The sequence below is a fragment of the Orcinus orca genome, chromosome 7 (assembly GCF_937001465.1).
Source record: "Orcinus orca chromosome 7, mOrcOrc1.1, whole genome shotgun sequence".
NCBI classification, from domain to species: Eukaryota; Metazoa; Chordata; class Mammalia; order Artiodactyla; family Delphinidae; genus Orcinus; species Orcinus orca.
Genome location: NC_064565.1, coordinates 51,161,837 through 52,315,269, shown reverse-complemented (window position 1 = coordinate 52,315,269; position 1,153,433 = coordinate 51,161,837). Strand labels below are relative to the sequence as shown.

Here is a 1,153,433-nt window from a genome sequence, read left to right as displayed (position 1 = left end):
TTTTAGAAGTGCTGAACTCAGTCCTTTTTATATGGTCATTATGATCGGTGAGTGCTTTATGAACATTAGTCTTCCTAGGATTTGTGGATAAAACCTATAGACACATTTTTAAGGTAACTTGTGAAATTGTTACAACGTAATCAAGGGTTCACTCTATGTAGACAGTTTACTCTGTTCTATTTTATTAGGTTTTTTTTTTTTTGCCTTAAAATAACATCCATTTATTATCCCCTAGTCCTGCAGGCTAGAAGTCTGGGAAGTGTTGTCTCCTTGTTGCCGGAGTAGGACAGATCAAGGTAAAAGTGCTCTTCTGTTGCCTTAGTGGGAAGGGGAAGGGTGCTGCTTTGTTGTTAGCACTCACCTAGTGTAGGGTGGGGAAAGTCAAAAGGGATTGCCACCGCTGCCACCACAACCACATGCCAGTGAGAATGTGGCAGGATGCAGAACTGTTCTGCCTAAAGCCTCTCTGCAGTTGTCCTCTGTTTGCCTATTCTCTGTTTCACAGCAGTTATTACTACTTGAAAAAAATATATGTTATAGGATCAACTAGATACTAGATGATAACAGGAGTACACAAGACCTAGTAAATAAGCCTGGGGATGGCACAATGGTTGGCTGCTGCTCAAATAGCTGTAGCTCGAGGAGAGGGAATTAAATAAAGGGAGGGTACAGAAGACCTGTTTGTGTGTCCTGAGAGGAAGTTTAGCAGAAACTTCTTTCTCATTTTTTGTGTGCGTTTGGAATTTTAGTTGGGAGATACTCACTTTTTTCTTTGGGAATGCTGGGCAGTGGTTTTTCTTCCCACTGAGAATTTAGGGAAACTATTGAGAGGGAATTATGGATTTAGAGTCAAATAAGAGAATCAATGCATAAGGTTTTGGATGCACTAGTAGATCTAAACTGTCTGTTTGGAAGATACAATTCTGAAAGAATGGATTTTCTAAACAAAAACAGTGCTTATGTTACTGAATAATGGCAGGAAAAAAAATCTTGCTGAGAAGAGGTAGGCACAAGCAAAACTGCCACAACGTATTTGTAAAAAACTAAGGGCCACCATTTTTCACATCTGAGCAGTCAGTTAAGACTTTTCTATGTCGTTTTTCCTGTGAAAATCAAACTTATAAAGTTAAATAAATACTCTCCCTTATAGGAGAATTTTTGAGGTGGTCCTCATATAATGAGTGCTCATATCTAGCTTTTAGCCATTAAAAAATCATAAGCTGCATTTTTTAGACATTAAAACGGGGGATTGGTTACCCCTTTGTTTTCCACTCTCTGCTATCCATTTCAGAAACTGTAGTGGTTTCCTAGGAGACTGGTAAGGAAGGAAACTTGATTGGCTATATTGGCAGAAAGATTGTTGGTGTACATTTTGAAAAACATTTACGTATCAGCTACGCACAAAAAAGAAATATTTGACACGTGGAAGATTTTTTTAACTGCAGTATGAAAATCCTCCTTGATAAACTAAAATTAGAGATGGAAACAATAATCTAGTAGGTCATCTGGTCAATCGCCTTGCCAATTATGCCTTTAGATATTCTCCTCCCTGCCCAGTACAGTTAATGTCTTTATTTTTTTAGCATAATTTCCCTACTAGACTATTTCTTTTACCAATTTGCTACATATTTGCTATACATTCTACATCTTTTTTTTTAAAACTAATTACCTTGCAAGATTATCAGAGGATGAAGAAGATGTACAAAGAATGACTCCCTCAGTATCTCTCTGAGCAAGAAGGATACACAAGAGAGTAAAAACAGGCAAATAACAAACAAACAGACATAACTCTAAATTCATGTTATACAATGTTCTGCAAAACTATTAGCACTGGATTCAATTTACTTATAGGAAAGTGCAGTAAAGCAGGGAGAAACTTCAAGAGATTCATATATAAGAATCACAGTTAAAGCTCACAGATGGTCCTTAATTTGAAAATATATATGGGTAAGTAGGCTTGTTTTTATCATTTTATTTCAAGATTTTGGTACAATATTTTTTATTGCTATCTATATCTGTCAGCTTCATTCCAGTAACATATTTTCTGTTAAGAAAAAAAGACCAGCACATTTTTTTGAGTAAAGAACTTCACTATTTGTTGTTAGGCATATATTTTCAAGGGAGAAAAGGCAAAACAAAAAAACTGAAAGGAAATTTTCTCTGTGGCTTGATCTTGAAATTGGATTCTACCAAATATTTTAGGAGTTTTTTAAATTTAATTTTTGAATTTATTATTTTAATATTTATTTATTTGGCTGTGCTGGGTCTTAGTTGCGGCAGGTGGGATCTTCGTTGTCACGTGTGGGATCTTCACTGTGGCACGCGGGATCTTTAGTTGCAGCATGCGGGCTCTAGTTCCCTAACCAGGGATCAAACCCGGGCCCCTGCCTTGGGAGCATGGAGTCTTAAATGCTGGACCACCAGGGAAGTCCCAGGAATGTTTTTTGCTGTGTACATTTTCCTTCCTTAAATCACTTTTTAAATTCAGCACTTATTTGAGAGAAGTTGATATTCCTTGCACTGATCTAAGTACAAAGAGAGAAAAATGAGGGCTCTAAGATAGCATCTGACTGAGAGGAGACTATTATCTAGTTTGCTAAAGAATAAAGACAAGGGCAGATGTAAAGCATGACGTGATTAATTAAAAAACCAATCTGTCTGTATGAGCATATCATTGTAGCCAAACTGGAACATGGTTGGAAGTCATTATTTAATATTAAAATAGAGACTAGGAAAAAAGAAAAGACAAATTCTGGACTGCAAAAATTGTTCCAATGGACATTTTTTGACAAAATTTGCTTTGTTATCTATGCAGGGATAATCATTTTAATGTATTTTGGTTTTTATTTGGCATTTATATTATAAATTTTGTCTCAAAAATATTTCATTTCTTGGATGTTACTATACATGTCAAAATATGACTTAGAGGAAGACATCTCTAAGATTTGGAGCTGTTCATAAAATAAAATGGGCAGGAGGTACTGAATTCTTCATCACTGGAGGTGTGGAGGAAAGGAATGAAAGACCACTTGTTTAGAATGCTGTAAAGGTATTTTCATGTCTTTGATAATGGTTGGAATGGATGATTATTGATGGCTTTTCAAAATTTGTGACTTCATGAGTCTATGATAGTCTATGACATACTCTAGCACTCAAATAGGGGCTCTTCAACTTGCACTAGAATAGTCTAGGAATTCTTAGGCAAATATGAAACATAGGCTACGTTTTGAAAAGCAGGTATGATTTAGGTAGGCAGTAGAGGAGAGTAAGATCATTATAGTGAGAAAGGAAGAAAGAAGCAGGAAGAAAAAGGAAGACAAAAATGAACTTGACATCTTTAGGGACAACAGGGAATTTGCTCTGACTAGAATATAGGATTTATGCTGGGGATTGTGGAGATAATAAAGTTACAGAGGCAGATCTAATTGTGAAGGGTTTTCAGTACTGGGAACTGGTCAGGGAGGATTTTATCTTATTTATATACTATAGAATTTTTAGAGTTTTGTCTATTAAAATAACCCTTTGATATATGTGTTTTATCAAGATAAAACTGGCATTGTTATATAGGAGAAGGAAGAATAAGACATGTAGATAATTTGGGCATTAGTAGATGAGGACCTGGTTCTTGGAGGGTGCCAGTAAGAATAGGGTCTTTGTACAAATAATGATTTAAAAGTGTTCTATTTATATTTACTGATCCAAAGTAATGGATATAAACTGTTCTTCTAATGTAGAATGAAATGATATAGAGGTGACTATAAATTGTATTGCAACAGCCGAAGACATCCTTTTAGCACATGTATTAGTCTGGATTATCCAGAGAAACAAGGGAGAGAGAGGAAGAGAGACAAAGATTGATTTTAAGGAAGTGGCCCTTTCAATTTTGGTAGATGGAAAGTCTGAAATCCATAGAGCAGGCTAGTGGGCTGGAGACACAGGCAAAAGTTGATGTTGCAGTCCTTGAATCAAAATTCTGTAGGGCAGCAGGCTGGAAACACAGACAGGTTTCTATATTGAAACCTTGAAGAGAATTCTTTCTTCCTGTGGAAGCTTCAGTGTCTGATCTTAAGGCCTTCAATTGATTGGATGAGGCTTACCACATAATGGGAGGTAATTTGATTTTCTTAAAATCTACTAATTTAAATGTTAATCACATCTAAAAAATGCCTTCACAGCAACATCTAGACTGGTATTTGACCAAACAAATTTGGCACCATAGCCTAGCCAAGTTGAGATATAAAATTAGCCATCACAGTGTGTAATATTATATGCAAGAAATGAATTGCTGTTTTGGCATTAATGGACAGCCATATTTTACCAATCCGTACACAGATAAGTATATAGTTGATTACTTATTAGAAAGAATGTAGAAAAGGCATGATTGGTGTGACAATCTGGTTTCTCTAACCATCCACCACTCTAGTTCATTAAGAAGACATAAATTCTGATAGCTAGATTAGTTGTTGCGATGTCAGATGAAACCTAACCTGAATAACCCTTTTAAATTCATTTTTTACATAGTATGGAATAACAGGAACCTACTCCTCTGCTAAAAAGAAGCAACTAGATTCTACTTTCTGATAATTTTTTCTATACCCTGTGTCTTGGAGAGGTGGGAGGGGAAAGAAGATAGCTTTGGTCTTTCCAGTATTTTACTTCATGTTAATTTGAAAAGCCACATTAGTATTGCTTTTTTTCCCCCATTATGCCTTCTGATCATTTCTCCTTTCTTTATTGAATTCCATCTCTCTATATACACACTAATAAACCTTCTCTTCTATATTTTTACTGCTTCCCAGATTTCTTCATCTTTAAAATGAAATGATTTAGTGTAATTAGCAATGTACTGATAGGTAAATCTTTGGAATGGCTTGCTCTGATTTTCAACGGGAGGAAAAATAAAAAAGAAAGACTTATTTGGGTTATGCTCTAGAGACACAGCTTAGGCAAATAGTTTGGGGCAGATGATTCCTCCTGAAATGTAACCGGAATGATTTTTCATGAGTAAAAAGGCAGAAAGGGGACAGAAGTGGTAGTATTCAATTTAGTGACCTCTGGGCAGAACAAATAACTTAATCTTAAAGTAAAATTAACCAAAATGGAATAAAATTTGATATTACATAATAAGATACACAGCCTTGAAGGAAGCATTCAATTTGTAATAATACTAAGAGAAAGTGTTCAACTGGGAAGAATGTCCAAGCAGAAAACTTTGGTAATAGGGTGACCTAGAAAGAAGCCAAATAAACAAGTTATGGCAAAAATATTGCTGACAGAGTAAGTAGGCAAGCAAGATGTGGTCTTCTGAAAATAGATTTTAAAAAACAAAGAAAAAAATGCAACAACTAGTAACAAAAACATCAGTCAATTTCACACAAATTCATTCACTGAGACTTGGTGGTAAAACGGTCTTGGTGAAGACTAAAGAATCAAGAATTGTCTAGTATCCCCCTCCCTGCAAACACAACAGCATTGCAAGTCATTTTACAATTATCTTTAAAAAAAAAAAAAAGCAAAGCAAGGTCAATCAGATTATTTACCTGTACCATCAGAGGCTGTAAGGATTAATGAGTTCATTATTGTGAAATATTAAAACACTTTGGGATATCTGAATGAAAAATAGAAATAATTATTTATGGCTTTGATAGAATGTCTCAGTAATCATAGTTATTTTTAATATGGACTTTCTCCTTTCTGGTTTAGCAAATATATATGTATTTCCCTGGTAAAAATTAAACTTGCGGCCTAATTTGGCACCAGAGCAAATATTTGATAGAGCACAACTACCTAGATAAAATAATGCTAAAAATAATGTGCCATTGATTCTCTCCTGATAAATGATTATTTTCTACTATTAACCTAGTAATTTCCTTGTCTATGACTATGTTTAGATGATTAGGCAGGGAATATATAGACCAGTGCTTACTTCTCAAAATGGGATACATTTGTGGGCATTTGGTTATTTTCTCTTTTAGATACACTTGAAAACATTTTGAAACAATTAGATGAAAAAAAAATAATTGAATGAAAATGAGTAACAATTACTAAACTTACAAAAATGAAGTATGCTTGGTATTTGTTGAGTTGAATGCAATAGGAAAAGACAAGTTAAGCCTTGACAGATAAAAGGAGAAACAGAGGAGTGCACAGCCATAGAATTTGAGGGTTGGAAAGGACTTGGAGAGGTCATGGAGGTTACCACCTTTCTGGCAGGACCACACTAAAAACTACTAAGCCTGTAAGAATTCAGCCTAATGTTGAAAACAAAACAAAACAAAACAAAACAACGTTAAAAACTAAAGTCCTGTAGCATGGGAGATAGATTTGGATCTCTTGAATTTCTCTTTATTTTTTCCTAGCAATTTCTTTTTTCATGTTATCCTGGGTTTTAATATTACTCCTTATGAGATACTGACCATCTTGTTGCAAATGTACCAACTGTATCCTTGTACAACATTCATTACGTTGGTTAAATAAAATAAAAACTTTGGGTTCAGAAGAACAGCCTTTATGTCTCTCTAGTTCACACTGGCTCTTTGATACTAAACTTTGGCAGATTCTAAAAAGTTGTTTTTTTTAAATCACTTTATAATATTTCTAGATAGGGGAGGGATAGGCATCCTTTGACACAGGTGTGATTTAAAAGCAACTAAGGTCACTGTTGCTGACAAACTGCTACTTATCAATACTTCTTTTCTCCTTAGTGCACATTTCTTCTCATTTTTCTTGCAGCACCTTCATTCTCTCTGCCTTACTACCTCCCTTCTTATTATTTTCTTGTTTTCTTTCTCCCTCCCTCCCTCCGTCCCTCTATCCCTTCCTTCTGCAAACTCAGTTTGTCATTAGCACGCATCCTGTTTGCACTTCAGGTTAAAAATGTCAGCACACCATAGTCTTGTGATTCAAAATGTACTTTGAGAACCAATGACGTTGATATCACCTGGGAGCCTGTTAGAAATGCAAAATCTTAGGCCCTACCACAGAGCTTCTGCCTTTTAACAGGATCTGCCTTTTAACAAGATGCTCAAATGATTCATGTAAGCATGTTCAAGTTTAAGAGGTGCTGATTTAGAGTACCTAGATGTACAAGAGATACCCCAAACTTCACACTCTGTTCTTCCTTTCGTAAGACTGTCCCTTTCCCTGCATTCTCTATCCAAGTCAGGAGACAGTATACTCATAGGGTAACTAAAGTCAGAAACCCAGGAAGCCTTTCTTGATCCCTTTCTCTTCTTCACCACCCATATATAATGTTACCAATCTTGTTGTTTCTGTTTTCTGAGTATTTCTTGAATATTTCCTCAGCGTATCCCCCAACTGTCACTTCCATAGATGCCACATTTTTCACATGGACCTGAGTACAACCTTTTAACTAGTCTCACTGCTTCTAACCTCAGCTTTCTCTAATACCATCTCCTAGATAATTCAAAGTTTGCTTTTAACAATTTAAATCTGATCATAACCTTGTTATACTAAAAAAATACTGTCATGATTTCATTTTCACTATAGGCAAAATATGGTTCAGGTAGAACCATTCAACCAGCTCCATCTTCCACAACTCCCCAACTCACTCCATGTGCTGCAGTCATACCCAGTGACTTGCAGTTTCCTAAATATGTCATATTATTTGGTGCCTCTATACTTTTGTATACTTTATCCTGGGATTGAAATGCTCTTCCCCTAACTTGTCTACCAGATGAACTGCTACACAATACTTCAAGACTAGATTCAAGTAACCCTTGCTTTGTAAAGCTTTACCTGATCACCTCTCCAGGCATTGTTATTTTCTTCCTTCAGCACCTCCATCACAATACTTATCACACCATATTGCAATGATTTGTTTACATCTCTACTCTGATATGGACTAAGCAGCTAGAGGAGATTACTTAATAAAGTTTTTTTGTATCTTTGGTATTGCATAGTAGACACTTAGTAAGTATTATTGAATTGATACCAAATATAATTATTATTTTTGAAAGAAATGTTATTAATCAAAATAATTCTCCATATGACCGTAAGCCACACATTACTCAAACCAAATCTTTTGTGAAATATATTTTGACCTTACTGAATGTCATGTGATAGACAACTGTTTTTTCCCCTCTAGGAAGAATTCAGATGATTGATAGGAATGGTGAAAAGCAAGACCAGAACTGAGTGAGATTGTTTTGGGGCCTAGGTTCTAGGGAAAAAAAAATTGTATCTATTTTAATTTCTGATTTTCCTTAAGACCAGATAAATAGGTACAAATACAAATAAATCTTCTAAGAAAATTTGTGTACAGGTTTTTCTGTAAACATGTGTTTTCATTTCTCTCAGATAAATGCCTGAGAGTACAAAAGGAAAAATTGATAAATTGGGTCTCATCACAATGAAGAACTTCTGCTTTGCAAAATCCCATGTGAAAAGGATGAAATGATAAACTCCAGACTGGGAGAAAATATTTGTAACCAATACTGGGTTAAAGATTAGTATATAAAATACATGAAGAACTCTCAGAACTGCACATTAAAAATCAATCAATCCAATTAGAAGACAGGCAAAAGACATGAACAGACATTTTACCTGAGGCCATACAGATGGCAAATAAGGCACATGAAATAATGTTTAACATCATTAGCCATTGAGAAAATGCCAGTTAAAACCTCAAAGAGGTATGATTACACATCTGTCAGAATGGCTAAAATAAAAAATAATACCAACATCAAAAGCTGCCAAGGATGCAGAGAAGCTGGATCACTCATACCTTGCTGGTGGGAATGTAAAATTGTACAGCCACTCTGGAAAAATAGTTTGAAAGTTTTTTATAAAGCTGAACATTCATATCAGTTTTTGGAAATAGACTGTAACCATCATATACGACATTAATGTCAGAAAAACTCCACAGATAAAAATAATCTAACTTAATGGATTGACATTTAATATCTGTGCATTGTAGATGATAGATCACATTCAGTAAAATAAATCTGATGTACTGGTATTGAAAATATATTTCAGTTAACATAGAAACCCCAGAACTGAGCAATAGAATGATTGATGGAAATGTGGGCATCAGTAATGTGATGGCGTTGTATAATCTGTAAAGTGCTAGAAACATGCTGGGTATCACTGCTGTTATTTATCTCAGATAGTCATAGTGAGAATCAATTAGATAATATATGCAAAGTCACTTTGAAAACTGGTGAAGTATTGTAAACATATCAAATATTAAGAATTGTTTTGACATCACTAAATTAAATATCGGTATATAGAGATATAACATTTAAATATTTAAATATTTTAATTTCTCTTTAATCTTCTAATTAATCTTTTGAAACTCTTTTTTAAAATGATAATTTTATTCAATTTCTTTTACCTTAATTAGATGGATATATTGGTATCTACTTTTAAAATATGGTTGGGACTTCCCTGCTGGTCCAGTGGTTAAGACTCCACACTCCCAATGCAGGGGGCACAGGTTCAATCCCTGGTCAGGGAACTAAGATCCTGCACATCACAGGGCATGGCCAAAAAAAAAAATAGTAAAAGAAGGTAAAAAATAAATAAAAATTGAAAAAATAAAATATTATCAATTTTCTGGTTATAGTAAATTAAAGTTATGATGTAGATTTGAAGTTTGGGAAAATTTTAAATCATTTCTCTACATCACTGAGGCCAAACAATTCTTTAGTCTCTCAGATATACTCCTTCCTTTTGATTGTCTTAGCTGTTGCCCTAGTCCGGGCCATCATCATATTACACAATAGCATCTTAGATGCTCCCTTTCCTTCTGGCCTCTCTTTTTCAAGTCCATCCTTCCCAAAGATGCTCAAAAACTCACTGTTTTAATGCCTTCATATCATTTAAAAATAATTGCCATTACAGGAACCGTGGTAATAAAAGAAAAATATACAAACTAAGGGTAAGAAGAAAGCATATTCATCATCATTTGTCAGTTATAGAATTTATACCAAGAAAACCTAAAATGAATAACTAAAAAAATAAAAAATGGAAGATGCCATTCAAAATAGCCTGTCAAGACCAACGTGCTAGAACAGAGAAGGGAAGACTGAAACATTCCTTCTCCTTAATTCTGTGCCTCACTTCAGAGCTTGTACTTTGAAGAAGTTCTACTTCTGTTTAAAGTCTCACAAAATCTCTTTTGATGACAGATCCATCAACTTCTGGCCCTTACCTGCCTTAAATCCTGTTCAATACTGTGACATCTCAACACCTTCATGCCTCCTAGATAAGACATATTTCCTTTAAAGTTCCCTTGGTCTCAAATATAGACAGTATTTATAATCTTGTACCTGAAGGAGTTCTAGTTTCCATTTTGGTAGAGGGTCCTTGGTTTTTATTTGTATCTCTAAAAGTACCATTAATGTGGTTTTCTCAGAAGAAATCTGCCCAGAAATCTCTATCTCTTGTCAGATAAGAAATTTTTACAGCTTTAAAGTGATTTTTTAATGTTTTTTTTTTTTGTTTTTTTTTTTTTTTTAGCTTCTACCTACTAAGTTTCCCAAAATCATAGGCTTCTAGCTTCAGCCTGGACATCTCAAATGTTGCTGTGGGACTCAGTGTAATTCATGAGTTGAATGTTTCATTTGCCTTTATGACAGAAAGTAGTGGTTGGGTCAAGTGTGTGAGTTTCTCCTAATCAGTATTGCCTGTAAAATTGATTCTAAAAGATAGGGTCTGTTACTAGGATGTCAACCTAAGAGACTAGAAAGGAGATTGTTTCTTTGTAGTCTAGTTGAGGCAGTAGGGCATAATGGAAAAGAGCAAGAGTTTAAAGTCAAATGCACCTAGTTTTGCATCCCAGCTCTACTACTTGTGATCTGTGTGGCCCTATTTAACCTTCCTGAGTCTCAATTCTTTTCATTTGTAAAATAGGAATAATAGTCCTACCTACCTTGTAATTTACTGTGAGGATTAAATGAGACATATATAAAGCATGTTGCATGTAGTGTCTGGCGTGCAGTAAATTCTAGGTAGCTTTATTATTATTTAAGTCTTGGAATCAGAGCTGGTATGTCAAGAAAGCATTTTTAGCAATTTTTAGCAATTAAAATTTTTAAGGTCAAAAAGAAGAGTTGCAGACATTAAGTAGAAGGCCTGAAGAGGTGACCAGAAATGACGCCTCCTCTTCCAAACAAACAAACAAAGTAATTAATAAATAAGGCAATGTGTTAATGGCTGGTTCAGAGAGAATTCCATTAACTTCAGTTACTTTTATGCAGTTTGGTTTACTGGGCTGCTTCTTGGACTCATTTATAAATCATCAACATTAGACCAGACACAGGTAACAGATAAGTCGGGTGATAGGTGTTAGAGACAAATCAACTTGAGTTTTGTACATTTCAAGTATGTTTATTCTGAATTTTGGTGTCAACCCCTTGAGATTCAGGACCTGGTCTTTTACAATTAACTTTGAACTTTCTAAAGTGCTTGATGCATTGGGTGCTCTATTGAACACCTATGCTGTCTGTGACTATCTACAGCAGTGATATCTTTTATCCAGTTGGGTTACAGGAGAGTAGAACAATGCTGTAAAGAGGGTTTAAATAACCATTTAGAGAATGTACCCACCCAGTGATTATCCAGTTACCTAATTTCTTCAAATATCAGCTATTTACCTTGGGAACAAGCTCTTTAATTCTCTTTCATTATAATCACACAATTTATTGCCATATGCTGCAGAGATCTAACATTACTGTATTCACTCCATTATCCTAGACTCTGCTGTAATTTATAGCTCATCTTCTGCCAAGACATAGCTGTTAGTTTGAGGTTTCAGTGGAAAAACTCTAAAGAGGTCCTACTTTGTCAATCGTAGATTCCCTTTTTTGATTCAATTTGTATATAATGTTCTGACAATCAATATATGCAATTAGTTCCATAAAATTTAGAGCAACTACTATTACAAACAACAAATGTACTATTAAAATATGAATATAGGGATTTCCCTGTTGGCGCAGTGGTTAAGAATCCACCTGCCAATGCAGAGGACACAGGTTTGATCCCTGGTCCGGGAAGATCCCACATACGGTGGAGCAACTAAGCCCATGCACCACAACTACTGAGCCTCTGCTCTAGAGCCTGTGTGCCACAACTACTGAGCCCACGTGCCACAACTACTAAAGCCCACATGCCTAGAGCCCATGCTCTGCAACAAGAGAAGCCACTGCAATGAGAAGTCCATGCACTGCAATGAAGAGTAGCCCCCACTCACTGCAACTAGAGAAAGCTCCCGTGCAGCAACAGACCCAATGCAGCCAAAAATTCTTTTAAAAAAATTAAAAGAAGAATATAATAAAAAGCTAACATGCTGTTTGAGAAAAGTACTCATAGTAAACTTTAGGTTTTTAGTATATCATATTTCACAGATGATAAATCAGTATTTTCCCATGTATTTAATATTGACAACATGAATCTTGATTAAGAGCCAAAGTAGCAGTTATGCATATCACTATAGATTTTGGATTTCCAATTTTAAATAACTCTACTATAAAGAGAGATACTTAACACTGAATTCACAACGATTCTAGTTCATCTATTTTTTTTTTCTCAGAAACCCAAAACACTGTCATTATTATGGTTATCCTGATAAGTCCCAATTACCAAAATACATTACCCAGCAAACCATTTTGGTTACTTGAACTTTATGAATTTAAAATGAATTTGAAATTGAAATTTGGGTTAAGGAGGATTTACATGTGAAAAAAGTAAAAATTATGTTAATACCTTGTATAAATTCTTTCATAAATAAAGAGGAATACTGGAAAAATGCGTGCAATTTGGAGTCAGGTACATTGAAAATCAAATCTGAACTCTTCAATTTATCAGTCACATGACCTTGAAAAAGTCACTTGACCTATTGAACTACAAGTTTCTCATCTCTAAAATGAGAAAAATTTGATTCTGTTATGTGTAAAGGTTCAGAGATATTTCATGTAAAAGCTCTGGCACAAGACCTGGTTTACAGTAGGTATTCAAAAGTGTGTGCTACTGATATTAAAAAATAATAACATTAATAAAGAACTAATGCAACATAACAATACTAAAACTATTAATTTATCTAATCATAATATGTCAAGATATAATTTAGAGTCAGTAGGTAATAACTAGTTCTAGACTAACACTCAGCTTTAATATGGAAAATAGATCCACCAGAGGGCAGACAGCAGAAGCAAGAAGAACTACAATCCTGCAGCCTGTGGGAAAAAAACCACATTCACAGAAAGATAGACAAGATGAAAAGGCAGAGGGCTATGTACCAGATGAAGGAACAAGATAAAACCCAAGAAAAACAACGAAATGAAGTGGAGATAGGCAACTTTCCAGAAAAAGAATTCAGAGTAATGATAGTGAACATGATCCAGGACCTCGGAAAAAGAATGCAGGCAAAGATAGAGAAGATGCAAGAAATATTTAACAAAGATCTAGAAGAATTAAAGAACAAACAAACAGAGATGAACAATACAATAACTGAAATGAAAAATACACTAGAAGGAATCAATAGCAGAATAACTGAGGTAGAAGAACAAGATAAGTGACCTGGAAGACAGAATGATGCAATTCACTGCTATGGAACAGAATAAAGAAAAAAGACTGAAAAGAAATGAAGACAGCCTAAGAGACCTCTGGGACAACATTAAACACAACAACATTCGCATTATAGGGGTCCCAGAAGGAGAAGAGAGAGAGAAAGGACCCGAGAAAATATTTGAAGAGATTATAGTTGAAAACGTCCCTAACATGGGAAAGGAAATAGTGACCCAAGTCCAGAAAGCGCAGAGATTCCCATACAGGATAAACCCAAGGAGAAACATGCTGAGACACAGAGTAATCAAACTGACAAAAATTAAAGACAAAGAAAAATTATTGAAAGCAGCAAGGGAAAAACAACAAACAACATACAAGGGAACTCCCATAAGGTTAACAGCTGATTTCTCAGCAGAAACTCTACAAGCCAGAAGGGAGTGGCATATATGCTTAAAGTGATGAAAGGGAGGAACCTACAACCAAGATTACTCTACCCAGCAAGGATCTCATTCAGATTCGATGGAGAAATCAAAAGCTTTACAGACAAGCAAAAGCTAAGAGAAGTCAGCACCACCAAACCAGCTTTACAACAAATGCTAAAGGAGCTTCTCTAAATGGGAAACACAAGAGAAGAAAAGGACCTACAAAAGCAAACCCAAAACATTAAGAGGGGCTTCCCTGGTGGTGCAGTGGTTGAGGGTCCACCTGCCGATGCAGGGGACGTGGGTTCGTGCCCCGGTACGGGAGGATCCCACATACCGCGGAGTGGCTGGACCCGTGAGCCATGGCTGCTGGGCCTGTGTGTCCGGAGCCTGTGCTCCGCAATGGGAGAAGCCACAAAAGTGAGAGGCCCACGTACCGCAAAAAAAAAAAAAAAAAAAAAATTAAGAAAATGGTAATAGGAATATACATATTGATAATTACCTTAAACATGAATGGATTAAATGCTCCAACCAAAAGACACAGGCTTGCTGAATGGATCAAAAACAAGACCCATGTATATGCTGTCTACACGAGACCCACTTCAGACCTACAGACACATACAGACTGAAAGTGAGGGGACAGAAAATGATATTGGAAATCAAAAGAAAGCTGGAGTAGCAATACTCATATCAGATAAAATAGACTTTAAAATAAAGAATGTTACAAGAGACAAGAGATAATGATCAAGGGATCAATGATGATCAAGGGATCAATCCAAGAAGAAGATATAACAATTATAAATATATATGCACCCAACATAGGAGCACATCAATACATAAGGCAACTGCTAACAGCTATAAAAGAGGAAATCGACAGAAACAAAATAATAGTGGGGAACTTTAATACCTCACTTACACCAATGGACAGATCATTCAAACAGAAAATTAATAAGGAAACACAAGCTTTAAATGACAGAGTAGACCAGATAGATTTAATTGCTATTTATAGGATATTCCATCCAAAAACAGCAGACTACACTTTCTTCTCAAGTGCACACGGAACATTCTCCAGGATAGATCACATCTTGGGTCACAAATCAAGCCTCAGTAAATTTAAAAAAATTGAAATCATATCAAGCATCTTTTCTGACCACAACACTATGAGATTAGAAATCAACTACAGGGAAAAAAAACCCTAAAAAACACAAACATGCGGAGGCTAAACAATACATTACTAAATAACCAAGAGATCACTGAAGAAATCAAAGAGGAAATCGAAAAATACCTAGAGGCAAATGACAATGAAAACATGACGATCCAAAAGTGTATGGGATGTGGCAAAAGCAGTTCTAAGAGGGAAGCTTATAACAATACAATCCTACCTCAAGAAACAAGAAAACTCTCAAATAAACAACCTAACCTTACACCTAAAAGAACTAGAGAAAGAAGAAAAAACAAAACCCAAAGTTAGCAGAAGGAAAGAAATCATAAAGATCAGATCAGAAATAAATGAAAAAGAAATGAAGGAAATGATAGCAAAGATCAATAAAACTAAAAGCTGGTTCTTTGAGAAGATAAACAAAATTGATAAACCATTAGCTAGACTCATCAAGAAAAAGAGGGAGAGGACTCAAATCAATAAAATTAGAAATGAAAAAGGAGAAGTTACAACGGACACTGCAGAGATACAAACTATCCTCAGAGACTATAACAAGCAACTCTATGCCAATAAATTGGACAACCTGGAAGAAATGGACAAATTCTTAGAAAGGTATAACCTTCCGAGACCGAACCAGGAAGAAATAGAAAATATGAACAGACCAATCACAAGTAATGAAATTGAAACTGTGATTAAAAATCTTCCAACAAACAAAAGTCCAGGGCCAGATGGCCTCACAGGTGAATTCTATCAAACATTTAGAGAAGACCTAACACCCATCTTTCTCAAGCTCTTCCAAAAATGTGCAGAGGAAGGAACACTCCCAAACTCATGCTATGAGCCCACCATCACCCTGATATCAAAACCAGAGAAAGATACTACAAAAAAAGAAAATTACAGACCAATATCACTGATGAATATAGATACAAAAATCCTCAACAAAATACTAGCGAACAGGATCCAACAACACATTAAAAGGATGATACACCATGATCAAGTGGGATTTATCCCAGGGATGCAATTCTTCAATATATGCAAATCAGTCAATGTGATATACCATATTAACAAACTGAAGAATAAAAACCATATGATCATCTCAATAGATGCAGAAAAAGCTTTTGACAAAATTCAACACCCATTTATGATAAAAACTCTCCAGAAAGTGGGCATAGAGGGAACCTACCTCAACATAATAAAGGCCATATATGACAAACCCACAGAAAACATCATTCTCAATGGTGAAAAGCAAAGCATTTCCTCTAAGATCAGGAACAAGACAAGGATGTCCACTCTTGCCACTATTATTCAACATAGTTTTGGAAGTCCCAGCCATGGCAATCAGAGAAGAAAAAGAAATAAAAGGAATGGAAATTGGAAAAGAAGAAGTAAAACTGTCACTGCAGATGACATAATACTATACATAGAGAATCCTAAAGATGCCACCAGGAAACTACTAGAGCTAATCAATGAATTTGGTAAAGTTGCAGGATACAAAATTAATGCACAGAGATCTCTTGCATTCCTATACACTAATGATGAAAAATTTGAAAGAGAAATTAAGGAAACACTCCCATTTACCATTGCAACAAAAAGAGTAAAATACCTAGGAATAAACCTAACTAGGGAGACAAAAGACCTGTGTGCAGAAAACTATAGGACACTGATGAAAGAAATTAATGATACCAACAGATGGAGAGATATACCATGTTCTTGGATTGGAAGAATCAATACTGTGAAAATAGCTATACTACCCAAAGTAATCTACAGATTCCATGCAATCCCTATCAAATGGCATTTTTTACAGAACTAGAACAATAAATCTTAAAATTTGTATGGAGACACAAAAGACCCCGAATAGCCGAAGCAGTCTTGAGGGAAAAAAATGGAGCTGGAGGAATCAGACTCCCTGACTTCAGACTATACCACAAAGCTACAGTAATCAAGACAATATGGTACTGACACAAAAACAAATATAGATCAATGGAACAAGATAGAATTCCCAGAGATAAACCCACACACCTATGGTCAACTAATCTATGACAAAGAGGCAAGGATATACAATGGAGAAAAGACAGTCTCTTCAATAAGTGGTGCTGGGAAAACTGGACAGCTACATGTAAAAGAATGAAATTAGAATGCTCCCTAACACCATACACAAAAATAAACTCAAAATGGATTAGAGACCTAAATGTAAGACCGGACACTATAAAATTCTTAGAGGAAAACATAGGAAGAACACTCTTTGACATAAATCACAGCAGGATCTTTTTTGATCCACCTCCTGGAGTAATGGAAATAAAAACAAAAGTAAACAAATGGGACCTAATGAAACTTAAAAGCTTTTGCACAGTAAAGGAACCATGAACAAGACGAAAAGACAACCCTCAGAATGGGAGAAAATATTTAGAAACGAATCAATGGACAAAGGTTAAAAAAAAAAAAAAAGGAAAATAAATAGAACTCTTTTTTTTCTGTAAACTGTAAAAATATTTTTCTTGAATCAAAAGTCCCATGTTATAACAACAAATTTCTCTCATTAATCCATTCATTCACTTATTCATCTTGAAATTCACCGCCCTTCATAATTGATGTTCTTCCACCTCCCTGAATTTGGTTTTCCTCTCCAAAGGGATTATAAGCGTTGCTTGTGAGATTCTTACTTAATAGATGCTTACTTGTTGCTTTTATATATTTGGAAAATACTCAGTTAAAATAAACAGGCTTAAGATATGGAAGATTTCTAGTAGGATAGAGGAAAAACTGATTGCAATTTTAGGCTAGTCTATTGAAGAAGAGTACATTTTTGTACATATATCCAGAGAGATTAATTAAATATTAATTGTTTATCCTCATTAAAAAAATGGAGATAAAATACCAATCTCTGAAGGTTATTTGGAGAATTTAATGCCTAAACAATATAGGCAATGTTTAGTTCCTGGCACGTAGAAAGCACTCATTAATTATTAGTGATCATGATAATTATAGGGTGGTGATGATGATGATGTAAGGAGGTACCAGGAGAGTTTCGAGATGAGAGAGGGTTGATTTGACATGATACATTTAGGGCTTTGTAAAAATTTTCCTAAATAAATTGTGTCATGTTCTGGTATTCCTACGTAGAATGGATATCCAAGACAAACATTGTGCCCCTGGATAATACCTATTTTAACATCTAATTATTTAGATGTACCACATAATTAGAAAGCAGGAAGAACAGATCCATAAGTGTGTAAAAAATATAAGGGAAATTATCTATCTGAGATGCAGCACATATAATACACATACAATTGAAGCAGCACAAAGTATGATGTAAATCATTTTACTAAGTCAGATTAAAGGTGCTATTACTCATCGTTATGTAATACTGTCTGTAATTTCTGTGTTAAACTTGACATTATAAATCCTTTAATCTGCGTATTTAAAAGCTGTTCTATGGCTCATTTTTCAAACAGATTCCCGTTAACACATTTACTGCTAATGAACCACTAACGTGTTCTCTCTTTCTCAGATAAACGCTGTTGACCAACATTATTATTTGCTCCTCATATAATTATTTTTTTGGCTTTTTAATTTAATTGCTTCAATAAAAAATACACCAATAATGCATTTTTAATTACACTTCCCAGGTGACCTATGTAAAAAGAGGTTTTATAATGAAGCCACAATAATTAGCCTGTCACAGTCCAGTTTGGGGCTATTGTCTAGTTGTCCTTTCCATGGCTTGTTGTGGCATGACTAGAATTCTAAAGACCTTGTGTATTATCTCCCATAATACTTAGGAAGGTATTAAAAATGTGTGCAATACTGGCAGGAGCAGGCTTTCCAATTATTGTCAGCTATTTCTAGTGTGACGTGGTAAATTCCCTTGAGAACAGCAACAACAGCCCACTCCAGGGTTTCTAATAGGCCCTAGAGCCTAAGTAGTTGTAGACAGAGCTGTTTCCCTCCGGATAGACAATTGGTTTACAGAGCAGCTCAACATCTGAACCAAATCCATTTTTTTTCCTATTGTGATTTCACTGTTTACTCTAATATACATAAACTATTTTGTTATATTAAATAGCATATGACTCATTCCTTAATAGCTGAGTAAACTTGCATATTCTGCCTCACCTGGAATACTAATGACTATTATGTCTGCCCATTTCTCATGTATGAAATATTAAATATTTGGTTTGTTAAGCACACATTCTTACTGTAAATAATGTGTTCTGGCAACTTGTTAAGTACCATTATCCTTTAGTTTCGTTTTTTTCATGGATGATATCTAGCTTTAACTTAAGGAGAAATGCAGGTGACTTCCAAGAAATCAAAAGGATCGTTGTCCTTATTAGTACAGTATAATCAATTATTGAGAAACATTTGTTAATATTTGCATGCTACTACTAATAGTAATATAGTGATACTTTATTGTGCAAAGTATATCAGATTCTCCTGGGTATGCAGATACCTTCCTTTATAGCAATAAATAAATGTGTTGTGGCACATTGAAGTTTCCGCTAGACTTGGTTTTATTTATTTTTATTATTTATTTATTTATTTAACTCTTAGTTGTGGCATGTGGGATCTAGTTCCCTGACCAGGTGTTGAACCTGGGCCCCTGCATTGGGAGCACAGAGTCTTAGCCACTGGACCACCAGGGAAGTCCCCTAGACTTGGTTTTAATATCTCTGGTCTCTAACAGATAAACTGCTATTGCTATGTGTTGTAAGCAAATCCTACTGTAAATGCTTTTCCTTTTAAATTATACCAGATCTTCAAGTCACCACTCTTGTCCTCAATCCCAAAACAAGTAAAGGTAAAGGGCATTATTACATATAGGAAGGCCAGGCTTCTTCAGTAGAATCTGTACACACCTTCCACTGTTTTATACTCCTTTCCCTCCAATTGCACAGTATAATAATAAGCTGGTGCTTTCTGTTCCTAGCCTAAATATGAGTCTTTTCTTTGTGTGGAATCTTGTGTAAGGCATTCGTTACCACTCAGTAGGATAGATCCATTAGCTGTCAGTATTTCCTTCTCTGTTACTAAAGAGGCTTTGTTAGATAATTTTGGACTTGGAATGATAGGATTGTTTGGCCAAATTGTATTTAATGTCACGTGAGTGGGCACAGAGATTATATGCTATGACCTTCTGGTTTTTATTTTCACAGAAATAAACAAGTTATCTTCAATGAAAAAGAATCTAAAACACTTTTTTCACAGCAAATTAATTGTTTTCCCTTGTGTTGTCATCATGTCTAAAAAAAGAGAACCCTTCCCCACCTCACAGTAAATGGTACAAGTAAGTGGCTCCATGATTTCAGGCAAAATCCTTAGTCTCTCTGAGTCTCAGTTCTCTTATATGTAAAAGGAGAAGAATAAATAATATCAATTTCATAAAGGGATGAAAATAGTTTCTTTAAAGTGCACATAGCATAGTGCTTGAAGCAGGATAAGCCCTCAGTAAATGTTAGTTCCTTTACTTTCAATTAATTTTTTTTACATTCAATTCTTTTTTAATGAGGTTAAGACAAAAATGTTCTATAAATAGATATATGACTATAATTTGAATTAAAGATGCAGAATATGTCCTTTGAATAATAATCTTCCAAATACTTAACTGATAATGTATGCATTTGGTGTCATACGAAATGTACATACCTGTATGCCATTTTGAGTTTTTAAATACCTGTGTTTGTATTTTAATGACGATTCAATGAGCATTAATCCAAAGGTATTTAAGCAGATGATAAATATCTAGAAAATGGTAAAAACAGACTAAGATTAGAACACTTTGCTTCATTAAAAAAATAATTTCTTAGACGAGTAGAAAAACAAAGTAAAAAAAATCAGTCATGTGAGCGGTCAAATATCACCTTTTAGCATTCTAATAAACTGTTGCTTAGATAGAAATATCAAGCTATTACTAATGGCTATTAATGTGTACATGCTTCATGTAATTTTATAGTATCTTATTTTAATATCTGTAATTTTAATGAATTGCAATTTAGGAAAGAAATAATTTTCATTTACTTTATATAACATAATTATGGATCAAATTAACCCCACACTAGTCTTAATTACATTTAGTTTCATTTGGCTGATCAAGCAATTAACATGCCACTGTATTTTAGAAGTAAAAACCAAGTTGTTGTGGTCTTTCTTCCAGAAAACATGTACTTGTTCATCTGAAGTGTAGCCACCATGTAAAATTATTTCTTGGAGGTTTTTTTTTTTTTTTTTATTGGTTTACTGTACATTCAGTATGTTGCTGTTTGAGAATAGGTATAATGAGGAAGTACTACACCTGGGGGCCTGTTATATGCTACTGCTTAATAATCTTTTTCTTTTTTTAATCTTTATTGGAGTATAATTGCTTTACAATGGTGTGTTAGTTTCTGTTTTATAACAAAGTGTATCAGTTATACATATACATATGTTCCCATATCTCTTCCCTCTTGCGTCTCCCTCCCTCCCACTCTCCCTATCCCACCCCTTTAGGTGGTCACAAAGCACCAAGCTGATCTCCCTGTGCTATGCAGCTGCTTCCCACTAGCTATCTGTTTTACGTTTGGTAGTGTATATATGTCCATGCCACTCTCTCGCTTTGTTTCATGCCACCCTTTATCTGCTACGTTCAGATTGGTTTTCATGCATTTCTGTTCTAATTGGAACTAATTTTAGGTTTGCCATTACTTGTGATTAAACAGCCTCTTTACCGCATATATATTTTCTTCCGTTTATGTGTTGTTACCTTCACAGTTTTCTTTAGAAGAGAATGATTTGTCAGGAAGAGACCATCTTTTTACTCCATTAGCTAAGTTATATCTGTAAGGAGCATAATTTTAACAGCAATAAAAAATATTGGATTTAATAATAATTGCATTCAGGACCATAGGAGTATCACTGCAACTAATCCTTTTCAACTAATTGAAAATGAAAATGGCTCTTTGCAATATGTGTGTATTGTGAATAATCCTAATTAGGATAATGCAAGGTTATTTTAGCACAGTTCAGAGGCAGGGTACAGTCTCAGAAAAACAGCTCAGCTGAAGTGTAGTCCATTTAGAATTACCTTGGAGCCTATGAGAAAACACAAACTTTGAGTTATGAAACCACAGAATAGAGGTCCTTTAGAAAGCACGGGTTCCAGTTGTATTTAAACAGGCTTAGAAACAGAAAAGGGCCTCAGGCTGTGGTATTTCTAATACTTTCCAGTGGAAAAAATAATTTCTAAAATCCATGACACTGGCCTAATATCCGTAATAGAATATATCTCAAAAGGGCTAAATATAAGATATTTGAACAGACTCCATGCTGGCATATTATTTGCTCATATTCCAAAGCCTTTGTTTTTATATTTCATGATAAGTATTTTTTTTTTCTTTTCAGTCTGGATAAAGATAGTAGTTTTCCCTTGTTTCCCGTGACATTTCATACTGTGACTGGATTTGTCAGGTTGCATCAGTCACATGTGATCACATTATGTCATGTCAAGAAACAATGAAAAATAAGGTATTTTTCTACTTTTCGTAGTCTACCAGAATTCTTATGTAAATATTCCCTATCATTGTTTCTAAGGATAGAAACAAAAATATGTCGAGTAGTAAAAATATGAAGGAAACCAATGACTGACAATTTAAACAACACATGCTCATTGTAACTAATTTTATTTCACCTGTATTATAAAAAAATTATAGCTCTATATGGATCTAAATCTACTAGTGATGCATTGCTTTTTTAAAATTATGGTTAGAGTTTGAGTGTTTGCAATCAGTAGCAACTAAAGATCAATGTTTTTATTATTAATTTGAACAAACGTTTTTGAGAAGTTATGTCACATTCACAGTAAGATTTTCCACTATTCTCTCTTTACTTTCACAGTGAAGTAATCATCCAAGTAGACGCTTTTTCAACAAATAGGGTATTTGACTCATAAGTGCATATTGGCTATATTAAATCAAGTCAATAAAAGTAGCAGTGTACAGTGTTCATTAACTTTAATTTCTCACCAGGTTGAGGATCTTGAAATGGGGTTTGGCTGGGAGGTGCTGGAGGGGAGGGAGTTCCTTGGACACTTGCTCCAAACATCATACCTGGGCTTCAAGGTGCTGCATCCGCTCCTAGCTTGTGTGAGGTTTCCAGAGCCCCATCTTCCCCCAGAGCCACCGGGTCCCACCCTGCGTCCCTGAGGCACCTATCCTTCCCAGCTGCCTCACTGCACTCGTGGGTGACTCAGTGGCTTTCCCTGCCAGACCTTCTCTGGAAGTGGGCTGGGGCCTTTGTATGTGGTGTGGGGACAGCCAGGTTGAGAAGTCCCGAGTCTCCTGTAGCCATGGAGCGACTCATGGGCCTGGGGAGGGTTCTAACATTGGTCCTCCACTCTCCAGGACCTCAAGGGGTGCTAGAGGCTTCTCCTCACATTTTCAGTCAGACCTGAGCCCTCTGCAGAGAACTATCTCAGTAAGAGGTTGTTAGAAAGGACTTATTATAAGATTTAGACTTTGGCTATGTGTGGAGTGGTTCCAAGTAAGCAGGGGTTTGCTGTGCATTGGGTTCTGTCAGCAAGTGGGGACAATTCTGTGACTGGGTATTTTAAGTTTTTATTTATCAAGAGGGCTCCCCAGGTTGAGGGTCTTGCAATGGGGTTTGGCTGGGAGGTGCTGGAGGGGAGGGAGTTCCTTGGACACTTGCTCCAATCATCACACCTGGGCTTCAGGGTGCTGCATCCACTCCTAGCTCCTGTAAGGTTTCCAGAACCAGGAGGGCAGACCAGAGCGAGGCTAATGCTGTCATTGCTGAAGAAGCAGCAGTCACTTATATTAGCCAGGATGAGGGATGTTTGATCATTTTGTGGTTTGGAAATGTTCATGTTTTGTCTGTGTTCAGAAGTGATTACAGACTGGTCTTTGTCTTGTCTGTCATGATCACAGAGCGCCCTTGTCTGATGTTGATGTTCTATGAATCCTTGATGTTCAACGCGAGAAATCAAGACGTAGCTGACAGAACCAGGCCAGCTCCTAACAACACTGAGGCCCAGCTGATAGTAAGCACAAGGCTACCAGTTCCCAGATGTCAGGGGCTGCTTTGTCCTTTCTCAGTTCTGTGCTTTTTTATCTCAGCCATCCGGCTGATCATAGTGGGTACCTGCCCAGAAGAAGAGTGAGAAAAATTAAACTTCTTTGTCTCCACATATTCTTCCTAGGAAACCATCCATTCCCATGAAATTTCTGTGTTAGAAATTTCAAAATCTATCAAACAGTTGTGACTCTTATCTTCAAATCTAGACCTTTTTTGGCGGCCTACTTCTCAAAGTTAAACTGTCTAAAATGAATCTCCAAATCTACCTCCTCAGATTTGCTCCTCCACAGAGCCATCCTGGATTCCCACCTCTCTCTTATGCCTTACATCACCAGGACCTGTTGATTCTCCTTCTAAAGAGAGAATCAACCTTCTCCACACTTTCATCTCCTTAGGAATCAGCCCAAAAGTTATCTTCTCTGATTTCGCCTGGCAAAACTAGTCACTCTTTTACAGTTTATATTTCTTCACAAGTGTCTTTTTCATATCTGTTATGTTTCTTGATGTTTTCCACCACCTAGACTCTGATCTCTTTGCCTAAGTCTTATTCATTTTTGTCTCTTCAACCTTTACACATGAGGAAATACAGTATAATGGTTAAGCCCATGGGCTTCAGAGTCATCCTGCCTAGGTTCTCTTCTTGGCTCTGCCAGTTCCCAGCTGTGAATCTTGGCCACATCACTTTGCCTCTCTGGGCCTCATTTGCATCATCTGTAAGATGAGGCTGTTAATAATTGCATCTGTCTTACAGAGTTGTTCTGAGAATTAATGAGGCATGTTCTCGAAACAGTACCCAACACATAGTAAGCCCTTAATTAATGTGTTAGCAATCATTATCACATGCCTGCCACATACGTGAGGCTCAATACGTCTTTGTTGAATTGGATTAATATTGGATTCCAAATCATTATATATAAAAAGTGCAATCAGTGTGGGATATGGGGACAGTATTTTATCTTTGCCTAAGTTGTTATGCTAGGAAGTTTTCATGTGGACTAGAGTCTGTGACCCTGCTACTCCACTGAAAAGTATTAAATCAGTGGGTATAGGGATTTTGAAATCAGGTAGGATTGGGTTTGAATCTGGGCTCAGCTTTGGGTAAATTCCTTCAGTTTGCTGAACCTCCTCTGTCAAGTGGGAATAATATCTTAATTCACAGGATTATTTGGAAAGTTAAATGAGTTAATGTATGTAAACTAATGAATAAGTTATCAACTAGGTTATATATATTCATTAATTTTTCTCCCTTAATTTTTCCTCCCACTGTTCAAGGAAATACCCTCCCACCTACAACCTTCCGAAAAACATGGTAAGGGGCTAGGAAGGGATACAGAGCAATTCTCTAATGGATGTCTTTGGAAGTTCCCATGAGATATTTCCATACATTGACATGATACCGAGATTAGAAATGAAATCCATCAAAGGGAAGTAAGATGGCTTTTGATGGAAATACAGGATGTAAAGTGGAATTGTATTAACTAATAATAGAGATAAGCAAATCAACGTCAGACACTGGTTAGGAGAACTGGGCAGGATTCAGGTGTGGGCAGAGAAGACTTTTTAAGGCAGGCAAGGCAGCTTAAGTAACAGCACCTGAGCAGGGCTTGTATAGAATCTCTAGGATTTAGATAGAGGAGGTCAAGCAAGGCCTGTGCTTTGCTGGGAAAACAGAAATAATAAAAATTTCAAATAGGGAATTGGTTGAATTGCTATTGGAGGGCTGGAAAGGCAGCAGGATGACATAAACACAGAGAAACTGCAGGGAGCAACTATTTCCCTAGGCGTGAGAGGGGCAGCGGGAAGAGGGTGGGGGTATCAAATGCCCTCAAAATGAGTTGCTGCTTTTCCAGCCCTCAGATCCACACTCTCCGGTTCCCAGTACTTCTCATTAAGCTATTGTCTCTTATCTTCAAACTCATTCTTCTATATTAAGCTTCGCGATACTGGGGCTGGGACTCTGCAAACTTCACCTCTCCTTTGCCATCTGTATCCCTGTTAAGTTCTGATAATAGGAGGCACTAAGGGGAGATTCTGTGACTGAAGAAAGGAGAAGCAACTTGCTCCTGTTTTGTGTGATGTTCGGTTTTTTTTGGCAGTACGCGGGCCTCTCACTGCTGTGGCCTCTCCCATTGTGGAGCGCAGGCTCAGCGGCCATGGCTCACGGGCCCAGCCGCTCCGCGGCATGTGGGATCTTCCCGGACCGGGGCACAAACCCGTGCCCCCTTCATCGGCAGGCGGACTCTCAACCACTGCGCCACCAGGGAAGCCCGTGTGTGATGCTCCTTTCAACGGCACCCCAGCCATGGCCTTCACCCTGAGTATTGGTAATTGATTCTACTTTCCAGCCTTTTCCCCACGCTCTTAGAACCATCCTTATTATGCCCCCTCAGAGGCCCCAGCTCTAGCTGGAGAGTGTCCTGTCCTCAGGAGGAGCCTAACTATGTAGGATTCTTCCTCTGAACTTCTAGGGTCTGCTACCCCCAGTCTTTTCCCTCTGGGTCCCCATTTCTAGGGAGGTAGCCTCTCCCCATGGTTGCTATCTTTGTGTTACTTCCACGTTTTTTTTTGTTGCCTCTCCAGCCCTTCAATACCTGTTCAACCAATTCTCAATTTAAAATTCTCTTCATTTCTATTTTTCTGACCAGATTCTGACTGACATATAATCCCATACCCTTATGAGATCTTTGTATCTGCACACAAAAAGTAGATGGTGCACTCTTGTGCAAACTGGGTGTCTCAGGGAGTGAGAGAATCTGGGAGGGAGTTTGGGAGTATTTTGTTCCTCATATTATGTCAGAGAAAAAGCATCTTGTGCTTCTCGTTCCTACTCTTACCATGATTGTCATTCTTTGTTCACTGTCTATCTTTCTTTCTATGTAGTACACTCTAAGAAAATGTTGATCACATGGCAGCATTTATCCTGGCACATAGGCACTCATTGAATATCTGTTGATAAATCAAGTAAGAAAACAGGGCATGGAAATGTTTTCATGTATTTTTGTAAAAATGATGACAACTACCTATATGTAATACTCAATAATATGGTTGTTCATAAAATATATGCCTATAATGCAGTTTTCTTCTATGACTTGTTACTGAAGAAGTCATGCAATATATAGTTCCTTTGTGACTAGAAAGATGTTTACTTTACAAATACAGCCAAAGACATATGTCATGACTTTTCCTGGATATAAATGAAAAGAAATGAACTTTATGGAGCCAGAGTAACGTTGACAAATTTTGAAGCAAATATATAACCCATTCATTATAATTTCTATTGTATAGAAATATATTTAATAGAAAATTCAGATCTAGATGGAGTATCACTACCTATTTTACAAAAGAATGAAATCCATATTCAATTGGATATTGGAATTTAAATAATATTATTTTAAAATAGTTTAGAAAGTGGATTTTACTGGAAACTTGTTAAGTTTGAAGTTTATGACTTGAGAATTCGTTAAATTTTCAGGAGTATGTCTTGGAGAGAATTACGCTATTGATGATACATGAGTTAAAAGCACAGTTTGCATATATGTGCAAAAGACTGGTCCTAGAGGTCTTCCGACTCTTAGTTCCAGGTTGTTTTCTTATATCATGCAGAGAAGAAAATTGGTAGGAATGCTCCATTATTCGTACCTCTTAAATGATAGAAGAGCTTAAATAGTTGTGCATATGAATATATGTATGTACATAAGCTATGTATTAAAACCATATTATGTAAATAAAAGGTACTGTGTCAGGATGATAAAAATTATCCAGGACTTAAGGAATAAATGAATTTCAAGCCATGATTCTGGAGTGAGGGGACATTGTGGGAGACTGAGAAACCTAGGAGCCTGAATCTTCTTTAAATAGATATCAATAGTTAGGATATTTATAGGGAATAAACACAAAACCTGAAAGAGTAAACACTTCATTGATCTGGAGGAGACAGGCTAATAATTCCTCACACTGCTGCTGTAGCCTTAACAATGGAGGGAAATGCTGTCCTGCAGTGACAGCATTCACATAACACTGAACTTGTTTTCCTGGTCACCTCCTGGGCTGAGTATGTGGATTGTTGAATCCTTTAACATTAGGACCTTATGAAAAACAAAGTGGTTGAAGAATTGGAGATACTGCCAAACGTAGATGTTCTACTAGCTATTTAAAAAACATAACATTTTAACAAGTTCACATGGATAATTTATAAATATTTAAAAAATAAATTGCAAACATTCACAAGGTCATTATGGATGATGATAATTTCATCTCCAAAAATACCTGTGTGTATGTTCTCATGCGATATCTTATAAAATTCCATGACTTCATTTGCAGTACATGAATTGAGAATACTATCTTCAATTCTTTGATTTGTGGAGACAAATAAAGCTCTTACAGAATTTTAGTGTGAAGCATTATGGAGATTTCCTACATGGTACAAGAAACATGGATAAGAATCTCTCCCTGTAAATGTGCATGGATAAATGTGCTCTGTGAATGCCTCCTCATTCCTAGTTTCCACATTGTGAAAGCCACTAAACTATTTGGGGAGAAGAAACAAAATAATCAATTGTGACACTTTTTAAAGAATTTCTAAGAGAAAAACGTATTACCGGTTGTAGATTGGTGATTTCATGCAGCAACAGATTATTATAAACTACAGTGTTGGAACCATAGTCTGTCAAGGTTGGAAGCGTTCTTTAAAGTATCTTACCCAACCAATCAAAATCCCATTGTCCCCCAACTTGCTATAAGATAGTCATTCAGTTTATGTTTCAGTATCTACAGCGACACAAGTTTCATTACCTTTTGAGACAGTTTACAGAGTAACCACAATTAGTGTGACCAGTTTGACCTCATGAGGTTAGAATAAGGCTAAACCCATCTATGTAAAGAGAATGCCACATCGTATCACCTTGGAGTCAGTATTTCCATGTAAAACACCCATTTTTCTATTAATTGTTTCTCCTGTAATGGTTTCAAGTTCCTTTCCCTTCCTAGCCAATTGTTTCAAAAGTAGCAGAGGTAAGCTTTCCATTTACCCACCCTTCTGCCTGCCTCCTACATGTAAAGATGCACCCAGCAGTAATTTTGTAGTTATGTATTTCAGTGTTTTCCAAAGTGAATACTGTTGAGCATTATTCTTATAAGCAGATTGTATGAAAAAAGTTTCAAAGGACAAATACATTCAAGAAATGTTGTAGATATGTATGCTTCTTATTGTGAGTCACAGTAAATATTATCATACTAAAAGTTCTAAGAAGACCTTGAGAAAAGCAACCTGTTTAACTTTCTATAGTCTAAGTAGTCCCCCAACTTCTTTGATCTTAGAACCCCTTTTCAAGTTAACATCTGCTAACATTTCTTTGAACCAAATGTTCCTTAAAAATGTATGTTGAGAAATGCTGGCCATAAATCTACTGAGATGTCAAGTTACAGGAGGAGAATGGAACAACTATTTGGTCAAGTAAGCTTTTACTAATGGGAGATGTCATGTAGTAATAAGAAAAGTCAACATTATCACCACAGTGCATTGTTTTTTGGCTTTGCTCACCGTGGTTTTGCCCAAGCTCTCCCCTGGGTCTCACTGTTTTACCCCTGGTTGTCTTAGTCTATGCAAGAACATTACAGCCTCATGTAACTTGTAATTCATATAGAACTACAAGTCAGAGAACATTTCTAAGAGCACTATGGAACCTTAAAACATCATAAAAAAGACCAAAACTGTACTGTCCTTTTTTAAAGAAGGGAAATGGATTAGGAAGAATTAGCCAGAGCAAGTATTACATGCATTCACCCTCCTTCCTTATACTTTAGAGACAAGTGGTTATATGGCGCCAACTCCTTGCCAGACAAAAATAATATAACCAAAACCCTCTATGAATATTTAATAATTAAAGATAGTTTATTCTCAAGTGAAGTTTACCAGAGAACTTTCTAGAAACAGTTCCTTTCATTTGGATGGCAAGCTATGGGAGCAATGCAAAATCTTAAGCCACCACAGGAAGAAGAAAAAGAATCCTGTTATTTAAACTATATTTTACAGGTAAATGCTAGGAATTGTGGCTTTCAGTTGATATTTCCTTGTTATAATTTGTTGGTATTTGCAACAAGGTTTTAATAATTTTGACCTGTGTTTTATTACTTATCAGTAATTTTATAGATAACCATACTAAAGCAAAATCAGAGAATGGATACAAACATGGTAGAATTTAGAGAGAACACAGTTCATTTACTTCTAACAAGGCAATATGAAATCCCTCTGTTGCTGTAAAGGGTCACTCTCAAATCAGGGTTTTCTGGATTGTTTGATTAGACAGTATTTTAAGAATAAAGAGAAAATGTTCCTGTAATAATGTGATGGTTTCATTGACTAGGAAATAAGGTTTCCTTTTTTAAAATCTCCTTTTTGTAGAACATTAACCAATACTCTCCACAATGATAATTACTTTATTTCTAAATTGAGGAAACTGGTAGAAAATAAAATCTCCTTTGCTGGCAGTCAGTAAATGTTGAAACAACAACAACCTTGAAAACAGAATCAGCAGGATTCCTCAGAATGTAGAACAGAGAAAAGGGAATTGATTGAGATGGTGCCCAACAATAATAATTTATGAAGTGCGGTGTTTTATATGTACATATTAGTCACACACACGAACCATCTCTGAGAATGTATATTGAAATTTGATAGGAGAAAAAAGTGAATGGGGCCTCCCTTTATTTTATGGTCTGTAAAATTGGAATTTATAAGAAATGAGTTCACATAAAATACTAAGAAAGCAGATCAGAATATCTCTGCTTCATTTCAATGTTATGAGTGAAACTAGAAGAAATAGATTAAAAGATGTTATTATACTGACAGACGTTCAATAAGTCACGTGAAATGACTTAGTATTATTAAATTGAGGACTATTTCTGTAAATTTTCCTAAACATAAACATCTCAGCTCCCTGTCTTAGGGAGACATACTGTGGGATTTTTTTTTTTTTTTTTTGCGGTACAGGCCTCTCACTGTTGTGGCCTCTCCCGTTGCGGAGCACAGGCTCCGGACGCGCAGGCTCAGCGGCCATGGCTCACAGGCCCAGCCACTCCACGGCACGTGGGATCTTCCCAGACCGGGGCACGAACCCATGGCCCCTGCATCAGCAGGCGGACTCTCAACCACCGTGCCACCAGGGAAGCCCGTACTGTGGGATTTTGAATCCCAATGCTCCCACTTATTAGCTGTGTGATCATAGGCAAGTTATATACCCCTCTGAAACTCAACCGCTGGTTGTTTGCGTATAAAATAGGTGCACTGTGCTGGTGTCATGGTTTATACAAAATTCCAGAGTGTCTTCCCTTTAGTAAATATGAATAAATGTTATATTTTCTTTCCTCTTCACCTCTTCTTCCTTCCCCCTTCTTGTTTTCCTCCTACATTTGATTTTTCCTTCTCCATCATCTTCTTATTAAATTCCCTACTACCGCCACCTCATTTAGAATTACCATATGATTTCAGCTCTCCCTTGACTGAGACTTTACTAGATTAAAGGCAAATGTGGCACAACTGCAGTGGCCAAAAATAGTTATCTTGATAAGTTAATGGAAAGGAAACAAGGGGAAGAGAACTGTGGTGCCTCAGTTTCTCAGCCTTTCATTAACTCCACCTTTAAAATGTGTCTAATGATGTAATGAAATGGTTCTGAAGGAGCCTCTCAGAGGAGCTGGCTTGAGGATAATGATGGGAAATGTGTCTCAGGCTGATTGGCCTTGCTGCTAGCAGAACTATATGCATGGTACTCTGTGGGGGCGGGGTGATGTTGGGGAAGGAGTTAAGAATTCAGTAGCAAAAGTTGAAGAAATTATGAGGATTCTGACATTTAAGAATTTCTTTTTGCAGTGCCTTATAATTTTTAAATGTCAGAGAGAATTGGAGTGGCTATTAAGTCAGAGATCTTAGCACAAAGTTAAGTCAGTTTTTTTTTGCTAAAATTGGCTTGTTTATTTCTAACAAGTAAGCATCACACTCCAAAGTGACCATATCTTTTCCTCATCTGTAACTACTCTATCATTGGTTTTAAGACCAAGGGCCACAATTTCAAAGACAAAGCAATAAAAAGAAAGCAGATTCAGTTTATTGGCTATAGGGGTTTTTGTCTGTTAGGACAATAAAACAAGAAAGAAGCTAACATGTTTGCTGTGTTTCACATCCAAATAGTTTTATTATTGAGAGTGTTATCAATAAGCAGCATTAGTGCACCTATTCAGAGACCCCTGGGTCACCTTTAGAGTAATATTAATATTTAGATTTTCTATTATAATCAATTAGGCTGTAAAATGGTGTTTTTTCAAATGTAAATCCAAAGGAAAAAAATCCAGTAAGTTACATTTTCAGCTAATTTGCTATCAATACAAGGCAAGAAATTTCTAAAATATGTAATAAACAGCAAGCTACTTAGTATGTGACTTGCTGGTAGGAAGAAGAAATTCTGCATGTATAACTGATTCTGCTCTTGAATTTTTTTCTGTGATCTTTGTATACAGAGAATTTTGGAAGGATTCGTTCCCCATATTTAAGGCTTGGTTCAAAGGTCATATTGTTAATGAAATTTTCCAAGACTCCCTCAGGTGGGAGCATTATCTCCCTACTCTGAATTTCTAATGTTTTATCTATACTTCGCATGCATTTCTTATTAGTTTCTACCTTATGTTGTCATTATTTCCATATAATTTGTATTTTTCCTATTTAAATGTTAGTCCAGGAAAAGAGGACATTTGTGTTGTTCACTTTTATATTCCCCTCACTGCTTTACCAAAGATAAATACTCAGATTATTAAAATATATGAATAAATGAATGAATGGATGAATGAATGAATGCCTCACCACTTGTGGACTAACTGCCATAGTGAGATACATACACACACCTATACCCACATATTTGGCAGTTTTTCCATAAACAGACTTTGAAATTTCAGGGTCAAGAGTGATCCCAGAGATTATTCTTTTCCACTGTTTGTCCATATTTTACTCAGTAAGATGCTGAAGCTCAGAGAAACTGAATATTAAAAGCCAGATAAATAGTATGTCCAAGAACACATAGTGAAAGTACTTTTGAACGGGAAGAAAACTTATATATTATATTGCTTGATACCTTCATTATTTTCTGAACTATTTATATATGTATGTATGGATGGATGTCTGTACGTATGCATGCACACATGTATATATGTGTTTATTATTTTTAATCAAATAAGCCTAGAGAAGAAAGTGACTAGTAAAGGTCATATCAGGAATTACTGGCAGAGACTGGACTAGACTATTGTTCTCCCAGTCACACATATACATCCTAGAAAAGAGTTTGTTTCTCTGATGCATGGACCCACTAGCTACTTCTCCATTTGGCTCAAACAAACCACCCACAGATGTTATATGGGAACTGGAGCTGTGTGAGAATGGCCAATATAAATAGGTCTTGAAGACTCAGGTGAGATAACGCTGATCTCCAAGATGGCAAAACAATTTAAAACTTATGGCTACTTTTTACATTTATGTTAGTATCTTACTTTCCTTTTTTTTCAAAGAATTTTTCTAGGGGTCATTGCATCCGATCCTCACAACTGTGAGGAAGATACGCATTCTCATATTCACTCTCACCTTTGATGAGGAGAGACAGAGATGTGTTTCAGGTTATAAACTGAATAGGAGATTGAACCAGAATTTGAACCTAAATGTTTAAAGTCATAGCCTTTTGTCCTTTTCACTTTCTGTTGTTGTCTTCATATTTATGTGAATATGCATAAAAAATGAGGAATGGTTATGTTTCTAGAGACATGCTAACAATTATCCTAATGAAATACTTTTTAATTGAGGAAAGCAAAATAATTTGTGAACTTGCATCATGAAGATGCCAGTGGCCATAAAGTTAGAGAAGGCCCCTTCACGTTGTGTTCTTTATCCAAGTTGAGACTCGAGCCTAAACATTCAGCCTATATTTGTTTAGTGATCCTGTTTTTACATTGTTTATTGGGTATCTCAGTAGCTTTTTATGTAAACAACAAAATCAAACACAGAAATGTAGTATGTGGAGACCAGCATAAACATGGCTAAGAGTTTGCAGTATCTTCCCAAATCCTTTTATGCATGTATAAACACATATTTAAACATATCATATAGGGATATTTAAAAATTTAACTATATGTGTATCATTCTATAATTGGCTTTTTAACTTCATGGTATGATTTCTATAATGTATTTAACCACACTCCTGTTAATGGATATTTGGCTTGGTATTTTATTTTTTTCCTTTTATAGACTATTATGTAATGGACATTCTGCCCCTTACACCTTCATAAACCTGTGATTATTTCAATATGATAAAATCTTACCAATAGAATTGCTGGGTATTGCAGGTTGGGTCTCCTAATCGCACACTCTAAGATGAAGATTGCATTTAGGAGGTATATTAGGAAGTGCTCCTGGGTCAATGCTGGTGGAATGGAAGGGAAGGAAGCAGGACTAGTGAGAAGTTGGCTACCATGCAGTCTCAAGGAACCTTAGCTGATCCTCCAGGGAAATTTTAAGCTGGGCTGGCCCCTGGGATGGCTTGAGTTGTCTCACGCTGGAGTGAGGTAGATGATCCTTAAATTGATTAGTCATTGGATGCAGGCTACCTAAGGAAGGAGGCTGGCCTGCCTTTGAGCAAGGTGGCTCTCTTTCAGACTCCTGAAGACTGTTGATAGCTTAGCGCTGTCTGCCAGCAGCCCTCCCAGCAGCTGGGGGAATGAGTTCCTACAAGGGGGTCTGGGTGGTGCATCACTGCACTGGGTCAAAGGCAGTGCATGTGATATAAATTGATACATTTATAAATTGATAAATTATACCAGATTACCAACCAAAAATTTGCTAAAATATACTGATTCCATCAACAGTGTGTGAGAATGCTTGTTGCCCCAAATTAACAACACTAAGAACTATCAATCTTTGTAATATTTGCCAACCAGATAGACAAAAATCCTCACTGTTGTTTTAGTTTACATTCATTTATTAGTGAGATTAATATCTTTTCATATATTTAAAGGCCATGCGTATTTCTTCTTTAGTGACTTGCCTGTTTATGCCACTTTTGCCATTTTCTATTGTGCTAATCTTTATACAATAAGGATATTAGCCCTTTATTTGTCATTTATGTTGCATATGTTTTTCTGAGTTTGTAATTTGCTTTTTAATATTCTGTCTCCTTCAGTATAGTCTTTTATTTAGTCAAATCTATAGATCTTTTAAAATTTCTACCCTTTAAGGTTAGAAGGTCCTTTCTTTTCAAGATTATAAACATATCTTCATATATTCTTATAATACTTCATAGTATATTAACTCCATTTTGAATGTATTTTTATAAATATGTATAACATGATCCTACAATTAAAGTTGTGTTAAGGTGCCAAGATACAATAGATACTGTATGCTAAATTATCTAGAGGGACCAGAACATGATGCAGCCACTACAATTTTATATCATAATGGTCGCAGGACTCTTCAACCTCTCAACTACATCAAGGATAGACGAGGGTCACGATTTGCTAATTAAAGGAATGGATGTTCTTGCGATAAAGCTCCCTTACCCGAAGCCTCATGAATGTCCTATGAATCTCACTATCATTGTCAGGGGGAGGGTTGGCATAGGTGGGTCTCCCTTCTCTTTAAGGATACCATTTAGCAAGTTCAATGTGTCCTCTAAAGTTTCAGGACATGGTGAATAGGTGTCTGATGCATGATGGAGAACTTAAGGGACAAGTGACTAGCTTACTAGGTTCTTTGATGTTAGAATGAAGGACAGATTGCTGCTGATTGGCTGATCTGTATTCCCAGAATTTCTCAGAACAGAGTTTCCTGAATGTTTCCTATGATCAAAAGTTCCTTCACTATGCCCCTCAGCACAAAAGCACACCAGGTGGGGTCAGCTTAGGTCTTGTCCCAAAGGGTCACCAATGAGGGCAAACAGACATCAGCAGACCTCAGATCATATTTAAAGGAAAATGGAGACAAGACAATGTTAGTTTATAATTGTGACCTATGAGTCCTGCTTCTTCAACATAATAGAGTGGTGTGAGACAAGGATGTAGCTTTTTTTCTCAACTGTTGCCAATTCTTCCAATATTATTTATAAAACAATGTGCCCTTTCATTCATGGATTTGAAATGTTATCTTTTTTAATATAATAAATTTAAGTATCTATCTCTTCCTGTACTCCACATTGTTCCAAGGATAGAATCATTATTTTTCATTGTCATATTTTTTATTTTATTTTTTTAATTAATTAATTAATTTTTGGCTGCGTTGGGTCTTCATTGCTGTGCACAGGCTTCTCATTGCTGTGGCTTCTCTAGTTGCAAAGCATGGGCTCTAGGCGTGTGGGCTTCAGTAGTTGTGGTGCACAGGCTCAGTAGTTGTGGCTCGTGGGCTCTAGAGTGCAGGCTCAGTAGTTGTGGTGCACGGGTTTAGTTGCTCCGCGGCATGTGGGATCTTCCCGAACCAAGGCTCGAACCCTTGTCCCCTGCATTGGCAGGCAGATTCTTAACCACTGCACCACCAGGGAAGTCCCATATTCTTTTAATAAAATGAGTTTATAAAATATTTCAAGATCTGGTTAGAGAAATCTATTATCATTTTGCTCTAAACATTTTTTTTTGTCTATACTTTAGCATTTCTTTTTTTTCTCCAAATGGACAAAATAAACTTTAACTGGATCAACCTCCCAAATTGTAGATATTTTATTGGAATTACAATAAATTTAAAGAATAGTTTTTGGGGAAGTTTGACATCTTTTCTTTTTTTTTTTGCGGTACGCAGGCCTCTCACCGCTGTGGCCTCTCCCGTTGCGGAGCACAGGCTCCGGACACGCAGGCTCAGCGGCCATGGCTCATGGACCCAGCCGCTCCGCGGCATGTGGGATTCTCCTGCACCGGGGCACGAACCCGTGTCCCCTGCATCGGCAGGCGGACTCTCAACCACTGCGCCACCAGGGAAGCCCAGTTTGACATCTTTTATAAAATTTAGACTTCCTACATACTTGCTATGTTTTCATTTATGTTCTTCTATAACTTTTTACAGCTTTCTTCCTGTATGTCTGTGCAATTCTTACTATAGTCAATCCTCAACATCTTGTATTTTAATTGTTATGGTGAATTGACTCATTCATCCTCAAACTTGCAAGCTCCATTATATAATTATTATAAGTATGGGTACTGATAAATCCTTAACAGATAACTCTCTGGAGGAATAAAAAAACAATCCCTGAATTTTAGAAGTTGCTGATTTTTATGGTGTAAATATTTCTGCCATGGCAAATTTCAAGCTATCAGCATCAATGACACCAGATGTGGAATTAGGAACGTATGCTGAATTTACTCTTGTGAGCTGTTATAAACTGATTCCAGTACATCACTGTTGCTTACATCATTTCTAGTCAAATAATTTTTTAAATGATTACAATCAACTAGTTGTAAAGTTCAAAGTAAACTTTATAAATAAGAATTTAGAACCCAAGAATTAGAATCTAAGAACTTAGGAATTAAAATTTAGAAAAAAATCAAGATATACTTAACTGTATTTTTTTCTTTGAACTTTTTACTCACCACTACTTCTGGTATACATTAGTTAGGGGAATATTTAAAATAATTTATCTTGGTCTCCCTTTTAGGGGCTCTTGATCTTGTGGTGTTCCTTTTCCTTTTGGTGCTTAGTCTACAGTTGGACTTGCAGATGAGTGAAGTGTATTGCATTTGATGTGGGAGTCCACCAGACTCAAGATGCTTAAAGTTTCCACTCAACTATTCAGGTTCTCTGTGCCAAGCAGACTTTGAGAGAAGTCATTTGAGGCATAGGGTTCTTGTAAAATTCTCAAAGCTTCTTAATATGTTCTCTGTTGGAACTGCTCCCCAACATTTCCTCCAGCCTCTGCTGGTTGGATTTTGTAGTTGTCTGCATCAGGTGACAGAGGAAACTCACAGTTACAACACTAGGAATGCTATGGAAAGTAAGTGGAGTTCTGAACCTTTTGGTTTTGTGTCAACTCATTTTTGTTTTGATAACCCAAATTTACCTATTACATTGCTATCCTCATTCTCTCTTGTCTTTATTTCTCAATCAGAAGCCATCAGTGTTCATTTACATTAAGTGAAATCACTGGACAAATGCTGCATCCAGTTGCTTGGGGCTCAACTAAATTTGACACCTCCATCTACCTTTTTTGCCATCCCAAACTGAGGTTATAGCATCTTTTCAAATATGGTTCCATGCTTAAGGGTTTTCCACATATTTGTTTGGAAAATACTACCAATTACTTTTGAGGTAGGACCTTCTTTTGCCCGGCTTATGTGTTTGCTAGTGCTGCCATAACAAATTACCATAAACCTGTTGGCTTAAACAACAGAAATTTATTTCCTCACAGTTCTGGAGACTAACAGTCCAAGATCAAGATGTCTGCAGGGTTGGTTTCTTCTGAGATCTCTTTCCTTGGCTTGTAGATGGCCATCTTCTCCCTGGGTCTTCATATGGTCTTTCTTCTCTGCCTATCTGTGTCCTCATTTCCTCTTCTTATAGAAACACCAGTTATATTGGACTAGGGTTCACACTAATTATCTCATTTTAACTTAATTACCTCTTTAAAGACCCTGTTTCTAAATAACGGTAACTTTCTGAGGTACTAAGGGTTGGACTTCAACATATAAATTTTTGAAGCAAACACTTCAACCCATAACACCAGGGTTGAAACTCAAACTATTATCCATTGGTTGGCAATTTATTTAATCTGCCTCTTTGATAATACCTAAGCTGGTCTGCCATCTTTAATTCTATCTTTCTTATTTCTATATTTCCTTAGACTTTCCAATAGGATTTGGGTAAAAGGGGAAGTTAAATACATAAACTTGAATTGATATCTTTCTATTGAAGTCTTCTGATGTTTTTCAATGCCTGTGTAGGAAACAGAGAGGAGAGAACATATCATTAGTGATCACTATAGTGTACTCATCTTTCTAACCCTGAAGGGCATGAGTTGTTTCTGTTCATGTGCATGAATCCTCAGTGAAGAGTAAAACTGAAATACTATCACATTTAGTACGCATTTGAATTGCTCCAAAGTGTTTATAACCTACATTTGTATATTGATTAATTAAATTTAAATATGATGAAATAGTAATGCTATTTGTGAGTTAAACATAAAATACAAAGAGAATATTTAAGAATTTTATGAGATTATTGCCAGAATATCACTGTAATACTTATTTTCATAGAACAATTTATATATAAATTTAAAATATTTCTGTCTACTTGTGTCTAATTGTAATCATTTTTTTTAACATCTTTACTGGAGTATGATTGCATTACAATGGTTGGTTAGTTACTGCTGTATAACAAAGTGAATCAGCTATACATACAGATATACCCCCATTTCTCCTATCTCTTGCGTCTCCCTCCCATCCTCCCTCTCCTACCGCAATAGGTGGACACAAAGCACCAAGCTGATCTCCCTGTGCTATGCAGCTGCTTCCCACTAGCTACCAATTTTACATTTGGTAGTGTATATATGTCCATGTCACTCTCTCACTTCGTCCTAGCTTACCCTTGCCTCTCCATGTGTCCTCAAGTCCATTCTCTACATCTGTGTCTTTATTCCTGTCCTGCCCCTGGGTTCTTCAGAAACTTTTTTTTTTTTTTTTTTAGATTACATGTATATGTGTTAGCATAAGCTATTTGTTTTTCTCTTTCTGACTTACTTCACTCTGTATGATAGTCTCAAGGTCCATTTACCTTACTAAAAATAACTCAATTTTGTTTCTTTTTATGGCTGAGTAATATTCCATTGTATATATGGGCCACATCTTCTTTATCCATTCATCTGTCGATGGACACTTAGGTTGTTTCCATGTCCTGGCTATTGTAAATAGTGCTGTAATGAATATTGTGGTACATGACTCTTTTTGAATTACGGTTTTCTCAGGGTATATGCCCAGAAGTGGGATTGCTGGGTCATATGGTAGTTTTCTTTTTCTTTTTATTTTATTTTATTTTTTTACATCTTTATTGGAGTAAAATTGCTTTACAATGGTGTGTTAGTTTCTGCTTTATAACAAAGTGAATCAGTTATACATATACATTTGTTCCCATATCTCTTCCCTCTTGCGTCTCCCTCCCTCCTACCCTCCCTATCACACCCCTCTAGGTGGTCACAAAGCACTGACCTGATCTCCCAGGGCTATGTGACTGATTCCCACTAGCTATCTGTTTTACATTTGGTAGTGTATATATGTCCATGCCACTCTCTCACTTTGTCACAGCTTACCCTTCCCCCTCCCCATATCCTCAAGTCCATTCTCTAGTAGGTCTGTGTCTTTATTCCTGTCTTACCACTAGGTTCTTCATGACACTTTTTTTTTTCTTAGATTCCATATATATGTGTTAGCATACTGTATTTGTCTCTTTCTGACTTACTTCACTCTGTATGACAGACTCTAGGTCCATCCGCCTCACTACAAAAAACTCAATTTCGTTTCTTTCTATGGCTGAGTAATATTCCATTGTATATATGTGCCATCTTCTTTATCCATTCATCCAATGATGAACACTTAGGTTGTTTCCATTCTTCTGGCTGTTGTAAATAGAGCTGCAATGAACATTTTGGTACATGACACTTTTTGAATTATGGTTTTCTCAGGGTATATGCCCAGTAGTGGGATTGTTGGGTCATATGGTAGTTCTATTTCTAGTTTTTTAAGGAACCTCCATACTGTTCTCCATAGTGGCTGTACCAATTCATATTCCCACCAGCAGTGCAAGAGTGTTCCCTTTTCTCCACACCCTCTCCAGCATTTACTGTTTCTACATTTTTTGATGATGGCCATTCTGACCGGTGTGAGATGGTATCTCATTGTAGTTTTGATTTGCATTTCTCTAATGATTAATGATGTTGGGCATTCTTTCGTGCGTTTGTTGGCAATCTGTATATCTTCTTTGGAGAAATGTTAATTTAGGTCTTCTGCCCCCATTTTTGGATTGGGTTGTTTGTTTTTTTGTTATTGAGCTGCATGAGCTGCTTCTAAATTTTGGAGATTAATCCTTCGTCAGTTGCTTCATTTGCAAACATTTTCTCCCATTCTGAGGGTTGTCTTTTGGTCTTGTTTATGGTTTCCTTTGCTGTGCAAAAGCTTTTAAGTTTCATTAGGTCCCATTTGTTTATTTTTGTTTTTATTTCCATTTCTCTAGGAGGTGGGTCAAAAAGGATCTTGCTGTGATTTATGTCATAGAGTGTTCCGCCTATGTTTTCCTCTAAGAGTATGATAGTTTCTGGCCTTACATTTAGGTCTTTAATCCATTTTGAGCTTATTTTTGTGTATGGTGTTAGGGAGTGATATAATCTCATACTTTTACATGTAGTTGTCCAGTTTTCCCAGCATCACAAATTGAAGAGGCTGTCATTTCTCCACTGTATATTCCTGCCTTCTTTATCAAAGATAAGGTGACCATGTGTGCATGGGATTATCTCTGGGCTTTCTACCCTGTTCCATTGATCTGTATTTCTGTTTTTGTGCCAGTACCATACTGTCTTGATTACTGTAGCTTTGTAGTATATTCGAAGTCAGGGAGCCTGATACTTCAGGCTCCATTTTTCGTTTTCAAGATTGCTTTGGCTATTCAGGGTCTTTTGTGTTTCCATACAAATTGTGAAATTTTTTGTTCTAGTTCTGTGAAAAATGCCAGTGATAGTTTGATAGAGATTGCATTGAATCTGTAGATTGCTTTGTGTAGTAGAGTCATTTTCACAATGTTGATGCTTTCTATCCCAGACATGGTATATCTCTCCATCGATTTGTATCATCTTTAATTTCTTTCATCAGTGTCTTATAATTTTCTGCATACAGGTCTTTTGTCTCCTTAGGTAGGTTTATTCCTAGATATTTTATTCTTTTTGTTGCAATGGTAAATGGGAGTGTTTTCTTGATTTCACTTTCAGATTTTTCATCACTAGTGTATAGGAATGCAAGCGATTTCTGTGCATTAATTTTGTGTCCTGCTACTTTACCAAATTCATTGAATAGCTCTAGTAGTTTTCTGGTAGCATCTTTAGGATTCTCTATGTATAGTATCATGTCATCTGCAAACAGTGACAGCTTTACCTCTACTTTTCTGATTTAGATTCCTTTTATTTCTTTTTCTTCTCTGATTGCTGTGGCTGAAACTTCCAAAACTATGTTGAATAAGAGTGGTGAGAGTGGGCAACCTTGTCTTGTTCCTCATCTTAGTGGAAATGGTTTCAGTTTTTCACCATTGAGGATGATGTTGGCTTTGGGTTTGTCATATATGGCCTTTATTTTGTTGAGGAAAGTTCCCTCTATGCCTACTTTCTTGAGGGTTTTTATCATAAATGGGTGTTGAATTTTGTCAAAAGCTTTCTCTGCATCTATTGAGATGACCATATGGTTTTTCTCCTTCAATTTGTTAATATGGTGTATCACATTGATTGACTTGTGTATATTGAAGAATCCTTGCATTCCTGGAATAAACCCCACCTGATCATGGTGTATGATCCTCTTAATGTGCTGTTGGATTCTGTTTGCTAGTATTTTGTTGAGGATTTTTGCATCTATGTTCATCAGTGATATTGGCCTGTAGTTTTCTTTCTTTCTGACGTCCTTGTCTGGTTTTGAAATCAGGGTGATGGTGGCCTCATAGAATGAGTTTGGGAGTGTTCCTCCCTCTGCTATATTTTGGAAGAGTTTGAGAAGGATAGGTGTTAGCTCTTCTCTAAATGTTTGATGGAATTTGCCTGTGAAGCCATCTGGTCCTGGGCTTTTGTTTGTTGGAAGAGTTGTAGTCACAGTTTCAATGTCAGTGCTTGTGATTGGTCTGTTCATATTTTCTATTTCTTCCTGATTCAGTCTTGGCAGGTGGTGCATTTCTAAGAATTTGTCCATTTCTTCCAGATTGTCCATTTTATTGGCATAGAGTTGCTTGTAGTAATCTCTCATGATCTTTTGTATTTCTGCAGTGTCAGTTGTTACTTCTCCTTTTTCATTTCTAATTCTATTGATTTGAGTCTTCTACATTTTTTTCTTGTTGAGTCTGGCTAATGGTTTTCAATTTTGTTTATCTTCTCAAAGAACCAGCTTTTAGTTTTATTGATCTTTGCTATCATTTCCGTCATTTCTTTTTCATTTATTTCTGATTTGATCTTTATGATTTCTTTCCTTCTGCTAACTTTTGGGTTTCTTTTGTTCTTCTTTCTCTAATTGCTTTAGGTGCAAGGTAAGGTTTTTTATTCGAGATGTTTCCTGTTTCGTAAGGTAGGATTGTACTGCTATAAACTTACCTCTTAGAACTGCTTTTGCTGCATCCCATAGATTTTGGGTCATCATGTCTCCATTGTCATTTGTTTCTAGGTATTTTTTTATTTCCTCTTTGATTTCTTCAGTGATCACTTCGTTATTTAGTAGTGTATTGGTTAGCCTCCATGTGTTTGTATTTTTTACAGATCTTTTCCTGTAATTGATATCTCATCTCACAGCATTGTGGTCAGAAAAGACACTTGATACAATTTCAATTTTCTTAAATTTACCAAGGCTTGATTTGTGTCCCAAGATATGATCTATCTTGGAGGATGTTCCATGAGCACTTGAGAAAAATGTGTATTCTGTTGTTTTTGGATGGAATGTCCTATGAATATCAATTAAGTCCATCTTGTTTAATGTATCATTTAAAGCTTGTGCTTCCTTATTTGTTTTCATTTTGGATGCTCTGTCCATTGGTGAAAGTGGGGTGTTAAAGACCCCTACTATGAATGTGTTGCTCTCGATTTCCCCTTTTATGGCTGTTAGTATTTGCCTTATGTATTGAGGTGCTCCTATGTTGGGTGCATAAATATTTACAATTGTTATATCTTCTTTTTGGACTGATCCCTTGATCATTATGTAGTGTCCTTCTTTGTCTCTTCAAATAGTCTTTATTTTAAAGTCTATTTTGTCTGCTATGAGACTTGCTACTCCAACTTTCTTTTGGTTTCCATTTGCACAGAATATCTTTTTCCATCCCCTCACGTTCTGTCTCTATGTGTCTCTAGGTCTGAGGGGGGTCTCTTGTAGACAGCATATATATAGGTCTTGTTTTTGTATCCATTCAGCCAATCTGTGTCTTTTGGTTGGAGCATTTAATCCATTTACATTTAAGGTAATTATCGATATGTATGTTCCTATTCCCATTTTCTTAAGTGTTTTGGGTGTGTTATTGTAGGTCTTTTCCTTCTCCTGTGTTTCTTGCCTAGAGCAAGGTCCTTTAGCATTTGTTGTAAAGCTGGTTTGGTGGTGCTGAACTCTCTCAGCTTTTGCTTTTCTGTAAAGGTTTTAGTTTCTCCATCAAATATGAATGAGATCCTTGCTGGGTAGAGTAATCTTGGTTGTAGGTTTTTCTCCTTCATCACTTTAAATATGTCCTGCCAGTCCTTTCTTGCCTCCAGAGTTTCTGCTGAAAGATCAGCTGTTAACCTTATTGGGATTCCCTTGTGTGTTATTTGTTGTTTTTCCCTTGCTGCTTTTTATATGTTTTCTTCGTATTTAATTTTTGACAGTTTGATTAATATGTGTCTTGGCGTGTTTCTGCTTGGATTTATCCTGTATGGGACTCTCTGTGCTTCCTGGACTTGATTAACTATTTCCTTTCCCATATTAGGGAGGTTTTCAACTATAATCTCTTCAAATATTTTCTCAGTCCCTTTCTTTTTCTCTTCTTCTTCTGGGACCTCTATAATTCGAATGTTGGTGCGTTTAATGTTGTCCCAGAGGTCTCTGAGACTGTCCTCAGTTCTTTTCATTCTTTTTTCTTTATTCTGCTCTGCAGTAGTTATCTCCACTATTTTATCTTCCAGGTCATTTATCCGTTCTTCTGCCTCAGTTATTCTGCTATTGATCCCTTCTAGAGTATTTTTAATTTTATTTATTGTGTTGTACATCATAGCTTGTTTCCTCTTTAGTTCTTCTACGTCCTTGTTAAATGTTTCTTGCATTTTCTTTATTCCATTTCCAAGATTTTGGATCATCTTTACATATCATTATTCTGAATTCTTTTTCAGGTAGACTGCCTATTTCCTCTTCATTTGTTAGGTCTGGTGCGTTTTTATCTTGCTCCTTCATCTGCTGTGTGTTTTTCTGTCTTCCCATTTTGCTTATCTTACTGTGTTTGGGGTCTCCTTTTTGCAGGCTGCAGGTCTGTAGTTCCTGTTGTTTTTGGGGTCTGTCCCCAGTGGCTAAAGTTGGTTCAGTGGGTTGTGTAGGCTTCCTGCTGGAGGGGAGTAGTGCCTGTGTTCTGGTGGATGAGGCTGGATCTTGTCTTTCTGGTGGGCAGGTCCACTTCTGGTGGTGTGTTTTGGGGTGTCTGTGGTCTTATTATGGTTTTATGCAGCGTCTCTGCTAATGGGTGGGGTTGTGTTCCTGTTTTGCTAGTTGTTTGGCATAGGGTGTCCAGCACTGTAGCTTGCTGGTCATTGAGTGAAGCTGGGTGCTGGTGTTGAGATGGAGATCTCTGGGCGATTTTTGCCGTTTGATATTATGTGGAGCTGGGAGGTCTCTTCTGAACCAGTGTCCTGATGTTGGCCCTCCCACCTCAGAGGCACAGCACTGACTCCTGGCTGTAGCACAAAGAGCCTTTCATCCACACGGCTCAGAATAAAAGGGAGGGCTTCCCTGGTGGCGCAGTGGTTGAGAGTCCGCCTGCCGATGCAGGGGACACGGGTTCGTGCCCCGGTCCGGGAAGATCCCACATGCCGCGGAGCAGCTGGGCCCGTGAGCCATGGCCGCTGAGCCTGCGCGTCCGGAGCCTGTGCTCCGCAAAGGGAGAGGCCACAACAGTGAGAGGCCCGCGTACCGCAAAAAAAAAAAAAGGGAGAAAAAGTAGGAAGAAAGAAAGAAAGAAAGGAAGGAAGGAAGAAAGAAAGGAAGAAAGAAAGAAAGAAGGTGATAAAATAAAATAAGATAAAATAAAAGTTCTTAAAATAAAAAATGATTATTAAGAAAAATAATTTTTTTTAAAGTAAAAGAAAAGAATCGGACGGATAGAACCCTAGGACAAATGGTGAAAGCAAAGCTATACAGACAAAATCTCACACAGAAGCATATACATACACACTCACAAAAAGAGGAAAAGGGGAAAAAATAATAAATCTTGCTCTCGAAGTCCACCTCCTCAATTTGGGATGATTTGTTGTCTATTCAGGTATTCCACAGACGCAGGGTATATCACGTTGATTGTGGAGATTTAATCCGCTGCTCCTGAGGCTGCTGGGAGAGATTTCCCTTTTTCTTCTTTTTTTGCACAGCTCCCGGGGCTCAGCTTTGGAGCGTGTAGGTCGCCGGAGGGCATCTGTTCTTCGCTCAGACAGGACAGGGTTAAAGGTGCTGCTGATTCGGGGGCTCTGGCTCACTCAGGCTGGGGGGGAGGGAGGGACACGATGCGGGGCGAGCCTGCGGTGGCAGAGGCCGGCAGGATGTTGCACCAACCTGAGGCGTGCCGTGCGTTCTCCCGGTGAAGTTGTCCCTGGATCCCGGGACCCTGGCAGTGGCGGGCTGCACAGGCTCCCTGGAAGGGAGGTGTGGATAGTGACCTGTGCTCGCACAGAGGCTTCTTGGTGGTGGCAGCAGCAGCCTTAGCGTCTCATGCCCATCTCTGGGGTCTGCGCTGTTAGCCGCGGCTCGCACCCGTCTCTGGAGCTCGTTTAAGCAGCGCTCTTAATCCCTTCTCCTTGCACACAGGAAATAAAGAGGGAAGAAAAAGTCTCTTGCCTCTTCGGCAGGTCCAGACTTTTCCCTGGACTCCCTCCCAGCTAGCCGTGGCACACTAACCCCTTCAGGCTGTGTTCACGCCACCAGTCCTCTCCCTGCGCTCCGACCGAGGCCCAAGCCTCAGCTCCAAGCCCTGCCCGCCCCGGCAGGTGAGCAGACAAGTCTCCCGGCCTAGTGAATGCTGGTCAGCAGCGATCCTCTGTGCAGGAATCTCTCTGCTTTGCTCTCCGCACCCCTGTGGCTGCACTCTCCTCCATGACTTTTTGCATTTTTTTTGTTATTGAGCGGCATGAGCTGCTTGTAAATTTTGGAGATTAATCCTTTGTCAGTTGCTTCATTTGAAATATTTTCTCCCATTCTGAGGGTTGTCTTTTCGTCTTGTTTATGGTTTCCTTTGCTGTGCAAAAGCTTTGCAGTTTCATTAGGTCCCATTTGTTTATTTTTGTTTTTATTTCCATTCCTCTAGGAGGTGGGTCAAAAAGGATCTTGCTGTGATTTATGTCATAGAGTGTTCTGCCTGTGTTTTCCTCTAATAGTTTGATAGTTTCTGGCCTTACATTTAGGTCTTCAATCCATTTTGAGCTTATTTTTGTGTATGGTGTTAGGGAGTGATCTAATCTCATACTTTTACATGTACCTGTCCAGTTTTCCCAGCACCACTTATTGAAGAGGCTGTCCTTTCTCCACTGTACATTCCTGCCTCCTTTATCAAAGATAAGGTGACCATATGTGCATGGATTTATCTCTGGGCTTTCTATCCTGTTCCATTGATCTATATTTCTGTTTTTGTGCCAGTACCATACTGTCTTGATTACTGTAGCTTTGTAGTATAGTCTGAAGTCAGGGAGCCTGATTCCTCCAACTCCGTTTTTCTTTCTCAAGATTGCTTTGGCTATTCGGGGTCTTTTTGTGTTTTCATACAAGTTGTGAAATATTTTGTTATGTGAAAAATGCTGTTGGTAGTTTGATAGGGATTGCAGTGAATCTATAGATTGCTTTGGGTAGTATAGTTATTTTCACAATGCTGATTCTTTCAATCCAAGGACATGGTATATCTCTCCATCTGTTTGTATCACCTTTAATTTCTTTCATCAGTGTTTATACTTTTCTGCATACACGTCTTTTACCTCCGTAGTTAGGTTTATTCCTAGGTATTTTTTTCTTTTTGTTGCAGTGGTAAATAGGTGTTGAATATTGTTGAAAGCTTTTCCTGCATCTATTGAGATGATCATATGGTTTTCTCCTTCAATTTGTTAATATGGTGCATCACAGTGATTTGCATATATTGAAGAATCCTTGCATTCCTGAGATAAATCTCATTTGATCGTGGTGTATGATCCTTTTAAGGTGCTGTTGGATTCTGTTTGCTAGTATTTTGGATTTTTGCATCTATGTTCATCAGTGATATTGTCCTGTAGTTTTCTTTTTTCGTGACATCTTTGTCTGGTTTAGGTATCAGGGTGATGGTGGCTTTGTAGAACGAGTTTTGGAGTGTTCCTCCCTCTGCTATATTTTGGAACTTCGAGAAGGATAGGTGTTAACTTTTCTCTAAATGTTTGATAGAGTTCACCTGTGAAGCCATCTGGTCCTGGACCTTTGTTGTTGGAAGATTTTAAATCACAGTTTCAATTTCAGTGCTTGTGATTGGTCTGTTTATATTTTCTATTTCTTCCTGGTTCAGTCTTGGAAGGTTGTGCATTTCTAAGAATTTGTCCATTTCTTCCAGGTTGTCCATTTTATTGGCATATAATTGCTTGTAGTAATCTCTCATGATCCTTTGTATTTCTGCAGTGTCAGTTGTTACTTCTCCTTTTTCATTTCTAATTCTATTGATTTGAGTCTTCTTTTTTTTTCTTGATGAGTCTGGCTAATGCTTTATCAATTTTGTTTATCTTCTCAAAGAACCAGCTTTTAGTTTTATTGATCTTTGCTATTGTTTCTTTTCTTTTTCATTTATTTCTTGTCTGATCTTTATGATTTCTTTCCTTCTGCTAACTTTCAGGGGTTTTTTGTTCTTCTTTCTCTAATTGCTTTAGGTGTAAGGTTAGGTTGTTTATTTGAGATGTTTCTTTCTTCTTGAGGTAGGATTGTATTGCTATAAACTGCCCTCTTAGAACTGCTTTTGCTGCATCCCATAGGTTTTGGGTCGTCATGTTTTTGTTGTCATTTTTTTCTAGGTATTTTTAAATTTCCTCTTTGATTTCTTCAGTGATCTCCTGGTTATTTAGTAGTGTACTGTTTAGCCTCCATATGTTTGTATTTTTTGCAGATTTTTTCCTGTAATTGTTACCTAGTCTCATAATGTTGTAGTAGGAAAAGATACTTGATACGATTTCAATTTTCCTAAATTTACTAAGGCTTGATTTGTGACCCAAGATATGATCTGTCCTGGAGAATGTTCCATGAGCAATTTAGAATAAAGTGTATTCTGTCATTTTTGGATGGAATGTCTTATAAATATCAATTAAGTCCATCTTGTTTAATGTGTCATTTAAAGCTTGTGTTTCCTTATTTATTTTCATTTTGGATAATTTGTGCATTAGTGAAAGTGGGGTGTTAAAGTCCCCTCCTCTAATTGTGTTACTGTCAATTTCCCCTTTTATGGCTGTTAGCATTTGCCTTATGTACTGAGGTGCACCTATGTTGGGTACATAAATATTTACAATTGTTATATCCTTTTCTTGGATTGATCCGTTCATCGTTATGTAGTGTACTTCTTTGTCTCTTGTAATAGTCTTTATTTTTTTTTTATTATTATATTTTTTTTTTTTTGCGGTACGCAGGCCTCTCACTGTTGTGGCCTCTCCTGCTGCGGAGCACAGGCTCCGGACGTGCAGGCTCAGCGGCCATGGCTCATGGACCCAGCCGCTCCGCGGGATGTGGGATCCTCCCAGACCGGGGCACGAACCCGTGTGCCCTGCATTGGCAGGCGGACTCTCAACCACTGTGCCACCAGGGAAGCCCAATAGTCTTTATTTTAAAGTCTATTTTGTCTGATATGAGAATTACTACTCCAGCTTTTTTTTATTTCCACTTGCATGGAATATCTTTTTCCATCCCCTCACTTTCAGTCTGTATGTGTCCCTAGGTCTGAAGTGGGTCTGTTGTAGACAGCATATATATGGGTCTTGTTTTTGTATCCATTCAGCCAGTCTGTGTCTTTTGGTTGGAGCATCTAAATCCATTTGCATTTTTTTTTTTTTTTTTTTGCAGTACGCAGGCCTCTCACTGCTGTGGCCTCTCCCGTTGCGGAGCACAGGCTCCGGACACGCAGGCTCAGTGGCCATGGCTCACGGGCCCAGCCGCTCCGCGACATGTGGGATCTTCCCGGACCAGGGCACGAACCCGTGTCCCCTGCATCGGCAGGCGGACTCTCAACCACTGCGCCACCAGGGAAGCTCTAATCCATTTACATTTAAGGTAGTTATCAATATGTATGTTCCTATTACCATTTTCTTAATTGTTTTGGGTGTGTTATTGTAGGTCTTTTCCTTCTTCTGTGTGGTATGGTTGGTTCAGTGGGCTGTGTAGGCTTCTTGGTGGAGGGGACTGGTATCTGTGTTCTGGTGGATGAGGCTGGATCTTGTCTTTCTGGTGGGCAGGACCGTGTCCAGTGGTGTGTTTTGGGGTGTCTGTGAACTTATTAAGATTTTAGGTAGCCTCTCTGTTAATGGGTGGGGTTGTATTCCTGTCTTTCTAGTTGTTTGGCAAAGGGTGTCCAGCATTGTAGCTTGCTGTTTGTTGAGTGGAGCTGGGTCTTAGCATTGAGATGGAGATCTCTGTGAGAGCTTTTGCCATTTCGTGTTACATGGGACCAGGAGGTCTCTGGTGGACCAATGTCCTGAACTTGGCTCTCCCACCTCAGAGGCTCAGGCCTAACACCCGGGCAGAGAACCAAAACCCTGTCAGCCACTTGGCTCAGAAGAAAAGGGAGAAAAAAAAGAAAGAAAATAATGCAATAAAATAAAGTTATTAAAAAATTTTTTTAAATAGAAAATTTAAAAAGGGAAAGAAGAGAGAAACCAAACCGAAAAACAAATCTACCAATGATAACAAGTGCTAAAAGCTATACAAAGCAAACAAACAAAAACGGACAGACAGAACCCTAGGACAAAAGGAAAGATATACAGACAATATCACACAAAGAAGCATACACATACACACTCACAAAAAGAGAAAAAGAAAAAATATATACATAAAAAAAGAAGAAAGCAACCAAATCAATAAATAAATCTACCAATGATAATAAGCTCTAAATATTAAAGTGAAATAAACATAAAGCCAGAAACAGATTAGGTACAGAAAGCAAACCCCAAGTCTACAGTTGCTCCCAACGTCTCAATTTTGTGATGATTCATTCTCTATTCAGGTATTCCACAGATGCATGGTACATCAAGTTGATTGTGGAGATTTAATCCACTGCTCCTGATGCTGCCTGGAGAAATTTCCCTTTCTCTTCCTTGTTTGCACAGCTTCTGGGTTTCAGCTTTGGATTTGGCCCCGCCTCTGCCTGTAGGTCACCTGAGGGCGTCTCTTCCCTGGCCAGACAGGTCTGGGGTTAAAGTAGCAGCTGATTAGGGGTCTCTGACTCACTCAGCCTGGGGGAAGGGAGGGGTACGGAATGCTGGGCGAGCCTATGCGGCAGAAGGCAGCATGATGTTGCAACAGCCTGAGGCGCACCATGTGTTCTCCCGGGGAATTGTCCCTGGATCATGGGACCCTGGCAGTGGCGGGCTGCACAGGCTCCTGGGAGGGGAGGTGTGGATAGTGACCTGTGCTTGCACATAGGCTTCTTGGTGGCTGCAGCAGCCGCGTTAGCGTTTCATGCCCAACTCTGGTGTCCACGCTGATACGTGCAGCTCGAGCCCGTCTCTGGAGCTCGTTTAGGTGGTGCTCTGAATCCTCTCTCCTCGCGCACCCCGAAACAATGGTCTCTTGCCTCTTAGGCAGTTCCAGACTTTCTCCCGGACTCCCTCCCGGCTAGCTATGGCACACTAGCCCCCTTCAGGCTGTCTTTATGCAGCCAACCCCAGTCCTCTCCCTGGAGTCTGACCTCCAAAGCCCCAGCCTCAGCTCCCAGCCCCCATCCACGCCGGCGGGGGAACAGACAAGCCTCTCGGGCTGGTGAGTGCTGGTCGGCACCGATGCCCTGTGCGGGAATCTCTCCGCTTTGCCCTCCGCACCCCTGTTGCTGCGCTCTCCTCCGTGGCTCTGAAGCTTCCGCCCTCTGCCACTCACAGTCTCTGCCTGTGAAGAGGCTTCCTAGTGTGTGAAAACTTTTCCTCCTTCACAGCTCCCTCCCACTGGTGCAGGTTCAGTCCCTATTCTTTTGTCTCTGTTTTTTTTTTTTCTTTGGCCTACCCAGGTACATGGGGAGTTTCTTGCCTTTTGGGAAGTCTGAGGTCTTCTGCCAGCATTCAACAGGTGTTCCGTAGTTGTTCCACATGTAGATGTATTTTTGGGGTGGAAGGTGATCTCCATGTCTTACTCCTCCACCATCTTGAAGGTCCATCCCTAATTGTAACCTTATTTTCTAGTCATGTTAAGACATGAGTCTTTATAAACTACACAAGCACTGTTTAGAAGGATGGTTAAAAATGGGTCTTATAGTTTCATACTGTAAGAACATTTTCTATGAATGCATTCTATTCTCCCCTCTTGACACCTCAGTCCCCACAACTAATACAACTGCTCCCTTTAATTAAAATGAGAAAATATATTACTTATAAAGCTTAGTCTTAAGCAGAGCCACATACAAAATCTATAGTTCCCATAATGGGAGATGCACTGTAAAATGGAATAAAATGATAAATTGATAAATACTTGGTATAATTATTTGTTCCCTGTTGCTATCTTTTATCAGTGGCAAGAAAATACAAAAGCATTATAAGGTCTCTGTTTAATAAAAGGAAAACTGTGAATTATGTAACTTATGAGATCTTACAGTTTAAAAAAGTTTTTGAAATTAAAATTCTCTGTAGATCTTTTCACCCTTGATATAATTTTTCTCTTCTCTTCGTAATAATTAACAAAATCCTCCTGGATAATTTTTCCAGTTATTTATTTCAGAAGAGCCAAAATATTGAAGGAGAAAATAGTTTTTAATGACATGTACTGTATTTTGTATTTTCCGTGGATGCTTCGGTCATACATTGGAAAAATGAGAACAAATGTATTGTGAGATAAACTTTAGATACCAAATAGGTATTCCCTGGAGGGGAAGGAAAAGAAATATGAGCTGCCTACTCTGGGAGCTTTTCAAATCCTCTAATCTGTTTGAAATTACTCTGATGCCATTATTTAAAGATTAGAGTTTTGTTGTTGTTGCAAGTGAGCCACAGTCCGGCGTTCCCTACCTGTGCTGTCTTAACAGTTGTTAGGATTCTGGAATCAGGATTTCCTTTCATTCTGCCTGAAGTACAGTTGGGTATTTCTACTTATCATTTCATTTTGACTCAATTGAACATTTCACATTTCTGCTCATAAATTAGATATTTCCTGAGAGGGGGGAGAAAGGAATGTGGAGGTTGGCAGAATCGACCTAAATGGGCCACTATGCTCACATGTATTTGATCATACGGATGGATAAAAATCCTCTATGCCTCCATAGCTTTGTGTATAGGTTTCATATTAAATGAAAGAGACACATTAGTGTAGAGAGCTATATTTAGAAAACTACTCACACTCAAAGCATTTTCAAGATGTTTCTACCACAATGTAAGAACAGAAGAAGTGCACCATTGTTTTATTGTGTTTATTTATCCAATAGGCTAATGCGTAGGAATATAAAACCTAGTGGCTGCTCCTTAGGGAAGTAGGGGATCTAATATGTATTTCATTTTCACTGTTTAAAATAAAGTGTCAAGGTGCTATACCACTTTAGTAGACTCTTGGCTTAAGCCCCACTTAAGGCAGTTTTAAAAATTCAGGGTCTCCAAACTTGGTCCTGGGGAACATATTAGACTATATGTTGAATCCATCGTTACTCTAATGAGTCCTACTTCTCTGCAATGGGAAGCTGAATAATAAAAATAGCATTTACCTAATAAATGTCAGATACCTTTCTCTATTTCTTATAACCCTCAACTACTCTGTTAAAGTAGGTTATTTTAATCTTTTATAAAGGGAAATAAGTGGACTCAGAGAATTATGGTGGTGCCAAGGTTTGATTACAGAACTGACTGTTTTACTCAAAAGCTATACCACTGATGCCAACTCATGTAGTTATCTCTGAAATATCAAAAACCCTGTTCTGATTTCACAGCTTGTAGTGACTTACAGTGCATCTGAAGTCACAAGAATGGGGATGAAGCACAGCTGAGGTGAATCACAACTCTCAGCTTCCCTTTGGCTCCTCCTAAGAGGTTCAACCAAGCAGTTGTAACCAAAGAAATGAATGCAAACATCTATATATAAGTTCTGTAACCCATTGCTCAGTGACTTCCCAACAATGGTGCCCTGGAAACACCTCAGATGAATAGCAGACATGCTGAAATTCATAGATATGAAATATCTGAGTTCTTGATGTAGTGTGTCTACACCCTGGCCCAGTATGCTTGTCTGTCCTCCTCCCAGCCACATCACCATGCTTGTAAGCATAGGAATGCTCTACATTTCAAGAACATCCTTTGCCTCACTGCTCCGGTTCTGTCTTCTGCCACTCTTCATTTGGCACAGCAGTATTCAAATACTAGCATTTCCAGGACACACCATGCTCTTCTGAACCACTGTGTCTTTCATCAAGCTGACCTCTCTGTTTGAGACACTAACAGTACTACCACCTTCTTACTAAACTTAGCTTGTCTACTTGGGGTCTCAGATCAAAGACAATCATCTCTGTGGCTTCTTCTGTAAGTCCTAAGGTAGACCAAAGTAATCCTCCTAGGCTCCCACACACTTAGTATTTATCTTCATTATAAAAGTAATTATTCAAATTAAGATTTTTTTCTGATCTTTCATGACTATCTTCTCTCATTTTATCCTAAAACACATTTTGTCAGAAACAATACTCTCCCTGCCTAAATTGGTGACTGGATCAGAGTAGACCCTAACTAAAATTTATTTAATTAATTACTTAATGACTAATATAGAAAATAAGGTTACAGTCTCCTTTTCTTTTTAGCATTTCTTTTGGCAAAGAAACCAATATTTATACCATCCATATAATTATTAATAATGAAAATACATTCTCAGGATCATGCACTACTGTGTATAAAAAAAAGGTATACCACAGTATGTTTACCATTTGACAAGAAATTAAAGAAGGAAAACACTAGTAATAATTCTTCTTTTTTCAAAAATTTAAAAACAAGAACAAATCCTGTATTATTCAAGAAAATTGTATTGGTTCCATGATATTTTGTTTCAGGGTTCCTTTAATTTCAACACTTAGAATTAAGTGACAACAAAACTGTAAAGTCAATGGACAGAATCTTTTCTACTTTTCATTTAACAGTAGAACCTACCAAAGGGAATTACTTAAGAGCTAAGCCATTTTCCATGAATTACCATCAAAGAGACTTTTGTATACTACTTTCAATTAGGGTTTAGAATTTATACTCAGGAAACACTGATGCTGTGTTCTTTATTTTTTTTTGAGTAAGATAAAACTTGAATTTGTTTAAAATAACACAATCACAATGAAACACTAAGAATATACCTAAAAGTTTTATTACTCAGGGAGTATATCAGATACCTGTATCTCTAACATAAATATTTTCTTGAAATGTCTTGGGAAAATATAGTACTTTAAGAATTATTTTGGAATGTATCGCATTTTTCATTGTACATAAACTTTGTCTTCCACTATTTTTCAAGTACACTTAAGAGTTTAACAGCATGAAATTAATCTTATAAAATTCAGAGGAGAAGTTTTATACTCAAGCTTGTAAGTCTAGAAGCGTAACTCACTGGATTGTTTGTTTGAAATTAGAGAATAAGCACTTGGAGCCATCAAGGGGTCACTAGGAAAAATTTGCCAAAGTTACCTCATTTTGCTTTGCTATAAACTGTGCTGGGATAAATATCCTTGTAACTCCATTTTTTTATCACTTGTAATTATTTTCTTTAGAAAATTACTTAGAATTTTGGGTAAAACAATATGCAAAATAAAGTTTTTTTGATCTGTTTTCCCAAATTATTCTCCAGAAAGTTTTCATAAATTTTTATTTCATCAGCAGGATATGAATGTTTGTTCTCATCAAAATATAATTTCTCATGAAAATTATGTTCTTATTTTTAAAGAATCCCTACCACTTTAATCAATTAAAACAATATTATTTAATTTGCAGGTTGATTTGTGATGAAGCTTAGTATGGTCTTAGCTACTTGTATCTGTATGAGTGTGTGTGAACATCTGAATCTTTTCTATATGTGGAAAAACTGGGTGTTTATCTTTTCTGTGAATGTCAAAAGGCTGTGTATATAGTAGATATGTTAACTTTGCCTGTAATATGTATTTCAAATTCACTTTTCTACCTTGTTATTTGATTTTCAACATTATTTATGTTGATTCCTGACATATAGATATTTAAAATTTTAATGTAATCAAAATCATTATTTTCTATTATGGTTTCTGTGTTTCACCTCCTGCTTAGACAGATTTTTTGCATATTAAGATAATATTAATATTCACCTCTGTTTTCTTGGAGTGCGTTTTAGCTCACTCTGATGGGGATAATGGTGTGGGTGATTATATTCTAAAATGTGCCTTTAACACTGAGCATGAATAAGCCCATGCTACTGTTTTCCAATCATGTGAGGCTTTATGCTTAAAGATCTTTAAAGTTCCTTCTAGCTGAAACACTTTCTGATTTTATGATTCTGCCTTATGACATTATTGCTGTCAGCATAAACCTTCACAAGTTACTAAATGCATTAGATGTTTGTTCTGACTCTTTATAAGTTTTATGGAAGTTCCATTTTTGGTCCCTCTCATGAAGAGACCATAAAAACTAAAAGGCAGTCTGTGCTTTTATTAAAGATTAGAAAAAATTCTGAAACATCTTGTCTTTTGACAGAATGGCAAGTGAGTGTATTGCCATTGTTCCTCTAGACAGAGGCAGAAAAAAGTACCTGTAGAATGCTGCTTAGTAAGGTCTTCCTCTAAAAAAAGAATTGTTTTCTTCTGTGCTATCCTGTCAGTTCTGGTAGTCCTATTTTATTTTGTCTCATGATTTTTCCCCCTTTGATATTCACCTTACCTCTATTTGCTTTCATGATTATTTTACGTGAATCATAGACACAGGGACTATGGGGAAAATGACAGGTCACTGTATTCAGACCTCTGTACCTAGTGCATATTATTGCCAGACACTTCTATTATTCCCTTTAGAAATATATTTAATCTCTTTCTGAATGTCTTATTGATGTTTCCTCAATGACCTCTTTGGGTGGCTATTCCATTGTTAAATTGCTCTTGCCTTTAGGACACTTTCTCTTATAAGTAATTTAAACATGTCCTTCTTATTCTTGTAAAACATTCTAAGTCAACCACAAATGAATCTTCCCTCTGCTGTATATTATTTCTTTTTTCTCCAGTAAAATACCACATGTCATGGAGGCAAGTTCTCCATTTAACATGTAGGCCATTCACAAGAAACCTAACAGATTTATGTCATTCCCTCATCTGTAAAAGGAACATCTATTTGTTCCTAAAATTCCTCCCAGCTCTAATATTCTGTGATCCTGTGGTTACTACATTTGGTTGTGGAATATCTCAATTAGTCTCTGTCCCATAGTTTGTCGTGCCTCAGGACTTCTAAGTCTTGTGTTCTTAAATTTATTGGTTTTAACTTTTAACCATCTAAAACTATGAATTTTATCTTAAAGCATTAATAATACCTACTTTTATTGAGTACTTATTATATACTACTTTATATTATTGAAAATGTTTATATGTTTAAAATTTCTCTCCTAATGATATTTTCTAGGATTTTGTTGGAGTTAAATATATGTACACACATGTACATGCAAACACATAATAAACATTTAATTAATTCCATTGGGACTATTACATTCAAAGCATCTCTTTTTGCTCTTGTGCCATCACATCATTTTTTCCTTTTTCTTTTTTTCTTTTCTTTTTTTTTTTTTGCGGTACGCGGGCCTCTCACTGTTGTGGCCTCTCCCGTTGCGGAGCACAGGCTCCAGACGCGCCGGCTCAGCGGCCATGGCTCATGGGCCCAGCCGCTCCGCGGCATGTGGGATCTTCCCAGACCAGGGCATGAACCCGTGTCCCTTGCATCGGCAGGTGGACTCAACCACTGCGCCACCAGGGAAGCCCATTTTTCCTTTTTCTTTATCAAGAATTTCTGAGGACATCTGTTCCACGAAGACACTTTACAGAGCTCTTGTCTTATTTTCTATAACACTATTTTCTAATTCTTTTTATTTCTTTATGGCTACCAAGAATGCTTGTTCACTTCCATATATTTTTGAGAACTCTAGACCTAGCTAATGTTTTCAAAAAAAGAAATACGTTTTATTCTTTTGGAAACTCAACTTGGAAAGTGGACTGTTTAATTGGTAATATCATACTGAATAGTTTCTTTGTTTTGTTTTATTATTGATTAGGTAAAGTCATCTGTTAATAATAATGAGGAGATTAGGCTCTCATACTGCCTAAGGTAAGGTCTAGATATACCAAGAGACATTTTTCATTAATAGTATTGAACTGAAAGACATTACTTGATGTGCTCTTTAGGCAACATTTCCAGATGTTTTACCGAACAAAGTAGAAAACTGTGTAGGAAACTGGCATGTTCTTAGGGCATCTGACAATAAAAAATTGGTTCAATACAGTCCCCAGCTTTATACTAGGTAAGTCTGCAAGCAAGGTTAGTTCTAGCCTCTGTGTTCCTTAGTGATTTGGAGCTGCCAACTAAAAACCATACACCTGTATCTTCCTTCTAACAGCCATCTCATCTCTCGTTTTTCTGAGAGTTCAATTTCTGGAAAGACTGTTAAACAGTTAGTGTTTTCACAGCCTCTCCTCCCAGTCATGTATCTTCTCATTAAACTCATCTCCCAGCCTTGCTACCCTACTCCATGTCTCCACTGTCTCAAACCGTGCTCAACAATGTGGCTCCTCTGTGTTTAAATCCAATGCATGCATCTCAACCCTTATACTACATGATCTACCTGAGCAGTTGTCACTATTGACCATTATCTTATTCTTGAAACTTTTCCTCACATTAGTTTCTGTGACATGATTTCTCTCTGGTTTTCATCCTACTTAGGTGAAATAATGGTTAATTATTCTGACTCTGGAGACAGATTGCCTGTGTTCAAATTCTGACTCCTTCATTTATTGTGTGTACTCAAGGGTACCAGTTAAATTTTCTGTGTAAAACAGTGAGGGTAACAATGGTATCTACTTCCAGGAGTTGTGAAAATTGAAATAGCACATCTAGAGGCATTAAGAACATTGCTAGGTATGTAGTATTATATACATATTAGCTATTCTTATTCTCAAACTCATTCCTGGGATCTTCTTTCTCCTTGGCTTCTTATTCTTCATGTTCTTCAGGTACCCATCCATGGCCTTCTTCTCTCCTTATACTACAAACTATTTTATGAGTAATGTCATCCTTTTCTAGGTATAAATAACCAATAGGATACTGATGGTTTCCGTGCAGATCTCTCTAGATCTCAGGTATCTAGACCTGAATATACGACTATCTACTGGTTATTACTTGGATGTCTCATAGGCATTTCAGACTCAGTATGGTCCAAGTTGAAATCCTTTTTCTATCACTTTTCTCTCCCTTTCTATCACAGTTCACTGATTGGCAACATGTCAGTATACCAGTCTTTTCCAGGGTATGATACAAACCACAGGTGAGCAGATGAAGTGAAGGAAGAAAATATTAGGACTTCTATTTATATTAAAAAAATCAAGATTGAAATTATCTTTTCAGATGTTTACAACTTGAATTGACACTGGCTTACCCACTGAGCCAGTGTGTAAGACAGCCATGAGCTAGACAGCCTGTGAGAAGAACAGGAATCCATAGGAACTGACAGCGATGACTTTACTCTTTCATTTGCTTTCAGCATTTTGTGACATGCTGCAGCTTTCATGTACCCAATTAAGCAGATTTCTGGGTTGTATTAAATAACACTGACAAAGTGGACAATTTGTATGAAAAGTTTTCTTCAAATAAACCAAGCATAAGACAGAATTTTAACATCCTAACTTCAAACTTCTTTCCACAACATCCATTGTGTCACTAAGTTCTCCATTCCAGTGTCTTCACTCCATCCCTTTGCCCACACCTTAGTTGAGGTTCTCCTTGCTTGCTATTTGAGTAGTATGCAGCCTCCTAAATGATCTACCTCTAGTCTTACTCCCTCTGCATTCTACTACCACTCTATCTAATAGTAACCTCTTCACGTAATATACATGTGATCATGCCCCTCCCCTATTTAATTTCTTGTCCAGAAGTACGAGATCAGGGTTCCAGCATGGTCAGGGGATGGTGAGAATCCTTTCTGGCTTGTGGACAGCTGCCTTGTACCTATGTTCTTATGTAGGTTTTCCTCTGTGGGTACATGTAGATATATCTATATCTATTTCTGTTTATCTGTATATCTATATCAATCTATCTCTATATCTTTCTATATCTATATCTCTCTATCTCTATCTACCTATCTATTTATATCTGTATCTAGAGATAGAGAAATGAAAAGCGGGTGATCTCTTTCTCTTCTTATAAGGCTACCAATCCTATCATATTAGGACCCTACTTTTATGACCTTATTTAACCTGAATTATTTGCTAAAACACCCATCTTCAAATACAGTCAGGGCTAGGGCTGACTGTATTTGGTGGTTAGGGCTTCAAAATACAAAATTGAGAAAGGGACCCAATTCAGGCCATAGCATCATTCATTGGTTTTCTGTCTCCCACCTTGTTAGATGCTGGGCTCCTGGTCATGGCATCTAAGGATCTCCATGATCCCACACCAGCCTATCTTTTCTGCCTCAACTCTCAACATGCCTGACCCATACTTACTAGTTCCCTAAAGCATACTTAAGCCATACTTGTTAGTTTCCTAAAGCATACCATGTTATCTTCTTGATTATCAGCCTAGATTGTCCTCCTATGCTCATTTTAAATATTTCCTGTTCATCCTTGTAAACATAGTTCAGGCATCTTCTCCTCCAAGAAGTCCACAATGTAATATTTATACTCTATTTCATATCCCTTCATCCTGAGTCTGGGTTAGGGGTCCTTTCTCAGCATTCTCTGTTTAGGTTGATATCATGCTACAGCAACTTGTTTACTGGCCCATTAGATTATAGATTCTTTGAGGGCAGGGTTGATGCTTTATTATTACTAAGATGATTTCTATTCCTCAATGGTTAATATTAGATAGTTAGATGCTCAAAAAATTCTTGCCAACTAAAGTTTTTTAGTATCACATATATCTATACAAACTGATGAGTACGGATATCAATATCACCATCATAAACTACAAAGTCTTCTACTCTCAATGAATGTTGAATAATGCCACTGTATTTTATAGTACATGGGTATAGAGTGGCTAGAAGGCAGACAGTAAAACACTGCTTAACTGTTCAGAAAGGGTGCAGAGGGCAGGGAGTGAAGGACAGAACAGAAATCTGTCACATATCTAATAACAGTAACATATTTGAGAAGATAAAACATAACAACAGCTAAGAAACGTCCCTCCATCATCAACTAGGAGGCCTGGGTTCCTCCCACCTGAATGCCTGTCACCATGGTCAGTCAGTAATTAATCACTGGCTAATCACTTATAAAGGACCAACATGCTCCCCCTCTGCAGTCTGTGTAGTCTGAGGAGCTGTCAGCTCCCTGAAGTGTAGGCTTGATACTGATCTTGATTTGAACCCCCTTCTAATTACAATGACTCAGCTGAGAAGGATGAAGAAACCATAGTAGCTTCATGTGTGTAGGTTAAATGAGAAAATATTCCTGGTGGCCCAGGATAGGAAACTTGGCCAAAGTCTCTCCTTGCCAGATTTGCTACTGTATATGCTTTCTTAGTTTTACTGTCAAGTCCAGGGGCTAGGTGGAGAGAGTCTCTAGGCAATCTCAAAAAGGTTTGCTCTGACTTGAATTCTCTATTACGTGCTACTACAGTTTGGGGAAAAGTCCAAATCCCTCCAAGTACATACATGTTCTGCCCCATGGCAAGAAAGATTACATTCATCCTGTGGGACTGCCAGGGTTCCCTCTCCTTAATTGATTATATGAGAATAATCATTTCATGGGTGAGTCAAAAGGTCATTGTATACTCCATTCCTATCTTCTGGATGTCATTGTCCTGTCCTCCTATACCATGGGTTTGTGACAACTGTCAACCTTTTCTAACAAAATATTGGGGTTCTTAAGACAAATATTTAGGCAACGAAAGTTATTTTCATAAAGAATCTGTTTTCATATATGTATCTTTAGTGTTGTTAGGAAGATAAATATTAGGGTATAGCCAACAAATTACAGCAACTGGTTGATTATAATTAAGAAATACTTCTTAATCATTGGTAAAGTGTTTGCAGTGTTCATAATTTCCAGAATTTGTACCTACTACTGGTTAAAGGGAGATAAAACCCAGTTGGATAATTCACCACAAGATGATTTTTATAGCACCTGCAAAATACAGCTGTGGGTTCTTTCTTTAGGTAACATATGTTTCTGTGTTTTTGAACTGATGACCTGCTTTGCACTTCTAAAATAGCAGCAAAACAAAATTCTCTTAGAATCGAAGAAATTTTAAACATGTCAAATAGTATGTGAAATTGAGAATACTCTAAGGCAAAGGAATCCAGTTTTTAAGAGGGTAGAGAAATAAGCAAAATGACCCAGACAGAAAAGTTACCCTAAGAGAGAAAATAGCTGGGAGTGGAAGACCAATTCTTCAGAGGACAAAGATAGGAGGATAATTGGTACAGAAGAAAAACTTCTACCTGAAGTAGAGAAAAAGCAGGTTGATAACCCTTGTGGAACTATGAAGGAAGAGAACCAGAGCTGTCTTCATAATCATGGAGGCTGGGATGGCCCCCAGTATTAGAGACTCTATTGTGGAAGTTAAAGGATGGAAGAAAAGGAAGTCGTTGTTCACTGGGAAAGGAACTAAAATGTTTTCAGGCCAAAGAAAATTCAATACTGGGGTTGAAACTATGAGAAAATAAAAAGATAAATGAAACACTAGATGGAAAACCAAAAATTAATAACTTTTAGAGAGATGATTGAAAGCAGGATAATGCATATTCCCCAAATTATTGAATTTATTCACATTTCTGTTTCTATTAAGTTTTAAGTGTATCATTTCAAAATAAATGAAGTCAGTGATCGTTTTTCTTTTTCCTACACATCAGTTTATAGGTATGTATTGAACATTTACACATATCAAACATGATGCCTACAGAGACTACTCAATACTACGTGAGATGGTTAAGCAGTTAAACTTTTAGCTACTAGAATTGGAGTAAGGGGTGTGCATATGTTTAAAAGTGTTATGCTGACAATGGAATGGTATCTGCATTTCTTTATAATTCTAGGAATCTTTTCTGTTTGGGCTGCATCTGGAATTTTTTTCTTTCTTTTCAAAAGCAAGAAGAATAAAACCCTAATACTGCAGATTATGGAATTATAGAAATAAAGACAGAAATAAGAGCATTTCAAATAGATAAGCAATTCTTGGCAAAAACAGATGTCTTTAAATATCATTTTAAAGGTTATGCATTAAAAATTGGAGGGCGAGGGTCTTTAAACTAATTTTAGTGGCATTATGCAAAAGAAAAACCATCTCAATATAGAAAGACTTTGGACAAAGAAAGTGGACATTTAGAAGAGAATCATTAGAAACTGAATGATTCAGGGGAAAAATGCATATCTGACTCACTCTCACATGACTTTATTTCCCAGACATATCTGTGTAAAGACTTTCTTTAAAAAAATCAGTGCTTTGTGGGAGTAAATCTAAAACTAAGTAAAATACTATAATGCAGTTCAGGAGACATTGGGAGTTCCTCTGAGCTTCAGAAATCTAGTGAACTTCTCTTGAAACTCCTGTCAATTCCAGAGCCAATGGAAATCAAAATTCCACTGGGGCAGATGATGTTGGTGCCCTGCCCATATCCTCATTCAGCTTTCAGCTTCCAGCACCTACATATTTACTTCTATCTCTTAGGGCAGAAGTGCCAAGAAATACCCTCTGAGAGTAGCCCTTAACCAATGATTGACAGGAATGATATATAAATACCCCAGTCTTTCCAGGCCAATAACTCTGAGGTATATGTTTCACACTGGCTTCCTTTTCCCCAACAGGATTAAGTCCAGTCACCCACAGTGGTACATGGCTTAATAATGAACATTTTGTGGCTGCCTTTCCTTCCTTGTCTCATTTCCTCCCTTCCTATTTGGGGTTTCTTCTCCTCCCAAATGAACTATTTGCACTAGAACCCTCTGGGAGCATCTGTCTCTGGGAGCACACAAACTATGGCACACTCTCTGAGATTTATACATACTCCCAGGGTCATTACATTTTTTGAGGCCTTGTGTCCTCATAGGCTAACCAGGGGTGGAACTCAGCTGCCTCTTCAGTTCCCAAAATAAATACTCACTCCCATAACTTTTACTAATTTAAAAGACTTCAATGAGAATTTAGAGGACTCCCTGCACTCTGCTCAAAGTGCAGCTTTTCTCTTTCCCCTTTCCCTTCCTCTACCTTCATTTTGCAGATTGCTTGGGGAACCCCATATTCTTCTGCCTTTGATTACAGAGAGCAATTTCTTCTAATTTCTTTTTCCCTTTATGGCTTAGTGCTGGCCAGCCAGGGTCTAGAAGTCCCATCCACTATTTCAAGAAATTCTGCTCTTTTCTCAATGATAGCTCTCTCCCCTAAAGGGACTCTGGAGTCAGCAGTTAAAATAATAACATTTTCTACACTTTTTCATGGTCACAACCTTACTGTATAACTCCTGTATTCTTAAAGTTGTTGTTAGTCTTATAAACAATAAGAATAAAGTAGTTATTCTTAAAAGTTTTGAATAGTTATCTGGATTGGGTCCACCCTACTTGACTAGGGGTGGAATTAAGTTCTATTGGGCTTGAAACTTACACAGTTTGGGGTGTGCTTTAAAGGAGAGAAAAATAAAAAGATATGTTGATGAGCCTTAGAAAGTCAGAAACACCTCAGAAACAACTTTAATTGCCTTCATGGTGGATCAGCCTTGGTACCTGGCTTTCTTACACAGTGTTCACAAGCCAGGAATGTAGCATCTTGTAAAATCACCCATTATAAAACAACCAGAACATTCTTACAACCTTCCAGGCATGGTTCTAAGCAGTTTCCTAGGATTAATTTATTTAATCTATTTTTATCCCAGATTTAAAGATGAGGGAACTTCGGAACAGATAGGTTAATTAACCTGATGGAGGCCATGTAACTAGTAAATGGCAAAGCTATAGTTTGGACTGTGATAGTATATCTCTAACAGCAGTACATATAATCTCTGTGCTATAGTACTTTTGAAAACTTTGTCTTCTTGGCCCTTAAATAGCTTACCATCTGTGAAAGGAAGTATACACCAAAGATAAATCCAGTGTAAACAATAAAACTCTACTTGCTTCCTTCATATTACCTTCAAAGGTAACTGGATCAGCCATATAGTCAGGAAGACGGGTACCCAAAGGTCCACTTATCTCACAGTCTTCCTCACAGGGCAGTCACAACAGTAGGAAGCTCACTACTTGATTGCCTTCAAAATACAATGAAAATGTCCTATTAAACCAAAAACATATACATTAGCATAAGTCTGTTAATCTGTACAATGTTGTAATAATACAATTGCTACAGGTCCAAATACAGACTCCTTGAGATAATTCAAATTCCTGGGTTAGTAAATGGGCCCAGGGTAGTAGGGTATAAACACCTACTGGGATTATAATAAATAATCCCCTAGAGTATTTTTCCAATTTACAAATAGCCACTACTGCAATTGCCTTTTGTCAGCTATACTTGAGTACATAATCAGTCTTCCTATTCGAGCTGAACCAGAAGAGAACTCTTCAACCTGAGAAGAAAAAAGTTTTTTCTTCCCAGGAATTCATAATTGATTGTAGTATATCCTTGTTCAGTTAGGGGCAACTGTGAACTTACAAGTGTGGGGTGACTCTCTTCTACCCACTGCATGGTGGGGACTGAGAGGCCGAGAAAGCCAGTTCACAGAGAGAGAAACTGCCAGTGAAATTTCTTGTTCGTAAAGTTCAGCTGTATATTTTCTCCTTTGGAGTTATAATATACCTATGATTTATTTATAATGTTGGAACTTTTCTGTTTGTTTCCTTATATCTGAATCTAGCTTGAGTTCGTTTCTGTTAATTGAAACTTACAGTCCTAATTAATACAGAGATACAGCCCAAAATAAACTTAGGTTTATTTTATTTTTAAAAAACCTTTTTATTAAGTTTGTCCCTATTTGGAATGGAATTGTAACTAAATGGTGCTATAATACTTTTAGAATATTATTAACAAAAGCCAGAATGTTCAGATTAATCTATGACCAGGGATATGTCTCAGGGTGATATGTCCAGGATGGTAATTTCTGAAGGCAATGCAACTTCTCAAGTTAAATTGTATTAAATGTGTCTTTACCAGATATTTCCATAATTCCATGTTCTCCTTTTAAAGATGGAGGTCATCTTATTTTTAGTCTCTGCAAGTCATTAATAGATTCTTTGTTTCCTTTTCACAGAGACTTTTGATAATGAATCCTTGCTTTATTAGAGCTTGGGGCTTTTTAAAAGTTCAATTTCACTGTGAAGGCAAGGTCTTAAACTTTTCTTATGTCTAAATGATTTTTGCTTTATTTTCATCTCATTTACTAGATTAGTTATAGCCATAACTAAACTTTGACTTGATATTTCATGTGTGTATGAGTATGCATACATGCATTTCTGTATGGATTTAGGCACATAGTAGTAATTGTCTAAAATGATCATACTGAAAACAGAGGCAGGTGAATTAATATTAACTTATTAAGTAAAAATAATTTCTTTAGTTAATGAGGTATAATCCATATATGGATATTATTTAGAAGTCCAAAAAGATTTTTCTGGGGTACATAATGTTTCCTTACTTATAATGCCTATTTTGGTTGTCCACCTGACTCTTGTTAGATTTTCTATTCATGAGAAATATGCAATTTTAGAAGAAATTGAAAAATATTTTAAGAAGAAAAATGTGACTCATTAATTTTTCCAAGCAGATGGTGATATATTTTAGTCACAAAAATTGAAAAGTGGGGCTTCCCTGGTGGCGCAGTGGTTGAGAGTCCACCTGCTGATACAGGGGACAGGGGTTCATGCCCCAGTCCGGGAGGATCCCACATGCCACGGAGCGGCTGGGCCTGTGAGCCATGGCCGCTGAGCCTGCACGTCCGGAGCCTGTGCTCTGCAGCGGGAGAGGCCACAACAGTGAGAGGCCCGTGTACCACAAAAAAAAAAAAAAAAAAAAAAATTGAAAAGTGAGTTTGTATTCTCTTCAAATTTTATGTCTTCTGAATATATTAGAAGGTTTGGATTATCATACTTATACCTTCCAAAGGACAGTAAAACAAAATTACACAAAACAAAACAAAACATAGATTTGACTCTTCCATAAAGAGCTAACAGTATTTGTATATCATTACAGTCTCCATTGTTATTTCTCTCTTTAAACGCATACTTAAATTTGGAACTATATTTACTATTTAAAGTAACATAATATAATAGAAACTGTAGGAACCCTCAAGCCACATCTTTTTACATCTGTAAACATAAAAATTGTGTTCTTGCATGACACTAGTAAGACTCACTGGTAAAAATGAAATTCTATATTAACTCATTGTAATTTTCTTTAGCAAGCTGAGCAAAACATATATAAAAATTAGAACTACAGTTAAAGCTTAAAGAGCATGCAAGGTAGAGCCACCATTATGCAATAAGTATTTTACTTGCAGAGCATGTCTTTTGTCATTGATTTTGATTGTATGATGTAAAACATATCATACATGAAATACATAAAACATATGGGAACAATTCACTTGTCTCATTTATAGTTTTATCATATATGTAGTTACCCTGATTTTTTTTGATTTTGAACTTTACTATTTTTGAATTATATGCACATAAAAATCATACTCTCTGTAACTTTTGATGAATTACTGTTTTCATTTAATTTTATGAGTTTTTAAAAGTTTATCAATTTGTAGATCATTTATTTTTACCTCAAATGATAGTGTAATTTTTAAGATACATTATTTCAAGATATACTGTTTAATCCATTATACTCTTGGCCTCTGGATTGTATCCAGGTTTTAAAAATTTATTTGTTTTCAGTATTAATGTATTGCTGTGAACATTCTTATATGTATCTCTAAGCTATATATCTAGAATTGAAATTGCTGAATCAAAGGATATGTGTAATTTAAATTTATTAGATGGTGCAAATTGTTTTGCAAAATTGTGCTACTTAAAAATTTCATTCGGAGGAAATAAAAAAATACCTAGAAACAAATGACAATGAAAGCATGACGACCCAAAACCTATGGGATGCAGCAAAAGCAGTTCTAAGAGGAAAGCTTATAGCAATACAATCCTACCTTAAGAAACAAGAAACATCTCAAATAAACAACCTAACCTTACACCTAAAGCAATTAGAGAAAGAAGAACAACCCCCCCCCCAAATTAGCAGAAGGAAAGAAATCATAAAGATCAGATCAGAAATAAATGAAAAAGAAATGAAGGAAATGATAGCAAAGATCAATAAAACTAAAAGCTGGTTCCTTGAGAAGATAAACAAATTTGATAAACCATTAGCCAGACTCATCAAGAAAAAAATATAGGAGACTCAAATCAATAGAATTAGAAATGAAAAAGGAGAAGTAGCAACTGACACTGCAGAAATACAAAGGATCATGAGAGATTACTACAAGCAATTATATGCCAATAAAATGGACAACCTGGAAGAAATGGACAAATTCTTAGAAATGCACAACCTTCCAAGACTGAACCAGGAAGAAATAGAAAATATGAACAGACCGATCAGAAGCACTGAAATTCAAACTGTGATTAAAAATCTTCCAACATACAAAACCCCAGGGCCAGATGGCTTCACAGGCAAATTCTACCAAACATTTAGAGAAGAGCTAACACCCATCCTTCTCAAAGTCTTCCAAAATATAGCAGAGGGAGGAACACTCCCAAACTCATTCTACAAGGCCACCATCACCCTGATACCAAAACCAGACAAAGATGTCACAAAAAAAGAAAACTACAGGCCAGTATCACTGATGAATATAGATGCAAAAATCCTCAACAAAATACTAGCAAACAGAATCCAACAGCACATTAAAAGGGTCATACACTATGATCAAGTGGGATTTATCCCAAGAATGCAAGGATTCTTCAATATACACAAGTCAATCAATGTGATACACCATATTAACAAATTGAAGAAGAAAAACATATGATCATCTCAATAGATGGAGAGAAAGCTTTCAACTAAATTCAGCACCCATTTATGATAAAAACCCTCAAGAAAGTAGGCATGGAAGGAACCTACCTCAACATAATAAAGACCATATATGACAAACCCACAGCCAACATCATCCTCAATGGTGAAAAACTGAAACCATTTCCACTAAGATGAGGAACAAGACAAGGTTGCCCACTCTCACCACTCTTATTCAACATAGTTTTGGAAGTTTCAGCCACAGCAATCAGAGAAGAAAAAGAAATAAAAGGAATCTAAATCAGAAAAGTAGAGGTAAAGCTGTCAGTGTTTGCAGATGATATTATACTCTACATAGAGAATCCTGAAGATGCTACCAGAAAACTACTAGAGCTAATCAATGAATATGGTAAAGTAGCAGGATTCAAAATTAATGCACAGAAATCTCTTGCATTCCTATACACTAATGATGAAAAATCTGAAAGTAAAATTAAGAACACACTCCCATTTACCATTGCAACAAAAAGAATAAAATACCTAGGAATAAACGTATCTAAGGAGACAAAAGACCTGTATGCAGAAAATTATAAGACACTGATGAAAGAAATTAAAGATGATACAAATAGGTAGAGAAATATACCATGTTCTTGGATTGGAATAATCAACCTTGTGAAAATGACTATATTACCCAAAGCAATCTACAGATTCACTGCAACCCCTATCAAACTACCAATGGCATTTTTTCACAGAAGTAGAGCAAAAAATTTCACAATTTGTATGGAAACACAAAAGACCCTGAATAGCCAAAGCAATCTTGAGAACGAAAAACAGAGCTGGAGGAATCAGTCTCCCTGACTTCAGACTATACTACAAAGCTACAGTAATCAAGACAGTATGGTACCAGCACAAAAACAGAAATATAGATCAATGGAACAGGATAGAAAGCCCAGATATAAACCCACGCACATATGGTCACCTTATCTTTGATACAGGAGGCAAGGATATACGATGGAGAAAAGACAGCATCTTCAATAAATGGTGGTGGGAAAACTGGACAGCTGCATGTAAAAGAATGAAATTAGAACACTCCCTAACACCATACACAAAAAAAACCTCAAAATGGATTAAAGACCTAAATATAAGGCCAGAAACTATCAAACTCTTAGAGGAAAACATAGGCAGAACACTCTATGACATTAATCACAGCAAGATCCTTTTTGACCCACCTCCTAGAGAAATGGAAATAAAAACTAAAATAAACAAATGGGACCTAATGAAACTTCAAAGCTTTTGCACAGCAAAGGAAACCATAAACAAGACCAAAATATTTGCAAATGAAGCAACTGACAAAGGATTAATCTCCAAAACATACAAGCAGCTCATGCAGCTCCATATCAAAAAAACAGACAACCCAATCCAGAAATGGGCAGAAGACCTAAATAGACATTTCTCCAAAGAAGATATACAGATTGCCAACAAACACATGAAAGAATCCTCAACATCTTTAATCATTAGAGAAATGCAAATCAAAACTACAATGAGATATCATCTCACACCAGTCAGAATGGCCATTATCAAAAAATCTACAAACAATAAATGCTGGAGAGGGTGTGGAGAAAAGGGAACCCTCTTGCACTGTTGGTGGGTATGTAAATTGATACAGCCACTATGGAAATAAGTATGGAAGTTCCTTGAAAAACTAAAAGTAGAACTACCATATGACCCAGAAATCCCGCTACTGGACATATACCCTGAGAAAACCATAATTCAAAAAGAGTCATGTACCCCAATGTTCATTGCAGCTCTGTTTACAATAGCTAGGACATGGAAGCAACCTAAGTGTCCATCGACAGATGAATAGATAAAGAAGATGTGGCACATATATACAATGGAATATTACTCAGCCATAAAAAGAAACGAAATTGAGTTATTTGTAGTGAGGTGGATGGACCTAGAGTCTGTCATACGAGTGAAGTAAGTCAGAAAGGGAAAAACAAATACTGTATGCTAACACGTATATATGGAATCTAAAAAAAAAAAGGTTATGAAGAACCTAGGGGCAAGACGGGAATAAAGATGCAGACCTACTAGAAAATGGACTTGAGGACACAGTGGGGGGAAGGGTAAGCTGGGACAAAGTGAGAGAGTAGTAGTGTATATATGGGCATATATACACTACCAAATGTAAAATAGATAGCTAGTGGGAGGCAATCGCATAGCACAGGGAGATCAGCTTGGTGCTTTGTGACCAGCTAGAAGGGTGGGATAGCTAGTGTGGGAGGGAAGGAGACGCAAGAGGGAAGGTATATGGGGATAATGTGTATGTATAACTGATTTACTTCGTTATAAAGCAGAAACTAACACACCATTGTAAAGCAATTATACTCCAATAAAAACGTTAAAATAAAATTTCATTCGTATATGAGTTTCATAATCTAAATCATTGTCAAGATTTAGAATTTACTAATACTTTATTATCAACGTGATGGGTGAGATACATCATTATGGGTTTTATTTTCTCTGATTATTAAGGAGATTGAATAACTTAATTTGTTCGTGTGCCATTTGTTTTTTAATTTCTTTGAAATGCTTGTTATGTCATTTGTCCTTTATTTTATTGAGCTGTTGACTTTTTTTATTGATTTCTGGGAATTCTTTATATATTATAAATGCTAATGTTTTTTTCTTGTGTGTGTTTTGTAATTATCTTCTTTCAGTACTAGTTATAGTTTGTATTTTTCTCTATCTTACAGTGTCATTTAAGGAGTATAACGTTCCCATTTTAATAAGGTCAAATTTATTTTTCCTTTATATTTTGTGCTGCCTAACCAGATGATAGTTTTCTCTACAAATATAAAAATTTGCTTTGGCAATATATGTTTCTAATCTTCCTGTAATTGATTTTGTGTGTGGTTTAAAGTAGCATTTATTTTTTGTTTTTATTTATTTATGAAGGGATAACTAATTATAACTACACCATTTACTAAAGAGTCCATTCTTTCCCTACTGATCTGAATATCTAGCGTTCTCATTCTTTAAATCTACATGTATTCACGACGGTCTTTGAGCACTCTCAAACTATTGCATTGGTCTGTTTATCTATTCCTCCACCAATATGACACTGCTTTAAGTATTAGCTTTGTAATTAACGTTGGTATCTAATAGGGAAGCTCTCTAACTTGTTCTTTTTGGAGAATACTGGATATTTTTTATCTTTAATCTTCCATATGTATCATAGAATTAGATCATCAACCTTAATTAAAAAAAAAAACCTGTTGTGATTTTTGGCTGAAATTGCATTGAATCTATATAGATCAGTTTGGCTAGAATTCATATTTTTACAGAATTGATTCTTTCTACCCATACACATGCCATGCTTCTTCATTTAGTTAGGTTCTTAAATGTCTTTCAATATTTTATAGTTTTGTACATAAAGTTCTTACATATCATTTTTAGATTTATTTATGGTACATTATTTTTTAATGTTTTTGTAAATTTATCTTTATATTAATGACATTTTTATGTCATTTTGTTATATAGATTTGTACTTGTATGCCTTCATATATTGGATTTTTAAATATTTTTTATTAATTAATTTATTTATTTATTTTTGGCTGCCGGATCTTAGTTGTGGCATGAAGGATCTTCGTTGAGGCTGTGTGATCTTTCGTGGCAGCGGATGGTCTCTTCGTTGCGGCGTGGGGGCTTCTCTCTAGTTGTGGCCTGCAGATTTTCTCTCTCTAGTTGTGGAGAGTGGGCTCCAGAGTGCGTGGGCTCTGTAGTTTGAGGCACACAACCTCTCTAATTGAGACACCCAGGCTCAGTAATTGTGTCGTGCAGGCACAGTTGTCCCACAGCATGTGGGATCCTTGTTTCCCAACCAGGAATCGAACCTGCATCCCTTGCACTGGAAGCCAGACTCTTTCCCACTGGACCACCAGGGAAGTCCCTTGAATATTTTTTAACCTAAGAAAATTCTTTCTTAAATTCCAACAATTGGCCAATAATATGTTACGGCTTTTCTTTGAGAGAAATCATATCATTTGCAAATAATAAGTTTAATATTTTCTTTACTAATTGGGGAGTTATATGTTATAATTTTATTAATTTAAATATTTTAACATGTATATAAAATTTAGCAAAATCTACATTTAATAAAAATCTTTACCCTTCTCTTAAATAATGCTAGCATTTAGAATGTTCAAACTCTGGTCATCCACTTCCTAATATGCTATTGTTGTACAAGATTTTTATTCTGTCATGATTTTATACCAACCCCACAAAGTAGTTATTATTATAGTTTTATAGAGAAAATATGTCTGGTTTGACATTTTCCTTCATGCAATTCCTTTTTTCATCTTAGATCTCCCTTCTTCTTGAAAGAAGTACATACTTCAGGATTTCCTTAGCTTTTAACTCTCAGTTTTCTTCTTCTTCTCCCCCTCTCCCTCCTACTTTTTTTCCCTAGAAACCTGAAGTGAGGGACCAAGTGAGGGACCAAGTCAAGCAATTATCTGGTTGGAAGAATATTCTAGGAAAATGAGAACAGCATTTCAAAGGCCCTGAAATGGGAACTTCTTGAAAAACAATGGGAAACTATATGATAACACTTAAGGGGGAAAAGAAGGAAAAAGGAAAGCTTTTCTAGCAACTGGATCTATAGGAGACGTGTTACTAACACCCTTCTTTCTCATTTGACACCAGAATGTGTTTTTCTTTTTATCCCTTCCAGTTTTATTCATACATAATTGACATACAGCATTGTAGAAGTTTAAGGTTCATGGCATAATGATTTGACTTATGTACATCTTGAAATGATTACCACAATAAATTTAGTGAACATCCATCATCTCATACAGATACAAAATAAAAGGAAAAAATATTCTTTCCCTGTGATAAGAACTCTTAGGATTAATTGTTTTAGTCTTCTTACTATAAAAAAGATCTTTACTTTTTCTTCTTTGAAGTTTTTGCTGGACATGTAATTCATTATGTACAGTTATTTTGCTGTTTGAAGAAATCATTTGACCGCCTTCTTTTCTCCTCGTGTTCTTCTTGAGAAACCAGTTATCTGTGCAATTATTATTTTCTGATAGTCTGTGTTATCTCTGGCTGCTTTAAAAATCTTCCAATTTCATGATTTCCCTTTGAGCCTTGTCTAATTTTTTTTTTTAGTTATTTCATGACTTCTAATTACATTTACTGTGTTTTATCTTTTTTAGAAATTGTTTCACACTTCTGCAAATCTTCAGTCTCTAATTCCTCATCACATGAATAATTCTGTGTTTTTAAAAAAATATGCTAAATATTCTTATTTTATATTCTATATTGTTCATTCAAATATCTTTGTGAGTTTGATTATTTTAAACATTTTTTTATTTCTTTAATGTTGTATCTTATTTATTTTTGGCTGCATTGGGTCTTCATTACTGCACGCGGGCTTTCTCTAGTTGTGGCGAGCGGGGTCTACTCTTCGTTGCAGTACGTGGGCTTTTCATTGAGGTGGCTTCTCTTGTTGTGGAGCACAGGCTCTAGGTGTGCGGGCTTCAGTAGTTGTGGCACATGGGCTCAGTAGTTATGGGTCGTGGACTCTAGAGCGCAGGCTCAGTAGTTGTGGTGCACAGGCATAGTTGCTCCGCAGCACGTGGGATCTTCCCAGACCAGTGTTCAAACCCGTCTCCCCTGCATTGTCAGGTGGATTCTTAACCACTGCACCACCAGGGGAGCCCCATGTAAGTTTAATTTTGAAGTTTTTTGTTTCTACTTATAATGTCTTTTTTCTATTTGTTTTAGTGACTTTTTAATTTATGAGACTATGTTTCTATAAATGTTATCCGTGGGAATTTTTTCAGGACTGGGTTAAAGATGGACCTTCCATAGCAGATTTGTATGCTTCTACTAGGAGCCTGGGAGGATAATTAACTGAGTGACATTTTAAACTAAACATTTGGCTTGGGGTTTTGGGAATCCAAATTGGAATTTGAATTCCAGTTCCCAAACTGTATGAGTATAGAGTGATGACTAGAAATTTCCAGGGGAAACTTTCTTCCCCAGTTTCTCTAAGTTCACTCAGAAGTAAAGCCAAAACAGTTGTAAGTGTTCTTTAAAGTGATAGGTTGTTTCTTAGGTCACTTATAAGAAGCTTTATACTTTCGGGCAACCTAGCTGTTTGAGGATAGTATCTGACCTCTACCTAACTTCGGTCCAGCTTTCTCAGATGGTGTCTTTGGCCAGGAAGTTCATCAAACACCCTCCAAAGCAAGGGCTTCAAGGCTTCCTTACTACCATAGAACCGGCTTCTAATTGTTCCTTGCCTCTTAGGAAATCTCTTATTTTCCCACTATCTTAGACATCCTTTTTCGTTTTTAATATTTTATCAAACATAGTTTGGTTTACTCTGCTGAGAAATGTTTCTTTGCACATTTAAGCTCCATATTATGAGAAATTAAAAGGCATTGTTTTTTTTTTCTTTCTCTCTCCACAAAATGTAGGCTATTTGGGTGCATAGAAGATTGTAAGTTTAAGCAGAAGCATGGCTCTGGCACCATTCTCTTTTGGTTCAAAGTTGTGCTTTGGGCATTTATTAGTAGTATGATCTTGGGAAAGTTATTTAACCTACTTCTACCTCAGTTTCCTTATGGGGTTCATAACTGTACCTACCTTATAGAGTTGTTAAATTATTAAATGAGTTTAATAATTAGAATGCTAACTTACATATAGTATGTACTTAGTAAATGATAATAGTATTGTTGTTCTTTCTGATAAAGTGGAAAAATTTAATACTGTTTTCTTATTAGATTTGTTTGGATAGGCAGGGCTGGTTAAGTTAGGACAGGGAAAATTTATAAAATTTGACTTGTAGACTGAGTTAAAGATGAGGGTCTTATTAGTAAGGCTGTACCTTGGGAAAGGGGTTCCTGTCTCAAATTGGAAGTTATATATTTTGATTCTCAGATTGCTTCCTTTAAGGGTCAAACCATTGATCTTCATGGCAGTAGGCTCACAATACAAAGTTGCCCAAACTTCTTGATAAAAATAACATGCATCTTTGTTTAAAATGCTTACTTTCAGAACCCTTCCTTTGAGATCCTGATTCAATAAGCCTATATTTTAATAACTGCCTGTAAAGGCAGAAAATCTTTACCCTCTTGTGTTCAGTAACTGGGCATGGGAAATTAAACTGACAAAAGACAGATTAACAGGAGAAAAGGTTTATTTATGCATGCAGCACTATTTATGCATGCATAAATGGAGTGGTTAGTGATGAGTACCTTAAAAAGGTGGTTAGAATTTGGGACTAATATACCTGGCTTAGTAGAGGAAAGAGAGAGAGAGAAAAGACTCCAATGGGAAGAACTAATAGGTTTCTTAGGAGAACAAACAGGAGATAAGAAAGTTTGTGATAATGTTTGTCTATACAGGTATGTAGTGTCTTTGTGTCTTCTGCCCAGCCATAAAACTCCCCCAGTAAAGGGATTTACGATAGGTTTACTCTTAGTCTCTCTCCTAAAAGTAGAAGCAACCTCAAAGAGGGAATTCACAGCAGTCCTAATTTTTCAGAAGTTTCTGCTTCTAGTCAGATAAGGGAGGCTCTGAGAAGGCTTCTTCCTGCATCTATTAAATCTCAAATGTCTTCAGGCTAAAATCATCTTTATACCAACTCTGGAGTTACAAGTGGCTCCTCAAAGGCCCTAGGAAATCTAGGAAACACAAACCTATGGCACTGGATACTAAAATAAAATGCAACATATATTCTAGTTCTGATTTCACTAAGATAATAGATCTCAAGGAAGTCATTTGCACTTCGTTACCTTTCATTTTATTCAGATAATTGTGTTGACCCTTTATCATCAGCCAGTTGAGGAAAAGTGGGTATGAAATATATATAACGAGCATTTTGACATGAAATAACAAATCCAATTGCAGCTAAGGTATAGTTTTGACTCTCCTTTTGGTGTTTGCATTTTAGTTACGTCCTCTAAATGCATCCAGCCAGATCCATAACCCTCTCTTGAATCCTCTTGTACCACAACACAATTTCCTCTTCTGTAGTTTCCCTCATACTGACCCAAACCTCCTGTTACCTTCTTAGAGAAGTTTTAAAAATGAACATCTTTAGTGACTCCACTTGGAAGGAGTATGCCATATAGAGAGTAAGCTCATAAATAGAGAGCAGCCAGATCAGCTCGTATCATGTATCACAGGGTGGTTGAATACAGTGTGAATAACAAGACTTGTCTTCTTTCACATTGTGAACAGCTTTGTGAAGAGATAAATTGTACTAGATTTCCACAACTCATAAAGCAGAAATATCTCATGCATGTTAGAATAACAGCTTTAGCCACTAACGTAAAGATACAACCTTCTGGTTTCTATCTAATATATATTTCTGATTGTACGTCACCAAATTTTTATGAGTTAAAGTTTTCACCATGGCTATCTCACTTTATTTAAAATTTTAGGACTATTAGGCGCCAGATACAGATTTATTAAAATATTCAATTGAAAATATGTTCCCAAACCAATAAGAAAGTTTGCACTTTAGATATTTTCAGCCCATTTACTGACTGTTATGCATGTTTAATTGAAAAATGGATAAGATCATGTGGTTCCTGCCATTCTCATTCAAGTAATCCTGCTCCCCCAGCTCCACTTGCCCCCCAACCAACCTTACTAGAATAGAAAAATTAGAAAAGACTTTTAATAAAATGTACCTTATTTATTTGATACATTGTATCAGTTCTGATTGAGTGTAGCCCTATGGCTTATTTGTATCTAGCATTGTGAGTTCTGAGCAACGAGCAATTAGACTTCAACAATGGGATTCCAGAACATAATGGACAATATGCCAGATATTTAGTTTCAGTATCTTCATTTCTATTCACATCTCTATGTACTGTGTGATTTTTTCCTTAATTTAATTTTAGTGCCATTATTGTATCTTCTGTTTAATTTTTTTTATAGCTTGCTATAATTAAGCTTTTATTTGGAAGTCCTTTTAAAACCACTGCATCATTGTCATGGAATTGTTGGTAATATGTGATTACATTATGTTGTCTTTTGCCAGGACACTCTCGTAAATGAAGCATTCTCCTCAGAGATTTTCTTGGCTGAAAATGTAAGTAATTAAAAATGTAAACAAATATTATCTGTTACATATGCTGCAATAATAAATACTTCAGTATAATACAAGTTAATGTCTCTTTTGGGATACAGTTTAATCCTGGTACAATATGTTTTATAGATGGACAAATGGTTAAGTACTTAATATCTTATGTACTGTGGTATGCAGATGCCCAGGGCTTTTATATGTTCTCTCTTTGTGTATTTATGCATTTCTTAAGAGGCATTATTGAGAATCTTTTAGCATTATTGTTATTTTATAGCAATGCCAGCTATGAAGATGTGAAAATTCAATAAAAAATTCCCAATTAACACCCAGCATAAATGATAGTCTAGGAAAATGGGCTCTCTTTGTCTATTGATTTTAGGACAAAAGTTGATACGTCCTGTTTGGAAGGCGATTTGGCAATATGTATCAAAAGCCTAAAAATGTTCATAACCTTTACCCATTAATGTATTTCCTGGAAGTTATCCTAAAATGATTGAAATGCACACAAAAGAGAGTACATAATTTTCATCATTTTATTTTCAGTATCAAGATATTGTAAATAACCTAAGCATATATCTGTAGAGAATTGGTTTAGTAGAATATAGTAAATTCATAAGATGGAATGCTGTGCAGCCATTGAAAACCAAGTTATAAGGGAAAAGCAAATGACATGATAACATAAACGTTTATATTACATGGATAAGTAACAACAATTAAAAATAGACTTAACCGAGAACAGCATTCCAATGATTATTTGCATTTGTTAAAAAGAAGTCATGTTGGGGTCCATGTAAGCAGCATCTATTGTATATTACTGATATTGTCCTCACTGAAGGAAACCACCCAAAGAAAATTATTAGATCAACTAGTTGAATAGACTGATTTTTAAAACAAACTGATTGAAATATTTGATATTATATAAACAGCTCAGACCTTTGCAAACATTTTCTCAGCCTTTAAATAATATACATGAAATGATATATTGTACTAAAAATCCAGGCAACTAGATAGAAAATCAGATTTTTAAAAGGAGATAAAATATTATCAGAGAATTCTTGTGAGATGTTTAGAAACTGTATCATTTTTTGTATAAAGATAACTTTACCTAAGTTTGGTTAAAATAGAACATGGTTTTGACTCTGGCCAAGTGAGGAGACTATTAAATTCTTTCTTCAAAATAACTATAAAACTAGATAAAAACAACTATTTTAGCACACAGAAAATTGACAGTTGCCATAAAACAATTTGAGATTTTATGCTTAAAAGTGTGCTGAATTTTGGGCAATATTATTTTGAATCTATGGCATTCTGGCTGAGGCTACTTTCTTATCCATACATACCACCACCATCCCCCCACCCCCCCACCAACTACCTCTGCTAGTATAAGATGGTTTGGCAGCTTCTTTGTAGTACACTAAATTTGAAGTGGTGGGTGGTGCCCATCCCCAGCAGCATTGTTAGTATACATGCTTTCACAAAAGCAGGTGAAAAGGGGAGGGCTAGTGATTCACCATAGTTAGTCTATGGTTGCCAGGCAAGCCTAGTTTAGTTCTGTTGAGGTTGTAAACATGCTCAGTGGAGACTAGAGAAGCTCCAAGATATTCTTACACTCTGGGCCAACCTGGAGGCTGTGCACACGCACATAGGAGACTTGAAAGGGCCCACACAGAAAGTAAAACCTGAAGCAGATCTTAAATATTCTCAACAGAAAAAAAGAAATGGTAACTATGTGATGTGATGATGTTAGCTAATGCTATAGTGGTAATCATTTTGCAGTATGTAAGTATATCAAATCAACATATTGTATGCCTTAAACTTACACAATGTTATATGTCAGTTATATCTCAGTAAAGCTGGAAAAATAAGGCGTGAAATTTGGAAATGACATAGACCTATCAGTAAAGAACAGTAGCCATACTAGCTAATCATTGATTGATTAAATTGAGATTCTCAATAAGGAGATATGTATACACACACACACAGACATATTAGGTGTATGTATACATGTATATATCTAATATGTGTGTGTATGTATATGTATGTATGTTTTAGAAATTCTGGAGTTGAAGAGTATAATAACTGAAATGAAAAACTCAGTAAACAGCTCAACAGCAGATTCAAGATGGCAGAAAAAAGAATAAGTGAACTTGAAGGTAAATCAAGAGAAATTATACAATCTGAAAAGAAAAATGAACAGTCTTAGAGACCTGTGGATCAACATCAGGTATACCAATGTATATATAATCAGAGTCATCAGAGTCCTAGAAGGACAGAAGAGAGAGAAGGGGCGGGAAAAAATAATTGAAGAAATAATGACCCAAACTCCCCAAATTTGATGAAAAACATAATCTGTCCACTCAAGAAGATTGACAAACCCAAGAAGGATAAGTAAAAGAGGTAAGATGTATATATATTAGAAGATGTGATGTATATACACATCATAAATTTTTGAAAGATAAAGGCAAAAAGAAACCTCAAATGTAGCAAGAGAAAACAACACATCACTTATGTGGGAGAATAATGACAGTTAACAGCTAACATCTCATCAGAAATAATGGAGGCCAGAAGTATGGAATAACAAATACAATGTGCTGGAAGAAAAAACAAGAAAACAAAAACAAACATAAATCTGTCAACCAAAAATTCAATATCCAGCAAAAATATTATTCAAAAATAAAAGCAAGGTTAGTGTGGAGTAGACATACTCTTCTGTATTCCTCCTTCTACATGATGCTGAAAATCTAGGAATTACATATAAAATAAACATAAGAAGAATTTGGAAAAATTTAGACAATAAGGCAACTGCCTAGAGATTTTATGCCTTAAGGACTGACATAGTAGTGTCCCTTGTGGTTGCTTCATATCTCCCAGGCTGAGTGCCAGAGAAGGTGGCAACATGGAATGACCTTAGTCTCAATAAAAGACTTCTCTTTCTAGCCAAAGAACCAAGAAGGGGGAAGTCTGGTAGGACAAAATACTTTTATACAATAACCACACTACTACAGCCAAACACTATCCCCATCATAGCCAGTAAAGGTCAAGTGGAGAACCTAGACTTTCACCCTTGCCAAGCTGTAATGAGGTGCCCCAACATTCATTCCCTCCACCTCATTTCCCATTGCACTGGGGTGGTATCAGAGAAACCTTATTAGGGAGCTGGGACTTTCATCTCCATGGGGTGATAAGGAAGCCCCCAGCCTCAGTGTAAGTGGAGGACATAGGTAGCTATATGGTGCCCTTCTCCCTCCCAGTATGTATCAATGTAGATCTAGTGAGAGCCTGAATTCATACTTGTGCCCAGGAGTAATAAAGAGCCCTCCCTTCCAGGGGTCATTGGAGGCAGTGTGGAGAACAAGTACTTTGACCTGAAGTAAGAAGGTGGTGCTGCCTCTTCCATTGTCACATCATTGTAGGAGGCCTGCTAAAACACAGATTAAAATAATATCAAAAGTCTTATATAATAATTCACAAAATGTCTAGATTTCAACTGTAAGTTACTTATACAAATAACCATGCAGATGTCAACATGAATAAGAAAAGATGATCTTAATGGATGCTAACATCAAGGTGACACAGATGTTAGTGTTATCTGACAATAATTTTAAGGCAGTTAACCAAAAATACTTCAACTAGCAATTATGAATTTGCTTGAAACAAATTAAAAAATGGAAAGTCACATCAAAGACATAGAAAGACTCAGAAAAGAAATAAAAGGAAAAAGAACCAAATGGAAATTTTAGTACATTTAGGACATTTTAGAACATTGTGTAAAAAATCACAATAACTGAAATAAAAACTCAGTGAATGAGCTTAATAGTAGGAGGGAGAGAACAGAAGAAAGAATTAGCCTGAGGACAGCAAAATAGAAACTATCCAATCTGAACAACAGAGAAAATAGACTGAAAAAATGAGCAGAACCTTAAGAAAGTGTACTATAACAAAAGATCTAATATTTGTGTCATTGTAGTCCCAGAGAGGGGAGAAAAATAAATGTGTCTAAAAGAGCATTCAAAAAATAATAGCTGAAAAAGTCCCAAATTTTGTAAGAGACATAAACTTTCAGATTAAAGAACTGAGCAAACTGCAAACAAGATAAACTCAAGTAAATCCACACCAAGACACATCTTTGTCAAATTTCTGAAAACTAAAAGAAAAAAATCTTGAAAGCAGCCAGAGAGAAGTCATGCAATTCCTAGAGGGAAGAAACAAACCAAATGATGATGAATTTCTCACAAGAAACCATGGAGGTCAGAGGAAGTGGCACAATATTTTTCAAGAGCTGAAAGGAAAGAACTGTCAACTCAGAATTTTATATCCAGTTAAAATATCCTTCACAAATAAAGAGTAGATAAAAAAATTCTCAGATTCTGAGAAAACCTATCCTATATGAATGGCTAAAAGAAGTTCTCTAAGCAGAAAGGAAATGATAAAAGAAGGAACCTTGGGACATCAGGAAAGAAGAAAAAATAACAGATGAAACGAAATATGTAACAGATTTTGCTACTCTGCTTGAATTTCTAAATTATGTTAGATGATTTAAGGAAAATTTATAATACTATCTAATGTAATTACATTAAATAAAAATGGTCAAATGCATCAATTAAAAGATAGATTGGTAGAGTGGACAAAACAACCAACCAAATTATATGCTATCCACAATAATCTCATTTTAACTATATTCATATAGGTGGGATAAAAGTAAAAGGATGGAAACAGATAAACCATGCAAACATTACAAAGGAAAGCAGGAGTAGGTAATATCAAATAAAGTAGATTTCAGAACAAAGCAAATTACCTGGAAGAGATAAAGACAGAGGTAATTCCATCAAGAAAAAATATTATTCCTAAATGTGAGTGCACCAAATACAAAAACTGCAATATGTGTGAAGAAAAAGTAATAAAATTAAAGGGAGAAATATCCAAATTCACAATTATACTTGGAGATTTCAACACTCTCTCTCAACAAATAATAGAAACACTAACGATAAATATGATATAAAAGAATTCAATAACATCAGTAAGATCTAGTTGATATGTATAGAATGCTACACCCAACAACTGAGAATACACCTGCTTTTCAAGTGTCCTCAGAACATATATCAAGATAGACCATATCCTGGGCAATAAATAAATAAATCTGTCCCAACAATTTAAAAGAATTGAAATTATACAGAGTTTTTTGACCACAATGTTAGATATCAGTAACAGAAGGATAACAGGAATATTGCCAAACACTTAGAAAGTGCAACTCACACTTCTAAAAAATTCATAGGTCAAACAAGAATTCTCAGTGTAAATGTAAAATAGTCCATTAAATTGAATGAAAATGAAAACACAGAACATCAAAATTTGGGGGCAGCAACTAAAGCAGTGCTGAGAGGGGAATTTATAACACAAATTTCTTACATTAGAAAAGAAGAAATTTCTGATCTAAGCTCTCCCATAGAGAAACTAGGAAAAAAAATCTATAATCTAAGCTGTTCCATTAAAAAATGAGAAACCTAGGAGAAAATAGATGCAAAGCAAGCAAAAAGAAAGGAAATAATAAAGAGCAGAAGTTAATGAAATGGAAAAAATAAGGAAAATCAATAAAACAAATAGCTCTTCTTTGAAAAAATCAATATGTTTGACCAACCTCTAGCAGGACTGACAAAGAAATAGAAAGAGAGGACCCAAATTATTAATATTAGGAATGAAATAGGGCATGTTACTACAGACTTTTCAGACATCAAAAGGATAATAAGGAAGTACTACGGATAGCTCTACAAACATAAATTTGATTCATTTAGATGAAATGGACTAATTCCTTAGAAAACGTAAACTGCCACAACTCACTCAATATAAAACAGATCGTTTGAGTAGTTCTATAACTATTAAGGAAGTTGAATTCACAATTAAACCTCCTGAAAAAGAATTCTCTCATTTTACTGGTTTCACTGGAGAATTCTACTAAATGTTTAAAAAGGATTTGTCACCAATTTCACACAATATATGCCAGAAAATAGAAGATGAAGGAATATTTATCAGTTCATTTTATGAAGCTAGGATTACCCTGATAGCAAAACCAGACAAAGATAATACAAAAAAAGAAAACTAGAGACCAATATCTTTTATGAACTTTGACTTAAAATCCTCATTAAATATTAACCAATTAATCCAGCAATGATAAAATGAATAAATGTATAAAATAGACCAAAATTAATTGGGATTTATCCAAGGTATGCAACACTGATTCAACACTCAAAAATCAATCAATGTAATCCACCATATCGATAGACTAAAGAAGAAAAATCATATTACTACATCAATTAATGCAGAAAAAGCATTGGACCGAAGTTCATCAGTTATTTATGATAAAACCTCTCAGCAAAAGAGTAATAGAGATAACTTCTTCAACCTAATAAAGAACATCTACAAAACAATATAGCAAGCACATTAAATTATGATGAAAAACTAAATACTTAACCCTTAACATGAACAAAGCAAGTATATCTACTTTTACCACTCTTATTCCACACAGTACTGGAAGTTTTAGCTACTGCAATAAGACAAGGCAAAGAAATAAAAGGCATACATATTGGAAAGGAAGAAATAAAACTGGCCTTATTTGCAGATGACATGATAGTTTACATAGAAAATCCCAAGGAATCTGTAAAACAAAACAAAACAAAAACTTGTGAACAATAAGTGAGTTCAGCAAGTTTGCAGGATACAAGATCAACACACAAAAGTCAAATACTTTTTTTATATACTAACAATGAGTATGAGGAAACTGAAATTAAAAACACAATACCATTTACAGTTACTCCAAAAGAAAATGAAATGTATATGTATAAAATTTAACACATGTATAAGATTTATATACTGCTAATTCAAAGCTCATGAAAGAAATCAAGAGAGCTAAATAAATGGAGAGACATACATGTTTATGGATTGGATGACTCAGTGTAGTTAAGATGTCAGTACTCCCCAAACTGCTCTATGTGGTCCATGTGATTCCTATCAAAATCCCAGCAATAGCTTTTGTATACATGGATAAGCTTATGCTAAAATTTATGTGAAAAGGCATAGGCCGAGGAATAGTTGAAACAATATTAAAAAAAAAAGATGAAGTGGGATGAATCACACTAGGTGATATTAAGCTTACATAAATATTGATATATAACTACAGTAGTCATGGCAGTATGGTATTGGTGGTTGAGCAGACACGTAGAACAACCAAACAGAATGGAGAACCAGGAAAAAGTCCCCACAAATATGTCCAACTGATTTTGACAAAGGTACAAAAACAATTTAATTCATCAGAGAATGGTACCTATTTCAACAAATGTCCTGGAGCACTTGGACATCCATGGGCAAAAAAAAAAAGAAGAAGAAGATTGACCTAAACTTTTACAAAAAGATAGCCCAAAATATTTCACAGAATTCAAAATGAAAACCTATGAAACTTTTAGGAAAAAAAGAAAATTTCATTATTTAGAGCTGAGCAAAGAGTTCTTAGACTTGACATCAAAAGCACTATCCATAAAAAAAAAAAGAGATAAATTAGACCTCATCAAAATTGCTCTCTGAAAGACTAAGTCAAGAGAATAAGAAGATAACTGCAGACCAGATGAAAATATTTGCAAATCATTCTGGTTAATAGTTTCACAACTTCGTGTAAAACTGTATGCACATTTACCATGAGACTGAAAAATTGCACTTTTGGGCATTTATCCCAGAGGAATAAAAACCTATCTTCATACAAATACCTATATATGAAAGTTCATAGGAATTTTATTCATAAAAAGCCCCCAACTGAAAAAACCCAGGAGTCCTTCAATGGGTGAATAGTTAAACAAACTAAGATTATGTATAGACCATGGAATACTACTCAGCAATAAAAAAAGAATGAAATATAGATACATGCAATAACATGGTTGAATCTCTGGGAAATTATGCTGAGTAAAAAAGCCAATCCAAAAAGGTTACATACTGTATTATTCTATTTATATAACATTTTGAAAAGACCAAATTTTAGTAATGGAGAACAGATTCATGGTTGCCAGGGGTTAGGGCATGATGGGAAGTGGGAGGGAATTGGGTGTAGTTATTAAAGGGTAACACAAGGGATCCTTGTTGTGAGGAAACTATTCAGTATCTTGACTGTGATGCTTGACACACAAATTAACATGATAAAATATATACACACAGGTACAAACACACACAAATGAGTGTAACTAAAACTGGGGACATCTGAGTAAGATAGGTGGATTGTATCAATGTCAATATCCTAGTTGTGATATTGTAATATAGTTTTATAAGATATTATTGGTGGAAATTGCACAAAGGGTACGAGCATCTTTTTGTATTATTTTTTTACAAATGCTTGTGAATCTACGATGACCTCAATATAAAAAGTTTAATATTATACCACAATCAAGTGGAGTTTATTCCAGTGATGCAAAGCTGGTTTAATATTCAAACTATCAATGAATTCCACCACATTAGCAGGCTAAAAAAGTATAATCACATGATCGTATCAATGAATAGAGAAAAAAAGCCTTAATAAAATCCCTCACCTATTCACAATAAAACCTCTCAACAAACTAGTAATAGAAAGGAATTTCATAATACTCATAAAGGGCATCTAAAAAACTCCACATTTAACATCATTTTGGATGATGAAAGACAAAATGCTTTTTCCTACAGTTGTAAACAAGGCAAACGTTCACTTTTTCACCACTTCTATTCAACATTATACTAAAGGCTCTAGCTCGTACAATAAAGCAAGAAACATTTTAAAAAATTAAAGGTGTCCAAATATTTTAAAGGAAACATTAAAATCGTATTTGCAGATGAAATTATCTGGTAAATATAAAATCCCACACAAATCTATTATATTTATATGTACTAGCAATGAAAAATATGAAAATAGAATTAAGAAAATATTTTTATTCACATTAGCATCAAAAAGAACAAAATACATAGGAACAATTTAATAAAAATGTTCAAGACTCATGTAAACCATTGCTGAGAGAAATTAAAGGAGCTCCATAAAGAGAGACCGTCCACCTTCATGGATTAAAGTCCCAATATTGTCAAGATGACATTTCTCCCCAAACTGATATCCAAATTTATTGCAATCTCTATTACATGCTAGCAAGTTCTTTTGGTAGAAATTGTTAAGCTGATCCTAAAATTTGTATGGAAAATCAAAGTACCTGGAAGAGTCAAAAAATTTTTAAAAGAGAAACATTATTGAAAGACATACAATATGTGGTTTTAAAACTTATTAAGTCCACAGTAATCAGGACATTGTGGCACTAGCATAAGGATAGAGAAACAGATCGGTGGAACAGAGTTGAGAGTTCACAAGTAACTTCTCACAGCTAAGTTCAATTGAATTTCCATAAGGACAAGTCAATGGGGAAACGTTAGCTTTTTCAAAAAATGTTGTGAGGACAGTTGGATGTGTACATGCAAAAGAACCCCACAAGACTTACACTTTATCTTATACCATATTCAAAAATTAACTCAAAATGGACCCTAGACCTAAATGTAAGAGAAAACACTGTAAAACTTCAACAGAAACACAGGAGAACCATCTTCATGACCTTGGGTTGGGTAGAGAGTTCCTAGATGTGACACCAAAAGCATGGTCAATAAAGAAAAAAAATGATACATTGTATACCACCAAAATTAAAACTTCATGCTTCAAAAGACATGATTTAAAAAATGAAAAGACAAGCTACAGACTGGAAGAAAATTTGGCAAGTTATATATATCTGATAAAATACTCGTATCTAGAATATAAAGGAGCATTAACAACTCAAAAGAAAACATACAATTCAATTTAATAAAGAAAAGAAATCAGTAGAAAATACACCAAAGAAAATATGTGAATGACTTATAATAGATCAAAAGATGCTCAAAGCTATTAGTCATTATGGAAATGTGAAGTAAAATCATGGGAGACCACTACAAATCCATTCAACTTGCTGTAAGCAGAGAAACAGACAATAATACCAAGTGGTGGTGAAGATGTGAAGAAAGTGGAATTCTCAAGCATTGCTGGTGGGAATGTAAAATGTTACCAGCATTTTGGAAGACATTGTGGTAGTTTCTTAGAAAATTAAACATCAATTTATCATATAAACCAAAAATTCCTTTTCTAGGAATCTAAGAGAAATCAAAATATATTCTCACACAAAGACATGTCCACAAATGCTCACAGCAGCATTATTCAAAATAAACAAAAGTGTAGAAAAAAATCCAGAAGTTCATTAGCTGATAAATTGGTATATCCATACAATGCAATACTGAGCTACTGATACATGGATGTAAAAAAACATTATGCTCAGTAAAAGGAGGAAAAATACTGCATATTATGGTTCCAGTTATTTGAAATGTCTAGAAAAGGCATATTATAGAAATAGAAAGCACATCCGTGATTGCCTAGGACTTGGGAGTAGGAACATGGGTTAACTGTTAAAGGGCATAGGAAACTTTTGAGGTTGATGAAAATGCTCTAAAACTGGACGGTGGTGATGTTTTCACATCCTTATAAATAATCTACCAACATCATTGAATTGTAATTTACAATGGGTGACTATTATAATATGTCAATTAAATTATTTATCTCAATAAACCTGTTCAAAAATAAACATTGATGTTATTACATGTAGCAAGTATTTTATTTGAGCAAATGTAAAATAGACTATTGAAGAAGCCTAAGTCCTTCAGTCAACACTTGTATGATCCAGAATTTTGATGACTACTCATTCATTTTGTTTTGTTTCCCATATTTTGTGATGTAAATTGTTTGTGTCATTGTTTTCAAGTGAACAGATTCACCTGAGAAGTGCATAATACATTCGATAAAACTTATTTTAAGGAAACTTAAACTTTATGTTCTTATACAACCCATTGAGTCCATCATTTTTAGAAACATAGTTCACACTCTGGTGTTTGTTGTTGCTTCAGTAGTTCTTTGAGCAAGGGAACACACAAGTGTATAGTTTTCTTTATCAGAAAACATTTGTTTTTTGCCCACCTGTGCACATGTATATTAAATACTCAATTTATTCATTTTGTATTTTGCATCCTTATAGGGTAAAAAATTGCTGTAATGATACTTTCTCATGCAATATTCTAAAAATGAAAATTCAAGGAAGTCTCAACAATGTTGGAGTAGTGTCAGATGCAGAGCTATAGCACAGGAAAAGCTAGAGAAAGCCCTGAAATCAAAGATACATTGCATATCTTAAGTGTGGCTGGAATTAAATCCTGTCTTCTGGTCTTTAATATCCAGCTCTAGTTTGTTTCTTTTCTCTCTGACAGTGCCCTCACTTTTACTCTTAGTATTAGATCATCACAGAAAAAGTCCTTTTTATGTATCTTACCTGTACCTAATGGCATGCAGAACTGGTTAAACATATGTGGTCTTTGACCTTAAAGCAAATAGTTTAGAACAAGTAACATACAGGAAAGGCATATGAGCAACTAAATACATATGATTCTAATATTATGCCACAGTTCTTAAAAATATGCTTACTTGTCATTAATATTTTATGAAAATGGTAATGGGCATTCATACAACATTGAATCATTTAATTTTACATTAATCTTCATTCACTTTTATAGCTCCATATGAGGATTTTTTCAGGCTTTGTTTTAAAGGGGTATAAAGAAAAGTAAGCGTTGTCACAAAGTATTTTATATAGGAAGTTTAAAAGTTAGGCTTTCTTTTTTTGGTTGTTTTTAATTTTGAAGACTTTTTTTTAAGTATTGGAGAAGAAGGCCAACTAGATTTAACAGCCCCAGCAAATACCCAGGTGTGTCCACTAGTGTTGAAAATCTTGTGTCTGCTGAATATGTGGGAGTTCACTGATCAAGCAGTGACTCACACAAAGGAAGAGGAGTAAAAGAAAACCTGGTAGGACAGTGGAGTAAGTACTCATTTTGTGGTCTTCTCCACTGCAGAAAAAAGTGGAAAATGCTTCCACTAATTAAATCCCTGTTTTGTGAAGGCAAAGTGTCTTCAAATAAAGCCTAACAGAAGTGAAGAATTGTAATGAAAGGAACATATGTTCAATATATATACGGTTCTATCTCCACTTCTCCAGTTTTGAAACCAATTCATACTTTAACGGAGTTACAGGAGTCTCAGCCGGCATCTGTGATTACTGTTTCAAAACAATAACAAAGAGAGAAAGAAAGGCATTATTAATCAGAAAAAGTTCTTACTTTTTTAAATAAAGGAAAATGGCAAAATATGTCAATAGAATACACTAAGGCATTTGTATTGTGTTCATTCAATGTTACAAATGCTAAGATTAAGAGAGAGGGGCTAAAGCACAAAAGTAAAAGTGTCACATATTTGTATACCACTTCCCAATACAGGGTGGGCCCCTGATAAAAAATGGTACCTCTTTTTTAAATCAGCAGGAAGGATTTCTGAAGGAGATAGGCTTTCAGTCATTAATTGAAAATTGCTATATTTTTCAAGCACAGACTGTGCATCAGACATTAGCCCTCCTGTACTCTCTATTTCCTTTTCCCCCTTCCTCTTTGCTCTATGGATGATAAAGGATACCAAATCAATAGCTGAGTAGAAGAAGCAGGTATAACATTCCCAGAGACACTGGAGACAGGAAATAGAAGCAACAATTCATTTTTCTGTCTCAGTTTAGATTGTATTTATACCACCTGCTATGCCTCGGGGAATAGAATCTACAGTAGTGTCTTTAGACGCAAACTTTCTCTTAGTGACTTTCCTTTTTCTATTCAGTGTGATAGGATTTTTTTCTGGTCGATGTAGCCTATGGCACATGGCCGAACAGATGAGACTTCAATGAGATATAGGAGACAAAGAGTGACAAATTAAAATGACAAGGTTGTCTTATAAGATTGTTATCCAGTGAAATGAAGTATTTCTGGCCCAGTCAGTACAGACAGCATTATGCTATGTGGTAATAGATTGCAAGACCTGGGCAGCCTGTATATATCTTTGAGATAACTGAATTTGTCACTATCAACACTCTCCCAAATTGTGTCTTTCCTGACTTTTGAGAACAGGAGTATGGACAAAGCTATACATAGAAGTCAAGTATTTAGGGATATTTTATTTTTTCTAAAAACAAAAACCTTAAGATTTTAATAATACGTTAGTTATTGGCATTAAATTAATTCAAGGAGAAGCCTTAAATAATTAATAACCCCCAAAATGATGGTGAACTTTGGCATTGTGCCAATACATTCACCTATTGAAGGTACTGTTACATCTGTTCCCTCATAACTCTACCTGGTAGTTGACCACACATTCTCTCCTGAGCTTCCATCCTGCCTGCTGACATCTTTACCTGGTGTTAACAACATCAGTCCAAATTCAATACACATTCAGTAAAATTTGTAGACTTTCTTATATAAAAAGTGGAAATGCAATTGCATGTTATCAAACAAAAGTTTAAGTTTGATCTATATTTAGCTGCTTGGTACTGAATAGGGAAGGAACAGAGAATAGAGAATTATAAGCATACCTGAGTAGGATAAAATTTGGAGTCATCTCTAATATGCCATTCTTTGTCATCTGCTACAAAAAGTCACATAGCTGTTTCTTTTTTGTTTCTTACAAACATTTTCCCCCTTTCCAGTCCTTCTGCCACCTTCCTCATCCAGGTTCTCATTTCTTTTCAAAGTGAGAGATAATTCATTTAGGGACTCTAACCATGTTATAAAATACTTTCTGTGGCATATTGAGAATACATAAGAGAGTAATATTTTGCTTGTATCAAAGTTGATGATTATGGTAAATTATATTATTTTAAGGAATTGGGGCTAACCATAGTAGGTTGTATTTATTGTATATTTTGGAAATATTCAAGATTTCTTGAGGATTCAGGCAAGAAAAAATTACCCCCTCATAAAATAGTTGATGTCTTCGGTTGTGGATGGCCATGTTTTTCATCTTTCGGCTGGTTGCAGATTTTTAGTTTCTAGTTTATTGATGCAATCACTGCAAAAACCTAGAGGATGGTCTGCTTTTTTCAGAGCTATGTGATACTTGCAGGATGGCAAGATTATCATATTTGTGTCAACTTAAATGTCATGCCCATTTTTTCCAGTTAGATTATACATTTCTTTTTTTTTCATTTATATAGTATGTGAAATATTTTAGACGATTTCTATTCTCCAAAACCAAATTCTAGAAAGTTTAGATAATTAGTAAAAAATTTGAGTAAATGAGTGATGTCAAACCTGATTGTTGCATAAATCTTAGACTCCCCAAAGTTCAGGGATCTTGGAGCAACTCTTTCATACCCAACTGTATGGAATAGATATAATAATAGCACTCTGGATGCAAAAAGATTTGAGTGGAGCAGTGTCTTATAATACAGAAACACAAAGGAAAGTTAAGATAGAGCTATCATTCTTGGGAGTAAGAGTCCCTTATGCTGAATCAGGAAAGCTTACATACATATTCCCATAACATGAGGAAATAGAAACTACCTCTCAAAGTCCCCGTCTTTACCCTATTGTCTTATTTTTTGAAAAATTTAGATTATTTTACTCAGTTCCCATTTTTGGATTTTCCCAATGTGTTGAGTAGAGGAAAACAAAGGGTAAAAAATAAAATTTCGAAAAGAAATTTAAAATACTCATATGAAATTCAAGACTCAAATGTGGCTTACTTTTCAGATCCATGCAGATAAGAATCAATAAACATAATCTCTCTTTTGTAAAGTTAGTGTTTTTAAATTATATAGTGCTCAATATACAATTTTTCCTCTAGAGCCAATGGAAAGAAAATAGGTGACTTACTTCAACATCAAAGATGACAGTATATGAATGAGCTCAATGATGGCCATAGTAGACTCAGTTGGATTTAAGATGAATAAATAATTTCAATAAATTGAATTAATTAGATTGGGCTTAAGTGTGCAAGCAGTCTATTTTCTCAAATCATATACAGTAACTTATTCAAAAAGTGCTGGTGTATAATTGCCTGAAGTCAGAGGACAAAAAAGGGAAAAGCTTAAAATCCATTATGTTTGTGTTAACAGTCTAACTAAACTAATTAACTGCTATCTGAATTTTCACACCTCTATTTCATGATTTCTTGCCTCAAACCCCCAAGCTTCAAAAGCAACAAACAAACAAAAAAAGCATTTGAAAGAGAACAGTACTAAATATAATGCAAGATATCACTTTTTGAAAATCAGTTGCTCTTATTTCCTCCACCTTCTTGTGTTTACATTGCTTGACTAGCAACCTTATCATATATACTCTCTCTATAAACTTACGTCTAATCAGTTATGTGCACACAATAAAATAATAAAATATTTTCTATACAGCTATCATCATAAATGTGTTATACGTATAGCTACTTTTAAAATTTAATACCAAGAATTAGAATTCCTAATATTCTAGAAAAACTTGGAAGATCTGCAAATTCAACCCTTAAATAATTAAATAAAAATTCAAATCAAATACCAGTGCACAGCTCTTCATATTTGCTTTACAATATTGAAAATGTCTAAAATGTTTTCTTTAGTTGCCATCTGGATTTAAATACGTTAAACACTCAGCTATAGTTAGAGTCAATTTATCCACATACTCTTCCTTAACTGGGATCTGCTCATATATACATACATACACACACACATTTTTTTTCTCCAAAAGTCCTACCTCCAAATACCATCACATTGGGCACTTAGGATCTTTTAAAGGTCTTTTTTTAAATTGATGTACAGTTGATATACAATATTATATAAGCTTCAGGTGTGCAACATAGTAATTCACAATTTCTAAAGGTTACATTCCATTTCTAGTTATTATAAAATGTTGGCTATATTCACTGTGTTGTACAATATATCCTTATAGCTTATTTATTTTATACATAGTAGTTTGTACCTCTTAATCCCCTATCCCCTACCCCTATCTTGCCTCTCTGCATTTCCTGCTCTTTTATGTTTAATTTTTAAAGAGAGAGACATATGAAAAGGAAAAAGTTTTTTTTAATTAAGAAGTTATGCTTATGTAATAAGAAAGTCACCAACAGCCAACAAAGATCATAGAAAAAACTGTTATATTGAACCATAATTTGATTATTTTTGTCTTACATAAATGGTTATTTAATATGGTTCAATCAGATTTCATTCTGGTTTAAATCAGAATTCCTCATTTTCTATACATTCCAGTTGATAAAGGCTGTATAATATAATAAAAGATTTCCCAAAAGCCTGACCGTTTTCAATACTACTTAATGTCAATTTTACCCCTGAAAATTTGAAAAGCATATTCTTAATATATCCTGATCTTCAAATAACACTGTCTTCTAAGTCACTATAATAAAATGTAGTTTACTGAGGGTGCATAGTATATTATATTATTCTTTTGTAGAAGATATTCTGACATTGCTCAACAATTGGTTTCACAGATATGTATTTTATTGTGATTTACTTTATATAATGTAATTTAGTTCAATTTCATTTATAAGAAGAGATGATATTATAGTGATAGTATTTTACATTTCAGTAATATATTTGCATTATATTATTTTATGTAATCTAATATTTATATTGTGTGTAAAATATCATAAAATTGATAAATCATAATATTTTTACATTGATTATTTCTTTGTAGTTTCTAATGCACTCTAATTTACTGTGTTGTAAACAAAACTACCCATGAACAATTTTCTTATTGTTCTTAATAAGAAATTCTTTCTTGATGACTTTTCATCCATGATTCATGAATAACACTGAATCTGGAATTACATGATCAATTTAAATAAATTAATAACTCACAAACCACAAATCATGTTATATTCTATGAGCTGTATCTGCTACTAGTCAGTGTTAAATTCATGAACTGAAATCTTTGAGAAAAATCAGACCTTAATTTCTTGTATTGCTATCCCTCTTTCATGCTCTCTGGTGTACAGATTGTCTGGCTAATTTCTACAGTTGAGTTCTGACTGCAAAGTGGCATTGAAGTTCAGCAGAAAGTATTTCCTGTATGTATCCATGGCTGCTTGTGCAGTTGGTGAGAACACTCAGCTAATGAATCCAAGGTCATGAATCTACTACTCTGTGGATCCATTTGCTTTGCTGTACACAAAGATTATGGATCCCACCCCTTATTACAGGTAACTTTCTTGCACATATATGTTACTTGTCGCTAGAGAGGTCATGTGATGGTGTTTGGAAGGATCAAAGCAAATCCATGTGCACTCAAAGTGCATGTTTGCTCAAGACTGAGTCAGCATCTTCTTCACCCACAATTCCTGCTGTTCTGTGTTCTATGTTCACATGCCCTGCACACTCTCTTCCATATCTCACAGCAGGGTAATGATAGGATGCTTCAAGTTTATGGGAGAGAACCCCTTACTAATCACGTTCTGCCACCCTGCTACACCCATGGTGATAGAAAAGTGAATCTAACACTCAGAGTCACTGTCACAAATCCTATTCTTTCAGTCTTTATGTATGGATTTTGAGTTTTAATTAAGATCATTAAGAACACAAAATTTCTCAAATCAAGAATCATGAACTCCACATACCTGGAAATTCTTATACATTATGAAAAAAATTATGAGTCAAAAAAGCAATTTTTCTTCCTGGTTATTTATAATATCATTTTATAAACCTGTACTTGTTATCACCATCTAGTCCCTCCTAGTCTTTAAGACATAATGTCTGGTTATATATATATATGGCTTAGGAATATATATATATATATACACACACATATCTATCTATCTATATATATATAAATGCAAACAGGAAAGTAACCAACAAGATGAAGGAAGATACAGAGTTTAGAACTAATATCCAGTCCATTGGATTTCATTTCCTAACAAATTGATCCTTTGCCTATAAGTATTTATGTTCTTCAAGTGTTAGTAAAATTTTTAAAAGCAGTCACCAGTTAGTGCTAGAATGGAGACCTCCAAATGTAAAGACATAGAATAGCTGCTGACCCAAATACTAAAATATAAATAAGGCAGAGAATATTTACAAATAAAATTTCCAAGGTCTAAAAGTAAGAGTATTAAAACATTATCAGCCAGCCATGTCAGTCTTGAAACTTCTATATAAATGTCAAAATTTATGTTATATATGATCAAATAGGATAATATCCTTGTGCTATTGAAGTGCAGATGGATTTTTTGTATACACTCCAAAAATACAAAACATGGTTGTAGTTCACGCCAGTTAAAGATCTCTTGTAAAAGAAGAAAAAGATAGGAAACAAACTAGAAAAATGGTCAAGTAGAGCATTGCTACTAGTAAAGAGAGAAATGCACATTAAAATAGCAGACTCTGGCTGTAGTAACATTTGACAGTACTGAGTGAAATTTAATGTGCAAAGTCTCTAGCATGACTCTGCAGTTCCATCCCTGAGTATGTATGCCATTCAGAGAAACACTTGCTTAGGTTCATAAGGGGATATGTACAAGGGTGCTTATTTCAATGGTGTGTGTGTGTGTGTGTGTGTGTGTGTGTGTGTGTGTGTGTGTGTGTGTGTGTGTGTGTGTGAGTTGGAAGCAATCTAAGGGTACATCAATAAGGTGATGGGTAAGTAAATGTGTAGATGTGTATGGTGAAATAGTTTGCAGCAGTAGGAAGCAATAAGCTAGAAATACACAGAGGAAGAGGAAATCTTAAAACTTACTGCTGAGTGAAAAAAGTAAAACAACCAAAAACAAAAGTAAAAACAGGAAGTATATTATAATAGTTATTATGTAAAAGTAAAAATCCCAATATACACAAAACAATCTTTTTAAGGATTCTTACATATTTTCCAAATTTACTTTCATATTAGAGTGGGTACCTATTGGGAAGAGGAAAAGGGGAAGAAAGATGGTGACAATAGAGAAAAAAAAGAAAAACAAATCACTGTTGATCACTGTTGCAGAGATGGACGATAACAAGGTATTGTGATTTGAAAGTTTCACTTGTTCCCTTGCATCTAAGGTTATATAAGAGAAAGAAAATGGAAGAGGAGGAAAGAAGAGGCAGAAGAAAGAAGAAGAGAGGCTCAAACATGTTAATCCTAGTCTGCCTAAATTGCTAAGGATGTTATTTTAGGTAAGTTTTGTACTCAAAGCAAAAGTGAAGTCAGTATTCTCAGAACACCCTTGACCCAGTGCATTCAGCAGATGGAAGTGATAAGTGTACCTTATACTTTCCTCAAAGACACTGCTGGTTCTCATTCATCATATACTTACATTCTGGCCATGATACTCTCAGATTTTATTAATTTGGGAATTGTTTTTCTAATAAGGCTATTTGTGTGATGACATGCCCATGTGACTTCAAATACATTTGGTGAACTGTTACAATCTTAACAGAGTACATTGGGCATATTGAGCTTGATTAGAAAAAGTGCCACTGATTGCCCTACAGCTAAACTCTTTATTAATTTGTGCCATGCAATTTCTAGTTTGAAATTCATAGGCGTTTAGAAAATTAATCCTTCACAGAGAAAGGATAATTCAGGGAGTGAACTTAGTAGAAGGAAGGTCTTTTGGGTATTTACTTTGGACACACTATCCCCAGCAGACCTAAATAAAGAGCACTCTGAACCATTTGCTGCAAAATCCTTTCAGCGGGCTTCCCTGGTGGTGCAGTGGTTGAGAGTCCGCCTGCCGATGCCGGGGACACGGGTTCGTGCCCTGGTCCGGGAAGGTCCCACATGCCGCGGAGCGGCTGCGCCCATGAGCCATGGCTGCTGAGCCTGCGTGTCTGGAGCCTGTTGCTCCGGAATGGGAGAGGCCACAACAGTGAGAGGCCTGCATACCGCAAAAAAAAAAAAAAAAAAATCCTTTCAGCAAGGCAAGTTCAGATGTTGGCCTTTGTCATCTTATGGTGAGTAAATAACTCTTGCATTTACATGGTCCTTTGAAATTCAGAGTCTATAAGTGCTTTACATAGTACTACCTGACTTAAGTAGACAGAAATATAAAATCTCAGGGGCTAGGAGTAAAAACTTATATTATTAACCACACACACACACACACACACACAAATACAAACAAAAAAGCCAACTGTTCTTCCTCAGTGGTAGAAATTAGTGTTCACAGGAAAATCTTTTACCAAGAAGCCGACTGTGACACCACAAGCATAAGATAATAGGCAAATTTTCTGCCAGCCAGCTATGTGGAAACTTCAAGCTGAATTCTATTCTTGGTGATTTTGGTTCATTTCTCAGAGGAGTTTTGTGGCATAAATATCAAAGTGCAGAATCAACTTCAGAGCATAAGTACATGAAATAAAAGCTGGTTTCCATAGAAAAGGCAGTGGAATGATTAAACTCAAATAACATTATTTAATAGGTCCATATTTCTTTCACGTAACTCAAAGGACCAAAAATAAATTCACATAGCATTATAAAATAAGTATGTATCTAGCTGGAAACATTGTTCAAAGTGTGATTTTCTCTAAAATTTTTTCAAAGTGACTATAGACAGGTAACACCTTGGAACTCAGGCTTAACCAGTATAATAATCATACAATAACAGAGGTACATATCCATGTGTAAATGTGTGTATACACACACGGACACACACTCACTGGGTATGGCTCCCTGTAGAATAAAAGCATAAATATAAGTCAAATTTGAATTTAGCAAACACATATGTATCTTCAACTTTGCAGAAGATCTGTCCTCAGTTGTCTAGAGAAAAGTAAAATGTATCTGTCAGGTACATTTTTTAAAATAAAATTTTGTTTATTATATTACCATTGCCCATGCTGACAAAAATTCTTAGGAAAATTAATGGATGCCACTTTAAAACATTTCTTTTCAAGTCTGTGGTTTCTCCTTTTTCCATCAATATGTTCTAGTATTGTGGCTAAAGCTAATCGTAAAGACTGACTTCGTGGTTGATTACGGTACTCATGAAGCTGTTGGCAGATCAAAACTGTCTAGTGAGCTGGGATAGTGACCAAGCATGTCTGTTTCCTTTTTGCTGTTGCTGTTTTAAGAAAAATAATTGGAGCTTAAAAACAACAATGACAATTCCTAATGAGAACCTACACTGGAGAATGTGTGTCAGTGCAATATAAACTAATTGAGCAAAGTTAGGCAGTTGATTGACATTAGCTGGGATGTATAACATTCAAGGTGTGTCTATGTGAGTTTTGGCTATTTATTTATTAATAGTTTCTGGACTGCATATAACCTCCCAGCCTTCAGCTAAGTTTACGTCTGTTAATATCTGCATATAGGACAGAGGGTCCTGATTCCTTTCTGATAATGAAGTTAACAGCTGAGTATGACAAGCTTACCCTCTGCCAGTCTTCATGCCTAACACTTGATTTTTGATACTTTCTTATTCTTAATTTAAAATAAACTAATATGGCCTACTAATAATATGGTCTGTGATTTTCATGAATAGGTATCTCCGGGAAGGGGTCAGTTTTAGAAATAAGTAGGCCACATCTGTGGCCAATTCTCAACAGATTTCCACAACCTTTCAGCCATAGTCTCTGCGCTATGCTGGCAGGTTTGTAAACATCTTTAAAATAACGAAGTGGGTGAGAGGGGTTGGGAATAGTGATATAGTAGCAACAAGATTGACAAACACACCACATCTTTTATTCCTGATTTTTTTTAATGCACAGGTAATTAATTTTCATAGCACATATAGAGGGACAAAAGAAATGATTAAAATGTCTATTACCACCTATTATCTAGGGCTACATTAAGGAGGTGCTGGTCAGCTTGGCTTCATTTGTCCTCCAGACACTGCAGAGATGTGAGGCCAGGCCAGCTGGGGTTAAAGCAGGCCGGGAACTGATACAGCTGGGGATCGTTAAGAGAGATCAAGGGCCAGTCCTAAGAAAAAGTCAGCTGAAAACAAGGCTGGGAGCTCTTTACAGGCAGAGCGGCAGAGTCATGTGCATTCAGGAAACAGCCTAACCCCATCCAGCGAACTTTGTTGATTTAATTAGATTTTGTTTAAAATTCCAGAGTAGGAGCAGCTTGGTCAGCTTTGATGCAAAAACTGGCAGGGGAAAAGAATAGTTCATTTTCAAAAGTAATATTATTGGGGCATTTATGAAATATTAAAGATCTTGGTCATGGTAAAATAATATATACATGTAATACAGGACACAAATGTCTCCTTGCTGACAAAATGTTATCTTTTCGTGACCAATTATTACATAGATTATGGATTTTAGTGGGAGCCTGTTCATTTATGTACTTTTAGGTTATTGGCTTTTCTCCTGTTACTGGCTCACATTTTCACTCCCTCACAGTACTTTCTGGATGACTTTCCAGATAAATTATTTGCACTCATATCCTTGTCTCAGACCCTATTTGGTGAAACTAAATCAAAATGTACAAATCCTAGTAATTACTTAAATTCGATGCTTGCCTCACAGAGATGTCTTGAAGATCATGTTTGATAATACAAAAATAATTTTTAATAGTAAAGTGATACAAGTGGAAGTTATTCAGTTTCTTCCACCAAAACTACAAATTTTTAAAGACCAAAAAATTTATCTTTATACCCTTCATAATTTACAGAATTAACAAAATAGAGGAAGAGTTTAATAAATATCATGAGAAAATGCTAGAACTGTCATGCTTACTTGGTCACCTAAAATAGTTTGAGAGCCAGAAAAGGATTTGTTGTTCTCATAGGTACATATTTATGGGAGATGCTGCTGCTGGGTTCTACCTTCCTCTGTGGTTCTCTGAGAATAAAAGTATAACACAGATCTAGGGACGAGGAGGCAATGAAAGGGGCAAGTAGTACCGTCATCCCTTTTCCCTTGGTATCCTTGGGGGATTGATTTTAGGGCCCCTGCAGATACCAAAATTGGGATGCTCAAATCCCTTATATAACACTGCCTGGTATTTGCATATAACCTATGCACATCCTCCTGCATATTGTACTTTAAATCATCTCTAGATTACTTGTAATATCAAATACAATGTAAATGCTATGTAAATTGTTGTAAACATAATGTAAATGTTGTGTAAATAGTTGCCAGTGCATGACAAATTCAAGTTTTGCTTTTTGGAACTTTCTGAAATTTTAAAAAAATATTTTTGTTTCACGATTGGTTGAATCCTTGGATGCAGAATTCAAGGACAGGGAGGCCTGACTGTATTAGCTAAAACTAGATCCTAACCTATACTGCTGCTTGCCTACAAAAACATAGCCCTGAGGAAGACAAAATTCTGTCTTTAGAGTTCCAGTTATTTTCTAAGGATAGGTTAAAGCCAGGTAAGATGATAAAAGAGGAGATGGACTCAGTTCATTCCCAGTATTTTTGTTGGTTTTCCATGGAGCCCTGGAAGTTCCATTTCTGTTTAGGCATAGCTTACACAAGTGTTTCTCAAAGTGTGGTCCTCAACCACATGCAGTAACATCATCTGAGAGCTTCTTAAAAGGGAAAATTCTCTTTTTATTTGATATTTGTGTATATTGCAGAATAATCACCACAGTAAGTCCAATTAACATCCATTACCATACATAGTTACAAAATTTTTCTTGTGATGTGAACTTTCAAGATCCATTTCTAGTTTACTTTGAAATATGCAATACAGTATTATTGTATTATTGTAATATATTGTAATTATTGTAATATATATTGTAATATATAGTATTATTAACTATAGACACCATGCTGTACATTTTATTCCCATTATTTATACATTTTACAACTGGAAATTTGCACCTTTTGACCCCCGTCAACCCATTTTGTCCACCTGCCACCTCTCGCTTCACACAACCACTGACCTGTTCTTTATATCCATGAGCTCAGTTTTTTTTCTTTCTTTGTTTTGTTTTTAGATTCCACATATAAGTGAGATCATATGGTATTTATCTTTCCCTGTCTGACTTATTTCACTTAGCCTAATGTCCTCAAGTTTCATCCATGTTGTTATAGAAGGCAAGATTTCATTCTTGTTTATGGAGATATATAGATAAATTTCTCAGATATTCTTTATCCATTCATCCATCAGTGTACATTTAGTTTGTTTCCATGTCTTGGCTATTGTAAATAATGCTACAGTGAACTAATTTTGAATTAGTGTTTTTGTTTTCTTTGAATAAATATTCAGAAGTGGACTGCTGGATCATATGGTAGTTCTATTTTTAACTTTTTGAGGAACCTCCATACTGTTTTCCATAGTGGCTGCACCAATTTGCATTCCTACCAACAGTGCACAAAGTTTCCGTTTTCTCCACATCCTCACCAACACTTGTTATTTCTTACCTTTTTTATGATAGCTGTTCAAACAGGTATGAGGTGATATCTCATTATGGTTTTGATTTGAATTTCCCTGATGACTGGTGATGTTGAGAATCTCTTCATGAACCTATTAGCCAACTGTATGTCTTCTTTGGAAAGACATCTATTCAGATCCTCTGCCCATTTTTAATTGCATAGTTTGATTTCTTGCTATTGAGTTATATGAATTCTTTATGTATTTCAGATATTAATCCTTATCAGATATGTAATTTACAAACATTTTCTCCCATTTTGTAGGTCACTTTTTAATTTTGTTGATGATTTCCTTTGCTGGGCAGAAGGGAAATTCTTGAGCCACACCCCCAGACCTACTGAATCAGAAGCTCTGGACTTGGAACTTAGTAATGTGTGTTTTAACAACCCTTCCAGGTGATTCTGATACACTCTAAAGTGTTAAAATCCCTGGCCCACAGTGATCTTTTTGGATAAACTGAGAATGCCTCTGGTTTAATGCGAGAGTCCTTGAACCAGTTTCGTCTCTTAAAATTCTGTTAGACCAAAGCTTGCTTGTTTCTGTTTTTAGAGCATCTAAAACTGATGATCTGAGTTACATTATCCAAGCTTCCAGGTGCCAGAGCTATCAGAAGAAGCATTCAGGATTTCTAGGAATAGGACATTGGAAATCAGGTCCTTCAAAACTTGGTGAGGGTAAGGGAAAGCAGAAGCCTATGTACATTTCCCAAGGAGGGCAAAGCTAAGTTAGCAGTGAGAATGGATGTTTTTCTCCCAAATGACCTCTACAAAGGTCAGGAAATGATACCTTTCTAAAACTGTCTAGACAGAGAAAGAAAGGTCTTGCGGATGTACAGCTTCTTTCTCCCAATCCATCTCAATGATACTCAAATATATCATTTTCTTGGAAAAGAGTATCACTTATTCTTGATCTTGTTTATGTTGCTTGATAAAAGTACTGGTGTGATCTCTGTGTATGGTGACCTCCAACATTCTTAATAAATACTGGCTCTTAAATAAGTATCACTTTCTATTTTATTTGGAAAGTATATGGAAATTGGATATAATGCTTTATTTGTATTTACTTTTGTGTTTTACTGCTTATTAATATATTTAAACTCAGTATTTCCATGGCCAATTTGATGCTTGTTCCTTGGTATTCAACTTGGGACTGTGTTAGCATTTGAGATCCTCACATTAAGCTAAATGTAGAAAATTGAAGACAATATGAAGAAAAAAAGTGAAAATAACCAGAGGATTTGAAAGCAGACTAATGAGGAAAGGTTAAGGGAATTCAGATTAAATAATTTAGAGAAGGAAGACTGACAGACATCCTACCACTTTACCTCAAGTTTACAGTCACTAGTAGTTCATCCCTTTCAATGACAAGAATAAAAGAATGAGTTTAAATTGCAGTAGATAGGCTATAGATTAGCTGGAATGACCTTCCTGGAATTAGGATTAACTGGAATGCCTTGTAATTAATGAAACTGGACTTCTTCAGTGGGAAACTGAGCAGTGACTTGAGGAGAAGGAAGCCTAAGTGTTTCATTCCTAGTCCAGGTTCGGGAATGTTACTGTGGATTCCCACTGCTAGAAATTCAATAAATGACAAGGTGTTATGGTAGGTGACCAGTTCTATTTCACTAATGGTTCAACTCCAGTCATTCATGGATGTTAAAAGTGTATTTACAGTCTATAATTTAGGAAGTCTTTGAGTTAGTGACCTACCATTTAGCCAAAACTTTGGGGTTTTTTTCTAAATTTGACCATTATACTTTGCATCATTTCTAAACGTTGACTATTCTCCCTTTGAAAAATTTTCCATTAAAAAAATAAACTACTGAGTTTTGCAAAAACTATTGTTAAATTTTAAAAAACTGATTAGGTTCCAAATAGCTCCTCTATCAAAAAGAGTGTTCTTTTTATGATGGAAAGATGGGGATTCATGTCCAAGAGGAATGACATTCAAATCCATATAACTTTTAAACTCAATAGAAAAGTTGAAATGTTGTGTTTATATTTCAATTTATTTCTCATATAATAAAGGAGTTGAGGAGTTTAATCAAAAACAAATTTGTTTCAATAAGAGAAAAGTTTGGTATAAAACATATTAATCTTTGAATTTTTTTAGCAATTCCAGGGGAGCTGAAACTTTATGTGTGTCTGTGTAGGTGGGATGGTAGCTGGATATGTGCTTATGTATGTGTATATATGAACACACACATGCACACTCATGTTTCAGATTTCTAAATTATTATTAAAAACAGAATCTCTCAAGAAGAGTCATTCCAGAACATGATTGATGCAGCTGACATCTGTAGACTTGGTAAATGATACAACATTAGAGAAATCTTGGCTCAAGTTTATTTTATTACATCTTTTATTCTTAAGTAGAGAATAGTCAGTGTTATATAACCAATCGGAAAAAGTATTGAATCTAAAACTACAGTGTGCTTCACCCTTAAAAATAATTGGATTTCAAACTGATAGTCCTATAAACATGTATTCCATAGTTGTAAGAGTTAACACAGCAGTATTGCATGTCAATTTAGATAGTAATGATTAGAATGTTTTTACAATTATCATTGCATTATTCTATTAATCTTTGCACATCTGTTAAATAACATTTACAACACAACTATATAAATCCATTAAATAGATAAATGTTTTGATTATCTTTTATTGTTTATTTTTCATCTTCAGGGATTCATTATATTGACTATACCTTTCAAAACATAATCTACAGCTTAATTAAGGCTTGCAGTTATAAATTTTGAGCCAACATATTAAGAGAGAAGTTACTGCTTTTGGGGGTACAATATTACTAATGAATGTTTTGCTCTGCGACACCACTGCTGTTATAAAATTCTATGTCTATCCAAAAGAAACTCCTTGATTTCACTATTCAGAGATCATAAGTCAACTTTTTATGTACTACAAGCTTCTTAGGAACAAAATCCAAACCCATTGATGGCTGAGCAAATTTCACAGCTTATAGAAAAGACACATATCATTGTAATGTGTGAAATTTTAATCAAAAATGTTATGAAGGAGAAAGGTAAACTGACTGCTATAATTAATGTGTTCTGACATAGAGATTTAGCTGGCACATTTGTGGACTGTGCTGTGCTATATTAACTGTTTCATTGCTTAAGGACTGTCAGAGTTTGAGGTGTTCCTATGCTATGGTTTCACCACTCAACACATTTTTCCTAGAGCATCAGCTTTGTCATGAATTGAAATGTAAAGTCATTTCTTCCTTGACTTTTCTATTAATATTTACTTAGGTGTCATGTGTGTCTCATGATAGGGTGTGTTATCTTCCTTTAAAAAGTAGCTTCATTTAAAATTAAACTATATAAGCATTGCTGTTAAAATGAATCACCTTGTGTTTTGTTTCTGTCCTATTTAAATATTATCCAGTGCCTTAAAGGTGAGAGTATTGAGTAAAACTAATTGAGGTAATGAAGAAATTAGGAACTGTACCCACATGTAACACATCAAAATAAAATATTGTCATATTATGCCACATATATTTCATAATTAAACAATACTTGCTTGACCTCACAAAGTAAACAAAATATTTCTGCATAAGCTCTGATTTTAAAAGGACATTTGCTATATATTTATGTTTTGGATGTAGCATCAAATTCATGAACTATTTATAAAATGCTGCTAAAATGCTAAAATGCCAGAAATTGGGTAAATAGTAAGTTTCATGCCAGACACTGGGTTAGACAGTGGCTCTATATTTCAGAGAGATTCTTCTGAAAATTATAGATTGGGTTCCTGGTTCTACTGTGTCAATCTCCTTTCAGAGATCTACTGCAAGCTCTCTCAGAGCACTGCCAGTATGGTTGTGCAGTAGACAAAAGACATACCTGAAAGGGGAAGACAGATATGTCACTTAAATTAAATAGGAAATGAATTGGCCAGCAAGTTGGCATGTCTGCTGAGACAAATCATGGACAACATGTCTCTCAACAACAAAACGTATTTGTTTTTTCTTGCCAACAGATTCATCACTGCCCAGGCAAAACAGGCAAAATACATTAGTGTCATGGTAAACTGATAAAGAGAAGTGCCTCAATCTAGCATCCTCAATGGCGAAAGTCTTAGGGCAGTATTGATCTGTGTTATATAAATCTTGTTTTCTGTCTGCAGAAGTGAATCAGGAATGACCCGTAAGGTTAACAAACATTGTAATGTCTTTCAGCTGGGGCAGATGCCTGTGAGTTCCACACATTGTATTTGGTCAAGTTCCATCTTGTCATTTTACCTCCAAGAAGCTTAACTAATTGCTGGCAATCATAAGAATGTTTGATGGAAGGAGAGAATTCCTACAATTTTTACCCCCTCTCCCATCTCCCCTCCCCATTTTTTTTTAAGTCTTAACAAGCAGTCAAAGCCAAGTAGCGGAAAACAATCAACACTGAATTAGTCAGCAGGAGTCTTCACTTAGTTGAAAGTTTATGTAATTGGCATGTCATGTTCCTGCCTTGCCAAGAACAGACCTGATTAAGCTGATGCACTTTGTTTCAGTAAAGTTTGACAAAGAAAGCTTCTCATCCTTTTGAGTTACATGTTAGGGTATGTGCTTCACATGATTTTCTTCTGTTCAGAAGGGACCACAGGCTAAATGTGTACTCTGTGAACTGATGAAATAAAAATTCTCACCAAACTAAGACTTGACAAAGTCAATGTTTTGGGGGAAAAAAGAGAGAATATCAGTAGTGAAAGATAATTATCAAAGAAAATTTATTAGCGAAAATTCAATTACCTATAATAACCTGCTTTATTTTATAGACAATGGACTCTTAAAGGAATGACAAATTCAATCTTATTTTATAGCGGGGGTTCACCTGACCACATATGCTTTCTTCACATGCAGTGTCTTATGCTTTTACTTACTAAAAGAAATTATCCCTGTAGCCTTAACAAATTTTTACAATGGAAGCTCTCTTTAGAGATTAATGAGCCATCTGAATTTTGTCTGCTAACTTTTTACCATGCTTTATTAGGCTGTGAATGATGGATATTGCCCTTATTTGGAAAGTCAGGCTTTATGGTGAAAAAACAAATGCCTAGCATTAGAAGAGACCCTAAAAAGCTTATGATATTTCATTTGTATTTGCTCACACTAGTGTTCCTTTTGTCATAACCCTAAATCAAACGACAGATTTGAACTTGGCTTAGATTTTTAAAGCTAAAAGAGAGCAGTTGCTGAGGGAGCAGTCCACGCATCTCTTACGTCATAGTTGACAGTATAAAGGCAAGATTCAGGGAACTAATGGAGTTTCTTTTTCTTCTCCCTTTTTGTCATAGAAAGGTCAAGCTAGTTTTCAACATTTTTATGTATGTCATTCTCAATATAGCAACAGAATCTCTTATGGAAAACAATGTACGTAAATGTCTCCACAATGCTACTAGTCACCTGATCAAAAGCCAATGTTGAAAAACACTTCTAATGACTGTCTCTTATGCATCAGTGCACCTACTAATGAGCTGCCAGAAAAGGCTTTGTAAAGCTTTGCTAAGATAGAGCAGGAATGTGAGAAGCCTGAGATATAACTTCCCTGCTGTGATCCCTGCCTTTCTACTAACAGGGAGCCTAGACTTGGAGCTGCTAATGAGCGTGCTGGAAAGAGTGTCCAAACCAATGCAGGCTGGAGACAATTCACCTGTCTGCTTTCAGATCCGGGGTATGATGCATGACAGTAAGACACTCGGTAGTAGCTTTTCTTTAATAATTTAGATATTTATTGATTTTCCCTCTCGACTCCCATATTTTTATTTAGTCCCTACATTTTACTTTCTTTCAGTGATTTCCAGCACCATCAGAGAAAAAGAAATAAGGATTATTCCTTCTATCTCCTTACTTCCCCACCCACACACAGATAAGAAATTAGTGTCATTATGTCATATAATAGCAATATGGAATACTTAATTAGTTTTTTGCAGGGAAGAGAAATATATGCTTTTCAGAGGTGGTATTTATAAAATGAGTCAGTTGAAATTAATAGCTTTTAGAAGCCAACATAGCGCTTATTTGAATTAAAGCAATTCATAGTATAGCATATATTTTGACACTTAAAACAATGTACAGCATAAGTTAAGGACTTTTCTCCCTCTAGCAATGCCTTGTTCAACATCTTTATCCATAGGCAAAAACCAGCATGATCTTTATAAAGAACCCGTACTTAACTAGATTGGTAGAAATTCCTGGCCTATAAATGAAATAGTTAACTGTAGGATACCTTTCAAGTTCAATGCTAAGCTGTTCACATTACACATTTTGATGTTATGCTTCCTTTGAGTTTTCCTAGAGGCTATTTTATTAGTTAATTTTTTTAGTCAAACAAAATTACAGAATACAAACTGTGTAATTTCACTAATTTGCAATGCCACAGTTATCCCAGAAAGAGACTCAACATCCCTATTCATTAATTACAATCCTGACTATCTTCTAGCATCCCAGGAGGCAGCCCGTGTGGTTCACATAGGCTAGTGCTATCTGTCCCTTCCAGTTGCCAATGCTACTATTTTCCACAGCTCACCCTTGCTTTTTCTTGGGTTGATGCAACATGCCATGGGAAATTGCAGGCTCCGTGGCAACTGGGGAGATAAGAATGCTGTATGCCTCGGCAGCCCCTTTTATCCAAGGATCTCCAAAGAGCTTTATAAAAATCTATTTTTTTAATCCTCTGGATACCCGCCATGAGATAGGTATTAGCCGACTTCACAGCTAGCAGAGCAGAAATCAGGGAGCATCTACCTGCATCTCAGCCGTGGATACCTCTTGCTATTGGATATAGTATAAGGAGAGAGCTTGAATTCTGAACCCAATTCTGACAATGTGGGCAGAGGATTGGAATACATCTTTCCTGCCAGGAAATTTATGAAGCCCCAAAGAAATTGAGCTGCACATAAGTACATTTTTTAAAGTGTTTTTTGAACACTAAACAGAACTACGAATAATATCATAAATATTTGAGGTAACAACTGTATTATAATAGTCCTGATTTGGAACTTTGTCACCAAGAAATCCTTACTTTCTTAAATTTGGTACTCCAAAGTACCGTATTTTAATTCTTTATTTGGTACACAACTGGCCAAAAGAATAGGGGGAATAGAGGTTAACCAGTAAAGATTTTGAAGCAAATCTCAGTTCTGTAGAGAGCTACCCAACATGTAAAAATTAACTTCTTGCTCTCAGGAGCCTTATAGTCTAAGAGGAAAGAGAAGAAATTGATGAGCTTATAAACATAAATGATATGTATATCATGAATATAACCTGCTACTGCTAAAAAGTTACATTTTGAGAATTTCACTATCTGTAGTTCTAAAATATTGAGAAAAATGAGTCTTTTTCTGATGCTGTTTGTGGAATTCTTCCATTGCATATCCACATCTATTGGAAAAATAAATTCTTAATTAATACAGTATTTTCTTATTAAGTGATCTTGAAATACCATGGAATGTTCTATTAAGGTCTGCTGAGACACCCCAGGGAGCAAAGTAGATGTATTATTGTCATTGTCCTTTGGAATTTTACATATATAAAATTTTATTTTAGCACAAAGTTTTATCTTTTAATCTCAGCTATTTTTCAAAATATATATAAATTTTAAATATATAATTTTCTTTGTTTTCTGATCTAAAATATTCTTTGACACTCAGTGGTCAAATATTTCAGAACCTGAATAAATACCTAATAAATAAATTATCAAACCAAAACTGTAAGAAAACCTGCTTTCCGTTCTCTTTATTTTCTTCAGAATCTGAGCTTGTGCACATAAAGCACAATGTTATCTTAGCCTACCAATAGATAAGCTATATTCTTCTCTAAGCAAGTGAGTTAATTGACAGTAAGTTAGGCCCTTGGAAAGAGATGTTCATTCTTTGAGCCACTGGGGTCCCATTATAGAAGTATCACATTGAGTGGTGCCTTACGCTCAGTTTAAATTTTTATATTTCTCTCTTCTATCAGTAAAATGTTTGAGGAAGCATCCTTAATACATATGCATTTATGTGTAAATTATGTATCTGCTTCTATACTCAATATATATATTCAAAATATACATAGAGAGTATTAAGAAGGATGAGAGAAGATAAAAATATGTTAATATTTTATTTATTAATAAGGCAAATATATTTTGTTTCTAGTAATGGTATTAATTATAATATTTTACTAAATGATATGTAATTGGATATGATTCCTTATTTTTGGAAATCTTGGTTAAACTCTTGGTGGTATAGCAGTTTCCAAAGACTGGCTCTACATTCAGTTTATTTTGATAGTTGATTTTAATTGTTAACAGAGCTGGAAATAATACCTCACAGAGTTATTATGAAGGAAATACATTTATGAAATCATTATAGTGATTTTTAAATTCCACTCCCCAAAATAAGCAAATATTTTCATTTGAATGTTGATAGTAAATTTCCATCTGTCTGATGACAATTATTTTTGCATTTAGTTGAATTGTGTGTCATTTTAATATTTTTAATGGATAGCTTCAACATTGCTGAGATTCTTCATTTGGGAGATTTCAAAACATGTTAGAAAATTCTTTCCAAGATTTTTTTTCTTTTTAAGTGGACAGAATCACCTTAGCCACAGAAATCCAGAATGACAAATCATCTCTAAATATCTATTTTTATAATTCATTTTCATTATATGTTTCCTTTGAAATGAAGTTTCTCAACCACTGGTATAAAACACCTTTATTTAAAGGGATACAATGAGTCTGTTTATATTTGACAAAAAAGCCAGCTAGTTATCATACTGCTGGAATCATTTGTCATTATTAAAAACTTGCCTTTTTATAAAATGTAAGCACACATCTCTTCTAAGACCTTTCTTATAAGATAACCAGTGAAGATTTCATGGTTATCTTCATGTTTCATGGCATTCTTCATTCAAGAATGCTTCAAGAATGCTTTAAAGATTCTACTTTTTAAATGGATTGCTTTCATGAAAATAAACCCCACTCTTTTTGTCTTGCAGTATGAAAACTGCAATTTGTTACAATATGCTGAAGGCAAACAACTGTGTAAGACCATCTCTTTCAACCACGTTGTAGAATCTCATTCTTTCCTCAGGCTGGAATATAGCAATGAGCCTCTCTCTTTTGGAACGGTGTTGATGTCTAGAAAACATAATTTCATTCTGTTTCCTAGATTAAAAAAATGTTATTACAAGGTCTGATATTTTTCCATATCTTAATTGCATGATATGTCCGCTTTGGAGACCATCAATCCAGACAGCCACAGATGGAGTGACGATGATTAGGAAGCCTAGGGATCTGAATAGAATTTTAGTTGGGGCTAAAACACTATCCAAATATAAAAATAATATAGGATAATTGAGCATGTCACAAACATTAGGAGAATTCAGTATATTGGCTGGTCAGTCTGGTCATAAAATTAGTATACAGAAGTCAGTAGATTTCTCACATACTAAGGATATATTGGGTTAGAAAATCGAGTGCCTAGTTGTCATTTTTAATATTAACACAAAGATATAACACCAAAAAGTAAACCTAAAGAGAAACATTCAAGATCTACATAACTAGAAGTGTAGCATGTTCTGAGAGACATAAAAAGAAGACTTAAAAAGTGTAAAGAGCTATCTAGCTCTTAGAAGAAATGCAAATATGTAGGGGTATGGAAATAGTGGTTGCCTCTGGGAGAAGGAACACAGTCAGAGATGGGACGGTTATTTTTTAATATATATCTTTTTGATTGCTTAACTTCTTTTTTTATCCATGTGCAATTATTATTTTCAAATAAATATAATAGCTTATACTTGTGATATGCTTATTTTACATGGCAGTCAGTGTTCTAAGTACATTACATATATTAAATCATTCAAACCTCGCTACAGCCTCTTGAGTTGAATATCATTATTCTTACTTTACAAAGATTAAGAAACTGAGGCACAAATAGGTTATTAATCACAGGGCACACAGTAAGTGACTGGAATTTTTAACTCAAGTTGTCCGATAAACTGTCTAGGCCTTAAGTCCTAGCATATGTTTCCTCTCCAGAATAAACACGTCAAAAATTCTTTTTCCCCAAATTTGAGGTGATTTTAATAATTCAAAATAATCAAAGAAAATGTATACTTATGAACATATTGTTTAGATGTGCTAAATATTGAAGAAACAGTATTTATGCTGCAATAAGCACCAACCCTTCCACAGACCAATAACAAGTAAAAACCAAAGTTCATGAGAATCCATGAAATCTCAGTCTGCATGCAGAAAATGTCTTCTATTTAATAAGGAAAAAATTAGAAAATTGTTACAAACTTTGTCTTAAAAACGATTTCTCATTATTTTCTAACATAGAACCCCCCAACCAATAACAGATACTTGTTCGTGCCTCTAGGGCTCTGCTCTGAGATGAGCTCGCCCCGCACCACAACAACCTCATAACTAATTCTCACCTTTAAGGTATGGGTTAGTCCCCCAGTGTCTAAAACTCTTAATCATTTTAACACATTTTATTTATTTTTATTTTTTATTTTTTTAACATCTTTATTGGAGTATAATTGCTTTACAATGGTGTGTTAGCTTCTGCTTTATAACAAAGTGAATCAGCTGTATGTATACATATATCCCCGTATCCCCTCCCTCTTGCCTCTCCCTCCCACCCTCCCTATCCCACCCCTCTAGGTGGTCACAAACCACTTAGCTGATCTCCCTGTGCTATGCGGCTGCTTCCCACTAGGTATCTATTTTACATTTGGTAGTGTATATATGTCCATGCCACTCTCTCACTTCATCCCAGCTTACCCTTCCCCCTCCCCGTATCCTCAAGTCCACTCTCTAGTTGGTCTGCATCTTTATTCCTGTCCTGCTCCTAGGTTCTTCATAAACTTTTTTTTCTTTTTTTAGATTCCATATATATGTGTTAGCATACGGTATTTGTTTTTCTCTTTCTGACTTACTTCACTCTATATGCCAGATTCTAGGTCTATCCACCTCACTACAAATAACTGAGTTTCATTTCTTTTTATGGCTGAGTAATATTCCATTGTATATATGGAACACATCTTCTTTATCCATTCATCTGTCGATGGACACTTAGGTTGCTTCCATGTCCTGGCTACTGTAAATAGAGCTGCAATGAACATTGGGGTACATGACTCTTTTTGAATTATGATTTTCTCAGGGTATATGCCCAGTAGTGGGATTCTGGTTCATATGGTAGTTCTATTTGTAGTTTTTTAAGGACCCTCCGTACTGTTCTCCATAGTGGCTGTATCAATTTACATTCCCACCAGCAGTGCAAGAGGTTTCCCTTTTCTCCACACCCTCTCCAGCATTTATTGTTTCTAGATGTTTTGATGATGGCCATTCTGACCGCTGTGAGATGCTATCTCATTGTAGTTTTGATTTGCATTTCTCTAATGATTAATGATGTTGAGCATTCTTTCATGTGTTTGTTGGCAATCTGTATATCTTCTTTGGAGAAATGTCTATTTAGATCTTTTGCCCATTTTTGGATTGGGTGGTTGTTGTTTTTTTTTTTTGATACTGAGCTGCATGAGTTACTTGTATGTTTTGGAGATTAATCCTTTGTCAGTTGCTTCATTTGCAAATATTTTCTCCCATTCTGAGGGTTATCTTTTGGTCTTGTTTATGGTTTCCTTTGCTGTGCAAAAGCTTTGCAGTTTCATTAGGTCCCATTTGTTTATTTTTGTTCTTATTTCCATTTCTCTAGGAGGTGGGTCAAAAAGGATCTTGCTGTGGTGTATGTCATAGAGTGTTCTGCGTATGTTCTCCTCTAAGAGTTTTACAGTGTCTGGCCTTACATTTAGGTCTTTAATCCATTTTGAGTTTATTTTTGTGTATGGTGTTAGGCAGTGTTCTACTTTCATTCTTTTACATGTAGCTGTCTAGTATTCTGAGCAGCACTTATTGAAGAGGCAGTCTTTCTCCACTGTATATCCTTGCCTCATTTATCAAAAATAACGTGACCATATGTGGGTGGGTTTATCTCTGGGCTTTCTATCCTGTTCCACTGATCTGTATTTCTGTTTTTGTGCCAGTACCATACTGCCTTGATTACTGTAGCTTTGTAGTATAGTCTGAAGTCAGGGCACCTGATTCCTCCAGCTCCATTTTTCTTTCTCAAGATTGCTTTGGCTGTTCGGGGTCTTTTGTGTTTCCATACAAATTGTGAAATGTTTTGCTCTAGTTCTGTGAACAATTCCATTGGTAGTTTGAAAGGGATTGCATTGAATCTGTAGATTGCTTTGGGTAGTATATCCATTTTCACAATGTTTATTCTTCCAATCCAAGAACATGGTATATCTCTCCATCTGTTTGTACCATCTTTAATTTCTTTCATCAGTGTCTTATAGTTTTCTGCATAGAAGTCTTTTGTCTCCTTAGGTAGGTTTATTCCTAGGTATTTTATTCTTTTTGTTGCAATGGTAAATGGGAGTGTTTCTTTAATTTCTCTTTCAGATTTTTCATCATTAGTGTATAGGAATGTGAGCGATTTCTTTGCATTAATTTTGTATCCTGCTACTTTACCAAATTCATTGATTAGCTCTAGCAGTGTTCTGGTAGCATCTTTAGGATTCTCTATGTATAGTATCATGTCATCTGCAAACAGTGACTGCTTTACTTTTTCTTTTCCTATTTAGATTCCTTTTATTTCTTTTCCTTCTCTGATTGCTGTGGCTAGAACTTCCAAAACAATGTTGAATAATAGTTTTGAGAGTGGGCAACCATGTCTTTTTCCTGATCTTAGTGGAAATGGTTTCAGTTTTTCACCACTGAGGACAGTGTTGGCTGTGGATTTGTCATATATGTCATTTTTTATGTTGACGTAAGTTCCCTCTCTACCCACTTTCTGGAGGGTTTTTATCATACATGTGTGTTGAATTTTGTCGAAAGCTTTTTCTGCATCTATTGAGATGATTGTATGGTTTTTATTCTTCAGTTTGTTAATATGGTGTATCACATTGATTTGTGTATATTGAAGAATCCTTGAATTCCTGGGATAAACCCCACTTGATCATGGTGTATGGTCATTTTAATGTGCTGTTTGATTCTGTGTGCTAGTATTTTGTTGAGGATTTTTGCATCTATGTTCATCAGTGATAGTGGTCTGTAGTTTTCTTTTTTGTGTGACATCTTTGTCTGGTTTTGGTATCAGGGTGATGGTGGCCTCATAGAATGATTTGGCAGAGTTCCACCCTCTGGTATATTTTGGAAGATTTTGAAAAGGATAGGTGTTAGCTCTTCTCTAAATGTTTGATAGAATTCACCTGTGAAGCCATCTGATCCTGAGCTTTTGTTTTTTGGAAGATTTTTAATCACAGTTTCAATTTCAGTGCTTGTGATTGGTCTGTTTATATTTTCTGTTTCTTCCTGGTTCAGTCTCGGAAGGTTGTGCTTTTCTAAGAATTTGTCCATTTCTTCCAGGTTGTTCATTTTATTGGCATACAGTTGCTTGTAGTAATCTCTCATGATCCTTTGTATTTCTGCAATGTCACTTGTTACTTCTCCTTTTACATTTCTAATTCTATTCATTTGAGTCTTTGCCCTTTTTTTCTTGATGAGTCTATCTAATATTTTATCAATTTTGTTTATCTTCTCAAAGAACCAGCTTTCAGTTTTACTGAACTTTGATATTGTTTCCTTCATTTCTTTTTCATTTATTTCTGATCTGATCTTTATTATTTCTTTCCTTCTGCTCACTTCGGAGTTTTTTTGTTCTTCTTTCTCTAATTGCTTTAGATGTAAGTTTGGATTGTTTATTTGAGATGTTTCTTGTTTCTTGAGGTAGGATTGTATTGCTATAAACTTCCCTCTTAGAATTGCTTTTGCTTCATCCCATAGGTTTTGGGTCATCATGCTTTCATTGTCATTTGTTTCTAGGTATTTTTTGATTTCCTCTTTGAGTTCTTCAGTGCTCTGTTGGTTATTAAGTAGTGTATTGTTTAGCCTCCATGTGTTTATATTTTTTACAGATTTTTTCTTCTAATTGATATCTAGTCTCATAGCATTGTGGTTAGAAAAGACACTTGATACGATTCCAATTTTTTTATTTTACCAACTCTTGATTTGTGACCCAAGATATGATCTATCCTGGAGAATATTCTATGAGCACTTGAGAAGAAAGTTTATTCTGTTGTTTTTGGATGGACTGTCCTATAAATATCAATTAAGTCCATCTTGTTTAATGAATTTTTTAAAGCTTATATTTCCATATTTATTTTCATTTTGTATGATCTGTCCATTGGTTAAAGTGGAGTGTTAATGTCCCCTACTATTATTGTGTTACTGTTGATTTCCCCTTTTATAGCTGTTAGCATTTGCCTTAGGTATTGAGGTGCTCCTATGTTGGGTGCATAAATATTTACAATTGTTATATCTTCTTCTTGGATTGATCACTTGATCATTATATAGTGTCCTTCTTTGTCTCTTCTAATAGTCTTTGTTTTAAAGTCTATTTGATCTGATATGAGAATTGCTACTCCAGGTTTCTTTTGATTTCCATTTGCATGGAATATCTTTTTTCATCTCTTCACTTTCAGTCTTTATGTGTCCCTAGGTCTGAAGTGGGTGTCTTGTAGATAGCATATATATGGGTCTTGTTTTTGTATCCATTCTGCCAGGCTATGTCTTTTGGTTGGAGCATTTAATCCATTTACATTTAAGGTAATTATTGATATGTATATTCCTATTACCATTTTCTTAATTGTTTTGGGCGTGTTATTGTAGGTCTTTCCCTTCTCTTGTGTTTCCTGCTTAGAAAAGTTCCTTTAGCATTTGTTGTAAAGCTGGTTTGGTAGTCCTGCATTCTCTTAGCTGTTGCTTGTCTGTAAAGGTTTTAATTTCTCCGTCAAATCTGAATGAGATCCTTGATGGGTAGAGTAATCTTGGTTGTAGATTTTTCCCTTTCATCGCTTTAAATATGTTCTGCCACTCCCCTGTGGCTTGCAGAGTTTCTGCCGAAAGATCAGCTGTTCACCTTATGGGGATTCCCTTGGATGTTATTTGTTGGTTTTCCCTTGCTGTTTTTAATATTTTTTCTTTGTATTTAATTTTTGATTGATTAATATGTGTCTTATTGTGTTTCTCCTTGGAGTTATCCTGTATGGGACTCTCTGTGCTTCCTGTACTTGATTAACTATTTCCTTTCTCATATTAGGGAAGTTTTCAACTATAATCTCTTCAAATATTTTCTCAGTCCCTTTCTTTTTCTCTTCTTCTTCTGGGACCCCTATAATTTGAATGTCGGTGTGTTTAATGTTGTCCCAGAGGTCTCTGAGACTGTCCTCAGTTCTTTTCATTCTTTTTTCTTTATTCTGCTCTGCAGTAGTTATTTCTACTATTTTATCTTCCAGGTCACTTATCCGTTCTTCTGCCTCAGTTATTCTGATATTGATTCCTTCTAGAGAATTTTAAATTTCATTTATTGTGATGTTCATCATTGTTTGTTTGCTCTTTAATTCTTCTAGGTCCTTGGTAAACGTTTCTTGTATTTTCTCCATTCTATTTCCACGATTTTGGATCATCTTTACTATCATTATTCTGAATTCTTTTTCAGGTAGACTGCCTATTTCCTCTTCATTTGTTAGGTCTGGTGGATTTTTATCTTGCTTCGTCATCTGCTGTGTGTTTCTCTGTCTTCTCATTTTGTTTAACTTACTGTGTTTGGGGTCTCCTTTTCGCAGGCTGCAGGTTCATAGTTCCTGTTGTTTATGGTGTCTCTCCCCAGTGGCTAAGGTTGGTGCAGTGGGTTGTGTAGGCTTCCTGGTGGAGGTGAGTAGTGCCTGTGTTCTGGTGGATGAGGCTGGATCTTGTCTTTCTGATGGGCAGGTCTGCATCCAGTGGTGTGTTTTGGGGTGTCTGTGACCTTGTTATGATTTTAGGCCGCCTCTGTGGTAATGGATGGAGTTGTGTTCCTGTCTTGCTAGTTGTTTGGCATAGGGTGTCCAAACACCCTAGCTTACTGGTTATTGAGTGGAGCCGCATCTTGGCATTGAGATAGAGATCTCTGGGGGCTTTTTGCCATTTTATATTATGTGGAGCTGGGAGGTCTCTGGTGGACCAATGACCTGAACTCGGCTCTCCCACTTCAGAGGCACAGGCCTGACCCCCAGCCAGAGCACAAATTCCTTGTCATCCACACGGCTCAGAATAAAAGGGAGAAAGAAAGAAAGAAAGAAAGAGAGAGAGAGAGAGAGAGAGAGAGAGGGAGAGAGAGAGAGAGAGAGGGAGGGAGGGAGGGAGGGAGGGAGGGAGGAAGGGAGGAAAACAATAAATAAAATAAAGTTTTTAAAATAAAAAATAATTTAAAAAAATTAAGCACGTAATAAAAAAGAAGAAAAAAGAGAGAGCAACCAAACCAAAAAACAAATCCACCAATGATAACAAGGGCTAAAAGCTATAGTATAAAAACAAACAAAAAGAAAGGACACACAGAACACTAGGACAAATGGTAAAAGCAAAGCTATACAGACAAAATCATATACAGAAGCATACACATACACACTTGCAAGAAGAGAAAAAGGAAAAATATATATACATCATTGCTCCCAAAGTCCACCCCCTCAATTTGGGATGATTCATTGTCTATTCAGGTATTCCACACATGCAGGGTACATCAAGTTGTTTGTGGAGATTTAATCCGCTGTTCCCAAGGCTACTGTTAGAGATTTTCCTTCCTCTTCTTTGTTTGCACAGCTCCTGGGGTTCAGCTTTGGATTTGGACCCGCCTCTGTGTGTAGGTCACCTGAGGGCATCTGTTCTTTTCTCAGACAGGATGGGGTTAAAGGAGCAGCTGATTCGGGGGCTCTGGCTCACTCAGGCCGGGGGGAGGGAGGGGTACAGATGTGGGGCGAGCCTGCAGCTGCAGAGGCCAGCATGACGTTGCACCAGCCTGAGGCGCGCCATGCGTTCTCCCGGGGAAGTTGTCCCTGGATCACGGGACCCTGGCAGTTGTGGGGTGCACAGGCTCCTGGGAAGGGAGGTGTCGATAGTGACCTGTGCTCACACACAGGCTTCTTGGTGGTGGCAGCAACAGCCTTAGCGTCTCATGCCCTTCTCTGATGTCCTCGCTGATAGCCATGGCTCGCGCCCGTCTCTGGAGCTCCTTTAGGCGGTGCTGTTAATCCCCTCTCCTTACCCCCCACGAAACAAAGAGGCAAGAAAAAGTCTCTTGCCTCTTAGGCAGTTCCAGACTTTTTCCCGGACTCCCCCCCAGGTATCTGTGGCGCACTAGCCCCCTTCAGGCTGTGTTCATGCAGCCAACCCCAGTCCTCTCCCTGGGATCCGACCTCCAAAGCCCGAGCCTCACCTCCCAGCCCCCACCCGTCCCAGCGGGTGAGCAGACAAGCCTCTTGGGCTTGGGAGTGCTGGTAGGCACCGATCCTCATGCGGGAATCTCTCCGCTTTGCCCTCCACACCCCTGTGGCTGCGCTCTCCTCCGTGGCTCTGAAGCTTTCCCCCGCTCCGCTACCCGCAGTCTCCACCCGCGAAGGGGCTTCCTAGTGTGTGGAAACCTTTCCTCCTTCACAGCTCCCTCCCACTGATGCAGGTCCCATCCCTATTCTTTTGTCTCTGTTTTTCTTTTTTCTTTTGCCCTACCCAGGTACATGGGGAGTTTCTTGCCTTTAGGGAGGTCTGAGGTCTTCTGCCAGCATTCAGTAGGTGTTCTGTAGGAGTTGTTCCACATGTAGATGTATTTCTGATGTATTTGTGGGGAGGAAGATGATCTCCGCATCTTACTCTTACACCACCTTGAAGCTCCTCCTCAGTTTAACACATTTTATAATTATTTTTCTCTAATGTAAAGTTCTTATCATACTCAAATATAATGTGAGATATACCTGGACATTATATATATTTTTAACATCTTTATTGGAGGATAATTGCTTTACAATGGTGTGTTAGTTTCTGCTTTATAACAAAGTGAATCAGTTATACATATACATACATCCCCATATCTCCTCCCTCTTGCGTCTCCCTCCCACCCTCCCTATCCCACCCCTCTAGGTGGTCACAAAGCCCCGAGCTGATCTCCCTGTGCTATGCAGCTGCTTCCCACTAGCTATCTATTTTACATTTGGTAGTGTATATAAGTCCATGCTACTCTCTCGCTTCGTCCCAGCTTACCCTTCCCCCTCCCCATGTCCTCAAGTCCATTCTCTGTCTGCATCTTTATTCCTGTCCTGTCCCTAGGTTCTTCAGAACTTTTTTTTTTTAGATTACATATATATGTGTTAGCATATGACATTTGTTTTTCTCTTTCTGACTTACTTCACTCTGTATGACAGATTCAAGTTTCATCCACCTCGCTACAAATAACTCAATTTCGTTTCTTTTTATGGCTGAATAATGTTCTATTGTGTATATGTACCACATCTTCTTTACCATTCATCTCTTGATGGACACTTAGGTTGCTTCCATGTCCTGGCTATTGTAAATAGAGCTTCAGTGAACATTGTGGTACATGACTCTTTTTGAATTTTGGTTTTCTCAGGGTATATGCCCAGCAGTGGGCTTGCTGGGTCAAATGGTAGTTCTATTTTTAGTTTTTTGAGGAACCTCCATACTGTTCTCCATAGTGACTGTATCAATTCACATTCCCACCAACAGTGCAAGAGGGTTCCCTTTTCTCCAAACCGTCTCCAGCATTTATTGTTTGTACATATTTTGATGATGCTACCTGGCCATTCTTGCTCATATTTTTCTCTTAGAAATATTTTCATGTACGTGATTTCTCTGTTTTTCTAATTTTTATCAAATTTCTTGATAAATGGCTTAATTTTCCTATTATATTTCCTATACTACCCATACTACCCACATAGTATGGAACTCAGTGAATTATTTAATAAATATTTATTAACTGTATTTTATGTACATGTCTGCTAGATGTTGAGGTTGTTATGGAAATGAATATGATATTACTACTTGCTGTCTGGGAACTTAAAATTTTGTAGAGAAGGTGTTTGAAAGTTAAACATTATATTGAGGGTTAAGCATAACAAAAAGCAACTGTGAAATGACTAAATATCTTAGTGTAATAGTCAGTCCAAGGCCATCCTCCTTACCTTGGTTTTTTGACTCCTGATATTACAGATTACATACATGTTTCTAGCATTTTTAATACAGTTAAAAAGTTCCTTCTAAACAGCATGACATGTAATGTTTAAGTCTAAAAATATGTCAGTCTTATATAATGTGCATCTGTTTCACAATGTTCATTTTTAACCATTCTCTTATGATTAGATATTCAACTTACATTTGTTTCAACTCATTTGTCTGTTATGATCCCAAATACTTATGATTTGTTCTTTGTTTTAAATCATGTAGGATAAATTCCAAATGGCTAAATACCAAAGCAGCACATATCAAAATAAAACACGGCTTAGTTTTTTTCCTTTTTCTTCTTGGGTGTAATTCCATGGTGCAGGTGATAGGGCTATCATTTTAAGGAAACTCAGTATGTGTGCGTATGTGTGTGTGTGTGTGTGTGTGTGTGTGTGTGTGTGTGTGTGTGTATTAAACCTCTATAACATACAGTAGGAAGCTTGTGTTTTAGAAATATTTTATGCAGCAATAAGTAATGGAGAAATAAAATATTTGATCCATACTTACTATGTACTTTCTGTATACTGTATACAAGCTGTCTTTGAGGATATGGGACATTTTAGGATGCCTTTATCAAGCTACATCATGTAAACAACAAAATATATATGCTAAAATTGACAATATTCTGCAAAGGAACAGTGAATTGTCAATATATGATTCTGCTGCTAATGAACAGAGGATTCCACAAGATTGGTTGCCATCTTCTCCATGTAGCTTCCTTCCTTGGCTTGAAGATATGTCCCCTACATATATAACTGTACTTTAAAAAGAAATATTTGAAAGTACAGAAAGACATAACATTAAAAGTGAGTTTTCCTATCAACTCTTTCCACTGCTTTCCACCTTAGTAACACTAAGTACTAAACTCTCAATTCTACTAATCTGTCAATCATAAGTGCCTTCTATTGGTTTCTCATTAAGAAAGACAAAGAATTGATCTCACTAATATTTTCTTCTTTTTAAACTCCTTCAAAGTTTGTGAATAATATTTTTATCTTTAGTTATATGGGTTACCTCTAAAACTCTAATCCTATTCTTAACATTTTATTTCTTAATCCGTAGCTTTTTGGTATTATATATAACTCATGTACACATAAGAAGATGTTGATACTCTTTTTCCCCATGCCTCTTTCTTGTACTCCTCCCAACTTTTGTTAGCTGTTTCTATTTTCCGTCCTTCCTTCCTTCCTCCCTCCCTCCCTTCCTTCCTCCCTTCCTTCCTTCCTTCCTTCCTTCCTCCCTCCCTTCCTTCCTTCTTTTCTTTTATCTAATTTTATACTATATAATAATAGTATATATAATATAATAACATAGTATAATAAAATTTATGTATATTTATATAGAATAATTTAGTTTTCTATACTTTGTATCTAGATTAATTCTGAAAATTGCTGTGATTAGTATTTGAAATATTATAAAAATAATGAGTTCTGTAGAGTATAGAATGCAGTATGTAGTCATTGGTTCTGTAGGAAAGCAAGTACAGTTTTTTGAACTAAATATATTTCTCTTAAAGAGACATAATCTAAATGTCAAATTCAAACATCTTTTATTATCTTACAATCAATCAATACCCCAAAATTTGGGGCTGTGACTTTCTTGAACAGATAGAGTTTCTAATTATATAATTTTCTCATTAAAAATAGAACTATATACTCTTTTTTTTTTTTTTTTTTTTTTTTGCGGTACACGGACCTCTCACTGCTGTGGCCTCTCCCGTTGCGGAGCACAGGCTCCGGACGCGCAGGCCCGGCGGCCATGGCTCACAGGCCCAGCCGCTCCGCGGCATGTGGGATCTTCCCGGACCGGGGCACGAACCTGTGTCCCCTGCATCGGCAGGCGGACTCTCAACCACTGAACCACCAGGGAAGCCCAAAAATAGAACTATATACTCTTTATACTACTGGATGCATCATGAAATTTGGACAAACTACTTTCTAGGACTTAAAGTACTCCTGGGTCAGACCAACTATATTTTGGATCTCATATCTTTCTCTCTCTTACATTTCATTTTCTAGAATATTCTAATATTTTAAAGCAGTAGATGAGTGGTGAACTTCTTGTGCCCTTGCAATTTCAAAAAAATGTTCCTTATTTCACTGTACTCCCACCCACTGGTATGCTGAAGCTGGCTCATACCAGCTCACAAGTGCTGACTTCTTAGCATTTCTTCCCAATTCTGTGACCTTACTTTTGGTGGCTTGAAATTGGTCATGAGGGAGTATTTATTACATAGAAATAATAAAATGCTACAAATCAGGTTGGCTATTTTTTGAGAGCTGGTTTTTCTCAAAAAAATTGAGCAGACCACTTTTCCCACCAGGTTGAATACAGAATTTTAGATTCAAAATTCCTTTCACTACATATTTAGAAGCTCTGGAAAATATTTATCTATTGTTTACTTATTTTCTCTTATTGGTTCTTACTGGCTCTTTTTTTCTCATATATTCTCTTTTCTCTTTTATTATCTTTGAAATGCTTTGAGTATTGTTTATCTACTTAGATAGAATGTAAACTCCATGAGGGCAAAGTTGCTTTCTTATTCATTATCATGACAAAATCCATGAGGATGATTATGTAGCACTTAGTAAGCACTCAACATGCATTTGACTAATGAATGCATCAAATCCTGTTAGAAAAATTTGTTCTTCCCAAATTTATTTGCCGTGTCTTTTTAGCTTTTGCTCACTTGTTCAGTCTCTTTGATGTTTTACTCTGTGTTCAGAGTTTTTCAGTAAATTCAATAAATTGCTATTATTATTATTATTATTACTACTACTACCTCAGCAATCTGTTCAGTTTTAGGAGCTATTGCTTATTCTCTGCTCCTTTTTCATAGGAGCATATTCTTGTGTTTTGGTGCAATGTCATCTCAATGCTATTTGAGAGGGTACCTTTGGAATTCTTTTAGCATCCCTTTTCCTTTTAATTTTCTCTTCCTCCTCTGATATTAGTCTTTCTGTCTCTGTCTTGTCATTCTTTAGTGATTGGCTTTTATTTATGGATGAAGAACTAGTTTTATTAATATAGTAGTTCATGTGGGCTTCTCTTACTATTACTGTCCCCTCCTTTAAGAGGAAGGACCACAAAACCGATGTGAGTAGATACAGTTTGTTAGCAGTCGAAGGGCTTCATTTTGATCTAGCAGACAAGAGCCTTGCCACACCCTGCTCCATGCCATATGTCAGTACTGCAAGGTCCTACTCTATTCTGGGATATATATATATATATATATATATATATATATATATATACACACACATACATATATATATGTATATATATATATTTATTTATACTTACATAAAATTTTAAAATTTGCTGACCCTTCTTTATGCATAGGTTTGATTTCACATGCTTTCACTTTTAAGAAATTTACAAAATGATTGATCCTCTGACATTCTTGTTCTCCTCTTCCTTATAACTTCTACCTCAGAATTTTAAAGTATTTTTTCACATTTATACTCCTTTATAGTCAATTCAGTGAGTCTTAATGAGAGGAGGTCATTAAAATATGTGCTCAGTTCTCTGTCTTGAATCATATGGTTGATTACATCTTAATAACTTCAACAATAATTTGAATTCTATTTGGAAGATTTTTCACTTCAAGGAAGTAGATCTCCAGTAAGATATCAGATATTTGTGAAGAACAGGATTTGCATTATCCAATTTTGCAACTAATAGTATTATATGTATACTCTGGGATACAACTGTAAGTGAAAATTATCTACAATTCATCTTATTATCTCAAACTTAATACATTTTTAGGAAAATGGGGATGCAGGAGAAGAGTTTGGGAAGTGTGGATTTCACACTTTAAAAAAAACATCTATTTAATATCAAAGTCCTATGTAGTTGGTTCATTTAGACCTATGACGTTGGGCTCTCATGTGGAAAAATGTGTGTTAAGTTAATAATAGAAAATCAAATCTTTTTCCTTTGGAAATATTTTAGACTCTTATGGATATTTAAGCAATCATAATTGCTTAGTGAGTTATAACAAGAGAATACTTAACTAAAACCTCTAAGTTATATTTGGTTGCCTGTTGTGCTTCGACACAAGAAGGGGTTATTGGCTGTTAAGATTCTTTATTGGCCCAGCTTCTAGAGTTCCTGGAACTTTTCCTCTATTAATAAATACCCTTAGCTTGAATTTAACTATGACAAATGATCATTGGCATATCTGTTCGTTTCCAGTAATTGAGCAGGCAGTCTATAACTCCACGTAATACAGATTTGTTGTGTTATAACAATCTAATTATATTAATGCCATTCATTTTCAACACTATCTTCTGATTGTGATGTCTCCTTGGCTTCTGGAAAAGATGTAAATCTATTACTTGATCCAAACAGCACATATACAATGGTCTTCTGGATTGCTGCCATAATCAACACATTCAGAAAATGAGGACTTTAAAATATCTGTCTCTAAGAGATCTGAATCTCTAAAGTTTTGGTTCAAAGAAAATGTTTCTAGGGTCACACTACTAGATGGATCAATCTGAGCTATTTACCGTTTCTAAGTTCACTGTCTTTTTTCACCTATAAAACAAATGAATTTTACTAATTACTATTTTATATATCTTCTAGCTTTAAATTTCTATGATTGTAAGATTCAAAGCTGGTAACACATACAACAATAATATATATTAACGTATAATGTATAAACCTAAGAAGGATATTTAAATTTGGATGTATTGCCTCATATATGTTTAAAATTATGCAAACAACCCTGGGTTAGTGCTAAAAGTTTACACTTGAAAACTCTTGAAATTTTATGAATGTAAAGCTTTCTTGAAATTTTTCTTCAATTTTGGCAAAAATTTGATTATTTTTCAATGTAATACTAAAGAACATATTATATGCCAGAAAAATTATCAGTAAAAGTTGAAATCAGCTAGTAATTTCATTAAATGAAATGGGAAATCAGTGGCACAAAAGGTGATAAGTAAATGCTTCTTTCATGTTCTCATTTAACTCATAAATAATGCCATTAGAACTTTGTCTTAAATGTTTATTGAGACCATGCACTCTTTGAGAACTTTCAAACTTTTCTCTCCTTGTGCTTAAATGTTCAATTTCATTAATACAGACTTGAAATGAGTAATAAAGTATAAATATTTTACAGAATCAAAGTTCTAAGAAGGGACTATGAAACAGTTGATGTACTTCTTAAAGTAGTTCCCTCCAAATTAATTTAAATTGGCTCTGGAATGAGCACTGAAAATTTGCTTAAGGACCATAAGAAAAATGTAATTATAGGTGGCAGAGCATCCGACTTAGGGGAGCTGTCTGGTGGGGTGTTTGGTGTTCATCCAAGTTTTCTCTAACAACTTTATTAATTATCTGGAAGAAGAAGTAAACAGCATGTTAATTAAATTTGCAGCTGATAATAATTGGGAAATGTTGCCAACTCCAATGCAAAAACAAAAAAGAAAAGAAAAGAAGAAAAAAGAAAAACATATTGGGTTGATATATGATCTGAACTATAAGAAAACAAGAAAGATGACAAATATGATAGAGGAAAATAAAAGAATATAATGAAGAATCTCAATCATAAATCTATGAAAAGAATACATTAATAAACACTTTTAAAGATTTATATAGCTAGTAATATAACTAATAAGTATTGTAAACTTAAATGTGGTAGAGTATGTATGTGACCATCTGTAATGCTTTCATATCTTGAATGTAGGGATCATCAATGATCAATTCAAAAGGAAGCCTTAACACAGAGGATGCATGAAATCATGGTGGTTGAGATTTGGAGAGATCAGTGTGATGACCAAGGTAAGAGTATTGTTTATCAAACTGAGTCATGTTTAGGCTTTCTTCTATCTAATCTTCATTTGAACACTGTATCCACCAGCCTTTGCACAGTCTTTATTTTTGAAGGCTAACCATTGGGATTTTTTTTAAAAAATCCTAGATTTCTTGCTTTTTGAATGACAACTGTATTATGTGCCATATGTCATGCATACTGTCAGGGTTTTTTGCTCACAAAGAATAGTTTCTGTCATGTATTCAAGCCTAGATAGCCATAAAATAGAAGAGAGACAAGGAAAAATAGCAGGTAAATTAAAACCTTTAAGGACAAGTTTAAATAAAGATGCGGTTCTTTCTTTCCTTACTCTCCATAATCTATTCTCCCATGATATCCATATTACAGGAAGATTTCATAGATTAAATTCTCATAGTATTTAAAAATGGATCCTTTACACTACTTATCCATTATAAGTATATGTTTATTTATCTGTCTCCCTTCACTCTATGGTGAGATTCTTAAGGATAGAAACCTTATCTTAAACATCTTTGTAATTTTCAGCATCTAGAGCCATGTCTGATATCTAATAAATGCTCAGATGAAGTTTGCTGCATAATACTTTGGAAACCTTCCTTGGCTACATTAGCTCTATGACATTGAGCAGATTTTTACCTCCGAGTCTCATTCCTCATTTTTCTTATTCCTAAAAATGGAGAAAGTGATATCCTATTTTACATGGATTTGGATAAATCCTGCATATAAAATATAGTGCTAGTTCCTAGCCCATAAAACCTCAGCTTCCCTCCCTTTTATTTCTTACTTTCTTTTTTCAGGAATCTTAACAAAACCAATCTAGGTAGAGATTATTCCTCTAAAATAAATTAGTTCAGTAAAAAACAATTTAGAATATTTATGAATATCAGTGTTTTAAAGGGAATAAATGCTTCCAAGAGAGTTAGGCTTAACTATTATTAAATAGCTATAATGGCCACATATCTTTTAATACTTAGCTTTTTCTTGAAATTTGTAGTTTTCTTTTTAGATTTTATCCAAATTATATGCTCAAATCTATATGCTTTTTTAAGTAGGTGTTAAGTGACTTACCTTGACTTCTCATAATGATAATATGTGAAAAGATCTTCTGATTTATGTATTTGGGAATTTTAAGACAATTATTACTTAGAACACTATATGAGCACTCCATAAAAATACACATCACCATAAAATAACTGCATATGGAGTATTTAATCCTGAACTTCTAAAGATGAAAAGTGAAAGTAGTTACAATAATCATTATTTTCAATTTTATGTAGTTAAGTGGTTTTACACAAAAAATTAGCTTTCCAAATGACATAGTCATAATGTGTTAATGGTAGCATAACATGTTATTACATTATGCAACATAATTTCATGGATATTATGTATGGCATTTTAGAAACTCATGTACTTATAGTTATTAGAAGATACTCAATTTTTTCAGACCACATTTTTCTTAACCTTATTACTTAATGTAATCCTCGAGTGCTTTCTCTGCCTTTAGCTGATGTCTTTGTATGGATTGTATAACCTATTTCCTGACAGTTTAACTTAGTGCTCCCCAATTTCTTTATTATCAACTTTTGTCTTATTCTCTTTCCAACTGAAAATATTTAGAATATTGTCTTAAAAGGGTCTCAAAGTCAACAAGTCGTAATGATCGAATGTACACAGTTTAAAAAGTGCTTTGGTTTTGAAAGTTGGCTATTTATATAGTAAATCTTAATATATTGGGTGGGCCAAAAGGTTCATTCGTTTTTTTCTGTAAGATGGCTCTAGTCGTACTTACTTGTCTTTAACTTCATTTGAGACAATTTTGTTAGATTGTATGTGACAGCTGTCATATCAGCATGCATTAAAAAAAAGATATCAAAATGGGTGAAATTTTGTGTAGCCATTTTAATATTGAAAATGGAAGAAAAAAAGCAACATTTTCAGCATATTATGCTTTATTATTTCAAGAAAGGTAAAAACACAACTGAAACGCAAAAAAATATTTGTGCAGTGTATGGAGAAGGTGCTGTGACAGATCGAATGTGTCAAAAGTGGTTTGCGAAATTTCGTGCTGGAGATTTCTCGCTGGACGATGCTCCACGGTCGGGTAGACTGGTTGAAGTTGATAGCGATCAAATCAAAACAATAATTGAGAACAATCAACCTTATACCACACGGGAGATGGCTGACAGACTCAAAATATCCAAATCAAGCACTGAAAATCATTTGCACCAGCTTGGTTATGTGAATCGCTTTGATGTTTGGGTTCTACAAGTTAAGTGAAAAAAACCTTCTTGACCATATTTCTGTATGCAATTCTCTACTGAAATGTAATGAAAACGTTCCATTTTTTAAAACAAATTGTGATGGGTGATGAAAAGTGGATACTGTACAATGGAACATTGTACAGTGGGCCAAGTGAAATGAACCACCACCAATCACAACAAAGGCCAGTCTTCATCCAAAAGAAGGTGATGTTGTGTATATGGTGGGATTGGAAGGGAGTCCTCTATTATGAGCTCCCTCTGGAAAACCAAATGATTAATTCCAGCAAGTACTGCTCCCAGTTAGGCCAACTGAAATCAGCACTCGACGAAAAGTTTCCAGAATTAGTCAACAGAAAATGCATAATCTTCCATCAGGCTAATACAAGACCGCATGCTGCTGCTTCTTCTTTTTTTTTTAAACATATTTATTGGAGTATAATTGCTTTATAATGGTGTGTTAGTTTCTGCTTTATAACAAAGTGAATCAGTTATACATATACATATGTTCCCATATCTCTTCCCTCTTGTGTCTCCCTCCTTCCCACCCCTCTAGGTGGTCACAAACCACCTAGCTGATCTCCCTGTGCTATGCGGCTGCTTCCCACTAGCTATCTATTTTACATTTGGTAGTGTATATATGTCCACCGCATGCTTCTTTGATGACCAGGCAAATACTGTTACAGCTTGGCTGGGAAGTTCTGATTCATTCATCGTATTCACCAGAAATTGCATCTTCAGATTTCCATTTATTTTGGTCTTTAACAAAATTCTCTTAATGGAAAAGATTTCAATTCCCTGGAAGACTGTAAAAGGCACCTGGAACAGTTCTTTGCTCCAAAAGATAAAAAGTTTTGGGAAGATGGAATTATGAAGTTGCCTGAGAAATGACAGAAAGTAGTGGAACAAAAGGGTGAATAGGTTGTTCAATAAAGCTCTTGCTGAAAATGAAAAATGTGTCTTTTATTTTTACTTAAAAAACCAAAGACACTTTTTGGCCCACCCGATATTTAGATGGAATTGGATATTTCGTCTATCCTCATTAGCACCAAAATAGCGCTTTATTCCTCATAATTTATTCAGTGCTTTAATAGCAAATTACCATGTATTAAAAGCTCAACATTCGGTTAAATTCACCACTTGCTGAGTACCTGCTTTTTGTGAGGCCATGCACATAGTGGTTATAAACAGACCTTCCCTAAGACAGAACTGGATTGAAATCCCAGATTTGACACTTAATTCTGGTGTGAATTTAGGCAAATTAATCTCTCCTAGACTCATTTTCTTTACATATAAAAAAAATTTAGTAATTATCACTCCAAACATTTTTTAAAGGATATATTGAAATAAGATAGCTAAAATGTCTTGCGTATGGTAGTTGTTCAGTACATGATAACAGATATTGTTATTCTAATTAATAATTCAAGGTGTCAAGTGGTAGTATTACAAAAGTAAACAAAGAGTTCATATTTTTATGGATCTAGGAGCTGAAAAGATTCAACAGGTAAGATTAAAGTCTCTGCCCTCAAGAAATGCCATGTAGTATTTGTTGAATTAAAAAACTATGTACAAAGATTTGTACAGCATTAACTTCAGTGGAAGTCAGTATGTTAATTTCTGTAATCAATATATAACCAAAGTACGATGGATATTTGGGAGAACAGAATTGAATGATTATGGCTGAGGAAGATGAGTAAAAGTTTAGAGGGTTGAGTTTGGAGGATAACTGGAAATCATACATTTGAAGAAGGCTGGAAGGGTTTTCAAAGCCAAGAAAGAACTGTGGACAACGTCATGGAAGCATTAAATTATTGAATGTTTACAAGGTCAGGATTTCTAATATTCAATGAATGAGAGGTTCAGAGTTCAGGAAATAGAAAAAACAGTGGTGGAGAGTTATGCTGAGTCACTTCAATGAATGGGACAATATACGTGACTGTTTTCTGAAGAAAATGGGAGATATTCAATGATCAGAATCATCCCCCAGACTTAATAGGTGTATTTATGTATTTGCATGTATATGTGGAATGTTTGTTTGTCTGTGAGAATTATGGTAGAGTTTTAGGTTCTATTCACAACAGCCCAGAACCTGCCCTCTAGCTTATTACAGTCTATTCAGATGTCAATTGCAGTAGATAAATGAAGGACATATAGAAAGTGATCTGACAAGATCACCATGTTTGGGTGGTAAATTAGAAGGACGAAGGTGATTCTGATGAGTGTTTGCTGGAGTAAGGCAGTACTTAAAGTCTGAGAAGACCCAACAAAGATGAGTGGGCAAGTGCCAAGCAAAGTATTTATTTCTCAAAACGAAAGTGAGAACGGCATTACTCCCGGCTTCAGTTTCCTCTGTTAGCTAGTAGTCCTTAATACAAGCATGCTGTTTTTACCCCGTTTGTTCTCTTCATTCTCTGCTTCAGGCTACTCTTTAAGTTTTGCTTTACTTCTTTCCTCTCCTGCTTTTCCTTGGGAATGGGTCAAGAAATGTCTCTGGCAAGAAACCTGAAATTGAGTGTCAAGTAATAATATAATCAATATAGGGTACTGAGTCAGTATGGCCTTTGAATCGGTCTCATAAACAGCTTCTTACTTACTGGGCATGGTGCTCAGCTGTTCTGAGTTGCATCATCTCTACAATGGGGGTATTAATATAACATCCTTTACAGGGTTCCTCTGGGGATTAAGTTCAATAATGCACGCAAAGAACCTAGCACAGTTCCTAGCATAGAGTATGTGCTCAATACACTTTAACCTTTATTGTTATCTTAGTAGTGAAGGCACTAGACTAGTGCTTTTGGAAAATCTGGTTTCTTCTGTCTTGCTACTTACGAACTGAATAAATTAGAGGAAGTGATTTAACACTTCTGACACTCAGATCTAAGTTGGTTAACATCTCACCTAGGTGTTGTAAAGAACAAATAGAACAGTGTGTAGGATATTGCCAGTTGAACCATAGAAAGCTTTACAAAGGTAAGACATTATTTTTATCAATGTGATTGTTAATAGTAAAACCTAATAACCAAGCTTACTTTGGGGGCACAGATTAAGAGCTGGCTGTTACAGAGCTGATGACCCTGGGCCAGCAGATGTCAGCACACTCAGAACTGAAGGTTGGTTAAACTTTAGGATTGTTTGTTATCACTTATAAACTCGCCTGTCCTAACTTATACTCAGATTCTAGAATATGGTCGCCAAGCAAAACAGATTGTTAGTGTCGTTCTGAGGTACCTGCATCAGGTTTTATTATTGTGTATAAATAAATACACAAGTATTTATTTAACCAGAAAAGTGATTTATCTTAAAATATAGGGATAATTTATCAGGTTTTTTTCATAGGCATAATACTAGTTTCCATGGAAATCGTGAGAGAACTATGAAAATATCTTTGCTTTTACTGTCGTCTGATCAACCATCCTATCTGCCTTGTCAGTAAACCTGTATTGGTGTAATAAGCATTTTATACAGTGGAAAGTTAAAATTGTCAGTGAAAACACATAAGTTAGCATCCTTCTTTTTATCACTCTCCTATAAGTAAATTTCTTAGAATCTCATCAGTTGGTAAAGAGGATTCATTGACCTGCAAAGTTGAGAAAATCAGAATATATCTATGTTGATTCTACCGCTTTGAGAGGCTCTGCTTCCATCGACAATTTCTATATGAGTAGCTCTTTAGCCACTAAAAGGTTTTTAAATTCTTCAAACAAAATTATTTCAGAGAATGATGTTAAATCATTAACTATTATGTGAAACTATTTTGTGGAATTATTTATATGAAAAATGATGCTTTGTTATGATTTGAAGTTTTTTACCACTTTTCTTTAGAGTGTTTTCTTTTCTTTTTATACTTCCCCCTAAGAGATATTAGTCAGGTATAAAGCTATTCTCTTTGGAGTTTCCTTTTTGTGATGAGAAAATTATTGACCACAAATTAAATAATTTATTTGAAACATTTCAGGCATTATATATTTTCCCCTCAACAAATACCTAAAGAGATGAAATCACCTGAAACAGCAAGTAATTTGTTCTCACCATCCGTTCTATTTATTTTAAGAACTGTGCACCCTCATCATGCCTTGATTTCAATTTTTGTTATGTGTCTTGTGAATAAATAAGCTATAGAACAGCTCATATTCCCAGTGTATAACTGTGTCAAATGGGTAATCTAGAGAGGTACATTGACAGATTAAGGGAAAGGAATAAAGATCTTTAGCTAAAAGCCAGGAAGATCCAATTTATTTTAAATAAACCTCATTTAAACCTATAATGCATTAGACATTGCAATTTAAAATAGATGAATCTAAATCACCTGTCACCTTCTGCCAGAAATATGCTACAGACCATTGATATATGAAGAATGGACTAATGAAACTTTATTAATAAAATCAATTAGTTGATGCTCTGCCATTCTTTTCTCCACTCAGAGGTTTAGGTCATCTACCCCACACAAGGGGCAATCATAATAAAAGCTTCTACAGATGACTTGTTTACTGATTACCTAACAGCTATTATCAACTAATTTCTCCCTGTCCATACTTCACTACAGAGACTGAAAAGTCTACCTACTTTCTTTCCCAACCTCTCCTGTAAATAGGAATTGTCATATGATCGGTTCTGGCCATTGAGCTATTAGAGTACATGTGCTCTAAGCCTTCTGAAATGAGTTTTCTTTCTTGATAAATGAAGAGAGACACTCATAAAGTTCTCATGCATGTCACTCTGCTTCCCACCTTTGGATGTGGTTGTGTGAGAACATAATGATTAGAGCTGTAGCTGTGATCAAGAAATAATAAGTCAAAAAATGCTGGGTATTAAAGAAGGATGTGTTAAAGAAGGATGTATTAAGGATGTAAAGTTTCTGGGTTCTTGATGATAACATTGAGCTCATTAAGTAACCATGGGACAGCTTGACTCCAGACTGCTCATCCAGTGAACAATAAATGCCAAATACTGATTAAGCAATACAACGTGTCTCAAACTCTTGCTGCTAAAGTGTAGTCATCATCAGCATCATCTGGAAAGATGTAAAATGTAGACTCTTGGGACCCTCCCCAGACCTACTGAATCAGAAAAACACTTTAATAAGATATCCAGGTGATTTGTATGCACGTTAAAGTTTAAGAAGCCCTGATTTAAGCCCTTGTAAGGTGGCCATGGTGTTAACTGCAATTACAAGTTACTTTAACTGATAGAACTGTTAAATTGCCAAGATGTTATGGTACTCTCTGTTGTTTAGTATATGGTTTGTTAAACTTTAACATTTCTTTTATTTCCCCATGTTAGAATCAAATAAATACCATACTTTTGTGGTTCTCAGTTTTTCAGTTAAGAATGCATATAATTTTAGCTTTTCTTTCTTCTCTATTGTCTTTTGTTTCTGCCTGCTTACTAGAAGAAACACAGCTTTCACTCCATCTTTCTTTGCCTTCCTCATTCTTTAATTAATTTTCTTTATGAAAGGCTCATAACTAAATATATATGAGTATATATATTAAACATATATGTATTATAAAATACATATTAAATATATAATGGATTATATATTTATGTATATGTATATATATAAAATCTACAGGTGTATGCTAGCACTGCCTTTAAAAAATTAAATAAGACACCGGACTCACGTGTAATCCAGATACTACTCTTTCCTTATGTTATTAAACAACTCATCTCTTTTATTGAGGAAACGCATATATAAATTTTGATAAAAGGAAAAGAAATACATGAAAGTAGGAAAATAATGTGTTATAGTTAAATAGAAAAAAAAAAAAAGCCCTTAAATGTATTCCATGTAAAATTTTCACAAGAGATTTCACTTCCTTGTCAATTGTTTTTAATTAAACTTGCTGTTTTACTCAAGAATCAAAATTAAAGATACATAATACTAACAACACCATTTATTTTTTATTCAATGATATCTAAAAGATATGACATCTTTAAGAGGAAGTTATTTTTATCCCTGAAAGATTACATCATTTTAAATTCATAAAAGCTAATGATTTTGTTGGCAAGCCTGGAGCCTTCATCACTACCCATACATTTTGTGAAAAACTTCATTCCAACTGACTCATCAACAAATTTGGGGAGTTTACTTCTTTGGTAGCAAGACCTACTGTATTGCCTGGAAGTTTAGTATTTGTCAATATATTACCATTTAATTCAAATTAATGGGAACTTATTCCTTACTCTTCAGAATAAAAAAATGTTACCACTTATGGAAGGTTTGTTTTGTTTTAAGCCCAATTCAAGACACTTTTTATGCATTCTCTATTCTTCACAATATCACTCTGATAGGAGCTAGTGTCAGAGATGATGCAAACCAGGATAACAGATGAATATGTAACAAAAGAGATTTGTTCATTTCCATTATGCATATGTGTTTCAAGAAGTAAAGCAACGTGTTTTTAAAGTAAATTTTTTTTGTAAGGTAGACAATTTTTTTTCTCTCAGTCTACATTTTTTTTTTTTTAACTTTTCAGGAAAACCTTCTCTGATTGAAACTGATGATTCTATGGGACTTCTGGTAAAATAACTAATTTATGCTGTGTGGAGTTTTATGGGGTTCCTTGGCTTGTCCCTTGAGACAGAGCTGGGAAGTAGGGACAGCTACTCCAAAAAGCCTACAGAATCAGGCCAGCCATTGCTGGTGCCCTTTCTACCTGCTGTTCTGGACACCAGATGCTTCTCTCTGCTGCTGTGACAGTTGGGAAGGCAGTGTGTCTTGATTCTTTTCATCATCCTGCTGGGCCTGTTCCTGAACTTTTGACAGTAGCTGCTGCTTAATGACACAAGCTGTTGCTCGTGTTAAATGATCTATGAATCTATGATCAAACACTGTGGTCTGGAGAAAGTGGGTGTAGAGTTAAACCTGGCCCGACCATTTAATAAGATGAATTGTGAAAATGTTGTAAGGAAGACCAAATACAAACAAGGCTTAACAGGGATGGTCATCAGAATATAAAGACTTCCTTATTACAACATGGGAATGACCTGGCTGATGTTTTCAAATTCAGCAGTGAGTTGCATTTTTGATTGGGTCTCCGAAGTCAGAGGGACTTCCCAATGAGTCCACTTTCCTAGCAGCTACATGCTAGTTATCTGCCTCTTTGCATGCAGGTCCCTATGATCTATGTTGGGCAAAGCAGAGATTATTCCCTGCTTTATAAAAATGAGTTATTAACAAGGTTTTATGTTGTACTGTTTTTTAAAGATTTCAAAAAAGCCATTGCAAAGAGCTGTGTGAATATGGAAAATGTAAATATTAGAGGAGAAAATCACCAGTTATTATTAAACTATAAAATCAATGATCGAGGGCTTCCCTGGTGGCGCAGTGGTTGAGAGTCCGCCTGCCGATGCAGGGGACACGGGTTCGTGCCCCGGTCCGGGAAGATCCCACATGCCGTGGAGCGGCTGGGCCCGTGAGCCATGGCCGCTGAGCCTGAGCGTCCGGAGCCTGTGCTCCGCAACGGGAGAGGCCGCAGCAGTGAGAGGCCCGCGTACCGCAAAAAAAAAAAAAAAAAAAATCAATGATCGAATCTGCACACTGAAGAGACGTAAATGAACCTCAAGACTTTTTCCCTCTGTTTCAATTAAGACTGGACTTTATAGAGCCAGATGAGGTCTAAGATAAACAGAAATAAATTCATGCTTTGTAAAACTCGATCAGAGCCTTGGTGCCCAATCTGCATTCTGCCGGTGCACCCAGCAGACTGAATTCCTAATAGACAGTTAATATGGACAGGGAGTGGCAATGTGACCCTCAATGTCGAACAGCCTACAAGTTGACTTGAGTCATATTAGACCAGATCTACTCTAACAAATGGCAGTTAACCTGCAAGAGAAATGTATTAGCTTGAAGAAGTTACCTAAGTCTGAAACTAATTTTTGTTTTGTGTTGTTTGGTTAGAGGAGTGCTGAAGGCTGGATTTTAGACAGTGTCAAAGAGACAGAGAAAATGAGAGGCTAGAAAATAAATTCCTCCTAACCGATTCCACAGCCAGTTGCTGGACAAGCAAGACCATTTCCATAAAATTTAAATGAGACATTTAAACGGGCTCACTGTATAAATTACACACATATTCTCTTATCTGACATACATGCTGATTTAGATCTGTCTTGCTGCTACATGGAGTGTAGTTTATGTAAAATGGGTAAGGATTGAAAAAAAATTTAGGTTGGCCCAATGAGCAGGTTAAACTAGAATAAGAGGAGAGAATACTTCTCCCAAAGCTTACGTTATTCGTAAAATTAGATGCAAAAGTCTTACATTAATGAAAAATTAAGTTTGAGCTCTTCATTACAGAGATACAAGGAATTTGCAAGTTACAGTAGGATGAGTCCTTAATAAGAAAAACTCTGGGTTCCAAGAGCTCATATTGCTTCATTTGAGGAAATAGAAAAGAATCATCAGCAACTAAGGACAAAATGGAACCCAAGAAATTAGAGATTAAATTTCATGACTCTCCTGAGCCCCACATGTTTCCTCTGCTGAGAAGTGGAACACTGTCCACAATACAAGGTATGAACAGTGAAGGGAGTAGGCTCACCCAATCTGTCATATCCCTCCTTGGGCTTCCTGCCTTCCCCAAATACATGGAGGCTGATTTTTCTCTTCCCATCCTGTCTCACCTTTGTCTCAGAAACAGTACAATAGCTCCTCATCTAAAACTTCAACTTAACTAAAAACATCTGCCCTGAGGTCTATGTTAAAAAAATGGCACAAGTTCTTCCGAATAAACACTTGGTCCTACACTGTTTCATCATTAACATGAAAATACTGTAAAAATAGAAGTATTTTTAATTACTCCATATTTACTGTTTTTAAAAATATGAGTTATTTCCTTATTGAAATACAGAAAACAGGTCTTATAATTGTATTGATTCTTTGAAGAATCTGGACTATTCTCATATTTTTGATTCTCCAAAATATTAGAATATACATTCCTCACAGCACGCATTTTGCATCTTTAGGTACTTTGAATTTGTACTTAGAAAAGTGTTTAGAAATTCATGTGGTAATCGTAATGAACTATATTATATTCCCCAATTGAATGATACACCAAGGTTCCTGATAGAATACCAAGGAACTAGGGAAATTTAAGGCTATAAACATTAAGGTGATTACAAGTCAGATTATTTGATAATGTCTGATGGAGTCTGGAACCCAAGATGTCTTTAAATTGCTTGAAGGCCATATAGACTCCAGGAATTCCAAATGTCACCTGTTAGGGACAGAATTGTGTCTTTCCAAAATCCTTATGTTGAAGTCCTAACCCCCCACTACCTCAGAATGTGACTGTATTTGGAGATAGGGTCTTAAAAAGGTAATTAGTTTAAAATGTGGTCATTAGGATGGACCTTAATCCAATATAACTGGTGTTCTTATGAAAAGAGGAAATTTAAACAAAGACACATACAGAGGGAAGACCATGTGAAAACCCAGGAGAAGACAGTCATCTACAAGCAAAAGATAAAAACCTCAGGAGAAACCCTGTCCATATCTTGATCTCACACTTCTAGCCTCTATTACTGTGTGAAAATAAATTTCTGTTGCTTAAGCCACCCATTCTGTGGTTCTTTGTTATGGCAGCCTTAGCAGACTAATAAAGTACCCCAGGGACTGCAAAGAAATACTGTCTTCCCCAAGTGTTCTTGCGTACTCCCCCACAAAATAGTAAACTCTGAGATAAACTGGCTGATTAACTCCTCCAGTAATTCACTAATTCATACTGTCAACAAATAAGCACTAATTGAATATATTCTCTCCACTGGTCACTTGCTAAGTTCTGGAATAAGGATAGCTTCTCAAGTAATTCACAGCTAGTTGGAGATACAGACATGCATAAATAATTGCAGTCCATGTGGGAGATGCCAAAGTAAATGTATTCATTCCTTTATGCATTCATTCATTTTCCAAATCCAATACACACTTATTGAGATCTTACTATTGTGCCAGCACTGAGCTGGAGGAAAATTGAACTCTCATTGGGAGATATTTCAATAAAGCACTCCCTAATAATGTGTTCATTCTCTAATGAAGAAGGAAAGTTTTATTCAATGTATTTTATTGGCTGTCATCTGGATATCCCACCAGTATCTCACACTGAAACCTCCATAACCTCCCGTGCTTATCATCTTCCCTCAACCAAGTCTGCCCCTCTTGCTGCTTCTCTCACTATGTTCCATGGCTCTTCCATCTAGTCACTCAAGTCAAAACCTGAGCTTAACCTTGAGTCATCTTTTTACTCCAACCCCATATCTACTGGATCATCAAGACTGGTGACTCTTCTCAAATATCTCTAAACACTTTCTCTCCATACCTGATTCTTTATCACAGGCCTTCATCATCTCTTGCTTTGATTAGTTTAGAATATAATTATTATAAATCTACAATCTTTGATTTAGATTATTATCTTCTATAGTAGGATGATCTCTACCTCCTATTGCCTCTCATTCTAATCAACGTTCCATGTTGATTCAAAAATTATATTTCTAAAGCAAAAATATGGATATGTAACTTCCTTGCACAATATTTTTATGACTGCTAAGCAGATGTAACATGAATTCCTTAACCCAGTATACTACATCTTGTCTGCTTCTCCAGCCATACTTTCTATCACTTACCAGAACCCATTTTATGCTCTTGTCATAAGAAAATTAAGATTCTGAGATTTTAAATATAGACCATAAGCCTGAATAGAAATAGGGGAAGAAAGGGGAGGTTTCTTTTCAGTAACTGTCACACTAGGGGAAGGATGACCATCTTAGATCTTAATATTTGTGTGCCCTTTCAATATTTATGATTAAATGTTTATTGAACCACAGGTTCTTGTCTAGGTCCTACTTATAATTATTATCATCATCATTCTCCCTGCAATATGCATATAAGACTTTGAACAACATAGTAAATCAATTCAACAGGTTTTCCTCAATTGCATTTGATTTTCTGAGAGAAATCTGACTGTGTAGAGTCATACAACGGACCCATTAAAAAAGGTTTAATTAAGTAACAAATCTCCACATTCTTTTCTCACAGGATAGTTTTCAGTGAAGAATATTTTAAAGGAAAATTAAAACATTCAAACCTTTAACTCAGTGAAGGCAATAGCAAGCATATTGTATTATATTTTTCATGAATAATAAACTACGTATTATCTCTTATGACCTCCAAATTTTATATACCATGTATAACCCCAGAAGCAGAATCAAGGGGTTACTGAATATAGCTAATAATGCAAACAGTTGTTTTCCCCTTATATTAATTAGTTTGCTAAAATATAATTTCATGAGCCATTTCTTCAGAATAATAAATATTCAGAAAAAAATACTGACATATTTTAAATTAGCCAAAGAAAAATTCTCTCAGTTATTGATAGCAGAAACTGACAATATGAGTCTTTAGACATTGCCTTCATGTTTTTTTCCCATCAAAAATCAAATTACTGATATTTCTAGCTTCCCCTTTTGGCATTGTTAGAAATCAATAAATATTAAGAAATTATTTTCAAAGACTAACAGTTTCAGGCCATCCAACCATGAATATTGTCTTCAGAAGTTCCAGCCTTCTGGAGCCAGCCATCGAATTCATGTGCGTTCTGGGAAGGAACCGTCCAACGACTGCAAGGCTGTCTGAGGATAAAGGCCCTGAATACCATATGCTAAGAAGCACTGATCATCAAAGAGAGAAAAAGAACCCAGCTTGATTTTAATGAAATCTTTTTAAAGTGTAGGAGAGGCAAGGAATGTGGAAAACATCAGTGACTCGGGAAGTGGGTTGGAGGAGGAGACCCCTATTCTATTCAGAAGATTACTTGGTACCAGATGATAATTAGATAGACTCTTGGAAATTAGTTAATGGATGGCCCTTGTTCTGGACTGGTATATTCCTGTCCAAACCCCAAATTATTGCCTGAACTGGACCTGTTAAAACCCTCTTGCCTATATCAGTTGGCATTGGAGATTACAGTTTCTCATTGTCATTTCCAGAGCTTCTAAAAAAGCTTTTCCTGCTCTACAGGTTTCGAGGCTAAGTGGAAGTTTCCAGCCTCTAGGGCTGCTAATTTAACGGCTTTCATAGGTATTAGAGTTCAAGGAAAATAATCCTTTTAAAAAACTGTACATTGTTACTTCTCACTAAATTATGAGAAAGGCCTTCTCTACCAATTACTAAATATTAAAAAGTTACCAATTATTAGGGGCTTTAAAGACAAGGTCATTTATAAAAGAATCATTCCATCTAGCTAGAGAAACCACTGCTGAGAACACAACTAAAAACAATTCTTCAGCTAAATTCTCAGGAAATTAATGTTTCTGTTATCTATATTTATATTTAGAGAAGGAGCAGTGAGAATGTTTCATCCTTGAACTGAGAAACTACCTCTGAGCTCTTTGCAGAGAAAAGAAGAAAGTTTGATTGCAGTGGCAGGCTTGAACAGTTTGGATGTGCAGAGTATTGATTTCTCTCCTGTATTTATTCTATTCTTGCGGTAGGAAGCGTTAAGTATCCGGAGAGGAATGGCAAAGTGGACATTTTAAAAATAGTTTGACATGATTGAAAGTCTTCATATTTGTCAAGGTGTTTACCAACTATATGGAATTGTTTTGTTTTTGCATTTTTGTTCTCAGTAGATGTCATATGCTTGAAATGTGGCAGATTCATGTGTCTGAAGTATCAGTTTTTCAGTTTAACACCAGATGCAGTCAGTTCTGGACTAGGAAGCAGTGGTATGTTGATATACCCACATTTTTTTTGCTCCCCTTTTTACTAATAAAGCAGTTGGTGAGTGCAAGGAATTGCCTGTATTGTACTGTTCAGCACATGGATCAAACACTGTTCTTAGCACTGTATTCTAACCAGCCATGGCCATTCTTTAGTCATGTCTCAAAAGGTACTACAATTCCCAAGTTGGTTTCTCTGGCAACTGTAGAGACAGTTGAATTGCAATTCGTAATTGACCAGTCACTAGCCCTGGGGATTTTTCTTCATTCACCAAGCTTCCATGTGGCCTGTGGAGTGTGGAAAGTGGTTGCCCGTCCCAGTTTCCTGAGTCCTTTGAGACAGAGCCAGTGAACCACAACCTTCTGTGTTCTGATCACTGGAAGGAATTTTTTTTCTTTACAATTCACTCAGAACTGCTTTGACTTTCCTTAAAGACTGTTATCCCAGGGAACAATGCTGCTTGTTTTGGATTATTTTGTGTTCTTCATACCTGTTGAGCTTGAATTATGCTAAAGCTGCCAACTCATTTTATAAAGAGTCATCTGGAAAACAATTTGAAAATGTCACCTTTTTGCTTCCTTTACGAACTTCACTCCAATATGACTCCAATATGACCAAATGTAATGAGAGTAATAACTTGTTATGCTCCTAAAATGTCTCTTAGATATGCCTCATGTGGAAGCTATTTCAGATAAGTTGTCTTGAGTTAAAGAAATAATCAAAGACTATGTCTTAAATAAATTTGTGGAAAGCTCCTTCTAAGCCCTTGAAAGAATATTTTGTATATTTCTTTCTAGGTTTATGTGTAAGAAATCTTGGCATCTGAAAACATGCTAGTTAATTTAGGCACTGAAAGTCTGTCATATTTGTCATAAATATAGAATAATTCCATATAAGCCTGATATCCAGAAGCATTATGTGTTTTGGAATATATCCAAGTACATTCCTTCATTGGTTGATATATAAATAAATTACCAAATTTAGATAACTAGGGTAGTTGCATTTGAAATTTTAATTACTTAGAGTTGCATTATCATTTTTTCATTTTCCATGAATATCGATTTGATCTAATTTGGTGACAATGGTAGACTGATATGACTCCTTACCTTTTAAAATTCACATCAGGGTCTGTACAGTGCACAGACTAAGTTCAGGGCAGAGACCGTGTAGAATTGCCAGGCTTCAGAGAAACAGAGCATGTAAGCACTAATACCCCAGAGGCAACTCTAATGCCACTAGGAGAGAAACACTCCCTTTGCTGACCACTGTCAGTCACATTATCGATCACCAGCACCCTGAGAGGAAATGTCATTGCCAATGGTGCAAGTTGAGCCAGAGAGGTAACTCAGTTAACAGGATTCCAATGCCACGACCACTTTTTCAGGACATGTTCTTGCTCACTCAGTGACTTTCCCGTTTCATTGATTCTGGGCACTCGGGTTCCCTAAGAATATATATGACCAAGTGCTCTTTCTTTTGCTTTTATGGCTTACCATAGCACAAATTGCTGCAGATGAGAATGTACTTATTGGCATACATGGAAGAATGACCTTACTTTATAGTGCTATTATAAAAGCACAATTTAAACCAGACTTTCAATTTTTGTGTGACAGAAGAAGGGGCTAATTTTATGGATCTTGACCTCTCTTGAGCATTCAAACTATTGATGACAGAGCACAAGGCTCTTTACATTCCCTGCTTGTCATTTTCTTGGCCTTAGATGGCTTCCAACCCATTTCAGTGCGTATGCCTTTTTGATGTCCTGCGTGGGAGGGTAATGCATCTTCTCAGCCTCAACATCTGTGGTCTACTCTTCTGTAAGGATTCAGGAAAGAAATGATCTTCTTGTGTCCCAGACCTGGCTTTCTACATCTCCAATTCACAACAGTAAAAACACTACTAGAGGTATAACACCTCCTGCCTTATTAATAAGAATACCAAATCAATGCATTATTTAAAGCAACTGGTTGATCCTCCAGTTTCATGGCTCACATTTTTTCACTAAACTGGATCTACCTTGGAGACACATTTAATTTCTTTTACAGCAGATGTCTCAAATTAGTTTTACATTTTTTACTGAAGTTTCAAAGAATATTCCATCTACTATGGTTATTCTTCCCTTAGGCATTATCAATACTCTGTAAAAATTTAAGCAGGAACATTTTCTAATTCCTCATAAGGATGTACAAATGAAAAATATAAAGTTTTTCATTAGTATAAGGATATACTAAATGCAATACAAAAGAAGATGTAAACAATACTCAAAGGGGGCACCCTAAGCCGTCTGTCAGTTTCATGGTTTTCCTTGGAGATTCCAAGGTCCCTGCTACTCCTTCATTCCCTCAGAAGGGTTCCTTATGCAGGTGACATCACCACTTTTACCATATACAATTGGTCCCGGAGTGTGTGCTGGACACAAAGGCACCCACACAGAGTCTGGTCAGCAGAGTGTACATTGTCCTGGCGAGAGCACTTTTACCAACTGGGTTGCCTTAAAATGGATGAGACTGACAGACCCAATCAGATTTTCATCTCTTTTGTGAAGTTTGAATGGGACATTCAAAGAAAGGCTGAAGACAATAGGGGGGTAAAGTTGCTGAGAGATACACAGAAAAGAAGCAGTAAGCAGAAACTATGGGGATGTAGGACTCAGGGTTAAGAAAAAGCCTCAATAGAGAAGAGAATAATGAGGGTCAGCTTGCAAGTGACAGCAGGAGCTGTAGATGTGCAGAGAGAGAGAATGAGTGAGTTGGCATCATGTGCAACACTAAAGCAGGGAGGAGAGGGTGACTTCTGCTGAGAGAACAGCTTGTTTCTCTAGAGTTGTTTTTACTCTAAGTGATCATTCAGTTCTCCATGGGACCTGGCTGTGTGGTTGTTGGTATATTCTGAAAGTTGTTTCCATCACCATGAACCAAGTTAGTCATCTGTTTTGCTCTTCCACATTTCCCCATTTATCTTCTCAATAAACCATGGCCAGAGTGTATGGCTATTCTTAGGAGACAGGAAAAACTGGCACAATATTCATAGTCACTTTTGGTGTGGGGGAAGGGGTGTAGATGATCTCTAGCTTAGATTACTTGCAGTCATATTACTGAGAAAAGTTATAGATTTGGCAAAAAAAACTTTTACATTAAAAGTAGTAGTAAAAGAATCTTCAGGATAGGTATTTCCCAGCTGTTTCCTGAGGGACACATATTGAGGCGATTCTTAATAATGAGGGTTTAGAATGAGGGTAATGTGTTAAGTCTGGAAAAGATTTAGGATGTACATTAGCTTATTAAAAGCTGTGCGAAGTCTTGCAGTTAAGAACAAATATTACCTCTATTTAACCTAGCAAGAGGTAACTAACACCTTTTCATTCCATTAGATCAACAGATAATATCTCACTAAATTATTTTTTCTGTGGTATGCAGTTTTTAAAACTTCAGTTTATATAAATGATCTTAATAAGCACATTGTCTTATAAAAGATAGCTGTCGTCCTTGAGATTGTACTTAGCTGTGAATTATTCTAAATTTCAGAATTTTTATTGCTTCCAGTGTCATGCAAGAGGTCTTAGAAATAGTACTAAAGGTATATTGGTTATTAAAATTTCTGTAAATACCAGTGGGAAAAATTTCTTTCTGTCTCTTCCAACCCAGCCTCTGGTTGTCTGTAGTAGAAGGAGATTTCCTTTGTGGATTGTCAGTGCAGTTTAGAGGTTTTGTACATAAATTTTCTGAACAGAGAATATTGGAAGAGCAGTAAGAATAAGATGTGAATATAGTTGTTTTAACCTCTTTGAAACAATGTGACAAAGACTGAAGGAAGCAATAGGCATTGGATAAACACATGTTTCATACCCCTTGTATGGCTATAAGTGGATTTAAATACTGCTTGTCACAGGATATTGAAATACTGAGTATTCTGAGATATACAGTTTGACACAAAAAGTAAAATATTCAAACATTGTATTTCAGTAAGGAGGATGGTAATTAACACTATTTTAATCAGAGTACAACTACAAAAAAAAAAAGAGGAAAGGATTTTAATTTAAAAGCAACTATTGGTTACATCTAAAGAAGATTTTTTAGTAATGTGAAAGTAGAAACTCATTTGTAAAATTTTGTGATACCTCCTTAATAACTCTGAAAATAGGATGGTCAGTAGAATATAGTTACAAGCAATCTTTATTTAATCCAGTAGCTTTTAACTCTGATAATATTTACGTGTAGAGTTGTGTGGGGGAAAGCAAGAATATTAAATTTTTCTGATTGTTGAAATAATAAATGTACATTTTGAAAATCTGGAGCAGTATAAAAAAGAAATTGCCACTCACTCATAATTAGTGTTTAGCATGATTGACTCTTTTCTATTTGGCAGATATTTTCTTCTAAGTCTTTTTTATGAATATATCCTTTTACAGAATTGAGATATTGATACATAATTTTTCCATTCTTGCCTGTGCTATTATTTTATGAATATTTCCATATTTTCCATACTACTTAACCAAATAAAAATTATCAAAAACTCTTTCCAATTCTCATTTTAAGAGTTACATAATATTCCATTGCAATTTATTTAACATTTCTCCAACATTGGTTAATTCAGGTTGATTTCTATCTGAGTAATTTAAAATGTCAGTTTTACCAATAATGCTGTGAGGTGTGTAAATCTTTTTTTCTTTAAAAAAATTTCACTTTGAGTTAGAGTCCAAAAGGAGATTAATGGGTCAAATGTTTCAATGTTTTAAAAACTTGCAATACATATTTTAAATATTATGTTATTAATCTTGTAAATATTTACATTCTATTCTATAACATATCAGAACCTTTACATTTACTCATTTGTGAATTTCTTGTTCACATCCTTTCTCTACTCACCTATTGGCTTTGCGTTTTTCTTGTTGGTTTTATATGAAGTTTTTTCATATAACCCTTTATTTTGCATATTAAATAAAAATATCGGTAAATATTTTTCCAGATTGTTTGCTTTTATGTTATTTTAATAAATAGAAGATTGATGATTATGTTCTAAAAGCTATTGATATTTCTGCTCTGGTTTTTGTTCTTTTCCTTATAAGCTTAGTATATCTAATTGTCCTAGGATTTATGCAAATTAGGGAGGAATCCTTTCTCTGAGCTATTGTCCTTGCTGTGAGAGAGAAGTTTCTGAATGCTTATAGAGGGATTAATAAATAGGTCTTATTGTTTTTTTATTTCTTAGCGATTTTTTGGAAGTGGGGAGGAGGTTTTCTGAACTTAGGGGTCTGTGGTAACATTTCATGAAAATTCTGAACTTTTGAGTGAAACCAAAGTTTTCTCTAGCCTTTCACAGAATCAAAGAGAGTAACCTGCAATACCTTTAAACAAAGAGCTTTGAACATTAGCTTTTATAGAGGTTTTCTCCTCCCTCAATGCAGTCTGTTCGTTAGAAAAGCAGCATCTAGATCTTGGTCAGACTTGCTTATGAAAAGTGGATGATAGTCACAGACTGTTTATTTCATCTGATTTATAATACCATCTCTTGTAATATATCAACTCCTTTGCAGAGTCTGTTTCTAGACTATTTTATTCTATCTTATTAATCTGATATTTATTCTAATATTATTATCACACTGTTTTAATTGTGTAATTTTATAGTAAAGTTTAAAATCTTGTATGGCAAATACCCTATCATTAATTTTCTTTTTTACCATTTTCTTAACTATTAATGTTTATTTAATCTTTCTAATAAAATATATCAGGTTCTAAAATTATCCCTTTGGAATTTTTATTGGATTCTTATTAAATATATACATTACTTTTAGAAGAATATTATAATAATATCTTTCAATAGGTAGCATAACTCACAAAAGCCAAAATCTGTGTTCCTGTGATGTATAATGTATAGTAGATTGAAGTTTGTTACAGTGGAAAGAATAGTGGGTTAGGCATTAGGAGATCTGGTTCCTGGGCCTGTCCCTCGATTTTCTACCTTTGTGAAACTGGGAAAATTAATTCACAGCTCTATGGCTCAGTTTCTTTATTTGAATAATGAAGAGGTTGTACTAGATATGGCATTAGAATGGTCAGTGAGTTCCATTCGAAATTGTGAATGCAATGAACATCTGATGTTATTAAAAATAATTCTTTTGTGCCCACTGGCTACTTAGCAATACCATCTTAGTTCAACAACCACTCTTCCTCCAATTTTAACACTCCCTTTCTAGGTAAAGATGTATTCCACAGAAATGGATAGAAATTACTATGCATTAGAAAATTATGCTTACCATACAAATAGATTACCTAATTTTAAGTGGAATGGCACAGTGCAGTATACATATCAAACTAGCATCCTGGCTTTGATTAGCTTGGTATTTAATAACATAACCCCACTGTTCCTATGATATCTTACATAGAATTCCACTATACAGAAATTAATCTGATGGGAAGGAAGTTGTAAATAACCAAAAAAAAAAAATGTTGCAAAATAAACGTAACTAGTAAGATGCTACAAAATGTATTTAATGTAATAAAATGACATCCAATATTTAAAGCACATTTATAATTTTAAAGATATCAACCTAAAATATAAAAATAATGCTTTATAAATACGAAAGCAAGGTGTTCAAGCCACTGTAACAAAAGAAACCAGATTCTCAGTGTCTTAATACAGTTAAAATTTTTTGCTCTCCATGTCATCGTTCAATGTGGATTTGTTCCTTGCCATCATTGAGAGGCTCAGGATCCTTACCTCTGTGGATCCAACATCTCCTAGGTCCTCATTTTTCTCTGCATTTAATAGTATGGATGAGAAAAAGATGTAGGAGAAGACATATTCACTCTTTACCACCTAAACCCAGGGATGACATATCACTTCTCCTCTTTCTTTTCAGTTGTATGGTTCTACATAACTGCAGAGGAATCTGGAAAATTGAGTCCAGTGAGGTGCCAAGAAGGAGAGAACAAACACATTTAGTGATGAGAACTAGTAACCTCTGCCAGAGTCGGTTAATTATCTCTTTTTCTCAACATACAGAGCAAATTCATCCCTCTTCCAGGATTGAACACTGAATCCAGTCTTCGCATCCAATGCTAAGCCTAAGCTATCCACATGATGGATAGCACTCTCCATCAGTCCACTTGTGGCTCCTCATTGGTCTGTGGACACATGTACTTAACAGATAAGTTTCCTGCTTCCATACCCAATGGGCAGACATGCTTAATGTTACCTACCCTAGCAACTGAGAAGTTAGTGCTGTAGTTTGGCTCATCTCTGAATGAGATGTTATTGGTGTCCCTTCTCCCTTACCTCTGGAAGTTTGTTCTTCATCAGTTATTCTCCATATTACATATGAAGTGGACACTGGGGAGTGTGTCCTCCTTGGAGACTGTGCAGTTTTTGCAGACTGTTTCTAATGAGGTGAGCTTGGGTGCCCACAATTTGTTTCACAGCTTGAACAATCCAAGGCTCTGTTTAGCCTGGGCTCATGGTTTTGTTATTGTTGTTGTTTGAGAGAGTTTTCACAAAACCATGGTAGGACTAAGACTCATTGACTTCTAATTAAATCCATGTGCCAGTAACTATATTCCTTCCTAGACAGTTCTTAAGCCTGATTCATTTCTTGCTTTTTTCCCCTCCTGCTTCTCTGCCTCAGCAGTGCTAACTTGAGGCCATCTAGAATCAAACTGTTATCTTTACCACATGGCTGAATTGCTGTCTTCAACTGTTAATACCTCTAAATCTTCATTATTCAATCTTTTTCCATACTATATCTTATTATTGGCTGCCTAGAATCAAGTTCCAAAAGTTCTGATCTTCTTAGCTCAGTTTTGTTACTGTTCACCAATTATTCTCTGTAGCTAATCCATTTCACTTAATACCTTGCCAAAGTCACCAATAGTCATCTAATACATGCTAATATAGTGCTTCTTTCCAATTTTCCTAGAGCTGTCTACTCAATGGCACAAGGTCTGCCTTCCAAAGTATCATGCCGGCAGTTTTACCAAATATTTTGCCAGGGAATATCAAGGCTCTCCAGTATTGGCCTCCAATATTGATTGGTTCTTCATTACACATGGCCCACTCACTAAGCCTATTGCTGAATATTTTTGGATATTTTATATTAACATCCCACTCTCGGCATTATCTTCTCTTTTGATCAGCATATGTTAATGGCAATAACAATTTCAAATTCTTAGTAGCTTAAACACTAAAGGTTTAGTTTTCAAACATCATAATCCAATATGGTTGGCAGTAGAGGTCTGCTTCACAGAAATAGAAGGCTTATGTGGCTCAACCATTTTCTAGGACTTTGTTCTTTTCTGTATTAAATGGCTAGATGGGAAAGAGAGTGAGTAGAAAGTAAACACATTTTTAATTGCCTTGGTCCCAGAAATTATATATATCTCCTCTGCTCACAATCCATTGGCCAGAAATCCATTACACCACTGCAACAACTGCAATAGATGCTGGGGAATGTACTCTAGATGTATTCCCAGGAAGAAGAACCCTGTAGCTCTGCCACAAGCCTACAAATTACTTAACAAAAAGATAAAAATGTAGTGTTTGTTAAAATTGTCTGTTACTATCACCTCTTCCTCAGCTCAATTCACTTCTAATATAATATTAGAACAGAAAAGAGTACGGCAATGATACAGTTCCATCTCTCCACTTTCCTATGACTTCCTTCCACATTTAATTGTTCAAGTATCACAGTCCTAGAATCTGGAAACCTCTAGCTCTCCTTTGCTTGCCATGACCCCTGTACCATGACTTCTACTCCACTCTCAAAGTGAATTGTTGGCAGAGGGAGGTGGCACTATTACTTGGCAAATGCAGGGACAAGAATAAATGATGGCTGTTTTAGGCCACTGAGTTATGAGATGTTTTCTTAAGCAGGAATAGTTGATTGATACATACCTAACAGGTAACAAAATGGACTCTGATAAAAGTTACTTGCCAAAGGCAAGAGCCGGGATATAGAAACAGATGATTTTATTTCCAGGTGGGTAAGCTTTATCACATTATCTTCAGTTCAAACTTAGTTTCTATAGGAATCTACTCTATGTCCTGGCTTAAGTTCCAAATAGCAAAGCTTATATATTCTCAATGCAAGCAGAATTAAAATCCTATTAGAGAATTAAGCTTTGTTTATGCTTTTTGTTATGGTTTTCTAAAGTGTACATTAAGCATTGGCTACAAGCCACATTGGGACATTAATTAACCACAATACTAACACATTTCAATATTCAGCTGGCAACAAGGCCTACAATTACAGTTAAGCTTTTATTCTTTGTGTCTGCAATTACCTAAGCAGTGAAAGGAGATTTTCATGATTGCCATTAAGGGTTTAATTATGATGACTTGATACAAGAACAGTTGTTAGCTAGACATCTATCCATCCCTCTGGGTAAATTGGCCCATGTGAGGACAGGGCCTAGAAGGATAGGCCAAAGCAGTAAAGGCAGCCAATCAGTTGCATTACTGTGGACTCAGGACACGTTGCTGTCACTCTAGTTCCCTTTCAGCAGCTTTATATGGTATAGGCCACTTTAGTGGCCTTAGCGCCTTGAAAGGGCCAATTGACCTCAGGTGAAAAACAGTCTATTGTCTGATGCGATTCTTTTGCTCCAGGATTCTGGCTACTTACCCTGCACCAAAGGGTAAAATAAAAGAAAGTTCTTAGCATCTATGTAATAAGAGACAAAGTAAACACTTTGAGTTTCTTGAAAAAGAACTGGAAGACTGGATATCCCTAACTCACTGGTTTTGTTTATTGAATGTTCCTGTCACTTTAATAGCCCATTTACAAATGTAATCCAACATTGAATATTTAGTGGCTTTGTTATAAGCCATATCAAACAATTTGAATCTAAGCATGTCAGAGAAGAATGTCACTGGTTTCCCTAGTTGTTTGACAGGCATGGTTGTTGGCAGATAATAAACCAAAAGTGCCATTGTTTTTTAAAATCTGTGGAATCCAGACAACACTATGAACAAAGGAACAACTAGGAAATAGCCAAGATAGAGTTATTGTGGAGTGCTTTCAGCAGCTAGTTAGAAAGTATGCTAGATCATAATGAAACTAAGCAAAGGTGATCTTTTTTATCTGAGTGTCTAAAGTACATATTGTCCTGATTAGATGTTTGTTTAAACAGGACATTAGTAATTATAATACAGACAAAAAAACCCTTCATGTTTTTGTTACATCAAGAAAAGAAATATTATTCATAGTCTATATGCTGAATTTATTTTAACAAGGATGTGTTGAACCACTTTTATAGCTCTAAGATTTTTTTCTCTTCAGCTCAAACCTGTTCTACCATTTTAACTATTTGGAAAATAATTTGGATGAGTTTTAGAATGTACTAGAGCATGAGGGATTCTCAGTGGGAATTTCATGCCAAAATATATTATATTTTTAGAAAATATTTAAAATTACCTTGAGCCTGAGAAAGGTGAATTTGATTTTTTCATATTTAAAAATTTCCTTAAAATGAATTTAGTTTAAGTAGAATTTGAAAATATTTTGTCAATGATTAAGTAGAACAGTCAGAATTATGCTTTAAATTGATTTTAAAATATTTAAATTAATATTTACTAACTTCTTAAAAGAGTATAAAACATGCCCCCGTGATCCACTATTTCAATAAAATTGCATATTAAGATTTAAATTGAAAAATTTGCAACTTAGAATTAAATGTAGAAACAGGAAAACATAAAATGCCCCCAACAGCAAAGTCAGCATAAAGTCACATTAGAAAGGTGGCCACATAAAAAGGGCAAAAGTCTTAGAAATTAAGACATGAAAAGAAGGCAAGACCTACAATACACAAAGTGATGAGATACAGTGCATATGAGATTAAAGAGGGCCACTCTCCAAAAGTCTCCAAAAATAGACATCTTTTCTACTATACAGAATTTAAAAAGAAAAAAAAAAGCGTGTGCAGACACAAAAGATAATTACATCGCTCATTTAATTAGTCTTCTTTTGTTTTTGTTTTTAACACACAGTTTTGTAGCCCTCACTATAAACAGGCACCGGCCACTAGCTAGGTACTTTATGACATTAATTTATGTAATCTTCTAAGTAACTCTATCAGGTAGGCATTGGTATTACTACTGATGCACAGAGCAGATAACCATTTGCCCAAGACCACACAGCAGTAAATGGTATAGGTGATATTCAAATCCAGGCAGGATGATTCCAGAGTAAGTGCACAGAACCTCTATGCTGCACTGACTCTGCTCAAGAAGCAGCTACTTCTCTGTTTACATATATCACCCCTCCTATTTTCATATTTCCAAGTTGTTGAAAATGAATAGTGTATACACACTATATACGTAAGTGTATATATATAGTATACTATACATGCACTATGTATTATATATATTATATGTTATATACATAATACATATACACACTATATAATAATAGTGTATGTATATATAATATTATATTAAGCTGAACTCCATTCTCAGCCAACATAAGTTGCATGCTATTTGTTTTGGAATGTATTATCTGTATACAATTGAGAAACTGGTTGAATAAGATCATATGTGTCCAAAAACAAAAAGTTTTTCCCCCAATTTTTCCTTTAAAGGAGAGAACATACCTTATAATTGAGTTATTTCATTATTAGTGTTAGTTTTGGATGATTAAAGAGCTTACCTATAATCTCTAGACTATTTTTTAAGGGGTTATACATAGGTTTACTTATTATCTTTGGGATTAAAACCTCCCAATTGTGTTAGATGCCATTTTACATAAATCTTTTACAGATCACTTTAAAAAACAAGATAGTGACTGATTATGTTACAGAGATCCCATACTATAAAACTCCATTACTAAAAAAATAAACAAAGAAAACTAATGACAGCAAGAACAGAAATCTGAAACTTTCCTAATGTTATACAAATGGGAGGTTATAACTTGGGATAAAAGCTCCAATAACAGCATCATATATTGATTCTAAAACTCTCCGTATCAAATAAACTACCTGGACAAACAGATAAAGCTTTCTAGGAAATCTTTCCAGATGGCAAAGATCCAACTCAATTGACAACAAAGCAATTGATGTTGAAGATGCATAACAAGCATTTAAATAAAATTGTTTCATGGAATGTGAGAGAAAATGTTCCTAAGTTAAAATATCGTTTTCAGCACATGGCATTAACTTATATCTGTAATTAAATATTTAAAAGAAACACTGCAAAAAGACATCTGACTTTCTATTTATAATCTTAAAAGTTTATATCTAAAACCTTTTGTGGTTATATGTGCTAATTATGCAGTTTACGATATATAAGATTTGAGTGAGTATAATCTTAAATATTTAACACTTAGAAGTTGTTATTATCTTTAGCTGCTGTTCTCATTGTTTGAACAGCAGAAGTGAAATTAGGAAACTTGCTCCACTAGATTTTTATCTAATTCTGTATTCTGTTGAGTACAGCTCATGTTTAAGAACCTCAATAAATATTAAGTAACAATATTGACTCTTGTACTTTATCTTTAAATATACTTTTGAAGCTTGCATTAAATAAGTGTACTTTTATTAATATATACTTATTTCATAATTAATTTTTTTCATATATATATATATATGTTCGTACATGTGTGTGTCTGTATTCTTCAGTATTACCAGTTTTAAGTTATTAGAAAAATTGGGCTCACACATTTATTCTCTGAACTTGTGTCAAATACTAACTAAATATATTACACCATATGCTTGAAAAGATTGGAAAGCACAAAATAATAAAGCTATAATATTCTTACAAAAAGAAAAACAGGCCCCCGAGCAACTGTAGACCATTGTAAATAATAATCTATCATTAAATATTTTATGAATATTTCACATAAGAATAATGTTTATGAATGTGCCACAAAATGTCGGCTTATGTGCTGGAGGAACACAGATTTAGACTCATTCAAGATGATGAGCACTGGGAAGGAATTTAAAGAAATTGATTAACACCAATGAACAATCGTTCTAGGGGGACAGATATCACAAGTATTAAGAAAAGGGCCTTACAAATGACAGGAATTCCCATAATATTTTTAAATGATAGATAATGGAACTTGTCTGGCTGGAGAGGTGAGAAAAAGTAGCAGCATGTGTGTGTAGCAGTGTGTGTGTGTGGATACATACACCAGTGTCTTTGAATTAAGATGGGGATAGAATTGAATATCAAATTAAGAATTTATATTTAAACTAATACATAATGGGATGTCCACGGAAGATGTTGATTGATAGAAAATACTTTATAGAAATAGTGGTGACATGAAAATGGCCTTAAGTAAAATGATTATTATGATGGTGTATATGATGGACTAAAATAGGAAGAAATCGGATGCTAGGTGAAACAGAATAGGGAGATGGTCATATCAGTACAGATAAGGAGTCCATTCACGAGATGGTAAGAGGAATACGTGAATGGTGTACATTTTGGAGAAAAGTGGGGAATATATACGTGTGTGTGTGTGTGTGTGTGTTGTCAGGACAGTAGGGATACCTAGAGGTTTAATTTGTAATAACTATATAAAAATACCCATTGGCAGGCTCCAAATTTGCATTTTTCTTTAAATTAAGAAAGCCCCATTCCCCATTTAATTGCCAGATTTGTAAGAGAAAAATTAGATACAAAATTAAAAGGTTGAATTATATAAATCAATCTTGGAGAGATAAGAGAGAAATTGCTTAAACACAAACTCTTACTCTTAAGAGACTGGTCCATAGTGCCACCTTGTGTTGATGATCTGGGTTTTCTGTTTTGTGTTTGTTTTGTTTTGTTTTCAAAGACTAATTTTACTGGTGCTGAACCACATATAGAAGTAAATATAGTTGATTTTGCTCTAATTTCCAATTAGTGAAGTATTGAAATATGTAGCAAACAAATATTTTAAAATAATGCTTGTCCACTAGTCAATTTTTCTGCCGGCACTGTCTCAAATTATTGTATTATTTTGCAACCAAAATGTGGTCAATCCATTCGGGTCATGGAAAGGAGTATTCGGAACAGATGGATTCTGTACTGAATTTAAGGGTAGAACTAAACAAAGCATGTTGTTTTAAAGAATTTGTAACCAAAGAAGGCACATGACCAGGGTACGCACATTCTAATAAAACACTACAATTAATTTGCATTGGGGAGTTTCTATTTTTTTTACATCTATTTTTTAAATGGGTATAAATTACTGATATTTTAATAGAAAAATTTTGTGAATTCACTGTTTTGGAAATAATTGAAATAGCGACAGATCAAATCTATCTTCAGCAAGTCTTTCATTTTATCTTAGCCTTCATTATTTGAACCAACACTGATTACTGTTTTTAATCACCAGCCAAGTTAGATCATCTTCTATTAATCCCTGGGGAGCTAGTAGATAAAATGCTTGGGGAAGATCATGTAGACAATAAGCTGCAAGCCCTATTTCTAAAGCTACTATCCAAAATTGTCTCATGGCCTACAAGTCTGTGGATGCTTTCCATTGAATGCTTTTTCTTCCTATAAAATCATAGCAGCTGTTTCTTTCCTATCTTCCCTTGTCTCAATGCCTGATTCATTTAAGGGAAAATAAGCTTGAATTGACTTTTTGTACATTCCTCTTCCTCTTGTGGTATGATCTTTATGTCCTTAAACATAGCCTGGTATTAAATTAGAAAATAAAGATTGCATACATAATTTATTTAGAGTGTAACCTACCAAGATACTAGACCTATCCCTGAAAAAAATGTAGAATGCTCCTATTCTAAGTTACTCAATTCTTAACTGCTTAATTAAAAACTTAGACATACCAACATGACTTGGAAGTCTTTATTTTTTATAAAGAAACAAGTGTTAGTGTTTTTTTTATATATATATATATATATATATATACACACACACACATACACAATATATATTACAATGTTTAATTACATGTAAACTTTAAAATATGTTTAAGTGTATGTATAATGTGTGTGTATATATACATATATAGAACATATATGTATAATTCTGAAAACTTTGTGTTTTCATGGTTGTGGGATGTGCAGGTAATGGTATTATACATTCTATGTCTTCAGTAGTATGGGTAATGACATTCTTATAGTTTCCATTAGGAAATGACTAAGGCATATTATCTATCTAATAAGGATAATTTTTAATTCTATGTAAAATTTACTATAGGCTATGTTCTTCCCTTCTAGCACTCAAGTCAAAATTTTTTTATTTCTAGCAAGTTGGAGTATATTAATTAAAAAATCATTACTCTTATGACCAATTCAACAATATGCTAAATTATTGTCAAAGAATCTCAGCTCTTCATAAGAGCACATTTCTTAAATGACAAACAAGGAATTTGTCACTAGCAGTTATTCAGGATGTCATGTCTTTCCTTTTCATCATAAACATCTCTGTCATTCCTTTGCAGAATGCATATTTTTGTCTCTTTGAAGTACATTATTTTTAGGAGGAAAGCTCTCAGCAGGTTAGGGAATTTGAACTAGCCAGTGGAGAACTTAACTACATAAGCCCACTATACCTAATTACAAAAGATGAAGGTTTTAAAATTTGCATAATTGCAACTGTTGGTAGGGGTCAGTAACATATTTGCATTATCTACTTATGTTCCATACCAACACTTTTAAGCACCACTTAAAAAAAAGTCTGCTAAGTCAGATGCTTGTAGATGTCAGAACATTGTAACCTAAAATGCAGGTGATGCCTTTATCTACCCGCACCCCAGGGTTCTGACAGCTTTCTAAAATCAATTTCTAGGTTTTGGTACTATTTCATCTTCCAAATTTTGAAATATCCTTTCTACCCATAGCTGTGTGCAGCAAGAGGAATGCCTGGGGCCTCTAAACCAAGTCCCAAGTACTCATTTATCAGTTTGCAAATAATCATTTCATTTGCTATAATTCATAACAATTAATACTTACAGAAATGGCATTCACACAATAAAAGTGCAGAGATAGTCAAGAGAAGTGGTTGGTTATAAAAATTTCCCTTGTCTATCCAATAACACAGGAACATTTGGCTCTTGTTAGAAAATATTTTTTTCATACCTCTCGAATACAATATTTAGATTTGATATTTGTGTTTTATGCACAGAAAATAAAAAATTTCTACATACCATTAGAATACTCCAAAGAAGGAAAGGTGTTGGCATCTCAATCTACACAAATAGAAAAAGGTAGAAAATTATAATTTTTAGTTTTTCTATTTCTCCTTCATCAGCTTTCATGGAAAGTAATTAGCAATAACTATAAAAATATTTTTGATGAAAGAGGATAGCTAACATTACACCTAGGTATATACCAGTCATCTAATTATTGCTCCCATTGTGGTTTTAATTTGTCTATTGTGTTTTTGATAGTCTCTTCTTAACATTTTCTTCGCAAAGTACTCTTTTCTTATCTCACAGCATAGTTTTTAATATTTAATCAAAAGTGAGTAATTTGGTTTATTTTAGTCAGTCCATGTTAGTAATTTACCCATCCTCAGAAGCCTGGTGTTCACCTTCTGTATTGGAGCATTTTACCCTAAATTCCTATTTTGATTTTTTGTTTGCTCATTTTTATGAAGTTCCATATAGTCACCTACCTATTCTTTATAACTGGTGTAATAATGTTTAGTTTTTCTTACAATACTCTAGGCTCTGCTCACGTCCTATTTGATACTCCCACTATGGCTATAGTAGCACATTGCACAGAGCATGTAGTCACTATTAGTTGAATAAGTGAAGAAATAAATGAAACGTGCTTGCTATTATTTTGAGGAAAACTAATCTTTACTAGTAAAGAAACGTTGAAGTGATGATCTATCATATTAACATTAGATTATTAGGGTCCTGCCACAAAGATATTTTTAATAAAATATAGCTGTAATTTTGTGGGAAGAAGACAATGTGGACCAATGGAAAAACCATGGACGGACTCCAGGGTCAGAAAAAGCAGGTTTAAATACAGGTTTAATTTCTATCAGCTCTGTAAACTTGGGCAAGTTTTTGAACTTCTCTGAGCTTCAGGTTCGCCTTCTATAAAATAGGGGCAAGATTTCTATTTTATTGGGTTTTAATGAGAATTAGAAGTAACATTTCTAAATGTTACTAAATGTTTTTGAAATAACATTTCTAAACATTTCTAAATAACATTTGTAAAGAGCCTGGACACTGCATATGGAAGCTACTAAATTCATGGCAGCTATTCTCATCATAATTTTTATTAGCAAATTCTCAAAGCTAGTTTATCAATCCCCCTTTCCAGTTTCTAATTCAGTTATTTCAAATGTTATTTATATATTTAAACAATAGCAGCTACAAAAAGATGTCCATTTCCCTAAGGTACAGGGATTCTTTTAGCCTTCAAAGTATAAAGCCTCTTATGATGGATGCACGGACTTCCTGGGACACCACTGGCGTTCCTGGTCTCTATACACTTAAGTGTTTTCATGTGGATGGAAGAGCAGTGGCTAAAGACTCCACCAGGCATTTTTCCAGATGTCTCTGCCTGTAATGGGAAATATCCCCTCTCCTTTATTCTCTATCCCATTGAAATCTATGACAGGCTCCTCTTAAACTAGGAAAATGTTATTATGGAGTGGGGAGAAGGAATGAAACGCAGCATAAAGGTGATTTCTACCAAATATCAAACTCCAAGTATTTAATTCAAACTGTGTGATGTCCAGGGCACTAATGCAATCCCAGACTTCCATTCTCTAACACAGAGTCACAGGGGACATGTTATTACCCTGATGTTATTTTTTGAAAATTTCTTAATATAAGTTTTTTTTTTTTTGGCTGCTTTGGGTCTTCGTTGCTGCACGTGGGCTTTTCTCTGGTTGTGGCGAGAGGGGGCTACTCTTAGTTGTGGTGCGCAGGCTTCCCATTGTGGTGGCTTCTCTTGTTGGGAGCACGGGCTCTAGGCGCGCGGGCTTCAGTAGTTGTGGCACGCGGGCTCAGTAGTTGTGGCTTGCGGGCTCTAGAGCGCAGGCTCAGTAGCTGTGGCGCACCGGCTTAGTTGTTCCATGGCATGTGGGATCTTCCCGGACCAGGGCTCAAACCCGTGTCTCCTGCATTGGCAGGAGGATTCTTAACCACTGTGCCACCAGGGAAGCCTTTAATATAAGTTTAACATAAACTTTAAAAATTATCATAGACATACAAAGAAATAGAGACAACTAAAACCATTGAATATTAAACCTAAAAATGACCATTACTAGAAATCATTTCATAGTTGAGAAAATAATTCTCAAGGGATTGGGTGATTTCCTTCAGCTGATTTGCTTAATGAGAATGCTGAGGATTGGAACTCAGGTCTTCCTGCTTACTGTGCTAGGTGTCTTCTACTGGACTATATTTAAGCACATACCTGTGAAGCATAAGGCTCATCATCCCCCAAGATTATTGTGACTTGAGACAGCTAGCAAATAACTCAAGGGAAGTCCAGCTCAGATGTGGCCATCTCTGAAGTCTCTCTTGGCCTCTACATTACTGGACCTGCTACTTCTATCCTGTCTCTAAGGAGATTCACATGCAACATTACTGATGCAACATTGTGTGTCAGGACTTGGAGTGTGCCTCTTTGGTATTAGAAAGTTTCTAAGATGGAACATTTTAATCCTAGTTTATACAAAAAAAATGTGTTATTCTTGGCCAGTGCAATGTTTAGTCAGATACAAAGACTTAGAGAAACAATTTAGGAAAGAGATTGTAAAAAAGAAAAAGGCATTTTATTTCCACAATGAGTCATGCTTTGTAAAGTAAGAGTGAGTCTGGAGAGTCAAATGGTCAAATTTTTTTTTTTTTTACAATACAAGTGTAGCTGGAAGATAATTTATTTGGTCATAACACTATATTCATAACCCCCCCAACATTTGCTTACAAATCAAATATGACAAGAAGATATGTTTCCCCTAATTAAAATTGCTTGTGGTATGCTGGCAATTCCCAATAATCAAAATTGCACAGGAAGTAAGGTTGTTTTAGCTGGCCCTTGGTGAATGTGTACATTTACTTCACACTTACAGTAAATACTGAGATTTTTCACTTGCACTGCCCAGGTTCCCTTCAGTTTCTGCTCTCCTGAGGTAACTTCCAAGCCTGGCGTTTTCTGTAACTTTATTCCTCAGCACTTTCCAGAAAAGAAGGCTATCAATGGGCCTCTAGTTTTATTGTTAACTCCTTCATAATAGGATAAAGCCTTTTCATCATTTTCAGTCATAGAAATTAAAAGAAAATATCTAACCACATTTCCTTTTTACATAAAGTTAGACTGTCACCCCACAATATAATAAAATCTATACGTAGATTTCTCAGAGTGAGCATCAGATATAAGTGTATGTGCATGTGTGTGCATGTGTGTTTGTGTATGTGCCGTCTGTTTCCTGTCATATCCTTACCTTGATGCTAACGATAGTGTATGGCTCTGCATGACTGTTTCTCACTGCAGATTTTGATTTTCCTGGTTTTTGAACTCTTGACAAATTTGGTGACACTGTGGCTGATCCACTTTATCCCTGCTTTGTTTGGGGGGATGGTCTTGCTCTCTGAGGCTCCACTTCCCCATTTTCACTGACTTCAGGAAAAGGTTCATTAAGCCTGATCTCTCTGTCTTTTTTCTTCCTCCCCTTTCTTCTCTCTTCTCCACACCGGACTCTGGAACTCTTTATTCCTCAGGTCCCCTGTAGGTTAAGCCTAAGCTCTTATCCTCTCTTCTCTTTAACTCACAGTCAGCATTGGCATCTGTATTCCATAACCCTCCATATGAATAAATAAAAGCAGGTACCAGCCTCCCAAATCTCCAGGTCTGGCCAGACAAACAGCTTGAGTCACAGCTCCTGTCACAATTTTATATCACCTTGGAGCAAAAACTACCCAATGCCATTGAGATGCATCTGACTGTAACTTCAATTCCCTGATGTTTAAGTTTGCCAGACTCCTACAAAGCTTCTACATAGCCTGCAAATAACATCTAAAGAAAGACAAATTATGGACATAAATGAAGCGCTAAGGCAGGAGGAATGGATGTATTTGTACATGGGATAAATAAGGGTTTCTGTGGAGATTTTTATGCTGTTCAGAGGCTCTGATCTGTCAGTTGACAACTAGGGTCCAAGCCAGTTTGAAAAGTCGGAGAGGTAGTTTGTATTTGCCAAGGTTTTCTACTCTTCATTCTGTATATCTGTGCTTCTTGTTCTTCATAGAAATTTTGCATTTTAAAAATAGTGTGCTTATCTGAAATTATTCCAAAATTATTGTTGTCTGAAAAAGAAACTCGTGAGGGGGAAGGGCTAGTACTCTAGCTCTTGTAAAGTTTTGGTTTTGGTTCTGTTTTTAAACTTGAGGTAAACAATGTTGAGCCATTCATATTACCAGTTCACAGAACATTATCATCCTGGGTGTATGCAAATCCCCTACCTTGGTGAATTGGTTGGTTGTTGATTTGTTAATTTTTTAAAATTTCTATTCATCCCTTAACCACACCTGTCGCTCCCTGAATGGGCAACCATTTGCATGTGCAGCTTTTTGTTACATTGTGTTCTTGCAAAATATGTATTGTATTATGTGTATGTATTTTAACATACATGATACTGTTACATAACACTGTTTTCTACTTGTATCTTCTATGTTTCTAGTACCCATCCTTGTTTTTAGATATAACACTGGTTCATTGTTTTTAACAGCTCCATAGTGTTCACAATGTGTACCTACCACATTTTGCCTGTCCATTAGAGGTCTGAGCTTCACTTCTGAGTAAAGAAAAACACACAAATACCCTAAAGTTTGTTTCCTCTTTTTTTGCTTGCTCTTGGAGTTTTTTTTCTGTGTCTGGGCTGGGTAAAGGGGATATAATGCCCAAATTTAAGAATGAAAACTAAAGGAGAGAGGGTGGGATCAGAATATGAGTCATTTAGAATAAAGATTAAGGCTAAAGTCTGTTAGATTCAATATCGTGTAGTAGTAGGGTCTGCAGTCTTAACACCTGTCTGGACTTGCTGAATGCTAATCTTGGCTCATCTACTCACCATCTCTAACCTTAGGAAAGTTACTTCATCCTTTGAGCGTGGGTTACCTCATCTGTAACATGGATATAAACATAATACCTTTCTTGTACTAATCCAGATAGGCTATACTAAACTACTGTGACAAACCAACCCCAGATCTCAAGGGATTAAAACCACGGAAGAAATCTCTTGCTCACGTTAATGTCTCTTAGGATCAGCTGGGGATTCTACTCCATGTTGCTTTCATCCTCACTGCATGGCCTAGGTTGATGGACTGACCACCATATAAATTTCTGGCTGCTGAGATGGAGGGAAAAGAGAGCTCTGGAGTCTTACACAGGGAATTAAATACTCAGCCCACTGGTAACAACTATACTTCTGCTCAAAAGTTCTTGGCCATAACTGGTCATATGACCCTACCTGACCCCTGGAGGTCATAAAGGAAAATCTTACTCTGTGCCCAGAAGTTGGAGAACCTGGAATATTCAGTGAAGCATCCTAATGATTACCATATGCCTCATGTGGTTGTTGTACGGATTACTGAAGTTACTTCTTATCAAGTGATTGTACAATACCTAGAGCACACTAGACACTGAATAAATATTAGCTGTTATTTTACAGTCCTAGTAAGATACATAGGCCTTTCATGCTTTCTCCAAAGTTAAACACTGCACTTTATTACTTACAAATCTTTCTTTTTTTCCCCACACATAATTAGAAAAATATGCCAATACTTCCTTCATGTTTCAGGTGAGTAGTTATTTTCCGTACCTTGATCCTTACTCCATTTCTTTTGGCTTTCCTAGCCACTGGCTCCTTGCCAATTCTGTCATTATAACTGTATCTTGCCCCTTGCATCTACTTGCCCTACCACCCCTGATGACAATTGGTGACAATCACAGCTGCCTTTACTACAGCTTTATTTGTATGTTTTGTCATATAAGCAGAATTATTATACAAACTAGCCCTTTTTTAAACGTAAAAGGGGGGGCAGGAAGTCAAAACTAGGACTGTCTCAGGGAAACAAATGGATAGTCACTTTATCTACCTCAGCAATAAATTGATGAGCTGCTCTAATAGCTTTCTATGGTCCCCTTATTCCATATGGTGCCAGCTCACTAGGCTTATCATAATTTTGAGGATTTTTCTCATTTTTCAAGACACCTCAAGCATCACTTTTCCTAGGCACCTTTTCCTAAGTACCTGCTTCCTCCAGAGTTAGTACGTTCTTCCTTTGTGTTCCCAAGAAACAGGCGTCTACTTCACGTTTTATGAAAACTATTTACATGTCTGTCTCATAAAGCTATGAGGTCCTTGAACACAGGGATCTCATTTCGTGTGTCTTTGTATCACCTGCAGAGTCCTGACACACGGTCAGCAATCAATGTTTGTTGCACGGATGAATGCAGTACTAGAAATGTAATACCTTAATTAAGGAGATCAAATCTTTAATGGGGTGGGAAGTGGGTATTTCAGGCGTTATGAGGGGACAGCTGGAGATAGGTTTTGAGGAAGAAAGGTATTTCAGTTTTGTCCGAAGAATTCATGTCAATCAAGTTTGTTGTTTACATTTGAATGCTGATTCTAGTTGATTTGTAGCCTTTGGAGTCAGTTTATGAGAATTACAGTGCTCTAATACTATCTCTATAGGATAGTTTTAGATGTTCTAAAACTGCAGATATTTTATTAATAATAACAATAGCAATAATAATCACACACATCTTTAGAGCATTTAAGCCCTTTAAATACGTAGACTTTCTTTAATTAAAAAAAAAGTCCCCAGTTCCATCTCTGACAGAATTTAGCAAGCTTACTAAAACAGCCCTCCTAAAGAGGCTGGTGGAAAAACTTTTATAAAGGCCAAAATTTGCACAACGGTTCCATAGTCTCTATAACGCTCGATGGGATCCACTTACTCTCTATTATGTCCCCATTTTCCTCTGACCCAGGGCCTTCATCATTTCATGAGCCTCAGTGACTTCCCTAATCCTGATTTCTCGCTCCTCCAAATCAGTGGAACTACAGTCATATGGCCACAGACTGCAAGATAATAATTAGATCATATGACTTCCAATATCAAAAATTATTAATAAGGTGGATCCCTATGATTTGAAAATTAAAGAACAGTATGCCCATTCAAAATCGCTCATCAGTTAGACCTAACTCACTTTCCCAGACTCAGGACCTACTATTACTCGCCATACTTCCTACTCTTCAGTCACGCAATTGCCTGCCTGAATATACTATGAAGTTGTGCAACTGTCTTTTTTATGTTTTTTCTTCCTTCCCTCATTTTTCTTAAAAAACTCTAATTTTTCAAGGCTTCCCTGGTGGAGCAGTGGTTAAGAATCTGCCTGCCAATGCAGGAGACACAGGTTTGAGCCCTGGTCCGGGAAGATCCCACATGCCGCAGAGCAACTAAGTCCATGCACCACAACTACTGAGCCTGCGCTCTTAGCCCGCAAGCCACAGCTACTGAAGCCCATGTGCCTAGAGCCCGTGCTCTGCAACAAGAGAAGCCACCACAATGAGAAGCCCACGCACTGCAACGAAAAGTAGCCCCCACCCGCTGCAACTAGAGAAAGCCCCCTGCACAGCAACGAAGACCCAACACAGCCAAAAATAAATACATTTATTTTTTAAAAAAACCTCTAATTTTTCAGTATCTAACTTAAATGATGCACCCTCCTTCCATTTCATTTCCATATATTTAAAATTTTACATCTCTAATGGATTTTAAGTTCAGTAGAAACTTTCATGTCCTGTTCATATTTATTCCTTTTAGCAATTACTTAAACTCCTGCAAGTTGTAATAACTGGTTTTAAATTTTAATTGAAGTAATTATTGTAAAATAACTTACTGCATTAGAGTTCTAATTCTGAACAAAGACATAAATTTTTTAAACATAATTTTTTAAACACTTTCACAAGTGTTTTATCTTTCTGCAATGATTTTACACATATATGTAGGCTGAGCACAATCTTATTTCTTGATTTCAGTTTCTTTCTATATATCAAGAGTTATAAAGCAATAATGGAATATGCTTTATAAAATTATGAAAATATTTTGCAAAATATAGACAATGGTCATGAACTCAAAATTTTTAATATTATTTGAAATAAATCTCTAATAATCTTAATATAAGGTGATGCATAATGCCTATAATAGTGACATCTTGTGGCTCATAGGGCATGTTACTTTAATCTACCGATTTTAACCTCCAAATATATTTCTATTTTAGTAACACAGTTGCCTTTGTACTAGTAAATTAGTCCTAATTATTTAAAATATTTGCTTCATCCCTTATGGAGAAAACTAATATGTTGTGTATTTTATTCTTTAATATGTACAAGTTTTAAGTTCATACTTTCAGTTAGTAAAGTTGGCTAAGTTGCAGACCTGGGATCTTCTTATGCCTGAAAGGGGTGGAAGGTGGAAGAAGGTGTTAAGAACACCTGTAATGCACATCACTGTAACTCTGAACTCAACCCTCCTCCCTAAACAACCCTGCTCTCCTAGAACGTACAAGTCATCATTTTATCCTTTGTACCCCGTGTGAATCACTAGGGTGGAACAAAGATCGAAAGACCAGAAGACTGGAGTTCCAGACCAACCCTACCACTACTGAATTGTGTGACCCTGAATCAGTCCTTGACTTCCTTGGGCCTCAATTTCCTCATTTAAAAGATTGAGACTAGATCTCCGTCATGAAAATTCTTAATGACAGGGACTTAATAGACAGTGGTGCTTAATTACAATGATATAGCTCTCCTCTGATATTTGTCTTTTGGTGCATAGATGATAGGTATTTTTAAATGATAATATAAGGGTTTTTAAAATTTATATTTAGTATTCATATAACATCCATTATCAGAGTACCCAATGGGATAATTCAAGAGTCCCGGAACCACTGGCAAGGAGCCAAAGCTATTACAGTCACATTTGTGAATAAATTAGAAACAGCTTAGGCTCAGTTTCTCACACTCAAGAATTGACTAAATGTACCTCCTGCTCTATCCCCATTCAGTAATTTCCAAAGTCTGTCAGGGAATAGTTTCATTAGAATCATCTGGACATTTGTTAAATATACGTCTGTTATGCTCCCCACTAAACCTACTGAAGGGAGATGACTGGAATCCACAATTTTAACAAGCTCTCCTGATGATAATGATATTTATCCTGGTTTGATACTGCTTACTGTCCTGCCTCAGAAACCACATAGATTTAAAGAGAAAGGGATACTGATACCATCTAGCTGGTGGAAGATAAAGTCCTTTACGTCAGGACTCAAGTGTCTACAGGGCCCACACAAGTAACTTAAATTAAAAAAAAAAAAAACTGGCCAAACAGGAATTAAGGGGAACTCTAGCAAACAAACCCCATGTAAAATGGATAGTTTTTAATTAGCTGTAGTGGTTGTCAGGAGGGCAGGCTTCCCAGCGCTGCCCTGTGCTTTGTACAAAGAAGATGAAAATAGGATTCTTACGTGAAATCTCCAGTTTGTAGGACTTGGAACTAATTCAGGGTGAGCTTAATGAAACACTTGTGGCTTCAGGTTTGTATTGTCTATTTTAGATCTGATTCTCAGTTGTGCTCTCTAAATCACACTTCTCTCTTTGTCAGCTCCACTGTGGTTTTCAGTTTGATTCATTTAACCATCCAGGTGAAGCTACAGAAAACCCTATATAAAACGGCCATTCTATCTTTTCTGTTGTCATATCTTTATAAAGTTTGCCAAATTCTTATAAAATTTGTAGAAATCTGTCTCTCCCATAAAGCATTTGAGAACTTTATTCTCCAAACGTCTGAAAATGTACTCTTTTCAGGTACTTCTCCCAAACATCTTTTCCACCTCCGTACATTTAACACGTATTACTAAAGGGATTATTCATCTTCACATAGAAATATCTATTAAGGCTTTAGCTTAAATATGTGAAGATAATACTTTCAATAATAATTTTTGTTAATCACTAAGTGTGTTATATGCAATTAGCCTTCATATATAAATTAAAATATTGGAACCTTATTATTGATTATTGAGTGCATATTACTTGCTTAACATTACTCTAATTAAAAGCAAATACTGTGGGTATCTCTCTTAATTCTAAAGCCAAAGTCAGAAGTTTTAAAATAAGTAAATAAAAAGGACCTTTCCCAAAGATAAAATCAGAAAAAGGCCTTACAATGAGGTGTTCTCATGAGTCTGGATCCTAAGACAGCATGAGAGAAAGCTCCTGGGGCAGGTAGCAAAGCAAAGGACTTTAAAGAGAAACCCAGAAACTTTTCATAAAATAAACACTACATCTTATGCTAGAAAGGAGTATTAATAATTGGCCGAAGGTAGTTAGTCAATTTTTTTTGTGTGTTTTGCTTGTGTGATTTTTTTGTTTGTTTTTGTTTTTTGTTTTTCTTTTTTGCGGTAGCGGGCCTCTCACTCCTGTAGCTTCTCCTGCCGCATAGCACAGGCTCCGGACGCGCAGGCCCAGCGGCCACAGCCCACGGGCCCAGCCGTTCAGCGGCACGTGGGATCCTCCTGGACCGGGGCATGAAACCGCGTCCCCTGCATCGGCAGGCGGACTCTCAACCACTGCGCCACCAGGGAATCCCCTCTTGCGTGTTTTTGATGAGTGGCGGAGTGATGCTTCTAGTGAAGTCTCATGAAGAGAAAGGAAGGAAAATGAAAGCATATTACTCTGAGAGAAGATCCATAATAGTTGTATGAGGACTGAGGCACACCAGAGTACTATCAATTATCTTCACATACTCGAATTGGTCATCTAAAGGAACTTAGGGATTTATTGTAACCTGGAACACATCCAAAAGCCACTATTTCTGAATATATGACATATCACCAGGACTCATATCATTGTAAAATGATATGACTCGATTAATTCGAATGAAGATAAAAGATATCTAAATTTTATGTCTTATAATAAGCATCACTTATATGACACATTAGTAGAATTTATAGAGGGTGATGATTTATTGAACATTAATTATTATCATGGCCTCAGATGAGATGATGGAGAAAGAATAAAAATAAACACAAAAGATTGTTTCCACTCTACAGTAGCTTAAATTCTATCTAAAGAATACAAATAAAGTACAGGCATTAAAGATGCTTCAGAACAAGGTAGAACTCTGAATAAATTGTGTATTTTAGTGAGAGCTTGGTCCACTGGGTTTTAAGGAAGTAATGATTCAGAGTACAGTGACAATAGCTAGGGAAATTAAATAAGCTATTTTTAATTTGTCAGCCTAGCTAGCTAACTTTGAAATCTTTTAATTTAATTCATTCAATCATTTGTTCACTCAACAAACATTTGTTAAGTGCTTCTCTGCATTTTTATTAAAAGGTAATACATTCACATGGCTCAAAAATAAGATGTAGAAGTCTCACTACTGCCCCATCCCTATCTACTCCCATAAGTGATCAATTTTATTAATTTATTTCTTATCCTTATCATTTATTTATGCAAATGCAAGAAAATGTTAATGTGATTTAGGAGTTTAATCCGTTTAGTATACAAAACGTCACATATTTACATACACTGGTCTTTACCTTACTTTCAGTATTATGAAAGTTCCCTATAAAACTGAATAATATTCTACTCCGTGCCGTTGTTTAACCCATCTCATATAGATGGATACAGTTTATATCCGATGTATTGCTAATATCAACAGTACTAGCATAGCTGCCATAATAATCTTATAGATGATCCTGTGTTCATATTCCTTGTCTTTTCTCACCAAACTTTCTCAATAGACTCTAAAACTAATAATATGTAAATTCTTTTGGTTCAAGAGAAAAGAGGGTTGGGATCTATCCCCCTATAATTTTATATAATCATATATAAGATTATGATTATATAAAACATCTATATATAATTGTATATATCTGTTACATATCATATATAATTTTAAGCTTTATGTATACTATTACTATTGCTAACACCTCCTGACATAAACCACAGAATGGATTATCGTCCATTTCCTTTGAAGCAGTTTTAAGAAACCCTAATGCAACTAATCTTAAGAGAGAGATGCCATTCTTTGGCTATCCGTACCTCACACTACAATATTTTTGCTAGTGATAATCATCTTTTCTATCTTAATTTCTTATTAGTATTAAGTTGTGGATCATTACCCAGTCAACATGTTAACTGAATCATGTCATGTCCCGTGGAGTTTTATCATGTTTAAATTTTCAAAACTTGACTACATGTAGGAAAATGAGATGTATTAAAAAAAAAAACCAAAGTTCAGGTTCTTCCCAAGCTCCGACAGCTTGAAAGGAGCTCCAACAGAGAAACAGAAGTAAAATGAAAACTCGTAGAGCCTTCGCCCACCCATACGAGACTCTAATTGGCAACTTCGTACAGAATTTGTCAGTCATTCAAGTTCTATATACTAGAGTCCTGATTAAATTTGAAAACAGAGACATCAGTCTGATACTGTAAGTTGTCTCAAAATTAAAATAACATTAGTTTAATATTTTACATTTTCATTTAATGTGTGTATTTTAAAACATACATGTAATATATTTGTTACCTTTTATTAGAACTGTTGCTTAAATATCTTCTTCAAATCCTAGCCCTTGTGCAAATTAGATCATGCTCATGATATTTTAATTTATGCCTCATTTAGCAAATTTATCTTTTAAAAACGCCTCTATCTAAATGTAAAATATTTCAAAGCCCTTCTCTGCAATGTGGGTACATAATAGAGCACACTTGACATACACTTTTGAAAACTTTTAAAACCCTTTGCTAATTGAAAAAAAATTACTGCTGTTGCTTCAGAAGCTCTCAAAGAACTTTAAAATTATCTGGTTTTAAAATCTTGTACACTTGTGAGGGATCAATATTATTTTGAAGAATATGTGACTTCGGAAAACTCAGAGTCAGTGGTAGAGCTCTAAATAGAACCAATGAATCTTGACTCTCAATTTGTGTCTCCAGCTAACCACATTAACTGGACAATTTTCTTTCATCTGTGTATTATTAATAACATAATATTCCGTGACACAATAGACTAATAGCCTCTTTGGAGAATTACCTTAGAGTTATGTGGTACATTTTTTTAAAGAACATGTTATGTGCAGATATATATAACTTATGGACTGTCATGTAATAAAATAATTGCTGGCTATTTAGATCAGTGTTTTCACTTCCAACAGTCTTAGTCTTATAAATAGATATGGGCCACTTAGAACAACGATATATCTAAAATTAACAGAGTAGCTTTTTTTCAGAAAGATTCAGTTTTCTCTTACCGAGATACCTCATGAAAAGGGAGCTAGTCAGAACTTTCACATCCTATCTTTATTTTACATTTGGGGTAAGTTAGGTCTGGTCTAAATAAACTACTGCTTCTGGACCCAAAGGAAATTCATGTTAGTCAGTACTTTGGACCCAAGCTATTCAACTTCAAATCAAGACCAATGGGTTTTCCAACTTGTATGGGTGTTGGTTAATGTTATTACTGTTAGTTATTCAAGTATCATGATAACTTTGTTATATTTTCCTACATTTCAAAGTCTTCCCTCCCTTAGTGGCAATGATAGTGTGCTGTCAGGGTTTTCATTTTATTTCTCTATTTCTAATTTCTTCTATACTTTAAATGAAGGTTTTCCTCAATGGTCTCCTCTTGAACTTCTTCCCTTCTTTCTGTCATAAACATCTATGGCTTCAGTTATTGAGTATATGAAGCTCATTCCAACATGTATAACAAGAGCTTAACCTTACTCCTGAGATTTGTTTGCCTTCTAGTCATTTTCTCCTGGGTTTTCATTAGTAGCTCAAACTCAACACGTTCTAAGCTTTCTTTAACTTTCTTCTCTTGGAGCCTCATAATTCTGTTATCCCATATGCCCCCAGAAGCCTGTTTCTTTTCCATGTTGTTTTATAATTATATCTTTATAGGTCTTTTATCCCAGCTAAGTTGCAAGCTTCTCGTGAGTAGGGTCTTATTCATCTTTGTTGTCCTGGTACATAGCACTGTATAGCACCTGGCAGATGCTCAATAAATTTTTGGTGAAAGAATGCATGAACACATGATCATTGTGTAAAGGTCTGGTAAACTTTCAGGTTATTTGAGATGGAAAGAGATCTATTTCATGCAAAAAAAAAATTCACACTTTGTTTTTTAAAATGTTGCCAGAGAATAAATTATTAAAATCTACTATATTAATATACTGGAACACCATTGCAATACATGTCATTATTATTTGGTTTTGGGGATATAATTTTAATAAACTTACATTTTTTTGATGGAGCAGTTTCAGAAATAGGTATTAGTCTCTTCAAGTGAGTCTGATAAAGTTTATGTTCTAGTAATGTTTATGTTACTAAAGTGTTAGGTATTTATAATTATGAAGAAAATACAATTACGACAGAAACATTTCCAATCAAATAAGATTTGATTATCCATTAATACTAAATTGGAGGTTCATGACCTGAGCCTAATGGGCCCTCTACAAGTTGTAGTGGACAGTTAAATGACTCAGCAGTGAAACTGACATTGAAGAGCAGATTTTGCCTGCTAGCCAGTCTCAGGGTTTGGATTTCACTGGATCATGTTCCAAAAGGTCAGCACTGGCCAGATGACCAGTCCAGAACTGCAGATGGCAATGTGGTCACCTGACCACTCTGGGGCTCCCCAACCTGCTGCACAGGCTCAAGTTCACTGAAAGGTCATGGCAGGCCCTATGCCAGTACTCTGGAATATCATAATTCCCAGGTCCTCTCTCTTTTACATTATGTGGAATAAAATAGATACTTTTGGTCTCCCAGCCAGAGGATAAAATCGTGACACTGCTTTAACATTTGAAAGATAGCAGCTTAGCGTTAGAGAGCAGCTCAGTGTGGGACAGCTTTCTTCAGAAGAATGCTTTATTCTGGAAATGAAACAGCATTTACATACTCACTAGAAACTTGGGAGACATTCAAGACACCAGCGTTCAAGTCTGACTACACCAGTTACAAGCTGTATGTTCTTGTGCCTCTCATGTCATCTCCTTGAACCCCCGTTTTATGTCTAGCTATAAACTGGAGAAAACAGTACTGTACCTACCCTGCCCTGCGAACTTCAGAGAGTTGAGAAACACAGCATGTAAGTCATTGGCAAACTGTCTGGTGATGTACAAACATACTATCCATTTTCTTTCTGCTTGAATGAGAGTCTTTCTGTGAAATTTCCAGTGAAAAAAAATCTATTCTTATTTTTAAACCATATGAGTTAGACTTAGCGAATAGACTTTTTTTTTTTTTAAGCATTTATTGCTCCTAAACTTTTTTAAAAGAGGCCCAAAAGGAGGACACAATCTAAAGACATCTCTGGTCAATGATTCTCTTGCTCAAATTTTGCCCAGTCTAGCAGGAAAATGAAACTAACTTTAATTGTGAATATTTTTATACCCTTTCAGAGTCAGAATTAAGGAATATATGTTTGAACATGGCTTGGAACTATTGTATTATTTATGCTTAAGTAGCATTTTTTAAAATCTTATGGGATAAGATCACATAATCTTTCTCCAGTGCTTTTATTCTTTGACAAGACAGGTTGGTTGGATTGTAACTCTCACTGCTTCAACGGGGTTTTTCATTTGCCCAGAGGCCGGACCTCTTGGACATTACTCACTCAAGGTAAATGGGGCAAGATTATGTCCATAATATGAAGTACTTATCCGCACACAAGAGAGAGAAAAAGCTGAGCTCACAGGTGGCGCTGAAATAATAAACAATGAGCTTATTTTTTTCTGAAAAGCCTCTTAGGAATAATCAGAAATGGATAGTAGATCTGGAAACAACCTCTGCAACTCCTGGATAAGCCCTTAGAAGTAATTTTGCAGAGTTTGTGCACAAATGTCATTAGAACCAAATAGTTGCTGTTGGAGGTAAGATTTTAACTTTGTTTTCAATTGTAACATCCTAAAGAAGGGATTAAAATACTTGAACTTAGAACAAATGTGAAAAATAAAATTTTTAATGTGTTGGTTTGAGAAAATTTTCAGCAGATGAAAATCAAATTTGCCTTGGTGCTTTCTAATTTTGCTCAGTTTTATTTCTCTGTGCTGTGTCAGCTAAGAGAACAGAGACATCTGACTGCAGCCAGCACAGCCTTCTCTGAAAGTTCTCAGGAAAAACAACCAAGAACACAATGGAAAAGTGCTTTCTAATTTTGCTCAGTTTTATTTCTCTGTGTTGTGTCAGCTAAGAGAACAGAGACATCTGACTGCAGCCAACACAGCCTTCTCTGAAAGTTCTCAGGAAAAGCAACCAAGAACACAATGGAAAAGAGGGCAGATGTACAGTCCTCCAGCCTCCCGTTGACTTGGCTTGGCTTCAGTCCTGGGAAATTGAGAGAATGCTGATTTGCATGGTTGATGCAGATCAAAGGGAAGGCCGAGTGCCCCGTTGCCCTGTTGCTTGTGCCCGAGTAAACACTTCTGGTTCCTTGGAGCAGAAGCAAGGAGACAATAAATAGATAAGTTGTCTCCTAGAAACTATAAAGCTAGAATTTCTACCTTGTTTTTGTGAAAACTTGAGAACAGGGCAAGTTTTGTAGCATGCAGGAAAGGAGTACAGTCGTGTTAGAATGCAGTAGAGATAGAAATAGACAGTTGTTGCTCTTTCTTTAAGTGTCCCCTTGCAGCTTGGGCAGTCTGCATTCGGAGCAGCTTATGTTCTTTGTGTTGCACCTGCTGTGCTGTTGGTTTCTAAAAACTATGTCTACACATACGTGGCTAAAACTTCCCTCTCTTGAGTGTTTCCTGTCTGTACTGGAAGATTTAGCTCCAGGAACCTGGATTCCTGTTTGTTCACCCAGTCCCCTGCCCAATATGTTACCCACATCCAGGCCTCATCACTCACCTACTGTCTTCATATCTGGCCCCAATATCTCAGTCACCACCGATTTTTGCTGCCATGGATTTATTTGCCCTGAGGGAACTGTTGGAGTAGCTGATGGGGACAAGCTGTACTCTCTAAAACTTTACTTTGCACCTTAAGGGCACTTTGGTTAGAAAAAGTATGCTCCACGTGCCTAAGAGTGCTCCTCTGGAGGTTGCCCTAGAAACATTTGAACTGTATGCAAATTTGTCACCCCTCTCCATTTCTGAAGCTGATCTCCCCCCCTTTTTTTTCAGCCTAAGTATCTGTACAGCCCCACAGAACCCAAGCCTGGCTTGCAGGGTCAAGCTGTCCTTTCACAGTGGGAAAAAGCTGATGAAAATCCTTCACACAGAGGTGTTAAGAGCTTAATGATGAACACTCCCTTGAGTGTCTTCATTTTGAAAGAGATTGTCTGGAGAGGTTATTGATTTACACAGAGAAATGGATTTCTAATCCTGGAATTTCGTTAGGAGAAGGGAAAAAGATGTACTCAGGTGGGGATACAGATCTTTTTTTGGGGGAATAACTCCAGAAATTAAATAGAAGCAGCCACCTGATTTTGTCCTCTGATGAGGTGGCCCAGATCATGCCAGTGCCTTTGACTCAAGTATAGTGATAAGCTTTGACAGAGAATACAGAGAAGCGAAAGAGGAGAGGAGGAAAAATAGGAGAGAGGGGAGAAGAAAAACTAGAGATGCACAACCACTTTACAATGATAGAAAGAAGACAGAGAATTCCATAATACCCACTCTTGTGAGGAAATGTGTTTCTGAAAAATATTTAGTTTTGCATAGTACTGTAATCATGGACTTTGGCAAGTGAACCAAGTTAAAATGAATATATATTAGCAGCATAAAATACAAATAAAGTACTGTCTAAAAATACAGAATAAATCTAATCGACTATAACGTCCTTCTCTTGAATGTGCTTCCATAAGATTTTTTAAAGTTTCAACTGCTAGAGATTATGACTCAAAAAAAACCCCAAAAACAAAACAGACTAGGGCAAAATGAGATCACTGTAATTGGACATCAAAGATGAGGTTTAAAAATAGCCACCTCATATCCAGATAAGCAAAAACAGTGTGGTAAGCTAGCAGTAATATTGATAATGTTATTTAAAATGATGGTAATGGTTAGGATGATCACGTGGCATTGTTCTAAGTCCTGACACAGCTAGATCGTCACAACAATTCTATGAAATAGATACTATTAACATTTTAATCAGGAGGAAAAGGAGGCACAGAAAGTTGATGCAGTTAAAATCAACAAGTGGCAGAGCCCAGAAGTAAGCAAAGTACATAGTTCTAAGGTTTTCCTTTAGTGTATTCTGAGGCTACATATTAGCATTTCAATGCAAGTTTGTCCTAAACTTTTGCTGTGCTTTTGAATCGTCCTAATCCGCTCCTTTGTTTCTGTGCTGTGGTAGTTCCTGATGAGAGAGCCCAAACAATGACACATCTTCACAATATTTACAAATCCTGAAAATCAATACTTCAAAGGGAGTAGAAACCAGTTGCTTTGGGATTTAAACGATTGGAGAACAATTGCTTAAGTCAATCTCTCAATGGCCATAATTTTCTTACATTAAATAACAACTGCAACAATACTATTTTAAATTCTTGGTTTTGAAGTTTGGAAGAGACAATAGAGAAAATCTTATCCCTCACCCCGACTTTATGGATTAGGAAACTGCGTCCCCAAAAGGCATTAACTAATTTGGTCAAGGTACACAACACTGAAAAGGACTGATTTTCCAAAAAGCAGCTTTAAGTGGCATTAACCATTGTGCTGTGTAGTGACTTGTGATATAGCTGACTTAATCTAGGTTACTGAGATGGCTGATATAAAATAAGCATTTTGCCACTTTTTGTTAACCTTCATCCTTTTAATCAACTTTGGCTTTTGCCCAGAGGCTCCAGAATCATCACTTTTGTTACAGGAGAGTAAATGCTGGACTTTTAGATAGCTGTTCCTCCTTTCCTATTTCCCCTCCCACATTCATTGTTATCCTTCACTGAAGAATGAAAGCCTTTGACAAGTTTATTTTTTAAGGAGGAATCATTCTTTTCTTTCTTTCCTTCAGAGTGGTTCATTTCTAGGATCAACAAAGAAATTACGTATTATGATGCTTAGTTAATATTTTTTTTTTTACTTCTCTTCCTACAATCAACTACCTGGTTCTAGAATTATTTACTTAAGTTACATATTAAATTTTGTATTGAATTATGTGTGTGTATGTGTATATACAAGTAAATATATATGTATATATATATGCATTTTATATGCATGTATATGTGTATATATATATGCCTACCACCCCACATTTTTTTTTACATCTTTATTGGAGTATAATTGCTTTACAATAGTGTGTTAGTTTCTGCTTTACAACAAAGTGAATCAGTTATACATATACATATATTCCCATATCTCTTCCCTCTTGCGTCTCCCTCTCTCCCACCCTCCCTATCCCACCCCTCTAGGTGGTCACAAAGCACCGAGCTGATCTCCCTCTGCTATGCGGCTGCTTCCCACTAGCTATCTATTTTACGTTTGGTAGTGTATGTATGTCCATGCCACTCTCTCACTTTGTCACAGCTTACCCTTCCCCATCCCCATATCCTCAAGTCCATTCTCTAGTAGGTCTGTGTCTTTATTCCCGTCTTACCCCTAGGTTCTTCATGACATTTTTTTTTCTTAGATTCCATATATATGTGTTAGCATATGGTATTTGTTTTTCTCTTTCTGACTTACTTCACTCTGTATGACAGACGGTAGGTCCATCCACCTCACTACAAATAACTCAATTTCGTTTCTTTTGATGGCTGAGAAATATTCCATTGTATATATGTGCTACATCTTCTTTATCCATTCATCTATCGATGGACACTTAGGTTGCTTCCTTGTCCTGGCTATTGTAAATAGAGCTGCAAAGAACATTTTGGTACATGACTCTTTTTGAATTATGGTTTTCTCAGGGTATATGCCCAGTAGTGGGATTGCTGGGTCATATGGTAGTTCAATTTCTAGTTTTTTAAGGAACCTCCATACTGTTCTCCATAGTGATTGTACCAATTCACATTCCCACCAGCAGTGCAAGAGTGTTCCCTTTTCTCCACACCCTCTCCAGCATTTATTGTTTGTAGATTTTTTGATAATGGCCATTCTGACTGGTGTGAGATGCTATCTCATTGTAGTTTTGATTTGCATTTCTCTAATGATTAAAGATGTTGCGGATTCTTTCATGTGTTTGTTGGGAATCTGTATATCTTCTTTGGAGAAATGTCTATTTAGGTCTTCTGCCCATTTTTGGATTGGGTTGTTTGTTTTTTGTTATTGAGCTGCATGAGCTGCTTGTAAATTTTGGAGATTAATCCTTTGTCAGTTGCTTCATTTGCAAATATTTTCTCCCATTCTGAGGGTTGTCTTTTGGTCTTGTTTATGGTTTCCTTTGCTGTGCAAAAGCTTTTAAGTTTCATTAGGTCCCATTTGTTTATTTTTGTTTTTATTTCCATTTCTCTAGGAGGTGGGTCAAAAAGGATCTTGCTGTGATTTATGTCATAGAGTGTTCTGCCTATGTTTTCCTCCAAGAGTTTCATAATGTCTGGCCTTACACTTAGGTATTTAATCCATTTTGAGCTTATTTTTGTGTATGGTGTTAGGGAGTGTTCTAATCTCATACTTTTACATGTAGCTGTCCAGTTTGCCCAGCACCACTTATTGAAGAGGCTGTCCTTTCTCCACTGTACATTCCTACCTCCTTTATCAAAGATAAGGTGACCATATGTGCGTGGATTTATCTCTGGGCTTTCTATCCTGTTCCATTGATCTATATTTCTGTTTTTGTGCCAGTACCATACTGCCTTGATTACTGTAGCTTTGTAGTATAGTCTGAAGTCAGGGAGACTGATTCCTCCAGCTCCATTTTTCGTTTCCAAGATTGCTTTGGCTATTCGGGGTCTTTTGTGTTTCCATACAAATTGTGAAATTTTTTGTTCTAGTTCTGTGAAAAATGCCAGTGGTAGTTTGATAGGGGTTGCAGTGAATCTGTAGATTGCTTTGGGTAGTAGAGTCATTTTCACAATGTTGATTCTTCCAATCCAAGAACATGGTATATCTCTCCATCTATTTGTAGCATCTTTAATTTCTTTCATCAGTGTCTTATAATTTTCTGCATACAGGTCTTTTGTCTCCTTAGGTAGGTTTATTACTAGATTTTTTATTCTTTTTGTTGCAATGGTAAATGGGAGTGTTTTCTTAATTTCACTTTCAGATTTTTCATCACTAGTGTATAGGAATGCAAGCGATTTCTGTGCATTAATTTTGTATCCTGCTACTTTACCATATTCATTGATTAGCTCTAGTAGTTTTCTAGTAGCATCTTTAGGATTCTCTATGTATAGTATCATGTCATCTGCAAACACTGACAGCTATACTTCTTCTTTTCCGATTTGGATTCCTTTTCTTCTCTGATTGCTGTGGCTAAAACTTCCAAAACTATGTTGAATAAGAGTGGTGAGAATGGGCAACCTTGTCTTGTTCCTCATCTTAGTGGAAATGGTTTCAGTTTTTCACCACTGAGGACAATGTTGGCTGTGGATTTGTCATATATGGCCTTTATTATGTGGAGGAAACTTCCCTCTGTGCCTACTTTCTGCAGGGTTTTTATCATAAATGGGTGTTGAATTTTGTCAAAAACTTTCTCTGCATCTATTGAGATGATCATATGGTTTTTCTCCTTCAATTTGTTAATATGATGTATCACTTTGATTGATTTGTGTATATTGAAGAATCCTTGCATTCCTGGAATCAACTTCACTTGATCATGGTGTATGATCCTTTTAATGTGCTGTTGAATTCTGTTTGCTAGTGTTTGGTTGAGGAATTTTGCATCTATGTTCATCAGTGATATTGGCCTGTAGTTTTCTTTCTTTGTGACATCCTTGTCTGGTTTTGGTATCAGGGTGATGGTGGCCTCGTAGAATGAGTTTGGGAGTGTTTCTCCCTCTGCTATATTTTGGAAGACTTTGAGAAGGATAGGTGTTAGCTCTTCTCTAAATGCTTGATAGAATTCGCCTGTGAAGCCATCTGGTCCTGGGCTTTTGTTTGTTGGAAGATTTTTAATCACAGTTTCAATTTCAGTGCTTGTGATTGGTCTGTTCATATTTTCTATTTCTTCCTGATTCAGTCTTAGCAGGTGGTGCATTTCTAAGAATTTGTCCATTTCTTCCAGGTTGTCCATTTTCTTGGCATAGAGTTGCTTGTAGTAATCTCTCATGATCCTTTGTATTTCTGCAGTGTCAGTTGTTACTTCTCCTTTTTCATTTCTAATTCTATTGATTTGAGTCTTCTCCCTTTTTTTCTTGATGAGTCTGGCTAATGGTTTATCAATTTTGTTTATCTTCTCAAAGAACCAGCTTTTAGTTTTATTGATCTTTGCTATCGTTTCCGTCATTTCTTTTTCATTTATTTCTGATCTGGTCTTTATGATTTCTTTCCTTCTGCTAACTTTGGGGTTTTTTTTTGTTTGTTTTTCTTTCTCTAATTGCTTTAGGTGCACGGTTAGGTTGTTTATTCAAGATGTTTCCTGTTTCTTAAGGTAGGATTTTATTGCTATAAACTTCCCTCTAGAACTGCTTTTGCTGCATCCCATAGGTTTTGGGTCATCGTGTCTCCATTGCCATTTGTTTCTAGGTATTTTTTGATTTCCTCCTTGATTTCTTCAGTGATCACTTCATTATTAAGTAGTATATTGGTTAGCCTCCATGTGTTTGTTTTTTTTACAGATCTTTTCCTGTAATTGATATCTAGTCTCATAACATTGTAGTCAGAAAAGATACTTGATACAATTTCAATTTCCTTAAATTTACCAAGGCCTGATTTGTGACCCAAGATATGATCTATCCTGGAGAATGTTTCATGAGCACTTGAGAAAAATGTGTATTCTTTTGTTTTTGGATGGAATGTCCTATAAATATCAATTAAGTCCATCTTGTTTAATGTATCATTTAAAGCTTGTGTTTCCTTATTTATTTTCATTTTGGATGATCTGCCCATTGGTGAAAGTGGGGTGTTAATTTCCCCTACTATGAATGTGTTACTGTTGATTTCCCCTTTTATGGCTGTTAGTATTTGCCTTATATATTGAGGTGCTCCTAAGTTGGGTGCATAAATATTTACCACTGTTATATCTTCTTCTTGGATCTATCCCTTGATCAGTATGTAGTGTCCTTCTTTATCTCTTGTAATAGTCTTTAAAGTCTGTTTTGTCTGATATGAGAATTGCTACTCCAGCTTTCTTTTGGTGTCCATTTACATGGAATACCTTTTTCCATCCCCTTACTTTCAGTCTGTATGTGTCTCTAGGTGTGAAGTGGGTGTCTTGTATACAGCATATATATGTGTCTTGTTTTTGTATCCATTCAGCCAGTCTGTATCTTTTGTGGGAGCATTTTATTTATTGTGTTGTTCATCATTGCTTGTTTCCTCTTTTGTTCTTCTAGGTCCTTGTTAAATGTTTCTTGCATTTTCTCTGTTCTATTTCCAAGATTTTGGATCATCTTTACTATCATTATTCTGAATTCCTTTTCAGGTAGACTGCCTATTTCCTCTTCATTTGTTAGGTCTGGTGGGTTTTTATCTTGCTCCTTCATCTGCTGTGTGTTTTTCTGTCTTCTCATTTTGCTTATCTTACTGTGTTTGGGGTCTCCTTTTTGCAGGCTGCCGGTTCGTAGTTCCCGTTGTTTTTGGTGTCTGTCCCCAGTGGCTAAAGTTGGTTCAGTGGGTTGTGTAGGCTTCCTGGTGGAGGGGACTAGTGCCTGTGTTCTGGTGGATGAGGCTGCAGCTTGTCTTTCTGGTGGGCAGGTCCACGTCTGATGGTGTGTTTTGGGGTGTCTGTGGCCTTATTATGATTTTAGGCAGCATCTCTGCTAATGGGTGGGGTTGTGTTCCTGTCTTGCTAGTTGTTTGGCATAGGGTGTGCAGCACTGTAGCTTGCTGGTCGTTGAGTGAAGCTGGGTGTTGGTGTTGAGATGGAGATCTCTGGGAGGTTTTCGCCGTTTGATATTACGTGGAGCTGGGAGGTCTCTTGTGGACCAGTGTCCTGATATTGGCCTTCCCACCTCAGAGGCACAGCACTGACTCCTGGCTGCAGCACCAAGAGCCTTTCATCCACATGGCTCAGAATAAAAGGGAGAAAAAGTAGAAAGAAAGTAAGAGGATAAAATAAAGATAAAATAAAGTTATTAAAATAAAAAATAATTAAGAAAGACATTTTTTTAAAAAGTAAAAACAAACAAACAAAAAACCAGACGAACAGAACCCTAGGACAAATGGTGAAAGCAAAGCTATACAGACAAAATCTCACACAGAAGCATACACATATGCACTCACAAAAAGAGGAAAAGGGGAAAAAATAATATATCTTGTTCTCAAAGTCCCCCTCCTCAATTTGGGATGATTCCTTGTCTATTCAGGTATTCCACAGATGCAGGGTACATCAAGTTGTTGGTGGAGATTTAATCTGCTGCTCCTGAGGCCGCTGGGAGAAATTTCCCTTTCTCTTCTTTGTTCTCACAGCTCCCCGGGCTCAGCTTTGGATTTGGCCCCTCCTCTGTATGTAGGTCGCCTGAGGGCGTCTGTTCTTCGCTCAGACAGGACGGGGTTAAAGGAGCCGCTGATTCAGGGGCTCTGGCTCACTCAGGCCAGGGGGAGGGAGGGGCACGGAGTGCGGGGTGAGCCTGCAGTGGCAGAGGCCGGCGGGACGTTGCACCAGCGTGAGGCCCGCCGTGCATTCTCCCAGGTAAGTTGTCCCTGGATCCCGGGACCCTGGCAGTGGCAGGCTGCACAGGCTCCCGGGAGGGGAGGTGTGGAGAGTGACCTGTGCTCGCACACAGGCTTCTTGGTGGCGGCTGCAGTAGCAGCCTTAGCGTCTCATGCCCGTCTCTGCGGTCCGCGCTTTTAGCCACGGCTCGTGCCCGTCTCTGGAGCTCCTTTAAGCAGCGCTCTTAATCCCCTCTCCTCACGCACCAGGAAACAAAGAGGGAAGAAAAAGTCTCTTGCCTCTTCGGCAGCCTCAGACTTTTTCCCGGACTCCCTCCCGGCTAGCTGTGGTGCACTAACCCCCTGCAGGCTGTGTTCACGCCGCCAACCCCAGTCCTCTCCCTGCGCTCTGACTGAAGCCCGAGCCTCAGCTCCCAGCTGCCACCCGCCCAGCGGGTGAGCAGACAAGCCTCTCGGGCTGGTGAGTGCTGGTTGGCACCGATCCTCTGTGTGGGAATCTCTCCGCTTTGCCCTCTGCACCCCTGTTGCTGTACTCTCCTCCACGGCTCCGAAGCTTCCCCCCTCCGCCACCCGCAGTCTCCGCCCACGAAGGGGCTTCTAGTGTGTGGAAACCTTTCCTCCTTCACAGCTCCCTCCCACTGGTGCAGGTCCCATCCCTATTCTTTTGTCTCTGTTTTTTCCTTTTTCTTTTGCCCTACCCAGGTACGTGGGGAGTTTCTTGCCTTTTGGGAGGTCTGAGGTCTTCTGCCAGTGTTCAGTGGGTGTTCTGTAGTTTTTCCACGTGTAGATGTATTTCTGACGTATCTGTTGGGAAGAAGGTGATCTCCACGTCTTATTCTTCCGCCATCTTCCCCTTCTCTCCACCCCACATTTCTTGCAGGCCTAGTGCCATCCTAGATTTTGGATTAAAATGCTAGCTCCAACTCTTACTGGGTACCTAACTTTATGCAATTTACTTGCCTTCTTGACTCTCTTGTTTCTCCCTGTTTAATACTCCCTGTATAATAATACTAATAGTAGTATTTTTTTTCAAAGTTGTTTTAAGGATAACAAATATATGTGATTGTGTAAAGAGTCTAGCACAATGTCTGGCATATAGTTTGTGATCAATAAATATTACTCATTATTATTTTTCCCTGGCCTATAGTAGGTGTTCAACAAATATTGCTAGTGTTATTATCGTTATTATTATTCTGTCTCTGAACATTCACAGTTTCTCTCACTACCATAGCAACAATGATTTATAGCTACCACCACATAACTTCATTCTTCAAGTAGAAAAATAGGAGCATGTAATATACTTGTGAGGATTATCCATGTACAACAGTCATATAAAGTGCTCCCTAAATGGTAGATATTTATGGTTTTGTTTGCCAACATCATTGTTGTACAAGGCTTTCTATGCACATCTTCCTTCCTATCTGCTCTAGCTTCTTAGTTAGGCTGGTCAGCTTAGCTCTTCAATGCTAAGAAAAACAGAAAAATACTAATGACATGGAAATCTTAGCTCTGCCTATACCGTGCTTTGTGGCTTTGGCCAGGTATTTTATCATCTTTAACATCACTTTCTCAATCCTAGAATGAAGTGTCTAAATGAGATCTTGAATTTACCTTCCACAATTTCACACAGAAATAATTTTCTTGAATCTGTTATGTGAGTGAAAGCTGTAGGACACTCACCATTCACCACTGCTTTGCTTTCAGAGTCTAATTTGAAATAATCCAATGAGATTTCTTATAAAAGAGGCACATGCCATTGAAAGTCAAATACTGAGTATCTCTGTTTTAAATGCAGTTTTTAACTTCCTATATTTCTTTCCTCTCTAATGTGGCTGCCTAGTACAATATCAGGATGAAAGGCAGTGTATACATTAATTAGTGAGAATCTCAGTGTTAGTCATTTGTTTTGTTAATGGCATTGTAAATTTTCTACATCAGCCTAGGCCTCATTATATGTGGAACCATAGAGTGTCATAATCTGATGAGCCATAAAGCAACATACTTTTATCAAAAAATCTATTTGTTGAATAAAAGGCATTTAAGGTTTCTTGTTTTAATACATGGTGTATAGTGACATCTATCGGAGATTGTGTGTAATGAATGACATACAGCTAAAATCAAGATTCTATGGGTGTGGTAAGCTTTTAGTGTGAGGAAAATGTATCAAATATAACAAGAAACAGCAAAATATAAATTCATGCTTAACACTTAAGGTGGGTGTCTCCCTGAAGTATTGAAGATGCTCTGTATATACCCCATAAAATAAATAGTTTCAAATGACTGGGAAAATTGAAGGGGAAGAGAGCAATTTCCATGGTAACCATATAGAGGGGAATTTCTCAAAGGAAGAGTAAGGTGAAGAACAGAAATAAAAAGAGGTTGCACAAAAATGAGAATAAGCTTGCCAAACAAATAAATAGGGCAGAAGTAGTTCTTTAGTTAAAATATCTTTATAAAATATTATTTATTCCTCTAAAACAATAATACTAATAAAATAGCTATGGATATAATTAGTTATGTCATGTACTACACCATATACATTATATTTCCCAGCTAAAAGTATTGTGTCACAGACATGTCTGAGAAAGTAGTGGCAACACAGCATGGACGGACGAGGGAACTGGTGGTCAGGAGTGTGATTCCAGATCCCAGGTCTGCTGAAACCTTCCTAGACCTTAGTTATTTTACCCATAAAATGAGAAGGGATAACAAAGCAATTTCCAAGGCCAAATCCAGCTCTGAAGTTTCTAAGTATGACTTTTAAAATAGTGGCAACTTTTCTTTTTTAATAATTCTATGGTTAGTTGTTAACTTGATGTGCAACCTTGCACAAAGCTCTTAACCTCTCTATGCTATGATTTCCTCACTTATAATTGCAGGTGTTGGGACTAGATGATCTCTAAATTGACATCTCTAAAATATTATTATTCTCAAACACTTTACCATATTCCCAAGCCTATTTGAGCCTGAGTGAATTAAAATTTTACCTTGAGGTAGAGTTAAGAGAATCAGTGAAAACTGAAGCATATAGAAAAAAGGACTACTTATATTAAACATGAATATATCTCCAAATATATTTAAATGCACTTGACGCAGATATTTTGATTTTTTGAAAAATCTGCACACCCACACCACTTCTGTGTTTTGGTCAGTAACTGGGGACAGTAACAGAAAAGGTAGTGTGCCTCTGAAGGTCTGGTCTCCTCCCCAACTCTACTCCCAACTAGGCTTCAAGTTTGGATCAGTGGCACTAAAGAGAAAAAGAGGGCTAAATTTCTGAGTTCAATTCCCTGGAACCTCCCAAAGCCTTGATAGCTTAAGCTGAGATCCATTGAGGGATTGCCTGAGATTTTGAAACACAACTAAGTGGGCATTTCCTATACCTGAAAAGAGACACTTTACTGTAGCTAATCATACTATCTATATTCAAACATTATTCATTCTAGAGAAAGCTATGGGTTACTAGGATTCTTCATATTCAACAAAAGAAAAACTTTTTACTGACATTTTGATTTAAAGCCAAGCTTAGTGATGAATTTTGTGTTAAAACAAATAAAGCCAAGCTTAGAATACTCTCAATAGTAAATTAAAGACCAATTTTATTGATCACATATCATGTGCCAAAAATGATGTTAAAACTTCAGGCACAGTGTCTCATTTAATCTTTATAATTCAATGAAGGTTTTATAACCTATTTATAAATGAAAACAATAAGGCTTTAAAAGTTTAACGCATTAAGCTTAAAATTGAATTAAAGTATAAACTCACACTCATTCTGCTTCTCTTCCACACATATATGTTTGTGTGTGTGGCACACACAAACGTGCACACATACAGGTTTGCTTTAATTGGTCCCTACCATCATTATTATAGGTTTAGTCTTTTTAAATTTATATTATGAGCTAGTAGTCAGTGGTATGTTCAGTTTCTATATAAGAAGCGTTAAATTAAATTTAGGGCTAACAACTGGTTGTATTTTCTATTTCTGGTGTTGTTCGTTTGCCATGAGAAATAAAACTGTTGGCAGAGTATCTTAGATAAGGTGAAGAAATATCAGCTACGACTGATAGAAGGAAATGGAGGAATTCAGGCACATTGAATTAAAGTTAATACATTTGTTTTGAGTAACACGTGTTGAAAATTTAATTTCAAATTATTTTCAGTTTGACCTTTTTATTATAGAAGATTTTCAATATATTAAAGTAGAACAGTAAAATGAACCCCAACTAACATGAACCTATGGGCAATCCTGCCTCAGCCACAATCTGTCCACTTCCCTCTCCCATATTATTTCAAAGCAAATCCTTAGCATCACATCATTTCATCTGTATATGTTCCAGAATGTGTCACTAAAGTATAAGGAATTTTATAAAATGTAATAATACATTTATCACATACACCCCCATTACAGTAATTTCTTATTATCAAATATTTAGTCATTTTTTTGAAATGCAGTTGAATTTGGAAAATATTTTCTTAGCAAACAAGATATAGAAAGAAACTTTCTTAATCTGATAAAGAGTGTATTTTTAAAAGATATCCTATATCATAATTAATGTTGAATTATTGAAAGGTTTTTTCTAGATATCAAGAACAGGACATGGATGCATGCTATCACTGCTTGTAGAAAACATAGGATCAGAATCCTAGCAATACAAGAAACCAAGGACAAAAGACATTAGTTTGCAAAGCAAGAAATTAAGCTATCAGTTTTGCAAATGGCATGATGGTATACATTGAAAATAAAGATTCTTAGCAAGGTAGCTAGATGTAGCACGGTACATAGTACCATAATACAAAGTAAATTGTATCAACAATCAACTGTATTTCTAAATAACAGCAAAAAGCAGATGGAAAATGAAATTTTTAAAAATAACATCAAAAACATGAAATACTGAGGAAAAATTCAATTAAAGTATGCAAGACCTCTACATCCAAATCTACAAATAACAATTGAGAGAAATTAAAGAAGTCCTATATAAATGGAGAGATGAAAAATGTCCATGGATTAGAACTCTCAATATTACAAAGATATCAATTCTGGATGACAGGCATTTCCAATCAAAAACACAAACTAATATCTATAGAATTTACATCTGGTATTCATTCGGAGTAACACAAATATTGACAAAAATGGATTTATACAAAATATTAAATTTGAGATAACATCATGGAGATTCACAAACACAAGACAAGGCAAAGCGTGGCAATTTCAACTGGTAAAGATACAATGAGCCACTTTTAGATTTAGAGAGTTTATTAATTACATGGACAGCAAGAAAGAAGAATAAGCCAGAGGTGCCAGCTCCCTGAGTCCCTGCCCAGCGCAATGAAAAGTTCAACACTGAAACAAAAGGAGACAAATGACTGCAATGCAAGTTGTAGAATATCATGTTGCCGCAGAACCAAATCAAATTGCAGCTATGTAGTTTTATATTCTGTAGCTGTGTACTTAGGGGGGTGGGGGAGAAAGCCCCATAACTCATCTGACTCAAGAGCGACAAGAAACTGATTCATAACAGCCTTCCAGAGGAGATAAAGAGGAGATAAAGAGATGAATGGGCAGTGACCTCATAGAAACTCCTTAAAGGCCTCCCACACTCTCTTGTCCCCAGAAGATCATAGGGTGTACTCCCAAGATTCAAATAAGCTGCAGCTCAAGCCTTTGCTTATATGTATACATGCAAGGTCACCAAGGTGGCATGGTTGAGCCATTCTCCTTTGTTAAGAAATATAGTAAGCAAAGAAAATATACAGACAGCAAATAAGCATATGAAAAAATGTCTTACATCATATGTCATCAGGGAAATGCAAATTAAAACACAATGAGATACCACTACATATCTATTAAATTGCTAAAATTCAGAACACTGTTAAAACACTAAATGCTAGCAAGGATGTGAAGCAACAGGAGCTCTCTTTTATTGCAACTGGGAATACAAAATGGTACAGTCACTTTAGAAGATAGTTTGGTAGTTTTTTTTTTTTTTTTACAAAGCTAAACAAACTCTTATCCAGCAGTCATGTTCCTTGGTATTTATCCAAAAGAATTGAAAACTTATATCCACACAAAAATCTGCATACAGATGTTTATAGCAGCTTTATTCATAATTGCCAAATTCTAGAAGCAGCCTAGATATCCTTTAGCAGGTGAATAGATTGTGGTATATCCAGACAATGGAATATTAATCAGTGCTAAAAAGAAATGAGCTTCGAAGCCATGAAAAGACATGTAGAAATGTTTAAGTGTATATTACTAGGTGAAAGAAACCAATCTGAAAGGGTTACATACTGTATAATTCCAACTATATGACATTTGGGAAAAAGCAAAATTATAAAGACAATAAAAAGATCAGTCTTGTCAGGGGTAGTGAGGGAGAGGAGAGAAGAATAGAGCATGGAGAATTTTTAAGGCAGTGAAAATACTCTGTATAATATTATAATGATGAATATATGTCATCATACATTTGTCCAAAATCATAGACTGTACAACACCAAGAGTGAACCCTAAAGTAGACTATGAACTTTGTGTGATTATGATGTGTCAGTGTAGGCTCATCCAAAATGTACGATTCTGGTTAATGATGCTGATAATGGAGGATGCTGTGCATATGCAGGGCAGGAGTGTATGGAAAATCTTTGAACTGTCCTCTCAATTTTGTTGTAACTCTACAACTGCTCTAAAATAAAGTCAAAATATAAATAATAAAAATTTAAAAAACAGTAAAAAGCAATACAAAATACCATGTATTCAGAAATTTTAAAAAATAAAGAATATTCTTGGGATGGGAAAGAAGTCATAAAGGAAATAATTACTTACAGCTCAATGCCAAATTCCTAGGTCATAGTTAAAGTAATATTTTTAAAAATTAAAGTTATAGCTCTAAATATATATCAGAAAACAAGAAAAAATAAAGACACGAGCTAAGTATTTAAATCAGAAAAATTGAAAAGGAGAAAGAAAATAAATTCAAAGTAATAAAAAAGGGAGGAAATATTTTTAGATCTAACCATCAATATTCACATTAAGTTAAACATTAATTCTTACTGATGTCTCCAACACTATTCTATTACCACATGGATCAATCCCTTGCTGATCTATAATAAACCTAGTTACTGCCATTCATGAGCTATTTACTGACTTGTTCAATCCTAGTGTCCTTGTGTACCAGTAGAAGAATTATTAACCTGTACCCCTGTGGAAGCCAATGTTATCAACTAGGGTACGGTACTGATGTGTAGTTTATTTTGCCTTTACTCTTATCGGTTCCATTCATATCTATAAATTATATCTATATGTTTATAGATATGTGTATATGTACAAGTTAGCATACAAACATAATTATTTGCTCTGTCAGCTGGGCAGTCCTAAAAGAAATGATCACACCAGTGGCAACAAGCACACCAAATACCCAGATCTTCGTTTCTAATACCATTCTCCAATAAATGGAACCATGCTCCTCGAGGGAAGTAGCTGAAAATAGGACAGGGGTAGGAAATATACGAGATGAACTTGGAGCATCTCACTGTGCCAGAAAGTAAAAAAGTGCTTAAACAAACAAACCCGCTCACATTGATGGGAAGTGTGTCAAAGAGACACAGGAGACAACAGAAGGAGCACCCAATGGGAGAGCTGAAGTAATCTGAGTAACAAAATAGATTATAGCCCAAAGCATAAAATAAATATTCATATGTCCACATAGATATAAATAAATGTGTGAATAAATGAGGCACACAAGACAGATCTGTGAAGATTGATTCCAAATAAATTTTGTAGTTATTCCACATTAAAGTGGAGAGCTTAACTCCCTACTCCTTAAATGTGGACTGTACATTGTGACTTCCTTCCAAAAAGTGCAGTATGGAAACATGTGAAAAGAGTAACTCTACTGTGGAGAAACCTGATACATAGTACTTTAGCCAGGTGATCAAGGTCAATATCAACAGTCATAAATCTTATTGATATTATATGCCCTGGATATGATGTGGTAAAAGTAGAACTTAACCTCTGTGATCTTTTCCCCCCAAAACCATAACCCAAGCTAATCATGAGAAAAACATCAGACAGATCCCTACATATACCTGCCCAATACTCCTCAAAACTGTCAGGGTCATAAAAACAAGGAAATTCAGAGAAACTATCACAGTAAAGAGGAACCTAAGAAGACATGACAAATAAATATAATGTGGTATCCTAGAGTAGAAATAGGATATTAGATAAAAACAATCCATAAACTATGAACTTCAGTTAATAATTTTTAGAAGGAAGGATATGACAAGGGAAAAAAAAAAGGTGAAAAAGAGAACTAATGTGATTAGTTCGTGCCCACCCAGATAATTCAAATAATCTCAACTGAGGTCTGTAACTTTAACCTCATCTGCAAATTCCCTTTTGCCATATAAAGCAACATATTTATAAATTCCAGAGGTTAAGATATGGATATGGTTGAGAGGGGGAACATTTTTCTGCCTACCAAAGGAATATAAAAGTAACCTTGAATAAACAGAGAAATACACTATGTTTTTTAATAGAACTATTTAATATTTTTAGTAAATTAATGTGTGTAAATACAAGGCAATCTCAATACAAATTCTGGTGGATATTGAAAGAACTCAATAAACTGATTCTAAAATAAATATAGAAATATAAATGACTAAGAATAGCTAAAACACTTTTGAAAAGCAAACTGAAAGGAATTGTACTTCATACTGAATGAATCTAAAACTTACATACGTAAATGCAGTGTTGTACTTGGGAAAGACCTGATGAACAGACAAGTGGAAAGAAATTCCATGAGCAGACCTTTATAGATATTGAAAATTGGCATACGAGAGACGTAGCAAAAAAGAAAGTGAAGGTAACTCTAGACTTTCTCACGGGTAATGAAGGAAAACTTTCTAACTACACGGAGAAAATTAGTTTGGGATGTCTAATTTACATCATTTAAAATTTTCAAAATGGATTAAAGACCTAAATTTAAAGGTAAATTATAAAACTGTTAAAATCATAATTGGAATAGCTTTCTAATGCTGTGGTGGATTAAGATGTCTTATATAATACCTGAAAACAGAAAAGTTAATGGGAAAAGTTATGGGTTTGACTACATTAAAAACAATGTTTCTTTTCACTATAAACACATGTAGATTGAGAGAAGATACTTGCAATGTTCCAAATCAGAAGAGTATTAATAGTTGGCATAAACGAATTCTCAGGTCAACTAGAAAATTATAGGAAACTCAGAAACAAAAGGGGCAAGAAATAGAAATAGTAACTGCAGAAATTAAACCTGGTAGTTAGCAGGTGTTTGAAGTGATGCTCAGGCTCATTAGTAATCCGAGAAAACCATCAGAGATAATACTTTCAGAATGGCAAAAAAATTATAAGTTATTTTCCAAGTGTTGAGAAGAGAAACTGCTGATAGGTGTGTAAACTGATGTGGCCATTATACATAAGATTTTGACAGTCTCTCTCTTTGTCCAACAAGCAAACAAACTAACATATAGTAGATATATACTATGTGTCAGGATACAATTGCTATCCTCATAGTGCTTGTATTCTGGTAGGGATACAAAGATCTGTAAGATCATATGTTAAACATGTTGGAGTTTGGGCTTGGAGGGGGATAAATAGAACAATTAATCAAATTAGAAAAAACATGGCAAGGGCCTGGCACAGACCCGAATGATAGTGTTCCGTGAATTACCCCTTACAAACATGATGTATCTTACCATTGTGAGGCTGGGTTTGGAATTTATAATGCATCCTCAGACAAATAAAATTTTAAGACATATTAGGGAATAAGAGCATCCTAGAAACATTTTTCAGTCAGTACGCTGAGGCAAATTCTATTAAAAGAGAAAAATCAAACCAGGTCTGGTTGCTGCAAAGCAACAGAAATTTAGAAGGGGTCTGTTAGCTCTAACAGTTCTTAATGGTGAAGACATCCCGGGACAAGTTATTCAATACAACATCTCTGACCCAGATTTATAGCCAAGAGAATCCCCTAAATGGAATCAAGCACCTGCTCAATTTTACAGAGAAAAATTTCAAGCTTTATCATCATAGATGTGGGGGTTTTCCCCCTTCAAATCAAGGATTTACAGTGCTTGGTGTACAGAAAATATAAGAATGCAGGTAGTTCAAAGTGTCCTGTTCCTCACAGGATATACTCCCAAAGAAAAGTAGAGATGAGCCCTCCCGCCAGGCAGAACCTGGAGCAGCCAGATTCGCAGACCAAGGAATTCACTCTCATTCGAGGCAGTGGTTGAATAAATGCATTTACCTGAAAATCTGTTGATGCTATCGTGTGCCTTAAATTTTCTGTGGTCTAATATGTGCTATCTGTTCTAGTCCCATTATCAATGTTCATTTCTTTGTAAGAAGTCTCTTTTTTTATTCACTTTCTGTAAATGCTAATTCTTATTGTAATTTCCCTGTATTGGGGTAATTAAATTCTAATTAAGAGTTTGATAGTGAAACCTTTTCATGAATCCAGTCAAAAAACACCCCCAAACCAAAAAACAACCAAAAAAATTGAAGAAGAATGGATGTAACCTGGACTTTGTAGACTCTGAGAAATGTTGCTCCTTCATTTCTCAAATCCTTGGGTTGTGTCTTTAAGGTGAACGCTTCTGAAGATGTGTCTATAGTTGGAGTTGGATTATACTTTAGGTAGACACATGTTTGGAATCTTGTAATCGTGGGTAGGTGATTATATATTCCAGGCAAAGAAACATGGATAAAATATACTAGTAATTCCAAATATACCTTCCACCAATCAGCTATGGTGTGGTAATTGGGTGTTGGTATTTAAAGTGGCCTCTGTAGGATTGAATATAAGGGAGGATTTTTGCAAAGGTGATGTGGGTATAGGAAGAATGTGTCCATGAGTGCTATGGTCAGAATCTCCTTATTTGTTTCCTGTCAAGTTTTTACTGCTCTGAAAAACTTTATTTTCTGTTCAAATTAATTAAGTAACTTTCTTTTTCCTCTCCAATCCCCTTCTCAATGCTATTTGTTATGCCATGTTATGTCTAACATTTTTTCAAATACAGAAAGTATAAAGATCATATGTTCTGGCAAATGTGTAAGAGAAGCCCAAGTTAAGCAGTTTTATTCTTTTTTTAAAGGTAATTAATGAAATGAGTAATCAATAGTCATTTAACATTTATTTCCTGGAGAAAATGTTCTCATACTTCAATTCACATATTAGAAAGGGTTTTTTCCTGGAGAAAATGTTCTCATACTTCAATTCACATATTAGAAAGGGTTTGAGATATTTTTGAATAAATGAAACATGAAGGTGACTCTGCCTTTGAAATACTTTGGTGAAACATTTCAAAATAGTTGCAGAATTTATCAATTAAAAATATGCTGTTGATTGGAGCAGCGGAGAATAAAGACTAGGATTTGAGTCCCCGAGTGAAGAGTTGGGAGAGAAACATAGTTGCTTCGAAAATTTCTTCTATTCCTTGATCTCTTTCTTCTCCTTCAGGTATTCCCATTTCATGTATGTTACATCTTCTGTAGTTGTCCCACAGTTTTTGGATATTCTGTTCCAGCTTTTTTTTTTTCTCTTTGCTTTTCATTTTGGGGATTCTATTGACATATCCTCAAGCTCAGAGCTTCTTTCCTCAGCCGTGTCCCGTCTACTAATGAGTCCGTCAAAGGCATTCTTCATTTCTGTTACAGTGTTACAGTGTTTTTGATCCTTAGCATTTCTTTTCCTTTCTTAAAATTTCCATCTCTCTGCTTCCTTTACTCATCTGTTTTTGCTTGTTGACTGCTTATTCCATTAGAGATCTTAACGTATTAATCATACTTCTTTTAAATTCTGAAAATTCCAACAGCCCTGCCGTGTCTGGCTCTGATGCTTGTTCTTCCTTTTCAGACTGTGTTTTGCCTTTCAGTATGTCTTCATACGTTTTGTTGAAAAGCAGACATATTGAATTAGGTAAATAGAACTACGGTAAGTAGGCTTTTAACAGTGTAGTGATAAGCTGTAGAGGGAGGGGAAGCATTCTATAGTCCTGTGATTAAGTCTCAGTCTTTTGGTGAGCCTGTGCTCCTAAGCTGTGAACTTCTCAAGTGCTTCTCAGTACATTTGTTTCATCCCCTTAGTACAGAATGGCCAGAGGGTGCTGGAGTTCTGTATTCCTTCCTTCAGGTGGTTTAGGCTCTGAGAAAACCCAAATAGGTAAAGGTTTCTCCTAAGGGTAGGTCTTGTTAAGGATAGAGTCCTCTCCTGTATTTCGCAAGTGGTTACTTCTCCTCTCCTGCTGGAAACCCAAAGTGATTTTTCTCTGAGCACACAGGTTCTCACAGTGAACCAGTTAGAGCTCCAGGAGTTAAAACTCATAAAAATGTGGCTGAGTCCCTCTGACTGGGCCTCCCTGGAATTTTTATCTCCTAGGTTTGTCCACACTGAACCTCCAGCAATTTGTCAATTGCAGTTCAGCCTTCCCAGGGAGGTTTCTGCTGGTGGGTTTCTCTTCGGGGGAAATTGTGATTCTCTGTATCTGCCTGTCTGTCTCTAATTTGGGGGGCAGTGGTTTGTCCTGTGGCCTCACTTCTCTGCTGAATCTAAGAACTGTTGATTTTTAAATTTGTTCAGTTTTTACTTGTTAGGATGAAGTGGCGACTTATAAGCTCTTTACATGCCTGACTGGAAACCAGGAGTCCTAAATCTATAAACTTTTTTCTTTTGGTATATTTAATTTAGTAATAGGATTTTTCTAGTCTCATAAAATTAGTCAACTATTCCAGCATCTTTTCTCCCCTTCCATTTGAAGGAAGAATTATTCACTCCTTAAATGTTTGGTAAAACTCACCTGCAAAACAGTGTGGGCCTGGGAGAGGGGTGTCATGATTCTTTTAAATATGTCTTCAGATTATATTTCTATATAATTCAATTAAATTATTTGGTTTTTTTAGTTCTTTGAATTTAGCCTTAGTACTAAAAAAACCCAAAGTTTTTGGTACTTCAAAAAAAACTTTGGGTTTTGCACAAGCTATTTCTTTTTGGGGAATACTGTTCTTTTCATGTATTTTGCCAGCTAACTTTGATCATTCTTTAGTTTTTTTTATCTTATCAGATGGTGGTGATTATATGTTATAGAGAACCATGTCTTCTAGAAAGCCTTCCTTGATCTAAGTCGGGTTACATGTTCATATTATTTGAGCACACAGAATCCTGTACTTCTGTTTTTTTTTTTGTTTTTTTTTTTTGCGGTACGCGGGCCTCTCACTGTTGTGGCCTCTCCCGTTGCGGAGCACAGGCTCCGGACGCGCAGGCTCAGCGGCCATGGCTCACGGGCCTAGCCGCTCCGTGGCATGTGGGATCTTCCCGGACCGGGGCACGAATCTGTGTCCCCTGCATCGGCAGGCGGACTGTCAACCACTGCGCCACCAGGGAAGCCCTGTACTTCTGTTTTATATGGTGCATCACACAGTACTGTCATTCCCTGTGGACTCACCAGTATGTCCCACCAGTCCATAATCTCCTTGAAGGCAAGAATTATATCACTTCTTGATTCCTCAAAATCAACATTTATTGTCTTAAAATGTTTGCTAGATAAAATATTCTACACCGCTATAACTAGGTTATGGTTTCAAAGAGGAAGTAACTGACATTCTCCATACCTTTGTTTTGATATTGCCATTTGTGGAGAGATTTTAATTGTTCAGTGTACACTTTAAAACAGATAACTACTACCATCTCGTGGCGGTTTTATGAATTACAGCCCATAGCCTCAAAGTGACTCAAAGTGGATGTGTTCTTTTAAGCCAGTAGTTCTCACTTAAGGGGTTGGAAAATCAGATTAGGAGGAAGGTGAGTAGCAGATAATGTGTTTCTCAAAATACTTAAAAGGTCAAAGTTAACACATTATTTTTAAAAACATCATGGATATATTCTGTGCTAAATCTATATTTGCATATTTTACTCATAATCCCAAAGCTCAAATATTCTTTGAGGATATTTTGTTAGATGAATACACATTTATTATTGCTATATTTCCTCACCGAATTAACTTTTTTATCATTATGAAATAACTCGCCTTGCCTTATGTTCTTCATTGATGTTAATTATAGCTACACCACTTACTTTTGATTATTTGCAGGCAAGTCTTTCTATCCTGTCACTTTCAACTGATCTGTGTCCTTATATTTAAAGTTTGTGACAATCACTCCATCTGTTCCACTGGCTCTGGTTTATCTGTTGGGTAGTCCTCTGGAGGTCACCACACCTATCCTCTCTGAGGGCTTTCAAAACAATTCCTTTATCTCTTGCCTTCAACAATGGGTGACATCATGCTATCCTGGTTTGGCCATAAGCTGTTCAAGAAAGCATGGATATCCCTTGTGCAAATAGAATGCTCTTTTTATTCTGCCTATGGGCCCTGGCATATCCTCTGTTTATGGCCTTGTGGGGAAAGCACTGAATGAAATCACATTTTAGGAATGCAGTGATTATAGCCTATGCAGAGAAGACATAGATGGAAGATGTGTAGTTTATGCTACGAAATCCCCAATAGGAAATTTAACATGAACAAAAAATAAATTGTTTTTCACATTTTCTTGCATACACTGGAAAATTATCAATGATGCTCTGTTACAACTTTTAGAGAGCTATTAAAACCTAGTATTCATGGGCAGCATAATGGATGCTGCAGCATCATAAGTAACAATGTAACCAGCATTAAATAAATGGTATTAAGACACTGCAGAGGCAAGGTTATATTGTTTACATATAAACAAGTTCCAAAGAGCCATAGCATTGTAATTAATAACAATGGTACTTCCTTTTGCTAAATATTGGAAATACGAAGCTAGCCAGGAGCAGCTGTTTTTTTTTTTTTTTTTTTAAAGAAGACGTTGGGGGTAGGAGTTTATTAATTAATTAATTAATTTTTGCTGTGTTGCGTCTTTGTTTCTGTGCGAGGGCTTCCTCTACTTGTGGCAAGCGGGGGCCACTCTTCATCGCGGTGCGCGGGCCTCTCACTATGGCGGCCTCTCTTGTTGCAGAGCACAGGCTTCAGACGCGCAGGCTCAGTAGTTGTGGTGCACAGGCTTAGTTGCTCCGCGGCATGTGGGATCTTCCCGGATCAGGGCTCAAACCCATGTCCCCTGCATTGGCAGGCAGATTCTTAACCACTGCACCACCAGGAATGCCCTGTTATGCCTTTTAAAAATCATGTTGTTGATATAGAAAGGGCCCTTCATAAAATATGTGCCTGATGCTCTGCTCACCCTAGACGTTAGGCCTAGAAGTGGCCCTGTTTATAAGCATCTCTAATTAGACAGAAGGAGACTTGTTTAGGAGTGGAATCACAGAGGGAAAATACCCCTAACTGATTGAGATAGAGTTTTTTTGACTATGGGTTATGTCCTGATAAACCCATATTAAGTTGAAAATGTCAGAAGTTGAAAATGCATTTAATACAACTAAACTACTGAACATCATGGTTTAACCTACCTTAAAGCATACTTCCAACACTTAACATTAGCTTACAGTTGGGCAAAATCATCTAACACAAAGCCTATTTTATAATAAAGTGTTGACTATTTCATGCAACATTGAATACTGTACTGAAAGTGAAAAACGCAATGGTTGAATGGGTAAGGAATGGTTGTATGTGTATCAGTTGTTCACCTGTGTGATTGTATGTCCAATTGGGAGCTGTGGCTCACTGCTGCTGCCCAGCATCACGAGAGAGAATTGCACTGCATATAGTGTGATCTAGTCCAGGAAAAGGTCAAAATTCAAAAAATTACAGTTTCTACTGGATGCGTATTGTTTTTGCTTCATCATAAAGTAGAAAAATCTTTAAGTCAAACCATCTAAAGTTGGGGACCATCTGTATAATTAAACAGAACACATTGGAAACCATCCTTGTAGTGAGAGAAGTAATGGAGATGATGTTCCATAAATTAAGGGAAAGCACCAATTTGAGTTTTTGCAAAAGGATGGCTTGGTCACAGGCCTCTGATTTCCATACCCTTCTAAGTTTTTCCTAGGATAATGATATTCTAGAAAAGGTAAAACGATGGATATGGAAAATGATTCAGTGATTTTACTGCCAATCTACCATATCTAAAAAAATACTCAGGGGATTATTAAAATTAAATGACAATTAAAATAGAGATTTCAAAGTAAATGGTGACCAATAGGAGAAGACAATTTTGTTGGCATTGAATCTCTTTCTCTCTTTCTTCCTCTTTCTCTTTATCCACCTATCTACCTATCTAAAATGACTATGCTTTTGAAATAAGAGATTTAAGGACTGTTTAAACATTTGAGAAATATTATAAGGAAAAATATTATTAGAAGCCTGAAATAGAAATATGAAATTGTCTTAGGAAAACATAGCAGGATTGGTTTGTGTGTGTGTTGAAATTTATATCATTCATATTATATAATGTTAAGAGTGACTTAAAAAAAAGGGATCAAATCTCTCTTTGTTCATGTGAAGGGAAGACAGGATATATTTTATGTATGAAAAGAAAATGAGAGTAAAAAGGATCCATTTTTGTAAAAGCAAAAAAACCAAAAGTCTGTATATGTGCATATATGTGTACATAATTTTGGATGGACACAGGATAAGAGGGAATATAAAGGCTACTAACATTGGTTTAATTATGAATAGATTAAGCAGCTAAGTAATTAGAGAGATCATTAATTGTTTATACTGCCTTACATTATTTCACTCATTACAGCTATCACACAATATTTATTTAATTAACATTTCAATAGGAAAGTATTAATTAACTAATGGTTACTTATTACTGTAGAAAAGCATTCAAAATCTTTTGTTGAGCACCTGCTATATTCAAGATATTGTGCTAAAGTGGAGAATTTAGGGCACACTTGAAATCTGTCCTCAAGAAACTATCAATCATTTTCTTCTTCTGTTTTTGCAGACCAATCATCAGGATATATTCAGGCTTTGGATAGTTATAAGTATCAGGACTAAAGGGAAACACAGAAAGGTGAATCCAATATTTAGTGTAAGTTTTTTCCCTTGACATATTTACCAATAACATGTACTATCTGATGGGCTGAAAAGGTGGAAAGCAAATGGTAGCTTAGAGCCTAAAAAAATCAGGCAGAGCTTCCGGTCATTTCATGAGGTTGATGGGAAAAAAAGTTATGTTTCAAAGCAACCAAGGAAGAGGATGTTTGGCAAACACTTCAGGCTTTTAGTTGAAGACCTCAAAGGGATACAACCTAGGAGTACAGGTGAAGAAAAGTAGACCAGCATTCACAAATAACAGCATCTAGGTAATATTAAGCCCCTAAAAAGATTATTTAAGAAAAAAGAAGGTATGAAATACCAATATCAGAAATAAAGAAGGAGACAGCAGTCTAGATCATACAGACATTACACACATTATAGCACAGTTTTATGAACAGCTTTATGACACTCCCTCAAAATATATTTTGAAATATAGATGAAATGGACAAATTCTTTATAAAACACAAATGACCAGAACTAACATAAGGGGAAAGAGAACATCTGAATATTCCTTTATCTATTAAAGAAGTGCAATCTGTAATTAACATCTGTCAACTAAGAAAATTCCCAAGTACAAAAAACTTTGATAGAGAATTATACCTAATATTTAAGGAGGAGAAAATACTAGTGTTAAGCAAACTATTTCACAAAATTGAAAAAGAGTGAACTCCTCCCAACTTATTTTATGAGGGTATAAAACTTGATATAAACATCTAAGATAGGGATAATTGGAATGGAAAACTCTAGGCTAATTTCCCTAAACATAGATGAAAAATTTTTAAACAAATACTAGCAAGCCAAGTCAAGCAAAATGTAAGAATTATAATAAATCCTGACCAATTATTTTTTCAAGTATAAAAGATGATTTAACAGTTTGAAAAATAATATACCTCATTAACATAATAAAGGAGAAAAATTATGTAATCTTCTGAAATATGCAGAAAAATATGTGATATAATTCAATGCCCACTCATGGTTTTGGGGAAAAAAAAACCAACTCATAGAAAACTAGGGCTAGGAAGTTATTACTTTAATAAAGAATGCCTATGAAAACCTATGGCAATATTGTTCAATACAAATATTTATTCATGAAAAAGTAATTCATCCTTGGAGTAAAGATCAGACATATGTGGATGATGGCACTTAGCAGAAAATAGGGCTGGGAACATCAGAAAAGGCTGAAATTAGAAAAATGAATTTGATGGTTTGTAGATTGATCAAGTATTAATTTCAAGCAAAGGAACAGCATGAGCAAAACCATGGAGGTAAGAAAAGACAGGGACTGTGGACTAGCAACTGTTTAGTCATATGTTCACTTTAGTTATAGGTGGTGCATAGGGGTTTCAAGAAAGATGAGAATGGAGAAACAGGTGGAGGTTAGCTTGAGGAGGGTAGATACACTATTATATGAATAGCAGTCTTTCCTTTTATCAGTTCAGGACACAAATCTCAGGGAAGAACTTAAAATGGAAATACGTTTTACCTACATTAGTACTTATTTTTGCTAACTGAAAGATATATGAAGACTATTTTCATTTTTATGAAAAAGACAAAAAGAGAAAATAGCATTCAGCCTGTGTTTTGTAGCAAGCCATTATAGAGGCAGCATGCACTGGAGCAGTGACAGTGGCACTGCCAAGCTCCTTCCTCTGAAACTGCATTCAGCATCTCAGCATCAAGCCTTCATAGCTTTGAACTGTATCTGTCATCATCTGTGCTTTATCTCCATTTATTTTGTGCATCTGTTAGCAAGATGTATCCTAAGGTGATAACTTCTTTGCTTTACATCACTAGGAATGCTGTACTTTTGGATAGTAGGAGAAGCCTGTATAGACAACTCACTTCTCACTAATTCTATACAATATTTCCTTAACTGGCCTATTAATTTTATATGATACCTGTAAATTTACACGTATATGAATGGTGAGCCTCAGGTTCCTTATGAAACTCTAACAATCAGGAGTTTATCCAGGAGTCACAATGTGCCAAAGTCCGACTTTCTGGAAATTATCAACAGATGTGAACAAAGAAAAATGAAAAGGAGCTCTGAGGTGCTGGAAATTTTTAAAGTAAGGCCATGTGGACAAATGGCTGGAGCTTTGAACCCCATCAGCTGTGATACCTTGTCCAATCTCATCATCTCTGCCTGTTCTCCAATTGGGAATAAAAATAAAGGAATTCATATGAGATATAGGTGTAAAAAATATTATAGGGATTGGTTCAAGGTGGTGGAGTAGAAGGATGTGTGCTCACTTCCTCTCGCGAGAGCACTGGAATCACAACTAACTGCTGAACAATCATTGACAGGGAGACACTGGAAATCACCAAAAAAGATACCCCACATCTAAAGACAAAGGAGGAGCTGCAATGGGATGGTAGGAGGGGTGCAATCACGGTAAAATTAAATCCCATAACTGCTGGGTGGGTGACTCACAGACTGGAGAACACTTATACCACAGAAGTCCACCCACTGGAGTGAAGGGTCTGAGCCCCATGCCAGGCTTCCCAACCTGGGGGTCCGGCAATGGGAGGAGGAATTCCTAGATAATCAGACTTTGAAGCCTAGTGGGATTTGGTAGCAGGACTTCAATAGGGAAAGGACTGGGGGAAAGAGAGACTCCACTCTTTGAGGGCACACACAAAGTAGTGTGCACATCAGGACCCAAGGGAAACAGCAGTGACCCCACAGGAGACTGAACCCAACTTACCTGCTAGTGTTGGAGGGTCTCCTGCAGAGGCAGGGGGTGGCTGTGGCTCACTGTGGGGACAAGGACACTGGCAGCAGAAGTTCTGGTAAGTGCTCCTTGGCTTGAGCCCTCCCAGAGTCTGCCATTAGCCCCACCAAAGAGCCTGGTAGGCTCCAGTGCTGGGTTGCCTAGGGCCAAACAACCAACAGGGAGGGAACTCAGCCCCACCCATCAGCAGACAAGTGGATTAAAGTTTTACTGAGCTCTGCCCAGCAGAGCAACACCCAGCTCTACCCACCACCAGTCCCACCCATTAGGAAGCTTGCACAAGCCTCTTAGATAGCCTCATCCACCAGAGGGCAGACAGCAGAAGCAAAAAGAACTAAATTCTGCAGCCTGTGGGAGGACAACCACATTCACAGAAAGATAGACAAAATGAAAAGGCAGAGGACTTTGTACCAAATGAAGGAACAAGATAAAACCCCAGAAAAACAACTAAATGAAGTGGAGATAGGCAACCTTCCAGAAAAAGAATTTAGAATAATGATGATAAAAATGATCCAGGATCTCAGAAAAAGAATGGAGGCAAAGATCGAAAGATGCAATAAATGTTAAACAATGACCTAGAAGAATTAAAGAACAAACACCTAGAAGAATTAAAGAACAAAGAAACAGAGATGAACAATACAATAACAAATGAAAAATACACTAGAAGGAATCAATAGCAGAATAACTGAGGCAGAAGAACGAATAAGTGACCTCGAAGACACAATGATGGAATTCACTGCTGCAGAACAGAATAAAGAAAAAAGAGTGAAAAGAAATGAAGACAGCCTAGGAGACCTCTGGGACAACATTAAAAACAACAACATTCCCATCATAGGGGTCCCAGAAGGAGAAAGGAGAGAGAAAGGACCCGAGAAAATATTTGAAGTGATTATTGTCTAAAACTTCCCTAACATGGGAAAGGAAATAGCCACCCAAGTCCAGGAAGTGCAGAGTCCCAGGCAGGATAAACCCAGGAGAAACACGCTTAAACACATAGTAATCAAATTGACAAAAATTAAAGACAAAAAAAAATTATTGAAAGCAACAAGGGAAAAACGACAAATAACATACAAGGGAACTTCCATAAGGTTAACAGATGATTTCTCAGCAGAAACTCTACAAGCTAGAGGGGAGTGGCACAATATATTTAAAGTGATGAAAGGGAAGAACTCACAACAAAGATTACTCTATCCGGCAAGGATCTCATTCAGATTTGACGGAGAAATCAAAAGCTTTACGGACAAGCAAAAGCTAAGAGAATTCAGCACCACCAAGCCAGCTCTACAACAAATGCTAAAGGAAATTCTCTAAGTGGGAAACACCAGAGAAGAAAAGGACCTACAAAAACAAACCCATAACAATTAAGAAAATGGTAACAGGAACATACATATCAATAATTACCTTAAATGTGAACGGATTAAATGCTCCAACAAAAAGACACAGGCTCACTGAAGGGATACAAAAACAAGACCCATATATATTCTGTCTACAAAAGACCCACTTCAGACCTAGGGACACATACACACTGAAAGTGAGGGATGGAAAAAGATATTCCATGCAAATGGAAATCGAAAGAAAGCTGGAGTAGCAATACTCATGTCAGATAAATTAGACTTTAAAATAAAGAATGTTACAAGAGACAGGGAAGGACACTACATAATGATCAAGGGATCAATCCAAGAAGAAGGTTGTAAATGTTTATGCACCCAACATAGGAGCACCTCAATACATAAGGCAACTGCTAACAGCTATAAAAGAGGAAATCAACAGTAACACAGTAACAGTGGGGGACTTTACCATCGCACTTACACCAATGGACAGGTCATCCAGATAGAAAATTAATAAGGAAACACAAGCTTTAAATGACACAATAGACCAGATAGATTTAATTGATATTTATAGGACATTCCATCCAAAAACAGCACATTACACTTTCTTCTCAAGTGCACACAGAAAATTCTCCAGGAGAGATCACATCTTGGGTCACAAATCAAGCCTCAGTAAATTTAAGAAAATTGAAATCATATCAAACATCTTTACCAACCACAATGCTATGAGAATAGAAATCAATTACAGGGAAAAAAATGTAAAAAACACAAACACGTGGAGGCTAAACAATATGTTATTAAATAACCAAGAGATCACTGAAGAAATCAAAGAGGAAATCAAAAAATACCTAGAGACAAATGACAATGAAAACACGACTATCCAAAACCTATGGGATGCAGCAAAAGCAGTTCTAAGAGGGAAGTTTATAGAAATACAAGCCTACCTCAGGAAACAAGAAAAATCTCAAATAAACAATTTAACCTTACACCAAAGGAACTAAAGAAAGAACAAACAAAACCCAAAGTTAGTAGAAGGAAAGAAATCATAAAGATCAGAGCAGAAACAAATGAAATAGAAACAAAGAAAACAATAGCAAAGTTCAATAAAACTAAAAGTTGGTTCTTTGAGAAGATAAACAAAATTGATAAGCCTTTAGCCTGACTTATCAAAAAAAAGAGGGAGAGGACTCAAATCAATAAAATTAGAAATGAAAAAGGAGAAGTTACAACGGACACTGCAGAAATACAAAGCATCCTAAGAGACTACTACAAGTAACTCTATACCAATTAAATAGACAATCTGGAAGAAATGGACAAATGCTTAGAAAGGTATAACCTTCCAAGACTGAACCAGGAAGAAATAGAAAATATGAACAGACCAATCACAAATAATGAAATCGAACTGTGATTAAAAATCTTCCAACAAACAGAAGTCCAGGACCAAATGGCTTCACAGTTGAATTCTGTCAAACATTTAGAGAAGAGCTAACACCCATCCTTCTCAAACTCTTCCAAAACTGCAGCAGAAGGAACACTCCCAAACTCATTCTACGAGGCCACCATCACCCTGACACCAAAACCAGACAAAGATACTACAAAAAAAGAAAATTACAGGGCTTCCCTGGTGGCGCAGTGGTTGAGAGTCCGCCTGCTGATGCAGGGGACACGGGTTTGTGCCACGGTCCGGGAAGATCCCACATGTCGCGGAGCGGCTAGGCCCGTTAGCCATGGCTGCTGAGCCTGCGCGTCCGGAGCCTGTGCTCCGCAACGGGAGAGGCCACAACAGTGAGACGCCCACGTACCGCAAAAAAAAAAAAAAAAAAAAAAAAAATTTGTGTTCTTACATATGAAAGAGATGGCTGAAACAATGGAGTTAAATGTGATTCTGAGGAAGGAAATGTAGAGATAGTGAGAGATGAGAGAGCGAGAGAGAAATATTGAAATCAACATATTGAGAAATATAGACATAAAATTCTAAAGATCACATCATGTGACGTCAGTGAAATACAAATTAAAATGTGATACCACGGTGACCAAAATCTGGTACACTGACAACACTAAATGATTGTGAGGATGTGAAACATCAGGAACTCTCATTCATTGCTGCTGGGAATGAAAGAGAATACAAGAACTTTGGAAGACAGTTTGGTGGTTTCTTACAAAACTAAACATATTTTTACCACATGATACAACAATCATCCTCCTTGGTATTTACCCAAAGGAGTTGAAGATTTATGTCTGTACAAAAGCCTACACACAAATGTTTATAACAGCTTTATTCATAATTGCCAAATTCTGGAAGCAATCAAGATATCCTTCAGTAGGTGAATGGATAAATAAACTGTGGTACATCCAGACAATGGAATATTATTCAGTGCTAAAAAGAAGTGAGTTATCAGGCCATGAAAAGACATGGAGGAACTTTAAATGCATATTACTAAGTGAAAGAGGCCAATCTGAAGAGGTTACATAGACTTGATTCCAACTATATGACATTCTGGAAAAGGCTGAATTGTGGAGACAGTAAAAAAAAATCAGTGGTTGACAGGGGTTGGAGGAGTGGAGGAAGGATGGATAGGTGCAGCACAGAGGATTTTAGGGCAGTGAAAATACACTGTATGATATGATGATGATGGATACATGTCATTATACATAGATAAATGTCTAAACCCATAGAATATACGACACCAAGAGTGAATAGTAATATAAACTGTGGACTTTTGATGATTATGATGTTTTAATATAGGTTCATCAATTGTAACAAATGTACCTCTCTGGTGGGGGATGTTGATAATGGGGGAGGCGATGCATGTGTAGGGGCAGAGGGTACCTGGGAAACCTCCGTACTTTCCTCTCAATCTTGCTATGAATCTGAAACTCCTACAAATATAATCTTAAAAATATCTAAAGAAAGAGGCTATATATCAGGCATCTGCATTTTAGACATCTTGGTATTCTGTTAATGCCTTACTACAGTGCTCTACACAAAAATTCTGCTTAACAAGTATTTATTAAATCTATGGAAACATCAGATTTATTATGATTTTTCAGTCAATAGCAGGATAACATAATCAATTAGAGAACTAAGGGGGGGAGACATTGCTAGTGACAGACTGAGAAAAGTGATAATCAATAGCAAAAGTAACAAGATAGAATAACTATGAAAGACAGCAATAAATACTTTAAAAACCAAGCAATTATATAATCAAGTATAGGGAACAAATGGTCATCCCAACAACATGATAGCTCATAAAGGAATCACTGTATTCCAGCATGGACATCGTTGATAGTGAAAGCTGTGACCAAGAATCATTAAGAAATCAACAAAACCTAAAGGCCTTGCCTTTGATTTGTATTTTTGTGAAATGACATCATAAGAGAATACATTACAAATATGTTCAATAAATTCTTCAGTGTTTATTCAGATTGCAGTGGGAGTAGAGTGGGATGAGGATTGAAAAATATAAGACTGATCAGAATTTATATATACATATATAATACATTAATATATATTATGTATAATATATGTTCATTAGTTATAATGCCTATTTCTAAAAACTTTTATGAAAACTTTTTCATTCTTATAAAAAGAACCAGCTGAAAGTCAACTATACTTCAATAAACAAATAAATCAGCAAACAACCAGGGTTTGGCTATGGGAATAATTATTCTTCAGGAGGCTTTTTTTTTTTTTTTAACATCTTTATTGGAGTATAATTGTTTAACAGTGTTGTGTTAGTTTTTGCTGTATAACAAAGTGAATTAGCTATATGTATACATATATCCCCATATCCCCCTGCTCTTGTGTCTCTCTCCCAACCTCCCTATCCCACCACTCTAGGTGGTCACAAAGCACCAAGCTAATCTCTCTGTGCTACGTGGCAGCTTCCCACTAGCTATCTGTTTAACATTTGGTAGTGTATATATGTCAATGCTATTCTCTCACTTTGTCCCAACTTCCCTTCCCCCTTCCTGTGTCCTCAAGTCCATTCTCTATGTCTGTGTCTTTATTCCTGTCCTGCCCCTAGGTTCATCAGAACCACTTTTTTTAGATTCCATATATATGTGTTAGCATACGGAATTTGTTTTTCTCTTTCTGACTTATTTCATTCTGTATGACAGACTCTGGGTCCATCCACCTCACTACAAATAACTCAGTTTCCTTTTTTTATGGCTGAATAATATTCCACTGTATATATGTGCCACATCTTCTTTATCCATTCATCCGTTGATGGACATTTAGGTTGGTTCCATGTCCTGGCTATTGTAAATAGTGCTGCAGTGAACACTGTGGTACATGTCTCTTTTTGAATTATGGTTTTCTCAGGGTATACACCCAGTAGTGGGATTGCTGGGTCATAGGGTAGCTCTATTTTTAGTTTTTTAAGGAACCTCCATACTGTTCTCCATAGTGGCTGTATCAATTTACATTCCCACCAACAGTGTGAGAGGGTTTCCTTTTCTCCACACCCTCTCCAGCATTTATCGTTTGTAGATTTTTTGATGATGGCCATTCTGACCAGTGTGAGGTGATACCTCATTGTGGTTTTGATTTGCATTTCTCTAATGATTAGTGATGTTGAGCATCCTTTCATGAGTTTGTTGGCAATCTGTAAATCTTCTTTGGAGAAATGTCTATTTAGGTCTTCTGCCCATTTTTTGATTGGGTTGTTTGGTTTTTTTGATATTGAGCTGCATGAGCTGCTTGTATAATTTGGAGATTAATCCTTTGTCCGTTGCTTCATTTGCAAATACTTTCCGCCATTCTGAGGGTTGTCTTTTCATCTTGTTTATTGTTTCTTTTGCTGTGCAAAAGCTTTGAAGTTTCATTAGGTCCCATTTGTTTATTTTTATTTCCATTACTCTAGGAGTTGGGTCAAAAAGGATCTTTTTGTGATGTATGCCAGAGTGTTCTTCCAGTGTTTTCCTCTAAGAGTTTTACAGTGTCTGGCCTCACATTTAGGTCTTGAATCCATTTTGAGTTTATTTTTGTGTATGGTGTTAGGGAGTGTTCTAATTTCATTCTTTTACATGTAGCTGTCCAGTTTTCCCAGCACCACTTATTGAAGAGGCTGTCTTTTCTCCATTATTTATATTATTGCCTCCTTTATCAAAAATAAGGTGATCATGTGTGCGTGGGTTTATCCCTGGGCTTTCTATCCTTTTCCATATTTCTGTTTTTGTGCTGGTACCATACTGTCTTGATAACTGTAGCTTTGTAGTATAGTCTGAAGTCAGGGAGCCTGATTCCTCCAGCTCCATTTTTCTTTTTCAAGATTGTTTTGGCTATTTGGGGTCTTTTCTATTTCCATACAAATTGTAAAATTTTTTACTCTACTTTTGTGGAAAATGCCATTGGTAGTTTGATAGGGATTCTATTGAATCTGTAGGTTGCTTTGGGCAGTATAGTCATTTTCACAATGTTGCTTCTTCCAATCCAAGAACCTGGTATATCTCTCCATTTGTTTGTATCATCTTTGATTTCTTTCATCAGTGTCTTACAGTTTTCTGCATACAGTTCTTTTGTCTCCTTAGGTAGTTTTATTCCTAGGTATTTTATTCCTTTTGTTGAAATGGTAAATGGGAGTGTTTCCTTAATTTCTCTTTCATATTTTTCATTGTTAGTGTATAGGAATGCAAGAGATTTCTGTGCATTAATTCCATATCCTGCTACTTTTTAAATTCATTGATTAGCTCTAGTAGTTTTCTGGTGGCATCTTTAGGTATAGTATACCTTTATACTTTATGTATAGTATGATGTCATCTGCAAACAGTGACAGTTTTACTTCTTCTTTTCCAATTTGGATTCCTTTTATTTATTTTTCTTCTCTGATTACTGTGGCTAAAACTTCCAATACTATGTTGAATAATAGTGGTGAGGGTGTGCACCCTGGTCTTGTTCCTGATCTTAGAGGAAATGCTTTCAGTTTTTCACCATTGAGAATGATGTTGGCTGTGGGTTTGTCACATATAGCCTTTATTATGTTGAGGTAGGTTCCCCTATGCCCACTTTCTGGAGAGTTTTTATCATAAATGGGTGTTGAATTTTGTCAAAAGCTTTTTCTGCATCTATTGAGATGATCATATGGTTTTTATTCTTCAGTTTGTTAATATAGCGTATCACATTGTTTGGTTTGCATATATTGAAGAATGCTTGCATCCCTGGGATAAATCCCACTTGATCATGGTGTATAATCCTTTTAATGTGCTGTTGGATTCTCTTTGCTAATATTTTGTTGAGGATTTCTGCATCTATATTCATCACTGATATTGGCCTCTAGTTTTCTTTTTTTGTGACATCTTTCTGGTTTTGGTATCAGGGTGATGGTGGCCTCATAGAATGAGTTTGGGAGTGGTCCTCCCTCTGCTATATTTTGTAAGAGTTTGAAAAGGATAGGTGTTAGCACTTCTCTAAATGTTTGATAGAATTCACCTGTGAAGCCATCTGGCCCTGGGCTTTTATTTGTTGGAAGATTTTTAATCACAGTTTTAATTTCAGTGCTTGTGATTGGTCTGTTCATATTTTCTGTTTCTTCCTGGTTCAGTCTTGGAAGGTTGTACTTTTCTAAAAGTTTGTCCATTTCTTCCAGGTTGTCCATTTTATTGGAATATAGTTGTTTGTAGTAGTCTCTCATGATCCTTTGTATTTTCTGCAGTGTCAGTTGTTACTTCTTTTTCATTTCTAATTCTGTTGATTTGAGTCTTCTCCCTTTTTCTCCTGATGAGTCAGGCTAATAGTTTATCAATTTTGTTTATCTTCTCAAAGAACCAGCTTTTAGTTTTACTGATCTTTTCTATCATTTCCTTCATTTCTTTTTCATTTATTTCTGATCTGATCTTTATGATACCTTTCCTTCTGCTAATTTTCGGGTTTTTTTGTTCTTCTTTCTGTAATTGCTTTGGGTATAAGTTTAGGTTGTTTATTTGAGATTTTTCTTGTTTCTTGAGGTAGGATTGCACTGCTATAAACTTCCCTCTTAGAAATGCTTTTGCTGCATCCCATAGGTATTGGGTCATCATGTTTTCATTGTCATTTGTTTCTAGGTATTTTTTGATTTCCTCTTTGATTTCTTCAGCGATCTCTTGGTTATTTAGTAGCATATTGTTTAGCCTCCATGTGTTTTTATTTTTTACAGTATTTTTCCTGTAATTGATATCTAGGATCAAAGCATTGTGGTTGGAACACATACTTGATACAATTTCAATTTTCTTAAATTTACTGAGGCTTGATTTGTGACCCAAGATATGATCTATCCTGGAGAGTGTTCCACGTGCACTTGAGAAGAAAGCGTATTCTGTTGTTTTTGGCTGGACTGTCCTATAAATATCAATTAAATCCACCTGGTCTAATGTATCATTTAAAGCTTGTGTTTCCTTATTTATTTACATTTTGGATGATCTGTCCATTGGTGTAAGTGGGGTGTTAAAGTCCCCTAGTATTATTGTGTTACAGTTGATTTCCCGCTTTATGGCTGTTAGCATTTGCCTTGTGTATTGAGGTGCTCCTATGTTGAGTGCATAAACATTTACAACTGTTTTATCTTTTTCTTGGATTGATCCCTGGATCATTATGTAGTGTTCTTCTTTGTCTCTTGTAATAGTCTTTATTTTAAAGTCTATTTTTTCTGATATGAAAATTGCTACCCCAGCTTTCTTTTGACTTCCATTTGCATTGAATATCTTTTTCCATCCCCTCACTTTCAGTCTGTGTGTGTCCCTAGGTCCAAAGTTGGTCTCTTGTAGACAGCATATATACGGGTCTTTTTTGGTATCCATTCAGCCAGTCTGTGTCTTGTTTGGAGAATTTAGTCCATTTAAAGTTAAGGTAATTATTGATATGTATGTTTATATTACCGTTTTCTTAATTGATTTGGGTTTGTTTTTGTGGGTCTTTTCCTTCACTTGTGTTTCCTGCCTAGAGAAGTTCCTTTAGCATTTGTTGTAAAACTGGTTTGGTGGTGCTGAATTTTCTTAACTTTTGCTTGTCTGCAAAGGTGTTAATTTCTCTGTTGAATCTGAATGAGATCCTGCTGGGTAATCCTAGTTGTAGGTTTTTCCCTTTCATCACTTTAAATATGTCCTGCCACTCCCTTCTGGCTTGCAGGGTTTCTGTTGAAAGATCAGCTGTTAACCTTATGGGGATTCAGTTATAAGTTATTTGTTGCTTTTCCCTTGCTGATTTTAATATTTTTTCTTTGAATTTAATTTTTGATAGTTTGATTAATATGTGTCTTGGCGTGTTTCTCCTTGGATTTACCCTGTATGGGACTCTGTTCGCTTCCTGGGCTTGATTGACTATTTCCTTTCCCATGTTAGGGAAGTTTTCAACTATAATCTCTTCAAATGTTTTCTCAGTCCCTTTCTTTTTCTGGTCTTCTTCTGGGAAGCCTGTAATTCGAATGTTGGTGCGTCTAATGTTGTCCCAGAGGTCTCTGAGACTGTCGTCAATTCTTTTCATTCTTTTTTTCTTTATTCTGCTCTGTGGTAGTTATTTCCACTATTCTATCTTCCAGGTCACTTATCCGTTCTTCTGCCTCAGTTATTCTGCTATTGATTCCTTCTAGAGAATTTTTAATTTCATTTATTGTGTTGTTCATCATTGTTTGTTTGCTCTTTAATTCTTCTAGGTTCTTGTTAACCGTTTCTTGTATTTTCTCCATCTATTTCCAAGATTTTGGATCATGTTTATTATCATTACTCTGAATTCTTTTTCAGGTAGACTGCCTACTTCCTCTTCTTTTGTTTGTTCCGGTGGGTTTTTACCTTGCTACTTCATCTGCTGCATACTTCTCTGTCTTCCCACTTTGTTTAACTTACTGTGTTTGGGGTCTCTTTTTTGCAGGCTGCATGTTCATAGTTCCTCTTACCTCTGGTGTCAGCCCCCAGTTGGGGAGGTTGGTTTGGTGCCTTGTGTAGGCTTCCTTCTGGGGGGTTCTCGTGCCTGTGTTCTGCTGGGTGGGGCTGGATCTTGTGCCTCTCGTGGGCAGGGCTGCATCCAGTGCTGTGTTTTGGGGTGTCTGTGAACTTAGTCTGCTAATGGGTGGGGTTGTGTTCCTGTCTTGCTAGTTGTTTGGCATGGGGTGTCCATCACTGGAGATTGCTGGCTGTTGGGTGGATCTGGGTCTTAGTGTTGAGACAGAGGTTTCTTGGAGAGCTCTTGCCAATTAATATTGCATGGGACCGGGAGGTCTCTGGTTGTCCAATGTCCTGGACTTGGCTCTCCCACCTCAGAGGCTCAGGCTCGACACCCAGCCAGAGCACCAAGACCCTGCCAGCCACACCACACAGAAGAAAAGGAAGAAAAAGAAAAAACTGAACAGACAGAACCCCAAAACAAATAGTAAAAGCAAAACTAAACAGACAAAATCGCACAGAGAAATTTATACACACACACTCACAAAAAAAAAAAAGGAAGAGAGCAACCAAGCCAATAAACAAATGAAAACAAACAGTAAAAACTAAACTAAGATAAACATAAAACCAAAACCAAATCAAACACAGAAAGCAAACCTCAAATCCACAGTTGCCCCCAAAGTCCACCACCTCACTTTTGGGAACACTCATTGTCTATTCAGGTAGGTATTCCACAGATGCATGGTTTACCAAGCAGGTTGCGGGGATTTAATCCGTTGCTCCTGTGGCTGCACGGAGATATTTCCCTTCCTCTTCTTTGTTCACACAGCTCCTGGGGTTCCGCTTCGGTTTTTACCCCACCTCTGCGTGTAAGCTGCCCTCAGGTGTCTGTTCCCTGCCCAGACAGGAGGGTATTAAAGCAGTGGCTGATTAGGGCTCTCTTGCTCACTCAGGCCACGGAAAGGGAGGGTTACGGAGGAGCCCATTTTTATCTGACTAAGTTCTAACAGGGACAGCAAGCACTAATGACTTTAGACCAAAGCAAGAATATGTGTAATATATTTGTGAAGTTCCCACTACACACACACACACACATACACACACACACACACACACACACACACACAATCATTTTGGCACTTAGCAAACCAAACTTTAATTATAAAACTTATTTATAGAGAATGCTACATTTTCTAGCTATGATAGATAAATAAGGTCTTACTGTATATATTATCATCTGTTCAAATAACAAACTATCGAAATACAGTCACCAGATTTGTACTTTAAAATTTAAAATTGCATGATTTTTTAAAAACTTGAGAATATTTATTTATTTATTTAAACATTCTTTTTCTACTCCCAAAGAGTCACATAACATAATCATGAATCTTAGACATCATTTTAGAAATTTTCCTCTAATTTATTATTCTACTTTTTACATTTTAACAAAAGCTACAATTTTTATCCCTTCCATCAACTCATTTGTTTCCTGCATCCCAACTTCTTTATTTATAAAAGAGGTAAGATTTATGTGGAATTATTTTTAAGTGAATAATGATTATGAAAAACTGTGAAGTCATAAAGGAACATTTCTCTGAGAAACATATCTATGACCTAGATTGAAAGTTTGCTTTATAAAGAAATGTGCCCACATTCTTGTGCTCTGTTAACATTACATTGCTATAAAAAGTCAGACTAACAAAATCCCAGTAGAATATGTACATTGCAGCAGTTGCTAAGGTAACACCTTTAGTCTCTAAATAGAAAAAAATTAAAAATACATTCTTTGAGGGCAGATAAGTTAAGGCTGTCCCAAGTCTTCCTAAGACTATTTTCGTAGCAGCAATAAATGACAGTAAGGAGAATAACTAGGACCTAAACTGAGACCTAGTCATAGGTGAATAATAAATTGGCCTGTATAAATGAAATTAAAACAGCATAGGATAAAGCCCTTCTGAAGTTCCCTTTAGGTACCCACAAGGAAGAGTAGCTCAAGGAGAACTAAAAATGAAGAAATTAAACTACTTTGTCATATTCATCCCTCAGGGTGAATTCACTATTAAAACAGAAAGAAACTGGGAACAATTTGCTCACTATACAATCTTCCTATTCAAACTTTATCTTTCCTCTGGGGTGACCCTTGAAAGTATAGATTTCTTATATACAAGCCTAGAAATGCACAGAGAACAAGTTTCAGAACAAGATTAAATTACCCTCTACTCAAAAAGTCTAATATCTAAATATATATTATTTAAAGAGGCAGCCACTGGATGTCATTGTAATGCCATGAAAATAAAAGTTTCATAAGTAAACTTTTACTCCAGAAATTTGATAGCATTAAGCATAGTTCAGTCTACATCACCTAAAACATCATCAAAGATATGCTTTCCAGATTTGTTTTATTTGATGGTGACAGTGATGAGATATTTATTAAAGGATTTAAATGCATTGTTTATTTTTTCATTATTTTTTCTGTTTTATTTGTCAACTGATAAATAGACTGAAAATATTTTATGATTTTCCTGTTACCATACTTCGGATATTTCAGTCAAATTGGTTTGTATTGTTAACTAATGAACAAACATTTTATTAACTAAGACATTATTATGGTTCAGTAGAACGAGAGAAATGATAAAGATTTGAGACCCAACCCCATGGCATGCTTTAGACTGTCTCGGGGCTACTGAAAATAAATGATTCACAAGGACTGTAGACATGCCGGGAGACCAGGCATCGGAATACTGTATCTGTCCCTAGACACTTAGGACCCCCTAGACTACTTGGGACATCCTGTTCAGGGTACCAGTTGCCCAGAGAAGCTCCTGATAGCTTTTCACAGTTTTAGCACAAATTTAACAAGTCAAATTGAATTAGTCTCTTTTCCACCCAGTTCAAAATTCTATCCCTGACAGAAAAAACAATGGAAAAAAAAAAGTTTGGTTGAGGTTATCCCTGTTTTATTTGAAGTCAAACTAAAAAGCTTAGGTTATTAAGAAGGTGCCTTACCCCTATCTCTGATCTCCCTATCTCTCTTAGTAATAACCCATAATAAATCTGTTATTTATTTGTCTAAGCAAATTTACCAAATATATTCAATGAAACCAGGGTTCCACCAAATTTTATGTAAATAATTCTCAGTGGTCGAGAGTTAAAAATCAAACTAGTCTATGAACCTCTTGGAACTTTACAATGAGTTTTATAGTGTCAAAGTTTCTGAAAATTCTTGCAGTAAAGCACTATGTATATATATATGTTTATATATAGATTTGATGCCTTTTAATTCCTATCACAGTCAGTTCTAATGTGATGTCTATTATGTCATACTTATAATTTATAAATAGATTTTCTAGAAAAAACAGATTAAATGTTCACATACAATTATTAACCAGTTATAATATTTAATTATTCCTAGACTTAAATGCTACTTTCTTTTTCAATAGAAACCTCTAAGTTTCCGTCTAGAGCTTCTTCACATTCTGAATTAAAGTTTTTCTGAATTACTCTGGGGTCAGAGTTGTAAAGTTTTTCCTACAAAGTAATGTCCTTTTATCATGTTCAGTTCTGATGCACCATTTCAAAGATTGATGTTTTTCAGTTATTTGGGGGTATTTTATTTCTACCACGCTCTCATTCTGCAAGCTTTGGTGCAGATGTCCTTTTAATCTTACCATAAGGCAGCAGAAGAAAAAAACCTAGTATAGATTTCATACTCTTTCCTCAGAAAGCTGGTTCTAAATTTTAGCATTCATCAGATACACTTGGAGGGCTGTTAAAACAGAGGTTGCTAGGGCATACTCCCAGAGTTTCTCATTCAGAATGTCTGGGCTCAAGAATTTATATCTAACAAGTCCCCAGGTAATGCTGATGCTGTGGCCCAGGAGCCACACTTGTAGAACCACTGCCCTAGGCCTTCTCTAAAATGCTTTACCTCAAGGGCTTGAAGGTGGTTAGTTGTACTCTCAGGAATAAAAACTATGTGATTGCACATTCTGCTAAACTTATTTTCAGCTGATTGGATGAACTGATTGTTTGCAGAACTCATTAAAAATTTATGGACTGGTTGTGTTAACTAAACATCTTTTGTATAAATATTCAAGTAGGATTTATCAGTCTTGTATCAGCACAAAAATCTTATATTCACTGTTCATGCAAGTATAATCATATATTTGAGAAATAAATATACACATTCTTGTGTAACTTGACTTTTGTAATCATACAAGATGGTAGGAGCAGCAATAAATAGCATCAGAGTGAAGCACTTCATTTCAAAACTGGCACTTTTTGAAATTAATATTTTTAACAGCTTTAAGATTGGCAGTAAGATTTTGAGGTATATTTGACACAATATTTATCTATTTCTTTTTTAGTTAAATTTGAGGTTAATTTTTTTTCTTCATGAATTTCTTCATTGAATCACTGAAAGTCATGTAGCATCTTCTGAAAGTCAGACCTTGAAGGAATGGATATATGTCACCTGGTTGATATTTCTTCATGATGCAAAATGGATGATAAGTTCTTTTTTGCTTTGTGAAGTCTATGGTCTTGAGATAGAGATCTGGCAGTATGTATGGTCTTTAATTGCATTGCCTAGAAGGTGGCAAACAATTATTTTGATAATAGGTGTCAATGACAAAACAATAAGTTTTGGTCTAAACAATAGGTCTTAATGACAAATAAAACACAACTTTGTTTGTGAATATCTTGCATCTTGAAATTCTGAAAGTTTCTTCACAAGAAAACATAGAAATGTAGTTTTTCTCTAGTAATAGGTGTTTAAATTTCATAACTATATTTTTATGTCCTTTTTGTTTTAAAACTTCATTATAGTGAAAACTTTTAAAGGACATTTTAAATGACTTTTAAGTGTACAAACATAAATATAAACTGTATGTGATTTTATCAGTACTAATAATCTAGGTGACAATCTGTTCAGATTCTTTTCATGCACATTTGATATAGATGTATGCAAAGACAGCAGTATATCTTTCTCTTCTGCCTAAAGATTGGTGTAAACATAATAGAAAATATATATTCATGTATATGGAATCAAGGAAATATTGTAATAAAAAAACAGGAAAATAGTGATGTAAGCTGATGTAATTCATTCTTAAAATATCAGGAACTGGTAAATTTTTATACTCTATTTTTTTCTTTGTCTTTATAGAACAGAGATAGTGGTGTGTAGGTTCTACTGTTGCCAGGACTGTTCAATGGAGAGGTTCTTTATAAATATTTATAAATATTAAGTAATTTCATCTCTTTACCTTAGTTTAAATTATCCAAAGGAATTTGTCTTAGGAAATAAAAATGATATCAAAACAATTTACAGTCTAAGTAACATGTAATCTTACATGTACATGTAATGCAACTGTTTTACACTCATTTATTTATATGTAGATAAGTAAATAGTATAAGTTTGTTTCTATATTAAAAAAGCAAGGGAAACTGAAGAATCATTGCATAGAAGGTACAATAAAATGAACAAGGAGACATAAACTTAAAGCTTAGTAACAGAAAGAACTGTAGAGATCATCTAGAACTCTGTTTTACAGTAGAGAAATTTCGAATTCAAAGTAAATGAATTTTCCAAAACACAGTGACCATGGATTATAAACATCATAAAGATAGTTAGTGACAAAGTCAGGACTAGAACTTTTCTACCAAAGGACTTTTCTACGAAATATCCCAAGGCATGTTTAGTTAAGATGACAGAGTAAGTGTCAGTAACATTTTCCTCTCAGGTGACTGCAGATTCCAAATATATTCTTCCCCCAGAGCCTTTCCTCTATAGTTCCTTTTCCTTCTGTTTTTCTCTGCATAACACCTGCTCTGTGAGTTATCTCCTTTTTCTTCTTCAAGTCTGAGTCCCTCAAGGTAGAAGAGATAATTTTCTGAGCAAGGAGTGGTCAGGTGGGAAGCAGTAATGCTTATGGAATGGGTGAGGGAGGAGATGGTGCATCTGGGGAGTGGGCGTAGGAGGACAGTCAAGGGAATGGAATTTGATACTGCTGAACTCAAGTTTTTTCATAAAATGTCAGCAGTCATTTCCTTCCCTCAAGGAGGCATCTCAAAAGACTTTGTGCTTTAGCATCTTATACATTGTGCGTGGTGGTGGGGGAGAAAAAGGGGAGGGGGAGAGAGAGAACTTTGTCTTTTTTCAGCTTGCAAAATCATGAGTTCCCTAGAGTTGTAAAAGGACTTGGGATCACATAGCACAGTACTGAACACATAGCAGAAACTTTATCAATTACCATTGACTGATAATTTTATGTATATATATTATATGCTCAGGTTTGGAGTTACAGGTTTATCCAGTTATTTATTGTTTGAAGGCAAAAAATCCATTAATTGTTTCATTTATTAAAAAAAAATTAATTGAATGCTTACTATGTGCCAGGCAGGTACTGTGCTGTTACTTGCTCTACCACATCCTCCATTGCCACTGCTAATGAAGATGACACAGCAATTGGTGATGCTGCTGATAATAAAGATGAAGACAATGACTGCTAACATTTGTTGAGTGCTTACTATTTCCCAGGCATTGCTCTAAATGTTTTACTCATTTACTGTTTAGAACAAATGTAGGAAGTGGCTACAATTATCTTCATTTTATAGTTGAGAAAACTAGAACAACTTGTCCAGTGTCACAGTACTAATAGTTGAAGCATCTGGAGTTAGGTGACGCATCTGGGGTCTGGACCCCAAGCAGTGCAGCCCCAGAGCCATTATGCTAGAGAGAGGGGCTCTGCTTCCATAAACTAATGGTCTGAGGGATGAGCAGGATACATGAATGGACATGAGAAGTGCCAGTTATGATTTGCAAATTAAGTGCAAATCAGTAATGCACAAACGGACATGCTGAACCCTCCCTGGGGAGTTGTGGAGGTTTCATAGAGCAGAAAAGTATGATGTAGATCTAACAGGAGTTAGCATGTTTTTCATTCAGACCGCTTTGGCAGTCTGATGAATTTGTCACAGAATAGTATTTTTAAATGCCTAAAAGAAAATACATAGAAGTGTAACTGAAACTAACTGTATGGAAATAAAGGTATTTAAAATACATTTTTTCATGTAGTAATATGTGCACTTCTTTATTAATGCATAGAATAACAAGATCTATTGCTCGTTCTAATAGTTACCCTAATTCAAAGAGTTGGAGTCTAAATGTTATTTGAGACACCTGCAAAAACTGTAACCTGCTATGAAAATATTTGTGATTTCTGTTGATGATAAAGTCACAGGTTCTGCTAATAATACTAAAGTTTGTATACTACATTTACTTTTGAAGGATATGCTAAATTTCAGTTATGGGTTAGCAAAAGTAAAGGTATAATTTTTTTCCATCCACATTCATAAATAACATTGAATTCTATCCATGGTCTATCTGGAGTCCATGGACCCCAAGTTAAGAAGCCCTGAAAAATGAAGAAGCATTTATGCTGTGGACAAGGCGGCATAACCTGCTATGCTATGATTTGGGGAATATCTTATTGAGAGTTATGTTGAGTTTAATCACAATAAAAACTCCTTCCCAAAAGTATAAGCAGCAGATTATTATTTTCACACCATGGACTGCAAGATGGCCTGCTGAGAAGCACCATTAATTAAGACCGAACAGTAAGCAGTTTGCTCTCTACAAAGTTTGTTCCTCTTTCACTACAGCCAACTTAGAATTTCCAGGCTCTTGCCAGCACTGTCCTGCAGATTTCAGTGTCTCAATAGCTTTATTACAAAGTGAACATTTGATCCCAATAAAGGCATGGTTTCTACCTGAGCAGCATCTATAGTCTGGAAAAAAAAAAAAAAAGACCCAAAATGTGATAATAGAAAGAGTCCCCAGTCATGCTGGGACCAGCGTTTTGGCAACCGACTGACTGAAAGCATTTAGCGAATGTCCAATTTGTGGCTCAGGATGCATATTGGAAGGATGGATGGAAAATAAGAAAAAAGATGGAAGGATGGATGGAAAATAAGAAAAAAGAAGGAAAGTGATTCTTGTTTACTCTTTGAAGGCAAGGTCACCATTGAAATGTAATGGACATCACTGAAACTCAATGTTCAAATATTTGTTTACCACCTAGCCCCTGCTGCCAGGTTTTGGTGTGTGCTGGGAAGTTTCCCACAGCACATGCAAAGGCTCCAAGTAGTTCATTAAGGCTTCTCACCGCTTTCTTGCTCACCCTCATCTTTGGAGGTGTAAATTAGAGAGGCAGATGTACAATCTGGGAAGTTTTCCAGCTATATATTTAGAACGTGGAGTGTTCAGCACTGTGGGCGTTGAGCAGTTTTTTCAGTCTGTCAGACATCCAGCCTGGGTGCCAAGGAAACCCCCCAAATGGCCCCTGAATGCTTTGTTCTGGAAGAAAATAGTAACCTTTATCAGGACAAGCCACAGTTTGCTTTTTAATGTTTATTGTATAATGAATTACTATTGAGCATAGTGGAAGAAAAAGTGGATTGTGATTGAAGTCTGGGAAGCCCTGAGGTTCCTGGCTAAATGATATCTGTTAGAAGAACGTTTTAAAGGGTCCCTTTCTTGCAATTTGCAGAAAGCACTTGTGCATGAAGGACATGAGATACCAAAAGGCTGAAATGGTCTAAGAGCATACTTACTTATATTTGAAAAGTACTTATCAGTTGAAGAGTGCTTTCATATATTTTTATCTGATTTTATCCTTGCTATACCTTGTATCTACAGGATAGATTTTATTTTTCCACAATTTGATAGGGAACCAGACTCAGGTTAAGTAGCCAATGTTGTGAAGATATGTTATGGTGGAATTAGGTCTTAATCTCTTCATTCACGAAACTATTCAGTAGCTACCGTTTGTCAGGGAAACAGAGAGGGAAGCAAAATAATACAGCACCCTGTACTCATCTAATTTCCTCCACTCTCTCCTAAATAAACTAATATGGAGAGGAGTCATCTGAGAAATAGAAATAGTCAAGTATGAATGGAGATTAAGGGTAGCCTCAGAAAGAACATGGAAGGTTGGGAAAATTGTTCCAGTGGGTGCTTTTAGTGCATAGAGATGTATCCATCTCACACTCTTTTCAGCACAGATGAGTTCTCTGGTCTTCCCTACTCTAAATTTCTCTTCTCTTCCTTTACTCTAAACTGTAGAGAGTCAGAGTCCACTGATGGTGAAAATGCTCTCTTCTTCTGTCCCTAAGGTGGAAAATTCTGAGACAGATTCTGTTAAGACTATTCAGAGGCCCCCAGTAGGATTGAGGGCCAGTTGCCTACAGTGGTGACCATTTCAAGAACACACGCCGGTAATGACTGTCCTTTTTGTTTTTCCTTCTTTCCAACCTCTTACTCTTGTTCTCTGGCATCACTTCCAAAATAAGCCACTTGTATACAAGCCCTCATTTAAAGCTCTGCCTTCTGGGGACAGCCTAGGTGAACACAGGGGAACTATAAGCCTTTGATTTTGTGTAACCTGAGTTCCTCAGTTGGCTCTATGTTAAAAAAGAATTCTGTTACTATGTACTGTCAATTCCAAATATTAATAGTTGAACCAAAACACCTTAGGGAAGGAAGTGAATGCCATATACCTCCAGCTTTGAAGGAAACCAGAATGAGTAGAGCCCAAGTTTCAATTGCTTACAACCTACACCACCAAGCTGTAAGAACTGCCTAGTATTATGTTCTTCCCATCTCTCCTAATTAGAGCTCTGTGCAGGAAAAAAAAAAAAAAAAAGAAGAACACCTCTGCCTTCACGTTTTACCAGCACAGACTTAGCCTTAAGGCAGATTCCCCTTTCAATTATGTAGGCCCCCAACTGAGGACTTTGCTCATGTGTGCCATTCTTTTTTCATCATGTAATTCAGCTCCCCTTTCTTTCCCTTTCTTAGCAGGATCCATTCCATGTGAACGTGCTAGGAATTTCCTGTCCCCTTTGACTTTTGTGGGCAGCAGAACACACGTGGCCTTGTCCCTGACAGCCACACTGCCACAGACGCCTTCCCCTCACCACACACTCTGCACACACGCTTCAGGAAGCAATGCCTCCTGCCTTCTTTGCCGGATTATTATGACACTTCTGATTTAAGTTACCCTAAGAAAAAAATGAATTCCCAAACCCCTCATTCTGTATTTAAATGATTAGCAGTTACCTATTTTTCAAAAATATAGGGATAAGCCACATGGCTGACCTGCATTATGACACCAACTTCGCAAGAAGTTGGAGATCATTTAGCCTCTGTCTCCATTCATGTGCTTCAGAGGACGTCTTTATGTGAAGATTTTTACTTTCAACATGATCCCGATTTGCAGAAAGAGCATAAAAGCTTTGGCTATTGTGTTTTGTTGTCTGCTGTTATTTAAAAAATGAGGTTTTGTTTAAACTTTTAACTCAGTGTAAAGACATTCCCTTTTCATGGTATGGTGGAACTCAAGAACAAACATAAGTATCAGACAAAAGGGATGCAGCAATTGCAAAGTCACAAGATTTGATAACTTTAATAATATTAGACAAGTATGAAATAATTATTTTTAGATGATGGCAGTGTATTTGTGGGTGTGTCAGGAATGAACAAAAGCACTCTTCACCTTATGTTTTGAACATGTGAAATGACATGTTTTGTGATTTATATTCAAGGCAAGTAAAATTATATATTACTATTCCTATTTTTTAAAAAAATTGTGGGAAAAACTTTTGCTGTTTTTTAAAACTACCACTAGATGGTATGCAAACACTCTTTCTTCAATGCCAGTTCTACTGGTTTTAGATTGTTAGAATATGAGATGGACCTGTATGTGATGATCTGATTTAATCTTATTCTTGCCTTTGAGATGGGGGGGGGGGAGGTAGGCAGAAGGGATGCTGCTTGAATCAGGAATTTTTCATTAACTCATCAACTCCACAGGACCAGTTTTATTCCCCTGCATGATAATGGGGATATTATGACTTATTTTAACTTTAAATTTTCTCATACCATTTCTCCAGTATAACCAAGAAGCAACTATTAAATAATAATATTTAAGGATTTTCTGCAAGTATACTTTATATCTAGAAGTTCTTTGTACTTGAAGAACTAAAGATATTTTACATTTGTGATTTTAAAAAATTACTTAGAGTTTTAAAAAACTACTTAGTTACCAAATATAGATATCACCTCATGGCAGGGAAAAAAGAAAAAATCAGTGTTTTTCATATAAATTATCTAATACTTTTAATAGCTAAAATTAATTTGTAATTTAGCCTATCTAAATACCTATGTCTTTCAATATATGTGAATATGCTGAATGTCCCTCTGTCCAACTGAGATTCTGATCTGTTTTCTTCTAACTCATAAATAAAATTAGTGGGCTGCTATTCCAAATGAGGTAATGACATTCATCATTGTGTAACAAATCTATGGTGAGTCCAGGTCTTTCCAAAACAATTATTATTTGAAGTACCAATCAACTCTAGCTTCTAGTATTTGATAGTATGTCCACCATGCCAACTTCATTATTCCTGCTGTAATACAAGATACCTTCTGTGCAAAAGTCACCTACAAGATTTTCCAGTTAATGGCTTCCAATCTGGCAGCAGTGGTCTTCCTGCCATTCTTCTGGACTGGGGGGTTAATGAAAGACCAGCAAAGAATAGGGAGGAAAGTGAAGATGAGGTGAGATGGCTATAAGAATCACTGACTCGGGCTTCCCTGGTGGCGCAGTGGTTGAGAGTCCGCCTGCCAATGCAGGGGACATGGGTTCGTGCCCCAGTGCGGGAAGATCCCACATGCCGCGGAGCGGCTGGGCCCGTGAGCCATGGCCGCTGAGCCTGCGCTCCGCAACGGGAGAGGCCACAACAGTGAGAGGCCCGCGTACCGCCAAAAAAAAAAAAAAAAAAAAAGAATCACTGACTCAGCCGTCAATGCTTAAAATTTAACATTTTCTCAGAGTATGTAGCACAGTACTTTGCAGTAGTGCAATTTCAGATAAAGAGCATCTGAACTCGTTACATTATTTAGCTGTTTATATAGCCACGTATACCTACACAGCCATACACACTATAAAGGTTAAAAAGCCATCCACACACAGAACCACATAAATCGTAAGGGACTGCCTTATATCTCAAATTATCTGAATTTTGCTGATTACTCATTTTCAGATAATTGAGACTTCATCATCAGCCTGAACTTCATGTTCCTCTCTTTCATTCCTCTTATTGCTACATTTTTTCTAAATCTTTGTCCTTTGGATCTCATACTTGCTTTCTCTGTGTTTGTTCTGAATCACAAAGTAATCCCAGAGGAAGATAGATAACCATGCAGACTTCATGCAGTACAGAGACCAGCTCAGCAGCAGCCCTTATGCTTGCTAATTTACTGCCGAAGACCCCAAAATAATTATACCCTTTGCTTAAGTTCTAGACTCACTTATTTCACACTTGCACTATTTGTAGATGAACTCACCTCTGGCTTCACTGAAGGAATGGAGACTCTTAGATCCATTCTCCTCGACCTAATTTCACATTTTCTGAAAAATATTTGCAGGAGAAGGTGTAGCAGTCTTTGTAATCCATAATCGTTTGCCTTTGATCTCATCATTTGCTGACATAGGAAAACTGCTCCTTTACCTGATTCTGCACTGTTGTTTATCTTGAGCAACTTCTCCTTCTTTAATGCATAGTATTTCTTTCTTCTCTTAAGAGAACAAATAAACAAAAACTAATGAATCCTTCCTTTGCCCCTCCACACTTATACCCAGTTACCAAATTTTATCTTTTATTTCACTGAAAATGTGTCAATATTCCAACATTTTTATTCTTCTCTTTATCAACTGTAACCTCTGCAATTTTACATCTGACCCCACTCTTCTGAAAAATGCTCACTTTCCAATATTCCATTTATTGCTACTTCTAATGACATTTCTTATCTGCCTAGACCTGTGGACTATATTTTATTGACCAAACTCCTTTGTGAACCTCCCTTGTGCTGTGAAATCTGTGATCACTACCTTGATTCTTCTCCCATCTTTTAGATAGCATATCCATTTATTTGAGGTCTCCACCACTTCATTTTTCTTCTTAATTATAAACATTTCTCAGGGGTAACTGCATCCTAATCCTTTGCTCTTCTATTTATTTTCCACCTGTTTACTTTTTTATTCACCATTCCTTTTTTACAGATATCATACCAGTCTACCCATACCACTACTAAATCTGTTACAGTTTCTTGTAGTATGGCTCTACAAGGAAAAGATCATTACAGAAGCGCTAATTGGCAAACATAGAAAAAATGCTGGGATTAGGAAATCATCATTTTGTAACCACAAAAACTTAAGTATATAAACCATGTAATCATAGTAAAGATTAGTTCAGGCAAGAATCATCAGTGGGGGACTTCCCTGGTAGAGCAGTTGTTGAGAATCTGCCTGCCAATGCAGGGGACACGGGTTCCAGCCCTGGTCCCGGAAGATCCCACATGCCGCGGAGCAGCTAGGCCCATGCGCCGCAACTAGTGAGCCTGCACTCTAGAGCCCATGAGCCACAACTACTGAAGCCCACGCACCTAGAGCCCCTGCTCCGCAACAAGAGAGGCCACTGCAATAAAAAGCCCGTGCACTGCAGCGAGGAGTGGCCCCCGCTCATCGCAACTAGAGAAGGCCCATGCACAGCAACGAAAACCCAATGCAGCCAAAAAAAAAAAAAAAAGGAAATCAATGGATGCTAAATCTAGAAGGAAATTTTGATGAGGTGTAAGATATTTGTATTATCTTAAGTTGCCTTTCCAAATATTGGTTAATTGTTGCAAAAGGAATTACAGGAGAAAGTAAGCATCATCTTAGCTGAGTGATAACATTAATATCACAAAAGGAGAGAATGATGAACATCATCTGCCTCCAGATGTTACGCCCTGGTACAACATCACTTAAGCCATCAGTTCAGCTTCCTTAGCAATCAATTGAAGATGTGCCTTGTGAATTCAAGGGCTCAGCACTGTGCCTGAATCATTGTAAGCACTCAGTAAGTGTTAATTTCTTCTTTCAAATTCGTCCACAATAGGTCTTCATACAACACTTCTTACCTTTTATCTCATTGCTCTTCATTATGCCCTCTTCATTCAAGCCACATGTGTGTCTTCTTTCCCCAGCTAGATTGTCAGGTAGTGTTTAGTACTGTTTCTCACATACAGTAGATACTGATACATGTTTGTTGTTGCCATTGGTGTTTGATTATTGTATGCACAATTTTGTTTGATGAATTGGAGGAGAAAGGACTCTTCTAATTTATACAAAGTCTGTTGCTATAGATACCACATTTTCCTCTAGGTTTTCATTTTTTTACTTCTCTCTGTGGTACCAGCAAATTATTTTCATCACATCTCTTTTTAACTTGATTTAGCTACACAAATAACAAACAAGAAATGTAATAATTTAATTTAAAAGACAATCTACATTCAATGCTTATAAACAATTGCTCTCGTTATAAAGTTTATTTTCTAATAACCAAATATGTTGGAAGACATATTTATTGATTTTGCTGTGGTGTTTTAGCATAAGGCAACACTAAATTTTAAAGTAGTTCTTATCTAATGGTGGCTAAAGAAGCAAGTTAAGACTGCATACATGATGCAATTTAATTAAATAGTTTAAAATCTCATCAGTTACATTAAAATTGTATTGAAAAATCATGTTTATTGATTATACAGAGAAATACAAGGTAACTATTATGTTAAACTAAAGTTATTTTCCAATTGGGTCTAAGAAATAATTAAGGTGTTAAAGTTTAATGCATGATTTATTTTCATTAAATCACTTTGGAACTTCATCCTTTACATTGAAATATGTTTGTCAAATTAGGAGTTTTGATTTGGAGACTAACAAGAAATATTGTTTTAGTTTTTCTTATTTATTATATTTAGCATAGAGTTTGTGCTCATGAAAGCATATTATGATTTGTCTATAGTATGGCATGAAATAAACAAAAGGAATATTCATTCAATACAAATAAAATGGATAAATCAGAGTCAATTTAATATTTTGTGTAATTTCCTCAATTGATTGCTTAGTAGTTTAGTGATCTTTGTATAGTGATTTAATTTTTTAGCTGAGACAAAGATTTTTTAAGCTTTTTCTTAGGTAACCTTAGTGAACATATTGAGACAATAAATGCGTCAGAAATTAAGTACATATTCTTCAATTAGAAAATCAAATGCTTGCACTAGAACCTGAATTCTCTGAATATACAAATAAAAGCAACCACCTCATTTGGCTAAAAAATTAGAAAAAGATATTAGCTTTATGGCATCCTAATCCATAATATTTTGTAGCTTGTTTTTAAATTCAGAGTAGTATTGAATTCTTGAGATAAAAAGCATTGAATAACAAATAGAGCAATTCCATTTTTTTCTTTGTTTTGTGGTATTTAAAGACACAGTGCTATAAAGAACAACTAAGGAAATGACATAACACTATTCTTTGTCTTAACTTACCTGTAATTTCAATACCTATCAAATAATGAATAAAAAGAAATAAAAAGAATATAACTAGTATATTCACCCAGCCTGGAGGATAAAAGAAGTATTATTTACCAGATTCTATATCAATAATATTAATAACCTCTATTTATCAATCTTGCCAGTATATAAATGGCAACTAACATACATTAATTTTCACCTTAACTCTATTAGCTGTGACAAGTAAGAAAATAGACTTGTATTATCTTTACTTGACAAATGAGAAAATAGAGACTTCCAGAGGTTAAGTAATCTGGCCAAGGTCATGAAGCAAGTATAAGCAGAATCAGAATTCAAAAATAGATCAGTCTGGGTTTAAAGTCTGCAGTTTTAACTGGTATGCATATTGCCTTCATGGGTATGTTTATATTTCAAGTGTGAAGGTCACGCAAGCTTTTAGTTTCTATTGTTCTCTTTTGAACATGGATATATTTAACTTTCTTCTCACCAGAAAATTGGTCAAGAAAAATATGAGAACTTTCACATAATGTACCATCTTTCAATATTCCATTCCATGGAAAGAAATTATGGATACCAAGCTTAAAATGGTGATCTTTTCATCCTGATACTAATTATTTCCATTTTAAAATGAGGAAAATAGTATCTACCCTCAAAGTTTGTCATAAGGAGTAAATGAGATAAGGCATCATGAAAGTTATGTATAAGAAATTACTCAAGTGCGTTCTATGAATGTGAGCATTATTTTTACATTTCTCTATGCTTTGAATGAATGCTTAGCATCATGATTTAGTTATAACTTGAAAGAGGAGCTTCAACTTTTGGATAAATAGTGCCACAAATTAGTTCTTAAGTGTGGTACTCTAAAAAGTTCTGCATTGCCCCTGGAATGTAAGGCAGATATGAGTAATTTAAGAAATTCCAATCGGTACTCTAATACTCTGATACATTGGCTGGTTTAGACCCTCTGGGAAACTAAACATTTCATGAAATATTTGATTAGAATCAAAGTTTGTGTGTGTTTGCCCTTGTTTTGAAAGTAGATATATATCTATATATCTATGTATATGTATATATATGATTTTATGGATATTATATGAGTTGGCTGCATGCTCACCTGCCATAATAAATAAGAACTTGCAAGGTGACTGGTTCATACATCCTTTTCCTGTTAATGCATACTGCCGTGTGTCCATATAGAAAGTCCCTTCTGGGCAAGAATACAAGAAATACTTTAACATTTTTTCGACAGAGTGCCAAATCTGCACCTGCACATCTGTTATCTAAAGCATACGGATCTCTCTGATGAATTACGTGAATATTATCATTTTAGACACTTGTCACAGAATTGAATCATGAATTGACTGTGATTTAATACTTGCCAAATGTTCACCTGAGCTAGCTAATGTTTTGGAGGTGGTACAGGGATTCATTAAGTATCCATTCCTCTGAGCTCTCTAAATTCTTCAGTTTTCTCTGTATTATATCAGGCCATCAAAAAGTAATATTAGGTTTTCTTAAAAGTTTAAGCTTCTCATAAAAGAATTTTAAAGTTGGGAAACAGGGGCCCCACCCCTATGGCTATAGCTGGCCACATGCAGATTATTATTCTTCCTCCATCATGAAAAATAACAATTTTATACCCTGACATGTAAAGAATTTGGAATCTTTACTCCCGTGCTCCCAGCAAGAAGGAAACAGAAAAGCTGAAAATCAACACCTAGGGACCCAGTCATAGGCCCACCCACTTTCATTATTTTTACCTTCTGGAACCCTACCAGGTTCTCACAGTGGACTGGAGAAAATCCTCCTGTGCTCAGGCAGGAGGAGACGAAAAGTAACCATTTTGAGATCCACCTAGAGCATTCTGATCTCTCTAACAAAGGTCCATCCTCAAGGGAAACTACTTTACCGGAGCCTCACCTGACCTGGGGGAAGGGCACTAAGGCAACTCTAGCGCCCACAAGCCTTCCTGTCTCATATAAATTGAGAAAGAAAAAGGCTAAGAAACTTCTCTGAAGGTCACAGTCCAGGGATTCTGCCCTCCCTCTTCTCCCAAATGAAGGTTTAATCATAGGATTAAGAATGCTTTCCCTCTCAAATACTTCATACAATATCATCAGGGCTCTTGTATAATTGTAGCAGATTACATCTAAGAGAGATGTAAGACATAGACTTCCTTTAAGAAGTTACTAGGGAAATTCAAACACAATAGAGTAAACAAATATGAGGACACCAGAGAAACTGAAATCCCTGACACCTACAGCTAGCTATAGCAAACATTAAACACAGCCTAACTCCTAGACAGATAAATATAAAACCACTAACTAAAGGCATGTTTACTTCAGTTCCTATTACACAATATGTCATGTCCAACAGTCAACAGAAAATTACAAGGCATTCTAACAGGCAAGGAAAAATGCAGTTTGAAGAAACAAAGCAAACATCAGACCAGACTCCAGATATAACAGAGATTTTAGAATTATCAGAACAGGAATTTAAAGCAATGATGATTAATATGCTAAGGGCTGTGATAGAAAAAAAATGGACAACACGCAAGAACAGATGGGTAACCTAAGCAGAGAGATGGAAACTCTAAGAAAGAATCAAAAGGAAATGCTAGAAATAAAGCACACTGAAACAGAAATGAAGAATGCCTTTGATGGGCTAATCAATACAGTAGACTGGAAATAGACAAGGAGAGAATCAGTAATATTGTAAATATGTCAATAAACACTTCTAAAGCTGAAATTCAAACAGAAAAAAGAATGAAAATAAAAAGTAATAAAATATCCAAGAAAACTGGGGCAATTACAAAAAGAGAATAGGAATGGGAGTACCAGGAGGAGAAGAAAGCGAGAAAGGAGCACAAGAAATATTTGAAGTAATATTGGCTGAGAATTATCCAAAATTAATGACAGACATCAAAACAAAGATCCAGGTACTCAGAGAACTTCAGCAGAATAAATACCAAAAAGTACACCGAGGTATATAATACTCAAAGTACAGAAAGTCAAATACAATGAGAAAATCTTGAAAGAAGATGGGGTAGTGGGGAGCCTTACCTACAGAGGAACAAGGAGACAAATTACGTTGAACTTTTATTCAGAAATCATGCAAGCAAGAAGAGAGTGAAGTGCAGTATTTAAAGTCTTAAAAGAAAAAAAAAAAACTCACCTATCTTAAATTCTGTACCCAGTGAAATTATCCTTCAAAACTGAAGGAGAAATAAAGACTTCCTTAGACAAACGAAAGCTGTAGGAATTTGTTGTCAGTAGACTTGCCCTGCAAGAAATGTTAAAAGAAGTTCTTTTGGTGATATAGATCAGAGACTCGGATTTACATAAAGAAAAGAAAAGCATTAGAGAAGGAATAAATGAAGGTAAAATAAAACCTTTTTAAATTTTTTAACTAATTTAAAAGATAACTTCAAAATAATTATAGTAACAATGTATGGGGTGATTATATCTTATGAATCAGCAAAATGAATGACAGCAATGTTGTAAAGGATGGGAAGGAGAAATTGAGAATACTCTGTTGTACTCTTCATTACCCATGAAGTGGTATAGAGTTACTTGAAAGTGGACTTAGATTAGTTACGAAAGTATACTACAAAACCTAAGGCAGTCACACAAAAAATGAACGTGAAAGAATAACATCAAAGTTCGTGAGATGCAGCAAAAGCATTGCTTAGAGGAAAGTTTAAAATGTTGAATGCACATACTAGAATTGAAACAAGATATAAAATCAATCATCTAAATTACTACCTTAAGAAACTAGAGAAAGAAGACCAGTGTAAACCTAAAACACGAAAAGAAATGATAAAAATTAGAGCAGAAATTAATGGAATCGAAACAGCAATATTGTAAATAAAACCAAAAGCTAGTTCTTTAAAAAGAACAATAGAACTGATAAACCTCTACCCAGGCTAATTAAGAAAAAGAGAAGACAAATTGCTGATATCAGAAATGTAGGAAGGTCTATCACTACTGATTCCATGATATTAAAGTATAATAAAGAAATATAATGAACAACTCTGTACCTACAAATTTGATAACTCAGATGAAGTGAACCAATTATTTGAAAGACAACATCTACCAAAACTCAAACAAAGAGATAGACGATATGAACAGTCCCATATCTATGAAAGGAACTGAATCAACAACCAACAATCTTACAAAAAAGAAAGTATAAGGCCTAGGTGATGTCACTGGTGAATTCTACCAAATGGTATTTTTTTTTAAGAAAGGCAGACTGCCGCATGAAACACCTCATTTGGGTGTGTGTGGAGTCTTGTAAGCTTGACTACCCTATGTTCTCCTACAAAGGGACCTTGAGAACTTGTTTGGTCTACTAAACATTTAAGGAAGAAATGATATGTATTATCTACATTATCCAGAGAATCGAAACAGAGGGTACACTACCTAACTCATTCTATGAGTCTAGCATTATCCTAATGTCAAAACTAGACAAAGATATTACAAGAAACTACAAACCAACATCTTACATGAACATAGATGCAAAGATCCTCAACAAAATGTTAGCAAATCTAATCCAACAATGTATAAAAAAAAATTATACAGGAGCACTAAGCTGGGGCTTCTATTTTCCCCCATTTTGCTCCCACATGTTCTTTTCAGAGAAGTTAGAAAATATTCATAAGTGAAAAATATTTTAATTACCCATATCACCATTTAAAAATAACCACTGTTAATATTTTCACGGATGTACTTCCTGACGTTTTCTTATGTTCAAATCTCAGCTCCATTATTTAGTATATGACCTTGGACAGGTAACTTAACCTTTATGAATGAGTTTTATCTTCAACAACATGATAATGATAATAATTTTCTTCGTTGAATTGTTGTGAAGATTAAATGAAATAGTGCATGTTAGGTAGTTAGAATAGTGTCTGGTACTAGCTTATAAACTTAAATGTACACCTAGCCTTTGACCTGCTAATTATTCTCCTAGATATTTACTTATATCAATTCTACCCCCTCCCATAATGCACAAATATTGAAAGCAATCTGAATGCCCAGCAACAACAGAATGAAAAAAATGTGATAATGTGATAAATACCACCAAGCCTGAAAAAGCACAAGCTAGTGATAAACTCAACAATATGGGTAATCTCAAAAGCATTTTGCTAAGTGAAAGGAGCCAGAGGCAAACAGCTACATAATATAGTATGTAATTCCATGTCTATGAAGTTCAAGAGCAAGCAAAACTAAACTGGTGAAATCAGAAGAGCAGTTACATTTGGGGATGGGGTTACACTAGAAATGGCATGACGAAAATTACTGGGCTATATCTCAATTGGAGTGATAATTGTATGGTGTCTACATTTGACGTAATTCTTTAAACTCTACTCCTAAAATTGCTTCTTTAATTTTGTGTGAGAATTGTACCTCAGTTTTTAAAAAAGTCTTCATTCTCACATAATACTTGACTATCATGCTGTCTCCAGTCTTAATGCTGGTCATTGCCACATCCAATCAACAACTTGTGGAAATCATCCTGTTCTCTTCATCTGCACTGCTGCCTCATGTATTCAGGATATTATTTTCTCTCATACGGTTTACTGAAATATCTCCTAATTAAGATCATTGTCCTCAACTTAGCTGAACGGATTTTTTAAAATGCAAAACAGATCAGATCACATTACATTACTACTTAAAATCCTCCAATGGCTGTCAATAAATCTTGACAATTCTCAAATCCCTTTCTGTATCTTCATGGGACCATTTGAGCTGGGCCCCTACAAACCACTTCAGTCTCATCTTTCACTATTTACCCACTAGAATGTTTGGTCCCAGACATTAGAAATGTTTTTATTTAATTTCAACCCCTTTTCTTGATTCTAGTTCTTCCCCCATGCTTTTATTTGATATGGAGCAATTTTATTTTCCTCTTACTTGACTAATCCTACTAGATCATCTGGTTTCAACTGAATTAACCTTTTATTCTAGGAAGCTGTTCCCAACTATGTATTCTGTTCAGGGCATAAGTGCTACCGTAATATCCTATTCTTCTCATACTGTACTTAATTACTTATTTGTCCATATTTCTTTCTAGACTCTAAACATGTGATCTGAAGGATCACATCTGTGCCATTCACACTACCATCCACAACATCTACAACAATCCCTTGTGCATAGTAGGGTCTCAGTAAATATATGATTATTATTAAGCCATTGAATAATTGAATGAGTAAAATAAAGAATGGGTGAACATTATATTCTTGGGCTTTTTAAAAGAGAAACTATAAAATAGCCATTTAAAGAATAGTTGGATATCGTCTACAAAACTGTAGTAAAAAGTTTCACACATAGAAGTCTCATGGATACTTAAGTTTGCCAACATTTGTGTCCGTTGTTGACAAAAACCACTGCCTGATGTAGGGCAAAATGGTCATGACAATTTCTACTAATAATTTCTATATATTAAATATATTATGGTCTGTTTCTGTATAAATAGGATGTAGGTTATCCTGTGACAATAGCTGCTAGGTAGTTTGAAATGAAAATAAACAGTTTATAAGTCAGTCTCCCAAAGGAAACTCAAAGGAAGCAACATAGTTAATATCCTTTTATAAACCATTGTCAGTTTCTAATTAAAATAAAATTTTCAGTAGGAAATTTGGGATGTAGTTCATGGCACCTCTCAGGTAACACAAGAAAGCACAAATATCTAATGATAACTAAATTATTTCTTGTAAATTTATAGCTGTATAGTGACTTCTCATTATTTGTTAAACCTTCAGCATTTCCCCAGTTGAAGCCTGGAAAAACCATTAGATATAAAAACATTTGAGTGATAAATAAAACTTTAAAATAATTAAATAATTTTTTTCCTATCTGAAATGTTTTCAGCTTATTTTCTGTAGCAATAGGTTATAATGCTATTAGCCACCATTTACCACATGGTTATTAAATATCAGGCAATATTCAGTTAGTGAGCACTGGTCTTGTTTCATCTTCTCGAAAACTCAGTTAGGAAAATGAATGGTAGACATATGTCTATAATTTATTATTGGGAAATTAACATATTATTAAAAAGCAGACTGACTACAATTATGATTATTTAAAATTATAGATATGCTGTGTATGTGTACATGTAAGAGACCCTAGGCAGATTCCTCACCAAAACGTTGACAAAGATTATGTCTTACTTTGAAAAAAATATTTGCAGGGTTACAAAATTCATTTTATGATGATCACACGTTATTTCACTTATCAGTAACTACCTCTTTTCTCTACACACATCTTCACTTTGAAGAGATATACTAGACTTTTTATTATATTTATAATCGTTCCTCTATTTCCATATCCATACAGAAGCCTCCTATTTTAAGCTTTATGGATTCAGATTTTTTTTCCTGTAGCTATTATGTCTGAATATTTTACCAGAATCAGAGGAGGTGGGAATGGCTCATTGAAAGATAAATGAATCATTTTAAATGGAATAAGTTGTAATTGTGTCTTGACTCCTATCTCTTCTTCTCAGTATATACCTAAACAAATTAGTTTAGTTTTAAAATATATTGGATCAAGATGTCCCAACAGAGCTTAAGGATGTAATCACTAATCACATTTTTTTATTCTTTTTTTTTTTTTTTTTTGCGGTACGCAGGCCTCTCACTGTTGCGGCCTCTCCCGTGGCGGAGCACAGGCTCCGGACGCGCAGGCTCAGCGGCCATGGCTCACGGGCCCAGCCGCTCGGCGGCACGTGGGATCCTCCCGGACCGGGGCACGAACCCGTGTCCCCTGCATCAGCAGGCAGACTCTCAACCACTGCGCCACCAGGGAAGCCCCACATTTCTTTATTCTTAAAAGTTGGAATGTACTTAAGAAATTATTTAAAAACAATAACTTCACATAAACTATACCAAAAACTGAGTGTTTTCAAGACAAGAATTTCCCAGTTTTCAGGCAGACAATACAAAATCACTTCATCCAAAGTCTACTCAACAATTTATGAAGCTGAAACTTGAGACTACAGCTTGCAGCTAACATATTCTAGTAGGCTCAACAAAATCTGTGAACTTCAAGATCAGATATTCTATTAGAGCCATCTAGAGATTTTCTTATTGCTTATACTTATACTTAAAATTTTATAGGTTTCAATTCCTACTTCTCCAGGTTTTAGGGCAACTTTAGAGATCATTTTGAGAAAATATTTGGAACTTATTCCTACAGTGTTATCTCCTCTCAAGAGTACAATGGCACCATACCTTCAATAATGTATGTTGACACAATTACTTAATGAAATGTTATCTAAAGCAAGGGGAGTCTGTTCAACCATTTAAATAATTTCTGCCCTTTAGATATTGACCAGAGAGCTTCATCCTTCTTTATTGACTCTTCCAATTCTTGTCAAACAAATATTTGAAACAAGTGTTCCTTGAGAAAGAAAATCCAGAAAACATGCTATTTAGACTATCAGTAACTAATTGTGCTCACTTTCTTATGAAAAGGCTGCTTCTACAAATAAATCACTTGGAGGTAATTTCCTACTTCAGATGGGGAACCTTAGGGAATATGATCTAGTGAAGGACATGTCCCAGCTTCAGATGACAATAGCAAGTGAAAATTTTTAAATCCATCATGGTTATTTTCTTGATGCTTTGAGACCTGGTTATACTCTTTAATCTTGTGTTTTGAATTAGCATCAATGCTGAGGACCAAGAGGTGCGGTGGTGTCTCATCTTCTATCCATACTCAGTACACCTTGTCTTAGGGCTAAAGATGGTGTAAGAGAATACCTTGTCTTACCGCTAAGGGTTGTAAATGAAGGGAGGTGGTGGGGTGACACTATACTCGTATTCTTTATTTATAGTACTCCAACGAATAGGCTTCCTTCTTTTTGAAGATTTGGAATTTACTCTTTTAATATTGGTAATTGATCGTTTTGTAAAATTTGTACAAAATATTGTGTTCTAGAAGACAGTGATAGATTTTTTTTTTTTTTTTTTTACTTCACCTTTTATTCTTTGGACCAACATGCAGGGCCTTCTTTAGAAATGTCTATTGACAGGAAGGAAAGTTTGTTTGACTTCTATCAAGGATCAACTGAGTAAAAAGCCCTTTTCCATCATATACAAATATTTATTGCCCCTTAAGTAAATTGTTGTTCTTCCTAATAAGAAGAAGATAGGGAAGAATGACAAATTACTCAAACAGTTTGGGCAAGAAAATGTCTCTCTCGACAGTCTTTCTCCAAATGGCTCTAAGGATACAATATGCATTCTTTGCTAATCATAGTATACCATGAATTGATATTAAATCACTGCATATATAATTTTAAGAGCCTTATTACAATGTAATTCCATTTATGTCTCTCCTATTTTTCTGAGCTATTTTGTCATAAGTTTTACTTCTATAAACTTCTATATGTTCCAAGCACCACATACATTATTACTATTTGTGAAAAATAATCAATTTACTTTAAAAAATTTTTAAGAAAAGAGATAATATTCATCATTCCTTCCTATATATAAGGCTTTCCATCAGGAGTCATTTACCCTAAGCCTGAGAACTTTATTTAGCCATATTTTAGTGTATATTTACTGTAATAAGTTCTATCAATTTTTGTTTACCTGAAAATGTCTTTTTTTTGCCTTGAAATTTTAAACATATTTTTCCTGGATATAGATTTTTTTTTTCTTTCAGAATTTTTACCATTATCTTCTGATTTATACTATTTCTAAAAAGATGTAAGCAATATTTTTATTTTTATTCCACTGTACATAATTTTTCTCTCATTATCAACAGTTTGACTATGATGTGCCTAGGTGCATTTTTCTTTTTATTTATGCTGTTTTGAGTTCACTGAGTATCCTGCATTTTTGGTTGCTCTTTTTGATCAAATCTGAAAAAATTTCAGCCAGTATTTCTTTAAATATTTTTTTCCTACGCCTTTCTTTCTTCTTCTCCTGGGACTCTAATTTCATGAATGTTATATTAGTTGATGCTGTCATATTGACCATTGAGGTTCTGTTTATATTTTTCAGTCAGCTTTCTCGACGTAGTTTAGTTTGGATAATTTCTGTTGACTTCTTTTCATGTTTACTGATCATTTCTCCTCTTTTTTGCAATCTGTTGTTAATCACCTGCAGTGAATTTTTCATTTCAAAATTTTTTTCAGTTTTACATTTTTTCTTTGTTTCTTCTTTACAGTCCTATAGCTTTTCTGAAATTTTCTATTACCTTACCAATTTTACCAACATTTTCTATAATTCCTTTAACATATTTATCATAATTATATTAAAGTCCTGACTGCTAATTCCAAATCTGGGTCATATGTGGTTTTATTTTTAGTGAATTATATTTCCTGTTTCTTCACATATCTGGGATTTTTTTTCGGTAGTTGACATTATGCATTGTAGAGCATCTGGAATCTGTTATTGTCTTCTGAAAAGTGCTGTATTGTGTAAAAGCATGCAGTTAAACTACAATGCAGTTTATTTGATCTTTGAGACAATTATTTGTAGGCTTTCTTAGAGTGATCAATTTTCATTTTTTCTTTGAGTCTTCTGGCAAACTCCTTAGTCTTTGGGTGCAGTCTTTATTCAGAAGGTGTGACCCTTATGTTGTTTCAGTGGAGACCCTGAGATATTTACCAATTCCCTCAAAATGTTGAAATTCACATGCTAATCCTGTCTCCCCAGCAGAGGCAGCTACTAATATGTAAGTACATCTCTTTCAGCCTTCCAGATATTCTTTTCCCTAAATGGGTCTATTGATATCTTATTCTGTGGATGTATAGTTTAGGGGTCAGTGATTTGAGAGGGGTTTATATGCAGAGTTTCTGTGGTTCTTTCCTTTCTGGGATTCTCCCCTCACATTCTATCCACTCCTAGGTCCATGAATCCTATCGTCTGACCCCTTAAACCAATAAGACAGTGGCTTTTTTTCTTGAGTTTTATCAAAGGCATGTCGTGTGGACTTGAGAGTTTCCTCAGGGGAAAACCACATAAATGGGGATCTTACCCAGAACGTTTCTACTCTTTCAGGGTTAAACCTCCTCCAGTTTGTACTTGTTTCTGTTACTCTCCAGTTATTTTAAGTATTTATGTTTTATATTTTGTCCATAGCTTATAATTACTAGCAGCAGATGAGTTAGTCCATTATAAGTTTTTCTATCATTGCCAGAAGCTAGACGCTTTCATCACTTTTATTTTCTTAATTTGCAAATTATTAGTGAACTAGGAGATCTTTAAAATATTTTACTAAAATTAAATTCATATGCATGCAAATTACCTCTTAATTATGTGACTGTTGGTACAACAAATGAGTAAGAGCCTCAGAATTAGATATGTCATTATTTTAAAGAATATTAGTCATTATGCAATGAGCACACTAAAATTTACACAGACAGATCCTTGGAAGATAGTAATCAAGAATCTCAAGTCATCTTTATTCAAGTATTTAATGAAGTTGCCAACATGTTTTCTAATATCTATTGCTACCACTCTTGCATTTTGGCTCTGTGATTGTTCAGATTACTTTGCCTATTTAAGGCAGCAGTAAATGTCTTGGGGAAGGATCTGTAGATTTATTGCACAAAAATGATTATCCCTAAGGATATCTCACATTCATACAATATAGTTTGCAAACAAAATTCACATATGTTTACCTGGTTTAATTTTCTTGACTATCCTCTGAGGTAGCGTGTCAGTATCTCTATTTTATATTGAATAGATTATAAAATTAGAATCTTAAAGGGATTATGGTGACTTTCAAAAGAAAAAGAAAAGAAAAGAAACCCACAGATAGCAGGTGACGGAGCCAAGTCCCGGACTTGGACTTAGATATTCTGCCTCCCAATAGAACTTTGTTTCCACTAATCCGTAGCAATCTCCTTAATTGGATCCCCTCTAATTCTGCTTTAGATCTCAATGCCCTTCTTTGTATAAGTCAAATACTTTGTGTAATCCTTTTATAATACAGAGTAACATAGGATATTTGATGGTAACTTCAAATTTGAGACTAGTTACCTTGATGAGAAAATAAAATTCAGCAAGGATTAAATAGCATGTAAAGATACATTGATTGACATAGCTCAGATTAGAATTTAAGAATCCTAACTACTAAATGTTCCATTGCTTCATGCTTGGCAAAGTTAAAGAGATGCATTCTGGCTCATTGTTTTCTATTACCCATGTTTATATTTTAAAATATTGATCAGCTGAATACAATTTATTTGCATTTGAGCAGGAAAAGTTTTGTAGGAAAGAAATCAATAACTGCAATTTTGGAAGTAAATGTTAGACAAAAATCTGTCTCTCTTAGCATCCAGTGTCTTATATCAAGCCTGAAAACAAGTTTTAAAAATTACTTGCTAATAGCCTTTTATCTCTGAAATCTAGAACTAGTCGCATTTGTCCTCTGGGGAAAAGAAAAGGAAGATGAACAAGATTCAGTTTCTTATTTACAAGTCTCATTAATTTAACCACGCTTTGAAATTAAACTATTTTTTAACTTCTAGCTCTGAAAATAAAACTTCAGCCTCTCAAGCCCTATACAATGTGCAGCATTTTGATTATATTATTGACTATTGTGGGCATCTCCTTCTAGGTGACTTTTTTGAATTTTGCTGCCTGAGTATCTATTTGGCTTTTCCCTCATTTATGCTATAATTGCACCCTTACTTTGATTGTTAGATGTCCTGTGTAGAAAATGGAGCTGCTTCTGAAAACCTCTTACCTTGCTAATACACTGAAAGCTTGTGATTGTAGAGAGGGAGCTCCTTTAAAAACTAACATGTGATTCTTGTTACCAGGAAACCATATTCCTAGATTAAATCTCTCTCTCATACAGCCATTGCTCAATATAGACATCTATAGATATGTTATACATACATATGCATATCCAAAACTTTGGACATATATAAAAATCAAGTTAAAATAAAATATAGCTTTACAGAGATATGATTTCTACAAATCTAGTTGGACTGAAAAGCAGGTCACTTTTTCAGATGTCAAACAATCACATGATTAATTTTACATCTTATATTCTTGACCTTAGAAATATACAGAATGGAAATTAAAAGAATAAAACAACCTAAATTTGAAATCTTTCCAGTTTCTGTTTCTTCTGTATTGAAAATATGTGTGGAGGGTAGTAAGAGAGGCATTCAGTTAAATTGTCAGAGCTGAATTTAAATATATTACAGGATTTACAAATTTACTTTCTCTTAAGAGAGTAAGAAAGACATATGTATATCAATGTAATCAGTTCCCAGAAACTTAAAAAGTGTTCTAGACAATTCAGACAAAATTTTCTTCTATTAATACATTTTTTGTAAAATTACAGAAAGCTTCCTTTTGCAAATTGATAATAATGGTTAGGTGCATCCACCCAAGTACTATTGTTCAGAAAACTTCCTGTTGTCAAGGACTTTTCCTAAAATTAAGCCTGACATAGAGTAATATTAAAAAGAGAATCAGGGCTTCCCTGGTGGCGCAGTGGTTGAGAGTCCGCCTGCTGATGCAGGGGACACGGGTTCGGGCCCCGGTCTGCGAAGATCCTACGTGCCGCGGAGCGGCTGGGCCCGTGAGCCATGGCCGCTGAGCCTGCGCGTCCGGAGCCTGTGCTCTGCAACGGGAGAGGCCACAACAGTGAGAGGCCTGCGTACCCCCACCCCCCAAAAAAAAGAATCATTTTGACCCAGTGGCCAGAATGACCACTGAGTTTCTTGGGACAGGAGGATAGCTCCGCTAATAGGAGCTATCTCAGAGAGCACAATGGTAACTAGCTCAAATATATTTGAAGGAAGCGTGTTAGACTGGTGGAATACAAAAACCTAAAACCATTGTGAAGAAGAATTTACCAATAGCTGAAAAATAATTACCAATGAAATTACGCTTTCACTCAGTAATCTCACTTCTAGGGATTCACCTTTAAAATACATCTTGAAGAAAACAAAACAAAGCAAATATTCACAGAGATATTTATTGCAGCAATATTTCTAATAGCAATATGTTTGAAACAAAATTCTCATTTATAAAAAATTGGTTGAATAAAATATATTAAATCCACACAAATGGACAGTTTTGCAGATGTAATAAAACTGAGGATGATCTCTATGAATCAATATTGTGTTATATTCAGGGTATATTGTGAAGTGGAAAAAAACAAGTTTGGAAAAATATATTTGCTGTAAGATCTTTGTTTAAGAATGAAGTGGGGGGGGGCTTCCCTGGTGGCGCAGTGGTTGAGAGTCCGCCTGCCGATGGAGGGGACACGGGTTCGTACCCCGGTCCAGGAAGATCCCACGTGCCATGGAGCGGCTGGGCCCGTGAGCCATGGCTGCTAAGCCTGCGCTTCCGGAGCCTGTGCTCCGCAACGGGAAAGGCCACAACAGTGAGAGGCCCGCGTACCGCAAAAAAAAAAAAAGAATGAAGGGGGGGTAAAGTATTTATACATATTTTTTAAATTCCTATTTTAATAATAAAGAAATACAGAAAGGAACAATAAGACAGTAAAGAAAATGATTATACAGAGGGAGTGGTAGGAATTGGGTAGAAGGAAATGGGTTGGGAATGAGACTCTTCTAATGATATGTTTTCACATTGGAACTATATAAATAATTTATTTTAAACTGTGTAAATTATTTACATATTTTAAAATAAATTAAGTCAAAAAGGGTACAAAAGAAGCAAACACCTACATAAAAAACAAATAGCAACAAAGGAATGAAACATGATGATATTAATAACTAAATGAAATGTGTGGTCCTTGATTGGATCATAGATTGAAAAGAAAAAAAAAAAGAAAAGGAAAATAGGCATTATTGGGACAATAGGGAAAATTTGAATATGGACTTGTTTTCAACTTCAGGAGAATGAAGCTTGTATATACTGAAATTAATTTAAATGAGTTATGTAAGAATTAAAATCACTCAGGAAAGATGGCCTAATTTGGCATTACTGACAACAGAACACCTTTTTTTAAACTTTTTATTTTATAATGGAATATAGGTGATTAACAATGTTGTGTTAGTTTCAGGTGTACAGCAAAGTGATTCAGTTATACATATACATGTATCTATTCTTTTTCAAATTCTTTTCCCATTTAGGTTGTTAAACAATATTGAGCAGAGCTCCCTGTGCTATACAGTAGGTCCTTGTTGGTCATCCATTTTAAATATAGCAATGTGTACATGTCAACCCCAAACTCCCTTCGCCCCCAGTAACCATAAGTTTGTTCTCTAAGTCTGTGAGTCTGTTTCTGTTTTGTAAATAAGTTCATTTGCATCATTTTTTTGATTCTGCATATAAGCAATATCATATATTTGTCTTTGTCTGACTTACTTCATTCAGTATGACAATCTCTAGGTCCATCCATGTTGCTGCAAATGGCATTATTTGATTATTTTTAATGGCTAAGTAACATTCCATTGTATATATGTACCACACCTTCTTTATCCATTCCTCTGTTGATGGACACTTAGGTTGCTTCCATGTCTTGGCTATTGTAAACAGTGCTGCAATGAACATTGGGGTGCATGTATCCTTTCAGACCATGGTTTTCTCTGGATATATGCCCAGGAGTGGGATTGCAGGATCATATGGTAGCTCTATTTTTAGTTTTTTAAGGAAGCTCCATACTGTTCTCCACAGTGGCTGTACCAATTTACATTCCCACCAACAGTGTAGGAGGGTTCCCTTCTCTCCACACCCTCTCCAGCATTTATTGTTTGTGGATTTTTTGATGATAGCCATTCTGACTGATGTGAGGTAATAGCTCATTGTAATTCTGATCTGCATTTCTCTAATAATTGGTGATGTTGAACATCTTTTCATATGCCTCTTGGCCATCTGTATGTCTTCTTTGGAGAAATGTTTATTTAGGTCTTCTGCCTATTTCTTGATTGGGTTCTTTGTTTTGATGATATTAAGCCACATGAGCTCTTTGTAAATTTTGGAGATTAATCCCTTGTCAGTCACACAGTTTGCAAATATTTTCTCCCATTCTATGGGTTGCCTTTTCATTTTGTTTATGGTTTCCTTTGCTGTACAAAAGCTTTTGAGTTTAAATAGGTCCCATTTGTTTATTTTTGTTTTTATTTCCATTACTCTGGGAGACAGATTGAAAAAGATCTTGCTGTGATTTATGTCAGAGAGTGTTCTGCCTATGTTTTCCTCTAAGAGTTTTATAGTGTCTGGCCTTACATTTAGGTCTTTAATCCATTTTGAGTTTATTTTTGTGTATGGTGTTAAAGAATGTTCTAATTTCATTTTTTTTTTACATATAGCTGTCCAGTTTTCCCAGCACCATTTACTGAAGAGACTGTCTGTCTTCCATTGTGTAGTCTTGCCTCCTTTGTTGTAGATTAGTTGACCATAGGTGTGTGGGTTTACTTCTGGGCTTTCTATCCTGGTCCATTGATCTATATTTCTATTTTTGTGCCAGTACCATACTGTTTTGATGACTATAGTTTTGTGGTATAGTCTGAAGTATCCTCTGATACTATCATAGTATCCTATGATGTGGATCTACATCTTTCTGGTTTTATTTTCTAGATTGGTTTAGCAAGACTATTCTATGCTTAAGTTCACTTTTTCAGGAGGTATGATTCTTCCTAGGTTCTGGTGTGTGTGTTTGTAAATAAAAGGGAGCTCTAGTTGGACAAAATAATTTAAAACCCAGAAATGGTCTTCTTATGAAGTAAAGAATGTCCCCAGCCATATCGCACTAACAACCTCACATTTTATTTGCTTTCTTTGTAAAATATTGAGTCTGGTTCTTGTTAGCTAAAGACATACAGCATCAAATGGAAATGCTGCTTGAAATGACAAGAATGTTAGTGTTTTTTTGATAGTATTTGTGCTTACGATAAATAGGGAAAGTTCTTAATCTAAATTGTTGGAGGCATAGCTTAGGGACTGCACTAGATCAGGGTAACTGGCAGAGACAGTCTCTCCGGCTGTGTTGCACTGGGTTTAGGCACAAAAGATCTCCCCGCTCCCTGCCCCAGGCAGGTGCTCTGACAGTCCCTCTCTCACACCTCTGGTGTCTTTCCATCACAGCTTGTCTCCTAGCTTCTGAAATGAGGTTCCATCTCCTCACACCTCATCCATGCGGTGCTCATGCACTCCCACACTTCATGCTGAGCTGAGCCGCCTCTTTTTTTGGAGTGTTTGTTTCCCCAGTGACTAGGTAAGCACAATTTTTTTGAAATCATATATGCGAACTTATACACTGATCAATCTAACTCCAGATCTGTAATTCACAAAAAACCCTCACTCTCTTTAAAATATTCCATAGACACATTGAAGTAAGAACTCACCTCTACACAACGTATTTACTTTGAAAATATTTGGACATTAAAACCCATTTCTTTCTGTATGTATGTGAAAACAATACACGCTTTGCATATTATAGGAATATCAGAGAAGGGCTTTTTGTGTTCACACAGCCAGCAAGACAGAATTCAAGCATTAATATGGTTTAAATTTTTATTTTCATTTTAATTTAATTAACTGTGAGAGAAGCAAAAAGTAACTCTATTTTCCTTTTATTTTCCCCACGTATTCCCCACACCCCTCCAGCATAAGGAAAACCAGTGCTGCCCAATAACGTTGGTGGCATTAATTATTGCTGCATCACTTTCAGCTGCTACAAGAGGCTCACTGCAGTGATGGCTGGCTGCTGGCCAAAGGGCAATCTTCCTTCTCCTCAGCCTTTCTCTTCTTCTCTCATTAGCTGCCTGTGAAATTGTCACATATATTTTTATAAGAAGCCTTTTTCATGAGAACCTAATTCATTCAATATTATATCTAGCCTGAAATTCTGGCCATCACATGCTCCTATGTATTTCAAGAAACTTTATTCTTAGCTTGTCCCTTTTTGTGCCCTGTCAGCACTATGGCTTTCCTCCCTCTGTAGCTAGGTGATGAGGAAAGGCTAAAAAGAAAGATCTATTCAGAAAGAAGAGCCTTGTGAATCCTTGGGATCACTTTTTCTCTTGCTGTGCCAGATATTTATATAGCAGCCTATAAATGAGCATCGTTCAGTTGGGGTTCTTTCCATTGGCACCAAAGGTCAACACTGACTTTTATAGATTCTGTCTGTGTATATGTTTACACTCATGAAGCCCAGATTTTGGTTTCCGTCCCTTCATCATCCAAAATGATCCAGAAACAATGTAGTTCTGATATTCTGAATAAAAGGTCTGCTAGACCTAATCATAAAGCAGTCCATGAAATTGGCAGGCTCTCTTGAATCACACTCTGTCACTCTTACTTTTTGAAAATAGTTTGTCAAACTGATCTACACACCCAGGAAATATAAATTACTTGTAGGGTTTCTTGCGGGGAGGGGGTGATGAAGAAAATAATTTACCAGGGTCAGTGCAAAAAATAGTGTTGTTACTACTTTTGGAAATTGATTATAATTGAGCCTAGTTTTTTAGTTTAAGGAATAAACCAGGTTCTCACACTCCACTCTGTGTGCCGTCCTTGGGCTGAAGGACAAACCCCAAAGTCTCTGATTAGTAACTCTGAGATGAGAAGATTTGAGATATTCACTGGCAGTGCTCTTTGGTGAAAATAATTAAGAGGAAATGAATGGATATGCTCATTGGTTTCACAACTTCAGCCTACCACAAATCACAACAGGCAACCAAATGTTTAAGTCTAAAAATAATCTTTTTTTCATGGATTGAACTGGTTTTTACACCAAGAAAATCAGAAGTAGCTAAACACTTTCTACCCTTGTTGTCTAAAAGTAGCAACATATTCCTCTAAAATTTTATGCTGTGAAATCTGAAAGCCTGTAAGTACTAAGGCTTTGTTCTTCAGTGGCTGTTGAAGTGGCCAACAGGAAAAGTTCTAGGGCTTATTGGCTGCAGCCAATGAAAGCAGGAACGGATGATTTCTATCAGCACACAGAGTCAAAATGCTAAATGTCACCAACCCAGCAAAAAAGGTATAAGAAGGAAACTTCATTAGAACTTTTAGCAATAGTAAATCTCCTACTGGTGTGTGTTTGGTGAGCTCCTTTTACTTGTGCTCTTTTTCTCCAAAAAAGTTTAAAGTTAATCATTATTTCTACCCTACTCATCCAACAACACAAGGGAGCTAGAATTATTTAACACAAACATTTCTTCTGTCTTATATGGTATTTTTGTCTGGTATTTAAGTTTATTTTTCTCTATTTTTAACACCACAAATAAATAATTATTATTTTTATAGAGTCAATGTTAATATAGATTTATCCACATATTTACCAATATTTTTGCACATTCTTCTGTTTTGCATCCTAAACTTTTCTTAAATACTTTTTTTTCTTGAAGTACATCTACTAGAAGTGTATTTAATGAGGCTCTACTGAAGGTAAATTTTCATCTAAATATGTATTTTATCCTACTCTTAAATATAATTTAAGGTAGGTTTAAAGTTTTAAGTTACAGTTATTTTCTTTTAGCAAATTGAGGATATTGTTCTGTTAACATCAGTTTCTATTGTTGTCAAGAAGTTGCCTGGCAGTCTAAATGCTGATCGTTTGCAGATAATCTGTCTTTTCTTTTTCATGACTTTTAAGATACTATCTTTGTCTCTGGAGTTCTACAGCTTCACCATGATGTGTCCAATGTTTGTTTGTTGTCTGCTTTTTTTCCCTGTTTGGATTTTGTTGAGATTACGGAATCGGAGAATTCATGTCTTCAGGTGTTGAAAAGGTTTAACCATTATCTCTTCCAATGTTTCTCTCACATCTAATTTCTCCCTCTAGAATTCTGAAAAGAAAAGCATTCGATATTCTTTTTTAAATTTCAATATCTCATGTTTTCTGTTCCTTTGCTTCCCTAGACTTCAGATTAATATCTCAGTTTACTAATTATCTTCAGTTGGGTTTATGTTATCCACTAATTTCAATGAGTGTCTGTTTATTGCACACATTCTATTTGTATGTTTTGTTTTGGTTTTGGTTTTAAAATCTGACTGCTTTTAGAAGTCTCTTGTTCCTGGCTCATGCCTTCAGTTCCCATTCAATTTTAAACATACTTTCCTCATATGCTCCTTCTGATCTTTCTAAAATCAGAAATATTTGTGGGTTAATTCTGCTGATGGTTGTTTCTGCTGACTTTACCCATGGTGTTTTATTTCTTAGTGTGTTTGATAATTTTGGATTGTGAGCTCATATTCAGTTAGTCTTTATTGAACTTCTGTAAGACTGGGTTGAGGTGTACCCTTCTAAAACTGAATTGTGCTGATACTCCCAGATACTTGGGACCACACTGAGTTCTCACCCTGGGGTTTCCTAGGACTTACAGGTAGTGTGAATTCAGGCCTACAACTGTGTGAAAACACCTCTGGCCACGAATTCCCAGGAGGGACATTTTTCTTCCAGATATAATTGAGGTGAAGACAGGCAAATTATCTTATTTTTAATTGCCGGAGGGAATATTTTTTTCTAGTGTGTCTTCCAACGAGGGAGTGTCTCCTAGAGATTCTTGGTTTCATGCACGTGTCTCAGTTTTAACTCACCATATTGCTTGGCCCAAGGTCTTATTTCATTTCTATCATGAGACAACTTGCTGTATCAGCTTTAGCTTTCTATTACTCTTTCAGATTATTTTCCTTTTTATTTTTTACCACTTAGGATTTTGTTTTTATTCCTCAAAAGTTCACCTAGGCATTTTAAAAAATGTTTGTACTAGTTTATCAAGAATTTCTGTTTTTTTAAAAGAAAGTTTTTCAGGCTTTCTAACTTATCCATATAGCCAGAAGTTGAAGATCACATTATTTTTTTTCAATGTGATCCAAAGAATTAATGGAAATAAACATTAGAAATATGGATTATCATCCTAAATCCATCACAGATACTCTGTGACTGTTCATGTTTATGAACAATGAGCAATATGTCTCTTTCCCTGAAAAAAACTTTTTTTTTTCTATAGTGTAATCTTACTGGCTTCTCAGATCCAGATTCTGAGGCACTTTAATATGCCTCAAAAATTCAAGTTTGATCACCACTACGAATTATGTGAGGGGCACTTTAGATAGCTCATTTTATATTAGATAGTTTATTTTATATTGGTATACAGTTAACACTTTTCATTACTTGCAATTCTTTGTTTTTAATAAAGAGAAAGAGAGTGCCAAGCTTAAAGCCAAATGGATCAAACCGCAGTATGGTACCTAGTTAGGTTTTAAAAGCATAATTTTTGTGTTATTGCATTTATTTAAAAATTATCTTCTACTTTTGGCAATGTTACTATTTTCTTTTTATAGTAGTGATGTAAGTTTCCTTTATGTATTATTTGAGCTTAGAAAGTGAGTCATTTTAAAGAATATAGTGAGTAGATAATAATGTATGTGAGTTGTGGACATGGTGAGACTTTAAAGGTAATATTCGGGAAACAGGATTATAAACCTAGGTTAAACATGTGCTCCGAGCTACTAGTCCATCAGTAACCATGAATTTACCCCAATATTAACCATACTTTTTAGTGTGCTTTCGTTGGTTATAAACAGCTTATTTACAAGGCTCTTGGTGAAAAATTGGTGGACAAAATATGGTTACAGAATAGGGCTCTAATTATAACCTATGCCTTAGTAGTGTAATGATCTAGCTGGACAAGGTAAGTAATCTGATTATGATTAGCTTGTAACCCACATAATTTAAAGAAACCAAACCACCTCCAAAACTGTAAAAATCAAGTGAAAATCAGCCAAGGAACAAATTAGGAAAATTAAATTATCTAGAGAAGCTATTGCTAAATCATCACATTAGAATCACCTGGGAAACTTCTTTGACTTTTCATGCCTATTGCCCAGTCTGAATGATGAATAGAATTTTTAGTGGTAGATCCTCTAAAAATGAGTTTGAAGCAAATTACTACAGACAAATGATCTTGACAATATATTCCTGAAATATATTGGGATTGATGCAGTCTATAATTTATTTCAGAGGAAAAAGGAATGTTTTAGATTAAAAGAAAGGAAAAGAACATAGGAATTAGATGATCAAGAAATGAATTTTAGATATAACACATATAAATATCTAAGTCATAAGATATTTATGTTTCTTTTCTTGGTTAGTATTATTAAAACATATGGATAGGAAGTAGAACTATTTGGTTTTGCCATCATTGTTATGTTACTCTATATATTGACTAAAGAGCAACATTTATAAATTCTGAACAAGACAGTAATTTCTAACGTTTCCTTTACAAAAGTTCAGTCATATTGAATATTTCTAGTCATTATCACTATTTAAATGATTTACTGAAAATACTTTCCTGAATGATTGAATGACTGGAATGAAAACAGGTTGCCATTAGGAAGAGTAGGCCATCTTTTTGCTAATGATGTGTATAAAAAGTTTAATTCATTGTCAGATATATAAGAATGTAAGTCATGGAATCCCTGTCCACCTGGCCAAAATTTGGTCCAAAATGCCATGCAAAACTCTTGCTCTCTAATCTTAAAATACGTACACGTATATGTACATATATAAAATATTTTAAATACAGCTTAAACACACACAAAAAAAGAGGAGGTTGTTAGAATCAAAATAATTTTAAAAGAGAATGGAATAGAGGATTTGCTCAGTTATTAGATTGGTTGAGTATAGAAGGGAAATTGTGACTTCATTACTAGTCCTGTCTACATCTATACTAAAAGAGGGAGAACTTGGTATTACATAATGTTTAATCTCATGAGTAGAAGCCTTGCACTTGATTTAATGACTTCCTCTAACTCATTTCTCTTAAGAGAAAAAAATATATGGAAAGGAGAAATTAAACTTTATAATTAACCTTTTACACATTTAGACCTCATGAAGTCACGACTATGCATATGTTCCAGAATTGCATATACTTTCAGGAATCGTATGATTATAAAATAGAGTGTAATAGAGTCATCCCACCACAAGTCAGCCATACAACATTTCTAGATGTTTTTTACCTCCTCCTTTATAAGAAGAAGCAATGAAGAAATAGATCTTAGATAAATAACATGAAAGTGAACCTTGCTACTATAGATTTTTTGTTTATTCATTTATTTTTTGTTCTTAGATGCTGGAATGCAAATCCCAAAAGGTAGTGGTCACTTGTTCTGCCGTGAGACTGCAGAAGTGATAGAAACTAGAAATTCTCTAATATTGTTTGAGTGCAGCAATAGCTGTATCTTTAAAGCCCTACCTGCAGGCACACACTCTGAAAATAGATCCCTTAGTAGTGTTTTCAGAAAATATCTTTATTTCTTTTCAGTTAGTTGCAGGAGGATGCAAGCTCTTGTATTCATACTTTATATGTGTTAAAAAGAAATAAAATAAATTCAACCATTGGCTTTTAGTTCAACTCTACTAAGTTTTTTCAACTTTAACACTTTTTGAAGTTAATTGACTACCAGTGAGTGAAACGAGGCAGAAAGTCCTTATATTCTACCTTTAATCACCCTTGATATTAAACTAGGGTTTAAGAAACCTCTCCAGTTATTTTCACTCCTTACTGTACCGACTGCACTTTTTCAGAAAGAGAAAGTACTCAAGCTAACTTTAAGGCATTTTCAGACTGTTTAAAGAAGGGAGATTTACAACAGTGAGCTAAGTCAAGAACATTAAAAGATATATGCATCAGTGCTAGCTCATGCTGTACACACACACACACTAGGTGTAAGAAAAAGAAAATGATTTTTGTGGTTTGGAAAAGGTGAAATGTGAGCTCTATTGTGATGGCATAGATAAAATGTTAATTCAAGAGTAGGTAGGAAAAGGACTTATAGTCAGGGGAATGGAGATGACTAAACAAAATTTACAAACAGAATAAGATCAGCCTTACTGGTAAATATTGGTATTCCTCTCTAAAAGTTGAGAAAATGAAAGCATAAAAATTTAGTAAATTTGTCAAGATCCCACATCTAATAAATGGCACTACATGAATTTCAAACTGTCAACAGGGCTTTGCCAATGAGTATCCCAAGGTTTGGCCAGAGGAGCAGTGAGAGACATTAATATGAATAGAAAGTGTTGGGCCTCTTCTAAAAACCCATTCCGCCAACTCACTCCTATTTCTCAGACTTCATTCTGGTTTCCTTTATATCCACTTTTCAATATTATCTCCGTTCCAATTTATTTTTCATTCTCGAATTTTCTCAAAATAAGATTCTTATCTTTAACTCGATTTCAGAATTCTCTGGCCACTGCCTGAGAAATACCAAAAACTCCATCCTGTTAGGAGATAGATACACTGAGGCATATTAAAAATTTTGAGTTTATTTGAACAAAAATCAATTCGAATCAGGCAGCATCCAATGTAGCAGATAGAAAGGAGCTCCTAGGGGCTGTACCAAATGAAAGACTTAGAGGCAGAAGGGAGCAGGAACAAGGAATTTATATTAGACCAAAAAGCAGGTTGTTTATTAAAGGTTACTTTCCTTTAGGGGATGGCAGAAGTCTGTCAGGCAGATTACCTAACTAGTGCTGCCAGGCATTCCTGATTGACTGGTTTCAGATGCCATTTCTGGGAGAGCCAAAAGTATAATTAAGTCTCAGCTTGGTGACATTGGGGCTTAGCATAAATGACTCCATTTTGGGTTTGTTGTCTTGTTTTTTAATAATCTTCAACACCCTTTTTTCAGTATTTTAATTCGCTACAAAGAAAAAAAATCTTACTTCCCTCTCTCCCTTCTTTACAAGAAGTATTTGGAACTTTTTAGATTAATTGCCTGGGTGCAAAGGAGTAGTCCCTCTTTCACCTGTAAAATCCCTTAAAAATGTATTCTTAAGTTCTACTCCTGTTCAAAAGTTTAGAAAACACTATATTATCTATATTTGTTCTATCATCTAAATAATTATTTGGCCTTCAGTTGTTTTTCCCTAACACAAGTCATTCATTCCATGTTACACTACACGCATACTCACAAAGCAATCCTACAGTTGTGAAATAATCAGTGATGAAAGCAACAGATTGATTCGCTGCAAGACTTCTCAGAGCCTTTAATGTAGTTATGTGCATTGTGAATTCTCTTTAATTCTTTTTTAAAAATTAAGTTAAATTTTTTCTTCCAGCTTTATTGAGACATAATTAACATACAGCACTGTGTGAGCTTAAGCTGTACAGCGTAATGAATTGAGTGACATACTTCATGAAATGATTACCACAGTAAGTTTAGTGAACATCCATCATCTCGTATAGATACAAAATTTTAAAAACAGAAAAAAAAGTTTTTTCCTGTGATGAGCACTCTTAGGATTTACTTTCTTAACGGCTTTCATATGTAACATAGAGCAGTGCTACCTATATTTATCCTGTTGTACATTTCATCCCTAGTATTTATTTATCTTATAACTTGGAAGTTTGTACATTTTGACTGCCTTCATCCAATTCACTCTCTCCCTAGCCCACACCTCTGGTAACCTCAAATCTGATTTCTTTTCCTTTGAGTTTATTTGTTTGTTCTTTTTTGAATTATAATTGACCTACAACACTATGTTAGTTTCTGTTACACAGTATAATAATTTGATATTTCTATACATTTCAAAATGATCACCAGGATAAGTTTGGTTACGATATGCCACCATACAATGATATTATGTAATTACTGACTATACTCTTCACACTGTACATTTCATACCTGTGACACTTATTTTGCACCTGGAAGTTCGTGTTCCTTAATCTCCTTCACCTATTTCTTTCCTCTCCTTACTCTCGTCCCCTCTGGCAACCACCTGTTTGTTCTCTGTATCTATAACTCTGCTACTGTTTTATTATGTTTATTCATTTGTTTTGTTTTCACTCATATATGGAAATATATGAGTGAAATCATACAGTATTTGTCTTTCTCTGTCTGACTTTTTTCACTTAGCATAGTATCCTCTAGCTCCATCCATATTGTTGAAAAGAGCAAGATTTCATTCTTTTTATAGCTGATTAATATTCGATTGTACACACCACATCTTCTTTATCCATTTATCTATTAAGGGGCATTTAGGTTGATTCCATATCTTGGCTGTTGTAAATAATGCTGCAATGAACATAGGGGTGCATATAGCTTTTCTAATTAGCATTTTTTTTTCTTTGGATACATACCCAGGAGTAGAATTGCTGGATCATATGGTAGTTCCTTTTTTAATTATTTGAAGACTCCATACTCTTTTCCATAGTGGCTGCACCAATTTACATTCCCACCAACAGTGCAGAGGATTCCCTTTTCTCCACATTCTACTAATACTTGGTATTTGTTGTCTTTTTGATAACAGCCATTCTGACAGGTGGGATGTGATACCTTATTGTGGTTTTGATTTGCATTTCCCTGGTGATTAGTGATGTTGGGCATCATTTCATATGCCTGTTGGCCATCTTTATGTCTTCTTCGGAAAAATATCTATTCAAATAGACATTTTAAAAATCGGGTTTGTTTTTCTGATGTTGATTTGTGTGAGTTCTTAGTATATTTTGGATATTAATTCCTTATCAGATATACCATTTGCAAATATTTTCTCCCATTCAGTAGGGTTTTTCATTTTGTTGATAGTTTCCTTCACTGTGCAAAACTCTTTACTTCTTTATTTTCTTTTTCATGATAGCACTAGTGCACCACAAACATACTGTGGCAAATATCATTGTATTTCCATATTTGTGTATATTTATATAATCAAAACAAATATCTCTATAAACAGTATTTGTTTTCTTTGACTGCATAATAAAGAAAAAAGATTCCATTAAAGCTCTATCAGAAAAAAAATATTGACTCTAAAATAAGAAGAGCAGTATTGATATTCTAGTGTGACCTAGAAGTACCTTAGAGAATATATTCTAGGTTTCATGCTCCCTTGGTTCTTATGTTAAGAGTTAAAACATAGATTTCAGTTATAAACAGGGCTGACACACTAACAAAAATAGAACTTAAAATGGTCCATACTTATTTTTCCAAGATACCTTGAAAGGAAATATCACTTGGTAAAGATTTTGAGATTTAATTTAGAGGTAAAAAGAGTAACATTGATCTATTAATAATTGGTACATCTGACTCCAACGTTCGGTAGTTATCTTTATGACACATGATGTCTTTTTCCCAAAATGGAATTAAAATCTGACGACCATGTGTTCTCAGTATAAACATAGATATACACAGGAATACACAAGAATTATAAAGAGATTGCTTTACTGCCTTCTGCTATGTCTGCATAAAGTAAAAATTAAATATTTTTGAAAATTAAATTTTTTGAAGGTGGTAATTTAAACTGGAAAGCCACAAAAATTATGTTGAAAATAATATCTTTCTAATCCATGAGTCACTAATGATAAGATAGTTCTTTTAGGCACTCTGTTGTGAGTGGTTATTTAGATTTTCTCATTCTTGTAAGGAAATTATGTTTATCCAATTGTAGACTTGGGTTGTGTGTTTGCTGAGGGTTAAACAGATTTTTAATAAATGTGCTGTATTCAAAATTTGTCATCTTTCAAATCAATTTAAGCTTCCCCTTGAAAGTGGAGGTCTGCTTATAGTTTTCCACTTTGAATTGTCAATCTACATTAAAACTGACCTTTGCCAAAACTGATTAAGGTATTTTAACCTTCAGAAAGAAACATTAAGCTTAGTATATGTTGGAATGCTGACCTAATTTTTGAAACTTCAACACCACCAGTGACATATTTGCAATTAATATAGCATCAAGTTTCCTTCAAAGGGGCATGTTGGTAAAATCTGCAAAGGCCTTCCAAGGTGGAAATTGGAAAATTAATAGCAGTGACCATGGGTTCAAGAGACTATATTTCTGTTTTCTTTATTTGCTCCTCTCCTAGCTCCTACTGGGAAATCCCCACACAGAGATGTTAATCAAAATTCCAATGGAAATTGCCTCAGTCTTTTCATGATGACCCGTCAGTGAAAAGTCTAGTGTGTGGAATCGAGTTTGAAAAGTAAGTTAAATTAAGAATGGCTATCTCAGAGCTGGGAAAGGGGTAGAAAATTTCCTTAACATTATTCTATCATTTGATACTAATACTCTGGATTCACATCACAGTTTTATATCTTATGGAACCCAATATATTTCAAAAGCTTTATCTCCCTTTCCCCCTTCTTCACAGAATCATTTCAACAGGGACATAAAGTATCATTTCTATTGTAAGAGAGGTCACATTGCACCAGGCAGTTTATAGAGAAGCCGGTCCTGTGTCATTCTAAATTTAGTAAGAAGATCCCACTCTGCACAAGCATTTGGTCTACGTAATTGCCAGAGAGTCTCAGGCTTTGTTACAGAAGCTTATGAAAACAAGTGTAACTCTCTACCACAGCAAAGGCCAAGTATCCTTGAGCACCTCTAGACCCTGTTTAACTGAAGCTTTTCTCAACAAAGCACCTACTCCTTAAACATGCAAAATTCCAGCCATATCTACACATAATGATCAGGTTGCAGAGGAGGGAAAGAGTGGAGAGAGTCCCTAAGGCATCATGAGTTCTGTACAGAACCTAGAAGCTGGTACTTCTGCCAGAACCAGAAATAAAGTATTCCTTTGACAGTAATAATTGGGAATAGCTGCTGAACTGTGTCCTCTTGAAAATGTTTCAAGGTTGCCTTCAATGGGAAGAAATACATGATGTTAATAAGCTTCAAATGATAATGAGAAAATATTTTATGGAGAATAACATAAGAACTGTACCATAAAAAATGGATATAGACATTATGAATCAGGAGACTGCAAAATGAATCCCACAAACAAAATTGTTTTGTCCTTCCTGCTTGCCTTGTTTTAATTTAAGTTTCTAACATTTAAGAATTAGGAGGGTTTCACTCAATCTCTGCCATCTCCAAAAAGTGGGAAGATCTGAACAACCTAAGTGTTCATCAGTGGATGAATGAATAAAGAATTTGTGATACACACACACACACACACACACACACACACACACACATACACACGCACACAGGAATATTATTCATTCATAAAAAAGAAGAAATTCTTGCCATTTGTGACAAAATGGATGGATCGTAAGGGCACTGTGCTAAGTGAAATAAGCCTAACAGAGAAAGACAAATACTGTGTGATCTCACTTATATGTGAAATCTAAAAACATAGAACTTACAGAAACAGAGAGTAGAATGGTGGTTGCCAGGGGCTGAGGGGTGGAGAAAATGGGAAAATGTTGGTCAAAGGATACAAACTTCTAGTTATAAGATGAATAAGTACAGCATGGTGATGATAGTTAACTAGTTAACCACACTGTACTGTTTTGTATACTTGAAAGTTCTTTTGATACAAGTAGAGCTTTCGTGTTCTCATCATAACAGTATAAAAATAAAATGGTAATTAAGTGAGGTAAAGAAGGTAACTAACTTTATTGTGGTAAACATTTTGCAATATATACATGTATCAAATATCATGTTGTACACCTTAAATTTATACAAAGCTATATGTCAATTATATCTCAATAAAGCTGGAAAAATATATGTATTTTTTTAAATTGGAGGACCTGGCAATAGTGAACCCCTATTCCTTAATGTCAACAATGAACTGAAGCTTACATCACCCTGCTCCCTATACTTGGTTCGTTTTGCATGTCACTTGGCATCTGAGTTTGCAAATCCCGCTCTGAAAGTTTGAGATATAAAAAACGCCCCTGGATGTCACCTGGAGGCTCCAAAATGTATATAGAGAGATTTCTAGGAGATGGCATCAAGAGACGTCAGTTTGTAGATCATTGTAGTTTATCGCTGCTTCTGCATATAATGAGCTCAGAAATAGGTACCATAAAACAACTAATCTAATGTGAGTATATAAGCGTTACCAAGCCCATACTCAGGAACGACTGAGGCCCTGTGAAGCCACACTCCTCACCGTGAACACTTAAGATTGCCACATACATTCATCTGCTCTGACTTTAGGAAAAGCCCCAGGACTTTGGGAAGACCCTTGGGTTTAGTGTACAATATAATGACCTGTCTGTATTATGGTTTGTCTCCTGAAAACAAACAGGAAATTCTCTTTGCTGAGGTCTTAAGTCATAAGAAATTTAAGCCAATAACTACTTTCAATGACGTAGAAACACTTAATATGTGACAATTACATACAATAAATTTTCATAACATTTTACAACATTTAATGTGCTCTTACACGTATTAACTCCTTCTTTTCTTAAAACAACTCTGGAAAGTAGGCAAAGCAGATATTTGCTGCTTCTCATAGTGTCTGACAGTAAAAATGACTTTTGTCCAAGCACACAAAAAAAATCTGAAAAGCCATGAGCAGAGCTCTGGTCTATTATCTACCAATAATAAAATTTTGGAGTGTATTCTTTAAATACCTAAATTATCAGCAATTGAGTAAATGTTATAGAGAGGTACAGTTGTTAAGAAGGAAAGTTCTGGAATTAATAGATCTGGGTTACTACTCTGGGTATGATGCTTAACACCTCTAAGACGTTGGACAAATTAATAATTTAAGTTTCATTTTTCTCATCCGTAAAATGTACATAATTGTAGTTACCTTACAGAATTATTGTGAAAATGAATGAGATAATGCCTGTTAAGTATTTGTAACAGTGGCTGGCACACAATAGGAATTCAATAAATAATGCTTAAAAGAATTATATTAAGATTCATAAGAAAGTAGAGAATTTGAATTTACCTACCTGGCTGAAAAAGTGATTTAGGTTATTTTAATGTAACTTTCTTTAACGAATTTAATAGCATGTAAGGAAAGAAAAGGTCAATGTGGAATTTAACTTAGGTAATTGAATATATATGTACAAAGACGCCTATAAACATGTCAGAATGGTACTTGGGAAAAAAATTACTGCTGGATTCTGTTATTCTTTTTTGTGCTACAAAATTTTTTGAAAATCATTTTGTATATTTATTGACAGGATATTTTTAATACTTGAAATGCTCTCAAGCACAATGCTTTCAACCGTTCATTTCACATTTGCATTGGCAAATGGAAATACTCTAAACCGATGCTTTCTCTATTACAAATGTGAACTTTTTGTAAAGCTCTTGGAGAGTTGCAACCTACCTCTTAGCTTGAAGCAAAGTTGACTGTTTTTTGTTTTTCTTTCTGTCTGTCAGAGTTGCTATAATTCTCTTACTGGGTTATGAGAAACAGGTGTACACGAGTCAAAATTCATTAAGATGAAAACCAACTGAGGCTCATATTTCTCTGTGTACCGTGTGACAGATGCAGGGCTCTCACAATCAAATAAGTATCAATGCTTAATTTGTTGCATGATTTTTGTTGATTAGAAATGGATCCGGATAACAAAATTGCAGTACTATTGACTTAATCTGTGAACTACATCCTTACCAAACACAACTAAACTGCATATTCTTTATATTGCACTGCTCACATACTTCCTAAGTTCCAAGGGAACAATGCAGGCACCTCTAAATCGCTTTCATAGTGCTCATTGAATATCATATCTTGTTTACTACCTTTAATATTCTAGGTTTTCACACAGGATTCACTGTTTTATATTCAATTATTCAGAACATCTATATCAAATTGATAATTCTTTTGGGTCTCGGCTTAACTAAAGCACTGAAAGTTTAAATAAGCCCATTGGTTTTTGAGGTTTCCATTTGTTAGTTTGCTTATAGTTTATTTGTGTACATTTTTGCAAAAACAAAATGTAATGCCTCTCAAAACTTGGTAGTTTTAAGAATTATTTCTAAACGTGAAACCAATGTGTTCTTTCCCTTTAAAAATGGTCTTTTAAAAAGTTTAAGAATGGGCTTCCCTGGTGGTGCAGTGGTTGAGAGTCCGCCTGCCGATGCAGGGGACACGGGTTCGTGCCCCGGTCCAGGGAGATCCCACATGCCGTGGAGCGGCTGGGCCCGTGAGCCATGGCCGCTGAGCCTGCGCGTCTGGAGCCTGTGCTCCACAACGGGAGAGGCCACAACAGTGAGAGGCCAGCGTACCACAAAAAAAAAAAAAAAAAAAAAAAAAAAAGTTTAAGAATGAAATGGATTTTTATTTTAATCTGCAGCTCTCTCAAATTCAGAGATTGTAATCACACAGCAAAAGGAAAGGGAACCTATAAAATCCTTTCAATGGTAGTGCTAAAAATTTTTAATTGCCCTTTAATTAGCTTAATATCTTATACTTCCTTGCATATCTCTTTTCATATGGCAAATTTTATATAGGATCCCAATTGTTATTTTTATGGCTTTTATTGACACTAGCAAATTGTTTTTCAGTTACTAACATACGCAAATTATTTGCATATATACATATGTATATACATCTTCAGAGATGTTTGTATGTGTTGTGATCTCACCAATAGTTTTTATTAAATAAATCTATGTCCATAATTAACATATTTTCCATAAAAAGAATAGCAAATAAATAATTTCTTAAAATATTTAATATTGCTCAAGCAGCTTTATGAAATTTTTCATAAGGTACAGTATATTTATGCATATTACAAAAGAAGAAATTGTACATATAAAAGGATTTACCCAATGAAGCAGCATTAAATTATTACTTATTCTGATTCATTGCAGTGTTTTTATAAACATTTTTCATTGCATGGCTAGTTTAATGGGGACTAGAAAAACTAAAAGTAATGTAGAGAAAAACTAGTAGCTAGAAACGAAAATTAGCCAGAGTTGAAAGAAATAAGGAACAGATTCTTATTAATTGACTTCTTGTGTAATGCAAGTTGTTGGAGGAAAACAGGCCCTTTATATTGTTTGCACATATTCCTTCAGAAATATGTTTAACTATATTACTGAAATGCAGAAAACAGAAATATTATGATTCAGCATTATTGGTTATTATACACATGGCAATTTGCTTTTCTAGAAGTTGCTTTATACAACAAACATTTCTAATCTTCATTTAAAAGCTATTTAAGGCTGGGCTCCACACTCCAAGAGGACTGAAGTTCGTTTGTTCTCGACCTCACCCTATGAATTTCTTCATCTGGCTGTTGGTTCCTGTGCTTTAATATCCTCAGTAATAAACCACTCATCTGAGCTTTCTGTCTAATGGAAAAGGACAGATAAAAATACAGTGTGGGGGGACCATCAAGATGGCGGAGAAGTAAGACGTGGAGATCACCTTCCTCCCCACAAATACATAAAAAATACATCTACCTGTGGAACAACTGCTACAGAACACTTACTGAATGCAAGCAGAAGACCTCAGACTTCCCCAAAGGCAAGAACATCCTCACATACCTGGGTAGGGCAACAGAAAAAAGAAAAAGCAAAGACAAAAGAATAAGGACGGGACCTGCACCAGTGGGAGGGAGCTGTGAAGGAGGAAAAGTTTCCACACACTAGGAAGCCCCGGCACTGGTGGAGATGGAGGGTGGGCGGGGAGCAAGCTTCACAGCCATGGAGGAGAGCGCAGCAACAGGACTGCAGATGGCAAAGTGGAGAGATTCCTGCACAGCGGATCACTGTGACCAGCACTCACTAGCCTGAGAGGCTTGCCAGCTCACCTGCCAGGGCGGGCGGGGGGCTAGGAGCTGAGGCTTGGGCTTCGGAGGTCAGATCCCAGGGAGAGGACTGGGGTTGGCTGTGGGAACACAGCCTGAAGGGAGATAGTGCACCACAGCTAGCCGGGAGGGAGTCTGGGAAAAAGTCTGGACTTGCCTAAGAGGCAAGAGACCATTATTTCGGAGTGTGAAAGGAGAGGGGATTCCTTCCCCATCTGCCCACAGAAAGCAGAGCACCACCTAAATGAGCTCCAGAGATGGTGGCTATCAGCTCAGACCACAGAAACAGGCATGAAACGCTAACACCGCTGCAGCAGCCACCAGGAATCCTGTGTGCAAGCACAGGTCACTATCCACACCCCCTCCCCGGAAGCCTGTGCAGCCCGCCACTGCCAGGGTCCCGTGATCCAGGGACAACTTCCCAAGGAGAACACACTGCACTCCTCAGGCTGTTGCAACGTCACACTGGCCTCTGCCGCTGCAGGCTCACCCCACATTCCAATCATAACTACTGTACCCCTCCCTCCCCCCGGCCCGAGTGAGCCAGAGCCCTGTAATCAGCCGCTGCTTTAACCCCCTCCTGTCTGGGCGGGAACAGATGCCCTCAGGCGACCTACGTGCAGAGGTGGGGCCAAATCCAAAGCTGAACTCCAGGAGCTGTGCAAACAAAGGAGAGAAAGGGGAAGCTCTCTGTGCAGCCTCAAGAGCAGCACATGAAATCCACACAGTCAACTTGATGAACACTGAATCTGTGGAATACCTTAGCAGACAATGAATCGTCCCAAAATTGAGACAGTGGATGTTGGGAGCAACTGTAGACATGGGGTTTGCTGTCTGTGACTGATTTGTTTCTGATTTTCATATTTATCTTAGGTGTGTTTTTAGCACTTGCTATCATTAGTGGATTTGTTTATTGGTTTGGTGGCTCTCTTCTTTTTTTTATTCTTTTTTATTTTAATAATTTATTATTTTTTTCTTTCTTTCTTTATTTCTCCCTTTTCATCTGAGCCATGTGGCTGACAGGGTCTTGGTGTTCTGGCCCGGTGTCAGGCCGGAGCTTCTGATGTGGCAGAGCTGAGTTCAGGACTTTGGACCACCAGAGAACTCCAGTCCCCACATAATATCAATCAGTGAGGGCTCTCCCAAAGAGCTCCATGTCAATGCTAAGACCCAGCTCAACCCAATGGCCAGCAAGCTCCAGTGCTGGATGCCGATGACAAACAACTAGCAAGACAGGAACACAAACCCTCCCATTAGCACAGAGGCTGCCTAAAATCATACTAAGTTCACAGACACCCCAAACGCACCATTGGATGCAGCCCTGCCCATCAGAAAGACAAGATCCAGCCTCATCCACCAGAACAGAGGCACCAGTCCCTTCCACCAGGAAGCCTACACAACCCACTGAAATAACCTTACCCATTGGTGGCAGACACGAAAAACAATGGGAACTACGAACCTGCAGCCTGAGAAAAGGAGACCCCAAACACAGTAAGTTAAACAAAATGAGAAGACAGAGAAATATGGAAGCAGATGAAGGAGCAGGGTAAAAAACCACCGGACCAAACAAATAAAGAGGAAGTGGGCAGTCTACCTGAAAAAGAATTCAGGGTAATGATAGTAAAGATGATCCAAAATCTTGGAAATAGAATAGAGAAAATACAAGAGCACTTAACTAGGACCTAGAAGAACTAAAGAGCAAACAAACAGTGATGGACAACACAATGAATGAAATGAAAAATTCTCTAGAAGGAATCAATAGCAGAATAACTGAGGCAGAAGAACGGATAAGTAATGGGGAAGATAAAATAGTGGAAATAATGACCACAGAGCAGAATAAAGACAAAAGAATGAAAAGAATTGAGGACAGTCTCAGAGACCACTGGGACAACATTAAATGCACCAACATTTGAATTATAGGGTTCCCAGAAGAAGAACAGGAAAAGAAAGGGTCTGAGAAAATATTTGAAGAGATTATAGTTGAAAACTTCCCTAACATGGGAAAGGAAATAGTCAATCAAGCCCAGGAAGCGCAGAGAGTCCCATACAGGATAAATCCAAGGAGAAACACACCAAGACACATATTAATCAAACTATCAAAAATTAAATACAAAGAAAATTATATTAAAAGCAGCAAGGGAAAAGCAACAAATAATATCCAAGGGTATCCCCATAAGGTTAACAGCTGATCATTCAGCAAAACTCTGCAAGCCAGAAGAGAGTGACAGGACATATTTAAAGTGATGAAAGGGAAAAACCTACAACCAAGATTACTCTACCCAGCAGGGATCTCATTCAGATTCGACAGAGAAATTAAAACCCTTACAGACAAGCAAAAGTTAAGAGAATTCAGCACCACCAAACCAGCTTTACAACAAATGCTAAAGGAACTTCTCTAAGCAGGAAACACGAGAAGGAAAAGACCTACAAAAACACACCCAAAACAAGAAAGAAAATGGTAATAGGAACACACATATTGGTAATTACCTTAAATGTAAATGGATTAAATGCTCCAATGAAAAGACATAGACTGGCTGAATGGATACAAAAACAAGTCCATATATATGCTGTCTACAAGAGACCCACTTCAGACCTAGGGACACATACAGACTGAAAGTGAGGGGATAGAAAAAGATATTCCATACAACTGGAAATCAGAAGAAATCTGGAGTAGCAATTCTCATACAGACAAAATAGAGTTTAAAATAAAGACTATTACATGAGACAAAGAAGGACACTACATAATGATCAAGGGAGGGATCCAAGAAGATAAAACAATTGTAAATATTTGTGCACTCAATGTAAGAGCACCTCAATACATAAGGCAAATGCTAACAGCCATAAAAAGAGAAATCGACACTAAAAGAATAATAGTAGAGGACTTTAATGCCCCAATTTCACCAATGGATGCATCGACCAAAATGAAAAAAAATAAGGAAACACAAGCTTTAAATGACACATTAAACAAGATGGACTTAATTGATATTTATAGGACATTCCCTCCAAAAACAACAGAATATACTTTCTTCTCAAGTGCTCATGGAAAATTCTCCAGGATAGATCATATCCTGGGTCACAAATCAAGCTTTGGTAAATTTAAGAAACTTGAAATCGTATCAAGTATCCTTTCCGACCACAGTGCTATGAGACTAGATATCAATTACAGGAAAAAAAAAAGCGGTAAAAAATACAAACACATGGAGGCTAAACAATATGCCACTAAATAACAAAGCAATTACTGAAGAAATCAAAGAGGAAATAAAAAATACCTAGAAACAAATGACAATGAAAACATGACAACCCAAAACGTATGGGATGCAACAAAAGCAGTTCTAAGAGCAAAGTTTATAGTAACACAATCCTACCTCAAGAAACAAGAAAAATCTCAAATAAACAACCTAACCTTACATCTAAAGTAATTAGAGAAAGAAGAGCAAAAAAACCCCGAATTTAGTAGAAGGAAAGAAATCTTAAAGGTCAGATCAGAAATAAATGAAAAAGAAATGAAGGAAACAATAGCAAAGACCAATAAAATTAAAACCTGGTTCTTTGAGAAGATAAACAGAATTTATAAACCATTAGCCAGACTCATCAAGCAAAAAAGGGAGAAGACTCGAATCAATAGAATTAGAAATGAAAAAGGAGAAGTAACAACTGACACTGCAGAAATACACAGGATCATGAAAGATTACTACAAGTAACTATATACCAATAAATTGGACAAACTGGAAGAAATGGACAAATTCTTAGAAAAACACCACCTTCTGGGACTGAACCAGGAAGAAATAGAAAATATAAAAAGAACAATCACAAACACAGAAATTGAAACTGTGATTAAAAATCTTCCAACAACAAAAAAATACCTAGGATTAGATTGCTTCACAGGCAAATTCTATCAAACATTTAGAGAAAAGCTAACACCTAGCCTTCTCAAACTCTTCCAAAATATAGCAGAGGGAGGAACACTCCCAAACTCATTCTAAAAGGCCACCATCACCCTGATACCAAAACCAGACAAGGATGTCACAAAGAAAACTACAGGCCAATATCACTGATGAACATAGATGCAAAAAACTTCAGCAAAATACTAGCAAACAGAATCCAACAGCACATTAAAAGGATCATACACCATGATCAAGTGAGGTTTATCCCAGGAATGCAAGGATTCTTCAATATACGTAAATCAATCAATGTGATACACCATATTAACAAATTGAAGGAGAAAAACCATATGATCATCTCAATAGATGCAGAATAAGCTTTCAACAAAATTCAACACCCATTTATGATAAAAACCCTCCAGAAAGTAGGCATAGAGGGAACTTACCTCAACATAATAAAGGCCATATATGAAAAACCCACAGCCAACATCATTCTCAGTGGTGAAACCATTTCCATTAAGATGAGGAACAAGACAAGGTTGTCCACTCTCACCACTATTATTCAGCATAGTTTTGGAAGTTTTAGCCACAGCAATCAGAGAAGAAAAATAAATAAAAGGAATCCAAATCGGAAAAGAAGAAGTAAAGCTGTCAGTGTTTGCAGATGACATGATACTATACATAGAGAATCCTAAAGATGCTACCAGAACACTGCTAGAGCTAATCAATGAATTTGGTAAAGTTGCAGGATACAAAATTAATGCACAGAAATCTCTTGCATTCCTATACACTAATGATGAAAAATGTGAAAGAGAAATTAAGGAAACACTCCTATTTACCATTGCAACAAAAAGAATAAAATACCTAGGAATAAACGTACCTAAGGAGACAAAAGACCTCTATGCAGAAAACTATAAGACACTGATGAAAGAAATTAAAGATGATACAAATAGATGGAGAGATATATCATGTTCTTGGATTGGAAGAATATACATTATGAAAATGACTATACCACCTAAAGCACTCTACAGATTCAATGCAATCCCTATCAAACTACCAAAGGCATTTTCCACAGAACTAGAACAAAAAGTTTCACAATTTGTATGGAAACACAAGACCCCGTATAGCCAAAGCAATCTTGAGAAAGAAAAATGGAGCTGGAGGAGTTAGGCTCCCTGACTTCAGACTATACTACAAAGCTACAGTAATCAAGGCAGTATGGTACTGGCACAAAAACAGAAATATAGATCAATGGAACATGATAGAAAGCCCAGAGATAAACCAATGCACATATGGTCACCTTATTTTTGATAAAGGAGGCAAGAATATACAGTGGAGAAAAGACAGCCTCTTCAATAAATAGTGCTGGGAAAACTGGAGAGCTACATGTAAAAGAATGAAATTAGAACACTCCCCAACACCATGCACAAAAATAAACTCAAAATGGATTAAAGATCTAAATGTAAGGCCAGACACTATAAAAATCTACCTGTTCTTAAACTCAGAGAACAATGTATTAGAGAATTATAAATTTGAGATAGTAGCTGTTTTTAATTTCCTTTCAAACAAGTCAAATATTCTTTCTTATAAAATATCACAATGATAAAAATAAATACAGCAAAATGCTATAGGTCATTTGCATACTTCCTACCTTAAAAATTCCTTATCTCTTCTTAGAGTTAATAATTAGTTACATGCCCTTACAGATATTTTTCTATTCATATGTGCTTTTTAATTAGTTATAGATGTAGATAGATGAATGTTTTATACACAAATTTTGATATAGAGATAGTAACTAATATATGAGTTTTTAAAATGTCTCCAAAACTTTGTTGTGGAGAAAAAATACTTGCTTTACTTTTTCATACCTGAACTCTATATGTATCTGCATATTTTCCCATAAAGGAAAACCTTTTTCCAATTCATGGTAAACTCAATTTAGACATTTCTCAATTGATTCAGAAATATCTTTAAGTTTCAAGGGCTTACATAAAGTCATGATGTCAGTAAGAAGACTCTGGTCCTTCTGGTATCTTCTGGTATCTTCTCAGGTATTAGGTCATACTCAGAACTGATGGCTTCTTTGCTGTTTGCAATCAATCTACTCTCACTCGCATGGAAACCTGCTTGTTTTCATCTACTTCTTCCACTTTGGTCCTTGGGGACTCTGATATTGGAAAAGGTCCATTTGCCTAAACATCCCCAGGTAGCCATTTCTACTTTACCCTCCTTTGCCATGGTAGCACGGAGAACTTTAAGGACACTTGCCATCCCTCAGGTCCCTGGGCAGGAGATAGAATAAAGGCCTTTCCTGTTATCTGGTCTCTGAACTTATCTAGCAGTTCTGTTGATTACCTCTGATCAGCACAAGGGCAGGCATAGGGTCATTTCTCAGCATATCTTGCCAGTGTCTAACATTCTTGCAACTTTCTCTATTGGAGTAAATTTTATCATTTGGAGAGTGGGAAAGGCTACCTACAGTTGTCTCTTCTCAGTTCTAATAATTATCTCTTTCTCTCTTTCTTAAAAAAATGGGATTAGCTAGGACCTCTCATAATTGTTAAATACAGTGGTGCTAGTGTGCAGTATTGCTTTTACTGTTCAGTACATGGACCTCTTTTTCAAGAAGATGCAACTTTATCAAGTTAAGAAAGTTTCCTTCTATTTCTGATTTACCATTTAAAAAAAATCTGCCAAATTCCTCATGCTGATTTTTCTCCTTGGAACTATTAGTTTCCTTATAGGTTCCCTAATGTTGAGTTATTCTTGCATTCTTAGGATAAATCCTACTTGGTCAATACCAAATCTGTTAGTATACTGTTGACTCAATTTATAATATTTTATCTAGGATCTTTACATCTGTTCCCATAAATAAGATTGTTCTGCGTTTCTCTCTCTTTTAAATTTTACATTTTTAGTGTTGTCCAGCACTGTTATCAATATCCTCTATATAAGAATATTATGTGTCACTGCTGAATGACTAATGAACAGTGTCTTACAAGGTACTTAGATTAACCAAATTATATATATATATATATATATATATAACATATAAATCATATATATATTTATAGAGTATTAATCTTTATTTTTGGTGGGGGGGTTTCAGCCACCAAATTCCCATGGCTCACCTTTGTTTTGCATTCTATTAAAACTAACTGAGCCTAGTACATTGTCACCTTGCACTTAAACTCTGTATTAGTTACTATACTAATTTTATTCTATATCATTTTACTAATAGGTATGCCACCAGTATCACTGCTTTCTAAAACATTTTTTCTACCAACATTAATCTTCCAAAATCTTTTCATTGCCACATTTTCTTCCCTTTTCAAAATGCATCTCCAATACTCTCCAATATTAAGAACCTTCATTAAATCGTTTATCTTTGTATGGTGCTATAAAATCGGGGGAGGTATCTTATGTTTTGAGGTCCTAGATAAAATAAGTTTTTCTCTCCAAATTCAAGGGAAAAAATTGACAAATATGTATAAAGCAACAATAATATATTTTTCACTCTATATGAACATATGCAGTATTTGCATTTAAGAGTTTAAAGAAGCAAATATTGTCAGTTGTAATTTATAAAGAAAATGTGTATATTTGTCATTCATCAAAAAATTTGGAGTATTTTAGTGTATATGTCATCTTGAGAAAATTAAATGAATCTTGGCTAAATATAGAGTTCAAGTTTCTTTGAGTTTACTGAGTCTCATCTGTCTTTGCAGAATGTACAGCTTTCATTCATCTTGGGAAAAGATGCCTATATATATATATATATATATATATATATGTATGTATATATGCACAACACACACATTAACTAATGTGACAAACAATTAAATGCATTCAGCTAAAGTGAGGGAACAGAACCCATGAAAATACAAAGAGTAGTGGAAACAGGGGCAACTGGAATTTCTGAAATATATATTGGAAAATGTAACTTGATATGAAAGAGCACTTAGTTCCAGCATCAGAAAAATATACACAAGCCTCCCTGGTTGGATCTATTTTGGTCTATAGACTGCATTTTTATTTATATACCAATGTAGCTAAGTTCAGTACTTCTCTCTTCTCTGTTATCAGCTGTAAAACAGCACTCTTGGAATAAAAATATGCTTTTCACTGTAACCTATTTAATATTCATTTTTTAAAGTTTAGTTTTACCATATGATTCAAGTATAAATTGATTTATTTTAGGCAATAACTAGATTCCCAACCTCACCCCCTTTCTTACACCTTTGCACTGTGTATTAATGCTACAAATTGACACAGAACCTCATGTTTTGAACATGGGGCACAAAAAAACTATTGAAGTTAAATTTCCACACAGTTTGTTAGAATACTAGCTTGAAATAAAAATTATAGAAATAAAATATAGTTTTTACAGATATGAACTTGTAGACTGAAATTTATACCCCATGTAATCATACAATTTGTTGTTGTTTTGAGAAGGGAAATGCCAAAGAAAGGACATTCCAGGCAAGAATAATAGCCTATGGAAAGGTGAAAATGTAAAACTGAATACTTCATATTGTGCCCAGAGACTGCATGGCCCCAATACAAAATAGCTGCAAAATAAATATTTATTGAATGTGCCAAATTTACCACTGACACAAATAGCTGATGAAACATTTTGCTTTCTCTATAAAGAGCCTATATCACTAAGTCCAGGGTATTCAAAAACACTTAAGAGACCTACTTCTTGACTTTCCAAATGCTTTTCATACATTCTCACTTTTGTCCTACCCCTAACTTAAAATCTGAAGTCCAAATGAAATGGTTTTCATTTACATCACCTAAACCAAATTGATTTTAATTTTTCACTCCTTCTCTCTGCATTTCTTCAATTATAGGATACCATACGACTACCCAGGTTGAGATATGTCTGAAACCTCTTGAGTCTCTTAATCCAAGTGTGTCTCTATTTCCATAGCCATCTACCAAGAGCAGACCCTTCATTAGCTCATATTCAGATACGTATGATTCCACTCAGCTGATTTTCATGTTCTTGGGCTCTTTCCTATCTGGTGCATCTACAGTATTTCTGCTCAAAAGGGAGCGTGACCAGGTTTCCCCTGCCCACTTGGGCCCCCAGGAACTTTCTAAGTTCCTGGGCCTATATTTCTCAAGAATCTTGTCAGTAACTTAAATCTCTTCAAGATTTAATAAATTTAATATTATAGAGTCTTCAATATCTTGTACTCTGTACTGTATAATTTTAGTTTTTCAAAATTTTCTATCACATAGCCCTTAAATTGGTCCTTTCCCATATTTTCTACATACTTATATAGAATTGAACACTACTTCTTTGCCTTTTTGAAAACATGTTGGGATTTCTGCTTCTATATTTGAGCTTCACTGACCTTTCTGTAAATTATTATTTTTGTATTTGTTACTCAAACCTAGTTAGTTCTATGACCTCATAACACTCCTAATAAAAGCAAATGGCTTTTCTCAATACCCATGATTATGATTATGTGTCCTAATAAATTAACTCAGTAATTATCTTCGTGGTAATTGGGATAACATTCACCTTTACATTTCAGTTTTTATTACTAGGACTTTATTTTTTTGTATCCTATATCTTGAGATTTTTATTTAAAAATATAAACAACAAAAATTTGCTATTAAAAGTGATTACATCTGTCACTGTAGTTTGGAAGGCTGTGTTCAAAAGATATAGTTATTCAAATGTAATAGGCAGCAGAAAAGATGTGTGCTGGGAAATCCACAAACTCAAGGATAAATGTGTAAAAGAGAACTTTAAAAAAAATTTTATTGGAGTGTAGTTGATTTACGATGTTGTGTTAGTTTCGGGTATACAGCAAAGTGATTCAGCTATACATATACATATATTCATTCTTTTACAGATTCTTTTGCCATATAGGTTATTGCAGAATATTGAGTAGAATTCCCTGTGCTATATAGTAGGTCCTTTTTGATTACCTATTTTATATATTGTACTGTGTATATGTTAATCCCAAACTCCAGATTTATTTCCCCCCCCCTTCCCCTTTGGTAAACATAAGTTTGTTCTCGAAATCTGTTGCTGTGTTGTAAATAAGTTCATTTAGATCATTTTTAAAAAATTAGATTCCACATATGAGGGATATCATATGATATTACTAGGCCTTTAAACAAAATGTTTCAATGAAAGTTCAAATATATAGTAGATACATTTTGAATTCTATGACAATATGTTAAGGAAGTAAGGCAAGAATTATCTCCATCTCAAATGAAGGAAAATGAAACTTAGCAAAGTTGGGCAATTTATCAAAAGCTGTTTAGCTAATGGCATATTCAAAAAGAATGTACAGTTTACTCTGAACATTTGTTGGCCAAACTTCTGTTTCTCAACTACAGCAATATCACAGCATACGAATAGAAAATTAATCAAAAATTCAGATCAAAGAGGATTTACATCTTAAAATAGATCATGTAGAATTCTACTTACATAGCATCTGTTCCCACACACCACCTCTTCTGATTTTCTTTCCCCAAAGTGCAAGGAAGTGGTGATTGATGACATTCTGCAATGTTCTTATGTGCTTTACCTCCAAATTCAAGGTTTAAATTGAACTTGTAATGTGAGCTACATTGTCCTATAAGGAACCAACTATATATTCGATAGTTAAAAATTCCTTAAATCCATATAGATTTCATGCTAAGTTTTTAAAAATAGAATTTGAGGGCAGAGTCAAGGTGGCATATTAGGAGGACACGGAATTCACATCTCACAACTAAGGCACCTACCAGACACTGGAGGGGGACCACGGACACCTAAGGGGACAGGAGGAACCCCCAGTGACTGGGAAGGATGTGGGGTGTGGGGGGAGAGAAGGGGGAGGAGAAGTGGAGGAAGGACTGGACTTGTGCCCCTGAGAGGTGGCTGGGAGAGGGGAAAAGGGGGAAGTTGGGGAACCATTGGGAGGGCAGAGGATCAAAAGGGAGCATGGCCAGGTTTCCCCTGCCCACTTGGGCCCCTGGGAACTTTCTAATATCCCAGGCCTGATCCTCTGCCCACCTAGGCCCCCTCAAGCTGCACGGGTCCTGAGAGAATGGGAAGGAGGGAAGGGGGAGCAAAAGTAAAGGCCGGACCTATGGGACTGGCACCCCTGAGGGGTGGCTGGGAGAGGGGAGGAGTTTCTACACTTAGGGGGACCCACCTACAGTTAGGGGTCCAGTGGCAATGAGGGAGACCCTGGATGAGGGTCTCCCAGTGAGGTCAGGCCCAAGCTCCTTTGGTGGGACTCCGAGTCCAAACCACTGGCCTAACAGAGAACCTTAGGCCCGGGGGAAAATCAATTGGACTGAGGCCTCCTGGAGGTCCTCATCTCAGCACCAAGACCCAGCTCTATCCAACTGCCTACAAACTCCAGTACTGGGCGTCCAAGGCCAAACAAGCACTAAGACAGGAGTACAGCACCACCCATCAAAAAAAAAAAAAAAAAAAAAATGAAACAATAGAAATATATGTTACAGACGAAGGAGCAAGGTAAAAACCTACAAGACAAAATAAATGAAGATGAAATAGGCAACCTACCAGAAAAAGCATTCAGAGTAATCATGGTAAAGATGATCCAAAATCTTGGAAACGGAATGGAGAAAATACAAGAAACATTTAGCAAAGATCTAGAAAAACTAAAGAGCAAACAAACAATGATGAACAACACAATATATGAAATTAAAAATACCCTAGGGCTTCCCTGGTGGCGCAGTGGTTGAGAGTCTGCCTGCTGATGCAGGGGACATGGGTTCGTGCCCTGGTCCGGGAAGATCCCACATGCTGCAGAGCAGCTGGGCCTGTGAGCCATGGCCGCTAAGCCTGCGCATCCAGAGCCTGTGCTCTGCAACAGGAGAGGCCACAACAGTGAGAGGCCCGCGTACCGCAAAAAAAAAAAAAAAATTACCCTAGAAGGAATCAATAACAGAATAACTGAGGCAGAAGAACGGATAAGTGAGCTGGAAGATAACATGGTGGAAATAGCTGCCAGGGAGCAGAACAAAGAAAAAAGAATGAAAAATATTGAGGACAGTCTAAGAGACCTCTGGGACAACAATGAATGCACCAACATTCAAATTATATGGGTCCCAGAAGAAGAACAGAAAAAGAAAAAAGAGATTGTAGTTGAAAACTACCCTTACATGGGAAAGGAAATAGTCAATCAAGCCCACGAAGCACAGAGAGCCCCATACAGGATAAATCCAAGGAGAAACACACCAAGACACATATTAATCAAACTATCAAAAATTAAATACAAAGGAAAAATATTAAAAGCAGCAAGGAAAAAGCAACAAATAACATACAAGGGAATCCCCATAAGGTTAACAGCTGATTTTTCAGCAAAAATTCTGCAAGCCAGAAGGGAGTGGTAGGACATATTTAAAGTGATGAAAGGGAAAAACCTACAACCAAGATTACTCTACCCAGCAGGGATCTCATTCAGATTCGATGAAGAAATTAAAACCTTTACAGATAAGCAAAAGTTAAGAGAATTCAGCACCACCAAACCAGCTTTACAACAAATGCTAAAGGAACTTCTCTAAGCAGGAAACACAAGAGAAGAAAAAAACGTACAAAAACAAACCCAAAACAATTAAGACAATAGTAATAGGAACATACATATCGATAATTACCTTAAATGTAAATGAACTAAATGATCCAACCAAAACACACAGATTGGTTGAATGGATACAAAAACGAAACCCATACATATGCTGCCTAAAAGAGACCACCTTCAGACCTAGCGACACACATATTGAAAGTGAGGGGATGGAGAAAGATATTACATGCAAATGGAAATCAAAAGAAAGCTGGGGTAGAAATTCTCATATCAGACAATATAGACTTTAAAATAAAGACTATTACAAGAGACAAAGAAAGACACTACATAATGATAAAGGGATCAATCCAGAAGAAGACGTAACAATTGTAAATATTTGTGCACACAGCATAGGAGCACATCAATAGATAAAGCAAATGCTGACATCCATAAAAGGGGAAATCAACAGTAACACAATAATAGTAGAGGACTTTAACACCCCACTTTCACCAATGGACAGATCATCCAAAATGAAAATAAATAAGGAAACACAAGCTTTAAATGACACATTAAACAAGATGGACTTAATTGATATTTATAGGACATTCCATCTAAAAACAACAAAATACAATTTCTTCTCAAGTGCTCATGGAATATTCTCCAGGATAGATCATATCTTGGGTCACAAATCAACCCTTGGTAAATTTAAGAATATTGAAACTCTATCAAGTATCTTTTCTGACAACAACACTATGAGACTAGATAACAATTACAGGGAAAAAAAAATAAAAGAAATACAAACACATGGAGGCTAAACAATATGCTACTAAATAACCAAGAGCTCACTGAAGAAATCAAAGAGGAAATCAAAAAATACCTAGAAACAAATGACAATGAAAACACGACAACCCAAAACCTATGGGATGCATCAAAAGCAGTTCGAAAAGGAAAGTTTACAGCAATACAATCCTAGCTCAAGAAACGAGAAAAATCTCAAATAAACAACTGAACCTTACACCCAAAGCAATTAGAAGAAGAACCAAAAACCCCAAAGATAGCAGAAGGAAAGAAATCATAAAGATCAGATCAGAAATAAATGAAAAACAAATGAAGGAAACAATAACAAAGATCAATAAAACTAAAAGCTGGTTTACCAAGATAAACAGAATTGATAAACCATTAGCCAGACTCATCAAGAAGAAAAGGGAGAAGACTCAAATCAACAGAATTAGAAATGAAAAAGGAGAAGTAACAACTGACACTGCAGAAATACAAAGGATCATGAGAGATTACTACAAGCAACTATGTGCCAATAAAATGGACAACCTGGAAGAAATGTACAAATTCTTAGAAAAGCACAAACTTCTGAGACTAAACCAGGAAGAAATAGAAAATATGAACAGACCAATCACAAACACAGAACTTGAAACTGTGATTAAAAATCTAACAACAAATAAAAACCCAGGACTAGATAGCTTCAAGGGCAAGTTCTATCAAATATTTAGAGAAGAGTTAACACCTATACTTTTCAAACTCTTCCAAAATATAGCAGAGGGAGGAACACTCCCAAACTCTTTCTGTGAGGGTGCTTTATCCAAGGAATGCAAGGATTATTCAATATATGCAAATCAATAAATGTGATACACCATATTAACAAATTGAAGGATAAAACCACATGATAATCACAATAGACACTTTTGACAAAATTCAACACCCATTTATGATAAAAACTCTCCAGAGCTTCCCTGGTGGCACAGTGGTTGAGAGTCCGCCTGCCAATACAGGGGACATGCGTTCGTGCCCCGGTCCGGGAAGTTCCCACATGCCACATAGTGGCTGGGCCCGTGGGCCATGGCCACTAAGCCTGCGTGTGCAGAGCCTGTGCTCCGCAACGGGAGAGGCCACAGCAGTGAAAGGCCCGCATACTGCAAAAAAAAACAAAAAACAAAAAACTCTCCAGAAAGTAGGCATACCTCAAAATAATAAAGGCCGTATGTGACAAACCCTCAGCCATCATTGTTGTCAATGGTGAAAAACTGAAACCATTTCTTCTAAGATCAGGAACAAGACAAGTTTGCCCACCTCACCACTATTATTCAACATAGTTTTGGAAGTTTTAGCCACAGCAATCAGAGAAAAAAAATAAATAAATGGAATCCAAATTGGAAAAGAAGTAAAACTGTCACTGTTTGCAGATGACATGATACTATACATAGAGAATCCTATAGATGCTACCAGAAAACTAGTAGAGCTAATCAATGAATTTGGTAGAGTAGCAAGATACAAAATTAATGCACAGAAATCTCTTGCATTCTTATACACTAATGATGAAAAATCTGAAAGTAAAATTAATTATATACTCCCATTTACCATTGCAACAAAAAGAATAAAATACCTAGGAATAAACCTATCTAAGGAGACAAAAGACCTGTATGCAGAAAACTGTAAGACACTGATGAAAAAATTAAAGATGGTACAAACAGATGGAGAGATATACTATGTTCTTGGATTGGAAGAATCAACCTTGTGAAAATGACTATACTACCCAAAGCAATCTACAGATTCAATGCAATCCCTTTCAAGCTATCAATGGAATTTTTTACTGAACTAGAAAAAAAAATTGCACAAATTATATGGAAACACAAAAGACCCTGAAGAGCCAAAGCAATCTTGAGAAAGAGCAATAGAGCTGGAGGAATCAGGCTCCCTGACTTCAGGCTATACTGCAAAGCTACAGTAATCAAGACAGTATGGTATTGGTACAAGAACAGAAATATAGATCAATGGAACAGGATAGAAAGCCCAGAGATAATCCCACGCACATACGGTCACCTTATCTTTGATAAAGTAGGCAAGAATGAATGATGGAGAGAAGACAGCCTCTTCAATAAGTGGTGCTGGGAAAACTGGACAGCTACATGTTAAAGAATGAAATTAGGACATTCCCTAACACCATACACAGAAATAAACTCAGAATGGATTAAAGATGTAAAGTTAAGGCCAGACACTATAAAACTGTCAGAGGAAAATGTAGGCAGAACACTCTATGACATAAATCACAGCAAGATCCTTTTTGACCCACCTCCTAGAGAAATGGAAATAAAAACAAAAATAAACAAATGGGACCTAATGAAACTTCAAAGCTTTTGCATAGCAAAGGAAACCATAAACAAGACGAAGAGACAACCCTCAGAATGGGAGAAAATATTTGCAGACAAAGCAACTGACAAAGGACTAATCTCCAAAATATACAAGCAGCTCATGCAGCTCAATAACAAAAAAACAAACAACCTAATCCAAAAATGGGCAGAAGACCTATATAGCCTTTTCTCCAAAGAAGATATACAGATTGCCAAGAAACATATGAAAGGATGCTCAATATTAGAGAAATGCAAATCAAAACTACACTGAGGTATCACCTCACACAGGTCAAAATGGCCATCTTCAAAACATCTACAAACAATAAATGCTGGAGAGGGTGTGGAGAAAAGGGAACCCTCTTGCAATGTTGATGGGAATGTAATTTGATACAGCTACTATGGAGAACAATATGGGGGTTCCTTAAAAAACTAAAAATAGAACTACCATATGACCCAGCAATCCCACTACTGGACATATACCCAGAGAAAACCATAATTCAAAACGAGTCATGTACCGCAACGTTCATTGAAGCACCATTTACAATAGCCAGGATATGGAAACAACCTAAGTGTCCATCGACAGATGAATGGATAAAGAAGATGTGGCACATATATACAATGGAATATTACTCAGCCATTAAAAGAAATAAAATTCAACTATTTGTAGTGAGTTGGATGGACCTAGAGTCTGTCATACAGAGTGAAATAAGTCAGAAACAGAAAAAAAATACCCTATGCTAACACATATATATGGAATCAAAAAAATAAAATAAAAAGCATTCTGATGAACCTAAGGGCAGGACAGGAATAAAGACACAGTCATACAGAATGGACTTGAGGTCACGGGGAGGGGGAAGGGTAAGCTGGGACGAAGTGAGAGATTAGCATCGACATACATACACTACCAAATGTAAAATAGATAGCTAGTGGGAAGCAGCTGCATAGCACAGGGAGATCAGCTCGGTGCTTTGTGACCACCTAGAGGAGTGAGATAAGGAGGGCAGGAGGGAGACGCAAGAGGGAGAGGATATGGTGATATATGTATGCATATAGTTGATTCACTTTGTATACAGCCGGAAGTAGCACAACACTGTAAAGCAATTATACTTCAATAAAGATGTTAAAAAATAGAATTTGATATTCAGCTAATAAATTTTTATGGGAACATTATAACAAGGTTTTACTGAACATGATTTGTATATTTTTATTTTAGTCACAAATATGGTTTGTTTGCCAAATATATGATCTGCTCATTTTTGTTTTCCATTCCATGGTTTTCTTTTATTTGCCTTTTCCCAGGATGATGATCTGAAGACCTCCATATTTAGCACTCCATCACCTACAGAGCAGAATTACCAAAGCCTTTAGCTTTAATACCACACGATTCCCAACTTCTTCTTAATATGTATTACCGTTTATTACCAGTCATTAAGGTCTGTAGAACTCCCATAGATGTTAGGAAGCACCTAGAAATATGTGCACCATTGGCAGGGCAGCAACTAATGAAAATGTGCCTCCATGTACAGCCTGCTGTGCTTATGTCTCCCCAGTATAGCTCTCTCCTTTCTCCTGCAAGAAAGGGAAGCAGGTTTGGATATTTATGGATGAGTTTCTTGGGATTCTGTGGAGGCAGAAAGTGGAAGGTGATATCCTTCTTATTTCTCAATTAGTAAGCACAAACTTACCAAGACAACAAGGTCTATGATTCAATACCAAAGATAACATTCCTAGTCCTTGGTGCTCCCTGGAGGATTTACAAATACACTGTGTAAACTAAAGAATAGGGTATTTTTTCCCAGTGGCCAGCATCTTGTTTCTCCTACCCAGAAATATAGGCAGGTTCAAATCCAGATTATGGCTCATAGATGCATCTTCCTTTTGTATCTTTCTTTCTCTTACTTATTCCTTTCTTCTACCTCTCTTTCCATTTTCTTCTCCCAAAACTTTTAAAAGGTAACAGATCTTTCAAGTAGGAGCTAATATGATAGGTATTTCTCTAATTGGAGCATATTGAAATTGAACTTGGACCAACAGGCTTTCATGTTGGACATAGATTTTGGGGTCTCTCAGAACTCAGAGTTTCTAAATTTGTCCACTGATTTTATCTTCTTTGATTGTATCAGTTTTTATTCTACTCAGTAGCTGTTAACATGCATTTAAGCTCATTTATTCCTTTTGGCTAACTAGCAGGAAGTGAGAGGGAGGAGAAAGAGAATCTAATGTTCAAGCTTCTGTCCTACTATTTTTTACATCTTCTGGTGATGGTATCACAATCATTAAGTCAGTCCTATTAAATACATTGTACCCAATACTCAGATTATTTATTGCACCCAGCACCCTGAAAGAGTGAAAGAGAGTGTGTGTGTATATTGTGTGTGTGTGTCTGTGTGTGTGTGTGTGTGTGTGTGTGTGTATGTGCATGTGTACTACACAGAAGATTTTAACAAAGCACTAAAACCTGACAGGGTATGACAGCAAAGATCCAGGATAGGACCATTTAATGAAACATGAAAGTGTAAATATTAAGCCCAATGTCCACCTGAGAAAACCTTTCTGTCTTCATAGTTACATCACAGTAGAACAAAGAAGGTATCAATAATTAATTCAGTGGGCTAAGAAACATACATTTGAGTAAATAATTATTTTGAAATGACAAAATTTAGAAGCTTTTGTATGAAATCGTTATATTCTTTTTTGGTCACAGTCCATTGTTCAAAAATGGCTCCCGTTTTCTAAAAAAAAAAAACCCATGAATGCTTTGGGAAACTTGTCTCAGCTTTGGATGTTAGATTCTAAAAATGGAGAGATTTCTGGAGATATTTTTGATGTTATTGATCACAATCAAATGGAAATGACCTGCAAAAATACTTTGTTAAACAAAATCAAAGTTAGGACAGCTTATGTTCCAACAATAGGTAATATTTATCAAGTAGTTAAAATGTGCCAGACGCTATTCCAAGCATTTTACGCTTATTAATTTTGTAATCCTCACAATAACTCAGGGAGGTTATTTTAATTCTCCAAATATTCATATTGGTGGCAGTTTACATTAATTATGGTTCAAGCCAAATCATCTTACTTTTTCAGTAGAAAAACTCCATCATGCCTTATGTCTTTAAGTGCTATAATAATTAAATTATAAACAAAAAATAAAACAATTCAATCAACTATATTAAACTAAATTAGTTGAATCAAAACCAAAAAATATCTGTTAAAAATGAGAATATCAAGTGAAAATTTGGCCTGATGATTCAAGAGATGATGATATTATGGTATTACAATCATTTTTAATAGTGCTTCCTTTGGAATTTTCCTGAAGGTCAATGACCAGTAGATATCTTTACTGTACATTGGTAGGAGGCTATCTTAATCCATGAACAAATTACTTTGCGATTGATGAAGAGAAAATTTAGTCCATACATAACAATTGTTTTAAAAGAGACAATTTATTTAAGAAATTGACAATTAGTCCTTACGGTTTTGAGTGCAATTTGAATCCATCCTCACTTCTAAACTCAACTGCCACTTCTTACTGTGAGTCACTTCACCAACCAGAATAATTACTGTTGATTCTCAATTCCATTCTTTCAATCCTGCAGTAGTGCCTCCACTCAGCTTCTAAAATGGCCATTTTCTTGCTTAAAACCTTGCCTGGGAAAGTGTCCAGCTAGAGTTTAATGGTGACCACCTGAATCTGAATCTCTTGATACAACCTTCCAAAAACCACAAGATCAACAATGACAAGTAAAACAACACAAAGAACACGAAATTACTATTGGCCATACTTTAGATATGCTAAGGGACAGAGAATACCATGAATTTTTAATTACTTACAAGTAGAGACATGAAAAACAAATCCCAACAAGCTCTCATGGCTGGTAAAAGTCTATAGGTATGAAGAGTGAGGGAAGGCAAACTTAAGAGAGTCTGTGAAAAAGAAAAGTAGAACAGAAGATGCAGATAAAGACAGACAAAATCACTTCCAGGAAGTGAAATTACAACAGTAAGTACCAAAATGCTAAACACAAGTTGAAGAATTGGCAGTTCCCAGCATCAGTTACAAGAATTGGGCTGGAAAGTAAGCAAAACTGTAGGTATTAGCCTTTGGGAAGCATTACTTCTGGGGGAAGAATCTGCCAAATAGAGAAGGGGTGGCAGTGAAAAGTAAGAAAGAAAACAAAAAAGGAAGAAGAAAATGTTAAGAATCCCACAGAAACTAAAGACAAACATGACAAACCACCTGTCTGCTCTTCGTGCCTCCACCCCTATCATGACAAACATAATCAGATTTTTTAAATGCATTTTAAAATACTGGTAGAAGAGGGCACTCTTGAGCCAGAAAAATTATCAACCAAAGGCCTAGGATTAAAAAACATTAACCCAATTCAACATAAAGTACTATAAAAAAGTAAACAGAAAATTCAAATTAAAATATTTCCTGTGATAGATATTCTTTCCAAAAATCAATAAGGGAGCAGAAGAACACTGTAACAAATTTCTAAATTGAATTAAATATTCTTAAACAAGCCATAGTTTTAAAACAATTTAAAAAATGCATTGAATCAGAAATTTTAAAAACTAATGACAAAAAAGGACAGAACACAAGAAAAAAAAATGCAGTGAAAGCCACTCAAGCTCAGAAGAGGAATTGAAGAAAAAGACAAAGTCAACCAGGAAATGAAGAACAAATTAGAGGGTGCCCAAGAGAGTATAAGGTGGAATAAAATTTTAATAAGGGACTTTGAAGAAAGGCAGGAAAACAACCAAGAGAGTACATTTGAGATTTTTAAAAAAGAGTAAAAATGTTTAAGGAGAAAGTGGATGAAATGCCAGACAGGCAAGGAAAAAAAAATCTGCTCCTTATATAGTTAGAGTTATTGGAAAAGAAAAATAAACACGACAGAAATAAATATTTAAATCTGTAAGGCAAGAGAACTATGGAAATAAAAAGTAAATTTACATGTTGAGAGGGCCTATCTTGTACCTTGGAAAATAAGTAAAAACCAAATGACTTTGAGAAATATGCTAGTAAAATGATTCTATTTAAAGGAAAAAAATCATCAGGACCTCTAAACAGAATAATCAAATTATCTATAATGAGAAGAATATTAGTCTAGCACCAGCCTCCCTAGAGTAACATACAACGCAAAGCAACAGTAGAGCTGCTGGGACATCCCTGGTGGCGCGGTGGTTAAGAATCTGCCTGCCAATGCAGAGGACATGGGTTTGAGCCTTGGTTCGGGAAGATCCTACATGCTGCGGAGCAACTAAGCCCGTGCACAACAACTACTGAGCCTGTGCTCTGGAACCCGCGATCCACAACTACTGAGCCCACGTGCCACAACTAGAAGCCCATGAGCCTGTGCTCCGCAACAAGAGAAGCCACCACAGTGAGAAGCCTGCGCACTGCAACCAAGTGTAGCCCCAACTTGTCACAACTAGAGAAAGCCTGCACACAGCAATAAAGACCCAATGCAGCCAAAAATAAATAAATAATTTAAAAATTTATTTAAAAAACCAAAAAAACCCAGTGGAGCTGCATTTTCAAAACATTCCATAGGATAAAAGTTAACCAAGGTTTTCATATTCAGCCAAACTGTCTTTAATGTATCAAGTCTATAGGTAAACAGTTTCAGCTGTGCAATAACCCAGAGACTATTTTATTGTGAGTCATACATGAGGAATCTGCTATAGAATGTGTACATGTAAACAGCACATACTGAGTAAACCTTGTAAATGGATTGCTGGTGGTTATTTAATACATTTAATTATAAATCAAACACTAACACAAGAGTAGGGTAATGGGTGAGAGAATAGTGTGTAAATGTTATATGTTCTGACTATGTGGAAAGAATTCCATTAAAAATATGAGGAGAGGAAAGGGAGAAGGGTGAAATTTGGAAAAGGTAACTGACTGTTGTATATATGAGTGTCAGTGAGTACCATTTAAAACTGACAGACGAGATAGTGAAAAGGTTTTTTAAGAAAAAAGAAAATTAAGGGCACTGTAACAGGTACACATATAAAGATTACTAGAACAAAACAGAATCTTTCCAAAAAAACAAATTAAATACTAAAAGAAAATTTTGTTAATTTATTGTAAATAAAACATATCAATTATAACATAAAATAATATGTCAGAATTGAAACAAAATGTACTTATAACATTAAGAGTACAAGGGCAGGGACTTCCCTGGTGGTCCAGTGGTTAAGGCTTCGACTTCCAATGTAAGGGGTGTGAGTTCGATCCCTGGTTGGGGAGCTAAGATCCCACATGCCCCATGGCCAAAAAACCAAAACATAAAACAGAAGCAATATTGTAACAAATTCAATAAAGACTTTAAAAAAAATGGTCCACATCAAAAAAAAAAAAAAGTACAAGGGCAAGAATGTCTTCACTCAACACTTTTATTTGACATACTGGAAATCCTAACTAGTGCAACAAGACAAGAAAAAGAAACAAAAGATATACAGAATGGGTAGGAGAAAATAAAACTGTTTTTATTTGCAGATGCAATAATTGTCTATGTAGAAAATGCATAGAATCTTTAAAATAACCTACTAGAGCTAATAAGCAGTTTTGGTGAGTAGCAGGATATAAGGTCAATATATAAACATCAATTGCTTTCCTATGTATCAGTAATGAAAAACCAGAATTTAAAAAAATACCATTTACAATACTATCAGAAAGTCAAACACTTAGGCATAAATTTAACAACATATATACAGAATCTATGTGTAGAAAACTGCAAAATACTGCTGAAAGAAATTAAAGCTGAAGTAAATGAATGGATAGATATTTGTGTTCATGGATTGGAAGACTCAATATAGTCAGACTGTCAGTTCTTTCCATCTTGATCTATAGGTTTAATGCAATCCCAATCTAAATTCCAGGGAGCTATTTTGTCACTATGGATAAACTGATTCAAAAGTTTACATGGAAAGGCAAAAGACTTGCAATCCTATTCAATGTAATATTTTTTCTGCATCAGTTACCATATTTCCTTTTAAAAATAGATTATTTTTATTCTTAACTCTAGACTTTCATTTTAGTAAAAACATATCATTAAAATATCTGAAAAGGTAAACTGGTTATTGGAAAATTACCTTGGAAACCAAACTCAAGTGTATCATCATGGGATGCACTTTTGCCATTCTTAAGGAAATTGGCAGTTAGTTGTTGATTTTGTTGCTCTGGAATTCCATTTTAAACTTTTCATCATTGTATACTCTAAAGCATTATACATGCCTGGTGGCAAGTATGCTGAGTGTGTACAATTTGATTCACTTCATTGCTTAGATGTTCAATACACATCATCGGAATATACAAACTGAAAATCACAATTTGCTTTTTACTGAACATAAGGGACTTATCAATACTGATGATTCTTTTCACTCAGGCTTCTGTTCCTGGTGCAATCTTTGAGACAGCTGATCAATGACTGGGTGCTGTGTGAAAACCCATTATGATCCCCAAGGAAGGCATAGCGCTGTGTTATTTTTATAGCACAGGAAACTTCTGAAAAGCCTGCAACTACTCCCTTTGGCTTCTTGACTGAGGGTGGCCTATTTAGAAAATATGAACTACAAACCCAGAGAGAAAGAAAGAAAAGAAAGAAGTAGGTTTCCTCTATTTAAAAATTTTCCAAACTCATTATAGATCTCTATGGAACAGAGTTAAAGTTAAATAGCATTATGGAACTAAAAAATTAGGTGAAAATTTATTAAACAAAAACAAAACTCAAAAAACTCAGTAGTTCAGTCTGGTAATAGAGTCTGTAAAATCAGATCGAAATTCTGTCCTTACTTAATCCTGCACATGAGTTGAATAGCTAAAATTTATGAAATCTGCTATTACTGATCATTGTACTTAGCAGAGCAGCTAAGTTTTGATTTGTATCATAACCACCTGGAGAACTTGTTAAACTAATAGATAGCTAAGCCCCTGCCCCCACAAATTTACTATATGAAATCTCCTGCAGATTGATCTTTTCTGGTTTTAACTAGCTCCTTAGGTAATTTTGATGCACACCAATATCATGAATCACTGTCTTAGCACATGGTCAGCCCTCTAACATGGTGCAGGAAAGTAATTTGTTATTGATTACTCATTATCTGTATCCAGTATGTAGAGGACCTATTTCTTTTGGTGCAGCTACACTTCTTTGCCATCATTTTTTTGAGAATTTCACTTCACATTAATATATCTATCCTGTAGTAGTAAGAGAAGGGAAAGAGAGATGAAACAAAAATTGGTCAAATTTTCTTCTCAAAGGTTTTGGTAAAAGATTGAGTAAGAAATAGATTAAAATCAATTTTAAGAATTGTCTGGGGATTTTGTTATCTATACTCTCCATGTTTTTGGTTACCACAGATTAATAGAGGTGATTTTATTACCTTTGATCCTAAATAGGCCCTAAAACAGGTTCAAGAGTCATAGCACTGGAGAAGTAGCAACAGTCTCAGAAATTGTCTAAATTACCTCAGCTTTTTGATATGGAACCTGAATGATTTTTTAAAAATATTTATACAGGGTTTCACTTTGCATGATGGCTGCTTCAAACGAATACAAGTCAGCAATAGCGTGTAGGGTTGTTAACTTTTAACAAATGAGCATAATGTGATCATGAAGTCATCTGTACATCTACTCACGCTTATAAAACAGATTATAAGATGTATCTGGTCTTGAGCCAACCAGTTTGAAAGAAAGGAAAAATGTGAAGAACAATTTACAAAGAAGGAGGTGTGAAGAACCTAAAGAACTTATAAGGGGTGACCTTCAAGATGGCGGAGGAGTAAGACATGGAGATCACCTGCCTCCCCCAAAATACATCAAAAATACATCTACATGTGAAACAACTCCTACAGAACACCTACTGAATGCTGGCAGAAGACCTCAGACTTCCCAAAAGGCAAGCAAATACCCAAGTACCTGGGTAGGGCAAAAGAAAAAAGAAAAAACAGAGACAAAAGAATAGGGATGGGACCTGCACCTCTGGGAGGGAGCTGTGAAGGAGGAAAAGTTTCCACACACTAGGAAGCCCCTTCACTGGTGGAGATGGGGGTGGATGGGGAGGAACCTTTGGAGCCATGGAGGAGAGCACAGCAGTAGGGTTGCAGAAGGCAAAGCGGAGACATTCCCACACAGAGAATCGGTGCCGACCAGCACTCACCAGCCTGAGAGGCTTGTCTGCTCACCTGCTGGGGCGCGTGATGGTTGGAAGCTGATGCTCTGGCTTAGGAGGCCAGACCCCAGGGAAAGGACTGGGGTTGGCTGCGTAAACACAGCCTGAAGGGGGCTAGTGCACCACAGCTAGCTGGGAGAGAGTCCAGAAAAAGATCTGGACCTGCCTAAGAGGCAGAGACCATTGTTTCAGGGTGCGCAAGGAGAGGGGATTCCTTCCCCATCTGTCCACAGAAGGCAGAGCACTGCCTAAACGAGCTCCAAAGATGGGCGCGAGCTGCGGCTATCAGCTCGGACCCCAGAGACAAGCATGAAATGCTAATGCTACTGCTGCAGCCATCACGAATCCTATGTGCAAGCACAGGTCACTATCCACACAGCCACCCTGGGAGCCTGTGCAGCCCACCACTACCAGGATCCTGTCATCCAGAGACAGCTTCCCCATGAGAATAAATGGCGCCTCTCAGGCTGTTGCAAAGTCATGGTGGCCTTTGCCACCACAGGCTTGCCTCACATTCCAATTATAACTACCGTATCCCACCCTCCCCCTGGTCTGAATGAGCAAGAGCCCCCTTCAGCCGCTGCTTTCACCCCCTCCTGTCTGGGCGGGGAACAGATGCCTGACGGCAACCTACACACAGAGGTGGGGACACAACCAAAGCTGAAACCCAGGAGCTGTGCGAACAAAGAAGAGAAAGGGAAATTTTTCCATGCAGCCTCAGGAACAGTGGATTAAATCCCCACAATCAACTTGACCAACCTTGCATCTGTGGAATACCTTAACATACAACAAATCGTCCCAAAAATGAGGCAGTGGACTTTGGGAGCAACTGTAGACTTAGGGTTTGCTGTCTGTGACTGATTTGTTTCTGATTTTTATGTTTATCTTAGTTTAGTTTTTAGCACTTGTAATCATTGGTGGATTTGTTATTGGTTGATTGCTCTCTTCTTTTTTTATTATTTAAAATTTTTTTTTATTTTAATAATTTATTTTTTTATTTAATTATTTTTTTCTTTCTTTTTTCTCCCTTTTCTTCTGAGCCGTGTGGTTGACGGGGTCTTGGTGCTCTGGCCTGGTGTCAGGCCTGAGCTTCTGAGGTGGCAGAGCCGAGTACAGGATGCTGGACCACTAGAGACCTCCCAGTCCTATGTAATATCAATTGGCAAGAGCTCTCCCAGAGAACTCCATCTTATCGCTAAGACCCAGCTCCACCCAACAGCCAACAAGCTCCAGTGCTGGATGCCCCAGGACAAACAACTAGCAGAACAGGAACACAACCCCACCCAGTAGCAGAGAAGCTGCCTAAAATCATACTAAGTTCACAGACACCCCCAAAACACACCATTGGATGCAGCCCTGCCCACCAGAAAGACAAGATCCAGCCTCATCCACCAGAACACAGGAACCAGTCATCTCCACCAGGAAACCTACACAAGCCACGAACCAACCTTACTTACTGGGGCAAACACCAAAAACAATGGGAACTACAAACCTGCAGCCTGAGAAAAGGAGACCCCAAACACAGTAAGTTAAACAAAATGAGAAGACAGAGAAATATGGAAGCAGATGAAGGAGCAAGGTAAAAACCCACCAGACCAAACAAATAAAGAGGAAGAAGGCAGTCTACCTGAAAAGGAATTCAGGGTAATGATAGTAAAGATGATCCAAAATCTTGGAAATAGAGAAAATACAAGAGCGCTTAACTAGGACCTAGAAGAACTAAAGAGCAAACAAACAATGATGGACAACACAATGAATGAAATGAAAAATTCCCTAGAAGGAATCAATAGCAGAATAACTGAGGCAGAAGAACAGATAAGTGATGGGGAAGGTAAAATAGTGGAAATAATGACCACAGAGCAGAATAAAGAAAAAAAAATGAAAAGAATTGAGGACAGTCTCAGAGACCTCTGGGACAACATTACATGCACCAACATTTGAATTATAGGGTTCCCAGAAGAAGAACAGGAAAAGAAAGGGTCTGAGAAAATATTTGAAGAGATTATAGTTGAAAACTTCCCTAACATGGGAAAGGAAATAGTCAATCAAGCCCAGGAAGCGCAGAGAGTCCCATACAGGATAAATCCAAGGAGACATATTAATCAAAGACACATATTAATCAAACTATCAAAAATTAAATACAAAGAAAAAATATTAAAAGCAGCAAGGGAAAAGCAACAAATAATATCCAAGGGTATCCCCATAAGGTTAACAGCTGATCATTCAGCAAAACTCTGCAAGTCAGAAGAGAGTGACAGGACATATTTAAAGTGATGAAAGGGAAAAACCTACAACCAAGATTACTCTACCCAGCAGGGATCTCATTCAGATTCGACAGAGAAATTAAAACCCTTACAGACAAGCAAAAGTTAAGAGAATTCAGCACCACCAAACCAGCTTTACAACAAATGCTAAAGGAACTTCTCTAAGCAGGAAACACAAGAGAAAGAAAAGACCTACAAAAACACACCCAAAACTGTAAAGAAAATGGTAATAGGAACATACATATCGATAATTACCTTAAATGTAAATGGATTAAATGCTCCAACGAAAAGACATAGACTGGCTGAATGGATACAAAAACAAGTCCATATGTATGCTGTCTACAAGAGACCCACTTCAGACCTAGGGACACATACAGACTGAAAGTGAGGGGATAGAAAAAGATATTCCATGCAAATGGAAATCAGAAGAAATCTGGAGTAGCAATTCTCATACAGACAAAATAGAGTTTAAAATAAAGACTATTACATGAGACAAAGAAGGACACTACATAATGATCAAGGGATTGATCCAAGAAGATAAAACAATTGTAAATATTTGTGCACCCAATATAAGAGATCCTCAATACATAAGGCAAATGCTAACAGCCATAAAAGGGAATTTGGACAGTAACACAATAATGGTAGGGGACTTTAATGCCCCAATTTCACCAATGGATGCATCAACCAAAATGAAAGGAAATAATGAAACACAAGCTTTAAATGACACATTAATCAAGATGGACTTAATTGATATTTATAGGACATTCCCTCCAAAAACAACAGAATACACTTTCTTCTCAATTGCTCATGGAACATTCTCCAGGATAGATCATATCTTCATCACAAATGAAGCCCTGGTAAATTTAAGAAAATTGAAATCATATCAAGTATGTGTTCCACCCACAATGCTATGAGACATGTGGAGGCTAAATAATATGCTACTAAATAACCAAGAGACTGCTGAAGAAATCAAAGAGGAAATCAAAAATTACCTAGAAAAAAATGACAATGAAAACGACCCAAAACCTATGGGATGCAGCAAAAGCAGTTGTAAGAGGGAAGTTTATAGCAATACAATCCTACCTCAAGAAATAAGAAACATCTCAAATAAACAAACTAACCTTACACCTAAAGCAATTAGAGAAAAAAGAACAAAAAACCCCCAAAGTTAGCGGAAGGAAAGTAATCATAAAGATCAGACCAGAAATAAATGAAAAAGAAATGAAGGAAACAACAGCAAAGACCAATAATACTAAAAGCTGGTTCTTTGAGAAGATAAACAAAATTGATAAACCATTAGCCAGACTAATCAAGAAAAAAAGGGAGAAGACTGAAATCAACAGAATTAGAAATGAAAAAGGGGAAGTAATACCTGAAACTGCAGAAATACAAAGGATCATGAGAGATTACTACAAGCAACTGTATGCCAATAAAATGGACAACCTGGAGGAAATGGACAAATTCATAGAAAAGCACAACCTTCCAAGACAACGAGGAAGAAATAGAAAATATAAACGGACCAATCACAAGCACAGAAAGTGAAACTGTGATTAAAAATCTTCCAACAAACAAAAGCCAGGGCTAGATGGCTTCACAGATGAATTCTATCAAACATTTAGAGACGAGCTAACACCAATCCTTCTCAAACTCTTCTGATGTATAGCAGAGGGAGGAACACTCCCAAACTCATTCTATGAGGCCACCATCAACCGGATACCAAAACCAGAGAAAGATGTCACAAAGAAAGAAAACTACAGGCCATTATCACTGATGAACATAGATGCAAAAATCCTCAACATGATACTAGCAAACGGAATCCAACAGCACACTGAAAGGATCATACACCATGATCAAGTGGGGTTTATCCCAGGAATGCAAGGATTCTTCAATATATGTAAATCAATCAATGTGATACACCATATTAACAAATTGAAGGATAAAAACCATATGATCATCTCAATAGATGCAGAAAAAGCTTTTGACAAAATTCAGCATCGATTTATGATAAAAACTCTCCAGAAAGTAGGCAATGGGGAAACTACCTCAACATAATGAAGGCCATATATGACAAACCCACAGCCAACATCATTCTCAATGGTGAAAAACTGAAACCATTTCCTCTAAGATTGGGAACAGGAGAAGGTTGCCCACTCTCACTGCTATTTTTCAACATAGTTTTGGAAGTTTTAGCCACTTCTGTTTAGCAATTAGAGAAGAAAAATAAATAAAAGGAATCCAAATTGGAAAAGAAGAAGTAAAACTGTCACTGTTTGCAGATGACATGATACTATACATAGAGAATCCTAAAAATGCTACCAGAACACTGCTAGAGCTAATCAATGAATTTGGTAAAGTAGCAGGATACAAAATTAATGCACAGAAATCTCTTGCATTCCTATACACTAATGATGAAAAATCTGAAAGAGAAATTAAGGAAACACTCCCATTTACCATTGCAAAAAAAGAATAAAATACCTAGGAATAGGGCTTCCCTGGTGGCACAGTGGTTGAGAATCTGCCTGCTAATGCAGGGGACACGGGTTTGAGCCCTGGTCTGGGAGGATCCCACATACTGCGGAGTGACTAAGCCCATGAGCCACAACTACTGAGCCTGTGCGTCTGGAGCCTGTACTCTGCTACAAGAGAGGCTGCAATAGTGAGAGGCCCGTGCACTGTGATGAAGAGTGGCCCCTGCTTGCCACAACTAGAGAAAGCCCTCGCACAGAAATGAAGACCCAACACAGCCCAAAATAAATTAATTAATTAAAAAAAACAAACTAGGAATAAACCTACCTAAGTAGACAAAAGACCTATATGCAGAAAACTATAAGACACTGATGAAAGGTATTAAAGACAATGCAAACAGATGGAGAGATATACCATGTTCTAGGATTGGAAGAATCAACATTTTGAAAATGACTATACTACTCAAAGCATACTACAGATTCAATGCAATCCCTTTCAAGCTACCAATGGCAATTTTCACAGAACTAGAACAAAAAATTTCACAATTTGTATGGAAACACAAAAGACCCCAAATAGCTAAAACAATCTTGAGAAAGAAAAATGGAGCTGGAGGAATCAGGCTCCTGGACTTAAGACTATACTACAAAACTACAGTAATCAAGACAGTATGGTACTGGCACAAAAACAGAAATATAGATGAATGGAACAGGATAGAAAGCCCAGAGATAATCCCATGCACATATGGTCACCTTATCTTTGATAAAGGAGACAAGAATATATGATGGAGAAAAGACAGCCTCTTCAATAAGTGGTGCTGAGGAAACTGGACAGCTACATATAAAAGAATGAAATTAGGGCATTCCCTAACCATACACAGAAGTAAACTCAAAATGGATTAAAGACGTAAAGGTATAAAGACATAAAGCTAAGGCCAGACACTATAAAACTCTCAGAGGAAAACGTAGGCAGAACACTCTATGACATAAATCACAGCAAGATCCTTTTTGACCCACCTCCTAGAAAAATGGAAATAAAAACAAAAATAAACAAATGGGACCTAATGAAACTTAAAAGCTTTTGCATAGCAAAGGAAACTATAAACAAGATGAAGAGACAACCCTCAGAATGGAAGAAAATATTTGCAGACAAAGCAACTGACAAAGGATTAATCTCCAAAACATACAAGCAGTTCATGCAGCTCAATAACAAAAGAACAAACAACCTAATCCAAAAATGGGCAGAAGACCTATATAGACATTTCTCCAAAGAAGATATACAGATTGCCAAGAAACACATGAAAAGAGACTCAATATCACTAATCATTAGAGAAATGCAAATCAAAACTACAATGAGGTATCACCTCACCCTGGTCAGAATGGCCATATCAAGAAATCTACAAACAATCAGTGCTGGAGAGCATGTGGAGAAAAGGGAGCCCTCTTGCACTGTTGGTCGGCATGTAAATTGATACAGCCACTATGGAGAACAATATGGTAGTTCATTAAAAAACTAAAAGTAGACCTACCACATGACCCAGCAATCCCTCTACTGGGCATGTACACTGAGAAAACCATAATTCAAAAAGGGACGTGAATCGCAATGTTCATTGAAGCATTATTTACAATAGCCAGGATATGGCAACAACCTAAGGGTCCATCGACAGATGAATGGATACAGAAGATGTGGCACATATATACAATGGAATATTACTCAGCCATTAAAAGAAATAAAATTGAACTATTTGTAGTGAGTTGGATGGACCTAGAGTCTGTCATACTGAGTGAAGTAAGTCAGAAAGAGAAAAACAAATATCATATATAACACATATATATGGAATAAAAAAAAATGGTTCTCATGAACCTAGGGGCAGGAAAGGAATAAAGACGCAGATGTGGAGAGTGAATTTGAAGACACAGGGATGGGGAAGGGGAAGCTGGGACGAAGTGAGAGAGTAGCACTGACCTATATACACTACCAATGTGGGAGGCGGCTGAATAGCACAGGGAGATCAGCTAGGTGATTTGTGACCACCTAGAGGGGTGGGATAAGGAGGACAGGAGGGAGACGCAAGAGGGAGGGGATATGGAGATATACGTATGCATATAGCTGATTCGCTTTGTTTTACAGCAGAAAGTAACACAACACTGTAAAGCAATTATACTCCAATAAAGATGTTAAAAACAAAAATAGAATTTGATATTCAGCTAATAATTTCTTATGGGAACATTATAACAAGGTTTTACTGAACATGATTTGTTATACAGCAGAAACTAACACAACAATGTAAAGCAATTATACTCCAATAAAGATGTTAAAAAAAAAAAACAAGAAGAACTATCATGCAGGAGATGAGAAATGTGTTTTGTATTTCAATTGTGGAAAAAATGAAGAATGTGTTTTAAATTGCTTTAGAAAAGGTTGGCCCTAACTTCTACTTGCAGGTTCACTAAACTAAGTACACTGTCCTGCCTCAGCCTCTTTGCACATGCTATTTTTTCTACATGGAATGCTCTTCTCTCTCTCTTGACCTTCTTTACTTCACCTACCATGCAGTTTTCCTTCTCTTGGGTTCTCACAAGGTGTAATTTAATTGCTCATGTGATTGGCTGCTACATCTCCTCCCTGGCAGAGATCATATTCAATTCATCTTTAATTCATCATTCTTATTACAATGCCTTGCGTATACTGGTACTTGATGTTTGCTGAATGAATGAAAAGTTAAATGGAAAAAAAAATTTCCCAAAATTAGTCACTGGGGAAAAAAAATAAAACTGCCTTCTCTCACCAGAATTAGTTAGAAGGTAAATATGTGAAGCCTGTGATAATTTCTTCAAACCTCTTCTCACTCCTAAGTATAAAGGGGAGGCAATGAGCATGGCAGCTGTGGGGGCCTCTGAGAAGCTTCTGCTTCAGTTAGATCTATCACTTTCCAAGTCTGAGCACAGAATCTGGAGGCAGACTGTTTGCAGTGATACTTTAAGTTGCAGTCCCTGCGTAACTGAATGGCATGAGCTATAAGTTGCAACCTCGTGTATCAGAGCAGCAACTTCCTAGCCTGCAACCAGAAAGCCTGAAAACATAAGGGATGGCCTATAACCAGGTAAAGGTCAACTCGCATCACAATAGACAGGGAAGAAAACACACAGCACTTTGCTTTAACTAGAGCTTCCCCAGATTTAAAGTGTGTAAGATTCATGCAGGGAGCTTGTAAACCCACATTCCTATAAGTTATTGATTCTGTAGGTGTAGGAAGCTGCCCAGGAATCTGCAGCTTAACACCAGTGCCTGGTGATTCTAATGCAGTTGGCTCGTTGAAAATCACCACTTTATATTGACTCCAGGGGAAGGTTTTCTGCTAATTATATGGCAAAATTCTAAAAATTTACCCAAATAAATAAAAATGATTTAAAAATTTAGCTTCTATGGCATTAATCAAATAATGTAGGAACTTTAATTCCTATTCTTTGCAAGATAGAGGTATATGGTATATAGTAGTTCAGAGACTATTCTCTGGATTCTTCTTGTGCCCTTGGATTACTGGGCATTTTGGGGAAAGGTGCTTAAGTATTTTACATCTTTATTTCTTCCTTCTTAAAGAATGGGAATAATAAAAGCACCTTCAGAGCTGCTGTAAGGATAAAATCAGTTAATTTGAAGTGCTTAGTACTATGTGCTTCTCCCAGGAAAAGTTGAATAAAGGTTATCAGTTATGATGATGTTATAACGTACAGTTTTGAAGAGTAGAAAACATTTGGACAATACTAACTGTAATACAAAGGGGACTGGGAAAAAGTAAAAAATTTCTAAGTATCTATATTAGGACAAGAGCAATAGGTTGCACAAGGTATAAAACAGTCAATTCCACAACACAAGTAAATATACAGTTCTGTGGAGGTCCAGAAGACAGAAATAGTGTGTCCTGCCATGGAACGGGGAACAGAGGAGGCATTGAGGATGGAGTGAACTTTGATTTGGGCCGTGAAGGATCAGTAACCTATGAACATATGGACAAGAGCATCCCTGGCAGAGGAAACCTTGAACAAGGTTTGGAAATATTTAAGCACAAAAGGTATGTATGGGCGAGAGAGTGCATCTATTTTATTTATCAGGGTAGTAGTGAGAAATAAGAAATGTTACATGAGACTGAAAAAAGTAGAAATGAAAGCCTTTGCTTATTTGATGGCTTTTTCCACACAGGTGCGTCTAACATGAACAGAGCAGCAGATACTTTTATTTCCAGCTTGAGAAGGAGTCCCAGAGGTAGTAACTGGAATGTCAATATCACGGACTTTTCAAAATGAGTCAGTTGGAGTCTAGAAAAGAGGTCCTTATTAGTCACGGATAAATATTCAACTGAGCCTGTCACATGAACCTAACAAGAGGGGAGGTGCAGACAGTATTGAACAGATGCAGCCTTTTCACACCATGGTCTCCAGCTTTTTTCTAAAGGGAACATTTAAAAAATGACAGTGTTTATAACCAAAGAGAATTAACATCACAGCCTTTGGTAATGAGTGCCATAATGTAAGTAAGGGTGCCTGAGTCCAGTCTTGGCTCTAGCATTGACACCCCCTGTGGTTTGGGTAGATTCTAAAGCACTAAGGCCACTCTCCTTCCAGGGCTGTGAATCCTAACTAAATTGAAAGGGAAATCATTATAGTAAAAATATCTCAAGACCTTGCATCAGGCCAGCAAGGTTGATGCTATTACAAAGGAATATTAAATGAGTACTATGTTTTTTGGACTTAAAGTAAAAAATATGTTACATGCTCTCTTAATTCCATCAATACTGTAGCAATTGAAAATGAGTTTGTTGAACTTTGCAAAGAAGCAATGATATATGAAATCCATGTGTTAGCCATTCAATCATCTTTTGAATATCAAGTTACTGGAAGATAGTCATACCCACAATAAAGATTTTCTGATAATATATTTGTTATTTTTTTTCCTTCAGGAAAATTATGTAACAAAACAATGATGGAGCTGAGTTCAGATGTTATAAATTTATCACAGAAACTATTGGCTATGTTTATCTCTACATTAAAAATTCATATGCTTGAAATATATGTATGTATACTTGTGTATATACGTTAAAAACATATATGTTCAAAACATATATACACATACATGCATATGTGTTTAAAACAATAAGAAAAAATTTGTAGGATTCCCCTGAGAGGATTTTCGTTCATATATGTTAATGTGATATGGTTAGAAAACCTGACTCCATTAAGAATCCAGAATCGTGCATGCTGTTCATATACTGAAAAGGAAGTTATCCATGATGCCTCATTGAATAGACAACCCTAGATGATTTCTACTTTATGATAGGAATGAGCTGACCTCATGTAAAGTATAGGCCACGTTATTGTCCCTGAAGGTAATATTAACATGTCAAATGTAAGGGACATGTTTTGTTGAATAACCTCCAGAATTCAATATGGCAACCTCTAGCTCTGACACTTTTGCTGACTAATATACACAAAAGCATTATTAGCTTTTGTGATGACACATCTTTTATACTTCCAAAATGTATACATCAATTATTGACAACAACATCAGAATGACGATATACCAATACAACCTCACCGTTAGAGGTGCTACATAAAAAAGGTACCCAACCTGCTTTTCAAAAATTATCACTAGAAGAAGCATGCATTAGTTTGAGTATGAAGAATAATAGTAACATGAATCTAGGGACAAATAGAGGAGTAATTTCTGTAAACATCCAACTTAATCTTTAATATAAAAGAATGAGGGGGGCAGCTGAGTAGGTCAGAAAGCTTTAATTTAAATTATTTAATGAATTCTGTGATTTTGTTATTGCTAATGTTTTTATATCAAGAACAGGCCTTGTGGTATTAAGTAGCTGGCAGCCCACATCTTAGTAATATTTTTTAGAATCACCATTTATATTCTAAAATATTAATGAGTGAATATTTTATCTGAGAACACTTTATGTACAGAAGTGATTCCAAATTTTCTTATCTGAATTGATAAAATACACTGCCTGTAGAAACATGTGTCTTTTAAAATAAGCTTAGGAAAATCTCACCTTTATTTTTTTTTTAAGCAATGTCTACTTCCGGTCTGATAGCAGAACATCATGAATTTGGCTAGTTTTCCCAATAAATAAATTATGTCCTGAGGCAAATTAGCTTGCTTTGGGACTCTGGCTAAACAAAATCATGTTTTGGCTTTTTACTCCTCCTAAAACCCAATCCTCAGAGCTTGTAGGCAGAACTAAAATGGTTATTTAGTAATCATGTACCACCTTTTGGCATTTTATTGTTTTATTCTGTATGGGTATGTGCCCTATTTATCAAAAATATATAGAATACAGGGGGAAATAATTTACCATGGCCTAGAGCAATCTAGTTTAACAAAAATTTGCTACATACCTACTGTGAGTCAAGAAATGTTTACTTGAATTTTGGTTGATAGATAGTATTCAAGAGTATTAAGCAAAGGCATTAGTCTGGATGTTGTGTGAGAGATGGATTTGAGGCAATCACCTCATCAGGAAGGTGATGCCATGGTCCAGGCTAGAAATGTCCAAACTTAGGCTGTGAGAAAAATGATGAAGAAAGAATTAGAGAAGAATTCAAGGAATCCTAAAGATGTAAACTGGCTCATTCTGATGATTAATTGTATATAGAGAATAGAGACAACTGAGGGAATGAAAAGAGTTGAGGGTGTTTGTAAGATTTTTAGCATAGGTTGGGATGGTTAATGATATCACCAGATGCAACAGAGAACACAGGAGAAGATATTGCTTGGAGGCAGAGGAATATGATGAGTTAAGCTTTAGGGTATATTAATTTGGAGGTTCTTCAAGGCATGCAGGTAGAGCTTTCCAGCTGGGATGTGAAAGTCTGAAGCTCAAGGAAATCTCAGGGATGGATATAGACATTTAGTCAGGATCAGTAAATGGTAGTAGAGTAGATGAAATCACTTCTGGAGAGAATGGAGAGGAAGAATAAAAACAGTTTGATGGCAAAACCTTGTAAAGAGTGTTGATGTTTAAGGCATAGATAGAATAAATGATACTATAAAGGAATGGAGTGGAAAGATAAGAAAGGTAGAAGAACCAACAACATGGTTTCAATGAAGCAAAGGAATTTGATGAATAACCAAACTGAGTGTTCACTTAAAATGTCAGCTTCCTTGGAGCAAGGCACTTGCCCGACTTGTTCACTGCTAAATCCCCAGCACAAGGAGCAATGTCTGAACCTTAAAGGACACTCAGTAAGTGTTAAACGAATGAATCAAACAGCAGCATAATGTGCACTAGAGAGGTTTATTCAAATAAACACTAAAAAATCACCATTGATGAGGTAATTGAGGACATTGACAAAAGTGATTTCAATGAGATGGTGGGAGCAGCAAACTCTAAGGAAAGGTTAAATAATACAAACACTGAGGGATGACTTCTTTTCAAAATTGTTGTATACAAAGGAAAGGTAAGAGGAAGACAGCTCTTAAAGTAATAAAAATAAAGCTTGGGGGACAGAAGATTATCAAAAGAAGAAAGTCCTGAAATGTCAGAATACAAAGGATTGGAATCAAGTCATCCTGAAGTGGAGCACAGAAAGGAGAATCCCACCACCAGATTGTAATTTCTTGATAACAAAGACAGTATCTCACTCTATGGTCTTACTACAGGTTCTGACATGAAGCAGGTACTCAGATTGGGTGCTCTTGCTGAATCAACTACACCTAAACTAACTCTACTCCAAGATGAAACCTGTTTTAGTTTGTATTTATTAGTCCAGTCCATCCTCTCTATCCCCCCCCCTCCCCTCTGTCAGCTTGGCAGCTGAAACAGAGATCTCAGGAGCTGGGCCCACACTTGAAGGAAAAATGATTGGAAATGGTCAGAAAGGGTGTTAGCACTATCTGTAGAAGGGGCTTAATTATGCTCCAGGGAACTCTGAGGAAATTGGATGAAACCATTGCTCTCCATTATGAAATTAATTCTCACTCATCAAGAGATGTGTTATACAGCACTTGAAATTTTTATAAGATTCAAAGGGTTTGAATCAGATACTAAAACTATTTGATATTGGCAAAATACATATCTTATAGATTTGTTGGCTCAAAAGTTTGTTTTAGTGGATACAATTAAATAACTTTCATGTGTTCACCTGTATATTGAAAAATAGTATTATTTTAAACCTGGAATTTGTTTTTTTTCCCTTTCCTTCCTTCTTTCCTCCCTCCCTCCCTCCCTCCCTCCCTCCCTCCCTCCCTTCCTTCCTTCCTTCCTTCCTTCCTTCCTTCCTTCCTTCTTCTTTCCTTCCTTCCTTCCTTCCATCTTTCTCCTAGAAGGCATATATGTATAAGCTGGATGTTTTCATCTAGGTGATTATATTCCTATTTTGCTTCATGTTTCTCTCTTGCATTTACACAGCTAGTTTACAGTGTTTGGATACATTCTTTGGTATCTGTAGTGATTTGCCAAAATACTAATTATAGGTAGACTGTTACATAAGTTACTGCTGCTGCTCTGAAGACTGAGCATTTGGAGCTTTGTCATTGACAGTCGCAGATATTGGGAGCTGTTTTATCTAGATTTACAGGATGTCTCAGCAGACCTTTAATCTGATGTGATTGTGCCAAAATAACCTGGTGCCATGCATATACAATATGTCTATGCTAAAAATTCCCACAAAAATTTGGATGAGTAATCTCGCAGGCAAAGTAACTGGGATCTGCTACTTTAAAAACAGAACTAACGCAATTGTGTTTGTTGTTTTCAAATAGCAAAAAGTATCTTATCACTAAATATGCTCAACTGCTTAACATCCTCTCTGTAAATATGTGTTATGCTAGGTATCCCTTAGAAAATGTCAATTTAACATATAGGTACTTATTTATTTTTCTCTATAGTCATGACAGTAGAGCCCCCATTGTTCCTTTGTGATGGGAAACTACTTAGACAATCTCCTAAGGCTATTTTTGACCACCTCAGAAGTCTATAATCAGTTTTGGAATCAACTATAAGGACCAAATAATTAGCTATAAAAGGGAGGAAAAGCATTGAGACTTGACTTGTGTTAATGTTTCTCAAACTTTCATGTGCCTAAGAGTCACTTGGGAGGCTTATTAAATTTGTAGTTTCATGGGCTCTGTCTCATGCCTACTAGACAGGAATCTATGGGTATGGAGGCTGGACCCGGTAATCTAATAACCACCCTTGGTGAATTTTATGTCAGTGGCCTAGACACACACTGTATCCAGGCAAAATTTTAAAACTTTCTTGGATTCAATACCAGATTTTTTATCTTAGTTTTTATATTTTCTTTCAGTCTCTATTCATATAAGAAGGTATTGTGGGATTATCAATAGACCATCATGAGTCTGGCAACCGAGAGAGAGTGAAGGTCAAGAGAAGAGAAAGAGGTGACTCCCCCTCCTCTTTGGACAGGACATGGTGATAAAGCTATTCCTACTTATAAAGCAAAGTGCCCATTAGAGGCAAGTGACCAGGGAAGTGAAGGGAATTAGGTCATTCCCTGAGCAGGTAAATTTGCTATTTGAATCATCTGGGGAACTGGCCTGATTTTTTTTTTTTTTCTTGTCGATGGAGACTTGGCCTAAATTTGCCCTCACTGCACACACATACCAAGTATGATAAGTAGTCAGACAAATCCAGTGGTCCAGGGTGCTCTTGAAACATTTGTCTTAGTCTTTCATTAGCATCAACGCCGTATTAAGTTGAATTTTGATAACCCCTTAGATATTATGAAGACTTTTCATGTAGGTTGTGTCATTTGAGCCTTAAAAATGCTTAGTACAGGATTTTGGTTCCATGTTAATGCTTAAAAGACTAAAAATCCAGGAAAATCTAACAGCTTGGCTATTTGGAAATCAGGGACTAAAACTCAGGTTCCCTGACATATTCAGTGTTATATCTTTTTTTTTTTAAATAAATAAATTAATTTATTTATTTTTGGCTGCATTGTTTCTTCGTTGCTGCAAGCAGGCTTTCTCTAGTTGTTGTGAGCGGGGGCTACTCTTCGTTGCCTTGTGCGGGCTTCTCATTGCGGTGGCTTCTCTTGTTGTGGAGACGGGCTCTAGGTGCATGGGCTTCAGTAGTTGCGGCTCGCGGGCTGCGTCGTTGTGGCTCAGTAGAGCACAGGCTCAGTAGTTGTGGCGCCTAGAGCACAGGCTCAGTAGTTGTGGCGCCTGGGCTTAGTTGCTCCAAGGTATGTGGGATCTTCCTGGACCAGGGCTCGTACCTGTGTCCCCTGCATTGGCAGGAAGATTCTTAACCACTGCGCCACCAAGGAAGTCCCCAGTGTTATATCTTTGATTGTGCTTTGATTTCTTTTTTCTTTTAAAAAAATTAAGAAATAATTGTTGATACTTACTAATATGAATTGGAATCTATTAGAATATTTTAAGTCGCAAGTCACAGAAAGTCTCAATCTGGCCTAAACAATAAAGGTGATTTATCGACTCTTCAAAGCAAATGCTAGTATAACTAATATTGCTTCAGAGAGGCTTGATCCTGGAACTCAACTAAGGACTTGCTATTATCCTCTATTTCTTCACTCGGCTTACCATTGTTGACTCTGTTCTGCAGCACCATCTTTCTTTGCGGCCATAAAACAATGGCCAGCAGCACCCAAATCAAAGTTTTTCTTCTTATCCAGCAGGAAAGAGAAAGCTTTTTGCTCTTCCTCCGGCCCATAGCAGGATTAAAATCTCATTAGCCTGATTTGGATCTTCTGTCCAGTTCTAAGGGCACAATAGATGGTACGATGGTTTAAGTCAAGCAGAGTTCACACTTGAAGTTATGGTTCTCAAAAACCCATTGTTAAGGGAAAAGGATGTTCATGGAGGTCAAAATAATTTTGTTTATCAGAATTCGGAGGTCAAAATAATTTTGTTTATCAGAATTCTGATTTCAAAGTCCCAATATCCTTTACTATTGATTTTAAAAATATTTGCCTGGTCAGCTGGAGGTTTGTGATAGTGAAGTCAAAATACTGAGGAAAAAACGAATTAGACTAGTTTTATAGAGGAAAAATCCCATTATTCTCCTAATTCTGGCCAGCAAGTCTGACAAAGTTTTCCTTTTGATAACAAAAGGAACCAGGATGGAGAGTTTACCTGATTCACAATAATCTCTTTTTTTATTAATATATAAAATAATATTAATATATAAAATATATAATAATTAATATATAGTAATGAAATATATAGGGTATGTTCCATAACAGTAAGTCTTAAATCACTGATCTTTTGAGTACATGGTGGGCCATTTCTGTGGCTTTATTCCTGCCCTGCTCTCCAGAGCCTTACTAGGATGAAGAAAGTTAGCTTCTTTGAAACAGCATTGGCACTAATTACTAGATATACAAAAAGAATGTATCAGTGGAAGAAAAATATGGAAGCAAAAGACAAATTAGGAGAGTAATTTTCATGGATCTTTCTTAGAATTCTCCTATGCCAAAAGAAAAACTCTCTAAAGTTTAGGAAGATCAGTTTATCTTGAGAGAAACCATTCCAATTTTAAGAGCAACAGGAGTTTACACAGAAAAAGTAAGCATTAAAGTGCTTCATTCAGTGAACAAATATTTCTTAAGCAACAACTCTGTGCAAAGGATTTATTTAAGCATCCTGTTCAATTACTGCAGAGGATCCACTGTGTTTGTTGGTTTTCTTTTATGTTTGTTTAATTTATGGATTGAGTAGCCTCTAATCCCAAACTTTCCTTAGGAGGATATTGATTTGCTTTTTGAAAATCACAACTTTGTAACTCTCAGTTCAAGTGGTTGCAACATACTAACCATACCTCAGTTCTAGCAATGAGCCGTGACCACCCGCCTGGCCAAGAGTAGAATTTTTGTTTTCCTCTCCACAGTAACTGGTTCAGAGATTTATCCTCACCAGATCAACAGCAGTTATTTCAGGACATTTTGCTGAAGCTATTAAGAAAGAGAAACTGTTATTACTCTTTACATGAACCACTGAGATACAGGCATCAAGCTTCTGGGGGCCACGACTGGGAAGGGAACTGCCTGGGAAATAAAAACAACATGGAAGAGAGAAGAGTTGAGAGATGCAGATGAAGATCTAGTCCTGATGATAACATCTGAGTGGCTATAACTGTAAGTGTCTGAAATGATACCATATACTTTTCAGTTAGGAAAGCCTATACACTCTCTTTCTTGTTTAAACCAGTTTGATTTGTGTTTCTTACACAATTAAATTATAGATTAACATAATTGCCAATGCTAACAGGTTTATAAATGTAAACCCTTATTTTTAAACGAAGAGAGAATTGAAAAAATATGTGTAATATAAAGAGAATATAGCTAGTTATAGTGGACATTGTGTTAAACTAAATAGAAACAGTTTGTATAAGCGACTGAAATTTTCTAAAGGGTAGACCCAATTTAATTGCAAAGTTTCCCAGTAGAAACCATACCCCTCCTTTATCACAAGGGGTCTGAGTTTCATCCCCTTGATAGAAAGACTAAAGCAGAAACCACATCTGTGCATATTTATGTTGTTTTTAAATAAAATGTGCCTATTTGTCAGAGGAGGCTACTCCAGGGTCAGGAAATTTTATTAATTAAATGCCTCGGGCATTTAATTTTACCTTAAACATGTTAAATGGGGAATTTGAAATTTGTAGATTTTTGGTCTAGCGTGTTCATCTAAGTGACTTTCTGTTTGTGACATTTGGAAAGTGCAAACCATGAAACAACTGAGTGTTTTGATAACTCCTAAAATAAATGGTAAGAAACCATAAGAAGGTGCCAAATTGTGCACTTTTAGTTTAGGTTCAAATAGGGAAAATCGTTCTTTCTTTTTTGGCGTAAAATTTTCATACAACAGCTCATTTTGAAATGTGGTACTTTGTTCCTTTCCACTGCTGAATATTATTCATTGTATCTTCTTATATGAATATACCATGATTTGTTTGTCTAAGGGCCAGTTGATGGATATTTTAAGTTTCTTCTAGTTTGAAACTATTAAGAATAAAGTTGCTATGAACATTCAAGTGCAAATGTTTTAAGGATAATTAGTTTCATTTTTCTGCTTACACAACTGGCTAGTTGGATAATTTGTATGGTAAATTTATATTTAACTTTATAAGAAATTAACAAGCGATTTTCCAATTTAGCTGTACCTCTTTGTATTGCTATTGGAGGAGGTCACCGAGAGGACACGACAGCTGATTGACCTGCATGCTGGACTCTGGACATTCGAGGCTCCTCCACCCCTCCCCCGTCCTTGGAATGTACATTCCGCCCACCATTTCCGCCACTGGAAGCTGTTTGAAGAGCGCAGCCTTGAGAGAGTAAGGTGTTGTTGAGACCATCTGGACCGAATATGCTGACTGAACCCAGTTAAGGCCTCTACATAAACTTTTAAGACTGGCGGTCGGTGCGGAGATCTCGTCTTTCGGCTGCTGAAGACAAGCCTCGTGTGTAAGTTCTCTTGCTTATTAAACGTGCCACCTACCAATCTGGAGTGGCCTGGCTTTCTTTGGCCTCAGATCCTTGCCCTCCGTGTACTGTGGTGGCCAGTTTGCAGGCCAACAGTTCTCACCAGCCATCTATAAGAGTTCCAGTTTCTCTACCTTGTCACTAATAATACTTGTACTGTCAGTTTGTGTGTGTGTGTGTGTGTGATTTTTTGGTTTGTTTTAGGAATTCTAGGAACTGTGAGGTAGCTATCTGATGTTTTTTTTGTTTGTTTGTTTGTTTTCGGTACGCGGGCCTCTCACTGTTGCGGCCTCTCCCGTTGCGGAGCACAGGCTCCGGACGCGCAGGCTCAGCGGCCATGGCTCACGGGCCTAGCCGCTCCGTGGCATGTGGGATCTTCCCGGACCGGGGCACGAACCCGTGTCCCCTGCATCGGCAGGCGGACTCTCAACCACTGCGCCACCAGGGAAGCCCTAAATAGTATATTTTAAAGAGCAAAATATTTTAATTTTGATGAAGTCCCATTTATTTAGTTTGTTCATTCATGGTTTTGTATCCTATCTAAGAAATAGTTTCTTAATCCAATTTTCTCCTATGGTGCTTTTTCTAGAAGTATATCATTAGCTCTCACATTTAGGATTATTACTCATTCAAAATTCATAGTGGTGTAGGTAAGGTAGGAGTTTCATTTTTGCATATGGTTATCCAGTTGTTCCAGTACCATTTGTTCAAAAGGCTATTGTATTTGTTTCCTATTAGTACTATGACAAATTATCAGAAATTTAGTAGCTTATAATAAGACAAATTGATTATCTTATAGTTTTGGAAGTCAGAAGTCCAAAATCAGTGTTATTGGGCTAAAGTCAAGATGTTGGCAGTGCTGGTTTCTTCGAGAGCTTCTAGGGGAGAATCCTCTTCTTACCTTTTTCAGATTCTAGAGGTTGCCAAGGCTCCTGGCCACTTCCTCCATCTTCAAAACCAGCAGTATAACACTGTCAAATCTAGTTTACTGAGTCTGCTTCTGTCATCACATTGCCTTCTTTCACTCTGAATCTTCTTCCTCCCTCTGGTAAGTACCCTGGTAATTATATTATGCCCACCTGAATAATTACATTGTGCCCACTCAGAAAAAAGGATCCTTAACATGAGCAACGTTCTTTTTTCCATACAAGGTAATATTTCATAGGTTTAGAGGATTAAGACATGGACATCTTTGGGAGGAGGCATTATTCAGTCTACCACACCTATCATTTCATCCATTGAGTTACTTCTGTTGAAAATCAATTGACCATATAGGTATGGGTCTGTTACTAGACTCTCTATTCTGATCCACTGATCTATATTTCTACCCTTACACCAGTGCCACACAGTCTGAATTACTGTAGCCTTAGAATGATTACTGAATTCATGTAGTAAGAGTCCTGCAACTCTATTCTACTTTTTCACACATTTGACTATTCCAGATCCTCTACATTTATGTATAAATTTTAAAAGCCGGTTTTTAAAGTCTACATCAAAACCTATATATCAAGTTGAGGAGCATTAACAGCTTAGTAATATTAGATTTCTGATCAACGAACATGATATATATGTATATGTATATATATATACATATATCCTTTACTTAAGTCTTCTATAGTTCCCTAAGCAGTTTTTTATAGACGTCAGTATGTAGATCTTGCATATATTTTGTTAAGTTTATTTCTATGTAATTCATATGTTTTATGATATTAAAATGGTATTTGTTTTTACATTTTAATTTTCAATTGTTTGTGGCAAGTTTATAGAAATACAGTTGAATTTTTACATTTACGTTATATCTTATAATTTTGATAAATCCATTTACTAAGTCTGGTAGTCTTTGTATATTCTTTAGATTTTTCTATATAGATGTTCAGATTATCTTGAATAAAGATGATTTAACTTCTTTCTTTTCAATCTGAATGCTTTTTACTATTTTCCTTGAATTATTGCTCTGGCTAGAATTTCCAGCATTATGCTGAATAAAAATTGTGACAGTGGACATCCTTGTCTTGTTCCCAGTCTTAGGGGATTTCATTATAAAGTATGATACAAATGAAGTCTTATGCAAATTCCTTTACTGGTTCAAGTTCCTTTGTATTATTGGTTTACTGAGAGTTTTTAATCATGAATTCATGTTAAATTTTTTATATGCCTTTTTTACATCTACTGATATATTACTTTTTTTTGTCTGTTGAGGTGAAATACATTGATTGGTTTTCATCTTAAAACCCCCAAATTTTAAAATTCATCTTGCATTCCTAGGTTGAACTCACTGAGTCATGATGTATTATCCCTTTTATATATTAACTAATTTTTTTACTGTATGATCTTATATGCGGAATCTAAAAAACAAAATCTCATGGATACAGAGAACAGATTGGTTGTTGCCAGAGGTGGAGGTTGGAGGGGTGCAAAATGGGTGAAGGGGGTTTAAAAAGTACAAACTTGCAGCTATAAAATAAGTCCTGGAGGTGTAATGTACAGCATGGTGACTGTAATTAATACTGTATTTATACTTAAAAATTGCTAAGAGTAAATCTGAAAAGTTCTCATCACAAGAAAAAACATTGTAACTCTGCATGGTGATGTTAACTAGACTTATTTTTATATTGAGAAATGATCACAGTATCAAATTATGATGCACCCCTGAAACTGTTATATGTCAATTCTGTCTCAATTTAAAAAACCTACTTTGAGCTATGACTGATACAGAAAGCTTGCACATATTTAGTGTAAACCATGTGATGAGTTTGCCTCATTTAAAATTTTTTTAATTACGAAATTTATAAGCCTGTGTCTTAGAAGAGATCTGATATCTTCCTGCTTGTCCTGTGTTGCACTTGGAGTTTCCCACACTGTTTTGTCATCATAAGTACGTGGTTTCCCCCCTCCAATGAAGATATAAGAAGTAACACACTAGGAGGAATAGAGGAGTTGGGAAGTTTGTAATCATCATGGTATGGACCTAGTTGAGCAAGAAGCCCCAGTAAATGTTAAAGCTAGAGAGGAAGTGGTTGTGGAGAAGGGTGTTTCTCTGGTGTCAGTTTCTCCCCATCAACTGCTCGTTAGTGGTCAGAATTTCAGTGAAATAAATACATTCCTAGTATTCAGAAGGCAGAGAGGAGAGACAGAGACCTACCTCATGCATACTCAGGATTTTGCCCCACCATGGCCTAAATATGCAGCCTTCAGACAACAACCCCCTCCAATGATAAACCCCACCTGAAGGGCTCTAGGGGTCTGAAGCCCTGGAGTGGGACCTATGTTGTGCCGTCACACTGTGCATAGGGATGAATGGAGGGAGCTGCGCCTTGTGGGTTCCAGCTGGAAAGTGTTGAGCCTTGAATGAGATGATTCCCAACTGACACAAGCCAACATGCTCCCTTTCTACGCGCAGGGGCGCCCAGCAGACACTGGTTGGCCAAGGAGCTTTGTAAGCAGCTGAAAGGCTTTGAAAATCTCAGGAGACTGATTCGCAGCAAGGCCGTCTTAATGTCCTGGGGTGGAATGACTCAGCTGATTGTGAGTGATTGAACCTGCTCGGGCAGCAGCCTGAACTGATTAGTTACAGTCAGTGAGGTGTTGTGAGGGGAGCTCAGGAGCATGCTCCAGGTCAGGGAGAGCCGTTTCCTCCCTCAGGAAGGCTGACCTTGGTGGTCCACGTCCTGTCTTCATGTATTTGGACCATCTTTTCAGGTACCTAAGGAGGGGTCCGGAAGAGCCTGGGTCGTAAGTGTGGGGTGTCATGGGTGGTGAGGGGCTGTGATGCTCAGCTTGGGCAGCAGGTCCAGAGACATTGGGGCTTGCTTGTCTGCATGACACAAAGGTCCATCCCGAGAGCTTTCCCTTCCCAGTGGCTCTTTGACTGTAAAATGTGATAACAGATGAGGAGGCAGGGCAGCTGGGGACAGATGGTGTCCTCTGAGGGGTCCTTGAAGCCTTGCACAGCACTCACTCCTCAGGTGTCCGGAACGGGGCTCGAGGAGCTGATTCTTCCCTCAGCCTCCTCTCTGTCATCCTCTCCTGCTTCTCCCTGAGGCAATTTTCTAACATTTTGTAAAGGTTTTTTGTGAGAGATGTTGAATTGTAGTCTTCTTGTAGTATCTTTGTCTAATTTTGAAACCAGGGTAATGGTGGCCTTATAAAATGAACTGAAAAACAGCTAGTGTAAAACTAGCATTATTATTATTATTTTTTTTTTTGCGGTACGCGGGCCTCTCACTGTTGTGGCCTCTCCCGTTGCGGAGCACAGGCTCCGGACGCGCAGGCTCAGCGGCCATGGCTCACGGGCCTAGCCGCTCCGCGGCATGTGGGATCTTCCCAGACCGGGGCACGAACCTGTGTCCCCTGCATCGGCAGGTGGACTCTCAACCACTGCGCCATCAGGGAAGCCCCAAACTAGCATTATTTATGCCTTACATGATTGATAAAATTCACCAGAGAATCCATTAGGCCTAGAGTTTTCTTTCTTGGAAGGTTTTAAATTATGAATTCAGTTTCTTTTGTAGGCAACAGGCTATTTATGTTTTCTATTCTTGATTTAGTTTTGGTAATTTGTATCTTTCAAAATATTTGTTCATTTCATGTAAGTACTCCAATGTATTGGCATGAGTTTTTTCATAAAATTCCCTTATTATCAGTTGTCTATGGTAATGCCCCTAATTTCATTCCTTACACGGGTAAATTGTATTTTCTTCTTTTTTTAAAATCAGTTTATTTTATCCATTTATTGTGCTTTTCAAAGAACCAGCTTTTGAATTCACTGATTTTCTCTCCTTTTTTTGATTTTCTGTTTCACTTTATATTTCACTGATTTCTGTTATTATTTCCTTATTTCTACTTCCTTTAGATTTAGTTTGATATTTTTTCCTAGTTTCTTAAGTTGAAACTTAAATCACTGCTTTGAAACTTTTCCTCTTTCCTAAAATGATCATTTAATTTAATGCTATAAAATTCCCTGCAAGGCTTTAGTATGTGCCTCATATTTTCGTATGTGGTATTTTCATTTTCATTCAATTGAAAATATTTTATAATTTGCCTGTGATTTCTCTTTGACTATGAGTTTTTTCCAAGTGTGTTGTTTAGTTTTCAAATACTTGGGAAGTGTCCAGATATCTTTCTATAAGTTTAATTTTGTTTTGTTCAGAGAACATGCTTTTATGAATTCAATCCTCTTAAATTTCTTTTGATTATGGACCAGAATATGGTCTGATTTGATGAATGTTCTGTGTACACTTCAGAAGAATGCTTAGTCACCTAACATGGAATAGAATGTTCTATACATGCCAGTTTGGCAAAGTTGATGGTGTTGTTCAATTCATCTATATCTTTATGTTTGTTCTATCAGTTTTTGAGAAAATGGTATTGGACTATACAATTGAGTTAATTTCACATTAATCAACTTAATTGTGAGGTTGTTACAAGGACTCACAGGTCTCAAACAGTTTCTACTCACAAAACAACTTTATTATTGAAGGTCCCTAACCATTACCAACCTGCCTGTAAGCGAAGCATGTTAGTACCAGGAAGCCCAAGGTCTCTCATGATGAAGATTTTTTAGAGTATGCTGATTTTGTAGGCATATTGTAGTTATGTGACCAGCCCTAGTGGAGCCCCTGATTATCACTACCATTTACTGAAACCAGGTGCAAATCATAAATCCAATTAGTATTTCTCAACAGTATTGTCAAGCTATTAAATCCTGTTCTGGAACAACTCACAGACACATGGTTGCAGAATATTATTTATCTTTACAATAGGTTCCATAGCATTGCCCAAGGGTCAGTAGCTCTGGAGATAAGCATGAGATCAATCCAGGCCAGCTGAAATAAATCCACCCTGTACCAGTGAGGTATAGGTATCAATTTAAGGAGACAATTAAACTAACACAATTACTGTGCAAATTTTACCATATTTTTGCACCAACTTAACTCTTTTCTTACAGTCTTTGCCTACTGTAGTTTGAACTTTATTATAAGCTTATGCTTATAAATTATAATAAATAATTAATACATTATTAATGAGATAGAAGTCCTCTTCAGGCCACTATCTTCCATTGAGATTGCATCCTAGGCAGATTTTCACTCAGTTTCCTAGTACATTTGATCAACTATGTCTGTATTATCATGTCTTATTTTCACCTATCAAATTGACTTTACCAATGATCTCAGAATTGTACCAAATTGCACCATTTCTATGAATATTAAAAATATAATTACAAAACAAATCAGAAATTATGACTGTATTATTGTTGCTTCCCAATAGAAATAACTATTTCCTGTGTGCCAAATATTATTATGTACACAGTTATTAACCAAAAATGATGTGTTAGTGAAATATGGAGTTCTAGGTGTTCTGAGTGAAGGTACCTTCCTTCATCACACAGGATCAAATCAAAATGGGATTCAAATGGAAGAGCCTTTTAAGAAAGCCCCTTAACTGTCTTTTGGTAGTATTCATGTAAAAGTTAAAGATTTTTCTATACTCACAAGTTGTACAATTGAGCTATCTTATTCTGGTCCATTGCTGTTGCCAGAGCTGTTAAGAAGACTATGTAAGGGGCTCCCTGGTGGCACAGTGGTTGAGAGTCTGCCTGCCAATGCAGGGGACACAGGTTCGTGCCCTGGTCTGGGAAGATCCCACATGCCGTGGAGTGGCTGGGCCCGTGAGGCCCGTGTACCGCAAAAAAAAAAAAAAAAAGAAGACTATGTAAAATATACTCCCCATTTGGAACCTTGTGTTAACAAGGGGATCCATATAGTTCCATGAATGGACTACCTGTGTTTTGGCAGTTGTATACCAGGCCAATGGGATTGGCTTTTTTTTTTTTTGGCCTTCATTTGAAGTACTATATCTAAAACTCCTGCTTGTGCTATAGTACAAAGCTTTTTCTTCACTGTTCTGTTCGGGCTTGTTGTCTTAACTGTTCCATTTGTAAAAACTATTTAGTTAAAACTGCATCATCAAACTAAACAGCTTGATGTCTACCTCATAAAATTTTCATACTCCCCAAGCCACCTTTTTTTGCAGGGTCTTTTTTTTTTTTTTTGAGAACTCTCTTAGTTAAAGCAAATTCCGTTCATGTAAACATTCCTAGGCTTTCTCTTATTCCCCATAAAGCACTCTTTGGTCTGGTAGTAAATGTTCTTTTATCCATCATGTATGTTGTTCCTACTATGCACTAATTGCCTATGTGTAATTGGGAAACATATCTTGTAACCAAACACGCCCTGTTTCCCAGGACAAAGTCATATGGGAAATGAGTACTCCTATATATACTTTTGTGGATACCAGAATGTCCTCTATAGGTAGTCTCTCTAAATTGCAGATATTGTATCTCTAGTGTATGAAACCACTAGGTTAGCTGTACGGATTGATTGATCAACCTCAATAACACCAATATTCTTTTTGTTTTTCCTTAAAGGTATTGGTGTATAATACTATGACACTAGGCAATTAATGCCTGCCATTATAATATTTTCTTAACATTTCATTAAAATTTATAGGTACACAATTATTTTCAGTTCTAACACAAAACGGAGTGCATGATGTTTGACCTGGGGAAAGAAATTCTCATAGGTATCTTCTCATTTGGGGTCCTAATAGTAAATATAACCTGTAAAATGAGAGCCAAAGACATACCATGTTAGTGTTGTTCCATTTAGACATCAGGAGGATTTCTGTGATTTCACTGGAGCATATGACATAAGCCATTGTCCATTTAGACATCAGGAGGATTTCTGTGATTTCACTGGAGCATATGACATAAGCCATTCCAATAACGATGTTGCTTTATACTGTCTCCCAGGTCATGGCATTTTATTCTAGTAAGGATGGAGCATAGGTGGAAAAAAATGTATCATCCTTACCAGCATCTGAGTCAAAACTAAGAAAGAAAATTATTTTTTGGCTTTAAGTCTTTCTCAAGATACCAAAATAATGTTTGATGTTCCCTTATGAATAATTCCTTTGTTAATTCCTTTACCCTCAGTGATTATTTTACATTCTTTCCATTTATTTTAACCCAAACTTTTTCTCCCCATGTAAGCACTCAGGTTTGGCCTCTGTGCTGACCCACATGATGGGAGGAAATATGTGCCTTGCTAGTGCCTCCCTCTCCACCCATTGCCGTTTATTTGAAGGAGGATTAGAAAAATGTAAGCTTATGGAGTATCTACCAGGTAGTAAGTCACTTGTTCTTGTTGAAGCCAGTTTGGGCTTTATATAGGTTTGAAGATTAGTTGCATATATATTTAGGATTTTATGTCTTTTGATAAATTGACCCATTTTTCCCCAATTTTATTGAGATAATTGGCATACAACATTGTATAAGTTTAAGGTCGGCATAATGACTTGACTTGCATATGTTGTGAAATGATTACCACGATACGTTTAGTTAACGTATCATTTCATGTAGATACAAAAAAATTTTTATTATTTTTTTTGTGATGGGAACTTTTAGGATCTACTCTCTTAGCAACTTTCAAATATACAATACAGCAGTCAACTCTAGTCATCATGTTGTACATTACATCCCTAGTATGAGTACTTATTTATCTTATAACTGGAAGTTTGTGTCTTTTGACCACCTTCATCCAATTCAATTATGAATTGACCCTATAACATTATGAAACATCACTATTTATCCTTCATAATATTCCTTGCTCTAAAACTTTTATCTAATTATTTTTATAGCCATTCCAACTTTGTTTTAACTTGTGCTTATGTGGTATATCACTTCGTGTCCATTTACTTTTTTTTTTTTTAACATATCTTTGTCTTTAACTTAAAGTAGATTTCTTGTAGACAACATATAGTCGAGTCTTATTCTTCTCCATTTTACAATTGGAGCACTTGGACCATACTCATTTGTTGTAACTGTCAGTATAGTTGCATTTACATCTATAATCTTCCTCTTTGTTTTATGTTTTGTCATGTGTTTTTTCTCTCTAGTTGGCAAAACATTTTGCTTATTTAAATTCTCCTAAAATATAAAAAACAGAATGGTTTCCTGAAATACAGTTTTTGGCAGTAAGTAAAGGTTACATTAAAGAACATTAAACCCCTAGTTTCCATAGCAGCTTTTATTTTTCTCTAAAAAGAAAGTTCATTTTCCTACAGAGACGTTCATTTAGATATGTATTCTACTGCACATAAAAGTTTTTTCTAAAGTGCCAAAACTCAAATAATTTTCATTATTTCAGAGAATTATAATAAGCAGAAGAATACATCAACTTAAATACTCAAGGTCATCTCAAATCCTGAAGAGTCCCTGGGTTCTGTGATAGGGAATTATTTTGATAGCAAATACTTGGACTGAAATCCAAGCAATATGCTCTAAATCTTTATCTTCTGATACTTAATTCTTTAAAATATAGTAACAGATTGCCTAGTCATATCTAATTATGTGGTCAAAAGACCCGAGAGTGTTTTGTAATGACTTGTTTTAAAAATTCCTACATAAACTTCATTTGTCAGTTCTTTATTCCACCATCTATATTTTTCTTTGCTTTGTATGTCTTTTTTTATTTCCACCAATTCCCAAGGACAACCCTTCAAAAAACTATTCGTCCTGTTGTTTGGATGGAGGTAAATTGCCGCCGTAATCGTAAGGTCTGTGGCTGTCTAGAGTGTCAGTCTGGCAACCCAGATGGTCTCCAGTGGTCAGAGCAGTGCAGCAGGGAGTGGTCTGGTCACTCTTCACTCCCACCAGGCTCAGGGCCCCCAGAATCATGACACTGAAGCCACTGAGCCACAGTGCCGTGGACTTAAGATAATCAGAACATCATCTCGTGTTCCAATGGGCATAGATAGTATCAAATATATGTGTCCACATAATTCCAGACAAATAAAGGCGCTGGTAAACAGATGGATCACAGGAGCCCTTGGTAGCAGACCATCTAAGTAATGTTCCCCAATTAAATGTCAGCCCCGAGGCTAATTGAGGCCTTCCACTGATGCAGAACATATTTACAATTGCAAGAATCCCTCATGTTGCCATTATGTAGCCATATCCACTTTTCTCCCATCTCTAGCCTCTCCTTAACCACTGTCAACCACAAATCTGTTCTCCATTTCTATAACTTTGTCTTTTCAAGAGTGTTGCATAAATGAGATCATACATTTTGTACTTTTTGATATTTTTTTCACTCAGCATAAGCCTCTGGGGTTTCATTCAGGTTTCCTTATGTTAGGTAATTCTAACATTTCTGTCAGTTTGGTCTTGGCATCTAATGATTGTATTTTCTTTTAAAATTCAGTCTGGCATCTTCCTTGTTCTTGGTATGAGGAGTGATTTTTCAATTGAAATCTGGACGTTTTCATATTATGGTCTCAGACTTTGGATCTTATTTAAACTTCTGGGTTACTTTGCTTTTTCTGTTTCATCAGAGAAAGGAGGGGAATGTTGCCTCATTACTAACGGAGATAGAAGTACAGGTTCCCCACTTGGTCTTTATTGACAACCAAGGGAGTGGAGGCTCCTTGTTACTCTTTGGTGGGCATGCGAGTTTGAGCTCCCCCTATGGAGTCCACTGACATTGTGGTGGGATGGCCTCATTACCACTGTGTGACAGTCCTGAGTCTCCACTGGGCGTGCTATGACACCTGTGGGAGGGGCCCCTTGTTACTGCTGGGTGGCTGTGAAAGTCTAAGCTGTGGTATCCATTAACTCTGGGGAGCTCGTTACTAGATGATGGTGATGAAAATCTTAACTCCTTACTTGACCTTCTCTGACACTACCTCAGAGGGGTTGTTAGAGCACTTCATTACAGCCTCACAAGAGTGGAAATCTAGGTTTCCCACTCAGACTTTGCTGCTGTGGATGGGGTAGGCCATAGTTTTGTTTTTCGGTTTTGTTTGGAGTAGATTACTTATTATCTAGGCATTTTCTTCTAGATTGCCCTTTCCTGGTACCTTGGCTAGAGAGAATAGGCTCTTATGGGTACTTTTTTTGTCTGCACTCTTTGGCTTTTGTAGGCTACCAGCTTCTTCAACTCCAAGTCTGAGATATGAGCAAAAAGAAATCCCGGAGAACTCACCATCCTGCTGTCCCTCAGGTCCTGAAGTCACTGCTGCTCTACCTTCTTCTTGCTGCCTTTCAGAGTTTTCTTAGAGTTTCTCTTTCTCTTTCTCTCTCTCTCACGCACACAATCTGTCATCTATTTATTTATCTACCTGTCTATCATCTAACTATCTTAGTTTTCTAGAACTGTCTTAACTAAGTACCATATACTGGCTGGCTTAAACAACAGAAATTTATTTTCTCACAGTTCTGGAGGCTAGAAGTCCACGATCAGGGTGTCAGCGAGTTTGGTTTCTTCTGAGGCTTCTCTCCTCGGCTGGTAGATGGCTGCCTTCTTGCTGTGTTCTCACATTGTCTTGCATATATCTGGTGTTTGTGCGTCTAGATTTCCTTTTCATGAGGGCACTAGTCACATTAGATTAAAGCCAACCATAATGCCCTCATTTTAACTTAATCATCTCTTTAAAGGCTGTATCTCCAAATACAATCATATTCTGAGGTACAGGGGTTTAGGGCTTCAAAATATGAATTTGGGGGAACACAATTCATACCATAACACTCTCTCTTATTGTCTCTCTCTCTCTAGGTATGAACGTTTGCGATACACACACACACACAATCTAGGAATTTAGCTGTAGTTAGAGGAGGGAATAAGGAAAAGTATCTGTACTCTATCTTCCCAGAAATGGAAGTCTTTGTTGTTATTTGTCTTAATGTCATCACTTTAAAGATGTCATTACATTCTGGTCTCCACTGTATTTAGTGAAATGTCAGCCAACATTTGTAGAGTTGTATCTCTCTTTGTAATATATATATTTTTTCTTCTGGTTTTCAACAGTTTGATTGTATGTCTAGATATGGTCTAATTTGTGTTATACTACTTTGTATTTGCTGAGCTCTTTATTGGTTATGTTCTTCACCAAATTTTGAAGAAAATTAGCTCTTAAATCCTCATGCATTTTTTTCTGTCCTATTTTCTCTCTCAAGTCCTTTTGGAACTCCAATTACACATAACAGATTACTTGATTTTGTGTCACAGATCATTGATGCACTTTTGTTTTCTTGTTATTTTCCTTTCTCTATTTTTCAGATTAGATAATTTCCATTGAACGTTTTCTACATACATTGATCCTTTCTTTGGCCATTTCCAACCATCTGTTGATCAGTTTCAGTGAACCTTTTATATCAGATACTCTGCTTCTAAACTCTAAAATTTCTATTGGGTTATTTTTTATATTTCCCATTTCTCTACTGAGATCCTCCAGATCTTCACTCATTTTGATAATAGTTCCCGTTTGATTTTTGAATATGTTTTAAATACCTGCTCTAAAGTTCTTTTCTAGAAATTCCAACTTCTGGGTTATCTGGAAATCTGTTTTTATTAACTTTTACAAAAACAAAATATGGGCCACATTTCCCTACTTTTAAAAATATATCTAGATATTTTAGATAATAATAGAATTCTGGATTCCATTAACTTCCTCTGAAGAATGTTGATTTTTGTTTTTCAGACAGTAAATTATTGGCTGTTAATCTTGAATCATGGAGGCTTGGTTTTATGCTTTATTAGAAGAGATCTCTTTTTGTTTTATCTTTGTTCAAGATAGATATTTTAGTCCTGCTACATCATCTATAGCTTTAAGGCATGATCTTATGATGTTTCACTGAGAAGAACCCAAACTCAAAATTTTATCTTTCTTCTGTGGGAAGAAACTGAGGCATCTGTCCAGTTAATTCAGCCTTACACTTGATGACTTCCACTTTTATCATTGGAGCCTTCTTCAGACGTGCACAGTTTAGGGCACAGTCAACGATATGAGGATGGTTATATGCAGGTTTGGGACCTATTCTTTCAATGTCCTCTTTTTTCCCAGGAGTTTTACTCTCGGTTTCCATCAACTCTAGCTTCTGAAACCTTAAACCACTGAGGCAGCAGTTTTCGGCTTGAGTTCAGTCACTTCATGCCATGTGGACTGGAATATGGTATAGTGAAAGGTGGAATTCACTTTAAAAATATAATTTCTCTTAATTTTATGTTTTTATTTGATTGCCCATGCCTTCAAATAGTTACTTAAAAAGTATTTTGCTTAGAGTTTGTAATTGTTATCTGGGAGATCGTGAAGTTATATCAGTAAAAACTACTCCAACATACCAAAACCAGAACTTTTCTTAATTTATATTTGTAAGTAGAAGAAAATAACCCAATTAAAAAATGAAAAGAAGACAGAAGGAAATATAAATGATAGCAATTTACTGGCTTATTAGAATGGTATACGTAAAGTACCTTCTAGTGGCTTTTTGAGTTTTAGCCATTTGGTTTTGTTTGTATTTGGATAAATAGTAAGAATTTCAAGTAGTTCAATCGAACTATGAAAAATGTCGACAAAAACAGGAAAAAGTCAAAGAAATATGGAATTTGACTTTATAGCTCCATGCTAAAATTGGATTTTTAGGCTGAGTCTCACACCAAGTTTGCTGCTTCTAAGGCTACATGGAACAATTTCAGTTACTATGTCTAAGACTTCAAAGGAGAAATAAATAATGAAGAATTTTAACGTTTTTTTATCAGATTCTGTAAAAAGCAAGATTTCTTTTCTTATGACTAGCAAAATTATACTATCAGTAATAAAATTTCAGGCAGTGATGATGGTGTGCAACAGCATTTGCTAAACATATAACAAGTATGTGTTTAGGGGATATTCATGAGGAACGATTGGTGTCGACAGATGTAATTTTATGTTCTTTTTCAAAATCCTTCTTAAATTCTTCAGAATAATTGCAAACAGCTTTAACTTCCAGAGAGTAGAGTAATCAGCTAGTTCACCTTGAGTGGGAAGGGAGACTCAGTTTCATAAAACCAAATTTGTACTCTTGTGATTTCTGGGCAATTTTCTTTTGCTTCCATATAAAATTTCAGGGATCAAAATTAATTCTTCCTTATAGCTATCCCTATAAAATTTGTCCTAGTAAATATAATTAAATAGAAATACAGCTATGTTCAAAGAATGAAATAATAATTATCTCAGCCTAAACATTGAATTTTCTAACTATGCCAGCATTGTAGCCTATCTTTTCTATTATTTAAGCTTGGTCCTTTTTTCTTAAACCCTCTTTTTCTTATTGAGCTTGCAAATACATGGAAAGGCTGCCTCTAGGAGGATTAAAAATAATTTTCTGGGAAAATACTTTTACACAATTAGGCTCTTCTTTTAAAGATAAGTGTTAAGAACTATGTGCACAGTTACAGTCCTTTAAGCTAAGCTACTATACCCCATTGGATAAATCTGTATTCACACTTTATTTTTTCAACCCAATATTGTTTACAAAATAGACCAGAAATATTATGCAATTCAAGTTTGAAATACATGTTATCTATAAGAAAAAAATCAATGTTATTAAATCGGTTATTCGTAAAATTTTGTTTATATTTTTTCTTTTTTATTTGTATACATATTTTTATTCCTAACAGTTGTCTTTTTTGGGGGGATTTCTATGCAAAATAGAGTTCAAATAGTAACACTAACTCAAAATGGTGCTGGCTGAGAACTTTTCAGTATCAGTCAATTAGATCAGATATTTGGATACTGTCTCTCTATGTGGCTCCATTATAGCATTTCTCTCTGTGAAGATGGGAATGAGTGTTTATTAGTATTTATCTTACATATAGTGTGTATACATGTGTGTGTCTTTCTTTTATCTTAATCATATGCCTCTTGCTCTCCCTCTCTCCCCGACTCCCCCTCCCACCTTAGTCTATCATTTCAATTTCATAAGTGTTTATTTTGCTACTGGCCTTCTTTCTAATTCATCACACTTTCTAGGTAGATGTTCATCATTTGCTTCCCTCTGCTAAGTACAAGTCTTATTTTCAAATCCTGTTTACTGTCAAATATTTTGCCCCTGCTTGTCAAGCAGGTAGAGTAATATTGAACTTCCTGGTATTTCTTTTACACCTACTGGTTCAAGAAACAGAGAAGGAATGCCTTGGGTGAAGAAAAGTGTACATATCTAACTGTGGGCTCTTTTGGGGAATTGCAGTGTCAGGTCTTCATCTTTCTTAATATTTATTGTGCTTGTCGCTGCTTCTGCTAAAATGTATCTACAGTTTTCAGTAATTTGTATCTTGAACTCATTGCAGTATATGGGACACAAAGGATTATCGTTATGTTTTGGATCTTAACGCCTACTGTCTCCTACTATGCATGTTAGTGACTGTTCTGTTTTATATTTTGGAATAGTTTAACACATATTTTATCTAAGATACCTAAAATAATTGTGCTATTTATATAATAACAGTTACACTAATAAAATTAAGTAACAGCAGAATTTGATTGAATATGTTTTGGTCATATTACCTATTCCTGTCACCTGTCTGTCCGATAATATTCGCTCAATTTTGAGTTGCATTTATAGTGTGATTGAATATTTTTCACACAAATGCTGCATACTGTATGGCATTTTGTTAGTTGTAGCTTCCTCAGGTTTAAGGGGGTAAAGTGTATTCAATTCACCCACAGGTGCATGCCATTTATTGTAATTTATTTGCCAAAGGGCTGCCTGCCAGAGCTAAAATCACATTCATCTTCTTGTTCAAATCCTCTAAATATGTTGAAACACTTAAGAGGCAATGTCAACAATGATTCAGTTTAAAAAATCACACCAAGAGATGTTTGGCATGGTGTACAATCTAGGTTGCAATTAGGTTTTATCGCTTGTTTATGGGCCAAGTCAGCTCCATCTCTACTGTCTTATGTTGAGTAGGATGTCAAAGGCCTGTTCTTAAGAAGAAAGAGTAATGGATTAATAGTCAAGAGACTAGGAGTGGCAGCCCTTATGCTATTCACTTTCCAACATTAGTGTATACCAAACCACTGCTGATTTACACAATTCGTTCACTTTCTTAGCAGTATGAGACTATGAACCCATGACTGTAGTTACACCTTAAAATTAATTATTCACAGATGGTGTAAACATTTTACTAAGGAGAGTCTAAAACAACAAGGTTAAAGATATTAAATAGTCTTAAATAAAGTAAAAGTTCTTAGTGTGTAAGGCTGAAGAGAGACTAGCATATACAGTAAGAAAGGGTTTTCTGTAGTTGGAAGTTATCAAAAGAAAAAAGTTCTAAAAAAACTTTTCTTGACAGATGTGAAAAATGATTGTTATTTAGTATTCCTAAACAATGATTAAGGAAGAAATGATGAAATATCTATAAATTCAAATTTTAAAAATAGGAAAATATAAAGAGATTAGTGTTGAACATTGAGTTGGAAATCATCAGCATCCCTACCAAATTATCAGACACTGAGCTGTTTGGACTCTGAGAATGATGAGAAACTCATGATCTCATGAGCAAGCCTATACCCTCATTAGACAAACTTAACTGTCATTTAAAAAACTGTTAGCCAACATTTATTTCTATAGAATTTCCATGTACTGATAAACTTATGAGAATTAAAAGCAAATGTCAAGCTAAAACTATCATTCCTTACCATAATATATACTTTATTATTTGATTTTTTTTTGAAAAGTAAAATTCTGCTTTATTTTTAACTGCATGAGGACACTGACATGCAAATAAACAGGAAAGGAAATAAGTAATCTAAGACTGTGACTTTCCAATTTCATCCAGGTTGGGTTTGGTTTAAGTCTGAGTTGAAGTTATACACGTTTCTTTATTGTGACCTTTCTTACTGATAAAGAATTCCATAATTTTTCATCCCTTTGCTAAATAAGTATAAAGATACTAAATGTCAATCTTCTTGCTAGTTTTTTTTTTTTTCTTTTTTTTTTTTTTTGCGGTACGGGGGCCTCTCACTGTTGTGGCCTCTCCCGTTGCGGAGCACAGGCTCCGGACGCGCAGGCTCAGTGGCCATGGCTTACGGGCCCAGCCTCTCCGCGGTATGTGGGATCTTCCCGGACCAGGGCACGAACCCATGTCCCCTGCATCAGCAGGCGGACTCTCAACCACTGCGCCACCAGGGAAGCCCCCTTCTTGCTAGTTTTAAGATATAGCTCATAAGTCTGTTGCAGGAAAGGGGACCCCTTCCAGGGCCCAAGAGCGAGCTCTTGTCTAACACTCGGAAATGAGTTGTCCAAGGAGACACAGGTACTGACAAAGCAAAAGACTTTATTGGGAAGAGGCGCCAGAGTAGAGAGCAGCAGGGTAAGGGAACCCAGGAGAACTGTTCAGCTATGTGGCTTGAGGTCTCAGGTTTTATGCTAATGGGGTTAGTTTCCAGGTTGTCTCTGGCCAGTCATCTTGCTTGGCCCATATTTGGTCTGACTCAGGGTCCTTCCAGGTGGCACATGCATCTCTCAGCCAAGATGGATTCCAGCGTGAGGGTTTCTGGGAGGTTGGCAGGACATATCATCACCTCCCTCCTCCTTTCGGCCCCTCCCGAATTCTCTCGGTGGCAGCACCGTGTTCTTTATCAGGACCTCCTGTTGTGAGACAACTCAGGAAAGCAGTTATCATCCTGCCTGGCCAAGGCGGGCAGTTTTGGTCAACGGTTCCCTAACAATTCTGTTATCAATCTTGAAATGTACCTTGAGGCCTTATTTTTTGGGATGTGTGTACAGCTAATTTAACTTAGCTAGTTATTAAACATGCTTTGCTGACTCTTCTAAGCCTTTTTTTTTACCTTTCTTGACTGATAATAAAGTGACTTTTTGATGGTGGCTCAGGTGGTGTGCAGGGGTGGATTACACTGTCCTTCCCCTCTTTCCTCATCACCTGCTTCCATCCATTAGTCTCTAAATAAATATCTGTTATTCCTTAGAACATTCCAGGGGTATTCTTGTTGGGATTTCCAAAAAGTCCTCTTAAATAGCATCATTCTTTCTTACCCAGTTCTGAATAATTTGAGAAATAAAGAAAGAATGATAGCATGGGAGCCAAAATATTGCCTTTGTTACTGATAATGAACAGATTTTGGTAGATCTGTTCATTTGGAAAACGAATGATCCTATCATCCCTGCCCTGCAGGTTGCTGGCAACCCTGGATAATTGGAAGAGGCCACCATCCCAAAGTGTTTCTGCAGCTGATAGCTTCCTCCCAAGAGGAAGGAAGGCAGAGGTGAGTCAAGTGCCTGGTTAATTGCCTCAAATTTACACATCAAACAGATCATCTCACCTTCCTAATGACAAAGAGAGGTGACCAGTTTGTTGAGAAAAAAATTCTTCCTCAAGTTAGATAAGAGTGGTAGTGGGGTAAATGTTCCCAATTAACGTACTCAGTGAGAAGGTATGGTGGGGCGGGGTCTTTCTCTGCTGGTCACAGAAGCTTCACAGCACCGTTTTCTTCCAGAAGTCCCCTGTTCCAAAGGGATATCAGGTGAGGTTAAAACATACTAGTTGACACTATTTTTTACACTGTTTTGACTAGTTTTTCTTCTAGCTTATACATTTTTTTCTTCTGGGGGCAGTCACAAGCACCCAAAACTCCTTAGCAAGTACCTGGCATTGCCACTGTGTTCCAGCACTTATGCTTTTGTAGCCATTTATTAATGGTTACTTACTTCCTTTATTGTTTTCTATTAAGATCACATTTTAAAAATCTTTATTTATAATGAAGTATTTATATCATGACTTCCTTAGAACAAGAGAGGTTCTTAGTAAACATCACCCTATACTCACATTTTAAACATAAAGAAACTGAAGTCAAGAGACACAGACTTACATAAGGTCTCAAAATTAAGGTAAATAACCACTTTTTAAAAGAAAACAACCGCAGCCTGATTTTAAAATATGTTAAGTGACTAGAATATATATACTTTTGAATATATTTATTTTATAAATGTATATCTCTATTGATACTTACAACTCTGGAGGTATGTAATATTATTGTCCTAACTTTCTAGATAAAGAACTGAGGTTCAAAGGAATTATGCTGGTGTTAGAAAAGAATAGTTGGTTGGATTTGTAACATAAGAAAGAGCTGCAGTATATAAATTTTATCAAACCGGTGTTCAACTAATTCTTCATTTCATTAATGTAGCCTATTTGGAGACTTTCTAGGATTCATTAGCGCAAATCACATTGCTCTCAGCTTCCTATACATTAGGTTTTGGTGAGTTTAGCTTTCTTAGGGTAGCCAATCAATTACTACTATTTCAGCTGCTTTCCAGCTTCCAAAATTTGTTTGCTGTTTTCTACTCTACTGTTCTTTGGCTTTTTAATTTAACGTTCCTTACTTGTAATTTAGTGAGATTTTAGTAGGGAGCAGAAGGAAGGAGGTGGGTTCAATCTGTCTACTTTAACCAGAAACTATACTTGGTGAAGATTTTGGTTTTGATTAATTTAAGCCAATAAATTAAACTCATATATTCTTCAACATAAATTATTTTTTCATATGTTCCCCATATTTTGCCTCTAGGTATTTAAAGAATTTGTTGTTTTATACCTATTGTATATTCTAAGAAAGCATTATTAGTAAAACAAAAGTTAATAATTTTCTGATATTTATGTGCCCAGACAATTAGAGAATTCTCTTAGTAATTTCAAACTGCTTAGTCTTCCAGATAGGTAATAAATCCTTTGTTAATGATGCTTTACTCTTGAAATGCACTTTTTTATCTGATATTCAATGAGATATAGACAATCAACTGAGTTATGAAATAAACACCTTCCACACCTTTATTTGTACTTAAACAAATTACACAACATTGGAATTAGTTGTGCCTTTAAACTTTGAATATATTGTTTATAAAATTGTCTACCTCTGGAGAGCATTCTTGAATTAATATCTGACTTTTAAAAATTTTGCTGTTTTATTAGTTATCTCTTTTTCTCTCTATATATATAAATAATACAAATATATTTATATGATATATAAATGTATTTGATATATTTCATATATAATTATAGAAAATTTTTCATTTTACTCAAACTTAATATTCTGCATATAATTATGTAAAATATAAATTATATTTTTTATAGTATCTTGCCTACACTTTTTTACTTTTTTGAATTTTATTTTAATTTTTTTAATACAGCAGGTTCTTATTAGTTATCTATTTTATAAATATCAGTGTGTATATGTCAATCCCAATCTCCCAATTCATCCTACCACCCCTGTCCCTGCTTTCCCCCCTTGATGTCCATACGTTTGTTCTCTATATCCATGTCTCTATTTCTGCCTTGCGAACTGGTTCATCTGTACCATTTTTCTAGATTCCACATAAATGTGTTAGTATACAATATTTGTTTTTTTCTTTCTGACTTACTTCACTCTGTATGACAAACTCTAGGTCCATCAATGTCTCTACAAATGACCCAATTTTGTTCCTTTTTATGGTTGAGTAATATTCCTTTGTACATATGTACCACATCTTCTTTATCATTCATCTGTCGATTTCTTTCTTTCTGCTAACTTTGGGTTTTGTTTGTTCTTCTTTCTCTAGTTCTTTTAGGTGTAAGGTTAGATTGTTTATTTGCGATTTTTCTTGTTTCTTGAGGTAGGATTGTATTGCTATATATTTCCCTTTTAGAACTGCATTTGCTGCATCCCATAGGTTTTGGATGGTGTGTTTTTGTTGTTGTTTGTTTCTAGGTAATTTTTTATTTCCTCTTTGATTTCTTCAATGATCTGTTGGTTATTTAGTAATGTGTTGTTTAGCCCCATGTGTTTGTGATTTTTATGTTTTTTTCCCCTGTAATTGATTTCTAATCTCATAGCATTGTGGTCAGAAAAGATGCTTGATATGATTTCAGTATTCTTAAATTTACCAAGACTTGATTTGTGACCAAGTTGTGATGTATCCTGGAGAATTTTCCATGTGCACTTGAGGAGAAAGTGTAATCTGCTGTTTTTGGATGGAATGTCCTATAAATGTCACTTAAATCTATCTGGTCTATTGTGTCATTTAAAGTTTGTGTTTCCTTATTAAGTTTGTGTCTGGATGATCTGTCCATTGGTGTAAGTGAGGTGTTAAAGTCCCTGACTATTACTGTGTTACTGTCGATTTCCTCTTTTATAGCTGTTAGCATTTGCCTTATGTATTGAAGTGCTCCTCTGTTGGGTGCATATGTATTTATAATTGTTATATCTTCTTCTCAGATTGATTCCTTGATCCTTATGTAGTGTCCTTCCTTATCTCTTGTAACATTCTTTATTTTAAAGTCTATTTTATCTGTTATGAGTATTGCTACTCCAGCTTTCTTTTGATTTCCATTTGCATGGAATATCTTTTTCCATCCCCTCACTTTCAGTCTGTATGTGTCCCTAGGTGTGAAGTGGGTCTGTTGTAGACAGCATATATATGGGTCTTGTTTTGGTATGCATTCAGCGAGCCTCTGTCTTTTGCTTGGAGCATTTAATCCATTCACATTTAAGGTAATTATCGACATGTATGTTCCTATGACCATTTTCTTAATTGTTTTGGGTTTGTTTTTGTAGGTCCTTTTCTTCTCCAGTGTTTTCCACTTAGAGAAGTTCCTTTAGCATTTGTTGTAGAGCTGGTTTGGTGGTGCTGAATTCTCTTAGCGTTTGCATCTCTGTAAAGCTTTTGATTTCTCCATCGAATCTGCATGAGATCCTTGCCAGATAGAGTAATATTGGTTGTAGATTCTTCCCTTTCATCAGTTTAAATATATTGTGCCACTCCCTTCTGGCTTGTAGAGCTTCTACCGAGAAATCAGCTGTTAACCTTATGGGAGTTCCCTTGTCTGTTATTTGTGATTTTTCCTGTGTTGCTTTTAATACTTTCTCTTTGTCTTTAATTTTTGTCAGTTTGATTACTACGTGTCTTGGTGTGTTTCTCCTTGAGTTTATCTTGCCTGGGACTCTCTGCGCTTCCTGGACTTGTGTGGCTCTTTCCTTTTCCTTGTTTGGGAAGTTTTCAACTATAATCTCTTCAAATATTTTCTTGGGTCCTTTCTCTCTCTCTTCTCCTTCTGGGGCCGCTATAATGCAAATGTTGTTGTGTTTAATGTTGTCCCAGAGGTCTCTTAGGCTGTCTTCATTTCTTTTCAGTCTTTTTTCTGTATTCTGTTCAGCAGCAGTGAATTCCACCATTCTGTCTTCCAGGTCACTTATCAGTTCTTCTGCCTCAATTAGTCTGCTATTGATTCCTTCTAGTGTATTTTTCATTTCAGTTATTGTATTGTTCATCTCTGTTTGTTTGTTCTTCAATTCTTCTAGGTGTTTCTTAATTCTTCTTGGTCATTGTTAAACATTTCTTGTACCTTATCGATCTTTGCCTCCATTCTTTTTCCAAAGTCCTGGATCATCTTCACTATCATTATTCTGAATTCTTTTTCTGGAAGGTTGTCTATCTCCACTTCATTTAATTATTTTTTCTGGGGATTTATCTTGTTCCTTCGTCTGGTATGTAGCCCTCTGCCTTTTTATTTTGTCTATGTTTCTTTGAATGTGGTTTTCATTCCACAGGCTTCAGGATTGTAGTTCTTCTTGCTTCTGCTGTCTGCCCTATGGTGCATGAAGCTACCGAAGAGGCTTATGCAAGCTTCCTGATGGGAGGGACTGGTGGTGGGTAGAGATGGCTGTTTCTCTGATGGGCAGAGCTCAGTAAAAGTTTAATCCGATTGTCTGCTGATGGGTGGGGCTGAGTTCCCTCCCTGTTGGTTGTTTGGCCTGAGGCAACCCAGCACTGGAGGCTACAGGCTCTTTGGTGGGGCTAATGGCAGACTCCGGGAGGGCTCATGCCAAGGAGTACTTCCCAGAACTTCTGCTGCCAGTGTCCTTGTCCCCACAGTGAGCCACAGCCACCCCGTGCTTCTGCAGGAGACCCTTCAATACTAGCAGGTAGGTCTGATTCAGTCTCCTGTGGGGTCACTGCTCCTTCCCCCTTCCTGATGCACACACTACTTCGTGTGTGACCTCCAAGAGTGAAGTCTCTGTTTCCCCAGCCCTGTCAAAGTCCTGCAATCAAATCCCGCTAGGCTTCGAAGTCTGGTTCTCTGAGAATTCCCCCTCCTGTTGCCACACCACCAGGTTGGGAAGCCTGACATGGGGCTCAGAACCTTCACTCCAGTGGGCGGACTTCTGTGGTATAATTGTTCTCCAGTTTGTGAGTCACCCACCCAGTGGTTATGGGATTTGATTTTATTGTGATTGTGTCCCTCGTACTGTCTCATTGCGGCTTCTCCTTTGTCTTTGGATGTGGGGTATCTTTTTTCATGAGTTCCAGTGTCTTCCTGTTGATGATTGTTCAGCAGTTAGTTGTGATTCTGGTGCTCTCTCAAGAGGGAGTGAGCGCACGTCCTTCTACTCCACTGTCTCTTGCCTACGCTTGTAATTACATCTCCTGTTGATTGTATTATCTGTTTCTCTGTTTGATTAGATTTGCCAGATGGCTATATAATTTTTGGTGAAAAAATTCTCATTTGCATATCAATTTTACGGCTTTTTACACATTTTATGTTTAATATCTTCCCTTGTAATTTTCTTCATCATTTGTTAATTTAGTGAGTTGCAGTTTTATCTCATTGATTTTAATTATTAATTTTCACAATAAAATAATTTAAAGTTAAGACTTGACACGTACAGCTTTGGGTACCTTTCATGTTTTTGTCAGGAAGTATGCTTTTTTCTGAATTATCTGGAAATGTAATGATGGTTTTGTTTTGGGTTGAGTTGTGTTCTCCTCAAATTTTTATGTGAAATTCTAACCCTCAGTGCCTTGGAATGTTCATCATTTGGAAATAAGAATGTTGTGGATGTAGTTAAGATGAGGTCATGTTGGAGTAAGGTGGGTCACTAATCCAATATGACTGGGGTCTTTTATAAAAAGAACCTCATGTGGAGGGATAGACATGCATACAGGGAGAACACCACTGGAACATGAAGACAGAGATCAGGGCGATGCAAGTCCAGTCAGGGAGCACCAGAGATTGCAAGCAAACCACCAGAAACTAGGAGGGAGGTATGGAATTGATTCTCCCTCACAGCCCTTAGAGAGAACCAGTCCTGCTGACACCTTGATTTCAGATTTCTAGCCTCCAGAGCTGTAAGACAATACATTTTTGTTATTTAAACCACTTTGTAAACCACTTTGTAGTACTTTGTTAGGGCAGCCCTAGGAAACTAACATAATTACAATTTTCCTTATACTGTATAAGACCTTATACTGTGAAAGGATTTTTCCATTGCAAAAAAGCAGTTGTGAAATATTTTGAACTTTCCTGTTTAGATGAACACTAAATATCATTATTGTTAGAGATATCCCAAAGTCACTTGAAGTTTTGTTCTTTCAGAATATAAAATGTGATATATATCAACTTCTTTATTCAATAAATATCCAGCTTATGTGGTACCAAGCATTGCTATAAGTGCTGGGGAAACTGTAGTGAACAAGTCACATAAGACCTGTACTTATGAAACTTAATATAAGTAACAGAGGAAAACACATAATAAACACATAAATAGATTTTCAGATTGTGTTACATCCTATGGAGGAAATATAGCGTTGTATATTACAAAGTAAAAAGGGTAAGGCATGGAGAATGGTTAAAGAAGCCCTGTCTAAAGAGATGCCTCAAACCAAGACTCCAAGATTGTGAGGGACCCAACCAGCTAGAATAGTGAGTGCACATTCTGAGCAGAAGCATTAGTAAGTGCATCTGCGAGATAAGAATAAATATGACCTGTTCAGAAAGGAGACCAGGTTGGCTGGAACAAGGTAGAGAGTGGTTAGAGAAGTAGACCAGGAACAAATCATGTACAACCAGAGAGTGGACTCTGCTGTGGTTTGGCATCTAGTGTCCATTTCTAATTTTCCTGGTAAGGAAACACAGTTGTCTCAGTCCTGTGCAGAATCTCAGCTTGGATCTCTCCACCCAACTTTCCCAGAGGTAGATACGTGACTTGGGCCTGGCTAAGAAGCTTTCATATTACTCTGTCGTATACTTGTGACCAAATCAGAGGAGGAGCGATTCCTAAAGGTGAGACATACTCTCTTCTGCAGCATGAGAACCAGGCATTTCATCATCGTGTAGATACCTAGTTATGATGCAGAGAGCCAGCCAAGAGTCAGGGAATGGATTCTGTAGACATCATCTAAGTCCTTCACTCAGGGAACTCTGAAGCCAGATCTATCCTGATGGGACACATCTATTTTGAGTTGGGTTTTCGGTCTATTAAGGTCATAATAGAAAGAGGTTATATGAATTAATTCTTCTTTATTAATTATATTGTTTTAATCATTTTCATTTTTTCTACTTATTCAGCCTTTGAATGATACCAGTATTTTTAAATCTCTCACTGCAGTTGTATTTCTGTCAACATTTCAATGTATATCTCTTCATTACAGTTTATACCATTTTCGATATAAAATGACCTGCTTTGACTGGTTTGCTTATTTTGCTTATTTTGGTCTGAGTTCCTGTTGCTAGTAGGAGAGGCCCAGCTTTGCTTTTGCTTTTTTTTTTTTTTTTTTTTACTTTTAGGCTATTACCCATTCTCTTGTTTTTATAATTTCTTTCTTTCTTTTTTTCTTTTGTTCTTTTTGAATTATTTCATATGAATTGATTATTATTAGTTTTTTCTTTTTTTAGATTTTTCTTTTTCTTTTTAAGCAATCTGAATTCCTACCCTAATGTGCTAGGCCTTACATGCCCTGGTTCTTCAGTAACTTCTGACTTCATGGGCAGATATGAACAATCTCATTGCTGTAGCTACCCTGGTCTTCTTGCTAATCTTTAAATACTCCTGACACATTTTCTCTTTAATATGTACCATTATCAAGCATACTTCATGTTTTACTTAATTTATCTTGTGAATCACCTGGTTCTCTTAGTAAAATGCAATGCTATGAGGGAAGAGATTTCTGTCTGTTAATCACTCTATACATAGGACCTAGAATATTGCTTAGTGTATAATAAGTATGTACAAATACTTGTTGACTGAATGAATTGAAGATATATATATGCTTTTTAAAGCTATAATATTTAATTTTGGCATCTATTTCTATTACTTTGTGCTTCTGAGCTGTTCTTTTTTTCCATATATATAAGTAGTCTTTTTGTTTTTTGGTTTTTTTGGCCATGCCACATGGCTTTGTGAGATCTCAATTCCCCGACTAGGGATTGAACCCGGGCCCTTGGCAGTGAGAGCTCGGAGTCCTAACCACTGGATGACCAGGAAATTCCCAGTAGTCTTATTCTTATTTGCTTATTAACTTCTGGAATTATTTCAAAGTTTGTCATATGCCTTTTAGTTAAATGAATGGTTTCCTTACAACTTTTCTGTGAAATTTATAAGCCAGCATTGTACTGTGGAATGAGGAGATTAAGGTTAAATTTTTGCTTCAGTACCTCCCAAATTTGTGACTTAGGCAAGTTCTTTAACCTCTCTGTGACAACTTCCTTATCCAGCTCCACAACACATGATATAAAATAGTGGAAGAGAAACACAATACCTATAAGAAAGGCACCTGGTTGGAAAACAGCAGAATAGGAAATGTAGCAGTGTCTTCTCCACAGCATGTATTTCCTGCTGAATAGAAATAGTTGAGTCCCTGCCTGCCAGGGGAATAGGCTTCTGCATTGTCTCTGCTCTCAAGGGAGAGGCTCCTTCTCCATTGTCCTCCATGACCACAACAGAGAGGGCTCTTTCTCCGTCTACACTGCTTTGGTAGTCCATTTCCTGTTATGGTGTGTCGGTGGCCCTAGGATTGAACATTTACATGTTGTTGTCAGGTCTTTAAGTGTATTTCATCAATAGAGTCTTCTCAAAAACTTAACAATCTTCTGTAATACTTATTTGTTAGGCTAATAACTACAACCAAGATCTTGACTACACTCCTTTTTCTCCCCACATCTAACCTTTAGTTTAATGGCCTCTGCCTTGAGTCCAGGAAATAATGACCACGAATCAGATTTTCTTCTTAACCAAGTTTGTTCATTCTGCCTGGTGAAGAATGCCCAATGAAGGAGCCCTAGAATAGGCATGAGTCTCACTCTCAATAATCATATTTGCTGCAAAATTGCTTACTTCCTGATTCTCTGAAGGTATGAGCTTCAGCTCAAGGATAGAGAAATTGGTTTTATAAGCCTGGAAAAGCACCAAATGAAGGGATTCAGTCTGCTTAGAAGGCCTGTTATAGACAGAAAGCATGTTCCTTCTCAAGGTTGCATTTTCTTTTGTTTCTCCTTTCAGCTCAATCTTCCTTAGGCTGAATTTCTCTCTGTTGTATAGTCCTTTGCTGAAAGCCACAGTGTGAAATCAACTCATCAAACATTTTGAATTTTTTTTTTAATTTATTCATTTATTTATTTTTGGCTGTGTTGGGTCTTCGTTTCTGTGCGAGGGCTTTCTCTAGTTGTGGCAAGCGGGGGCTACTCTTCATCGCGGTGCGCGGGCCTCTCACTGTCGCGGCCTCTCTTGCTGCGGAGCACAGGCTCCAGATGCACAGAGCTCAGTATTTGTGGCTCACGGGCCCAGTTGCTCCGTGGCACGTGGGATCTTCCCAGACCAGGGCTCGAACCCGTGTCCCCTGCATTGGCAGGCAGACTCTCAACCACTGCGCCACCAGGGAAGCCCAACATTTTGAATTTTTCATGTTATTTTTTCCTATTTCTATATCTCTCTAGCAGGAGGCCTGTTTTGCTAAAAATAAAGCAAAAATGGTGGGAGGCGGGGTGTGAAGGTAGATAATGACTATTGATTAAAACAATCAGCAAAGTCTACCTGACTCAGGGCTTAATAAATGTTTATTGAATTATTTTACTTGGGTTCATAGTTGCTTCTGACAGCTCTTAACATTAAGAATGTTTTGTTATTTGAAAAATCTTTTCTTAAACTCTTTCTCCCCTGATGCTTGCATTAATTAGTATGATCAGGCTGCCATTTGAAATACCACAGGTTGAGTGGCTTAAAAACACATAAATTTATCTTCTCACAGCTCTGAAGGCTAGAAGTTCAAGATCAAGGTGTCAGCAGAGTTGGTTTCTGGTGAGACCTCTCTGCCTGCCTTACAGATGGCTGCCTTTTCTATGTGCATCAGTGGGGAGAGAGACCCAGTCATTGGATTAAGGCCCACCCTTAAAACTTCATTTAATCTTAATTATCTCCTTAAGGGACCTATCTCTAAATACAGTCACATTGAGGATTGGGGCTTCAACATATGAATTTTGGAGAGGTACAATTCCATCTGTAACAACCCCCTTTTTAAGCAAAATTTTAGTAATAAGTAAGTTTCTCTTGGAGTATCTGTTGCTCTCACTGCAAATGACATAGTACCACTTACAGGACAGAGGAATTGCTCAGTAGTATTGATGAAATGGGAAATCTTTCACACTGAAGCAGATTAAGAATAATTAATATAGAATGTATTTAGTCAGAGGGTTAGAAAGGTACAATCACATGATTATTGTGCTTGAAAATGTATGTTGAGTTGTTAATATGTGTGTTGAGTTTGCAATATGCCAAATTAATAGAACGGGTAAAGGAGGTCTTAGTAAGATAGAGGAAGATACAAGAGAAAGTAGGAAGAAACTGAGGATTCTGCATTCTTGTAACTGTGAAAATGATGCATTATGGGAAATATTAAGTCTGACCAAGTAGGGTAAAGGCTTCAATTAAGAATGGACTGTGCCACATATATACAATGGAATATTACTCAGCCATAAAAAGAAATGAAATTGAGTTATTTGTAGTGAGGTGGATGGACCTAGAGTCTATCATACAGAGTGAAGTAAGTCAGAAAGAGAAAAACAAATACTGTATACTAACACATATATACGGAATCTAAAAAAAAAAAAAAAAAAATTGTTTCTGAAGAACCTAGGGGCAGGACGGGAATAAAGACTCAGACCGTAGAGAATGGACTTGAGGACACGGGGAAGGGGAAGCTGGGATGAAGTGAGAGACTGGCATTGACATATATACACTACCAAATGTAAAATAGATAGCTAGTGGGAAGCAGCCGCATAGCACAGGGAGATCAGCTCGGTGCTTTGTGACCACCTAGAGGGGTGGGATAGGGAAGGTGGGAGGGGCTGTGAGGGGCTGTCTCCTGACAGCCCAGGAGAACTGGGAATGATCTCTCAGGAGAGATCCCCTCAATGAGAGAATTCTGATGTACAGTCAATTGTGCTGTAATGCTTGTTTTGAAAATGTGAATTTGTTCCAACACAATATATTAAGGAATGATTTGAGCAGATTCCCAAGTCTTTTGTTTGTTTATTAGCATGACTTCTTCCATGAGAAACATTAAATTAGGGATTGGCAAACTCCGACCCATTGCCTGTTTTTGTAAATAAGTTTTCATTGGAGCAGCAGAGGCATGTTTGGTTTTTAAAAACCCTTTTTATGACTGTGGCAGTGTCTATATGGCCCTCAATACTGAAAATATTTACTCTCTGATCCTTTAAGAAAAAAGATGATACATACAGGTGGCCAACAAACACATGAAAAGTTGCTCAGCATCACTAATCATTAGAGAAATGCAAATCAAAACTATAATGAGGTATCACCTCACACCAGTCAGAATGGCCATCATTAAAAAGTCTACCAATAACAAATGCTAGAGAGGGTGTGGCGAAAAGGGAACCCTCTTGTACTGTTGGTGGGAATGTAAATTGATATAGCCACTATAGAGAACAGTATGGAGGTTCCTTAAAAAACTAAAAATAGAATTACCATATGACCCAGCAATCCCACTACTGGGCATGTACCCAGAGAAAACCATAATTCAAAAAGATACGTGCACCCCAATGTTCATTGCAGCACTATTTACAATAACCAGGACATGGAAGCAACCTAAATGTCCATCCACAGAGGAATGGATAAAGAAGTATGGTGCATATACACAATGGAATATTACTCAGCCATAAAAAGGAATGAAATTGGGTCATTTGTGGAGACGTGGATGGACCTAGAGACTGTCATACAGAGTAAAGTAAGTCAGAAAGAGAAAAACAGATATTGTTTATTAATGCATATATGTGGAATCTATAAAAATGGTATAGATGATCTTATTTGCAAAGCAGAAATAGAGACACAGATGTAGAGAACAAACATATGGATGCTAAAGGGGGGGATGAATTAGGAGATTGAGGTTGACATATACACACTATTGATGCTATGTATAAAATAGATAACTAAAAAAAAAAAAAGATAACTAATGAGAACCTACTATATAGCTCAGGGAATTCTACTCAGTGCTCTGTGGTGACCTAAATGGGGAGGAAATACAAAAAAGAGGGGGTATATGTATATGTATGGCTGATTCACTTTGCTGTACAGTAGAAACTAATACAACATTGTAAAGTAACTACACTCCAATAACAATTAATTAAAAAAAAAGATGATAATCCCCGATTAGGTGAATGCAGGAAACAACATGCAGCTGACGAAAGCCAAATAAAAAAAAAAAAGTGCACACACACACCTCGAACATCTCCCAGTGACCTGCATGTGTTATGAACCACACCCAGTCACTCCTAGCCTTCCAACTTTCTATCAGATTTCACATAATTCTTCTTCTACCACTTTGCAGTAACTCACAAACTGCAACCCTTCCAGCATGCCCTTCCACAAGCCAACATCAGGCCTTCGAAGTATAATGCCATATTTATTGTAGATTTTATGTATTTCTTAAACTTTTAGCATGTGTGACACACTGTACTACCATTTTTTAAAAAATAAATTTATTTATTTAAATTTGGCTGTGTTGGGTCTGTCGCTGCGAGCGGGCTTTCTCTAGTGGCGGTGAGCGGGGGTTACTCTTCGTTGTGGTGCATGGGCTTTTCATTGCGGTGGCTTCTCTTGTTGCAGAGCGCGGGCTCTAGGTACACAGGCTTCAGTAATTGTGGCACGTGGGCTCAGTAGTTGTGGCTCACAGGCTCTAGAGCGCAGGCTCAGTAGTTGTGGCACACGGGCTTATTTGCTCCGCGGCATGTGGGATCTTCCCGGACTAGGGATCGAACCCATGTCCCCTGCATTGGCAGGTGGATTCTTAACCACTGCGCCACCAGGGAAGTCCCTGTGTTACCATTTTTAAGGATTCTATCTTTTTTATGTGTGACTGATGAAGCTTTTGAGTATTGTGCTCCTAACTTCATTTTTCTCCATAAGCCCTGTGATTTTTATTGCATGGTTTTCTTTAGCACAGTGATTTTTTTTTAGGAACACATATGCCACATTCTATCAGAACTGGCTGTACTTTCTACACTCTATTTCTAGGAAGTTCTCCAGAAGAGTGCATCCCAATTGGCCAATCAGTGACTTGCTTATTAACAGACGGATTAAATGGCTTTTCTCTCTTCCCTGGCTCACTTCTCCCACTCCTTCTTTGTGCTTCCTTGGATCACTTTTCATGTAAGCCACTTTCTCCCAAGTCCTTGTCTCAGGATCTAATTCTGGGGGAACAAATTAAGACAACAGGTTCCTGCTCTCAGGGAGCATACATCCTAATTTGGTAGAGAAACTATGATCAAGCAAATAAATGAGCAAACAACAAGCAAACAAGATAAATACAGATTGGGGTGTTTTATGTAGAAAATAGCCAGGGTGATGAGAGAAAAAAAAATGGGGGGTCACTTTAAAAAGGATTCAGGGAAGGGCTCTCTGAGGAGGAGACATTTGACTTGAGCCACGAAGGATGAAAATGAGCCAACCAGGGTAAAATGGTGATGGTGTTATAATGAGAAATACTAGAGGCAAACCACTCAATGGAAAAGGACCGGTGTGGTACATAATGTAGTTATGTCAATACTTGAGGATGTGTTGGGCACTGCAGTGCTTGTCATTTCTCTTACTGGTATGACAACAACCAGTACAAGTACACTATCTCTTGATAAAGCCACATTGTACTCACTGTATGGAAGGGTCCACAGGCTACAAGCATTTGTGAGTCAGCATAGGTGGGTAGAAACGCTAGCAACTCACTGCCTCATTTGTTTTCCCTGCCCTTTACTGCTATGAAAATAGAATTTTCAGAGAAAGGTAAGAACCAACAAGTGTGGTATAAAACTACAATGTGTGGTACAGATAAAGCATCTAAAATGACCCTGGGGATCCTCAAGTCCCCAGTAGAGGGTCTCAAGGAACAGTGATGGCTTTGACATTGCATTGACAGTTGTCATGGAGAGTGGTCACAATCACGATGCTGATTGATCATCAACCCTCAGTGCAGAAAAAAAAAAAGAAAAATACTCTCAACTATTAGACTTCTTGCCAGTTTGGAAGAAACACACAATTTGAACATTCGTTACAGGACTGGCTCCTAAAACTTCAGGTATCTTATCGAAAAGAAAGGAACAGAGGGAAGAAAGGATGGGTCAAGAGAAATGACATTGTGAGTGTCCACACGTCATCACTCTTCGGCACATTTTACATGTTATCCTACTCATCTTCACAGTAACCATATGTGATAGTCTACCCGACTTTTATATACAAGGAAACTGAATCTTGGAGAGGTTCCACAATTTGCCCAAGTTCACAGAGCTCCTTCAAACCAAAGTGTATCTGGCTTCATGCTAACAGAGAAAAAAATCAGTTACTAATATAGACTGAGTGGATATGAGTAATTTTAAAGAAAAGAACAAACATGGCAAAAGAGTGCCAGCTTTAAGGCTTCGTTTGGAAAGGGTTGGAAAGGAGAGAAGACAAGAAATGCTGCAGTGGGACCTGAGGTTGTCTCAAATGTATTGTATGGTGTTTAGCAGTGGATCATCACCTCTGCTAAGATACACGGTGTTGGGCTTACTGTCAGTAATTAAACATTTGTGCTGATTTTGAAGAATTTTATGGACATAGTAGGGAAGTCAAACTGATATAATTGTTCTGCTAATTGCTAAGCAGCCTCAGTATAATGGCAGGTGTTTGCATTTGTGTAGTTAGGAAGAGGGCCAGAATATCATTTGTAAGAAATCCTACACTAAAATTTAAGTGAGAACTGTATCAGTTGACTAAATTCTGTCTCATAAAGCAGGTGGTTTGAAATTTTTTTTTTTTTTTTTTTTTTTTTTGGTGATATGTGGGCCTCTCACTGTCGCGGCCTCTCCCGTTGCGGAGCACAGGCTCCGGACGCGCAGGCTCAGCGGCCATGGCTCACGGGCCCAGCCGCTCCGCGGCATGTGGGATCTTCCCGGAACGGGACATGAACGTGTGTCCCCTGCATCGGCAGGCGGACTCTCAACCACTGCGCCACCAGGGAAGCCCTGAAATTTTTTTATGTTATAAGATTATATTAAGATGCAATTTCTCTAGCTCTTTTTCTACCATCTTCATGACAGTGCACTGATATACATCTAGATTTGTCTATCTAGTCTTTTTTTTTGCACATTTAGGAATGAGGCGGTTAATGAGCTAATAGGATTACTTAATATGGAAAAGTATGCAGCTAAAGTAAAACCCATCAAAGCAGCACCATTTTGTTTTCCCTGCCCTTTACTGCTATGAAAATAAAGGGCAGGGAGAACAAATGAGGCAGTGAGTTGCTAGCGTTTCTACCCACCTATGCTGACTCACAAATGCCAAGTGTGAACTTCGGTCTTGCAGGCTGTGGTCCCTTCCATACAGTGAGTATAACATGGCTTTATCAAGACATAGTGTACTTGTACTGGTTGTTGTCATACCAGTGAGGGAAATGACAAGCACTGCAGTGTCCAACACATCCTCAAGTATTGATATAACTTCATTATGTACCACACTGGTCCTTTTCCATCAAGTGATTTGCCTCTAGTATTTAACATTTCCAAGCTTTCCTTCCCCGTTCTTCATCTCTTTTTCTTCCTTTAAACTCTTCTTAAATTTATCTCCATATATTTCATATTTAACTTCATAAATTTATTCATAAATTTAAAATTTAAAAAAATTTATCTTCATTCTTTTTAAAAATCCTTTTCTTATTTGCATTATACTGCACTACTGTACTTTGTGTTTAGTCTTCAAGTTGGCATATTTTCTGTGACAATAGGGATTCTCTGTGCATAAATGCTGTTTGAAATTTTTTATGTTCTACTTGAAAGACAAAACCCTATTACTGACAGAATGTCCTGTTGGTCAAATAGGTTAATCAAGATATCAGGAAGTTTGGGGAAATTGCTACAAACATACACTGCACTGTATTATTTTTTCATAACTGTTTTACTAATATGAAGAAGGTGAAGAAGGAAGTAACTGTGCTAATCTTTATCTGAGCCATGTCTTTCCAGGAAACATCAGACAGTTAAGATATCCTCTCACCATTTTGTTTTCTGAAGTCTCCTCATCATTTTATGTTTCAACAAACTGGCTAACCTAAGAACAAAGGACCTACCCTCTCTCATACTCCAAAAAATGACTCACCTCCACCTCTCCTCAGTGATTCAGATTAGACCCATCTCTGTTCTTCTTCGTGACTCCCGTAAGACTCACTGATAATTTTCCTGTTTACCTGCCTCTATAAAACTGTTCTTCATTAGTGAACATTCTCACTATTGCAAAAGCCTTAATAGAATCATATCCTTAATTGTCCAGTGCCTTTTCTCTTTCAAAGAGAGTTGAATAACTTGGAAGAGACACTTGAATTTACACTTGGCAAAGGCTTTTACCCCACCCATTCTTCTTTGAGTGAAGAACATGGCATGTAACAACTAGCTGGTTCTGTTCACAAATTCTTGGCACCAATATGGCTCCTAAAGCAGAGGACACTGTGTTGAAGTTCATCACCACCAAGTGATATGAGTTGAGTATCATAGGATGACCTTCTACTCCAGAGTATCTTATTCCTACCTCACTGGTACACACTCACAGACCTAGCAAAAAGACATGCAAAGGTTTCAGTTCAGCGACTAACATGTAGTGAATGTTCTATTAATAGTACTTTTTGCTATTATTGTTAACCAAGTACTCACAATTCTTCTAGTAAATTACACTTTCTTTGGCTTGGAAGGCCTTCTATATCTGAGATACTCACTAGTAAATGCAAATCCTCTTGGAATGGGTGACATCTGAACCTATTATTGGAAAAGTTCTAGATTAGTATGAATTACAACAACAGAGGAGCCAAAGCATTCTCTGTAGTAATGGGTGGCCAAGAAAGGAGAAGGTGCCACAAACAATCTGTTTATAATATGGCCTTCTACTGGTTGCTCAAGGTCATGGCTACATGTTAGAGTTTCATGTTATTATTAACAGAATAACAAATTTATACTTTATACTCAGATGTGCACAGAAAACATACTTTGCTTACTTTCTATAATGTATTGATATCTAACTTTACTTAAAAACATCCCACCACCACATTACATATATATCCATTCTACTGATAAAAAAAAAATCTATATATATTTAATATATACAGATATATCTTTTTCCTTTTGTATCTATTCCAGAAAAAAAACTAACTAGATGTAGTTCAATCTGTTGAACTCATTCCAATCTGATAACTTAATCTCTGTCTCTTTCATGTCAAAACAAATCTTTAAGATCCCTTCCTCTTCCTCCCTATTCCTTTCCTAGATAGATAGCCCCAGAGGGCAAAATTGCCCCTAGTTGAGAACAACTGGTCTACCATTGATCTATTTATATTTGAGCTTTGTCATTTTTCAGCTCTATGTAACCTTGGTTAGGTCACGCCACTACTGTAACCCTTAGATACCTCATCTATAAAATGTGTATAATAATAACTACTGCACGGGAGTGTTGTGAAGACTAAGTGACAAATAAGGCTTATATGAAATTGTATCTGAGGGGAGTGGGGAATGAAGACTGGACCTTTGATCCACATGGTAACTTTTATGCTCCTTGGCAAATGCTGTGGTGTGGCTAATTTGGGCTACCCTCCGAACCAGTAATTGCTGGTCCTGTTCAGCTATTGAAGCCATCTTGTCTCAGGCACTTGTCCTTGGTCAGGAAGTCTTCACACATGGTGGCTGCTTTGTCCAGATCCCAGGCCTTTGCAGATTTACCAACTTATCAATTTCTCTGGGCTCTTCAACCGGAGCACACAGAACACCTGAACTCCCTATGCTTTATACAGGGCTTGGGAACCAGAAGCATTTCAAAGATTTTCTAGACACTTCCTTTGTGCTATACAATGTTCCCACATCATGATGGATGTGACTGTGTTGAGCTACACATAGAGGTTTGTGTCTTTCCCAGAAAAATATCCGTTGCCAGTGCTCTCCAGTCCCCCATCCAATTCAGCATTTCTCCCATTCTACTTTCACATCCTCCATTTCCCACTTTGGAAGATGGAAAGCAAGGACACATGTGTCTGATCTTTCTACCCTCTCCACATGTCTGTCTGCTCTTGGTTACAATACACTGGGGCCATAATGGGTGAAATTTCTTTATTTTTACCATCCTATTTAAGGCAGAAACCACCCAACATCCACTTCCATGTCCCATTTTCCACTGGGACAGTGGATCCTAAGGACTTGAAGAGACTCTGCTGGCTAGGACAAACAGGCATCTCCATGGTAAGCAGCATGAGAGAAAACCAGATGGACTACTCTCAAATGCACTGTATGAGACTCTCGGTATTTAACATGATTCTCTGGAGTAAACACCAAAAGCAATTGAGCTCTAGTTCCCCAGAAGGCCAGCTGGATGAGGGCTCTTTTTTGACCTGCACTGAATTTAATTAGATTAAAAAAATAAAGACATAAGACATCTCTTGCAAAGCTTAATTTGTGGACAACTCACATCTGCTATGAAATGTTGTTCCTCTCCACTATAAGTTTAAAATTTCTGATGTTTTGCTTAATATTCACAAGGACTAATGACATAAATTGATATTTTTAACTTAAAATAGATTTCTTCTTCCTCAAAGTGCAATTTTAACTGATTTACATTTGCATGCTTTGCACAGGCTTTCATAGTTATTTATTTCTCTGAAGGAAATCGAACATTTGCAATTTATTATGCTAGAATATCCTTGAGTTTCCCCATCATCATATAGTATGATAAGTATGTCATAGTTGCTGTATCTATATTTTTAACAGTTGTGGCTTTTAAGAATTTGAGGATTTTAGAGACAAGACATACTTAACTTACACATTAATTCTTTACGCTGTGCAAAATATCTAAATCAATACACATTTTAGAAGAAAAAAATCAATACTGCCCAAACTCCAGTGAGTAGAACATGTCCTTGTGCTTCAGGTAAGTGCTGAAGTTCTGTGGGGAGACGCATAATTGGGTTGATTCTGTTTTTGGCTTTGTGATACATCTTGATTATGATACGTGTTATATTACCATTGTCACTCGTTGCGAGAAACCTATGCATTCAGGATCAGAGCCACATTTTCACTGTATATGTTTAGTGTGTGAGGGACATCTTGGGTCATCTGCTTGAAGATATGAGGAAGTGACTATAAGAACAAAACGTTAAAGGTGTTTTGTAAACTGATGATTTATTTATTTATTTTCATTTACCAGACCATGGTAATAGAGAAGTATAGTGTTTTACCTAACTCTGGAAAAAAGAAGGAACATCAGAAATAACTGAGTTCTAATTCCCCAGCAACAGACCAGATGAGGGCCCTCCATTGACCTCTACTGAATTCAGTTTAATTAAAAGAAAATAAATAAATGAGACATTTCCTGCAAACAACTCAAAATGTTAATGTAAATTTGTTATAACTAGATAAAGGAGTACAGCTATAATCTCATTAAACGTTACCCCCCAAATCGTATTTCTTTAAACATTATGTATTTTCTATAGTTTAGAGTCAATTGTTTGTTTGAAAAGTTAGGCATCCCTAACTTCCCAAGCCAGGGTTGCTGCATGTGTTCTTTTCAGTTATAATTAGGTTCCAAGGTGCATCCAGGTGGATCAGTTGGGGTTCACAGGTATTCCTCTTCATCACCTCCTGTGGACTTAATTGTGTCTCCTCCCAAAATTCATTTGTTGAAGCCCTAACCCCTCAATGTGACTGTCTTTGGAGATGGGGCTTTTAGGAGGTAATTAAGCTTAAATGAGGCCATAAGGGTTGAGTCCTAATCCGATAGGATTAGTGACCTTACAAGAAGAGGGAGAGAGAGAGAGAGATCTCTGTCCATGTGCATGCCTCAGGGAAAAGCCATGTGAACACACACTGAGAAGGCAGCCATCTGCGAGCCAGGAAAAATCCCTCATCAAAGCTCAACCATGCAGGCACTCTGCTCTCAGGCTATCAGCATCTAGAAGTGTGAGAAATTGATTCCTCTTGTTTAAGCCTCCCAAATCTACAGTATCTTGTTACGGTAGCCTGAGCTAAGACAACACCGTTTTGTAAAAGCATCCCTACCTCTTTCTAATCAGTGTCTATTGCCTCTGCTGATATGATGATGACTCTTCTTGCCTGCTGGCCCTTGGTCACAAGGAATCCAAAGAGCCACGATGGCAGCTGTAGCTCGTAGTTCAGTGAGTCCCTTGCGGTGTCCCAAGAGTGCACCCTGTTTTGGAGACTATATCCTCTAACCCTATAGAAACCAGAGTTGCCAGGATAGAGAGCATAATTTTTTAAGTAGGTGTTTGGGAGTGATGGTAAGAGGGGCCAATCCTTCTAGCACCCCTCAGTTCTCAGATCAATGCATTCTTATTGGGATCACAGTGCCATGTATAGCTTTCTGATTTAGTACATATATAATGAGTCTTGAATGATGACACCAACTTCTTGCAGAGTACTGCTTCCAAGCTGACACTTTAACACTGTCTTCAACAGGCCATCCCTATATTAGAGGAGACTAGCTGCTTCTGGATGTTGCAGTATGAGATGTAACCAGTGGATCGCAACCTTATAGGCCCATTCTTGCATATTCTTTGCTGTAAAATGGGTCCTTGGGTTGGATGCTGCATTATGTGGAATTTAATGCCTGAGGATCATGCATTCCCTAAACCCATGGATAGTGGTTCTGGCTGAAGTTTTGCAGGCAGGAAAGGCAAATCTATACCTGGGAGAGGTATCCATCTGTGTGAGGATAAACAACTGGCACTTCCAGGACAGAATGTCTAGTGTAGTTAACTTTGCATCCAGTGACCACTTGATCTCCTTGAGGAATTGTGCCATATTAGTGGCTCAGTGTTGGTCTTTGTTGCTGACATGTTGGACATTCAGGGGCAGCAGTAACTAGACTGACCTTGGCAAGTGCACTGCTAGAGTAAATGATATTTTAGGTACCTGCATGCAGGGATTTGATCAGTTTCTTTTTTCGGTTATTAGCATAACTTTCAACCATCATGTATCATATTTCCAATGTATTTTTTTTTTTAAATCTACCCTTTTACCATGCAGGCTGACAAAATAACTATCAAAGCGGAGAGGTGCCATGCTAAAGAGATTCATAGATTTGGCAGAAATATAAAGGTTTTGTGCTTCAAAGCAAGAAATGTCACCAACTGACTGGGTGTGCTTTGGCACCTTGATATATATGTTTTCCCACATCAAAAGTATGTGTAAGCATATCCAATCTTATTCTCGGAAGTTTTTATGAAAAATATTACCTAGTGGAAAACAAGACATTTTTTTCTGTTAGTTTCTCAGTGTGAATACACTTTATTCTTATGGCTTAATAGGTATAGGATACAAATACTTCTTGAATTTGCCATTGTTTGCCTTGATAAAACAGAGTCAGTACAGTTTTTTTTTTTTTTGATTAAGGATTCTTTTTCACTCTATGTTCAAACTACCTCTCACATCTATTGGCTTTAAACTAATCTCAGCATCTGTCTACAGGGTTCTTCACTGTTTACTGTTTCCTCCGTATATAGTGTCATCCATCTGTGAAAATCCCAGTTTTTCTTCTGCTTTTTTCCCTGAGATAAATTTTCTCCTTCCTTTAGAGTAAAATTCATCAAAATAGGTATTTCATTTAGAATATGAGTAGTAATGTATATCAAACTTTCTTCATTGTTATACAAATTGAACTAGTAATACTAACATATATATTTGATTTATTATTTACAAATATATGTACCTATATAATATATTTACTATACTTTGCTCTGAAAATCTGTTTAATAATTTTAAATGTTTTGTTTGGTAGTGAAAGCTACACTCTCTTAAGAAACCACTCCTTAGGAAATCTAGAAGTACTGCTGAATTTAAATTCAAGTAACATGGCTACAAGCTAATTACTATGTTATGTGTTAAAAGGAAGTATTTTTCTTATTTAAAACTGAGAAAAATGTATCTCTTGAGGAAAGAGTTGTTTATAAATAAAATGTCTACTTCCTATCCCATTTATTCTTTATCTCAATCCATTCTGAATTTTCCTCTATCATTCAATTTAATTAACTTTGCCAAGGTCACAAGTGTTTCCCAAATCCAGTGAACACTTATTAGTTCTTATCTCACTGAGTGGACTTAGGTTTTCATAGTTGAACAATCCTCCGTTGTAAATCACATTTCTATCTTGGCTTTCATGATGCCATGTTCAAATGTTTGTTTTGTTTTTCTCCTTTCTTACCTCCCTGGCCACTATAATTTGATCTCCATTTCTGGCTCATCAAAATGTGGTGCAGTGTTCTATGAAGCCGAACTTGGTCTTACACACCTGGCCAATTATATTGGCCAGCTATTGCTGTAGAACAAACAAGTACAAAATTTCAGTGGCATATGATATTAAAAATTTGCTTCTTCCTACGTGTGTGTGGGTTGGCTGGAGAGGCTCTGCTGACCTGGCTGGACTTGTTCATGCATCCATAGACTGGGGGTTGGATAGATAGGGAATTAGCTGGGCAGCTTTGATTCAAACTGAAGGTCTGCCAATAAGGCAGGTGGCTGTGCTTTATGTGTCTCCCATTCTTCTAGATTGCTGGGCTAGACAGAGCATGTTCTTCTTGTGAAGATGGCAGAGGTGTAACGGGGAAAGCCAAAGCATACATTGTTTGTAAAGATTAGATTCAGAACTGGCACACTACCAATTCCATCCTTATTCCACTGATCAAAGAACATCAAGAGTACAAAGTCAAGAAACATCAAGATACACTCTGCCTTTAGTGCAAGAAAGTGAATTATTATGTGACAAAGGATGTGGTTGTAAGGATAAAGAATTGGAACCATAACTCAACCTACCATACTAAACTTACTTACTTTTGCCCCATAGCAGGATCTTTGCACATAATGTTCCCACTTTCTGGAATATTCTTCCTTTTAATATTTGCCTAACTGTGTTTTATGCAAGATTCATCTTTTGAGAAGTATCTTTTCTGACCCTTATGGAATAATCAGCAATCTCCTCTCACTTATTCACAGTACCCTATTGTTTCCTTATAGCAATGTGTAGTATTCTATGTATTATTTTATTTGTGTTTTTGGTTGTTTCTTCCTCCACAATTCAAGCTTCATGAAAGCAAAGAGGAGGTTTGTCATGTTCATCACTGTCCCTCAGCACCTAATGCAAGTTCTTGCATATGGTATTTAGTCAATAAATATTTGTTGAGAAATAAAATTAAAAATATGACTGGGCTATTGGTATTTTTTTATTGCAACGTTACAGGAAAAAAGGTAGAATCAAGAACATTATACCTAGCTTTTTATGCCCTAAATATTTCTTTGTTGTGGTTGAAAGGACGAGGCCAGTAAGACAGTTATTAAGGATAATGAAGTCTTATTTTCGTTTTCTTTTCTTCTTTTTATTTCAGATATTTTGTTACTGTTAGAAAAATTTCATTTTCTAACCTACAGTGAAATAACATCACAAAAGCAAAGAGACCAGTTAGAACATTATTGGAATTGTCAAGATGAGATAATGACTTGGAGTAGATTGGCAAAACAAATAGGAGATTTGGGAGGAAGATAGTTCTACCATGAACATGTAGAGTTGAAGGGGTTTATGAAACATCTAGTAGGCCATTGGGAATGTAGGCCCAAGAAAGATATCTAGTAGGTCTCAAGAAATGTAGGCCGGAGCAATAAATTTGTTAAATGCTAATAGATAGTAATTGTAGCCATGGCAGTGGGTAATATTGTCTCTAGAGAATAAGTAAAGAGAGAGAATGAAAGATGAACTTTTTCCTAAAAAGCTCCAACATTTAAAGTTTAGTTGGAGAAGATGAAACAAAAAATGAAAATGAGAATACACAATTAAAAAGGTAGGAGGAACACTGTGCCATCACAGATCACAATGGAAGACAATGTTTTCTGAAAGAGAAAATAGTAAACTAGGTTGACTGCTGTTGAAAGGTTAAATACAATATGAGAAGAAGAGTATCCATTGGATATGGACATGTAGAAGGCCTGTTTTATGCTATCAAGAGCAGATCAGAGGTGTCCTGTGGGTGGAAGCTAGAATGGAGTAGACGGCATATAAAATAAGGGCCAGAAATAAAGTAAGCAGGTGTAGATTTCTCTCTGAGAAGTTTCTCCAGGAAGGGGAAGAGGTATGAATGTAAAATTATCATTCCTCCATGTAAGTCTTATATCACTCCTGGGATCTTTTTCTTCTCCCTTGTCACATGAAGTAGTCAAATATCTAGATATGGACTAGTTAGCCCTGGGTTTGACTCTTAGCCCCACCAATTACCAGTTATTTTATTTAAGCGCTAAGCCTCAGTTCCTCATATGTAAAAATGGGGATAATAATACCAAATCTACTGTCATCCATAAGTATCAAAGACATGATTCATGAGAATATGGCTGTCATAGAGGACATGCTTCATAAAAATTTGATTTTAAAAGGGTAAATTACAAATACTTTAGAAACAAAGTACACTTTGTCAAACTGAGGGCCTTTTAAGATATTTTAAAAATTAATTTCTTGTCTTTCACTTTGGTTCTATACTTTGTTTTACTCTTCTGTGATAGTATTTTCATTTCTCTTCACCTTTTCTCTCTTCATTAGTATCCATTCCATCAAGGTTTGGAAATACTTTATGTTCTTTGTCCTCCCTTTGACTTTCTGATTACCTGAACTTTTCTCCCTGGGTGCCTCCAGTATCCTTACATAATAGTTGCAATGTAGATGATTCCCCAGACTGCATTTCCTTCCCTTACACCCCAATCTCTCTGGGCAGGTACTTATTTATGTCATTTGTTACTTATCTCTTGGGGGCCTATTAATATCAAACACTAAACAAAATGGTTCAGTAGCTTACTCTCACACAGCATGTATTTCATGATGGACAGTTATTCTCTGTCAAGCACTGTCATATATAACACCCTTTTTTTTCTTATAATAACCCTATGAGGTATGTAATTAGTATTATCCTCATTTTGTCGATGAGGAAACTAAAGTACAGAGAGGTTGAGAAACTTGTCCAAGAAACACAGTTACTAAATGGTGAAATTATTATGCTCTACAGGTCCATAGACTCTTGTTGCAACTCCCAAATCAAAAAATTCTAAAAACCATACATTTTAAAATTCATTTTCTGGCAAGAGAAACTTAACCTTAACATGACAGTCCAGGTGCCTAAGACAGCAGTAATATCAAGACAAAGCTTTTTTCAGCATAAGGACACCCAAACATGTTTGCAGGTGGAAGGGAAGGTACTCATGGAAGAAAAAGAAAATACATTATTTCGACACATATATACTTAACTATATTTTTTCTACTTGACACTATGCTGAGTTCTGAGTATTCAGTGATGAACTCAGCATAGTCTCTGGCCTCATGGAGTCCATATTCCATAGAGGATAGAACAAGATTTCAGAGGAGGCAGGAGGAGGTGGGATTAAGCAGTGTGATGCAAAGTGTGGTCCAGTGATGGCAGCATCAGCACCACCTGGGAGCCTTGCAGAAATGCAAATTCCCAGGCTCTCTCAGGCCCACTGCATCAGAGTCTCTGCCAGTGAGGCCTTGGAATCTGTGTACTAACACACTCTTTACCTGATTCCTATGCACACTCAAGTGTGAGAATCACTGATCTAGAGCACATGTAGATGGATCAGCCTTGTTAGGAAGAAAGAAACGAATGGGGAAAGATAGTGAAGTCCTGAGGTATGGTGAAATGAGACACGGTAGCTTACACCAGATGTTGACTTTTTATTGAAGTAGGAGTGAGGTCACCTGCTGAGCATATACTACCTGCTTTTGGTCCCTCTGCAGTTATATCTCCCACTATGTCCCTACATAATCTGCACTCTAGCCAGTGTTTCCTAAACACAACTAGCACCCTTTCTATCTCCTAGTCTTTCCCATTTATCTGAAGTGCCTTCCTGTTCCTCTAAATTTATTAAGGTTTCTCCTCCCCACTTTGAGTCAGTGTAGCCTTCTCATAGAAATGCCTTTCTTAGGAATTCCTGTTGCAGCCTGTAGAATATAGGTTTACTACAGTACAGACTCTGAAGCCAGGTGACTGGGTTTATATCACCTCTACAACTTAACATGTGATATGGGGGAAAGTTCTAAGTTGTCTGAACTTCAGTTTCTTCATTGTAAATTGGAGATGATAATAGTATCTACCTCACAGGTACACTTGGCACATAGTAAGCAATCTTTAAATGTTAGCATTTATTGTTTGTTACCTAGTCCATGCTTGCTGTCAGCATATGCTATCTACATAGTTATTTTCTATATATATATCTCTATACAAACATGCATACATCATACATATATATGTATACACACATATATGTCACACACATGCACATACAGGTTCTCTTTTTACTTGAAAGTCAGGGCTGAATCTTAGTTGCACAACTCCATCTATCTCCAAACAGCTGTCTGAGGAGTTAATAAATGCATTGAATAAATGATGATATAATAGTTCTCCATTTTATGCTTTCTGTTTTGAGTTCTGGTCCAGATCATCCCTCTTAACATATCCTACACAGTATCTCAAAACTATATTTCATATTATTGCTTTGATGGGTTCATTATTAGCCTCAGAGGAGGAAACAGTGATATGATAAGAACACTGAACCTTGAATTTGAACACATCTATTTCAGGGTTTTTCAATCTCAGCACTATTGGTGCTTTAAGGCACCAGTTGTATTGGCACTGTGTAGTTATACAGAGGATAATTATTTGTCCTTTGTATTGAAGAATGTTTGTCAGTATCCCTAGCTTCTACATACCGGATGCCACTAGTGCCCCCTTTTTTTTTCAATTTTTGAATTTTATTTTATTTATTTTTTTATACAACAGGTTCTTATTAGTCATCAACTGTATACACATCAGTGTATACATGTCCATCCCAATCGCCCAATTCATCCCCACGCCCCCACGGCTTTCCCTCCCTTAGTGTCCATACGTTTGTTCTCTACATCTATGTCTCAACTTCTGCCCTGCAAATCAGTTCATCTGTACCGTTTTTCTAAGTTCCACATACATGCGTTAATATACGATATTTGTTTTTCTCTTTCTGACTTACTTCACAATGTATGACAGTCTCTAGATCCAGCTACGTCTCAACAAATGACCCAATTTCGTGCCTTTAAATGGCTGAGTAATATTCCATTGTATATATGAACCACATCTTCTTTATCCATTTGTCTGTCGATGGGCATTTAGGTTGAATCCATGACCTGGCTACTGTAAATAGTGCTGCAATGAACATTGGGGTACATGTCTTTTTGAATTATGTTTTTCTCTGGGTATATGCTCAGTAGTAGGATCATATGGTAATTTTATTTCTGGTTTTTTAAGGAACCTCCAGACTGTTCTCCATAGTGGCTGTATCAATTTACATTCCCACCAACAATGCAAGAGGGTTCCCTTTTCTCCACACCCTCTCCAGCATTTGTTGTTTGTAGATTTTCTGATGATGCCCATTCTAACTGGTGTGAGGTGATACCTCATTGTAGTTTTGATTTGCATTTCTCTAATAATTAGTGATGTTGAGCAGCTTTTCATGTACTTCCTGGCCATCTGTATGTCGTCTTTGGAGAAATGTCTATTTAGGTCTTATGCCCATTTTTGGATTGGGTTGTTTGTTTCTTTAATATTGAGCTGCATGAGCTGTTTATATATTTTGGAGATTAATCCTTTGTCCGTTGACTCGTTTGCAAGTATTTTCTCCCATTCTGAGGATTGTCTTTTTGTCTTGTTTATGGTTTCCTTTGCTGTGCAAAAGTTTTGAAGTTTCATTAGGTCCCATTTGTTTATTTTTGTTTTTCTTTCCATTACTCTAGGAGGTGGGTCAAAACAGATCTTGCTGTGATTTATGTCAAAGAGTGTTCTTCCTATGTTTTCCTCTAAGAGTTTGATAGTGTCTGGTCTTACATTTAGGTCTCTAATCCATTTTGAGTTTATTTTTGTGTATGGTGTTAGGAAGTGTGCTAATTTCATTCTTTTACATGTAGCTGTCCAGTTTCCCCAGCACCACTTATTGAAGAGACTCTCTTTTCTCCATTGTATATCCTTGCCTCCTTTGTGATAGATTAGTTGACCATAGGTGCATGGGTTTATCTCTGGGCTTTCTATCTTGTTCCATTGATCTATGTTTCTGATTTTGTGCCAGTATCATATTGTCTTGATTACTGGAGCTTTGTAGTGTAGTCTGAAGTCAGGGAGTCTGATTCCTCCAGCTCTGATTTTTTCCCTCAAGACTGCTTTGGCTATTTGGGGTCTTTTGTGTCTCCATACAAATTTCAAGATTTTTTGTTCTAGTTCCTTAAAAAATACCATTGGTAATTTGATAGGATTGCATTGAATCTGTAGATTGCTTTGGGTAGTAAAGTCATTTTCACAATATTGATTCTTCCAATCCAAGAACATGGTATATCTCTCCATCTTTGTGTGTCATCTTTGATTTCTTTCATCAGTGTCTTATAGTTTTCTGCATACAGGTCTTTTGTCTCCCTAGGTAGGTTTATTCCTAGGCATTTTATTCTTTTTGTTGCAATGGTAAATGGGAGTGTTCCCTTAATTTCTCTTTCTGATCTTTCATTGTTAGTGTATAGGAATGCAAGAGATTTCTGTGCATTAATTTTGTATCCTCCAACTTTACCAAATTCATTGATTAACTCTAGTAGTTTTCTGGTGGCACCCTTAGGGTTATCTAAGTATAGTATCATCATCTGCAAACAGTGACAGTTTTACTTCTTCTTTTCCAATTTGTATTCCTTTTCTTTTTCTTCTTTGACAGCCATTGCTAGGACTTCCAAAACTATGTTGAATAATAGTGGTGAGAGTGGACATCCTTGTCTTGTTCCTGATCTTAGAGGAAATGCTTTCAGTTTTTCACCATTGAGAATGATGTTGGCTGTGGGTTTGTCATATATGGCCTTTATTATGTTGAGGTAGGTTCCCTCTGTGCCCACTTTCTGGAGAGTTTTTATCATAAATGGGTGTTGAACTTTGTCAAAAGCTTTTTTTGCATCTATTGAGAGGATCATATGGTTTTTATTCTTCAATTTGTTAATATGGTGTGTCACATTGATTGATTTGTGTATACTGAAAAATGCTTGCCTCCCTGGGATAAATCCCACTTGATCATGGTGTATGATCCTTTTAATGTATTGTTGGATTCTGTTTGTTAGTATTTTGTTGAGGATTTTTGCATCTATATTCATCAGTGATATTGGTCTGTAATTTTCTTTTTTTGTAGTATCGTTGTCTGGTTTTGGTATTAGGGTGATGGTGGTCTCATAGAATGAGTTTGGGAGTGTTCCTTCCTCTTCAATTTTTTGGAAGAGTTTGAGAAGGATGGGTGTTAGCTCTTCTCTAAATGTTTGATAGAATTCACCTGTGAAGCCATCTGGTCCTGGACTTCTGTTTTTTGGAAGATTTTTAATCACAGTTTCAATTTCATTACTTGTGATTTGTCTGTTCATATTTTCTATATCTTCCTGGTTCAGTCTTGGAAGGTTATACTTTTCTAAGAATTTGTCCATTTCTTCCAGGTTGTCCATTTTATTGGCATAGAGTTGCTTGTTGTAGTCTCTTAGGATGCTTTGCATTTCTCTGGTGTCTGTTGTAACTTCTCCTTTTTCATTTCTAATTTTATTGATTTGAGTGCTCTTTTTCTTGGTGAGTCTGGCTAATGTTTTATCAATTTTGTTTATCTTCTCAAAGAACCAGCTTTTAGTTTTATTGATATTTGCTGTTGTTTTCTTTGTTTCTATTTCATTTATTTCTGCTCTGATCTTTATGATTTCTTTCTTCTGCTAACTTTGGGTTTTGTTTGCTCTTCTTTCTCTAGTTCCTTTAGGTGTAACATTAGATTGTTTATTTGAGATTTTTCTTGTTTCTTGAGGTAGGCTTATATAGCTATGCACTCCCTCTTAGAACTGCTTTTGCTGTATCCCATATGTTTTGGATCGTCCTGTTTTCATTGTCATTTATCTCTAGGTATTTTTTGATTTCCTCTTTGATTTTGTCAGTGATCTCTTGGTTATTTAGTAACGTATTGTTTAGCCTCCATGTGTTTGTGTTTTTTACGTTTTTTCCCCTGTAATTCATTTCTAATCTCATAGCATTGTGGTCAGAAAAGATGCTTGATATGATTTCAATTTTATGAAATTTACTGAGGCTTGATTTGTCACCCAAGATGTGATCTATCCTGGAGAATGTTCTGTGCACACTTGATAAGAAAGTGTAGTCTGCTGTTTTTGGATGGAATGTCCTATGAATATCAATTAAATCTATCTGGTCTATTGTGTCATTTAAAGCTTCTGTTTCCTTATTTATTTTCATTTTGGATGATCTGTCCATTGGTGTAAGTGAGGTGTTAAAGTCCCCCACTATGACTGTGTCACTGTCGATTTCCTCTTTTATAGCGGTTAGCAGTTGCCTTGTGTATTGAGGTGCTCCCATGTTGGGTGCATATATATTTATAATTGTTATATCTTCTTCTTGGATTGATCCCTTGATCATTATGTAATGTCCTTCCTTGTCTCTTGTAACATTCTTTATTTTAAAGTATATTTTATCTGATATGAGTATTGCTACTCTAGCTTTCCTTGATTTCCATTTGCACGGAATATCCTTTTCCATCCTCTCACTTTCAGTCTGAATGTGTCCCTAGGTCTGAAGTTGGTCTCTTGTAGACAGCATATATATGGGTCTTGTTTTTGTATCCATTCAGCAAGCCTGTGTCTTTTGGTTGGAGCATTTAATCCATTCATGTTTAAGGTAACTATTGATATGTATGTTCCTATGACCATTTTCTTAATTGTTTTGGGTTTGCTTTTGTAGGTCCTTTTCTTCTCTTGTGTTTCCCACTTAGAGAAGTTCCTTTAGCATTTGTTGTAGAGCTGGTTTGGTGGTGCTGAGTCCTCTTAGCTTTTGCTTGTCTGTAAAGCTTTTGATTTCTCCATCGAATCTGAATGAGATCCTTGCCGGGTAGAGTAATCTTGGTTGTAGGCTCTTCCCTTTCATCACTTTAAGTATATCATGCCATTCCCTTCTGGCTTGTAGAGTTTCTGCTGAGAAATCAGCTGTTAACCTTATGGGAGTTCCCTTGTATGTTTTTTGTCATTTTTCCCTTGCTGCTTTCAATAATTTTTCTTTGTCTTTAATTTTTACCAATTTGATTACTTTGTGTCTTGGCATGTTTCTCCTTGGGTTTATCCTGTATGGGACTCTCTGCACTTCCTGGACTTGGGTGGCTATTTCCTTTCCCATGTTAGGGAAGTTTTTGACTATAATCTCTTCAAATATTTTCTCTGGTCCTTTCTCTCTTCTCCTTCTGGGGCCCATATAATGTGAATGTTGTTGCATTTAATGTTGTCCCAGAGGTCTCTTAGGCTGTGTTCATTTCCTTTCATTCTTTTTTCTTTATTCTGTTCCACAGCAGTGAATTCCACCATTCTGTCTTCTAGGTCACTTATCTGTTCTTCTGTCTCAGTTATTGTGCTATTGATTCCTTCTAGTGTAATTTTTGTTTCAGTTATTGTATTGTTCATCTCTGTTTGTTTGCTCATTAATTTTCTAGGTGTTTGTTAAACATTTCTTGCATCTTCTCGATCTTTGCCTCCATTCTTTTTCCAAGGTCCTGGATCATCTTCACTATTATTATTCTGAATTGTTTTTCTGGAAGGTTGCCTATCTCCACTTCATTTAGTTGTTTTTCTGGGGTTTTATCTTGTTCCTTCATCTGGTACATAGCCCTCTGCCTTTTCATCTTGTCTGTCTTTCTGTGAATGTGGTTTTTGTCCCACAGGCTGCAGGATTGTAGTTCTTCTTGCTTCTGCTCTCTGCCCTCTGGTGGATGAGGCTGTTTAAGAGGTGTGTAAGTTTCCTGATGGGAGGGACTGGTGGTTGGTAGAGCTGACTGTTGCTCTGATGGGCAGAGCTTAGTAAAACTTCAGTCCACTTGACTGCTGAGGGGTGGGGCTGGGTTCCCTCCATGTTGGTTGTTTGGCGTGAGGCAACCCAGCACTGGAGCCTACCTGGGCTCTTTGGTGGGAAGTGCCCCTATTTTAGTTGTGATAATAATAAATGTGTCTAGACATTACCAAATGCCCCTAAAGGGCAAAATTGCCCTAGTTGAGAACAACTGGTCTACCATTTTTTGCTCTATCTATATTTGAGCTTTGTCATTGTTTAGCTCTATGCAACCTGGTTAGGTCACTCCACTACTCTAAGCCTCAGATACCTCATTTATAAAATGTACATAAAAGGGACTTCTCTGGTGACACAGTGGTTAAGAATCTGCCTGCCAGTGCAGGGGACACAGGTTCGAGCACTGGTTCAGGAAGGTCCCACATGCTGCAGAGCAACTAAGCCCATGTGCCACAACTACTGAGCCTGCACTCTAGAGCCCACGAGCCACAACTACTGAGTCCATGTTCCACGACTACTGAGGCCTGCGTGCCTAGAGCTTGTGCTCTGCAACAAGAGAAACCACTGCAATGAGGAGCCTGCACACCGCAATGAACAGTAGCCCCCGCTTGCGGCAACTAGAGAAAGCCTGCACACAGCGATGAAGACCCAGTGCAGCCAGAAATAAAAATTAATTAATTAATTAAATAAATAAAATGTGCATGATAATAGCTACCACACAAGAGTGTTATAAAGACTAAATGAGAGGCTGTATTGCAGTGGCTTACACAAAAGTGTATCAATAATACAATTTGTTAATCTCAATTTTAGAAGTCTCTACTGTTTATTTAGGCAGAACAAGAGAAAATGCAAAAGGCACCTGAAGGGTGGAAGAAGATCATGCCCATTTCTAACTCTCCTACTTCTGTCCCACCTTGGCATCACTTTCCACGAAATTTTACCCCTCTTTTCTGCGGAGCTAAAATTGGCACTGTTGTTAAGTAGCCTTCATGCACCACCTGTTTCTTCTGGCAACCTAAAGTTAAGGAGAGACAGGTTAGAAGTGGAAGGGGAAAAACAAAACCACCAAAACACACCAGCAGCCAGGAGTAGTGGAATTCTGTAGTTAGGGTAAAGTATTCGTCTTTAGGGAATACAACACAGTTCCTGGGTGGCTTCATAAGTTTCAAGTATCTAGACCAAACTTGAGGGGTACTATTCTTGATATTTGAAAAAAAAAATTCCTTAAATGGGAAATTTAATCATTACAGAAAGTAGAATATTAAATATTCCCTTCAGAGCTTAGTAGTTTAATGAAACTGCTAACTATGTAGAGTGAAATTATTCTTAAGAAATTGTTTGATTCAGCAAACCAGTTCTATCTTCCTATGGTATTGAAACTATAAATAAAATATTACGATTACTGAAATAATTATGAATGCCTTAGAAATATAAAACCAAAATTAAATATGTCAAAGGATGCAGATATGGGGTTCTTTCCCGAAGGATGTTGTAGCTCTGAGATGTAATGAAAAACCTGATAGACCAAAAAAGTTGCTGCAGAATTGAGCTATACTGTGTAACTTGAATAATTTTCTTTGCATAGAGTTTTCAAAAATTTCCAAATTGTTGTAAAAATCTCTTTGTACATTTTCCTGACTTAAGAAAGAAAACAAATTGAGACTTTCCTTGACAATACATAGTCTTGAAATGCTTCAGGGGTTTTCAGTCTCATGAAGACTGAGTAATGAAGAGGTAGAAAGCATTTCATTGAAATATCCAGAAAACTATTTTTAAGGTTAAGTTCCAGAGACCCACTGATTTTCTTATATTCATTTCTGTTTGATAGAAGCCAAATACAAAAATACCTAGATAATTTAGAGTTTATTGTAGTAAGGTTGATTTTTTTATCAGAGGGTATAATTTAAGATCGCTAGAGTTCTTTCTGAGATCATAATTTGCTGAGCTGATATTAAAATATTTGTCTACTTAATACAATTAGCCTAAAATTTCCGATGGATTCTTGTTACAATGCACAATATACTGTTCTTTAACTTTTCCTTTCCTATCTCCTTCCCTCTCTCCCTTTCTTTCTTCTTTCCTTTCTCCCATTTTTCAGTCCTTTCTAGATTCAACAAATACTTATTGATAATGCTAACCTGTTTCAGATGGTCAGTTTAATCACTACTGATAAATAATAAGTTATCTCAACACTAAAATATAGTATCTTTGACACTAAGTGTGCTATAGACACATTGTTAGAGACACTAAATATGTATTTTATAGTTACTTGATATCTAGCTATTATCATTATTTTAGAATAGAACTCAATCATAAACTGCCACACAAAATAATTTGACGGTATATTATTTTGTTTCACAATATAATTTGAAAGGCCTACATCTGCCTTTCTTGATTTCAAAAGGATTAAAAGGAGAAAGGAAATAATCTCATGATTGCTCATAAATGGCAGGTAAATCGCCACTGTCACCCTGCCCTCGCACATATACACATATATACACTGAAACACACAAATAAATACACATAATCCTCCACTTCATCCATATACTGGTTTTATATAAGGATTTTTTAGAATAGCTTATTGCTCCAATGGAAAACTTTACCTAATGGAGAAAGCACAGGCTTGTCTGTGATGCAAAGAGTTTTTATCCTGGGGTTTAGTTAATTATTTGTAATTAATATTCTCTCTCATTCCAACTACTCAGTTTTATTTAATAGTCAACTTATAATTACTTCTCTGATGTTGCTCTGGGACTAGAATTTCTTTGACCTTTTGTATGAGAAACAAAAGATGAATTATTTTGCTTGACTTTCCTATTTTAGCTGTATTTTTCTGAAATTAATAAGAAAACTTGGCTCAGATTGTGTATCATAGACTTAATAAGAAAATAAGTAGGAATGACCTTGGCCTTTCCCATGACTGCTTTATTCTGAAAATATATTTAATTTACTGTCATTTAATTAGAATTATAAATATTTCTATTTCAAATATCTCTCTCTCACATGCACAGACACACACACAAACACACAAAGGCATGATGAAAATTCTGACTTAAGAATTTATAGTTGAATACATCCTGACTAAATGTGTGTGTGTGTGTGTGTGTATATATATATATATATATAAACATTATATATATATAAACATTATATATATATACAATTTTATATTATATATTTACCATTATCTATTATATATTTACAATTTTATATTTGTAATTATATATATTTGCAGTTATATATAATTATGCATAAGTATATGATTACATATTTTTTATTATATGTTTGCACATAAATTTGCAAATTGTACTTTTTACAACATTTTATATACTTTAAAGTATTTTTCATATGATTTAAATCACAAAATTTTTTCTCTCTGCTTGATAAAGAAGGAAACAAAATACAATTTGGTTAAATAGTTTGTTTAAGATCACATAAGCAGGCATGCTTAAACTGAGGCTAGAGTTTGAAGCTTCTGCTTCCTAGCCTCATAACGTTTCCACTACATGTTTTTGCTGGGTGGGGATGTTATAACTCTCATGAAGGCAGAACTCATGAAATTGACTTGTTTGAGCCCAGTTAGGTACACTGGAAATAATAAATGTATAATTGTTAGTGTAACCTTGATACAGAACACTATTAACTTAAATCACATTTTGTGCATATCTTTCCAAGCAACACGGGCAGGCAAATTTCCTTTTATTGTCTGAATACCCATTTTTGGATTGTAAATGTTTTGCCTCTCTATTCTGTTCACCTCCCCATGCTTGCATGCCCTTCTCGCCAGCATTGCTTGCCTTTTTCTGGGCAGTGTTCCCAGTTTAGGATGTGTGTGTATATGTATGTGTGTGCACTCATGATTGACTGTGTGTGCATGTGTTTCTTTTTGTTTATTGTGATGTACTGCATTCCAAATTCTGTTTTTGAGTGAAGTGCTTTATAAATTGTTGTTGTTAATGTTCTCATTAAAGCTCTTTACAAATAGAATGCAGTATTCAAGCATCCTACCTGCCACAAAACAGGTAGACAGGGAGGCTAATTATTCATCTTTGCATTTCTAATCTTCCTCAAGGAAAAACAAGAGATGTGAGTTTAGAAAACACAGACAAGGTGAATACAAAATGTTGCTATTCTGAGACAGATGTCAGTGAATCAAGTCAATTCAAGAATAGCTGTGAAGTATTCAAAAAGCTATTGGTCTGGGAAAGCAGAACTAGCACGGTCCTGCATAAAAACTTTCAAGAAGCTGATTCATGTACAAGTCTGCTATTATTCCTTTATATGAGATGGAAGCTTGGGTAATTTGAAACGAGAGCCAGAATGATTCACTTGGTCTTGAAAATGGACAAAGAGGGGAAAAAACCCCTAAAACTAAAATAAAAATGTTTTTCTTTTTATTTTCCTTGGTGAGAACAAATTGTACAATTTTTATCACTTACTGAACAAGTCTAAATTCAATGGAAAATATCACCTAGCCTCTCTAACTTGTTGAGTAACATTTGAAAACAAAACTGCACCATTTGTGTGACTGGGCTTATCTTGAACTACAGTGGTGGCTGTCCCCAGTTGGACTTTGGTCATAGAAGCCATGCATTGGGGTTCAGAGAAGTGTGGCTGGCATCCAAATTTCTTTGTCATATTGTTTCATAGAACTGTGTGTTCACTATGATATTAACATACCAGGGGTTTTAGTTTAAATCAGTAATCATAAGTAAGATATAGTTTTAGTAATATGCTGGCATTTTAATACAGTGTCCTGTAAAATGTGTCAAGAACTTTTGGCTATATAAAACAAAATATATTAAATCTTTTGTTATTAATATCATCAGTATGATAGATATACACTGGTGATCTGCTAAATCTTGCCTAATCTCTCAGCAAAACACATATAAACACCCTGTGAATAATGCTGCTTGACACCCCAGCTGGGAATATCTGGTACTTATAAAAGCTTTCCAAGATAGTTTTCTAACAGTTTTTCTTTGCTCTTATCTGATTCACATTTTAATAACTTGAATCAAGGAGGAAAATGAAAAACTGGCCTCCAGAGGTGTCACAACTTACTCTCTGGAAATAAAACCGATATATCATCTAATTTCAAGGAATATAAAGAGGTACTTCTATTTCTGAACCTGAGTACTTTTAAGCCTGACAAGTATGAACAAGGTAATGATCTCTTAGCTACAGTTGTGAGATAGACTGTGTGAAGCAAAAGAGAAGTAAGGAAATTGGAATGCAGTGCAATAAAGCAGCTCATTAGTTATTTTCAAGTTTTTTCCTATCGAGTAGTCGTAGTAGCATCAAGGATTGCTCTAACCACGGGAGTCCAGTAGATTAGCATGATCCCACAGAGGTTCTCCTTGTAAATAGCCTATATTGTGATGAGTCAATTCAACAAAAATTGGGAGGACATCTAATTTATGCCAGGCCCTGTATGGGAGCTCATGCCCAGAGCTGCTGTTAGCTTTATGACACTAAAATAAGCATAGGAATTGCTTTACATGTAGCAGTTAGACTTTTGAGTATTGACATGGCCCTCACCCAGCCTAATATCACAAAAGGCTGTGAGCCATCACCAATTCTAAGCTCCTAGGATCCTCGTTCTGCATAAGCTAGGCTGACCACAAAACTTGGGAGGCATTTTGTGAAAAACTAGGAAACTCTAGTTCCCACTGGGGGCTACAGCTGCTTGGTCATTTGCATCTTTATCTCATTTTCACTATTTGTTTATAGTCTGCTAGTAAACCAAAGTGAAAACAACTTGCAGCCAGTGTGAATCCTCATTTTAACAGGTTTTCTGAATGAAATAGATCTTTGTGGTTCACTTTGGCTCACATTTTGCTAGCTGCTCCTGAATATGCAAGAACATGGATTCTGAATGTGAAAAATTTAAGCTTTGACATTTGCTGTTCAATTTACATCCAAAGATTTTATTTTGGTCAATTAAATGAAAGAATCAGTCAAATAGTTTTTTTTTTCATTGAAACTGACTCCAATTGACCATGTGATTAATTACATGTGAATGCTAAATATAGGAGTTATGTGGATAAAGATATATGGACTCCTCAGCTTTCCCTTTGATTCTGTATGATTCCTTCTTTAAGACCATGGTGGATCGATCAAGATATCATATTATAATTAAGCTCTTCTTGTTCATATTTTTTATATTTTAGATGGTATATTGTGTTTAACAAATAGAAGCTTTTAATCTGGACCTGATTTTTAAATCTAATTGTTGTATATTTGATCTTTACTTACAAACATACACATTATTTAAAGAGAAAAAGAGAGTAAGTGTACTATACACATAGCTGGTGAGTGCACTCCACCCTCTGGAGAAAATGTCCCAGCGCCACCCTCTGGAGGAAATGTCCCAGCACCTCCCTCATCTGTTGTTACCTAATCTGGAACCGAAGAGTTAATTTGCCCAAGATAGCAAAGAGGCCATCAACCTAGTTTAGTTTATAACTGAAAATTCTCACAATGTATTCTTTTCTATATATACCCTGTGTTAAGTGGTGTGAATATGCTCACTAGCATATTTGATAAACTTTAGTTTATCTAAATACTGAAAGTCAAACTTGACAAAGGTAGGGAATGCCAAACCTGAAACATAATCATGACCAAAGCTAATTACATCTCTTTTATAAAGATAAATTATAGTTTACCAGATAAGTTTATTTATTAGAATAAATATTTGTATCTGGTTACATGGGGTGCTTCCCATGCATTCAAAGTAGTGGAATAATAAAAAGGATCAAACCTAGTCTTGGACACTATATAGATTTACCAAGAAAACTTAAAATTCTAAAAATAAATCAAATTTATAAAGTCTAATTATATTATTTAAATACTTAAAGCAATATTTACATTTGACTTTCAGTCAAATTCTGAATGCTCTTTCTTCCAAAATCCTGGAGTCTTTAAGAGTAATTCTTTTAGGTAAGCAGATGTTTCATTTGTTAAATGCCTGCCTTTAATTTATCCAAGGCCACTGCTAGCGTATCTAGTATTTGTGCAGGTAGAAAAAGTACTCATTCTGGGTAATTGATTAGAAAAAGGCTTTCCCTTTTGGCAGAAGCTCCTGCATGGGCACGGTGCTTGGTGAGCTGAGCACTGCCTAGATTTGAGTCCCCAGTCACAACCCTAGCTGGCTCCAATATACATGGGGGTCCTGAGTTCACCCTCTGCTATATGATCATTATCTACATTCTCACTTAAAAAAATTCTTTGCTTGAGTTTAATAGTCTTGTTCTTTCATAAGAAACACCGGATAACCAATGGATTCCTTACCCTTTAGTTTTAAATCTCTGCAGCCAAGATCTAGCTTTAAACATCCTTGTATTAAGAAAATGACAGCAGCAAAAAGACAAAGCTAAACTCCTTAAGAGATAACTTTGCAAAATGTGGAAATTTAAAGAGAATGAAAAAGCAGAAATCACCAGTGAGACCAAACAACTAAGACTTTTGAATATTTTAGCTTAAGTTCAATCCCATGAAGGCAGACATGAAATATTGACACTTTAATGTCCCCAGAGTAGTTTAATCTGGTCTGCTAAGTCACAGCTACAGCAGAATGCTATCTCCCAGGGTCAGGCAATGTGCTGAACTCAGCAGGTTGGGCTCAGTTTCCACAGACAAGAGTATATGTCCTACAGGCTTTGGTGAAAAGGCTGTAACTAAGCAACCCCCTCAACTCTCAGCCACAGAGCTCCTTTAGAAATATTAAAGAATTTTCTGTTTAGGTCTCTGGGTTTATTATTCCTTAGCTGATATTATGAGTGGGAGAGTCAATATTTGCAGATTTGTTACACAATTGCTACATACACACAAACAAGGTATTAACCAATTGTCAACAATTTGGAAGGACCATCTACAATTAAAGTTCTAAAGTTGCTTCAAAATTTAAATGTTATTAATAGCTAGCAAAGAGAAGAGTTTTTAAAATGGAGGGATAGCGGAGTAAATCAATCTTAATTCATTTATCAGTTACTCAGAATAACACCATGATAAATAATTATCACCTAAACACGACTGGTTGTACCATTTCTTTTCAAGTGATATTTATGACATATTATCAGCGTACACAACTTAAGAGCTTACATATGTTTTTCTCATTTGTGTAATCTAATCAAAGGTGCAAAGCCTGGATCTACGCCAGTGCAAACCTTCCCTGTTACAGGGTTGCAGCCTGCATGGTCCATCTGGAGTTGCTGGTCTGCTTGATGTCAAATGACAGATCCTACCAGCATGGAAGATGAAAGGATGTTCAGGCCACGTGTCTGGGGATGACAGTTCTCTTTGTGATGAACCACAGAGTCACAGCTTGTTAAATAAGCCTGTGACAGTGATAAAAGACAAAGCCATCAGTTCATAGCAGAATATGGCCTATCTGCCCATGACAAACCATGCTATCTCTACTCACACAGGCTGACATCTCATAAAGCATTCCCACAAGTGGTGGCTAGAAATAGTCTCTGAAGACAGCCCCGAAAGAGAGTAACAGCTTGCTGCTTATCTTCGAGCAAATGAATGGAAAAAACCTGGAGTGCGCAATGTAGTTCTCTTAGCCTCACAGATAAAGGTGGCTTTCTATTTAGAACATTTTGTATGGTGGGCCTATTTCACATAATATTAAAATTTTGAGCAGTGTCATAAAGATGGCTATGAGGCCTTTGTTTTTAGATACATGCTTATTTTGAACTCCCTTTCTATTGTTTCATAAGCCCACTTTACATGACTGCTTCTGTTTATTCAGAAACAATATATCTATTAACCAAATAATAAGAAAAGAACATTAGTAAGAGCTATCACCTAGTCAGTGCTTACAACATGCTAGGCAGTTGTGCTAATCACACAAGATACAGCTCAATGAATCCTATAACCCATATATCACCTAAACACAACTGGATGTACCATTTCCCTTCAAGTTATTACTATGCCTGTTTTGCAAATGAGGAAACTGAGACCCAGAGAAGTAGTTTATCCAGCTCACTCAATGGATGCATCAGAGATTGGAATGTGAGACTCCTGATTTACCATTTCTATTCCACCAGAACAGTAACAAATATAGTGGGCCACATTATAAAAGTGGGTGGATGAAAACAATATGACTTGTACAGTTTTATACCTCTATTTTTGATGAACTGAGAGTTGATATTGTTAAGTCCAGTTATCTTAGGTAGGTTCAGATATGTCAAATATAACTGACATATTGAGTTATGTCTGAGAATGATATTCTTCCAGATGTTTTGCATATGTGTGGTTATTCAGAAAAAGGGAACATTTAAAATAACATTCAACCACCCCTTTTCCTTGGCTTCTTTTTCCCTTCTTCCCATTTCCCTAGTTTCTTTCTAGCCATCTTACTTTCCATGACCCCATTTTTTTTCCATCTGATTCACTTATACCTTAGACTGTCCATGGTGCATTTGAACTTTGGTCTCTTCCTGATCAACCATTTTACACACACACAGAAACACACACAGATGGAGATGTTAGGTTCTATTTAATCACAGGATAGTTTCACATAGTTCCATAATTGTTTTATATATGTAAATTTTGCCTCTCTACTCTTCCCAATAAATTTCTTGAGAATGTAAATGGGTCATACACTTCCTTTGTATTTATATCAGACTTTGCAGAGCCTTGGACAAGTAGAAGACAATCAGTGAATGGTTACCCAATTGAAGTGCTTTTCTTAGCGAATGGTTTCAAAGACCAAAGAGGAGACTGAACCCCTAATGTTAGGCAACAATAATACCTGACAAATCTAAATTCTGAATAAGCTTCTCAGAAGCAATAGAGGTTTGCTTTGAAAAAAAAGTGACTTTTTCTAGTCCACTAAAATTGAAAAAAAATCCTTTCAATCCAGTGGTTCCTACTGTTCTGAGGAGACTTACTAAACTTGCTGCTACTTTGGATTTGATGGCCATCTTAAATCAAAGTGCTTATGATAGGCTTGTAATAGAATTTACAGACATATTAGGATGCAAAGATTAGTTCTGAAAAATACTGTTTTAATTATAACATAACAAAGTAAGAAATTTTCCGGCTGGAATTGAACATTTAGGTTTAAGTGCTTAATTGATCTTAACTGGTTCTCAACTTTGCATATTTCAGTCAATTCTAATGAGTGACTTGAGAAGATGTTGCAACTGATTCTTATTAACTTTAGTACTTCTATCATTTAACCGGGATCAGAAGTCTCAAATGAGTTGATTTGGTGAAACATGAGCTCAGTTGAAATGTGTGACAATTTACCACTTAAAAGGTCACACAAGTCAAACCTGAGAGATGGGACTTGAGGGGCCAAGGCATTTGAAAAGACATTTTCGGGTGATTCTGCTATGTATTTAGAGTCAGTGATTTAGTTTAACCGCAGATTGGTCCTAGGGTCTCTTCCATAACATGCCCTCCCAAGATCAAGCAACCTATTTTTTTAACACCTTCAAATGCCAGAGCAGTATCAGTGTACATAATCACCCTCATGAACTAAAAGACTTGAAGTCACTTGCAAAATGTATTATTTACAACCAGAGAAGAGCAACTCACTTCCAATTAGAACACACAAGGCTCTTAGATCTCAAAATTAGCGTATTTAAAAAATTTACTTCAAAATTAAAAAACACGTACCAGACCATATGACTTTAAACCCATGTCTTGTTCTTGGTGAGAAAAATGGGGAAATCAAGTGGAAAATGACTAAGGAGAGGACAGGGAAAGATTCACAAAAAGAAAGCAACAAGAGACTAAGGAGAACAAGAGATTAAGCTGGAAAAAGAACCATTACCTAGTACATTTATTCTGGATGTTTGGCCATAACCTTTGCTTCATTTTCAGCGGCCAGCTTCAAGTCACAGGAGAACAATACTAGAAATCTGATCCGTTCAAGAACACTGACAGGCTTGCTAGGAGAATATCAAAACACACTCTCAAGTGAAATCAACTAATATTTATTGAATATCTATTATATGAAAGGCACTGTTAGAAAAAGGACTTAAAGAAAGACAGCAGGACCAGCCAGCATATGGAGGGTCTGACAAAATTAAACAGGCTTGTTGAGGTGGACCAGTCCGGTTTGAGAGACTAGAGGGGTAGCCTGTAGCTGGAGACAGAAGCACAAAAACTATCAGTATCTCAGGGGAACGGTGAGAGCAGTGAACAATGATTCCAAGTGAGATGTGAGCTTGGCCTCCTGTCATCGGAGAAGAATAAAGGTCATTAGAAAATAATTACCCACTTAGGAATACGACCTTCTGACTGACTTGAAAATATTGAACTAAGAATTTGGGCTTCTGTCTTTTTCTCAACTAGGAATCCTATTATGATCCCCAAATTGGAGTTTAAAGAAAGGATAGGAAGGATTATATTGCAAGTGGAAGAGATGTGAATTTCGGCTGTAGTTATTTGAAGTTCACCTGGACAGAGGTCAAGAAGATCATCACAGACACCGTGCTATATATAATCAAAGATACCAAGGGGATTAAGGTATTCTCTTCCAACAGACAAGTTCATAAGGCAATAATAAGAAACAGTAAGATAAAGTTCAACTATAATAATAGAAGAGTTGTTATGAGATTATAGAATATTAATTGCACAAGGATGAGTTGTTCAGATACTAATGGCTCTGAGTCCCAAAGAGGTACAGATCCCTTCAATTAGAAAAAGGAAGAGAACTTACTATAAGGTAACATTCCAAGGGAGAAGTATTCTGTCATTAAACACTTAGAGGCAGGATCCTAAGACAGTCATATTAAATAATTTATTTATTTGGATGGATGGCTAGGTTTAAGTAGTTGAACACATGCTGAATAGTTTGGGCTTTATTTTATAAACAGTGGGGACTCACAGACCCTCCTTTTACGGAGGGAAGTTATTTGTTCTCAAAATAGTATTAGAGAAAATTGACTTGCTGGTTTATATAGAATGGATGGTAGGGGAGAGAAATCAGGGGGCTGAAAATCAGTTGGGAAATTATCACAAGAGAGTAAACCTAAGGGTCTGAATTTGGCTCATGGCAGTGGACTAGAAAGAAAAGTCCGATGTAGCAGTTATTCTAACGAGTGAATTGAGAAGATGTTGCAACCACTTCTTCTTAACTTTAGTACTTCTATCATTTAACTGTAATCAGAAATCTCAAATGAATTGATTTGGTGAAACATTAGCTCAGTTGAAATGTGTGACAATTTACCACTTAAAAGTTCACACAAGTCAAATCTGAAAAGCTTTCTTATCTGGATATAATTATTCAAACACCATTTGGAAGCAGCATTTCACTTAGATGCTGCCTACCAAAATGTAGCCAGTCCTCTCAGTTTGGTCTTTTCACCCATGGAACTCATCCAAGTCAACAATGTTCCTTGGCCTCTGATGTCCTTTCCAAATCCTAGCTGACAGGGAGAGAACCCACTGTCTGTACTGAAGATAGAAAATAGCATTAAATTCTAAGGCAATACGGATTCATGATCATTTAAAAGGATTTTGAAAACACAGAGGTTATGAATTTAAAAGCTCCACTTAGCTTGTACAGTGCTTTAGGCGATGGTGTCCAGAGAGGTCAGTTTTGTAGGTGGCAAAAGCAATAACAATAATGAGAAAAAAAAAAACTTTAAAAGTGCTTAAAATATGATAAAAACGATTTAACATCTGGATTTTTCAAATAATTGAATATTTTCCAGGTAAATTCTGTTCATAGGGAGTAGTTGAATAATTGAAATATTTTATTACCTAAAATACATGAACTTTAGAAGAGTACATCCCCTAAATCTCTCCCAAAGATCTATTGTTAGATGATGTAGGTAAAATCTTTACTTTTGTTCTATTTGCCTTACCTTCCTTGAAAAGCCCCAGGTACATAAGGTGTAACTCTCTTATTTGTCAGTGACACTCTGTAATTTGTTCTATGTAGAATATTCTGGGATTATACAGGCATCTCCAGCAGATTAATATATTAATATATGTTGGACTTCCAATAGCCAAGAGGGTTTTAAATTATTCAAATGAAAGGTAAAATCTAAGTCCCTTGTATTGCAATCACTAATATGATTATATCAGTTCTAGATATGGGTAGTTCATTTAGAGATCAGATAGTCTAGCTTCCTAATATGACATTTGAGGAAACTAATGAAATAAGTTGCACAATCATATGCCCAGAATCAAGAATGGAATCCACAGATTATTCTTTTACTGTAAAAGGTGGCCAGGAGGCTAGATCAGGACTTAAGAGCCCTAAGTAAAATTTTACTAAAAATATAAATACACACACACAAATGCGAGGCAAAATAATAATCCCCTAAAGATGTCCGTATCCTAATCTCTAGAACTTGGAACCTGTGAATATGTTACCTTACTTGGCAAAAGGGATTTGCAGCTGTGATTAAGGATCAGGACCTTGAGATGGGGATGTCATGGATAATAATCATGGATTATTCAGATGGATGCGATCTAGTCATGTGAATCCTTAAAAGTGGAGAATGTTTCCTGGCTACAGTCAGTCAGAGAGAAAAAGGATCAGAGAGTTGCTGGCTTTTAAGATGAAGGGAGAGAGCCATGAACCAATGAAAAGGCAAGCTGGGAAAAGCAAGGAATTGGAGTGTTCCCTAGAGGTTCCAGAAGGAAGTACAGCTCTGTTGAAACCTTGATTTTAGCTCAGTGAGACCCAAGTCAAACTTCTGACCTATAGAACTGCAAGACAATAAATTTGTGTTGCTTTAATCTGTCACATCAGTAATAGATAACTAATACTATAGATATATAAACTTTTAATGATGTATAATATATAAGAAAAAGTACACAAATTATAAGTATACTGGTCAGTGATTTATCACAAACTGATCACATGTGTAACCACCAACCAGATCAAGAAACAAGTATTACAAGTACTGCAGAAGCTCCCTTCATGCGCCATTCCAGGCACTACCCTGTTCCCCATGGTAACCACTATTCTTACTTCTGACAGTATAGATTAGTTCTGAACTTGAAATGTTTGAACTTGAAACGTATGGAGTCATATACTATATATTATTTTTGTATCTATCTCTTTTAATCAACGTTATGTTCTTAGATTCATGTAAATTCGTTTGTTCCTTCTCATTGCTTCATAAAATTCCATTGTATAAATGTACTGCAATTTACTTAACCATTCATACTTTGGGCATTTGGGTAGTTTTTAGTTTGAGACTATTACAGAGTGCTGTCTTAAGCATTCTTGTACATGTCTTTGATGAACACATAACCATATTTCTATGTCTATACCTAGGAATGTAATTGCTGAGTCATGGGGTGTGTGTACATTAATGTTGCTATAAGTTTTTTAAAGTTTTATACCTAGTTGCATTTCTACCAGCAATATAAGAAGTCCCAGTGCAATACATCTTCTCCAACATTTAGTAGTTTTAGTCTTTTTAATTTTATCCATTCCTGTGTGTGCTGATATTACATTGCTATTTTAATTTGTATTTCCTCATTTTCAAGATTTAGTTTACTGTGTTTTTAAGGTGAATAGGTGTTAAATTTTACCGAATTACTTTTCTGCTTCTATTGAGATGACCATTTAATTTTTCTCTTCTGTTTTCATTAATGTAGTGGATTACACCGATGGATTTCCAAATGTAAAAATACCCTTAATTTGCTGGACTAAACTCTGCTTAGTTATGAAGTATTACTTTTTTTTTTTAATTTTAAATACAACTGAGTTCCACTTTCTAGTAGTTTTTTAGGATATTTGAGCTAGATTGATGAGAGATATTGGCCAATAAGTTTTTCTCTTTTCATTTATTTGTAGGGTTTGATTTCAAGGTTATGCAAGCTCCACATGAAGAAGTAGAAGTATTCCCTTTTTTATCTGTTCTCTGGTAGATTTTGTGTAATATTGGTATTTGGAAGGATTCATAGGTTAATTTACTATGACCTAGAAGTTCCTTTGTGAGAAGATTTAAAAAATTGGATTAATTTCTGTAAGAGGTTTAGACTATTCAGATTTTAAATTTCTTCCTAAGTCTGTTTGATAAGTTGGGTTTTCCATATCATTCAAATTGTCAAATTTATTCGCTTAAAGATTTTTCATAAATTTTTTCATACTTAATCATTATAGTTTTAATATTTGGATTATTTATACTGATGCCTCCCCTTATACTCCTGATATAGGTAATTTGTGTTTTCCCTCTTTGTTTTAATCAGGCTTGCTGGGGGCTTTTCAGTTTTACTGAAAGTTAAAAAAACAACCTTTTGCTGATTCTCTCCATTGTGTGCTTATTTTATATTTCATTGATTTTTTCCATATTATTATTTGTTTCCTTCATTCTTGAGGATTGATTTGCTATAAATTTTTGTAGTTTCTTGAGATGGATTCTTAGTTGATTTTTAGTATTTCTTTTTTTCTAATATATGCACATATGACTCTACATTTTCTTTTAAGCACTGCTTTAGCTCTACCTAGCAAGATTTGGTATGTCATGTCTTCATTATTATTTAGTTCATAACATTTTAATTTCCATTGTAATTTCTTCTTTGACCTATGGATTAACTGGAATTTCCAAGCATATGGAATTAATAGTTTTTTCTTATCATTCACTTTTAGCTAAATTTGACTGCAGTGAGATAATATACTCTAAATGATTTCAGTCCTTTGATATTTGTAAGAATTTTTTAGTAGCTTAACACATGATAAATTTGGTGAATGTTTATTTACAGTTCAAAAGATGTAAATGATATAATTGTTGGGTGCAGTGTTCTGTATATATGAATTTGGTCACATTTTGTTATTTGTGTTGTTTAGATCTTCTGTGCTCTGACTGATTTTTCTATCAGTTATAGAAACAAGTTTGTTAATTCCTCCTCTATAATTGTGGAATTGTCTGTTGTCTGTTTAGATTTCTTATTTTCTGCTTGATATATGTTAAATCTGTGTTATTTATAATGTACATATTTGGGATTGTGATAGTTTCCTGGTTGATTGATTTCTTCATGATTTTAAAATATCTCTCTGAGTAGTGTTTCTTGCCTTAAAGCTTACATTCTCTTTTAGTATAAATATACCAGTGTTCTTTTTATTTGTATAATTCATCAATTCCTATCTTTTTATTTTTACCATGTCTGTGTGCTTCTATTCAAAACATTTTTCTTCTTAGCAGAATAGTTATTCTTTATTTCAATCTAATAAGCATAGTATTTTAATTAAAATATCAAATCCTTTTACCTTTAATGTAATTATTGATATAGTTCGATTTAAATCTACAATTTTACTGTTTTCTCTCTGTTACGTCTCCTTTATTCTTTCTCATTTTAAGTTTTTTGGATTTGCACAATATTTTTATGATTATGTTTTTCTCTCAATTACCTTGTAAGTTATACATTTTTAAATTACTCTTTTAGTGCTTACTATTAAAAATTTATCCTTTACTTATTACCATTTAATACAAATTATTAATAATTTCACTTCCCTATAATGCTAGCATCTTAGAACATTTTACTTTCAAGAATTCACCTCCCATGTTTGGATCATTGTTGTAATGCACTTTAAGTTTGTATTTATGTTACAAAGTTTATGACATTATAATTATTCTTTTATACAACCAATGTATATTTATATACATATTTACCATTTCCAGTGCTCTTAATTCCTTTATGTGTTTCATTTATTTGTCTGGAATTATTTCACTTAAGAAGTCCTTTTATATGTCTTCTAATGCCTTTTGATGATGTGCTCTTAGTTTCTGTTTGCTGAGAACACCTTAATTTCCTGTTTGTTTTTGAAGAATATTTGTACTAGGTATAGGATTCTAAACTAACAATTATTTTAACACTTCAAAAATATTAACTAATTACTTTCCAGCTTCCTTTGTTTCTAATGAGACAAAGCTTCCTTTGTTTCTAATGAGAAGTCATCTGTTAGTCTTATTTTTGTTCTTTTGGAAATAATGTCTTTTTTATTGATTGCCACTTGTGAGACTTTCTCCTGGTCTTTAGTGATCTGCAACTTGACTGTAAAGTTCATAGTAATATATTTTTAAATCTTGCTTGTGGTTTGCTGAGTTTTTATCTGTGTTGATGATGTTCAGCTGTTTTTTTAAAAATTCGTAGCTAACATTTCTTTGAAAGTATCTCTCTTTTTTTCCATTTACATGTATGTTAGGCTTTTTACAGAGTCCCTTATGTCTGTTGTGCTCTTTTTTGGTTATTCTGTACTTCAGATTGGATATTTCCTATTGACCTGTCTTCTACTTTGTCTAAATTTCTGTGAAAACTATTAATTGTTTGCTTAATTTTCAGATATTGTGTTTTCGTTTCCACAATATTCATCTTATTCTTATAGTATATTGAACTCCATATGTTACCAATTTTCCATATTGCCTATAATTTCTTGAGTATTTTAGTCACAGTCATTGACTTCTGATCTCAGTATCAGGATCACCTGAAAGTCTGATTCTGTCTGTTTTTCCTCTTGGTTACTGATCATATGACATTTTTCATGCTTAAAGATTTTTTATATAATTATGAACACTGTACATTAAAAAAGCTGTAAAAGTTCATATTATAGATGCCATTTTATCACCAGCAGGTTTCTAAGAAATGAAATAGATGATCACTTTAATCCAATCAGAAATGGGGCCAGGTCAAAACTGCACTTGATTGTCAAGATTCAATCTATTTCTACTTTGTCTTTATTCTTAGGGTACACCCACCAAGACCTTTTAATTGAGAACCTAGGGAGCATTTTTCTTCTCACCTTTGGAAGGCTGTTGGAATTTTTGCTCTGCTTTTCAGAGATTTTCAGCTTAGTCTTGTCCTGTGCAGCTTTTGAATAGCAATTATGAGGAAATCTGGCTCTGTGTTTGATTGACAAAACTCTTGCTTGTTTCTTGGTTTCCCAAGAACTTTCTGCCAGGAACGAACCCTGGATTCTGTATCTCTAGCTGTATTCTCTCTCTCTCTTTTTTCTTTTTTGGCCATACCATGCAGCATGCAGGATCTTAGATCCCTGACCAGGGATGGAACCTGTACCCTTTGCAGCAGAAGCATGGAGTCTTAACCACTGGACCAGTAGGGAAGTCCTCTCTAGCTGTATTCAGAATAAGCAAATATTCCCAGAAAGAAAAGCTAATGGAAGAATGTAGTGTCAGTTCACCACTATCTCCAGTACCTCTAAAAATAGTTTCATAGACCTTTCCTCCAGCAGAGAGACTGCAGTATTCAGTAAAATTTCAGTATTCAGTAAAAAAATTCAATAAAATTTCCAACTTGGTTCTTTAAATACTTACTCTGCCCATCTATAAATTGAGTTATGCTCTAAGAAACTGGCCATGTGTTTGAGGCAATTTAAGTCTCCAGCCCTGGATGACTGCTAAAAACTCTGTTGGTTTATTTGTCCCTTCTCATTGGTTTTCTATCTGAAGGAAGTCCAGATTCTCAAGCTCTAGATCACACTCAAAATTATCACATGCTTCCAGGAAAAGACAGCTGAAAATTCTGAGCTCATCTCTGAACATTTTCCTAAATATTTTCTCTGAATGTTTAGTCCCTATAATCTTCCTTGCATTCGCAGCTCTCTAATGCCTTTAAAATATGATTTTTATAATTTACCTGGTTTTCTTGGGTGTTCACATTAAGAATGTTAGCCTTCTGAAAATTACTTAATCTTTTTTTCTAACATCTTTATTGGAGTATAATTGCTTTACAATGGTGTGTTAATTTCTGCTTTATATCAGGGTGAATTAGCTATACATATATATGTATCCCCATATCTCCTCCCTCTTGCGTCTCCCTCCCACCCTCCCTATCCCACCCCTCTAGGTGGTCACAAAGCACCAAGCGGATCTCCCTGTGTGATAATTACTTAATCTTAATTGGAAGTGAAAGACTCCATAGATAGTTCTTCAATTTGATTTGAATACTAATAAGGAGAACAATTATTCTCTAGTTTTTCAAATATTTGATGAGCCTCTGTTGTCTAAAATACACAGCCTGATACGTTGTAGAGTAAGTTTGTGACCACAATGCTAAAAGAAACTATAATTTTTTATCTCCTGTGCTGCCCAGTTCTTATCATTTGGGGGGGGTTCAATTCAAGCCAAACTCCTCTGGGACACCTTGTCTTTCTGGCAAGAGATGTCTAACTTTTGGTAAATTCCTTGACACTATTGTTCTCTGCCATTCTACTCAAAAATAAATATTTTCAAAGAGCTCATGTGTTCCAAAATAAAAGAACACATCTATTGCCTGAAATAGTTTAGATATGAGTAGAGGACCAGGGAAGAATGGAGTTTGACTTTTGCCAGTTTTATCTCACCCTTATAATTGAAAAGTTGTTTTAAAAGACTCTAATAGCAGGCTTCCCTGGTGGCACAGTGGTTGAGAGTCCGCCTGCCGATGCAGGGGACACGGGTTCGTGCCCTGGTCCGGGAAGATCCCACATGCCGTGGAGCGGCTGGGCCTGCGAGCCATGGCCACTGAGCCTGCGCATCCAGAGCCTGTGCTCCGCAACGGGAGAGGCCACAGCAGTGAGAGGCCCGTGTACCGTCAAAAAAAAAAAAGACTCTAATAGCTATAGAGTACATGGAAGATAAGCTAATAATTTTTGAAAGAAGCAGTTCTTAGAATACCTTGGAAAATGTATCTTTCAGGTCTCCCCAGTGCTATCCTGTTTCTGCAAACTGAAGACACAATAAAAAAAAAAGTGTACACAGAAGTCAGTTGTCCCTAATAGCAACATCAAATTCATCCCACTGAATCTGTTAAGTTGTTCACTTGAATATTCTGCTTCTGGCTATACTTAAAATCCGGCAAGCTTCAGAGTTGGATGAAAAAGCCCACTATCCTATTAATTAATTTTATCTTCCCAGTTTAGGTAACAGGGCCCCAAAGGCAATCAGCTAGTGCCCTGAAGCACACAATACAGTTACTAATGTTAATAAAATGATGGCTCTTATTTTGAAAAATAGCTTATAGCAGTATTGATAATATTCTAGCAGCAGAATTTGAAAATCCAGCCGTAATACCTTAATATTAAATTCTGTATATTCAGTAGTATACATTATCAATATACCACCACATGATTTATTCATACCAGTCTCAGTGTCCTCCAGCATTGATCTCAAGGCTGTTTTTTAGCTCTGTAATGAAAACTCTAGAGCTTAAAATCCTGATCAAATGTCATCACTACACCAAGTCAGAAATATGGCCCATAGGGGTTAAGGTAGTATAAATTCTTTTTGGCCTGCATTATAAAATCTTGCCCAGAGCTAATACTGAGAAAAGGGGGAAAACAACTCAGTGAGTCAGAAGACTTACTGTCATCCTCCCCTCATCAGTGTAGACTGGGTTTATCCTTCTGAACCATGTGCTCCAAAAAAAGAAAAAAAAAATGCTGTTGAGAGGGTGTTCGACCAGGATGTAACTTTGGAAATGTGCTTATGATGGAAAGTAAAAACAAAAAACAAACAAACTTAACTAAAGAACTAAAAAAAATCCACTGTTTAAAATGAGGTTAAAGTGTCCATCGACAGATGAATGGATAAAGAATATGTGGCACATATATACAATGGAATATTACTCAGCCATAAAAAGAAATGAAATTGAGTTATTTGTAGTGAGGTGGATGGACCTAGAGTCTGTCATACAGAGTGAAGTAAGTCAGAAAGAGAAGAACAAATACCATATGCTAACACACATATGAGTGATGCAACTTCCATTCTTTTCTTTTGGCTTTGTGATTTTGATTGTTTAAAATTATGCAATGCTGTGCTCACTTTGCCAGTACATATCTAATACTAAAATTGGAATGATACAGAGAAGATTAGCATGGACCCTGTGTAAGGATGACATAAATTCATGAAACATTCCATATTTTTTAAAATAAATATTTTGTTATATATGAACCTCATGGTAACCACAAACCAAAAAATTATAATGAAACAGAAAAAAGGAGAAAGAAATCCAAACATAACACTAAAGACAATCATCAAATCACATGAGAATACAGCAAAAGAAGAAGAAAGGAACAAAAAGAACTACAAAAACGACCAGAAAACAAATAATTAAAGGACAATCAGTATATTTCTATCAATGATTACTTTAAGTGTAAATAGACTAAATGCTTCAGTTAAAAGACATAGAGTAGCTGAATAGATAAAAAGCAAGACCCATATATATGCTGTCTATAAGAGACTCACTTCAGATCTAAAGACACACAGAGACTAAAAGTGAGGGGATGGAAAAATATATTCCATGCAAATAGAAACAAAAATAAATCTGAGGTAGCAATACTTATATTTGACAAAATAGACTTTAAAACAAAGACTGTAATAGGAAACAAAGAAGAACATTACATGATAAAGGATTAATCCAATGAGAGGATATAATTGTAAATATATATGCACCCAACATAGGAGCACCTAAATACATGAAGCAAATATTAACAAACGCAACAGGGAAAATTGACAGTAATACAATAAAGTAGGGGACTTTTAACATCCCATTTACATCAATGGACAGATTATCCAGACAGAAAATCAACAAGGAAATACTGGCCTTAAATGACACATTAGGAGATGAACTTAGTAGGTGTATATAGGACATTTCATCTAAAAGCAGCAGAATACACATTCTTTTCAAGTGTGCATGGGACATTCTCCAGTATGGTTCACATACTAGGCCAGTCTCAATAAATCTAAGAAGATTGAAACTCTATCAAGCATCTTCTTCAACCACAAAGGTATGAAACTAGAAATCAACCACAAGGAAAAAAAAACTGCAAAAAACACAAACACATGGAGGCTAAACAATATGCTACTAAACAATCAATGGGTCACTTGAAGATATCAAAATATACCTGGAGACAAATCAAAATGGAAACACAGTGATCCAAAACCTATAGGACACAGCAAAAGCAATTCTAAGAGGAATGTTTATGGTGATACAAGCCAACCTCAGGAAACAAGAAAAATCTCAGATAATCTAACCATACACTTAAATAAGGAACGAGAAAAAGAAGAAGAAACAAAATCCAAAGTTAGTAGAAGAAAATAACTAATAAATTCAGAGTGGAAATAAATGAAGTAGAGACTTAAAAACTACAGAAAAGCTCAATGAAACTAAGAGCTGGTTTTTGAAAAGATAAAACAAAATTAATAAACGTTTTGCCAGACTCGACAAGAAAAAAGAGAGAGGGCCCCAATAAAATCAGAAATGAAAGAAGAGTTAAAACTGACACCACAGAAATACAAAGGATCGTAAGACATCACTACAAATAGTTGTATACCAATAAAATGTACAATCTAGAAGAAATGGATAAATTCCTAGAAATGTACAATCTCCCAAAAGTAAACCAGGAAAAGATAGAAAATATGAAGAGACTGATTTTCAATAATGAAACTGAACCAGTAAAAAAACAAACAAACAAAAAAAACTCCCAACAAACATAAATTCAAGACCAGATAGCTTCACAGGTAAATTCTACAATACATTTAAAGAAGAGTTAACACCTATCCTCTAAAACTACTCCAAAAATTTCAGAGGAAGGAACACTTCTGAACTCATTCTGGAGATCAATATCACCCTGATATTAAAACCAAAGAGATCCCAAAATAGAAAACTGCAGGCCAATATCACTGATGAGCATAGATGCAAAAATCCTCAACAAAATATTAGCAAACTGAATTCAATAATACAGTAAAAGGGTCATTCACCATGATCAAGTGGGATTTATTCCAGGGATGCAAGAATGTTTCAATATCTGCAAATCAATGAAGGTGATACATCACATTAACAAATTGAAGATTAAAAATCATATTAACATCTCAATAGATGCAGAAAAAGCTTTTGACAAAATTCCACATCCATTTATGATAAAAACTCTCAACAGAGTGGGCATAGAGGGCACATACCTAAATATAATAAAGCCCAGATATGATAAACCTACAGCCAACATTATACTCAGTGTTGAAAAGTGGAAAGTTTTTTTAAAAAAATCTGCTTTTTATTCTCTAATCTTTAATTAATGTTTGAACATTACATTCCTAGAATAACTCCACTTGATGTGGGGTATTAGTCTTCCTCTCTACTACCTCAGTGAGTTTTCACCTCACAGGGTCCCCACTTCTCTACTCTCTAGCTAGAAAACCAGGGTTTTATTTCTCCCACTCTGTTGCACACTGTTAATAATTGTGACTGTGTTTGAGACCAAGTGTTGAGACGATGGAGAGAGAAAAAAAGTGGTAAAGATTCTCTTCACACTTTGGGGACCACAGTTCCTCTGGACAGAGAGAAAGTTTCACATCCTTTAGAGATTTTGGAGCCTGCTCAAATATTGATTTCATTGCTGTTCCCACTTCCATGGGAATGCCTGGGGCTAGAACAGGGGAGGATGGATGAAAAAATATAGGGGCTTTCCTTCGCTCTTTCTGACCCCTCAGAGCTTCCTTTGTCACTCCTCAAATTAGAGACAGAGGCCTTCCCTTGGCACACGTTCTGTCTACACATAGTGAGCAGTTACAGGGTTCAAATTTCCTTTGAGTCCAGCCTGGGAACCACCAGAAGAAAATGAAATGGGAGACTCCCCTCCAGTTCAGTGGTACTTCAAATTATGGTTTCCTTCTCCAATCCACCTGCTCTTATTTTTTTTTCAGAGTCCTCAGAGGGCTTCTGCATGCATTGTATTGAGATTCTAGCTGCATTTCAGTAGGAGAGACAGAGTGAAAATTTCTTACTCCATTTTACCCTGAACAAGGACTGACACAGGTTTTTTTAGGTAAACATAGTAAATGAAATACCTTTCATACCTCTGAGTAGAATATATTTACTGTTAATATTTTACCTTAAAATGCATTTTGATCTTCAGAAGTTGAGGGTCATTCCTCTGTATAGTTAAACGATACAGATTTTTTATTTGCAAACTTCTGTCCTCAGAAATTACAGCAGAAAAAATGCATATCATAGATTTTAAAATAATGAATCAGAGTCATAGATCAGACTACATATATAACAAAAATCTGACATCTTTGTAGTTTAGGAGTTTGAAAATAATTGCATTTCCCTGAATTCTCATTAATAAAAACCATTTATTATTGGGCACAGCTTATGAGCCTGTCATCAGATGCAGTTCATTATGTGGCCTTGCATTACTATTATCCATTTTGGCGTAGCCTAACTTATTCTTAGCAGGGTTGGAACTTTTGCATTGTCATCATCTAAGTGCTTTTTGTGAGGTAGCAGGATGATGGTGGAAAGAAGCAATATGTTTGGAGTGTGAGCGAACACTCAGACTTGAATTTTCCTCTTGAAAGGAGTTATTTCTCATCTGGCACTTTTTAGCTAAAAATATTAGATGCTTGTTTTGACTATTACCTCTGTTGCTGAGCCCTGAGTAAAGAAAAAATGTAGGTATCTGTAAATTGGATGATTTTTAGGTTCATGGGAACTGCAGACTACCTGAAGAAGTATTTAACATGCCTGGGCCTAAGTTGTCCAGGATCTACAAAATGCCTATGAGCAGAACTTCCTGGATCAGGTAGCACAGTGCTGAACAAAGAGAATGAGCTAGAACACCTGGGTTCTAGACTTCGTTTTACCATAAAACAATGCCGGGTTAGAATTTTCTAACACTTAAACCCCCATTGTCTCATTTGATCTTCCCAACCCTGCTGTCAGCCAAGAAGACCTCATACTATAATACTTTCCCAGTTCTAGGGATGAGAAACAAAGGCTCAAAGCAGTTAAGATCTTCTACTCTCTGTTAATCTAAGATTCTTTCCACTTGAATGTCACTAGTCAGATGTATTACTAGAAGACTCAGTTTCTTGATCTGTAAACGTAAAGATTTTCACTCCCAGTTTTTTTCCAGATCTTTTCAAGTTTGATCTAGTCACATTTTTACATTTTAGATACCTGTAAAACATAACCTTTTACTTCATAAATGATTTCTTAGGAAAATTTTCCTGATTTCTCAACCTATAAAATAGTCGCATATTCTGTCACTAAAATATCAGGCATTTCTTCTGATCATACTCTAGTGCATATGTACTGGCTATGGATAAGGGCAGAGTATATCTTAGTATAGTTGAATAGCATCTGATTTCTCATTGTGTTTACAGAATTATTTAATTTGAAAATTATGATCTATTTTAAAGGCTATTAAATTCTGTTGATCTCAACCACTCACCCAAATTCTCTCAATTTAATTTGTCTCATTAATATATACATGCAATAGAAAGGCAAAGAATATAAATGGACAATTCATTAAAGAGGAAATATAGTTAGACTGGATAGGTAGATAGATAGGTAGGTAGATAGCCTCAGTAATAGCCAAGTAAATGCAAATTTAATAATGAGACACCTCATATACTAGATTATAGTAATGAGAAGCCTCATACTAGATTATATGAGTTAATATTTGTTAAGCCCTTTATGCAGTGTCTGGCTTATAGCAAGCATTTAAAATGCTTGTTAAAAATCAGTCAATAAATTAAATAATTAAACTGCTAATGCAAGTGTGAATTGCTTCAAATCTTTTAGAAAGTTATCTGGAAATATCTATAAACATTAAAAATTCACTTAACTTTTGAGTGAGCATTGTTGCTTTTGGCAAATATCTTACAGAAATAAGAGCATCACTATTTAAGAAGGATTTTTATTTCAGCAAAAATACTGAAAATAAAATAAATGTTCATCAGCCAGGGAACAATTAAATAATTTTATCAGAGTCCCAAGGAAACAAATAAGTCGTGAGAATTTGAGTTTATTCACAAAATGGATATTTTAAAAGTATAATCAGTATGTAGGGAATACATAGGAGCTATTTCAATAACCCAGTTTGAATAGGAATAGAGCTGTTACCCTCCCTGGGCCCAAGGAGAGGAATCTGTGACCAAACTCAGAAGGAAAGTAGAGCAGAGGAAAACTCCTTGGGAGGAGAAGTGGCCTTCAGTTGAGGGACAGAGCCAGGCTGAGGCAAACTTGCATGGAGGGGGCCAGGAAATAAGTACCCTGCCCTCAGCCTTTTTCTTTAACTTCTTGCCAGGGCTTCCTATTTGTTAAGCCCATCAGAACCAACCAGGAGCAAGGGAAGCCATGAGAGTCTGCTTCCCAGAGTGCAGAGTAGAGATGGGTGGAGAGAGGATCTGGGTGGTCAAGCAGAAGGTATCTAATGCAATACTCATGTCACATGGAGACTATGGAATGATACACAGCAATGGAAAAGACTATGAACTCATATGGATGGTCCATATCATGGATATATGTATCCATGTATGTTACATATTTGGGAAAAAATGGAGTATAAAGTTTGAATATGATTCAATTTTAAAAACAGTAATTGTGTGTATGTATGTATATGTGTTTATATATGTATAAATGTATAAAACTATATATATAAACATGCATGTGAATATATTAGCTTTTTAGTATTTCTACAAAGTCCTTTGAAATCCATTAGAATGATAAGACGTCAGAAAGATTGTGATAGTGCTAAATGCACTTTGCGTGTTCATGGCAGGTGATTAGTAATATACATTGGCTGTTGGAGATGGCTGAAATATAGTTTGTAATTTGCATAAACTAAATTTTGCTTTGTAATATGAGTAGACAACACAGTGTGCAGATAAATGAACCTTCAGAAAAAGAAGATGCCAATTCTATGTTTTTCTCATATCCACATGGCTAGAATTTAAATGGAGCAAAGCATACTGGGATCTGACCTGCTTTTGAGTCAGGGAAACATAACAATCATTTGTAGTCAACTCCAAAGCCAGGGAATTCAATGAGGCCCTTAGCTCTGCAGCAACTTATCTCAAAGTCAAATTTTTACCTTCAAGTCTGGAACATTTGTTAGATGTTATCAGGTAACAAATCTGTTTTCTTCTGTTCAATTGGGAGTCTCTAAGTATTTCAGAACATTTTTGTTTACAGAAAGAGTTTTTATAAACATCCTCTCCCCCACTTTTAATAGATGCTTATGTTTATAACACATTTCCCATTTTTAAAGTGTTTTCAAATGTCACTGACTTTCAAATATTACCTTTTCACAAAGCAACTTGCAGACCTTGTTGTTTTAAAAACACATGCCAGATTTGGACTTGCTACAGATAACACACCACGCTTGCACAGATGTTTCATCAGCCTTACCTGGGATCATTTTCAAAATTCCAGGGCAAGACAGGAGTCCCACAGCCCAGTGCCTGGAACGCAGCCAGTCTCACAGCACTGAGTCAACATGACACACAGTGAGTCAAAGCTACAAGATACCAAACATCTGATGTTCTCTCTTTCTTTCTCTCTGTCTCTCTTTCAATGTCTCTCCATCTCTCTCTGTCTGAAAGAAATATGGATGCTCTGGCATTATGGGCACAGAGTCTATTGGAAAGAGTCCTAAGAGAGCCAAGGTTTACGTGTGAGCATGTGGGAAGGAACGTGAGTCACACTTGGATCTTTTCAGGCCTGGCTGCATGTGTGCGGAGCATTGGCCATCATTAGTGTTGGCTTCTGATGTGAAAGGCAGCAATTCCATAGCTGCATTTTAAAAAGAAAAACTCAGGTGTGACAAAGACTTTGCTAAAAGGATGTTAAAATAGGACTCTTTTTTTTTTTTTAACATCTTTATTGGAGTATAATTTCTTTACAATGGTGTGTTAGTTTCTGCTTTATGACAAAGTGAATCAGCTATACGTATACATATATCCCCATATCCCCTCCTTCTTGTGTCTGCCTCCCACCCTCCCTATCCCACCCCTCTAGGTGGTCACAAAGCACCGAGCTGATCTCCCTGTGCTATGCGGCTGCTTCCCACTAGCTATCTATTTTACATTTGTTAGTATATATAAGTCCATGCCACTCTCTCACTTCATCCCAGCTTACCCTAGGACTCTTACTTTTTAACCTGCTGGAGTGGAGCCTTGCATTAAGGACATTTTGTTGGTACTTAACAATGGACTTGTGTACATTTGCCTGAGGAGCAAATTCCTTTGGGTCTAAATTCTGATTACTTAACTCTACCAGATGGAAATTATATCCTTGACATTGTAGAATCATAACTTGAATGAAATATCTCATAATTAGTGAAATCTGAATGATGTTTTTAATCATAAATTCCATGTAGCAAGCTAGACCACAGCAATAGTGAATGAGCTAGTCTAATAATTACTTACTCTACTTTCATGATTCGTCTTTGTAACTCTGGGTGCCTGATGGTGGTGGTATAGGTAGAGATTCATAAAGTGTCCGAAAGCTTTCATGATAAAGAACAAACAGGTAATTATTACCAAAAAACTTGGATAAATCAGGTCAAAATTTGAGAATCTTAACATTTTCCCATACCTCCAATATCTGCTACTTTAACATATAGGAAGCTTCTATGCTAGTAGGAAATGGAACAGAAAGCAAAACAGTAGCAAACTAGAGCAATAAGTGAATAAGTAACTAGTGGGGGTAAATCACAGACTATGACTGTTTTATGATGTCAGGGAAGTTAGAACAAATGGCCGCCAAATGATATAACAAACTTCTTGTGAAATATGGCTGAAAAGCAGAATGGCATGTCGATACTACAGGTAATATGCTGACAAAGGGGTCTTTATCTGAATAAGAATCTTTCAGCTGGTTTCCAAGTGCATAGTTGTACTCAGTCCCTTTTCTTCTTTATTCCTACAGTGTTACTAGTAGAGAGACTATACCAGGCAGCAATTTTGACAGGGTCATGTCACAGTATGTTTGCAGATTGGAGCCTACTGATAATCCTTATGGCGCTAATATTAAATTTTTACTAGCAGTTCACGACTTAATACTGACCCATAGATAAAACTGTCTGTAATTTTCCCTGCTGCCTCTCAACACCACTGATTTTCTCTCACTGTCACCTGCCCTTTCCCCACTCCCCCCATACTGTGGTAGCTCTTAAGGAAAAGCTAAAAATTTGCTACCCAATTAGGAAGCCTGTGGATGCAGAAGCAGAGGGATATATGAAAAGGTGAGAAAGCAAAAAAAAAAAAAAAGGGAAAAAAGATGTTTTAGGGGAAGTAGAGTTTCATACTCGTAGACTGTGCTGATATGCCTACTTGGTGACCCACTGCCAAAAATTCTTCCTGAGCTAGTGGAATTTACCACTTAGCATAATATTCAGTCAAAGGTCAAAAGCCTCTTGTTGGGTTTCAAAAATTAGCAGAAGTGTCTAATACCTGTTGAGTGACTGCTAAGTAACAAGCATTTTGATAGATATTTTATTCTTACAAACCCCTGTGAGCTATGATACTATTAATCAAATTTAGGATATGGGCAAGCAAAAGCTCAGAAAAAGGTTAAGTAATTTACCAAAACCGGGGTGATGGAGCCAAAATTCAAAGACAGATGTCAAGCCCCAGAGAGTATCTCTGCTGCTGCTTTTGCCATTCCACCTTGCCTTCTGCCTTGTTAGCCGTGTTTCATGTTTTAATGAGATTTGACTCAACATAGATCCATTCGTTTATCCAGCACTCAGCAGGCATTCGTGGAGCGCTGTGTGGCGTACTGTGTTACTTCTGAAGCCTGCTGAGATTAGGTGCACTGGCAAATTGAGTTTGACGTGGGACTGGGTCAGATGGTTGCAGGCTGATCGTTTAGCTCAAGCATTGATAGGGGCTGCCTGGTGAGGACTCCTAGGGATCTTGTGGGCTGAGAGTTGGAAAAGAACTAGGTAACAGAAAGTGAGAAGGTACTAATGACTAGTTCTACATCTTTTAAAATATCACTAGATTTCATGGCTTCTAAATGCACCAATTGAACTACATTTTCCAAAATTCTCTGCGTGTTTCTGGTTGGGGCGGAAAAGAAATCTTTTCATGAGAGATTTGGGAGGCAAGAGTGAAGCAGCAACCATTTTTGTCTTTATGCTCAGGTCAAGGGAGGTGCTTTTGTTGCTCACGCGTGTTGTCACTTAGCTGATGGCTCACCTTGGGAAGAGTGAGTAGCCAGGCCTACAACTGCCTCATCTTCCCCAATCCTCCTTCAGTGTTTCTGACAGTGTTTCTGTGTTTAGCTCCATGACAAAGGTTACCAGCTTCTGTCCTCATAGAGTTACAGCTAGCGGGTGCTGAGAGGTGCCAGCTGGTCCTTGGGCTCCCCACTTACAACCGTCTCCTCTTGCAGACCATCTGTGACCTGTGTGTTTCAAGCTCCAGCATCAAAAACAAAGGCAGTAATCTTACTGAGACTGCTTAGCCAGCTTCCACATTGTGTGAGATCAGATTCCTCTATCAAACTCTGCTTCTCTGATTCAACTCTGACCAATACAGTAGGAAAGGAGGGATCTAAATATTTTCCCTCCTCACTTCTAGATTGCATGACCCACCTGCATCTAATACTCTTGGAACCTCAAATGTTTGGGTGCCTCAGGAATTGCATGCATATGAGTCAGGAAGCAGGCTCTCACCTGACACCAAATCTGCCAACATCCTGATCTTAAACTTCCCAGCCTGCAGAAGTATGAGAAGTAAATTTCTGTTGTTTATTAGTCACTACATGTTTTCAAGTACCCCTTCTAAGCCCCTATGGGCTAACAAGTATCCCTCTGTATTACGAGGTCAAAGTTCTCTTCTATACTTCAAACTTGTATATCGAGTTGCCTACTGAGAAAGCCCAATTAGATGTACTATATACAAACTAGAATTTAATTTGTTCAATATCAAATTGATTATTGCTCATCCCATACTCTGAAAAAACAAATGAACTAATAGATAAGCAAACACCCCTAATATTCTCTCAATGTTTTTCTCTTTAACTATTGGAACAACTATCAATCCAGTGCTCAAGCCAGAATGCTAGCAGTTTTCTTTTATTCCTGCTGTTCTCTTATTCTTCACATCCAATCACCCAGCCATAAATTTTCAAAACATCTATCAAATCCGTTCATTTCTCTCCACAACCACTATTTCAGCTCAAGCCACCCATTCTCCAAGAAATGGCCATTGTTAATGTGTGTATATGGTAAGATATAATGCAATATATGCATTTGTTACATGTACATTATTTATTATATTTATTGGCAATATGTACTTTATATATATTTACATATATGAGATCATGTTACACATACTTTTCTGAAACTTGCTTTTTTACTTAATATTTTATAAACCACTTATCTAGTGCAAAATGTGTTATGTGTACCATTATTTATTTAAATTATACAAGTAATAGACACACATAGTCAGAATGCATACAGAAAGCTATGAAATATAGAATAAAATTTGCCTTTTCCCATGGCCTCATTTCCATTCTGCTATTGCAATCATAGCTAAAAATTTTATTGCGTTAGTCATACTGAGTTTAATATTACAACTTTAAATCCTGTGCTATACCTCTGCTTTTTGGTTTGTCAACATTAAAGAGTATCTATTTACTCCCTTAAATAAAGGATGAGAATTCACTGCATTTATACCATCTTCCATTCCCCTGCCACAAATTAGACATTGTTTTACTGATTTATTTTTAGTTTTTCATGTAGTAATTTTAACTTTTTTTTTTTTTTTTTTTTTTTTTTTTTTGCGGTACACGGGTCTCTCACTGTCGTGGCCTGTCCCGTTGCGGAGCACAGGCTCCGGACGCGCAGGCTCAGCGGCCATGGCTCACGAGCCCAGCCGCGCCGCGGCATGTGGGATTTTCCCGGACCGGGGCACGAACCCGCGTCCCCTGCATCGGCAGGCGGACTCTCAACCACTGCGCCACCAGGGAAGCCCTGTAATTTTAACTTTTAACTGTATTCTTAAGCTTTATTTCTTTTATCAACTTTTAACAATATCTATGGATTCTACTTTATGAAAGGTAAGGAAATTAATTAACCCACTGATCTTTTCCTAGATCTTATTTTTTTCCATTCCATATCTCAATTTCTGTTGGCTAAATCATGATTTTTCCAACATCCAGATTAATAATATTGCCTAGTATGCTGAGTTACATCACTATAGTTAAATACACTCTCCTTTATTTCTAGGTTTCTTCTCAAGGGTGAAAACCAATAAATAACATTTGTTATACCCACATCTAAATACACGTATTCACTGTACAACTAAATAAAATATTTAGACCGTAAAAGGAACAATAAAATGGTGTGTAACTGGAGATTCCAAAAGGCAAGCCTCACGGCTTCTCTTTTATTTCCTTTTCAGTGTCCTTCGTTTCTTCTGGGTAATTTCAAATGTCTTTTTTTCTATCCTATGTAATACTTCTTGGATCACCAAGAACACACATGCTGCTTAACAAGTTGGTTTTATTACTTGTCGTAGGGAAGACACATACCAATGGGAATTATAGACCACCTCAGTAAGGGGTGTTAAAATGAACTATTAGAAGTTTTCTGAGTTCCTGAATGTCCCCCAAGTTTTATTTTCTTCTCACACTTGATTAATAATTTGGCTAGGTATAGAACTGTAGGCTTAGAATTTGAAACTATTACTCAATTATCTTTATTCAGTATTGCTGATGAAAAGTCTGAGGCAAATGTGATTTTTATTTCTTGATATATGCCTTTTTTACTCTCCCACTTTCTCTCTCTTGAATCTTTCAGAATTTATCTAGGTGTGGGTTTCTTTGTAAGTTTTCCACTAATTCCATGGGTCCTTTCAACTTAAATATTTATACTATTCTTCAGTTTAGAAAATTTTCTGTTCTTAAATGTTTTCTCTCCTCTGTTAACCCTATTTTCTACACTCTATTTCCTATATCTTTTGAGTCTATCCTCCACATATTATAACTTTTCTTGTATATTTCTGAACTTTATCTTTTTATCGTAAATCCTAAGAAACTTCTTTAATACAGATCACTTATTTGGTCTTCAGTTATTTTATTAATCAGAAAATTCGCTCTCTTTGTTTTTGAAAGCAAAAACTTTCAAGAACTTTACATTTTCCTTTGATTTTCTTTCCTTTATCATGTCATCCTGGTTTATTTGAAAAAATGCACTACCATTTGAAAATCTATGAAATTATTAATTATATATTTTAATTACCTTTTTTCTTTTAATAATTTGTTTCCTAGGCAGTTTTATTTTTGTTGTCACTCAGGATGTTGATTGTCTTAAACAGTCTGCTTAGTCTTGATTGCTCATTTATAATTAATAGAATGACTAAGTTGATTAATACAGGCAGGGAGCCTGAAGACTTATGCACTTGCCAAAACGAGGGCTTGACTCTGGAGGTGGAGCAGGATAAGTTATTTCCATCAAGGGCAGATTGGATTTTTTAGTTTCCCACACCTTATCTGCTGTGACAGTCAGGACTTGCCCAAAGCTCCAGTGTGCCTCTCTCCTAGGACCTTAAACCCTCCCCAGACAGATTACAGACTTTCTTTAGTTTGCATCAGGATTTTACCCAGAGGGCAAAATACTTAGTGTCAGTCACTCCCTTTTTCCTGTGCGAGAAAGGAAGGAGTTACTCACTCAGCTATTTTGTTATCAATTATTTAATGAATTTTTCTGATGACCCCAAGGCCCACTTCTGTTCTTAGGTTTTGTTGGCTTTAGTTTAGCACTCCTTTAGGAATCACTGGGGAAAACTAGTACTCACAGGTATCTTGGGTTTTTGTCTCCAGGGCCTCTCTGGATGTTGTGCAGGATGAACAGGGCACAAGTCTTTGTGAATGGAGACCTCTAGAATTGCGTAGTGCACAACTTGAAAACTGTGCTTTGGTATTTCATCTGCACCAATTTCTCTGCCCGTCTCTACCTAGCTCCTGAAATGTCTCTGGATTATCTTCATGGATTCCCAATGATATTCTTTTTTCTCTTGAAAATATTATATTAAGTATTTTAATGTGACTTTGGAAGGATGGAAAAAAACAAGTATTCTTAGACCAATGACTTGAATCAAAAACCATGCATTATATTTAGTTTTATTATTTTTCCTAGGTATTATCTATAATTAGATGAATACCCTAAATATTGTCACTCTAAAACTCACAGAAGGGGGAAAATAATCACGTTTCTCACAACATTTATGTATAAAAATTTCAATTTTATTTATGAAAAACTATGACTTCCTCAGGTTAACTCAGAATTAACTGAGAAATTTGGGGGGAACTGTCTTTATCAGCCTCTGATACTTTAAACATAGAAATACATTAAATAAATGTGGATGTATGTAAGTGAGAGACAGAATCATGAGGATGAAAATTATTTTAAAAAATAAATGATAATATTTATGTCTGAGAAGTTCCTCTACTTACAAATTTCAGGTAAGATAAGTAAATTTGATTCAAGGGCAAAAGGTTTAGAAACTTATAGTTTAAGAAAGAAGAAAAAAGAGATAGAAAGGAAGGAATAACAGCCTGAGTATTGACTATCTCTTTCTTTCCTATTGAAACCAATGGAAAAGAGTCACTTGTGTCCTTGGCTTAATATCTGTCAGCCAAAGAAGACTGTGTCTCACAGTCTCACAGGTTGGGTTCCCTGAGAAGCTGACTCTGCAATGGAAGTCGGCAGGATATTTATCAGAGAGTGCTCTTAGGATCAAAACATATGGAAAGGAAGCCGGAGAATGTAGCTGAACTAGTTTGTAAGCCCCAGACCTCAGCCCACCCCAGATATAGCTCTGGAACTCATCTGGTTTTCCAGAGATGTCTCAAATTTGGATGAAGGAGCTGAGGCTTTATATCCTGAGACTGTTCAGCTATTGGATATAGGCACACCTGGAAAGAGGTGCAACTTGGCTAAGATAGCTTTCTTCTACTGAGAATAGCCCCCAAAAGGCTGATAGTTGACTACTATCCTCTGACATCACACCCAACAGCCAGGGAAATAATAAGTCCTTTTTTTCTAAAAGGAGATCTAGGCAGTACATCATACATTAACCGTTATCCACCCTTTCTACCACTTGGATTCACTTCTTACAGGTTCTAGGAGCATCTTCCTTCTGTTGGTGAAAGGGAAGCTTAAAAGAGAAAGATTAGCGGGATAAACTAGCCCCAGCTACTAGCCCCAGGTCCCAAGAGCACACCAGGAGATGTTTCTCAAAGGCCATAAATCTCGACTACAGATGCAATGGCCTTGCTCCAGAACCCTAGAGGTCTGCATGATATTCTCCCACTAGGGTTTGTCATAAAGTCAATTTGACCTTTCCCACCACTAATATCTCTAACACCACAGGGTTTTCTACATCATATGACCACAGCCCAGGCAGCACAGTTGCTTGTACTGCAGCCTGGAATTGCTGCAGAGCCCTTTCCTGCTCAGGGATCCATTCATAACTGCTAGCCTTTCAGGCACTATCTATACCCCCAGGTGTTTAATACGCTACCTCTGAGCCTACCTGCCACTGTTTCATTCTTCATGGTGGGAGGCACAAGATGCAACAGTTTGTCCTTTACTTTGGAGCGAATGTCCTAGCACACAGAAACCACAAAAATTTCTATTAACCTGGTGGGCCTCAGAATCTCCCTAGGATTTATTTTGTACTTTCTGGAGTACATACGGCTTACCAAGACTTTAATCATGCTGGCCATTTCTTGCTCATCCAGTCCAATGAGAATAATATCATTTGTATAATACTGGAGCCGTGTGATATTCAGACACCCTGGATTTCTTCAAACTATGTCATGACAGAGGAAAGAATAGCTTTCATAGCCCTAGAGCAAAACTGCAAATATATTCTGTTACCTGTTCCTTTCTTCTGACAAAGATACAAAAGAAAACATTCACCAGATCAAATCAATGGCCATTTACCAAGTTCCTAAGGTCATGCAAATTTGTTCCAGCAAATATTACTGCATCTGGCTCCACAGCAATAATTGGGACTACTATTTTCTTGAGTTTACAGTAATTCACTTTATTCTTCAATATTTGTTGCCTTTGCTTTTTTTTGTGTGTGTGGGGACAATACATGTATTAAACAGAAAAAAGATGACAGCTGTCACTCTTGCATCTTTTAGTATTTAAGAGTGATGCTAATTTCTGCTATTCTCCTGCCATGGGATATTGTGATTTATTTACTGTCCTAGCAAGGAGTATAGGTGGAGCAGTTTCAGAGATACCCACTTGGCCTTTATAGCTCCTACATCACAGGCCAAGAACCTAGTATAATGGGATGGTGCCAAGCAGGAAATATAACCATCATACATTTGGGGACTCCAGAAACTACCATTGGGTGAGTCTGCAAATACAGTGGACCCACTGTGAACTATGGCTGGGCCAGAACCCCGTTTATTATCTACCCTCATATACCCCACTATAACAGATGGGCCATAATATACTTCAGGTCTCAGGGTATCATATCATCTCAGACCTGTATCCAACAGTTCTTGAAATGTTAGGTATCCCTCTTTGCTTAGTGTACAGTTACCTTAGTAAATACCTGAAGGTCCCTTTGAGATAAGACTTGGGAATTACAGTCATGTACAATTGCTGGGGCTTGGCAGGGCTCTTTCTCCTGGTGATCTAGTCTCTTTTTCAGTCATTAGGTTTGAGGTTCAAAACCTGGCTCTGAGGTGGAAACTGGCTAAGACATTGTGAACTTTTATCAGTATATTTACCCTTACTCTCAGCTTCCTGATTTTTTATCATTGATTTTATAGATTGAGTAATATAGTACTTTTTGGCTACCTGTCTATTATTCCCCTTGGGATGCTGTATTCTATTAATCATCTCTATAATTCTCTGTGACTTGTCTTCCTTGGACCTTTGACTTGACTCCAATCTATTTTTTTTTTAATTGAGGGGTAGTTGATTTACGATGTTATGTTAGTTTCTGGTGCACAGCAAAGTGATTCAGTTATATATATATATATATATAATCTTTTAAATATTCTTTTCCATTATGGTTTATTATAGGATATTGAATATATTTCCCTGTTCATTAATTTTATATATAGTAGTTTGTATCTGCTAATCCCAAACTCCTAATTTATCCGCCCCCTTTCCGTTTGGTAACCATAAGTTTGTTTTCTATGTCTTTGAGGACTTGACTGCAGTCTTTTTTTTTTGACTGCAGTCTTAATGCTCTTTACGGCAAATGTACTCATCTGCCTTCTGATGCTTATGTGCTGCCACCTGGTCTCTACTGGGTTTGATCCTATCATCCCCAGTGCTGTTGGTGATCTCAGTTCTGGAATGGTATTTTCCACTCACCTGGCCTAGGAGGAAAGCAATAGATGAACTTCTCAGTGATGTTGGAAGCAGTCTGACCAGCATATTCATTAAATGTTTTGGTAAATGGTGAGCCCACTGGCCCTTCCATGGAACAAAATAGTCTAATGGGATTTCTAACCTTCTATAATATGTCCCCTCTAACACACCCATATCTCTAAGACTTTCATCTCTTAGTCCCGTATCTGCCATGACGTTTCTAACATCGCCACCTCACTTAGAATGGCCATCTAAGGGGCATGCTAGTAAGTGTCATCTTACCCATGTGTTCACATCATTTACCAGGGTCCTCACCAGGGTGATACATTCTATATTATTGAAGAGTACCAACCAAATTTATTTTCTACCCTCCCTCTTGGTTCAGTGCCCTCAGAATCCAGTCTCAAGCATACTCTTCCACCTCATACTGGTACATGTTGGTCAGGTCCAAGTGTTTCTTTGAAGTTTAATATCTTTTCTCCCTTAGTAGACCTAGCATTTCCCTGCCTGGGTTGTTGTAACTTTTTGCCTAAATTATTTTCTTGGTGGCCAGAAGGTGGGGAGAAGGTAGATCCTGAAGACATGTTGCTTTTTAGGAAAGATACACATGGATTTTGTGTAGAAAAAGGGGATTTTTAATCCTAATAAGGTTAATGGGCCATTTCTTCAAGTTCAGAGGGTTCAGGGAAATCTGGAGATTCAAGATTTTTAGATCTTCCTATCACCCCAGGTATCCCCATTCCAGGTGTCATTGCCTTATTCTTTCCTGACAAAGACCCTAACCTTGGCATAGCACATCTACCTTGACTGGGAATTTAATCTTATTTTGGAGCTTGGTACTCTTACAGTTCGGTTCTGGGCCTGGTCCTCATTTTTTTTTTTTTTTTTCTTTTGCGGTACGCGGGCCTCTCACTGCCGTGGCCTCTCCCGTTGCGGAGCACAGGCTCCGGACGCGCAGGCTCAGCGGCCATGGCTCACGGGCCTAGCCGCTCCGCGGCATGTGGGGTCTTCCGGACCAGGTCACGAACCCATGTCCCCTGCATCGGCAGGCGGACTCTCAACCACTGCGTCACCAGGGAAGCCCCGATACTTAGCTTTTAATTTGCTTATTAATCACTCTTAGCTTTTTTTTTTTTTCCAGAAGGTTGATAGAGCTTATCAAGAGCAACCCAATTCCAGTGTCCTGCGGTTACCATTTCACCCATATTCTCAAACGTCTAACGCATTGCCCAAAGCTAATGCAGTCTCTTCACAGTGTGACATTCCAGTTTTCTGCTGATGAAAGTTTTAATAATTGCATTGCTAATCTGTGCTCAGGGACTGTCTGTGCTCACCTACTGCCAATGATAGACTCCTCATTTCCATCACCAGATAGGGGTAGGTGATCCAGCTTCAAAATCCCAGTCAGTGCCTGGTTTCTCTGACCACTACCAGTATAGCAGGTTGGTTGCCTTGGGAAGCTGACTCTGAGATCAAGATTCATGTGCAGAAGCAGGTTTATACGGAGTGCACTTGGGATCGACATATGTAGAGAGAAATTCAGGAAATAAAGTGTGATTAGACATAGGGAAAAGTGGAGCTGGGAGGAAGTTCCAACAAAAGCCTAAGCTGACACGATGGGAAGTTCTGGAAGTGTAATGGTCCATCAGAGTTCTATCAACTTGGGACAAGGGGGGCTTTTTACCCCTTTGTAGATAAGTCTTTCCCTGGAAGAAACTATGAAGTTAAATGGAGCAATTTTCATCAACTAAGGCTATTCTAAAAGAGGACTGAATTTGAAGGCATCTTCCAGCAGCTAGGGAAAATATCCTTCACTCAAAAATATGATTGACCAAAAAAAAAAAAAAAAAAAAATATGATTGACATGATGCATCATAGCGTCTATTACGTGATATAATCCATTATAGCTGAAGGAACATTTTTCAAACTGAGGATGGAAACAAAAAATTTGTGACAAAATAATATTAATAGTTCCTATTCTTGTTTTCAAAATGTGACTAGGAGAAAATCATTTAAACAAGAAAGATACTCATCTGTTATTCACCAATTTGCTTAAAAACATCACTTATTGAGTAAAAAATTCTTATATTTTACACACTTTTGGAATTCAAATATGAATAAGATAAAGTCCTACTTTCAAGAAGATTATATTTTATGAGAGGGTACAGATACTAAATACATGAATATTTTGGTTTCCCAGTGTTTATAAAAGTTATGTTTACACATAGTATTCTATTAAATGTGCATTATCAGTATGTCTAAAAAATGTGCATACCTTATTTTAAAATATTTTTTAAACATCTTTCTTGGAGTATAATTGCTTTACAATGGTGTGTTAGTTTCTGCTTTATAACAAAGTGAATCAGCTATACATATTTTTACAGTCATCCCTCAATTTTCCCTGGAAGATTAATCCCATTACAGTACATTTTTGTAAATTCATAGACCCTTGGATATGGACTGTCTTTTTTTTTAATTGAACAAATAAAGTATTTTACTGTTCTCTTTATTTCTTCAATTAAAAAAAGACAGTCCACATCCAAGGGCCTATGAATTTAAATACAAAAATGTACTGTAATGAGATTAATCTTTCAGGGAAAATTGAGGGATGACTGTAAAAATGTTTTTGAGCATACACGCACACAAATACTTTATTGCTAAAATATACTAACCATCATCTGAGCCCTCAGGGAGTTGGACTCTTTTTGCTAATGGAGGGTCTTACCTCGATGCTGATGGCTGCTGACTGATCAGGGTCTGGTTCCTGAAAGTTAGGGTAGCTGTGGCAATTTCTTAAAATAAGACAACCATGAAGTTTGCTGCATCATTTACTCTTCCTTTCATCTGAATGCTTGAAAGCCATTGTAGGATTATTATTAATTTTTAATTGAAATATAGTTGACTTACTATATTACTTTCAGGTATATTGAGTGGTAATTTGATATTTATATAGATTATACTCCATATAAAGTTATAAAATATTGACTATATTCCACATTCTCTACATTACATCCTTGTAATTTATTTATTTTACACCTAGTAGTTTGTACCTTTTAATCCCCTTCCCCTCTTTTGCTCCTCCCCACACCCTCTCCCCTTTAGTAACCACTAGTGTGTTCTCTGTGTCTGTTGAGTCTGTTGCTGTTTTGTTGTATTGTTTGTTTTAATTTTTAGAGTCCACATATAAGTGAAAACACACATTATTTGTCTCTCTCTGTCTGACTTATTTCACTAACCATAATACCTTCTGGATCTATCCATGTTGATGCAAACATTAGTTGGCCTAACTTCAGTATTGTGTCTTAGGGAATAGGGAGCCCCGAGGAGAGAAGGAGAGAGATGGGGTAGCAGTCAGAACACACACAACATTTATCTATTAAGTTTGCTGTCTTATATGGGCCAGATTCATGGTGCCTCAAAACAATTACAAATAGTAACATCAAAGATGACTGATCACAGATCACCATAACAAATATAAAAATAATGAAAAAGTTTGAAATTTGCAAGAATTACCAAAATATGACACAGAAACGCAAAGTGAGCAAATGCTGCTGGGAAAAGTGGCACTGATAGACTTGCTCAATGCAGGGTTGCTGCAGACCTTCAGTTTATAAAAAACTCAGTTTATCTGTGAAGCACAATAAAGTGAAGTGCAATAAAACGAGGTATGTCTATGGAAAATCTGCAGACTGCAAAGGAGTGTGATTAAGATGGAAGTAAATGAACAAGACAATAACTACTGTGTGATGTTTCTAGAAGTGTGATGTTTCTGTGCTTCTCTGGTGGTGCAGTGGTTGAGAATCCGCCTGCCAATGCAGGGGACCCGGGTTCGAGCCCTGGTCCGGGAAGATCCCACATGCCATGGAGCAACTAAGCCCGAGTGCCACAACTACTGAGCCTGTGTTCTAGAGCCCAGGATCCACAACTACTGAGCCCGCGTGCTGCAACTACTGAAGCCTGCGTGCCTAGAGCCCATGCTCTGCAACAAGAGAAGCCACAGCAATGAGAAGCCCGCACACTGCAACGAAGAGTAGCCCCTGCGCTCCACAACTAGAGAAAGCCCGCGCACAGCAATGAAGACCCAACACAGCCAAAAATAAATAAATGTATTAAAAAAAATAAAACCTGTAACCTGGTTACAGGTTCACCAGAGTCTAAATCAGCTGCAGTTTTTGTGAAAAATGCAGATTCTGGGAACCTATCTCAGATTTACTGAATCAATTTCTAGAATGGAGCCTGGGAATGTGCATTTTATTAGCATTGCAAGTCATACTGATGTACAGTTATGTTTGAAAGGAACTTGTGAAAGTGGCAGCTTATAAGAGGTTAAAATAATTGTCAGAATGCAATAAAGAACCCAGGAGCTATGAGTCATGAGGCAAACCATGAAAATGGATGGAATTTAGATCAATGAAGAGGAGAGAATGTATTTCAGTAGGGGGAACTGAATCCTTGAGATGAATAAATGAGCAAGAGATGTTTAAGATGCATTGAATAGATCAGACAATTATGATGTACCAATTGGAAAACAGTAAGAAATGAAGTTGGAAATAGAGTTTGCATCAGGTGGTGGAGAGCTCTGAATGCCAGACTTAAGAATTTTAACTTTATTCTGAAAGCTACAAGGAATATTGATTTATGCCAAAAGAGAGTATTGGTACAGGCAAAGTTTTGAGGACATCAGCCTGGTGTGGTGCATAGGATAGCCTGAACTGAAGAGATACTCTAAACGGGATCTCAGTTAAGAGATCACTGAGATAATCAAGGTATGATGTCAACAGCCTAGATAAGCAAGTGAAAGTAGAAGAGGTAGATGGACGTAGGAGAGATTACAGAAATAATACTTCATATGTTTTCATTCACTTTTATTTTCATGAAAGCTGACAGTTATTATTCTGAAGGATTCAGAGAAACTTAAATAAGATAAATATCTCATTTGATAAATGATAATGTGGGTCTGGTCTAGTCACTGACATGGGACTGATGCTCATTGAATGTCAGTTCTAATACTGATTATTCCTATGTAGCACAAATTTGTACTGTCAGGAAAGGATAATTGGTTAGAGTCAGAAGTTCTGAGTTCAAATGCTGGCAAGGTCTAGCCTTTTGCTGTTCCATCTAGGGTATGCAGGGAGTTAGTTATACAAGATGGCTCTAAGGTTCTTTAAAGTTCTGAACTTCTATGATTTTAAGAAATGATAATAGATATTATAATAGATATCCTACATATGAATATGTATCATACACTATGAAAATAGTAGCGGGCTTCCCTGGTGGCGCAGTGGTTGAGAGTCCGCCTGCCGATGCAGGGGACACGGGTTCGTGCCCCGGTCCGGGAAGATCCCACGTGCCGCGGAGCGGCTGGGCCCGTGAGCCATGGCCGCTGAGCCTGCGCTCCGCAACGGGAGAGGCCACAACAGGGAGAGGCCCGCGTACCGCAAAAAAAAAAAAAGAAAAAGAAAATAGTAGCAATTTCTTGAGTCTCTTCTAGAAAGAGATAATTCCCTTCTCACATAAATGTTTTTTTTTATAATTCCTTTATTTGTGCTATTTTCAGTATACAATATGGCATTTGAGTTTGAAGGAAAGAATCTTATTTAAACTTTAAACAAGAACCAAGTTTTAGTGTTCCATGAAAGAAAATAAACAGCGTGGTATAACAAAGATTAGAACTGGGCTTCTCTCATTTACCTACACTTGTAGAAATACTTGTGGAAATCATTTTAAAAATCCTGTTTCTAAGAAAAAAGACACAGAAGCATGAAGGAATTTACAGATGAACTTCCAAGGCTGAGAAACTGTCAAACACCCATCTCTGCATGTTGAGTTTAATAACCAAGAAATATGATTGTGAAATGTCTTTTACATTACCCATGAAGAAATATGATAAACTGATTTGGACCAGACTTGCCCTATTGAAAATCTTATACTGCAAAGACAAATACAAGTATTTTTAAATTTGGAAGAAAATTACTTTCTTCAGTTTTAAATATTTGGTTGAAAATAAAAACAACTTGCTTTCCACGATACAATCTCTCTCTAAAAAAAAAAGGGATAGAGGAATATGTGCCTTGAAACTTAGCATTAGGTAAGCATTTCTAGGTAAGCACATTTTTCTTTACTAATATTAGTACACAATCTGTAATGAAAAAGCAACTTTAAAATAAATCAGCTTTATTTAATGTCACCCGTGATAACTCTGAAAAGTTTTGGTGTCAACAAGGAAATATTTTAAAATAGATTTGTTTTTGACTAAAAAGTACTCTTCCTGATGCATAATTAATAGATTAAAATTGTGACAGATTTTCTAATGTTTATTATTTTTATGGAAATAGTCATCCTGGGAATAATTTGAATAGCAAATTTCTCAAGTAGATTAGAAAGAGATTTAATTACCCAAAATGTATTTTATATTTGTTTTTAAGGTTTACATTTAGTGAGTTTATATGTACCTATATATTGAGTCCTATGTGTTGAATCTTGAATATTTGAATTAGCTGCCTGGAATTTAACAAAGAAATCGATTAGCCCTGATGTTATGCGCCAGCATATGATATAAGCCCCAGCCAGAATAAAACATGTGCATAAAGCTTTTAAAATTTATGTATTATTTTCATAGTAACAGTGGCATTTATCTTGTTTTCAAATCAGTTTTAAGAGTCTTAGAATATATGTTCTTTCTTTTTATGTTTCATTCTCAAAGTTTCTTTTGAGAATGATATGTAATTTCATCACCAGCTCTGTCTTTTGAACTCACTCTGACAGAACTAGTCAGCAGAGATGGAGCTGAGGGAAGTGAGAGGTCTGTTATGTCATCACTGCTGAGCCTTGACTAGGAGGTACCATTAGTGTAGAGAACTACAGACAGATCACAGAGCCATTCCAGGGGGACTCAGAAGAAGCATCCAGAAATAAGGAGGCTAAAATAGATTTAGGCAAGGAGTCTTTAGTTGTCCCTGGGGTATCTTAAAGGTATCATAAGGACCCTGTGGCTGGGAGACTTAGATTTTTCAGACCTTGAAAAACACTTGAATACTCTCTTCCCTCAGACCCACTTAAGAAGAATCAGTCCCCCCAAACAATCTTTTGGAAAAAAAAAAGAAAGGAAAAAATGGTCCGAGTGGGATTTTAGTAGCAAGTCAAGCAGGTTTTGAATTTGGAAGGCATGTGTCAGAACCAAATAGTCCCATTAACCCTATAACTATTAAAAGCAGTTCCTAAAAGAACAGTGCAAGATGTCAGAGGATTTGTAGAACGATTTCACATTTTCAGACCTTGCTTGCTTATTTTTCCAGCAATGTTCATTCCCAAATGAATATTTGACAAGGTAGGGGAAGGGGAGCTGAAGGCTGTCTTCATTCGGTATTTTTCTTTATCAATTCAAGCCAAGAAACCATGGAAAAGTGACAGTAAAGAGCAGTAAATCTGGGTCAGACATAAATGCATGATGATAAATAGCTGGACATGTTTGAATTATGGCATTCTGAACAGACAATGGAGAAAGCTTGCTGAATTATCAACCTGCTTTTGCTGAAGCCTTAATTTGACTCAATGTGAGAGCCTACTTTTATACTGTGCTATAAATTGAGAGTTTTATTTTATTATGCTGACTTAATTAGAGAAATAATCCCATTGACAGGTGAGATGAATAGAAAAACAAATATTCACAGCCACTAATTAACAAAGCTTTGGTGACTTTTGTTTTCTTTCCTTACTTTCCAGGGTAGTCACTGTACACTGAATTGCACATTTCATGAATTTATTTTGTTGAATTTTACCCATACTTAATTTAAAAGTTCTCCCAGTTTAGGGAACCAATACTGTGTAAATATGCACAACCTCTATAGACCTTAGAGGCATGACCAGCAGATTATTTTCAAACCTAGAGAGTGGAACTACGGATCCATGTTCTAATGGCTGAGGCATGCATGACAAAATATATTTTATGTGTAGATACAAAATCCATTTGTTTCAGCTCCTTTTTTCTAATTAAAAAAGAAACAGAAAACAGGCTATGTTGCACGTAAGATCTGTAGTCAACAAATTGCCACTCCTTAACCAAGTTGAGGATTAACTAAGCTGGCTGTTCCCTGGCCAGCCCCTAACTCCCCTGACCCCAGCGAATTTCCAAAAATCTATAAAGCAGGGAAAGGGTGCATCTGTGTAATACATGATCACTGCTGGGAAAGTAAGTCAAAACAGTACCAGCTGATGGTAGTCTGGCAGTGATGTCTTTTCATAGGTAGTGTTACATTCTTATGTATTACTGCTCTGATTTCTTGGTCTTTTTGAATTCTGTATTCAAATATTAAACTCATTTGAATGAAACTGAGGATACAACAAAATAAGAAAAGACAGGAGGCCAACTAATCAAAATGTATAACTCTCCAAATCTGACTTTTAAGAAAAATTCACATTCAGTTTTGAGGGATTTGGTTTGTTTTGTTTTTTAGTAAAGCCCTTTTGACTAGGGATCATGTCTTACATTTAATTCATTGCTTACATTAGTCTCATAAGTAGCTTACTAGAAGAAGGAAGCTATAAAGCAGACCTTGGGTAGAATTTTGCAGAAGTCAAATTTACCTGCAGGATTTTCCCTTCCTTATCAGCATATTTCCTAGATCATCTGTTACACACTCCCCAAATTCTGCTTGCTGAATCCCTAAAGATCCCATCAATCTAAGTTTAACCCCTCATAACATCCTCTTTTCTCTCTCCCACCCAACCCCTTTCTAATGGACCAGTGCCTTTTAATTTAGATCCCCATCAGAATGTAGTTTCCAGGAAAGCAGGGAATTTGTCTTGCTTACAATTTTATCTTCAGTCTGGTATCTATTAGTAGATCAATACATTTTTATAATATATCAATAATGATTCATCCATTGCAACTGATTTGAGCTAGTCATTAGAATAAACACTGCTGATTTATCTCATTTTCAGCAACATCTGCAACTTGACCATAAAGGCAACTTCATTTCCTTAAGATGTTAAAGAAATTGATTCATGACACTTGTTAAAGAGAGTAAGGAAGACTTTATTCAAGAAAGAACTATGACAATAGTTGTAAAGACCACTGTAATGGGGTTTTGCAGTAGGGGAGAGAGATTGGGCTCAACTCTGAATACAACAAAGAAAAGTGGAAATTTATAGCCAAAGAGCAGGGTAGAGGTCAGTGGATGAAAAATTACTAAGACGAAGCATGAAGGATAAGGAGGGATTCTGGCTAAACTGACCTAACAGGATTCTTGCTGGAGGCAGGTCAGGTGATCAGACGTCACATGAGGGATGGAAGAAGATGAGGAACCTGATTAGATATTGAAGGTGGTCAGATATGGAGGATGGGAAATTCTGGATAAAGTGACTTAGCAGGATTCTTGCTAAAATTGGACAAGGCAGAGGTGAACACAGAAGTCCAAAAGTTAAGGCCTTATTGAAAAAGACCTCCAAGGAGCCTGAGTAGAGTTTGGCCAAGGAGAGAATCTATGTCAGAATCATCTCTGGATGAGAGTCAGCTAAGGCATTGCCTGAATTCTACAGAGGAATTAATGTAGCATTTCCAGGTTTGCTTACCTTTTTGCCAAACAGTTTCGCATTTTCATGGCATTTACTATCAACAAACTAGAACCAGGGTGTGTGTTTTCATCTTTCTTACTTTTCCAGATCTATCAATTTTTGTATTTCTATGGGTAGCCTGGCAGTCTTACTATATTATTAAGCTTTTCAAATAGCAGTATTAAGACATATAAACTATTTACACTTCCTTGAACACTTAAGATATTTCACTCACAAGTAAAAGCCCAGAATTTGGGTCTGAAAAGTCTTTAAGAATTTAGCAATTCTTGCTTCCAAACAGCATGATTAATTTAGGATGTGATTTTTTTTTTTTTTTTTGCGGTACACGGGCCTCTCACCATTGTGGCCTCTCCCGTTGCGGAGCACAAGCTCCGGACGCGCAGGCTCAGCGGCCATGGCTCACGGGCCCAGCCGCTCCGCGGCATGTGGGATCTTCCCGGACTGGGGCACGAACCTGTGTCCCCTGCATCAGCAGGTGGACTCTCAACCACTGCGCCACCAGGGAAGCCCTGGGATGTGATTTTAAAACATTACTATGGTTCAACTTCTCCCCCTGTATATTGTTAAACTTTGGTAAAAATGGGGGAGGGATGTTTATAAACCATAATTTTACTATTAATCCTACATGTAAAATCTCTCCAATTCTTCCCCTTCCACTTTGATTATGTGTGAAACACTTACTTGATCTAATGGATTAAAAAATTAGTTTGAAATTAATAGAAGCATCAGAAAAGTGTTTCCTGATTTTTTTCACAGTGAGATAGGTGTAAGCTTCGTGAGATTTGGGGAGCAATTAAACATAGGAAAGAGAAGCTGCCGGATAGGAGAGAAGAATGTATTAGTTTCCTGGGCTGCCGTAACAAAGAACCACAAACCTGGTGGCTTAGGAACAACAGAACTTTATCCTCTCACAGTTCTGGAATCTACAGATCTGAAATTAGGCTGTCAGTAGGGCCATGCTCCCTCTAAGACTCTGGCTAGAATCCTTTCTTGCTTCTTCCTAGCTTCTGGTGGTTGCCGTTGATCTTTGGCCCTCCTCGGCTGGCTGCAGCACTCCTGTCTCTGCCTCTGTCATCACATGGCATCCCCCCACCCCCGCCACCATGTGTCTCTATCCATATTCCCTGCCTTCTTATAAGGACACCAAACATATTGAATTAGAGCACACCATAATGACCTCATCTTAACTTGATACATCTTCAAAGACTCTTTCCAAATTAGGCCATATTCTGAGGTACCGGGAATTGGGATTTCAACATATCTTTTGGGGGGGGGATGCATTTCAACCCATAACAAAGAGCTCAAGGTAGCTTTAAGATATCCATCTGGGACTATCGGCATGCTAGTAAGGCCACCAATGAAACTGACCCTATAAAAAGAAGGTGGGCTGCGGATGAGAGAAAGCTGGGAACTAAACAGTTTATGGGTGGTATTTTCAGTGCTATCATTTGTGCTTGCCTGAGGAAGCCACGTAGGCTCTCAGTACCCTGTGGGTCAACAGCATTTCAATGAGTAAGAAGAGATAGGAAAAAAAAAAAGGTGACCAAGAGTGGACAGAATCTTTGGAGAAAATTAGGAACAGGTGTAATGAATTAAAGGAAAATGGAATTTCAAAAAGGAGAGTTATCAGTTGTGCTGAGTTGATGGTTCGACCTGGAAAGGAGATCTTAACACTCAAAACAGTTTTGTTCCAAACATATAATAGGTCATAAATAGATATGTATTTAATTAAAGAAAACTAACAATGAAATGACATTTCACATAGCTTGAAGCCGTATGCAGACATTAATTCAACATTGTATTGAGTAAATTTCTAATCTTACCATCACCAGACTTGTTCCCTTGATTGTTCAATATAAGGTGATCAGAATGCAAATAATGAGGCCACCTGTGTTTGTGTGTATTTGTGAATGTGTGGGCTGCTGTGTGATATCTCAGCAACAACCTGGCCAAGCCTGGACGTGGGCAAACTGGCTGTTGCCTCCACCTGTTCTGTGGGCTCACCTGCAGCAATGAATGCTTGCAGATCATGTCAGAAAAACAGAGCCGAGAATGATTATACATGAAATGAGTTGGTCCTGCAATTATAATTGAAGTTGCTAACTAGTCTTAAGATTGCAGTTACAACCTAGAAGTATCTGGGCTTTGTTCTTTTACTGAGTGACATTTAGAAGGCCAGCATTATTACACGTTAAGGACAAAGGCCATTCAGTAATCTTCCTACCACCTTGCCACTTTACAAATTAAATCTGGACTTTTTTATTGCTTTTCATCTTAAATTATTTATAAATGAGTCTTTGCAATTCATTGCGTGGCTTCCCATTTGCATTGAGGCGGTGGAGTGTAGTGGGATGAACACTGGACTGGAAGCTGGCATTCCTGGATTATGATGCTTGTTCTGCCAGTAACTTGCTACATAAATACAAGCTGGTAACTTAACCTCCATGAGGCCTAGTTTTTCTCATTTGCAAAAAGAACATGCTTTCAAATAAAAAAGTTAAGGATACAGAATTATTCTTATGCTGAGACAGAATAGATATTTAAGGTATTAAGGGAAATAATGTCAACCTTTATGCTAAACATGGACTGATAATTCCCAGAGAGATTTCATATACCTTTACAGTTACATGAGCTGTTACAGCAGTTTTGAGGTTACTTTTAGGCAAAGAAGTTAAAAATAATATTTTGCATTGACTCAGTGACTTTTACATCCAAGAACTTGAAATCATTTTAGAAACTTAATGGAAAGTTATGACCAGGAAAGCAGATTTTAAATGGTTTGATAAGAAAGGCATTATATCTTACTGTTTCAGTAAGCAAATTGAAAATGTAACATTTTCCAGTTCTGTTTTGGGTAGTAGGAGTCAAATAGGAGAAATGCAGAAATTCAGTTAGAAGGAATTAAAAATGGCTTTGAATAGATCAGGAAATAACTGGGTAGTGAGTTTAATAATATACCCCATCAAGAGTTAACAGAACTGTTTCCACCAAAGTAACCATGGAGTTTTGAACAATAACAATTAAAACCATTCATTCATTCATTCATTCATTCACTCAGTCAACTCAGAATGAGTTGCTGAGATCTTCTGTATGCCTAGTACTCTTTTGGTTGCTGGGGATAAGAAAGTGAACAAGTAGAAAACATATCTGTCCTCATAAAAATTACATCCCAGTGGGGTGAGATAACAATAAGTGAGCAGGTAAATGATGCAAGATCTTTCAGAGAAAGACATGATTTGAAAGAAATATACTACGGGGATGTAGTAGAGAATGTTGATGTGGGTGAGATGATTTCATTATGGAGGTCACATTTTGCTGAGATCCAACTAATGGGAATAAACCAGTGTGGTAGGCGGTGTCCATAGCTCAATCCTCAAAACCTGTGAATATGTTACTGTACGTGGTAAAATAGAATTTGCAGATGTGATTAAATTGAAGGACTCTGAGATAGGGAGATTATCCTGGAAGGACCCAATCTAATCATGTGAGTCCTAAAAACAGAAGAGGAAGGCAGGAGTGTGGGTCAGAGAGATGAGACCAGACAAGGAGTTGATCTGCTCTTGCTGACGAAGATGGAGAAAGAGGGTGGGAGCCGAGCAATGCAGCAGCCCCTAGAAGCTGAGAACAGCCCTCAGCTCACAGGCTGCAAGAAAATGGGGACCTCAGTTATACAGATGTAGAGAACTGAATTTTGTCAACAACCCAAATGACCAGGAAACAGATTCTACCTTGGAACCTCCAGAAAGAAATGCAGCCTGCTGATATCTTTGATTTTATTCCAGTGAAACCTATACCAGACTTCTGACCTATGGAGCTGTAAGCTAATAAGTTTGTGTTGTTTTAAAGTACTTAGTCTGTGTTAATTTGTTGTGGCAATGATAGAAAACACACATCTAGTGCCTTTGTCCATTCAGGTTGCTATAACAGAATACTACAGACTAGGTAGTTATAGACAACAGAAATTTAGTTTTCACAGTCTAGAGGCTGGAAGTCAGATCAGGCTGTCAGTGTGTTTGAGCGAGTGTCCTATTTCTGCGTCACAAACTACTGACTTCTTCCTCTATCTTCACAGGTGGACAGGGTTAGGGAGCTTGGTCAGGTCTGTTTGGTAAAAGCACTAATCTCATTCAAGATGGCTCCACCCTCATTGCCTAAGCACCCCTAAAGCCCCACCTCCTAATACCATCACACTGAGGATCTGTTTTCAACATATGAATTTGGGGGGATGCAAACGTTCAGACCATAGCAACTTGCTTTGTAAAAAAATAAAGTTAAATTTGAGAGAAGAGCATTCTAGTTAGAGCGAACAGCAAATGTAGAGGTCCCAGAGTAGGAACTATAATTAGAGAAAAAACCCAAACAATCAAAAGTTCAGTATAACTGAAGAGTAATGAATGAGGGGGAGAGTAACAGGAGACAAAATCAGGGAGGTAGACGGGACAGGACTCAAGGGCTTTATTGATCTTGGTAGAGAGCTTGGGTTTGTTCTAAATGAAATTCAAAGACACCGGAAGCCTTTAAATCAGAGTATGACATGATACGATTTATATTTTTAAAAGCATTAGTCTGACTGCCGTGTGGTAAGTGGATTGTAGGAAACAAGAGCGGAAGTGCCAAGGGCCACTAGGAAATCATGTAGTCAGTCATCCATGTAAGATGATGGTGTATTGGGAAATAACAATAGATACAGAAAGCATAGATGGATTTAGGATACATTTGGAGGTGGAGTTAGCAGCATGAACTGGTGGTTTGGAGCAGGAAGTCAGTAAAGGAAAAAAATCAGGAATGACTCATGGTTTTGCTTTAAGCCATTGGCTGAATAGCAGAGACTTTTTTTTTTTTTTTAATGGGGAAAATTGGAGAGGAAGATATAGTCCCTATTGACTCTTGATAATCAACCAGGAAGATGGACTCTCAAACAAAGATTGACCAAAACTAGTCTGGGAATATTTGGATTTCATATTTATTACTCAGGGAATGTGGGAGTCTCTCATCGCTTTCTTCAGCATCTTGGTGAAACTTCAGAACATTTTATCAAGTGTGGGTTCCACACAACTCAGCTTAATCCCTTCAGGCATCCCTGACAATATGACAGCCAGAGCCCATATGCAGCCCCTATGCCGTGGTTACTCTTTACCTCCAGTAGCTATGGCATTTCTCCTACTGAGGGATATGATATACTAGCAGGTTTCCTTTTCCCTGGGACTTGGCTTTAGAAATGCTATTATTTGGATAAAAAGTGGACTGACAAGACAGATTTTAAAAGTAGTAGTCAAATATGCTCTCTGAGAGGAATTAACTATTAGAATAATAGTTACAATTTATCGAGATCTTATTCTATGCCAACCACTGAACTAAGTGGTTTATACCTGCTTTTTATCTAAGGTATATAGTACCTTTAGCTCATTTGCTATATGCAACACCACTATTCAGGGAGGTTAAGTAACTCAAGGTCACAGAATGAGGAAGAGTGGATCTGCAATCAAACACAGGCTTGTCATGCTTCATATTTTACATTCTTATCCCCCACATGAAATAGTTTTTCCTTGTTGATACTTTCCTAATAAATACCTAAAAGTCTTCCATTTTATATAACGTATATTTGTGTATTTACACAGAAGCACACCCACACAGGTGCGTGCACACACACACACACACACACACACACGCAACCTTAATTAAGAATCATAGCTACTCTTGAAGGAAGGTATTGTAATTCCTTTTTTTTTTTTTTTTCCTGATAAAGAAAGTGAAGCTTAGAGCACCCAATACATTTTTCTAAGCTCACAGAGCTACAATTTGGAGCTTCTGGGTTTTGTTATAATTCTAAATCTCAATCCCACTTTGTTTCCTAGGCTTATTTCTCCAATATAAAAAGTAGTAAAAAGAGAGGACATTTATTTAAAAACTATGACTTAGTATTAACTATATGCAGGTATCTTCTAAGAATTCAAACATAATCTTTTAAAATATCTAATTGCTGAGACTTCTGCTTCGTATGGTGATGGAGTAATAGGTACCAGACTTACCTTCCTGCCATAAATAATACAAAATTGGACAAAATGTAAGAACCTACATGTAAGAACCTACAATACTTTTGAGCCATTGAATATCAAGCAGTGTGGTTCTGTGACCCTTCAGAGAGGAGAAATACAAAATGAGCTGCAACTGTTTCCAATGTTCTGCCTGGGAGAATTTTCTGGACAGGGAAGTTGTGTCCAAGGAGAGAACAGAAGTACTAGTAAGTTGAGTAGTTAGAGATCTGAGTTTGGACTCACTGAAGTGTCTAGACTTTGTGCAACAGGACAATGGAGAGAAGGAAGCAGTGCAGGGATGAGTGTAGAAACACACTATGGTTTTCGCATGGTCCTAGATGAGTTGTTGGGTTGTGCAAGAGCAGGACAAAACTCATTGAGGCTTAACAGAGAGTAGATGCTGTACAACTGAAACTTGAATGTAAATATCAGAGATCTCACATTGCTGAAGCTGCTGAAATGCTGGCTCATCCAAAGTGGAGAAACCTCACTAAGTACATTGGGCATTCAAATGAGACCCTAGAAAGATTAGACTTTAGGATTAAAGACCCCACCCTAGAGTAAAAGTGATACCTTAGGACTGAGGACAAAACTGAAATGGCCCCCAAACAAAAGGAAAACTGGCAGTTTCAAGAGCATCTCGCATAATTTATCTACATGTTAGAACAAAACACAATGCCTTTTCTAGGAAGAATACAGTACTCGGACTGCCCATTAATGCATCACCTACAATCTCCAGCAATAAATTAAAAAAATTACTAAATGTGTGAAGAAGCAAGATAATGTAACAAATAATTTTAAGAAGGCAATAGACATATATCCTGGGCATATATCCAGAAGAGATGAAAACTCCAAAAAGATAAATGCACCCCAGTGTTCATAGCAGCACTGTTTACAATAGCCAAGACATAGAAACAGCTAAATGTCCATTGACAGATGAATGGATAAAGATGTGGTACATAGATACAATGTAATATACTCAGCCATAAAAAAAATGAAATAATGCCATTTTCAGCAACCTGGATGGACCTAGAGATTATCATACTAAGTGAAGTAAGTCAGGCAGAGAAATACAAATATCATATGATGTCACTTATACGTGGAATCTAAAAAATGATACAAAGAAACTTATTTATAAAACAGAAATAGACTCTCAGACATAGAAAACAAACTTATGGTTACCAAAGGGGAAGGGGGGGATAAATTAGTAGGGGTTTGGTATTAACAGATACACACTACTATATATAAAATAGACAAACAACAAGGACCTCCTGTATAGGACAGGGAACTATATTCAATATCTTGTGTGTGCATATATACATATATATGCATATATACATATATATATAAAATGATCTCTTTGCTGTATACCTGAAACATTGTAAATTAACTACACTTCAATTTTTTTTTAAGAAAGGCAATTGAGACTGAGGGATGACCCATATGTTAGAATCCAGACAAGAACTTCATAATAGTTATTTATACATGTTCAAGGATGTAAAGGAAAAAAGCCAGATCTAGTGAAAAGATAAGTACTCTTAGAAGAGAAGTGGAAATTATTATTTTAAAAAGAAAATTTTATAGTTAAAAACCACAATTTTGGAAAAGAAAAATCCAGTGGATGGACTCATGAAAAAATTAGGTACTACAAACAAAAAACAATGATCAGTGAACTTGAAAACAAATCATGGAAATTGTTTAAAATGAAAAACACAGAGAAAGATAATTTTACCTCTGGAATGGCTTCTGTGGAACTCCATGGACTCACTCTGTAGCTAAACAACAAGTGAAAAATAAATTTTTAAGAAAACCAACCATTTAAAATCTCTGGAAATTCTCCCAAGGGTACACAGAAAATGAAGATACTTTTTTTCTTTCAAGAGAATCTACTAAATCTTGGGAATAACAGTCAGAGTCTTTGGAACTTGAACCACAACTTGCTCCCTACCTGATCCCATGTCAGTGTGACTGAAGCTCTCCTATGTTTGAATGTGGCCAAGAAGATGGGAGCAAGGGATCCCTTTCTTCTCCCAGCTCCTAGTCAAGGGATATTGTATCTCATCAGGAAGAGAAATATGTCTCCAGCATTTCTCATACCCCACTGCCAGCCTTGAGTTGCAAAGGCTAACTTCCTGGTAAATGTAGCCAAAAGGCTGGTGATTCCTTTTTTTCCAACCTGTCTCCACTCATAGGATGGATGCCAGGCTGGGGATACTGGTGCCCTAATTACCCTTACCCAAGCTTTCTCATAGGGTGGAGGTTCCCTGTTGGGAAAGGCAAGCCAATAAAACCAGCTACCCTAACACAATATACTGCTTATAACCTAAGGGTGTCACTCCTAGAGAAGCAGATCACTGTGTCCACACCCACTGCAGAGATTTTTCCCAGGGGGAGAGGCAGGCCATAAGAACAGAGTGATCCAAAGTACTCCCCAAAGAAACCTACTGCATTTGAAACAGAGTGTGGGAAAGTTCAAACCTAAGGGCACTCCTAAAAATAATGAAGATTTTGGTGGTAAGCAATTAAGAAGAGGCTAGTAGCTCCATAAGAGCTAAACTGTAGGCTAGCTAGTTTACCAGAGAGAATCTGGAAAAAAGACAGTTAGGAAGAGCCCTACTAGGGTAAGAAAAAAGCCTCATTGGCTAGCCTAGAACCTACTTCTGCAAAGCAGCCTGGGTTTAATTCGATCAAACTATGGAGCAATTTGTGTTCCAGGGCATTACTGAAAACAATAGGACAATCAGCTGGAAATTAGTGGAGCCTAATGACTAGTGTGATACCAACAGAAGCAGACAGTTTAACAGAGAAATCAGAAAAAAAGATACTCAGAGATAGCCAACTAAAACCACTGTCATCCCATGATGACTGCACAATAAAAATATAGATTTCTTTTCCTGTATTCTCTTAACTAATTTTAAAAGCAATTGTATAAAACTATATACATATAATTGAATTGTTGTCCCTATAAAATATAGAAATGAAATACATTTGATAATACATGCATGAAGGAGGAGGTAGGGGGCAAAGCTGTATTAGAGTGAAGAAATGACATCAGATGGTAACTTGAATCAATAGAAACAAAGTAGGAAAATCAGAAATGTTAAATAAGAATGTAAACTGTAACAAACTTTAAAATATATACAGGTTTCTTTTTCTATCTCAACTTCTTTAAGAGATATATAATTATATAAAGTAATGATCATAACAATGCATTGTAAGGGTTATATCATATATAGATGTAATATGTATGATGTAATATGGATGAAGGAAATAGAGAAATATAGGAGTAACATTTCTATATCTTGCTGGATATAAATTATTATAAATCTGAGATAGATTCTAATCAGTTAAGATGTATATGGTAAGCTCTAAGAAGCTAATTTTTAAATATAGCAAAAAATAATGAAAGGAATTAAAATGTTAACACCAGAAAATATTCACTTAATATAAAGATAGCAGTAAAGGAAGAATGGGAACAAACAGACATGAGACACATATAAAACACAAGTGAAATTACAAACACAGATCCAAATATATGAAAAATAATATTAAATATAAGAGGATTAAATAATACAACCAAAATGTAGACACTGACAGCCTATATTAAAAAATAACATCATATTTTGAATGATAAAAAATAAAATGATATCTTCCAGAAACACATCTTAGATTCAAAGATACAAAAGGTGGAAAGTAAAAGGATGCAAAAAGTTACATCAAACAATAACCATAAGATAGCTGGAGTGGCTATATGAACATCAAGACAAAATAGATTTTAAAACACACAAAAAAATGTTACTGGAAATAAAATAAATATAAATGGTCAACCCATTAGGAATATATAACAATTACATTTTGCACCTTACAACTGAGCCCCCAAATACATAAAACAAAACCCAACAGAGTTAAAGGAAAAAATAGACAATTCAGCAATGATAGTTGGAAACTTCAATACTCCACTTTCAAAAATGGATAGAACAACTAAACATATGATGAACAAGGAAACAGAAGATTTTAAAGGGATTATAAACCAATAAGACCTAACAGGTATCTATAGAACACTCCACCTAACAATCGCGGCATATACAGTCTTATTAAGTACACATGGATAATTCTTCAGGATAGATCATATACTAGACCATAAAAGAAGCCTCAAAATTTTTGAAAGATTGAAATCATACAAAGTATGTATTTGCGGACAATGGAATAAAATTAGAAATCAATAAGAGAAATTTGGAAATTTCAGAAATATGTGGACATTAAACAACACACAGCTAAATAAACAGAGGGTCTAAGAAGAAATCACAGTGGAGATTATGAAACACTTTGAAATGAATGAAAATTAAAATACAAAATAACAAATGTATAGGATGTAGCTAATGCATTTTGTAGAGGGAAATTTATAGCTGTAAAAGCCTATATTAAAAAAAAAGAAAATCTCAACCACTTAATATCTCACCTTAAGACTAAAAAAAAAGCAAACTAACTGGAAACAAGCAGAAGAAAAGAAAATAATAAAGATTAGAGTGTAAATTAATGAAAAGTAGAATAGATAAATAGTAGAGAAAATCAATAAAATCAAAAATTGGTTCTTTGGAAAGATCATCAAATTGACCAAACTTTAGCTAGACTGACTAAGATAAAAGAAAGGAGACCCAAAATACTAAAATTGGGAATGATAGAGGGAGAATTACTACTGATATTACAGAAATTAAAAGGATTATAAAGGAATACTATAAATGTCTGCATGCCGATAAATTAGATAACTTGGATTAAATGGACAAATTCCTAGAAAGACACAAACTGTCACAACTGACTTAGAAGAAGTAGAAAATTTGAATAGCTCCATATCAAACACAGAGGATGAACGAGTAATTAAAAACAAACAAGCAAACTATGCACAAAGAAAAGCCTAAATCTAGAGGGCTCCACTGGTGAATTCAAGCAGACTTTTAAAGAGGAATAAAAGCAAATTCTTCACACACTCATCCAAAATATAGAAGAGGAGAAAACATTTACTTTCTATGAAGAGAGAATTTCCCTGATATAATAACACATTCTAGTTGGGCCAGTATCATTTTGAGGCCAGTATTATCCTGATTTCAAAACTGGATGAAGACATCACAACAAAACAAAAACAAACAAAGAAACCCTACAGGCCAATATCTTTTATGCATAGAAATGTAAAAATCCTCAAAAAAATATACTAGTAAATTGAATCTAGCAATATACAAAAAAATAGTTTTACACTGTGGCTAAGTGGCATCCCAATAGTGCAAGCTGGTTAAATATGTGAAAATCAATTAATGCAATACACTATATCAATAGAATAAAGGACAAAAACCATATGATTTTATCAACAGATACAGGAAAAGCATTTGACAAAGTTCAAAAGCTACTCATGATATTAAAAACATACACACACACACACACACACACACACACACACACATATACAAAGAAACCCACAGTCAACTAGGAATAGAAGGGGCATCTTCAACCTCAGCAATATGGTAGACAAACATAATAATATCAATAATTACATTAAATGTAAATGAACCATGCACTCTAAGTAAAAGGTAGAGATTATAAGACTAGGGAGGAAAAAAGGAAGATTAAAACTATGTATAATCTATAAGAGATGTGTTTTAAATATAATACCATAGATAAATCAAAATAAATTATGAAATAACTACATTTGGAAAAAAAGTCCACTGAATATCATCTGAGTCTTTTAAAAACTTATCAAAGTTTCAAAGTTATTAAAGTCTCTATAAATGTGTTTTTGCATTTGGTTCTAAAACTAAGGTAAATTTTCTTCCCTTCATAGATGAAGTTTGCCAGAGTGTAAGAGCTTTATTATGGCCATAAAATATTTCAAATTACCTTGATATTTGAAAAATGTATTACTTTTCCTGTGTTATCTCCAGTCTTTCACCAGATAGATACTTTAAAAAATAACATTCACAACAGAATGAGCTGTACAGCCATATATACTGCTCACAGAAACATCAGTTTTACTTTAGGGTGGTTTAATTAAATAGGGACATAGGGTAACATTTTCTCCTTTAATTATGATCCTAATGTATGCTTCTATAGCCAAGTTATTTAATAATTAGTGAAAATTACACTTAGTAAAAAAGCACACATCTACACATGTACACATAAACATACGTGGAACTCTCTTATAATTTCAGAGTGAGCAGCAAAGCACTGAAATCCACCCTTGGACTCTGGGTTAAGAATCTACCTTGAAATTAAGACCACATAGAAATGAAACTGCTGCTGTGTAGGGTGTGAATTTCTCTGCATACAAGGTCATAACTGAAGCCAAATGCTTTCCTGTAGAAATTATATAGAATAGTTTACGTTTAAAGACAGATTTGGTTTTCTGTTAAAATATTTTTACTTTTACAAAGAAATTCTGTAAAATTCCAGCAAATAGAAATGAAGAGGAAATTGCAGTTTTTCACTGCAATCCTGTAACTGGGAAAACCAGTTACTTTAGTCAGATACATTTATTGCAAACAAACAAACAAAAAAACACTTATTTGTATTTGCAGGTTGGAATGTTCATTCATTTATTAAATAGATACATACGAGTGTGTGTGCCTGTGTTTTTGTGTGTCTGTGTGTGTATACATGCCGACGCTGAAGCCAAACTAGATATGCTGGGGAATAAATGCTGATCAAAACCAGAAATACTTGCTGTCACATGGAGTTTGAAATGTAATGATAGAGATAGATATTAATCAAAAGCTCATTAAAATAATAACTGGATTTAAGGAGTTATTCAGTGGTGCTTTGAGGAGAGCTTATAACAAGATTTGACCTAATCTAAGAAGGTAGGGAAGTCTTTCTTTTAAAAAGAAAGTAGTAATCAGGCTGAGATATAGAAAAAAAAAAAGAGCAGGGCAGGGAGCAGGGGGAGTTACACAGGTAAAGGAGAGAGGGAACATATTTCACCAGAAGCAAATTCTTATATGAATGTTCCATGGTTGGAAGGATTTTGAAATTGAAATCTTTCACGTAGTATTCTTATTCCTTTCTACATATATATAAGTGTCAAGAAGCAGTTAATAAACCTTGGGTTAATACTGTGTCTGTAGGTTGGCATTGTTCTCATTTGCTCAGAGTAGTCTTGGTTATAGTTGTAATATGTAATTAATAGTGTCCCTTTCATTCTCAGAAGTGTCCATGTTTAGACAATGAATGGAATGGGCATCTGCATCTCTTCTTCTGAGTATCTGGGGACCTTTACGAGTCTGGATATTTGATCTTTGAGGCTCTTTTTAGCTATGAGTACTGTTGCAATAGTTTTGATAGCCATGGATTTCTGGCTATATCTGTTTCCTTGTAATTTCAAGATTAGTTTATTCTCTTGTATACTGTATCTGTAATCATTGCATTTATATTCATTGACAATGGTTCTACTGTCTAAATAGAAGTAAATTATTCTGTATGTTTCTGCATGTGTCATTGTATGGATAACCTATTAATTGGCATTACCTGTATCTTCTGAGTATCCTTATATGAACAACCTGGTCCTTGGTGATTAAGTAACTCAGTGTTATCCTCCATCCTATTTTTTTTTCCCCACCATTTCATACTAAAATGTGAGAAATTGCATGGTAGCCTTATGTGTTTTCTCACTGCCACCTGGTGGCAAGAGTATAGAAAAGACAGCAAAAGAAAGATGGATGACTGACCAGATGGAAAGTCATTTCCCATAGCATAAAAATCACATGTTCTCCAACTTTTTTCAAAGACTCCTAGTAGAAGCATTTTCCATATCCAATACTTGGTTCTTTTAATGAACTGTACACATAGCCCTAAGAAGTCACAAGGAATGAAATTGTCTATGATTATCTTTATTGAAAAAAAAATTGAAAATGCTAAGATGTTAAAAATCTACTTTAATTATTAACATACAACTTCGGAATGCTTTCTTTAAGTAATGTTTAAATTTCAAGGATTAACTTTGTTGAAAGTTTTTAATTTTGCATGCCTTCACTCTTTGTAAATAAAGGAAATCAAGTATCCTAATATTTGAAAATATACAGTAATAAATAAATTTTTGCAATCAAGTAGATATAGTTCCTGACTTCCCTTTGTGGCTTAAGTCATTTTCAAACTGAAATCCTCATGACTTAAATCACTGCTTTTAGCTTTAGTGTCTAGTCTTCATTGCTAGCTACTCTAATTTTATTCTTTACATCATGATGGAGCCAAGTGTTGATGGTATTTCTCAGTGTCTAGGAATTTCATTATATCCTTTGAAATAATATGTATTTAAGAAAATAATCATGCTGAATGTCATTTTGACTCTTGCTGTTCAAATTTTTCTAATTCATTATGCTTTTAATGAAATCTTACAGATTATGAGGATTGACTTCTATGGCCTACTCTTTCTGTTTGAGGAATTTTTCGGTTCAGGCTTCAACATTTGTCGTAATTATTTTTTATGTGTCTACGTAACATAGATATCCTATTTAAGTTATCATATGTACAATAACGTATTTCTATATTGGAGTTAATTGAGTCCACGTGTGTGTACATTCAACATCAAATTAGTGCTTTATATTTTTATAGCTTTATTGAGATATAATTGACATATAACATTGTGTAAGTTTAAGGTGTACAAAGTAATGATTTGCTACAAATCATTGCAAAATGTTTCCCACAATAAGACTAGTTAACACATTCTTCACGTCACATAATTACCATTTTGTTATGGTTGTTACGGTAAGAACATTAAAACTGTACTCTCACAGCAACTTTCCTACTTTTACCAATTTTCTGTATATGTTCTGCTGCATCTGGTTCTCAAAAAACTCATGGGAGGGAAAGAAGGGGGGAAATAGGACTAATTAACCCTATTTCATAAATAAGAAAATAGAAACATAATTGGCCGATTGGGAAATTATTGAACCTAGGAATTCTAGTTCCAACTCCAGAACTTGTTTCAATACATCACAACAAATGATGGGACAATTCTTCCTTGCTTTTTGAATGTCCACTGAAATCTAACATGGCTCAGGGAATTTGGCATGCTCCTGTAGACACCCAGAAGAAGTGTGAAAGAGGGAAAGAATATTGCATTGAGTTTTGCTAGGTGTATGGCATGGCCTCAGATGAAAAATTAGAAATAAAACACATTCCTCTTGTTTCATAAGAGGATTAGTGTTAATTTATGCAAAGCTCCTAGCACAATGCTGTCAGATAGTAGTTATTACAAACAGCTATTATTAAGAAAAAAACATGAAGCTCACAAGATTCTTGCAGATCATCAGACTTGTACAGAAGGTAGGTCCTCTAAGATAAACTGAATTGACAGTGGATTACCTAACATGTACTGCCAGATATTACTTCTGAATTTCATAGCTACCCCATTTCCTATTTGGTGCCTAGCAATGACTTTATTGCTGCAATATTAACACTGATTGGGAAGAATATGTGTTACTAATGTTTGTAAATCTAATTCCCTAATTTAAAGCTACATATAGTTACAGTTAGTTTCGTTCCATCCAACCAGTACATGAGGGCCTATCTTATTCCTAGCACTCTGCATGAGAGTTTTAATAAAATAAAAGCAAACAAAACTCAGAACAGTACCAAACTGAATATATCCAGCTATTATAGGAGAGAAGGAATTGCAGAAAACAACAAATAAAAGCTCAGTCTTATAAATATATGATCTTTCCTGTATATGTTGCATGTGTGTGTGTGTGTGTGTATGCATGCATGTGTATGTGTTTTCATGAAACAGTATTCATGCCTGATCACATAAGCAAAATCAAGCTATGTAACACATATTGCTTGTAGGCAAGAAAAGTGAGTGGGTTTTGGCCAGGACTCAGAACTGAGAAGACATTGCCAGGTGCCAAGAGAGTCTAACCAACTCAGTATCTAAGAAAAGAAAGTTAGAGAGGGCAATAAATGGCCTGGGGAGAAAAACAGAAAGTGTCACCTAGTAACCACTTTACAGTAGCCTGCAGAGGCTAAAACATTCTCAAAATAGCAGGGACATGCAAAAAATATAGAAAAGGGACCTGTGGGAAAAAAAATCTATGCTAGGAGCTAATGTTTTAGAAGAAGAAATTCAGAGTAAAAAGGGAGCATTTATGTAATAGATGTGAGAGAATCTGATAAAATGGAAAAAAGCAATTTTGAAAGTCCAGGAAATGGTTAATGTAATGAAAACAAACTTCATACTTCTATGCAAATACTGAAGTGGTGCATATTTTATTCAGTATATTTATTTATAACTCTACTCATAAACAGGTGTAACTGTCTTTAATTGACTATATTATATAATATAGAAATTACAAAAAATAAATTTGAAGAGAATTGATTTTTTAATAAAACAAACATTGAACATTTTCTTTACAAAGTAAGTTCCACTTGTGAATTCAAGTTTAATTTTCAAAAGACAGTGATTTATAAACAACTGTGGTTGAAAAGTCTGCCATAGTCTCAGGCATGAGAAGTATAATAAAATAAAACTGCATACTCAGATCGTGGTATCATAGAAATTCAACCATTTTAATAGATGGTCTACAAGTTAGACAAGGAAACTGCCTTACTAAAAAGAGACTATCGTATATCTCTAGGCTGATAGAAGAATGAAAAAAGTTAAAAGATTCAGTCTTTAGGAACCTGAGTCATCAAATGTTGAATTGTTGAACCATGATTCTTCTCTAATTCCGTAATACAGAGACAGGAGTACTCAGTTCTTACTCAAAATTGATCTTTAGAGAAAAATAAACCACCAGAAGATTGAATGGAGATCTCTATTGTCTAGTTATAGTGAACAAAAAACTCGAACAAGAAGTGAACAAATCTGTGAGAGAAAAGGGCACCAAATTGTAACTCAACCCAGAAATATGTGGAGAATGATGGATGTACAAGTGAAAATTAACTCATAAAATGTATGTCTGGCTTTAATGAATGGCTTATTTTTTAAGAAGAAAATATGTGTGTGTGCTGAGGGTATGTGGGTAGGTGTATGTTTCTCCTCCAACTGCAGTTTTCTACGCTGGCTTCACATATAGTCTGGATAAACTGTAAAGCTTTTAAAAAAGAGACATGCTTGTGCCTCACTCTAAAATAATTAAATTGAATCTCTGGAGGTGGAACCTGGGCATTTTAAAAAAGTTCTCCAGTTGACAATATGGTGTAGTCCTGGCTAACAATTACCAACATCCACAATAATTAACACTAATTCAGTCTATATGCCTCAGGTACTGTGTCAGGTAACTGATTAATATTCTCTTATTAATCCTCACAAAAATGCTATGGGATTGGTATGGTTTTTATTCCCACTTACATGAGCAAACTGATGCTTGAAAGAAGTTAAATAACTTGCTCAAGTATAGGGATTGGAAAGGAGAAAAAAAATGATTAATTGATTTCAGCAGGTTACAATCTACTATTACCAAATCTGCACATTCATGCAATTATTTTTTCACTCATTCATTTATTCAGCAATCATGTTTGAAATGCATATTACGTATTAGAATTTGGAAATATGGATAAACAGGACATGACCCATACCCTTGGGGCATTCATTCCTAGGATCTTCCTAGCTTTTATGCCTAGAGAGCAGCTGTGACTACTGGTGTCCCTATGCTGCTTAGGTGTATTTTTCCTATCTGTCTTTAGCAGCTCTTCAGGTAGGAGTTTTTTCAGCGCCATAGAAAGGCATTTTAAGCTGGTACTTGTGCAGCATTCTCTACTTGGACTTTGTAAATCTAAAGCTTTGGTAGGTTGTTGGCTGACTAGTAAGTAATATATAGTTGGGTTTTAATGAGTTAAACTGCCCCTCCAGAGAGGTGTATTTGGTACCCATCTCAGTTGGATATACTTGCTAGCATTTAGATCTACAGCACCGTAGCACAGTTCCTACCTAATATATGATAGATATTGAATAACTTTATTTAATCTAAGTAAACCAAATTAAATTGGAATAACACCTCAAGATGCCTGAGTTATTGAAGGATTCATAGTTTTACGTTTCTTATTCTTTTCACAGGCTTAAACCTTCCACTCCAGATTTCTACTAATGGTGCTAGATGGGTAGGTGAGGGCATGGGAGAGGCCTTGTTTAAATAAATAATGAATCTGTTTTGTGTCTTCTGCTGAGATCTATTTATTCTCATGATTTGATCCATATTTGTGTATTCACTGGGGTGGGAGGTTTATAAAAGTGCCATGTACCCTACTGAGTCCTTCATTAAATATTAAGCAGATATTAAAGGAATTAAACATTAAACTGATTCCAGAAAATTAAAATGATCAAAGTCGTCATTTGGTGGCTGAGGTTTTATACTTTAAAGCTTATACATACAATTACAGGAAAGACTTTGGGCAATTAAAGCTTTTAACTTTGAAAGAGAAAAAGCTGTAGTAAATTCTCTGATGTAAGAACACAAATGTTTCCCCACAGAAATGTGCACTAACTCTTGGGATTTAAGTGCTGAATTTTGAGTTCTGTCAAGGACTGTCAGTGAGGGATTCTCTCCAACCAGACAAAAACTGAAAAAGAATAATATCTCCTTCATGAACCAGTACTTTTCATGTATTCTTCCGTAAAATCCAGGTGGGGGGGAGGAACCTGAAAATGAAACTTAACCTTTTATATTTGCATAAAAATGACTGTTTCAGGGTTTTATTTAGCAATGTGTGAGTGAAGGGAAAAAATTAACCTGAGACATTCTTACTTGTGCACATCTTATTTGAGCATCTAGCATCATCAGTGAAAAGCTGTCAGAAGGAACTTTCAGATCAGATAGCAAGGACTGCCCACAAGCCTTAATAGGCAATGAACCGGCCGTGCATTCAATTTTAATTAAGTCCCCATGCCAGGAAAGAAGGCTTTGGGGGCAGGCAGGCTTTGGGGGTGCCATGTGTTCAGGGAGTTGCTCTATATTCACGGAACCATTTGAAATAATTGCAGCTGGTGTGGATATTTAACTGACCAATTAAAAGAATTCTGTCATTTGACTCCTGCCAAATGGTTGACATAACTACAAAATGATCTCTGAATTATGCACACCTTTATGGCTGTTTGTTCTCCTGCGAGTTAAGGCTTTCATCCAGAATTACTGTCTCTCCTGAATTCAGGCCAGCTCTTCCTCTTTTAGTTTCCTGTCACAAGTAATAAATGAAAAATAGACCATTCCATTCTTCTTGCTAAAAACCCCAGAGACTCAGAGGTAATGTTTTTACCCCAACTCCAAAGAAGTGGAGGAGGCCAATTACAGCTGTCGAAGGCAAGCTGGACTCCGTCGTTGCAGGTAATAAGATCTGCCTGACGTTCACCATCTGCACCTTCATAGCACCAGTTGCTATCAAATTACATTTCCCGTAAAGAAATTAAAGAAAAATCGAATCACACAAAATATGTAGTTCCATCTCCCGGTGTTACTTACATTTGCCTTTGCCATGGTGACTGTTAGACAAGAAAGGATATTTGTGACCGGCTCTACTACTAAGTTATACCTGGATGACTCCACTACCAAAATATAACCTTATGCCCATAATGCCACCTCCACATATTATGTTAATGTCTTATCAGTTACCTTAGGAACAGGGGGCCGTAGTTTCAGTGAGCCATTTCTCCTCATTCTGGAGTACAGAAGAGTTTTTCTTAAAACGGGAAGAAAGAAAAGAAAGGAAACTAATTGCAAGTTGGGAGTCCTGTGACAAGTGTTTCCCTTCTGAAGCAAAAGTTCATGCAGTGGATGAAGAATAAAACTGGGAAGAAATTGCTTTTCTTAATAGCACGTCCCTGAAAATATCCAGAGAATTTCTTTTTTAGCTACAAGGCTGTGGTTTCAAGTGCAATGAGAGGAGTGCGGGGTGGGGGTAGGGGATGGGGGAAGGGGGCGGAGCGTGTAAACCGTGAAAGAGCTTAAAATCAAGACTCCTTTCTTCCTTGTTCCTATTCATCGGGCTTATTGTTTTTTAACCTCTCAGTATATCGCCTCTTTTCCCTAGGTACATTTACATGCTATAATTCCTTCTCTCTTAAAAAAAAAAAAAGTCCTTAGGTCACCTCAAGCCCCCGTTCTGCTATTGTGTTATGTCTCTTCTTACGTTTATTACTGTGGCTTTGAAAATCACTCGCTCACTTCCCATCCGTGCCTCTCAGTTCACTGCAGCTTTTCTCATTTATCCCCAGCATTCCGTTAAATGGAAACATCTCTCCTTCGATGCACATATTTGTCATTACTCTAACTCTCTGAACCACTAACATTTTATACTCCTTTCTTATTTAAATTCTAGCCATATTTGCTGCCTCATTAATATTCTTCAGCCTCTGTGATCTCCTCTTACTGCATCAAATCCATTCTCTTTTTTCATCCCTACTGTTGTGACCTCAGTGTAGCACCTTATCTTTTTTAATCAATATGACTTCAAAACTCTCCCAGTTAGTATCCTTGCACTGGTTTGCTGAATTTTCAGTCCTTCTTTCTTCTTGCTGCCTCTCCTATAGTCTTGTAACAGCACTCATTTCTTATCCCTTGCCTTATTAAAATCCTGCACCGGTTATTAGGTTCAAACCCAAACTTCTTATCATGTCCTGCATATGTTCTGGTAACTGCTTCCCAGCTTCACTGGACACTCATGTATAAACAGGAAACCATATCAAATTGTTTGCAAGTGACCTGACTGCTTCATTCTCCTCATCATAGCTTAAACATTCTATTCATTCTTTTAGTAAAGTCCTTATTCCACTTTTTCACCTGGCTAACTCCTACCCATATTTCATGACATATTGCAAATCATATCTCCCTGGGAAATCAACCCAGACACCATATGCAAACAGCCCAGTATCCTTCTTCATTGCTTCCTTTGCAACTGGTACATGCCTCTGTAGTTACTTATTATCCTGTTTTGTAATGGGCTGTCTCCTGCTAGTAGACTCGTCTCCTTCTAGTAATGGACTGTTTTTTTTGTTTGTTTGTTTTACTGTTTTTTAAATTGATGTATTCCTAGTATTTAGAATAGAGCCAGATACTAGTCACTTGATAGTTATAAGAATGCAAAGACATAAGAGAGGAGGAAAGGAAGGGAAGAAGGAGAAAGGAAGGAAGGCAGAAAGGCAGGCAGGAAGGAAGGAAGAGAAAAAGAGAGGGAGGAATGGAGGGAGAGATGTGTTATTATGCCAGCTGAGCATTCATTCATCCATTCAGCCATCTTTCTGGTAGTAGTTTCCTTAGAAATCACCCTCTTCTATTCCTCATCCAGGTGATTCGGGGGAGTTAATTCCATACTTGGCTTCAAGGGTGGACATATGGATTTTGAAAATGTTAAGTATTAACTTTGTCTGCCAATTCTGAATGTAGAAGCTTTGAAATCTCAAATATTTCAGAAATAGAAAAGATTTGGTGTATGTTTTCCAAAAATAGGTCAGACTGAAAGTGAAATTGTATATACCTTTAGCATACATATCAACAAAGCTAAGATGTCTGCTAAACATCCAGCAGGTGTTATTCCCAAAAGTCTAATCTGTGAATGAGCTCATTACTTTCAATGATGTATAAAGTCAATTATCCATGTAAAGGAGTCCTTGGATGCAAGTTTATACACTGTTTGTAAAACTTACTGAACTTTTGCCTAGAACATCTTTATGTTTAACTTATATGTTGATATTCTTTTGTTGTTCATGACAGCTATTTTTGACTCTTTTTTTCTTTTAATCAGTCATAAAATTCTTCCTCTGAGATATCCTGGGAATTCCATATTTCCATCTCCACAGTGGTTATTCCCACCATTACCTTTCTTAGTTTTCTGTGGTACCAGCTCCTGGAGAAAAGCAATTTATACTCCATACTCTCTTTACGCACCAACACAGAGGTGGCAAGTTAACAAAGCCAAAAACTGTATCCCGCCCACAGACAATATTTTTCAAAAGCCAAATTATGACAATTTGAGGATTTAACGTAAAAGCTAAGTTTCGAACTTCTCTTGAAAAATAATTTCCGACAAACCTAGAGCCCAAGTTCTTGCATGGTAACTGTTGCAGTTTGAATTGCATCTCCCCAAAAGGTGGATTGAAGTCCTAATTCCTGGTACTTATGAATGTATCTTACTTGGAAACAGACTTCGCAGATGTAAGCAAATTAAGATGAGGTAATACTGGATCAAGGTGGGCCTTAATCCAATGACTGGTGTCCTTTTTAAAAGAGACAAATTTGGACACAGACACAGAAACACGAAGAGGAGAATACCATATGAACATACACAGACACAGGGAGAACATCACTGTGGCAGAGTTGGACTGATGCATCTACAACCAAGGAATGCCAAAGATTGCTGGCTAGGAGGGGACAACAAAGGTCTTCTTCCCATAGAGCTTCAGAGAAAACATGGCCTTTCCAATACCTTTATTCAGACTTGTAAACTCCAGAATGGTGAGACAACAAATTTCTATTGTTTTAAGCCACCCAGCTTGTGGTACTTCCTTATGCAGCCCTAGCATACTAATACAGCAGCAGTGGGCTAGGAATGAACAAAGGTTGCCCCCTTTAGATGGGGCTTGTGATCTTCCGTTGAAGGAGTTAAGGATAGTCCCTGTCACCCCCTATAGTTTATGGGTCACCAAAGCTAAGTGTCAATTGCCATTTATCATCTTACACTTAGCCTGTTTCTCTTATTCATATTACATCTTTGGTCCCTGTAAGGCTTTGAGTTTGTGACACCTTACTTTATTTCAAATTGTATATTTTCTTTAATACAACTCTCAACAGTATTGTTTTGTTGCTGCTGCTACTGCTGTTCTTGGTGTAATTGATGACATTTTGGATATTGCCTTCTTCTTGACAAAAAAAGAAAAAAATATCTAGGCCTTCACCTACATATTGATATTTTGTGCTGGATAATTCTTTATTTGGCTGGTAGTCCTGTGCTTTAAAAGATACATATTGGCCTCTCAGGCCTCTACTCACTAGATACCAGGAGCAACCCCTGTAGTTGTGACAACCAAAAATGACTCTAGACATTATCAACTATTTTAGGGATCTGGGGAGGGGGGCAGAAGGAGGAGGAATGAGGAAATCTCCCTCACTGGGAACCACTTTCCTAGGCTATTTTTCTTATCCAGTCTCATAAAAATAAACATAGTAGCACACTATAACAAATGTTTCAACTTAAAATGTCTCTGAAAATAATTCACATGGCTCGATGATGCCAGCACACTTCTGTCTTGTCACCTTCTGTATGTCTTGCTGTAAGAATTCTCTTTTCTTAGTCTGTGACAAAGAGTGTTAATTGCTTCCCAGTATCCCTTTGGCTATGCCACCTTAATAAGAACACTGATGTTATTTATATATTAATATTAACTACTGATATTTATTTGGGCACGTTGCTATACAGATAAAAAAATTCTGAGTGTGGCCAGTGAGAATATGTGAATAGATGTTGGCCAATAAGATATGAGTGGGAGTGCTATGTAAAATTTTCAAAAAGTGCCATTAAAGAAAGGCCTTACTCTTATTCAGTACTTTTTTTGCTTCCTGCTGCCTGAAGTTTGGCCGTAATGGTTGGAGGTCTGGCAGCCAACCTGAGGCAATTCACTAAAAATAGAGGAAGAAACAAACCACAGATCTTCCTCAACTTACTATGGAATCACATCCCACTAAACCCATCCTAAGTTGAAAATATAAGTGAAAAATGCATTTAATACCCCTAACTTAACGAGCATCATAGCTTAGCCTGGCCTACCTTAAATGTACTCAGGATACTTACATTAGTCTACAGTTGGACAAAATAATCTAACACAAAGCCTATTTTATACTAAAGTGTTGAGCATCTCGTGTAATTTATTGAATACTGTACTGAAAGTAAAAAACAGAATAGCTGTAAGTGAATTGGTAGTTATCCTCCTGACTGGGAGCTCGGCTCACTGCCGCTGCCCAGCATCAGGAGAGGGTGATGTGCTGCATATCGCCAGCTCGAGAAAAGATCAAAATTCACAATTTAAAGTATAGTTTCTACTGAATGCATATTGCTTGCACACCAACATAAAGTTGAAAACTCCTAAGTGGAACCATCGTGAGTTGGGGACCTTCCTGTGGAAGTCTCGGTCCCTGAAACAGAGGAGCTGTCACATAATTTCAGACTGCCTTCAGTAGAACTTCAATTCAGGAGAGAAAAATAAAATTTTATCTTGTCGACTCCACTCTTATCTCAGGTTTTCTGCCACATTTCTAGTTAATACATGGCCCATTTTAATTCCGAGATGCTCTCCCAAAGTTTATTTGATAATAATTTGCGCTGTTTCAGTATTCACTCATACTTAGCTCTTTTTAAAGTTCAAAAATTGTCAAGGCGTTTTTTGTAATATGGTAACAATAATATACACCTTGTGAGATTGTGTTTTGAATCAGAGGTAATGCATGTAAATCACCATACACACTGCCTGTATGATGGATACGTTGCTGTAATCATGAGGACAGTTATAATCTTTGTGATTATTATTATTATTAGATCTGAGGGTGTCTTCAATTAGCACTCCTATTATGCAAGGAAATTATTCTAATGATCTTTAAACTCTCCTCTTTGAGAGGCTAGGATACCTGGCTAAGTGAAATATATATTTGATTATTTTTTGTGTGTGTTGTATTAAATACAATATTAAACACACAAATTAATATTTAAAAAATGGTTTCCTCTGGCACCAAAATGTTATAAAATTTAGTCTTTTTTTTTTTTTTTTTTTTGCGGTACATGGGCCTCTCACTGTTGTGGCCTCTCCTGTTGCAGAGCACAGGCTCCAGACGCGCAGGCTCAGCGGCCATGGCTCACGGGCCCAGCCGCTCCGCGGCATGTGGGATCTTCCCGGACCGGGGCACGAACCCGCGTCCCCTGCATTGGCAGGCGGACCCTCAACCACTGCGCCACCAGGGAAGTCCAAAATTTAGTCTTTTAAATCCAAATACAGTTACTTTCTTTCAACCACTAGATGTGAAATCTGGCATCACTAATGGTATTTTAAAACCTATAGATGCTTGGGTATCATTTCGAGAGATTCTGATTTAATTATTGTGAGGGGCAGCCTAAACATTATAGTTGATTACATTTCACAGCAAGGTTTGAGAACCACTGCTTTAACCAGTAGTCAGGACAGGCACTTTCCCTACGATTTGCTAGTTGTCAGAAACTGGGAGCCTGGCTCCCAGTGGAGGGAGTGAGCAAATGTAGCTCTCTGGGTTGTCTGGATGTTAATCAAAGTCATCACAAGATTTCTTTATTTTTACATCATATTCTTCTCTTCTGATATTCTTCTCTCTCTGTCAATCATTGGTCATTCTAAAATAAAAGAGGGATTTGTTACTTAATTAAAAAAAACTGGATATGAACCATCAGTAACAGTTGAAAAGAGGAGATCGTCGAATGGCTTGGTGTCAGAATGGATTTCTTTGGCATTTTTTAGCCCAGATTGCCTTGACTCCCAGACTACTGCTTTTCTTACCTCTAGAATTAAGCTCTCTATGTTTTTTTCACCCTAAACTGAAGGGCAGATAGGGGAACAAAGAAAAAAAATAAATTACTTTTTTCTTTGCACACTGGAAACTGCCTTTTAACAAGTTACAAGATGAAATAAAACCATACAAAATGAAGGGATGATATTCTGCTTTTTAAAACCACTTTATATTTCTTAATATCCATTTTCTATGAGAAAATCATGTATCAAACCACTGCTCCATCTCCTTCAAAATTGAACCTGCTAAAAAATTACAGCTTGTAACAAGTAAAAATCCAATTCTTATGCCTGGAGGTTGGTTTTAAAATACACAGAAAGCATATTATCTCTTGCACTAAGTGGATATTATGATCTAGGGTTTAAAAGAAAGCATTGTGCATACTCAATTGCTGATGTCAAACAGGTTTTGGAATGGTTCAGCTTTGATAATAGAAAATGGAATTTGGAAATTGAACACAAACATTTTCATTTGAAGAGGTCTAAGGTGGTATTCCTTTGACTCGGTTGTAAATACATTTTTACCTTTTTTGGGGGAATAGTCATAGAAAGTGCATTAAAAGAGGTTATTTATAACAGAGAAACATCCATGTTAACACCTTCACAGGTCGAGAAAATAGAACATTGTCAGCATTCAGAGCCCCCTCCTGTCACTTCTCAATCCTTACCCTTCCCACCTGCAAAAGGTAACCACTGTTCTGAATTTTATGGCAAATCTTTCTTTACTTTTCTTTATAGATTTACTAATTAAATATGTATCCATAAACACTAGAATTAGGTCTGTCTGACTTATAAATTCATATATGCATTTATAATTTATATAAATGTATGTAAATTTTATATAAGTAAAACTATAAAACATGTTTTTCTTTTGGGTGCATCCTCTTTCCATCTGCATTATGTTTGTGAGATTCATTCATATGATTTCCTATGTTGTAGTTCAGTTAATATTAATGCCATGTGTTACCCCATTGCGTTAGTATGCCACAATTTATTTATCCATTTTACCTTTAATATACATTAGATTGTGTTCACTTTGAGGATATGATAAGTAAGACTCCTATGAACATTCTTGTATGTGTCTTTTAGAGCATCCAACAGGGATTAGTGTCACAGTTGAGAAGCTTATGCAGGGAGCTCTGTAGATGATTAACCGATAGGCAGCTAACAAGAGTATTGCTTAATATATAGAAGGATGAATGTCCACAAGACTGAGAAAAACTCTATCACCTACCAATAAGAAGTTACAATTTCTTGCCCAGTTTCTGCACCACAGACCCCAAATCATTGACTGGCGAAACATCTGTGTTCTCATGAGATAGGACACAATAATACCATGGCAAGTGTATACAGTAATAATTCTCTGAGACCTTTTTCAAAGTGACATATAAATTTACTCAGGCAAAAAAGAGGCATGCCCAAACATTTTGAGGACTTAGGGACACACGTAGAAGTTGACATTTTTACCCAGGGACCTGAAGCATCACCATGGCCTGCTGATTATGTAGAGGTTTATGTGGGAGCAGGTAATAAATTGTGTCCTGACCCAGACTCCATTCACAGTGGTTCATCTGGGTCCATAGACTGAACTGGTGATCATTTCTGTGTTTCTTGGTGTATAATTGTAAAGCACATCACATGTTAGTTGGCAAAACCATAACATTGGTTCCTTGGCCTATGAGGTAAGACCTATCATCTGTGGGGAATTCAAACTGGAAGCTGCTAAAACTGCCAACTCCCTCCTCTGCCAAAATAGTGAATAAAAACATTTTCCATCTCAGAGAGGATGATAGAGATTAGTGTCATCTTTAAATATCTAAAGTATGCAAGCTTAATATCCCCATCACATACCCATTTAATGTACCTGTCTTACTCCTACAGGAGCCCGACTGATCCAGGGTGATACAATAGATTACCTCAAACTTGACCAATTAAAAGCTTATTTATACCTGAGGTGCCATATGTAACAGCTTAGCTGGAGTAGATTAAAATAATCTCAGGAATACAGCCAATGATCTGGCAAATGCATGCTTTTTCAAGTCCATGGGGAAGGGGAACCAAAAATAGTTCACATTTCTCTGGATGGATAAAGTATATATTTATTATCTTGCACAAGTGCTATGTTAATTCCCTCAATCTCTGTCATAATATAGTCCAAAGGGCCCTGAAACAATTGGACATTCCACATGATATTTGATCCACCATATTAATGACATAAATTAATCAGATCAAATGAATAAGAAGTGACAAATACATTGGAGACTATGGTACAACATATGAACTTCTGCCACTGTGGACATATGACCCAGCAGACTCTCCGATATGGGAGTTACCTGTGATGAGAAAAGATGCTGTGTAGAGTTTATGGCAAGCCCCGGTAAAAGAATTACAACACATGCTCCTGGGATTCTGGACAAAGCAGAAAAGTAAATACCAATTGAAAAATAGTCTCTGGAGTGATTCTGGGCCTTGGTAGAGACGGAGTGCCTGATTAGGGGCCATCAGACAACCATGCAGCTCATCTTGAGCTGAGTTCCATCAGACCCATCAAGCCATAAAATCAGGTGGACCCATTAGCAATCCATCATAAGATGAAAGTGGTTCACTTTGAATCAGAAAGAAGCAGGGCAGAGCACACATGTTTCATGGCCAGGTAATCTAGACTGTCATGCCATACATCACTGTTGCACCAGAATCTGCCTCTTAGCTCACATCCATGGTCTCCAAAAGGAGAGATGATGAGTGTGGTAGATGGAGTAATGGAGCCCCAAAGATATTGTCATTTTAATCCTCAGAAATATATTAGGTTGAATATATTATGTTATGTGATAGAGTGGGTTGCATAGTATCCCCTAAAAAAATTCATGTCTACCAGGAACCTCAAACTGTGACCTTATATGGAAATAAAATCCTTGCTTAGGTACTTAAGGATTGAGATGAGATAATATTGGCTTAGGGTGGGCCCTAAGTCCAATGAAAGTGTCCTTATAAGAGACAGAAGTCACGCAGAGAAGAAGGTGATATCAAGATGGAGACAGAGATTGGGATGATACATCTCAAGCCAAAGAACACCAAGGATTGCCAACAACCACCAGAAGCTAGGAGGGAAACCTGCAATGCTTTCTCTCCCAGAGCCTTCAGAAGGACTTAACCCTGCAAACACCTTGATTTCAGGCCTCTGGCCTCCTAAACTATAAGAAGACATATTTCTGTGGTTTAAGCTACTCAGTTTATGGTAATTTGTTATGGTAGCCATAGAAAATTAATATACATAGCCAAGAAGAATTAAAATTGTAGATGGAATCAAGGTTGCTACTTAGCTGATCTTGAGATAGGGAGATCATTCTGGGTTATCCAGTAGAGCCCAATATCATCACAGGGATCCTTAAATTTGGAAGAGGGTGGCAGAAGAAAGAGAACCAGAAAATTGTAGCATGAGAAGGAATCTGCCTTACTGTGATGGCTTTGGAGATGAAGGAATGGAACTATGAGTCAAAAAATGCAGGTGGCCTCTAGAAGCTGGAAAAGGCAGAGAAAAGGACTCTCCTTCAGAGCTGTGAGGAGGAAACCAGCCCTGCCAACACCTAGTGATTTTAGCCCAGTGATTTTTTTTCATTGCCCCATGTAAAATAATTGTATACTTAAATCCCTCCTATACCTTTGCTCCTGTTGGTCTTTTTGCCTGGAGCTTGGATAGTTTCCCTATCCAAATTTTACCCTTTCTTCAAACGTAGTTCAAATCCATCCTCTTTCAAAAAAGCCTTTCCTGGTCACGTTAGTCCTGATCAAATGTCCCCTTCTCAAATGAAATGTAATATTACTAGTCTATATCAATATTCTGATACATTCATATAGTTTTTACATTATATACTGTTGATTACTATATGCTAATAAGCTTGTTTTCTCAAGTAGATTTTAAGCTATACACTCAGTCTCAACCAGAAACAGATGGCACACACATAGTAGGATAAGTTGAGTGAGTTTGTTTACAAAAAGTGTAATTTACAAAGATGTGTGTGTGAAGATGAAGCATAAGATGTGTGTGTGAGGATGAAGCATAAGCAACCTGGGGATACTGTTAGCAAGTTAATACCATCCCTAGGCAAGAAGACATAAAAGGGAAAGAGTAGATACCAGAGCTCAGAAGGAAAGACAATATTTTGTAGTCAGCTGTCTTGAGAGGAGCGGTGATTGTTGTTTGAGAGAGACAGTCAGCCTTGCAAGAGACCTTGCGAGGGAATAAATACCTTGGTCTCACTCTGGTTGGTGCTCTTATTGACAGGAGTCCTGTTAACGTAGTCCATGTAGTTCTACCCCAAGGGGCAAAGAACAGGGTGGAAAATATTAGAGAATAGATTAGTGGAGGCAAGTAGAATAAGGACTTCAGTATCATCCAAAGCCTTCATAGGTCCTGGCAGAACTATAGGACTATTACATACATATATACTTTATAAGTACTTGTTAATTGTAATTAGTTTAAAACAATTATGTGTTTAATATAGTATGTATTATGTGATTGTTGTTTCATGAAATAAATATTTGTGAAATACTTGCCATGTGATAGGCACACTTCCTCAAGTCTTGAGGATATAGTGGTAACCATAACAGAAAGCCAAAAAAACCCTTGCTTACTGGAGATTACACATGTCATATACAGAGTGTGTATGACAGAGCTATAAAATACTTTGGTATATGCCAAAGATGCACTCAAATAGATTTCAAATTTCATAACCAAAACCTTCATTTAAATAGTTTATTGATTTACAAAAGGTCACCTATGCGACAAAGTACGACATAGTAGATAGATTTATTAAAAATGTATATGTGGAAAATTTTTTAATTTAATGATAAAAATAATAGAATATTGTTTATTTTAAAAATGTCACTAATTTTATATAAATCCCCATAGTGTTTGCTTAATACTAGATGAGCATGTACAGATTTGTATCTGTAGATTAGAGCCTCAACCTTAAAACTCAAGTGCACATGAGTGTACTTTGATACAAATAAATTCTACTGATGCAGAGTGCTTCAGCTTTCAGCTAAACTCCAGCCAAACTCCAGCTTAGTTTAGCTCCATACATTACCTCTTTGGTGAAGATACTTTTTTTTTTTTTTTTGGCGGTATGTGGGCCTCCCAGCCACTCCACAGCACATGGGGTCCTGCCAGACCGGGGCACGAACCCGCGTCCCCTGCATTGGCAGGCGGACTCTCAACCACTGCGCCACCAGGGAAGCCCGATGAAGATACTTTTGCTGGGAAAATTAGGCATTAAATCCCTTAATTTTAATGCTCAACATAGTCTCCTTATGTTGTTCCATGAAAAACCAATGAATCCAAGAGGAGTTGTAAAATTTATTCAAATGTTAATATGAGAATTGCACTAATTTAGTTACCATTTCAAAGCATTGATTTTTGGTGCGCTTATGAATGTCTGTTGGCCCCTTTTATCAAGCCCAGTTAGCTCACCATTTCCCTGTAAGTTTCCCAAAAGCCTCTTTATTAAAATATTCAAGGTCAGTAGATATTTATTAATCAAAATGTCCAACATTCAGAACAAAAAGACTGAAGAACTTAGAATGAATCTTCATGGACAGGGTCTTAGACACATTCATCATCAATTATTTTCAGACAGTCAACCTAATTATTATATTATTGTATACCAAGTACGGAAAAACACTATGTTAAATACTCTGGGGGAAAGAGGTATGTAGGGACTAGACAACATCCTTAAGAAGTTTCTGACCTAGTTCTAGAGGAAATATGGGGGAAAAGAGAACTATTACTCAAAGTCCCTACACATTGGAATTTAAGAAGATACCAACTGTACATAAGCAAGTAAAGCTTCAGGGGAAAAACAAACATTTGATCTAATTCCTGCAGAATGAAGTTTTGTTTGGTTGTTTACTTTGTTTGTGTTGTCTAAGATGGGAGAAGATAACATTTCAGGAAGAGAAAATGACATAACAGAAGAGCAGATATTAGAAAGTATGGGAGCTTTTGCTCACCCAAGTGTTTTGGTTGGACAAATAAATCTGTTCGGTTTTGTCCAACTATGAAGAAGACCATTTCCAAGACCACTTTATTCTCACTGCAACTGGAAGTGTTTATATTATTTGCAGTCAGAATAATTGCATTCTGTTGCTTCTTCTTAAAAGGAGATCATACATTACAAGATCAGTGATTTGAAACAAGTAAATATAATTGCTAAAGAATCTGCTGATATATGAAATGTCAGTTAGCTATTTAATCAATTGTAAAAACCTCCCCCCCCTTCTATTCATCAAAAATTCTGTAATTCCTTTAAGGACTTATTTCTCTATCCTCAGACCAGAATTTCTCTCTCATTTTGTGTCTCTATATCCATTTGTATGAGTTTCCGAGACAAATAACCATATGATATATCGTTGGTTAGCAACCTCGAGAGTTCCTGAGGTGAAACTTGAAATTGACCTCCCTACCAGGAGGGCAAGGAAAGACCAAAGAAAGAGGCAGGCCGCTCCAGATGGGTAGGTAAGAGGTTTTAACAAGCAAAGGAACTTACATATGAGGCTCCTCTTGGGGGGCCACAAGATGAGTAGGTCTCTACATCTGCCCTCCAGAATTTTAAGAGTTTATATAGAGGCCTTAATGGGGTCTAGACACATACACAGTGCAGATGATCTCAACAACGTTACTCTCAAGAAACTGCATCCTTGAAGCAGCTCCTAGTATGGCGACAACAGGCAGAACCAACATTCCAGGGACAGGGAAGGGAATAAGGAGTCTCTGATTGCCCGATCCAGCTCGATGGTCAACGGCAGTCACGTTGTCTCAATGACTTTCTGCAACATATATTAATTTTAGAATTTATACCCAATTAATATTGGTTTGCCTTGAAATATTGAATTATTTATCAATCAATAAAAATTGCATAACAGGTCCCATTTGCCTTTTCCCCTTTAATGACTAAAAGCAAAAAGCTAACTTTGTTATTCAATCATAGGAACTACATTAAGTAAATAATTGGGTGTATTTGTTTTTCTTTTTATTTAAGTGTATATTTGTAAGCTGATGTTAAGATATGTACTTGTATGTACTACATACTTTAACACCATTACTCTATTTTTAATGTAGCCTTTCTCAAACACTTGAGAAAATATAAATGATAAATTAGTTAAAATTTTATTTATATTTTGAAATCTACTGGTTCATGTCAAATGTCCTAAGTGCAAGAATGTCTCCCATGAATAAGTTTTGCACATTTATGAACTACTCTTTCAAGTAACAGAGTTAAGAGGAAGTTGACAGTTAATGACTCTACTAAATTAATTATAAAAACAAAGAGGCAGAAGTAGTGAAAACTATTTGTTAGAACATACAGTTTTGCAAAAATTATAACTTAAATTAACCCATTTATTCTCTCCCAGAAACTTTCTGTAGGGACTTACAAACATGTTTTATGACCTTAATTGAATTTTCATTCACTGCAAAAGTAATGGCTCTTAAAGTGATACAGCTTAACAACCAAAGAGGTTTATGAACAATTACAGATAATCAAAACATTTGCATCAGCAGATATATTGTATTCTGCATTTCCCAAGTTATAGTTATTGTCTCCTGGTTAGCAAATAATGGGCTATCTACAACCATGTTCAGTTCGTAGCAAGGTTGACAAAGCAGTAAAAAATACTGGTCATATCAGTTGAGTTACCATGTGGTTGATCCTTGTGGCTGATTAATTTTTGATATTGAGTTTTGGTGAGAATAGTAAGAAATCATTATGCTACCCTGGTATAACAGACAGAATGAAAGAAAGTGAAACTGTTTGGAAATCATAATCTAGGTAAGAGTAGTTTTGTGTGTGTGTTTATGTCTTATTAATGTGATTTGATGAGCCTTAAGGTAACAAGATTTGTGGGACATTTGAAAAATAGGATTTTCTCCAAATGATTTCGCAGTATATTTTTTAGACTTTGCTGCTAGCAATTGAGTTTTTGATTTAAATATTGAAATTCTAAGGGCTTCTGAAATGTATTGGGTCACTAAGCATCTTAGAAAAATGTGTTTGCCAGAACATCTTCTTTTGGGAATTAGGTAAAGAAGAGTATAGGTGTTGCATAGCCTGAGCATGTGTATTTTTTCCTGGGGCCTTTGCATTTGATGGAGAGGAATGAAACTGTGGTAAAAATTTCAGACATCAAGCACAACTTGTTTAACAATCTTTCTAGTCACCTTCCAGTTGAGGGTGGCCATGATGCATAGTTCTGATAATGGATAGTTTGCTAGGTGGAATCTCTAAGACTTTCGTTTTTTTAAAGAGAGGGCAAATTCAGGTGGGTGTGCCCTTTTATGCCCTTTTTGCCTCTTTTCTTCTTTTTTCCCTAACTCATTGTGCCTGGAATACTAATTAGAGGCTATTTTGCAACCATAAAGAAACAAACATGAGAAAAATAGAAAAGTATAAGATGTGATAATGCTGTACCTTTAATGGCATAGACTTGAGCTGTCCTGCCCAGGACTTCCTAAAAAGGGCTTTTTATGGCCTAACACTGACAGACTTCTGAGTCAAGCACATTAGTTTAGAGTTTTCTGTTGCTTGCAGCCAACTGCAATTCTAACAGATACACTCTCAATCACACAATGCAGAGAACTGCCCCCTCCATCACTTGCTATGCTAGTCTTGTTGCAATGCCAAAGTTGATGAGATATCCTGAAATCCCCCAGGAGAATGCCAATGTCACATCGCTTAATATCGACACTAATGTTAGAAAGTCTTTGTAAAGGTGAACGATTCTAGGACTATCCTGAAGTGTTATTATGAAAACATATTCAACACAGAAAATACTACACATGAACAAAATAATACCCAATGTGGTTTCTTTCATGGACTATTTAAGCAATCATTTAGAGCGAAAAATTCCCATTTTGATGTCTTTTTTCCCCTAGTTTTATTTTTAGCGTGTTTTGTAATGTAGTGCCTGCCAGAATAAGGTATAAGAAACTTTGTTTTGCTCCACAATGGTACATGACAAAATATCATGAAACAAAAGTAAGAAGAATTGAAGCAGGGATTTCTTGACCTGAATGTATTCTTTAGATTATGGTTGATAGCATAATGAGAAACGACAGTGAAAAATGATCTGCCAGAGAAAATGATCCAGTATTATTTGCTACTATGTTGTATTATGCTATGAAATAATAATTCAGATTAAAAAATGGTAAGAAAGTAAATCTTTAAAAGTACACTAGGAAGAATGTAAGTAGTAGATGAGAATTATTTCCAATGCTTAATTTTATCCAGGGCTAACAATGTTCATGACTAATTCAATGGAACGCCAGTTTTGCTGTTTAGATTAACTCCCTGTATATAATGCATTAACAGTATTCAGCAAAAGAACTTAATGTAGAAGGCTTGAAATAAAATATTAGTGTCATAAGTTTCATAATTATATTTTGCTCAAAAAGAGACAGAATATTCATTTAGGACAACTTAGAGAAAGAGAAATGAAAATTTGTCTTTGAAAAGATTAAATATGTTCACATTGGGTAAAAGCATCTCAGAGAATTTCCAGATCCAAAGTTCTGTAAAATCTTACTAAACTGTGCATGAATGTGCAGTATGGCTTGGATATGCGGTGTTGGTTAAAAAGAAACATTCAAATTAGTTATCAAATTTAGAAATTTAACAGATTTGGAAGAGGGAGGCTGTTTTAGCAGTTAGTAAGGGCATGAGATTCACATATTAGTTACAAAGCTGGGAAATGAACTGAGCTGAACTCATTTTGTGACCTAAAGCAGATCTCTCCATCTCAATTTTCTTAGGGGTAAAAGTGAGCTGAGAGAGATGACAGTCCTTGTTCCCTCACCTGCCTCATTCCATGGGCAGGAAGTTCCCTTCAGAGTCAGTGTAGAGAAGGTTGAAGAGGAAAAGGGGACTCAGACCAAACATGAATGTACATGAAGTTGTTTGTATAAACCCTAGATTTTACTGCTATAGTAACAGCCACTTGCAACTATGATTATCTTTGATTTATAGTCAAGCACAGCTATTAATTGCAAATATATATTTCCATTTAGCAGTTTCAAGGTGGGATGGATTTTATATTGCCAATAATTAGTTTACTTTATTGTATGCACATGCTTATTCTTCCTTATAATGTCATTAAAATGGATGTCAGGTTTGCAGTAAATTATTTCTAGGTACCTTTATAATACCAAGCATATGGTACAATTGTATGTCAACCTGAATGAAACACGTCTATATTTGTTTAGAAATAGAATCTTATTGATACTTAGGAAATAAGACTGTTCTTTCATGTTATTGGGGTGAAACAGTTGGTGTGGGGTTTTGGAGGTGCTGTTTTAAATGGTTGTTGGATTGTGTAGTAACAGGGATGGCCATCTTCCAGAAGGGTATGGTGGGCTCATGATTACCTTAATTCCTTCATTCTTCTTTTCTTTCTTTTTTTTAAATTTCCTTCCACCCCTGCTTCCTTCCTTTTACCCTTCCTTCAATTTTTCTTTCTCTTTCCTTGTATATAACCTACTTCTCTTCCTTCATCTGTTTCTTTATCCTTTCCTTGCTTCCCCTATCCCTTCCTCCTCTTTCTGTCTTCCTGTTACCTTTTAATATTCTCTCCTTCCTATCCTCATTTCCTCCTGTCTTTCCTATCTGTCCTGACTCAGTTCCAACCATTGATCCTGCTTACTTCTTTTCCTTCCTTTCATGCGTCCTGCCTCCCTTCCATCCATCCATCCATTCATCCATTTATACTATATGCTTTCCTTTTTTCTCTCTTATGACAAACATACATTGGGTACTTACTATGTGCCAGATGATATGCCAAATATTAGGAATCCTGAAATAAATAGCACATGGTCTTCAAGGTGATGAATGTGTGTCCACAAGGAGGAACGAAAAATTTAAAGCTTATTAGTAAAATAATATAAAAAACTATGGAGAAAGTGGTATGGGTTGGAACAATGAGGCTTGTGCACGATGCTCCATTTCTATCATCCATCTCTACTTTCAGAGACCACTTGAAGATATCTGGTGTAGCCAGTAAGCATCCCATCCCTGCTATGATACACTGTGTTAGTCGTTATCACAGTTAGGAATTGCCCTCTCTTCAGATCTCAGTTCTTTCTTTCAGTAGCCCGTTATATTATCATAAGTTCATTCTGAAGAGACCTTGGGTTAGTCAAGCACCAAAGACAGCCCACCTGGGCTTCTCCAATCCTGCACATTCCTAAGAATGGCCTGTCTTCAGGACTTGCCCTTGGTTAGACTCCTGGGAAGTTGACCTCTGAGTTCTTGAAATATCCTGCCTGATAAGAATTGTGCTTGTATGCTTGAGGGCTTGGGCCATGCTGTGGTTTGACATCTGTGGTGGTGGTGGACTGGAGACTGAGTAGCTGAGGTCAGCTGCATGAGCACTGCATGCCTGTGTGACAAATCTTCAATAAAAACCTTGGATACCAAGTCTTGGGTGAACTTGTCTGGTTGGCAGCACTTCACATGTCCTCACATGGGTTTTCCACTGGGAGGGGACACCTGGGATCTTGCACCTGGTTCTTCTGGATTTCACCCCATGTACCTTTTTCCTTTGCTAATTTTCATCTGTATCCTTTCACTGTAATAAACTATAACAATGAGTATAACAACTTCTTTGAATCCTGAGTCCTTCTAGTCAGTCATTAAGCCTGAAGGTGGTCTTGGGGATCCCTAACATGGCAAGAGGTACCTGCTCCATTCTGCACTCTCTACAGACCACACATTGTGCTATAGTTAGGTAATATGATACCATTGGGAGCAACTGGGTGAAGGTATATGGGATCACTGTGTTTTGTTTCTTATAACCATATGTGAATCTGCATATACAATGATCTCAAAATGAAACTTAAAAAAAACCCCTCAGAATTCCATGCAGAGTTCAGAATGATGCATTTTATTTTCCATGAATTATATCTCAAAAAAGTAGATTTTAAAATTTCTGGATACTGACACAAATATTCTAAGAACTAGAAACACAGGCTACTTCTATCAGTAAGGGGTTCAGATAGAAAAAAAAAGTTCTAAATTGCTTTATTACAAAGTTCTATTTCTTGTCCTTCCTATATTATAGTAGCCAGAAATGCTGATGCATTCTCTTGACGTTGGTTGCTATTACTAGATCAACTATTCATGCTTTTTCACTTAGGTTGAATGTTTTCCCAAGAGGCTCCTCAATCCCTCTCACAAATAAGCTTTTGTAGGACAGCTCCATCTTTCTTCCAGAGGTACTCGAACATGCTATAAAACCAGTTAGACGCAAACTGAAATCCCTCCTTCAGAATAAAGACAAATTTAATAACCCTACTCAATCAATTCAAATATATTTATTGAATTCTTATTTGAGGCTAATGTTGTGTCAGGAGTTGCTGAAGCTAACACATTAAAAAGATCCATATCTTCATGGGCATTATCATAGCTCTGCTACTTGCTACCTATGTGATCTTGGTATGTTTCTTAATGTCTTTGAAATTTAGTTTTCTCAACTGTAAAATGGTGAAAGTAAGAGTATTTACCTCATAAGTTATAAGAATTGAGTTTCAAAATATTATATAACAATGCAAAGAAAGTGCCCCAATGGGTAGCAAGGGGTAAATACATCTTGGGCATCAGAAAAGAAGAGTAAAACAATGATTCAAGTGGTCAGGGAATTATAACTATGGTGGGAGTTGAGTAACCTGTAGAGAAATTAGGTGGAGATAGTGAAGGAAACATTAAACACTAGATGCAAGGGAGGATGTTTGTCATTGGACTAGAAATGATAGTGAATCTATAGGGCTATGGTAGAAGATGAGGATAGATAGATAAAAGTGTACAATTGTAGAGAACTTTACATAGTAAATAGAACTTAGATTTTTTTATCCAAGAAGTAATATAAGGCTATTAAAACCTGTAGTATGGGCACAATAAAAATTCGATGTTTCAAAGAATATGAATGTGATATTAATTAGTAGAATGGTTTGAAATTATAATAGTCTGAGAGCAAGGAAACAATTTAGGAGATTACTTTATGATCTAGAAATAAAGTGATAAAAATCTGAAATCTTAAAATTTGGAGCCAAGAAATAGAATGAAGGAAAATAAACTAAATATACCATTTTATTATATTATGATAATTTAATCTAATGCATTAATGAATGGTAACAATGTGATCTGTGTAAGGATATATGTTGGCTTTAATAAAGAGAATATATGTTGGCTTAATGGTTAATTAATAGTCTGTAACTGGGACTTCCCTGGTGGCACAGTGGTTAAGAATCCGCCTGCCAATGCAGGGGACACGGGTTCGAGCCCTGGTCTGGGAAGATCCCACATGCGGCAGAGCAGCTAAGCCCGTGCGCCACAACTACTGAGCCTGTGCTCTAGAGCCCGTGAGCCACAACTACTGAAGCCCATGCTCTGCAACAAGAGAAGCCACCACAATGAGAAGCCCGTGCGCCACAACGAAGAGTAGCCCCCGCTCACTGCAACTAGAGAAAGCCCGTGCACAGCAAAGAAGACCCAATGCAGCCAAAAATATAAATAAATAAATAAATAAATTGAAAAATAGTCCATAACTATTACACATATCATAATTTCCTTTCAATGGGAATTTAGGGTTTTCTTCTCAGTAGATGAATGAATGACTCATCAGTAACAATGCATCAAATATACACTGTTAATTTTTTACCAAATTTATTGCACAATGATCTTCAGACTACTCGTTCATTCAACAAATAATTGGGTCTATCCACTACATTCTGTATGAGGTATGGTTAAGATATACTCTTTTATTTATAAGATAATATTTTGAGAGTTGTAAAGTATGAGTCTCCTATTTTCATTTTAATTTCCGCAACTGAATAATTATAACCACCACATTCCTGACATAAAACACTTCCATCATCCCCCAAATTTTCCTCTGGTCCCTCTGCATTCAATCCTCCTCTTCACTTCTAGCTTTTGACAACCACTCACCTATTTCTATGAGTATAGTCTTGCCTTTTTAGAGGAATTTTATTTAAATGGAATCACACAGTTTGTATGCTTTTGTGACTGGCTTCTTTCATTTAGCATAATGCTTTAGAAATGCATACATATTGTTTAGTGTATCAGTATAGAGTATTACATTTTTTCCTGAGTTCAGTTGTGTGAAGAAACCACAACCACAATTCTTTTATCCATTCACTAGTTATTGGACATTTGGGTAATTTCCAATTTGGGTCTGTTATGAATAAAGCTGCTTGTAAATATTTACATGCAAGACCTTGTTTGGACTTACGTTCGGTCACATGATAAAATGTATATATGCTTAATTTTATAGGAAAGTCTTTATAAGAAACTTTATAACTTGTAAGAAACATTTCAGTAGTGGTTATACCATGTTTTATTGCTACCATCAAAGAGAATTTCAGCTGTTCAACATCCTCATCAATACTTGGTATTGTCAAACATTTCTTTTTAAATTTTAGCCATTTTATTGGGGGTGAAGTAGTAGTAGTTTTGGGTTTTGATCTATGTTTTGTTAATGATTAAAAATGTTGACCATGGGCTTCCCTGGTGGCGCAGTGGTTGAGAGTCTGCCTGCCGATGCAGGGGACGGGGGTTCTTGCCCCAGTCTGGGAGGATCCCACGTGCCGCGGAGCGGCTGGGCCCGTGAGCCATGGCCACTGAGCCTGCACGTCCGGAGCCTGTGCTCCGCAACGGGAGAGGCCACGGCAGTGAGAGGCCTGCGTACCACACACACACAAAAAAAATTGTTGACCATATTTTCAAGTATTTATTGCTATCTTTGTATCTTCTTTATTATAGTGTTTGCTCATTACTCACTAACAATTGCCCATTTTTTAATTGATTTTTGTCCTTTCATTACTGACTTTTAAGAAGACTTTATATATTCTGGATACTGGTACTTTATTGGATATGTGCCTTACAGTTTTCCCCAATCTTTGAATTTCCTTTTCATTTTTTAGAAGAACAAAAGTTTATAATTTTGTTGAATTCCAATTTATCATTTTTTCTTTTATAATGTAGCCTTTTTTGTGTGTGTCCTGTTTAAGAAATCTTTGCCTAAGCCAAAATCACTAGGATTTTTTTACTGTTTTCTTCTATAAATTTTATGGATTTAGCTTTTATAGTTAGACCTATGATCTATTTTGAGCTAATTTATGTGTAAGGTGTGATGGAAGGGTTCAAGTATTTTTTTTGTTTTTTCCATATGGCTTCCAATTATTGAAAAGACTATCCTTACTCCCTTGAATTATCTAGACCCATTTGGTGAAAACCAATTAGTCATATACGTTTGAGTCAATTGCTGAATTCTCCCTTTGGTTCCATTTATCTGTGTCTATTTTTACACAATGCCACTCTGTCTTCATTAATGTATGACTGAAATCAGATAATGTGAATAGTGAAATCAGATAATGTAAATCCTCCCACTGAGTTCTTCACTTTTAAAATTGTTTTGACTATTTTAGGCATTGGGAGTTTCATATAAATTTTAGAATTGACTTGTTAATTTCCATAAAATTCTTTTGGGAGTTTTATTTTGATTTTATTGAATCTAGAGATTAAGGAGAATTAACATTTTAACAATTCTAAGTGTTTCGGGCTATAAACATTGTATATCTTAGCATTTATTTATGTCTTCTTTAATTTCTCTCAGTGATGTTCAGTAGTTTTTGGTGGATAAGCTTTATTTATAATTTTTAAATATGTCCCTATGTATTCTGTAATCTTTAAGCTATTTTAAGTTGTGTTATATTTTAATTTGAATTTCTAAATATTCATTGCTATCATAAAAATGCAACTGATTTTTAAAACTCTGCCTGTAAATTGCAAGCTTGATATACTCAATGATTAGTTACAAAGCTTTTTTGGTAAATTACTTAGGATTTCCTGACAAAACAATCATTTAGTCTGTGAATGAATATAGTTTTACTTTTTCCTTTGCAGGCTGTATGATTTTTATTTATTTTTTCTGCCTTTTCTTCAGTGACCACAACCTTCAATGGAATGTTGAGTAAAAGTTCTGAGTGAACACTTTTCCCTGGTTCCTGATCTTAGTGGGGAAAATAATTTAGTTTGTCACCATTAAGTATAATATTTGAAAGAGGCTTTTCACAGATGCCTTTTGTCATGTTGAGGAAATTCCCTGGTATTTCTAACTTAATGAGAGTTTTTTTTTTTTAATGACAAGTTGATATTTGATCTTGTCAATTTTCTACATCTATTAAGAACACCATTTTCTCTTTTTAATGTCAATATAGTAAATTATACTGATTGATTTTTAAATATCAAACCAACTTTAAATTCTTTTTTTTTTTAACTTTAAATTCTTAAGAGAAACTCTAATCAGTTCTCTAAAATTTGGGTGAGGGAAGGTTTGCATCTGTGTTCATGAGAGATATTTCTCTAAGATTTCTTGTAATTTCTTTATCTGGTTGCAGTACCTGATTGCTGTTTTCATGATCTGGGGACGTTCCCTCTTCTTTCTGTAAAAGTTTCTTTAGAATTGCTATTATCCCTTCCTTAAATGTTTGGTAGAATTCACCAATGAAGCCAACTGAAATAAACTTTTTTTAGGAAAGTTTTAAGGAGCTATTCAGGTTTTCTATTTCTTTTTGAGCGAGTTTTCTTAATTTATGTCATTCAAGGTTGTGTGTATTTCAGCTCATTTGGTAAATTTGTTGGCATAAAGTTTTTTTAATAATTTAAAAAATTAAATGTCTATAGGATCTGAAGCATTGATTCCTCTTTAATTCATGATATTGGTAGTTTGTGTTTCTTTTTCTTTATTCCTAACCTATCTGGCTAAAAGTTTACCAATTTTATTGCTGTTTTCAATGAGTCAGTTATTATTTTCATTGATTTTCTCTATGGTTTTCCATTTTCTGTTTTATTATTTCTGCTTTTATTTTTTATTTTCCTCCTTTATGCACATTTCGTAGGGGTTTTGTTTGGTACAGTTTTTAGCTGTTGTTTTGATTTTTTCATTTCTTAGGTGAGAAGCTTAGATTTTTGATTTGATAATGGTTAATGAGCATTTAATTCTATAAATTTCCCTTTCAGCTCTGCATTAGTTGAATCTCACAAAGATTGATATGTCATTTTTCTTTTTTCAATCAGTTTGAATTATATTCTAATTTTACTTGTGATTTCTTCTTGACTGTATCAGTGTGGGTTCCACCAGATAAGCATATGGATAGATAGATAGATAGATAGATGGATATAAAGCAGATTTAGTGCAAGGGAAAATAATTGGCTTAGTGATTGTGTGACTGGCTAGGCAGTTCCTACATTTGTAGGGCAGGCCATCAAGGAAGGGCAAGCTGGAACTCTTGGGCATGCCCTAAAGCAGCAGTCCACAGGCAGAATTCAGTCATCTTTAGGGAAACCTAAGTTCTGGTTTTAGAGCCTTTTAACTGATTGAATCAGGCTCACTCTTGTTGTATAGTGTAATCTTCCTTACTTAAAGTAAGTACTGATTATAAACTTTAATTACGTCTATAAAATGCCTCCACAGCAACCCTCAATTAGTGTTTTATTGAATAATTGGGAACTGTAGTGTAGCCAGGTTGACACATAAGCTGACCATCACATTGACCCAATAATTGTATGGAAGTAAACTTTTAAATTTCTAAATATTTGGGGACTGTTTATATATCTTTCTTTTTGCACTGTAGTTTAACTCCATTTAGTCAGAGAACATACTTTGTATGGTTTAAATATTTTTACATTTATAGAGCTTATCTTGGCGATTGTTTATCTCGGTGAGTTTTCCTTGAGTGCTTGAAACAAGTGTGATTTCTCTTACTCTCCGGTGGAGTGTTCAACAAATGTCAAATAGCTAAATTTGTTGATAAGTTTGTTCAAGTCTTCTATATCCTTACTGAATTTTTGTATACTTTTTCTATCTTTTATTATAAGAAGAATGTTGACATTTCTAACTATAATAACAGACTAGTCTATTTCTTCTTTTCCTTCTATCAATTTATTTGATTAAAAATTTTGTAATAACAGTTTTAATGAGATATAATTCATACACCATAAGATTTATCCTTTTAAGGTGTACAATTCAGTGTTTTTTATTATTATATTCACAGAGTTGTGCAACAATCACCAAATCTAATTTTAGAACATTTTTATCACTCCAAAAATAAACCTTATACTCATTGGAGATTACTCTCCATTCCTCCCTCCACTAGTCCCTGGCAACCACAAGTCTAATTCATAACTCTAGCGACTTGTCTATTCTGGACATATCACCTAAATGGAATCATACACTAAGTAGCTTTATGTGCCTGGCTTCTTGCACTCACCATAATAGTTTCAATGTTCATTCACATTGTAGTATATATATCAGTATTTCATTCTTTTTATGGCCTACTAGTATCCGTTGTATGAATATATCACTTCTATTCATTATTGATTCATATATGTTAAAACTTGTTATAAGTGAATAAGATTGTTATATTCTCTCAATGAATTAATGTCTATCATTATGAAGTGTCCTTCATTATCTCTGGTAATAGTTCTTGTTCTGAAATTCACTTTGTCTGGTAATACAACAAGTCCCCTACATACAAACGAGTTCCATTCTGAGAGCGTGTTTGTACATCCAATTTGTTCGTTAAGTCTAACAAAGCTAGCCTAGGTACCCAACTAACACAATCGACTATATAGTACTCTACAGTATTAGGTTTATAATGCTTTTCACACAAATAATACATAAAAGCAAACAAACACACAAAAAAGAAAACATTTTTAATCTTATACTACAGTACCTTGAAAGGTACAGTGGTGCAGTACAACAGCTGGCATACAGGGTCTGGCAATCGAGTGAACAGGCAAGAAGAGTTACTGACCGGAAGAGGGAGAGGAGGTGGGAGATGATAGAGCTGAATGATTGTCAGCAATAGGGGATGGAGGGCAACCTGAAATTTCACTCACACCTGACGTTGATGAAACACACGTTTGCATCTTTGAAAGTTGGCAACTTGAAGGTTCCTATGTAGGGGACTTACTGTATAGTAATTCCACCTTTTGAAACTAGTTTGTATGCTCTATATTTTGCTATTCTTTGATTTTGCATCTATTTGCATCTTTATATTTAAAGTGGATTTGTTGTAGCCAACAATAGTTTGTCAAAGGCAGGTTGACAAACTCTGCCTTCTAAATGGAATGTTTAGATGAGTTACATTTAAATAATTATTGGCATGACTGGGTTAAGTCTATTACATATCTATTTTTTTGGTCCTATCTGTTCTTGATTTCTTTTCTCCTCTTCTTTTGTATTTGTTTGGAATATTTTTTTATGATTCTACTTTATCTTTGTTCTTGAATGATTAACTATACATCTTTATTGTTTTTATACTGGTTGCTCTAGGGTTTGCAATATATACTTTTAGTTTATTACAATCTAAGTTAAAATAATATACAGTCTCACAAATATTATAAGAAACTTTAAAAAATATGTTTTCATTCCCCCCTTGTCCTTTGTTTTGTTATTTGTAATATTTAATTCTATATTGTTATAAACCTCAAAATTGATTGTTATTGGTCTTACTTTAAATATTCAGTTATCTTTTTTTTCATGTTAATCCTATGATTATCTTTATTTTAAAGATTACCTGGTTGATGGGGGGGTTATTTTATTTATTTCTTTTTTTATTGAAGTATAGTTGATTTGCAGTGTTGTGTTAGTTTCAGGTGTACAGCATAGTGATTCAGTCATGCATACATATATCTATTCTTTTTCAGATTCTTTTCCCTTATAGGTTTTTATAAAATATTGAGTATAGTTCCCTGTGCTATACAGTAGGTCCTTGTTGGTTATCTATTTTACGTATAGTAGTGTGTATATGTAAATCCCAAACTCCTAATATATCCTTCCCCCTTTGGTAACTGTAAGTTTGTTTTCTATGTCTGTGAGTCTATTTCTGTTTTGTAAATAAGTTCATTTGCATCTTTTTTTCTTTTTTAGATTCGACATGTAAGCGATATCATATGATATTTGCCTTTCTCTGTCTGGTTTACTTCAGTTAATATGATAATCTCTAGGTCTATCCAAGTTGCTGCAAATGGCATTGTTCCATTCTTTTTTATGGCTGAGTGATATTCCATTGTATGTGTGTGTGTGTGTATATATATATATATATATACACACATATATATATATGGTGTATCTTCTTTATCCTTTCATCTGTCAGTGCACATTCAGGTTGCTTCCACGTGTTGGCTATTGTAAATAGTGCTGCAATGAGCATTGGGGTGCATGTATCTTTTCGAATTATAGTTTTCTCTGGATACATGCCCAGGAGTGGGATTGAAAGATCATATGGTAACTCTCTTTTTAGTTTTTTAAGGAACCTCCATACTGTTCTTCATAGTGGCTAGACCAATCTACATTCCTACCAACAGTGTAGGAGGGTTCCTTTTTCTCCACTCCTTCTCCAGCATTTCTTATTTACAATCTACAGGTTGAGTGCAATTCCTATCAAATTACCAATGGCATTTTTCAAAGAACTAGAACAAAAAAGTTTAAAATTTGTATGGAAACACAAAACACCCCAAATAAACATTCAGTTATCTTTTTAAAAAAAGTTTTTAAAAATTGTGGGGAAAGTTATTTTGCCCATAGTTTTACCATTTCTTGTGATGTTCATTATTTTGTACCAATGCAATTTTTCTTCTGATAGGATTTCTCCTTCTGGAAGATATTCTTTTAACACTAATCTTACTACAAGTCTGCTGGTAATGAATTCTCTTGGCTGTGCCTGAAAAGTCTCTATTTTGCCTTAACTTATTAAACTTTTACTGTATAGTGAATCTTAAATTGACAGCGTTTTTGGGGGGTTTTATTTTGTTGCTATTTTTTAAGTAGTTGATGAATATTGCTATATTATATATCTACTAGCATAGATTCTGATGAAAATTCTCCCTTGTATGAAATACATTTTTTCTTACCACTGTTTCTAAGAGTAAAAAAAAATCTGTATCAAATGTTATTATTAATTTGATTACAATGTGTGTCTTGGTGTGGTTTTCTTTATTTTTCTTCTGTTGGACTTTATTGAAGTTTGTGTATCTCTGGATTCAAAATTTTAAGTAATATTTAGCCATTACTTTTGAAATAATTGTCTTATCCTGACTCCTCTCCCCTGCTGACTCTAATTATATGTAGTTATATGTACATTAGATCACTTGATTTTTGGAGTGTTTCCATTGCTGTGTCCTCAATTTCACTGATTTTTTTTTTTTTTTGGTAACGTTGAATTGCTTTTAATCTCATCTAGTGTATTTTAAAAAAATTTTAGATGTTATATTTACATATCTACAGTTTGATTTGGATCTTTTTTATATCTTCCATTTCTTTCTTCATCAAGTTCCTGTTTTCCTCTACCTTTTTGAACATAGGTGGTATATTTACAATAACTGTGTAATGTCTCTGTATGCCAATTCAATCATCCATTTCCTTTCTGGTTGCGTCTAGTGATTGATTTCTCTCCTGCTTTTTTACATGCCTGATAGTATTTGCTTGGATGCTGGACATTGTTAATTTTGTGTCTTGTGGTATTGGATTTTGTTGTAGTCATTTAAATATATCTGGGTTTTATTCTGGGAAATAATTAGTATATCAATATAATCCCTTTGAGACTTGCTTCTGAGCTTAGTAGATCAGTCTCTCCTTAAGGTTTAATTTCACCCCTTTATAAACACAATAAATTTATGAAGACTGACCAGTGTTCCATGCAATGGTAGGTTTTTCACTTTAGATGGTAGCATAGCAACTATTCCCATTCCCGTATAAGCTTTGGTAATTGTTCTGTGCAATACTTTCCTTAGTTTCTCCCTTTGGTCTTGGGTAGTTTCCTTACACACTTGTGAAAATCAGTAGGCAGACAAAAACTTGAGTTGACACCTATGCAGATATGTGGACTTCTCTTTCTGTGCAACTTCCTCCTCTCCATGATTCTGCTTTGTAAATTCAAGCTGCCTTGATTTCCCTGGACTCCAAACTTTGTTTCTTCAGTTTAATCCATTGGGCTCTGATGGCGTTCCCACTTCATGCATTGTGATCTGGAAATTCTTAGCTGGTAAGCCAGGGCGATAACAGAGCTCACCTTGTTTTGGCTCTTCTTTTGGAGAACAGTCTCCTGCACTCCTTGTTGTCCAATGTCTGAACACTGTTGTTTTCTATATTTTGTGCAATTATATAGTTGTTAAAAGTGAGAAGTTAATCCTTACCCCATTACTCTATCATGAATAGATGTGAAAGCCCAAGTGATAGCTTTCACACTATTTAAGTTTAGGAAAAAGCTGGTTCATAGTATACAGATTTGCTAAAATATTATAGAATTTCTGTAGTAGAATAAATATGTCCACAGATATAGAGACACTTTTTAAAAATAACTAAAGCAAACTTCTTCCAGAAAAGAAGCAATCCAACCTAGTGTAATTCTAGGAAAAAAATATTTCCACAAAGTTCAAGGATCAATTAAAATTAGGCTTAATGAATATAAGAAATAATCTGGGTAATGATACAAGTGCATTTGTCAACTAAGAAACAATTTAAAGATCTACTGATATAAAAGAAATTTCATACACTATCTTAGTCTTCAAAAAACTGTAATGTGTAACAGCTGGCTCATTTTTACACCAATGTGCTAAATTATTTATTAAATTGTGTCAAGAAATTATTCTCTAAAACCACCTTACCCAGGTACCCAGTCAAATCTCTATATGTACATATATATGTATATATATATATATTTTTCAACAAACTTAAATTTCTAGGTTTATTTTTTCATAAATTGTAAGAGCTCAGTTTGGTCACTAGCTATTTTAAATGTCAGTTATTGACGAATGTATTAACACTACACATATGAAAAGATTCTCTTTTGCAGAAATAGGTGTCATGTTTTAGGGAAGTGTCTACCAACACCTTATTCCTCACAGAGGAGACGTCTAAACATACGGTAAGACTTACATGTAATCAATGAGATAAGCCAAATATTAGCCATTTGGATAAAAACTATAATGTGGAGTATGTTATCACAAAAGTATCTCAGGTGAAATGAACAATAGCCATTTGGATTAAAACTAATATATAAAACACATTATCAGAAAAGCATCTAAATTTTCTGAAGGAATATTCAAGTTTCTAACGAAATATGTTACTTTAATATGTTAGGAACAGTCACTGGTATCAGTCCCAATCACTTAGACTAATGAGTATGTGTACAATTCACCTACCCATTCTTACTTTTCATACCCCTCACCCCACCATGCACAACTAGCATGGCCTTAATATAAATTAGTTAAGTCCTATATGTTAATGTTAATATTGTTAGTTTACTAATTTTAGATTGTAGAACAGCTGTTATTTAAATGTTCACTACCTGTCAGAGTTTATACTAAGCATTTTATATCTGTTTCCTGGTTATTCTTTACACAAAACTGAAAATTGGGATAATACTGATTTTAGAAATGAAGCTCTGAACAAGAGGGCTTAACTATTTTTATTGGTTTCTGCTGTAAATGGCAATTTCCGGTTAGAGCCCAGTTTTTTCCCTGCCTTTTTCACTAATCCATGCTGCAGAGAAATATTATTATTTTAATGGATGCCCTCAACATTTCTGCCTCTTAAGATATTGTAGAGCTACATATGATAATACAGGCCAAAATTTGCCTAACTTGTAAAGTCAGATGTTTCTTAGGTTTAATGTGACCCAGTTACTACGATAATACCCAGGATTACCATAGAAGGCCACATTAAAACAGCATTTGTAATGCTGCATTGTGGTCATTAGATCATTAAACTATTTTTGCCAAATTGATAAAACTTCACATTAATTTCATTGATTTCTATTCTATGCTATTGAAAAATATGAAACAAATTATATTGTTTATTTGATCCAAAAAGTTTTCATTCTCTGTCAGTATAAGAATGCCACTTAAATGTCCCATAATGGTTGCTACTGTTTCCTTAAAGATTCAAGCATTAATGTATGATACTTAAATAATTTCTAACGTAGGATTCTTAAGCAGGGCTCCATTAATTCTGTGGGCTTGCATATTTGCAAAACATAATTTTGTGTGTATGAAATTTATGGAGTACTTACTATGTGGTAGGCATTGTTAAAAAGTTTTAACATACTGTAAATCCTAAACTACTTAATTTTAAAGTAACAGAGACAAGTAATTTTAAGAATACATCTGAATCTATTCTCTATCCTCACCCATAAGTGTCCTGTGTTCAGTGTTAATCTGTACACTTGATAGGATTTCAGCAGTGGAACTTATGTGCTTTGTTCAGTATTGGGACTTCCAAAAAAAAGTCCCAAATTGCTAAAAACTTATGAAACCTGGCTTCAACACAAAATCTAAAGTTCATTTTTATAGAAGGTGGGACTGAAGGGAGGGGTGATTTTCCAGCCAGCAAGCAGCCATGATTGCCATCTTCTCGTTTGATTCTATTATTGGCTGAATATGGATTGATGTACTTGTCTCCACTGTACCACTGTATAATGCATGAACACGATTACTGGGGTAATTTAGAAACAGGATGCCTTTAATCTTCTGCTCAGATCAATCAATTACGATATATAGGTTATAGAATGTCCTATGATCTTACACTGAATCCTTAATAGAACTAATCTTAGAGCTAAATGAACTTGGAAAAAATGTGAAGCCCACAGTGATTGCTCATATGAACACAGACAATGGAACTTTAACCATTATATTGTGTAATTACCCAGAACCAATGAACAGAGACCACACTGAAGGTGGTACGGAAAGAAAGAATACTTTGGGGAACAAAAAGTCGCTTTTCCTTTTGAAGAAGCAACTTTCCCTCCTTTACGGTGGAATTTCAAGGGTTTCCAGACTCAATAATCAGTGAAAGTTTGTATCAGACTCATAACTAGAGACATTATGCACTGTTACCTTCTGCATGCCAATACATCTTGTCATATGACAGATAACTGTGTTTCCAACGTGTGCATTTGGAAATGCCCGTTTCTCTTTAAAGCAATATTCATTCACTGAATTTACATGTGATTTGAAAACAAAATTTTGCCATACAACCTTTCCATAGCTTAGTGTTGTGTTATTATGCCTTTATAGTGTACATGAAACCTTAATTACAATGCAATGCAATACACAATGTGTGGTTTTTCATTTTTTTTCTGGAGTCCTTGATGCATTTTGGGAGGAATACATTTGAGCTTGGGTTCAGCTGAGAAGCTAAGTAGAAAAAGAAGGCATTTTAGAAATGGGATGCAAGTAGAGTTCTGTGTTTCTTCGGACATCCAGTGAAGACAAGTAGTCTATGTGAACATATCAGGGACACTTGCCTGAGTTTGCAGTTCTATTGTCTGTGGCTGGATGTAGACAGAGAGCAGTTGCTAACGGCATAGTCAGAGTCAGCACCATGGATAGCTCCACACGTTGAGTACCTGGGAGACGAACTCTTGTCGTTTCACAAGCCCAGCTGCAGTCAGCAAACAGAAAGATCTACTTTTACTGAAAACGGGGAGAAAATAAAGCCGTACATTGGAGGAGCGTGCCTTTTTATATTCCGAGAGAGGGAACTTCACGGATTCAGGAAAGCTGAAGCTACCATAAGAGCCTAAGGGTTGTCATAGATTTCTTCTTTTTAAGTAAATCTAACCGGAAAATTCAACATTCCCAGGCAATGTTCCTGATTTATTTTCGTTTTTCTGATAGGAAAGATTGAGAATTGCTTAGGTTCTTGTTTTTTTTTTTTCTTTTTTTCCCCTTGGCTTGAGTTTTCTGGAGCATAAATAAAAGTTATGTTTATTTCCTCGTTATTTATTACAATCCACATGACTCACTTCTTCTTAGCCCTTTGCAGTTCCATTCTCATTTTTTTCACTTCAGACTTCGAGGTTGTAACTGAAAAATTATGAACCCGAGTTACTCAAGGCACAGGCAAAGCAGGTTAATGGGCTGCGAGAACACCCAAAACTCCATCATGTAAGTAGGTGTTTTGATAGGACCCTTATCGCCAGCAGAAATAAGAGATTTGTCTGTCTTCTTGTTCTGTAGGTTGTAGTGGTGGCAAATTCCATTTAGAGAAAGGGGCGTGGAAAGGGCTGACTACTTGGTTAAGGGAGGAGATGACATAAATGAAGGGAAAGAAGCATGAAAAACTAGAGAAACAACTTAGAAAACACCCTCCCCTGGCATGGCTTGTCACATATGATTTCCTAAGTCTCCAGGAGGACTATTTGGGCAGAAGTGTATGTATACCATGAGATTGCCGTGTTGGCAGGCTCTGAGAAGCAAGAGCAGAGAGGACTATTCTCTCCCTTGAACCCTTTCCTATCATATACGAGGTGATTTCTTAGAAATGGTAGAAGAAAGCAGAATGGTGTCCCTAGTGTGTTCAGGAGATGAGTGGCATGGGAGGTCACACCAAGGCTGGTAACTCTTAGCCCCACCCACCTTTTGTTCCTGCCCCCTCTTGCCCAGCCTCGCCCATTTCAAACTCCTTCCTTGTTTTGTACCAGTTGCTTACACAGTCTTTGGCCTTCTTATCTTTCTCGCAGACCTTATCACCCCCAACCTTGCAACTCCTCAGGGGTTCAAGCAGTGAAACCGGGCATGCTCAGCGCGGCGCCAGCAGCCTCCGGTCTTTGGGAGGCGCGGCTCAGCACCGGGCTGGGACATAGTGCCAATTGAGCCCAGGCTTCAGCACCCACCTCCGCTGAGCCCAGGCTTCCGAGCTGCGCCCCGAGGCGCAACCTGCAGCCTTCAGTGGTTCATCCTCAATCTTCAACCTCCTGAGCCACCAGGGCTTAGAAATAGTCTTCACTGAGGGACCGTTTTCCCACCTGTCTTTTCTTTGCAGCTAAGGGTGTTTTAGCTACCGCGGCGTGAGGAGCTCAGGAATGGGGCCCTGGAGCTGGTGGCCATGGAGATCACCTTCCCAGAGTAGCTGTTTGTCACTGAGTTTTGGAGATTTCTTGGCTGGCTTCCGCTAAAGCACGCTTGAGTAATCCGAGCTGTGGCGGCGCCCAAGCTCCCGGGATAAAGGCAGCGCGCGCGTGCGTGTGTGTGTGTGTGTGTGTGTGTGTGTGTGTAGAGGGAGAGGGCGGGGATAGAAACGTCAACCACCCCCCACCCCCCAGCCTCCTATTCTTTCTCCCTTTCCTGCAAAAGCCGCCCAAGTCTTCCGTCCCGCCGCCGCCCCCCCCCCCCCCCCTTAGCCATCCTCACAGCTCTGGGCCACCGCTAGGTTAAGCCCATTTGCGCTGGGAAATCGACGCTGTTTGGGAGAAGAGAAACAGATCGATTGCCCTTGTGACTCCCCGCCCCCTCCCCACCGCCCCCCGCCCCCCACCGCTCCCTCCCTCCTTCCGTCCCCCGCCAGCTCCCCTCACCCCGCCTCCTTCCCGCTCCCCACCCCCAAAGCCTCTCCGCCGCGGCAGTCCGGTGCGAGGCCCCCTCCGGAAGGTGAGGGGAATGGATTGGACTCCGGTGGGGAAAGCGGGTGTCTAGAAGTGGTGCTAATGGGAAGAGATTTCTGGTTTCAAAAGAGGATGCTCTGCCACAAAGAGCGGCTCGCGCGCTGGCCTGGGCTCTAGCCGAGGAGAGATCCCGGGAGAACTCCGGAGCTCGCGGGGAGCGCTCCTCGGAAGACCGGGGTCAACATGCCTGTTCGCAGGGGGCATGTGGCACCACAAAACACATTTTTGGGGACAATCATACGGAAATTTGAAGGGCAAAGTAAGTTCATTTGTTCTCTTCTCTCTCCCTCGCTTTCTGCTTTGATAGTGCACTTGGCGTCCGCCGCTTCCAAGCTGAGGAGACGGCAACTCCGGGGCTCTGTCAAGTTCAGAGGCTGTGAAACCGAGTCAGGTTCGAATGGCAGCTCGAGTGTTCTGCCTGTGATATTAATTTTGATTTACATTTTAGATTATGGTCTCCATTATAGGAGGCAATTTGATCCTCCTCTCCCACTGCTCCATTATGTGCCTTGCTACTTAATGCCCTACTCTTCTACTATCTTACAGGGAACGAACTAGTGTAACATGGGTTTATATTTTGTGGCCGTTTTATTGTAGACTTCCAGAAAGTCGGGAGCAGGGCAGAGCATATTATTGGAACAAGAGAATGTTAATGGTAGCAGCGATGTAAATGGCTATGCAAACTGTATTTTATTACCTTGGTTAAACTGCAAGGCTGTGGTATGACAGGGATGCTTGCTTTTGCTAGTTTATAGAAGCTAAACTTTGCATTGAATCAATGCAAATCCCAAGCTGGATAATTTGGGAAAAGTAATATCTGATCCGTGTTGATTCCCAAGGCAAACAGTTCATTATTTAAAGAATATTTTTGTCCCTTCATTATCCCCTTAAATTTCCACTAGAAATTTAAAAATTGAAGTGTAATAAGTAAATCGCACAAAGACTGAATGCAGAGAAATGTAATGTTCTCATATGCACTAATTATGAGGAATAAATAATTGTTATATAAATACATTAATTTTAGATCCTATACTTGTTCATTTATATTTGACATTTCCTTAAAACTACATTAACACATTTATTTTGTGCATTATGCAGTTATTTTGGCACTGCATCTAGTGATGGGAGGATATAGTACTTTGTGTTCAAAATAAACTTGTGTATCCTGTTTCATATTTTATTTGGGAATAGTAAATATAATTTGTGATCAGAATTAATAAGCCCTTTGTACTAAAATCCCTACTACCATACAAAAATGCAGTGTTCCCCAAAGTAAATGTGAAAAGGTGATAACATGATATTTACTGTGTGTGTGTGTGTAAATATTTTTGTCTTCTGGATAATATATATTATGAAAAGGTGAACCTTTGCATTATTAAACTACTAATTAACGTGAAATAATTTCATTGCTAATAGTTTCAGGTTTTTTTTTTTTTTAACATGATGTGTGTAGTATGCCTTAGAGAGATAGAGAAAAGCCAAATCCAGGAATAATAACTACTTTAAGAAAGTTGTACTCTAAGGGCCAAGGTTGAAATGAGGAACCTGACAGCTACAGGATGCTTCACTGTTTTGGCATCGAAAATACCTTACAATTAAATGGCATTCTGGAACTATCAATGGGCCAGCTGCTTATCTGAGTGTGCATTAGGACCCTTGAGAGTTACAGGGCTTGAGAACTAGACTATTTGGGAAATGATATTCTCAAAATTTGAAGAAAAGCTTCTTAATACTTTTTGTTAAAACTACTTAGGACCATTAATTTCTTATTTAGAGTTCTTTTTTCCTTTTAAAATCTGGGCAGTTAGCAATTTGGGAAGCACCTGCATTTCAGATCTCCTATTATGCAACAAATTGTTCCAGTGTTTATGAGAATCTTGAGGACGCTTTTTAAAAGGTGCCTTACTATCTTTTTTTACAGATAAAAAATTTATCATTGCAAATGCCAGAGTGCAGAACTGTGCCATCATCTACTGCAACGATGGGTTCTGCGAGATGACTGGTTTCTCCAGGCCAGATGTCATGCAAAAGCCATGCACCTGCGACTTCCTCCATGGGCCCGAGACCAAGAGGCATGATATTGCCCAAATTGCCCAGGCGTTGCTGGGGTCAGAGGAGAGGAAAGTGGAGGTCACCTACTATCACAAAAATGGTAAAGTTTATCCATTTAGGATTCCTTATGTTTTATTCCATTAAAATGAAATTTTGACAATTGATTACTGAAAGTTCATAGTGAGAGAAGCCCCTAATATTCAATTGGAGATATATGATTTGCTTGTGGTGTTGCAGGATTCAAGAAATGTGGAGACTCTCATTAGTGGACTAGTAGGGACAATTTCTTTTGAATAAGGGTACCCTGTACTCTTCAAAAGTCCAGTAACTTAATGTCACTGAGGACAAAATGCCACAAATCAATCTCACTGTCTTCCCTAAGGAATAACTTAAAAGCCAATAATTTCCTGGTTGCGTTGATACGCATTTAGTAGGAGAGAAATAAGGTTTTATTTGCTTGAACTTGAAAAGATTTCACAGTCTTGTAGAAAAATGTATATCTGGAACTAGGACTGTTACTGTTATAGATGTCTCTTGGCTCTTCGGCTTTATTTGGTAGGCAGTGCCTCTTGTTTCTTTTGATCCGTTTTATATAAGATTAAGGATGATATATAGGAACTTATAAAATTGGTCTAGTAAACCTATGTCTATTCAAGTAATAAAGCCTGTTCATGTATTCAAGATTTTTCCTAAAGTAAGAAATGGAGAAAAGGAACTATGATATGTAGAATTATTAGTATTCATTTTTATAGCTGCAGCAAAACTGGCATCTGAAACTTAAGGTCATACCTCAACTTCAAGGGCACTCCTCCTCCTTTTAGTCTTGCTATGGGAGCATAAGCATGTTAGACCTGTAATAGTTCTCAAAGAAATGGGCATGCATTCATTATATACATAATGTATGTATATTAACTCACATGTACGAATATTCAGATATACCCATTTTAAAGTATATACATTCTCAAATGTGAACGCTTAATGATATCTGACAATTTAGAACTTAAAGATAAATCAATTAAAAATGCATGTTATAGTTTGTTTTGTTGATATTGCTTATCATTTTTTAAATTCCATTGATAGAAATCAGTGAGGCAGAGGGGTATCTGGTCAGATTTTTAGGTAACTCTTAAGATTTATAAACGAGTAAATGAGTGATATGTTATAGCTTATCTCATATAATGACTCATCATTTGGTAAAATACATTCTAACAGGGAAAAGCTTTAGCTCTTCTTCTTATTTTCTTATAATTAAATATTTCATGATAGAAAATGTACAACTCTTAATTACTGGATTTTCCTTAACATCATCTTAAGTGGGTATGAATAACAAAGTGACTGGAACAGGTTTGTATAACTTTGGATTAATCTGGAATGAAATCAGTTATATCATTACCAGTCAAAATAGAGATAGGGTTTAAAGTTCTCATTTTCCCCCTACTTTTCAATCAGTAGGGTTGGCATGCTAGAAATAGCTTAATTGCTCTGTTGTCTTGAAAGCATTTCTTGGACAGAGGCTCTCACTACTCAAATGCAGTTCATCTTTTTTGTGTGTGTATCTGATGCCAACAGTTGAATGTCTGACATTTTTTCCCATATGAGTATCTATCACGATGTCCCATAGTCTGTATTGTGGTTACTGTAGGGTGTGTTGGTCCTAATGTTTTCTGGTACATTTAAGAATTTTTTCAACTTGTAGAATTTAGGTATAAAATGAATCTGGACTGTGTGGATCACTTAGATACTAACTATATTTTTCAGACCATATTTTCAGATAGAAAAGAGTGTTATTTATTAAACTGCAAGTAAAATGGTGATGTTTGGAAGCCTAGTTTAACTTGTACAATGTGACTGTGTAAAATGATCTCAAAACACCTTTAAAAACCAATTTAATGTGGAGTCACAAACATGGATATGAAAATTTCTACAGTAAAAGTGCTGGTACATTGACTAATGCAAATCATACCATCAGTGATTTGCTTGGTTATATGAATTAAAACCTCCTTGTTTTAGACAAGGAATCTTTATTTGGGAGCTTGTTTAGGTATATAAATATCAACCTTTGGTGATAATTTTGATTCTGTTGCCTTCATTTTCAGTTGTGACTCAATCTACAAGGGCTTGAGTATCCTCAGAGTCAATGACAAATGCTGCCTATTTTGCTTTTATTGATAATGGGGAAAATGAGGTGATGGGCCAGCTTTTTCTTTTTTTCCAGAGAAAAATATTAATTTGAATGACCTTTGTAGATTGAGAAGACACAGTTAGACTTATTTGCTCTGAATGTAATAAACTTGTGTTTTTGCTACTAGTTCAGATACCTTGAATAGAATCTTCTGAGTGTATTAGTTTTATTCACATGGCAACTGCAAAATCAGTCAGAGCTTGTGAAGTTCAAATGCTTTGAAAGTCTTCCCTGCCAGCCACTCTACATTTATAAAAGCAGGAAAGGACAAGATCGCCAACATTTTCATTGGTTTGTTTCCCAAAGTTTCCTTAATCCTTTATAATTGAGGTCATTTACTTTTGAGAGGTTCTTGGTTTCGTAAGTATATGCAGTAAATGCTTCCTTTATTTATGCTTTATTTAGCATTTCATTGTAATATGAATCGTGATGCAATAAGCACAATGAGCAAATTAACAAAAAGTTGAGATATACTGTTTCCACTTTTTCCATTCACTCCCACTGGAGTAACAAAACCATGCCCATGGCATTATTTCTGAAAGCTTGTTTTCCAAAGTGACCCAGAGGCTTTATAAACAGTTTAAACTTTTGATCTATGCAAGGAGTTCACATTGACGTGGTGTATGGTGAGCTGCATGATCACCACTGTGAAGCAATGCTTCCTACAATATTCCTTTATGTGATTTTACCAGGTCCAGTTGGGCTTGCTGTTTACCAGAAAATCAATTTTTTAAAACCTAGTTATTTGCAGTAGGAATATTTGACAGCCCTTCCTTTGAGGATTCTATTTTACGGCTTAAGTCATTATTGCATAAATCATTCTTGGCAGCTGTGAAATATTGCTTGAGGTGATAAAGCTGTAAATCTTTTGACATAAAACTCTAATTATACAAAACTATAATTACGCTGAAGCTTATATAAGGATGGGCATGTATTTTAATAGCATAATACATGTACTTTAAAAACACCTTTTTTAAGCAATAGTGATTGAGAAATAGCAAACACTTCAGCTATTAACTAGCTCATAGTTTGGAGATGATGTTAATAGTAAGGTAACAGAAGAACCATTTAGTTGGTCATCCTTTAATTTATTGCTCATCTGGTTTGGGGTGTGTCGTGCAACAGAGCTAGCTAGTTGAAGGGCTAAACTGCTTCTATCACATCTAGATATGTGACTTTTACCTTAAATTATCAAGCCACTCTAAACATTTGGAAAAATCAAAGTAAATTTCTCCAAGAGAAATAAAGGTCTTAACTCAGTAGGAAAACAGGACTTAAAATGCATTATTTTTAGAGGTCAGAGTGTTTCTGTATTTTTGCCACTATGCTTTCAGACATAGTGCAATGGCAACTTTTTTTTTTTTTTTTTAGCAAATCAGAAATGTCCCTATCTTTGTGTTGCTTTTAAAGAACTAAAGGATGAGAAGGGACTGAGGGAAGTCCTTTTCTGATCCAGTCAGAGACCAGATCCAGACAGGGCACCAGTCATGCTGAGACCAGTACAAAGTTCCAGAGGTATTGTTTGATTCAACTCAACTCAAAAGAGGTTTTGGTTTGGTAAGATTGAGTCTACCATCTCTAAGAATTATGAGGAAAGGCCTTATAGAAAATGCTGTGTTGTTAGGAGTATAGGTGAAGATGCATACCGAGTGCCACGTCTCTCTCAGGTAAGGTCTTAGGCACTAGAGAAACAGTAGGAGGAGATGCAAAGGAGTATCCAACCTTATCTCTGCTTTCAGGATGTTTGAATCATAGAGTGACTAATGTGCATTTCCATCTTCTAAACCCCAAGATGTTTTCTTGAAATTATTTTTAAAGAAAAACACTATATAGACTATGAATTGAAGAAGCTTTTATATAAATGGAGACCAGAATTTCGGGTTAATTACCACTCTTCCTTTGTTCCCCAAATCTAAAATAAACTTATTTCCTCTCACCTTTTGTCACTATACATAATACAAACTTATTAAAGAGGCAGTGTAGTTTAGTTAAAATTTTAATAGCTCCAAAATAAATTTTATAATAGCTTTATATGTTATATGGCATGCAAATATTCAGCCCTCTCAATTCCTGAATTGTATAAGTAGAGATAAAGATGGTAGTCTTTAGAGAAAACTAGAAATATATTTTGTGTGCGTGTAATTCAAGCAACAAGAAAGTTTTCCAGGGAGGAGCTTGCCTAGAATGTGTTTCGGTGTTCATTTAAACTTTCAGTTTATGCATTTTCATGCTCCGTCCAGTAGTATATAGTAACAACAGTAACATAAACTACATTTTACATACCTAAACTTCATAACATTTCATGGACTCTAGTTATTGTATAGAATTCAGATTTGATCAATGGTATTTGTTGATAAAATAAGAATTCTCAAGAAACACTCCTCCTCACAGTTTGAAAATTTTATTTCAGTATTGTCCCAAGTGAAAACAAAATGTCCTAAAACTGTGGGTGGGCTCTGTTCATCAGCCCTTTTCCCCACCACCAGCACCATATCTCTAAACAGGGTTGGTGCTGAAAAGAAGCTGTCTTGTCTGCCAGCTTGTGGAATAACTACTCAGTTACTTTCTCACCCAAGGGGCTTGAGAACACGGTCAGCTTAGGGCTATAGGCATAGGCTAGACTTAGTGGGAGGAACCGACTTCTCTGGCTTCTACTGGCTTCCAATGTTGTTTTTATTTTTATTTTTTGGCTATAAATAGTCACTAAATCAATTACTGGTGGCGGCAGAGAGAGTCCTAGGATAATTCATTCGCAGGGAAGTAGCAGTTGGAGTATAAAATGTTAAGACATCAACATTCATCTGGCCATCTAGTCTAGAAACCTCAGGGTCATTTTCTGTTGTTTGCTCTCTGTTCTCCCTAAACCCAGTTGGTCACCAATTCCTTTCAATATTTACATCTGAAATATCTCCTAATGCCAACCCCACGTTTCCAGCATTGCCAAGTGCTCTGTTGAAGCCCTCTTCATCCTACTTCTGGAGGATTGAGGACTGAAGCTTCCCTCCCTTTACAATTCATTCTCTACAATACCATCAGAGAGCTATTTCTGAAATAAAAATCGCATACCACGGATGACTTATCAGAGCCAAAAGTCATTGTAAATGAATTTCATGTACTAAATAATGAGTACAACAATCCCATAAGATACATGCTCTTCTTATCCTTATTTTATGAGGAGAACCCTGCACCTGAGAGAGATGAACTCGCCAAATCACACTTAAGTGGTGATGCCCAAGCCCTTAAAAACTTTTCCATATTTTCTGCTCAAAGTACTTAGGTCATGCCTTGGCTTAAAAAGCTATCTTAACTCCTTAAAACTCTCACTGATAAAGTTCTGGACTCTTTAGTATGATACTTGGTGCCTTCAGAGTTGAATTCACTTGGGTTTTTAAGTAGGATGTGTTTAGAGGAACTAGCTGGACCCCCAGCTCTGACAGTAACTAGGTGAACTTGATCAAGTTCACCTTCTTGGTGCCTCAGTTTCCTTTTCTGATATATATTTGGAGAATAACATCTACTTTGTCAGGCTGATTGAATGTTTTATATAGAACAAAGTACATAGCATTATTTATAGTATGGTTTCTTGCCTATAATAAGTGTTTGATAAATATCAATTAGTTGAATATCTTGCAACTCCATTTCTCCTAAAAATCTTATGTTCCCATAATACTGGACTGCTCAGAGTTTCTCAAAGAAGCCATGCGCTTTTATTTCACCAAGGCTTTGTTCACCCTTCAGAAGTCTTCCTTTACCTATGATAAACACCGCAAAGTCTCTGTGACGGGATTGCATTTCCCTCAGCTTCTCACCCTAAAGAAAGCATTATCATCCTTCCAAAGACAGATCAAAACAAATCTCTGTGATGTTCTTCCTGATGCCCCCACTGCCTGTTCCTGAACGTTAACATTCCTCTGTATCTCTACAACCCTTGGTTCTCGACTCCAGAGTAGCACCCCTGAGGTGTGCTACGTGTCATTATATGTTATTGTAGTTAATTTTGAGCTCATCCAAAGGAAATACCAAGTCTTATTAATTTCTGTGTCCAGAATGTATGGAAGACTGCCTGGTATGAACTACGGGCTCAATTAGCATTCACACAAAGAACACAGAGAAGATAAGAAATGGAACCATAGAGCTGGGGAAACAAAAAACAGATTAACATCAGGAGATGTGCAAAGTGTGTTATAGGGAAAGTGTGATGTTTTGATTTTTCTTCTTCTTTTTTTTTTAACATCTTTATTGGAGTATAGTTGCTTTACAATGGTGTGTTAGTTTCTGCTGTATAACAAAGTGAATCAGCTATACGTATACGTATATCCCCATATCCCCACCTTCTTGTGTCTGCCTCCCACACTCCCTATCCCACCCCTCTAGGTGGTCACAAAGCACTGAGCTGATCTCCCTGTGCTAGGCAGCTGCTTCCTAAGAGCTATCTGTTTTACATTTGGTAGTGTATATATGTCCACGCCACTCTCTCACTTCGTCCCAGCTTACTCTTACTCCTCACCGTGTCCTCAAGTCCATTCTCTAAGTCTGTGTCTTTATTCCTGTCCTTCCCCTAGGTTCTTCAGAACCACTTTTTTTTTTTTTTTTTTTTTTTAGATTCCATATATATGTGTTAGCATACGGTATTTGTTTTTCTCTTTCTGACTTACTTCACTCTGTATGACAGACTCTAGGTCCATCTGCCTCACTACAAAAAACTCAATTTCGTTTCTTTCTGTGGCTGAGTAATATACCATTGTATATATGTGCCACATCTTCTTTATCCATTCATCTGTCGATGGACACTTAGGTTGCTTCCATGTCCTGGCTATTGTAAATAATGCTGCAGGGAACATTGTGGTACATGACTCTTTTTGAATTATGGTTTTCTCAGGGTATATGCCCAGGAGTGGGATTGCTGGGTTGTATGTTAGTTCTATTTTTAGTTTTTAAGGAACCTCCATACTGTTCTCCAGGGTGGCTGTATCAATTTACATTCCCACCAACAGTGCAAGAGGGTTCCATTTTCTCCACATCCTCTCCAGCATTTATTATTTGTAGATTTTTTGATGATGGCCATTCTGACTGGTGTGATGAGATACCTCATTGTAGTTTTGATTTGCATTTCTCTAATGATTAGTGATGTTGAGCATCCTTTCATATGATTGCTGGCAATCTGTATATCTTCTTTGGAGAAATGTCTATTTAGGTCTTCTGCCCATTTTTGGATTAGGTTGTTTGTTTTTTTGATATTGAGCTGCATGAGCTGCTTATATATTTTGGAGATTAATCCTTTGTCAGTTGCTTCATTTGCAATATTTTCTCCCATTCTGAGGGTTGTCTTTTTGTCTTGTTTATGGTTTCCTTTGCTGTACAAAAGCTTTTAAGTTTCATTAGGTCCCATTTGTTTATTTTTGTTTTTATTTCCAGTTCTCTAGGAGGTGGTTCAAAAAGGATCTTGCTGTGACTTATGTCATACAGTGTTCTGCCTATGTTTTCCTCTAAGAGTTTTATAGCATCTGGCCTTACATTTAGGTCTTTAATCCATTTGGAGTTTATTTTTGTGTATGGTGTTAGGGAGTGTTCTAATTTCATTCTTTTACATGTAGCTGTCCAGTTTTCCCAGCACCACTTATTGAAGAGACTGTCTTTTCTCCATTGTATATTCTTGCCTCCTTTATCAAAGATAAGGTGACCATAGGTGCGTGGGTTTATCTCTGGGCTTTCTATCCTGTTCCACTGATCTGTATTTCTGTTTTTGTGCCAGTACCGTACTGTTTTGATTACTGTAGCTTTGTAGTATAGTCTGAAGTCAGGGAGCCTGATTCCTCCAGCTCCGTTTTTCTTTCTCAAGATTACTTTGGCTATTCAGGATCTTTTGTGTTTCCATACAAATTGTGCAATCTTTTGTTCTAGTTCTGTGAAAAATGCCATTGGTAGTTTGATAGGGATTGCATTGAATCTGTATATTGCTTTGGTAGTATAGCATTTTCACAATGTTAATTCTTCCAATCCAAGAACATGGTATATCTCTCCATCTATTTGTATCGTGTTTAATTTCTTTCGTCAGTGTCTTATAGTTTTCTGCATACAGGTCTTTTGTCTCCTTAGGTAGGTTTATTCCTAGGTATTTTATTCTTTTTGTTGCAACCGTAAATGGGAGTGCTTCCTTCATTTCTCTTTCAGATTTTTCATCATTAGTGTATAGGAATGCAAGAGATTTCTATGCATTAATTTTGTATCCTGCTACTCTACCACATTCATTGATTACCTCTAGTAGTTTTCTGGTAGCATCTTGAGGATTCTCTATGTATAGTATCATGTCATCTGCAAACAGTGACAGTTTTACTTCTTTTCCAATTTGGATTCCTTTTATTTCTTTTTCTTCTCTGTTTGCTGTGGCTAAAATTTCCAAAACTATGTTGAATAATAGTGGTGAGAGTGGGACACCTTGCCTTGTTCCTGATCTTAGAGGAAATGGTTTCAGTTTTTCACCATTGAGAATGATGTTGGCTGTGGGTTTGTCATATATGGCCTTTATTATGTTGAGGTATGTTCCCTCTATGCCTATTTTCTGGAGAGTTTTTATCATAAATGGGTGTTGAATTTTGTTGAAAGCTTTTTCTGCATCTATTGAGATTATCATATGGTTTTTATCCCTCTTTGTTAATATGGTGTATCACATTGATTGATTTATGTATATTGAAGAATCCTTGCATTCCTGGGATAAACCCCACTTGATCATGGTGTATGATCCTTTTAATGTGCTGTTGGATTCTGTTTGCTAGTATTTTGTTGAGGATTTTTGCATCAGTGTTCATCAATGATATTGGCCTGTTCTTAGAAACAATTTTCACCTTAATTTTATTAACGGACCTATTTCTTTGCTTAATAAACTAAGGTATTAAATAATCTTCATAGCCTATAACTATGTAGATAACTAGAAAAATATTTAATAAAGAGAAGAGTTGGTAACTAGGAACTATTAAGCCGTTACCCGTATTCACTTGCCACCAAATCAAAATGTCTCTCACTAGTGTCTCCAGTAATCTCTGTGTAATAGCCAGACACAAAGTTCTCTTGTGACTTGAATTCATTGCTATGTTTGACACAGTTACCCCACCGACTATGCAAGTTACGCAGTATTGGCATTTTATATCTTGTAGAACATCTCATCTCTCTCTGTTTCCCTTGAGAATTCTTAATTGGTAGTGAAGCTTGATCTTAGGGTCACTCAATAATGAGTGTTAAATCTACAATAATAAAGTTAGCTTATTAAAAACAATACAAATAATAATAATTATTATTGTCAAATGAACGTTTTCTCTCTCTTTACTGTGCTGTCTACATTTAGCAAAATTATAGAACTACCAAGAAGCAATGGAATCAGGCAGTAGTAAGGCATTAATCACCATAGTGAGGAAATTTGTCCTATTAACTGAACGATCAGGAAGGTCAAATTACCACTTGTCACAGATGCGTTACAAGAAAACCGAGCACCAGGCTTCTATCACCATGACTGAACATTTCATATCTTCCTCTTGCTTCTTCAATTTGTATGAAATATCTAATTAAGAAAATCAAAGTACTCTTTCTGTAGACAGTTAAATTGTTGTTGAGGCAGTCCCACGCCCTTTGCTCAGTTAAGTGGATCTGTGTGTGTACAAGCGCTCCTTTTTGTGGTTTCCACTGTTTTGTGGAGTGTCTCGCACTACTTTTTACTTCTAAAAAGGGTAAAATAGCCTTAGCTGGTGCTTGGTGGATAAGAATTGGGGAGAAGGAGTGAGAGAGGACTGGGGTGTATTTTGGACCTTAGTCCCGCTCAGTTTCTAAAATAACCTCAAACTGGACTGCACTGGTGGGCAGGGCTGTCGGAGCCATGCTGCTTTGGTTCACCTGCTTTTTCCTCCAGGACAACCAGTCGGAAGACATTGTTACAGCAGGTGAAATCTCACCATTACTGGTTTTGTTGTCTCCTTTTTTCTTTCTTTCCTGAGAATCATTAGGAGTGTTTCTATTGTCGTTCACTGTTTTGATAGGACATTAATTCTTGCATGTTGTTTGAAATATCGGTTTTGAGAAACATGTAATAACTGCATGGGTTCAAGACAACTTAAAATGACTGTCTCTTCTCATACTGACCTCTGTGTTCCAAACACCCTTCTTAATTCTATTCAGTGAAATCTGTATTAATTACTCGAGACGATGGATGTGATGACAAAAATTAAAGTACAAAATTGGTGGTGGTTTCATAATCAATTTCTCAAAGATCAAGTAAAGAACAAAATCTAGGAAAAACTAAATAAGGTATTTATATGTAAAAAAAAAAAACTATTTGTGTTAGAAAAAATCACCTATTGAAATCACAGCCCTAAGGGCTTCGAATATACTAATTAAGACTGCATTAATTCAGTAAATGCGGGCTTCCCTGGTGGTGCAGTGGTTGAGAGTCCGCCTGCCGAGGCAGGGGACACAGGTTTGTGCCCCGGTCCGGGAAGATCCCACATGCCGCGGAGCGGCTAGGCCCGTGAGCCATGCCCGCTGAGCCTGCGCATCCGGAGCCTGTGCCTCGCAACGGGAGAGGCCACAACAGTGAGAGGCCTGCGTACAACAACAATCAAAAAAAAATTCAGTAAATGCAACATGCAACATTATATGTTGTGTGACTAATTTTTAAACACGTTCCCATTTACTTCTCTTAGCTAAATTAGTTAAATTTTCTTCCAGTTTTGCTAAAAATTTCCATGTACACCATCCATTTTCTTTAATCGTGTTAATCAGTTAATGTTTAGCTACACATTTATTTAGGTCTTTTATATACATGGTTGTGCACTCTGGGTTTTAATTCTTCTGGTTGTAGTTCATGGACCATAGTCCTCCACCCAATATAGATCTTTTCCCAAAGAATTAATGTTAATTGAGTTTCAATTCTGTACAGGCTCTTTATATAAATTACTTTATCTGATTTTCATGACAGCTTTGGGAGTAGACATTATCCCACTTTACAGATTAACATGAAGCTCAGAGTAAAGTGCTGATGATCACAGGGCAAAGTGGAGATGAGGTTTAAAATCTAGATTTGTCTATGCTTACAAACTTTGTTGCCTCCAAATGATACACTTTTTAAACCTTACTCTACCCCATCCTATATGTCCCAATTCTAGTTATTAATCATAGATTCTTATTGATTGTTTGAGGTGTGAATCTGATTAATTTAATTTGCACCAAAGGGTGAATGAATGAAGCAAGCTTTATCCTAGGTATTTTGTATTTTAAACAGGACGATCATTCAAAATGAATCTCTGTTTGGCAGGATGTTCGATTTCAGTAGGTTGATTATAGCTGGTGTGTGCCTGTAATGTTTGCATTATTATTAATGGCACTCTTTTTTATTCTTAAATGTGTCTCTGTTTTGGACTGTCAGCTTAGGTTTGGGGGACATTTTTACTTAAGGCCCCCTCAGCTACTATGTGTCTGTTTCCTTATCCAGGAAATCCAGAAGAAAATGCATGGGGTAGTGTGATTCAGGAGCAGAAGCCCTAATGCATTCTTATCCTCTCTCCTTCCTACAACAAGGTTTTATTTCCTGGCAAAATTATGTGATTTAACAACAGTCACCAAAGTATTTAAAAGGGAAATCTAATTTACTGGTATGAAGAGGGTTTGGTTTATTTAAAACATCTCCAGCTTTTTTCATCTTGGGCCAAATGTCAGACTCAGTTCCTGCTACACACCCTACGATCTTGTGCCTTCCAGCTCCTTCCAGAGCCTGCTATTCTCTCCTTTACATGATATCTAAATTTCTCAGGCAACCTTGTCCACAGTTCCTAACATTTTTTCCCCTTGTCTCTACAAGAACACCTATGAAATTTTCTTGTAATAATTTGTTTCTATGTCTGTCTCTTCCACTCAAAGTTAAACTCTCTGAAGGGACTCATCAACGCACTTATTTTGCAAAGGGAGGAAATGGAAGGAGAGCAAAAAATTAATTTAAAAGAACCCAGGAATACACCTGTTGACTGATGAAAATGTCAGGTAGCACGTTCTAGAGAAGTCTCACTCATTCAACATCCTGTGCCTAGATATGGGAGTTGTAAAAATTAACAACTTATGTTGTTTATTAGTTGAGTAATTTAACTTGCTGCCATGTGGCTTGTATCTTATGAAGCAATTTGTTCTAGTACTCAATAACCTGTAGCTTTTTCTAAAAAGACATAACAACTAATCAGCCTTCTTCAGTTCACCTAGAAGGAGAGACGTGAATGGTTAGGCCAGTCCAGATAGATCCTTAATGTCTACACAGTCAGCTGATTCTGGTGGGGCAAACACAGGTCAATAAAAGGGAGAATATGTCTACATGTTCTTATAATAATGTATGCAAATTTGCAAGCCATCCTAGCTGTCCCTGGATCTTCTTAGTTGAATACGCGTGATCAAATACTCATAAAACTTTGCAATTATTCTGATGTCTTTTTCTGCTGTGTTTCTCCACCCACTGAATACAGTCTCGAACTTCCATGTGTCTCCAAACACATTTAATTCTTTTGCCCCAACTCTGAGTCATGGATTGAGATCGTAAGGCCTGTATGGTATCAGCAGACACTTCATCAGTCACATCCTGATACAGGATTTCACCACCTCAGCAAGGACTTCACGTCTACTCTCTGTCAATGTGGTGTAACTTGACTGTCAAAAAATTAGAAAATAAGAGAATAGATAGGAAAAAAAAACACGTATAATCTTGAACCTAAGAGATAGCCACTGTTAAAATGATGGCATGTATTGTCTATAATTTTTCTACCAAAGACACATATACTCACATATGCACACACACCCACTTTTGTTTTATATGATCAGGAGAGCATTATATATACCAAACTCTAGCCTGTTTTCCTCACTGAAAACTTTATCCTGAATGTGTACATATTTTAATGATTGTATAATCTTTATAACATGTCCAGTCCATAAATTATTTTAATATTCACAAAGTATTGCATTGAAGGAAAGAACATATTACCAACAATACCCTATTATTGAACACTACCATTTCCAACTCTTCACAATTGTAAAAACATACTAATTTTTCCTTAGTATATACTACTAGAAGTATAATTGCTGGGTAAAACAGTATGTGTACCTAAAAACCTTTGGTACCTCCTGTCAAATTATATTCCACTTAATTGCACATTTTCTGTGTATAATAAAATTGGTATTCTTTTTAATTTTTGTTCACCAGTAAAAATAGTATCTTATTGTCTGATCACTGAATTTAACCCTAAATCGTTATTGAAAAATGTGTAGAAAATATTTAGAGCTAACAGTGCTCAATATTGCTGAACCTATGGAGCTATGGGACTGTCCTGTCTAGATGCCCCTCCCCACACCAGGGTCCGTCTTCCAAAAACTGCTTTTCACATTCATATTTTCAGTTCAGTAATTTGCTGGCAGTTTTCCAAGTCTTGGATTCAGAAACTAATACCAATTTTTGACTATTTAACAGTGTTCCTTGAATTTTTTCTCCTTTCTATTTAGAATGAGTTGGATTTTAAGTTATTTTCAGTATTGCTTATTATCTGTAGAAATTATGATGAAAAGCTTGATTAGTGAAAAGTTTTTATTCAATAACTCGCATATGAATATATCCACATATACATAAATATATTCAAATTTTTGTAGTTTTGTTTAGATTCAAGTGATAGGCATGAAAGGTAATAAATCCATAATAAATAAACTTTCAGCTAGGATACCATGTAACAGAAATGAAATATACTTATAATCATAAGTGGTATCAGTTACTCAAAATTACACAATAATGTGTGAGGAAATATACAAGCAACAGAAACTCAACATAGTATTAGATAAGCTGCTAACTCTATCCCAGTATAATACTACCGAAGTGACTGCAGAGAAAGATCGCTCTCTTCCTAGGTTGCAGAGGAATTTAATCAAGACATGCAGAGCTCAGGTAATCTCATCTTTCTACCTGTGACTCAGTTCTCGGGTCTTCCCTCCAGGTGTTCTTCGTAATGAACATCACTTAACCAAGACTCAGTAGGATATATAGATTCCTAAACTGCTATTCTCAGAATTTGCTCCCCGAATGAAGCACTACACAAAAATGCCACTAATCATGCACAGCCCCAACTGTCCTGTGCGTTGGTTTCTATTCAGTTCTCATTCTGTAATTGCAGGACTTGTATCTTTGCACAGTTCATGTTTCTAGAGTTGAGCAGAAGGTGTCCTACTGAAATTTCACACCCCCTAACATTCATTATTTTAAATATATTCAGAACAATGTGAGTATAGTGCAAGTTACACAACATTTGTTTTAATTATTGGCTCCTTCCAGGATGCCAGTAACTTCAATGATGAATTTCCCTCTGGAGCATAATTAATTTAAAAGAGTTCTGTTAGTACTTTTTATTATTAATCTAAATTTTTTGAAAATGTGAGGGATAGTGATTGTGTTCTCTAAATCTTTACCAAGTAAGAATTTTATAATACTCTTGCTTTTTCTTCAGTAATAGAAAATAGAGCTAAATGTCTGGTTGAACTACAGTTCAGCTATAGAAATGAAAATTACTCTCGAGTGTAAACAAATAGGTAAGAGTAATTTCATAAGTACTTCCTATGTGGCATTTGAAAAATCACTAGTAACAACAAAAATTTTTTTTTCAGAAGAGAGGGCTTACAAATTTTAGCTAGAATATCTGAGGTTATAGAATTAAAATGTTAAAATATAAAAAATGAAGGTGAAGCCGACCTTCTAATTTTAGCTGAATGTTGAAATACCCAGAAAAAACAAACAAGAAATTCCAGGCGTTTTCTTTTCATTCCAGCAGAAGTAATACGTGCTAACTTCTGTTAAAGATTCCAAAAAATATGCACTAAAAAAAGCAGAAAACTTTTTCTGAAGTAATGAGATTATAATATAACCAGGCAGGACCTTCTTGCTCCCAATTGCATTGTTCCAGAATTGGAATAATCACTCCCTCCCTATCCCTATACCCAGTTTATCTATAACTCGAGTGAAAAATCAGATCTGGAATTTTTTCTTTTTCTTGATTTTAGTTTATTTATATCTGTGTACACTGGTATCTTGCTAATGAGTTCAAAGACTGGGCTTGCAAAATTATCTATGGTAACTTATATGTTATTCTATAACTGGGATGAATGAAGTAGTAGAGTGTGGTATGAACACTTCAACTGATATTAATAGTAACTATCATTCACTGAGCACTTACAGTGTGCCAGTACTCTTCTGAAATCTGTTTTTCCTAATCCTCACGACATCTTATGAAGTAGGTATTTGATTATTCCCATTTTCCAGATTGAAAAGCTGAAATCAATAAGCTTTCTCAAGGCTACACAGGTAGCGTATAACAAAGCTGTGATTTAAGTGTAGGTTGTCTTCTTTCAGAGCCTGAGCCCTCGGAACTCTACTGTACCACCTCAAACCCCTCCTGTCCATGTAGGGTCTCTAAAACATAGTGCACCCATATTTGACATAGAGTCACCTTCCATCTTGATAGAAAAATGTAAATTGTTTTCGGATTTTAAACATTTAAATGTTTTAAATTTGGAGGCTCCTAATCTTCTCTCAAATGCATTTAGACAAACACTTCTGGTGTTTCAGATATACTTTAAATTCACCTCTCTTTCCCCATTGCCTAAAGTAGCTACTCAACAAATAATTTCTTTAAATAAATAAACGAATAAATTAAACTTGGGGCAAACTGTCTGAACATTTGATCTGTCGGTTACTTCTTCAATAATGTGGAAGTTGTCTCTTGCCTATTTGAAACAGGTGATAAAGAAGGAGCATAGCATAGTGGCTAAGGCCATGGACTCTGTAGTCAGGTGCTTGGGTCTAAATCCTGAAATATTCATCGTGTGATCTGCAAGTTACCTAATTGCCCTGTCCTCAACTTCATCATCAGTGAAATGGGGACTATGATAATAATAGGACCTATCTTACAGGGATTTATGAGGACTAAAAGTGTCTATATTTGTAAAAGCACTTACAAAAGCTCTTGGTACCTCGTAAGTGCAATGTAAGTGTTAACAAATAAAATGATATGAACATTTAAAAAATGTGAAAAGGAATTGGGTTAAAAATACATATTAAGTTGATATTCTTACTGAGTGTTGTGCTCAAAAGGAAATTTGGAGCTGCATGTGTGACTGAGTAAAAAATGTGGACCAAATTTTGACGTCAGTAGGTAAAAGAATGTATCAGCAGTATTTCTTGAAAATTTAAAATGTGAAATTCCGGGGGTGATTATGGCCTCAATCAAATTCTGTGTAATTTAATTTATTTTTAGACCTATTTTGAAATGCTGAAACTCGTTTTGTTTTAGGTGTGGTTGCCCTGAAAATGTCAGCAGTCTGAGCAACTTGGGCTTTTACAGTTTTTCTCTGCACAGCTATCTTTCAGCTACACTGCACCAGTTCCAGAATGGTATTCCAGAAACCAGTGTATTTTGAAAGCAATAGTTCCTCAAGTCACAGGGAGGTGTAAGCTCAGTTTACCCCTCTTCCTCCCAGGATTTACTGGGAATCAAGATAAATCTTGTTTAAAACAAAGATGTGGAATTAATTGAAACCTATTGACTTGGAGAAAATATGTAGATATAAATATTCAAATATAGGCACCATAGCTAAAGTGACCATATCATTTGTAATCCAAAGAGGGATTCTTTTTAACATAAAAGAGAAAGTTATTAATAATTATAACAGGAGAACAGAAAAATCCAGGACTGTCCAGACAAATTGACTGTATGAATACTCTAAATACAACCTATATTTGGCCCTGTGTATCAGAGTCTTCAAAACGTAATCCATTCTATAGTACAGATTTATCTTTAACAATTTTTAGGTTCCTGAAACTAGTGAGTTTAAAAATGTAGCCACTCATTCCTGTGATGCCTAAAATGCTTACTGTGTAGACAAAGGCAGTATCTTGCAATCTGGAGAAATGAGTCAGGATTCTTCTAAAGAATATATTGCACCTGCTGACCTCTTTGAACTAAGACTACAAATGACTCTGTCTATAAATACCATGTTGAAGTTTCTTAGCAAAGGAATTAACCTTAACCACTTTGTGAGCCACAGTGAGTCATGAGAGCAGAATGGACTGAAGGTAAAGAGACTGAGTTCCTTGTTGAATGCCAACAGTTCTTTATAGGATATCTTTGACTCTCAAAGATCTTATAAAGAATCTTTATCTTTGAATCTGTTAAAGCATGTGTGTGCACAGGGCGTGTGCACAGCCATCTTTTTTTCCAGCTTCTCTGTTAGGCTTCAGTCATATGTGTTTGTCTATTTGTAATCCCGTGGTAAAATTAGCCTTGCTTTGGGGGTAAAATTAATTGTCTAGAGGATTAAGTAGGAAGGACAACTCCAGAAAAGTTGGGATAGACAGCATTAAGCTTAGAGTTATCAACATTCTAATAAAAACAATTTAAAAGGTAATTAGTTAATTCAGATTTTCAATACGAAGTGAACTTATTCATTCTCATGAATTTAAATGAAAACTGATCTCTCCGAATTTGAGGAGGAAGTGCAAGTATCAGAAAATCAAAATTAAGGAGTGAGAAATTTTTTTTCAGAGGAAAGTTAGATGAAAGTGGTACAGCTGGTATTCTTATATTGTTTGTATTTTTTCCAGATCCAGTACAAACATAAAGGAAATCATCTTTGTCTGTTAAAATTGAGTTTGTAAACAAATTTAGCTTTTGCAGTGCTACAATTAGAAAAGAATAAAAAGCCTATGAATAACAGTAATCATAAAAATCCTTCTTCCCTTCTAGATCCAACTAATTATTCCTTTTAAATTACCACTGGTTGTTGAGATCATTGCCCATGATAAAACATCACCAGAAGGGTGTGGGAAAAATATGGAGGCATGAGAAATTATACCCTCCACACTCAGCTGTCTCTTTTCCTTTTGACTTATGGTGTCCCATTCACTTTATAACTGCTAAATAAAAGTTCATAGAATAAAGAAGTACCTGAATAAACATATTGAAGAACTTATATGATATGTGGAAATAGAAGTTGTATTATTGTGGGTGGTTATGTTTTTTCACTGAAAATGTGTCCCTCCCCTTTTAATGAACTAGTATGGAAAAAAAAAACACAGGCTGTCAATCAGTATTATTGTCAATTTGACCTTAATGAAAAGTTAGTTATAGAAAAGAGCAGCATATGATACTCTTAGTTAAGGAACGATTTCTTCTAGTCCCTTACCCTGCATTATTCCTCAACTCCTTATTCTAGAGAAACATTGCCCTGCCTCCAAACAAAGAATAACTAGACAGGGTAGAAATCTTTGGCAGTTCAAAAGCTCAAAATTAACTACTGTCTTTCAAGTACAACAAAATTAGCATTATTCTTGCAAATTTACAGGAAAGATTGATCCATATGTCTAAGTCTACTATTATCACTTTAATTAAAAGTTTTATTTTGAAAAATATTCAGACCTACAGAAGAATTGCAAAAATATTCATTCTTTTTTTATAAATTTATTTATTTTTGGCTGCATTGGGCCTTCGTTGCTGCATGCGGGCTTTCTCTGGTTGCGGCGAGAGGGGGCTACTCTTCATTGCGGTGCACAGGCTTCTCATTGTGGTGGCTTCTCTTGTTGCGGAGCATGGGCTCTAGGCACGCGGGCTCAGTAGTTGTGGCTCACGGGCTCTAGAGCGCAGGCTCAGTAGTTGTGGCGCACGGGCTTAGTTGCTCTGCAGCATGTGGGATCTTCCCGGACCAGGGCTCGAACCCGTGTTCTCTGCATTGGCAGGCAGATTCTTAACCACTGTGCCACCAGGGAAGCCCGCAGAAATGTTATAATGAACTCTCACACTACCTTGATATAGACTAACCTATTTTACAAGTTGCCACATTTGCTTTATCTCTGTATATATTTTCTGCATAATATATATACACATTGTTATTTTACGTCTATTTACTTATTTTGCTAAGCCATTTGAAAATTATTTGCACAGTTCACGACCCTTCATCCTTAAGTACTTCAGTGTTTTATTAATAATAAGGAAACTCATTTATGTATTATAGCTACAGCTTAATTATCAAATTCAGGAAATTTTACATTGATCCAGTACTATTATCTAAACACCCTATCTTCATATTTTGCCAGTTGTCCCAGTATTGTCCTTTAGCTAATTAGTTTTTAACATTTCAGGATTTAGACCAGTATCGTACATTGCAGTTTGTTGTAAGGTCTCCTTAGTCTCCTTTTTTTAAAATTACTTTTTTGAAGTGTAGTTGATTTACAATGTTGTGTTAATTTCTGCTGTACAGCAAAGTGATTCAGTCACACATATATATATAAACATTTTTAATATCCTTTTCCATTATGGTTCATCATAGGATATTGAGTATAGTTCTCTGTGATGTACAGTAGGACGTTGTTGTTTATCCATTCTATATATAATAGCTTACATCTGCTAACCCTAACCTCCCACTCCATCTTTTTTTTTTTTTTTTTTTGCTTTACGCGGGCCTGTCACTGCTGCGGCCTCTCCCATTGCGGAGCACAGGCTCCGGACGCGCAGGCCCAGCGGCCATGGCTCACGGGCCCAGCCGCTCCGTGGCATGTGGGACCTTCCCGGACCAGGTCACGAACCCGTGTCCCCTGCATCGGCAGGCGAACTCTCAACCACTGAGCCACCAGGGAAGCCCTCCCACTCCATCTTTAGTCTCCTTTAATTTGAATCACTTCCTCAGCCTTTCTTGTCTTTATGATATTTATATTCTTTAAAGGTACAAGCTCACTGTTTTGCAGAATGTTTAGTTTGGGTTTGTTTGTTGAATCCTCATAACTTGATTCAAGTTGTAGATTTTTGTCATATATAACACATAAGTTATGCTGTATCCTCTTCAAAATTGCCAGAAACACCTAATGTCAGTTTGTCCTATTATTGGTGATGTTAACTTTGATCAGTTGTCATGCCATTTTTTCACATGGTTTGATCAAAAATTGGAAAATGAAATTTAAAAATACCCTTAAGATCAGCATCGATAGAATAAATTTAACAAAATTGTTCAAGACATCTATAGGAAAATAAGCACACATATTATTAAGAGAAGTTATGGAGCAAATAAGTAAATGGAGAGATGTTCCATGTTCATGAATTGAAAGTCTCAATATTGTAAAGATGTCCAGGCTTCCCAAGTTGACCTGCAATCCTAACCAAAATTATAGCAGATTTTTTAATGTAAAGTAACAGGCTGATTTAGAAATTTATATGAAAATGCAAAGGATATAGACAGCCAAAAAAAAAAAAATCACAGTAAAGAGCAAAGTTGGAGAACTCTAACCACCTGATTTTAGGAATTACTTTAAAGCTACAGTAATCATGACAAGGGGAATTGGCATACATATAGATAAATAGATCGATGGAACAGAATAGTTCATAAATAGATCCTCACATATATAGTTAACTGATTTTTGATAAAGGCACAGGCAATTCAGTTGGGGAAAGATGAGTCATTTCAACAAATGAGCCAAATTAACTGCAAAAATATATGGGAATAAGTGGACCTTGACTCTTACATTATACTTTGCACAAAAATTAATTTGATATGGTTTGTAGACCTAAACATAAAAGTTAAAATTATAAATTTTCTAGAAATACCCTCCCCCCAAATCTTTGTAACTTTCACTGGGCAAAGATTTCTAAGAACGTATACAAAAGGCACTACCCATAAGAATGAAAATGACGAATTGGACAATCATCAAAATTAAAAACTTATGTAGTACTTCAAAAATTCCATAAAGGACATGAAAATTGACAGACTGGGAGAAAATATTATCAATGCATTTATTTGACTAAGGAATTATTTTCTATATATGTGTGTAGATATAACGTATAACAAATATATGTATGTGTCTATAAATCAGTAATAAAATGATAAATGATCCAAATAAAAGTGATGGGCAAAAGACTTGTATAGATATTTCATAAAAAAAGATACACAGTGACCATTAAGCACTTGAAAAGGGAAATGTAAGGGCTTCCCTGGTGGCACAGTGGTTGAGAGTCTGCCTGCTGATGCAGGGGACACAGGTTTGTGCCCCGGTCCAGGAAGATCCCACATTCCGCAGAGCGGCTAGGCCTGTGAGCCATGGCTGCTGGGCCTGTGCGTCCGGAGCCTGTGCTCCGCAACGGGAGAGGCCACAACAGTGAGAGGCCCGCGTAACGCAAAAAAAAAAAAAAAAAAGGGAAATGTAATTTAAAACCAAAGGAAGGTACCATTTCATACCCACCAGAATAGATAAAATTAAAGACTGACAACAACATCAAATGTTGGTGAGGATGTGGAGTGACTGAACCTCTCATCCACTGCCAGTAGGATTGCAAAATAGTGTAAACACTGAAGAACTGTTTAGTGTTTCATTATAAAATTAAACACACACCTACTTTATGGTCTAGCAATTCCTCTTCTAGGTCTTTCTCCAAGAGAAATTAAAATACATGTCTATAAAATGATTTGTTTAAATTGTTTACAACAGCTTTATTTATAATAGCCCAAATTGGGAAACAACCCAAATGTTCATCAGCAGGCAGACAGCTAAATAAATTGTGGTATAGCCATCGACAGTACACCAGTTAGTAATAAACAATAAGAAACTATTGATACAAAAAATGCCATGAGTGGCTCTCAGAAACATGTTGGGGGGGGAAAAGCCACAGATAAAAGAATAAACACCGCACAATTCCATTTATATAAACTTCAAGTTTAGGAAAAAACCTAGTCTATGGTGATAGAAGTCAAAACAGGTTGCCTGTGGAGTGGGGGGGAGTAGGAATTGACTGGAAGGGGGCTCATGGGAACTTTTGGGAGTGGTGGACATATTCTCTATCTTGACTGGGGTATTGAGTCTCTATATTGGTCCAAATTCAACAAATTGTATACCTCAATTTGCATTTCACTGTACATAAATTTTCCCTTAATTTAATAATGTCACTGTTTACTTTCAGAGTCAGACTATTTTTTCTATAACCAAACAATCTTTACACAGACTTCAGTAAGACTTAAATAAATGCATCAAGGCATGTATTCTTTAAATTCTTTAAATTCTGGGCATTTACTTCAACATATAGGGGAATTAGCATTATATTGAATATTCCACTGATTGGATTTTCATCATAAAAATAAAAATCACAGTCCATAACTCATTTTCTTTTTTTTCAAAGTTGAAAGACATTCGTAATGTCCTGATTACCAACCAGGATTTATTTTCATGATTTAGGAAAAAAGGTTTACATATTTGATTAGCAACTAGTTTTGTTTGTTTTCCCCAGTGGCCTCTCAGATTTTAGCAATGCCTCAAAGGAACTAAATCTGTTGTTTATTATATGTTGACCTATTTCTATTCACTTTCCCCCCTTGTAAAAGTGGTAATTTATAATTTTAAATTCAATATTTCATCTTCTTAAAGCTATGTCTAAACCAATGGCGTTCAATTCTTTCCTCCATTAGTCAATGGTATCTTAGTTTTATTTAAGGGCAGTATTTTTATTTTTAAGTGGAAAGTGGATCTTCAGTAATCTGTGAACCCTTCAGGGTAGGGTGCTCTCCATTGATTTCTGCTTGTAGTTTTCAAGATTATATTATGGGAAAGGGCAGAAATGACCATTTTAATGAGAGTCATTTTTTCTTAGATGCCAATCCAAAGAGTGCTACTAAAACAAAACATGGGTCAGTGAAGAAAGGAAGCAAGACTGGTAGGAAGGATAAAAGTTATGAGAAAATTAATTGTGTAATTCAAAAGATACATGCATGCTACTCATGTGGCCAGATGCATAACTTCTTCACCAGAATACTGAAATCTAGAACGACGGAGCTTTCTTTGAAGACTGAAAGAAATCATGTTTAAATGTATAGTTATATTGGGATTAATATGACTGCCCCCAAGAGATGATATTGGTTGAATTTATAAATATGTCTTAAATGGAAAGTTTATTTGTGTTGCCAGAGTTGAGATAGACCAGTTAGAGATGCAAACTTAACATTTTATTGACTTTGACATTAACATGAAAGGCAACCAGTTTTCCTCAGTGGCCATCCCTCGGTGCCCACTTTGCTTTTCAGTATACATAATGCATCAGGGCATTCTGACCCAAGTTTTGTATTTCTCATTTTCTTTTATTCTTATTTATGTTCAGTGGCTTAAAATCAACTCAAAACCACACCTTAACCCAGTGCATATGCAATTGCATTACTTCATAAGAGTTTTCTAATGGCAGAATATTTTCTCACATTTATCATAATGAGAGTTGAACTGTATTCTAATTTTTTGTCATGTGATAGGCCACTAAATACATATTTATATGTATTCATATTTATATGTAGTAGGGAAAAATCATGTGTCTCATTTTACTTTCTTCTGATTACTTCTATCAGTTTGGAATATTTAAAACTTCACTTTTTTAAACAGAGGCTTTATTTTGATACCGTTCCTCTAATTATAAACTGAACTAGCATGTTTAGAATAAGTAGGAGGATGAGATATAACTTCTTCTTTAATTGTAGTAAACATTAAATTGAGATGTATGTTCTTTAAACTTGAAATATTTGGGGAGATTACTTTCTGTGATAAAATATTACTTTCAGAGTATATAAAAGTTTGTATTTGCTACTTAGAAATTAGAAGGGACTAAAACAGAAGTGGAAAAGCAAAAAAAAAAAAAAATTAAAAAAGAAAGAAAGAAAAGGAGGGAAGATTCAAATGCAGGAAAACAAATCTGTTAAGTGGAAAGAAAACAAATATATAAGCCTGTAGTACAGAGTGAATAAGATAGGAAAACTGCTTCAAGGCAATGAGGGAATAATAGAAAGAATTAAAAAAAAAATAGACTGCTGCTTCCTTCCCTCAAAAGAAAACATGCCAGTGAAGTCTCAGACAAGCACAAGTTCAAGAGGGTTATCTGAGACTAGACACCATGATCCTAGAAGGATGAATTCTTCAGTGTGAAGAATATTTATTCCTTAGATCTGTTTACTGTTCTATTTGGAGCTGAGGCAAGAGTGATGAATAATGGATAACAGGATACCCTAATTGTCTGTGTAACAAAGGCTGGACTTCATTATATCTTATTGTGTGAGAACCATATATTGACAGTTACACAGATGAAAGAACTTCCCCTCTATAGATAACAGGTCTTTGTTCCAAACAAGAGATTTACTTTTCTAGAAGTAGAAGCTGATACTTGGGGGCATATTTTGCCTGCCACACCTCATTGGTGAAGTAACTAAATTGAGCTTCATGGAAAACAAGATAGTAATGATAGTGGCATTTTCGCCCTTGAGTCAATTTAGAACAATGCTATCTAGAGATGAAATGCTGCAGAATCACAGAATTTTAGGATGGTGAAAAACTGGATCATCTGTAATGCTTTCTTGGGAAGTGACGCAGAGTAGCTGCCCGCCAAATGCTAACTAACCAGCTCCCTGCTTGCCTGCCTCCCTGCCTCTTTTCCTCCCTTTCTTTTTTCCTCCCTCCCGACCTCCTTCCCTTTCTTCTTTCCTTCAACGACCTTTATTTTACAAATGAAGAAACCAAGGCCAAGCGACTAGTCCAAGCTCACTTGGCAGCAGGACCAGGGCCCACATGTTACAGTTTCTAAAACAGGGCTGGATTTCCCATTATATGGTGAAAGCCTTGTCTTCTTGCTCATGCTCGCAAACAAGCAGTATTCTTATAAGTATAAATAAAGATTTAGTTTCCTTTTCTTGATGATGAGGAACACTCTGCCTGAATTTCAAAGCAGCATTTCTTGCTGAGTTTGAGTAATCGTATAGCTTTTTATTTCCTCAGTGAGCATTTCATTTGCTCTTTTGGTGTTTTTAAACAACCTTTCATGACACTTCTTTCCTCCCAATTATAATACATGAAGTGTACAAATCTATAAATTGATTTAAGCCACTTGAGAAGGGATGGTGCTATTTGTACTGTATATTAAAATAGTAAGGCATCACTATTTGCCATAAAAATGATACTGCAATATCCTAAGAGGGGAGCTTATATGTCACGGAGTATCTACAGGGGCATTAGAAATGAAACAGAATGCTGATCTGTTTGAGTTGGTGAATCTGATTTATTCTGTTTTATGAGCTCCTGCAGGTAGTTTTGGGTAATGAGCTGTTGCAGATAGTTTTAGAGAATGTTAGTATTTGTGTCCATAAGAAATGTTAATATCATCCAGGCTTATCTTTGTCATGAAGACAGTTCATGTTCACTGTGGAGGAAAATAATCAAAGGAGGACAGTACATTCTAGTTACAGCTAGATTTTTGGAGTTTTTGTGTTTTTCTGAGTACGGTTTCAGAAATTGAATACAATTCTTAAAGATTACTCCCTATCTGAAGTACCTCCATCCTGCAAACTATTTTTATCCAGTGCCCTTTTGGCTCCCAGTTGTGTCTAAGAGGACACTGGTGGTAGGACAATTACAGAAACCCCAGTTAGTGATATTTTCCTTCTGTATGATCTGTCCTGCTGACTGTACTTTTAATTTGCCCAATTGTGGAAAATAATGAAACATTCAATTTTTTTAAAGTCCGTCTCTTGAGAGGGTGTTTGGTTAGAGTTTTGAAAATATACAGTTCCATTTGCCGCTACCTTCATTTGGTAGATAATGTCTTTGTTGCCCTGACATTTTATTGTGTATGTGTGTTGTTAAGGTATTTATGCCTCAAATCTTTAAAAAAAATAATAGTGTTGAGTGAGAGTCATATTATCTATTTTATTCAAAGATGTATGTGTCTGTGGCTTGGTTATTTTTACAAATCATTTTTTAATTTAATTCCTAAATGGTAATTAGGGAAAGAAACTTTTATAATATAATATTGCAATAATGTATCTTTTTCTCATTTACTATTATGTTGTAGTACAAGGTATCTGAGAAGTCTAAACATAGGAGGGGATCATTATCGAAGCAGCTTTTGATACAAATCTTATTACTAACTTTCATTAGAAACTAATTATAACAGTATAACTGCCGCTAAAATGCAGTATAGTATTTAAGAAGATAAAGGATTCTAAAGTTGGGAATCATAATAATGATATGGCTGGCTTTTCTACTTACGTGAGAAGACAGATGAAATATTAATCAATCTGTAAGACATGGGCTTAGACCGCCAGTCAGAAGACTACTTCCCAGAAAGGTAGAGAGCCAGCCAGAGTAGGCTGGAGCAGGTCCCTGGAGGCCTCTGATGTGCCAGGAATAAACCTGTAGTTACTGGATCATGTGGTAATTTATGGGGTCTGGTGCAACCAAAGTAGTGTGGGCAACATTCAAAGGGCCGTGATTAGTGGCTGTTTGCCAAAATATGCAGAAGTACTTCAGAATTGTATTAACAGGAATGGCTATACTGAGTGTAATTACCAAATTATCATATATGTATTGATCATATACATATATTATTTATGCCTTAATATTTTTTATTGAGATATAGTTGATGTCTAATATTATATAAGTTACAGGTATACAACATAGTGATTCACAATTTTTAAAGGTTATACTCCATTTATAGTTATAAAATATTGGCTGTAGTCCCTGTGTTGTACAATATATTCTCATAGCTTATTTATTTCACACATAATAGTACAAACTGTTATACTGAATAGTTAATCCCCTACCCCTATCGTGCCCTTCCCCCTTCCTTATTATGCCTTATTATTATATTCTGTTTATTACACATATGGATTTTTTCCTCAGTATAAACAGTGTAACTAGGTTGCTTGCTTGGTTTAAGTCTAGAATGAGAGGAAACTATTATTTATCAGCTAAGTCCAACATTATCTCTTAATATTCATTAGAATTCTAATTATACCAGGGTTTCAAAATTCCTTGAAATGTGGACTACTAGTGGCTACATAGTGTTAAGTGATTTTCATTCTTGAATGCAAGTATCCATTAGGAAAACTTGGTGTGGTAAATTTCTTTCTCTACTATAGAAAATTCACTAGAGTCATATTGAGGAGGGGAGTTACTTATTGGGGGGGAATGTGGAAGATTGTACCATTCATGTATGTAATAATAGGTTTTTATATTTAAAATTCTTTTTTATCAAGAATGTATTGATGAAATGATTCACAATTTCTTTTACTGTAGCTGAATTGTTATAACACACCTGAATTTGTCTCAATAACAGCTATTCAAAGAAAAAAGCTGAGGAATTTTTGTGAATTACTTTATCATGTCTGCTTAGAGGTTTCTTAGTAAATGAAATTTGGAAGTTATAAGAACTGTCTTGAAAGAGATAGATGATATCACTGATAAGACAATTCACGTAAGTCTGATTTCTTCCAGAGATCTAGATAATGCTAAGGCATGGATTATTAATTGTTTCTGTCATGTTCGGTGTGTAAAAATGTGAAAAAGAATGCAAATATTAAAATCAAATTTTCCTAATGGCAGACTTAAGAGAAATTCAGGTGAATTGTTGTATTTGTAAATAATTACAAATATTTGTTATATTTGTAAATAATTCAGTCTCTCAGTGCCTGAATAGCTTTTCCCACTAAAAATTGAGAAAGAGTGAATGATAGACATGAAGTGCTGATTTAAAGGTGTTAGGAGTTTCACCAGGTTTTAGCAAGCCTCACCAATCAACCTAATATTTTGCTACTGTTCGTGACACTATTGTGTATACAAAAAATGCCCCTGATGAGGAGACTGTTCTGGCAGAGGAGAAGAGTGCAAATTTGGCTTTAATTTTCATCCATGGTTATTTTACCTTTCTTTGAATTGAAGTTGAGCATGTGTCAATAATGCCTGGGCCTGCTTGGGTTCTGGGGAGAAAAGGTATCTAATGTTAGCTACACAGGCCACATTTTCTGATTTACCTTCTCAACTTCAACATTTCCAATCCCCTGTTTCTGTAGTTTTGTCTTGTCTGACTCTGAACATTCAAAGACATTGCCTAAATTTTAGAAGGCGGGTAGAGGAGATCTGTTATCTTCCTGTTGGTTACTCTCTGATTTTTGTCCCTTTCTTTCCACCTAAGAATTCTTAGATTTCTTCTTCCTACCTTCTCTCTGCATTTCAACACTACCCTCTCCATCCTTGAATAGCACCGTGTTCCCCATAGCACTCTAAGTGGTCAAAACAAAGATATTAAGTACTTTTTAAGTTGATAGGACAATAAGATAGTAATTAATTCATTTTTCAAACTGCTGGATCTATATGATGATGTGAAAAGAACTTACTTTCAGGAGTCTAAATACAAATCTTAGCTCTACTATTTGCAAGACATGATCTTGGGCAAAATTCTTAACATCTCAGAAAATTGCCAAAAAGATAAAATGAGAAGGTTTGTGAAAACCCCTGGTGTATACTAGATGCACAGTGAATATTTGTTGTTAAATATCCTGTCCTGGCACATAACCATTTTATCACATTTCCTTCTTGGTTTTCTTCCTATTTGTTTATAATATTTTCAAATATAATCCTTTCTCTAGTTTTCCTGTTACTCTTTTCTGATTATGCCAATTACCTACTAGCCATATTTTTCTAAATTTTATGCTCGAGACAAAGTCTAACAAACAATAAATGGGAAAATTATGGATGTCTTCAGGTCCTTGTCTCCGTATGTAGTACGCAATACCTGACTCTCTAAAGAGGTACAACCAACTTCTAAATCATGTGTCCTTTGGAGGAGAGTCTTTCATCATAAGATTTGCTACCTCCAAATCTGAAGGTTCATTATTCCAAATTAAATGTTTTACTTAAAAATTTTAAAAGTTTCTGAAATAAAAAAGCAAATGTTTTGAGCTAATTCCCCATTATTTTTTGGAAAGGTGGTGGTTTGGCCTTTAGGATAACTAGTTATTTGACCAATTATGAGATGCTATTTTATTTTAAATTTGTGAAAGGAAGGTTTTTGTATTTTAAGATAAACTAGGACACTAAGTTTTAGAGGCACATATTGCATCAGATTTTAGAACTAAATTTAAATTCATTTTCAACTTTCTGTGCAATGATATATGCAGATTAAAAGGAAAGTGACACACATAAAATCATGTCTGTTAAGCATTTTAAATTTAAAAAATAGTTTTTTTACTCACCAAGTCTCCCAAGAATGGAACTTGCTGGCATAAATTATCTAGAATCAGTTAGATGGCATAAGCAGTAGAGACTGAAAGCAGACATAAAGGCTAAAGATGGGGGTGAGATAAGCAAACATGAATATAAACATGACTTTCCTATTATTAGTTGACCTCTACCCTCAAATTAAATTCAATATAAAATATTTTTTCTTTTCTGTTTCATTTGATTTTTATTATATGTGTTAAACATGTAACTTTTGGTGTGATGACATATTTCTGACGGACTTTCTGCTGACACCCACTTCCTATCTTGCTTTCCTTACTCACTTTTCTCCCCATTTGAAGGGTGTGTTCTTAACATTTTAAACTTATTTTGTATCAACCTGTTAAAAGCATAACCTCTGTTGGTCTCAGTTTATTCAACTATAATATGAATATTATAATATAGGTTTATTATAAACATTATTATTAGATTGTTGATGTATATTATAATAAGAATGGATGATCTACAAAAGAATTCTGAAATATTTGAATGTATATCAATCAAAAAATTATAAAAACTTTTATCGACTCAAATATACCAGTTAATGTTATTCTAGTTCCAGATTATCTCTGCTCCTGTCAATTAGTATGGACAATTTGAAAATTATCTTTTGCTTATATATTTACTAATCTAAGGATGTCTAGAAATGTTTTTGTGACATGGACTAGTTAGACCTGGGTTATCTTGAGTATCCTAAAAGAAAGATACTTTTATAAGGCTTTAATTCTTATAAGATCCAATGGTCTTATTATGCTCCCTAAAATATTTTCAGCAAAATTCACTTCTGATATACAAGTCTGACATTTGTTTCTTAGTAAAATGAGCAATGATAGTTATTATAGGAGTCATAATTACTGAATAAAGCTTTACCTTCAATGAGGTTGAGTTACATATCAATAAAAAGCATTGACCTTATTCTAGGAAGAGGCAGAAAAAGAATTTCTAAAATGTCATTCCAATAATTTTTAGTATTGTAAGTTAAAGGAATAGCATCTTCTGAAAAAATCTAGTTCTTAATAAATTCATATCATAAGAAACAAGAAGGTAAAGAATGTCAAAAGACATATGACATAAATGTTATAAGTATAAAATACAAATTTTAAAATTTCTTATTCAGATTGCCTCAAGAAAAGGGTGGAAACAGTAGCCAGGTAAATTTTTTCTTTGAATTTTCTTTTGTAACAATGGCTTCATAAAATAATTTAGTTTCATATCACTATATAGTCAATAATAATCATCCTTAAGTTAAACTAGGTCTTGGCTGATGGATCTCAAAAGTGACTCCATCTAAATCATGACTCAGATTTGTCTGCAGAATTCAATTATTAGTGGATTAGAAAAATCTATTTGGAGATTCTGGCTGATCACTAATGTGTACAGACAGCCCTCACTCTCCAAGCACTGAGCCTTGCAGAGCAAACACTAGACTGTCTACATTAGGACTAGCATGATGGCTTATCTTAAGCAAAATTCAACTACCAGCTGCTGTTATCTCACTACCCAGAACCCTTCTTCCTGTTGTTTTCTGTTGTGCAGCTGCTTGTATTTAGGGACTGGAAACTAATTCCAAAATTACTATATGAAAAATATAATTAGGATTATTTTATTTATGTATGTATATACATACACACATATAAATATGCACATTATGCATGTACGTATGTGTGTGCGCACGTACATATGGCACATTTCAAAATGGAAGTAAATTGGAGAAAGAGGTTATAAGATAGTGGCTCACATTTTCAAAATCTGTTAACATTTGTACTCCATTGTTATATTTCTGCTTGACCTGATCTTCACATGGGGATTGACAGTTTCTAAGTTAAAAAATAAAAATATTTTTAATAGGGCTTCCCTGGTGGCGCAGTGGTTGAGAGTCCGCCTGCCGATGCAGGGGACACGGGTTCGTGCCCCGGTCTGGGAAGATCCCACATGCCGCGGAGCGGCTGGGCCCGTGAGCCATGGCTGCTGAGCCTGCGCTTCCGGAGCCTGTGCTCCTCAACGGGAGAGGCCACAACAGTGAGAGGCCCGCGTACCGCAAACAAACAAACAAAAAAATATTTTTAATAATAAAAATTTAGTTAAAAAAGAAGTTCAAGCTGACTATGTAGTAAAAAGTAAAAAGTGAGAGTCTTACTTATCTTCCTTTGAAATGACTATCACCATGGATCCAGAGCCTCACACAGCATCTGGCATATACTAGGCATTCACTGAATATTTATTGAAAAAAAATAGAATGGATGTTAAAGAAGAACTAAAATAAATGGAGAGATATTTCATGTTCATGGATAAGAAAACTCAATATTGTCAATATGTCAATTCTTTCATACCTGATCTATAGATTTAATGTAATCCCAATAAAAATTCCAGCAAGTTATTCTGTAGATACCAAAAAAACTTTTCTAAAGTTTATATGGAGAGTTAAAAGACCCAGAATAGCTAATGCAATTTTGAAGGAGAAGAACAAAGCTGGAGGACTGACACTATGTGACCTCATGACTTATTATAAAGCTACCATAATCAAGGCAATGTGGTATTGGCAAAAGAATAAACAAATAGATAAATGGGACAGAATAGAAAGCCCAGAAATAGACTCACGTAAATATAGTTATTGGATCTTTGACAAAAGAGCAAAGATGATTCAATGGAACAAAGTCTTTTCAACAAGTGGTGCTGAAACAACTGGACATCCACATGCGGGAAAAAAAAAAAAAGAAGCGTCTAGACACAGACCTTACACCCTCACAAAAACTATTGCAAATTGAATCACAGACCTAAATGTAAAACAAAAAGCTATAAAACTTCTAGAAGATACTATAAGAGAAAAGCTAGATGACCTTAGATTAGGCATTGACTTTTTATGTAACACCAAACATATGATCCAAGAAAAAAAAGAATTGATAAGCTGGACTTCATTAAAATAAAAAATTTCTGTTCTGTGAAAGACACAGTAAAGAGAATGAAAAAACAAACCACAGACTGGGAGAAAACATTTTCAAAAAGCACATCTGATAAGAGACTCTTTTCCAAAATATGTAAAGAACTCTTAAAACTCGGCAATAAGATCATGAACAAAACAATATAAAAAAAAATGGCCAAAGACCTTAAAAAACACCTTACCAAAGAAGATATACAGATGGCAAATAAGGGAAATGCAAATTAAAACAACATTGAAATACCACTACACACCTATTAGAATGGCCAAAATCTGGAACACAGACAATACTAAATGCTGGTGAGGATGTGGAGCAACAAGAATTCTCATTTGTTGCTGATGGGAAATCAAAATCGTACAGCCACTTTGGAAGACAGTTTGGCAATTTCTTACAAATCTAAATGTACTCTTATACGTAATCCAGAAATCATGCTCTTTGGTATTTGCCCAAAGGAGTTGAAAACATATGTCCACAGAAAAACCTACACACGGATGTTTATAGCAGCTTTACTCATAATTACCAAAAATTAGAAGCAATCAAGATGTCTTTCACTGGATGAATGATAAATATACTGTGGTACATCCATACAATGGAATATTATTCAGTGTTAAAAAGAAATGAGTTACCAAACCACGAAAAGACATGGAAGGACCATAACTGCTTATTACTAAGTGAAAGACTCCACTCTATGAAGGCTACTATACTCTGTGATTCTAACTATATGACATTCTGGAAAAGACAAAATTATGGAGACAGTAAAAAGATTAGTGGTTGCCAGAGGTTAAGGGGGGAAGGAAGGATAAATAGGCAGGGGATAGAGGAATTTTAGGACAGTGAAAATACTCTTTATGATACTATAATGGTGGATACGTATCATACATTTGTCCAAAGCCATAGAATGTACAATACCAAGAGCAAACCTTAATGTAAACTATGGACTCTGAGTGATAATGATGTATCAGTGTAGGTCTGTCAGTTGGTGATATTGATGATGGGGTAGGGGATGCATGTGTGGGAGCAGGGGAAATAATGAGAAATCTCTGTATCTTCCCGTCAGTTTTGCTGTGAACCTAAAGTTGCTCTAAAAAATAAAGTTAAATAAATAAATGAGGATAAAGAATGAATGAATGCAAAGAATATAAATGGTTTCAAGGTCTATAGTATATAAACTATTGAAAATAACTTTTCTACTTCATGTCCTCTTTATTTTCGACTTGCAGAGGGATGCAGAGGGATGTTAGACTTTAGGTTTTACACATGCAAATGAACCCCAAGATTGTTTTTCGAATCTCTACTTACTATTAAAATTAACACTTAGAGATGAATATTTTACAGGCTTTTTGTTTTGTTGTTGTTTTTTACTTTTCTTCCATGAGAGCGTTTATTATTCACCTATTGCATTTATATTACTACAGTTTCCTATGTTCTATTTCTTTACAATTCTAATTCTATTATTATACTCTCTATTTCTATTCTATAATTTCTGTTTCTAATGCTATAATAGTTTCTTATTTTAGTGATTTTCTATATAATATCTTTAAACACATAGGTGATGTAGTGATCTATATTATGGTCAATATCAGATAGTTTAAGGAGTACTTCCAGTTTGTTTTAAGAGTTAATCTTGTTACTAATAATTATTTATTCATTCCCTGTTTTGACCTCATTAAAAAATAATATTCCTTGTTCCCACAAACAACTTCAATTTTACTGAAACCACAAATTCCATTCAAACATCTAGTATTGCCAGTGGTGTGAATGCCTAATGGAATACAAGGTATTTATCAGGACAACTTATATTATCTCAGATTACTAATATTTCTTCCATTGATAACTTTAAGAGAATGCCCTAAGCACAGTGCAAATTGTAATACTGAAGAGCTACATTTGAGGACTAGAAAGCCAAATCATGAACTTTTTATTGACAGTAATGACAGCTATTGGTAACTGCCTGCTCTCTACCCATGAATTACTGAGATAAGGAAATCTGTAAACTACAGTAACAATTTGTGTTAGTTACAACTGAAAGGCACTTTGCTATTTTCTGGTATCACAGACCAGAGCACATAGTAAGAACTCAATAAGTTGTGAGTTATAAATAGCATTTTATTATCTTCATCCAAAAGCCTTTCTATTCAAGATGGAGTATGGAGAAACAAGCTGTTATTCCTAGGATTGAGTTACCTAAGCTTAGAGTTAGTTTAGAGTGGTTTTATAAATTTGCATAATTTTTTTAGGCAGTGATATTAGAAGATTTCATATCTGTGAACTTAGGTATTCCCAGAAATACTATAATTGATGCCAAGGGAGATGAAAATGAAATGAAGTTACTTTGATTCTAAAATATTTTTGGAGGAACAGTCCTTGTTTTTTCGGAGATAATTGGAGATACCTTAATATGTCTACCAAATGTGCCATTGCTCACAGGTCCTGTAACTAAGGAATGAAGACAAGGGAACACAAGGAAATAACACCCATGATTAGAAGTGCAGCTTCAGCTTAGGTCCACATTCCAATAAATTCTTTTGTTCTCTTATTGCTCTAAATATTACTCTGTGAATTATATACCAAAGTAAAAACTGTTCTCTTCAGGCACTAGGATTCCAGAGGTAGTTCTCTGATTAGAACGAAATATATGTCAATAATTTTAGTTCTCAGATTATTGGCCTGTGAATAATGTCTTCACAAAGTGAAATTGTATATTATCTCGTGGTACCAGAGTCTTACAGTAGAAAGAATTTAAGCTTCTCCATAGGCAGAAAAGTTTTATTTACTAGCTGTGTGTCCTTTTGAAAATCACATACTCTAAGTATCACTTAAAACAGGGATGGTAACCCTCTATGAGTGGAAAGTTAAGTCCAATGTTATAATTAAAGTATGTCAATAAAAACGCCTTATGTTTATTAGAAACATATTGTCAATGGCAGCTATTTCAGAAGTATTTTTAAATTCCTACTCTTCCCTTTTGTCTACTTCTAAAATTATATTAATTGAAGTAAATTTCTAAGGGAAACTGGTCTAAAATTGAAATATTTTAAATTGTTGAACTATTCCTTCTGAAGAAGTCTATAGAGAAGTTTAGAATTTTAGTTGTAAATAAATTGGCTATCTCACTAGTAATGTTTGAATTGTAAAATTATTCATATTCAAGTTAGAATAGTATTTAGTTTTCAAAATAAAAATTTGGGAGAAATTAAGAGTAATAAATACAATAGAGTAGTAAATTGTATGGGATCATTGAATTTTATACTCTCAGCTGTGCTTTATTATTTAAACAAAAGGCATTTTCAATGAGGATAGAGTCCTTCTTCTTCTGGCTTGGTGACATCACATCACAGAGATTTGCTTCTCTTCAAGTTGCTCAGTTCTTCCTCTGCTACATTCAGTAGAATTTATGGGGTATGTGGTTGTTAAACATATAAAATTTTGTTGTCCTTTATGGTAGCCACTTAGCCATATGTAGTGAGCAGGAACTTGAAATGAATATCAGATTAGTATGACTGAGAAACTGAATTTTTTATTTTCTGTTTTTTTATTAAATTAGATTTAAGTAAACTTGAAGTTAAATACTTTTCTGTTAAGCAAAACTGTTATCTTTGTGAAACTACATTTTAATTTAAACCACTGAAAGTTTAGCATCTGAATTGAAATGTACTCTAAGTATAAAATGGATACCAAATTTTCAAAGATTTAATGCCAAACAGTAAAATATCACATTAACAATTTTTGTATATTATTACATGTTGCAATGATAATGTTTTTGATATATTGGGTTAAGTAAAATATACTGTTAAAATTTATTTCACCTTTTTTCTTTCTTTGTTTTCTGTAGCTACTAGAAAATTTAAAATGAAACTTATGGCATTCATTCCATTTCTGTTAGACAATGCTGGTATAGAGAGATGGCTGAATAAAAAATCCAACACTGAGAAGTAAATGCAAGCCTCAGATAAGTCAAATCAGGCTTAGAATGTGACCTGGGAGAGCAAGGGTAGCTTGTGGCAGAAGGGAACAAAAGTTGTCTGCTCTTACAGATTCTACTTCACTGTAGAGTTGTCTTAGCAGCTAGTGTATAAAACTGTCTTTTAGCTAGAGTGCTACTGACAGCTTTACCTAACCTGTAATAGCTTAGGTTTTCCCAATTCACTTGAGTATTGGGAAACTTTTGATGATACTGTATCTCTCATTCTTTGGAAAAGAAACTGGAAATTTATTAAACCAGAAGAGTAATTCTCACAGTGCTAGAACCAACATCATCAGCGTCAGCTGGCAATCTTACTACAAATACAAATTCTCCAGGCCCACTCCAGATCTACTGAATCAGAAACTCTGGGAATGGGGATCAGAAATCTCTGAAGTAAGCCCCTCAGATGATTCTGGTGCACTAAGATTGTGAACCCCTGGAATATAATATTCTTGTATTGGAATATAATATTCTTGCTAACTGATGAATAAAATTCACTAAAGTAGGCTGAGATATCAGTAAGTCAACAGATATTTAGTGAATAACTAACTAAAAGGCTGTAATTAAGCACTGAGGCTGTAAAGAACTCATGAAAGTACAATCATGTCTCCCTCTTCCAACAGCTTCTTGTATTAAATCATTAGTCTTCAGGAAGACCTGGATAGGGATTTTCCTGGTTTACTATTTAATTATCAGTTGCCTTAATGGATTTTACTGCTTAGCATTTCTCAAACAACTCCTGGTTTATTGTGATGTAAGTGAGTCTAATCGACCACAATGGTTTTGCTTTTATAGTGTACACAGAAGAATTGCTGAATGGGATAATAGGCTAGTTTGAAGGCACTAAGGCACTCCAGTATGCTTCCATTTTGATGAAAAGCGATTGTGTTGCTTTTTTAAAATGTCAGAATGATTATGTAACTTTTATGGTGCTAAATTATTTTGGATGTGACATTCTTGGTAAGGAAAAAAGGGTGCTTCAAGAAATTACTTCAGAATCTGACTAATTTTTTATTCCAGTTTTGCTTGTGTAAATTAAAATTAAAAAGAATTACTTTTTTTGCCATCCCTGCTGTTAATTTTAGCACTTTCGATTTTTACATTTAAATACTTAAGAAGGGAAAGCTTATCTATTTTGTATTCTAAATTCCCAATAATGCACTTTCTCCTTTATTGTTCATTTACTTTTTTGGATGGTTTTATTCAAGTCTGTAGAATATTGTGCACCTGTTTTCTAAACATATCTACCCCTTTCAAGTTAGTTCCAAATATATCAAAATGAATTTTTCCTTCTTTTAAAAATGGACCACCTTTTTCTCAATCCCCACATAAACCTAAATATGGACTTAAAGAAATAAAACATGAATTTTACATTAAATTGTAAAATAAAAAGTCAATATATGCATGTACTACTTGAGTACATTTTCCCTTTGTTACAAAGAGAGAAAATCCAGCAAGAAAGCTCTGTTAACTATTGTCAACCCTAAAGCCTCCTTTTCCAAACACTACCCTAAACACATAAGACAAAATTTTTAAATAAACAGGACAAGCATACAAGGACACAGGATTACTTTCACCACTCTAAAGCTAGGCATTCTTCAAAGAGTTTTAACCATCGTGAAGGTATCAAAGGCCTAGCACTTTGGCAAGCAACATCCATGTCAACATTGCTGACTGTTGTATTTTATAATCTAAAGCATAGCAGTAATAAAAGCCGTTGGAGCTTTTGTCTTCATTAGTGTTAACAAGGGCTATTCTTGTTCATGTGCATGACTAATGCCTTCTCAAAAATGTAGTCCATTTTTGAGAAGTCCAATGCTCTAGTCCATGCTCTAGTCCATTTTGAGTGGGTAAAAGAGAAATACTGTTCTTTACCATGGCAGGTGGGCTTAAATGCTTCAAAGGGCACTTAATGGAGTGTTTGGAATCAGGGCTTGAGGTATCCTGGTGTCAAACTGTTTTAATCAGAGTTTTGAAGATGATGGGTAAAAACAAACAAACTAATTAACATGGGTGATAATAGCATGTCCAGTAAAAATTTAAAAAACACTAATGCTATACGTGACTTTCAGTAAAATGATCTGGCAAAGCCCTAGGCAAGCTGTTTACTTTCATTTTCTACAGTGCTGCACCTGGTCATTTTTCTAAACTTGTTTAAGTTCTTCCACCAACAGTCCTTCTTTCATCTATTCAGAGGGTTCAGTGTATGGCCCCAGGCTCTTGCCATTGTACGTTATGGTGATGGGTGGGTAAGAGATCTGTTTCTCTCATAAAAGATAAAATATGTAGATTTATATTTTCTTGCATTTGAAGGCTTTGAGTTTGTTCCCTCCATTCTGAGTAGTTATTTATAGTGTATTTGTACACATGCATATAGATATGTGTCTGTGTATATACACACATGTGTGAAACAAAGTATTTTATGTTTATAATACAAAGCCCCTTCTCTTACATGTAGATAAACACTGGTAGTACAGAAATACAGAAAAGGCAAATGTATAATTGATGATGCCCTAGACTTTCTAAGGCTTTGAAATGAAAACCAGACACGCAAAATTGTTTTACCAAAAATGAAAATATCCTCTTGTATGGCGGCAGTTTGTTCCAGCTGCATCTGTGCTTTGCTGTGATTCACAAATTGGTTGAAATTTGGCTCTTGGCATACTTTTAGCCTCAAAATGTATAAGTATTCTAGGGAAAATAAGGGACTTGCCCATTTATGTACTCTTACATCTGATTTGAGATGAATTTTAATTTTATGAATATAATTTTTTTTGAATAGGACTATTTGATAAAATAAAGATTACTTAAAACTATTTACAATGACACACAAAACAGTCTTCTAGGGGCTTCCCTGGTGGCGCAGTGGTTGAGAGTCCGCCTGCTGATGCAGGGGACACAGGCTCGTGCCCCGGTCCGGGAAGATCCTACATGCCGCAGAGTGGCTGGGCTCGTGAGCCATGGCCGCTGAGCCTGCGCGTCCGGAGCCTGTGCTCCGCAACGGGAGAGGCCACAACAGTGAGAGGCCCGCGTACCGCCAAAAAAAAAAAAACAAAAACCAGTCTTCTAAATATTTAAGATCTGGGTTATAATGATTGATGATATTGGTGTTTACCTAATCTTTAAAAAAATACTAATTCATTGATTATGACATGCTGCATGTCATTCCACAAGGAATATATAACCACTTTAGCAAAAATGAATGTAGTTCAATAATAAAATATTTTTTTCCAAAAATGAAAACAGGAACTCACTTTTTTCCAAAAATTAAATGGAAAATTTATGGAGAAAAAAATAATATATAGACCATTCAGACCCCTCAACTGCTATATTTGAGCACAGATTTTGGCACTGAATTTCTTGACGGCTTAAGGAAAATGTAGAAAGGGCCAGTTAAAAAGGAGAAAACATCTGTTTCTCAGGGAAGCAAAGCTCTCTCTATTACTTAAAAAATAAAAGATATTTCCTCAGTGGGTTTTCACCCAGAGGGTCTTTGGTAATAGATATATAACTAACTTTGCTCAGATACCACCCAACAGCAAACCTGGTGAAAGAGGTCATTTCTTTTAAGGTCCATGGATGAAAATCATCAACAGTGCATTAACAGTCAACTTGTTTTATTTCAAGGACAAAACTGAGAATTTCTAGCAAGAATATCTTTCAGAATCTTCTGTTATTCCCATTTCTTTCCATTTTATTTTTGCTGAATTAGAGTCGATTTAAAATTCTTTTTTTTTTTTTTTTTTTTTTTTTTTTTTGCTGTATGCGGGCCTCTCACTGTTGTGGCCTCTCCCGTTGCGGAGCACAGGCTCCGGACGCGCAGGCTCAGCGGCCATGGCTCACGGGCCCAGCCGCTCCGCGGCATGTGGGATCCTCCCGGACCGGGGCACGAACCCGTGTCCCCTGCATCGGCAGGCAGACTCTCAGCCACTGTGCCACCAGGAAAGCCCTAAAATTCTTTTATCTGCCGTAATTTGAGATACCGAATCCTCTGTCGTGTAGGAATCAGATTTTTTTTTTAGATAAGAAAAGCAAATGAAGAATATCGACTATTATTGAAAAACTAAAAGATTACAAGTGTTTTCAATGACGTGGAGAAATTGGAACCCTTGTGCACTGTTGGTGGGAATATAAAATGGTGCAGCCCCTATGGAAAACAGTATGGAGGTTCCTCAAAAAACTAAAAATATAACTACATGTGATCCAGTAATCCCACTTCTAGGTATTCATCTAAAATCATTGAAATCAAGAACTCGAAAAGACATTCACATTCCCATGTTCATTGCAGCATCATTCACTATAGCCAAGATATGTAAAACCCTAAATGTCCATCAACAGACGAATGGATAAAGAAAAATGTAGTATATATATACAATGGGCTATTATTCAGCCTTTAAAAAGAAGGAAATCCTGCATTATGTAACAACATGAACTGAGCTTGAGGAAATAATGCTAAGTGAAATAAGCCAGTCAGAGAAAGACAAATACTGTGTGATTCCACCTAGATGTCTTAAATAGTCAAACTCATAGAAACAGAGAGTAGAATGGTGGTTACCAAGGGCTGGGCAGGGAGAGGGAAACGGGGAGTTGCTATTTGAGGGGTGTAAAGTTTCAGTTATGCAAGATGAGTAAGTTCTAGAGATCCACTGTACAGCATTGCGCCTATAGCTAGCAGTAGTTGTGCACTTAACTTTTTTTTTTTTTATCTCACGGATTTTTCTTCTTTTTTAAATTGGAGTATAGTTACTTTACAGTGTTGTGTTAGTTTCTGCTGTACTGCACTTAACATTTTTGAGGATAGATTTCATATTAAATGTTTTTACTACAATTAAAAAAGTAAAGAGTGTATCAGTATTAATCCTAAATAACCATTCAGAGTTTGTCTACAAGTGTTGCACCATTGAGTAGCAGATCCAAGACACATGGCCTGTTAGATGAAACATGATGTCTGTTCTCCCACAGCAACTCTGTAATTACTGTTTACATTTCTATCTCCGTTGTTGAATCTCGAGCTCCTTATGGGTGGAAACCACTTTTCATTCACAGTGCAGTGCCTAGCACATATTAAGCACTTGATAAGAAAAAAAAGAATACGGAGATTGTTATAGCTCTTCCATCAGCACATTCTATGGGACATTTTTCTATTTTTGAATCTTAAAAATTATATTAAGACAACATTTAAAAAAAAAGAAGGATTTATTCATATTGCCTATTTTTTAAGGACGTGACAGAATTAAATATGGACATGAGGGGTTCAATGTATATTGTTGATTATTTTGATTTGAGCCCAGATTTCAACTATTATGCATTTGGAGTAGATCTGTCATTATATTCCTATACCAGAGAAACAAAAAATTCTTAGAAAATAAATCCTAGAAGTTTATTCAAGATTTTATCACACAACATGTAGAATGTGCAATGAAGCCTTGGAAATATCCATGTATAATTTTCTAAAATTCATGTGTCTCTTTGAGAATCTTACCGTACTAATACCAATTACAATGCAAATGAAAGCTTTGGCAAAAATTAGCTTGTTCGAATATTTTTTTTCGAAGGTGTTAGCTCTACAATACTCCAGCAATTCTCTGGGATAGCAAATCTGCAGGGGAATAAAAAGTAAAATTTAAAAAGCCATAGGGCCAACCACTTTCATTTTCCAGTTAAAATACTGTTTCTAGAAAGGAAGTTTCTAGTAAGGAAAATGGAAAAGTGCTATAAACTATACCTATATCTATATATAGTGTATGTAGGGGCACAAGGGAACAAAGCTTTTTACCTTTTTCATTTACTGAAGGAAGGTAAATTTATATATTTTTAAAGTTTGCTTGAAGGCACATTATAAATAGTATTATTATTCTTGTCACTATTCACACTATTCTTTATTCTATCAAGTAGGAAAAAAGATCAAAATTAGTCTCCTATTTAATTCAGAAATGGCTTGCTATAGACAGCTACTGAGACAATTGAAACTTCCAGTTCCATAATGTTATACACTTGATTAATTTGCATATGCTCATATTATCTCCCTCTAACCTTTGCTGGATTTCCAGAGCTATAACTTGGCCTGTACATCTAGTTACTAGCCTTAGTGTAGTTAGGCCCTGCCTCAGGCAAAATGGCGAACTTACTTCTTGTGCTCAGGACTCTGCTAAGGACTTCCTGGGGGTCAGAGCTGCCAACTGTGCTATCACATTTAAAGATCTGCATTGACAATTTCGTTCCTATACCTTCAACATTTAGGTCACAGATCAGGGGTTTGCAAACAACGGCCCATGTGTAAGAATCCCTCAGTTTGCTTTCCTTCTGTTCTTGATGCTGTTTTGTTTGAATGCCTTTGTGTCTATTTTGCTATAACCTCAGTCCAACCAGTTTCTGTTTTCAGTTCCAACCCATTACACACATTGATAATAATCATTTGGACCCTGAAGATATGTTAGCTCTTCATCCCTGTGAAAGCTCTTGTTTTCTCCTGAGTAAAGTTAGACTTCTCTGTCCAAATAAGAAATGTAAATATTCCAGTAACTACTAATGAATGGATCAGTTCTCTTAGGTAGTTTGTGTGTTTCCAGCAGGTATCACCAATGTCATAATCTAGGGATACTAAATCGATTATTTACCCTGATCAAGGTTGTTGGCTTGACAGAGCATCGTGGTGGCAAGATTTCTGAGACCAAATCCAAGTGTAGTGAGAGACTATAGTTATTGGTGGCCACAGACTGTTGGAGATTAGGGTTTATCAACTTTTCTAGTTCCAGTAGATGAGAATTTACCTTATTATGCTTTATAATTATGTACTTACCATATTGCCCCACCATTCTTCAACGAGATTGTAACCCACTAGGTGTGTATGCAACCAGATTATCTAAGTATCCTTGTGGCACCCATCTTAGAGCTTTACGCATGGAAAGCTACCTATATAATTGGAATGAAATTAAGCTAGGTCAGAGGAGGAGATGTTTCTTGACCCTCTATCTCCTGCTGCAACTTTACCTACAAAGGGATTCCAAATTTAAAAATAAAACAGTATTAAGCAAAAAACATTCTTAAAAAAATTCTGAGTATTGACTATCAAACATGAACACAGTTTATTTTATTGAAGCTACAGCTCTCTTCCAGATGCCCTGCAGTTGCTAGTGCATAGGAACTATGGCTTGTTAAATGTTCACATATGCATTATACTAAGCACAATACAGAATATGGTATATGTAGCTGCCACTGCCTAGGAACCACAAGTAGTACCTGTCCTCGGAAACATTTTTCTGATAATAAGAGATGTGAAATACTATCACGTATTTTACATTATCTAAGACAAGCTGGGTAGTGTATGACCATAGATCAGTTGTATTACCTGGATTACATGAGGAGAAGACCTCTAAATTTGCTATCATTAGGAAGTCTTGAGCCCACTTAGCTCACTGGGGTAGATGTTTGAGCATCTCATTGGACAAACTGTTGGCATTCCAATGGGCTCTGGTTCACTCCGTATCAGTGGGCAATTCTTGTCAGTGTTGGCTTGCAGCCTATTATGTGCTGCGCTCCTTCCTGGCACCCTATGTACGTTATCACATTCAGTCCTCTCAAGAACGCTTTCAGATTCATGTTGTTATACCCATATTACAGATGAGAAAACTAAGGTTTCGAAAGATTAAATAATTTTCCCAGTGTCATGAAGCTGATCAGTGGAGTTATGAGATTCAGACTCAGGCTTCTCTGATTCCAGTGCCCATGCGCTTTCTTTGTTGTCATTCGTGGTGTACATAAACAACTTTTCATTTAAGCAACACATAGATGCTATTGGTATGAACAAACTTATTGTAGAATTTCAAATTTCCTGTTTGTTTGTTCCTTGGGCCTGACTGTGCTTGTCTTCAGATTTATTTTCTGAGGCAGCATTCTTACTCTGTGCTCTTCGTTGTTTCTTCTTTTTACTCAGTCTTCCTTTCACTTCACAGAAGTAGAACAGCCAATATCTGCCTGTGATTCTGTGCACAGAGCACGTGCATGACCCTGTGCTCTTAGACTTGCTCATAGGAGGGACCCAGGATGCTTTCCTCTCTCACTGTAAAAATGGAAGCGGTCAGAGCAAGGTGTCCACAATTATTGTCATAAATTGTTTATGAATCCCACAGACGTACACTCCTATTCTGGGCATGTCTCAAGATAAGATAAAGAGAAATGGTCCCTGTTCTACAGAGGAGGTTTCGTGATGTTTCTCAGTATGACTAGAAGAGCCCTCAGTGTCAGAATCTTAATGGAGACAAGGACCTCCTTCACTGCTTCCTTGCTGTTCTTCTCATGTACTAGATTTGCACTCGTAAATTTTCAGAGCTAATAGTCAGTGGATATCAAAGTGTGGGTCCTGAAGACAGAACTCAAGGGCTGTAAGGAGCCAGTAGTGAGGGCTTGTCCTCAGGACAGACTTCACCCTGCTTTAACCAGAGGAGCTCCATCTGAGGGCAATGTCCTTTGAAAACAAGAGTGTCCCTGGAACAAAAAAAAGAAATCTGAACCGCACTGGTGTAGTCTAGATTCCTCATAATTGTTGCTGCCTCCTCTTTCTCTATCTTCTCTCTCCCCCTTCACCACCAGACTCTCCCACAAGTATAAAGTTTTAACCACTTTCCTTCCAATTTACCCACTAAATTCTGTAATGATGAAAAAGATTTTAATAGAATGTGATTATGTTATTGAATTACTGAATCATATAACATTAAATCATTGACAATATGCAAGGCAAACCTTAATCTACAACTAATTAATGAGTCACTTTATATCTATGAAATGAGTTAACTGAGAATATAGATTTTGTGGTTACTTATTCACTTTAATGATATTAAAAACTAAAGCACGGGGCTTCCCTGGTGGCCCAGTGGTTAGGAATCCACCTGCCAATGCAGGGGACATGGGTTCAAGCCCTGGTCCGGGAAGATCCCACATGCTGTGGAGCAACTAAGCCCGTGTACCACAACTACTGAGCCCACGTGCCACAACTACTGAAGCCCACCCGCCTAGAGCCCTCTGCTCTGCCACAAGAGAAGCCACTGCAATGAGAAGCCCATGCACCACAACTAAGAGTAGCCGCCGCTCACCGCAACTAGAGAAAGCCCGCACGCATCAATGAAGAGGCAAGGCAGCCAAAAATAAATAAATAATTAAAAACAAAAACTAGGGCTTCCCTGGTGGCTCAGTGGTTGAGAATCTGCCTGCCAATGCAGGGGACATGGGTTCGAGCCCTGGTCTGGGAGGATCCCACGTGCCGCGGAGCAACTGGGCCTGTAAGCCGCAATTACTGAGCCTGCACGTCTGGAGCCTGTGCTCCGCAACAAGAGAGGCCGCGACAGTGAGAGGCCCGCGCACCGCGATGAAGAGTGACCCCCGCTCGCTGCAACTGGAGAAAGCCCTCGCACAGAAACGAAGACCCAACACAGCCAAAAATAAATAAATGAGTAAATTAAAAGAACAAAACAAACAACCCCCCCCCCCCGAAACTCACAGCTCTCACGGTGTGCGTTTAAAAACAAAAACAAAAACTAAAGGTAAAAAAACCAAAACAAACTAAAGCACGTTCTTAACTAACTGGGCAAAATAGTTGAGTATGATGAATAGCTTAAAAAGAAAAAAAAAACAGTGTAATTTCACTAACTCTGATATGTTTTTTACTCAAGGTCATGAATCAGAACTTTTAAAACTATTAGAACTGCAGGATATCAAGAAATAAAATTAATGTGTTTTATACATATTAATAAGGTCATTTTTTCAATGTCAAATTCTTCTAGGACCTAAACCATATTATAGTTTGAAGTTAGGCTTCCTTTTTGGAAGGCATTATTATGTATTAATAATAGGAACATATAAATGGTACAATAAAAATTGGTTTGCTAAGCCTAATTAGTAGGGTGACTTTGGGCAATTCACTCCAGTGAAATCTCTCTGAGACTCTGTTTTCCCATATGGGCAATAGAAGGAGGCTTAAGAGTACATGTGTACTAAAGAACATATGTATGAGAGAAAAAGACAGTAAACATAACAGGACGGTGGTTGTTAAATACTTGTGGAGATTACTCTGGCAGTTAAGATATGAGTACCACAGTGAGTGTATAGAACCACAGCTCTAATCTTTTCTCCAGTGTCTCTCAGATCTTTTTCCAGCCCGGCACTGAGTGGAGTTGTGTTTGAGGAGGGGAAATGTGATACTATCTGCAGTGTACCTGTTCTTTATGGGCAAGAACAGGGAGTGATTTTACATGCACTGACACCAGGTACATGATTCATCTGAGTTAGTCGCTGGTGCATAGGTGGTCAAATTCTTCCTTCTTTCCTTCCTTTCTCTCTCTCTTTCTTCCTTTCCTTCTTTCTACTAGCTAGCTAGATAGCTATCCATCCATCTATCTTTACTTCTTTATTTTACCATAGAATTTCCATCCGATATGAAAACTAAAAATTTTTAAATTTCCAAAAGTATGCCTGAAAAATTCTGAGATGAGAAGCAAGTAAATTTTGTTTTAATAATTCAGCTTAAAAAGTTGAACATCTAGATAATACTCAAAGTTACAGTTCATGCTTGGTAAATTCAAGTGCACTTATGTTGGACAGTAGCTTATATTCAGAATGTTTGCTTAAAATGAAAACATTGTTCAAAAATACTTTATTTTAAATATACTTAAATTTTTGAACGTATTTTCAAAGACGTCATATAATATTTATTTATTCAAATAATCTATAAAACCATGTAGGTTTTTGAACTTGTTTTGTTTTTAATAGACGCATGAGAGCTCTGAAGCCACACTCCTAGGGTTCAAATCCTGACTCTGTGGCTTCTTCCTCATGTGCCCCTGGGCAGGTTACTTAGCTCTGTGCCTATTTCCTTGTGTATAGAATGGGGTAATAGTACCTACCTGCTGGCGTTGTATAGTAAGGAAGAGTTGATATGTGTCAAGATCAAAACACAGTGCCTGGCAAATAATATACTCTGTGAGTGTTGGCTCATATTACTTGTCTCAACAGAGGTTTTCAGAACCATTAAAAATGGAAGTTCATTAAATAATTGGAAAATTAATAGCCCAATAAGTGTGGTGCAGTCACAATTCAGTGCCCACTCTCAGGGGGTTCTAAGCAGCACTGGTTTCAGATTCTTTCCTGAAAAAGTGGTCCCAAAAAACCAGAACAACCCAAACAATGAACAAGCAAAAGCAACAATGAAAACAGAAGTCCTACCTACTCCCCAACTCCCACAAAACAAAAACAAAAACAGAAAACTCCCCATACACCCTCAGTAGAGAGTAGTAATAAAAATCAGAAGAAATGAAAATCCAAAATGCAGAAAAGGTTTCCTTTTTACCCCACTCGCTTGAATGTCTAAAGCAAGTTAGATCGGTTTTACTTTTTTTAGTTGAAGTGTAGTTAGTTGATTTACAATATTGTGTTAGTTTCAGGTGTACAGCAAAGTGATTCAGTTATATATATGTTTTTTTCAGATTATTTTCCATTATATGTTATTACAAGATATTGAATATTATTCCCTGTGCTATACAGCAAATCATTGTTGCTTATCTCTTTTATGTAGTTTGTACCTGTGACTCCTATACTCCTAATTTATTGCTCCCTCTTCCCTTTCCTCTTTGGTAACCATAAGTTCGTTTTCTATGTCTGTGAGTCTGTTTCTGTTTTGTATATAGATTCATTTGTACTGTTTTTTACATTCCATATATAAATGATATCGTATAATATTTGTCTTTGTCTGACTCACTTCACTTAGTATGGTATTCTCTAGGTCCATCCATGTTGCTGCAAATGGCAATATTTCACTATTTTTTTATGGCTGAGTAATATTCCATTGTATCTATACCACATCTTTTTAAACCAATCATCTGTTGATGGGCACTCGAGTTGTTTCCATGTCCTGGCTATTGTAAATAGTGCTGCAGTGAACACTGGGGTACATGTATCTTTTTGAATTATTGTTTTCATCTTTTCCAGTTATATGCCCTTTTCTGGATAAATCCTGGAATGGGATTTCTGGATCGTATGGTAGCTCTGTTTTTAGTTTTTTAAGGAACCTCCATACTGTTTTCCATAGTGGTTTCACCAATTTACGTTCCCACCAACAGTGTAGGAGGGTTCCCTTTTCTCTGCACCCTCTCCAGCATTTATTATTTGTAGACTTTTGATGATAGCCATTCTGACTGGTGTGAGGTGATACCTCATTGTGGTTTTGATTTGTGTTTCTCTAATAGTTAGTGATGTTGTGCATCTTTCCATGTGCCTGTTGGCCATCTGTATGTCTTCTTTGGAGAAATGTCTATTTAGGTCTTCTGCCCATTTTTTGATTGAGTTGTTTGTTTTTTTGATATTGAGTTGTAAGAGCTGTTTGTACATTTTGGAAATTAACTCCTTGTCAGTTACATCGTTCTTAAACATTTTCTCCCATTCCATAGACTTTTTGTTTTGTTGATGGTTTCCTTTTAAAGCAAATTAAATTTAAGTGACTGCAAAAAACTCCAAAGAAGAATGTCAGGATATCTAACTAAAGCATATTATGATCATAAGTCAATAAGTCAGTGAAATGTTGAAAAACTTTTGATATAAATTACTAAGTGGTGGTGATATACTAAAAATAACTATATTAAGCAAGAGCAATCATGATAGAATAAGAAGTTAATAGAAAAGAAAGGGTTTTATTAAAGTATTACATTTAAGACCATTAATCTTAAGAATGGACATTGCCAACTGGTATATTTATCTCCAGCTAAATGTGATTCATGGCTGTTAAAAAGACTGACTTTCTTGGTTTATGCTGTTTCATGACAAGCTAATATTTTATTTCAAAAGTGAAATATATGTATAAATGATAATATTTGAGGCTCATTTAAAAAATCAGGAAATAGTACAGACTCTTTGCATAGCAGGGCTGTCCTTATTGGGCCCATGTCAACTCTTACAAATCGTGAGCACCAGTTGGAAGAGATGTAGGAGACAATGACTCTCTTTTAAACAAACTCACCAGCTTTCTCCCTGCCCCATTCCTCCCCTTGAGATCTGGTTAACACTGTGGAGATTAACCACAAGTTAAAAAGCATTATACCCCACTGGTCCAGACCTTATTCTAAATGAAAAACTTCTGAAATATTACCGTGGGTTACATGGAGCAACTTTATCAAAGATGTTTTTTTTTCTTTAAGTATTTGCTGAAATTTTCCAAAACAATAATGTATCCCAACTAGTACTACTTTCTGAAACCTTTGGGAAAGGAAGTGAACTAATGCTTATTGACTGTCTGACTGCGTTCGATCCTCACTGCAGTCCTGGGGGTAAGGTGATCTGGCTGCTGTTTTTGTGGATGAGGACAGAGAAGCTCAGAGAGTCGTTTGCCCAGTGTTGCCAAGTTTCCAAGGGGTGGATGTGGAGTCCTCTGGCTTAAGTTCTTTCCACTCCTTAATGGAATTAGAAAGGAAACTTAAATACAATTTAGCACAAAACCACTCAACTAGAAGTCAATTCTTTACTGCTCCAGTCAGTGTCTATATAATTGATGAGAGGAGAATTAACACATCTCTGGTAAGGGTTAAGTGAGAAATAAATAAATATTGGGGTCAGTAGTGTTATTTCCACACCTAACATTACAGAGATTGAAGGAAGGAATGCTAATTTGTAGTCAATATGCCAGGGCCCACATAGTAGTTCTGCCACTCACTGGCGCTAAGAATATGTGCAAATTACTTACTCTCGGAACGTCCATATTCTGTAAAGCTAGACCACAGGATGATTAGGAGGATTAAGAAAACAGCGTAATAGAGAATCTGTGACATATATTAACTCAGTAAATCATTGTTGGCTTTGGATCAATAGTATCAAGTAACATGTCTTTTTTTTTTTAATCTTTAATTTGTTGAAGACTTCCATTCTTATACAGACATTCTGCATTTCTCAAAATCCAAACACTGGATTGTAGAAACAATGTAAATTCAGATTAAATGGGAATTTTGCTTGAAAAAAAATCAAGGGAATTCCTCACAGCTTGTATTTTTTTCAAAGTGTACCTACACATCGTTTACTCAGACTTACCAGTTATTAGCTCTTTGAGCTGCAACTTGAATGCACTCAATACATTTAGAAAGGAGAAACTCTGAAGTCTGGATTCACTGATGAATACATCAGACATTCGTTTACACTGCAAACTGAAACATGCAGAAAGATTCTCGTTAATGTGGGTATCTGATGTTCGGAGCTGTGGTATTAAAGTATAAAAACTTCGCTGAGTTTTAATGACAACACCCTTTTGTATTCATCATCTTAGAGATGTCACCTTTAGGGGATACAGCTAAGAGGGTTTGTAAAATAAATTTAAAAGAGGATATTTATCCAATCTAGTCTCACATTGTCTTTCCTTCAGAGTGTTTGCTGAGGCATCACATTGGCAAATACATCTCTGTCAACATCTGCTTTCATTTTCCAAACTGACAGCATTCGGAAGCAGAATTTGGGATTAGATGTTATTCTTAAACCTTGGATCAGGCTATAAAACCGCATTCCGTCTGCTGCAGAAAAGCCTTTCTGAAAACATCTCAAAACATTGTTGGCCTGAGCCAAACATGTCCTGCAAAGTACTTAAGTTTACTTTACAGATTTTCCCAAACTTGCTGATATTAGCTAAATTAATGAGATGTCAAACAAATGGACAGTTTTCTGTAGATGGACCGGATTGGGGCAAGTCCAGGCAAGGGAGCAGAGTCACTAATGACTGTTATGGGATAAAGAATTTATCTTAAAAATTAGGCCGTCCACAATTGTAGAAGGAACTGTGGAAGTGAAGGTCAGAAAGGATAGTTGGATCATCAGAGAAACAATCAGTCTGAGAAAACATGTACTTCCAGCTACCACGTTGGACTGCCAGGGGCAAGCTGGGGAGGGAGTTTGTAGGCACTTCTTACCTCTGGTAAGTTACCACCTCTGTGGCTTCACAGTGAAGCGCTCGGTGGTGGCCCTGACCACTGCTGGATAACAGGATCAGCGACCAAGAAGATGCTAGATGGGGAGTGGAGGAGAGTTAGGACAGGCTGAAACCTGCCTGGTATCTCTGCACCTGTCTATCATGGCATCTGACGATGACGACCCTCACAGAGTAATGACTGCTGGACTGCTCCACTTCTGCCTTCCAGGTGTCACATACAGAGAGGGGCTTTGGGAAACACGGTTTCTAGCTTAACGATATACACAGTACAAACCATGACATGCTCCGGAATCCACGCTATGGATGCCCATTCCATTGCTGGCTTTGGTGAGGGACGTTTAGTTTCCTTTTGAAGCTGTTTGACTTCATTCTGTTCTCAGAATAATGCAGCAGAAACCCTTGGAACCATTGATTTTCTGCTTGGATATTTTCTTCATTTAACCTCTCCAGTGGCTTTCTGTTTCTTCCTCAGTGGTTAATCTAAAGACCTTAAAATGACCTAAAAGCTTTTGAAGCTTGGACTCCCCATGTCCTCTCTGACCTTATCCCCCAGGCTTCTCTGTCCCCTCCCTCATTCCAGCCACCCTGGCCCCCTCATGTTTCCTTGAAAATGTCAGACCTTCTCCTGCTTTAGTGCCTGTGCACTTGCTGTTCCTGAAATGCTTTTCTACAAAATAGCCACATGACTCATTCCATCACCTCTTTCTGGTCTTTCTTCAAATATCAACTTCTCAGAAAAGCTTTTCATGACTATTTTATTTAAAACTGTACCCCTAACTCCCTATTTATCTTTCCTGGTCTCTTTTTTTCCTCTGTCCTTTTCATTATTTAACAGACTATTTATATTCCGTATGTATTTCGTGTGCTATCTTTTCACCCGTACAAGAATGTAAGCTCCATGAGGGCAGAAATTTGTGTCTGTTTTCTTTACTGCTGTGCTTGGCACTTGATGAGCAGATAAGTCGGTAGGAACCCCACAAGTATTTGTTGAATATATTCAGTGAAATAATTAGAGTCACAAAATTGTTTGGTCTGTTCATAAGGATTGTGAGGGGCTTTGTGTTTTGAATGCAAGGGGTAATTTTAAATGCCATATTTCAAAATTACTTACACTGGAAATATCTAAATTCCAGTTAGTTTTTCATTCTGACTTTTTATTCCACTGATGATGAGACTTGCAACATGAAGGAATATTTGTTGAATTTACCTACCTATCTAAATTTCTACCTTTGTGACAGCAAATCACAAAAGGATTTTCTCAGCCCTGGTAAGAAGTTTGCTCTCCTCTCAGATCCCTGAATTAGTCACTTTTCTAAGTGATCCCCCTGAAATCTAAAAGACTTGAGCTTAGAGACTTAAGGGAAGGACAATTCAAAACCAACTGTCTAGATTTCCCACATTTGACTAATTGTTAGGGAAACCATGATCAAAGAGAGCTTTTGAAAAAATTATATAACTAAATCCAGAAACGCCTTTACTTATTATGCCACTGCTCTCATCACTTCCACTACTTCTTTCATTTTTTCTACTTTCAATCCAATTTTTATCTTCCTCATTCTCTTCTGCCACATTTAGTTGCTTCCATTTTCCTAGTCATGAGCATATGCATAAATAACGTTAAGAGTTAATCAATTAACGTATGGGTTTAGTTAATAAACATAAGGACTTAATAATATGTGAATAAGAATTAACAACCCAAATTCACTTTCTTGCTTTACCATTTACTGCAGCTTAACATTCTGAAAACTTTTTATTTCTCTGAGTCTCATCTGTTTAAATAACAATAGATAATAATAGATTCTATCTTTATGAGGATTAGATGAGTGAATACACATAAGACATTTAGCACAATGCTGAAGACATAGCACACATTAAATCCATGTTACCATCAATGTTCAAATTATCAATATTGAATTATCAATATTTCAAAATTATAGATTATGTGTATAAATGGGCATGTTTGGATATATAAACATATGACATAATCTCTATTGAATTTCTCTTAAATCAATTAGACAGTGACGGTAATGGAACATATAAATCATCACATCAGTTTATTACAGTCATTATATATGACAATTAGCTGTTCTAACAGCTATTTCTCTTGAGAAGGAATCAAATCATATTAATTCAAGGCAGTGCACTTTTCAAATTGTGTATTTATGTTTAATAACTAGTTGAAATAATGTCTTCTGCAGGAAATAGCATTCTTAGAAACACATTCTGTCCTCAAATTTGTAAGTTTGGAACTCTAAAACCTTTTATAAGGGCATAAGTTTGGAAAAGAAGCCGTGTTTTCCATGCTTGGGAAAAAGTGCGTTCAATTAGGATAAGGGTGTAGATAAAAATTAGGATAGGGGTTTTACAGAGTCTGAAAGTTGTGTTTGGATATTGTCACAAAACTTAGGGTACTAGTGTTTTATTTTTATTTCATCTCAACATGTTACTATTTTCCGCCCTTACCCTTAAGACTCAGTGACTCTTTCTAGGTGTTCAATGTACAACTACCCTAGCAGTAGCACAATGCGTCATTTTTTTATAGTAGCAAAAGATTAGGGGAAAAAAACCCCTGAAAATCCTTCAGTGGAGAATTTGTTACATAAACAAGGCACAACTGTACAGTGAAATACTATGCAGCCCTTAAAAAGGATAAGGCAGCTCTTTGTGTACTTAAATGAAAACATCACTAAAATATGTTATTGTGGAAATGAATCAAGGCGCAGAAAGGTCTGACTTATAAGCTATGACTTTTGTTGAAGAAAATATTGCTATGGTTATGTCTGTGGAGTATTACTAACTGTTATTATCTCTAAGGGAGGGAATTGCTTTTCTAGAAACAAGGAAGGTGGAGAGGGAGACTTATTTTTTCTGCTCCTTATCAAAATGAATTCATAAGACACAGTTTAAATTTTTTTCCCATCTCCTTGGATACATTTATATGGGTAGCACTCTTGCTATACTAATCAGCCATACACCAGAAAGAAGGTTTTTATTTAAATTCACAATTGCAAGAGAAGGAAGAAGAAAACAGGTGTACACCTAGAGGAAATGAAGGCTGTTGAGAGGAAGAGGGCTTAACAGGACGTATGAGTACAAGGAGAAATTATTTACGGTGCCATTAATTCAGATGTAGAAAGGAAGAAAAGTGACACTAGATTGTGCAGAATTTCTTTGAGAAGGGAGAAGAAACCCTGGGGGAACATAATTGGTTCAGACTGTTTTCTGCCACCAGGTGGCATCATCAACCCAAGACAGTTTGGATGCTATGGGTTACTTATTACAGGTTAGAGGGAGGGTAAAAATGAAATGGCTTTCAGATTAGGAAGTGGAAAGCAGTGTATGAGAAGAAACACTTATGTTTCAGAAGAAATACATATGTAACAATTATTCAGAAGAAACACATACGTAACAACTCAGTTCTTACACGGATAGTGCTTCTTATGAAAAAAATCATATTATGTGTGTGTGTATAAAACTGTTTAAGGTTTGCTTAAAAGCTATCATTTTCCTTAATGTTAGAATTCATATTATGGCTTTGAAAAATATTTTTCTCCATAAATTTTGTCAGAAAAATCAAACAAAGTGAACTGTTTTCTATATTAAAGCAGTTGATATAAGTAAAGAAGATGGCAACAGAGGTTTTGAGTTGCACTAATATTTGAGTTGAATAACCTAGGAAGTTGAACCCTTCAGAAAAAGAAAAAAATATTGGGCTTCTCTCCAAAAAGGTGTCAGACTCATTCGATCAATAACTGACTGAGTAGTAAATGCACATAACCCAGTGGATACATTTTGTATAGTAGACACATGGGTCATGCCTATTTCAGAATACCATCTTAGGCAGTGATGTCTGATAGCAAACATATTAGTTTGAAATATGAATATCTAAAATATCAGTTTTACATGAAGTAAATAAATATGAATTGTATCCATTTATTTTCTATCAACTCCATTTACGTGATTTAATAATTTTAAGACCATGTCCTAAAATATATTTTTGATATCTGTTTTATGTAGAAAGGAATCTTGTGAAATTATTTATTCAAGAATATTCCTGGTTACCTACTCTGTGCCAAGCTCTGTGCATACACTGAAAAAAAGATGATGAAAAAATGTACACAGTCCCAATGCTCATGGTGTATGATTATGAAAAAGTAAAGTATTGGGAGTTAGACCTGACTGATATCCCAACATGTTGTTTGTTAACCTTGTAATGCTGACAAAGTAATTAGCTTCTCTAAATAATTCTCCATGTATTCAAAAAATATTTATGAAGGATCTCCCATGTGCCCACTACAGTTTAAGGTGATGGGCAAATGGGAGTGAGTGAATAAAACAGATAAAAAATCCTTGTCCTTAAGGAGCTTACATATCAGCTTCTCCATCAGATAAAAAACATAATAATAACAATCTCATTGCAATAAAGATTGAATGAAAAAATATAGAGTACTGGGATCAGTTCTAGAAACAAATTGGCTCCCAATAAAGAGCAGTTCTCTTCTCCTTTGGTTTATGGGCCTTTAGGTATTTTTTTCTACAAAGCCTCCTTCTGTGGGAAGGGAGGGTCTCTGTCTTTCCTGTCTTTGTGTTCACCATAGGAACTCAATGAAAGTTTGTCAAACTGTTATTATTTTTATCTGAAGATGTGGTAAGAAATAACACTGGAAAGTTAGACAAGGGACAGAACTTGTCTGATAAACTAAGGAGTCTAAACTCTGTTCTATGAGCAGTGAGGAACCACTGAAGGGGTTTAATCTAAGATGTTAGGAGTTCAGATTTAAGGCTTAGAAAAATAACTATGTCACCAGTTAAAGTCTAGGGAGAAAAGAAGGAGGCAGGAAAGAAGTTAGGCTTCTGGAGGGGGCAAAGACTGGCAGCTCACACTTAGAATAGTTTTTGTTGACAGCGTTCTGGGAGTAGATAATTTTGCTCAGGGACATCTTGTATAATAAGAGAAGATGTGGGCTAAGGGAAGAAGCCAAGGGACTATCAAGATGCCGATACAATTTAATTATATAAATGCTTATTGAGCATTTACCTGCTGTGTGCCCGGTACTATTCCAAGTGCTGGAGAAGTAGTGGTGAATGGATGCTTGAAGTTTGTATCCTGGTGGAGGGAGATAATAAACAAAGAAGCACATAAGAACCAGAAGAAAATATCAGTTACTGATTATGCAGAGGGTTGAAACAGGTTGATATGAGAGAGAGTAACTTAGGGATCACTTGGATTAGGTGATCTCTGGGAGAAGATGGCTGATGTCTATGTGGCAACAAGAAGCCGGACCTGAGAAAATCAAGAGAAAACCTGCTTTGGGCAGAAGGATATATAGGGGCGAGCAGAAAAGAGAGCTGGTCAAAAGGACTGAGAAGGAGTAGTCAGAGTTATAGAAGGGAAAGGAGTTCAGTTTTGCTGTCTAAGAGGAGGAAGGAAAGAGTCCAAAGAAAGAGTGGTCAGAATTCTCGAATCAGATAAATCAAGTCTGAAAAAGCCCATAGGCTATCAGTTAGATTTATTGATTGGTGGATTTAGGAAGAAGAGAGAAGAGGGTGAGCTAGTATTTATTATCACTCGCAATGTATTTGTAGCTATGTCATTTTACAGTTTATGTAACTGTTTAATCTTCACAATAGCAATAATATTACTATACTCATTTTACAGATGAAAAGACCTAGAAGCAGAGATGTTAAATATATTACCCAAGGTCAGATAGCAAATAAGCTGGTATAAGAACCCAGATCTGCCTCACTATGAAACTCTCAGTGTCTCCAACACGATTGGCAGCGAAGGAAGCAAGATTGCAGAATGTGGCGTGGAGGAGTGGGGATTTGGGTAGAGAGAAGATGCATGCTTTGTGTACACAATTCTTTCTTGAAACTTGACCCTGAAAGAAAAGCTAGGGAGTAGGGGCAATGAGTTACCTGACTTGCTGAATTAAATGTTTCATTAATAATATTTGTATTTTATTTATTCATTTATAAAGAGTGTTGAAGAACAAGTAGAAGTTCTTAGTTTTATTTTATCCTATACCAGACGTTGATAAACTACGGTCTGTGGGCCAAATCCAGCCTGCCCTCTGTTTTCTTTAAGTAAAGTTTTATTGGAATATGACGCATTCCCTCATGTGAGTCTGTGGCTCACATTTACATATTATCTACGGCGACTTTTGCACCATATTGATGGAGAGACCGTGGAGCCCCACACAGCCTAAAATAGTTTCTATCTGGTCCTTTCCAGAAAAAACTTTGCCTACTCCTATCTTACAGGGAAAAAATAGAGCTGTTGAAAGTTGTTAGCAAATGAAAAGGATTATGTGGAACATATAAAATGGCAAATTATATATATGTGTGTGTATATATATATATACATACACACATATATATAGGCAAGTTAACATGGTTGTTCACGCAGGATGAATTTGTAGGGAATTATGCCACTATTGCAGGAACGAAGTGATGGGAACCTCGCCTAGGTGGGACTAAGGAGGAAAGGATAGGAGTGACCTTGGGAACTGATGGAATGCAGGAGTTGAGGGGGAACATCAAAGGCTGATCCAAAGGACCTGGGTGAATGAGTGCAGAAATAAGAAAGTCAGAAAAGGAAACAGTATAGAGGAAGACGGAGACATTTATTTTAGAAACGTGTAATGCATTAAATGTGGCAGAGTGGGAAGAGCATAGACTTCAGGTCTGAGACCTGCATTCGAGTCCCAGCTTTTCCACTTGTACACATGTGACATGGGGAAAGTAACCTTTTCAGGCTGTTTCCTTATCTGTAACATGAGGATAACGGTGCCTGCTCTGGAGGCTTTTGGGGAGGTCAAAATGAGATGCCATGTACTTATTAGCATTGTGCTTGGGACATATTAGTTAATTGTAGCGATAATAAGCAAGTTGTTATATTTCAAAATGCTATTCAAATTAGGCCATCATTACAAGTATTACATTACAGTAAAGGAGATTTCATTTTCATTTGTGTCAAAAGTGAACCTCTAGCTTGACTGTGGCCTATTTCTTCTTCTTATTCAATCATCTCTCTTTATACTTTCTTTCTTAATAGACAGCTAGATAATTTGTCATGTACATGCCCAAGTAGGAAACTTTCTAGCATAATGTCAATTTCTTTGGCATTGAAGAATAAATTAAAATGATTCATTAGCATTACAGAATTATTTGTTGTAATTGGTATAATTTTAATGGAATTATAGGATGTGATCAGATTATTCTCTTCTGAAACTTTAGTATTCCCACTTCACATTTATTTTTATTTTTAATAAATGCTTCAACCTCACCATTTTTCTTTCTACAGCTATCCCGGGGCATAATTAGTCTGGTATAGCTACCTGCCTAGTCACCCAAGAATTCCTCCAGATGAATTTTTTTCTTCTCTTTGCCGTTCTACTCCTCACTGATCATTCTATGTTTGTTACAATATTACCCATGAATCAAGTAGTGAAATCAAAATTAAGTATAGCAAAACAACTCCTTTCTAACGTAAATGTCAATAAAGAGGTCTTATACATACATAAATGGTCATATGTACAGTGTAAAGGCTTGTAAGGTATTATACACACACACCCCTCCCCCATATAATCAGTCTTAGCTATTAAACTTTTAAGAAGTAAAAAAAAGAATACCTTTTCTTTCCTACCTGATTTAGAAACAAATTGAGAATTAGTTGCAGTGGTCAAACAGCTGGGTCAATTTTATTACTGATGAAAACTAGCTTTGGCTTAGATGCAAGTACATAGACCTTATAACACTTCTTGTTAAATTGAACCTTAAGCATTTCCACTTAAGAGAGAGGTGAAAGGCCGAGAGTGTTAGTCTAACAAAAGTTTCTCTGCATGGAAACATTAAGAGTAAGGGAGTAAGTGTTTACCCAGGATATCAGTTTATTCTTAGAACTCTTTCTTACCTTTAGACATGTGTGAGCACAGGAGTAGAAAGCTAAATGCCCCCAGGTTATTCTGAAGCAACAGAACTGCAGTGTTTATCTCAAACCATTTCGTAAAGTTTCCCTCAAAAATCTTATTTTTTTAACCTTCCTTTATCTGTCTCCTCTGACATGTATCCTCTTATGCGTCAAGTATTTTCAGTTGTCCTGATTCTGATGTTTTATCACACCACTGACATTGGTATTTATTTTATTGCTAATCTTTTATCCCTCATGCAATCATGGTTTCACTTTTTGTGTGATTTCACCTTGATGGGTGGTACTCCGATGGCTCATCTTTTTAAGCAATTGGCAGTGAGTTTAAGCTTACTGCTGAACTCTGTTAATTTCAAATCTTTCTTAGTGCACACATTGGGTTTGTATTTAATGATTCTTTATCATTACATAGGCCAAAGTTACAATCATTTTTAAAAAATTTTAACAAATAACAGTAACTAATCTTAGAAAAACGATACCTGTGTTTTAAAATGTTTCAACTTAGTATTATATTCAGTGTGATAATGCATCAGTGTTAATTTATGCCATGAGTTTACCTTGTTTCACACAAGGGGCCAAATATAGTACCTGGTAGGTCTTCTCTATGGCATGCTCTTGTGAATTTACTCAGAGCCATGTATTTTAATTCTGGTTAAAATCTTGGCTCTGCAACTGTCCTTAAGGCCATTGGTAAGTTGCTTCATTTTACTCAGACTGTCAGTTTTCTTCTTTATGAGGATGGTACAAAGCTGACAAGGTTGCTGGAGAGTAAAATGAGGTAATATAATTAGTATATATAAAGTACTTAGTATAGTGCTTAACTTATATAAGACATGCTCAACATGTACTAGTCTCCTCAACTTCAATATTTACTCTCCTATTTTTAATGCCAATAAAAGATGTGATACTTGTTTAGTGAACAACGAATGATAATAAAGATTGCAGGACCCCATTGTAAGATAAATCACTCAGCCTATATGTATGGATCCTGAAATGGTGAGTGGACCCTGGGCTCCAAGTACCAACTCCAACAACAGAGGACTGAGAACAGGGATAGAGAGAGAGAAAATAGTTACTGGAGGATTTATATAGGAAACTTCTTGTCGAAGAGCTGGCCCCATGCCTATACTCTACCCAAGCCAGGAAGTTACTTCATATTCATCTGCTGTGTATGGCCTTAGTTAAAACTCTCTGAGGAATGAGAAACAAAACCACACCTTGACATCTCAAGTAAAAATGAGAGTGGAATAGTAGCAGATACTATAAGGATATGAGAGTAAATGCCACTGTCATGCAAGATTACGAAGTACAGTCATACCCCATGGAAAAGGAAATCGGGAATTGCTAAGTCCTACACTGAGCTACTCTCTCTCTTTCCGAGGCTACATGGTTTCCATCTTCTGTCCTTTCTTATCTTTTCTCTTCTCTCTCCCAAACCACCCTCTGAAACCCCTCTCTCCCCTTCTCTTTCTTTTCTCTCAACCCCTTTCTCTCCTTTATCTCACCTCTGCCTTTTCTCTCTCTCTCTCTCCCTCTCTCTTTCCTCCTCCTCTCTCCCTCCCTCCCACCCCAGTATTTTCCACTTGTAGTTGGTTCAACATGCAGTCTTTAAATCAATATATCCTTTTATCTCATCACCCAAGAATAATTGGCTCGGTATTTCACTACTGTAACTACACTTCCCAAAGAGGAGCAGGTTTGGCACAGATCATTTGTACTAGCCAATGGGTTGGCCTTCCTAGGTATGAGGTTGAGCATACTTGAGAGTGTGCTCATGTGATATCTAAGTTAAGCCCCACCTCCAGAGGCTATATGAGCAGGCTAATTAAGAAGGTATCAGCTGTTTTCCTAGCACTTACCACAGGAAGTGTTCACCTAACTGGAAGCTCTTTGAACCCCTTACAATTGGGATTTTATGCAGCCTTCCTCATGTCAGTGTGATCAATTATTAACTCAGTTTCTAGCCCCTCCCCTATCTCTGGAGAATGAGAGGTTGGGCTGAAAATTCCAATCGTTTAATCATGGCTTGGTCTTTCTGGGGACCAGCCCCGTCCAGGAGTTATCCAGGAGCCTACCCAGTAGTGCCTCATTAGAGCAAAAGATGCTCCTAGTACTCTTATTTAGGAATTTATAAGGGTTTAGGAGCCCTGTGTCAGGGACCGGGGACAGAGACCAATATATATTTCTGTTATCTCACAGCAGCATAGAGATAAGTGTTTTCATCCAACTCTTTCCCTCTGCCCATTCCCTGTTGAGGGCAAGAGATCTCTCCACTTCTGATCCTTGTTTTGCTGATGATTATAAAAGCAAGTGATAAAATTAGTGCAATATAAGAGAATAAAGAGAGAACAAAAATTTATACAAGTTTAAGCTTAAAGTGCAAAATGAATATGAAATAAGAAAATATTTTAAATAATGATTTAAAATGAGGAAATTAAAAGAAGGGTTAGGAGTTTCTCCTCTTTATCTGAAAGGCTGTACATATTATTTTTTTCTTAGATTTGTGTTTCATGATAAATTCCCTGAATTTACTCTCAAAAAATGAAATCACTAAAACCATGACATAGGAACTATGAAGTTCAATCAAAATAGTACCTCAAATTATTTCTTTAATGAAAATGTTTATAAACATAAAAAAATTCTTAGAAATATTTCAGTTTGTTTTGAAAATAAATTATTAGCGTTTGTGAAAGCAGTGATAAACATTTTTTGCATTTGTTTTTTTTTTTTTAAAAAGTCCACTGCTTATCACATCATTTAATTATTATTAAAAACATAATGGATGATAATCAGATTTTAAACATTTATAAAATACGGATACTCTTCAGAACTGGTTTAAGTATTGTTTTGTGATGACACTGATTTTGGTAAACTAAAGTTTGATTCTAGCTACAAAATGAAGTGTTATTTCATAGGTATAAAAAGATTGACTTCTACTCTTTTTTTTGTTTTTGCTTTAAGAGGTTTTTATTTATTTTTGTTCCTCAATGTGCTTTCTGTTTCATTTTACTTGTGAGTCATAAATTAACACAATTCTTACTCCTTTTTCTTTGAATTGTCATTGCCAACACCTTCAGTTCAAGTTGACAAGATACAGGTTCTTAAAAATATTGTTGCTCCTTATAAAGACATAATGGAATTATTTAGAGTGATACTTTTTTGTGACTGCAATATTCAAAGGGCTTTTAGTTTGATATCAACTGAAGTATAGCCTGTAATCTTCTTTATTATATGTACTTTTTTGACCATTGAAAACTGTTATGTCAAATTAAACTTGCCCTTGTCAGTTACTAATAATGAGACCCAGAGAAAATAGTAGCTAAAGTGTCCACCAAAGAGTTTATTTAGAAATCTTCATTTGAGGGGCTTCCCTGGTGGCGCAGTGGTTGAGAGTCCACCTGCCGATGCAGGGGACATGGGTTCGTGCCCCGGTCTGGGAAGATCCCACGTGCTGCAGAGTGGATGGGCCCGTGAGCCATGGCCGCTGAGCCTGCACATCCAGAGCCTGTGCTCCGCAACGGGAGAGGCCACAGCAGTGAGAGGCCCGCCTACCACACACAAAAAAAATAAGAAATCTTCACTTGATATGAAAGGAGTTATTTGTTCTGCAAGTTCATAAATTCCTGGAAGCCTAATACTCATTTCTTATTTGTCTTTATATCCACAATGCCTATTTAATAAATGTATATTGAATAAATTAATGAAACTCCAGGGAAACATGTTGATGGGTTTTTGTCAAATTTGTGAGTATTATAATCTCAGAAATTCCCAGTTTAAGACATGGAAAATATTGATTTGAGATACATTTTTATTTTTAACAAGACCTGTTGTTTATCTTCTTTCAATGACTCTCTTCCTTTGACTTTGATACTGGAGGACAGACAGTTTCTACCATTTGACTGTTACAAATTATCATTTAATTTAAGAAAACATAGTCATGTTTTGCTTTTGGAAAAATTCTGACATGGGAGGAAAATTAACCAGGTACAGTTGTATATAAATGTATATAAAAGATCACTATAATGATTGAGGTGAACTGATCCAATATGAGGTGACACTTGATAACAGTCACTTGGAAAAAGATAGTTCAAAGCTTCAGGGAGAGTGATTAGGCTAGCCACGTGTAGGGATCAATTTTTCCTGTTTGTGGAAATAGTGGAAAGTGGTGCTCTTTGCTTTTCTTCTCTGAGTTGTCTATGTGTCTCTTTCCTCCACTGTATAAGCTTCTCAAAGACAAGGATGGTAACCTTGACTTTGGCACACACTAAATAAATGGTTAATGCATTGAATTTATTGAAGTAGGAGAAAGTAGGGAGAGGCAAAATGTGTGGAGATGTCAAAGTTAAGATCATATTTAGTTTGGGCTTCCCTGGTGGTGCAGTGGTTAAGAATCCGTCTGCCAATGCAGGGGGCATGGGTTTGAGCCCTGGTCTGGGAAGAACCCATATGCCGTGGAGCAGCTGAGCCTGTGAGCCACAACTACTGAAGCCTGCGTGCCTAGAGCCCGTGCTCCACAACAAGAGAAGCCACCGCAATGAGAAGCCCGCGCACCACAATGAAGACCAGCTAAAAATAAATTAATTAATTAAGTAAATAAAATTTTTTAAAAAGATCATATTTAGTTTAATCATACTCCTAATTGGCCTCCACTATTGATTCTATGGGCTTTGAGGATCTTAAGTTTGAAACAGAGTGATGTGTTTCCAGCTGTATCTGAGCTGGCTGCTCTGTACTTGCTTGACTTTAACAATACCTGTGGCTGATGAACAGTGGGGAAAAGGAAGGCAGCTTTAATAAATACTCCAAGATGAAAAACTATACTATACTGAATGAATTGGGACACAAAATATATAATGGGCTAGAAAACAATTTCATTGCTGTGAAGCCAAAGAGGTGATATAATTGACATTACTGGAGAAGTTGGAAATAAAAGACTATGATGGGGCTTCCCTGGTGACTCAGTGGTTGAGAGTCCGCCTGCCGATGCAGGGGACACGGGTTCGTGTCCCGGTCCAGGAGGATCCCACATGCCGCAGAGCGGCTGGGCCCGTGGGCCATGGCCGCTGAGCCTGCGCGTCCGGAGCCTGTGCTCTGCAACGGGAGAGGCCACAGCAGTGAGAGGCCCGCGTACCGCAAAAAAAAAAAAAAAAAGACTATGATGAGGCAATGAAATGAATGCAATGGGAAGGACATAGTATGGTGAAAAAGAACAGCTTTTTAGTCAAAATCTGGGTTCAGGTTCAAAGTTTCCTTGGGTTACTGACTATGACCTTTGCAACCCTCAGTTTTCTCATCTCTAAAATGGAGGGAATACTAATATTTTACTTACATAGTTATTGTCATGATTAATTGAATGTGATAATATATGTTTTCCTTTTTAGGACACATTTGGATTCAAGAACCTGAAATCCATTTCCTAACTCAAATAAAATAGAAATATATTTTTAAAAGAGATAAGGAAATTAGTGGCTAATCCATTTATCAAAAGAAGTATAGCCTAGCTCATAAAATTTGAAAGTCACTATGACTCTATTCTCTTTATCTGCCCCTTTCTCTCCCTGAGATCTTGTGTCTATCATCAACTCATTTCTCTGAATTCCTGTGCCATTCTTTTTGTTTTGGGCCCGGAGTAACAAAATCTTCTTACAAGGGGGCTATACAACAAAGGATTTGTTAATTTATTTAACAAAGAGTTTGGAGGTAGAACATATCCGGAGTTGGTAACTCAGTAGCTCAGCTATGTAGTCATGGACCCAGGTTGTTCTTATTTTTATGTATCTCTACCTCAGCCTCTAGGCGTATCCTCTTAAGCTGGCCACTTTGAGGGTTCCCAGGTAGATACCTCAGTCTTAGGCATCAGCTGTCTACAGGAGGAAAAAGAGTTGTCTTTCTTGCTCATTTCTCTGTAAAAGCAGTGGCCACTCATTAGGTATATCTCAGCAATAATTTTATTTGTAAACTATATAGCATTATACTAATAGTTTTGAAGCTATTCATGAAGTATTCGAAAAGAAATATTCTGAAGATTAAACAGTATGAAATCAGGTAAAAGGTTGGAAAAAAATCTGAGTTTCACTCTGAGACTTACTTTATTGATAGATAGTAATTTCTATGGAGTCATGTGTAAACTGTTTAGGTATGTAGAAATTTATTCATTTAAAATACCTTTCATATTAAAGTGTATTATAATAGTTGCTATAATGAACTCTAAATTGAATAAATAATATATCTAAAAATCTCTCAAGGCAATCAGAAATATACAAAAATAAGAGTGACACAAAGTCAAATATAAGTGCCAGAGGAAGGACCGACAAAGTCTACCTTAATACGAGAGTGGGAATTAAGAAAAACTTCATAAAGTGGCACTTGATTTCAAAAAGTTGGGCTAGAGGAAGGCTACACATGCAAGGGAAACAGAGAAAGCAAAGACTTGCAAAGTGCAGAGTTGTAAAGGCATGAATAATGTTAGGAGATCATGAGAAATTTTATTTTACAATGAAAATAGCAATAACGTTTACGCTGGATTTTGATCCTGGAATTTCCTGGGTCAGGCTGAGAAGTTTCAGCTGTATAGTTGGAAGCCAGAAACCATCGAATACTTGAGGAAGACAAACATGTTTGGCAAAAAGAGTTGGTCTGCAGTACATTGGGGAACATGGAACTCTGGAGACTGTCTGCAATAGTTCCAGCAAATTCATGTTATTTCATCCAGAGTTGAATAGGAATGAAAGTGAGAGCTCAAATCGATGAGACAGCTCCAGGTTGTGAAGGTATAACACTTAATAGTCTGGGCATAAGGAAAAGATAACTGAGATTTTTAAGCCTTGGGAACTGGAAGAAAGGTAATGCCTTTAACAGAAATATGGTAGAAGGAGAAGAGATTTGGAAGATGAAATGAGTTGTTCAGATTTGGGGCCAAGGCATTTGAGCTATCAAAAGGGACTTCAGTGGCAAACATTTGGAAAATCCAGATCTGGAATTTGGGAGAAAATTGGACTAAGTTTAGAGATTTTGATGTCATCACCATATTGATAATAATAAGAATATAAGCAGAGGATAAAAGTGAAATCAAAACACTTAATGAGATGAAAAAACAATAAAAACTGGTTACTTTCTCTTAATAATATATATTATTGTAATCGCATCGTATGATATTTACAGTTTCTGCATGAATTTATGTCTTGTCTTAACTGATTCTCTCAGAAACGTATCCCAAAGGTGTTAGTATCATTGTTTTACAGTTTGTGAGACTGATGCCCAAAGAGCTTAGACAGTTTGCCCCAAGTCAAGCAGTCAGAAGGCACAGAAATTGGAATACTTGTGCTTATTTTAGGACTCAGCATTTCACCTTTACTAATTTATAATTAACCGAAGTTAATACAGAATCTTGGGGTTCAAAAATATTATTAAATAAGTGAAATAAACATATATACATATGAGATCCAATACTAATGCAGAATTTCTATATTTAATGAAATAATCTAAACATCTTTACTGTTTGCTTCAAATTTGAATCAATCGAAGTTAGTTCATTCAGATTCAATGTGATATCAGGATAAAATGAGTGGGTTGTTGTGAGAATTCTCAGGCAAATATGTAATCAAGTTGCCATGAACTGAGGCTTAGGATGTTGCACCTGGGAACACCTGCAGTTGGCAAATTAAACCAACCAAATATTTCATGGATTTTACTAAAATTCAAAGTTTAAAACCCTTCACTGGGCAGTTTGTGAATAAATTTTAATGAAAAAACAAGAGCATCACTTTGCTTTCATATTGCACTTTTCCAAAATCCCAAAGGGTTAGAAATACGATAGTACACCCTGTTCAATATCAATTTGTTTATGAGGACATCTGTGCCTTCTGCTTTGCTTATTTACATCTTAAGTTTGTATATTTACAGAATTTGACTACTCAACCAGCAGGTGCCATTTTTAATGTTTTGCTTCATTATTTTTAACCCCTTGGGTTTCTACATTATGCCATGTACTTACAGATATATGTATATATGTATGGGTGTATATATATGTATATATGGGTATGTATGTATATATGTGTATATCTATCTATATATATATAGAGAGAGATATGTTGGTGAGGCACTTGTTTCTTAAAAACTAAAACCATACTTTTACATAGATAGACGGATAGGGCCTTTGTTCCTTAGAATGAAACCACATTTGTCTCTACCTTTCCCTTGGGGATGCCCCGTCTTTACTAAGGTCTATAGAAGGTGTTAATAGGCCTGTTGTAAGGACAGTAGGTGGGCAACAGGACTGTTAATTCAGCGAACATTATTAGTTTATGAATATTCATTAATTTGTTTTGAGCAGCCATTCAACTTTGTAAATGGTTGCAGCCAGAAAAAGCTCTAATTAAAGGAATTAATTAGGACTTGGAAAGGTGAACAGGGATTTGTGAGCATTTGGAAAGACTGCTATTTCCTGTTGAGAAAAATACCTCGCTGGGGAGATTGAACTACAGTTTGCCTATACAACGGGTAGAAAGAGAATGGAGGGTTTCAAGTCCTAAGGGCACAAAGGAGTGGAGGTCTGTTGTTCAAGTGAGCTGAAGACATCTTGAGATCACAGCACACCTAGGTCTTTCCTTGGTGGAATTCATCTTTTAAAAGTTCTTGTTCCCAACATTCAAAACCCATGTTTAACCCTAGTATGAAATTAAACCCATTTAAACAAGAATGATCTGACTATGGAAAACTGTTTTCCATGGTCAGAGTGGTGCTTCTTTCCCTCTCAGTTACCTCCATAATATCCCGGCCACCAGAAGCCCAAAAGAAGCAGCTGTTCTGAATATGGAAAAACAAAAGAAGCTGTTACTATAGCAACCAGAGAACTCTGTGGAAAAAGCTCTCCTTTAACACTAGCCAATTCCTCCGTTTCACCCCTCCCTCTTTTCCTTTTGTGCACCAGTGTAGACTGCCCTTGGACAGAAACGATGATGGTGATTTGACTGCACCTGAGGGGGTGGGGCAGCGTGAACACTTCAGTTTGCATTTATACTTTGCAGGAGCTGGAAGACTTGCTCCTGGCCAAAGCTTATGAAAAGGCTGCAGAAATTCATACTGGGCCACCCGCTTGCTTGATTCCCTAACTTTTCTTTATCCTCCTTAAAAATACTACTGGCATCTCTCATTCCCACTTGATGAAGCAATGATGTCTCTTGCACCTCTGCTTTTTGTTTCAGTTTTCTTCCCTAGTCCATGTCCATGCCTACGAGCCAAACACAACATGGCTGCAAGCAATCTGTGACTGCTGATTCCACGGTTGCTACTGAATTGTGCTAAAGTTAGGACAGTTTTGACTTCAGAGGTAAATGGGTGGTGCCACACACTCAACGTTATCATTGTGTTTCTCCAAATGGTAGAAAATGCAGGCATAGTTTATCAAGATGAACTCAGCTTCAGAAAACCTGTCTCAAATAATTAAAATTCAAGTCATTTCATCTCAGTTTTAATGTCCCACAAAGTTTGGTTTTGATTAGCCTATCAAAAATACCTTTAATTTTGTATCTCTTTTGCTGGTCAGCCTTCATTTCACTGAGTGCTTGTATTCCCAAATTAGTTTTGAAATCAATAATTTAGCTACTTAAAATTGTTTTTTAAATCAGTAATTTAAAACTTGGAACATATTTTGATGTGGATACTATCTGTTAACTATCCTGCTAACACAGATCATGGCTGTATTGCTAAGACAGATCTATTTATCCTTCATGTCACTTAAATATTCTGTCTTGGCAAGGAAATGTTGTAGGGTACTAGTCTTCTTTTAAATGTATAGCATGGCCTTTTATAAAAAGACCTTAATACCCAGTAACACCTTGAAGTAGGCCTTCTCACTGGGGCTAACTCTGTTAAAATTTGTTTATGTGAAAGTTAAAATCTTTATATGGGAAAAGAATCTAAAAAAGAGTGGATGTATGTATATGTATAACTGATTTACTTTGCTGTACACCTGGAACTAACACAACATTGTAAATCAACTATACTCCAATAAAAGTATTTTTAAAAAGCAGAACAGATTAGCAATATATGTAAGTTAAACCATTATGCTGTACACCTTAAACTTATACAGTGATGCATGTCAATTATATCTCAATAAAATGGGAAAAACTGAATAAATAAAAAGAAAGTTTGACAGCCATGAACATTATTTTTAAGTAGAGTAGAATTGAAATCGCATAGTAGGATTCTCTGGTCATTTGTTTTATAAGTTCAAACATTAACCTTCTTGATGGGAAGCTGTACCAAATGCCTGTTCTAAAATCTCTTTGACAAGAGTTGCTAGAACATGTTTGGACTAAATAATTTCTAGTTTCCATAAATGTATCTCAATCATCTGACTTTTTAAAAAATTGGAGTGATAGCTTCCTACATGATTTATACACACTTCAAACCCATTAAATTTAAAAAGTAATTGAATATTTTGTAGAGTTAAGCATAAGTTGTCTTGATTTAACGAAATGGCACTTTCAGAATTATTTAGCATTTTCAGAAATGGTGTACCTCAATCTGTTTTGCCAATATTTATTCTAATTGCATTATCAGTTACTTAGTAGTATTTCTTATTTTTTTTTTAAATGTTTAGATTCCAGCTTATATGGACCGAAAAAGAATTGTAGTTATTTGAAAGCATAGTATATGAGTTTTGATTCATTATTTCACATTCTTACATAATATTCTGACTGATAAACAAGTTTCTATGGAGACAGAAGGGTTTCTTTTTTATAGCACTGCATAATGAGTTTAATGTATTCCTGAATTAATATTTAAAGTAAATTAAATAAATGAGGAAATACTGCTTTAAAAAAATAGAGTTACGAGATACAGGATCAACCATAGTATATCATTAAGTGTCATGAAATTTTTTTGGTGCTTTCTAGAAGTAACCCTACTTTTGGAAACTATTTCCCTTAGATGAGATTAATATGCACAGTTAGCCAGGTAATATTTTTTTAAAAACAAAAATAACTATAATATCATAGATGTGAAGAATAACAAAACTGACTAAAATATATAGATAGGAGCCAAGCTGAAAATCAGGTCTCTACTGACCAAGCTTTTTTGTTTTATTGTTGAAGAACTCATTGATTTTTTAATCAATTGTGGAATGTGGACTTATGAGAAAATATTTTGACAACAAAGAGGTGCTAGACAGATTTGGAAATTTAGCAAAAGGGATTTCGTTTCCCTGTTCAAGACCTTCCTTTTTACTAATAATCAGGACTTTCACAAATTTACGGTCCCTTTTTTCTATTTGGATTTTTGTTTTGTTTAATTTTACATAAACTTTTGTTTCATGTTAAGGTACATGTGCAAAATGTGAGCAACTTTGGTGCTGGAAGTGGAATTTCCCAGTCAATAAGGGGCATCAGTGATGGCTTTTTGTGTCACACACACACACACACACACACACACACACACACACACACACACACACACACACACACACACACACACACATTCTTTAAAAAGAAAAAGAAGGATAAAGGAAAGTAAATGAAATATTAAGATTTTTTAAGTAGTTAAACTGGAGGAAAGGAGGAAAATCATGTGAAAAGCAGAACATCTGTTGTAAAAGAAAAAACGGAGAACTTTGTCATCAGGTGAATTTCACTTATGTGAAATTTATTCATTTATTACATTTGTATTATATATTCACTTTCATTATCAATTGGACCAGCTCTATGAAAGACAGTAATGTGACCACTCCCCAATTGTACTAAGCATACCTTCCATTATAGTCAATAAACATTTTTCCTTATCCTTACAAACACCAACTGTTAGGAAAACAGTGTGGTGTCAGCAAAGTAGGACCTATCACCTCCAGGCTCTGTGAAGAGGACACTTGAGTACATAGCAAAGGACCTATCATGTATTAGAAGCCCTGCAGAATTGAAAAAATTGAAACCCATTAAGAAAAATTGTAACAGAGTGAGGTATAAGGTATGCACGCTCAGCCTTTACAATCTTAGGACTCATTCTTCAACATAATGTCAGGAGTAAGCTGATGGGTATTTAAATATTTAGATAGACAAGAAGTTACATGTGTATGTAGTTTTTGGACTGGTACACATACCAGGATTCAAGTATCACATATTAAAGGCATTTTGACATATCTTCTATTAATTTTTCTCTTCCTGCATCTTGAATTCAGGTCTGTTTAGGCTTTTTTTCTCTTCTTCCCCCTTGCCTTCTGAAGAGTAAGTTTATCATTGAATGTTGGTGTTAGTAGCAGACTGGTCTTCTAATTTTTGCTCGCCTGTATTTTCCTCCTTCTATATCCTTTTCCTAGTAACATCAAACAAAATAAAGTCAGTGTAAATATTCATGTCAGCATCATGACATTTTAATATTTTTTGAATTTCTTTTTACGGTTCTGTTTGATGCTTATATGGTTATATATGTGTAACCATTAAAAAATAAAACAGCTTTAAAAAATTATGTTAACTAGCCAAAATATGTTGCCTAAATTTATTTTGACTGGAGTAAACATATGATGCTTCATAACATGGTAAAATATCATGAATTTGGGAAAATATATTTAAAGTTGAAACTGCATCTACTTAGAGATACTTATGTTTACATTGGATAAATGCATTTAGTTTTTGAAAAGTAATTCATAAATTGATTTTTAAAATATCTGTATCCAAGCCTACATTGTTTATCCCCTGTCAGTTTTGTTCTAGCTGTTGTACTCATAGTAATTTGTAGAGGGAGTGATTATTTATGCCTGGGCATCATTCAAGTGGAACAATCAGTCTCTTTGACCATTTTTTTAAGAAGTGTTTATGTATCAGTTTGCATTTTTAGCAGTTCCTAATAATAACTTAGAATAATCTTGCTGGTTTGTACTAGATTTAATCAACTTTATCAACGTTTAGATATTTGGGGAAGAACATACAATGTGCTGTCTAATTGTAAGAGTATAAAGGAAGCTAAGTGGAGAAAAATATTCCCTTGGAAAGGATTTTCTTCTTAATACTGATATCAAATATTAGTCTTGTAGCTTAAATTTTTATAGTCACACCAGCCATAAAATAAAAGGATCACTGGTTCTTGTAGATGTTGATATTTTTCTTTTATAAAATGAAACTTTCTGAGACACCGTACTGACTGTAGATCTTCCAGTACCTGACTTACAGTTGTCCGACTTGAGATTTACATGAAACTTTCGGGAATTTTATAGTCATGTAATATATTATTGAATAATATTTACCCACTTCTGATATGGAAACTATAGCATAGGAAAAGACAAGTATCTGGAAGGAAAACACTAGAAAGAAAGAAGTTTACAAAGACTGTCTGCTGGTATAAAATCTTTCCTTAAGGTAGAGACACTCCCTTACCCCATAACACATACACACCTAAACCCTAAGGCATCTTTATTATCCTCTCCTTGATCCACTAGAGTATTTGTCACATTTTCCGCACATCAGTCTGATTAAAGACAAAAAAGCTAAATTTTATCTCCAGAGACTACTATAGTAGTTGACACACAGTAGGTACTGAATAAATATTCAATGAATGAAGGAACCAGCAAGCACAAGTAGTGTACAGTACTCCTGCTGCAAATGCTTTCCTTCAGGTTCATTTTCCACCAGATGATCAACCTAACACAGGCAAAATTACCAGCCCTCTGATATCCCTGGTCATTCATCTCTTTTAACCAGTTCCTAATACCTCCTTTCTTTCTCCTGTCTAATTAAGTTGAACATTTACTATCTGCTGAGTCATCAAGCACTGACCACCCTATTTCCTACCAATTTTGGATTTTTTTCTGATTATTTAAAATATGAGCATGGTGTTAGAAACTAGAAAGAAGCATACTGTGTAAATTGCAGTGAGTAACTTGCAGTTTTAAATAATAAAATTCAGTAGTGTATAGATGCTATTTGCAGTGAACAAATTATATCTACTTGGCTTATACATGGGAAGGAAAATTGGCAGAGTGATAATTGATATAAGAATAAATTTAGATGCAAGACTTTTTTTAAAAAAATAGTGACCAATTGAGTGTTTAAAAATGACTCAGAAATAAAAATATTAGTGTCTATTGAGTACTCAGATTGGTGCTCAGTGAACTCTGGTTGCTGTCTTAAAGGCGTATGCATTGTCTTATAAAAGTCAACTTGTATAATTCAGACAAAGTTATAGAAGTTTAAAGAAATGTGTCAATTAAAGGGGATCTTGGGACATGGTTCCTGAACCACACTTAGAAGGGTGGATAAAAAATGGGACAGAAGAAAGAATTACAGTAGCAGTGATGGATCTTGTCATCTCTATTCTATCCAACATATAATAAAATGCTTTCAAGGTGTCATTATAAATCTGTTATTTTAGTAGCTGAATGTCCTTCTTTCCTCTCAGTCAAGTCGAAAAAACTGCTGAAATAATAGTTTCTTAAATGCATAGAATATATTGAGTACTTATTCTGGATAAAACACAGGTTAAGAATCATACCTCCCATCCTAACTCTTTACAGTTTCCTTAGTATATTCATATTAATTATGTAATTTTACATCTCACAATTTTATAAAGTGGACAGTCCAGGAGTTAGTATACTTATTGTGGAAACAATGAGTGTGAGGCACAGAGATAATACGACTAAAATCCAATTCTCATGGCCCTGGCAAGCTTTCTTCCGACTCCCTGAAAGGAGCCCAAACTTTCAAAAGGATGTAAAAACACAAACACCTGAGATATCAGAATAAGTTCTAAATGAACTATATGTACAGTACATCTAGTATTGAGAGGATATCTTTCAATTTGTACCATGGGATGGGCTTTGTTGATTCCTCTGCTGATTAGACCAGAGTGAATCTTAAAAACCACTCCCTTTCACCTCACTCCTCCAAAAGGTATAACCCGTCCCCCCATACACCTCCCAGCCCTACCCCCTATCCTAGGCTTCCTTCTCCTCCAACAAGATCTTTATTAACTCAAGTAATTTACTGCCCAGGTATTATAACAAGGACTCATTCATGTATATATTGATTCATGATCTGTTTAACAGAAATTGTATACTATATAGGGGAAAACAAAAACAAAGACCCTAGGAAGTGAGGAAGGTCTTAGCCCTGGAAAGTAGAATGTCTAGATGGGGGAAACCAGTGGGGGAGAGAGAGAGAGAGAAAGATCTAAAGAAGACAGAAGGATGCAGAAAGAAAGAGGCCTTGCTGCCCTTGGAGGGGGCAGAGAACCACTGGATCTGGCCTCCCAAATCCTCTATCCATCTCTAAGGGACTCACCTTTACTATGCTTCCTTTCCTTGGAATATGAGCAACCCAACTCAAACTAGCTTAAGGGAAAAAAAAGTGAGATTTATTGGAAGAATTTGAGATTCTGTCAAAATTAAAGGAGTTTTTAAGCAAACAGTAGGAAGGGCAGAGGCTGGACAGCTGCTATAGCCATAACTCAGAAGCAACTGGAATCACAGACTCAAATACAACCAGGCAGTCTTGTCTAATTCCTGTGTGATGTGCATCACATTCTCACTGGGTTTCATCCCGCTGGTAGGAGAGGGGTGTACTATGAAAAGTGGCCAGATTAAGATCAGACTGCCTGACTTCAAACATGAGACCACCACTCATTTGCGCTGAGACTTGAGTAACAACTCTTAACCTATAGTTTCCATACCTGTATAATATAGTGACTAATGATAGGGTTGTCGCAAAACATTTTAAGTGTTTAGCAGAGCGTTTGATATCAACTGTTGTTGTTATTGAAACAGATATTTTGGATTTGGGAACTCACTTCTCACAGTGCTGTTGCCTGAGAGAGAGTCTCTCTTTCCTAGGTTCTAGGTTGAAAACAACTTGAGAAAGTCACCAGCTATCCTAGGTATGGTCACATGTTCAGGCTGTAAGGATACAGGGACTTTGGAACTACAAGTTTGAAGTCAGAAGAGGAGGGATATTTCCAGAAAAAGAGATGGGAGGGACGTGGAGCTGATCAAGAAATGGATGCTCACCACAGATAAATATCCACAATATTTATCCTAAGTCTACACAAAATCTCCCTTCAGTTAAGCTTGCTTGAGTAGGTCTCTAAATGAATGCCTGATACAGATACTGATGTAAATATAGGTATAAAAGTAAATGAAGAGAACCAGAGACATAGATTAGATAAATATTGCATGGTCAAAAGACAGGCATTTTGTCTGTTTTTATAGAATAAAAAATAAGTGTATTTTTAATGTAATGTATCAATCTGATTCTTATATAGAGAACTTTTAGAATGCATTCATAAACTTAGAAGTCACTGCCAGGCAACTAGAATGATATCTAAATAATAATTAGCTGCTGTTCTACATGTAAATAATGTATTGTTCATAATTGAAGGAATAATACTCTGTTGATCTTTCTCAAGAAGTTTTATTGCTCAAACATCCAAAGACATTTTGAGCATGCTGTTCAAAAAAACCATGTTTACGCATTCAATAAAGTATATACTTAAAAAGGAAATCATGGGTAAACAAATGCTGCAATGAAATAAAATATTGAAGCTGAGCTTATGTGTATGCATACCAGAAACAACATCTCTGTTGTAATTAGTTTTTGTTTTTTTTTTTTTTTTTTTTGCGGTACGCGGGCCTCTCACTGCTGTGGCCCCTCCCGTTGCGGAGCACAGGCTCCGGACGCGCAGGCTCAGCGGCCATGGCTCACGGGCCCAGCCGCTCCGCGGCATGTGGGATCTTCCCAGACCCGGGCACGATCCCGTGTCCCGTGCATCGGCAGGCGGACTCTCAACCACTGCGCCACCAGGGAAGCCCTGTAATTAGTTTTTAAAGACAAGTGATTCACTACTTTTGATCACATTAAGAATATTAGTATATGACCAGAAGATACCATTTAGGGAACCAAAGGAGGAATCTTAAATTAATATCACTTAGTCCCAAAGCCAAATTTACAATCTTTTGCACTTTTAAAAGTAACAAAGTGATTATACTTTGCCAACCTGTGTATCACAGACCTTAAAGGGGTGTAGAATTATCATAAATTCCATGAGAAATGAGCATTATGTGAAGATTGAAAAAAAAACGTTTTGCATACATATGAATTTTTTCTAATATAAGGAGAAGATGTTGAGACTGATAAAATGTAAATTAATTACTGAACAATGATTTGGGGTCATTTTCTATTTCTAAACTGTGTTGAAGATAAATATTCTGTCTAGCATCATAAGCTATATTAATTTATAGCATTGAGAAATTATCTGCTGCGTGCCACACAGTTAATACTATGAAAATACTAAAACACTTTCCACTTAAGCTACTTGATTATCTCCTGTTTTCAGTAAACACACTGTACACAAAGTTACCACATATTGACTTTTGAGGGCTTTGCCTCTTTTGAATGGTTTCGGAGTGGGCACTCCTCCTCTGAAGCCTAATTTGGCAATGTTAGTAGCAAAGTTGAGAACAATTAATGGAAACAAATACCCATTATCACCTGGAAAGTAATTACTGATATATCTGTAACAGGTTTAAATTATTTTGAGTCTCTGGTTTTAAGAATTCTAAAAGTTTTCTTTTCTCCACTTTTTTTCTTTTTTCTTTTCTCGTCTCCCCTTGTTCCCTCTTCCCTCCTTCCTTTGACCCTTCTCCCTCTCTCCCTTTCTTCCTTTCTTCCTTCTTCCTTATGTTTGGTCCTTAATCCAATCAAACCTGGCTTGCAACTTTTTCCTAGCCCATGCCGAGATAGGTGAAAGAGCAATCATTTTAATTCACCCTCACTCTTCTTGGGTTGTAGAGACCCTAGGGTTTACATAGTCCAAGAAAGTAGATTGAGAAGACTTGATTGGTTGATCTATTATGGTCACCACTGAAGACGCACCTTGACTTATCTGGGGGATCTACTTAAAAGATGGCATTTCTGCTGTCATGTTCACTCTCTCAGTGCCATGCTGGGCAGTTCTCCCCGGATTCTAACAACATTCAACAGCTACCCCTCCTCAGGGGATGTCCCACTTCCTAGGACCTGTGTGTGAGACTGGGTTGCAGGTCTTCACCATTAACAGAAAAGATACTCTATTTCACTTCTCTGTCTTAGGCAACTTCCCTTTCTATCCAGGAGCCCCAAGGCTCTAGTCAGTCACTTCCTTACACAAGCAAAAACAGTTGAATAATCTCTTCAAAGAGCTACCTTTTCAAACATAAAGGACTACTGCTTCTGGAGGTAGAAGAAGCTCAGACCCAATCCTTACCTGTAGATCTGGGAAAGGGTGGCAAAATACCTGTCCTTCTTTCTTGAAGAGACCAAAATTTCTTAGGTCATTCAACAGGGACTTTTTATTGGATCAGTATTTGAATATGCTTTGTGTCATCCTTTGCTTCCTTAAATAATTACATTTTTCCTTTATATTTCTTTGGCCTCAAAATGAATTCATATGGTACCCTTGAGTTTCCTCCTGTGCATAGCAAATCATGAGAGTTCAAAGTTTAGCTAAAAGGCAATAGAGTTATTGCTTGTTTGTGTTCAGCTTTTGTTGAAAGTTCTGTAAATTGATTCACATTTAAGTATACAGGATGAGTCTAAAAGGGGATTCAATGTTAAAGCCTTTAGTATAGGAAAAATTCCTTCTGAATTGAATGCTTTATCAAAGTCACTTGCATACATTTTGGTGTCTAAATGATTGACACAATTATGGAAACATTATTTTAAAAGCAACTAAAATTAAGTTACTACCTAAAGCTAAGAAGTTTTTCAACATTTTTTGGCTTGCTGGTTACATCAAAAATAAATTTTTTGTTTGTTTGTTTCAGTTTGACTAAACAATATATCCTCCAATGCCAATATAGCCTTGCTGCTTACACTAGATCCTGCTCAATCTTTTTTTTTTTTGCTGTACGCGGGCCTCTCACTGTTGTGGCCTCTCCCGTTGCAGAGCACAGGCTCCAGACGCGCAGGCTCAGCGGCCATGGCTCACGGGCCCAGCCGCTCCGCATGTGGGATCTTCCCGGACCAGGGCACAAACCCGTGTCCCCTGCATCAACAGGCAGACTCTCAACCACTGCGCCACCAGGGAAGCCCCCTGCTCAATCTTTAATGTCTGTCCATGAGCTCAGGCTGTCACACCCTCCAGGGATAAAAATGTAGTCTTGATCAGATTACTGATGAAGTGATATTGCTTTATTGTTAGAATTCAAATCTGGCAAGAATTTGCCTGATTTTCCTGACTTTCCCTTATCTCAAGGTGTATGTCCCATGTTTCCTAGAACAAGCCATTAAAGCTCCATTTGTTTATTCAACAAATATTTACTCAGGTCTTACTATGTTTCAGGCACAATGGGTCTCAGGGAAATAACAGACAAAGGATAGATTATTGTCCCTTTTCTCCTGGTGTTAACAGGCAAGATTTGCATATATCCTTTCTCATTGTAGTCTTTCTCATTGTAGTGACTCAGGCTTTGGTCCTGCCCAAGTACAGTGAGCTCATTGAGAATAAGGACATCTCAATAGTGCATGGTACAAACTCACATGGTTGAGTCCATGAAAATATAGCACTCAATGGCAGTGTGTCTGATAAGTGCAAAATTATTGGAGAAATTGTATAACTTGACACTTGTCCCAAGAAACAGGGTCTTCAGCTGCTATTTACTTGTACTAGAAATAGATTTCCTGGTTACCATCTTGTGAGAAATCTAGGGTCTGATTGCAGAACACAGGGGCAGAGTGGGGGGAGGATAATCCTTTTACCTCAGTCTTTGTAGCATGTTTGTTAGCTCAGAAGAAATAATATCTCTGCACTGCAGTTCCTTTATTTAGAAACCTGGTAACTTAGATACCTTTGTGGTCAAAAGCTTCTAGAAATATACATTTTGGGAGGAAAAGGGTGGCTAACTCTCATTTTGGAGCGATTTTATTTTTTACTCCTTACCAGATTTAAACTCTAGAAATAAAGCTATACAATTTCATCAGTAGTCTGATCAAGACCACACTTTTAGAAAGGCAAAAATGCATTAAGTAGACTAATTGAGGAACCTGAAGGGTAGTCATTAAAATCAGCTGCCTTTTCAATACATGTTGAGAGATTTGTCTGGGAGCCTTTCTTTCAAATGATACTATTTCAATCCTGCCTAACATTTAAATCTCTGAACACTGATATTCCTGTTTTAATTTTAACTGGCACCAGAAGGAAATGGTAAAACAGCAGATGATTACCTCAGTAATTTATTCCACATTTTCTAACAGCTTTACAGATTCAAATAAAAAATAATAACCTAAAAATGAAAAATACAGAACTAAAATTAAACATAAAAAATATTCTTAAACTAAGAGATTTTTTTCCCCTCATACTCTCCCAAATGGTGGAAAATAAATTCCACAGTGAAATGTAAACAGGACCTAATTTAACCACTGGTATGTTTTGCTGACTAACTTGGACTTTCTTTTAAAAAATGATATAGATTCAGGCCCTATTAATTTAAATTTTAGGATTATTTAGCTAAAGGATAAGCCGTTTTTTTTTTTTTTTTGAATTTGCATTATCTAAGATCAAATCCCACTTTAGAAACACCCTATATACAAATTAAATTAAATTGTTCTTTAAAACAAGTCCTCTAAAGGTTTTTATTTAGTTTAGTTAACAGTTTCAACTGAAAGCAACAGAGATGAGATTTTTTCCTTAGATGTAATAGAAAGGAGCCTGAAGTGGGAGAAGTGCTTCAACAACAAGTATTTATTGAGAATCTAATATATGCCGGGATTTGTCCTAGATTCTGGGTACAGCAGCAAACAAATGGGCTAGGTCTTTGCTCTCACATAGTTTACATTCAAACCTATGACTTTTACTAAAATTGGAAACTTGGTACATCATTCTACCTCTTGTGGCTATTTTGTTAAATAAGACTGGTGTCCCGTTAAGTTTATACTCTTGAAATTTTTATTTATTTTGAAAGGAAGATATATAAAATTCTGTCAGTCTTTTGAAGTCTATTGAATAATCAAACTAATAATTTTTGTGTGTATTTTAGAACTCATTTATGATGATTAATTTATGAAAACTCAAAATAGAATTCTTTTAGTTAACATAATTAGAATAGAACATAGGCCTTAAAATAAAATATGAAACAATGAATTTAAAAATGTCACTTGCTTCTCTTGACTACTTCTCTTAACATAGTATTTTGTTGAGATTAAGATCTCAATCTACTTAACAACAATAAAGCGGTTATAAATAGGACTGTTCTGGTTAGTACACACTACTTTCCGATTTCTTTAAAACTGCCGTTTAGATTTACCAAGTATATGCCTCATAATTAGTATTTCATGTCATAACATAAATAGTGTGGTAAAGATTTTCATAAGTCAATAATGAAGTGATAATATCTGTTTGGATATGTCTGCAAGTGGATTGAAATTTTTGTCATTACATCTTAAGGTAGATATACTGTACCTCTTCCAACATGTGTCTTGCTGGGAACTGTTCACTCTGATCATCTTAACATTCAAATCTCCAGTCACACAGTATCATGTGAGGATTCTAACTAAACACTCCTGAGGAAAACTATATTAAATTACATTAAGTGAAGCAGATTGATAAAATTGGGGGTCTTTATTACGTAATAAATATGTAGTATTTAAACATCAACTGTATAGAAAATATCCTTTGTTCAAAAGAAAATTGATTCTTTTGGAAAGAGTTTAATTTTTGTTGCTATTTTTCTAGAGAAAATAATGACTGAGAACACTAAACATAGATAAACAGGAAGAATGCTGTAAAGTATGAAACTTCTCCTTTCTGTGCAGACAGCTATGTGGCAGTCATTGGATGGAGAGTGGAGTAGATTTCCCACCCAATGTGGACCTTAGTGGCCAGGTAATTCATACGTATAATTTGGGCCAAAATGAGGTCCTTGCAGAGTGACTCCTGTTCTTTGTACTCTACCAAAGCTGCTTTCTTAAGTGTCCAAAAGTTTGCTGTGTGTTGAATCCAATGGTTTCTTCATAGCTTCATTTTTTTCTTTGCATTTTATTTATTTGTGTAGGAAAGAATTATATTCTCTGGGTTTGACTCTTCTGAGTATCTTCTTCTTTTCCAGCTGCTCTTCCTCTACCTATCTCTTAAATCTCCTAATCTCTTAAAAGTAATTATAAATTCCCCAAGATTCTGTCCCTGGACTAACTCTTCTGGTCTTATTATTTCAATAATTACATCTGTTATGTAATTTATAAATTTACAGACCCAGGCCTGATCTCTTGGATGTCTCCACATGGAAAGCTTACCCACACCTCAACCTCTCTTGATGTTTAAAATACACTAATTGTTTTCATCATTTTCTCCCCAACATTTTTCTTGTCCGTGCATTAATTTCACTTTTGCTAGCAATCTTAATTTCTTTTTACTTTTCATACCCTCCCTATCCCTTCTTATAAAACCATTTAAATCGCTTTAAAAATATGAAATTTACAATATATAAATATATGTTTCTTCAATAACCCATTAAGTAAGAAGACCAAAGGTAATGAGTATAAATCATAGCTTGGGATATTTACAACATTATAGTTGATATGAAACTATCTTTACCTTCTATTGGTAACAAAGTTGAAAACTTTTTAATGGCATTGTGGTGAAATTTTCCCCTCCAACTTCATGGACTTCCTGAATCACAGGTAAAAATCCCTGGCCTCGAATAACTTCAAAGTATGATCCTGCTTGAGCACAGAGAAGTTACTTAGGTGATTTCTGCTTAGTTATTCTAACCTGATGTTTTCAGCTGAAAATAACTTGTTAAAAAGTTGACAAGAGGAAATAATTAGACAAACATAAGGAGGACTTTAGATGATTTTCTTTTTAAAAGGTGGAAATTATATCCTAGAAAGCAAACATACTTGAAAAAACAAACGTGTCTTATTTTCATCTTGAAAATCTTTCTCTGTATTCTCCGTGGTCTTGGGTAGTTAGACATTGGTTGGTGTCCTTAGAGAGATTTTTTGGTTTTGTTTCAGCATTAAAATACGTTATTAGTTTCTGCTAAAAATGCAGCTGGTTATAAAAGTATTTTCTTTTTAATACTTTTGAGGAAATACTTTATGTAATGGATTATTTCATGACTGGTCTCCATCTTAGGTAAATATAATCATCAGTTACCTGATGATTATATCAATAAGTTTTATTGACTTATACTGTAGAAAATATAAATTATGGCAAGAAAGAAACAACAGAAGAAATGCTCACGTGGAATTTAATATAAACAGGAAAACCTAAATTGCTTCTCTAATTTATTTTGCTTATCTCTTTTACACATCATTCTTCTTGTAGAACATTAAATGAAAATATAATACTTTGGAGAAAAGTAGCTTAGCTGTATAATGAGTATCATGAATTTCCATTTCCATTTTAATTCATTCTTTGGAAAGCATGAATGCTTTCCTCTTACGAGAAAGGTTAAATATAAAGTTACATAGGATAAGAAATCCAAGACATTGAGAAATCAGAAGGGCCAGAGTATCACACCAATGGACTCCTGTTCTGAGACCGTATTATGCTGGTAGTAAAAGAAACTTGGGGGTAGAATCATGTGCTCAGGAAATAACTGGTTGTTGATGATGTTGTGGTCTTGATTTTAATTTGTTTTAATTTGTCCTAGAAGTTGAATATAAGTGAACTAAGTCTTGGCAAATTCAAAGAAAAAAAAAAAAACTAAGCCAGTTACATTTTTTTAAAGGATATTTAAAAATATGTATTTATTGGGCTTCCCTGGTGGTGCAGTGGTTGAGAGTCCGCCTGCCGATGCAGGGGACACGGGTTCGTGCCCCGGTCCGGGAGGATCCCACATGACACGGAGCGGCTGGGCCCGTGAGCCATGGCCGCTGAGCCTGCGTGTCCGGAGCCTGTGCTCCACAACGGGAGAGGCCACAACAGTGAGAGGCCCGCGTACCGCCAAAAAAAAAAATTTATTTATTAAGTATAATAGAAAGGGGTACAGATTTTCATGAGATTCTTTCAGATTTGGCACGTTTTCCATAAAAATATTGGGAGGCATAACTTTCTTTCCTTCTTGATCCCATACGTGAGAACTTGAGCAAAAATAATCCCAAGGTGACACATTCTTCCATACACCCACAAAACCTAAGTCAAACAAAATGTAAATGCTGATGAAAATTATATAAAGCAAACTGTTCTACAATGTTAAATATATCTATTAACTTGCCTTTTAACTTTTATAAATGGCTTAATGTACTTCTTGTACCTTTAAATTATCTCTGTTACAGATATTCATACAAATTCATTCATTAAATATAACCTTAACTTGGAAAATATTTTATAAACTATATTAATTATCTTGTATACACTTTGAGTTATATTACTTCTCTGAATTCTATAACCATTTTATCCATTTTAGCATAAAGTTTATCCAATACTAGTAACATTTTATTCAATTTTCAGCTTATCTAAAATTGCTGTCTTATAATTTCTTTTACTACATAAACTAAACTAGTTTACTAGTTTACTACATAAAGTTTTTCCAGTATTTGTTTGCTCACATGATTTTTTTAAAATAAGTTTATTTTTATTTATTTATTTTTGGCTGCGTTGGTTCTTTGTTGCTGTGCAGGCTTTCTCTAGTTGTGGGGGGCCATTCTTCATTGCGGTGCACGGGCTTCTCATTGCGGTGGCTTCTCTTGTTGCGGAGCACGGACGCCAGGCGCACGGGCTTCAGTAGTTGTGGCACGTGGGCTCAGTAGTTGTGGCTCGTGGGCTCTAGAGCGCAGTCTCAGCCGTGGCACACAGGCTTAGTTGCTCCGCAGCATGTGGGATCTTCCCGGAGCAGGGCTCGAACCCGTGTCCCCTGCTTTGGCAGGAGGATTCTTAACTACTGCACCACCAGGGAAGTCCACATGATTTTTTTTTTCCTTTGTGAGATTAAAAGTTCAGTTCCAAGACATTCTCTGTGCCATCTTTGTATTTCCATTCAGAACACAGCAAGGCTTGTGGTTCTCTCTGTATCCCATCCCACTGTCACCCTCTTCCTGTGGCACCATTACCTCGAAGTTCATGCCGCAGGGTATTCTGTTGACTCCCTGGCTTTGCAAAGCTTGATTTACCATCATTAATAATTTTAAAGTTTTCATCCTTATCTCCTCTATGTTAATAGGTTGAATCCAGATTTGTCATTCCTTTTAATTAATCTGATTAACCTTCCTAGGCTCACATAAATCCCCAGTGTAAGTTTCATGATTGAAAGTAGAGAAGCTCCAGTTTGAAGGTCTTTCCAGGTCATCAGTAGGATAAAATTAAGTTGACTCATTAAAAAGATTTACTCATTCATATCACAGCATTTCTTTCTTTCCACCTTTAAACCCTACTCAGCTCTCAGCAGGAATGTTCTCTTTCCTTCATTCAATACTTATTATCATCGTAAATTCTAATCATTTCTGTGCTATGCATTTCTTCAGCACCCACAGAGACCCACTATATTCTACCAGTTTGTTCTTTGGTAGATATGTTGCTTTTTGGTGTTTTCTGTCATGTTTAGTCTATCTATGTACTTCTTGCCCATAACTTTGAGTGTCTTGGAGGTTGTCTAACTTGAGGGTTGGCTAACTCCTTCAAATCGTTGCTCAAATGTCAGCTGTTTCAAAAGGCTTACTATTTCAAATGTTATTTGCTACCCACCCCTCTTCTCATGCTTGTCACCTCCACATTCCTGAACCCCTTGGCCTGCTGAATGTTTTACACTTGACTTGTCACATCCCACAACACATATTGTAAAGTTTGCTTATATATTTATTATGTTGTTGTCTATGGTCTGACTTTATCACTAGAAGATAACTCCCACAAGGACAGAGATTTTTGTTATTTTGTTCACCAGTATATTCTATGAACCTAGAATAGTACTGAATATATAGTATGTGCTCCAGAAATAGTTGTTGAATGAATGAATAATATCAGTCTTCTGCATTGTGTCCTGTTGTCATGCTCCTTAGTACTTAGTGCAGTGTGTTTCCAAAAAGGTGGTCAAAATTTAAATTGGATAGATATACAGTCACAGAAGGAGGAGGAGAAGAGGAGGGGGGCAGGTGATAGGAACGGGGAGAAAGAAAGGAAAAGAAAAGAAAAGTGATGCCTTTTGACTTTAAGTCTTGCTTTGTTAGTGTCTTATTTGGTTCACAGTCACATCTTCATAATTTTTAATAGTTTTTTTGAAAGTTATTGCAAAAAGCGAATAGCCACTTGTATACTACTATCAGAGAGCGATTCTATTTTGTCTGTCAAGATCAAATTTGGGAAGGAAAACAGAATTATGAGAGGGAGAGAAAGGGGATGCCTGTCTAACAGCCATACCAGCTAAGTCACTGGGACTATGTATTACATTTAGACAACCCTCATGCATAAAGAATCTACAATTTTCCCTTTATCATCAATGCATTGGCATAGGTATTCAGTATTTCACATACACGTAATATAATGGTTCATTAAACAGCTTGACTAGGCTGAAAAATGAGGAGTTGAATCTGGGGAAAGGCATAAAAATGTAGTATATCTCATCTCAGCAAAAGAATTATTGTTCTAGCTGAAAAATCCAATATGGATATCACTAGGTAGCACATGGAATTTAAAAACTACACTGATGGCACTTAAGACACATTTCACAGGAGCCATATCAAAACTCTATGGTATGAGGAACCTTATAATGTGTTCTGAGCATTGTTGTCCCAGAGGATTTCCCTGAGGGCCATGAAATACTAAGGCCACACGGGCATTTGCATTTCCTTTGTGCAAGTCTATACATACCGTGTTTGGTGTCTTTTGAAGACTTTTCACAATAAAATGATGCCATAGGTATCCAGAGATTATCAATTCCAGGTTTACTATATGCTTTGACTCCCAGGCAGCCACACCAACCACACTCTCTAAACTACAGAAAGCTCTCAAGAAAGGTAAGAATGAAAAATCAGAATGAGTGTTTGTTCATAGGGGAGATAGACTCATAATATAATCACTCCATCCTTTTATTGAGCCAATGTAGGAAGTACTCTAAGTAGTTCTTAAGAGTCACTAGGTTATGATATAACGCATTGCCCCTTTCAAAAAATGATTATATGAATAGTGAGTGCATTTGAATATCAAGAATCCAGTTCTACACTGGCAGTTATAAACATTAAACCTGGTTAGTTTGTTTGGGTAGCTTTCCATCATCTCAGTGGGCTCCATTTTCTGAGAAGTCTTTAAATTCAGTTCAACTGGTAGGGTGACTTCAGTTAGCAAGCCACGCTACCATCTTGAAGTAGCCAATTGGTTGGGATATCGAGTTCAGTTCTGCCCACATATTTGCTGTCACTCCACAAAATCCCAGCTGCTCAACCCACACCCAACTAGAATGTACAAACAATACTTTTAAAATACGTCAACAAAAAGCAATGAAAACACAAGCATTTTGTTCTCAGCCATGAAAAGTAGAGAATATGTACTTGCTTTTGAAAACTCTTGGGAATAATTCCCAGGAGCTAAGATACTGGCTTCTTGTGTTTATCAATGCTAACAGATCAAAGTTCTTAATGTTTTTATTTTAATTAAAATTTTTTTAAACTTTCATCACTGTTAAACCCTCAGAATCTAACTCACATTTAGATAAAACTTCTTTCGAAGATTCACAGTTTTCTTACTCATTCAATTGCTGTTCCCACCAGATGGCTTTTTTGCTACCTTATGTTTAAAACTTTTTTCTTATCACTTCATCTCTCTCCTCCTCCATGCAATGGAATACTCAAGTCAGTGACACTGTGAAGTTAAAGTTTAAAACTCTGAAAATGAAGGCATTAAGAATACTTTATAGGCAGTTTTATATCTTTATCCAGTAAGATGATTCAGAATTTTCATATTTCTTTTCCTTTTTTTGCTACTTTGCCTTCATTATCACTTCCATATGGGCAGAATTATTATTAATGGTTGAGGACAGGATGATTTGGAACTTCATGGTAATCCAGGAAAGATGAAGAAGAGAGTCTTCCCTTGTTTTCATTTCTTTTTCTGTGCTATTTTGAGAAGCTTCATCGATAACTTCAATTTTTTAATGTTTAATATGTTGCCTTTTAAATTTCCTATGTTAATTATCTATAGGGTCCCCATATATAATCTGCAGAAATCATGATGAGCAAAGATTATTTACTATTAAATTGATCCATATTGAGTGTGTGGATTTATTAGTATTTTACCTGATTTCTGATTTACATACTTGCTTTAGGTTTACAGCAGGTTTTATTAAAGTTGAAGGACCTTGGTGATTTCATGAAATTGGAGTTTTGAACAAATCTGGGCTGAATTTCAAGTTTGATTTATTATTTCAGGCAGAAACCATGTAGTTTGGCAGTGTGAGATGAGTTTTGAGTTTAAGTTTTCTGGTTCATTTAAACCTGGATCTCAAAGAAATCCTCAAGGGATAGGAACCCACAGGAACTGAAGCCACATTCACTATAAATATTTTCAAGATAAAAATACTTTCTGACCTCTAACTCAAATTCCTTTTTAGATATTAACACTCATAACATTACTGTCCAAATCAGTCATCTTTTTACAGGCTAAGATGACAAATTACTACTTGAAAACCATAAATTTTGCTGTAGCATTATTGAGAATGATTTGGCTGAAATGCAAAGTCAGCGAGAGTTTTGCAATTATTAAACCCATTTTTCTGGCAATATTAATTCCTATATTTATATTGCACTTCTAGCTCGAAAATCTGAAAACCGAAATATCATAGGAAAGGGAGATTGAAAGGAAATAAGTTATGTACTTGTTTTAAAAGACGTGCAGTTGTAGGAATTAGAACAACAGCCCTTTAACTTAGAATACAGCAAGCTCATGAGTTTTGTTTTGCAAATTATACACACATAAAAACAATAGTCTTTATAAAGTTACATCAGCGTCAAGTATCAATGTGTTAACTGGGAGGCAGCAGTCTGATTTACGAGGAAACAACTATAATACACTTAAGTGTTCTTTAATACCTTTTTTATAAAGACACTGACATAAAAGCAGAAAGCTTTTTTTTAAGAGGAAATAAACTAAGAAAAAGGCAATTGGAAGGAAGTTTTATCTAGTGCATGCTTAGAATAAAAATATTTATTACCATTTTCTATTTGTTTTGGTCTTTTTGAACTGTGATTAAACAAACACAGTTTAGAAGTAGGAAATGACATACTGTTATGTATGATTTTATTCTACTATGTTTAATATTCAGTTAGTTCCTTTAGGAAATATCTTCTGTGGGAAATGTTACTTTTTCAGGGAATATTCTTTTAAGAAATAATATACTTACTATTTCTTGTTTAAGGAGAATTTTTATTGAAATAACCTGGTAAGACTCTTATTTTTCAAACTAAAGGAAAAGCTCGATTAGGGAGTTTAACCTATAGCACTTCCTAGATATCTTGTCTAATATTCTTGGCCATTCATAATGGGCTCTTTAGTTTAAAAAAAGGTTTTAGATAGTAACACTTTCATTTTGTCAAGCTCCAGTTATAAAAGGTAGGTCAAATACAGTGGTTGAATAGAGGCGGGTGAACCTCATTAAGGTAAAAGAAGCTTAAAAACAGAGTTGCGATTGAACTGACAAATGACTAAGTCAAATTGCTTCATATTTCATGATCGTTGACAAGACCCCTATATGTCACCTCTGTCTATAAAATGGCTAAAAGCTCTACTAGTCAAGGTCACACGAAGTCAAGGAGTTGTACAAGGGATAATCTCAAATTTCAATGTTTTAATGTCTTCCAGAGATAAAATATCTTCGAACACTTTGGCTCCTTGAATGTCAAAAAGGAGATCGGTAAAAATAAATACACAAGGCATGCTAAAAACTATAAAAAATGCTCTCACCTCTGGTCTCTAACCGTTGACTTCCACTTGCCGGAAGTTGCCACCTGTGACCAGTAAGAGAGAGACATGCAGATGATAGACTCTATCAAATAGAGTGATGTCCTAAGGAACAAAGGGGGCAGGGGGGAGGGAGAAACGTAAATCACAGAAGTTGACAGGAGAAATCAATGAAACAGGAGGAAGCAGCAACTAGTGAGAAAATCGCAGAAGGAAAAGTTAGACCCCAACATGCAGACAACTAGAATTTCTGCTGGGCCATCAGAACAGAATCTGTGGCAGATTACCACAAGTGAAGGATAGCATACCAATTCACCGAAAACCTGAATGTATTACTTCTGAGATATTTCTCACTCCTGTGTTTTGTGTCCTGACAATAAACTTCGGCTACCTGAGGTAACTGGACATAGCTCTAATTTTTGTTGCATAAGCTGTTAAGATATGTCACAAACAAGAGATGTGTCTTTGCAAAGTTTCAAGTGTACCATCAACCACAGGGAGTTCTATCAGTCTCTGTTCTTCTCTTCTGTAGTAGCAAGTTAATGCCAGAGGAAAGTGTAATGCAAAGAAGGAGGCCTAAAATGAAAACATCTGTACTGTGTTAATCATACACTTAGTTGAATTGCAGATAATTTGTTTAAAATGTTATTTTGTTCTCTCTGAAGAAATATTTTTAAAAAATTTAGTTCTCAAGAGGAAAAAGGAAAGAAGAAAAAAGTAAAAGCATTTCATTCTTACCAAGGAATGAAATATGAAAGGTACAGTGTGCAAAGTAGTATAGATAACAAAAAGGATAAAATATGCAAAATATATTGATGTAATCAATAGACAGATTCAAGTTAACATTTAACTTCTAGAAACAAGAAAAAGATTTTAAAGAAATTTTATAGTCAATAAAGAAACCAGAGGAAAAACATATAATCTGTAAAAATATAGAAATGAAGTGAGAGGAAGCCCATTTTACTACTATTCTATTAACAAATACAGGATTAAAGTTCAAAGAAAAACCAATTCTCTCTGTCACTCTTATCACACACATTGCTCTGGACCATTTTCAGGTCACCTTGATCGTAATTATTCATAGCACTCCTCATTCTGGGTTCTTTCATTCTTTGACATTGTGTCTCGGCAACACAAATATCTGGAGATGTGGCTTTTAGGCCCAGAGCTTCTGTCATAATTTGGACCTTTGAAGTTCCCTCGTGGTCTTAAAGACAACATTTGGAATTCTCCATAGAATCACTTTGAACCTTGATTATCCCATCACAAGTGATAAAATATATTTTCAAAACAAAGCCTAAAGTTAAATCCAACGATTCTCTGCATCCATAAATCTATTCACAGGCAATACAATTGCTTCAAAGAAAATAAATTATCTTAACTGCAAGAAAACAAGACTTTTTAACCTGTAGACTGAGTTTTAGAATTTTATACATATCCCACATTGCTTCAAAAAAATGGGAGGATATTTTATAAATGGAGCTAAGGTATGAAAGCGCCTTGAGAAATGTAAAGTGTTTTGTAAAGCTTATATAAATGTAAACACCAGTATTTTTGTGGTATGTACTGATGGCTATCCATATTTCTCCAGAAGGTCACAATAGAGATGATGAAAGTTGAGATTTTCATACTTAAAAGCTGAAATCCATTAAGACTGTTGACTACCATGCAATTACAATTAGTCACGGGCATATTGGTAAAACAGTAGTGATATATGGATAAAATATATAACATATAACATTTAATAAATAATATATAACATAGAACATATGGTATATAACATTATATAACAATATATATAATAACCCTATTTAATATATAATATAAAATACATAACAATTACAAAATGATTTTGCTTTTAATTTTTATTTTTTAACTTAACATGAACATAGATACTATGTATAGTGCAAGCATACCAGTATGCCATTGGGTAATACCAACACCCTTCCTTTGAAACATTGCTTGACTTTCACCTTGAGAATACTCAGTTAACTTGTGTCTGGGTATGCATGCCTAATTCATCAATCATCAAATATTTCTGAAGTCTCTATCATATGCAAGGTTTTGAATTAAGATTCAGAAAGAATTCCAAAGAATTCATGTCCCTGAGATGATTTCAAACCCTCACATACAGCAAACTAACAGTTCAAAGCTCAGAAAAGTGCTTTATGGATACACAGTGACCACAAGAGCTAGAGCATTTCTGATGACTTGTCAGGCCTTGGGAAGGTAACAGAAAGAGAAAAGCAAATTGCAGATGAGGCACTAGAGCAAAGTCACAGAGGCAGAAACAGCAGAAAGTTTGAGGAGTTGTACTCGATGCCATGATGTAGAACTGGAAGCTCACTACTAAAGATCTGGCCAGGAAGTGAAAGGACTGGAACCTGCCATATGATTGACAGGCTGTAGGTAACAGTTTGAGGATTCAAATTCGATCCTTTTTGAGGCATCATCAAAGTCATTGAGCAATGGTGTAACTATAATAATTTTTCCTGTATCCCGTGCTTTTCTCTTTAATTGGATGTAGTCATGAATTTCACTTGCAGACCCAAACTTATTTCCCTCCAGTCAGAAAGGAAGGTCAGTGTCCCTACTCTCTCCATCTGATGCTGGCTGTGCTACTAACCTTGTCAGTGCCTGATATGCTGGAAAGAGCCCTGGGATCACCTTGGCCTTTCACTCCCAATGCTTTCTAACTCCTGTACATCTACTTTGTTAGGTGCCTAATGTCACACGTAAGACTGCTATGTTGCTCCAAATTGATTTTTGTAGTAAGTCTTTGCCTCCTCTGAGTATTTAGCTCTTACTTTCTCTTTGAGTCACAAACATCTGCTGTCCAGCTTTTGACTGGGGGCCTGACACAAAGGGTAGATCTCTATGAGCAATGATGACTTGATATTATTGTCTGTCACTGAGTTGTCACTGCTTTTATGCACCATCTACTGAACTGGAATCACCCACTTTTCACCCCAGGTAATGTCTAGATTAGTTTTTGATATCCAGTTAGTTCTCTGCATGTGTAGTGCTTTAGTGAATAGGCACTTCTAGGACTCAACTGAACCCCCAGCCTTCCTCACCCATGCACTGCCACCCTAATATTCCATACCTCACAGCGGTGTCTATTCTTATTGTGTTTGAGTGATCATATGTGATATATGATATATATATGATCATACTGACTTCAGATTACTTGTAGTAACATGGGGCAGGAAGAAGTAGTCTGGAATCTGGAATTCTGGCCACTCCTTGGAGCCAGACCAAGTTACACAGAAAAATATTGAGGAGGTGCTCCCAGTGCCCAGGCCTTACGTAGGACCACAGCTAGGCCTGTAGTGCCCTCAGTGCCTCCAAAGAAAAGACTTACTTAGAGAAATCTTATGCAGGATCTACCATACAATATCTCAGTCACCCGTAATAGCACAGGATGGTCCTCAATGATGCAGTGGCATAAATGGTTAAAAAAAAATTTTAAACTAGCAACTAGAAAAAAATAAACATGGTTCCTCAGGTAGTAAGGCAAAAATAGAGAGCATCTAGGTGCATGTGGCTGGCAATCCAGATGTTTGAGACAAAGTAAAAGTGTGATGGTGATGAGGCATATGAGGATCTATGGTGAGAGTACTCAGAAAAGGCAGTAGACAGTTGGTTTGGGGATGAATCAGCTGGAAGGTGGGTCTTAGCCAGTTAGCAGGAATTTGAAGCATGGTTCACAGCCTTTGAGTCAGGAAGTGGGGTGAGAGTAGTGAGAAGGAAAGTTAGAGCCAAGAGAGGGCAGGCGTACGGAGGAGGTTTGGAAAGAGGAATTGAAAAAAGGCATCAGGGCAGAAGTGCATTTCTAAGAACTGGAGCACACAGGGCAGAGAAAGTCTCAGGCTCCCAAAGAGGATGGGCATCTGTATTTCAGAAGGGCCTGATGCCAGCAGGCATGGGGAGCTCAGGGGAAGTTGAGCTCATGTGCAGGTGTGAGTTCATATCCAGAAGCAGAGGCAGAACTAGGTCTCTCAGGGTTGGAATCTGGTGAGAAGTGATTTTGGACCAGGAATTAGGGTGGGCCTGTCTTAGACCTGATGAAAGCCGTGTTCTGCTTTTACCAAATTTATGTTGTGATGGAGTTCAGCAGAGATGGGGTGAAGGCAGGTAGACAACTTGATTATCCGGATCTCAACAAGAGAGGGACGACAATTAAGATGCATTAGATGTTGCTTTATATTTATTATTTCTCTCATCCTCCTTGGAGCCTGCATGAGGTAAATGTTTCCCTCATTTTCTGGATTAGTCTCAGGAAGACTAAATTCCTTAACAGCCAGACAAATATCAGAAAACAGGGCAAATGGGGCTCCGAGCTTTATTTTTGAACATCTGTCCAGTGTGCTGTGTTGGCACTGACTCCATTCCAGTGTTTCCTTTAAAAGGATTCTTGTTCGCCAGGAAGAACTGGGTCAAATTAGGTAGCATTCTGCATGAAGCTATGGAGTTCAGAGGCCTCCTGACTGAGTCAGAAAGCCTTTGTCGCAAGTTCTGCGGAACCCTGATTAAATGAAAGCTACCAGGGCGATGTCATCCTTTGAAAAATGTCAAATTAGGGCACTGATCATCTTAACATATAAAAGGGGTGCTTCTCTGTGCTGAAGAACCCTGTGGGGACAGACCGCTTGGTTGTCAATAAGGGAGGGTCACTAAGACCTCACTCAGCAAGTGGTCACGCACAGAGGGAGGAGGGCCTTTGCAAATGAGGACCAACAGCACATTTTTATGTGTATATGTGTATAGATACACACACACACACACGCACACATACAAACACATATGAACAGATCTGACCAATGGCTTGGCTACTAGCTTTTAAGGTGGACCGAGAGTCTGTCATACAGAGTGAAGTAAGTCAGAAAGAGAAAAATAAATACTATATGCTGACAGATATATGGAATATAACAAAATAAAAAATGGTTCTGAAGAACCTAGGGGGCAGGACAGGAATAAAGATGCAGATGCAGAGAATGGACTTGAGGACATGGGGAGTGGAAGGGTAAGCTGGGATGAAGAGAGTGGCATGGACATATATACACTACCAAATGTAAAATAGATAGCTAGTGGGAAGCAGCCGCATAGCACAGGGAGATCAGCTCCGTGCTTTGTGACCACCTAGAGGGGTGGGATAGGGAGGGTGGGAGGGAGATGCAAGAGGGAGGAGATATGGGAACATATGTATATGTGTAACTGATTCACTTTGTAATAAAGCAGAAACTAACACACCATTGTAAAGCAATTATACTCCAATAAAGATGTAAAAAAAGTATATATCCAAAAAAAGAAAGAGAATATTAAACTTCTGATGAATAAAATAAAAATAATTTTAAAAAGGAACTTATTGTAGAAATAGTCTACCACATAGTAGCAGGGACCAAGTAGAGCTATTCACTTTTTACAACTCTTTTCAAAAGCTGAGCAATATAATCCTGTGTTCAACCCCCTTGACTTTACAGCAGGAAAGTGCAGTAATGGTGAAGTCAGCAAAATGTTTTAGACTCAGGCAGTAAAGTTGCAGAGTGTGTTTGTGATTGACTTTGAGTATTATTATTCTTGTCTCTGATGTTGTAGTTTCTATCCGTCATTAGTATCACTTTCTTTAAATACTGTATGTGATTTTCAAAGCATTATTTTCAAGTGTTACTCTATTTAGTCTCTGTACATATTTTCCCCATGAGGGATCTTAAATAATATACATAGCCCAAAGGTCTATATTTTCTCTCTCACCTGCGTGACAGCAGAACCTTGACACCTCTGTCAGATATTTCAGAGAATCCCTGGGTACTCAGACTTCCACAGTGCCCTTGTGGCCACGTCTCATTGCCTCCTTCCTGCTCCGATGGTGGCACTTTGCCTTGTGCTGGTCACAGGCAGTGCTCTTCTACTGTTCTGATCCTGGACCGTGAATAGGGTCCTCTTCAAATCTGTTAGCAGCTGCTTCTCTTGGGGCTCACAAGCCCTCACCTACTGCTCTGGGTTCCCATGTCTCTCAGACAGAGAAAGCCACCTCCTGCAGAACAGAAAGACAATCTCTAGCCCAACCACGCTTGGGATTGATTACCTTTTCCTTCCCAGATGCCTTTGATGGATTCAAAAAAGACATAAGAGTCCAGATTGAAGTATGTGTCTTTAGCTCACTTCACCAAATACCAGTCATACCACAAATAATGTAAGGGTATTTGCTGTTCAAATTTTGGTGGCCCCAAACAAAACCCATTTTCTCCAAAACACTGTATTTTTCTCACTAGAAACTGTAAGGACAGTTTTCCTCTGAAAGGATTTCAAAGTTTCATCTCTCTGCACTCTGTGTCAAGGTATAAATCCATAGGAAGGTGGAAATGGGCTTTATGCTTCACTAGGAATTTGTATACATTGTCATCTTACTGTTAACTAGAGATCAAATTCTAGGTCCACAACTGGTTTTCGGTGAGATTCTTTCTTTCTCTCCAAGCTACAGAGTTTGGGGCATCTTCTTTCCAGAACTATAACACTGTTTTTTTGTTTGTTTGTTTTACTTGTCTGAACCTATGAATATAATTGGGTCATAAAAAGGCTATACTTTCCCAGCAAAGGGGCTTTAGTTGCTGAATCCTCAGAATGAGAATATGAATCTTTTAAAGAAAGTGTCTAATTGCCATTCAGTGTGAGAAAACACAATAAAAATAGTGATGTGAGAAAATAACAGAACTCCTACAAAGTCTTTTAGCAATAGCCCTTATCCTGTGCCCCTTTTCTTTAGGAAGCCCCAGTGCCTCTTGCTGTCATTCTTTAAATTCTGAAGCTACTTCTTGTTGCTTCCTACCTTCCTCTTATTATCCACCACTGTCCAACACACCCATTGCTCCTTCTGTGATTTCCTGTTATTGGAGAACAGCACATCATCTATGACGGATGAGCTGTTTAAATATCCCTTAACCATAAATGGGTCATTTACCTTCTGAGTAACTTCCAGTTGGCAACTCCCTTTTCATTCTATAACCTCTCACATTTGCTTTATAAGGGCAGTCACCTTGTGTCATTTATTATACAGAACACTACCCCATAAAAGCCTCTATTTTGGTGTAAATCATATCTAATAGGGACCACAATGAAACAGGCATCAACAGCTGTAAGACTGCAGATGTTGGGGGTTTATGTGTAACGGGCAAAAAGTTTGGATTTCTTACAATGATACATGCAAAAAGTAACTTTGCTTTTTTTTTAATAACTGAAATTAATTTTGATTATGGACCTGCATTTTACTCAATTAGCAGGGTTTCCTTGGTCCACTTAGGATTTTTAGTCTGTGCGAGGTTACCTCCTTTCTCCCGAGGCCATGTCAGGAAACCCGGTCAAGAGTCTTCATCCTCAGCCCAGGCTGGTATCAGTTAACAGAGTTTGCACTTTCTTTCTGTTTGTTTGTTTTGTCATCAGCATCAATCCCAACAGACATCCATCCAAAAGGTCCATTCTTTCCATGCTTAAGTCATTGGCCCATACAAGTCACTTAGCGTCCTTACCCTGATCACAGGCCCTTCAGATCTACAGACTTTTTCTCACTAACTCCAATCTTTGGTCAAGGATAGTCCTGTAGGCTGTGAAATGATTGGTGGGCGCTCTGCCAAGCCTTGCTTGTCTAGACACGTCACAGCCGTTTCCTGCTATTTCATACCACGTGAGACTGACTGTAAGGCTTGGCATCTCCCAGAGATGGAGGCAGTGATTCTGTTGGCTTTAAGATCCCCAAATACCAGGCTTGGAGGCAAAGTAGTACAAGGAACAGGATCCAAAGCTCCTTTTCAAAGGCTCACATCAACATCTAAATCTCCTACTTTTGCTTGTGACTCCTTTTCTTTATATTTTTTTGTTTAATTTTTAAATTAATCTATAGTTAATATACAATGTCGTATTAATTTCTGCTGTACAGCAAAGTGATTCACTTATACATATATATATATTCTTTTAAAAATTCTATTCCTTTATGGTTTCTCACGGCATATTGAATATATTTCCCTGTGCTATACAGGAGGACCTTGTTGTTTATCCATGCTATATATAATGGTTTGCATCTGCTGACCCCAAACTCCCAATTCATCCCTCTCCCACCCTCCTGCCCCCTTGGCAACCACAGTGACTCCTTTTCTTTAATACCTGTCTCCTGTCCTTATTCATATTTGTTAATTTAAGAAAGATTGTGAGAAAAATTGATTCAAACCAATCATAGATTTTTCTATGACCATGGCTTATGACATAAGCTTTACGTCTTGCATTCTACTGAGCAGTAGCGTTTAATATTTAAAGCTAAGATTTTGAAGTTAAAAAGATTTCTTTTAAATTATCCATGCTGTGAGTTTTAAAAGTCCATTTCAAAACTCAAAACACTTCATTTCTGTTTAAATGATCTTCCCCTGAGGCAAAAAGTGCCTGATGTCTAGTTTTCATGGTGAGGAGGGTTTTCACGTTAAAAAGGATTACAGGGGGAGAAAAACAGCACAGTTTTTTCATGTTTCAAAACACATCCCAGCACACAAGGGCAGGACAATTGCAGTAATAACAGAAAGTGAGGACTACATCATGGTGACTTCATGTTTCCAGATAAAGACATTCCATAAAATCAACATCTATGGCCATTATCATTTCTCACAGAAAAACACATTTTGTTATAAAAACACAGAAAGGTCATAACTAAAAATAAATGACAGTTCTTTCTTTATGGGTGACATGGAACATTTTGGGAGAAAAAAAGTGCCATATTTTCCTATTTATATCATTTATCCACATCCAGAGGGGTGGAATACAACTTTATCATGGCATGTCACAGACCCATGAAGGAATCGCTGTCTCTATTCAAAAGTCAGGTAAAACTTAAATGCTGCCATATTATTGAGTAGAGTTTTTTGAAGAAGACTTCCTAGAATCTGCACTTTTAAGAATTGAGTGGGCTTAGGAAAAAAGAACATAAGCTTTGGACTAAAAAATAAACACATATTTGAATACAGGCGTTCGTCCAAGTTTCTGAGCCTCAATTTACTTGTTTGAAAACTCGGAAGAATACTAACTCTACATTTAAGTAATATTGATCTTTTAAAATGAGGTAAAGCATGAAAAACACCCAGCACATGGTAAAACTTCAGTTAATATTAATTTACATCCATTTCACTCTAAATTATAAACCAATGGAGGAAATATATATGTCATTTTATATAACAACTGGACATTTTTACCATGCTCTATATACTCCCCTTTCTCAAAACATTCAGGTTTAGATCACTGGATCAAATACGTCTTCTTTTTTAGGCAAGCAAGAGATAGTTGCTGATGTTGGAGAGAATAGCATGGCTAGAGGAACTAGAGGGATGTATGGTTTAGCTTAGGCTAAGCTCTTCTGTGATAGAATATGACACCCCAGTCTCTTATTTTTGCTCATGCTACATGCACATCATGAGTTTGCTTCAGTTCTTATCATCTTCTTTCTGGGACCAAAGAAGCAGCCACCATCTGGGGAATCCTGATCTCTTGGCTGAGGGAAAAATGCAGAAGGCAGAGCTACATGATGGCTCTTAAAGCTTCTTCTTGGAAGTGGCATATGCCCCAATTCATTGGCCACAGTAAGTTACGTAGCCAAGCCTGATGTCATTGGGTTGGGAAGAAAAAAATCCTGCAGTAGGGGGAGGTAACAAATATGGTGATCAGTAACACAGTCTAACAAAGTGGGCACAAGTAAATGCATGTAAAGAAGACAAGATATAAACAATAGAGAACGGTGGGCAGTACTGACAGCTATCTACTCAGCTCCAGTTTATTTGCTGCCATGCAGGATTGTGGACCCAGTGTTGTCAGGTATAGTTTTCCAAAAAAAGCTGAGGACTGGGGACTTTTGTCTATTCATAATTCTCTGAGCCAAATCCAGCTCCTGGACGAGTCCAGGCCCCCTAGAGCTCTAATACCAGGTGTAATAAGTATATGCCAGGGCTGGAAGGAATAGATACTCACTGTTGCTAAACACACCAAATTTTCAAGACAGGCTGGGGATCTGGAATTTTATGTAAAAGCTTTATATCCTATCTATCATCAGTAGATTCAAGTATTTTAAAAATACAATGCCAGACTCACAAAACATGGTTTTTGCAAAGTCTGGCTCACTGACCACAGTTTCTGAATAATGATGGTGCTGTAGCTTGGGATCCCTCCACTGTCCTGAATCGGCAGCTTCTGAGAGGGGGTAATCAAACAAGGTGTCAGATTGCTACATGATAAATGAGTAGGCCGTTCTCTTTTTCCATTGTCTGGGAATGCCAGCTTCTAGGGACCTCATTTTTGTGTGACTGACATGTCTAGAGTGTTTAGGTAGAAAGTGAAGGATTTGTTTCACCACACAAAACATTTGAAGTGATAAAATTAATAAAAATGAACAATGATCAACTGGTATTTTAAGTTATTTCTAAATTTGAATTTGTAAATGTTCATAAAGCCATAATACAATGGAAATCTTTACAATTTTGAAATTAAAAAGATGGCTGGCATCATTATTACTGCAATTTTATATTTAATGTACCATAAAAATCATGGCAGAAAGATATATTAACTGGATGTAAAACTCATGCTATCAGACAATTGACATTAAACAGAGACTCATAGCCATAATAAGAAATCACTCACAGTAAATTAAAATCAGCTAATTGAACTTCATTTTTCCTTTTATATCTAAAAAGAATTTGCATTTTGTGTCTTAAGCACATGGAGGTCAAGACCTCCCCTCCTCCATATCTTTCCATTAGATATCCTAGTACTTGCTGTCATCTAGAATTAGGACCCCAAAGGCCACATTAAAGGCGTATGAACATTTAGGTAAAGGGAAGATACGGCATTCTATCTATCTTTGTATCTTCATCACCTAGCAGACTATGTGACACAAAAACAGGTGCTCAGTATCCTATTAAATGAATTAATATTCAGGATAATATAGATATTGCTATCAAAACAATTGCCCCCCCTATTTAATATGCTAATTATTTAGCAACATAGATCCTGGAGAACAGGAATGCAAGTTTATTTTACTTTATTATTATTATATTTGAATCACTTGGCCTGAATGAATGACTGGATTACTTAGAGAGAAGGATTTTAGCCACATCCTTTAGAGAAGGATTTTAGGTCTACCTATCTATCTATCATCTATCTATCTATTATTTTATTTATCTGCCTGTCTACCTGTCTGTCTGTATCCTTATGTGTAATAGGCATAATAAAAGTAACAGATGCCTATACAGTTTTTTCCCATATCCCATCATCTTTTCCATATCTCATAGTAATTCTTTGAGGTGGATATTAACAATTTTAATTTTACAGTTATAAATGGGGATATTAAAGTTCAAAGAAACAAAGTCACTGGCTGAGGTAAATATATCTTTTTATTGAAAATGCAGGTCAACAGATCCCTACTTCTATTTTCCTTCCATTATAGCTTGCATTCAGTTTAGTTCTACCTACTGGATCCCTGATACTTGATTTTATAAGCATACACTCTTTAACCAGTAACCAAATAAATATGAAGCATTGCTTATCCACATGAACATATAAACTCCAAGGGAGTATATCCTTTCAAGAAAGATATAAGCGAATAGAGTATCTGTATATATCAGGTTTCCTTTTTTCTATATAGATCCTATTGGTTTCAAAGATCTTGGATCACTTTTGTCATTCCCAGCTATAGCTTGCTTCAGAGACTGTCACATAGTCAGTCAAATGTCCCTTTAACTTCCAACGTGAACTCAGGAGAACAGCTTCCTACTGAAACAGAAAAAGAAAGTCTACGTCTTCCTCACACACAGTCCCTCTCAATGCCTGTAGAATCTGCCCACTCTCGGGGCATCTTGCCTCCACCACCATGGTGGCAGTGATGTTTCCATGGCTGCAGAGGAGAGCAGGGGTCATCCCGCTCAGCATCTGTGTAGTGTCTGTAGCTATTAGCTTTAGCTTACTCTGTCATTTAGCAGGAAATGCAAGTGCCTTACTTCTACCAACTTTATTTGCCAGCTGTCAGCCATTCAGGTTTCTAAACCAACAGACTTCTTTTCATATTTATATTTTTATAATTAAGAAATATTTCAGATATAGACAAAATAAAAATAATATATTTGACATTCCTATACCCACAATCAAGCTTTACCAAATTTAACTTTTGCCACAATTATTTCAGTTAAAAAAGAACCCCTAAACAAAAACTCTCCCAAATTGTATTTCACTCCCCTCCATAACCTTCCCAGAGGTAATCTTCTATCCTGAATTTTGTATAGATCATTTCCATAGATATTTATGTACTTTTATTCATAGCTTATATTAATAAAAATAGTAAGGCATTGCTCTGCATGTTTTATAAAATATTATAAAATGTTTATTTTCTACATGCATACCTTTTGTTCAGTACTGTTTATCCATATTGATACACATAGCACACGTTTATTTTAAATCATTGCATAGGATTCAGTAGAATGAATATACAGGAGACTATTTGTCAATATTCTGTTTATGGACATTTAGGGGTTTTTTTTCTTTTCTTTTTTTCCCCCTTTCCTTTTTTTTTTTCTTTTTTTCCTTTTCTTCTTTTAGCTCATATTTCAAAAAAAGTTACAGGAGCAGCTTCTTGTGCACATATGCAAGAATTTTCTAATGTACGTGAATTAGAATTGCTGTATTAAAAATACACATACCTTCAACTTTACTAAATATTGCCAAATTACTCTCCAAATGGATGCTGTAACTTTCTCTCAACAGTGTGTGAAATAGCACAGTGTTTCACAATCTCAGTAATTATCAGACTTCTTAGTTTGTTCACTGTGTTGGATGCACAATTATATCCCATTAGTGAGTTTGAACATCTTATGTTTATTTCCCATTTAGGCTTCCTCTGTAGTGAATTGTTTATTCATACCTTTGTGCAATTTGGGGAAGATAATCTCTTTTATTGATTTCAAGGGGCTCTTTATATATGCAGGACATAAATTCTTTAAGAGTTTATATGAGTTACCAATAGTCAGGCTTTAATTTTTTTTCTTTTTCTGAGAGAGAAGTTTCTAATTCTAATGCTATGAATTTCTAGCATTTGTTTGTTTTATATTTTGCTTCTTATTTAAGAAATCCTTTCATTCTGAATAAATAAAGATTTTTCTCATTCTTTATTATGCACTTTAATTTTCACATTAGGTCAATAACTTACTGCAATTTAATTTTGTGTATAGTATAAGAATAAACACATTTTTTTGTTTAGCTTCCCTTCCTTTCTTATTTTGATAACCAGTTGTTCCAACACCTTTAATTTTGTTTAGAATTTTTGTGTCTGTGTTCACAAACAATATTGGAATGTATTTTCCTTTCTCCTACTGTCTTTGTCAGGTTTTGATATCAGGTTTTTACTAGCTGGTTAAATGAATTACAGAGTTTCTCTCTTTATTTCTAGTTTTTGCCATAATTTATGTAAGATTGGTAGAGATTACCTGTAAAACCATGTAGCATTGTTGGCAACTTTTGAGGGAAGGCTATTTGGGGAGAAATGAACAGTTTTCAACTATTGCTTCAGTTGTTTGAATTGTCATTAGTAAGTCAGGTTTTTAGTTTATTCTCATGTCAGTCATATTCAGAGGTAAATGTAGAAATTTATTGAGTGTTCTCTTATGATTTATTAAACCACTATGTCTTTAGTTTTGAGCGTTTCATTTCTAATATTGTTTACTTGTGCCTTCTTTGGTTTCCTTAACATATGGTCAGAGTTGTCTATTTTATTACTTTTTTTTTTAAAGAATCAGCCATTGGTTTTATTAATTGTTTGTTGACATTCTAGTTCTTTATTCTCTTTACTGTAATTGCCTAGTTCATTTTTAGAAATTTCATCAGGTTTTCTCTGTTTTTCCCAGTTTTTAAGTTGCAAGCATAGTTAATTTACAGTTTATGATTTTCTAATGCAAGAATTTATAGCTACACATTTTCTTCTCGACCTCAGGTATATTCTACAAGATTTAATTCCACCAATTTATTTTATAATATTTAATTTTTTAAAGATTTGTATATATTTTAATTTTCTAACTTCGGATATGACTTCTGTTTTCATCTATGAGCTATTTAGAAGCAGTTTTATTTTGTAAAATTTCCAAATGTATTTTTTCTAGTTAATTTTCTACTATTATTTTCAGTTTAATTACATGTAGTTAATGAATGCAACTTGTTTGATATCAATTCTTTAGCTATGAGATTTTTCTGTAGTAACTTTTTTGCAAATAAGCTGTTTTAGTCAATTTTTTGCAAATAAATAATTTTTAACACATTAATAACTTTTTAGAAACAATGGTTGCCGATTTCTATTTTTTTCTGCAATGTTAGCTTTATACCTTTTGAGGCTCTAATATATATTAGTTGTATCTAAATTTAGACTTATGATTTTGGCAATTATTTTCTTGACATTATTATTGACCCTCTTTCACCCTATTATCTTTTGCTTTAAAACAAATTTTGTCTGATGTTACTGTTGCTAAAACCACTAGTTACTTTTTATTAGTATATGCCCTATCTATATTTTTCTATTCATTTACTTTTGATTTTTACATATTCTTGAGATTTTTAGTGCCTTTTGTAAATAGCACATAGCAATTATACAGTTGTGTGGATATAAGATAAGCTTTGTTGTGGTGTTGTTTATAAAGGTAAGCTTATCTTATATACATGTATTATGATTTCTCACATATTTGGATTAATTTCAACTATCTTGAGTTTTTTATTGTTGTTTCTTTTTATCTCCTTTCTCACTTCCTAATGTGCATGTATCATTCTTTAATCCCTATTTAGTGAATAAAATTTTGTAGAATAATATCTGGAAAAGTCAACTGTAATAATTATCAATCTTGATTCATTCTCCATTCGCTATTCTTTCTAGAAATATTAGAATCATTTGGATCCATGATTCTTAATTTCTTTTTTGTATTTTCTATCTCCTTTCATTTAAAATCTTCCAGTTTCCTAATTCAGCTGTGTCTAGTAAGATGTTTATATCACACTTTAAGTTTCTTATTTTAGGAAGTGTAATACAATTTCCACAAATTGTATTTCATTTTTTTTTTAAATCAGCCTTTTCATGTTCAGATTGTCTTGCTTTTTTCTATAGTTTCAATTCCTTTTTCTATATGTAATACATTTAAATCTACTTATTTTATAGACTTGATTTTATTGCTAAAAATAAAACCATATGATCATCTCACTAAATGCAGAAAAACATTTCACAAAATAATTCAACACCCACCCAGGATACAAATCTACCAATAAAATAGTATTTTCTCAAATTTTAGGGCATCTTAAAAAACTTATTTTATTGAAGTATAGTTAATTTAAAATGTTGTGTTTCTGGTGTACAGCAAAATGATTCAGAAATATATATTCTTTTTCATATTCTTTTTTATTATGGTTTGTTACAGGATATTAAATATAGTTCCCGGTGCTATACAGTAAGACCTTGTTGTTTATCTATTTTATATATAGTAGTGTGTATATGCTAATCCCAAACTCCTGATTTATCCCTCCCCCACCCCCTTTCCCCTTTGGTAACCTTAAGTTTGTTTTGTGTATCTGTGAGTCTGTTTCTGTTTTGTAACTAAGTTCATTTGTGTCATATTTTAGATTCCCCATATAGGTGATATCATATGGTATTTGTCTTTCTCTTTCTGACTTACTTCACTTAGTATATATGGTCAATTGATTTTGGACAAATATGCCAAAGTAATTCAATGGGGAAGAATAGTCTTTTAAACAAACAGTGTTGTAATGATTAGGTAGTCATATGAGAACAAAGAAAAAAACAAAGCAAAACCTTAAACCTTACTTCACACCATATTAAAAAATTAACTCAAAATAGATCACTGACCTACATATAAGAGATAAACCAAAAAAACTCTTAAAAGAAATCTTAGGATAAAAATCTTCATAACTTTGGATTAAGCAAAAAATTTTAAGATGGGAACAAAAAAAATGAACCATAAAATAGAAATGTGATAAATTGAGCTCCACCAAAACGTTAAATTTTTGTTCTTTGAAAGACACTGTGAGGAAAATAAAGAGGCAAGCCACCTGCTGTAGAAAATGTATTTCTGATAAAATATTTTGACCCAGAAAATATAAAGAATACTTGCAACTCAAACAAATTTATTTCAAAAGAGGCAAAATCTTTGTACAGGCATTTCACCACAAATAATATACAAATGGTAAAACAGCACATAAAAAATTTAGCAAGATCATTAGTCATTAAGCAAATGCAACTTAAAACCACAATGAGATACCACTGCATATTTTTTATTTATTTATTTTTGTCTGCGTTGGGTTGTTGTTGCGGTGTGCGGGCTTCTCATTGTGGTGGCTTCTCTAGTTGCAGAGCATGGGCTCTAGAGCACGGGCTCTAGGCATGCGGACTGAAGCAGTTGTGGCACGTGGGCTCAGTAGTTGTGGCTTGCAGGCTCTAGAGCACAGGCTCAGTAGTTGTGGTGCATGGGCTTAGTTGCTCCACGGCATGTGGGATCTTCACGGACCAGGGCTCGAACCCGTGTCCCCTGCATTGGCAGGTGGATTCTTAACCACTGTGCCACCAGGGAAGCCCACCACTGCATATTTTTTTAAATGTCTAAATTAAAAAAAATGATAAGTCTTAGTATTAGAAAGTTTATCAACTAGACCTCTCATTTATTGCTGATGTGAACGGAAAACAGCTTGAGCAGTTTTTTTTTTTTTTTAAATAATAGTAAGCATTCACTTACTGTATAACCCAGAAGTACCTCTCCTGGGTATTTTCACAAGAGAAATGAAAGCATATGTACTCACAGAAATTTGTACATGAATGTTATGGATTTATTAATAATAGCCTCAAACTTGGAAACTGCCCAGATGTCTATCAATAAGAGGATGGATAAGCAAACAGTAATATATCCATAAAATGGAATAATATTCAGCTACTACAAGGAGATACTAACAAATGGATGAATCTCAAAAACAATATGTCAAATTCTTAAAAAGTTTAAATTATAATAATAGAAACTACATCAATGTCTGGGGCCATGGGTGGACAAGGGGGAGATTGACTATAAAGGAACACAGGAAAATTTTGTGATGATGGAAGTGGTCCTTTATTGATTATGGTGGAGTCCATACCTTTGTCAAAACTATACATTTAAAATTGTTAATATTATTGCATGCCAATTATACTTAAAAAAGAAGATCTTAAAAACCCAAATAATTTTGTTATATATCTCTGTTAGGCTATGCCCTCAGACAAAAAAATTCAAACCAAAACAAAACCTTAACAAAAAAGATCTTAAACTCTTTCATCATATTTTTGTTTGTAGTGTTAGTATTATTATTCTAAGAGTTATATAGGTGAACTCTAGCATACAATATAGAAGTAATTATGTTATCTTTGGAAGCCAGGATTCTTGGGAGAAACAAACAAGATAGATACATTTAAGTAAAACTCGGTAGTACTAGATTTGAATTGAAGTATCTGCATAAACTCATTGTGTTTTTATCTTTTTAAAAAAAATATCAGGCTTTGTCCACTAAAAAGCAAACCCTAAAAATAAAGACTGGCCCAGCAGTGATAAGCCTCTTCCCTGATATTTATAACCCCTAAGTATAATTTCCTAGTAAAACAAACCAGCATTCCTTGGGGAATGGTTGACTTCTCTCAGGTCTAGAGTGGGAAATGTATGTATGAGCTCAGAAAGTCATGTCAGAGGCTAAGGAAACTATTAAAGCCACTAAGGACATATCAAAAAGACAATGGAACCGGTTGAAGAGGCTTCCACTAGCCAAAGATGGTATAACCTGAACAAGAAAAAGAATAATAACCTCCATAGATTGAAACATGTTGAAATATGAGTTTAAAATAATACTTAAAAAAAAAAACCCTCACTCATCACCATTTGAGAAAACCAACTCATTGTTTTGAAAACTGGAAGACAAAGGAAATACTTGAACACTTATCCTGCTTTTCTGTACAAATTATACCTTTGGTTACCTTCAGTGACCCAGTAATTGATGAGGGAATTTTTTTAAAAGAAACATTTCAGATAATAAATAAAAAAATGAATGATAGAAATAGAATCACACCTTTTTGCAACCTCTGTTGAAATGATGGATGCCATCAATGATTATCAACTGTTGCTTACATCATAAGAAAAGGAGATGAGCAGATATCCTATATCTCCTGATTAAAGTACCCAACAGTACCTAAGAAGTAGAAGTACAAAAAACTAGAACCTGAAACCAATCAATCTCTGAATCTCATGGTCTAATCATCAATTAACAGAAAATATATATGACAAAGAAGCACGAAAAACATGACCATGCCCAATCTGTGGAAAATTCTAAGAACAAATGATACAGATTTAAAACATATAAAAAGGGATAAAAATAGAGGGTTCTAAATCTATTAATTAAAATTTATAGTTTAAAGCCTATAGATCAAAAGAGAGAAGATATATATTGTACCTACTAAGTGTAATGAGTAGACCTTATTGTACCTCAATTCAAACTTTTAAAAATCAGGAAAATTTGTATATTGATGGGATATCTAATAAAATTAAGAGGATATTGCTAGTTTTTAAAAGCATCATAATAGCATTGTAGTTATATATTTTTTAAAGAAAATATTCTTTTAGAAATAGGTATGGAAATATGTGAAGATGATATGATATGATGTCTGAAATTTGCTACAAAATAATCTGATGCTTCAGGGATATGGATATAAATGAAACATTACCCATGAATTGATAATTATGTAAGCTGAATATTGATTGCATCAGATGGTTTTACCCCACTATCTCTAATTGTGAATGTTATTAGAAATTTAAAAAATTTTAAAAAGTTTTAAAATGTCCACCTGGGAATAAAATCACTTGTGCCCTATATACTCAGTGTGGGGAAAAAAAAAAAAAAAAGAGACAAGGTCTAAATGTGATTAAAGAAAAAGAAAAGAAGGAAAATCTTGCCTTCTTCCTTTTGATGGTCTTGTTCCCGAATAACCTCTGAATGCTCCAATTATTTTAGTATAGTGACATGAGATGAAGTAGGACAAGGCAATTAAGCCTCAGATAATATTGAGTACCTTTTGTAAAAAGACTGCATGAACAGTATGAACACATTCTGAACGTATCTTCCAGAGTGCTTGTGGTTACCCTAAGATTAAGGATCTTTGTTTATAATAATTTTTTAAAGAGAAATCCTGCCCTAAAGAATATTCATTATAAAAATGTAAGCCAAGATGGTAATAAATGTGTTTTTTCCTAAATTTAAAGATAATTTGGAAAAATGTTAAGGTAGACTTTTATATCAATGTGATCTCACTTTTACTATATATTAAACTATTGCAGTAGGAAGAAATAATCAGTGTGATGTAACATATAGAAATTAATATTACAAATAACAAATCTGCATTTGCATTATTAAAGTCATATCTAAATCTTATCATGTTATCAAAAACATTTGAAATGTCCTTTTAATCAAAATGTAATTAAATTGAGAAAACCACAGATATGGCTAGAATTAGGGTTATAAGCTTTCTTTTCCACATTACAGAAATGTTCATCAGCAAGCTGTTGGCTAATGTGACCTTAGCTTTTCAGAAGACATTCTAAAAATAAAACACACTTTCACTGAGTCATGAAAAAAAAAAAGTATTTTCCAGGGATGTTGCATGAGATTTGAAAGAAGTAACCCTTTCCTTTGATGCAATCAGTTGCCATTATATGTATTTCGATATATTGATTTTTAATGCTATGTGGTACACACTCACACAAACACACACACGGCGTAGATTTAAGTATGTTAATAATAGATCTAGCAAATTAACTATTTTTCTCAGCGAGAAAGATATTAGACAGGCAGAATTTATTATGCTTCAACATTACCTATTACTCCAAAGTTGTTGATTTGTTTTATCTCATTTTCCAAATTCAAACTTAAACTAGAGTTACTAGAAAACTTTTAATTCTAACTTTTTATAACCGAATCTTTATCAAATACAACATCTTTCCAGTAAAACTTGATAAGGACTTGTATTTGAACTGTGTGAATTGGTCCTTACTTATGATTGTAGCCTTCTAGCATCAGAACTAAGATATTAATGTTCTCTTATGTGCTCTATACTTCTTTTAAGAAGTCCTGGGTCACAGGACATTATCTCTTCATAATTATACCTTTTACCTCTTATGTTTGGGTTTTTAAATCTGTACAGAGTCTCTTCCTGCATATGTAGTAAAGAGAATTTTGTTTGTTTCCTCCTTACAATTACATAAAAAGACAAATACCATATGATTTCACTCATACGTGAAATCTAAAAAACAAATAAACAAACAAAAAAACCAACTAACAAAACAAAACAAAAGAAAAACAAACTCATAGATACAGAGAACAGATTAGTGGTTACCAGAAGGGAAGGTGGTTGGGAGGGAAGGGGTGAAGGGGATCAATTGTATGGTGATGGATGGCGACTAGACTTGTGGTAGTGATCACTTTATAGCGTATGCAGATGTATAATGCTGTACACCTGAACCATTTAAACAAAGATTGTTAATACAAGAGAAAGGGTATGGTAAGTTGAATGACAAATTCAGGTAGACTTTTTCTGTCTTGGGAGCTTTTTGTTTGTTTACTCTTGGACTTGAGGATGTTGATTGAAAATAGAAAGCAATTTGGGATAGTGAGTAGGTTGAAGGCATGGATCTGTATTTAGTATCTAGCCCACATATTCCTATTTAAAAACAAGGTTGCAAAAATTAGGGTTTTCACTCCATCTGTTTAAAACTGGTATTTGCATAGTCAGGGTGTTCTTTTTTAATATCATAAAATGCTTCTTGCTAAAACATGATGAAACCTTTATTCCTAAGAAATTAGAGATATTTTCTGTATATTAGAAAAGAATAGTCTACAACTCAGTTCACTTAAAAAAAAATCCTCTCATAAGTATCCTTGGTTATTTAGCATTTTGACATGTCAACCTTTTAGAATGCATGTTTGGATTTTTAATATCTCATTCATCAAGAAAAAACAAAAATCTCCATAGCTTACACATTTAATTGTATGTACTGAAAATAAACTATGTTATTTTACCATGTTTCATGCAGACTTACTACATTTTCTTAAAGAGGATAAAGTAAGAATAGATATTAACATTGCAAGATATTTTACAGTAAGGTTTTTTGAAATAGCAAGCTCCCACTAATGCACTGGATAAAAGAATATCTAGGACTGGAAGGAACTGTGATGATTAGTCCTGCATTCACATCGACACAGTAGAAACTGAGGCCCAGAACAGTTAGGTATCTTCTATGAGATCTACAGCTACTCTGTTTCCAATTTGGCACAAGAACTTGTGTCTCCTGATATCCCTTCTTTTCAGAGAAAGTGATATTATCACTGAGTTAGAAGACAGGTGGGAGGTGATAGACCAAATTCTCTTCATTCTTTAAAAATTTTGAATATTTATATTTATTCTAAATATTTGGAGAAGGGAGTGTTCAGGTTAATTGAGAGTTACCAGCTATTATATGTATTATATATTTATTATATATAATACATTTACAAAGAATTAGAACATAAAATATTCTTGGCATAAAATTATACTGAACTTAATTTAATCTTTTTAAATGATTTAGAAAGCACTTAAGTAATTTCAGTCCTTCTAAAACATCATTATAAATATAATTTTTAAATATTAAAATTTGTCCTGTATAAAACTGGTAGAAAATTAAACATTAGCAAGTGTGTGACATTCCCTACAGGTCTTATATAAGAGAAAACCATGAACGTACAATTTGAACAGCATGGAAAGGAATACACTAAAATATGAAATTCGACCTTTAAACAATCTCAGCTCCCAGCCCTACTCTTTAGAATAACTATATTTTCTTAGGTGTCCTTTAGGTTAATTTTTAAAATTAATACTATATTTTTAGAGCAGTTTTAGGTTCACAGAACAATTGTGGGGACAGTACAGAGATTTTTCCTGTACCCCCTGCCCCCATACATGTATAGCCACCCACGTTATCAACATCCCCTAGTAGAGTGGTACATTTGTTACAACTGTAGAATCTACACTGACATGTCATAATCACCCAAAGTCCATAGTTTACATTAGGGTTCACTCTTGGTGTTGTATATTCTATGAGTTTGTACAAATGTGTAATGCCTTGTATCCAACGTTATAGTATCATGAAGAGTAGTTCACTGCCCTAAAAATCCTCCATGCTCCGCCTGTTCATCCTTTCCCCAGTCCCACCCCAACTTCTGGCAACTACTAATCTTTTTTTTGTCGCCATAGTTTTTCCTTTTCCAAAACCAATTTCTTTTCTGTATTTAGAGTTTTATGCCATTCTGACTGTTAAAATTGGGTTGCTATGCAGCATGCCAGAAACATATCCACTGGGCAAAATGAAGTTATCCACCTACCTAGTTAATATGACTTTATAGAGAGTAGCTAAAACTGTATCTATATGCAGAATCAGAGACATTTGAAATTAAAGGAGACATATAGACTGGAGGAAAAAATATTTATTCTAAACTCTGTATATATTAACTATAAAATAGACTGCCATTTTTTAACATAAATCAAACATATTATAATTAAAACATCAAAATGAGCATTGTTCCAACGAAAGTAGCAATTCGGGGAGCGAGTACCATGGTTCCTGTTATACTACAACATTCAAAAGGAGTCTCACAATCCAATTTTGCAAGTTCTTCCAGAGCCACCTTATGAGCAATCAGTGAAAAACGGAGTCTCGTTATGTTCTAGTCACATCACTTTTTTGATGAAAAATTCATAAGACCTGCTTTGTCCATATCATGTTTCCCACAGTGGGCTTTAAATGACTTCTGGCTATTTCTGAGACCATACCTACTCTCAGTGGATACGAATATCCATTATTGAGTATATTAAAGCTAAATTTTCACAAGTTCTGAAGGTACTGGCTAAGAGTTGTTAAGAAACATGTCTGAACAATGCTAGAATCACTGGGGTCAGGGCACTGCCTACCAAGGGGATGATTTTGAGGTGAAAGCATTACTTAGAAGTGTATGACCTGGTATGTTTCATTTAACAAGTCACATTGCTTCTCAGGAACACGGTAGATTTTGTTAAATTAAATGTGACATAGGGTTTTAAAATCAAATAGCGGCGTCCGGAGTTTCTAGAGCTTCTTTTAGATGTAAGTTAAGGAATTTCATTCTTTAGGGATCATCTTTAAAATTGTTGTCCTTTTCAGGTACTGCTGAATTCATTTTCCACAAACAGCTACTATCTCATTCATCTATTCATTTAGATGCTAGGAATATAGCTGAAAGAAAACAGGTGCTTACCTTCTAGTGGAAGAAGCTGGCAATAAACACCCAAATGTATAATACAAGGTCAGGTGGTGAGAATAGCTATGAGGAAAAATTAAGAAAGGTAAGGGTGTACTGGGGACACGATTTCAGGCAGTGTGATCAGAAAGTCCTCTTTGAGTGGTTGACAAATGATCACCTATCTGAATACTCACAGTTGGAATGTTTTCCTACCAGAGAGAACAAGTGCAAAGGTCCTGAGGACCTTGAAGAACAATCAGGTGCCAGTGAGGCTGAAGAGGAGTGAGGAGGGGCTGGTAGTAAGAGCCCCAATCTCAGAGTGGTATATAGGAAAGCAGTTAATGCCCTGGGCCTACGTATTAGCTCCATCAATCATTATCTGTGTGCAGTTTACCTTTCCAGGTCTCAAATCCCCAGCTGCTCCAAATACAAATAACAGCAGCACCATCTCATAGGCGTGGCAATTAAAGAAGAGAACACAGCATTGGACACATAGCACCATCAGTGATGAAGTATCCAATGAAGGAAGAGAGAGTAGAGACATGAGGTTGTGTCTTTCCAAAAAAGAGTTAAATATCTGTTCACCTATTGAAAGGGAAAACCTTAAAAAAATTAACTTTCTAGATCAAGCTAATGATTCGCAGTTTCCATGCAGTTATTTCTTTCAACACCTCCTGCATCAGCTGCCATTATTTGCTTTTCGGTTTAGCTCCTTTAATGCAAGATCTTTATAAAAACACAACTTTAATAACTCTTTTATGCCTTTTTTCATAAACACAGAAGTATTACATGTTTGTTAAAGGAAAAGTTTTTCAAAGCACAGAAATATAAATATAAGAATATAATATCCATCATTGTTGTAATCAGAGAATATCTTTCCACATAACCGTAAATCATGTAAATATTAGTAAATTGAACCATTTCCAGTGATTCAATATTGTAGTAAATATTTGATCATATTTCATGACTTTATGTTTACATATCAATTTTATTTTACTGTATGGTACACAGGGGCCCTAACTAATTTTTTTTTTAAAGGCAAAATATAGTTCATTCCTAAATTGAAGAACAGTCTCTCTCAAACACTAAATGTATAAAAATTGGTTGTGTATGTTTTGGTCTTTCGTTGTTTCCTTCAGCTGTCTTTTCCTGAGCCTGTATGACATTAGTTTAATGATTTGACATTAGAAGTAAATATATGCAATATATAGTAATATTATAAACTTTAAATATATTGTAGGAAATTTTATTATGCATTATCGCTTATCAACATAACTTTGTCTACTTATCATCTATTACATTTCCAGATAAAGTTTACATTATTTTATCAAACTAAAAAAAGCATTTTGAGGGTTTTTATTGGAATTGTGTTAAATTTATATGTGAATTTGGAAGATCTGACATTTTTACATGATAAATCTTTTCATCTGGGAATATTCATGTCTTTCTCTGTGAGTGTGTGTGTGTGTGTGTGTGTGTGTGTGTGTGTGTGTGTGTGTGTTTTACTGAATCTCAAATTTAAAAGAAGTTCTTTATTCCTCACCTTTCTTCCTCCACTTCAGTATCATTAGCTATTATAGGAAAATGCAAATTAAAACCCCAGGGATTTGTTACTATACTGATATCAGAAAGGCTAATTAAAAAAACAAAAAGTAACACTCTGAAATGTTGGCAAGGATGCTGAGAAACTGGATCACTCATAAACTGCTGGTGCGAATGCAAAATGGTACAGCCACTCTGGAAAACAGTTTGCTAGTTTCTTTTAAAAACTAACATGAAACTACCATATGACCTGGTAATTGCATTCCTGGGCTTTTTTCCCAGAGAAATGAAAACTTATGTTCACACAAAAACCTGTACAGGAATTTCATAGCAGCTTTATTCATTATAGCTAAAAACTGGAAACACCTCAGTTGTTCATCAACAGATGAGTGATTAAACAGATTGAGGTTTACCTATAACATGGAACATTACTCTGCAATGAAAAGAATGAACTATTTATTGATACATGCAACAACTTGGATGAAGCTCCAGAGAATTATGTTGAGTGAAAAAAGTCTATCCCAAACGGTTACATACCACATGATTCCATTTATATAATATTCTTGAAATGACAAAATTATAGAAATATAGATCAGATTAGTGTTTGCTAGGGATTAAGGATGGGGTGTGGGTAGAAGTAAGTAAATGTGGCTAAAAGGGACAGGATGAGTGATCCTGTGATGATGGAAGTGTGTGTCTTGACTGTGTCACTGTCAATATTCTGGCTGTGATAATGTACTATAGTTTTACAAGTTGTTACCTTTAGGGGAAATTAGGTAAAGCCTATATAGGATCTCTCTGTATTATTTTTTACAACTGCTTTGAAACTACAGTTATCTCAAAATAAAAAAAAATATTTAAGAATAAAAGTAAATACATGAGAAGAAATTTTAAAATGTATTCTTGGAATTAATTTTGATTGAAATTCTGTTAAATTAATAAATAAATTTGTAGTGATCTGACATTTTTACAGTATAAATCTTTTCATCTAGGGGCGTGTCTTTCTCAGTGTGTGTGTGTGTGTGTATGTTCCTTTAACAAATCTTAGCAATTTTTAAAACAGATTTAAAGAGATTTTATTATTCCTTAACATTTTTCCTCCACTTCTGTGCTTCTTGCTCTAGAAGTTTCCAAGTAGAATATTGACCTAGATAAAATAGGTCTAAAAAAGCTGGATTTCTACATGTTAAGTCTTTTTTCTGTATTATCTTATCTAGTGTCAAAAATAAATCTTCTCTTTAAAGTTCTGATTTTGTGTACATGTTTTGAGACTTTATATTTTTAGAGCAGTTCTAGGTTCACAGCAAAATTAAGAGGAAGGTACAGAGATTTCCCATATACTGGCTACTGCCCCCCACATGCTGAGCCTCCCCTATTATCAACCTCACTCACAGATTTTACCAAAGATGAACCCACATTGACACATCATAATCACCTAAAGACAATGGTTTACCTAAAGTTTCACTCTTGGTGTTGTACATTCTCTGAATTTGGACAAATGTGTAATGACATATATCTATCTTTATATTATACAGAGTGTTTGCACTGCCCTAAAAATTCTCTGTACTCTGCTTATTCATCTTTCTCCTCACCCCCACGCCGGGAACCTCTGATATTTTTACTGTCTCGGTAGTTTTGCCTTTTCTAGAATGTCATACAGTTGGAATCATATAGTATGTAGCCTCTGAGATTGGTTTTTTTCACTTAGTAATATGCATTTAAGATTCCTCCACATTTTTTCATGGCTTGGTAGCTCATTTATTTTTAGCACTGAATAATATTTCATTGTCTAGGTGTACCACTATTTATCCATTCACATATGGAAGGACACTTTGGTTGATAATAAGTTTTGGCAATTAATTCATGCTTTGACTATAAGCATCTATCTGCAGCATTTTGAGGGACATAAGTTTTCAGCTCCTCAGGGTAAATACCAAGGAGCACAATCACTGGATCATATATGAGTATGTTTAGTTTTATAAGAAACTACTAAATTGTCTTCCAAAGTGACTAAACCATTTTGCATTCCTACCAGTGATGAATGAGAGTTCCTGTTGCTCCATATCATCACCTGCATTTGGTGTTGTCAGTATTCCAGATTTTGGCCATTCTAATCGATGTGTAGTAGTATCTCATTGTTGTTTTAATTTGCATTTCCCTGATGACATATGATGTGGAGCATCTTTTCATAAACCCATTTGCCATCGTATATCTTCTTTGGTGAGGTGTCTGTTAAGGTCTTCAGCCCGTTTTTAATGAGCTTGTTTGTTGTTTTAATGAGCTTATTGTTGACTTCTAAGAGCTCTATATATGTTTTGGATAAGAGTTCTTTATTTGATATGTCTTTTGCAAATATTTTCTCCCAGTTTGTGGCTTGTCTTTTTATTCTCTTAACATTGCCTTTCACAAAGCAGAAATTTTTCATATTAGTGAAGTCTAGCTTATCAATACTTCTTGGGTAGTACTCATATCTAAAAAGTCATCACCATATCCAAAGTCATCTAGATTTTCTCCTATGTCATCTTCTAGGAGTATTATAGTTTTGCATTTTGCTTATAAGTCTGCTATCAATTTTGTGTTAATTTTTGTGAAGGGTGTAAGGTCTGTGTCTAGATTCATTTTTTTGCATGTGGATGTCCAGCTGTTTTATCACCATTTATTGAAAAGACTGGTTTTGTTCCATGTATTGTCTTTGCTCTTTTGTCAAAGATTAGTTGACTATATGTATGTGGGTTTATTTCTGGGCTCTCTATTCTGTTCTACTGATCTATTTGTGTATTCTTTCACTGATACCGCACTGTCTTGAATTATTGTAGCTTTATAGTAAGCCTTAACGTCAAGTAGTGTTAGTCCTCCAGCTTTGTTCTTCTCCTTCAGTATTATATTGGCCATTCTGGGTCTTTTGTTTCTTCATATAAACTTTAGAATCAGTGTGTCATTGTCCACAAAATAACTTACTGGGATTTTGATGGGAATTGCATTTAACCTATAGATTAAGTTTGAAAGAACTGACATCTTGACAACACTGAGTCTTTCTATCCATTATCCATGAACATAAAATATCTCTCCATTTATATAGTTATTCTTTGATTTTGTTCATCAACTCTATGTGTTTTTTTTACCCTTCAGCAGGCTACCTCCAGCATGTTCTCTAACACTGAGAGGTAAGCACTAAGTGGAAACATTCAAGCACTTTTCAAATTTCTGCTTGTGTCACAATTGATAACATACTATTGGCCAAAGCAAATAGCATGGCTGAACTCAGAATAAGGGGTAGTGGAATATACTACAAATTTTTGCTGTAAAAAGTAACAAAGTCCTGGCAGTGGGCATGGATACAGAGAAAGCTGAAGAACGGGGGCCATTATGTGATCAATCAACCACACTAACTTATTACATAGGGTTATTGTGAAGATGAAATAATATACTTTAAAGCCCTTTGTAAATTATATTTTGCCCATTGTGTTTTTATAGACATTCTCATTATTAACATGACATTTAAAATAAATCTGCCTTGACTGACATAAATTTAGAACAGGGGTCATCAAACTTTGGTTCCTGGGCCCCATTTGTCCTATTGCTTCTGTTTACACAGCCTTCAAGCTAATAATGGGTTTACATTTTTCAGTGGTTGAAAAAATTAAATTTTAATGATAATATTTTGTATCATGTTAAAATTATATGAGATTCAAATATCAGTGTCTATAAAGAAGGTTTTATTGGGACACAGCCATGCTCAATAGTTTACATATTGAGTATAGCTACTTCTATGCTACGGTGAGTGGCAGAGTTGAATAATAGCCACAGAAATCACGTGGACCACAGCAGCTAAAATATTTACTATCTGGCTCTTTACAGAAAACGTTTACTGACCCTCTGTTGTAGAATACTTATATGGATCTTAGAGTTTTAAGCAGACATTTCTAAATAAGTCTAGCACAGTTATATGGGTCATTCCTCTAAAATCCTTCAGTGAATATATTTGGAAGGGTCAGGAGTTATATGACTTTTAACTAGCAGTACTGATAATGTACCTGCTTTGTCAGCTAAACTCCTACCTTATTCTTTCCCCTCAGTGCTCTTTTGCTTTATTTAGTCTTTCAACTTCACACTAGCTGGCTATCCCTCTGCAGTGTCCTTCCAGCTCAGGTTTGGACAATTGACTGAGGTGAGTCTCAGTGACCAGTTGTTCCCTGTGAAGTTCATCTCAAGGAGAAGTCCAGTTCTGGAAGCACCCCACCAATACTCCCCATCTATCAGAGGCAGCAAGAATTATAATCCCCCAGCTGTAGCCTGCTGGCTCTGCCCTACCACTTAGGCTCCAAGTAGAGAACTACTCAGAAATAAGTGGATAGTTAGTAAAAGAAATAGCCTGGTGCAGAACTCAGATATTCTGACTGTATTTATGAGAGTAGTGCTATATCATCGTATAGGCATAGTTCATTCGATGTTTAGCTCACATTTACACTTTCCACTTCCTCCTTATTCAAGAAATCGAATATATAACGTTTTGTTAGATAATTACACATCAGAATTAAAACCCTACATTCGAGCATAACATTATGCTTATATTTACTGACTTTCAATTTGGAGTGCTTTCATTTATCTATATATTTGATGTTATGAATAGTCACTAAACTAGCATGAATAATTTTATATAGTTCTGTTTTTATCCTCGACCTTGTATAAAGTTCCTTTCTAACTCACCTCCATTTCTTACTTTGGAATTAGCCTGCCCTCAATGCTAACATCAGGTTCGAGGTGTTCAGTGTATTTGGGGATCAAAATACCATCAATTTTGCCCATAGCTACTAGCCACAAGGCAGGTCCTCTGCCTATCAGATTTTCTGGCTCAGACGGCAGTTTTCTTATCATTTCTTTGTCTTCCCAGTCACTCTGTCTCAACTGGTAAAGCAAGAATTTTCCATCTGATTCCTTCTCTTGACAGTGAATAACTTATCTATGACTAGTTTCTCCAATTATAAGGAATTGTTCCAACATCCTGAATCAGTTATTTGAACTCCATACACCTCTTTCCTTCCACATACTGAAGAAGAGGGAGATTAGAGCCAGGTAGCTACATCTTGCAACAACGGCATTCAGCTGGCATTTCACAATCAAATGTGAATGAATAGGTGCCCCTTTACTTGTTTAAATAATGTAGCAAATATCTTCTTCCTAGTAAAGTTCAGGGAATTGCTCTAATAAGTGATGTTTAAAATGTAAAAGTTTAAATTAGCTTCGAATACATTTTAAAAAGTTATCTAAAAGTTATTAAAAAGGTATCTAAAGTTACCAGACGTGTTGAGGGAATTCCCTGGAGGTCCGGTGGTTAGGACTCAGCGCTTTCACTGCCGGGGCCCAGGTTCGCTCCCTGGTCAGGGAACTAAAGATCCCACCTGACGCTTGGCAAAAAACTCATAGCAAACAAGTAGGTAAAAGAGTCGTATTGAGGCTTTCATGTACCATAAAATACCAACATAGATGTTTTAAAAAGGATGAATTAACCTGCTTCAAGAACGTTTGGAGAATGGTTTGTTCACTTAATCTTTCATTCTCCTTGGTTTGAAAATCACTCTGATAGTTGTCTATTTCAAATTCTTGTTATTTTAGACCACTCGGAGTGTAGATGAGTAATTTTATCTCAACCACTTTTCCCTTATGCAGCAAAGAGACAATTGCTTGTTCATGGAAAGCGAGAGGAGAGAATAGCGGAGGGGCTGTGGAGAAGGACTCTTGCATAGCCCTCTGCCAGTGCCAGAGAGCTGCTTTACTGAGTGGGGTGGAGGTGGGACTTGGAGATGATAATCAAGTAAAACGGGAAACATTCTCACAAAGAACACCGACGTGTGCTGAGAACTGCGGAGGGTGTGCAGCATTGAAGCATTTTTCTGTGATCCTCAAAATCTACTTTTGTTCAGCTGACATTAAAATTGTTCACTTTGTTTTTTAAATTCGAAAGATGCCAAAAATTCACTGGCTAAAAATATGAGGGGAAAAGCCTTGAGTAAAAAATATAACCAATTAAAGTGCCGAGTGAAAAGTCTTGTACAAGAGGGCAAAGCGCCCTTGCATCAAAGTATTCAGGTCCTGTTGTGAAGCTTTGAAGAGAAAATGCAACATCCTAAACACATAACAATGAAAAAGGGACAAAGACAGATGGGAAGAGAGGGTGAGGAAACTGCTCTCCTTTTGTCTTCTTCTCACTCTTTACCCTTTCAGATTTATTGCCTATAGCAAGCGTTTGTTTGGGTGTTTGTTTTGGTCCTTTTTTTCCCCTCTCCTTTTGAAGGTAATAACTACTGTAAAGCTGCTTCACTGCAGGAACTGAGGCTTCTGCCGAGTGTTCCTTCTTTTATGGGAACAAAAGCACCCTTACTGTGTGAAGCATTCAGAACTTACTCTGGAGGTCCGACTTCCAAGTTGAGAGCATATTTTACCCTTCCCAATTTTTGAGTTATGTTAACTGCTGAAGAGAAACAGGACTTTTGTTCACTAGGAAAACGTTCTGCCCGGTTGTATGGGCACGCAATAGCTCCAGAGTTGTTCTTTTAATGAAAAGAATATAAACTAAATTCCTGCTGAAATCTCTCACTGAAAATGCAGGATGTAGGTGGAGGAGTGGCAATGTTTTGTGACTTTCACTGTGCAACACAGTTTGCAAAAGCCTTTTACGCATATAACCTGTTTCCCTGTTTTACCCATTTAAACTTTATCAAGGTATTGCTCTTCAGAGACTATTTTCTTGGTACGTCCCTGGCAAAGGCAGAGACTAATAGATAAATGGTAGCAATAGCAGCCTCAGTGAAAGAGTTCTAAAAATATGGTACCTTTCACAATCTCTGCTGATACAGAAGGCTCAGAAATGATATCTGGATATTGCTTTAGGAAAATATTCATCCCAGAGGGCATACACTGAATGAAACAGGGGCAGGAATATCGTGCAATCTACATTTCCCCTTAAAAATGTCTGCCCCTTGCCACTTGGTTTCCACATATCATTTCAAAGCCTTTCCTGTTATTTTTAGATAAGGATTTTTTTTCAGCTGTGTGGAAACGTATTACAGAAAGTGTAATGGTTATTTTAAACATCTGATAGGTAAGTTTTTTACGTGGTTATTGAAGTGACACTGAAGAGGGTCACCGTAGGAATCCAAAGCAAAATTGCAAAATGGGGGTTTGCAGGCCATATCTGGACCACAGATGAGTTCAGTTTGATCTATAATATTTTAGAAAAATTTGAGCCAACTTTTAAATTCTTTAAATTTCACTTGAAAAAGTAGAGGTTTCCAGCTTCTCCTGAAAACTTGGAAGACTTCGTAGAAGACACTAGGCCTGTATTCTCAAATGACAAAATTGACCTTGAGCTAAGTAACAGCAGCTCCTAAATGGCAGCTCTGGCCAGTGTTTGCCAGAATCCCTGACTCCAGTCCATGTCCTTAGACAGTGCATGTATTATGTACCTACACTCCTCTCACTGCATTCATGCATGTCACCTGCTCTTCAGACTTTGTGTGATCCTTGTTCCACTAAAATATTAAAACTGGAGTGTGTCTTCTTCCAAATATTAATGGATAATAGAGCTAACATGTTGGCACTTTCTGAGTGTGTGTACGTGAACACTGGTTTATGATGAGAGTTTGTGCAATTCTATCGCCTGGTGCACTCAGCTTTCCATAGCATCAGTACCAAAAAACTGACAATAGGCCTGGGTCATCAGAAAATCAGAAAGAAACAAAAACAGAAAGTTTTAAACTAACCCAGAATCTTGATCAAAAATATCTAGAAATAAACTAATCTAACTTTATCATACATGCATGTTTTTTGTATTTTCTGGGTTAACATTGTTGTTTCAAATTACTGTGGTGGTTCCCATAGTCATTTTAGTGCTTTAGAGTCTATAAAGGATTTACTGGGCTAATTCTGAGCAACTGGATTTCAAAGCTCCTTTTGAATCTTGGAGGTAATTTTGGATGTCAGATTCATTTCATGTAACTATGAAGCTAAGCTATTTAACATTTGACCATCTCTGCTCTATGATTGGTGACTCCTTGGCTGTCACTCTTTGAAACTAGTGTATTCCTACTCATTCTTTTCTCATTATCTTTCTTGTTGGATAATCATGCATGTACAGAAGGATGAGTTCCCTTCAAAATTCACTCTTAAATGAACAAGTTTCATTCCTTCAACGTCCGCTGTTTAATGACCAAGCTGTAAGCCTTCATAATTTTAGTGGCAATGCACATTTTTTGAGTATATATTGGGCAGCCTGCAAGGGTACAGATTTTGAGTTCAACAAACATTCAGCAGGGAAAGGTATTTCTAACGGTTGGGGCAAACACAGAAGTGCTTAGGAACAGCTTGAGTAGAGCATTAGCAGAGGGAATGATGACTAATAAGCCAGGCAAAGGTATTCTAAACACATACAGTGAGAAAAACAAAGGCTTAGAGATAGGGAGCTTGAGATGTCGGAAGAAGTATGAACAGATCTGTCGGTGGAGTAAAGGTTTGCAAGAGAAACTGGGGGCCTTCAGTTCCAAGCTTAGGAGCTCAAAGTGTATTCTGTATAGATAAGAAATAGTCACAGAAGACTCAGACCAGGGGGTGATGACATAGCTTTCATGCAGCTAATGGGGAAAAAGAGTTTCTTCATTCAATAAATATGTACTAAGTACGTGTTATATACCACGCACACTGTTCTAAGTGCTAAAAATACAAACATGAATGAAGAGATCAAAATGTAGAATTAATCATAGAAGAAACAAGCAAAACACAGGAAGACTATTTAGGGTGTTATTAAAAATACAAAGCTGCTACTTATAGCTCTACATCAAACACATACATATATGCGCACACACACACACACACACACACACACACACACACACACACACACACACACACACACACACACACCCCCACCCATCCATGCTGTCTTGTCTTCAGCCATACTGAAGTGTTCTGACATCCCCACTGCACCTTCTACATGAGCAGTTAAGAACCTCTGCTCTAAGGAACCAACGTTACAGATGGTTGCCCATCTTATCACTCAGTTGTTTTAAGGAATGGAGAAAATGCCAATAGCACTGGATTGAGAGGTTTGGTTTTCAGGATTTTGCTCAGACAATCACCACCAACAAGGAGCAAACACCTGGGTCCAGGGATTCTCAACACTTCACCATCATGTGTTATTTCTTTTTTTTAAAAGCCAACACTTATATAGTGCTTACTTAAAGCCAGACACTGTTTTAGATACTTTATCTTAAACTTATATTAGTTTTTAATCATTTTTTTTCTCAAGGATTAGAATGAATTCCATTTAATCACCACAATAAACCTAAAACCATCTCATAGGTTTAATAGGTTTTATATGATCAGTTTTATAGATGATAAAGTTGAGGCATATTTGGAAATTTGTGGATGATTAAGACTACACTGACAAGCTCTACTGCCCCACTGATAACACTGAATCTAACCTTGATTCTTTCATCTGTGATTCTTTCAATGTAGCAACAACAACATAAGATCATTTATTAGGTGCCTACCATGTGTTTCCACACTATATGTTGAAACTAATACTAGGTGATTCTAAAAATATACTCACTTTTTCTATTTCATAGCTGTCCCATCTGGCATTCTGTCACTCTGATCTTCCCTGTCTCTAGGCCTGGATGACACCCACAATATTCTTTCTTTGGTCTTTATCCAGGATGATAGGGAGTATATAGAAGGTGGCTGATTGACGCCTTTTAGGTGCATATCATATACTTTCACTCAAATACTTACTACCCTTAAAAGCCATTCTACTTATTCCTAGTATTTCTCTTTTGCACTTTGTTGGACAGCTATTCCAGTCTTTTACCCTCCCAGAAGTTCCCAGTTTCTGTCCTACACTCGTCATTCTTAGTAAATGGCCATGGAGAAAATGAGCTTCCTTAGCTTCGCTGTTTTAAGGTTTACAAGTTCCTCTTTATCCTCACCTATCTCTCTCCCCTACTTTTATCCTGTCTTAAACGATGAGGTCTTCCCCTAGAGAGGAAGCTAATTGCTCTACTTATGCCTCTAAGCCTGTGTCCTTTGATTTTTTTTTCAGGATTTTGATTCTCAATAGTTTCATTTTTCTTAATTTTTTTTTCTTTCTCTAGTCCCTACCTCCTATTCCTTGGCATACAAATATGTTTAAACCTACCTTACTTTTAGTAAACCCAGACTCTTTCTGGACCCTGATAATACTCTAGCTACTATCCTAGTTGTAGTTGTTTAATTGTTTTTTCCTAAGGATCCCCCTAAAGCTAGTCAATACGTTACTTATTTAATCAACAAATAACTGTTGAGTGCCTGCTATATGCTAAAAACTATTCCAAACTCTAGTGAATGAGCTTGGAATAAAAGTCTCTGTCCCTGTGGCTATTATATAGTAGGAAGGAAACAACAGTATACTTTATAAGACAATATTATACTATGTTTTAACATTAATAAGAGCCAAGAAGTTAAATAAGTAGGCAAGGGTGATGGTGGGCTATCATTTAAAATGGGGCAGTAAGGGAAGGGGTCACTGAGAAACAACATTGGAGGAGCATTTAAATGAAAGTGATATCTGGGCAGAGAAGACAGCAAGTGCTAAGGCCTCAAGGTTGAAGAGTTCCTGGTTATTCAACAAAACTAGAAGGAGGTTAGTCTGCCCAGAGCCAACTGAGAGGGAGAGTGGCAGGAAGAGATGATGTCAGATGATGTCACTTTGCTTCTGCTCTATCCCACCCCATCTTTTACCTGTTTTGGGTACTTGTTATATCTTTATGTCAAAGCTATTTACACACATGCCCCATCTCCATTGAACATCATTTTCTTTACAGTAGGGTGTGATCTTGTTCGTTGTTGCATCCCTCACAGCCCCTACTTTTGTTTTTACGATACGATAGATGTGCTTGGAAATAAATGAAATAAATTATGACTTTAAAAATGAAGCATTTCTTTTTAAACATATTTAAAATTATTTCTTTAAATTTTTTCGGATGACATTGGGTGCTAACTACATAGTATATAATAAAAACTGTATAATTCATGTACTGCAGCCTTAAGCAGAATGATATCTAAATTTGGCCATTATCTACTGATGTTAAAACCTTCTCCTTAAAGGTTTATGAGCCTAGTGCTTTTTACCTTTTTTGAATTCATGAATTCTGCACTTGATTTTTTAAATCTAAAGGAGTATTGAATGAGTTTCCAAATGTAACCTCAAATTTCTAGCCAAGATTAAAAAGAACTAAACAGAAATGGAATCCATTAGATGTTTTATAGTCCCATGATTTGGATTCTCTTCCTTTGATTTCCAAAGGCAAGGAGAAGAAATAACATTCTCTAAATGTGAAACCTCTTAGGGGAAAAATTATGGACTGTCAAAAGGTGTGTTAATAAGTTGTGTCCTTGGGCTTAAGTGGATGCATGTTCTAATGTGCTGTGAGGGAACACCAAGAAACTGGAGATGTTCTGTGGCTTTCAGAAATGTAAAACTTCCCCACTCCAACTGTGCTCGTTAAAGTTCTCCATAACAAACATTGTAAAGAATAAAGTGTTGGTTTAAATGACCGACCAACCTCTAACTGTGGTTATTACCTTTTTAAGTGTGAGATACAGTTTAAAGCAGTTTTTATTTCCTGTGTGGACAAGCATGATTCCAAGCCTCTTCCCTCCTCCAGTCAGCTGCATTTCAGAGTCACTTCCCTGTGTATGGAGGCAATTAGAGGAAAATAGTTTATCAAGAGCTCTGCAAGCTTCTGAAATAAAAATATGTTGCAGAGGTACCAGATAGTATATTTGTTTTGTTTTGTTTTTGTTTTGTTTTGTTTTTGCAGTACGCGGGCCTCTCACTGTTGTGGCCTCTCCCGTTGCGGAGCACAGGCTCCGGACACGCAGGCTCAGCGGCCACGGCTCACGGGCCTAGCCGCTCCACGGCCTGTGGGATCTTCCCGGACCGGGGCACGAACCCGTGTCCCCTGCATCGGCAGGCGGACTCTCAACCGCTGCGCCACCAGGGAAGCCCCAGATAGTATATTTTTTAGAAGGAGTCTGAACACCCTTGATTATGTGAAATGGTAGGATGATCAAAGGTAAAAAACTTTGTAGGAGGGCCTGTCTGAGCTCCTGACTGGGATCAGCCATATGCTTTCTGTGACCTTTTCAGGTTACCTGTCATCTCTGTACTTCAGTATTCACCTCTGTAAAATGGAGATACCAGGGGTGCCTTCCCTAGAGCTTTTATAAGGATCGAATAGTGGACATGAAGTGTGTAGCGAACATTCAGTATACGAGAAATGTTCCTATTATCACCATCATTCATATTATTATCAAGGTCATCTACAAAATTACTAAAGCCATTTTTTAGGAGATTATAGTTACCCCTCCACCAGTTTTTTATTTTTGGAAAGGTTCTTGGTTTCTTAATGTTATTGTAGATTAAAAGGTGAACTTTAAATATTTCCAGGGTTTACCATGTTGGCTAAGTCATCTTAACTGCAACAAAGCACCATGGTCTCCAGCAAAGCTCCCTAAGCACTTCTGTCTTTGGGTAATGGAGCACAAAAGATTTTACATTTAGCAGGGCACTCTTCCGTGACTCAAAGTGTACCTCTGTGGGCATGCACAGCAGAAGCTCAGCAGAAATATCAGGAACTTTGAAATGTGAAATCTGACTTTTAAATCAAGTATGTTTGTGTAGACTGTGTTTTCTTCCCAACGTTCTAATTTTATTGCATTATGAATGCTCCAGCTGGAAGCACTGGCTGACAGTTGGTTTAGAGTGTTTTAACTTAATTTTAAATGCATTTTAAGGATTTTTCCAATTCATTCCCCAAAATTCATTGATAAGGAAAAGATTCACTGGCTTTATTATTAAATACCAACTTTTTGCTGGATGCTCACATCAAGGTTTAAATGGGCAAAGGCTAATTTAAAGTCTGAAATTACTTGACTTGGGTCTTCCTGGTCACTTATAATACAACATAGTCCATTTTAGCAGCCCAAGGATAACAATGGGTATCGTTAATTGGGCAAATCTCTAAACACCAATGTAGAACATTTTTACAGTTTACACTGTTTTTACTAATATTACCAGGCAAGACACAAAAGAGTTATGTCCAGACATAATTTTTCCCTTTGACGCATGTGGCAAACAACTTGAATCCACCTTATTGTTTCAGTGCTCTGAAAAGGCAAATGTTATGTAATGTTACAGTCTTCCCATAAGTGAGGAGGGTAGTTCAAGATTTATAAATCTTATCTGTTTGAGCAGGACCCTAGTGATAATAAAATTGCCACTACACCCTTCGGCTACTCAAAATTTCTGTTCTTTAAATACTTAAAAAATATGCCACCCAATACCTTGTTTCACTTTAAATAGCTATTATCTCTAGTTCTATGTCAAGAAACAGGCATAGAGCATGTGCCTGTGGTTCCAATACAACCCTGTTACTGAATATGCTGTGTGATTTGCATGTAAATTCTATAGGATATACATCCATTGTTAGTTATTAGATTATTTTGGGATAAATTTCCTAACTATTATGAAAAGTTTTTATCAGCTTTTCTCTTGATTCTAGTATGATTTAATGAGTTCCATATAGCTTTGAGTTTGTGAATAGAATGCATGGTAATAGAAATGAATTGTGATTTACAAAAGAAAAAATCCATAATGACAAACTATTTAGAAGTGTTAAGAAATTAACTCATTTATTTTAAGTTTTACCCATTTTAATTTTGCCAAAACACAGATTTTCAAAAATATGAGAATCTTTCTCGCTGTAAGGTTTTTTTCTTTGAATTTCTTCTTCCTTTCCTTCAACTCTACTTCAAATCAGACTTTAATTAAGAGAGCAGATAAAAACAAATACTCATTTAGGTTTCTGGTATCTTTGTATACTCTGCCTGGCCATAAAGTCATTTTGACTTTAATCACCTAGAGATGCCAAATGGGGTTTGGGATTTCAGAGACAGCTGGCTAATACTCAGGCTCAAAACAGCAGGGAAACAGGGAGGGGGATGGAAAGAAATTGTCTCTCGCATTGCCCAGTAGGGTTCTTTTCCTGTCTTATGGAGCTGGAAAGAGGAAACTCTAGCTGGATGAGGCTGTGGATTTTTCTTTGAATCATGTATTTAAAAATAATAACTCTTCAAAGCAAGAGAGAGGCATGGACATATATACACTACCAAACGTAAGGTAGATAGCTAGTGGGAAGCAGCCGCATAGCACAGGGAGATCAGCTCGGTGCTTTGTGACCACCTGGAGGGGTGGGATAGGGAGGGTGGGAGGGAGGGAGACGCAAGAGGGAAGAGATATGGGAACATATGTATATGTATAATTGATTCACTGTGTTATAAAGCAGAAACTAACACACCATTGTAAAGCAATTATACCCCAATAAAGATGTTAAAAAAATAAAAATAATAACTCTTCCAAAGACAAAAGCTGCTCTGAAAATTTGACCCTTACTTTCACCCTAAACCAAGACAAACCAATTCATAAAATATAGGCTATAATTTCTGTACAACCAAGTGTTGCATTTCAAATCAGTTTAAACTCATGGGAGAAAAGATAATGTCCGTAATGTCTTTCTCTGAGATTTCAATAATTTGATTGCTTCCCTAATTGACTTTATTTTTTTCATTGGACACAGTAAAGTAAGAATAATGCTTTGCCATTATTTTGCACCTTTTAATTTTCAAATCTATCAACACCCACCTACCCTGCAAACAGGCACATTTCTCTGGGGAAACTAAAGTACAGGAAATATTATGTGATTTAGTCAAGGTCAAACATAATTTCAGTGGCTAGGGAGATAGGACATCTAAAATGATATTTCTACTCTGGAAAATATTATCAAAAAGGTCACATACATAGTTATTTGCTAATATAGTTTTGACGGTAACCCTTTAATATATTTGAGTAGCAGAAGTCATAGTATTACTATAAACTGATGTTTTGCACCTTTATATATTTTCCATGTGAATGAAAAGCATTCTACTATTCTTTTCTCTGCCCTTTTCTGAGAAATTCACATACGATTTTTGAGCAGTTGGCAGATTGATTACTTGATTAGGGTACCTTCTGTTTCTGTCACTTTCTTAAGATCATATATGACACCTCAGAAGTGCTAGAAGTTCTAGCTATGAGATAATTGAATCACCATTTCAAGTGACTTCTGTTACCCTTCTAGTGCCATTGTGACTGTGGTGACAGGTAATGTCTGTGTGGAAAAAGTCAATGTTAGTCTTTGGCCAAATTGTGAAGTAGTTAAATTTAAGTTGTATGTTTCTTTATTTGTTTCATCATTTAAAAAAATACCTGCTCCTTAAAAAGAGATTGCTATCATGTAGATGTTATATATAAGTTTAACATTATGTGTGTTTAAATACAGATGTGTCTTTTGAAATTTTGCCATATATGATGAGATATTAGATATTCATCCAAACTATTTCATTCTCTGATATTTCATATTTCTGCCACTCGCATTCTATCAAGTATAGATGCTTAAGCTCTCTGTAATTGAGGTATCTCATATATAAAGTAAAGATAATGCTAGCCACTTCATGGGTTGTTGTGAGGATCAAATGAGATATTGCATAATGCATGGTGTATAGTCATATCTACTACCAACTATTTTTATCTATTATTGTTATTTACCTCCAACTACTATACATAATTAGATATCAAAACTGATCCTTTGTAATATTTATCAAATCCAGCATTTTTTAAATCATTCATACCACCCTGATGATAGTCTAGGTCCTTGATGCCCTCCTGAACTACTGCAATATATACATATATACAGATATATATCTATATATCTATCTCTCTATATATACATCTTTACACAAACATTTATTGAGGTCCTACAAAGATCTAGTATTTTAGGAACTCTGGATTTCCAAAAATGAATCAAACATGCTTCCTCAAGAAGTATGCAGGCTGATTAGGAAGAAAAAAAATTGACAGAGATTTACAATTAATATGACTAAAGAGGATTAAAAAAAAAAAAAACTAACCTGGTAAAAGTAACAGTTAAGAGAGGGTACTCCAGACAAAGACATCAGCTTGTTCTAAGGGACAGAGTGCTAAGAGAAAGAAGAATTAGAAATGCAGTGCTTTCGCTGTATGAATAACAATTTAACTTAGAATTTGACTTCTTTTTGTTCAAATATTAGAACACGTCTTGCATTCTTTCCTGTCACGTCTACAGAGTATTAACTATTTGACAGATTATCATGGGGTAATTGTTGCAATTAATTTTAGACTATTTTTAAGCAATTCCAGTAAATGATGAGTAATATCATTTGAGGCACAGCATTTCATTGATTTCACTAAAGTAGTAACACATTATATTCAAGGTTGGAACCAGATGTCTCTCCCTGCTGGTGAGTCATTTATTTGACAGAACAAATTGATATCATACAACTTATTTTACTACTGTGGCTAATCTATGCATAATATAGTGTAATGGCCTCAGAATTCAATACTCTGGCAGGAAGGAGGGAGATACTGGATAGAGGTGTTGCTCTGTCAGATTTCCAAAGTGAATATTGTGCTTATCACAATCAGTAATAACAATGATGATGATAATATATTCAATGCTGTTTATGATTCATACTGGCTGATATTTCTCACTCTTCTTGTTTGTCTTTACGAGGACTAAACATTTTTTTTTTGAGATTTCAACATTTTTTTTTTGAGATTAAGCCAGGCATTGAAGTGATTTGCAAAATGTGTAACAATGCCAACCTTCTCTTGAGTAATTTTTGTTTTGAAAAATTATATTTATAAATACGATATTTATGTTAACATGTAATGAGTTTATTACTGTTACTTTAAAACAAGATAAATAAATATTTTTAAAATACCTCAGCTCTAATTTCTAATACAGGAAATATGGGTAGGAATAGCTCACATAAACACAGGACTTTGGGGATTCTGAATACTTCTTAAGATCATAAAACAAACCCTGAGACAAAGAAGTTTGAGAATTAAACTAAATGTGTTATATAGCTTGACAATTTAAAAGTCTATCTTGGGAATAATCCTTTAAATTGTAGGATTAAGTGGACTCACCTCAATATAATTGAATGTTTCTCAAATATATCTAAAACCCTGCATTATACATTTGCTGGATATAGAATTCTGGGAAAATCTTGTGCTACCTCCTGTGACTTTCATGTTTTCTAATAAGAAGTTCATCCTCACTGAAATTATTATTCCCCTATAGGCAAAGTGTTATTTTGCTATTTTCAAGATTTTTTTCTTTGCCTTTAGTTTTCAAAAGTTTCATCATGTGTCTTGTTGTGGACTTCTTTGAGCTTATTCTATCTGGATTTCACACAGCTTCCTGATTCTGTAGCTTTATGTCTTTTGCTAAATTTGGGAAGTTTTCAGCTATTACATCTTTTTTTTTTTAACATCTTTATTAGAGTATAATTGCTTTACAATGATGTGTTAGTTTCAGCTTTATAACAAAGTGAATCAGCTATACATGTACATATATCCCCATATCTCCTCCCTCTGTGTCTCCCTCCCACCCTCCCTATTCCACCCCTCTAGGTGGTCACAAAGCACCGAGCCGGTCACCTGTGCTATGCAGCTGCTTCCCACTAGCTATCTGTTTTACATTTGGTAGCATATATAAATCCATGCCACTCTCCCACTTTGTCCCAGTTTACCCTTCCCCCTCCCCATGTCCTCAAGTCCATTTTCTATGTCTGCATCTTTATTCCTGTCCTGCCACTAGGCTCTTCAGAACCACTTTTTTTTTTTTTTTAAGATTCCATATATATGTGTTAGCATATGGTATTTGTTTTTCTCTTTCTGACTTACTTCACTCTGTATAACAGACTCTAGGTCCATCCACCTCACTGCAAATAACTCATTTTCATTTCTTTTTATGGTTGAGTAATATTCCATTGTATATATGTGCCACATCTTCTTTATCCATTCATCTGTCGATGGACACTTAGGTTGCTTCCATGTTCTGGCTACTGTAAATAGAGCTGCAATGAACATTGTGGTACATGACTCTTTTTGAATTATGGTTTTCTCAGGGTGGGAAATTATGGTTTTCCCAGTAGTGGGATTGCTGTGTTGTATGGTAGTTCTATTTTTAGTTATTTGAGGAACCTCCATACTGTTCTCCGTGGTGGCTGTATCAATTTACGTTCCCACCAACAATGCAAGAGGGTTTCCTTTTCTCCACACCCTCTCCAGCATTCATTGTTTGTAGATTTTTTGATGATGGCCATTCTGACTGGTGTGAGGTGATACCTCATTGTAGTTTTGATTGGCATTTCTCTAATGATTAGTGATGTTGAACATTCTTTCATGTGTTTGTTGGCAATCTGTATATCTTCTTTGGAGAAATGAAGGTCTTCTGCCCATTTTTGGATTGGGTTGTTTGTTTTTTTGATATTGAGCTGCATGAGCTGCTTGTAAATTTTGGAGATTAATCCTTTGTCTGTTGCTTCATTTGCAAATATTTCCTCCCATTCTGAGGGTTGTTTTTTCCATCTAGTTTATGGTTTCCTTTGCTGTGTAAAAGTGTTTAAGTTTCATTAGGTCCCATTTGTTTATTTTTGTTTTTATTTCCATTTCTCTAGAAGGTGGGTCAAAAAGGATCTTGCTGTGATTTATGTCGTACAGTGTTCTGCCTATGTTTTCCTCTAAGAGTTTCATAATGTCTGGCCTTACACTTAGGTCTCTAATCCATTTTGAGTTTATTTTTGTGTATGGTGTTAGGAAGTGTTCTAATTTCATTCTTTTACATGTAGCTGTCCAGTTTTCCCAGCACCACTTATTGAAGAGGCTGTCTTTTCTCCATTGTATATTCTTGCCTCCTTTATCAAAGATAAGGTGATCATAGGTGTGTGGGTTTATCTCTGGGATTTCTATCCTTTTCCATTGACATATATTTCTGTTTTTGTGCCAGTACCATGCTGTCTTGATTACTGTAGCTTTGTAGTATAGTCTGAAGTCAGGGAGCCTGATTCCTCCAGCTCTGTTTTTCTTTCTCAGGATTGCTTTGGCTATTCAGGGTATTTTGTGTTTCCATACAAACTGTGAAATTTTCTGTTCTAGTTCTGTGGAAAATGCCATTGGTAGTTTGAGAAGGATTGCATTGAATCTGTAGATTGCTTTGGGTAGTATAGTCATTTTCACATTGTTGATTCTTCCAATCCATGAACATGGTATATCTCTCTATCTGTTTGTATCAGCTTTAATTTCTTTCATCAGTATCTTATAGTTTTCTGCATACAGGTCTTTTTTCTCCATAGGTAGGTTTATTCCTAGGTATTTTATTCTCTTTGTTGCAATGGTAAATGGGAGTGTTTCCTTAATTTCTCTTTCAGATTTTTCATCATTAGTGTATAGGAATGCAAGAGATTTCTGTGCATTAATTCTATATCCTGCTACTTTACCAAATTCATAGATTAGCTCTAGTATTTTTCTGGTAGCATCCTTAGGATTCTCTATGTATAGTATCATGTCATCTGCGAGCAGTGACAGTTTTACTTCTTCTTCCCTGATTTGGATTCCTTTTATTTCTAAAAGAACTTAACATTTTAACAATCATATTTTATCTCCTTGTAATGCCCTTTAGAAATTGAAATTGGTTGAATTATACAATGCTGATGAGCACCTAGATAGAAGCTTTAATTTGATCTTACGTGTTTATGAGATTAAACTCTAACCCTTAAGCTTCATTTTAAATTGTCTAGGTACTGGCTTTTAGAGGTATTTTGAGGGGTTATGAGATGATAATTTTGAAGACAATGTTATGTGTGCCCAAAAAATAGTTATTTCTATCCGAAACTAGCATATCTGGCTTCTTCTGTCAATGTCATCTTTTTCTGGCCACTTTGGTGCTGAAAATAGTAAGTAAAATTACTTTGAAGAGATTAAAATACTATGTAAATAGATTTTAATCAGGGTAAGTTTTTAGACATGGTCTGTAAGCATTTATTAAGCATTTCTAGGATATAAAATAGATTATTATGAAAAATAGATATATTTGTATATTTGCTAAATATAATAATTCTCCAGGTAACTCATCAATGATAACCTCACTAGCAAAATTTTTATTATTCATGTTCCATAGAAAAAAATTTTTCAGATGTTTACACTAGATTAACTATAAATAAAATCTAAACCACAAGAATGAATGTGTCCTAATTATTTATACCTGATAATATTCAAAATGTCTTTCTTTTTTTTGTTGTTCCCTGATGAGTCCTTAAAACCATTATATTTTGACAGTGTCCTTAGTAACAATACATTGACTGTATTGTGATAGTTCTGAAAGAGCTGGAAGTGCAATATGCTCGTCATTTCTTACTAATTGAGCATCTGATTACGGAAAAAACTGTTGGTCCAGTTAGTTATAAAACCAATGCCCTGGCACAGAGGGCAAACACAAGATAATTCAGTTTCAAAAGAACAACCCCAAAACCTTAAAGAGAGCAACCAATATTTAACTATTTTAATAAGACAAAACTCTGATTTTAAAGACACCAAAACAGATTTGTTGTATCATGTTCATCCAGGAAAAAAAAAAATCTAACTGAAAGAGCAACAATCTTCCAATTTCTTAAAAAGTCTTTGACAGACTCAAAAAAGAAACAGATTCTTAAATGTTAAGGAAAAAACTGAGAGCAACAGTTTTGAAACCTCTGACACAATCACTAAGAAACAGATTATGTTAGCTTCAAAGAAGTTGGAAAGGACCTTTATTTTTCAAATATGCTGACAGTCAGAAAGTAATGGATTTTTTAAAAGAAGAGAACATTCTTGCAATGTCTTCTTGCAAACATTTACATTTTTACATGTAGATTTCTGGAGTGGCTGTCTAGTAGAGTAAGGGCTGGCAGTTCCGACACATTTAATTCAGCCCTTTTTCCTTTCCCATGCACACCAAAAGTGTGTATTTCACATTATGATCCTTACAGAGTAGAAACTTTCGCCCTGAAAGGAAAGCAGAGAAGCTGACCCATGGAGCTCTCTCTCTGACGTTCTACTTACAAGGGTGGTCAGTTTGCAGCACAAGCAGGGATTTGGAATAACATCTCATGGCTCCACAGCAAAACTGTAAATGGATGAAACTGTTTGTTTTTGGTCTTTTCCTAGAGTGATATTTAAAATGTCTTTTCTCTTCTCTTCCTCTTGGCTGAGGCCCTGGGAGATGGTGTACCCCACCATGCCTCTGTTCCCAAAACTCAGCACTTCCCACTCCACCATCATAGCACTCGCTGAAGCCAGGGGATAGTCAGTCTCAACCTTTGATATATTTACATATTCATTGGGAACTCTCAAAAATTTTTTTTGAAAAAGAAAGGAAATACATGAAGATTTATCAAGTTTGGGGTTTTTTCCACCACCCCTAGTATCATACTACAGAGGCAGATGCCAACTTGAAAGACTGGTCAAAGCTATAAGGTATCACTGCTGCTTTTAATGGAAGTAGGTGTATATATTTATCTTTTCTTGGTTTCCTAGGTCATGTTGTTTGTTTCTTTCCTTACCCTTTCACTTACATACTCCTTCAGAAAATGGGCAGTGGAGGGCAGTGGAAAGAGGGACACAGGCTTAGAGCTGTAGAATTGAATGTTTCTTTCTCTGCTGTACAAAGGAAAATCTTTTATTTTGAGCATTTATGAGAGAGAAAACTGTGCTCACCAGAAACAGGAAAGACCATTTCTTTAAGTTGTTAGAAGTGATTATTGGCTGTTTGTCAGCCCTTACTAAGGTAAAAGCAAGTAAAAAAGAGGCTATCAAATTTCAAGCAGATCACAAATGTCGTAAGTTTAAATATATGAATGTTTGAAGAAAGATATAATCTGAACTAAGAAAAGATTCCATCACTTAGAGAAGTCAGTTGACTACTGAATGCACACCTGATACAGTTCTACTATATCTTTTTTAATCAAAAAATTTGAGAATGAGGGTAGGAAGAGGTTTAAAACTACAAATATGCCTGGCCAAAGAAAATATCTTTCTGATCAGTAACTATTTCAGAATTAACTCTACTCTAGCATAAAACAAACTTGAGAATATAATACTTAACAGGTAACAGAACATAATTATCATTTAGAGGATATCTGAAATGCACCAAATATTTATTTATTTTAATTGAAGTATAGTTGATGTACAATATTATATGTTACAGGTGTACAATATAGTGATTCACAGTTATTAAAGGTTATACTCTATTTATAGTTATTATAAAATATTGGCTACATTCCCCATGTTGTACAATATATCCTTGCAGCTTAGTTTGTACATAATAGTCTCTACCTGTTACTCCCCTACTCCTATTTTGCCCTTCTCATCACTGATAACCACTAGTTTGTTCTCTATATCTGTGAGTCTGCTTCTTTTCTGTTATATTCACTAGTTTGTTGTATTTTTTAATTCCACATATAAGTGACATCATACAGTATTTGTCTTTCTCTTCTGACTTATTTCACTTAGCATAATGCCCTCCAAGTCTGTTCATGTTGCTGCAAATGGAAAAGTTTCATTTATTTTATGGCTGAATAGTATTCCATTGTACATATATACCATATCTTCTTTATTTATTCTTCTATTGATGAACACTTAGGTTGCTTCCATATCTTGGCAATTGTGAATAATGCTGCTATGAACATCGGGGTGCGTGTATCTTTCCAAATTAGTGTCTTTGTTTTTTTCAGATATATACCTGGGAGTGGAATTGCTGAGTCACATGGTAGTTCTATTTTCAGTTTTTTGAGAAGCCTCCATACTGTTTTCCACAGTGGCTACACCAACCTACATTCCCACCAACAGCGTAGAGGATTCTCTTTTCTCCACATCCTTACCAACACTTGTTAATGTTCTTTTTGATGATAGCCATTCTGACAGGTATGAGGTGATATCTCATAGTGGTTTTGATTTGCATTTCACTGATGGTTAGCTATGTTGAGCATCTTTTCATGTGCTGTTGGCCATATGGATTTTTTCTTTGGAAAAATATTTATATAGTTCTGCCCGTTTTTTATTTTATTTTATTTTTTTCTGATGTTGAGTTGTATGAGCTATTTATATATGTTAGATATTAACCACTTATCGGTCATATCATTCGCAAATATTTTCTCCCATTCAGTAGGTTGTCTTTTTGTTTTGTCAATGGTTTCCTTTGCTGTGCAAAAGCCTTTAAGTTTAATTAGGTCCCATTTGTTTATTTTCACTTTTATTTCCTTTGCTTTAGGAGACAGATTTTAAAAAATGCTATGATTTATGTCAAAGAGTGTTCTGACTATGCTTTCCTCTAGGAGTTTTATGATTTCTGGTCTTACATATAGGTCTTTAATCTATTTTTAGTTTATTTTTATATGTTAGAGAATGTTCTAGTTCATTCTTTTCATGTTAGCTATCCAGTTTTCTCAGCTGTCCAGTTTTCCCAGTTGTTATTGAAGAGACTGTTTTTCTTTCTCCATTGTATAGTCTCGCCTCCTTCATTATAGATTAATTGACCATAAGTATATAGGTTTATTTCTGGGCTGTCTATTCTGTTCCATTGATCTATGTGTCTGTTTTTGTGCCAGTACCATACTGTTTTGATTACTGTAGCTTTGTAGTATAGTCTGAAGTCAGGGAGCATGACTCGTCCAGCTCTGTTCTTCTTTCTCAAGACTGTTTTGGCTATTCAGGGTCTTTTGTGTTTCCATACAAAGTTTAAAATTACTTTTTCAAGTTCTGTGAAAAAATGCCATTGGTATTTTGATAGGGATTGCATTGAATGTGTAGATTGATTTTGGTAGTGTGGTCACTTTAACAATATTAGTTCTATGAATCCAAATATTTTAGATGCATTTTCTCACTTAACAGCAACCTTGTGATGTTGGTCTTGTGGTCTCCATTTTGTAGATGAAGAAACTGAAGCTCATGGAATAATTTCCCCTCTAAGTAGTGCAGAGCCTAAGAATAAAATACAGGTCTGTTTAACTCAAAGCTGGTGCTCTTTCTAACATCCAGTTATTTGAGTTTTGCTCACATACAATTGATTCTTAGGAGCCTCTAATTTTGAACAGTTATAAAAAGGAATGAGAGTCATATGAAGTAGAAAAGCTTTTCTGAGAAAATATAGCATATTAATAAGACTTGGAAAGATTAATTTATGCAATGAAAATAAAAAAAGAGGTAGATTGCAGTTATCCTATGAAATGAAAACTTAACTTCACTGACCCAGAGAAAAGAATCGCAGTCAGGAGGAATAATTAAAAGTAAGATTTATTGCTTACAAGTTGTCATGGCTTTCTATCCATAATCTTAAGTGCTAGAGTACATATCATTTCCAGACAGAGGCATTAATTTAACAGGATAAAACACTCTTTCTCTCATTGATATCTGTAGTATTCCATTCATATATGTGAAATACCATCTTCTTGTAGGAATTAAATGTTTTATGGATCTGAAATAAAAACAGAAGAGTAACAGGCTTAACAGTGAGGAGAGAGAATTAGAGACAAAATGAGCTAAAGGCTCTGATTTTCAGTTTACCTATCCCAGGTATCTGAGCTTTGAATCTAATTTGTAAGTGCTATTGAATACTAGGAGGGTAATAGGGTGGCGTTAATTTTAGGAAGCCTAAAATCTTACACTCAAACTGTTAACAATCTACTGTAGGAAAATTAATATTCTTAGTTTTCATGGCCAGAAATTGAGACTCAAATAATATGAACTTATTTTTCTTAGATAGAAAATCAGAGGTAAGAGATTAAAAGTAGAAACAGCAGGAATATAAGGCGAGGCAGCTGAGGTAAACCAAAGCTAGTTGTCCACTCATTAAGTCTTCTCAGCAATAGATTGACAACTGGTTATTATTATTTTTATTTTTAACACTTTATTATAAAATAAAGTGAAGATACAGAAAACCACACAAAACAAATGCATAGCGTTATGACTTATTATAAGACAGATATTCTTCTACCCCCACCTAGGTCAAGAAATATAACTATAATCACCTACCCCAGAAGCTCTTTCCTACTCCTTACCAGTATCAACCTCTCCTTTTCATCCACCCAAATAACCATTACTCTGCCCTTAATATTCATTAATTCCTAGAATTTCTTTTTAGATTTATCACCCATGTGTAGCCATAGAAAACATAGTTTATTTAGTGTTGCCCACTCTTTTTCAACTTAGTGTGTTTCAAGCTACAGTTTCTCCCTCCAGCCATTGATTTTTCTTTTAGTTTATTTTTACTAGCACCCATGTCATTTGACCTGTAGCATTCCCATAATCTGCATTTTGCTGATTGCATACTCATGGTATAGTGCAACATGATTCTCTGTCCTCTCTAATTCCTACAAGTTAGCAGATGGATTCAGAGACTGGATCTGACTCATTTCCATCACTTTGGCAAGACTGTGAGTAGCGGTATATTCTTTTCTCAGGTGGCACATAATATCTGGTTGCCTCTCTTTTTGGAATGCTAACAGTCATCGGCGTTCAATGCCTAGATCCATTTATTTATTGGCTATTACAAACTTTTGGCATTTCTTTTTCATTTATTACTTGAAATAGTTTTATAAAGAGGTACTTGCCCCATCTTTTATTTAGTCAGCAGGGGTTCATAAAGAAAAGACTAGCTAAGTGGAAAGAACCAAGACTAGATGCTTGATCCTTTCCATTTATTTACCAGTTGTCAAGATAAAATGGATTGGCTTCCTATCAATTTCCAAAAGCCAATTTGATTTTTCAAATATTGTGATCAGCTATGAATTTAAACATATTTGAAGGATTACAGTCAATTGCAATTATTACTTTTTGGAAGCTCAAATAGTCCCACTTTTGGTAAAGGAAGCATCTTTACTTTGACTCCTGAGTCCTTTTGAAATGAGCCTTGTCTTTTTGAAATGTTGCTAACTTCTTTGATATCTGATATGACAAGATTTCTCAGGATCATTTATACAGTTCCTGCCTCAGACCTGGAATCAGCCGCTTCTTCAAGAAGTCCTGGTTCCTTTTTGTTGGAAAGGGTATTTCAAGGCCACAAGTTGGGTGCAAGAGATGCTTATTGCTGGTGCATTGATCATTGTTTCCAGACCTCTTCAATAGACAGTACTAGAAAATATATCTGTAAAACTAAAATGTTTCATGAATTTCTATGGACACTTCTCATTCACATCAGGACTCTAGGATTTATTATTATGATGTATTATTTAACTTCTTCTGTATCTTCCACATTAAAAATTCTAGTAGTGAAGGACTCAGGGGATGATAGATAGATGATAGATAATAGTACTACATGTATATATACTTCCTAAATACATTGTTACTATAATTCCTAAAAACATTTATAAAATGTTTTAACATATTATTTTTCCCCTTCTTTTTTAAGCAATATTATATCTTCATTGCCTAAATATGTAGCCTTTTCTCTCCTTTGTAACTGTCACTTAGTCTTAGTTCTACAAGTAACCATATACTTAATGATCACCTCCATCCTCATTTCTTTGCCTCCTTTAGTCATTGGACTTGTTTGAAGATCATTATTTGGTAGATTCATCAAGAAGAGTTTATGTGAACAATATGCCTTTATATGCAATTTGTGTTTCTGAATTTTTAGGAAGAGGTAGGGACCAAGTATCTTTTCTAATTACACAGATTCTCTTTTGGTTGTTTTCTTGTAGTGATCCAAAAACTATGGTGGCTTGCTTTCCAAGATTTCCTGGAGCTGTTTCCCTCACCTGCTTTTACATGGACCTTCTCTCTCCTTAATTCCTTTTGTTAACAAGCAGTCCAGTTTTGATTCTCATCCGGTAGTTTTCTTCTGGAGTGGGGCCCTGTGATGTCAGTTTTAAGAGATACAGTGACTAAACTGCTATAGCCTTCTGTGCTCTGAAGACCCACCTAGCTGAGGTCTCTTGCACTCTCTGGCTATTGTACTAGGTGAAACCACTCCCGGTTTCAACTACTGTTCTCCAGTTGGCCCATTGTGCTATCCAGTGAAAACCTCTTGACTGTTTCTGGATTCTCAGGACCACCAGATGCCCCATTACTTCCCTCTGCTTATTCCACAAAGGCTCAAGTAGCCTGTGTCTGGCCGTGGTTTGTCCTCAGAAACTTGTACTTTGGGGTTCATGGGAATATCTTGTCACCCAGTTTTCTTATAATTGTTGTCCATAAGTTTTTGGTTTTGCTATGTGATTAATCTATCTATTTTTGTACTGAAAACTATTCTGTACTGATGACATTGCCATCCTTCCAAAATCCAATAACTGGTTATTATTGAATAGAGATAAAAATACTCCACATAAATAACACAAACAATGGGATGACAAGTTTCTCCCTTAGGAAAAACATGGAATTTTATTCCCTTAATATCATTAATATCCAAAAACACTGCAAAGTAAGGATATCTAGATTTAGTAAAAATCTCCACTAATTGAGAAAATAACTTGAAGGACTTCAGTTTTGTTTTGTTTTTTAATTCTAAGCTAGACGATTGTGTTCCAGGCAATCTCTTGACTCTGAGAAGTGTGCTCCTACTTCCCTACCTCTTCTTAGTTATTTTGTCATAACCTGTCCTCCATTCCTGGGAAGCAAATGCCTTGAAAGAACAAGAACCCACAGTATAGCCTCTGATGATGCGTACTCATTCCCAGAGACTATAACACCAGATTCCTGAGTGAGAGGCTTCAAGAATCATAAGAGTTCAGACTCCTCATGTGAGTATCATGTACACACACACACACACACACACACACACACACACACACCCCATATGATTGTCTGAGTGCTCAATATGCTAAAGATCTGTGAATGCTCACTGCCTCTCTGCCAGGGTGAAATGATCCTATTAAAAGTTGAATTGCTAGGGTGGAGTAAGAAATCTGAGTTCTGAGTTAATATAACAATGACCTATTGTAGTTATCTTCCTTAATGATATCAGATGCCTTTTTTTATATTTGTTGTAAAAGCCCAGCCTCCAAACTATAGTAGAAGTCTGTTCACTATTTCTCGAGTTCAGATGTGTTGATGAGAATTCTTAATAATACACTATGTATCCTGAAAGATCTGTGCGTTAAAGTGGAGGTGATTAACTATAGTTCCTCAAATGTTTTCAATGAGAGTAGGTATTATTAAAATATGTAGATACTTTTAATAGCTAGACTTTATGCTTGTATAACACCTTTCTCTAAGGGACTTTGAAAACAGCTCATTAATCCTCACAAGCTTTATTTATTAAATTATGAAATCACTGCACCATTCAAAATTGGCAACAATAGAATACAGTTTCTATAGGGTACAGTTTCTACCCATAATATCTTAATTGACTCCTTATTATCTGTAATCTCCTCTAAGATAACAGCTAGTCTTTTCTTCTTTCTATATTTGTTAACATGAGAAAGGTTTAATGTTCGTGTTCAGCTTTTATTGCCACATATGTTTCATAGATTTGGAAATTGTCCTTATTCTTTTCACTCATTAAATCAGAAATGTCATCTTTTTTTTATAAGGTCTTTGTGTCATTTTCTCACCCACCTGATCAGCAGTGTCTCGTCCCTCAGCCAGCTTTTTTCCTAAGAGGCATCATATCGCCAGTACGTCCCCAGCATCGTGCAGCCTTCTGTCTCTTGCCATCAGTGGTTTTTTTTCTCTTCCTTAACTGTTCTAATTTGCAGTTGGTTGTATGTTCTCATGTCATAACACATTGAACATTGAAAATGACCTTCCACTGACCTGATGCTGTTTAGACATGGAATAATTCTTCAGTGTTACCTTACTCATTTTTAATACTTCCTGAATATATAGCATTCTGCTGAAGTCTGGTTAGAACTGATCTGGAGAAAACACAAATCTCATGCTAGAGTTGAAAATTACCGATTTAACCTTACTCACCATATCCCCCTTGAAAATGTAGCCACTTCTTTCCTTTATAACTTTTTATCTTTAAGTTATTTCTTGGTGTTACAGATGCATATGTGCTGAATGTGGTCATTTGTTGGTGTTCAGTGTGCTCAAGAGCTCCTTTGAAATGAAGAATCAAGTTAAGCTAAGGGGCTCTGGGATGTGGTTTTCAACGGACAATTTTTAATGAGTAAAAAGTCCTTATCAAATAGTCCACGTAGATAAACTATTTAGAGTCCCTTCCTCCAAAAACATCTTTTCCTCACTTACTCAGCACACTTGTATGCGAACTATTTGACATTCTTACCCATGTAGCCGTAATTTAAATCTGACCATTTACCTTTTTACAAATTAAACAAAATAAAAGACCATGCAGTTTTTCTTTCATTTACTTCTTTTGTTCTTCTCTCTGGATGATTTAAAAGTTTTCTGTGGAACTTTAGCACTCTCTTCCTTATCAATCTCTCTCTTTCTCTTTCACACTTTCTTTTGCTGGATTACTTGCAGCATGCTGAGGGCTTTACAATATTCACTTTTATTGGATTACATTTATTTTTGAAGTGGCTTCCAAATTCTCCCATGTGGCCCCTAATTCTTGAACACCAATGTTTGTTTTCTTTTCCCATGATTGAAAATAAAGCACAAATATGAACTTCTCTCAACATTTACCAGCTCACTTCAAGTACTGCTTTTATCCTTAACAGTGTTGTGCCAGCATATACTCTAAAACATCAATAGAGGAAAACATCAAATTATCTGGAGATTCCCTTGTACCTATTGGATTTTTCAGTAAAACAATGAAGTAGTAAACGGTCTTGTTCCCTGCTGTCACATAGTCTTTTTCAAAATTTGGTATACTATATTTTTATTAAAGTGCTCAAACACTTTAACTGATGTTTCAGATACAAAAATGTGTGTGTGTGTTGGGTGTACACGTGAGTGTGTATGTGTTCACTAGGGGATTTTGTTTAGAGAAGTCTTACATGGATTCGGAGATCCACGATTCATTGTGGTCATGATGTAACTTTGATTATGAAATCTAATGTTATTCACATCAAGATTAACTTCCCTTAGATAATACCAATGTCATGGTGTTAATAATAAGTAGATGCAAGCTATCATATTTTCAAAACTAAACACAATTGCCATGATTCTAATAGATCAGCAGAAGTAGAAATCACAGGGGGGAAAAGGTAAGGTTTTGCTTTGAAGCTGTCAAGAGATTATTATCCAATCCTAACAATCTCAGGAACATTGGTGTTTGATGTCTTCCTCAAAGGATAGAATTGTTTCACATGCTTTCAAATAACTGGTATCAATTTTTAATTAATTGGTTTTTTAAAAGTCATAGAATAGTAATATTTGACTTGAAAAAATAATGTGAGGTTATCTGTTAAAATAAAAGGTATTTTTTGGAGGCAATTGTCAAATTTTACCAGTAGTCTTGGTTTGCTATTTAACTGAAGGTGGGTGAAGAAAATGTAGGACCAAGGTATGGTTTTCAGCCTTATTACAGTGGAATTTTAGAATGGACCTCGTACATATGTGGAAAATATAACCTCCTAGTCTGTTGTTTCCACATGTAACTATGATCTAACCAATCAGATTATTCCCAAACTTGCTATAGTGGACTTACTTGAGTTATAAAGAGTTACGTATAAAATATTTATTATTTTCTGCATAACATAATTTTTAATAGTTTGCTACTGAAAAATTTTCATGGGAGAATAACTGAGTTATTGAGAGCCATGCATATAAAATCTCAACAGAGATGGGGCCTGTTTCCAAAATAAGATTAGAGGTAAAAATTCATTCAAACTAAGGTCTTCATAGGTTAGAAAAAAATTAACTACTGGCCTAGAGTGACAACAGACAGCATATAAAACTTAAAAAATAAACAACAATGGTGTAGAAAAGCAATTGCTAACAATGGTCCTAGGAAAAGAAAATAATTCAAAATAATCCAGAGGAAACCTCCACTTCACTTTCTCTATGGATTTTGACATATCAGCACGATTTCTATCATAGTTAAGATGTATTTTCATTTAATCTCAAGTTTGATATTTAGAGAGATTTAGAATCTGTTGTTTTGATTTAGTAGTCCATCTCTATCATTCATGGATGGAAATAACATTACTGAGTGAAATCTGGGGCCAGGAAGCCGGCAGATCCCTCTATATCTCCATTAACAATGAGAATCAGGAGAAGCAATAATTGAAATTGACCTGATATCTGCCTAAGTAAGGAGCGCAGACAACCAACCACGAAATTCCAGCAAATGAGTAGTGCTGAAAATGGGATAGGCAGTCGACTTCCTCTGCAGAAATAAAAAGTGAACTTTTCCTGTGAAAGTTTCCTCTCCCTAAATAAAAGCGTGATTAAAATGTCAATTATTCGAGACAGTAATATATGGGGTTGGCCAAAAAGTTCATTTGGGTTTTTCCATAACATCTTACGGAAAAGCTCGAACGAACTTTTTGGGCGACCCAATAGACCAAATTCTACTGTTTAAAGACAGACATTTCTCTTTCCTGCACTTACCCCTACTGGATTGTGTAAAAATGAGTCCTAGCATGCCCATAGATGGCAGATTGTTCTTAGAGCCACTGCCTATAAATAAGGTAGTCAGGGCTTCCCTGGTGGCACAGTGGTTGAGAGTCCGCCTGCCGATGCAGGGGGCGCGGGTTCGTGCCCCGGTCCGGGAGGATCCCACATGCCGCGGAGCGGCTGGGCCCGTGAGCCATGGCCACTGAGCCTGCGCATCTGGAGCCTGTGCCAACGGGAGAGGCCGCAGCAGTGGGAGGCCCGCGTACCGCAAAAAAAATAAAATAAGGTAGCCATTCTCATCCTCCTCAGATATTTTTATCTGAAAGGCATATTGAAATGTTCATACATTTCCTCTATAATATAGAAGCTCTAGAAACTACTTAGTTTTAGATTAAATAGTTCATGCCACAATCCTAGAGAAGCACATGATAGATAAGCACCACTGTTTCCTTGAGTCAATAAGGTTCTAAAAGGCACTAAATACATTTTAATTGGAAACAGTACAAGCAGATTTAACTGAACCTTGAATATTGTAGGTTTTTTTTTTTTTTTGCGGTATGCGGGCCTCTCACTGTTGTGGCCTCTCCTGTTGCGGAGCACAGGCTCTGGACGCACAGGCTCAGTGGCCATGGCTCACGGGCCCAGCCGCTCCGCGGCATGTGGGATCTTCCCAGACCAGGACACGAACCCGTGTCCCCTGCATCGGCAGGCGGACTCTCAACCACTGCACCACCAGGGAAGCCCTAAATATTGTAGTTCTTGAATTGAATTTACTTATACTAGGCATCAGGTTTGTCTTTTCAGAGCAATTTTTTTTTTTAAGATTTCTGTGCTACTGAATAAGAGAAAAGCCTAAATAACCATAATTATTAAAGCTAATACAATAATTAAGTATTGTCTTCAGTATTTAGTATCACAGGACTATAGTAATAGATGCTCTTTATGTAAAATGAACTATGTGCCAGCTATTGACTTGGGAAATTGGTGACCATTATTGCATTATTACTCAGGTTTACAACACCTCTGGCAAGATAGCGGGTGATATGCCTATTTTATAGACATGAAAATTGAGACTCAAAAGTTACACGGCTATTAAGTGGCAGAGAATGAATTCATTCCAGATCTTTCTTACTCTACCTGTGGGCTCTTTGCACTATAGCAGTTTATAAAACTCTGGGAAATAAGGCACCTACACATACCTGTTGAATAACAATGAAACACAACATGTTATTAAATTGCAATGTAGAAAGCAGAGACCAAAAAGGAAAAGAGTTGGAGCAGGAGAGGTTAGTACTTAGAGAGATAAAGATATAGAAGCAGAGAATTACCTGAAGAATTCTTGTACCATGTTCAAAATTCATAACAGCAAAAGGATGTGTCTCACTGGATTGCTTGATAAGTCGTAGCTCCATTGAAAAAATGTGCGTTCACTTTAAATTGAGTGTCCTAAAGAGAGTTAGCCCTATACTCCTACCTAATGCAATGAAATAGCTTAGTAGGAGCTGTGAAACTCCTAATTGCTTAATGAGTTTTTATTTCATTTTCAAGATTTAAATATTAGTCCTATGTATTATAAACCATCACTAGTAAATTTGCTATTTAATTATTCCCCTGTGCAATGAAATATGTTTTAATTAAAAATTTCTTGATGAAGGATGTGTTTTAACAATAAATTGAAACTGATTTCTAATCCCATAAATTAATGATACATTAATATATGCCAAAATATTTGGAAACAATCTTGTCTTTTACTGTTTATTAATGATTTCCCTAAACTTTTATTTATATTATTAAGTTGCTTGTTTATTCCAGTTTTCACAGATAATCAAAAAAGCAAAGAAAATTTCTTGATGAAACGCTTGATAAAAGTAACTCAGATTGCACACATGTAGTTTTTATTTACTTGAAAGGCCCTTGGGCCATTTTACTCAGAAACCCATCTTTTAAATGTACACTTCTAAGAGAAAATCAGGCTGGTGATTATTATGCATGAGAAAGGTGAATTTTAAATAACATAGTCTTTATTCTGCCCCATTGCTCAGCCCTCAAAATAGTGGATTCTTACTATTAGTATGATAGTAAATGTTTAACAACTGGTTTTCTGGCGAGGAAGGGAGCTCTGATTTGTAGTGTTTGCCAGTTTTTGTGGTAAATACTTTCAACGTGGCTGATCTCAATCTACCAATGTGACATCACTGAACTCAGAGTTGTGAAGAAATGCACAGTAATACACCTTATGGAATATTTCTACTATATAGATACAGTAACATAACTAACCTCAAGAGTAGATAATAATAAAATGTTATAAAATAATTAGGAAGTGAGTGTTCTGCATAATTGTTACCTTTGCTTTTAATATAGTTTATTCAATTGTAAATTTATGTAATTTAATTTTAGTAATAGCTATGTTTAGCTGCTGTCTCACAATCATCCTGAAAATGTACCAATCCCTTCTTGGGAGTCATTGTGAACTAGAATGGGCAGTATGAGCAGCCCCAGCTGGTACTAAGCACATCTTTTTCCTCCGTAACTACATAGCAGTGCGAAGCATCAAGGTTTTGAAAATGAGGGAGTAGGGCATGAAGGCAGTACTGACTGGAAAATGGTCCAAAGTTAAGCAATCAGGGTGAATTTCAAGGCTGAGGTTGTTATCATCCATATTCTTCCTAATGGGCATTTTGATTTTGGGGGAAAGATAGCTGGACACTACATTTTTTGGTTTCTCCCTGCTCATGATGACCTTGATAAATCTAGTCAAGGAATTCTGGAGTCAGCTAATAGCCAAACTACTCTGATAAAAATACTTTCTTCTGAAAAAACAAACTTTCCCATACTGAAAATGGGCTTTACTGGAGATCTGGAGATTCTGATGAATAGAAAATTGTTCATCTCTAGTGAAGCAGGGGTTGAAACTTCATCTGAGATAGTCTGTATGCCAGGCAGGCTGATGACCTTCGAGAATTTGTACTGACCTAGGCAGTCTGTGAAACTGATTTGGACCTATAAGGGACCGGCACATTTAAGAAAGGTTGGAATACGGAAGAAAATATAGAATTGCGGAAGGGACTTCAGGAGATATTTCAAGGGAGAAAAGTAGAGATCATTCTTTTAAGACGTGAAACTGTTCAGATTTTTAGATGAACCCCTTCCAGACCTCTCCTAAGGCCTAAACTGATGTGCATCTCTTGTAGAGTGAGGTTTGAAAAATGTGATCCACAATGTCTCTCTGAGTACATGATTTGGTCTTTTATGACCAAACCATGACACACATTTATAACATGACTAGCCAAGGTTGATAATATTATCTCTGGCACTGAAATAGAGGATAGTTTGCACTCGCTAATCCTGGCTAATAAAATTTATTATTTTGGTGATATTAGCAAAAACTCAGGATTAAAAATTGACTGGTATATTCGCTCCTCTGATTGGCAGAGAAGTTAACCTCCTTGGATTGTTTGGCTTTTTAACCCCAAGCTAAAGAAGAAAGCCAACATGTGTTTCAGTTTAGGTTTTGACATTTGGAGATTGCTTTTATCATTTTAGTGCTTAACTCCTCTGCTATAAAAGAGGAGTATATAGAATGACAGAAAATCCTTTAAGATCATTTTTACGCCCATCGGAAGGCAAAGGCATTGCCCCATCATACACTAAACTTTTCCTGCTATCCAGATGAATGCACTTTCCTGTTTTCTGTCTCAGTCTCCTTGACCTGGTTGGCAGCCGCATAGCACAGGGAGATCAGCTTGGTGCTTTGTGACCACCTAGAGGGGTGGGATAGGGAGGGTGGGAGGAAGGGAGACGCAAGAGGGAAGAGATATGGGAACATATGTATATGTATAACTGATTCACTTTGTTATAAAGCAGAAACTAACACACCATTGTAAAGCAATTATACTCCAATAAAGATGTAACAAAAAACAACTAGTTTCTAATGTGGGCAGTAACGTCAGAGAACAACGGCTAAACTGTTTTTTGTTCCTCTGTAGTTAGATTATCAGTCACCTGATTAGGAAAAGAAAGCGCTAAGATTCAGTGAGCTGATTCTTGTTTTAGCGTGAGACATCTGTTTTATTGCTTTGTTCTGCTTTGTTTTATTTTCCCTGACTGGATGAGTGACAATAAATCATTATTAAGGTTTGAGTAAATCCATCTGTTTTTATTTCCTCTCTTGATTTCCCTTTCTCCTGATTTTTAGTGTTGTCCCTTTCTTTTCAGTTCTGTGGGCCAGGCCCTGGCACAGTCCTCCCCACATGACTTCAATGAGCCTCTCATACACATCTCTAACTTCCCACTCTGGCCTCATTTTACTGGTCCTAATACATCTGAAATAGCCCCTGTCACCAGGCATTTCTGTCACTGCCCCCCAGACGTTGCTTCTGTTTTCTTGCTAATATATTTCCACCTTGAATATCTTCCAGTCTCTCTGCACCATCTCAGTTCCAGCTTAATCATAGAGGCATTCTCAATAATTCCAGCATTTCCTTCTGACCATCCATAACAAGGCGTCTTCTTACTGTACATTCTGTCACTAGAACACATTCATGTGGCCTTTTGTTTTATATTGTCTTGTACTATACTTATTTTCTAATTGCACATTTTATCTCTTAATAACATGCTAGTTTCCCTGAAGGTATGATCCAAAAATATTTTTATATTGCTCTTAATGACTAATCATTTTTGAGGTACCCAACTGGTACTAAAAAATTGCTTGTTGATACCAGAAAGTATTCTGATTTAGTTAGAGAAATATTATATCTAAATAAATTTAGATGAGCAGGAAAGATCCTTTTATACTAGGGAATTAGGCAGTTTCCTAATGTGACCTCATGTCTCAGATTAGAAATGTCTTCACTGTGTCTCGCATTTGTGAATTCTAAGATACTTACTGGGGTAGTTTACTTGAAATCTTATCTTGAGTTGCTTTTAGTGAATCAAATGAGGTCGTGTTAAGGATGACTTTAGATGTATAAATAAATAAACAGAAAATCAAAGGGGAAAAAATACTTGCAAAGAGTAAGCTGTCGAAATGGTATATTAGAAGAGGTTGGTTGAATAAGTAAGAATCATTTTAGACAAGATTAACAGAAAGATACCAGGTGAGAAATAGAAGAACAAGGTTCAAAAGTGGGTTCTGCTTTTTTACCATTTAGATGACTTTGAATGAACCATCTAATTTCTCTATCATCAATGCCTTCATCTCAAAAATGAGGAAATTATAGTTGATGAATCCAAAGACTATTTTCAGCTCTAATATACCCTAATTTCTAAGTGAGAAATTTTTATAAATGAGGAACTTTTGACTTGGAGATCTAAAGATATTAAATTAATTCTTTCAATATCTGCATGATCTGAATAAGGAATTATATGCTTTGTTTGAATATCGAGTGATAGATGTACATTTAAGAAACCTGACATTCTGATTTACTTCCTAGAGGGATGTAAATGTCTAAATACTAAAATAATGTGTCTCTCTGTAAATAAAGACACCATCACCTTGTCATGCCCTTCAATAGAGAGTTCTGGTTCATTCAGCAGGAAAACCATTTCTGTATCACACGTTCTCCTACCCACAATGCTTAAAGTTTTAACTGTGTGCTTCAACACTTCCTATTTCAATATCATCTTTCTTCTGTGCCTATTTTTTGATCCATGTCCTTGAGAAGAGGAATGTGAAAAAAATCTATACTTTCATATATTAAGCAAGGCAAATTTGTGCAAGGCACTACGTAAGAAAGGTTTTCTTCAACTGAAATGCATTGATTGACAAATTACTTATTGTCTGGGTTTTTCCAGAATGAACCATCAGGAAATGATGGTTCTCTGTGGTTCTGTCTGAATGTTGTGATATTGATCACTATAGACACAAGCAGGTCTATTAGTACATTTTTAAACTTAGTTTCAAGGTCTACAATTTAAAATTTACTACTTCTCTCTGATTACAAAAACAATGTCTCTTTATTTAAAATTGTAAATTACAGAAAGAACAAAGAAGAAAGTAAAATCATATATAACCCCACCACACAGAATTAACCATGGATAACATTTTGTTGAATATTCTTCCAGTATTTTTTTATAATATCTGTGTCTTTTGAAAAATAAATAGATGTCACTTTATCAACCTATAGATGTTTCTACAAACCCTGAAATACAGATTGACTGAACTGTGACCATGGTATATTAGATCTAAGTATTTTGTTATAAATTTTCCCAAATTCTTATAGCCCTTCTCTCCCTCTCAGAACAACTTGACTTGTTAATAAATCAGTTCTTAGAATTGGCAGGAAGTGGGTAATAGCAACAGCAGGCTTTATGTTTCTAAAAATGGTTCCTGAGTAACAGATTTCTTTCTATTGCTATGTATACTACATACATGTATTACCATTCCTGAGTCTCCATTGCTTGGACTAGTACCTGGCACCTATAAGAATACAGTTAGGGGCTTCCCTGGTGGCGCAGTGGTTGAGGGTCCGCCTGCCGATGCAGGGGACATGGGTTCGTGCCCCGGTCCGGGAGGATCCCACATGCCGCGGAGCGGCTGGGCCCGTGAGCCATGGCCGCTGAGCCTGCGCTCCTCAATGGGAGAGGCAACAGTGAGAGGACCGTGTACCGGAAAAAAAAAAAAAAAAAAAAAGAATAAAGTTAGTTTTGAAAAAAAAGAAAAAAGGAGGAGAAGGAAAACAATTTTCAGTAACAGGAAGCAAGTGACAAGTGCTAAAGAGTTAAGACTTCCAGAACTTTCTTTATCTCTTTTGCATTTTGTTTTTAAACCTTTATTCTCCCAAATGCACCAAAGCAAATTAAATAAATCGGGACTCCTTTTAAAGGGAAAAAAATCACAGTCTTGAACTGAACTATCTTTATGTTACACTTAAAGGTGTATACACTTAAAACTAGTTGCAAACTCCTGTTATGCTTTTAGCACACCTATAATTACGAAATCTAAATTTATATTAACTCCAAACAAAATTACAAAACTAGTAACATTTCGATCAGCAACACTGATGGGGTGATTTTTTTTGTACAAACTAAACCATTTTCATAGCATGAAGAGCATTAATATGGGGCTGACTACCAAGGCATCCGTTTTGGGGGAGGACAAGAGGGAGAAGTCCACACCTTCTTCTTTATTTTCACTTAAATTATTTATTAAAATAGACATAAATAAAAGTGCACAAATCATAAACATAGAGTTTCTGAATGATCACAAAATGAACATACCCACATAATAGCCCAGATCAAGAAGTAGAATATTACCATCAACTCACACACCTCGCTTGTGTCCCATCCAGTCTCTACGTCCACTCTCCTTCCTAAAGACCACCCAGCACTAGTTTGTGTGTGTGACATGTTTCCACTACTGCATTCTTCGAACTACTCCACTTCTACTCTCTTCTCTTCCTAAACTATTATGAAGCCTTTGTTTTTGTAGCACTCACTGATACCATTTGCCTTTTTATTTTGACACAAATTCATTATTTATGTGTTAGGTCCACATTTTTCCCACTAGGAATGATAGCTAGCATTTATTGTGTGCTTACTATGTGCTGGACACTAAATGCTTAACATGGAATGAACTTGTTTAATCTTCAGATAAGACTACAAAGCAGATATTATTATTATTCTCATTTTACAGATGAGGAAACTGAGGCACAGAGAGGGTAAATAACCTGCCCAAGGTCATACAGCATATATGTTAGTGTTCCAAGATTCAAGCCCAAATGGTTCAGCTCGTTTCTATGCCTTTAATTACCTACCCTGCAATGCCCTCTTAAAATTTTTTTTTTTTTTTTTTTGCGGTATACGGGCCTCTCACTGTTGTGGCCTCTCCCGTTGCAGAGCACAGGCTCCGGACGCGCAGGCTCAGCGGCCATGGCTCACGGGCCCAGCCGCTCTGCGGCATGCGGGATCTTCCCAGACCGGGGCACGAACCCGTGTCCCCCGCATCGGCAGGCGGACTCTCAACCACTGTGCCACCATGGAAGCCCTTAAAATTTTTAAATTTAAACATTTTCAAAAGTATCATGTGGCACCAGCTTCACGAAAAACTCAAAAATACACAGAGACATGGGCATCACCCGGCAGTACCAGTTATAAGGTAGTAATCCACATGAGCAAATATAGAACTGTTTTAATTTTTTAGATTATCACGGAAATTTAAAGTCAGTTTTAGGATTTCTCATACAGAAATTTTGGAAGCTCTTCCTCCCCTATATCTAAACAAATGTGTGTGACTCCTGTCCAAGAAAAACTGAGTATAAGGAATGAGAAACAAATCTTTTCTTATAAATGGCAATTGACCAGAGCATAATCACATAGAATAATCATCTCTATACCTTGCCCACTACAGAGAGACTCACCAACTATCAGTAAAAGAAATGAGCAACTAAAGACAGATACTGCCTGTTATCACTCAATATTATTTTATAATTGTTGAATGATATTAGACATGCTGTACCTACTGGACATAAAGTGAATTTCAAGTATTATTGGCTATTTCTTTTGTCAAACATGATCTATGCTTTACAAAGATTGCTTCTATAATGTATTACGAATGAGCAAAGTTTCAATGAGTGACCTTAGAAAGTCACTGAGAAATGCAAAGTAGACCCGAATAGGTATTTTGAGAAGCACAATCTGCTCCTCTTTTTAATGAAAATTACTAACTCATCCAGTCTCTGCCTCTGTCCCTATTGGTATCTTCAGCTGGGTTCTCACAGCCCCCTCTCCCTGGATCAATTTGAGCTCTGTCCTTTGGCTAACCGCTGTGGTTCTCATGTATGCTTTTAGAGGTGAAATGATGGATGTGTGGGGAGAGAACCCTAAGATGCTCCCCAGAGCATCACATGATGTGATGGTGCTAGGGTCACCCCATAAAGTAGCACTCAGATTTCCTCTTTGTTGTTACCTTTATATTGATTTAAAGTAAGTTTGTTTTTCTTCCTCCCTTTGGCAAAATTATTCCTAGAGTTTGTTCATTTTAAGTACATGAAGACGTCATAGTTTACTCAAAAAGCATGGTGTTTAAAAGTTTTAAAAAGTGATGTCCAGTGGGTTCTTTCATCAAAAAAACTTAAAGAACCATTGAGTTTATACAAATTTTAATAGATCTGAACCTCTTCTCTGGACAGTACTTATCAGCCAGTTAATTCTAATCAATTTAGCACTTATTCACATCTATCTGTTCTCTTCTTGAGACACTACCTCATCTGAACTTGACTTGGCCAAAGCCATCATGACCTTCCTTCTCCACTTTGTAGCCCCAGGGTTGGCCACTTTTCTTGTGTTCCTAATCTTCAGCTACACCCTAACCTTTCGAATTTCCTACATGGTCCAAGCCCCCTTGCTTAGGCTCTTCATTTGACTACCTGGAGATGAGCATTTTACACTTAGTATCCTCTTATTTATTTTTCTTTCATCTCTGTGTCATGTTTTAAACGGATATTTTAGTTTTATTTTTAGAAATTAAAACTATCCAGAAATGAATAATAAGGTAAAAGTCCCCAGAATCCTACACTACAGCGATAACATGTAAAAGACTTCAGATATCTTACTTTCTTTAGCTTTTCTAGAAATTGTTTTTAAAGATCATATGTAAAGAATTTGATAAACACAAAAGAATATATGTGATATATCAGCATGATAGCCATGAGGTGTGATCTATTAGCAACCTAGGAAACATAGCATTACCAACCGAAATTTCCATGGGCCAATCGCATCTCCCATCTCCCCTTCTTCAGAGTGTTGCCTCTTTACTTTTTACAGAAATTCTGTAAAGTAGCTACTAGTACTATAGTCATTTAAAAGTGAGTACATGAAGGGTTAGAACGTTGAAAAACCAAGATCCACATAGCCAGTAAGTGAACCAAACCGAGGACTCTTGATTCCAGAGTTCAAGTTCTTAGCCACTATTCCACACTGTTTTTCCTGGACTCCCATACCAGATTTGAGATCTGATAAATGCTGTCATGGCACCTAGAACTTCACCTTTATGGAAGGATCATGACTATAATTACATAATTATTTGTAGCCTATTCACATATTGGCATTCTCCCGCTGTCTTGTAAGCTCCGTGAAGGTAGAACACATATGTATCTTATACATCATTGTAATCCCCAGTAATTCAGTAATTACTGAAGCTTAATACAGGCACACCTCATTTAATTGTGCTTAGCTCTTTGCACTTTGCAGATATTGCATTTTTTTTTACAAATTGAAAGTCTGTAGCAACCCTGTGTGGAGCAAGTCTATAGGTACCATTTTTCCAACAACATTTGCTCAATTCATGTCTCTGTGTCACATTTTGGTAATTCTCCCAATATTTCAAACTTTTTCATTATTATTATATTTATTATTGTGATCTGCAATCAGTGAACTTTGATGTCACTCCTGTAATTGTTTTGGGGTGCCATGAAGCATACCCTTATAAGTCAGAGAACTTAATGGATATTGTGTGTTCTGACTGCTCCGCCAACCACATTCCCCATCTCTCTCCCTCTCTTTGGGCCTCCTTCTTCCTTGTGATACCACAATATTGAAATTAGCTCAGTTAATAACCCTACAATGGCCCCTAAGTGCTCAAGTGAAAGGAAGGGTTGCACATCTCTCACTTTAAATCAAAAGATAAAAATGATCAAGCTTAGTGAGGAAGGCATGTTGAAAACTGAGATAGGCTGAAAGCTAGGCCTCTTGCACCCAATGGTTAGCCAAGTTGTGAATGCAAAGGAAAAGTTCTTGAAGGAAATTAAAAGTGCTACTTCAGTGAACACACGAATGATAAGAAAGCAAAAGCCCCTTATCGCTGATATGGAGAACATTTTAGTGGTCTGGACAGATGATCAAACCAGCCACAACATTTCCTTAAGCCAAAGCCTTATCCAGAACAAGGCTAGCTCTCTTCAATTCTGTGAAGGCTGAACGAGGTGAGGATGCTACAAAAGTAAAGTCTGAAGCTAGCAAAAGTTGGTTCATGAGGTTGAAGGAAAGAAGCCGTCTCCATAACAAAAAGTGCAAGGTGAATCAGCAAGTGCTGATGTAGAAGTTGCAGCAAATTATCTAGAAGATCTAGATAAAATAATGAATGAAGGTGGCTATGCTAAACAACAGATTTTCAGAAGAAACAGCCTTAGACGAAACAGCCTTCTATTGGAAGAAGATGCCATCTAGGACTTTCATAGCTAGAGAAGAGAAGTCAATGCCTGGCTTCAAAGCTTCAAAAGACAGGCTGACTCTCTTGTTAGGGGCTAATGCAGCTGATAACTTGAAATTGAAGCCAATGCACATTTACCATCCTGAAAATCCTAGGGCCTTTAAGAATTATGCTAAACCTACTCTGCCTGTGATCTATGAATGGAACAACAAAGCCTGAATGATAGCACATCTGTTTATAATGTGGGTTACTGATTATTTTAAGCCTATAGTTGAGACCCTACTGCTCTGAAAAAAAGATTCTTTCAAAATCTTACTGTTCATTGACAAAGCACCTGGTCACCCAAGACCACTGTGGAGATGTATGAGATTCATGTTGTTTTCATGCCTGCTAACACAGCATGCATTTTGCAGCCCATGGATCAAGGAATGGTTTTGACTTTCATGTCTTATTATTTAGGAAATACATTTCATAAGACTCTGGCTATCATAGATGATGATTCCTCTGATGGATCTGGGCAAAGTAAATTGAAAACCTTCTGGAAAGGATTTATCATTCTAGATGCCATTAAGAACATGTTGGGAAGAAGTTGACTCCAAATGTCATGGATGACTTGGAGGGGTTCAAGGCTTCAGTGGAGGAAGTGACTGCAGTTGTGGTGGAAATAGCAAGAGAAGTAGAACTGGAAGTGGAGCCTGAAGATGTGACTGTATTGCTACAATCTCATAATGAAACTTTAATGAATGAGGAGTTGCTTCTTATGGATGAGCAAAGAAAGTGGTTTCTTGAAATGGAAACTACTCCGGGTGATGATGCTGTGAAAATTGTTGAAATGACAACAAAACATTTAGAATATTATACAAACTTAGTTGATAAGGCAGTGGCAGGTTTTGAGAGGACTGACTACAATTTTAAAAGTTCCACTGTGGGTAAAATGCTATCAAACAGCATTCCATGCTACAGAAAAATCCTCTGTGAAAGGAAGAGTCCATTAATAAAATTAATAAAATAAGCTAAATTCACTGTCTTATTTTATGAAATTGCCCCAGTCACCCTAACCTTCAGCAACCATCCCCCTGATCAGTTAGCAGCCATCAACATGGAGGCAAGATGCTCCACCAGCAAAAAACATTATGACTTGTTGAAGGCTCAGATGATGGGTAGCATTTTTTAACAATAAGGTATTTTTTAATTAAGGGGTGTACATTTTTTAGACATAATGTTATTGCACACTTAATAAACTACAGTATAGTGTAAACATAACTTATTCAATATTTGCACTGGGAAATCAAGAAAATTGTATGACTCACTTTATTGTGACATCCACTTTATTGTAGTGGTATGGAACTAAACCCTCCATGTCTCCAAGGTATGCCGCTATATATCTACTGAATGGATGGGTGGATGGAGTGGAGGCTGAATATTTATTTATGTGTTTACCAATTTCATAGACATCCAGCTGGTGTATGGAAAAAATAGAAAAGACTTGTTTCTCCCACATTGTATACATAGACCCTGTGTAAATCTAACTCCTTGCATTCCTCCCCAAGTTCTACTTATTCCACCAATGAGCAGCCTGTACAGCAACTGTGTCTTCTGTTTCCGTTTTCTCACATTTCTTTGATTGTAAGTTGCTTCTTTCATCATGTCCTCTCTGCCTTCTCTTCCTCCTCAAAACTGCTAGACTGCTTTTACATGAATGAAAATATTGTTAGAGGGAGGTGGCCCACTATGTGATCACCACCCTGCCTTCCCCTCTTCTCTGGGAATAATTTTGGTACAGTTCTAGGAAAAATTGCTTCCTTTTCAGTTTTGATCCTTAAAAGTGAATCAGCACAAAATACTGAGACTGTAATGTCGAATACCAATAAGCCATTAAAATTGCAGAATGTCAGTTTGCTATATATTGCCATTATTTATCTAGAAAAATGCTATATTCTTTTTATTTATTTATTATATTTTTTAAAATTTATTTATTTTTGGCTGTGTTGGGCGTTCATTGCTGAGCGTGGGCGTCACGGCGAGCAGGGCTACTCTTCACTGCGGTGTGCGGGCTTCTCATTGTGGTGGCTTCTCTTGTTGCGGAGCACAGGCTCTAGGTATGCAGGCTTCAGTAGTTGTGGCTCACGGGCTTAGTTGCTCCGTGGCATGTGGGATCTTCCCAGACCAGGGATCAAACCCGTGTCCCCAGGATGGCAGGCAAATTCTTTTTTTTTAACATCTTTATTGGAGTATAATTGCTTTACAATGTTGTGTTAGTTTCTGCTGTATAACAAAGTGAATCAGCTATATGTATACATATATCCCCATATCTCCTCCCTCTTGCGTATCCCTCTCACAGTCCCTATTCCACCCCTTCTCGGTCAAAATCACCGAGCTGATCTCCCTGTGGGATGCAGCTGCTTCCCGCTAGCTATTTTACATTTGGTACTGCATATATGTCAATGCCACTCTCTCACTTCATCCCAGCTTATCCTTCCCCCACCCCGTGTCTTCAAGTCCATTCTCTACGTCTGTGTCTTTATTCCTCTCCTGCCCCTATATTCTTCAGAATCACTTTTTTTTTTTTTTAGATTCCATATATATGTGTTAGCATATGGTATTTGTTTTCTCTTTCTGATTTACTTCACTCTGTATGACAGACTCTACGTCCATCCACCTCACTCCAGATAACTCAATTTCATTTCTTTTTATGGCTGAGTAATATTCCATTGTATATATGTGCCACATCTTCTTTATCCATTCATCTGTCCATGGACATTTAGGTTGCTTACATGACCAACTATTGTAAATAGAGCTGCAGTGAACATTGTGGTACAGGACTCTTTTTGAATTATTGTTTTCTCAGGGTATATGCCCAGTAGTGGGATTGCTGGGTTGCATGTTAGTTCTATTTTTAGTTTTTTTTGTTTTTTTTTGTTTTTTTTTTTTGCGGTACGCGGGCCTCTCACCATTGTGGCCTCTCCTGTTGCGGAGCACAGGCTCCGGATGCGCAGGCTTAGTGGCCATGGCTCACGGGCACAGCCGCTCCGCGTCATGTGGGATCCTCCCAGACCGGGGCACGAAACCACGTCCCAACATCGGCAGGCGGACTCCCAACCACTGAACCACCAGGGAAGCCCCTATTTTTAGTTTTTTAAGAAACTCCATACTGTTCTCCATAGTGGCTGTATCAATTTACATTCCCACCAACAGTGCAAGAGGGATCCCTTTTCTCCACACCCTCTCCGGCATTTATTGTTTGATTTTTTGATGATGGCTATTCTGACCGGAGGGGTGATACCTCATTGTAGTTTGGATTTGCATTTCTCTAATGATTAGTGATGTTGAGCATCTTCTCATGTATTTGTTGGCAATCTGTATATCTTCTTTGGAGAAATGTCTATTTAGGTCTTCTGCCCATTTTTGGATTGGGTTATTTGTTTTTTTGATATTGAACTGCATGAGCTGCTTGTATATTAAGAGATTAATCCTTTGTCAGTTGCTTCATTTGAAATATTTTGTCCCATTCTGAGGGTTGTCTTTTCGTCTTGTTTATGGTTTTCTTTCCTGTGCAGAAGCTTTGAAGTTTCATTAGATCCCATATGTTTATTTCTGTTTTTATTTCCATTTCTCTAGGAGGTGGGTCAAAAAGGATCTTGCTGTGATTATGTCAGAGTGTTCTGCCTGTGTTTCCTCTAAGAGTTTTATAGTGTCTGGCCTTACATTTAGGTCTTTAATCCATTTTGGTTTATTTTTGTGTATGTTGTTAGGGAGTGTTCTAATTTTATTCTTTTACATGTAGCTGTCCAGTTTTCCCAGCACCACTTATTGACGAGGATGTCTTTTCTCCAATGTATATTCTTGCCTCCTTTATCAAAGATAAGGTGACCATAGGTGTGTGGGTTTATCTCTGGGATTTCTATCCTGTTCCATTGACATATATTTCTGTTTTTGTGCCAGTACCATACTGTCTTGATTACTGTAGCTTTGTAGTATAGTCTGAAGTCAGGGAGCCTGATTCCTCCAGCTCTGTTTCTCTTTCTCAGGATTGCTTTGGCTATTCAGGGTATTTTGTGTTTCCATACAAACTGTGAAATTTTCTGTTCTAGTTCTGTGAAAAATGCCATTGGTAGTTTGAGAAGGATTGCATTGAATCTGTAGATTGCTTTGGGTAGTATAGTCATTTTCACAACGTTGATTCTTCCAACCCAAGAACATGGTATATCTCTCCATCTGTTTGTATCATCTTTAATTTCTTTCATCAGTGTCTTATAGTCTTCTGCATACAGTTCTTTTTTCTCCTTGGGTAGGTTTGTTCCTAGGCATTTTATTCTTTTTGTTGCAATGGTAAATGGGAGTGTTTCCTTAATTTCTCTTTCATATTTTTCTTCATTAGTGTATAGGAATGAAAGAGATTTCTGTGCATTACTTTTGTATCCTGCTACTTTACCAAATTCATAGATTAGCTCTAGTAGTTTTCTGGTAGTGTCCTTAGGATTCTCTATGTATAGTATCATGTCATCTGCAAACAGTGAGAATTTTACTTCTTCTTTTTCTGATTTGAATTCCTTTTATTTCTTTTTCTTCTCTGATTGCTGTGGCTAAAACTTCCAAAACTATGTTGAATAATATTGGTGAGAGTGGACAACCTTGTCTTGTTCCTGGTCTTAGTGGAAATAGGTTCAGTTTTTCACCATTGAGAATGATACTGGCTAGGGGGTTGTCATATATGGTGTTTATTATGTTGAGATAAGTTCCCTCTATGCCTACTTTCTGGAGGGTTTTTGTCATAAATGTGTGCTGAATTTTGTCAAAAGCTTTTTCTGCATCTATTGAGATGATCCTATAGTTTTTATCCTTCAGTTTGTTAATATGGTGTATCACATGGATTGATTTGCATATATTGAAGAATCCTTGAATTCCTGGGATAAACCCCACTTGATCTAGGTGTATGATCCTTTTAATGTGCTGTTGGATTCTGTTTGCTAGTATTTTGTTGAGGATTTTTGCATCTATGTTCATTAGTGATATTGGCCTGTAGTTTTCTTTCTTTGTGACATCTTTGTCTACTTTTGGTATCAGAGTGATGGTGGCCTTGTAAAATGAGTTTGAGAGTGTTCCTCCCTCTTCTATATTTTGGAAGAGTTTGAGAAGGATAGGTGTTAGCTCTTCTCTAAATTTTTGATAGAATTTGTCTGTGAAGCCATCTGGTCCTGGGCTTTTGTTTGTTTCACAGTATCAATTTCAGTGCTTGTGATTTGTTTGTTTATATTTTCTGTTTCTTCCTGGTTCAGTCTTGGAAGGTCTTGCTATTCTAAGAATTTGTCCATTTCTTCCAGGTTGTCCATTTTATTGGCATTTAGTTGCTTGCAGTAATCTCTTATGATCCTTTGTATTTCTGCAGTGTCAGTTGTTACTTCTCCTTTTTCATTTCTAATTCTGTTGATTTGAGTCTTTTCCCTTTTTTTCTTGATGAGTCTGGCTAATGGTTTATCAATTTTATCTTCTCATAGAACCAGCTTTTAGTTTTACTGATCTTTGTTATCATTTAGCTCATTTCTTTTTCATTTATTTCTGATCTGATCTTTATGATTTCTTTCCTTCTGCTAACTTTGTGGGGTTTTTTGTTCTTCTTTCTCTAATTGCGTTGGGTATAAGGTTAGGTTGTTCATTTGAAATTTTTCTTGTTTCTTGAGGTAGGATTGTGTTGCTATAAACTTCCCTCTTAGAACTACTTTTGCTGTTTCTCATAGGCTTTGGGTCGTCGTGTTTTCATTGTCGTTTGTTTCTAGGTATTTTTTGATTTCCTCTTTGATTTCTTCAGTGATCTCTTGGTTATTTAGTAGTGTATTGTTTAGCCTCCATGTGTTTGTATTTTTTACAGTTTTTTTTTCCTTTAATTGATATCTAGTCTTACAGCATTGTGGTCGGAAAAGATAGTTGATATGATTTCAATTTTCTTAAATCTATGAAGGCTTGATTTGTGACCCAGGGTATGATCTATCCTGGAGAATGTTCCATGAGCACTTGAGAAGAAAGTGTATTCTGTTATTTTTGGATGCAATGTTCTATAAATATCAATTAAGTCCATGTTGTTTAATGTGTCATTTAAAGCTTGTGTTTGCTTATTTAATTTCATTTTGTATCATCTGCGCATTGGTGAAAGTGGGGTTTTAAAGTCCCCTACTATGATTGTGTTACTGCTGATTCCCCCTTTTATGGCTGTTAGCATTTGCCATATGTATTGTGGTGCTCCTATGTTGGATGCATAAATATTTACAATTGTTATATCATCTTCTTCTTGGATTGATCCCTTGGTCATTATGTAGTGTACTTCTTTTTCTGTTGTAATAGTCTTTATTTTAAAGTTTTTTTTGTCTGATATGAGAATTGCTACTCCAGCTTTCTTTCAGTTTCCATTTGCATGGAATGTCCTTTTCCATCCCCTCACTTTCAGTCCATAGGTCTCCCTAGGTCTGAAGTGGGTCTCTTGCAGACAGCATATGTATGGGTCTTTTTTTTGTATCCATTCAGCCAGTCTACGTCTTTTGTTTGGAGCATTTAATCCATTTACATTTAAGGTAATTATCGATATGTATGTTCCTATTACCATTTTCTTAATTGTTTCGTGTGTGCTATTGTAGGCCTTTTCCTTCTTTTGTGTTTCTTGCCTAGAGAAGTTTATTTAGCATTTGTTGTAAAGCTGGTTTGGTGGTGCTGAATTCTCTTAGTTTTTGCTTGTCTGTAAAGGCTTTAATTTCTCTGCCGAATCTGAATGAGGTCCTTGCTGGGTAGAGTAATCTTGGTTGTAGGTTTTTCCCTTTCATCACTTTAAATCTGTCCTGCCACTCGCTTCTGGCTTGCAGAGTTTCTGCCGAAAGAGCAGCTGTTAACCTTATGGGTATTCCCTTGTATGTTATCTGTTGTTTTTCCCTTGCTGCTTTTAATATTTTTTCTTAGTATTTAATTTTTGAAAGTTTGATTAATATGTGTCTTGACATGTTTCTCCTTGGATTTATCCTGTATGGGACTCTCTGCACTTCCTGGACTTGATTGACTATTTCCTTTTCCATATTAGGGAAGTTTTCAACTATAATCTCTTCAAATGTTTTCTCAGTCCCTTTCTTTTTCTCTTCTTCTTCTGGGACCCCTATAATTCGAATGTTGGTGTGTTTAATGTTGTCCCAGAGGTCTCTGAGGCTGTCCTCAATTATTTTCTTTCTTTTTTCTTTATTGTCCTCTGCAGGAGTTATTTCCACTATTTTATCTTCCAGGTCACTTATCCATTCTTCTGCCTTAGTTATTCTGCTATTGATTCCTTCTAGAGAATTTTTAATTTCATTTATTGTGTTGTTCATCATTGTATGTTTGCTCTTTAGTTCTTCTAGGTCCTTGTTAAATGTTTCTTGCATTTTCTCCATTCTATTTCCAAGATTTTGGATCATCTTTACTATCCTTACTCTGAATTCTTTTTCTGGTAGACTGCCTATTTCCTCTTCAGTTGTTTGGTCTGGTTGGTTTTTACCTTGCTCTTTAGTCTGCTGCCTATTTCCCTGTCTTCTCACTTTGCTTAACTTACTGTGTTTGGGGTCTCCTTTTCACAGGCTGTTGGTTCATAGTTCCCGTTGTTTTTGTTGTCTGCCCCCAGTGGGTAAGGTTGGCTCAGTGGGTTGTGTCGGCTTCCTGGTGGAGGGGACTTGTGCCTGTGTTCTGGTGGATGAGGCTGGATGTTGTCTTTCTGGTGGGTAGGACAGTGTCTGGTGGTGTGTTCTGAGGTGTCTGTGACCTTATAATGATTTTAGGCAGCCTCTCTGCTAATGGGTGGGGTTGTGTTCCTGTCTTGCTAGTTATTTGGCCTGGGGCGTCCAGCACTGTAGCTTGCTGGTTGTTGTGTGGAGCTGGGTCTTAGCGTTGAGATGGGGAGCTGTGGGAGAGCTTTTGCCCATTGATATTCCATGGGGCTGGTAGGTCACTGTTGGTCCAATGTCCTGAATCAGCTCTCCCATCTCAGAGGCTCAGGCCTGATACCTGGCTGGAGCACCAAGACCCGGTCAGCCACACAGGTGGAGGATGGGCAAGTCGGAAAGTAATCTGGTTTCTGGCCCTTCAGTGGTGGCTGGCTTGGGATTGGTGCTCCACAGCTCAGCCCCAGCAGGTGGCATAGCTACCCCAGGTGGCAGGCAGATTCTTAACCACTGCACCACCAGGGAAGTCCTAATGCTATATTCTTTATTTATTTTGTTTCTGCAGTAGGTTTAAATATGGCATATTTTCTACTTCTGTAAAGAAAATTTTAATTTTCAGTGTTCTTAAATTATGTAAATTCTAAGGATACCACAGACTTTAAATGTTCTCAAAGAAGTTTTTTAAATGAATTTTTAAAAGCAAATTGAATCAAATTCAGAGAGATATTTCAGAACGTCATTATAATTGAGAAATATGGGGTGCAGACATAAATAAGGCACAATACATTAATTAACACAAAGCTGAACCATGCCTTGGTTTTCAAAGAAAGATAATTAAAAACAACACTGTGAAGTATTTTTCATATGACTCCTGGGTTAGTGAATGGATGAGAAGTGAAGATAATGACATAAAGGCAAAGTTGAATGTGAGACTCATAACATAATAGCAAGAAAATGCATAGTTTGATGTTGTTGTTCTGTATTTAACTCTCTAAATTGCTCTTACATTGTAAACAACTGCTCAGAGTGTTTCAGTAATTAGCACATCAGGGATGCATTAATATAGAATGATGGTCTTAAGTCTGGGAGTTTTTTTTTTTTTTTTGGTGGTACGTGGGCCTCTCACTGCCGTGGCCTCTCCCGCTGTGGAGCACAGGCTCCGGACGCGCAGGCTCAGCGGCCATGGCTCACGGGCCTAGCCGCTCCGCGGCATGTGGGATCTTCCCGGACTGGGGCACGAACCCGTGTCCCCTGCATCAGCAGGTGGACTCTCAACCACTGTGCCACCAGGGTAGCCCAGTCTAGGAGTTTTTTAAGCTTTAGTAATCTGCCTTCCCCAAAGCATAACATGCAAATAATTTAAATTAAAACAATGTATCTCAATCATCTACCAATCCACTTTAATATATTAAATACTCACACATTAGTTTACACATGTAATCCTGAAAATGTTGCAATATTACTTGTTGAACGTTACTCTGAGATGACTTAAAAGTATGGCTACATGATAGCAATTCTTTGTTTTGAGAACTGCACTAGCAAGACTGATGTCCTGGGAAACTGCTGTTTGCCAACCCTATTGTATGGGGCTCTTCCCTTCCCTTTGTATCTCAAGGGCTTATTATCAATTTGTCTAAAAAGAGCCACTCTGTTTCTGAAAACTTGCGCTCCAGAATAATCTATATGCTGCTGTTGTTTCCAATTTCACACCCGTGACCTGTTATTTCACATTTAACCCCAGCATATATTTATACTTCCTAAAGTCCACTTTGGAATATAAAACTCTGAGACTCCTCAAAAGCATCTACTATCATATTTGCTTCATACTCTTAGGTTAATTTTTGAGTGTATGTGTAATCATCATCTTTTCAATCAATCTCAGTGTTCCAGATTTTTCTCACTCTGTATTTGGATAAATATCCTACATAAGTCTGATATTACCCCCCTCCCTTAAATATGTCCAATATGCTAGGAAAATATGCCCTACCCCAAGAACTTTGAAAGAGTTCCTTGACTGTGATCAATAGGTTGTTAGGTCACCCAGCCTAAACATTGGTCTCCAAAGTCTGTTAGCATTAAGAGTTAAAGAAGTTTCTTACTCTCCAAGGCTCTGAAGTAAAATCCCCACAGACAAAGCCTCCAGAATATACTTATTTGAGTTTGACATGTTGTGTAACAAGGCTGATGAAGCTATAGTCCTCAGGCTGCCATCCTTCCCAGAGCATTCTAAAGTTATTGGCAAATGTCACACACTGTTCTTTCTCCCCAGTGTGTGCAATTACATGAAGAGATTCTTATTAGAAACAGGTCTTCATTGTTGATGAAAACGTTTAATCAACTACGAGTTTTTCCTTGGTTTGTTTGGATATTGAGGTCAGTCTCATTCAGGGGTACCATCATTCCTTAACAATGTTCTCAATGCTTAATGGGAGCATTTATGAAATTTATTTTTTATTGACATATAAATTACAATTTTATTGACATTACAAATTACAATGTTGTGTTAATTTCTGCTGTACAGCAAAGTGATTCATTTATACATATGTAAACATTCTTTTTTTATACGTATCCTTTTCCATTATGGTTTATCACAGCATATTGAATATAGTTCCCTATGTAGTGCTATACTGTAGGACCTTGTTGTTATTCATTCTATATATAAGAGTTTGCATCCGTTAACCCCAAACTCCCACTTCATCCCTCTCCCACCTCCACGCTTGGCAACCACAGGCCTGTTCTCTATGTCTGTGAATCCGTTTCTGTTTTGTAGATAAGTCCATTTGTGCAACTCTATTTTTAGTTTTTTGAGGAACATCCATACTTTTTCCATAGTGACTGCACCAACTTACATTCCCACCAGCAGTGTAGGAGGATTCCCTTTTCTCCACACCCTCTCTAGCATTTGTTATTGGTAGACATTTTAATGATGGCCATTCTGACTGGTGTGAGGCAGTACCTCATTATAGTTTTGATTTGCATTTCTCTAATAATTAGCGATGTTGAGCATCTTTGCATGTGCCTGATGGCCATCTGTATGTCTTCTTTGGAGAAATGTCTATTTAGGTCTTCTGCCCATTTTTCAATTGGGTTGTTTGTTTTTTGTTATTGAGTTGTATGAGCTGTTTGTATATTTTGGAGATTAATCCCTTTTCTCCTAGTCCAGAGGTTGCCTTTTCGTTTTATGATTTCCTTTGCTGTGCAAAACCTTTTAAGTTTAACTAGGTCCCATTTATTTATTTTTGTTTTTATTTCCATTAGTCTAGGAGACTGATCCAAAAAAAATATCACTGCGATTTATGTCAAAGATTGTTCTGCCTGTGTTTTCCTCTAGGAGTTTTATAGTATGTGTTCTTACATTTAGGTCTTAATCCATTTTGAGTTTATTTTTGTATATGGTGTTTGAGAATGTCCTAATTTCAGTCTTTTACATGTAGCTGTCCGGTTTTCCCAGCACCACTTATTGTAGAAACTCTCTTTTCTCTATTGTATATTCTTGCCTCCTTTGTCATAGATTAATTGACCACAAATGCATGGATTTATTTCTGGGTTTTTTCTCCTATTCCATTGATCTATATGTCTGTTTTTGTGCCTGTACTATACTGTTTTGATTACCATAGCTTTGTAATCTGAGGTCAGGGAGTCAGTTTCTTAATCTGAGTGTCGGTAAAATGGGTATGTTCAGTTTGTAAAAATTCATTAGGTTGTGTACTTATACTTTTCTCACTCTTCTGTGTTATATATTTCAATATAATGTTAAAAATAACATGATGACATTTCCAAAATAAATATTAATTAGTTAATGACCAAATAAGTAAACATCTTCAGAGTACGTATTTCCAGACCTCTATACTTTATGCTACATCATCTGCCAAAATTCACAAGAACCAATTCATTTCATATAAATATGTAAATATTTTTACATTCAGTTAACCAACTTGTTTGGCACAATTAAACAAATTACTGGATTAAAATAATGAGTTTGTGCTATAGAGTAATATTTTAGAAAATTTTCTACATTTTGATTAAAAAATGTTTCCTATCTTTAAGCAATGGTGCCAAAGGATTTCTTATTTGTTTTTGTTTTTTCATAAATGATAACCTTGCAAATTCTCTAAGCATGGGTGATTTTTCTCAGGGAAACATCACACAAATGAAATGAGAGAGTGAGTATTCTATCACAAAGGAAGCCTTATGTGGTAGTACAGAACAGGAAGAGTTTTCTGTGAAGTTACTTTGGAAGACTTCATTATTATTTCAAATTTAAAACCCATGATAGTAGTAACTATTGGAGCTCTCCAAGGGTACTTCTGTTTGCACCATTTAGTTCTGGATTTCTTTTAAAATTACTTCAAAAGCTCCAGGGAATGTCCTCTGTGGCAGTTGAACATCTCCTAGACATAGAAATAGAAATTGGAACTGACTTGCTTGCTAGTGAAAGTTTAATTTTTTTCTTCTGTTTCATCTCTTTTTTGTTAGATATTGTCTTATGCAACTTTGTCAATAGGAACAGAGGAAATGGAACATTTGGCTCTTCTCTTGGATGGTTTCCTAAGTCCTATATCCTAGTGGCTCAGAAATTTATAATTATTTCATAACTGAATAAGAATGTGAAATAAATCCATTTTACTTGTAAGATTGCTTTCTATTTAAGTCTAACAGATTTGGAGGTGCCTTCAATGAGATTTCTTACTGTTACATGATAGGTTCCACTGTTGTTTTCAAAACCTTAAAAGACAGAATCCATGCCTTCTTTCTGTAAATGAATAATTATTAGAAGATAATAAATTATTACATTCTAGTGGGGGTAAAAGATAATTAACACAAAACAAATACATAAAGAGAATCACTTTGGACACCAGTGAGTGCTATAAAGAAAATAAGATAGGATGATGTGATAGAGTTATCTGGGATAAGGAGCCTGATTTATCTAGGAGTTGGAACCAGTAACTCTGAGGAAGTGAAATATTAGTTGAGGTCTGAATGATGAGAACTAGATACTCATTCAAAGGTGAAGGGTGTTCCAAACAGAAGAAATTGCAGAGGTCCTGAGATGCATAGCTTGAGAGTTTGAGGAAAGATGGCTGTTCTAACTAAGTACAGAAGATGAGGAGATGAGTAGAGAGAGAGATAAAGGCACATGGCAAATAATAAAACATGTAGGCCATGGCGAGGGATTTGGATATTTTAGTAAGTGGAATGTGGAACCATTGTAAAGCTTTTTGCGTGCGAGTGACATTCTAATTTACACTTCTGAAAGGTAGCCCGGGCTGCTGTATAAAGAATGTACTGGAGGATGCAAGGACAAAAGTAGACTGGTAAGAATGTTTTTGTCATCCACACAAGGTCATATAAAAGCTTGCGTTAGGGTTGGAGAAGAGGTGATAGTAAGAAAGGTTGTCTTGGGATACATGTGTAAGTATAACTAATAAATTAAAGGTATGAGGAAGAGAGGAATAAAGGCTGACTCCAAGAATGGTATTTACTGAAATAGGGAAAGTTGATAGGAAAACAGTTTTTGAAACACAACAGTTATTTTGTTAACATTTTAAGTTTGAGATGTCTATTAGATATCCAATTAGATATATTAAGAAGGCAGTTGCATAGTCTGTAACTAGTGAAAAGTCTAAGATAGAGAAAATAATTGAGCATCATCAAAGTTTTGTATTATTTTAAGCCCTTGAATTAGCTGAGGTTTCTTACATAGAGGAAGAGTGATTACTGATTACTTGATAGGATCCACTGTTGTTTCCAAAACCTTAAAAGACAGAATCTTTCCTAGGGAAGGAAAGAACTAAGGACAAAGAATAGGAGTAATTCAGCAATTATTGGCGTGGTAGAGAGGAACATACCAGCAAATGAAAATGAAGAAGAAAACCGGGTGGGGGGTGTACTTTTCAGATAAGTGTCCATGAAATTAAAATGAGTCCAGTCAATCCAGTTGCATAATTTCACTAGCAACTTTCAGCTGCAGGTACTTGGATTAATCAGGGTTGGCATTTTATTAGACAATTTTGATAGCAGTAGAAAGGGATTAGGCAGTTATGATGTTTGTAAAAAAAGTAATTATAATACTGGATCATGAAATCTAGCCTAGATAAGGAAGCACTTGTAGGAAGCAGGATCACAGATTTATTGCACTCAGAGAATTGGATTGGATGTGCTGGAGAAGAAGGACTGGAAGGAGAACAGATGCTTGCCAGTGAGGTGGATATCAAAGCCAATATATTGCAGGAGGTGCATGTATTGGAGTGATGGCAAGATCTAGGGTATGGTTCTACCAAAAGAGTGGGGTGGCTGAGGTGCTGAGGTGTTGGAGGTGAATGGGGAATTGAGACATTGCTGGGATTCAACCTGAAAGTCAGAGGATATGGCAATGACTAATGACCAAAGAAAAGATGATTGTTTTCAAGAACTAGAGGAACTGAGAGGCCTCGTTTGGGATGAATGTTTATGGTAGTAGAAATCTCCAAGAACATTGGAGAAGTCAAAAGCTAGCTGCTGACGTTATCAGTGAATGATATAAAATGACCAGAAGATTAGTAGAGGACAATAAAGAAGAGAGATAAAGGATGGTAAAGTTTGATGATGTGGCTTAAAGGAGTTGAGATTTTTGAAGGAGGAGGGAGTGGAGACAGAATGCAGCTGTAGAGAGCAAGGAGGACCCTCACTGTAGCTTTGGAACCTAAGGCACATAAGGTATGGGAGGAAAGCGGGGGAAAAACCTGGCTGAGGATAGAGTGAGGTTTCACTGAAAGTAGAGATGAAGGACATCATAGAAAATTTTGAAGCAGGAGGAAAGACACAATGAGAATTCTGAAAGACATGGTGGAATGATTTATGAAAGTAGTGGTGAGGAGAGGTGAAGGACAGGACTTATTAGGATTGTACGGATCATTCAGAAGATTTGGAAGATGATCATCAGTAAGATGTGTGAGAATATGGGAAGATATGGTTCCTGATGCTGTTAGAGATAAACGGAAGTGTGAGGCATGATGGCATTAGTGCTGGAAGTTGGAGCACGCTCCAGTGATTGAAAACCCAGGGTAGCTCACCTCCTACTTGGCTTCAGTCTAGCTGTCCCCTGGAGCACAAGGCACTGGAAGATCTTAGGGAGGGTGGTCATCATAAGTTGATTCTAAACAATAGTTTCCATGAAAGGGAAATGCCTGATGTGATAGTTCTTCAGGGGTTTTGTGTTTGTTTGTTTTGTTCTATCTAATCTACACTAAAATAAAGATAAAACTATGAAAATGAAAAATGTTCTTTCCATGTATGTACATAACATTTATATACATACCATGTTATATACATACCATATTTTGAGACATACTGATTTCCACTTACCTTTTCATGTTCATGAAAGTTTTCAGGCAGCAAATTCCATAAGATTAAGGAAGAATAAGGAGGCCAGTTAAAATCAGAGAAATGTATGTAAACAAGTAAAGAAATCTGCCTGAAAGATACATTTTAATTGAATCAGAATAAAGGAAATTAATCAGGATATGGAATCCAAATAGCAAAACACTTGAATCTTTGGAAGATAGGAAGGAGAGGGGAAAACGGATTAAACTTTTTTTTAAATAACAGCTCATAAATGAGTTGATTCTAGATAAAACAGCAGGTTAGAAACAGCTCCATCTTTTTAGCTTGCAACAGTTTCCGTGAGCATTTTGAATATTTTTCTTTCATTATTTTTTAAAGACAGATATTAGAAAAAGGGTTCTTTTTTAAAAGAGCAAGTTTAGTTTTTTCCATAATTTCACTTTATTTAGAGCCAGTTAGACATAACTTTTATCAAAATACATGAATAATAAAAAAAATCAGTGAGCTGTATTTAAAATTTTGTTCTTATTTAAAGTCTAAGTGAGTTTTAAAATTCTTGGTTGTAGATAAACTCTTTTTCTAATTGTACATAAACCAAACACTTAAATGTAACTTTGGATTTTTTCAATATACCTATAGTGAAAATGAGGATTTTGTTTGTTTGATTTTTACATTCAATAGAGATAAGAAAATCAAAGAACACAATTATAATTTGGCATGACTTTGGCAAGATTTTTTCAAGACTATTTCAAATCAATTAAGTTCTTACAGAATTTAAGGAAAGAAATGAGAAATTTAGGAAATTGGAATAAATATCAAAATTGTGAGCAAAATCCAAAGGCTTTTTTCCATTTTTTAATAATGCTTTTCTAGAAATAAAAGTACACCTTCAAATGTTATCATAGGTGATAAAAAATATGAGTTGAGTGTGACCTGAAAAAAAGAAGTGGAGAAACTTCAGGAGGAAGAATTGGGCAACTTTTTATGTTCTTCTGTAACCAAAAGGGATATTCAAAATATTTGACATCTACAAATCTGAACTGGTCATAGCTGGGCCCCTGCTGTGACAAGTCTTAATTCCTCAATTGCTGGGTGTCCTTTGAGAGAGGCTGGGAAACTGGATCATCCAGAAGAGTGTTTAGGGAACTTAAAGCTGAATATTTTCTTACTGGTAAATAGTGTTTTCATAATTTAACAACCAGTATGTATATTCTACTGCATACTAGCTACAAAACAATATTGTCCATCACCACCTAACACCTTTATTCAGGTAGGTGCTATCCTCTGTATATGGAGTAACTATTCATATTCCATAGTTATATGGATATCATATATGGATAATTATACAGATGCTATATACTGTATATAGGATAACTACACAAGCTCCAATTTATTACCTGTAAGTCTGTGGTATTTCAATTGTTTTTCTTCTCTGTCTCATTTTCCTTCTCACCACTTGGTGAGGTACAGTGGGAAAAGTATGTATTTAGAATTAGACTTGGATTCACAACCCAATTCCACTATAAACTGATTGTAATTTTGGATAAATTGTTAAACTTCTTTTCCATTCAACTTCATCTTCTGTGAAATGGGGCTCATGAGGTTTAGAGACAAAGAATAGAAGACAGCATTGGGTGCATGACAATTACTCAGTAAATGGTAACTACTGCTACTGTTCTGAGAATTGGAAGAAGATTGCTAAAGCACGTGTTCTTCACCTGGAGAACACGTTATCCACGTTACTCCTTAGAATGTCCAATCCAATAATTCCCTAAAATTGCAAGTAAAACAGGTTGTATCTGCATACACACTCCTCTGGGGAGAGGGTCCACAGCATCTGTAAGATTCTTAAAGGATGTTTTGAATTGAAAATACTTAAGAAGAAGAAGTGATTGAAGAAAAGTTGGCAAAAAGAGGAGAAGGAATGGCATGGAAAGAGAAACAAATGAAGAACCAGGGAATAAGGACAGCAACTGAACAGGGACTCATGACTTGAAACAGGGAAACTAATGTGGAGAATTCACAGTGAAAGGAGACTATAGCATTGCTATGGTCTTGAAGAGAAGGTAGAGTTGGCAGAAATGAGTAGATGAAGTCACACAGAATTAACACAGCCAGGTAGAAAACATTGCAGCTTTGTAATGGGGGCTGCAGTAAGGGCAGCGACTCTTCACAGATTCCTGGGAAGCTATTATATTTCACATTGCTTCTGTTTTATCTTTCCTTGTTACTCAGAACCATTTACATAGTTCAGCGTATTGTATTATATGTTGTAATTGGTAATTCTACCCCATTTTGAGACATCTAAGCTATTTCATCACCGTTATATTATCATTTGTTTGATGTTACTTATCCTCAAAAACTGATATTAGAGTTTGATGTAGCTTATTCAGAGAGCTCTTTCATACACAAATTAAATGTTTAGATTTGCATTTCAGTTTCTGTGCTCTCTGACAGTTGATCATTTGATTCTCTTGAACATTTTAAGAGTGGACAAAAAAAGTTAACGATGGTTTTCTGGAATAGCAAACTAATCAGCTCTCTATTAAAAAGGAAAATTTAGTGATAATCAAAAGTATGTGTTACTCTGAGAGGAAAGTAAATAAGAGAAATTCTACTTGAGTTCATTGTTATTAATAAATTATCCAAATTGTCATCAAAACATATCTTAGGATAAGACTGAAAATGGAAAGAAAACAGAAATGATGAAATCATAATAAGCAAAATTTCTTCAAATGTTAATTTTTTCTTAAAAATATAAAATGAAGCTATATGAGAAATCCTAGGATCAGTATTAGAGAATGTACTTTCTGAAAATGCATATTCAGCAAACATCTACTGCATGTCTACTCTGTGCCAAGCACAAAGCTTATAGGAATCATATTTTAATTTCACAATAACTCATTTCCTGATTTTATAGATGAATAAATGGCAGCTTTGAAAGTTATGACTTACCCAAGGCTACACAATCGTGATTTCTATTTACCAAGTGCCTAACAGATGTTAGTAATTTTTATCTATTGCCTCAAATCCTCACCACAATGTAAGAGGAGTCTTACTGCTATTATTCATGTTTATAAATGACAACTAAGGCCAAGACAAGTTAAATAACTTGCCTATGTATATAGATAGAAAGGTGTCATAGAAGTAAGAAGAACCCACATCTCTTGACCTCAGATTCAATGCTCTTTCTACTGTGTCATATTTATTCATTTATTTATTCTCAGAACAAGTATTTATTGTGTACCTTATATTTGCCAGACATTTTGTTAAATGCTATATCTAAAATCATGGTGAACATAACAGTCATGGCCCTTATTCTAATAGAGTTTATAAACTATTATGGGAAACAGATTTTACACAAGCAAACAAGAACTATAGAGAAAAAGTAGCTTATTGAGAGTAAAGAAAGAAGGTGATGAGAGAGGACCTCTATAGGAATCAGCTATGAAAAGAGAAAGTATGTTCTAGCTGGATGGAAGAGCATGTGCAAAGAGTTCTGAGATAAGAAAGAGACTAGATTTATTAACTCCGAATAAACACAATGGTCAAGCAAAGACTTTTTTTTTTGCACAGAGGATGAAATGTGCCTATCAAATAAAGAGCTGACATAAATTGATTAGTATATCCAGTATCAACCATCAATTTACCTGAAAATAAGTCTGCTGAAGAATATATATATATACAAATATGTATAAAACACACCATATATATATATATATATATATATATATATATATTCCATAGTGTGTAGGTGTGAGGGTATACAATGAATACATTTTACTCAGCAATAAATTTTTACATGAAAAATGAGAATTTTAATGCACATTAAGTTTTCTATAATGTTGTAAAAAAAAAAGCATGCAACTATAATATAAAATTTTTTAAATTGTTACTTACCTAGAACCAACCAATTAGCATTCAGACCTTTTGTAACAATGTATGCAGACACCAAAGGAGATACGATGAAAAAGCTCGTTGGAAACATCTTTCGGTGTCATTAGATAACTTTTGCCTCTCATATCCTTTCTAAATCTGGACTGTCTCCTCAGTAGTACATAACCTTTATCCTATAAAATTTATGAAATTTTCATTATCTGAAATATCTTCTTACAGAGTCATTTTGATCTGTCTCTTACAGTTCACAGTTCCTTTTCCTTATCGCAGAGAATGGACCTCTGTAATATCAACAATTGACACACATAGCTTACTTGGAAATTCATGATTTGGATGAGTGGAGATGTTTAGATTCTCAAAGAAACAATATTCTGTTATATACAATGACCTTTTATATTCTTGAATAAAAATAATATTATCTGAAAAAATCAAATATTCCCAACTATATTCATTTCTGCATTGAATTTTGTTAAAGATGCCATATTCCAGTTTCTGTTTAACATTTGGTTGATCTTTTATAAACTTACTTTTTTTTTTTTTTTTACTGTCTTTCCTCCAACTCTAAATTCTCTACCTCTCCAACTTCATATCTCAAAGAGCAACTTTTAGCATTTTGGTAACCTTCTGCAACTGTGGGGGTAAGAATTGATTTTGCTTTTGCACAAGTGTAGATCCACAGTGTTTATATTGAGAGAGCATTTCTCCATTTGAACTGGTGCAGGCAGGAGGTAGTGACTGTACTGGAACACTGTATTCTTGGGACATTGGGATCATAGTATTGTCACATTCAATCTTGCCTGTGGAAAATGCCTTTCTTCAGAGTATGTTGAGAATTATTTTAATTTGTCATAGTTCTTCAAAATATTAATAAATAAAATTTTCTTAAAAATTCTCTAAGATAAATCCCTTTGCCAAAGAAAAGTACTTTATTATTAAACATAACTTTTTGTTGAGAATTATCAGGCAGTCGATCACAGTGAACATAAAATTTGAGTCTGCTGGTATCTAATGAACTAAGTCCTTGTCTCAGTCTCACCATTAAATAGCTACAGGACATACATATTTTTACCTTTTCTTGGTCTTAATATCTACATACCCAATTTGAAAAGTTGTACTGGATTGAAATTCAAACTGCAGTGTTTCACAACATGTGTGTTTTTGGCTTGCCATCGCATACAAAATAATCAAATTAATTTATGAGGTTAAAAATTGGGTGTTTTTGGATGGATCTAGAAGACAGAAAATCAGGAAGGACATAGTTCAACTCAACTGCACTATCAATCAGTCAGATATAATTGATATTTACAGAATATTTCATCCAACAATAGCAGAACACACATTCTTCTCAAGCTTGCATGGAACATTCACCAAGCCACATTCTAGGCCATAGAACACACATTTAAAAATTTTAAAGAATAGGAATTATACAGTGTCTGCTCTTAAACCACCATGGAATTAAACTAGAAATCAGCAGCAGAAAGAGAGCTAGAAAATCCCCAAATACTTCAAGACTAAATAACTCATAGGTCAAAGAAGATATCTCAAAAGAAATAAAAAAGTTTGAACTAAATGAAAATATAACTTCTCAAAATTTGGGGGATTTAGGAAAACTGTGTGGTAGGAAATTTATAGCATTGAATGCTTTTATTAAATAAGAAGAACAATCCAAAATCAATCTAAGCTTCAACTTTAGGAAACTAGAAAAGGAAAAGAAATCAAATTCAAAGTAAGAAGAAGAAAAAAGTAATAAAAATTAGAGCAGATATCAATGAAATTTTTAAAAAAGGAAATCAATAGAGAATATTAACAAAACCAAAAGCTGGTTCTTTGAAAAGAGCAATAAAATTGATAAGACTTTAGTCAAGTTAACTGAGGAAAAAAAGAGAGAGAAGATACAAATTACTAACAGCAGAAATGAAAGAGGAGACATCACTGCAAATACTATGCACGTTAAAAGGATAATAAAGGGATATTATGAACAACTCTATGCTTACAAATGTGATAACCTAGATGAAATGTAGCTAATCCTTAAAAGACGCAATCTACCAAAATTCACACAAGGAGAAATGGAAAATAGGCCTGTAGCTATTAAAGAAATTGAATCAATAATTAATAACCTTCCAAAACAGGAAGCACTAGACCCAGATGGGTTTACTATTAAATTCTACCAAATATTTAATGAAGAACTTATACCAATTCTGTATAATCTCTTCCAGAAGATAGAAGCAGAGGGAATGCTTCCAAACATTTTTTGATGTTAACATTACCCTAATATCAAACAAGACAAAGACATTGCAGGAAAAGCAAACTAGAGACCAATATCTCTCATGAACACAGATTCAAAAATCTTCAACAAAATACTGTAAAACTGAATCTGACAATATGTAGAGAGAATTATACAACAACCAGCTGGAATTTTTTCAGGTATGCAAGTGTAGTTCAAAAATCAATTAATAGAATCCATCACATTAACAGGCTGAAGAGGAAAAAGTCACATGTCCATATCAATAGATATAGGGAAAGTATTTGACAAAATCCAACACCATTTGTGATAAAAACTCTCATCTTACTAGGAATTAGATAATAACTTCTTCAACTTGATAAAGTATGTACACAAAAATCTACAGCTAACATCATACTTAGTGGTGAGAAACTTGAGGCTTTCCTGCTAAGATCAGAATTGGCAAAGATGTTCCCTGTCAATACTTCTTTTTAACATCATATGGGAAGTCCTAGCTAATGCAACAAGACAAAAATAATAAACAAAAGATGCAGATTGGAAAGGAAAAATAAAACTATCTTTGTTTGCAGATAACATGACTATCCATGTAAAAAATTCAGAAGAGTTGGCAAAAAACCTTCTGTAACTAATTAGTGATAATAGTAAGGTTATGAGATACAATATTAGCATAAAAAAGTCAATTATTTTCCTGTATACCAGCAATGAACAATAGGAATTTGAAATTAAAAACACAATGTCATTTATATTGGCACCCCTCAAAATGAAATACTTAGGTATAAATATAACAAAATATGCATAAGATCTATATGAGGAAAACTTTATAGTGTTAGAAATCTGATGAAAGAAATCAAAGAACAACTAACTAAATGGAGAGTTATTCCAATGTTATAGATAGGAAGGCTTTCCAACTCAATCTATAGATTCAACAAAATCCCAATAGAATTCACCAGGTTATTTTGTGGATATCAACAAGCTGATTCTAAAGTTTATATGGACAGGCAAAAGACCCAGGATAGCCAAAACAATAGAAAAGAACAAAGTTCCAGGACTGACAACATTAAGACTTACTAAGCTACTGTAATCAAGAAAACGTAATACTGGTAAGAGAATAGACAAATGCATCAATGAAACAGAATAGAGAGCCTGGAATTAGACCTACATAGATACAGTCAGTTGGTCTTTGACAAAGGAGCAAAGACAATACATGGAACAAAACAGTGGGGGCAGGGGGTATATGAGAACTTTCTGCTCAATTTTTCTGTGAACCTAAAACTGCTTTAAAAAAGTTTATTTTAAAAAATTGGAAGTTTCACACAAGTAAATATCCCTTTTTCTAGCAGCAACCTGTTATAGCTACCTAACACCTTTAGAGAGGACATGCTGTCCAAACTGCCGTAGTCCTTCCTAGCTTGTTTCTCCTTTTTCTCATCTGTAATTATTTAACTTGCAACCCTTGAGCTTGATGATTAATCATCTCTAATATTCAGTATTTCTTTTAAGCTGAATGTAGCTGAACAAATCATTGCATTTTTCCTGTTTATTTTTCTTCCCTCTTTTTTGATTCTCCATAAGAAACATCTCACACGCTTCACCATTGATGCAATCTGCTCACTTATTGGTTTTCTGCCATATTACCAAATGTGCCAGTCAAAATGCAGTGTCCTGGGTATACATACTGTCAGAAGAATAGAAAGGAGAAGAGATGATTTGTGGCCCTTATGCTTGTCTTTCTTTCCAAATAATTATCACTAAAGTAATGCCTTTTCAGTCTTCTACGTATGCCCTGTATACTTTCAGTCTATGATTTCTTTTCTCATAAAAATGATGGATAGGAAGGCAAAGGGCAACCAAGCAGAAAGAAGAGAGCTGGATTCAAGAGACCCCCACCTGAATGTTCACTCCTCATACGCTGAGTATTTCAAATCTATATATATGAGTATATGTACATGTATACATATACATATATGTATAAATTTATCCTTTTTATCTCATTATAAATGTCTCAAATCCACAGAAAAAATATAATAAATGAAAACTTTATAAAATATGCTCATAATGTATATATTATCATTAATAATCATACTCTAGAGTACCTAAGACTTTGAATCCTAGTGCTTTAAAAATATTAAAATTCCATCAATAACTTCTGTTAGGTTCAACAGAGTACCTGTGTCAATGTACAAAAAGCAAGCACATACTTAGGTTGCATAGCTTTTCTAGTGCCAACATGCTGCATTCTAAACCCAGAGCTTTAGGCATTTTACTTGTCTAAAATCTACTAAAACAAGGTTAAGGTCTGTGACATTGGAGTCAGACTTGTCCCTTATGCCTCAGTTTCTTCCGAATGAAATGGAATTATAATTCTGGGGTTTTGGGGGATTAAATGAGATAAAGTAAAGCCCTGGCACATAGGAATCACTCAATGGTATCTGCAGCCATGTTAATTCCAAAGACAAATTGAAAGGTGCTACCTGGATCCAGATTCCTTGATGTCTACCTCTCTTCAAATAGTCTATGTATTTTCAGGGACTTAAAGTGTTTGTTGTATAGAGAAAAGCAACTGCTGAATAATGCTTATTGTTATAAAAGTATTGAAATTGGAACTAGTCTTTATAAAATACCTACAGAATATGATATTTTATTCAAAAAATCTTATTTAATCTCATAACACTCCTGCTAAATGGTATTATTATTTCCATTTTGAGAATGAGAAGTTAAAGGCTTAGAAATTTAGATTTTTCCATGAGTATGCAACGAGTATGTGGTTTTCAACCCATCCAGATAGATCGTAGTCTCTGCTCTTTCCACCGCATCAAAAGCTTAAAGTGTACTGCTTTTGAGTTTTCCTAATTAAACTGGAGATAACTATGAAGTGTTAGGAAACAAACATTTTCTTTTGCTTAAGACACTATAAGCAAAATCATGCTCTAAGCTATTTCTCTCCCACATTGTACGTATTCATATTGCAGAATTGATCTTGAGCATACAGGGGAAAAAAGGCCATAGTTTACTTTTTAATGAATAAAAAATGGTCAATATACATTTGGGCAATGTTATTCCTCCAAAAGTTTCCAAAACTTAGCAGTCCTTCTTCAGTATGAAAGTATGCATTTTTTCAAAATAAGAAGCAATTATTTATATTTTTTAGTATGCTGTCTTTGAATACTATTCATGGTGTGATTCTTTTCAGAATGTTCTGGGGGAGGGTATGGCTTTAGTTACATATACCTACCTATATGTAAGTGAGAGTCTTAGTTGAATCATCACAGGTTCCTCTGTTTATTTATTCCCTCATTCATTGAATTTTGATGGAAGGCCTCCTACATGCCGGGTATTTTGCTAAGAGAGTGAATACAAAAGCATAAATGGCCCCTAGTCTGGTGTGGCTGAAAGCCTAGTAGGGGACACATATATCACATCAATAATCACACTGAAAAGATGAAAATTGGCAGCAGAGATAAGTTCCACAAGGAAGAGATAAATGGTACTATGTGTGAAGGTACTTGACAAGAAAATTTAACCTTGTCAGGAGGGTTGGAGATGACCTTGCTGAAGAGGTGACATTTAAACCTGGGTCTGAGGAATGCATAAGCATTGACCAAGTGAAGAGAGAAGAAAAAAGTTCCCCTTATAGTAGCAGCATATGCCAAGGCTTCTTGTTAGCTTCTTTCATACTTGTGTTCTTCTTTCATTGATATCAAATATTAAAACATAGCCCTCAAGAGTATAACTGAACATGTGGGTTCTGAATTATGAAAAAGACCCACTAAAGAATTATAAATTAATTGTTTAAATCATACAAAAGTCTTTGTTTCATACATATCTTTACATACACGAAAGGATTTTTTACCATCCTATCATAGAAGTACTTATGGAGCATTTCCGTTGACATGTCAGGTAACTATACTCTATGCCCTACGATTGTGGAGAAATGTGCACAAGCTTTAGCTGTGTGAGTTCGTTAAAGACCTCACAAATTACCACAATTTGCCAGGAGTTGTGCTAGATGTTAGAGATTCAAAGAAATGTAAGATAAGGCCCCTGTGCTCTGAGAGACCATAATCCAACCAAAGATGAGCAATGAGTGAAATATCATCTAATTATGCCAAGGGTCAAACTCTTTAACTTAAAGTGCTATAAAAACATAAAGGTGGGAGCAATTACTTTTTTCCTTTATTCTTCACTGCATTGTTTGGCTTTACCTAAAGGCTCAATATATTAGGAATGAATTAATTATATGAGTAAACATGCTATCAACCAACTCTGTAGTTAACATAAGGATATATTATCATTTCTGTATAATTGTATAGTTGAATGTAAATGCAGTGATGTTTAATTATGCTCTGTTACTGACCCAACAGTGATAGATAGCAGAATCCCTTTTAACTTGAATTAAATATTCTGGGTTGTGAATAACCTCTGAAAATTCCACCTTTTATTTTTTTTGATATGAGTGTTCAGTGGCAATATATCAACAAAGAAGTCTTTCATGCAGAAATGGGAAATTAAGACCCAGGATCTGTTCTCAGGTTCTGCTATTGTCTCACTGAGTTCTCATGAGGCATCTCCTCTGTGCCAGTGCCCAGAACAAGAAAACACACGCTGTACTACTAGGCATAGGCAATGTGACTTCTCAAGAGAGAGTGAATATTCAGACGACTTCAAAATAATAATAAGAGAATATTTAAAAATTCGTTGAATGCAAAATAGTACCAGATGGTTGTGGTTGTTATTATAAAGCTAAAGGTAAAAATCATTTTCAGATTTTTCTGGCATACTTTTATTCTCTAACAACTTACCATTTGTATAGATTTGACCTTTTCTAGAAACAAAAAGCCTTGTGGCATAATTATTAACCTCTAAGAAATCTTTAGCATTCAAAAACGGCTTTAGTACCTTTTATTTAAAAATACACTCATGCATAACAATGAACATGATCTTCCTCTGAGAAGGTTTTGTCTTGAATTGGTTAGGAGAAGAAAACACTCAGGTGAATTTATTTAATAATTGATAGTGGAAATAGAGTCTTAATGAAATTTCCATCTTCCTGAAACATGAACTCTGTATTTATTACTTTTTATTGTCACCTAATACTGATGTGTGTAGTTACCTGACATAGGTGAGCTGCAACCCTTATTAGCAATATAAAGTACATGCAGTGGAAACTTTTTTCAAGCACTAATCTCTCTCCATTAATCTCAAATAATACCAATCAAGCAGTGGTGAAGAGACAATTCTCATGATAGAAGTGTGTGTTCTTGCTCAACACATTTTAATTTAAATGAGTATTTGTTTTTCAGAGACTGGATATTATTAATGGTAATATTTCATTAAAACAGATTATTTTTGCAGGTGTTCTGGGGAGTCACCTAAATTCAAAACCGCCACTTTGAAAGTGGATTCATTTTCACTTACATTAAATAAAGTTCGCAAAATAATCATTCGTTGAATCATTACATTTGGAAAGAATCATCAAATATCAATATTAGGGCCACTCCCACTCTGACACTTTTTATTTTATAAATCTGAAGCTCCTCAAGTCCAGAAAGAAATGAACTTCAATTGACTAATGTTCTAGAATCACCAAATCAGAGACTATAAATGAAGAGTGTCCTTAGCACCTCATCATCCTGAGGAAGTAACAATATCTGCTATCTGCTGGAATGCCCAAGGACTGGGAGCCCCACACTGCTCCTAAATTGTCCATTTCATTTTTGAACAATGCTATTTGTAACTTTTATTTATTGGTCCCCGTTCTTCCATCTGTAATCACAGTAATTCTTCTTTCTCTTCCATAATTGTCTTTCATCTCTGATTGCAGCTCTCATGGCCCTTTGGGGAACTTCTCTCCTCCCCCTTCTTAATCCTTTCACGCATTCCTCATATGGACTTTCCTTCCAAATTTAAATCTTTTGTTACCTCTTTCCCTTAGGATTTTATTCTATCAATTCCCCTTTCAAAACGTGATATGAAGAATAGAAGACTATAATAATCTGATTTTCATCTCACTGGACACTATAGAGTTCAGAGAGGCTATTCTTAGTGTGGCTACTAAAATTTATATTATATATAATTAATTATTATATACATATCATAAGTATGTAATTAATGTAAAATTATATTATTTTAGTATCGTGTTTGTAACATTTCTTTAAAGCTCATCTTTACTCTAGAGTATGATTTTTAATGATAATATCCACATTACGAGCACATTTTATAAAATTTTCATTTATTGTATTTTTTTCTGGGGATGTGAGACATTTATAATGAGCTAAAAAGGATAAATTTAGGAACTGTAACCAATTCATTACTTTGAGGATTGTAGTACTTTAATATAATTGAAATCATTCTATAGCAATGTATATATAAAGTAGCAATTATGCAATCTCCTCCATCCAGGAAAACAGAACCTTTGTAAGGGCCAGATTTTTGGAGCTTCCTTCCTAATAAGTAGGTCAGACATTAGCTGGAAGCACCTTGAAGGCTGTTAAGCATTCATTAGCATTACTGGTGCTGTAAGGAAGCTATACATTTCTGAAGAAGATGCCAGTATTTCCTAGGAGATTATTTAGGAATGACTACTCTTTCCTCCTCAGGGAATTTTCTTTAATGCTAGTATATAAAATTAATTGAGTGATTAATTTATGCCAGGCACCATGCTAAATCTTCTACATGTATTATTTCTTCTATGTATTATAATATTTTGAACAATATATTATTATTAAGCCCATTTTACAGATGAGTAAAAATAAGGTTTCTAGAAACTAATTTGCCAAAGATCATAATTCTAGTTGGTAACAAAAACAGGACTTGACCAGGTGTGTCTGACACCCAAGGTGTTAACTACTTTGCGTCATCCACCCACTACTTAATTAATTAAAATAAACTTGCCCCTAGTGTTGACAAGGCTCAGAGATGTAAATAGAACTAGTAAGTGCTGGATCTTAACTAACATGCAAGGACTCTGAACTGCTGATCTCAAGACCAACATCTCTTTTGACACTGCTATGGCAAAAATGAGACACCAGAGTTCTAATCTGCATATCACTCTTAGCTCTATTTGGACTTCATATTTTGGAATTCAGAGAGAGTTTGGTCTCTATTTCTCTTCTCTCCCATCACTTAGGTTAAAGCACCTTAAACTTTCTCATCAAAATATTCCTAATGGCAGAGATTAGTGAAAATGTATCTTTGCAATGTAATTGAAAAACAGTCCCTTGCATAGGCTATACATTTCTTTTGATTTCAGAATACACTCATGCATAACAATGAACATGCTCTTCTTGGAAGTTTTGTTTCTCAACTTAAAAATTAATGCAAGTTTTATACTTTACTGAGTAATACATAATTATTCTATTTATATGTGTTTTTTATCCAAAATTTTTTAACAAAATTGAAGCTTTGAGAAGTGCCAAGGAACCTTTTATGCCCTAGTTAACTTCATGTACCCATACAACATGCATCCCTTAGTTTGAGAGTAAGGGTGGTAAGAGGTTCATTTAAAATTCATTAATTCAATTTTCACACTTTCATTCACTTAAAAAGTACTTATTTAATACTTATTTTACGCAAAAATGATACAGATAGGATATGGACATAGATAATACATACTGTCTGTCCAAGAAAAGCTCAAAATCATAGCAGGGAGACAGCCTAGCAAATAATTCTAATACTTACCAACCCTCTCGTAATAAATGCTGTTGTAATAAGCCTTAATAGTTATTAATAAAGTATTAACAATCTCTTTATCTAGCCTTGTATTTGAAACTCACATGGGCCATTTCCAGGCCGTGAATGCGTATTGATGCCATGAATGTAAATGCCACTTCTCAGTTGCTCTCTAATTTAGGTTCTCTTTGAGGTTTTGCTGTGAGTGTATCTCCTATAAGCATCTTTATAAAGGAGAGTAGATGTCTGAGACAGCAGGCCAATCCAAACCTTTCTATCATTATAGCATTTCATATATTTATTTGATGTGTTCAACACTAGGACCCACCATCTCTTAGCTGTAGCATTATTTTCCATACTACAGCCTTCCATGCTGACCACAACTTGTTGATTATTGATATCCAGTACTTTGATTTGATCAATATTAAGGAGTTTCACTGTTATTACTCGGATTCAACTTGCTTACATTTTTTTTCTGTGTTCTTATCCATCTTCATCATCCTATCGTGGCATCTCAAGGTCATTGCAATTTGGATTTGGATTCCTTTTAACATACTGTTAGCATTTCTTATGTGCTTTCTCAAAGTTGTTTTACATGGTTCAGCTATTTTTCTCTTTTAAAAAGCTTTTAAATTAAAAATGTATATATCCTCAACAATATATAAAATCATTCAATAAACACTCACAAATACAAATATTTCGTGCAAAATATGCAAAACCTATTAATAGCGTGTATGAAATTTCAGGCCGAGTTTTAGCAATACTGAATAAATATTGGGCTGGCCAAAAAGTTCATTCGGTTAATGAATACGTTGTCTCGGTGAAAATGAAAAATGTGTCTTTTATTTTTATGTAAAACCAAACGAACTTTTTGGCCAACCCAATAAATGTCAGCTATGAAGAGAGATTTTATAAACACTCACTCATTACCTGTCACCTGCCAATAACATTTGTAAATTAGAAGTTATGCTATTCAAGTGGTTTCTGTATGTTTAATGGTTCATTCATCGACAGGAATGGCATGTAACAGATAAAACCTGGAGAAACATGCCTGAGTATTTTATATGTAGTTAAAAGTAAAGCAATGTGAAATAACTGCTTAATAAAGTTGTAAACAATCTACTGAAGAGATTTAAAAGAAGACTTTTTTCCCACTTGGAAGAATTTAGGTGGGTTTCATGAAGAAGGTGGCATTTGAATTGGACTTAAAGCAGAGGTGAGCAAACTTTTCCTATGAAGGGCCAGATAGTAAATAGTTAAGGTTCTGTGGGCCAAGAGACAAAACTGAGGATATTAGGTAGGTACTTATGTGACCATCAAAAATGCAACTATTTAAAAATGTAAAAGCCATTCTTAGCTTGTGGTCTGGACAAAAAACAGGTGAAGGGCTGCATTTGGCTGCAGGGCATAGTGTGTTGACCCCTGACTTAAAGAATGACTCAGATTTTCTGGGCTGAGAAAAAGCATAAGCAAAAGCACAGAGTTGTGTGTTCTTTGAATGTGAAAAGGCATAGGAGGAAGTTTATCTGGAAATATATTAGAAGCCAGATCGTGGAGGGTATAATGTGATGTGTTAAAGTTTAGTTAATGGGAACCACTGCAGGTTTATAATAGGTCATTTATTAGTGGCATTTATTGAACACTTAGTATGGGCCAATAATATGCTCTCTGAAGTTTGACTCCAAATCTTATATTCTAACCTCTATGATTTATTGCTTCTTGTGACCAACATTGATTCAGCAATCTTTGTTTTATGCTTACTATAGGCTAATTAAGAGTATGACAATACATATAGCATAGTTCTTATTCCTTAGGTATTTACAGTCTTATGTATCATAAACCATAAAGGATATCAATATGAGGAATTTGTAAACTGTGGCCACACAAATTTAAGAATGACCCCTTATCGGCTTCCAAAAATCATCAAATATTCTGCAAAAGCCTATGTAATAAGAGTAGCTACTATATGCATTACTTATAACTATTCCTCCAAAACACACTCAGATACACACATGTGCAAACACACAAACGCACACTTGTCAGAGTTCTGGTTGACAAGGGAGTTTAGGAGACTGGAGCAAAGTCAGGGAACTGAAATTCTTTCAGCAGCTTGGGCCAGGAACAACTTAACTTATCCACATATGGCCCCCGGTGCTATCATATAGACACATAGTTGAGGCTCTCCATCTCTTTTTCGCTTAGAACAACCAGCCTCTTGACTCTGAGAAGACACTATTGAAGCCCTTCTGTATTTATTAATGCTACTGACAGACTTTAGACGAAGGCCATATTTCTGTTGCTAAGTAACAAATTACCACTAACTTAGCAGGTTACAAAAATTCATTTATTATCTCACAGCTCTGTCGGTTAGAAATCTGGATGGACTCTGTTGGGTTCTCTGCTTAAGGTCTCAAAAACTGAAATCAAGATGTCACCCCAGGTGGGCTTTTATCTGGAGGTTTTGAGGGAAAATTCTCTTACAGTCTCGTCAGGTTGTTGGCAAAATCCAGTCCCTAGTGGCTGAAAGTCTGAGGTTCCTCTTTCCCTGGAGGCTGTCAGCTGGGGGCTGCTCTCTGCTCCTAGAGTTCACTCTTATTCCTTCTTTCACAGCCTGCTGCATCTCCAAACCATCAAGTCCTTCTTACGCTTTGCATCTTTCTGCTTTCCCCTTCTGCCACCAGTTAGAGGAAGCACTCTGCTTTTAAGGACTCCTGTGATTTGACCAACCAGCCACTTGGATAAACTCTTTAAGGTCAACTGTGCTGTTTAACATAACATGATCACTGGAGTGATATGTCATCGTACTCCAGGTTTTGAGGATGAGAACATGACTTCTTTGTGGTGAGGCACCATTCTAGAAATTCTATCTACCATGCTATAGAGTGGGGTGGGGACAAATGGAGACTAGCAAAAACAAAGTGGTAAGAGAATAATCAAAAAGGAAGAAGAGTGAGTACTATGGGTTACACCTTGGGGCTCCATGAAGTGCATACTACATCCGCTAAATTCATCCTTCTTTGTGATAGTGTCACGGATGATACAGATATACGAGAAGCAGATGTGATCATGTTGAATTTTAGTAAAACCTTTTACTCTCTCCTACACAGAAATTCTCATTCACCTACTATGAGGATAAAACAAATATGTAGATTTGCAAATACAGAGAGCTTATGGGACTCTTCTTTTAAAGGCTTGAACATCAAACTGTGGCACATTTTGCTATATGCATTGAGTTGACAAAACCTTGTATACTTTGACCACACAAGTTGCATATCTTTTTATTAAACCTCTTGAATTTTCCTGGTGTTTAGAAACCAGTCATTTATGTCTTTCTAAAATTAGATGGGCAAATAACTGTCATTGGCTTATCAACCTGGGAAAAAGAGATGATTCATGTGCGTTGAAAGATGTGTCATATAAGAAGTTCAAATTCTCTTAGTGTATCAATGTAAAAAACTTTCTCAGGAAAATATACATTCTCTAGGTGTCACCAGAAATTCTCAGTGTGACCTCATTTGGAAGAGAGAACAGAGAGCTTGAAGCAATGAAATACTGCTGCACATTCCACCCATACTCAATGCATCATGAAAATTTACAAATTGACTTAGCCTCTTTTGCAAGGGAAGTCACTCCCCAGGAAAGCAGATGCAAAATGTGTGTGGCTATAGTCTCAGAAAATCGAGATACAGTTTTTCTAAGATTTCACATACCTGAAAAGAGCAATATCCTCTTTAAGTTTCATGGTCATAGAGGTGGTAGAGTGCAGCATATGCTCATGAAAATTACAAACAACCTTGGCTACAGAGACTTGTTTCCCTCTTACATGGTGAAATGAAAAAAATACAGATTATAAAAATGCTTCAGTAAATATAAGCTCAATCAAGCCGAGGCAATACATAGTAACGCCATAGGGAGTCTTTTTTTTTTTTTTAAATCTTCTGAAAGAGATTGGTCTTGCTAAAGCAGAGCAGAAACGTTTTACTAATTGTACAGGTCAAAAGTTATATATGAATAAACAAAGTGGTAATTTTTAGAAATTAAATATATATATATATCAACTGAATTTATAAGATTATGAATTTTTAGAAATTAATTTTTAGAAATTAATTTTTAGAAATTAAATATATATATATATCAACTGAATTTATAAGATTATTAACTTCTATAGTCAAGAAATCCCCATCAAACAGACATTATATTTAGCAGTATCTGAGCTTTAATAAAGCAATGCATTGAGTGTAGTCTGTATTTGCTGTAAGCGTGTTTAAGGGTTTTCAGAGAAGAAAAATAAAATAATTAAAGAAGAAATAGGACTGTTAAAGAAAGCAGTTGGTGTCAGTTTATTTAGAATAGCAAAAGCAGGGCGGTTCCTTCTTCCTAGATATATGACACATTAGTACCAAAAAAACCCCACAACTTATTCTGAATTGTGACTTCGCTTAACTATAACTAATAATAAAAATGAATACCTATTATCTTTCTTTTATAGAGATATTGATAGATAAAATCCTATATTTCTGCTTTGGAAAAACTCTAAATGTTTTAGAGTTTATGTTGTTGTTCAGATGTTGTTGCTCATTAACAGTGTTAATGTGGTTCAGATTTCAAACCATTGAGCTGCCTTTTTGTGCATAGTAGGACAGCCTGGCTTAGCTCACTGTTTTGGCAAGAAAGAATTCTGATATATTGTCATAGAAATCAAGGAAATTATCATTATGTGGCTGATAAAAACAAGTAGATCCAATATATAAAGCTATTGGATATTGTTCTGGAATCATCAGTCACTGTTAATCTTTTACAACTTTACTTAAAAAAATAATGCTTTAACACACTAAAGGGATATACCACCACCAATTTCCTCTCATATAAATGACTTCTTACTTGCTAAGGTTTCCTTTTGGGGCAAAAGACTGTTGATACTGAATGAGTCATTGTAAATAGCACAGATGCTGTACATTTTCTCAAGCCTATTTTTCCTGAAGTTACACACAAGGACTTTCTTAAATACTGGACAGATGACATGGGGCAGGGAGATGCAGAAAAGAAAAAAAACATACAGTAAAAAAAGTAGTACGTAGAAAGAGAGCAGTACGGTGATGGCTTCAAGGTCATACACTGAGGAACCATACTACCTGCCCACTAGTTACAACCATCCATTATTATGTCTCCCTAATCCTCTGAGAGTCAGAGCCACTATTTTTAAAGGTCCAGACAAATATTATCAAATAGTGTATCAATCTTCTTTGTTAAGCATTCTTCTTTAAATAATTAAATCCATTTCATTGTTTTCCATAATGTAAATGCAAATTTATTTCGACTATAAAATTTCGCATATACTTTCCCTAAAATTTACACCTACATTTACTGTGCAATTAGGGTGAAAGAATATATTCTGGGACAATTTTTGCAAATAGGTTCTGACAAATTGTTCAGTGTGGTGTCTAAAACAAAATCAATAGTCTGAATGATCATCAATTAGGGATGCTCTGAGCCAGCCGGCTGCTGATTGAAACAATAAATTTGGAAGGTAAGCTGGCTTAGTATTATTTGATAAAAATCACCATAAAATCACTGGGAGGGCAGTTCTTAGAGTCATTAAAATAATATTTCAAAGGAAGAAATTCCATTAACTCAGAGGTTTTCTCTCAGTAACAGCTTGAGCTGTGAACAGTTTCAAATTTTAATTGCATAAATATTTCTATTTTCTCTTCATTGCACTCCACAAGTATTTTTTAAATTCTCAAACCATAAGCATTCTTTCATCTTACACTTCCACAAATGCCCATAATTTGACCACTGTGCTTTGCCTTGTTAAATTGTTTTAGCATAACAGCAAACATATTAAAATCTCTGGCACTTTACACGCTAATTTTCTGGTTACTTAGTGCTGCTCCGGCTTCCTGTTTATCTACTCTCCCTTCTATAAGAATAGCAAGAAAACAGCTGCATGCTGATGTGGATTTTAAGTTAAGCGAATGTCACTGCAACCCTAAAGCACATCTGTGACTTCCATCAGAAATGTGCAGGTATTTCTGTTGCCAGGGGCTCTCTTGCTCCTAGGAATCACCAAAGTGATGCAAACGAAAAAAGCGATCTAGCAGCAGAAATGACCCTGCCTGAATCATTCAAATATTGACAACAATACACCCTTTTTAAGAGCCTGAAATGTATGCTATGCCTTTTCTTGGGAAAGTACTGTACAGAGCTAAATTGGAAATCTTTCAGTTAATCACATAATTCAAAAATACATGCTGTATGCCTACTGCACATAAGACATTGCAACAGAATCATGACGGATACACAGACAAGATTAAGAAACAATAATTAACTTTAAGGATCTTACAGTCTATTTGTTAAAAAAATGATGTGCAAATGAAAATTAAATAGCATAAAAATCAAATGACAAGATAACGATGCAAAAGGTACTGTGTTCTAGCTCAGTGTCTTACATATGGGGGATAGTCAATACATATTAGTTGTCACGATTAATATACCCCTGAGTGCTTTATGAGTCCAGACAGGAGCCATCTCTGTGGAAACTTCAGGAAATTTGAACTGGATTGTTGTGTTAAGGATGGGTAGGGCTTGAGACAGTGAATTTATTTATTTATTATTTATTTATTTGATATGGACCATTTTTAAAGTCTTTATTGAATTTGTTACAATATTGCTTCTATTTTTTTTTATGTTTTGGTTTTTTGGCCACAAGACATGTGGGATCTTAGCTCCCTGACCAGGGATCAGATGCGCACCCCCTGTATTGGAGGGCGAAGTCCTAACCACTGGACTGCCAGGGAAGTCCTGAGACAGTGAATTTAATCAAGGCAAAACTCCCCATACTTTATACCTACCTACTGGAACTTACTGGGTTCAGGAGTCTTTAGTTCCACTTGAAAGAGGTACTCTGCATGGCTACATCATTGTCCTTCTTCTTTATGAGCAAATAAACGAAAATGACCAGTTGGGCTTCACTGAAACTGGAATGATTAAAAACTATGTTTAAGGTGTTCCAATTGTTAAACTTATCTAGATGTCCCAGACTCTCTGATTTTTTGCTATGGCATATTTTTTAATTATACTTTTTATTCTGAGATAATTGTAAGAAATGCATATATAAGAAATAATACAGAGAGATTCCACATACACTTTACCTAGTTTCCCCCAATAGTAGCATCTTGCAAAACTATACTACAAGATAACAACCAGGATATTATCATTGATGCAGTCAAGGTCAAAAACATTTGCATCACAACTAGAATCCCTTAGGTCGCCCTTATGTTTGCTGCTACCTGTCTCCCACTCCTTTGTTAATTCCTGATAACCCCCAATCCATTCTCCATTTTTATACAGACATAACCTCATTTTATTGTACTTTGCAGATACTGTGTTTTTTACAAATTAAAGGTTTGTGATAACCTTGCTTCGAGCAATTTGATGGTGCCATTTTTCCAAAAGCATGTGCTCACTTCATGTCTCTGTGTCACATTTTGGTAATTCTCACAATATTTCAAACTTTCCCTATTATTATATTTGTTAGGGTGATCTGTGATCAGAGATCTTTGATGTTATTATTGCGAAAAGATTACGACTTGCTGAAGGCTCAGAGGACGGTTAGCATTTTTTAGTAATACGTTATTTTTTAATTAAGGTTTTAACATTGTTTTTTAGACATAATGCTATTGTACTAGTGATAGAAAACAGTATAGTGTAAACATAAGTTTTATATGCACTTGGAAACCAAAAATTCATATGACTCACTTTATTGCAGTATTTGCTTTATTGTGGTAGTCTGGAACTGAACCTGCAATATCTCTGAGTCATGCCTGTAATTTTGTCATTTCAAGAATGTTATGTAAGTAGAATCATACAGTATGAAACCTTTTGGTATTAGCTTTTTCACAGCATAATTCCTTGAATATTCATTCAGGGTTTTGCATGTATCAGTAGTTCATTTTATTGCTGAATAGTATTCCGAGGTATGGATGTACCATAGTTTGTTTAGTCATTCATTTGTTAAAGTGTATCTGTGTTATTTCTGGGTTTTGGCTATTATGAATTAAGCTGCTATAAACATTCATGTACAGGTTTTGTGTGAACATACTCTACACTTCTCAGGGGGGAGTCTCCAGGAAAGCAATTGCTTGATCATGTGGTAGTTACATGTTTAGTTTTTAAGAAATTGCCAAACTATTTTGCAGAGTGGCTGTACCATTTTACATTCTCACCAGCAGTGTATAAGTGATCCAGTATCTCTAAATCTTCACTAGCTTTTGGTGTTGTTAGTACTTTTTCTTTTTCTTTTTTTAGTCATTTTGACAGATGTGTAGTGATATCTCATTGTGGTTTTAATTTTCATTTTCCTAATGACCAGTAGGACTGAATATCTTTTCATGTGATTATTTGCCACCTGTATATCTTAGTGAATCATCTTTTCATGCGTTTTGTTCACTTTCTAATTAGGTTGTTTGTTCCTTTTATTGTTGAGCCTTGAGAGTTCTTTATGTGTAGTAGATACTAGTCTTTTGTTGAATATGTGGTTTGCAAATATTTTCTCTTGCCCTGTACCTTGTCTGTTTTATCTATTTTTTTTTTTTTTTTTAGTTTTGATGAAGTCCAAATTATCTTTGCCTAATCTAGATGCTGAGGATATTCTTCTACGTTTTTTCTAAATTTTTTGTAGATTTAAATTTGAGTATAAGTTAATTTTTGTACAAGGTGTGAGACTTAGGTTGAGGTTCATTTTCCTTTTTGCCTGTGGATGGAAGGTCCAATTACTCCATCTCCATTTGTCGAAAATGTTATCTTTCTTCCTTGAATTGCTTTTGCATCTTTGTAAAAAATTAGTAGGGCATATTCGTGTGGATCTATTTCTGGGTTCCCTGTTCTGTTCCAACGATCTTTGCATTTATGCCTCCACTAATATCATAGTCTTCATAATTGTAGCTATGTAATAAGTTTTGAAATCCTTTCTACTTCATTTTCCTTTTTCAAAATTGTTTTTACTATTCTACTTCCTTTGTCTTTTCCATATAAATTTTTGAATAATCATGCCTATATCCACTTTAAAAAACCTTGCTGGTATTTTGATAGGGATATTGTTAAACCGTTATACTAATTTGGGGGAAATTGAAATATTTACTATTGAGTCTTCAAATCCATGAACAAATAGGTTACTCCTTTTATTTATAAATATTTATATTTTTATAATTTTTATAAATATTTATAAATATGTATTATATATTTATAAATCTTCTTTGATTTCTTTCATCAGCATTGTATAGTTTCCGGCACACATGTTCTGTACACGTTTGTTAGATTTACCCTTAAGTATTTCAATTTGTGGACAATTGGACATTTTAAAAATTTGGTTCATTGCTAATATAGAGAGATAAAATTGATTTTTGTATGTTTATCTCATATCCTGTGACCTTTTGAACTCACTTATCAGCTCAGGAGTTTTTTGACAGATTCCTTGAAGTTTCCTATATAACTAATCATGTTATCTACAAATAGGGGCAGTTTTATTGCTTCCTTTCCAAAATCTTAGCATTATGATTAGATTGCATGTCAGTTTTTAACATTTTTTTGTTTGCTTTCATAATAGGTCAAGGAAAGACTGTACTGAAAGACCTTGTAATGTACTGCTTACATGCCTCTGCTTTGGGTTTAGTCAGAAGTAGGTGTGATTCCATGCTCTATCTCCTCCTAGCAATGTTACCTAGGGCAAGTTTCATAACCCCTCTAAGCCTCAGCTTCTTCAACTGCTAAATGATACAGTGCACTTATTCATTCAATAAATTTAAATACAGTGTTTAAAAAACTTGATAATAAAAGTGCCTGCTTATCTCACAGAGTTGTGAGAATTGAATAACATAATGCTGGCAAAATACATAGCTTAAGGTAAGAATTTAAACTTTATTATCACTATTATTATTTGACCATGACTATCAAATGAAAGATTTACCTATAACAATGCAGTTAATCAGTGGTTCTCGGGGCAAGAGGAATGATCTTATCCCCAATGCAAGGGACATTAGGAAATGTCTGGAGACATTTTTGGCTGCCACAACCAGGGGAAGGATGTGTTATTGGTATCTAGTAGGTATCAAGGGTGTTGCTAAGCATCCTACAATGCATAAGACAGCCCTTCCTAATGAAGGATTATCCAGCCCAAAATATCCATGGTACCAAGGTTAAGAAAACCTGATTTAGATGGATGATAGATTTCTATGTGTGAATATGTTAAGAATCACTTATAGTTTACCAGTGAATCCCCATGCTCCCCTTTAACCCTTGGCCTAAACCCATTCTCCAGGATCCCTTCTTTGATTGGCCACCTCAAATTCAGAACTGCCCTTGGTCTGTCACCCTTTCAATAATATATTAATTTATACTCCTGGATCTGAATTGGTTCACTAGCCAGAGAGCGAATGTTTGCATGCAGGGACTGTATATTCTTTGGGAGCAATTCCACTTTGCTAGTACACATGGCTGATAGTCATTAAATATGTTGAATAACTCTTCCTTTGACTTTGCTTCTTTGGTCTTTAACTCTGGTTACTTTTAAAATTTATGCTTTTCTTTATGCCTGTTTTAGCAACTCCTAAGAATTAATGATGTGACACCTTGTCTACCAATAAAATTCAGTAGCCGTGCTAGAAAATTGCTCTTTTCCTTTCAAAATGCTTTCAGTGTATGCTCGTCATTAATATTTTCTGTTAGAAACACCCTAAACAGCAATGTATATAGTATGAATTCATATTGATATTAAAATCAACATTTGAAAAACTGACTCAAAATCAGTAGAAAAATTCAACTGATGAATGAGTACAAATTCTTTTCCAAGGAAACCAATCTGAAGCAGAATCTGAATTCAAATACCTTTGGTGACTGTTTTTGCCTGCTGTGAGATTTTCTACTGATCACAAGCACTTTTACAGCATAACCCCTGGTCTCTGAAGGTGGAAATAGAAATGTTCAGGATTACCTCTAGGTCATGTTGAAAATATCACCTCAGTATCAAAAATAAACTAGTCAAGAACTTTATTCTCAATCATCATACCTATAGCTAGAGTGTGCTTTTCTTTAAAGGATAAGCTTTGAGAGGTGCATCGTATTCCAAAAATGCTCTCCTACAGGTGCCGCTGAGCCTAAATTCCTGCCATCACAGTAAACCTTCTGAGTTAAAACATTGTGTTTCTCACAAGGGACTGTCAAAAGATAATACCGGTATAAGCACCAAGAGAGGAAATGTACTAAAGTTTTTCATCAGCTTGCATACAAGCTAACATATTAATGTTTGAATCTAAAGGGACAAAGAAATTACAATTTTTTCCAATTCAAAATCAGATGGGGATTAACCCATCAGCCTTCTAGCTAGTCATATGGATTAGAGGGTAAGTTTTAGATATTTGGAGACTTAGGTGTATCTGATATGTTTCTTCCGCTAATGCAAAATGATCCAAGGATGGTCTACAAAAGCAGATACTTACCTGGCAAGCTGCAAGGGGAAATCCCTGCCTCAACATATAGGTCCTGCCCAAGGAGACAAGAAGGCCAGGTAACATAAATGAGGGCTTAAATGATGTAGATAGAAGCCATAAATGCGGGAAACATAAGGATGAGGGTTCCCCTGGCCCGTAACATGGAAAATAGCATGATCAACTGTCAGAGACGAGAAAACAGAAGGCACAAAGGAGATGCATTTTCGTGGAGGTAAAATGATGGGGGATTGTAAAGAATAAAGAAGACAGTCCCAATGTTGAGTCCTCTTGATTGAGGCCCTAATGAATTCCCTAAAAGTGGGCCCCTCATGTAAGATTCTATAATTGAGCAGAATGGAGGTAAGAGGAGGAAGAGAAGGACAGCCTGGTGGCCCTGGATTAGGTGAGGAATAGATTGGAGGAAGGTTAAATGAGAGTTAAACTGCAAATGACAAAGACAAGCCCTGTTACTCAGTGGTATGTATCAGGCTGGCCTTGCAAATCACAGTGCAAGACTTGGGCATTGGAGAAAAATAGAATGAGTAGCTTTGTTTCTTTTTTGTTGTTGTTCATTCTTTTTTAAAAATTTTTATTGGAGTATAGTTGCTTTACAATGTGTTAGTTTCTGTTGTACAGCAAAGTGAATCAGTTTACATATACATATATCCCCTCTTTTTTGGATTTCCTTCCCATTTAGGTCAGCACATAGCGCTGAGTAGAGTTTCCTGTGCTATACATTAGGTTCTCATTAGTTATCTATTTCATACATAGTATCAATACTCTATATATGTCAATCCCAATCTCCCAATTCGTCCTGCTCCCCCTTCCCACCTGGGGAAGTCTTTGTTTCTTGCCCTCGAGGAATTTATAGGTTAACCCAGTGGGATTATTTGCTTCCATTAATGTCAATGAGATATATTGCTTCCATTTATATGAAAGAAAATAAATACCTTAAAAGCAACTGATCATGGTCAGTTTATTTAAAAAATGCACTATGTGATGCGACATATGTAGTATGTGATGATTATGTCATGTCATTGAGCTTTCATTTATTCAGTCATTTGTTTGGAATTAAAACACTGGAGCCCTGAATCTTGCAGGGCTGGAAACAAAAGGGAAAATTTTATCTAGACAGTGAGAAAAATAAAGTGTGAGAAAGCTTCCAAGACTGATTTTGCATGAAACACAATGAGGGTCCAACAGTAGCAGAAAGCAGCAGTCAACATGACGTTGGCCCTCTGGTTTGCAGCACCTGGCAACAGCTGTAATGGATGTCCTACAGACAGACAGAATGATTCAGATGAAAGCTGAGCAACATTCAGTGACAAATCTTTCCTCAGAGGAAGATGAATGTTTAGACACATTTAATCATTTCTTCTCCATTTCGGACACTGGCTGAGATTCTGATTTACCCCTTATTTGATAGTGTTAATTTTAGGCTGTTTTCATGAAATAATGCCCCATAAAATGTTCTTGTGCCAAATTTTTTTAAATGTGCTAAATAAATACTAGTAAACATCAATTTGGAAAGGAGACATTTTGTGCATAGGATCTAAAATACCCCAAATCAAAGTAGGTGCAAAAATGAGGCCCTGATGAAATGGAGATGGCTTTTCCAGCAAAGGTGAAGTGAGTTTTTATTGTATTTTTTAAAGTGAGAAAAAGAATTACTCTTACTAACTGTGGGTGAAGAGAGAGCCCCCATTGGGGTCATATTTGATAGCTTTTAACTGGCAGCAAGATGTTTTCAGAAGCCACTCTGGCTTGTAGATGAAAACTCATAGGGAAGACAAGCTTTCTCTCACACAGGGAGAGAACAGGGTTTTCCAGCAGACAAGTGAGAAATTTCAGATGCTTCACAGTAAAGAATCAAACTGTTTTGCTGATAATTTCATCATTAGTTATTTTGTGCAAGATGAAATGGGGGAATTCTAGGTCAAGATTTTCTATTTTTCATTAGGTAACATAAACAAAGAACCTGTGAATAGATCACTCCCGACACAGTTATTATCTAAAAAGAATTAGCAGAAATTGTGGTTCAGATGTATGCTGCAAAGGCAGCAGTTCTGGGACTGTGTGGGTGGGTGTAAAAATCAACACTAAGATTTGCAAAACTCTAAGGCCAAAAATCAGAACTAAACTCATAAAATTTTAGGGCAATAGATAATTCAGAGTACCGCACATCAATCTGAAATAGTCAAAAATTATACACTGGTGCAGGGAAAGAGACCAGAAAAAGTGCAGTAATCTTTTAGGAAACTATTATGATTACTATTATTATTATTCCCAAGAAGAGCAATTTCATTGCATTTGTTTCCCACTGGATACTGAGAAACCCCCAGAAGGAGACTGTGTCTTACGTGTTTTTGTATCCCAGTGCCTAGCTCATGTCCTGGCACATAGTGCATGTAAAATATTCATGGAGGAAATGAAATTACAAACCAACTCCAGAATATGAAGTCTGGGTCAGATGGGCTAAATCAACACTGTTCAATAGAGATTTCTGTGATGATGGAAATTTTTGGCACTGCCCGAATTTGATAGCTGCAGCCAAGTGTAGCTATTAGGAACTTGAAATGTGGCTAATGCAACTGAGGAACTGCATTATTAATTTTATTTAATTTTAAATAATTTAAACATAAAATTTAGTAGCCACATGTTGGGCAGTGTAGTGCTAATTTTGCAAAAGAGCAAAGGGAACAGAAGTTATTGGTTTCATATCCTTCTATTTTAATACTATTCGACTATCATCCATCTCCCCTCCTCCCAATTTATCATCTTTCATCAAGTAAGAAATCCCAAGAGAAAATATAGTCCCATATTTCAGGTTAGTTAAAAGTGACTATGGACATCCGTGCCTTGTTCCTGGTCTTAGAGGGAATGCTTTCAGGTTTTCACTGTTGAGAATGATGTTAGCTGTGGATTTGTCATATATGGCCTTTATTATGTTGAGGTAAGCTCCCTCTATTTCCACTTTCTGGAGAGCTTTTCTCATAAATCGGTGTTGAATTTGTCAGAAGCTTTTTCTGCATCTATTGAGATGATCATATGGTTTTTATTCTTTAGTTTCTTAATGTGGTATATCACATTAATTGATTTACAGATATTGAAGAATCCTTGCATTCCTGGGATAAATCCCACTTGATCATGGTGTACGATCCTTTTAATGTGTTGTTGGATCCAGTTTGCTAGTATTTTGTTGAGTATTTTTGTGTCTATGTTCATCAGCGATATTAGCCTGTAATTTTCTTTTTTTGTGGTATCTTTGTCTGGTTTGGGTATCAGGGTGATGGTGGCCTCATAGAATGAGCTTTGGAGCATTCCTTCCTCTGCAATTTTTTGGAAGAGTTTGAGAAGGATAGAAGAAGCTCTTCTCTAAATGCTTGATAGAATTCACCTGTGAAGCCATCTGGTCCTGGATTTTTGTTTGTTGGAAGTTTTTTTAATCACTATGTCAATTTCAGTACTTGTGATTGGTCTGTTCATATTTTCTATTTCTTCCTGGCTGTGTCTTGGAAGTTTGTATCTTTCTCAGAATTTGTCCATTTCTTCTAGGTTGTCCTTTTTATTGGCATATAGCTAGACATAAAAAATGGCCAAAAAGTACATGAAAAGATGCTCAACATCACTAATTATCAGAGAAATGCAAATCAAAACTACAATGAGGTATCACCTCACACTTGTCAGAATGGCCACCATCAGAAAGTCTACATATGATATCACTTATATGTGGAATCTAAAAAAAGGGTGCAAATGAATTTATCAACAAAATAGAAATATAGTTACAGATGTAGAAAACAAACTTATGGTTACTAAGGTGTAAGGGAAGGAGGGATAAATTGGAAGATTGGGATTGACATATACACAGTACTATATATAAAATAGATAACTAATAAGGACCTACTGTATGGCACAGGAAACTCTACTCTGTAATGGCTTATATGAGAAAAGAATCTAGAAGAGTGGATATATAACTGATTCACTTTGCTGTACACCTGAAACTGATATAACATTGTAAATCAACTATACTCCAATAAACAAAAATTTTTTAAAAATCTACAAACAATAAATGCTGGAGAGGGTGTGGGAAAAAGGGAACCCTCCTACACTGTTGGTGGGAATGTAAATTAGTACAACCACTATGGAGAACAGTATGGAAGTTCTTTAAGAAACTTAAAATAGAACTACCTTATGATCCAGCAGTCCCACTCCTGGGCATATATCTGGAGAAAACCATAATCCAAAAGGATACATGCACCCCAATGTTCATTGCTGCACTATTTACAATAGTCAAGACATGGAAGCAACCTAAATGTCCATCAACAGAGGAATGGATAAAGAAGATGTGGTACATATATACAATGGAATATTATTCAGCCGTAAAAAAGAATGAACCAGGGCTTCCCTGGTGGTGCAGTTGTTGAGAGTCAGCCTGCTGATGCAGGGGACACGGATTCGTGCCCCGGTCCGGGAAGATCCCACATGCCGCGGAGCGGCTGGGCCCACAAGCCATGGCCGCTGAGCCTGCGCGTCCGGAGCCTGTGCTCCGCGACGGGAGAGGCCACAACAGTGAGAGGCCTGCGTACCGCCAAAAAAAACAAAAACAAAACAAAACAAAAGAATGAACTAATGCCATTTGCAGCAACATGGATGGACCTAAAGATTATCATACTAAGTGAAGTAAATCAGACAGAGAAAGACAAATATCCCATGATATCACTCATGTGTGGAATCTAATTTTTAAAAAGATACAAATGAACTTATTTCCAAAACAGAAGCAGACTTACAGATATCGAAAACAAACTTATGGTTATCTAGGGGGAAATGTGGCAGGGGAGGGATAAATCAGGAGCTTGGGATGAACACACACACACTACTATATGTAAGCAACAAGGACCTACTGTATAGCACAGGGAACTCTGCTCAATACTCTGTGATAAATGGGAAGAGAATCTGAAAAAGAATACATATATACATATGTAAACTGAATCACTTTGCTGTACATCTGAAACTAACACAACATTGTAAATCAACTATACTCCAATAAAATTAAAATATTTAAAAAAAGTGACTAGTCTTAGGGGTGGAGGAGTGGAAGGCATAAACTATTAGGTGTAAAACAGACTCAAGCATGTATTGTCAACATGGGGAATATAGACAATATTTTATAATAATTGTAAATGGAAAGTAACCTTTAAAAACTGTATTAAAAAAATAAAGGACAAATTTCAACAGCCTTAAAAAAATCCAGTAAAAAAAGTGACTAGTGTTTTCATTGTTTATTTGCAATGAGTAAACATCACTTGTCCATCTCATAATCATGAACTCTGTGTCTACAGCAGAGCATCATGGAGGAATACCAGGCACACAGACCTGTTTGAATCCTAAGTCTGCCAAGTACTTGCAGAGAGTCTGTGGGTATGTTCCTTAAGTTCTCTGAGTCTCAGTTCTCTCATCAGTTTAATGGGGATTAGAACACCCACATGGTAAACTGTTGGGAGGATTAATGAAATTATTCTTAGTTTCTACAGTGCTTGAAACCTAAGAGATAGTAAATGGTAGCTGTTACTACTGCAGTTGGCCTCAAGGGTAAAATGATGTGCTAAGTGCCGTGAGGATGTTGAAGGATACAGTATAGCCCTTGACTTTTTAGAATGATTTCCTAAAACATTCATTTATTCTACGTAAATACCAATAGATTTTTCTGTCCCTTATCAATATGTCATTAATCCTAGCCCCTGATACAAAGATTACAGGCATTTCTATCAGGCCCTGCATGCTTTGAGGAAGAGATTCCTGTCTTATCTATATCTTCATACTCCTAGAATAGAACCTGGTACTTAGTCAGTGCTTAAAAATGATTATTGAATTTGAACAATATAAAAATACAGTCTTCACTGCTGCTACTAAAGGAAAACAAACAAACAATGTCTTTATAATCACAGCAACCAGTGATAGCTACAAATAGAAAATGAAATAGAACAGAAAACATCCCATTAACTATAGTAATATTCATGTTACACACAACTCCATCACACGCACATGGTAAATAAGTAATCTAGGCAAATAGTTAACAATTAATGTGAAAGATCCATGGGAATAAAATTAGTAAATTTATATATATTTATATAAATTATCAAATATATATAAAGACTCTAGTTAATGCAAAGATGTACCTTGTTCTTGGATAGGAAGATTAAATGTTGTAGAGAAACATAATACCTTTCAAAATCAATGGTTTGTGGATTTCCAGAAAGTTTTGAAAAATAAACTTACCTTATCAAGTATTAAAACAAATTACAGGGCTTCAGTAAGTAAGCCAGGATAATATAGGTACAAGAATAGACATATAATAAGTGGAATTAAACAGATGAATTCAAAATGACCTCTAGAGAAAATAAGAGTTTAACATAGGAAAAGGGTCACCTACATGGGAAAAAAGATCCATTCAGCATATCACTTCATGCTATGTAGTGGTATGGTGAATAGTATTCTATTCTAATAAATTCTAGATGGATTAAGGGGTTATATGAAATTACGAGAAACAAGAAGAAAACCTGTCTGTTGTGGGGAAGGCATACTAAACATCAAAGAAAGTAAATCATGCAGTTAACAATTAATGGTTGTATGTCTATAGAATCTTTCAACTTTTTATCATCATAAACATATGAAAAAAATTAATTATAAACCAGAAACTGAAAAAAAGTTTTATATTCACGATGAAAGGGAAGTTCATAGAGTACTGCAGTTAGGAATTCTTCAACTAAAGCCCTTGGTTCAAATGTTGGCAGGGTCCCATAATGATGCAACCTTAGGCAAATTATTTCACCCAAATGTTTGTTTTCTTCTTCTTTCATTTCCGTAAAATGAAACTTTGAAATAAAATACTTCATTGGGTTAACATGACAAATTTTAAAATGTTTAAAGCATCAGTGAATTATAGATAATCAACAAGGACCTACTGTATAGCACAGGGAACTCTACTCAATACTCTGTAATAACGTAAATGGGAAAAGAATTTGAAAAATAATAGATATGTGCATATGTATAATTGAATCACTTTGCTGTACACCTGAAAATAACACAACATTGTAAATCAACTATACTCCAATATAAAAGTTTTAAAATAAATAAATAAATAAAACTGGAAAAAAAAACAACCCATTAGTGAATTACCTAAAACATAGTTAAAATACTCAATAAATGGTGACCTGAAAATAACAAAGGGTTACTATCCTTGCTATGTGGTTTTATAGATTATGAATATTAATATATATTACTCTTTTTCTCATATGGGTCTTTCATTTTTCCAAGATAGTTATTTGGTTTCACTTTTATTTTTCCTGTCTTTTGTAAGAGAGAATTTTTAAATTTTTATTTAGTCAATTCTATCAGATTTTTCCTTCATGTCTCTGCGTTTTCCATTTTATTTAGAAAGTTTTCACCTTTTCAACTTCCTTGACATGATTGCAAAAATATTCTCCTCTATTTTTATCTAGTGTTTTGATTTTAAATCCATATAAAATTTATTTGTTAAGGTAAGGCACTGTAGATGGTCTACTTTAATTTTAAATGATTAACAGATTCTCACAACACTATTTCTTGAATAGTCTATCCTTTCCAAAAGTTTTAAATGCCATTTATTCAAGCTATGTTACTATTTATTTATAGGTATTTTTTCTGGACTCTATTTTTTTCCACTGATTTATTCATCTACTCCTCAAACAAACCCCTTATTTTAATTACTATGCCTTTATGTTTTGATCTCTTTTAGGACAGTGTTATTTACTAAAAGTTTCTATTATTGGATTTTTATATGAATTTTGGAATAACAGGTTCTATAAATATAATGTTGAGGTTTTGATTGGAATTGCTATAAATTTATAGATTAATTAGTTAAAAATTGACATTCTAAAAAACTAAGTTTTTAAAGTCTGGCCTTTGATATATTTCTCTTATTATTGAGTTATTTTTAACATCATGTTTTCAATAAACTTGCAGTTTTCTTCATATAGCCACATAGATTCCTTTTTTCAATTTATTCTCAAGTATTTTATGTTTTTTGTTTATTGTTGTCGCTATTACAAATGATATTCTTTTCCCCGCTAAATTTTCTGATTGGGTATTCCTGCTTTAGAGAAATTTTCAGTTGATTCACATGGATTTTCTGTTAGATAATCTTATCATCATCACATATTAAAAGCTTTGTATCTTCCTTTACAACATTTATACCTTCCTTTACTTATCTTTCTTTTTCTTTAAATGAAGAGGGCCTATGTATGATGTTAAATAGTATTATTGTCCCTAATATTTATTAATAGGAATGTTTCTAATATTTAACCACAAGTATAATATTTTTTATTTCCAGTAGATAATCCTCATTGGGGTTAGGAAGGTTTTTTCCTCCCCGTTTCAAACTACTCCCCATCCTGGGGGCCATTCAATTGGTGAAAGAGATATTAGAGTTTTTTCGTGGGAGATAGATGCCTGAAAAATGGGTGGAGCAAGATAGTGTAAAATAGAGAGAAAAACTTTATTCAATGTTTTTACAAGAAAAAGGAAAAAATTTAAAGGAACACTTTATTGTTTTAATTATTTTAATTAATTAATGACATTTGGAAGCAAAATTCCTTGCAATGCTTTAATTTTATATTTATCTTTTCAAACTACATTTACATTTTTCTTAATACTCTGTTAGTTTTTCCACTCTTTCTGACTTCAACTTCTTCCCTCTCAATGGGCTGTTAATTTTATTCTTTCTTTAATTCTTTGCCATCTAGTGTTTTTTTTTTTACAGTTCCTTTTTTTTCTGATGTTTCACATACTTTGGGAGTACTATAGCTACATTTACCAATTTATATGAAGCTGAAGTGAACTCATGTTATTCCATGACTTAAAAATAAACTTTTTTTCCTTTGCACGTTTTCCTGTAGAGAATTTAATATTTTAAACAAAATATTATAAATTAAAAATTTAAAGTAATATATTATAAACTTATTTCAACTTCACTCTTACTTAGGAGTTAGATATCAAACATATCCATTCGTAAGAAACATTCTGATAAGATTTTTCTCCAGAATATTTTGAAAGGCTATTTTTGTTTCCTTATTTTTTTGCACTTTTGTTACACCAGCTTCTGAAATGAATACACCATATCTTAACTACTCTGTAATACACAGTTATCATGGAGAGATGTGGTTTGATAGATACCCAGAGACACATGAAAAAAAGTACAAGTTCTCCAATGTACAGAAACAAAAACTTAATGTAAATGCACAGAGCTAGTAACATAGTGGCACCTGCAGTGCATACTGGGCCCCATGTTCAGAAATACCTACAAACTGCTGTGAAGAGTCTCTCCAGGAATAAAGATTCCTTATAAGGAAAGCGAATGAGTGTTCCCCACTCTACACAGAGGAAGGAGACTGTGTGGAAAGAATGGGTAAAGCATCAGAAACTAAAGAATCATAAAAATTCTTTGGCCTAAGACCCTTTCCCTGTTTCTGGTTAATATTACATCTCTGCCTGGAGCAAGGGAAGGATGAAAAACCTGCTTTTCTGTGACATCAGTAATCTAGTTTTTTTGCTCCATATGATCCTGGTAGGGTATGCTTCAAAAAGGGAGGGAAGTTTGTTTTCTCTAGTACCACAAGAAAGAAAGAAATGCATTTTCCTCATAATGCCAATACACTCATAAAAAGATTATCCATCTATCATCTAAAATTTGGAATCATAGAGGAATATGTGTATACACAGATGTGTGTCTTGATTTTTTAATAATTCTAATTCATCATTTTTTATTTTTATGCAATTTGATGTTTTCAATAGAAACTGCAAAGGTGGTATACATATGTGACTTCCTTAAATCATATAGTCAATAAATCAATCATTCTTTTGATTAACAATTTCTAAGTATCCATAAGCACAAGTCACTACTGTACTCTGAAACTAAAGAGGAAAAAAAAGATACAATTTCTGCTTTCAAGGATTTTATTCACTAGGAAAATTTAAACATTGCCCATGTTAATCGTTCAATTATCCAGACCTATCCTGGCAGTCAGTGAAGAGACAGATGTTATGGCCAGATTACTCTACAGTCCAGGCCAGCCACTAAGCCACCACAAGTTTCTTAGTAGTTCTGTGTCACACATTAAAATTTCATTATACAAACAATGAGATATGAAAATCACTGGTAGGCACTGGAGTTGGTCAGGGGCAGCAGCAGATTTGGGGTTAAACAACTTCTTCCAGGGAAGAAGGCCAGTGCAGCTGCTGTTGTAACCCAAGATCTTGATCCACAACCACAGATTGGCATAGTGGTAGGCCAGCCATCTGCAGACACCTCACTGAGGACAGCTGTGTGGCTGACAGGGTCTTGGTGCTCAGGCCGGGTGTCAGGCCTGAGCCCCTGAGGTGGGAGAGCTGAGTTCAGGACATTGGTTCACCAGAGACCTCCTGGCCCCTTGTAATATCGGTGAGAGCTCTCCTAGAGATCTCCATCTCAACGCTAACACCCAGCTCCACTCAACAACCAGCAAGCTCCAGTGCTGGACACCCCATGCCAAACAACTGGCAAGACAGGAACACAACACCACACATTAGCAGAGAGGCTGCCTAAAATCATAATGAGGTCACAGACACCTCAGAAGACACCACTGGATGCGGTCCTGCCCACCAGAAAGACAACATCCAGCCTCACCCACCAGAACACAGGCACCAGTCCCCTCCACCAGGAAACCTACACAACCCACTGAACCAAACTTACCCACTGTGGGCAGGCACCAAAAACAACAGGAACTGTGAACGTGCAGCCTGCGAAAAGGAGACCCCAAACACAGTAACGTAAGCAAAACGAGAAGACAGAGAAAAACGCAGCAGATTAAGGAGCAAGGTAAAAAATCACCAGACCAAACACATGAAGAGGAAATAGGCAGCCTACCTGAAAAAGAATTCAGAGCAATGATAGTAAAGATGATGCAAAATCTTGGAAATAGAGTGGAGAAAACACAAACGTTTAACAAGGACCTAGAAGAACTAAAGAGCAACCAAACAATGATAAACAACACAATAAATGAAATTAAATTCTCTAGAAGGAATCAATAACACAATAACTGAGGCAGAAGAACGGATAGGTGACCTGGAAGATAAAATAGTGGAAATAACTACCACAGAACAGGATAAAGAGAAAAGAATGAAAAGAAGTGAGGACAGCCTCAGAGACCTCTGGGACAACATTAAATAGACCAATATTCGAATTATAGGGGTACCAGAAGAAGAAGAGAAAAAGAAAGGGACTGAGAAAATATTTGAAGAGATTATAGTTGAAAACTACCCTAATATGGAAAAGGAAATAGTCAATGAAGTCCAGGAAGTACAGAGCGTCCCATACAGGATAACTCCGAGGAGAAACACAACAAGAAACATATTAATCAAACTATCAAAAATTAAATACGAGGAAAAAGTATTAAAAACAGCAAGGGAAAAGCAACAAATAACATACAAGGTTAACCCCATAAGGTTAACAGCTGCTCTTTAGGCAGAAACTCTGCAAGCCAGAAGGGAGTGGCAGGACATATTTAAAGTGATGTAAGGGAAAAACCTACAACCAAGATTACTCTACCCAGCAAGGATCTCATTCAGATTTGATGGAGAAATTAAAACCTTTACAGACAAGCAAAAGCTAAGAGAATTCAGCACCACCAAAGCATCTATACAACAAATGCTAAAGGAACTTCTCTAGGCAGGAAACACAAGAGAAGGAAAAGACCTACTATAACAAACCCCCCAAAATTAAGAAAATGGTAATAGGAACATACATATCGATAACTACCTTAAATGTAAATGGATTAATTGCTTCAACCAAAAGACGTGGACTGGCTGAATGGATACAAAAACAAGACTGTATATATGCTGTCTATAAGAGGCCCACTTCAGACCTAGGGACACCTATGGACTGAAAGTGAGGGGATGGAAAAATTTATTCCATGCAAATGGAAATCAAAAGAAAGCTGGAGTAGCAATTCTCATATCAGACAAGATAGACTTTAAAATAAAGACTATTACAAGAGAAAAAGAAGGACACTACATAATGATCAAGGGATCAATCCAAGAAGAAGATATAACAATTATAAATATTTATGCACCCAACATAGGAGCACCTCACTACATAAGGCAAATGCTAACAGCCATAAAAGGAGAAATCAACAGTAACACAATCATAGTAGGGGACGTTAACACCCCACTTTCACCAATGGACAGATCATCCAAAATGAAAATAAATAAGGAAACAGAAGCTTTAAATGATACATTAAACAAGATGGACTTAATTGATATTTACAGGACATTGCATCCAAAAACAAAAGAATATGCTTTCTTCTCAAGTGCTCATGGAACATTCTCCAGGATAGAGCATATCCTGGGTCAAAAATCAAGCCTTGGTAAATGTAAGAAAATTGAAATCGTATCAGTATCTTTTCTGACCACAATGCTGTAAGACTACATATGAATCACAGGAAAAATATTGTAAAAAGTACAAACACATGGAGGCTAAACAATACACTACTAAATAACCAAGAGATCACTGAAGAAATCAAAGAGGAAATCAAAAAATGCCTAGAAAAAATGACAATGAAAATACAACTCCCAAAACCTATGGGATGCAGCAAAAGAAGTCTAAGAGGGAAGTTTATAGCAATAAAATCCTACCTCAAGAAACAAGAAAAATCTCAAATTAACAACTTAACCTTACACCTAAAGCAATTACAGAAAGAAGAACAAAAAACCCCCAAAGTTAGTAGAAGGAAAGATATCATAAAGATCAGATCAGAAATAAATGAAAAAGAAATGATGGAAACGATAGCAAAGATCAGTCAAACTAAAAGCTGATTCTTTGAGAAGATAAACAAAATTGATAAACCATTAGCCAGACTCATCAAGAAAAAAAGGGGAAGACTCAAATCAACAGAATTAGAAATGAAAAAGGAGAAGTAACAGCTGACACTGCAGAAATACAAAGGATCATGAGAGATTACTACAAGCAACTATATGCCAATAAAATGGACCACCTGGAAGAAATGGACAAATTCTTAGAAAAGCACAAACATCTGAGACTGAACCAGGACAAAATAGAAAATATAAATAGACCAATCACAAGCACCGAAATGCAACTGTGATTAAAAATCTTCCCACAAACAAAAGCCCAGGACCAGATGGCTTCACAGGTGAATTCTATCATTTAGAGAAGAGCTAACACCTATCCTTTCAAACTCTTCCAAAATATACAGGGGGAGGAACACTCTGAAACTCATTCTATGAGGCCACGGTCACCCTGATACCAAAACCAGACAAAGATGTCACAAAGAAAGAAAACTACAGGCCAATATCACTGATGAACATAGATGCAGAAATCTTGAACAAAATACTATCAATCAGACTCTAACAGCACATTAAAAGGATAATACACCATGATCAAATGGGTTTTATCCCAGGAATGCAAGGATTTGTCAATATACGCAAATCAATCAATGTGAAACACCATATTAACAAATTGAAGGATAAAAAACCATATGATCATCTCAATAGATGCAGGAAAAGCTTTCAACAAAATTCTGCACCCATTTATGATAAAAAAAAAAACCTCCAGAAAGTAGGCAAAGAGGGAACTTAACATGATAAAGGCCAATTATGACAACCCCACAGCCAGCATCATTCTCAGTGGTGAAAAACTGAAGCCATTTCCACTAAGATCAGGAACAAGACAAGGTTGCCCACCCTCACCACTATTATTCAAGATAGTTTTGGGAGTTTTAGCCACAGCAATCAGAGAAGAAAAAGAAATAAAAGGAATCCAAATCAGAAAAAGAAGTAAAACTGTCACTGTTTGCAGATGGCATGGTACTATACATAGACAATCCTAAAGATGCTACCAGAAAACTGCTAGAGCTAATCAATAAATTTGGTAAAATAGCAGGATACAAAATTAATGCACAGAAATCTCTGGCATTCCTATACACTAATGATGAATAATCTGAAAGAGAAAATGAAGAAACACTCCCATTTACCACTGCAATATAAAGAATAAAGTGCCTAGGAATAATCCTACCTAAGGAGACAAAAGACCTGTATGCAGAAAACTATAAGACACTGATGAAGGAAGTTAAAGATGATACAAACAGATGGAGAGATATACCATGTTCTTGGATTGGAAGAATCAACATTGTGAAAATGACTATACTACCCAAAGCAATCTACAGATTCAATGCAATCCCTGTCAAACTACCCATGGCTTTTTTCACAGAACTAGATCAAAAAATTTTACAATTTGTATGGAAACACAAAAGACCCCGAATAGCCAAAGCAATCTTGAGGGAAAAAAACAGAACTGGAGGAATCAGGCTCCCTGACTTCAGACTATACTACAAAGCTACAGTAATCAAGACAGTATGGTACTGGCACAAAAACAGAAATATTGATCAATGGAACAGGATAGAAAGCCCAGAGATAAACCCACACACCTATGATCACCTTATCTTTGATAAAGGAGGCAAGAATATACAATGGAGAAAAGACAGCCTCTTCAATCAGTGGTGCTGGGAAAACTGGACAGCTACATGTAAAAGAATGAAATTAGAACACTTCCTAACACCATACACAAAAATAAACTCAAAATGGATTAGAGACCTAAGTGTAAGGCCAGACATTATGAAACTCTTAGCAGAAAACATAGGCAGAACACTGTATGACATAAATCCCCGCCAGATCCTTTTTGACCCCACCTCCTAGAGAAATGGAAATAAAAATAAACAAATGGGACCTAATGAAACTTCAAAGCTTTTTCACAGCAAAGGAAACCATAAACAAGATGAAAAGGCAACCCTCAGAATGGGAGAAAATATTTGCAAATGAAGCAACTGACAAAGAGTTAATCTCCAAAATATACAAGCAGCTCATGCAGCTCAATATCAAAAAAAACCCAAACAACCCAGTCCAAAAATGGGCTGAAGACCTAAACAGACATTTCTCCAAAGAAGGTATACAGATTGCTAAAAACACATGAAAAGATGCTCAACATCACAATCATTAGAGAAATGCAAATCAAAACAACAATGAGGTATCACCTCATACTGGTCACAGTGGCCATCATCAAAAAGTCTAGAAACAATAAATGCTGGGGAGGGTGTGGAGAAAAGGGAACCCTCTTGCACTGTTGGTGGGAATGTCAATTGATACAGGCACTATCGAGAACAGTATGAAGGTTCCTAAAAAGTAAAAACAGGACTACCATATGACCCAGCAATCCCACTACTGGGCACATACCATGAGAAAACAATAATTCAAAAAGAGTCATGTACCACAATGTTCATTGCAGCACTATTTACAATACCCAGACATAGAAGCAACCTAAGTGTCCATTGACAGATGAATGGATAAAGAAGATGTGGCACATATATACAATGGAATATTACTCAGCCATAAAAAGAAACAAAATTGAGTTACATGTAGTGAGGTGGATGGACCCATTGTCTATCATACAGAGTGAAGTAAGTGAGAAAGAGAAAAATACCGTTTGCTAACACATATATATGGAATCTGAAAAACATGATTCTGAAGAACGTAGGGGCAGGACAGGAATAAAGATGCAGACGTAGAGAATGGACTTGAGGACATGGGACACGGGGAGGGGGAAGGGTAACCTAGGACGAAGTGAGAGAATGTCATGGACATATATACACTACCAAATGTAAACTACAAAGCTAGTTGGAAGCGGCCGCATAGCCCAGGGAGATCAGCTCGGTGCTTTGTGACCGCCTAGAGGGGTGGGATAGGGAGGGTGGGAGGGAGACACAAGAGGGAGGGGCTATGGGGATATATGTATACGTAGCTGATTCACTCTGTGATACAGCAGAATCTAGCACACCATTGTAAAGCAATTATACTCCAATAAAGATGATTAAAAAAAAAAAGAAAATCACTGGTAGTCTCATACCCTTCAGTTTTTACTTCAGTAAAATGTATTTAGCCATGAATTTAAAATCATTTCTATAGACTATGTATTATTATGTAAGTACTTATTACTCAGAAACAAGTTAAAGTTTTCAGGTATCTCAAATTTTTTGTTTCAAAAAACTGTATTTTTGAAATACGGTTTTGTTTCAAAAAACTGTATTTTTGAAATACGGTTTTGTTTCAAAACTGTATTTTTTAAATACGGTTTTGTTTCAAAACCGTATTTAGGAAGACAGTTTATACAAGGAAATGCATATTAATTTAGCTTCCTGTACTTGGATTTTATATTTTTTATATATTTAACTATGACATAAGGTAATCTTATTTTATTCACTGTCTCACCTTGTCTGTGACACCAGTTACAATACAGACAGATGGGGAAATTGGCCACCAATCATGGACCTCTACAGTAACTGCAGTTGCCTGAATCTGAGAGCCCTGAGTGAATCTAGATTGTAGTGCACTCTCAAAAGTCTCAGACGCAGGAGAAATCAAATCCCCAGGCTGAATGCCTCTGGCAGACGTGAGAGGATAGACTTTAATTTCCACATAGATGTAAAAGAATGCATGTGGTTGAGAAGCCTCTCTCAGGACTCTGAAGGAATTCACTCACTAATTCAACAAATATTTTTATTTGAGTGCATTCTATGAGCATGATCATTTAAGTTGCCGCAATGCAGGAAGTCAAAGGCAATATATTTTAAAAATTCTTCTCTGATTGTTAGAGCATGAAGTGAAAAACACAGTCACTCTTAAGGTTTTGGAGAAATAATGAAGCATAACATACTGAAGTTCCGTCAGTTTACTTCCCCTGTATTTCCTATATTGATAATTGACTTTTCAACTAATTGCCTTTATGTCTACAACTGGTATTACTGAGAATTAAGTTGCTAATTCTGTAGCTACATAAATCTTTAATAGTGATCTATAATCAGTATAGATTGATTTGTCTATGCAGCGATAGGTAGTATCTAATCCCCTAATGATGGTGCTGCTAGCCTACAATTCAGAAAAATCAGTAAATTAATCTCAGCTTAGGTATTATGACTGAATTTGTTATGTCACAGGGTCCATTACTCCTCATACTGAATTTAGGTTACCCTCTACACATATGCCAGTCACTTTTTTTGTACAGAACAATGATTTGACTTACGTATTGATACATCACAAAATGATTACCACAGTAAGTTTAGTGAGTGTCCACCATCTCATATAGATACAAAATAAAAGAAATAGGAAAAAAAAATTTTTTCTTGTGATGATTTACTCTCTTAGGATTTATTCTCTTAACAACTTTCATATATAATGTACAGCGGTGTTAATTATATTCATCATGTTGTACAATATATCCATAGTACTTATTTACCTTATAACTGGAATTTTGTACCTTTTGACTACCTTCATCCAATTCCCCCTCCTCCCACACCTGAGAACCACAGATCTGATCTCTTTTTCTATGTTTGTTTATTTTTGAAGTATAACTGACTTACAACACTGTGTTAGTTCCTGGTGCACAACATAGTGATTTGATATTTCTATACATTTCAACATGATCACCATAAGTCTAGTTACCATCTGTCCACTGTACAAAGGTGTTATGTAATTATTGACTGTATTCCCCACACTGTACACTTCATATCTGTGGCTCATTTATTTTGTAACTGGAAGTTTATGCCTCAGTCTTCCTCACCTATTTCTCTCTTCCACCAACCCCTTCTTATCTGGCAACCACCTGTTTGTTCTCTGTATATATGACTTCTTCTGTTTTGTTGTGTCTGTTCAATTTTTTTGTTTCATAGATTCCACATATACGTGAAATCATAAAGTATTTGTCTTTCTCTGTCTGACTTATTTCAATCAGCATAATACCCTCTAGGGCCATCCATGTTGTCACAAGTGGCAAGATTCCATCACTTATTTTTGTAGGTAAAAGAAACTTTGGATTTTTAATCACAGAAAATATATCGGTCTACTTAATGACATTCAAAATTCCAGTTTTCTCTCATTAACTACTCCTCTGTTCTTCCAAATAGCAGTGTCTTCCATTTTTTAAATTTGCTTTATTAATATTAATAGTATATAATTGTTTTATGAGACATTGGGAATGTACTACAAAGGGTATAAAACTAAATGTTTATATAAGGCCTTAATGCAAATATGTCAAAGCTTTCTGTGGGTACTCTGTGTCTCTAAATATTTATTATCTTAACAGATGGCTGTGTTTGCTTACATTTTTGCTCATTTTTCCCACAATTAAAATTTTGTATTTGGAAATGTAACTGAAATTGCATACCATATGGATAGTATATTTTTATTGAAAATTGAGCTAAACAATCACATGTTAATAGAAATAAAATCTCTCCATATCCGTAGCATGCCACTATACAAAAAGTTTAACCAGACTATAACTAGACTGCCCTAGAGTCCCAGCTCTGTGGCAGGATCACATTCAAATGAACTTCACTTGATCAAGAATTGTTTTTTTTTTTTTTTGATTTCAGATGTGTACTAAGATTCCCACAGTAAGACTTTTTAGAAGCCTTTTTCCCCCAGGTGACCAAGACTCTCCTCCTTGCTCTCCTCACCCACAACTTAGTCAATGCCTTTTTATTCCAGCTCCTATCCCTGCCTTTCTTGTTAAACTCTGTTTTTTTGTTGTTATAGCTTTTCCTCTTTCCAGTGTAAACTATCCAGTGTAATCCTTAATTCTGCAGCTCTTCCACAGAGTACTAGAAAGCTGAATAACAAAACCCTGTGGGGAAGGGTTGTGTTGTGAAGGTTCATTAATTTTTTTTTCTGGTTATGCAATTATAGTTTTTAATTATGTAATAACTATAGAGCTTTTTTTTTTTTTAAAGAGGATCTTGCTGCCTGCGCCCTGATTCTGCCTAAAGCAGCTTTGTCTCTAAAACTCTTTATTCCTCACCATTCCCCTCACCTGCCTCTAGCTCCTATTTACATGAAGTGAGAAGACTTAGGCAACATTTGTTGAATATTTACCATGGGCCAGGTCAAGTTCTAAGTGCTCTACCTGCATTTACTCATTTAATCTTCACAACACTGCTAGAAGGCAGGTGCTCTTTTTTCCCTTCTTTTATAGGTGAGAAAATGAAGGCCCCAAGGGGTTAAGCAAATTGTCCATGGCATTGGACTAGTAAGTGATAGAGCCAGGAATGGAACCCAGGGAGTTAAACATTTCACCAGGATGCTACTTAATACTATCTGAAACTTGCTTTGGTACAATGAAATTAATCATTATGTAACCAACATTGTAATTAGAGAAGATTAGGAGAAAAGTTTTAGAAATAGGCAAAGTTAACACATAAGGAGTTACTAAAAATTCCTTATTCTGGGAACATGTGTGTGATGGCAGTCCATAAAATCACAAACGATATTATTAAAATAAATAAGGACTTATCTGCATCTTAGGGGGGACATTTGCAGATTAAAAGGGGAGGAGGGTGGAATCTGTCAAGGGGAATCATGACACTGGTTTGTGTTTCTTCTAAAAAATGAGCAGGTTGATTTCCCCCACTCACCTAAAAGGTAGAGAATTCACTTTTTGTGAGTTAAGCTCTGGACTTTTAACACCCCAAACTATGTATGTACTTTATAAACCTTATTTGCCTCTAATCATCTGGAACATAGCAAATGATATCAGATCCAGTTTTACACTGCATTTATAAGCATTATTGCTTCCCATTTTTCAAATGGGGAAACAAATTGAAAGGATTAAGGATTCAAATGTTCATTTCTCTGATCTTTCAGCCCTTCCTCCTAATCTATGTGTTCTTCTGCCTCTCAAAGACTCCTCAAATTATCGGGTCAAAAGATAATGATATTAGCTTACACATACATCGTATGAACTAGGTACATTGACTATTCAAAACATTGTATAAATATTAGCTCATTTAATATTTACCACAGCCCCATTAGGTATTATTATCTCCATTTTACAGGAAACTGAGGTACAGGGAGGCTATATAATTTGCTCAAGGTGATATGACTGATTCACAGAGCTGGGTTTTGAACCCAAGTAGTCTAGCTTTTCCATCCGCATGCTTAACCGCCATACTAAACCATGGTAAGAGAAATTTTAATTAGATCAGTGTTTTTTAGTGTGTATCTACAGTATTAATAGGCCACACATAAAAAAACAGTTCTGTAGTCAAACCAGTTTATTTTTGTCAACGTATCGGATCCTTTAATAAGAATATGTATCATATAAATCTTACATTTAAATTATCATCATAGGTTAAATTATATGAAATCGCTAATAGTCAATGATTTTATACTTACAAAACTGGCAACAAGAGAGAGGTTATGGTATACAGTATCTCTGAGCAAATGGTTCAGTGACATACAAGCATTTTAGAAAACTCTAACGTAGTGAGCTGTAAGTGATTGACAAATACTTGCTTCTAATAGAAACGAGAGATACGGGAAGACATCTTCAACTTGTATAGGTTAACGTTGTGGAAAATCACCATTCCCTAGTACAAATCATCCCTTATGAAATACAGAATACGAAGCTAGATAATCCATGAGGTTTTTACAAATAGCCTTACAATTTACAATGTGAAGGAAGTTTTCAAGCCCCAAAACTCTAACTCTGTTATGTGGCCCACCCATCTCAGCCATAAATAATGCAGGAATTTCTCTGAAGTAGAAATTGCTTGCCCTTTTCCATCTTTGGGCTAATAATGCTTCTCACTAATGATGAAGATCATAGGATAAAAATGTACAATACTCCCCCAGTGCCCCTTTGTTTTACAGAATAGAAATCTATGGGTCATTAACAACAAAAAATCTGTGAGACAAAACGTATGAGAGGCAAAGCCAAGACTCAAAGGACAGATCCCATACCAGTCTTCTGTATTTGTTTCCTAATCACATCCCCTGATAGCTTTTGCTTCTCTGATCATCTATAATCAGGACTCTTTATTCTTAGGAAATCTATGATCATGTTTTTTTGTTTTGTTTTGGTTTTGGTTTTTTTTGCGGTACGCAGGCCTCTGACTGTTGTGGCCTCTCCCGTTGCGGAGCACAGGCTCCGGACGTGCAGGCTCAGTGGCCATGGCTCACGGGTCCAGCCGCTCCGCGACATGTGGGATCTTCCCGGACCGGGGCACGAACCCGTGTCCCCTGCATCGGCAGGTGGACTCTCCACCACTGCGCCACCAGGGAAGCCCCTGTGATCATGTTTTATGACCAGTTACAACTGGGTTCTTAGTGGCACATACATAAATACAAATTGGAGAATTTACTATTGCATTCCAGAAGTCTAGGCATTAAAAAAACAAAATTTTAGACCTAGAAGAAAACTGAAAGATCAATCCCATCTTTCACCCCATCTCCAATAAAGTATAAAATTGAAACCAAGGGAGGCACTAAAGCTTCCTTTGGCACATAGGTATTTAACTATAACCATCTGTATTAAAACTAATTTAACTTCACTTTGCCTCTACCAGCCTTGAAAGACCAGTTTGATAACACTTGTTATCGATTTGCAGTGAAATAAGGAGCAATGTAGTTATGTTAAAGCCAAAGAAACCATTCTGTCTTTCCCATTGTGAGCGGGTGGTCAATACCCTTTCCCTTTTCCCTCACTGTCTCCCACAAGTGTAGCCTGAATATCAGCACATGATGAGATGGTACTGACCCACTTTTGGTACTCCTTCACGTGATGTTTTATATGAATGCAGAGCTGCTCACTCTCACAGCATGGCACAACTCCTATGAACAGCCGACACAGGAGTGTTGTATATTTGATAACTGTGCATAAGAATGGCAGTTAATTTCTTTAGGAGTTTAATTTAAGCCTTTCTGCAGTTTCTAAAAGTAGTGGGAGAATGAAAAGAACAGAATGTTCTCATTTTGCAGAAATAGAATAGCAAACTATATATCAAGAAAGAAATTAGACTGAATATTCTTTAAAAAGACTCACAAGAGAAGTGGCAAGAGGAAAATACCCTTTAATAGCAATTTTATCTTGTGGTGTTTTGGTAGCATTTCTCATAAAAGAAATATTTGTGCTGTGCATATAACGAATGATGATCAGAGAATAATGCAAACTAATTGTTTAACGTATATAACTAAATAAGCTACTTCTATTTTGTGAAAACAGCATACTTTGTGTATTGAACCTCTTCTGTAAAACAAGATTTTATGTAAAATTTCAGCCTCTGGTGAAATTTAACAAGCAAATAACATTTAATCCTTTTGCTTTTTCTACACATATACCCCCAGCACACAGTAGGTATTGAATGTGTACTTATGGAATTTATTTGAAATCTGTGATATATTTCACATATTTTATATATATATATCATGTATTACATACATATATATAATATTCTGTGTGATTTTATCCAGCCGCATGGTTAAGAGTGTATAATCAGTTGTCAAGACAAATGTATTAAGCACAAATTATTTTCAAAATCCCAGAGAAACATGTATAGGGGTACAGCACCTGGAAAAAGGTTCCAGCCTTCTTTCCTACTTTAGAACACAAAGTGAGATAAATTCGTTAAGTTCCTAAGTGTGGCAGAGCAGAGGAGCGTCCTCAGTTGAGAGGGGTGTCTATATGTTCTGGCTCTTTATTAGTTAGAAGATTATTGCCAGCAGGGACACACATTTAATGTCCCCCATGCCATGGATCACCCTTATGTGATCCTTATTCTCTGACTTTAGCAATGATTTTACCCAGAATTTGAAGCAGAGGAAAAACCAGAAATCACAAAATAAAATTATAGAATTGCCTCTATAGAAGCTATAAAATTAAAAGTTAGCAATGTTCTAATGGGGGTAACTAAAAAAAATTGTTTAACCAGAACAACTCACACACACACGCACACGCACACGCGCACACACACACACACACACACATAATATGTGTGAAATGGAAGATAGTATGGGATAAGTTAACTGGTGAAGATATTTGGCAGTCAGAAAAAGATGTTTTGGGTCACTTCCATTTAAAGTGACCATATGTCCCCAGCTGACTGGAGCATTCCCACTCCATGCCTTTTGTTCCAACATAATATCCATTTTGAATAATACATCATGCTAATGCTAGGTATTAGAGGTGTTCTGTATATTACTGAGCAAAGGAATTATGAGACAGAGGGTCTGTGACAGTAAGATTATTCTGTGATTTCTTGGCACCTGGAACAAAGGGAGGCAGGAAAAACTGAGAGGTTTTTCCATTTGTCTATACATGAGTTGACTCTTACTTAGTGATTAAGACACAAATAATGAGGAGGATCCATAAGACCTCATAAAGGGGTAACATACAGAATTTTTAAATGATTTAAAATAATTATGATGGGTAAAGGATCTCAAAAGTAGATATAAGTTGTGAATCTAGGGTACTTGGTAAATGACATTGTCAATAACAGGGATGAAATGTTGGGAAAAAATATTCTAAAGAGAAAATAAGGAGCTCACTATCTAAAATATCATTTTCTGGGGTCAAAAATGGCAAGCCAAGGAAGTTGTATCATCCTATAATAATCAACAAGTAGGAGTCTAAAGAAACAGGAAATACACCTTTGAAACAATTAGCACAGAAGTGATTTTACAAAGATCTTAAAATTTCTGGACCAAGTTGACATTTAAATCCATAAAAGGGAATGTAGAGATCTTGGAATCCAACATCTTGATGGACAGTGTCCAACTTGGAGTCCAATATCTATGTCTATATATCTCTACATAGACATCTCTGTCTATCTATGGATCAATTGATCAATCGAAGGAATATGTAATAATTCCATGTAGGATCAGCTGACTACAAAGCAGTGGATCTGAGGACTGACCACAGATCTCCCAGTATTTTGAACCCAGTGATCCATTATAATTTATCTGCTTCCACAGAACAAGTCGTGGTGAAATTCCAAAAGCTTAAAGGTTGAGGAGTATTATATTTAATTTACATATTTATGCAAATTCCTCATGTCCTTTTAAAAGTAAGGTATAAAGATAAAAGTTGAATAACAAATAATAACAAGTGAGACTGCCAAGCTATATAGTTTGGGACCAGATCTCTGGGACATGAGTTTAATTTCTGTGACGCATCTTCCAGGATCTGGAGATTAATTTGCAATTGTCAACAAAGTCTTTAGTTGTCAGCAAATACTTGAGCTAAAAGAATTATTTCATCAATGATAGGGATATACATTGGCTTATCTATTAAAAGAATCCCTTTGGGGGAAGGACATAAATGCCTTCTAGTTTGTTTTCAGTTTGTATTGTCACAGAGAAAAACATTAATAGATTGGCTGTCATCTAACATTGATTTTTGGAAGGTTTTCTAGAGGGAGATTAGGGAAAGGGATTGGTTTTACAGAAAGAATTGAGTATCCTAGACCAAAGGTTAATTCTGCTTGTTGTTCCATTTTAGGGAGAATTATAAAAGGTTTAATTAATTTTCCTCAAGGAGCTTTTCAGTATCACCCTTGGTCTTTTGTCCTGACTGCCCATAGGATATACCTAGTTAATGAAATTTGGTATTTTCTTATTTTGTCCTCATTCTCTTAGCAATATCTTTTTAGGCTTTGTTATTTTAGATATAGCTTAATAGAGTATATCATATTTATTAAGGTGGATAATTTTTTAGATTAGTAAATTTGTACTTTCCATGCTTAGTGAGTGAATAGCCTAGCATAGTTCTTGACACACAATAACTGATGAAGCGTAATTGAATGAATGAATAAATGAGTGAATGGATAGAGAGATAAGCTGAATATTCAACAAAAGCTGGACTAGATTATAGTATCCTAAAGGATGGGAACATTTTCCTTTTCGTCTCCCTAGCCCTAACAGTGCCTAGAAGATCTGAATATGCTAATGAGCTATAGCAGCACTGCCTGACCTAGTGTTTCCTAAGCTAGCTACTCTACTCTTTTGCTTTCCCACTTAATTAGTCTATATAATAATGTAACTTAAAATCAGTTTGCTGATTGGACAGCAGTTTTCCACACCTCCTCTAGTGCACGTAGAAGAGAGTCAGAGACATTTATTAAGCTAAATCAGTTCATTTGAGAGAAAATTCTATTGATCCATGAACCCATTTACACCTAAGACCATATATTCATAGATTTTTACAGATCACAAGTAATAAAATACAAAATACAAAAGAATGTTTAAACCAAATGTGGCAGTTTATAAAAGATTGGAGTTTGAAAAATAAAATTGGATATAGTTTTATTTCCAAATTAGCATTTGAATTTTTTTAACTAATGATTTCTTTGTATACATTTAAGCTAAAATTCTGTGTAAGCTTGTGTGTGTACATGTGTGGGCCCTCTAAAATGATCTTTAAGGTGCAGATTTTATAATCTCATTTAATGATGTTGTAGGATCTATGTTGTAACAGTCAGTACTAGAAATGTAGGGGAGGAAAAAGGTTTCCTTGACCCTCTTAGCCCCTGGCTGAATCTGAAAATTAGACTGACAAAGACAGGTTAACAGGAGAAAAACGTACATACAAATGTATAAAATAGACGTTTTACATGACACAGGAGGCTTCATAAGGAAATGAAGACCAGAAGAAATGGTTAAATCAGTGTGTTTTTATGCTAGATTTGATGAACAGTCAAGAGATGTGATAGGACAAAGGGTTAAGTGTAGTAAACTGGAGGGAACTTACTAAGGCCTGTCATTCAGACTCCCCTGTGTATCACTGTGTCTTCAGAGGCAAGGATGCTCCTTTCCTCTGGGTGTAGGGAAGGCACCTCTCACATTAGACCCTTATGACCTGCTTCAGGTGAAAGTCAGAAAGTCCTCCCTGCACCTGCCACTTTCCACAGTCCTTCAACTTGAAATAGTATGCCAAAATACCATATTTGGGGGTAGCCTGTCCTGAACCGCATCAGGGGTCAGGAATATGCTCTGGTTTTATCCTTCCTGGCCATGCTACCTCCAAGAGCTACTAACAGGGCATTTCTCATGTACAAAATAAAGTAGCCTGAGACTAAATGATGGGGGAAAGAGGTAGATAAAGCTCTTGCGGCTGCAGTAATCTATGATTAGATGACCTTACAATTATTTGACTGTTATTATGCAGCATTTACTTAGAAAAATATAATCAATCTTTTTTCCTTCATTATCCTGCTTGATAGGATAAATTAATAATAGATATTTCTTTACTAAAGCTAGGTTTACCTGGAAATACTAACATTAATTTCTTATTTCATTTAGTATAAAAATAAACAAAGTATTAAAATTTTCCCTAAATTTTAGGCTGGTGATTATCAGAATTAAGAAAGCTCAAATTATAAAAGCTTACTTCTGTGATTTATATAAGACCATTAAAGAGAAAAAAGAAATTAGAATAAATATTTTAAATGATGTATCATTTCAATTAACGCAAAAGGTTTTTCACCTTATTTATAAATTGAATTGCCTAGTTATTTTTACAGTTATTTTATTTAGAACTAATCCACATTGAGTTTCAAACAGTTTTTATTGTTTTGTACGTGAATAACCCACTTAATCCATTAGAAAGGTTACACTCGTATTGGTTGTGGGACAAGTGTTCTCCAAACACAGTCTGTACATGAGTTGAGACTAGAGTTAATGCTCTGAAAATCCTCACTCAGCTCAGCTTTATATTTATGACTTTGTTTTTGTGTTTTTCTGTCTTGCCTTTCATTCCTCTATCATCTGCCCCAGTGAAACCTCTGTTGGAGGCTTGTGGCTTTGGTTTGTCTAACTTCTAAAGCCGAAACATGGGTCTCTGCTTTGCTTCTCTCTCCCCCAGTTTCTCCAATGCCACTGGTAACGGACTCCCTGTTCTCAATCCCAGTGTTCCCCGACCTTAAACTTCACCTTTTCAGGACTGTGACAATATGTGTGGAGCCTGAGAAACATGTTTACAAAAATAAGAAGAACACAACCATACAGAAACTGAAAGCCACACAGCAGGCATAGATAGGATTACCGAATTTTCCTCTTTAGAATGAAAATCCTAGAATGAGTACATACTTTTTTTTTTTTTTTTTTTTGTGGTACGCGGGCCTCTCACTGCTGTGGCCTCTCCCGTTGTGGAGCACAGGCTCCGGACGTGCAGGCTCAGCGGCCATGGCTCACGGGCCCAGCCGCTCTGCAGCATGTGGGATCTTCCCGGACCGGGGCACGAACCTGCGTCCCCTGCATCAACAGGCGGACTCTCAACCACTGTGCCACCAGGGAAGCCCGAGTACATACTTTTAAGCCAAAAAGTAAGTGGCATTTTGGGAAAAAAAAAAAAAAATAGAATACTTTTCTAAGTAGAAATACATTTTCTTTGTAATATAAATTGTACAAGTGCTTTCTATCATTTTATGTTTTCCCTGTGTTAAAGAGAAACCCTAAGGACAAGAGTCATCTTTAATGACTTTGACAGAATTTGCATTTCTTTGCTGCTGTTTTTTTCATTCTTCCACCCACACCAACCCGGTGAAGAAGGTGAAGCTGAGGCCAATGGCAAACCCTATGTAAGGACAAAGAGGCCAGGACAATTGAAAGCATAGGAAGACTGGGAGGGAATTGAAATAGCATGTAATCTGATCTGCTTATTTTACAGATGAGGAAACGAAGACCCAGGGACGCTAAAAGTGGTATTTGACCAAAGTTATACAACTAGTTAGTGACCCAGGAGGACAATAATACAAGTTTCCTTAAAGTCATGTTCCTTCTCTTCTCCACCAGATATGACCCACCATTGTGTGATTATTTTTTCACTCAAAAGATTTAACATTGCCAAGTCTTGTCTCCTGCAAAGCCTTCAAGAATCCTGATGAGGAAGACAATGTCATCCACTGCATTTTCAGCCTCCACATAGGTTAGCATGTGAAGAACACAGGGTTTATGTAATCTATATGAGTTAGGTGGAGTTGAATTTCACTCTTTTGTCCCGTGCATCAGAAACCGAACTTTAGATCAGACTAACGTGGAAAACTTCAAAGTGAATTTGTGCCATAGCCAGCACACAAGCAGAATCTTTGGCTTCTTTTTTTTTTTTGAAATATGCCTGAGTTCCACTCTAGGGATACTTTGGATTTGAAGGCAGTTTAGAAAACCATAGTATTAGAAACTCATCTCAGCAATTTTCCTACCTCTAATTTGGTAACTTCTAATTTAGTGTGAAATAGGAAATCATTTTGTTAATTACTTGAAAACTAACTTATAAGCAATCCAGGAAAAAAGTTGTACTTTTTTTGCTGGTGTATTTAAAGTATGGCTCATTTGTACATTTTTGCATGTGCATTCATAATTATAATTACATTCATAAACAGTCTCCCAGAGCTAGGACTTTTTGCTGATCACAATCTTTTAAAAAGAACAAAAATAGAGTAAAGCAATGGGAGAGTTTAATAACCTCATTGTTTTGCTACCTTAACAATAAATAAAATGGCTCAATTACTCTGTATTGAGACTGCTGCATAAATAATAAGTAATAATTGTAATTAAGAGGAACAGTTGATAGATAATACTTTCTGTGTGTGCAGAGTGGTAATATGATTCTTAAAGGTAAGATTATGACTTTGCCTTGTCACCTGACATTTGAGAACCTTAATACATTTTTTAAGCCTCAGGAGAATCTAACAAAGAATGCACAAGTCACCCTGACCACTGAGGCAAATCCTAGCTAGTGTTCAGTTGTTAATTGAGTCCCTTGAGTGATATATTTTTAATGTCTTTTATGTAAACAGTCAGCAGAGTAAAGCAATTGCCTATTTATTTACAATTAAATGTTTGTAGACAATGTTTAAAGTGCTGAATAAGAAAATGAAAAGAGTATAGTAGTTAAGCTTGAATCCCAATGTGGAAGGCATAGCACTTTTCTTTGCTTATTAGAATCATCCTGGAAAAATCTCCTCTGATGGGCTCCAGGCTGCCTGTACACTGGTGCCTACAAACGCTTGCTCTGTGTAGAAGTAGGACTCGACCATGGAGTATTAGTGACCAGAAGCCACAGGTGTTATGCTAGCTTGAGATATTAACTGAACACAATTTGGAGTTCTGTAAACTGTGAAAAACAACTCTTCAAGTATTTTAAAGAATGGCAGATCTGAATGATTGCTGACATTTAAACCCTATGACTATGATTTTTACTCGCAATTTAAGAAATATTTTTATCAATGTATCTTCTTCCTTTTTTTAACTATGAAATGCTTCAGACATACAAAAAGATATAATAAGTAGTATAATGAACACACTTGAAACTGCTACTGAACTAAAGTATAACAATACAGAGTTCATGAACCCTCTCCAATAGGTTTTTCTTTCTTTCCCACCATCCAGAAGTAGTAGATTACTCTGGTATGTTTCTCCCTATGGATGTGTGTAAGACTTTGTATAGAGCAGTGCTACTCAAAATATAGTATGGATCAGTATCAATGAATTACTAGTTATCTATGATGAGGTAGGTACAACCACTGAGAGTAAGCAAGTGAAAACTGTTATAGAAATTTGACATTGCTACAACATCTGTGCATGTGATTTTGTATTTTGCAAAATTATTGTTCTGCAGTGGATTATGCATTTAAAAAGTTGTTTTAAACCATAGATAGCTTAAGAAGTATTGCTGTAGTCTATATACCTTGGGATAGAATTGTGTTGTCATGGAGTGTGCATTACTTAATCTTTAAAATATTGCCAGTTGTTCTTCAGAAAGGTTGTGCTGATTTAGATTCGCACTAGAAGTGTGGAAGAATCTTTTTTCCTCTGTGCTGTAGGTACTCTGCTTTTTCTATGCTTATTTTTAAAACTTTCTTTTGGCATAGAGATTATTCAGTTTCTATTTCATTTCCCCTCTACTGTAGAATTTAAACACTCTATTTCTGTTCTTTTAGTGATGAACCGTCAAATATTTCATGTGTGTACTTATCTACATTCTCTCCCCTCTTCCTTGTTATTTTTATCTAGTATATTTTTCCATCTCATTTTTTTACCATTCAAATTAATAGTTATTATTGTTTTATACCATCAGTGATTGTTTGGATCACCTAAATTTTAACCATTTTTTGCCTCAATACGTTTTGAGCATCTTATCGTTTTTTCTAGAATAATTTTATTCTTAGTAACTGAGAAGTTTTAGTGCTTTAGAATTTTTTCATTCACTGAGAGTCTCTTGATGGCAAATTCTTAGTGCTGTTTTGACTAAAACATATTCTTCCCTTGAATGAAATTCTGCATGACAGCATTTTCTCTTAGCATATAGAATTGGACTAATGTCTCCTGATTTTTAACGATGCTACTGAGATGTTTGCAGTCACTCTAATTATAGTCCTTCGGAGGAAATTCAGGCTGTTTTTGAAATACTTGTTGTATTTAGTGTTCTGTAGTTTCACTGTGACATTATATGTCTAGCTATGGATTCTTTTTTATTTACTTGAGATTTATTAGCTTTCCTCAGTCTGAAGATGCATGTTTTTAAACTCTACAAAACATCTGTGGTTTTTCCTCTCTTACCTTTTCTCATTATATAGAATCCTTTTACCAGAAGCCCAGTTAGACTCTCATTCAGTCCTCCAAGTCCCTTAAACACTGTCATAGTTTTCATCTTGTGTCTCTGTGATAATTTCTGGGTACTTCTTTTATTTTTATCTTTTTTTAATTAGGTGTGTTAGTTTCTGCTGTATAAAAAAGTGAATCAGCTATACATATATGGATACTTTTTTAATACATATTATTTATTTATTAGTTATCCCTTCAGCTGTTGTCTGGAGTAACCTGTTATTTAAGCCTTCCATTGAGTTTTAAATTTTAATTTATTAATATTCTTTACTTCTTTAAGTTCTTATTTCTTCCATTTTTATTGAGCTATAATTGAAAGACAGCACTGTATAGGTTTAAGGTGTACAGCATAATAATTTCACTTACATACATCATGAAATGATTTCCATGAGTTTAGTGAACATTCATCATATCATATACAGATACAAAATAAAAGAAAAAGGAAAAAAAATTTTTCCTTGTGATAAGAACTCTTAGAATTTCCTCTCTTAACAACTTTCATATATAACATAGGGCAGTGTCAGTTATATTAACCATGTTGTACATTACATCCCTACTATGTATATATCTTATAAGTTCTTTTTATATTATGACTATCTTTGAAAAAGACATTTTTCTTTCCCATGTTTCAACCTATTTTTCTCTAAGCATTTTAAATATATGTATTTACATTATATATTTAATAACTAAATTATTTGTTGTACTTGTAAGTCTGATTTTAATTGAGCACTTTGCTGATTCTTCCTCATGTGTTTTGTAGTTGTGGACTTTGGGTTTATGTTTGGCTGAGCTTTATCTCTGGGAACCCTGAGATGTTCCTTTTCCTTCTGCCAGATGTCCTGGTACAATACCAATCAATAAATACCAATTACTGGTGGTAATTTTTAATTTAGGGTCTCTGAGACCACCTACAGAGTGCAGATTTGAGCTTTAAACCCATGTGAATGTAGGCTAGTGATGACAGATTTTCAAGAGGAGACTTTTTTCCCACTCAAGCTCAGGTCAAGATAGATGAGTTTACTTGTTGTTTTTTTCAAGTCCACCTTTCACCAAGGGTCTAGTCTTTCATGGATCCTGGCTTTGGGTGGTGCTCTCTGCTCTAAGCTTGCATAACAATTAATACTTAGTTACTAAGACTGGGAAACCCTTCCAAAGCAACCATGCTGTCTATATCATCTTCCATTCTGGATTTTAGCATACTTTTCACTCTTGATTCTTGTTATTTCCCTTCATCTCTTGGAAGCTCAGTTCTGAGTCTAAAATGAATGTTTGCTACATTTTATCCAACATTTCTAGATATTTTGTATCCACAGAGTTTTTCAAATTATCAAATATGCCATAACGCCAAAAATGGAAGTGAAATTCTATCCTTTCTATTAGCCACACTATATACGTTCCTGACTCCACAGCTTTGTTCCAAACATCCACTCTTCCTACAGTAACTTTCTCCATTTTCCTAAGCCCTAGGCATAAATTAAGACTCAACTCAACTTCTGCCTCCATTCTGAAGTGTTCCTTGATGATCCCACCTTTAAGTGAACCTCACAACATGGGATAGGAGTCAGACACCAGTGAAGCAATAATATTATCTAGATTTCTACTCAATTTTAAGTGTCTTGGGAGAGGAAATGGGTGCTACTCTTCCTCAGGATATATCTGGTACATTGCTGTGAGGTAAAATTACTATACTTAAATGTGCAAGAAAATACAACTCTTTTTTTTTAATCCCATTACTAGGGCTGTCTTTTCCCCTAACCTCAAGTACATCATAGCCTTAGAACATTAACTTAATGCCTAATCCATTCCATTCTTTTTCAACTCTGCTGTTTTAGTTAGTCCCTTTAAATAATGTTTACTCTCTCTAGAAAAAGATCTCTTAATATCTCATATCTCTTAGCTCATTATCCCTTTCTCAGTTCTACCCTAGAATGGCATCAGAGTATTAGAGAGCAGAGTGTATCTTATAGAACCTTGTATCAGAGAGCAAAAGTCAAAGTCTAGAGGTGTGATGCTATCTAGCTACTCATGTCGTGGGGCTAGATCTCTTGTTCACTTGGTTAGAGCTTGCCCTGCTAGAACTCTTAGATAATGAATAAGGCCTATGTAACTCAAGATCTTATCTCTTTTGACTCTGGTCTGGAACCACTTTTGACTCTGCTACAAACTTTATTTGCCCCTCTGCCTGATGGTTCATCCCAGTGCCACCACAGTGAGCCCCATGGTGGGCCCCTTGGCTCTCTGATTTGCACCCATGCCAAGTGGGACTGAAGATGGCTGGAAAAGCTAAACTTCAGGGCTATCAAGTTTACTTTCTTATTCTGTACCCTTGACTGATGAAAAATAGTGTGGCTTCTTTTCATGGTCCCTAAAGGGAGTGGGACCTAGAGTCCTCCTTTGCCTCAGTTATCTAACACACCTTCCCGTTTGGGCCAATATTATGTTTTTACTGAACCTGGCTTTCACACCCATAGTCTCGCAGAACAGTCTCTTTTTTGCATGCCATTTAATACCTTCTATAACAAATCCTAATTTTTACCACATTTCTCACTCTTTACCTTGAGGCAAGCAGGGTGAGGGCCTAGTACTCAGAAAGGCAAAAGAGAAAAGATATTAATAATTTTCAGAATGTTAACCCAAATATTATATGAATACCTTGTCAGAGACAAGATGAATGAAGATAAAAATTGCTAAATCAGTAATCTTTGCTTCGTTTGCATGATATTATCAAAAACCTGGGACTAGGAAATTGAAAGATATTTTAATAAATTGTGGGTCACATGTAAGTTAATAAAATTAGGACTCTGTTGTCTCCAGAAATACACATATATAAACAATTCTCTACCTACTTTTATTTTCTGGCTCGATGACCAAATAGCCATAGCATGTAGTGACTTGTGTTGATCTCCCAGCATCTAGGCTTTGGGAGAACAGAACTCCACAGAGGCAGTGCTTCTTAAAAATGTTGTGGGTAGCCAGATCTAAGTGGAAAGAAGAATTCATTTAGCTGTTCCTAAAGGAGCTGTGATACATAAAATAAAAACACAAATGTCTTCCTAGGCAATCAGTGGAGGCTTCCTTGCCTGGGCTTTCTAACCTCTCAAGTTATATTGCTACAAGGTACTTTTCCAACAGTTAAGAACAGTGCTCCAATATGATATTGGAAGGATATGTCGCACTCTTGACCTTATTTCCAACTTTTGGGTGATATGTTCCTGTTTTCGTTTCCAAGTTCATTCTGTTGTTCAGTTTAACGTGTCCTTCTTCTATAAAAATGCTGGTGAGAGAAAGAGACACACAGTGAGTGTAATCATCCCCAAGCTCCCCATTCTCCTAAGGAGAGTTTAGAATCTCAGTGCTCCTAGGGATGGTCTGCTTTGAGCCTGAACTAGACTGAATTAGATATAGATTCAGACTCTTCCAGACTATAACTTTCTGGCCGGTTTGCCCCCAGCCCAAGCCAGCCCCCATTGTCTTATGGTGCTGTGTCATCTCCCTCTGACCCTCCCCTCATTTGAACCCTTGATTCTTCCAGAGTCACCATTAGAGTCTGCATCTCTTTCAATGGTTGTTACTCCACTCCACAATTCTCCCCTCCCTTTCCTTTCCTTTCTGCCAAATCTCCCTTCAAAAGGAGGAAAAAGCAGTAAAAAGTTTGCCTTAACTTCATTTATGCACTCTTAGCACTTTCTCCCTTAACTAACTCATCTTGCCTCTGGGCCAAATTACCTAAAATACCCTCACAGTAAAATCCAAAAGAAATATCAATGAAAAGGTTGGACTAAGTGATCTCTAAGGGCCCTTCTAGAGAAGAGTTCTATGACTTCATATGAGGACAAAAATACACAGGAAAAATCCAATTCAGAAATCCAATTCAGTCCTCAAAAAAAATTCTGTAAGTTTTGAAAATCCATTATTTGTGAAATGCTGAGTGATAGAAGACTCAAAAGAAAAAAGGGGGTACATTCCCTAGTTATTATAACCTCATTATTAAGCGTAGAAGACCTACATGCAAGAAAAGTTAAATACTATTTGAGAAGTCCATTCATTTATTCATTCATTTATTCATGAATGAGGAAAGAACTCACAGTCTTCTGGGTCTTTATTGAAGATGATAAAGTATGCAATTGCAATTACAAGGAACCACAATAGGGAAAGTAGAGGATATTTGGGTTCATGTAGGAAGAGTACCCAGCCACCTCCCAGATGGGAAGGTAGAATTGTCTTCTTGGAAAAAAGTGTTGTCTCAGCTAAGATTTGAAGACTCTGTGCATAAGTGTGTGTGTGCACGCACGTGTGTAGTGGAGCCATGATTAAATTGAATCAGAGCAGGACAATGATATGAGCAAAGGGAATCGCACTTGTAAAGGTCCAGAAATTAGAGTAAGGACAACTCTTCTTCAGGAAACTAATAGTAGTTTAGTCTGACTGGAAAACATTTAAATAGCAGTAAAAAACCTTACACTCATGTACAAGGCAGACACTATCATAGAAAATAACAAGTGAATTGCCAGTTGTGTGAGGTAAATAAAATGCTATAACTTCAGAAGTTGATTAACGGGTGTTACTTGAAATTAGCTACAGTTAATGTGGGGAAGATACGATGATAAGTAATTTCTAGTAGAGTTAACAGTATGAACAAAGGCAGTCAGAAGAATGCATGAAATTTTCAGTGAAGTGTAGGCAGGCCCGTCTGACAAAAGTCAGGGTATGAATAGGAATTCTCTAGGCAAAAGTTGCCACCTTGAAATATGCCTTCCTCCTATTGCTGAATAAAAAGCAGAATTTCAATAGCTCCAAAGAATCCCCCTTGTGCACTGGGAGGGAGGGGAAATTGCACTAATTTAGAAAATCAGAGTGAACTGACTTCCACTCAGCACAGAACTGTGGCCACCTTATGCCCAGCTACAGTCCATACTAGAAGCGCCCTGCTTATATAGCCTGTAGTATAAACTTCAACACTATTGAAACAGATTTCATTTGAGAGTACCTAATTCTGCCAGCTGCTTGTTTCTCATCAGCTAATCATACCGTCAACCTCTGAAGCAGAATCTGTATCTGCTCAGTGCCGAAGCAGCGTCCCACAAGCTGAGCTATTTGTTTTGGTTTCCTGTGTGTAGATATGGTCAATGAACGGAAGTCACATTCTGTCTTTAAAATATGGCTCCTTTTGTAAACACCACAGCCAAGTACAACCCCAAATACTAACTAGATTTGGGACCTAACATAGCAGAATGAACCTAAGAAATATAAGTATGGAATATTTATTAGGTTTACAAGGAGTAAGTCAGATTTTATAAATTAAGAAATCTTGTAAGGCAGCATAGTCTATATTTTCAGACCACTGTAATATATTCATATCATCAAGCTGGCTGAATTTGTTAGACTGGGAGGAGAGCAAAATGTTTTTTGGGGGGTAAAATCTAGTACTTTAAACTTTTCTGTTTTCATTCAAAGATATGTGAAATGTAAAATATTAACTATTATATGTTCGGGAAATAATTTGTATAAACTATAATGTATTTAGAATTTTCATTCAACTTAATTATATAGTTAAGGGCATTGAAATATTGTTAATGAAGATAATGTCACACACCTTGTATTATTATTTATTAATGTCTATTTGATGCAAATTAAAAACTAGGTAATAATTCAAGGCTTTTTCTCTTATTCCAAACATGTTTTCACTCTCAAAATTTAGCAACTTCAGTCAGCTTCCTTTCTGATAATATACAAGCCACTTTTCTATTAATTTTCAAAAACTTTTATTTTCCTTATTGTAAAATTAATGTGTTCTTAGGCAAATAAAGACATGAAGAAAACATAATTTGTAATCTCATCACCTACAAATAATTACTACTCATAGTTTGATATATTCATTTCTAGTCTTATTTCTAATCTATATATGTATTTTAAAAAATTGAGGTCATTATATATGCATGTTGTATCAACCTTTTCTGTATTATCTTTTTTGAACATTACTCCAAGTCAGTATGTGCTCTTAAAAACTACCAATTTTAATAGTATCGGGCTGTTTTCAGCTTTTTTCTTATTAAAAGTAATATATATACATGTATATATATATATATATATTTTTTTTTTTTTTTGCTGTACGCGGGCCTCTCACTGTTGTGGCCTCTCCCGTTGCGGAGCACAGGCTCCGGACGCACAGGCTCAGCGGCCATGGCTCACGGGCCCAGCCGCTCCGCGGCATGTGGGATCTTCCCGGACCGGGGCACGAACCCGTGTCCCCTGCATCGGCAGGCGGACTGTCAACTACTGCGCCACCAGGGAAGCCCAAAAGTAATATTTTTAATGGATATCTTTGTTTACACATCTTATTTAAGATTCTGATTATTTTAATAAGATAGATTTCTAGGTGAATTAATCAAAATATGTGAACTTTAAAGGTTATCGCCTTCTTGGGAAGGTTTATTTTTTTAAAACCAATTTATTCTCTGGTGTATGAGCCTGAAATCCTCAACAGCACTGTGTATTTATCTTGGTTATGATGATAGGCAGATAATGGTCGCCTGCTCAAATTTATATTGATGTGGTAACAGTGAGGTGGAACATTTTTCATATTTATAAGCCATTTGTACTGCTTCTATTAACTGTTCATATCATCTGTTATACTTCTGTCTCTTTCTGATGAATTGAATAGAACTTAGGATTTAAAACACTGAGTTAAAAAATAATTTAAAAAATGGTAACAGTAAATGTCACCTTGTAATTAAATGAATACTTAAAAATCATTCAACTTTTAATTTACTCTCAGTTAACTCAATGAGGATTTTAATTAACACAACAGTTTTTTACTCAGTTTGGTTTTAGGGTTTTTTTAAGGCTTGACTTTTACTTTTGAAATCCTAAATCAAATTTCTCACTGAAGATTTGTACATTGTTACAGTTTTCTTTCACTTACTTCATGCCTTTTCTTCCAGGCCACATATCCCATCCCACACACTCAAACTTATTACTGAGTAGCAGCCAAAAAGGATCTGAAAAAAAATTCATGGATCAGAGAAATAAATCTTTAACAATAGAATTGAAAGGTAGTGAGAGAGATTTATTTATACACAAAGGGATCTTCTACTGTGTAGTCAGCCGTCACTTATAAAATCTTTCCTGAACAGAATATTAATCTTTCTAGCACAACCAAAATAAAGAAAATACTATGCGTGGAATTTACCAAGAAGGCATGCACTATGCCCACCTTATATACTAATAGAGAAGTCCAAAAAGTCTTGATAAATTGGAGTAAATTTTAAATAATTATTCAGAACCCTAGTTGTGTATATGCTATAAGTGGAACCCCAGATTTTTGAGAAATTTTTCTCACTGACTTTGTCAAGGGTCTATTTTAATAATGAGGAAAGCAAATTATCAAGCTCAGTAGCGTGGATGGTGCAAGCTTTCAAGGGAAAAGGGTCAAAGCTGAAAACTGACACTTTAAACAAACAGAATGTCTTTTTCCATTTAGAATATTTTCCATTAGAGAAATGATTGTTGTGGAATTCACATGAAAGTGGAATTTTAGCGCTCACATCTTACCTACTAGGCATCTGGAAATCACAGCAAGGAAATTCTTTCAAAAGAGTGGAGGTTTTACATTTTCTCGGAGATTTGAAAAATAAAAATGCATTCTGTATTTCTTTCCCAAAAATTTCTAGTTGTTACCCTCTGGGTGTCTGTTTACTTACTGTTTACACTGGGCCATTATAAGTTTGATAGCTGCTAAAACAGGAATCCTAATCAGATTTAACAAACCTTCTCTGAAATGATTTATCTTGTCATAGCTATAGAGCAGACTAAATTGAAAAGCATAATTAATCTGCCTCTGTAAAGGTGAACTCTAGCCTATCATGTAGTCTGTGACAGTAATTAATGCTGCTTTAGCCTTCTTTCTGTGCTCAGCCCAAGAAACAGTAATAATTTAGGTATGTGGAAAACCTGTTGAGTTTCATTTCAACCACACAGGATGAAGAGAGATTGGCATGTTTACACACTTTTGATTTCTCCCAAGAAAATGAAGCTTCTGATAGGCATTTCCTCTTTACAGTTCTTTCATGTGAAATCAGATACTTTTCTGTTTTCTGGTAGGAAAAAGAGAATTAATTGGGAACCTCTATGGTAGCTTGTAAAAACATTGATAATAAGTTGATGATACTTTAGGACTAATTTATTAACTAATAAATATTTGAGGTTGTTTTCCCCTATGTACTACTATTTTTGAGTACAGATAGATAAAAACAATATTTTTAGCTGTTCATCAGAACTGAATTCTGATATACTAATCCTAAAACCCAGCTCTTAATATCAAAAATTAGGGAGAGGGGGTCCTTTCCTGCTTTACAGGTCAAGTTGATTGTTATTTTCCTTTCTCCTAAGGTAAAAATATCTCAAGTAATACCTTAGCTTGAAAAAAGAGAGGATGGATGTGAAGGATTTGGAGAAAGTAAAATCAAAAGGTCGAAAATATTTGAGGTGAGGCAAAGGTGAAGAAGAGGAATACTTCCAGAATAACTCCCCTACTTCTGGCTTTAGACACTGGGCAGCTGAAGGCATCTTTTGTAAAGATAGGAAATACAGAATGAGGAAGAAATTAGAAGAGAAAACAAAGAGTTCAACTTTGGGCATATTGTTTACAAAGTATGTGTGGAATAGGCAGTCTGTTATGCAGGTGGGTGCTTGAGAGAGGTCTGGGCTTACAAACAATAATAGATCTAGGAATCCTCAACACCTGAAAGGTCATGAATCCACAGGACTGAGTTGGAGCAGCGCAGTAGAATGTCAGTAGTTTATAAATCGATGCCTATTATCTCAATGGAAAATATTACATTTTTTAAAATTTTAGGGCCAATGAATAATCCATTTTTGAACCAAAGGGTAGGTTTTCTGGAATGTTCATATCTTCTCCTTACTATATTTTTTGTTCATCAATCATGAACAACATAAATTTATTAAATTCTTAAAAGAGATAAGGAGGCCAATAGCCATAATTTGGGAAAATATGAGCCTTCTTCCTGAATCAAATTTGAAAGAGAATGCCTAGTATAAAACACAACTTCCTCTAGCTAAGGAGGTAAATTCTCCCTTATAAATGTATTTGCCACTCCCATTTTTCATGTCAATGAAAGAAGAATCAAAAAATCAAGCTTCTGAGATAATTTAAATTATTTTATGGATTGAGATTTTATTTTAAGGTGTATATTTTAACTGTTAATATTTTACTGCTACCTATGAGAAGTACAAGCAGCACTGCATGTTTGTTTTATATATATATATTTAAACACAGTACTAAAATATTAAGGGATAATAAGTTAATCAATTTTGGGACTAAATCTTTAAATTCTAGGAGAAGACCAGACTAAAGACATGGTTTAAACATAAAACACATAGAGAATAGGAAAAAAGAAGTGATTCAGAGTAGACAGACATTTTCTGAAGGCTCATAGTTTATTTCTTAAATGGAAGTACGTGGAAAAATCTCTCTCTAGATGTCAAAACTCTATAATTGTTATTTTTCTTGAACATAGTGAAAATAATATTTCACCGCCACTTTGCATCTTTCATTAAATATTTGAAAATATACAATAGAAAGAAATACTTGGCCATATAAATAACAAAAGTATGGTATCTACATAGAAACAAAACTCAATCTTCCAGAAATACAACAAATCTAAGAACAAAATGAGAATTTGGGAGCATTGTCAATGCTTCCAGAGAGTATAGATTTTTTTAAAGCAATAAAGAGTAAAATGACCGTGTTCTATTTTATTGTCATATATTATCTTTTTGCAATCTGTCTAAACCCTCCACCTGCAGGGTTTTAGCTCTTACTCGGAGGCTCCTGTTGCAAACTTCTTTCTGGGCCTCATACTTATTATCTCTGTTCAGATTACTGGACCTTGTTCCTCACCCACTTGGAAGTAGGGAGTAAAAGAAAATGAAATTGCAATTTATTCCAAAATATCGTAATGGATTCTCCCATGTGTGCCCTGTGCCACTGTCACCTCAGTCCCCTCCTCTGCAACAACCCTCACATCCTGGTGGACACTTCCAGTTCTAGTTCCTTTCCCAGTCAGATCTAGGAGCATTTAATTTTTTCATGTCTGGTTTATAATATTTTGGAATAGAATGTGTTTTTTTTTAAACTCACAACAAAACTATTCTCACTTTGCTTCCTAAATTATGCATTAATCTACTTGTCAGTGAACATGAATTCATAAAATGCTACAAACCGTTCATTCCTGATAAAAGTTAAAGTGGTCATGTCATGAAAAGGTTATTAGGGAAAAGAGTGCAATCCATATTTAACACATGAAAGGGAGCCTGCACACACCTGAGTGTTTACAATAGTTCATATATCTTGATAAGATAAAATCCAACACTTAAAGTTGATCAGCTGTGACTGAGTGCATCCTTCATTACACAGATAATTATATGAATTATTAACCTTCAAAGAAGACAAGTTAGAATAAATTTTACCACTCATGGGCCAAACAAAAGTTAAAGAGATTAATAGTATGGTTTGTTAGGGAACGTGACATTGAAGTATAAATTGAATAATGAATGGCAAGATCATGAAAGGTCACTTGTGCCCTGATTTAGATATTTAGCCTGAGAAATGTTAAAAACACCAAAAAAAATAAGAAGTATTTTTTAATTGGGAAGTCAGAAATACGCAGTGTACACAAATGATTGAGTATAAGAAGTTAGAGTCAAATGCCCAGAACACAGAAGGGTGGACTCACACGCTCATCTTAAATAAAAGCTTCTCTGGTCAACTAACATCATTTGCCCCTTTATCTGCAAACCACTGGCCACCAGTGGGTCACAAACCTTTACTTGATCATATTGAACACAGGTTCTCTTCTCCAACCAGCTGGTGGAACAGAACTCCAACTAGGTAATATTCTCTTGGGAGTATTCATATGAATAATATGAGTTACTTTCTTCTTTTTTTTCCTTTTGGATAAGTTCTCATTCAATCTTAGAGCAAAAGAGGGTTTTAAAAATCATTTAGTTCAGGGATAATAAATAACATACATAGTATCTTTTTCCTCTTTTTATCTCCTCATGGGAGACATCACTACTCCATAGAGCATTCTTTCCCGTGAAACAGAATCCAGTTCACAATTTGCAGTAGAGAGCTTAAGGGTAGCCACTTCAAGTCAATTGGTACTGCAGGTAAAAACCACCTGCTGCACCTGATCTAGTCCAAATTTCCATTTTACAGTTAAGGAAACAGAGACCCAGAACTCATTTGCAACTGTGTTGGAGATTCAGTCTATAATCTTGAAAGCAAATTAGTCTACACAGGAAATAAAACTTTAATCTTTTTTGCTCCAGTTCCTGAAGCAAAACATATAGAAGGTAGATCTGTTTGGTACAGCGCTGACAACTTGAAAGGCTCACTTTATCATTTTTACTCTATGCAAAAATAATAGAGCATTTAAGGCGTTGTCACTGAAACTAATTCTTTTCATGTGGACAAAATAAAGTTTTCCTAAATACTGGGCAACATGTTGCTTGTCTTGCAAATCAGAAGAACAGTAAATTTGGCAGAGGCAAAAATATCCCACCCTCAAATTATCTGCTTTGTCCATGAAATAATATCAAGGTAGGGTGCCATGATTACAAAGTGCCCTGAAGGAAGATGCCACCCAAGGGTGATCTCATTCCTGTATCTATTTGGTCTCATTTAATTCAGCGATACTTGTAGTTTTCTTTCTCTGAGGTTCAGTGTGGAGAATAAGGCAATCATGAGAATTTAAAAATAACACAATGTAGAACCATTGCCCCTAAGCCCTTAACAGGTGATGTTTTGCAGAGAGCAGTCCTGCGTACATTTAACATCTCTGTATGTGATTGATTACGAGCTGGAGAGAGTGGTCATTAAATTTGCCAAGTACATCACATCGTCAGGATGAGTGAGCACCTTGAAAGACAGGATTAGAATTAAAAATGACCTTCACAGTTCGAAAAATGATTACAAGCAAATGAAATTGAGTTCCCTAAAATCAACTGTGCAGCAACATACTTAACACACCCCAGGCTGCACATATCAAGCTTGAAGTGGGTGAGCTGAGAAGATGCTGGTTGTTACCTAGTGAGTTGTAAGCTATACTTTGGTCAACTTTGTTCTGCTGACTAGAAAGTTACTGAGATGTACGATCAAATATTTGATTAAATATAGTGTATAATTTTGTTCATGAACTAATGTAGATTAACCATTAAGTGACATTTCTAAATTAATTTATGAGGTATATAAATTAAGATAGGCTTGGAAACCCTGAAAAAGAATCAGAGGCCTAGGATGAAAATAATTACAAGCAAAATAGAAAAGTTAGGAAATATTAACAAAAGAATTTGGAAATGATGATAGTGCAAAGCTGTTCACTGTCCAAAGAGAAATGAAGAGAAAATATGTTAAATAAGATCATAAAGGATTTAGGCTATAAATAAGAGATCTTGAATGTTATAAACTCTGACTTGATTTTGGAATGTTATTTCCTAGAGATGATGTCAATCTAGGCTGTTAATTTACAGCTTTGCCTGAATTCAACAGTGCAAAAGAACTAGGATTCTGTGATCTCTTAAGGGAGTAGTGTGTATGTGGATTTTTAATTTATCTCTCTGAAGAAATGCTAATTTATAAGAATAGATTGAGTTGCATAACCTTTCATAATAAGTGATTACAAAATTTTTATTTCAGCTATTGAGAAATTACAAAATTCTTTTAAAACTTTTATAAAATCTTTAATACTATTTGATATAGAACATCACAAAGAATATGTGACATTCCTTAGCAATGCTGATACCGTATCATATCTCTGTTATGTAAAGCAAGAAAAACCGGTGTGAAATCTTCTATATTACCCGTGAAACTTAAATGCTAGAAAAGACTCTTGACCTAATCCCATCAATCCTCTCATCTGGCAAAGTTAATGTAACAACACCTTTAATAATTATAAATACCTGAAATGAGAACCACACAGTCCTCTTCAGTGTGCAGTAACATTTTTTAATTGACCAAATCACTCAGTAAAGGAAACTTTAAATTTGTTTAAATGCACATAAAATATATAGCTATATATTTTTTAAATACTGCATTTCTTAAATACCTAGAGGGATTTTTTTGTGACATGTGGCACTGAATTTTAGCAGTTTAAAAGACTATTTATGCATTTGGATATGAAGAGCTTATATTTGCATTTAACATCCTTCAGATGAGTCTTTGTATAATTAAAGGGATTTTTCTCACTGTGTTCTTAATTTGCTGCAAAATGTCACTTTTTGCAAGATTCCATCTCTGTTGTTGCAACCTCAGCTTATAAACAAAGAAAAACTATATGGTAACTTCCACATTAACCTCATAGGTGTTCTAAAGGAACTACCCAAATTCCTCTTTAGCACACAGCTAGATTCTGAACAGTTTAACTTGTGTGTACAGTGTTTCAGCAGCTTCCTTACCATGGGAGAAATGTTGGCATCTGTAGCACTGGCTGTGGCCGTGCCATCTGAGTAAGAAGAGAGAGTAAGAGAAGCATGAATACTGGTACAGGGTGACAAAGAGGTTGGAGATTGGTTGGAAATACTGGGACTCAGGAGTTGAAATTTTCTCTGGGAAATAGCGCCCAAACAGAATTCTAACTTAGATTTCATCACAATTTACATATATGATTCAAGGAATATCTGAAAATATTTCCATTTCCAATAATAGGAAAAAATGGATTTTCTAAAATGTTGATTTGTTGGGCTACATTCTCTTTCCCTTGTCCCCATTTCAGTGTCCACCCTCAGTGAGAAACCTTGCTTGGGTTGAGAAGGAATGGGGTATGAGAGAGAGAGATTGACAAAGATTAAATGTGGCTGAAGCAATTGCATGAAGCCTGTGGTTCCGAGAGGACAATTCACTGGTTATTAACTAGCATATCTGTAAGTTAAGCTAGAACATTCTGAAAGACAATGATAGGGATGTGCTCCCTCCCACCCTGAATTCTCAAGGCTTTCGCAAATTACAAGTCTAATTTGGAATATGATAAAGTAGATGAATGCTATACAACCAGAGAAAACTACCACCAAATGAGAGAAGACCAGATTCCAAAAGGTCATGGAAGACAAGACTCCTGCTCAACATGATTCTGCTAAGGCCATAGTCCTTTCCTCATCCTTCATAGGTAAGATTAGCCAGTGAAAGTGCAAGACAGGAAAGATAACACTAGAATGAGCGTATGCAATATTTGAATGAAAATGCACAATATCCGAGTGCTTGTCCTTGGATATTTTGAGTCAATAAACACATACATTGGTATGTATTGAAGATAATTTGATTCAGCTATCTCTCCTTGGTTATGAGATTGAATCTTTGACATGTATTATTAGAAACGAAAAAACACAGAGAAATCAGCTTTATTTTCATTTAGAAATGAGAACTCTGCAAACTGAAAAACGTCAAATAGGCACACAGCCCTATTACTGTTGTTGTTAGTTATCAAGAATGAAGATTTGGCTAGAAATCAGGAAAAAAGGGTGGAAAATCATATTATCACAGGTGAGAAGGGACAAGTCTTATACCTGCCCAACCTACTCCAACTTCAACGAAGAACAGTATTGAAGATGACATTTCACAATTACATAGGGTGCCTTTTCTGGAAACAAAAAAAATTTTGCTACCAGTGCTAAATTGGGTCACATTTTTTCTAAGATTTTACTAGGCTAGACTAAGATTGACTACATTACTGTGAGCATTTAGAAATGTTTAACAACCCTACTCTCAAAGTGAGCCATCTCTCCCATATTACAGAATACCTATCAATTCTGTCTGCCTACATTATTATCCCCATTATACTGTGGAGGAAAAGCAAAGCTATTTGGTTATAGCAAAGCAAATTTTAAAATATAATTTCCATTAATTATGTCAGGGGTCAGCAAATTAAGGTCCATGGGCCAAATTCAGTCTGCAGCCTCTTTTCTACATGACCCTAGAACTAAGAATGATGTTTACGTTTTTAAAGGATTATTTTATAAAAAGATTATGCAGTGACAGAGATCTTAGGTGGCCCACAAAACTTAGAATATTTACTGTTCGGCCTTTTACAGGGCTATTAATAGTATAGTTCCTTTAAAAGTAACTGAAGTGGTTGATTATTAGTAAATTAAATGATTTGGATAAAATGGAATATATTTAAACCTAGAAAATAGAAATGGAATACAGATACTCATTTAATTTCCAAAATGCTGTGATATGCTTCTGATGTAGAATTAGTTGACGTGATGTCAAAAACACAGCGATATTTTGAAATCAAGAAGAAAGAAGTTTTTCCATTTGTAAACTTGGCTGGCTCAACAGAAGATAAAAAAATTGACAGAAAATCTTTGCCAGTAAGGTCAATTAACAGGAGTCACAAAATAAAAATTATATATATATATATATACATATATAAACATCATTATAGTAACAGGGATATACAAATAAAGTTGTGTTAATTCTCCCATAAGTAAATAAAGGCTCCGAGGGTCACTGCAGGGAGAGATTGTAAGCATTAGCTGCAGCCAACTTTTGCAACTTTCGTCTGGCTCTGTTGAGCCAGATCATCTCAGTCTTGATATCTGTTCTGGCTGTTAAATTTCTAAGCCTGCCCATTGTCTTTAGCCAAGAGGCCATTTTCCCAAAGCACACTAGATTTTTGTGGAAAGAAGGGTCACAGAGAAAACCTGATAAAATGAGGATGCTCACTGTTTTTTCCATTCTTCCCACACACATGCCTGGGGACTATATTTATTAGGCTGGACTCTCCAATACTTAATGATGTCCTCTCTGCCTCTGATGGTTTCTACTGCTTTCCTTGCTGATGTACTTACGAACGCATTAACCTCTTCACCTTAATATAACTCTAGTGCTGACTGCAGATTGTGGGTGAAACCTTTGTCTATCAGGAGACTAGGAATAGATCAGGAAACTCAGCACAACTCTGAATTAAGTAACCTTTCAGCTGTGGGAGTCTTGAATCACCCCACCTACCTCACACACTCTTCTTAACCGTTTCTTTGTCAGTGTTTTTGTTAAAGGGAAAAGGATAAGGATGCCTTCTCTCTCTCTCTCTCTCTCTCTCTCTGTCTCTCTCTCTCTGTCTCTCTCTCTCTCTCTCTCTCTCTCTTTCTCTCTCTTTCCATCAGTCTACTATAAGGAAAAACTGAAAATGGACTAAAATCCATTGATTCTGCATGGGACTTTCCCCATTACCTCAACATTCACAAGTCTTCAATGGGTTTCTCAAAAAGTGTATTAACTGTTGCATGTAAACAGCTCCCTTAGAACACTGAAACTAGGAATGTAATCTGTGAAAGGAAGAGAAAGGAGCACTCACAGTCATAACAGGTGTGTTGATTCACAACTGAGGAAAAAAGAAACTATTAAAACTGAGGGTTTAGATTTAAAAAATGAAAATAACAGTCAGCTCTACCCACCACCAGTCCCTCACATCAGGAAACTTGCACAAGCCTCTTAGATAGCCTCATCCACCAGAGAGCAGACAGCGGAAGCAAGAAGAACTACAAGCCTGCAGGCTGTGGGACAAAAATCACATTCACAGAAAGATAGACAAGATGAAAAGGCAGAGGACTATGTACCAGATGAAGGAACAAGATAAAACCCCAGAAAAACAACTAAATGAAGTGGAGATAGGCAACCTTCCAGAAAAAGAATTCAGAATTCTGAATGAACCAGGACCTCGGAAAAAGAATGGAGGCAAAGATCGAGAAGATGCAAGAAATGTTTAACAAAGACCTAGAAGAATTAAAGAACAAACAAACAGATGAATACAATAACTGAATGAAATACAGTTAATACAATAACTGAAATGGAAACTACACTAGGAGGAATCAATAGCAGAATAACTGGGGCAGAAGAACGGATAAGTGACCTGGGAGACAGAATGGTGGAATTAACTGCTGTGGAACAGAATAAAGAAAAAAGAATGAAAAGAAATGAAGACAGCCTGAGAGACCTCTGGGACAACATTAAATGCAACAACATTCGCATTATAGGCATCCCAGAAGGAGAAGAGAGAGAGAAAGGACGTGAGAAAATATTTGAAGAGATTATAGTCGAAAACTTCCCTAACATGGGAAAGGAAATAGCCACCCAAGTCCAAGAATCACAGTGGGTCCCATACAGCATAAACCCAAGGAGAAACACGCCGAGACACATAGTAATCAAATTGGCAAAAATTAAAGACACAGAAAAATTATTGAAAGCAGCAAGGAAGAAACGACAAATAACATACAAGGGAACTCCCATAAGGTTAAAAGATGATTTCTCAGCAGAAACCCTACAAGTCAGAAGGGAGTGGCATGATATACTTAAAGTGATGAAAGCGAAGAACCTACAACCAAGATTAATCTACCCGGCAAGGATCTCATTCAGATTCGATGGAAAAATCAAAAGCTTTACAGACAAGCAAAAGCTAAGAGAATTCAGCACCACCAAACCAGCTCTACAACAAATGCTAAAGGAACTTCTCTAAGTGAAGAGAAGAAAAGAGAAGAAAAGGACCTACAAAAACAAACCCAAACCAATTACGAAAATGGTCATAGGAACATACATATTGATAATTACCTTAAATGTGAATGGATTAAATACTCCAACCAAAAGACACAGGCTTGCTGAATGGATACAAAAACAAGACCCATATATATGCTGTCTACAAGAGACCCACTTCAGACCTAGGGACACATACACACTGGAAGTGAGGGGATGGAAAAAGATATTCCATGCAAATGGAAATCAAAAGAAAGCTGGAGTAGCAATACTCATATCAGATAAAATAGACTCTAAAAGAAAGAATGTTACAAGAGACAAGGAAGGACACTACATAATGATCAAGGGATCAATCCAAGAAGAAGATATAACAATTATAAATATATATGTACCCAACATAGGAGCACCTCAATCCATAAGGCAACTGCTAACAGCTATAAAAGAGGAAATCGACAGTAGCACAGTCATAGTGGGGGACTTTAACACCTCACTTACACCAATGGACAGATCATCCAAAATGAAAATAAATAAGGAAACAGAAGCTTTAAATGACACAATAGACCAGATAGATTTAATTGATATTTATAGGACATTCCATCCAAAAACAGCAGATTACACTTTCTTCTCAAGTGTGCATGGAACATTCTCCAGGATAGATCACATCTTGGGTCACAAATCAAGCCTCAGTAAATTTAAGAAAACTGAAATCATATCAAGCATCTTTTCTGACCACAACGCTATGAGATTAGAAGTGAATTACAGGGGGAAAAACGTAAAAAACACAAACACATGGAGGCTAAACAATACGTTACTAAATAACCAAGAGATCACTGAAGAAATCAAATCAAAAAATACCTAGAGACAAATAACAATGAAAACATGATGATCCAAAACTTATGGGATGCAGCAAAAGCAGTTCTAAGACGGAAGTTTATAGCTATACAAGCCTGCCTCAAGAAACAAGAAAAATCTCAAATAAACAATCTAACCTTACACCTAAGGGAACTAGAGAAAGAAGAACAAACCCAAAGTTAGCAGAAGGAAAGAAATCATAAAAATCAGAGCAGAAATAAATGAAATAGAAACAAGGAAAACGATAGCAAAGATCGATAAAACTAAAAGCTGGTTCTTTGAGAAGATAAACAAAATTGACAAACCATTAGCCAGACTCATCAAGAAAAAGAGGGAGAAGACTCAAATCAATAAAATTAGAAATGAAAAAGGAGAAGTTACAACAGACGCCGCAAAAATACAAAGCATCCTAAGACACTACTACAAGCAACTGTATGCCAATAAAATGGACAATCTGGAAGAAATGGACAAATTCTTAGAAAGGTATAACCTTCCAAGACTGAACCAGGAAGAAAGAGAAAATATGAACAGAACAATCACAAGTAATGAAATTGAACCTGTGATTAAAAATCTTCCAACAAACAAAGCTCCAGGACCAGATGGCTTCACAGGTGAATTCTATCAAACATTTAGAGAAGAGCTAACACTCATCCTTCTCAAACTCTTCCAAAAAATTGCAGAGGAAGGAACACTCCCAAATTCATTCTATGAGGCCACCATCACCCTGATACCAAAACCAGACAAAGATACTACAAAAAAAGAAAATTGCAGACGAATATCACTGATGAATATAGATGCAAAAATCCTCAACAAAATACTAGCAGACAGAATCCCACAACACATTAAAATGATCATACACCATGATCAAGTGGGATTTATCCCAGGGATGCAAGGATTCTTCAATATACGCAAATCAATCAATGTGATACACCATATTAACAAATTGAAGAATAAAAACCATATGATCATCTCAGGAGATGCAGAAAAAGCTTTTGACAAAATTCAACACCCGTTTATGATAAAAACTCTCTAGAAAGTGGGCACAGAGGGAACCTACCTAAACATAATAAAGGCCATATATGACAAACCCACAGCAAACATCATTCTAACTGGTGAAAAACTGAAAGCATTTCCTCTAAGATCAGGAACAAGACAAGGATGTCCACTCTCACCACTGTTATTCAACATAGTTTTGGAAGTCCTATCCTCGGCAATCAGAGAAGAAAAAGAAATAAAAGGAATACAAATTGGAAAAGAAGAAGTAAAACTGTCACTGTTTGCAGATGACATGATACTATACATAAAGAATCCTAAAGATGCCACCAGAAAACTACTAGAGCTAATCAATGAATTTGGTAAAGTTGCAGGATACAAAACTAATGCACAGAAATCTCTTGCATTCCTATACACTAATGATGGAAAATCTGTAAGAAAAATTATGAAAACACTCCCATTTACCATTGTAACAAAAAGAAGAAAATACCTAGTAATAAACCTACCTAGGGAGACAAAAGACCTGTATGCAGAATACTATAAGACGCTGATGAAAGAAAGATGATACCAACAGATGGAGAGATATACCACGTTCTTGGATTGGAAGTATCAATATTGTGAAAATGATTATACTACCCAAAGCAATCTACAGATTCAATGCAATCCCTATCAAATTACCAATGGCATTTTTTACAGAACTAGAACAAAAAATCTTAAAATTTGTATGGTGACACAAAAGTCCCCAAATAGCCAAAGCAGTCTTGAGGGAAAAAAACGGAGCTGGAGGAATCAGACTCCCTGACTTCAGACTATACTACAAAGCTCCAGTAATGAAGACAATATGGTACTGGCACAAAAACAGAAACATCGATCAATGGAACAGATAGAAAGCCCAGAGATAAACCTACGCACCTATGGTCAACTAATCTATGACAAAGGAGGCAAGGATATACAATGGAGAAAAGACAGCCTCTTCCATAAGTGGTGCTGGGAAAACTGGACAGCTACATGTAAAAGAATGAAATTAGAACACTTCCTAACACCATACACAAAAATAAACTCAAAATGGATTAGAGACCTAAATGTAAGACCGGACACTATAAAGCTCTTAGAGGAAAGCATAGGAAGAACACTCTTTGACACAAATCACAGCAAGATCTTTTTTGATCCACCTCCTAAAGTAATGGAAAGAAAAACAAAAATAAACAAATGGGACCTAATGAAACTTCAAAGCTTTTGCACAGCAAAGGAAACCATAAACAAGATGAAAAGACAACCCTCAGAATGGGAGAAAATATTTGCAAACGAATCAATGGACAAAGGATTAATCTCCAAAATATATAAACAGTTCATGCAGCTCGATATTAAAAAAACAAACAACCCAATCCAAAAATAGGCAGAAGACCTAAACAGACATTTCTCCAAAGAAGAAATACAGATGGCCAAGAAGCACATGAAAAGCTGCTCAACATCACTAATTATTACAGAAATGCAAATCAAAACTACAATGAGGTATCGCCTCACACCAGTTACAATGGGCATCATCAGAAAATCTACAAACAATAAATGCTGGAGAGGGTGTGGAGAAAAGGGAACCCTCTTGCACTGTTGGTGGCAATGTAAATTGATACAGCCACTATGGAGAACAGTATGGAGGTTCCTTAAAAATCTAAAAATAGAATTACCACATGATCCAGCAATCCCACTACTGGGCATATACCCAGAGAAAACCATAATTCAGAAAGACACATGCACCCCAATGTTCATTGCAGCACTCTTTACAATAGCCAGGTCATGGAAGCAACCTTAATGCCCATTGACAGACGAATGGATAAAGAAGATGTGGTACATATATATACAATGGAATATTACTCAGCCATTTAAAGGCACGAAATTGGGTCATTTGTTGAGACGTGGATGGATCTAGAGACTGTCATACAGAGTGAAGTAAGTCAGAAAGAGAAAAACAAATATCGTATATTAATGCATGTATGTGGAACCTAGAAAAATGGTACAGGTGAACCGGTTTGCAGGGCAGAAATTGAGACACAGATGTAGAGAACAAACGTATGGACACCAAGGGGCGAAAGTGGCCGGGGGGGTGGGGGTGGGGGGTGATGAATTGGGCGATTGGCATTGACATGTGTATACTGATATGTATTAAACTGATGACTAATAAGAAAAAAAAAAAAGAATGATGTCTTCTATATCCAAAACTGTGTTCCTTTTTTACACCATACTTAGAGATATAACATGAGCCTCCCCACTCCTTCCCATTTTACAAATCGGAAATGCAGAATGAGAGAGGAAGTGATTTGTCAGGGTCACACGCAGGTCACAAGGCATGGAGCCAGGACTCCAATCCAGGTCCACATAACCCGAGGTCCTGTCTCTCCACTGCCACTCTGCTACCTCACACTTCATACTTGAGCCTTAAAATTGGGAGGACTTGACGCTCATATTTACCAGAGAGAAATTCTGATGCTCATCTTCTGTGCCGCACGCGTGCCTTCCCCATTCAGGCAGCAGCAGGAGAGGTGCGGCATCCACTCAGAAAAGAGGTCTCTCCCCTGTAGGGGCTCACTGAGGGTGGCCCCAGCCCATAAAAAAAAAAAAAAAGAAAAGAAAAATTCTTCACCACTTCTGTAATATGAAAAAATGTTCCAACCACAATTAAAATTTTAACGATAGAAAAATATTCTGTAGACTTTATATAACAGTCAAATACCTACAGTTACCCATTTTTGACACAGTGGCATGACAAAACTATGCGACCTAAGTCAGTTGATGACATACTGAGATTTAGTTGTTCAGCCACTTATGAAAGCTAACCTGCGCGTTAATTGCAGCCACTATGAAGACTGGCCATTTCTTTTCATGCCATATGTGGTTTTTATTTTGCTTTCTATGTCTTCCACAATATATATGTAGCTGTTTAATTCTGGAGAAAAATCACTTTTGTAAAGGTGGAATTCTGAAATAGAAACAGAAGTGGCTAGAGATTATTTTTTAAAATAAATAATTATTGAGCTCTTGTTATATGCTTGTAATATGCTGGACACAGATATATGGTCTGCAGAGACACATGTGAAAGAGAATCCTTGCTGTGGGGAAATTACATTCTGGTGTGAGATACAGACCATAAATAATAATAAAAGAAATGCATAATTTCAGATAATGTGATGTGGATAATAAATTGGATAATGTATAAAGAAAATAACCTTGTTGAGGAAGGTGGGTTTGGTTCAAAAAGATCTTCCTGAGAAGGTGTAAGTCTAACCGAGCATTGAAGGTGGAGGTGGAGCCAGCTATTGAAGAGCTGAGGAAATGCATTCAAAGGAGAGGGACCAGTAAATGTCCCTTGGTGGAAATTGAGGTTGGACATGTTCCAGGAACAGAAAGTTGATTGTGGCCAAAATAGTGAGTGGCGATGAGAGTGGTTAAGATGAGGTCAGATAGTAGGCAAGGGCCAGATCGTGGTCCTTATGGGCTGGGGTCAGGAATTTGAATTTGATTCTTGGTTTATTGGGAAGCCATTGGAGGACTTTAAAGACATGCTCTGAAGTACATACTTTAAAAATTATTCTGGCAGATGTGCAAGGAAAGTAGGCTAACGGAAGGAAGAGTAGAAGTGGGGCTACATAGTCATCCAGGCTACAGAGGTAGTCACTAGAGTAATGATGGTTGAAATGGGGATTGATGGATGGATTTAGTACATATTTTGGAAATATAACCTAAAGACTTGCTGCTGATAGACTGGACAGAGACCTTTGTGCTGGTAATTTGGGTGATAGGAAAAGAATAGACTCTTAGTGTTTGCCTTGAGCATGAGGAAGACTAGAGAACATAGCCTTTCACTTGTCTTCCTTTGCTATTTTCCTGGACCTAAGTCCCCTTCCTTGTCAATCTTCCAGTCCACTTCAGATTAGGCATTGATTCATTAAGATTCCAATAACTCTAGTCTCTTCCCTATGTTGGAGCTAAAATGTGAATCTCAAAGGCTTTTTCTGTTTTTGTCTCCCATTGCAGCTTTAAAAATATTTGCACTCACTCTTTCCTCTCCCCAGCTGTTGCATTTGCCAGAACTTCAGGAGGTGCAGCTCTCCACCCACTGAAATGCAGTAGGATAAATGCCTAGTACAAGACATCTTCTTTCCTGGCATGCTGTGGTTGGGAACTTCCAAAGTTGCTTTCATTTTAGCGGGACAAAACTATCTTCAAGTGTATTTCTACATAAAAGACTCTAAAGTCCATTTTCTCCAGTTGCATTGGTGTTTCATAATTGAATGTCTCCTTTCCCTCCTCTACTCTCAAGTTCCATCCAAAGCTACATATTTAGATTTTGTCACTTAACTAATGTCTTCTGCATTGAATAAGTTAATCTAGCTTTCCACATCACATGCGTGGTTTTCTTCTTTATTTTGCATTTTTTCCCTTCATTCGTTCCTCAATGTATCAGTTCTTACCTACACGTACAAATACTTTAATAACATACTGCATGTTTAATGGATTATGTGTGCCCATGGATATACCACAGTAAATACTAGAGGTAATAACAGTAATGGTACTTCATAAATCATCTTTATAGTTATCTTTTGTATCGAAAGCCACCCACATATGAAATCTGAAAATAGTTTCCTCTTATGTTAAATCCATGGTTTTAAAACTTACTTTATCACTGGAATCATTCCTCACACAGAATCCTATGTGGGACCCCAGCTCCCAGTATGTAAAATACATAAGAGGAGAGCTGCTCTGCTGGAAAATGAAGATGAGCCATGCTTTAGGTCTCCTCTACATACCCTGTGATTATGCTTGAGACATATATCCATAGGAAATTTCATGCTCAACAAAATGCAATTTGAAACCTCAGTGCTAAAAACATTATTCTGAATCTGCTTCTTTAAAATGTCAGATTTGGAACTTTCCTACTTGTTCTACTTGTATGACTGAAATTCACCAATCCTGATGACGCATGTCACAAGCGTGTGCGTGCACACACACACATATACACACACACTCACCTCTCTGAATCCTAAGATCATGCTACCAAGAAGAATATTCTATTCTCTTGATAAACATCGAAAAGACCACCTTCTTCAGAAGTGGAGTTTTGTTCTATAAATAACGAGGCCAGCTTTTTGGACCCTCCCCACCGCTCTCCTGATTCATGTAGTTTATGGCCTCCATTGGGGGTTGTTTAGCCCAGAAGGTTCGAGGGCACGATGGCTACGTTGCTACTCTCCACCCAGAAGTCTTGTTTCAGTTATTTCTACATCAGCCTTGTGAGGTAAACAGGGATGAAATCTTTAGTACAGGTTCAAATGTGAAGAACTCAGACCACATTTACGGAGGCAAATTAACTCCATATCATCTACTCATGAAAATGTGGTTGGGGTGAGAGAGGGTTTCAGAAAAATCGCAAGGCCTATTCCGTGGGTCCTGGTTAGGCAAGTTTTAGTTCCTGACTATAGCAGTGCAGGTTTGGGATTATACTTGCCATTGATCCCATGAAAGGAGAGGCAAGAGGATAAACAGGTTAACCGACGATGCATCATCATTCTTGGATAAATGAATCTAGAATGTTTCAAATAAATAATGAATTAAGAAAGCCAACTTTGACTTCAACAAGAGGTTCATAATTTTATTACATATATCTCAATCTGACAAATACCCAACTTTTGCTTTTGGTGGGGGGGGATGTATGGAAAAGACCATAGTAATAGTAACACACTACTACTAATAACATATTAATTATTCAGTCAGTGAATAGTAACAAATTCATAAATATTTAGATCTGCTTCACATTAAATATGACAAGGAAGCTACCAGGATCTATAACAAACAGAGGTTTCTTACTGGGTAAAGATACCATAAAAATATATTGTCTTTGATTTCAGGAAAATGACTAAATTTAGATTTGTGCTATTTCTTAATTTTTTCCTAACTTTTCCTCCAGGTGTCATAATTTGGGTAATATTCAGAAGTGAGAATGTGAGGAATTGGGTCGTCATTACCGATGCTTCTTTTCATGTGTTACTTATGTGACAGTGCTTCCCTTGTCTATATTCCATGGTCTTTTAATAGCTCGTTCAGAGCAGTAGCAGTGGGAGGGAGAAGGGATGGTTTGCCAGTGGCACCTTTGTTGCTATTCAGTAGTAGGACTGGTTTCCTTGTCTTGGCAGCAATTACAGATGTAAAGCTGCTTCCTGGAAAATGTTCTTTTTGGTAGATTCAGCAGAACTTCTGTATATCTCTGCTGTACTAGCCTATATAGTTATGTGTACTGACTCATCATGTGTTCTTAGGGTATGAAAAAACAAAGACATAGCTAAATGAATTTGGCATCTTATGGATAACAAAGGCAAGGCAAATGAAAGGTAACATATATTGTTGTAAGAAGCAAATGTTTGAACACTCCAAAGTTATTGCCAATCACTACAGTGCAAAAAGGGATATACTTTTTTATTTGCTGTTTATCAGCAAAGACATGATAATGTCTTCTCTGAACAAAGCTGGAAAAAGAAACTATATAAACCAAAATAGAGTCACAAGAACACACAGAGTGTATGGATGACACAGCATATATGTGTTTAACTAAAAATAAAAGTGTATTGCTGCTGCTTCTGCTATCTTACATTAAAAAAAAATGTCTAAATGCTATAAAGACAAAGGCTCCACAATAAAATTGATTCTGTATTTGTTCTTTCACCACAAGCTTGTGATAGATGGGAGAAGTTATTGTAAGTGCATGTCATACAGAATGCAGGAGGTAAACCCTTATTTTAAAGAAAAACTTATTACACTGTATTCTAAAAGTTTTGTTTGGGTCTAACATCTCAATGACAGTTTCCCAGAAAAAAATCTGGACCTTAAAATATTTTCCAACTGGAAACCAAATGTAGTCCAAGTGTTTGATGAAGTTTATGCAAGTTTCCCTAATGGGACTGGCAGATCACTCATAAATATGAAGTAAATAGCATAATAAACAAGCATAAAATTAAATGCATAGATTACAGGCAAAAAAATTCCAGCCACACCATGACAGGATTCATGTACATGGATTCATTTAACACCAACCAAAAGCTTTGCTTACAAGTAACATTTAAGCAGTAGAATTTGAGATGAAAGGACATGAAGCTATTCTTTCCATGGGAAAGAAAAAAAGTGTATGTATAATGTATTAATCAGGTTTTAAATTGGACTAAATTTTGCTCATCATAATGATGGGAGTATGTGCAAATACAAATACATGTGTATCAACTTCATCTATAAAGTCATCTAGGTATAATATAGATGGCGATAAATTAAGTTGATACAACTGTTTATTATTTTCATTTTTAAATTTTAATAGGATTTTATGACATGGTGAAAATTATTTGTATTAAATCCATATACATCATTCTATTTCTAATTTCAAATTAACTTACAACTCATATTGATTTCAAAACCCAACTTTCTATTTTTAGGAGGAAAATGAAAACAGAGAAGATACCATTATCAGTACATTAGCTATTCACTTCATCAGTTATTTAGGCATTTCAAACCATCTCAAATTTAGTGGCTTAAAGGAAAAATCATTTGTTTGCTCATAATTCTGCAACTTGAAATCAGCTTAGCTGGGCAGTTTTTTGGCTGGACTTGCCTGGCATTACTCACGATCAGATCAGTTGACTGGGGGTGGGACGTCTAGCATGGCTCTAGGTTTGAGGCCTGTGGTGAGATGGTAGAATGGCTGGGGGCGCTGGCTCTTTCTTTCCATGTGGCTCCTCTTCCAAGCTTCTTCAGAGCCTGGTGCTCTCAGAGTTCCAGAAGGACAGAAGAGAAGCTATGAGGCCTTTTGAGGTCTCATCTCAAAATTTGCACAGTGTCAACTCCTCCACATTCTATTTATCAAAGCAAGTTGATTCAAGGGGGTGAGGTAGGAAAGGGACTCTACCCTTTGGTGAGCGGAGCATCACCTTGTAATAAGGACAGGAGGAATTTAGGGTCATATTTTGCAATCTATCACAATCATCAAATTTAAAAAAGGAACAATACTTTGGTATATTAATAGTAACCCAAACATGAATACATAGGAAGAAAATCCTGTGAGTTTAAATTTTTATTTAAATAAAAGACTTTTATTGTGTAAAAGTCTATTTTACATCTGATAAACTGTTTTAAATATTCTGAGATTCTGGAAAAATCTTTCTATGGCTTTATGAAGTCACACACTTGTTGCATTTCTCTATAATACATACAATTCCTTCCTTTAAAAAAAAAAAAGTATACATAAGACTTGCCAACATGATCAATTCCAACACATTTCTAACCTGTTTAATACTAATCTAACAGTGTTCCTGAAAATTCTTGCTCTAAGTTTGGATCAACAAGATATGTCACAGCAAACTGTGCAATATTTAATCTTTTACCCAGTTCTTTTTTTTTTTTTTTTTTTTTTGTGGTACGCAGGCCTCTCACTGCTGTGGCCTCTCCCGTTGCGGAGCACAGGCTCCGGACGCGCAGGCTCCGCGGCCATGGCTCACGGGCCCAGCCGCTCCATGACATGTGGGATCTTCCTGGACTGGGGCACGAACCCATGTCCCCTGCATTGGCAGGCAGACCCTCAACCACTGCGCCACCAGGGAAGCCCACCCACTTCTTTTTTATGTAGTCATTTATCCAGTTGTGCCCATTTACACTAAAGACTATTATTCAGTCATATATTAGAGGATATTTTAGAAATTACTAATCATTATCAAAAACTGAATTCAAATTTCATTTTCTCCCCAAATATGAATTATTAGAATAAAAATCTAAACGTGATTAGATGTATCCAAGTTTGGAAAAAGTGGGTTTTTAGATATACTACACTTTTAAATGTTTTATATGCTACATTTTCTTATATTTTATTAAACAGAGACAATTCCTCAACTGTTGCTTTATGAAAAGAAATTTGCTACTCATGGGTCAGGAGTGAGACTGTGAGAGATATAGTTAAGAATAAACAGATCCTATATGGAATCAAAAAAAAAAACAAAAAACAAAACGGTTCTGATGAACCTAGGGGCAGGACAGGAATAAAGATGCAGACATAGAGAATGGGCTTGAGGACACAGGGAGGGGGAAGGGTAAACTGGGATGAAGTGAGAGAGTGGCATTGACATATACGCACTACCAAATGTAAAATAGATAGCTAGTGGGAAGCAGCCACATAGCACAGGGAGATCAGCTCATGCTTTGTGACCACCTAGAGGGGTGGGATAGGGAGGGTGGGAGGGAGACGCAAGAGGGAGGAGATATAGGGATATATGTGTACGTATAGCTGATTCACTTTGTTATACAGCAGAAATTAACACACCATCGTAAAGCAATTATGCTCCAATAAAGATGTTAAATTAAAAAAAAAAAACAACAGAGTAAAGTGATCCTGACCGAAAGAGTTTACAATCTACCAATGGTAAGATATAAGCACAAAAACAATGCAAACATGTTCAGAAAATAGAAATCAAGAAACATACAGCCTTCAAAGTTATCACATTTATGTTTCCAAATTGGTCACTTTTAAATCTGCTGGTTGAGAGGAGTAAATTGAGAAGGGAAAGAACAAGGAAAAAGCCCGCTCCCAACACCTAAAAGTCACCGTCTGGAGCACTACAGCACAGGCCAGCCTAGTCTTTGCTGGTGCCCAGAAGTGTGGTGGTTGATAAGTATTCTCTCAGATTCTCACGTCTTTTTTTCCACAAACACTTTCATTGACATCCGTATTCTCAGTAAATTCTACAACACTCAGTGAGACAGTTAGAACTCTTGTTTAACAGATTAAGCAGCTGGAGATGAATTAGGGAAAGTAACTTGCCCAGAGCTAAACAAAAAATTAAAATGGGGCTTCCCTGGTGGCACAGTGGTTGAGAGTCTGCCTGCCGATGCAGGGGACACAGGTTCGTGCCCCAGTCCAGGAAGATCCCACATGCCGTGGAGTGGCTGGGCCCGTGATCCATGGCCGCTGAGCCTGTGCGTCCGGAGACTGTGCTCCGCAACAGGAGAGGCCACAACAGTGAGAGGCCCGCGTACCGCAAAAAAAAAATTAAAATGACATAAATTAGGGCAAAACCTAGGCCCTGTGCTCATTCCATTGCTTTTTTCTTTCTATATCGAGCAAATTGGAAGCAGTATTGGTGGGTAAAAGCTTAATTTTTCAATAGCATGTGTTAGTTCACAAACACTGCAAAATGTAGTGGCTCTGAGGTATCATACTATGTGACCATAAGATCTAGATTCCTCAGCTATCATAGTTTCCTCATGAGGTAATGTATGTAAAAACCAAAGGATGGGTTCTAGCATGTGGTAGTTTCTAAATACCTCCATTCTTACCATAGCTCTAGGATTTAGGTCACAAGACCAACTCTCACCGTTTTATAACAAGCCCTTTTTGGTTATTTCAAGAGCTAAACCACTTTGGGTGGTATCTGAGGTACAAATTCTTGGCTCCAAAGTGTATTAGATCTTCGTTCATTTCTCAAACTAGGGTCTAAGTCTCTTGGAAGTTCAAGGACATATTCTTGAGGATAAGCAGATACTCTGCAAGAATTATTTTGACCTTATTGAATGTGCTAATATAAAAACAATGGAAATTGACTTAATACATGTATGATGTTTTCATCCCATGAAAACCAAGAAATTTCACATTGTGCTTTGTGAAGGAAGGTTTTACAGAATGTAAAGTAAATCATCACACAGCATAGTAGAGGCCTATAGACATGTTTCCACAATTCTAAATACAGTAAGTTCTGAAAGCCAAAAAAAAAAAAAAAAAATTAAATAAGTGCTTTTGACTCATTTGTTAGCAAACTTGACCTGTATAGACATGAGGTCACTTATAATTTTTATTTATATCTTTTACTGTGAATATGTATGTATTCATACATTATTATGCAGAGATGGTAATATGCTTGATTATTGGGTACTGTCTCTTTCTAAAATCTGAAATACTTTGAATTCTAAAATAGATCTTGACCCAGTGGTTTCAAAGGACAGGTTGTGCACCTGTATGTGTGTGATACCGCAAAGGAATCTGCATCAGGTGGACAGTGTGCTAGTCTTTACTTTTAATGACAGCTTTATTGAGACATTAGTGCCCTATTTTCATTGCTGGTGTTTTTCAGCAAGGCAACACCAACCATCATAATTAATTACTGATATTGATTTTGATTGTGTGGGTTTTTTGTTTTGTTTTGTTTATATTAAACTTATAAATGCATTTTGGTTGCAAGTGTGTTAAGAATTGTGGACATTTGAAATTAATCCTGAATTTTATGTCTTTAGATGTTTTCTATATTATTATAATAAAAGTATTTTAGGTCAGCACTGAAAGGTTCACTAGGTATTTTTCTTTGCTTGTTTAAACACAGGCATATTAATCATATTAACATTATACTTAGCAACTAGAACAAGGATAACAAGGTAGTAGTTTGGAGTGATTTTCAACCTTTTAAAACTTTGTGTACTGACAAAATTACTCTAGGGAAAATGTAGCTATAGCCTAAAATATGACTGTGATATTTTTCTGTGTATCAGGGAAAACACTTTTTACTACTTGTAACATGATCATGAAAATATATCTATACTTTACATATAGTCTCTTTATTATAGGAAAATCCCAGTCCCTTTGCTGTAGGAAATCTGTATCTTCTCTTTGCAACAAACAAATATCCAGCCTATCTTTGCTACTAACCATCTGGTCACCTACCTGAAGCATCTTTAGATTCTGGGAAATGAAAATTTCTCTAAATATATAGTAACTAACTACAAACAATTTATAGCTATTAGTCAATCAGTCTTGTTTCAATGGTTGGGATGCTTTAAAACTTCAAAAATACAAACAGGGATGCAATTTTAAAATTTAGCATTTACTGCAGAAGTTGTCTCCATTGTCTCTGCCAAAAATAGATAATAAATATCTCACTCTTACTAAGCAACTAAAATGTAACATTTAAAACGCTACTCAGTGTGGGAAGATTTATAAGCAAGCAATTATAGCAAACGCACATTGAGTTGTTGCTGGTTTTACTTTCTAGATAACAGGTGTCACCTAATATCCAAGGCAATGATCCTAGAGCAATCTCTTTGGTCCCTTTGATCTGAGGAAGAAAATGAGGTTTTGAGAGGCTTCATAGATTGTGTGTGGTCATGCAGCTAATTAGTGTCAGAGTCAAGTCCCCTCAATTTGAGTCCAAATGGTTGAAGTTTTGTTATCATTTGAAATGCCATGCTTTAAATCTAAGAAGGAAGTGACCTCATCTGTCCCAAAGCTTGAAGATAAATTGTCCCCAAGTGACAAAGCAGTAGTTGAGTCCAGGAACAAAGAGCGTGACTCAGCCAGACCCCCTTCAGCAGGGCTGGCTTCGAAGCTGAGTCACTGAAAATTAGATTGCAGAGTAAAGGCACTGTGCGTTCCTGGCCTTAAACCACATGTGAAAGGACAGAAAGCCCCAACCAAATCATGAAATAGAGGAGTTTCTCTAAGGAGGCTTCCCACCAGTCCTAATATTTTATCCCTGATAATCCTTACTAAAGGGTGAGATGCTAATGTATCACATCATACAAGAGAGTTCAGTGTAATGCTTCTCAGGTTTATTATGTTAAATTTCAATAAGGGATTCCAGAAGACCTTCTTCAGTCCTAAAAAAAGAATGACAGGTTGTTTAGGGCAGCACATCTCAGCCTAACATCCACCAAACCAACCACTTAGGTAGCTAACTATGTGCAAGGCCAGATGGGGTCTTATGTCCTATCCCAGCAGAGATCATCTTGACCTTTTAGAATCACCTTTCTCATAAATCTCAAATTGTGAACGACAGTATTGTGCAGCCATGCTTATCCAGCCCTGTCTAAACGGCCCTTCAGTTTATCCAGCCCATTTTGCTTTGCAAGCTGGCTTGTACATGGAGATCTCCCCAGTCCTTTCATCAGATGCTGTGTGCTTATCGTCTTCAAATGAGAAGCCTGAGGGGAACGAATAAGATTCCAACACAGCAGTTTATTCTTTAACAATGAGTATCTCATCTCGTCACTGCTTTTTATTTCTCAGGTCAGGTGGGTCCCTTTGCAGTAAAAAAAGGTTTGAGCATCTTTCTGGATTATTGGAGTTTTCTTAATTATAAATCAAACCAAATTCCAATCAGTTGAGATGTATGACATTACATTGTGGTTTTGCTCCTGGCATTTGATATTATATTTTTTCCCAATAATTGTAAATATTATTCAACAAAATAAATATTAATTTTCAATCAGTCTAGTGATCTAATAAGATACCATTGTGTAGAACAAAGTTTGTGTCTTGAGAAAAAAATCTGAATTTGAATATACTTTTTAAAAAAACGTAAAAGAATTGTAATAAAACAAATGGTAATTTTCCATGTCCAGAAAGGACACAGGCAAGGTCTATGACCTACAATGCCACTTCTTATAACAAAGTGGAGAATAAACTGTCACCTCCAAAAGAATGTGAACCAAATACCTTGTTAAAGGATATAATAAAACAATGATTCTGTTTTTGCTAAGCTGTTATAGAAGATTGTTGTATTGTTCAGTCATTCATACATTCCATGCAGTTCTGAAGTTAGCTATCCATTGTTGTTTGATATATCGAAGTCTCTTCCGTCACTTAAGAATACAAAAGTGCAATTAGCAAAGTAAGTTGTGCAGTATGCCATACTTGGATTGGAATTTAAAAAACAAAACAGGTTTTAAAGTTTGAGTTTATTTTGCCTATTGACTTGAATGTGTCATAAATAAGGACACAACTTTATTATTTGAAATCAAAATGGAAGTTCTTCTGCTTGTAAAAATTCAGGGATTTACCCAATTTCACTTACATGAAGTTTCCCATCATTACCCATCATAATCACTCCACGTTCTTCAAAACTTGGGAAAATCATGTTGCTGTATATGCTTTTTCTCCCTGAGCTTTAAATTATAGTAAAACAGTATCAATGAACACTCCAGGACTCTCAATGTGCACAGCCAGTATAGAAAACTACACCCTTTAAAAAAAGCTCTGTTAGTCTCGCTCTCTCCTTTCTCTGTAAGAATATCAGGCAGGCCTCTTGGGATCCTGGGATCATGTCTATATAGGAATCTTAAAGGCTTCTCCTACATCCTCCTCAATGCCCATAGGATACTTTGCTTGAGGCTGTGCTCTCTGCTTTCTACCCCAAACCAAGCCCTCTTACTCTCCCTGGTGCTATTCTGCTAAAAGAGGTTCTCCGATGTCATCGCTGTTGGTGGAATGGTTGGATCGCTTCTCGCAGGTCCTCTTTTTCTCACCCAAGTCATTCATTGGTCTTCCAAGATATATTCACAGAGGGAACCTCCTTTCTATAGAAATACATGAAAGCTCTTAGAATTAAAGATTGTTGGGTTGAGTTGCATCAGATAAAAATGAAGTGAATTAAATTGACTTGAATGCAATGGAATGGATCGGACTATGATGGGAGAGACTGGAATGGGATACCTTGGTGCTAGAACCCCTCCTCTTTGAAGCCTCCCCTGTTTGTGCTCTTGTAGCGATCCCAAGGTTCACTTTTTGGGCTGATAGCTCCTTATTTACACCCATCTTAATTTAAAAAAAATCACTATTATGAAATATTATATCTTCCTGAAGGAGGGGAACTAGGTCTTATTCATTCCTTGTAGGCATTTGGCAACTTTTTGTTTGTTTGTTTGAAAACCCAACTTATACCATTTCTAAGTGATGGGTGTGGACAGCGAACCATAAATAATGTAAACATGTTAGCCCTGTCAGAGAACAAGAGTTCATTTACAACTTAGAAAGACTTTCCTGGCTTTGAGCTATAGTGCCTATAGCACAAGCCAGGAAGGTCACAGTGTTACATTATCTGAACACTTTGAAGAAAATAGCCTAGAGTTCATGTGTCCTGACCTGTAGTCAAGTCCACTTTGAATGAAGGAGAACTACTACATGAAGTGGCAGCAGCTACTCATGAGGGTGTTATCTTTTTGTTTTCATCTACAGAAAGCAAATTTTACTTTTCCATAAAGACTCATTTAAAAATCATTACCAGGATATTTCACAAATAAGAAATCATTGTCTCTTTGTACCTTTTTTCTTTTTCACAGTTACAGTTGCTAACCTTTCTGGAAAAAAAGTATTTTCTATCTATGATTAAATATTCTATCCACTATGTATCTACTGTGGGTAGGGCTCCTCATTAAATGACCACCTCTATGGTCATTATATAGACTTTCAGGAAGTCTGTGCATGTTTCAGATGTGCACATCATGTGAGGGGTGAGCTAATAAGCAGGGGCAGTTTATCTGTCAACATCCCTGAACTTACCCTTCAACTGTTTCACTCCACCAAGGATGAGAAACCTTACAGGTTTCTCTGCTGCAATTGATAAGTCAGACACGAGGGAGATTAAAGGGTCTCCAAGTTGCTCACAAACTGGGGAAAACCAAATTTTCACGCTGACATAGCAGAGGAACAGGGTGAACATTCCCTCCTTGGAAATGTGATTGCACTTGTTCTTTCCAAAAACTTCCATCAGCCAAGAAATACTGCATCTCCCTCTACAGGAAGTAAGTTGAATAAACCCACACTTAGGCTCGTATTCTCCTTCTATTGCCCAGGAAGGGGTAAAGAGTGACTCAAGTCCACAAAGGAGCCATGTGACCAGTTGTTTGTGATACTGGTTCTTGGGGACTGATAAGCTTCATAGTCAGAAGCAGTGAAATCTCCCTTCAGCCTCATTCCCCCTCAGTCAGCACAAATGAGAAATGCCTTTGCTCTCTGCTCAAATAATTTATATCACTCTTTTAAGGATTCACACAGCCCCCATAAGCCTCATAAATGACCCTAGAGAAAAAAAAATAAACCTGACATATGTTTTTCTCAATGCTATGGCTGGATTTCAATAATAAATAGAATTATTTTATTACCCAATCAGTCCAAATGTAGGTATCTCAGTAGACAGGCAGATATAATGTAAAATTGATTACCTTGCTAGGTAAAAAGCTCGTAAACCTGAATGAAAACTTAATTTTTGTTTTTAGTAGAACTGAAAATAATAGTAATTTGGTAGGACTGTCCTCATAGGAACTCTATTTATTTTCCCAGATGATAGCAAAGGATGCTTATTAAAAGAAGTAGGTCTCACTTCCACAACCAGGAATTATTCTTTTTTCCATATGTAAATAGATATATTCCAACCCTCAGTTCCTATGCCATGAATGAGATAGCATGATCTCTCTGGGTGCCACCTTCAGAGTCAGCCCAAGGAAAAACCCTGATGTAAGCAAAATACTCCAATTTCTTCTTTCACTGTCATCTAAGCTTCAGCCCCGTCTCCCTGAGGTCCTAGGTGCAGTGCCCTACCTTGTCTGCCGTACTTGGGCACTGAATTGACCTTCAGACACTGGCAAGAGCCCAAACCTGGGGATCAGAAGCCTTGGTTGTATCACTAACTGGTTTGTCATTTATTAGACACGTCATTAACATCTGTGAATTGGAATGATAATACCTACTTTACAGGGCTATAATGAAGACTGACAATATGTATGTGGAACACACTTGAGAGCTTAAAGCACAAAATAAATACAACTATTTAAACACCTTGAAATAACTTATATTGAATGCCTGGATAAATAGATATTTGTTTGCCAAATAAAGTTACTGTTCAGTAAATGTTACTTTCATCTCTCCCCCTTTGCTATTGCCTAAGCTACTATTGAAGGGCTCACTCTTTTCCAAAAATCACACATAGACACACAGACACACAGTAGATTTGCAAGGTCAGTATTTTCTCATGACATTCCGTCATAGCATTCATTACATTTTATTTGTAATTGATTATTTATTGCCTTCCTTACTTGAGTTTAAGCTCTATGAAGACCAGGAGTATGTTTATTTTGTTCATCTTTGTCTTGTCAGGACCTGGCATTTTGAAGGCACTCATTGAATGAGCAAATCAAAAAATAAATAAACACACACAACACACACACACACACACACCACTCCAAAGCCCTCTCCCACTTCTTTGATTCATGATATTCTTCTATCCAGAAACAAATTATTTCACTAGATTATAGATAATGAATTATAATGAATATTCCCAGGGCAGGGCTGCTTAACAACCACATTTCTTCCCACTAAGATATAAACAATTAAAAACAGATGCCTCCTGAGAATTAGTTCTGACAGAACGATCAAAAGGGAAAAAGGACTAAAAGAAAGAAAAGATGCAGACTGAGCCCTGGGCAAGAGTAAACACATGCTCACCTTCTTGACAATTTTGCTCAAATCTACCCCATCTTTTAAAAAATGTCTCTGCCCTTTGTTCTGGTCAGTTCCCAAATTTGATTCCACTCAGTGCTTATAGAGGATCTGAGTCAGCACCAAATAAATCAGTAAAAATGATGGGAGAAGAGAATATCCAATGAGTGTCGTGCTCTAGAGACGCTATAGAAAAACTTTCTGTGGAAAATGTCGCAAATCACTAAAGCACATTTGACCTGTGTATGTATTGCAGCATAGGGATTTGTCTCAGTATTCCTTGGAACCATAGCGCACAGCATTCTAGTGGAAGAATCATAGACTTTGGAATTAGGCAGATTGGAATCATATCTTAGCCACTTAGGAGCTCTATGACCTTGGACAGGTGACTTAACCTTGTTAGGTGCTATTGCTTCAGTTGTGAAATGAAAGTAGCAACTTCTACGTGGTAAGAACCTGACACTGGTAATATAAATATATGAAGTTATTTTTTTCATTCATTTAATCAGGAACTTGCAGAAAATTCTAGAAAAGACTGTCTTTTAAATAAAATCATGCTACCTGAGTGAGGACTGGGCAAGTCCACCCCAGGAAAAATAAATAATTGAAGTACTTTATGCAAGAGTGTTTTGTAGTTTATAAAATTCTCTCCCTAGAAATCTTTCTCATCTAAGTTAATAGAACTCTGTGAGGAGAAGAACAGGTTATATTCCCTCTATTTTATAGTAATAACTGAAATTAGGTTAAGTGCCTTGGCTAAAGTTTCAGGAAAACTCATACAAATGGCCAAGCTGGGTCCAGAGTCCAAAGTTCAAGGCTTTTGACCGAAGGCTCACCAATTTTTTCCCCCATATTAGGCCAGCTTCCAGAGAAGTTTCCAGAGCAGCAAACTTTGAAACCTCTTTTGGTTTCTCATTATGTGACTGCTCCTGCTTTCTTCCCTGTCTATGAAATTAAAGATACTAATATAATTTGATGTGGCATTAAGTGAGGTAGAGGGAGAACAGAAATTGCAGGAAGAGCTTACAATACATTATTCTGGTGGAAAGAGCCTCTGTTCTTCCCAGTCCTACCAGATCCAGTTCAAACTTTCCTTTCTCTTTTTCATGTCTTATCTCTTGTTTACAGTACTTTTTTGGTCGTCCTCACAGTCCCTGCTAGCTCTAAAAATCTATGATTCACCACTTTTTTCCTTGATACTTCTCTTGCCAAAAGGGAAGAAAACGACACATATTTTTGTGGCTGTGATGGAATTCTGAGGGGAGGTGGAATGAGGTACATTGTTGAGGAAAAACAGATTTAAGAGAAAGATAGGGAAACATTAAGACTAGGTAAAAAGAAGGGGTGGCTGATTTTAATAACAGTTCCAGGTTGTTTTGTTTTCTGCCTTTAAGGAACAGAGCTCAATAAGGAATCGGTTCCATTTCAAGTTCCCTGACTCCTAAATCTTGATGTTAGACTTGGCAGATATTTCCTCTCCTTCCTTCTCACTATCCTCAAGCCCATGATTTTACAGAAAAAGGAAAGGAAAGCCAGAGAGGGTATGTAACTCAAGCAAAGTTGCAGAGAACTTAAAGGAGCAGCAATTTTTCTTGTCTTTTGCCTCAAGAACTCCTCATTCTTACCCTCAAATAGTGTTAGAGAAAAAAGTTTAACAAACTAACAGTTAGTAAAGTCACAGGGAAAATTCCATGAGAGAATTTGAATTCTTTACATCAATTAAGAAGAAAAAAAAAAAAACCAGTTACTTGGTGTGCAGCCATGATTTCTCTTTATGCGAAGAATGAATGTTGCTATTCGAAAAACGCACTTTGCCAAATTCATACCTCTTTCAAAACTGATGGGTTCTATTTTAAATCCAGCCCAAATTATGTGGTTCTCAAAACTGTTTATGCATGGCAAAACCCCATTTCCTGTAAGTGAGTCAACTATCTGTAACATCATTCATAATGCTTCAAGCACTGCAAAAATAATTGTTTGGCTTAAATTAATTTTACAGTTCTATGGCTAACTGGGAAATTGAAATATCTCTGTGAGCTAGTTTTGGATTTTTTTTAACTAAAGTAGTGATTTGGTTAAGCAATTTTTTTTTTAGTTATTTCTCCCATTTCAAATCACTTAAGCATAATCTTCTTAGTTTCAAAGTAAAATATTATACTCCTAGTGAATTCACAAATAAATGCTATTTTTTTTTAAAAGGCATAAGAAAGTATTTGAAAATGCCATTGGGATGTAGCCAGGCAATGTAGTTACATGCAGAAGAAAGGGGCAGACAATAGTGGCCAGACCTGAAATTGTATCTATTCCCTGGGAATGTCAGTCTCTAGGGTGTGAGATGCAGCTTCTGGTGCTGGGAGAAGCACCATAATAGGACAAAACATGCAGGAAACATGGTTGGATGGAAGCCAAGGTGGTCATCCTGGACGTCATTTGGCATGAGGAGATCCAACTGAAGTTAAGATGGTGACTGGACAGGCAGTAAAGCACAGTGTCAGGAACTCCAGGCAGGCAGGTGAGCAGTTTGTCTGCATGTAGCAGAGCCCCAGACAATAGATAGAGGCAGAAATCTCCCATGGGAGACTAGCCTAGAGGAGTAGAGAGCAAAGCTGGTTACAAAGGCTGGGATTCAGACACGAAGGCAGGAGTAGGGTAAGTGTGGAAAGGGACACAGGGTTGAAGAATAAGGCAGAAGGCCAGTTAGTCTACCTGATCTTCAAGGTCAGGAGCAAACCAGCAGCAGATGTGATTTGATCCTGTGTCCCCGAATAGAAGGCTTTACAGCTCTAAACCTCCCAGATTTAGATCCCTAGCTCTGGATGGTGGGCTAAGCCTGCCAGCCAACTGACTTAGCTAGAGAGGAGGGGCCTGGGGCTGTCCTGAGGCCATGCCTGGAATGAGCACTACAGTTTTACCACAGTAACTGGAAAATCGGGAGAGTGGAAGTCTCCCGTGCCCAACACTTCTACTGGCATTTAATGTTCTATGCCAAGGTTAACTCGTGCAATATTTACTATTGTCATCTACCCAAGCGTTTAGTATTCTACCTGAAAACTATTTGATCATGACAAGAAACAACAGTTAATGGTCTACTTTTGTAAACCTATCTTGGTAATACTATAATAGAGAAAAAATATGGAACTGAGTCTGCAAGGAGTAGGCTTTCTGGACCTGCAGGGGCTGGCTGTGGTATCACAGCCACCACCCAGTTTTGTCCTTGTCATGTTCATACTTGCAGGATGAGCTCAGTTTCCTTTCAGCCCCAGCTTTCTATATTTTCGTTCCGGAAGTCAAAGGGATAAACACTACTAAAGTATTTGGGGATTTCTCTTCTAGACAGTTCACGTGGCATTCATAACATTGAATGCTCAAATGAAAAAAAAATTTTTTTAATGAAAAACCAAAAAAAAGGGCTTTGCCCTCAGTTGCTTCAGAAAGTCATTACAATCTATTACCTATTATCTATTAGGTAAATAGCCTACACTTCAAGTGCATTTATATAACTGTATTAAGAGACCATAATAAAGGAATATTACATTTCTATTGAGCCAACTTTTTAACAGGTATATGATTGAGTTTTTATTCCCTCTTTTTTTTTTAACAAAGAGAAGATATTAAGACTAAAAAAAAAAAAAACTGTGCTAAAGTTAAAAAGAGACCATTAAAACCCAGAAATAATGAGCTGAGACAGGCTCTTCTGTCAAATTGAAGAATGACTAATGAAAAGTTAGTACGTACAGCCCAAGCTCTCTCAAGCAGTAACATTTGCACCGTATTAAACATTCATGTTTATTGATCTTTAGTGTATATAGTTTGTGATGTCCAATGAAAAATATAAATATCTATGCCATAGAGATGCAAAATACACCTGTGTTTTATAGACTTGTTCAGTGGATAGTCGGTGAATTATGTAACTGAAGGTGATTAAATACCAAAACTTAAGACAAATTTCAAATTCATAAAAAGTTACCCACTTGAGAGTAAGAGGTTTGATAATTTGAACAAATGACAAATTATGATTCACAAGTATGCTTATTCTGCCCTTTTTATAACATTCATACTTTATATAGCAACCCATTCTCACAGGCATTTTTTCCTGGTAAATATATGCAACAAAGTACTTGCATATGTATTAAACTATGATACAAATACCTCTTTACATTTTCCTTAAAAGTTAGAACAAAAATTTCCTGCTAATTAAATATATAGCAATATATCTGTAAAATAGTTGAGTAACCTTATTGAACGTAACACGTTGAATAATTCTTCCAAACTAGGACCTAGAATAATTTGTCTAATTCTAACTTAGATTTATACAACGTAAACACAAAATAAAAGGTAGCAGATATATTTGTACCCATCTAGTGGACTGAAGGAAATAATCTTCTCTGGAGACATATTAAAATAATAAACATTTTATAACAATTCTGTGAACATGTAATTAATAAATAAAATTTTTCTAAATTCCCAAGCAAAGTAATTATATTAGCTTGGTGTTTTCTATGGTTTTTCAGCTTGAATCTCTACATCTATTTTTAATTATAATTTAATTGTTATTAATAGTGCCTTTGTTAAATGGAAACTTTCATTCATTTTTTATTTATTTCTTCCAGAAATATTTATTTACGTCCTCTTTTTCAGGCATTGGGGGCTAGATAAGGCCACAATAAACAGGAATGAGCTATTACTCTCATCCTTAAGGGTCTCTCACTCAATCATGGCTTGATTTCAGAATTCTTCCATCTCCTAATACAATTTCCCTTTTGACTTTGCTAGGTACTATACAATTTAAGATATTTAATTTATATAGGTTTTTTCCCCCACCATTTCACAATATTTTTTGAAGGGATTAGTTTCAGACACCGTCTGAAAATTATTAGGCTATATTTGTTTTTTCATGAAAATTATTTTCAGAACCAAAATTTATGACTTCTTTTAAAATTACAGTTGTATTTATGTCATATGTGCAATATCTGAGAAAAACTGTAAAGATACTATAAGAAGCCAAAAATGTATTTTTAAAAAAAGATAAGATAAATCTCTCTTATGCTATTTGAGCTCTATTTACATTTGATTTTATTTAAAATAACTTTCATAAAATCCCCCCAAATTTTACATTCTTCTCACTATCTCTGGCTAGACTTCTTTCCTTTACATATTTTTTATATACCTTTAGATTTTCTTTTTTTTTATACTATCTAATAGCTTTAACTTCATTCTTCAACACATATATACCTAAAACACTGAGTCTGCTCACCATGCAACTCAGCAATAAATTCCAAACACAGAAAAAAATGCTTATTAAAATGTCACTAACCTTTGCTTCATTATAATGCTTCAATTATTTAATCAACTAGAAATAGAGATTATACAAAGTATTTAATTTAATGCCTTAAAGATGTTAAAATAAATGACAATGTTTCATATGCATTTGTATTGTGCAAATCATTCTTTTCACTTTTTAAATTTGAAAATTATTTATTGAGATCTTGCTGTGTGCCAGGCTCTATGGTAGCCAGTGAGAAGAATAGCAAAAATACTTACCCTATAAAGCTTACATTCTAGAGATAAGAGGTCAACAATAAAAATAAATAAGTAAAACTTACAGTAGGTGTGACTTACAGCATTTCCTACCATAATCATTCAGATGCTTCCCATGAGCCATACTTGCTTTTAGCTTGGGGGTGGGGAGGTGGATGAGAAGGAAGAAGCCTGCAAAAAACTTGCCCTCATGGAGGGTTCAGACAATTAACATGTATGATAGTGATACATGTTCTCACTTTTACTCAATTCCAGCTCCCAGTTTTACATAGATGCCTACCTTATTTAACCTCACCTAATGGCCTTTGGACTGAATTATTCAGAAAGGAAGGAAGGAAGGAGAGTTAAAAGGAGATGTCTTATTTGTGCTGAACCCTTTGTAAATTCCAATTTTATTAGAAAAAGATTTGACTTCAGAGTGTGGAGATTTATTTTGGAGTGTGATATATAGCTGAACTGATAATTTTGTAATTATCATCTTCCTCCTAAGGAATGGTCATATTTTTCAGTTATCTTGTTTTCTTGTAGTATGTATTGAGTTCATGTCATCAACAGCTATATCAATAGTAATAGTTCTGTCTTCGTTCAGTGAAAACTCACACTACTCACATGTCATCATTAGACCATATCCTTTGAATACCTGAATTCCCCCATCCCCCTTCAGCTGATCAAATCCTGTTCATCTTTTAAGACTAGGCTCCCCAAAGGTTTTTGAACAATAAACGCACTTCCCAACACTTAGCCACCCAGGTAGAATTGTTCCACTTTTCCTTTGGGTGCCACTCTAATTCACTCACGGCTGCTGAAACGAAAATGTTATACTTTGGTGTTTACAGATTTGATCTCTTCCTAACCCTCACCTTTGCTCACCAGACTGAAAACCCTTCAATGGCAATTAACTGTCTTGTCTTTGCAGCTTCTAGTAAAAAGTACCTGGTCTTTATTAGGTACTTAATAAATGTTTCCTGATTAAATGAATAATGAGCTAATGAATAAATGTCGTTTACATAAAGTGGTAAATTGACAATCTCTTATTTTCCCTTCCTGTACTTAATGATTATATATTTCAAGACAACTAGTTCAATTTAGGCAGGTCGTTTTTGCCCACAGGCTAGGCCATAGGGGACTAAGTCTGAGGAAACCTCATTCTCATCTTAGTATAAATAAATGAGCTGAAAATACCTATGAAGATTTTATTGAGCACCTGAAAGTTTCAAAATTTTATGCTATCCCTAAATAAAATTGGACTAGGACAAAGTGACCATGCTTTACATAAAAATAGATTTAGAAAACATAATAAATCCAGGTAACTGTTCTGACTATGAGGTTGGTGAACTCCTTGAAATATGATGGAAAAGGAAAATGCAGAGTAACAAACAACAGATACCTCTTTTGAGAAGGAAAGGGTTGGTGGTGGTAAACTCCGCAGAAGGCAGTGGCCTTTTAGGTTAACGTCTTTCAAAGACATTCTGTTCTCCACTGTGAGCATTAACTGGGCAGGGCATGGTTCCCAGATAGATGAAAGTGACTTATAGTATCTTAAAGCAATAAATAATAAGCTAATATTTATTATTTAGTATACTAGGCACTTTATAGCCATTATTATATTTATCCCCACAAAACCCTTTATTATCCTTGTATTTTATAGATGAGGAAACAGAGGCACAAAAAGTCTGGTAATTTGTCCAAGGTCAGATACCTCAGAATAAAAAAGCTAATAGTTGAATCCAAGGTGTCAGTACATTCCTACCCACTATTCTGCTCCCAAACTTAAAATATAGCAAGAAAACTCTTCAGATGATGAAATTTTTAAAATACAGTTTCACATCCCTTGCAGTGATCTTGGAGGACCAAGGACTGACTTTAGATTTGCAGTGTTCTTGTATGTGTTTAGAATCACGGGAACAAGTCTCTGCTCTACAGCAGAGGTAGAGGTAACTGAACCACCATTCGACTGGTGACTATTTAACAGGACACGTTGAGATCTTTCATACAGAAACATAATGCTGCCTTTTTTTCCTTTCCATCTTATTTTACCATTCAGTAAAAACTGTCACCCTTTGGTACTTCTTATCAAGATATTTTGTATGCTGCTAATTTTCCCGACATTTATATGTAAAACATATCCCAGTGGAGGAATATACTAAATAATTAAAATCTATTTAGATTGCCTATGTTGTCTAACTCATGTAATGGAGATGTTTCTTAGGGCTAGTTATATTTTTCTGAACAAAGTAATTTATTTGCACATGTTATTTTAATGAGTGATATCGTATGTTACTCTAGTCTAAGCATCATTTAGAAAAGACCAAATGCAAAAACAAACAAACAAACAAAAAACACCCAAAAACCAAAAACATAACTGAAGAAGGCTGAAAATTATTACTCATTCCTAAGGGCAATATTCAGATATGGGTGGCAGGCATTATGCCAGTATAACAGATGGACACATTGAGGCCCCTACTTGTTGATATGAAATATTAATATGAGGACATGATTCCGAGCTGAGAACATAAAAACAAATTACTTTGGAGGTTAAGGGGATATGCTATCACTAATCCATCGCTGAGCTGAATTAGCCTTCAAAAATAAAAATCGCTCCCAATAACATATTTAACCTAATGCTAAACTTATTTTAACCAGGTGGGGTTTTGGAGAGACTGTAGAAAGCTATTATAAATTTTCTGAACTCATCAAATATGGATTAAGAAGTTCGATACAGAAGATGATATATTGATCTGGGGATGCTAAAAATAAAGAGAGTGGAGATCTAGCCCTTAATGACCCTCAGAAGTAGAATCATGAAGTAATTTTATGGATGCAAAAATACTATGTTGTACTTCCTTAATCCTAAACCAATAATCCTTCTCATCCTTAATGTTACAAAGAATTAGTGGTCAAGGTCACTTATAAAATATTCTGCAATATATAATAAAGAAAAATAACCTGTATAAATTTCTCTTTAGATTTACCACAAAGGGTCTTCCCAAGGTTTTCCAAGAAAGAAAGCAGAACAGATTAATTGTATAAGCAATTTTAGGAGTTAATGAATTACCTTTTACCTTTCTGGACCTCAATTTCCTCAGGGGTGCATGGCCTGCTTCATGTTGGCAGAGCTAAAAAAATTCATTAAGAATTCTGCAAATATAACATTCTGTTTCAAGGTCTGTGCTAATGCTTTTAACTGGACTCGGCATCTGTGAAATTTCTGCCTTATTCCTTAACTTTGGTCATGTCATTTAAACTCTCTGGGTCATATCTGTAAACCAGGTAGGAAAAATACAAGTCCTAACCATGCTACACAGAGATTCTGGAAAAGAGGTTAAAAAAAAAAAAAAAAAAGGTAAAAATGAAGGTGGAAAAACAGTATCAAAGAAGCAACATATATGGCATGATAATTGTTTTAAAATGAATTTTATGTGGAGAGGAGGATATAGAAGAAGAAAATGTAATACATCAGTTTTAAGTTTTGAAAGAAAGTAATTTTGAACTTTAATAGTTTATTGCTATTAACAAATGAAAACTTTAAATTTTTAAGCCTCTGATAAGAATAACTGTTAGTTTTATTGGGAAAATATATTCCTTAAACAATCACACAATAAATCATTGTTGTAAACACCAGGCACAAGAGAATGATAAGGGAAAAGGAGAGAACTAGGATTTTTTTTTTTGTGGTAAGCGGGCCTCTCACTGTTGTGGCCTCTCCCATTGCGGAGCACAGGCTCCGGACGCGCAGGCCCAGCAGCCATGGCTCACAGGCCCAGCCGCTCCGCGGCATGTGGGATCTTCCCGGACTGGGGCATGAACCTGTGTCCCCTGCATCGGCAGGTGGACTCTCAACCACTGCACCACCAGGGAAGCCCTAATTTTTTTTTTTTTAACTTGACAGATTGTTAGATTCAGACACTGTCTATAACCATAAAGAGACAATGCCATGAAGTCACCTCTTAATATCCAAAAGGATCTCATTTGCAGAACTCTAATTATATGCTTTCATCCAACAGTCAACATGCTGGGTTAGTTTTTCTAGTTTGCACTTTATAAACTTTGAACTCAGTTTTTACTTTGTTTTTTTAAAGAATAGTAGGTAAGCAGTCATATCTGGAAATTCAAGGGCACAACACAGGAAGCTGTTGACTCTTTGCAAAGGCATTTTTTTATCTGATAGACTTAAGCCATTTCATCCTAGCTTTACCATTAGTTAGAAAAAGCATAACCACCTTGTGTTCTAAGCCATGCAAATAAAACCATCACTGAGAAGGATGTGTGTAAATTTCCATACCAAAAAGTACAGTATGAGGTGGTATAATTAAAACGTAAATGCCTACATACCTTAGAGCTGTTATCAGTTGCTGCTTACTAAATGGTACTGTTTATGTGTCTAGCACTTTCATGTAAGTCATTATATGATTTCATGCTGAAAACCAGCCACAAGGGAGTATTAACTGAGTTCTCAGATAAAGTAAGCAAGTTTCCTCAGATAATACATGGCAGAGACCCAGCTCAAACCCTTGTCAGTTGTCCTTGCCTCAGAGGTGCTTATAACTTGCACATTTAAATTCAGTGAATATGCCACCTTTCATTTAGTGGCAGTCATTTAAATTACAAGCGTCTAAAATAGTTATGCTATGGAAAGTGACCTTGTGTTTCTGAGTCAGATAAGTGATAGCTGGAAGAAAGACCAAAGCTCTACCCTTATCTCAAGTGTTAGCAATAGCAGTAGGATCTCCACAAGGACAAGCATTCTTTTCTATTACCATGGTCCCACTGGGCTGTGGTGGCACCAGTGTGGACACCCAACCGGAAGATGGATTCTAGAAGGGCTGAGTTTATGCTAGAATATTTAAATCAGACTTTACTGAGGGCCCAGGAATAGCAACATGGGCAAGACAAAGAAAGTAACATAGACACTGGAGAGCCAGTTTGGAAGATCCCGTTCCATTTGCCATTCTCCAGCAAGTTGCTTCTCCCCGGCAGAGGTCACCCTTCCCTGACCACCTGGCGATACTCTCGGCTTTCTCAAAGCCCGGCCCCAAGTGAGAAGGGCCCACAAAGAGACAAGTCTGCCTCCCATATTCTGACATCTGAGCGAAGGGCGGGCCTCTCTTCTCTGAGTAGCTAACACCAGAAATATCCACTACTTTGTACTTTGCCTTCGCACAGCAGCACAGAATCACCCCAGCGCCACGGCTGAGCCAGTTCAGAACACTACCCAGGACACCCATGCTCCAGTAAGAGATAGGCTCAGTGTTCATGCAACAGCATGTTACATACTGAAGGAGCTGTCTGTTACCCTATGAAACCCACACCCTTACAACTAAAGCCTGTCTCAATTACCTAACTCTTTAATTACATATCTGAGCAATATTTTAATAAAATTACCCACACGGTGAATCAATAATACATTTTAATTAAAATTTTGTAATCACAATGCAAAGGCAAAGTTTTCATTTTCACTTAAAATTGTTTTAAAGAAAATGAGATGCTGTTTTTTTCAACAACGACAGCTACTACTTCACAACAAAAACAACAGCTACAACAAAAATATAAATAAATAAAAGGAAAGGAAAGTGCTTCAAGGGAAAAGAAGAGGGAAGCATACCTATTATACATCATGGGTTTTTAATAGAAGTTAGATGCATAAGGATGGCCTGGGTAGAATGTAAATAAAAATTACTGATCTGAGAGAAATCTCCTACTGAGCAAAAATATTTGAGCCTATAAAATTCAATAGTCAGTGGAAATGATATTTCCAAATTGTAAAAAAAAAAAGAGAAATGTTATTCCAATTCTATATTTTAAGTATGAAGCTGGCCGATTGCCTTGGTTTTATATAAGAATCATTCCGTTTTAACAGCAGACATCTTTGCAGAAACTCACATTTTGGAAAAATGGCCTCATACTTAGTTATTTCAAGAAGGTGAATCAGAGAATGAGCCATTGCCTGAAGAGTCACCTTTTAAGAAGTCTGATTACAGCCGCTTTAATTTTCTGTAACTTTGCAATATGTTTAAATCACAACTACTTGTAAAATAAAATTTGTATTTAGAACAAACAGCTCACGAAATCAAGATAGCTTTATCTGTTTTATCCTTCAGTTTCAGTATTGGAAGTATGATACTGACATTAAAACTGTGTGTTCATATGAAAAACACAAGTTTTTCATACTTGACTGCTTCAAAGGCATAACACTTCTAACCTCGAATATTGCAGGTATCCTTTTATACACAAAGGTTAAACAGTCAGAGCTTGGGTGTGACTGTTTATGGGGGACATATTCTCTTCTCTCCCTCTGTCCCCTTTTTAATCCTGGTTGCTGGTCACCCAGCTATATGATGATTCCCAGGTGTTCCCAGCCTGGCTAAGTGGGAACAGCCTTCCCTTTGGACCTAGGGCTTCTGCTCTGCCCTGAATTCTCCTGGAGGCCAGAATGGCATGCTACTTTTGTTCCTCTTCTGATGTGGTAGTTACAAGGTAGTTACTTGCAGGGAGGTGAAAAAAACTTTCCAGCACAGATACCTCTAAGACCAGATACATTCATAGGAAACGTTGAAATGGCAGAGAAATGCTTCAGAAATGTAAACTTCCAAACACAGAGAAAAACTTGTTTCCCCGATTCATAAATTTTGTGGCAATGAAATTTGGCATTGACTTTACTGAACTTGCGGAACACAATGTTCTGGCTACTTGCCACACAAGGATTATTCTTATACTTGGCATCCTCACCATTTTTTGGAAGTTACCCCCAAAGAGAATCAACTTCATCACAGACAAACATATAGGTCAAGTTTATATGTCAGAAAGTCAATATTTCAGAAAGCTGTAACTAATGCCCACAGTGGGTGTCCATTGTTAAAGATGAGAACAAGTCTATCGTTAACCAATACATTTCTGTGCTACAGCTCTACATTATAAATTGTGTTCACATAATTCAGAACTCCATCTATTAAATATCACTGAGACAAATGTACTTCAGTTACACACCCACCCACACCCTTTGCCTGCCATTGTCCACATAGAAACAGCCATAACTCAGCTATACAGTTTATGCAGTCACATTTTGGAGGGCTACCTTACCCCATCAATATAAATATCATCATCATTTCATTGGTCCCATTTGTTTCATGCATGGTGCATTCAATGAAGCTTCGATTTTAAAACAGTTACACCAAAGACTGACAGTGGCAATGACACAAAAGAAACAGTTGGACAACTTGGAAATAATGATTATGGGTTTCTCCGTAGTGAAGTGTGAAGTCATAGAAATGGTAAACTAAGAGAGAGATGAGCTTTTGTTTTTTATATCCTTGCTTTTAAACATTCTAAAATATAATATCTTTGCAAATAACAATATTGGTACTGGGATTAATGGTAAATATTAAGAACATTTTATGCAGCTTCTGGCGTAATTCATCACTTTTATTACTAATTCTGCCATTACTAATCACAGCTGACTCATTGATTTTTCTCCAAACGATTCATTACTCTTCTTTAATATGGAACTCTTTAAGTGTGGTCTTATAATTGAGTTCTTTACAAATTGTTCATTACTCTGGAGTCTCGTTCCTTCAATGTTCTGGCTCAGATCCCCATCTGTTAACTGAAGAGCCTGAATCTGATGAGTTCTAAAATGCTATCGTTCCATGACTTCTAAACCATTTGACATCAAAAGGTTTTTACGCCTTTCCCACCGGTAGACCATCTATTTATTCTTTTACACTGGTACACGTCTTTTAAGAAAAGGCTCTATTTTGTATTTTAGGTTTATAGCAGAACTTGATGCACTTTATTCTTATTCCCTTGCACCTCCCTTTAGTGGATCAAAGCAAAAAGAAAAAGTTTAGGGCTGGGTATGAATTCCCCCAAAATGCATCTCTGCATAACTATTTTTATTCTTATTTGTAAATTTCTTACCCCAACACTATTTACTTCTTTCACTTATTTATTTTAGGCTGTGTACAGACTAAAATTTATCTAAAACAACTCACAAGACCTCACAACATCTATAAAAATGGTTCCTTTAACAGAGCTTTGGATATAAGAATTTCAAAGTGAACTTTATTTTTTTAAAAACACCAGATTTGAGTAGGACACATAAAAGTGGGGCACATAAAATGGTACTCAAGTTTGAGTAAAATTTTTAAAAAGGCATATTTTATTTTTAACCATACCTTCCGCATTGCAATTTGTGATCAGTTTACTCTCTAATTAATATAGTTTGACGTGTTTTTTTGTTTTTTTCAGATTTTTGATTTTGGACTCAAAGCATACATTTGTACCATAGCCCATAGTAGGTGGAATACCTAGTGCATTATGCTGCAAGGGGTAATTGCACCTTGAGGGAGAAAGTGGGATTCTTCTGATTGTCACCTGAACTGGGTTTCACTGTAGTTCTGGAGGAGGTGGACAGAGAGGCAGAAGAAAGGAGAGAGTTAAAGCCTTTGCAGAAATTCACAGAATGTAGGCAAGTGATTCAGATCAAGAGCACTGCCGTATTGGTAGAGAGATGGGAGAACCAACTGGAAAGAGTAAAACCCAGCTCAAGTACTGCGAGGGGAAAAAACAGTCACAGCGCAGCTGCTGTGGAGCAGAGTACCTGGGTGGCACATACACTAGAAGTGTCCCTTGATCACTGCCCCCATCACAGACCTCACTTGGTTGTGGGCATGCAGGAGGATGAATAACTTAATTTTGGCTCTTCTTTATATTTATTTCCAAAATTATTTTGTAGTATATGAGGGGAAAAAATTTATTTTAAAGACACTTCTTATAAATGTCCCTAAAATGACGTCTATATGAACCTAAGTAAATAACCTCAAATTATAATAATCTTAAAAAGCATTGTGTGAGTTATTTTTTATTAGTAAAAATCAAATGTCAAAAAGGGCTTCTGTCGAGAGTGGCACACGTAAGGTAGCTCATTTGCTCTTCGTCTGGAATCAACATCGAGAGATCTCAGAAGCATAATTTTTTGGTATCTGGGCAGCTGGTGATCGTTGGTCCTCGTGCCCCTGCTTTTTAGTCTGGAAAAGCAGAGTGGTTTTTTCCAGTCAGCTAGAATGGTAATGTAGAGTTTTTCCAAACATGCGTGTTGTCACAGGTTTTGTAATTTCTAGAGCTCTAGCAATAAATTTTTTGATGGAAAAAAAAAAAAGAATCAAATGTCATGTTAATTAACCACAGAAACAGATCCCACAGTTAAGGCAATAAGCCAATTTTCAGAATGCTTTTTAATGTAAAACTGTTTTGCTAGGGAATTAATATGTCCTTTGTAATTTTTAATAACTTATGAAGCTATTTGAATATCAAAAAACCCACCTGTTTTCTGTAATAGATTGATAATTAGGAAGAGATCTTGGAAGATGTAATTTTATTTATCAACTTATATTCAATTCACAGCTGACTCTTTACATTGATTTTCCTTCAAATGATTCATTAGGATTCTTTAATATAGAGCTCTTTAATTGTGGTCTTGTAACTGAGTTCTTTAGAAATTGTCTATTACTCTGGAATCTAGTTCCTTAAATTCTCTGGCTCTTAATGCTTAAGTTACGTTAGGAAATGTTCCTTTTGTTTCCACCAGTATTCACTCTACACCCTAATTAGTCTCTAGATATCTCTTGGGTATGTAGCTGAGATATGTCTTGTTATGTTAAAAAAAAAAGGAAGTGCAAAACTCTTGAATATGGTGTCTTTGCAGAAGAAAGTGTCAATTAAAGCACTCCGTATTATTTTTTCTGCACATATATATGTCTTATCAAAATAATTTAAAATTCTTTTCACAAGATGATACAGAGTTTGAAGGTTGAAATCTAATACTTTGTACAATGCATACACTTCTAAATAGTTGCTTCCCATAATATAAAGATAATTTTGCTCATGATTTGAGGCATCTTTGAGACATCTGTCTATGCAATGTTTCCTCCTACTTTTAAGGATATTCAAAATAAATTACCATATTCTTTAGATTAGGTGGACTATTATTCAAAGAAAATGGATTTATTAAAATAATTATATATCCCCACACAGACATACTTCCCCCACTCTAGTTTGGGAATTTAAAATCAAAACAACAAATTAATCTGCAAAACTTTTCACCATCAAACTTACTATGAACCTGCTAAGGTGTCACTACAGCTCATTAAGGGCAAGGGCTGCACCTGAGTCTTACTCATTTTTTTTTTTATTAAATTTTTTTTTGGGGGGGGGGGCTCCGTTTGGTCTTTGTTGCTGCGCGCGCGCTTTCTCTAGCTGCAGCAAGCCGGGCTGCTCCTCATTGCTGTGGGCGGGCTTTTCATTGCAGTGGCTTCTCTTGTTGCCGAGCACGGGCTCTAGGCGCGCGGGCTCAGTAGTTGTGGCACACAGGCCCTAGAGCATGCGGGCTTCAGTAGTTGCAGCATGTGGGCTCAGTAGTTGCGGCGTGTGGGCTCAGTAGTTACAGCGTGTGGGCTGTAGGGTGCAAGCTCAGTAGTTGTTGTACACGGGCTTAATTGCTCGGCGGCATGTGGGATCTTCCCGGACCAGGGCTCAAACCTGTGTCCCCTGCATTGGCAGGTGGATTCTTAACCACTGCACCACCAGGGAAGTCCTTACTCATCTTTAAATACATCTTTGTGACAGTGCCTGGTGAATAGAAAGGTCTAATAACCTGTTTACTGAATGAATGAACTAACTACTCTAACTCCACCTAATGGCATGTAATAGCTTGCTCTCCTTCATTATGATTGCAGTTATATAAAGGGTGTTTTATTCATTTTCTGAGTATATTTGAATACGCATCTAGGCTAACAATAGAAATTTAAATTTTAATCATTGCTTCTTCAGTTTGGAGCATGGAGAGACGAAGGGTCACAGTGTAAGGGTTTGCTACATGTTAACCTTTGCCTATATCATGCATTCACCTATTAATATTTAATGAGCACCTACAGTGTACGAAGTTGTGTGCTAGGCACTGAGAAACGAGTACTTAAAAATATTTCAAATGTTTCTTTTTGCCTCCAGGAACTTTAAGTTTAGCAGTCACATGATTCCTATCTTGGATTAAAATAGACTTTTATTGTTTCTAATTATTTAATCATCTTCCTGTAGAAGAATTAAGTATGCTTGTCACATTGATGTTGAGTTTAACCATATGTTTTAGGCTAATGAAATATGAGTGTAAGTGATATATGTTGCATTTGAACAAAAGTTTTAAAAGGCATTGCGTGGTTCAGTCATTGAATTTTCCTCTGCCATGAGAACAATGTGCCCCAAATAGTGACAGCCCCTTTATCCTGGATCCTGGAATAAAGAAGGATCTAGGAACAGAGCCAATGACAACCCACAGCTACCTTAGTCTATATTAGTAGGAGCAAAAACTAAGGCATTTTTTGAGTAGGTTACTGAGATTTGGAAACTTGCTTTATCCACAGTGTAGTCTTCGAAATATGACTAATATACATGGACAAAGTTCAACAATAGTTTCCCAGGTAATTTTAATGTCAGAAAATTATTCTCACAAAGTGACTTTCTGCCTTAAAAAATGTAGAAATTTCTACTGATTACATTGAAAAATAAAAACTAGATCTGTCTGACTCCATGATTTATCTACTGTACCAAATTCTCTTTAATGTAATACTAATGATAATTGCTGTAATAGGACTATGAGATGACATCTATCAGACACACTCTTTGACTTTATTACACTTTCATACTTCATCTTCCCAACACTTATACATGGAAGGCATTTTTCTTTTCTAGGTTAAAAAAATTAAGTTATTTGCCCAAAATCACGTCTGTCTTCACTCTTACCCACTCCTCATTCTTGTTTCTTACCTGCTTTTCAAACAGTTTTGGCAGTAAAAGTCTGTAAAGGTACTGTGATACAAAGGAAAGGGTTCTGAAGACAGAAGACCTGTTTCACTCTCCATTACTAGCTATGTGAGTTTAAGGGCATCACTTAACTTACTTATCACTCAGGTTACTGATCCATAAGATGAGTTTGATGCAGGCTCAAAACAAGAAATATACATGAAAGGTCTTTATAAATTATGAGGTACCAAGATGTATGATATTGTCACAGTTATATAGAAAGAATGATCTTCCCTCTTTTGATCATTAACTTTGTAGGTCAACAGCAATTATCCACAGACTTCTCATGGTTTGACCAGAAATATCCCCTCTGTGGATTCACTCTTTACTGCCAACCTTTTTTTCCCACTCTGCCTACTCCATTTCCCAGTCACCAGTGATCAAAAGAAAAAAACAAACTGAGACAGAAAAATAGACAGTCAGAAATGTAAAGAGGCCTAGGCAGCTTTATTTATAATAGTCACTATCAGTTAGGAAGAGATAGCCTGTGGTAACCAAGCTCATATATCCAGGAATTTAACCTTTCCTTGTCAATGACATAATAACTTTTTTATATCAGATATATTTTGCAAAGATTAGGCAAAGGTTGCTTTTTAAGCGACTGCAGCAGGTTGCATTTTCCAAAGACAGCTGTACCAATATCTCCCCTATCTCTCATCTCTTGCCACTGTCCTATCAAAAGAGAGAGCCTATTTCTTTACTCCTTTAAATATAGGTGGACCCTGTGGCCTCTTTGACCAATAGAACATGAAAGAAATAATGCTATCCTAGTTCCAGGCTTAGGCTTTCATTGGCCTGGCAGCTTCCCCTTTCTGCCTCCTGTAAAGCTCACAACTGAACACTCATTCTTGGGATGCTTCCTCTAGAAACTAAGGCACGATTCTCTGAGAAGCCCAAGCTACTTGAAGGTCCGTGTAAGCATTCCAGTCAGTAGCTCTACTTAAGCTCCCAGCCATCAGCCAGCTTCAACTGCCAGCCATGTAAAGTGCACCATCTTGGATAGCCAGTCCAGTCCAGCCTTCAGATGACTGCAGCGACAACCGAAATCTCACTGAAACATGAAGGAAACTAAGCTTGAACAAGTCAGCTGAGAACTTAACCTACAGAACGATGCAAAATAATAATAAATTATTTGTTGGGGTGGTTTGCTACATAGCAATAGCTACCGGAACACTATCTACTGCATGATTTTCCAGACGTGATTGTCCTTTGTTTCATTCTATAAATCCATTAATACAATTTAACTAAAACCAACATGATTTTTAAAATCATTTAGTGATTTCATTGTATTGATGCTATGTGTTTTTAAAATTCTATAAACTAACTTTAAAATGAAGACATTATTTCACGTTTTGAAGCTTACTGTAAAAATTTTTAGGAAGAGATGGAACTAGCATGCGAAGACAAAACATATTGAATTTTTATTCAGTTATTTGCGTGGGGATTTGGGGATCTAAACTGAATTTATTTTAAAAATAATGGATTTTGAAGACTCAGCAAGACAGGTTTTCAAGTATCAGTTTTCTTGCATTTTAAATAATGTATCATAGCTGGTAAATTGCAACCAGGTGTTTCCCACTGATTTCCTCTTTTGTGGGGATTCTTTTTTTTTCCCCAAATGAAAAATACCTTTCTTCTTTTTTATAATTATAAAAGTAATACACACTCATTATTGAGAATTCCAGCATAGACTGTAAAAAAAAGTAGAGGTAAGAGTCATTTTAATATTCACATCCCAAAGATAGTGTTAGATAATCAAGTGTCTTTGGCAAGTTATTTCATCTCTCTGTGATTCAGTTTCATCTACAAAATCAAAATAATAATAATTCTTAGGCTTTCTGTGGAACTACATAAAATGATACATGCAGAACACATATAACAGAGTCTGGAATAAAATAAGTATTCGGTGTTAGTTTTAATTAGTAACAGTTTGATGTATAAGTGTGTTTCCTTCCAGATTTCTATTCTAAGCATGCATAATTACATGTATACATTTTTAGCAAAACTTTGTGGAATCATAAATGCTTAGTTTTCAAGCTAATTTTTTTAACTCTTCACTATATCATAGGGATATAGTTTTACAACAATACATAGAAATATGCCTCATTCCTCCTTATAACCACATTGTATTCTAATTTATAAAAACATATGTAAAATATACCCAGAGTTCTATTTTAATTATTATTATTATTTTTTTTACAATTTGAGCTATTATATAAAACACTGCAATGAACATTCTTATTTTAAAAAGTATCTCACACATAGGATTCTATAAACAAGAAAACCAGAAAAAATAGTATCTTAAAATATATGGAACTTTTTACTCAAATAGATCAGAATATTTTATGATCATATGACACATGCTTTATTAACTCTAATCCCTTATAGAAACCATGAGTCTGCTCATCTACATGCAGATAAAATTCTAATAAAACCAATATGTAGGACCACAAAAACTAGAAGAATCAAAAACCTAAAATCCCCATAATATTATCAGGCTCCATAAATAATCAAGTTTAGTTAAGGACTTTGGGTGCCTGTATTATGTTCAGCATGTCATGAAGAGAACCTTTATTTCATTATGTCATGTAAAATTCTAATCAAAGACTAAGTAAGTTCCAAACATATGTGAATATCTGAAGACAGAATTTGGGTAAAGAATATCAACCATAGATACTGACACATTGAATGAAACTGAGGTATTAGCATGCTAACATTGAACTGACATAAAGATTAATACAAAATGTCAGAGAGTGAGTTATTTAATTGGTATTAACCCCAAGTAAATTTCACACAGCGGGACCAACCTGCCCGTCTTATCTCTTCTTCTCTGCTCCTTTAAGCAGGATATTCAAACACTAACAGTGATAGAGCCAAGAGGTTTGGCTTGATGGAGGAGAGGAAGGGAAGAATTTGACTCCAATAGTTTCATTAGCCCCTGATCTCAATCCTCCTGCAAATACATGTAAGATCCCTGTAGAAACATCAAGCTTGCTATGAAAACACAGCTCTGACCAGTTTCCTATTCCTCGCCTTCTAACCAAGTTCCTCTCATTTGACAATTCTGGATGCCCCACTGACTGCTAGATGTTTGGGCAACTTTCACATAATAAATCTTTTACATGGAGTCATGTGGACGCATGTATGAAATGTTTTACCAGAAGCTTTTGGCTTCTTAGATTCATATGAAGTCTTCTTTTTCTAGAAGTGTTGTAGACAAATACATGCATAAATAAAGTATATCCCCTATGGTACACGGAATGATGGCCCTGGAAAGAGGTCTATGCCCTAAACCCCAGAACCTGTGACTGTATTACTTTACACTGCAAAAGGGACTCTGCAGATATGATTAGGTAAAGGATCTTGAGATGGATAGATTCTTCTGGATTTTCCATGTGGGCCCAATGTCATCACAAGGGTCTTTATAAAATTGGGGCAGGAATGTCACAGTCAGTGAAGGTGATGTGACCCCAGAAGCAGAGGGAAGGAAGAGAGTATGAAGACGATTAGAAGATGTGACATTAATTGCTTGAAAATGGAGGAAGGGGTTATGAACCAAGGAATGCAGGTGACCTCTAGAAGCTGTAAAAAACAAAAAAACGTATTCATCCCTAGAGCCTCCAGAATGCAGCCCTGCCAGCCCATTTTGGATTTCTGACCTCCAGAACTGTAAAATAATTAATTCATATTGTTTTAACTTACTAGGTTTGTAATAATTTGTTGTAGCAGCAATAGGAAACTAATACACTCCTAGTGAGGTATGTCACGACAAAGAATTGCATAGCTCATTTCTTCACAGTAAAGTAGCCAAATACGTAAAGTTTAAGAAGAGTATGACTAGCTAGAGACACTTGTCATAGAAATATTCACGTGCTGAATTCTGATAAGAACACAAGCGTGGTTATATTTTATACCTCTCTTTGTAATCCTCACTCATTTCCCTCAGTGTTCACGCATAAGTTCATTCTAGTTGTATCCTTCCAAAATGACACAAAAGGGTATGGAGTAAACTACATCTTACTTTTACTGCTTTTTGTCACAATGCTTTTGAACTATCTCTGTAGCTATGCCAAGGATGAAGTGACTTGTTTCTTGAAGTTAGGATCCCTAAGTCACTGATAAACCAATATTCCCTAAATCTTATAAAGAAGTACACCTGGGGTGTGTAAGTAAATGCAACTAACATAGTTACTTCAGAACCAACTCTACTATGAGTTATAGCCATGCAGTTTCTGGTAGAACCTACTATTGGAAGTTTATTTATTCATTAAACTTGAATCAAAACCTTTGTGCAGAAGGGTTATGTGGTTTTAATAAACATAAACAGGCCAAGAGTGGCATAATTTCATTTTATACTCAAATTGGGAAGTTAACTTATACAGGAATAACACAAGGGAATCCTTTGAAATAGACTATCAGTGTACACTGGAATAATAAAGTACAGAATCCTTTTAAAAGTGCTGAGGAGATTCAGATTAAAAGGTAACTGGAGCCCTTTGGGATTGTCTGTTACATTGCCCTTGACTCCCTAGATTCCTGCAAAGAGAAGAGAAAAGCTACGATTCTTAAATTGTGTTTTTTAGATGAAGGCAACATGTATCTTTCTCACTGCTGGGTCCAAGGAACTATGAGAACGAGGTATCTAACATGGCCAGTTAGTGTCTTCATTTTAGACTTTCTTTTGTCACTTCTTTTGTCTTGTTAGGAAGATTTGTATTTAAAAGGTTAATTACTCTTTGTCATACCTTTCCATTGGTTCCATAGTGCTCATAACAACTCTTAGAATAATTATGAAATGTAAAATTCACAATCTGTACCAAGAATTTAGTAATTAAAAACCCAAGCTGTAAAGTGGTAGTGAATAAAGAAAAATACTCAGGAGAACGAGGATTGCCAATCTTCCATGTTGAGGCTTAAAGGTGATTTTTAGTCTTTATATGTTGACATAAGGAGTCTTTCCAATGCTGGAAATTTTTTCAAATGTTAAAAATGCCACAAGGGTTTAGATTATTGCATGAATAATGAGCAAAGGAATTAAAACATACCAAGGATACTATACAAAATTATATAATAACCCAGTTATGTCATCTCAGAAATAAGGGGATCAATCCTTTTAAATGTATCATAATTAGATTCATTAAACCCTTCTTGATGTCCTTTGTAATTTCATCCTGTACATCTTGAAGTAACAAATTTCTTAAATATACTAATAATTATGAATAAAACTATGCTTTGTTTTAGTTTCAATTTTAAGAATTCCTTTTTGTAACAGTAGGAGGAACTGTCTTGTTCTAATTAAGACCTTTGAGGAGACCCAATAAATAACACCTCCTTCCCTACCACACACCAAACATTAAACTAGTGGAAAAATATGATAAAAGCGTGCAATTCCTGGAACAAAACTTCACCTTTACTACTCAAAAAAATGTCTCGAATAGCATTTTCTGGTTATATTTTTGGGAGGTTTAGACTTCCTAATATTAAACCCCAGAATACAACAGCCTTATCTGCTCAGTTAGAGACATGAGAGAAGAAAATGTGCTCCCTTTGGTCAGGCTTATTCTTAAGAGGTAAAAAGAAGAGCTGAGTCAAACATTCCCAACATACTGTCCCAATTCTGCCAACCAGATAAATCACACTACCTTCCCAAGGGCAAGGTGACCAAAGGGATGGAGAGGGGTTGGGAGTATTATGCGAATCTAGCTTTCTGGACATGAAAGGAAACATCTGGAAAGAAAAGAAGCAGCATTTCCCCACTAACTGGACTCAGATTCTTTCCAATACACCTAATATGCAGTCCTTCTGTTTATCTATTTTTATAAACCTTGAGAATAGTCCCTTAATCTTTAATTTTCCAGATAAGGGGTATATCTGTAAGATGTATACTTCCTAAGAAAGTTTGGCCTGTTGCTCATTTTAATTGCATATCTGGGGAACTTGTCTATCACTCATGCACTTCCTGATGTCTAGTTAAGAAGGGTAACTCTTTATATTATCCTGGGAATGGATTAACCCTATACTTTTTACAGACCTTTTGTTTCTAGTGAGTTTCCAGTACCTTTCCTAAGGATGTGCTCAGAAATGTTGTTGGTCTACTCAACAGGAGTATGCTGAGCCTATGACTATGGGCAGCAATGAAAATACTCACTGTAGCTTTCTAATGACTCATAATTGCTGGTTGAGACCAATCCATCATCTTGCAAATATCATCTGGATTAATTATTCCTAAAATGCCTTGCCTTCAAACCCACACTGAAACTTTTTCTGCCATTCCACACAGTCAACATAACTAAATCTCTATTCAGTGTATTCCCCATAGGTCAAAATTATACGACATGCACAAGCTCCCTGTGATTTTACTGAACTTTTGTAAAAATGTCAGATAAGACAAGTTCCAGAAGTAATTTTTGCTGTGTAGTAGTTTCTTACAGATGCCTGATAAAATACTACAAATTAGCAGCTAAAAACCATGCCCATATATTAGCTCATGGTTCTGGAGGTCAGAAGTCTGGACACGGTGTGGCTGGGTTCTCTGCTGAGGGTCTTACCAGGTTGAAATCAAGCTATCATCCCAGGCTGTGGTTCTCACCTGAGCTCAGGTCTTCTTCAGGTGTACTGGTGGATGGCAGAATTCATTTTCTGTGGTTGTAGGTCTGTGTCCCTGCTTTCCTGTTAACTCTTAGTTTGGTGCCACATTCAGCTTCTAGGGGCTCCTGATCTCAGCTGTTCAAAATAGGGTATTTGCTTTCTTCCGGACCAGCAAAGACTTCCCCTCCTGTGACCAGCCAGAGAAAAATTTCTGCCTTCAGATGTCCCAGATGATTACGTTAGGTTCCCCTGGATAATCTCCCTTTCTTAAAGTCAACTGTGCCATATGATGTAAATGAATTGTGAGAGTTAAACCCATCATATTCATTGTGGCTAGGATTATGCAGGATGCGTATACCAGAGACAGAAAATCTTGGGGACCATCTTAGAATTCTACCTACCAAACACTGTTAACAAGTCCTAGGCATAGAAATGCCTGATTATTTCTCTCCTTTTTTCTTTCTTATTTTTGAATCAGCTCCTTATCTTTGCAAAACACTGTCCAAATGAGACTGTCATTCAATTTTTAAAATCTCTGGTAAATATCTGTTAAAAATTTTTAAGTCTAAATGAATTACTTAAATAAACAGGGTACTTAGAACCCGCCAAACCTGGGCAAGGGTCTGGATTCTCCTTCTTCATGGTAACTCGACCTCAGCCAGTTTAGTGATGTAGTTATGGAACCCTTTCAGTCTGTTTCCCTCTATAAGATGGAGACAGTAATTCCCACCTCTGGAGCTCTGTCAGTATTTAATGGGTGTGTTAAAATTCTTACCACAATGCTAGGTTCAGAGTAGCCAGCTAACAGTTTCTCTCCTTTTCCTTCATTTTATTTATCTTTTCATTTTGGTTCTGCTTGGTTTTTATTTAAACTCAGAAATCTGCAATAGATCAAATAGACCAGATTTTGCCTTACAGAAAAATGTTACCGTTCCACCAACACATTATTCTCAATAGGGTTACAGTATTCTACAATTTATTACCATTGCCAACACCTTGCCTGGTATGGAAGAGCTCTAATTTGTTGATCCCTCTTAAAATGCTTATCATGGGAATCACGCTGACCAGCATATTGATCATCAAAATAATAAATTACATACTTTGGGCGCCAGCACCACACCTTGAGTACTTTAAATATTGATCATGGGAGGTGATTTATTTATATTGGTTTTGTACAACACATTTAATGCGTTCCACTTATATAATGCGGTTCTAGAACTACTCCACGTCTAATAGAATTCTTAGCCGAGTTTCCTTTTCTACAGGGATCAAATTTGTTCCCCAGTTCATTGCCTTTGTTTTTTTTAATCATCCAATAACTTAGTTAACTTAATTAACCACTTAGAAATTATTTGCAAGTGTCCCTCAAATTAGTTTTTGCTTAATTTTTTATACTTGACATTTGACTCTTACTAGGTTCCCTGATTCTTTTTTCATAATTTCTTCACTTCGGGAAAAAAGTCTTAATTTTTTTTTTTCTTCATTCAGGTGTGTAGTTTTATCACTTAATCATGCAGGACTTCTGGTCAAGTTACTTTCTTCGAAATACATTGTGGTGCTTTTAAATGACTTAAAGGTTTCCCCTGGGATATTAATGAGTAGTTTTTTAAAAATGTTTTAAATATTCTGTCAGTTTGGCTGTTTCTTTGTTTTCTATCATTAGGCACCCTCCTTCCAATGGATATTTTTGGTTCCCCTCACTTTTATTAAAATGTTGAATTTGATCATGCTATTACCACTTAATAATTACCACTCTTCTGACCACTGCTCAGAGCTAAACCTATTACATTTCAGCTTCCTTGAAATTCTAAAGGAATTTTATCTCAAAAAGTCATTTATCATATCCAAATACCTGACACCCACATTTTGTCATGGTTACGATTTCTGCCAATCTATATGGGGACAAATGTGCTGCCTTAGTACTTCTATCTGGCTTAATTTTTTGGGTTCTCTTTGTCTTGTTTAACATGTATGATTTATTCTCATTGTCCCAGTATTTTGCTACATCTTTATTCCTTAAATATGGAATGTCTGCTTATCAAGTTTCCACTTACTTCCCTTGTTTTGTAGTATTTTTATCTTGGATGAATCAATATTCAAATATTTTTTGAATGCTCAAATCGAGTAATTTGAAGAGAGTTAATAAAAGAATAACATATAAAAGCACAATAAGGAATGGTGCAGTGTTCCAGGCTGAGTAACAGTGAAGAGCCATTTGAAGAGGCAGGCAGAGGGAGTGATAATTACTGGAACCCTGAGGCTATATGAGGGCTGCCAGAAACTGAAATTTAGTGATGGATGCATCCAACTCTCTGCAACCGAGTAGGACTAGAGTGTAAGGAAAAAATACTCCATCACTTTCCTCCCTTCCTTTGATTTCCTACCGGAAATCCCCACTGGCTAAAACCCAACTGGAATTCAGAGGATAACAGAGTCCTTTCAGCATCTTCTCTTCATTCTGAGCAGGAAAAGAAGGATGCAGAGTGAGCCTGGAAGGGAAACTGAAGAAATCCAGCAGAAACACCAACAATGCTTATACCCCAATCTCAATGCCTTGTTAGAGAGGATGTGGCTTTGGAGCAGCATATGCCATTGTTCAATTTTTCTCCCTCCAACTGGGCTCTCAAATACCATTCACTGTCCATACATTTTGTCAAGCATTCCCTATCACCATGGCTTCTGAGATGAGCTTGGAAATACTTAACGCATTCTTAATTAAGATGCAACTTGTTGTCACCTCTCTGGGAAGCTTTCCATAAAGTCCACACGAAGACACTTTGAAATACATGATTGTGTCTCAAGTGCAGTTCTTAGAAGGAGCAGCATTTTAAAGAACATTAATGGCATCAATCCAATCTCTTCTGGTCAATCAAAATTTTGGAATAGGGCCTTCTTACTGTGCTTTCCAGTGATGTTACTAGATGACTCAATGTTGACTCGTTTCCTGTTCTTGTTAGCACTAATCGTAATAATATTGTCTGTTTTCTTTGTCCCTAGAAATTTACAATGACAGTAAAGGAAAGGAATCTAAGAAATAGTCTTTTCATCTTAAAACTCTGAATCTCTTTCTTCTCAAATGTAATACATGATAGATCAACCTTGCTCGTGGTTTTATAATGTCTACTGAAATCTCACCAGTGTGTTCTATCTAATATTTTTTTCAGTTCTTCTTTACCGTTTGAGGGGTGATAAAAGTCTCCATTGCCATCAAAACATCTCTACCATTGGCTCACCATAGTGCCTGAAATTCCCATCTTTAGAGAAACTTCTCTGATATAGGACTTTATCTCCAGGAAGTTCCTATCAAGTGGGTTTAGATTAACTAAGAGAGGTAACATGTTGACATACAGAATCACTAATCAGCTTCAAAGTCATCAGGCAAAAAGAAAGAGTCATTGACATTCAGATGGAGGTTCCCATTTAGAGAAGCTAAAGGCTTAACCTTCAGCTGATGGAATTAACCCTGGCTTTTTTTTTTTTTTTCCTGTCTCAGTTTATTTAACAATAGGTAGTAAGAAATCAAACTTAACAGTCTATACAGTGATCCAAAGTTCATATTTGTAAGTAACCAACTTTAATCCCATGATTTACAAGTTGAGGGTTTTTGCTTTCTATTTTCAAGTTTTACAGAAAGTGTGTGTGTGTGTTGGAGGGGGTGGGTGGGCAGGTAAGGAGGAAGAAAGCAAGCAAAGAAGAAACCCCAGGGGCATTTTGCATGTTAAAATCATCCCACTGGAATCGTTTCTTACCCTCTTTTCAATTTTTTCCTTTGTTAGATGTAAAAATAACGAAAAAATTCTTTCAAGAAACAGAACCACAATATATAATACATCAATTTGGCAGCTGCCCCTGTATATTTTGAAAAAGTCATTTTTCTCTCTACATGTACAAGTTACTTTAATACTTGAAGTTTTTACGATCAGACTTATGGAATAGAAGATTTTCTGGAGCACAAAAGTTGAGGGGAGGAAAGGGGATGTTTTTCCTTTTTTTTTTAGACATTTTTAAAAGAACGAACATCTTTGCATCCAGAGAAAAAACTTGGTATTTTAATATATATTTATATAGAGAGAGAATGTAATTTTAAAGTAACATTAACCCCTTTTGTCCTCTGGTTTTAAAAATGTTCTTTTCTAACTCTTCCATAAAGTGAGGAAACTAGGGGAAAATGTCAGCCATCTGCACCAGTAAATAATAACTATTAATATTACATATTTTCATTAATTAAAAAAAATAATAAAACCCATTGGAGGTACAAGGCAGGAGCATGTGGTTGGCTTTCACAGACCTCAGCCTCCTCCCAATGCACATGTCCAGCCTATTTCTAGTCATGGGTAAAACCAAAGAGCAGAGGGTTTATCTGCAAAAAATCTCAAATACTAGAGCTGAGATTTATCTGAAAATTAAGCCTCAGGTATCTCTGTCAGCAAGTGCTTAGGGAAGACCTTTGGTTAAATATATGGACTGGTAAATTTTCATAAAAGATAAGACAGGAGAAGTTTAGGGCTAAGGGCACATCAGAGGCAAGGTCTGGGGAGGGAATTATAAAGTTAGAGGCCAATAGGACTGGAAATACGGAGTGTGCATAGGCAGTTAGATGCTCACAAGGGAAATGGGTATATTACAAGCACATTTTGTCCCCTCTCCCCAACTTAAAGATATGATTGGCTACAGAACTCAAAATTATGCTTTGATCATCTCTTTATGATGAGACACTTCTTTCAATATACAAGGCAAGGTTTTAAACTTTTGCAGATATTGGCTCATTTCATCCTCACAATAACTCCGTGAAATGGGTAACATCATCATCCTGATATTACAGATAGGAAAAAACTGAGTCTCAGAGCATTTAAGTCACTTATTCTAATATCAAACACTGCCAAGTGGCAGATCCAGGAATTAGCCCCTGACATTCTGATGCAGAGGCTCTATGCTTAACCATTACACTGTACATTCTCTCGTGGATACAGAAAGTACATCTTGCCCCTCATGTTGCTGTGTGCATCAATCAGATCATCCCACCCCACATCTTTCTCTATGGTCTCAGTGTGTAGCTGGACCACGGCAGTCACTACTCTGCTACCTTGAAAAGGCACTAGGCTTGGTCGTGAATCCTGGTATGGGTAAAACACAAAAGCAACAAGAAGTGTGGTCTGGGTGAATTTTAAATAGAACATCTCTCTGTGTAGCTGTGCAACCGTTTCTGGAAAAATATATGCAGGGCAAGATGAACCACTGCAAAGCAATCCCTCCATAAGGCGTCTGCGGCAGGTCCATGCCTCTGGCAGCCTTCGGGAATAGAGAACATCTGTAGTAGCCACATGCCCCAAAGCCTGGTGTCAAAGCCCAGCAGTTCCCCACTAACGCTGCCAATGGGAGAAAAAGCCCTGCTTTCACTAGTTTCCAGGACAGGACATCCTTTCTGCTCCTTCTGCTATTTTGTGAAAATAGCCTAGGCATTTAAAAAATAAAAATGAAAATCCTAAGTTATAATGGTCAAACGGAATAGGAAATTTTGTGAAAAGAGAGGAGGGTTAAGTTACCTAGAGAAATATCTTCAATTTCACCTTTTTCTGCTTCTATCACTTTTGTCCCAGACAGGCCTACAGAGCCTAATTTTAACCCCATCAAGTTCTGTGCAAACACAGTGAGAGCAAACCAACAACCAAGAATACACCGTGCACACAGCACACCAGGCATATGGCCGTGCACAGCCTTCATCAGCAACGACATCCGCGTGGCGGTGCCTGGCCTCAGGATTCTATTTGTGTTTGACCTTGACAGTAGTGTGTACATACCAGGGTGAAGTGCAGATTTGCTCTTATGTTGAGTCAGTCCAGTTGGTTCAGTGTTAATGCAGTTTTACTGGGTAAATGGCAGTTGGGTGGGATGGACTTGCTTGAGGTATATCAGAGGCTTGGTAACATGAGTATGTCTTATGAAAAAAATTTTGAACCAAATAACAAACATTTACTTGGTGTAAAAACCACAAAGCATTAAAAAATTGTCATAAACATGCCCCAAAAGTTCCTGATTACAAATGTAGACTTGGTTTGCCTGTAAATCAGCCTCAGCTTGTTCTAACACTTATATGTCCCAATACACTAATTCAATCCAAAAATCTCAAAAATTAAATGGGAACCAGGGCTAGGAAGTGGGTAATCATAATAGTACATCTACAGAGACAGTCTAATTTATGAATCAGACAAGGTGTAAGAGTTTTTCTTCCTTATTTCAATTCCCAAATAATTTCTTAGCGGTTTATCAAGTTTAGAAAGACAATTAAACTTGCTTTTTTCAAACATCAAGTTTACAAGTATGATGAGAACCTAACACCTGAACATTAATGTTAACAGAGGAAGCGTCAGTGGAAAGGAGTGAGAGTCAACAAATAATTGTAAGTTCACATATGTTCACATTTTGAAAATGAAGAGGAAAGACTTCCTGAGAAAACAGAGTGAAAATATTTCCTTGCAGATTTCAGAGTTTTCTCATGCAATATCTGATGCAGAATAGTAATGGATATTGAATGAGGGCTTCTGTGCTTTAAAACCTGATCTCTGTCAAATGGTATGAACTAGACCTAGTCTGTGAAGTGCTCTATCATATTTCATTTAGTGGTAACCTTCTAGCTTATGGGAAAACCATTGCTGCAAAATATGTGATCAAATATGCCAATGCTATTTTAGTTGGATTTCTGAGAGCATAGATCAGGACCAACACCACACAAAATGTATTGCATAGGTAACACTGGCCTTTGCCATTCTCTTTCCCCTCCTGCTTCAGCCCCTTGTTCCCTGTCACTTAAGCATCTAGGTGACCTATGATATTTATTTTCCTCCCTCTCAGCAGGATGTCTTTAAAGCAGGGAGGGAGCTAACCCAATTCACTGTTTTCCAATGGCATTCCAAGGAGCTGGATGTTATTGCAAATTTCTCTAAAATAGTATTTCAGAGTCAAGTTGATTTGGGAAGTGCTGCATTAAACAAAGTAAATATATACTTGTTTTTACAGAACTTCTCAAAACCTCTAATACAATGATGTGCGTTGAGCATCTTCTAGAGGAGAACATTTCCCAAACTGGATCATTAACAGAAAGCCCTTTCCGGTAGCATCGATTAACATCTCACTGTTTGGGAAACACTGATGTAAGAGAAAGAGCGAAAACTGTAAAAGTCTGAGTTCAAAGCCTGGTTCTACTACTTACTTGAGAAACTTCTTTGAGATAAAGTTTTCTCATGAGAAACATGTGGCACATAGAAGACATTCAGAAAATAGTAGCCATGATTTAATTATATAGTTGTTAATAGTAGTAGTAAAGATAGTATACAGGGACTGAGGGAGCAGAGTGGAGCACCTTTATTCTCAGAAAGCCCAGAGCTGATAAAAAGAAGGAGAGACGGAAAGTGGTCATGGGGCAATGTATGACTGGATGGATTCAAATGGAATGTGGGGCTGGGCAAGCCTGGACAGATAGATGATGCCTTCCTGCCTCCCAAGTAGCAGAAGGGAATTCTGCCTAAGCCAGGAGGACAGTGCAAGACTGAGAGAAAGAAGTGGAAAGAATTTTAGTTCTCAGGCCATTGCTTATAAAAGGTAAAAACCTCTTAGAACTTACCTGATTTAAAAATCATGGAACTCAGGGTCTTGGCATAAAGAAGGAATTGGAACCAAGTATTCTACCCAGTCATGGAAAGGGGAAGAAATGCCCCAAAATCAAGGGCAAGGAGAGACTGTGCATGGCTTACTTTTCATCTGCAAATAGGAATGATGATGGTACCATCATCAAGCTTTTGTGAAGGTGCAAATGTATTAAGGCACATAAAGCCATTAGAACAGTGGCTGGCACCCAATAGACGTTAGCTATTATTACTACCTTTCTTTCTAAAATGTGCTTTCATTACCGATCATGGTACTTCTCGAGCAAATCCAGAAATAAAGATTGCTTCATACATTTCTACTATATACCAAATTCTTTGCACTATGGAGCTTGCCAAAAGAGACAGAGTTCTATTATCACAAAAGTTACCTGGTATATAGTATACTTTTTACAGACAATAGGACAGTCCACAGGGACAGGAAAAATATGGGAATCAGACTAAGGGCCTCGTCACTACAAAGTTAAGGAGACACATTTTAAGACACTAGAAGATAAAAGAATCTTCCATCTACTAAGCTCTCATTCTGTTCAAATTGCTGTTTGATGTACTTTCTCCTCTGAAGACAAGGGGATTAAGCTGATGGATTTATCTCTGAAGTTCCTTAAGAGCTGAATGACTCAATTTCATCATCAAACCTTTGAAGGAAATTGAACCACCATTTCAATGGTTGAGAAAGTGGTTTTCCTACTCCATTTAATAACAATAAAACTTGTTTATTGCTTACTTTCTACATACCAGACTCCATGCTAAGTACTTTCAATGTATTGCCTAATTTCACCTTCCCAACAGTACTGTGAATTGGGGTACTCTCTCTTCCTTTCCTCACTTTTCAGATGAGGAATCTAAGTCTTGGAGAGATTAAGTAACCTGCCCAAGGTCACTCAGCAAATAATAGCAGAGCCATGTCTGTCCAATTCCAGGGACTACACAGAGCTACATATCCAAGGAATTGACTACTCACTGGCACTGCCTCAACACTTTCTGAATGTTTAAAATTGTTTTAAATAAGACGTAATGAAAAATAAATAATTCATGCTGTTGACATTTCAGTGCTAACACTACCGCACAGGGTATGAGCGTGACAACCAGGCTTGTGTAAATTAGGCTAGTTCTTCATTTTGCAAATAAAAGGCATATATATAATCTCTCCTGGAAATTTGGAAAGGGTACTTCTAGTCCCATGTTACTCCATCAGATACCTAAACTATCTAAATACGTTCACAGTTGTTCAGCTTAATCATGTTGGTGATTGTTACGTTAAATCTGTGTATGTTGGTGACTATTACGTTAAGCTTGTTTCTTTAGACCTAATGCATCGTCAGAGGCGCAGCTCAGTTCTTTTGTTAATAATGTTTTTTGTATAAAGTGTTTTTGTTAGCTCACATAGTTCCTCCTCTTGTGCTCTCACTAGACTCCTTTAGGTTTAAGCAGGTGACTGGTAAAGTAAGAGAATGGGCGAATCTTAGAAGACTTGCCTCCCGCAAGCAATCAAGTTTGACCCAGTCCACGAGGCCAAACAGACTATATGGGCTCATTGGAATTACCTATTCCATTTATTCTTGTTGATATGATATTGTATGAGTTATTAATAGTCTTTCTAAATGTGCCTTCTGTCTCTTCAAATAGCTCCTCTACTTTTTGAAATTACTTCTCTAACACATCACTAGGACCTAAAAGAGCCATGTCCTCAGTCTGTACACTAAAATACTTCCTCTGAAGATACTCTCATAGTTGAAACAATCACTGCATCCCCAAGACCAAAAGGTGAATTTCAAGAACATAGAAGGCCATCAGGACATGACCTTCTATGGCTCAAGCCTTGTCCATCACTTCCCAGTTCACACTCTGTGCTCTAGTATACAGTTAGTCTATGTAAACCAAATTACTTGATAAACTAACAAAAAATGTTTCATGTGTCCATGTCTTTCCAGCAGCCAGAGCCTACCACTTCCCTTTCTCAATCCACCCAACGGCTTCACATGGTTAGCCCAAGTCATTGCAATGCCCACAAAGCGCTGCTTCCTCAGCCACCCTCCACTCCCACCCCACTCCCCTGCTCTGTTATCTCTCTGACCTGGATCTCTTACCACTTTCCTCTCAGCTTAATCTGTTTTAGCAACACTGGCTGCCTGCCCTGACAAGCTCCACCTCAGGGCATCTTAGTCAGATCAGGCTGCCATAACAAAGCACCACAGACTGAGTGGCTTAAATAACAGAAAATTATTTTCTCATAGTCTGGAGGCACAAAGTCCAAGGTCAAGGTGCTAGCAGCATTAGTTTCTGGTAGGAACTCTCTTCTTGGCTTGCAGATGGCTGCCTTCTCACTGGGTCCTCACATGGCCTTTCTTCTGTGTGTGCAGACTCCTGATATCTTTTCTTCTTCTTATAAGAATGCTAGTCCTATTAGATTAGGGCCCCACCCTTATGTCCTCATTTAGCCTTAATTACCTCCTTGTAGGCCTTACCTCCGAGTATAGTCACATCGGGGGTGAATCTTGTTCCAGGATTCCATGATGGTCCTCTCCCGTTCTTTAGGTCGTAAATTGTCCAAAAGTGATATTGATATCAGCAAGCAATGACTTACATGGTGTGAACTGAGGGATATCTGAAAGGTCTTATCCACACAACCAAAATATTTCTTCTATATAGAGGCCACATTAGAGCTCACCTTGTGATGATTGTTGTTTTTCACTACTCCCCTTAAAAAAAGTATCCAGAAAGTGGTAATCCATTATGTCATCAATATTCTATGAGAAATTAATATATCTAATGATGCACCTCATTGATAGGCATAATATTTCATCTTGAAGGCTTGGAGAGAGCAGAAGAAGATGGAAGAGGTTCTAAAAAAAATGAAATAAAAGGAAACATTACATACTGAAAAGTCAAGTACAAATTTGTCTTGCTTCTCTCTTGTGTCTCCACTTGGCTATATCTTAAGTCATTTGTGACTGGGTAGCTTTCTCCTTCTAAGAGGTATAACAGTCCTTTTTTGCTTTTCTAATAGACTCTTCAATTTAAAAAACAATGCTGCCTCTTTGATAAGGCCTTTGTATCCCAAGTTTGCTATGTTTAGTTTTTCTTCTAGGACAGGTCTCCAATGATATTTTTTTAATCTTCAAAGAGCACCTCCCCCCCCCAATCTACTAGAAAGAAAGGAATTTAAAACTCTGAGGCATTCACTAAACCTATCAGCTCAGAGAAGAATAATCTCCACTTGGTGCCCAGAAATACAAGCAAACAGTGTAGCTTGTGGTTCCAAGAATGGTAAAAGCTTGGAGGAAATTACATAGACTTGAGAGTTAACTTGCCCCTCTGGAGACCCTCCAACAAGAGGCATAGCTCACATTGTTAAGTTTTGCTCCATGTCAGGTACTGTTCTAAGAGCTTTACACCCGTATGAGTTCTACTGAAGAGTGCAAAGCTCAGACTATGAACAAAGTGCAGCTAACTTCTATTTTTCATCGTCCCATTAAACTTTATTCCCCAGAGTAACTCCCCACTTACTTTGGATGATGTTTGGCAGATCCTTCCCTTATTAGGTCATTCCCAGATAATAAAGCCTTCTGGTTACTTTCTGTTACGCAAACGGTCTCACTTCTAAAATTACAGTTCCCAACCAGCTTCAGGTCAGAGGCAATGGGAAGCCAGCTTCAACCTCCTACCCTTTATCCTTTCCCCACAATCTACAAGGTATGGCTCCCTACTTCCCCTTTAACTTTACCTACTGTCCAAGCCCGTCCTACACCACAACCGCCACGCTGGCTTCCGTACTGTTCCTTGAGCTCACAGCCATGCTTCCACCTAAAGGATTTTGCACTGACAGAACTACATAGCCCCCCTCCCCATTTCCTAAATGTCTTTGCTTACATGCCATTCTGCAGGAGAAGCATTTCCTTACCACTGTCATCATCTACCACCTTGTTCTGCATTCTTCTTCATCATTGTACTTATTTTTACTTGATATATGTGTTTATTAATTATGTCCCCCCAGTAGGATATAAGTTTTACAAGTTCAAGACCTTGATTTGTTTTCTCACTGCTGTTCTTCTCATTACCATCTGAGAACTCAGACCAGTGCCTGACCCAATATTAGGCGCTCAGTAGACATTTTTTGATTTCAGGGTAAGGATACCCTATGAGTACAAAAGTAGAATAAAACATCTTTCAAGCAGCTCAGAAGGAAGAGTCTTGGTATTTTATTTAAAAATGCCCCTAGGAGTTAATTAATAAAGGAGTAGCTATTCAGATTACCACGAGTTTGCTTGCTCTGTGGCTACAGTTAAAAATTAACATTCTAAACATTTTATTAAAATTAGCACTGTTCCTTCTAAGCAGCCTTTCCCACTTTGACAGTGTTTTCACTCAGGAGACAAAACATGGAAATGAACCTAACTAATATTAGTATAATTGCATGTATAATTTTATAATCATTGGATAATGTTATTGTAAATAAGCTGCTTCTTAAAAAAACATTATTAATTTCATTTGAATACAAGGTTTATTTCACCAAGGCCTGAACTTTTTATTTCCAGATTTTTTTTTTTTTAGTTCTCTTATTTATACATTATTGAAAGTGTCTATTTTTGTCTTCATTGCTAGATTAGTATTTGCTGGGTTATGCTTCCATTTCTCTTGCTCCCACTGTTGCAATAAGAAAAGTATTTAGGAACACACAATAATGACTTTTTAGATAATGTTACTTTACAAAAGTAGTATCTTAACAGAACTTGGAGTTCGTAGCATTATGCAAGCTAAACTGTTTTTGCACTGTAAAATGTATTAGATTCTTCTCCTCTTATAAATTCCATATATCTCCTTTCAGTATCTGCTTTCCAGGAGTCTATGCAAGATTGATGGAGACATTAAATCCAAAAACTAAAAGAGAAAAAAATGTAAATGTGAGTCTTCAGTTGACTTTAAAGGAGATATATTGCTCAATAGAAACATGCAGGGAACAATGATAGTGGGCAGTAATCCTAGATTAATTACACTTACTCAGTATGTTTATGGAACCAATGCATATGGCCAAACTTTTTTATAAAGCACTATAATTGTATGATTTTTTGCACTGGACAGTAAATGTACCAGCCTTAGTATTGAAAGACAGGATTTTTGTCCCTTATTACTGAAAGCAAAATTACTCTGCCCTATTACAAACCTATTAGATCTCTATCCCTACGTCTTTTATTTATTGATCTCTCAAAAATCTGTGCTTTATGTTTTATTGTACAATCAGCAGTAAACCTCAAACGTTGAAAGATTTGAAACTGTGAAGTAACAAATCTGTGAATTCACAATGGTATTCTAAATGATCCAGGAAATGTCATTTTAAGTGGTAAAATCAATATGTATTTTGGTTCATTAGCAAAATACATAATGGCTATTTCTAGCATCTCCTCAGACTCTCTGTTTAATCATTTTGTATTGTGATGCCTGGCCTGAAGCAATTCTATTTTTAGTGCTAATGGAATAGCCCTAAATTGCTTATTTTCTGTTTACTAAAGTCATCCTGTTTGTTACCATGGAAACTGACAACTGCTCTAGCTAACTATTTTATTAAATGAATTGAAGATGTAGCTGAAGACTGTGAAGGTGCAGCACATCATTCTTAAAACGTCCTTTCCAATAGCTGCAAAACTATGGCCATATCTATAGAAAAAAATGAAATTAATTATGAATAAGGTCGTCTACATTTCAAACTGGCGAGGCTTACCCACATTTGAAAATCTGAATCAAAACTAGCACGTAGGCATCCCCAACTTACAGAGAGTCTATGTTCTAAAAGTGTATTTGTAAATCAGTTCCTTGGAAATTGGAACACATTAACCCATAGAAACAATTTCATAAATAATAATTAGGTCTCCAGGGCCACCCTCAAAAGCCCTGCGACCTGTGATGTCTCAATCTATAGCAATATTAGCAGTAGCCTTTGTTCTCAGCTCTGGCAGCAGGAGCCAATTCACAGGGATGAGAAGAAAGGAAAGAGTTTTCTCCTACTTTGTTTTTAATAGTGAGAGCATACATGGAACACCATTTCGGAATACGAGCGTCCACAGTAGATGTTGGAGCTCTCAATGACCCTGTCTCTAGCCTCTTGAGGTCCCCTTATTACCGACCCTCCTGAGTTGGTCCTCAACGAGGGTCCTCCTGCCCAATGTCATTCGAGCCAATAGAAGAAGACTGAGTGCGGTTCAGAAGCAAAGGAAAGTTTATTCTTTGATCAAAGCATGGAGAGGAGGTGTGAGCTCCTGCTCTAGAGTCCACGCTCTCCCTCCACCCACGCCCGCCTACCCGGCCCCCAAAGGCTGTGGGCGGGGCTGCTTTATAGTGCTCCAACTGTGGGGAAGCGGGGTGGAGTTCTGGTGAGTGGGGTGGAACTAAGGCTCCTCTAGGCTCCAGATTGCAGTGCCAGGGGCGCAGCAACTCTGCGCGCGGCCCACTGAGTTGGGGTTTCGGGCGCAGCCATTTTGCACTAGGAACTCTGGTCTGAAGTGCTGGGTGCAAGGCTGCTGCCCGAGGCACCCTATGAGCAAGTGAAGCTAGACTAAGCACAAAAGAAGAAGTTAGACCTTATCTTATCACCTAGATTCCATCTTATTCTTCCTGGGGACCCAATGGGCTTTGCCAGTGACACTCTCACTTTTGCACATCTCCCTTCGGAGTTTCACGCCAGACAGATCTTGCTCCCACCCTGATCCTGCCTCTACATTGAACCGTCCTTCTCCTCAAGATGCAAAAGGGTCCCAGCTAATTGTTTAGAAAAAAGAAAGAGAGAGAGAGAGAAAGCAATCAAAATACTCTCTATTGCCTAAATGATTAAACTCTTCCTGAAGGTTTTGCATTTTAAAAAATACAATATTTTTTGAACCCAAATAAATCCCTAACCTGTGAGATTTCCATCACCACGACTAAAGAAAATATTCAGAGGGTCAATGTGTGAGGAAACTGCTCTGAGGGAATACTCAGCTTTAGAAGTCAGACCCCAGAAGTCAGTTGATTTAAAAGAAGTCAGCTTCTTGACTGTCTTCTCTAAATCTTGGGACTTGGGTTTTCTGTTCAAGGATCGATGTCAGTGGTTAGTTGTAAACTGTGTCATCCCTTTGTTCATTTCATTTCCAGGAGATTCTAATAAAATATATCTTATTAGCCCTATAATTGTGCTTTTAAAAGAATATCACCTTCCCGGTTAAAAAGATCAAATTAACACAATAATATAGACAAAAGTTTTGTTCTTATTTTCTAACAGAATACAAACCAAACAAAATCATTGTGATTTGGGCATTGTGAATTTTACACAGAAAAGGAAAGAATTATTAGGACATGTTTAAGACAGAGTCAGTCATTTTTTATTTGATGTCTAAGAAATTAAAGAAGAAAAAGGAAATAATTTGAGATTATTTCAGGATGAGAAAAAATGAGTTATCTTAATTATTTATAGAGCTATATTTTATATAGATTCAGAATTAAAATATATAAGAAAAGGCTGACAGTTATTTCTATAAAGTTAAAGAATATGTCTTTTTTTATTATTATTAAAGTGGTGAGTATAAAAACAAATAAGATTTGATTCCATTTTTCCATAATGTAGTACTTGAATTTGCCTGTAAAATCTTTCTGGGAAATTTGTGCATTTTTACATAAATATATGCGCAATAAAATATGAAATAAAAAAATCAAATTTTAATTGAATTTCAGTGGTCATTGAGGGCTTTGTTAGAATTTTAATGTTACTGACATTCCAAAATGAAGGCATATTTTTGACCTTACACTCATTTTTTTTTAATCTCCTTAGGTTCTACTTTCATTTGTAACACTCACATCATTCCAGTGAAAAACCAAGAGGGCGTGGCTATGATGTTCATCATTAATTTTGAATATGTGTCAGATGAAGAAAATTCTGCTTCCCCAGAGAGGCTAAATACAATATTACCAGTCAAAACTGTAAACCGTAAGTAAAAGACAATGTAATGCTCTTGATACTCTGCTACTGTAGTAATTTTAATACATGCTTCATTTTGATTCAGTTCTCAAAATATGTTTGCATTTTATGTAAAATAATTTGTATATAAAAAAGCCATAGCTGACATTACCCATCAGTGCCTAACAGAAGTGTTCAGCTGCTTTCAAAGCCATTTGACTTGGTTATACCAAACTTATTTAGCCAGTCCCCTACTGATGGGCATTTAGGTTGTTTCCAAATTTTGGCTATTGTAATAATGGCAGAATGAATTGTGCATATGTATTTTCATGTGTATATGTACATTCTTCGACAAAATTATCTTCAGAGTAAGGTTCTATAAGTGGTATTCCTGGGTCAAAGGGTAAATGAATATGTAATCTGTTTAGATACTGCCAAACTCCTCTCCTTATGTTTGAACCATTTTACACGAATACCAATGTATTATATAATACAATACAATGTATTGTATATACATTGTATATAATATTGTATATACAATGTATAAAATACAATGTATTATATCTTTCCTCCAAAGCCTTGCTAACAGAGTGAGTCAGTCTGCTCGATTTTTGTCATGATAAGTGAGAAGCAATACCTCAATTAGTTTAGTTTACATTTCTCTTATTATGAGTGAGGTTCACATATTTAAGCACTGTGGACATTTCTTTTTCTGTCAATTGTCCATTACTTGTATACATTTTCAGCTTTTTTGTCTTTTTCTTTTAAATTGTGGAATAAATGGCAAATCGCTTCCCCAGCAAATTGTCTTTTATCTTTTTCCTAATTTTTGTCACACGAAGCCTTTATTTTTTTGTAATGTGGCTAAATTTATCAACCTTTTCTTTTGTCGATTCTGAATTTTTGAGTCATAATTAGAAAAGCTTTCTCCATTCCAAGGTTGTAAATAAATTCATATTTTTTTCTAGACTTATGTTTTAGGATCTCTAATCCATTTTAAGTTTAGCTTGGTTTATAGTGCAAGTTATAAATTTAATTTGTCATTTTATCAGTGGTTTTCCAGTTGTTCTAACATCATTTATTAGAAAGTCTGTCTTTCACCAGTAATTTGAGATATCACTTTTATCACATACTAAACTTTCTTACGTGCTTGAGTATATTCTGGTCTTTCTATTCTGTTCTCTTGATCTGTGTCATTGAGAATCACACTGTTTTCAATATACGGTTAACCTCTTATATGACATACTCTCTTTAATATTAATTTTCAGGGTTTAAGGTTATTTCTTGTTGCATATTCCACATGAACATTAGAAACAACTTGTCTGGATAAAAAAAAAAATTCCCTATGGTATTTTTATTGGATTCAGATTAATTTTATAAATTAATTGGAGGAAAAGTAACATTTTTATGATGTTGAGTCATTCTATACAGGAATATGTATATGTATTTTCATTTTTAAATCTAATTTTTGTGTCTTTCAGGAGTGTTTAAAATTCTTCCTTATTGTTTACTTTGCTACTTGACATTTAACATGTTTTGTTGTTGCTGCTATTATAAATAGGATCTTCTCTTTAATTATTATCTTCTAATAATTTTTAAGGCTACTGATTTTTTCTGAGTGTGTTAATTTTATGGTCTATCTTAGTGAGTTTTCTTAGTTTGCAGTGGCTTATACATTGTTCTGAGGCTTTCAGATGTTCTATAATATCAAATAAAGATTACTTTACATTTTCCTTTCCAATTCTTATACATCTAATAGTTTTCTCTTGTCTAATTGTGCTGGGTATTACCTCCAACATATCATTAAAAAGAAACTGATAGTGAACATCAATTGTTCCTGAATTTTGTGTGAACGCCACCAGTGATTCCCATTAATTCAAATGATGGCATGTGGTTGAGTGGAATGTGTTTTATAATTTTATAGAAGTTTCCATTGACTTGTATTTATTAAGAATGGGTGTTAAAATTTGTAAATTGCATTTTCATCATCTGTGGAAATGAATGTGCTATTCTGTTTCCTTATTTTTATGGTAAATTTTATTAATAGAGTTACTAACATGGAACTATTCTTACATTCCTGAAAGGAACCACGTTTGGACATGATGTATTTCATCTTGTAATACTGAATTCTTTTCATCTAAAATTAATTTAGGATTTTGCATCGATCCTCATCAGGGAAATTGCTCTCCAATTTTTGAATATGTATATGCAATTTCGTTAGGTATTATTATCAATGTTAGAATTACTTAGGAAAATAATTTGGAGTTTCTTCTCTATTTTATGCTCTACATAACCATTTAAAGAGTTTGGGGATGATCTGGACTTTAAAAGTTAAGTACAATTCCCCTGTAAAATCATCTAAACCTGGTACTTATTTGTGGAGTAGCTTTTTAACAATTATTTTCTCCAGAGACTGGACTATTCAGATTATCCAGCTCAACTAGTATCAGTATCTTTGCACTCCTAAGTATGCTTAGTCTCCTACCGTTCAGTTTGTCAAATCATATCATTTCACTCCCAGTTTTTACCAACAAGGCACTCAATGAACTTATTTTATATTTCCTTCTCCTTCCATTTTGTTTGGTTGTGATACTTCTAGCTTCTCAGAGGATGTAATTTACATACTTTTCACTTTTGTTTTGGCCTTAAACTTCTAGTGAAATGTATTCAATGCTCACTACTTGTCTTTTTGTCAAAGTTTCCGCAAACATAACTTCTTGGATAAAGTTCACCTCTTCAGTAAATGTTCATGAGTAAATCAACACTATTTTTCTATAGCCTTCACACTTGGAGGACAGCCTGGGTACATATAAGATATTTGGCCCACACTTTTTGCCCTGTGAACCTGGTAGATAGTGTTCCACTCTTCTTGCATCAAATGTTGCTAATGAGGAATCTGATGCCAATCTACTTGTCTGCCCTTTGTAAGGGATTTTGTTAATTTTCCAAGTCCCAGAAAATTTCAGAAATAAATTAATAATGGTAGATTTTAATACTCCTATTTCAAACCAAGACAGACTTTTAAAGCCCAAAACTATTGCTTGCGTATGTCTGGATTTGACGTTCTAAGTCAATATTCCTGGACACATGGTGGGCCCTTTCAATACGTACATTCAATTCATGTTATAGTTCAGGAAATTTTATTGAATTATAATTTTTAATATTTTATTTCTTTTGGTTTGTCTTCCTCAGGAACGCAAATAATATGGATGTTGCACCTTCTTTGCCTGTCTTTCATATCCATCACTTTCCTCTGGTCCTTTTTTCTCTCTTTATTCTATTTTATTTTCTTAGCTTCTCTCATTTCTAGCCTCTGTTCTTGTGGTTTGCTTGTAATGTGTCTTAATTTTTTAGATGATTTTGTCTTTTTCTTTCCTGAATTTAGTACCTGTATTCTTTCAGTTCTTGCTTTGCATTTTATTTGTCCAGTTTTTATTCTATGTTTTTGAGTTCCTAATTTATAATCTTATTTCATATCTCTAATTACTGGTTTGAATTTTTTAAATTTATTTTGGGATGTTATATATCTATCCTGTTTCATAACCAGATATTTAGCACACTTTCCTCTGCAAAGTATGTTTTTATTCCCATTTCCTGTTTTTCTTTTATGATATTTTTGTATGAATATTAGAGTATTCTTGTTTATAGCTATTCATGAAGGTCTTTCCTGGACCATCACTAGCAAGAAATCTGAGGGGGGGCAAAGGGAATAGGTCTTGTTTGCATGCCTTTAAAAATTTTTCAGTTCCAAGTCTCATTCATATATAGCAAGGAGTTTGTAAATTTGGAGGGTTTGTGGGTAGGGGGGTTACTTGTTCTTTAAAATATATGGTACTGCCTGTTTTTGTTGTTTGCTTGTTTTTGTCTTCTGAATATTCTGTCCCCTCTTATATTAATAAGGGGACCTTATGTTTATCTGCTTCCTTATTTCCCAGCCTCCAAGGGACAGTTCCACCTTTGAATATCCCTCCCCCTCTCCAAGATGTAGTGCTTTTCCAAGGCTGATATCTGGAGTCTTGTGCACTTTTCTAGCCACTTTCTATTGTCTCTCTAGTAAGCAATGCTTTGTCCATTAAGGTCACAGAACTTCTCTCAGTATTTCTCACTCAGTGTTAAACCTCTTCTCCCAAGGTTAAACCCTATTTGATATGTGTTCCATTACTCTAAGGAGACTTCTGAACTCCCGCCCCACCACTTTTTCCACTTAGCTTCTGCCTGACTATTGCCGTGTACTCTTCTTAGCCAATTCTGCTGGTCTTCGGCATTTATTTCCCTGACTACATATAAATTAAAGTTTGTAATGTCTCTTTCTCTAATTACTCTTTAGGCATAGTTTATGGGTATTTTTATTTGCCTCCCTTATTGATCTCTGTGGTTTTTAGGAGGATCTATGAGCAAATGAAAATTTAAGTTACTGTCATTGTCTGTGGGAAGCTGGAAGCCTTGTCACAAAACTGTAGTATTTGCATAAAGAAATTGTTATATTATATGTAAATCAGATAGCAAAATATATGTAAAATATAAAACACAGTCCCAAAAGCCTATGTTGTAAACTGAATTAATACTAAATCAAATGTACTCCAGCTGAAAATTTCTCATAGTCAGTTACTGCCTTAGGTACGTCTAAATGACAGTACAGTATCCTGTTAAGGCAATATTGGGACAAATATATTAGTGTAATACAATTCCAATATTTTGAATATTTTATTCTGAGCAATATCACACTTGGGAAAAACTCTCTATTAAAACCACCAATCTGTCAGTCTCCCAGGTGACATGTTTAGAACAAAATTGAATTACTATAAAAAACTATTGTAATACTAAAGACTTGTTCCTTTAAGTTGATGACTGTTTTTGTTATCTTTATATTTTCTACTAACCAACTTAGTCATTACTGAATGGTTCCTGAGAGTATACCTTAGGTAATGTCAGCCTGTATTTTGGTAGTGAATGTCAATGAGATAATTTTTCTGGGGGAAGCCTAGTTTTGTTTCTTTATTGTCTTCAAAAAGTCTTCATTTTCCTCCCAAAATAGCTGTTTTTCATGGTCCATCAAGTTGGATGGGAGTAAAAAAGGGAGTAGTGTATCAGCCCTATGACAAAAAAGGGGATTTAAAAAAAAAGTATTCATTTCAAACTGAAATACAAATGGAGACTTGAAACTTTGATATCTTGAATGGAAGACTATCTATACAGTAGCCTCCCAGATATCATACATAATCTATGCAACTTTATACTAGGATTAAAATGGCATCTCTTGTGCAAGTCATATAGCAAATTCAGTAGTTTGTTTCTTATTATGTGAACATGAATGGTTTCCCTACACTGCAGCTGTCACTCATATAGGGAATCATTGGAGAGAGTACAAATATGCAGATAAAATTGTTTCCAGAGCATTACAAAGACCTATTATTTACAACCATTATATTGGTTTCGATTATACCTCCTGTCATTATATGCTTTAAATTTCTCTTGGTGTCAGTTTTTGAGGAGTTGATTGTTAAATCAAGCAGAAAAGTTAAAGAGAGACAAATTATATTTGGTAGCTTCTGATACTATCCAATTTCTACTTTGTATCATTTCTGATCTTTGGAAAACTCCTTTTTTTTTCTTAAAGTATAATTTTATTACCTGTGTGAAATAACATGTTGGCTATTTCAAACATTGTTGCTCCATCGGTAGCCTCTAAAACAAATAACTCAATAAGGAAATAAAAGCAAATCAAATTTTGATATACCCTTTTTTGCAGAAACATCTCAACTTTCAAAAAGCTTAATTTCTTATCTAAATAAGGAGTGTGTAAGTGTGTGTGTGTGTCTGCGGGGGTAGGCATGCCCTTGTGTTGGAATTTAAGTGAAAGTAATGGGGAGAGGCTACTGTTTGTTTGAGATGATGTGGGTTTCTATATATTCAACTGCCTCTCCTGAAATGTAAACAAAATAAGGGAAAAAATGTGAAGGAGCTATAAGAAACTTAGACGAAAAAGAAATGAAGTATTAAATTGAGAATATTAAGTAATAGAAAAGGAGCTAAGTACACAATAGAAAAGATGCGTCATGAAAAGGCACTATGATCAATTGGCTGAGTAAATTCTGGAAACCTAGAGACTTGTATTGAATAAAAAGGTGGATCAATTCTCAGTACAAATATCTAGTTTCTGGGTCAGGCACACAGCACAGCAAAAGTGAGCAACTTTCTCTGGGATGAACTCATTTTTCACAAACTTAATCTCTGTTGAAGATACAGGACCAGCCACAAATAGATGTCTTAAGTCCCCTGGAATGAAGCAAGTACAGGAGAGAGTATTATTCTGATAGGTCTATCAAATTGATATATACTGCACAATGGAGTTGATTAATTACTACATAATAAATATAAATACCAAATAAAAGATATAATTAAACAGTTTCTCACTGATGGTTTAAACTCTGCAATCTGAAAAGTGGAAATGATACTGAGTAGAAGAGAAAATTCTACTTTTACTACCAACTAAAAGGGGGCCACATCTAAAGGAACTAAGAGCAATGGGAAGATGTGTTCTCTTTTTTTCTGCTCTAATATCTGTTTTCTATGAAATATTTGCACAACATGAAAGATAACCAAATTATGTGTCCTTGCTTACACTATTAATTTCAAAGTTAATTGTCAAGTGTGAGGCTTTTGTTTTCATTATTTTAAATAAAATATTTTAAAGTTTTATTTTACATTACTTACAAGTATATTTAAGTCTTATATTTCTTCTGTTTTATAGCAGAAATCTAGGATCTCCAGTCTGGTTCACACAGACACACATACACATTTTCATTTGTTAAAAATTTCTTTAAGGGGATTGGGGGGAACCTGAATTAAACAAAAAATTCCTGATTTAACAATATACAACCAACAGAAAATTAATGCATTCTATGTTCTTATCCTGTCTGAAAACCAAAGAGCCAGTTGAGCCACTATAAATGTTGACCTTAAGCTCATATCCCCAAATAAATTTTAACTAATAACATTCACTCCTCTTATCATTTTAAAATAGTTTTTTGTTTAAGTCTACTTAATTTACTGTTTCCATCACGGTCAAAAAAATCCATGAAATTTTCTCATTTTACTAAACTTGAAACATATCCCAACAAGAAAGCAGGCCCAAGTTAAGTCTTTTTAGTCACAGAAAAATACTGAATTTTATCATTTATTAATTTATAAATGATTACACTACAAGTCAAAATTATGCATGAGATCCTAATTTTTTAGGTACTTTTCATCTCTTTCCCTTAGCAACTATTTCAGAACTTCACCAGGCTCTTCATGACTCTCATGTCAAATCCACCTCCTATGTCAAACAAATCACCTCCCCTTCCACACCTCAGAGCAAGGGGAGGGCTTGGGCAAGAAGTCCCTTAATCAGCCCACCCTCAACAAATATATCTCAACCCCTGGAGGCAAATCTTAACTGGGGTCCACATCTCCACTTGAAACCCATTCCCTCTGCCATTCCTTCCAAATCTGTCCTTACCAATGCCCCTCTGTCAGCTATGTTTTCTACCGGTGCTTTCCCTTTTGCTCATGCTGCTGAGAATAGCCTATACTTCAATAGATACATTCTGTTTACATCAAATAATATTCTCAAAGTTTCAATTAGTTAAATGTGTTGCCAACATTTAAAAATTGGAAGATTACACCTAAAATTACGATGTCTGGGGAATTCCCTGGCCATCCAGTGGTTAGGACTCTGGACTTTCACTGCCGTGAGCCCGGGTTCAGTCCCGGGTTGGGAAACTAAGATCCTGCAGTCGCACGGCACAGCCAAAACAACATATCTAGCTTATTTTGGAAAAAGATGAGTATGTGGCCACACATTTGCGATAAGCTGGAAGAGAATACTGACCGCACCTTTAGACGGTATGTACTCCCCAGTTTGCCACAGTCCTCAACTCTCCTTGTTGCTGTTCATACTTGGCTTTCTTTACTTTTGTCCCCTGACTCTTCTTACAGGCATTTGGATTTTCCTCACCTACTCATCGTCTCCCTTATTTCCTTTCTTCCTCTGCCCACTGTAATGAGCTTTCTACGTTGTGCTCTCAATGTTATCCTCTAGGTTGAAGGTACTGTGCTAAATTCGATTCCCTTCTCTTGGTTCTTTTATGTTTCATGACACCACGCTCCTTTGCTTCTTTTGATCTCTGTGACAGCTATTTTAGTACCATTTTCTTGTTCCTCTTAAACAAGAAACTCTTAAACACTGTTTATCCCCCAGAAGCTGCTGTTAGTATTCTTCTCTTCTTAGTCATCTTCTCTGTACACCCTGCTTGGGCAAACTTATCTGTGACCTACAGGATAAAGGCTCCCTTTCAAATCAGTATCTCCAGACCACACCTGTCTCTAGACTTTTCCAATTACTTATAACTTCATATATCCAACTGCCCACTGGACATCTTTTTCTGGAAGATTTTAGCACTTCTGGAAATTTAGCATTTTCAAGCTAAGACTTGCCTTTCCGTCCCAATTACCATCTTCTCTATTCCGTCAAAAACTCTTGCTCTTCATACGTTGTGAATGGTGTCATCATCCCAGCCACCCAAGCCAGAAACCTGGGCATCATGCTAAACTTCTCTTTCTCTCTAATCCTCTCTTTTCCCAACTGAAGAGTGATCAAATTCTCTTAAGCACACCTCCTGAATATCTCTCTCATACAGCCCACTGTAATTACCTACTCAGGCCCTCAACACATCTGCTGCGGTGATCTCAAAATTGGTATCTCTGCTTTCAGCTTCTTTTCCTCAGGATCACATGTCCCACTACTGTGCATCAGATCATAATACTCCACTGTTTATATTCTTTATAATGGTTCTCTATTGCCTAAGATTAGAAAACTCCGAAACCCTGTGCATTAAGCAAAAGACACACGTTGTGGCCTCAGATACCTCTGTAGCGTCATCTCCCATCACAGCGCCCCCCAAGCCATCGCCGTCATACCCCATATTTCAGTGGTGGTTTTTTGAAACCACATACATTTTATACCACCTTGTTTTTATAGCATAGTGCCCTCTCTACTAGACTGCCTTCCTTTCTCTAGCATACCTTCTCCAAAGGACCCTTTACCTGTGGGGAGTTCCTAATTCACCCAGATAGATTTTCCTGTTCTTAACTGTGACATGATGATACCTCATACGTGTCTCTACTACCACACTGGCACATCCGTTTGCCTAGTAGACAAGAAACATAAATGACTAAATAAGGCCAGGAATAAAAATAGAGAGCAAGAGAGGTGAGAGCTGTGGAAAACTAAGGAAGCCTACCTTGTTTAAAGTAGCCAGGAACACTTAAGCTCCAGTTCATAGGAGGGCTGTTGTGTTTTCTTCCGTATCCCCAATATCTGGCAAATAGTGAGTACCCAATACATACTTGTAGAATGTATAAATTTATGAATGTTATTGTTATATTGAGTAATTAAGGGTTTTTTCCCTACTGAATGCATATTAGTCAGTGATTCTCCAAGAGTAAGACCGTCAGCATCATCTTGTAGCATGTTTGAAGTGCAAGTCCTTGGGCCTTACACCAGAACAACTGATTCAGAAACACAGGAATTCAGGGCTTCCCTGGTGGTGCAGTGGTTGAGAGTCCGCCTGCCGATGCAGGGGACACGGGTTCGTGCCCCGGTCCGGGAAGATCCCACATGCCGCGGAGCGGCTGGGCCCATGAGCCATGGCCGCTGAGCCTGCGCGTCCGGAGCCTGTGCTCCACAACGGGAGAGGCCACAACAGTGAGAGCCTCGCGTACCACAAAAAAGAAAACCACAGAAATTCAGCAACCTGTGTTTTGACAAGCCCTTCAGGTTATTCTGATCCACATTGAAGTTTGAGAACTACTAGTCTAAGTTACTTAATGGTTAGATAAAACCATAAAGATAAATTTTAAGTGAAGCTAAAAGTAAAAATATAGTAAAATCAAGTTAAATTTCTATAGCATCTTATTCTTACAGTTATTTTCAAAAGTGTACTTTTTCATTTCATTTCATTAAGGTATTATAAAGGAGATTCCATTATCTTTGAAATGATTAAAATTATACTCTCCAAATCAAAAGAGAATTTTTATCTTTATGCTTACTAAAATAAAAGTTTGAATTACTCTAAAAGCTTCAACTGAAGCAAAGTCTATACACAAAAATACAGTTGGTCATTTAGGCAACTATCTAGCTAATTTAAGCCATTAAAAATGCATTCATATGCTTTGGACTCAATATTTTGAATAATTGACACGTAAAAAATATATTTGCCTGTATAGCTACCTTACTCCTTCAAATTTGTATTTCAGTGTTCAGACCTCAAGCTAAGGAACAAAGAAATTTTCTGTGTAGCTGGTTTATAAAAGGGCATTCACAATGTTTTTGCTATTCTCCATTGGAGCTGAAAGTCATTCTTTAAAGATGAAGAGCTACGGTAGTAATACAGAGTTTCCCACTCAGCAAGCATTACTATAGAAACAATCTATTATTCAGATGAATTTAATTAACGGTTTTACAACATAACTAATGTTTACTATTATCATGTGTTTGGAAGTTTCCTCTTTTTAAAGATTAAATTTGCTGTAGAAAAAGGAACCATGACATGGTTGCTAAAAGAAATCTGAGAAAAGTTCAGTCATAAGTTGCAATCAACTTTATACCATGTTTCCTCCCTAGGATGTGAGCAAAATACGTATTTCTAAGATCAAGAAAATTACTCACAGTTGAAAAAATATGCTTTATCCTTTCGTTAGCAATGAGTGTTAATGATGGCCTAAATCAGCATGTCCACATCAGAGACCCGGTGTGCATACCATTTGGAAGAATTTGTTACCTAGCAACACCCAAATCAGGGACAGTCCCTATTCATACAGCATGTGGGTAACTGGCTTCTGTACCATTTGTGTTTGGAACACTCCATCAAAAGAGTCCCTGTCAACGTAATGACTACATGGCCATCTTGGGTCAATCTAGGTAAAAGATGTTACTACTTTCACACAACATGAGTGGACTCTTTAACTTGGCATTTGGAAAAGAAAGAATTCTATAAAACAGAAGCAAAATAGCAGTATGGTAAATCATACATTGATTTATTAAGCTGTTATCACGTAGAAATGGAAACTAATTAGGTATATATAATACTGATGTGTTTGCTTTAATTTCCAGTGCCTCCTCGTGGACAGATTTTAACCTTGGGTGGCAAAAGCAGTCTACCAGCCTGTCCTATTTTCTGCCCTATCTCCCTTATTCTAAACCTGTGTTTTCTGCTTCTTTGCTCTCACGATGACCCAGCTAGGTTGGAAGCAGTGTCTCTCAGATATCAGCAACATTTGTGAACTTGTTCCAGAAGATCTCTGCTGCTGCTACAGCTCCTATGATTACTCTCACTCCTGCTACAGCAGTAACTTCTCCTGATCTCCACACATGTGTCCTGCACTACTGGATCAGGACTCACATTGCTTCAAGATTCCTGTTTGGTCTTATACTTACTGCTTTATTGTAAGATGTTGCTTTTTCTTTGGTATCTCTCGCCCTAGGAAATGTCCAAGGAGTCTTAGTCTTTCAAGGCCTTACTGACCACATCTGCTCCTTTAAAAGGTCCCAAATTTAGCTGCAGGTTTACCAGGTCGTTGAACTCCCTGGTGACCTTTTGTTGTCACTAACACCAGGACTGCACTGTCTGCACTGCCCCATGTGTCACCCACTAATCAGGTTAGCCAGGTCAGTACTGAGTTCACACTGAATTATATTTTTCCCCAGTCTAACAGCTAAGTACTGCCTTCTTTGACAATATTACGGGTTGCTCTAGCAGCCCATGGGCATCATCATATACTCCTAACACATCAGTAAGAAAGACATCTCCTTGCTGGGTGCCTCTGTGGAAATTTCTTCCTAAAGAGAAAAGTCAGATATGTCAATTATCTTCCCTGTTTCTCCAATGAAATTTGATCTGCTGCTCTCTCTGACTCAGAGATTAAAGTTTTATTTCTCTGCACATCCAGAGCTATTTGGTTGGAGAAAAGTCCCACAGTGATTTTAAGGCTTCCAATTTAAATGTCAGACTTGTGAATACCCTGATTATAGAAAGGTACATTGATGTTAATTCATGAATTCTTATTTTGCCTGATACTAGCTGATAGTAGACTTATTCAGATCATAATTTTTTTTCAGACCCCAAACTGGCTATCCTTCCCCATCTATACCATAGGCACTGTGCCTCAGACACCTTCCTCGGGGTGGGGGACAGCTGCTGGAAATTGGCCACTTCAGGACACAGCTCCACCCCTCATTGGAAGCTGTAGTCAAAGGCGAGGAACTGCCTTACCCAAGGTCATGGCCCTTCCCATGGGGTAGCTGTAGCCAGTGACTGGCTGCAACAGGGAGATAAAAACCAGATACACTAACTTCATTTTGGCATAACTCTGAAGGGCTACCCCAGCTCCACAGCTCCCAGGAGAACTGACTGAAGCTTTAGCTACATTTTCATATCAGTTTTACTTGATCTTATCAATCCTTCCTTCCTCTTTTCCTTATAGGCATATCTCCTGAAAACACTTCCCCAAAACACTTTTGCACAGTCTGTTTTCAGGGATCCAATCAAGATACCTCCCAGCACCCCTAATCCTTTGTGAGGGGAAATATCTCTGCTCGTAGCCTTCACAACTTCCCCCCACCCAAATACACGCACATATGTCCTCTCCTTACCCCACTCTATTCTCTGATTTGAATGACTGCTGGAACTAAAATTTTTCTCTGCTTTTCAGTTTATAATTCAGCTAAGCAGAACCAAGCAAGAGTAAGATGCTTCTAATTTATCTTTAACTGGATTTTAGTAGTAAAATTATTAAGTAGTCAAAGTTCTAAGAGTTTGTAGAAATGATGAGAAATTAAACCAAGGGAATGATTGGGAATTTGTAATTGTGAGGAAATTAAGTGATTGGGAATATATGGAGAACTTTTCAGATATAGTTGGTTTTCTGCAAAAAATATTACTGTTTCTACTATCCCTAGGTATATTCTTAAGTTAGAAAATTGTTTCATGTCAAGATTAGCATAATAGTTTTCTTCCAAACTCTAGGACATAAGAATCAGCTCCCAGAGGAGAGAAAGAGAGAGGGAGAGAGACAGAGACAGAGAAAGACAGAGAAATAATTCAGATTGATGAGGTTTTCTTAATTTAGAAAAGCTGGTAAAACCATTTTCTAAAGTCCCATTCCCACAGGACATAAGGGTAGAAATGTAGTTGTGATCATTATAATTTTTTGTGAACTGTGATTAGTATAAATATACATGCAAAGAAACTCAAAACTGGAAGGAATATTAAGAGTCAACTAATCCTAGGGAATCCTAGGGGAGGTTAATGGAGGGGTTTTTGGTTGGAGGAGAAGGATTTTGTAATTCGACCTCTGAGATCATAAAAAAAAGTGTGTATGCATTTATCTGCATTATTTAGAGGAGAGAGTTAGGATTCTCATTAGATTCTCTTGTGGATATTTAAGGACCAAGAAAGCACCAAGTTTGGGGTAAAACTGAAATTAAATCAAGGAAATTGCTGTTTTATTTTGATTTTACCTTGATTTCCTATTTGACCTTGGGCCAAGTATTTAACATTTATTCATATATAGATTGAAGTCATAATTACAGGCTTTCTAAAGAGAAAGACACTGGGAATATCTTTGTGCCTTCTTGGTTGAGATGTAAAAAGCTCTTAGTTAAATGTAACACAGCGTGTATGAAGATGCAGCTTCCAAATTTATTTTCAGCAGCTTCACAGAAGTGACATGTCCTGAGAAAGACATTGTAGTGGTAGTTAATTATAAGTTCATTATAAGTTTCACTTCTCTCAAGTGAAAAATGGTGCATTTAAACAAAACTATGCTTTTATGTAAGTAGTTTATCAACACTTATAATTATTTTGGGGAATGTGTTAAAAAATGTGCAAAGCACCCCTGATTCTGTTGTTATTATTTCAGATTTATTGAACATTTTAGTAGCTAATAGGCTAAGTAGACTCTCTTTTAGTTATTCAAGTTAGAAAGCAAATATACTAAAATATGGAGACAACTTACAAGAGTGTTTTTTTTATGTTAAGAATCATAACAGGATTATACTCATCTAAGTTTTATACTTCATGCCTGAAAGTGCTAACGTTGAGCAAAATTCTCAATGTGTATTCTTTCCGGATGAACTGCGGTTCGACAACTAAATCTGTAATGCAATATAACATGGTCGTATTAACCTAGTGATGCAGAAAAGACCATCTGTACCACCTTGGATATGACTAAACTGTAGGAGCAAACTAAATGCCTTGTGCAGTCATTAATTTAAGAAAGGCAGTGAATTATTTTTAAAGGAGGAGGGTAATAACTGATGAAAAATGAATAAGAGTAGGCATTGACCTCAGTGAATTGTAATAAGCTTGCAGAATTATTTGTAAACTGCTTTATAACTCAGTTCCTAGTGCATTAAAAACTAATCAAATGACTTTGATGCGGTTCACTGATTTTTAACTTGGCAATTTACTTGAGCATATAAAAGTTGTTAGTAGAATTATGTAAGAATGCTTGCAAAATAGATACTGTGATGCACCATTATTTAATTGTATATGCATACAGTGGTTACTCTCATCTACTAATTAATCCAGAGTTTAATGCTGAACGTACTTGGAGTTTGTGCACTGTGTCATGTCTTTTATCAGAACAATAAATTCTATTTCAATTATATTTACCACTGTTAACTACTAGCACACAAATGAAAGCTTAGAGTAAGAACTTAGCCTGCTTAATTCTAAAATTTTCTGTAATAGGTATTTTACATAAAATTCACTAGATGTTGAGGAGTTTGAAAACACTTTTGTGTATGCTCTAGAATCAGAATGGTAACAATTAATAACCTCGGAAAAAAGGTGAAAATTAACTGTGTTGTATCAAGTATATAGGGCATGGTATAAAGTTTACCATTTCCACCAGCTACTGGGTTCTACTCAATTAATCATTTTTGGTAAATATGAGTAAACACAATCCCAGGAGACTAAGATTCTCTGGTTAAGTTGGTCAGAGCAATTAAATATTAGTTTTTCCACAGTCAAAATTGAAGGATATTATCAGTTTAGAATCTGCTAGTGGAAATTCATTTACAGTGCTCAGACATTCTGTTAGAACTGGGATTTGGTGAGCAAAATAGGGGCTCTTCCTACAGTCCACTAGGGGAGAGAAATGTTAATCAGAAAGTCAACAAGTGTATAACTATGAGCTGTTATGAAAATTATGAAGGGAATGCTAATCTAGTTCAGAGGGAAGGAAAAGCTTCCCATGGGAAATGACTTTGGAGCTAAAACCTAAAGGATGTTCTTATAGAGTATGTATAACTGAATCACTCTGCTGTACACCTGAAACTAACACAACGTTATTAATCTACTATACTCCAATATAAAGTAAAAATTTTTTAAAAAAGAAATGCAACAGATTTCCGTAAAACAAAACAAAACAAAAAAACCCTAAAGGATGTACTAAGTAGGAAGAGTAAAAATTATCAAACACAAGGAAGCCCTGAATCTGTAAGAAGCACAGGCCTCTGGAGGAATTAAAAAGTTCATATGGGGGCGTCCCTGGTGGCGCTGTGGTTGAGAGTCCGCCTGCCGATGCAGGGGATACGGGTTCGTGCCCCAGTCAGGGAAGATCCCACATGCCGTGGAGCGGCTGGGCCCGTGAGCCATGGCCGCTGAGCCTGCGCGTCTGGAGCCTGTGCTCTGCAATGGGAGAGGCCACAACAGTGAGAGGCCCGCGTACCGCAAAAAAAAGTTCATATGGCTGGATTCTAGAGAGCCACGAGGAAAAATTAAGCTGCAGATAGTGGGGCTAGTGATATCTTCATGCCCAAAGCAGGAAGTTACTGGGAGTAATAAAAGGTTAAATAATAGCTAACGTGATCAGAAGTTAGTATTTTTTAAAGGACAGACAATATGATTCAAATGTGGAAAATGATTAGCATCTTATCGCAAGAAATCAGGTGAACTGTGATTTCTTATCTCCAGAAAGTGAGAGCAGTGGAGATAAGAGAAGTGAAAACACTAAAAAGATATTCAGGAGGTGAAATGAACACAATTAGTGGGTTAATTGGATTCAGGGGATGAAGGTGAGAGAGAAGAGTAACTACTAGAATAGCCAGCAAGTCTCAGGCTTATACAACTAGAGGGACTGTGATGCCATTCACTGAAAAAAAGGGCTGGGCTTTGAGGGGTAGATTATGAGATCGGATTTGCTACAGGATTTTGAGGTGTCTTTAAGACTTCTAAGAGAAGATGTTGATGAAGCCACCAAAATGTTCATTGCAGCTCTATTTACAATAGCCTGGAGATGGAAACAACCTAAGTGTCCATCATCGGATTAATGGATAAAGAATATGTGGCACATATATACAATGGAATATTACTCAGCCATAAAAAGAAACGAAATTGAGCTATTTGTAATGAGGTGGATAGACCTAGAGTCTGTCATACAGAGTGAAGTAAGTCAGAAAGAAAAAGACAAATACCGTATGCTAACACATATATATGGAATTTAAGAAAAAAAAATATCATGAAGAACCTAGGGGTAAGACAGGAATAAAGACACAGACCTACTAGAGAATGGACTTGAGGATATGGGGAGGGGGGAGGGTAAGCTGTGACAAAGCGAGAGAGAGGCATGGACATATATACACTGGCAAACGTAAGGTAGATGGCTGGTGGGAGGCAGCCACATAGCACGGGGAGGTCAGCTCCGTGCTTTGTGACGGCCTGGAGGGGTGGGATGGGGAGGGTGGGAAGGAGGGAGGTGCAGGAAGGAGGAGATGTGGGAACATGTGTATATATGTGGCTGATTCATTTTGTTGTGGGGCAGGGGCTAACACGCCATTGTGGGGCAATTATACTCCAATGAAGATGTTAAAAAAATAAATAAACTCTTGTTGTCTTAAATAAAAGAATAATGTTTGGCATTTAAAAAAATGCAGGTTTGGAGCTAAGAGAATAAGTCTAGGCTTGAGTTATAGATTTATGAGTCTTTGGGCTAAAGATGGAATTGAAAATATGTGTGTAGATAAGACCATCTGCTGGAAGAGTATACTCAAATATAATGCAGAAAATTTCATAAGTTTTGAGAGTGTTCTTCCATGTTTTAAAACAATCCTCAATGCATTGAGAAAAAGTTCATAGTAAATATATTAAAGATAATGGTGCCTATGACATTTAAAGAATATAAGGAGGTAGATAATATTGTAGCCCAGATACACCAGCTGACTGACTCGAAGGGCAACATGTGATTGTAAAGCCATGGGGCGATGTGGACCTAGGCTACTGTAGAACAGAAACAAAAATTAGAATTGGCATTTTCTTGTAGACAATACTTAGAAAAGCTTTGAATTATGCAGTAGTTTTTGAATGCTTTCTCTTATCTTTTCATTTCTTCTAGGGGTAGAAGTTTTACCTTTTTTTTTTTTTAATTTATAAAAGAATGCATGCTCAATGAAACAAACAATAAAGATATATAAAGAGGAATGCATACATTATACTGAGCCAGTCGACATTAAAACTGTGGAATATGTTCTTCCACATCTTTCTCTACTGCCATGCAACTTATATGGGCAAATATAAGGTTTTATTATTTTTAATGAAATAATATCACTATAAGCACATTAAGCTGAAACTTGCCTTTTCACATAAAACTGTATTTGAATAACCTAATCAAAACATATTATTGTTTTTTAAAGAACATCATAAGATTCCAAAGTATAAAAATGCCACATTTATTCAACTATTCTCCTTCTAGTGGATATTAAGATTGTATCTAGGGCTTCCCTGGTGGCGCAGTGGTTGAGAGTCCACCTGCCGATGCAGGGGATACGAGTTCGTGCCCCGGTCCGGGAAGATCCCACATGCCGCGGAGCAACTAAGTCCGTGAGCCATGGCCGCTGAGCCTGCGCGTCTGGAGCCTGTGCTCCGCAACGGGGGAGGCCACAACAGTGAGAGGCCCGCATACCGCAAAAAAAAAAAGATTGTATCTAGTTTTTGTGCCTTTGTACAGTAATATCCTATAGATGAGATTGCTGAGTCAAGTGAAAAGTGTATTTTTCACTTTAATAGATATCGTAGGATGACTTTCCAAAGAATTTGTAACGATTTGCATTTCTACCAGCAAAGCGTCAGAATGCTCGTCAGCTTTCTTTGCCAGCACCAGATGTTATGTTTCTTTTCTTCATTTACTACTAAATTGAAGAGTGGAAAATGATATTATCTTGTCTTAATTTGCATTTTTTACTACCAGTAAATTTATTAGCTAATATTTTCATTTTTAATATCTACCTTTTAATGTTTATATTTAGTTGCACTTCTAAGCATCAACCTGAGATATGTTTAACATTCCATGCCATATTCTTTGACACTGGAACAAAAAATAATCAGGAAAAAGAAATTCTTATGTGTACATCTTTCTCTGAAACCAAAAGCTTTTCAAGAATCCCAAACCAAAAAAAAAAAAAAGAATCCCAAACAGAATGAGGACATATGTAATTGACCCCACTTTTCCCATCCACACTTGACTAGCAATATTATCCAATACAAACCTTCTAGGTATGTCAGGCCAACGCCTTACCCCCCCCCCCATTCCCTTTCCTCCACTTCCAATGCAATTACATCCCCCTCTACCTCCACTCCAACATAATATAATACAATATAATATAATATAATCTTTCCTGTAGCTGGCCCTTTTATACAAAGTATCCATTCCTTTCTAAACTGTGCTCCAACCTTCAGTTTCCCTTTAAAAAAATGGATGGATAGTGATTTTTTTTTCAGTTTATTAAAAAAAAACCTTGCGTCATCCAAATAATGATTTTATTTAGCTGGAGTATATCTAACCATCAGAAACATGGTAAAATTATTTCACTATTTTCTTACAACTTATATGATAATTCACATTGGTCCCAGAGAAGTTTTCTACAATATACCTCATTCTGACTGTAAAATGACTTAAGTATTAATAATTTTTTACACAGTATTTAAATATGAGTCAACAAGGTTCATTTGTTTGTTTTAGGCGCTATATCCTTTGTCTTGTAACAGTGTTCTTTCCTGTTTGTATTTGTAGGGAAACTTTTTGGGTTCAAGTTCCCTGGTCTGAGAGTTCTCACTTACAGAAAGCAGTCTTTACCACAAGAAGATCCCGATGTGGTAGTGATCGATTCATCTAAGCACAGCGATGATTCCGTAGCCATGAAGCACTTTAAGTCTCCTACTAAAGAAAGCTGCAGCCCCTCGGAAGCAGATGATACAAAAGCCTTGATACAGCCCAGCAAATGTTCCCCCTTGGTGAATATATCCGGACCTCTTGACCATTCCTCTCCCAAAAGGCAATGGGACCGACTCTATCCCGACATGCTGCAGTCAAGCTCCCAGCTGACTCATTCCAGATCAAAGGAAAGCATTTGTAGTATACGGAGGGCTTCATCGGTTCAGGATATAGAAGGATTTAGTGTCCACCCCAAGAACATATTTAGAGACCGACATGCCAGTGAAGGTATGTTTGTATTTTTAAAATATGGAAACATATGTTACGGGGTAAAGAAAGGTATTTCTTATTGTGTTTAATTTTGACATTAATCTTTATACCTTTGGAGAAGAAATGTGAGTAGAGTCTATTAAAAATATGAGTTCTACATTCAGAGTTGTTACTGATTTCCTCTTTGAGCCCTAGTGAATAATTTGGTTTCTCCCGGCTTCTTCATCCTTTTCTGAGATAGAATGATGACTATTATCTGCTTACTTTATGGAGTGTTAATTAACTAATGCTTAATATAAGACCTGTTTAGGTGATGACACTATCATCTCAAGCATAATTAATTGTGCTACATTTAGTAAATAGTCAAGACCTGGGCAAAAAAGAGTAGTATGCTGTCACAGGACTATTTTATCGACCAACTCTCTCTAAAGGAAGAGGTGTATGAAATGTGATATACTGAGTGATCAGAAATCTATACACTAATTGGGAGCAGGGAAAGGATAGGTAGGGGGAAGGGGCTCAACCAAAAACAACTTGACGTGCAAAGTCAAAATTCATTTATTTCTCTCTGCCCGCTTCAAGGTCACATTCATGTATTAGCCAGTAGTGAAAGTAGGGATGCTTAAAAGGCAATGCTAAAAGCAATCCATCATGAACATGATGGATAATATTTGTTGGATATTTACATGAGTGAGGCAATGTAAGTGCTTGACACACATTGATTCTCTTATAATTCTCATAACAACAACCCTATGAGTTAGGATCTATTATTAAGCCCATTTTATAGATGAGGAAACTAAGGCTTAGATATGTTAAATAAATAATTGGTCCAAGGTTATAGAATGTCAGAGCTGGCCCTCAAACCCAGGACTGGTCTCCAGAATCCACAATCTATCCATGCAAAGCTTTTCTTCCTTCGCTCCTGCTCTATGAAACTTTGCTGCAAGGGTCTGTTGAGTCATTGAATCTTCTCTGGGGAGGTCCAGATTCAGGGTACCCATTGCATGCATACATTAGTCTCACTTTTCTACAGATTTGGGTTCTTGAGAGGCCCACTGTCCTTTCTGTGGTATTTATTCCTTCGAGATCCCATCATCATCCGTGCTGCCACTAGTTTTCTTTTTAAAACATGTATCTGATCACGGGGCTCCTTAGTGTAGGGTACTAGACAATTTTCCAACTCTCCACAGTTAGTTTTCAAGCCTCATTTCTAGCCCCTGCAAGATTTCCTCCGCTACTATATACTCAATTCTAAACCTGCACAAAATTAATTGCCTTTCCCAAAAATATATCATGCATTTTTGTGCTTCATTTCTTTGTTCTGCTGGGAATACTCTTCCTCACTTTGTCCCTCCTCACACTACTACTCATAGCCATAAGGACCCGTTTCTCCTTTCCAAACCCGAAGAATTAAATAGTTTCACACCTGAGTGTGCAAGGCAGTGTTTACATATATTATAGCATTTCTTACATTCTACATTTATTCCACATTATATGTCTTGCGTTCCTATTAGATATACAAACAAATAATGATGTCGCTGAGAGCTTCTCTAGCACAGGAGTTCTGGCATAGTTGGCTCCATGGCCTTGGTCTCCAGCACAGTTGCCTGTTTCATGGAAGGAACTCAATAAGCCTTGGTGTGACATTGAGAGGATCGTGCTCATGAATTATGTTCCAGAACTACACCATCAGGAAATAATGAGTTATCTGTTCCGTAGTACTCTGAAATTTAAACCAGTTTTAGAATTGAATCATGTGGGGATCTTTATTTAAAGGGTGCAGTGAAGTAGAGAAGGCAGAAGAGGTGAAAGAAAATGAGTTGGCAGGAAAAACTTCAAAGAGAGACAAATCAATGTCAAAGAAACAAAAAGAACAGTTTTCTGTGAGATAGATTTGATGTGGTACAAGAGCAATTAGCAAATCCACTTTAATCTCTAGTCCAAAAAAAGTCAAAGGGAAAAGGAAAATAAAATCAAGGACAATTTCCAAACTGGATCATTGTGTCAGGCTCTACAGCATCTAGTCACAGCATGCTCACTCTCTCCTGACTAAATGAAATCTCTGAAATTTGGTCTTTGAGCAATGGATCCTATGGCTGAACAACAGTAAATCCAATATGATAATTCAAATGACCAGCATATATTTTTGTTTGTTAGTCCAATTTGTGTAGTCATCTTTAGGAAGCATACTGACTTTTCAGAGATTGGCCTTATTGCCTAGAACCTGAGTTACAGTGTAATAACGTTCAGAAACAATATTAAATGATACGTATTCAGTGCATGGTACAGACTTTTAGCCTGTGTTTTGACAGTGGTGCTGAGTAGGTTAGATCAGATTTCATGATTTAACTTTATTGTTTTCAATTTTATATGGTCTCCATTTAGCACACAGTTACTGATACAATTATGGAAGAGGATGTGTTAATATTTTGGGCTTCTCGGTACAGGTCCTATTCAGGGACACTCAGTGTTGAGATCATCCTCAATTTTCTTCTCCCACCCAAGCTATGTTATTTTCAAAAAACTGTATCACTTGCTTGCAGACGCTGATGTCAATGTCTGACTACCAACAGATAAATTCAGAGGGTATTTTGTACTTCAATTTTAGCTACAAAGTCATTGATTAGCATAGGCGAACCTATAAGTCCTAAAGCTTTATAAATTAATAGACTTTAGAAACTGGGCCACTGATAAGGCAAGATGGAAAACTTTTAAACCTGATTTTAATTTTATGAATTCATGTAGCTCTTTAATAGGTTAAATCCCACATGCACCAGATTTTGAATTCAGATTGTTGTCTCTTCACTCAAGAAGAAAAATTCCCTCCTCTATAGGCTATCTTTATGGAACTTTAAGTAATTTGCAAATATATCAGTGCATAATATTTTACATTATCTTTTCATTTAATCTATATTATCAAATACCTTAGAACCATAGTTCTCAAATCATTTGTGGTGAAGGACCAGAGTATTTTTTTCTTATCCATCACATACCAACATATTTGTAAATACAGTAAAATTGCACTACAAGAAAATGAAATTTTAAAAAATAGACATACAAAATATAAACACCAATTGTTGTATTATTAAATTGAACAGACGTAAAATTACTCTGTCAAACTGCTACAAGACTCTTACTGCTTACTCTAATGTCAGCACTTACAGTGTAATTTCTGCACTTACAGTGTCAAGCACTCTTAGTGCTTACTCTAATTTCTGCACATACAGTGTCAATTTCTGCACTTACAGTGTCAACAAGCAGATCTCAGCTAGCACCAGCACACAGACCACATGCCCTGCCTCAGAATGTCAAAGCAGCATTAACTATATAATGTTACTTTGGGGCATTTGGTTTTTTGGAAACTGCAACTCTTTATATGTAATTTCCAGGTTGATGAATAGAATTATAATATTTAACTACTTGCTTGCAAGCAGTTATTACTTTACTAATGATTGTTGGCCTAGCTTCTGATGGAGATAATTAATTCTATGTAATCGAGGTCTCTTCCATTAACGCTATTTGTTTGTTATGGTCCCTCAAAGAGAGCAGAGCATTGACATGTAAGGTCACAACTTTATTTGTGCATCTCTATGTGAGGTAGTGTCTATGCTAGCAATTCAATATACTGCATTATTGAAATTCCTTCAGTTGTAAGATTTGAAACAATTATTATATATCCCAAGATTTTAAATATGAACAGCATTAGCATAAATGTCAACAAATGTGGAACAGATTTTTCAAATTTTGGATATATTTAAATGATTTTAACATGACTTCATTTACATTAAGCTTGTTTGTTTCAAAACTAGTAATGAATATTTTTTTAGTAGCATATATGCAACAAAGAGTCAGAATGCTAATCTCAGAATGAATCTGCAAACACTCCATTCTGAGATTTGACAACAAATCCATTATAATATAAACAAATTTCCTAAATTTTCTAGGTATTACACTGAGTGCATTGTGGACAACATAAATTTTTAAAGCTCACATTACCTTTAAATAGTCAAATCTTTCACTGATTTCTTATAATTACTTTTGCCTAAGAATGGCTCTTTGAGTACTATTTGGTATTTTCAAAATGTACATTGAAGAACACTTGTGGGAAGAACGGTTCATAAAATTGTGATTAATAATGCAAGTTGGTTTGTTAAAGTAAACCATTGTCTTAGAAGCATTTTTCTATTAACACACTAGGTTAAATATGAAAAACGTTACTTAACATGCAAAATGCTGTGTAGTTTTTCTTTGTAAGTGATGGCTGAAGTAACACTAAAATTGACTTCTGACAAGTTTGAAAGTTTTTGTCACAATTGCAGGCATGTGGGTATGGCTTTCTCCAAATCTGGATCTTGGAATCCATTTAAATTAAGTGAGATAAATGTTTCACATATTTGAACACAGATGCTTATGATGGCAGATATTTTTAGCATATGCATCTTACTTGGTTGAATAGTACAAAATGTTAATTTCAAAGATAAATTTTCAATCATTACATCCTGTTTTCTCTGATTGTTGTTACAGAAGTTATTCAGTACATATAACATAATTTTAGTCTTCTTTTTATATTTCTCTCTTTTTTTCCTTATGTGCTCAAAACAGACAATGGTCGCAATGTTAAAGGTAATGTATGAACTCAAATTTCATCATCTGATGCTTAGATTGCCCCTTTACTAGGCATGTTAACTTGCCTGCTGTATGCCGTGTTCAATGCAACATCATGCTGCCCTTAGTGAGCCCAGGTGCCTGGTGGAGACATCATGGCTTGATTTTGCTGGAGACATTGTTACTTTCTCAGCTGTGCCACCAATATGACTATGAACTCCTTTTTCCTGCAAGAAGTATAAGCCTAGGTTGACATTGAAGACTTCCTAAATATTTGAATAATTTGGAAAGAAGCAAATATTAAGCTAAATATATTCCGGTATAAAAGAGGCACATAAGCCTATTTCAGCCAAAAAGAAAAAAGCCTTTTTGAGTACAAGAATAAATAAAATAAGCAAAGTGCTACATGACAGCATCACTTCACTTGTTCCTCTTTTGTTTCCTTAAAACTAGTTTCACGTTCCTGGATGGCAGGGGGTATGGTTTTAAGCTTACTGTAGTAGTAAACTGTATATGCATGATAGTCATTTTCTATTTTTCTATATTACATTTCAGTCATTTTAATTGTGTCCTATATAAGTCTGAAATCACTAGCATGACCTACAGCTACTGTAGGGTAATGTTTAACTGGGCAATACCTCTGTATAAATCTGGATTTGACTAAAAATTGGAAATTCACTTCAGTTTTTCTACTCTATTATAGTAGATGCAAATAATCACAAAATATAACATATTATATTTTCATCCAGTTGAAAACTTTTGGAGCTTAGTCCTTTAACATAGGCTATGCATGCTGCTGTCGGTGTGCATATGATGACAATGACTCATTTGTGCATGTGTGTTGCATGGACACGTCTCCACCAGTAACCATCATTACTTAGAATTCACTGTTTTGGCCTCTTCTGTATGTCACTGCTGCTCCGATCACTGTGAAGTTTTGTATATTGATTTCTCAAGTGCTTCCCTAACTAACTCAGAGCTGGTGATGATTATGAATTAAGACCACTAGAAGCTAAAGATCTTTTCTGGTCAGCAGCGCAGGGTAATTTGAAAATAAGAGAAATCATGGCAGCTTCTCCCCAGCCTAACTTTATTTTGTAAGCACTTCAAAAAGGGTCTATGTAGAGGACCTCCAATTGCAGGATGGAATTTCATACACATGATTATTCTATCCTTGGCCTGTCCACTCAGATTTCTAAAAGGGAGCAAATTAGTGTCAGCTGTGGGTAGTGATTTGCATTGATATAATTCAGAACATAACCTCAAGAAACAGAATACAGACAGCTCTTGACAACTGGTCTGTGTGAAATATGACTGGCTTTAGCATTTAACAATTAGCAATAAATTATTAGACATTAATTTTCCAGTGATCTTTAAATGCAGTGAGAAATAAATCTAATTTTTCTCAATAAATAGAAAATTGAGCTTGCTAATCTTTCAAACTAGTAGTTCACATAGTTGTCTTTCAAACTACATTAATTCATTTTTTTCTTGCAAACTAATCCATTTAATCTCCAACCCTTTTTTCCTCAATCCTCCATTTTTTCTTTTTTTTTTGAATTTTATTTATTTTTAAACAGCAGGTTCTTATTAGTTATCTGTTTTATACATATTAGTGTATACATGTCAATCCCAATCTCCCAACTCATCCCACCACCACCACCCGCCCCCTGCCACTTTCCCCCCTTGGTGTCCATACGTTTGTTCTGTACATCTGTGTCTCTATTTCTGCCTTGCAAACCGGTTCATCTGTACCATTTTTCTAGATTCCACATATATGCGTTAATATACGATATTTGTTTTTCTCTTTCTGACTTACTTCACTCTGTTTGACAGTCTCTAGGTCCATCCGCGTCTCTACAGATGACCCAGTTTTGTTCCTTTTTATGGCTGAGTAATATATTCCATTGTACATATATACTACATCTTCTCTATCCATTCGTCTGTCGATGGGCATAATCCTCCATTTTTTAATAGCAATAGTCCTTGAATAAAAATGAATCATAAAAGTCAGAATTTGGGATTAGGAAATTCTAACCCATTGCAGAAAGTTTTCACATATTAATATTTATAAAGTTAAACTCCTAAATTAGATAAAACATGTGCAATTTAATAAAAATTTAATGTAAATGCACCCTCCAATGTCCTTATTATGTGTTCAGGCTCTGATTTTGAAAACTTTAAAAAATATTTAAGTGCCTGGCTCTTTGAGATTTTCACAGAGCAGTTAATATGCTAATTAGATATAGAACAATGAATTAGTGTGCTTTTTAAATTTTTGTGACCTTGTCACTAAACCACATTTAAATAAAAATTTTAAAAATAAAAAACAGGGGCTTCCCTGGTGGCGCAGTGGTTGAGAGTCCACCTGCCGATGCAGGGGACACGGGTTCGTGCCCCAGTCTGGGAGGATCCCACATGCCGCGGAGCGGCTGGGCCCGTGGGCCATGGCCGCTGAGCCTGCGCGTCTTCTTACAAGAGTGAGAGGCCCGTGTAACACAATAATAATAATAATAAATTTCTACACTTCTTTGTATGCAAATACATAATTACAGTTTTTTCAGTATCTAACTCAACCAAAAATAATTTCTTTAACAAAATAAAATAAATGATTTAGAAATGCGCTTGGAAGGTCTTCAATATCATCCACTGCAGTTTATTCCCCTCAGGCAAGAGTATTGGCTAAATCTCTTGCACAGGTGGTAGAAGCATCTTTATCTCTAGAGGATCCCATTCTTTAACTTTCTTGGAAAATCTATTTTACTGCCTATTATACAAAGAGCTAACTCAAATCCTTCTTGCTGAAATGTAATTTTTTTCCCCTTCATCTATACTGAGTGGACAGAGATACTAGCCAGTTACTTCTATTCTTGATGTAACATCACAGTATAAAAACAGCAAATTGGTACTCAAGCTTTTCTGCTAAAATGGAATAATTTCCATTTTACCTCCTTTCTTAAGATCAATTTTGTTTTCCTTTAATAATTCCCTTAGCACTCTGACTCTTTAAAATAAGACTTCAGAGTTCCAAAATTGTAACCCATTATCAAAGAGTGAAAAAGTTAATTCAGATAAATTGCATATGCTATTTATATGTATGTGTGAGTGTGTGCATCACTTCTGAAACAATTTCTCTAACATGTGGGAGGCAAACTTAATCCTAGTGGTTTTTCTGTTTATTCTGTCTTCCAAGTCATCATAAAAATTAACCCCACTTACCCTTATTAGTAAGTAAGTCATTAAAATAATTTTACCCTTCTATTGCATCCACCTCTTCATTATCCCAAGTAACTCTGTATCCCACTGACAATGATATGTTCAGTTTCCAACTTGTCTGTGAATCTGGCATATGAGTCAGAAACAAAACTACCCCCAAGATTTCTCTAGCTACAAAACCTAACAGACACACAAAGGAAATCAACAGATCTGATACAACTTGTATCTCATATGCTGCATTGGCCATACCAAGTATTTGTGATCTTATAAGAATTTGCAAATTGATTTTCAGTCATGACAGTTTTCTTCTATAAAGTATATGTTATGCACTGAAACAAACAATATGGATATTGAGTATAAATAATTTGGTGACTAATTCTTATATATTTTTTAATGTTAAACTGGTTACCTTATGCTTATTGACAGTGATCTTTTATAAAATCCAATTAATGAACACTGCATTCGCATTTTCTTTGATGTTAAGCCACTTCAGCAATTTAGGTTTTATTAAACTTTAGCCAGATAAACTCATGCTGTAAGGTATATTGTATAAAGACCTGATGATTTGAAAACAACCTTAATCTTTTTGGTTTCTTTCCCTCCTGTCCCATTTGGCTCTCAAGAGCAATAATCTTTATTTATTTATGTATTTTTTAACATTATTATTTTTAAAAATTTATCAGATGTCCTTAGCTATATTTCCAGCACCATCTTAAGGAGGATATATTCTCCTTTAGCATCTTGTAACTCATGATAAATTGAAATAACCTTATCATAAAAATTTTAAATACGTTTAATCTAAAATTCTTCCTAGATGTTGCTTTAGCCTCTAGCTTAATCTTTAAATGCAGTATATTTCTTTGTAGCTAGAACCTGGCTTATTTTATATTTACTCAGACACTTGTAATATATTAGAGCTTTATCCAGCTGTTGGTTTAGTCTTCTTGGTCACCTGTTTTCCATCTCCTACTAGTATATTAGAAAATTTAATCTGGTCATCCATTCTGCAAATGTTTCTCTGAAGAATATCAAGTCCTCCTAAAAACTTTTGAGCTTTACATTCTTTTCTATTGAATCTACTACTTCCCTTTATTTCTGCCCATTTATTTTCTTTAAATTCATTTACTTTGTTTTTCAGGTTATCTTCCTTTCTTTCTTTAGAATTTTAAATGCCATCTGTTTATGATCACACTCAGGGAGGCTGCCTTTCACCTTTAAGTCCTCAACCAAGGCCTTTCTGAATATAGACCTAGGAGATAGGAAACCCTGCATTCTAATTTCTGGTCCTTGATTCTTATTCCATTTTGGCCTCCTATTGTGTCTGCTTGGGCTTACAACTGGTAAAATGAGGATATTACTAATACGTTTCTTAATTAAAGTGTAGGAAATTATTTTGATAAGAGTTTAGACAGATTTCAGAGAAACCTAAGCTGACACTGATTATCTTGCAGACACTAACAGACCCCAGCATGTAAACATCTGCTTCAAAATCAGTGGAAAATAGCATAATGATTTTTATTATACAAGATGAAATAGATTTTGAATGCCTTATCTAAGCATGCATGAATTATTTTAAGCAGTATTTTAAGTTCTGCTGAATTCTTTAAATGCCTAGATTTAACATTAAAAAAAAACAGAATAGAGTAACAGTTTAGAAAGGTTTTCCACTAGTAAGTAAGAGAAGCTAAAACACAGATTGCAATAAAGTAATATTCTGAGGCCAAATCTTAGTGTGATGTGTATTGGCCACTGGTTTCTCAGCCCTATCAGACTAATGTCCCCTCGTTTCAACTTTTTGTTATACTCATTTTACTATCCTGAAATGACGTTCAGAGATGATTTAACCTATTTCTAAAAGTTCAACATTATTCCTTAACTTTAATTTAAAGGAGGAGTTAAAAGGAAAGTAGTTTATAATAAAATATTTCTCTCAATATGTTAATGTTCAAATATAACTATACTAGAAAACATAATGTGATTATAAGAAATAAGAAAAAAATTTGGTTTTAAGAACATTAAAGACATATAAAACAATCCACATAAGTACTGGCTAAAATGATAGAGCAGGAGTACTGAGGGATAACCAAGTAAAAACCACTATTGGAATAAATAATGACAGATCGGACTTATTTATATATAAATTTTTAAAATAGTAAATAATCAAAATTAAATTAGGAATAAAGCCAGAATCAGCTGGGGAGAAAGTGAGAAAGTATGATATCCACAAAAATGAACTGGCCCTTGGTTTTAAGTTTAATGTCAAAATGATTCCCTATGGGATAACATGCAATGCAATAGTAATGCATTGCACAGGAGAAAGAAATCCCACTAAACATCAGGATGTATATTTATCCTCCAATGCTTAAAAAAGACCTTGCAGACCATACGCCTTCAGAAGCAATGGGAACTAGAAGATGGATTAGAAGAAGAAATGGCAATCAAGACATTATAGAGAACACAGACATAAAGAACAAACTAGTGGTTACCAGTGGGCAAAAGGAAAGGGGGAAGGGGCACGATAGGGGTATGGGATTAAGCGATACAAACTACTTTGTATAAAATAAATAAGCAACAAGGATATATTGTGCAGCAAAGGGAAATAGAGCCATTATTTTGTAGTATGGAGTATAATTTATAAAAATATTGAATCACTATGTTGCATACCTGAAACTAATCTAGTATTGTAAACTGACTATACTTCAATAAAAAAGACATTATGGAGACATTGTGGCAGATCTCTAGGGAGTTCTTAAATCATTCCAGGTGTTTATTTTTTACCTAAAAATTAACATAGGCTTCTTTTTGTTGTATCATACATCATTTTACATATATAGGAGATCAATAATATAAAATATTTTAGCAGAAATTTTATTAATGATTTGAGGTGTGATTCCTATAATTGTCTGCAAATTTAATAATATTTTGTTCCAACATTGTTTTAAAAAGATTCAAATATCTTCATTTATATGTTTGCATGTGACAGCTACAAACACAGACTGTAACCTGAAGTCTGAAATTTTGTACTGGCAACTCAAATAACACAAGTAGTGTATCTCCAAGTGATTTGGTTTTCCAAAATGGTGAACAACTTTTGGTAAAGTTATGAACAAAAAAAAGTAAAAATCTTCATTCTATATGGCAGTTGTAGCTCTGAAAGTTTCAGTGTATATTAAAATATGTGAAACAAGTTCAAGGCTCAGATCATTATAAATAGGCTTTTCACCTACATGAATGCCCGTTGGGACATCTGGGTCAATTTTTCATGGTGAGAGAATAGACACCTCCCATCACTGTAACAAACAAAAATTCCCCCACAGATGCCTCTAGGGTGAAGTACTGTTACAGTGTGAAAAGTATGCTTAAGGGTTTGAAATACAATTTAAGTATATACCTGAGCTCAGTGTTATATAATTTCATGTCAATATCCCTGTGTGCAGTAAAGTCACCTAAGCAGTGAAAATATGACATTAGAGTTGGGAAAAAGACAATATCTAAGAAATCTGAAGTCCTAGAATATTTTACAAATTTAAATATTAAGATATAGGCTGGGAATGTAGCCATAGAATGATACAAGAAAGGAGAAACTCTTTGGAGCATTTCTTGACTCTCTATAAGCAACAGACAATAGGTTCATCTCAAAAGAATATGTAGCTGGTCAGTGTACTTATCCTCAACTAAGGGGCCCAGGGTCTTGGCACAGTGCCAGATTGTCTTCGTAAGAAAGGAATGTGAGAAGTGACTAGCGTTGGTCAAAGAGTCCAAATTTCCAGGAATAAGATCTGGGTATCTAATGTATAGCATGGTTAAAAAAAAAAAAAGATGTAACCAGGTGCTGCCAACCCCAGACAAGTCTTATTTACCCAACTATGGTCACTTCAATTTTAAGTTATGTTTGCCAAAGCATTCTTCTGCTATGTTTTTTTTCCCCCTCAAAAAGTGGTCAGCCTTAAATCTAAATAAAAGGGAAAAAAAGAAAAGAAAGGAAAGATTTAAAACTCTCCCATAGGAGCCAAATTTTTCAATATAGTCCACATAACACACACACACGCGCGCACACACACACACACACACACACACACACACACACACACACCCATACACATAAATGACATTTGTCCTTCTCATTGTTACCTGAAATTCCTGTCTGGACTTAACTCTCAGAATCTCTGGGAAGCATCTCATACATGTAATAGAAGCATATGAAGAACACAACTGGCTTGTCACTTGTTATGGCACAGAGAAGGGAGTAATACGAATTGGAGCAGGCTAGACAGCCATTCAGAAGTTTCATGGCCAACATGATTTTAACCTTCCTTGAATAATTCCTAAATTATAAAAGTCCTTCCGTGAATAATTCTTAAATTATAAAAAAAGAAATTCTTGAGAAACTTTGAAAGTAGAATTTAGCCAATAATAGGGAGTAGAGTTCGTTCTTTTATTCCAGCCTTTAATGAAAGAAGCCAGTTAACAGCTAAAGCTGTCATCTGCTCTCTGGGTGCACACCTAGGGCACCATCTTATCCTTGGATACTCACATGCCTCTCCATATATCAGATGGTGAACAGGTATCAGCCAGCTGCATTTAGTCACATCTGAATCAGGGTCACAATGGTCATGGATTACTAACAGGTCATTCAAGACCATCTCTTTCTTAATTTTTCCTGATATTGCTTTTACAAATACTTTCCAATTTTTTAGGGCCTTTTAATCATATCAAGTCAAGCCTCCTGGGATCCACGTCGGATTCAAACCTCAACAAATACAGCACCATTAACAAGATTCCACAGCTCACTCTGAATTTTTCAGATGTCAAAACTGAAAAAAAGAACACATCCCCTCCTTCTTCAGATAAAACCATTATTGCACCCAAAGTTAAAGATCGAACACACAATGTGACAGAGAAAGTTACCCAGGTAGGACACGATTTTACTATCAATTTTAACTGTTTTTAAAGTTATTTTCTGCACCATAAAACTCATTCCTTTTCCTATGAATGAATATTAAGAGAGGTAAGCCATTTATTTGCACTCCAATTTCTCAGAAGTTGGGTGACCCTCTAATGTAATAGATAAATAAAACTACAGACTATGATTTTATCTATTGCAAGACTAAGCAAAAATGGGCTGGCTTGGTTTTCTTGTTCCTTTTGTTGCAGAAGTGGTTAACCAGCTATTCATCATGTTTGGGCATTTATTGTTTTGCTGCCAACTCTTGCATTATTAAAGCATGTGTTTTTTTTTAATATAATGGATGTGTCTATCGAAGGTTTAGGCAACTAATTGGGATTTACTCTTAACTGTGGCCCTCTTTTTGCACTTACACTACTAAGTAGAGTCAGGTATAAGTCAGTGGAATTGGGGAAAAGAACTGTCTGAGTTGATGAAAAGTCAGAGTGAAACAATATATTTCACAGGAACAATATTTTATTGTTTTTTAAAAAAAATATTGCAAGTTGAACTAAGGTAAAAAGGTACTGTCTAGCAAGAGTCCTGTTTTAAAGAATAAAGAAAAATGATTTGTATTTATTATATCAAAATACCAACCTAAGCAGTACCCAGCTTTTGCTTACAATGCACTTACATTGTTGGGAATTCATGAGTCTAAAATTTGTGCCAAGTAAACAGTTTTTGTTTTTTTACAAACAATTTAACCTGGTATATTTGCTTAGCAAATCTTTTTATAAACAGTCACAATATAAAGATAAACTTGACCCCAATCTCTATCCCAAGCATTTAAGATTTTACATTAATATAGTTTTTTGTAATTGTAATCACTACAAACAACACTATAGTAGTTTGTAAATAATGTCTTAAATGTGAGCTAAAATAGCTATGTAAAGACCATGAGTCAGTTGTAAATAGACCTGAGTAGTCTCTATTTATTTGAGATGAGAGATTATACATGCCATACTCAAATATATATTTTGATATTTATGTAGTAATTAGGCTTTCTACCCTTGGCATTTTGTTTTTCTCAACTTATACTTAGTAAACTGGGCCCAACAGTGATAAATGAATAGTCTACTGTTATTTGTGTTGTACTGACACCGTTTTGATAGCTTTGAATTTTACTTGCAATTAACTCAAAAAATATATTATTTGTAGACCATAATCATCATATGGATATATAGAAAGAGATTTTAGAAATTGAACAGTAGGCTGGTTGCAGATATTAGGGTCAGGGTCCTGCCAGTAGCGTAAGTGAGTAAAGTAGTCATGGTAGCACAGCAGGCATGGTAGGGGCTACAGGGACTTACAGAGCCCAGAGTCCCTCCTGAGCAGATGGCTGCCACTCATCTCCAGCTAACTGTGGTCATGCAAGAATGCATGACCAATGTTTTCAAATCTTCCAGTTTTAAAAAGAATCTAGAAATCCAGAATTTAAGATAAACTCTTTATTTCTAAAAGTTGGCAAACTAATTCAAAATGCTTTTATAGGCCAAACAAAACATACCTAAGGCCTGTGGGCAGCCAAGTTTGATCTTTGCAAAGTTTTCATGAGCTTGGTTCACTACAGGGCCTACCTTATCCTGCCACCTTCAGCAGGTCCACTGTGCCAGGAGGAGATGAATGTACACATGGATCGGAGGTGGCACCTCTACTGGGACTTTCTGAGCCTGGTGAGAGGAAACATTTATACCAATAGCGCTAATGAAATCGTGGTGTTAAAGAATACAGGAACACAGGTCGAGGGAAAGTAATTATACTTTAAGGGAGGAAATTTCAGAGAAGAAAAACAGATGAGATGGGACATTTAAGATGGATCCAGAAGGTTACTTATCAAACTGGGTAGTGAGTGATGTTTAAAAGCGTAACTCAGAGTCGCATGCTCTTGTGCTTTAATTCTGGCTAAGTCATTTATTGTGACATGGAGGCAAGTTTTAGTGATGACAAAACTTATTTCTCAGTGTTGATATAAGAATTAAATAGAATGATGTGTGGAAAGTGTTCATCAAGGTGCTATGTACATGGCAAGCAACATCAACCATTATTGTGTTTATTAATGTTCTTGTATGACTTCTCCTGGCCCTCTGCACTATCACTGCAGGATCCTTTTATCTACACCCTGCCACGACCTAGTAAAACACCTGGCAGAGTAGAGTTCATGAACGTTTACTGAAGGAAGGAAGGCAAGAGAAGTTGACCAAGCAGACAAGGGAAGGGGTGAGAATCCCAGGTAGAGGAAACAGCAAGAACAAAGTTGTAGAGGCACAAAAGTCCAAGTGCCTTCTCCTAACAGTAGGTTCTTGAGCCAGGGAGTTGCTAGGTTGGGCAGGGGCTTGTTACAGATTGGGGAGCTGCTGGAACTTTCCCCTCTGGATGGTTCTTCAATACCTTTCTCCTCAAGTGCCTTGGGGGTTTGAGTAAAATGCAACAGCTGCCATCAAAAGGTGAGCATTCTTTTAAGGTCTCATGCTTTCTCTTTAAAATCCTGTGACTTTCATAGTTAGCTCCATAACATTACAATACTTGTTTTAACATTGAAAAAAATGTTTAAAACTGTTACTTACCACTGAGGGACACTGAGGTCCACAACAAAGCCCCATAGTTTTCCTACAGTTTCTTATACTTCACCCAAGTCATCATGGAGTGCCCCTCCCCACAGCCTCCCAACTACCCCAGGCTGAGGAGCAGGCAAAAAACCTTTCGAAGGTGGGCTTCCCTGGTGGCGCAGTGGTTGAGAGTCCGCATGCCGATGCAGGGGACGCGGGTTCGTGCCCCGGTCCGGGACGATCCCACATGCCGTGGAGCGGCTGGGCCCGTGAGCCATGGCTGCTGAGCCTGCGCGTCCGGAGCCTGTGCTCCGCAACGGGAGAGGCCACAAAACTTTTTTTTTTTTTTCACTTTTTTTTTAACAATGTACAAGATACAGTGATAGGAAGGAGATTCTGGAGACAGAACACTTAAGTAGCTATGGTTCTGGCCAGAAATGATGAGGGACTGGAAAAAAATTGAGACTGAAAATTAGAAAGAAGGGGATATGTAGGCTCGCTCTATCTTCTTTTTAGGCCCCCTTTAGCTCTTAGTAGCAAAGCTTCCAGTTGTCAACATGTCAAACCAAACAAGGTGGAGATCAAATACTGAGACATTCCTCCTGCAAACGTAGCCTCTGGAAATTTTTTTAAGCACTTGAAAGCAGAGCGAGCCTATAACTATTTTCTCATTTAGTGTTTGTGAAGTTTCCTGATTGTAGCTATCTCTGGAACCCCCATATTCACAACATATAGTATCACTTGCCTCCTAGTCTCTAGAAATAATTTTGTAGTGACTCAGAAACTTTACTATTACCTTTGTTAGGACTACATGGAAATCCTCCTTGTCAAGATATTCTCAACGTATTTGCTGTAGGCAGCCAGCAGTATTTCCGTTATCTAATGTTCTAATATGTTTTATTCCCTTGATGGACTTGTATGGTAATCCTTTTTTCAAAAGATATCAGGGCTTTGTTCATCAGTCATTCAATAAGGATTTTTAAACACTCCTCTGAGCACAAACAATAGAGCAGACATCAAGAAAAAAAAAGGCATAAATGAAAGAAACAGTTCATCTCTGTTCATTGTTATACTCTCTCACCATTTGGATCTTATCTCTGTTGTACTTTGGCTAATTATTAATTAGCCAGTTAGTTGTTTGCCTCCCCAGCTAGATTGAGTTTATTGAGCAGGGACCATGTTGCTCTCCATTCATCTATTCATTCATTCATGCATCTGTGTATTTTTTTATTCACTCAACAAGCATTTATTGAGAGCTAGTATGTACAGTGTTAGGTTCCGGGAATTCATATTAAAAGGCAAATTCTCTGCCTCCAAGAAGTGATGGAGACAGACAAGTTCGGTACATAGGCATTGTAATGCAATGTGAAGTATTACACTATAGGTAAACTCAGAGAGCAGAGAGTGCTGGGAGAGGAAACATTGCCTATATTGGGAGGTTGGGGTGGTGATGAATTTAGATGAATTCTTAGATGAATTTTGAAACTTGAGAATTTTCTGAGATTGTGTGTTAGAATCTGGAGTGGGGCACATTTGGGAAACTGTGAATACCAATGGATGAATGAAGCATGAGGTGTTTGTATTACTAGAGCCTAACGTAAGACACAGCACCTAAGAATCTTAAAAGATTCAGAAATGCACCACCAAAGGTGTTGGAGAGAATTAAGCGAGAGTAAATCTGTGGGTAAAAAATTCCCAAGGCAAGTGCTTGCCTTCCAAACTCTTCCCTCAAGCAAGATTCTCATTCTTGCTGTTGTTTTAGGTCCAAAGATTCCTTTTAGTGGCTGGTCTGAGAGGCCAAACTTCTGCATGCATCAGTTCTTTATGTCATATTCCACCTGACCTTCTCTATTCATTGAAGGAAGTAGAAAATAACTCTCAGAGGATGTGGGTTTTTTCTTCCTTAACTACAATCCACCTGGTACAGGCAAATGTGTAGTAGGGTCCACTTTGGGGAAGTGGGGCCTTGGTTGGATAATTACTACCAAATTCCAGTGGAGTGATGGAGAGAAAACAATGAATTGGAAGAAATGTGTGGGTGAAGAGCAAAGATCTGCTTTCACCATGCGATTGCATTTCTCAGTAAAGGATCAAATTCTTGGCTGTATCTGCCCCCTTTTAAATAAAAGTAAACCAAACTTTTACACTCTCATATCATTTCATTATTTTTGAGGCTAGTTCTAGTTCAGATGTTATGCTGAGCTTTAGGATAAAATGTATCATTTTGTTGTCACATTCAGCTCTTACAAATTTTGTACTAGATCACTCTCCCTAGACAGGCATAAGAATGTCAGAAGGTTTAAGAAGATGGCATTGTGGGTTTCAAATCTTTATTGGCCAGTCACATAAGGCTCTATCAGTCAGTGCTGTAACAGAATGCAAGTAATAGAAGCCTGAGTGAAACCACTTTAAGCAAAAAATGAAAGGAGGAGGGTCAGCTTATAGGGTCACATAACCGAAAAGTGCAGGGGCAGATCTGCTTTGGGCCACAGCTACATTCATTGTTTGAACAGCTGATGACATTCTCTCCTCTCAGCCTTGCTTTCTTCTGTATTGACTTCATGCTACATCTGATGGAAGCAAGGTCCTTAGACTCTTCTGTCTTAGCTAATACTCACAGTTGGTGATCTGATGGGAAAGGCTTTCTCTCCACCAGTGTCCATATCAATTCCCGAGATAGTGGACTCTGATTGGCCAACCTGAGTCCTGTGCTCAGCCTTGTGGTGGAAGAAGTATAGCCCTTGACTGCGGACCACACCAGAAAAAAGCAGCGGGGAAGGAAGGGCTCTAAGGAAAGAAAACAAAACAACAGTGGCCCATTGTGTAGATGAAGATAAGAATTCAGACTAACAGCATCTCACACACACACACACACACACACACACACACACACAAAATAAATGCACATTATATGCTGGGTAGGCTCTAGAGACACAGAAGTATAAAACCTAGTACCAGTACTCAAGGGGTTATAAACTACTTGGAGAAAAATATTACAGCAACATATAATAATAGCATTTGCAAATGCTAATATAATAAGTACTACAAGATCATATTATGAAACTAAAGGTAGTTTGAGTGTCCTTTATATACAGTACTGGCCAAATTATGAGCAAATAGTTCCGCAACTTATTATTTTACTACTTAAAAGAAATGTCTAGTGAACTTAATAGAAACCCATATTGTGGTCATCAGAAAGACATATGATGAAGAAAAGAATTACTACTAGTCCACAACTATAGTTTTCTTATAGCTTTACTAAGGAGAATACTCAAAATAATTAGTTTCAGGAGTAATCACTAAGAGACTTAGGTCACAAGAGAGAAATTTCTGAATGTTTAAAAGGCCATATAATTTTGAAATCTACATAGAACCTTAAACCTAAAATAAATTCCCATTATCTGGGTTTTATTTAAGTATATTATTGGCGTGAAAATAGAATTATGATAGATTTAATAATAGGTGACACTGATTGAGCATTTACTCTATGCCAGGCTCTATGCTAAGTGGTTTAACAGATTATCAGTTTTAATCCACATAACACTCCTGTGAGTTGGTACTATTATTATCATCTCTAGTTCATAGAAGAGGAATCAAGCTTAGGAAGAAGGAAGCAACTTACCTAGGTCACACAATAGATGGTGAAAGTGGGCTTCAGACCGAGATCATCTGACTCGAAGAGTGAAGATCTTAATCTCTAAAGTACATCCTCTTTAATTCTGTTTTGTTTTCTTATCTGTCCCCTAAATCTACTCAGAAGTTAGCATGGCATTGGGAAATACCTGTAACATTTGGCTGTATGGCAAAATATCCTAATCTAAATGTTTACTAGTAACTGATTAGAGAAGTGAGTCTACAGAAATAAGGAAGAGAATGTGGTATATTTTCTCTAAAACTCCTCAAACTCTGCAAAAAGCAGCTGAATAAAACCATCATTCAGGATGCATTATCTCTTGTTTAAGTTCATATCCCATTTTTCTTTTTTTTTTGTTTAACATCTTTATTGGAGTATAATTTCTTTACAATGGTGTGTTAGTTTCTGCTTTATGACAAAGTGAATCAGCTATACATATACATGTATCCTCATATCTCTTCCTCTTGTGTCTCCCTCCCACCCTCCTTATAACACATCACTAGGTGGTCACAAAGCACCGAGCTGATCTCCCTGTACTATGCAGCTGTGCTTTACACTAGCTATCTATTTGACATTTGGTAGTGTATATAAATCCATGCCACTCTCTCACTTCGTCCCAGCTTACCTTTCCCCCTCCCCATGTCCATTCTCTACGTCTGCATCTTTATTCCTGTCCTGCCCCTAGGTTCTTCAGAAACTTTTTTTTTTTTTAGATTCCATATATGTGTGTTAGCATACGGTATGTGTTTTTCTTTTTCTGACTTACTTCACTCTGTATGACAGACTCTAGGTCCATCCACCTCACTCCAAATAACTCAATATCGTTTCTTTTTATGGCTAATATTCCATTGTATATATGTGCTACGTCTTCTTTACGCATTTATCTGTTGATGGACACTTAGGTTGCTTCCATGTCCTGGCTACTGTAAATAGAGATCAGTGAACATTGTGGTACATGACTCTTTTTGAATTATGATTTTCTCAGGGTATATGCCCAGTAGTGAGATTGCTGGGTCGTATGGTAGTTCTATTTTTAGTTTTTTAAGGAACCTCCGTACTGTTCTCCATAGTGGCTATATCAATTTACATTCCCACCAACAGTGCAAGAGGGTTCTCTTTTCTCCACACCCTCTCCAGCATTTATTGTTTGTAGATTTTTTATGATGACCATTCTGACTGGCGTGAGGTGATACCTCACTGTAGTTCTGATTTGCATTTCTCTAATGATTAGTGATGTTGAGCATCCTTTCATGTGTTTGTTGGCAATCTGTATATCTTTGGAGAAATGTTTATTTAGGTCTTCTGCCCATTTTTGGATTGGGTTGTTTGTTTTTTTTGATATTGAGCTGCATGTGCTGCTTATAAATTTTGGAGATTAATCCTTTGTCCGTTGCTTCGTTTGCAAATATTTACTCCCATTCTGAGGGTTGTCTTTTCATCTTGTTTATGGTTTCCTTTGCTGTGCAAAAGCTTTTGAGTTTCATTAGGTCCCATTTCTTTATTTTTGTTTTTATTTCCATTTCTCTATGAGGTGGGTCAAAAAGGATCTTGCTGCTGTGATTAATGTCATAGAGTGTTCTGCCTGTGTTTTGCTCTCAGAGTTTTATAAGGTCTGGCCTTACATTTAGGTCTTTAATCCATTTTGGTTTATTTTTGTGTATGGTGTTAGGGAGTGTTCTGATTTCATTCTTTTACATGTAGCTGTCCAGATTTCCCAGCACCACTTATTGAAGAGGCTGTCTTTTCTCCATTGTATATTCTTCCTTCCTTTTTCAAAAATAAGGTGACCATAGGTGTGTGGGTTTATCTCTGGGCTTTCTATACTGTTCCATTGATTTGTATTTCTGTTTTTGTGCCAGTACCATACTGTCTTGATTACTGTAGCTTTGTAGTATAGTCAGAAGTCCTGGAGCCTGATTCCTCCAGCTCTGTTTTTCTTTCACCAGATTGCTTTGGCTATTCAGGGTCTTTTGTGTTTCCATACAAAGTGAAATTTTCTGTTCTAGTTCTGTGAAAAATGCCATTGGTAGTTTGATAGGGATTGCAATGAATCTGTACATTGCTTTGGGTACAATAGTCATTTTCACAATGTGGATTCGTCCTATCCAACACCATGGTATATCTCTCCATCTCTTTGTGCCATCTTTAATTTCTTTCATCATGGCTTATAGTTTTCTGCATACAGGTCTTTTGTCTCCTTAGGTAGGTGTATTCCTAGGTATTTATTCTTTTTGCTGCAATGATAAATGGGAGCGTTTCCTTAATTTCTCTTTCAGATTTTTCATCATTAGTGTACAGGAATGCAAGAGATTTCTGTGCATTAATTTTGTATCCTGCTACTTTACCACATTCATTGATTAGCTCTAGTAGTTTTCTGGTAGCATCTTTAGGATACTCTATGTATAGTATCATCTCATCTGCACTGACAGCTTTACTTCTTCTTTTCCAATTTGGATTGCTTTTATTTCTTTTTCATCTCTGATTGCTGTGGCTAAAACTTCCAAAACTATATTGAACAATAGTGGTGAGAGTGGACAACGTTGTCTTGTTCCTGATCTTGGAGGAAATGGTTTCAGTTTTTCACCATTGGGAACAATGTTGACTGTGGGTTTGTCATATATGGCCTTTATTATGTTGAGGTAAATACCCTCTATGCCTACTTTCTGGAGGATTTTTATCATAAATGGGTGTTCAATTTTGTCGAAAGCTTTTTCTGCATCTATTAAGATGATCATATGGTTTTTATCCTTCAGTTTGTTGTATGGTCTATCACATTGATTGATTTGAATATATTGAAGAATCCTTTCATTCCTGGGGTAAACTCCACTTGATCATGGTATATGCTCCTTTCAATGTGCTGTTGGATTCTGTTTGCTAATATTTTGTTGAGGATTTTTGCATCTATGTTCATCAGTGATATTGGCCTCTAGTTTTCTTTCATGGTGACATCTTTGTCTGGTTTTGGTATCAGGGTGATGGTGACCTCGTAGAATGAGTTTGGGAGTGTTTCTCCCTCTGCTTTATTTTGAAAGAGTTTGAGAATGATAGGTGTTAGCTCTTCTCTAAATGTTTGATAGAATTCACCTGTGAAGCCATCTGGTCCTGGGCTTTTGTTTGTTGGAAGATTTTTAATCACAGTCTCAATTTCAGTGCTTTTGATTGTCTGTTCATATTTTCTATTTCTTCCTGGTTCAGTCTTGGAAAGTTGTGGTTTTCTAAGAATTTGTCCATTTCTTCCAGGTTGTCCATTTTATTGGCATATAGTTGCTTGTAGTAATCCCTTATGATCCTTTGTATTTCTGCAGTGTCAGTTGTTACTTCTCCTTTTTCATTTCTAATTCTATTGATTTGAGTCTTCTCCCTTTTCTTCTTGATTAGTCTAGTAATGGTTTATCAACTTTGTTTATCTTCTCAAAGAACCAGGTTTTAGTTTTATTGATCTTTGCTGTTGTTTCCTTCATTTCTTTTTCATTTATTTCTGCTCTGATTTTTATGATTTCTTTCCTTCTGCTAACTTTGTGATTTTTTTGTTCTTCTTTCTCTGATTGCTTTAGGTGTAAAGTTAGGTTGTTTATTTGAGGTGTTTCTTGTTTCTTGAGGTAGGATTGTATTGCTATAAACTTCCCTCCCAGAACTGCTTTTGCTGCATCCCATAAGTTTTGGGTCATCGTGTTTTCATTGTCATTTGTTTCTAGGTATTTTTTGATTTCCTCTTTGATTTCTTCAGTGATCTCTTGGTTATTTAGTAGTGTATTGTTTACCCTCCATGTGTTTGTATTTTTTACAGTTTTTTTTTTTCCTTTAATTGTTATCTAGTCTTACAGCATTGTGGTCAGAAAAGATAGTGGATATGATTTCAATTTTCTTAAATTTCAATTTTCTTAAATTTTCTTAAATTTCTTAAAGGCTTGATTTGTGACCCAAGATATGATATATCCTGGAAAATGTTCCATGAGCACTTGAGAAGAAAGTGTATTCTGTTGTTTTGGAATGGAATGTCCTATAAATATCAATTAAGTCGATCTTGTTTAATGTATCATTTAAAGCTTGTGTTTCCTTATTTATTTTCATTTTGGATGTTCTGTCCATTGGTGAAAGTGAGGTGTTAAAGTCCCCTACTTTGATTGTGTTACTGTCAATTTCCCCTTTTATGGCTGTTAGCATCTGTCTTATGTATTGAGGTGCTCCTATGTTGGGTGCATAAATATTTACAATTGTTATATCTTCTTCTTCGATCAATCCCTTGATCATTATGTAGTGTCCTTCTTTGTCTCTTCTGATAGTCTTTATTTTAAAGTCTATTATGTACGATATGAGAATTGCTACTCCAGCTTTCTTTTGATTTGCATTTGCATGGAATATCTTATTCCACCCCCTCACTTTCAGTCTGTATGTGTCCCTAGGTCTGAAGTGGGTCTCTTGTAGACAGCATATATACGGGTCTTGTTTTTGTATCCATTCAGCCAGTCTATATCTTTTGATGGAGCGTTTAATCCATTTACATTTAAGGTAGTTATTGATATGTATGTTCCTATTACCATTTTCTTAACTGATTTTGGTTTGTTATTGTAGGCCTTTTCCTTCTTTTGTGTTTCTTGCCTAGAGAAGTTTATTTAGCATTTGTTGTAAAGCTGGTTTGGTGGTGCTGAATTCTCTTAGCTTTTGCTTTTCTGTAAAGGTTTTAATTTCTCCGTCGAATATGAATGAGATCCTTGCTGGGTAGAGTAATCTTGATTGTAGGTTTTTCCCTTTCATCACTTTAAATATGTCCTGCCACGCCCCTTTGGCTTGCAGAGTTTCTGCTGAAAGATTAGCTGTTAACCTTATGTGGATTCCCTTGTATATTATTTGTTGTTTTTCCCTTGCTGCTTTTAATATTTTTTCTTTGTATTTAATTTTTGATAGTTTGATTAATATGTGTCTTCGCGTGTTTCTCCTTGGATTTATCCTGTATGGGACTCTCTGCGCTTCCTGGACTTGATTGACAATTTCCTTTCCCATATTAGGGAAGTTTTCAACTATAATCTCTTCAAATATTTTCTCAGTCCCTTTTCTTCTCTTCTTCTTCTGGGACCCCTATAATTCAAATGTTGGTGCATTTAATGTTGTCCCAGGTCTCTGAGGCGGTCCTCAGTTCTTTTCCTTCTTTTTTCTTTATTCTGCTCTGCGGGAGTTATTTCCACTATTTTATCTTCCAAGTCACTTATCCATTCTTCTGCCTCAGTTATGCTGTTATTGTTTCCTTCTAGAGAATTTTTTATTTCATTGATTGTGTTGTTCATCATTGTATGTTTGCTCTTTAGTTCTTCTAGGTCCTTGTTAAACGTTTCTTGCATTTTCTCCATTCTATTTCCAAGATTTTGGATGCTCTTTACTATCATTACTCTGAATTCTTTTTCAGGTAGACTGCCTGTTTCTTCTTCATTTGTTTGGTCTGGTGGGTTTTTACCTTGATCCTTCATCTGCTGTGTGTTTCTGTGTCTTCTCATTTTGCTTAACTTACTGTGTTTGGGGTCTCCTTTTTGCAGGCTCCAGGTTCACAGTTCCCGTTGTTTCTGGTGTCTCCCCCGAGTGTCTAAGGTTGTTTCAGTTGGTTGTATAGGCTTCCTGGTGGAGGGGACTGGTGCGTGTGTTCTGGTGGATGAGGCTGGATCTTGTCTTTCTGATGGGCAGGACCATACCCCGTGGTGTGTTTTGGGGTGTCTGTGACCTTATTATGATTTTAGGCAGCCTCTCTGCTAATGTGTGGGGTTGTGTTCCTGTCTTGCTAGTTGTTTGGCAGTAGGTGGCCAGCACTGTAGCTTGCGTTCGTTGAGTGGAGGTGGGTCTTAGCGTTGAGATGGAAATGTCAGGCAGAGCTTTCACCATTTGATATTACGTGGAGCTGGGAGGTCTCTGGTGGACCAATGTCCTGAAATTGGCTCTCCCACATCAGAGGCACAGGCCTGACACCCAGCCAGAGCACAAATACCCTGTCAGCCACATGGCCAGGTACGTGGGCAGTTTTTTGCCTTTTGGGAAGTCTGAGGTCTTCTGCAGCATTCAGTAGGTGTTCTGTAGGAGTTGTTCCACATGTAGATGTATTTCTGATGTATTTGTGGGGAGGAAGGTGATCTCTTCGTCTTATTTCTCCACCATCTTGAAGGTCTCCCCATATCCCATTTTTCTTAAGCTAATTTTTGATTATGATGAAATTTTTTTTTTATTGGTGGCTGCCACTTGGATGCAGGAAAAGCAAAATTACACTGATATTGCTGACATAAAGAGCTCTAAGTATTAGCTTTTCACTTTTCACTGAATTTTGTCCATTGTAAATATGCTCATTATCTCTTCATGATTCAGTGTTCTCAATTTATACTTACTTTTGACAGAAATCCAAAACAATATTTGTAATTCAGTACTTCTTTAGAAATGGAGATTGATTTGTAATGGAGAGATAGCATTGATTTCATATTATTTGCTAATGTTTAAAATTATAAATGTGTGTAATTTGTGTATATCAATTATACTTCAGTAAAGCTAAAGAAAATATATATCATCTCAGGTAAATAGTACAAACTTTCTTAATGCTTTCTGTAGTTTCCCTCAAACTAGATAAACTTATTCCTAAATTTTCTTCTTTGACAGTATTAAAAAATATCTTCTAGATGCAACTACAAATTAAAAATACTTTTCAATAATAATGTCATTTTAATTATGACTCCAATTCAGACTCTGACACCAGCTGGGTGTTCTACACAATTCAACTCAATTCTGACACTATCTACCCAGAGATAGCATCAGAGGCCACAGATTAAAGGCTCAGTCCCTCCAGACTGTCCCCCACTTCAGATGTCAATTGCAATACAAGTATCACCTGTGCTTCTGACCAACTGGCTTTAAACTGAAGGCTCCCATGACCCCCTCCGTCAGTTAGATTAACTTGCTAGAGACTCACAGAATTCAGGAAACCTGTTTACTCACTAGATTACCAATGTATTACAAAAGATATTAAAGGATACAAATCAACAGCCAGATGAAGAGATACATAGGGTGAGATCCTGAATGAAGGAGCTTATGTCCCTGTGGTGCTTGGGCCCAGCATGATGGCACAAGGAAGACTTCTGTTTCACCAGCCTGGAAGCTCTCAGAACCCCCTCCTTTTAGGGTTTTTATTGAGGCTTCATTACATGGGCATGATTAATTAATTCATTGGCTATTGTCTATGTATTCAACCTCCAGCCCTTCTCCCCACCCTGGAGATCAGGAGTGGGACTGACAGTTCCAACCGTTTAATCAAGAGGTTGATTCCACTGTTGACCAACCCCCATCCTTAGCTGACTTAGAAGCTTTCCAAAAGTCATCTCACTGACATAACAAATGACAACTTATCTCTCTCAGCATGTAGGAAATTCCAAAGATTTAAGAGTTCTGTGCCAGGAATGAGGACTAAGACCAAATATATATTTCTCATTATAAATCGCAATATCACAGTCATGAATTAAAAATAACACTTAGGACTTCCCTGGTGGCGCAGTGGTTGAGAGTCTGCCTGCCGATGCAGGGGACACGGGTTCATGCCCCAGTCCAGGAGGATCCCACATGCCGCGTAGCCGCTGGGCCCATGAGCCATGGCCGCTGAGCCTGCGCGTCCGGAGCCTGTGCTCCGCAATGGGAGAGGCCACAACAGTGAGAGGCCCGCGTACCACAAAAAAAATAAAAATAACACTTAATTGAAAAGTCTATTTTTTCAACAGTTATTTTTATAAAGCCTCATTGATTCTTCACTCTTGAAATTACAAAAAACAACATTCACAATACTTCTACAGTATGATTTAAATGTTTTCCTAAACCTCATTGTTTGCCTAAACTAAGTATCCTGCAAACCTCAATAAAACTGTACAGATCATCTTGAACTGCCAGAAATAGTAACAAACACAAAATTCCAAATTAAATTTGAAATGCAGTGCAGGAGTCCCAAATTGCCTCTGAACACTTCCAATTTAATGTGACATTAATTTTGCATCTATTATCTTACTGTTATTTATAGAATACCATCAAACTTGGTTCAGCAAAACAGAAATCACCATCCAATATTTTCCTCCTATTCTGGATTTGGTCTGTGTCTATACATGCAAATTGAAATGAAAAACAATATATGTGGGTACTGCAAGTAGGAGTAAAGCACATTCATCAGGATAATTATTGATTCAATCTTTGTGAGTGCTTACTAAATGTAAGTCAAAGTCTTATGTACAATGGTGATACAAAAATGTATAAGTCAACGTCCTTGCCTTTGGTGGCCTTTGATTGAATGCAAAGCTTTGATCTTTGAGATCCTGGATTATGTCTTCTAGTTCTCTCTGGGCAAATAAATATATAATCTAGGGAATGATGAGGAAAAGATAAAAACTATAGACATGTAAGTAGCAATTGACTACTGCAAACATGTTGTGTGCTATATAGATATTAAACGTAAAATAAGGATGCTATTTTGAAAACACGTGTGTAATTTTAAAAAGTAAAAGATTAATTTTCTATTTTCACTAATTACTATATGCACATCAAAATTCATCACTTGCTGACATATTTGAAATTAAAATAAAGTTTCTTGGGCTTCCCTGGTGGCGCAGTGGTCGAGAGTCTGCCTGCCGATGCAGGGGACACGGGTTCGTGCCCCGGTCCGGGAGGATCCCACATGTCGCGGAGCAGCTGGGCCCGTGAGCCATGGCCGCTGAGCCTGCGCGTCACGAGCCTGTGCTCCACAATGGGAGAGGCCACAACAGTGAGAGGCCTGCCAAAAATAATAATAATAAAAATAAAATAAAGTTTCTTTCCAGTTTTAAAAATCTTAATTAACTCAAAAGTTATACTTCTCTATATTCTAAATGATGAAGGAATAACATCCCTGGTAGCCACTGACTAAGAGCCATAGCTTGTAAAGCAATCATTTATGTACAAATTGCTTTTAAAAAGCACCTGTTTGGTTATGTACATTCATCAGACATTTTTAAATGAAAGGAGGAAAAATACCCCTTTCCTTTAAAAGTTCTGTCAGCCAAAGAAACCAGATTGAAAATAGATGCTTGAAATAAAGAAGTAAAATACCAGTGGTCAGAATAGACAGGTAAAAATAATTTTGCTTAGCATACATAGCAATCGCCTGGTTGCTATGGCAACCAAGACAAAGATTGCAGCTATCTGTTGCCAAGGTGGTTCAGTTTGTATCCCCCCAGTCAGTATAAGCCTTGGGTTAAAGTCAAACTCTGGAGCAGAAAGGAAGCACTGGACAGAGAGTTCCTTTGTTCTTTTGCCCTCATGGCCTAGGGGTTGGGACAAACAAAATTCAAGGTGGGTTGCCTACTGAGAGTGGGCAGAAGCAGTAATTTTTCATGTTTCATAGGATGAGAATTAATTATTTTTATCAGGTATGGAAATTCAGAGCAGACATGGCATTTTCACATACCCAAGCAACCCAAGGTCTTGTAATGTTAAGTAGCTGTGGACTGTTCCTTGAGTTAGGAAGTGAATTCAACCATGGAATCTAATTTGAAGGAAATCCCAAATAAGAAAGTAAAATAAAATAAAAGGTCTCATTGGTTATCTTGGTGGTGAAATTGTGAGTAATATATTTTTCTCTTTAGCTCTACTTCTCTGTATTGTGCTAATCTCATTTATAATGGAAAATATGTAGTTAGATATAAACCCACTGAAACTCAATTGCTCCGAAAGAGTTCATTAAAAAGCAGTTAATCTTCACAGAATTTTAAAATTTAAAGGACACTTAAATATCATCTTGCCCAGGTTTTTGGTTTATTTTTTTAAACTCTTTGATCAATGGAATCATCTGGAACTAAATCTCTCTCTCTCTCTCTCTCTCTCTCTCTCTCTCTCTCTCTCTGTGTCCTCCCACCCCCTGGAAATTCAGTAATTTTCAATGGAACCTGAGGGTTGTGACTTTTTAACAATTCTCATTCTATTTGCAGCCTCTACTCCCACATTATTAAGATCAGGCAAATTTGGGAAACATGGGTGTAGCCCAATCTTTCCATTCTGCCTGTAAAGTTAAAGCTGAAAAAAGAACCCAGTAGAGACCTAGCGTTTGTATTTCCTCATTGTTATTGTACATTATCACTCTTTCTGTAGATTTCTCAATGAGGTAACTGGTTCAGTTATATATTCTTATGATGTTTTAATTACAGTGTATTTGTTTTTGAAATAAAAACATGTTCAAGCTTACTTACACAACTCATATTGGAGAAACAGGCTTACTGCCATATTGATTTCTCGTGTAAACCCTCTAAGAAACAATGTCCATTTAAGAGTTTGCCTAGGCCAGAGTGCTTCAAGTGTCTTCCTCAAAACATGGGTCTCACAATTGTTTCCTAGAAGAAGCTTTTCTTAGTCAAGTAATACCTGCTCCCCCAAGAAATTAACATGGCAAATTAACACAAAAGTTCTGTGAAGTCCTAAATTAAAGAAATCTGAACAAAAATTTTACCCAACACTTCTCAAACATTTTTGATGACAGAATTCATTTTTAATTTGCCTTTTTCTTTATATAACATCTATTGATATCGTGAATTCATATTTGAGGAAAGATTTTTTTTTTTTTTTTTTTTTTTTTTTTTTTTTTTTTTTGCGGTACGCGGGCCTCTCACTGTTGTGGCCTCTCCCGTTGCGGAGCACAGGCTCCGGACGCGCAGGCTCAGCGGCCATGGCTCACGGGCCCAGCCGCTCCGCGGCATGTGGGATCTTCCCAGACCGGGGCACGAACCCGCATCCCCTGCATCGGCAGGCGGACTCTCAACCACTGCACCACCAGGGAAGCCCGAGGAAAGATTTTTTAGGAAATACTAGCCTAGACAAAATGTTTTTTCACAGATAACTGTGAGCACTATATGTTCACTCAAACATGGATGTGTTAGAAATTTTTTTAATTTTTAAAAGAAAGAGGGTTAGGACAAGCATGAGGTAATACTGGTGGGAAGGAGGTAGTACATAATAGGAAGTACATTTTTCTTCCTTGTTTTAGTGAAGTCCACTCAGGTTTTTTTCCTAACAATGTACCAAATATAGAACTCAGTACAGAAGAGCTGGAAAAAATACCGTATATATTTCCTTCTCTGTTCTAAATACCATGTTTATTTCCTTTTCTGTTTTAAATATTCGTTATAAGTATACCTGTATTTTGAAGCCTACTCTTGTAGATTCAATTAGGTAGAAATGGAAAAATGTGGGATGCAGGGTCATACATAAGTGTCTAATTCTTTCTTCTGAGAGTAGCATAGCTAAAGCTGGCCATAGGCTGAGAATGGAAAAACCTCTCTTTCTGCCCCTTGTTCCAGTGTCCTGAGGTTGGTGGCACTAAGGATGTTACTGTAATGGTGGGAACAGAGACAAGGTGGTCTGTGGTGTGAGAACCAGGGCACATAATCATGCTACTTTCCGTACTTCCTTGGCTCCTTTATTTCCTATTGGTGTCTCAGTTCTCCTTTTCAGATGTGGCAGAACATATTAAAAAAGGATCTGCAGGCAGATCTAGTTTCTGGTGCCTGTTGATCCTTCTTTCATTTGAAGTGAAGAGTCAAGCTGAGAAATCCCTATACCATTGTGAGGAACACAGGCTTAATTTTCAGGTCACGGCAACAACATTAGGTGAGACTGAGCAACGCAAGCCAAAAGGGAAAAAGAATGTATTGATAGTAGAGAGGAATATTCTGGTGCTGTTTCTTGGTTGAATGGCAGCTGTCAGTTGAGCTGTACAATCCTGTTTCAGGTGATAAGCTGTCATTTGTAAATTATGCCCATAGCTGTATTCATTATTCATGGGTTGGTATTGGCAAAGAATGATTTCAGGCGCCCAAGTGTTCCTACCTGCAGGCACCTGAATTACTTCCAAAATTGACTACTCTATTACCTGTCAGGCCCTTTCATTCTTTTTCTACCACTGTCTGATCCTACCAGCCTACTTTTTGTTTCCAGTGAAGAAAGACTTCTTTCCTTTTCCTAGGCTTTCTGCCTTAGGAATGAATGAAAAAATTCTGATGAACAGAGAACTTTAATGCTAGTAAATGAACAACTGCAAGCATGAGATTTCAGTATAAGGTTAACTTTAAAACAAAAGTATTTTCCAAAGAATAAGTATTACTGTCCACTCTACACAATCTATTACTTAAAGTGAGTAAAAACTAAGGTATGAACTGCTGGATATTTAAAAAGAGAGAGTTCATTACCGTATTTTTGCATTTTAGAATTGTTTTATATTGTTTTTATAATAAATTAGAATAATCCCTCAGCTTAGTCTTCTGATTAGCCATTTTAAGATTTTGAATATGTTTCTTACACAGATTACCCCAAATTTGTCTGCATTTTGAATACAAACTACTCCCTTAGAATTACTCAGGTAGAGAGGGGAAAACGATCAGTGTGCAGGGAGGTTGAAGGAGTCTCGCTTTGAAGGCAGTTTTGTTCCATCCTGAATTGTGAAACTCCCTTTTTTTTAAGTTCAGGGAAAAAAACAGAGACACGGGTTCCTTAGTTCCTATTTCATTTCCATGCAGTAATCTTCTCTGGCGTATCAAACTGCCAAGAAAAGAATTATCGCACGTTGGATAAATTAGGGTTCATCCTAACAGTGTGGTCTTCTGGTTTCTTTGCCATGTTTCTGACTCGGCAATAAAGAAAACATAGAATGTAATAGAGAGAAATACTGTAGTGCTGTCTTGAAGGAAACCTCCTTTATAAAATAAAAATTGTCAATGAGATTGTTCCAATAGTCTATTATCTGCCTCGGGTATAGGACAGAAAATTAACTTTGTGGGGAAGCGAACAACTTTTTTAACACAGTCACTGAAATTTAAACTGATATTACTCTTTCGTTCTGAGAATATTCTCAGAAAAAAAGAATCTAATGCTATTTTTGTGCCAGCAGGTTCAAATGTAAAATTTATATTAATTGTTGAGAAGAGACACAATATACAAGAACATAAAAAAGCAACAAAGAAAGTGGTGAACTTCTGTTTCTTAAGAAATTGATTTTATCATTGAAAGAAAGAATTCCTAAATGTTATCAAGAACAGTAATTCATATTGCAGAACCTCTTTCATTGTATGTAGAATTGAAGCTCATATCAAAAGACCATAACAAAACACAGAAATATATGCCTCATGGATGGAGGAAATAACCTGAAACTTGATTTAGGCAGCATGGCCCATTGTCCACAGTATTTGAAGAGGTTACAGTGTAACGTTTTGCAATTATTGGTTGTAATGGAAGACTTTTGTTAAAATATTTTTGATGTAGTTAACACACACACATCTCTCGTTCCCACCCATATGGAATATTAAATTATCTATTTTAAAATCTATAAAATTCAAGAATGAAATTTGAAAACATACTAAGATCAGAAATATACTTTGTTATTTGTTCTGAATTCTATTTTTATTTCCACAGCTGATGGAGAGTTAATCCTTATTAATAGGAATTAATCCTCCTCCCCAACTCTTGAGAATAAACTCAGAGCACAATTATTAGCACATGACAGTTTTAGGAATTTTAAGTTACAACATGTGAAAATTAACCTGCTAGTAGTTGCGATATAATTATATTCAACTGGCACTTGGTATTCAGTTTGTGTTCCAGAAAACATTAAGAACAGACTTTGAAGTTTGCAGGGAAGTATTTATTTTAGTGTAGTTATCCAGTAGAGGAAGGAAAGATTCCTGATTAATCTCTATAAAGCCCAGGAGAACCTGCTTCTGCAGCATTTTTAATTTCCCAAGGTTCTGTAGCTGCACAAAGTAACAGACCAATAACATCATTCTCTTCTCTTGTTTTGTTAATGCTTAACCTTAGTGACCTGCTGCACACCTTGATTCTGGTTCAACCTGTGAGCTTAATGTGTTTATTTACAAGTACTGGAATTGTTTGAAACAGTTATTCCCAACACTGTCTTAGAAAACTTTAATGGGTAAATTCCTTTTTTGTACTAGAACCCACATGAACTAACTTTCATATATACTTTGGAATCAACTTTTCTCATCTTCCTGGAAAGCAAACACACACACACACACACACACATACACATACACACACACACACACACACACACACACACACTCTGTAGAAGACATTTGAATATTCCCTCTCCCGAAAGCCCTCTAACACTATGTGTGCTTTCCCACTTTCCTGCAAGCACATACTGTCTGCTCTGGGCAAACAGTCTCCTTTAAGTTCCACTCGCCCTGCTTATGACAAGACCTGGAGGTTTGTTTGCAGTGATCCTTAGACTTACAATATTACCATCCTTTTCTCTGTATATCAAATCCTACCCATTTCTGAGATCCATATCATCTCCAGGTAAATTTGTCAGGCTTCCCAGCTTGCATTGACCTCTCCCATCTTTAATCTAAGAATACTTGTTTCTTTTCACAAACCAAATGATTTATTTCCACGATGCTTTGTATTTCTTGGTAAATGGATAAATGATAGATTGATAGATATATAGATATTTGTGTATATGCATGAGTTTATGAGTTTCTTTCACCTTCTTAACTATACCTTGAGAAATAGAATTTATCACATCTTTTAAAAATATACCCCAAAGAACCTAGCACACTGATCATTTGGTAATCAGACTAGACTAGATAAAATGTCATTTATATGGTACATTCTTCGTATGCACAAGAGAAGATTCTAACTTCTGATGATGCTTTTTTGGTAAGAAGGAATAAAGACCTCATATGTCCATTCATTTAACATTATTGAGTTCCTTATAAGTTCCAGGCAGGTCAAATAAGACACATGAAAGTTAACTGTATTCCTCCTTTTATATACTCTGTCTTTTTTACCAATGAGGAAAGAGGCAGGAAATGATAGGGAGTCGGTGTGCTGGACAGCACACCTTGAGGTGGACCAGTCTGGGCTTAACTGTAAGAGGTTGAGACTCTGATACCATTAGTTTCTGAGTGGAGATAAGAGAATGTTACTGAATTCAAATACCAGCCCCCATCACCTAACAGTGCCAATGTTCTAGGCTACATTGTTTGATCCTTCTTTGTCTTGGATCCTTAATTAGCATCTAAGTAGGGATAATATCTTTCTTGTTGTAGGCACTCATTAATGTTTAGTGTCAGGTCCAAGGCATTCTCCAGATACATGTGGAGTGCTTACTCTGATAGGACACTGTGTTAGAAAGTCTGGTTACAATGGTGACATGTCCCTGCCATCCCATCAAGTGGGCAAAAATAGAAAGATTAACAGAACCCATAACAAAGTGTGATAAAGGTTCTACTGTGGAGAAAGGGGTTATCTGTGAGCAGAGAAGGGACATCATACCTAGCCTGGAGGAGGCAGGGGAGGTAATGCCTACATTGCAACATGAAAGAGGCGAGAAGTTAAAGGATGGTAGCCAGCTAGAGACATGGGCAGTGAGGGCATAAGACACACACAAACATTAGTGCAGAGATTTTTTTTTAACATCTTTATTGGAATATAATGCTTTACAATGTTGTGTTAGTTTCTGCTGTATAACAAAGTGAATTAACTATATGTATACATGTATCCCCATATCTCCTCCCTCTTGCGTCTCCCTCCCACCCTCCCTATCCCACACCTCTAGGTGGTCACAAAGCACCGAGCTGATCTCCCTGTGCTATGTGGCTGCTTCCCACTAGCTATTTTACATTTGGTAGTGTATATATGTCCATGCCACTCTCTCACTTCGTCCCAGCTTACCCTCCCACCCCACACCCGCGTCCTCAAGTCCATTCTCTACATCTGCATCTTTATTCCAGTGCAGAGATTTTTAAACCTCATAACTTCTGGCTCTATAAGGTAGGCGCTTCTACCTGGTCTATATTCCACTCCATAATGCTCCTTCCATATCATGGATGACTATCTGATAGACTACCCACACGCTCTAAAGTAATGTACAAAATTATAAACAGAGTTTGTTTAAAAATAAATTCCCTCAGTTCTTCTCTTGTAATAAAAAAATCCATGTTTTCTGGATGTTGCTAATTTGATTAGAGTATTTCATATAAAAAACGGCATGAGGGAATTCCCTGGCTGCCCAGTGGTTAGAACACGGCGCTTTCACTGCCGAGGGTGCAGGTTCGATCCCTGGTCAGGGAACTAGATCCCGCAAGTCGCACAGCACAGCCAAATAAATAAATAAATAGCTGCATGAAAAATGGAATTTTATTCTCTCTGGGATATATTTGCATCTTGAAGGAGAAACTCATTAACTCAAATGAATCTTTTATTGATGGAAACATGGGCGAAGGAGCTGAAGAGATGACAGGTGAAAGAAAAGATACTTTTAAAAAGCAGGTGTTCTGGTTCTATCTGTATCCTCCCAAATTCCCTACCACTCCACCTTCCTCAGGTAATACCCAATCCCCTTTGCCATAATTATCCCCCTTTCTTTACCCTCAGAAGGAGTTAGGGGTTCAAGTAAAACAGGCTTCTCCTGAAATATGGGCATCAGTGATTCAAAATAAATTATAAATGTGGTGGGCTTCCTGTGTTTACCATAGACTGGACCATTTGCAATATAGTAACTGGTCAGGAAAAGCAAGAAAAATGCATACACCACAGGTGGCTATTTAAAATAGTAGCATTTCCATAACCTAGATTTAAAAAAAAACAAAATTCTTACATTAATGAATCAGAACTCCATTTTTCATAGCTTAATCTAAAGGCTGCCTTCAACTAGAGATTTTCCTTCCTCTCCTTAAGTCTTGAAATAGCTTCATTAAACCCTCAAGAAATCATGGTCTCCTTGGCAAAATCATTCTTCACAGAATATCAGGTTACATTTGCAATATCTTCAAATAAAATCTAAAATGACATTGTCATGAGGTAGAAATTAAAAGAAATTCCATCCCTCTATCTTGAGGATCAGCCTGCACGTATTTCCATTCTAAGAATGATGAAAAGTCAGGAACTAATAGAACTTTAAAAAGCCATTAGTAGGGATTATATCAAGACCTCTCCAAAAGCATCCCCAAGTAGTAAAAATATTTTATACAGCTCTGGAGCTCTGGTTCCAGTCTATACTTCAGTCATCATACAAGTAGGAACAATTTTCACAGCACACACATACACACACACGATTCCTTATTTTTGAGTTTAATTCTGCTGCCTCTGACCTTGGGAGACATCATTTATTGTGTACCTATGACACAAGACACTGTCTACTTGCTATTCACAAGCAGTGTTCCACAGAGACTTCCTCTGATAAGTCTAGGTAGGGAGACTACAATACATGACATAATCAGAAAATACATTACAGAGCTATCTATAATTAAAGAGTAACATGTATGGGCCAGACTATATTTGAAATTAGCATTCAGATGAAGGTTTTATCAACATGGTTGGGAGAAACTGCATGGAAAACAGAGGACTTGTTCTGGCCCGTGAATGATGAGCAGCATTTGGAATAGTGGAGAGGGTGCTATAGATATGAGGATGAGCTGGGCCAAGGACCAGCGGTGGAACTGAGAAGACAGCATCCAGAACAATGCTCTGTTCTCACTATAGTTGTCATTATGACCTCCTACTTTTTATTTTCCATACCAAATTATCTTAGGTCCTTCAGAGTTTCCTCAGATAGTGCCCCTGGAGTGCTTATTTGTCCTATGACTGTACATATAAATTTTATCTAATCTATAAAAATTGAACAAGGATCAAAATATGTATTATTACTTAATTTACGCTTAGACTGTGAAAGCTGATTGCTCATTCAACCGAATTTTGAGTTGTGCTTAGGGTACAGATCATTTGCTCTCATTAATGATAAATATGCTTCCTTGGAATTTGTTTTAAAAGATAAATAATGTATATTCAATTTACCAGTAAATATTAGATATAAGTTCAAGATATTGAATGACCTTTCATGTAATTTAAAAGAAGACTTTTAAATCCTCATCTTCCCCATTCCTGTTAGAGGAAGTTAACACTTTCCAGTAATTGAGTCATCTCCACTTACCTAAATTTAGGTTATACTACCTCTCTCCCCTCCCTGGTGATTTCTGTGAACAAATCTGAAGCTTTCAAAATAAAAATTCCCCATGTTTTATTTGTATCAGTTCTGCTTCCTTCTTAAAAGCACCAAGCTAGCCCAGGGAGCTACAATGATTAATGACCTGTTCTAGAGTTTACCTGCTCTATAAAATGTGCTGAATTCCAGAGCATAAAAGAAACTCTGAAGTAGGTCAGGAGCTTAACCTGCCCATGGGCCTAACTTAGACCAAAGGTAAGGAGGTTTGAAATTAAATTAGCGCCATAAATTGCAATGGCTTATGATTCGGTGGCTTCACGTTGGTCTGGAAGATGGGGAGCTATAATGTTCAATACTGAAGGCTTAAAAACTGAATTCATTCAGACTTACGCAGTTTTGAATTTGAATTAATTCAGAAGACGACCTGGTTCGAAATAGTTTTGTGCATTCTCTAACGTGGGTTGAGGTGAGGTGGAGAGGAGAATTTGCACAATGGGTTAAGGAAATGTTTAACCTATGAGAGTAGAGACCAAAATATACATTCAAGGATTACTTCAGGAGAGTCACAGAATGAATGTGCTAATTACAAATAATTCTTATTAAACTTAAAATTTTTATGCCAAACAAGTAGATGAAATCTACAAGATGTTCCCCACCAAGGTAACACATGATGTTCTGTGCCCTTAAGCAGGTCACGGTTGCATGCAGGACAAACTATTAGCCCACTTGCATCTCTAAAAATCTGTAATTCTATAATGCACATGGGAAAACCAGTGCAGCTCCCAAAACTGTAAAGAACAACTAAGTGGGAAGAGGTGAGGTATTAATGGGAGATGGAGAGAGCTTCTTACAGGAGAAGCCTAGATTCCTTGGTCGAGGAAGTGATTGGGAGCCTCAAGGCAGTTATTCCAGGTGTGTGATCCTGACCTGTCTGTAGTCTCACCCTATGTGCCACCATATATCTAACCCATTTCAGCTGAAATACCATTTCCTCAGGCTGCTCTCCTAAACCACCACTCCAACAGACTAAGTTAAATTCATCCAGTTTTACACCCTCATGGCACCTTCTTCTTATCCCTTATCATACATATCACAATTGTAATCAAATCTTTGTGTAGTTATTTGTGTTATGCCTGCCTTCCCCCACTAGTATGTAAGCTCAATGAAGACAGAACTGCATCTTTTTTGTTTTCCATGGCTTTCCCAGTATCTGATACATTGTAGGTGCTCAGTAAATGTTGGGTGGATGGATGGATGGGTGGATGGATAGATGGCTATATAGGAAGAGTAGGCATATATTTGAGGGGGCAAGGTGGAGCCAGATTTCTACCAAGTTCCCTCTTAAATCTATTACGGTATTTGGCTTTTAAGAGCTGAACATTTCATTCAGTAATATAAAGAGACTGAAAATAAGGAAGCATTAGAACAATATATCTTGTAGAGTTTATAGTACTTTTGCTTCATATATGTATGTGTCAGTATTATTCCTTGTGAAGACAGAAATGGCAGGCTGATTTTTTTTTTTTTTTTTTTTTTTTTGCGGTATGCGGGCCTCTCACTGTTGTGGCCTCTCCCGTTGCGGAGCACAGGCTCCGGACGCGCAGGCCCAGCGGCCATGGCTCACGGGCCCAGCCGCTCCACGGCATGTGGGATCTTCCCGGACCGGGGCACGAACCCGTGTCCTCTGCATCGGCAGGCGGACTCTCAACCTGCACCACCAGGGAAGCCCGCAGGCTGATTTTTTTAGGGCTTGCCAACTGCACAAAAATAAAATAAGTAAAGCTTCTTCCATTTAAAATCTTTCCTTCCCTACCCTATCACTGAAGCCTACAGGGAAGACCCTGTTGACTTTTTTTCTCAAGTCTGCTTGTCGGGGAAGATAGAACTGGAACTGGAGAAAGAGTCAAAAGAAAAGAACGTGGCTGGTGAGGCTGCCAGGCACCTTTGTACTCCACAAACCCTGGGTCTTGGCTTTGCCTCTTGCACCCCCTGCTCCTTTACTCTCCAAAGGCTCCTTAAGCTCTGAACGCTTGTGATGCTTGCAGGGCTGTAGTCTCCTGCTGAGTGAGTCCGCGCTAGGAGGTGAGCACTCCCAACCCTGAAGAAGTATCATGACAGGAAAATCTGCAGAATGTCAGGAATGAGCATAAACCCCTGAACTTTCAAGATACTGCCCTTAATTGTTACCAAGTCCCAGGCAGGCATTTTATGCCCCTCTTTCACTCTTCTTTTTCTTCTCCTTGCAGTTAGAAAATTTTTCTTTAAATCTCAGTTTTAATAGATGCTAGTGAGCGACAAGGTTCATGTGGCTGGCCTGAGCCTTACATGTCCTATTCCCTAACACCCGAGGTAAATGAAACGTAAATGAGATTCAGCCATGCATCTCCTGCTTCTGACCGATGCACATTTTTATTGCTGTAATAAAAGCTTGTATGTGAGACTTAATCATATGCATAACCACTTTTAAAATCTGAGAGGCTAAGTTTCTACTAGAGGTAACAACTGGATCTTATTTTATTTATTTATTTTTTTTGCGTTACGTGGGCCTCTCACTGTTGTGGCCTCTCCCGTTGTGGAGCACAGGCTCCGGACGCGCAGGCTCAGCGGCCATGGCTCACGGGCCCAGCTGCTCTGCGGCATGTGGGACCCTCCCGGACCGGGGCACGAACCCGCGTCCCCTGCATCGGCAGGCGGACCCCCAACCACTGCGCCACCAGGGAAGCCCCTGGATCTTATTTTTTGAAGCTTCAAATTGGCAAATATTCTCTGGAAAGGTATTCTTTCTTCAACTCATAAGGAAATGACGCATAATGTTTTCTGCCACTATTATTTACTAGAGAGCATAGACATTAACCTCTGTTCCATTGATTATCTCAAGATTAGTTGTGTTTAAAGATGTTTTTAAATGTATTGATAAAATGCACTGATGAAGCTATAATTTTAAAGATGCAGAGCAAGTGATATATAGCTTGGCAAAATGGAAATAATTTAAAATGAACTGGTAAGAAATCCTTCATTATTTAAGATTTATAACTTTTATTTTAAATATATATTACATTAAAGATATAAAATCTGTTATAAAAATCACCTCATTTAACACCTGTCTTCATAACAAAGTAAATGATAGTTTCAAGATAATGAGTTTTTCTGAATTACTGAATGTATTAAAGGTGCTCTGAGGTATTATCTGACAGTAATCCAGGTGAATATTAATATTTTGATACAGCCTTTGATGTAATGAATATGTCTTGGAAGATTAGCACTAGAAGTTCGCTCTGTGTATAAAATTCCAGTGTAATTTTGACCAGAAAGTTTAAGGACATTATTTTAGCAGGTTACAATGAGAAAGCTGAGGATTGATAGATGGAATTTCATTAATGGGCGCCAGCCTCCTTTAATGAGATGCCAAGCTTCGGAGGCTTCATCCAAGTTCTAAATGTTCAGGACAAGGCTTGCCAATTTGCTTTGCTGAAGGCAAAGAGTTCCCCCCACAAAAGGGTCTTCTCCAGTTGCAGTTTTCTGCGTTAATGTATTCTGGGCTGAATTATCTCACCCACTGATTGCTGCCTTAGGAATTTCAGTGTTCATACAAACGAACAAACGTCCACCAGACAAGCACCAGCAATGCCCAGCTGGCTCTTTGTCCCCCATGGGAAATTTTCTCAGTCAGAGCCTGGTAATTGTTTAGTGCAACTGCTGCAGTTTCAAGGGTGCCAGCTCATCTAAGCCAACTGTATGCACATAGCCCATGACTCATGGGACTGAGAAAGTACACGCTGCAGGTGGGCGGGGACCTTCAAGGACTCCACTTTGCCCTCTTTGTCAGCTGTTTGGGGGAGAATACATAATGAAAGGCAGTTATTTAAGGGTTATAAATATCCTATATACTTGTGAAATTCAGCTATAGGAGTATATAATAATCTCACCTTTATCAAAAACATGTGCTGTATATCTCAACAGTCACTTGGCTGTACTGTATGTGTTACAATAACAGCTATACTGGAACACCTGTTACATAAATATGGCATAAAGAGCTGGCTTAATATCCAGGGTGAGGGGCAGTCTGGGGCGGAGGCTGGGAATGCAAGCTCCATTCTCTGGCCTCATGCCATGCTAGCCGGCAGAAGTGTTGGCTATCAGGTCTTCCAAAATTATACTGGAAATGCCAAAAATATATTTTGTTAGAAAAGTAGACAAAACCAGTTTATTATAAGGCAATTTGAACTCGTCAGACCTTTACTGTCAATTAGAGGCAGGAATATCCTCTTGAAAAAATCCTCCTACGTAGTATTCTGTACACAAATGACATCATTAAACAGTGTCAACCTGCCACGTATATACCAAGTGTCTCCAGGGCTCTGTGGAATATATGATGATTAGGACGAGAGTTCTCAATGTATTAGTGATCTTTTGCCGAGAAACAAATTACAAAATCTTAGTGACTGAAAATAACAAGAATTTATTATCTCACCGTTTCTGTGGGTCAGGAATCAAGCAGACGCTTAGGTAGGTAGTTCTGCTTAGGGTCTTTCACAAGGCTGCAGTCAGGTGACAGTCATGGCTGCAGTCATCTCAAAGCTAGACTAGAGGGGACTCTGCTTCCAAGCTCACTCACAAGGCTGATAACTGGCCTCGGAAGATTCTCTTCTGAGGGCACCATGTGGCCTCCCCACAGGGCTACTTCACACGGTGGTAGCTGGCTTCCTCCAGAGAAGCGGCCCAAGAGAGGGTGGGAGAGCACACACAAGACTGAAGCCACAGTCTTTTTATGCCCTAATATTGAGAGCGGCAGCCCATCACATCTGCTGTATTCTATCCATTAGAAACAAGCAAATATGTCCACCCTACACTCGAGGGAAAGGGATTATATAAAGACCTTAATTCTCAGGAGACAGAAATCAATGGGGGTCATCATAGAGGCTGCCTACCACACTGAGGGAATTAATTCAGGGCCTCAGCATTTCTCTCTGGAATTATAGCTACTACCTCTAATTAGTCTTAGGGCCTGATTTTGATCTCTTCTAATCAAACTATCCTTGCTATGGCAAAGTGGTCTTTAAAAACTGCAAATCTTGGGCTTCCCTGGTGGAGCAGTGGTTGAGAGTCCACCTGCCGATGCAGGGGACACGGGTTCGTGCCTCGGTCCGGGAGGGTGCCACGTGCCGCAGAGCGGCTGGGCCCGTGAGCCATGGCCGCTGGGCCTGCGCGTCCGGAGCCTGTGCTTCGCAGCGGGAGAGGCCACAGCAGTGAGAGGTCTGCGTACCGCAAAAAAAAAAAAAACTGCAAATCTTGATATGTCAGCTAAAATCTGCTAATCGTCCTTAGGAACGTGTCTAAGCTTCTTAATGGGACATATAAGACCCTTTATACACAGAGCATAAAGACAATATTAAATGGTCTCTAAGTTCATTTAAAGCTAGGCTGCCTGGGTTCTAATCCTGGCTCCACAATTTATCAGTTTTATACCCTTGGGCAGGTTTATTAACATCATTTTAATTTCCTCATTGAAACTTGAAACAGTAATGATACTTATTTTATAGAATTATTGTGAGAATTAAATAAAATAATCCTTGTGCAACTCTTGGCACAAGTGTATTTCTTCCACTGACTTCCGGTTATTTAGGATTTTGAAGTCTACAACTTCATAATAACTGCGTTGCTTCACAAGCCAAACTCCTTAGATGGGCATTTAAAACTTCACACAGTCTGCTCCCCACAGATCTCTTTATCCACACCATCTCCACACCCCCAATCTTCCTTTGCCCATTCTCAAATACATACACACACAGACATACACACACGTACTAAACACACACACAGCATACACACACACATCTACCAACACACAACTATATACCAGGAGACTCACTGCTTTGGATTTACTCTAGATGCTTGTTAAAATTCAGATTTCTGAGTCTCACCTAGACTCAGAGGGCAAAGGGGAGGAAATCAGCCTTTGGCAAGCTTTCTAGGTAGTTCTTATTCATAGAAAGCCTTAAAGACCACAGCCCTTGTCCCACTAAATGATCTTGGTGAGCATGTCTCCAAACTTTACTACTGTCGTGGCTTCTTCATGAAAAGCATGTCATTTCCAACTGAAAAAGAAAAAAAAAAGATTTCAGGATTTACTCAGCACCCTTGTCAAGCATCCCTAGATGGCCTCACAGCAATTGATGGACCTTGCTTGGCTGGCCCTTGGCACGTTTTATGAAAATTATTAGTTTGCGCATTCATTCCCCGGGTTAGTTCAAGAGCAACTTGAGTGCAGGGACCACCTCTGACAGCACTTCTGGCACAAGGTCAAAAATCGTCATTGCTCAGTTCGTATTTCCTGCAATTTTAGCCATTACATTGAAGTCTATTTTTGTTCTCAAATGTGTTATCTTGTATGAGTCTATAAGACAACTTTTTCGATACAAAATAAGAATATCGTAACAGTGTTTAGCTACTACATACCACTTTAACTTTTCAAATACATTATAAAAAAGAATAAATAGCTTGTCCAAGATATAGAAGTAGGATATTAAATTCTTCTGCCAAGATATTTTGTCAATAATCTTGCATAATTTGGAATAGCTAACTGCAAGCTAGGTAATGTACAAATTTCAGTTGTGTTGACTTAACAGTTTTATATTCCTTAGTACAAAGGCATAAGGTCAGAATGTGTTTGTATTTTTATTTATATTTTGGTGGCCCAATTATTTTAATGCTTTAAGATTGCTACTGAAGTTTTCTTCTCTAACTGGAACTTGGAGTGTATTAAGTAGCCAGTAATCAGATTCCTCCAACTTAAGAAAAACAATTGCCAAGGTTCATAACCAAGTGCATTTTAAATGGGGTCACTGCTGAGTCCACCACTGCCAAGGTGGCTACTCTCAAGTTGGAGAGGACCAAGAGATGTAGCATCAAAACACCTGAGCAGCTGACAACGTCTGCTGCTGGCACGTAAATGTGCAAGGTCACCAGCTGATCGGACATGTTGGATTACACTTAGAATTCAGTTGACATTGATTTCACAAACTTTGGTGAAAGAGTCACTTCCAGCTACTCTGTGACATGATAACTTCTGCTGACTAAACTCTCCCTGAAAGGCAGACAATTTACATAGCCTTCCAAGCCCACAGTCAGTGTGGGATCCTTTAGGCTGCATGGTTTCTCTTTTAATATCTTGTGAATTCCCCAAACAAAGCCTTCCACTGTCATAGGAAAGAACTAAAATCCATCCTGAAGTCAAACAGAATTATTTGGAAATGACATGCTGGTTATGGGGTAATCTACCTCTTTCCCTCAAGAGCAGATATAAGCAAAGATTGATAAAACAATGCATTTCTTCATTTGTGAGAGATTTTTCCCTTTACTCTATTAGTATTCATTATTACTCTATTTGATATTTAATATATTAGAATTACCTGTCCTCATTCCACAACTTATTTATAATGTTAGTGCCCAGTTAAATTGTTCCAAAATTTACCAGCAATTAGATAATTTTGAGTATTTTTGCTGAGTGGCAATTACATAAAACCCATTACCAGTCCTCAAATTGAATGAGGAACCAAAACTAGTTACTAGGGAAGTAATACTAGTCAAGATGGCAGCCTGAGCTGCCACTTGCTTTATAAGAGAATTAATCATTCCTAATCTACAACATGTACAGTGAATTACAGAAATGTGTTTTTGACATCTAAGTTTCTTTCATGACACAACATTGCCAAGCAAGAGTTCCCTAGCACATTAAAAACGTAGTGTCTCTCTTGCTATTTTCAGACTCTAGGCAACATACCAACATCGATTAAGCACACACACACACACACACACATTATATGTATACACTCATTCTCAACACAGTTATAAGTTTAGCCCCTAACCACCCAGCTTATAGTGGCAAAGTAGATGCATTCAATTAAACAAAGGGAAATAAGACAGCACACTAACAATATGTAAGTTTGACTGCGATGCTGAGTAAATTCTGATTACTTCAGAGGTTGAGTTTAGCTCAAAGGAACACTCTATAAAAAGAAATATTAAAGGTGGATTTGAAAAATAATTGAACGGTAAACAGTCTATTATCTAGGAAATAGATGCCTTTTCTGGATCCATTGCTACTTAAAAGTGCATAGAGGAAAAGATAAAAATGGGATAAAGAGATGCATGACTATATGGCAGTATGCACATTTACGTGATACTAAATGGATTTGGGGTAAATGTATAACATTAATATACAGTTAACTATTGTCAGGTCCTGCTTATACCCTCAACAAGAATACGGTGCACACCATTACTCAGCATACCTCACTGAATTGTCCCTACACAGAATAATATCTTTGTGACCAAAGTTATTGATCTGAGGCAGCTTTCACTCTAGGACAGTGGGATTAAACATGAAATATATTTGGGCAGAAATCTTTGTACTCAGTGGCCTGCTGGTATTAAGTCCTGCTCTACCAAGGCAAATGCCTATCCAATAAGTATATAGGATACATCCTTATGCATTAAAAAAGCTACATTTATATTTTGGAAATCTTCCCTCTCCTAATAGAGCTTGAATTCAATATCGGCAATGCCACTCTTGACTAGCAGAGTAAATTACAGTACAAAAAATGCAGTTAACAGTCAGAAACTTAGAGTATGTTAGGGCTGGAAGAGATTTTAGAGGTCACTTAACTGAACCCAAGTATTTTATAATTAACATAATTAATATGACAATTTTTCCAAACCCTGGTCTGCAGAGCAGTACTTTCTGATAACACCTTTTGTACTATCCATAACAAAATGAGAAAAATAAAGCGGTATAGTAGGGTTTTCATAAAACTAAATATACTTATTTAAAATTATTGCCTTTTATTCTAAGAGTTTGTCCTTCCTTATATTTTTTATATTAACATATCTTATTAAATGATGATGATAGAAAAAGATATTTGCTTTCCCTGACATTTGTAATTGATTAAATAAAACCCTGACAACCCTGTGATATACCCCATTTCTTTTTAATTTAACCAAACTGTGAAATCCAAGACTTGGGGAACCACTGATTTAGATGCCAATATAAAATTTCTTCCATTGACTCTTTAATATATGAGACACACAAATTTATCATAAAGCAAAATTAGTAAGAAGGGTTATTTATGCAATGAGCTATGTTAAAGGACGTTGCTCCTGTTTACCATGTAAAATGTGGCAAAAGGTCTCAAATGCAATAATATGCCTTTGGCTCTTCATATGTGTCTCTGACAAAAGAGAAACTGTAACAGTTTTTAGCTGTATTTGAAAAAACTGGCATATTTTATCTATCAGTAAGACTTAAAAACTGCAAGAACAAAGAAATCAAGGAGATTGAAGCATGAACATAATCATATTATTACACAGTTATTAGGATAAAGGTTATGGAGAAAGCGATACTTGTCATCAGAAGGCACAAACTGGCTTTTCATTTTTTCTGTGTCACTTGCATAATCCTTTTTGTTTCAGACAGGCATTTGCAGATTCATACCTCACCCCAGGAGACATGGATAGGAGTCAAATATCTTAGTAGGTTTTTTTCAAAGAATGTCAAGGTACAAAAAATGTCTAATGAGATATTAAGAATAATATCAGGCAAAATGGAATTCAGGACCATTTAGAATCAAGATAAATTACCTCCTGGAGGAAGTTACTCCTACGAGGTGATGCACAAAAGCAGGAAGCTAATGGATCTCTGCTACAAAATTATGCTTCCACATCAAGTCTTCTAAATAATCAAGAATGCCATATTTATTTTTTTACTTATTTCAGATAATTCATATACCCATTGCTTTAAAGTTATGTACTTAAAAGATCAAATGTGATTTTCTTGAATGAACTACCAAAGATTCCTCTGTATGACTTTGAAAGAGCAACTTTGATTGATAGTTGGCTCTCAAAAACAGTTATCTCATTGCCACTTCTAGCCAGCATTTAGGTATAACTCTTTCTTAGCTATGGTAGAATCAGTCTCAGATTTAATTCCAAGATTTGTGACGGCTTTCAGTAAAACATTTGGCTTATTTTCTCTCTTAGAAGGGCAGATAATACATCATGATTAAAATCTAATATCGTTTTCAAATTTTCTCTTGTTGTGCAGGTATATTCAGTAATTTTTAGAATATAGAATGCTTTTTTTTTTTTTTTTTTTACCTTTTTTGTTGTTGCTGTTTGTAGGGTTTTTTTTTTTGTTTTTTGGTATTTTTTTGTTTGTTTTTGCCATTGTTTGAACATGGAGAAAACATTCAGAGTTTTAGTAATTGGGCTGACCATACCATATTTAGGGGCTATTTCTGAGTCCTAGTAAGACATTTTTCATAAGCCTTTTGAATTTAAAACAACAGGGAAATAATTTGTCACATAACCAACTTTATTCTTATGTATTTTTGACCACTTGTGTTGCAGGTTAGTCATCCAGTGAAAAATATGTATTGAATAACTGTGTCAGCAGCAATGGATATGGGGTGGTTTGAAGTGCAAAAAAATAGCAAACGTGGTTAAGTCCATCAGGGAGTTTAGAATCTAGTAAACAATTTTATGAACTAATTCATAATTCCTCTTTGCAGAAGTTTGACTTCTGTTAAACCTTTTCATTTTGGAAGGGAGGAAGGAAGGGAAGGAAGGAAGGGAGGGAGGGAGGGAGGGAGGAGAGGGAAGAAGGGAGAAAGAAGATAGGGGGATGGGAGAAAGGAAAAACAAAGAAAAATTGATGATTTAACACCTGATTCTGTAGAAGGCATCTTGTTTTACTTCTTATAGTTGTATTGAGTTGATTTATAGATATTCTGGCATTTTCTATTTATTGCTCTTCTGGGTCCCTAATGAAACTTGTCAGACCTCCAAAAAGAACAAATCCAGGAGGCAAATGGTGGCCTTCCAAGAACTTGTTACTAAAGTAAACCACTTGAGTGGATTCCCGCAATTAGAGTCAAGTTTTACTAACTATCATCAGACATGGCCCAACCGAGTAAGACTTGTCAACTGCAAATTTGGTAGGAAGGTCACAGTTGCTAAGGCTACTTAGTAGCATTATTCTGGATATTCTCAAACTTGACAGGAGGGCATTTCTCATTTGGGAAGTTAACAGGAATGAGAAACCATCTCTGAACCCAAGTTATTTAAAAGCAAAACATAGGCCTTAGAATTAGTAGACCGTTCGTCTTGTAGATACAGTTGGACACTTGGACAACACGGGTTTGACCTGTGTGGGTTCATTTATTCACAGATTTTTTTCAGTAGTAAATACTGCAGTACTACATGATCTGCCATTGGTTGGGACCTTGGATACAGAGGAACCATGGATACAGAGCGTCAACTATAAGTTATGCATGGCTTTTCAACTGGGAGCAGGGTTGGTGCCCCTAACCCCTGCGTTGTTCAAGGGCCAACTGTACTCAGAAAATATCTGTCAGTAATGGAGAAAGAGCTCACCTGTGCTTCGGTCAAGATGCCATCTTTGAGTTCACTCTGATTTTGAGCACATTTCCTGCTAGTGCCCACCTCCATTAATTTATGCTTCATTTTCTCTCGAAACATTTCCTATTCTTACTCTTTTGCCTCTCCTTCTCTATCATTTCCTCTCACTTGATGATTATACATGTGTTGTGGTTCTATGGAATTCAGAGACCCATAGAAGTTCACGTCATAAGTTAGGATTTTTAACTGTTGTAGGTCTTGGATGACTTTGAGAATCCAAAAAAAGAACATGAACACATTTTCCCTAAAAAAAATACCACCATACTTCTTAAATTTTTTTAAAAATAATTTCAGGAAGTTCACAAAAACCCACCCATATATCCCGGAATAATACACTGTGTTAGATAATCATGTGATTGCTCATATATATATATATACACATTTACATTTCCCCATCATCCTGGAATTTTTTTCATTTTATTGAAAAATAATTGACATACATGACTATGTAAGTTTAAGATGTACAGCATGATGGTTTAATTTACACATACTGTGAAATGAGTATCACAAAAGGTTCAGTCAACATCCATCATCTCATATAGATACAATAAAAAGAAAAAAAATCTCCTGTGATGAGAACTTTATCCTGGAATTTTTATGGAGACTGTTTCTGAATTTTTTCCTTAAAATACATTAAGCCTTAACCCATAGATAATACAGCAAACACAGTGAAACCACACTGATATAGTGTAACTGAGTAAACAACCAGTGTGAGATAAGAGAGATAGGAGAACTGCAGAATCTCAGAGATCAGCTATACTGATTTTGTTGCATGTATAATTTCTACAGGATCCTTAGAAAGTACACTCAAGATTTAAAACTGCCAGGGACTCCACAAATACTTACTTAATTCATTTAAAAGAAGTACCCTTATTGACAGCAAAATAGAGAAATTCATATACTCTCTGAAGATACCCAAGAGTCATTTTCTCCAACCACCCATCAGATGTTCAGTTTCCTTTACGATAGGCACTCCAAGCAGGCCACTGAATGTTCCCTAGTTCCACGACATATGCTTTATGAGGAAATCTCCTATTGCTTGCTTAAACTGGGTCCTTTCAAAGTGTCTGAGGGCTTTCAAAAAATAGTTGATTCTCTAAATTACCACTCTATGCATGGCCCACAGGCCAATATAGCGTAACAGATGTTCAAAAACAAAGAAAAAATTTTATCTTACCAGCAAGCACACATAACCAAGAGGCCTAACCATCTGTCTTCTGCTGTCTCTATCTTTGCATAATTGACTTGCTCCAAAGGTCACATCAGAGAACTGGCTTCAGTCAGTAATTATAATTGACATTGAATGTTATTTATCATTTAATTTTGAGCTGTTCAAGTTAAATATGCCTATAATCATAATAGTAATACCCACTTATTGGATGTTTATAGTGAACCAAACAGGAGTTATATGTGGAACTTTATGTTTGTTGTCTTACTTAGTTTACAGATGCCTATGAGGTAGCGATTGCTGTCCTCATTTTGCTGTTAAGAAATCTGATACTCAGGGACATTTTTTGAAATGGCCAAGCTGGAATATGTAACAGGGCTGTCTCAGTCAGGAGTCTGGCTTATTCTGCAATATTTGACAGATTATGGGTTGCTAATTAAAATTGTCTTTATTATTATTTTTGGTGCCCATCATGGCCATCTAACATTTCTATTTTGTTCTTCCTGCATCCTATACACGCGTGTTTGTCCAAACGAGTGGCATTTAGGCTCTTGGCAAGAAGGGGTTGTACATAATTCTCTTTATTCACTATCTTGGCAAAGGTGATTAGGATTTTATTAAAGGTATTTTGACAACTATGAAAATATACATACCCTTGCAAAATAATTTCTTCTTCTGGAAACATATGTATAGTTAAAAAAAAAAACAGAACCACAGGCTTTGTCTCCAAGACAAAATGAATTGAATACTGATATGCTGCTGTAAATAAGAACACAGGCCTATGGAACCAGACAACTTTGGGAAGTTAGCCTCTAGCTTCAGTTTTTGAATCTGTAGAGTGGAATAAACAATAGCATTGTCTTAATTTCCTGGGTTATCTTACACCGATAAGATATCTTATCTTATCTTACCACAAACTAGGTGGCTTAAAACAACCTATGTTTATTCTCTTACAGTTCTGGAAGCTGAAAGTCTCAAATCCAGGTGTTAACAGAGCCACTTCTCTCTTTGAAGGTTCAGGGGAAAATCTATTCCATGCCTTTCTCTCATCTCCTTTGTTGCTGGAAATCTTGGTGTTCCATGGCTTGTAGATGCATCTCTCCAATCTCTGTCTCCGTCATCACATGGCATTCTTCCTGTGTGTCTGTCTCTGCATCTCTTCTCCTCTTCTACTAAGGACACCAGTCACATTGGATTAGAGCCCCCCTCAATCCAGTATGACCTCATCTTACCTTGATGACATCTGCAAAGACCCTACTTCCAAATAAGGTCTCATTCACAGGTACTGGGGGTTAGAAGTAGAGCACATCTTTGGGGGGGGACACAATTGAACTCATAGCAAGCACCTCTGATGTAAAATTGTAATATTTAAATGTGAGAGTGCCTGTCAAGCCTTCAGTAAATAATAGGCACTCAATAAAGTTAAGGGATGTTATGACTGATAATACTATAGTTGGCTCTGAGACCTCAGATAAATTATTCAGCCTCTCTTGAGTCAGTTTCCTTTTCTATAAAAAGTGGAGATAATAATGTTTATTTCAAAGAGCTGTTGAGAGAATTGAATGTCATAATTCAATACTGGCCATGGTAACTCAGGGTTAACTCTCCTCTTTCTCCAAGAGATAGCATTGATGAGGTGAGCAGGAACTCTCTCAGGAGTCCAGTGTCATCAAATACACCATATTTCAAGGAGAAAAGAGCAAGGGTCAAAATAGGTTGACAGAAGACATTGAGCAGGGCAGCTCCGCTCCTTTCCCAGGTAGCGGTGGTGGCAGCTGTGGCCATGAGTTCGGTCTTCCCCTGCCTAAGGAAGAAGGTGTTGGAGAAAGCACTTAGTATCAATCATTCCCCATTGTCCTCCTTTCCGTGATAGTGATTCTGGGGACACCTGGGCAGAAAGAGTCTGACTGAGTGAAGTGAGCATGAACATAACTATTCCTTTGTGGTTTTTTACCCCTTATTCACCCCACCCTTGAAAAAGTCACCAGAATAATGAGTGTGCTGGTTCATGTGACTTAGCTGGATTTAGATGTGGCTCTCTTGGTCTTTTACAAGTTGTTAACACCGGTGATGTGACTCTATTAAACTAAACCTCAAGGGAGAGCAGAGGGAAGAGATGGGATACACCATGGACTTGATGTTTCCCTCCTGCCTGTTTGAGGACTTTGTCTTATTAAATATCCAAGTATTAGTTAGCACTAATGCTAGCACTGGAACTAATAAACCCCCATAACATTGAGGCTTATCCCAATATTATATTTCATGCTCAAGCAATACCAGAAACTGTATTTCTGTGCAGTGAATAATTTCCTCCTCTTGGTAATTCAGTGACCAAGGTTTCCTACCTCTGGGGGCTCCCCTATCCCATAGGACTTACAGACCTGAAGCCTTGGAAGCATCTGACTTATGCCATGGGAGGAAAAAGAGAGAATAGGGAATCACACACCTGCTTCTTGAAGGCTTTGGCCAAGAAGAACTATTCATGACACATGACCATAGCTAGATGCAGATGAGGCTGAGTAATGTGTTCTTGGCTGGACAGACAGACACATTCTAGCAACAACTCTACTCCATGGAAGGGAGAACAACAAATTTTGGTGACAGCAGCTATTTCTATCAATCCTTTCTCTCGTGAATCTTCTTTCTTACCACTTTCATTGTCTCTTTTTCTTAAGCTACAAATATGCCCGTTCAACTATTTTGAGCACTTGCTATGTATATTCAGGTAAGGTGCTAAGTCCTGGGAATATTCCCTTGCTTTTTTCTGCATCCCACATTGTAGTTATTTCCAGTGGATTCCCTCTTTCTTTACAGCCTCCTGGCAAACGAGTCTAGTTTCCAGAACTTGAGCCACTGCCTCTGCAGGATGAAATATCAGGCTCCTACCCCCTCAGGAGCCCAATCCCAGACCTTCCATCTATCAGGCAACTCCTTGAATTGGTATCTGGCACATCGATCTCAAACTGTCCTATCTAAACCCTGTACTTCTCTCTGATCTTTAAGGCTGTTCCTCATTCCTCCGTGCATTTGAACTGCTGTGCCAAGTGCTCCTTTTCCTGATTTCCATTTTTCCTTAAATTATGTCCATTTAAAAACAAATATGAAGAAAATGGAGAGAAGAGTGCATGTGTATAGTTTCCATGAGAAAGGAAAGAGGAGAGAAGAGGCAGGCAAGAAAGCAAACATTAGGCCAGAAAGTATCTGGTATCAGCAACAAGGTGATACCCCAAGCTTCTCAGATCAGCCTGGCATAGGGGTGGGGCTGATTCAAAATTATTTGAATACAGAGCCGGAACCAAGGGCCACTGTCCAGCTGGCCATCGGTGTGGAAGTTAAGAGGAGTTTATGGTTCTGGAAGAAACTGTCATTTTTAATATGCATATATTTGAAGTAATACAAGAGTATTATAAATGTTTAAGATATTATTTAACCTATTTCTTTCATATTCTGAGAGTCACACGTATTTTGAGGAGCAGATATTTTTCTTTTATTTTTTTTAACTTTATTTATTGTATTTATTTATTTTGGGCTGCGTTGGGTCTTCATTGCTGCACTAGGGCTTTCTGTAGTTGCACCGAGCGGGGGCTACTCTTAGTTGCGGTGAGCAGCGTCTTACAGTGGTGGCTTCTCTTGTTGCGGAGCACGGGCTCTAGGCGCACGGGCTTTAGTAGTTGCAGCACGCAGGCTCAGTAGTTGTGGCTTGCGGGCTCTAGAGCACAGGCTCAGTAGTGTGGCACACACGTTTAGTTGCTCCACGGCATGTGGGATCTTCCCGGACCAGGGATCAAACCTGTGTCCCCTGCATTGGCAAGCGGATTCTTAACCACTGCACCACCAGGGAAGCCCAAGAAGCAGATATTTTTCATATTAACATACACAGAACATACAAAAACAAAACACTAAACCTGACATTTAGCTAGATGACTCTTATTTTCACAAATTCATACAATCTTCACGGCTCAATCCAACACTCACACACAAATACACACACGTGTGTGCACACATACACACAAATGACTAAATGTCTACTTTAAGCCTTAGAAAGTTATTTGAATACAGAATGCTGCAGTGATTCTACTACCTAATTTTAGTATTTTATTTATTTAAAAAAATTTCCTATGGTACAGATCTGATTTATTTGTGTGACTATTTTTCATCTTTTAATTTAAATATCTGGGTAACCATCAGTGGAGCTGCCTGTTTCAATGAAAATTACTCAGGTTTTACTTTATTTCTCAAATCAGATGCTTAAAAGCCAGGGGAGTTTCAATCTTTTCTGATGCTGTATAATCTATCTGATTCATTTTGTTACTGACTACTCTTTTGATAGATAAAAATACAGCTAGCCTATTAGTTAACTGCAAGTCCCAAGAAAAGGATAAATAACACATGAGCAGTCTCTACCAACACCTCAGCATGGCGTTTAACAGCTGCCCAAAGTACTGTATAATCTTTTGGAAGGCTTAATGGTTCCCTATTGCACTTTTCAAAAGAGAAGAGTAGTTATTAATCCTGGTGTTCACACAAAATTTTCACAGTAGATCTTCATTGAATAAATAATGCTGTTTCCTATAAAGATTTTGGTTTTATGTAACACTTAACTGTTCGAGGTTAAACAAATAGTAATGTGCTAGCAAAGAGAAAAACTGTATTTGGTAAAGAAAACCACATTTTCGGCTGTATTAAACTGTACATTTAAGTGGTGGTTTTGAGGAAAGAAAATAGAAGTGTCTTTCTGGAGACCATGAAGTTCCCCTTTTTTATACAGTGAGGTTTCTTCCCCGCTTTTCTTTCTCTCTTAAAAGAAAATCCTTATAATAGTTCAATTAATCATGTTTTATCTTTCTAAAGTGTGTTATTACTCAAATGCGTGGGAGAAGCTGGCTCTCAGCAAAATGTAACAGACTGTATAGCACACTTTTTCTTTTCAATCATTGGCCCCTTAGAATCCTATTTACATCTTTTGGAACAGTTAGTTACCTATCTAATATTTTGTTTACAACAGAATGACTACCAGGCACTGTCATAATTAATTTTAACTTTTGGGGGACTTAACGATTCATTCATTTATCCAATTCCAAAGTAAGTATGAGGTGGCATTATAAAAGATATATGCATTTAGAACATTAAAATGGAAATAAGATGATTAAAACAATATAAAGGGAAAGAGAAATAATGGTACTGAAATTCTAAACTCATACAGCTTTTTGTAAGATTAAAAAAAGTAACTATAAGTAATGAAATAACTGTCACTTTTGAAACAAAAAAGATATGAAACCTTTTGATTTCTCAAGAGAGATCCATTTTTTTCTAGAAATGAATTATAAATATGTATATATCATGCAAATATTTGCAAAAAAATGACACTAAACAACATAAACATTGCATTTAGTTTTATGAGGAAAGAATGCAAAAACATGCTTCTTATATCAATCCAGAATGAAAGCTTAACGCTTGAATCTGAAATGCTAATGAAGTAAAAATATTTTAATAAGAGGCCTAACCTGATGGATCTTGAAAAGTGGCTTATTTTAATCTAACTTGATGAGCAATATGGCTAAAGATACTCAGAGGAATGGACATCTACAGACTTAGCACATCCAATTATCTTCTTATAATGTGATTTGTCCCAGCCACCAATGTGACACAAATTTAAGGAGAAACAGTTCAAGTCTGGGCAAAGTTGGGATTGTGTGCAGTCTGCGTGGACTGAATGGAGATAAACATAATATGAATTAGATATGCAGAGAGTAAAGTAAACATTCTGTTGTAGAAAAAGGAATCCTAACTTGCCTAACAAGGAACCAACTCAATTCTGATAGGAGCAAGCCCCCGTGGTGATATGTGTAGACCCATCCTCAATATCTTAGACCTTTCTAACTGAGATTCTATAATTCTTTTTTAAAAAGTTTTTATTTTGAACAATTTAGACATATTGTAAAAATAGAGAGAATAGTATATACCCATCACCCAGTTTCAATAAAAATCAACATACATCTAACACTGCATATAACCAGACTTTCTCTCACCTTTCCCTTCCCTCACTCTGGATTTTATTGGAGCCCACCTCAAATATTATAGCATTTCATCCACAAATATTTATGTATCTCTAAAAGGTTAAGACAATTTTTAAAACATAAGCACAACATCATTGTCACATCTAAAAACAATACTCGTCAACAATTTCTGCAATAGCTTGTCTCCAAGATGGCCACAGTTAATTCCTTCTTTCCACACGCATGCCATTCTCCTATCAAAATGTAAAGACTAATTCTCTACTTTTTTGAATCTATGCTAAGCTATGACTGTTTTGGCCAGTAGTATATGACAGGAGTAATGCTATACTACTTCTACTCCTTGACTTTAAGAGGATTAGATATTTCTACTTCTCTCTTGGGAGTACTAAACATCCACATAAGACATCTTACTACCCTGTTAGCTAAAAAAAAAAAACATATGGAGAAGCTCCAAGGAAAGGAAAGACCATATGGAGAAACCATATATATGTAAATATGATTATTATATTATTTATATTATATTGCATTATATTTATTATATTATATTATTATATTATATTATATTATATTACATTATATATAGAGAGAGACCCATTTGTTCCAGCATCTTGAGTGAACCATGCCTTCGAACTGTTCACACCAAGGTACTGGACATGTGAGAGAATCCTTCCTGGATACTCCACACAAGCTCAGCCACCAGCTGATTATGACTGAGAAACCCCAATTGACACTGTGTGGAACAGAAGAATGGCCCAGCCAAGCCCTGCCTAAACTTTTCATCCATATAATCATGAATAATAAAATAACTATTGTTTTAAGCCACTATGTGTTAGCTAATTTATTCTAAGGAGAAGATAACTGAAACAATACCGTAATATTATCAACATCCAGGCAGTGTTCAACTTTCTCCAATTGGTTCATATATGTTTTGGTTATATTTGGTTCGTTAGATTCAAGATTTAAACAAGTAACTGAAGAACACTAAAAAATAATGAAATTACTTTATGTAAATATTTCCCATTTTATCAGCTACTTCTATAGAAAGTATCTGATGTGATATGGTAGCTCTGTATGGATAGGTTATTTGAGCAAAGATTACTGTCCCCATCACACAGATGATAAGAAAAAGATCCGAAGAGATTAAATGATTTACCAGAAAAATTGTATCCAGAATTTAAACCCAGCTTTTCAAATTTAAAATTTAGGGCTCTTTCCCTTATTCCAAACCTGGTTGAGCCTTCAAAGATTGTAATTACCATGATTGGCTCTAATAAGACTCATTATTGGAACCATAAAGAAACAAATGCTTCTCCACTCCTCATTCTTACACCCGGAGATGAATTTATTTCTGAAATGTGTCCTTCCTCTCTGTCTCTGCCACCTGGTTCCTAGTACAGGATTTCCTGATCTCTCCTCATTTACCTATGTTTCTTAGTACCGAAGTCTTAAGTGATCTCTAAGCCTCTCTACTCCTCTTTGCTTTCTCCTCCATTCCACCGCCAGATGCATGTATTTGCAACTAAACTTGGCCACCTCAACCTCCTTGCTTAGTAAACTAACAATTCTCAAACCAACAACCACAGAAAGGAATATTCTCAAATGTCCATGAGTGCTCCTGGAAAATCTTAAAAATTCGTCTCTCTTGGTAAAACCTAAAACAGTACAATAATCTTCTGAATCAATAAGATAATCACTTCATAACAGAGTACTGCCATCTACCTGATTTCAGTGCCTATGATGGCATGTGGATTTACGAGAGTTCATGATACCAAAGCATGCTGTATAAATAAGTTTTTGAAGTAATAAAGTCACTAATAAAATTTGTGACAGAATTGAGTGATCATATAACACAGGTATAGCCATGAAGAAGCTTAAGAACCTATATCATAAGGTTTGTTACCATACCAGTTACTAAAAATGCATCGTCAAAACACACTCCATTGTTGTATGTACCAAATTTCAGTGGTTCAGTATTGATAGGTATGTTGGAAGTTAACAAATGAACTACATTTCTGATCCCAGTTCCAGAGATAATTTGATTTATTACTTAATATAGAATTCAATAATGCCTCAAAGTTAAAGTCAACTCCAAGAAAATAAAAAACTTTTAGAGTATTAAGTAGCACCACTTAAATGGGCTTTCAAAGCCTAGTAGGAGCATAATTTGAATTAAAGATTAGATTAGATTATCCTAATACAGCAATAAAATCTTTGAAGTTTGTAATTCTATTCTGACTACATACTTTTTGCAAAAAAAGCATTGAGGTTAGAAGAGAGAAAATTATTTTACCTATTAGATCAAACCACACATAAGAGCCAAAGTTCAACCATTTTTGACCTACAGATACGTCAAATATTGAATTAGTGATGGTAGTATGAATTCACTGGTTTTGTAAATATTTTTGTAAATCATTTGTTTTCATTATTTGTCCTTGTATTAGTTCACTAGGGCTACCGTAACAAAATACCACAAAATGGGTGGCTTAAAACAATGAAAGCTTATTCTCTCACAGTGCTGGAGCCCAGGAGTCCAAAGTCACGGTATTGGCAAGGCTGATTTCTTCTGGAGTTACCGGGGGAGAATTTGTTTCATGCTTCTCTTCTAGGTTCTGGGGGCTGCCAGCAATCCTTGGTGTTCCTTTGCTTGCATCTGTATCTGCCTTCATTCTCTCTGTTTGTCTTTGTAGCATTCTCCCTGTGTGTCTTCGTGTCTCTGTATCCAAATTTCCCTTTTTTTATAAGGACTTCAGTTATTGCATCAGGGCCCACCCCAAGCCACTAGAACCTCATTTTTATTTGATTACATCTACAAAGGTGCTATTTCCAAATAAAGTCACATTCACGGGGATTAGGACCTCAACGTATCTTTGGGGTCCACAATTCAGCCCACAAGAGTCATAGTAAGAGGTGTAAGCTTGAAAAGTTTCAACCTAGTTTTATTTTTGTACATATTTACCTACCACTATAAATAAGAATAATATAATCATCATTGGAGTTCTGCCCTAAGTATCTTTCCCTTCAAAAGGAGTCTGTATTTTATTCAAACGTGAGCAACGCTAACCTAAGGAGAAAGCCTGAGATCTCTATCATGTCACATTAGGTCTTTTGCTGCCATCCTTCACCACCACTCCCTTGCATTTAATCCATCAGCAACATAAGGCAGCTTATAATTCCTGAACACACAATGCATTGTTTTATGCGTCCCCACCTTTGTTCATTCTGTTTCCTCTGCCTGTAATGGCCTTCCCATTCCAACTTCATCACCCCTACCACTTCCTACTCGAAGTCTCAGTTCAAGTGCCATCTTCGCCTAAAAGTCCCCTATGATGACGCCCCACAGCGCCACCACCAACCCCAGGAGCTGAGTGAACCTCAGCAAGGCTCTCATTTTCTTCCTCGTCTCTCTACCAATCGACAATAAACTGTGATTTCAGGGACAGTGTCTTCCCAGTTTTTCAGTCTCCACTCTTAGCACAACAGTCTTCTAACTGTTAAATGAATGTTTGCATATGTGGGATGGAAAGAGTTCCACCCACAGTTTTTAGTTCTCAAGGGTAACTCCAAGGTGCTGGATGTATTCTAACTTATACTTCTGCTAAAACAAGTATTCAAATAGTCCCGTCTGGGAGATAGGTATCAGAAGTAGGAAACTTAATCAGGAAGCAAGCTCAGACAATATCCCCATATTTAGAAATAATTTTTTTTTTTTTTTTTTTTTTTTTTTGTGGTACGCGGGCCTCTCACTGTTGTGGCCTCTCCCGTTGCGGAGCACAGGCTCCGGACGCGCAGGCTCAGCGGCCATGGCTCACGAGCCCAGCCGCTCTGCGGCACGTGGGATCTTCCCAGACCGGGGCACGAACCCGCGTCTCCTGCATCGGCAGGCGGACTCTCAACCATTGCGCCACCAGGGAAGCCCTAGAAATAATTTTTTTGTTGTTGTTCTCTTTGGATGATTATATACTCTTTTTTTTTTTAATGAGAGAAATTTGTGACTTCAGGGATTTGGGAAGATCTCAAAAATGTAGTCATGTTGCCAGAGTAAACTGAGTGCACAGAGAATAGGAGAAGGCACTGAAAGATAGAATGTGTCCATATTTTAGATGACTTTGAGAGCCAAAATAAGGTTTCGGATTTTACTTTCTACATACTGAGTAGTCCCCGGTTTTTGAGAAAGGAACGTTACATAATGACGTCTTATAAGATGATCCATTCCTTCCAAACCAAAATATCATACATTGGTTTCTATATTAAGCATAACAGGATAGAGTTCTATCAGTCTGCACTTATCAATTGATAGATTATCCAAACATTATTCTTATTTGGATATTGGAAGTTAGATATAGATATAGATACAGATATAGATACAGATATAGATATAGATCTTGGATTCTAAGGATTTTTAGTATTTCATAAACAGTGAAGTCACTTATTTTCCAGAGTTCTCTTTGACTAATAATTCCTGTCATTTCTCACAACTTAAAATAATATTCCTTTTCCACCATACAATTGTAGTTCAAATTTACTCTGGGCTTTACTCTCAATTCTTTATTATGTTTTTCAAAGCTAATTAAATCAGTTTAGCTGTTACCTAAAAACAGCTTTGTCTATTTTAACTGAACTAAGGTTATATTTAAAAGTCATGTTTCACTTTATTTGGGGTTATTTAACTTCTCAAGTTCTTTTTAAGATAAGAACAGTAACTCGTATGTGAAAAAACGTATGGTATATGACAATGAAAATGAGACTTAAAATTGAAATTTGCCGTGATAATTTATTATTAGAAACAAGTTAAAATCTACATGGAAATTTTCTACTGGGTAGTGTCACACTTCAAGTTTAGCTCTTATTTTTTCAGATAAACTAAGACTCTAAAAGGTGAATTAGTTTAGTCTACCCAATGCTTTATTAAGTAGAATGAATCTTAGAGTTTAAGTACCCCTTGATGGCTAAGAATCTTGCAGCCTCTCCAGGTCAATATTCTGAATATCTCCTTGCACCATTCTTTCCACATGGTTCTTTAAATGTGATGAAGGAGTTCAGGTGAAAGTATATTTGTCCCAGAATATAAAATAATCCAACCTTTTAGGAAAAAGTCTCCTTTGTGTTTATTTTAATCCCATGTCCCTTTTTTTCTAATGTTAAAAACAGATTTGCAGGTGGGAAATTTTAATTAAAGATTTGAATGAGTTGAGTTTAATTTATCAAAGTTTAATTATAAATTAAATATATGTAAATTAAATATGACCATGAATCCAAGTAGACTGTTTCTAATCATTACAGCCAATCCTTTCTTAAGTTTGAAAACAATTATTCACGTATTAAACTGATTTTATGATTTTCTAAAAACGGCTATGTATTTTTATTTCTGAGTAATAGTGTGTTCCAAAGGAACCAGTAACCCATTCCTTAGTATCTCAGTGACAATATTCACTATTTTTTAGTGAAAATTATATTTATCAAGAAACACCAATGAGGTTTTCTGGGGTCAAATATACTGGATGGTAGGGGCTTATATGGGTTCCTTTAAATGTACATACTTCACAATTCCATGATTTTTTCTAGAAGATTTTGCTGTATAATTGCCTTAATATTTTTATAGATTTGGAGATTAAATAATCACATTTTTATGTAGTGTATGATTCTCTTTTCTGTATTCAGGTTCTCTCTTTAGGAGCAGACGTCCTACCAGAATATAAACTGCAGACACCACGCATCAACAAGTTTACAATATTGCACTACAGTCCTTTCAAGGCCGTCTGGGATTGGCTTATTCTGCTGTTGGTCATATACACTGCTATATTCACTCCCTACTCTGCAGCCTTTCTCCTCAATGACAGAGAAGAACAGAAAAGACGAGAATGTGGCTATTCCTGTAGCCCTTTGAATGTGGTAGACTTGATTGTGGATATTATGTTTATCATAGATATTCTAATAAACTTCAGAACAACATATGTAAATCAAAATGAAGAAGTGGTAAGTGATCCAGCCAAAATAGCAATACACTACTTCAAAGGCTGGTTCCTGATTGACATGGTTGCAGCAATTCCTTTTGACTTGCTGATTTTTGGATCTGGTTCTGATGAGGTAAGAGCTGCTTAAGAATCTTATTTTCTGAAAGATTGAAGTTATAAAAATGAAGCTATTTTAACTGCAAAAACAGCGGTTGCTTTACAAACTTTCTATATCACACAGATAAAATTCATTTTCAATTGGAAATGCTATAAAATGAAATGGAACATTTTTGCCATTGCAAATAATTCACAATTCTTTCTATTTTTGCTAAGAAATAGTAAAGACTGTCTTTTAAACAACAAATTAAACTTTGAGACAAGTGTTTCATAGCACATAGCACATTCCCAGAATGTATAATTTCTACATATTAACTTTATGGATATAAAACTGTCAAAGATGAAGATGCCTCTTTCTTTCTTAACTCATAATTGTGGTTTGCAAGAGCAGGGACTTGTTTTATGTTCAAATTATGTGTAAGAGGCATCTTCTGAAATGTTTTATTCAAAACTCTCTCTTAAATAATACCTAGGTTGGGGGCTTCCCTGGTGGCGCAGTGGTTGAGAGTCCGCCTGCCGATGCAGCGGACACGGGTTCGTGCCCCAGTCCGGGAGGATCCCACATGCCGCGGAGCGGCTGGGCCCGTGAGCCATGGCCTCTGAGCCTGCGCGTCCGGAGCCTGTGCTCCGCAATGGGAGAGGCCACAACAGTGAGAGGCCCGCGTACCGCAAAAAAAAAAAAAATAATAATAATAATAATAATAATACCTAGGTTGGAAAATATTTCTTGTGTCCCCACTATCTTATAAAGTTGGAAATTTCTTAAAAATATTATTTCACCCTATTATTTTTTGTTTTAAATATTTACTTATTTATTTGTCTGTGCCGGGTCTTAGTTGCAGCATGAGGGATATTCGTTGCCACACACGGAATCTTAGTTGTGGCATGTGAACTCTAAGTCACGGGGTGTGGGATCTAGTTCCCTAACCAGGGATTGAACCTGGGCCCCCTGCATTGGGAGCGCAGAGTTTTAGCCACTGGACCACCAGGGAAGTCCCCTAAAGTTGGAAATTTTAAGGAAATCTGACAAGTGGATGTGCAGATTCTGGATAGAAAGTCCATATTTTTAATCAGATTCTTCTCAAAGTGTTCTTTGATCTAAAACAAGTTATGTTCTCCTAAAATCTCGTCCAATTTATTGCACTAATTTTTTGTAAATAAATTTCCTGGATTCTATAACAAAGTTTTACAGAAGGTGTGAAAGTAGATCTAAGGGATTAGATTGAGAAAGATAACCTGGGTGTGTTGAATTTTTTAAATTCAGGGTCAGGAATTCCCTGGTGGTCCAGTGGTTAGGACTCTGTGCTTTCACTGCCCTGGTCCTGGGTTCAATCCTTGGTCAGGAACTGAGATCCCACAAACCACGCAGCGTGGCCAAAAAAAAAGGAAGAACTAAAATTCAGCGTCCTTTTCTACCTAAGAATCAGTCAGTGCCTCACCATCGTTTTGGTATTTTTTCAAGAGGAGATCAAATATCATAAATGCCCTCTGCAGATGGTTGCTCCCTAACCAATTAGCACTTGAGGACAAGAGAATTCTCCTCAGCGGAGGGAAACAATAGGTTTAGAAGTAAATTCTCTCCCACAGAGCATGCCCGTCTAACTGTGGATGAATTAAGAGCAGGGTAATGAAACAATATATTCTTCCTGGATTCTACAAACCTTAGACAAAGTCTCAAACTTGACTTTCTGCATCTATAAGGATGATAATATTACTTTCCCTGCTTAAGTTTTTTTTCTTAATTTGAGACTCTAATGAGATAATATATGTAAAACTCTAGCAAAATACTCAAAAAAAATCAGCTGCTGCTAAACTAGTTGAACTCTTAATGTTAGATATTCCTAACTTTGGTTTTTAATTAAAAGGCAAGAAAGTGAAATACTTCTTTAAACAATATTCATCTTTATGATTTTCTTACAATTACAATCCATGTAATTACACCAAATAAGTTCTTATTGATAAATAGAGTAAAACCTCACTTTCAAATTTTAAAATATATACACCAACAGCAAATTAAATTTCAGCTTAGTGAAATGAAAGAATGGGTAAACAATAAATAGGCGAACAAGATTGTTAGGGGAAGTTGATTTACCAATGATATTTAATCAATAGCAATCAAACAAGTGAGTATTAGAATATGCTAATTATTCTAAGATGCAGCACTTGATCAGTTTAATTTCAATTACTATATCATCACTTGAAAATAAAAGTTTATTAAAGTATGTAATTCAAGTAATCACTGTTTCAGACAGAACTTCAAGTGAGCTGAAACAAGAGAAAATTTATGTGATTCACATTAATATAGGATGAAATAGTCTTGGGAAAAACTGGTGTCTGGATCATCTTTCTCATGTAGCATAAAGGAAAAGATGAAGTTTGCCTCAAGTAAAGCAATTCTAATTCTCCACTCTGATTTGTATAATTTCCCGGATTCCTCCCTGTTTCCAAAGCTGCTCCTCTCTCTTTTGAAATGTGATATGATATGGGAAGGATCCTGGCTTTGGAGTCAGACACACCTGGGTTTGATTCGCCTTTGTGCCTCTTACTTGCTGTATTTAAGCAAGATATTTAATTCATTTAGGACTTTATTTCTTTTCTGTAAAATGGTGAGAGGTAGGTTCTTGTGATTTCTAAAAATAAAGCAGCATATATGAAGAGACTAGACCAGTAGCAGGTAGGTAGTACTTGCTTACCAAAGGTTGCTTCTTTTCTTCTTCCCATCCCTTTGGATTAAAGTCCCTGTTTCTTAATGAAGTCTCCCTTTAAAAAGTACGTGTTACCACATTAATCCATAAATATCTAAATTATTCAACAAGATTTACTGAGTAGATTTATTGAGATTTATTGATAGACTATCGTATAGTAGTTATTAGATTAGCTAGTTGCAGCTAGGAATCCTGAAGAAAGAGACAGAAAGGAAATGTTTTGAGGACAGTTATTGTCTTGCAAAGCACAGGAATTTGGGGTATGTGGTAGGGAGAAGTAGGTCTGCATCAAGGATAGGAAGTGGAGGGGTGGGTCTGGAAGGAGCATAAAGAATCAGAGATGAAACTTCCTGGTGGATGGACCTGGGGCTACTTTTACCAAACTGCAGCAACTGTTTACTTAAAATTCTAAAATATGTTAACCCAAATAAAGGGGGAGGGGGGCAGGTTGGGGGGCAAAAAGAGCTTTTTCTTCGTTTGACTCAGTATTAAAAGTGGACCAACCTGCCCAAAATGACAGGTCTGAGAAGTTTGATGGATGTCTTGGGTTTCTTGTGGATTGGCTCTTAGGGCTCCAAAAGACCATGACAAGTTATGGTTTAGGATTCACTCACTGACCCAAAAGATGTTCCTTCTCTTTGGCACACATTTCTTACCAGCTGTTCTCCATGTGCTGGGACTCTTCTACCTCTACATCAGTGTTTCTCAACCAAGTGTATCACAGGCACCCTAGGATGAATCTATAGTTAGTTTTCCACTACTGTCTGAAACGTTTTGTTGAGCTTAACTTTATAGAATTTGCATTATGAAATCAGTAGGTATTTTGAATGTGTATTGTCAAAGAGTGTCTCCCTAGCCACCATCCCCACCCCACCCTATCCTACTTTAACCGTGTTCTGAAACTTGACAACTCACAGATCTCACAGGAAATGTTCAATTCTGCAAAGGGTCTGAGCACCCAATTTGAGAGACGTCACATGACAAGTGAGGTCCTCAGTTGGTGCCACAGGGATCAGAGGTACAAGAGCAGATGCTGCGATCACATAGCAACGCTCTGTCATGTAAGATGGCTGTCCAGGGATCCTTAGCAAGTGTGTATTAATTTGTTTAGATTATAAACAAAAGTAAAACATAAAATTTTAAATGTTATCATAGAAAACTTGTATCCCCCTCCCCCAAGAATATGTCTGTGAAAGTAGCCAAATTTGGGAAACACTGTTCTAAATGATTTTCTCTCTCTCCTTTTCCCCTCTTCACTCTGAAAACTTCAGAATCCCTTATTGTGAAGGTTGTTCTAGAACTGCAAAATTAAGCTAATTTCCTTCTGTAGCCTCTAGTGTGAATGGTTAATTTCTTCTCTAATAAAAAAAGTACCCATGGATAACAACAACAACAAAAAAGAATCAACTATGAAGGGTAACAAGACCAGTGACAGATCGGATTACTTCATACATTTTTCAAGAGTGACAATGAAGATACCCCTTTTACATACAAACCATAACTATAATCAGGATTTTCAGGATGTAATGATATTTCAGAATAAAATTTCCCCAAAAGTGTATAATATACCATATTACAAGAGTATGAAAACTATTCAGCATTCATTTTTGTTTCTGAGAAAAAAAGAAAAGAAATGCTTCCAGAGAAAAGAGATCTTACATTCAAATGGACTAATTTGGAAAGTTTCATCATATGAACATGAAAAAAAAAAACCTCTTTGGATTTTGGCCCCCAAATTAAGTGACAAATTCTAAAATCATTAAGCTAGAAGTCACTCTGATGAGGGGTAATCTAGTCCAGGGTTTTTCAAACTGGGGTTTCATGGAGGTGCCCGAGAGTCTCAGAGGCCCTCAAAGGTTGACAGAAGACAGGCTGATAAGACTCAGAACCATCCATCTCCACTATACAAAGAGTAGCTTGATTTTATCTGCTTTACTGATTAGAGTTTCAAGTAAATTTTCAATAGTTTTAACAAGAATTGACCTAATTCATTTTGCCATTTCTAGAAAAGGTTATGGTAACTCCCTTCTCAAGTAGGTTCATTCATTCAATTAGCATTTATTGGAAAAGTCCTAAGTGCCAATGCACTAGACTCTGAGTTTATAGAAAAGAGTGAGACGAGGACCCCACTGCCTGAGAGCTTGCATCCTAGACTGGGAGAGCAGCGGATGAGCAGGTAGAGTACTATCTGATAACAGCTTTAATAGTACTATATTCAAGGGGACATGTGAGCATGGAAGGGGAAGTTTCTGATTACCAGTGGAAGTTTTCCAGGTAGAAAGGGTAGAAAAGTCATGCCCATTAGAGTCATGGAGCTATAAAGTGTTGGTTTCCAGCCCTATCAGAGCTAACATAACAAATATTTTATAATGCCCCTTTCTAGTATTGTTAAATAAAAGTCATAGATAATATAGCTTTCTTACATACATAATTTCACAAATATAATATATAATGCTCACCCTTAATATAAAGGAAAAACAAAAGAAATGTTCATAATAAAATACCTAGTAGAATATGTAAATGCTTCAGGCATGTCTGCATAAAAAGATATAATGAAGTTATCAGATGCTTGTACCTACTGATAATGAGATAGTCCATATTTAAACAATAAATTCAATATTAAATGGGATATTGTTAGTTTTCTTTACAGTTGCATTTTAATAAAGGGTTGCATAGAATGTGTGCACTTATAAATGTATTGATATATATGTGTGTACATGCATTTATACAGATAGATATGTTTATATGCATATATTAATATTTAGATAGCTAGAAATACTGTGACTGTGATAACTACAAATGTTTACTGATATAGCTGTGCTGTATACCATATAGTATACAAATACCACAAGACCTGTTGTCATTGAAAATGAATAGTGGCAGTAACTGGGCTTGCCTATGTCATTAATACTAATATCTTCCTGATGCTAATGCCATCTGGACAGACCAAGGAAAAGATTCTCTATTTCTTAATTTTTGCATCATCAAGCATCGTGCCATCCATAGCAAATTACCTCAATATCATTGATGCGAAGGAACAGTATTATTGGTTCAGTCTCCAGAAAGTCAACTTCTCATTATCTGCCTCAAATTTTTCCATAGTTTGCTTCTCTGTGGCAAATTTTACTTTCAGAGATATTAGTAGTTAGAATCTAGAGCTCCCTGTTTAGTTACATGCTTCATTAAACTCTTCCTCCCCTGAAAATTAGTAGTATTCTTTTGATTAATGACTTGCTTTGTTGACCTCTCTCCTTCCACACTTCACTGCTATTTTTTATGAATTCTGAATGCAGGCAAGGCCTTTGACAGAAAGTTCATAGAAAAGAGGAGTTTCAGCTCACATTGATATGTTTGCTTCATTAGTCTGATAGATGAATCATGGAATGGATACAAGGAACAACGTAGCAGGCCTCTGTATAGAAACTCTGATCATCTTGTCAGGATTCTTTCCGAACCTGATCTCTACAATAGTTGTCATTAGTTTGTTGGAAATGAATTTCTAAAACATTAGACATACTCATGTTCAAAGTTAAGTGACAAAAAACATTTTGAAGACCTGCATGCATATATGTGTCTACACATAAAGTCTCTTATTAGATAGTTCTTGGGAATTAAGGCAGAAGTTTCCATTGGCTTGTATTTGAGGCTACTGGTCATGTCTCCAAAAATCTGTGCCATGACAAGTAAAGACACACAGGATCCACAATGGAATAATTTTTGAACTAAGGAAATATAAGTGTATTCCATCAAAAAATTTTGCATTAAGTTCATCACTTATCCATTATTTACATGTGATCCACTGATAAAATTTGCTAAAGATGGCATAAGATACAATTTTTGGTTAAATGTTTCCAGAACAAGTCAAATTCCAATTTTAAAAATATAACATAACATTCATAATTGTTTATTTACTGTAACATTTGCCTAATACTATTTAGAATCATTTGATAACCAGTTTTCCATGTTACTATAATAAAGAGGTCAAATTGCAGCAAAATAGAATGTTAATTACAAAACAAAATAAAAATAAAAGTGTCTTGACAGTAAAAGCTATTAAATAATGGAGGTGGTAAAATCTTTTTATTTATTATTTTTACAATATTTATTTATTTGGCTGCATCAGGTCTTAGGTCTTTGTAGCGGCATGCAGGATCTTTTTGTTGTGGCGCGTGGGCTCTAGAGCTCACGGGCTCAGCAGTTGTGGAGGCTTAGCTGTTGTGTGGGCTTAGCTGCCCTGTGGCACGTGGGATCTTAGTTCCCCTGCCAGGGATTGAACCCACGTCCCTGCATTGGAAGGTGGATTCTTAACCACTGGACCACCAAGGAAGTCCCTAAAATCTTCTTTTTAAAAGCCCATTTTTGGAGGAATTTGTGAGGTTTGGTACAGACTAAGAAAGGCTAAGCTACGTGTGCCCCCCACAAGGTTTTTTACACACTCAAAATATAGCTCTTTGATTGTAGTAGTGAATGTGTTTTAGAAATATTGAAATAGTGTGACTCAAGCTGAACAAAACAAATAGAAACTAGTTTCAATACTATTGAGTTTTATTGGGCAATTTATTGAATGATGAATACAAGTACCAGAACTTAGAGGGAATAGAAATGAAATCTAAAATAAAACATGAGTGTGGAGTTATGAAATGTATTACTCACTAAGTGTTCCCTTTTCCCCATTTGTACCCAAATATTACTTGACAAAGAGGACAGAATGATGGATTAAGTAGAAAGTTTCAATGACAATTCATCCTAACAACCTGTAGGCAAAACCAAAGATCACATACTTATATTTCCTCATTTATTAAAGAATAATTCTATCCACTTACTATAGGCAAAGATTTTAGAGAGTAAACCTCTGAAATAAAGCATTTTAAATGTAAGGTATTTGAAAATGCTTACTAAAAAGAAAGAATTATTTTTCAAAATTATTTTGAAAAATTCTTGAGCATGAGATTTTCTCTTATTGATGATGCTTTCTCAGTTTAACTGTAACCAAACTTATTCTTAAGTAGAGAGTTGTTTAATACTGATAAGAAATCACCTATTCTAATTCTAGCTCTTCAAAAAGAATTCCGCTTACATTAAGAGAGAATGCCTGAACTATTATGAATTGTCTAGTAAAAAAAAAAAATCACATAGTTTTCTTGAGTCTGGGTCTAGTATCTTAACATAGTGACAAAATTGTAGTTGTTTAGAGTATATATTTTTAATTAAAGTTCAGTTAAGAAAGTCATACTTAATAAAGGAAACTAACTTTTACCTCAATATAAAAAAAAAAAACCTAGGGCTTTAATGAACTATGGATGTGGGTACATTTTTTAAAAATTGAAATTCGATGATATTCATCAGCTACTCAGAAATTTGAATAATTAAATTTTCAGAGGAAGAATCATTTTACATTTTTTGAAAATTCTGACAAAATGAAAGTCAAGTAGGCCTTCTTTACTGTAGCATTCAGGAAAAAAGGAGTTGAATTTTGAGATGACATGGGCACTGATGAGGTGGAGAGTTGATCTATTAGAGTTTATTATTATCTCCTTTGCTATATATTCATGGGCAGGACTGGAAAACAGTTGACCTTGTTTCAATCTACTGCAAAATAGTTAACCGTTTTCTAGATCTTATTTATTATCATGATGTCTTTATATTTTATAATAATGATTACACTTACCTCCAGTGAGCTTTTATGCCTTTTCAATCTCTACCAAAAGTAACAATAAAGACAATATTTGTCTACCAGTGAAAAGTTCAATAAATACCACCTAAGAGAAACTTCTTTACCTCTACAATTTAAAAGTTGTTGTCATTAGTTTAAAGGTAGTTTTATTTCTATTTTCAAAAAATGAAAAAAAAAAAATGAAGGTAGATTTTCATATGTCTGGGTATTACATGAAATTAGATATACTGTGAGATAACCATGCATTCTGAAGATATTCTAATCAGCCAACAACTAAAATTATAAGGTAGTTGTTGGTCCCATTTTTGACTTGCAGATAATACAAAGATAGTAGCTCGTTGAACTAAACTATGGAGACTAACAGTCTCCAACAAATCTGAAAGAGGAGATGGATCATTTTTTAGTCTACATTTTCTGAGATTTTGGTGCAATCACTTCTCTCTGTTGTGTAATCTGGGGCAAAATGCCTTAAATCTTTAAAGAGACATTTAAAGAAGAAGAAGAGTTATTGCAAGCCTAAGTGTCATCTACAAGATGTGCTGTACACAACTGTAGCTAAGGAAGAATGCCCAGGCGTGTTAGCAGCATCTTGATAACAACAGAAAAAAGCCCAAGTCATTTGTTACATTGTCAAACTAGCATATGTAGTTATGCTTGGGTACACGTTACAGAATCACAAGAGAATGGCTTTGACTGTCGAGGTCAATATTCATTCATCCTTATGATGCAGCTGAAAGTAATCTCTCTCCCCGACCCTTACATCTCCCTCTCCCTTTTCTTTTCCATCTCCCCCTCCTTCTGCAGTTATTTTGTGTCAGCTGGCTTGAGACTTCAACATGTACCTTATTTCTTAAAATTTTTTGGTCCAGAAAAGAGGTCATTTGTGTATTATTATATATTATATTTATTTATCTTAACTTACTGTCATCTAGGTTTCACCTCATTCTGACATAACTCTAGAAGAAACACCAGAGGTTTCTTTGGGGGGAAGGCAAAAAGAAGGGAAGTGGCATATACAGCAGATTTGATTCCTTTTCTTTTCATAACGTCATTTTACTCTACCATCTTTACAGCCAGAAGAGTCATTAGTACTTTTTATCACAATATGTTATTAAAACAGCTCATTTGTTTTGAAGCATTTCTCTTCGTTAACCAAATACCTATAGAAATGTCATTATATGTGATTTATTTTGAGGTTCAGAAATATTGTTCCAACGAAAGGCAGTTTTGATAATAAATCAAATAATAATAACCCTCAAATATTTCTGATTTCTCAACACAAGTAAATAGATAACCAAGCTAGGAGGAAAAATAAACATGCAAACTTAAGCTGTGAAATGTAGAAATGGAGTTACGCTGAACCAGGGTGATTTCTGTTACCAGAGTCTGAGTAGTCAATGAATATAGATGACGTTCTTGTCTTTAAAAATCCCTGCAATTTCCATAGGGAGCTGAATGACCAGTGTCCAAAAGCCTCCATTTGAAATTCCAGCTATAAAAGTAACATGTTTGGAAAATATGTAGCTCTGTCAACCCATTTTACAATATAAAGTTCCTGCTTAGTGATAGAAGCGAAAGTGTGTGGGATATTCAAATAAAAACACAGTTAAAATTTACTGGGTATTACCTACAACCCTAGAAGGAGTTATTATTATGACCATTTACAGATGAAAAAATTGACACTTAGAGATTAAGTAAATAACTTGTCCAAGGTGACACACTGGTATGGAAGCAGAATTTCAGACCTAAGTTTGTTCTGAAGTTCTAACTTATAACTGCTAAGCTGAAACACTGACAATACAAGTAGTGGAAAGTTGACATCTCTCCCAGGAAAACACCTCATACTCACTTAAACTCACCATTCATTCTTTGAAGAGAGATAATTTTAAATTCGTGATGAAGAAAACACTGTTTCCCTTATTGCACCCTGAAAAATAATAACTCAGCTTTGGAAACAGAGAAGACTCACCTCTCCACCCATCCCTAAATGAGCAAAGACAAGAATCCAATTCTGATAAGAACATCTCAACTACACAAGCTCCTCTCATCTCTAGAGGATTTGAATACTAACTGAAAAGAAGTCAGGGGAGGCTGAGAAATCTTCCCTTCCCTTGTGTCCACTCTGGCTCAAGAAAAAAAAACTATAACACTTATTATAGAATGTTAATGACAATATTTTCTTGATATTTAGAGCTCTTTTTCCACCAAGTCAATATGAAGATATAGGGTGATAGTTATACCACATGTTATTTCTTTAATTAAAATATGTGTTCTTAACATAGATGGATGTACTTTGAGAAATAAACAACAGCAATAAACACATAAAATGACTCAATAATTGATCAGTAAACACCATGTAACTATGGAATAATTATATGCCCTGTGAATTATATAGTACTTATAGTTGACATTATTTAGGAAACCCAAGAAATGAACTTGTAATTTGTACTTATCAGATTTCAAATCCAAACAACCAGTTAAGTATCCTGTTATTATATAGAAGTGTCCTATCATTAGATACCTGGTCAGTAATAATCGTGCAGTTAGTTACACATATCATACCCCAAAGCAAAACACATAATATCATTGGGATATCAAGAAGCAATTTATCAATTCAACACATTTAGGAAGAAAAAATGAATTTAAATATAGTACTTCACGCATGCATGCAGTCATCCAATATGTTTCCCAGTTGCCTTCTTGACTAGCTCCTTCGCATTATTCAAACCCTTCTAAACTCTAATGTCAGCCCCCCAGCAAGATTCTCTTTGGTCTTCCTTTCTAAAGTGGTCCCCATCCCAACCCAAGCCCCTGAACATCCTCTATCATATCACTCTGTTTTACTATCATCATCACACTTCTCACTCTCTGAAATGATCTTATTATATGTTTATTTTAAAAATATGTATCTCTCCCCAACAGACAGTAGCCCTTGTTTCACTTCATAAGACACTTTGTCTAGTAAATAAATGTCTTTTTCTATTATAAAAGTAACCATGACTGTTTGTTCAATACTATAATCCCAGTGTGTGGCCCTTGGTAGGCCCACCAGTAGCACTCTGGAATGTTTGTCGGTGAATGAATAATTTACTGAGTATTCATTATGTGCCAGGCATGTGGTTAGAGCATGAAACCAAGCAGATAGAGCCTCTGTCCCATAAGTCTTACATGCCAAGATACTGAATTAATGTACTACAAACTTTCAAGGTACTTTCCAAAGCAGGTGTAAAATTAAAAAAAAAAACAAACAACTAACCTTAATACTTAATTCAAATACATAGTCATCTTCAGTGCTACCATATTGTTGTAACCTGTTTCTACTTACTTTGCTTCACAGGAACATACACTGAATTGTTTACCAACTGTTTCTGACCATGCACATTTATTTCCACAGACAACAACATTAATTGGTCTTTTGAAGACAGCTCGACTCCTTCGTCTTGTGAGAGTGGCCCGAAAACTTGATCGATATTCAGAATATGGGGCTGCTGTTCTAATGCTCTTAATGTGCATATTTGCCCTGATTGCTCACTGGCTGGCTTGCATTTGGTATGCGATTGGGAACGTAGAAAGGCCCTACCTGACTGACAAAATCGGATGGTTGGATTCCTTAGGACAACAAATTGGGAAACGTTACAATGACAGTGACTCAAGTTCTGGGCCATCCATTAAAGACAAATATGTCACAGCACTTTATTTTACCTTCAGCAGTTTAACGAGTGTAGGATTTGGGAATGTGTCGCCTAACACCAATTCGGAGAAAATCTTTTCAATTTGTGTCATGTTGATTGGCTGTAAGTAGATTTCTCTTTTGTTATCTATTAGGATAAAATAATATCAGAAAATTGATATCTCTAGAACATTCAGAATAAGGCAAAGAAAAAAATTATAGAAAGTTGTAGAAATAATAGGATTAAATATACGGGTATTGTATTCTATCAGATCTGATTCTCTCTGTGAAGGGGAGACACCAAAGGTCTTTCGTGACCTCAGGAGCATAAAACTGGAATGACATGGATCTTGGGATTCAGGAACTGAGACTTGCAGTTTACGTTTACTGATGTAAAAACATGTCTGTAATTTACTACTAGTAGTTATTTTCTGTTTCAAGCTGAGGCCAGATTAGAATGGGAAAGACTAGCTTACATTTACGTATCTATAGATATAGATATATAAATATCACCCTACTAATTATAATGTAAGATAACCTTTCATACATATGCACATACATACAGATATATATATATTTTTCCCCCTGTCATTGACTAAAAATTCCTTTCCCTGTGACATTATGTCAGGGACCTAAGTGACTGCCCTTTACCCTACAATGGGTAATGACATGAGCATCATTTATAAGGTATAGTCTTTGGAATAAGAAAAAAATTCTGTGTAAAACTAAAGATACTTTAATATTAATATATTTTTTAAAAAATCACACTGTGGAACCACTAAAGATAACCTTGCTGATAGCAGATAGCAGTTGACAAAAGCATGATGGATTTTTAAAGCTTGAAAAAGAGCATCATCCTTACATTGCATACAAATTAGAAAGTAGATCCAGAGAGTTAATTTTTAAATGTTAACATGTTGTCTAATAAAATGTGCTTAGATAAGCTTTATTTATGAAACTTAAGTAGATTCACCCAGTTTACTGTTCACTGTATTTAAAATTTACTTTTCATATATGTGTCTTGGTGTTTTTATTTTAGTAAGATTGTATAGGCAGATAACATTCTATTTAAATAACTCAAGATATTCTGCAAATTCAGACCAAGTCTTGCCACAAACACAAAAGTAGAATTGCACTCAGAAGGAAATGGAAGTGAGGCCCACTTGAAAAAATAGAAAAATTCATTCCAGAGAGACTGAATCTTTCAGAACAAACACAGTCCCACTCTGTGATTGAAACTGCTAGTTAATACTTTATAGTGGTTATCAATTTCAGTGGCATTGGTAACAAAAAAAGAAAAGAAAAATGTCTGTTTTTAATTATTTATACACCCGTATAGAAATATATATATATATATATGTATGTATACTCTTTTTAAAGAAAACAGAACTTGCATCTTGAAACTTAGAATTTGCAAGGAAGAATTTTTTAAGTGCATTGAAGTTTAACATGTTCACCACTTAGGAATCCTTACCGCTTGTGAGGATTAAGTGAAATACATAGTACTGTTTATCATGTGAATTATTTTAAACTAAAGAGAACTCAGTTCTTTACTTGCTCTATACCCAATCTCTAATCCTTAAATCAGGAAATTATTGGCAGTTTTTATTCTTCCTTTATTCCTGTCTTTTTCCTTCCTTCTTTCCTTCCTTCATTCCTCCCTCCCTCCCTCCCTTCCTTCCTTCCTTCTTTCCTTCCTTTCTGTGTTTCTGCCTTCTTTTTTTAAAAGTGGCACTAGCCTATTTCTATTGATTCTTTAGGAAGAATATTTGTTTCCTGCAGATGAATTCTATCTTTTAAGAAAAGAGAAAACACTCTTGTTAATTGAGTAGACTAAGATACATCCATATTCCACATAATATCTTTTATATGAATAGACTTGCTTGTACAAAACTTAATCAAAATGGGATTATGTAAAGCTTAGTGTCACATAGGAAAAAGTTTATAGATATTCCTAGAGAATTCTATCATGAGCTATTATGCCATAAAAGGTAAAATAAGACTAGAAACTTAGCAATAATAGCATGCCTTGAAATTTTCTTAGCCATTTGATGTATATGTGTATATCTACACATGATATTTCCATTTAGATCCAACTGTATTAGAAAATGATTTGGTTTTCTGTATTTGGTTATATTTTTATACTAAGTACATACACCTCAGTTACATGAGTGACTTGATTTAAACCTAAAAATAAAATATCCAAAATATAATGTAAAATTTTGTATATATACTACTGCACGTTAAAGTTGATATAGTCTAGTTATCAAGTTGAACTCTCATTATCCCTAAGCTTCTTTAAAACTAATCTTCATTCTAAAATAAAAGTTTGAAGCAAAGTTGTAGAAAGCAATACAATGTACAATCCCTCTTACAACAATATAATTCAAGGAAACTAAAAATTAAACATTAAAGCTATCATCTAATTAAATTCAAATAACACAAATACCTATAGATACATTTTTAAAAGCATCTATTTGCAAAGACAGTCACCAGTTGTGCTGCTGAATGTGTACAGAGAACAGTAACCAGAGAATTCTTTTTAAAAATATACACATATACACAATTCAAGACGAAAAATAAAGAAAAATGTAAGCGGCCATTAAATAAATAGGAATACAAGCTATGCTCACATATTTATATCTATGTGTTCTAATATATGTTTATATCTTTATTAAAATATTATAAATATAATATATACATTTAAATTTAAAAACACATAAATCAGTATCCAAAGACAAATGTATTTCATCTCTGACCTGCTTGACAAACATCTTTTTATAACATGTAAAAAAAAGTTATTGCATATCTGCTTTTAACCATGATGGAGTAACTGAAACCTTACGATACCCCTATAATATTTTTTTTAAATAACAGAAAACTGAACAAAATATACAGGCATTTGGATTTCATCAAAATTAGTAACTTCAACTTTTCAAAGGACACTTTGAAAGGGAACAGGAAAATGATAGACTGGAAGAAAATATTCTCAATCGTTAGATCTAAAAAAGGACCTTTATTCAGCATATATCAAGAATTCTTACAACTCCGTAATAAGACAATTTAAAAATGAGCAAGATTTTAAACAGACATTTCACAAAACAAGATATATTAATGGCCAATAAATACATGAAAAGATGTTATTAGTCATCAGGGAAATGCAATTAAAACTCTGTGATGGTTAAAATAAGATAATACCAAATGTTGGAAAGGTTGAGGAACAACTGATATTCTCAAATATCGCTGGTGGGAATGTAAAATCACACCATCTTTGGGAAATAGTTTGGCAGTTCCTTATAAAGTTAAACATACCACACAGATCAGCAGTCCTATTCCTAGATGTTTCAAAGGGAAACGAAAATATATGCCCACACAAAGACTTGTACACAAATGTTCATAGCAGTTTTATTTATAATAGCCAAAAACTAGAAGCAGTGAGATTTCATCTACAGAAGAGATAAATGGACTGTGGTAGAGCCATGTGATGCAAATCTACTCATCAATTAAAAAAAGAACAAACCACTGATAAATACAAAACAATGAATTTCAAAAACAATATGCTGAGCAAAAAGAAGTCAGACACAAATGAATATGTACATTATGATTCTATTTACATGAACTTCTAAGAAATGCTAACTAATCTGTGATGACATAAAGGAACTCAGTGGTTGTCTAGGGTCAACCTAGAAACCAGTGGGCAGACAGCCAAGGGACACAGAGGAATCTTTTGGGGATGTTGAAAATGTTCTGTATCTTGATTGTGCTAACAGAGGTGTATACATTTGTCAACTAACTGAGCTATACATTTAAAACAGATTCATTTTGTTATATCTAAATTACACATCACTAAAATTTATTTAAGTTAAAATTTTTTTTAAGTTTGTGTACTAGATAGAAAAGCAAGTGTATTTGTTCTGTCAGCATGTTTCAGCTATTACCCAGTGACCCTAAATTCATTAGTTTGGTGAGCATCTCAGATTTTGAGTGTGGTGTGCTGATGTTTTAAATTATACCTGTTTTATTTTTATAATACTGCAACGTAAAACAAACCATTCTGGTGAAGGAAGAATTTTCTATTAAGGAAAGCTAAACAAAATATTGAGTTGAAAGAAATGCCTATATAGTCTGCCAACTTGCTTTTGAGTCATATTTTATGCCAGTCGATGGGCATTAACTAATTAACGTATACAGAATATAATCATTTTGTGCTTCTCTCTGGCTTACAGACTTTAGCTCCGTTTGCTTCCTAAAAAATAGAAAAAAAAAGTATGCCTTTATTATAATTTAAAAATCCATTAGCATAGAATTTCCTTAGAAAAATATACACTATTCATGTATTCAACTATGTACTTATAATCTAGATTTTTGCCATCCTGTCGATGAGTGGAAATACGTGTTTATGATCCAGACTAATGTTTGGTTCATTTTTATGGCAGTATGGAGTTAAAACCACAGTATTTATTAAAAACAAAATAAGAATGTTTTCCCTGACTCTTCTTTGCAGAATTATGTGGTTTAAGTAAAATAACTAGCACTGATTATGTGCCTTCTAATTAAATCAAGTGAAAATCTGTACTAACTAAACTATTTCCTGAGAACATGATAGGTACTTTGGACACCTAACAACAGGCATAAATATTTCCAACACTAAAATTAGGCAGAGTAGGACGTATTTCTCACATGAATCTCCTTGAATCGCAGAAATCCATTTCAGACAAGTATTGCTAACTCCCTTCTTAATCAACTATGCATTTACTCAAATTAGGCCCAGGTTTTGTTTTTCCGCCCCCCTGTGGAAGAGACTACCTAAACAGCTTTTCTACCTTAATGAGAATTACTGTCTTTCACAAATCCCAGTTCAGCCTCCCTATAGATCTCCCCAATTTTTATCCCTTTAAATAGATTAAAAATAAAGGGCTGCCTCTTTGTCTGGGACATTCTCTTACCTGGGACTTCTATGGTAAACAAGGACCATACTAACCAAGAGACAAAAATAAGATGGAAAAGAAAACAAATGACCAAGAAGATAAGTCATTTTAAAACACAGACTGAATCTGGCCAACATCTACTTTAAAAATGATGAAGTGTTTTATATAGGTAGTGATTTGTAAGACGTGTTGGGGAAAAAAATACGTTGGTTGGATATTGTTGAAATAAACACTTCAAGGAGTTGTTGGGTTTTTTTCCCCACCTACTTGGTACCTTGCAGTTCCAGTGCCTTAAATGTGTGTTACCTCCTCTGTAAGTGTCTGACACATGTCCAAAGGTCAAGACATAGGGCTTGTATCATCATGTGACTTTCTGTACAGTATATAGTATTTTTCTTATGATTATTAGAAACTAAATACAAATTTAAAAAGAAAGACAAGATGCTTAAAAAGCTTATGTTAAATCATAAATATTTAGCCCTGGAAGCTTTAAAAAGGGCATTCTAAGTATTGAATGTTAGTTTTTTTCTTCCCATAGATGAAAGAACAAAGAGGTATTCTATTTTTCTCTTAAAAAAAAAATAAAACTATATTCTCACAGTCTAAGCCAAAGATATCTGTTTCTCATATAGAAATACTGTAAAAATGAATTTTAATAGATTAAAAATTACATATAAATAAACATTCTAAGGAAACTATGAGTTCCTTAAAACAATTTATTATTCCTTAGGAAATCCAAAATCTTCTGAATAATCTTAAAATTTATAGTAGGTTTATAATATTGCAAGGTTAGCTTTGAGGCTAAGGTGGAGTTGTCACAATTTAAAAATTATCATTTTTACTCCACTTCCAGAAAACAGATCTGTGTGGTAACCCCATGACATACCTTCTTATTACATTACAAATGAAATGTTTATTTTAAACACATTTTATCTCTAGTCAATAGTTTAGGTTGGTTACAGGTTGATATTGTAAACAGTCTGAGTTTCTACTTGAATATATAGAGAATCCATGGGGAATTTGTATATTTTTCCTCTCCAAATTTACCATCAAAATTATAAGTTTTACAATAGTTTTGACTTGACTTCTTTGTTCCCCTAGGGCCAGTGGTAAAGCCTCACAAACGGATTGAGATAATAAAAATCTACATATTTGAGATTCTGACAAGATATAATATCCCCAAGTGCAGTCGTTCCCCCATAACTTTGTTTTTTATCCAATCCAGCACTAATGTATGCAAGCATTTTTGGGAACGTATCAGCAATTATCCAAAGACTATACTCCGGAACTGCCAGGTACCACATGCAGATGCTGCGAGTAAAAGAGTTCATTCGCTTTCACCAAATCCCCAACCCTCTGAGGCAACGGCTTGAAGAATATTTCCAGCATGCATGGACTTACACCAATGGCATTGACATGAACATGGTACGTATTTCTGTTTTCCAAAACTGGAGCCCCTCAGGCGTTATAGCTACAGCCAAAATGGATAAGCCAGTCTCACCAGCTTTGAACCCCTTGCTTTTGTTTCCCTCTCTCGGATGTTTATTTTCTCCCCTGGAGATAGTCTTTCATTCTCAATTCATGGCATTGCATGGTGCTATATCTAGTTACACTGTGTGGCAAAGGCATTATAACATGATGCAAACTGATATAACTGTGTGTATTAGAGCTCCCACTTCTGGTTAGGGAGAGCATTGCTAAGTTGGGACTTGGGCTTTCACCACTTGGCTTAGCTGCCAAGCACCCCAAAAAATAGGTGGACCCATGTGCATTAAGACATTACAAGTAAACAGTAATAACTATAATGCCCCCAAACAGAAATATTTTTTAAAAATAGGACATTTTGAGGATTTGTGGGAGAGGTTAAGGAGCTTAAGTATACCATAAACATTTTATAATAGGAAGTTTCATGTTTCTGTTAAGGACAATTTTTCTATATTTTAATCAATTAACTATGTGCCCTTTTACTGTACCTGGTTTAATGCATCTTTCCTTTCAAGGGGGAAATATGGATTCCTTCATAACTCAAGCAAATTCAACATCAACAATCACTTTTCATAACCCTTCCCTCCTTTATCAGTGCTCAAAAATCAATACAACTAATAAGATTAATTGATCCAAAGAGCTTCTTTTATTATTAGGAGAACTGCATACATCTTTTTGACCTAGCTATTTGGCTATAGAGATTGATTACTAAAGATATATGATAAATACAAGCTATATAGCATATCATAGACCTATTAAAAAAAATTAGAATTATAGTACCTTCCCATCTAGCTACTTCTCCATTGGGCAAGGATCCTGTTTCTAAAAATTCTTCAGAAAATGGAATCTTTAAAATTTAACGACATCAACAGCATGATACAATTTTTGCATAAGTGAGCCTATGCAATTTAGATTGACTTCTTAAAATTTGATCAGCAATATCCTAACAAAAAAAGAAAAGGTTCAAAATTAGCAGTTAAGGTACAGAACGCATTGCAAATATTGCCCAGTTTGAAAGATATATTTTTATATGATGTTTATCATAGCTGTGCGTGATTTATTTGATGGAGAAGTAAGGGCATGCCATCATAAAATTTTTAATTTGAAGAGCTAATCAATCAGCACATTTCATACAAAGCCATAACTGAATCCCATGAGTTATTTCTGATTATCCCAAAGTTACTTGTGAAAATTCATTTGATAAATTGATCTCACCAAGGTAACACTTTAATCTCATAAGAAATTACCTACAAATTGGTCACTTTTATGTAATTCCTTCCATATTATTGTTTAATGAAGATATCAGCATTCAGAAACTATTGGGGATTCTCTAATGCTGGGTTGGCTGAAGCAGTGTCAAGAATTTTTAATCAAAACACATGTCGCTCAATTTTGTTGTTCCATACTGCCAGATTATTTCAATAACCGGAGTAAAACAATTATTTATTTTACTTCCCCTCTCCATATAACTCTAGTTTCGTGGCCATTTTTTTGTGTGATAAAGTCTATTTTGTGAAAACTATTTACCTTTCATTGTTTGACTCTATTACCTATGAATATGGTTTATATACCACTTGCCTATTTACAATGTACTTATGAAAGATTTATCTCTTTCCTGTCTGCTTCACACCTTAATACATGGAATCACAACACCCACCGGTAAGAACAGGAGGTATTTATATCCAATTTAATTCTCGTGTAAATTGTGGAGATCACCCTTGTTATCTGTCAGGTTTAGAGCTTGTTAAATGATTTCCAATGTTAGTTCTGATTTTTTTTGCATGATGTAGCAGAGGAAATACAAAGCAAGAAACTGGGAAAGATAACTTGGAAGAGGCCAAGTACAGAATAGAAATCCTTAACTTTAACAACAACTTGACCTCTAATAACGTTTATATAAAGTTTCCCCCTCCCCACAGAAAGTCACTTATCTGCCCCTTCCTTCACTCTGGTAAAGGTTATGGGTATACGGTTTGCATTAGATAACTGTCATAAAGAAAATGTCATTCTCTTTCATCATCCTCTATTTTCATGATGTAGGTGCTTTTCTTTCCTCTCATCTGCATGCCTGTCTCACATGATCCTGGAGTGTGTGAGCTCTAAACCATGTGCCACTAAGTCTTGCATGTGGTTTTGAGAGCTTGACTTTGCACGAACTTCTTGTTTGTTCACAGTGTCTACATTTCTCATCTTGTGACTGCAATGTGAGTAAAAAATCAAAGTGCAACATAACTCTGAAAACTCAGCAAATGGAAGATGCTTGCTAATTAAGAACAATGTGCAAAAGAAAGTTGATTAGAATAAAGCAACTGTACTCTTAGACTATTGAGAGGTTAAAAAAAAAATCTAAGTGGATTTTTTACCTCTAACAGCACATCGTTAAATCCCTGTCTTGTTAGTTTATTGTTAACTAAATTGTAATTTAATAACAATTTAAAGTGATTTAACTTTATGTATTGTGATACATAAAAGTACATCAAACTCTTGTATTTTACATCAGCATTCCATGTTATTTCATTTAAGTATAACCTTAAACATAATTTCTCATGAAACATTTCAGGTCATTTTTGCTGTTTAACCATGTCCAAATGAAGTATAAGATGTTCAGTCACACTCTATTAATTGACCTAAAATTATTTTTCATAACCCAAAATATTTGATTCCTTGATAGATCACAAAACATAAGAAAGAATTGTAGCCATATTCCTTACTCCATAAGAAAGAATATGTACCCATATTTCTTATTCCCTGCATCTTTTGCTTTTTGTGAAACAGCTATTACCAGAATGTTCCAGAACCAAACGCATTCTGGGAACACTTATGGGCTTTCTTTCAGGTGAACCAAATGGTTCAGGTTGCAAAGGGAAAGGGGTCAGAATAATGAAGCTAGTGAAAGGAAGGTGTTCTTTTGCATATTATGTCAGGCTTGGGAGTAGTAAAAATTAGCTCAAAAATGTCCCTAGGTCAAGTCCGGAAAATCCTTTCCCTTCTGCAATACTTTCTCAGATTAGGACTGAAAGCATCTCAACGAATTTCTCCAAGTTAAAGCTTTCTTATAACCCAAACTGAAACTTTCAGACATTATCCAACAGTGATTTTAGTTACAACATTGCCAAACACAGAAAATCACCTTCCATGTCATTGTAGAATTGAGCCATGCACACAGAGGAGCATGGCTTGAATGAATAAAGGCACCAATAACCATGGTCTATCCATCATTCTGGATGGAGAGAAATAAATCACTTATGACAGAAACCACTGCATAATTTTAAGTTATATTTGCATGGAAGAAAAGCCTTTATGAACATTCAATGAAAAATGTTATTCCTTACCTAAAAATGCCTCCCTAGTAATGCCTGAATAATAGAAAAAAAATACAGAATAAAAATTCAGAAGACCCAAGTACTAGTTCTCAATATGCCACTTTTCTTGGACAAGTCACTTAACCTCTCAGCAATTTCATTCAACATGTCATTTTCAAATAGTTTTAAAGCGCCAAAACTGCATTTGCTAAATGTGTAAAACAATTATCATGGGAGTTTTTCTGCTTGAGGATGTAGAGTCTCATCTGCCTGCTGCCTACTCTCTTGTTCCCTCTGAGTCTCCTTCATGGAACATTTTATTCTGCTTCGAATATTATTCAAAAACCACAGAACTAAGTGAGTGGTAGAACTGTGGAAGGCAGAGAACCCAAGGGGATCATTTCAGGTAAAGACAAGGACAGGAATAGAGGCACATATTTGTGACATCCAGGGCAGAATTAAGGCAGGTAATCCAGAAACAATTTTGTTTAATTTATTTTAGGAAGAAAGGGGAACAATTGAGTATTTTTTTAGTCTGGGACGTTAATGGAGAAAAATTTGGGAAACAGTTGTAGAAAGGAGTTGGAATAAGAACCTAGAAAGAGAAATAAATTCTTCAGCAAGGCAGATTGGTGAGGTTTCCTTAAAGATAAACAGGGGAGAAAAGAAAAATGGTGTGGCATTGGTTTTGAGGAATAAAGGGGAAGACCCAATGGTACTTGTACTACATGGTCCAGTCTCCTTGATCAAGCAGAGACTAAATGAATTCCTCAGAAAGGAGAAGGTGTAGGATAGGAGAAGAGTTGAACAAGGGAGAATTTTTAGAGATTTCAATCAAGAGTCAACCTAGTCGGCTAAAATTGCTTAGAATCCCAGTAGGACTCTGAGTGACAAAACATACACTTATCATAGACCCAACAAGCAAAGCCAATCAAAATGGAAAGGAAAGTAATGAAGAATGACATATTGTTTAATAGAAATTCCTACTTCATGAGGCTGATGTTATTTCTAAGGAGCATTTTAATAACAATCTGATTTCATTTCCTTCCATGACTCTTTTCCTGCTCCTCTGTTATCTGCTAACTCTGACTACTGACCATAACTACTACTACTAACTGCTTACTACTACTACTACTAACTACTATCTATTTAACTAGTAACTACTAATATTAACCTGCATCTACAATCTAACTCTACTCCATCAAAAATTTTGTTGCATCCATTCTCTATACTGATTTAAATAACTTCATCTGTGCCAGACCTTCACATTCAAATACACTCCACTCATGTCCTGTTTTGATACACCATAGTGAAATGTAATTTCAAGCTCTTTCAGTATGTCCAATTAAGCAACTCAGATAAAATAATCCTTGTGACATTAAACCCCATAGGAAAGCAAAATTTATAAAATAGCATGGCTTGTCTCTACCATAATATTTTTATCCCCCTTTACCTTTTTCTAATGACCCTTATATACTGAAGTTGATAAATACAATAAAAAACCTTTAACTAGTTCTTCATAGAGCTAAAATAAAAGGACTACAAATATGATGCCCTTCACGTCTGACCACCCCTCCAATGGGGACCCTGTTTTCAAGAAGTCTTCAGAAAATAAAATCACTCATGTTTAAAGATATAAACAGCATAATACAATTTTTGCATAGGTGAGCCTACAATTTAGATTGATATTTTTTATTTGACCAGTAATAGTTTAACAAAAAAGCATCGGTTCAAAATTAGCAGTCAAGGTATAGAAAGCTTTACAAATATTGCCTAATTTGAAAGACATACGCTTCTTCTCTACACTTAGGTCCAAATGGCCTAACAAGTAAATCCACCCATTTAAAAACGAAATACTTAGTTACTACTTAGGAGTGGAATTAAAGTAATGCTGTTTACAATGCACCTTAAAAGATGTTTTCATCTCCATGCTGATTAGTTGATAGGAATTGCCTGGCTCTGCAAAAACTGGATAGGTAGTAAAATTTTGCACTCACAAGAAATCTACTATTAACACACATACTTACCAACTGTAGCCAGTACCTGAACCACAGGTGCTTAAGAAAGGGCAAGTTACATGTCCTTCCTATTTTTCCCCAAGGCTATTTATCCTAAAGTCTCAAAAATGCCACAGAACACAACAAATACCATCTGGAGCCCCCTGACATGAACAATATCGAGCTTAAGACAAGCATCTGGTATTTTCAGGTTACAAATTGTATATGCTCAATCATGTTTCACAAATGATGATGGTCACTTCAGCCTGGTCTCCAACCATCAACAAGAAAGACTTATTTACATCTGACACCGTGCTGTTTTAATGCAAAGCAAGTTCATCAACAGTGGGATCTGATCTTTAGCCATTTCTGAGTCAAGAAAAATAATGACAGCATGGTCTGGGGCTTTACACATGAAAAAGAGTCATTGCAGAAATACCATGCTGAGGTGATGAACACACTTCTATGCTTCAGTGTCTCCATTTGTTAATAATGTTCCTCTCACAGTAGTAGGATGGTGGAAATGATATCTCAAGTTGTTTTTCAACTTTTAAAAATTATGGTACTATTCAAACAGGACTCGAGTGCAATTTCTTATGCTGAAGAGTGTGATGTGTTGCCAGATACTTTCTTTGGAGTAGTAGAAGCACAGGAGTAATTCAAGCTCAATTCAGTTTAGGATCAGTTAATACTCAACACAGGTTTAGCCAATAACAAAAAATAGAGACATCAAAGTTCACTTTAAAAATATTCTTTGGAAATATGAATTTAGGTCCATTAAATTAAAATATTAGAGGAACTCAGCACTTATCAAACCTAATAAAATCAAACCATTCACAATTTCTCCCCAAATAAAAGTCCAATATTTACTTTAGTTAAAGAATTTTCTGAGACATTACCAATAGCCTGAGGATTTATATTGAAAATGGATATGTAAAGTTCCACCCAATATACCAGATATTTTAAATCATTTTTTAAAGGTGAAAATAAGCACAAGTAGTTCATCTAATCCAATTGATTATATAGCCTTAAGGCATCAGACTCAGGAAAAGTACATATATTTTAATTGTTTTTCTTGGTTTAGACATATTGCTATCCATGGAGTTGAATGTGGATGGAAAAAAATATATAATCATGCCTCTTTCGTGCCAGATATTCCTAAAGAACCTATTTTAGTTTGCATCTTGGGCTCCTATTAGTCAAGTGGGCTACCCCCAGCAGAACTCTACACTCATCTTAGGGACTATCTGATAAGAATCTTCCTCACTTGGGGTCCAGCACCTCATATAGTGCATTTTAATGCCCTGGAGCGATGCTAAATCATTTACATATGTGCTGTAGATGATTTTTCCCACTTTACTGGTCATCTCCTTAGATCAGAGTGCTCTACAATACACACGAAACTGAAACAAATCAGTAGTTAGAAACACCTACCATAGTGGGAGGGAAAACCAAAGACTCAGTCCACACAGGTGTAATTATTGTACTTGAATCATAGAGGTCCATGTCGAGCCATTATCTAGTTTTGACTGTGAGTCACAATATGTGGACGCTGGGAAAATCGGGCCTTAGTAGTGTTTTCTAAGATGGGCGCTTTGGCCCAGATTCTAACTCTGATTTTACCTGCATTATCTATGAGCTGTGCTTAATATTTAACAGTAGGTAAAACCAGCAATGAGGTCAGAGCATTATAATAAAGAGTAGTTAATCAAGATGTTCTTTTCTATGAATTACTTATAACATTTTTGCATAGTTTTTGGTTACTTTTTTCTTCTCATTTTTTAAAATAATTAATTAATTAATTTACTTGTTTATTTTTGGCTGCATTGGGTCTTCGTTGCTGCGCGCGGGCTTTCTCTAGTTGTGGCGAGCGCGGGCTTCTCATTGTGGAGGCTTCTCTTGTTGCGGAGCACAGGCTCTACGCACACGGGCTTCAGTAGTTGTGGCACGCAGGCTCAGTAGTTGTGGCTTGCGGGCTTTAGAGCGCAAGCTCAGTAGTTGTGGCGCACGGGCTTAGTTGCTCCTCGGCATGTGGGATCTTCCCGGACCAGGGATCGAACCCGTGTCCCCTGCATTGGCAGGTGGGTTCTCAACCACTGAGCCACCAGGGAAGCCCTTCTTCTCATTTTTTAAGAACTCTTTATAATTTATAGACAAAGAGTTCATTGACACTTTATCTGTCATCTATATTGCAATTTGTTCCTAATCTCTTTTCAATATGCTGGTTTTGTTTAGGGTATCTTTTGAATTGTAAAGTTTTTTTGTTTTTTAATATCATCCAATTAGTCAACTTTTCTTGTACAGTTCAGAGATCCTGTCCTGTTTTACAAAGGTCTCACTAAACCTATGGATTGTACAAGTAGTTTCCTAGGTTTTAAGTTTTGTTATATGATTTGGAAGAAATTCTGAATATGTTTGACATGTAGTTCTGTAAATTTTCTTCACATGAATAGAAGATAGTACTTTTTCTGTTGATTTTAAATACCACCTGATTTACACATTAAATTATTAGGTATAATTGGAATACTTATCTTTACTCCCAAATTGGCTCTATTTGTCCATTCCTATGGCAATATAATAAAGATTTATACTTAGTGGCTTTATACCATACTTCAATTTCTGACAAGATAGGTCCACTCTTACTAATCTTGTTTTTCTTATTTTGGGGGGCATTTGAGAGTATTTATTCTTCCATATAAAATATATGACTATTTTAACTCATTTACAACAAACTCCATGTTGGGCTTTTGAGACAACCCAAAGATCAGGTTGTCAAATCTGGCACACAAAAATCAGAACTTGTAACCAATATTAAAGTTTACTAATAATTTCAAGAATATATGTAATCATAAGGCATAAGCAAAGCATAGAGATCCTTCTTTGCATATTAGTATGTGTTCTGACTCAGATTTAACATGGGAGGTCCCTAAACTGTGTATGCAATGACATAACACTTAAGCAGAATGTAACATTTTTGGTCATTAAACATTCACATTTTATAGTCTGGAAGTTACATAGCTTACATGACATTTTCCAGAAAGTCATGTCCTATAGGTCTATTGATGACATTAAAACAAATCTGCTTTTGAAAGAACATTAGCCTAACAGTTATTAATAAAGTAAAATAACAATAATAGTAAAATTAATATGAGCTATAATTTAAAGACTCCAAGATCTTAAGAAGATACCAAGTGCTTTTCAAGCCTTCAGATCAGTTTATTCCAGTACAAGCTGCCTTTGAAATTTATTTCTTATGAGTGAGGAATGAACACAGGGATTCACTTTAATGGGAAATTGTTGGTGGATGAGTGGATGGATGTGACTGAATACTTCCCAACTTCTGTATCATCTGTGAAGAAACAGTAGAGAAAAGTCTAGTTCTGGGTAGAAGATAGATAAAAGGCTGCTCATTCTTTAAAGTTGGGCAGCAGGATCTTGATCACACCTACTTCTACCTGAACAGGTTATTAACACCATTCACAGCCAGGTCATGCTGCATTTCCCTGTCGATAGTATATGTTAAAACCAGACAACATTTCTTTTGCAAAACTTCTATGCAACATTACTTTTAGTTAATCTAACATACACTGAATTTTGTCACAGCTTGTTCACTATCCTAATCAAACACAGGGTTTAAATAATGTGAAATAAAATGATCTAAGGTGAAGGTAAAAAAAACACCAAAATCTACTGATGAAAGTTTTGTTTATCATAAGCAATTTAAACTAGACACGTCCTGCCAAAAACACTCCATAGATAGGAGCTGCCCCACACCCTTAGTGTGCTTGCCAGGAGCAGGTCACTAATCTTTGTCATTAGCTGGTCACTTTTCTTTCCCGGTATTCCTCAGCAAGGATAGAGAATGGACTGTATTCCTGTTGCTAACACTTTCCTTTCTATGAATTTTATATTAATTTTTACATAATTTTGAAATTTCAATATTAAATTCTCATCTTTGCCCCACGTTAAAATCATCTGAAATATGTTAAACAAATTTTAGTGCTTCAGACCCACCCTACAACAATTAAACCAGAATTGCTTATAGCTAAGTCAGAGCATCAGTATTTTTATATTTCTATTCTAACATGTAGCCAGGATTGAGAGCCACTGATTTAGATCCTAAAAAATTACATCTCCTTCAACAGGATTTTATAATGTTCTTAGAAATTCTTACCTTTGTTATTAAATTTATTCTTAAATTTATATAGCTTAGTCAAACAAATGAAATATATTACACATTTCCATTTTTACCTGCTTATAAATAATATATAAACTATTTATCTTCCTTATAGCCACCTTAACAAATTATTTGCCTCATTCTTTTTTTGTTTGTTCGATTAACTCTTGGATGTTCTAGGTATGCAATTATATCAGCAACAAAAAGAGATAAATTCATTCTCTTTTTTAAAAAATACTATTTATTTTCTTTATTAGTTCATTAGATTCTCCAGAATAATTTTGAATAGTAATAGCTGACTTTATGAAAATAGCTTCACCATTAACACTAATACTTTAAAAATCTCCTTGCATTCCTCAAATAAATCCTACTTGGTCATAGATTTTTTTGATACTTTGTTGAGTTTATCGTCTAGTAAATTATTTAGAATTTTGCAACTATTTTATAGTGATATTGATCTATAGTTATAAGCTCTTTTTTATTATTTAAATCCACTTTATTGTTATTTACTTTTCCCTTTTTTTTTAACATCTTTATTGGAGTATAATTTCTTTACAGTGGTGTGTTAGTTTCTGCTTTATAACAAAGTGAATCAGCTATACGTATGCATATATCCCCATATCCCCTCCTTCTTGTGTCTGCCTCCCACACTCCCTATCCTACCCCTCTAGGTGGTCACAAAGCACCGAGCTGATCACCCTGTGCTATGCGGCTGCTTCCCACTAGCTATCTATTTTACATTTGGTAGTGTGTATATGTCCATGCCACTCTCTCACTTCGTCCGAGCTTACCCTTCCCCGTCCTTCTGTCCTCAAGTCCATTCTCTACATCTGTGTCCTTATTCCTGGCCTGCCCCTAGGTTCTTCAGAACCTTTTTCTTTTTTTAATTCCATATATATGTGTTAGCATATGGTATTTGTTTTTCTCTTTCTGACTTACTTCACTCTGTATGACAGACTCTAAGTCCATCCACCTCACTACAAATAGCTCAATTTCGTTTCTTTTCATGGCTGAGTAATATTCCATTGTATATATGTGCCACATCTTCTTTATCCATTCATCTGTCGATGGACACTTAGGTTGCTTCCCTGTCCTGGCTATTGTAAATAGTGCTACAATGAACATTGTGGTACATGACTCTTTTTGAATTATGGTTTTCTCAGGGTATATGCCCAGTAGTAGGATTGCTGGGTCGTATTAGATGTACTTCTGATGTATTTGTGGGGAGGAAGGTGATCTCCACGTCTTACTCTTCTGCCATCTTGAAGGTCTCCCTATACACTCTTTAAATGTTAGAAAGAAATCATCTGTTAAGCCATGTGGTCCTGGTGGTTTTAATGGTAGTTCTTTAATCACTAACTCTACTACAGTAATTATTTATTACATTTCTTTCTTAGTCAATATTGGTGATTCATATTTTGTGAAAAATTCATCCATTTCATCTAGGTTTTCAAAGTTGTTACAATATTGCTTGTAGGATTCTCTTTTAATTCATTTATTCAGTCTTTTCTGTATAAGTAGGTACGTCTGCCTTATCATTGCTAAATTTGTATATTTTTGTTCTTTCCTGTAGCAGGCCTTTGAAAGATTCATTGATTTCACTGGATCTTTTTCAAGGAATTAGCCTTTGGATTAATTTATTCTTGCTACTATTCTTTTCATTTTCAGAATTTGCCTTCATTACCCTCTTTTTTATTTCTTTGTATTGTCCTATTATTCTTAACAGTTGTTTTAAGGTTTTTTATTGTTTGAGTCTTTCCTTCTATAATATCTAAGACATTAAGACTATATATTTTCCTTTCAATGCAAGTTTTTCTGTGGTTCCATGGGTTTTGACATGAAATGTTCTCCTTCTGTTGCTTTGTAAATTATTTCTTTTTGGATCCAAAGGTTATCATAGAGTGTGGTTCTTAATTTTCACGTACTTCTGATTTTTTTAGTCACATTTTAATAATTTTTTTTCTTGTTTTTTGGATTACAGTCAGAGTTAAGGGACTTTATAAACTTTTCTACTATTATAAATATTTAAGCACTCACATGTAGTGCAAAAATTATCTATGGTTGCATTTGTTTAAAATGACTCACCTTTATAAAGGTTTTCCAAAACATTTAGCTTTATTTTCGTGGGGATGGGGCAACCCTGCTCTCTTTCTTTACACGTACTTATTTCATTCTTTTATGTGTAGTACGATTGAATTACATAATTTCTTGAACAAGTACAGCTGACATAAATAGGTTTCAGAACATACACTGCTGGTTTGTAACTCAACTGGTAGAAGTAGAAATGTGTAGGGACACAACAATATGTAACATTCAGAGCGTTGGGTAACGAGAATCAACATAGTTTACAGAAGCGGAATCTAATAGGTGGAGGAAGAGAACTACTATTTTGAGAGCTTCTGCTATTTTGCAAAAGTTATATAATTGCTGATACAACCATCAGTTTCCTTAGAAAGCAATTGAATTGCTGTCTAGCCTTAATCTTTCTGAGGAACAAATTCCCTAACTGGTACAAAAAGAAAATGGCATTTATGCTACATTTTTATTCTTTCTTACTTACTGATAAACCAATAAATAAAATGAGTGGGAAACATTTTGTATTTCACCATACTAGTAGCGACTTTTGAAATCCAATCTGATGAACAGCTATGGCAAGTCACAATAGTTGGAAGAATCCTGGAGTAAGTTTGGAGTCTTAATTCTTCCACAAATAAAATCCCTTAATGCACTTATACTTCAGCTTTCACATGAAAAATGGGGAAATCACCATTCTATATTCCTTATATAAAGTTGATAAATCAAAAGAAGATTTGATTTTAAAATATTACACACGAGAAATTTTTTCTGAAATATAAAACTAGATCCAAGTTCAAAATGGTATATCAACTGTGAAGTGGTACTTAAATCACTCTTTTCATCACCTGGCAGATTGCACCTCCCTTTTCCTTACTTTGTAAGCAAGCTCAGATCGTCTACAATCAATCCACTTGTAAAAAAGTATTTGCAAAAATGTCCATTCATCCACTGTGGTTAAATTCTGTCCATCCCCTCCTTCATTCCCTCTCTCAAGTAATTGGGCAGTTGAGGGGAAGGTCCTCAAATTGCTTCTCAGGATGCTGATCCCTCCTGTTACCTTTAGAAACCCTAGTGAGTTCCAAGGTTTTCCCCTGAGGCCGTATTTCAGAAATCCTAATGCATCCTTTTAAGTCAGGTTTTTGCTGATTTAGCAGAAGGCTCCAGAGTTGGAGTAGCAAGAATATGTATGCAAAAGTAATAAATCCCCTCTGCCTGCACATCATCACCCACACTCCAACTCATCCTAGGCCCCGACTGTGTCCTTCTGAAAGCAAAGGAACATCTCATAGTTATGCTGTTAACTGGGGATGGGAACTGCAGGAGAGGGGAGGGGAAGATGCAGGAGGGAGGACTCTGTTTCATTTTTCAAGGAACCTTTACTTGCACCAGAACTTGTTCAGGATTTATGACATTGTTTTCCGTGTCTGTGTGCAGTAAGATTTTGTTATTTTTTTTCCTAAATGATGTAACCATATGATATATGTTGAAAAGTTGCATGTAGAAAATTAGTTATTTTTCCCAAGGCTTATAAAAGCCCTTAGTCATGGATTCTACAGTGCCCTGCTTTGCCAGCACTCTGGCCAGGTACGATGGCCCTATGCAATAAAATAATAAGCCGCATGAAAGTAAAATAAGAAAGTAGATGAAAAAGCAATTTGAGCTTCAGACTAGAGCTATATATATTTATATGTTTAAAACTACTAAAAGAATCTACCTACCTTGATTAGTGGTTAAATGTGTAATTGCCGAGGAAATATGAAAAATATCTGCTTCTTATCACTTAATGATAAACCATAATCATAGAAATAATATAATCTGGGATGACCTCAAAATTATGGAATCCATTAAAGAAGAATATTAACTTCTAGAAACAACAAAAAGCAAGGTTCAGTGTATTTTAAGTGCTAAAGATTTATCAAGCCTAGAGTGCTCACATAGCAAGCAATAATTCTATTAGAATCAAAAATGCTATAAAATATTAAGGTTGTACTCTAGGGCAGAATTTAAGATTTGATATATTTCTTGCATAATCTACTTAATAATCATGCTTGAGGTTTAGTGTTTCATAAGGAATGTTAATTTGTGTTTTGATTAATTTTAATTTGTCAAGATTTACATGTATTTAATGACCCAATGAATTTCCCCAGAAAATTTCCTAATGTCAGTTATCACAGTTACCAAAGCTGTTTCTATGATTAATTTGCTATTTAGGGGAACCATTTGCCACACTCAGATTGTCTTTCTCAATGTGCCCTTTTTAGCGTCTCTTTAGGAATTCTTCCTTCTCTGCAGCTGTGCTAAGTGAAACAAACCAGAAACCATTCATTTCACCATGGTCACCTTTCCAATACTATCTAGATAAGGGGCATCTATTAAAGAATATATTTTGATTTTTTTCAAAAGCAAATACAAAACTTCAAAACACTATGGAAGAGGGTGTTTTTTTGGTAAAAACTCAATTGTTGATGCTCTTCCAACATAACCTAGAAAGTGTACATACCACCAAAAGAGAGTGTTTTGCGATCCAGGCTAAGAAACAGCAAACACTAAATCTGGTATCTTAAATTTGAGGAAGGAATAATAGGGTTTGATAGATGTTTTCTATGGCATAGTTATTTCTATTTTTGCTCTCTCTTTGTATAATTTCTTCAGTTTTACTTTGATTTAATACTTCTGTCCTGTTTTGTGGTTGTTGGGTGCTTCTTGTTTGAATGTCCCTAAACTTTGGGCTCTCTAATGCTAAGTTATGGGATTGATTTCTTTTAATAATCACAAAAAGCACTCCATACTCACTTAAAAGAACAAATGTCTCATTTGTCTTACATAATTTGAGAGTTCCACAGAGTTTTGTCTACCTAAATTCAAGTAAAGGGAAGTTAATCTTACATTTATAAAATATTCAAGTGACTTTATACCATAATTAAGATATGGAATTTTTATCAGCCTTGAAAAAAATGTTCTGGAACTTTCAGGAACTTTAGAAAAGTGAAATTACAGCGTTTTACTCACCTTAAATTAACTGTTCCCTTGAGGGTTCCTTTGAACAACAATTAGTATTGTAAATGTGCATTACAGATGTCCAGATTTGGCCTGAAAATGTGGGAAATTCTGATTAACCCTATAATTTTTTTTAATCTGAGCATTTAGAGGCTTGAGGACCAGGGATATTTTCAGAACATGTTTTATTCATTGCTATGCTCTCATGCTTAGCATACTGCTCGGTATACAGTAGATACTTAATAAATATTTGCTAAAAGAATGAAGACTGCTTTTCCAAGCTGCAGGCCATGAAACGAATTCTGGGTGATGCTCCTTAGTCTTTGAAAACAGGCTAACTCCATAAAACAATGGCTCCAGATGCACAGTGAAAGGTGCTAAGTACCCTCACAGCAGCTCCAGAGCTTGACAAACTAGAAGGTTGTATAGAGGGTAGCAACATGACTATAATAATCATTAAACCAGCTTGTGTCCTGGTTTGTACTTGTGTACTTGGCATAGATAGTCTTTTAGCCAGATCTGCTAGGCCTGGTAAAATGCCACTATCTGAGTGCTGAATGAGGAAGTTCCAAGTTAGGTAATTTAGCAGAGGAACCAAACCTGACAAAAAAGGATTATCCATTGGAAGCAAGAAAGGTAAAATGGCTGGGCCCAATGGAAAGGGGTGCCTTGGATAAATATCCACTTAAACTTACCCTTCTTCCCACTCTTTTCAATCTTCTTCTACCTCTGTTCCAATACAGCTCCCTCTCTTATAACTCCCACTTTAAAATCTCTTTACTTAGGCATAGCCAGATTCCGATGCTGCTAACTTATTTTAGACATCCAAACCTCTGGGCTAGGAAGAGATTCAATTATTAAATCTTAACTTCTATTGAGTTTTACCTGAATGATCTATGTAACTCACTTAAGAAAATTAAGAAAGTCAGTTAAGGGCTAGCACAGGAGAATTACTTAATCTAGACAACTCCTTCATGCTAAGATCTGTGTATCTTCCCCCCATGCAAACAAAGTCCTCTCCATGGAACTCTATGGTACCTCCTATTAGAGGTCGTTCTCTCCAGTGATTGCCACTCCTAATAGGTTGAGTGTTAGGGGCTGACAACATATAGTAAAGACACTTGAGAATGATGTTGAAAAACTTTCTCAAGTGCTCTTAAGGTTTTGTGGATGATTCTAAGAATACTGGAATTCCAAGAACATATTTGTACATTGATTTAGTAACTGACCACTCTCAAAAAGGATTTAAGACAATTCACAGTGAAAACCTAAGTGAAAGTAAACCAAAATATTTAACACAAGTCAGAAACAGGAAACAAAAGTTAGAGAGATGAAAGGAAGAAGAATTCTTAAACTCTCTTGAGGCAATGGAACACAAAATTTAGTGGTGAATTTCCTACTCACCAAAGAGACCAACGAAAAGAACACATTGGGCATGTATCTCTCAATTTCTAGCAAAGAGAATGCAACAGTTATTTAGGAACAATAAATATGTGTGAGAAAAAAAAAAGCAGAAAAAGCTAGAAGTACACTTTTCACTGAACATCTACAATGCACAGGATGATTTACATTCATTATGACATTTAATTGTGGGCACAACCCTGTGAGGTAGATATTATTTTTACAATAAAGGAAACTGAATCTCAAGAAAATTTAATTGACTTGACAAAAGTCACAGCTAGTAAGGGATGGAACTAGGACTTGAGCTCATGCCTATCTGATTCCATAGCTCATATCGCACCCAGAGAAGTGAATAATCCCTACCTCTATCTCATCATCTCATCTGCATCTTCCAATTCAAAGCATGCATACACACACACGCACATGTGCACAATTTTTCCTTCTATAACCAGGCTATATTCAGAAAGTATAATTGAGAAACTTCAGGAAAATGACAGAAAGAACAGCTGTAAGCTCAGTATTCTCATTCCAACTACTATAACGGTAGCAATATCTCCATTTATGTGAAATATAAAATGCCTTTATAGATAAACCCTAAGAGAAAAACAGGCATATCTGTTACTTGGGCTAATGTTCTTTATGTTTTTATCTGTATGGGGACATCTGAGAGTTACACTGAGACCACAATAGTGGGCTTCAGGCAGGAAAAGTAAATCATATGCAGAGAAGCCAGTGAACTGGGGTTTGTTCCTAACATAGCACCTCCAAATAAAGTGGCCCCATTTCAGAAGACAGTGTCCAAACCTAGCTTAACTCTAGTCTAGCATCACGTGCCAAAGAATTGAATGTGATTAGTTCAGACAGGTAGAAGGACCAGCAAACTAGAGGGTTGCTTCCATGAGAGGAGCTGGGTTGTTTGTGATCCCAGCAAAGCGTGGGAAAAGAGTCTCCAACTCCAAAGGCAGAAATGGGCAAAGACAAGTTATCATTCTGGAGAGGTCTCCAGTCTAAGCAGGCAATCGGACCGGTGTCCAGTCATGGAGGTGAAGCCTGAAGGTTACAGTTAAGGGGAGAGGTTTCAGAGGAGTGCCTAGGAACTCAGACAGAGGAGAGCTCCTTTTTTGGGAGTCTGAGCCAGGTAATACAGGAACTTTAAGGTAAAAGTCTGAGTTTCTATGGCTGATTGGAGCTGGATGAGCAGGGTCCTACAATCAACACACTATTTATTGGTAACTTACGACAAATTCCAATATTGCAAAGGCTCTTATTCTCTGGCAAAGAAACACAGATGGATCAAGTGACTTGCACAAGCATCAGCCTGTGGCAAATTCATGACCAGAATTTATATTCTGTGGCTTTTCTTCTAAAACACCCTTGACCCATTTCTGTGGGTGACTCTACAATGAAGGAAATAAGACTGGAAACAGTGGCTGTCATGTTTCAGGTCTCTCATTGATCCTTTTGTATCTCATCACAATCAGTCTGACCAATTGCATCACACAGTGGTCCTGCAGACACAGGACCCCTGTAGTTACTTTAATCTTTAACATAGTAAAAATTGTGAGTTAACTCAAATATGATCTAATTTGAAGTTTCTCTACGGGCCACATGCATTTGAATTATCTGCACAAATAATTTATTATTACTTTTAGCTATAGTGGACAGCAATAAGAAGGTTGACCCAAAAAGGTAGGAAATCCTAAAATTACATTTTTAGGCACTATATAAGGCCTTCTCCCTCTACCAAAGAATATTTAAATGGATCCATTTTTACTGACAGAAGAAAGTCAACCTGAGAATTAAAATTTCTATATGCCACCCAAAATAGCTAAGACACATACAGAAGAGTTGAGTATCCTTGACCCATTGTATACTGGACATTTTTTTTAATAACATAAAATTTTATTCAATTTAAATTGAGTAGCACTCATCACAAGCTATTGTTTAATCTTTTTTTACAAGTTTTAATTTAGTCACTGAATAGGTTGTCAAAACAGTAGAGCTGTTAGGAGGTTTATGTATGCATCGTAACTTCTGGCACAATTTCCATTTCTGAAAACTGAACTACAGTTTTAAAGTACGTTTGCTGTTCTCCTTCCCTTTCTCTATTTTCAGTGCTTATCAAAATATTTAGTACTAATAATGTGCATATGAAACATAAATATTCCAAGTATTGTTAGCTAAGGTCTAACAATATGGTATATGACACTGTCTGGTATATGACACAAATACCGTGGCTATTTCAGAATCATTATTTTTCCTAATTATAACGAAGATGTGTACCAGAGATAGTAGTCCAAATTGACTTGAGATTCCTTCTAAAGGTTGTCTTTCTAGTTGTACCACCTTTCATTAGTTATGTCTTATTAATTGTCACATTGCATTATATCTGTGCACAGTATGGTGCTACATAACAATGCAGGAAATGAGAAGCAGTGTGAAACGTTGTAGGCATTACATTTTAATGAGGCAGCATTTGTGTTGCGTCTGAATGCCTGCAGTTAATTCAGAGAACAAGTATTTGAGTTAAAATTCTGACATGTTCAGCAAAGCAAGTATTCATTAAGGCAGGCGAGGTAGCAGCATTGTAAGAACTCCTTTGTGACATTTACTACACCTGCGGTTCTGTGAACGCGAAATATACTTTATTTCAGGTGGAGGTAACCCTGTGCGCTGGTAGTATGAAACTCTTTCTTTTTTTTTCTTCAGGTCCTAAAGGGTTTCCCAGAATGTTTACAAGCTGACATTTGTCTACATCTCAACCAGACTTTGCTGCAAAACTGCAAAGCCTTTCGAGGGGCAAGTAAAGGTTGCCTTAGAGCTTTGGCAATGAAGTTCAAGACCACCCATGCACCTCCAGGAGATACCCTGGTTCACTGTGGGGACGTCCTCACTGCACTTTATTTCTTATCCAGAGGCTCCATTGAAATCCTCAAAGATGACATTGTGGTAGCTATTCTGGGTGAGTGTTTTAGAATTGGATAGTCACAAATTCAGTTATTAGCTAGTGCAATGCATAGTTTAAAATGATAGAAAAGAGGGCTTTCCTATTTATTTATGAGTACTAAGACTGATGAGTAATATTAAAGCTTTATTTAAAATTCAATTCAAATCAAATTAACCGTGCAGAAAATATGTTTTCTTGACTGTCTCACTTTTTCTCTGGTGTGTAAATGCTTCCATCTTGGCACCTACTTAAGCTTTTGAGGCCAGATATATGAAAATAGTCAGCATTTTCCTTTTCATGTTAGAGGATCTTGGATTCATGCTGAGATCTTATCACCTTAAATAAAATATATACGTAGTAAGCATACTTGCTAGCATGTGCCAATGCCCTGTCGTGAAGTGGGTTTATATGTTGATGAATTTCATCTACTTGCTGTGCACTTTACCTGCTGTGTCCCATCAAACAGAATTATATGAGTCCTTACCTGGATAATATAGGGCTATAAACTTAACACCTAGGGATAAAAGTGGTGAGGAGATGAAAATTAGTAATAAGTTAAACTGGTTTGGGTGCAAAAGAAAGTCCATCTGTCCAATCTGCCTCTTCAAAAATAAATTTAGTCGTTGCGAACTTGTAAGATTTCTTTAGAATATTAGAACAATGGGGAAGAACAAGGGAGCAGAGAGAAACTAGATCAGTTGTTGTCCTCTCATATCCCCTAGCCAGTATGTTTAAGCCTCCGTCTCCCCATGAGAATACCCACCCCCAATGATTGTGAACATGTGCACTTCTTTTTTCCTGCAGATTAAATCTGGTTCTATTTAAATAACAAGCACATAAGTCAGTGATTTCCTTTCCCTTGACTCTTGATGTTAACATCCGAAAGGACAAGGATATTGTCTGTTTTCTTCACTGCTACGCGGAACCAAAATGGGCATAGCACAGGACCCAATACATGAATGAAGATGTTTGAGAGATTCCTATTTATTTTGATAATTTTATTATGAGAGCCTTTTGAAAATTTTTTCAAAATTGACCAGATGCACAATTTGGTTTACGATCCAATAAGCAGGCTAAAAACATATTCTAAATCACTTAGCAGCTAAACAATAAAGTGGGATTTTCACCAGATTTGGCTTTGACAGTTTGCTCTAGTATGTTGCCAGGGAAGGAGCACACATCATTGCATTCCTGATCTTCAAATCAGCCATCCCTAACTTCTACAGGAAGGTAACAAGCCTTGTTGCTTTATAAAATAATAATTTTTTACCTTTTGCTCATTTACAGTCACGTAGCTAATTAAAATACGGAGCTCATGCTGAATTTAGTTCAGAGCTTTTCTCTGATAATATCTATACTGAAGTATCAAAAGTATAAAGAATTTCAAGAGATTCTCCTTTTCTGTCTCCATTTCCATGTAAATCTGCACTTAAAATCCTCAGAAATAGTGATTATTTATTCTATTTTGAAAAGCTAAGTATTTATTTAAACTACAGTTAATGTATTCTCTCCAATGTTAATTTTTCTTATAAAGATATGGCATCTGATTTCTCCCCATTATATTCACATTTAGAATAAGAACATTATAGCATTTTTCTTTTACATGAACATTATTGTTTAAAAGTCTTGGTAGTTTCCATAGTCGGGTATATATGAACTTGTCTACCAAAAACTACAGTAACAGATCCAGGGAGTTTTTTCTAAATCTGAAAAGAAGCTTCAGGATATATGTAAGAAGGTACATTTTACGCTGCCATTGACTACCTTTAAAAGTTATGTAATCAGGGCTTCCCTGGTGGCGCAGTGGTTGAGAGTCTGCCTGCCGATGCAGGGGACACGGGTTCGTGCCCCAATCCGGGAAGATCCCACATGCCGCGAAGCGGCTGGGCCCGTGAGCCATGGCCGCTGAGCCTGCGCGTCCGGAGCCTGTGCTCCACAATGGGAGAGGCCACAACAGTGAGAAGCCCGCGTACCGCAAAAAAAAAAAAAAAAAAAAAAAAAAAAGTTATGTAATCAATAATCCATCAGTAGTTATTACGCATGTATTCCATAGGTATGATTTTTAAGTGCCTTGACATTCACAGACAGAAAAATCTAAGTGGCCGTGACTTTCAGGGAAAATATTGGGAGAAGATGAAATATATCAAGGGTGCAAAGATTATGACTGGAGTCAGAATGCATGGGATTTAGTCATGGCCACTCTCTCCCTCCCTTTACTTCACCCAACTAAGAAGGTGACCTTGACCTAATCCGTTTACTCTCTTTAATCTTCTTTCCATATTCATAAAATTTGGATAATAATTAGTAATTTTTTCATGAGGTTATTTTGGGGATCAAGTGAGATAATACACCTAAGCATTTGACACAGTGCCTGATACCTACTTAGTCCTCAGCGTTTGTTGTTGCTGTCATTATCATCCTCGTCACTGAAGGGCACCTAGGAAAGAGGTGACACGTGGCTAGGCAGAGGGGATGCGGAGGGTGCCCATCAGAAGCCAGACAGTGAAATAACCCCAGGTTTGGCAAAAAAGCAGGAAGGGCACACTTTTAGAAGAAAGGCCATAAGGCCATATAGTAAAAAAGCATGACTGTATTTTTTTTTGAGAAAATGTAACTAGATTTATTAAACAATTGGGCAACCTTATTAAGGGCAAATCCAAAAGTGGTTACTAAAGGAAACAGGGTATGTTCAAATTGTACCCTTAGTCCTCTAAGTGTTAAAAGAGTTCCACCAAAACCCCATGTTTGGCATCACCTCCCAAGACCATCCTGAGATAGAAAGTTTTAAAATTTGACTCTCCACAGCCTTTCCCATATTCCTAGGTTGACAAAATTAGACCACACCTACTATTGGCAAGACTCTTTTCTAGCAATGTGTGGCATAGCAGACTAGAGCCGTGTTTGCTGCATTCCAGATGCTTAGCCAAAGAATCAAAGCAAGGAAGTAATGGGGATTATACCAGGACCAGTGCTCTAAGAGACAAAATTCCGGTCAGTGAACAAACATGACTGGGGCAGCCAGTACGAGGTACTGGAATTTTGCTGCCCAAGTGTCTGTTGCCTGTAGGGTCTTACCTATGAAATTTTTGGTTCAGGGATTGGTCAGTGGTCCCCTTCTACTTTCAGAAGGAAAACATTAAGTTCAGATTCCTTTTATTTCCTTTTTTTCCTTTTCTCCTTTTATCTTTTTTAGGAAAAAATGATATATTTGGAGAAATGGTTCATCTTTATGCCAAACCTGGAAAGTCTAATGCAGATGTAAGAGCTCTCACGTACTGTGACTTGCATAAGATCCAGAGAGAAGACTTGCTAGAGGTTTTGGACATGTATCCTGAGTTTTCTGATCACTTTCTCACAAACCTAGAGTTGACTTTCAACCTAAGGCATGAAAGTGCAAAGGTATATGTTGCCTGCTTACTTTTGTACTCTGACATTTTATTTTATTCTTGGATTGCCCAAATACCTCTGAAAGATCAAGTGGAATAGTGTAGAAAAACTTAAGCAATTGTGAATATTTGAAAGGAAAAGCTAACTTAATATTGGAATTTCTCAATTGTAAAGAAGGAATTCAGTCTAATTTCTTTCAAGTATATTGAATAATTTTAGGTAGTTCAATTAAATTTGACCTTTTAGGAACTCTTGGGTGACATATTTGATTTATAATAGCCTTGGTTTATATTAAGTGTGACAATTATTTGTAATAAATGGGTGATTCTAGTCTATTGAAAATTGCCTAGAAGAGTTTATCTTATAAAGAGGTTAAAATATTCTCTCAGCTATTATTTACACCATAAACTGTTTACCGATATCTTTTCAATAATTATGAAGAAGTTAAACTCTTAAAATTTAGGCCCATATTTAACACAATTTCTAAATTGCAGAAGTATAAATTAATCAGGCTTATACCTGAGTCAAAATTAATGCTACAGAATGAAGAACATTTACTCTACTAGAAATAATATTTTAAATAATTCTACATATGATTTCACCTAGGATGAATTTTGAGAGTGTAACCCTTATATCCCTCACCTTCTTCCACTATGAAAATGTTTCCTTATGACCTACGAGTATTCTAAGAATATAGACTTTATCTTGCAGCCCACAATTTATTACTAGGTTATTCCTCCATCCCCTTCCCCCCAAACCTCATAACCCCAACTCCAATTCTAAATACTTTTTTGTCAGAAACCAAATGTTTTGACACTTGCCAGTGTATTTTAATGCTAACAAATAAAAGATCCTCAAGTCAAGAGTTAGGTAAAACGGGGTATATTTCATTCTCCCTGGAGTTACAGTCATTCCCAGGGTGCTGTGAGAGACAAAGATTTTAAGGTCACAAGAGTACCATTCGATAACCTGAAGCACCAGCTCAGATAGTTACTTCTTTTCAAAAAGCTGAAAAGTTGAAAAATAATTAGGTGGTAAGAGGTTCGTTACCAAGAGTATATTCTTTTTATAATGATTTTAATTCAGAATTCTATCAAATTGCAGTTTGAGATCACCAACCTCATTCTTACTTTGCTTTTAAAAACAACAGGCATCTACCTCAGATAACTTATTTACATAAAAAGTTTAGGCAGCAACCAAAAAAATATTTGGAAACTTCCAGTTTTGTTTACAAGAGAGGGATGAAGGAGGAATGGGGAACAAAGTAATCAAGGGTTCAGAGCATAGTGTTTATTGAATTCAACCTTATATTTATTCTTGTGAAATTTAACCTTGCCATCATTACCATGTAATTTAAACATCATAGCTAATTATAATTAGTTTACACTTTTTTCTCTGCAGTAATGCAGATTCTGCAATTTTTTAAATTATTATTATTTTTATTTTAACTTTACCAAGTTACATGAAATATATTCCACATGAAGGAATATGTTGTCTCTAAATGTTGACAACATCATCCCCAAACATTTCTGATAAATAACTTCTACAACTCTGATTTCCCCATTAGGTGGAGAAACTACTAGGATTATTCTAGCAGACTATTTTATAATTTAGAGAAAACCATTAAGCAAAGTATTGTAGCTATCTGCCTGCAATCTAATAATTAAGTCTCAAAGTGGTTGAAATAATATGAAATAGTAAAGAGTTTACTGATGATACATTGTGTTCAAATTGAATAATCTTCCATTTTATCTTCACGTTCCATTAACAAAGGCTGATCTCTTATTACAATCCCAGTCCATGAATGATTCTGAAGGAGACAACTGTAAACTACGCAGAAGGAGATTGTCATTTGATAGTGAAGGAGAGAAAGGTAATTCATTCTTTTCTAAAATTTAAATGCAGAACATGTGGTTATCAGTTCTCCTTACTTAAATGCTCATTATACTTCTGATTTCAAGGATGAACTTTATTCAGATTTTAAGAAGGCAAATCCTTTGCTTTTTTCAGTAGCTAATGATATGGTTTCTGATTGATAGCTCTCAACAGTGTTTCTCAAGACCTGATCCTAGGCCCTCTTCTTTTCTTATTCTATGTCATACTCTTTCCCCGAGTAATCTCATTTATACCCATAGTTTAATTATATTTTCACGTAGGAGATGTACATATTTATATCTTAATTCCAGATCATCTGAGCTTCAGTCTCATATATCCAAATGCCTATTAAGCCATCTACTTGAAATCGCAAGGGCAGCTCAAACTCAACATTTCTTAAATTGAAATCATGATGTCCCACTGGAAACCTATCTCTCCATCAATTGCCGTGTCTCTAAATGGCATCACCATTCTATAAACTGCACAAAACAGATCTATCTAGGAACCAACCATCTCTCAACCTCTTCATCCACCCTGGTAACAAGTCTTGTTAGTGGCACCTGCAACACATCCATTTACTCTTCAAACTAGGTCTCTATTGTTTCACTTTTCTCCGTCTTCAGAGCCACAACTCTGGACCAAGCTACCATAATACTGAAACACATTTCAACTCACCTTCCCAACTTGCCCTCTGTCATCTATTCTCCACACTGGACCACTGGTGATTTTTTTTTTTTTTCCTAAATGCAGGTATGTTTATGTCACCCACATATTTAAATCCCTTTAAAGACTTCCCATTCCCTAAATTCTCCATAGGGTAGGTTTATGCCTACTTCTTCAGTCTTATCTCATACCATCCTTTCCTTCACTACCCTAACCTGGCCTTCCCCATCAGCTCCTCTCTTTTGCAGCATTTATTCCAGCTGTACTTCCATATGATTTGCATCATCATTTAATCAGTGATATCTGCCTGTAGATCACAAGCCCCATGGGAAATATTTAGTCACCTGAAGCTTCAGTGCTTGCCTCACAGCAGGTCTTCAACAAATACTTGTTGAAAGAATGACTGAGTTAATGAACTAGCATTTGAGCATTTTCCATATGATTCTTTTCCTCCTTTTGCCTTCTTAATCCAAGTTCTTTCTTGGCCCTCTTCCCTCTGGATTCTCTCCCAAGGGGAGAGAATCTACTAGCTTTAACTTGCCCTATATTTCAAATGAACTCAGCTACCCTCTCTTTCACGTACATCATTTTTGTGTTTTTGCTTATATCCTTTCCTTGATTGGAATTTACTTCCCTATCCTCAAACACACACACACACTCACACACAACTATACCACACCACTTTTTCATCCGTTAAATTACATTTTTTTGTCAAGGTTAATCTTCAGTGATATTCAGTGTGAACTCTTTCTTGATTTCCTCAAAAATATAGGTTTTCTTTCTTTCCTGAATTCCTAAGCCACTTCCCCGTTGTTATACGGATGGTCCTTGACTTACGATGAAACAATTTGTGATTTTTTCACTTTACAATGGTGTGGAAACAATACACATTTAGAAGAAACCATACTTCAAATTTTGAATTTTGATCGTTTCCCAGCTAGCAATACGCTGTGACGCTCCCTTGTGATGCTGGGCAGCGCCACTCCCAGTCAGCCACATGGTCAAGAGGGAAACAGCCAGTACACTTACAACCATTTTGTTTTTCACTTTCAGTGCAGTATTCAATAAAGTACATGAGATATTCAACAGTTTATTGTAAAATAAGCTTTTGTTAGATGATTTTGCCCAACCATAGACGAATGTAAGTGTTCTGAGCATGTTTAAGGTAGATTAGGTTAAGCTATGATGTTCAGTATGTTAGATGTATTAAATGCATTTTCAACTTATGATATTTTCAACTTACAATGGGTTTATTGGGCTGTAACCCCATTGTAAATCAAGGAAGATCTTTATTTTCAAAATCTGCCCTGTACAGTGGTTATTGGTACATTTGTCCTTTTTCTCTATCAAACTGCAGATTCTTTTAGCAAATCATGGTTGATAAATATCTGTTGAATTGGGCTAACTGTTGACTCCTCTGGCTGATTGCAGAACAATAAACCATTCACAGATAGTGATAATTTATTACTGCAATGTCCTTCATTATTCTCCTAGTGACTTCTTCTAAAATCAGAACCATAACCGTCAAGCTGTTCTTCTGTCAACTTAATCTAAATCCCTTATCCTGAAGTTAATCTCAAATTTTGATCTCACTAGAAATGAAGAACAGCTTGACGATATTGTCTATATAATAATGTCCCCCATACAGTTGAAGATTTATTAAATCTCCTTTCAATCTTGTTTAGTTTCTTCATTCTCAAGCTAAATAACTTAACGTTTTTATCTCCTGACAGGGCCCTGAGTGCGTCACAATTTATATTGTGCTCATGCACGTAGACATTTCTATTGATTCTGAAAACTTTTCCTTTAATCACAGGCTTAGTCTATAAGACCCATTTTATATAAAGTGTTGATGGTAAGGGATTTGCCTGCCTGTAGCTCTTTGAAGTTTCCTGGTGTGTCAGTGAGTAAGCACTTTTTGGTCAACATGAAAACACAATTAACTCCAGTTATCCAGAGCCTGAGAGCCTATTCCAGTCTTCAGGACTCCATGGTGCAATAGGCAAGTTTAAAATTTGCTGAAAGCAATTTAATCCCAATCACCCCAATCTAAAGATCTGAAAGGGCCGCTCATTCTATATTTCTTGATATAGAATCAATATCTGGGAGGAAAATGCATATAAGTAAGTATAAAGAGCAGAGAACTTTCAGAAGATAATTGATACTAAATGATATGGAGGGTACATAAACTAAAAGCTGCCCATGAAATGTATTGATTACTTTAGAGTTGGTTTACTGCTCATTTGAAACAATACCTTGAGGGCAGATATCCAAGAGTGCTGATGACTGTGAATTAATCAGCAGAAGCATCAAGAACCAGAGGGAAGAACACGTGATTAGCCATTGGAGACAGACAGAGGTTGAGTCTTACAATTACCACTCACGACCTACTCAATACAACAGTGGAACTCTTCAGGCTTCAACTCTCACCTGCACAGCACCCCCCATCATGTCTACCACGTGGTGCTAAGGAGCTTACATTCAAAAAGAGATATTAAAAATGAAAAGATATATATAGAACCTCTGCAAGTTGACTTGAACTAAATAGAAGCTTAACGTATCGGATCACTTCTCTCCTAAAATGCATTTGTAGATGAAAGTGGTTTGTCCTCATAGGCTGCACATTTCTTTTAAGAATATAAACTCAGTTCCTGACAAGTAAGAGTTGTCAGTTCAGGTCCAAATTTGAGGACACCTTGTATTTTTTTGAAGATATATTCAAGAAGTTCTCTTTCCTTCCTAAAATTCTGGCATGGAGGTACCCAGGACCTCCCCGAACTGACTATGATCATTGTAGGGGGAGATGTTATAGTTCCTGAGAGGGAAGTAAAATGTTATTTTTACAGAAAGTGAAGAATAAAAATGTATCTTCAATGACTTCCTTAGTGATCACAAGCATTGGCAAAATAGTTGGACAGAACAGAAATAAATGTGGTATAACCGTTTGGAACATGTTGAAAAATAGTCTCTAACTGGTCTTCAGAGTTGGATTGTACTTACTTCAGAGTGTGTCAGTGTGGTTTATTGGGTTATGGGAATACTTCTTTTAAAATTTTGTGATGTGGAGCTAAGATCCCACAAGCTGTGCGGCACAGCCAAAATAAAATAAAATAAAATTTTATGTTGTGTATATTTTATAATATACATAAATTTTAGTACAATAGCATGTAAAATGGCACATGAGATACACACACAAGCATATATATATATTTTACTGATAGCACTTTTGTGACCAAATATTTGGAATATTCTGCTCAACTTTTTCTATGAACGGAAAATGCAATATCAAAGTAGCTACTAATGGCTGACTTAGGGAGACGGTGACCTTTTGAGAGAGAATAATGCAATGAGAACAGCAATTAACAGGCCTCCACAGAAAACAGAAAAAAAATTAAAATGTGCTAAAGCTATGACTGTACCAACCAAAGGGATGGAAATTAAGGTGAAAAAATGTTCAGCATCTTCTTTACTTTGGATTTAGATAGTGCCACACATTTCATTAAAAAACAGGAACCCATTTTAAGAGATATACACATCCTAAGAGCAATTTTCTCATTTCCCTACCCATGTAATTTTTATTGAAATGGGCACTTCTGTATATATCAACTGGTAAAATCTAGTGTTCCAGAAAATGAGTGGAAAGAGGTCTTGAACTCATCATACCTGTGTTTCAAAGAATAGCAATAAAGCTTATCTCCTTGTAATGTTGGTTTAGTGATTTCACATTGCCATCCAAAAGTCAGTAAAGTTTTGAAAGTGTTTCTCCAAAATAAATAACTTCTGTGAAAGTTATTGAAGTTAGGAGTAAATATATACACTGTTAAACTTGTTTTTACAGAATATAGGTGGGTCAAATTCTAATTTTATTAAGTTTATAAATATATTGCTATTATACTTTGGCATCTCTTTGGAATATCTTCTCCAATAATAAATAATGATTAGCTTTTGTTATCCATTTCAGTAATACATAAATGTATCTTTATTTTAATTTTTAAGATAAATTCTTTAACTTTATTTATATAGAAAAATGACTCTAATCCACTTTCAACTTTCTTTGATGCTAGAGAAGAACTAAAGTACTTGAGATCAAATGAAGAAATTTATTTTGGACTCCAATTTTCCAATGAAATAAATGTTTTTTAATGCATTCGGCTGGAAAATGCTCAACTCATCTCAAAATCGTTACCAGTAGGAAATCTTAAACGCGAATGCTGAGAGAGTACATTAAATGCCTCTCTTTTACCAAAAGTTGGGTCCACCTGTTGGGTCTGACAAATAAAAATGATAAATCACCTGAGAGAAAGACTCCATAAATAATGGAGAGAGCACAAGCATTTGTTCCCAGATTGTTTGAAATGTAAGAATTTTATATAATCATTCTTAAGATGGATGGGTCAACCACTCCATCAGGACATTCGTTCCGTGCTCTTCAATCCATCCTGAACACAGAGAGACACCTACAAGACAATTCACAACTGCTTTAGAATTGGATCCTGTGAGGAAAGGGGAGGAGGTGAACTGTCAGCCTACAGAAACAAGGGATTTTTTTAAAAGTTTTCAGTCATCTAAATCAGAAAAATTCGAGGCTTAATTAAATAGGCAGGGTTTTTTTCCTTTGTAAAACGATGGTAACAGGAATGATTATACAGTCTCATTTCTAGCAAAAGGGAAAATGTGAAAACTACTCAGATTACTATTCGGAATACTATTTCTACATAGCATTTAAGAAAACAACATTAAGAAATAATAATAATAAAATAGCAGGGCTTCCCTTGTGGCGCAGTGGTTGAGAGTCTGCCTGCCGATTCAGGGGACACGGGTTCGTGCCCCGGTCCAGGAAGATCCCACATGCCGCAGAGCGGCTGGGCCCGTGAGCCATGGCCGCTGAGCTTGCGCGTCCGGAGCCTGTGCTCCGCAACGGGAGAGGCCCGCATACCGCAAATAAATAAATAAAATAAAATAAAATAGCATTAAGAATAACATTAAGGAAAATAGTACCTAATGCTACTTAATGTCTATTAAATAATCCAGTTTAACCAGAAATGGAACAAGCCATCAAAATCTAGAGGTACCTGGAGGCCAATTATAATGCATTTCAGCCCAATATCATGTATTCCATTAGCCAACCTCCAGCCTAAGCCTGAGCAGTTTCCATTTTTAATCCACAAATAGATTGTCATTTCAACTGTCATTTTAAATGATCAGATTTGAAGCTTTGATTTACCTAGTATGGAATAGAAAAATGTTGCAGTTGGGCTGCATCAGAGAAACCGTTCACACGGCCTGAGTTCCAAAACGCAGTTGGCTGTTGATCCAGTGGCAATGAACACAGAAGTAAATGTGGAGTCATTTCCCCTCTGTATTAGAAAAAATTCAAGGATATCAAACGTCTTCTTCTTTCATGATCCTACTTTTACCTGCAATTCTTGCTAAAGGATTTAGATGCCATGTGTATGAAATAATTTGTTCCGGTTCACTAGAGAACTAAAGAATAATCCCTCATTCACCACATTTTGTGAACACATGTCCCGAGTTGAAATCTACAGGTTATAATTCAGTTTAACAATATATGTTGGCTGATGAATTTGTGCCTAAGCATCCAAAATCAAGCCATAATTTAGTAAACTAAGACCAAGGCCCATGTGGTAGGTGGGACAGAACATTTTACTATGTATGAGGATTTACAAATCTACAGAGAACTCCCAAGGTCTTTCAAGCCAAACAGGCGAAGTGATTTAATGATGTGTGATGTCCATTCATTACAAATATCCATGTTAGCATTATCCTTACTTATATCAGAGACATATGAGTTCGATGTTAATTCAGTTTACATTTGATTCTGCTGGAAAAGATTCCACGAAAGTGTTTAAAAGAAAAGCATTTTGGGGAAGATGAGAAGCCTTTGTTGGTTCAAATTCCATTGGTGCCCAAACTGCACAAAAATTTACTTAGGAGCAACAAACTGATGCAATTCACAAAGCAGGTATGAGTATAATTTAGAGAAGTGAAGTGTCTAATTTTTTTCACATTTACTAGCATAAAATTGGAAACTATTATTTTTTGAGGAATGAAATGATATGTTTATAAAGTGGGGAAATGTTGATCAGATTTTCAGGAGGGGAGAAGTTAAAATCAAAGGAAACAGAGGAAGAGATGACAAGAATGAAGGAAGGCTGTGTCCGTGACACTGGAGAGAAAGGGCTTGTGTAAGAAGAGTTGATCTGGAGATTTACAGGCAACTAGACTAGTGGTTGAGCAGAGAAATATAAGTGATACTGAGTAATCAATGATGTCAACAATGCTTGAGACTGGAAAGGTCTGTGGTCTTCTCAGTAATGATGAAATCACTGAGCAAGTGGGGAATCTTAAAGAAAATAAATTAAGCAATCTGCTTGCACTACATTGAACTTTAATTGGCAAGGTGTAAACTAACTCAATAACCATTTCACATGAACTGGTTTTTTTTTTTTTTTTTTTTTGTGGTATGCGGGCCTTTCACTGTTGTGGCCTCTCACGTTGCGGAGCAGAGGCTCCGGATGCGCAGGCTCAGTGGCCATGGCTCACGGGCCCAGCCGCTCCGCGGCATGTGGGATCTTCCCGGACCGGGGCACGAACCCCTGTCCCCTGCATCGGCAGGCGGACTCTCAACCACTGCGCCACCAGGGAAGCCCCATGAACTGGTTTTTAAACTCTATCCATTTTTACCTTGGGCTGCTTTCTAGCTTCTCATATTTTAAATTATGATTTTTTTAAATAAAAGAAAAAGATCTCTGTTTAATTTCTGTGCCATATGGGAATTTTAAAAAACAGTTGGAAGTTTCTCTGGAGTGGCCTTAAATCAGTTCATTTGGCCTTCTATAAATAACAAAGTAAGCACAACCAGGCGGAGAATAGATGGAGACACCGTCTTAAACATTTCTCTAGAAAATGATATACCTTCTGGAATATGTGGGTTAGTTATTAGCAGTAACCAGATGGAGAATTATACTGTCTCCCCAGGACACTAATGGGAACAAGTTCTGGGTTTTGTCTCTTGGAGTTTTTCCTGCTGAAATATGTTCTAACACAACCTGCAAGGCTGAAATTATCCTGACATTTCAGTATAAAGCAGCTAATATGCACTACTGGCTTTAATGTAATTAGGTAAACCTACCTTAATTACTGTATTTAAGCTTTATATTCTTTGCAATATCCTGCACAACCAAACTGCCTGGAATGTCAAGGCCATTACATGCATTGAACTAGGGTTGAAGTTCAGCCTGCCAGCCTGTACCACAAGGAGGCTTCCGGTTTTGACCTTCACAATGTGGAATGACCACCACAGATGAGAGGGCATGAAGGTTAAAAACAAACAAACAGTAAGCTGCATAGTGGTGACATTTTAGAATTGGGACACATTTTTCTTCACTTTTTCATTTCCTTCAAGAAATAGTGAATACAAATGACTGTTGAGCATGTATAAATAAGGATTAAGTTATCCTAAAGTTTTTTTTTCAGAGATATAAATGCTATTACTACCACAGATATTCTTTTAATTTTGGAACGAATAGCGTATCTCATTAAGATAATCTAATGTCCTGTGAATTATGAAAAAAAAAGTCTTCTTAAGTAGTTACATTCTCAGTCGGAAAAAGAGAAAGAACAACTTTTCTGGCAGTTTAAAAAAAAACTATGTTAAAGTTATTCCAAAAAAAAAATCACTATGACAAAGGTAGTTTATGTAGCACTAGATAGTGCAGTAGGCATAGAGTCTCACATTTGATTCTCTTCTATAAAATAACTTTTCTTTGATAGATTTTGGCAAAGGAAGCACTACAAATGATCCTGAAGACTCTGTAGATACCATAAGACATTATCAGAGGTCCAAGAAACACTTTGAAGAGAAAAAAAGCAGATCTTCATCTTTCATCTCCTCTATTGACGATGAACAAAAGCCTCTCTTCTCAGGAATTGTAGATTCTCCTCCAGGAATAGGGAAAGTAACTGGACTTGATCTTGAAGAAACAGTACCCACCTCAGGAAGAATTCCCATAGATAAAAGAAGTCACTCTTGCAAAGGTAATCAAGTTTCTCCAGAATCTCGTTGTCTTTCCTCAGGACTAATCACAAAATGGTGACTTCGCACAAACGAAGAACCATACCGCACATTAATCTAATCTGCAATTTTGTGATATATTTGCAAAGATCAAACCTTAGATCATCTACAAAGTGTTTTCAGGGTTCTGGAATAGTGGTCATTATTCCCAATTATAGCATAGGAGGGTCTGTGTGGCCAGGCAGACTTAACATAATGCCACATAGGACATTGTAGGAATGTCTGTTGTAGTGACTCCGTGGGGAGAGGGGATCGATGAGTATTTGAAGAGAGCAAACCCATTGAATCTTGTATGTATCTTCTGTATCCATTCCTCACCCCCAAACCTGTTTTTTTATAGCATGAAAGACCAATGCAATAAAAATGCAATAAATACCAAAAAGAATTTCAGTTTACTGAGAATTATGAGAAAATGGGGAGAAATGCTCCTAAATAAAGTATGCCTTTAGATCCAACTCAGTTGAACACATTTGTTTAAAAGGGATACCCAAATATATGGGTTTTGTTGTAGAAAATATGCATAACTGGGTAATTGTGCTTAATCAGTATATCCAGATTAGATGCTAAAGGGTGGAAAACTCAGGAAAACTTGAGGACTGTCACATGAAAGAACAATTAACTTCTCATCAGGAGCTAGATATACGGATCTTGTTAAATCTTGCTAAATGGGTGCAAGAACAGGTACAGGCAGGCTGCTTGGGTTCCAAGTTCAACTCTGTGACTTACTCCCTTTATGTCTTTCAGTAAGTGATTTGACAGACCCCACTAAGACTCAGTTTGCACATCTTCAGAATAGGAATAATATCTTCTAACCAACTGGTCTGTTGTGATTACTAAACAAGAGAACATGCATAAATTACTTTCTCTGAGATAAAATCCCCAACTCTGCTTAGTATTTTCTCACAGCTTTTCTTTTCTAACCCTTTAATCATTGAACATATTCCTAGATATATAAAAATGTAGAGATGAAGAAGGTGTAGCAAAAAAAATCAAAAGAATATAACAGAAATGAAGGAAAAATAGGATGTTCTTGACCTGGCAGGATACAAAATTATGACACAGAGTAAGTAAATATTACCTGTCATTGTCACCATTATTCGAAGTGACTATATCTGACAACAAAAGTTTTATTGAATCTAGGATGTTTAGGCTTTACATTTTTCCTGAGTTACTTTCCCTATATTATCAAATCAGCTTTTGCCATGACCCCAAGTTGAAGTAAGCTAAGAATATATGCAGATTTTCTCTGGACAATCTAAAATCTTGATGAAGTGGATGAAAATAGTACCTCATTTATCACAGTGGAAGAATGGAATATTAGATGTGATTACCAAACGTCCCGTTTTAGTTATTTATGAAAACGGATTCTGGGAAGTACTAAAAATTGAAACAGGTTGTATCATGGAAGGCAGAAGTTCTGAAGAACTTGCTGAACCATCCTACTATTTCCAAGAGTCAGCATAACGTGGGCCTGACATTTTTCAAAATACTTTTTGTTGTTTTCCTCTTGCGTTTTAAAGTCTCAAGTGACAAGTCGTTAATGATACATTTTGGGGATTTGATTTGACTTTATAATGACTCTCGCTGATGGTGAATTCTCATGCCCTTCATCTTATATTTTGCTTTGCCACTTCTTCCAATTATTTTTAATTAGCTATTCTACATGCACAATAAAAGATAGTATTCTAACAGATCATTTTAATATCTACCTATCTAAAATTTTAATTTTCAAAAGTTTACAATGCGATCCCTATTCAAATAAATAATTACCTTTACAATTCATAGTTAAATACTCATGTCAATTGAATAAGCATGATTGATGTTGTTATAGAGTCTATCAGTGTGACACATGGTTAACCTGGATAATCAATACGATCAACCGATGGAGAATTCTAAAACTTTATTCACTGCAAATTTCATTCCCTAGTGATTTTCTAAGGTGAGATACTGTGCAATGTTAAAGGGTTTGAATAAGATGTAGGGTGTAGCTGGAACTGCTGCAGCTTGAGCTCCTAAATCCCCACAAATTTTAGTTTTATCATCAATGGAAATGCCACTTACATTTCTAGCATTTGTCATGCTGAATCCAACAGAGGAGCACCTTTAGACAAAACTGAAAAGAAAAAATTAAACTAAATGGACTCTGATCCTACTTAGATTGAGGTCAAAAGTTGACTGTAGGAAAATTGTGTACCCAGAGCAAAGTGAAAGTTTACTTTCTGTTCATCCATTTCTAGAAATGTGTCTTGCAACTATAGCAACATTTTCCAAGGCAACCAAGTGCAGATTTTTTCTGAGCTATATTTAGAAAGTATCTACAAGGATGTTCATTTTGATTAAGACTACTAAGCAGGATTTCCCCTTTGAACTCCTTTTTTCTTTCATATTGCTGTTAAAATAAGCTAATCACACATTACTGATTTTAATAAAAGAGTAAATTATCATCAAGGAAGACTTTACCCAATAGTTTACAGTTATTCTTTTTTGTTAAGAGAAGATTATCAGGTTTTGTTCTTGAGCACTGAAGAAAAAATAGAATCCTACATAATTTATTGCATGTGATTCACCACTGTTATTTAAAAATCAGTTTATTATATATGATTTGAGAATGAGAGCTATTAGGCATAAGTGGAAATTCTCTAAGCTTTCTCAGCACAAAACTTCTGAGCATAATATGTAACTTCCATCCTATCAGTTTTTACTGTTTTTGTTTTATTGTCTAGCAAGAGGCTAGACAGGGAGAAACACTGGCATCATCTGACCATTAGTATGTGTGTTCTGAATATTTGTTTGGCATTAATTCTCCAAAATTGAAAACCTAGTGTACTAAGACATCATATTATTGTTTTGCCTTTTAAATAGAGTCACATGTCTGTGAATAATAAATCATACTTTTCAGTGAAAATCTGCTGATGTATTACTGCACTTAAAAGTTCAGCATTATCATTTTTTGATGTTCATTTTCATTTGTTGTGTTTGATTAAGTATCAAGGGTAATTATATATTGTCACTTTAAAAAGAACAAAACACCAGCCTTCCATAGTCTAAGGAAGCCTTAATCACAAAGAACTGTTCTGGAATTCATAGCAAGCTCTCTGAGGTCTGTTAGCCATTTCAATAGTACAGGGAACCCTGACCTTATATTTTTCTAATACTGTCTTTGGATATGCTAATCCCTTTGTTAGAGCTTCACCCATCTGAAGCCGAAATTGTAGGCACCTCAGTAGATATGTCTGTGTATTCAGTGATAAAAGTATAGTGATAGAAAAACCATGAAGAAAAGATATAGAAATTGTGTCTGCTGCTGGAGCATAGGAGGTGCTTTTGAGCTATCTGACTGTACTTTTGGAGAAACCGTAGGAAAGAAGTCCTACAAATCCTGTTCCTTGTTTCTAGAATCATAGCTAACCCTCCCCAAATCAGTTACTTTCTATCCAATTTTTAAAATAGCCAAGGATATAAATTCCTTAATTTTACATACTTTTGTCAGTGTTGAATCATAACTACTTGTCCAAAGGGGGAAAAAAAAGGCTTTCTATCAAAGCAAAATCACTTTTTGTTATTCAAGTCTATTTCCACGTAAAAATGAAGACCAGTTCTAGACAGTATTTTCCTCCCACCAGCCCTCCCAGTGAGGAAAAGATGCTCCTTCTTTATCTCTGAAATAAACTCCCAACTCCACTGGTATTTTTTCCTGGGTTTTATTTCCCAGCCTTTTAATCATTCTAAGTACTTCTCTATATGCGTGAAATGTAGAGGGGAAGAAAGCGTAGCAAAAGCCATCAAACGTTTATGGCAGGACTGAGAGGGAAAGTAAGATATTATATTTGCCCTCAAATATTGACAACTTGCAAATACAGATTGTAGGAGAAACGGTAAATTAAATGAGGCTTAGAAAATGAATCTCCGTGAGGAAAATGATTAAAACCTTGCTAGACTGAATTCTTCAAGGGCAGGGCCTATGTTTTCTTCATCTCTAACTCCCCCACGTTTAGCAGAGTGTCTGGAACATAACAGACATGAGGACCATCTGAAAAGTGGACTTGAACAGATAAACAATATGTTTTAAAGTGTAGCAGCATAAAAATATTCTAAATAGAAGAGTCCCAAGAAAAAATATTGGAAATTAATGGACAGAATATGTTAAAGGACAGTGCAGAAGGAGCTACAAGGAAACATAAAAACAGGAAATAATGTCATAGGACTAGAGACTTTAGGACTCTTCCCATCTTTAATGGCTCATGGTTCCTCTACTTCGAGTTGGGTTGGCCTAAGGGAATCCCTCTGAACATCCTCACTTCCCCATGGCTGTCTCTTCTTGAGCCCCCTCTGAATCATGAAGTATGCAAATTATTCTGGGTGAAAGAGCCCTAACATCTTCAACCTGAGGTGCAGCAGTACATACAAATGGTGCTGTTTCTTCCCAAAGGTAAAAGCACAAAGTCATTGCTCTCTAACCAGAGCTCGGGGTTGACCATCCATGTTTTCCTCTTAGCACAAAATAGAAAGAAGACAAAATTGTATTCAAGACTCATAACTGGCTGTATGTTTTTATTCGTATGGAAATGGGTGTGGGAAGTGGCAGACAGGATCGGGGTGGATGAGATTCAGCTACCAACTGGTTGTGGCCCCTGGACAGGTCCCTGAGTCACTCTGGTTCTGTCTTCCCGTTAAACTCCAAGATCCCTTCCTGCTTGTATTGCGGATGTCTCTGGAGCTACAAATGGGCACCCAAAGAAGTTGACCTCCATCTTGCCGTTTCCCACAGATATCGCTGACACCAGAAGCTGGGAAAGAGAGACTGCCGGAACTCAGGCTGATGAGTCTAGTCCCTCAGCGCTTCCGCGAGCTGCCTGGGGCATCTCTGAAACCGAAAGTGACCTCGCCTACGGAGAAGTGGAGCAAAGATTAGATCTGCTCCAAGAACAGCTTAACAGGTATAAGCAATAGCTAGGCAAAGGGAAAACATAATCCAAGCCCTTAGCTGGGTCTAGCCTTACTCTTTGTAAATAGCAAATTCGTCCTACCATAGATGGCATATACACTTCTTTATACACTTACTTATTTAAAAGAAGACTACAAGTTGACCGAATTATTAATCTGTTTTTCAAAGAGCATTTACTTAGAACGCTTCACACTTTTGGCAGCATGAATCCTATTTTTTCTTTACTTGTCATAAAATTAGTATATATCATCAGCATTGGCTGCCTAAGAAACCTTTTTTATCCCCTCAAAATAATTCATATTTAGTTTGTTGACTAACACTCTTTCAATCCTCCTTTTGCACTTTTTGGCTGTTCATGGTAACTTAGTTATGTGGTACGGTATTTTTTTAAGAATATTGACAAAATGATTTAAACATTTAGTTTTTCAGCCAACTTGTCAAAAATGTGATTGAGTTAAGAACCCAGATCCTCTCCATTTTCCCTCCATCTTTGATCTCTAACCTTTTAAGATAAAGAATAAATTTTGATTTTAGGAAGGATGGAACCCCTTAACCCAAATCTACATGGATTCCTTAAAATTAAACTGATCAGTGACATTCAGGGGGAAAAAAAAAATAGATGTATAAGCATGATATTGCTTTAGTTGTGTTACATGTGGAAAGTGACCTCGATTCAAGGTAGTTTCCAGGACATCACTGGGCAAGGTATTCCAGTAGTCACAGACCGAAAACTGCATGGATTAAACTAAAATGTTCAAATCACAGGATTTACTAAATCAATTTAAAAGACACAGTGAGTGATGAGGGGCTCCAGATGGGGTAATTAACACATTTCTAATAAGTGCAATCCTGGTAAAAGAACCATACAACCTGTATCCTGATTTATGCAATTATATATATATATATACCTCATCAGCCTTCCAGGCTGAAGGTGTGGTTATGAGGACCAGAGTTTAGGTTTGCACAAAAGGGGTCCACAGATAAAAATAATTCCCCAGTGCCAATGACACACTTGCTCTATCACAGACATGTAAGGCCAAGTACACCTGGCCACAGCTGTGGCATTTCAGTTAGCCTGCCGAACAGCCATGTGTTTTATTGGTCTTTATAGGTAAAAAACGTGAGGCGTCAGAAGGAGATTATACTGTGTGTGTGTCACCAGTGGGTGACCAAACTTGGGGGTGGCAGTCATCTACCCAGAGGTGACAGGAGAATAATTTGTTCTTTCCATCTCTTTCCATGTATAAGCCATGCTCTGGTTTGTTACATCATATTTCGATTCTATCTTTGGGATGTCTTGCAGGTTGTGTGTATTTAATGCATCTTATGAATTCTGCCAATGTGTAACAAGCTACTTGCTTTCTTGTTCTCTATACTTACCACATTCTATGAGTTTTGTTTATACTACATAAGCTAGCTATCTATGCTTAATTTTTCTTCTGTGTTTCATCAATGCTGCTTGTAGTTTTATCGCTTTTTTAAATCTTTATGCCCGAATTGAACAGTGTCAGACAATACAGTAAACATAAAAATGTATGCACACACACATACATTACCATGAAAGATGAATTAGCAATTAAAGCAGACAAAAGGAATCAGAAAACCTACAAATTTGTAAATTGAAATAAATTTGTATGCCTTAATTCAAACAGAAGTATGACAATACTATATGAATTAAAGATTTAATTTTGTATTTTTTGTTTTCATGCAATTTAATCAAAGTTTAAAAGTTAAAAAACTGAGGTCTATATCCCATTCTCAAGTGCCAAATGAAAGTCTTGTAAAATTGAAACTTATCTGAGAAAATTAAAACAAACTATCATTTACTTAGAGTCAGTAATTCCTAATTAAGGTTTAAGAACTTGACACGATCATACTTATTGCTCAGAGAAGCATATTTAGTTAATTAGTACATTTACTATCTCTCCCTGCTATTTATACCAAGCTACATTGATCTTTTAGCCATAACATATGTCAAAATATACACTGTACACACAAAACAATTGATAAAAGGGTGATCTCTGAACTTTAACTTCCTTGATTCCTGCCCATTCCTTTATTGTGAAACATATGGTATGCATTCAATTCCTGGAGTAAATGGGAAAATTACTGAATGAATGCATTAATGACAGGGACAGCAGTGATTTCTTCAGCATGATACTCGCACAGCACTTGCAATTGGTTAGCCTAGATAAAGTCGTAACTCTTCTACTTAACTACTAATAGGATGACTAGGTCAGGTCATTTAAATTTCTCCAGCCTCAGTTTCTTTCTTTGACCTATACTGACTTGCATTACTGTTGTAAAGACTAAGGTAATACATGTGGAGAGTGTATATGCTACAAAATAGAAAGTGCTGTAATTAGGTAAAATATGATTATTTTTTCTGGCTGCATCTGGTCTTCGATTCAGTGCACGGGCTTCTCTCTAGTTGTGGCATGCGGGTTTTCTCTCTCTAGTTGTGGCATGAGGGCTCCAGGGCGTGTGGGCTCAGTAGTTGTGGCGCATGGGCTTACTTGCCCCGCAGCATGTGGGATCTTAATCGCCTGACCAGGGATCGAACCCATGTCCCCTGCATTGGAAGGCGGATTCTTTACCACTGGACCACCAGGGAAGCCCCAGTAAAATATGATTAACAATGAACTTAACTTCTATTATTGATGTTTGTCTGAGTATGTTCTCTTGCTTTTCATATGTTTCTGTGTTTCCTGATTTGGACCTTTCTTCTGGATGAAAATTGAGATTTTTAAGGTTCCCTTGTTGCCTCATCATGGATACCAATCATTGCTGCTAGTGTAAATCAAAGATTACTGAAAATACTTGCCTTTAATGTGTCCTGGGGCTGAAAGTGTAAACTTTTAAGGGCATATACATCCAGGACCCATTTGGCTAGTAACCATACTTTAATACTAATAATTCTTATTACTTTATTACATTAGTTTTAGAATGAATTTTTTATGATACTTTTTTTCACAGCCAAACTGCAACTAAATCTTTTTTGACATGTCCTAGCATCTGTATGTTTTTTAACACAATTATTTTCTTTGACTAACTTCTTTCTATTTAGCTCTGAAATTGTCACAAACATTTTATTGCCTGACTCACCTTAGCCTCTTTTGGGTTTAAAATCCAAAACATTGCATTTTTACTGCACTGCCATCTCCAAGAACCTCTTACCTCCAGTTTACTCTAGAAGGCAAAAGCATAGAAAACACGTTTGAAAAGGGGAGCTCAATTTAGACTTCAACTTTGCAGGGTAAGAATCCTGGGACTCTTTCTAGAGTTGGGTCTGCTCTGTTTAGCCTCAGTATTCTGTTCAAATGTAGTAGAACTGTGAATTCTATCCCATTTGTTTCGCCCAAATACACATATTAAGTACACAGTGCAATAAAAACAAATATAAATGGTCCATCTTGAATCGTCCTGGCCGCTGCTGCTTTTCTGCTTTAATGGCCAATTAAACTATATGCAGGGTTAAAAGTTTACCTAAGAAATGTTCTTACATATTTATGTATTATGCCTACAGATATACCTATATCGGGAAATCACTAATTGTTGATCCTAAAGCAGTGCTTCTCAAACTTTAATGTGCTTTCGAATCACCTGGGGATCTTGTTAAAAGGTAGATTCTAAGTCTAGGTCTGGAATCGGCAGAGATTCCACATTCTAACAAGCTCCCAGATTTGACCATGCTTTGCATAGCGAGGCCCTAGAGGATGTAAAAGCTTTCAGTGAGGGTTCCATCCCTTGCAGAACTCTGTGCCTGGTACACTGTGGGTCTTTGCATAAGTGAATGAACACATTCATTTTACACAGCTGTATAGCTATGCTGATGTAGGGGAAGAAAAATAAATTTTCCTCTACCTTTCTGCGTTCTTGGCTGAAACCCCTATAATAAAAGACAGATTAATAAGAAAAAAACAAACATAAATTTATTAACTTGTGTACCTCACATACACATGGGAGATACTCAAGGGAAAATTAGTAACTCCCTGAGGTGTCTTAGAACTGAAGATTAAATACCATCTTAATAGGGAAAGGGGCTGGGGGATGTAGGTCTCTTAGAGGAGAATGAATGATCATTAGGAAGGTGAATGGGTCCTTAGAAGAATAGATGGGAGGTATGACAGTTTGTGACAAAGTTTGTCTCAGTGTGATGCCTCTTCTATGACAAAAGTCGATCTTCCCTGGTTGTTGAAACTCCCAGGGAGGGGATTTATGACAACTGAGTTCCTTCTGGAAGATCTGCCTTTAGGCAGATAAGGGAAGTTCAGAGAAAGCTTTTCCCCACACTTGCTGTTCTCCAAGTGGCTACAGCTCAAAAGAATCAATATGCCAAAGTGGCTTGTTTTGGAGTGGCATATGCCTTCACTGACAAAAAAAAAAGTTATAAAATTGAGTTATTCTTTTCTGTTTTAAAGACAAAGCTGGACTTTTTCTAAATTCTCTGTAATTCTTCCAGAGTAGATTACTTGTGTCATTAGAAGAGTCCATTCCAATTAAGCTGATAGACCCTAGCCATGAAACATGAAAATACAAACCTATGCATGGTAAAGAAATTCCTCACTAAAGCTCTTTTTTGTTGAATGTTTTGGTCTTTTTGAGCTGCTATAACAAAAATACAATAGACTGGGTGGTTTATAAACAACAGATATTTATTTCTCAGTTCTGCAGACTGGAAAGTTCAAGATCAAACTGCTGGGAGATTTAGTATCTACTGAGAGCCAGCTTCCTGGTTCATAGACGGCTGACTTCTCACTCTGTCCTCACATGGTAGAAGAAGGAAGGGAGCTCTTTGGTGCTCTGGTTTATGAGGCACTAATGCCATTCATGAGGGCTCTACCCTCATGACCTAATTAAATCCCACAGGCCACACCTCTTAATACCATCACATGGGGGGTTAGGATTTCACCATTAGCATTTCAACATAAACATTGAATCCATTGCATTGAACTACCCAAAATATCAGATTACTGGTTAATAAAACCAAACTAAGGTTTGTTTCAAAGTCACTGCAGGAAGAGAGACCACCACCTAGACAGAGTCTGAAGTGCTATCTCAGAAGGGGAAGTCAGAAGTAGGATATTTATAGGATTTTGGAGCCTGGGCCTTTCAAGGTGGGAAACTGAGTGGATCTGGGCAGAGTTCATAATATAATAGTTCAGAATTGATGGACACAGTGAAATGAGGACCTTGAAGCAAGTATGGATAAATAAAATTTGTTTGATTAAGCAAGTTTATTTGTTCAAAAGAGCAGATTGCTGTCTCCAGTGAGTTAATCTATAGAAATTTCCTGAAGGAGTAAAGTTATTTATTCCCTTAGACTTATTTTTCCCAGGCAGAGTTTTTCCTGGAACAACTAAGTCATGTTGACAGAGGTGGTCTGCTGTCTTAGCTAAGTCATGTTGACACAGTCTTGTTCTCACCCTGCACCAGCATGTGATGGTCTTGTGTTTGGGAATCCCACTCATGGTAGCATGTTGCTATTACACACTTCCAATAGGTTTTTCCCTCATCGACACTATTCAAATAGATAGAATCTATGAGACAGAGATCCTGTTTCTTGGAGACCCCTGCTGTTTGACAAAGGTTTTGTGAGGACTCAAAATCGTTATCATAATTTTTGACTCTCTATTGGGTCTTGAATCCCATTTGTTGATGAAGCTTTCATTATTCCACTCCCCACGCCCAAAGCCTTTTACATGTAATGTGTAAGCCACTCCCTAAATATTCAATGCTGTTAATGATGGGATAAATTCATACAGAAATATTTACAATGGATGTAGAATTTTCCTTGGGGGCTCAGAGGAGAGAGAAATTAATTCTGAATAAGGGAAGATTTGGGGGTGCAGATAAAAATTTGTGCTGTACCTTGAAGTGTGAAAGAAAAAATTGATGCATAATAAAATAACGAGTCTCCTCTGTTTAGCTGGCACCATAAAAATATTAGATCGGAACAATGGGTAACAAATAGATACATAAACTAGTTGCTAATTCAAATTTTCTTTTTCAGTGTGTGGTTTTGACATTTGCAAGGCACAATCATGTATAATTTATAGCTATTTGTTTAGAAGACGCTAAGCTATATGGCTATATATACCAAATATAGAAAACCTGCACAAATCTTGTGTTATCATGATTCTCAGAAGGAAGTTTTGTAGTGTCAATGTTAAAAACTAAAAGGAAAAAAATGATTTTTTCTCATGTTGTCCAGGTTTATTCTCTTCTCTCTCAAATCAAAGGCTAAGTTCTCTCCACTTTGAATTTCACAGATGCAGCATGTATGTAACTGAGCAAAATTAGTCTATGATTTTAAATTTTTGGTAAGATTTACCTTTTCCTTGTATTTTTCATTGAAACAAAATAGTAAGCACAAATAAGTAAAGAGTTAAAAGAAAAGTTTTCTAAAGAGGCATATGGTCCAAATTTTCTGTTCTTATACCCACAAAATCCTTTTTTAATACTGTTAACACATGCAAAGGAGGGGAATCAGATCCATTGTATTTTGCTATCTTTCCCTTGAATTTTAATTTAAAATGAGAATGAAATTAACAGGCCAGTAGGCTACTTGTGAGCTTTAGGGATAAAAAATGATCAGACTGGTATTTTGCAAGCCAGATGGGTTACAGAAGCAAGTGAACTTTTATGTTTGGTCTGTTTCTTAATTACCAAAGGCTCCAAACTGTAGATGGGAAAGGAATTTAGCATTTGACAGTACTTAACATTAAGGAAAGAATATAATGAATGATATACAATATTTGATGTTTATAGGAGAGAGGTAAAGTAAAATATAGATAATATAAATTTGGAACACATAAGAAATTATCCACTTGTTGCAGCTATAAGAGAAATGTGCTATGAAATCTTTTTAAACAGTAAATAAAATATTCACAAGAAACTGACCAAAACCTGATAAAAAGCACAGAGAATGACTGATTAAAAATGGATTCTGAATGCGTTTTACATTTTGAAATCTATAAAGCTTAATTGTAAAAATGCAATACAATGTACACTGTGAAAATGTAGCCTCTTCAGTCAGCTGTTTCTTTGTTAAGATCAACGAACAGGAAAGCAACGATCTTTATCAGAGCCATTAGTGGGATATAGAAAGTGAGCATCTCCGTGCTCCCTCTCCTGTCCTTCTTGTTTAAAGCAGGGCCGTAATTCTGTTTTTCGGTGTTGCTGCAATTTTCTCAAATGCTTTGCAATCCTGGACAGTTTTAGGACTGTCTTCCCCCATTTCTGTCTGTCCTGCAGACTTGAATCCCAAATGACTGCAGACGTCCAGACCATCTTACAGCTGCTGCAGAAACAAACCACTGTGGTCCCCCCAGCCTACAGTATGGTAACTACAGGAACAGAGTATCAGAGACCCGTCATCCACCTGATGAGAACCAGTCATCCGGTAGCATCCATCAAGACGGATCGAAGTTTCAGTCCTTCCTCACAAGTGAGTATAGATAGCATATAACCAAGAGTGTCTCTCCAAGTGTGTTTCCAGGGACCACCTGAATCAGAATCACCTGGGCTGCAGTGGAAAATACAGATTCTCATCCCCATCTCTGTTTTTCCTCAACTAGAACATCTGGGAATGAGCCCTGTAATCTCCATCTTAAACAAGCTCCCCAACCCCGACCTTCACCCCCGATTCTTTTGCTCATTTAAACTTTGGGAACAATGGACCTAGAAGAATGATCTTAAAAGACTAGTATTTTTTTTTTTTAAAGAAAAAGCTTTTTTTTCAAATATCAATCTACTTAAGTTTATAAATGGTAGAGCTTTGAAAGCTAAGGATTAGCCCTGGGTCCAAAAAATGCTTCAAATAAAGGTTTGTAATTTGCTCTAGTGACAAGAGGCACCCTTGAGCAGGGTCTCAGGAAGGAAGGGGCAGAGAAATAGCAGCAATAACAAGCAATAGCAAGACCTGAGATCCAAGTGTAACCAGACTAGTAACCACATCTGTGCCCCACCCATCACCAGTGAGCTCTAAACTTTTCTCACCTTGGTGATGGTAAGAGGAATGTTAGTGTCCTTATCTTTCCTCTGAAGTCCTGTGAGGAACCCTTTGAATTATGTTAATATGAAAAGTCCAGCTCCTTTGGAATTCTATTTTGGGAATCATTCTTAATTACTTAAACACTGTGGCCAAACTGGACCTAAGAACAATGATTTAAATAAGAATTTACAGAACTATCTTGTAAAAACTTTTTTAGAAGTTTGGGAATTGAGTGCAAAATGCTCTGGGGAATGAAACTATATTAATAGCACGAGGTAATGTGACTGAAGGAAAATAATGCAATTTTTCTAAAATATGAAAGCATAATTTATCTCGAGTTTTGAATGGCTGGGAAACATGCAAAACCATGTACTTTGTTTTTTGCTTTCAGTGGATTTAGATAATATTTTCTGCCAAGGGATGGGTGATTTTCCTTCCTTTCTTTTTTCTTTCTCCTTGTCCTCCAAATGTACTCACCCAATGACCCACCTTTTTGATCCCAGTTTTGTTGGGAATTTTGAATTAAAACTCATCTGGAAAACTCAATGTGAAATATTGTGTTTAAAATAATAATAATAATAATCTGATATGGCTTCAAAGTAAAATTAAAGATCTTGGAATGGTTATATAGGATTATCTAAACTGATACCTGACCTTCAGTATCTTGACCCACCTTTGAGAGGGAAAGATTGGTTAATACCACTAATCAAATACAGATTTATGGAAAAAGAAAACATGTTTAGATTTCATGAGTGTAATTTTAGAAATACATCCAAATGAATTATAAAAGCATGTTTTCTTCTCTTTTCTTTCTATCAGTGTCCTGAATTTCTAGACCTTGAAAAATCTAAACTTAAATCCAAAGAACCCCTCTCAAGTGGGGTGCATCTGAACACAGCTTCGGAAGACAACTTGACTTCACTTTTAAAACAAGACAGTGATCTCTCTTTAGAGCTTCACCCCCCGAGGCAAAGAAAAACTTGCCTTCATCCAATTAGGCATCCTTCTTTGACAGATTCATCCCTAAGCACTGTAGGAATCTTGGGTCTTCATAGGCATGTTTCTGATCCTGGTCTTCCGGGGAAATAATCATTTTGTACTATTTATTCCACATACAATGTAAGTGCTTTTAATGGCTGATTTCCTTTTTTGTATTTAAATCCTCTCTACTTGACTCAGGGGCTCACAAGTTACCATTATATGCAAAAGTACTGTATATTTTCCTAAATTGAAGCTTGTAAGGTAAAATTGAGCAGTTAGGATGTAAATATATCTATGAACTCTTTTGTTCCAAATGTTAAAACTGCCAGCATCTCAAGGCACCTCATTTTTTATTTTTATTTTTTAAATCATGTGCATGTTAGGAAACTCCAATTTCTCTTGCATGGAGACTCCTAGTTACTGCTTTTACTAAACCCATACTTTGTTACGAAAATGCCTTCCAAGCAAATAAGAAAGCAAAGGATAAAATTGTTCATGGATGCAACTCAGATGATCCTCAACTCATGGAAGTTCAAGGGGGAGATAGGGAACCTTGTCACTTTTGAGGACAGATACGCTTCTGGACTGAGATGTTTATAGTAAATTACATTCATTCCCGCACGCTAAAAAATATATAGTTTTAGAGTTATAAATCTCTGACAGTAGAGGAAACCGTCTCCAAATACATGAATATAGGCCAGCTTTAATGAGGACAAAAAGGCCTTTCTATTTAAAATTCTGTCTCTAACTGAATTCACAAACTCCCTAAAATATTTTCCACTGGCATGTTTCCTTGAATGCTCAGAAACAAGTTTCTCTAATTTTTCTTTTTCTTTGGTGGCGGGGGTGGGGTGGGAGGGATTCTTCTTCAGAACTGCTAAAGTGCTACAGACACAAACTGATATCCACAGCTTTCTTCTGACTTATATTTTAGGGCAATCCTGAATTTGATCAAAAGAGTTTATTGACGCACATTGTTTTCTTCCCCCCAAAACGTACAATTTTAGTGGATTTGTGTGGCGAAACTAGCTTCCATGAAGTATATGCCGTGCTATATGGCTTTCTAATCCTGGCTGTAAAAGAACAACGTGCATTTACCTACGTATAAAGAAAATGCACAAACCAGCAGAAAAATTTAATTTTATTTGGTTACTCAAATACATTTGCTAATCAAAGATTAAATGAAAATCTATCCTGTATGGATTGGACTCCAGAATATCAGAATATACCATGGAATATATTTTAATATATTCGACTGTTAGATTATTTTGGGGGAGTGGTGGTATATGCCTCTCATAAAATCAGGGTACAGAAAAATTGCAAGCTAATTTAAGATTCTGATTAGTCAAATTCTAGTTGAGAAATTTTATTTTTCAATTCATTTGAATACAATTTTTAACTTATTATAGACTGGCCCATTGTATCCTCTCCTTCTGAACAAAATTGTGAAAATCCTTCAAAGTTTCTTTATCCTTTACTAATTTTTATACTCACATATATTTTTAAAGAGACATTATATCTGTATACATTATTAAATGGATTAATATCTATCCCTCCAGGATAGAAATATAATCTATTGACTTACTTTTACCTTTGACACTAGAATATTAGTTTCAGATACAAGCAATTTATTTAAATTTACAAAAAACTTTGCACTACTTAAAATATGATTAAAGCGACCTTAAATTACTCCATATATGTTTTTTAATGGTTCCATAAATTGCTAATCTGTAGGGGGATGCGATCTGTAGGCACAGGCATGTTCTTATCCCTGCTAAATTTGTGCAGACAAAAACATTAACGATCAAGTACACATGACAGAATGACCAGTCAATTCAATAGAAGTATAATAACTCTAACCAGCTTTCCAAACCATTTGGTGTTATGCAGATAGAAATTTAGGGACTAACCAATGCTTTCTTTTCCTCATTCAACAAACTTTTATGGGTACCTAGCAGGGAAGAGAGAAATGGCTGCCTCTGATTCAGAGGACAACTTAGGGATTTTACTTCCATATTTAGGCAGATCTTTGCAGCTGCAACAAGTTTCATAAGGATTGTCAGTCCACGCTCCAGAGAAATTCAGAATGAATTCACCAGAGGATGTTCATTTGTAGAAGGAGAGGATTTGGCAGGTGAGGAATTTAGATCTGATTGTTTGATTAGTGAACGCTTCAGCTGCAACATTTGGTATGACATGCATAAAATTCAGCCTTCCACACATAGTCTCTATACTTCTTTATAAAAACTAAGCACGAAGAAATAGGAAGATGGGGACGGGTGTGCAAGCATCCAGATTGTTTAAATTCTAGTATAACATAAACCTTTTTTGTTCTTAATTCCTCAACATAAAAGAATTGCTTGATAGAATCTCAGAGAGTTGGACAGGATTAGAAAGGCCCATTCCTACAGGATATTAGCTTTAAAAGAGCCCAAGCAGTATAAAGATGTGGTGAGTCAGGCATAAAAGTCAGAAGACTTAGTAGCTACAATGACTTAAACCAAAGGAATTATCTTAATTTACAAGATTCATCCTCTTGTCCTAGCCGAATATCTATCTAATGCCTGAAGTCACTGTCACTTTCCCCATGGGCGGTAGCAAAAACAGTCTGAGCCCTCCATCTTGGGACCCTGCTGAGAGCCAGGTTTCACTGCTGTAGGTTTTTTTTTTTTTTTTTTTTTTTTCAAGCAAACTACATATATATATATATATATATATATATATATATATATATATATATATATATATATAACTTATATGAGAATTGCTACTCCAGCTTTCTTTTGGTTTCCATTTGCATGAAATACCTTTTTCCATCCCCTTACTTTCAGTCTGTATGTGTCTCTAGGTCTGAAGTGGGTCTCTTGTAGACAGCAAATATATGGGTCTTGTTTTTGTATCCATTCAGCCAATCTGTGTCTTTTGGTGGGAGCATTTAGTCCATTTACATTTAAGGTAATTATCGATATGTGTGTTCCCATTCCCATTTTCTTAATTGTTTGGGGTTTGTTATTGTAGGTCTTTTCCTTCTTTTGTGTTTCTTGCCTAGAGAAGTTCCTTTAGCAGTTGTTGTAGAGCTGGTTTGGTGGTGCTGAACTCTCTCAGCTTTTGCTTGTCTGTAAAGGTTTTAATTTCTCCATCAAATCTGAATGAGATCCTTGCTGGGTAGAGTAATCTTGGTTGCAGGTTTTTCTCCTTCAACACTTTCAATATGTCCTGCCACTCCCTTCTGGCTTGCAGAGTTTCTGCTGAAAGATCAGCTGTTAACCTTATGGGGATTCCCTTGTGTGTTATTTGTTGTTTTTCCCTTGCTGCTTTTAATATGTTTTCTTTGTATTTAATTTTTGACAGTTTGATTAATATGTGTCTTGGCGTATTTCTCCTTGGATTTATCCTGTATGGGACTCTCTGTGCTTCCTGGACTTGATTAACTATTTCCTTTCCCATATTAGGGAAGTTTTCAACTATAATCTCTTCAAATATTTTCTCAGTCCCTTTCTTTTTCTCTTCTTCTTCTGGAACCCCTATAATTCGAATGTTGGTGCGTTTAATGTTGTCCCAGAGGTCTCTGAGACTGTCCTCAGTTCTTTTCATTCTTTTTTCTTTATTCTGCTCTGCAGTAGTTATTTCCACTATTTTATCTTCCAGGTCACTTATCCGTTCTTCTGCCTCAGTTATTCTGCTATTGATCCCATCTAGAGTACTTTTAATTTCATTTATTGTGTTGTTCATCGTTGCTTGTTTCATCTTTAGTTCTTCTAGGTCCTTGTTAACTGATTCTTGCAATTTGTCCATTCTATTGTCCATTCTATCTCCAAGATTTCGGATCAACCTTACTATCATTATTCTGAATTCTTTTTCCGGTAGACTGCCTATTTCCTCTTCATTTGTTAGGTCTGGTGGGTTTTTATCTTGCTCCTTCATCTGCTGTGTGTTTTTCTGTCTTTTCATTTTGCTTATCTTACTGTGTTTGGGGTCTCCTTTTTTGCAGGCTGAAGGTTCGTAGTTCCTGTTGTTTTTTGTGTCTGTCCCCAGTGGCTGAGGTTGGTTCAGTGGGTTGTGTCGGCTTCCTGGTGGAGGGTACTAGTGCCTGTGTTCTGGTGGATGAGGCTGGAGCTTGTCTTTCTGGTGGGCAGGTCCACGTCTGGTGGTGTGTTTTGGGGTGTCTGTAGACTTATTATGATTTTGGGCAGCCTCTCTGCTAATGGGTGGGGTTGTGTTCCTGTCTTGCTAGTTGTTTGGCATAGGATGTCCAGCACTGTAGCTTGCTGGTCGTTGAGTGAAGCTGGGTGCTGGCGTTGAGATGGAGATCTCTCGGAGATTTTTGCTGTTTGATATTATGTGCAGCTGGGAGGCCTCTTGTGGACCAGTGTCCTGAAGTTGGCTCTCCCACCTCAGAGGCACAGCACTGACTCCTGGCTGCAGCACCAAGAGCCTTTCATCCACAGGGCTCCTTAATTTGGGATGATTCGTTGACTATTCAGGTATTCCACAGATGCAGGGTATATCAAGTTGATTGTGGAGCTTTAATCCGCTGCTTCTGAGGCTGCTGGGAGAGATTTCCCTTTCTCTTCTTTGTTCTCACAGCTCCCAGGGGCTCAGCTTTGGATTTGGCCCCGCCTGTGCGTGTAGGTCGCTGGAGGGCGTCTGTTCTTTGCTCCTCACTGCTGTAGGTTTAACAGCAGTATAGCAACCGCTCTCCTTCTAGGTAATTAAAAGCACTAACATAATTCTTTTTGCCTTCCACCTAAAAATAATATTAATATTTATATTAATATAAATATTTATATTTAAAATAATATATAATATTAATATTTAGGTCTCCAGGCCTAAATAAAATGACATCTAATATCTAAAGTTTATTTGGGTTAGATGTTTTCTGATGGTATTATTTGCTAGGCAGAGATCTGAAAGACTTATCAGATCTTATCCTCCTATAGAGGAGTCCCATACTCTTAATTAGTTGAGAAAACCAGGAATGAAAAACGCTGAAGCAATGTCCTTGTAGGGTTTTTAAATAATCACTCATTCAACAAACGTGGGAAGGTAGGGGCACATCTGGGACAGTACAGTTTCTTAAGTCTATTATAATGGGTTGGTCATCAGAGTTGAACTTTCTGACTCTTCTAGTCAGAACGTAAGGAAACCGAATCAGGCCATAGTAGAATTTGGTGTCAGGTTTAATGTGTGTATGAGGGTTTAATGTATGTTACTCACAAGGTCCTTTTGGAGGTTGATCTTTAGCAGTGGTTCTCAAATACTTAAAAGAACAAAGTCCTAATACAAATGTTATTTTAAAATCCCATCATATATTATCTAAGGAAAAAATTGATCACCTGATCTGCCTATCTAAAATAAGAATTATTAACAATAGTATCTTTCCTCTGAATGCCTTTCATGGTTAAAAAAAGGAATCTGGTAGAATTAGTTACTAGAAGTGAATTGGAGTTTTTCAAATGGGTTATCCATGGTTAAAACCAAAAGTAGATCAATTATTTAAGTGGATTTCTAACTGTAAATTAAAATGTTTATAAATTACCAAAAAAATTTAAATGTTATTCGATTTCTAATCACATTTTTTGCAGTAAAACAAATGTGTCTATCATGTGAGTTCAAAGAGGCACCTGAAAGACAGGATGATGATATCCTTAAGGGCGGCCCTCGAATTAGCTGCACTAGCTCCAACTACCTGGGAACTTGTTAGAAACATATTTTTGGGCGTCACCCATACCTATTAAATCAGAAGCTTTGGGGGTGGGGCCAGTAATCACATTATAACAAGCCCTTCTCCATACGATTCTGATTCTGATGCACGTGAACACTTTGAGAATCACCCATGCAGGGTTCTGTGGTCAGACCAACTTGGGTCTCAGCATGAGTTCTTCCATTAATAGCTGTGTGACCCTGAGCAAGTTAATTAACCTCCCTGAGTCTTTTTCCAGAGATAATGGTACCTGCCCTGAAGACACCTGAGGAGGAAATGAGATAACATATAGGAAAGTGCCTGGCACATGGTAGGTGCTCAAAAATGCTAGATTCTTTGGCTCTCATCCAGGAACATAACATTATGTTCAATCAGGAAAACAAACAATTTTCCACAATTTAGCTTTTGCACAACGTGCAATGTCTCCAACTAAATAGCTGTTACCGAGACTAAAGTTTTCGATTCAGAAAAACTCAAGTGTAGCTATTGGTGTCTCTCTCCTAATTGTATTTTGCACTATTAGGTTTATAGCTTTAAAGTAATACTATTCACAATAATAATTGTGAGACTATGAATCTCATCTTTACAAACATCTCTACTCTGAGTGATGTTAAATGCCAAGTGGGCAAAGATGATCTGCTGAATTCAGTATAACTAGAATGTATTCCGTGAAGACTGGCTCACTAAGGAAGCCTCTTTACATCCATGATAGTTCCCAAATGGATATTTTAAAATAATTTTCAAAGTACAATTTTGGAAGAAAATAGTGTTTTTTCAGAAAATAGAATTTCACAGTTGTAATGGCTCTTTTCAGGCATCTAGGCCCACTCCCTCATGGCACAAACATTACATTACACAGACGTAGCCTGCCTAAGCTCTAGCGTGCAGTGGTAGCAACGGCAAGAGACTCAGTGTGGTAAGCCTGAATTCAGATCCTACCTCCTCTACTCACTGTCAAGACAGACCCTCAGTGAGCCCCAGTATCCAAAACTATAAAAATGAGACAACATCTTAAATATCTTGAAGGGGTGTTGAGGGGTCTCTGAAATATATTTGCGGAAGTGCTTTGTAAACCACAAGGCACCGTAAAACTATAAGATCATCGTGTGACTTATGCATCATCACAAAGGTGGTGGTCTTGTGGTACCAGTGCAGTAGCACTACTTGTCTTCTAAAAACCTTTCAGTGCTCTTTCCCCTGCCTGACACTGCCTGCATTTAACCTTTATGACAAAAATCTATACGGTGTTTCTCACACAACTCTCAAAGATGCATCTGGTCAGAGGAGAACGCCAGCATTAGGGAAGCTTCCTCTGCCATAGCACCCCAATATTTGTCAAATATTACATTTGTCCAAGATCCATAAAATTACATTTACATTGCAATTGTTTTCTAGGTATGCAATAGCGTCCCCTTCTCCCTCTCACCTGTTTTCATTTAAAGGTGTTTTTCTTGTGGTTCTCGTTAACTTACTATGCAGTAATGTCAACCTTTTAAAAACTAAATGGATTGTGTTTTTAAATGCTTTATAAAGCATTAGGTATTGTGAGTGATCAGTGCCCAAGCTTACAATAATTCATTACATGCTCTTGTGGTACAAATACACTTTAAGAATATGCAATACACAAAAGACATGAATTATTAATAACTATTAATAATTGACAGCATAAAAGAAATTATTACAAGGCTTACGTAAACTATTAAATGGGGGTTGAGAGAGATGTCTAAAATTTATTTAAAACTGACACATTATTACTATGAATAGAATAACACATCTCGAGGAATGCAATGTTAAGAACACAGAACCATAAAACTGACCAATTGCATTGTTCTTCCAATCATAATCCAACTTTTAAGTGAGAATACCAAGAATTAATACAGAAATGCTCCCAATAAAATATTTTTATTTTGAGAAGTGGCAATATTAACATGGTTATTCTTGAAAAGCTAGTATCAAAACCCAGATGAATTACTCAATTGCAGTCATGACATCTGTGACTTACATTAATTCATTTATATTTTGAGAGACACAAAATAATTTAGCACAGCTGTGGTTTTAAAGTACTATATGTCTTACCTATGTTCTTTGTACTTCCACTGTCTGTATATTAATGGTGTTTTTAAGTTGAAAATAATCAAATAATCACAACTGTTAACATTTAAACTGTATTTTTTAATACTGACAATATATTGTTTGAGTATTTGAGAAAATTCCACACAATTCCATCATTCTTATGTTATTTAGGTGTAAAATTCAAAGATCAGTAATCTTATAATTAACTCCTCCAAAGAGCCTCATCAAAATGGCCCTGTAATTACAATAGCACTGAAATAATATGGTACTCTTTTTCCAAATATTAAGGAAATAGGATAAAAATATTGGGGGATCCCTAGTTTTTAATCTCCTAGGCACCTGCCAATTTTAATTAAAGGCATATTACCTATTTTTAGCTGAAATTTGTGTTCTATACTTTTGTTAGGAATATGTATACCAGAATGTTTGCCAGTTAAAAAATAATACATTTCAAACAGTAATGTGTGTAATTACTTGAAAACGTCAGTCATCTGATATAAAGAAGCTCGCTCACATTGGTTAAGTAGTAGTACTTTGGAATGCTTTAAACATAATGAAACAATCTACCAAAACACGTATATTTCCTAGTCTTTATGCACATAGCGTAGCATGAAATCATGATGCTTTTGAAATACTCTGTGCAGAAATATTTATTTTTTAGCAAATATTTTCTTCAAAGATTGGTATGTGATATTGACAGTGTAATCTACTTGCACAACTAGTTTTGCAATAACCTTCCACAAATAACTGTAAATAAGAAAACTGTAAATTTCATGTAAAAATGGTTGCAAATTTTTGGTAGCTAAAAGTGTAAAAGTTGTATTGAAAATATAGTATATATACATAATTTAAGAATGAAGCATATAATTTCTGATCTATTTATACATGAAAATTCAAGAATTTGTAAAAGAAATTATTTTGGGGAAAAAGAAAGTAAATCTCATTAGCTACTTAGGATACTTTTATTAGAGAAGCCAACTCTTTCCAACATTTTGCTAGGTACAGTGATAGGTACAGGCATGGTGGTGCTGATGTATTTCACAAAATCACATAATTGTAACAGTGCTACAGTTTTACTGAGTTCCACTGAGGCGCTAGTAAGCTGGACTGAGTGGTAAAAAGCATTAAATCTCAAATTAAAGAAACATAAAAACACTGCACTTTTTGCCTCTTGAGAACACAACAGTAACTTACTAAAACATTTATTGTTTGATTATTTAAAATTTTTGATGGCTAATCAGGCTTTAATTTACATGTGAGACAAAGTTTTTCATAATGTATGCTTGATACATATTTTTCATCTAGAATGAAAACACTGGGATATTATTTTCATTTGCCTAAGTTTCATACATTCTTAATTCTTCCCCTGGAATCATTTATCTATTACTTTTTAAAACATCAAACTATCTTCAAAGAAAACTTTTAAATAAAATTGGTTAATCATAATATGGCATGTTTTAAGCTAAGGGCTGTTTAGTCTGTTTAAGGTTGAGAATACCTACCATTCATTTTTAACGTTTAAAAAACCAAGAGAACATTCCCTACTTGATAAATAAAAAATGAAATCAGAGTAGCAGAAAGCACTGCATTGATATCTACAAGTGAAGCTGATTAGAAAATAAGTATCAAAGTATGAAAAAGCAAAATATTTAAAAACTTAGTCTCTTGCCTTAAGATAAATTGGGGGTAATGCATTTAGATAGCTTTGGGCAATTAAATATGTATCCACAAGTTCAATTAATCAGAAAATCATTTTTAAATGGCCTATAATTTTCAAAAGAATATGGATCTTTAATTAGTATGTTTCTAGAACATCCATACTAGCAATGTTCAGGTTATCCTTTGCAATTTCAGTAATCATAACAAGATAAAACGTGATTAAATACAGTCAACTAAAATGCAAATGACTATATGTGTATATCTGTAAAGTACATATTCATATTTTTACGCTTATGGGAAAAGGTTGCACCCACACCCACACACACACAGTATCAGAAGGGGTACTAATTCCTGGCATACTTGTCTCTGAATATAGGTATTAAATGACCTAGACCAATTCTTCTCACTCCCTGTAAGATTTCCAAATTGCCACCATCTCTGATGTTGCAGAAGGGGCACACCTAAAAACGTAAGTAGCACATAGGCAAGGAGCCTACTCATTCCCTCTGTGGTACATCATAGCAGCACAGAAGTGCCACCAAGGTCTACTTACTATATATTCAGATATAGAAGCACATCTGAGCTTTGAATGCTCAAAATGTAATACACAAAGCTGCATATTACCAAGCTACATGGGTAAAACGAATGTTAAGTAATATAAGGCTCTTTTCTTTACTATATGTTTTTTAAAATAAGTAGAAAAAGACATGGCAAGAAACAAAAACGCAGGTTTCCCAGCATTCAAATACTGAGCTGATAGTGAGACAGAGAAATTTTTCATAACTTTCCCAGTTTTCTGGCAAGTAGTTTTGTGCTCAGAATCCTAAGTTACAGGACAATTTGAATTCAATATGGACATATGTGATGTTATGATCTTATTCTAGACTACAAATTATCTGAACAGTAGTCATTTAAAATCCTGCCTGCATTCATCACTATAATAACAGAAGTTCTAAATATTTATTTTTTCTTTGTATCATCTAATATTATTATGAAGTCAAGATATACTCTTAGATGATAACTTAGCATTGTACATTTATTTCAAAATGCTTAATTTGCTATGAAAATGATTTGATTAAGACCAACAAAAATGTGATCTTTTAATACAAGTTTCAAAGTAATCAAACACCCATGGTTGCATTTTAAAGTTTAAAAGAAAAATATGCTAACCTGAAAAATGTATTGAATTTTACTCACTAGATTTAATTTACCAGATTTTGACAAATCTATTCCTATTAATTTCTCAGAAAACTGCTACAAAGAAAACATATCATTTATGAGTCTGTCGAACATAAAAGGACAAAGAAAAACACACTTCTGACAAATAGTATTTCTTTTGTTTGTCGTTTAGTAATGCCATAACAGGTGAACGTGATTTGTATATTTAAAGAAATCATCACAAATTAATTTTTTTATGTTCTTAATTACACAGATTTTAACTACATTGATAAATTTTACTTTCTTCCAGGGTAAATGCCTTTTCTGGAAATAAACATATCACTTGACTTTTTTTTATTACTTTTTGTTTCTGAATTCATGCTTGATAGATCAATTGAGCGCAGTCCTTGAAATAACATTTAAAGTGGACCAAATTAAGATTCCAATAGTGTTAATCTCCCCTTGATGTAATTTAAAATGTGTAAACTGCCACTCGAAATAGAAGTGTAATTCCTGACCTTTAATCATTTGGCAGTCTTTTAGGCATAGGTGAACTACTGCACTGTTATTTGAACTGAAGCATCTCATAATATATATGTAACAGATTTTGTATGATGCAAAACTTTACAGCAAGCTATTTGAATGTTTATTAAAAAAATTCTCAAAATGACATGGAAACATGTTTATTGGATAAATAAAAGCACTTAGACATTAAGAGTGTACATTATTCAATAATTTACATCATCATAAGAAAACTGGGGCATGAGTTAACCAGTACAAACTACCAAACTATATTCATATTCCAGTATTACTCCCTGTAAAACTATTTAATTTTTACCTTAGTAAAGGATGTCTGTTTACATTAATTATTTTAAAGCATCAAAAATGTGAATTGCATTTCAGCAAAAAAATCCTAGTAATATATTCTTTAAGGCTAATGTTTATGTAATTATCTATCTAATGTAAAGTGCAAAAGAACTGTCTGACAACTGGGGTGGATTGGCATGGAACATTAGTTTTGCTAAGAGGAAGGGTTCTGTGGTTAAAAAAAAAAAAAAGTTTGGAAAAAACTGGGTCAAATAAAATTAAATGAGATTTTCTGTACCTTAGGCTTTTTTAAGCTCCCTGAGGAAGGTGAGACTTTCCCAAATACGTTTGGTCATGGAAACTCCTTCTTCACAGACCTCCTATGACCAAAAGTCATAGGAACACCTTTGGAAAAGGATGACTTAGAGAATTGTGTGAAGAAGTTCTAACACAAAGTGTCATTTGGCAAAACTTATATGAGTCATGTCAAGCCATTTTAAAAGTTTTACCTCAACTATGAGCATCCAAATAAGGAAAATTATAAATGACCTCAGAATAGGACAGTAACAACCACCTGTATAAATCAGATGTTAAAATTCCATGCTACTGAGTCATAGTATCACCCTTATTCAACATGAATGATATAGTGTGTTTACATTAGCTTTTCCTACAACACTTCTAATTAGAATTCGATATCTTTTATGACTCAGTTAACATGCTCTCACATTATCAAATATATGTTCATGAAAAAAAAATTAACAGCCAGAGGACAAAATTACATGGATTATTTATTCACACATTTTTATAAAGCTGACCAAATGAATTCGACAGGTAATTATATAAAATTATCAATATCAACATGAATATACATTACTTCCTTTCTAGGATTTTTTTAAAGTGAAAGTTTATAAAAGGTTTTTGTTCAAGATGCTACCATTCATCCTCCATTTTTAATGAAAAATTTTTAAATGAAAAACTATTAATTTGGTCACGAGCCATATTAAGATTATGACATTTGCACCTTTAAGCTGGAAGATAGTCAGTTAAAGTGTAAGAAAAAATATGTGGTTTATTAAAACTTCATTAAGAAAGACTTTGGGGTGTTTGCCCAGAAAGGGACTGGATTAATTGCAGCAGCTTATACCAGGAATCTTAAATGCTAAGGACCTGGTGACTCCACTTTGCAATTTTTGTTAGTAACACCACTCAAAAATGCTTCCACAATGCCTACCATGCTTAGGACCCACATTACACCTAGTGGTAAAGACTTACTGGTTTACTAATGCCAAAATCACTGGCTAATGTTGTCAAGAAAGTCAAACTTATAATTTCTGAACATTTAAACAAAGTGGTAGATTACTGGAGTTTTTTAAACTTTCTAAACAGTTAACAGCATTATGTATAAACAATTTAGTTTAAAAGGACAAATTTAAATATTGACATTTCATTAAAAATACGTCATTTCCAGAAAATCTAGATTTAGAAAAAGACGCCATTTTAGGTTACCTATAAAGCGCAGAGAAAAAAGTTATGTTTATTAAGAATTTTTTTCCACAGGAGACAATAAAACATATTGAAGAAAAATATATACTGCAAAAAATTTAAAAAGGAAAAACAATGCCTCCTGTAGTTTTATTTCACCATAGTTTAATTTATGGTTCACCTAAGGTGATTTAAGATAAAATTTTAGGAAGTACAATTTTCTTCTTCACAGGCAAAGACTCATGAGTTTCTGTTCTCTGATTATGTGATCAAAGAACAAACCCTATTACAAAGATGGCGCAAAATCTAGGCTTCCCCTTCTGGCTCACCCTCAAATACCAACAACTACAAACAAAATTTCCAAGTATAATTTATAACCTTCAGGTAAGTATAAATTAGTTTTATCTAGGCTTTCATCATTTGGTTTCTTATATAATCTATCTTGTAAGTAAGAAAGAAAATTAAAACTAAGAGGTATTTATATCACTTAATCATATACCAATATTTATTATGCAGATATCCCTAAAGTTATAAATTTATATAAATATTACAAATACAAAAACATCTCTTTTACTGCTTTGCATGGTGAGCTAAAGTAAAAACACATAGAAAGAGAAGAGATTTAACAGACAGGAACATGGAAAAGCCCCAAAAGCTTTAATTCAAAGTAGTTCAGTTCATTTCTTCCAAGCAGAGAAATTCACAGTATTTCTTCAGCCTTCAAATTCTAGACTATCAAATTGTCATAGTGCCCTGCAAAAACTAATACATAAGCAAAATCACCAGCTGGTAACAACAAAATGGTTTTGGTTTTGATTAATTATATTCTACAGAAGCATTTTCACAAAAGGAGAAATTTTGAGTTTCTAAGGCTTGTAACTCAAACCAGTATTATACTAGTAGGGTAAAGTTGACCCTATAATTCCTACATAACGAAAATAAAACAAAACCTTGAAACACTAAAGAACATGTGAAATATAACCTCTCCTTCAGTTAAAAACAAAACAAACTTGGAATCAGGTTAACAGCAACCATCTGAAATGAGAAATGAACAGTTCCATTACCTATCATAGATGAAAATTTCCTATCTCTCTTAGAAGAAAGACCATCACAAGTAAATTACTCTTTATAAAAGCAATGGTAGTTTTGCCCTTAAACATGATTTGGAACATAAACTGCCAAAAGTCTGTCATAAAATTTAAAAGTATTTTTATGTTTACTATAAAGTCAAATTGGTATTTCTACCACGATTGAATCTTACATTTGCGTTAAGCTGAAAAACATAAAGAATATGGTCTCTAAAATATATTATTTCCAGTACTGAAACCAGAGATCACTTAAATTTTTTGACAACTGTAAACATATACAAAACACAGTATAAATATCAAAAGTGTAATACAGGATACTTACATCATCATATATGAAACTCACAACCCCTTGTCGCAAGTGGTCTCTTCTCCTAAAGAAATCTTTAAACAAAAAAATTACTTTTTCTGTTATAATTTAAAATCTATAGTTTTAAATACTTGGTGTCCCCAGGTACTAAAAAATGAATAATTTTATAATCAAGTAAATCTTAAGTGATTTTATGTCCCAGGCAACTGAGATATGAAGAAAACTTTCCAAAACTGAGCTATAACAATTTTTCACTATTTATAATCCTAAATTTTTAAAGCCTTAAAGCTCTGATTAGATTTAATAGTGAATAAAGGGGGAAAATACATAATACCATCAACTTGCTGAAGAAAGTGAGGGACACCATTCAAGAAAAAAGCTACATGATACTGTACCCATAAATGGTCCATACCTGTCAATGCTCGAAGCTTCACACAGCAAGCAACATAATCATCAAAGAAAATTCTGCCATTCTTGCTATAACGTTTAACAATAGTAGTTAATGTCTGAGGACTCAACCTATAACCTAGAAAAAGGGATTGCTAGATTAAAACTTCCAAAACTAAACATCAAAAGAACACAACAAACAATGCATTCTTGTTAATAAAGTCATAAAACAAATTAACATTCAAAATTCATTACATAAAAATATACATTAGAAACAAAACACATTCCAATTGAAATTGATCAAAGGTTTCATTACTAATAGTGAAGTGGTACATAATTCTCACAATTCTAGCTTTGTAAAAAAGTGATAGCTAGGAAAAAGAAAATATCTTTTTGTGTTTTTAAAATATATTTTGATTTTGAAATAAGGTCTAGTGTATGTCACAGGTTTTTTTAATGCATCAATATTTCAACCCTGTAATTTTATAGTTCTTTAAAGAATATCAGAGCTCTGGGTGTTTCTGGGAGGACTGGAGGTAGCTGTCCAGTTTTCCCAGCACCACTTATTAAAGAGGCTCTCTTTTCTCCATTGTATGTTCTTGCCTCCTTTGTCATAAATTAGGTGACCATATGTGTGTGGGTTTATCTCTGGGCTTTCTATCCTGTACCATTGAACTATATTTCTGTTTTTGTGCCAGTACCATACTGTCTTGATTACTGTAGCTTTGTAGTATAGTTTAAAGTCGGGGAGCCTGATTCCTCCAGCTCCATTTTTCTTTGTCAAGATTGCTTTGGCTATTCGGGGCCTTTTGTGTTTCCATACAAATTGTAAAATTTTTTGTTCTAATTCTGTGAAGAATGCCATTGGTAATTTGATAGGGACTGCACTGAATCTGTAGATTGCTTTGGAATGGCAATCATCAAAAAATCTACAAACAATAAATGCTGGAGAGGGTGTGGTGAAAAGGGAACCCTCTTGCACTGTTGGTGGTAATGTAAATTGATACAGCCACTATGGAGAACAGTATGGAGATTCACTAAAAAACTAAAAATAGAACTACTACATGACCCAGCAGTCCCACTACTATATCCTGAGAAAACCATAACTCAAAGGACACGTGTACCCCAATATGCATTGCAGCACTATTTACAATAGTCAGGACGTGTAAACAACCTACACGTCCAACGATAGATGACTGGATACAGAAAATGTGGTACATATATACAATGGAATATTACTCAGCCAGAAAAAGGAATGATACCCCAGTGTTCACTGCAGCACTATTTACGATAGCCATGTCATGTAAGCAGCCTAATTGTCCATCAACAGATGAATGGATACAGAAAATGTGGTATATATATATATATATACAATGGAATATTACTCAGCCATAAAAGGGAATGAAATTGAGGGCTTCCCTGATGGTGCAGTGGTTAAGAATCTGCCTGCCAGTGCAGGGGACACAGGTTCGAGCCCTGGTCCAGGAAGATCTCACATGTCACAGAGCAACTAAGCCTGTGCGCCACAACTACTGAGCCTGCGCTCTAGAGCCCGCGAGCCACAACTACTGAAGCCCACATGCCTAAGAGCCCGTGCTCCACAACAAGGGAAGCCACCACAATGAGAAGCTTGCACACTGCAATGAAGAGCACCCCCGCTCGCTGCAACTAGAGAAAGCCCGTGCACAGCAACAAAGACCCAACACAGCCATAAATAAATAAATAAAACAAACCTATTAAAAAAAAGAAAATCAAAGCAAAGGTTATTAGTGATCTTTGCTATCATTCAAACCTATATTTCCCATTGACTATATTGCTTACAAGTATCTTTTATAGTCAAAGAAAATTTGAGAATCAACATGGTTACTCAGAGGGGGGAGAAATAGGAAAATGTTATTCCATTTTGTCCTATAACCCTTATTCTGTTTCTTCACAGATTTTCATCTTAACCACAGTCTTCTTACTATTTCCTTGGTTCTTTATTGTCTAGCCCAGTGGACTCCAAAAGTTTTTGAATGTGTACTTCTATGAGTAAAAAGTTTTGGATCACTCACTCCCATTATATGTGTATTCATTTAGTTTTAAATTCTATACATGAATTACTATTTGATTATTTACATTTTAAAGTATATATAAAACTAAAATTTAAAAAGAATGGAATAAAAGTAATTAAAAATATAAATTAATATATTCCACTTGTTGCACCCCTAGAGATTGTCTTATGTATTTAATGAATGTGTACACTTTACTGTGAAGAATGCTGCCTAGAATTATTGTCTTTATATATTAATGGATTAGTAGATTTAGACAAAAGACATTAATCCAGTCAAAGGGAAAAATAATAAAAACAAATGCAACAGAAGATAATTCTATGCATAGCTATAATGAAATACAATCCAGGAAACTTGCTAAAAGTAAATGAAAGGTATAAATTAATAGAAGTCATATATGCAAACTAATGTAATTATATGCAAATAAGCCCTGAGCTTTCTATTAGAGAATTATGATCTGGATGTGGGACTGATAAAATTCATAAGATTTTCCATAGCATTCTCAGTAAAAATAATTTGAATATCTTAAAATATATCTGAAGATCTTAAATTTGAAAAATACAGAATACCTCTTTGTTACACTCAACTGCCTATGTGAACTCTTTGGTGGTTTTCTTTTTTGCAATTGGTTATATTAATTTTCCAACACTGTGCTGAATTAAGAACCAAGTTTAATTCATTAGGAATTAAGACTCTATAGTTGAACTATACATGTTTATATGGCCAGGACTGTCCCTAAAATGACCATCTATTAAAACATCTATTGATACAACGAAACTAATCATGGCTTTGACTTTAAATTGGAATTTGAGGTAATTTGCACTTGGTTCAGATTTCTGAAAGTTAAATAAAATCTTTCAAAAAGTGAGTTCTGTTACAAAAGAATTTTGTTTAAAAATGAGTATAAATAAAATCACGAAAGTAAATACAATTAAGAAAACTACTTAAAATTGCATTAACTGTAAACAAGTTAAACACGATTTATATTATCACTTTTTGAAAGAAAATAGACTGAGAACCTCAGCTTATCAGAGCTATGCTAAAAATAAATTTACAGTCTTTTAAGATATTCTAAAATGTAGACTTCCCATTTTGAGGTCTTCCGGTGTCTGCTGTGTGTTCTACACTACATAAAAAAAAGAAGAAAAACCAAAAAAACAGGTTTTACTGCTAGAAAGCTAGACTATGTATGGAGACCTGTAATTGAGATAAGGCTTTGCTGTCAAATTAGAGATCTTACCAAGTTACAAAAGAATACAATATAAATGGTAAGTGAGTACAAACAATTAGAATAAATTTAAGTATACTCAACAAAGGAAATTCAGAAATTGTTTTATCAACCAGAGTGTATGAAAGATCATCTTTGGAAAACTCAGAAACAAAATGGTTTTGTTAAAGGTCTTAAATCAGAATGTATCTATAACCTTGAAATCAAATTGGACAACAGCTGGTGAAATAATATACCCTTTTATTACTTAGCAAATTTAAACAATTAATATTCATCTGAACAAAGATGACCTGGATCGACTCTAAAGAATTTAATATTCTTACCCATAGCAGCAATGGCTTGATTCAATTCATGACGCTCTACTGTGCCACTTCCGTCTTTATCAACAGTTATGAAATTTTGCTTCCAGGCATTAAGAGCTGCCCAAAGTTCTTTGAATTCATTAAATCCCATTTTTCCTGTGTAATCTCTCTGATAGTTTTATTAACAAAAATAAATTTTGATACCAAAGAATCTACCCGGACCCCAAACTCCAAATAATTGACTAAAATATTGTTAAGTTCACTTCTGCAAGAGTTAGCCAAATTTAGCATATAAATAGATTTCTGTGTAAAAATGGAAAAGAATGGAATTCAAACAGGATGTTACAAAGTATTGTTAAACTCTCTAGTTTACTATGATCATTTATATCTAACAATTGCCTTAATATTCTCTATTCCAATATTTTCTATTTTTAGTCAAGGATACATCCAACATGGCAATCATAATTCTGCAGGTTTCCAAACTGAAGGCTATAAAACATATTTATTATTTGAATTAAATTCTGCCCGATTTTATTTATATAAAATTACAACAATTTCTGTTTTCAAAACAAAACATTTCCACATTGCCAAACATACACAATCACCCAATGAACAAACTTTGAATGTTAGGCATGCATTGTAAAAAAAAAAAAAAAAAAAAAGAGACTAAAATAAAAGTTACTACCTTCATACTACTCACATCTAGTAAGGGGATTTGGGTAATTAAATAAGCAATTATAAAATACTGAAAATTAAACAAGTGAAAAGGAGGGCTTCAGTCTTCCTAACACAAATGCCAAGTCAGGTTTAAGTAGAAGTTGTCATACGCTGAGATCACATAACTTGAAAGTGTTAGAGACTTGGTTAAAGCTTGGGGTATATGGGAAGGAGAGGCATATGCATATAATGACTTCAGAAAGCCAGATGAGGACCAGGTCACGAAAGTCTTGAATGCCACCCTAAAGTTTTAGACCAATGGAAGTTACTAAAGGATTTTAAGGAACAGAGGGGCAATTCTAAAATTTCCATTTCAGAAACAGTAATTGACGAAGAACATACTAGAGAGTAAAGTAAGATGGATCTGGATGTAGGTAAACCATCTGGTAGTTTACTGCCATCAACCAAGTAAGAAAAAGATGAGCTTCAGAACTGAAAGCAACTGTTTTTTCTGGGGGGAGGGGAAAAGAAAGGAAGAAGAAATAAAGATAACAAGATAGTTTGCTATCTTAAAATCAGGGATTATTAGAAATATTAACACTTTCATATTTAAAGAACTATAACTGAGGACTCACTAGGCAGAATTTAATTTTTCTAAACCTTATCACAATTACATTCAACTAGCATGCTGATTTATCTCAAGACTAATTACACATAGTCCTGATAAAGGAGATATGTCAGTACAGTCAAGTTTACAAAGTTCTTACTAGTAGCTCATTAAAATAAATGAATGAATAAATAAAAATGCTTAAAATTATTTTACTTTATGCTATTTGATAAAATATTTTGAAATTTTTATAAAGAAAAAAAACTATTTCAGCTAAATTTTAGACCCATTAAAGAAAATTATAAAACAATCCAAAAGTTAAAAGAGCTTTCTTTGAATGTTTCATATGGTGTCAATGTTAGAATAGGTGGTTACAGTATTTTCAGACTGACAATTCAACTGACAGTGAATAGCATTTACTATGAGCCAGGTAGTGTGTGTTTTGTGATTTCACATAAACATGCCAAACCTATCCTGGCCCCAATTTTACAAATAAAGCAACTGTGGCCCAGAAAGATAAAGTTTCCCACGTTCACTAGCTAACAGGTGGAAGAGTCAGGATTGGAGCCCAGTGCTCCTTCATTCAAAAACTACTCAGGCAAGGAGGGGGAGAAATCTCTGGAATGGCATTCCATCATTTTGTCAAGTAAATGACATCTGTTTTGCCTTAAAGTTAACATGGCAGCACACATTCATTAAGTGGGAGAATCTGAATAGATGATAATAAATGACAAAAATTGAGTCATCAAATAAGCAGACCTTCAATCAATCTCAAAATAGGACCAAGTATATGTAAGATTAAGTATCTCTGACGAAGAATGAAGGGAGAGAATTTTTAGGAAAGTTGACAGATTTTCCCTTTCTTCCCACATCCCATTAGAATGGACAGAATTAAAATGAATTTCTAAAAGTTGTAATCCTTTAGAGAAGAAGAGAATGAGAGAGAAAACAAAGGAATAAAATTTTGCAAGTTGGAAAAGTAGGTGGACCTAAGTTGACAACCTAGATCTGAGAAAGTGGCTTCCTGAACTTGCAATAAGACAACCTGAGAAGCAGCCTGGTTATCCTGGAGGATATTCTAAACGTTTAAGGACTGGCAGTACTTCTGAAAATGGGTGTGAATGTAGAGACAAAAACCGAAGGACTGATTGAATGTCTATCTAAGGAGCCTTTAGAGCCCCAAATCCCCTCCTTGCTTCAGCTACATGGATGGCTACTCTCACGCCGGTAGACATCTGGGGTTTTATTCTCTGGAGAGGGCTGGGAAACCAGGCACAGCTGAGGACAGGACTATCTACTAAAACAAGGAAATTCAATGACAATTTACAAAAGACTGAGAACCCTGATGAGTCCTCCCTCCTCCGCTCCAGACAGAAGATCAACTGGACAACCAGCCCCAAAGGAAATCCCGAAAGATCCTGATACCCAGTGCTGGAGGACACACTGCCCAGCCAAACCACCAGACTCTGAAGTCTACAGTCAACACCCAGCCTGGCTCTCAGGGCTTCTAACTGGCATTTTAGTTAAATATGAGCAAGCTAGGATCATCAGACACCTGAGAAAAGCACCTAACATGAAAGACAGCCAAACAAACAACATGGGAAAAAAAACTGGAGGAAGTAGGTTATGTAGGAAGAAAAAAGCTTAAAAAAAATACATTAACAATCTCAGAGATAAGGGAAGACATCGCATTCATGAAAAAAGAACAAAGGCTCTTGGATTTTAAAAACATGATAGGAGAAATGAAAGACTCAATGGAAGGTTTCGAAAATAAAGATGAGTGCTCGCTTCAGCAGTACATATACTAAAATTGGAACAATACAGAAAGTAGCATGGCCCTTGCACAAGGATGACACACAAGTTTGTTCTGTGAAGCGTCCCATAGTTAAAAAAGAAAAAGAAAATAAAGTTGAGGAAATTTCCCCAAAAGTAGAGGAAAATAGGAGGTAGGAGAGAAAAGGTAAGAAAAGTGACCCAGTCCAAAGACACATTCCAGAAAGAGAAAATGGAGAAAACAGCGCTGAACTAATGCAAATGAGTCTCCAGATTAGGAGTGCCCACTGCATTCCCCACACAACCAGGCACAGCACTGTGACATTTCAGACTAGGGACAAAGAAGATCTCACAAGCCTCCACACAGTAATAATAAACGACATACAGGCAGGAAACAAAAAGATAAAGCAACAATGGAAGCTGGAAACAATGGAGCAATACCTTTAAAATTCTAAGTCAAAATGATTTGTAATCTGGAGTTCTATACCTGGCCAATCACTTAATTCTGAGGATAGAATGAAAGCATTTTCAGAGAAAGTCTCAAAAAATTTACCTCCCATGCACTTTTATTAAGAAGCTAATTCAATATATTTTATCAAATTTAAAATGACAACAAGGGATGGAATGAAGGGGAGATCCAACTCAAGAGAGAGAAGAAAGGGCTCCAGGAGTGCAAGCATGACAGCTATGCACAGAAAACGAAGCACAACAGAAAGCTCCTGGATGAAGATTAATTTCAGAAAAAGCAAAAAGTTACATTAAAAGAAAAAGTAATCATATATTATTACAAGACTCAGGAAGAGCATTTAGATAGTAACAATAAGGCAAATATTGATTAGTGAGCTAATGAAAATTACTTAACAGCAGATGGATGAGGGAGCTCCTGTGTAGAGTACAGGGACACAGGTGAGAGGGTTACATCCTCATCACCCACGGCAGGACATAATAACTGATGATCATTAAAAGTGAAAATCCATAGTGATAAAGGCATGCTATTTTGAGATATGGAGGCAAATTTCAAAAGAATTAGCTGAAGAACTTTAAAGAGATTTTCTCTGCGAGTGGTTAACATTGGGGAGGGAGGAATGCATGCTGAACAGTATTTTCATAACAAGCTTTGCAGAATTATTTGGTTCTTTGAACTATGTGCATGTATATGTGATAAAAATTTTTTTTAATATTTTAAGTATGGAAACAAAAAAGTTAGAAAATGAATTTCCTAGTCCAATTTTAACAGAGAAAAAAAGAGATCTCACGAGAAAAAGTTCCACTAATTCCAGACTGTGTTAAACATTTCTGAAGTTCTTCAGCATCCACTTCACCATCCTGTTACAAAATAATTATAACCTGATTAATAAAATCAGCTGTATAAAAGCATACTAAAATGCTAACTAACTGTTCTAGGCCGATCAATAAATAGGCAATCTTCAAAATACTACTCTATTATCAACTACAAAATTATAGAGATAATTATTGACGGCAAAGGCACATTAGAGAACATCACACAACATGAATACTTTTTTCACAATCAAATTTTATTCTATTAAATTATTCAGGTATTTCAAATATAAGTTATATTCTCTGCTTCTGAAAAATAGCATAATCACTCTGTCCTATAATAGTGCAAAGTAATACCTTGTGAGAATCATTATACCTCTACTTAGAATAGTTAGAAAAATGCCTAAAATGCTAAAATGCGTTCAGAGAAGTCTCAAACATTTTCCTTTCATGCCCATTTTGAGAGGAGATTATTTCTAAAGGATACTCAATCTTTAACTGGGAAGAGAAAATATCTTTTTCCTCCACAGCATTAACCTCAGCAAAGTTTTAGAGTCCCCTCTGATTTTTTGTCCAAATATTCTTGTTTGACCTTCTTACGGGAAAAAAATTTTTTTTATCACAAGTAACCACAATGGAAGTGAACCAGGTTGAATACTCTCATTATGTTTCAGTACCTCATCCTATTTTCTACAAAAATAAAGAGTAATTTACTTGGAAGCATCACATACACTGTCACAAATTCAAAACAACAGCTCTGAGAAAGGATTAAGGAGGCAAATTTAAAACACGTAATTTGTAAGAACCCAAGAAAAAAACAAAACTTTTACAAACTACTTCTAAGAAGTATTATAGACACTTCTAAGGAGTATTATAAACATTATCAGGCAAGTGAGAGACTAACCTTTAAATATAAGGAAGTTTAAGAAAACTCAGTAGTCACAGTAATGTTTTAATGCGATATTAAAAAAATTAACGCAAAAATTCTGTGAATAAATATCCAGTTTTTAAACAAAGGATCTGACCCTGTACTTGCATCATTCACTTCATTTGTCTCTTGATTTTGACCCTGTTTAGGTCTATCAAGCCTGTTAGATTTACCTGACGGTTTTACATTTTTAAGATATTAAAGTATGTACTGGTTTATTTATTGTATTTTAGTCTGCTTGTTTCTGGAAAATAAACCCAAGTATTTATTAGAACAACTTAACTCAAGGCAAAGGATTTTATATTTCAGTGAAGTCTGATTCTGGACACAATCTAGGTGGGGAAAATCACAAAACCGCTAGGTACGGAAGGGTGACACGGAGAGAGGAAGGGAAACGTGGAAGGGGACAAAAGGTTAGGGGAGGGGTGAGGAGAATAAACAAAAACTTCACTCACTGTAAGTTTAAGGAACCAATATTCCAAAGTATGTGGAAAAATCTAATGTTCAGAAAGACAGTCCACAAGAATGAACCATTTCAGAACAAATTCATACAGGATGAAAGAATTTTATAGAGCAATCATTAAAACAAGTATGCTAAGAAAATGCAGAGAAATAAATGAACAGATATGTTCCATTTAGAAAGAATAAGAAATTCATCCATTTAACATATATCTATTGAACAACCTAACACGTTCAAGCACCATTAAATGGACTAAGTACCAAGCTGTGTCCAAAACAAATTCCTCGCCTTCATAGAGGTTACATTTTAGTGGTGGGAGAGAGGCGGTAAAGCAGAAATTACATCTGATGGTAGTAAGTGCTGAGGGAAAAAATACAGCAGAGTAAAGGTGCTAAGAAGGAGTGTTGTGGAGTACGGCGAGGAGGCCAATGGTATTTTACATAGATGGTAAAGCAGAGCCTTTTGGTAAAGCAGGCGAATTTTGAGAGAGATTTGAAGAAAGTGAAGGAGTGAGCTATGCAGACATCTGAGGGAGAGTGCTCTAGGCCCGAGTTGTCCAAAACAGAAGCCACTAGCCCCACATTCCACCGAGCACTTAAATGTGCCTAGTCTGAACAGAGGTGTTCTGTTAGTGTAAAATACACACCAGATTTCCAAGACTTAGTAACCACGACATAGAGTAAAATATCTTATTAATAAGTTTTACATGATTACATGTTGAAATGTTAATCTTTTTTGATACACTGGGTTAGATAAAATATTCTATTAAAATTAATTTCACCTATTTCTTTTTACTCCTTAAAATGCACTACTTGGAGGCTTGAGAACTACACATGTGGCTTGCGTTTGTGGCTCACACTCTATTTAATTTGGACAGTGCAGTTCTAGGCAAAGAGAACAAGTGTAAGGGTCGGAGGATGTTCTTGGTGTTGCTATCATCTTCACTCACTCACCTTGAGCACGCCTCTCCCTGTACCGTTATCATTTCCCACAGGTCTATCTCCCTGACTAGACAGAGATCGTCTAGGTCAGTATCTGAGTTTCATTTACCTTTCATCCCCAGACCCTAGCCCAGTATCTAGTACAAAGCAAGTTAGCTGTTTGGTAGAATGTAGATAATTCCTTTGGTTCTTCACTAAACTGTAGTCATTTCTGACAGTTTGTAGCCATATTCATTTACTATTTCAAAAGGTTGAAACTATTACAATTTCTCATTCAAGTATGGATTAAATTTAAAAGTCTAAAACCTAATTAACGAATGAAATTCTATTTTGCATGTGTTTTTATAGAATTTTGGAGTTTTTCTAATAACCTGAATAGCTTTGCAGAAAGTTATTTATCACTATCAGAAAGCATTATCCTGGTACACTACATCACACTAGTATTTAATACATTTTATAAAAACATGTTATCTTAATTAACTAACAAGCAGTGTCTTCCTAAATTATAAGGAGAAAATCCAAGGGATCATTTTGGATCTCTTTACAGGCAGTTTGAGCTGAGGATTGTGATCAACTATCTAAACCCTCAACTAAATTACCTATCATTAGGGGTAGAAAACTGCATTTTCTAATTAAATATTAAGAGCTTTAGATAGATAATTAACAAAAAATCAATTGCCCTTGGTTGGGTTAACTGATAGGCAGCAAGATTTTGAAATGATATTCAAGTTCAAGTCCTATTTGTTAGGCTAATCAATCTTAATCTCTACTTACTCATCTATAATAAAAGAGCACATCCATCTGACCTACCTCAGAGCTGCTGTGTGGAAAAATGCAAGCAGTGTGCACATTAAAGTTGTTGGTATTATCAAGATACTTCTGTGTGTATACGTGTGTGTGCCTGTGTGTATTTATGAACGTACTAACCAGAATTTCCCTGAATCAACTGATGATTGAATCATTACTGTTAGGAAAACATCCTCCTATAAAAAGGGACACTGCAGAAACTTTTAATTGGACATTTCTCAGAGTATCTTTAATTATGAGGCCTATCAAAAAAGAATATAGCTGCAGAGGTGAGTTTGGTAACTAGGTTCTAGGATCATAATGTATAAATCTGATACTACACTTGAACCCTTAAAGCCAGACAAAATTCATCATATAAGAGAACTGTCTAAATATTTGGATGAAAAATTGAAAATGAGATAGTTTATGCATCCATTCAATGACTAATATAATCCTAGTGCCTCCTGGGTAAGAGACAATATGACAAGGGCCACGTCCTTATGGAATTTAATTATTCAAAAGCACAAGACTGAAAAATTTAAGGAAAGTATCAAATAGTACAATCATAGCAAATTATTGTTGACAACTGTTACAATGAAATAGTTCTTAAGTCAAAAAAAGTCTCTAAATATATATGTCTGGTTCTTACGTTTTAAGTTGTAATTTTATAAAATGGATTTATTATATAGTCAGCTATAGATAACATACTTATTCCCAGTATTATACTTAAGAGTTCCTTGCAGATAAGAGTGGCATAATGCAACAGTTAGGATTGCATTTAACTGCAAAACAATTAGAAAATGTTATAAAAGGGGCTTAAACAAATCAATGTTTATTGTTTTTATACAAGAAGTCTGGGGCTATGCAGAACAAGACTCTGTGGCAACTTAATGGGGCCATCAGTCTCTTTCCATGTTTCCACATTCCCCATCCATAGGCCTTTATCTCAAGCTTGTTGCCTCAAGATCACAATGTGGCTGCAGCACCTCCATACTGCAAGTCCCCTTTCCAGGCAGTAGGATGAAGGCAGAGAAAGGGCCAACACTAGTTCCAGGAAAGCTTTCCTCATTTGGAAAAGGAAAGCATCCCAAAGAAATTACACCTACATCTCAATGGCCAGTCTTATGGCACATGGTTACCTTTATAGAAAGGTGTCTGAGATGGTATTAGGGCTTTCCAACCGCTACCACACGTGAAAAGGGAAAAGGAGGTTTTGAATGGAATTCGGGTAGCCAAAACAAAGTGTCTGCCACATGTAATAATTCTGTGCATATCCTCTATTTCTAGAAAGGCATAAGGGACCTAGTGAACATTTAAGTGATTGAATAACGAATGGAAAATTTTATCAAACTTCTATGAAATTCTATGCACTCAATAAATCATTCTTGACCACTATAAAAGAAAAGAGACATGGACTGTGACTGAGACCCAAGTATGAATCTCTGTCTCTGCTCATTAGTCTGGTATTTGTCCCTTCGTTCTGCCTTGTTTCCTTTATCTTTTCCTGATTTGCTTTACCATCCTCAAGCCTCTCCCGGAAACATCCACAATTTACAAGTCTCCTTTGTGATACTCTGCCCCAGCTTCCTCAAGGAGGTTTACATACAATCTCTTTTTCCCAGATCCTATCTGGCTCAGTCTCCACGCACCACCCTGGTTACTCCTAACGTGTCAGACATCAAACTAACAGACTTTTTAATGAGATAATTATGACTACCCTCATCTCTGAGCTCAAGAAGAAAATGAGTCTAGATAAGTTTAAAATGCAAGTTTCATATACATTTAAAATGACACACTAAATAAAAGAGCTGACATTTGTTTTAAGTTGCAATCAGTTTTTAAAACTGATATTTGTGCTATATATTTAGGATTTTACCTGGTCAGCAACAGCAGTGAAGTATGTCCACATGGGGTCTCCCGCTGAGGAATAACTGTCCGGATAAGCTGGGTATGCAGGGTATCCACCAGGGAGCACAGCTGGCCCTGTTCCTGGCATTGGCTGTCCCATTTGCATCTGATTGCTAAAATTTCCAAGCTATAAAAGTGAAAAAGGAGAAGGTTATTAATACAAATATTACCCATTATCCACTGAAGTTGGTTTAAAAGAAAATACTTATGAGAAGTCCATTGAAAAGCAAAACTCGAGTTACTGAAAGCTCCCAAATTATCACAAAAGCTGTTAGCTACAAACTGCGAGATGCCCTGCATTACTTAATTCAGCTCATCAACAAATGTTATCCAACATGTTTTAAAGTGTTAAAGAAAAAAGAAGTCTCTAGCCTCTAAGAATGAGGCACACTTTAAAAAAGTAAAAAATACAAGAAGCAAAAAGTAAAAAATACAAGAAATTTTCACCTAGAGTAAAACTAAGAAGTAGTATACCTAAAGACACATACATAGAATACATGGGAAATACAATACAACAAAACTGTGAATGAATCATGGGAAGATGCATAGGGCTAACATCCCCTCCACTAGAAAATATTTATTTTTTAAAAAGCAAGATATCAATGAACAGAACAATAAAGTGATAATTCCAACAATAGTCCTCTTCAAAACTGATAAGAATAACAACAACGAGAATACCAATAATAATAATACTCAGCTAATGTTTATTGAGAGCTTTTTATATTGCAGGTACTGTTCTAACGACTTTCCATCTACCATGTGATTTGATTTCCCAACAACTCAGTGAGATATGAAAGTACTATCCTTTTTTCAGTTGAGAACGTGAAACTTCAAGAGGTTTCCTGAATTAGTTAAGGTCAAATGGCTAGTAAGAAATAGATCATGATTCAAATATAAAGCTGACCCCAGAGACTACATACTGTTTGTTTCCTGCTATGGCTCTGGTTACTGTCTTCTTTTCACTTTGGAACTTGGTATACATTTTTTTATATCTTAGAGAGATATTTTGCTCACTGTTTTTAATGAGTCTGGAGGAGGAATAAGTATCAAGATTGTTCATTATTCCATTTGGAACAAAAATCTTGATCTGCATCTTTGAAGAATAAGCAGAAATTGATGGGCAAAAAGAGAAAAGAATTCTAAGAGGGGGAAAAAGGCAAAAGGTAGGAGCCTTTAGTGGCAGTTTGAAAAGCTGCAGCATGGGATATGGTAAAGGCAAAAGGTATGCAGAAAGTATGGGAGCTCCAGGAAATGTGTTCAAGGATCAAAAACTAGATTATGAAGCAATGAAGTATAAGAAAGGGAACAATAAACATTAAAACAATATAATGAATTTGAAAAAAAAGTAACTTTAAAAGTTATTCTTTGCAAAGAGACAGACTGTCAAAGGAGAGGCCAATTTCTGGAATAAAAAAGAGAAGTGTATATAACCACAAAGAGAATTCAAATTAAAAAATACATATTAACAAATGCTTATGAACACCTCTTTACCAATACATTTGAAAATGTAGGGGCTTCCCTCGTGGCGCAGTGGTTAAGAATCCGCCTGCCAATGCAAGGGCCATGGGTTCGAGCCCTGGTCCGGGAAGATCCCACATGCCACAGAGCAACTAAGCCCATGTGTCACAACTACTGAGCCTGCACTTTAGAGTCTGCGAGCCACGAGCCACAACTACTGAAGCCCGCATGCCTAGAGCCCATGCTCCACAACAAGAGAAGCCACCGCAGTGAGAAGCCCACGCACGCAATGAAGAGTAGCCCCGGCTCTCCCCAACTAGAGAAAGCCTGTGCGCAGCAATGAAGACCCAACACAGCCAAAAATAAAATAAATAAAATAAAGTTGAAAAATTTTTTAAAAATGTAAATGAAATGGGCCTTCTAAAAGTATCTAAATTCTATAAATTACAAATATTGATTCAAGGAAAAAAAAACTTCCTATTTCTAATAAGGGTAACTAGGATAAGATCAATCTTCACACACACAAAAAAAATTTTCATAAAATATTATTTTTTAATATTAAAGGAAAAAGGTAAAATTTCCTCACTCATACGGGGAAACTTCCAGGCCAATATTGGGGGACAAGTCTAGACCCAGAGGTAAAAGGATTAGCAAAATTCCCAAAGCAGCTTTTGCTCTGAGGCAAAAAACAAACACCTAGACTTTGGTTCCAAGGCCTCCAAGGACGTGGAGGGCAATCAAGGCCTGGGGCATATCCAAGAAATTAAGGCTTACTGGAGACCCTCATACCTTAAGCTTCACAGAAGTAAAACTGAAAAAACTTTTTTCTAAGAAGAGAGGCCAAACTAAATATAAGCCTATTAGCGAAAAGCTCATGTTGAGGTGGTGCCAGGAGACTGGCTATAGACCCTCTACTGTGGCATCTCCATGTGTGCCTGGAGGGTTCAGCATACTTGTTTTTTAATCAGTCAGGCAAGCAGTATTATATGAAGAACCTGGCCTTAGGAATAACCTTCTATCTACCTTTCCTTCCTGTTTCGCAATATTAACTTCTCCAAAATCCAAAAATGTCAGAGCCTGGTGGAGGCCAGATTAAAGATGGTTGCAAATTCTTTGCAACCTTTCCCCTGCAAAGGCAAAGACTTTCTCTACTCCCTTGAATCTGGGCTGGGCCTGTGTCAGCTTTATCTGGTAGAAACTGCACCACATGCATTCCAGGCTTAAGACTTTAAGAGGACACACAGCTTTAGCTTCTCTCTTAGAACATGGCCAGCATGAAGAAGCTCAAGACCCATGTGGAAGGGCCCACATGGAGGGAAACTCAGACCCCTAGCCTACAAAGTAAACCCTGAAAAGTAGTTTATAATAAATTCATATTTCAAGTTGTCTTCCCAATAGTTTCAAATGAATCAAAACTGACCATTAGGTCATCATTGTCATGACCTGGTAATGCGACTGAAGAAAACCTTGGACTTGTGTCAGCAATGTCATTTTCATGTAGTTTTGCACACTTTTGAATCTTTAGTATTATCTTTGATCCCTAGTTTCGTCCCAGAAATTTTCAACAACTTGTCCATTTTGTGAGGGTTACTTTGGATAAACTAGATCATATAATCTGTAACCCTGGAGAATTCTGCACATATAAACTGTGTAATAAGTCACAACAGGCTGCATAGAACTCCACTTCATACCTCAGGATACCAGCTGTACCTTATGTCAGTGTTCTTCAAACATTTGCTTCCCTATCCCTAAAACAATGTTGAAAAGTTATATACTTTTCCCCACAGTTTATGTTGACATTTGATGTTCTTAAGTCAAATGTATTAGGCATTAAGCAATGCCTAATACACTGTAAATCTTGACATTCACAAATGATGTCTTATATCACTCTTTGGAAAGTATCCGTTGCTATCTACATACTATAATGACCTGATACTTGCTCCTACCCTTTTTTTTTTTAAGAGAAATGAAAAGGCTCTTCTGGAACACTCAGAAATTTTACCTTTTTCCTTTTATTCTTGGAACTTATTTTTTCTATTTCTTCCTCATCTGTATAAGCTTTCTATGCTTAAAATGTATCATTATGCTTGAAAATACTGATCACACTATAACACCTAAAATAAAAATATGTATGTAAACTGAAATTTTAAATTTTGTTTTATTTCCTGTTACCATAATGGATACTACAGTCACAACTCCCAACTCCCAAAAGTGATGCAGGATAAACAGTTACGTAAGAAAGTATAATCTTCTCCACCTCTCCACTCCCCCATCCCCGCCCCAAAATTCTAGAAGAACACTGTCCTTGGTAGAATAGTAAACATTAGGAGACATTTAGCATACCTTAATTTATTCATAAGCAACATAGAGAACAGAAAAGAAGTGGTCAAAAAATTCAGGAAAAGGATGTCTAGCAAAACCGGGGAGGGGGGGTAAGGAGGATTGGACGGAGGGCGGACCACAAAAGATTACTGGAACAAGAAAAAGGATGCTTTGTTCCTCCATTCCAGGGAAGAAATTTCTAAAAACACTCCACACCCTTGGCTCCACAAGGACTCGTCTAAGGGTTCCTCAGGGACCAGAACACCTGCGGCTCCCCGCTCGGCCCCAGCCCCGGCTTCCTACACGGCGCGAAGTCCCGGCGCCGCCGGGTACCAGAGGCGGGCGAAGTTAGCAGGGACCGACCGAAGGCGGATCCGGCACGTTGGCACCGCCCGCCGGAGCGCCACACCCCGCGGAGGCAGAGGCCGCGCCGAAGCGGCCAGGACTCACCCCTCCTCCGTATCGCGGGTAGGCCATGACAATCTTGCGAACGTCAACCGTCACCCTCCGAGTCAGCGTCCGCCAGGCTGGGAGAAAAGCGGAGGTACAGCTGCAGGTGAAGGTGAGGTTGACGGACTCGCTGGCCGCGCCGTTCACTTCCTCGAGACCAACCCCCCCGGAGTCCAGCTCTGCCCTACTCAGCTTGGATTGGCTGAGACCGGCCCTTCGGAGCCTATAGTACCTAAGCCCGCCCCTTCCCCGAGGCTAGTCCCATCCATCTCGTCTCTGATTGGCTTCACGCGGCCAGCCTTTTCCTACTCCTCTTTTATTGACTCGCTCGGGTCTTGCGCTCTCTCCTCGCTAAACAGAGAATCCTTTGCAACAGTAACTTCCACCCTCTTTGGAAAGGCTCTGTAGGTCGGTTTCTTTTCTCCTTAGAAACCCAGACCAGCAAGTGCATGACTTCTTTTAACCTCCACTCTTTTGAAGCTGGGCTACCGAATACTTATCTATGAATTTCAAAACTTGAAGAGTTACTAACATCTATTTTTCCGTAGCGTTGATGTCACATCATCAAAACTATGAAACCTTGACCTCTACTCCAAAGGTAGTGCTTCTGGGCTAAAACTCTCTTGACACCAAGTTTTACCAAAAGGTTATTATAGTTTGTTACATAAATGGTGACCAGAAGTTGCCAGATTTAGCAAATAAAAATACAGATGTCCAGTTAAATTTTTTTTTTTTTTTTTTTTTTTTTTTGCGGTACGCGGGCCTCTCACTGCTGTGGCCTCTCCCGCCGTGGAGCACAGGCTCCGGACGCGCAGGTCCAGCGGCCATGGCTCACGCACCCAGAAACTCTGCGGCATGTGGGATCCTCCCGGATCGGGGCACGAACCCGTGTCCCCTGCATCGGCAGGCGGACTCTCAACCACTGCACCACCAGGGAAGCCCTAGTTAAATTTTATTCTAAAAAAAAAAATGAAAATTTTAAAATATGAGTATGTCCCAAACATTGCATGGATCATACTTATACCAAAAAAATTATTCGCTGTTTACACGCTGATAATATACAAGGCATCCTATATATTATCTGGCAACCCGACAAATGACTCAACATTTGGGCAAACTCTTTAAGTTGTGCCTCCTAATTATATCTGTAAGGTCGGATCTTAACAAACGGCACCGCGAAACAGAGGAAAGCTTCAAGTGAGCTTTATTAGGGAGCGCTCGCGGGCGAGGTTCACTGGTACGAGAGAAAGGGGCCAGAGAAGTCGCACCCGGGCGAGGGTTGGGCAAGATTTTATAGGGGAAGAAGGGAAAAGGGTGTGGTGAATCTGGGAGGGCGCAGGGTATTCCTTATTTGGTGGTCTTTTTGGGTATCCTGGGGGACGGTTAGTCCCGCCCCTCGAAAGGCGGGAAGGCTGGTCTGGGTTCAAAGTCCCCAGGTCAGTTCCTGGAACTGGGTGGTCCGGAATGTCTCCAGGGCAGTTTCTGGAACTGGGTGGTCCGGAGATTTCGGTCTGATGCAATCTGTGAATCTGATTGTGTTCCCCTGCCTCGGGCCAGTTGGCCCCACAATATCCACCGAGGAACAGCTTGGTTTTTAATCACTTGGTGCAAAGTTAAATGCTCAATTACTTTGATTTATTAAGTAATAGTCATTGACAGTTCTGCTTTTCTCTGGAGCTCAAATGAATTTTGTAGCTCCAGCTTGAAAAGGACAGGACACACACAGTGACCAGACAGCTGTAGACTTAGTTTAAAAACAAACAAAAAGACCATAATGATATTATTTTGAGTTATCTCTGAAGAATAAGACAACTACTAAAATGTTTCTTAAAAATAAGAATGTGGAAGAAAATGTCATCTATTAGCAGAGGAAATCAACCTTGCAAAGCTGAGTAACTGTTGGTCAGTTATATTACAGAGGAGGAACCTGTTGAACTTTGTGAAACCTAATTTTCTCAGGAAGAGATAGAAAGGAAGATTGCTAAGGTACAAGCCACTCTTGACAAAATGTGCATTGGTTCCCCTAACACAATAAGAAATACTTTAGCCCGTGAGGTTAAATTATTGGCATAAATAAATAAAGGGGGATGGTAAAACCAATTTGATAAGAGGAAAGAACATTTGACTCATTAAAGCATCAAGTGATAAAGCATTACAAAGCAAAACAAATCATTGCGAAGTTTTATTCTAATTGATTAACTGCGTATTCAAAGAAATACTCAGAGAGGATCAAGTGTTTTACATTTACAATCTTAGTCTAAATCTCTGGTCAGAATTTTTGTGCATCTTCTTTTCATCATACTAGCCTTACCAATGCATTACATTTTTTTCAAAACTCCATGGGTTCCTTGCATTTCTACACATGTGGTTTCAAGATAGGGATTGTATTTTCCTCAAGGGCAGAGAGAAGATTTGCTGCAAGATAGCAAAGCTAATTTCTCCTTCCAGGGCAAAGTTTGCTTAGGTTTGCTAGCAGGACTTTCCTAAGCTTAGAGTTCCTTCATGCTGATTCAAACCCACTGCTTCTGCATCACCATTTCACTCAGTGGAACTTGGGAGCAAAAGGAATGCATGAGAACCTGAAGCTCATGCTGCCTGTGCTGTAAGTAACAAAGTTCTTTGTCTCTGACAGAGGAATCTCATGCCTTCTGTCAACTTCTATGAAATTGTGGCAGGCTACTTGTTAGCTTGAAAGTAGGATAAAATATCTGATCCTTTGATGTTCTAGGCAATGTGTCTCTTTCTTAGAGAAAGAACTATGCAGGGAAGTTCCTACTGAAGGGTAGCAGAATATGCTACCCCAAAATATGCCACTTTGGCATAAGGATTATTTTAAACTGAAGGCAACTGAGAAGAAACAGATACAAGAAAAGCTCTCTACTCGCCAATTGCCTAACAAAAGGACCAAAGGGTCCCTCTTCCCCTCTCTACCAAGGACAGAAATGAATACTCTGAGACAAGTTTAGTCCCTTATCAATAAAGAAGGCAGGGACTTAAATCTGCATAACAAATCTTATGTTTGTTTATCTTTCTTTTCCTGGTAACCTCCCCGTAGCTAGTTTCCCCACACCTTTCTTTTCTCTTTAGCTGGAGATGGTATTTAAGCTGAAGTTCTAAGACACCTCTGAGAATTATTCATTTTTCTCTGGGTATGTCCTATGCATACATGAGGATTTGTGTTAATAAACCTCTGGGCTTTTTTTTCTCTTGTTCATCTGTTTTTTGTCGTAGAGATCTCAGCCAAGAACTCAGAAGGGTAAAGGGAAATTGACTTTACCTCCCATACACTATCATGTGAGATACAGAAAGGATTTTCTACACTATAGTCTGCTTTATCTCTGTCTCTAAACCTAGTATTTCATATTATAAATTTTCTAGTATAGGAACTTACAATAAGTCAATAAAGAGTATTTTTTTAAAGTAACTGTATGATCAGGCCACCCAAGATGGCTGTTCTCTTGGTCTCTGCTTCACCTACACCCTACACCTGCTTCACCTACACCCTACTCACCTGACTAACCTCCCCACATACTTGCCCCAGGCCTTAGCTAATCGCTGTTACTTTAGCCACAGTGATAGCTTATCAAAGGGGCAGTGAGACGCATGCTCCTCTGCTGGTTTTCCTGGTAACCAATGAGCCAACCTGATGTCAATTCCCCCTCTAATTGGTAACCCACTGTCCCCGGAGCAAAGACTGCCCCATGTCCTCCCACTGTCCCCCACACATGGAGGGGTGTCGCTCCAGGACCTTGCTTCAGATGTCTAAGCTCCCCCATCCAATAAACCACTGATGTCTCTGTTGCTGACTCCGGGCTCTTTCTTCCGTCTTGAAACTGGTTAAGTACAGGGCTTGCAAGGCTGCTTAGTGCAGCCCAGCAGTAATAGTAATGAAAATTTGCTCCATGATTCAGTGAGCATTGTATGAACAATATTATCTTATGAAAATGTAATGTATAAAAAACAATTTTAGGGGCGGAATCAAGATGGCATATTAGGAGGATGTGGTATTCACGTCTCCTCACAACTAGGGCACCTACCAGGCACCGGTGGGGGACCACGGACACCTAAGGGGATGGGAGGAACCCCCAGCGACCGGGTAGGACGTGGGGCATGGGGGGAGTGAAGGGGGAGGAGAAGTGGAGGCGGGACGGGACAGGCGCCCCTGAGGGGCAGCTGGGGGAGGGGAAGGGATCCCACGCCCGAAGGGGGAAATTAGGGAACAACTGGGAGGGCAGAGGATCAAAAGGGAGTGTGGCCAGGTTTCCCCTGCCCACTCGGACCCCCAGGAACCTGTTGAGATCCGGGGCCTGATCCTCTGCCCACCTAGGCTCCCTCCAGCTGTGCAGGTCCTGAGGGAGGGAAGGGGGAGCAAAAGTAAAGGCTGGACCTCCGGGACCCCTGAGGGGAAGCTGGGGGAGGGGAGGAGTTCCTACACCCAGTGGGACCCACCCACGGTTAGGGGTCCAGCAGCGACGGGGGAGACACTGGGGGAGACGGTACGGCAGGGCGTAAAGGAACAGAAGGGAACGGAGCCAGTGCTTTCCCTGTTCACTCAGGCACGGGGAAGCCTGTTGGGCTCCCGGGACTAATCCTCTGCCCTCGGAGCCTCCCTCCTGCTGTGCAGAACACAAGCCCCGCCCCTACACCCCCACCCAGGGCCCCACCTCTACACTCGGAGACCCCCTCCAACGAGCTGGGCTTACACCCCACCCACACACCCTCACTCAGGGCCCTACCTGCAAACTCCAGAACTCCACCCTCTGGAGGCCCTCATTTCAGTGTGCTGCCTCTACCTTCTTCAGCAGGTCCTAGCAGAGGCCCCGCCCCACGCTCAAACGTCAACTCCCCACCCGCGAAGGTCCCACCCCAGCCTAAACCCCACCCCTGCCTGAGATCCACCCCACCCCCGGCTAAACTCCGCACCCATTGCCAAGGCTTTTTCTTTATTTTTTTTCCTTTACTTTTTCCTCCTTTAGATTGGGGCTCTGTTTTACCTTGTTGATTCATTGTTGTTGATTCTTTTATATTTTTATTTTTCCTAATAAATCTTTTATTTTTCTAATTTTATTTTATTCCTTATACTTTGTTAGTGATCTCTCCTTTTGGCTTGTTGCCCCGTCCCTGCCCCCCGCAACCTTTTTCCTTGTGGCAGTCGTTTCAATTATACTTTTATTTTTCCTAATATATTTTTTATCTTTCTAATTTTATTTTGTTTTTTATTCTTTGATATTGTACTCCTCCTTTTTTTCTTTCTTTCTTCCTTTTTTTTTTTTTAATGTGCCATGAAGCTTGTGGGATTTTGGTTCCCAGGCCGGAGGTCGGGCCCAAGCTCCTGTGCTGGGAGCTCCAAGTCCAAACCGCTGGACTAACAGAGAACCTCAGACCCCAGGGAATATCAATCAGAGTGAGGCCTCCCAGAAGTCCTCATCTCAGCACCAAGACCCAGCTCTATCCAACTGCCTGCAAATTCCAGTGCTGGACATCTCAAGTCAAACAACCAATAAGACAGGAGTACAGCACCTCCCATAAAAAAAAAAAAAAAAAAAAGTTACAGATGATGGAGCAAGGTAAAAGCTTACAAGATCAAATAAATGTAGATGAGATAGGCAACCTACCTGAAAAAGAATTCAGAGAAATGATAGTAAATCATTTTACTATCAAATCGAAAATATTGGGAACAGAATGGAGAAAATACAAGAAACATTTAACAAGGATCTAGAAGAACTAAAGAGCACACAAGCAGTTATGAACAACACAGTTGCTGAAATTAAAAATACTCGAGAAGGAATCTATAGCAGAATAACTGAGGTAGAAGAACGGATAAGTGACCTGGAAGATAAAATAGTGGAAATAACTACTGCAGAGCAGAATAAAGAAAAAAGAATGAAAAGCACTGAGGACAGTCTCAGAGACCTCTGGGAAAACATTAAATGCAGCAACAATCAAATTATAGGGGTCCCAGAAGGAGAAGAAAAGAGGAAAGGGTCTGAGAAAATATTTGAAGACATTACAGTCAAAAACTTCCCTAATATGGGAAGTGAAATAGTGAACAAGTCCAGGAAGCACGGAGAGTACCATACAGAATAAACCCAAAGTCAAACACGCTTAGACACGTATTAATCAAACTATCAAAAATTGAATACAAAGAAAAAGTATTAAAAGCAGCAAGGAAAAAGCAACAAATAACATACAAGGAAATCCCCATAAGGTTAACAACTGATTTTTCAGCAGAAACTCTGCAAGCCAGAAGGACATGGAAGGACATATTTAAAGTGATGAAATGGAAAAACCCACACCCAAGATTACTCTACCTAGCAAGGATCTCATTCAGATTCGATGGAGAAATTAAAATGTTTACAGATAAGCAAAAGTTAAGAGAATTCAGCACCACCAAACCAGCTTTACAACAAATGCTAAGGGATCTTCTCTAGGCAGGAAACACAAGACAAGGAAAACACCTACAAACACAAACACAAACCAATTAAGAACATGGTAATAGGAACATACATATTGATAATTACCTTAAATGTAAATGGATTAAATGCTCCAACCAAAAGACATGGACTGGCTGAATGGATACAAAAACAAGACTGGTACATATGCTGTCTACAAGAGACCCACGTCAGACCTAGGGACACATACAGACTGAAAATGAGGGGTTGGAAAAGGATATTCCATGCAAATGGAAATCAGAAGAAAGCTGGAGTAGCAATTCTCGTATCATACAAAATATACTTTAAGATAAAGACTGTTATAAGAGACAAAGAAGGACACTACATAATGATCAAGGGATCAATCCAAGAAGAAGATATAACAATTGTAAATATTTATGCACCCAACATAGGAGCACCTCAAAACATAAGGCAAATGCTAACAGCCATAAAAGGAGAAATCAACAGTAACACAATCATAGTAGGGGACTTTAACACCCCACTTTCACCAAGGGACAGATCATCCAAAATGAAAATAAATAAGGAAACACAAGCTTTAAATGACACATTAAACAAGATGGACTGAATTGATATTTATAGGACATTTTCACCCAAAAACAACAGAATACACTTTCTTCTCAAGTGCTCATGGAACATTCTTCAGGATAGGCTATATCCTGGGTCACAAATCAAGCTTTGGTAAATTTAAGAAAATTGAAATCATATCAAGTATCTTTTCTGACCACAACGCTATGAGACTAGACATCAATTACAGGAAAAAAAACTAAAAAATACAAACATATGAAGGCTAAACAATATGCTACTAAATAACCAAGAGATCACTGAAGAAATCAAAGAGGAAATAAAAAAATACCTAGAAACAAATGACAATGAAAACACGATGACTCAAAACCTATGGGATGCAGCAAAAGCACTTCTAAGAGGAAAGTTTATAGCAATACAATCCTGCCTCAAGAAACATCTCAAATAAACAACCTAACCTTACATCTAAAGCAATTAGAGAAAGAAGAACAAAAAAACCCTGCAAAGTTAGCAGAAGGAAAGAAATCATAAAGATAAGATCAGAAATAAATGAAGAAGAAGTGAGGAAACAATAGCAAAGATCAATAAACCTAAAAGCTGGTTCTTTGGGAAGATAAACAAAATTGATAAACCATTAGCCAGACTCATCAAGAAAAAAAGGGAGATGACTCAAATCAAAAGAATTAGAAATGAAAAAGGAGAAGTAACAACTGACACTGCAGAAATACAAAGGATCATAAGAGATTACTACAAGCAACTATATGCCAAAAAAATGGACAACCTGGAAGAAATGGACAAATTCTTAGAAAATCACAACCTTCTGAGACTGAACCAGGAAGAAATAGAAAATATGAACAGACCAATCACAAGAGCTGAAATTGAAACTGTGATTAACAATCTTCCAACAAACAAAAGCCCAGTGCCAGATGGCTTCACAGGCAAACTCTGTCAAACATTTAGAGAAGAGCTGACACCTATCCTTCTCAAACTCTTCCAAAGTATAGCAGAGGGAGGAACACTCCCAAACTCATTCTACGAGGCCACCATCACCCTGATAACAAAACCAGACAAAGATGTCACAAAAAAAGAAAACTATAGGCCAATATCTCTGATGAACATAGATGCAAAAATCCTCAACAAAATACTAGCAAACAGAATCCAATAGCACATTAAAAGGATTATACACCATGATCAAATGGGGTTTACCCCAGGAATGCAAGAATTCTTCAACATATGCAAATCAATCAATGTGATACACCATATTAACAAATTGAAGGATAAAAACCATATGATAATCTCAATAGATGCAGAAAAAGCTTTTGAGAAAATTCAACACCCATTTATGATTAAAAACTCTCCAGAAAGTAGGCATAGAGGGAACTTACCCCAACATAATAAAGTCCATATATGAAAAACCCACAGCCAGCATCATTCTCAATGGTGAAAAACTGAAAGCATTTCCTCTAAGATCAGGAAAAAGACAAGGTTGCCCATTCTCACCACTATTATTCAACATAGTTTTGGAAGTTTTAGCCACAGCAATCAGAGATGAAAAGAAATAAAAGGAATCCAAATTGGAAAAGAAGTAAAACTGTCACTGTTTGCAGATGACATGATAATATACAGAGAGAATCCTAAAGATGCTACCAGAAAACTACTAGAGCTAATCAATGAATTTGGTAAAGTAGCAGGATACAAAATTAATGCACAGAAATCTCTTGCATTCCTATACACTAATGATGAAAAACCTGAAAGAGAAATTAAGGAAACACTCCCATTTACCATTGCAACAAAAAGAATAAAATACCTAGGAATAAACCTAAGGATACAAAAGACCTGTATGCAGGAAACTATAAGACACTGTTGAAAGAAATTAAAGATGATACAAACAGATGGAGAGATATACTATGTTCTTGGATTGGAAGAATCAACATTGTGAAAATGATTATACTACCCCAAAGCATCTACAGATTCAATGCAATACTTATCAAACCACAAATGGCATTTTTCACAGAATTAGAACAAAAAATTTTACAATGTGTATGGAGACACAAAAGATGCTGAATAGCCAAAACAACCTTGAGAAAGAAAAATGGAGCTGGAGGAATCAGGCTCCCAGACTTCAGACTATACTACAAAGCTACAGTAATCAAGACAGTATGGTACTGGCACAAAATCAGAAGTATAGACCAATGGATCAGGATAGAAAGCCCAGAGATAAACCCATGCACATGTGGTCACCTTATCTTTGATACAGGAGACAAGAGTATACAATGGAGAAAAGACAGCCTCTTCAATAAGTGGTGCTGGGAAAACTGGACAGCTACATGTAAAATAATGCAGTTAGAACACTTCCTAACACCACAAACAAAAATAAACTCAAAATGGATTAAAAGGGCTTCCCTGGTGGCGCAGTGGTTAAGAGTCCACCTGCCGATGCAGGGGACACGGGTTCATGCCCTGGTCCGGGAAGATCCCACATGCCATGGAGCAGGTGGGCCCGTGAGCCATGGCCTCTGAGCCTGCGCCTCCAGAACCTGTGCTCTGCAACGGGAGAGGCCACAACAGTGAGAGGCCCGCGTACCGCAAAAAAAAAAAAAAAAAAGGATTAAAGACCTAAATGTAAGGCCATACACTATAAAAGTCTTAGAAGAAAACATAGGCAGAGCACTCTATGACATAAATCACAGCAAGATCCTTTTTGACCCACCTCCTAGAGAAATGGAAATAAAAATAAACAAATGGGACCTAATGAAACTTAAAAGCTTTTGCACAACAAAGGAAACTATAAACAAGATGAAAAGACAACCCTCAGAATGGGAGAAAATATTTGCAAATGAAGCAACTGACAAAGGATTAATCTCCAAACTATACAAGCAGCTCTTTGCAGCTCAGTATCAAAAAAACAAACATCCCAATGCAAAAATGGGCAGAAGACCTAAATAGACGTTTCTCCAAAGAAGATATACAGATTGCCAAAAACACATGAAAAGGGCTTCCCTGGTGGTGCAGTGGTTGAGAGTCCGTCTGCTGATGCAGGGGACACGGGTTCGTGCCCCGGTCCGGGAAGATCCCACATGCCGCAGAGCAGCTGGGCCCGTGAGCCATGGCCGCTGAGCCTGCGCATCCGGAGCCTGTGCTCCGCAATGGGAGACGCCAGACAGTGAGAGGCCCGCGTACCTCAAAAAAAAAAAAAAAAAAAAAAAGAGGGATGATATAGCATCTCAGTGCAAGCAACAGTGAGAATCTGTTACCACCCTTAGACTGAGGGGGCAAGGCAAGGAAGCAGCCACTGAAACCTGGAGGTAGTAGCTGTGTGGAGTGGGCCACCTGACGTGACCTTCAGTAGAGGGAGGCACAATGAACTGGATGGAAGGGAACTGAGGAACAAATACCACAGCCTCACTCTCTTCCCTGCCTCCGATTTCCTTTCAATGCTTCCACTGGCTGATCCCAATCAGAAAAAAGAGAATTCAAGGACACAATTCATAAAGGTCAGCCTCCCAGGGAACAGTTCAATGTAGAGGAGGGTGGAGCATGGATCGTTAGAGGCAAGTGGAAAAGATCAAACACAGTGAACAAAAATAAATCTCGTAACTTACATTTATAATCCTGCCAAAGTTTAATGACTCTTCAGTTAGAGACTCAACTTACATAATTTTTCTGTAAGGCAAAAATCCAGATAAGTTGCCTAAAGTTAGTATTTATAGAATAATTATATCAAATGGTGAATCTCTCTTTAATTAAATCCAAATGCTTGATTGAGCAACTAGGCTATGGAGATGAGAGAGGGAGAATGAAAGAGAATCCAGGTTTTTATTCAGCCACCATGATTCCAGTACAGACTCGAGCCACCCATTACAAGAAGCACTGTGGCAACCAGCCCAGAAGAGGAGGTGGGGTGGTGCAGGGAGGAGAAAGGAGGATGTAACCTAGCAACAGAATCTTTAGGCCGCAGTTTGCTCATAAATTTTCAAAATGGAAGTTAGTGATATCAGAAAACGTAATTAAATCAAGAGAAAGTACCAAAAAGGTGTGAGTGAGGACATAGCAAATATCTAGGTATATGAGTAAGAAAGATCAAATATTTTTAAAAATTAAAATTCCTGTGCAAAATGTCTTTCTGTACAGTATTTTAAATACATGTACACATAAAGTAAAAAACTGTTTGGAAGGAAACAGAACTGATTTCTATTGGAAAATGCACGTGCCTAAAATAGAGGTTTTTCAGTATAAATTGGAAAAATTAAATGATTATAGTCTCCACCTTAAAGTATTAACTAAGCAAACATGTATCTTCAAGCTTATGACCCTATGATAGTTACTCAAGAATGAAAAAAATAGTTGATATTTAGATCAATTTTGATATTTCCTCCTGATTGATATCTGAGAAACATTCATGTAGAAAACTATCAGCTAACCATATCATGCAGATAATAATACCTATAACAGAACAATTTCCCTTTATTTACTGATTTCATTCATTCAGACACACTCTCTGACTTCAAGAGAATATGTTAATTGGTACACTAACTACATTTTCTTATTTTCTGTATTTTTAATGTTCTGGGATCTGGGTCCTCACTGACTGTCCCTCCCAGGAATAACCACTTCTTAGAGGTAGCAAAAGACTGAACAGGGAGTGTGCCTTTCATCGCAAACTAGCCAGTCCAGAGCCCAAACTCTGAACTATCTCCTCTTTCTGGCTCTTACTTGTCAAGAGGCAGTATCCTCTGCACTAATCTTCCTGGGGCCAGATACCAGGCACCTAGAAGAAACAGCTTCTCTGCCCCAGAGCCTGCTAAAATTATTCAAACCAGCCAATTCTAACCCTGCTTACCCTGCCTTGCCTGGTCATTCCCATGGAAACCAAAATAAAGGCTCCCACCCCAGGCTTTCCCCTTACTCCTTCTACCTCCTGACTGACCCTGGTGCTTCCCTATGTGGTCCTGCATGGTCTGGTGTGCCCCCTCCTCTTGGAAACTGTAACAAACTGTTGTTTTTGTGGGTTTTTTTTGCGGTATTCGGGCCTCTCACTGTTGTTGCCTCTCGCGTTGCGGAGCACAGGCTCCGGACGCGCAGGCTCAGCGGTCATGGCTCACGGGCCCAGTCGCTCCGTGGCATGTGGGATCTTCCCGGACCGGGGCACGAACCTGTGTCCCCTGCATCGGCAGGCGAACTCTCAACCACTGCGCCACCAGGGAAGCCCCTAACAAACTGTTTTTTCAATGGCAATCGCCTCCTGATCTGTTGTCCTCATCATACTGGAATAACAATAAAACCTTCATTTTAAAACAATTGGTTCTAGTCATTATTGTCTATTTTAACTCTTGAAGGAACTATGCAATAAATATTTTAGAGATTGATAATTGACTCCAAGTTCATCTATTGGCTGTGTGACGTTGGGCAGAATAATACAACTTCTATGAATCTCAGTGCACCTTTGCAAAATGGGGAAATTCCCTACTAGCAGATAAATTAATCCTCTTTCTGTTCTCTGTTTTTATAAGATATAATACTTTATACTAAATTATCTTCCCATTGGGAAATGTAGATTATATCCCTTTTCTGTTATCTGGCAAAAAAAAAAAAAAAAAATCTATAATTGTACCTAGTTACAGTTTCATTTACTTGAGACCAGCCAAACCAGTGCTGACACAATTAAGATTTGTTAGTTAAAACCCCACAAGGTGGCGGCAGAGGCAACACCATCAGCAGCCAGCAGCTCTACAGAGGAGCCTAAGGAAGGAAGGAATCAAGGCAAGTGCCTTTCTGGGAAGGGCGTGCATACACCTGAATGTCTAGGACTTGGCCTGTGCTGCTCTGGGTCTGCTGGGTCATCTAGGGCCCAGGGAACTTACTAAGCCACAGGCAGTGCTTGGCCTCACCTGAGATTCTGGGCCAGCTTTTAGAATTCATTTTGTGAGGAAGTTCAGGTTTTCTCTACAGTTCATTGTGATGTTCTACTAATACTGTATGTTACTATTATTCTTAATCCCTAATTAACAACACACAGCACATTTATGTGCACATAAGCAGTCTATTCCTGAAAAACAAAATATTTCTGACATGTAAAACATCACTTACAGTCCAAGCTTGCAGTCTTATTTACAGTCATCCATCTGTTAAAATCATAAATCCTTCATCTTAAAGTATTTTAAAAGAGATCATTTGTAGTAACAAAATAATTTGGACCACGCTATCATTAAAATTTTAAAAATCTCCCACATAGTACGATACGTCCCTCTTGAGGTTTTTAATTGCATTTGAGGAAGAAAGAGTCAATGAAATGAAACCCTCTGTGCTAATTAAGTTCTAAAATTGTGTACCACTTCTGAGGGGTGGGAAGGACCATGCAAGCTCCCCTAGAGCTGTTGAATCTTTATACCCTCAACACAAATATGCATATAGACACACAAATGCAACACACGGATACACACGTTCTAATTAGGAATTCGGAGGAGAAAAATTAAATTCTCTTAGGTGTATATCAGGAAATATTTTATTTTAAATATTTTTAAATATTATAAAATTTAATTTTCCTAGCTGAGATTGAACAAGGGGATGCTCTACTACTTGTTTCAGTTTTCACCTTGCAAACCAGTGTCCTTTTCATCATATGTTTAGTGCTAATTTTTTATATTTTTGTGCTTTTTGTTGGTGATTTCACTGTTTTAAATGGCCCCAAGCATAGTCCTGAAGTGTTAGCTAGTGTATCCAAGCACTGGAAGGCTGTGATGTGCCTCAAAGAGAAATATGTGTTAGATAAGCTTATTCAGGTGTGAGTTACAGTGTTGTTGACCCTGAGTATAATGTCAGTGAATTAACAATATATATTAAATAAGGGGTCTTTAAATAGAAACACACACAAAGCAAGGTTATGCATTGATTGGTTTTAAAAATGTTGTGAATTAGGCTCTCAGGAACCTAATACTTCCCCAGGAGAAGTCGTTCCATATTTGCTAATTCAGGGTGAGTTTATAGCGAGTAACGAGACTCCACTGTACTCTCTGTTGACCCTAGGCTAGCAGAGGCCCTCATCTCTAGTTCTCGACTCTGGCTGGAGAGTGGAATCACAGGTGGAATTGAAAGGAGAAATAATTGACAATAAAGTTCCAATTGTGGAGATTCTGATGCAATAAATAATTGTATATATGTCTCCCTGTGAGTCAAATATACAACTAGGCTTGAGAACAACTTTCTAGCTCACTTTGCCACCACAACAAAGAATTGAATGGCTGCTTTGGTACTTCCTATTGGGGATGCTCTTCAAGGGCAATGTGTGTGCTCAGGTAAGGAAAGCATCTAGAAAACAAATTTTTCTAGCTTTCTCTGGGTTATTTTTGTATTTTAATGGTCAAATAAAATAGCTTGAGCTCCTGTGACAAACAGTGTCTTACTATTAGAAATCAGAATTTTTTAGTATTTTGAGCAGGTATCACTTTATTTTAGGGGCGGTGTCACAGCCCAGTTCTAGCCAATGAGACATATAAAAAAAATTCTGCTGTGAGACTCCAGGGACACTTTTGTTTTCCTTCACTGTGGAGAAGGCAAGTGGGAGAAATTCTATGTTCCATGCTGCTACAACCTACTTTTAACTGGAGTTGTAGGAAGAAATGATGTTCAGAGCTGTAGTAGCCATTTTGCAACCATGAGAGAAAAGCCAAGAAGATTACAGGACACATCCCAGAGTTCTGACCTCAATGAATCATTGGCTCTTCTTGTTATGTGAGAAAAATCAGTTCCTGTTGCTGGGCCACACCTACTCAGGCATCGTCTTTACCTTGCAGCTGAAAGTATGCCTACTGAGATGGCCCTTCGTATCCTGTAGAGCATGGTAAGTCTGGCACAGTTCCTAAGATGTCTGACTATCCCTAGAGGGCTTATGCTCTCATTGTCTCTCTTGGATGGAATTCTCAATCTATGCTCCCTGTCTCACTTTCTACAGATACACTTTTCTCTCTGTGTAGCTCTGCTCCACCACATGGGGCCACTGCCTCTCCTTTATTAACCAAAGCACCACAACACAAACCCATTACATGTGGCAGCCTTTCATGGAAGACCTGGGACTAAGAAGAGTCAGTACAGCAAAGGCAACTCAGGAATGAACTTATTATATCCTGGCCACCCCTGCCGCAGGGAATCTCTCACAGATTCTTTCTCCCCTTGGAATGTCAATACAATCTACCTATGGAGATCTCTTCCTTGGAGATCTCTTCCTCACAGTTGAGGTCACCTCAGCTCACTCTCTGATGAACAGATGTTGAGTGTGTATAGGTATGTGCACACACATGCATTTACACATATATTTGTGCAATTAAATATTGGTAGGAAATGCATTTGAAATATTAATAATGCCTATCTCTGGGTGATAGGATTATAAGTAATTCATATAATCTTCTTCAATATGATGTGATTTTCCCTCTGAAATTTCTACAGTGAATATAAACTATTTTTTAAATAAAAATTAATTTTTTAAAAAGGGTCCAATTCTGGAACAAATCTGCTGGGCAGCATGTCTGGCAATAGGCTATGAAATATATTCAAGTTCCGTGTATTAACTTAATATACCAACACTTGTCACAAAGCAATAATAACGCTAGCAACTTGGAATATTCTACTTCTACGATCTAAACGTTGAATTTCTTTTCCTCCCGGAGCTTTCTCTCCTTTCACCTCCACACCTTCCCCCTTCATTCTTATTAATACTGCTCTTCAAACTTAACACAATCTCTAGCCCTTGGGAAGCTCTCTGGAGCTGTAGTCTCCAAGTACTTTGTTCTTTTATTTTTTATAAATGTATTTATTTTTTTTGCTGCGTTGGGTCTTTGTTTCTGTGCGAGGGCTTTCTCTAGTTGTGGCAAGCGGGGGCCACTCTTCATCGCGGTGCGCAGGCCTCTCACTATCGTGGCTTCTCTTGTTGCGGAGCACAGGCTCCAGATGCGCAGGCTCAGTAGTTGTGGCTCACGGGCCCAGTTGCTCCGCGGCATGTGGGATCTTCCCAGACCAGGGCTCGAACCCGTATCCCCTGCACTGGCAGGCAGATTCTCAACCACTGCGCCACCAGGGAAGCCCCAAGTACTTTGTTCTTGATCCCTATCAGTTAAAATATTTGAACACGTACCCCTATATATATATATATATATATATATATTTATTTATTTATTTATTTATTTATTTAGAAAATCTTTACATGTACAAATATAATGACATATCCTAAAATACAAACAACAATACAAACTTAAAAGTAAGGGATCAGGGCTTCCTTCCCTGAGAGGCCCACGTACCTCAAAGAAAAAAAAAGTAAGTGATCAGACAAAAGTGAAATAAGATTTTAAAATGCAACTGATATAATCTACTGTATTAATAATAAAAATAATTTGTAATTGACAATGCTTTATTTTTTATTTTTTTGAAATCTTAGTGTAACCATGTGATTTAGCAGCTCAAAAGTTTGGTTCAATTTATCTCAATATTTGATTTCAATAACTCATTCTACAGCAATAACTTCTGTCTCCTAATCCTACTTCAAGACTTTGTCAGCTATATAGGAGCAGAGGTGAAATGAAAATATTTAACTAAGTATATGGGGTGGGTATTAAGCAACTAGAGCAGGCACTCCTCACTCAGAATGGACACAGGCCGAGACATCTAACCACACACTGCTCACCAGCTAAATGTCAACCAGGATTTCAAGGAAAAGACAATGGCACTCTACCTACAGTTGACTGTAGTTTGTTCTTGAGCATTTATTGTAAAATAAAGTAAAAGAAAAAGAAAAGCTCAGCCAATTTATGCCTTTGAGGCAAAGGTGTTGTTTTAAAGGTGTGAAAATATGCAAGTAACTGCTTTTAAAAGGAATTAAGCTATGGAGGAAGTATTTAGAAAAATGGATGTTTGGAAAATGTTTCACTGACACCTGATTTTTTTGCCAAAACTTTTCATTACGTTGAAAAGCTTTCACACGTGCACACTTAAAACCAAAAGTTTATAACAATTTTTGGAAGTAATTAAGAAATGGGTATCATGATCTAGTAAACTTAGAATTTTTTTCTATTTTGGACCTATTTATGTTTTTGAAATATAAACAATATCCTTTTTTTAACATCTTTATTGGCATATACTTGCTTTACAAAGTTGTGTTAGTTTCTGCTGTGCAGCAAAGTGAATCAGTTATACATATACATATATCCCCATATCCCCTCCCTCTTGTGCCTCCCTGCCACCCTCCCTATCCCATCCCTCTAGGTGGTCACAAAGCACCCAGCTGACCTCCGTGCACTACGCGGCTGCTTCCCACTAGCTATCTATTTGAGAATGGACCTGAGGACACGGGGAGGGGGAAGGGTAAGCTGGGACAAGTGAGAGAGTAGCATTGACATATAAATGGTATCCTTTCAATAAACTTTTCTGCTAAATCAGCCTATCAGCTTTTGTTTCTTGCAAAAAGGGATCCTGTGTAAGTATCAGTTAGATGGCTAGTTATTATATAATGTTTATGTGTATAACTAAGTTATTTCCTCTATCAACTGTACATTCATTGAGGGCTAGCAACATCTCTTACTCATCGTTTGTATAAAAATGCTGGCAGTCATGTATAGGGCATGTATAACATGCCAGGACTAGTGCTAAGTGCTTCCAACAACCTTATGACATAGTACTGGTATCATTATCATTCTCGTTTTACAACTGAGAAATTTGAGGTTATTTTCCTAAGATCACACAGCAATTAAGAGGCAGTGCTGAGATGCGAATCCTGGTATCCTGAGCTCACAGTCTCTAAGCTTAATCACAGCTCTATTCTGCTAGTCCAAGGGCATCTAACTGTAAATTACACAGAATAGGCTCTTTATTGATACAATTTAGTAAACAAGTGAAAAAAACAGAGCATCAATTCTAGAAGCATTTCCTCATCAAATTAAATTTATTGTCATTTTCTTTGGAAAAGGCATTACTGCCATGTGTGGCCATTAAATTGTAGTTCTAGTTTGTCAAAGAAGTGGCAGTTATGATTTTTACTACTTCTTAGCTGTAGAAAACTCAAATGGTAAGTTGGATAACAGCAAGAATCTGTTATCTAGCATCTTCCTGAACTACAATTTAAAAAACAAAATGCTAAAAGGTGACTTTTAAAACTGATGGAGACTGAAATATTGCTTTTGGGTTTAAAAAGAAAGGCAGCTCTAGAAAAAAGGAAAAATACAGCTCAGTATGACTTCCTACCTCAAAGGAGAAAGGAAACAGTAACTTATGTTTAGAAACAATAAGGAGGATGATAATAAAAGTTATATGAAGAAATGTGACAGAGGAAACCCCTATTAAAACAAAAAAGAAAATAAACTAAACCATGGTGCAAAAATATAGATGAAGAAAAAGGATACATTTTGAGAGATTGGCTTTCTTTTTCCTCAACTTCTTTCCTCCAGCAGTGGCTCTATCAAGACTATGGTAGGGCTTCCCTGGTGGCGCAGTGGTTGAGAGTCCGCCTGCCGATGCAGGGGACACGGGTTCGTGCCCCGGTCCGGGAAGATCCCACATGTCGCGGAGCGGCTGGGCCCGTGAGCCATGGCCCGCTGAACCTATGCGTCCGGTGCCTGTGCTCCTCAACAGGAGAGGCCACAACAGTGAGAGGCCCGCGTACTGCAAAAAAAAAAAAAAAAAAAGACTATGGTAGATTCCTAAAAATAAAGAGGTTTATATTTTCCCTCAGGATCAGTCCTCATCACTCAATCTTCATGCAGCAAAGTGACTCTTACCTGAAAGTAAATATGTATTGATAATTTTTATTGATGGGTATTATGTGATGCTAACGGTGAGGGTCAGGAGAGGGCATCTATATGAAAAATCAACCAGTGAAATTGCAACGTGCATTATTAGCTAGATCTTACCAGAGTCCTCATAGCACTTATCCTCACCTGGCACACTGTATATTTTCTAGTTATTATTTATTTTCTGTCTTCCCACTCCCATTAGAATGTCAGACTCATAAAAGTAGGAACTTTGTTTAGTTTTATAAACTGCTCCTAGAGCAACACTGGTCACATAGTAGGTTCTTTTTTAAAAAAAAATAGATTTACTTAGTTCATTTATTTTTTGGCTGCTTTGGGTCTTCGTTGCTGTGCGCGGGCTTTCTCTAGTTGCAGTGAGCGGGGACTACTCTTCGTTGGCAGTGCAAGGGCTTCTCATTGCGGTGGCTTCTCTTGCTGTGGAGCACGGGCTCTAGGTGCGCAGGCTTCAGTAGTTGTGGCACACAGGCTCAGTAGTTGTGGCACATGGGCTTAGGCTTAGTTGCTCCGCGGCATGTGGGATCTTCCCGGACCAGGGCTCGAATCCATGTCTCCTGCATTGGCAGGCGGATTCTTAAGTGCCACCAGGGAAGCCCCACATAGTAGGTTCTTAATAACATTTTTTTAAGTGATTGAATGAATGATATAATCTAAATACCAAACATTTAAACTTCCACTTTTGACCCTCTTTCACCAGGACAGCAATTCTGTGGTGTTAAGAAGATGTCATTATTTCCCCATATTTAATAAGCAACCCCTTTTTATTCCCCAATGTTTGAAACTAAAGGACGGACGGATGAGTAACAGGGGACAGAATATTTTTTGGTTTGTTTGTTCTTGCTTTAACATACTGAATAAAACCTGCCAGCACCTGAGGGGGTGAGGGGGACTTTAATAGCCCTGACAGATATCTTTGTAGACACATAACTAAAATTGATAATTTGAATACTTCTGTAGAAATGTCTAATGTGGTTATCTTCTACCTACAAGATAAACTCTCCAAAGTAAATAAAGATATGGTAATATTTTATGAAGAAACAGCAAAGAATAGCATAAATCAGGCTCACCTGCAAGGCCAAGGTTCTATTTCACTTCAACAACTTTCACTGTGTGTTTGACATTAAGCCAGCTGCCGGGTCAAGGCAAATAAAATTCCCATTCAGGGGGAAAATCAGCAAGGGCCTACTATTTGTAGAGTATTGTACTGGTCCTGTGTAAATATGTCCTTTCTTCAAGCAGCTTACAATCCTTGGGGAAGAAAAAAGGCTTAGCTACATAATATAATTAGCAAATAATATAAGACGACAGCTATAAAGTACTCAATTGGGTATTTTCTATGCCTCCGGTAAATACAAAGATTCTGTGTTTCACTTATCCAGTCCCAAACTCCACCAAGCTTCCCTGGCCTATCCAAACTTCATTGAATGTGCATTGCTAGCAGATTCCTTTTCCTAAATATATCTTTTTGACAGCCTAAATGACCCCTTCCTCCTCCATATAATTCTGGACCATGAGGTTCTCATTATGAAGCAGATAAGCTACCACCCACAGTCACCCAGGGTTGCAGAACACCTGAATGAGTAGCCACGTGAAGGACTCACATTTATGTGGCTTCTGTACCGAACCAAAGCTGCCACTTCTCAGTGTGGGTGTCTCTTCCCTCATGACATAGACAAATGTTGATGTTTACTACAAGTTGGTACATTAGTTGCTAATTAAGTTCCTAGCTGCTTCAGCCAAAACTTGCTGTATTGAATCCAAGAAAAGAATGGCAGCTACATCAAAAATAAGTTGTTGGGGATTTTGTTTTGTTTTATTAAAGGAAAGTTGTATATTAAAGAATATGGGGAACTTACATACTGGGTGATGGGAAACCCTCAGTCTTGGCTTCCTCCTAAGCTGAGTTGTCGGTTCAAGTCCTTCAGCATCTGTCACCAGGCCTTGGTCAAAGCCAAATAAATACTACTATCTATGCATGAGGCGATACAGTTAATTGCTTATCATTACTTGCTCTTTTGCATACCCACCCACAAATTCCCAAAGAGTTACTTCTTGGGGACCCACAGAAGGGCAGGTTTGTTCTGGAAAGGGTACAGCGGTCACTTCATCCTGGGGTTCTGGGCTTAACACATCTCTGAAAAGATGTCTTCTTAGCTTCATCTCTCTGCCTGTCCCCTGTAATCTTACCACTCAGGCGCGGCCAGGGGCTGCCTGCATTCACCAGCCAAGGCTAACACCTTGCTGCTGACATCAGGGTCTGTGGCAGTTTCTCTTCCCCTCTGGGCTGGGAAGCCCCCAGTCACGCGCTTGCACCCCCTCCACATCTTAGCTGACGAGGGGTGATGTGAGACGGCCCTGGGAAAGAAGTCTGAATTTTAAGGCCGAACCCTGCAAGGTAGACGAAATACCCGCTGGCATTGCTGGAGCGCTGCTGTCTTACTCGCTGGAAGAGAGAATTCCCTTTCTTTTTCTTTTTCCCACAGGGCCCTTGACCGAAGGACTGTGCATACCGGAACCGACCAAAGGGTGGCTCCTCCCAGACCAGACACTCCCCGCCCGGCGGATTACTTGTGGAAAGTCCTGAAGAAGAGAATCGAAACAGAAACCGTAATCAGGCAAACTATAAAACTGCCTGGCGGAAAGCTGGCCCAGAAGCTTCCACCCCAGTGCGCAGACGAGGCGCACCGGTCCCCAGCCCCTGCGAGCGCCCGCCGCCGCCGCCGCGTCCTGCCTACCTGCCCGCCTGCCCAGGTGCGACCGCGCCCTCGCGCGCCCACCTGGGCGTCGTGCAGGCAACCCCGTCGTTGTCAGCAGCATCGCTGCAGACCCTGCCGCTCCAAAGCAGCGGGCCACACATCTCATCCGCTGAGCTGAGAACAGCAACTTGTCCGTCTATTGGGGAGAATCTTCTCCGACCTCTGAGAAGGAAAGATGTCGTCGGATGGGTATTCCGCAGACAAGAATTTCTGCTATCTCATTTCGTGTTTCAGGGCCCGAGTGAAAATGTACATCCAGGTGGAGCCAGTACTGGACTATCTGACCTTTCTACCTGCAGAGGTGAAAGAGCAGATTCAGAGGACGGCCGCCACCACCGGGAACATGCAGGCAGCTGATCTGCTTCTGAACACCTTGGAGAAGGGGGTCTGGCCCCTCGGCTGGACTAGGATGTTTGTGGACGCCCTCCGGCTAGCAGGCAACCCCTTAGCCGCCCGCTACGTGAACCCTGAGCTCACAGACTTGCCCTCTCCATCTTTTGAGAATGCTCACGATGAGTGTCTCCAATTGCTGAACCTCCTTCAGCCCACACTGGTGGACAAGCTTCTGGTTACAGATGTCTTGGATAGATGTGTGATGGAAGAGCTGTTGACAGTTGAAGACAGAAATCGGGTAGGTGTCAGTTCAAATGGAGCTGGACTTGTAGGCAGATACAGGTATTGCAACTCGGGGTTGTTCCTCCATTTGCCCCATTCCAAATGTTCTTTGATATCTTTTGGTAAATTTGGATCCCTCCTTGAGAAGAGAATATCTAGGCTTTTGAAAACATAATTTTGAAAACGGCTACTTTTCTAATTCTTTCACTGAAATAAACTAAAGAGGAGTTAACTTTAGAATAATAATGTATGATAATAGACAACATTTATTAAACACTTACTGTGTGCAATTAGTATCATTTGCAAAATGTATTATCAGAGTTCATGCTCGCAATAATCTATTGAGGTTTTTTTATGTTATTAACTGTGCCGTTTTACAGATGAGAAAACTGAGGCAGTTTAAATAACTTGCCGAAGTTCTCCCAGGAAGACATTAGCAGAGCTAGGGATTTAGTTCCTGATGGTGTGAAATTTTATGTCTTATTTTATAAAGTTCCATAGAACAGGGATCAGCAAACCATGATCCATGGGCTAAATCCAGTCCGAAAGCTAAGAATGGTGTTTAAATTTTTAAATTTTCAGTTCATAAAGAAAGTTTTCTTGGAACACAGCCAGTGCTCATTCATTTACATGCTATGATTGCGCTTGCGCTTTAAGAGCATTTGTACGGAGACGTATAGCCCACAAAGCCTAAAATATTTATTATCTGGGCTTTAAACAAAACATTTGCCAATCTCTGGCCTATATTATGCACTATACCATTTAATTTTGGTCCAAATGGGGAAACTACATAGTACACACACACAGACACACACACTTTTTTTTTTCTTTACTCAAAGTTTCAACTCTCTGGGAATCAAAAATTGGAGATAATTAACTGAAAAAATATGTTGCTAGTTGCAGTTTTTCATATTAATAAAAGAATAGTGGACTTTTTACGTGGCATTTTGACAGGATGAATTTTACAGGTGACTTTACACTTAATGTTTTATTGTTCATTGTTTTTCAATGAGTGAAGATGTCCTGTGGAGTATAGAAATGCTTACCTATTTAAATCTGACTTACTCAGGGTGTGCGTCAAAAGTCTTATTTTGAAAGGCATGTAGGCAAATAAACCCATTTTGAGGGTCAAAGTCTAACATGCTATGATTTTTGACACTTTCTTTCTCTCTTTCTTTTTAATTCATCAACTGTTTGTATCCTTGTTACAAAGTTCTGGGCACGGGACTCGTATCAGCCTATGATGTGACTTGGTCTTTAGTGACTAAAGTTAATACTCCTTCGTCCTCTTGACAGCCATAGGGCCTGTCCAAAGACCCAAGCATGAATCTAATTCTGAGGACTGGTTTTCCCAACTAGTAAATTACATTACACTGTTGTCGGTAACGTTTATGTAGTTTTGTGTATTGAGAACCAGCTAGAACGCATTATAGTAGTCCAGCTGGATATGACAAATGTGTACATCACTGTGGCAGAAACTTAATTTGGAAGACAGTATGCAGCCTTCAAGCCAGCTGGAGATGGAAGATGGCATTTCCAGCCACAGTAGCTGTTAGGAAGTCCAGAAGCAACAGAGTCCAGTAACACCACAAAGCTGTTTATGTTTAGTGGGTACGAAGTCCCGATTGCCAGCGAAACAGCACTTCTCCTTATTTACTCTAAATATGTCTGCCTATCAGCATCACTTTTGTCTTGCCTGGATTGAATTTCTGCCAGCTAGTTTTTATCCAAGTTCTTGATTCTGGCAAGCTTGGAGGCAGCTAGCAGGAATGCAAGGGATTTGACACAAAGAAGATATAAAGGGACATTTGTGTAGTGGTAGCAGTTAAGGCCAAAGCAACCCAAATTCTCCCTCAGAGTCATATTTCAAAGGAGGCCCTGAAAGCTAGAGGAGCTATGTATCTGAGGCTTTCAAAGGAGCAATAGTGTCTGCGTGAAACTTTGGAATAGTTTTTGTACACGTCATTTTCCAGGTACCATCAGTCTCAAAAGGAATCAATGGCGGCTGATGGAAAGGCACCACTGGGTTTAGAAGAATCCCCAGCATGTTGATATGGGGTCCTTGAGGAATGTTTATCGTATAACAGCAAAGGGTAGTGGGGAAAGCATGGGAATTTGGAATGGCAAGACCTGGATTTGAGATCTATCTCTGTTTCTTACCATCTGCGTTACTTTGGACTACATTATTTGTTTCCTGATCCTAAGCGTACGCATGAAAATGGACCTAATAATAATTTCCTCTCTCATTCACAGTATTTTATTGAACATGAGTGAGAAATAGTGTTTATGAAAAGGCTTTATAAATAAGAAAGAGCTGTTTGCTTATGATGGTGACTTCTATTATTTATTTGGTCACATTTCCTTGTGAATTTAAAGTTTCAGGGATTTAGGTAAATACCCCATGTTGAAATTGAGATCTGCCTCCTAAAGTCCCCGGATTAAACTGTGATTTGAGGGAGAAACATTGTTTTTCATCTAAGGATGAAACCAGAACCCAGTTAGGACTAAGTATAATATTGGTGCTTAATAAGTGTTGATTGATTGGATTTATTTCCAAAGAATTGTCTGGAATAAGAAATGAAAACACTTGGAGTAATGAATTGCCTTGCCAGGCATTGGGGAATGGATGGGTGGATGATGAATATAAGATCTCCAAATCTGCTTTTTTGACACCTTAAAATAGCATTTAACTAAGAAATCAGAACTTCTAAAAAACATTTTATTTTAATGCTTTTCCTGTTTTCCGGTTGACACTTTCTACTTGGTCTTGGATTCTCACCTCCACCTCCCAATCCCTGCCCCTCTTACATAAGCACTTCTAAAAACATGATCCTAGATTTAGTTTTGTGACCAGCAGGTACCCAAAGAAATTTATTTAATCGACTGATTATTCATTCATTCGGTTTAAATTTATGGAGCGGCACCTTGCATCAGACACCATGCTAGTGCTGAAATGATTGGAGAATAACACAAATACTGTCCGTGCTTTCATGGAGTTTACGATGCAGCGTTGATCAGTGTTCATTCTTCTAACAAATAATTAAAGAATGTCTAGTATATGTGAGGCACTATTGCAAACACTGAGGACTCAGCAATAAATACAAGAATCACTTTATAGATCATTATAATAGATGCTCCCTAACAGCAAGGGGGTGTCCCTGTACTGGCCTGCTTCTATTTAGGATGCTAAGTGACATCGTAGCACATCCATGACTTAGACAGCCATGAACTGTGGATCATGTAAACATTTCTATAGTGTTTTTTAAAAAATTAATTAATTTGTTTATTCATTTATTTATTTTTGGCTGTGTTGGGTCTTCGTTGCTGTGCAGGCATTCTCTAGTTGCCTCAGGCGGGACCTACTCTTCATTGTGGTGCGCGGGCATCTCACTGCAGTGGCTTCTCTTTTTGTTGCAGAGCAAGGGCTCTAGGTACGCCGGCTTCAGTAGTTGTGGCACACAAGCTCAGTAGTTGTGGCTCACGGGCTCTAGAGCCCAGGCTCAGTAGTTGTGGCACATGGTGTTAGTTGCTCTGCGGCACGTGGGATCTTCCTGGACCAGGGCTCGAACCCGTGTCCCTTGCATTGGCAGGCGTATTCTTAACCATTGCACCACCAGGGAAGCCCCTCCACACTGTCTTAATATCAATTTGAACAGATTAAGTAAGCTGCATGTTTCAGCCCTGCCCAGTTCAAAGCATCAAACATCTATAGTCCTAGAAGACACTCTGTACCTTTCATTTACACAGTAGAACCGCAGATAATATCACCAGTCCAACTAGAAACCCTCCAGTTCCATCTACATGAAGTTGAGTATTAGAGTTAATCTCCTTCTAGCTCATTGTAATGTCAGGTAAATTAGGATGGGTAAGAATTTTATTAGCAACAAAAAGTACAAATAAGAAATTAGTTATGTCATTGTGACAATACATAGTCATTCAGAAAGACATTAACTTTTGCAGGGAACTTGTTCTTTAAAAATTCTTTGTTTTTAACGTAAGAGTTTTGCTTCCTGATTTACTGGTACTGAGGGTTGAGCTCTGCTGTATTAAAAGGTCACCATTATATTTAAATAGCTATCTACGGTTGTTCTGAGGGGGAAGAAAGCATTTTTATCTAACTTTACAATTGTGTTGGCAAGCCAGTGCTTAAACGAAATATCTTTGGTTTCTCTACTGATTTCTGTTAGAAAAAACATAGATCAAAGAATTCAGGGAGCTTCCCTGGTGGCGCAGTGGTTGAGAGTCCGCCTGCCGATGCAGGGGACATAGGTTCGTGTCCCGGTCCAAGAAGATCCTACATGCCGCGGAGCGACTGAGCCCGTGAGCCATGGCCGCTGAGCCTGCGCGTCCGGAGCCTGTGCTCCGCAACGGGAGAGGCCACAGCAATGAGAGGTCCGCATACCGCAAAAAAAAAAAAAAAAAAAAGAATTCAGGATATGAAAGCATTGAACTGTATTACCCACAAACTCATATTTATTTTACACTCTATAAATTGGTTAACAATGTATCCATAGACATTTTTAACTTCATATTCAGAGAATACATTCAGTGGGGAAGGAACATGAGTGGGAATCATTATATGTCCTGTTTCAGGCTCAAGTCTAAATATTCATTTCCCAAGAATTTCAGTAATCAAGTGTATATATTGGGATTTTTTTTTTTTTTTTTTTTTTTGAGGTACGCGGGCCTCTCACTGTTGTGGCCTCTCCCGTTGCGGAGCACAGGCTCCGGACGCGCAGGCTCAGCGGCCATGGCTCACGGGCCCAGCCGCTCCGTGGCATGTGGGATCTTCCCGAACCGGGGCACGAACCCGCGTCCCCTACATGGGCAGGCAGACTCTCAACCACTGCGCCACCAGGGAAGCCCTACTGGGATCTTATACATAGGAGAACAGATTAAGTAAAAAACATTGTGTGATTGCTTTAAAGGGAATTGATGTACTTTCTAGCACCCAAACTAGGAAGATTTCTTAAAAATTCAGAATCTTGATGACTGCTAAAATTGTACAGGTATTATATATGTAGTTCCACATTCAAATAATAAAAATACTTGCAGGAAATAATAGCATAATGATTCTCAAATGCCTGAACTCAGTAAGGACAAAGCAAGCTTGACAAATACAATTCTACAGTAAAGATCGACTAACTGGTTAGTAGTCAAAGAAAATTTAGTGGATATAATATGCTTAGGTTTTTAAGTATAAGTATTTATTACAGTGCTTCACTTGTTCATTTTAGAGAAATGCTTTCTGATTACTACTTCTGTGGAATGAGTTTAAAGCTGATAAAAGGCTGAGATAATTAAAAATGGAAATGGTTGAGTTAAAATAAGGTGCTCAAACCAGTGTCATTTAGCATCTTTAGAGACTACTGCTTAAATTAGCAGGTAATAAGTAGAGATGTTACAAACATCAGAGAAGACAAAGAATTTCCATTAGAAAATTAACAAAATTAAAGAAAAGTAGGAAATGAGCAAGAATCTGCTTAGAAATGCTGTGGGGGAGATGGACTGAAATCGCCTAAATTTTATTAAGTCAAGTAGTCATTTTAACCACTTCTTGTCGGAAAATGAACTTAAAATTGGAGACAATTACCAGCTATAATTACAGCTCAGTAAGGCAGTATTCAGCCTCTGAAGCCAATGCCTGGGATCTAATTCTACCTCTGCCATTTACTAGCTTTGTGGCCTTAGGGAGGTAACTGGACTTCTCTGAGCCTTGGATTTCTGATCTGTAAAATGGGTTAATATCGGTATCTTCTTCAGAGCTGTTGGGTTGATATATGCAAAACATGTATAATAACATAATTATCTATTAGCTGATGAAACGAACATATTCTTTGGGTAGAAATCATGTGGTATAATCTTGTACTAAGTAGTGTCTGCTGGTGAAATGTTTGTAAAGATAGATGCTTTTCCCAGTCATCATAATAATAAACACTGAATTTGTACCAGACATTGTTCCAAAAATGTGAATTCCTGAAATTAAATGGTTATTGGATATATTTATAGGACTAGAAAATACACAAATTTGTAGGAAACAATTAATCTAGCTGAATAGTCCATATTATACATGTAGAAGATGGGCAAATGTTGAGAAAGACCTCTGAGAGTATGTAAGTTAGTACTTCTTACCTAAGCTGCTGATTAGAATCAAGAGGTGCTTTTGAAAAAAGTTTCTGGTTTCCCCCCATGGACAAATCAGAATCTCTGGGGGTAGATTTCAGACATCAGTATTTTCTAAAGCTCCTCAGGTGATTCTAACATGTAGCTAGGATGGACAAATGCTGTAATTTTATTTCAGTTGCTTCATTTTACACATGTAGAAACTGAGGTCTGGAGAGGAAGTGGCTTGACTAATGGCCCAGCAAGTTGATGGTGTCCTGCCTAATTTCTTTCTGGTCTAAATGTGATCTTTTCTCCAAATGTTTGGTGCTGTATTAAGAACTGGGGAGATGCACTGTAATAAGGATTACACAAATGATTCACATTTAAAAAGATTTACTAGATTAATCTAAAGGAGAAATTAAATGAAGGTTAAAAATAGTAATGAATGGATATAGAAATGCTTCTGCCCAATACTTAAAAAAAGGAATATAGAAATAAATGTCTTATAATGTTAAGTAAATACAAATTTAAAAAAAATATATTATAGCAGTAATAAATAATACAAATATTAAAGAATATAAATGTCTGATAGTAATTACTTATTCCATAGTGGTAATAGTGAAGAAAGAGAGGTCGAATAAGAAATGTTTGATTTCCTGTTTATAGACTCCATGAGTTGAAAAGATATATCAAGCCCTAGATATACAGAAAGAAATTGATGCAAATAGACATAACATGGCTAGAAATTAAAGACGCCTTCTTTTGCACCCCTTATTCAGAATGGCGGAGGTAAAACATGTTTCCTAAGTGTCAGCTTTGAATATCTCAATAGCTTAAAAAAATAGTATATATTTAAACGGGGGATTGGCCCAGGGATTTTTTTCCCCCTAGAATCCAAAATTTCTGTAAGTGGTATTGCTGTTTTCTTTAGTATTTGAATATGAGCCTTTATACATATGCTTAATTGTGCAATTTTTCTAAAGGCTAGTTCCTGTTTAAATTTATTCATAAGATAGTTGGACTTCTTTAATTCTACTTTTCTCTTAAAACAGGTTTCTGCTGCAGAAAATAATGGAAATGAAGCAGGGGTAAGAGAGCTACTGAAAAGGATCGTGCAGAAAGAAAACTGGTTTTCTACGTTTGTGACTGTGCTGAGGGAAACAGGAAACGATGCGCTTGCCCAGGAGTTAACAGGCACCGATTGCTATGAAAGCAATGCAGGTATTGCTAATTCCGCAAAGGAAGGGTTTTTGCGTTTCGCCTAGTGACTGAGAGTTTAATGAAACCTGTAGACACAGTGCCAAATACTAGGGTATTTAGAATCAAAATTTCAAGCGATTTTGAGAGGTATGTTTTCTTCGTTTTACAAATGAGGAAACTGCTGCTTGGGAAAAGATGAACCTTCCAAAGACCACAGCACTCAGCAAGCTGGGCTGGAATATTGGCAGCTGACTCCTTGTCCAACATGTTTTCCATTTCCCATCTTATTTTGGAAACAAAGTGATTGTCTGAGATTTTTATCAAGATAATTTTAACATTGCCTAGACAAATAAATTGGAAGAAAATATTTTAGTGATTATTACAACTGCTGCATAGTCTTCTGGACATTTATATAAATTTTTAAGGAATTTATTAAACATTTGATAAAAGGTCTGTAATTGCTAACATATCACAGTGTTCCTTTCTGTGAGTTTTTAAAAGTATTCAATTATAATAATAGAAATAACATTTTAGAGCTCTTTCACATATACCATTTGTAAATCTAATATAATCTGCCATCTTATTTTTCTTTACAGAGTATATTTCCTGTGCTTTAAAAAATATCATATGTAAGACAAATTGAAGTTTAATTGGTAATGAATGATTACCAACTTATAATTGGTATAATTTATTCACAATTATATGTAATTTAAATGATTATAATCATTTCAAGCTTACTTCACTTCTTTTATTCAGTCAGTCATTCAATCAACATGTAATGAGTACCAGACACTGTTCTAGGTGCTGGGGATATGGATTTAAATGAGACATACAAAGTCCCCATTCCCATAAACCACACTTCCTAATGGAATAAAAAACACAGCGAACATTTTTCTAAGTTACTCATGCAAAAGAAAAACAGATAGTTACTAAATTAGTAGAGTAAACAGCATATTATGATTTTATGCTGTATTATTTATGAAATAGCTTAATTTTGCTCAGTGGTTAGAAATACACACAATATATATATACACGTATATATCGGTGTGTATATATATCTAGTGTATATATACACATACACACAACAGTGTGTACGTATGTGTGTGTATATGTATATATAGCGAGAGAGACAAACATAAACACACACAAATATTTTTACTATGAAATATTGAAAAGCCCAGAAGAATTACAAAATAGTATTAATGGACCTGTGTGTAAATGAATCATGGGGAGTGAAGTGTAATCCATGTTTAGGGAAGGTCTTCTTGCTTCAGCCCAAAGCAAATGCTGTATGGTGTCATATGTTTGGGATGGCCACAAAGTGAAAAGCTCAAGAGGCTCCCCTTTTTGAGATTATCTAGGGATTTGAGGGGGATTTATTCAGCCAAATGTGGTTAATCCAGCTTTCAAAAGCCAAGCAGTAATTCCATGATCTGTCCACTAGCAGGTCCCCCAGTTTCTACTGTCACTGTTTCTATTTCCACAGCAAAGTGTAACTGTATCTAAAAAAAAATCCCTCTCAGTAGAAGCACCTTGATTTTGCTTCAGTTCTCTGGAGTGGGCTCAGTGGTGCCACTTGCTTGCAACATCAAGATTATGGGTTCTTTTGCGTTTATATATTATGGCCCAGCTATTATTTCCACAATGTAACTCTAATGCCAGTTTGCTAATTCTAAAGGGACTTCAGGCCAAACTTACATACAATAATGGGGCCAAATTTCTCCTACATACCTCAAGGATGAGCTGGACCCCAGTGCAGATCACACCGTCTCATGATGAGTTCCCTTTCAAGACCTCGTGGGACCATTTCCATCCATGACAAACACCCTAGGACTTGAACTTCAAAGGGAAATGACTGCAGTCTCAATTTTTTTGTTCCCTGGGAAATTTTGGTCTCAGTGTATCGAGGGATATTAGAAAGAGCAGCCTTGCAGATCACAAAAGACCTTGTTATATCCATCCCCCGAAGTAGAGGGTACTTACCCGTTTTACGGTTGTGTACTAGTTTAGGAAAAAGTCTAAAAGATCAACTCTAAGTGTCTTCTAGCTTCTCCTGACATAGACAATGTCTCGCCATATTTCTGTCTTTTTTTTGTTGGGGGGGGAGCGGAGCAACAAGTTACATACAACATATTTCTTTCTAAGATATTTTTAAGTTCCACTTTACAAGGTGCCTTGTTGGAAGCTAATGCGATTTTTCAAATTCTAATGCTTTGAACGATAGCAATCCTAGGTAAAGTATATATACACATAATACCTGTATAATAACACACCTCATCATATACCTCATCTAATATTCACATGCCTTCCTCTTTACTTTCCTTATAATATGCCGTAACTTCGTATTATGATTAAGTCTTTACATGTCTGTTTCAGAATGGCTTGGGGACTAGTTTATCCAAACTCTCCTAGCCTGTGCACATAATGTCGGCTGGCCAAGGCCAAACACTTTATAAAAGGGATAAAGGCCTCCTGAAAAGAAAAAAGTGGCACCAATTATCCATCATCCTTTTCGCCCTCCCTGGTCCCCTGACAGGATCCTCTTACATTTGGGGCTTTTCCTTCTTTCAACCAAAGTGGGTGATTATGGCTGTTACCCCAGATATGTGGGCTCTTACAAAGACAGGGAGCCCAGTAGAAAGGGATTTCCAAGCTTCTTTTGAAGGTTGGATGGAAGATGCAATCCCCTTCTGGGACTCAGCATCCTTACACTCTCACTACCCCTACCAGCAGTCAGGGAGCTTCTGACCAACTCATTCCAAATAAGTAGGGCTTACTTCTCATGTCCTCCACTGAAAAGCCAATCAGGGGAGTCAGGAATTTAAATATTGTTTGCTAACCTGTACATATTATTAAGGGAATCTAACCATTTTTCTAGCAGGTCTTGATGCCCAGAACAAAGTTAGCTGTCATTATTCAAAGTTAGCTGTGGTAGGAGCTGCTGTGGTTGGAATCGAGCCCCCCTGCCACCAAATTCGTATATTGAAGCCTTAACCCCCAATGTGACCGTATCTGGAGCTAGGTCTTTAGGAGGTAATTAAGGTTAAATGAGATCCAGAGGTTGGGTCCCAATCTGATAGGACTGAGGCCTTATACGAAGAGGAAGAGAGATCTCTGTCTCTTTCTCTCTCCCCACCATGTGAGTTCACAGTGAGAAGGTGACATTCTGCAACCTCAGGAACATGCTCTCACCAGACACCAACCTGCTGGCACATTGACCATGGACTTCCTATTTCTAGAACTGTGAGAAAATACTTTTCTGTGACTTAAGTCACTCAATCTATGGTACTTTATCATGTTGGCCCATGCTGACTAACACAGGGGCCTGGGCTCTGGATCCTGACACTTAATGAGTCCTGGCTCCTTCATGTCCCTGGATGTGTGACTTTCACCAGGTACTTGCCCTCTCTGTGCCTCAGTTTACTCCTCTGTGAAATAATATTACTGATTACCCAGGATTATTTTGAGGGTTAAAAGATTTAACATTTGTAAAGCACAAAATAAATTGACTATTATTATTATAAACCCCAAACATACTTAATATGTACCTACAAATATTATAAAATCATCTTGTCTAAAGACAAACTCCAAAGTCAGAACAGTTTTCTTCAGGAAATTCTCCATACACAGCACACATTTTCTCCTTATTCTTTAAGATGGGTTAATCAAAAATGATACTTTAAGAAATTTTCTTTATGGCAGCAGTCTCTGACACATTGTACTTCAGAAGGGCAGAAACTCTTGCCTTTCTTTGTAACTTTCTTTCAAAAGTCTTAAGAAAACACTCAATACATGTTGGCTGAAGAAAAAAAAGGTCAGGTGGAAGAAATGGTGGGAAGGAGAAAGGAAGGATTCAGAATATTTCATTAAATTTCTAAAAAAAATCTCCAGAAATTCAGAATACATGAATGTAGGCTGACATTAAAGCATATGTACATCTCGTGTAGAACACGCAGTGAGAGAACAAAAAGGCTAGAGCACAAGCTGAAGAAAAACTACCACCAAGTTTGCATTTTCATTAATGCAGCCTTACATGTGACTTTGTATCACTGAACAAGGGGCTTACTTCCTAAAGTTGATGGTCAGATAGGAAATCGTCACACTTATGATTAGCATAATACTTATTATATTGGCTTTTTAGATAAAATTTAGTCATCACAAAAGAATTACTCACTGTGTTCATATAAAAAAATAAAAATACTTTGTCACAACATAAAAACATGTTCCAAGCCTTACAAAATGTCAAAGTATTGTAGTATATTTAGGCAGATCTCTACTAGGGATCCCACTTGGTTTTCAAAATAAAAATAACAGCTCTTTATATTGTATAAAAACTTGCATTGCAATACAATTTACATTCTGTTTAGAATTTCAAAGTATTTAAGTATATTCAGGTTAATCTCTATTAGGAACCCCTATTCTGTTTTCAAAATAACAATGACAGTTATGTATATTGTATGAAAACTTGCATGGCACTATTGTTTATATTCTAATACTTTTATTCACAGAGTCTGAGAATCTATCACCAGAAGATGGTCCTGAGGTCAAGGAGCCCCTCCTTTTAGCCACAGATCAGCCCAGTCTGGAGGCCTGGGACATAGAGAATAATTCATTGGAACCGTCTTTTGCAGATTCTTCTGTAGCTTCAGGTACTTGGGACACACACATACTTTTACATGCACTAATTAACTACTTCTGGAAAAATCAGTTGCTGCATTGATGACATTAGGATTTATTAAACAGAGGGAGAAATTTTGGGCTTTGGGGTTTTGTGAGTATTTATGTTAAAATAATATTTCTGGAGGAGATTAAATGAAAATAATTGCTCTTTGTGTCTAAAAATGTTTTAAAACTAATGCAATATTAATATGTTATGAACATGAGCACACTGGGTTCTAATTTTATTTTATAAGATATCCATGGTCCTTGTCATGTGGTAAATATCATAAGCAAGTCCTGCATTTCATGATTTTCGAAGTACTTTCAAATACATGAATTAGTGGGTCTTTTTTAAAAAAGATTTATTTATTTATTTATCTATTTTGGCTGTACCGGGTCTTAGCTGCGGCACGCGGGATCTTCGTTACAGCACGTGGGATCTTTTAGTTGTGGCATGCGACTTCTTAGTTGTGGCATGTGGGCTTCTTAGTTGCAACATGTGAACTCTTAGTTGCAGCATGCGGGATCTAGTTCCCCGACCAGAGATCGAACCCAGGCCCCTGCATTGAGAGCATGGAGTCTTACTCACTGGACCACCAGGGAAGTCCCCATGAATTAGTTTGACTCATCCAAATTTCTGAGAATTAAATGAGGCCATTACGTTTTCCCCTTTTTACAGACTGGCGTGTCACAGAGAGGTTCAACTGGGTTATAGAGATCAAAACCAAGGCTTTAGAAAAGAAGATGAATGAGTGCTAAACAGGAGTTGGTTTGAATTTCAGTAACTAATTGGTGTGGGTACTAGATCCGCCATGTCCACCTTTTAGATATGAGACAGCCCTGGAAGAATCAAACTAATTTAATTATTTCCCCTCCCTAATTTGCTCATAATAGGAGAATCCTTCTCTCCTTCCCTCTGTCCCCCAAATGGCCACATTCATTTTTCACTAGAAATAGTCAGGTTGAAGTCAGGTGTGCTGGTAAATGTTTACCAAGTGGCTCTCGGAGGAAAAGAAAAAAGCCCTGATTTGTAGCATATGCCAATCTTCATGGTGTAAATACTCCCACTAAGGCTACTTTCAAGTGCCCACATAATGTCACCGAACACTAAGTCAGGAAGAGATGTGCAGTAGCGCACCACTATTTGCCATTTCCATTATACGGAAACAATAGGCTTAAATAGCCTCAACATCATTGATGATTGTAAAATCTAGTAAAATGATTAGAAATTGATGAGTTTTAAGTATTCCTTACCTTTGTTTTAATATAATTTTTTTAGTAAGTCCGTATAATTTAATTTTTAAAATTGCCTGCGCTTAACATTAACAACTGGCTCATGAAATTCTAGAAAATTTAACAATTGTTCTTGTGCTGTATGAGCTGACTCCATCACACTATTACAAAGTATACTATTTTCGACTCAGAAAAGTAATATAGCTGCATTGCAGGAGATTTGGAAAACATAGAAACCTACAAAGAAAAAGTCGCGCACACTTTTACAGTAAGATATATTACTCTTCACATTTGGGTATCCCGTTTTGTTTACATACCTGGATGTTTATATATAATGGCGTTTCTCCTGAATCCATTAGATGTTCTTCTACAGCATGGTTTTTAACAATTGAATAATAATTCTATCCATTGGATGCTTTATGATTAATTAACCAACTGTTGAACATGTAGGATGTTTCCAAATTTCTACATCATGAATAATGCTGCATAACTGTCTTCATATTTATGTCTCAGTTTAATTCTTTTTAAATTTATTTTTAATTTTTAAAATTTACTTTATTGAAGTATAGTTGATTTACAATGTTGTGTTAATTTCTGCTGTACAGCAAAGTAATTCAGTTATATATATACATGCTTTTTCACATTATGGTTTATAACAGGATATTGACTATAGTTCTCTGTGCTACACAGTAGGACCTTGTTGTTTATCCATCCTCTATATAATAGTTTGCATCTGCTAACCCCAAACTCCCAATCCATTCCTACCCCACCCAGTTTAATTCTTAAAAACATATTACATAATTGAAATTTCTGGATCAATGATTTCTACAGTTTTAAAACATTTGATACTTAATGTTATATTTCACTCCAGGAACTTGTACCAAATTACATGTGCTCTAACAGTACAGGAGAGTACTTACTGCCCTGAAGTCTATTCTATAAGAGTGGGTAATATTATTTTTAAACTTTGCCAATTTGGTATTTTACTACTTGAATTTGAATTATTTTCTAACGAAAAATGTTTTTACAAGTTCATTCTTTTTGTTGTCGCTAATTGCCTATTTTTCTATTAGGGTATTTTATATTCTTCTTGCTGGTTTATGTGAATTAGCTAAATATACAGGATAGCAATCTTTTGTCATAAAATAGTATCAAGATTTTTTATAGTTTGCCTGCTATTTAGCCTTGTTTAAGGTGTTCTTTTAGTGGAATACTTCTGAAGCGTTAGTGTGCTTATGTGTCCCCTGGAAGTGGAGGTCTTACTGATACGCAGATTTTGATTCGGTAGGTTCTGTATGGAGCCTGAGCTTCTGCCTTTCTCACTTGCTCCCAGGTGATGCTGCTACTGCTGGTCTTGGACTACACTTTAAGTAGCAAGGTTTACTGTGCAGAATAGCAAAGCTTTTAACCCTGAATTCTAGAGGACCTTTTTTTTTTTTTCTTCATTTGAGCAGCTGCGCTTTTTTTCAGAAATCATGATTGCGTAGGAATGCCAAAACCACTACCTGAATGTGGGTTTTTCACGTTTTAATAAACTTCCTTGGTAGGCTACCTGACATCTCTGTGGGTTACTGGCTATTTTCTAAATTCGCACTGGAAAGAATTGAAGCCAGAACTGAGGCTGGGAATTGATCCTGCATCTCAAATGAAGGTTTTTCATCCAAGGTTGCCAACCTAATGCATCTTGTCAGCCTGTAGTTTATTTATCTGTGGAGCATTCTGAGTCTCAACAAGGACAAAATTAAAGACAAAACCTTTTTTAAAAAATCTGTTTTCTTACTATTTAATATAAAACTTAAAGCTGCATCAAGTGAAAAAAATCTGGATCTTAATAATGGCCTTAAGGGACAGAAAGGGGTTTGTTTTTCCCTCTTCGGGTCCCCTCCCTCCCTTCCTTTCACTTCTTTCATTTAACGAATCTTATTAAACTCCTATCATGTGCCAGGCATGCACTGTTCAGTGTTCAGCACTGTAAATATTGTGGTGGAGCAAACCAGATGTGGCTTCTGCTCCCATGGAGCTTTCAAATGATGGGCATGTCAAACGGTAGTCACTATATAGCTGCACAGTAAGTGCTGTGAAAGAAAAGTACAGACTATTAAAATGTGTACTAGCCTGAGAACATGTGAGAGTACAACAAACTGTACAGTAATCTGAGGACTCCATCCAATTCACAGACTTTAACAGTCTTCTAGTCTGTAAGGTTCTTGTGGTGTCTGGACTTCTCATGTGGATTTGGGAACAGGTTCGTCCAATGCATTCTGGTCCTTTCCAGAGCAGTAAGAAAGGGTATCTGATTTATGAAAATGGAGTGCTTCTGCTTTAGGCCTTTGCCTCTTCTTCTGCTAGATGTTGTGGATCATTCCAGGTATTCATTTCTTTTCTTGCTGCTCTTCAGAACTAAGAATTACTGATGTAAATGACTTGTAAAGTATCATTAACCCAAAGAAGTTATTGTAGTTCTTTGGACTGAAGTTTTTGTTGCAAAATTAACTGTAGAAGGATTTTGCCTACGTTGGCATTCTTTTACAGGATTAACCATCAAAATAAATAAGATAATATTCAATAATCTGTAATATTTATTTGCATAATTTTTTGTGTATCTTAATGATATTTACAATATATAATCTTTATTTTGAATTTCAGTACATTGGGTTTAGATTTCAAATACAGTTACCAAGGTAGCATTGAAAGAAACTTATTACTTAAGCTACACACATTCTATAAATATGAATTTTCATAGGCAAAAAAATGTGAGTTGAATTATTTCTGATTTTAAATTAAGACTTCTCTAATTTTTATTTCCACATCAGTTTCTAAAATATTGTTTTTCAGTGCATAATAGTCTTTGTGGATACAAATGTTAATTATTTATAGTTTTAATGCAAAGATTCTTTATATATTGTTTTTAGCCTTTTTTACTCCTTAACACACCTGACAGGTAAGACACAGTAGTATTAGTAATAGTGGCCCACCCTGAAACCAATTTTAATCACTCCTTCAGTGATTAAATCAGTGATTTAATCACCACATTTAATCTCTCCTTCAGCCTGGGGTGATAGATGAGAATTCCCTAGTGGACAGTTCTGGACAGGGATTTTGTCATGCCTCCACATCGGAGGCTGGCATTTCTTCTTCCTTTCTCCTTTCAACTTCTTCCCATTAAAAAGTGGTTAATAATTAAGATATACCCCATTTTTTAAAATTTGCTTTTTCCACACAAATACAACCATTTATAAAGGATATTTGAATAGTTCTCAGACTATTCATAGAATTTTACTGCTGGATGTAATAATTCTGCTTTCTGAGGTCACTGGTCATTTTCTAACAAGAAATTATTGGAAAACTTTGGTGTTTCTCTAGACCACACTTCCCTAGAAAACATCAGAGGGGCACAATGCCCACATTCATTTTCTTCTATTAAAAATATTTTAATTATAGAAAATACACAGTTATCTGGTTTATGTTAATCCTATAGGCTTACAGTAAAATTGGTTATGCAATCATTTTTAATTGTCTGCTACTGTTGCTTTGTTAAAATAAGTGAGTGGTTATTTTACATTGACTTTTTTAATATACTATTTTAGGAATTAATGACATATATAAAATAAAAAATAAAGCAAATGAGGTTCAAAACGAAATAACAAAATTTACTGTATTTGGAATGAACTTACTTTTATGCAGAGTTCCACAGAAAATCCCCCAAATTTCTTTTATCATCCTTTGTTGATCTCCCTGTTATGAAACTAGAAAATGCAAGTACCGCAGGTTGGCCAGCAGAGGGCGCTTTGACATTTATAAAGAGAATGGAATGTCACTGTTCCAGGGTGGACGATTATAACGTACAGGGTGAGTGTGCCATGTGTGAATACACAGTGCGCATGACTGTGAGTGCATGTGTATATTTTGATTTATATATTCGTTCACGTGAAGATTTTAAAATTCCACCCAAGCTAATGAGCTTACCAACCTGCTTGTTTTCAGACTTTAGTACCTTCTTTTTCATATTCCCCCATATGTTCCACTCCTTAGGTTTATCCGGTGACATTATGCTTTGGAATATATTGTGGATATATTTTGCATAGATCATCTTCTGTAGGAGGGGTTTAAAAATTGACCTTTATAAAACAGCCTCCTTCTTTCTGGCCCAATCTGTTAGTGCACTTTTTTTGTTGTTGTTTTGTTTTCCCTTTTTATAGACCGAAGTCCAATCTTAGATTTGGTCTATAGTAATCTCTGTAAAAATGCCACAAAATTTATCCTTGCACTTGAGGACCAGAATAATGTTCTATAATACTAACCTCTAGAAATTTAGAGATTTTTAGAATCTCTAGAAATATATACCACATAGACCTTGAGAGCTTAGTGGGAAAGATAATTGATGTAGTGGTCTGCAATAATACTGTGGGAGATCACCCATACTGTTACAGGATTGCTCTGAATTAAGATAGCTCTCCTTTACATCTATATTTTTTCTAAATTTAGTTACATTAATTATTGGGAAGTAGAAATACTACTACGGCAATCCAAAAGGCAAATATTATTATGAGCTGAGAAAGAGAGAGAGAGAGAGAGAGAGAGAGAGAGGGAGAGGGGGGAAGAGATGCTGTTACAGATGCTGATATTGGTGTCTGTTAAAGGATAATATAGGTTTGTATTTTATATGAAACCCACCAAGAGCCGTCTAGGTTAGTTATATGACCTCCAATTGCATAATAGTTCTAGGAGGGTGACTGTTCATATCTCAGGAGTGAGAATGTAAGTATTTTGATGGAGAGAAACCTCTTTACTGCGCAGCTAGTACATGTTGGATTTATTTTCATGACATCTTTTTATGACTACAAGCCTAAAGCTTTTTTAGCAGAGTTTTAACAAAAGCAGTGGTTTTAATTTGATCATTAGACCTTACCTTCTCTATTTTGGCATATGAATGAGAACTAGAAGCTAAGAATGAGTTGGTCAGGTCATATTATTGAGAAAACCAAGCACTGGGGTATTGTCCTCACCCTCAGAGAGTTTATAATCCCGTTCAAGAAAACAAGTTTCATGTCCTCAAAGAGAGACAGTAATCTATCTCTAGCAAAAGAGAAGGTATTAAAGGATGAGGGGAGAAGCCTGGTGAAAGAAGGAAGACTTAGAGAAAGCTTACCAGAGAGGAGGAATGTGAGGCAGTTCATCTGCACCTTGAAGGTCCTGTGTTGGACCTGTAAACAGAAGTGGTAGCCAACACTTCCCGTTACACGGACACCATGAGCAAAAGTGCAGGTATAGGGAAGTTCAAAATGTGTTGTGTGTGTGTGTGTGTGTGTGTGTGTGTGTGTGTGTGTTGAGGGAATATTGATAATGGAGGAGGCTATCCCTATGTGGGAGTGGGGGGATATGGGTAATCTCTCTACCTTCCACTCAATTTTGCTGCAAAACTAAAATTCTAGGAAAGAAAATCTATAAAAAATTCATCCAGCTATAATAAACACATCAAAATCCAGCTGTAATAAACATAGCAAAGTTTTATAAAAAGTGTGGGTAGGGAAACAGTTGGATTAGAGGGGAACATTTATGGAGGAGGGTGGCTGGAGATAAGGCTTCTAGGATCAATGAGAATTAGTGGGTTTCTCTTACTATGATTTTTACAAAGCCTTGTCCTAAGGCAAAACAATACTTAAATGTTTATCATTCGTTGTTTGGACAATTATGGAATATTAGCCCAAAGCATGTGTGATTATTTCAGATGGCGTTTGTGGGAAAGTCCTCAGTTAGAGGGATGTGTCCATCAGGGTGCTGGAATGGGCTCCTTCCAGCTTGCAGGAGCCCAGTGTGCAAGTGTCTTCCCAGTTCCACTTGGTGACGTCATGCTGGTAGCTTGAAATCAGCCATGGTGGGAATATGAATACCAGCAATATTGGCAAACACTTTAACATTTTGCTTTTTTTCTCCCCAAGAGCTGCTATTGAATATTTACCAGGATACCTTTAAACAAATCTCTCCCCATACTTTCCTCAGGTCTACTTAACTTGAATAGCTCTTCCTTAAGGGTGCCTGCCAGCCAAAGAGGTTTCCAGTTCATGATCTTCTATCTTGCCACCTTGGATTGCCAAGACTTACTTCCCATGTGGTCACCAGGCTTATCACTCTTAACTGACTCTGCTCTTGGACTTTTTGCCTCTGCTGCTGACTAGCAATGAATGAATGGGTCACTCTAGTGGGTATGGTTATCCCCACAACCCTGTACTTGAATCATCATCTTTCCCTTTGAGACCCAAGTCCAAAGGCGAAAGGGCATGGATGATACAATTTCAGCCAACATCAATATACACAATTCCAATTTAATTCTGGCTGAAACATTTCAGCAGTGTGAATTCTATAAACAGGAACACAGGAGCTCCATGGATAGCGACGTGGGCCTGTGGCTCTAGGAGATTTTTTTTTTTTCTCTTTGGGGAACTCATTTCCTAGAAGCTTGGATCCAGGAGAGAATATGCAAGGTGGGTGGAGGTGGCTTCTCTCCATTCTGTGGGAACACATGTTCCCCAGCACAGAGAGCAGAGTCTGACAGACCAAAATGTTAGCGTGTGTGTGTGTGTGTGCGCACACACACACAAATCCATATACATAGAGCTGAAAATAAAAGTCCTCTATCTCCTCTCAAAAAAGATTATTTCAAAAGGAAAGGAATTAGGTATTATTAGTACGACAGTAAGCACACTTAAGAAGCTCATGAGTCTGTGCCCATACGTGCACATGTGTTTGAAGCTTTAGGGGTGGTCTTTGCTGTTCCAGACTGTGGAGATTATGCAACTGGAGGGAAGGTGGGGATAATTGAAGAAGTGAAGCTGATGTGCGTCACGAGGTCAGAGCTAGAATAAATATACCATTATCTAGCAGGTGAAAGTAGACTATTTGCAGACCCTGTAAGCACTACCTCTCAGGAGAATGGATCTGTTGGTGCCCTTCCTCTTTCTCAGTAGCACAGAGGCTTGGCCCCCTTCCTAATGTAATGCAAAACGATTTTCCAGCAAAGAGACTGAGAGCCTGAGGCGAGGGGTAAGAGGAGAAATCTTTTGTGGAGTTAGACATGCATCTTAGGCTGAAAATAGGAGGGACACTACCTGGTAGGGGTAGAAGAACCAATCTGTATCTTATCTAGTGAAACTCACTCGGTTCTTGGGCTGAATAAACAGTATACTTACCAACTAATTGTTATAATAGCATTTCTCCAGCAGAGGGCATACTTTACATTGGAATAGATCTAAAAAGGCTTTCAAGGAAGAGGTTTTTTTCAATTGAAATTTTTAAATTTCAATTTTCTTTGGCTTCTAAATGGTTTAAAAATATTTTAAAGTATTTAAAGTTCCAGAAGATGTTAAATATAAAATTTCTCAGATTCAAGTTAATATTTCTTCCATATTAGTAAGCTATTCAAGATGTGATTATAAAATGAGGCAGTTTTTTTCCATGGCTTATGGACTGGCCTTAGACACTATTATTGTAAGCAAAGCTGTTCTGTATTGTGTTGTTTACAAAATTATTCTAGAAATCCTATCTTTTAACTGGATGAGAATTGTTTTTCTTCATTCCAATAGATTTTGATAGGAATAACTGCTTTTCTTTAACAGGAATCACCAGTGTTTTCTAATCTGTTTCATAGCTAGCTTTGATATTTTTCCTAGAGGAAATGACACCTATCTAAAAGTTAACTAAACTTATTATATAATCTAACTCTAATATTCAAAGCTCATTTAAATAGCAACTTCATGAGAATTTAAGATTTGTTTCTCTTAAAGATTTATTTCCTTGATCTAACAGAATCATTCTCAAGATAAAGGAGAAAGTAGAAACTGCTATCGATATTTTTAAAAATTTTAAAGATTAAGTCACTTGTCAGCAATGGCTGAGCTCAGATCTGGAGACTGATCCGTTTGACTCCACAGCACATGTTCTTTTCATGGGAACACCCAGTCTCCAATTGACTATTTATCTGATCTATTTTAAAATCATAGACACATGACTATTCATTAGGACATAAGTCCAGATTGATACTGTGAAAAATATTGATACAAAGAATGAAACATGATAATCCTGTATAATCAATTGTAGGAATTCTTGGCTTATAAACTCAATAGGTTGGCTTAATTTTGTCATCACAGAACACATTTTTTTTTTTTTTTTTTGCAGTACGCGGGCCTCTCACTGTTGCGGCCTCTCCCGCTGCGGAGCACAGGCTCCGGACATGCAGGCCCAGCCGCTCCGCGGCACGTGGGATCCTCCCGGACCGGGGCACGAACCTGCGCCCCGCGCATCGGCAGGTGGACCCTCAACCACTGCGCCACCAGGGAAGCCCCACATAACACATTTTTGATCTGGCTTTTTGGGGTGTGTGTGTGTGTGTGTGTGTGTGTGTGTGTGTGTGTGTGTGTGTAACATGATTTCTTTAGGTGAATGCAGGAAGAAAATCTCTGGGAAAGGTATTCTCAATGTTATGGGAGAGAATATATTCTCTTTAATTATTAGAGTTATTTCCTTTAGTACTTCTATTTCTATGAAATCAAAAAAATATCAAATGAATAAGAATTTGCTGCCAAGGAAACAAAATTATTTTTGTGTTGAGAAACTGGAGATTTATATACCCTTAAAATGACAAAGAAATAGACCTCTATATGTTCACTTTCATTTTCATAATGATCTCTAGCCGAATTATTGCAATTAATTTTAATTAATTTTAATTTTTAAGAAGGATAGAAATGCTCTTCTTTTATTTGTGTGCAGAAAATGTTTAAAACTTAGTGCAGATGTTTAATCAACTATACTCCAATATAAAATAAAAATTATAAAAAAACAGTGTGGATATTTAAAAGTAAAGTAAATGAAAGTTTGTGGGTGAAATCAGAGATGTTAGTTAGCAAAATAAAATAATCTCTAACTTTTTTCCTGGAAAGATAAGCTACTTCAAGATTGATAGAAAACTTGACATTACAATGAAAACTTAAAAAAAAAAAACTTTCATTTCACTTAACACTATGGATACAGTACTGTTTTCTTGTTTACAAAGCTTTACAATGATCATCAGCCATGCTATGCATTGGGCAAAAAGCACTGGAATTTCATTTCTTTTTATGGCCGAGTAATATTCCATCGTATGTATGTGCCACATCTTCTTTATCCATTCATCTGTTGATGGACACTTAGGTTGCTTCCATGTCCTGGCTATTGTAAATAGTGCTGCAATGAACATTGAAGTATGTGACTCTTTTTGAATTATGGTTTTCTCAGGGTATATGCCCAGTAGTGGGATTGCTGGGTCGTATGGTAATTCTATTTTTAGTTTTTTAAGGAAACTCCATACTGTTTTCCATAGTGGTTGTATCAACTTACATTCCCACCAACAGTGCAGGAGGGTTCCCTTTTCACCACATCCTTTCCAGCATTTATTGTTTCCAGATTTTTTGATAATGGCCATTCTAACTGGCATGAGGTGATACCTCATTGTAGTTTTGATTTGCATTTCTCTAATGATTAGTGATGTTGAGCATCTTTTCATGTGCCTCTTGGCCTCTAGTCGCAGGGCAGGAATAAAGAGGTAGGCATAGAGAATGGACTTGATGATGTGGGGTGGGAGGGTGAAGCTGGGGCAAAGTGAGAGAAGCATCGACATATATACACTACCAAATGTAAAATAGTTGGCTGGTGGGAAGCAGCAGCATAGCACAGGGAGATCGGCTCTGTGCTTTGCGATGACCTAGAGGGGTGAGATAAGGAGGATGGGAGGGAGGCTCAAGAGGGAGGGGATATGGGGACACGTGTATGCATACGGCTGATTCGCTTTATTGTGCAACATAAACTAACACAGTATTGTGAAGCAATTATACTCCAATAAACATCTATTTAAAAAAACAAACCTCAGAAGTCACAGGAAGAGAAAAACTGGAGTTGCTCATCTTAACCATGAAAAGTTTTCATTTGTTACTTTGAAAATAAACTTTATTAAGTTGCTTGAAAAAAAAAAAAACAGTGGAATGGTAGACTTGGATTCAGAAAATGAGACTCCCAGTTCTCCTCCATTCTAGCTGTGTGATCTGGATAAATCATTTAACCTCTCTGAGACTTGGTTTCTCACCTATGAAACTGAGGTGATAATAGGTATCTACCACATAGGATGTTGAGAGCTTAAAATATCACTTGCATTACATCTGTGGAAGCACTGAGCTCAGTGTCCTCTGACACATTGCAGATTTGTCTGCTAAATCAGAATAATCCAGATAATAAACTTAATTAATAATACCCTATTTTGGTAGTAACTTTCTTTAATATTCATAAATTATTCATGCACATTGCATTAAGCAGCTCTCCCAAACCTTATGTATGTTGGAACAAAGCTTGGGGAAAATCCTGACTTTACATATACACGGAGGAGTTCTAAGATAGTGGTTTAACTGCTAGTGATTAGAAAATGAAATGAAAATCAAGTATAATTTCCATGTGGATTATACTTAGTGGAAAACTTAAAGATACAGTGTTCAGTTTTAGATAGTATTTGTTAGTGTTTTTCAGTGTTTTTGGCATTGTCTTCAGTTCTCAATACCACATTTAAAACAAGTGAAAAGCATGTCAAAATTCACTTTTTTTGCCTTAAAAATCTTGGTCTCTCTTTCTAGATCTAGAATTATCCTTGCAGTGACATTTTCCCCATCTCATTTTACACCTTGCCTTTTCCTTACAACTCATATTCTCTTTTCATCAGTACATCTGCCCAAAACGCTTTCCTACTTGACAGTTCTATCCCACACTCGCCTCTGAGTTCCTAACAAGGCATACCTCTGGGAATTGCAACGTGCCATATTTAAAATCTCTCAGTGAGATATACAGGCTTTCCCGTGTGATCATAAGGGATTCCTCAAATCTGAGTTTCAAAGCTAATCTACGACAACTGGTAAGCACAGTATTTTCACATGAGTATATTTGTGTTGTGCTAATATATTTAAACAGTATGTAAGTCCATTGACAATTTTTTTTTTTTTACAAATTTCTTATATGCTTTCTTTTAACTTTTAAGAAAGCTATCTTACATATTTAATTGGCATTGGCTGTAATTCCATCATATTTCCCAAGCTAAATGGGCTTATCCAACTTGGAAGGGAGATGTCACAGACACACGTCACAGATGCTCAATGGAATAGTAGTCGGCAATAAAAAGGAACAAATTACTGATATAAACAGCAATGTGGATGCATCTTGAATGTCTTATGCTAAGTTAACAAAGCCAAACAGAAAGGCTACATATTGCCTGAATTCATTAATATGATATTCTGGAAAAGGCAAAACTCTAGGAACAGAAACCAAGTCAGTGATTGCCAGGGGACCGCAGGAGGGCAGTGACAACAAAGGGGCTTGAGGGGATTTTGAGGTGACGGAAAAATCTTGATGGTGATGGTGGTTACAAAACTATACATTTGTCAACTCATCAAACTATCCACCTAAAAAGAGTGATTATTTTACAGTATGGAAATTATACCTCAACATACCTGACTTAAAAAATGAAATAACCAGTTAAAGAAAAGGAAGATACTTGTAGTTTTAAGGAGTTGTATGTTGTCCCTTTCCAGAGACATTTTATTGATAACATACTATCTGTCTGTTTTTCACCCATTTCTATTTCCAGTTTAAATATGTGACACTCAGACTAGTTTTACAGAGCTTAAGCCTTCTTTAATATAATTTATTTAGTGCATTTTGAAGCTTTAGCATAAAATAATAATTATCTAACACATATAAATATTATGAAATATTATTAATTTTAAAGATATTTTATATTTATTTATTTATTTATTTAAGCTGCACCGCATGGCTTGCAGGATCTTAGTTCCCCAACCAGGGATTGAACCCAGGCCCCAGCAATGAAAGCACGGAGTCCTAACCACTGGACAGCCAGGGAATTCCCAAGAGATTTTTAAATGACATCTTGCCCTAGTAATCCACCAACTACTTGAATTTAATTTCATTTTCCAATCACCAGTAATTAAAGTGCAAAGAGCTTGTTGTACCTAATATTACTCCATGGCTGTCAAATCCTGTGAGATAAATTGTGCTAGCTCCATTTTATTTTTTCTTTTATTCATTTATAGTTATTTTATTGACGTATAGTTGATGCACAATATTTATAGAGGTTACAGGAGTACACAATTTTTAAAGGTTATACTGTTTATAGTTATTGTAAACTATTGGCTGTATTCCCTGTGTTGTACAATACATCCTGTAGCTTATTTTGTAATAAGCTATTTTATAATAGCCTGTGCCTCTACTGGCCCCATTTTAAATAAGGGGAAGGAAGTTAGGCTCACAGCATTGCCAACAGAAAATTTCACAAGTCTTTCTAATTCCAAAACCAACATCTGTAACCATCCTTCATTTATTTTTACCAGTTTAGCAATAGTTCTGATCCTTGCGGGTGGGATTGCATAAATCCTTGGAAATAAACTGTAAGGAGGGAAGTTTTCCCTTGACGGAAGGAAGGTTTTCAAAAGGAATTGATACTGAGTACTGAAAAGAAAAAGTCAGGATTAATAAGTGAAAGACGTACCCTTGACCCTCATATTAATTGTAATTCTTTGATGGAAGCTTAGTTTACGTACAGTAAAGAAAAAAAAATTATTTCCAACTTCACGTAAGCTCCTAGTGCCACTGCAATGCCAGGCTTTCATGATATTCTTCCTGAGTAAATTCTTTGTGAGATTTTATGTGTATCACTGAACTGCTGTTTTCATAACCTATCAGTAGAACCATGTACTTCATTAATTCATTAATTTTTTTCTATAATTTATTAATTCTCTACCATTTTACATGAAAATGACTCAATGGTTTCTATATAGTACTTTTGTTTAAATGACATTATCAGGCCTAGATCTTCTTTTTTTGGACAAAATGTACACATAGGGGGATGACAAAAGTCATAAACCCTTACAAATTTGCATGACCTCTCATATTGGATGAATGGTACTTTAAGTAGGTAGATATATGTATTCGATTCAGTCCCCGACAGCTGCTCATCCATGGTGGAGTTTTTAAACGTCGCTTGCCAGAAACTCTTACCTTTTATTCGTAGTCGTCTGGGTGTGCCTTCTCCACTTGCATTGAACTGTATGTACTGTGTGCTGTAGAGGTGTGCAGTTAAAATACGTTTATTCTCAGAAATATTTTTAAAATATTTTAAAATGTTTTCCTTTGCAGAATCAGACACAAGTTTGGCAGAAGGAAGTGTCAGCTGCTTAGATGAAAGTCTTGGACATAACAGCAACATGGGCAGTGATTCAGGCACCATGGGAAATGATTCAGGTACTGCCTAACTGTTGTGTAAACCTTAAAAAGTGTGAAATAAGACACCATATAGTGGAAAGCATGGGGGCTGTTCATACCCTCCCTAATGTATTTATGCAATTAAAGCAATTCTTTTCTACAGTTGAAGTAGTTTTGGAACTTTGCCATTCACTTTCTTTAAAAGTACAACTTACAAAAGTCTTAGAATCAAGCTCTCTAATTTTGATCCAGCACATAGCTTATTGGTCTGGCATATGCCACGTTCCATAGAATCATGTAATCTATGTTATTTATGTGATCTGTTTCAATTAATCTGACGGCTTTCAAATTATGTACTCAATTTTGTACATTTATTTCCAACCCTTAATTTTTAAAAATTAAAATACATTATAAATAAAAAATACTATCAATAAGATGAGTATGACTGTAGTTAATGGCATATAATGAGTCCTTCTTAAAATAAGAGCTAGAATTTACACATATAGTTAAAAGAATTTCAATTTGTATGAACACCTCTTTAATTGAGTTTGCAAAATATTTTCATCACTAAATGAGAAATTTACTAGGTATTTCCCAAATTGTTCCTCATATCAGTTGAATATCCCGCCAGCAATAAATAAGAGTGCCTCTTCCCAATCCCCACACTTTAGCAAGACTTCCTGTTATCAGACTCCCCAACTTTTGTCCGTCTGATCGATTTCAAATCTTTCTGTTCTTTGAATGTGCACTTCCATTATTATTACTGAGGTAAAATGTTAACATCTTTTAAGAATGGATGATGGGTCCTTGGATGTCTGTTACACAACTTTCTAATATTTGGCTATATGTTTGAAATATTTTATAATTAAACTTAACAAGTTAGCACAAACAAAAAACAATGTTTTGCAATGTGGCCAGCTAAAAGGCAGCAGCAAAATGGCAAATTAAGAACAAATTACTTCATTCTTCATTCGCTCTGTGATTGAGTTGTAGAAAACACGGAGAAAATATTGTGTACTTTAGATTATCCTGCATTGTCAGAAGGATTCTAGAAATTTACATCTACAATAGGCCTAAAGGGGCAAAACAGTTTACATAAAGATGGCCATCTGCCCTAAAAGCTTTCCCAACTGGAATGTATCACCTCTTTTATTTAAATGCCCTTTTCTCTTAGTAACACCACTGAATCTCTTAGAACAAGTTGGTTTGAGGAAACACAATTCACCAAATGTCAGTCATAACTTTAATGTTAATTAAAAAGGGTTAATTAATCTTCTGTTCAATTTAGTCAGTGTTTATTAAGTTCTTGCCATGTGCATATATCTGTAGATTGTATTTGTTTTTTCTATGCTTGTTATACAACTGTTAAATTTAATATTTAACATTTTTATTAAATGCTATTGATGCTAGAACTCAAAATATACTCTAGCTAATATTTAACATCTTTATGGTTGCTTTAAGCTTCTGAACCTCATCCTAATTTTTGTTTGTCTAAGTAAGGGCTTTTCAACAATATTCATTCATTTAATAAATATTTAATGGATATTCTCTATGTGCCGGGGATTTTGTCAGTTTAGAGCTGTTAGCAAATGTAACTATTTACTGATTTTCAGTCTTCAATGTGGCATGAAAGACATGATAAATCTGAATGCAGCCTACTTTTAAAAAGCAAATACATTTTCAAAGGCAAATACATTTGAAGACAAACACATTTTTAAAGGGCACTCATTGAAGCTCTGGATGGTCAGTGTTTAGGAACAAAGACTAGTGGGTATAAAATTGCATAGTGGGTAGCAAAATTCTGAAATTATAAAATTCTGAAATTCCTTTCCCTCAGGTGCATGATATAGGCTGAAGTGGAAATCAATTCAAAAACAGGTTTATGTAAACTGTGAATTATTAAACACATTGAATCACTGAAAGCATTGCAGTGTTTGGGATTATGTTTTAACTTCTGAGGTTGACATCAAACGGACCCTATTCCACATGCCCTTTGTCCACCCTCAGAGGTTACATGATGGGCCATAAGGATCATGGACGTGACATTAAGTTCCTTCTTAGAAATATTATTGTGCCCTAGTAAAGCATAATTAGTGGCACTTTTAAAGTTTAAATATTCTAATTATACTATGGGAGGCTTTTTTGTTTTTCTGTTTCTCATTCTCAGAGAGATATACTGCTTCTCTCAAAGTGGCAATATTTTTGGCAGTGCACATTGGCCTGATATATAAAAAGTGTTTCCTTACTATTTCGAGGTAATATCTGTTAATATTTCTCCAGCTGGAATGGTGTATTTTTCTGAGGTTACATACTATAGGTAAAGGAATACTTTGTCGATTTCAAACACATGCAGTGACAGACCTTTTCTCTCCAAGAATAACTCAGCTGTCAAAATCAATGTGAGAATGAAATTTGCCACATGGTGTAGTTCCAATAGAATGTTATTATTTAAGCCCTATTTGATTTCATTTTTTGACCATTTGTATGGTATAGTATAACTTTAAGATCTCTGATTAATATTTGTCATAGAGGATGGGCACAATGTTATTCAAAGACTGTGCATATTTTAAATACCATTTTCGTTGTTGCATTTAATTGATTTTGCTTTTCAAAGAGAGCCAAAAACAACAAACAAACAAAACCCAAACATTTTTTTTTTTTATAAAGGAAATTGGCTCCTGGCTTCTTGATACCAGCCCAATTCTCTCCTTCTGGTGGCAGAGAAGAGAAAATTCTCTTTTCGTTGCTTATGTGGATACATTCTTCCATCCCTATGTCAGAGGATGTGATAAGGCAAGAATCAGGCTGAATATTTAGCACTCACCCAGCTCTTTTTCTTTGGATGCTATCCTCACAATGAATCCAGCTCTAATTTTTCCATATTCACTCTGTGCCTCTCTTTTAAACTTGGGGGCACCCATCAAGTTTCCTGGACTTGACTCAAAAAAATATGAAAGATATTGAGCTGTCCACTAGCCAGATATTTTCAATGGCAGTAGTGGAGTGCCCTAGCCTCTGAAGTCCTTGAAAACAAGGACTGTGTTCTTGGGAGTGCCTGGCATTTAGTAGGCACCCAGTAAATGTTTACTTCGGAATGAATTAGTGGTACATGACTAGATAAGTAACAGTAAACGTCATGCATTTGGTTCAAGAATTAAATTTTGAGCATGATAGCTCTTAACTCTTCTTAAGCGTATTAGTACAACAAATATCTAATATACATGAGGAATATTGATGTCTTACTCATTTGACATCATTTTAGATTCCTGGAAAAGAGACTTAGAAAATTGGTCTCAGTTTCTCTTTTTAATTTTTGTTACCCACGGATATAGTAGTAAGCATGAAAAAGAAAAGGGGAAAATGATTATTAAAAAAGTACATGCAACTATTTTGAGGGAAGCTGAATTTTATTATTTTCTTAAATCTATGAAAAAATGTACCTAGAGTGAAATTAAATAGAGAGAATTTGCTAATATCTTTTAATAAATTTCCTGCCTCAAATGGCAATTTAGCAAAAGTAAATTCCTGGATCTTGGTGTTAAAACACAATTTAAAGTACATCTTCCTTTGCAAACATTCTGGCTCTTTGGTAAAAGTTAGGTGGCAAATGCTCAAAATATAGGTGGAATATTAGAATTTTGATAATCTATAAAAGCCACTTAGAGAAATAATGATATTCTTAAATCAACTTGAATCTTACATAAATATAATAAAGATGAATTATAATTGCTATAGAGTTCAAAACAAGCATGGAAAGAAAACTTGTCAATGTATGTTTTTAAAAGCTGGTGATCTTGAATGAGTTTTTCCTGACAGTCATAGGAAATGAATCAGCAGATGAGCCAATGATAACGCAAATGTATTGCATGTGTTTACTCATCCATACAGAAGACAAATTTCCTGCCAGGTTAGTAGATGACCCTTACTAAGTGGTGTTTGGTGTGAATTTTCCTACCTGTTCAGATAGTGCTATAACAACAAGTTAAAACCCAGTTAAATAGAATCATCCAGTTCCTGAAACGGAACAATCAGCAACTTTTTTGAAGTTAATGGGATTATGTTAGTTTAGTTTTATTGCAATCATTGATAAGAGAAAGAACGCTTACTTCACGTGTAATGAAATACTGATAAGTGCTGTCATTTCATTTTTTCTGTAATTACGTAAAGCATAAGATGGGCTTTTAAATTGATGTAATATTTATTTTACTGCATTCCACATGGTAAGTTATACATTTTTAGATCTTTTCCCCTGACTGATTAGATAAATATGGTCACTTCTAAACAAAATATATTTAAACCAAGATATATTATAATGATTTGATTCTAATGTTTATAAAATTAATGTATGTTAGTACTTATTTTGTCAGCATTTTAAATTTAGAAATCTATGTTAATTGGAAATATTTTTAATATATTGTGCTTTGAGTTTCAGGAAAATATGAATACGTGGAGACATACTTATAAAGAAGTGATAAAAATCACATTCAAAACCAAATGGCAAAATTAGTTACAATTCAGTTAAAACCAACAAAATCGTTTTTCATCTTTCAGTGAAAACATAAAAATTAAAGGCTAGCATGGGAGGTTTTCCTTTTCCCTAAATATTGCTTCTGTTTAATCTGTTTGTCTTAAATGGAAAAAATGGGATTTGGGGGAAACCATTTTTAGATATTTGAGATAGATGATAGATAAATAGATAGATAGATAGAAGTGCTCTTTGGTATTTGGTTTGTCAGGTAAAGTTTTTCAAATGAAGGAAAGTAGCATCAGCTCTAATACTTCTCTGCAATAAAAAGTGAAGGGAAATACAGAACAAGGAGGACTAATGAGTCCTACTTTCCCAGTTCCTCTTGATCTGTTGGTGGAAAGGCTAAGAGAAAAAAGTGGGGCAGAATGGTTCCACAGAGAAATGGCAAGTCTGATGCATTAAGAACCATAAACTGCCAAGTCTGCACCACAGTCATTTCCACTTGGCTTTGCCCACTCTGTGAAAAGACTCTTCTGTGTTGCCCCCTCCTAGGCCTCCATCCTGTTAATTCATTCCCTCTGTTCCCCCATCTCCCCAGGCCACTTCCATAGCGCTTGGGTTGTATCCTGCAGTTGCAGAGAGCTGACACGCATTTGGTACAGAAAATAGAAATGTGGTTTGGACCACACGTGAAAGGGAATTTAAGCCACAATATTTGTGTTCAGTTTCAGGCCTCCTAACCTTAGTTATTTTGTTGCCTATTTCCTTATTTTTCTTCCTTTTCACCTCCTTCAGATGAAGAGAATGTGGTACCAAGAGCATCCCCTGAGCCAGAAATGCATCTCAGGCCTTACCAACTGGAAGTGGCCCAGCCAGCCTTGGAGGGGAAGAATATCATTATATGCCTCCCTACAGGGAGTGGGAAAACCAGAGTGGCCGTTTACATTGCCAAGGATCACTTGGACAAGAAGAAAAAAGCATCTGAACTTGGAAAAGTTATAGTCCTTGTCAATAAGGTATTCAAACAGCACATAAATAGAACATGGTTTATTTTCATTTTATTTTTCTGAAGCATTTGTATAGTGACATTTGTAACAATGGATCACACATTTAGTTTAATTAGGAAAAATGTCAAAATAAGTAATTTATTTTAAATCTTTGCTTTTCCAGCTATATGTAATATCTCAGTTATTAGCTGTTAAAGTCGATTTTTTTTCTCTTAAGCCAGAACATTAAGTTAAATGGCTGTAACTGAGGTATAAAGAGTATTTTACCCAGATTTTCTTTAAGGTGAACTGGTACTAATTTATCACTGCATATGAACATAAATGACCTCAAAATATCCCTGGAATCTAGGGTTAAACATTGTGTTCTAGAGTCTCTTTAACCACTGACCCTTAGTCAAAAGTGGCAAGTCTCTTTATTCAGAATATATGCAATTTGGTTTGAAGATGAAGAGAAAATTAAGTGAATATTTGGCTGATTTATATCAAATTAAATCGATAAATAATTTTCAGATATTTTGTATATGTAAATATATACATGTATCATTCAATGCAACTGAGATTTTCTTTAGTGTTTATATCTTAGGATTTTTGAAGCCTATCTTCACAAACAGGTATAGGTCTCCTTCATTTTAAACAAAATCTAGTTACCTGAGCTTTATTCAGATACATCAGAGTTTATTAATTTATAAATTTGCAAATTTTATACTTATAAATTTGCCATTTTATGGAGTAAAATTGAGTACACTTTTCCATGACCAGAAACAGTCTTTTTTCCCATTACTTATGGTAACTAGATTCTCATTTACTCCTTTACAGAAATTATAGTAATAGACTATATATGTAACTTTCCTCTATTTTTTGGATTTCTATTCTGCTGAAAGTTTTAGTTGCAACCTGCTTTTCAGTACTAAAGAAACATACTCAGAATCCACTATCTTAATGATTTATGTCATGTAGCTCCAAATGTACTTTGTATGTACATGCTAAGCCTAAAGATTGCTCCTTTATTCTTACATGCCCACTATTAGAACAGTTTTTGTGTATGTGTGTGTGTGTGGTAATGGTGATACGTTAGAATTTTTTTCCATAGCTTTTCATGTATTTCCTTTATTAAGGATATTATCTTTTGGAATAAAAGAAATCCAGGTGTTAATACAATTTCTACCTACCGGTAATTTGATCTCGGGCAAATCACTAACTTCTCTTACTTTAGTTTCCTCATCTGTAAAGTGAATAAAAGAATACTACCCTATACAGGGTTGGAAGTTTAAATTAGATAATCTATCTAAAGCCTAAGAGTGACTCAGTAAATATTAGTTCTTTCTTCCATCCCTTCTTCCTTTATAACTAATAAAGCGGAATTCCTTAACCAGTGAGCAGGGCCTTAAGTGCCAGGTCCAGAGAAGAGAACAAAGTTAATTGGATTTGAAACCACTTAAGCTGATGCTCTTGATACCATTTGAACATTCTGCCATTTCCTCAAACTCATTCCCTTCATCTACTCTCCCAAAGAGCTCTCCTTCCCTACTTGCCTGTCTCTCTGTTCGTTATATTACCTCCTCCGAAGCACATAGCCTCAAAACCTATGAATTATTTTTGATTCATCACCTTCCTTTTCTTCCCTTATCGGGTCACTGCATCATCGACTATTAGAGTTGAAAGACTCCTTCGAGATCCAGTTTTTATCCATTGCTGAGTGGTTCTCTCACCTCTGCTGAGTAACTTCTCATATCAAGGAGGTCCTCCTTCTAACAAGACAGCTCAATCCATTCTTTGAACAACTGTCACTGCTGGAAAGCCCTACCTGCATTCATCAAAATCTGTTTCTCTGGAATACACACTGATTTGTTAGTGTTCGTTCCTCTGTGATTATACAGAGTAAGCTGAGCCTTAATTCTTCTGCCTTATGACAGCCCTTCACATAGAGAAGGAAGGCTTGCATCATGTGACCCTAAAGTGATTTTTCTCTTAGTTTCCTGGGATAAATACTTCCAGTTGCTTTATACGTTCTTCATATAACATGGTTTCCAGACTTTTCATCATCCTGAGAGCTCATACTTTTCCAGACATTATCTAAAACCCTGTTAAAACACAGTGTCTAGGGCTGGACAAAATACTATAGATATAGTCTCAGTGCAGAGTATAGGAGAGATGAGATGTGACATTTGATCCATGACTGGGTTTGTCTTTGTCACCAGTTCTGGCACCACAGACTCATCTGGAGTTTTCTATAACCTAAGAATCCTCAGCTCCTTTTCATTTGAAAATCTGTGAAACTAGGCCTCTCTTGTTATTTTTTTGCCGTTAATTTTGAGCCTAAATGCAAATACTTACATTTATTTTTTTCATATTATTCACCTTGATTGATCTTTTCAGGTCTCATGTTTTTGTATGCATCTCACACACCTTCCTTTTTGTATAACTCCTTATCCTCTCAGTGCTGTATTCTGGTTGCGAATCTTTCGTCCCATTGGATCAAGGTGATACTTACAAATGCACATTTGCAGCCATGTTTAAATGTTAAATTATCCTCATTAGTTACTCATATTCATTGCATTGTTGTGTAGACATTTAAGGACATGGGTCTAATTCCTCATCTGTTTCCCTGTTGTTTTTCCCTAAGAATTATTAGAAATCCCTCCACTAGATCGTCCATCTATGTCATAATCGTTTACTCTATTATCCCATTTCTTTGAATTTTAAACTAATTTCAGCTTTAATTCTTTTTAATTGAGTCAGGTAATCTCAGACCCAATAAGTCAATATAACCTGCGTTCTGTATTTGGCCCAATGGCAAGGCATTATAACCCTTGATCTAGGAAGGAGAAATCCTGTTCCTAACACCATTTACTTTTATCACCCTCCATCCTTTCCAAAGCTATCACCTTTACAGGCAGGGAAAGATGAAAACACCACCTGTGTTCCCAGACTTTCTATTTCCTATCTAGGGCTTCAACATCATGAGAGAGAAGTCCCAGGTTCCTTCAGATGCTATAATGCAGCCCCATATGATTCAGCAGAAGTGGGTAGCAGTTGGGTTTGATTAGTCTTGGCCGGCACTCTGTCACACCTCAGGGAAAGGCTCCAAGAGGCCCACATGCCTCCCAGTTAGCCATGTCAGGCTTGCATCTGGCTCTCTCTGTGTCCTTCAGTAGGGAGTCAACACCACCCAAAGTGAGTCTCAGGATTTCCAACACCTGCTACCACCCGTGACACTGTCTTTTTGTTCTGTAGACCAGAAGATGCGGCTTTTTTGGAAGATCTCGGCCCACCCTTTGTGGGCAGAACCTCAGGTTTTTATGCCACTCCATAGTATAGAGATTCTTAAATCATTGAACAACATGAGAGTATTTAAAGACAAATCAAATGCAGATCCTGCCCTCAAGGAATCTACAGTCTAGGAAATGAGAGATATGTATTAATATAATAATAAATATTGTATTACACTTTATATTATCTCATTAAAACCACACAGCTATTCTTTGAAGTAACCATAATTATCTCCATTTTACCAATCAGGAAATAGAGGCTTTGAGGCTTTGATTGGCCTGTCAGGGGTCATCCAGCCAATTAGCAGCAGAGCTGAGACTTGAATGCTTTTCTTCTGAAGTGAACTGGTCCTCCCTTCTGTCATTCTCCACTGCTAGAATAAAAGGATGGTGAAATACCAGGGAAGTTTTCTGAGTACTGGCAATATGTCAGACTCTATTTCATTTAATTTTCATACCAATTCCACCACAGGTTAATATTTTCCTGACTTTATTAATGTGGAAATCGAGATGATTAAGAGCCTTGTCCAAGGTCACACAATAAGCAAGTAGCTGGAGCAGTTGTTTTCAGAGCTCACTTTCTCTCCTCTGGAGCATGCTATCTCCACTAAATTTAATTTTCCTTCTCTTCCCCAGAATCTTTTTTGCTGACTTCCTTCTTAGATTATTTCCTCTTTCTTGTATAAGTAGAAGGAAAAGAATAGTTCTAGAAAAGTGAATTGGAAATGACTTTGTGGAATAAAGATAAGAGCTGTGGTCTCAAATTTTAAAAAGAACTAAATGTCATATTGGAAGCTTCATAAAAGGGCAAACTTCCGCTTCCCTGGTGGCTCAGTGGTTAAGAATCCACCTGCCAATGCAGGGGACACGGGTTCGAGTCCTGGTCCGGGAAAAGCCCACATGCCACGGAGCAACTAAGCCATGCTCCACAACTACTGAGCCTGTGCTCTAGAGCCCGCAAGCCACAACTGCTGAAGCCCGCGCGCCTAGAGACCGTGCTCTGCAACAAGAGAAGCCACCGCAATGACAAGCCTGCGCACCGCAACGAAGAGCAGCCCCTGCTCGCGGCAACTAGAGAAAGCCCACGCGCAGCAACAAAGACCTAATGCAGCCAAAAATAAATAAATAAATAAATAAATTTAAAAAAAAAAAAAGAAGCACAAGCTTTAAGACTCAGTCCCCAGAGATGGTCGGTCCCTAGATTAAGTAGTTCTTGGGTGGGGCTCAGGAGTCTGTATTTTCCAAATCTCTGAATTGATTTTGTGGCAAGTAGACAAGAGACTTCACTTTGGGGTTGGAGGTGGGTGGGTAGGCGGGAACCACTAACTGAAAATTTCTCTTTCTACCCTGTGTTATGCTCTTTCACTTACCAAACTTGGTTATTGATTCACTTTGTTTCCTTGGAATTCATGGATTCCATTTAACCCCTCCTCGCCTCCACATTCACTTAGAAGCCCTCAACATTTCTACTAAATAATAATACAAAGATGTGTTCTTCCTACACGGTTCTCTCCAGCCAGGAGGATCAGCCAGCCCTTATTTTTCACATAAGTGGAGTTCATCTCAGGTAAAAAAAAAAAAAAAAAAAAAAAAAGAATAATGCATACCTTGCAGAAAGATAACCACTGATCACATTATCAGGTAATTAAATTATGAGGAGTATATGCACATTCTTTGATGTTTGGCCTTGAAACTCTTCCTGCCAACTCTATTTGCCACACTGTACACTCCTGGGCTTCCATTGTACAAATTCTCCTAGGATATGACCTTCAAGATGGCCTGGTTATTCCTTTCCCCAGTATAGGAGCTATTCTGAATGACTAGTGATGTGTAGCCTTGAGGTGTCAACTCAGCCACCTTCAGCAGGCACTACAACATACAGAGAGTCAGCTCTTTCTTTCTCTGCATGCAACAAAACCTTTATTAACACTTTGAACAGGTTCAGCTATTACCGAAGCTGGTAACTTCTAAGTGTAAATTGGGGTAGAACAAAGAGTAATGCCATCATTTGGGCATTGTGAATGAAAGACTGAAGAATTGACAGCCACCCCTCCAACAGAGGAGCAGGTGCAAGGGCAATGTTTTCTGGAAGTTGTAGTCAGATAGAGTGGGGCTATCTTCCATCTGCTTGCCTGTAGAGAGGAGATCTGCTGGCCAGTGGGGATGCCTTCTTTATTCTGGATTTTAGCTTTCACTTATATCCTCCATGAAATCACTGGGTTCCTCCTCCAGGGTGATGGTCCTGCAGGTCAGGGTCTTCATGGAGATTTGCACTTTGACCTGTTAGCAAATGTGAAAATACTGTGAGTCAGCAATCAGGTGGAGTCACCTCAGTGCCAACGCACTCACTGGACAGCCTCTCTGAAAGAGTTTTCACTGATTTGGTGTTTTTGTTTTGTTTTTTAATTGAAGTATAATTGATTTACAGTGTTTCAGGTGTACAACACAGTGCTTCAATTTTTATATATATATATATATTATATATACTCTTTTTCAGATTCTTTTCCACTATAGGTTATTACAAGATATTGAACATAGTTCCCTGTTCTATACAGTAGGTCCTTATTAGTTATCTATTTTATATATAGTAGTGTGTATCTGTTAATCCCAAATTCCCAATTTATGCCTCCCCCGCCTTTCCCCTTTGGTAATCATAAGTTTGTTTTTCTTTTCTTTTCTTTTTTTTTTTTCTTTTTGACTGCACCACGCAGCTTGTGGGATCTCAGTTCCCCGACCAGGGATTGAACCTGGACCATGGCAGTGAAAGGCCGGAATCCTAACCACTAGGTCACTAGGGAACTCCCATAAGTTTGTTTTCTATGTCTGTGAGTCTATTTCTATTTTGTAAATAAGTTCATTTGTATCATTTTTAAAGATTCCTCATATAAGTGATATCATATCATTATTTGTCTTTCTCTGTCTGACTTACTTCACTTAGTAGGATAATCTCCAGGTCCATCCATGTTGCTGCAAGTGGCGTTATTTAATTCTCTTTTATGGCTGAGTAATATTCCATTGTGTATATATACCAAATCTTTTTTATCCATTCCTCTGCTGATTGACATTTAGGTTGCTTCCATGTCTTGGCTATTGTAAATAATGCTGCTATGAACACTGGGGTGCATGTGTCTTTTCAAATTAGGGTTTTCATCTTTTCCAGATATACACCCAGGAGTGGGATTGCTGAATCATATGGTTACTGAATACAGAACAATTCATAAGGGTCCTATGAACTGTTATACAAAATTTAAAGTACTCTGCTTGGTGTTCACAGCCCTTTATAGCTTGACCCTGTTTTACAATCTCAAAATTTATTTCTTATTCAGCCTTAGTTTCAGTTTATCTCTTCACTGACCCATGGTTTACAAGATTAAAATTCCTCCTAAACCCCTCTTTTGAGGGGTCTGTTGCTTCTTCCATTTTGCTGTCACTTTCTATGTGTTTCCATGGGAGAATGATCACATTGTGTTGTGATAATTTGTTTTGTTTTGTTGATTCTTGGTCCATGTGCTCAGCTAGAATGAGTTCCTGACAGTTGTGAACCATAATTTAAACATCTTTGTGTCCCAGACACAATGTCTACACCTAATAGACATTCAATAAATACTTATTGACACGTGAATGAATGGAATGATGGATAGGTTGTTACACCTAATTAACTGATAACGCAAACACCTCTGTTAATGCTCGACACATAGTAGGCCTTTGAGCAATACTCCTTTTGTTTGACAATGCTCTTTCTCTCTTTTTAACTTTGGCATTTTTAAAGGTACCATTAGTTGAACAGCTCTTCCGCAAAGAGTTCGAACCATTTTTGAAGAAATGGTATCATGTTACTAGATTAAGTGGTGATACCCAATTGAAAATAACATTTCCAGAAGTTGTCAAGTCTCATGATGTTATTATCAGTACAGCTCAAATCCTTGAAAACTCCCTTTTAAACTTAGAAGAAGGCGAAGATGATGGTGTACAGTTGTCAGGTTGGTTGAAATGTTTATTTTTGTAAAAAGAATTAGTAATACTAAAGGTAGTAACAGAGGCTGTATTAGTTACATAGTTTTTAAAATGTTGATTAATTTTGATTTATTATTTTTTGTCAATTTTTAATTGATGTATACTTGATTTACAATGTATTAATTTCTGCTGTACAACAAAATTATTCATTTCTACATATAATACATTCATTTTTATATTCTTTTCCATTATCGTTTATCGTAGGTTATTGAATATAGTTCTCTGTGCTGTACAGTAGGATCTTGTTGTTTATCCATTCTAGGTATAAAAGCTTACATCTGCTAACCCTAACCTCCCACTCGATAATTTTGATTTAGATTGTCTTCCATTGCTTAAGTTTTCATTCAAACCCTTCTTCCTTAGGGAAGCAAACAAAAAGTTGGGTAAGTTTTTAATTAGATCACTTTATTCTGCATAAGAATATAATTATTAAATCAAACACTTACTGGACTTTTCATTCACTCCGTATTTTTAATTACCGACAAGTTCTTTTTACATATTAGTGGATCCTGTAAGATATGCCTTCTTCTCCATAGAATAAATACAATCCTTTCTATTTTGTGGGGGATGGGAAGAAAAGGTAGGAGAGAGGTAAGGAAAGACGTATATATAATCATAATAATTAAATGCAATGTTAAAACAAGGTAAAATTACTCCTTTTTAAATCATGTTTTTCATTTGATAGAATGAAAATAAAATTCACCAACTTAAAATTAAATATTTTTTAAAGAACAAAAATGTAATCCTGAGAGTTTTGAGGAATAAGCCAGGGTTTGAAGTCCATCCCGTAACACTTTTTAGATCTATAAATTTTCCAAAACTCATCTATTAAGTGGGGATAGTGTCTAACAGGGATAGTTTCATGATTAATATACACAAACATCTGTATATACAGGTGGCTAGGATAGTTACATTTCCCCTTGAAAGGTGAAAGGTGCTTGGCTGCTCAGTTTCCTAGCTTAAAGGTACTTTTACACTGTACCTTGCCAAGATGGACAAATGAACCATTTGAATTTTCTTTTAAGACTTTTCTCTCATCATTATTGATGAATGCCATCACACCAACAAAGAAGAAGTCTATAATAACATCATGAGGCGTTATTTGAACCAGAAGTTGAAAAACAACAGACTTGAGAAAGAAGACAAACCAGTGATTCCCTTACCTCAGATACTGGGACTGACAGCATCGCCAGGTGTTGGAGGGGCCAGAAAGCAAGCCAAAGCTGAAGAACACATTTTAAAAGTAAGTAAATCATTAACTTTATGCATAACCAAGAAAACCAAAGTTAAAGGAAATGCCAGTGCTTCTTGGGTAAGATTAAGTCCAAGTGCCATGGCGTGCATGAAAGATGGTATTCCATGATCATCACTTAAGTGAAATCTATACACGTCAAAGTAAATACACTCAATCTTCTACAAAACAGTAAGTACCTTAATAAACAACTATGACACAGGACAATATCACAAAAATTGTGGAAAGCAAACGTAATTAGTGAAAAATTGGGACAAATGAAATACCTTCTTTTAAATATCTACCCCTATTGTTAAACTTAATGATCTACTTGATATAGAAATATGCATAAACTATGAAAGTTTCTAATTTTTATACACATTCCCTGAGTTTCTAAATTGTATATTTTCTTCTGTGCCTTTTTTTGTTCTGTGTGATACTCAGATTCTGGGCAATTCAAATTAACTAGGAAAATGGAGATATGAGAACCTTTAATTAAAGGTGTATTTCTTGTCAGCTGCCCCCAAATGGTAACAACACATAAAGTACTATTGTTGATCTCAAGCATTGAATGAATTCAGAGTAACTCACAAAGTATGTTGGCACCAAGGCATTGCATTTGTATGTTAAGTCCCTTTAAGTTGAGGTCAGTAAAAATCATAGAGTAGACAAGAGCACAATTATTGGTTCCAACAATAATTTATTACTAGCATTAAGGACTAACTCCAATCCACATCCAGGCACATGGGCTCTGGCTGCTCCTGTCTTTGCACTGCCTGCTTTTATATGTAGAAGAAAGTGGTAATATGATCCATGGATGTCAAGATGACCCTTAAAATGCCTCATGTAATATGGTTAGCTCATAACCATTCTCTTCCCATCTCTGCAATTTTCTGTACTCTCTCCATGTCAATTTTTCCAGCTGGAAAATGGAATGTAAGGAATGAAAATAAATACTTTTTTTTTCTGGAATTTTTCACCAACTTGATTTAGAAGTTCTTTTTTTAATCTATCAGAATAAATGTTTTTGGTTAGTCAGATCCACAGTAAAACAATACTAAAATGCTATGTTTAGCAAATCATGCTACTTACTTCTTACATGAGAAAGAATTCTACATTGAATCAATTGAAAGGGAAAAGTATTTGAATATTGAAAAATGTCTCTTTTTCAGATATGTGCCAATCTTGATGCATTTACCATTAAAACCGTGAAAGAAAATACGGATCAACTTAAAGACCAAATAAAGGAGCCATGTAAAAAGTTCGTAATCGCAGATGACACCAAAGAAGTATGTGCTTAAATTTTTATATTCATTTGATAGTTCACAACTGAACGATGCAAAGATTATTTATACTGACCCTGTGAAGAATGTTATTTTAAATTTTTAGCAAAAAAGTTACAGTGTTATTCCTTTTTTATTGATATTGGGCAACAAAGCACTGCTGTGAAGTCTCTCTTCAATTCTTCGTTCAGTTTTCTAGTTTATATGAAGAGTAGCTCAGTAGTTGGTTGACTGCATATGAGCCACGATGGGGTAGGGGTGGCGGAGGGGATGAGGAGGGTTGTAAGGCTAAACTAGAGGGATCACCATAGTTTCTCTTATTCTTTTTACTTTCTTGATGAATTCCAGAATTGATTTCCTGACATTGAAGAGAGGTAACAGATTACAGTTGGCAATGATAATGGGAATCTACCTACCTGACACATTTACTTTCTTATGAAAATACTTACAGTAAAGCAGTGAAATATTTAATTTAATGGTATTTTTGTGATGAACACCTTCACTGATTATAAAAACCAACTGAGAGTCAGTTTGAACATTATAACCAGTACATTATGTCAGTACTTTCTTTTGTAAAATATAAAAAGCATCATAAATTTTAGCTGTGTGTACTTGATAATAAGTGTAATCTTTGCAAATCTACCTCATAAGGATGTTGAATTATGCATAACAGATAACATTGTGTTTGAAATGTAGGAACTGAACTAACGTTAGCAACCAATTGCCATAGGTCATTCTTTTTTGGAAATTCTGAAAAACAGCACTATCTATTCCAGCTGAAGTAGCACATTTTAATGTACTTTATTTTTCTTCACTTTTTGTTACTTATTCAGTTTTATGTGATAAGTTTAAATGCATGTTTCTAATCATAATCATTAAAAAAAATCCACAACATCTGTGGTCATCCATTTACAATGCTTGGTGTCAGTTTATTTATCTCTTGTAAAAATAAAATACAGTGTGCGTGTGTGAAAAAAAAAGTGATGTAAAAAAAAAACTAATATAGCGTCATATGTCAATTGTATCTCAATAAAAGAGCAAAGTAATAGTTATTAATCTGTTCTCCTATATAATTTATCTTGTATATAATTTTTTCATTTTGAGAATGTTATAAATGTTTGATTCTTGTATGTAGGACATACCTGAGTTTTAAATCTCACAGCATTTTACCTTTTAATTGGTATGTTTATCTCATTTATATGTATGTGATAATGAATATATTTGACCTTCAGTCTAAAAAAAAAATCCACAACATCCTCTGAGTATATTTTATTTTATTTATTTATTTTTTAATTAATTAATTTATTTATTTATTTTGGCTGTGCCAGCTCCCAGTGGTGGCACGCAGACTTCTTGTTTGCGTCATGCGGACTTCCTAGTTGCAGCATGCGGACTCTTAGTTGCGGCATGCATGAGGGATGCATGTGGGATCTAGTTCACCGATCAGGGATCAGACCCGGGGCCCCTGCATTGGGAGTGCAGAGTCTTACCTACTGAACCACCAGGGAAGTCCCCTCAGGGTATATTTTAAAAGAATTTGCCATCTTACCTTTTAACTTAATTAACTTTGCTTATACTTTTTATTGAAGCATAACACACGTACAGAAAAGTTCAAACTCGTAAGTGTACAGATTGCTGTATTTTCATAAACTGAACACACCTGTATAACCAAAATCCAGATCAAGGGACTTCCCTGGTGGTCCAGTAGTTAAGACTCTGCCCTTCCAATACAGGGGGGCTCCGGTTCGATTCCTGGAGAACTAAGATCCCACATGCTGCGCAGTGCGGCCAAAAAAAGAAAAATCCAGATCAAGAGACAGAACACTGCCACAACCCTCAAAACTTCGCATTCTCCCCTCCAGTCACCCACCCCCCGTGGGATAACTACTGTCCTGACTTCTAACACCAAAGATGGCTTTTGACTGCTTTTGCACTTTATATAATTGAAATCCTATAGTATGTACTCTTCTGTGTCTGGCTTTTTTCAAAACTCTACCTTTTAACTTTTTATTTTGGTAGAAATAATACTGAAACCAGTTCTTCAAAAAGGAATGCTTTCTAAATTAAATTACAAGCTTTCTAAATAATTGGTGCATTACTTTAATATATATTTTTAAAATTACTATTAGCATTCAAAGTGTATATCATTCATTAATTTTATTTTTGTAAACTTTTAAATTGGAAATTCCAGCAGGGATACCTGGTATTGGTGTGGTGTGGCTCGAGGCTGGAAGTAGAAGAGAAGCTGATAAAAAAATCAGTGTACAAAGAGGTGATCAGAGTGACTTGTTACTTTGTCTAGACAAAGATTCTGAATCAAATTTGTTATAACATGGAGATTATTTTAACAAAGATAATGTTATTCATTCAGCAATATAAACATGTAAGAATAAGTGTATAATTTGTTTTTAGGATCCATTTAAAGATAAACTTCTAGAAATAATGACAAAGATTCAAAGTTTTTGCCAAATTAGTCCAATGTCAGATTTTGGAACTCAACCCTATGAACAATGGCTCATTCAAATGGAAAAACAAGGTAATTTGGGTTTTGACATAACACAATTTATCCCATGCTTATGCCATGATTCCAGATCACATATTCCCAAGCAAACCAAAAGTAAGTGTAATAGGCAATGGAATTTCTGTGTTCTGAGTAGGACAGGGATAAACACGTTCTAATTCCTTATCTAAGGAAAGAGGCACCAATTCATTTTCTCTTTATCTCCAGAGTCTTTCACTTACTGTATATTTAAAATATTGAGATAAATATTAGTATCTCTGTTTCCAAATGCAAACGCAAACAATATGTTTTTCATGCCATTCCTCTGAGTCAGCATGAGTCAAGTATGTTTTCTTGCTGATGCAGAATACAAGTAGCAAGTCTAGGAGTCAAAAAACTTGCCCCCTTTTAGTGCTCATGGCACGTTTTGAGCCTTAATTTGCTCATTTCAAAAACATGGTGAAGCCTATTTTCGAGTCAGTATCATAAACATATTCAAGTCCACAGCACAGTTGAGGGGGTGTTCTATCATTATTTCACTCCACATAACATATTTTTCATAGCTGCAAGAGAAGGAAATCGCAAAGATCGTGTTTGTGCAGAACATCTGAGGAAGTACAATGAGGCCCTACAAATTAATGATACAATCCGAATGATTGATGCATATAATCACCTTGAAACTTTCTACAATGATGAGAAAGAAAAGAAGTTTGCAGTCCTAGGAGATGACAGTGATGAGAGTGATGATGATGGTGATGATGATGAAGATGCAGGTGATGAAAAGAAACCTTTGAAGCTGGATGAGACAGATGGATTTCTCATGACTTTATTTTGGGGTAAGAATCAGTGTAACATTTTTGCCTGGTCTTATGCATTTACCTCTTTAGCATGAACCCACTGCTTCTCAAGAGCTCTCCAAAAGTCCCTCTTAAAATAATCTTTCATTGTGAAAGAAGAAATCCCCCTCATATTGGGGCTATTTCTGATTGATGGGATTAAGTAGCCATGAGCTGTATGATCATAATTAATCATTTGGTCATCTGGTTTTATTGTCAAGATGACTGCAATAAATTTATATTAAAGACTAGCCTAATTATTAGATATGGCACAAGACTAACCGTAGTTGAACATCTTAGTACTTCATTATATAAAATCTTCCAGTTATTCACATATTTTACTAATTTAAACTAATTATTTCTTGCAAATCAAAACTGTAATGAGGTATCACCTCACGCAGTCAGAATGGCCATCATTAAAAAGTCTACAAATAGTAAATGCTGGAGAGGGTGTGGAGAAAAGAGAGTCCTCCTACACTGCTGGTGGAAATGTAAATTGGTGCAGCCACTATGGAGAACAATATGGAAGCTCCTCAAAAATCTAAAAATAGAGTTACTATATGATCCAGCAATCCCACTCCTGGGCATATATCCAGAGAAAACTCTAATTCTGAAAGATGCAAACACTGCAATCATAGCAGCACTATTTATAATAGCCAAGACATGGAGGAAACCTAAAAGTCCATCAATAGATGAATGGATACAAAAGATGTGGTATAGATAGATAGATAGATAGATATAGATATATATAGATAATGGAATACTACTCAGCCATAAAAAAGAATGAAAAAAATGCCATTTGCAGCAACATGGATGGACCTAGAGATTATCATACTAAGTGAAGTAAGTCAGACAGAAAGACAAATAATTATGTGATACCACTTATATGTGGAATCTCAAATATGATACAAAGGAACTTATTTATAAAACAGAAACAGACTCACAGACATAGAAAGCAAACTTATGGTTACCAAAGGGGAAAGGTAGTGGGAGAGGGATAAATTGGGAGTTTGGGATGAGCAGATACAAACTACTATTTATAAAATAGATGAGTGACAAGGTCCTACAGTGTAGCACAGGGAACTATATTCAATATCTTGTAATATCGTATTCAATATCTTGTAATAAACCATAATGGAAAAGAATCTGAAAAAGAATATATATAATACTTATGTATATATAACTGAATCACTTTACTGTACACCTGAAACTAACACAACATTGTAAATCAAGTATACTTCAATAAAAAAGAAAATAAATAAACTAATTATTTCTTAAAGAAAATAAGAAAATGTTGAAAAAGCTGGCTGTAAACCCAGAACATGAAAATGAAAAGCTGACCAAATTGAGAAACACCATAATGGAACAATATACAAGGGCCGAGGAATCAGCACGAGGAATAATTTTCACAAAAACACGACAAAGTGCATACGCCCTTTCCCAGTGGATTACTGAAAATGAAAAATTTGCAGAAGTAGGAGTCAAAGCCCACCATCTGATTGGAGCTGGACATAGCAGTGAGTTCAAGCCCATGACACAGGTGAAAACATCCTTTTGGATTTTTTTTCCTTATGCCGTTATTTCCCTTCCCAGTTTAGTTGTAGTCTTTTGTTCATCAATCTTCCCACCAACCCACCAATACTTTAATGGAATGAAACACTTGTTCTTGAAAGAAGATTGTTTAATAGCAATCAATCTGTGGTATTTGATAGGTTAACCATTGTTCTAGGAATCATTTTTTCCACCGTCTTGGAGGAACTTTCTAGATTGAGTTTCCTTTGCAAAAAATGATTGACATTTAAACTTAGTAACAAAATGGGAAAACAATTGCAATATAATATCAAGTGGAAAAATCAAATTCCCACAAAAATGTGTGCATTATAATTAGAATTATGTAAAATATGTTTGCATAGAATGAGATCTTTAAGGGAATTTGGAAAAATTAAGACATTTGATGTGTTAGAGATTTGGGACTATGAGAGATTTTCTTTTCCTTTTTAAGATTTGTTTTGTTTTGTTTTCAATTCATTATACTACTTTTGTGCACAGTATTAAAAAAACACTTGGGAGAGAAAAAAGACAGTCATAGAGATTATAAGCATGGGTGAAACAAGGATAGCTTGTTAGAGTAAAATGTTCTGAAGTCATATTGGTCCTCAGTCTTGCTGGACAAGGGGACACTTCAGTTCTGTTATGCTCATCATCATTTGGTCCACTGGAGCAAATTAAATCTGTTTTAATGTTTGCTGAAAAATAGTCATTCTTGAAATTGTTCACCATAACTCTCAGTATACTCTCTACATGTACTCATGTTAAAGTTGCCTCTAAAGTTTATGCCAGAGAATGCACTGTTTTCTTTCAAAAAACAAACTCCTTGTTGGGTAAGGAGTTTACATCCTTTTTTGTGATGAGAGCTGGTTTACTTAATATGTTTCCCTTTTTGCCCTAGCTTCCAGGAAACTCACAGGCAAAATTGAAGTTCATTTTCTCAGCCTATGTGTTAATCCTTGCAAGTAATATACCTATACTCTTTCATTTTTGGTCCTGTTTTTAAGTTTTTATTCTGTTAGCTTTAGTGTTAAGACTTTGATTTTATGTGGCCTCAGCTCCTCTTTGAAAAGAGATGGGGTACAAATGGAAGGTATGCATTCAAAGCTAGTTTTTGCTCCTTATCCATTTCAGACTTGGTGGCTGCATGCCAAAATTTAGAACATGCCCCCTTCCTCACTCCCCACATCCTCACCTGTAAACTGAGCTGGACTCATTGGAAGAGGAGTTAAGCATCTATGTGATATGATTTGAGGGTCTGACACTGTGTCTGAAATTTTCCTTTTTAAAGTTACTCCTGTGAATGAAGGCAAAAACATCTGCTAAAATCCAAAAACATGTAAGTTTTTATCAGTGGATATGAGTGCAAGAAGGAGAAATTATCAGAGAAGACTGGAGAGCGATCTTTCTGCAGGATTCTCCAGCAGTTAGGAGTCAAATAAAGACACCTGACATGCTGCCTCTGAAAAGAAAGGGATGGGAATAGGAGAACATACGTTTGTCTGACAGGTGTATTTTTGGTTAATATTTGGGGGCAAAAGATAGGGTGAATGTGCACCAAAGGCCACTGGACCAACAGCTTTGATAAGAATGGTTATGAAAATAAAACTCTACTGGCCACGTTGAGCTAGAATTATGCTCAATCATTCCTCCTATGCAAGGGCCAGAGTGCATATTTGATTTCTTTACCTACATTAACTTTCAAAATTCAGATTTTTCCACAAATATAGCTGTTTTAATTATGTTTTTAATAACATCTTTCATTTTTATTTTTATCCTTTTGAACAGATAATATATTTACCTCTTTCAAAATTAATAAGGTACAATATTTACCTCTTTCAAAATTAATAAGGTACAGGATGTACCACTGTCCTCCAGTCTCCCAGCTCCCCTCACTGGAGGCAGCCAATGTTTTCAGTTTCTTCCAGGAATGTTTCTTTCTTTCTTTTTTTTTTTTTTTTGCTTGAATGTCTCTTAAAATGACCAAATGCAGTATACCGTGTGTATTTTCTCTGTGACTCAAAATCCAGCTATATCTTTAAAACTGTCACTACATCTTATCCTCTGTTAAAGAGTCTGAAATTAATGTATCAATAGTAAAAAGCAAAGCCTATTTTAGTTTCTCATTGCTGTATCCTCTTCTCAACTGAAAGCATCTCCTTTCTTCCTCCCAAGTCACCCATCAATTTATTTCCTTGGCATAAATGATGGCCTTCCCACCTCCAGACTGGAGGATGGAAATATTTTTGTCATTGTATAGTAATCCCAGATTGGAAATCAAATGTTGTCTCACCATCATGTCTTTGTTCAATGCCAAAAACAGATGGCAGCAAATCCGTGTATGATTTAATCCTTTAATTTACACTGACCAGTTGCAATTTAATATTTCTTTTCCTAATTAGAAGATTTTAATGTGTTTAGTGTTACAACATTTAATTTACTAAAATGTTTCTTCAGAATGAACAAAAAGAAGTCATTAGTAAATTTCGCACGGGAAAAATAAATCTGCTTATCGCTACCACAGTGGCAGAAGAAGGTCTGGATATTAAAGAATGTAATATCGTTATCCGTTATGGTCTCGTCACTAACGAAATAGCCATGGTCCAGGTACATTCAAATACCTCAATTATGTTAATTTTTGATTTTGTGTTCTTGTTTTGTTTTCTTTTAGTAAAACAGCACACATAGTTTTAAAAATATATGTTTTCCTACGAAAATAGAAATCAACCAGATAACCAGACAGCCACCAAATTAAGAAATACTTGGATTTCAGGGGTCCATATGTTATTCAGTGCCTCACTACTCAGAATGCATTTTTCATGAGGGTGATATTAGAGTTGATAGTGAGGTTCCTGGGCAAGGCCATAACATTTTCTTTTACTGAAAATGTACCTAAATATTATCACTTTATACAGAAGACTATAGAAATGTATCACCATGTTGAGCATGTTTTCATGGAAATACATGCTCAACGTTGAAGGTAGGATGCCAGGAACAGAGCAGCATTCTCCACAGGTCTGGTGGCAAGGTCAGAGATGCCCTTCTCCCCATTCATCCCTCCTATGAGGTGGGGGGCAGTGGGACTTCCCCAGCCCAAACCACTGATGATGGTTCACAGGGTTTGAGAGGGGTGCCCCGGGGAACAGAAAGGCAGGACAGGACAGTCTTGTGTTATTGAGGCTTTTGAGGGCTGGTGTGGGGACTTAACCACCCTCATTCTAGAACATTTTTTCTGCATTAAGGTGCATTTTGAGTTTGAAATAGCCGACTAATAAAGACTGAAAAATAATTAACTTTACAGAGAATAGAGGGATCATTGGAGGACTGGGAGACTGAGCAGTGAATATCATTCCAGGACAAAAATGGGAGCATTCACAGCAAGGCATAGTCCTTCATTGACTTGATTTCTTTCTGTTCTCAGAGTCGTGGTCGAGCCAGAGCTGACGAGAGCACCTACGTCCTGGTTGCCCAAAGAGGCTCAGGAGTTATTGAACGTGAGACAGTTAATGATTTCCGAGAGAAAATGATGTATAAAGCTATAGACCGTGTTCAAAATATGAAACCAGAGGAGTATGCTCGTAAGGTATTGGTTTGGGCCAGCTCTGAATTTTGGTTTTCCCTTGAAAATGGCTGTCTGTGGTTACCATTGATATCTCTGTGGCTAAGTCTCCAGACAGAAACTGTGCTGAATTATAAATTCCAGTTTGATGAGCTGTGCTGAGTCCAGATTCACATACAAAGAATCAAGATCCATGGTGGGCAGAAATTGTCAGGGAGCCGTTCTATAAACTTTGATAATATAAATTTAGGTTGTCACTAATCCAGAAAGACTAGTGCAACTCACTCGTTCAACCACACCTGGTCATTTTGTTCGGGTCTAATCGGTACAGGCACAATTTTTTCATTCCAGAAATATCTGTGAACTGCCTACTGTGTGTCAGGCAACATTGTAGAAACAGAACATAGCGGCAAGCAACGCAGATAGACCCCTGCTGCATGAAACTTATATTCGAGTACGTACATGGTGAGATTTGAGGAGGGGAAACAATAAACAGAAATAAGGCAACTTATACATCGAATGGAAAGAAGAGCTGGAGAATTAGAACAGGACAATGTGAAACAAGCTTCTAGATGAGCACTTTAGGTTTGGTGTTTGGGAAAGGCTTCTTAGAAGGAGAGACATTGAGGCTAGCCCTGAATGGTAAGAAAATACATCATATATCATGTAGCTGCATCTCAGTTTACTAACATGGAGTCATTTGAGTTGTGAGAGGAATGCAGTGAAGGAAGAATGTAGTTCTACAATATTTCAGGAAATCCCCCATACCACTGAATTAAAGACTGTAACTACTATAATAGCAAACAATCCATTTAGAAGAAAATTCACACCCTTGCATATGGGTGTGAATGTTAGTTTCTTAACATTGGAATTGGCTCTACCCTAAATAGAGTTTCACAAAAGGGATGCTTTCAAATTGGTGTGCATTGCTATAACCAACTCCAAGGTTTCCTGGCCAGGTTTCTACATGAATTTATATTTTAAAACCCCTTTAAATATAAGGCAAACCAAACATTTTGTGGCGTCAGATCAAACATTTGTGGCCATATAATACCCCTGGAAAGTTATTGTTTTACATTTAAAGTCCTAAATAAATCAGTCAAGTGGGATGTTTTCAAAGGTTGATATTTCAAGACCTGTTGTTCTGTATAAACTCTAGAACCATCTCTGGAGTTTATGAGTCACATTTTTCCAGATAATCTCTAGAAAAAGACCCAGTCCCTTTGGGGGCCCTGGAATGGACTATATTTTTAGGTCTCCTTTGGCTAAGAGACCTACTCTCCTGAAACTACTCCAGGTAGACAACCCCAGAGAAGGGATGGCAATGGCGTGGGGTATATGCCACCACTACTCTGTACAAAGCCCCCAGCACCCATTGCCACCAGGTCAAAGCACTCCTTTCTTCTGATTTAAGAACTTCCTCAACACAACTTTCAGGCAACCACTAATCAATGGTGAGAGTTGACACATAAGGGGAGGTTTATTTTCCATGTCCTATACTGAGTTTATACATAACCAAAAGCTTCTTCAATCAAATCAGACTTCTGGGAGCAAGTTGAAGGTGTTAAACATGTTCCCTGGCCTTCACCCAACAACATTTGCCACATTTTTACATTTTATTTGGGCTTTGATCATAGCTGTGCCTCCCATATATTTGTTATGATTTATTTTCTCTTTTTGCCCCTCTAATTGTTTCATATTCTTTACTAGTTTAGAGCTACTCTTTTGGTTTCCGGTGTCCTGATTACATTTCCAAACACTGACCTCGGTTTTGCTGCCTTTTTTTCTGTCAAGCTCATAGTTGTTTCTTAATTGCCCACATGTATCTGTTCCTGTATGCCAAATCATCTTTGCACCAGCTCCCTGACCTGTAAATAGCTTGCAAGAACAACCTAATTAAACTTTTAAAGAACAGAATACTTCAATTCATTACATTGTTATAATTTACATGGGAAATTAGTCTTCATACTTGTCTGATTAAACTATGTCATAGCCTGCAGGCTCACTTGCAAGGTTTTGTTCTCTTTTCTGTGCTAAATATGGCTGCCTCAAATCAAGGTCTAAAACACAGAGGCGAGAGCCAAAGAGATGGGCCATTCAGCTTTGCTCCTCAGCACTGGTAGTTTACTTTTACTGAAAACTTTCCTTCGATCTTAAGGAAAACAATGGCTTCCTCCACAACTTAATATAAATTTGTCATCTCTGAGAGGTTTAGTTTGGAGGTAAATTATTTAAGAACTAGGTTTTCTATTGTGAAATTGTATAGGTATGAGAAATGGCCAGTCCCTACCTCAGGTTTTATATCTCTCACAAGCTATATTTTCTCTGTTATGAAATATTGATAAGTTTCTCTACTAGCCACAGAATGGGGGATAGAAAAATTTAAGGACTTATTCTCTCATATAAAGAATGTGGGCAGTGGGCAATCTAGACCCATACAATCGCTCCATGACGTCATGAGGAAGCCAAAACTCCTCTCTCTCTCTTCTCTGCCCTTTTATTATTTGGCTTCCATTCTCAAGGTCAAAGCTTTTAGAATTTCAGCTGCTGTATGTTCACTCTAAGAAGGAAGGAAGAGGAAGATGGAAAAGGCAACAGTGCCCATGCCAACTATCTGATACTTAAGGAACTTTCCTGGAAATTTCACTCAACATCTTCTTATGTCTCAAAGGCCACTGGCTTGGAAATGTCCTCATTTAGCTGGCATATTTCCACTCAGAATAAAATTATAGTTCTGTTCCTATGAAGAATGGCTGCTGAGTGGGAAACTAGTATTTTCTGTCACAAATGTATGGAGGAGATAAAGATAGCTAAGAGTCTGGAAATTACAACATATGAAGAAAAATGAAAGAAACTGGGGGCTTATCATGGATAAGAAACGACTAAGGGTGATGAAGTAACAGTGTTTAGTTCTTTAAAGAGACTCCATGTGGAAGAAAAATTAGACTTATTTTATGAGACAGAATTAAAACTAACGGAGGTGGGGCTTAGAGGGATTTTTTTTTTTTTTTAATATTGCCAAAGACTTTCTCACAACAGAACTTTTCTAAAATGGAATGGGCTGTGTTCTGAACACCTGAGGATTCCATATTTCTGTGATTACAGGAGAAGATTCTATACTAAGTTCTTTGGGGGCCATCACCTCATTACTTCTATTTCTAGACCAAGTATAGAATTTCATGAGTCAAGTGTACATTTTCATAACTGTCTAAGACCTCTGAATTCCAGGAGACTTACTTCAGTGAAACTATGAAAAAGACCACATTGAATATTCTTTTCTTGATGCAGATTTTGGAATTACAGATGCAAAGTATATTGGAAAAGAAAATGAAAATCAGGAGAAGTATTGCAAAGCAATTCAAGGACAACCCATCATTAATAAGTTTTCTCTGTAAAAACTGTAGTGTGCTAGCCTGCTCTGGAGAAGATATCCATGTAATTGAAAAGATGCACCATGTCAATATGACACCAGAGTTCAAGTAAGTCCAGGAAGACTTAATTTTAAATTTCTTTATAAGGGATGAAGCAGGTTGTATTGTAAATGTTCTTCCAAAAATAGTACAAATGAGATTCATTATTTTTCAGAACTTTCCTTTCTCAGCCCCCAAATTATAAACCCTATTTCGTGTACAGTTTTCAAATATATGCACTGGGGCAGGAAAGAAGTGAAAGCCACTTTCATCCAAGGCACATCAGTTTGTGAATGCTCATATTTGTTCTCAACTTCTTGAACAACTTAAGTCTAGTTAAAGTAATCAGCAGACTTGAAAGAAGCTACAAAAGGCCACATACCCCTTGAGAGGTGCCTGCTGATCTGGAAGAAGGGATGAGGTGCTGGCTGGTGCACGCATGTGGACAAGTGGCAAGCCCAGCAATGTGCTGCATACTGGTCCTGTGTGAATTCTCAGGGGGTGATTCTGATTCCTTGATAATTTTAGGAAACTGTACATTGTGAGAGGAAACAAAGCACTGCAAACAAAGTTTGCTGACTATCAAACAAATGGAGAGATAATCTGCAAAGAATGTGGCCAAGTAAGTAAATTGCTGTGGGCTTAATTTTACTTTGGCCGAAAGGAATTCTTAAATGAATGTGCTTTTCTTAAAAAAAAATTATATATTTATCTTTGGCTGCATTGGGTCTTCGTTGCTGTGCACGGGGGAGGGCTACTCTTCGTTGCAGTGTGCGGGCTTCTCATTGCGGTGGCTTCTCTTGTTGCGGAGCACGGGCTCTAGGTGCGCGGGCTTCAGTAGTTGTGGCTCGCGGGCTCAGTAGTTGGCTCACAGGGCATGTGGGATCTTCTGAGACCAGGGATCGAACCCGTGTGTCCTGCATTGGTAGGTGGATTCTTAACCACTGTGCCACCAGGGAAGCCATGAATGTGCATTTAATTTTTCCTCTTGCTCTCTCTCTCTTTTGTTTTCCAGGCTTGGGGAACGATGATGGTGCACAAAGGCCTAGATTTGCCTTGTCTCAAAATAAAGAACTTTGTAGTCGTTTTTAAAAATAATTTACCTAAGAAACAATACAAAAAGTGGGTAGAATTACCAATAACATTTCCCGATCTTAACTATTCAGAATATTGTTTGTTTAGTGATGAAGATTGACATTTGATTCAAGATTCTTTTAAAATATTATCAACTTAACATTTAACGTGATTTTGATGATTGTTTTCATTATACTACAGAACTGATGTGAGAATTAATAAAAATCATTGCTTTACTCTGTGTTGAGCTGTATGCAAGAAGACAATATATTATACTTCCAATTTCTACCTTGTTAGTGGGCAGAGGTAAAGAAAAGCTACCAGTAAAACTCATTAGTGTGGAGCATTATAGTACAGTGGAAAGAATGCTCGGGTATAAATGTGGATCTGAGGTACTAATCTCAGTCCTGTCACTAATTTTAAGAATAAAATTAAGCAAATCCGTTCATCTTTCTGAATTAGTCTCCTTGTTGGTGAAATGGTTATGGTATTATCTGCCTTTGCTTTTATTAGCTTTCTATTGCTTCGTAACAAATTACCACAAATTTAGTGGCTTAAAACAACACCCATTTATTATTGCACATGTTCTGTAGGCCAGAGGTCAAGGCGGGGTCCTCTGCTCGGTGTCTCAGAAGGCCGAAATCAGGGCGTCAGCCAGATGATGTTCTCATCCAGATACACTGGGAAGAATCACTTCCAAGCTCTTTCAGTTTGCTGGCTGTCACCTCCTTGCAGCTGAAGACTAGGATTCCTGTTTTCTTGCTAGCTGTCTACTGGGGATCATTCTAAGCTCCACGGGCACCCTCACCACGTGGCCTACTCACGGGGCCTCTCACAGCTCTTTGCTTCTTCACGGCCAGCAGGAGACTCTCTCAACTCCGCTAAGGCAATCTTAACTGTAATCCCATCATACTCACAGGTCCCGCCCACACTCAAGGTCGGGGGAATTTTCAGGGAATATATACTGCAGGCGGAGATCTTGGAGGCCTTCTTAGAATTCTGCTTCCCAGTTTTTGTGATTAAGTCATATGTGTGTATATATGAAAGCACTTTGAAAAATATGAAGCACCATGAAAGGCAAGGTATTATTGAGAAGCAGCCATCAGGCCGGTCAAGGCTTACTTCCACAGCCTTCCCTCCATGAACATAACACTATGCTCAAAAATTACCTAACAAGAATGGAGGCTAAATCCAGACTAGTTATGAATACACAGAAGATTTCCTGTGTCAGTGGAGATGTCCAGGGTTCATACAGGGTTGAGCAGGCAGCAGATGCTGGATCATTAGAGAATAAATAGAAAATGCCTACCTCTACCACTCCCTAGTCCTAAGCAGAAGAGTAACCTCTCTGTGTCTGGGACGTTGTCAGCATTCCTGAACTAAGTGTGATCATTTGGAGATAGACACAGGGCCCAGTACAACAGAACATTCTCCCAGCAAATAAACAGCCTCTTTTGTCATGGAAGAACCACATGATAAAAACAGAACCACAGCTGACCATTTTAACCCACACTTACCCCGTCTCACAGATGGTCTGCTCCACAGAAAGTTACCTCCTATGACTAAGGAGAAACAAAATGTTGGAGGGAGTGAAAAGTAAATTTCTGTGGTTTTTGGATTAATTAAATTCAATCTAACAGTAGATTTGAATCTTTTGATTAAGACCTAAGCAAAGATGAATATTAACCAGTCAGAGCTCTTCAGAATGCAACAGGACAGAAGATGATTGTGGTTTCCTTAAAATACTTTTTAAAAATCCAGCTGACTCCATTTAAAGTATTGCTGTCTTCTAGAACATTCTGTCAAGAGGACAGATGATTGTGGTTTTCTTAAAATACTTTTTAAAACTCCAGCTGACTCCATTTAAAGTATTGCTGTCTTCTAGAACATTTTGGAAATTATGCAAGAAACCAAATGCATAAAATAGCTAAATATACTACTGTAACATATGTAGACTGTTTTTAAGGTGTCAGCAAATATCAGGGTTTTTTCATCTATGTTTTCTAGTAATTTTTTTCAATAAAGAGGTATTATTTCTACTGAAAAGGTTTGAAATACATGTTTCAAGTAGCATAAAACTTAATATGCAATTGTACTTGAGAACTCAAACTACCATGCATTCAAAAACAGTTGTAATCATTCTAACGTTTTGATTGTTAATGAACAGTTTAATACTCATGACATTTTAAGGTCATTTAACAGAATATGCTCATGACAGGTAGACACCCTGTTAGATGCCTGAGTTTCAGTACCCACAAAACCTTCTATTAGTTGGGTGACTGAGCAACCTCACTTCACAGGGCTTGTGTTTGCTTTCCTGGAAAATCAGAGATTGTATTAAATGGTATCAAAGTTTCCTTACAACGCTAGCATTCTCATAGTTCATGCTTCTGGCTCCCTGGCTCCTTTCATATGGAGACCCTGTTTAGTGATTTGTGGTAATATCAGCTGTGGGCTAAATATCTACTGAATACATTACACATTTGAAGGTAGCTCCTATTTGCTGAAGGGCATTGCAGGGGTCTCACAGAACAAGTACACTGGCTGGAGTCATGCGCCTTAAGGCAGGTTTGAAAGGCCCAGAGGGGTCAGGAAATTTTACAACAACAAGCATTTCCAAGCCAATAGATCATTGGCCAACCTTGGGCATAAGAAATGTAAAGGCTTACTACCAAAAATCTGAAATCATTTCAGACCATATGAAATTAAGATACAGTAACTTATAGTTTATACAGATATTTTGAATATAAGGCATTGAGGCAACACAAAAATGGGTAAGAAATGGTTTTCCACAGGATGATCAGTGCAAGTCACAAGCAATTGTTGAAAGTGAAAAACGCTATAAGAGAGGTGAATATTTTCCTCCCTGCAATTTAATAGTCCCTATATCAGAGCAGAAAAGGAAGGCTTAGGGAAAGGAAGGCTTCTGGCATTGTTTTCAATTGGTTGAACCCAAAGCCAAAGAGGATTGTTTTGGTGTTTCTTGTTGTCGTTGCTTTTAAGCTATGAGAGACTTGAACACTTTTAGGTGCTAATGGGAAAGAACTACAGGAAGTGAGAAAATTAACAATGTTCAGCCCCAAGGTAAATTGCTTATTGGGTGTTACTGATATTTCCTACCAAATATTCTTGCTATAGAATTTTCTGGTCACCCTGATCCTTTCTCACCCTGATGCCTTTCCACAGAGGTATAAGTCCTTCTTTGCCACCTCTTCAGCAGACATCCTTTGTTTTTCAAAGACAAAATCCATGTGTCACTTCCCAGCGTCTAGCATAGTTCATGTTTTCAGAACTAGAACGGAGAGCACATCCCTGGAAAGTAATGTTCACGCACCCTGAGCATAACAAAGTGCTCATTTCCAAAATCTGGTAAACAACTACATGAATCATAGCAATAAAGAAAAAACAAGAAAATTATTTTATTTTCTTCTAAGAGTTATGAAGTTAATTTGAAGTGAATGCTTGTCTTTTTTCAGTTTGTGAATTTCTCCTTAATTAGTCGTACTAGATATACAATTTTATATCTTTGTTTTTATGGGGAGAGCATGAAGTGAGACAAACTTGGGTTTGGATCCCCACCAGCTTTGTGACTTGAGTTATTTCATCTCTCTGAGACTATAGGAAGTTAATAACAGCCTTGAGGAACTGTCATGAGACTTTGGATACTGCATGAAACACACCCAGTAGTTGTCAAATGCATTTGGTTTCTTGTGTAATTTCCCAATATAATATATGTATAGAATATATTAGTAAGAGTTTCCAGAAAAGCAGAAGCAGTATTAGAAGCACAGCTGTGGGTATAGCTTAATAATAGTAAATTTTAGACCTATGTTTGATTATGAGTATTATAAACACTCAATGTTTAGCCCAGAGGGCTTATCTCAAGAAGTAAGTAGTAGCTGTGGTGAAACATGATTGCTATGAATATGCTATGCAGTGTAGCTAGAGGAAGGATTTAATGTTCAGATCTTCTATAGGTGCAATACAAAGATAGGTATCAATATAAATAGAAAGATCAACACTTTTTTATTAAGTGGCTGTAGGACTTAAGTAGGTCTGTCATGTAGATACAATTTTAATTAGAGTCTGTCTTCATCTTCAAGAAGAATATAATAATGGAAACAACCTAAGTGTCCATCAACAGAGGAATGGATAAAGAAGATGTGGTGTATATATATATACTATGGAATACTACTCAGCTATAAAAAAGAATGAAATTTTGCCATTTGCAGCAATATGGATGGACTTGGAGGGCATTATGCTAAATGAAATAAGTCAGACAGAGAATGAAAAATACACTATGATATCACTTATATGTGGAATACAAAAAATACAACAAACTAGTGCATATAACAAAAAAGAAGCAGACTCACAGCTATAGAGAACAAACTACTGGTTACCAGCAGCAGATGGGGGTGGAATATAGGGGTGGGGGAGTGGGAGGTACAAACTATTGGGTGTAAGAGAGGCTTAAGGATGTATTGTACAACACGGGGAATATAGCCAATATTTTGTAATAACTGTAAATAGAAAGTAACCTTTAAAATTGTATACAAATTTAAAAAATAATAATATAATAATGTTATACTGAGAAGGCCAGCAATTGCATGATAAGAGAGAGAGAGAGAGAGACAGATTCCACTGTAGCATATAAACAGTAATTTATGTCCAGCACAAATGGTGGTGGTTTTTTATTTGTTTCTAAATCTCTAAACTTTTTTTTTTCAGATCATAGGTTATAAAATATGAAATATATATGGAAAGCAAAGCATTGCAGATATTCTTTAAAATTTTTAGATATTTTCTACACAGAGTATTACCAAGTCCCTCTTTACAGGAAATTAATCATCTCATAAGTATCTCATTTGAGGATGACATTAGATAGTGCTGAGCCCTATTAGTTTATAAGTTAAAATCCAAATTAAAGGCCACATTCTAGGTGAGAAGAGGAACAGACTTTTTTTTTTTTTTTTTTAACATCTTTATTGGGGTATAATTGCTTTACAATGGTGTGTTAGTTTCTGCTTTATAACAAAGTGAATCAGTTATACATATACATATGTTCCCATATCTCTTCCCTCTTACGTCTCCCTCCCTCCCACCCTCCCTAGAGGAACAGACTGTTTATAGGAAGTAATATTTAACCATGCAGTTGTTAGAATACATTTGAACCACTATTTAAGTTGAATATATTTGATGAAATATATTAATTTTTACATACTAATTTAAAAACTGGACATTATTTTGACATTTATGAAAGAAATTTAAATGTTTAATTCAGTTATATATATATATAAAATAATAATGAACCAAAGATGAGCATTTTTTCAGCTTAAATATTTCCTTCAAACTCTGCCTTCTGCTTGTTTTCATGAGTGCTTGTATTTTATTGTACACACATAGGATGAATGGATTGTTGGATTGTTAGTTCTTTCATTCTGAATCTCTTAACAGGCATGGAAATGATCTTAATTCACTAAGATGTAAGGATTTTTATCATGCTAAAATGACCAGAACAAATGATGAGAGTTTTGTAGATAACATAACATTTAATTTAAAAACATCATTTTATCTACCTAAGTAATTATAAAATAGTATTAAAAAGATTCAACTCCTCTGTAACGGTTTGAAAAAGGGCTAGACTGATGAAGGAAGATGCCAACTTTTGATGTAACAGTCATGGGGAGAGGTCAGGACTTCTCTGAATGAAGCTAGACACAGCAGGAAAATTGTAAGATGCCTGTGCTCTGATCATATCCATCCTGTTCAAAAGATGACTCGAGACACAATCCTATTTTTCCAACATTCTGCAAGACAAAGGCCTTAGCAACTGGCCCCGCAGAGTCATCTTCTGGCCCAGGTAAGGTCATTACCTCATAAACAGTGTGAAGAAAAGAATGCCTAGACAATCATAGTTTGCTCTGGAACCAAGGTGGTGGATGGAGGGATGGATAGTTGATGCCATGTACATCTTTAATCACAATATCCAATGATTAGGATACTTAAAAAATGTTCTTTAGAAAGCTTTGAAATGAGTGCTCAATTTGACTGCACTATGTGTTTGGGCTAAGGAAAACTGACCTATACCAAGTGAGCTTGGTAGATATTCTTCAACAAAGAGTGAATTTGGGGAGGTGAAGAAATGGATGTAATAAGCACACATGATCTTTAAATGGGAATTGTAAAAAAATAAATCAAAAGAAGGAAAGAGATGGGGGAAAAATTTTGAAAGGGAATCCAAAGTTTCTAGCCTGTGTACAGGCCAAGGAGTTAGAGTCAAGAAACAAGGAGAGAGTCAAGATTCAAGAGGGAGAGATGAGGACATAATTGTTGAAACAAAATGTGGGGGAGAAGAAAGAGGATGAAACCAAGAGCACAGGAAAGACTAAGTTTGGTGGAAGGATAGTTGCTGCTGCTTCTAAAGCAGGAGAAACATAAATATGAATAAAAGATACAGCTTAAAGGTACAGAAGTAGGAGGCTGATGGAATTATTCTACTGGCATCAATCACTAGGCTATCTGCTGAGTTGGGTTTGGGATTTGAGGATGGACATTGGGGACATAAAGAAAGTAGTAAAGATTTTTAAACATGCTTTGATGAAGTCAAACTGACTAATTAGAAACAGAGAAAAAGATTGCCACACAGTATCAGGACTAACCTAACTGGAAATAATAAATGTAGAAATAATACTTTAATAAATATTTATGTGCAGGATATTAGACTAAGTTCTGTTATGTTTATTCTTGGTGTGTAAAAGGAAAAAAATCTGAATGTTTAAAAATCTGATGGACTCACAAGGCTTTAAAATGTTATGGTCAGTGTAACCCAAATATAGCTGGCTCTGTTTATAGCTTCTCTCAGCATGAAGTTGTATTACAAGAAACCTAACATCAACAGCCAGACTAATTAAAAATTAATTTAAATATTTTTTCTGGCATGCAAAAAAAAAATCCAAATGGAAATTGCATATTATAAAAATATCTTCAAATCTTTTAAACTCTGTTTCCCAAAGAAACACATTATACATGAGAACATTATACATTATACATGAGAACAAAAACATTGTGCATGAGAACTACTTCACCACCTCTTTTTCTCTTTTCAAAACTCCTCAAAATTACTTCCCTATATCATCCTGTATTACTTTTTATCTTCCCTACTCCTTCTCCCAGTCTCTTCCTTTTAATGTAAATTAGTATTGTTTTACTGTGTTCATTTCTTTCTCTCCCTTCATTATCCCAGGCTTGATGGATGCCTGAACCACAAAGGGTTTTTCCACCTTGGAAGTGTGCACTGGGAGGTGGGGTATTTTTGTGAATATCCATACTAACATTTTTAGTCCCTGGAATATCAGAAAATAACAGTGACAATTATCAATTTATTGCTTTTGATCTCCAAATTCAACCTTTTTATCTGCTCCCTAAAGATGCATCTGGGCCCTTTAAACATTTTTGCTTTGCCTGTGGGCATGACATTAAAGTTTGCCTGTAGAGGGTGCTGGAGAGACAGTGCAGAAAGAAACAGTTTTGTTTCCTGGTTCAGGCTTCGGCAGCCTGAGTGGCTTCTCTAGCATCCAGTTCCTGCAGTACACATGGCTTTCTCCAGCACCAGGGTCTTGAATGGCAGCCCACAGCACTCAGTGACCAGCAACCGCATATTCCCAGGCAGTTTTGTGTAGAGCACCTCCAGTAAGACACCTCCCCTTGAACAGCTTTCCCTGGTCCCTAGAGAGCACATTTCTAGCATGCTCCAAAATGTAGACAGACTTCCGGCAAGTTCTGGTGGCACCATGGCAACTTCCTTGCTTCCAGTAACCTGCAATTGCCCTATCCAATAAGGTCTGAATCGGCCTTGGGTGCCCTATCTCAGCCACAAGGGAAGTGGCTGCTTCCTTTGTCTGCTATTTCGATATTCTTTAGGGTTCTTTTTACTTCTTCTTAGCTAATGCTCTGTTACTCCAATCCCATCGTAGTTAATAATTATTTATATTAAAATTTACCTGTTCAAATTACTCTGTGGTTTCTCCAACTAGATTGAACTCAGACTCATACAGTAATATCTAAAGGAATATGAGAATTAGTCATAAGAAGTTATAATTTTCAAATATCCAACTATGTTCTCTTGTGTATAAGCATTGAATTTCACATAGGAAATGATTCAAATGCATCTGACCAATTCTCTAACCAAAAAATTTAGAAAAAGGACAGAATGTATTTTATCACTAAATAATTTCATTTTCTGAATCCAAACAATCAGGTTTATAATACCAATAACTGAACCCCAAATTCCTATCTTACATGAAAGACCATGAAATGAGTTGTTGAGAGGATGAAACGAGAAAATGTGTGTATGATATATATATATTTTTAAATAACTAAAACTCGCAGAATAACTCTGAGAGAGAGAAATACCTTGGTTTTAGAATGCCCCCGCTAATGTGTGTGCTTATTTTTGAAGATGAGACCTTCTTACGGCATTGGTAATGAGTCAAAGAAATAGCTTAAATGTTTTGCATAAAACAGAATCATTTAGAAGGGGCTAAAGAGGAAGGGAGAAAATGTCGAAGAGAGAGGGAATCCCAGAAGCAAGGCAGGAGGCTGCAGCCCAAGTAGAAATTACTGGTGGAAATTCTACCATCGTTGTCCCAAAACACAAGTAAATCTGCTTCTTACTTTAGTCGGTGTTATTTGGCATCAGGCACTGGGGCAGTCTGGCAGGGAAATACGGAAACAATGAAGGGAAAGCACACATACAAGGAAAAGTGGATACAGAGAAATTGCAGATAACAAATGTTGGACACATTTTACAGTGACTGACACAAAGAAGGCATTCAATAAATATTAATTTCCTTTCCTGAATTGAAGTATAAGGAGTAATCTCTGACCTTGGGGAGTTAACAAATAGGTTGAGAGTTCAAAGATTATAGGCACAAAATTATCAGGAAAAATATGAGTGTACAATAATTTTGTGGTATACAAATTATAGGTATTGTAGAGTTCTGAAAAGCCAGGGATTGAGAAAAGCTTCTGAATTAGAGTAAATAAGGAATTTGAATAATACCTTGTGTATAATAGATGTTCATAGTTCTTTAAAATAATTTTAAAAGGGAAAGAGTAGGAAATACATTACAAACGGAGGTAATGAGGAAGAAGGAAGAAGAGAAGTGAATGTGCTTTGCACATCTATTGGAATGCCAGACCGAGCTTGGGTTTGACTGGGTGAACAATACAAATGAAGTCATTCTAGTTTTTTGCGCAGTGGAGTGACGCGTTTTAGAAAAGATGGTCTACAAGGAGTTAACAAGCTAAATCATACTGAAGAGAGAAAACTTGGAAGGAAAAAGATTAAGGAAGGAGCTGGTTGCAGTCATTCGGGCTGAGGTGATGAAAATCTGGACTCGGTCTTTGGCAGTGAGAGCGAGAGAAATGAGTGGTTCTGGATGATGTTGAAATAAAATCACGAGCTGGGGAAAACACGGCTGGCATAGAATTGATGGCAATCAACAAAATCAGTACAAAAGGACTGCTGCACAGTTGGTGATAGAAACAAATACAAGTCACTTCTTTACATTACCTTATTTTTGCTCTCAGTGTGACTCAGTTCTGTTTGGTCGTCATCTAGTGCCGCATGTGGTCATGTTCCTGGCATATGGAGTAATTGTTTCACTACGTCCAAGAGCTTGCTCACTGGGCTCCAGCTGTTCCCTGGTCCACCCAAACTGATCACTGAGCTGTGGCAGATACAATTCCTTTGTCCTGAGGAAAAGGTTTGAAATGAGTCAGAATCTGTTGATTTATGAATAAAGCAAAACCTTTTACTTGCCAGAGGCTCTGGTTCCCAAGGAGGATGGCACAATGAATCTTGCTTACTTCCTCCATCCACTCCCACTCTACAAATGAGGCCCAACTGGTTGTATGACCCAGGTGCTATCTTGGTCTCTCAAGAGCTAAATAAGGCGCTTTGGAGTTCCCGTGTTAGTAAGGCCAGGGAAATGAATTTGTTTTATTTATTTATCTATTTATCTACCTATTTTTTTAACATATTTATTGGAGTATAATTGCTTTACAATGTTGTGTTAGTTTCTGCTTTATAACATAGTGAATCAGCTATACATATACATATATCCCCATATCCCCTCCCTCTCGCGTCTCCCTCCCATCCTCCCTATCCTACCCCTCTACGTGGTCACGAAGCACCGAGCTCATCTCCCTGTGCTATGCGGCTGCGGGAAGTGAATTTCTGGTAAGCTGGGGAGATGGTTTCTGCACTCCCCATTCTGTGGCCCTTTCAGTGCTGCTCTATCTTAGGCTATGGCTTGAGATCATGACACTTTGTCAAGATTTAAGATTATTCTGGACCAGCTCTGTCCAATACACATATGATACACATAATTAATTTAAAATTTGCCAATAGCTGCATTGAAAAAGTTACACAGGTGAGATTAATTTTAATAACATTTTATTTAACTCACTACAACAGAAATATTATATTGATGTTAACAATGTAAAAATTATTAATAAGATATTTCACATTATTTTTTTCCCACTAAGTCTCCAAAATGCGTGCATTTTACACGTCTAATACATCTCAACTTGGACTTGCCGTATTTCAAGGGCTCAATCGACACATGTGGCTAGTTGTCATTATAGTGGATAGTGTCATTTTAGACATTTTATTTTTTAAGAAGGACATAGATAAAACTCAGCTTAAATGTGAAGTTCCAATCTTCTCCTTGCAAGTTACTATCCAACTTTGAATTCTCTTATTTTCTCCAAAGTCTTATCTTCCTGGTTTTGCATATTTTTTTAATCTGGTAAAACAATTACTTGTGAGAGAACATAATGGACACCATAGTTCTCTTCTCAGATCCCATCTTCAGGACGGGGATACCCCCAGGCCCAGCCCTGGGAATATGGCTCCCAAGAGCCCACAGCTGCCTCCCTCACTTGGTACTACCCTAGGCCCTGGGAACATTCTCCCCTAAGGTTATGCCCTTTTGGGGTGGCCTGAACCCAATGACTGATGAATGAGGGAACACAAGCCTCTCCTCCCTTACTTCATTTGGGAACACTCTGAAGGGCCATCCAAGTTCCTGAGATCCCCATATAATGAGGCTTCCTTTGCAATCGTACTGCTGGTCAGCATCTTTCACTGCCCCATCCTGCCCTCTTCACTTGCCTACTGGTGGATCTGCTGAGAGATCTTTCTGCTCTCGATCTCACCCCCAAAACAAACCTTGCTTGCATCTCTCCATCTCAGAATCTGTTTCCAGGGAACCCAGGTAAAGAGAGAAGATAAAGTCTTCTTTGTTCTACAAAAGCAAGATTATAGGCACTGTTTGAAGTGAAGTGAGGAAAAAGCAGGAGGCACGCTTTGATTGATATCCGGGTACTAAACTAGACTTAACCTTTAGGTGAACAAGGCTAGAGCCCTCTCTGACCCTTCCTCTCTATATGTCTGTTCACTCCTATTATCTTTTTTCCTGTATCTTTTGTCTCCCAAAGGCCAAAGTGACAACTGAGTAAAGGGTATGGTCAAAACTGGGATGAATCAGCACTGGGTCAAAGCATGAGAAAGGGGAAATCAATCCTGTTGAAGGGGGAAATCAAGATCTCCCTTGTCTTAAAACGTGGGCTTGTCTGCCACACAGATCTGTGACTCGCAAACATCTGATTTTATTCTCCTGGAGATTGTTGGCTGTTACTATTCCACCTTTAGTTCTCTTGGATGACTTCATATCTCTGTCTTACACACACATACACACACACACTCGTCCAGGTTAACGACAGTTTGTTCTGCACAGCACTTTGGATGGCTTTCTTCCAGATCTCACCAAGTCATAATCAATTGATTATTGTTACAGAGAAGACCATTATGATCTAGGGAAGTGGAAGAAGGAAGGCAACATTCCCATCATTTTCCCCTCCCCGCCCCTATACCTCAAGTCCTCTAAATCAGATGAGGTACTTAGTTCTTGGTTCTCCATCTGATTTTTTTCTCTTACCAAAGCTTCTGTGACTGGTTTAATGTCTGGAGTATTCTATTACCTAATTGTTAAATAGAGTGTAGCAAAATAATGATTAAAAGTGTTTTGTGTCCTGCAAATCTTTTCTAGCCCACAAATTCAAGATTGGATAAAATCTTACACAAGGTCGACAGTGTGTCTTTTCCTCAAAAACCTTGCTGCCTCTTTGGTCCTGGAAACATTCAGAGGGGTGGTAGAAAAGAATTTTAGAGCAAGTGGATGTTTTCCTGAAGTATTATGAAAAAATATTTTTTTTCTGGGTATTTTTATCTCGTCTATAACTAAGATATGACCATGTTAGAAATACTGAAACCATAGAAGTCTCTGTGCTTCTATGAAATATTAGGCTTACCACTAGGCTGATACTGTAATGGCACCCAGAGGTCAGTGACTATGGATTTTTCAAAGGAGGGACCCTACATTTAGCGAAGGACAAATTGTGTGCATCATACAGATAAGGAGATTCTGGCATAAATAGTACTTCGGGCTGTAAGATTACGTTTGAAAATATCGAGTAATGCACATTGGATATTTTATTTGAATAAAAGCAAAACTAGAGCAAGTCCTCATGCAGTCAAGCATGGTCCCTCCTGTTTTCAACAAAGGGGATTTTCTTCTTTTACCTTCCATCAGGAAATGGGAGTTTATATGGGAGAAGGCAATGTTGTTGTTCCTTTTTCCTGTTACAGTAGGAACAGGGTAACAACAGAATAAAAGGCCATGCCTCTGTATCACAACAAAAGTAATTTCTCTGACCTTCAGTGTTCGCCAAGAGAGAAATTGTGGGTTTGCACTCATGCCTCAGTGTAACCAGTTGTGGCATCACATTATAGGACAACAAATTCATGCCTGACCAGACTGCGTGTTTCCACAGAGTCCACCATCTGCTTTTCCTCTCTCCTGCCTGCTGTTTCCTTTATCCTTCTTCACAACTTCCTCCCCTGTGACAGTTCATCAGTATGAGCTCTGAGGAGGCAGCATGAAAGGGAGAACTTGCTGCATCAGAGTCGGTGCTAATTAGAGGAAAAGCACAATCCCTTAGCCACCAGATGGTCCAGACAGCCCACAGTCTTTTTGGATCCCACAGGCTCCCATACGACTCCTTGACCACATTAGCTAAGCCTTGCCATTCAAACTGATTGTTACACCAAGTCATCCACCATGAGCATGGAACAGCACAGGGAATGTAGCCAATATTTTATGATAACTATAAATGGAGTATAACCTTTAAAAATTGTGAATCACTATGTCATACACCTGAAACTTATATAATATTGTACATCAACTATACCTCAATAAAAAGTTTTTAAAGTCCCACAAATGTGGCACATGAACTCCACAGACTTTTTTCTCTCTCTCTAGAATTTGATCAAATGATTGCTCTTATAATTAATTATAATATTCTGATACTATTATATGTATATATTTTAAACTACAAGTTGCTGGTGTAAAAAATTAATAAACAGAAACCTCAATTAAGTACAGTTGGGGAGCCACAAGGGGGAGCTCTCATGCCCTGGAGGATAGCAGAGCCCAACTGGAAGAAGAAAGCCTTCTCTTCTTTCCTGGCAAGGATTTGGCCAATGAAAAGCCATGGACTCTTTGTTTACTATAGCCCTCCCAACTTCCTTTTCCCCTCTGTAAAAGAGTTCTTCTTTTGCTGTGCGGGGACTTGCATGTGGCTCACATTGTTGCAGATCCTGAATTACAGTTGTCTACTGATCCTGAATGAACCTATCTTTGCTATAGAAATATCTGGCAATCTATTTATTTCCAAATAAATATTTCCAGCTACCAAAATGTTGACCTGTACTGGGACCAGAGAAGACCTCCAATAGCTCTGGGGTTGGTTAGCAAACAGGTGCAGTATCCACAATAGAGCCCATTGTCACTCACTGCTTTCTTGCCAACCCTGGAGTTTGAAAGCACTTCTTTCTCCTGGATCAGAATTCACATCCTCTTTGCATTTGAAGCTCTCCAGGATTTATTTGAAATCTATTTTAAGGTTTTGTCTTTCCGGTTAAAGCCTTGTTCTGTATATGAGTACCTTTTTGGCATTTTGGTTTGATTTTGAGATCAGTCTGTTTCAACTGAAGCTGGCTAAAAAAGCCTTCGGCTAATTCCTTTGGGAACAGGGTCTGCTTCTCTGAAACTGCTGGTTTTCAGCCTTTGGCCTATTCCTTTGGAAGGGGCTATTCTCTGGAAACTGGCTGAAAAAGCCTTTGGCCTCACTCTTCTGGGACCAAGCTGTTTCCTTAGAATTGGCTGGTACTGCTTGCAAGCTGTTTGAATTGAGCTGTTTGTGCTATAAGCTGTTTAAGCTGTTTGAAAATTGTTCTCTACTCGAGAGAAAAACCTCTGAGAATAGGATCCCAGTTATCTAAATATTTTGAGGGTGTCCCCCTACAAGGTCTCTGGTCAATTTTATGTTTAAAAGCTGTGCTTTTTCCTCATGTTCATTTCCAAAAAAATGGACCCACCTGACCAAAGGCAATTTAGAATATCAATGGCCATTATGGAGAACTTTCGGAATCTCTAAATTTAATTTCCTTAAAACTGAATTGGACTGCAATAGCTCAAAAATTTCCAGAGCTTAGTGGAATGCTTATTTCAATTGGTATTTTAAGGCTTCTCAACATTATCAGGAGTCTAAAATTGCTTCTCTGCAAAATAAGATTTTTAAGATTAACTGAGGCACCAGTCACCAGCACCATCTTCCTCCTTTCCTTCTACACCACCCACGTCTCCTCTATACCCTCAGTTCCCTTATACTCATTCTCTTGCCAGACTTCCCCTTTTCTGAAACTCTACCCACTCCCTTTTCCTCTGAACTTGTCAGAAATTGTCCTTTTTAAATTAAGCCTTCTGTGGATTCAGAGGCTAAACCTTTAATTTCTTATATCCCCTGAAGCAAAGCTGAACTGCGAGCCACAGCCAAAGATTTTTCCAGAGTAACTGAAGATCCTCACAGATTTGCTGAGGAATTTAATATAGTCATTCAAACTTGTTGACCTGGTTTCTCTGACTTCTATCATCTAGTTCATATATTTGTCAGTGAAGGTCAAGCCCAGCATTGGATGAAAACCACTAACTGGGAAAATCCTGAAAGATCTCTAAAATTACAAATGGGAGACCAGCCCCCTAACTTATTATTTGATCAGGCTCAAGCAATCACCAGGCAACTTCATGGAGTCATTCTTAGGGCTTTTCCAAAGCCTGTTAGTTGGAACAAAATTCAAGTTTGCACATAGAATCTGATGAATCTGTTCATGATTCTTACAATCGACTTCAGATTATTTTTAAAGAAAATTCTGGCTTTTTTTTTCAGATGCTGATTCTACCTAAGTAGCTTTTAATTTTATGCTTATTAATGAGCTGAACTGTGACCTTTCCCTTCTAGTAAAAAGGACCAGAATGGAATGGGAAACTATGCTTATTCCAGATTTAGCTAATCTGGCAAACCAGCTCTCTCAAACTCCAGATGAGTCACCTCAAAAAAATACAGCCAAAATTCTTCAACTCCAGCAAATGAAGTGTCCTAAACAAAACAAAACCTTCCTAGTTTCTTTTACTGTTACAAAGAGCCAGAACATTGAAAAAGAGATTATTGCAAATTTAAGCACTTTAGGCGCCTTCAGTCTTCTAACCAGCTTTTCCAATATCCTCCTGATTCTCAATGACATGGCTCCGAGGACCTACAGGGACTCTTCTCAAGCTTCTTCACTGGCTTGGAGAAACATTTCTCTAGACTGAGGATGACTCTCTTCCAGTCCTAAATAACATCAGAACCACACTCTTGGTGCTCAGCCCCACTACAACAAAGCAGCCCCTGTCTTGGAGTACTAAAACAGTCAAAATAGTGGGGATCTCTAATGAACCTTAAGAAGTTCCTGTTTCTGAACTTATTCCCTTGCGTTTAGACCCTTTGAGAGATACACCCCCTTTCCTCCTTTGTTCCTCCACCCTTATTCATTTATTAGGCTGAGACTTCTTAGAGAAGTATCATGCTGGTATTTCTTCCTCCCAAAAGTGGAAAATAATTCTGAGATTTGACAGTAGTCCTCAAAATAATCAACCAGGTGAATTAAATAGCCCTTTGAATTATTTATTTGTCCAGTCCCTGAAGATACTAGAGCTGTTTCTGAAAACACTGATCTTTTGTCCCTATTGAATAAGCTACCACTTTCCTTATGAGCAAAATCTCCAAATGAAGTTGGCAAAATTCACAGTGCACCTCCCAACAAGTTCCAAATAGAATCCTCAAGACCTCTTCCCAAAATTATCAATACCCTATAAGTAAAGAAATCCTATAATGCAGAAAGCCCATAACAAATGATTACAAGGCTCAAGGCCTCATTAACCCTCATACTAGCCCCATTTTCTCACCTGTGAGAAAAACTAAGGGCCAAAGGTGGAGGTTTGTCCAGGACCTCCAAGCAATAAACAACAGTACTAACCCTTGACACGCTGTTTTTCTAACTCTCATACATTACTAACATCCATTCCCACCAGAAGTAAATTCTTTACTGTAACTGATTTATGCAGTGCATTCTCTAGTATTGCAGTTGGTGAAGCTAACCAATACATTTTTGCCTTCACTTGAGAAGAAAAATAATTCACCTGCACAGTAATGCCTTGGGCTTTAACTGAGAGTCCTAATTCCTCACAAATCCTGAAGTCTGATCTGGAAAACTTTCCCTGCGCTTTCTAGCCCCAATCCTCTGGTTTAGCTGAATGCATTAACGACATTATTAAAAAATCTCAATTGGCAGAATTGGTCAAGGCCCCCCAAATACCTTGGCCAAAAGCATTGCCATTGGTCCTTCTAAGTCTCAGATCCACCCCTTTTGGAACTCACAAATTCTCACCCTTTGAGACAGTCATGGGATGCCCAGTGAACTTGGCTCCTGCTTTTTTTGACACACGACTGTGAAAAGGAGATATATTCCAATATTGCAAAGACCTAATTGCTTCTAATAAAAATAATCATGCTTTGGTAGAGCAATAATTTCACAGTGTGCCCTTGGGAGATGAAGACCTTAAGCATCATACCTTGCAACCTGGAGGTTCATCTACTGGAAAAGGCACTTCCAGAATACCTCTCTTCAACCTTTCTCAAAAGGCCCCTATCAGGTACTACTAACCAACCCTTGTGCTGTCAAACTCCAAGGAATAGACTCTTGAATTCACAAGACACACCTAAAGAAAGCACCAAACATTGACTAGATCATCATCTGGTGACCTAAAAGTAAAGATTTCAGAGAACTGAAGTAGATGACATCAATAAGACAGCTTTCCTAAAATATCCAGACTAGGCATGTTGGAAGTTTGTTGCCAAAACTTTGATGATGACATTATGCTTCAGATGATCTCCAGTGTCTATGATCTTGATAGCATATGGACTTGAGATAAAAAATGCCTGGGAGTTCTCCTTCCTACTCCTCCTTGTTTCTCTAATGTGACCTTAATAGTTTTCTAATCTGGACACTAGGTATGATATATAAGATATTATACCTAGGAAAGGTCCTTCCTGACAGTAAAAGATAAAAGGTCACTGAAACCAGAAAACCTAAATGTTGATAAGCAATGCATTCAGAGATTTTTTTTTGGCTGTGCCACGCGACATATTCCTGACCAGGGATAGAACCTGTGCTCCCTGCAGTGGAAGCTCGGAGTCCTAACCACTGGACTGCTAGGGGAGTCCCTCAGAGAAAGATCTTGATCAAAAGGGGGAGATGTAAAATATTAATAGACAGAAACATCAATACAATTGGGAGACCAGAAGAGGGAGCTCTTACGCCCTTCAAGGATAGCAGGGCCCAACAGGAAGAAGAAAAAGTACTCTTCTTTCCTGGCGAGGACACAGCCAATGAAAAGCTATGGGCTCTTTGTTTACTACAGCCCTCTCAACTTCCTTTTCCTCCCTATAAAGCGTTCTCCTTTGCTTGCTGTGCAGGGGAAATTGCACTTGGCTCATCATGGTCACGGACCCCAAATAGCAATTCTCTGCTGATCCCGAATAAACCCCTCTTTGCTGGAGAAATATCTGGCAGTCTATTTATTTCAGGTCAACATTAGAAAAATTATCAGAGTGGAGCACAGAATTGATTAGATTATGTATTAATTGAAATTTCACTAATTAGAATGTCAAGGGAAGTAGACATGAAGTTCAACTAATTCTCACTTTACTAATCCATAAAACAGATACTTCTCATACATAGTTGGTAATCTTTCCTCAGTTCTCAGGAAAAAATAACTGAATATCTGCAGTAAAATCTCCTGTTACTAATTCTCCATGTTATAATGAACTAAACTGCAATTCATGTTGAAAGGCACCCTGAAATAGTAACACAAGGATTAAGTGATAATTGTTAAGACAACAATTGTTAATATCTGATTGTTTAATAATCGTGAGCTTGGCCCTTTACTGGTCACACCTGGAGGTGCTCTCTTTGAGCCATATCTAGCTTGGGCCCACAGTGAGCAGCCAGCGAGCACCAAATCCTCTATATTCTTCTTCATGCATTCATTCAGATAACAATATTTATTAAGCACTTACTTTACACCAAGAATTGTTCCTATGTCCTTGGGCTATATGAGTGAAACAAACCAAAAATGGAGATAGTATGTGAGGTAAAGAGGAATAAGCAATAAAAATAATACATACATATATATTCCAGGATATTGGGAAGTGGCAAAATCTATGCAAAAAAAGAAGAGTAAGCTAAGAAAAACTGGAGGTGGAGGGGGGTCAATTTTAATGGAGTGATGGAGCCTCATTGAGAAGGTGACACAAGCAAAAACTTGAGCCCATGTTGGTAATGTCTTCCCTATTTTCTCATCCATAAATCTTACTTTGCTATCATCATCTTTCCCTACACCGTCTGCCAGACACATTTGCTCCATAGCACAATAGAAAAAAATAGGTAAATGGTAGAAACAGGCAGTTTACCCAGGCAAATCCACAAATGTCACCTACTGTATGAGACTACTTAGTGAAGAAGACCTGCTAATTCATCATATGAATTTTCAGATTTATCTTTTAAACTTTCTGAAACAATATGAAAAATCACATGGTTCTATATTTCTACTAAGGTAAATATTCCCTTCCTACACTGTGCCCTCAACACCATTTGGAGATGACATGGCAGGGACAGTTATGTGTACTTCCAATTCTTATTCTGTTCATCACGGATGAGATCTCTTGACTGCCTGCTTTGGGAGATGAGGGCATGTGTTTTCTTGTCCATCTATCTGTGTTTCTTCACCCCCCTTCCACTTTCCAACTTTGTTAGCTATACATTTAATTTTATTAACATATAAATAATAAATAAATCATTTTGATCAATAATTTCTGACTACAAAATAGTCTTTTGTGATTTGTCTACATGAATTGTAAAAATGTAAAACCAATAAACACTCAAACTATTGTGACTAGGTAAGTATTGCTTTTGAGCTAAATGGTTTAGCAGGATTACATTTCTTTCTCTGTGGGTCTAACAGAACTTCTCATGCTGCTTAGTAGAGAATGTTTGTAAGATCCTACTTTTACATACCATCAATTACTTACCTACTTTACATCAATACCATCAATTACTTCCATCAGTTGTGTGACTACTGGGACTCTTCTTTACAAGTGGCATGAAAAACAATTCAAACTTAGAAAAAATTAGTTATGCAAAGGAATAGATCTGTCTTTAGAAAAGACTGGAGACGGGCGTTCCCAAAATGCTAGCATCGGGTTCTCAAAGACCAGATTCTTTCTTTCTTGGCTCAGCTTTTCTCTCCCCTGAATGATGACTTCAGTACTTTCATGCCTCATTTTGCTGAAATACACCCTCAAGTTCCTTCCTAAGAAAGGATATCTGGGGTGTAAGCTTTCTGAGTTTTCATACATCTGAAACTATCTTCATTTTGTCCTCATATTTGACTCCTATCTTGACTAAGTAGATTCTAGTGTGACAAGCATTTTCTCTCAGAACTTTAAAAACATTCCACCTTTGTTCTGCAGCATCTAGTTGGCAGATGGTAAATTTGTTGTCAGTCTAATTCTTGCTCCTTTTGTAGGCAATTTTTTCTCTCTGGAAGAATTTAGAATTTCCTCTTTGTAATTAATATTTTAGAAGTTCACAGTTATATGTCTTTGTATGAGTTTTTTCTCATATTTTGCCCTGGGCATTTTGTAGGCCCAGAAGATGTATTTTCTTCTTCATCTTTGGGAAATTCTCTTGCCTTCATTCTATAATAATACTTTCCCTCTGCTTTCTTTGACATTTCTTTCTCAAACTCCAACTAATTGGATGTTGGACTTTCTGAGTTCATATTCTATGGGTCTTACCTTTTTCATCATATTATCCATCTTCGTCTTTCTGTTCTGAGAGATTTCTTCAATTTCATTTCCCAAAACCTATATCGATTTTTAAAAATTTGGCAATCGTTATTTTCAATATGTAAGAGCTTTTTTAATATTACTTTTTCATAACCTGTTGTCTAAATTGTGGCAATATCTTATTGAATCACAGTGAGGATGCTAATTCAAGCTTTTAAATTTTTTTTAAATTTTAGCTTTATTGGGGTATAACTGACAAGTAAAATTGCAAGATATTTAAGGTGTAAATCGTGGTGATTTGATATACATATACATTATGAAAGGAACCCCCCTTGAGTTAATTAATACATGCATCACCTCACATTTTTTGTAAGAATATTTAAGTTCTTCTCTCTTAGCAACTTTTGTTTGTACAATACAGTGTTATCACCTGTAATCACCATGCTTTACATTAGATCCGCAGACCTTATTCAGCTTATAGCTGAAAGTTTGTACCCTTTACCAAGCTCTCCCTATTTCCCCAGCAGCCACTTTTCTACTCTGTGTTTATGAGTTTGACATTTTTTTTAAAGATTTTATGTGTAAATGTTAACATGACATATTTGTCTTTCTTTGTCTAGTTTATTTCACCTTGCATAATGCCTCCCAGATCCATCCATCTTGTTACAAATGACAGGATCCCTTCTTTCTCACGGTTGAATAATATTCCACTGTACATGTATACCAGAATTCCTTATCCACTCACCTGTTGATGGACACTTAGGTTGTTTCCATATTTTGGCTATTGTGAATAATGCTGCAATGAACATGTGAGTGCAGATATCTCTTTGATATCCCATCTTCATTTCCTTTGGATATGAGCCAGAAGTGGGATTGCTGAATTCAAGCTTTTTTAAAGGTTGTCTTCTGTTCTCATAATTATCTTCCTGGTCATTTTTTTCTATTTTTCTTGAGTGTCTTTTTTTTTTTCCTACTTGTCCTTCTTAGTGTCTTTACTTTTCTTTCATGTTTTAAGGTTTGGATTCTTCTTTTTTTTAAAAAAATATTATCCTTGTCTACTGATGCTTGGTTTTTGTAGCAGACATAAGAATGAGTGAAGAATGGAGAGACCCTGTTATGCAGGTGGGGCTTGTCACCTGGTGGGTTTTGTTTAAGGATAAGAGGTCAGGAAGCCCTTGAGCTGGAGGAGTGAATTTACTTTGTTGCACTGACTCCCAGCTGGCTCCTCTGGTACTCCACAACAGTAGTGTAATATCTCTTAAAATTTAATCTTTTGTTTTTTGCCTGGGGTAAATGCTCAGCTGCAGACTGTTTTGCATCCAGAGATGAAGAGTCCGTATATGGATGTCTAACTAGCCTCCTTTTTTCCAGCACCATTTCTCTCTCTTGCCCTCAGTGGTAAATGCCATTTCAATTCTGGAACTGTTCCATGCAAGTTTCTTTCTAGATGTGTCCCAGGCAGTTGCTATTTCTGCTCTGCTTTATCCACTGGTGATACTCTCTCCATCTCTCCATTGTTACATGCCTTATCCTTTTCTTCCTTTTGCAATCAGTTTAATGGTGTTTCAGAAGGCAAAGAAATTGATGTACATGTTCATTCTACCAGTTTGATCTGGGAATCTCTCCAAATCTTTTATAAAGAGCTTAGAATGTGAGTCAGTGTATTTCTTCCCCCTCCACAAGTATTGCCATAATTTGAGGTAAATTAAGTTCCCAGATATACATCTCAAATGATCCCTTGCCTCTCACTGTTTTGACAACTATTTATATCTCTAGGTACCTTCCCTTCTTTCCTCTTCCTCAGTCACTACTTCTGGATCCACACCTAGACCTTGTCAGCACTTTGAACTGAAATCTTAAACTGAAACCTGCTCCTTTCTGGTAACTTTTACTTCCTATTCTATCACTGGCCTCATCAAGATATCCAGCTTATTAGCCCATCTAATATCTTCCTTCTGCTTTACCTCCTCCTAGATCCAGTCTCGATTACACATCCCATCACTATACTTATATATACCCTCTTGGCAGTAACTTAAACATGGACCAATCAAATCGTGTTATAGAATAAGACTGTTTGGGTTCATGTGCCATTGCTACTGCCCACATTGCTCATGAACACATAGTCATAAGCTATATGACTGTGAGGGAGTTACTTAAATTTTCTGTGCATCCATGTCCTTATGTTTCAAATGAAGATCATAATGGTACTAATGTTCTGAAGATGAAATGAGAGAGTACAGGTACCGTGCTTAGAAAAATGTCAGGATTAATAAAAGTGTTCAGTAAGCATTAGCTATTAGTAGTAATATTCTCTACTCTAAAATACTAGTGAAGTAGCAGTGTCTTTAATAAGTTTTATCAAAGTATATAAAACGCTTACACATTCAATTTAAACTATTTAATATGATCAAGTCTATTGATTAACTACTTCTAAGGAAATGTAATATTTGCATTTTTATTTTTTTAAATTTATTTATTTTATTTTATTTATTTTTGGCTGTGTTGGGTCTTCATTGCTGCATGCAGGCTTTCTCTAGTTGCGGCGAAGGGGGGCTACTCTTCGTTGTGGTGCACTGGCTTCTTATTGTGGTTGCTTCTCTTGTTGTGGAGCACAGGCTCTAGGCACGCAGGCTTCAGTAGTTGCAGCACACAGACTCAGTAGTTGCGGCTTGTGGGCTCTAGAGCGCAGGCTCAGTAGTTGTGGCACACGGGCTTAGTTGTTCCACGGCTTGTGGGATCTTCCTGGACCTGGTCTCGAACCCATGTCCCCTGCATTGGCAGGCAGATTCTTAACAAGTGAGCCACCAGGGAAGTCCAATATTTGCATTTTTAAACTACATCAAAACACCCAAAGAAACAGGTTGTTTCCGTACTGTTTCTTTTCTAATCCAACTTGACTGTTAACTCTCTGGGCCACTAAGGAGACCTTGCCCTAATTATTAGAGGATAATAAACCACTGGCATCTAATTATAACATCTATTAAGAAAGTAGGTATCAATTACAAACTAGGAGGCATGTTGCTTCATATTCTCCCTCTTGTAACAACTGGGGTTTTAGAAAATAAATCAGATTCAAAAGTAGTTTAAGCTGTATCATTTTTCATTGATGCTGTTATGTCACGTCTTCCAGATCAATAACTATGGGATAGTTATTATGAGCTTTGACAATCTTAGCTCTTCTTTTTATTATTATTATTATTAGTTATTTATTTATTTAGGTTGTGCCAGGACTTAGTTGTGGGTTGTGCGGTCCTCAGTGTGGCATGCGAACTCTTAGTTGCAGCAGGCATGTGGGATCTAGTTCCCTGACCAGGGATTGAACCAGCATCCCCTGCATTGGGAGGCAGATTCTTAACCACTGTGCCACCAGGGAAGTCCCAATCTTAGCTTTTCTTGACTTAGGTCTCAAATATCTTTGATGTTGGGTATTCTGATGAATCCCTTAATTTAAACAAGTCCCTGGAGGAAGACCTTCTAACCCCAGGTACTATATAACTACTGCTCTGATTATCAGACCTCAATTCTAACAAAACTCTAACCAAGTTAACATTTTGGACACAGTCCCTGCAGAGTAAGACTGTGGTCTTTTGAGTCATGTGTAACAATGTCCTCTGAAGATGTGAGGATTACGCATATTTTAGCTGTAATTATTTTACCATCACCCCCTTAAGATGTGTTTCAAAAGAAAATCAATGAGATGTTAATTAAAAATTTTATTTATTTATTTTTAAAAACATATTTATTACTTTGGAATCAGCTTCAGGAATTATCATAAAGAAGCAATATAACATAGTAACATTGGTTCCTGTTGGAATCTTGGGCAAGTTACCTAATTTTTCAGGGCTCCGTTTCCTAATCATTAAAATGAGTTTTGGTATGAGTTAAATGAAATGTATTAAAACACTTTGTATAAAACAGTTGACAGGAAATTTTACCAAATCTGAGGAACCAAATGGGCAGGCATGGCCTTCTTTGGAGCAAATTTTTATTTTAGAGTATCACTCAACCTTAATTGATCTATTTTAGCTTTTGGTTAATGAATGCATGTCTCTTTATCTCCCTACCCCCAACTAAAAACACAACATCCTTATTTATGCTTTCAGCATCATCTTAACCTTCACACTGTAGGAATATATAGCTGAATGTGTTTTCTCGGAAAACATCTAAATCAAAATCATTTTTGGCAGACACACAGTGGCTATTACTAAATAGTTCTAGAAAGCTCTCTTAGCAAGCTAAGGATTTATGTTATAGTTAACTTATCCAGTGGGCTTACTAAAATGCAGTCATATTCTAAATTAAGCCTTATACGGTCCATCTCTGGAAAAAGCTCACTTGAGCCTCTACTATCCTAATTCTTTTTTTTTTTTTTTTTTTTTTGCGGTACGCGAGCCTCTCACTGTTGTGGCCTCTCTCGTTGCGGAGCACAGGCTCCAGACGCGCAGGCTCAGCGGCCATGGCTTACGGGCCCAGCTGCTCCAGGGCACGTGGGATCTTCCGGACCAGGGCACGAACCCGTGTCCCCTGCATCGGCAGGCGGACTCTCAACCACTGTGCCACCAGGGAAGCCCACTACTATCCTAATTCTTGCTCTTAATTGTTTACAGGCCAAAGTCATACTTTCTATTTCTGGAGCAATGAATAGATCCAGAGTTGCTTTCTGAGAAAAGTCCCAGTCTTGGCAAAAATAGGACTTGAATTAAGAATCACAAACATGAGCCATGTTTACTTTCTGTCTCTCCTTCTGAGTCCGTGCAGCAGTCAACAAACCCAGAAAAGTAGGTTCTTTTCTACTAAGCACAAACTTAGATTCAGGCTCATTCTCAGCAAGAGCTCCAGAGAGGGATAAGAAACAAATATGTAAGGACTTACTTGCCAAGCTTGTAGAAGAATGCAAGCTTCCTGAAGATGCACACTGTGGCTTATTCATATTTGCTTTCCCAACAAAAATGTTGACTAGATATTAACTAACTGTATAAAATAAGAATAGTAGTCAGTTTCCTCAATGTTTAAAAAAATGTTAGTATAAGCATTTTCATTTTGACTCTAAAAGGAGAAAAAGTCAGTGAAGATGTTATAATATTAAAAGAATCTAAATTTTTTTGTGGGAGTACTTGTTTGGATGAAAATTAGAGCATTTACACATTATCTCAAAGAGATGGACATTTACAGTTCTGTTATAAACAATGTATCCCTAACTCATGGAATCAGATGGAAAAAATCTTGACATCTTTATTTCTGCAGTCAGTCTCATTTTTCTTGAAACCATTCAAACCAGTCAGAATTTTCCAGAAGTTGCAGTTTGAATCACCCAACCATCCAAGGAAAAAACAAACAAAACTAAAGAAATGTGTTTTAGCCTATAATTTTCCTTCTCACTAACAGTTTCAATCTAAATTTCTCCCTCTTAAAGCACTCTGATTTCTCCTTAGATCCTGTCAAAATGATTTTCTTGCAGACACCCACACTTGACTGCAGTCCTAAGTGGTACTCAGACCAGTCACACACATCAGTGCATTTTTAATTGCTAAAGCCAAGAGTAATCATTTTAATCATGCCCTAATCATTTATTATAGTCAGTTTCTCTTCAGGATGTAAAGTCATGGGAATAACTCACTAAAAAGTACTTGCGGACTTTGAGGCTTTGGCAGGCTGGGACAGAACTTCTGAGAACACGTTGTGTGAATTTTCCAAAGAAGGCAATCAGTCCCAGAGGACCCACATGGGAGCAGTCCATTTGGGACCTGGCTGGTGGCTTTTATCTTGCATTTGAGGATCTCACAATCACACGGAGATGCCCACAAGCATATAGCATGACTTGGATGTTTATCTTAATGCTAGCTTCAGTTTGTAAAGAGCTGACCCCATCAACTGGAAAGGAAGGAGGGGCTCCTCTCTAACTCAGGGTGGTTACATCTCTCTGCCAGTAAGTGCTTAATGACTCATTTTCCTCAACAGAATTTTCATAAGGCCGGAATTCAGGGAGGGATGTCTGGAGAATGTCTAAGAGGAAGTTCATAAGCCACCGTCCTACTCTTTGCTGGAGAAAGCCTCCCATGGTAATCAGACCAGTTGAATAAAGCAAACAGCAAAAGATTTCAGGAACATTTCCTTGTTACTTTTCATGAAAAATCCATGAAATCTCACCATGAAGTTTGTTTTAGTCAGGTTGAGACCATTACAAATGTCCGAAAAAGAAAACCATTAGTGGAAGAACTAAAAGACAGTAGGTTAACAACCGTATTTATGTGGAACAACAGAATCTATCCAAATGAATTGCATTGAACCAGCCGATATACTCCAAGAAACTGGTGTGTGTGTGTGTGTGTGTGTGTGTGCATGTGTGTGTGTGTGTTTTAATTCAGACTACCATTTTACTGATGTCAAGTTGACCAATTGCCTTGGATTTATGTAAATTTATCCAAAATGAAATTGTACATACAACTTACTTCTCTTCTCAAATGCTTTTTTATTTATTTTAAAGGCTTTATAATTACTAACTGTTCTCCTCTCTCAGAAGCTATTCTGAGAGGGAAGCAAAAATATCACTTTTGCAAAGCCATTTTCATTCTTTCAAAGGTCTGCTGGTAAATTATTCTTACTGATCTTTCCATCTTTCTGGCCTGTGCATACACACCTAACCCATCCTAAATTTCACCAGATGGCATTTTATTTCTTTAAAGTAAAGCAGTCGTGGGTTTAGACAGTTGAATTTTTAAACTTCTGTATTTACTGAAAGTGCATATGGTGCTATATGGACAAAGAAATTGTGCTGAAAGAAAAACATTTCTGTCTGCAGTACCTCATAATCTCCCAGAGGAAGAAAAGAAATTGCAGTAATGTGGTGTCTTTCTCACAAAATCTTATGTGACTTTAATTTTCTCCCTCTGCTAAAAATGAGATATATGTGTACTGTACACACCTGGACTTTATATTATTTTAAATTCTTCTTTTGGTTGCAAATAGAAAGGTTATCCAAAACCCAATGACTTGCCAATGTGATCTGTAAGTGATTTCTAGAAGAAAATGAAACAGAAACCTAAACTTGTAAAAAATAATTAAAAAAAAAACTTCTGTGTGGCAACGTAAGCAGATGTTGGTGTAGAATTTACAAGGATGAGAATGCTATAAAACCTCCCTTGAGCCACTCACAGTTCATTTCAAGGCCAAGAACGCCCCCAAAATCTGTTTCTGATTTTACAGAAATCTTTTGAAATTTGGCACGGTATTCAAAAGTCTGTGGAAAGAAAAAAAAACCCTTGCCCTAGCTTCGGCTTCCAACTACGAAGACAGACTTACTTCTTTCAACGTTTTTCACAGATCCGGTGACCCACGCTCTGAAGTCAGAATTAGCTAACTTTCAAAAACATCTGGAAAAAATGAAGGTTAGTATATGCAGCCTCAGATACTTGCTAAAGCATGGGGGCTGGCTGAATTGAGCGCAATCAGAGTTTTCTATCGTTTAGAAGGTGAGGATTTGTACATAAGTATGTACTTCCTGGAGTGGGTTGGGATTGGGAAATTTGTTCTAAATATACTGTAGAAACAGTTCTCCTTGCAGAGCTGGAAGAATTCCAGCAATTATAGCCAGATCAGTGGAAGACAATCAAAAGCTTTATGGGGAGGGAGAAAGAGGATTTAGGTGTAAACAAAAGCTTGCCAATTCTACTATTTAGCAGAAACCATTTATATGTCTAATTTTCTTTATTTTATGTAGACATGGTTAAAAATTGTACTTGGAGTTGCCACTTCTGCTGTGCTTGCCTTATTGGTGATGTGCATTGTCTTACGTCCTTCAAGAGGTAAGAATTTTCTCTAATTTGCTCTGTCTGCCTAGAATACTTCGGAAAATGCACTAGTGCTTGGTCACAAGTGATCGAACATTTCCTAAGTGCTTATTTTCCAAAGTAAATCTGTTATTTCTAAGAAGACTTATAAGCTCCCAGATATGTTGTTGAGCAACCAGAAATACTGAGGAATTTAAGGCATGGGTAGGAAGAGGTTTCCAGCATTATTTCAGCAATAGAAAAACCTGAGTGCTCTTCTATATCACCCCTACATCTCTGCAAAGTATGTGCTAAATTCCAAGCTTTGACAGGCCTTTAGAGACAATATTTTTAACTAACATTGCTTTCGTTATTGGATTGCCTCATGGAAAGTAAAGATGAGTAAGAATGGAAAAGTTAAAACAGAACCTATGGAAATTTTTATTATGAGTCTTTCCAAAAATTTAGGGAGGCAGTCAAGAATAGAGATCTCGAGAATAGCTGCATAGAAAAAGTGAAATTGTTGTTCTAGATGCAGTAGCCAAGAAAATCAAGTTAGAAGACTAAATATTATTAAGCAAGCGTTATGTTTAGTTATAAATTTATCCTTTTTAGAAAAGCTTAGATTAAGATTGATCTCACTTTGCTAAAACTTGGGAGACTGATGTTGGGGGCTAGTTTGGATTTAAATTAAGACCCTGTCTATAAATATTTCAGTGATATTAGAGAAATAGATTTTTATGAAACTCTGAAAAGAAGCTCAAGTTCTAAACAGGAAAAATGTACAATAATAACAGGTCTTCTGCCTTGGGGTCCAGGGAAAGGAAAAAAGTTTGTATCAGCAAATATTAAAATCTTATGATAGCTAAAGTGGAAAATATCTTTGGTTAAAAGCTAACTGACAGTAAAGGAAGATCAATGACAAGCCTTTAGCTAAAGAAAGTATGAGTCCTGAATGATTTGTTGCTTTAAAAAATGAAATATAGAAAAATATTTTGAAAAATTCAAAATGCTCATGGGATTTTCACAGAATTACAAAATGAAGAGGTTAACCAATAAAACGAAGGCAATGTTCCTGTATTTTCAGTGTTGATTTTCAGTCCTCATTCCTCTCTGCTAGCACAAGATTATTCTGAGGCTGTTGAGATAGCCTGAGTTCACATTTTGTATATTTTTTCAAGTTAAAATTATTTTCAGACCAGTGTCTTTCCTCGTTTGGGGGCCATATTTTCCTCACACCAGCAATTGTCAGGTAGTAAATTAGTTCCTATTGGCCCTTTGGATGTTAATACATTCAAAATTAGTTCCTGAATTTTAAAGAAAACTCCCCAATCCTTGAAATGGACACTTTGCTCCATCAGAAACAAATGTTCTGAGAACAAAAGTGTGTGGATTTTATGGTGAGCCTGCACCTTGTCTACAGGCAAGGATGGGTTGCATTTGCACTTTGGAATTATAGAGTCATAATTTCTAATAAGAAATACACTACAGTTATAGTATATAACTATACACATTCATAGATATTTGTCTAATTATATATAATCCCAATCCTTACCCTCTCCCCAAGTTTAACATAGATATATGTTATAATCTACATATATTATAAAAGTCCTATGTTCTTTATAAGCTAATTTTCTGTTTCAACCAACAGGAGATTCTCAGAGCAAAGTAATTTTCAGATAGAGTGAAATAATCAGTTTAAGCTTCAGATGAAATTTTATTTATTTATTTATTATAAGTTTTTTGGAAGTAATTTAATATTTTATTTATTTATTTATTTTGGGCTGCATTATTTATTTTCTTCGCTGCGCGTGGGCTTTCTCTAGTTTTGGTGAGCGGGGGCTACTCTTCGTTGCGGTGCACAGGCTTCTCATTGCGGTGGTTTCTCTTGTTGCAGAGCACGGGCTCTAGGCGCACAGGCTTCAGTAGTTGTGGCATGCGGGCTCAGTAGTTGTGGTGCATGGGCTTAGTTGCTCCACGGTATGTGGGATCTTTCCGGAGCAGGGCTCGAACCCGTGTCCCCTGAATTGGCAGGCGGATTCTTAACCACTGCACCGTCAGGGAAGTCCCAGATGAAATTTTAGTACTCTTTCAGCAACAGAAAATCATAAAAAAGCTGAGAACTATTTTTTTCCATAATACCATTCTTTTTCTATTCTAAGTTTGCTGAAGAACTTATCAGAATGTCAGAACTTGTCAGAATGTTAAGTAAATTGTACAGGGGACAGTTCATTTATCTACTTTCCTGAGCAGGACCGGGGTTGAGACTCTTCTTGCCTTGAGTCAGTGGTCCAGGCAGCCCTGATGTGAAGTGTGCCCTGATGACTTCCCTCTTTTCTCCTCACACCCTGCTCCTCAGCCATCCCCAGTGTGGAACTTCAGGTCCAGTTCTCAGTCTCACATCTGCCCAGCGGCTGGTGAGGGAGGATCTGAGGTGGCAAGGCAGGAGAAGGGAAGGAGAAAGGGGAAGGAAGAATGGAAAATTCAGAGCCAAACAACCTTCTCTTTAGCCTTCTTTTCACACTTCATCAGAAATCCGATTACCTCACATTTGCCTTAAGCGCCCTTGTATTCCTAACCCAGGATTTATGCACCAGCATTAAGAACAGTCTTCCTTTGAGAAACTTAAGGACCCCATTATGAAACACTCATTCATTTATTTATATAATAACAAATGAAGTCCCACTAGTTAGTCCCGCTCAATGAATTGAGTTCCATCTGCCCATCATTGTGCTAGTTGGGGAAACAAAGATACTGCGATTTAGACTTTCCTCTGAAAGCACGGTAAGCACCCAGTCTGGATGCTCAGTTGTCACCACGAATATGAGATCAGGAGTTCACTTAGACCACTGGCTCACTTAAACCACTGAGTGTAAGTGAAAGAAGAAGAGAGAGGGGCTTTTCCAAGGAGGGAGCAGGTCCCAGGAACACCAATCTCAGGATTAAAAGAGCTTTGGAGGAATCAGGCAGGATTTTAGGAACAAATAGGGCAACGGAATGGTGAAATGAGAAAGATTCGTTTAGCTCACTCACATAATCATAAAAATAACAGACAACTTTTTTTGGGACTGCCAAGTTTTCCTTTTTTTATTTTCACTGAATGGGAAACACATATGAGTTTCCACCCCTTAGACCCAGGCCGTCCTCCTTGGCCTCAGCCTACTCCTTCAACCGATTCCCTTTCTTTTCTCCTGTCTCTATTTTTTCTCTTGAGATTCTTCTTCCCAAGCATCACTCCTCTTCCTGTGTAAAGATGCAACCAAACCAAGAGTGGAAACTAAGCTCCTCGCCTTTTCCTCGTTTTCGCCAACCCCAAGGATAAATACAGAACTTTTTGTTTCAAGAGATATACAGAGGTGACAAGACAAAAACCAAACACACAAAAAGCTAGAATTGGAAAGTAACAGAAGCTACAGAATTTTGCAAGTAAATTCTATATGGCCTTGCTTCATGATTAATAGTTTCTGAATTCCTGGACCTTTGCGAAAGGAATTGTGGGAGCTATCTGCACTTTTCTTGATTTCTGTCAAGCATAGAGTTCCCTACATGGTGATAAGCAAACACTCAATAAACACTAACTATTTTTTCTAAGATTTCTAACATTTTGTAGCAGCTTAATAAATGGTAGCTACCATTTTATTGTGCTCTCCATCATAGCACACAAAGATGGCAACTAGACCTTCTGTGTGATGTATTTTGATTTCAATAATGCTCTTCTTAAGTCTGAGAGTAGGGAGTACTTATCCCTGGGCAGCATCCCTGTTCCTATCCCCCACCTCCTTGGATCAAAAACAAATATTTTTTCAGAAATTTTGTGTGCAAGGCCCTCATAAAGGACATTGGCAGCTCTGAGGCAAAAGCAAGATTGAAAAAAGGAAGAGATATGATAAAGGAAGCTGAGGTGGGTGAGGATGCAGAATAAGACTGAGTGAGAGAGAAAGAAGAGGGAGATTATGTAGTGTGGAGAAATCCAGGTTCTCCTGGGCAGGGAGGACCTCTAGTATCTGCTGTGAAAGGAGAACCATCATTAGCCTAGCCTCAGATCTCCCTGAAGTCCTCCTGTCTACCTTTGCACACTTTTTCTTTTATTGTTGTTGTTGTTGTTGGTGGTGGTTTTGGCCTGCAGTGTTTTATACAAGTTTGTATTAGTTGTCAACTTTTTAAAATCAGAAGATTTCACATAGAAATGTACATTTTTGGCTTCTTTTTAAATATTAGATCTGGCAACATTGGGCCCAAGGTAATAGTTGACTGAGAAGCAGTTGTCTTTAGATTGACAGTGAATTCTCCAGTTTGCTACGTACCCCAATAGAAAATAGAAAATATTTTCTATTTTATTTACACAAGGTACCATATTCACTTACAACATCTGCTTGACTCCTATAAACACTTGGATTTTTAACCTTTGGACTGAAGAAGCTGTAGTATTCTTCCTGAGATTGAAAATAGCAATCTACTGAATATGAAAAAACAGAGATTAGCATCCATAGTTATCCATTATCCACAATACCCAGTCCACTGTGCTCCTGGATACTTTGGTTATTTGTTCAATGAATTATTTATTGAGCACCTTCTAACTACTAAGCACAGGTATAAGGCATGAATGACAAGGTCTCTGGCCTTAGGAAAGGACAATCTGATAATAAACAAGTAAATAAGTGAATTAATAGAGTATTTCAAATTCGTAAAAGTGCTACAGAAAGCAACTGGAGTGGAGGCTGTGTTAGACATCTAGGGCTGCCATGACAAAATATCACAGACTGGGTGGCTTAAACAACAGAAATTTATATTCTCACAGTTCTGGAGGCTGGAAGTCCATGATCAAGGTATAGTCAGGTTTAGTTTTTCTGGAGGCTTCTCTCCTTGGCTTGTAGATGGCTGCCTTCTTGTTTTGTCCTCATATGGCTTTTCCTCTGTGCATGTGCACTCCTGGTGTCTCTTCCTCTTCCAATAAGGGCACCACCAGTTCTATCAGATTAGGGCTCCACCATTATGGTCTTACATAATCTTAATTACCTTGTTAAAGGATTTATCTACAAATACAGTTCCATTGAGGGTTAGAGTTTCAATTTATGTATTTTGGGGGGACACAATTCAGTTCATAACAGAAGTGGTCAAGGAAGTCTTCTCTGAGATTATATTTGAGCCAAGACCTTAAGGACGGAAGGACGCAAGCTGGGGTCTAGACCCTCAATGCAGAGGGAAAAGCAGATACAAAGGCTCTGAAGCAGGAAAGTATATTTGGGAAGTTCAAGGAATCAAAAAGAAAGTGATAGCTGTGAGGCCAAAATTATGTAAACAAATGAACACAGGAAAATACATATATACATATGTACTTATGACTGTACACACATATGTAAAATTTATAGTGATTGCTTACTTAGGTAAGTAATACCTTATATAATTTATTTCAGAATATATCTGAAGTCACAGATGATTTAGACAGAATATAAATCAATATTTTATAAGAATAAATATCATTTAGAATGTCTATATTTTGGGCAGAAAACCATTGTTACTATTATCATTATTGTTACTATTACTACTATTATAACCTCAACAACCACTTTTTATAAAATAAGATATTTGTGAGATCAAATTATCATCAAAGGAGATGTGAATATGTTTTTAAGGCTTAAAATTTTCCCAGTATCAACATTCAGAACTGTGAAACAGATTCCCTCAAATATCTTAAGAGTTTTAAGCTTATTTATTCACTGTTCTTTTGGAGGAAATATGGGGAAGTCTAAAGTGCTGAGGAAAAGTTTCAGAAAGTTCATGGACATAACAGAGCTTTTGAGTTGAGTGTAAACACATCAACCTTGCAGATTATATTTCTCTACTTTGCACTTGCATTTTAAAATCACAGAAGACGAATCTTGGAAAATTCTTTGAGTTTTGTCAAATTCTAAATAATTTAGAAAATAATCCAAGTCTTTGGATGACTCCTATTATGCAGAGGAGTTTACCTGTCTCTGATTTCCAAAGCGAATTGTTACAACTTACACAAGAATATCTAGTCACATATAGTCCTTGAGAAAAACATGTTCTAAAGTTCAAATAGGGGAGGTGGAATCAAGGCTAAAGGTTCTTAAGAACCAGAGACAGTCAAACTGAGCCTTAAAATCTAGCAACATGTTAGGCATAAATTAAAATAATATTTCAATGGGATAATCAATACTAATCAGTCTTTTACTTACTTATTGGTTATTATATATAGATCAAAGAATTTATTTTTCATTTTAGTATCCTTGTGAATTAACCAAAATTATGTAGTAAAAACAGAATCATTTACAATCTTTATTAACCTTTATTCCTGTTAATAATAAAAAAAATAGGGTTGCTTAATATCTAAATTAAAATTTTTTCAAACTGATTATGGTTTTTATACTCGGTAGAAAAACTGATATGATAGGACTCCTTAAAGGAACAGGATAGAAAGACTGTCAAAAAATCAGATAACTTAGAAGAAAAGAACAAATTTCTAGAAAGATACAAACTACCACAATTCACTCAGGAATAAATAGAAAACCTGAATAGAACTATAACAACTGAAGAAGTTGATTTAGTGATTTTTAACTTCCTGCAAAGAAAACCCCAAGCCCAGCTGGCTTCACCGGTAAACTCTACCAAACTTTTTAAGAATTATTACCAATCCTTCACAAACTCTTCCAAAAAATAAAGGAGAACACGTCTCAACTCACGCTGTAAGGCCAGTATTGCTGTGATACAAAAAATATTCAAAAACATTACAAGAAAAGAAGTTACAGACCAATAGTAGTTACAGACCAATATTTATTATGAATATAAATGGAAAAACACTGAACATAATACTAGCAAGTCAAATCCAGCAATGTATAAAAAGGACTATTCACCAAGACCAAGTGAGATTTATCCCAAGAATGCAAGGTTTAATATCCAAAAATCAATTACTATAATAAGCTATATTAATAGAAAAAAGGACAAAAATGACATGGTCATTTCAATAGACACAGCAAAAGTATTTAACAAAACACAGCAGCCTCTCATTGTAAAAACACTCAGCAGACTAGAAATAGGAGGAATTTCCTCTATCTGATAAAGGGCATCCACAAAAACCTCACAGCTAACAGCACACGGGTGAAAGATTCAGTGCTCTTCCCCTAAGATCAAGAGCAAGACAGCATGTCTGCTCTTACTTGTGTTTAATATTTTATTGGTGGTTGTAACCAGGGCAATTAGATAAGGAAAAGAAATAAAAAGTATCCAGACTGGAAAGGAAAAAGTAAAACTATCTCTATTTGCAGATGACATTGTTTATAGAAAATCCTAAGGAATTCACCAAAAAATATTGGGACTAATAAACAAGTTGAGAAAATTTGCAAAACACAAGACCAATATATAAAAAATCATTTGGATTTCTATACATTACCAATAAACAATACAAAAAATATATAAATAAATGGAAAGAGATCCTATATTTATAGATCAGAAAACAATATGTTTAAGATGGCAATACTCCCCAAATTTATCTGCACATTAAATGCAATCCCTATCCAAATCCCAGATGACTTTTTCTTTTGCAGAAATTGACAAGCTGATTCCAAAATTCATATGGAAATGCAAGCGATCCATAATAGCTATATTGAAAATGAAGAACAAAGTTGGAGGAATCACACTTCCTTATTTCAAAACTTACTACAAAGCTTACATAATCAAGACCATGTGATACTGGCATAAGGATAGACATATAGGGACTTCCCTGGTGGCGCAGTGGTTAAGAATCCACCTGCCAGTGAAGGGAACACAGGTTTGAGCCCTGGTCTGGGAAGATCCCACATGCCATGGAGCAGCTAAGCCCGTGCGCCACAACTACTGAGCCTGAGCTCCAGAGCCCGCGAGCCACAACTACTGAGCTCGCGTATCACAACTACTGAAACGCATGCGCCTAGAGCCTGTGCTCTGCAACAAGAGAAGCCCCCACTCACCGCAACTAGAGAAAGTCTGAGCGTAGCAACAAAAACCCAACGCAGCCAAAAATAAATAAATTAAAAAAAAAAGATAGACACATAGATCAATCAAATAGAACTGAGAGCCCAGAAATAAGTGTAAAAGCCTTACATTTATGGTTAATTGATTTTCAATAAGGATGGCATAGCAATTTAATGGAGAAAGTCTTTTCAACAATTGGACAACTGGATATCAACATGTAAAAAATGTTGGACCCACTTCCTCACACCATACATAAAAGTTAACTCAAAATGGATCAAAGACGTATATGTAAGAGCTAAAACTATAAAACACTTAAAAACAAAACCTAGGGATAAATCTTCTTGTCCTTGGATTAGGCAGTGGTTTCTTAGATACGACCCAATGCACAAGCAACAAAGGAAAAAGTACATAAATTGGACTTCTTTGAAATTTAACACTTTGGTTGCAAAAGCTATCATCAAGGAAGTGAAAAGACTACCCACAAAATGGGGGGGAAATGTTTGCACATACATACATCTGATATGCAACTTGCATCCAGAATATATTTTTTAAAAACTCTTACAAATCAATAATAAAAGGCAAATAACCAAATTCAAAAAATAGACAAAGGATAGACATTTACCTCCCAAAAGATATAAAAGTGACCAATAAGCTCATGAAAAGAGACTCAACATTATTAGTCATTAGGAAAATGTAAATCAAAACCACAATGAAATACTAGGAATGAAATTACAGGTGTAGCAAATAGGTATCCATTACAGCCTGCCTAGTGAGAAATGGCTTGGCCTTGGAGGTTCAGTAGAAGTGCAGGGAGTTGAGAGAGATTTTGGAGATAGAATTGTCAAACCTGGGTGCTGGACAAAAGCAGTAAAAGAAGAGTGAGCTTAAGAATAACTCCCAAGTATTTGAATTGAGGAACTACATGGACGACAGTTGCATTGACTTGCAGAAATCTGGAGGGACAGCATGGAATTCCTTTTCTCTTAGCTTTAGACATACTGATTTTTTAAAATTAATTTTTATCGGAGTACAGTTGCTTTACAATGTTGTGTTAGTTTTGCTGTTCAGCAAAGTGAATCAGTTATACATATACATCTATCCACTCTTTTTCAGATTTCCTTCCATTTAGGTCACCACAGAGCACTGAGTAGAATTCCCTGTGCTATACAGTAGGTTCTCATTAGTTACCTATTAGACATACTGATTTTGAAGTGCCTGTGAGATATGCAGGTGGAGGTGTTAAAGAGGAAGTTTAATATATCGTCTGGATCTCAGAGAAGGAATCCAGTGAGGGGTGAGGGGTGGCAGTGGGGGTGGGTGTGAGCCAGCTAAGAAGATGTGATAGAAACCCTGGGAGAATTAAATGGTTGAGGAAGGTGACTCTTTCTGAGGTCCCAAGTAAAACGAATATAAGCCACACCACAACTTAAAGCAGAGATTATAGGAAGATGAGCTGGCAAAGCAGACTGAGTGGGCCTTCAGATATAGACGAGGTTTATTTTCATCTTCAGGGTCACCAAAATATTTGGCATTTACCACCATGTTCTTGTGCATTATGTTGACCATACCCTATGACCTTTACGGCTTCAGAGATCACGAAAAAAATAGCCCTAATTAACATAGCACAACAATAACATAATACACAAAATGAACTTAAACCTGACAATAACTTTGAATAACATATGTTGATCAGTGCTACCTGTAGAGAGAACCATGGGGAATTCTTTCAGAACTGAGAGCTACTACATTCTTCAGTGAGACATTGAAAGCTTATAGCGAACTCTTTGTTTTGACAAAACTCAAATGGTCTCATTTTCTCTTAACGTTCATTTTGAGGTATAATTATTCAACCCCCCTTGTGTGTTGCTTGGTTCTTGACCTTATTTTTGTGTTTGTTTTGTCTTGTTATATCACACGTATGCTTTCACTTTAAATCAAAAGGTAGTGGTAAAGTGTCCAGTCTCTAAAATTAGATGGAGCTGGATTTAAACCCCAGCTCTGTTATATATTAGGCAAGTTACTTTAACTCTCTAATATCCATTTCCTAATCTGTAAAATGGTGTTAATAATAATACTTAGAGAGTTGCTGTGAGTGTTTCACAGGACCACGCATGCAGAGTGCTTGGTACTTATTAGAACTTAGTAAATTATAACACTTATTACTGGTCTAAAGCTACCTCACTTCCATGTTTTTCAAAGTTGTCAGTCTTTGCCCAAATATAATATTAGTTTTAAATAGTTTATTTCCCAACCAAATATCTCCAACATTTGCCCCTGTGGTGCTCACTCCAAAAACAAACATGAGTTGATGCAATGGCTGGAGACATTGCCTATCTGAGGACAACATCTTTGCAGAGCCAGCAGAGAGACAGGTGCAGTGTGCCTGGGAGCCCACGTCACTTTCATTGGAGTGGCCTCATAAGCATCAGTTCCAAAACAAGTATGAAAGTGAGAACAAAAAGACCTACCAGCCATTCGTGTGCTAACTTAATAAACCATATTTTCTCATTTAATTTATGCTGAATATTAGAGCTGACATCAGATGTCTCTGTTCTGATACTTATTTGTAATTTTTTAGGACTAGAAAATTAAATGGCAGAAATAGAAATAGAACCCTAATAAAGAATAAATACAAAGCTTTAAGAAAGAATTAGGAGAATAGTGAATCATTATTTACTTGGGAATCATTTCTGTGAATTGTCATTTCTTGGATTCATAATTGAAATAATTTCCAGCTGTGCTTTAAAAAGTTGAAAATGCAAATAATTAAACTATAGTAAATTGGAGTGTTTTGCAGTGTATAAATAACTGTGCTAAAGATGAGCTAAATTGACTATAGGGGCTCTATCAAGAATTAAGTGTTAAGTGGTGTCAGTTACGTATAGAAGAGAGATATGCTCTCAGAATTCTTTTCTACTTCTGCTCAGCTACTTAGAGTTTAAAAATTATAGATGCCAAAACTAAACTTCCAAAATAATCAAAAGATCATAATTCAACATTAAAACATTATTTGGAAAAAGGCATGAAAATCCACGTATTCATTCAGTAATTATTAGTGGAATATTTTTCAGGTGACTAGAACTTGTTTAGTGTGATTGATGCCATAGAGATGCATTTTATACTGACTTACACAGAAACACACACACACATACACGCATTCAAAACACTAGAAAACAATGACCCATTCCCCTACCAGTGCTTTCCCTGTTATCTTGTTTAAATCTAATCTGGGGCAGAATCACTCCCTTTGCCCTTTCTCCACTGCTCAAGGATCAGAGGAGGGAATGTACCTAAGGAAGAGTCCATCTGGACAATGAGCAAGAGGACTGAATAGGGACATAAACATTACAGGCGACCGTTAACATTCCTTGAAAGCCATGATTAACATTAGCTGTGGGGAGTCTGTCCATGAAGTGTGAATTGCTACGCAGGCCAGACCCATCCACCTACCAGGGGTTTATAAGCAAGGAGCAATTCCACCGACAGGCACAGGAGAACATCGAACCAAGTACAATAGATTCAGTGAAATCACTGAATTTGGATTCTTTGCAGAAGAATCACCTGTGGGGCTTGGTAAAAACTGAAAATCAGGGCCTTACCCCCAGAGATTCTGAATCAGTAGATTTGAGATAAGGACTGGGAAACTTGCTTTTCAAACAAGCACTCCAGCTAACTTGAAGGACAAAATTTTGATACATATTTAAAGGATGGCATGTCCAGGTAGAATTATACATGAAATTTACAACATGGACAGGAGGATAAAGAGTAAAGGCAGGTGTATCTTTGGGGGAGAATTACTGAAAACAAACTAAAATAAAATCTGTCCAGTTGATTTATTTTTTCATTCAACAAATATTTATCATGCTTCCACTGTATGCCGAGCACTGTCCTAGCTGGTACAAAGAACCAGAACTTGGATTGGAAATTCTAAGTACATGTCTTATAACTCTTAATATGTGACCTAAAGCATTGTCTTAGAGTAGATACATTACTCTATTGCATTTATGAACATGTGATCATTTTCGCAGGAAGAAAAGAATGCCTAATTTAAATTCTACCCATTTGATTTGGTATCACTCTGAGCCCAGCCTGATGCCAGGATAATCACACCTTCTGAGCCCATGTGAGGTTAGGAGTAATCACCTACCCCAAATCTGTGCCACAAGCCTATTTCCACATAAACACAGCTGGCTCCTCTGGATGTGTTCTGTATATCCCCTTATCACTTCATTGGCGCTGGTGGGGCTTATTATCATGACAGTAATTAGTAGTACAATTAATATATATTTAAACTGCTTTATAGATATTGAGTTATAATATGACATATGTTAGGTTCTCTATATAGATCATTGGTATTTATAGCTACTATGCACCCATTTAAAATAAATGACTAACTGGGAAGTAATATGAAATATAATCTCATGTAACTTTTGAGGATAATCTAAATTAGAGGTTAAAAAGAGTAAATAACTAACCCTTGAAATCTTTTTGGGAAATCTGATAAGGATCAGCATGATCATTAATGTTAAAAAAGGAAAATGAGTAGGAATTTTTTAAATAATTTGAAACTCTTGTTTTTTTATAAATTTTATTTATTCATATGTGGAATATTAGTACTAACCCTATTTATGATCATAATTGGACTATTTCACTTATGGAGCCCTAGGATGACCAAGATGTTCTAAGTATAACTGATGAATTCCATTATATTAGAATAAAAGTTAATCTTAATTACATATACTAATAGCTTAATCTGAAACTGCATTTCCCATACTGTGATTTTAGTAGATATTAAAAAAAAAATCCCAGTGGTCAAATTAGTTTGAGAAACAATGATCAAAAATATTTATTTAAAAAAATATATATTTATTTGAAGACTACTGATAAGCTATGACAATAACAAAAGCTAACATTTATTGACTGCCAAGCATAGAGCTAAACGTTTCATTTGAATTAGCTCACTTAATTTAACCTTCTATAAAAATGAAGATTAATTATAGCTAAGAATTTCTCAATTAAACATAATTGCAGGTAAGGAAAATTATATGCAAGGATACTTAAATAGGAAAATCTATTATATAAGTCATTATCCGTAATCAAACCATTATTTATGCTAGACAAAAAAAGATATCACCAAGACTATATTCATTTATTGAATTAATATTGAAAAAAGTTTAAAGAAAAACAATTACCTAGTTTTTTTGTATTCACAATACAGGAATTCTCTAAGTTAAAATTTTTTCATCTATATGTTCAGGGTTGTGAGGACACAAATTAAATATATCTCAAAAGGAAAATAATTTCCATTGTAAATAGTGTTAGAATTTCCCCTTGACTATATTAGAAACAGATTACAATTTGCTCTTAAGAGAGTTAAATAAAGTTGAATTAAAATACTTAGCAATTATAGTAATGCTGTTGCAGTAAAATGGTAGTATTTTAGTCATAGAATGGGAATTATAAAATCAGTGGTATGAATTTTGCACAAGACCATTTAATTAAATAGAAGCACTTTCATTATGAATAATTGTATGGCATGTACAACCTTACTTAGGATGCAAAGAACCTGTACAAAGATGATTATTAGAATAATCTAATGTTATTAAGCATTTAGTGCCTGGTTGCTTAGGGGTTCATCAGCCACTTATGTTCTTATAGCTACAGGATAAGTTTTAGTAAATTGAGAAAATAACTCATGGTCCTAATCAAAAGTATGGAGCATACATACATCAGTGTGAATCAGTTAAAACTGCAGAAGATGCTATTATCCAGTTGGTCAGTTCGACCTTATCACATGGCAGTGCATTTATGTGACTATAAGGTTAATAGAGCATGTTGTGTCTCAAATTTCAAAACCTAATGTGGTAAAATTGGAAGGTATTATCAGCATTTTCTAGTCCAGTCCTTTATATTATAGATGAGCAAGCTGTGATGCCAGAGATTAACTTACTTAAGTCATATAGGAAATTAGTAGTAGAACCATTCTGTAAAGAAGAGGGCACAAATCTCATCCATCCACCCATCAATCCTTCATTTCATGAATTCATTCATTCAACAAGTATTTATTAAATGCCTATTATGTGCTAGACACTAGGGATGTGGCGGTGAGCAAAACTTAGACATGGTCTCTGGCCTATGGTGACTGTTTTGAGAACACAGTGGGAGGTGAAGAAATATGAATAAAATAATCACTCAAATACATACAAGATTACAAACCAAGACAAATGTTCTTAAAAAAGGGAACCTGGCCTATGGTAATATATAAGAAGGGAACAAGACCTAAACCAGGGGATCAGGAAGGGCTTTTCAGAGAAAGTGGCACTTACATTAAGCACTAAAGGCTGAAGAGAAGTTATAAAGAGAAGGGAGAGGGTGGGAAGAGGTTCAGTAGCCCTGGAGAAAGAAATCAGTATTTGAGAAACAGAAAGCCCAGCATGTTTGGAGTCTACAAAGTAGTGAGAGTGGGGCAAGAAGGGGCTGGAGAGGTAGACTATTCCAGACCAGCTAGGGCCTATAGTCCAGACTAACATTTTTGGTCTTTATCTTAAGAGTCATAGAAAGCTGTGGAAGAGTTTAGCAGGAAGATATAAATGTATAGCTCATCTTTGACAGTTTTATTTTTACATGAACAAATACCAGATTCATATATGCTATTCAAGGTATAGGACACTTTTCTAAGTTTTGATTCTGTAAGTGATGGCCTGGAGAAGGGGTAAGGTGGGAGGGATGGAGAACAGGAATATGGATTGAAGAAGGTTTGGAAGTTGGTTGCCTCAGTTGCTGGTATATCTGACTGTTTCAGGGCTCTATAATGAATTTGTTCTGATAATGGAAATCACGTTTGAAACACAAAATTGTTTTGGAGGGCTCAAATACAGGAGAAATTTGCTTGTGGTTTGTGAGCTACTTTAGGTTAGTTTTTATATGGAAAACCTCTACTCTTGGAATTTCCAAGATCATTTGTATAGATGATGTGGTTTTCTTTTCTTCTGGTCTATTTTCTCTTTATAAAAAACCCTAGCCAGGATAAGAAATTATCTACCTTCATTAATGCCTCTCTTGAGATGTCTGAAGGTAAGGATTCTGGATGATGTCATCTGATCAACTGGGATGCTAAAATATATCACTGAAAAATCAGTAGAAATCCAAGCCAAGCATATGTGAGGAACTACAATGAACTGCTTAAAAGGCAAAGTTTTTAGTGAAACCTGCATGGTCTGCAATCCCAGCTTTGCAAGACCTAGAGTTATCGGAACCTCATCTCATCTTTCTTCTTAAAAACCTCTGAAAATTCTTCACTGTCTGAAGAATAATGTCCCTGCTTCTCAGTGTGGTCCCCGTCACACTCCTCAAATTTCCCCACCAGTGTTCCTTTCCAGGCAGTCAGACTACTTCTCTAAGACTCATTAGCTTGTCTATCAAAAAGGAAATACTACTCAGAGCTATTAAGACAAGAGTTAAACAAGGGTTTAGCAATGGCAGATCTTTTCATTATATGAGGAATAACAGATGAGAGACGTTTGAGTTATTCATCTTCTTTTAAGTAATAATATGTTTCCTCCTCCCCCAAAGTTCATAACTCTGAAGGAAGGACAACAAGAGCACTCACACTGAAGGATATTTTAAATGGGACATTTTCTTATAAAACATTTTTTCCAAACTGGATTTCAGGTAAGTGAATTATTTCTTTACCTTTTGTTTTTCTTTAAATGTATGATTTTTGGTTTTTATTTTTATTGCCAACAATTCTCTATGGTAACATAAGCCATCTTCGTTGAAATGGATAAAAACAGCAATTATTTAGATAAGTCAAGTGGCCAAAAAAACATTTTTTCACAGAACTATTTAGACAGGGTTTGTCCAATAGTAATGATGCCAATACAGTAGTAGCTTTAGCAGAACAGTAAAATCTGAGAGTGCACTGTTAGAATAAACTGATCATATGATAGAGCTTTTCAGAATGGGAAATAAGCACCTATTTAGAAGAGGTCATGAGAATTTTACCAAAAGAAAAATTCCATTGTTAACCTAGATAATCTGAGAAATGAACAAATCCTAACTTGAAGACAAATCCTTTAAGGTCCATAAAATTGATATTTACATATAGTTTTTCAAAATAGTATGTTGTCAAAAGAGTCTAATCAAACAAGTGGTAAGAGCAACTAAATTGTTTATATTATATATAATTTATATCTAAAGTGCCACTAAACACAATAGAATATTTTCATTTTCTCTTTAGAAAATAATAACCATATAAAATAGATTTTTAACTAAGTCAAACACAGCCTAAATGGAATATAGATTTTTTTATTGCAGAAGAAACATACAATTTTAAACTGGTTTATTCTCTTTGTAACACAGAAAAAGTCCAAATTTACTCCTAAGCACCCTGAACTGGTTAGAATAAGGCTCCTACTAGTAAATATGGCATTTTTGTGTAATGTAGAAAAACAACCCTTTCCTCCCTTCCACCATCAACTTACTATCATATTTTAAATTTGACAAGGCAATATGTACCAGACAGAGAGGAAAAAGAAAGTCAGTACGTGAAATGAGAGGTTTCTCTTTGTTATAAATGTATTTCCTGTTAAGGGAGATCATTTCAAGTTTTGTTTTCCTTCTTGTTTAAAGGACAAGAATATCTTCGTCAGTCTACAGATAATAATATAGTATTTTATAATACTGAAACAGGAGAATCATATACTATTTTGAGTAATACCACCATGGTATGTATCCTCCATTATCTTCCTCCTCAAAAACCTCTGTCAGCTCTTCACTGACCAAAGAACAGAGTCCAAACAACTGAGCACCTGATCTGGACCCAACCTGCCTTCTCAGCTCCATCCCCCACCACAGTTATCCTCCCATTCTCTCTTCTAGTCACACTAGATTATTGCCCTTGCCTGCTCAAATCACCTAGCATTTTCCTTCCTCTGTGGAACAGGTATCCTATGAGATAAAATGTACAAACTCAGTTCTTGTAGTCAGGCAAACTGAGGTTCAAATCCTGGCTCTGTCATTTACTAGTTATGGAGCCTTGGGTGAGATTCCACATTATTCCATCCTCATCATGCCTCAGGTTCTTCCTCTGTAAAGTAGGAATAATAATACCTCTTTGGGTTAGTATAAGAATTAAATGAAGTATCATTTGAAAGTGCTTAGGATAGTACCTAATAAAGGCTCAGTGACTGGTCCTGTGATACATAGGAACATGTTATTCTGTCCTCCTGGACTCTCAGACCTCCTACTTTCTCTACCTTCAAGAGCCTAGTAATCTTTTAGAGTCAAGCTCAGCTATTTCTCCTCTGTGCAACAAACCATCTTATCATTTGCATTCAATCACTTCCTGTTTAACACTTTTGCAATGTTATATCTCTTTTATAAAATTTTCTAAATTGTAATGTTATTTATTTAGAAGTTTACTATTATAAGCTTCTTGAAATCACAAAGTATACCCTATTTATCACATCCTCATCCCCCAATGTGTAGTAAATTTCTTTGTATACAGTAGGTACTACTTAAACTTTAAAAAAATTGCTTTGAATGTATATGTTGGAGTATATCGATGATATAATATTCTTTTAGAACTACAAATTTATATGGCTCTGTTATTTTTTCTGTATTCTAATCAACTTCTTCACAATTTCAGAAAAGTGTGAATGCTTCAAATTATGGTTTATCACCTGATCGGCAATTTGCATATCTAGAAAGTGATTATTCAAAGGTATTGACTATTTAATTTGGGTTTATCTGATTGTATCTCCTACTAGCTCACAGATTGGTTTATAAAAGTAAGAGGAAGCAAGAGTCTATCTTTATCTCTAAATATTCAAGAAATTGATGCAATTCTAGCTGAGCCCCCAAAGCATAACAGAAACATATACAAATCATTCAGAATTTGGCATTCTTGTCTGCTTATCATCAAGTAGTAGAAACTACTTTCATCTTAAGGGAAAAACTTATTTTGGGGGCACTGATATTCATCAGAAAAAAGTTATTTGGTATCATGAATCATTAGTCAATTCTCACATATTTTAACCTTGTTGATATTTATTACTATTGAAAATGGAAAAATCAAGATATACCTTATTTAATTCACTTGCTTTTTAAGGAACGTCCATACTGTTCTCCATAGTGGCTGTTTCAATTTACATGCCCACCAACAGTGCAACAGGGTTCCCTTTTCTCCACAGTCAGTATATTTTAATATATATATATATATATATATATATATATATATATATATATAAATTAACCCTGGTAGACCAGGGGTTTAAATCTGTGTCTTCGAAAGCCTAGTGTAGGAGAATGCCACATAGCTGGACTATTAGGCCTTACTTAATTTCCCCCTCCTGAATGAAGTTGTGGATGGAAGATAATCACCTTATTTTTTCTACTTATGCTGGTAAAAGGAAAGAAGAATTTACTATCAAATTCAACTTCTAATAGTTACTCTTAGATCAAGAACCTTTTGTTTTAACTGCCATTTTTCATATTCTACTTGAGATGCAAAACTCCCTTAATACACAGAATGAAAAGTCAAGCTTGCCCCTCCCCCATTGTTCAGACAGCTGATTATTTTCCAGTGGACCAGGTCTTGGTCACCTGCAATCTTCAGAAAGATATGTTTCAATCCACTGGAGCTTCCTTGCCAAAAGTTTGAAAGCCCTTTAGGAAACAAAATCCAGAATAATACTTGCTTTATTCACTAACCACAGCACAAATAAACTTAATGAGAACCGAGCAGGTTTTTTTTCTGGAGGAATTATACGCTATATATCTCTTATTTATTTTTTCAGTCTCTACTATTTTAAAAAACTATGCTCAAAGAAAAGCAAGCATTGTGCAACAAAACTATATGTTGAATAACTTCTCTTCACCCAATTTTAAAGGGTTATTACCATAATAATTACCCAGGTGCAGGGTAATCTTTATGGGACTTGGAAATTATAGTGGTTTTACTTCAATCAAGGTAAAGCATAAGGGGAACATTTTGTAGGGTAGAGTGTGTCAGAGAAGTGCTTTTTATGTTAAGAAATGTCTTTGGATATGCTTTTTATGGAGTGAGGGTTGAATCACTGCTGAGATTAGTTCTGGAATTTGGATGAACAGCACAAAAGTCCACAGTAAAACTCTTTAAATGAGACTCATTTAGAATTGAAACATGTCTTTCCTAGTGCTTTGTGAAAATAGTCCTTTTATAATTCTGAACCTTGAATTGAGTGACCTATGATTATACGTTATTGACCTGAGCTTTTTAAGAATCATGATTTGTCTTTGCCTCTTCTTCCTGACAGCTTTGGAGATACTCTTACACAGCAACGTATCACATCTACCACCTTACAAATGGGTAAAACTTCATGTCTTTTTATTAACACTACTTAAGTCTCATATAGAGACTTTTTCACTCCAGACTCTGATTTGAGATTAAGACTGCGTTCTCTTTTTTCTGGTCTTAATTTCTTACTTCTTTACAATATATGTATACCTATACAACTTAAGAAATTCAAAGAAATATTCCTTTGGAATATTCACCTCTTTTTATTTGACTAATATCTTACATTTTTATACACTCTATAGTTTTACTTTTCCTACTTTTGAACACCAAATTATAAATATATAATTTATAAAAGTACACATATTTATAAAAGTACCACAAATGCATGGGAATGATACAAAATGTTGGGGAGAGGGGGCTCCTTCACTGGAAGGAAGCAGAAGGGAGGGAGATGCAGCATTAAATTTAAATTTAATTGATTTTAAATGAATTGTTTTTTAAAATGTAAATATCTTTTAAATTTAGATGTTAAATTGTCATCTATTATATTATTTTTTTATCTTTATGTTTAATTATTTGAAATATTTACAGCTTAAAAGAAAAAAAATTAAATGAATGAGTAGGTAGGCAAAGGACTGAGGGAGAGAATTCCTGGCAGAAAGAACAACATGTAAAGGCCCAAAAGGAAATGAAAACACGGAGTGTTGGGGAAACTCAAAAGTAGGTCAGTTGAGTTGAAATTGGAGGAGGGCATGCTTACTAGTTGGAGGTGGTGTAAGTTTAGGAAGGAGTTGAGGCCAGAAATCATGGACCAAATAATAATGAGGAAACCATTAAGAATAGTTTAGATCTCATTCTGATGACAATAGGGAATCACTGAACAGTTTTAGATGGGAAATGACATGATCAGGTTTGCACTTTAGAAAAATCTTTCTAAGTATGGACAATGAATTGGTTAAATTACTCATCTTAATGTGATATCCTATTTGCTGTTACATAAAAGTGAAAATAATTGTATGGCTTGAAGAGGCACTGAAAAATCTTATGGTCTGTTTCCCCTTTTGTCTAGTAAGAACACAAAAATTTTTTTGAACTTTATGTTTCTACTTCTTTTAAATGTCCAGAAAAGAATAACTCTGATCTTCTTAAACTGTCAAATCAAGAAATAGGAACTGCTATGTAACGTAGACTCTAAATCCATCTAATGCACTCTGAGTCTTTTTCTCTGTATCCACATTGTTACCAAATTCAAGAAGTGTTTATTGAGCACTTACTATGTGAAAAGCATATGTGGGGAGACACAAATGAGCTTGAGGCACCAACCCTATTCTCAAGAAACCTTTAGACTAGTGAAGTGGAAACCTTACTCTTTCAGTAGAATTTCCTTGTTTTTCTTTTAATCATTTTGAAATTCTCCATGTCCTACCTATGTTGAGGTTCACCAAATTAAACAGCACTCCAAAAGAAGATGACAATACTAATATTTCAGTCATGGTTTGTATAAGCTTTATGGCCTAGAATCATTTTAAATATTTAGCTTTTGTGCAGTGAATTTAATCAAACCACTATTTTGTTTGTTTTTTTCTTGCACAACCATCTAATTTGCCAGATTGGTTTTTTGTCAGGTAAATATACCCTAATTTAAGGAGTGAAGAATGACAAATTTGTTGAGATTCAAGGCAAGATGGAATATCACTCATTCCAAGTCTTCTATGTGCCTCCAAAAGGTTTATAAAAAATCTACCATAGAGAAAATGAAGATAGTTCTGATTTCAAGCAAGGGAAGGATTACTGAGGAGATGACAGCCTTTGTAAAGCACGCTCCTCCACTTTCTCTCATACTGTAAAACACAGACAATGGCAGCTGTGGTGACCTGCCTGCCATGAAGAAACTATGCACTGAGATTTTCAGCTTGGTGCTGTCTGCATGCTTGCATAGATGATTCCATGGTATATGGAAACCTAAGGCAGTGTTACAATGTCAAAGGTAACATGGACACTGGTTTGAGAGAGAACTGTAAACGAGGGATGAATGTCTTCTCTTCTGGGACGTTCTTTTGCCTGTGCCCTCGTATGTTGATCTGTTCCAGACTTCCCAGGGGCCTGGTGCTCATAAACTGCCCTCCAGCAATCAGGATTCCCACTGCAGCACCAATAGTCTCCTTCCTCCGGGGACATCACTCTTTCTCCAGTCAAAGCTGATCTGTCTAGTGCCATGTTCCCTCATTGGTCGCTAGGCCTCATACTTCATGACCTAATAAGTTAAATCAAGGTAACGTGTGCTGCACATCTTCACAGGTGTCCACAATTTAAAAGAATGGGAAAAGTAGAAATATCAAGCATATGTTTAGGTCCAGGTTGGAGAGATTTTTTTTGGAGGGGGCAGACAAGGAGTCTTCCTTCAAGCTCTTCACATTATACTTTGGAGGCAGGTCTTGTTTTGCATCTCCACAAAAGCATTCTTGATGAAACTATTCATATAGTCTTCAAGAAGATAATAGTCAAAACTTAAGCACAGCATCCTACAACTCTTTAACACTTATAAAACTCTGAACACATTCTTGCTGAAGAACTGTAGAAACTCCACAGTGCAAGTCAGTCAATTGAGGGTTTGCAGGGCGACTCTAAGCATCAAAGTGAGATTTTTGGTCAATAATATATTTGAAATTTTCCCATGGGTGGAGTGGAGGACTTTCAAGCTTAAGGCATACTGCCCAGTATATGATCTGTTTTTTCAGTTTAGCTTGAGATCAGATGTTCCTTTCCTTTTCTGATTTCAAGTCAGATCCCTGGGGAGATTGTCAAATGGCATCTTATTTTCAAAAATTTGAAATGCATATGCATTCACAGAGATGGCGGTTGTGAATGAAAATGTGGAAGAGTACATATTAAACTTCAGCACAATTATAGAATTTCAGAGCTGGAAGGCTTCAGCAACCATCTCAGCCTGGTGTGTACACATTTTACAGTCCTGAGGGTTAAAAGGCTTGAGTTTAATGAGGGGTCTTCCAAGAGCTAGTGATATGATGTTTAAAAAGTCATATCATTTCTCTAACCTCAAGTTTATTTTCTATAAGATGAGGGGGGGTTCCATTAGGTAATTTCTGGAGGTATTCCCACTTTCTCAGTCTATAATCCTTTAATCCACTCACCGCAATATAAAAGGTCAGAAGTTAAATGACCTGTAAGTAACTAGTGAAGAATTCCAACTACTACCCCATGTCCTCTGTCCCATGTTGTCACATTTTTTCCATTAGGTTTGAAGAAGCAGAAACGATGATGCTTTATGTTTATTTATTTTTTTCTTTTTATACCTGTTATTTGCATTGAACAGCAAAGTTTATTTATTTATTTTCTTTCTTTTCTTCTAGAGAGTTTATAAGAAGAAATGAGCTTCCTCGTCCAATTCAATATTTATGCTGGTCGCCTGTTGGGAGTAAATTAGTAAATGTTTAAATTATAGAAGTGTTTAATCATTCAAATAAAAGAGGAGCCATTTGATTTTGGCCTTTGTTAAATTTCCATGCCTGAAAGAAAAAAAAATACATTTATGACTATTTTAAGTGGTTAAAAACGGGAAGAGTTTTGATAAATTGAAACCCATCTGAGAATTCCGTAAAATCTCAAGCTCATGGATAGACTTCTTTAAATATCGCAGTCAAAAACTTTATCCTTATACTCAGCCAGAATGCGTTGTGCCAGAAAGCTCAGGAAAAATATGGTTTTCACAAGTTTCCCAGACTAGCTTCAGACAACATGAAATTTTGTCCAAGCTCTTATTTAAGGACTCTAAATAAAGATTAGATCTGGCTAGCTATTAATATTCAGAGATTATTTGACTTTCTGTCAATATACACAATTATTTATTTAGGTAATAAAGGCAACGAATATAATAGCAGACTTTATTCTCTATTTAATATATAGACTTTAAAATCATAATTTTTATGTTATGTTAAAAATCATAATGTTAGTATAAGTTGGTTGGGGTTTCTTGACCTATTAAAACGATATCTTAGTTGTGAGCCTTTTTGCATCTGGATTATCACTCTTTTTAAAAGTATTAGGTGAATGATTAACACAAACATGCAGGCTTTATTGTATTTCTTATGAAATTTCTCCTTGTTAACTAACTTACCACCACTTCTAGGCATATGTCTATCAAAACAATATCTATCTGAAACAAAGACCAGAAGACCCACCTTTTCAAATAACATATAATGGAAAAGAAAATAAAATATTTAATGGAATCCCAGACTGGGTTTATGAAGGTACGTGTATTCTTTTTTTACTGCTGCCGTTAGGCTTTTAATTGAAAATAATCGCACACGTTTAGTAACGTTTAGATGAGTGGTATGTTACTGAGATGAATGGTGGCATTTCTGAAAGCTGTTATCAGGTTATGAACAGGACGTGCAAATTCTGAAAGAACAAAACCTTGTTATCTGACTTGCAGAATTTATTTTCATGAGCATTATAAAGTGGTAGTAATAATTTATATTCCAAGAAGTATATGGTCCTTAGATGCTGTATTAGTACATTTTCTCGGGTTTGTTTTTTTCTTGCAAAATAAACCTTTTTTCCAAAACTAAACAACTGTCTGTATTATTTTGCAGGAAAATATTCTCGGCTCTTGGTGCTCTCATGAATTTTGTCCTCTTTCTGGGTCATGTAGTATCTAGGAATTAACTGGATTTTAAAAGGTCTTCTAGTCCTTGCCTTTATTAAAAATGTATATAACTGAATTAACTGGTTTTTAAAAAATATTCCCAGGAGAGAAAGTCAACTTTCAAGTTAATGTCACTCTGTAGTATAAGTACAGTTCTCCTTGTTTTGGCTACTTTAGATGACTGTAAAAATCAGAAGCGACCCCCAAAGGGAAAATTAATTATTGTTGAAATGTTTACTATTTATTTTAAAAATTACATTTCTGATTAATGTCAATTCCCCAGAAGACTAATTGATGTTTGATATGGGGTATGAAGTTAAACTATTCCTCTAAACCTAGATCATTTATCTTTTGATAACCAAAGCATGGCTTATGTCACATCCACATTAAATATATTATTTCAGTTAATAAATGGCTATATACAATGTACTTTGAAGTATTTATGATGATTTTAACAGTACACTGTCATAGTAATTAATATGGTAGTATTTATTTTTCAGAGGAAATGCTTGCTACAAAATATGCTCTCTGGTGGTCTCCTAATGGAAAATTTTTGGCATATGCAGAATTTAATGATACAGAGATACCAGTTATTGCCTATTCCTATTATGGCGATGAACAATATCCTAGAACAATAAATATTCCATACCCAAAGGTATGTGGAATACTTTTAGCAGATGCTTCCATTTCCCTGGTGTCAAAATGAGCAACCAATACCATGAATAGAGGTGGGATCAACAAGTTTGGAGAGCTTCTTATCCTTGTGCATTGTAAGGCAAACATTGTACTGTGCTCTATTATTTATGTGGACATCTGTTGCTTTGGACATCTGGTTGGGCTGGATGAAGTAGTCTTTGCAAAAACCATTGCAGAGTCTTTGAAAAACATATGGTCTAGATCATGGAGGAAAAACAAGCTTAACTTAATTTTAATTTTTTTCATATTTCATGCTCCAAATTCGGGTAAAGTTCTGTTTTGCAATTCCCTCTTGAATTCTCATGTAAATTCAAAGTAGAATGGGAAATTAAAATGTTGAATGTGGTGCTCCTGTCAGGTCGAAGTAAGCCTGAGTTATGGTCTTTTCTGGACATACATGGTAGGTTAAGTTTATAAGCCTAGGTTCTTCTTTGAGGGAATTAGACATGGTGTAAGCCCTCAGTTTCTCGTATAAACATTCTAGAATCCTTAGCTTACATACTTCACATGCAGTCCCATGTCTCAAGATAGTCAACCTGTATGCAAAAGAAGAATGGCCAGGTCACAGTGGAGAAACGTCGTATCCTAATTTAATTTAGACAAGAAATCTGAAAGGGAATCAAATCATAAATTCTCCGCTTGCACAAGGAGTGGAAGTGATTTTAGGATTTAGCTCTTTGTTCTTAAGTCATGATTGTTTTCCCTTGCCAAGGGGAACACTGTCATAGATGGAGCCAACGGGTCCCTATATGTGACAAAGACGGGATGGATATGCATACACACAAGTGGATTCCAAAGCAATTCAAAGGGACCATAGCGAGAGAAATAGAAATTCCAGATAGTCTAAAATTTATGTTAAAAGTCTTTTGAGAAAAGGCAATGGGTAGGAGATGAGTGTTTAGGTAAGAGACCCCTCAGAGTTGTATATAAAGTCTGAAAGCTAAGATGTTTGGAAGTGAGAGGTATGATACTTGGAATCCAAAAGATGTAAAAGAACTTGGGTCTTTAGAAGGTGGTAGAGTGCAGAAAGAGATGAAGAAATCTAGAACTGAGGAGAAACTCACATGGACAGAGAAGTCAGGACCCAAATTCTCATGTTTCTTTGAAGGCTGAAGTTGCTGAAACATCTGACACTGAACTGAGAAGTGAAACAACTTGAAAGAAGCAGAAAGTCCTACCTAAACCTCAGAGTGAAACAGGAAGGTGTGAGGAGAGCCTGGACAATTTCTTAGATAAAGCCAAATAGCATGGAGTCATTTATGGCTATATATCTAAATTTTGTGGATTTAAATTGTTTGACAATTATAAGATTCTCTTTTCTGTGGTAAAGTAACAGAACTCTAAGAAGATGTCTGGGCATGAACTATACTGTCATGTAAATCTAGGGCATATACTAGCACGTAAAGCACAAAGCAAGAACAGCGTAAATCCCATGACACTTTATTTTGAGGTGGAATTTTCCTAATTTGGGAGTATTGATAGCAGTAATAATGTAACCAGCTAGTAGACTGTCTGATAATTGTCCTAGGCCAAATTACAGGGTAAAAGCAAAAGGTATCTTTCATTATCTATTCTTTACCCTCTCTTCCCCAAATCAATCCCCCTTGGCACTCCCCTTGGCATGTGAGGAAATATTATTATGATTAATTATCCTAATAACAATTATAATGGGAAATATCTGTCTTAAAAGTCAGAAAAGAGAATATCACTTATGGAACTGCATTTTTATAGCCCAAATATTTTTCCCTATGAATCAAGGCTCCCTCATTAATCACTTAGAATATGTGTTTTCACTCTGGTTGCACAAGATTTGTAATTGCACTGCAGTGAAATTCGTGGTCATGTTATAATTAGAATGTTTTCAACAATAATATACCTAACATAGTTAGCTTATAAAAATATGCCTAAATTCCTAAACTGTCTTTAAAAAGTTGGTGATAATTAGAATTTTATGAGCTTATATATCTCCATTTTCTTCACAGGCTGGAGCTAAGAATCCCATTGTTCGGATCTTTATTGTTGATGCCACTTACCCTGAGCATGTAGGTCCCAGAGAAGCGCCAGTTCCAGCAATGATAGCCTCAAGGTATAGTCATCTCTGTTGCTTCCCACTTTTCAAACTGAATTTTAACACTGAAATTTCTTCATCAAGGTTTACATTTCTTTTCTAATGAGTTTATGATGTATATGCTACAGCAAAAATAAATAAATAAATAAAATTAGCATGCCCAGCTAAATATATAGCAAAATCAAAATTCACAAATAAGTTTCTTAAATTGATTTGAAAATATTAGCCATTTTCACACATGTAAAGATGACCATGGTGCTCAGTCTAAGTGCTACTTCTGGATGTGTGAGTGTAAGCTAGAGACAAACAGAGAGATAGTAAAATTCATATACATACTCATCCTGGCTTCTTCCAAGTCTGACCTACTTTCTCCCAGGGTTTGTAGATCATGCTTATCACATGTGTATGACAAACAGGAGAAGATGCGCCAACTCTCTCCAAATATTAGCGTTTTTCACTAGGATGCAGTCTATTTGAAACGGTCTGGTTGTAGAATTATCTGTTTTGGAATTAACTGCAGGCAGACAGGGACAGAAGCATTCTCACTTCCCCAGCATGGTGCCCTATGTACATCTTGTCTGATTAGTCCTGGTCATTCAGGTTGAAGTGGGTAAAGGGGAGGGGTCCGCAAGCCCTGCCTGGTGGCCCTCCTTACCCCTTCCCACACCCCATCTCACCGGGGCCAGTTGATTGATCACTAATAGGAAAAAAAAAACCTCATCAGAGGCGTCTGCTGGGCTTTGCCAAGATGAATCCCCTCTCAGATAATCAGAAATGGCTTTTTTAAATTATCCATTATTCCCCACCCTAATCTAGTTGATGAAAACTTGACTGAATACATCTGGTTTTTTATGTGTCATTCTCCTTAGGAGGCAACCAGAATGATAGGAAGAGATCATGTACGGAGTCATGAGGCTTGTTTAAGCATCTGTAAAATGCTAACAATACAATAGTAATAGCTAACATTTTTTGAGCACTCACTATGTAGTGAGCATAGTCTGTAAGCACTTTAAGCGTTCTCAGTAGATCTTTACAGAAAGCTTTAAAACTGGTACTATTATTATTCCCATTTTATATAGAAACAGAGCCTTGGGTATGTTAAGTAATTAGCCTAAGGTAGTATAACTAGTAGGAGATAAAGCCAGAATCTGAGCCAGAGACCCCTTCTAGCTCTGTGATTCCTTTTATATTAATGTCCAACATTCTGTGGTTCATTTATATTGCTGTTCTCTTAACTACAAGTTCACCCTCAGAGCCAAGTAACCATTGCTGCGTTTCATTGACATCCACTTTGTGCCAAGCATTGTTTGAGTTACTTTGCATACATCATCTCCATTTTATTAACCTGAATTTCAACCCCTGACCATGGTCACAGCTAAAACTCGGCTTCCAACACAAGCCTGCCTATCTTTTACCCACTTAGCTCTCTTTCAACTAGTTAAGAAGCGAAAATTTGAGTTTAGCTATGGGAAAATAGCCAGTTTAATGCTTTTTCTCCTCTAGATTGACCAGTAGCTTTGGCCTTCCGTCTTAAATTTTTTCCTGAGATATAAAAATTCCAACTGGGAGAAAACTCAAGTGTAAACTAATTCTATTAGATGAATGAACTCTCTTATAGATATTCTTTAAAAGTCAGCAGGTATATTTAAACTTTCTCTGCAGAGAAAGGAATGTTTTGCCTTCCTTATCTATGGAATAAATATTTCAGATAATAAAATACATCCTTTAGAAAGCACAAATTAAGAAATTATTTGAATGTGATCTTGATTTATGGTTGTGACTGTCTGTTTTGATTTGTTTGCAGTGATTATTATTTCAGTTGGCTTACATGGGTTACTGATGAGCGAATCTGTTTGCAGTGGCTGAAAAGAATCCAGAATGTTTCAGTCTTATCTATATGTGATTTCAGGGAAGACTGGAAGACATGGAGCTGTCCAAAGGTAAGTTGTATTAAAACCATAGAGGTGTGTTTCTGAAGATGAAAGTACAAGAGTGGTGACTTATTTATAGCTAACATTTTATATTATAAGGCAGAATTACTGCACTCAACTCCCAATTGCAAAAAAACCTCTCTATTCAAAGTTTCATTCTTTTTATTAAATAAATAAGATACCTTTTGTTTTCTTGAAAGACTTTAGCATTGAAACTGAATAGAGAAAAAGACTAAATGAAACAATGTAATACTGGGAAAATCAGTAGGATGGAAATTTCCATTAGGATGGAAATCCATCCTTTTAAGATTATAAGATTGGCAGTCAAAAAAAGCAAAATAATGAAGATGAAAAGATAAGATGGGTCCATTAAGGAAATAGATGTGTTCTATTCAAAAGAATTAGCAAATGGTAACATGTTCTATTCAATGTCAAAACTGAAAAATAAAAACTCCAGAGTAAACAAATATTATCAAAGGAAAGCCAAATACTCCCATTTGAAAATCAAATGTAGATAACTAAGAATGACATGAAACAGATCAAATTATCTTGCTATCCTGTTATCTTAGAAGAGTGCTCAATACTGTGCTAATTTTAGGGAGAAAAAACTTAAAAACTAGGCACGGATTTATTGTTGAGTTTTAATTGTTTTTATTGCTCAAATCCAAACATAATCTGTTGAATTAATGAGTCAGAAAACTACTTCACCAATAGAAAATCTTCAAAATAAGCCTGTTCATAAGTACTCATATTAGAGACTAAGAAACACAAAATGTTTTCTTTAAATAGGACATTTTATGGGTACATTTCATGAGACATCTAATTATGAAGAAATGTTTCATTAAACCAAATATAGAATAAACCTATTTTATAAAGTAAGAAAAAAAGCACAAAGCAATCAAAGTAAAACACTAAATTCCATCTAGAAATTAGGACATTATGTTTTGCAAGAAAAAAGTCATATGAATCTGTTTGGAAGTATATCAGGACTATAATAGTCAACATTACTCAGGCTAAAAATATTTTTAAATCACTACTGTGTCTATAAGAAGCTTGACTAATTTTGATGGAATATGTTAGAGCTGATTTTTATCTTATTTATAGTTTGATATACAAAGCAGAAAGATTTTTTTGGCTTTAATGCAGTATCATAGGCAAAAAAAAAAAAGAATAAACTTGATTGTTCTAGTTAATTAAAAGCCATCAGTCTGATTAGTCAGCTTTGGGTGAATATAACTTTAATGTTTTCATTGAATCTAGATACTAGGAATTATTGCTTTAATTTTACTAGTTTAAAACTATAAGATTGGTCATTTAGATACAATTTTTAGCTCTTAAAACTAGGCATTTAAAACTGTGATTGCTTTGGAATTTGAAATTCTAATTTATCAAATCTGAGACAACTTAATCCAAACTGACAGAACATATAAGATGCTCATTCAATGAGATGTGGAATTCCCTGGAATATAAGCTTTAGTTTTATGGCCAAAATCAATGATTAAGTTTAGAATACCAGGTTTGAATAACCTTAGAATTTCAAAACAACCTCTGTTTCAAAATAGTCTGGTAAGTTCATGGAACATATTTTCAGATTTAAGAAAAACAGGGTTGAATTTTCCAGTAACCATACTCATGACTGGGGTGTGTGTGTGTGTGTGTGTGTGTGTGTGTGTGTGTGTGTGTGTGTGTGTGTGTGTGTGTGTGTGTGTGTGTGTGTGTGTTTTGTTTTGAAAACAAATAACATTTAAGGTTAAGTGACGGCTACACTTTATTCATGTTGGGAGTCATATCCAAAACAAAGAGGCAAAGGAAACTGACAATAATTGCTTAATATAACTATATTAATAAGATTTATTAAGAAATTTGTAGTTTGGGGGAGAAACATCATAGTATTCTTTCTTCTCTGAAAAGGGAATTAAAATTAATTTTATCTTAATAACTAGAAATAATGAATCAAAAAAGTTTTGCTTTATTAAGTCTTGTCTTAACTTGTTCTCTCTGAGACACTGGCCTATCCTTGTAAGAGAAAATCCAAACTGTGTTTTTAAAATTTATTATTCCCTTGCTGTTTTTGACAGTACTCTCTCGTGGTTCTCTTTCTACTTTACTGACTGTTCTTTTCCTTTCCAGCTCTTCCTCTTCTGACTTCTCTAGAAATCTTATTATTTTCCAAGTTAATGTATTTGCAAGATAGGCTAACTGCTATAACAGTTACAACAACAAAACCCCTCCAAAATTTCAGTGGGTTAATACAATAGGAAGTTTTTGCACATTCATGTAACCATCTAATAGTGAGTCCAGGTAAGTGGGGAATGGTGAGGGTATGGGATGGGGTCCCCTGCTTAACAGAGTCATTCAGGAACACAGGTTGATAACATTTCTGCTATCTTCATCTAGTGGCTTCTAAGGATATTCAAGGTTATTCAAACCTGGTCATCAACATTCACCGGGGCGGGGGGGGGGGGGCGGGTGGAAAAAGAATGGAGGATCATGTGAGAGGGTCTTACAGTTTAAGTGCAGAAACAGCACAGGTCACTTCTGCTCACATATCCCGGGTTAGAACTTATCACATGACCACATCCAACTGGAAGGGGGCCTGGAAAATGTAGCCTACCTGACGTCCTAGCAAAAACAGGAAATGGTTGCTAATTATCCTACAGTCTCTGTCACAACTCTATTATTCTCCTAGGTGATTTTTATCTAATACCAGAGGTTTTCAATTACCACTTGCCCTACAAGTTCATTCTGAGGATTTGAACTTTTATGTATCTCTGGCTACATCTTCTCTGCTCCACCCTCACTACCGCTACATAGATTTGGGTCTTCAGCATCCTTTTTCCAGCATTGCAGTAGCCTTCTAATGGCTCTTTGTGCTTCCCTCTATCTTACCCACTTAATCCATTCTCTGTATCATGTTCCCAATTATATTTTTTAAATTGTGATTCTGAAGTCTTTCAAAGGACTTACCTACAGGAGAAATCCAAATTTCCTAGGGTGGAATAAAATTTTCTCTACAATCTTGCTGATCCCTATACATTTTCTCATCTTCTCTTTCCCACAGTCACCCTCCTTTCAGCCATACTGAGCCACCTGTGGTTTTCTAAGCTGGCCTTGTCTCTGTGCTTTTCATTCTATCTAGAATGTTTATCCTCTAATTGTCTAGAAAAGTCTATTCATTTTTTTAGGCTTATTAAATATTTATTCAATAAATGATTGATTGTACTATGCTAAAATATATACCAAAATAAGATTCAGTGCAAATTTTAAGATTTCTAGCTGCTTCATAAGATTGAGAAAAGAAAAAATTTAACCTAAACTCCTCTGTGAAATGCCTTTTTCCCTACATGACACCAAGTGTTTGGCTTGTGCTAGGCCTCCATAGATATTGTCATAATTCCAGTCACTGCCTTATGGAAAATTTAACCAGAATTATGAATGGTTTGCAATAAGATACAGCCCTTAGATCATCCTTCTGTACGCAATGGTGTTGTTGTATTAGATTTTGAATATAGTCATCTTAAACTCAAGTGTGAAGTTAGTTGACTAGCAATAATATACTCCGACCAGGCAGCTTAACTTGTTCAAATGTCCACATTATATTTAGGGAAAACTGTCCTCCTAATACTATGCTTTATTTGATCTTTTTTTTCTTTTAGACCCAGGAACATATAGAAGAAAGCAGAACTGGATGGGCTGGTGGAGTATGATTGCTATATTTTCCTTATCTTTTAATGAAATTCTCAGCTATCAAAGGACTATTTGAAATGTATCCAAACTGGCACTACTTGCTTTTATAGAAAAATATCAAGGTAAAAAACACAAAGGTAGTGATCCCTTCAGTAATTTTGTGCCAGACAATTTTTTTTTTTTTTTTTTTTTTTTTTTTGCGGTACGCGGGCCTCTCACTGCTATGGCCTCTCCCATTGCGGAGCACAGGCTCCGGACCCGCAGGCTCAACGGCCATGGCTCACGGCTCCAGCCGCTCCGCGGCATGTGGGATCTTCCCGGACCGGGGCACAAACCCGTGTCCCCTGCATCGGCAGGCGGACTCTCAACCACTGCTCCACCAGGGAAGCCCCAGACAATTTTTAATGTGTATATATTTAGAATTCTATTAAGAATAAATCATATACCTCATGTTCCAAACTTAACTTTTTCAATCAACTCTCTGATATCCATAATTAATATTACCTCTTTAAAAATACAATAAAGGTCATTTTTCAAAAGAGAATACAATCCCTGATTTGCTTAAAATAATCTGAATAATTATTAGCCATTTGAATCCAAGGAAAATAATGACATTGGGTATCCTTGGTTTAGAGACAACCTACTGCTTATTAAATTTTATATAAATTAAATGATTAGATGTATTTCATATATATGCATATTCATTCTAGTTTTTAAGTAAAGTGGTATCAAATAGGGAAGTGTGTGTTTTGTTATGGTTTGTGATCACATATATCTGGATTTTTTTTGAATAGTTTTATTCAGAGATTTATAAGGATTTTTTGTGTAAAAATAAATCATGTTTTAGGAAAATATCAATTGTATCTTGTATCCTATATGGAGAATACAAAATAGGACAGATAATACGTGAATGCTGTGTGGATGGTCCATTTACCACACACATGTGGTTGATTTCAGCTCGCATTTGGGTGGGAAAAAAAGGCTGCTGCTTCTGAAATTTGGACACATGCAAAGAAAAAAGAAATTCTTAAGAACTAGTTTAACACATTAACCCAAGACAAGGGACGATAAAGAATTCAGAAATCAATTCTAAGATGATGTCTTGTAAAACTTTAAATTAAGATGGGATGTGAAGTGAAGTAAAAATCTTCAGATATTCAAAATTCTTTTCTGTATACTTTCCTGGATTCAGCAATTTTAGCTTACATATATTTACTTTCTGATTTCAGTTAAAGATACTTCTGTTTTATTCATTAACTAGAGAATAGTTATTACTTTATTAATTGTATAAGTAAATGTACATTACATTCTAAAATAAGGTAACAAGGATAAGTGTGTAATTCAGAAAAAAAGGAAAATCCTATTTTATTTTATTTTTAATATTTATTTATTTATTTGGCTGCACTGGGACTTAATTGTGGCACATGGGATCTTTTTCACTGCAGTAGGCGGGCTCTTAGTTGCAGCATGCAACCTGGGCCCCCTGCATTGAGAGCACAGAGTCTTAACCACTGGACCACCAGGGAAGTCTTGAAAATCCTATTTTAATTCACTCTTCAACGCTGTACTAAATAACACAGGAAGCATGAGAAGCAGTCAGTGAAAGAACAGGATTTTATAATTTTTTTGGATTCTTGGTCAATCAGAAGCTCACCTTCCAGAAAGATAATTCCTAGATCAGCATTTGAAAACTTGAGGAAAGGGAAAAAATTAATTTATGAGTTTACTGCCATTATAGAGATTTCCTGTAAAGAATGAGGGAAGAAAGAACACTTGAATATGTCCTTTAGCTGTGTTCTCCACGAAGATAGTATAACTAGAGTTTCTATAAAGTAACATGAATGATGTGATTTTACAAATAGATAACGATACCAACAACCTTATCAAAGACATGATCTAAGAATCCATACACATTTATTCTGAAAATAGTGCCACCATTCAAAACACACTGAACTATTTTAGAATGCATCTTTTGAAATCTCCTATGTATAAGCATCTTGAGGAAAACAATTGTATCTTATCAAGTTTTATAGTTTGTATAGCACCAGCCTTGCAATCTCAGCAAACAGTAGCTGGATGAATGGATGAGTGAATGAATGAATTGCCTTCTAAAGCTTTAGAATATTGTTTTAAATACCCTCAGTGGAAGCACATATGTGTCCTTTGAGGGAAGATGATGTTTCTACATTAAATCAAAAGCCATGCCAACATAAATCTAGTGAATAAGTGAAACGTGTATCTGCAACATATGATTTTGCACTAGATCATTTTAATATCTGTAGCTTTAGAATTCTATTGGGAAAATTATTTTTCTTGTGTACTAATCTCAATCTCTTCAAATGTATCCAATAGTCAGTAAACTTTCTGAATATCAGAAGAGGAACTGTCAAATTTTTTTTGAAATGATAGCTTTCAAGAGTAAGTTCACACTTCCCCAAGGCAACTGCTTTCAAGAGGTCAGTCATTAGATTTTATAAGTTCTGACACATCTTTTGAACTCATGACTTTATTTAGTTATAACTCATGTGTGGTAATATGCTGCATAGTTTCCTTTGACCTATAATCAAACCAGTGGCTTAATAAAAGTGCCCAGAAATAACCTAGAAATGTTTGTCTTTCAGACATTTGTTCAAATAATATTTATGAGGGTTTTGGATAAAGTGTACAGGCTAGTCATATTAATATAAATTTAAAGAGCAATTTTAGAGGAGTTGTTCCTTTAGTATTTATCAAAGAGATTTAAATTGAAAAAGACCTTTGGAGATCACCTATGAATTAGAAATGTGAGATTAAATGACTTGCTAAAAGTAGTTAACATGTTAGTTTCAGGCACAGAACTAGCAAGTAGTTTCTTAAGAACTTTACTTGTCACTTTCCTTTCCTCCTGCATGAGATATTGTGTCTTAATTTGGGGGAAGTACCATAACTTCTTCTTTGGTATTTGATTAGAAAAATAACAGCAACAAATTCACTTTGAATACGTATATATTTTTTACCCTGTGGAGAACAGGCAAAAAGGAAGATTTAATCAAAGAATCTAATATTTAATTACTAAAATGTGAAGAAGAAACACTGAAAACATAATGCTTAGATTGCAAAGCCACATTTAAATTATTTTAAAGTAATTAAGCAACACACCACACTTCCTTTAGGCGGTTGGCAAAATCCTTTGGCTCAGAAAAATGGATGTTCTACTTGATGCTTGAAAGTCTGTGCTTTTAACTGCATGTGGACTCAGTTTAGGCACAAGCCTTAGATAAGTAGTTCCTCAGGCTATTTACCAACTGTGGCAAGAAATTAACTGGTGGTAAATAACCTTACCTTCCAAGAAAAATATTTTAAGTGGCTTTGCACGTAAAGGTGAGGAATTTACCAGCACATCTAAGCATGATAAGGGGACCTCTGAAGAGGACTTGTTAAAATTGAGGCCCACCTAGTGACATGAGCTTATCTAGGGCTCAGGCGTGACCTGCCTTGAGAGGGACTTAACTCAGGATGCATTATGGACCTCACTCTGGCAAAGTGAAGGCGGAAATATTTCACACTCTCTTTACCTCACCCAAGTTACCTGTTCATCTAAAGCAGCTGTCTTGGATGTCTGCAATAAAAGGGGAGAAGATAACAGTCTTTGCCTAGCAAAATATTCTTCCTGTTTGCCCAATTCTAATATCTTAAAACATAACACTCTGCCCTCTTATTTTTTATTTTCAATGAAAATGAAGTTTTCAGTTTTAATCTAGAACTAAATCTTTTTTTTAGAGTTCCCTAACTAACTGCAGATGTAAAGAGAGTATTTTTTTTTACGAGGGCACCTTATAATATTTTGTGACTCCAGTTCCATTGTAGTGGTTAAGACAATGGGGAGCCAGTTTTTGTCTTTCATCTTGGGGGGGGGGGAGAGGGAGACACTGTAAAGTGGTTACTAGTAAGTAATCATTTGGCTAAGAGGGTAAAGCCTCATTCTAAGATGAAAGAGTGATTTGTCAGACCTATGCTAGTGAAATTCCATCGGCAAAACTGCAAATCAGAATTTCCTATTCCAGGGCCTCTTGGCTCTCAATCTCACTGAGTATCAATACACAAAATCCTACCAGGGCTGGTCTTATTATTAATGAAACTAATAAAGGAATCACGTAAGGAGACAGCAGTTTCTCATTATTCCATTTTACATTTTGTTAAAAACATCAATTCTATGCCAAATAGATAAGACTTAGGACACTATATTGGTTCTCTAGAGTTGCTGTAACAAATTACCACCAATTTGGCTTAAAACAACAAAAATTCATCATTCTGGAGGCTAGAAGTCCAAAGTCAAGGGGTTAGCAGGGCCATACTTTGAAGTCTCCAGGGAAGAATCCTTCCTCACCTCTTTCAGCTTCTGCTGGCCCCTGGCAATCCTTGGACTTCCTTGGCTAGAGCTCCACCAGCTCCAATCCCTGCTTCCATCTTCATATGGCCTTCTTCCCTGGGTCTCTTTGAGTCCACATCTCTTCTTATGAGGACACCAGCCATTGGATATAGGGCCCAGTCTAATCCACTATGATTGCATCTCAGTTCTTACCTTGATTACATCTGTGAAGACCCTATTTTCAGATAGGGGCATTGTCTTAGGCCATTTGAGCAGCTATAACAACATACCATAGACTGAGTGGCTTATAAACAACAGAAAATTATTTCTCACATTTCTGGAGCCTGGAAGTCTGAGATGAGTATGCCAGCATGGTCAGGTTCTGGTGAGAGCTCTCTTCTGGGTTGCAAACCATCAACTTCTTGTTGTATCCTCAATGGCGGAGAGCAGAGCGGAGAGAGCCCTCTCTCTGGTGACTCTTGTAAGTGTACTAATCCCATTCGTGAGGGCTCTACCTTATGACTTCATCTAATCCTAATTACCTCCCAAGGGCCCCACCTCCTAATACCAAATACCATCCTTTTGGGGGGTTGGGTTTCAACACATGAATTTTGGGGGCACACAAACATTCAGTCCACAACAGTTATCTTCTGAGGTTGGGTTGAAAAGAATTTAGGGGAGCACTATTTAGACCCCACCAACACCACGTCAAATAAGTTGCATTTTAATATCATGAAATTCTAATCATGACTTTTATCAAAAAGCATCAAGTATCAAATCACAGGTAGGACCATCATTAAAGAGGCCTACAGCTACTTCCTTTGCTTTCTTTTTGCTCAGAAGTGGGTCCCAGCAAGATGGTATCAGCAAAATAGGTATTTGTAGCTGAAAGATACCAGTAGTCTTTTTTGGTTTTTGTTGCTTGGGCAGTTTTAAAGAATCTGAAAGTCTTGGTTTGCTGTCATGTGGAAGCACTCCAGCTAAGAGAGCTGGTTTGGGATAACTTGTAGGAATATCTACTCTGCTCTGCTCTGAGTGATGTGGAATAGCTCTTTCCTCATGGGACACTTTCATCACATTACCATCCTTCCCCAACCCAATGACCGGGAAAAAAAGGAAACCAGCAGATGTAAAATGAGTCTCTTTTTTTAAGGGAGAAATTACTAGCTAAAATTTGGTGTGAGGACATTTGCAGGACTTTGGTTATCTGTACCTTTCAGGATGCTGAGGTGTGGCTTGCTCTGTTCAGGTCACACTAGACCTGTGGCAGGGACTCCTTAGGTCATCCAAAATTCCCAGCAGGTGGAGAGCATGGGCCCTGGGAAGAGGTCAGAGATGAGCAATGAGGTCTGCTCTGCTCCCTGAGTTCAAGGAGTAATCCTCCTGTTGGCTTGCCGTGCGTTACATTTTTCTCTCAAGTCCAGAAGTCTCTTCTTGCCATTAAAAACTGTGGCTAGCAGGTCATGATATTTTAATCTTTAAAATGTCTTTATTGTAGCATTAGCATTAGGTGCTTGGCATCAGACAAATCAAGAGTGAAAAGAGCTTCAGAAGAGTCACTTTGGCCAAAAGCCACATTTTGAGGATTGACTTGGTTAAACATCAACATTCATTTGTGATTCGTTTAACTCAATTTCAAATCACATAATCTCAGAACATAGAAATTCAATCAAACTAAACATATAAACCCACGGGTATGTAGTAGCAATTAAGTAGTAGTTGGAATATGTAAGTGCTTGTTAGAAGCACCAGAAAAGCTGTCCATCTGAAAGAATGGAATTTCAGGTGTGAGTGACGGAAGGAGGGGAAGAAAGGCATTCTGGTCCCGATAATTATAACTACACATGGTTTTAAAAGAATCTATAGTTTGGTTTGTCTTCTGAACATAACCTCTGTTCATTTCTTTCAGTTCTTTGTTTCAACACCAGTTTTCAGCTATGATGCCATTTCATACTACAAAATATTTAGCGACAAGAATGGCTACAAACATATTCACTATATCAAAGACACTGTGGTATGTTCCTTCCAAGATTTATCTCCTCAAAGATCATTCACTTGAGGTTGCTCAAATAACGCTCAGCTTCACACAACATAATGTTTGTCTTTTTATAGGAAAATGCTATTCAAATTACAAGTGGCAAGTGGGAGGCCATAAATATATTCAGAGTAACACAGGATTCACTGTAAGTATTGCATGAAGCTTGATGCACCATTCAGGTTTTAATTGGCACTGATGGACATACAAAGGATACAGCACCACTTCTTTCAGTTAAGAGCATTTTTGTTACTTATTCTATAGTTTAGTTCAGACAGCTGTGGTTTCTTTAAGATTGCATATTCTTTAATAACTAGTCAACATGATTTCCTTTTGGAAAGAAGATTTAGTAGGTGGTTATTTCTCTTCTGGCACTTGGTATATAATTACATTAAAAGTATAAAAATTTTAAAATAGTAACTGGTTCTAAAGATAGATTTCCCCCCTAGCACTTGAAGCAATAAGCAAGATTCAGAAGTCCCTGATGACAGCCCCTTGATATAGAAATGTTACTGTAGTGATTCACTGTTATATAAGTTTAAGATTATTATCTATAACAGCTATTATTTATTGAGCGATTGTTGTGTACAACGTACTGTAAAGTAGAAATGATGATCCCAGTTTTACAGATGAGAAAACTGATACTTGGAAATTTAATTAACTTGGCCAAGGCTACATAGTGGCAGAACTAGGATTTAAACCTAAAACACATTAAATCTAAGGTTCTTATTATTAACCTCAACATGGGGCTTCTTCCTTCCAGGTCTTTCCTTTTCAGTCCATCCTGCGTACTGTCTAAATAAATCTTCTTAAAATAAGCATTTATGAGCAAACATCTCTAATCAAGAATGTGCAGTTCCTTCCCCTTATTTTTAATAAAGTCCAAATCCAGGGCACTCTCTTGTAACCTGCCTGCCATTAGCTGGAGTTCTAAGAGCAAAAGAGAAGGATCATTAGTCCAACCTCACTGGATAAAAACTCTTTAGAAACCTATTGCTAATCCATGGAATTCTTTGAACTGTCGGCAAAGGAGTTTGGACATTACATGGGGCAACCATTAAACCGCGCGTGTAAGAGGAGTGACAAGATAAAAACAAATGGGACAGTTCAGAAATAATATGTTTAGGAGGTAGGGGAAAACTGAAAGCAGGAAGACCCAGGTATGGTCATAATCTAGGCCTGAGGTGACAGAGGACTGAACTAGAAAAGTGGCCATGAAACCTGGACTCCAAGGGAAAACTATACCTCCTTTTTTTTGCATCTTTGGAACTTGGCATATAGTGCCTGGCACACTACTGTCAAATGAATGAAAGGAAGAGTAGACAGACAGCGAAGAGAGAGGCTGAACAGCACTGGTGGGTCAATGGCTGTGAGGGAAAAGGAAAAGGAGAAAGAGAAAGTAGACTGTTCTAAGTGTTAGAGATAAAGACAACTGTGAAAACTTTGACATGGCAAGAAAACTGCAGGAGGCTGTTTGGAAAAGCTACTGAATAGTTTATTCACAGGTAGTTTGAGGTGATGTGGCAAAGGCAAGTATAAGTGATGTTTGGAGTCCCGTGAAGTCAGTAAAGGCATTTAGAAGGATGCTGGTTTAAAAGGTAAAATTAATACTAGAAGTAGGGTGTATTCTGTTGCTTTTTCCTTTTACTGGGGATAACAAGGTTTTTATTTCAGTGAGGATATACAAGTACCTGGGTGAATAAAAAGTTCTGAGAATTAAAAATTAGTAACCAAACCTAGGTTATTCCAAACTTTTAACACTCTAATAATAGAGCTCATCCTAAAAATAAAAATAAAAAATTAAAAGTCAGTTACTTTGTGATATTCAGATGAACTCACAGAGGAGGAAAAATTATGCCACTAAATTGGATTTCCCACTTCGTGGCTATAGTAAAACAGGTTAAAACTGGGACCCAGATACTTAAGTAACAAGTGTGTTCTCTTGTGACTTGTTCTGCTCCTGGGTAAATTCACATGGCCCTTTGTGTGGTATCCCTGGGTGGACGAGTTTCCTGATTTATAGAAAAGTTATCTACTGTCAGTGCTTCTGTAAACTAAGTTCTAAAGATGTTTGGAATCATAGACAAAATTAAATAGTATAGCATAAAAAATCAGTAGGCTGTTAATTATGGAAATGAAAGGGGTGATATTATTTTGTGTGACTCATAGTTTATTTTGTGTGACTCATAACTAATGCCTCAGAGTATAATATACATATAAGAAAAAAGAGTACTCAACATAATTTTTCTCCTATAATTTATAAACATATTTATAAGAATATTTTATGTAGCTATAAATACATTTATATATGAATTATAATTTATAAAGTCAGGGTAAGAACACAAAATTCAGAGGTATGAACAGCAGGGATTTGTGTACATAAGTGCCAATTAATTGTTTCATAAATGAACATTGGACTATATTGTTTACTGTATTAGTACTAGTATTAACAATTCTATCACCATTTAGTCATCAATGCTTATTTACTAACTTCTGAATATATTTTCAGGTTTTATTCTAGCAATGAATTTGAAGGCTACCCTGGAAGACGAAATATCTATAGGTAATTTATATCAATTTATTCTAGTATTTTTATATATTGAAATTTAAATAAAAATCTGTCAGAGTCCTCAGAATGTATAGAATATTTTTAAAAGGCTGAAATGTAATAACATTAATTTGTGAATTAAAATAAAATATTAAGACTGTTGCACACCACATCAGTATAAAAATATACACCCGCCAACGTATTAGCTGACTCAAAATGTTTGTTTTCAAAAAGAAAAATCAAGAAATTTTAATGCTGATATAAACACGGTACTAAACATTTCAACTAAATTTAGAGGTAATTGAGGAAATTCATTTTCCTACTGTGTACCAGGCATTGTATTTATTCCCATAATGTGTGCTTTCTTTTAATGTGACTTGCTTTGTCATAAACCTATTATGATTGGAAAGAATTCACCTCTGTTCCTAAATTAGTGTTTAAGTTAGTCCACTGGCCCCCATGGTGGCTGGAATGGTGCCCTTTAAAGCCCCTTCTGGATGTGGAAACAAAAACAATAGCTACCATGGGCTGGTGGTCTGCTATAGGCACATTTTTATCTGCTTTACATATGTAATTTCATTTAATCCCCACAACAACTCTATGAGGCTGGTGGTATTGTTGGAGCCAAAATTTATACTTGGGCATGCTGACCTTAACTCCTTACGTTAACTGCCTACCTAATGTTTTCCAAGGTCACACCAAAATATGAACATGAATACTACTAACTGTAGCTGAGAAAATAAGAAATTTTTCCCTCTGCTGCATTCCTCTGTTCCCTCCTTGATCATGGCTTCTCATCTGTTGAGAAGACTCCCTCTCTGATGATAGCAATGGCTCTGGCCACCTTCTAACATGCCCAAGGCAAGGTCAGGGGCAGCAGCAGAAGGAACACTGCAGTGGCCACAGGTAACCTTACTAGCCACAGCAGGACTCCAACTGTGCTTCCATCCTGGCATAATTCCACCTGGTCATCCCCAAATGAGACTCTGAGCGTTTGGGGTAAAGTCTGGGAGGCTGTTTGTTAAAGCCAGTCACCCAGAGAGTGGGCCCAAACTTGGTAGGTACAGGTTGGCTTGTGTAGGAATGTGTGGAGGGAACATTTCCAGGAAGAGCTTCCATGAGCCCAAATTTCCTGCCAAATAAAATGAAAGCCACAGGAGCTACTTAGAACCGTGTTTCTTATTTGCAATTGGCTTATTACTAATTTCCCCTTCTAGATATATGATAAGGACAGGGACCCCTGTTTTTGGTGATACTGTCAGATCTTCATTGTATCTTTTGCCGTGGGAACACAGGAAGAAAGATGGGACGTGGAAGAACTATGCATTCTCAACCACTTTGTAAAGTGTAAGAAAGTGATGGTTAGGAGAAGTGACTACTTGGCTCCCATTCGAGGTGTTAGATATTTCTCACACCGCAGGAAAACCACAGAGGGCTTCTCTCTCAAAGTCTGTGCCTATTCAGGCAAAGATGGACTGAAAATCAGACAAATCAAGATCCTGTGATTCCCCCTTTACTTTAAACGATATTGGCAACAGAAAAATAGAGTGAGTTTGATGTCAATATGTAAATTAGTCATTTTACATGGAGTAGTACATTTTGATAAATACAATCTCAAAATTTCAGCTTAGTTTTATTTTCATTTTCCTCTAGAATTAGCATTGGAAGCCATCCTCCAAGCAAGAAGTGCATTACTTGCCATCTAAGGAGAAAAAGGTGCCAATATTACACAGCAAGTTTCAGCGACTATGCCAAGTACTATGCACTCGTCTGCTACGGTAGGTAACGGACCTAATGCATCCTCTACCCTCCTCTGCCACTTTCTTTGTCCTCTTCATCACTATCTGATCAATCCTTAGCTACAGGTTACTGAGCACCTGTTATATGTGAGGAACTGATCTAGGTTATCTTATCTAATGCTTATGGGGAAAAATATAAGGAGGATAGGAAGGGATTATTATCTCCATTTTTTGCAGTTGAGGAAACAGACCTTCTGTTAAAGGTCCACACTGCTGGTAAGCGTGAGAGCCAGATGGGAGCAAGAGTCCTTTGGCTGTAAATCCCAACCTCTTACCACCAAGTGCCACAGCACCATGATGTTGTATTGCCAAAACAATATCATAAAAAGAAGTGTCCTCTGATAAAATGGTTGCTGGACTTCAGCCCCATTTACCTGCAGAAATGTCAATCTCCTATAGCCAGGGAAAGAAACCTGAGCTCTTTGCCTTGGAGGCCAGCAATTCTTTGAACTATAGCTTCAATGCAGATGGAAAATGAGCTTTTGTCACCTAGTACGTTCTTTCTAAATTTGGGAAACATGATAAGTAATTCATTCAAGTATAAAATAAACAAGTAATAAAATATACTAGACATTTCCTGGATGTTTAGGCTATATGTCCATTTAGCAAATACTTTCTATCCAGATAATTTCATTTTATGTGTAACCTTTCATCTATATCTTGGACACGTAGTAAAGTTGGGTTAGGCCATCAGTAGATCAATGAGATACATTAGGACCTTGATAGTCATCATGGGGATTAGGAAAACTGACCTGTAAAATATCTACCCCTCCATTCTCTGTCCTGACACCACCTCCCTACCCCCATTAATCCCTGAGTTTCCATGGGAGTTGAGGGGGGACAGAAAACAAAGGGTGTTATTACCAAACATATGCCACTCTCCTGTTTCTGGTATTAACTCCCCATATTCAGGTGGGCAGCTCAGAGAATAAATAGAATCTTTGACTGATTGAGATCCCTCCTCAGTTGTAGAGGACCCTGAGGTCTTCTTTACTTCCCAGATGGAAGACCACCCTGACATGCCACTTCCTCAGTCCAATCACCTGGGCCCAGAACCTCAGCCCCAGCCGTGGAAATGAGTAAGCATTTTAATCCAAACGCTCCCTTCAAGATGGCACAAGATGTTAGTTTAATACAACATTTTCACAAAAGGTTTGGTCAGTGGCATCTCTGAAAAGTCAGAAGATTGTTTTTCATGACCATATGTGCTGATTGTGGTTATGGCATTTCAAGGTATACATTAAATGTCCCTCTCAAGTTATGTGCAACATTTTTCATCCCAAGCTATGTGTTTATGCAGCATATATTGAAAGCTTACATGCCAGGCACATAGTATCATTGAACTAACTGTCCTGAGTCATCTGGTCTATTTTCTCTTCTGAAGGCAGAATCTGCTTTCCTTTCATCTTTATATTCATAAGGCCAAAAAGGATGATGAGTGCATAATAGACATTGAAGGTTTGCGGAATGAACATAGGTTCTAGGGAAGATCAAAACATTGCTGCCTTTTGCAGAGTGTACCCCAAACCTCATTTTTATGCTGATATATTTACTGATAACGACATCAGTGACCCTACACATAGAAACATGCATTTATATTTATATGCATTCTGCATTTGTACAGTGCTTTAATGCTTTTTGAAAGCGCTATACCACTTTTTATATCACTTTGTTTTCCTGAGATCTACTTGAGCCTAAGTGCCCCCTGAAGAGTAAGGAATCAAGGACTAAGCTCTCATCAAAAGTTGGTGAAAGACTCCTTTCTAGAACTTGAATCGCCTGACTTTTCCACACTCACTCTTCCTCGGCAGTATGGTAATTTCCCATTTAGCAAAAAATATACTGTGTGGGAAGCATCACATCGTCTGGTGTTTTTGAAGCTCCAGTAAAATGAGTCACTGCACCATCATAGGAAAAACCTTGAAATCTTTCCCTTTAGGACTAAGAGTAAAGCTTCATTATGTAACTTCAAACTCTCCAAAAGGGATGGTGAGTAAATCCCAGATAATAGGATTTTGAAATAGGTAAAGTCATACTGATGATGCTGATGGAACAAAAGCAATGCAAAGGATGCTTATGCCACTAGGACCACACCCTCAGACCACTTGTGTCAAGGGCGGTCAGTCATTAGTTTGTCTCATAGTTTAGGCAAAAGAGTTGTCTCTATTGGAACTGCACACCCATGAAAATTCCATAAGGTCAATGTTGATTGACTAAAGTCTAGAAATTCAGATTCATGTCTCACTGCCTTACATTCTAACAAAAAATATAATGTGTATTTGTCCCTTTTAATAACGTTGAAGGAAAGCTAACCAAAATGAAAATCTCTGAAATTAAATTCTGTAAAATTATGAGACTCCACACAGTAAAGAACTGCTGGGTTTTGAGGGAACCTTATAAACAATATTGCTTCTCCTTGCTCTCAGGTTAGACTGAAGAGTCAGGAAGGAAACCAATATTAGCTTTATTACCTGTAAAGGTTAATTGGAAAATGTGGCTAAGGTGTGAAGCTTCCTAATACTGCACCCCAGAATTACAATTACTCACACAAATATGTGTACAACTAGACAGCCACCGGCTTCGCCCATGGGGCTGGCCACTGTCACACTTACAGCACTGGGACAGATCAAAACAGTCCTGTTCTCTGCAGGCTGAAAGATGCCAGGAACAATGTAGAAGAAGGAGCTTCTCATACTCCGGTTTTCTCAGAACTTACCACATAGGTCATTCCCCCTCTCCTTGCTTGGGACCAAGGATGCTCTAATGGCACTCCTGCCACAGAGGAGGAAGCATCAGGAGTGCAAATGAACATCTCCCAACCTCCGTGTTTGTTGCTTTTAACTCCTTGGCTGCCTGAGCAAATTTACCCTTTAAAAATGTATCTCCAAGTATTATTTATTCTATAGCTCCAGTAAGTGATAGTGTTTAATATTTGTAGATTTTGTTAAAAGGGCCAATTTCTGCACAGAGAACCTGAATTTCATGTTGGAATATATGGTGGACAGTGGTTTGCCACCCAGACGTCCCATCTTCAGGTCTGAATCACTCATTTCTCTAGCTGCTGAGAGGGCTGGTGGCAGACACCTCCCAGCTGGGACCCCCACTCCCACCCCAGAGATTGCTCTCATCCCAGGCCACAGCTAATTACCACTTCATTCTGGGGTATAAAAGCCAGCTCTGTTGGCCCCATTCAAGACAACTCTGCAGGTCATACATCTCCAGAGCTCCCAGTGGGGTTGGCTGAGGTCAACACCACACCCCAGATGAACTCTTGGTGCACAAAATTCCTTCTGGGTCTGTTTCGTGGGGAATGTGACCCATCACAGCATATTTGAACAGGAAATATTTTCTATATAAATTTATTTCTTCATATAGTAATTAAATGAAAGAAAAAAAGATGCTGGGTTCTACCTACCAAAATACACTGAACATCAAACCAAGAAGCCAGATTGAAAATACATTCTAGGTACTGGAGAAGGTTATTTGATAATAAAAACACAGCTAAAACTGGCCCATACAGCATATCTTCCCAGAAGGCCGTTTATCACTGCAGCTTCTGGGACCCATTTGTGTAATTAGATCTTAACTATTTAGGATCACTCTTGGAAAAGTGCACAGGCAACTCTTCTCTTACGTCTGTCCTTTGATTGGGCTCTGGTCTCATGTGTTCTTTCAATGTAACTTAAAAGGTGATGTTTACTTCTCTATGGGGAGAAAAAAAATAGTTGCAGAATTAAAAGAGGTAATTGAGCTTGACAGTAATCACAAATACTACCAGAAGTTCTTGTTGAAAACTAAATGTTATTTTAAAACTAACCCATGTTTTTGTTTTCATCCTATGCACAGGCCCAGGCCTCCCAATTTCCACCCTTCATGACGGCCACACTGATCAAGGTACTCTCTCTCTCATGCTGTTATCTTGTCTTAAGAAATCCTGGACTCTTACGACACTAGAGGAAGCAAGACAGTTTCCCCACATCAACAAGGGGAACAGTGATGGATTCTCTTATTGTATAGCTTATGATTATATAGATCAGCCTATTCTTTGAGTCAAACCTGATCATATGAAATTTAATAATTATTTGCAGTAAGAACCTGGCATAATGCAAATATATAAGAGGGATTAATCCTGTCTTCCCCAATCACCCTTATCAAAAACACAGAAGCTTAGAATTGGAAGGAAACTTAAGATTTTTAGTACAATCTCCCTCCCAAATAAGAAGACCTGTTTTTTTGGTAACATCCCAAACTGGAGAAGAGTTCCAGATATAACTCCAGTTCGAAGCAGAGGGTGACTATCACGCTAGCTTTTTTGTTTTAACAGCTACATCACACTGTTGCCACGTATGAGAGCCCTGAAATTTGGAGGCTCTTTCCATTTTCAATTTCTATCAAGACAGAACTCCTCCATCCTGATTTGAGATATTGGTTCAAAATAGTTCACAGCTCAAAGATGACCGTTTTTGCTCTCAACGGAGATACCGAAGTGTATAACTGCCCTGAGACTCTTCCTGCGGTTCTCTGTTATCTTTTGATTTACTATTAAACATTATAGGGTTGAAGTTGATGGAGTCTAGGGACAGTGAGGGACTTCAGTACTCTGCTTTGGAATTGGTTTGACTGCCAGCCCAATGGCCTAAGTATAGGTGAAGATAAGAAAATGAGGAAAAACAGAGTAGATTCAGGAGCTCAGGACAGGACAGGCTTTGTAATAATGACACTGTGGATTTAGTTTCAGTTTGAAGTTTTGCATTTTTTTTCTGACCTTGTGTCTAATAATGAAATACTTTTAAGAATAATAGATTGTATTTCTCATTGCAACCTGCAGTGAGAGAAATTTTAAAGCAAGAATAGTTTGGAATTTGTAAGTTTTTGTTTTAATGGAAGTCACCATAAATGTATAATTCTCATTTTAACATGACCGCAAAATAAAGGTCAGCTTCCTTTTTTTAATGAGTTTCTACTTTCTTACTATCCTTCTCATATTCTTGCCAGATACAAATTTCTGTACTGCTTGCAAAGCCTTGTTACTTCACCCAATACTTACAAAACAGGGACAGTGTTCATGTCAGTCTCATATATGTCATATGTATTTATATGTTTTCTAACTCTCAAAACATAACGCAAAGTCTTTTACAGCACAGTTCTGCAAACTTGCCTCATGATGAAATTCTCCAGAGAGGTTTATTATAAATACAGATTCTCAGGCTGTCCCCAGAAATTCCAGTTCAGTAGGTCTTATATTGGGCTAGGGAATCTGTATTTTTAATAAATCCCCAAATAAGTTTTGGAGTTGCTTTTTAGAGCAGATGATATTTCTTCTATTTATTTCTTGTTTTCTCAGCCATTTTCCATTGCATTTGGTGCCCCAAATTTTCATTCAATAGATATTTATTAAGCACTATTACATTAAAACAGACACTGTACTAGATACTAGATCCTTAAAATGAACAGATACTGGGTTAGATATGGTCCCTGTCCTCAAGGAGATTATAGATCAGTGGGGAATGCAAACGTGTGAATGGGCAGTTACAACACAGTGGGGTAAGGTATTAAGATAGGGGAAATAGAGATAGCATAAAAACATATAAGCAGGGCACCTCATCTGGGGTAGGGGGCTTAGGAAATGTTTCCTAATGATAGCTACATCGACTTTAAGACTCATAAATATAAAGGAGGGATTGATGCTGTTTGGATGTCTAGCTTGCTCAAGTGGATTGGTATGGATACTCTTTGCTGAAAGATGGGATTCACAGTGCAGAGAACATTTTGGAGAAAGGATGAATTTTGTTTTCAATGTTGAGTTTGAGGTACTGATGGCATATAACTAAGAAGAGCTGTCCTGGAGTGACATAGTTTTGGAACTGGATGTTGGAGGATTGTTTGAACTGAAGAGAATGATCATGAAGTCATTCATTTATGGAATACATGGTTACTAAGTCCATGGAAATGGATGATGCAGCAGAGTGGGGAAAATGAGGGTGGGCAGGGGTAGTGGAAAGTGAGCCTAGAGTAAAACTGTGCAGAAAACCAACACAAGAAGTGCAAAGAGAAAAATGAACCTGTAAAGGAGACCAAGGGGGAACAAGAAGGAGGACAACCTTGAGAGTATATGGAGTCATGAAAGGCAGGGGAAGAGAGGGTCTCAAGAAAAAGAGAGTGCTTATCTGTGTCAAGTGCTTCAGAGAGTGAAGCAAGACCTGCTCTAAATCAATGAGCTTAGCGAAATAAGGATGAGCATTAGCTTGGTCAGAGCAGTTTCATTGGAGCAGTGGAGGTAGAGACCAGACTGAAGCAAATTTAGGTCTGCATAGGAGGTAAATAAATAAAAAGAGACTATTTTCAGTAGGTCTGACTGATGAGCAAAGAGGTGGGATAATGACTGGAAGAGACTGATAGAGGTTTAAGTTAGTTTTTGAAAGCTGATAAACATTTGAGCATGGTTGAATGCTGATGGAAGAAATTTGGAGACCAAAAGGGGTTGAAGGCATAAAGGAGGGAGGTCACTGAGAAGGTGGGCAAAGTGGAGTCCAGAGACAGGTGAGGACATTAATCTCCAGCATTGTGATGAAAGAGAATGAGGAAATTACCGATGTAATTATATGAAAGTTTGTAGAAAATAGTGCAGTGGCTTCATTTTCTCTGCGAAGTGGGGTAAAGTCATTGGAAAATAACAGATAGTACTTGAACCAGATGCTATAAAAACCCAGAAGAGTTGACAGTTGACATGGAGGGCCCAGTTGAGGCTTAGTTGCTTCGGGCAGAGCAGATCTTCATTAAAATTACCTAACTGATTGAATAACTTTATTTATCAGATTTTCTGCAGATTCTTCACATAATTTAATCAATGAACAATATGTCATAGTTAATATGATTTAAACGAAAATCTCACATATGATTCATCATTCTTACCACTTGATTTCATTGTAATGAAGAGTCTTCAAACATTTGGAGAGCACATACTACATATCATGCACTTGGTACCGAGCATGCTGAGTGCTGAGTATACAATGATGAGTGAAAGAAGGTAAAAGGTACAGTCTGGGCTGTAGCAATCCTCGCCACATTATGCATTGCTAATGCACAGCCACATAGAGAAGTCCCATTGCCACCCCTCCCTCTCCTCACAGACCTACGAAGTTCCATATTGCCTCCAAGGGTTGGGAAAATTGCACATTTACTATCCATAAAAATGCAACCCTGGACTGTAGAAGCTTTAATAAGATTTTCCATTCAACTCGTCATTTCAGTAAGTCATGAATCAGAAAATTTCAGTAGCTAGGAACAGAATAGAAAAGGAATCAAGGTCAACCCAACCAGGCAACATCTGCGTGTTGTCTCTGACTTTCAGTATCTGTCTACAGAATGATAAACATGGTCTACATAAATAAATATTGCAGCCATTCTTTGTGCTTACTCCACATAGATTCCCTTTATCCTTGACAGTTCCACACTGAGAACCCACACAAGAAGGAAGAGCTGGCTGCATTGTGGTTATAATTGAGTATACATTTTATTTTCTTTTTTAGTTTTAACTTTTTAAATTGAATTATAGTTAATTTACAATGTTGTGTTAGTTTCAGGTGTACAGCAAAGTGACTCAGTTATACATACATACATGTTCTTTTTCAGATTCTTTTCCATCATAGGTTATTATAATATATTGAATATAGTTCTCTGGGCTATACAGTAGGGTCCTTGTTGTTTATCTATTTTATATATAGTTGTGTGTATATGTTAATCCCAAACTCCTAATTTATCCTTCTCCCCGCCCCCTGCTATCCCTTTTTCTGGTTGTAACTTTTAAGTTGCCACAAGTATCTCTTTCCTGATAGATTGTCCAAAGTTAAAATGAAATGTATTATGTATCTTATACAACTCATACTAAAACATCTATACTTGTTCTAAGATTAAATATAACACTTTGGAGCAAAATGCCATGAGTATATGAAAGCTGAGAGTTACAAGGGAAGTGGTTTGGCAAACTTAGTGTAGTTACAAGTACTCCCCCCAGCTCCCCATCTTCAAGGACCACTTTTTTAAAAAGGCACAAAAACAAGGAGACCACGGGACTGGCATATCTCAGAAGTCATCCAGACCCTCTTTTAAAAAATAAAGCCACATGGGCTTCCCTGGTGGCGCAGTGGTAGAGAGTCCGCCTGCCGATGCAGGGGACATGGGTTCGTGCCCCGGTCCGGGAAGATCCCACATGCCGCGGAGCGGCTGGGCCCGTGAGCCATGGCCGCTGAGCCTGCGCTTCTGGAGTCTGTGCTCCGCAACGGGAGAGGCCACAGCAGTGAGAGGCCTGCGTATCGCAAAAAATAAAAAAATAAAGCCACAAACTCCACTTATTATACAAAAATCTAACTTCTCTCTAGACGATACCTAATATCTATCCAGGTCAAAACAAAGCTTACAAAAAGTCCTCTACTGCTAGAAACCCATTCGAATGTATCACTGATCTTCAGCATCAGGAGATCAATATATTTGTTCAGTTACAAAAATTAAAGTGTGAAACATAACTAAGCTCAAAGATAAACAACAGTTTTTTTAGGAGATCTTTTAAGGTGAAAGACAGAAATCATAGTGTGTATATACTGTTGTTCTTTTAAGATATATAACTACCTTGAAAGAAAGGATTTGAAGGAATAGGATGCACAGTAATTCAATTACAAAAAGAAAAAAAAAAGGAAGAATATCACAAAAAGAAAAAAAAGAGGAAGAAGATCCTATATTAAGCAAGTACAGCAGGAAAAGTTTAAGAAAGAAATAGATATAAAAAAATCACAGAATTAATATTTGACCTTACACATTGAAGATTTTAAAACAAACTTTGTAACTATAATACATACTTAATTATTTTAAATTTGAGGTTTCAGCAATATAGATTTTGCTTCTACCACTTTTTCAGTAAAAATATATTTTTTTAAATGTCACCTACTCAGGTCATGGCTTCATGTTGTAAAAGAAAAGTTAGAAACAGGAAAATGTGGCTGAATAAACATTGTTACTTCTGTGATTCTGCTCGGAATGTATTTTGATGCCATCAGGGTCTGTTTAAGAGACAATGACTGATGTCCTTCATAAGTTCATCCCTGCTTTAAAGGCTGGATTAAAAATATCCTTGTCAATATGAAACTCCTTAAGCAAACCTTATACAGTTTCAGTTTCATCCGTAGTAAAGCCAAAGACATTTTAAGAAAGAATTTTCCTATGGAATTTCTATTAATTAAAAATGAACATTTTATTTTTTTTTAAGAAATTAAAATCCTGGAAGAAAACAAGGAATTGGAAAATGCTTTGAAAAATATCCAGCTGCCTAAAGAGGAAATTAAGAAACTTGAAGTGGATGATATTAGTAAGACCTTTTAAAAATTTCTCATGAATAGATATGAAGCTGAACACTTATCAGCTTTTGCTTTTTTAAAACAAAATTGTAGGGTAAATATTATAATCCAATCTCTACAATATTACAGGATCTTAATTTTAAAAATCTTACTGTCACATTAAATTTTTATGAAATGTCTTTCATATGTTTGTGAATAGGTTGATCTTATACTTTTCTATAGCTCCATTTCAACACTGATACTTTTAAAAAGAGTTTATCTCATTTTAAAATGTGTGCTTCTAGAAAAATAATAGTTCAACATTTCTAGCAATTTGTAAATTGGACAAAAATATGTAATAAAAATCAAGTAAAACATAGTCTTTGTTCTTAACAATTTACTAGTTATAAATTGATTTTGTTATATATTGTTATTAAAGAAAATAAATAATGCTATGAGTATAGTGGAATGAAGATTTTTCTCTGTTTTTGTTTTTTAAGCTTTATGGTACAAGATGATTCTTCCTCCTCAGTTTGACAGATCAAAGAAGTATCCCTTGCTAATTCAAGTGTATGTAATATTTTCTTTGGTTTAAAAACTATTTACTGAAAATATGTTGGATTAAATACACATTTGTGAGATAGAATGAACCATTCTCCTCTGTAACAGTTCCTATTGATGCTGTTTTTATATATTCCCCAACTAATCAGAGTAAATAAAATATGGCTATTTAAAATAGCCTGAGAAAGTTTTGAGATTTTTAGATGGACTTGCTTGCATTTACTGTTTTGAATTTCCTTTGTATGGCAAATTGCCTAATGTGTCAGAATACCTTTGAGATAGAGAAATTGCAGCCAAAAAATATTGTAAATCATCTTAACATCTTATGTAATTGAGTTAGAAATGAAATAAGGGAATGGAATACATTTTGTGGAATCACACCCAAAATCAGTGCTGACCTACACACAATTTGCTTAAAACACCATGCATTTTTTTTAGTATATCTTATGCCTGCTTTTAGCAAGTGGCAGGTGGCAGAAATGACGAAAAACCCACACATATTCCTTGAAATGCCAACCCTAGATGTATCCGTTTTGGGGAATAGGAGAGGCTGTGTCCCAAAACAACTTCCTTGTAGCAAACCTCTGGGAAAAGCCTGGTCCTCTCTTGATTTTGAGCCAGTTCTAATGCCACTGTTATTGAAATTTTATCATACAAATGTACTGGGAAATACTAAAGGCAATTCTTGGCCATGATGGGAAGTTGAGTTTCACAAAGGAATCAGAGATTCTATCTTTTTCTTTTTTTCTGTAGGTATGGTGGTCCCTGCAGTCAGAGTGTAAGGTCTGTATTCTCTATTAGTTGGATATCTTATCTTGCAAGTAAGGAAGGGATAGTCATTGCCTTGGTGGATGGTCGAGGAACAGCTTTCCAAGGTGACAAACTTCTGTATGCAGTGTATCGAAAGCTGGGTGTTTATGAAGTTGAGGACCAGATCACAGCTGTCAGGTGAGCGCCTTCTCATTCAAACAGAAACTGATGTCAGCAAAAGTCATGCAGTCATTCTCGAGTTTCCCCATCCTTAATGTCTTAAATATTTTTTGTCCATTTTCCTAACTTCATCTAAAGCTATCATTAACCTTAAAGTGATATTTTTACCCAATATAAGAAAAAATTATTCACGGAAGAGAGAAGAAAAATGATTTATGGTGAAAGATGATAAATACTCTCTTTCCACGTTTCAGTCATTCTAACAGACTTTCATTACCATGGCTCACAATTAGCAGAAAACTTTGTATAACTCTAGGGATGGTCTGTAGGAAACCAGACATCTGAATTTGCTCAAGCCTTGTGGATTCTACCTCATAAATTTAGAAATGGCTCAAGATTTCATCAGCACTATATACTTATAGATATTAGCATTCTTTTGTAATTAAACTAGCTATTTTAGCAAGAATGTGTTTTCCTATTTTCATTCGACAAAAAATTTCTTTTACATAACAGAAATCTACCAAAACATGTAGGGGAAAGACAGATTTATAATCTGAGTTCTTCTTCCCAACTACATTCTCAACCACAATTTATGGCTCAATCATCTCTTCCTGAAACAAAAAGAATAGAGTCACCAAAATTGTTCCTAATTTGGAAACACTGTGCAGGATTCTTCTGGATATTTCTGTATAGTTGTTGGGTTTCTGTTATTATGATGTGAGTAGGTGAAGTTGGGGAATACTAGTTTGTAAATGTAAAAGCTAACACAGGCTGACTGTACTCTTAGTCATGGATATATGTGCATGAGTGATGTCTAAAGGTCAAACACTGTTTCACAGCAAAGAGCAATTTAGAAAATTAATTAGTATGTTTCTTTTATCATCTTAATATCATCAGCAGTTATTGATTTCAATGCAGCACACACAACACAGATTATATTTAACAACTAGGAGCCAGGCCCAGACAACACTTTTCTGTATTTTTTTGTCTCTAATCAAAGCAGAAGAATTTTGACTCACAAGTAATTATTTTTTTTAAATAGAAAAGTAATCATAACCCATATGCTTTCAAATTTTTCTTTCATTCTGTGAACAGTAATATACACACACTTACACCTAAAACATTCAATGAAAAACAAAGTCGATTTGAGTTAAATCTGAAAAATTGATAAATAAGTTATTAAATAACACTATACAATCTGTAGGCATCATTCACACCTAACTTCTAGGAGGCTCAGTCTTTCTTACTGATCCAGATTTTTGGCCTTTCCACTATTTTAACATTCTTGAGGGAGTCTTCGGCCTGATAGAGAGTCATAGAAAAGATAGTTCAAAGAAAAACTCTGAGATTCAATCGTTCATGTAAAGACTGTGGTACGCCTTAAGAACATTAACACAATTGTCAGCATTATAGACTTAATTCTTTACGGTATTGTTTTTGGCATTGTGGGTCGGGTCATATTTATTTGTATTTAAACCATGCAATAAACACCAAGGACATGTAATCCTGGGACAACATCAAAAGACAGAGATGTAAATTATGGTTTGTAATTCAACTTTCCAAAGTTGGTAGAGCTAAAAATGGTTTGTTTTGGCACTGGTTAAAAAACAATCATCATTAACATCATACATCATTATATTTTTGTGCATTTATTTACCACCAAAAATGCAGCATTCAAATTTAAGAGGGATACCTTAAGAAACAGAACAGATAGAACTGATAGCTTCTTAATGTTTTTCCTTGGATGAAATGAAAATTTAAACATGAAACCCATGTATAGACCATAACAAAAATTGGTATTTCTGGTGTCCAACATATAGGACACAAAGCCACAAATTCTATTGATTTTCACAATAATATAAATGTGTTTGGCATTTAGAATTGAAAGGAAGATGGACCAGAGGCGGTAATTGGCTACGTTTACCTTCTCTGAGCCATTTTTAGGATGGAACCTGAAGAATGTCTTCCTACTATAGATCAGGCATATGTTCGCTAATTGACTCAGCCATTCAAGAACAGATGAAATATTAGTATATGCTATTACAATACTCTGTATAAAATTGTGCAATTTACAATCTCAACATTCAGTGCACTTACAGTTTTTGAAGAGTGAATAAACCACATGCACTCAAGGGAACATGGTTATTAGATGGAACTTTTTGTATTCACCTTAGTGAACAGGGGCAGCTGTATGGCAAAGCACGTATACAGCAGTGGAGATGCCAGTTGGGACTGGCCTTGGCTTTGCTTGAAACCATTATCCTGCAAAAGGGAAAGGGAAGCCTTGAAACCCTATGCTTTGAGAAAACAAAAGCTAAAAGAATAGACTTATAGTGATAATTCTAGAAATAATTCAATCACATATCTTCCTGAGAAGTGTTTTAGTAATCAGACACTGAACGTCTGACTTGAGGAATTGGGATTGCAATTCCTCTATGGTAGTCCTCAAATTACCTCCCCTCAAAGAGTGAAATTTTTCCCTGGAATCTCTTATGAAATGCAATCTGGCTAAATTTTTTATATACCAAAAAATATCATAAGTACATATTTGGAAACAACAGTAAATACTAGTCAGGGTCAAGAAACAGAGTCAAGCAAAGCAAAGCAGGAAAAAAAGAGAGGCCCTACAACCGCACAAATTTTGACTATACATAAGAGAAAGCCCCAAAGGATACGCTTGTGAGGTCAAAGCTTAAGGAAAACTGAGACCTGCTTTCTTCAGGCTCCTCTGCAAGTGGTTCATATGTGAGACTCTTAAAATTTCAGTAGTTATAGGATCAAATATGCTCATTTGGGATAGGTTTGGCATTTTTGACATTCCCACAATTTTGAAATTTTATATAACTTCAGGGTTAGCAGTAAAGAAGGATTATATGAGAAAAAAAAATATATCATACTGTTATACATGGTATCAATAAGAACATTTCCAAAATAGAATAATAGTAATTGATTACTAAGGTTTCGAACTGACCTTAGATTTAGGGTATTTTTATGAGAAAAAAGTTGTAAAGTCCAGTCCAGCCTCCAAAATTAGAAAAAATGCTTTTTCACTTGCTATTAACATTTTGTTGATTTAACCACATTGTCAACAGTATCTCTGATAACCCTCCTGGAAGCTCTTCAGAATTTGGAGGTAAATTTTATAGAGGCTTGTTGGTCTCAGATTATCTAGCTAACCTTTAACCTAGTCCTTCCACAGTAAGTGTTAATGTTTCATTTCCATGTTAACTATTGCACTATCATTTCCTGTAAATGTCATCCTTTCGGAATAAACCTAGGAAGGGAGTTGTTAAGAATTTCCTGTTCCCGTGTATCACCTGTTATTTGCTTTTACCCCAAATGCAAGGCAATATGATTGCTAGCTTCTGGGAGATCATAAAATCACGATTGATTTTATGGCTCAGAACTGGCTTCAAGCACTAGCAGCAAGATCATTTTTTTGACAAAGAAAGTGAACCTTCTTTTCTTTCACTTGGCTTTTGAAGTTTGTGGGAGAATTGCCGAAATGCCGCAATTTGCTGCCCGTTGTCTCTACTTTACCGTGACCAAGCGTCAACACAGGTAGCAACTTTCCGTTTGCTACTGCGTTTCTCCCCTGTAGACCCCTCAGTGTCCCTCAGAATCAGTGTCGAGTAAGCTGTGACTGACGGGGCTTCTTCCCATCTGTTTGTGCCGGGCATCTGCCCAACTCCTCTATGCATCAGAAACATGCATTTTCAATCCATGCAACGAGCAAAATGGTTGCTGTGAAATCCCTTTAAGAAATTCCATTATTTAACTAATGCAAATCGCTCGGTCCTAGTTCCAGAGAATAATGAGAAAGGGCATTAACGTCACTTAAGGCAACCAAAAAAGTAGTATTTTTCTGGGGTCATGAGTGTCACTTTTGGCTCTTCCCCTCTTTTCCTTCACTGTCCCATCCAGGCCTCTATAATGGCTCATCCACTTTGCTTTTTTCTTCCACTGCTTCTGCTTCTCTAAGAGTTTCTTGAGTTTTTATTAAAACGCTCCCCAAATAAATCACAATTGCTCTAGAACACCAGCCATCAAGGAAGCATGGAATAAATTAGCCTAAAACACTCTCTTTTTGTACCAATGACGTAGTTAGATTTCTGAGGGCTTCCCAGGACTTTTTTGAAGGTTGTCTTTCAGCATGGTCCCTTGCTCCTAAGGATAGATTTATTTTCAAACTCATTTTTAAATGGATTTCCCTCAATTTCTGTGAGGGAAATTGAATGAATAATGTTCATATCCTGAAAGATGCATACAATTGTCCAAACCATGATGAACTGAGGGTACCTAAGTGTGAAATGGGAGAGGGATGGATGTGTTTCCATGGATGGATGTGACCAAAAATGAGACAGTGATTATAATGCATGTCAACCTAAATAAAAGGTTAAAACAAGGCAAGCTCAAAATTGTCAAAAAAATGAGTTTATTCAGGAATAGCAGAGGAATTGAAATTCTGGACTCACAAACTGTAGCAAGCTATGGGCCCATCCATTGAGGGTTTGGGGAAGGCTGTATTTATAGGGAGGGAATGAAAGAGGGGAGAGTTCAGTGAGAGTCTATTAAAATCGAAACAAACAGAGACCAGCTTTGACTACTTCCTGGGCAGACAAAACCAATCCCATCCTACAAACAAAGCTCAGTTCAGCATATTTTGAGAACCAACCCAACTTGGGTCATTTCTTGTTCACACCTCTGGAAACCATAAGCAAAACTTCCCAAGGTTGATATGAGGCAACCCTTGAATAACTCTCTATCGTTTAAGAAAATTTCAATATGACCAGTTTTATGGAAATCAGGCATATATGGAAATCAGTCTCTTACTCCTGAGGGCACATGTGTGCAATTTTTCATTTATATTCTTCAGTCCCATTTTAGGTTGAAATTTTTTTACATTAACATCTAAGCAAACAAAATCATAAGAATTAATAAATTTTAAAACAGCAATAATGAAACCCTTTTTTCCAAAAGCTGGAGATTTGGAAATTTGGTCCTAGTCATGGTGCTATTACTTCTGGTGTTACTATGAGCCAGTCTCTCTTTTTTTTTCTTTAAAATATCTTAAGTGCATTTAATAGTAAATTCAAAAACATGTGGCTATAGTGTTAGAACTTGAGTTAACCATTTGTTTGTTCACTGCATTAAAAAACATTTTCCCCTTTCAGTCTATTCTCATTTGCTGAGTATGAGCCTGTCTCTTAACCTGAGTCCCAAGTAACTCACCAGCACAGTTAGGGTAGGAGGCCTTACAGCCCTGAAAGTATTACTCAATAGATGTACCATAGAGTCTAAAGGATCCTTTTACCCCTTGCAGTAAGCATGATAATGTTCTTTTAACTATTTGTAAATGCAGCCTGATTATGCAAGTGTTTAAACAATGAAAATGTAGCGTTTCTATTAAATCTTTGGATTAAATATGCTTGTGTAATGAAGTAAATGTCATGTGTACACACTTAAAATTCTAAAAATTTGTTTCTTTTCCTTTAGAAAATTCATAGAAATGGGTTTCATTGATGAAAAAAGAATAGCCATATGGGGCTGGGTGAGTTGTTTTGTATGTTTTATGCCTGTTATTTGGTTCATCATTTTCTAAAGTGTTCGCTTATAAGGTTTCTCATGAAATGTTAATGTTGCAACATAATTTAATCTGTCAATGGAAACAGTCAATTTGGATAATCTGGGCTTCAAAGTGGTGGCTTTAAGTGTTTCTTCCTTTTTTTCAATCATTTAGTTTCTTCCCTGTATAGCAAATTAACTCGTAATTGACACATTTTCACTTAATTTCTGGTATTAGAGTATACTGAACTGAACCATATTCATCAGAACTTTAATTTCCTTTGTTATTTTAGGGTTAATATATTCCTTTTCTTTTATATGTCATCATTTCATTTTCATGAAAAGCTAAGATAAAGTTTGAAATTACATATCTTGGCTGTTTTGATTCTTTTTTTTTTTTCTTGCAATCAAATTCTTTTACCAGACCTAACGTTAATTTGTGCTAACTGGAGAGAAATAATTATTTATTACTAGTTATAGATCATGGAGATAATTTCCCACGTTTGAAGAGCTACACAGATTTTTTAAACACACATTAAAAGGAAGTGGCAACATTTATCAGTCATGGGCAATGAAGTCACCGGAAAGTTTAGAGAAATATGGGAAAGAGTTTAGATTTGCCCATTATAAATTATGATAATTACCCTTCAAAGAAGATTTCCTGTTTCACTTTTTGGTCTGAGTTTGTACATTTGCAAGTCAATTTGCAGCCATTTGTGCTTGGGTTGTTTTTCTTGGCTGTTTTCTCGGAGCGCGGCCTGCACAAGATGGAGGGAATGAAACCCAATATTGAAGGGAATCTGCAGGATTCCACTCATCTCTCAGCTCAGTGACCAGATGAAGAGCTGTTATGAATTTGTGGAAAGTTGTTACTTCAAGCCATTTGGTCCTTCTTAAAACTATCAAATGTTAAGTATCTAAACAGAATGGAATTCAAATGGGTGGAAATAAATGAAATATTTTTATAGTGAAATATTTCAGATAAGACCTTTCTTACCATCCATTTTTATGAAATTTCCTAAAGTAAATCCTTGAAAGATTCACATTTCGAACTGAACACTTACATATAGTATTAACATTTCTCTTAGAGTTTCACTTTGCTTTTACTTCAGTCTTTGAAATAACTGAAAGCCACCTTTTAACTTCACTTCTAGAACATTCTAGGTATAAGCGGTTTGGTAGAGAACCATGTGTGTGGGATGATTTAAGGAACCCACTCATCACATGAAGGAGAGTGAGCTTTATTCATGGCTCTGTAACATGTTTCTCTTCTTATTTTTCTATGTTTCTGTGATCATTACACTCCATTCCTTAAATGTCAGTGTTTTTCTGGGTCTGGTCTTCATTCTTGTTGTTCTTCACTTCCTTGGGGAAACCCATGTGGTTTCAAAGATGATGATGACTGCCAGATGCCTGCCACCAGCCCCCTCCTCTCTCTTCTGAGCTCCACATTTCAAATGGCTACTGATCATATTTCCCAAATGTCTTACAGAGGCCTCAAGCTTAACTTGCCCAAGTTAAACGTATTACAGTCTACTTTAAAACAAGTCTTCATCTTTAATAAGGACCTCACCACACACCTAGTCATCCAAATTAGTAAGTTCAGAGCTATTTTCAGCTTCCCCTGCTCCCTGACTCCAATACTCTGTTGACTAGTAAATTCTATCAATTCTGCCTTCAAACATTTGAGTCTATTCTCATCATCCCCACTGACATTGCTTTAGTTCAAGTTTCTTTATATGTAATCTGAATCAGAGCTCCTCAATCTTTAGCTTGCATAAGCATCACCTGGAGAACGTGTTAAAACAGTTTCCAGGCAACCCCCCCGACCAGTACTCCAGTGTGGAGTCTGAGGGTCCACTTACATGGACCATAGATTGGGTGGTACAGGTTTAACTATTCCAGTTACTTCTTAACTAGCCTCCTTGCTTTGGTCTCACAAACTCCAATGTTGCTAATGAAGTTATTGTTCCAAAACACAATTCTTGCCATGTTGCCTTTTTGCTTACATATTTTCTAGGGCTACATGTTGACCTCAGCCTAGTGCCCAAACACATTTCCTTGCATGCAAGGCCCTTGGCAATCTGGTTGCATCCTACTTTTCCAGTCTCTCTCCCTCCACTTCTCCCCACTCTTTTTTTTTTTTTTTTTTTTGCGGTACGTGGGCCCCTCACTGTTGTGGCCTCTCCCGTTGCGGAGCACAGGCTCCGGACGCACAGGCTCAGCGGCCATAGCTCACGGCCCCAGCCACTCCGCGGCACGTGGGATCTTCCCGGACCGGGGCACGAACCCGTGTCCCCTGCATCGGCAGGCGGACACTCAACCACTGTGCCACCAGGGAAGCCCTCCCCACTCTTTATGAATAACTTGTTTTATGTCTGTGCTTCCTTTTTCCCATGTGTTGATCAGTCCTGTTCCCTACACCTGCAATGCCCATCCTCTTCTCCCATTCCCCATGTCTTCCTCTCTCCAAAACACAAAATTCCTACTTGTTCTTTAAGAACCAACTCAGATATGAATTTTTGTGCTCCAATAGCTCTTTATACTACTTTTATAGGAACTGCCATGCTTTATCTTGTTTATGCATTGTTTGCTCTCACAAGAATCAAGGAATGGACTTTGTCTTTCTTCAACTTTGTTTCTCAAATATTTAGCGCAATATTGTCCATCTCACATATCTATGATGCTGCTTAAAATGAATTTAATCCTGTAAGTCAGTGTTCCCCCAAAGGTGTCATGTTAGTATCAGGAAATTTGGGGGAAATGTTCTCTGGTCTAATAGTTTGGTAAACTATGAAGTCTATATAATAGTGTATATAGCCCCTATAGTAAAGAATCCTGTTAAATTTTGTTTAATACAGTATTACCCAAAAGTATTTGATTCCATGGGTGCCTCTTTTAGTAGTGGTCTTGAAGTCAGTAGGAAGTGGAATTGGAGCCTTAGAAAGATACTCTTGGCTGCAGAATGAAGAGCAGCCTGATGTTGGGGGAGAGAGTGGTCCAAAGGGCTAAGAGAGCAGTAATACGGGCAACAAATACCAAGGGCCTGAATTTAGGCAGTGAAGAAGGGGACAGGAATAGGTCATAGCTCTGAGTGCTCTTTTATAGTACAATAAGCAGAGACCTATGGGAAATTGGAGAAGGGAAAGAGAAAGACGTTGAGAATGACCATGTGGGTTTGTTTAGCTATCACTGTGTTCCATAAGTACCTGTTTCTACGAAGTATTAGCTACCTTAGTGGTCTGAGAAATACTCTAAAGCTAGCCACGCAATTTTTTTCTTTGGTCAATTGGTCAATAAGTTGCAAATCTTACATTTCCCTCCATTATCCAGATTAAGAAGGGGAGAGAAGGCATTTTTATCTTTTTATCTTACACTTTCATTTTTCTGGCACCAAATTAAAGTCCAGTAGCCTGTTTTTTAGCTTCCTCTTAGACATCCACTATGCACACAGCATTATGCCTAGGAAGTGTCTGTTATGACAGCCGTTCTGACCTGGGCAATTTTGTCCCTTAGGGGACATTTGGCAATGTCTGGAGACGTCGTTGGTTGTCAGAACTAGGGGAGTGCTACTAGCGTCTAGTGGGTAGAGGCCAGAGATGCTGTTAAATATCCCACAATGCACAGGACAGCACCCAACAAAAAAGAATTATCCAACCCAAAAAGTCAATAGTGCTGAGGTTGAACAACCCTAATTTATATGAAGAAAAATTGAAGCAATTATTCTGACAATTGAAGAGCAGCAGGGGTTTTGCCTAAATTATTAGAATAACAACCTCATTTATGGGCTTTGCTTTGTTAATATAGACCTAGCCAGGTGGTGTTGAATAAGCATTAGTTCGTGATTTAATCTTAGCTCCCTTCTCTTCCAGTGACTAATTATAAGCAATTTGAATTGCTATGTGTGATCAACGATGTAAAAGTAGGACAAATGCACCTCTAATGAAACTATGTTAGACTCTGAACTTAAAACTTCCCAAAGAGGTTGCCCTAATGTAGGGCTATAGAGGAAGTGGCTTGTCGTCAGGCATCCTGCAGTTGAGTCTCAACTCCACCGCTTACTCTAAATTTATTCTGAGCCTCAGTTTCCTCATCACGAAATGCAACAATAATTTCCTCATCAAGTCAGTGTGAGAGTTAGATGAGCTAATAGGAAAGTCATATATTAAACAAATATTTATTCTATTCCCACTGTGTTTCAGATTGTATTGTCAGTGCTAGGGAGACATTCATTAACCAGACAGACAAAAATCTCTACCTTTATTGAGTTGGGAATGGTTGGGGAGAAAGGCAATAAGCAAGATAAATAAGTAACATATACAGGATGTTAAACAATGATCAGTGCGTTGGAGAAGAGCAAAACCAAGCAAGAAAGGAGCAAGGAGCATCATACAGGATTGGTGCAATTTTAGATTAGAAGGACAGGTGAGACTTTTTTTTTTTTTTTTTTGAGTTAAGACTTCAAATGGGAGGGAGTGAACCATGCCAATTTCTGGGGATAGAGAATTCCAGGCAGAGGGTGGCAGCACTTGCAGAAGTCCTGGGGCTAGATCACGCTTGGAGAGTTCAAAGAACAAGAGGGCTTCCCTGGTGGCGCAGTGGTTGAGAGTCCGCCTGCCGATGCAGGGGACACGGGTTTGTGCCCCGGTCCGGGAGGATCCCACATGCCGCGGAGCGGCTGGGTCCGTGAGCCATGGCCGCTGGGCCTGCGCGTCCGGAGCCTGTGCTCCGCAACGGGAGAGGCCACAACAGTGAGAGGCCCGCGTACCGCAAAAAAAAAAAAAAAAAAGAACATCAAGAGAGCCAGTGAGCAAGAGGAGGTGGGAGGGGGGAGAGAAAGGACACAGAGCCTGTGGGACCACAAAGACTGTTGCAATGACCTTGTCCATACAAACATTAGCTAGTTATTATTATTGTCTGTAGGTGAAATGTTCCAATCTGCATTATAGCTCCCATCAGAGTACTATTCCATAAATCCCTCAAAATTCTGTGCCCTTCTAAGAATGTTTTTAAAGATATCCTTCATTTAAACAAAATGGCAAGGCATCTAAGTGCAAAGGACAAAATTCTAGAATTCTCATGGCCAATCTGCTCCGTGGGTTCTTTTCTTTCTGCAGCCACCCACTCTGCCTTGGAGCCCCACCCATGGGAGAGCAGAAAAAAGTCAGCTCGGGTGGTTTTTTTTCTCTTTTTTTCTACAATAGAAACAGCTTTTCTAAGCTGCCTGAGAATTTCAAGTACACCTTCTTTTATTGTGCTGCTGCTACACTCATTTGCTTTTACAAATTCCTAGAGGCAATTTGTATTCATGTTGAAAGCATGACAATTTTATTTACATACTGCCCTATTATCTAATCACTGAATAGATACAAGTTAATATTTTTATAATTCCTAAGATTTTGGACAGAAATGTTCAAAACCCTTTTTACTATATGCAAATGCTTTAATTTCAAATGTCACTCCATGCTATTTTCTCTTCTGGGGCATAGGAGGGGAGAAGCAGAACCCAGTATTATAATTTGCAGTGATCACACTTTTCCAATAAAACCATAAACAGTAATCATATTTCTAAAGGACTCAGGCTTACTCTACTTTCATTTAAACCAAAAATTAAGAAGGAAGAAGAAATCTTTTGTTTCAGTAATAGTTGTTGCTAACCTGCTGATCAAAACAGATTATTCTTATGTTTAAGTGAAAGTTTGATCCTGATAGAGAATTTTCACTTATCAAAATGATTTTTAAACCCACATGTTCCTTCTATTTTAAAATATATTTTTCCTCTATTAAAACACATTTTAGTTCTCCTCCAAGTATAATGAAAGGAGGCCACGGTATAATTGGAGCTGCCACTTTTAGTCTGTGTTTTGTAGCCAAGGGTCCTCAATAAGATTCCCCAGAGTTGGAAACATAAGACTGTAAACTAGTTAGTTAGCATTCTTTCTCTAACAATTGAATTCAGCAAGATGGTTTAGTTTATTCCCTCAGGCCATGTATTTCACGGATTAAGACTAGACCCAGGCCACTGACCTGCTGCCTGATTTCACCACGTCTGTCTCCTGTCTCTCCCTTGCTCTGTAGGGCTCTCACTCCCACTCTCTCTTTCACCCTCTCTCAAGACTGACTTTTCTGTAGCAAAGGATGATAGGATCTCTCCAGACCGGAGGGCGAATGATTCCCAGAAGTTTGTGGCAATAAAGTCCTAAAAGCAAGGCACACCCTTAGTTAGTCACACTGTCCTCTTTTGATTTGTAAGGACGTTCCTGTGTTGGGGCAAGAATAAGCCCTGAGAGTCACTTCCTAATCTAGCACAAACATTTGGGGTGGCGGGGAGGGGGGAGGGGGGAGGAGGGTCTATGTCCCAGAACATAGACCATGCTCCTAGAGGAAGCATCTCTCTCCCAGCAGGTTAATACAGACAAAATTTGCCTTCCAGGGAGAGATGAGCTTTACCGTGACACTCTGTTCATTTCTTCATTTTTAGGAAAAGGTTCAAATTTTCAAGTGACACAGGCACACATCTCCTTCTGTTATGAGGGTCACATTTCTGAATCACCTACCAATTCCCTGGGGAAGAAAATTGATGAGTGCTAAACCTACTCCAGACTCTGCAATTTGTATCCCCTTTTGTATTACTTTATTTTTCCATTAAGTTGGGGAGGGGGGCATGTAAGATTTTTTAAGACACCAGTGGCTTTTCCTCCTTTGCGCTGCTATGCCAGAAATCCTCAAAACAGAATACGTAACACTACCTTATACACAGACTCTGGCCGTGTCTTAAACTACTCAAAAGGTTCTTGTGTCCTTCCCTTGCTGTTCTGTTATGAAAATAAATGAGTAAATATACAGATATAAGTGCTGCCTCACAGGAGTTTTTTGCACGTTGTGGGAAGTATCTTGCTTTTACTTTTGGGGAATGATCTTCTTTTTTGTGTATTTTTTTAAAGTAAAAATCCTGTTTTTGCCATAGCAAGGTCCTGGTTGGAAAAACATAGAGGGGGAAAAAAAGAATTTTGCAGAAAAATTGCAATTATAGTATCTCTTAAACTGCCCACACCATGTTTGGATCAGCACACCAAGTATTTGTAATTGACTAAGCTGAAATTGTTGTCATGTCTGGTGAAGTTTTCTACCAAGAGTGCAAGATAGACATTTAATCTACCTTATCCATATTCCCCAGCTCCCATCAGCACTTATTGTGAGTAGAATTGCTATACAAATACCTTAGAGAGTTTATGAGAGTCAATCTGGGACTGACTTGTACCAATGTCTCTATAGTCCTACGGAGGGTATGTTTCATCGCTGGCCCTTGCTTCAGGAAGTGGTCTTTTCAAATGTGGAATAGCAGTGGCTCCAGTCTCCAGCTGGGAATATTACGGTATGGAAACATTGCATAAATGTTGCTGCGAAAACATTTAACACATAATTACTCTATATTTAAGGTTGCTAGGAAAACAAATTATGCAGTAAAATTCACCCCAGCATCACTGGGAAAAATATAATCTATAAATGAGGTTGTTTATATGATTCATTATAATCATGTTGCAATAATCGCAGCAATTTTAAGACGAGGAAGGACTCTTCCAAAACCCAACGTAAGTTATTCTCTTCCAGAAACCATGTGCCCCCTGATGAACCAAATCTTTAAAATCAGACTTAACCCTGTTTTCACAGACACACACAGGTGCAGCTGAACTAGCTTTTAAGCACATCTTAGGGAAAGTCAGGACGTGACCAAGCAAATCACCGCCATGCCACCATTTGCAGCTGCCTGTTACATTGCTCTAGAAATCAAAGAAACAAAAATTTGTTCAAGAAGTACACCTTCCGTGTGTGCCTATTTTTATGATGAACATCAAGGCAGGACGATTATTTGGAAATAACTCTAATAAATGCACGAAAATTAGCTTTCATCAGATCCTCTTCCCTGTGTTGTGGTGGAAATGGGACAATTGTGACTTGTAGGGAATCTCCATTCAGAGAAAAACGTGTGTGTGTGTGTGTGTGTGTGTGTGTGTGTGTGTGTGTGTGTGTGTTGGGGGAGGACTTGGGGGACAAAGTTCTATCCCAAATTAATTAAGACACCAATAAAGGTACAAGAGGTGGCTGCATTTGTGATTTCTTTTAAAATATAATGAGGTCATTCCTAGCTCAACATTCCCCCACTGAAGAACTTTGGGTAGAAGTGAAAAAATTTAAGAGCAGCCCTTTCTATCGTTAGCTGCTCCTGTTTCCACAGTCTTCTCCTGCATTGCTTCTCCAGCCCTACTGAGGCAACTTGCAGAGCGAATGATTTGGGTGGAGCGTTACAGTAAAGGGCAGCAAGAACCTTCCTCGGCAGCTCCACCTGGGAGATCGATGAGCAATTATCAAACTCGGGAGTGGGGGGTTCTTGTTGGTTAATGAAATGACACATATCACATGTAAACAACACACTCATATACTCATATGTTTTACAGCATCTATCTACACAGAGCGATTCATGGGCCTCCCAACAAAGGATGATAATCTCGAGCATTATAAAGTAAGCATTTTCTGTTTGATTTAGGTCATTAATTTATTTCAAATGTGCTAAATAATTGTAAAGCAGTCATTCAGAGTTTACAGTTTTGCTAGGTCCCCAAAGCAAGTATGATGATCTTTTGTCAGCTGCAAAACACCTCATTAAAAAGGAATTGACTCCTTTTGGATTCTATTTTTTCTTTCCCCATCCTCCTTCCCTAACTTCCCTTTTCTTCATCCCCCTCCCCAGCCCCTACTCCTACACAGCTTGAGCGGGCATCATTTATGCCTAAGGTCTCACTCATATGTAACATATGACACATAAACTTTCAGTTTTTCAAACTAAGAATCAGATGGAAGTAATGCAAATGATGATGAAAATGTGTTGCTCTGACTCTTAAATATTTATCAACCAAAGCAATACATAATTTCAGTATTGGTGCTAAGTCCATTGCACAATGATTTAGCTAGTTTTCTATTAGAACTTGCAGCAACTAAAATGTTAATTTTTCCCCTTTTCCAGAATTCAACTGTGATGGCAAGAGCAGAATATTTCAGAAATGTAGACTATCTTCTCATCCACGGAACAGCAGATGGTGAGGTTTAAGCAAGACTCTTACACATAAAAATACTGAGCCAGCATCACTTTGTTTAAGAAACATTAAGCATCCTCCTATGCCTGTGCTCAGGGTCAATACCTAAGAGTCAGGGACATTTCCATAAGCGAGTGTGATTACTCACTGCTGACAATGTCAACTGCATGACTAGATAATTGTTGGTGTTCATTTCCAGGCGGTACATTGTCACTCTGTGCTTTCTGGTATTTAACAGCACTTTAACTCTCTCTCTTTGTTGCAGATAATGTGCACTTTCAAAACTCAGCACAGATTGCTAAAGCTCTGGTTAATGCACAAGTGGATTTCCAGGCAATGGTACATAATTTTGTTTCACTCATGTTCATGGCCTTAGACCCCTAAGCTAAAAGGAGGACCCTTCTTTTTTTTTTTTTTTTTTTAACACTAAAACCTGACAAGGAGGCTGTTAAGGTAGAGTAGACAGAACATTAGCAAATGACTCTTGGATTTTTCATGAACTCCCTGAAGGACACTAGTCAAACCATGTCACCTCTGTTGATCCCAGTTGAGTCATATATAAAATAAAGGCATCCACAAGCTTAGAGGATCTTCTAGCTCAAACATCCAATAGTTCTGTGGTCCTACGTATTAAGTGTAGCTATGTGCTTAGAGTCCCTGTAAAATCTGAGAGCCTCAAAGAAGCTAGAAGATTCTGTTTATTCAGTAAGAAGCAATCGCAGAATGTTATGAGACCTCAGAGGCTCCCTGAAATCAGGTGGTTCCACAGAGTTAGAGAATCCTTCCAGCTCTGTGTTCTCAGTGCCTGGCATGTGGTCGGCCCATCACAGAAGGTCATACTTTTACTGAGTAAATGAATAAATGAGCTAGCTGTGAAATCCAGTTGCATGAAGAATGGGAAATGGAAACAGAGAGGAAAATAAGGCAAAAGCCAAAGCAAGGGACACAATCCCTGGTGGCTATTGTTCCCCCTCTTCAGGGAACATAAATTCTCCCTCACTTGCTTATGTTGCCCAAGCACCTGGAAAAGGAAACCCCCATCTTTTGGAAATTTGGTTTCTTAAAATAATTTAAAGAGGGTGAGGTGAGATTTTTCTGATCTTTTTTTTACCCCATTCACCCGTTTTTGAAATTGTGATTCCCAAAGTAAATTCAACTCATAAGTACATAGCATTACATCAATAACCACTAGCCACCTTTATTCAGTGAAAGCAATAATCTTACTGGCAACTCTCCAGCAATAAAGTTTCAATTTGTAATACCATCTCCTATGGAGGGTGTTTACCGTTACACGTATTGTGAATTTTCTGCAACAGATAGGAATTAGATTCACGGAATTTTTGAGCTAGAAAGAGCCTTAGAGAAAATCAAATCCAACCCCCTCATTTTTCAAATGAGGAAACCAAGCTCCAGAGAAGCAAAGTAACGGACCTAACGCCCCAGCTCTGGAACCCAGGATGCTGGCCGCCGTGGAAGTTCAGCCACCGAGATCTCAAAATAGAAGTTTGAAAAATATGAAACAGTAGTGAAGGTTAATAAAAAGGCTTTAAATCTTCCTGTTCTAAATGTTTACCTGTAACCTATTTTATTTATGCAAGTGTTCTGAGGTAGACTTCCAGCCATAATATTAGAAAAATTATCAGGTCCTGAGAGGACAAAAAGCCAAAGCTGGATGCATTGTGTGTCTGCAGGAATAAAACAGGTTTCTTCCCTTTGTGTTTCAGTGGTACTCAGACCAGAACCATGGCATATCCGGCCTGTCCACGAAGCACTTATACACCCACATGACCCACTTCCTAAAGCAATGTTTTTCTTTGTCAGAGTAAAAACGATGCAGATACAAGACTGTATCACAATCTGAACACTTCCTATAAATGCCTCAGACTGTTTGCTTGTTTTACTCTTTATGCTGTTAAATGTTGGTGTAAACAAACAAACGAATGTTGTTCTGAAGGCTGACAGAAAATTCAGAGGACTCAGAAGTTCAACCTAAATATTGTTTGCATTTTCTGGCACTCTGTGAAAGGAGAGAAGAGGAGGCCATACCTTTTGCTTTGGACACAGACAGTGTTTTATCACCTGTTCGTTTGAGGGGAAAAAGAATAAAGTCAGAAGTTAAAATGCTATGATTTTCTCAGTGTGCATTAATTTCAGGTTCCCGTTTCTATCAGAGAAAGAAGTGCTTATGTTAGGCAAGTGCTTGAATAATATTAGGGTGGTCACGAAGGAGAAGAATCTAGAAGCAGTTTTGGATTTTTGTAATTAGAACTCCAAATGCTGGAACACACAGCTCAGAGTGTGCAAAAGCATTGTTCAGAAATCAGGTTGGCAATGCATTTTGTAGAGGCACCCTGACGTTTGCACTCTGTGCTGTCCCTCCAAGAAATGTTTATTAAATTTCTCCCAGAAGATTTCTTCAACATTGCCAAAAGCATTTGATAAAGATAAAGTCAGAATTTTGGATCCAGGCTCCTTTTAAGAAATGCTTCAAATTTGGAAATGTTCCTATTTTGGATCCCTTTTTAGAATGAGTAATGGTTAACTGTTTTCTGATTGCTAAGCCACACCAAACTAAATAAAACAAAAAATCAGATAAGATGGACTTCAACAGCTGGAGAAGGAAAATGTTACATCTGGAGCTTATTCTGGGGTTTTAGTTCTATGTTACAGGGTTTATTTTGGAAAAGAAAAAAAAAAAAAAGAGCCATAATGCCAGCAATCCCAAAGGCAATGCTCTGTCAACAACTGTCCCCATCAATTAGAAACATAGGCAGTACGCCATCTCTGTGATGGCCACGGAATTAAAAAGATCCACAACATGTCACCAGAAGATGTCTTAAATGAATGCTGAAAGTATCATGAAGCCGCTGCCGAGAGGACTTTCCATTGACGCAGTTCCCAGCATCCAATTGCCCTGGATGATTTTTCCCCATCCTTGGTTTGATTCTTCCCAGTGTCAGGTAGAAGACCCTCACACCTTCCGTCATGCTGTGTAACTAGAAGAGCCAGTCCAGGCATGGAAACTTACAGCAGGCAGGGACCTCAAAGGTCATACACCACAGACTCTTCTAGAGTTTTCAGACCTTTCTCAGTCCAGCACTCTTTCTCCTATGACTTTCTGAAATCATGCTCCCATTCAGGCCACAGAGTCCCACCCACCTCACCTGTCAGGAAGGGTACTTGGTGGAGGTCAGGGAGCCCGGGCAATACCCTCACAGATTCAGGACTGGCCACAGCCCCTCCTCTGCACATCCATACAACGGCTGATGCCCTCAGGGTCAGAGGGAAGCTACTACTCTCCTTTTCTGTTCCACATGGAGCAGCCTGTGAAGCAAGCCCAAGAGATTTCTGCATGGTTTTCTCCCCATTCGCTCTCTCCAGCTAGGAAGGGGAGACGAGCCAACAGCCCTTTTCTAGCACTCTGTTAAGGGAGACAGCAGGGCAATTTTGTAATTATTATTTGTATAATAAGGAAGTCTTGTTACCCCAGCTTATCTTCCGCCTTTGTGCAATATGCAAACGTGGTGTTTAATATCAATGTGCAAGAAGTGGTTTCCAGCCTCAGGCCTTGGCTCCCACTGCCACAGAGGCAACTTCTGCAAGACAGATCTAACCGCGTCATTTTCTCAAGTAGAAACCTCCAGGGATTCTCCATGGTCTGTAAAATAACATTGTAGATATTCTATGTAGAACATTTTCATCATCACAGAAAGTGCTATTCGATGGTGCTATCCTAGAGGAATCTTCACAGACCATATCTTGGAACATAGCATATGGTAGAAGCTCGCCAACCAGTGAATGATTGAACGACTCTGTCTACATGGAAGACTCGGGTTTTCTACATCACCGTTGAGGCAGCCTCCCCTGACCCCTCAGGCGCGCCTCAGGACTATCAGTGTGTGTTTATGTACTTATTCATCCATTCAACAACCATTTATTGAGGCTGTCTGTATACCTGACAAGGCTTTGAGGACATAGTGCAGAGTAAGGCAGCAACTAGAGTGGCAGGGTTGTTTTTTAATTTTTTTTTTAACATTCACATTTTGTACAGCTTTACTAGATTTTTCTTTTGGCTTGGAAAATAAGAGGTACATAAAGCACAAAGATTTTAGTAGAAAATACGAAATTAAAAGAGATGATTAAATGTCTTACCTTTTCCATTTGTAGGAAGTGAATTATAATAATAACTATTGTTTACCACATTTTATTCTTTCATATGTAATTTGGGGAGGAGGTTGTCCCAACATCCTAATTCATGCTGCAGGGTAGAATCATCCTTCACATATCGCAAACTAGGGATTTTCATGCATTCATTCAACAAATGCAATTGCAAGCCACTGACTCAGGTACTATAGGTGACCCTCCCCCGCAGATGACATGTATGTTAAACAGTATGCATATCTGTGGGCAGAGCTTAAGGTTTGTAAAGATGAGATATGAATGTGAGTAACTACAATGCAAGTTCAAATGACATCAGTACTCTGGGGGTGAGATTCTAGTAGGTGTAAGAGGAAAACCATAAGAAATGATGCCATTTCAAAATAACCTCAAATGTCAAGCCTGCAATGCTGGCCTTAGAGCTATTTTTAAAGGTTTCAAAATTCTAAATGATCATCAAATATTTGTCAGAGTGAATGAGAAAAAAACAGCAAAAAAATGGGTATCTTGTTAAATTTAATACAAATGAGGGAATTTTGATTGAGGTTTAAATTTTTAAAAAATCTTCTCCAAATATAAAATGTATGATTTATTTCCTTCAAGAAACATTTTTTGAGAACCTATACTGTGCATGGAAGTATTCTGGGTACTGCAGGGGTTACAAAGATGAATGTATGTGACAGGTTCTCCATTTCTAGACTGTTTCAGTAAAGGCAACTTAACGAATCTGATTTTCCCAACATTTAAGCATTTTTCAGAAACTGACAGATCTTTATGCAAATGTTGTTGCCAAGCTGTTTGTAATGGTGAAATTATACTTTGACAGTAACTCTTTAAAATATATTAAACCCAGCTAAGGTTTTTTTTTGAAATGTTGCCAATTAAGTGACTTTAATGAGCTTCTTGATGGTAATGTAATTAAAATTCAGATGTTCTAATTGTAAAAAAAAATACAGTTCTGGGAAACAACAGTAAAATAAGCAAATGTGAAATGAAGTAGGGCTAATTTAAACGGTGATTTTGTGGTCTTCTGAGAAGATTCCACCAAAACAACATTTTCAATTATCCTGTTTGTAAAGAAGAAAGAAGGCACCTAACAGATATTTTAGATGTATCCAGTAAAGTAGATATTTTGAGTTTATCTAATAAAACAGATTTTAAAATTCTGAATACAGTAAGTCATTCTCTGCTTGTGAAAGAACTGCTAAAAACACTTCCTTGGCTTTATGAACAGGTACCCTAGCAATCTGAAGTGAAATAATTTCTAATTCAGGGAGAAATGAGTGCCTGGACCTTACCGAGCTATTCATGGGGAAAAAGAGCTGGCTCCTAGCAAAAGTCTCTACTGACCACCTGCTCAGATTATTGGCATGCAATACTAGCGTGCTGGTCACAGACACTTCTTTTTGACACACAGGTACGTCGTTGGCAAGCTAGAGCAGTATGATTTCATTCTATTGGCCTCTAGTTAATACCCCATTACTTACTGTACTCACTTTAAAAGTGGCTTTGACAATACATTATTTAACACATATTCGTTGGTGCAGCGGTACGGCCTTTGCTCTGTGGTTATACAGAGTCCATATCACATTCATAAGAGGGAGGGGTAATCAAGCTGAGGTCATGCTGCCATGGTTTGACAACTCATGTTCCTACTTTCATAATTACTGGTCATTGACAAACAAAGGCAGGAGCATCTTTGCTAGCCATGATTTATTGGGGGTAGGAATTTTTCTCATTGTTACAGAAAGTGAATTTTTGAAATAAATGTCTTAACAAATCATTTAAAAGGATATAAATGTTATTTATTTGCTAAAAAGCTACTATTCATTCACTCATGATTCCATTTGTTATTGAAACATCCTTTCAGATATTCATGGACATAATAGAAAATTCTAGGTAGATCATAAAATTTGTTTGTAACACACTGACTCTTGGCTAAATTTCCAGCTGTAAGAGATGATGCTTTACTATATGCAAGTACTTTTATATACCGACAGGAGACAACGCTGCTCTCTCATTTTCTTTAGAAGATTAAAGCAATACTTTGCAATATTGCAAATGCCTCCCTTTCAAATGAAATACAAGATAGCTCACGTGCCAATTCTTTTAAATATAATATGTTCATTATAACTTATTTTAAAGGCAGTGGACTGTAACAGGTAAGGGCACAGATGCTAAAGTTAGACTACGTGGTTTCAACCCCAGCTCAGCAACATACTAGCTGTGTAACTTTGGTGAGTGTTCATACATTCTTTCTGCTTCGGTTTTCTTATATGTGAAATGGGGAATAATAATAGTTCCTATCCCATAGCATGATTTGGAGGTTGAAATTAGTTGTTATTCATAGAGCTCATAGTGTCTGGCATATAGTAAGTATTTTGCAGGGGTCTGCCTAGATACATAAACTAAACCAACTTTTTAATTGGCATTTTCGGTAAATTAATTCTCAGGAAATTAATAGTTTAATCTGAAGCCAATCATTTCTTTCCCATATCAGTGAGTTTAGTAGAAGTATGAGAATCATCCATCACTTAAAAATGAATCTCTGTCTTTTTCTGAAACAATGTGGCCTTTTAAGAAGAACCAGTACGATGGGGAAACTCATCGACCCTGAATGAATCATTTGACAATAGTAATATTGTCAATATTTGACAGTAGTAGTGGAAACACCCTGGGGGAAGACAGACCACCAAGGAAATGTGTGCTTGAAGGACACGGACAGTTCCCTCACCCAGCTTCACAAAACAACCTACAAAGCACCACACGGGTCCTTCTGCTCTGGCTCTGGCTCCACCCACTGCCCTCCAAACTCCAGCCCCACTGGTCTCCTTCCTGGTTTTTTGTGCAGACCAAGCTTATTTCTGCTTCAGGGCCTCAAATGTGGATTTCTCACGTTTTCATTTGGCTGTGTCCTTGCCCATCGAGGTCTCAGCCCAGGTGTCAGCACTTTAGAGAGAACTTCTCTAGCTTTAATGGTCACTGGGTTTACTGTTGCTTCTTCCACAGGCAGAGACTTCCAACCACAATATCTAATTTTGTTTGCTTAACAGCACTTATAACCAACTTATAACTCGATCGCACTATAAAGCATGTTTATTTAGATATGTGCTTGGTACTTAGTTCTCCCACTCAAATATAAGCTCTCTATAAGGAGTGACCCTGTCTTTTCACCTCTCTGCACCCAGGGCCTTGACAGACTTTGGAATAAGGTAGAAGAAGCTTGATAAACATTTGCTGAATGTATTCCCACATTTTGCCAATAGGAAGGCCTATGAAACTAGAATCCTTATGTGTGATTTCACAGTGGAAACAGATCTCACCCTTTCTGGAAATGAGTATGTAATAGAAACTTGTCTTTTCCCCTTCAAAGCAAAGAGAAAGAAGAAAATCCCTGAGCAGCAGGTGATCCACAGTCAGGAGAATGGGGTTAGGGAGGACATGAATCTTAGCCAGAGGTCTAAGAAGTTGGTCTTTGGGACTTCTCTGGTGGCGCAGTGGTTAAGAATCCACCTGCCAATGTAGGGGATACAGGTTCAAGCCCTGGTCTGGGAAGATCCCACATGCCGCGGAGCAACTAAGCCTGTGCGCCACAACTACTGAGCCTGCACTCTAGAGCCTGCGAACCACAACTGCTGAAGCCCATGTGCCTAGAGCCCGTGCTCTGCAACAACAGAAGCCACCGCAATGAGAAGCCCACGCACCACAGCAAAGAGTAGCCCCTGCTGCCCGCAACTAGAGAAAGCCCACGCACAGCAATGAAGACTCAACGCAGCCAAAAATAAATAAATAAATTTATTTTTTAAAAAAAGTAGTAGAAAAAGAAGTAATCTCTGAGAATGTACCTTAAAAAAAAAAAAAAGAAGTTGGTCTTTGGAACAAAAAATAATTTGGGTTAAGAAATAGAAACCAGCCTACTGCACGGACCTACCCCTGATTCTCACTGCCCCTAGATGACTTCGCGGACTGGGTAAGTTTAGCACAAAATGTTGAGACTGAAAAAAGTCAGATAAGTCTCTGGCATGCTATTGATTATTTGAGCATCTTTCATTTTTTTTAAAGTATTTTTAAAAATATATTTCACTTAATTAATGTATTTCAAGTACTAGAGGTTTCTTTCACATTGTAAAACAAGGATACTCATGCTTTACACTATTTCTATCTCCTGATCAGATAGATCATAAGTTCAAACCCTGAACGTTTGATTGGTTGGTTGTTGGTTTTTTTAAATTCAGATTGTAAACTTGGAGTTATCAAAAATAAGCCAGTGAAATATATCTTCCAAAAGTTGTACAGTTAAGATCATATTTTTCTAGGTGACCATTCAAAATGGGTGAATTGAACTTTCCAGGATCCAACTGATACAGCTAAGTGTGGCCTTGTGTATCTTACAATTCAACAACACATGTAAAAAATGGGTAAATAACATGAATAAACATTTTTCCAAAGAAGTTATACAAATGACCAACAAGCACATGAAAAGATGTTCAACATCCTTAGTCATCAGAAAAAGTGTAGATCAAAACAACAATGAAGTACCACTTTACACCTACAAAGATGGTTATTGAAAAGAAAAGAAAAGAAAGAAAGGAAAAGAAAAGGAAAGAAAAGAAAAGTATTGACAAAGATATGGATAAATTGGAGGCCTCCTATACTGCTGGCAGGAATGTAAAATGGTTCAGCTGCTGTGGAAAACAGTTTAGTAGCTCTTCTAAAAGTTAAACATAGAATTACTATACAACCCAGCAATTCACTTCTAGTTGTAACCTGAAAGAACTGAAAACAGGTTCTCAAACAAATACATGTATAGGCATATATGTTCATAGCAGCACTGATTCACAATAGTCAAAAGGGTGGAAACAGCACAAACGTCCATCGGTGGGTGAATGGATGAACAAATTGTGGTATATACACATAAAGAATATTATTCAGCCATAAAAAGAAGTACTGATAGATGCTACAATGTGACAGATGCTCGAAAACAAGCTAAGTGAAAGAAGCCCAGACACAAAAGGCTACTGTATGATTCCATTTATTTGAAATATCCAGAATAAGTAAGTCCACAAGACAGAATACAGATTGGTAGTTTCCTGAGGATGAGAAGAAACTGCTTAATGGAGAAGGCATAATTTCTTTTGCAGTGATTGAAATGTTTTGGTACTAGATGGAGTTGGTGGTTACACAACATTGTGAATGTACTAAATACCACTGAATTGTTCACTTTAAACAGTTTGGTTTTGTTATGTGAATTTAATCTTAATAATTTTTTTAAAAATCTAGTTTTAAAAACTCTATTTGTAAATATTTTTAGCATAAGTAATCTATAACAATTACGGCACCCTTCTAGAATCAGTAGACTCAAGTTTTTAATCTAAAAGAAAGGTATATTTGAGGAAATTAGGCTCTTGGGTGCTTTATAAATATTTATTTTGATCCATCCTCATTGCCAATAAAAGGAATATTTTTATTCTCAATTAAAGAAAAAATTAAAATTTGTTATACTTATTTAACCAGTTGTCATTCACACCATCACACCTCTGGATGTGGACGAGAGAAAACCCATAGAATTCACCCCCTGAGTCATACCAGACACCTCATGAGCATTCATAACAGACTTTTCAAATACCAGATATTCGCTTGTCTGCCTCTTAAATTCTGTTCTTCCAACTTCCTGCTCAACCGCACTCAGTATAGCAGTTCTTCCAAAATGACTCTTTCCAATACCCAACCTCAGGCTGCCTCCTTTTTTGCTCCTTGCATTCTGTTTTCACATCAATCTAGAGAAAACTATAAGAACAAACTCTCTGCCAAGACCTGTCTTATTCCCTTACTCTGCTCTCAATCCTATGTTCTTTCAATGTTCCACCTTCTTCATCAGAAAGTGAAATCTGTAGCTGTTGGAAAGGGTGAAAAGTCAATTGGGTGACATCTCCAAAACTCATGGATCTGATTCTTCAAAAATGGAATCTCCACAGTCACTTTAGAAAGCACTCTGGTAGTCTCTTGATAAGTTAAACATAACCCATCAATTCTACTTCTAGAATTCTTCTTTAGAATTCTTCTAGAATTCTACTTTACCTAAGGGAATTTAAAGCATAGTCCAGACAATTATTTACAGCAGCATTATTCACAGTAGCTCAAAAGTGGAAACAAACCAAGTGTTCATCAATTGATGAATAGTTAAACAAAAATGTTATGTATACATATAATGGAATATTATGCAATCATAAAACGCAGTGATGTACTGATTCATGCTACAACATTGATGAACTTTGAAAATATTATGCTAAGTAAAAGAAGTTACACGCATGTATTGAGCAATTCCATTTATATGATATGTGCGCAGAATAGGCAAATATACAGAGAGAAAGTACTTCAGTGGTTGTCAAGAGCTGTGAAAGGGGCAGTGGGGAATAACTGCTAATGGTACAGGGTTTCTTTTGAGAGTAATGAAAAGGTTCTGGAAGTAGACAGTGGTGATGGTTATACAACATTGTTAATAAACCAAAAATCATACACTTTTAAAAGCTAAACTATAAAATACCTGGAATTGCCAATTGTTTATTTTTTAGTCCTCTTGCTATCTTAGCCATCTGGTGGCTGTGCATGGATTCAGACAGAAGTCAAGGCAGATTCTGAGGAGGTTAGGAGATTCTGCCGGGATTCCCACCACTGCTTTGTAGAGCCTTCCTCTAGAAAGGCAGTAGGATCTGGATTCAGATCCAGATGTGGCTTTAAGCAACTTGGTTACCTGCTCTAAGCCCTTGCTTCGTTATTTGTAAAATGGAGGAAAAAATATTTAACTCACTGTATATTATGAGGATGAAACAATCATATATTCAGAGAGTTTTGCTTTTAGTAGGCAATGATAAATGGTAACTATCTCAATTATCTTAGAGCACTTGCTCCTCAAATATTTTCTACATTGGTTGCCTATAACTAAGCCAATATATGAATCACAGGTGAAAATGTAAAAAAGCAATCACCTAATCAGGGGGTTGGTATAACGTGCTACCCACTGAAATGAATGGCTTTACGCTTTCATCCATGTGCTAAGTCAAACGTTGCCCTGAAATTATAATTTATACTCCATTGTTTTCATTAATGTCAACTGTCCTAAATGATACATTTATGTAGGACAACTGTCCAGAAAAACATTAGATGCAAATTGCTGCTTAATAAATCAAAGCCAAATTTAAGATATTCAGTGAGTTGCCTTTTTTGCTATGCATTATGCCTAGTGTTGAGAGGAAGCAGTGGAGAAAAAGGTCTAATATCCAGACTTTGACTTCTAGAGTTCACTGATCAGTGTTTATGGAGGATTATGTTGCTGACCATGCACTAGATTTATGAGAAAGAAAGGGAGAATCTACCTTTCTTCAGCATTAGACAGGGCTCACAGTTAATACTCTGGTGTGCTCTATGAGGATAAAAAGATTTTTATTAAAATGGAAGTGAAAAATCAGTCTTTACTTCCTCTGACAGTGTTCCAACAAAGAAACAATTTACTTTTCAGTCAGAAGGAGTCAGGATTAGAACTCACTACTGAGGCCATAGAACTGTTTCTGAGTTCAGAGATAAATTATCTGGGGTAATTTATTACAAAATGAAATTGTAGAAATTAATTCTCTATGTTTGAAGAATAAAATAGTCAACCAATGGATTGTTTTAAATTAGATAAAATTCTACTTAAAAATATGATAGACTTCAGTCTATGAAAGTCTATGATAGACTTCATAGACTTCAGTCTATGATTATATCATTTCAATATCACCAAAAAACTGGGCATATCTTTGCAATACATCTGATAAAATATGATGTGGCAGCACCAGCCCTGAGCAAGCTTCAGGCAGAGGGCAAGCCTGATTATAAGACATCATGAATAAAAAAAAGTGTTCATAACTCCATTTTGCATTTTCAACATTTTTTAGGATACAGATTTCAAATTTTAAATATTCTAATGGCTGAGGTTACTTCTTTTTACAGAAGCCTTTGAGAAATGCAATGTTTTAATTGTTCACATTAAAGACTCTTAGAAGCTTGAGGGAAAAAAAGTCTTTCCAGATGAGCAAGAGGTTGGATAAATGTAATGACATATGGTTTGTTTTTTATAGTCACAATATGCGAAAAATAGAAGCATAACACATGTATTCAATGATATATATGTATTTATACATATAAATATATATTCTGATTATAAATTATGAGATACGATTATTTTGTATCAATGTGATTTTGTTTTCTTTCTCTTTCTTGTTCCCTTTATGAATAAAAATAACAACTGAAACTTAGAACAATTTTAAACATCTCATTATACCAGGGATCTAGCAAGAGATAAAATCAACATATGCAAAGCCATGATGCCGCACGGTCCCCTCCTCAGACTTGTGAGCTGCGCTGTCTACAGGGTCTCAGAGCCTCAGGGTGGGAAAACTGTCCGCTGATCTTATTACGGAATTTCCCCTCACCCAGCAGGCTTCTTTGGAATCATTCCAGATGAAAGGGTCATGACCTGTTTCTTAAATATCTCTCAGTAAAAATCTATCTCACATCCTCTGGCAAACTCAGAACTCGCCTTGGAAGTTCTTCTTTTATTGCCTCTGGACCCCTGCGTTCATCAAGACACTCAGGAGATGTGAAAGGCATCTGATCATTACGTTTTATGTACTTGAGTTTTACAGTTTCAAAGGGTTTCGTTAAATCACTCGGTACTTTTTTTCTTCCAAGTTAAAATAAAAAACAAACCTGAGTTAATGTAAACTTTTCTCTTGCATGCTATAGACAATTTTTTGGGGTGGGGAGGGGTGATCTTTTGCAGGCTCGTGGGTTATTTTCAGAAGACCCTTGTTATGGAGAAGAGGAATAGCATGCATATGGAGAGGATTACCTCCAAGAAACCAAAATGGACCTCAAACTCATCGGGAAAGTGTTAGTGGTCACTATTAAGTCTTACGTGAAGGCGGAGGCGTACCCTAGGGACAGGCCTTGAAAATGATGGAGAAGGAGCTGTGATCACTATTCCACTACCTCTCAATGGTGGTTCTCACACCCTGCCTTCTTGAAGTTGTTTTTCCATTACCCAGGCCTGGCCCTGTGCTACCAATTTACCTCCAAGCTTTGTTGCCCCCATGTGTCTCTGAACTTCATTTACCTTACCTAGCTCATCCTTGGTAACTGAAGGGTCAAACTCTTTAGCTTCCAGAGTAACTGATTAATTGGTGCTAATGGCCCACCCACACATTAATTTTATTATAGCTTTAATTTAACTTTTTAGTTTGGAAAATTTCAGACGTGTCTGAAGTAAGTAGAATCACATAATAAAACCTCATTGTAATAACTCATCAGTCAATTTCAACGATTATCAATATTCTGCCATGCTTCTCCATACCACTTTTAATTTTACTATTTTTTTCTTTTAGTTAAAATTTACATAAATTGAAATCACAAATCTTAGCTGCACTATTTTGACAACTGGACACGCCTTGGTAAAACACACCCCTTTCATGATATGGAATATTTCCATCTCCCCAGAAAGTTACCCCCAGACTATACTCCTCTTCCAAGAGACAACCACAGTTCTGCGTTTTATTTAACCTTAGTTTTGCTTCTGCAACTTCTATGAATGGATTCATACTGTGTGCAGTTTTTTGTTTTTTGTTTGTTTGTTTTGCGGTACGTGGGCCTCTCACCGCTGTGGCCTCTCCCGTTGCAGAGCACAGGCTCCGGACGCGCAGGCTCAGCGGCCATGGCTCACGGGCCCAGCCGCTCCGCGGCATGTGGGATCCTCCCGGACTGGGGCAGGAACCCGTGTCCCCTGCATCGGCAGGTGGACTCTCAACCACTGCGCCACCAGGGAAGCCCCTGTATGCAGTTTTTTGTGTCCACCTTCTTTGACTCAGCATCATATCTGTGAAATTCATCCATATTGCTGCCAGTATCTGTTATTGTTCAGTAGGATTCCATTATATGAATTCCATACCACAATTTGTCTATTTTTTCTTTTGTTGATGGATAGTTTGATTCTTCCCAGTTTTTAACTGTTGTGAATATTTTTATACATGTCTTTTCATGGATATACGTTTTCATTTCTTTTGGGTAAAACACCTAGAAGTGGAATTACTAGGTCAAAGTGTAGCTGTACAGTTAGCTTTAAAGCTTAAACTTTCATCCCTTTTTCAATTGCATTTTTAAGCATTTTGAATAAATAATTAAATAAAATGGTAAAAAATTCCAGACGGCATAACAAATATATATTAAGAAGTATTCTTTGTACTCTGTTCCTGTCTAGCCCACTGCTCCACACTGCCTCCTATGTAAGCACTTTTATTAATCTCTTGTGCATTCTTCCAATTTTTTTAAACACAGTGATGAGTAAATAAACATACATTTGTCCCCTTCCCTCTTCTAACACAAAAGGTAACCTACTATATAGCCATAATACACCTTCTTATTTTCACCTAACAACATATTCTAGAGACTTTCCATATTGGTGAATAAATAGGTTCCTCATTCTTTTTATAAAAACTGCTCTATCCATGGCCCCTTGGATTGGTTCCAACCTGTTACTACTATACATAGGCTGCAATGAAGAAACTTTTACCTACATCATTACATATATATGTAGGAATATAGATGGGATAAATGTCCAGAATGGTGCTTTAGCCTTACTAGGCCAAGGGTGATAGGTATTTGTAATTTTGTTAATGTTGCCAAATTGTGCCCCAAACGTGTTGTGACATGTTGTAATCCCATCAGCAATGCATGAGTGTTCCCCTCAACCATAGTCTTGCTACCAGAGTGCACTGTGAACCTGGATCTTTGCCATTCTCAAGCATTTCAACTCAAGTTTCCTGAACAGCTGAGGAAAATAAACGTGCAAAACCCCGGCACCCTATGATTTTGTGTGGTGAGGTCCTAAGCAGAATCTGCTACTTAATTTGTGCGGCCAAGTAAAAAACAAAAATGTGGAGTCTCTGTTCAAAAATTATTAAGAATTTCAAGATGGTGAGAGTAGAACATTAAGGCAAGCATGCGGCCCTGTAAACAAAGTAAGAGAGCTTTGAGGAGGAACTTATTTTACCTTAAAATGTGATGTACGTTGTTGCACTCCACTCCATATAATAGTCATGTTTTAAATTACCCTTATCAAGTCAAATTGACCTTTCAGGAAGGCATATCATAGCTATCACGTGGCCATACCTCAGGTGCCACTACACAGCCTGATGGGAGAACTCTAGATGACTTCTCCCAGAACTTCCCTGCTCCCAGACAAGCTTTTTTTTTTTTTTTACATCTTTATTGGAGTATAATTGCTTTACAATGGTGTGTTATCTTCTGCTTTATAACAAAGTGAATCAGTTATACATATACGTATGTTCCCATATCTCTTCCCTAGTTATATAAATGCAGGGCCACCACTTTCCCTGCCTCACGTCTAAATAACTGAATAACTGTGATGATGGGAACTGAAGGCCGAGTGGATGTTGACGTTGGGACAGTCATTGCAAGAAGATCCACTAGTCCAAGTTGCACTTGTTGTTTGTCTTGATTTCTGACGATACAATGTCTGTTAGGGAGCCTGATTTCCCCTTCCAAGGGAGGAGAGCAGTGCCTTATTCAGTGGCACTCTTAGTGTTTCTGCACTCTCAGAACGCTTATCATTAATGGTATTGGGGACCCCCAGGAATCAGTGTTGTTGGGCTGGAGATGACGCTAGAGGAAATTTCCTGAAAAATCTCGAAATAGTCACTTCTGAAATAATAGAAAGCAAGTGGAGTGGAGGGAAAAAAAGAAGCTTTTTCATGATATATCGGGAGAGGGCATTTACTGAGATGCCAGGTGCCATGTTAATGCCCTTATATACGTCATTGCAGAGCCCCCTTCTTCAGGCTGCTCCCACAAACAAGTAGCATCTGCAAAGGAAAGAGAGACTGACAGAGCCAGAGAAAGAGAGGAAGAAACATCTACTCAAATAGGCAAAGGGAAAAAAATAGAACTGAATGCCAAACAATTTAATAAAAATATATCCAATATACTCATGAGGATTGAGGCCAGAGGGAAGAACAATTTGATCATATAGTAAACTTATCCACACTCTCAAATCATTACAGCATGTGTTAAGTGTTAATCCAGACAGCCCTGAGGTGTGCCACAGTTCTCTGCTCTTTCACCCCCTCTGCTGGTGAAAGCCATCCTCAGGTCGAAACACGAGCAAGCACCGGGAGAAGGTGAGGAAAATGAGATATGTATTTTACACAGTTGTGCTTCTCAAACTTTAATATGCATATGAATTGCCTGGGAATCTTGGTAAAATGCAAATTACTTACTAAGTCTGGGCTTGGGCCTGAGAGTCTGCATTTCTGGCAAACTCCCAAGTGGTGTTGGTCCTTGGACCACACTTTGATTAGCAAGGCTAACATTAATGATATACCGTCAGTAATCACCAGCACAAACACTTCTTCCTGAGGTTCCCCAGCTTCACAGAGAACTGATCTCTATGGCCTTTAAATAGCTCTACATCCAACAGTGGGTCCAATCCACAAAGTGAACAATTTAAATTCATTGGGAATGTTTCTACAGTTATCTCAATGATTTACTTCTGTACCAGTTTCACCATGCAGTCGATTATATTAGAATATTGGAATCTAGTTAACACATGTTGCAATGATTTGGTCAAATGAAAACAAATTTTTATTTTAGAAGAGTCATTTAACCAACACTCTCATTTCCAAACAGGAAGCTGAGGCGTAAAGAGAGTACGTGACTTGACGGAGGCCACACAGCTTGTTTATAGCAGCCAAACTAAAATCTAATTACACCAACACTGTCCTCATGCTGTCTGTCCAGATCATTTCCCTTTTTTCTCTTTCTCTAAGGTGACCAGACTCATATCTGCTAAATCCCATAGGTCACTGAAGTCCTAAGTGGCAGGTCACAAAGCTCAGTAAATATGACAGTATACATAGTAACTCATTCTTTTGTAAATTAGTGTCCAACTCTCTTATCAGCAGAGTTAGCCTTTAAATATCCATTAGAAGGAAAAAGAAATACTAGACCCTGTCTTATTAGCATCACCTATCTTGGGTGTTTAATCCTCACTTTGCTCTACCCTTTCTTCCTGAATCCCATTTTTAACAACAGGACACATTAGGTCTTAACTGATATTCTTTGAACTTCCCCACCCAAATAATACAGTAAGAAATACGGTAATTAATACAAATTAATTTCGTATAGTGCAGATGAGAAGATTCTTAATAAGTATGTTTTGAGTGAGTGATTTATTATTTGGGTAGATGAAAGGATGAATAGATTATTATACTAAGATAAATTAATCGTAACTAAATAGCAAAGAGGGGCTTATCAGACCCTCGAATAAGGCTATGCTCAAAGTGGGTTGGCCACGGACTATGTAATTTCACGTTCTTTTGTCTGCAGCATAAAAATTCACTTTAGAGTACTTAAGTGATTTTCATGCCTGACCAAGAGTGAAAGGTGAATCTCCAAGCTGCCCTTTCCATCATTCTCAGCAAAAAAAAAAAGACAAGAGTAAATAAAAAGTTTCCTGGTCTCTGACTTCCCACCCAATATAAACGTAGAATGCAGACGAGCAAAGTGAGTGAGCGAGTGAAATTGTTTGTAACAAAAACCCATTATTCACAGATGAAAAATTTATATTGTCAGCGTAATATCTGTGAGGCTAAACAACACTGGAGAGGATATAAAAGCAGTGCGCTTTGGTGCAGAACTACAGAGCTCAGGACACTGCACACCAGAGTCCCAAAAAGAGGGCTCTCTTTCTCTCTACCTGCTCTGTTCCACCTCCTGGTGTCAGAAGGTAAGATTAATACTGACAGATTGTAAGACTGAAAATCCTGTTTGGGGTACAGTTTTCATAAGGGGGCAAAGTATTATGAATTATAGTGCTGTTTTTTCATCTTATACTTTATTACTATAATACACAGGGCAGAGTTGAGATGAAAAAGTGATATAAAATGCATTTACATAAACTTCAACATACTGTAGCTGCAAAGTGAGCTGAAGAAATAATTCAATGCAAAGATACAAAATGAAAGAAAAACAAAGTGCAAAGATACAAAATAGAAAGAAAAACAAAGATTCAAATCAATGCACTTACTACAAGATTTAACTGTTATGAGAACTGCATTTTAAAAATAAGTGGTAACATTTTGAAAAACAAATATCTTTCTTTGGATTTGATAAATGTGTATACTATTGTGAACAGAAGGAGCTTTTTAAATTCAACAGAAATGTGTCCATTAGAGAGGTTATAACAGCAATGGCTCCTTACCAATGAAAACGTATGGTTTTCCAAAAGCGCAGAATCAACATCATCATTCAAATATTCAAATAAGGCTGATAAGGCTATCAAAAAATCAAAGTCCATGAAATCAGCTCTTTGTAAATAAGACATAGCATATTTTGTGCAGAGAACAAATATCATCGATTACTGGGAATTCTGTGGATGGAGCTGAGTAAACGCATAGATTAATAATCACTTACTATGTATTGAGGACCAATAGTAATAAACAAAATATCTAAAATGTTTACATGTCAAAATGAAATTATAGTAAATACCATTAGAAAAAAAAAATCAGATGTCCTAAAGTACCTACTTAAGCTCTTAAGGATAAAGAACACTTTTATGAAGATCCTCAATGGGTAAATGATTACGTGGTATGGTTTCTTTTCCACACATACTAATTAACAACTGTGAGAGGAAATGATCTAGCCAGTTTTAAAAGCATTTGGCCTAAAGCATCAATATATTTAGGGATATACTGTATGTCACCTTGTCTAGGTCAAAGATTAATCTTTCTAAAAGACTTTCTATGCAGGAAATACTATTGGTACCATATCTCCTTTTAAATTTGAGTGGAAATGTAAAGTTCTTGTAAAACTGCAGATTCTTTCTGTAGGCTGACTAAAGCAGGGGTGGGAAGTAACTGGAAAGTCTTCTCTTATTGAATAAGATTTTGATACCAAAATAACGCAAATATTTGCTTTCTCAAGTCGTGGTATTCAAACAACTATTCTTACATTTTTCACAGTTCTGTTGACTTTTACACAATGAATAAATACAATTTTAAAAATCAGTTACTTCTTTCAGTAGAGCTCATTCTGCTGCCTGGAGAGGACTTCGAACATTCTCCTCTGTATGGTTGTTTCTTCTGCCAGCTCTCTCAGGGGCAGAAAACCACCTGCTCCGTATCTGCCTCCAGAAGACGTCATAGAAGATACTGTAAAACCGTTAGGGACATTGTGTGGAAGGAATTACAGTTCTCAATTGACTTTCCAACAATGACTCTTTAGTAATCCTAAAGAGAAATGTTTGCTTTAATTTTCAAGTTTCTGAAAGCATAAATTTATCATTAAAAATTATAATCAGAAGACCCTGCCTATATATTTGGCAAGGTTTCCAAAGTTTGCCAACCAGATAAACTGAAGCACAGCAAAATGCCATATTAGTAATTGAATGTTGATGAATGAAGAAGGATGAATATGTAATGCCTATTGTGTGGCTTTGTCTAACTGACCTCTTAATCTAAAAAGAGTTAATATTTCAAAGGAAAAAAAATATCACGCAGGTATTACAGTCTCCATGTTTTAGTGCCAAAGACCGATAGTAAGTGTGGCTAAGATGTTAAAGAAAAGACTGATAGTTTAAAATGATAATATTTATAAAATACTTATTTCAAACCAAATGCCATTTGCTAAAAATACTCATTCAAATATTTTATGGATAAGCATGATCAAACTTGGATTGAAATCCCCACTTCTCAAAGTAAACACGATCGGTTGAAAGTAGCAGAGGGAAGTTCATGACAAACACTGGACTTGAGGTTTTCATTCAGAAAATAGGGGTGCTTGTCCTGTGGGGACATTCTGGCCACATTCATGTTGGTCCCACCCCGCCCATCCACACTGCATCATGATGTCCTTGGCATCCCATGGCTTCATGAGGCATCTGCTTGTGATGCGAGGTATTCTACAACCTGGTCTAGGGTGTCACTAGCAGTGAATGACACGTCCTGGACTCAGTCCAATTATAAAACAACCAGGGGACTTCCAAGACTTCAGAAGCAAGCATTAATTTTCTTTATGACAGTGATCTCTTAGTTTCTTAGTTGTGATTGTTCAAGTTGCCAGAAGCATTAGTTCTTGTTGCAAATTGCTTGTCTTTAAAATGATTTTTTTTCCTTTAATTTAGAACAGGTCAAAGCACCCTAAAATACCTCAAATCTGTTGGTCGCTTTATAATTACAAAGTCTAGACCAAGTTGCACTATTTAAAATATAAATGAATAATACATCTGAACCGACAGCTGGTATGCCAAGTTGTAGCCTGAGGCTGCTTTAAGATGGTTGAAATGCAGTATAATGTAAATGCTTGGAAGTGAAGGACTATTAATTGAAAGCCAGACTGATAGTGAAGAGGGTGGCATTACGGATAAGGCGCCATTCAGGCTAACCATATGTAGCATATCATCTACAGTGGGTATTTTCAATGTTTATCGTGGACATTTTTAATTTCAATTCTGGAAATGAGCCTTCTAATCATTAACAGAAGTGTCCTACACTAATGAAAAAGCTTCAGAGTGCTACACATCTTTTGTATTCTTTTTAGCCACCCAAAAAAAATAAAAAAGAACTGCAGGAAAAATATAATCTAATATTTGAAATTACTCAAAATATAATCAGAATAAAATTGATGACTAGCTTTTTGTTCTATTTATAATATTTACTTAGTCAAAATTGAACTAATTTAGTCTGACCGGTTTAAATATGGTTGAGGGTCTCTATCTTTCCCTTGACTCTGTGTTCCAACAGGCAGCAAAAATGAAAAGCATTTACTTTGTGGCTGGATTGCTTGTAATGCTGGTCCAAGGCAGCTGGCAACGTTCCCTTCAGGACACAGAGGAGAAATCCAGGTATTAAATCGTTAGACTTGAACTAATATAGCACTATGGTTAGAATACAGCCTGAGATAACTGTGATTAGTAAATAGGTCTCCGTAATTTGGAGTAAATACTCTGCACAATTTTCAAATGTGTAAAGTATCATTGTGATAAAGGCTTTTCTAGAGTACAGATCAGAGTATGTCGTTTCATAACCGAAGAGGTGGGCAATGTTGAAAAATATGTTACATGGGAAATTATAGCTCTTTGAAATCTTCAGCTAATACTCCCCGTTCATTCATTACTCACACTGCAGAGTAGGTCATTTTAATTATTCACACCAACTTTTCCTCTTTTACTCTTTTCTAAAAAATAACACTGTTTCTTACTAATTGTAAAAGTCATACGTGCTCATTATAAAAATATGCATGTACTGTATATAAATATATCCCGATCAGTTACAGCTTTGTATTATGTTCTGTCTCTTAGCATTGTATTGTTAGCTTATTTTTATTATATCATTACAAATATCTATTAAGTGTATGGTATTTAATGGCTACATACTATTCCACCTCATAAATATACAATATTTATTTAGCTACTCCTGCTCTATTGAATACGTAAGGGTTCTTCAAATTTTCCCACAAAGAATGCTGCAAATAACATTTCTCCCTACATTTCTTACTGTTTTTCTGAGGATTTATTTCTAGTATTTATTTCTAGTAAAATAATCATGTCAAAGGATCTGAATGAGTTTAAATGTTTTATCTTGCCAACTTGCTTTCCAGAAAAGTCATACACATGCACACTCCCATCAGCATTATAGAAATACTCCTCTCATAATATCCTCCTCGGTATTTAATCCTTGCTAATTTGATAGGTAAAAATAGTATCTCATTTCTATTTTTGAGTTTTAATCATATTGAATATTTCCCCACATAGCCGTGCCAACCAACTGTTGATTACTGGCATGTGGATTATCCACTACACAGTTTCAAATTAGCAAGTGGGCTTTTTCTTGCCTTTCTTCGAATTTTTAATTGTCTTTCCTTCACCATTAGCTACCACATAGCCAGGTAACGGAGCTACTTTTTTATATTAATATATGCGAAACAGAATTCGGAACATAAATCTGCTGCCCCCCGAAAAACGGTTTGGTATTCTTCACTCTTTTAAAATATTCAAGGCATTGCTCTCTTCTGGCATTATTAACATAATTACGAGTAGATGAAATTGTTAAAAAAAGATTTATTTAATCCTATTTCAGAAAAAAGAAGCCAGTTGTAAAATCAATTGCTAGAATTCCAAATCGGAGTGTATTCAACTCTGGTAAGACCATGGGATTCCCATGGAAAATTAAGGTTTTTCTGAACTGCCAACTGAAATACTCAAGGAACCTGCCTTCCAACTTCATGTGGTTCTGTATTTTGGAGAGAAGCTGCTTCTCAAGTGAATCTACTCTTGAGGAGAGATTTAATTGCACCAGTCACTCTTCTTCACAGATCATTCCCAGCTCCCCAGACCGACCCGCTCAATGACCCAGATCAGATGAGTGAAGACAAGCGCCACTCGCAGGGCACGTTCACCAGTGACTACAGCAAGTATCTGGACTCCAGGCGCGCCCAGGATTTTGTGCAGTGGTTGATGAACACCAAGCGGAATAAGTAAGAGTCTGAACCTGATCAGAAATTTGCACACAAATGTATTACTTAAATATGTCTAAAATTCCTCCTGACTTTCTTAAGTTATCGTGCCTATCAAATAGTGCCCATAAGCTCTTTCAATTTTGATGATTTTCAAGGTTGGTGATGCTATCCTTCATAATGTGCCTCTGCATGTCCCACCCCTCATCCCTCCAAAACTCTTACCCACCCTCCAATAGGACATAGAATTTAAATTTTCCCAACTGTGGTCTTAGCAATATTCACTTCATGCCCATTTTCCTTTAAAATTGAAAGCTGACTTTTGTGGACCTGCAAGATTAGAAATCTAATCCTGACCAAAAGATAAGAGCAAATTCAACATTCCCTTGTAGGATTCAAACTCATGACTATGATCACAAAGTATGCTCTAGCCAAGTTAGTCACGGTAAGGAATGGAAAGAGATGCAGTCTTTTTCTTGTAGAATACAATCCAAGATACACATTTAAAATTACAGTCTAGCTGCACAGCATAAAGAGAGAAGAAGGTATATAAGAACACAAGCCTATCGCAAGGCATACATTTTAATGCTGGATTTCCTTTGACAGTTTCGGGGTTTTTTTTGTTTGTTTATTTTTTTGCTGCATCCAGGCTACTGGACGAAATCAGCTGCAAGAGTTTCACAGGGATGGTGGAATTTCACAATTACTTTGGAGGGTGATCCACAAGAGGAAGGGAGTTATACACACAAAGTAGCTGAAGGAATCTAAAAATCAGGAAAAGGGAATAAATTTGTCCGGATAGAATGGAGAAGGGGGACAGAGTGAGACGAGCCAGCAGGAAGAATAAAAAAGAGCTGTTGACCAAAAATCCTTAAACTGGAGAGTACAGGAAAGATGGTAGTCATGGTCAGAGAAGACACTGCGAGAAGTCCTCGTTAAGGATTACAAATGAAGCCATTGGTGAAATGGGAGAAATCACATATTTGAAAAAATGCAAACAGCTATGTTCATTTCTAGAAAGAGAATGCCATGACTTGGTAAACTAATGTAAAACAATCCTAGCTCCCAGGCAGTTTCTGTTGTGTTTAAGATGAAACCTTCCAGGGCTAATATATGATGGAGCAACTGACCGTCTATCTGGTCAACCACCTCCACAGAGCACTCTGTACACATTTGAGGGTGATACGGGGTCATCTTCTTAGCTTTCCTCACTGCTAGCCTATCACACATTTCCTTTAATCCAATATCATGTGGTCTTTTGATGACATTTTGAGATGCACCTTTGTTTTCCCTTGATTCAGTTAACTAACTCTGACCCCATATATACTAATGACAAGCTGCTGCTTTGTTTGCAGGTAGCATAGCACAGTGGATAGCCCCCATACATTGAGATGGAAGAAAATGCTGCTTTAATAGTCAATGGCACAGATAAGCAGAGCAGGTGAAAATGGGTCACTAGGTGGAGTGAGGGAGCTTAGCTCCCCATAATTTTTATTAGCCCTCCATCAACCTTCACTTCAGATAATTAATGTAGCTTCCAGACAAGTCCTCTACCCACCCTCATCTCTCAAAACCACACAGAATCCCGAACCAAAGCTGCCACTGCTTGCTTATAGGTGAGAATCATATTTCTAAAGAGACAGAGCTTCAATTTAACTTTCACATTTCTTTCAGGAATAACATTGCCAAACGTCACGATGAATTTGAGAGACATGCTGAAGGGACCTTTACCAGTGATGTAAGTTCTTATCTGGAAGGCCAAGCCGCCAAGGAATTCATTGCTTGGCTGGTGAAAGGCCGAGGAAGGCGAGAGTAAGTCTGTACATTCTTATTCAACTTTTCTTTTTTTTTTTTTTTGCTTGATGTGAAAAACTCAGAATACGGTTATCTATATACGGATCTGCATTACAGAAGCCATTAGTATAGTCTGACAGAGTAAAGAAATAACTCTTGTTGGTGGGAGACAATTTACAAAAGTCTCATCTGTTTTATCTCTGTTAGCAAGTATTAATAGAGTCAAACAGGTTACTTTTTATCCCCCATTGTAGTTGTATTATAATTAGGGTATTAATTTGCCAATCTAGGACACTTTTGAGAATAAACAGAGTGCTTTTGATAACTACACCAGGAAAATAAGCTTAAACTAGGACTGTCCAGGAAAACTAGGGATAAAGGAAAAGAAGAAATAATGCAGAAAACTTAGTTTCACTTTAAATATTTACATAATTTATGTGTTAGTAAGTAATGTGTTAGTAAGTATTGAGGTAAAAATGTGATAAAGACTGAAAGGAATTAAACTTAAGACGTTTAATGGAATGACATTCAAAATACAGATATGTGGCAACACCCATATATTTAACAACGTGCCCATTTTTTAGGGACTGTGATAAAGATAACCATTAAATTATCACAGCTGAAAATACGCCCAAGAACTTTAGGTACTTTCTTGGATCTTACCACAACCAATCAGACCCCTGAACCATCCTGTTTTCTTGTGACCATTTTGATTGACATTTGAATTATGAGAAGCAGGAAATTCATGTTCCACTCTATTTTTATTTTTAGTGAGACTTTAAAGAGCTCTCGAGGCAAAAGGGAACTAGTACTGTTGCTGATTTTTAAAACATTAACAATCAAATTTAAAAAATCAATGGGAAAATAGTCACACAATCAAATTTACAAAATCAGTGGGAAAATAGTCACTTACACTTGACGCTATTTTATAGTGTTTTAAAGGCATACCAAAAATTCTGCTAAATAAATCAATCGAAGAGAAAAATCTGATACAGACTAAGGTTTAATCCCTTAATACTGCACTTGGCAAGGCTGTTTTGATAATCACTAGTTTTATAGGCTAGAATATATTTTTATGAATTATAAACAAATTAATAGTCTCAATAATAACTTCTGTGTTGGCAATACCCTAAAATCTTTGAAGCAGCTGGAATATGGAAAAGGCCTTAGTTTCAGGTCCCAGCTCTGTGCTATTCTACCTAATCCCTTTCTGATATGCAAGTTTCTATGAGGCTTTTCGTGATAGGCCCTCTGTAAATAGAAACATATGGTTTTCTCAGCGATGCTTACACATGTTACCAGTGATAGGCAACCAATAAGCATTTATTTGAAACGTTTAACCAAGTACTGATTTTACCTCTTTTTTTCTCAGTTTCCCAGAAGAAGTCACCATTGTTGAAGAACTCCGCCGCAGACACGCCGATGGCTCTTTCTCTGATGAGATGAACACAGTTCTCGATAATCTTGCCACTCGAGACTTTATAAACTGGTTGCTTCAGACAAAAATTACTGACAGGTGATTTATTTTAGTTTATTCTGAAAACCATCAACACTTTCATAAATATTATCATACTGCTACAGGTTGTTCCTATGTGGGGAGAGAGTCTTTACTCTCTTGATATATAATCAAAATTATAATCATTCAAGAGTACATTATTATATTTGTTTTCTGTCATTACAATTTTATCCATTCACTCATTTATTCCAAACACGTTTCCTGAGTGTCAATAAGGGACAAGGCATTCGGAACACATTGCAAATTGCTGTGTATGTTGAAATTTTAGCACAAAGTAAAATGCCAGTATATATGGTATCAAATACTTAATGTAATAAGCATAGCAGTAAAAATTTAAATGCCAAAAGTAACCACTTATCTTGGTAGGTTGTAATTGCCTTTTTTATAATTATTCACACATTTTATATATCTTGATAGAGACACTTTAGGGTAAGCCATCTTCAAATGTAAATATTTGAAAACTCCAAAAGACAAAGGGATATATAAGATGAAAAGACATAAATAACTTTGATCAAAATAAATGATTGAAATATTTCCTGGATAAGTTAACTATATCGTCTGTGTATTATACTATGTTAAGTCATTTTCTCTTTTTTTTAAATCTCCAGGAAGTAAGTGTGTCATTACTCAAGTTCATCTTCACAATATCACCTGCCAGCCATGTGGGATGTTTGAAATTTTAAGTTCTGTAAATTTAAGAGGTGTATTCTAAAGCCATATTGCTTTGCATGCCAATAAATAAATTTCCTTTTAATATTGTGTAACCAAAAGATCATGAGTAAATAAACCATTGTCAAAATAGTGCTAACATGTCAGCTTTAAAATAAAAAAAATGCAGAATTCTCTTATTTTTTTCTTATTTTGGATGAAGTACCCTAACCTGCTTACACTTAGCAATGAAATTGTTGTTCTATGATATAGTTTGTATATATAAATCACTCCAATCACAACATATCTGCGTTATAATCATAGGATAAGGGAAGGACTGGTAGCCACAGTTGTGAAACTGAAAGTGAACTTTCTTAAAACTTTTGTCATAAAAATGCTCAGCTTTCAATATATAAAAGATAGACTGAATAAAAATTTCAAGCTTCTTCACCATGGTCTGTTTTCTCTCTTCTTTGTGCTCCTACTCCTTCCAAATACTTCCTAAGCTGGCAGCCCATAAGCCAATTCGATGCCCAGCCGTGGTTTCACGTTTTAAGTTGTTACACAATGCTTTAATGTTTTTGGCCAACATTGAAAAATCAAGGTATTTTACATTAAAGTGTTGATTTCTTGAAAAATTAGGTCCTCAGGAAATATTAGACCCACAAAACAAATCTCTTCTGAAGCTGAGAGCCAGCTGCCTTCTTCTGAATGGGCACATGCTTTTCAGCTCACTATTGTGCCCCCTACACACAAACACACACACACACACACACACACACACACACACACACCTGTGCATGTTATACATTCACAACCAGATAATGTACACAGGTAGCCACTTTCCCCAGTCCACTTTATTTATACATCTTACTTGTCTGGCACCTGCAGACATTTAAATTTGTCTATCATACCCTGTACTCTTATCTCCCTGTCCTGCAGTGTCCAGTATCTTGGGCCAGTCTGATGCTCATTGCCGTGCCAGAGACATTTCTTTGCTGTATACAGACAGCATTGCCAACTCTCTTTCTCTCTTTTATTATTGAGATATGATAAAGACATAACATTGTGTTTGTTTATGGTGAACATGTCAATTTACATTTATATATTGCCATATGATTACCACCAGAGCTTTAGCTAACTCCTCTGTCAGGTCACACAATTATTTCTTTTCTGTAGTGAGAACATTTAAGATCTAGTCTCCTAGCAATTTTGAAGTATGTAATACTGTATTATTGACTATAATCACTATACTGCCCATTAGATCTCCAGAACTCACTCATCTTCTAGTTGCAAAGGTGTAACCTTTAATAACAACTTCCCCACCCGCTAGGTCCTGATAACCATTGTTTGTTCAAGAGTGTGTTGTTTAGTTTCCACATGCTCATAAACATTCCAGCTTTCCTCTTGTTGTTGATTTCTAGTTTCATATCATTGTTATCAGAAAAGATAGTTGGTATGATTTCAATCTTCTTAAATCTACTAAGACTTATTCTGTTACCTGTCATATGACCTATCCTTGAGAAGATTCTATGTGCACTTGAGAAGAATGTGTATTTTGCTGCTGTTGGATGGAATGTTCTATAAATATCTGTTAGATCCTTTTAGTCTAATATATAGTTCAAGTCTAACATTTCCTTCTTGATTTTCTGTCTAGATGATCTATCCATTGCTGAAAGTAGGATATTGAAGTCCCCTGCTATCATGATATTGTTGTCTATTTCTCCCGTCAGATATGTTAGTATTTGCTTAATATAGTCAGCTGCTCCATTGTTAAGTATCTATATTTTTATGATTGTTATATCTTTTTGATAAATTGACCCCTTAATTATTATATAATGACCTTCTTTTTCTCTTGTTACTGTATTGGCTTAAAGTCTATTATAAGTAGAGCCACCCCCACTTTATTTTAGTTTCCAATTGCAAGGATTATCTTTTTCCATCCTTTCGTTTTGAGCCTATGTATATCCTTAAAGCTGAAGTGAGCCTCCTATAGGCAGCATATGGTTAGGTCTTGTTTTTTATCCCTTTATACACTCTGTGACTTTTGGTTGGTGAATTTATTCCATTTACATTTAGAGTAATTATTGATATGTTAGGCCTTATTAATGTCACTTATTAGTTGCTTTTTAGGTGTTTTGTAGTTCCGTTGTTTCTTTTTTCCTCTGTATCTGCTTACCATTTTAAATTAGTGATTTTCCATTTTCTTCTTGTTAAACAAAAAAATTGCTTATTAATACAAAAGCACACACAAAGTATAAAGCGATAAGAAATTTAAATATCTAAGTCGGAGCAAACAGGTGGCAATTCAACATCCAGAGTTGACAAATTGCTTGAAAGAAACTGCAACAGGTTAAATTCCCCCGATGAAGAGGGACTCTTCAAAGGTGAAGAGGGGCCAAGGTATAACAACTTTTCAAGTTTCCTCTCCTCACTGAGAATCATGAGAGACACTCCATTCAAGGGGAGGTGTCCAATTTGGTGCTTTTAAGGCAGGTCAAAACCCTCAAAATCTAGAGGATTGAAGGGAAAATGTGTCTCTATTTCTGGATAGGTATCATTTGAGGCAGGAACAGAGCTTTTTCTTTAACAGTGCTTTTGGTCATCTTTTTGGCAGAGAAGTTTGTCTCTGAGGCATCTATTAGTCTTTACTGACTTTTTTTGTAGCTCTGTTGACAGTTCCTAAAGACTTTCTGGTGGCTTTAGGTAAGGCTATTGGAAAATCAAACATTTTGCAAACATGTGATGTTGAAACCCAAGATCTCCCATCTAAGACTTTGACTGAAGTCCTAGACCCCAGCTTCAGTCTCTCCTTAGAAGCCACACGGATGCCTGGTTCTCCATTTTCCTTAACAGCAAAGATCAGAGTAGTCATTCTGGATTAAGCAAGACTCAGTCTCTTTTTCTGTTCTGACTGCTTTTCTTGATTTTCCACTCTGATTCCCTTTTCTTTATCTTTTGTAAATCTACTCTAGGTTTTAGTTTTCTGGTTGCCAGGAAGCTTACATAAAACGTCTTATGGAAAAAGTTCATTTTAATATGATAGCCACTTAACTTCAATCACATATGAAAACTCTACACTTCTACTCCCCGACTTTTATATTTTTTATATCACAAGCTATGTCTTTTTATATTATGTGTTTGTTAACAAATTATGGTAGCTACTCTGCTATAGATGCTTTCTATTGCATTTTCCATTTCATTCATTAGATTCCTCAGCTCCAGAATTTCTGTTTGGTTCTTTTTTATGATTTCTATCTCTGTTAAATTTCTCATTTTGTTCATGTATTGTTTTCCTGATTTTGTTAAATTGTCTTACTGTGTTTTCTTGTAGCTCATTGAGCTATTTTGAATTCTTTATTGAGTAAATTGCAAAATTCCATGTCTTTGAGTTTGGTAATTGGAGATTATTGTTTTATTTTGATGATGACAAATTTCCTTGATTCTTCATGTTTTTGGAGTTCTGCATTGATGATTTCACATTTGAAGTAGCAGAATCACCCACAAATCTTTACTAGTTCCCGTCAGGTTAGATACATTGATCCTTTGTCCTATTATATCTGGGGTTTCTCTGACCTTCTATGGATACACCAACTCCACACTTCTTGCCCCCCTTTGTGGCAGAATTCTTAAGCTTTTATGCCTTCTCTGGTTCTTACTACTCACCAGGTGAGCTGCTGGAAACCTATCTCTTTTTTCCAAAAAGTAGTGCCATAGCTCAAGTTTGTGATTTCTTCCTTGCCCACAGACTTTGGTCTGATTTTCTGAGCACACTCCATTTGCCACACTTGGGAGTCCACACAAGGAGCCAGCAGAAGAGTGGGGCGAGGTGTGCGTTTACTAATTGGGGCATTGAGGATGCCTGCAGTTCTGATGGGGGGATTCTCACAGGTGGGCTTCCTGTGGAGTCCTGAAAGCAGTCAGCAGGATTCTCTAATGCCCTTTGATATTCTTATCTGCCTCTCTCCTCATCTCCTCTCATCCTCCAGTCATGGATGTCCTCGCTTCAGTACTGTGGGTATAGCTGGAGAGAAATGGGTTTCTCCAGTAGCTTCCCATACAGCTGGGGTAGCCTGGCACTCGTTCACCACTCACCTTTTCTCCCCCAAGAGAGGTTGCCACCAGTTAGTTCAGCCCTGCGCTGTGTCACCTTGGGGGAGGGACAGAGCTGGGTGGTTCCTCTCACCCTCTCCAAAGCATCCAAATTTGGTTTCGTTTTTTGTTTTTGTTTTTGCTCCAGTGGAGTGTTGGAATAGCCCCTCAGGAAGGCTAGACCTCTACGAAGTCTCTCTTATCTTGGATGGCTGCCCAAGTCAGCACTCTCCAGGTTTTCCTCAACTGCCGCCAAGGGGTGTTGGGGCAGGTTCACCAGCTCCTGCTGGTTCGCAGACTGCACAAAGGTCTGTCTTCCTTTTGCCAGACGCACAGTTGGGAGAGACTCCTTCCAGGTCCCTTGACATATGGTGCTTGATCCCACAACTCTATAGACATACTTTTGTTCATAAATGGATGCTGGTTTTTGGTTGTTAAAAAGGGGACAGAAAGGAGGAATGTATTATGCCAAAATGATGCCGACATCAATTTGAGTTGGATCCTCTTTCTCTATCTCTAAAGTGCCTGTAAGCCAGAATTTCCCAATTACCCACCAATAAGTTTCCAAAGTTTATAAATTACTTATATACTTTGACCAAAAGGAGTAATATCTGTAATAATGACAGCTTACATAATGACAAGCTTTTCCTGATCTGGATAGAAAATTTAAGATTAGCATTATCTAAGTAGGTTTAGTGCCAGCTGTGGGAGCCTGAGCAGGTAATTTAAGCTGCCTGGGCCTAAATTCCTTGTGAGAAAAAATTAGATTAAAAGTGCCTAATCGCCACCATATCTTTCAGAAGTCTTTGTTTATAGCTCTGTATTTGTCTTACAATGAGTTCTCAGTAATAATAGGATCCTGAAGTATACATCTTAAGATCATTATTATGGAGCTACTCAGGGCAGAAGTTATCTTTGTATGTATCAAGATTATGTCACTCAGCTTCTCCAGAACCAAAACTAACATGTTTTCCTCCAAAGCATCTGAAAGGGGAAGGCTCATAGGTTGCGCAAGTTCTTTCCGAGTAGGGTTGTTGTTCGTATATTTGCTTGATGTTTTAGGTAGGGGATGGCTTTGTGGATTGTTAAGGCATTCAACTGATAAGATCAATGTACTGTATTTTTCACAGTCCTGAGCTAACACGCTCAAGGCTATTCTATGGGACTTCCCTGCTGACGCAGTGGTTAAGAATCTGCCTGCCAGTGCAGGGGACACGGGTTGGATCCCTGATCCAGGAAGATCCCACATGCCGCGGAGCAACTAAACCCGTGCACCACAACTACTGAGCCTGTGCTCTAGAGCCCACGAGCCACAACTACTGAGCCCACATGCTGCAACTACTGAAGCTCGCATGCCTAGAGCCCGTGCTCCACAACAAGAGAAGCCACTGCAATGAGAAGCCCGCTCACCGCAACGAAGAGTAGCCCCCGCTTACCACAACTAGAGAAAGCCTGCATGCCGCAACAAATACACAATGCAGCCAAAAATAAATAAGTAAATAAATTTATTTAAAAAAAAAAAAAGGTTGTTCTACGATGTCCACCATGGTTTCTTTTATGCAAATTGTTGCCTTTATTCTGATACTAATGTATCACAGGTGACATAACAGGCTCCATTTGGAACTGACGTTTGGTTAGAAACTAAACAGATATGTGTTCTTGTGACACCAAGTCAAAAGCTTGAGAACACCTCCATGCCCACTCCAGTTAAGCAGCAGCCTTCAGAACCAGGGATATAAAGGAGAGGAGGTAGGCAGCTAAGGAAACTGACACCTAGCTGGAGTGAATGGAAAAGGGAAGCATAAAACAGCAAATGTGAGTCAAGTCCAAAATAATGCCAAAGGTCAAAATCAGAGATTAATCTTCCCTTAGGTTTAAAAAAGCAAACTAAGGGACGACAGTGGGAAATAAAGCTAAGGATGGGGACTGCAAGCCTAGAAATGAAGTTGAATATATTAGTTACATATTATGTTTACCTGTGTGTAATACAAACCCAATCACAGAGACTGAACTAAATAGGAGGATATATATTTTTTACAAAACAAGAAGTCCAGAAGCAGGAAGTCCAAAAGTAAGCATATCAGCAATAACACCTGCTCTTTATTCTTCTGCTTTGCCATCATTAGCAAATGGCTTTCCTCTCACAGTCACCTCAAATTTGAAAAAGGACTGATCCATCTCCCAGTTTCCTGTCCATTTTTTAGGGAAGATACAGAGGAACAAAGGATGGGTAGGAGGATAAAGAGGAAGAAGAAGAGGAGGAAAATGAGAATAAGTATCTAAAAGGAGAACTGACAATCAGGAAGGGAATGCACAAATTATTATTTTTTTCTTTTTTGACGGTACGCGGGCCTCTCACTGCTGTGGCCTCTCCCGTCGCGGAGCACAGGCTCCGGACGCGCAGGCTCAGCGGCCATGGCTCACGGGCCCAGCCGCTCCGCGGCATGTGGGATCTTCCCAGACTGGGGCACGAACCCGCGTCCCCTGCATTGGCAGGTGGACTCTCAGCCACTGCGCCACCAGGGAAGCCCGGAATGCACAAATTTTGAAAAAGCAAAACATTCCCAGGAATCTTCAGAAGAATTTTGATTTTTTTTTTTTTTTTTTGGCCAGAAATGTGTCGCATGACCTTATCCTGGCTACAAGGAAGGCTAGGGAATTTTGTCTTTCAGATGAATATGTTGTAGCCCATACAAAACAGGATTATATTAGTAAGGAAAGGTAAGAGAATGAATATATGTATGAAATTAGAATCAGGCGGTGCTTTGCCACAGTCAGGGTTGAGATGCCCAAGCCACATTTTACTGAGTGCCACCTTTGTAGTTTGAAGTTTCATTGGCCTAAGTCCAAGCAGGTTTGCCAAACCCTGGACTCCCTCTGAATTCAATGTGATAAAAGTAAAACATCCAACAAAGATTACTGTAGAACATTTAGATAAGACTCATACAAGCATTTTATATCTTTAATTATAGAACTAAGATTAAATAATGAGGATAAGACTATAAAGCAGTCATGTTGAATGAACCAGGCAGATATAAATATAAAAGAAAGCAGGGGTTGAACTATTGGCACCAAAAGTTAAAACTCCAGCAAAAAAATATTAAGGAAAAGAAGGACACTTTACAATGCTGAGTGTTCTGAATCTTAATGAAGATCTATAACAGCTGTTAATATTTATGCACCCAATAACACATCAACCACTTTCATAAAGCAGAAACTACATGAGATTCAAGACGCAATAGTCAGAAATACACTGGTAAAAAGAAATCTAAACTCCCTCTCTTAACTCAAGATAGAGTCAGGGAAGAAAAATATTAGGATACAGATACCTAAACAGCATAATCAATAAGGTAGATCTTATAGATCTAAACTGAACTATGAATTCTGATGAAAGAGGATACATGTTCTTCAAAATGGAATGGAAAAGTCACAAAAATTGACCACATTTTTGGCCACAAAGAAAACCTTAATTATACAAATAATTGTACAAATTTTGAAGACTGGAATCATTCAGACCATAGTGGAATCAAGTTAAAAATCAAAAACAAAAGATAGCTTAAAAATTCACAACTGCTTGAAACTAGGCAATCACTTCTAAATAACCCATCAGTCAAAGACATCATAAAGGAAATCAAAAAATACTTTTGAACTGTACTATAATGAAAATAAGATAAATACAATGAAAGATACAACTAAAGCTGTATTTAAGAATAAAACATAGCTTTAAATGTATTTGTTAGGAAAGAAGAAAGTTTGGAAATCAATAGCCTAAGCTTTTACCTCTAAAAGCTGGGGGGAAAAGGACAGCAAATTTCAGAAAGTAAAAGAAAGGAAATTTTAAAAAACTAGAAGAAAATAATGAAATAGTTAAAAATTGGTACTAAAAATTAACAAAGGCAAAAGTTAGTGCTTTGGGTAGATTAATAAAATTAATAAATCCCTAGCAAGACTAGGCAAGGACAAAAAGAGGAAAAATGACCAATACCTATAATAAAAGGGGACATCTCTAAAGATCTTACAGACAATATCATGATAATAAGTATATAGTACATAAAATTCTATGCCTGGTAAATTTGACAATTAGTTAAAGTGGACAAATTCTTTTTTAAAATGTTACTTAAATAGACACAAATAATAGTCCTCTGTCTATTATGGAAATTGGATCTGTTATTTTAAAAACTTTTCCAGAAAAGAGCTCCAGGCCCAGATGGCTTAACAGGTGAATTCTTCTAAACATCTAAGGAAAAAAAAACACCAATATTACATAAATTCTTCAAAATAAGGAGCAAATATAAAACATTTCCTATCTCATTTTATGAGACCAGGATAACCTTGATACAAAAATCTGACAAAGATTTTACAGAAAAGGAACACAATAGATCAATCTGAACATAGGTAAAAAAATCCTATATAAGACATTGATGAATCAAATCTAGCAATATATAAAAGAAATATTACAGAACAAAGAATAAGAAGAAACAACAATATATAAAATAAAATGAATTTGAAAACAACCACTGAAGCGAATGAAATTAAAACAAATATGAGACTATTGAAAATGTCTATGATTTATTAGAATAAAATGTATTTGAAAACCTAGAAGAGAGAGATGAAATTTGAAAGAAAATGTAATTTTAAAAGGTGACATTAGTAGAGATTAAAAAAGCTTAAATAAACCAATTTCCATAGAAGAAATGGACAAAAATATCAAAGAATCATCTCATAAAAAGTCACCAGGTCTAGGGGCTTCCCTGGTGGTGCAATGGTTAAGAACCCACCTGCCAATGCAGGGGATACGGGTTCAATCCCTGGTCTGGGAAGATCCCACATGACACGGAGCAACTAAGCTCATGCACCACAACTACTGAGCCTGCACTCTAGAGCCCATGAGCTACAACTACTGAGCCCACGTGCTGCAACTACTGAAGCCGTGTGCCTAGAGCCCATGCTTCTCAACAAGAGAAGCCACCGCAGTGAGAAGCCTGCATGCTGCAATGAAAAGTAGCCCCCAATTGCTGCAACTAGAGAAGGCCCACACGCAGCAACAGACCCAACACAGCCAAAAATAATAAATAAATAAAATAAATAAATTTATTTTTTTAAAAAGTCACCGGGTCCAGATGGTTTTGCATGGATCTTCTATCAAACTTTCAAAGAAGTTGGTAATTACGATACTTCATAACTTATTTCAGAGGCTAAGGGGAGAAAAGGAGAAGACCAATGTTCTAATTCTTTTTATAAAGTGAGTGTAACATTGATACTTAAGTTTGATAAAGATAGAAGAAAAAAACCCAGAAAATTGTGAGCTAATTTCATTTATGAAGTTGATTTTAAAATCCTAAAAATCGGGCTTCCCTGGTGATTGAGAGTCCGCCTGCCGATGCAGGGGACACGGGTTCGTGTCCTGGTCTGGGAAGATCCCACATGCCACGGAGTGGCTGGGCCCGTGAGCCAGGGCCGCTGATCCTGTGCGTCCGGAGCCTGTGCTCCGCAACGGGAGAGGCCACGGCGGTGAGAGGCCTGCATACCACACACACACACACAAAAATCCTAAAAATCCCAGCAAATAGAATTCAACAGCATATTAAAAATATTAATACACTATGACTAAATGTAATTTATTCCAAAATTATAAAGGGGGTTCCATATTAGAAAATCTGTCAATATAATGTACCATATTAAGAGATCTAAAAAGAAAAAAAATTATCATTATCTCCACACATGCTGCATATAAAATGGAATTAATGCATTACACATTTATATCAAATTTGTAAAAGCCAACAGCCAAAATTGTGGCAAAGATATGGCACTGGAAGTCTCATATATTCTGGATGATAGTATAAAATGAGATGAGCACACAGGAAAGCTGTTTGGCAATTTGTTATAAAGTTAAACACATATGTACCCTATATATATTACCAAAAGAAACATTATTATAAACAACTTAAATACTCATACATCTATCCATAGGATACTGGTTGAAGGAATCAAGTTACTTTGACAAAATGGACAAACTGCATAGCCATTAAAAAAATGTGTATTTGTATGTATATGATTTGAACAAAGATGTTCTAGTAACTTTCCTAATAGCCGAAATATTGGAAACCCAAATGTCCATCAACAGAAGAATGGACAGAAAAACTGGTATATTCATACAATGAAATATTACACAGCAATAAAAAGGACAAATTATTATGATACACGCAACAAGACAATTAATCTCACAAATAATATGTTACACAAAAGTAGCCAAAGACAAAATAGAACATACTACTTGATTCTATTATAAGAAGCTTAAGAGCAGCACAGACTAAGCAATGGTGGTAGAATAGCTTAATGGCTGCCTCTGGGGAGGGAGGTGTGGAGTTCTGAGTAGAATGGACACCAGAGAGCTTCCTAGAAAATGAAAATCACGGAAATGTTCTATTTCTTGATTAAGATGTGGGTTACATGGAAATGCACATTTATCAGACCTTGGCAAAATGTGCGCTTAAGATCTATGCAGTTCACTGTGTATAAATTGTGCCTTAATAAATAAATTTAAATATGCAAAATCTATATGAATAAAACTATATTAAGATATTAGTTCTAACTCAAAAGCTTGGCAATACACTCTGTTGACAAGGATGTGGGTACACAGAACCTTTCAAACGCTGCAGATAAGCATACAAAATGTCATTAACCCTTCTGGAGGAGTATTTGACAATATACCAGAACTACTTAGACTTTTGCCCTTTTCCTCAACAGCCCCAGTTCTAGAAATTTACCCTAAAGATACACACTAAAAAATAAAAATCTAGGGCTTCCCTGGTGACACAGTGGTTAAGAATCTGCCTGCCAATGCAAGGGACACAGGTTCATGCCCTGGCTGGGGAAGATCCCACATGCCATGGAGCAACTAAGCCCATGTGCCACAACTACTGAGCCTGCGCTCTAGAGCCCACAAGCCACAACTACTGAGCCCACTTGCCACAACTACTGAAACCTGCGCGGCTAGAGCTCGTGCTCCACAATAAGAGAATCCACAACAATGAGAAACCCGCGCACCGCAACGAAGAGTAGCCCCCGCTCATGGCAGCTAGAGAAAGCCCATGCACAGCAACAAAGACCCAACACAGCCAAAAATAAATAAATAAGTTTATTTTAAAAATAAATAAATAAAATTAAAAAAAATAAAAATCTACTTACGTACAAAGTTACTGTTTGTGGATATTGATTATTCATTGTAAAAAATCAGAAATAACCTGAATACCCATATGATACTAGTTGAATGAATCAAGATATATCCATGAAATAGGGAACTGTACACCCATTAAAAAAGAAGAAGAATGAGTTTCAGTTCATAAAGATAGGTTTGTTTCCAGTAGTATTAGCGTAATTGTTGGGGAAGAAAAAAATTTTCCTTTGCTCTTCTAGTTTCTTCTGGCTGGTCTAAAATTAAGTTAACATTAGATTAACAGGAGAAAATCAAATTTCATTTCATACATGCAGGAACCCCACATACATGAGAGATTCTTGGTAATAACTGTTTTACTGGGGAAAATCTCCAATCTAAATTCTTCTAGGTAGTTAAGGGAGGGACAGTAGTTTTTCTTGAGCCTATAGGGTCTCCACTGCCTTTAGCTCAAAATAATCCACATGCCAAAGTAGCACATCTTGGGGAGGCCTGTCACAGCCTGGCCTGGACACTAGCAAAAGGGTAATTTTATGATTCAAGGAAAGCCTCTCGGGGATGCCTCCATCTGGAGATAGGCAGCTCACACATGTCGATTGTGGTCACTTATGTATCTCTGCACACGCACGCACGCACACACACACACACACACACATAAACAAACACCAAAAGCACATTATAATAGCATTGCAGACTCTTTATCCAAGTTACACACCTGTTCCAAGGCCCCACATGAGCCGCACCCCAGAGTACCAGACATAGCCCCGGAAACAACTATTCCTCCAGAGATGCCATACCCACTAGCAGAATGGGACCACATCACATCAGGACATCAGGTAGTGACTGACTGGGAAAAGAGGCACAGCATCTTCTTCACCCAGGCTCTAGACAAAATGGTGGCAGATAATTGCCCCCTTTGCTCCCAAACAAAACTCTGGGAGGCTCCCAGATGGGGGCGTGTTCCCTGGGGCAATAGACCCTACTGCTATGGCAAATGATTTTTTTTTTTTTTTTTTTTTTTTTTTGCGGTACGCGGGCCTCTCACTGTTGTGGCCTCTCCCGTTGCGGAGCACAGGCTCCAGACGCGCAGGCTCAGCAGCCATGGCTCACGGGCCCAGCCACTCCGCGGTATGTGGGATCTTCCCGGACCGGAGCACGAACCCGTGTCTCCTGCATCGGCAGGCGGACTCTCAACCACTGCGCCACCAGGGAAGCCCGGCAAATGATTTTTATTTGACGGCCACCGCCCTCTCCTGGAGCTAGTAGGTATGAAACCACCATTGTGGATACAGTAAGTCCCCTACATACGAATGAGTTCTGTTCCGAGAGTGTGTTTGTAACTCCAATTTGTTCGTAGTCCAACAAAACTAGCCTAGGTACCCAACTAACACAATCGGCTATATAGTACTGTACTGTAATAGGTTTATAATGCTTTTCACCCAAATAATACATAAAAAATAAACAAACAAAAAATAAAGAAAACATATTAAATCTTACAGTACAGTACAGCAGCTGGCATAGAGGGGCTGGCATCGAGTGAACAGGCAAGAAGAGTTACTGACTGAAGGAGGGAGAGGAGGTGGGGGATGGTAGAGCTGAAGGATCATCAGCAATAGGAGACGGAGGGCAAGCTGCAATTTCACTCAGGCCTGAACGTTGATGGCACAGGTTCTGGTTCCTTGCTGGATTCAATCCTATCTGCCCTCCTGAAAATATGATCCAGTGATGTCTGGGTTGTAGCTCTTTTTTTCTCATCATAGATGACACGGTAGCACTGGATTGCATTCTGAACGACTACTGCAACCTTCATGTACTGTTCTACATTTGGGTCCTGTGCCTCAAGAACTAACAGTGCCTCATCAAATAAACACAATCCCTTCGCCATTTCCTGCATCGTGAATCTCTTCAGTTCTTCAATTACTTCTTCCTCTTTTCTCTCTTCGTCCTTTCTCTGGTCCTCCAATTCCATCAGGTCTTCATTAGTAAGCTCCTCGTCTTGCACAGCAAGGATTTCAGTGAAGTCGTCCTCTTGCAGATCTAGCTCCAGCTTCTTGCTGAGGGTCACTAAGTTGCTGAAGACCTCTTTGGACTCGTCATCCACCTTCCTATATCCAAGAAAATCACGAACAAGCTGCGGGCAAAGGTTCTTCCAAACCCCATTCCAGAAGCCACTAGTGAATAACTGTGTGGGTCTCAGAGAGAAGAACACAGGCCCTCTGCCTAATGGATGCCAGTCACATTAGGAAGTGAAATCCATAAAGGAACCCTGGAATCCAGGTCACTACAGCACCTTGGGGGAGGAGGAAACAACCTACTGATCCAAAGCAACTCTACCTTTGATCAGTATCCAGGTTACTTGCTCTGAAGGAGGCCCCAGCAAGCTAGTCCAATGCAAATACTCTCCTTTATTATGGTTATTGCTCTTAATTGTGTACAGCCTGGATGATAGAGTTGCTAGTGGACCCCGCAGGCCTAATCCTGTCCCAGGAGATGTGTGGGAATACCAGCCAGGTGAACAACTGCACAGGAGGATGACTGAGTGACAGGCCCGTTTGGAAGGGCTTCGGCCAGCGTGCCACCAGGAGTGGATTCTGACTCAGAGCTCACTTCCTTCTATATTAAATGTCTCCAATGGAAGCCATACTTACATGAGCTGCTCCCACCTTATACCATGCTTCAAATTATATCCCAGGCAGAATGGCCTCCCAGTGTAATCAAATCAGACCCATCTGGCTGGCAGGTTTGTGCCCTAATGGTTCTGCTATATAGTCTTAACAGGGCGATCTCTGGATTTTAAAGCTGCCATCCACAAAACGTTCCTACAATTAGCCCATCAATATGCCCAGAAGCTACATGCATCATGGATGGAGTCCGCACAAACCTCCATCATACACATCACACACTCCTTTGCAAGGAGCCCCTGAGGATCCTACAGAGCTCACTGAGATCTGCTCAACTAGCAGTCGATCCTGTACTTGTAATTTCATCCTGAGATAGGCCTCTAGCATTTATACTTAGAACTTGACAGCAGTCAGCCACTCCTTCATGTGTCCCACCCAGAAAAGTCACCTTCCCCCAAGTTGGCCTTCACCACCCCCAAGACACCAGCGCTTCAGAGGATGTCACCCCAGCCCAAGAGGTCACCATTGGAGATGACAGCACCTCAGTCAACACACCTCAACCTCACTAGACATTAGGATTCCAATTGGTCAGCTTAGAGGACGCTGTAGGATACTATTTTTCTGAAATAACTAACTGCTTGCCCCGAGAACCATGCGTCTATCAAAACACTTGCAAAACCGTAAGTCTCCTGCCAACTGCCTGGCAGCACTAAACATCATTCACCTCAATGTCAAGCCAAACAATGTATTCGAAACCATACTAGCCATAATAAGGTGCTTCCTCAAAACACCCCTAGCTTGACCTGCTTAGATCCCAAGGTCAGGGACTTCTGGCTGCTGTGTTCCCTGCTCAGTGTCCTAGATTACAGCCTTTCTTCCTTCCTGATGCATCCATGAGA

The 1,153,433-nt window shown here is 36.3% G+C and overlaps 5 protein-coding genes, 2 long non-coding RNA genes, 3 other non-coding genes and 1 pseudogene across 17 annotated transcripts; 8 read left to right on the top strand and 3 right to left on the bottom strand.

Moving 5' to 3' along the window:
• Window positions 1–303,363: 303,363 nt before the first annotated feature.
• On the top strand, window positions 303,364–323,333 carry LOC125964962 (uncharacterized). Its single transcript, XR_007478313.1, has 3 exons — window positions 303,364–303,655; window positions 304,678–304,984; window positions 323,017–323,333. It is a non-coding gene; the product is annotated as an uncharacterized LOC125964962 (long non-coding RNA).
• A 52,488-nt stretch (window positions 323,334–375,821) lies between these two features.
• On the top strand, window positions 375,822–375,931 carry LOC117198072 (U6 spliceosomal RNA). The gene has a single exon (XR_004479012.1). It is a non-coding gene; the product is annotated as a U6 spliceosomal RNA (small nuclear RNA).
• A 78,677-nt stretch (window positions 375,932–454,608) lies between these two features.
• Window positions 454,609–919,745, top strand: KCNH7 (potassium voltage-gated channel subfamily H member 7). The gene is made up of 17 exons (XM_049712063.1): window positions 454,609–455,018; window positions 456,681–456,911; window positions 760,119–760,274; window positions 779,358–779,786; window positions 784,371–784,391; window positions 792,287–792,501; window positions 841,016–841,441; window positions 853,199–853,598; window positions 859,628–859,827; window positions 878,547–878,799; window positions 881,978–882,183; window positions 883,945–884,044; window positions 892,504–892,767; window positions 897,573–897,741; window positions 905,007–905,199; window positions 906,565–909,385; window positions 911,400–919,745. Exons 1-16 carry the CDS (start codon window positions 454,943–454,945, stop codon window positions 906,832–906,834), a joined length of 3,609 nt encoding a protein of 1,202 aa, XP_049568020.1. The 5' UTR covers window positions 454,609–454,942; the 3' UTR covers window positions 906,835–909,385; window positions 911,400–919,745.
• On the top strand, window positions 735,104–735,237 carry LOC117198070 (U11 spliceosomal RNA). Its single transcript, XR_004479010.1, has one exon. It is a non-coding gene; the product is annotated as a U11 spliceosomal RNA (small nuclear RNA).
• On the bottom strand, window positions 918,899–938,714 carry GCA (grancalcin). 2 transcript variants are annotated; one of them, XM_033412543.2, is made up of 8 exons: window positions 938,541–938,714; window positions 934,279–934,437; window positions 929,266–929,335; window positions 925,418–925,461; window positions 924,994–925,141; window positions 921,417–921,530; window positions 921,020–921,078; window positions 918,899–920,644 (listed from the first exon to the last, which is right to left on the bottom strand). In XM_033412543.2, the coding sequence occupies exons 1-8, from the start codon at window positions 938,565–938,567 to the stop codon at window positions 920,603–920,605; spliced, it is 663 nt and encodes a 220-aa protein (XP_033268434.1). In that variant the 5' UTR covers window positions 938,568–938,714; the 3' UTR covers window positions 918,899–920,602. The 2 variants fall into 2 exon arrangements, with proteins under 2 accessions (XP_033268434.1, XP_004283662.1); XM_004283614.4 differs by having other exon boundaries at window positions 918,899–920,371.
• Window positions 928,017–928,125, top strand: LOC117198073 (U6 spliceosomal RNA). The gene has a single exon (XR_004479013.1). It is a non-coding gene; the product is annotated as a U6 spliceosomal RNA (small nuclear RNA).
• Window positions 938,715–953,291: 14,577 nt separating the features above from the next.
• Window positions 953,292–1,015,592, top strand: IFIH1 (interferon induced with helicase C domain 1). Of its 2 annotated transcripts, XM_033412538.2 has the most exons (18): window positions 953,292–953,351; window positions 959,784–960,687; window positions 967,829–967,997; window positions 972,485–972,625; window positions 977,619–977,717; window positions 987,087–987,191; window positions 992,416–992,636; window positions 999,666–999,876; window positions 1,000,936–1,001,153; window positions 1,002,314–1,002,430; window positions 1,004,837–1,004,960; window positions 1,005,488–1,005,760; window positions 1,007,041–1,007,300; window positions 1,009,766–1,009,915; window positions 1,010,730–1,010,891; window positions 1,014,156–1,014,346; window positions 1,014,806–1,014,899; window positions 1,015,293–1,015,592. In XM_033412538.2, the coding sequence occupies exons 2-18, from the start codon at window positions 960,232–960,234 to the stop codon at window positions 1,015,470–1,015,472; spliced, it is 3,171 nt and encodes a 1,056-aa protein (XP_033268429.1). In that variant the 5' UTR covers window positions 953,292–953,351; window positions 959,784–960,231; the 3' UTR covers window positions 1,015,473–1,015,592. The 2 variants fall into 2 exon arrangements, with proteins under 2 accessions (XP_033268429.1, XP_004283663.1); XM_004283615.4 differs by lacking the exon at window positions 977,619–977,717 and having other exon boundaries at window positions 953,294–953,351.
• Window positions 955,474–959,848, bottom strand: LOC125964957 (uncharacterized). The gene is made up of 3 exons (XR_007478309.1): window positions 959,157–959,848; window positions 958,368–958,548; window positions 955,474–957,154 (listed from the first exon to the last, which is right to left on the bottom strand). It is a non-coding gene; the product is annotated as an uncharacterized LOC125964957 (long non-coding RNA).
• Window positions 1,015,593–1,042,810: 27,218 nt separating the features above from the next.
• Window positions 1,042,811–1,114,099, top strand: FAP (fibroblast activation protein alpha). 5 transcript variants are annotated; one of them, XM_033412549.2, is made up of 26 exons: window positions 1,042,811–1,043,091; window positions 1,043,424–1,043,508; window positions 1,059,016–1,059,114; window positions 1,060,075–1,060,169; window positions 1,061,093–1,061,167; window positions 1,062,741–1,062,793; window positions 1,066,093–1,066,165; window positions 1,066,869–1,066,989; window positions 1,067,888–1,068,042; window positions 1,070,066–1,070,169; window positions 1,071,956–1,072,091; window positions 1,075,739–1,075,783; window positions 1,082,027–1,082,131; window positions 1,082,230–1,082,300; window positions 1,084,662–1,084,715; window positions 1,086,354–1,086,478; window positions 1,090,346–1,090,393; window positions 1,095,759–1,095,857; window positions 1,096,326–1,096,395; window positions 1,097,140–1,097,334; window positions 1,102,813–1,102,867; window positions 1,110,157–1,110,256; window positions 1,111,338–1,111,402; window positions 1,111,904–1,111,976; window positions 1,112,239–1,112,312; window positions 1,113,698–1,114,099. In XM_033412549.2, the coding sequence occupies exons 1-26, from the start codon at window positions 1,043,086–1,043,088 to the stop codon at window positions 1,113,797–1,113,799; spliced, it is 2,283 nt and encodes a 760-aa protein (XP_033268440.1). In that variant the 5' UTR covers window positions 1,042,811–1,043,085; the 3' UTR covers window positions 1,113,800–1,114,099. The 5 variants fall into 5 exon arrangements, 4 of the variants coding, with proteins under 4 accessions (XP_033268440.1, XP_049568729.1, XP_033268442.2 ...); XM_033412550.2 differs by lacking the exon at window positions 1,042,811–1,043,091 and adding an exon at window positions 1,043,137–1,043,175; XR_007478571.1 differs by lacking the exons at window positions 1,111,904–1,111,976; window positions 1,112,239–1,112,312; window positions 1,113,698–1,114,099 and adding an exon at window positions 1,100,802–1,100,877 and having other exon boundaries at window positions 1,042,851–1,043,091; window positions 1,111,338–1,111,377.
• Window positions 1,114,100–1,129,883: 15,784 nt separating this feature from the next.
• GCG (glucagon) lies at window positions 1,129,884–1,139,097 on the top strand. Of its 2 annotated transcripts, XM_033412608.2 has the most exons (6): window positions 1,129,884–1,129,965; window positions 1,132,979–1,133,079; window positions 1,134,549–1,134,710; window positions 1,136,364–1,136,501; window positions 1,137,856–1,137,999; window positions 1,138,608–1,139,097. In XM_033412608.2, the coding sequence occupies exons 2-6, from the start codon at window positions 1,132,988–1,132,990 to the stop codon at window positions 1,138,612–1,138,614; spliced, it is 543 nt and encodes a 180-aa protein (XP_033268499.1). In that variant the 5' UTR covers window positions 1,129,884–1,129,965; window positions 1,132,979–1,132,987; the 3' UTR covers window positions 1,138,615–1,139,097. The 2 variants fall into 2 exon arrangements, with proteins under 2 accessions (XP_033268499.1, XP_049568736.1); XM_049712779.1 differs by lacking the exons at window positions 1,129,884–1,129,965; window positions 1,138,608–1,139,097 and having other exon boundaries at window positions 1,132,986–1,133,079; window positions 1,137,856–1,138,003.
• A 1,824-nt stretch (window positions 1,139,098–1,140,921) lies between these two features.
• Window positions 1,140,922–1,141,522, bottom strand: LOC101272565 (securin-like; annotated as a pseudogene).
• Between the last annotated feature and the right edge of the window lie 11,911 nt (window positions 1,141,523–1,153,433).

Coding starts and splice junctions, on each gene's coding strand:
- KCNH7 (XM_049712063.1), top strand. CDS start 454,943: ATGCCTGTTCGCAGGGGGCATGTGGCACCACAAAACACATTTTTGGGG. Junction 779,787..784,370: donor AGACCGACATGCCAGTGAAG/GTATGTTTGTAT, acceptor TGCTCAAAACAG/ACAATGGTCGCAATGTTAAA. Junction 905,200..906,564: donor GTTTCAGTCCTTCCTCACAA/GTGAGTATAGAT, acceptor TCTTTCTATCAG/TGTCCTGAATTTCTAGACCT.
- GCA (XM_033412543.2), bottom strand. CDS start 938,567: ATGGCCTACCCGCGATACGGAGGAGGG. Junction 925,142..925,417: donor TTATGATTGCCATGTTGGAT/GTATCCTTGACT, acceptor TAAAACTATCAG/AGAGATTACACAGGAAAAAT. Junction 920,645..921,019: donor TGAGTTTCATATATGATGAT/GTAAGTATCCTG, acceptor TTCTCATTTCAG/ATGGTTGCTGTTAACCTGAT.
- IFIH1 (XM_033412538.2), top strand. CDS start 960,232: ATGTCGTCGGATGGGTATTCCGCAGACAAGAATTTCTGCTATCTCATT. Junction 999,877..1,000,935: donor TGATGGTGTACAGTTGTCAG/GTTGGTTGAAAT, acceptor TTTTCTTTTAAG/ACTTTTCTCTCATCATTATT. Junction 1,010,892..1,014,155: donor CAGAGGAGTATGCTCGTAAG/GTATTGGTTTGG, acceptor TTCTTGATGCAG/ATTTTGGAATTACAGATGCA.
- FAP (XM_033412549.2), top strand. Junction 1,086,479..1,090,345: donor CTATGCACTCGTCTGCTACG/GTAGGTAACGGA, acceptor TCCTATGCACAG/GCCCAGGCCTCCCAATTTCC. Junction 1,097,335..1,102,812: donor GACCAGATCACAGCTGTCAG/GTGAGCGCCTTC, acceptor CTTTTCCTTTAG/AAAATTCATAGAAATGGGTT.
- GCG (XM_033412608.2), top strand. CDS start 1,132,988: ATGAAAAGCATTTACTTTGTGGCTGGATTGCTTGTAATGCTGGTCCAA. Junction 1,133,080..1,134,548: donor GACACAGAGGAGAAATCCAG/GTATTAAATCGT, acceptor TCTTCTTCACAG/ATCATTCCCAGCTCCCCAGA. Junction 1,134,711..1,136,363: donor ATGAACACCAAGCGGAATAA/GTAAGAGTCTGA, acceptor CATTTCTTTCAG/GAATAACATTGCCAAACGTC.